Source organism: Pleurodeles waltl, chromosome 6 (genome assembly GCF_031143425.1).
Source record: "Pleurodeles waltl isolate 20211129_DDA chromosome 6, aPleWal1.hap1.20221129, whole genome shotgun sequence".
NCBI lineage: Eukaryota > Metazoa > Chordata > Amphibia > Caudata > Salamandridae > Pleurodeles > Pleurodeles waltl.
The window spans coordinates 1531307165-1532460597 of record NC_090445.1 but is presented as its reverse complement, the minus strand read 5'-3'; the positions used below and the strand labels follow the sequence as shown (position 1 = coordinate 1532460597).

At 45.3% G+C, this 1153433-nt stretch overlaps 2 protein-coding genes across 5 annotated transcripts in view; both read left to right on the top strand.

The window, feature by feature from the left end:
• Window positions 1–424437: 424437 nt before the first annotated feature.
• AGRN (agrin) lies at window positions 424438–1016232 on the top strand. 4 transcript variants are annotated; one of them, XM_069241112.1, is made up of 37 exons: window positions 424438–425011; window positions 459423–459684; window positions 728542–728589; window positions 836822–837037; window positions 845369–845593; window positions 851420–851644; window positions 875288–875494; window positions 887278–887499; window positions 904742–904936; window positions 906288–906488; window positions 915815–915960; window positions 918101–918206; window positions 919025–919138; window positions 929749–929913; window positions 930034–930177; window positions 930494–930618; window positions 931601–931706; window positions 933905–934273; window positions 935288–935425; window positions 937612–937739; window positions 939186–939300; window positions 949400–949519; window positions 952266–952727; window positions 953720–953912; window positions 954928–955143; window positions 956398–956627; window positions 957031–957165; window positions 957315–957411; window positions 957620–957784; window positions 959692–959803; window positions 980894–981010; window positions 982897–983086; window positions 986740–986827; window positions 995406–995438; window positions 997325–997549; window positions 1009891–1009994; window positions 1011501–1016232. In XM_069241112.1, exons 1-37 carry the CDS (start codon window positions 424826–424828, stop codon window positions 1011656–1011658), a joined length of 6288 nt encoding a protein of 2095 aa, XP_069097213.1. In that variant the 5' UTR covers window positions 424438–424825; the 3' UTR covers window positions 1011659–1016232. The 4 variants fall into 4 exon arrangements, with proteins under 4 accessions (XP_069097213.1, XP_069097214.1, XP_069097215.1 ...); XM_069241113.1 differs by lacking the exon at window positions 995406–995438; XM_069241114.1 differs by lacking the exons at window positions 424438–425011; window positions 459423–459684 and adding an exon at window positions 703915–705278.
• A 75753-nt stretch (window positions 1016233–1091985) lies between these two features.
• LOC138301063 (tyrosine-protein phosphatase non-receptor type 11-like) overlaps window positions 1091986–1153433 on the top strand; it is a 304017-nt gene continuing 242569 nt past the window's right edge. Inside the window, exon 1 of the mRNA XM_069241110.1 lies at window positions 1091986–1092107. Coding sequence (XP_069097211.1) covers window positions 1092094–1092107 — 14 coding nt within the window. The 5' untranslated portion in view covers window positions 1091986–1092093. The remainder of the gene's footprint in view (window positions 1092108–1153433) is intronic.

The following is a 1153433-nucleotide window of genomic DNA, read 5'->3' as shown; positions in this document are numbered from 1 at the left end:
TTTGCATGGCACACATCAGATGTGAACTGTTTCGATATCTGACTTGTACTGGCTAACTCAGAGTTGTTCTCCATTATGGCATCACTGTACTGAGTGACCAGCCATGTAATATGACAGGTAGGTGCAGTGTGGTCTGTGAGTGGAGTTATCTTCACTGTGATTGACATGTCACAGAGGACATGGACTTTTCAGGTGTTGTTACTGTAGAGGCCTGATGTGCTGTGTTCAGTCAGCTGCACATCCTATGGGTGAAAGGGGTATGGAGAGCTAAGATGTGTATCCAGGCATACAATTGATAGTGCATCCAGGTCATGCTCGGCCAGCTAAAAAGGCTTTGGGTGGCATGATGGGGTTGACTCTAGTAGTGCTGCCCTACTTAGGTATTGATGTAGGTGTGAGGGATGGCATTCAGGTGTGGATAGATGTGACATGTAAAAATGTGATACAGATAAAGTGTAATGGCATTTGCCATTGCCTAGGTATGATATGTATTGTCACAAATTAACACATTTTGCTGTGTCTATGGGAGGTATATGTTAACCCTCCCCCATCTGTCTCTTTCCCCCTCCCTTCCTCTCTCTCTCTCTTTATGTGCATCAGCATCGTCTGGTGAAGGAGAAGGGGCGCAGGTGGTGGGGAAGCAGCAGCCCACAGGACCTAGGAAGCTGGCGCCAGCGAGAGCGAGGGACCCAGTGGGATGGAGGGTGATGGAAGTGCAACGCGGGAGACCAGATCAACCCCCTCTTCTTTGGAATCATCCTTCGGTGGACACTCCTTGGCTGTGGTGGACCCATCTGGGACTCCCCTCGCACCATCTTTGTCCGCCACCCCCTTTACTATCACCACCCTCACAGTTGCTCATCACCCAGTTGCCCGTGCCCGCTCACCCAGGTGGGTGGGCATCTTTTTTGCCGCAGGCACCTCTACCCCAGTCTGCCCTGCTGCCCTCAGAGAGGAGGCTATTGATCTCCTGAGGTCCATCTCTGTGGGTCAGTCATCCATCGAGAATTCCATTCAGGGACTGGCGGCTCAAGTCCAACAGATCAATGCGTTCCTGGAGGGCATTTACAGTGTCATGGCTGGCCTACAGAGATCCTTTAAGGCTCTGGACTCTCTGACGGCAGACAGTGTCCCTTTGTCTTCCATCCCTCTCCAACTACCTCTACACAATCCCAAACCTCTCTCCCCATACACATCCAAAGCACACATAGACACAAGCATGCATCCACCTCAACAGAAAAGGGAAGCTCTGACAAACACAAGCACCACAAGACCCACCACCGGAATGCACACAAGCAACACCCACCTGCAGACACAACAACATCCACTCCCTGCACAGACTCCACCTCTACCCCCTCCTTCACAGACACTGCACCAGACACACCTACAGCCACCACACCATCATTCATGGATCCAGACACCAGTCCTATCTTACTCACAGTCAGCACAATATCAGACCCACAGGCATCCACCCCGGTCACCACATCCGCACCCACCACAACCACCCCCACATGCAGCACATGTACCATACCTGCAGGCACCACCCCAACAGATGGTCACTCATCCACCAAGGTATCTCCCTGCACCTCCTACTCCCTTCCGCCAAGACACCTAAACTTCCGCACTCACCCACCCAACAGACACCCAGCACCCACAAGCATTCCACACATGCACCTACACCCAAGACATCCACCAAGACACATCTCACAACCACTGCCTTTCCCTCCATTCCCAAATCCTTTTACCTTGACCACCCCTGTGTGTCTAAGAAATATTTAGTTGCAGAGTTTTCCCTGTTCCCTACCCATATCCCACCCTGTGAAAGTGCTCTGTGTCTCTCCCTAAGTCCAGCCCTTCCACCTCCAAGTCCTCCCATGCCCCCCTGGTAGTGCTAATGCCCCTACCCCTGCCAAGAAGTCTGCCCCTCCCATGCCTAAAGCCAAGGACCCCCTCCCAAGCCCAAACTCAAGCCCAAGAACCCCCCTCTCAGGCCCAAACATCCCCCCTCTCACTCCCCTTCACGACTGAGGTGCCTGCCTGCCCCCTTGATGCCCCTACCCTGTGGAGGTCATTTTGCACTCAGGAGTCATGTAGGGGCGCAGTGAAGTGCCATTAGTGCATTTGGCACTTGGAACCTTGGACTGGCCAATGCCACATTATTGTACATAGTTCAAAATGTATTTGACTATTTATAGTTTTCAATGCATCTGGACCAACTTGGTGTTGGATTATTGGTAACATACTCGTCCTGTCTTTCTTTCTACATGGCTGTTTGGTGTTTGTGGCCTTTGGTTTGTGTGTGTGTGACGTGTGTGTGTTTGTGTGTGTGTGTGTGTGTGTGTGTGAGAGAGGGTTGTGCTAGCTGTTGTGCCTGGCTCGCATATTGTGTGTGTGGTCTGCCATTTGTCCTGCTGTCTTTGCTGTGTATTGTGTGTAGGATATGTTAGAGTTTGTTACATGTGTGTATGTATGTGAATTATGCATTGTTTGTGTAGAGATGTGTAATAGTGGTGTTGTTTGCCCTTGTGTGGTTGTTGTCTGTGTGGACGTGTGTGTGGTGGTGACTATTTCATATGCGTTGTGTGTGGTGTGTGCCTGGTGTGACATGTGCTATGCTGTATGGTAGTGTGATTGTGTTGATTGGTTGTGTGGTGTTGTTACATGTTGTTGTAAGTATGTGTTGTCATGTGAAGGTGTGCAGTAAAATTGCTTGGCCTAGCTTTGTGTAGTTGCGGTTGTGGTGTTGTTGTATCACCCAGTGGTGTTGAGAATGTTTGTGTTGGACAGTGCCGGTGATGTGGGTGTGCGGTTTGGTGTGTATGGCACCTGTGTGTTGGCCGTTGGATGTGTGTGGTACAGGTGTGCATGTGTGTAATATGGGAGTGCGTGTGTGCGTGTCTGTATGGGTGTGTGGTTACGTGTGTGTGTGACCGTCGCAAGCCATCCCAGCTATGTATGTTGTGCGTGCATGGGTGTGTCTACTTACAGTTGTTTTCTTTGTCGCCGTCTCTGGTTCCAGAGTCGTTGTGCGTGCAGGAGCAGTGGGAAGACTTCCAGATCTGGTTCCATGGCATCTTCTGCCAGGTATGTGTTCCTGAAGGTGAGTGTTTCCTTTTATAGCGTTGGTTTATGCCAGGGTTTTCATGGTGGTGCGACCACAGCAGAAACCTTGGCAGTGTGCAGCCTCGTAATGTGTCTGGCGGAACATGGTTCCCACCGTTCTAAAGGTGCCTACCGCTGTCCGCAACGACCTGACTGCACTGATGGTAGTTTGGCTGTGTTCTGTTGGGAACACCACCATGGTCATAATTTGGCGGTCTTCACCAACGGGCCATTGGAGGTACGACTCCCGCTGCCAACACACCGATACCGGGACCGCCAAACTTGTAATGACCCCCCCAAATATTAATGCTGTGTGTGTGATTCTTTGAGGTGCTAAATAAGGTCACTGTGCTCAGTACATAGATGCTATGCACGTTTCATAAGTACTGGCTGTAGGAGGCTGGACTGGCTTGTAGTGAGTACCAAGGGGTACTTGCACCTTGCACCAGGCCCAGTTATCCCTTATTAGTGTATAGGGTGTCTAGCAGCTTAGGCTGATAGATAATGGTAGCTTAGCAAAGCAGCTCAGGCTGAACTAGGAGACGTGTGAAGCTACTACAGTACCACTTAGTGTCATATGCACAATATCATAAGAAAACACAATACACAGTTATACTAAAAATAAAGGTACTTTATTTTTATGACAATATGCCAAAGTATCTTAGAGTGTACCCTCAGTGAGAGGATAGGAAATATACACAAGATATATATACACAATAGCAAAAATATGCAGTATAGTCTTAGAAAACAGTGCAAACAATGTATAGTTACAATAGGATGCAATGGGGAAACATAGGGATAGGGGCAACACAAACCATATACTCCAGAAGTGGAATGCGAACCACGAATGGACCCCAAACCTATGTGACCTTGTAGAGGGTCGCTGGGACTATTAGGAAATAGTGAGAGTTAGAAAAATAACCCTCCCCAAGACCCTGAAAAGTGAGTGCAAAGTGCACCAAAGTTCCCCTAAGGACAAAATAGTCGTGTTAGAGGGAGAATGCAAGGAAAACACAAATCAGCAATGCAACAACGATGGATTCCTGTCTGAAGGTACCTGTGGAACAAGGGGACCAAGTCCAAAAGTCACAAGCAGCTCGGAGATGGGCAGATGCCCAAGAAATGCCAGCAGTTGGTGCAAAGAAGCTCTTACTATGCTGAAGAACTGTGAATACTGCAGGAACGACAAGGGCTAGAGACTTCCCCTTTGAAGGATGGATCCCCCACGCCTTGGAGAGTCGTGCAGAAGTGTTTTCCCGCCGGATGGACGCCAACAAGCCTTGCTACACGCAAATCGTGCGTTTGGCGTTTTTGGACGCTGCTGGGGCCCAGGAGGGACCAGGAGGTCGCAAATTGGACCTGCAGAGAGAGGGGACGTCGAGCAAGACAAAGAGCCCTCACTGAAGCAGGTAGCACCCGGAGAAGTGCCAGAAACAGGCACTACGAGGATGCGTGAAACGGTGCTCGCCGAAGTTGCACAAAGGAGTCCCACGTCGCCGGAGACCAACTTAGAAAGTCGTGCAATGCAGGTTAGAGTGCCGTGGACCCAGGCTTGGCTGTGCACGAAGGATTTCCGCCGGAAGTGCACAGGGGCCGGAGTAGCTTGCAAAGTCGCGGTTCCCAGCAATGCAGCCCAGCGAGGTGAGGCAAGGACTTACCTCCACCAAACTCGGGCTGAAGAGTCACTGGACTGTGGGAGTCACTTGGACGGTGTCGCTGGATTCGAGGGACCTCGCTCGTCGTGCTGAGAGGAGACCCAAGGGACCGGAGATGCAGCTTTTTGGTGCCTGCGGTTGCAGGGGGAAGATTCCGTCGACCCACGGGAGATTTCTTCGGAGCTTCTGGTGCAGAGAGGAGGCAGACTACCCCCACAGCATGCACAAGCAGGAAAACAGTCGAGAAGGCGGCAGGATCAGCGTTACAGAGTTGCAGTAGTCGTCTTTGCTACTATGTTGCAGGTTTGCAGGCTTCCAGCGCGGTCAGCGGTCGATTCCTTATCAGAAGGTGAAGAGGGAGATGCAGAGGAACTCGGCTGAGCTCATGCATTTGTTATCTAAAGTTTCCCCAGAGACAGAGACCCTAAATAGTCAGAAAAGAGGGTTTGGCTACCTAGGAGAGAGGAAAGGCTACTAACACCTGAAGGAGCCTATCACAAGGAGTCTCTGACGTCACCTGGTGGCACTGGCTACTCAGAGCAGTCCAGTGTGCCAGCAGCACCTCTGTTTCCAAGATGGCAGAGGTCTGGAGCACACTGGAGGAGCTCTGGACACCTCCCAGGGGAGGTGCAGGTCAGGGGAGTGGTCACTCCCCTTTCCTTTGTCCAGTTTCGCGCCAGAGCAGGGGCTAAGGGGTCCCTGAACCGGTGTAGACTGGCTTATGCAGAATTGGGCACATCTGTGCCCAACAAAGCATTTCCAGAGGCTGGGGGAGGCTACTCCTCCCCTGCCTTCACACCATTTTCCAAAGGGAGAGGGTGTCACACCCTCTCTCAGAGGAAGTTCTTTGTTCTGCCATCCTGGGCCAGGCCTGGCTGGACCCCAGGAGGGCAGCTGCCTGTCTGAGGGGTTGGCAGCAGCAGCAGCTGCAGAGAAACCCCAGGAAGGGCAGTCTGGCAGTACCAGGGTCTGTGCTACAGACCACTGGGATCATGGAATTGTACCAACAATGCCAGGATGGCATAGAGGGGGCAATTCCATGATCATAGACATGTTACATGGCCATATTCGGAGTTACCATGGTGAAGCTACATATAGGTAGTGACCTATATGTAGTGCACGCGTGTAATGGTGTCCCCGCACTCACAAAGTTCAGTGAATTGGCTCTGAACAATGTGGGGGCACCTTGGCTAGTGCCAGGGTGCCCACACACTAAGTAACTTTGCACCTAACCTTTACCAGGTAAAGGTTAGACATATAGGTGACTTATAAGTTACTTAAGTGCAGTGTAAAATGGCTGTGAAATAACGTGGACGTTATTTCACTCAGGCTGCAGTGGCAGGCCTGTGTAAGAATTGTCAGAGCTCCCTATGGGTGGCAAAAGAAATGCTGCAGCCCATAGGGATCTCCTGGAACCCCAATACCCTGGGTACCTCAGTACCATATACTAGGGAATTATAAGGGTGTTCCAGTAAGCCAATGTAAATTGGTAAAATTGGTCACTAGCCTGTTAGTGACAATTTGAAAGTAATGAGAGAGCATAACCACTGAGGTTCTGGTTAGCAGAGCCTCAGTGAGACAGTTAGGCACCACACAGGGAACATATACATGCACACCTATGAGCACTGGGGCCCTGTGTGACAGGGTCCCAGTGACACATACATATAGGCCACAAACCTATGAGCACTGGGGTCCTGACTAGCAGGATCCCAGTGACACATAACAACCATACTGAAAACATGGTGTTTTCACTATGAGCACTGAGGCCTGGCTATCAGGATCCTAGTGAGACAGTGAAAACAGTGACAAACACCCTGACATACACTCACAAACAGGCCAAAAGTGGGGGTAACAAGGCTAGAAAGAGGCTACCTTCTCACACAACCCCCCCCCCAAACGAAGGACAATAAGGCTAACCTTGGCCAGTTGAGACTTTATTGTCTAAGTGGTGATAAGTAGAGAGTAGCTCTGCAATAGACTGGTTACTCCCTTTATCATCCACTATATGGTTACTTCCCTGTGGGGATGTAAACCACCCTGTTTGAAGTTTTTTAGCTAACCAACAATGTGAAGATGTATTTTCAGAGTTTCTATCAGTAAGTTTTAGTTTAGAGCAGTGGGAATTATCCACTGAACCTATTTGTAATGATGGAAATGCCAGACAGGGATGCTGTCTCAGTAAAGCCATAGCTGGGCAAAAACTTTGTCCATCTGGCTGGAAGAGAGAACAGGGATGCTGTTTCTCTTGAGTTGGAGCAGGGCAGGGATGCTGTCCTATGAGCTCCACACTAGGGCAGGGATGCTGTCCTAAGTGTTGTGAGGTAGTGCAGGGTTTCTGCACTAAAGTTTCTTTGGAAGGGTTGGAGGGATGCTCCATGTTAACTAAAATGGTGCTGTTTTTCTCACCAATGTTAGTTGTCCCACAGAGAGGTACTTCCACCTCAGGGAGTCCAGCTTTGCCAGCTGATGATTCCCTTAGAACAGGTGCCACCCCAGGAGAGGTTTCTCCCACCACAGGAATAGTATCCTGAATGGTAGGGTGGTTAGGGGATACTGTGATACCCTTTTTACCTGTTGATGGAGAGGGATCCTGAGTTTTCAGGCCTTCTCTCCTTTGCTTTTTCGTTTCACTTGAAATGAGAGGGAACAATTCCTCAGGGATGCCCAGCATGGCTGCATGGGCATAAAACTCTACATCAGCCCAACCTGAGGCCTCTAGGTCATTACCTAAGAGACAGTCTACAGGTAAGCTAGGTGATACCACCACCTGCTTAGGGCCAGTAACTCCACCCCAACTAAACTGAATTATAGCTAAGGGAAGAAACTTAGTGGAGTTATGGACATCAATAATCTTATACTGTTGTCCAATGATGTGTTGTTCAGGAGGCACTAGGTTTTCAGTCACCAAAGTGAAACTGGCACCTGTGTCCCTGTAGGCCAAGGCCTCAACACCATTTATTGAAACTGTCTGCCTGTACTTATCCATTGTAAGGGGACAAGCAGCCAGTGTGGCAAGGCCAATGCCACTAGGTGTGACAGAAACTGTCTTGGGACTGATTACATCAGTTTCCACTATGGACCCATAAGTGAACCCAACTACACCCTTTGCTTGACTGTTGCCAGCAGTCCCACCACTAGTACCACTACTGCTAGGGGCACTAGAGCTTGATGTATTAGTGGTGGTAGGCTCAGGGGGTTTACCTGGACAGGACTTATCCCCTGGCCTATGGCCTCTGTTTTTACACACAAAGCACCAAGGCTTTTTAATGTGTGCAGGTTGGGAAGAAGAGGAAGACTTTGTTTTATCCCCACCCTCTGAAGAGTGTTTAAGATTTGAAGTGGGATCTTTGGTTTTACCCTTATCCCCATGCTTATCTTGAGATTTTTCACCATCTTTCTTCTTATTGCCATCTTTGTCACCCCCTGTATGAACTTTTCTGTTCACTCTTGTTCTGACCCATTTGTCTGCCTTCTTTCCCAATTCTTGGGGAGAGGTCAGATCAGAGTCCACCAAGTACTGGTGCAACAAATCAGACACACAATTATTAAGAATATGCTCTCTCAGGATCAAGTTATACAGGCTGTCATAATCAGTAACTTTACTGCCATGTAACCACCCCTCCAAGGCCTTCACTGCCTGGTCAATGAAATCAACCCAGTCTTGTGAAGACTCCTTTTTGGTATCTCTGAACTTTATCCTGTACTGTTCAGTGGTTAAGCCATAACCATCCAGGAGTGCATTCTTAAGAACTTGGAAATTGTTAGCATCATTTTCTTTTACAGTAAGGAGCCTATCCCTACCTTTTCCAGTAAATGATAGCCATAGGATAGCAGCCCACTGCTTTTGAGGGACATCCTGTACAACACAGGCCCTCTCAAGTGCAGCAAACCACTTGTTAATGTCATCCCCCTCCTTGTAAGGGGGAACTATCTTATGCAGATTCCTGGAATCATGCTCTTTTGCAGGATGACTATGGGGAATACTGCTGCTGCCACCATGGGTATCTAAACCCATTTTCTGTCTTTCCCTCTCTATTTCTAAAGACTGTCTATCCAAATCCAGCTGTTGCTTCTTGAGCTTCAGTCTGGTTTGCTCCACTCTCAATCTATTGAGCTCCCTTTCTAACAATCTGTCATCAGGGTGGGTGGGAGGGACATTTCTTGATACAGAGGTATGATGGGAATGAACAGAAGGAGACCTGTCCCTTACAGAGGGCACCCTAACAGCTTGGCTACCAGTATAATGTGAGAGCACATCATCAGTATGATGTGATTCAACCTCTGTACCAACTATGCTAGACTGTCTAGTAATGGGCAGGCTAAGAAGTTTCTTTCCTGAACCTTTTTCTGGGGGAGTCCCTGGATCAGATTGAGAACCATTAGCTACTTTTTCCACAGATTGGGCACTTATGGCCTTATCCTGTACTCTAAGCATATTAATTAACAGTTCTAAGGAAGGATTCTTCCCTACACTCAAACCTCTCTCTATGCAGAGACTCCTTGCTCCTTTCCAGCTAAGGTGATCATATGCAAGTTTGGACAGTTCAACTTTTTGGCCTGTGCCAGACATTTTTAGAGAGAGTTAAAGTGATAGACAAAAGAGAAAAAAAGTTTTCAGAACTTTTTGGAAAGATAGAAAAAACTTTTTAAACTTTTAAGAACTTTTTGAAAGTTTAGAAGTACTTTTCAGCACTTAGAAAAGAGTGAAAAGAGGAAATGCAAAACTTTTTGTCTAAGTGTATATACACTGACCTTGTTTTGTATATTTTTCTCTTATGAAAAGTACAATGACAAGAGTGGTAAGTAGTCTCAAAGCACTTATCCCACCACTGCACAACCAATGTAGGAGGCTGGACTGGCTTGTAGTGAGTACCAAGGGGTACTTGCACCTTGCACCAGGCCCAGTTATCCCTTATTAGTGTATAGGGTGTCTAGCAGCTTAGGCTGATAGATAATGGTAGCTTAGCAAAGCAGCTCAGGCTGAACTAGGAGACGTGTGAAGCTACTACAGTACCACTTAGTGTCATATGCACAATATCATAAGAAAACACAATACACAGTTATACTAAAAATAAAGGTACTTTATTTTTATGACAATATGCCAAAGTATCTTAGAGTGTACCCTCAGTGAGAGGATAGGAAATATACACAAGATATATATACACAATAGCAAAAATATGCAGTATAGTCTTAGAAAACAGTGCAAACAATGTATAGTTACAATAGGATGCAATGGGGAAACATAGGGATAGGGGCAACACAAACCATATACTCCAGAAGTGGAATGCGAACCACGAATGGACCCCAAACCTATGTGACCTTGTAGAGGGTCGCTGGGACTATTAGGAAATAGTGAGAGTTAGAAAAATAACCCTCCCCAAGACCCTGAAAAGTGAGTGCAAAGTGCACCAAAGTTCCCCTAAGGACAAAATAGTCGTGTTAGAGGGAGAATGCAAGGAAAACACAAATCAGCAATGCAACAACGATGGATTCCTGTCTGAAGGTACCTGTGGAACAAGGGGACCAAGTCCAAAAGTCACAAGCAGCTCGGAGATGGGCAGATGCCCAAGAAATGCCAGCAGTTGGTGCAAAGAAGCTCTTACTATGCTGAAGAACTGTGAATACTGCAGGAACGACAAGGGCTAGAGACTTCCCCTTTGAAGGATGGATCCCCCACGCCTTGGAGAGTCGTGCAGAAGTGTTTTCCCGCCGGATGGACGCCAACAAGCCTTGCTACACGCAAATCGTGCGTTTGGCGTTTTTGGACGCTGCTGGGGCCCAGGAGGGACCAGGAGGTCGCAAATTGGACCTGCAGAGAGAGGGGACGTCGAGCAAGACAAAGAGCCCTCACTGAAGCAGGTAGCACCCAGAGAAGTGCCAGAAACAGGCACTACGAGGATGCGTGAAACGGTGCTCGCCGAAGTTGCACAAAGGAGTCCCACGTCGCCGGAGACCAACTTAGAAAGTCGTGCAATGCAGGTTAGAGTGCCGTGGACCCAGGCTTGGCTGTGCACGAAGGATTTCCGCCGGAAGTGCACAGGGGCCGGAGTAGCTTGCAAAGTCGCGGTTCCCAGCAATGCAGCCCAGCGAGGTGAGGCAAGGACTTACCTCCACCAAACTTGGGCTGAAGAGTCACTGGACTGTGGGAGTCACTTGGACGGTGTCGCTGGATTCGAGGGACCTCGCTCGTCGTGCTGAGAGGAGACCCAAGGGACCGGAGATGCAGCTTTTTGGTGCCTGCGGTTGCAGGGGGAAGATTCCGTCGACCCACGGGAGATTTCTTCGGAGCTTCTGGTGCAGAGAGGAGGCAGACTACCCCCACAGCATGCACAAGCAGGAAAACAGTCGAGAAGGCGGCAGGATCAGCGTTACAGAGTTGCAGTAGTCGTCTTTGCTACTATGTTGCAGGTTTGCAGGCTTCCAGCGCGGTCAGCGGTCGATTCCTTATCAGAAGGTGAAGAGGGAGATGCAGAGGAACTCGGCTGAGCTCATGCATTCGTTATCTAAAGTTTCCCCAGAGACAGAGACCCTAAATAGTCAGAAAAGAGGGTTTGGCTACCTAGGAGAGAGGAAAGGCTACTAACACCTGAAGGAGCCTATCACAAGGAGTCTCTGACGTCACCTGGTGGCACTGGCTACTCAGAGCAGTCCAGTGTGCCAGCAGCACCTCTGTTTCCAAGATGGCAGAGGTCTGGAGCACACTGGAGGAGCTCTGGACACCTCCCAGGGGAGGTGCAGGTCAGGGGAGTGGTCACTCCCCTTTCCTTTGTCCAGTTTCGCGCCAGAGCAGGGGCTAAGGGGTCCCTGAACCGGTGTAGACTGGCTTATGCAGAATTGGGCACATCTGTGCCCAACAAAGCATTTCCAGAGGCTGGGGGAGGCTACTCCTCCCCTGCCTTCACACCATTTTCCAAAGGGAGAGGGTGTCACACCCTCTCTCAGAGGAAGTTCTTTGTTCTGCCATCCTGGGCCAGGCCTGGCTGGACCCCAGGAGGGCAGCTGCCTGTCTGAGGGGTTGGCAGCAGCAGCAGCTGCAGAGAAACCCCAGGAAGGGCAGTCTGGCAGTACCAGGGTCTGTGCTACAGACCACTGGGATCATGGAATTGTACCAACAATGCCAGGATGGCATAGAGGGGGCAATTCCATGATCATAGACATGTTACATGGCCATATTCGGAGTTACCATGGTGAAGCTACATATAGGTAGTGACCTATATGTAGTGCACGCGTGTAATGGTGTCCCCGCACTCACAAAGTTCAGTGAATTGGCTCTGAACAATGTGGGGGCACCTTGGCTAGTGCCAGGGTGCCCACACACTAAGTAACTTTGCACCTAACCTTTACCAGGTAAAGGTTAGACATATAGGTGACTTATAAGTTACTTAAGTGCAGTGTAAAATGGCTGTGAAATAACGTGGACGTTATTTCACTCAGGCTGCAGTGGCAGGCCTGTGTAAGAATTGTCAGAGCTCCCTATGGGTGGCAAAAGAAATGCTGCAGCCCATAGGGATCTCCTGGAACCCCAATACCCTGGGTACCTCAGTACCATATACTAGGGAATTATAAGGGTGTTCCAGTAAGCCAATGTAAATTGGTAAAATTGGTCACTAGCCTGTTAGTGACAATTTGAAAGTAATGAGAGAGCATAACCACTGAGGTTCTGGTTAGCAGAGCCTCAGTGAGACAGTTAGGCACCACACAGGGAACATATACATGCACACCTATGAGCACTGGGGCCCTGTGTGACAGGGTCCCAGTGACACATACATATAGGCCACAAACCTATGAGCACTGGGGTCCTGACTAGCAGGATCCCAGTGACACATAACAACCATACTGAAAACATGGTGTTTTCACTATGAGCACTGAGGCCTGGCTATCAGGATCCTAGTGAGACAGTGAAAACAGTGACAAACACCCTGACATACACTCACAAACAGGCCAAAAGTGGGGGTAACAAGGCTAGAAAGAGGCTACCTTCTCACACTGGCGGTAGTAGTGTTTGAGGTGGGTGATGTTATGATACGGAAGCTAAAATTGGAAACTAGAGCGCCCACCCTTGGTCAGTGCATCGAGACCATTTGTTCTAGGTAGCTAAACGTCTTTATTTGTTGCCATCCATTCTGGCATTCTTTCATTCATCCACCCACTTCTTGCCATCCAACTGCTCATTAATTGAGCCCCATAGACCTTAATCCAATCTTCATCCAACCATTAAATGATGGACAGGGTTCGATAATGAAAAATGTGTTGTAATATGCAACATATTTGCTTTGTTTCACAAATGTTTTCTGGTGAGAACACCCCCACACCATCCATCCACTTGTCAGGTTCACTGGCTATGCTTTGTCGCTGTGAGCTTGCTGCAATATAGTGGCTGCTCTCACAAAATTTGTCAGGGCTGCCCTTGGTTCCCAGTCTGGACCTTAGGTATGACTAAACTATGTTCATTTTTTAAAGATTTTATTGACCTTTTCTTGGTAATTATCCACACTTTTCAGTTTATTGGTGTTTTGTTATGATGTTGTATTATGGTCTCTATTTAGGGCATTAAATTGTAATTCATGCATTAGGCTCCAATCCAAAGTGAGAATGAGGGCCCAGTTGTAAGACAAAAGGAAAATAAATGAAAATAAGAGTACCTGCAGCCATAGTAAAAGGTTGTCTTCTGCTTATGTTAGTAGCTACACTAAAAGTTCTTCATCTGCATTGTTGGATTGACCTGACAAACAGTCTGGCAAGCCAATCCATCACTATTCCTTTGCTATGAGTATGGCAGTGTATATCTAGGAAACTTCCTCAGTCATTCCATCTAAAGACTTTAAGGATGTGGTCAAAGCAGTGACTTTTGCACTTTTAATTTTCCTGCTTGCCTTTAGAAAAGCCACAACTTTCTGGAAATAATTTCCCCTAAGCAGTGAAATGCATTTTACTGTTTTTCTCATTCTCCCTTTGCAAGGAAATGTCTAACTCAAATGAATATCTCTCCCTATTTAGCTTGAGGTGGTTTGTGTTGGGCCAATTTGTGGGGTTGTCACCCATTCAGCCCTGTGATGGTTTTCCACTTAAATGAAAAATATTACCTGATTTTCCTTCATCTATATGTATAGTATATGCGTGTTGGAATTGTAGTAAAACCGTCCTTCATGGTGTTCCAAAAAATAATGCAGGAGGAATATTGTGAGACAAAAATATCTTCTCTTAAATATCATGATATCAAAAATATTGTGATCCAGACTATCACAGATAAGATTTTTGTTTTTTTAAATATTTTTAAAATTGCTGTTAAAATATAGTTGTGTGTTACATCACTGTAATATATATCCTTTTAGGTACATCTTGTGTAGTATTAGATATAATATACTGTATTGTTTTTTAATGGATTGTGTTTTTTGGTGTAAGAATTTTAGGAGTGAGATATTGGATTTTGAAGGAAATAGTTTGGGACATAATCTAAAAAATACGTTTAAAATTTGTTATGTTTAAAAATTTTGTGGTAATTGTAATATTTGGTCAAAGATTTTTATCAGCTTGGTTATTTAAAATATTTCATTCTTAACTTAAATAATATAAATCAAGTCAAGTTCATAGATGTAGTGCTTTAAAATTATTGAGTTTTTGTAATTTATTTTTTACAATGAAAGTTTTAAATGTATTTTTTTAATTTTATACTTTAAAAAATGTTCAATTTTTTTTTTAATTTTATTTTAAATTGTATTATAACCAATAATGTAAATGTTATAGTAAATAGATATTATACTTTTAATTTTTTTATACTTATCTCAATTCATTTTTGTATTTTATGTTTTTTCAGATAATTAAATTGTATTTCTGAAATGTACTCTTTTTTGTGTAATGTAGATTATAAATTTGCAGTATTAGTTTAATTTCAAATTTAAAACAACATATTTGTCCATAATGTATTTAAGACTGGAGTGGAAATAGTAAATTGGACCCTTCAAAGTCCAATATTTCTCCCAATGTTGGTATGTTTGGAGTTGGAATAGTACAATAAATCAACCCCCTCCTCTATGGATAACAATTTCCCCAGTGCAGTTTAATTTAGAGGAAGAATAACAAACTGAAATAGTAAACTTGACCCCCACGCCTGTCCAATCCAAAACTTTTCCCAGTGCGGTTAAGTTCAGAGAGGAACTCATAAATTAGACCTTCCCAACATGTTAATGGTTTCTTCAGAGTAGCTGTGTTTTGTTGGGAATCAGAATTAGGATGTCAATTAACTGTTCTCATTTATTTGTGTTTTTCATTGTTTACATTAAATAGCTGTAGCCATACACAGCATAAATTGTTTGGGTTTGATGCACTTTTTATTATGTATTATTTGTATATACTATTATTATACATATTTTCTAAATAACTCTTTGAATATCTACAATTTGAACAGAGAATTATTTTATAATAATTTACATGTTTTGGGATTATTTTTATTTCATACAATACATTTGAATTCAGGATTATTGTAATTGCACATGTTTGCAATACATTTTAGCAAACTTATTTCTTATTTTGCTTCCACTTTTAAACATTATTATATTTTAAAATGTGCAAAAAAGTAAAACATCAGTACTTTGCAATATATATTTATACATACATTTATGGGCCATTTTTAAATACAAGAAAATGTTTCACCTTTATTTGCATGCTATGTATTATTAGATAAACGTATACACATAAAATGCACATTTTTTTATATTGATTTCTATGGAATGGAAGTCTTTTTATTTTCCTTTTTCTGCCCTTTTCCCAGTTTCCTTGATTTTGCACTCTTGGTCATTTTAGGCTAATACTTGGAGCTTGTGATCATAGTTTCTGATTGCTGGTCTGTATTTTGGGTAAGAATTTTCTCAACTTATTTTCTAAATGGTTTAGTGCTAGGGGGAAGTGATTATACCTAGGTAAGATTTTGTTTTAGTGTATTTATTTTTAGTTTAGTACGCATTAGTTGTTGACATTGCAATACAACCCAAGGAACCTCAGAATAATCCACTAGTGGAGCTAGTTCTGTTTCATGATGTTTTTTTTATAGGGGATTCAAATAGCATGTTATAATATTAAGTCACTTCGGTTACAGGTACACGTGCTACATCGATGACCTTTTTTATTTCATATGCAAATTCTAGGTTCAGGGTGAATATATTTAGGCACCGCTAAATGTTCTGGTTAAAATGAACCCTCCTCTGGTTAAAGTGGGCTCCCCGGTGCCATTTTAGGTCCTGGGAACACACCCCTGGGGCTGAATGTTCCAAAAAGGTGAGGGAGGCTGCATGGACCGCATCCCCTGGTGCTGATTTCTTTAATTAACGGGAGCCCCCTCTGAAACGGGGTGGTACACACTCTTAGTCCAGTCCCTGCTCTTCAGTGATTACCCTCTGGTCTTAATTCTTAACGTAAGTGAAATTGGTTCCTCCACTCACCATACAACACCTACTGTGCCTGCTCCTTGATGAATACAATTTCACTGAGTGCTTTCGATGCACCCTCTTAGCTCTATCCTTACATGCTAGTCCTCGGACTCCACGGCTCCAGTACATATGGCTAAGTCGGTGCCTTTCTCGCAACAGTTGAAACCTGGTGTGTACACCGCAGTTGTTTCAAAGGTGCTTATTAGAGGCGTGTGCTGTTATTAACATTGTGCCCAGCTTCTGTCTGAGGTGATGTAAGGTCACAGGGTGCTGCGGTGTCAGGAGCCATTACTGGGTTGGTTGTAAATCGGCGGCTGTGGTTAGCGGAACATGACTACTCGGAGGCGCAACTCTCCACCACTGACGTGGTTTACTCATGCATGCCAAAGCTCTTGTAAATATGGAACAGCTGTTGAAGATAATATAGCATTCGTAACAGAAGTGCACTTTAATGTTAGCCCGTTAAAGACATGGGTTTCATTATTGACATATATCATTGAGGATCACCGTAAGGGAGTGAGATCGGGGACGGATCTCATTCACTGTGTACATGGTTTCTTGCCTTTGTCCGCTTTGTGCATTGTTTCTGCATTACAATATTAAATCCTGTGTTACAATGGAAATGTCTTCACTTCACGCCCGTTACTTTATGACTAGGTTTCATAATTTTCATAATTTTGAAAACAGAGTTCTAAAGCAAAAATCATGCACAGTGACCACAAATCCAATCCACCCAGCTGCAAAAGTAACTCATCTAGCAAGTAAACTGATTCTGTCAGTGACACCCACCTACTGCAACCACCTCAGATATACCCAGAACTGGAGAGTCAGCCAGGTAAGCTCTCGCTGCTGGCATCTCAGGAGTACGGCACATGACAAGTTCACACCCCAGCCTTTCATCCTTCCAAGGTCTGTAAATTGTTTGTCATAAATCTGGGTAAACGTGACACAAATAGCACTTACAAACGGTATTAAAAGGTACTATATAAAAATAATTTATTGTTTTCTGAAGTCATGAACTCACTGCTTGATAAGTATGGTAGAGAGCTCAGAATTACTTTCAGCATGACTCCTGGTGCATCACATAGCTTGATGCATTCTACGTAAGGCCTTCTGGAGTCCTACAGATATGGGACCTTACTATGTATCATACAAGCAACCTACACTGCATAATATAGCAACACACAGCTGCCAATCAAAAATCAGGAGTTAAAAACCAGGAGCAAAAGAGTCTGCAGGTCCCATTAACTCAACCCCAACAGTGTAATAGAACCACCTCAGAGAGAGCAAACTTCACTTTTTGCATCAGGTGAGGAAAACCTATTTCGAAAGCAATAAGATATGATCTTATGGTCTAAATAAAGTCTTGGATGCAATTGTTACTTTTTGAGTGAGGAACCATGTTTACTATGGAAGGAATGTCCCAACTAGAACGTGTTTTCTCCAATTCTTACAATTGTTTTTAATCACTTATGGAACAGATTAATTGTTTAAATAAAATTAGATTGCATTACAACTCCCTCAATTCAATTTTAGCAACATAAAGGTAAGACTCACCACAACAAATATCTTATTCTCATACTCAGAAAATCCAAAAGACCCCAAAAGCTCTGGATGAGCCCACCTTGTAAGGGGCTGGAGAAGGAGCACCTAGTGTGGGTGAAAGGAAAAACATTTTTGTCTGTTATATTCAACACCCAATCTTTTAGATTGTTCACCAGTGTGCTGTACGCCTAATAAGGATTAAGAGCTAATGTTTTAGCTCCCCTTTGGAACAGATCCTGCCAGTCCTTAAATGACCACAGGGTACCATCGGCAGAGCCAGCTGAGGCTACTAAGGTCCTGCCATTAAGAAGCCTAGCAGTTGCTCCACCTCTAAATGAGACAGGACAACTGCTGGAATAGATGAGTGGGAGTGCGAATAGTGGAGTGGGAGCTCATCCGTTTATGGTGGTGCTCCCTCTCTGCCAGATTCCTGCAGTTCAGACATTCTAATCCTGAGAAAAAGCTCAATAACTCAGTGTACCTACTGAAGAAATTTGGCAATAATGCACTCTTCGCAGATTTAAAAGTAGGGACCTCCGCACTCCAGACTGCTATGGCAAACAGTGCGCATTTCGAGGGTGCTGTGTGCAACTGCATTGGACTTAGCTCCCCAATGCAGTCACACTGTTTCCACCAGACTGACCAGCGGAAAAGTCGTAATAAGACGGTTTCCACCAGTCCGCCCGGTGGAAACATCGTAATATGACGTGGTGAGGCTGCCGCCTTGAGGGCCGCATTGCCATTACCTTATTGGAGCTGTGACAGTTCAACGGCACCACTCGTAATGAGGCCCAATGTTTTTGTGGTATTCTTAAAATGCGCCAATGTAGAACCCAAGAACACCTCTAACTCTAGCCACTCTGAGTGTCATCCCTGCTCTTCACATGCCGTCCACACCCGGGCCCTCTCTTGTTCTTCCCTCTGGGGCCCTTTGAGTCTTACCTGCCACAGTTTTAATCTCTTTCAATCAATGTTTGTATTGGCCATTGTCTCTCTGGGAGTGTATTGTAGAGCTTGCAAGCATCACAAGGTCACCTGGAAAGCCGGTGCTTCTGTGTTTTCTCAGGACGATACAGTTCTATATAAATAATGAATAGAGAGTAGCTACTCAATCAACAACCAAGAAAGCACTTTAATACTGCCAAAGACTACAGAGAGCCTCTATAAATTCCAAGGCAATGCAATACTTGTTTCAACCAAGGCAGCAAAATAGCACTCAGTCTGTTCTAGGTAACTAACCCACACTGCAGAGGCGTGGGCCTGTTCTGCATGTATCAGCATCCTCTGATCCCTCCTACTTTGCACACAGCCCAGGGCTGCCAGCTTGGCCTACTCTCATCAGAAGCACTTTCAATTACTCAGATCAATCAGCAGCCTTCTGCAAGCAATTTAACAAATGAGTCCCTTGGAGACGCAGCTGATTGAATGTAAAAAGAAGTGTTGGCTGCAGCCAGTTTATTGAGAAAGCCCTGGAGAGAATGTCTGCAGAATCTCTGATGGCCCCAGGGTGTATCCCTGTCAAGAGGCATCAATTCACCCCACTTCAAAAAGAGGGGAAACGTTAAGGTCTAGAATCATTAAGGGTCGTGTGGGCACTGCAGACTTTTATAATGGTAAGTAAATTACTGCAAAGGTTTCGTCGCTTTGCACCTCGTAAATTCCTGCGCAAAACCTTAATTCAAAAATCTTAAGTGAAATTCGCTGGAAGATGCATTGTAAAAGTCTAAAAAAACATGGGTTCTATTCACAAAGGTGTAGATTTACTCATGTGTAAGTGTACTCCTGTACGTAGGTGTAAATCTACACATTTGTGCTTGTCACCATTTCTAAGAATAGATTTACACCTATGTGTATACTTTCATGTTTCCACCCTTCTGAGAACAGGTGATGGTGACACCTAAGACAGAATTTACACATGTAGGGAGAAATCTCAGATCTCAGCCATCGGAGTAGACATCTTCCTTTGAGAAAGTATAGGGAAAATAATAAGGTTTATTAATTCTTTAAAAAACATATTTAAAAAGTGAATGTAAAATACAAATGTAAATTAATGTAAAATAGTGATTAATATAGAATTAATTAAATACAATTTTACAACACGTTAAGTCATCAAATTAACTGTTACTAAAATACATATATATATATTAATTTAATTCATAACTATTATTGTTTAATTCAAATTAGGAGACTTACGATCACTATGCTTTTAACTTGTATTCAAACTTTACTCCATTGAATTAAAATGTGTGTTTTGTAGCAATTTAATATAATGTATTTTTGTTTATTAAAGGTTTACATTTGAATTTGACTATAAATATAAAAAAGGTAATTGCACAGCCTATGCTGATCGGACCACCAATACTCCTGACTTTACCTTAGCTTGTATTTCGTGGTGCCTAAACGATCTTTGGGCACCTTTTTCCAAAATACAGCCTTACGTATTCCACATGGTCTCACCTGTTACTTCACTGAAGTATCACTAGGACAATGTGCACTCTGTCGTCACTTCGCCACTCGGCCTTTCTGAACACAATGAATTACCACCTTCAAAATATTATCCTGAATACTAACTTACTTACATCTCTCTTTACTTACCACCCTTGTTTTAACCATGGATACGTTGTGACCTAGAAAGACAATCCACAGCAATATTGCGCATCCCAAGTAATTCTATGTCTTTGTGCAATGCACCTGTAGCTGATGACCCACAGATAATTGGGTGATGATACTGCAGACAATTCCCTGGAATTGAAAATTATTCTAAGCAGCTGGTGGCTCGTCACTATGGCGACACCTCCCTCTAAATAAAATAATGTATTAATTCCCTTTAAAAGAATTGACACAAAGCTATGACATATTTGCTTTCAATGGATTGAGTAAGCATTATTCCCTGTCCAGACCTGCAGTCATCCATGACAAATATGGTCTTTAAATCCATACTAAGCATACTCAAAAACCTGTGGCCACACAATGATGGACTTAACCTCCTCAAACTTTTTGTTTGGCTTCCTTGTCCTTTTCAGGTCACAGCCTACCAGCAGCTAAATACATCTTGGGGACTTTCAGAAAATTGACCTAGGAATGTGTTCCGTTCATTGAATACCATTGGCTTTCTTTTATATATCTCACTCTTTCTGGCTTTTCATTTGCTGGCTTTATTTGCTTTAGGCTTTCCAGGTTCGTTTTGTCTCTCCCAGTACATAAACTGTGTTTGCTCTATCCTTCCACAAACTGATTTCTGTTAACAGGCCTTTAAGGGCCTCATTAGGAGTTTGGCGGTCCCACCATGGGACTGCCAAACTCACGGGGAGGACACCACCGCCATGGCGGTAACATTCCCCTCGAACAAAATACAATGTCCCCGCCAGGCTGACCATCAGGAACATTGCCATACGTGTTCCTGCCGAGCAGCAGTGTTAGGATATTGGCCTCAGCTCTCCAAAGGGAGCCAAAGCCAATATCCTAACACTCCTGCACCCTCAGAAAGCACACTGCCTGCAAAGCAGACAGTGCACATTGTGACAGTGCTGGGCGGGGGGGCCTGCACTGCCCATGCCATGGGCATGAGCAGTGCAGGGGCCCTCCTGTGGCACCCAGCACTGGCTCCCCACCAGCCTTTGTCTGGTGGGGTCCTTGCCATGAAAATGCTGGAGGAAAGAGGGTTTGTAATTAGCCAGGCGGCACTGAGTTCAACTCCACCTTGGCTGGTTATAAGCCTGACCGCCGTCACCACATTGGGATCTTTGATCCTGGCAGGGACGGAGGTCTTTAGGCGGGTCAGCCCGCCAATCTCGTAATTTGGCGGTCTGATTGCCACAGCTGTGGTGGTCCGACCTCCACCGCAGGGCTGGTGGTCCTAGCACTGCCACCCTCGTAATGAGGTCATAAATCTTCTTCTTGTCTTGTCACATTTGCTGTACATTCAAAAACCAAAGTCAACTGTCATGCGCTGTCTTCCAAGAGCGCTTGTTTACTTTTCTTTATCTGACTTTAAAGTGAGAGGATTTATGTGGCAATCTTGCTGGATACTGGGGTTAGCAAAGAGTTTTCTTCTAGCACATGACAACGTTTAAATTAACTGTGTAAGTATTTCAGAATGTATCAAAATTATGAATGCACAAATGAAGCACATTTTTTGCTATTTTCTGAAGTGTTTTGAAAACAAATACTTTAATACAATCAAAACTAATCATTAAATTAGGTACTTCAACTTCTACACATTTTCGTCTGTGCGCTGCATAGTTTTATTAGTAAAACTGAATGGCTGTGCAAAGGCAATGGTCATTTCAATTGAAAATGTGTTGTCTGTAATGGCAGTGTGCTACCACTACTCTACACCACTCTACTTTATACCACTCCAGCCACTGCACTCTGCACCAATCCACTCTATGGGCCAGATGTAGCAAAACTAGGTTTTGCGACTCGGAAATTGCGACTCGGAGCAACTCGCAATTTCCTTGTCGCAAAACCATATGCAGAATGGTGTCTCAGACACCTTCTGCGAGTCGCTATGGGGTAGCAAAGACCCACCTCATTAATATTAATGAGGTGGGTCGCATTTTGCGACCCCATAGCGAGTCCCTGCACTCACAGGGATGGTGGACTGCTGAAGTCAGCAGACCTCCATGTCTGTGACTGCTTTTTAAATAAAGCAGTTTTTTTTTTTTGCAGGCCGTTTTCCTTAAATGAAAACGAGTTGCAAAATAAAAAAATAACAAAACCTTTTGGTTTCGGTTTTTCAGAGTAGGCAGTGGTCCATTGGACCACTGCCAGCTCTGAAAAACCCTTATTGGCAACATTCACAAAGGGGAAGGGGTCCCATGGAGACCCCTTCCCTTTTGCGAATGGGTTACCACCAGTGTGACACTGGTTGTAACTGCAAATTGCTTTGCGACCGCATTCGCGGTCACAAAGCAATTTAGCATAGCGATGCGAGTCGCAAATAGGAAGGGAACACCCCTTGCGAGTTGCATTCACAATTTGCGAGTCGGTACCGACTCGCAAATTGTGAATGTGCATCGCAAAAGGCATTTTGCATGGCGCAAACTGCGATTTTCGCAGTTTGCACCATGCAAAATGCTTTCTACATCTGGCCCTATGTCACTGCACTCTACACCACTTCATGCTACCCCTCTCTACTCTACACTGTACCACTCTACTCTACACCAAAGGACTCTTCGCCACTGTACTTTACACCATTGCACTCTTCACCACTGCACTCTAAACCACTCCAATCTAGGCCATACCAACCTACTCTGCACAACTCCACTCTACACCATTGTACTCTATGCCACACTTCAAAACTGCACTCTAAACCACTGCACTGTATGACAATATACTCTACGCCAATGCACTTTACTTTGTAACTCAACTCTATGCCCCTGCACTCTATGCCAATCCACTGTACACCACTCTAACATACTCTGCACCACTTCATTCTATGCCACCGCACTCTACACCACTTTACTCTACACAATTACACTCTATGCCACTCTGTGCAGCTGCACTCTGCATTGCACCACTCCACTCTACTTCATTCTGCCCTGAAACAATCTACTCTACGTCACTGCACTAAACACCGCTCTACTCCTCTCTGTGCCACTCCACTCTATGCCATTACAATGTAAGCCACTCTACTCTTAACTATTGCACTTTATGCCAATGCACTCTACATAACTGCAAAGCATTCTATGTCACTTCACTCTATGCCACAGCACTCTACTTGGCATCACTGTACTGTATTCCACTGCCGTCTACGCCACTCTAGTCCCGTCTACACCACTGAACTCTGACACTCTACTCTGCAACACTGCACTTCTGCCACTGAAGTCTACGCCACTCCACTCTGCACTACTCCACTTTACTCCTCTGCACCCTATGGCACTATACTGTACTCTGCACCACTCTGTGCCACTGCACTCTAGCCACTCCATCCCACACTACTCTATGCCACTCTACTCTATGCTACTGCAATCTACGCCACTCAACTCTGTGTCACTCCATTCTGCACCATTGCACTCTGCACCACTCCACTATGCACCACTGCTTTTTACTATGCATCACTCTAATCTACACCACTGCTTTTTACAATGCTGCATTATATGCCACTCAATTCAATGCCACTGCACTCTACATCACTATACTCTGCAACACTCTATGACAATGCACTCTACACCAGTCCACTCTACTCTATGCCTCTCCAGTGAATGCCACTTTGTGTGACTGTACACTAGGCCACTCCAATACACGACACTCTCTGCCACACCACTCTACAACACTCTACTCCACTTTGCGCTACTCCACTTTATGACACTCCATGCCACTCTCCTCTATGCCACTAAATTTTAGCCTCGCTGAACAGCAGCCAGATTGGTGAACAACATGGCTAAAACACATTGGCAAAGCCAATAGCTCTTGCATAGGAGAGACCTATTGGCTTGCAAATGCTTGTTATACTTAACACCCTTGTTAAGTCGAAGCCTACCAGATAACACTTTCTCAAGGCATACGTTCACAAAAGTAGTATCCCAGAAATAATGCGAGAATCCCGATACCGAGGTAACACAAATTGTTGGATGCCTTGCCAAATACTGATGGGTTAATGAGTCTTTCAAGCAGACACGGCCATGATAAGCCGCAACGGGTTGATACCGCATAGTGAGAGGAAGTGTTAACCTGTCGGTATTTGGCAAGACAGCCTAACAATTTGTGTTACCTTGCTATCGGGATTCTTGTATTATTTTTGGGATACCACTTTTGCGAAAGTATGCCTTGAGAAAGTCTTGATGATGAAACACGTGTCGGCTGTTGTTTATTGGATTCACGGTTCCTTGGATGAATAAAGTTTCAACTGTTTACAGATGCTTATTCAGAACTTTGATTGATATACTCTACTAAGAAATGGACTTTATGGACTATTGTAGTGTGCCTTGGTAATTCAGTATCAAATTTCTCTGTGTTGATTGATCCCTCAATCGGCACAACTGCACCCAAGGTGGTTGGGTGCTGTACCAGTTTGGCACCCTCAGAGCACTATCTGTGATCTCTTAACACTATCTCCCAAACATATTATACACGCATTTATGAAGTACGAACCTGTAAGCATAGCCACCTTTTCTGTATTTCCAACCAGATAACACAGTTGTGTGGTTTACTAACGTCATCTTGAGGACATTCAGAAAGCTTCAGTGGGACTGCATTGCACTCATTGCTTCCCATTGGCTTTGTGATTTTTAACTCACATATACTTGCTTTCTATTTGCTGGCTCTATTTGTTTTGGGCTGCCCAGCTTGAGTTCATCCCTTCCCGAGCCCAACCTTATTTACTGTATTCTTCCACCAGTACTAGACTTCCTTAAATCTTGATATTATTGTGTCATATTTGCTGTGCATTCCAAGACAAAAGTCAAATGTCAGGCTAAGTCTTCCAGGTGGACTGGTGTTTACTTTTCCTTCTCTGACTTCAAACTAAGAGGATTAATGTGACAATCAGGCTTGCTACTGTGGTTGTGCTTGAGGAAGGCTATACAATGTTACTTTTTTATTTTAGTACACAAGAAAATGTAAATGTCTGTAAATGAACTGTGCAGATATTTCAGAATACATCAGAATTAAAAAAGCACAAATGAAGTACACTTTTTGGTAATTCTGAAGAGTGACTGAAAGAAATATTTTAATAGGATCAAAGCAACTCAATACATTAGGTGATGACATTTCCACACTTTATCATTGGTACGCTGTATACTTTTATCAGTAAAACTGTTTGTCGGTGCAAATGTAATGGTCATTTCAATTGAAGATGTGTTGTCTGTAACTACACTCTAAGCCACTAAACTCTGCACCATTCCACTCTACACCATTGCATTCTACCCTGCACCACTCTACTATATTCTGCATCACTCTACTCTATGCTACTTCTCTCTATGCCTCTCTACTCAGTATCACTGCACTCTCTACCAATGAACTATATGCCACTCTTCTCTGCACCACTAGAGTCTATGCCACTGCACTTTACTCTGCACCACTCTACTCTATTCCACTCTAATGCACTTTAGGCCAGTGCCCTGTACACACTATACTACATAACTCTACTCTGCATTGCTCACTCTATGTCAAGGTATTCCATGCCAATCCACTCTAAGCCACTCTAATCTACTTTGCACCATCACACTATATGCCCTGGCACTCTATGACACTGCAATCTACACCACTGCACTCTACCCTCAAACAATCTACTACCCACTGTATTCTACACCACTCTATTTACTCTGCACCGTTCTGCTCTATGCCACCCGAATCTACCCAGTGCCACTTCACTCCACGCCACCCTATTCTACACCACAGCACTCCATGCCAATGCACTCTACACTACTTTACTCAAAACGAATACACTCCACCCCACTGCACTCTATCCCAATCTACTCTGCACCACTGCCTTGTACGCATTATACTCTACTTTGCAACACTTTATTTTACACCATTGCACTCTTTGCCATTGCACTCTACACCACTCTACTATGCAACACTGCACTTTCTGCCACTGAACTCTATTCCACTGACTCAGTACCACTCTACTCTGTGCCACTGCACTCAATGCCAATGCACTTGACTCTATACCACTCTACTATATGTCACTCTACTGCACCCTACACCAATGCACTCAATGCCTCTACACTCTATGGCACTCTAATCTACTGTGCATCACTGCACTCTATGACACTGCACTCAATGCCACTACACTCTATGCTACTCTGTACCACTCTACTCTATGCCAGTACACACTACACCACTCTACTATGTACCACTACAGTCTAGGCCACTCCACTCTTCTCTGCACCACTCCACTCTACGCCACTCCACTCTAAGCCACTCTACTCTGCAACACTGGACTCCATGCCACTGCATTCTACACCTAAGCACTCTACTCCATAACTCTATGACACTTACTCTGCCTTGTTCCACTCCACTCTGCACAATTCCAATGTACGCTACTTCGCTCCAGTCTGAAACAGTCTACCCTATGCCACTCCACTCTACTTGACTTTGCACCACTCTACTCTACACCACTGTGCTCTGCACCACTACTCTATGCCACTGCACTCTACCCTGCACCACTCCACTCTATGCTGCACCACTCTACTCTATGCCACTTCACTCTACTCTGAAACAATATATTCTATGCCACTTCACTCTACACCACTGCACTCAATGCCACTCTACTCCACTTTATCTCACTGCATTCTACGCTGCACCACTCTATCCCACTCTACTCTAAACCACTGCGCCCTACGCCACTCTACGCTAAACCACTCCACTCTGCACCAATGCACTCAACACCACTCTACTCAAAACCAATGCACTCTATGTCACTTCACTGTAATCCAACTACTCTGCACCAGTGCACTCTACACCATTATACTCTACTCTGCAACACTGCGTACCACTATACACTACTCCACTGCACGCTATATCACTCTACACCATTGTGTTCTATGGCACTGCACTCTACACCACTCCATTCTACTCTGCATCACTGTACTCCACTCTACTGTATGCCACTCTATTCTATGCTACTGCATTTTACACCACTGTACTCTATGCCATTCTACTCTACAGGACTGCACTCTCCACCACTGCACGCTACTCCACCCTGCACCATTGTGCTCTACATCAATGCACTCCACTTCACTATATTCTAATCTGCATTGTGCACTATGCCACTGCTCTCTGTACCAGTCTACTCTACAACATTATAGTCTGCACCACTGCTCTCTGCACCACTGCACTCTACATCACTCAACTCTGAGACACTACCATACTCTACACCAATGCATTCTATGCCAATACACCCTACATCACTCCATGCCACTTTAATCTATCCTGCATCACTGCACTGCATGCCACTGCACTCTAGCCACTGCACTTTGTCACTACACTCTACCCTGCACCACTCCACTCTACTCAGCACCACTCCACTCTATGCCACGGCACTCTACGTCACTGCAGGGGGGGTGGAAGAACAGAGGGGACAGGGAAAGGGGCTTGGAAAATTGAAAGAAGCAGCAGAAGAGCCACTCTGCCATTAAGAGCACTAAGAGCAAGAAGAGGACAATGGGGGATTTCAATGAAATAATGCAGGTGTTGAAATAAGCAGAGAGCAATTAGATAAAGGAAAGATACAGGAACAGAAAGAAAGGGCAAACCAAGAGAAGCGGTAATAGAACAGGTCACAGAAGGGCTAGAAGATTCTTGAGTTAAAAGAAAGGGGAAAAGGTCGAAGAACAGTTCAGAACAGATGCAATATAGAAGAGACTGTTGTTAGCCTACTCACAGCTCCAGCGCAGCGCCTTCACAACCTCTTTACACGGCAATCCCACTCAGCTACACTGTCACATTCCAGCTGATTATTTTAAAAATTCAAAATTACCAATGCACTGTGTGCAACATCTCATCCTTTTAGCGTTATATGTAGCCATTAAAAAGCTACTGTAGCATTTCGCAGCACTGTTATTTGAGGTTGTGTTCTCTAGGATCTTCAGGGAAATTGGGTAGATGAAGTACGATTTTGTCTAATGCCCCCTTTCAGGTCCAAGGTAAAATGTTTAGGCCCATATTTATACTTTTTGACGCAAAACTGCGCCGGCGCAGTTTTGCGTCAAAAATATTACCACCGGATAACGCCATTTTGGTGCGCAGTGCGGGCGTCATATTTATACTTTGATGCACGGCGGGGCAAACAACAGGTGGGAGTCATTATTTTTGACGCACACCGCGGCGTCAAGTCGTAAAGGAAAACGACGTTAACCCGGCGGAAATGACTGTGGGTCGATTTACGACACCGCAAACCGGATATGCGCTGTATTTTTTGACGCAATAGCGTCAAAAAACACAGCGAACACAGCCATTTCACCAGAGGAGAGCCAAAATGGATCCCAGGTGCCACTACAGACCCCAGGAAGATGACAGCAGACCAGGAACCAGCCAGGAGGAGCCACACAAGAACCAGGACATATCAGAAGAAGAAGACATGGAACAGATCACATTCACAAGGAAAAGTACCCGGAAGCACTAGTCCCTGTCACATTGCCAACTATTACCAAAGTCCTGCGTTTTGAAACATGACAGTCTTACAACAGCTGTACTCAAGCACTGTTCTGCTAACCACTGTATATCTTGTCACCCAGCCCAGTGATTGTCTCTCTCCTACTCATTGGCTAAGTCTGTCCCTCTGCACTGTCTGAAACAGCAACCCCAGCATGACAAAAGCATTTTGCTAAACCCTTGTGTTGGATCACAATGGAAGATGTCACTATAATGGACTCACAATCATGGACAATGTACAGATAGCACTACAGCATTTTTCAATAAATAGCACTTACACAACAAATCTGTCTCTGGGTAATGTGACATATCAACTGTGCAGTAGATAACTGAAATGTGCCTACTGTCAAATTACGTAGCTTTTCAATACAATTGTCCTGATATTATGTAGTTAGAGAAATCTGCACAGTGACCATGATTGCATCATACTCTGCCCATCCTGAGGGACAAATCTCATGAAGTGAGAAACCATACACCATCATGCTGTGTTGGACAGAAGAATGCTTCCTCAGAGGATAACTAAGTCATCAAATAGTGCCTGCTAAATGTTGTCAACATGCAAAAATAACACAATAAACATGCCACACTAATCTAAGTAAACACTAAAAAAACTGCATAAATGAAGGTGTCTGAGTTAACATACAAATAGGTAATCATGCCGAACTGTGTCACAATTGATGTATGAGGGTCATGAAGACAAGAATACAATATTGCCAATGAGAACTCATCTTATAAGGGTGTGCATGATCATCACACTGCAGTCAGACCTAAAACTGTTTCCCCAATATCATGTCTGGAAGCACTGTTAGTGACTTTGAAAACACACTTATCAACAGAAACACATTGGGAACCATATTAACTGTGATTGGTGGTTGCAACAAAGGGTAGACACTTTGCAAGGTAGCTCTGGGCTAGCTGCCAATCGTACAGCTCAGTTGGGATTTGTTTGTAGCATAGGACACAGATGTTATAGTGCAAAATTGATGTACACTGAATCCAAACCCACGATCAAGTACCATTCAACACATACTATTAAGGGGTAACCAAATATTTATTAAAAGCTAACCATAGATGAGGAAACTGAAGGAAAAATCTTACCTACACTAATCTACCCTGACTACTCATTACCCACAACTGTCCCTAACTAACCTAAGCTACACTTACTAATCACATGTAACAAAACGTTCTAAACATCTACCCCCCGCCCCCCTTATGAGACGGGACACATGGAGGACAACACATACTAACCTAAACACATACTATACTATCCTAAACAAATATATATCTTTTTTTTTTTTTTTTTTTTTTTTTTTACACACAAGAACCCCAACATAGCCCCCCACCCACCCACCCACCCACCCACATATGTAATAAGTCAAAAAAGAAACAAGCAGGACCACCCACCCACTAACACTAACTAAACTAACAGCCTATACTAACCTAACACTAAGCCCCCTAAGCCCACTAACTATAAGAACAAAGAAAGAGGAGGGAGGGGAGGGTATCATGTCCATCAAATCAACTGTCTAGAGGTTGGCCCTCCAGAGGGTGCTCTTTATATCCTTGACCCGCCGTTTAATGTGCCGCACGTCCCGGATCAGGTGGCTCACCTTGCGCAGCACTTTGTCCATCTTATGTTCAAGTCTATTGAAGGCTGCAGGGTCAACAGCTGGATCAGTGGCAGTCTGGGTACCGGTGGAGGAGGTCTGTGTGGGCTGTCCTGCACCGGTGGCAATGCTGGGGCCTGGAAGTCCAGCAGATGTTGGATCTACAGTGGCAGCTGTGGGTGGGGCCACCTGGCTTGGATTGGTGGTTGTTGCTGTGGTGGCTGTGGTGGGCAAAGTAGGCCCACCCTGTGGGAAGGCTCGCCATGCCCTGGAGGCACGTTCATGGCGATATCGCCGGGCCATCCTCCGGAACCCCAACTCCACCAGCAGGATGTGCTGGTATCGGATGGCCCGACGCTGAAATTCACGGACCTGGTCTGGAGTCATGTTAGCTGCTGTGAAGACAAATGCAGATATGCTACATTAGTAACTGCATTGTGTGAAACGGCACAGCAAGTTAATCAGACATTACATCTACTGTACTTGTAACAGCTCATATCACGATACAGAGCATTGAATGTCCCTGAGGATGTATATGGCAGGCCAGACAACAAAGGTGACATCACACAAAGCACATCCATAACCCACAAGATTGGTAACAACTGGCTTTGACTTGCAATCTGAGTTCTGCCAGTTAACATCTAAGAATCATGATGCATATCCTCCACCAAGAGATGGGCTACAAATGTCAGTGTACAGAAAGCAAAACTAAAGCTACATGGTCTGCAAGTTGTAACTGGACTTTCCAGCATGGTACCAAGTGCCAAACTTGAGTGTGTATACTAGTATGCAACCAAACCATCACTTATTCACAGTTATGTGTAACATACTGGTAGCATCAAAACTAGGTACCCCATTCACAAACCCATGGCCGTGTTTGAGGGGGGGCGGTGGATACACAACTATAATTTGCCAACAATACGTACACAGAGGAGTGTATAGGCAACTCCACACATGTTTGTCTCTACAGACACACCACAGGTAAGGTCTATCTACAATTTGGAGTCAGCAGACCCTAGAGCACTCATAGGGTCAGACATGTCAGGAAATGCAGAACTTAGTACACAACATATACTTCCAGTGAGGCCTGACTTACATCAGACACGGAGTTGCTAGAACACCCATGATCATGAATTGCATGCACACCTAGGCCATTACACTCAGGTTCCACAGAATTGATGCACTACATGTGGAAGTACATGCTGCTAGGAAGTTCTACCTACTGTTTCAAACTTACGTAGGTAAATAGTGAAGCAGATGTCTATTGGGAAGCTATTAGCTCCACCAATCTTAGAGAATGTGGGTCTGACAGGCTGACTAAATAGGGGCTGACTTCCAGTGCGACTCTTGGTGATACAAGTGTCAGACACATGACTATCCCCTGTACTCACAGTGGGGCCTACAGGGATGTCCTACAATCCCTACATGATACAATTGGATACGCATTGGCAAACTCAAAACATGTGAGAACTGCATTCCCACTCATGGAACAAGTGAAAAACTTGCCCAATGCATCACACCTTGCTATGCGTCCAACTCACACGAGTCCATAACCAGCAAACACAACACATAACAGACATATCACCACTTACTGGAGTGGTCAGGGTCCTCAAATGTCGCCACCTCTCCCACAGTGTAGGGTGTCGGTCCACCTGTAAGGTATGGAAGGAAGAAATGTGCTCAAAATCTGTGCACAGTGCAACAATTTCATAATCATTTACAATGTGTAGGCTGAATAAGGACATGGCAGCCATTCAGACATGATGGTACTGTATCTGATATTTCACGGCCAAGTTGTACATAGCATGGGTCTCCTGTGACAGTTACACACATATCTGCACACATACATTGGCCCTAACTATCATGTGGTTGCAAACTTGCTCCATAATTGGTGAGCACAAAAAAATATGGAGTGTAATCGTCTCATCATGTGCATCCAAGAGAAACATCCAACGCCTGGTTACTTGAGGACTGCATTACCAGTCAAACATGCCTTGTGGCCATGACACATTTGTTGCACATAGGCCCAATGTACAGAGGGAGGGGCAGGGACTCCTGTAAGCCATCCTGTTGTTACAGTATAGTCAATTGATGTGGCCCAGATATGGTGATTTGCACTAACCATGGAGACGTGAAGCCATGTGCATACACTTGGACTGCATCCATATTTGGATTATGGCTCAACTAATCCCAACAAACATCTTAAGATGTTAGCTGAGGGCACCTTACACCTTTTCACGATGTTTTAAAATCCTGAACTGACATGTATCCAAAAAGATCAAGAAACCAAATAATCCCACACATTCATAGTACTTCTATGAACGCTTTCCTTCCACACGCACCAGACTAACATGAGACCAAAGTTTGAGCCACTTTGCTATTATCAATTGACGTGAAGGCAGCACTCATTTTCAGCATCATGTAGTGATTCTAAAGTCAGTCTAGCAATTGCGTCAACATAGTTGGCCTAAATGTTGGTACATCTGTACTTCTCTGTCAATAATACCCTATATAGACATTATTGGCTCCTATTTTGTTAGCTGTGCTGACAAAAAGGCCACACCAATTTCCTTCATGGTAAAGTTACCTGTAAGTTTGCTGAGCACGTGCTACCTGACAGCTAGCAATTGTGATCCTTGCCATAGTGCATCAATGATCCCCTTATATTTCCCCAGCATTACACACAGTCATCAAGTTAGATAGCAGACATTGCACTAATCCCCTGATGTCACTACAGAGCATTTAATCGTGCACATTAACAATTGTCGTACTCACCAACAGTGCCACCAATCATGATTCCCAGGTGGTCCAAGAGATCCTGCTCCCTGGTGATGAGGTCAGCCCACCGGTGCTTCAGCTGGTGGTCACTCCTCTGGCTGGCATACACATGCTGCAGGTGATGCAGTACCTTTCCCCACCGGATTCTGCGCACCTCTGTCGGGTACCCCTGTATGACCCTGCCCCCTGCCTGGATCATGAGCGGCAAGAAATGTGTCACCAGCCAGATGAAGCCCCCCAACTCCTCTTCCCCCATCCTGCCAAGACGTGGCCTACCAGACATACTTATAGTTGAAGATAAGGAATAGTGGTAAAAGAAATAGAAAGGGGAAAAGGGTGAAAGTAGGGGTAAAAAGACAGAAATAAAGTAAACCTAAACACTAAAAGAGCCCCACTATCCCCAAACTAACACTACCCACAACAGACTCCCACAAACAAGAAATACACAAGATAAATGGACAAATGTAGACAAAACACAGTAGTACAGTATACACAAACAATATTTAATTCACAAAAGGACTTTACAGATAGCACACAGGACAAATACAGCACAAAATCTCTGGACAACACTCTCTACACAGCCACACAGTCTAGAAGGATCATAGACTGCAAAGTGAAAGTGAAAGTACACTCACTGTACATGATCTGTAAACAGGATATCCTATTATATCACTTCCTGTATGAAAAGTCCCGCCTTTTTCACGTTATGCGTCATTTTTTGTTGCGCAAAACTGTATTTGCGTAATTTTTTTTAACGCACAGACGTGAATATTAACCCGCATCCACATAATGATACATGGACAGTACAATTATCTGGATGCGGGCTCAATTTCACTCCTGTGCGTAAAAAAAAATGACGCAAATACAGTTTTGGTAAACAAAAAATTACGCACACCGCTAGGGACGTAAAAATTACAGTGCATTAACTGGTTTGGGGCATTTTTACTTGTTTTTTGGTTATTTTACATTTGGAACACATCAGAGATTGGCTAATTGAAGACAGTATGGTGTTGATGGTGTATGTTCACATGTGTGACATCATACTGCAGCGGAACATCATCCACTACACCCTTCACAGTATGTTCACAGTTGGCTGACGTCATAGATGGTCATAAGTGTGGCCTACATATATGTGTGGCACAAACTGTGCATGTTTGTCATGAGGAGAGGATAGCAATGTGACGCACATATGTACAATACCTAAATGCCTTTGTCTCAAAGTGTGTGCTTTGACAACTAATGTGTTGGTTGACCAAGTGTGTGTGTATATCACATGAAGCATTATTGTACATATGGTTGTATGAATGTGACGTCCATGTGTCCAATCCTAAGATGCAAGTCAAATTTGGAATGAGCAAGGGCATGTGTTGGTCATACATGTAACAACACCCGTGAAGTATACTTCCATGTTTTAGGGTCACAAAGACACCACATGTGACATAGCATGCACCAGATGGATGGCAGACGCATGTTCATGTCAATGGTCCACATTTTCTACATCCTATGTCCTAGAGTATTGGTAAGAGCTTCCTAGGCACTAGTTGATGAATCCCACAGTGAGTCATACACATGCATTGAGGAAGTGGGTACCATGTTGTTTGCACAGACAGACAAGGGCCAATCTCATATGTATTATGACACCACAGTTGAGGCCATAGAAGTAAGCCCCAACTATCAAGTGGCTGTGGTGGACCAGCATACAAGACAGCACATGTCCACATATTTCCAGTGATCAATTGCACATAGGTGTCTTGTTCATGTGTGTGGTCCAATGATGATCCTGTAGATTGTTTGGGGTGTAATTTGTTACAGTTCGGACCAGGACTCATCATGAGTCATTGGCAGCTATTCCTGTAACTACTGAGTATCCTTGGTTGATCAATGTGAGTAAAGTAGATGTGGACCTGTGAACCAACATGTGGATGGTCCCACCCTGTCACTAAAGACGTGTAATGAGACAGTCAACAGGGCAACCTTGGTGTGCTGAGTGAGATAATCTCTCAATTGTCATGTACCGGCATGTGTCATTACAACATTTGTACACAGGTTAGCCTCTGCACTTCCCACTGCATCTGGGAACATCATAGCCTCTGTGCTGTTTATTCTCGCAGCTATTCACCACACACGGCCCATCACTATGTTGTGCGCACTGTGATGCTGTGTGTGAACTGTCATGGTTCTGACATTTGTGTATTATTCACGGACATTATCAGAGGTTGCTGGTTGTGCTGAAAGCCCCGTACCCAATCCCTGCCTATGACCCTGGGACACTGTCACACTTTGTAATTCATGCATATTTGCAACCCAGACAAGGGATGGGCCATGGATTTTGCATTTCCAAGAGGATGTAACTCAAATGGTACAGTTAAAAGGCAGATGATGCTATACAATGTATTTGGGTGTGCAAGGAAGAAGCCCATGCCCAATGCCCCCTGATGAATGGGAGGTTTTCTTACGCACGTGTGGTTCATATGTAGACACAGGGATACTTTAGTGTGATGCACAGACAGGTGCCAGTCAGGCTGACAGAATGCAAGGTGATTCAGGGGCCAGCTACTGGACAAGTTACATAATCAGTGGTCTGACTGAGACTGTTTGGAGGACAAACTAGACAGTTGACATGTCAAACTGTGTACGTCCTGTGTTTTTGAAGGTGACAAATGAACCCAAGGGGTGTGTTACACGGCTTAATTAGTATCAATGGGTGACAGTGTATTTTACATAATGGCAACTCCTATGCTATTCCAGGCATCATCAGGGGCAGTGCTTTTTTAAATGGGTGGTGTGCATGGAGGTGATCACAGGTGTGGGCTGCATCTGTTTCTCACCAGTCCTGTAGGTGAGACTTGCATTCTAAGGGCCAACAGACATTTTCACAAGGGGAAGCAATCTACATGTGCTAACAGGGCTTTGAAACTAGAAGACAGTGTATAAATTGACCTGACGTCCATGCAGTCAGATGGTATATGACAATGGCATACCTTAGGAAAGGGTGTAGCACACTGGTTTGCTAATGTTGGTCTGTGTGGTTAGAGGAGGTATTATCAGGGTACACATCTTAGTATTCCAGGGACCTCTTCCGACAGGTGGGTTGTGACCAGGTGCATGGGTGTGTCAGGAGTTAGGAAATGGGCTGACATGTGCATGGAATGTCATGTGCGCAATGCATGTTATATGTGTGGCACTTGTGCTGTCTATGTTCTGCTTCTATGGAACTCTAGTCACAGATATTCCTTGCAAATATTGGATGCAGTTGGACTAACTGCTGTCAAGGGTCTTGTCAGACATTCCTGTTAGTGATGCCAAAGCACATTGACTGCCTCATGTATGAGGCTTGTTTTCCCCTTATTGAGTGATGGTGTCATAGTTGTGTGCCATATGCTGTGTTGGACCTTGCTTTCAACATGTATGTGTGAAATAGTTGCGGTCCTCTGCTATTGGCCTTCAAAGGAGATATGTACATGATATATGTCATTAAGAGTGTGTGTGTATGTGACTATTGTATGTTAGGCATCACATTAGCTCTGGGATGTTCCGTGTCCTACTCAGTATCTCAGCAATGCTCCATGAGGCAACACTCTTATTCTGATAAGTAGAGATGAAGGTGTGCAAAAAGGAATAGCCAGACCATGATATGGTGATTAGAATAGGTGTTTATTTAAATTAGTTAACTAAAGTGGTGAAGGTGATCATATTCAGAAGAAATTATTTACAATCTGTTGCCGCCTGCGTATACCAGCAGCTGTGTTCTGTAGTTCCCCCTCCTGTTGCAGGCCAGCATCCTCCTCTTCCTCCTCTTCAGGCATGTGTGGCTCTGGTTCCAGGAGGGGAATGTTTCTTCTGATGCAAATGTTGTGCAATATTGCACTTGTGAGGATGATCCTACAGACCATCTCGGGGGAATATAGGAGGCTACCACCAGTGATGTTGAGGCTGCAGAACCTTGACTTGAGGATGCCGAAGGTCCGCTCGACAATGCTGCGTGTCCTCCTATGGGCCTCGTTGTAGGCACGCTCTGCAGCTGTACTTGGGTTGCCAAATAGTGTCATAATCCATGGCTGGATTCCATACCCCTGATCAGCTGCAAGAGAAAATGAATGGAATCATGTTGATGGAGCTGGCACTATTGAAAAGACCTTTCATGGCAGTAGTTGTCTTGTGTTGTCTGTGACTCTTTTGTGTACTAATGTGACATCCTATGCTTGTAGGCTGTACCATCTGCATTGTGTTGATTCCTTGGCTGAGCGAGTGTTTGTCTGCTAACCGTTTGTCAGCAGTATGTTTTGGGATTTGCAGTACAGTGTGCCCTCCCTAGCATTGTGACTTGTGATACAGGTGCCCGTGTGTCTTCACTGGGGGTGAGATGATAGTTCCATGCACAGTTAAAATTGAAAGTGTTGTTAACACGTTCATATGAAAGTACCCTGGACATCCCATACCTTGAAACCTATGCAATGGATTAATGTAAAGGTCATTGGGACACTTACAATTTGCAAGGTGACATTTAGGCAACCACACTCATTGACGTCTTAACATTAGGCTGCACAGTAATTTCCGATGTGTGACAGGTTCAATGGTGACTTAAGAAACATGGCTAGTGATGTCAGGACCTCAGTGTGTTCCTGTTGACATGTTGCTGTTGTGGTGTATGTGTTGTGTGTCCTAGAGGGTTGCTGTGCAGTGTGTATATAAGTAGGTTTCTGTACTTACCAACAAGTAGTCCATTGCCATACCGTCCATCCTGGAAGTGTTCATTGATGGTGCAGTGACGGAAGATGTATGAGTCATGTACACTCCCAGGCTATTTAGCCACGATGTTGGTGATCAATCCCTGGTGATCGACTATGGCCTGCACGTTGATGGAATGTGTGTGCTTCCTGTTGCGGTAGAGGTGTTCAGTTGCAGCAGGTGGCACAAGGCGTACATGTGTGCAGTCGATTGCACCAAGGACGTGTGGGAAGCCACTGATTGCGTAGAACCCCTGTTTTGTTTCCTGCTGCTTCTGCAGTGTGTTAGGGAAGCAGATGTGGCGGGGTGCCAGTCGAATGATGGCATCCAATACTTTGGGCAAAAAGGCGGAGAATGATGGTTGTGATATTCCGTCAACCAGGGCACCAGTTGTTTGGAAAGAGCCACTTGCCAGCATGTGAAGTACAGCAAGCAGCTTTGTTTCTGTTGGGATGGTGCGGGGTGTCACCAAAGTGTGGGCCAACTGCTGTTCAATGTTTCACAGCACCTGCTGAATGGCCTGCCAGTTCAACCGGTACCTCTGTATGATGTCGTGTTCCCTGAGGCCCTGAAGGGTTGTTCTTGGGTGGAATATCCTCTCCTGCCTTCTGTGTTGCCTTTGGGGTCCCTGCTGGTGTTGTTGTACCTGCTGTTGTTGCTGCTGGGCTCTGCGTCTGCGTGCACGCTGGATTAGAATCACCTCCATGGCTCCCTGCTCTGCTGTTTGTTCTGTGTGTTCTGATTAAATACAGGTGTGTTTACCCCATTTTAATGCCTGCCCTGACCCAGGCGTTAATTTTTGACGCAAATCGGGCTGTGCGTCATTTTCTGGCTCCACCTCCCGGCCGTGTGTCATTTTTGCCCGAAAGCATAAATACTATGCAAGGCCCTTTAAGCAATTTTTGGGACGGAAACGCCTACCTTGCATATAATTAACGCAAGGCAGGTTGCCGCATCCAAAAAATGACGCACACAGCAGAATGTTGTCATCCGCGGGCTCGGGCGTCAAAGTTTAAATACGGGGCAACGTTTGCGCTGATTGTGCGTCAACATTTTTGACGCACAATCGGCGCAGTCGGAGTATAAATATGCCCCTTAGTTTCCATTGTTCATTTGGAATTCCACAGCAACAAATTCACCTTACCTTGTAAACTTGAGTTTCTGCACTCAATGGCCACAGGGCCAGAGTTCAACATGAGCAAGCAGAACAAATGTATAGTTGTAAATGACCCACTGATTTTCTTCCAAGCAGTCTCAGTTTCCTCTGTTTCCAGCACTCGCTGCACTTTCTGGCTTCTGGAGAGAGTTTCTGGAGTAGAAGGCAGAGAAGCTGAGCCCACATGGTCTATAATGTCAGTAGGAAGCTGGTACCACTAGAATTTTGATCAACCTTCTAGTCCTTAGAGAATGAAGATAAAACTGGAGAAAGATTTCTCCACAGGCCTCAGTCAATTAGGTACGCTTTCAGACAAATGGGACTTCATGGGCACCGGTGACTTCTCCATTAGGGCGGAGGAGCATCGCCTCATTCCCCGGCAATCAGCTGCGGCTGCACCTAACGTGAAAAAAATAGTAATACATTTTTTATTTATTTTTTACTACTGCTAGCCAGAGCCAAGTTTGAGTGCAGGGTAGGGCCATTGCTGCTGACTGGCATCAGGCAGGAGTAATGGTGGCTACTCTAGTATAATGTGTGTATGTCAGTTTGGCCAGCTGTCTTGGGACGTCCAGCCTGACATGCACTTTAAAGCTCTCCAACTCAAGCTGTGTTGGACAGCCGGCTAAAGAGAAGACAAAGGCCCCTAGTGAAAACAAGCATTTGCAATGCACTAGGGTCTTGCATTTCTCCGAGTTACAGCTATTAGCAGTTGTAAACTCCCAACCGGATTTTTCTTTCCACATTGAAAGAAAAAAACGGCGCAATCGCACTGCTACAGTTCACTCGTAATGAAACCTATCGGCAAAAGTGCAAATATCTACGTAACCTGCAAAAGTGCAATTAACTATGTAACAGGGTAGATGTTATGCACAGCGCTTGACTTCTGCCAAGCGAGATCACGCTGCGAACAAAAGATAAAAAGTAGTCCACAAACCTGATGGTAAACAGCGAGCCTCGCATGTTTTCAGTACTTGGTCGCTGCGCTCAAGGAGGGCTAACCACCGGGAAAGACATGATGTATGCATGCCTTCCACTAATAAAAGCAAGCAGATTTTAACAGGCAAGCCCACGAACCAATGAAAGACAACTGACGTGACATGAACGGGGCTCCGAGCCCTTTTCTAACTCCTAAAGCATCTCGCAAGCAAAACGCATGTGCAAGCGCATGTGACACAGGCTCGACCCTAAAAAGAGTGCCAAGACAGCCTGCTCCAACCAACCCTGGCACTTCTCTCATGCTGGTTAATATTATGAGCAGCATAGGAGCAGCATCTGGATTGATTAAGGATATTGGCTCTGGAACCCCACGCTCAGACCTATAGTTGGGCAAAGAAAACCTGGGATGCGCACCCAATGGGCAGGTAAACATTTCATTGTTCAGTTATATATTTAAACATTACAAACAGTAATTAAATCACTGACATGCATTTTAACTTTAAGACATTAATGCAATGCATGTCAGCGATTTAATTACTGTTTATATTGCATGTGTCTTATTTAATCTTTCATTAAGTCAACTGTGTGTTTTGACACCTTTTTGGTTCTGTGAGAAACGTGCCCTGCCTTCAGTTCCAACGCCAGAGCTCTTAGTTGTGGTCCCTTTTTTAACACTGTTAATAACGAGCCACATATGAGAACTTTGGCACTGAGCCTAAAGGCATTGCTGGTTTCTGACAATGCCAGTTCGCTCATACCACCACTTTCAAATGTCGCCAGCTGGCACTGTTCAAGGATATTTATTGGGATGGCATGTTTATCCTTTTCCTGGATTCATCTCACTCCTTTTCCAAAGTTCCACCTTGGGACTGACCTGCTACTTATATCAAGAAAGAAGGGCAAAATCCCATGCGGTCACCATCTGCTGTAGGTCTCATATGGTCCTTCTCCTCGGGTGCCCTATATTTGACCCTTAAGTCCACTTCTCATGCCAAGAAAACCAGGGAAAAGTCCCGCCCTTCTTCTATTCCGAAAAGGTTACTCCCAAGTCTCATTCCGCCTATCCCTTTGGGCAGCCAAACATTGAAGGCTGCACAGTGCAGGATGCAACACCCTCAGGGCTGTCTGTATGGGAGGAGGGAGGCAGACGGGCATTATGTTCCAAGTCCCCACATTCCAGGGCCCTCCACTTCCTCAGCAAAAGTTATTTATATGCAGTAAACACAACCCTGGCGGCTTCATTAATAAAGAGACAGCTTACATGGCCATACACGGCATAACACACAACAAAAACATTGCTCCATAATCTCAAAGGAGCTGTCCAAGGAGAGCATAAATAAAGTAGGCCTCTGAAGATCAATCTGTTTTTTAGTAATATATGAACCAACACCACAGGGTTACGAAACAATGCACCCATTCGAGGCTGTTACTTCAGGCTGAACAGTCATCAGTAGGGTTCTGTAGGCACATTTCACCAACTGCCCCAGTCCAAAGCCAAAGCAAAATTTCCACTCCCCACTGTTCCTTGGTATTTCCATGCATCAGGCACCAGCTTCCTTTGCTCATAACATTTCAGCTTCCATCTGGAAGGTACTGCTCTCTCTGTCTGTGACTGTAGCTTTGAATGTCAAGCAGTACCATTTGGATGAACTTCAAGACCTTGCAGTAGTTACTTAGTTATTCTTTTTACAGCCACTGTGGGCTCTTTTCTTACTATTGGTTTTACTTGATACTAAGATGAGTCTGATTTGGATTGCAATAATGATAGAAAATCCACTGTGTTCTGGGGGAAGTGCAAAATCAAGAGGATAATCCATTGGCTGGTTTTCCTGTACCATAAGGTTGGTAATGTTGCTGTTTGAGAATATCAAGCAGAATTTTGAGAATTTTTCAATATCCCCAACATCTGAATCCGACCCTTAGATTTAACTGTGATCCTTCTCAAGCTCTGAGCCCTCTCTCGGCATTGTATGGTGCCCTCTGTTAGGCCTCACCTACAGACATCTTTTAGATGTCATTTGTCTAAAGAACTCTTGTGGACAGTAAAACAATTTACAGTCTACTTACAGCCCACCCACTGCTTACCATTGGTTGGGTTTCGTGTCGCAGTTGTTTGCTTACTGCTTATTTGATGGTTTTCCTTCCTCTTCTTGTTTTTGTTTCTCCCAGGATCCTTCTGATTGGATTACTTGTATCCTTGCACTTCTCACATTCAGGGAACTGCTTTTTTTTCTTTTCCGTTCAGCAGTCCACAAGAGTGCAAGTGTTTTCTGTCTCTTTCCAACAGGTACTGCTTTCACCCTGTCCAAGTACCACCCCCACTGTGCTCTCAGTGTTACTCCTCAACCCCCCTATGTGTAAAAGCATAGCAACAGTTGTCAGGGTATGCCTAAGGAGCAGACTTTAAGGTTTGTTTTTGTTTGATCTCCTTCAATCCAAAGATTTCCCAGGTCATAGGTTTTGGCACACAAAAGCTTCATGACGTTTGCTGAGGTCCTGTACTCATTTTGTAGAGGACTAAATAGTTGAAAATGTTACACTTCTGAGTGCTGTGGAAAGTAAGCAAGGCACTTACAAGTGTTTTCTTTTGAATTCTTAACACTTACCTTTTCTTTTTTAAATTATGTCAGAGTTTCCGGAGTGAAAATATTTAAAAAATAAGGCAGGCCATTTATAAAGGTTGAAAATATTGAATGTAATGTACACTTTTGAAATACAATGATCTATATGTTACTTTTTACTCCATTATTTTGATTTTTTTTTCCTTTTACTTGTTTTTAATCAATGCGTTACAAACAAACACAGGCAAAGCCAATAGGCTAGCCCTCCCAATATAAAGGTGAAGCTTATTGGTTTTGCCTATGCTTGTTTGCATTTGGTAACAACCTATTCTGATCTACTATCAAGTAGTTTGGGAGCTATAGTGATTTTTTTGCTTAGACATGATCCTTGTGACGATTGCAGCTAGTTTTGAGGCAGGGGTCATTAGCATATTTGTGGTAAGGGGGCCACATAGTGAATGATGCCAAATGTGCCCTAAATCACAGGCTGGACTAAACTGACACTATCAAATAAATTAACATTCTAGAATGCCTGTTTTTGGTGACTGTTAGCAGTGCAGGACTGAGTAAAGATAATGGGGCATATTAACAAGCCCCTAGCGCCTTCTGTCCTCGCCCCAGCACCATTTTGTTTTACTTTAAGGTGCTGCTAAGGTGACTTTTCTGCCACACCATATTTACAAAGTGGTGCAATGCTTGCCTTGGGCCACTTTGTAACCCCTTGTGCTACATTATGCCTGCGTCAGGCATAATGTATGCAAGGGGGGGGTGCCCCGAAGCAGTGAAGCCTGAAAAAATGGTGCAGTGAAATTTACAACATTTCACTGAGCCATTTGTTCCATCATTTTTAACGGCTGCTCAGAGCAGGCGTTAAAATGATGCACCCTTTATAGTCATTGGACCTCCCCGTGCTGCGTTGCACTAGTGTCAACATTTTTGACACTAGTGTAGCAAAGTTCCACAATAGCGTCAAAAATGTTGATGCTGTTGTGCTAACAACCCCCATGGTGCGCAATATTGTATGTGTGGCACAACCATGGTGTCGCTATGAGCCAGTAGAGAGGTGCAAGAAAAGTGGCGCATTAGGTATGATGCGGCACTTTCCTGTAAATATGCCCCAATGTTTTTATTACAGTAGATGGCTATTTTAAGGCCTTGAATACATACAACCCTAATTTCACCACTGACCTATTCTTTGTGTCATGTCATCTGTGAGTGCAAAAACCTTGAGAATGATGGTTCATAAGGAATCATCACAATGGCAATCATTTCTCTATGGTAGGCGTGGAGTGCATACAGATATAACACTTGTACACAGTCATACGCTGTAAACTTTACACCCCTAAGGAAAGACATTAAATATATTCAGTTGTATTTACATCTTCAATGATGACAGGAGGGTGCACTGTCCAGGTAACTGTAGCACTTTAAAAATGCTCATTTAATCACTCATTTATATATTTCATGTTCACAAATCTCGGAATATAAATATATATATATATATACATATATATATAACAGTCCAAGGCACTGTTCATGTTGAATCTGACTGTCCAACAGAGCAGCCTACACCATGTATTCAATGGAGCTCATTTAAAATTTGCAAATGATTGCTTAGCGTTTACTTTATAACAAACACTGACAAATTTCGAATATAGAGACACAAAGACTGAAAGTACACGATTTTCTTTTCAAAGGGGATGCAACAATAAAGACCAGATTTTCCATATTAGACCCAAAATAAGAAACAACCAAATCATGTTATGGAAAACCCCCAGCATCAAGGAGCAATTTTCATGTGGTTCATGCTGTGTCTATAAAAAAAAACCACACCACTGAGCTGGACTCGCCTTGGAACGCATTCGCAACAAGGAATACATAAAATGAAGTGTGATGTACAGAATAACGTCATTATATAGGAATGATATAACACAAAATATGGACAAGTATTCTGGAGTACAAGAGCACAATAAGATACATTGCTGACCAATTGGAATGGACGATATTTGAACAGTTAAAGCCAGCTGGAAATGAAGCACAGACCACAAACATTACTAATGAAAGAACACAGATTGATTTTCAAATTATCAATACATTCCAAAGGTTTGAATGACGAAATCAGCTGGAATATGCTAAATTAACCCACTTCCTCGTGTAATCCTATTTTCCATGAGACCTGGTAAAATCTGCTGCATGACTTGTGACAGGTCCCTCTAGGAACCATCTAATTGCAAGTAATATAGTATCATTTCATGGGATCATTGAGTATGACATTCGTTGTTGTTCATATAATGTACATACAAATACATAAGGGCCTCATTACAAGTTTGACGGTAGGTGGACCACCATAGCGGCAGTGGTGGTCCGACCGCCATCGCTTGACTCCTATTACTGCCAAGGAACCTCCACAGGGAGGGACATCAAGTGGGCAGGCATGCACCTCAGGGATCATCCTTGGTGGCGGGGGGTCTGAATTAAGATGGGTGAGTTTGTGTTTGGGAGGGGTGGACTCTTACTTACCAGGGGTGTGCTTCTTCTTGAGGCGAGGGGTATGGGTGCTTGCAGGGGAGGCAGGTGTGACAGGGGAGGACTTGGAGGTGGAAGGGATGGGTTGGGATGTTGGTCTGGCTCTTTTGGGTTTGGGATGGGGGTGGAGGGAACAGGAGAAAGGGTAAGGTAAAAAACAAATCTTTGCTTGGGAACACTGGACAGTCATCAGAAGGGGGTTGGGATTTGGAGATTGAGGGAGTGGTTGTCTGTTCTGTCGGTGTGGATGTCTTGGGTGTGTGCATGTGTGAGGTATGCTTCTGTTTGGGTGGTGTCTGTTGTGTGTGTGAGTGTGGGCATTTGCATGTCTTGGGGGCAGGGAGGGGGAGGTGCTGGGTAATGTGGGAGTGGTGGATGTGTGTGTCTGTTGGGGTGGTGTCTGCAGGTATGCTTCTAGTGGTAGATGGGTCTGTGTGTGTTGGGGTGGTGTCTGCAGATATGGTGGATGTGGTGGATTTCTGTGTGTCTGTTGGAGTGGTGTCTGCGGGGATGGTGGGTGTGGTGGAAGCATCACTGCCTGCTGTGGTGGTGCCTGTGGGTATGTTAGATGTGGTGTGTGGGCTGGTGGGGATGGTGTGGGTGTTGAGGTGGGTGCATGTGGACCTCTCCATGTGCTTGGGATAGGTAGGGGAATGGGGTATTTGGACTGGGAAGAGAGCGGTAGAGTGGGGCCAGAAGGTGGGGGAGACTGGCTGCTATCAGTGTGGAGGCCAGGGCCTAAAAAGATATTTGTAAGCCAGACATGGCACTATGAATGCCTTCCAGGAAAGCATTGGTCTGCTGAAGAAGGCAGGCCAACCCCTGGATGGCATTCACAATCGCAGTCTGACCCACAGAGATACTCCACAGGAGGTCAATAGCCTCCTCACTTAGGGCAGCAAGGATAACAGGGGCTGGGTGAGCAGACACAGCAAACTGGATGGGGAGCAACAGTCTGGGGTGGCCATAGAACTAGGGGTAGCAGACAAAGATAGCACTGTAGTAGGTCCCGATGGGTCTGTCACCACTAGGGAGTGGCCACTGGAGGAAGAATCCGATGATGATGATGTAGACTCCGTCTCCTCTGTAGCCCTCCCCTCAAGCACTGGGCCACTTGGTACCTCTGTGTCGGTTGTGTCTTGACCTGAGGTCTCTTGACCAGATGCTTTCCCACTTGGCCATGCCCTGTCTCCTTCACTTTCCTGTGGTTATGCTGCAAATATAAAGAGAAATAGGGTCATCACACGTCCATGATCACACTTGAACAACAGCTCTGATTAGCAAACATTGCCATGATGTCAAGTAGGCCCCAACAACAAACTCCACCTAAGTGGCCCAAACATGTACCATACCATATGCATGCATACCATCTGAACTGTCACCAGCAGCCCACAGAAAAATCTGGATCTCAGACAACTACAATTGCATGACCGAAGATGTTCAATCACAGTAAGCATTTAACAAGTAGGAGACCACATCACCTTCAATGCTTTGCCTCATGGAGCATACCTCAGTTACCTGTTGTCATACAATCGTAGCCCAATGCCATTTGCATTCCCACAGATTCCACACAAGGTCATGCATACATCTCTGTGTCACATACACAATCACACAACAGTAAGAAATTAGGCTCCGAGAACATGCCATGCTGCTGACAACAGCTCAGTAGCCTGGAGAAGGTGACATGGTATCACTAATTTCACACTGAAAACATATCAACAATGCACACTTCACCGTGTGAACTTTGACCCAGTGGAGTCATGGAGGTAGTTCCAATGTTACTCAGATATGCCACACATTTAGCATGGGAATGTCCACTGTAGACATCATCTGCAAAATGTCAGGGAGATATGTCCCTAAACTCCTCAACACAATGAATCAGCAAGTCCCAGGAAAATCACCACTAATGTTTGGCACCCCCTACAATAACATACTCTGATTGCATCAGTAGATGCCATTTGTCCTTTTTATGCTGGAGAGACCCAGAGTTTTGCAAAGACTTGTAGAAGGCCCTCAGCATGTAGCCCATTGGGAAGCTACATCACTGTCTCCATTTCGATCCTGCAAACTCAGATGTCTGTGGTTAAATGAATGTACCCAACCACATGTGATTTCCACATAACTGCAAGTCACTCCATGATGCATGCCAACACTCAACGTTACAAACCTTCTCCATTACACATGTGCAGTGCACTTTGCTACATGATGCCACATCAATGGCATGGAAATGCACATTGTGACTAGAATATCTAGTCATACACATCATGGGCCTTATTGTTACTGCAGTTGTGCATGCCAAATAACATGCAATGACGGTTGAGGGTATGTGTCAACCAGTAATCAATGGTGACACACTTCTGTATGTGTCACCAATTGAAATGTGGCCCCATTGTAAATGTCCTATTCTACACACAGGTTGGCATACACATATATGGAGGTTATACAGCAACCACTCCATTAACACAGGTAGGCCATGCACGGAACACTCAGCTTACAAATGTTTCCCAAAAGAGAAAGGGACACATGCTGACATGTAGGCACAAGGAGTGTACGCAACAGTGATGGCACATAAATCATGTCAATGGACATTTCCCACTTACCAAGGGAATGTATTGATCAGTAGTTGCACCCAAAGAACAATATATGCTCTGTCACATGTATGATGGCCATCTTCACAGTATAGACAGAAGTGAGGCACCAGCACCCGTCACATGCTGAAGACAAGTAGCCTCTGGGTGGCAGATGCCAATATACTCATTTGACCTGACATATGGCTGTGGACAGTGATCTATCACTTCCTTTCTTTTGTCCTGTAATACTGAGGAGTAGAGGTCTGTTGCATAGAAATAACACCCACTATAGAAACAAACAGTATTTGTTTGGTCAATGTACACAGCCATATGTTGTCCCTGGAGAGCAAATGGTTTGTGGATTGTAATCAGTTGTGTCCTAGGTCACTGGGCCAACAGGCATGGCACATCAGTATGCACCACATGACATGTCTACACAAACAATCACTTATCTGCTGTGTTACACGACTCATCCCTAATCGTCAGGGGGAGATGTCAGAACCTGACTCATTGAAATGGCAATGTGACAGGCATTAATATGCCCTGTACTCACCCCCTTGTGGCTCTTGTGCTGTCCTCAAACACCACTGGGTAGGCCACTGCCAGAATGCGGGCCATTGGGAGTGTCATGATTTGGCTTGTGCCCCGTTCATGTTGGGAGAACATCCCCAGCTGGACCTCTGCGATCTTCCGGGCCCAGCATCTCAGCTTCTCCCACATCTTGTGACAGTGGGCACTCTGCCGGCTGTGGACCGCCAGGGTCCGCACCTTCTGGCCGATGGTTCTCCATATCCCCTTGTTCTGATGAGTGTTAACCTGCATGGATGCAAAAGATAAATCCAGAGGTTACAATCACACGTTTTTCCCCAAATGGCTGTCACATACATGCCAGAAGCACCAAGCTAGAACTTTTCAGTTTGTTAACACTCCACAAGTGTGAAACACACAAACCGATAAGTAAAGGGGCATGACTACAGACATATATATTTTCATCAGCAGACTGACCCACTACCCTGCTCAGTGCCTAGAATGACTAAGCAAGCTTACTGATATCAGGTAGCCCATGCTCCAGCAACATGTACTGTGATGTGAGCCACAATGAAACACTAGACACCTATGTGGCTTCTGAAAAGTAAACTCTTTAGACCTTACTGGACCAACACATTCACACTCTGTAAAACTGACTCACTGCATACAGTCCCACAAGCAACTAACATAGTGCAGACTTCACTATTACATTGGCCTGACAGTAAAGGGGCTGGACTGGAGGGCCAAGTGTATTTGCTGTCCAATTGTGGACATGTTGCCTACCAAATGTAGACTTGTGCTACTTCAGGGGGTGAGTTCTGAGGTATGTACCAGTACCACAGAACACTCCTGTTGTCCACATCTTCTTCATCTGCCTCCTCTTCTTCACTGTCCACAGGCTCCACCACTGCCACAGGCCCTGGTCATTGCAGGCCGGGCTTACAGAACCTACATGACACTTCTTTTCCTTCACTTCCATGCACGGCAGTACATCATGTCGGCATCAGCAATTTGGTATATGATGTGTGTGGCAACCTGAAAAGCAGAGTGAGTCAGGATATGTCTTCCAGGCTACAGTTTGGCAAGGTCAGATGTGGGTTGAAAGAACAGTGGTACTATACACACTGCTTACAAGATCCTCAGATGACTCATACAAGATGCATACACAGCTCATGCTGTCATGCATATACATGTTGTACAACATTTACAACCATCATAAAGAAAGAAATGTCATTGGATGGTAGTAAAGCCTCCTTGCCTAGTAATGTGCATCCAACACTATGAGGATCTAGGACCCCATACACCTCACACAACACATTGTGACTGAACTTAACATATAGTACTGGAGACAAATGACTAATGTACATCCTATTGATGCCACACAGACAGCAACAACAGGCACATAAGAAACCTAACTGACACACAGGGACACACTGTAGCCAGTGAGGAGGGAAAGGATGGTGAAGTACAGAGAAAATTATGCGCATGAGGTACTGACCTGTTCCTCGGGTGAGCCATCGATCTGTCCATACAGGGGTAGGACCTCAATGACAAGCCACTCCAGCTTCTCTGGAGAGAAGGCAGGGGCCCTATCACCCTCTGGATGTAGCATGATTGCTCCAAGAGGTGGCACACAGCAGCTCTGGCCATGGAGGTGTTGCTGTCAGCAGTGTCAGAAGTAAAGTGAGTGAATCTGCACAACATGGTGGTCACATTTGCCATGCATGCAGTCGTCACCACCGACGGACACAGCCATAGGCCCTGCAACCGCCACTGGCAACAACATTAGCCTATGGCTGTGTCCGCTGTGGTTGCAATTGCCTACCGCCATGACAACTTCCGCTAGCAGTCGCATGTGGTTCTTAATATCCAGGGGAGTACATCTTTCATCTGCCATTTTGGCAGCCTGAAATGCTGTATTGGACTTTTTAAACTGTGTTACACCTACAATCCATGTTGTGTTGCATCGCAATCATCCTTATTGTGTCTTGTTATGAAGGTCATTTTACTCAACCACCATTGTAGTATGTTGGAGGACACAGGTGGCATTTACAGCTGTGCACTGTCCACCACCTCCGACAGTCATTTTGGCGGTCGGAATATCCAGTCAAATTTTGAGTGGCAACTGTGTTGCACATATATGAGTTTTGTCAAAATCCATGTTATGGACATGTCATGTCTATCCAGTCAGAAATGCCTTGTCACATGATATTATTGGCATGCATAACGTATGTTGCTGTGGACACACTGACTAATGTTACAAATCATGTCTTGTCACACATAGGTACCCTGGGAGAGGGAGGACGTGACAACCTCCTGTCTAACGTCCACAGCCAAACCTTCAGACCATGGAAGAATGCTACATCATAAGGTACCACCATCTGAATATGCAAACAATAATGAACTTATGTCGTCAATTGAAGCCAGATCTGATGCCAGCTATTACCTATCCAACCAGCATACCACCCATTGTACAAATCATGTCAGTATTGCACTTCCTATCCACAGGGTCCTTTCAACATATACTGACCCTATCTGCTGGTATGTCCAAACCTATGTTCAGTATGGTGCTGAAGGATTTCCTCTCAGCAATGTCACACTGACAGCTATATAAGGAGGATATAAGGATTTAGCCAATGCAAAGGCTGACTTTTATGGTTTTGGCTACATCCCACATGTGGTGGGGCCACTACTGGCACACATGTTGACTTGGTGCCACCGCAGGCCACTGAAGAAGTCTATTGCAACCGTCAACATGCAACTTGTATGTTTGGCGAATCTCTACATATCACATGTCTGTGTCCGAGATCTGGGTTCTGCCCATGATTCATTCATAATGCGGAACAGCACCATACACCAGCCGATGTCACAACTGCACCCAGAGAGATCCTGGCTGATTGGTAAATCACATCTGTCCTAATTGTGTGTGAGGAATGTCAGGTACTACAATCATGAGGTCAGTGACTCATTGTTGCACTTATGTCGCATTCCTTGGCAGGCGACTCAGCATATACAAACTGTCCTAGGTTGTTGATGCCGGTGAGGAATCCAACTACTCCAGGTGAAGTCTGCTTCAGTGAGGCCCATGGAAGAACACGGCGGCCAGTGGAACACACGTTTTGGCTCCTGAAGGCCAGATTCCGCAGTCTTGACTAAACAGGTACAGCCCTCCTCTACTTACCCGGGAAAGTGTGTCCAGTCACTGTGGCACGCTGAATGTGACATGCTGCATGCTCCACAGCATCATCCTGCGGAAGAATATCTCGTACATCCCAGAGGAGGGGGAGACTTCGGTGCCACCAGGTAAGAACTGCAGATGACAGTGGTGAAGAGGAAGCAGCTGACCTGTGTTAAGATCTCATCGACAGCTACTTTTCATGAGTGCAAGTATGTCATGTGATGTAATGGCTGTGACTGTACGATGAACTGTAGCTGTGAAAATGTGTGGAAGTGAGTGTTTTGGAAAAAGCTAGGGAGCTGATACTCTGAAATAATCAGCCAAAGGCTGCTCGATAAGATAGATTTTGACACATCCCCACCTTGATGATGTTGCTTTGTTTGTGTCATTTTTCCTGCAATGTATTTGTTTTCCAGTTGCTTGCTATGTGACTTGTGTCATAGGTATGGCTTCAAGCTTATACTCCTTGTTTTGTTTTTTGTACAGGAAATTTCACAATGGCATTTTGATGTGGGCATTTCAGAGTTGTGACATTGGCAGGTTCTGATATACAAAGTGGGCATGGACAGTTCCACGTAATGTAGGTTGCAGTGTGTGGCTGTATGAGACCTGTACCAAGGGAGTTTGCACAGTTTTTGGGTGGATGGACAGAAGTGCGTATTGGGCTTGTTTTGTGTGTTCTGGTTGGCCCGATGTATCATTTGTGTCATCCTGTGGTCATAAGATATTGAGTACAAGCTTTTGACCAAGTCATTTTACCTTCACATTGGCTAAACACTCTTATTCTTTGACCAGTATGTAGCTGTAGATGTGTTTCATCATTGCAGGCCACAGTGCCTGTGCCACACCACTGACATATGTATGTGTCATACCACCAGATGCATGGTAACTGGATTATGATGGGCCTGTGATCAGAAACTATTGTACTGCCATCTGTCTGTATCTTGGATTATGTGATGTTGGATTACTTTGGTGTGGTATGTTATAAGTCTCAAGCTGCTAACATCGACCACTTCAAGGTTTGCCTATTCTACAGGACAATGTCTGACAAAGCCCAATCCTACTGTGGTCTGGGGGTCTGTACCTTTAAATATGTACTTTGACTCAGTATGGGTCACATTCTTGTTTCTAAAAGTCCTGATATATTAACAGCCTATGTGCTGTATGCTGAAATTACATTTTTGGTTTGACCATATACTTGTACTAATGTGTTTGCGTGTAATGGTTGTAATCCTGAGCTGGACACCGTGTACCTGTAACATACCCCTGCTTGCAAAAGTAGCTTGTGTCTTCATCATATGGTTCACATGGTCTCACATCTCAACATAGGCAAACGTTGAAAATTAACAATACAAACAATGAGTTTGTGATGGGTGAATTTATTACAATGCTAATGCAGAAAATACACTTAAGACATGAAGAAGCAAAAAAGTAAAGTGAAGGGGGCAGTCATGATGAATTAAATCATTGGACTAGATGCCACACCATTGGAAGACCAAAGTCCAGAGTACTCCTCCCATTGGAACTGGTTAGGTGGTTGAGGATCAGTCAACAGAGTGAATGTGTGGCACATAAAGGAAGTCCTTTAGGAAGGGGTCACTTGCTGCCAGTGGCGGGTGCCTTGCCATCCGAACCTCCTGGATTCTTCGTTGGACATCCCCACTTGCTTGGTGGGGGGTCTGCTGCTACAGAGGCAGGGGTGTCTAGGTCTCGTTCTTCATCAGGCAGGGCCTCCTTTTCACTTGCTGGCTCCGATGTAGATGTGCCTGGTGTTGATGAGCTAAAGGAAGGGGTAGACAGTTGTTAGAAAGCATTGCTCAAGGTGGGATGAATGTCCCTCAACACCCCTGTTAGGGAGGCCATTCTTGCATTTCTCTTTGCATGTCCCTCTGTAGCTGTTTGATTTCCCAGAGTTCGATTAGCACCTGTCCCATCACATCTTGGGACTCCTGATAGACCTCCAAGATGTGGCTGATGATGTCCTGGCCAAGAGCAGCCCCAGTGGCCTCATCCCACTGGCCCACAGCATCCCACCCATGCACCCTCCCCCCCATGGGCCCCATCACAGTACACTGGTAGGGCAGCGGTTTATTCCCACCATCCGGTGTGGTGCCTCCCTACCACAAGGGAGTCTCCTCCAGTGCAGCCTTCCAAGCGGGGGCCTCCCTCCTGTGATGGTGCATGTGAGTTCTGCTTGCCACGTCATGTCAGAGATGGGGACTCCGCTAGGGGGTCCGGTTACACGGAAGTGCCATTACCTGAGGAGATAGGGCTCCAGAGCGGCTCTGCTCATTGACAGGCTGTCTGTCATGATCCTATGGCTGGGGCCATATGGGGATCCCACAAAGCTTACTTTCCTCTTGCACACACCACTCTTGACCTCTACCACAGCCTCAGATGGGATAAACATGCATGTGAAAAATGTAAGCGCTCATTAGGTGCTAGTCTCAAAGAGAAAAAAAATAAAAGAGATGTGAAGTAGCGCTCACCATGCGCTAAGTAGACATGAATTAAGCGCTTGCCACGTGCTGGAATTACCCAGTGAAAACAAAGGCAGAACTCAGCATGTGTTGTGTGAGGAGGCTGTGGGGGCCACAGCCACTTCTGGGGCATCCCAGCCTTGGGGCACCAAAGGGGCAGGCAGGCCAGTACATCAGGGCAAACAGTGGTGGTTCCTCCTGGCAGTTCTACAGTGTCTGGTGACTCAACACTTAAGGAGCAGCTGGCAGCAGGGAAACAAGCAGAAAAGCAATCCAGTGAGTCCTTTAAGCTACCCAGCAGTAAGCAGGCAGCAGTGCAACAACAGAAGAGCATTCCAGATGAGTCCTTCTGTGCAGTGCAGCAGTCCTTCTGACAGAGGTTCAGTCCCATTTAAAAAAGAGCTCTAAAATCAGGGGGTCAGAGCCCCCTGTACTTATTCTCTAAAATGTCTTTGTTCAAGGGGGTGACTTCAAAAGAACCCTTTCAAGTGTAACACAAACCCTTTCAACCCAGCCCTGGCTCCAGACTTCAGTAGGGGGTAAATCAGCCCTTTGTGTGAGTGCAGGACACAGCCTAATGTCACGTAAGGTGTGAACGACCTCTCCCTCTCCCAGCCCAGGAAGACTATCAGTATTCAGATGGATGCAGATGCCTCTCCTGTCACACCAGACCCTCCTGTGTTCTGGCTGTCTGGAAAGTATACACAAAGGGTAACTGTCACTCTGCCATAGATGTGGATTGGAGTCAAGCTGTAAAAAACTAGAGTTATAAGCATAGAGAAATGCCCACTTTCTAAAAGTGGCATTTCTAAAATAGTAATGTACAATCCAGCTACACAAGCAAGAAGGATTTCTCCCTACCACTCCAAACATTCCGAACATGCCCACACTCCTCCTTTCAGATCAGAAATGACCATTTAAAAAATATATAAGTGAATTCCCAATGCTAACCTATGAAAGTAGCAGCACTCACAGTAGTGAAAAACAAAATAAGCTGTTTGTCATCACTAGGACATGTAAAATCAAAGAGTGCCATGTTTTAGAGGAGAGAGACATGCACTTTAGCTCTGATTTGCAGTGCTATCTTGGCAGTAAATGAAAGAGGCCCGAGGGAGATTCGGGGCTGTGAACCCTTGCTATTCGTGCTCTGACATTTTATAGCACCAAGCCACAGGTGTCTGAGCAACACTTTGGGCACCAGCACTTCTTATTTTACATATAAAGCACTGGTCTTGAGTGAGTTATAGATGGGTAGCAACGGCTCCCCTTTTTTCAGCCTTGGAAGCTCTTCCATATTCTCCATAAATGACACTAACTGTGTGGACTCTGGCTGTTTTGTTGAAAGAGTCGTGGCTTGGTGTACTACCCCAGTGCTTTGTGACACTCAGTTCACCCATCATTCAAGAGAGATTTGTGATACTATTGGTACTGTAGTGTAGATTATCTAATTAGTGCAGTTCTTTCTATAACGCATTCTTGAGCATGCCTACTGCAGAGTTTTTCAGTCTAATCTAAAGCAATATTTAATCAGAAGTAAATTGGCTATCCTGGCACAATTAGTCATCCCAAATTCCAACCTTAATTAGCACACCGGGTGCATTTTGGGAGCCCGAAGATGCGTTTAACGGCAGTAGACAGTGTAAGCTTTATATCATTGTGCAATTTTTTACCATAATCAGTTGAGCCATATAAGACTGCCGGAAATAGCTTGGACCTAAAAAGGTCCAATATAAACTCTCTGGATGGGCTGCGGAGTTTTAAATACATTTAGCGAAGTTGCTATCACGAATGGCTGGATCTTTTAGCATGGCTTTGTGCTGCGTTCTATGGGGTGTTTCCATCTTGCCATATTCCCAGGTACTGGTACGCATTGAATTCTTCGATGTGGTCCCCACCGATCGACCAATTGTGTCGCCCTGCGGTGACCAAAAAGAAGATAATTTTGTTTTCAATGCATTAAACTTCAAGTCACTAGTAACAATGTACATGTGGAGCCAATCCAGGGAGTTCGATGGGCCATCGGGTATGCGGTCCAAAAGAACCGTATTGTATGCATATTGCAAGGTGGGAGCATGCACAGGGTCCAGTTTTGGGAAGAAGGTCCTAGATTTTTTTAATTCTGGGTTTAAGTCTGCTGTGTACAAATTAAATAGGAGTGGTCCCAGTACCAAACCCAGTTTTAACCTGTGGTTGGTGAGGATCTTCCTTGAGATGCGAGTGTCCTCACCTAAATTCCCATGCAACAAGGTGTCCGTGTGTAGCATGTGGATGGCAGATAGAGTTTGTGGAATGCTCCAGTTTTTTAGGTTGTCCCACAGTACAGCTCCATTTACTTTATTGAAGGTGGCATTGAAGTCAAGACAGCAGGCATAGAACCTGTTGCCGCAATACATTACCTTTTGTGCCTTTAGGTTCACTGCAAGTACATTATCCTGGGTTTTAAGCTCCTTAGAATCCCAGTCTAGAACATAGGCAACAGTTCCTTATCTCCTCCCCATTCCTTCAATTGTGAAAGCAGGATACATGTGAACATTTTAGCCTCGCTGTCGAAGAGGTGATAGTTCATAAATTTTTGGGTGGGGCAAGTTTCCCTTCTTGTGCAATGGATGGAGCATAAAGCTCCCCCAGCAGTCAGGGATTGTTTGTGCTTCCAGGATAGAATTATACAGAAAACAGAATAGATCAAACCAAGATTTCTGGGTCAACTTGAATACGGGAATGGGGATACGATGTGAACCCAAAGCAATTTTACCCGCTTGATTCCAAAGCTTCAGTCATCGTCGCTGCCATGTATGACAGTACTTTAGAATGTTCCAGTGCATGGATTAACACCCACATTTTTTAAGACTCATGCTGAGCCATCCATGGTTTGATATTATGCCATCTTTTCAGCCTGAAAATGTTTTTCTTGTTCCAACATTGGCGCTTGTATTCTATTGTTAATCCCTTCAGTTAATACAGATCAATTTTATTTCTGGTCTTGGCATGTCTTCTCCGCAGATATATTAGTTGTTTTTTCAGGGTGTCTACTCTGCTTACATCAGGTGTTAGATAGGAGGTGCTGCTGTCTTTGATCCATTAAGCAAAATGCAATTAATTCATAAGTGGAAAATGGTTACTTTTACAGAAATGGCTAAAAATCAACGGCTTGCCCTAATGGGCTCTCCCCTCTAGGCCACCATAAAGAGTGTCTGTCAGGCTGAGCAAAGGGCAGCCTGACAGATACTCTTCATTTTCAGGTCAGGCAGCCAGGAGCTACCCATGCGCTAAATGTGCAGGCTCCTGGCTGGCTGAGCTGAACTTAGCTGGGCTGAAGAAGTCACAGCTCATGTGAGTGTAACCTCCTCAGCCTGGCAAAGCACTTTAAGGCCCACCCCCCTGGTGACAAGGGGAGGAGTCGCTGATTGCATCAGACCAGGGAGCTTCAGTTCTAAGCCCTGAAGTGCCCAGGGCCCAGTGTAAATCAGCAGTCTCACTGATCCCATCCCACTCTGTGACGAGTGAGGGACTGCTATCTTCTCTCACAATGAGCCCCGCAAATGCAGGTAAGTAATGATTTGAATTTTAATGTTTGGTGTGTGCGTGCATGTGTGCATGTATATCTGGGAGTAAATGGGGGGCAGAGAGAGAGTGAGCGAGAGAGAGAGTGTGTGTGTGTGTGTGTGTGTGTGCACCCTTCCTATTAAAAGTAAAGGCCGCCACTGCTAACAATTCACAGAAATCCCTCTGCACGAGACTCTCATTTTGGCAAGTAACAATAGCAAACTCAGAGATTCACTCAATCTACGAGCAGCTGTATGAGGCTGGGCCTACCACCAGCATTCCCTCTTCGATAATACATGGTCTATGTCCGTACCCTTTGAGTCTATATTAGAACCTCAGTCACCTGCTATTGTTGGTCCTTAGGGGTGTGGGTGTGGTTTTAAAAATATTCCACAACTGGGGCATATGCAATGACGAATTGTGTCTGCATCTGTGTTGGCACATTCTCTGTTTTAATGTTTGGAAGTTTTCCACAATGTAAATCAGGGCACAGTAATATCAGGCATTTTAATGCATTTGTTTTTTGTGTATTTATTTATTTTCAGTAGTGCATGACTTGTGGACTTAGGGGCATATTTATGAGCCACTTGCGTCGCCTTTGAGTCACTTTTTGTGTTGCAACTGAAACGCAACCTTGGATTCAAAGCCTCACAAGGGCAACAGAGGCCCATATTATGGACTTTTGACACAGGGCAGCTCAGCAAGTCACCTTGCTGCGCTGCCCTGCATCAAAGAGAAAGGGCAGCATTGTGCTGTATCTAAGCAATACAACACATTCCTGTCCTGTCCCACTGCACTGGTGCCGTTTTGGCTGCCTAGCACCAACACAGGCACTCTTGCACCATGGTGCATGGTGTCTGCTTTGTACTCAGGAGTGTTTTTGTGCAGGAAGGGGGACCTTCCTGCATTAAAACAATCCTGGGAGGCTTTTTCCTCTTTCAAAGTGTGCTGCAGGATGCAGCACACATAGAAAGAGGAAAAACTAGGAGAAATGAAGATATTTTGCGCCTTGGGAGGTGTAAGGTTTTGGCACATCACAAGGTTTACAAAGACTTGTAAATCTGGGAATGGGTCAAAATCCATGGGTGTTGCATGGGATCACACATCACATCGCTCATTTAATGCCGCCCTTGCGCAGAGTAAGGCAATGCAGCGATTTTCTCTGCCTTGCCTTAGTCCAAATCTATGAGGCTATTCAAAGCCACACGAAGTGGCTTTGTGTGGCCTCATAGGTATGAGTTCAAGTTTTGCGCTGCCATTGTGTGAAAAAAGTGATGCAACGGCGCGCAAGGGGCTCATAAATATGCCTCTAACACTGAACTTAATAGTGGTACATTTGAAATGTAACAGTGCGGTGAACAATGGCTGATTTATATTGGAGACATGGGACTGCTAAGGATTTCACAGCGGATGCAGGTATAAATTTGGCAATATCATGTCATGAGTGTTGATTAAAACAAATGGAGTAGTACAGCAACAGGAACAAAATGGAGAGCTCTTGTCAAGCTGGGATACGGAGATGGAGGACAGCTAAAGGGACCTGGCCTGTTTCCCCCTTGGAAGAGACCCTGTATTTGAAAGGAGGATTCTATATTGTCTTTTGTTTGCTTGTAACTTCGCAGTTTCCTTCTTTATTTTATCTCTCGTTGCTTGGTAGTTCTTGTCCTCTCATCATCTGAGTGGTGGTGCCTGAACTTTAACTATTATACCAGAAAACAATGGTTCATTGAGCCATAGGCTGTGATGCACTTGTGATGGTGTATCCCGTCTGCCAAACTGTAAAGCGGGCCATAAGTATAAGTAATGGACTGAAAATACTTTAGCAGATTCAGGTTTTATAATGGTGTGCCATTCGTGAAGGGAAGTAAGTTCTTTTTATGATGAATTTCACACAAATTACTTAAAATTAGGAGAAATGTAAAACTGCCACTGGGCGCCATATTTTAGCATAAATTGCGTCCTCTTGCCTATTTTGAAACAAGAACATACTTTGCAATAAAAGGCGTAAGCAACACCAGTGCTATGAGCAACAGTCGCTGGAAGGATCGGACTGACCTATAGGGCCAATCAGGGGGTGCTCGATGGGCAGGTCTGACAGATCAGAGCTATCACCACAAATACTGCCTGCATTAAACACAAATACATGTAATCTCCCATCAGATTTCTTTACAAGTTCAAAACTGTCCTAAATTGCAAATGTGGGCCACTTTTTTACCTATCTGGTTTCCCAGTAAAGGCCACTTTTATTTTAGTGTCTGGGCAGATTTTTTGTCCCAGGCTAACCCTGGTTCAGGTTGTTCACATTGTTCCTCTGCTTCGGTATTAAAGGTTTGTCATGAACATGGTGTAATTACACTGCATATAATACTGGATAATGCCAGGAATTTCATGTTACAAGTGTAATGTAAAATGACATAAGATTATCCCAACGTAATGGAAATTTGACCTGGTCCTATTGGCACCCACTTGCATTCCCATTGTTGTAGAATGTCTTGAAGACCTTCATCTCTTTGTGGTCCAGTTACAATAATTTGCAATTTGATGTAATTATCCTTGTGGCCAGATTGTACATATTGTTAAACCAAAGGAACATTAGATACCCTGCATTGGATTCTGTGCTGTTTTGGCATCTCTTGGCCTTGACCTTTTGGGAATTTTGCCCTATGTACATCATTACATGGGCGCCAAATAGAGTAAAATCATTTCAATTGGAAAAAAACTTAAGATCATGTAATTTCCCATCTTGTTAAAGTACTTGGCATTGAAGGTAAAGTTGCAGAACACACAATTGCCATATTAAAAATGGTTGGTTGTAGACAGGAACCACCAAGTACTTGCAGTAGAAGAGTCAACGGTGGACCTGTAAATACATGCACATACTATACAGTCTTCGATGTTGCAAGCTCTTTTGTAGACAAACAGTGGGTGCCCCAACGCAAGATGACTAGGTTTTTTGTAGATACCAATGCTTCATTATGAATTTTCACAATCTTGTTATTTAGCGAACAGTAAGTAGTAAGTTTGTTCATGTATGTTCTAGGTTTGGGCATCAGAAGTACTTTCTTGGGTAATCCTGTGATCACTTCATGGCGTTTCTGATTAGCCTGTGCAGTTAGCCTTGCACTAATAGTTTATCGCAGAGAATAGAGGCCTTTCAAAATACAATATTTTTTTAGTTCACAATTTTGGTGCATTCTTGGAGACCATAGACCAGTTGCATTGTTACTTTTACTCAGTACCGTGTTGGAGAAGAAAGAGCGCAACCGGACTTAACTAAATAATTGAAGCAATTTATTTTGAAAAAGGAAAAGAACGGTTCTCTCGAAGGGCAGAAAGGTCTTTACACAACAGAGAAGTATTATTGTTGGATAAGACATGTTAAGAAAGATTGAATATCGGGATAGTCAGCCTGTCCATGTCTGTGATTCTTGAGGTCTCCGTTGGTAAAGTGTGGCATTCCCCTGATTCTACCCGTAGTCCCTGACCCTCTTTCGAAGTTTATATCTCTCTAAAAAACCAAGGCTGAGGGTATTGCTGGCCACCCACCAGTTGAGCTAAGGCTGAATGTATTGCTGGCCACCAGTGGACCTAAGGCTGAATGTATTGCTGGCCAAAAGTGGAGCTAAGGCTGAATGTATTGCTGGCCACCAGTTGAGGTAAAGGTGATTGTATCGCTGGCCACCCACCAGTGTAGATATGGCTGAATGTATTGCTGGCCACCAGTGGAGCTATGACTGAATGTATTGCTGTTCACCAGTGGAACTAACGCAGAATGTATTGCTGGCCACCAGTGGTGCTAAGGCTAAATGTATTACTGGCCACCCACTAGTGGAGCTAAGGCTGAATGTATTGCTGGCCACCACTGGCGCTAAGGCTGAATGTATTGCTGGCCACCAGTGGAGCTAAGGCGGAATGAATTGCTGCCCTTCACTGGAGCTAAGGCTGAATGTACTGCTGGCCACCAGTGGAGCTGAAGGTGATTGTATTGCTGGCCACCAGTGGAGCTAAGGCTGAATGTGTTGCTGGCCACCAGTGGAGCTATAGCTGAATGGATTGCCGGCCACCAGTCGACCTAAAGCTGAATGTATTGCTAGCCACCCACCAGCGGAGCTAAAGCTGAATGTATTGCTGGTCAACAGTGGATCTAAAGGTGATTGTATTGCTGGCCACCCGTGGAGTTATGGCTGAATGTATTGCTGGCCACCAGTGGAGCAATTGCAGGGTTTTTTGACCCGACCACTCCCGGGCGTGATTTTTGCCCGTGAGTATAAATACGACGCATTTGCAGTTTAGCGTCAAAAAGTATAAATACGGGCCAGCGTGCGCCATGCGCATCGCATGTTTTGTTACTAATTATTCGCCCTCATGGCGATGTCGGTAACCGGGATAAACAATTTGCATAGATCACATTGTCTATGGCAATAGCCACTATACTTCAGGTCTGTTAGCGCATCTACTTATAGGCAGAGAGCTATGACGATGGTCTGTCCATCGTATAACGTGCATGCCAGACAAGGAGCAAAAGCAAAGTTTTGATTTTTGAAAACCACCAATTTTAGCTAATGCTGTTACCATCCAGTCCAAAATAGGTCCCTAAGACATCACACAACAGTTTTAACTACTCGTGTTGTGCATTTTCGCACTTTGCATGTTCTCCTGTGCGTGGCGCGTCCCTGTTGACCCTCTTACAAGATGTCATGTGAAAGCCTTGGCTAAGAATCTATGTGAGAAAGTCTTCCCGGCAGTTCCCACTGGGATCAGAAGTTGTCTTGCTGGAAAAAAACAGAACTAATAGCAACTTGAATTGGATTAGTACCAGCAGTATGCGATCTACTTAGTTACAGTTCCACATCATACCAGAAGAGGGCAGGTCAGCATAACTGTTTACAGCTCAGTCCACTATCAACTACTACAGCTGAAGGAGGTTACCTTTTTATGCTGGACATAGAAAGACCTTTAGTTGTTTCATTAGCCTCATGTAATAAAAAGCAATAACAATTTACATAAAAATATATGTAGAGGGGTTTTTGATCAGCTTTTTTATCCATCTGTCCAAGCTTCATTCACGGATGTCTTCCCTCACCACAGTATCAGTGCGTAACAAAACTGGAAGCCCCCCCCAACCCTGCACAGAACATGCAGGGTGACTTCTCTGGACTCTCTCATGTCAGGTGCTGTGCTGACGGGCCCCCTGGAGCTTGATTCCCCTCCACAGTACCGCAGTGGATGCTGCGACCTTTGTTACCCCCCTACACAATATGCAGCATGAGACAATGGGTCAGCCCCCAATGGCAGCTGGTGACATTTGAAAGTGGTGGGGTGTAAAAATTGTGGATAAGTGCCTGGTGGCGAGCGAGCGTACCAAGCAAGCCCGACTGTCACATGGTGGATTTGGGGGGTGTAAACCCCTCAAGCAAATTTTGAAAAAAGAGTGTGCAAATGGTGCATTTTTAAGAATATACATAAAGCAGGAAAGCAAATAAAGCAATTGTGAAAGTGTAGGTACGACATTAATAAAGATATTTCAAATGATAATGACACAGGTAGCTGCTTATTCAGTATAACCACAGAACTTCATAGCAGACTTTGAGATAACAATGCTTGAGTACCTCACAGACTTCTTGCATTTTTTCTATTCAGAGGAGTCTGCTTAGCATCAGAGTTTAACCTACTACAGTCATCTGATCCTTGTTAGCATCACAAGTAAATATTCAAATACACTCTTGTTGTGCAATGAACACCAGATGCACAGTTCAAGGTGCTACGGCCATTGGTTCAGTATGAAAGGTTTACCAATAATTTTAAGGAAAGTTCAATTTAAAAATATTCACTCTGCAAATAAATTTTCAGAAGCGGCTAATAATCATCATAGTTTACACAAGACAGTTGTTCCTGTTATCCTAATACTTGTCAGGCAAGCAATAGGAAGTACTCCAAATGCACAACTGGCGCTCCCACTGAAAGGCTGTCCATCCAAACTGTTCCAGACAGCAAGTGATGGAAGAGTAGAAGGCAAACCCACCATCAAATACGCGGGCAAGCTCCAGAATGCCGAGCAGAAGCGAATGGGTGGGGTTGTTTTTGTAGGTAGGTGGTTCAGGAAAGGGGCACTCTTAAGTAGTGGTGAGCGAGGAGCAGGCTCACCAACATGTCCGCTGTACTACAACTCCCATTTGTCTGCTGCTTTAAAGAGTGCCGCACAAATGGTTGATTGGTTGTGCAAACAGAAGTGGGCATACACAATTCTTAAAGTTTCACACTGCGCTGCATTAGTTTTATGTTGTGGCATAAAACCAATGCAGCACGCTATGTGAAAATGAAAGTATGTATATATCGAGTTCTGTTAGCAAAAGTCATCAGCTATTTGTGCGATATTCTCCAAAGCAAAATAAGTGAGTGTTGCTATTAAAAACGGATTCATCTGAATAAGAAATTGTGTTTTTTTTAATTCAATACGCTTTCAAGACAACACTCACTTATCTGGCGCTCCAAAGAATATTGCACAAATAGAAAGATCTGAAAATCTTTAGGAGCCTGGCTTGACACTACCACAGCGCTAAAAGCCCTGACTGGCGTTAGTGTTTCCAGGCTAAATAAAAGTAACACACTGACTCTCTGGGCCCCCTCAGCACTGAACACGACTCTGACTTGTCTTTGCCTCCAGGCGCGCATGCATGCTGTTGTCACCTGACCTCCTTCAGGCCCAATCCCACCCACGACTTCTGAGCCAATGTTGACGCTGCTCTCTTGCTGTTCATGTCAGGAAACAGCTAGAGAGCAGCTCAAGCATTGGCTTGGTCAGGTGCAGCCAGCGCTCATTTGGGGCCATATGTACAAACACTTTTTCCCATAGACACAGAATGGGTAAAAACCTTTGCTACATCTGGCCCTTGGTGTCTTATGGGCTGTGGTAGCAATCCTCCGGACTTCTACATTGTGGAGATAGGAGAGGGTTCAAGTGCGCAAGTCATGCTGGTCGGAGCAAGGCAAGGCAACTTGACGTGCACTTAACCCCAAGGAGGCCTGTCAATCATCAAGCAGGCTCGGGGAGAGGCTCCACCCCCCTCCACCCAGGTAAGTGTTCTGTAACTTTGCTCAGGCCATGCCGTGCACTGCGGCTAAAAAAAAATATGGAATCAATTAGGTAACAGTAAATATTTACAATGGCAAAACAAACAGGGGGCGACGACCCCACGCCCCAATAAAGAAACCGCCACTGGTCAGCCCACTTCGGCCATCGACATCCTTGCTCTTTGGAGTACAGTATTGTGTCCGACTACATGCGAACAGCTGCCTTAAGTAGTGCACTGCAGTGCTAGGGCAGGTCGGCCAAACCTTTAGTTTTATTATATTTTATAAACTATTCTGTGCCTTACTTTGTGGCTGCCTATTGTGATGATTCATTTTTTGCTATTTTTCTTTGCAAACATATGCACGCCAATTGGACAGTATCATTTTTACTTTTAAACGTTACATTTCTATATGCTTGCAAAAATGAATCAAATACGTATTGACTTTGTCAATGCTTATTATATGATCTGTATTCCGATTCCAAGAATTTTGAAAAACATTAATGAAATAGTACCGAGAAACACTTAGAACCTCTTCTCAAAAATAATACATAATTTACAATCACTTGATCCAAACTATACCAAATGCATCTTACAGGTGTTACCTTAACAAATGTCTACTGAAATAATCTATACGGTTTCAGTAAATCATGTTTTTCCTGAAGCACTTTACGTCTCTTTCATGCAAACTGGGTGGCTAAAGCATGTTGCTGGCCTTTTGATGCAGCTGCACATCAAAGTGCATTAAGGTCCATGTAAATATTTGTAACCTTTGCCAAGTGCGGCGCTTGTGAATTTATCAAGTAAAATGTAAGCCTTGCCCACCCCATTGGATCTCGAAGAAAGGAAAGCCGCCGAGATCAAAGTAACCAAGTTTGATGAACATTATATAAACACAACGGTGTCACCTCTGGGTGCGTCGGTCAATCGCAAATCTGAAGAGTATGTGAAATGGATCACTAGGGCCGTTGACTATGTTCTGTGTAAATTGGTTTTGGAGACTCTCCCAAATGCAAGGAAGTAAAGTCATAGAGTTACAATGAAGCAACACTCCAAAAGGTACCCTTCACCAACAGGGGAAAGGGGAAATATTTTCTGGTGACAGGACTTGATAACTGGGCACACGGAACTGATCAGTTCATTACAATGCCTCCTTGTATTTGCAGATGTCCTATTGATTAATATGGATGTCCCAGGAAGAGGAGATGGTAGTGGTAATGGTCTGGGGCATGCTCCACCCATGGAACGCATCCTTGGGGCACAGTAATGCAACACAGTGATTTGCACAGCATTGAGTTACTCCAAATTTACCAAGCCACACAAAGTAACATTGTGTGGCTTGATAATAGTGTTGGGATGCCCTCGCGCTCCCATGCGTGGCGCAAGGGCGGAGTAACACATTGATAAATATGTCCCTTAGTACGCTGTCCATGTCATTTTGCATTTGCTTGCTTGATGTGTGTACAGGGCATTAGCACAGACAGTTTACTGCTTCGTGTTTCATGTAGTTGCAGTTTTTGGTTCCAATCTAGGCTTTCCAACTTGCCACAACTGTGTACGTCCAGATACATTTGTTGTTCCTTCTGCTTGAATTCCAGTACCTCCCAAAATCTGGGACTAAATGGTGACAGGCCATTTGATGTCCTTTATATTTAGAAAAAAATAATTCATTCAGTACAATTTAGAAAAGAAACTGAATAGTATCAAGATCGTTACTTAATAATGAACCCTATCATTAAAAACAGCCCTCTGTTTCATATACTTTAGGAGGATGAAATGCGGAGTCGGCCTCTTGATAAGGTACAAGCAGCTGACATGGAGATATCTTTAATGGTTGCATGACAACACTCCGCTGTTACTCTCATTATAACTTTGATGTTATATGGTTGATCCCTGGTTTCTACGCCTGGGGCGGGGGGGGGGGGCGCAGCATTTACTTCTGCTAGAAATGCCCCTATTCATGGATTTTTTCCTGTTTCAGATTTACTTTGTAGCCCAGGACATTTTTTAGGGTCGAGCCTGCAAGTGCATATGTTAGCACATGCGTCTTGCTTACAAGATTCTGTTCTGCAAGTAAATGGCTTGGAAACCATCTGTCACTCACCATTTGCAGTCTTCTTTACAGCCTTGTAATTCCTCACTTCAGGCCTGACATCATTTCCGTTCCTTTCTGTGGAGCAGGGACCAAGCACTGATTGATTCAACTTAATCAGTGCTCTTTGCGCCTCCCAACGTGATTGAGGTACTATTTTGTTCTTTTTAATTTCCAGTGCCCTGCAAACAGAAGGAGTGTGACTGGCAAAAGCGTGCCCAGCAGGACAAACAAGATTGCAAAGTTTTTATTTTTTTATAGCCAGCTTTCTTTTATTTTGCCAAGTTGTATTTTTCTCACTTTGCATTGCACTCATATTTTCTTTTGTTTTTGCTCATTGGCGCTCTTCTCAAAAGATGATCTTGTTAAAAAGTTTGGAAAGTGACATTATTTCTTTAATATGTGTAATTTCTGAAAAGTTGCTTTAACTCATAATCATGCAGTACACCTCAATCTACCCCCACTGCAATCTACCCAACTTTACCTCACTCCAATCTAAACCCCTCACCTCAATCCACCCCACTCTAGTTCTCCTAATGTCCCCTAATCTAATATACCCTACTCCACCACTCCAATCCAAAACAATCTGCCCCACTGCAATCCAAAATAATTTGTCCCGCTCCAGTCTGCCCCAATTCAAAACAATCTGTCCCACTGCAATCTGCTGTGCCCCAATCCAAAACAATCTGCCCCACTACAATCTGCCCTATTGCAATCGAAAAACAATCTACCCAACTGCAATCCAAAACAATCTGCCTTACTCCAGTCCATCTCAGTACAATCTGCCCCAATACAATCCAAAACAATTAGTCCCACTCAAATCCACCCCACTACAATCTGCCCAACTTCAATCCAAAACCATCTGTCCCACACCAATCTGCTGCACTCCAATCCAAAATAATCTCTCCCACTCCAAACTGCCCTACTACAATCTAAAACAATACACCCCATTCCAATCCAATCCTCCTCACCCAATCTAATCCCCCCAGTCCCATCCAAACCACCCCACTCCCATCCAATTGACCCCACCAACCCAATCGACCCCACTCCAGTCTACCCTAATACAATCTGCCCCCACTCCAATCTCCCCCTTCAATCCAAAACAATCTGCCCCACTCCAGTCTCCCCCACTCCAATCCAACACAATATGTCCCACTCCAATCTGCTCCACTCCAATCCAAAACAATCTGTCCTATTCCAATCTGACCCACTACAATCTAAAACAATACACCCCATTCAAATTCAATCCTCCTCACCCAACCCAATTCACCCCACTCCATCCCAATTCACCCCGCTCCAATCTATCCCACACCAACGCAATCCACCACACTCAAATCCACCCTAATACAATCTACCCTGCTCCAATCTGCCCAATCTAATCCCAAACAACCCACTCCAACCCAAAACAACCTGCCCCACTCCAATCATTTCCACCCCGCCTCACCCAAATCCAATCTACCTCACTCCATCCCAATTCATCCCACTCCCTCCACTCCTATCCACCACAATACACTCCACTACAAACCATTCAACCCCACACCAATACAATCCACTCCAATCCAGCCCAGTCCAGTCTACCCCACTCCAATCCAATACACCTCACCTCACCCCATCCAATCCACCCCAATCCACTCCAGTCCAATCTATCCCTCTCCAGTCCAATTCCCTCCAGTCCAATTCACCCCACACCAGTCCAATCCATCCCACTCCAGTTCGATCCACCCCACTCCAGTCCAATCCACCCACTCCAATTCAACCAACCCCACTCCAATTCAATGCAGCCCACCCTACGCTAATCCAACCTACCCCATTCCAATACAATTGACCCCACTCCAACCAAGTTCACTTCTACCCTTCCAACTGCACTCCAATCAAATCTACCACATTCCAGTAAAAACCACCCACACCACACCACCCCAGTCCATCCAACACCAATAAAATCCCCTTTACCCACCCACTCCAGTCGTGATTAATCCACCCTACTCCAGTCTAATTCACCCCACTCCAAACCACTTAAATCTACCCCACTTCAATCATGTCCACCCCTTCCAATCAATCCACCCCACACCAATCCAATCCAATCCATCAGACACCAGTTCAATCCACCCCACCCAAACCAGTCCAACCCAACCCACTCCAATCCAATCCACCCCACTTCATTCCAATCCACCACCATCCACCCTACTCCAGTCCACCCCACCCCACTCCAGTCCACTTCAACCCTATCCATCCCACCCAATCCAATCCACCCCACTCCACCCTAATCCACCCCATGCGAATCCATCCCACTCAGTCCAATCCACCTCACTCCACTCCACCCCAATCCGATACACCCCAATCAAGTCCTCCCCACTCCAGTCCACCCCACTCCAATTCATCCTATTCCAATCCAGTCCACCCCACCTCAGTTCAATCCATCTCACCTCAATGCAATCCACCACAGTCCAGTCCCTCCACCCAAATCCAATCCACCCCACCCTAATCCACCCAACCCCAATTCACCCCCTCCAGCCCACCTCACCTCAATCCACCCCATCCCATTGACATCCGCGCCACACCACACTCCACTCCAGTCCACCCCACCCCACTCCAATCCACCCCTCTCCCCAATCCACCCACCCCAGTTCAGTCCAATCCATTCAGCCTACCCCACTCCAATCCAATCCACTCAACTCCAGTCCACCTCACTACAAACCACCCTACCCCTTCCCAGTTCAGTCCACCCCACCCCACTCTAATCCAACCCATCCACCCCACTAAACTCTAATCCACCCCACCTCAATGCAATCCACCCGACTCCAATCCACCCCAATCAAATCCACACCAATCCAACACACCCTACCCCACTCCAATCCAATCCACCCCACCCTTTTAATCCAACCCATTCTAATCCACCCCACCTCAATCCAATCCACCACCTGACTCCAACCCACCACCTCATTCCAGTCCACCCTAACTCCCACTCACTCCAATCCACCACACTTTACTCCAGTCCACCCACTCTATTCAAATCCAATCCACCCACCAAATCCCAGTTCACTCCACCCCACTCCAGTTCTTCCAGTCTGCCCCACACCAGTCTATCCAGCCAACCCCATTCAAATTCAATCCAATTCACCCCACTCCAATCCACTCTAATCCAATCCACCCCACTCCAACACAACACACTCAATCCAGTGAATCCAGTCCACTCCACCCCAATCCAATCTACCCCACTCCAGTTCAATCTAATCCACTCCACACCACCCCACTTCAATCCATTCCACCCCACTCCAATCCACCCCAGCCCTATCATTCTAATCTAAACCTCTCATCCCACCAAAACCAGTCTAATTCACCCTAGTTGAATCCACCCCAATCCCATCCAACTCACCCCATTTCAATCCACCCCACTCCAATCAAATCCACCCATTCGACTCAATCCACCCCACTCCATTCCAATCTAAACCACCACACTACCTCAATGCACTCAACTCACTTCACCCTATTCCATCCCACTCCACTCCACTCTATGACACTCTCTGCCACTGAATCACTGAACTCTACACCCCTCTACTCAACTCTATGACCTTCTACTCCTACTCCACTCTATGACATTCCACCAAATCCACTCTGCACACTCCACACCACCAACTTTTAGCCATGCTAAACAGAAGCCACACTGGTGTACAACATGGCAAAACACATTGCCCAAGGCAATAGTTCTTATACAGGCGAGGGCTATTTGCTTTACCAATGCTTGTTTTATTTATTTGAACATTTTAGTTCTGGATGTGGCTCAGATGAGTCTGTAACTTGTAATCTTTTGTTGTTGTCTTTTGCTGATAGTCACCCCCTTTCAACTGTGGATCTGTGGAATGTACGCCAAGACATTCACAATAGAATTCATGCTGTAATGTGATGAAAGGAGCACACACTGTTATTAAAGCACGCCTCACCTGAAGGGACAGACAAGTGAAATGATGGAAAGCATACTTGTTAGTGGCAGCCTTGCTGCCGCTGTGTGTAGACACTTCTGGTACCACTTTTCCTTCAGCCTCATGCTCTAATGTAATGTACTCTGACTGCCTGTGGTCTGGGTGGTGCTCTATGTTTCATTCGCTGCAGGAATCTGTCAGTAATGATAAGGCTGGGGTATGAGCAGGTGTGATTACCACAATTTAATGTTAGGTTTGTGTGTAAACCTTTGACATGTTTAAAGAAAAAGCTAAACACACATCTTTTTCAATCTGTAAGCTGCTTGCTATCTACCCTTCAGCTCACAGCACCTGGACGCTCCTTAGGTAGCCGCTGAAGTGCAGCAGTGTATAGCAATGTAGGCTGAGAATGGGGAAGGAATAGATTTTGTGTCAGCTATGGAAAGGGATCTCAACACAGGGCTTCATTTACTAGAACTGACACACTGGCTCCAATGAGTCAGATTTCTTGAACTGCCCAACAATTCCTTAATGACACCATGGATGCGCTGTATTTACAATACAGAGCTCTGTGATGCACATTTTCACAGATGCGTCAGAAATTCTGACGCATCTGTGGCACTAAACTGACAGATTGCTGGGCTAGAGTTAAAGAAAAACAACACTACTCCAGCAAAGCAAGGAAGGCTCCTATAGACAAAAGCCCTGCATCAGTTTAATGCCTGCTCTGAGCCAGCGAAAAACATTTAGACGCAGTGAAGTCGTAGAATGGCGCACTGAAATGTTGTAAGTTTGACTCCATCAGTTCTGTGTGACTTTATGCCTGGGAACGCCTACCTTGCATATCATTGCCGGTAGCTGGCACCCAGGGGTGAAAAGTGATGGTAGAGGCTTCTAGTCTTTGTAAATATAGAGTTATTTTTGCACCGCCGCTGCGTCAGCTGATGTGTTGGCCAGTAAGACCAAGCATTGACAAAGCCAGTAGTTCTCTCCTTTGAGACCAGTTGTCTTTGCTTTGTCAATGGTATTTAGCTATGCAGTGTATAATTTCTTCTGCCTGGTACCATGGCTAACTCAGAAAAAAGCCTACGACGTGCTTGCTATTTTTTGCTTTTATTTTCCGATCACAGTTGAATTGGCAAATAAAAAGAAAATGTACAAAAGCGTTTTTTTGAAGTCCAGATGAAAGGAGCAACATGGAGGGGATTGGTTGGGTGAGAGAAATCGATGGTGTGGGTGGGGAGGAGGAGCAATGGATGACAGAGAAGGAGGGCGCATGTGGGAGGGAAGCAGCATGGAGGAAGTAGGATGGAAGCAACAGAAAGGTTGGGTAGGAGAAGCAACCGATAAGACAGGAATGTGAAGTAGGAAGGGAAGAAGCACACAGACGAGAAAGCAACGGGGGACACAAGAGCGAGTGCAACATGGAGAGTGATGGGGATAAACACACAGGTGACAGTGAGCAGCATGGGATGCAGAGGGAAATAAGTGCATGAGGGAGATTGATGGAAAACTCCTGGTGTCCCTTGAAGTGCTTAGCCAAAACGAAAAAATAGTGCCTGAAATGCAAGCAGTGGAAGCATAGAAGTCAGCCAATCAAAGAGATGGTAAAGAGACTATACTGTACACTGAACATAGCCAGGGACAAACACAAGATTATCAAACAGGGATACTAATAAGTAGTTGACAGATGACTGTAAAAGGAAAGCCAATCAATGCTAAGAGATGTGCAGGCTCCAAGCCCCAGGATGCTCTATGTAAGCCCACAATATATCTTATATGTCTTTTGAAACCAGACATCTGCACTGCTCAATAGGTTTGACCTACAAAGAGACACACTAAGAACAGGCAGAGGACATCAATAGGAAATCCCAGGCTTTCATAAGGGGGTGCTGTGGAATGCAGTAGAAGCGTACATTAAGTTTTGCAGCCCTGACAAGAGAACAAAACCTTTCTAGACTGCCGTTATTAGGATTTTTATACTTAGAGGTACAAATGAAGGTTGGTGCTGTTACCCTTTTGTCAACATTCGTTGTCATATTACTTCAACTAAAACATTCCCTATCTTCACAACATCCAGGTTTCCCTTGAAAAGAGTTAATTAACACAACAGCCAACAATGTGTGCCCTCTTAAAAAAAAGTCCTGATCTGTACCTGAAATTCAGGAAGCTCCTGAAATCAAAACTTTTACGACTCGCCTTCAATTAAGAAAACTAAGCACCAGGGCAGTGATGAATGAAATCGAACATGATTATTCATGAATTTGTGAATTCCATAATTTCCACAATCAAAATGTACTCCTTGCCAACTAGCACTCTGAAGGTATCTAAAGACAACACACAGCCCTTTACAAAAATCCTTAATGTCTAAATAAAACCTAAAGAGTGTAAAACAATATCTTAGGTACATTTTGCTGAGAAAGAAACCATCTAACCTCAATTTGTTTCCAAAATGTTCTTGAACACCGAACCCCCAAACCTTACTGGGATGACGCTGATCACTGTTTCAGTCCAAGTAAAGGTATGGGATCCAGACCTTCCACTTTCAACATTCACCAGCAACCTCTGCAACTACGTCTGGTTTACACCCACTCATCCTCAAAAAAACTGAGGGGCCCTGAACAGCGGGCAAACAGAAGCTTCATGGGACCGATTCCTCTTCCCTTGATAGACATATCAGGTAGGGTAAAGGGCAGCTGAGTAAGAGACTTGAGAATGTCTCGCTTACAATGCCAGACGTGAGAGTAATGCTGTAAAACTCAGAAGCAGCAGTCTGGTACCGCCGGTAACATTACGAGGAAAATGGCAGTGGCAACTACATCTGATCCTCAGCAATCATAAATATTTCACACATCAATCCATAACCTACACAGTTTCATCCTCAGCATGCCACGTTCTTTCATCTCTGAGTAACTTAACCATGTTCATACCCTCTCTTGGATGAAACTGATTCCTGGCCTCGAGGCATCTCAGCCTTTACCCACTAGCCCTCGTCAGCATACAGATGCCTTCTTTGGACGTCTGTCTGTATGCTATCCCCCTTCAGAGCTTGTGAGCCAATCTGATCGGATGCTTGTGATAATCAACGCTGGCATTAATAACCCAAATCATCTGAGATAGGTGCGACCCTCGCTAATGATATAAAAAGAAAGATGAAGGTGACACATCTTTCTTAAATTATCATAACTCTTCCTTGAAGTTCTCCTGCAAACTTGTTGAGTGAACATTTGTATTACTCCATGATTGTCACCTTTCAAATCAAGAACTGTGAGACAAATGACTCCGTAAACACTCCCCATGAACTCTACATTTAATGCTTTGCCTACGTCCCTAATTTCTTATTTTTATGTACTTTCAGCCATCAAGCTAAAAACAATAATTATGCCAAACCTGAGCTATTGTGTAGTTCCCAAATAGCACGGGGGATGTGTTTCAATGGACAGTGTACTGGGGCCATCAAGATACGTGGACAAGGACGGGAGATATCTAGGCATCTTTTTGCTCCACTTATTAACTGTACTTTCATGAGAGACTTTGTTTATTTTTGCTGAAAGCATGACTTCTCATCCCGTTTTCTCCAAAGCTCAGGGCCTTCCGTCTTTCTCCTTGTCTGCAGGCTAAATTCAAAGTCTGTCGCTCTCAAACATTTGGTATTTAAAAGTCTAATTTATTTTGCTTGAACTTCATCTCCTGGGTCAGGAGGGTAGGAAGGGGCAAGAAGTGGGGTCTACCAGCACGGGTGGGCCACCTAGAGTCGAGAGCTGTGGCTTGGGTTCAAACTTCAAAGGTTCCACAATGTTCCTCAGTGGGACAACTTGTTGGGCTGGTTATACAATAGAGACTGAAATGGAAACCTTTGTATGTCCACTGTCAGGCTTCATCTTCCTAAAGGCAAAGCTGTTCCCTTGGATTTTCCACCAATATGCATCTTAGAACTATCTCTTGAATCCTGGCCATGAGATCCACTTCATCTGTTTATAAGTTATGTACTAAACCGTATTATTTGTTATAACATGTTTCTGAGTTCCAGTGCCTGATCCACTACTACGTGCTGATGCCATTTTTGTTGTACAGATAACGAAGATTTTCAGGACCACATAAAATTATAAAAGGTGAACTGCTTGTTATCCCACCTGGCCTAGGATATTGGATAGTAGGATGGTATGAACCAAGATTCCTTTATTTTCCTGGAATCTGGTCGGTGTGGTCAACCAGTCAAGGCTTGCCATCTTACTTATAGAACTAGGTGTGACAATGTGTCCCAAATACAGAGAAACATGGGTTATTCAACAGTTACATGTTGAAAATTGTATGTCTCGTGCCTTTACATTTACCAAGTTATGACCCCAATTTTGGACAAACATAAGATAACTAAGATGGTTGCAATCAGCTATTAAATGAAAGAGGGCTGCGATAACCACAATACTAAATGATGAGTGTTAGAAATGGGGTTTCTAGTTGACGGTCGGTTTGCACCCTGTCAAACTAGGGACCCTCACTCTAGTTAGGATAAGGGAGATACCCGCTCAGATAACCCCTGCTCACCCCCTTGGTAGCTTGGCACGAGCAGTCAGGCTTATCTCAGAAGCAATGTGTAAAGCATTTGCACATAACACACAGTAATAAGTGAAAACTCTACAAAAGGACACCACACCAGTTTTAGAAAAATAGCCAATATTTATCTATATAAAACAAGACCAAATTCGATAAGAATCCAACATACAGTAAGAAAAATATGAATTATGCAAGATTTACTCAAAACTACAGTTCCTTGAAGTCAATAGCTCCAACTGGGGCTATCACAGCGTCGTGATCAACAAAACCAACAGTTCAGGCCGGCCACAGCGTTGCGGGCCAGCTACGGTGTCGGGAAGACCCACAAACAGTACCTTGGATTTGCAGGGCGTCGTGATCCTCACGGTGAGCTACGGAGGGCGGCGTCACTGACGTTGTGGTGTCGGGTCCGGAATCGGTGCAGGAATCGTCAGGCCCTTGAGGTAACACGCGCTGCAGATCGAACTCCAGGCTGATGAAGTCAGGTGCGCCTGCATGGATGGCATCGGGGCTGCGGTGCGAAGTGGGATGATGCGACGTGCAGTGCCCACAGGTCACGGTGCAGGCAGCGGCTCGGTTACGGCGTCCAGCAGCGTCGGTGAGACCAGGGCTGTGGTGTGAAGCGGGGCAGTGCGACGTGCAGTGTCCACAGGTCACAGTGCAAGCAGCGGCGTTGTCGTTGCTGAAGCGCTGTCGTCGGTAGGCCCAAGCAGCGGTGCGGGACGGGACAGTGCTTCATGACCCTCACGAGCGGTATCCACAGGCCACGGTGCAGGCAGGATGCCTGGGGACGACACAGGAGTCGATGGTGCTGGCGACGGTGCTTCGTGTATCTCACGAGTGGTGTCCACAGGCCACGGTGCAGGCAGCGGCGCCCGTGTCAGTAGGAGCGTCGTCGTCGGGGATGCCCAGGCTGCGGTGTGAGCAGGCGATGCCGGAGTGCGGGCCCACAGGTCGCGGTGCGAGCAGCGGCTCGGTGAAGTCATCCGATGATGGCGTCGGTGAGACCAGGGTCGCGGTGCGAAGCGGGGCAATGCGACTCCGTGTGGCGTTGGCAGGTCACGGTGCAGGCCAGCGGCATTGTTGGTGGCATCACAGTGGTTTCTCCTCTTGAACAGCACCAAACACCCAGTTCCCAGTGCTGGTGCTGCAGGTTGAGGAAACTGAAGTCTTTGGTGTCCCTGAGACTTCCAACAGGAGGCAAGCTCCACTCCAAGCCCTTGAAGAATTTTCTCAAGCAGGACACACAGCAAAGTTCACCCTTTGCACTCTTTTCAGACAGAAGCAGCAACTGCAGGCAAGTCCAGCAAAGCAACACAGCAAAGGGACAGTACTCCTCCTTCAGCTCTTCAGCTCTTCTCCTGGGCAGAGGTTCCTCTTGATTCCCGAAAGATTCTGAAAGTCTGGGGTTTTGGGTCTGCTTCTTAAAACCAGTTCTGCCTTTGAAGTTTGCAAACTTCAAAGCAAAGTCTCAAGTGTTTGCAAGATCCTTACTGGTCCAGGCCAGGCCCCAGACACTTACCAGGGGGTCGGAGACGGCATTGTGTGAGGGCAGGCAGAGTCCTTTCAGGTGTGAGTGACCACTCCTCCCCTCCAGTACAGATGGCTAATCAAGATATGCAGGCTACACCCCAGCCCCCTTTGTGTCACTGTCTAGAGGAGAGCTGTGAACAGCCAAACTGTCAAATTGACCCAGACAGGGAATCCACAAACAGGCAATCACAGAATGGATTAAGCACGAAAATGCCTACTTTCTAAAAGTGGCATTTTCAAACGCACAATCTTAAAATCGACTTTACTAAAAGATGTATTTTTGAAGTGTGAGCTCAGAGACTCCACATGTCCAGTCGCTCCAAAGGGAATCTACACTTTAATCAGATTTAAAGGTAGCCCCCATGTTAACCTATGAGAGGGACAGGCCTTGCAACAGTGAAAAACAAATTTAGCAATATTTCACTGTCAGGACATATAAAACACATTACTATATGTCCTACCTTAACCGTACACTGCCCCCCCCCCCCCTTGGGGCTACCAAGGGCCTACTTTAGGGGTGCCTTACATGTAAGAAAAGGGAATGTTTAGGCCTGGCAAGTGGGTACACTTGCCAAGTCAAAGGTACAGTCAAAACTGCACACACAGACACTGCAGTGGCAGGTCTGAGACATGATTACAGAGCTACTTATGTGGGTGGCACAACCAGCGCTGCAGGTCCTGGGCACCTCTAGTGCATTTTAATAGGGACTTACCAGTAAATCAAATATGCCAATCATGGATAAATCAATCAACAGTACAATTTCTATAGGGAGCAGCTGCACTTTAGCACTGATTAGCAGTGGTAAAGTGGGCAGAGACAATAAAGCAGCAAAAACAGACCTGAAAAAATAGGAGGAAGAAGGCAAAAAATGTGGTGATAACCCTGCAAAAAGGGCCATTTCCAACAATGGTTCTCTTCAGGTGAGCATTGTACTATGTTGAACTTTGTAGTAATGTTCACCCTGTGTAGCAGAGGCCCCTCTATATTCATTGCAGGGTGTCTCAGATGTGATATTTTTGTCCGAACCCTGCTTGTCACCACCCTCAGGTTCACAGACCTCAGTCAAGTACATTTTCTCCTAAAAGCTCACCCTACCATGGTGTCGTAGGTCCTCAACACATGCGTCAATGTCTTGACCTTCGCCTAAGTCACGGCCATACAATCTCTTTATAATCACATGTGCATGGTCTTTATAGCCCTCATGTTGGCCCCGCCTCTCCATAGTTCTGCACTCTGCCGGTGACCTAACGTTTAGAGACTTATAGAAGGAAGGAGACCTGGACAGCGTTGGCAGGTTCCACCAATGGCATTTTGACTAAGGTATAAACACCACAAGAGAGAGTGTCTAAAAGTACTTTTGAAACTTAGCTGCCTACTCATGAAACAAGATCAGGGACCAGGGCAGTCTGGTGTAAGTCCGAATGAGTGTTGGCGCCTTATAAAGATAATAACCTCATACCTGATTGACAACGACAGGCCTAGCCTTTCAAACGTCCCTGGGTGATAGACACAAACAAGAAAATGGAAGTGATACCAAAATCCGTGTCGGGATTTGGATGCACATGACAGAGGCTGCTCTGCCCCTGCGCAACCCCCCTGCGCCAGCCTGGCCTCTCGGCTGCTCTTGTTATAATAGCTGTGAAGGTAACGAGAGCCACCGCCTCCTCTCCCTCCTGGGCTCAGCCCTTAGTGGAAAACACATTTTTCCCACTTTGATTCGGTCCCAGAGGAGACCTTAAGAGAAGCTGACGGACAAAGCTCTAATGCAGAGAGAAGTGTCAGACCAATTACTTCTTACAAATCCCGGCTGGCCGCCTGCCCTCTCGCGTGACCGTGGCCAGGAGCAGCGGTATCTCCGGTGGGATGAGTCCATCCGCAGGAATCTCTCATAATACTGCTTAGAATGATTCTATTGTGGACCTGAGTGTTGACAAAATAAATAAATATATATATATAATCCGAATACCTGGTGCAGTTAAACTCCATGCCGAGAGCTGCCGGTAAGGTTGGCCTTGTCACTTAACTCAGGTCTTCGCCTTAAGGTGACTCCGTGTCAGTGACAAGCAGTCCTTTAAAAACATAGTAGGGGCGTATTTAACAAAAGCCACTTTTCATGCGCCCCTTAGCATCCCCCTAACGCCACCATGTGTGCGCCGTATTTACACCATGCAGTAGTTAGAGGACTAGCGTCCGAATTTTGGACGCTAGTCTGGCGCTTTGCAGGATTAGCGTAAAAAATTCTGACGCTAATCCTGCATAGCACCCAGAGGCCCATTGTAAGCAATGGACGCCTGATTTTAACACCAGTTCTGAGCAAGCTTTAAAAGTGCTGATGGCGCACGGAAATCTCCTAGATTTCCTTAAGCCAATTTTTCAACCTCCCTAACAGGGGAATGCCCCCTTTGCTTACATTATGCCTGGTGCAGGCATAATGTAGCGCAAAGGGCTTTGTAAATATGGTACAGTGTTTTTGACCTTCTAATGCCACATTAGCGTAAAAAAAATGACATTAATGTGGTGTTGGAATGGCGCGCAGGGCTCTTACTATGTCCCGTAGGGGCATATTTACAAGCCCCTAGCACCTTCCTGCGTCACATTAGCGTCATTTTCTTTTTAACGCTAATGTGGTGTTAGGAAGGATATTTTGCCGCACCATATTCACAAAGAGGCGCAATGCTCGCAATGCACCACTTTGCTCCCCCTTGCGCCACATTATGCCTGCACCAGGCATAATATATGCAAGGGGAGCGTTCCGGCCCTAGGAGGCCCACAAAAATGGCGCAGTGAAATCCACAAGATTTCATGCAACATTTTTTGGCGTCATTTTTAACGCCTGTTCAAAGCAGGCATTAAAATTACGCACCCATAGAAACCTATGGGTCTCCTTGCACTTTGCTACACTAGCATCAACATTTTTGATGCTAGTGCAGCAAAGCACCACAATAGCATAAAAAATGTTGACGCTGTTTTGCTAATGACTGCCATGGTGAGACGTATTGTAAATACAGCGCAATACGGCGCACCCATGTTGTTGTTAGGTGGGGCACGGGCAACACAAGAAAATTCGCGCATCCGCACTGATGCGCCAGTTTCTTGTGAATATGCCCCATAGTGTATGTATTCTGGGATTTGTAGTCGGTTCATTTCCTCTAACCCACGACGACTATTCAGCAGCAAACAGGAGGAAAGGAACATGCTGTCCCTGATGACCCCGTGTCAGCGTTACACACGCACCTTCTATGTTCACATCCACCCTCTCACTGCACATGTTCAGCACCTCGAGGTGCAGATCCTTGTTGGTGACTATAGGACCACACCTAGCAGGTAAATTTTTGGAACTCCGAGGCCACCTGTTGTGTAAAATGTAATGTAATTTTATGCTCCCTTCTTTTCCTTTCACTTCCTTCTTGACGCTCTTCATCTTCTTGCCCTTCCAATAAACTTCCACTCCACTTCCCTCTCCTTCCCTTCTTCCACCATTCATTAATTCCTTCAACGATAACTGTTATGGCACGGTACACCAATGTTACAAGAACATGAATAAGCTTTAGTGACCTCTTGTTCAGGTGTGTTTTATTTGAATAAATAAAGAAGCACAGATGTTGAAGGAGGACTTGGAACAGACAGTGTGTGCTGCCTTTTAGGGTGGTTTAGCAGACAAAGCCTTGACAATTTCCATTTTTGCAGAACAAAATTGCATCTAAGAATTTATTAAATTGCTCTGGAAGGTTTCAACTTCTTACTTTTGCATTGCAATTGAGCAAGGATAAAAAAGCTCGCAGCACTGAAAAGGGAAACAGGTGCTCTTACACAATGCTGCTTTGAGGAGTGTAACAACCATCTGGGACCCAGACCCCCCCCCCCACTCATGAGATAACTGTTTTTGGATTTTATAGACAGTGCGGACATCAGTGATGGGCTTCAGTTAAAGACCACCTGATAAATAGCACACAAACATTTCTGGAGCTCAACTGGGATATGTATATATATGGTATTACTATAGCCTGAACCTAGACAAAAGGCATTGAAGGGCTGTACATGGTCAAATGCAAGCGTAAAGTCAACGAGTCAGGGAGTAATAGTAGAAGAAGCTGGGTTGTGGGTGGTTAATGCACTGCAACGTAGTGTTACTTAGAGATGGGCCTTCGACTCTTTCCTGCACTGGGGCAGTTTTTCAGCAATCCTAATGGGTACAGGTATGTGGTCCAGATCGTGGGTGCATATATGCAAACTGCCTGATATCTTGTCGTCTGTTTTTTACACTTCTTAGTGTGCAGTCTGATGGTGTCCTGGCTGCAAATGTGTACAGAACCACCAGAGCTGGTATACTTGTCTAAAGAACCATGTATAAAGAATCATCTACATCACATTCAACATGTCATAAGTATGTTACAGAGTCAGCTATCAAGTGATTCTCACAGGGCTTGCCACCACGGTGCGCCACTCTTATGCACCAAACAGAACACATTAGGCAGAACACGTACATATATTCAGTACAGCACAGATGCGATACACACCTGTTGCACACACCCAACACCAATAACCCCGAAGATTTGATATACCCAAACATACAGCAGACACATCAGAAGGAATATATCTCACAAACACATCTAATTCACAGATATGGCAGGTGGCCAGCTGTCACACTGTTCCAAAGAGAGGCAATAATTGAACATCCAATTTTCCACGCACACCCAACATAGCCTAGATATGCCATATATTCAACTACCATGGCGACCCCAAAACCACTTATCTAAAAAAGATATACTATGTTAAAACACCTAAGAAAGCACATCAGACACAATGGCCCACACATCCAATACAGCACAGACATGTTCGTCAGCTACCCCAGTACCAAATAACACTTGACCTGAGATACACCATACACAAAGTGCCAAAGTAACATGAAACAACATCTCTCACACACTTCCAACTGAACACAGATGTACCAGTTTGGCAACTTCCACTCCATTCAATAAAGCACTTTACAGTAAATATGACACAAAGAAATAGAACCATCTCTCATTAACCTTATGAGCTAGCAATAATTACACGGAGCATTCCAAATACATCCATCATGGCACAGATAGGTAGGTTGGCTTTATGTTTACTACTGATTGCTCTGTCAACAGAAAGACACCAAACAAACACTACAAATCACTTTAAAAAGTACATCTCACATCCATTCAGCAGTCAATACAGTAAAATAAATAACCCTAATCGCTCTGGAGAAATCAGCATCACTAACACAAAATACATAAAATAGAAAATCACACTTCAAATATATTACAATGCCAACAACATTACGTTCAGGATTTCACTAATCACCTAACAACAGAAAAGTGGCAGAACTCGGAGATGAAAAGCCACTAGGTTAAATCCTCCTGCCACACTTCTCCAACACCAAATCATACATCATAAACACACGATTCAATGATAAGACTTGGAAAATAAATAGAGAGACAAACCAGAACACATTAGACAAAACATACCATTGTAAGATGACTCAGACTTCAGTGCGCGAAGAACACCCCAGAATCGCCTGAAAAGCCACCCTTTGGATTGCAGAGCTGAAAGTGCTACGGCCATAATATTGGCAAACAGTGCACTATGGAAATGTAAATGCATGTTTATAGATATGTAAATCTATGTGTGTGTTTGTTTCCTGTACACTGAACCCCCCAAAGGTCTTTTCAGGGGTTTACGGAGATAAATATGAAACACTGACATATCCTAATATAATCGCCTTTGTGTATTTCTCAACCCTCACGATCTGCCGCAGCACTTGGTCTTTCATGAACCATTGTGGTGCTGGCGTGCTGCCATGTTGTTTCTGGTAGACAGTGCCAGGGCCCAGCATCTCTCAGTGGATCCAGTTTTTCATTCCTTACTCCACAACGGTAATGAACCTCAGTCCTAAAGTAACGTAAAGTAAAGTAGAGTAAAGGCATTTCAGGTTCATGTTCTGCTAGAGTTAACCAAAAGAGGACTTCTTGGCAACTACTTTGTTCAAAGGACGCCTATTTCTGAAGTTCATTTGATGTCACATCTACAAAAAACATGCTTCTGTACCCTCAGACAAGCTGGGATCCGCATGGGAAGCAACCTTACCAGCATCTCTAACACACAGAACAGGCATAACAAAGGCACCAGCATGGAGGGCAGGCTGCATCAGGGCAAACATCCCTGGTGTTTGAGCGGAATTGAGTTCTCATCTTGAATGATTTCAAAGTAGGTGCACAGCAAGTTCTCATGGAAAGCAGCAAGAACGTTGGGTGCAGAGAGAGAGATAGAATTAAACTGGAGAAAAAGAGAGATTATCATAATTGTAGGGTACACGTCAGAAGTAAGAACTCATATGGAGTATTGTGTCCAGTTCGGATGAGGTCACCTGAAATGTTTGGAGGTCACAGACAAGGTCTGGCGTATATGTTGCCATTATTTAAAATGAAATCCATACATGAAAGGGAGTGCTAAGGTAATCCTAAGAAATGTCCTTGGCTGTGAACACTCAAGGACATTTCTTAGGACTACCTTAGTACTCCCTTTGATGTCTGGATTTTGGTATTGGGTACACGGTCTCTGAGCAACAGGACCATTGGGAGGTGGAGTGCTGTATCCTTACACTTTAAGCACTAACACCTGTTCAGCTGCTAGTTGGCCAATATTGCTCTTTCAGTGGTTATTATTTTAGAGGGCCCTCCTTGCATATTTTGCTCACCCCTAGAAGCCACAATTGGCAGGGTTCTGTCCCTTTCCGAAAAGCTCATTGGGGTGGTGTATCAAGTCCACAATGCCTCAAAAAGAGCATAGTGTCCAGTTTCTGGTGCTTGGCATGAAGCACTGCTAGTACATTTAGAGACCATCTACATCATATTACGAGCCAATCCCAAGTACTGAGTATTGTGTTCGAAACTGGAGACACTGTCTGGATGATGTGTCCTGTAATGGAGATCCACTCAGGGGTATTTTGTCCACTTCCAGAGACTACTTCTACAGTACTGTGTCCAGCTTCAGAGGCTAGTTCTAGAGTAATGTGTTCAACTTCAGGACTACTTCTAGAGTACTGTGTTCAGCTTCAGAGGCTAGTTCTAGAGTACTGTTTTCAGTTTCAGAGACTACTTCTAGAGTACTGTGTTCAGCTTCAGAGGCTAGTTCTAGAGTACTGTTTTCAGTTTCAGAGACTACTTCTAGAGTACTGTGTTCAGCTTCAGAGGCTAGTTCTAGAGTACTGTGTTCAGCTTCAGAGGCTAGTTCTAGAGTACTGTTTTCAGTTTCAGAGACTACTTCTAGAGTACTGTGTTCAGCTTCAGAGGCTAGTTCTAGAGTACTGTTTTCAGTTTCAGAGGCTACTTTTAGAGTACCGTGTTCATCTTTAGAGACTGCTTCTAGAGTACTGTGTTCAGGTTGAGAGGCAACTTTTAGAGTACTGTGTTCAGTTTCGAGGGTCCTTTCTGTGGTATTGCGTCCAGGTCCTGTGGTCATATATATTGGTAGCATTAGTAGTTGGAGTATTATTTGGATTATTATTAGTAGCCATATTGGTAGTAATCAAATAAGTAGTTGTAGTAGTGATAGTAATAAAATTAGTATTTACAGCAGTAGCATTGGTATTATTGATGAGTAGTCATGGTAGCTGTAATAGTAGTGACAGTAACAGAAATAGTAGTGGCAGCAGTAGGATTTATATTATAAATAGCAGTAGCAATGGTGGTTGTAATATCAGTGATAGTGATGGCAGTATTAGTGACAGCAGTAGTATTGGTATTATTAATAGCAGTATAATTTTAGTTGTAGTGTTGGTAATAGAAGCATTAGTGGCAGCAGTAGTGTCGGCATTATTATTAATAACAATAGCAATGGTGGATGGTACTAGTGATAGTAATGGAAGTAGAGGTGGTAGCAGAAGTATTGGTATTATTATTACTAGCAGTAGTAATGGTGGTTGTAGTAGTATTAGTAATAGTAATGGAAGTAGACGTGGCAGCAAAAGTACTGGTATTATTATTAATAGCAGTAGCAATGGTGGTTGTACTAGTGACATTAATGGAAGCAGGACAGGCAGCAGTATTATTGGTATTATTATTATAAATAGCAGTAGTAATGATGGTTGTAGTAGCAGTAATAGTAATAGAAGAAGTATTGGCAGCAGAAGTATTGGTATTATTAATAGCCGTAGTAATGGTGATTGTACTAGTACTAGTGATGGACGCATGAGTGGCAGCTGTAGGATTGGTCTTACTAAGAGTAGTAGTTATGGTACAAGTATCTTTAGTGATAGTAAAGTAAGCAGTAGATGCAGCAGTGGCAGCAATAGTAAGAGTATCATTTGTATAGCACTTGTACACTGAAATTGGTTTGTTGGCATAAGACAAAAGAACAAAGGATGTGGAATAGTTGCCACGAACATAAAAACCTCATCACTGAAAAAAGTTAAGCTTTGAGCTCATATCAACATCAGAGATGTTTTGACATAAGCCCCAGAATGCGAGGAAGCGAGCTCCACAAAGTCTTAATGTTTGAAAAAGTAGATCTCTCTGGGGGCCCAGAGTGTGAAACAATACAATGAAACCTCACACAGCGCAGGTATCAAGCAGTTGAACAACACAACCAAGCCTCACACCGACAGCATAGGTATCAAGCTGTTGAACAATACAATGAAGGCTAACACCAACATCGCAGGTATCAGACTATGGAATAGTGCAACAAAGGCTCACAACAAAAGCGCAGGTGTCATATTGCGGAACAATATAATGAAGCCTCGCACCAACAGCGCAGGTATCAGACTGCGGAACAATGTAATGAAGCTTCACACTGATAGTGCAGGTACCAGACTTTGGAACAATACAATGAAGCCTTACAGCAAGAGCGCAAGTCTCACACTGTGGAACAATACAATGAAGCCTCACACCGACAGCACTGCTATCAGACTGACAATGCAACAAAAGCTCACAGTGCAGGTATCAGACTGCACAACTGTGCAATGAAGGCTCACACTGACAGTGCGCCTATCAGACTGCAGAACAATGCAATGAAGCTTCACACCGACACTGCAGGTATCAAACTGTAGAACAATACAATGAAGCATCACACCAACAGCACAGGTATCAGACTGCGGAACAAGGCTCACTCTGACAGCGCAGGTATCAGAAATGAAGTCTCACACTGACAGCACAGGTATCAGAATGCAGAACAGTATAATGAAGCCTCATATCAACAGCACAGGTATCAGACTGTGGAACAATGCAATGAAAGCTTACACCGACAGCGCTGGTGTCAGATTGTCAAACAATACAATGAAAACTCACACCAACAATGCTTTTATTGATCATCTGCTGACCATTTGCAGTGGATACTTCTGTTAGTCTGATACCTGAGTAATCCCATTTGAGTGTCTTACTACCACTAAGTATGGAAAGTTCAGTGCCCTCGCTTGCACTGTAGACTCGTTAATTGACGATATACTTTCCGTCTCGGAGGATGTACTGCTGCCAGACTCGCTCAAATTGTGCTCACTGCTAGTAAGATCAGACTCCTCCGTTAAAGAGTAAATTTTGTCCCGCCGTCCGTAGCCCAGTCAGGGGGTTTTATACTCTTTCCAGTCTCGTTATCTCCTGCCGCGAATTTTGGCACCGCGTGATTCAACGCCTCCATGCTTAATGTAGCAGTTATATAACCCATATCGCAAATCGCCTGCCCACTGGCTAGGGTCTCAGACCGCTGTTCTTGGTGTCCACTTTCACTGATAGGGAATCTACTTCCCCTCTTTTTAGCTGCTTTCTTAGCCACTCCATTGTCCAAACTACCTGGTAGTAGACCATCGTCGCCCTTGACTCCTTGTGGTGCCATTAAAAGAGATTCACAAGCTTCCATATGGGCCCTCTCCCTGCTGATTGCTGAAGATACTTCTTCTACTGCTAGTAGGCTGTCTGCTGGGGGATGCTCAGTATAACTTTCTTGTACTGCTGCTGCCAGAAAAGATGCTATTGTGTGCTGAGTTTTATCCTTTCCCCTAACATACCCTCATCATTCTTGACATCTCTACCAGGACCAGCTGTGTTTTTTCCACTTGATTTAGCTGTTATTAAAATGGGGTGCTGGCTACACCGGCTATGTCTCCTGCTCGTATTGTCTTGACCCCCTCAGCTTTGTCGCCAGAGCTCTGGGCAATTTTTGGTGCCATATTTGTTTTTAAAGTACAAGGAAGTATTTTTACGAGCTCGCCAAACCTGTTATTAGCGTTATCGTATTCTGTATCACCCTCCTCAAGACATACCTTACGATATGACTTGGCGCGTACCGGAGTCTTATGAGGATGACCAGCAATACCCAGCTGAATAGCGAGCAGCATTAGGCCTCCCCTACCACTACCACAATAGCCATTTTAATATAAGCGCCAGTTCCAGTTCCTATGGAGGGCGTGCTCCAGCTCCAACTCCAGATCGAGATTACACAATAGCAAGCCAGTGAGTTTATAGAGCAGCGCGGTGCTTTCTAACAGTACCTAGTTGTAACCCACTCAATATATTTTAAAACTCCATTAAATGCTGCCACACCATGTCCTAATGCGCTTATCCAGCTCAAATGCTGATTTAAATGCCTGTACCTCTTGTTATGTGGAGCGGCTCCAGTCTTCAACCTTACATCCCTTCTTCTTTATTTGCTCTCTCCTTTCTGCGTGGGAGGAAACCGGGGGGGGGGAGGGGGGGCAGCATTGGTTATGGCGCAGCTTCAGTGGTCACTCAAGAAGAGGGCGCGCTCATGTTCCCCGCCAGGACCAGGGGGATCAACACGGAGGCACGAAGACAGCCAACGCCTGCACCACTTTCGTCAACCTCACCAAAGCCCATCCTGACTCAGGAATCGATGTTACCAGGATCAGCGCGATTGCTCGCTGCAAACTTTGTCGGTTGACCCAATTTGGGTATATTCAGATGCATTTCAGAAACAATCGTCATGGAAATGGCAACACGGTTTCACCTACTCCGACTCGGCCGTCCTGCGCTCTGCCAGCGTCTGAGATGGGCGGGGCTTAGTCGGCCGTCAGCTACGTCAGCACCATCTTGCATTGAAGGGAATACAAGCGGTCCGGCGTGTAACACAGGCACTGCTAGCATTGAGTCAGGGATGCTACAGTCGATATAGAATACAATCAAGGAACTTCAAACAGAGACTAGGATAGAGAACCACCGGGCAAGGGTTGCTACTAAGCACCTGCAAGGTACGGTTCGCAAAGTCGTAAAGGCATGTGCTGAAATAGATGCCAAGTTAGATACAATGGAGAAAAGGACAACGGCGGTTGAGGCGGATGTCGAGGCCCTTAGAGAACAGTGTGTAACACAGGATGGACATCTGACTGATATAATGTGAAAGCTTGAAGACCAGGAGAATCGGTAGAGAAGAAATAACTTTCGTTTTTTGGGCATCAACAAAGGGGTGGAGGGGAATGACATTCAGGCCTACATGATCAAGCTTTTACGGGGGTCCTTTCTGGAGCTTGCCAGCTGGGATTGGGAAACTGAGGTTCAGCGGCTCCATAGATTTCCGGTAGTCCGGCAAGAGGGCGGGCACTCAGTAGAATCTAAATATCCTAGTGCCATTTTAGTCTTTTTTGGAAATTATTTGCTACGACAGTCCATTTTTTATAAAGCTCGTCCAAATGCCCCATGTAGTTTCTTCACTCTACCAGTGTCATACAACTGTGGAGCGAAGATGGTGGCTTCGACAGTTGATTAAACCATTTCAGGACAAGGGAGGGGAGGCCTATTTGTTGGCCCCGGCTCATTTAAAAATAGTGGTGAACGGGAAAGGAAGGGTGTTTACATCAGAGGTTCAGGCAAAAGAATATCTACTTGGGCTTAAAGATGTAAAGAAGTGAGGGACTAGCTGTAGGAAGTTGGCTCTGTATGCACTATTTCAAAGTAAGGAATAGTATGCACAGAGTCCAAGGGTTCCCCTTAGAGGTAAGATAGTGGCAAAAAGAGATAATACTAATGCTCTATTTTGTGGTAGTGTGGTCGAGCAGTAGGCGTATCAAAGGAGTAGTGTTAAGCATTTGTTGTACACAATAAATGAGGAACACAGACTCAGAGACAATTCCAGGCCAATAGGTTTTTGTATAGAAAAATATATTTTCTTAGTTTATTTTAAGAACCACAGGTTCAAGATTTACATGTAATACTTCAAATGAAAGGTATTGCGGGTAGGTACTTTAGGAACTTTGAATTAGAAAAATAGCATATACACTTTTCACATAAATCACATATAGCTATTTTAAAACTAGACAGTGCAATTTTCAACAGTTCCTGGGGGGAGTAAGAGTTTGTTAGTTTTTGCAGGTAAGTAAACCACCTACGGGGTTCAAGTTTGGGTCCAAGGTAGCCCACCGTTGGGGGTTCAGAGCAACCCCAAAGTTACCACACCAGCAGCTCAGGGCCGGTCAGGTGCAGAGGTCAAAGGGGTGCCCAAAACGAATAGGCTTCAATGGAGAAGGGGGTGCCCCGGTTCCAGTCTGCCAGCAGGTAAGTAACCACGTCTTCAGAGGGCAGACCAGGGGGGTTTTGTAGGGCACCGGGGGGCACACAAGTCAGCACAGAAAGTACACCCTCAGCAGCACGGGGGCGGCCGGGTGCAGTGTGCAAACATGCGTCGGGTTTTCAATAGGTTTCAATGGGAGACCAAGGGGTCTCTTCAGCGATGCAGGTAGGCAAGGAGGGGGCTCCTCGGGGTAGCCACCACCTGGACAAGGGAGAGGGCCTCCTGGGGGTCACTCCTGCACTGGAGTTCGGATCCTTCAGGTCCTCGGGGCTGGGGGTGCAGAGTCTTTACCAGGCGTCGGGATCTGAGGAGCAGGCAGTCGCGGTCAGGGGGAGCCTCGGGTTTCCCCCTGCATGCATCGCTGTGGGAGTTCAGGGGGGCAACTCTGGCTACTCACGGTCTCCTAGTCGCCGGGGAGTCCTCCCTGAAGTGATTGTTCTCAACAAGTCGAGCCGGGGGCGTCGGGTGCAGAGCAGCAAGTCTCACGCTTCCGGCGGGAAACGCAAGTTGAAAGTTGCTCCTTTGTTACAAAGTTGCAGTCTTGGGTGAACAGAGCCGCTGTCCTCGGGAGTTATTGGTCTTTCTAGAGCATGGCAGTCCTCTGAGGATTCAGAGGTCGCTGGTCCCTGGGGAAAGCGTAGCTGGAGCAGTGTCTTTAGAAGTGGGGAGACAGGCCGGTAGAGCTGGGGTCAAAGCAGTTGGTGTCTCCGTCTTCTCTGCAGGGTTTTTCAGCTTAGCAGTTGCAGGAATCTGAGTTCCTAGGTTCTGGGGAGCCCCTAAATACTGAATTTAGGGGTGTGTTTAGGTCTGCGGGGTTAGTAGCCAATGGCTACTAGCCCTGAGGGTGGGTACACCCTCTTTGTGCCTCCTCCCGAGGGGAGGGGGGCACATCCCTAATCCTATTGGAGGAAATCTCCATCTGCAAGATGGAGGATTTCTAAAAGTCAGAGTCACCTCAGCTCAGGACACCTTAGGGGGTGTCCTGACTGGCCAGTGACTCCTCCTTGTTTTTCTCATTAAATCTCCTGGACTTGCTGCCAAAAGTGGGGGCTGTGTCCAGGGGGCGGGCATCTCCACTAGCTGGGGTGCCCTGGGGCATTGTAACACGAAGCCTGAGCCTTTGAGGCTCAATGCTAGGTGTTACAGTTCCTGCAGGGGGGAGGTGTGAAGCACCTCCACCCAGAGCAGGCTTTTGTTTCTGTCCCCAGAGAGCACAAAGGCCCTCACCACATGGGGTCAGAAACTCGTCTCTCAGCAGCAGGCTGGCACAGACCAGTCAGTCCTGCACTGAACAATTGGGTAAAATACAGGGGGCATCTCTAAGATGCCCTCTGTGTAAATTTTTTAATAAATCCAACACTGTGGATTTATTATTCTGAGAAGTTTGATACTAAACTTCCCAGTATTCAGTGCAGCCATTATGGAGCTGTGGAGTTCGTTTTTGAAAGACTCCCAGACCATATACTCTTATGGCTACCCTGCACTTACAATGTCTAAGGTTATGCTTAGACACTGTGGGGGCATAGTGCTCATGCACCTATGCCCTCACCTGTGGTATAGTGCACCCTGCCTTAGGGCTGTAAGGCCTGCTAGAGGGGTGACTTACCTATGCCACAGGCAGTGTGAGGTTGGCATGGCACCCTGAGGGGAGTGCCATGTCGACTTAGTCATTTTCTCCCCACCAGTACACACAAGCTGGCAAGCAGTGTGTCTGTGCTGAGTGAGGGGTCCCTAGGGTGGCATAAGACATGCTGCAGCCCTTAGAGACCTTCCCTGGAATCAGGGCCCTTGGTACCAGGGGTACCAGTTACAAGGGACTTACCTGGGTGCCAGGGTTGTGCCAATTGTGGAGACAATGGTACATTTTAGGTGAAAGAACACTGGTGCTGGGGCCTGGTTAGCAGGGTCCCAGCACACTTCTCAGTCAAGTCAGCATCAGTATCAGGCAAAAAGTGGGGGGTAACTGCAACAGGGAGCCATTTCTTTACACTAGCCTTTTGGCAATATAATCTTTGTGGGCCAATATATGAAATTCAAATACGGTAGTCCGGGGCGGGCTGGAGGCACTCACCTACGTGACAGCAACATTCAGGCCAACGGTGGTCTGATTGCTCAGCAGGGTGGGGTGTCTAGATGGGAGAGGGAGGTCCTGGCCAGACCTTTTGGTGAGGGGGTGGGGTGGTTGGGTGGAGGTTGGGAAGGGGGTGGAATAGGGGCACAGGGGGATGGGTTGAAGAAAAAAGCGGAAAAGAAAGAGATAACGGGACGTGTATGATCAATGTAGTAGCAAAAGAGAACAAGGATACCCGAGGTATGGTTCAAGTAGATAGAGAAATGTTTGAAAGTAGGGGGGGAAGGGGAAAAAAATGACTAGATTTCAAATAGCATCAATCAATATCTGTGGATTAAATGATCCCCGAAAAAGGCAAAAAATTGCAGAAGATTTAAAAATCCTCAGGGCTGACATATGCTGTCTACAGGAGACCCATGTGGAATACAATAACAGTGGAATTTTAGGCTCATTGGGTATTAGAGTGGTTGTCTGTTTAGAACAAGGGATTAAGTCTAAAGGGGTAGCAATATTGGATCTGAGCAATAGATTAAAATTTGTAAGGCAGATGGCAGATAAGAATGGAAGATGGGCGATAGTTGAATGTCATTATGGAAAAGGGTGTTTTACCCTATGTTCTGTATACGGTGCAGTAGTAGATGATCCTGCTGTAATGGATTTATTGGCGGTGGAGTTAGCAGGGTGGCCCCTCCCTTATATTATTTGTGGTGACTTTAACCTTAATGGATCCTGGGATGGACTACGGGTTCTATTAGCTACTACATCTAAGGGATACCAGGGTCGTAAACCCCAGGTATATGATGCTATGGTAGGGTTGCAGAAGGAGTTAGGGCTAGTCGATGCCTGGGTAAAGCTGTGCGAACCAGATCCTGGGTATACATATTACTCGGCCCCTCATGCGAAGCTGGCTCAGTTAGATTATTTTCTGACATCTTCTGATTTGCTAGGGCGAGCTGACATGGAATTATATCCGTGGTTCATGTCTGATCATAACCCATTAGTATTAGATTTAGATCTTGATGGTCTTGAGCATAAGGTTAGGAGATGGACCTTTAAAAGAGGGCTTCTTAAGGACCCCGAATATTTTGTTTATATGAGGAATTGGATAATTGAATTTCTGGAGTTCAATCGGGGGACCGCCCCGCTCGAAATGGTTTGGGACACCTTAAAGGCAGTGGTGCGGGGGGAAACCTTAAGTTTTAGTCTTAGGAAACAGAAAATTGCTCAATCTTCATGGAAGGACGCATATACTAAGCTGAGAGCTGTAGAAAGGCAGCTGATTGTAGCTATAGAAAGGTGGGAAGATTCAAATAGTATCCAGGAGCAGATTGCTATTGTAAAAGCAGCAATAAATGAGGCTACAGCAAGGAAAATCGCAGAAGAATACTTGGCTAAACGCAAGTGGGTGGTCTCTCCCAAATATCAAATTGTATCAGCTTGCAGCAGCCTTTCAGTATATGCGCCCATTATTTGGGGGGAAGCTGGGTAAGATTGGGGTAGAATATTGTCCAAACATCTATGAGCTGCTGGTAGGATCAATAGCGAATGGAAGTCTGTTAATTTTTCATGAACCCGGGTACTACAAGAAAGTACGATATAAGGTATTGGAGGCTGCCTATAGATGCTGGCAACCATGGTGGAAGAAGAACGGGCTGGGAAGATTTAATTATTATACTTTAATAAACAATAATCCGTACTTGCCCGAAATATTTAAAGATCACTATGCTGTAAAATGGGCTTCCCTAGGCATGATAAGGCTGGGAGATTTCTTTGATGATTTTGGGGTTTAGTCCTTTGAGAATCTTCAAGAACAGTTTGGACTTGAGCGAAGGGATTTTTTAAAATATTTATAGATAAGAGATTTGTTGAGTAAAAAAGTGGGGGGGGGCAAAGGGATTTACAAGCAATCTCTTTCTGTAGGATATAATTGAAAAACCTAGTATAACAATAAGACTAATTTATTCTACATTGATGTTAGAACAGCCCAATGATCTGGAGAAACAGTGAGAAGTGGGAGGGTAAGCTTGTAGATGGTGGTATCAATTTCTTTAAATCATTAGAGCTTGGATTTACCATGCTACTGTCCTCCACGTTACAGGCACAGCATTATAAGACGGTCTTCGATTTATACTATACTCCAGCTCATCTTGCTAAATGGGGTGGATTACACAGGATAAATTGCCCAAGGTGCGGGATATTTGGAGCTGATGTTATCCATATGTTTGCCACTTGTGGGATACTGACGGCGTTGAAAGATGGTATCCAACTTGTGTTAAAAGGAGTAGTGGGGTATGAAGTGGATCTTACCCCTGAGATTATGGTCTTGGGGATTGTAGAGAAAGCGGGGGAAATGCACAGAGCCTTTACTTTTATGGCTATGGCAGTTTATTGATTGTGCATCGCCTCTGCATGGTTGGATCCACTACCCTCATTGTGGCAACAGTGGCTGGGCAAATTGTTATCTCTGTATCACCTTGAAGCTGCTCTGTATGAACGGAAGGGGGGATTGGCTAGGAGATAAGGGAAGGTAATATGGGGCAATTTCAAGAATGGATTTTGGCTCATTAATGGATGTTTGGCGGATTGTGGTTAAAGCTCTTCCCCTCCATGGAATGTAAATCGTTTTTTTTTTCAACTAGACTATGTATCTATCTTTGATCTCCTATGTTATGGACCAAATTGGTAAATTTATGTAATTACTTCTCTTTCTTTTCCGAACAATAAAAACTAAAACAAAAAAAGAAAGAAAATCACACCAACAGCGCAGGTATCAGACTGTGGAACAATGTAATGAAGCCTCACAAGACAGTGCAGGTATAAAACTGCAGAACAATGCTATGAAGCTTCACACTGATAGTAAAAGTATCAGACTTTGGAACACTACAATGATGCCTCACAGCAAGAGTGCAAATATCAGACTGTGGAACAATGCAATGAAGGTTCACACTGACAGCACAGGTTTCAGGCTGACATTGCAACAAAGGCTCACATCGACAGCACAGGTATCAGATTGCACAACAGTGCAATGAAGGCTCAACCAACAGTGCAATCAGACTATGGAGCAATGCAATGAAGCTTCACACCGATACTGCAGGTATCAGACTGCAGAACAATACAATGAAGCCTCACACCAATAGCTCAAATACCAGACTGTGGAACAATGCAATGAAGTCTTACACCAACAGCACAGCCATCTGACTGACAATGCAATAAAAGCTCACACCTACAGCCGAGGTTTCAGATTGAGGAGCAATGTAATGAAGCCTCTCACTGACAGCATGCATATCACACTGTGGAATAATGCAACAAAGCCTCACACCGACAGCGCAGGTATAAGACTGTGGAACAATGCAATGAAAGAGCCGCCATCAGCGCAGATATCAGACTGTGGAACAGTACAATGAAGGCTCACATCAACAGCACAGGTATCAGACTGTGGAAAATTGCAATGAAGCTTCACACCAACGGCCCAGGTATTAGACTATGGAACAATACAATGAAGCCTCTCACCAACAGTGGCAGTGTCAGACTGAATAACTATACAATGAAGGCTGACACCGATAGCACAGGTGTCAGACTGGGGAACAATGCAATGGAGCCTCTCACCAACAGCACAGGTATCAGCCTGTGGAGCAATGCAATGAAGCCTCACACATGCAGCAGATGTATTAGACTGTGGAACAATGCAATGAAGCCTCACACGGACAGCACAGGTATCAGACTGTTGAACAATGCAATGAAGGCTCACACCGACAGCACAGGTATCAGCCTGTGGCACAATGCAATGAAGCCTCACACATGCAGCAGAGGTATTAGACTGTGGAACAATGCAATGAAGCCTCACATGGACAGCACAAGTATCAGCCTGTGGAGCAATGCAATGAAGCCTCACACATGCAGCAGAGGTATTAGACTGTGGAACAATGCAATGAAGCCTCACACCAACAGAGCAGGTATCAGAGTGCAGAACAATGCTATGAAGCTTCACACTGATAGTAAAAGTATCAGACTTTGAAACACTACAATGATGCCTCACAGCAAGAGTGCAAATATCAGACTGTGGAACAATGCAATGAAGCTTCACACTGACAGCACAGGTTTCAGGCTGACATTGCAACAAAGGCTCACATTGACCGCACAGGTATCAGATTGCACAACAGTGCAATGAAGGCTCACACCGACAGTGCAATCAGACTATGGAACAATGCAATGAAGCTTCACACCGATACTGCAGGTATCAGACTGTAGAACAATACAATGAAGCCTCACACCAACAGCTCAAATACCAGACTGTGGAACAATGCAATGAAGTCTTACACCAACAGCACAGCCATCTGACTGACAATGCAATACAAGCTTACACCTACAGCCCAGGTTTCAGATTGAGGAGCAATGTAATGAAGCCTCACACTGACTGCATGCATATCAGACTGTGGAATAATGCAACAAAGCCTCACACCAACAGCGCAGGTATAAGACTGTGGAACAATGCAATGAAAGCGCCGCCATCAGCGCAGGTATCAGACTGTGGAACAGAACAATGAAGGCTCACATCAACAGCACAGGTATCAGACTGTGGAACAATGCAATGAAGCTTCACACCAACGGCCCAGGTATTAGACTGTGGAACAATACAATGAAGCCTCTCACCAACAATGGCAGTGTCAGACTGAATAACTATACAATGAAGGCTGACACTGATAGCACAGGTGTCAGACTGGGGAACAATGCAATTGAGCCTCTCACCAACAGCACAGGTATCAGCCTGTGGAGCAATGCAATGAAGCCTCATACATGCAGCAGAGGTATTAGACTGTGGAACAATGCAAGGAAGAATTACACCAACAGCACAGGTATCAGACTGTTGAACAATGCAATGAAGGCTCACACCGACAGCACAGGTATCAGACCGTGGAACAGTGCAATGAAGGCATCCCAGGCATCATTAAGACTTACACCAATACTGCAGGTATCATACTGCAGAACAATGCAATGAGGCTTCACACCAATACATCAGGTATCAGACTGTAGAACAATGTAATGAAGCCTCACACCAACAGCGCAGGTATCAGACTGCAGAACAATCCTATGAAGTTTCACACTGATATGCAGGTATCAGAATTTGGAAAAATACAATTAAGCCTCACACCAGCAGTGCAGGTATTAAGCTGTTGAACAATACCATGAAGAATTACACCAACAGCACAGGTATTAAGCTGTTGAACAATACAATGAAGAATCACACAAACGGTATAGGTATCAGCCTGTGGAACAATACAATGAAGGCTCACACCAACAACACAGGTATCAAGCTGTTGAACAATACAATGAAGGCTCACACCAAGAGCGCAGGTAATAGACTCTGAAACTATACAATGAAGCATCACACCGACAGCACAGGTATCAGACTGTGGAACAAGGCTCACTCCGACACCGCAGGTCTCAGAAATGAAGGCTCACACCAACAGCACAGGTATAAGACTGAGGAACAGTACAATGAAGCCTCTCACCGACAGCACAGGTATCAGACTGTGGAACAATGCAACAAAGCTTTACACCAACAGTGCAGGTATCAGATTGCCAAACAATGCAATGAAGACTCACACCAACAATGCAGGTATTATACTGTGGAACAATGCAATGAAGCCTCACACTGACAGCACATGTATCAGACTGACAATGCAACAAAAGCTCACATCGACAGCACAGGTATCATATTGCATAACAGTGTAATGAAGGCTCACACCGACAGCGCACTTATCAGACTATGGAGCAATGCAATGAAACTTCACACCAATCCTGCAGGTATCAGACTGTAGAACAATACAATGACACCTCCCACCATCAGCTCAAATTCCAGACTGTGAAACAATGCAATGAAGTCCCACACCAACAGCACACACCAACAGCACAGGTATCAGACTGTGGAACAATGCAATGAAGGCTGCACCGACAGTGCAGGTATCAGACTGTGGAAAAATACAATGAAGCCTCACCTCAACAGCAAAGGTATCAGACTATGGAACAATGCAAGAAGCTTCACACCAATGGCCCAGGTATTAGACTGTGGAACAATGCAGTGAAGCCTCTCACCAACAGTGCCGGTATCAGACTGTATAACTATACAATGAAGGCTGACAGAGATAGTACAGATATCACACTGTGGAACAATGTAGCCTCACACCGACAGCACAGGTATTAGACTGTGGAACAATGTATTGAAGCTTCATTCCGACAGTGCAGGTGTCACACTGTGGAACAATGTATTGAAGCTTCATTCCGACAGTGCAGGTGTCACACTGTGGAACAATGCAATGTAGCCTCACACCAACAGCACGAATATCAGACTGTGGAACAATGCAACGAAGCCTCACACCAACAGGACAAGGATCATTCTGTTGAACAATGTAATAAAGCTTCACATTGATAGTGCAGGTATCAGACTGTGGAACAATACAATGAACGATACACAGCAAGAGTGCAAGTATCATACTGTGGAACAATGCAATGAAGCCTCACACCGACAGCACAGGTATCAGACTGACAATGCAACAAAGACTCACACCGACAGTGCAGGTATCAGACTGCACAACAACAGTGCAACGAAGGCTCACAACGACGGCGCACCTATCAGACTATGGAACAATGCAATGAAGCTTCACACCGATCCTGCAGGTATCAGACTGTAGAACAATGCAATGAAGCCTCACACCAACAGCTCATATACCAGACTATGGAACAATGCAATATAGCCTCACACCAACAGCACAGGAATCAGACTGCGGAACAATGCAATGAAGCCTCACACCAACAGGACAAGTATCAATCTGTTGAACAATGTAATGAAGCTTGACACCAACAGCACAAGTATCAGTCTGTTGAACAATGTAATGAAGCTTCACATTGATAGTGCAGGTATTAGATTGTTGAACAATGCAATGAAGACTCACACCAACAACGCAGGTATTAGACTGTGGAACAATGCAATGAAGCCTCACACTGACAGCACATGTATCAGACTTACAATACAACAAAAGCTCACATCGACAGCACAGGTATCAGATTACATAACAGTGCAATGAAGGCTCACACTGACATTGCACCTATCAGACTATGGAACAATGCAATGAAGCTTCACACCGATCCTGCGGGTATCAGACTGTAGAACAATACAATGAAGCCTCACACCAACAGCTCATATACCAGACTGTGGAACAATGCAATATAGCCTCACACCAACAACACAGGTATTAGACTGTGGAACAATGCAATGAAGCCTCACACTGACATCACAGGTATCAGACTGACAATGCAACTAAAGCTCACATCAACAGCACAGGTATCAGATTGCATAACAGTGCAATGAAGGCTCACACTGACAGCGCACCTATTAGACTATGGAACAATGCAATGAAGCTTCACACCAATCCTGCAGGTATCAGCCTGTACAACAATACAATGAAGGCTCACACCAACAGCTCATATACCAGACTGTGGAACAAGGCAATGAAATCTCCCACCAACAGCACAGCCATGTGACTGACCATGCAATGAAAGCTCACACCTACAGCACAGGTACCAGATTGCAGAGCAATGCAATGAAGCCTCACACCAACAGCACATTTATCAGACTGTGGAACAATGTAGCAAAGCCTCACACCGACAGCACAGGTATCAGACTGTGGAACAATGCAATGAAAGCTACACCGGCAGTGCAGGTATCAGACTGTGGAAAAATACAATGATGCCTCACCTCAACAGCGAAGGAATCAAACTGTAGAACAATGCAATGGAGCTTCACACCAATGGCCCAGGTATTAGACTGTATAACTATACAATGGAGCCTCACACCGACAGCGCAGGTATCACACTGTGGAACAATGCAATGAAGCCTCAGACATGCAGCAGAGGTATCAGACTGTGGAACAATGCAATGAAGCCTCACACAGACAGCACAGGAATCAGACTGTGAAACAATATAATGAAGTCTCACACCGACAGCACACGTACCAGGCTGTTGAACAATGTAATGAAGCTTCACACTGATAGGGCAGGTATCAGACTTTGGAACAATACAATGAAGCCTCACAGCAAGAGCAAAATTATCAGATTGTGGAACAATGCAATGAAGCCTCACACCGGCAGCACAGGTATCAGACTAACAATGCAACAAAGGCTCACACCGACAGCGCAGGTATCAGACTGCACAACAGTGCAACGAAGGCTCACACCAACAGCACACCGATAGGACTATGGAACAATGCAATGAACCTTCACACCAATAATGCAGGTTTCAGACTGTAGAACAATACAATGAAGCCTCACACCAACAGCTCAAATACCAGACTGTGGAACAATGCAATGAAGTCTCACACCAACAGCACAGCGATCTGACTGACAATGCAATGAAAGCTCACACCTACATCACAGGTATCAGATTGCAGAGCAATGCAATGAAGCCTCACACGACACACACATATCAGACTGTGGAACAATTCAGCAAAGCCTCCCATGGACAGCGAAGGTATCAGACTGTGGAACAACACAATGAATGCTCACATCAACAGCACAGGTATCAGACTGTGGAACAATGCATTAAAGCTTCACTCCGACAGTGCAGGTATCACACTGTGGAACATTACAATGTAGCCTCACACCAACAGCACGGGTATCAAACTGTGGAACAATGCAATGAAGCCTCACACCAACAGGACAAATATCAGTCTGTTGAACAATGTAATGAAGCTTCACACCAACAGCACAAGTATCAGTCTGTTGAACAATGTAATGAAGCTTCACATTGGTAGGGCAGGTATCAGACTTTGGAACAATACAATGAAGCCTCACAGAAAGAGTGCAAGTATCATACTGTAGAACAATGCTATGAAGCCTCACACTGACAGCACAGGTATCAGACTGACAATGCAACAAAGACTCATACCAACAGTGCACATATCAGACTATGGAACAATGCAATGAAGACTCACACCAATACAATAGGTATCAAACTGCAGAACAATCCAACAAAGCTTCACACCGATATTGCAGGTATCAGACTGCAGAACAATACAATGGAGGCTCACACTAACAGCTCAAGTGTCGGACTGTGGAACAATGTAATGTAGCCTCACACCAGCAGCACAGGCATCTGACTGACAATGCAATGAAAGCTCCACCGATAGCACAGGTATCAGTCTGCACAACAGTGCAATGAAGACTCACGTCAACAGCGCACATATCAGACTGTGGAATAATGCAATGAAGCTTCACACCAACGGACCAGGTATTAGACTGTATAACAATACAATGAAGCTCACACAAACACCGCAGGTATCAGACTGTAGAACAATACAATGAAGCCTCACAGCAAAAGTGTAAGAATCGGACTGTGAAACAATGCAATGAAGCCTCACACCGACAGCACAGGTATCAGACTAACAATGCAACAAAGGCTCACAATGACAACGCTGATATCAGACTGCACAACAGTGCAATGAAGGCTCACACCGACAGCGCATCTATCAATCAATCAATCAATCAATCACAATATTTGTAGAGCGCACTACGTACCCGTTAGGGTTTCAAGGCGCTGAGGGAGGGGGGGGAGCTGCTACTGGTCGAAGAGCCAGGTCTTAAGTAGTCTCCTGAAGGCGAGTAGGTCCTAGGTATGTCGCAGGACGGTCGGGAGGGTGTTGCAGGTCTTGGCGGCGAGGTAGGAGAAGGATCTGCCAGCGGAGGTCTTACGCTGAAAGCGGGGAACAATAGCGAGGGCGAGGTTGGCGGAGCGGAGTTGGCGGGTGGGGGCGTAGAAGTTGAGTCTGTTGTTCAGGTAGGCTGGTCCGGCGTTGTGGAGTGCCTTGTGAGCGTGGTGAGGAGCTTGAAGGTGATCCTCTTGTCCACAGGGAGCCAGTGGAGGTCTCTCAGGTGGTGGGAGATGTGGCAGCGGCGGGGTACGTCGAGGACCAGCTGGGAGGAGGCGTTTTGGATGCGATGGAGGCGTTGTATGTCTTTTGCTGGGATGCCTGTGTAGAGTGCGTTGCCGTAGTCTAGCCTACTGCTGACGAGGGCCTGGGTCACCGTTCTTCTGGTTTCTGTCGGGATCCATTTGTAGATTCTGCGGAGCATGCAGAGGGTGTTTTAGCAGGAGGAGGAAACTGCGTTGACCTGCTTGGACATGGAGAGGGAGGAGTCGAGGATGAAACCCAGGTTGCGTGCGTGGTCGGTAGGTCTTGGCGGGGCACCCAGTGAGGTGGGCCACCAGGAGTCGTCCCAGGCGGAGGGGGTGCGTCCGAGGATGAGGACCTCCGTCTTGTCAGAGTTCAACTTCAGGCGGCTGCTTCTCATCCACTCGGCGATGGACTTCATTCCCTCGTGGAGGTTGGCTTTGGCGGTGCGTGGGTCTTTGGTGAGGGAGAGGATGAGCTGGGTGTCGTCGGCATAAGAGAGAATGTTGAGGTTGTGCTGACGGGCCAGTTGTGTGAGGGGAGCCATGTAGATGTTGAACAGTGTCGGGCTCAGCGAGGATCCTTGGGGGACGCCGCAGATGATTGGGTTGGCCGTGTAGCGGCGTCTGGCGGTGCGGGGGTCGTGCGGACCAGGGGGGCGATGCTGGGCGCGGTCCAGGCGCGGACGGGCGCAGACGGACATGCCTCTGGCGCGCCAGAGTCGCGCCTGCAGCGCCAGCCATTAAGAAGGGAGGGGGGAGGGAGGAGCAGCTGGGAGGCGGGAGAGAGCGGCGAATAGGGGCGCGAGGGGGGCGGGCCGCAGGGAGGCAGCGGAGGGGAACGTGGCTCAGAGAGCCGGTCAAGGGGAGCGCACAAGGGGCAAAAACTGTCACAGAGCGAAAAAAGGCACAAATGGAGGCAATTGGAACATAAAGGCACAATAAAGCAAGGCACAGAATACAATCACAAATATGGCAAAAACGGCACAATGCACACAAGTCTAGCGACGCTTACCAGGAGCCCACTAGACACCAGGGATGAGGCGCAGGCGCAGGCGGATGCCTGCGGGTGGAGGAGGGCCTCGAACACGCGAGCAGCAGCGTGGGCGGGGGTCAGGGACACGGACACAGCAAGATGGTGCTGCGGACGTGGGGGAGCGAGCTCCTGACCGAAATCAGGTCATAGGTCACTCGCCCTCGACGCGCAGCGCCAGCCATTAAGAAGGGAGGGGGGAGGGAGGAGCAGCTGCGAGGCAGGTGGGAGCGGCGAATGGGGGCGCGAGTGGGCCGCAGGGAGGCAGCGGCGGGGAACGCGGCTCAGAGAGCCAGTCAAGGGGAGCACACAAGGAGCAAAAACAGTCACAGAGCGAAAAAAGGCATAAATGGAGGCAATTGGAACAAAAAGGCACAATAAAGCAAGGCACAGAATACAATCACAAATATGGCAAAAACGGCACAATGCACACGAGTCTAGCGACGCTTAGCAGAAGCCCACTAGACACCAGGGATGAGGCGCAGGCGGATGCCTGCAGGTGGAGGAGGGCCTCGAACACGCGAGCAGCAGCGTGGGCAGGGGTCAGGGACACGGACACAGCAAGGTGGTGCTGCGGACGTGGGGGAGCGAGCTCCTGACCGAAATCAGGTCAGAGGTCGCTCACCCTCGACGCGCAGCGCCAGCCATTAAGAAGGGAGGGGGGAGCAGCTGGGAGGTGGGAGGGAGCGGCGAATGGGGGCACGAGGGGGGCGGGCCGCAGGGAGGCAGTGGCGGGGAACGCGGCTCAGAGAGCCGGTCAAGGGGAGCGCACAAGGGGCATCAGACTACGGAACAGTGCAATGAAGACTCACACCAATACTGCAGGTATCAGACTGCAGAATAATGCAATGAAGCTTCACACCAATACTTCAGGTATCAAACTGTAGAACAATACAATTAAGCCTCACATCAACAGCCCAAGTATCAGACTGTGGAACAATGCAATGAAGCCTCACATAAACAGCACAGGCATCTGACTGACAATACAGTGAGAGCTCCACTGACAGCGTAGGTATCAGACTTTGGAACAATACAATGAAGGCTCACATCGACAGTGCAGGTATCAGACTGTGGAACAGTGCAATGAAGGTACACACTGATGGCCAGGTATCAGAGTGTGAAACAATGCAATGAAGCCTCACACCGACAGAGCAGGTATCAGACTGTGGAACAATACAATGAAGGCTCACATTAACAGCACAGGTAGCAGACTGTGAAACAATGCAATAAAGCTTCACACCGACGGCCAGGACTGTGGAACGATACAATGAAGCTTCACACTGACAGTGCCGGTATTAGACTGTAGAACTATACAATGAAAAATGACACTGACGGCACATGTATCAGACAGTGGAAAAATGCAATGAAGCCTCACAAGGACAGCACAGGTATCAGACTATGGAACAATGCAATGAAGCCTCACACCGACGGCATAGGTATCAGATTGTGGAACAGTGTAATGAAGCCTCGACAACACAGTATCAGACTGTGGAACAATGGAATGAAGCCTCACACCGACAGCACAGGTATTGGACTAACAATGCAACAAAGAATCATACCAACAGCGCAGGTATCAGACTGTGGAGCAACACAATGAAAGCTCACACCGACAGCACAGGTAAGTTTAACAACAGACAGTGTATAGCTGCCCAGCCCTTGGACGTGAAACAGGAATGACACCTACTGCCAATTTTCATGCAGAGACATTGGACAGCGACTCTGCTAGGGGCGTAGCATCCATTGACGCAGCAGATGTAGTCGCACTAGGGTGCAGAGGCCTGAAGTTCCCACTGAACCCTGATTACAACTGTATTTCACAGGTTACACTGCAGCCGGGGCCTATTTCCTTCCTTGTACCCAGGCGCATGACACACTGGCTATGCCACTAACCACTCTGCCTCTAAAGATGCTGTTCCAAAACTTCCCAAACTTAGGGTTTTTTATGTCAAAAACTGAATTATTGTGTAAAGGAAATCATGAAGATATTTATAATAGAAACATGGAAGAGAGACTGGGGAGGCAAAGAGTTTGTGGGTGGGTAAGTGGATGAATGGGCATGTGGTGAATGACTGGGTAAGTGAGTGAATGGGTAGGTGGGTGAGCAAAGGGTCACAGCCCTGGCACCGATGCCAAACCATGATGAGTAATTCCTTGTCACACAAACCAACACATACAGCCTTTGTTCACACGTCTGCTGTGGTGTGGGTGGTATATCTTGTTGGCACACTTCACCACCGGAGGATGAAAACTTCCACAGATCCTAGAATGAATGCCCTACCATGGCCACAGCACTTTTGGGGCTTTCGATAAAAATTCATTGACCCGGCTTGTATCATGAGGAGTCATGACATGATAACCGGCAACTAGGGTTGCCATCCTTTGTTTGAAAAAAACATATCAGCCGCACTGTGATGTTCCAATATTAATAATAAATTAAGCAGAGACAGACAGTTTCATCTGCAGCTGGAGTCCATCCAGACTCCTGCAGGTGGAATAAGCCCCATGTCAGAGGACATACAACGCAGTAACTTCTGCACTCCTGATAATGTTCATGCCTTCAGGTATAACACCTACCTCTTTATCCCCTGTCCTGTCACAGTAGTTTGAGCTCATCCTTTCTTATTTATTTAGCCAAGTGGGACAGATTTACTAACTTATCTGGCAGTGCAGCAAGGGAACTGGATGTATTTCGTTCCGCGAAACCGAGAGAGCAGAAAAGCGCCATGTATATGATGATGTTCTTCTGCTCCCTCCTAGCATTGTGGCACTGTGTGCTGCCTACCGCCAACTCCCAGGACTGCTTTTGTGAAGGAAGGTATACCTTCTTGCACAAAAATATCCTTAGAGACATATACCTAATTCTGCGTGTGCTGCAGAAATCAGCTCACATGGGAAGAGTAAATATTGAGAAAAAATAAAGATATTTCTCCTCGTTATGCCTTTTTGTGGTAAGCAGAACATTCTGGCACTATTCAGGTTTACTGCCTTTAGTAAACTTGGAATTGTGTCATATTCCATGGTTGGATGCGCGGGAATGCCCAGGCATCACACATGGAACACCTACCACAACAAAATGTAATGCAGCACAGCACAAGCATTTCTTTAAAAAAGTTGGGGAAGGTGAACCAAATTGCTCCTTGTGTGGCTTTGCAAATCACATTTAAGGGATGCCTTATGACGACTTGCACTATGCAAGGACAATGCAAGTCCTTAGTATGCCCCCAAGAGTCCTCATAGTAGCCACTCCTTGCTGCTTCTTCAAGCCACACCCTCGGATACTCTGAACTGGAAGCTAATGAGCAGCTGGGCTTCGTTAAGTGAATATTGATAAGTTAGGGAGAGCACCATTTTTTCAAAAGTGTTGCTGCTTCTTATGAAACAGTGAAAACTGTGAATAGTCAGAAAGCATCGTTTAGTGGAAATGCTGACAACTTTCACTGTATAGACCTAAGTTCGAGCCTTGTTTCGGTACTTGACTAAAAAATGAAAATCAAAATAGTGTGATCCTGAGTAAACACTCCTCCTGCCTAAAAACATGAATGCACTTTAGTGAGCTAAATTACCTGTATCTTGAATCTCTCCCAACACAATATTCCAGTAACATAGCACACGTATTCAAGCAAGCAGTGCCTTCTAAGTCACTTAAGTCACTTAATAGAAAGGTACAGCTAAAGAAGGAAATGTATTGCTGATATTCGGTCGGTACCAGCACCTGGTACCGACCGAATATTGGTTAATTGATTGTACTAGCACCTGGCTTTGAAGCTGTTATAACCAGTGAAACAGTGGCCTGCTGCAACCCTACCTGCGATCATTGTCGTGTCTTAGCCAAGACCTTTTGATTCTACTGAAATGATATTTAAAATATACGTACTTAAGGGGTATTTCAGCCGGTCCTTTTAATCACTGGTCTATTGCTGAGAAATTCACATTTTTCTTCCACCCACTACAGCATGGGGAATGAATCAGTCCACTTCAGTCCACTTTAGCCATTGGCTAACTTCACTATGAGTTATTTCGCATACAGCAGGCCTGCACAAACTATTTCACTTCAGTGTCAGGGACTGCAAAATGTGCTTCTTGAGACCAAAAGTGTGTTTTCTCTTTTAGCCAATATTTATTGATGTTTGCTAGGGCCTTCGAGCTTCCCTTACTGTAAGGTTTTACAAAGATCACGGCAAAACAAAAAAAAGTATTGACAAAGCCAAAAAGCTGGCAGCCAATACCAGACAGTTTGCCAACCCTTGCTCATTTTTGGCTAAAATCAAACAGATTCTGTGTCAGAGTAATTACCGACCTCCTGAGGACTTGTGGCTCAGACGAGTTGTTTAATCACCGCAAACGGAAGTGAAGGGCTTTCTCTTTTGTCGAAGTAGAATAAAGCCTTTAATGACAGCTCACGCGGGCACTGTGATTAGACAGACCTGGAACCAAATGCAGGTGGATGGGCATGAGAGACTGGGTGTCTCTTGAAAGCAGTTATGTGAAGAGAGAGACAAGGGGAAAACGCTGAAGCCAAACGATACCCGTGCATTGCAGGCTTGAAAGTGATCCAGTGGAAGAGAGGAGAGTCTGTTGGTGCCTTGAATGTCAGGAGAATCGATGTACCTTATGGGAAACCTTTTATTTATATGTAAAATTGACTGTCAGACGTCACTGTGTACGATAAGCAACAATTGGTGAGATGTGGCCTGCGTTATTTCTCAATATCATATATTCAATGTGAGTGTTTCAAAAAGATATATAGCAATTTCAACATGTATTGGAATAAGTCGTAAAACATAATGCAAAGTGCGCATGTAGAATTGAATAGGCGCTGAAAACAAGATATCACGAATTAAAAAGTTCGACAGCCTTATTGACCACACTGATTCTTTTGATCATGTGAATAACCAAAAGTAGTTTCTTCCTTAAGTATATTTTGAGCACTCATGTGCCTCTGTTTAAATACTCAGAGCTCAGAATATACAAAAGGAAGCTGCCTTGTAAACTTCGCCTCCTGAAACCGATCAACACTTCCGGGCCTGTCTGGTTTCTATGCACCAGAAATAATACGCCCCCACAGCCCCGCCCCCCGCCCGAGATCCTACACTTACACTGACCGCATACAGAAGAACTTGGATGGTGATGTGGCTCAGGACTGGCCCCCTGGTGAAAATTTGTCAGTGGTGACAATCCACAATCAAGGGACCAGGGAGCACACGAAGAACGAGAGCAAGGAAACACGAATATCAGTGCGACCTCAGTAGATGCAGAAACCACACCATGTCAACAGAGACTTCCGCTCTCAAGATCAGACAGCAGAACCTAACTTTGGGTACCAATGTACAAGCACAAGTGGGTCTGGGGTCACATGTCATTCTGTAAATGGAAGCCCTACTCGAACCAACGCCAAGTGACCTTTGGAAGCAGTGGACATGTGCTTTATAATGTAGCTAGACATAAAATGATAGTTTGTTGACCTTGAAAAATGAAAAAGCATGGAACCTTTAAAGAGTACTGATGTCCACATTTGTTTGCAGACAAGAATTTAACCCACTCCGATTAAGGTGCTTTTATTCTTAGAAGGAGCCCAACGTTCATGGTCGATGAGTAGGAGACAGACTCCGGTTCCTAAACAAGGTTGTCACATGACTCCATTACACAAGTATTGCAATGCTTTTGTCAGGGGCTTTGGTTAAGCTACTTATAACATCCTGATATTACATTCTGGTAGATGTAGTATTGATTTCTGTCAATGACACTAAGTAGACTAAACTAGGAGATCATATTGGTTTGTGAATGAAAAGCCGAGGAATAGATCATTGTATCCAAGGTCACATGGAGTCACCTGACAATTTTACTACTTTGATTTTATGATCTCCAAGTACATCTATGGTTTATCACTTGATGATGGGCCCCGTATTCTAGCATGTTTACCAGTTATGTGCACTCACACTCTTCCTTGCCTTCCATGCAGTCATTGCGTTCTCCTCTTTAGGTGGACTGTGTTTCAGAATGTCTAAGACACATGTAAATGGCATCTCCTTTCCTCTCTCTGGGTCTCTACCTCAAATCCTCAAAATGTTCCCTCTTGTAATAATCCTGTTGAATCCCCCTTTATATGTGTGGTCAGGATCGTTATTTAGGATTTGGGGGTAATCCTAGCTTCACCCTAACGAGCTCTATACCAATATATATGACATGTGAGATTCTCAGCTTTCAGAGGGGCTATATGTCTGGTCTTTGGTCCCTAGGAGACTAGAGAGAGATTCACATCCTGTCAGTAATCAGCAGATATGAGGCAGGCATTATGTAGCACAGTAACTGTTGGTGAAATGTTCATACAGGAGGTGTCTTTGGTCTCAGCTTTGGCACCAGGTACCCTGCGTAGAGAGCAGCACCCAGCTGTTTTGGCAGCACTCTGACACTTTACTACGTAGACCTACAACTATAAACATGATGCCGGAAACCATAAGGTGTTATATTTTCTTGCACTGGAGTTCACATGAGATGTTGGCCGGTTTATGATGGTAATTGTTTAGCTTGGCTCCTTATTTAAAAATTGTGTTATTTGTGTTGGCATGTGGTTTAGGTTCCTGGCAAGCGATGGAATACACTACGTAGAGACAGGTGCTGACTATGTCTTGCAATCATAAAGTTTTAAACCTGGTTGCTTAAGTAGGGTCTGCAAATGTTTTCTTATTAAAGTGAAATGCCAATCTTAGTTGATCTCTGTTTTCTGCTAAGCTTATTATCCTGAAGGACAAGTTGTATGATGCCATGTTGACAAATTCTATGCTATATGTAGCATAAAGTCTCATTCTGATGACTAACACATGATGGCTCACTATGTATGGTAAGTGGCGCTCTTCATTGGTCTTGCAGGTCTCCTGGTACTTCTTCTAGTCATCTAGGCAGGTAATGGAGGTAAATATCATACAATGACACTTTGCTGTTTTTATAAACAATTTGCATATTTACAATTCAGACCATAGTTAGAAAGACACTCGTTCAGGTCCACACACCTAATGGTTAAGTGGGAAAGTCCATGTACACACAACTGTCGGTTAAGTGGCAAAGTCCAGATTAGAATCCATACCTCGAAATTCAGAAATTTAGTCACTATATCAATCCCTCCTCCATCTCGTTCTGTTGTGACTATTGGCCAGGTTTAGATCCTGCCGGAGCGAATACTCGGTCAAAAAATTGACTGATATTCCGTCCGGCGTATAAAGATCCTCATAAGATTTAATGAGATCAATGCTATATGTAGCATAAAGTCTCATTCTGATGACTAACACATGATGGCTCACTATGTATGGTAAGTGGCGCTCTTCATTGGTCTTGCAGGTCTCCTGGTACTTCTTCTAGTCATCTTGCACCTCACTTGGCTCTACATACCACAACATTAGTGGTAGCGGGGATAAGATGATAATCTGAAAGAATGAGTATAGCAGCGCAGAGTCTATCACTGTATTTCTCAGTATCCGTACAAGATGTGTGGCCCAGAAGCACCACATCAAGCTTCTTCGCACAAATAGCTGACGACTACACCCCTCAACGAGGTAGGTTCAACTGACCAGCTCTCTCAGATTGCTCTGGGATTTCACACACTTTCAACTAAAGAAATATTAGTAAAACTAGCACCCACACAGGCTTCAGCATAAGGTATTTGTATGATGAATTATTTTCACCCTTCTAAATGATAGGCGCTTATTTGTCTCGAGATGTGAATAATTTTCTGCTGTAGTGAGTGATGGAAATAGCCTTCTCTGCAGAGTCACCCTCCCAAATGTTTTGCCTTTTTCCCCTCCACTTTTTTTCTGAATTCGTTTTTGTTGGCTTTTGGACTCTGTAAACATCATCACTGCTAACCAGTGCTAAAATGCATGCACTATCCTTAAAACATGGCTTGAGTCATGTATACCCAATTGACATACTTAATTTGCTTATAAATCCTTAGTAAAGTGCACTACCTGTGCCCAGGGCCTGTAAATGAAATGCTACTAGTGGGCCTGCAGCACTGTTTGTGCCATCTACTTAAGTAGCATTTTAAAACATGTCCAAGACCTGCCATTGCAGCATGAATGCAATATTACATTGCCATGTCAACTTGGCATTTAAAACCGTTGCCAAGCCTCAGACTTCCCTACTATTGCATATAAGACATCCCCAAGTTAGGCCCTAAGTAGCCCATAGGGAAGGGTGCCATGTAAATAAAAGGCAGGACTTATACTTTTAAGTTTTATAGGTCCTGGTAGTGAAAAACATTCAAATTCGTTTTTCACTATTGTGAGGCCTACCCCTTTCATAGGATAACATTGGAGATTCCTTATTACATTTAATATGCTGTAATTCCCAATTGAGAATGAATGGATCCATCATGTTTAGTACCTGTGGAAATGTAATGATAAATCATCTTTAATGGTAAAGTTGGATTTGTTGATATGATTTTGAAAATTCTACTTTTAGAAAATTGTCATTTCCCTGCTTTTGGCCCTGTGTGCCTGCAGCTTGTCTCCAGTACACGTCTGGGGTGGGTGACAGCTAGGCTTTGTGCATTCCCTTTAGAGAGACACACAAAGAGCGCTTAGGTGTGACTGGTGACTGATGGACCATCCACCTCCTAATGGGCCATCCTGGGCAGGAAGGGGGGGAGGAGCTGGACAAAGACTCACACTTCCACCTGAATAGGCTGTGCCCTGTTCCCACACAAAGGACTGCTTAACCCCATGTAGTGAGTCTGGAGCCAGAGCAGAAAGAGAAGACCTCTGTGCACTTCAAAGGCCTTCTTTGAAGTCTCCCCACTTCAGAGACACCACTGGGTATAACAACTGGGCTTCTGGTCCTACCAACTCAGTACACTTCTTGACCAGTGGATACTCTGCCAGGGAGAAGGACTGCTGAAGGGCTGCAATTCTGCTGGACTGCTGCTCTGGAATTACTACTTTCTTGCTGTGCTGACCTGCTACCTACTGCCCTCCCTGCCTGGATGAGAAGGACTGGATCCACATCACTTGAACCCATACCCAGAGTGATTTCAAGGGCCAGCTGACTAGTCACCTTTTTTCTGAAGTCTCAGGGACACAGAAGACTTCCAACTCACCTGCTACAGCACCTGGACCCTCTCAAATTTGAGTTTTGCCTGCCAAGTGGTGCCAATCCAGTCTTCGACCCTTGAAAGTGACTCCAGCACCAGGACTAGTATTAAGTGTTGCTCCAGCAAGAATCCACACATAAACACCATTGCCCGCTCAAAACCGGTGCAAGGATTGAGTGCATCGCAGACATTGCATTGTCTCCATTTCCAATGCAATTCCGACTTTCTACAGCTCAGAGCCGATGCATTGACTCCATCCTAGGGATTGCTGATGATGACGCAGCTCCTCCTCTGCTCCTCACATCTCTCTCAACATCGACACCAACAAGGTACTTTGCAGAGAGCCAAGGCTGTTCCCTCTATCCAACCAACGCTCCATTACAGTCGGCCTGAACGTTCAGATTCGGCCTGGTCTTGTGTGACCAGATATTCCTGGTTTATGCTTTATGCTTTTAAGCATTACATTTCAATTTATTCTTTAAAAATTCATAACTCCGGGTTCTACTCATTGCAGTTTTGTTGTTTTGGTCTTATTTTGTTCCTTAAATTATGTTCTATTTTTCTAATCAGGTGTAGCATCTTTTTGTGTGGTGTTTTCACTGTTTCACTGTTTCAAATGTTGCACAAATACTAAACACATTGCCTCTTAACTTAAGCCTGACTGCTCTGTACCAAGCTACCAGGGGGTGAACACAGGTGGTTTTAGGACATGTTGGTGACTTACACTGAACATTGTGGTTCCTGCTTGGACAGGGTGCATACCTTTGCCAACCAGAAATCCAATGTCTAACAGTGCGCATTAAGTGTTTTTGCTGGCCACATACTTTTTACTTACAGGATTTTGTAGTGCCCAGACCAGCTAGGCCTTAATGGGTGTGGGAGCACTGTGTCCAAGAGGACATGGTAGAAGAATAATAAAAAAGCTGTGTCTGAGGTGGGGGGCTATGGGGCCCAGTGAACTTTGATTATATGTTAACATAAGATGCCAAAGTGGCTGGGCTCACCACACCAAAAGTAGGAGTAACCATATCATGGGCTCTGGTTGGCAAAAGACCATGCGAGCAGCAATAAGAACACCAAAGAAACAACAAAAAGAAGAGATTATATACATACACTAAGGACCTGTGAAGCAGCATTGAAAATATGTATTGATACACCAAGGATCATTGCACAATCGAATGTGAAACATTGAACGAAGCGGATGCATTGATATAGGGAAAGATTGCGAAACAAGCGTTGGCTCAGAAAACTGGAATTAAAATTAGACATCTTTTAAATGAGAAAAGCAGGAAATAAACTCTGGACAAAGGCTGTTTATGTGAACTTTACTAATATAACTTATTAAAGAGTTTTATTAATGAAGAAGAAACATTTGAGAAGTTTATGACTTTATGTATAAAGGGACAGGGAACATTGTAGTGCTTGGGTAAGCCATGGAGTTTGGAAGTAGGAGGGTTAGAGGGAGAAGTAGTGGCCTCAGGAGATCCCTTAAATGCATAGTAGACAGATCTTGCAGGATAGAACAGCAGTATTAACACCGCACCATCTGTGGATCAAGGACATGGGTCGTAGATCTTGGCTGTTGCGTCAAGGGATATTGTAACTTAGCATTTAAAAGAGGTGTGGAATTTGCAGAGACACCTATAGAGAAATTCCTAGGGTTCACAAAAGCCACTCTCCATCAACTGCCGGGAAGGGAATGGTTCCTGCTTCCACACACGTGTATATGCACATGTATCAGAGGGGCATAGCTCCTGAGTAAAGTGGACGGGTTGGCTGACATGCTGGTTCACTCACTCCATTACTAGTGAGCTGTTCCTGCGCGGTAGGAGAAAAAACCTCTGTCTCACCTTTATAAACGATGGTGTTTATCTGTGCCTTCTCTCTCCAACCCGGCAACATAGTGCCGGGCTGGCGAGAGCGCAGTGCGCATGTGTGTTTGGCTGGCCCGAGACGGCCGGCCAATCACACATGAGCACTGATGGGAGCGCACAGTGCACTCCCCTCGTCCCCGTCATTCCCATTTGCCCAGCCACTTTAACCACGAAAGGATAATAAGTACAGTTTACTATCCTTTTGTTGTTAAAGTTTTGCAGTTACTGCTGCCGGGGGGGAGTGGGGGGGTTACGCTCCTCTGCCACAGCAGAGGAGCCACAGAGGCAGTGATTGGAAAAGAAAGGACTCAGTAGAACCATAGTTGGACCCAGAGATGCTTCCTCAAATTGGCTTCAGGGCCTCAGAAGACAAACAGGAAATAAAGACCCTCCACTGGCCAGGGTAGCCAATAGACTACTTTTCAGGCATGTCTGAAGTTGTGGCGGTGCCTGGGGCTCATGTCAGTATCTGGCACCATCTAGAGGTATAAGACACGTTAGCTGCCATGCGTAAACAGGGCAAGATTGCTACACAATCTATTAAGAGATTTTGCAGTAACATTGCAGGACATTAAAAAAGGCTGAGTCCTGGAGAATAGTGTCACCTCTAAGCATCCTACTGACGGCCCTGCTAACTTTAGGGATATATGAGCTGAGGAATCTATTGCAGCATTCATTGGCATCATCCTGGAATATTTGTGCAGCACGCAGACACTGTCCTGCACGAAAAAAGCTGTCTTTATTGCTACTTGCAATATGAGACAGGTATAAACACATTATCCTGGGTTACTCTTAGTCATACCCTGGCAAGCTCTGTCATTCAGTGGATTTTTAAACAAGCATTGAAACGATTAATAAGTCTAGCCTTATCAGGCTGGTGCGATGAATTTTCTTTTTTATGTTTTATTGTAAGCAGGTGCCACAAAAGGATAAGGGATAAATACCCCCACGTCCTAAATGTGGTGGGCATTTGCTAGCATTAAAATATTTAAATAGGAAAAATAGTAATCATCAAATAGAATTTCAATAGAGTAGTACGTATATGTCCCAGTAGGCAGGTGCAGTTAGAACTAGTATAGAAACCTATTTTTGCTTTAATGCAGATCAGAGGAAAATGTGCTTCTTAATGGTGGAAAGAAAAGGTATGCATTTGAATTATGGTAACCTGAAACCATTGTTTAAGCACACAAGGATGAGAACAAGTACAAGGCTAAAGAATTGAGAGGATAAAGCATTGGTAAAGTATTCTCCCAAAAGTCCTGACTCTGAAGTGCTCTTCAATAAAGAAGAAGGCTGAGGAGAAACACCTCTATATACTCACAATCATGTATTTACGTATAAATATTTGTAATTACATTGGGTTTGTGGCACAATTAAAGCTGTTTCTCAGCCAGACCTAAAAAAGTTGCATGTTCCGTTCCATTTACTTCCATGCAAAGACTCTAGAACCCAAGTTGTGGCACAGCACATGTGTGACTGTTAATGACACAAGATAGATTAGAAACAAAAGAGGGGGGCTTGCAGCCCAAAATAGTTGAAGTCCCTCATCCTGCTGAGTGCTAAGTGAAAACAGGGCACTGCAAGAACAAGGATCTAACTGCTTAAAAGTTTTTAAATGTACGTAGACCGCAGACGTTGTGCAAATCTGTTTTACTTTGTGGGTTAGTTCAACTCTCAGGTCTCTAGTTGTCCTTGATAGCTCACTTGTTTTGAGAAAACAATCTGACAAGGCAAGCTCTTAAAATATACTATTTGGTGTATTTTCCTAACATGTATTGGCAAAGCCAATATGTCTGGTTTTGGCAAGCCTCCAATGTCCTTTTGTAGATAGATAGATAGATAGATAGATAGATAGATAGATAGATAGATAGATAGATAGATAGATAGATAGATAGATAAATAGATAGATAGATAGATTGATTGATTATTAGGAGGTTTTTTGGAAAACATGAGGCTATCCAGAAAGTTAACGCTTTTTCGATGCTAGTCCTGAGGGTAGTTTAGAAACAGTCCTTACACTTCTTTTATTCTGAATGCATGGTAAGCAAACAGTTGCACATTTTTATTCAGTTTACCCGCACTAATCTACTCTCTTCTCATATCTTTATATCTTCAGGTCTTTTCGGCTTTCACACACTTGTATATTCCTAACACCATTCAATTAGAGCCACCCCTTTGTTTTTGTTATAACTTGTGTGGTATATTCAGGTTCACTGTAACTACACGATTCTGCGGTTCTGACATTTCCCGAAGCAATTTGGACATCTTACCAAAAATATATTTGTTCATAGCTGAATCAGATCAAAATGTACTAAAAATGTTACACGTGGTGCTGCTTAATGGCAGACCCTTAACAAAGTTTAATTGGTCACCTTTCAATTGCTGATTACTGTATTCAGAAGTTAAAATGGTCGTGAGAATAAACCTTTCATAAAAAACAATAACTTGTGTTAAAATGTCAAAATAGTGAAATAGTACATCCTCAAAATGTGCCACTCCATGCTGCTCAATATGCCTCTTCTTACCACATATTTTAGTCTACTGTGCCACATAAAGTTGAACTCTATTGCTTCATAATTCCCAGTTATTAATAATTAATAATTAAGTTTAAATGTGCATTATACCTCAGAATAACATTTATTGTCCGCACTCTGCCCTAAACAATAACTGTTTTATAAATAAGCAAACATAACATTGCCATTCACAATAAAAGCATATTTTTTTAAAATCATAAAACAAAAAGTGCTGTGGTTTTGTGGCTAAGTTGCCGACTTTGGAGATAGCGGGCCAAATGTACTAAGCTTTTTTGCAGGTTGCAGGTGGTCTGATTTGTAGAACTGAGACATTTGCAGCTGCTAAAAAGCATTTTTAAATGTACAACCCCCAAACTGGGATTTGGAAGGGGCGTGTTTAGGGTGTCCCTTCCAAATACCGATTTGCACTGGCATGTATTAATGTTTCCGTTGTATAACATTAATTTTTTACTGACTGCTGAAAGGTAGTGGTAGCTATTTGGAAATGGAAATGGATCACCTCGAGACCACTTCCCCTATGAGAATTTAAAAATATATATATATTAAGAGCAGGCAGTAGTCCCATGGACCACTGCCTACTCTTAAATAATGAAACTCAAAAGTTTCATTTTTCATTTGAAACACAATCTGTTTTCCTTTAAAGACAATGGGCTGCATTTCAAAGAAAAAATGTTTACTTTATTAAAAAGTGATCAGAAACATTGTGGTCTGTTGTCACCAGCAGGCCACAATCCCTGCGAATGCTGTGATTCCTAGTGGGTCACAAATTTCGACCTAATGAGTTAATATTCATGAGGTAAGTCATTTTGCGGCCCCACTAGAAATCACTATTATAAAATATGTTTTTTAGTACATTTGAAATTGCAATTTCCAAACTATCACTATTTTTTGTACGTATGGCCCCTGGGTCCTAATCCTAGCTTTGACTTCAATCATGTGATGCTGGGCAAATCACTAAGGGCCAGATTTAGATCTTCGCGGATGGAATACTCTGTCACAAGCGTACGGATATCCCATCCTCCGTGTTACGACCTCCATAGGATGTAATGGGATCGTAATACGGCGGACGGGATCTCCATCACATTCCCCTCTGCCAAATCGGGCCCTTAATCTCCTTGTGCCTAATTTTTAAATACTTGAAATGTAATTCAGTTGAAAAGTATGACATGCACTGGGTAATTCAAAAGGATGTACATTACCCTTTGAAGTACGATCGTCTATTGTCTCAAAATACTTTCATGATGTACAGCGCTGTGTTTTTCCTCTGGTAGGTTTGCACTAGTGAAATATCAATACAACATACTTCAGTGAGCTACTGAAAAGGAAAACTGCTTAGGAGACGCACCGTAAACCCTTGCCTCTTCCAACTAATTCCGAGAACGTTCTCCTTTCTAAACCTTCACCCCTCGCCTGCTAGTCCCCAAGTTTCACATCAGTATTAGGTCAAATTGTTCCTCTCGTGAGAACCCAGACGTCCACCTCATGACCAATTCTAAGGGCATTTTTGTTTCTGACCCATAGACAGCACAAATACAAGTGCCCACTAGAGGGCGAAGCAGCAAAGCTTTTTCTTTTCTTTCCGGAATAATCCTTCATGCGTCTGGGCCAGTTTACCCTCATCTCCAGGATCCTGCAGAGCTTCGACTTCCTTACCAGTCCAAGGGTTTAGTGCTTGTTGTCCGAGTTAGTTTCAGAAGCTTACATTGGGCGGGGGGGGGGGGGGGGGGGGTTCTCAAAAATAGACTCAGGGCGGCCACCGTACCTACGCTGTATTTGTGTAAACTGATGAGTTAGTCAAGAGTAAGTTTGGCATGAAAAACTGGGTGGGGGCAGTTAGATAGCAGCTCCTGAATGCACACATCGTGTCACAACGTCAAGAACATCAAGAAGTTTTGTGAGTATTCGTGGTGTGCTGGTGAGATAGCGCATTCAATTAAACACTCGCAGATGACATCTGTGTGGGGTCTGTAGGCCTCACACACAATTCTAGCTTCAAGTACTAGTTTCGAGTGTGTTGTTCTATCTATTATTTTCGGGTAGTGTTTTTTTGAAGGAGCCAACTGGTGGGTAATGTTTCATGGTCTCCCTACTGGCCAAAAGGCGTGGTTAACATCCAGGGTCGGATTGGAATCACAAGTAGGCCCGGGCACTCCCCCCAAAAATGGCCCATGTTCCGAGATTGTCTCATTGGACTTAGTTTTAGATAAATGTTGATAAATTAGGCATTTGAAGGCTTATAGAGCTGGAAAACCTGAAGCAATGCAGTCCATCCAGGCTGGCAAGGTGAAATTAAACTGCCACAACCACATTTCTGACTAGGGATTCCAACTGGACGTTTTTTCTTTTTGACAGCATGGCCAGTATTTTAATGTCCTGGGTCGTACGGAAATCAAGAAAATCACCCTAAGCTGGTATTTTTAACTCTGGTCATTACATACTTTAAAAGCCAATGTAATGCAAAAGCACATTTAAATATTTTCTTAAAGATGAGTTACACCTAGTCGTACACAAAAGGCAGAAAAGCCAATATAAAAAGGAAAATGGATGTCTTTACATAAAGAGTCCTCATTATTTATCATGGCTCGGGCGCTGTTTATTTTTTCTTTGTGTAGTTTTATATGGCGTGACCTCAGCCCAAAAGTATTGTAGCCATTTACATGAGCACTGGTTACACTGCACACGATCAAATTCACTTTTATTTAGGCCTTGAGACAGTAATTGATTTGCACACAGAAATCCGATGGATGCTGGGACTCGAAAGTACTTTACAGCCTATTTTTTCTTCTCTCCGAGAATGGTGCCTCACTGTGAGGCATATGCAAACCCCCTCCCCACCCCCTACCAACCAGTCTAAAAGAAACTAGGGGCATGGTGACAACATCTGACTTCCCCTCCACCCCCCATAGGCATAGGCCTCTGCATACTCCCTCCTCCCCACGGCCAGAATGTGGTGGCCCAGCAGGGAGCCATCAGGGGAAAACTGCTGCTGTGCTGGGTCGGACCCGATGGGCCTGAGGAGAGAATGGCCCAAGGGCCTCCAGGCTGGCGCCGCTAGGTGGAGGCATGGCCAAGATGAATGAATACACATTACAGTGGCCTGGCGGAGGCCTGCCAGACTGTAAGGCTCTGTGGGCCGGTTAACTGAGGCAATAATAAAACCGGCCCACATGTGGCCCTGAAGCACCGGCCTACTGGCCAGTTCCCGACTGCCCGGGAAACCCACTGCACTCTGCACCCGGCCGCCCCTGTGCCTCTGAGGGAGTACTTTCTGTGCCTGCTTGTGTCTCCCCCGGTGCCCTACAAAACCCCCCTGGTCTGCCCTCCAAAGTCGCAGGTACTTACCTGCTGGCAGACTAGAACCGGGGGAACCCCTATCTCCATTGAAGTCTATGCGTTTTGGGCACCACTTTGACCTCTACACCTGACCGGTCCTGAGCTGCTGGTGTGGTAACTTTGGGGTTGCCCTGAACCCCCAACGGTGAGCTACCTTGGACCCAACTTTGAACCCTGTAAGTGCTTTACTTACCTGTGAAACTAACAAATACTTACCTCCCCCAGGAACTGTTGAATTTTGCAGTGTCCAATTTTAAAATAGCTTATTGCCATGTTTGCCAAAACTGTACATGCTATTGTGATGATTCAAAGTTCCTAAGATACCTGAGTGAAATACCTTTCATTTAAAGTATTGTTTGTAAATCTTGAACCTGTGGTTCTTAAAATAAACTAAGAAAATATATTTTTCTATATAAAAACCTATTGGCCTGGAATTGTCTTTGAGTGTGTGTTCCTCATTATTGCCTGTGTGTGTACAACAAATGCTTAACACTACCCTCTGATAAGCCTACTGCTCGACCACACTACCACAAAATAGAGCATTAGAATTATCTCTTTTTGCCACTAGAGAGACAGCTCCTAGCCATAGAAAGGGAAAGAAAAGAGATGGGATTAGCTCCCATCAATGGTGGCAGCAACTTAAATAAGATCACAGAGAGTGCTGACATCCTAAAAATCAGCAAAGGGATTGTAACAAAATATGAAGATGGTGATGACATCACCAAATGGTTCACAGCTTTTGAGAGGGCTTGTGCAACCAGAAAAGTAAACAGATCTCACTGGAGAGCTCTCCTTTGGGAAATGTTCACTGGAAAGTGTAGAGATAGACTCCTCACACTCTATGGTAAAGATGCAGAATCCTATGACCTCATGAAGGCTAACCTGATTGAGGGCTTTGTATTCTCCACTGAGGAGTACAGGATTAGGTTCAGGGGGGTTCAAAAATCCTCGAGCCAGACCTGGGTTGATTTTGTAGACTACTCAGTGAAAACACTGGATGGTTGGGTAACTGGAAATGAAGTGCATGACTATGTTGGGCTTTATAATTTGTTTATGAAAGGACACATTTTAAGTAACTGCTTCAATGAAAAGTTGCATCAGTATCTGGTAGACCTAGGTCCAATTTCTCCCCAAAAATTGGGAAAGAAGGCAGACCACTGGGTCAAGACTAGGGTAACCAAAACTTCCACTGGGGGTGAACAAAAGAAAGGGGTTACAAAGCCTCCCCAGGAGAAAGTGGGTGACACTAGAAACAAAGAGAAAGAGTCCTCTGTAGGCCCCAAAAACCAGACCAGGTGGGTGGGCCCCAAGACACAACCCAAAACAAGGGTGGGTACCAGGATAAGAACTGGGATGCCACTAAGGCATGGTGCCAAAACTGTAGACAGACAGGGCACCACACCAAGGACACTTCTTGTCCCAAAAACAAACCCCCTAGCAAAATCCCAGGGGTGACCAGTGTAGCCATTGGGGATGACTCCCCAGATGAGGAGGTCTTCATAGCCTTCAACTGGAAAAAGGCCCAACAGGTGAGTTGGAGATTCCAGAGGGAAGTAGACACTTCCACCACCTACTGGTGAATGGAATCCCAGCCACTGCCCTGAGAGACACTTGTGCCAGTCACACTATTGTGCATGACAGGCTGGTGTTCTCAAACCAGTACATCCCAGGTGAGACTGCCAGAGTAAGAGTTAGCCCAGACAGGGTCACTGATAGGCCTGTGGCTTTTGTTCCCAGAGAAGTGGGTGGGACTTTTAGTTGGAGATGGGTGGCAGTCAGTACAGACCTCACCCTTGATTGTCTCCTTGGAAATGACTACCCAGAGGTTAGTCAGAGCCCAAGAGAGGAACTGGTCCAGTGCCAGTCCTCTCCCAAGGATTCTGGAGGTGCTACCCCTGCAGTAACTGCAAGTAGGCCTCAGAAGAAAAAGAAAAGAAAACAGAATAGGAAAGGTGGACAACCTTTAGCCAAGGTTCCAACAAGCTAAGGAGATTCTGCTCCAGTAGGGGAGAACTCCAAAAATGGCACTGGTAAAGTCCAACCTGACCCTCAAGAAGTCCTGGCTAGTCAGGCAACTGTTAAACCTGAGTGGGTGGCTTCTCAGTTAACAGAAGAAAGAGTGGAAGAAGGGTGTTTACTACAAGATGTAGTAACCCCCTACTCTTATACAGCAGACAGGCACCCTGAACCCAAAGAAGCCTGTAACTTAGCTCCTTCCCTTGCAGGTGAAGAGCTAAAGGTGTGGTTCTTGGCACTGACAGCTGTCAGTGGCCTCTGCTGGGTGTTAGCCTATATGGCTGCACTATCCTTGGCATGGTGGTCTGACCACATGCCAAATAGCAAGTTAGGCCCCCTGACCCTGTTGGTCATGGTGGGGTTACTCCAGCTCTGGGTAACCTCTTTGGGTAAGCTAGGGGTGACCCTGACTAAGATAAGATTAGCAGAGGTGGATACCTCTAACCCCAAAATAGAGAGAATGGGTGAAGACATTAAAGGCACAGATAAGAGGCAATTCAGACTAGGTCCTATCACTGTGGAAGTGGGTCAGTTCCCCAGAGGGAATGACCTGAACAGGAGGATGTAAGGCAGAGTAGGCCCTGCAACAAACCAGCCTATTTCCTCTACTCTTCCTCGCCTGACAGACTAGGAAGACTCTCCCAACTTTGGCTGAGTATCCTGGCCTGTGGGCTGGGGGGGGGGGGGCTTGTGTAAGGAAATGGCTCCCTGTTGCAGTTACCCCCCACTTTCTGCCTGATACTGATGCTGACTTGACTGAGAAGTGTGCTGGGACCCTACTAACCAGGCTCCAGCACCAGTGTTCTTTCACCTAAAATGTACCATTGTCTCCACAATTGGCACACCCTGGCATCCAGGTAAGGCCCCTGTAACTGGTACCCCTGGTACCAAGGGTCCCGATGCCAGGGAAGGTCTCTAAGGGCTGCAGCATGTCTTATGCCACCCTGGGGACCCCTCACTCAGCACAGACACACTGCTTGCCAGCTTGTGTGTGCTGGTGGGGAGAAAATGGTGCCATGCCAACCTCACACTGCCTATGGCATAAATAAGTCACCCCTCTAGCAGGCCTTACAGCCCTAAGGCATGGTGTACTATACCTTAGGTGAGGGCATAGGTGCATGAGCACTATGCCCCTACAGTGTCTAAGCAAAACCTTAGACATTGTAAGTGCAGGGTAGCCATAAGAGTATATGGTCTGGGAGTCTGTCAAACACGAACTCCACAGCACCATAATGGCTACACTGAAAACTGGGAAGTTTGGTATCAAACTTTTCAGCACAATAAATGCACACTGATGCCAGAGTACATTTTATTGTGAAATACACCCAGAGGGCATCTTAGAGATGCCCCCTGAAAACATACCCAACTTCCAGTGTGGGCTGACTAGTTCTACCAGCCTGCCACACACCAGACATGTTGCTGGCCACATGGGGAGAGTGCCTTTGTCACTCTGTGGCCAGGAACAAAGCCTGTACTGGGTGGAGGTGCTTCTCACCTCCCCCTGCAGGAACTGTAACACCTGGCGGTGAGCCTCAAAGGCTCACCCCCTTTGTTACAGCGCCACAGGGCATCCCAGCTAGTGGAGATGCCCGCCCCTCCGGCCACAGCCCCCACTTTTGACGGCAAGGCCGGAGGAGATAATGAGAAAAACAAGGAGGAGTCACTGGCCAGTCAGGACAACCCCTAAGGTGTCCTGAGCTGAGGTGACTCTGACTTTTAGAAATCCTCCATCTTGCAGATGGAGGATTCCCCCAATAGGATTAGGGATGTGACCCCCTCCCCACCGGGAGGAGGCACAAAGAGGGTGTAGCCACCCTCAGGGCTAGTAGCCATTGGCTACTATCCTCCCAGACCTAAACACACCCCTAAATCGAGTATTTATGGGCCCCCAGAACCTAGGAAGATAGATTCCTGCAACCTGAGGATGAAAAAGGACTGCTGACCTGAAGCCCTGCAGAGAAGACGGAGACACCAACTGCTTTGGCCCCAGCCCTACCGGCCTGTCTCCCCACTTCAAGAAAAACTGCAACAGTGACGCATCACCCAGTGCCCAGCGGCCACTGAAGCCTCAGAGGACTACCCTGCATCTAAAAGGACCAAGAAACTCCAGAGGACAGCGGCCCTGTTCCACAAAGACTGTAACTTTGCAACAAAGAAGCAACTTTTAAAGACCACACGTTTCCAGCCGGAAGCGTACGACTTTCCACTCTGCACCCGACGCCCCCGGCTCGACCTCCAACACTACAGGGAGGAGAGAGAAGAACACAAAAGGGGTAAAGAACAAGGAAGAGAACAAAGGAAAACAGTGACAAAGAGAGAAAGAAGTGTTGAAAAAGAAACTTCAAGAGTGAGCTAAAGGGACAGGTAGTGCCTGGTGTTGGATTAACGAGGTTTGAGGTGGAATCAAGACTGCACTGGCTGGCCTTCGATAGCGGCAACCACAGGTTTCTGAAAAAACTTTGGGTTGCAGTACATATGATTTTTTTTTTTTTTTACAAATTAAGCCTTGGGTTTGCTGGAGGGGCTGCAGCACCCCCAAACAACCAAGAAGCAGATAATGTGGAAAAGGAGGTTGTGTTATTATTACTTATAGTATTTTGCTTTTTTTTTTTTATTCACAGACTGTTAAATGTCAGGCGACGTCTGACAGATTATTCTTTTAACATGGACAACTGAAGTGAGGCCAACATGAAAGGAGAAGACCACATATTAAAGGTTTTGTGAAGCACCCAGAAAAAAAAACATCTGTTTGCTTTGCAGTGTAAATTCCAATTGTTTCAAAATCTATCAGCAGCAAGAGAAAATTAAATGAAGTGCATCCACTCTTTATTCTGAAGAGTGATAGGGACAAATATTTCAGAATCATCGACTCATGATTTTAATTTGGGTGACACATACAAGATTAAAACCACTCTGATGTAGTATTTCTATATGATATTCCTATGCAAAACTGGCAGAATGTCAGACCTCAAAACTCCTTCTATTTTCTGATATAGGAGGCAAGTCTAAAATAGCATTATTACAGAGTTTCCTCTTTTACTCTTTTTTAAATGTTTATACACATTTAGGGTCTCGTACAAGCAGCAACTATTAGCAGGAACTTGCTGTACTATCCAACTACTTTATGGCTCTCATTCCAGAATGGCTGGTAGCAAGTAGTCGTCCTACTTGACCTTGAATCAAAACTCGAGTTACCCACCATCATGATCTTGTGGCCCTGAGGGGGGACTGAGACCCGGGTTCCAGGAATGACCACGTCCTGTCTGCGTGCGCGTCTTGAACACAGGGGCCTTTCCTGTACACACCTTCCACCTGCCTGAAAGCAAGAAGGAGATGTGTGCAGAAAAGGGCACTGAAAAGCATTTGGTTTCACTTGGTGTATTCCAAATCCTGACACAAAGTTTGCACGTCTGAGATCGAGGACTTCTGAGTTAAGATGTAAAACTACTTGTGTGCTGCAGCTTTGCCATTTCAATAACAAGATAAAACTGTATCAGAACATGTAAATACCATGTTCCATTAACAATACCGAATTTATTTAAGGCTCAAGAGGCAGACGAAATACTAGGCGACGACAACTCCTACTGGAACATCCAAACACAGGTGTCATCGACCTTTACTCGTCGTGATCAGCAGGTAGCACCGTTGGTGACATCACTGAAATACCTCAAACTTCGGGTACTAAATGGTGACTCCCCCCAAGCCACACTTTCCACAGCCCCAATTCACGGTCCATTCTTGACTACTCCCTAGTCACATTACCTATGATTCCTTTGGTACAGCAATTTCAAATAAAATACACCACTTCCAGTGACCATGCATATCAAATACTGACCCTAAGGTCCTCCTTACCTGTTCATGACCCTGCCCCGGCACAAATGGGGCAAATAGAGTCAACAAGCTTAAAAATACTACGCTGGTCAGCTGCCACATTAAGAGACTTATATTTAGCTGCAAAATTGCAGATGTTGGAGAGCCTTAAAACCCACAAACACATAATGGATGCCAGGGAGGACTTCCGACTGAAAATACTGGATCAACACTCTCATCACAACCAATCACAGCCAACTCGTCGAGTCCCCTCGGCCCGCCTTTTAAAACAAGCCCAACTCTTGAAAAAAGCTCAAAGGAAGCTTGCTAGACTTCTGAAGGCCCACCCAGGCAATCTGCTACTCTGGGAACAACTGAAGAATTCAAAGAAAGAATACAAAAGACAAATATGTAAAGAGTAGGCCGAAGAAACAAGCTCCTTTTGGCTAAAAATAATATATGCTGCAAAAGAAAAAAAAAAAACAGGGAATTCTGGGGTATTATCCATGATCTAAATACGCGAGGGAACCCAATCAATAACTCAAACATACCGGAAAAGACCTGGGTGAGTCACCTCAAGACAATCTTCACAACAAAGTGGAAACACCCTGCAACTGCCAGCAGGGATGCCCATCACGTGAAGCATCCCACTGGACGACAGGGAAACGACCGAACTCACCCGGTCGACTGATAGGACATACTGAGCACTCCTAAAGGCCCGCCGGGAATGAGCACCCGGGCCAAATGGCCTTCCACAAGCCATTTTTACGGAAGAAGCAGTCTTCTGGTCAGAAGTGCTAACCTCCTTATACCAGGAAGCAAGCTTGGTAGGAGGCATCCCTGAGAGCTGGCGAGGCTCTGTAATGAATCCAGTTTTCAAGGGTGGCAATAGAGACAATCCAGGCGACTATAGGTTAATCACCCTGAAAATAACTATGCCTCCCTGCTCCTTGCTGAACTAACAACATGAGCTGAAAAACATAAAATCATCCGAATCAACCAAACAGGCTTCAGAAAAGGAGTGGGTACTACGACGAATATCTTAATAACTTCTCTCCTGGTAGAGCAGAGTAAACAGTGGCACAGGAAACTACATCTTGGCTTCATCGATTTCAAGGCCGCCTTCGACTGAGTGAATAGACACCTGCTCTGAAGTAAGCTGAAGCAATGGGGGTCTCGCGCCCCCACTTCTCAACGCAATAATTGCTTTATACTCATACACATGGGTACGCATAAAGATCGGAGACGGCACAAGGATCTCAAGGAAAATCTCCACAACCCTCGGCCTGAAACAAGGCTGCATAAACGACTCGCATCTGATCAACCTATTCATGGCAGACCCGACCCCAGCTTTGGACGCCGGAAACGTTCACCCCCCACCCGTGAGGGCTCTCACTGACACATCTACTTTATGCAGACGATCTGGTATTGTTCAGCTGCACTAAAGGTGGGCTACAAAGATCCCTAAACATTTTTGGAGCCTACTTTCAATCCAACCAGCAGGAAATCAATGTGTCAAATCAAAAATAATGTGTGTAAGCTGCAAGCACACCCTCAAATCAGGGATGGCCTTAAGCAATGTTTCATTAGAGATGGTGCCGTATTACAAATATCTCGGAGTAATTTTAGACGTCTAGGGCTCCTTCTGTCAACAGAAGAAATATATTGCACAAAGAGTCCCAACACTAATTTATGCTTTCTCCCTACTGGCCAAACGGCTACACGGACCATCACTTCGTCCTCTGCTAACAGTCATTTCATCCAAACTGCTTCCCACACTAACCTATGGAAGAGTATATATGCACAGTCAAGACAAGCCCCTGATTGACAAATCACAGCTCAAAGTATTCAGACGTGTCCTCAAATGACCAAACTCCGCCTCTCCAGTGCAGCGCCGCCTTGAAATTGGACTTTTTCGTCAAGACTTGGCCGCAAGAGCAGAACTGATGAAAACCTGGTATAAAATCAGTCACTCTGCAGACAAATTGAACTAAGCTCTAGAACATGACCAGCACTCATCCTACCATTAGTACCTTCGATCATAACTTGTCGAGTTACGACTTAAAGATCTGTGGGAGGCAGCCCCAACATACAATTCTTTTTCTAGAGGGGCTACCAAGGCCAATAAAATCCTTTCCTTCATAGAAGATAAAGCCAAATTCTGTGCCTGGGGACATGAATGGATGACCATAAAACACTATACCAAACTTGACCCAGCTGCCTATCTCCCCACCACGTTTGCACTGCACATAAAACATAATGTTATAACAATGCGACTAGGCAACTTGCCAACCCTGGCCAATGCTCCGTCCTGGAAGAACATTACCTTGCAGCAGTGCAGGCACTGTGCCTGCCAAAAGAAAGACCTGATACACATAATCTGCATCTTTTAGATCTCCAAAAGAGATTTCTTAAGAGGTTGTTCATTGACAGAGTCATTAGGACCTGCAGGGGAGCCATAGTAGCCTGCTTCAACCCACACGACCCTCCGCTAAATTGTAAGTTTGTCAAGTTTTTGAAGCACATCATGCATACTGTCCTCCCCAGTTAAACTGTAAGTTAATTAAGTTCCTGAAATACGCTATGTAAAAAATTATGTTTAGGTTTTTAGCTCCAGTGGGTCAAGCAGTCGCACACCACCAAAGTCCCATAAGTATTAATGACACTTCTCAAGTCCGGGACAGTAATAAACTCATCTCTCTCATCTAATGACATCTTGAATCCCCGGCCTGCACATCTTTTATCCCCCTCTATAACCGAGTCATTTTGTAACAATTTATTTATTTTAACTCTTAAACTCCCCAATCTTCATTTAATTTCACTGTATTACAATCTTAATTTCTTTCTTTTCTTCAGAATGTTTTTGCCATGTAATTTGGCAAAATTCTTATCGTCTTAATCAACTGAAACAATGATTCTTTAATGCACATTTAGGCTCTTTGCATTACAATCTTAATTTTCTTTCTTTTCTTCAGAATGTTTTTGCCATGTAATTTGGCAAAATTATTATGGTTTTAATCAACTGAAACAATAAATAAATATTTACATTTACATTTACATTACCATTAGAATAACATTGCTGATAAATGTCTAGGAAAAATTGTGCAAAGAATTCAAGGCCATATTTACAAGGCGGAGAACTCCTATTTTGATTATTGTTGTGCAGGAAGGTGTCCCTTTCTGCACAAAAAACAATCATTCCGACAACGCAGACACCGTTGCACAGTGGTGCAAGGGTGCCATTGTTGGAGCACGGAGGCAATTGCTCCCAGCCCACCCTGAAGCCAATCTGAACGCTGCTGTCATGCTGCCTGGATTGGCCGGAGCGCCAAGCCAAGGCACTCCAAGACAGAGTGGTAGTCTCTGCCTGCTGTCTCCAACCCAGCAACACAGTGCCAGGTTGGAGAGAGCACAGAGTGCATGTGTGTTTGGCCAGCCCAAGGCAGCCTGCCAAACATGCATGCACCCTCCGTGCTCGTCATACCCCATGGCCCTGCCCCTTTTACAATAAAATGATAACAAATATAGTTTAATTGTAATAGTTTTGCAGCTGCAGCTGCTGCTGCTGGTGGGGTGCGACACTCGTCCGCCATAGCGGAGGAGTCCCGCCTGTTTAAACCACTGAATTACCATGTGATTAATTTGCACTCGGCTGAAGGTTTTGAGTTGGCACGGGTCCTTTAATCCTAGCTTTAGATTGTCTGATTCGTTTGCTAACACAGGAAGCCATAAACACAGTATTTGCCAAAATTTGTAGACCACTTGGTGATGCAAAAATGAACCAAATGAAATCCTTCACCCTGATATCTAGTTATGGCCACTTAAGATAAATAAGACTCTTTAGAAAGAAGCACAGTCACTGAGCAAAAATCTGGTGACCACAATGTCAGTATGTTCTTATAATTAACAGACAGCACAATCCAAATTTAGATAATACCACAAACAAAGTTGTATTAACCAATTCATGTACATTTATCACATCCTAAAATCTCAGAGGAAATTTCCATGGTTTATTAAGTGTGTGATCAGCTTATCTTTCCACCACCAGACTCCATGATTCTGCACCAGCTTATATCAACATATCAGCATTTGAAGGCACCAACACTAGTCCAGGAGCAGTGGATGCACTTAGTTTTCAGTACCACTCAGCCTGGGTTGTTCATTAAAAGAGCAGTGAGAGATGTGTAGGGTAGAAGGTTTGACAATAATAGAAATAATATAAAGTTTTTCAGTTAGTTACATTTCTAGTATTCAAAACAATCCAAATAAGTTCAAGAATAGTTTATTGTGAATATTTGTTTTTTTGCTTTGGAGATCACACCCAAAATTAATTAATGTCAACAAATAAAACAGACATGGTAACATACAGTAAACAGGCACATTGGAGTAAATCATAATACATGGAAGAAAGGGTAAGTGTATCTGTTCTTCCTATATTGTGATTTACTCTAATATGCCTGTTTACTGTATGTCTGTTTTATTTCTTGAGATTGATTCATTCTGTGCGTGACCTCTAAAACAATTGTCAGCCCTGAAAAAGCCCCAAGTCTGTACCTGCACAAGGGTTGCGTTGTTGAATGACCCGTTTTCTTTTTTTTTTAAACTAATATTGACAATAAATTATTTTTGCCCTTATTTTGTTCGTATTAAATATTAGAGATTTAACTAATTTAAAAAACATATTGCATTTTCAATCTGTCGACCCTATAGATCTCTGACTGCTCCTGCATTTGTGGGTCTTAGGGGTATTGCCTACTCCCTGGGTATGGCAGTGTCACTTTAATGTTGACAAATTTGAGGAAGCCCAGACCCTGGGATTCTACTCCTCTTTGACTTTCGTTAGCTACAAGAGTACTTCCGGTGCTGAGTCTACTCGCGTTGTGCAGTGTTAGGAATATGGTTGCAAGATTGCTCGATGTTGGCAGGGCCACATGTTTTCAGTCCTAGACTTTCCTTTTACAAATCCTTAAGGTGTGCTCACTCGCTTTCAAGAAAACGGTTGGATTAAGGTAAAAGAAAAGGAATAGCAAAAGGATGTTGGACTGATCCAGGATTCCTAGTTATGGAGTGGAGGGGACACAGGACACAAAATTCTGGTAGGCTATGGCCTCTCTCACATTATTGTGCTTTGTCTAATCTCAGTTCAAAGTTGGGTGGCAAAGTATAACCAGACTGGTATGTCCGAACCCAGATTTCCAAGCAGCAGGAACACCAGACACGGTTTTAATGGTCAGCAAATCTGGCTGGTAAAATCAGATGAGACAGGGAAAGGTGGAGCACGGAATACTCCACCCCAAGCCCACAGCCTTTGCTGTCCACTGACATCCTCCACATCCCGCACCTGTCGACCTGCATCAATTTACCACCTACTGTAGCAAGTGGTAAATGGAAGAACATGAGTCCCTATAACGGGGGCACCACCTGTGGATTTGGTCTAGCGTAAATCGGGAACCATACGTTACTCTTCATTCCTTGGACAAATACTCATGTTAGCCAGAATCATGCATGTGGATACCGACTGCAAACGTTATTTCTGGTCACATGGTTGACCCTCATACAAATCAGACACCTTTTAATCAGGGTCTTCCACATCGATCAACATTCCAAGAAGCTATTTCATGATACTGAGCAGCACTAAGGGAAATTGTTTCTATTGGCATACTGTGCTTCTGAAATAAGTATCTGCTAGGCTTAATATGGCCTCGTGCTTTGAGGTTTACAAGAACTATTCTCAAGCTCATTACTTTTCCTGTTACAATATTCATTGTGGCATTATTACGGCTGGGGCCTAGTGTTTTCGGGTACTCCAGTTTCTGAAATTGCACAAGTTAAACAAAAAATGCTTTTACTGGACATAAGTTTTAGGATTGAAAGGCAACAATGCATCAATACTACTTTCTGGGACTGAAATTCTTCAGATTGATATCAGATGGAGAGGGTTGGAGAGCGACAGGATAGTGCAGTCTGGGAACTATACACCTATAGATGTTTGCAAATCATATCCACACTCTGGAGAAAGAACTCCCCTCCCCCTATTTTTTGCCACACCTTCCTTGCTTTGGAGAATGCAGAATACAAAGTGGCAGATTTAAGAGCCCCTAGCTCCTCCTTACACCACATTAGCATTATTTTTTTACACTAATGTGGCCCAAGAGCAGGCGTTAAATGGAGGCACACCATTGTTTACAATGGGCCTCAATGGTTTTTGCAGGGTTAGCATCAAACTTTTTGCCGCTAATCCTGCAAAGCACTGACTTGCAAAGTAAATTCTGATGCTGGTTCCCTAACTACCTCAATGGTGCGCCGTATACTGAATACGGCACACACATGGTGGCCTTGGGGGGGACATAAGTGGGCGCAACATAAGTGGCGGTGAACTAGGTGCAGTGCCACTTTTCATAAATCTGCCCCCAAGATTCCCCCACAAAAGAAAGAGAAGGTGTTTGGCCTGGTACCCTTAGGGTGGTCTTCCCCCTGGATTTTTGCCTTTACCCCCTGTTTTGTTGCTGTGTCTTTTGCTGGCCTTAGGAATCTGAGCACTTTACCACTGCTAACCAGCGCTAAGGTGCATGTGCTTCTCCCCTAAAACATGGTAACCTTGGTGTATCCACAATTGACATATTTAACTTGCCTGTAAGTTCCTCGCATAGTGGTAAATTATGTACCCAGGGCCTGTAAATTAAATGCTACTGGTAGGCCTGCAACACTGGCTGTGCCACCCACTTAAGTAGCCCTGTAAACATATCTCAGGCCTACCACTGTAGAGCCTGTGTGTACAGATTCATTGCTCCCAACTTGGCATTTAAAACCTCTTGCCAAATCCTACACTCCCCCTTTCTTACACATACGTCATCCCTCAGGCAAGCCCTAGGGAGCCCATAGGGCAGGGTGCCATGTACGTAAAAAGGCAGGACTTTTACCTTCCAGTTTCTATGTCCTAGTCATGAAAAACCCCTGAAGTGACTTTTCTTCACTGTGAGGCCTACCGCTCTCATAGGCCTGCATTAGGAATCCCTTATAACAACTTTAAGTTGTAATTCCTGATCTGAGAGGAGTGGCAGGGGCATCTATAGTTCTATTGAAATGACAATAATAACTCCTCCTACTAGTAAAGTCGGATTTATTACTACTATTTTAGAAATGCCACTCTGCACTCACTGCCCTGTGAGCCTACAGCCTCTCTCCGAAACATGTCTGACTTGGGGTGGGTGACAGCTCCACTTGTGCATTCCCTTCAGACACCCACAACACAGGATACTCGGCCAACTCTGCATTCATCTGCATACTGATGGGACTTCCTGCGGAATTGGTTGGGATAATCCCACACTTACATCTCAAAGGGTAAGGCCTGGGGTCCACACAAAAAGGCAGATTACCTATTACTGGCTGTCTGGAGCAGAGGCTGACACTTCACAAGCATTCTTTTTTGTTCATCCCCCACATTAAAGGCACTTTCCTGTTTAAGTAGTGGGCTTCCTGACCCACTTATCAGATCACCCCTGGACCAAGAAGGAACAATGCTGGAGTAACGGCTGCTGTGTTAGAGGGACTGCCACCTTGCTGTGTTTTGACTACTTCCAGGAACTGCTTCCAGACTTTACTGAACTGCCCGCTGCTTGCTGACCGCTGCCCAGCATCATCTCTTCCCAAGTCATACTAGAGTGTCTTTAGGGCCTTGTTTGCATGCCTTGTCCCACCACAAACTGTATCCAGTGCATTTCCCTTTGCCACTACTGGCCGTCTCTAGGAACCACGGAGACTCTCTTTCCCGATCGGCATCATCACTAGAACTGCCCAAGTAGCCGTCGCTCTCTGCAGGAGTCCCTTCATTGGCATGCCCCTACTCTCAAGTCAACAGCAGGGTCCCACACAATCCCCAGGACTGCCGCCTTGCTCACGGGCTTCCAACCCCCATCGTAAGGCCGTTCCTGCCAAGAGAACACAGCAACCATGTAGGGGTGCTTGGACCGTCTACAGCCTTGTGAGGCATCCTCCCCAGTGGAACAGCACCAGTGGCCTGCCCAAGTCTGCACAGGAGTCGGTTTAGTGGTTGTGCCGATGCACTGGGACTGCCTCGGTCAGAGAAGTCACCTCTGTCCCCTGTAATGCTATCTGTATTTAGCCACCGGCTTCATCTTGACTACTGACTCCATTTTGTGCTTAGCTTAGCTTCAGCCGCCATCACATTAGTGGCACAGGTATTTTTCTGTGCACTGCTTGTGAATGTGTTTTCGCTTTTTCTCTCCATTGACGGGAACATAACATGGGGGAGTAGGGTAGATAAGCATGTACCAGGCTGCAAATGTTTATGGTTAAGCAGGGTACAGCTCAGTCTTGGAAGTGCACCATGGAATCTGGCCAGTCTCTAGCGTGTTCTTTCAACACTGACCTAATACGGACAGCATTTGAACAACACCCGATGGGAGGGGTGTTTCTACAACCTACCTCTTAAGTTTGTTTAAAGTATATAAAGTAGTGGAAGCTTGATGGTTGGTAGGAAGGGACTCATCTGAGAAGGGACACCTTGCTCAGAAAATGATCGCAGTGTAGGAATTCTCCCTCTTTTCGGTAATCCAGGTCCACAACCTGAAGTTGGTAGACAAAGGGATGATGTCAGTGTCAAGCCCCATGGTGATGCATTTTTTATTCTTATTTTTAGCTTTGTGTTGTGCATGCATGAATATGTAGTATATATATATATATATATATATATATATATATATATATATATATATATATACATATATATTAGCCATTGTTGAAGTATTGCATTCTCTCTGTTTCTGTGATCATTACTGTTCTACTGCTGTGATCATTTTTAGAATTGCACGTTTTGCTGCACTTGAAATAAAAGCTTACGTTATTGTTTCCGTGTATGAAACATGGGAAGTGCATTAATAAATTCATTACTCAGGCTAAGAGTGCTGCATTTTTTGCATTCCTTTCACTCCGTTTCCCTCTAAGTCTGAAGCAGAACAAATTGGTGTAGTCGAGCAGTACGAAGGGAAAAGGTTAAAAAGTGTAAGATTTAAAAGTGAAAAATGTTTGGCGAGAAGTCAAAAGCATCCTCACATGCCATTTCCTAAGTTTCATGTGAGATTCCAGGGTGGATCAAAGAACCTTATAATGTCCTTGTGAGCGAGTGCTCTTGTGGTTCAGGGCTTTCAGAATGTTGGGATGAATATCTTAGTGAAGCTGAACCCAAGAATATACTAATGTGTTTACAAAAAATACCTCTTGAACTGGGCTGTGTTTATCTGTTTTAGGCAGAAGAGGGTGGATTGTGGTTTCAGCTTATAGAAAAATGCATGAAAAATGTAAGCAGCTGGAACATGAAAAGCAGAAATCAGAGAGGCTGTTTGTTGGAACTAAAAATACTGTAACCATGCTGTCTTGTCATAATAAGGTATTACAAGACAAGGCCGATACGTATCAGTCTGTCACAGAAAAGGCAGCTGTTAAAGTCAGTCAAAACAGGTATCGGAAACAAAGGGGTAAGAAAGTTCATTGAGCAAGTTCTAAAGCCGGGTTAGAATGGAATCCTGAAAAATGGGATATGAATATTTGGGAGAGTACTAATTTTTCATATTCCAGTGATGAAGAGGTTAAAAAGGTGGGAGCCAGTTTGAGCCAAGCGAGCTGAAAGTGGTTCGCACACAGCCAATAGTTAGACAAAAAAATACAGGGCACACCCCAGAATCTGTCAGAAATGGAAATGCACTCACTAAAAGATTACACCCAGCAAGAAGTTAATATCATAGACAGATTCAAACAGAAATCTGGGGAGGCTTTGCTTACGTGGATGGTGAGGTGTTTGACATGGGTGCCTCTGGAATGGCACCAAATGAGGGAGATTCAAGGAATTGTTGTACTCTTAGGTCTGACCCCATATTACAAGAACAATTGAAGAGTTATGAGAATCATGGAGCAACTAACTTGTTACAGTTGGCATTCATCGGATGTAGTCAAAAATATCATAGTGAATCTGATTGGCAGCCAAATGAATAGCCTTGATACACATTGAGAGATGCCATGCAAAGAATCAAAGAATAACGTATGAAAACTGCTATTTTATTGGATGAAGCTCACAATTTGTTGGATGCTCCACTGGCAATTTCAGTATGAAATAAAATCATTTGCCTTGCTCCTCCAGCTAACAAGCAAGTAATGATGACTCTCCTAATTAATCAGACAGGGGCAGGGAATTAAAGATGTGCTGGAGGCAGTTGGCGAGCTAGGAGAGCTTGGAGACTGGAATAAACCTGAGAGAGCCTCAAGATCTGAGGGTTGCAGAGATGATAACAGAGTATCTAGGAGAGACATGTTTATGGCATTACTGAACAATGGTGTCAGGAAGGAGCAGATTGATGGAGTAGATACTAAAAGCTTATGGGAGATGTACCACAAGAGAGGGCTGAACCAAAAAGAGGGCATTAGAAAGGTAAACAAGCAGGATAATAAACAAGTGAATGAGGGCCAGCCACAGAAGAAGGAGGATAGAAAAGAAAGGGAAAGAAATGTTTCTTCACAAGGGAAAGAGGAGGAAGATTTGGACAGCGAGTGGTTAACTGCTGAGAGCAGGGGAAAATAATCTACTCGAAGGTATGAAAGCATACATCTAGACCTGATTTGGACAAAAGTTGACAGGTTTAAATCAGATTAGGAAACAGGCCAAGCTTCGGTACAGGGATGGGCTCGTAAAGATAACAGACTCTATATTGATTTCGAAATACACTGGAAACACAAAAATGTCTAACGAGTCCGAGCATTAGTTGACACCAGAGCAGAGGCCTCTTTAATTTATGGAAATCTAAAAAAAGTTTACCAGTCAGCACTACACCATGAGAGGGTTGGGGGGAAATCAAACCCCTGTCGTGCAAACTACTGTTCAAATGAAAATAGGAAGAACACCAAAAAGAGAATATACTGTTCCGACTGTGTCCCTCCTAGAATATATACTAGGAAGTGATATTTTAAAGGGAATTACTTTGTATTTGGATGATAGTTGTTATTAACTTGGATCAAAGAGAAACATTTAAGAGCCAGCTTGAGGGTGGGCCACCTGAATATACCCCCAATGAAAGTGCCCCCGACAACCAAGGTAATACGCTTGAAGCAATACCGCATTCCAGGAGGGCATGAGGAAATAAGTAAAACTATACAAGAATTGATTGAGGCTTGTGTGATAGCTCCAACCACCGCTGAATGGAATAGTCCTCTGTGGCACGTTTGTCGACCAGATTGGCACTATAGAATGACAGTTGATTACAGCAAGCTGAATAAACTTACACCCCCTTTGAAGGCCACAGTCCCCCACACCATCACTTTGATTGAAAGAATACAAAAACATAGAGGGACCTGATATGCTACCATTGATATTGCTAATGCCTTCTTTTCAATACGATTGGCCCCTGAGTGTCAGGAACAATTTGCTTTCTCACATTGCGGCAGACAATTTAAGATGCTATCTTTGCCTATGGGGTATGTACATAGCCCCACCATCTGTCACCGGCTAGTGGCAGAGCACCTGGATGAAGTATCTGTCATTCCAGGGGTGCAACTGACCCATTACATTGATGATGTGATGACTCAAGGAGAGACACAAGAACAGGTGTAGGCTCAGTTGTAGCGAGTTGTGGTAAAGGGTGGATGATTCATCCAGACAAGACACAGGAACCCTTTAAAAATGTGACATTTCCAGGAATTCAGTGGAATCAGGGACATAGAGAGGTGTTGCCACAAGCAAAACAAAAGATTTTAGAGTTTGCTACTCCCCGCACTAGTCATTGGATTGCTTGGTTTTTGGAGACAGCATATCCCTCAATTGAGTCAGATTGTGGCCCCTTTGTACAATGTGATACAAATGAAACATGAGTTTGAATGGGGAGAACAGCAGAAGTGTTTGTTTAATTTGGCAAAAGAGGTGATTCAATAAGCTTTAGACTTATGGGCAGTTCAGGAAGGAGACACTGAGCTGCATGTAACCGTTCAGGGGCAATATGCCAAATGGAGCATGTGGCAAAAACAGGGAAGAATGAGGTTGCCTCTGGGTTTCTGGTCTAAAAAGCAACCTGACGCTGAAGAATGATATACTCCTTTTGAGAAACAGTTACTTGCTTGTTACTGCGCTCTAGTGGATACTGAACAAATGACCCTAGATCATAATGTGATTCTGAGACCTGATATTCCAAAATACAGTGGGTGATGAGCTCACCTAAAACTCACTGCATAGGACATGCACAAGAAGCTAGTATCATACGTTCGAAATGGTACATACTGGATAGGGCCTGAGTGGGACCAGCTGTCAAGACCAGACCAGACTAGACCAAAGGGAGATGGGGTGTGACCTCGGTTCTTGCAGGCCCCACTCTCGCCGAGGTAGGGGCGACCCTTTCCGGTAGCCACAGTGCTGTTGACAGTATACGTCAATACAGTCCATGCCCTCCAGAAGGAGTCCCTGATGAAAAACCCCAAAGGGGAAAAAACCTCCAGATGGGAACTCCCTGGAAGAAAGGCAGACACAAAGAAAAATCAGAATCTTGAACCAGGCCAAACGCAGGAAAAAACAAGAGAAAAAACTGGGTATCAGCGAGAAAACCAACAGGAGCGTAATCACCACAGAGCAGTGTTGCAACGCAAAGACAAAAGAAATCAAGGCCCTTATATTCCCCTAAACAGGAAGTAATGAACAAGAAAAGGAAAGACAGCCATCTAGGATTGGGAAATGAGTATTAGAACAGATATGAAAAAATGCCACAAGAAGAAGGGAACAGATGCATGCAGGGAAACCGAGAAGAGAAAGGTATGATGGGATAGCCGTAAAATGGCTTCCCACAATAAGGGGGGAGCGCCCAAGGGCCTCATCTATGTTCCCCATGCCGCGCAAAATGCGCGCCGAGAACAGAAGCCCAATTACAGGCTCCCATCCCCGGTGCAGCGGCAAGGACAATGTGCGGCTGGAAAAAGGGGGAGCGGCGGGCCCCGCGGTGCATGAAATGAAACTCGGCCCCTGCTGCGACCCGACTGCACCACCAGGATGTGCAACACCAGCAGGAGAGCCACTCCACATGAACAGGTGTCACAAGCCCCTGTATGGGATGAGGAGAGGGTGCAGGAGGTACCACAAATAAAAGAGTCACCAGTGAGGTGGGTTGAGCCATTTGAATCCTTGTCCACTGAGGATAGGAAGCATGTATGGTTTACCGATTGTTCAGCCAAGTATGTGGGGCTAAAAGACATTGGAAAGCAGTGATATATAACCCAATTACCAAGAAGTTGTTAACTACTACAGGGGAAGGGAAGAGTAGTCAATATGCGGAATTATACGCTGTGTATCAAACACTGAAACAAGAATTACCTGGGACTTGTCACATTTACACTGATTCTTGGACTAACGCCAATGGGTTAGCCACCTGGCTTCCGACATGGCATGCACATAATTGGCAAATACATTCTAAGGAGGTGTGAGGCAAAGAGTTGTGGCAAGAAATTTATGAAATGCTAGAGCAAAGTACCAGCACTGTGTATCATGTAGATGCCCACTGTCCCACTGATTTACTAGAACGGTGGTTCAATTCCCTTGAAGACTACAAAGCAGAATCTCAGAGGCAGATGTGGTGACACAGGATTCTAACTTGGTGGGGATAGCTAAGTGGGCGCACCAAAAATGTGGAAACCTGGGAGAGAAAGCCACTTACAGGTGGGAAGAGATTAGAGGGATGAACATTCCCCTAGACTTGATAAAAACTGTGATCATGTAATGTCCTACTTGTGAACACACACAACAGAGATCTGTCCAGCAAACTGTTAAAGGTCAGTGGGGGAGAGGGAAATTATCGGGACAGATATTACAAATTGATTACATTGGGCCTCTACCAATTAGTCATGGGTGTCAATACGCTTGCACAGAAGTATCCTGGTTACTTGATTGCCGTCCCTTGCAAACATGCCACTCAGTATAACACTATCAAGACTCTGGACTTGTTAATATTATAGTTTTGAGTCCCACTCCAAGTCCAGGGTGACAATGGGTTACATTCCAAAGGGAAATTAGTACACGACTATTGTTTACAACACAATATTGAGTGGATGTATTACATTCCTTACTATCCACTAGCTGCAGGACTGATTGAGAGAACGAACGGCTTGCTGAAAGCTCAATTACGAAAACTATTAGATGGAACTTTGAAAAACTGGAGAGAGCATTTAACCGCAGCTCTCCAAATTTTGAACAACAGAGGACTAACAAATGTAGAGACTCCATTGATTAGAATGTTAACTCAAGCATTACAGATACAACACCATGGGGGTTATTCTAACTTTGGAGGAGTGTTAATCCGTCCCAAAAGTGACGGTAAAGTGACGGATATACCACCAGCCGTATTACGAGTTCCATAGGATATAATGGACTCGTAATACGGCTGGTGGTAAAACCGTCACTTTTCCGTCACTTTTGGGACGGATTAACACCTCCTCCAAAGTTAGAATAACCCCCCATGTGTCGACCAACATTATCATGTATTGGGAAATAAGACCAGGAGCCCTAGCTCCTTACCGAGCCACCCCCAATCTGCAGGTCTTGATCTACATGCTTTAAAATCTTACACTTTGAAACCAAGAGACATGGCACTCTGTGCTACAGGTGTTGGAATACAAATTCTCCCAGTGCATTTCAAATTTATTGTTCCCAGATATGGGTTGGCACTCAAAGATATTCAGGTCTTGGGGGGAGTGATCGATGCTGATTACCAAGGAGAGATTAAAATCATTCTTCTGAATAGTGGAGACACTGACTTGATAATACAATCTGGAGACCGAATTGCACAGAGTGTGATTATCCCAGTGTATGGTGGAATTGTGAAAAAGGGGACTGCCCCAGCCCTTCTTACAGTACGTGGGGACGGAGGATTTGGTTCAACTGACAAAAACCTTGGTGCTAAGGTGTGGGTAGAATCCCCAAATCATCCTCCAGAACCAGCAGAAATCATAGCCAAGGACAAGGATAATATTCTGTTAGTTATGAAGCCCGGGAAGAAGAAGTGGGAATACATACCAGCTGACAAATGTTATTTGCGAGAATGATCATACTTGTCTCTTTTACAGATCATACTATGAGGTGTCTGTGTGCTAGCTGTGCTACATGGTCTCCTTTTGGTCATGTGCGTTTGAGGTCAGGAGAGACTGAAAGCCCCCAGCTCCGAAATTATTGATCAACCACACCGATCGACACCTTTACAGCACTTGACCAAAAATGTCTGGACACGTCTGACACGAGTCGTACTCAACAGGTCGGGTTTTGCATGGGATCTATGCAAAGTACGGTGGACGTCATATCCACTTGTCTGGTGGCAATACCAACGCCTGCAAAAGTTTTATTAGAGATATGCAATGTCACCAACAAAGATAGAGATGTCCAGGAAAGTGACATATTATCCCATTTTAGTACCTACGAGTAAGGTAGGTTTTGCCAAGAAACAACTGATGAAAAATGGGATAATTTAACCCAGGTGATTACTTACAATATCACCACTGGCGATGTCTGTTATCAAATGTCATGTACCTCTCACTATATTGGAAAATGCGCTCACTAAGCTGCACTTAGAAGCAACAATGAGGTCTCCTCAAGAGATACCATGGGAGCAACAAACTCTATGTCATTACTGAACTGATAAATATTGCAAAAGGATGACAAATGACATGTCTTGCCTCCGCATTGTGACTGCTGCTAGTCACATTAAGCATGTCAAACTGCCAGTAGGATGGTTATTCCCTTGTGGAAATACCACCTTTACATATATTCTGTCGTAGTTTGACTCTTGCTCTAGGCAAGATTGCTGGTTTAGGGATGACAGCTCTTTTGTTTGTAGGTGACTAGGCCAATCCTACAACAAGTCGCTGTCAGCCCAACCCTCCCAGATCACAAGCAGTACCCCACCAAAAACCCAAATAGTAAAAAGTGATTTGTGACAGCCTTTACACATGGACTCAAGAGTACGACATATCAGGGGAGTCGTGGTTAAACGGAGATTACTCTTTTCTCACATGTGAAACATGTATAATTCATACACAAAGGAAATGAAGGAGATGCAATAAAGTTTCAATTGGTTTTATTACCTCCAATCTACTGTAAAATACATGGGCTGTAATGATTAGGATAATGAACAATGCAAGAAACAGAATCGTAACAAGCATTTGCAATGCAATGGGTCTCGCATTTCCTTGAGTTAGAGCTATTAGCGTTGTAAACTCCTAAGCGGACTTTTCTTGCCACATAAGTTGAAAAGTAAAAGTAAAACAGTTTTGCATAAGCGAGCCGACTTGCAGCGTCACAGCCACCATGAGCATCAGCGTGAAGAGACACATAAAAGAAGAAAGAAGTTTGCTTGCAGTCAAACTTAGCAAACGTGCAATTAGCCATGTAGCAGGGGCGATGGCCAAGGCAGTAACAAAACCTCCCCAAGGAGGGACAAGCATAAACAATTTACACATGTCATCAAAGCATTTTTGAAGGGCGAGCCCACGAACAAGTTGTAGTGATGGGCGTGCAGTGGGCTTGGTTAAAAGCCCAGATACATACCAACAGGTCCGAAAAGCAGCGCTTGCGTTCTGCTATGATCAACCTAAAAATGACAGTCTTGAACACAAAGACCGCCATCATCTTGCAATAACATGAGGTGTGAAATAAATGTGAAATAGGCCCTAATACCTTAGCATGATGAACCTAATCTCTAAACTAAAGAGGGCTAGGTGGGTTAAACCTAATTGCCAGTACCGGGTTCATGAGAAGAGCCCTCCAACCCTCATTACCTTGCTAGACCCGCCGGTGTTGTGTTCAGAGTTTGCATTACGAACTGAACAAGTCGTCTATATAATGTTACTAGCTCAATGTAGGGATTGCGCATATCTGCTGCCTGCTTGTTTTGTACACCAGGGTGAGGTATATATGTGGCAATCGTAGGTCACCTTGGTCCTTCATTACCTAAGGGACCTAATCTCATGAGTTGCATTACGTGTGGTAGGGCATCTTTAAACCAGTTGTGATGTTCTTGATAAGTAATCTGAATTTCAAGCCACTGGTATGCGTGGTACCATTGTGGTATGTCTGCAATTCTGTATGTGTGGAATGTGAATGATCTAGAGTCTTTTGCAGGAAAGGTGACCCAAGAGTAGAATGTTTCTGTTTGGTAAGCTTCACTAGCTTCTATGATGAATGTGACATCCCCGCTCTCTTCTGGTAGACCATGCGCTACCAAATGTAGTGTTTATGCTTGTCTGGCATTCTCAGGAATATCTATGACATTAGCCATATTGTGTAAGTGGGTAAAGAGATGGAACACCAATTGGGGAGAAAGTCCTTTTAATAGTTCGAGCCTAAACAACCTACCGCCTAATTAGGTGCTCCCTGTTCAGCTGAGGAGGATCTTCCCCAAGACCACGGACGTCTCCGTATAATGGTACTTAGGGTACCTATTGTGTGCGAGACAGAGATACTCAGGGCATCAGGTGAACTTAGTGCCTAAACACCATTGTTGGTGGTGCCATGTCATAGTTTGACTCTTGCTTTAGGCTAGACTGCTGGTGTAAGGAAGACAGCACTTTTGTTTGTAGGCGACTAGGCCAATCCTACAACAAGTCACAGCTGTTGGTCCAACCCTCCCGGCTCACAAGCCGTAGCTCACCAAAAGCCCAAATAGTAAAAGGTGATTTGTGGCAGCCTTTACGCATGACTCAAGAGTGTAACATCTCAGGGGAGTCATGGTTAAACAGGGATTACCCTTTTCTCACATGTGGAACATGTCTCATTCATACACACAGACAATGAAGGAGATGCAGTAAAGTTTCAATAGGTTTTATTAACACAACTCCAATCTACTGTAAAATGTGTGGGCTACAATGATTAGGATAATGGATAATGCAAGAAACAGAATGGTAGAAATGAGAGACGTGAACACAAAGACCCCCACCATCTTGCAATAACATGAGATGTGAAATAAATGTGAGATAGGCCCTAATACCCTACCATGATAAACATAATCTCTAACCTAAAGTGAGCTAGGTGCGTTAAACCTAATCTGCTAGTACCAGGTCCATGAGAAGAGCCCCCCAACCCTCGTCACCTTTGAATGAGGTCTCTAGATCAGACTCCATGGTGACACGAAGGCTGGGTCTGCATCAAGGCGACGTGTATCATAGATAGCGTTGATGGCATCTGGTAGGAATCCCTCTGATTTTCTTGTCTTTGTGAGATGTATTTATACAGATCAAGCAGGACCCCTCACACAGGTATGTTCCCAAACAATAGATAAGAAGGCATGCTTGGGGTGGCAATTATATAAACAACTCCCTGAAAAGGTACATTATATTACTGTCACACGAAAGTGGGAAAGTACATGATGTAAATACCTACGTATCTCATTTATCTTTGATACTGATAGTGACACCTTTACAGAGTGGCACCGATAACGTTAAACTAAAACATCTTCCTAACTGTAAACATGGCAGCCATTTTGGAAGAAATAATTTAATAAATATGCTAAAACATAGCATGATCAGTAGGCTAAAAGTCACTAGGTGATGGAGGTACAAGCTAAGCTAAACTCCTGATTCCCATTAAAACTAGATAGGATCCACTACAATTCGTGCTAATATAACTGGTGGACCGTGCATCTTTACACGATTAGGAATCAAGATGTTTCCATTTCATCCTGTACATCCTCGCTATCCAAGAGAAACAGTTCCATTAAGGGAGGAGTGTGACTCTGAAATCCAATTATTATCTAAATTAGAATATATAAGTTTAAGCCTTTCCATTGAAGGAGTTCCAGGATTAGCTGTTTATAAGACTTGAGTTGTTAACAAGTTACCATGATTAATGGTTCAAAATATCAAACATACTTTCATCCCTTTAGCTAAGTTATTACTAGATAAATGAGGTACTAGAAAAGCTGCACTGCAAAACAAGACCACTATTGATTATTTACTTTTAAGGCACGATCATGGTTGCTCAGAATTTGAAGGTTTATGCTGCTTTAATCTGTCAGACCTCTCTAAATCCATTCAGTCCCATATTGACACATCACATGAATAGGTGAAGGGAGTAAAACAAGATGTAGTCAAAGGGTGGTGGGACTGGTTGTTTAATTGGTAGCCCGATTTTGGGCAATTAAGCTATGCTTTAGGTGGGATACTTGTAGTAATTTCCATCATAATAATGTTAGGTTGCTGTGTACAATGCATACCGAATTTGCTTACAAAGTTTAAACCGAAAAGAGTTAATTTTAGACCAGTATGTTAAGAGTGTTACTGGTCAAAAGGTGGAGTATAATGCTATCTGTATTTAACCACTGGCTCCATCTTGACCACTGACTCTATTTTTATGCTTAGCTTAGCTCAACAACTTAACCAATGGGGGGGAGGTTCTAGAACCTTCCGCTCAAGTTTGTTTAAAGTATATAAGGTAGTGGAAGTTTGACGTCTGGGATTAAGGGACTCATCTGAGAAGAGACGCCTTGCTCAGAAAATAATCCCTTTGCAGGCATTCTCCCTCTTTTCGGTTGTCCGGGTTCAACGACCTGAAGTTGGCAGACAAAGGAATGATGTCGGTGTCAATCCCCATGGTGATGCACTTTTAATTCTTATTTTTAGCATTGTGTTGTGCATGCATGAATACGTAGTCTCTTTCTCTCTCTCTCTCTCGCTCTCTCTCTCTATATATATATATATATATGTATATATATATGTATATGTATATATATATATATATATATATATATATATATATATATATATATATATATATAACAATTCCTCCAATTTTAGCGGTCCGTACTTCTTCGCTACGAGAAGAGAAGAGGTCTCAGTCACAAATTTGTTGCTGAAGAGAATATATTTAATGTCACAGAAACCCAATGCGTTTCGGACACAAAGTTTCCTTGATCACGGGTGACATACTCTACGACAGTTGCTATTTTTATTGTTCATTGCTAATACCCCATCAACATTGAAAAGGTACTACAAAACAGTTCGATATTAAGCAAAACAATTTCAGCCATCTTTGAGTAGCTATTTGCAGCCATACCTCTTGTAACAATTCACATCGCTCTATGGTAGCCTGGTGATGAAAATAAATGCAAATCACATAAAGGTGAGACTACTATGTCCATGGACAAGAACTGTATGAATCAAAACTCAATCACTGTAATCCAATAGGTTATAGAGTAAGAAAAATAAAAAAAGAAATAGCTTAAACAATGGTAGTCACAAAAACAAGATCTAATGGGCAGCTTTTCCAACTTAACCTTTAGCAGGAGAACTTTGATCTATGCAAGACAACATCCTGTTCCTGTTACATCCTGATTAAAGTAGATGATCAGAGCAAGCTATACAAGCTTGAATTGTTACACCATATTGAACTTGGTTCTGTAAATTGAGCTCTTAAGGCAAAGCCATTGTGTACAGGGACACCACTTGGATTAGGATCTGCAGGTTGTGATCAATATGGGCCACCATTTTTGATTGGGGCAGAGAGCATGCTGACTCTCTGTGTTGGACACCACCCCGAATGTGTGTGAACCCTTGCCATGGGTCAAATGCTAATAGGCACCAAGGCTAAGTGGCATAAGTCAGATTTTGAGGATCTACACCAGGGGCAGCCCCTTTGTTGCCCCCCTGGCTAAACCAGGAGCAGAAAAACAAAACAGTATCTCATTATCGTTTTATCTTTCAGCTGCTGGCTCAGCCAGCACCATGTGAAGGGAGAGACAGGGCTGGGCCACAGGAGGGTGGAGAGGTGAGAAGAGGGGGAGGAAAAGAGAGTGCACCTAAGTGTGCATGTGTGTTTAGTCGGCTCTCCTAGGCCGGCCAAACACACATGCACACTTAGGTTTCTCCAACCCGGCTGTGTTGAACAGCCGAACTGGAGAAACTGCATGGACTCCAGGGCAGAGTCTGAGCAGCAGGTCAAGCCGCTCAGACCAATCCTGACACTGCTTTCATGCTAAGTTTAACATGAAAGCAGCGTCAAGATTGCTGGGGAGCCTGTACTGGTGTCCCAGTGAATTCTGGGACACCAGAAGAAGAGCAGAGGAGCGAGGCGGCTGGAGGTGGCAGCAACGGGATGAGGTAAGTTTTTTTGTTTTTTTTTATTTTATCCCCTACCCATGTCCTATCACACACACCCCTCCCCTTGAGATTTGCGGTGGCTGCCACTGATCCACACCCCAGAAATAACTTTATGTCTCTCCCATGGGCCCTTGACACTGACACACCAAGACAAGGCCTATCAGGACAATAGAGATAACAAGCCCTTACCAAATGAGGATCACATGAACTGTTTAATTAGGATGCTGGTCCCCATTCCCTACCCATAATGCTTCCAGCTCACCAAGTACTGCAGTGGCCCTCTTACTACTTCATAGTCTATGTCCCCAGCCAAAACTATAGAAAACAAACACTGGCAAAGCCAAGGGGTTTCGCCTTTGGGACCTACTAGCTGTGCAAATTGTCTTAACCACGTAGGACACCATCTATAATGTTGTGCCGCATGGCTAAATAATTTTTTTAAAACATTTTGAAAGAGCCCGGGCAGTTTTTCTAGGAATTACAGTAATTAGCAGCCACTCTGAGTGTTCCTTAGGTTGAATTACCCTATCCCTAAGTGTGATGTCAAATTAATTTTCAGTAATTCAGTGGAAGTCATAGCTATTTTATGTTACCTGTGCAAATACAGCATATCCACCATCCTCACCACAGACTTGTGACATAAACCCTGTAATCTAGTCTGGTGTGAGTACCTGTAAGTAGAGACTTGCAATGAACTCCTTCATGATACCTTCATTTATATTTAGAACAGGGTTTATTCGCCTGATTTCAAATCCATCCTAAGAATTGGAGATCTGATACCTGATTTTTTAGCTAGAGAAAGTAAGAAGTAAATTTGTGGCTTTACCTCTATAAATGACAGGGCTAAATAAATGCCTGCTAACTGTAGGACAGACTTTCTGACAATCTATGTTTCAATGCAAATAAACGTTAGTGTTGTTCCAAATCGCCATAAGATCTAAAAAGCTCAGGGTAACTTTAAGTAACTCCAACCATACTGATTGTGTGATATTTATTTCCGTATTTGCAGGATCTCACCCAGCGCTTCCACAGACTGATTTTGAAATCGGAAAAAAAACATTTTACACTGACTAATTATCTTTCAAGGAAAAACATCTCAAATCCAATTCAAGTCAAAGAATTGCCTAGGGGATAACTTTTGGAAGTTTAACAATTATACAAAGAGCATTACAATATTCCGGATATAAAAAAGGTAACTTTTCTGGCAAAGATTGGAGTACCATATAATAATCCACTGTCACCAGCAATATTGAACTGGCGATGGTGAGGGTAGCTACTTATATAATTAAGCTAATAGGCAAGTCATGGCCTTGAGTTGCCAGACATGATTGTGGGTAGAGTGTCAGAATATCATGGCCTAAATATCGCCTAACCAAAATATTGTATGCTACATATCATAAATATCACCCCACTGGAGTTAAGAATAGAGAAGCTACACTCAACTGATTGATCATTTTGTAATCTATATTTAGGCAAGGTATGTATATGTGACAATATGTTATTGAAATTCTGATGTACAACAATCTGTATATCTGTTTTCTCCAGGTTGTCTTCAAATTGCTGCATAACGGTTTGGTTTGTTAAACGGTGTTATGTTGCTACTACAGCTGTGCTTTCGGTCTTTTCTCTGTTGTCCCGACCCTATTCTAATTAGTGCCTGGTGTCCCTTCGGTCTTCATGAGCAACTACAGACTTTGTATCTTTGCATTCAGACACACAGGGTTGCAAAACGTATAACCAAGAGTCACTATGGCAGCACATGAGTAGCTACTTAAAAACTAAACAATCATGGTGATCCACCCCAATAAACATGCAAGAGCAACCCAAGTAGGGTATTTATATTTTCTTTCTGTAATCTGTGCATGCCATGGGCTACCTTTCTCTCTTTCCTTGGTAGACCCCATAGTGCTTTCATCCTGGCTACCTATAAACCGTGTATGTCATGAGGTGCATTTTGTAGACCCCATATAGGAAAACCATTACCACCTGTAATCAGTGCATGTAATAAGCTGCCCTTTTGTTACCTCTGCTAATTTGTCACTCCTTGGTGGAACCTACAGACCATCTATCACAGATGCCTGTAACTAGGGCACACTCTGTCAATGGCCCCTTCTCTGCCACTCTTGATGGTCCCTATAGGGAATACCCATCTGCATGCAAAACCATGGCACTGGGATCACAGCTACCTGTAACCAGTTAATTTAGGCGGATTGCCCTCTTGTTGACCATGAGTAGACTCTCATTGCCTTTGACTAAGGCTGTACTCCTTTCCTGCATGGTTGAAGATTACCCTTTGTCGTCCCTGAGATGAGTCTTCAGATCATTTATGAAGGCAACCTGTGTCCATTTGGCTGCTCTTACTGCCCTCTCGTGGACGCGACATGTCATTTATGAGCTAACTCTTCAGATCATATTAAATGGCTGTCTGGATCAAGTAAAGAACAATAATATGTGGTGGGCTGCTCCTACGGCCTCATGGCTGATCTACTTAGATTCTTTCAGGGGTGGTTCCTCTGTCTGTGCGGTGGAGCATCGCCTTTTCCCCCTCCCGCCTGCGCAGCAGGAGCTGCAACCTTTGGAAACAAAACTACAATAAACGCTGTTTATTGTTGTTTTGTTTCTAAAGGGGCGGGCCCTGGGGGTCACGGGCATGGAGGGGAGTGCACAGAGCACTCCCCTCAGTGCGCATGTATGTTTGGTCGGCCGTCTTAGGCTGGCCAAACATACATGCACACCAGGGCTCTCTCCATCCTGGCACTGTGGTGCCGAGTTGGAAAGAGCCTGCACAGTCATGATTGGCACAGGGCAGGCTGGGAGCCTGTGCCTGGAGTGTGATGGTGGCGACCTGGAGCACCACAGTGATGAGGTAAGTCTTTTTTTTTTTCATAGATTGATTTGTTTGGCGTCCCCCCTGCCCCGCCACCATGCCGAATCGCCAGCCATGACTGGATTATTTTGCTGATTGCCTTTAAGCTGTGCTTGTTGTGGGCCTCCACTCTGTTTACTTCTGGATGGACACTTTTTGTGCATTTCCATGGCTGGTTTTATCCAGTCAGTGCACATTGCGACAGTTTCCTCTCTTTGTGGACCTAATAGGGCGTTTATTCTGATCCCTGTGATCTGTGCGCCCACTGGCTAGCTCATTTGTTGCTCTTGAGGAGCACCTAGTCCTATTTATGAACCTGAGCTCCGTCTTCTGGAAAAAAATTGTCTGAAGTTGGACTGCATCGGTCCTTATACTGATGAGGTCTTCCGATCTCCAAGATAGCACACCGAGTCAAGACACTAAGGACCTTATTTATAATTTTTTTGCGCCGCATTTGCGTCATTTTTTTACACAAAAGCGGCGCAGACTTACAAAATACAATTATATTTTGTATGTTTGCGCCGCTTTTGCATCAAAACATGACGCAAATGCAGTGCAAAAAAGGTATAAATAATGAGCCTATGGGCCTGATTTATACTTTTTTAGTGCCACATTTGCGTCATTTTGTTATGCAAAAGCGGCACAAACGTACAAAATATAATTGAATTTTGTAAATTTGCGATACTTTGGCGTCAAAAAATGATGCAAATGCGGCGCTAAAAAAGTATAAATCAGGCCCTCAGTACCAGTGAGTGGGCGTCACTAGGAAGTTCGGATAAGTATGAAACATTAAACTTTTTGTTTATAGCTATGGTTTCTTTGATCGGAGCGCTCGTCTTCAAACAGAAGCTCATAGATTCCAGTGGTTATTATATTTACGTTGTGGGGGGAGAGACATAAGAAACAAGAAAGAAAGGAAGGAGGGGGGATGAGAGAAAGATGGATGGGTGGGAGAATGGGTGGCTGGAGAGATGGATGATGAGACTGAAAGCAAGGTAGATGAATGAATGCAGAGATGGATGAGGGATGGATGGAGCAAAAGATTGGATGGCTAATGGGTGGATGGAAAGTTAGAATGGACAGGTGTGTGGATGGATGGATAGAAGAGTAGCGAATTGAAAGAAAAGTGGAAAGATTCAGAGAAGGATGAATGCATGAAAAGAAGGTTACATGGATGAACTTAAAAAGGAAGGAAAGATGGGTGGATGATTGAATGGATGGATAGAAAGAAGGATGAACTTCAGGGTGGATGTACATACGTATGTATGGCAAAAAGAAGAAAGGAAAAGAAAGAAGGATGGAGAGAAGGAAGGCTGAATAAAGGAATGATAGCGAGAATTATGGATGAATAGAAAGTAGGAAAAATGACCAAAAGAAAGATGATAGAAGCAACGCAGAAGGAAAAAACAAATAAAGATGGAGGGAAGAAAGAAGATTTGATACTTCCCTCAGGGGGAGCAATCCTGTCAAGGACTTCTGGGCTCGCTCACCATACTTGCTTGCTTACTGCCATTTCCAATATGGTTCAGAGTGGGAGATCATTCATTTTTCTAGCTATTCCTTGTTTTCAAGTCTTTCCCTCTTATTTTGGATTTGTCCAATTTGAACAAGCATTCACCTCTACAAATGTCTAAATGCTGGCTTTGACCCAGGTCCTGTCAATTGACAAGAACAATGGTGTGAGGTCCCTTGTGGATCTCCAAGACACATATATTCATGTACCTCACTGGCAGAACATCCCACATTACCCCCACTTCACAATGGGAAACCAAGAGTGCCAGTAACGGGCATTGCCATTTAGGCTCCATGTAACTCAAGTCTCGATAAGGAGTATGGTGCAGAAAGCTGATTTCTGCTTGGTGAGGATCTTATCAAGTATGATGGTTGGATGAAGTCTAGTCCTGCCTTATGATGCTGGAATATATTTTGTTCTCCATACGCTTTCCAAAATCGTCAATTTTTCCCTGAGGAGGATCCACGTTATGCTGACAATTTTTATTGCAAGACTCTCAAAGGTCTTCACTTCACCAGAGAGAATATAATTATTGAATTAGCCTGTGAAGCTGTTCCTGGAAAGCAATTTCCAGAATAGCCTGTTGCATACAGAGACTTCTAGGACTCCAGCTATTATCCAACATGTTAGTCACATATGTAAATCCACAGATGCCCTCCATGAAGCTTCACCCAGCCGAATGCTGGGATCAGTTGGTGGACAGTCAGTCAATGCCTCTTCCTATCCATACATATGCCATGTGCTTTAAGACATTGGCAGTATGCACCCAACATTCTGGTGGGTATCCCTTCCACTTGTGGATGCAGAGTGCAGTCATGACTAATTTATCAGAGTTCGGGAGAGGACCCAGCAATGAGATATATCCATAACCATTTTATGCCTTCACAGAAAGTTGCTGAGATTAAAGATGGCTTTCATGACTTGGAAGCTTTCACTGCAGGTGTGTAAGATAATGTATTTTCCAAACATCTGATGGAATCAGGGTTTTGGGTGGCCATCTGCAAAATGTTTACTGCAGCCACTAGCACTTACAGAAACAGACCCAGAGGATGTATTTCTTTTGTTAACAATGGGGTCAAACATCATCTGAATGTCTCCACGCACTGTTAGGCAACGGCTGCCAGGTGGGATTTTGACCTAACCATAGCCAGATAAATGCCAAAGATTTAAAACCAGTGGCTTCTTGGGACATGATGCTTCGGTCTGGTTCATGAATGGGCTACAGGCCGTAGGTGTTGATGCCTCTGAACCAAACATACACAACCTCTGTAACATTTTATTTAAACAGATAGAAAAGGGAGTTTCCAGTCCTACTAATAGAAGATGTGGCAATTCCAAGCTGAAAATAGGTGAATTCTGAGTAGCAAAACCATCATAGATGCAACTTCCTCTTTTTTTATTGATTCCCTTCTTTGATACTACTACTTACATATCTTTCTGTAAAATATCCCTTTTTTAAACTTAAGTTGGGAGATTTGCGTGCAATTTAAGATGGCCTCCACAATAAGCAACTGTAAGGCAAAACCACAGCAGACATTTGAAAGCCTGCCCTGCAGAAAGCCAGAAAATGTTTTTTCTCAAAACAGAAAGACAACATCTTAAGTCTGAGATTACATATCAAAAGAAGAAGACATCAGTTTACCTGCACACTATGTCAGTGGTCTGTGTTGCGAAGGTAGTAATTACAGACACAAACAGATGTGGTTGGGCTGCTTACATCCGGCATCTGTGATCTCCAAATACCTGGGTTTCAAAAACAGCAGCAATCTCATAATGCTAGTAGAAGCAACCCACCACCTTCATTTTCAGAAGAGAGGTAAACACATCTGCATGATCACTCGCTATTCTCTATCATACATTGCTAAGATGTATAGCAGGCCTGTGCACCTGCTAGTGAAGTCATACGTGCAATCACCACAGACAAAGCAGGAGACAGTGCAAAGTCGACATAGAAAACCACAAAATCACATAGAAAAGCAAGTGTGTGATTGCGGACATCACTCCCTTGTCTGCATTCAAACTTCCTAACCAGGCTTCTGACTTTATAGAAGGAAGCATGTGTACAGAACATGGTGGAAACTGATCGACGCAAACCACATGCCAATAGCGGTCTTTCTTCTGTGTCAGTGCTTGAAGTGCTACACCCCTGAGCAAGATGCACGCTCTTCTTGAGTCAGTCTGTTGGCGATCCTTGGTTCTGATACCATGGTTTGGTAGAAGTTCTTTCCACCTTCCATCACCTAAGGTGTGAATTCTACTTCTGCCATTTTAAGGTACATTTCTGAATATCTTTGTTCCTTAAAGCACTCAAGACCGACCTTTTCACCTCTTTATGTTCAGTCTAGTCTGGTAAAGTGCTCCGTTTACGCAAATTATTTCTCATTCAGGTTACTCTTTGCACTACGAGTTACACGTCATCACCTCTTTCAATAATTGACTAATTTAATTAATTCAATAATGTTATCGCAATGATCTGCGTGGGTAATGTGGTACTTGGTGTGGCAAACACAGGCGTAAGTGTAATTTGCAGTCAACTCTTAATAGGCCCCAGAGATAAAATTACCAGAAATTGTGTTTCCACCACTTTAAGCACTAGAACACACGTGTAAATGACCAGTTGGTATCCAGGTATATCTTTGGTCTTACAGACACATGGATATCTCTGCAGCAGGTGAATTACCACATCTTGCTACTTTGCACTTTACGTCAGATTAGTGCAGAGCGGAGGTATGAGGAACAGAACGAGTGAAAAAACAAGACCTTGTCACAAACAGCAGGAAATGTGGGGGCTGGCAAGTTTTGATATCAAGATAGGTATAAATTCTTAAAGAAGCTTTTTGGTGATTACGGATACCTAGATGCCCACAGGCTGTCTTATGATGTTTCGGTAGCACAGATCTTTAGAAAGCAGTTTTATGAAACTCATGAAAGCAGCTGGTAGGCAGGTGACAGATGAAAAACCGCCCTTTAAGACCCAGCCACATTGATCAACATTTATGTTGATGTGTGTATTTTAAGAATAGGTATCAGTTTCTTGGTTTTTAGGTGGATGTAGTTGTGTCATGAACTGCGTTGTATGATTCAACTGGCTAAGAGTTATGATGATTGATATTAATTAATGTTAAAGTAATAGGTTGCTATTTTAAGAAACTGTTGTTTAATTGTGTTTGTTATTAACTTCTTATTGAACGTATTTGATGTAATGAACTGGGAGTTGAAAGAAGCCTGGAAATATATTCTAGCTCCTTAGTGCACCAAGTGATTGTTGGGAGGATTTGGGTGTACTACATGGTATGGCAGTTAAGCCTTACCGTTCAGTACACTCACAAATATACTCTTGTTTACATAACCTTGAGCTCAACCCCTGGGAAGCTGTGGCTTCAATCAGTAAGGCTTAGCAAAGGAACAATGTGTAAAGCATTTAACAGCACCGAACAGCAGAATAAGAAAGTCATGTGACATGAAAGTAACAAGACAATGATTTATGAAAATAGAACATATTTGTATACATTGTTAGAGATCTTAATAATCAAAATCTACCAGAGGGTTCCAGAGATATAGGTTTTAGAAATAATAAATAACTTTTATATCAACCACAAACAAACATTTGCCAACAGAACATTTTGAAACATTTCATCAGTTTGAAAAAGATAGTTAGACAACTCCGACCTGAGTTGGGTAACCAAGTCCAGCAGGAAAGAGGTCTAGGGGGCTAGAAATTATGCTTAGGACAGTTACCTGGCCACCAGAGCATTTTTAGTGCAAGATCCAAACTTTACAGGATGACCTCCATAGATGACAATGGAGTTTTCCTGATGCTAAGGGATGCAGGCTCAAGAATGCCCAAGAATGCGCCTGATGCTGTGTGCGCAGTCAACTGAGGTGAAGTCTGGTCGAATCCTCGGTCTACGGGTGAGTGGGGGCAGCTCTGTCTATTGATCTCAGGGTCCAACCAAGTTTTCTTTGCAAGGTTCTAAGGGCTGCAGATGCAGACCTTGCATTTTTGCAACACAGCGGTTATGGTGCAAATCTTTGGTGCAGGTTAGTGACCCTTGTGGGCGATTAATCCAGTCACAACCAACACCCACAGGTCCAGCAGACAAGGGTACACATTTTGGCTATCTCTGAATTGTCCTTTAGGGTGCCCTGCATCCAGTAGTGGCAAAATATCTGCGTCGGTTACTAGAGATGCGACTTGCGCTCTTTCAGTTTTAATGCCCCCAGTGCCATTCGGGGCGCTAACCCAGCTGACCCTAGGAGTCTCTGCTTTAGACTGGTCCCGGAATCAGCTTTTCCCCAAATTGGTGTTAAACAATTCGCAAACAAGACCCCTTCCCCTTTGTGAATGGGAATGGAAATGAAAATATTTTTTCAGAACAGGCAGAGCTCCCACGAACCACTGTCTACTCTGAAAAAATGAAAAGAAAACTTTTCATTTTTCTTTGTGAAATGCATCCCATTTTCCTTTAAAGAAAATGGGCTGCATTTGAAAAAAAAACTGCTTTATTTAAAAAGCAGTCACAGACATTGTGGTCTGCTGTCCCCAGCAGGCCACCATCCCTGTGAGTGCTGCCATTCCCAATGGGGTCGCAAATTGCGACCTTCCTCATTGATGAGGTAGGTCATTTGCGTCCCCATAGGAAATCGCAAACAGTGTCATTGACACTGTTGTACATTTGGTTTTGTGATTTGCAAATGAGTTGGAAATTGCAAGTCACAAAACATATGGTCATACATCTGGCCCTCTGTCTTACTTGCCCTGGGTACCATTAACTAAGAACATATAAATAAGCCAGTACTTGCCAACTGAGTGTATCCAATTCGGCATGCAGTTTGTATGGGATTAAAATACTGGCACTGAGGTCTGGTTCGCAGGCCTCAGTGCACCCTAGAGTTGAAAAAACAGCAGCATCTGTCCAAACATGTGGGGGGTGAACAAGCACAAATTGGCATTTCCTTACACCAGAGATTCCAGCTCCCTCAAGGAGTAGTTCGGGGTTGCAGATTTTCAGCCTACGGCTGGACTGGGATCCTAAAGCAGCCCTATTAAAAACCTTTAAAGCACATCTGCCTTTTAAATGTCTTTTTCTGTATATATCTGTAACGGTTTCTCACTCTATCTCAGTTGTAAAGTCTCTTTTTCTTCCTTCATGACCTATTTGCCTGCTACTAGAAACCTAGGGAAACTCGTTAGTCATTTTGAAATTCAAGAGTCTACAGTAGACCTTCAAATCTGACCTCCAGGGGCTTCAGCACTCCTGTGGAAATGCAATGTGAGTTAACTAGTCAGCCCGGGCCGTGTACATTGCATATGTATTTACAGTGCTTAATTTGTAAATAAAAACGGATGCCCTAAACTCTCGTCTGAAACACAGGGCTGATGCAATTAAATGTGTGAGCACACTGAGGCAGCGTAATCCTGAATCCACATCGGACCTTTTTAATCCATGTACAGCCACTCACTGCCCCTTCAGCTCACTCTAGCAGCTTTCTGCTTTCCCCCTTTGTGAAGCATTTTCGTTTTTCCCTTCCTCCGTCTTTCCCATCTGAGGCTTTTGCTCGCAGTAAATGCTTGAGGCAGAAAAATAAACGCTGGTGCCCCGCACCGGTAACCACCGGCAGCAATTAAGCACTGCACATCTGCAAAACACGGTAAGTGCTGTTCCCCGGGCTGGAGAGCTGTCGCTTTCTCTCTCCTTCCATCTCTAAAGGCAACCCCCTGGTTCTCAGCCTAATGGGGGTTTCCCAGTGTCCCACGTGGCCGTGCCAGCCCTGGGAAAAAGCAGCTGCCGAGAAAGGCCTAGGGAGGAAGGGAAGGGTTAAAGACATCGCACGGGCGTCGGGCGCTGAACTGGATTGTTTTTCTTAGCGCTTCCCGTGATGTTCTGACTTGTCTCCGCTGTTAAAAAATAAACAGCAATCAAGCGCGAGTGATGGAGTGGAAGAACGTGCCATTGTGTCTTCCTAAAACCCCAAAAGACGGGAGAGAGCGAGCAAACAGGAGGTGGCACTTGAAAAGCCGGGCTCGCTGTGAAGTGCCTGCCCCGGCCTGTCCTCCAACCCGCCGCTACCAACTCAAGGGCTGAGCGGAGGAATGCGCTAAGCCCCGTAATGGAAATATGAATGTGTGCTAACCTGGCCCAGGAGAGAAGGCACAAATGTGCTGGGAGCCAAGCTATGGGTGTGATCTGACTGTGGGGAGGAGGGGGAGGCGGGAAAGGAAATAGAAACGGGGCAGGAGAGAACGCGGGGAGGGGGGTGGAAGTGCCAGAGGGCGAAAAGCACAGCGAAATTAGGCACCTCAGCTCTAGTTTGCAGTATACGTTTGTCTGGTGTCTGGTTGGTTGGGCTGGCCAACCAACCGTACATTGGTTGGTGGCCTAGATTTGGTAGGAAACTGGCTAAGTTGGTTCTGTGTCTACAGTAGAGGGGCCCAGGGCGAATCAGTATCAGCACAGGCGTGGGTCTCACAGCCTGGTGAGTATGTGTACAGCAGCTGGTCTCCAAACCTGGGGTGGGCTCAGTATTTGTACAGGTGATGGTCCTAGTACACAAGGTAGGTACAGTATTTGTAAGGAAGGTAGTCTTAGCACCCATTGTGGGCTCAGTACTTGTATGGAAGCTGGTCTCAGTTCCCAGAGGACTTTCAGTGTTTGTATAGAAGTTGTTTTCAGTATACATGGTCAGCTCAGTATCTGTCCAGAAGCTGGCCTCAGTAGCAGTGGTGAGTTCAGCATCTGTATAGAAGGTAGTCTTAGTACCCAAGATGGTTTCAGTACTTGTATTGCTGCTGGTCTCAGGACTCAGATAACTTTTAGTATTTTTACAGAAGCTGGTCTCAGTACCGAGGTCGAGTTCAGAATTAGTATAACAGATGGTCTCAGGTACCCAAGCATGTTCAGTAATTGTAGGTGAGACAATCTACGTGCCCATTGCTCACTGAGTATGTACAAAGGTAGTCACAGGTAGATAGGATGGGTTCAGTATTTGTACAGAAGCTGGTCTCGGTACCAAAGCCACATTCAATATTTCTAAAGAAGGGCTATGGGTCCAGTATTTGTAGAGAAAGGAGTTTCAGTTACCCTGGGTTAGTCACTATTTGTGCAGAAGCTGGTCTCAGTACCCAGGGTCGGTTTAGTGTATGTACATAAACTGGTCTCATTACCCTCCGTGGGCTCACTGTTTATATAGAAGCTGGTCTCAGTACCTCGGACAGGTTCATTATTTGCACAGAAATTGGTCTCAATACCCAAAGCAAGTTCAGTATTTATGTAGGAGATGATGTCATGAGCCCAGTATATCAACAGTAGACAGCCTCAGCTACCTGGGGTTGGTTGAGTATTGGTACAATAGATGGTGTCTGGTATCCAGGGTACCTAGAACCATTTCAATATTTGTAAAGCAAGAGTCTTCGGTACCCAAGGTGGTTCACTATTTGCGCAGGAGGTGGTCCAGAAAGCCACAGCTGGTTGAGAATTAGGACAGGAAATGAATGACCTTGGGTATCTGAGGCTGGTTCAGGTCGTTGCTTCAGGTCCCCAGAGCTGCCTCTGTATTTGGAGAGGAGATGGTCTCAGATACCACAGACTGGCTCAATATTTAGACAGGAGACGGTCTCAGGTACCTAAGGTTGCCTCAGTAAATGTACAGAAGATGTTCTCTTGTGTCCAGGCTGGTTCAATATTTAAACAAGGGCCAGTCTGAAGTTCCCAGGACTCTTTCTGAATTTGAACAAAAAACAGTGTGAGGTCCATACGGCGTGTTCAGTATTTGGACAGAAGATGATCTATGGTATCTGAGGCGGGTTCAATATTTGAAAAAGGGACTGTCTCAGGTGTCTTAGACTCTTCCACTATTTGGGCAGGATACAGTGTGGAGCCCCCAGGACTAGTTAAGTATTTGGCAGGAGATGGTCTCAAATACCAAGTATTGGATTAATAGTTGGACAGGAGGTGGTCTATGGTACCCAGGGCTGCCTCAGTATTTGGACAGATGTCCTCTGGTACCTGAGGGTGGTTCAGTGTTTGAACAAGGGATAGCTTCAAGTATCCACAACTCTTTAAGTATTTGGGCAGGGCAAAGTGTGAGGTCCCCAGGGCTGGTTCAGTATTTGGACAAGAGATGGTCTCAGATACCCACAGATGATTCAATATGTCTAGAGCTGATGGTCTGTAGTACTATGGTTGGATCAGTGTTTGTACAGGAGATGGTCTCACGTATCCAGGACTTGCTCAGTGTGTGAGCATCTCTGAAAGCTGGTAAGCTCGTCTCGGGAAACTTCCTGATACATGTGCATAAGACTGCAGATATCCTCTAACCATTGAAAGAACCGCCTTGCTAGTCCACACCACCTTGAACATGTAGGTTGACCAGGAGAAACAAAAAAGAGTTATGTGAGGCAGGCAAAGGGAAACTGAACAAATCATTCTTACTTTTGTTTTTCTAAAGTGCAGAAGAGAAGCTGTTTATAGCTAGCCTATGTGAGTTGTAGTGACTGTGGCACCAGGCTGTCCACAGATGTTCTCAGGAGAATAGTTCTGAAATAACTGCATGCTGTGATTGCTTCCTAGGTGTAGTTTCTGGAATCCTACGCACAGTATGTGTTGCACTATTATACGTATGAACAAAAGGCTTAGAAAAAGTAAAGAGCAGAATAATAGAAAACATCACGCTACAGGAAACACAGTAAGAGTGACATTTAAGTGAGAAGGTCATTTGAATTGTTTGCTAAAGAGCACTGCATCTATTCTGCGGCATAGAAGCCGTACTGCATCAGTATGGAGTCGCCTTTAAGAGGACTTAGTGGATTCAAATTACGAAGTGGAATCTAATTCAATATTCGGTTTCTTTTCCACGAGAGCATTGGCCTCAATCACTTGCCACCTGGTTAAGGTATATGCTCCCCACGTTACCAAGCAGATAAAAGGGCATTCACACACCACTGTCTCAGCAATTTCAATGGTTCTAGAAAGTCATTTCAATAGAACGCCATGCCGTATGCGCCATTAAGAGGGGTTTCAACTTTATGCAAGATCAATGAAAAACAAGCATTGGCAAATTCAGTAGCTCTGGGTTTATGTGTTAATGCAACCACCTTAACCACATGAAAAACAGACAAAACAACGAAATGGTAACTGCATTGAAGCATTCTATTTGTAATGTAGTCTCTCATGCAGTTCAAAGCAAACACCGGAATGGCAGTGAAAAGAATACACACAGGATACACCCAAACAGCCACCAACATTTGATGAGAGATGAATACTGTATTGACATGGACAATAATTATTCAAATGCCATGGGTAGCGGACGTTTCACCATTCACCCTTTGACAACAATAATATCGAAGGAAGTCACATTATGTGACCTTTGAACTTTAATCTTCCTAGGAAGTGATGTCTCATGAATTAAACCCTGATAACATTATAATAGACATTGCTTAGGTTCAATAATAACTTCATAATTAAGACAAGAACACAACATAGACAAATGTCTACTTTTGATCAGTCTTTCCCAAACCTTTTAGAACTACGTTTTAGTACAACAAACTTTAATGACCCACCTAGCTTTAATAGACATGAGGCAAGTGATTTTTTTTTATGTAACTGAAGCATTGTGTGGTAGCATACTTTCATTTACACTCCGCATATTTTCCATTGAACGACCACTAAATTTGCTCAGACACAGTTTTACTGAGATAACTGTACTGAACACAAATGAAAATGTGTGAAAAACGGGTTTCAGTGAATATTTGGTATCTCTGAAATACCAAGTAGGGTGCTTTGATTTGTTCTCATCCTATTAAAATCACTTGTTCTGTCACACTCCAGAATTACAAAACAAAATGTGCTTCATTTTTGTTTTTGTAACTGCTGAATGCGTACAGTTCATTTACAGGTACCCACATTTTGTTGTGTTACGAAAAAAAAGACATCCTACAGCCTTTAATTTCATACTTCATGTACTCCAGCAAAATTGCCCCATAGTTCGCTTTGGGGCATATTTACAAGGTGGTGCTAAGCCACTTTTTGTGGCTTAACGCCGACTTGTAAACAGGGGCTTCCAATGCAGTTTTCTGCAGCAGAAGGGGGTGCAATGGGTGTTGCTGTGGGCCTACTCATTCAACAACCATTGCTTTTTGACACTGTCCCAGATTTACAAGGAAACATCAATTTGAGGTAGCACCAAAAACTATCACCACCCCAGGGGTGGCGTATGCATAACGCAAAGAGGAGCAATAGTTTTATTTCCCCTCGTTATTGCTTTTTCTATGTGTGCTGCATTCTGTAGCACACATAAAAAAGAGCAAATGGCCATTAATGATTGGTTATATGCAAGAAGGTGTCCCTTCCTGCACATTAACAATCATTAAATAATGACAATTTGCTACTCCTATGTGTGCTGCATTCTGAAGCTCACATAGGAGTAACAAATCCAGGCGAGTAGCTTCAGGAGGGTGTTTGGGGTTTTACACCCCCCTAGCAAATGTATTTTATGATAAATAGTTGGGTACTGCTGCTTTCAGTCAGGTATTGTGAGATATCAGTTGGATTTCACCGGGAATGTTTACATATTTACAGACAAAAACGCACACACTGTCTCTATATTTTGAAAGTCTGAAATATTGGTTAATTAAAAAAATATTTTATTTTCTCTCTTAGTATTACTACCAATCCGAATTTCTCACCCTTTCTACCGCCCCTCTCATGTACCCTGCTTGTCGTATAATGTTTTTATATACCAGCCTGATTGTCGGAAAATCTGAAGCTCACAACCCCCCTAATCTTGCTGACCAAGCTACGCCCCTGAACAAATCACCATTATTGATTTTTTATGTGAAGGAAGGGACACCTTCCTGCACGTAAATAATCATTCCCTGACAGAAGCACCCTTCCACTATGGTGCAAGGGTGTCTGCATTGGCGCTAGGCAGCTAAATTTAGCAGCAGCACTTGGGGAAACACAGGGGTGCGCCGTATTATTGTAAATACGCCTCATCCCTGAATTTCTGAAGTAAGGCACTGTGGCACTGCCAATTCTGGCGCAGCGCAGCGCTGCACCACTTTCTTGTAAATATGCTTCTTTGTTTTTCTTTCTTTCATTGCAAAGTAAGAGGACTTTATAAGCACCTGTCACCTTCTTAAAAAATAGGCAGCAGAAGAATAAGCTTGACATTTGAACTGTGCTTAATTTGAGGTTATGGTTCCCTGTGCTCAGCACAACGTTTAATTATCAGCAACGGCACTTATGATGGGCTGTCACATGGTGGCACTTTCTGCTTCATTTCGAAATAAGTACAACAACAATTCATTTGTAATTAATTGTAGAATAAAATTGATTAATACCTGCCTCCCAAGCCATTCTTATTGTTTTTGTGGCCAGGATTAGTCTTAATTGTCGAAGTGTGATGGTTAGTTGTTGTATTGGTACTGTCATTGGCAGCACTTGCAGGGGCAGTGGGTGGTGCAAGGTACTGTGGCCTCCTGACAAGGGCCATTGACTTTGAAGCACAGAAAATGTGACATGATAAATACAGAATATAAAGTCATCATGATTTATTGTTTGGACTTTTGCGATCCACTAAATATCGGCTCACAACGCATCAGTGGGTCGCGATCCAGCATTTGGGAAATCGCGACCCAGCATTTGGGAAACCGTGCATTAGATAACACCTATATTTTAATTAGGGTGCTGACATGATATGCATAGGGAACATAATTAATTTCTTTTTTGTCTGACATGAAAAATTATGTGTTTGTTTTAAGGGGAGGTTAAAGTGCCACAAAACAGAGAACATCACAGGAAACCTAAATTATTTATAACATATATTTTTGTGATTTAATGGTTCGCCTGATGAGTACCTCAACAAGAAACTCATTAATGTTAGGGAAATTAAAAAAGAGATTAAAAAATAGTAGAAGTTATGTCCACCTGTATAATTTAGTATGGTCCATTGTGCCTATTCACAAAGGTACATTTAATTGTGAATGAATGTTTACAACCAAATTTCCTCACCTACGCATTCACAAAGAGATTCCTGGCAGACATGAGCCAATTTCTACTTGCAAGATCAGAAGTTCTCTGCGCCCTTATATCTCATTCAAAGGGAGTTCTAAGACATATTTGCCTGGTCATGTCATGAATGCCCACAATCTAGTACGTTTGCACTATACTTCTATAATTTGTCTTTCCAGCCTTGTAAGGGTTGTATTTTTACTCCAGACAAGTGCTGGCATAAATCCTCTTTCATGATGGGAAAGGGATTGGATCACCACCAGCTGTGGTGGGGGTTAAGGGAAAGAACCTTCTCCACAGGGAAACATATTTTCTTCCTGCAGAGGAAAAGAAATTCATAAAATGTGCAGAGGTTTGAGGGAATCCATTCGCCCCATGCATAGAGTTCTTCACAATTGAGTACTTTATGCAGTGGAATGGATTCCATCCTTGGAAATCATATGGATTTCTAGGGAATCTTCCTGGAAACTGCACTAGGTGCAGCTTTCTATGCAAATTAGCCCCTTCGCTGCCAGGCCTTTTCCCCCTCCTGTGCCGAGCCTTTTTTTGGCTATTTGGGGCAGCTCGCGCTTAGGCCCTCATAACATTTTGTTCACATAAGCTACCCACTCCAAATTTGTGTCCTTTTTTTCCCTAAATCCTAGGGATTCTAGAGGTACCCAGACTTTGTGGGTTACCCTGAAGGAGACCAAGAAATTAGCCAAAATACAGTGAAACTTTTTTTTTTTAAATGGGAAAAAAGGGCTGCAGAAGGCAACTTGTGGTTTTTTCCCTGAAAATGGCACCAACAAAGGGTTTTTGGTGGCAAGATCACCATCTTCCCAGATTTCAGGAACAGGCAGACTTGAATTGGAAAACCCAATTTTTCAATACAATTTTGACATTTTACTGGGACATACCCCCTTTTTACTATTTTTGTGCTTTCAGCCTCCTTCCAGTTAGTGATCAAAATGGGTGAGAAACCAATGCTGGATCCCAGAAAGCTAAACATTTATGAAAAGTATACAACATTCTGAATTCAGCAAGGGGTCATTTGTGTAGATGCTACAAGTGATTCCTACAGAAAATAACAGCTGAAATAAACAAATATTGAAATTGAGGTGGAAAAAACAGCCATTTTTCTCCACGTTTTACTCTGTAACTTTTTCCTGCGATGTCAGATTTTTGAAAGCAATATACTGTTATGTCAGCTGGACTCTTCTGGTTGCGGGGATATATAGTGCTTGTAGGTCATCAAGAACTCTACGTACCCAGAGCCAATAAATGAGCTGCACCTTGCAATGGGTTTTTATTCTATACCGGGTATGCAGCAATTCATTTGCAGAAATATAAAAAGTGAAAAATAAGTATCAAGAAAACCTTTGTATTTCCAAAATGCCCACAAGATAAGGTGTTGAGAAGCAGTGGTTATTTGCACATCTCTGAATTCCGGGGTGCCCATACTAGCATGTGCATTACAGGGCATTTCTCAAATAGATGTCTTTTTTACACACTGCCTTACATTTGGAAGGAAAAAATGTAGAGAAAGACAAGGGCAATAACACTTGTTTTGCTATTCTGTGTTCCCCCAAGACTCCCGATAAAAATGGTACCTCACTTGTGTGGGTAGGCCTAGCGCCCACGAAAGGAAATGGCTCAAAACACAACGTGGACACATCACATTATTTCACAGAAAACAGAGGTGTTTTTTGCAAAGTGCCTACCTGTGGATTTTGGCCTCTAGCTCAGTCGGCACCTGGGAAAACCTAGCAAACCAGCACATTTTTTAAAACTAGACACCTAGGGGAATCCAAGACGGGGTTACTTGTGGGGATCTGACAGGTTATTTTACCCAGAATCCTTTACAAATCTCAAAATTTGACCAAAAAAACACTTTTTCCTCTCATTTCGGTGACAGAAAGTTCTGGAATCTGAGAGGAGCCACAAATTTCCTTCCACCCAGTGTTCCCCCAAGTCTCCCGATAAAAATGGTACCTCACTTGTGTGGGTAGGCCTAGCGCCCACGAAAGGAAATGGCTCAAAACACAACGTGGACACATCACATTATTTCACAGAAAACAGAGGTGTTTTTTGCAAAGTGCCTACCTGTGGATTTTGGCCTCTAGCTCAGTCGGCACCTGGGAAAACCTAGCAAACCAGCACATTTTTGAAAACTAGACACCTAGGGGAATCCAAGACGGGGTTACTTGTGGGGATCTGACAGGTTATTTTACCCAGAATCCTTTACAAATCTCAAAATTTGACCAAAAAAACACTTTTTCCTCTCATTTCGGTGACAGAAAGTTCTGGAATCTGAGAGGAGCCACAAATTTCCTTCCACCCAGTGTTCCCCCAAGTCTCCCGATAAAAATGGTACCTCACTTGTGTGGGTAGGCCTAGCGCCCACGAAAGGAAATGGCTCAAAACACAACGTGGACACATCAAATTTTTTCACAGAAAACAGTGCCTACCTGTGGATTTTGGCCTCTAGCTCAGCCGGCACCTGGGGAAACCTAGCAAACCAGAGCATTTTTGAAAACTAGAAACCTAGGGGAATCCAAGATGGGGTGACTTGTGGGGCTCTGTCCAGGTTCTGTTACCCAGAATCCTTTGCAAACCTCAAAATTTGGCCCAAAAAACACTTTTTCCTCTAATTTCAGTGACAGAAAGTTCTGGAATCTGAGAGGAGCCACAAATTTCCTTCCACCCAGTGTTCCCCCAAGTCTCCCGATAAAAATGGTACCTCACTTGTGTGGGTAGGCCTAGCGCCCACGAAAGGAAATGGCCCAAAACACAACGTGGACACATCACATTTTTTCACAGAAAACAGAGGTGTTTTTTGCAAAGTGCCTACTTGTGGATTTTGGCCTCTAGATCAGCCAGCCCCAGGGGGGCAGAAATGGCCTAAAATAAATTTGCCCACCCCACCCCCTCAAAACCCCCAGGAGCGACCCTTGCCTACGGGGTCGCTCCCCTTGCGTGACATTGGCGCAAAAAAAAAATCCCCGGTGCCTAGTTGTTTCAGCCCCCCTTGGGGGCAGATTGACCTCAAATCCGCCGATCTGCCCCCAAGGGGGGCAGAAATGGTCTAAATACAATTTGCACCCCAGGGGAGCGACCCTTGCCTAAAGGTCGCTCCCCATCTCTAAAAAAACAAACAAAAAAAAAACACAAAAACAAAATTGCCCTGGCGCCTAGAGGTTTGTGCCCCCCCTCGGGGCAGATCGGCCTAATAACAATAGGCCGATCTGCCCCGAGGGAGGGCAGAAATGGCCTAAAATACATGTCGCACCTGGGGAGTAACCCTTGCCTATGGGATCGCTCCCCTTGCGTGACGGCGCAAAAACAAAAAGATCCCTGGTGTCTAGTGGTTTCTACCCCCAAAGCAGGCAGATTGACCTAAAATCGGCCAATCTGCCCCCAAAGCGGGCAGAAATGGCCTAAATACAATTTGCCCCTCCAGGGGAGCGACCATCACCTAAGGGGTCGCTCCCCATCTGTAAAACAACAACAAAACAAAAAAAAAAAACGGTGCCTAATCGGCCTAATTAAAATAGGCTGATCTGCCCCCCAAGGTGGCAGAAATGGCCTAAAATAAATTTGCACCCCAGGGGAACGACCCTTGCCTAAGGGGTTGCTCCCCATGCGTGAAATTCACGAAGAAAAAAAAACTCCCTGGTGTCTAGTGGTTTTTGTCCCCCTTGGGGGCAGATTGGCCTCATAAAAATAGGCCAATCAATGACCTAAATATAATTTGCCCCGCTTCCTCATGCCAGTTTAATTTACAAAAGAAATCCCTGGTGTCTAGTGGGCGTTTCAAAAGCCGGATTGCTTTGCAATCTGGCTTTTGAAACGCTGAGAGAGGCTTCAAAGGGAAGGAAATTCCTTTCCTTCCCTTTGAAGCCTCTCTTGCCTCCTCCATGTGATCAGAAGAGAAATGCTTTGCATTTCTCTTCCGATCACGCTGGAAGCTGAGCTTCCAGTGTGATGGAGGAGGCCCTCTGTGACAATCAGCGCGCTGACGTCACGGGGGTGGGGGGGTGGGGGGGTCGGGGGTGGAAGGGGAAGGTCTTCCTCTTCCATCCCTGCCTTAGGGGGGTGGGAGGGGGAACCCCACAGAGGGAGCGCTAGCGCTCCCTCTGGGCTCTGTGCCCAGGACGTAATGGTTACGTCCTGGGCGCACGAGCACTGTGCCTCAGGATGTAACCATCACGTACTGGGCACAGAAGGGGTTAAAATGGGAATTTCTAAACCACAAAAAGTAGAAAAACTACACAAGGACGTGTGAGAAAAGGCCTCTTTTTGACATGGTTAGCCCCCCACTTTTTTGTCTGATGTATGATGTAGCCTAGACATTGTAGTGCTCAGGACCCCTGCTAACCAGGTTCCCCGGTCCAGAGCTCATTCCCTAAAACTGTTGTGATGCATTGGTACCATTGCATACACCTTTAGCTATCGTTATAAGTCCCTAGTAAACTGTACTTAGGTACCCAGGGCATTGGAGAACTAGGGCTAGGCCCCTGAGGACAGCAGCACTGATTGTGCCACCCTCTAGGGCCATGCACCCAGATACACCCAGCACTGCCATTGCAGACTGGGCTTCCTGGTGCAAACCTAAAACACAAACTCAAAATGGGACACCTCCTGTGTGCCCTGCCCACCATACACAGCATATACCATGGGTAAGACACCCCTCTGGCAGGCCTTCCAGCCCTAATAAAGGATGCACCATATCATAAGTGAGGGCATATCTGCCTGAGCAATAAGCCCCCACTGTGTCCTTGCTAAACCTGGGCCATAGTGAATGAACAGAGCAGCTATTTTAATACATGTGCTGGACACTGGTCAGTACGATCTTCCCAGCTACACGATGGCCACTCTGTTTTTGGTATCAAACAACTCAGCATGATAAATCCATCCTGGTACCAGGATTGGCTTTATCCCTACAGGTACCCAGGGTCATCTTAGAGGTGCCCCCTACAAAAGCTAACTACCCTGGCATAGTTGCTGACTGGTCTTATCCAGCCTGCCACCTCCAGACACTCAATCTACAAACCTTGGGGGAGAGATCTGTTTCTCTGGTTTGGAGAACAAGGTCCTTCCTGGGAGGTGATGCAAACACCCCCTCCCTGAGGAATGTGCACTGCCTGGGCAGCAAGCTTCAAAGGGCTTACTGCCTTTGAAACTCAACCCACAGGCCTGCTGCTATCAGCTGATGGTCACCCCCTTGGCAAACTCCTGTTTTTGGCGGGAGCAAAGGCGGGAAACTCCACAAAGGGTAGAAGGAGTGGCCCCACCTGGCATGCAGTACCCCTAAGGGGTTGCCTGTGAGGTGGGCACTCCATTTCATTTTCCTCCATCTTGGATGGAAGGAAAATAGCCAATCAGGGATAGGGAAGTGACCCTTCTCACAGGAAGTGGTCACTTTAGTAGGTGACCCATTGGTTACTACCAGGTTCCCCCTAAAACGCCCACTAAATACAGTATTTTAGACCAGGAAATCAGATTTCGATGGACAAAAGAAGACTAGCACCAAGAAGTTCCAAGGCATGATATGCTGTAACAAAGAAAAGACTCCAAAGTTGCTGGACAACTGGAAAAACTCTAAAGAACCCCGGAGAACCTCCAGGATTTGAAAATCACCATAGAACTCCCTCCAGAGTGGAGGTACCACTCTACAGCAGCAGGTAACCAGCAAGCCAGTGAGGGTCACTTCACTGACCAGCCGGTAACTCCCGAACCGGAAGCGACAGCTGGACCAAACAATACACCGACGACCGCAAGGACAGACTCTGTAAGTGTGCCAAGTTTGGTGGTACTGCACCCTCCAGTGGTCAAACCGTATCAATACCCTGGCTAACATCGGACACTAAGAGAATCAGCTTACCCGGGGCTGAAAAAGTACTAGGAGGAAGCCCAAGTTGAGGGACTTCAGGAACACCGTGGACCTTCTGCCAGAGCATCCCCATTGTCCTGCAAACGACCCTTGAACCAACTTACCTCTTGCTCCAGAGGACATCCTTGTGCACAGCTCCTGGCTCATCGATTCACTCTGCACCCGGCCGCCCTGTGCCCAGCATCAAAGATTCCGCTGTGCCTTAAAAGTCTCCCACCCCTTGCGACCTTGACACTCCAAGGGGACCCCACGGTGGCCCTTCACCAGCCCCAGAGACCCTTCATCGCTGCTCCTGCTGGAACAGTAGCTGCCCAAACTTCTCCAGCTGGTACAGATGCCCACCGATGCCCTCGACCAACCTACAAAAGAAGAACTTGGTAAACCAACTGTCCGATTTTATATGTATTTTTAAAGGTGACCTTCCATTGATTTCTATAGAGCATAATTACGCACAAAAATACAATTTTTATTAAACTTTAAAAATTCATATCTCAAAAACTACTCAACCAATTTTGATAAACTTGGCCTTAACAATTACATAAAAATCTGAAGTATTTCCTTTGAGTGTGTGAGTTGCAAGATTGATGCTGTGAGTACAACAAATGCTTTGCACTTCTCCAAGATTGGCCTAAGTGCTCCACCCAGCTACCTTAAAATTAGAGCATTAGGTGATGTTGTTTTTAACCCTGTAAACCAACGTGTGGTTGCCTGGACCTCCTGCACAGTGTGCCTAACTTTGCACACTACATAGAGGGCCAGCCTCCTACAGGACACAGATTTTAAAAAAGATTGCTATTACATTTGTGTTACTCAGCCCCAATGCACTGAATTATTCCCTACTGTTAATAGATTTTGATTTATAATCTTTTACAGCTCACTATCACTACTGAGAAGCACAAATGGGAAGAGAGAGTTCAAACATAATTTTTAAGCATGAGCAATAACAAAACATGACAAAATAACATTTGTTTCTTTACTTCTTAATTTAGTTATAAGAGTGTGCACTTTACTAATCAAAGTATGTATTTTACAGAACTGAAAGTGGCATGTCCCAGGCCTGACCAAAAGCTGCAGAAAGGAAACAGTGCTTATGAGCACACTGTACATTGTGTTATTGGCACTGAGTTTGCCACCTCTGAGGTCAAGGATCGCAAAGACGGTGACAGGAGTCACAAGAGGCTGCTACCCCTGGTGACCAATAAATGGCTTCTCTAGCCACGGGGCAGAGTTAAGACATGATTCTCAAAGTCTCAAGATAATGGCTGAAAGAAGCTGATCAAACGAAGCCAATGGTTTAAAGTAACAGACTCACATCCTACTCTACTTATATTGTAAACTTTAAAGGGCATATTTATGAACAAGACACGCAGTTCAGCGCAGCAAGTCACCTTGCTGCGCTGCACTGCATGGCAGGGAAAGGTCAGGAATGCACCTTATTTAAGCCAATATGGCGCATTCCTGCCTTTTCCCCTGCGCAGGCGCCATTTTGTCTGCTTAGCGCCAATGCAGGCACCCTTGCACAATGGTTCGAGGGTGTCTCTTCAGGATCGTTTTTGAGCAGAAAGGGGCACCTTCCTGCACAAATACAATCCCCTGAGGCATATTCCTCTATGCATGGATGCTGCAGAATGCCCGAATATATAGAAAGTGGAAGTAACAAGGAGAAACAGATATATCTCCTTGTTAGCCTCCCCTGGGAAGGCATAGCATTTTTGGCACAATCTCAGGCATACTAGTTCTGGTAAATCTATGTGTGTGTCAAAATCCATGGGCATAGGAAGGTAGTGAAGCATATTGCACTGTGTTGCTTTACTCCACATTTCTAAAGCCACTCAGGGCCACACAAAGAGGTCTTACTTGGCTTCATAAATCACATTTGGGATTTATGTCATGCTTGTACCACGTTACATGGTGTAACCACCACACAAACCCTCTCATAAATATGCCTGTTAGTCTTTTTGATGAATGTGCTTTCAAAACCTAGGCTTACAAATCATGAGTGCGCTATTGCGTAGAGAGGGTAAACACCATGTTTAACTCCTGCAAATAAAACATCAGAATTGTTTACTTTTTTGTTTAGTTTGCTTTGCCAATTGCTGCTCATCTGTTTGTTGATATAAGATACCCAGTGCCTGGATCAACTTGTAGGGAAACGTGGCATTTTCCAAATATGTTGGTACTTGGATGGCTTCTTTCAGGGTGAGCCCATGCCAGTCTGCAGTTTCTAGCAGCCATTTATACATTAATAACATTGTTAAAGGGGAAGATTGACATAACAGGTTGCTAGTTAAGCCTGGCTCCTGCCTGTTCCTCCATAGCACACGCGCCACTTCACATGCACAGTGCAGTGCAGCTTCGTAGGGGGCAAAAAAAGCACCTAGGAACATATGGTGCAACAGAGTTTGGCACGTAGCATGGTGGCATGGAGGGGAGCACCGCAGACACATGAGTCAAAGCCATAGTGTACCCTACGTCAGCCGAAGCACCAGAAGGGCATGGAACCTGAAAATTACTTTTAATTATCATTGTGTAACAATATCATGGTCGAAATACTGTGATGACAATAATATCGCTTTAGCAAATAATATTGTTTGCCAAAATATAGTGTATAAAATTATTATTGAAGGTAATGTGGTTGTGCGTTATTATAATAAAGAGTGAATGTATTACTGTTTTCTTTATGTTTTGATAATTTGTGCATTACTATTATTTTTGGTGATTTTTAATTTGGATTTAAGTAGTTTTTAAATTTCTAGTTACTTTATCTATTTTTTTACAAGCAATAGGTTATATTGGGGTTTTGGGTGGGTGGCTCTTTGATAGGTCTCTGAACTTGAATTTTGGGGGCAAATTCTTTTTGTGTTTTTGCTTTATTTATTTTGAGGCACCAGTTCCCAGCCTCCAAATCTTGTAAGGAGCTGCTCTGAGGGTACTTGTTTGTCTGATAGAAACATCTTTATATAAAGTCCCCTCCTTTAGCAACCATCTCCTTTGGATTTTCTTGCTCCATTAATTAGCATTTGCATTTAAGATATGTTCACAACCCTCACATACTCTAAGGCAGTGGTTCCCAACCTGTGGTCCGGGGACCCCTGGGGGTCCGCCACTGCTTAGAAAACTAAATAATAGTAACAGATTAAGTACATCTAAAAAAAAGTGGCTAAATGTATATTTGAAAAATTTCAAACATACTGTAAATGTCAAGGAATTTGAAATTGGGGACTAAAAATTAAACATGTATCCTCATATTTATTTGTGGGAGCTGTGCAGATGCATCAAACAGAATACAGTATGGACGATGTGTGGCTTCAATTAAATTTAGAGAAGCTTCAACCTTCCTATTAAAATTAACATTTTTATTTTTATTTATTTGCAAATTAAATAAAATGTGTTATCATTTGTGTATGTGTTTGATCAGTGCTTGTCTCTAAGTTTTGGGGTTTTTTTTGCAATTCTAATCATCAACAATGTTTATGCTGGGGTCCCCAGCTTCCAGTAATGGCACGGGGAGGGGTATCCTTGGATTTCAATAATGATTCAGTGGGCATCCCTGGATTCCAGTAATGACAAAGTGGGGTTCCTAAGAAGTCAAAAGGTTGGGAACCACTAATCTAAGGAATATGCACAGTTGTGATCAAACTGGGAGTATTCCTCTCATCTACTTTTAGACTTGCCCATCATGCACAACAATTAAATAAGCTCAGCAGCCACTACTTTGCAATAGCCCTTTAATAGCCTTATTAAAAGGACTTCTGTGCTCCCCTTTGTTTATTCTTTCATGAAGCAACTCTGAATGTTGTACTGTCTTCTTAAATTCATTAATCCATATCTAACTTCAACATACTTGGATTATTGGAGATTACCTGAAGCATAATAACTAGTCCTGCGGCACTCTGAAATTAGTTTCATTAAAAAAGAAGACCTTTGTTACATGCACTCCATTTCTGGTAACCACTACAAGCATTTTATAAGGAAATTATCAAATGAATCAGTTGGCTTTCCTAACCAACATCTGGAATATAGCTATGACATTCTTCTTCTGTTGCAACACTGTATACTAAACTTTGAGTCTCACTATCCATTGAAAGCTATACCTTTTATGCTACTTTGCTCCTCAGTAATTATTCCCCCACAGAATGTTGATACATCTGACCAAGTCAGGCCCAACTCTCAGAAGCTCATATTCCCACAGAATCTGTCGAAAAATGCAACTAAGATCTTCAAACAGAATATTTGGACACCTTAATTGCACATCAATTACACAGTCAAAAAGGTGGGACTCTAAAAACTGAATTTATTTTCTTCTCTCACAATACTTGTCTATGGATTGACCTATTTGAAAAAGTTTTGAACTGATTTTGAATATTAAAGATCCCTTATGTTCAGAAACTCACCTTCCAATCATCCTCTTTCAATAATAACATATCCATCTTTCTATTTAGCAATGGGAAGATTATGACTGTGATATAAATCTTAAAAAACTGAACTCTCATTTTATGACTATGAGAGACAACATTATGAACTAAATTAACCCTCTTCAAACCAGACCTCTCCATTCATTCTCCACAACTTCTTCATTTGCCCTAATTGAACCAGAACTGTATTTGCCTCATTCTGCTCCTCAGTTCTTCGGCCAACTTATCTGCACCCACTCTTTCCATAATACCTCCTCATTCTCCAATAAGCCACCGCTTGATAACTTTTTTTCATGATCGCTTCAATCCGGAATCTCTCCTCACTGCTTATAATTTAACACCTCTTGCTCCCTCTTCACTTATTCCTTCAATCTAAAATGTTTCCTCTCAACTTCTTTTTGAACCTTTAGGCATGACTCATGGACCACACTCACCTATCAGAACAGAGGGGGTTGTGTGTATCAATGAACTTCATGGGTGTATGTTTCTTCAAGGGTAGGAGATTTTAGCAGTGCACGCAAAGTATCAGAGTGGCTTGGTATAAGGCCTCATATCTGTGCTGCACACACTATGCAATAACCATGGATAGATTCAGAACTGACCAGTACAAGGTTACAGGACTCTCATAAACCTTGCAAGGGTGGTGCCCATCTTGGATGTGTGGAAAAATCAGAGAAGTATTCTGGGATAGTATTTTGTTCTATGATTTGGACCTTGATATTTGAACATTTCTTTCTGGAGTCATCCTTTCCAAGATATATGAATTCAAAACTGCACTAGTTTTTTAACAAGAGCAAGATGGATTATTATTTGTCCAGACTTGTTTATGTTTTCTTTGCTCACAAGATAGCACTAAGTTATTGACAATGAGGGATAATTTTTAGGAGAAGATTCAGTGCTAATATGTATTCCTTATGTTTCGGCAGATGAACATGTTTTAATAAGAATCATTCAAAGCACAGATTTAATTTATAAATCATTGGAGGTTTTTATTGACATAGAAGGGAGTTTCCTAGTTTCAGTATTCCCTTGCATTTATCATAAAGGTTCCATTCATGATTCATTTCTAGGAAGCCACAGAGCTTCAAGATCCTACAAAGAGTAAGACATATAGAGATTGTCAGAAGGTGTGTCATATGTCATATTGGAGTTAGCAAATGACTTTATTAATACTACATTAAAATTTTTGATCACTCTGGGGGTCATTCCAACCCTGGCGGTCGGTGTAAAAGTTAAAAAATGGAATTCTGACCCTGGCGGGAACTGCCAACACAGGCCGCCACTTTAACACTCCGACCGCCACGGCGGGGCAAACAAACAGCGCGGCGGTCACCGCCAACAGACAGGCGGCAGACAATGTACCGCCCACCCTATCACGACCCACCAATCCGCCACCTTTTCTGGGGCGGGAGCCCCGCCGATAAAAACACGGCGGAAACAGACCACGAACGGGAAAACGCTCACCTCTATACACTCCACAAGGAATCTGGACAGCATGGAACCCAAATTAAACATCCTACCAGCTATTGTCTACCTGCTCCTCTACCAGGAGCACGAACGCCGCTGCAGGAGACACCGGTGAGTACTGCACCTACGACACAGGGGAGGGGGGAGGAGAAAAGATTACGGGCACACACATACGCGACACCGCCCCCCCAAATCCCCAGACACCAATGCAGAGCAACAAGTCAGATTTACAGCCCCCAAACCCCCCAGAATAATTCAAAGACAAAATAAAATGATCATTAAAATAGAAGTATATTAAAGCATATTTGAACTTAAGTGAAATATGAGATTTTAAAAATAAATAAATCACAACATGAACACTGTATACATAGTCCAAAAGTCCGGCACATATTTGCTACATGCCATTGTTCGTGGGCCAATGTGCATAAACACATGGGCAAAGCCCACACACGAGACCCGATTCCATTGGAGAGAACACTGCTGGGGCATCATATAATAAAACCACAGGCACCTCAGGGGGAAGGGAAGGGGGGGGCACCTCAGCCACATGAGTCCACGACGCCAGATCCACGAGGGGCCTCCATGCCCACTGTACCATCCTGGGGAGTGCAAAGCCACAGTCTCTCAAGTCTCTACAGTGGGTGGATTGCCCACTGTACCATCCTGGGGAGTGCAAAGTCACAGTCAATCTGGTGGATTACAGACTCCACTGGTGATGGAGGAGGCATGGTGCCCAGAGTGCTTCGTGAAGCCCTGCCCGACACAGATCCGGCCCTGCCAATGGGCCAGCGGTGCTTGAGATGAAGGGCCCAGCGGAGCGGTGCTTGACAGGAAGGGCCCAGCGGAGCGGTGCAGAGACGGAGGGGCCCAGCGGAGCGGTGCTTGACAGGAAGGGCCCAGCGGAGCGGTGCTTGACAGGAAGGGCCCAGCGGATCGGTGCTAGAAATGAAGGGCCCAGCGGAGCGGTGCTTGACTGGAAGGGCCCAGCGGAGCGGTGCTTGAGATGAAGGGCCCAGCGGAGCGGTGCTTGACAGGAGGGGCCCAGCGGAGCGGTGCTTGACAGGAAGGGCCCAGCAGAGCGGTGCTTGACAGGAAGGGCCCAGCGGAGCGGTGCAGAGACGGCGGGGCCCAGCGGAGCGGTGCTTGACAGGAAGGGCCCAGCGGAGCGGTGCTTGAGATGAAGGGCCCAGCGGAGCGGTGCTTGAGATGAAGGGCCCAGCGGAGCGGTGCTTGAGATGAAGGGCCCAGCGGAGCGGTGCTTGACAGGAAGGGCCCAGCGGAGCGGTGCTTCTCTTGGCGAGGCCCTGTTCAGCGGTGCTTCTCACGGCGGGGCCCTGTTCAGCGGTGCTTCTCACGGCGGGGCCCTGTTCAGCGGTGCTTCTCACGGCGGGGCCCTGTTCAGCGGTGCGGGGCCCTGTTCAGCGGTGCTTCTCACGGCGGGGCCCTGTTCAGCGGTGCTTGTCTTGTGTTCCTAGGAAACCAGATCTGGGCAATCATTCCCGCTCAGTCGCCATCCGACCTATCGCTTGCGGGGCCCTCCTGTGCTGGACTCCTGGGCCCCTGGGTGTCCTCCGTCACACCCCAAATGGGGCTGGTGGGGCCCTCCTGGGCAGCTCGCCTGCTGCCGGACTTGTCCGCCCTGCTGCCCTTACCCCCCTTGGCCGAATCTCTGGGGCCCTTGCCTCCCTTTGTGGATGGGCCAGGTGACGGTGCAAGGGTGGTGTCCTTGGGGGCAGCCGTCTCAGGCCTGTCGCGCCGGCGCTTCCCTTTTTTGGTTCTTTTCCCAGGGGGTGGGCTGGCTGTCCCCTTGCTGTTGGCCGATGTTACTGCCCTAGGAGCTGGTGGACTCCAGTAGCCCTGAACGATGGTCCTGGTAGGTGCAGGGCTTGTGGTGGCTGAGGTGCTGTTTGGACTCTTACGAGATGGAGGGGGTGGGTCAGGTGATGCAAAGAGGTTAATTTTGGAGAGGAACAACTTTTTAGGAGCAATGGGAAGGGTAGGTGCAGTGGGTATGGGAGTGGAGGGAGAGGATGTGGTTGTAGGAGAGTCAAGTGTGCTGTCTTTGGGTGCAGGTGCTTGTGCTGGAGGCTGTGGTGAGGTGGATGGCTGTTGGGTGGGTGGCTGCCGGCGTTTGTGTGGCTTGGAAGAGGGAGTGACAGACACACTGGGAGAGGACACAGGGGACGTGTAAATGGCAGTGGGGGTGGTGACTGCACGTGTGCGGACTGTTCTGGTGGGTGTGGTGGCGATGGACGTAGTGGCTGATGGTGGTGTGCATGCAGGTGTGAGTGGAGACGTCACAGGGAGGGAGGAGGGAGAGGAGGAGGAGGGGGACACAGAGGAGGCAGTGGCTGTTGGCATGTCTGCATGTGGATGTTGCTTGGGTGAATGCTTGTGTGATCTGTGGTGCTTATGTCTGAATGAGCTGCCCTTGGGTGTTGAGGTGTGTGCAGGCTGGTCTGTAGGTGTGTCTGGGATAGGCAGAGGAACAGGGGAGTGGGACTGGGTTGAGGAAGTTGGAGGGGGGAGGCTAGACACAGGGACAATTGCTGCCGTCAGTGCTGAGGCCAGAGCATTGAACGATCGCTGATGGGGAGCCTGACCCGAATGAATGCCCTCCAGGTATGCATTGCTCCGATGCACCTCCCTTTCTACCCCCTGGATGGCATTCAAAAGGGTAGACTGCCCAACAATGAGCGACTGGAGGAGGTCAATGATTTCCGCACTGAGAGCAGCAGGGGTAACTGGGGCAGGACCTGAGGTGCCAGGGGCGAAGGAGATGGCCGGCTTCCTGCCCGAGCGGGCACGGGGCGGAAGCTGAGGGGCTGCTGGGAGGGCAGAGCTGGTGCGCTGGGTGGCGGCTGTACCTGTTGTTGCGGTGGGCACAGATCTTGCCGCCACCACAAGGGAGCTCCCTTCTGAGGATGTGTCGGTGGCGCTGACCTCTCCACGGGTCCCCGTTGTGGAGCCCCCCTCGCCCTCCGTCTCACTGGTTAACTCCGAGTCGGTTGCAGGGCCCTCCGGGGCCATGTGAGATGCAGCTCCCTCGTGCGCCGATGCCACTTCTCCTCCGCTTGATGATGCTAATGCACACATGAACAGGAAAACCAAAAAAAGGGGGGGGAGAAGAAAGAAAGACATGTTGAGTGCATGCATTGGCGGCACCGTTGGCAGAGAGGACAGACACAGAAGCCCCCTGCACTACGCCGCGCACTCGGGGTACACTACTCAATTATAGTGACTTGGCCTACAAGTCTATGGACGACAAATGCACACATAGGTGAGCCCGGGCCATGGATAGCTGTACTTAGCACCCTACAGAGGTGGGGGGTGGGGGCACAGGGCCATGTCTAACGGAGGGGCCTAGCCTACAGAAACCGCCCTGGCCTAGAGATAGCCACAGCCCTCCTCCCCCACCCAGACACCTCCACTGTGCGCTAATATAGCGGAATGTGCTGATACTCACCCCCTTGTGTCTGCTGTGATGTCCTCACGCGCCCATCCAAATCGGGGTAGGCCACTGCCAGGATCCGGGACATAAGGGGGTCAATTGACGACTGGCACCCCTCCTACATTGGGAGGCCATCCCCAGCAGAGCCTCGGCGGTCTTTCTGCTCCCGCGGCGGATGTCCTCCCACCTCTTGCGGCAGTGGGTGCCCCATCTGTTGTGGACCCCCAGGGCCCGGACGTCGTTGGCGATGGCACGCCAAATGTCGATCTTCTGATGGGCACTGACCTATGTGACATGTACAGGGTTGAAAAATAAATATCATCACTTTTCTGCATGGTCGATGTGCGCGGCCCCCCCTTCCCCAACCTTGCCATGTGGCACATGCTCTCATCTGTCGTGCGTTGCCCTCCCCACCATCTTACATCCACCCCACTCAACACAGGCATAGCCCATACTACGTGCTCCCAGTGTACTTGCCTGTTGGTCTGGAGGACCGTAGAGTAGCGCATACTGGGGGAGGACCCCATCAACAAGTTTATCCAATTCCTCAGATGTGAAGGCAGGGGCCCTTTCCCCAGTCGCAGCAGCCATTGTCTCTTCCAGACCGACTTCACAGCAGCACTTGCTGTATAGGTCCTCTCCTGTGGATGATCAGGTCTCGAGTGATTAAGCAAGTAGAAAATGGCGGTCACGCCCGCGGCCGTGCGTACCGCGACCGCCGGCGCACATCGTCATTGGCTCCTGAGACCCATAGGGTTCAATGTTAACAAATGCTGCTTTGCGCCGCGGTCTTCGACCGCCTACCGCCACGGTGTGCCACGCCAGCGCATTGACCTCACATCCCATTGTCACACTTCACAGGTCAGGCAGCCGCCATTTCAAGGGCCCACATGGCTGAATTTCTAAGGCGTCACACAGGCCTAGGCCTTGCATTGCCACTCATACAAGCCATTCAATGCATAGCGAATCGTGTACTGTGCAAGCTGTGGTTACGTACCTGTGGGTTGCTTGACTCTGTGCTCCATGTTGTCCTTCCTAGGCACCGTCCGCTGGGACTTGCGAGGAGATGGAGGAATCCTCCTGTGTACAGACCGCTGGTGGACCTGTCGACAATGGAAGAAAGACATGTCATACTTACATACAGACTTGACTGTACTACTATACAGGAACTGTGTACCCAGCTGGAGCCAGACCTGATGTCCCCCATTCGCCAACCCACAGGGATTCCCCCTCTGGTGCAGGTTCTGTCAGTACTCCATTTTTTGGCAAGTGGAACATTCCAAACAACAGTGGCCATATCATCAGGGATGTCTCAGCCTATGTTTTCTAAGGTTTTGTCCAGAGTGTTGTCTGCCCTGATGAAATACATACAGAGCTACATTGTTTTCCCTGAGGTGGCCGATTTGGCTACAGTGAAGGGTGATTTTTATGCCCTTGGACATATCCCCAACATCATTGGTGCCATTGATGGGACCCATGTGGCCTTGGTTCCCCCCAGTGGAAGTGAGCAGGTGTACAGGAACAGAAAAAGTTATCATTCTATGAATGTCCAGGTGGTCTGTTTGGCTGACCAGTACATCTCCCATGTAAATGCCAAGTTCCCTGGGTCAGTGCATGACGCGTACATCATGCGAAATAGCAGCATCCCTTATGTGATGGAACAGCTACAGAGACACCGTGTGTGGCTAATAGGTGACTCTGGTTACCCCAACCTGTCGTGGCTACTTACCCCAGTGAGGAATCCCAGGACAAGGGCAGAGGAACGCTACAATGAGGCCCATGGGCAAACTAGGAGGATTATAGAAAGAACCTTCGGCCTCCTGAAGGCCAGGTTTAGGTGCCGCATATGACAGGGGGATCCCTAATGTACTCACCAAAGAAGGTGTGCCATATCATCATGGCCTGCTGTATGCTTCACAACCTGGCTTTGCAACGCCAGGTGCCTTTCCTGCAGGAGGTGGTGTTGTAGCAGCTGTGGAGCCTGTGGAGAGTGAAGAGGAGGAGGACGACGGGGACGACACAGACAACAGGGACACAGTGATACGACAGTATTTTCAGTAGCACACAGGTACGAATCAACCACGCCATTATACATTTACTTAAAGTCTCCTGCCTCTCTACTGTCTGAGTTCCCCCGAGTTCCTGTTAACTGAGTTGTGACTTTCCCTTCCGTTTTCAGGGCTGTGGGCACCACTGCGTGACCTCTGCTTTGTTTGCCCATGGACTACAGCTGTGTGACAGTGGTATGTTGTCATCACAATGTAACTGAACATTTTGGCACCGTTATGTCTAATACATTTGTTCAAAATACAAGGAGACTCCAGATTTTTTTAGTGCAAGAAGTGATTTAATTCAAGTGCTAAATTTAAGGAACATGATTGTAAAACGGGGATGGGTGATGGTGGAGTAATGTCCATGGCAGAGTCCATTCTCAGTCGCACAGGTGCATTGTCCATATGCCTGTGGAAGGATGGAGCAGGGGCAGTTCAAGGTTGGACAGGGTGACAATGTGGGACAGTGGGATGACATCAGGGGGTATCGTTTGCTGGCGAGGGTCTTGCAATCCTACTCTGTCTTCTTGTGAGATCTCAGGTTCCGCTTGCGGGGTGGTTCTTCTTCTGCAGGAGGTGGGGTTCTGGTGGCCTGTGGTTGTGTGGGGGCCTCCTGTCCACTAGCGCCGGCGGAGGTGGTAGGCTGTTCCTGGTCCAGGCTAGTGACAGGGGCCCTTTGTGGTGCCACATGGTCCCGCAATGTGGTGACTATCTGGGTTAGGGCCACGACGATGGCCCCCATTGCGGAACTAATGTTCCTCAGTTCCTCTCTGAACCCCATGTACTGTTGCTCCTGCATGACCTGGATCTCCTGGAACCTGGCCAGTACCGTAGCCATCGTCTCCTGGGAGTGGTGGTATGCTCCCATGATGGAGGAGAGGGCCTCTTGGAGAGTCGGTTCCCTGGGCCTGTCCCCCCCCTGTCGCACAGCAGCCCTCCCAGTTCCTCTGTTTCCCTGGGCCTCTGTCCCCTGGACGGTGTGCCCACTACCACTCCCCCCAGGTCCCTGTTGTTGTTGGGGTGGTGGGTCAACCTGGGTGCCCTGTAGTGGTGGACACACCGCTGATTGACGTGTCCTGGAGACAGAGGCATGGGCCCGCTGGGTGGGAGCTGTGCTGGTGTTCCCAGAGGGGGTTAGGTCTGGTGTAGCCTGTGGCTGTCTGTGGGGAACCGACTGTCCCGAGGTCCCCGATGGGCCGGGCTGGTCATCAGGGTCCAGGGAGACAGAGCTGCTGTCATCACTGGGGGCCTCTTCTGGGGGTGGGATGGACATCTCTGGACCCTCCATGGCGGTGTGGTGGCGTTCGGGTCCTGCAGGGGTATAAGAGTATGGTTATTGCTTCTGTGTGTGGCATTTCTTGTAATGGGTGGGTGGCCGTGTCCCCCAGTGCTGGCATTCCCTTGTGGGGGCTTTTGTGACGGTGGCTTGTGGGGGTGATGGGTGTGCGCAGTGGGCATGTTTTGGGGATGGGTGTCCATGCTTTGGGGACGCACGCAGGGCTAGGTTTTGGGATGGGTGGGATGTGATGGTGAGCCATTTGCAAGGAGTTGGTGTGATGGGGGTGGGGGTGAGGGTGGGGGTATGATTTGGCATGCAGGTGGGGTGGGGGGAATGAAGTAGTGAAGATTTGACTTACCAGAGTCCATTCCTCCGCCTACTCCTGCGAGGCCCTCATGATGCAGGATGTGCAAGACTTCCTCCTCCCATGCTGTGAATTCTGGGGGAGTAGGTGGGGGTCCGCCGCCAGTCTTCTGCACCGCAATGTTGTGCCTTGATACCATGGAACGCACCTTCCCCCGTAGGTCGTTCCACCGCTTCCTGATGTCCTCCCGATTGCATGGATGCTGTCCCACAGCGTTGACTCTGTTAACTATTCTTTGCCATAGCTCCATCTTCCTGGCAATGGTGGTGTGCTGCACCTGTGCCCCGAAGAGCTGGGGCTTTACACAAACTATTTCCTCCACCATGACCCTGAGTTCTGCGTCAGAGAACGTGGGGTGTCTTTGGGGTGCCATGGGGTGGTGTGGATGAGGTGAGGGGTGGTGTATGTGTTGTAGAGTGTGGTGAGTGTGGTGGTGTATGGTGTTGTGTGCGTGGAAATTGTGTGGGTGATGTTGTGATTTGCCTCTGTGTGCTGGTGTACTCTAACCTGTGCTCTATCTCTCTGTCCTTCACTCGCAATTGTGGTCGTAGGGGTTTGTGGGTGATGTAGGTGTGTGTTTTATATTTAATTGGGTGTGTGGGAGTGGTGTGTGTATGTGTCTCAGGTGTGTGTATTTTGAATTATCCAATGTGGTAGTGTTTTGTAAAGGTGTGTGTATTTTGAGCGCGGCGGTGTGTACCGCCAATGGAATACCGCGGTAGAAAGACCGCTGCAAGGATTTGTGGGTCGGAATGGTATGGGCATATTTCTGTTGGCGTGACGGTGGAGGTTTGGTCATCGCCAGTTTCCCGCTGACCTTTGGTGTGGCGGACTTTTGTGGATGTCGGGTTTTTGGCGGTTTGCCAGTTGCGGGTCAGAATGACCGTGGCGGTTTACCGCGGCGGTGTTGTGGCGGCCTTCTGGCCGGCGGTAAGCGACTTTTACCGCCGAGGTCAGAATGACCCCCTCTGTCTTTGAAGTCTATAATGTGACATGCAAGCCTTATTACTTGACATTGGTCATGTACATTGCTTTAAGAGACTGGCATGAAAAAGGGGCTTCACATGCTAGACAGGGACAGCATTATAGTTAATGGGTCTTTAAATGCTCAATGTAAATGTAGTATGTGGGTGCAATGGGTTTACATCCTCTGGTCAAAAGTGCATATTGACATGACAATAGGGCTTTATTTACTGGGATCAATATAGATAGTTTATGGCAATGGTGTTCTAGCAGCTAGAGGCAGTATGCAGCCTAGCATGGATAAGGGGCCTCGCCTACTTGTGTAAAACATAGTTAATAGCATTGCAATGTGTTTTGTTATACATTGTGATTTTGTGGATAATGACATCTTACCAGTGCCTTTGATGGATATTACTATCTTTGTGGTGATTCTGAAAGATCAGTTGCAGCCTGATGGTAGATTGTGAGCCGCAACAGGCACAGGACATTAAGTAGCAGCCACTGGCATAATGAGCAGACCTCTGGCACAATTAACAGGTGTGCCCTATCTGGAGCACAAGTTTAGTGTTTTGAACAAAACTCTGAAACATCTGAGCAGCACTTATAGCAGGCTGATACAGTAAGAATCATACTTTTTACAGCATATTTTACTGCTCGTGAAGCACCATAATAGTACCACATAAATCAGTTAACAGTCCACGAGAAATAAAAAAAATGTTTTTTGGGTTGCAAGGAACATTACACAATCCAGGCTTTGCTACGCCAGAACTCCACCCAGCATAATACAAGCACCCATGTGTGTTCCATATAAGGCAGTGTTAGTACAACACATTGGGGTATTATGAATCAAACAATTAATAAAGATAACATAAACAAAACTGCAGTGTGAAAATAATAAAAAAATATCTGGCTAGGCATAGGGCCCATATAACTTTTTTAATCCAACACCACTTGCAAAACTAAAGATCATCACACATGCTCTTCGGACCTGTAGCATGTGCAAGGCATGACGACAATGTTCTGTCGTCTTCACAAGTTATGTAATTTGTATTTGTAAAGAGCACTATCACCAAAAGGGTATCTTGGAACTGAGCAGGTGTGTGTGCCTAGCCCAACCTATGGTAGGTTGGTTAATTAAAAAGCCAGGTTTTCAGCTTCTTGTAGGTTTCAAGAAGAGAGGAGGTTCTGATGTGGAATCAATGGTTGTTCCATGCTTTTAGAGTGATGCAAGAGAACTCCCTTACTCCAGATCGGACTCTGTGTATGCATGGGATGTGTGTGAGTAGAAATTCTGTGAAGTGGCGGTGGATGGGTGGTTGGAGGAAGGAGGTGCAATTTTTCAGGTAAGTGGGGTCTAAGTTCTATAGTACCTTGAATGTTTGGAGGAGTTTGAAATGGGCAAGTTTGTGTATTAGAAGGCAGTGGAGCTCCCTGAGGAGTGATGTCACATTCAGTCAGCTCATCATAGTCATTCGAGCTTTTACATTATTCGCTCTACCATTTCTCTCTTCATGGCATATCCCCAGTTTCAGCCTCTACCACACTACAAAGCATTCCTTTTATAACTTGCAAACTTGTTTTATTTGAACAGGCAGGTCTCACAAAGCAAAATCACAATTAGTCCTACCAGGTATTTTTTGCCTTGTTGACTAACCTCACTGCAACTTTGATACAAATTATGTTTGCATATGAGATAGATACAACTGTGAACGCAGAGTCCACCCTCTTAATAGCAATAAAGATGATTTTTTCAGTTACTTAATATACTGTAATCTGCCATTCCATAACAAATACTGACCATACCTCTTGAATTGCAGATGTTTACTTACGGTCAGTTCAAAATTCTTAAACAGCTTTTTTGCTGCCAGTGGCTTTGGGATGAAACAGTGCTGCCATCATATGTTTAATGCCACACATCCCCAAGAGGTTCTACACTTCCGCTGACATTCATATGTCATTAGACAAAATGACTATTCAGCAAGCCCTTCACCAAGATAAACTCAAAGATATGTATTCTCAACATCTCTATGCAGACCTCACAGGCCCAATCTGACCTCAGCCAACTTTGGGTAAAACTGATTCTCAATCATAAGACATTTGTGTGATTGCTCTACAATGGGTATGGCCCGGAATTGTTCAAGAGATCCTCTGCCATGTTGTTGGGGATATTCCACAGGTGTTAGTGAGACCTAGTTCAACCTCCTCATCTATAGCCATGCACCTTTCAATATCCATATGTATTTTAAGTCAATAAGAAGGCACTTCTAGGCTTCAGCGTCACAGTACACATTATCAGTGGCAGCTCCCATAAATCTCAAGGGGGGTGAACAGGGGAAATAATAATATAAACATTCTTTTACCTCTTCTGCCACTGCCGGCCGCCTCACTCCTCTTCTCTTCCTAATGTTGTCCCAGCAGTTCCTGGTACATCAGCACAGGCTCAACATGCAATCCGGATGCTGCTCTCAAGCTATAGCCAGCATGAGAGCAGCACCAGAATTGGTCTGAGTGGCTTGGTCTGCCACTCAGACAGTGCATTTGTGTCTGCTGTTTCTCCAACCTGGCTGTGCAATATAGCCGGGTTGGAGAAACCTAAGTGCGCATGGCACTTTGGGCGCCCTAACACAGCCGGCCAAATTGAAATGCTCACTAAGTGCACTCCACTCCTCCTCCCCACTCCCATGGGCCAGCCCCACCACACCCTGCACACACAAACTGAGCCAGCAGCTGAAGATTAAAATGATAGTAAAATATCATCTTATTTTTCAGCTGCTTGCTCTTAGCCAGTGGGGCGACGCTCCTTCGACATTGTGGAGGAGCCACTGCTGCACATAATGCAAAGGGCCGCAAGGTTAGTTTCAATCAATCTAGTCCTTAAACTCATGGGCTCATCCGATTTATCCAGTCATATAGTCATAGGGCTCGAAAAATCCACTGGACAACATGCATTGGCTTGGCAAGTCTTATTTGATTGGTCAAGCTATTTTTAATACTTACTGGTCGCTTCTGGCAAGTTGACACTGAACAGGTGTTCTGTTCAGTTGAAAAGTGGAGGGGCAATAAAAGATGCCTTTAAATCTTGTTCTTATGTCACATTTGCTCTGTGTACACAGGCAGAGGTCAAAAGTAGTTTTTTTTTACAATTAATTTTCCTTCTGACTGCAGAGTTCCAGGACTTTGTAAGGTGAACTGTGTCACTTGCTGCTTAGAATGTAAAATAAAAGGATATAGGGTGTCAGGTTTTTCCTAGCACACAACATTTAAATGACTAAGTCAACTGTGCAAACATTTCTAAATATATTTCAGCAGATCTGAAAGCCCTTTTTTATATTTCTGTGTGATGAAAAAATATTTTAATAGGATGCAAACAGGTCAGAATACTTTACATGTTGATGTGCAAAGGATATGTTTTCTGAAGCCCAGTTTTCACAGATTGTTAATACTCTATCTAGTTTTATCAGTAAAGCTGCAAGTTAGTGGTGAGATTTTTGGACATTTCTTGGAAAGTTACTGTGTGTAGATGACAATATGTTACCACATCATGGTTTAGTAGTATATTTATTTAAATTAAGGGGCATATTTGTACTTGGTTTGCGTTGAATTAGTGTATTTTTTTATGACGCTAATTCAGCGCAAACCTAACTCCATAATTATTCTTTGGCACTAGACACATCTAGCGCCAAAGTTATAGAGTTAATGTCATTTTCTGAACGTGGAAACCTATGTTGCGTCAATGAGATGCAAGGTGTGCGTTCCAGTGCAGAAAATGACGATATGGCCGTACAGCGCCATTATTTAATGCCTGGGTATGGGCAGGAGTTAGGGGACCTGTGGGGGACCTGTGGGCATGTTTCCATGGTCAGAGACCATGGAAAGAACCCACAGGTGCCCTCCCCTGGACCCAGGGATACCCCCGCCCACACCAGAGGGACACCACAGAATGGGAGACCCATCCAAGTAAGTCCCGGTAAGTATTTGTTTTGTTTTTCCTCTCGGGGGCCCTAACTTGGAGCCCCCTGCATGGCCCCAATAGCCATGCCCAGGGGGACATTTGTTTTGTCCCCTGGGCATGGCCTTTGGGGTGGTGGGCATGACTCCTGTCTTTACTAAGACAGGAGCCATGTCCATGGGGGTTGTGCACCAGGAAATGGCGTTACTTTGCATAGAGGCAATTTTTTTGCCTCTAAACAGCGTAGTGCCATATTTCGGCACACAACCTCGGTTCCCCCTACGTCTCCCCAACGTGGTTAGTGTAATTTACAATGACGCTAGCCGGGGATTCCTGCCGGCTACTGCCGTTCCATAAATATGACACCTGGCCCGCGTCCCGGAATGGCGCTAGCCTCTGGTATACTGTTACACACAAAACTGCGCTAACACAGTTTTGTCTGTAAAAGTATAAATATGGGCCTGAGTGTTTAAACAAAGTGAGAACCACTCCTTCACTGATGGCAATGTTGTTAGTAAACTAAAAGAAGTCCTAGTTTATGTGGGCTAGACCTCATGGGTATGTGCACTAGATTCTTGTGATGCAAACTTTAGTCTACTTAATCAAACAAAAGAGTTTTTTTTTTACTGCAGAAATGCTGAGCTCACATATTTGAAGGTGCAGTCATATGTGAGAATTAAGAAATAGGTGACTATAAACTATTTGCCTAGGATCACACAACTTGAGACCCATTTGCTGGTCAAGTATTACAGTTAGATCGAGCAGATTATTTAAATTACTCGACCTGCAGGTCTAGTAACATTTTTATGATTTTTCGAGCCCTGAGTCACACTTCAATTGCACATTAATTTGAACTAACACATTACAATAACTATGGGTGCCATTGAGCACACGCTTTCCTATGTCATCCATTCACACACTAGTCTTTCACTAACATCAACTCCTTTTCCTCTTTTTAACATTATTACCACTTTTCTTCCATGACAGCAGCATTAGAAACGTGTAACATAGTCACAAAGCAACAGGTGTAGATGTTGGAATGATCACCATTTGGAGACCACACATAGGCCCTCATTACAACCCTGGCAGACGGTGCGGAAACGGCAGTAATACCGCCAACAGGCCGGCGGGAAAAAAATGGGATTTTGAGCATGGTGGTTACTGCCATGCAAATCCGCCACTTTCACACACCAACCGCCAGGGTGGTAACGACCACTGGGCTGGAGACTTCGGTCTCCAGCCCGGCTGCCGTCACTAGACCACCGGCGGTACCAGGACCCCGCATACCACCATGGATTTCGTGGGGTTTTGTACCGCCACGAAATCCATGGCGGTAGGCACTATCTGTGCCAGGGAATTTGTTCCCTGGCACTGATTGGGGTCTCCTCCTCCCTCCTCCCCCTCCCCTGAATCCTCCCCCAACCCCCACGACCCCCTACCACTCCCCAAAGGTGGTAGGACACTCCCCCCACACCCACAGAAACCCCCACACCTCCCTACATGCACGCTCACACCACTCACACACATACATGCACACAAACATGCACACATACATACATGTCACATTTCCCATACACACATTACACCCCCTGCATGCATACATGCACTCACACACCCCCAGTACACACTCACATGCACTCCCCCATGCACGCACACACCACACAACCCCCCCCCCGCCCCTAACAGACGATCACCTGACCTGTTCTGGTGATCCTCCGGAAGGGAATGGGATCCATGGGGGCTGCTCCACCGCTAGCACCCTGTCACCAGAACACTGCCACGCCAAATACTGGGATGATATTCGGTGGGCGGTGTTCTGATGACGTGGCGGTGCAGCCTCCACTTCACCACCGACCACCAGTATGGCTGCTGGCAGCTCTCCATCCGTAAAAGGGCGGAGGGCTGCCAGCAGTCATGATATGGTGGCGGTCTTCGGCCCGGAGGAACCTCAGTGGTCTTGGAAAAAGAACGCCGAGGTTAAAATGAGGGCCATAGTCTTAGGTGTAGCTAGGAGGTTGAGCTTAGGGGTTCGTAGCATTGAAATAGGTGTCTCTCTCATCCGATTGTAAGAGTGGTAGATTAGATTGCAGCCAGAACACGTACTGCTTTGAAAACGAGTCTCAAAAGCTTAGTTAGCACACACATTTTGTCAGTGAGCCATTTGGCTTGAAGATGGTAAGCTAAGGTGGCGGCAACTTGTACATTACAATCAAGCAACAGCTTCTTCTTCAACTACTCTGCAGTTGCATTACTCCCTCTTAATGTTCCAAGTGTAAATTCATCAAGATCGCTGCTCCCAGTGAGTTGAACATCACTGCCTCATCTATACACATTTACATCCATCACAATTACTAATTTGTTTTTACTATTCAACAGCTTCCAAGTGTTTGAGGGTGCAACGCCTTCTTTGATCCGCAAATGCGGTTCCTTTCCCCACTAAAATTCTGATTTCTGTATTTTGTCTAAGAAATGGCAAACAGATCTAGAATAATATTCTACTGACCTCTAGAATACTGTCAAGTGTACCCTTTTCTTGGGGCTGGTGGCACATCGTTTGCTATGATTAATGCAGCATTGAGCTTCGCACTGTCCTTTTAAAGCAAGTGTGCAAGGCCATTCCCAGGACTCAAACCTCTGTTCTGTTATACATTTCCACTCTTTTTTATATCTATGGCTGCTGTCACCATTGTGCCTCCCAGTATAGGGAACCAAATACCAGTACATTGTACAGCAGTTACAATGCACAGATAAGGATAGTGATGGGTATGCTCCATTTAATGAAGGTGGCAAATGATACAGACACATGAAATATGAGTTAGTTCCACAGTTTGCAAATAATTCAGTGCATTTGGTGTGCTTGGTACGGTGCTTAATTTGAGCCAGTGGTTTCTGGCGCTCGGTACCAGCAGGTAATTCTCAACTCCAGCACTAATATCAGCCTACCCCATGGTGGCTCAAATTTTGAAATGAGCACAACCACAGTGTTTAATAATTCAATATACATTTAAAATGGCAGTTCAGACTATTTCTCACCATTTCTATGGCTTTGGTTGACCGGGAATATTCTGAATTGTCACACTAGTAGGAGTGCAACAGTTACTAGTTGTGTTGGTAGTATTATTGGCAGTGCTTGCAGGGGCAATGAGTGATCCAGTGTGCTGTGGTCTCCTAAGAAGGGTTCTGGCACTTACTTGGCTTGGGATTCCTGTTTGCTCATAGCTTCATGGTTTGGAGAAAAAAAAACATTCCACATGGCCGCCAGTATTTCATTTTCTGCCCATGGACTTGATTTGCTCTGTTTTTTGGTTTGCATTGATAGCCACAGATTCTACTTTGCCTCAGTTAAAAAAAATGCATTATGGAGCAAGTGCACTGCTCAAATTAGGACAGAAATCAATGTGTCCTTCTCACACAGGTAAAAGCGCATAGGCATCTAAATACAGAGGACCTACTGACAAACTGCATTTTGTAGTACATTTGGTAGTAATCCAATAGTACTGCTAAATACTACGGATTGCTTTTCACAAACGTATGTGTGGAGGTCCTGTGTCCTCCTTTCCTGTCTTTTCTGTGTGAAGATCTCTGCCCTGTCTGTGGAGATTCCTGCATAGGTACGTATACAGTTTATTAGTAAATGTGAGAGGGGCAAAGGCGGGTGATGGAAAATTGGGAATACCTACGGCTAAAGTGGAGGGGTTAAGAGACGGGCATGGAAAAGTGTAAACCCATTGCTATTCACAAACTGCCCATCTATAGTAACTACAACCAAAAATGACCTTAAACAGATTTAAATGTACTTTAGCTCAGAGTTGCCGAACATCCAGCACCACACATGGCCAATCACTGGCACTGCAACAGTCTCCCATAGAAAATAATGGAAGTATGGACTTAAAATAAAAACCCATAGGAACTAATGTTGAAATAAAATGAATTGTTTACATTCTTTAATAATATAAAGTCATTTTATTTACTGTTAAATTATTGTCTATAAATAAAGCATAATCAATCTTTTATTTAAAAATATTTTATTTACCTTTTTAAAAGTAAAAAATCATGTAACAATAATATTTATTAAAAATCCTTAAATTAATTGGAATTCATCCTATTCACCACTTTTAATAATATATAGTGACTATATTAATAAAAATATTTTTTTTTCTAACGTTAAGTGGTATTATTTTAATTTAAACTTCATAAAAATAATTTCATTTTAATGTAATATTTTCAAAATAATAAAATGTTTAAATTAAATTAAAATGATCAATGATGTATTTTGTATATTTGTCTTTATTAAAAATGAATATACATAATTAATCAATATTAATATTTAACAAAGATGTTTTTCATTTTTTAAAAAAGTTTAACCTACATTTTTCCTGTGCAGTACCATACGGAGATCTCTGCCCTGTTGGCAGAGACCTTGGAGTACATGTGAAAAGTTCCAAGCAGTAAATTTAAACTTGGAAATTAGGCCCCGCCCCTGAATTCATGGGTGGGGAAAATACTTCACTTTTGAGTAACTTTACAATTGTAAATAGTGAATAACCAAAAGTAGAATAGTTACTCAAAAGAGTAAGAGTACACTCACACATGTAAATTTACTCATGTGTAAGTTTACATTTGTGAATAGGCCCCATTCACTATAGCGTAGCTCCAGTAATATTCCACTGAGCACCTCTTGACTTAGTATTCCAGATCTCACTTTTGTAATTAGTTGGGGATGATTCCTACACATATCCGGTCACTCCCAATGGAATCATAAAATTTGGCTTTCCACTTTCTACCAGGGTCTTTAGCTTCCAATTCCGCCTGCATGGAGGTGATAAGAAAGTTTAGAATTGGGTTGTCAATTTGGACATATCCATTGGGGACTTTCAGGAAAACACTATTTAGATTTACTGTATGTGAAATAATCATATGTGGATGTCCTTGAAATGCAGACATGGATTTGATCCAAATGGACTTACATTGGACACCATTAATGTCAAGGTATTTTCAAGGGTATATGTAGAATGTGTGGTGTATTCTGCAAACGAGAGTCCCTTGATAACTATCAATCAATCAATCAGGAATTTGTAAAGCATACTACTCACCCGTGAGGGTCTCAAGGCGTTGAGGTGGGGGGAGGTGCCGCTACTGCTCAAACAGCCAGGTCTTGAGAAGTTTCCTAAGGTAAGGAGGTCTTTGGTCTGACGCAGGTGGGAGGGAAGAGTGTTCCACGTCTTGGCAGCGAGGTGCGAGAATGATCTGCCGCCAGTTGTGGTTCTGCGGACACGTGGGACGGTTTTGAGTGCGAGGTTGGTGGAGTGGAGATGCCGGGTCGGGTGTAGAAGGAGAGCCGTCTGTTGAGGTATTCTGGTCCAGTGTTGTGCAGTGCTTTGTGAGCGTGGGTGAGGAGTTTGAAGGTGATTCTCTTGTTGACTGGGAGCCAGTGCAGGTCTCTCAGATGGCCTGTGATGTGGCAGTGGCGGGGGATGTCCAGGATGAGGTGTGCGGAAGCGTTCTGGATGCGTTGCAACCTCTTCTGGACAATGCTTTGTCATGTGTTATATACGCAGGCTTTTCTGCCACCTTGCCTTATTGCAGTATTGTGCATTTAGCAATATTTTCATTGGGTCTCTGGTCAATCTTATCCTGTTCATTATGCTAAATGTCCTTCATTTTTGTTTATCGTTGTTCCCTTGGAGCCTCAATATCCTTTCTATCTTACGATGCAAGGTTAGTAAACCCTAGGTATCTAGTTAAAATGGCTGCAGATGCAGTGTTAGAGCCTTGGCCAATTTCATGAGGAAGACCAGCTCTAACATGTGACAGCTTTTCAAGTTCAGAGTGGAAATTTCCATTACCAACAGTGAAGATTCCAGAGGAGTTAACATACAGTTGCGATGCTCTTATGAGAGGTGGGAAACAATATGCAGGTGGGTGACCCGTTGTGGTGCATTGCTTTGCTAGGTGGTTCTCATCATGATGTACATGGAACCAGTGGTGTTTGATGCCATACTTACCCCATTCCTCCTCTGCCGGGCAGGGGCGGACTGGGACAGAAAATAGACAGAGGCACCAAAATAAAAATGGCTCCTTTTACCGAATCAGATTAATGAAAAAGTGGTCCACATTTGCAAATGGGGGCCATTTTGAGCTTGAAAAGACATGTTGTACGTGTTTTGCAAGTTATTGGAGACCTCACTGATATCCTCTTGCTGCAGGCATTGCTGGAAATCAATAAAAAACAAAACGGTCCACCAGGCCTGCAAACAGGCACCAAAATGGTCCATACAGTAACCTGAAAGACCAACACTCTGGGTACTGCCTGACTGCTTTGTAGGCCAGTCCGACCTTGCCGGCAGGCAGTAGTCCTGCTGGTGTAAGGGTCACTCCACTTGTAATGTAGCATTACACTGAGTTGTTCAATGCTCTGAGATTCCACGAAGATCTTGGGTGATTTGTACCATTCAGAGGTGCTAGACACCCTCTCCAGCTGATGGCCACAAGTCTAGCCGCATGTGGCCCCCATCCCTTATATAGGGGGACTTAAAGTAGTGTGGTAAGGCAACTTCTGAATCCACCTTTTGCTTCCAATGGATGTTTCTGAACAACTGTGGGTGGCTCCTAGGGAATATGTTGAAGTAGTAGCAATGTGGAGAAGGGTTCCACCCATCCAGAGGACCATTCTAACCATCAACGCCATTTTGGTTAACAGTTGTAGGAGAGTGCTGGTCCATAGGTGCACATAGGCAGACCCTGGATATCTCAGAAAGGAAATGAAGAGCTCAGAGATTCTGCTTTAAAACAAAGCTTGGGGTGGAAGGGTGGGAGTCCACAGAGAGCACCATACTGCCCTGCCTACCTTGGCAATGGGTGCAATGCAGTGGTTCCCAACCTTTTGACTTCTGTGGACCCCCACTTTATCAGTACTGGAACCCAGGGACCCACACTGAATCATTATTGGAATCCGGGAACCCCCGAGTGGGTCATTACTGAAAGCTGGGGACCAAACCTGTTAATATTATTACATTTTCTAAGCAGTCGTGGACCCCCTGAGGAAGCTTTGAGAACCCCCAGGGGACCCCGGATCACAGGTTGGGATCCACTAGTCTAATGTATTCTCTGAAGACAGTGTAAAGGACAAGTACAGACTCTGACTCAGCGCTACCTCCACCTGGAATTAAATCTGTTCTATTGCTAACAAAGCTTTTAGCACTCACGTCCTTGCCATCCCCAGACCACTGGACATGGCGAATATTCAGTTTTAGAAGCAACAACGGAGACAGTGATGGCATGTGTTTGGAGTACAGCCCTCTGCTCCTAGTTTCCCTCTGTAAGAATATGATGTAGAGTGTAACTGAGAACGTGTCATTTCATGGCTTGAGTTGCTGGTTTGTTTTTCTTGCCCACACTAATGTGAACTCCAGGCACTGCATTAACAGCCTGGATAAAAATCAGGCCAGATGTTCCTTGAAAGCCATCCGGAGTTTGACTGAGGATAGACATATGAATGGCCTTTGCTGGTTAACCCCTCTTCCTTGTCCTCCTCCAAACATTACTTCGTGTCTAAGCCCTCCCTGTACATTTCAGGTCTTGCTCGAACTGATATTATAACTATTTTACGCAAACAGCAGCTGGAAATGGAATTGTCTAAATGTATTCAATGGTTACCGTGCTTAATTTGTGCTTGTTGTTTCCGTGCTGAGCACCGACACTTATTTGTGAGGGACGGGTCTTATTCTTATGCCTCAAGCATTTGCTGCGAAAGACACATATGGGAAAGACAAGGAAAAACTAAAAAGCGTCATAAAGGGAGAAAGTAGAAAGTTGCAGGATGAGCTGAAGGGGCAGGGGTGGCGTAAATGGATTGAAGAGGCCCGAGATGGCTTCAGGATTACGCTGCCTCAGTGTTCAGTGCTGGTAGATTTAATTACAGCAGTCTCGTGTTTAAGAGAAGGGCTTTGAGCACCGGCACCTCTGTATTTACTAATTAAGCCCTGAATGGTTACCATCAGTGGTTTCTTCCAGTGGGTCTGCTCTCAAGGGAGTGAACACGGACACACCACCTGCCCTAGATAAGAGAACATGCTGTTGTTTCTGGTGCCTGTTACCCCTGTGCCCTCACAGAGCTCTTGTACGCCTGTTGTGATGGCTACCCTTTCATGTATTCCATTTTTCTATTGATAAACAATACTCGTGGAGGTGCCCCTTTTCGCATGTTGTACATCAGCTTGTGCTGTTAATTGGTACTTGTGTAGCACAAGTCTGAGCCGGATTCACAGACTGCATTATGTAGTCTGTAAAGTAGCACTGCAGTAGTACTGCTTACTACAAAAGGCAGTTCACAAGCCGATGAGGGCAACTCTCCATAGTAAATCTGGGAGCGACCGGGGAAGTGACTATAAAAGGGGGGGCATATATACTGCGAAATGGAAGCGGTTTAGGAAAGAGTAAATACGTTTTTTTAGAGGGCCAGGGAGGGGTTGAGGCGGTGCTTTAAACGGGCCACTATTCACCTGTACTAAGTACCAGCATTTTTTAATTTTCATCCCTTGAGTACCAGAACTTCTTCTTTGACAAGAAGGGACCAGTACCCGTATGAGCCAAGCAGCCGGACAGGAACTCAAACAGCTGCTCAAACCAGCAGCACAAAGAAATCTCTGATGCTCCCCCTCACCTACCCCGAGCTAAACTACACATTTTCTAGTATGTGGCCTTTTGGCCAGAGCTGCCAACTTAGGAACTGAGAGCCTCCCTTACAAACAAATGGAGGTAGAGATTGAAAATAAAACACCATAGGAAATATTGTTAAATTAAATTAAATCAAATTATTTAAAGTACTTAAAAATATAAATATATGTGGGTCTATCCTTTTGAGTAACTTTATTCTCATAAATGGTGAATAGCCGAAAGAAGTAAAGTTATTCAAAAGTTCAGATTACTCACTGGTGTAAGTTATTTTTGTGAATAAGCCCCTATGCCATTAAAATGTCAGTGGAGTACAGAAAGGAGAAAACAATCTGGAGTCACCCAGTAGCAGTAAATTGAATGCAAATGTGGAAATCTGGGAGGTGATATGATATTAAGGATTATGAGATGCTTAGAAGAACACCTATTACCCTTTGGCTGCTAAATACCCATTATTTCCGAGGTTCCGTAGACCAGGTTCACTCTCAGATGATTGCGGGCCTCAGTCCAATGGCAGAAAACATAACCTAGTCAACGAGATTCGTAGAGACATGCAAAGACTCTGGTGCTAAAGAGACACCCTCGGCATGAAGAGGTCTTTAGTTGAGGAGAAACTGGAACAGGAGAGGCAATATTTATGCTAATTTAACCTTAGGCCCACAGACAGATTCAGAGAAAGGCAGATGATCGAGCAGCAACTTTCAGAGACAGAACTAGGTTGGGGCGGAGCAACTTTTAGACAGTGGCTCTTGTAGGCAGATAACACCAGGCCAAGAAGATGTAAGGAAAGTCAACATAAGGGCATGGACACTGTGGCACAGAAGGCTATGCTCACTTGGCTGTCATATCAGCTTTGTAGACGCAGCAGCCATTAGTGAAGGCATGTGAATGGCTGTCCAGCACCAGCTTTCATACTTGTAGTGGTGCAGTATCTTATGCTGGATCAGTGATTTCAAAAGGATCGGGAGAATAGAAAGTCATCAACTGGACTCCATCCTGGTACGCAACTAACTAGCTCTCATTATTGTTCTGCCACTGGCTTCTGCAAGGCCTGTTTACCGCCCTCCCTACCCATTGTAATTGTTGGTATGTTGGAAATATATTGTGAGGTCTGAGAGCAGTGTCTGTTGAGTTGAATTATACTTCTAGGTTAGTAGTCACGATACCAATTAGATTCGTTGGTCGTATTATCTTGAAGAGGGAGAGGCTATCTCTGATGAGTAATTGTTGGTAAAGGTTTACTTGTAACCACTATTTAATAAAAACATACTATTGAATAAAACGGTGAATTTGATTGACGTGTTTTCATTCTGTGTTTTTCCAGAGTTGGGGGTCAAAGGATCGAGACATTGTGGGGGGCTTGAGGCTTTAGCCTCTGATCTCACTGTAGAACTTTGGACCTAACATTTCTTAGGGGGTAGGGGGTGCAGGGATTGGCAGGGTAGGGATGTGCGTCCATTTGGGCGGCTGTCAAGCATTGACCCCAGCATCAGACATGTTGGTGGATTTGCATGTGTGTGAGTAGATAAAATGCAAATGCAATATTAATCCTTAGTATTGTGAGATAGACTTCCACCAATTTGCTGCTATTGATTTCTTTTACTATTTGCAGCTGTGTGGGAAGTGAGACCACAGAAGGATTTGGGTTGCTTAAAACTGCAAATACCTGGGAGTCTAGTACATTCCTTTCTATTGAATGCCTACTGACGTGCAATTTCGGTCTCCCCTATCTGGTAAGGTCGAAAGAAATGATGCCCACAATAAGAAACCCTGCATTACCTTGAATCAAGTCACACCATGACCTCAGTTTGATCCCACCTGATTTCAGGATCATCTATCTTTGGCTATCTGAAATCACGGTCAAAATCTAGCCATGCTGTGCCCCAATAATTGCGCTGTGCCTTCAGAATTATATTATCATAATGTATCAGCTCTACCTATAATTCAGGGCTCTAATCCTTGAGAATTGTCTGACAAACATGAATTCCAACCAGCCAATTAGTAACATTCTCCTACCCCTTCGGTTTCCTATCCTTGCAGGACAATTGGCTGCCTTTTGTCTCTACTTCCCTCCATTTAACTGTAACCAAAAAAAAGCTTCTACTGATTCGGCCCTCTGTACCTTTCCTTTAGTCTCAGCAGTGAGGTGTGCACAGAGCTTTCCTGGTGAGGGCAGAAAAGAAGCTGACCTGCTGGGTTTTTCTGCTCTTTGTGTCTCACCTTGCTCTTCCAAGAGTGTTTTTTTCTGCTTCTTTTCAGAGTTATGTGTTTCAACCATGCCTGTCTTTACTGTATCATCAACCCTTGTTCCTTACTTCCGCTGTGACACTGCTTTCACATCCCCTTGCTTGTACCTTGTAAGTGTTTGTGTTGCAAGGTAAGGGAGACTAGTGGCATTTGTGCTTGAGGCAGGCGATGTTTGTGGTAACATCAGGGAAATTAGTAGTAAAAACTAGCCTACCGGACCATGACACAGGCCTACAAACACAGGAATCTTTCCCACACACCAGCTTATCAGACCAGACCTTCTGGCGCTGCCTGATTCCCCTATAGGCCAGTCCGACCCTGTGTGGACGTGCGTAGCACGCGCGCTTCTTTGTGCGTTTGAGGTGTTTGCCCTGGGATGGCTGCAACTCAAGTGAAAAGAGGGTTTTCTACTTAAAAATGCCTTAGCTCCATGCTAGGAATGGGGGTTCGTCACAGTCGGAGGCTGCAATACAGGCACCCTAAAAATGGCTGATACCTCTTTCTCGTCAGGCGTTCACAATAATCCAGCAAAAAGGGGGAATTTCTGTAAGATTTGCTTTGGGGTCACCACTTATTTTTTAATACATAATAAATTGAAGCTCTTTCTACTTTAAGTTAAACTCCATTTGTCGTTTTGCTTTGCATTCATTACAGCTGAGCTCCGCAGACGCCAGGACACTCTTTCAACATAATGTTAATTTGACCGAAGCCGAGAGCTCAGCAGCTTTGGCCCTGGCCTCTGTTCCCGCTCTCTCCCTTCCCCATAGGCTGATAGCCTCTCGCCTTCAGCTGAAGCCTGTCTCTGTGCATTATCTGCCCCATCAATAAGCGGGAAAGCCAGTTTCTTTCATATTTAATTGCTCCCTTGTCTGGATTTATTGCAATTATACCGGGATTAATTGAGGAGGGAGCGGAGCAGGCCTGGGTCATCCATCCCAGCTCAGGCACTTACCTTGTCAGACCCCAAGCATGCTAAAAAGGAGGTCTTCAGTGCCACTTCCAAGCAAATGGGTTTCTGTAATACATGAAGGATAGCGGAATCTGTTAAGGAATGTCAAATGAAGTCAAGTGTCTCATATTGGATTATCTTCCTAGCAAAGGCATCCTGTCTGTGCTCCCCAGAGGCAGGGAAAGCAGCAGAAATTGAAGGGCAGTTTGAGGGCAGGTGCGAGACAGAGGAGAGTGCTCTCCAGGGGCGTAGGTGGGGGCACACAGCTCAGCTTAGCTTTCACACCCACAATGATTTAAAACAGCCAGGTGAAGTGTTTTCTTGAGGCCTCCATCTTGGCTAGGCAACAGATCCATGCCTGGCTTAGTCACCCTGCTGTGCTGCCCTTGGCCTCAGCTAGGTTACATTTCCTGCCTCCCCAACACACTGCCCTTAGCTGAGTCACACCGTGTCCTTCTCCATCAGCCCTACCTAGATCACATCTCTCTCCTCTTTCTCACTCTCAATCATACCTAGATCACATTGCCACTCTACCCCTTAGTCTTAGGTAGATCACATCTTCTTCTTGAATCTCTTAGCTAGACTACAATTTTTCTCACCTTCAGTCTTAGCTAGGTCACATCTCATTCTTTTATCTCATCTCAGCCAGGGCACATCTCCTCTATGTGCCTTAGCCTTAGCTCTGTCACATCTTATTCCTGTGTTTCAATCTTAGCTTAGTCACATTTTATCGCTGTACCTCATACTTAGCTAGGGTAGATCTCTTTCCTATGTCTCATTCTTGGCTAGGTCAGATCACTACCAGGTGTCAGTCTTAGCTAGGTCTGTGTTCCAATCTTTGCTAGCACACTTATCTCTTGTGTCGTACTCTTGACTGGCCTCCATCTCCTCTCTCTGTCCCAAGCCAGACTAAATAACCTCTCACACCCATTCCTTAGGCTAAACACTGACGTGTCTCCCCATGTGTCACAATCTTGACTAGCTCATGTCTGATTGCTGTGCTTCCTGTACATTTAGATCACACGTGTTCTGTGGTTGAATCTTGGATAGGCATCATCTTTTAGCTCTGTCTCAGTGTTGCCTAGTTCGTGGATTTTTGTCTGTTTTTGTCTTTGGCCACTTCATATCCCCTCCCACTTCTTTAGTCTTGATAAGGCCTTGCCTCATGGTGTGTTTCAGCCTTGCTTAGAGCCAGTTCCCTCCCTGAACTACAGTCTTGACTGAAAGGTCTCCATGGCAGCTCTCATCTTAGCCATCGGATCCCTACACTGTAGGCCCCATATTTGGCTTGATCACGTCTCCTTAATAAGCATTAGTGTTTCCCTTACTGCTTCCCTCTTGGCTAGGTCCTGTCTCCTACCCTGCTTTATTCTTGGCTAGGTGGTGTCTCCTTTTTATGCTTTGGTATTGGCTAGGACATATGTTCTCCCTATGTCTAGGTCAAGTGTCCTCCCCCGTGCTTCAGGCTTGCCTTGGTCATGTGCCTCAGGTTCTCAATAAAGTATACCTACCAGGTGGCACAAGTGCCCCTTACAGAACTTTCAAGTCCATGATCCAAACCTGTGAGATCTCAGAGTTTGGAACTAAAACGTTAGCAATGACCAGAAAACGGGAGTATATTCAAATATATGAGATTTGCTCTGAAACGAGGAGGCTTTCTGCATCAAACTGCCACACGGGTCCATGTCATGTGTGAAACCTGCAGCCAGTCTTGGGTTTTAGCCCCTACACTCAGGCTACTTAGGCCGATATTTACAATGATAGAAGTGAAGCAAGTCCTATAAAGCAACATGCTGTTGGCTAAGAGTCCTAAATGAATGTGTCATGCACCCGGTATAATCTGGCAGCAGTGAAAGCAAATTTATTTAGTTTGGAAGCTGCCCATACATTGTAGTTTTACAGGCAGTGTTGGCAGTCTCTGCAAAGAAGCCAGAGAGTTTATTGCGCATCCCCTGTCACCTGCTGCATTATGACAACTTGTGTACGATTCGGAAAGTGCAAAATGTCTCAATACCTCCTGGTCAGTCCGCGGTGAGAAGAAGGTCTGAGTCACAATGGAAAATTACTGGAAGAGCAGTGGAAACAAATGTCTGTACATTTATACCACAATCATGCCACTTAGCCAAACGACTGTAACCAAGGCCTAGGTTTCAGCAGCTCGTGAAAGGCTCCTCCTCAAATCAGAGCGTCTCTGTCATTCCAGGATCCCAAGCACCCCTCTCACCGGCTCTCCCTCCCTCCAGTTTCCTCTTCAGCCTAGAGAAACAAGCAGGGCCACTGGAATTATGCGACAGGAAAGGGCCAAATTATTCACCAGTGTTGACTAAATTATGTGGCTAGAAAAGCCAAATTATACATTACCTATTTATATTTTATAATTTGTCTGCATGCTATCACTTTCTGGGCAGAGGTTTTATCTCATCAGTACTGGTTTGACACATAAGCTACCCAAAGGTAACTAGCCAACCTTTGCAATGGGGCTTCCACTGCGTGGCAACACGTGTCACTGTGTTTTTAGTAACTTTTGATCCATTTTTGCTAGAAACAGCATTTTTCGTTCAAATCAGCTGATTAGGCAACTGAGAATGAATTTAGTGGCATATGCAGCAAATCCATAACTAAGCAGAAAATACTGCAGCCGCAAAAGCTTGTCATTCAAGTGACCATGGGTATTAGACAAAGACTACAAGAGATTTTTGACAGTGAACACTGTGGAGAAGAGAACGTTTTATGCCTATCAGGAGCTCTCTCTGACCTGCATTGACAGCTCTGACACAGTACACAATAATTTCTAACTCTCTCCTGTACCTTGATTCTTCTCACTACAACCCATTGGCCCCTTGGCATGTACCTCCTTCCTGCTTCTCTTCCCTCCTGTTACTTCTCTCTAATACCTCTAGTCAGCATTCCTGCCCGTGTGACGTCTAAGGCTGGTTCTCCATGACATGGTACCACGCCATTCAGTGAGATAGTAACATATTTGCGAAGATCTCTCCATCCACCGGGCTCCATTCCTCTTGGTCCACCTCTTCCATTTTTTCTGCCACATCCTTCCTCCTCTCCCCATTGCTTTCAGGAGATTTTAGAGTGGCAGAAAGCATAATGAGAATAATTAACATAGCATGGCTCTGGATCGATGGCAGAGGCTGAAATGGCAGATAATAGTCACTGAAAGTAGACACAGCAACAAAGGTTTTCAAAGATCTCAGACAAATGAAAATCAAGGAAAGCAACTACGACATCATAAAAGCTGTTGTGTGTCAAATCCCAAAACACTCCAAAGTCAGTCTCTAAATTCAGAACATCACTTCTTGGACAAAAAAAATACTTTTTAGAAAAAGGTGACCAATCAGTCAGTTAGTCCACTAAGCTGAAACCATTCAAACAGGGCCGGCTTTGGTGCTGGTGGCGCCCTGTGCGACAGTCTTTTTGGCACCCCCCCAACCCCATGACCACCTCACTATCACCCAGCAGATGAGCCCCTCATCTATCCATAGCCCCCCTTTCACAAATATTAATTTGTTTTAAAGTGTTTGTAAAGGCTGGCTTTACTAATCCACTCAGCTGTCCACATAAATTATAGTTCTGTTATTTTCAGCAGCATATTAACCCTCTGCATAGCTGCCCCTAGACAAAACTCCCATTTCTCTCCCTAGCAGCAATATTAATCACAAGAGGTATCTTGACTGTTTAATCGCTTCCGAAGGCTAGAGGCACAAGGAACTTTTCAGCTGGTGCTTTTAAATCACAAGTTTTGTAAGTTATTGCTAAACAGCGCCCCCTGAGGTCCGCGCCCCCGAATCCAGGTCAGCACCCGGTGCGGCCGCACCAGTCAATCGGCCCTTAAGTCGGCCCTGCATTCAGACCAAACAAGTAAAAATTATAACATCACCGTGAATTGCTCAGCGGCTATACAATGTCCAAGAAAAGAACACACAGACCCCTTATCAGCCTAATAAATGTAAAAGAAATAGAATAATGGCAAGAAGTCTAAGGCATCGCAAATGCCCTTAGGACCAATGGCCATTGCTTACATGAACTAGATTTCACATAAGCAAAACAAGGTTTTACATATCGGCATTAGCCTGAGTTTGGGAAAATGCATTGGAAGCTCAATAGGGGTGGGCAGTAAACTCCGTTCTGGTGGTTGAATTTTGCCACTCCATACTCTGCTTTGAGCGTGGAGTTTTGCAAAAACTCCACCCACTGCGTGTGGCAGAGTTTATCAGTGCGCCTCGCCCATAGATATATGGAACCTGCACTCAATAACAGCTTAATTGATGCTAATGCCTGTCTAACGGGTGATTGTGAGAGAGTACAGGGATTAAAGGTCCTCACAGCATTTTCAGTCATGGTTGTGGCGAGTGCCAAAAAGGCCTGTGCGCGATTCTCGGATTACACCCTGTTTTCAGGCCCATTGCGGCATTCTGACCCATCACTGCGGGCACCCAGTGAAAGGGTGAGGAGCCATTGTCTCTGGCTGTTTTTTATGTACACCTCCCTGCCTAGGCATCCACCATTCAATTCTGTTCTTTCTTCTTCCAAAGGGTGTTGCTGACAGTGAAGGTTTAGGGTAGGAGCTGGAAGTAGGATTCTCCATGGCGAAAGGGGGAGAGTGTGAGAGGTGAGGGCCAGCATAACCTACTTGTGTAATTTGCTCAATGAGCGGCAGTAGATGCCTAATTTCTGCATCTGTTTTTTTTCTTTCTCTCCATCCTCTCAGCCCTGGCCTCTTTTCTTTCAGTAGATCCTTCCAAGAAAGGCCCTGTCTTCCATTGTCTCCTTTGCTGGTATCGACGGAAGCTGCTCAGGCTAAAAAAAAAAATATTTTGAAAATGGCAATGCTTATTTATTTATTTTGTTAATAACTCGCATCAAACATAAAAATATTGTTTTTCTGAGAAATTCCACAGCTGACGTATCTTCACTGTTTGCAAGGGTCACTTTAGCTCCTCCTGTATGCAGTGTGGAAGGGCAAACAAAGTGTTCCAACTTTCAGCATAAGGTGCAATTTTAAACACCGACTTTCCAACATTTAGAAAAAAATGCATATTTTGTTTTTTTTTCATTTTGACTACTTTGACTGATTAGTGGTTCTATGTTTTTCTTGATAATAAATTTTAAAAAAATACTCCCAAAAAAGAAAACTACGTAGTAAGCAACTGAAGCTTCAAACAAATTCTCCATATCTGTACAGACGATTAGACAATTGAGTTTGTTATTGCATATATTACATATCAGTGTCGTTCTGGTACCACTTGCAGCTCAAAGGGACAAATCTTTCATCTTTTGAGGATCATACAATGGGAACCATATCATTGGTTAATGGTTACATGCGTTATTAACAAAGCCTTAAGTTTGGAACAGGCGCCCCAAAGCCTCGGTCCCACAGGTCCGAAAGCAGAGCCGCTAGAGGTTGTCCCACCTATTTTAGGGTGGGCCACAGGGCACTGTGAGACTGGCACTTCTGTCTCCGATCGTCATTTCCGAAGCAAAAGAAAACTGCCAACATGGCTGCCCAATACTTCCTTTTGGAAGTTATACAATATTGGTTGAACCTGAGGCACTTCCTGCTGTCTTTTGTCACATCGCTTCATGGGCAAGGTAAGTGACCTTGTTAGTTAATTAAAAAGTATGTAGCTTCGTCATAGGGGCTATTTGTATTTCTTGAAAATCTACTCACTCTCCACTGTGAAGAGTGGGGTGCTCTAGCAGGCGTGTGGTGAGAGCGGGTAGCCGTGAAAGGCATGTTGTCACAGGCTGGCTGGTGAAGGAGTGTTGGGAATATACTGCAGCTGCTCCAACACTCCACGTCTTCTTTTCTTGAACGAGCGCAAGGCAAGGCACCCATAGGGCGCCTCTAAATTATATTACTGCCTCAGATGCTGAATATTAATATATTATATGCCTCACAGAGGTGGGCAGAACTCAGTGGAATCAAGCAAAGTTTTTATATAACTCAATAGAATTCCATTGAGTACAACTCCGTGAGTTCCACCCACCCCTGCAGGTCAGTTTGTTCAAGGTCAGTGTATTAGGAATTTGCAAGGAAATAGTTGTGTTAATCTAGTCGAGAGACTATGAGAGCTTCAGTGACATTATCGGGTGGTTTTGTGGACAAAACTAAGGCTTCAGTTTATTCTGTAATGTCACAGTGACAAAGTATCAGTTGGAGGTTCTGTTAATGTGCTGAATGAACTGGAGTAGGTAACAAGAGATGTCTTTTGGGGGCTTCATTTCAGGTTGAGTTTTGGGTGATAGGAATGTGGCTATAGGTCCTTTGATATTTTTGTTAATTAACATTTAGAAAGCACAAAATCTGCCATTACATAAAAGCATAGCATGGACTGTTTCAGAGCGGAACTCAAAAGCACGAAGTTTTGTTTTAGGACATTGAGCATAACTGAAACCTCATCTCAGCTGTCAGAAAACAACCAGGGGCACGAGGACCAGAGCACATCAAAGGAATCATGGAAAAAAGACTCAAAGACTTTTTGGACCGCCAAGGAGAGGGGTGCCAAAAGGACATCAGCAGTTGAAAGAGGTGAATCAAAGATCACAGAGAGTGGTCGACACCCACCCCGACGACGCCCTCAAGACCGCCGAACACCTACACTTCCGCATCCACACCGACCCCAACACCACTCTCAGAGGAACGCTCATCTACAGACCCCCCGGACCACGAGCACCATTCAGTGAATCCCTCGCCGACCTCACCAGCACCCACGCACTCACCTCAACGGATTACATCCTCCTCGGAGACCTAAACTTCCACCTGGAGAACACCAACAACACCAACTCCACTACTCTGATCGACAACCTCGCCAACCACGGCCTCAGACAACTCGTCAACACATCAACCCACATCGCCGGCCACACGCTTGATCTCATCTTCTCCTCAAGCGCCCACATCACCTTCAACCATACCACCATACTCCACTGGACCGACCACCACTGCATCCACTTCACCTACAAAAAACATACAGAGAACGATCGCACCCAACAACCACCCCACCGATGCTGGAACAAAGTTATGGAAGACCAGCTTACCAACGCCCTTGTCCAGAACCCACCCCCGACTCCACCGACCCAGACACCGCCACCAACAACCTCACCCAGTGGATCAACGACTGCCCAAACACCCTCGCGCCACTCAAAAAATCCACCGACAACCAAGCCAGAAGAAAAGCGACCTGGTTCACCGACAAGGTGCTAAATTCCAAATGCGACTGCCGGAAGCTAAAAAATGAATGGCTCCTCAAACGCACACCTGACAGCCTCACAGCCCACAAGGACGTCACCCGCAAGCACCACCAACTCATCAGACAAGCCAAATGATCCCACTTCGAAGACCGCCTGGACAACAACGCACACGACAGCAAAGAGCTCTTCAGCATCGTGAAAGAACTCTCCAACCCCAGCGCCAACGTCAACGACATCCCTCCATCCCAAGAACTCTGCAACGCACTGTCCACCTTCTTTCACCAGAAGATCATCGACATCCACAGCAGTTTTGACGCCACTCCCACGCCAGACTCCAGCCCCAAACACTCCACCTGTGCAAACCACCTGACCTCCTGGACCAACGTGAGCGACACAGAGACACGCAAGATCATGAACTCCATCCACTCAGGATCTCCGTCAGACCCCTGCCCACACCACGTATACAAAAAAGCCGACGCCACCATCGCCCCCCAACTATGGAAGGTCATCCACATCTCCTTCGAAACAGCGACATTCCCTGAAAAATGGAAACACGCCGAAATCCGCACCCTCCTCAAGAAACCCAAAGCAGACCCTAATGACCTCAAAAACTTCCGACCCATCTCCCTGCTCCCCTTTCCAGCAAAGGTGATTGAAAAAATCGTCAACACACAACTAACCAGCCATCTCGAAGACAACGGCATCCTAGACCCCACCCAGTCCGGCTTCAGACGAAACCACAGCACCGAAACAGCCCTTCTTGCCACCACAGACGACATCAGACGCCAAATGGACAATGGCAAAACATCAGCCGTCATCCTCCCGGACCTATCTGCCGCCTTGGACACAGTCTGCAACCGCACCCTGGAATCACGCCTCCACGAAACCGGAATTCAAGGAAAAGCCCTCGACTGGATCATCTCATTCCTCTCCGGCAGAACCCAGAGAGTCCACCTCCCCCCCTTCCGCTCCAAAGCCACCGACATCATCTGCGGTGACCCCCAAGGCTCATCCCTCAGCCCGACGCTGTTCAACATCTACATGGTCCCCCTCGCACAAGTGGCCAGACAACACAACCTCAACATTCTCACCTATGCCGACGACACCCAGCTCATCCTCTCACTCACCAAAGACCTGCGCACCGCCAAAACCAACCTCCACGAGGGGATGAAATCCATCGCCGAATGGATGAGAATCAGCCGTCTGACACTAAACTTGGACAAGACAGAAGTCCTCATCCTCGGATCCACCCCCTCCGCCTGGGACGACTCCTGGTGGCCCACAGCACTAGGAACCCCACCGACAGACCACGCTCGCAACCTGGGCTTCATCCTCGACTCCTCCCTCACCTTGTCTAAACAGGTCAACGCAGTTTCCTCCTCCTGCTACAACACACTCCGCATGCTCCGCAGAATCTACAAGTGGATCCCAACAGAAACAAGAAGAACAGTGACCCAGGCCCTCGTCAGCAGCAGGCTGGACTACGGCAACGCACTCTACACAGGCATCCCAGCGAAAGACCTACTACGCCTCCAATGCATCCAAAACGCCTCCGCCCGACTGATCCTCAACGTACCCCGCCACATCTCCCACCACCTGAGAAACCTTCACTGGCTCCCCGTGGACAAAAGGATCACTTTCAAGCTGCTTACCCACGCTCACAAAGCGCTCCACGACACTGGACCAGCCTACCTAAACAACAGAATCAGCTTCTACACCCCCACCCGTCAGCTCCGCTCCTCGAACCTCGCCCTCGCCGTCGTCCCCCGCATCTGAAGAAAGACCTCCAGTGGCAAATCCTTCTCATACCTCGCCGCCAAAACCTGGAACACCCTCCCCACCAACCTGCGACAGACCCAAGACCTACTCACCTTCAGAAGACTCCTCAAGACCTGGCTCTTCGACCAGTAACTCCAGCTCCCCCCCCCCCAGCGCCTTGAAACCCTCACGGGTATGTAGTGCGCTTTATAAATCCAATGATTGATTGATTGATTGAGTGTGAAGAAGATGGTAAGCATTGGAGAGATAGTGAGTGTAGGAGGAAGAGAAAGAAACTGTCAGAAGCACAACTCGTAGGCTCCGATGGTAATGGGCTAAGGGTTTAACTGGCGAGGCTCTGATGGCTTCCTGAGAATTAATGCCCGATAAGTGCCAGAGGACAATAGAAGTAGAGGTGGGCTCACCAGAGGACAGTAGAGGTATGATGGGAAGCGGCAGAGGATATCATGAGGACGTCATGAGGTGAGGTGGGTCAGCTAGAGGAAATTAAGAATCTAGGGGCAATAGAAATCAATAACACAAGGTAGGAGAACCCAAGAACCCAAGAACTTTAAAGTGAGATGGGGATGTCAAGAGGACATCAGGAGCACATGGAAGAGCGCTATATGACATGGATACCCTAACACAGGTGAGGCAGAAGACACTGGGAGTGTGAGGGAGGGCTGAAAGATCTGAGGGGAGTGAGGGGGTAACAGACATAATTATGACAGCATTTATATAGCAGACGTCTTCCACTAGCTTAGCCACATAGTGCTGTTCCCTTGTTTAGGTCTGGTCATGAAGACACAAGGTGTTGATACATGACACCTCTATGTAGGTATGTAGATTTCATGTCATCTTTGTAAGGACCCATGATATTCTCTGGTTGTATTACACCAGTGTTAATACAGCATTTGGGGGCAAACATGAGCAGAATAAGTCCTTAAGTAGCATTAAGCAAGAAGCTATGAAGAGCAACAGGGTTCAAAAGGGAGGCTGGTAAAATAAGGCACAAGAAGGTGACGATTTGCTCTTGGAACGTGTTTATTTGTGTATGTGAGCATGAGTGCTGTGCATGGAAATGAATGTTTCTCATGGCTAAGAGAGGCAGTGAGTTCCTCAAGCCTCATGGCTCACTGCAGGGTGGGGTGGGATATAGTTTCAAGCTGGGTCATTGAGGAAATGCTTCAGTGGGAGGAATACTGTGCAGCTCAGTTTGCAGCTGGCAGTGACCCGGAATCTCATAGTCAGATCACAGTTTATGTTTAGTGGACAGTCGGCTGAAGTGCTTTTTAGAGGCAGCACACGTGATATACTTTTGTTATACAGACTGAGGGATATCCACAAATATTGGTTCAGACCTCATATTGGTTCTTACCTCATAGTTGAGGTAAGTGGAAGCTTGAGGATTTTGGTGATAGTTGAATTTTGAGTGAAGGCTCGGTGTGTTGTGATGGCACATCACATGATATTTGACAAATATTTGAAAGGGATGTAGGACTTTGGAGAAGGACCGGGAACATGCACATCAAAAGGCAGAAGATCAAGTGGTGATGTGATGGTGAGGAGTTGCACTGAGCTTCATGAATGCATAAGAGTACCTTAGTATTCTTTCCCACCTCCAACAGAGCAGATGTGGCAGTGATGAAGTTGCTCTGCGCTAAGTGGAATGCACAAAAATGTTGTGGAACTGGCCGGCACTGGTAGATATAACCTTACACTTACTAATATCTATGCAAACAAGTATTGGTAGAGCCCATAGGTTTTGCATTTCTAATGTGGGTGCAGAGCTATTGGCCTTGCTAAAGTTTGTCTGTGATTATTATTTAAAAACTAAAAGAAGAAAAACATTTTAAATTACTGGAGGAAAAGCAAACACATTTCTTATAGCATCCGAAAAGTGTACATTACACTGTGTACACAAGTGTACATTGACTTACATGGCCTGCAAGAGACACTGGAGCATTTGCAGCACATTGTTCACTCACAGGACCAGGCAGAGGCCCAGAGGGACCTGTGTATGATCAATTATATCATGTCCAGACTGAAGGTCAACAAAAGCTGCATGTATGTCACTCCCGAGCCCACACATTACCCTGCTCTAATGATCGCTGTTTCCCCAGTCACTGACAACTATACTGGCTACTCTCAGCGCTTCCTGCCTATAACAAGCTTGGAACAGGTATATCCTGAAGAATTACTGCTGCTTTAAGGTAGAATCCTACTCACTGGAATCTCTAACTGATCGCGAACTTAACACCATTATCTATACTTTTGTAATAGCTGTCATCAAAGAACTGGTTCAATGGATCATTCGAAGTGCCGACAACAGTCTTATAGGTTTACACTTGCCTCATAGATATGTGGAAGTGACATCACATGGCCTTTAACTTGTCACTGATTTCACAGGAAGTTCTGTAACACAAAGTTTAACTGTGTCCAAACACAAGGATGCAACATCAGACAGCCTTTGCCAATAACAACATTACAAGGGATGAAAAAACATTTCAATTACACTACAATTGGGTGACAAAATATTACATTAGTGTAACATTAATAGAAGTGATTATCTGTGTTTATACGATACAACTTTAAATCTATCTCAATATATTATATTCTTTACACATATATCACCTTGCTATGTAATCATGAATCTATGTATTTACTACTTTAGTCCTACTGTACAAGAGAAAAAAAAATACTCTCCTGAAAGCTTTGGTGTCTCACCATCACCCTATACCTCTATCAATCCATCCTTTATCACCCCTCTCAGACTCATCCCAAATAACACCCCTTAAAGTTTGCTTTTCAATCCAATCAAATTTAAAATATCCCTGTTACTGTAATTGTAAAGCCAAGGGAGGGGTGGGAAGCAACACAGCACAGGGAGTACTGGGGGCGAAGTAGCACACATGTGATGGAGCTAGAAAACACAAGCACTCTCATGCAGTGCTGAATGAAAACTAATTAAGCATTGGCAAAGCCAAAAGGTATATTCTACACTGCATCATGCAGGTGTAAATGGGTTGTTAGTGTGGCATTTGCACATTATAACGGCTTAATCCAACACATAAAATGTAATTTTATTTTAGTTGTGCAAGTAAGCCAAAAGATACAGGCATATACACACAATGTCCAAAAATGTGTTTGAAAGCAGAACAAACGGAGAAAGCAGCATGAGAGCTGGAAACAGAGGAAGTGTCCTGAAATGCATAACTCAATCATAGCAGGTTCAGCAGACGGGCACTAATAAAGCTGAATCAATCTGTGCTTGGTCCATCCTAAACTGAAAGTAAAGGAAGTGATGCCTGGCATGCGAAGTCCAATTAGGAGGCTGCAAAGAAGAGTGACAATGAAGGCAACAAATGGTAGGCTAAGGGTGGGTTTCAAGTCTTTTATTGTAAAAAATACCCCTTGCAAGTGAGAGCTCATGCAGCACATGCACGGTCACATGCAAGACCTAAAAAGTAGTTAAATAAATGTGAAAAGTGGATGGCTACAAGTCAGCAAATCAAAAGGATCATAAAGAGGCCAGCGGCAGGTCATTTGCTATGGTGGAGGAGAATCGCCCCCTCCCCCCGCCAGCAGCAGCTGCAAAGCTTTAAAAATAAAACAATAATAAAATACGTTTATTATTGTTTTATTTTTAAAGGGTGGGGCCAGTTGATGATAAGCACGAGAGGGAGTGCACAGCACTTCCCTCAGTGCGCATGTGTGTTTGGCAGCCGTATCGGGACGGTCAAACACACATGCACACTGTGCTCTCTCCAACCCGGCATAGTGTTGCCGGGTTGGAGAGATCAGGCAGAGGCTCCGAGTCTGCCAGGGAGCTTCGAGCCAGGGCACTCCAGCCAATCCTAACGCTGCTTTCATGCTGCCAGCAGCATGAGGGCAGTGTTCGGATTGACCGCAGGGAAGGCTGGGAGCCTGTGCCTGCAGTGGAGCCAGAACAGTTGTGCGGCGGAGGTGAGCCAGGTATTTTTTATTTATTAAATTTTTCGGTTTGTCGTTGCCACCCCACCCCCTGCCACATTCCGCCCCGCCCCTTTACCGAGCCGCGGCTGAAAGAGGCTATGCTCCAGGAGAGGGACAAACACAAAAAGAAGTTAAGCCATCAAATAAGAAGCAAGCAAATGAGAACGGTAGACCAAATCAGTTTAAAGCAATGAGTGGCCTATAAGCCCCATGTCAGTTCACAATAGGTCTTTCAGCTCGTGCTGTCTGTTAGGCCACAGCAAAAAATCATTAATGAAACAGTTTCCCACCCTGAAATGGCAATCATACAAAAACAGTTCCTGCCAACTTGTCCTACTTATTCTCAGAACCAACTACCAGTATTGATGTACTGACCGTACTGACTGAAGATTGCCACAAAAACCAGTGTTATAGAAATGCTTGTAAAGTAATTGGCTGGCTTGCAAAAGGTGCTGCAATGTCACACAAATGCTATGTAATCAGCATTTATATAGCGCCTTCTACAATTACTGTAGCATCTTTGCACTTTCATAATCTGGGTGACTTTTTAATGGCACATTAACTAGATAATCTCTAACTCTGTGTAGAGGGGTTTTATTGATAAATGAACCCAATGTCTGCAACTGCAGGCACCTGGCTGGTGATGCGTAAATGCCGCAGCTCCTTTGAAATTTCACATGATTTTTCAAGAGTAGATGTGAGGAGTGGCTTATTTTACTTTGTTAGCTTAATGGCACGGTTGTGCGTTTTTCATATCGAGATAGGTTTGTCTGTAAAGCGCTGGTGTTTGATTAATTCCTTGGAGTTAGCTAGGTTTTGTTTGATCAGCTTTAGGCCTGTGGTTGCCCCAATCTTGACCTTTAGACTTGTTTGTGAAGCTGATGAGTTTGATGAGCGCTTAGGGGGTCTGTGGTTTCTGCAATATAGTACTGACACGTGTGATGATGGATTGCAGGCCCTTATCGCTGGGCAGTTTGTCAAAGGAATCCGCCATTAGAGGCTAATCATGCTTTTCTGTCCCTTCCCTTTTTAGGTCTGGTAAAGATAACTTTATCTCTCGCTGCCCACATCATAAATGTAGAATCAGCCCCCGGGATCCTGTTGATGGTCGGGAGTACCTGCCTCTTCTCCACAACCCAGAATGGAGAATAATGTTTCTTGCAAGAGTTAGTTCAGACTCCCTTCGTAATTTTGACTCTAGCGTGGTAGCATTAGTCGAGTAGACAAGGCCTTTGGTGGTGGAAAGAGTTTATCCATATACAGTATAACACTAGTCATCAGAATTAATCAGTGTTAATGGGCAGTTAGAAAAACTACTTTTTAAATAATCGCTTGGATCATTAAAGCAGTTCAAATGGTAAACAGCAGTAAAAAAACAACATCTCTTTACTAATAAATTGCCTCAATTACTTCTTTGCTATGAGTTGGAAAATGTTCCACTTGTTTTTCTATTGACACCATCGCTTATGTGTAACAAACTATTTTGCTTGTAAGACAAAAATGTGTGTTCTAATTTTTCGTGAAGGGGTTCGTCCAATCACAACTTATAAGAAAGCATCACTGGGGACATTATAGTAGATCCTAGAAATCCCCCTCTTCAGTCCATCATTTATTAGGGGGTGCTTCAGTGAGGTCTAGCATCCAAAGTAACTATACAGTACAAGCTAGCACCCCTGTGGGCATACTTATGAGCCGCTTGCGCCGCTCTTGCATGGCTTTGAATGGCCTCATAGATATGGAGTAAGGCAAGGCGAGGCAGCACAAATCTCTCTGTTCTCTTACTCTGTGCAGGGGAGGTGTTCTATGGGCATTGCGGTGGGTGTTCCCATGTAACACCCATGGATTTTGATGCCTCCCTATATTTTAAAGAGCTTTTAAACACGGGGATGTGCTAAAACTTTAAATTTCCCTAGGGGAGGTGCATTGAGGAGAAATATCTTTATTTCTCCCTGTTTTTTACTCTTTCTATGTGTGCTGCAGAAAGGAAAAAGTCTCCAAAGATTGTTTTGCGGAGGGAAGTGCCCCTTTCTGCACAAAAATAATCCTGCATGCAACGCAGGTGCCCTTGCAAGGGCACCTGAGCTGGCGCTAGGCTGCCACAACGGCACCAGTGCAGTGGAAAGGACAGGATACAACGCGTTCCTGCCCTTTCCCTTTGACACTGGGCAGCTCATGAAGATGAGTTGCTGCGCTGCCCTGCATCAAAAGCATATAAGTAAGGGTCCTGGTGTCTTTTGATACTGGATCTGGACCCCAGGCCCAATGAATTTCAAGATGCTGTGATGAATTACTTGTTACTTGACATTTGTCTGGCGGTGCAGCCATCTGTATGGCCATGTAGCACTTAGCCATGTCTGAGCATGCATATATGTTTGATTATGTGTTTGGGCCTGCGCAAGACTGTAGTCTATGAAGGGAAAGTTCGGTACCACATATAAGGTTCTGAGCACTGCGTTTACTTATGTATGTTGGCACTGCAGGTATATGTTTGGAAGAACGAGAAGGAAAAGAAGCACATTCATTCTTATGTTCATCTGCAGTGGTATTACAAGCACTTTAGTATGTTCTAGTGATCGTTATGACGTTCATAAATAGTTCATAGAGGGTTTGTGATGTTGCCAGCATGAGTATGAGCAAGGGCAGTAGTGCCACATATCTACCTCAAAGGTGGCATTGGGTGGGAGTGAGGGGCATCTACAGTAGCTCTGACTGTAATGATTTATCAAGAGGGGAAGCCTGCTTTGGGAAAGGGGTGAGTGAATCTGGAGAGTGCTTTACACCTGCATTTGAATGTCATGTTAGCTGCCCAGCTCTTGCTAAGTACCAACTGGATTTTCAAATGACACATTGCAAGGAGTAGAAGGATGATGTAAGATGACAACAGAGACAAAGACTGTGCTGTAATCGAACCAGGACCTGTAACTACATCAAATGTCCTTGGACTTTCATGAAATCAGCCTCAATTGAGATTTATGCATTAGCGCAAAGTTTTATATAATAATACATTTTATTTGTATAGCGCTTATTACACCTGAGAAGACATCAAAAAGCTTTATGGTGAGTAGCACGCTGCTTAGAGCCTAGTTAGTGGTAAGTCAATTGGTTATTAGGGTTGGTTTTGCATGCTCCATCCATGCATTCAATCCAGTTTCTTTGTGGTAATTGTTGACATAGATGTGATTATTAGAGCTGGCTACGTGAAGCATAATTACTAGCTGGAATTAATATTGTTCTGGTTTTCAAAGAGCTTTAAGGTGCTAGGTATGAGAATTTTAGAGTAACTTGTATACAGATGAAGGAGACGGAAGGTAGAAAGAAGCAGAGGTCGATTTAAAAAACATAACTGATGGAAGGTCATTTTTGCATGCAGGATTTTAAGGATTATAACAGGTGGAGAAATTTTGCACGCAATTTGTGGTTTTAAATGTGTTAAAAGAAATAGTTTCATTCAAAGATACTTCTCACAGTAAAAATAGAAGCACAGTGTGACAAATAAGAGCCTCTTTTAATATACCCACTACACCATACTTAATACTATACTATAAAGTATGGAGTGTATGCAAAGTATATGCACCATAAACAATATATTATAAAAAATGTTGGTAAACATCCACCAACCTAAAAATATAACAAAGCAATGAATATAGAAATTTTGCAGTAACCATTAGTATATTCAGTGCCATGTTTGTAACCCATTCAATGTCTGGTTTGGAAGACGCCACCCGTTCATCCACTGTCTAGGATCGATCTTGCCTCGTAGTGGGTGATTAGTGATGGATTAGTGGTTGTGTGGGTCACTCATTAGCTGAATGCAGGCCACAAACTCAAGACGTCATCACTGAAGGACTGTCTGAAGTTCACACAGCATATAAAGTCTTAATGAAAGTGAAACATGTGACCATTGCCACATCTTTTTATGTAGTTGGTGCCTGGCTTTCTTTGAATGTAGAGGTGTTCTCAGCTGTGTGCTGTAATACGTCATGATGGCAGACTGCTGAGGCCTTTACTGGTCGCTAAAGGTCCTTAACCCAAGTTATAGACCTGAGCAGCCAGCGATGGCCTATAGCAAGGGAGAGGGTCTTTTGCAATCCATATACCCTGGGGGCTATAAGGCTATTAGAGCATTCTGCTTACTGAGGATAGACTGTTCTAAATTAAACAGTAAGAGAAAGGCAATCATTGGAATGTTGGAGTAAAAGCTACCTACTTGCCGTTATTGATCTTCTGCCATTTCGTTATCTACAATTGAACTGCCAACATTCCAGTGTTCTAACAATCCGTTCCACAAAAAAACAACAAGAATCCCTTGTTAAGATTATGCAAGAGGACTTCGGCTGATAAGCTGAGTATCTATACCACAAATCCTTACTGTTTGAGGAAAGAACAAAGCCCTTCTTCTATATCGCCAGGTACACTAGATCATTGACAGCCATGTGCACACTCATTAGTCAGGTCCTTGATTTTCAACACTCATTCGTATTCCAAAATACTAACATTTCTCTGCCTATACAAGGCTCTCTTTAACAAATAAAAAATTAAAGCCAATGCATTCACAGGAAGATTTGTCAACCTCTTCGGAGACATGTTGATCTGAGTAAGCAGCTTGATCCGAGGAGGCAGACAGGACTGCGTATATGTAATGGTGCTGGTTCATGCTCTCCTCAGTACGCACAAGCTTCCACACTGGGGGAGATATACCCAGAGCTACAGAGTGTGGTCCCAAAGGGATCAAATGCTCATGGACAAGTGTATCGTACAGGAGCTCAACAAAATGTAGATTAATAAAATATAGGGACTCGTGTGCGAGGGCAAGCAGGATTTCCCTCTTGTTTGATGTGGTCAAGCAATACAACGGAACACATCAAAACTCATTATAATCAACCTTTTGAAGCCGGCATGGCTTCTATTGAGAGAGCCTTAAGAGAATGGTAATATTAATGTCTATGTTAGAATGTAATTGGAAGCAGCCTGGAAACTTGCAAAGTGGTCTGGAATTGTTAACGTGTGTATCTAAGTCTGTTACTTTGTAGTTTGCAATAGCTTGACTGCCTAAGTTCCGCTGGTTGTCTCAAGTTAAATTGGTAATGTGATGTGATGTTTGCTTCCTTCTCCATTACTGCCACATTGGTGGGGCACGCAACTTTTCACCATGTGACTTTTTAAAACCGGGATGGACTATAAGCATTTGGTTCAGATATTCTCTATGTGAGGTGTGAACAAGGCAACTCCATCATTGCAAGGTACATCCACGATCTACAGGAGTACAGTTTAAGCATTTAATACATACCTGGTTTTGAGATTGTTAATGTAGATTGCATATCTAAGTAGCTCTTTGTAGTGGAAGCTGTGGTTAAAAACACTGTGTATTTGCATGTGTGGAGTCGAACTGTGTTGTAGTCAAAGGCAGGTAAGAATGGATAATGATAAGTTAATGGAAGTGAAGAAGTACATGGAGATGACATATGATACTGGAAATTATTAGTCCTTGTGGTCTGGTTGTCAGATTTGAATGGCTTTGTAAGTTGATTAGATAAGTTAGTTGTACTGTTGTCCATATGAGTGAATTTAGTGGAATTCTTACTTAAGAGCCATAGAGGGATGTTTGCAATGACAGAAAGTTGAGATTTGATTTCTGGGAGCTTGGTCTGCCCTGGAGGATTGAAAGAAGTGACAAGTCTCATGAAACACCAATAGTACCATTGGAGTATCCACAACATCCTAGGCAGTGGGTGGAAGTAGACATACCTGAACTCGATAATTGTTCGGAAAGGGAGGGATACTTAATGAAGGTGGAGTATTTCTCGAAGTTGCCTAACGTTAAGTTTCTAAAGGCACTGGGGATGAAGCAAGTGATGAGGATGTTGTTTGGAATGTTTGTGAGGGAAGGCTGTATGGAAGCGGTGCTTACTGATTATGATCCACAATTTGTTCCAGGGTTCAGAAGAACGTTTGGAAAAATGTGGTATAGCATCCAGAAGACACAGAAGACAATGTTATTTCATCGTCGGGAAAATGGTCCGGTAACGCATTTAACTGGTGATTCAAATGCAGTTAATTGTATAGAAGGGTGTGCATTAGAAGGGAGAATCAAGAAGGACGTTGTTGAGTTGCAAGACTACACTACAATGAACTAAAGTGTGTCCTTCCTGGATGGGTAGGTGTGGCGTTAAGATACACGATTATCAGGTGATTGAGAATGAAAGTGAAAATGTATAAAGTCAAATGTGGAAAAAGTCATGAGGTGAGTGATCTGATGCAAATCAAGATAGGAGAGAAAATCTAGAAAAGTGTTTCAAAGTTGTCTGATCATAAAAATATTATCAAAACACTCAGAAACATGGTCGGCCTGTGAGTGCATAGAGAGGAAGCGTCCGGCAGTCATCGCTGTGCTACAGCTAACTGCCCCGCCACAACTGGGGAGCTCCCGGGGCACTGAATCCGGCTCTTGGGGCTCCGCGGAGCCAAGGAGAAAGTGGATTATGCAGATGAGGAGCGGCGCATCAGGTAACTAGATGGCGGCCGTACCACAAATGCATTGAGAATCAGCGGCTACCTGTTCGCACCCGTGCTCCAGGGAGTGCCTCCACTTGCCATCAGGGGACTGCGGAGGAGGTGGACGACCCTGCTCAGGGTATATAGCTCGAGGGCACAGAGAGTGCGTGGGCCTCATGCTTTACCTTATCACCTGGACTGTGGCTGGATGTTCTGATGAGGGTTCCAGGCACCTTCTTTGCCACCAAACCTTGGTGCCAGTCCACAGATAAAATACCTCAATGTAGGAGCTGGTGGTCATGTGGCATTGTTCTCCTTTGCTGGGTGACCAGAGAGGCTGGGAGGCCTGTTAATGGACTTCGCGGCCAAGTGATAGCGACTACGGGAGGCCTCTGGGCTCCGATCTCCCCCTAGTCACCTGCATCTAGCCCCTTGCCCCTGCACAGCAGACAAGCATGAACAATTTGGTGATGTAGGAGGGCTACACAGCAGCAGAGTGTTTTTAGTGGCCTGTCACTCCAGTGACTCCCAGCTTGCGTGGACTGACTGCAGTAGACACCCCTGTTTGCTCACTGCTAGAAAAAGAGATTCTAGGCCAACATGGCTGCCAACTTCACCAAGAAAGATGCCTCTTTTAAGTACATGCTTAGTAAGCCATCGGCTAAAAAATCTGACCAGTATCCTGATACAGCACATGACTCCAATCCGCCACCTGGTGCCAGACTTGACAGAAAAGGACATTCCTTTTGAGCGTACGCATAGGACAGGATGACCAGCAAAAACCCCTGGACTGCCCCAAGACATCCTTACCTGCCTCCACTCCGACAAACAGAAAGAGCAGATTATAGCAGCTGTCCACGACCGGCCCCTTGAGGGCGCACCGATCAGCATCTTCCAAGACCTCTCACCACTCCAGCGTCGCAGGACAGTGCACCCAGTCACAACCTTCCTTCGGGAAAAGGGAATGAGATACCGCTGGGGGTCACCCCTTCTGCCTCTTCTTTGTGTGGAATCAAGAGACTCATGCAGTCTGCTCCGTGGAGGAGGCGCGTGCCAATCTGGACCGCGAACTCACACCGGAGGACGATACCCGCTGTGCTAGCAACCGCCCCTCCTCAAGATCCACCAAAAATAGAACCTGCAGAAACGTACTGTGAGGCCCTCGATGACCAAACCCTCAACCTACGAAAGCCACAAGGAAGAAGCAGCCCTCTTGAGGCAACTGCAACAACAAGGAATTATGTCGGAGACTGGAATTACTTTGTACTCTCTGGAGGCACCGGACCAAGGCCACAGACTATATTCACTAAGCATGAACTGAGCTTCAATTATACAGGCAGCTCTGGCGTCATTGCTGACTTCAATCCACTATGGTTACCACCTGGCAGGGCTCCATAGTCTCATCCAGATCAATGGCAAGGATATTGGATGCCAGGATCATGGCCTCTTGTCTACCAGGAATATTCTCTCCCAGTTCTGGGAGTATGACAGTTATGTTGTTTCTCTTGTTTTTCCTTGTTTTACTTATATTGGCTCTTTCACTACCCCATTAGTTGCAGCCGTTGACATAGAGTGGACCCTTACTAGATGTAGGTCTTGTCTCTCCTGTGCCCAGTTTGCCATCCTCGATAATTGGAGCTGATCAGCCTTCATAATTTCATGATCAACACCCTAAGCCTTAATGTTCGAGGTCTCAATTCCCCAGTAAAGAGGGTAGCACTATTGTCTATGATAAAAGAAACCAAATGCGATATTTGCCCTGTCCAAGAGACACACCTACTAAAAAGTGACTGGCATCGCCTACGATCCCGCTTGTTAGGTCGTCGGCTCCTCTCCTCTGGGTCGCAGAAGCAGGAGGGGATAGCAATGTTTCTGGCCACTCACTTCCTGGGCCGCGTTTTACAAACACACGATGAAGTAACAGGCCACATGCTTGCACTCTCAATTACTCTGTGCTCCTACACATTTATAGTCACTACAGTATATGCCCCCAATGACCACCAAGAGTCATTTCTAATAGACGCTATGGGTAAGGTGTTGTCGTCCACAGATCTCGATATCCTAATTGGAGGAGACTTTAATTTAGTACCCAACACATTTATGGACAAGTCAGCCCAGAAAATAGGCCAAACTGGAGCATTCTCCAATGCTGGCCTTCGCTGGATGAGGAGGTTGGTCTTGATGGTATTTGGCAGACAAGACATCCCATAGACAAGACTTACACCTAGTTTTCAGCATCCCATCAATTATATGCCTGTTTCTCTCATCCCCACGCTGATCAGCTGCTGTTGTAGGAGTGGACTTATGCACAGCAGCTTTCTCTGATCACTATCCTATTAGAATCACCATACGCAGTCCGTAGCATCCCACAACTGGGGCCTGAACTCCAAACTTCTACAATACCCGTAGGTCACAACAAAACAAAATTAACACAGCACTGCATGTATTCTTAGCTGTCAATGTCACCACAGACACGCCCATCGCACTTTTATGGGATTCTCTCAAGGAGGCCAGACAGGGCACCTTTATTGCCTTCTCAACACGACATACTAGAGATAGGGCAGACAAAAGACAGACACTAGAGGAACAAGTGAGGGAACTTGAGGAAGAGCATCAACGCACAGGCGCTCCTCAAGTGCGGCGCTGACTTACAGCAGCATGTAAGGAGTTTAAAGCATTAAACACAGACAGGGCTGAATATGCCTTCTAGTAGTGCAGCTGGTAAAGACATACTCCAAATAATTATGTGTTATTGTTATTATACACCAGAGAGACTTGCCAAGTGGAAGCCAGGTGTGGAAAGTGGATGCTGGAGACACTATGGCCAAGTTGGGTCACTGACACACACCCTTTGGCACTGCCCCAAACTGCAACGCTATTGGTCAGAAGTTTTAGCAGACATAGATGAGATGTATGACACTTCTATTCCGTGATTCCCCAGCTATGTTCTGTTGGGGCTCCCCTGCACTAGCCATTGAAATCCAGGAAAGGGAAAGCCATCACTCTTGCACTTTGCGCAACCAAACAAACAATACTATCCAGATGGGGTACAGGCATCTTCCCTTTGAAAATAGATTGGCTTCATAAACTTTGGTATTTTATAGGCCTGGAGAAGCTCACTGCAGTGACTGAGTGCAAACTGCCCCAGTGTGATAAAACATAGGGCCCTTGCCACGGTTTCCTCAGCCAGGAATTTAGAGCACTGTCTTGCCTGTCATATCTACACATACTCCGTCTTACGCAAGGGGAACGGGACACCTCGGAGGAGCACCACATCCACCCTGATCCAGCCTGAGGGACGACTGCCTTCATATAACACATTACTGATCACAAAGAGGAATCACCCCCAATCCTCTGTCTACCCTCCAGCTATTACCCTGTTCTGACCATCTCCCCTTCTTAGTTCCAACTCGCCTTTTTCCTTTCCTTTGGTTATGTTCCCCAACGGCCAGTGGAGGTAGGTGGGACGTTCTGTACTGTTGTAATAACATTGAAAATCTTTATAAAACAGAGTTAAACCAAAAAGTGTAGTTACCCATCCTTGCAGAAGCACTCACTGTGAAACATCAACTGAACTCTAAGAGCCCCTGTGAGTTTTACGTACTGCCCGCTCCCCCTCCCTTTTCATGATAACAACAGTTCACAGGCCCTACAACAAGAAACAACAAATTGGAGTTGTGACCTAACTTGACCATAACACTATGCCTCTGATTGTAAACAGCTGTGCACCCAGGCATCTTCTCTGCCTTTTGCCGCTAGACAAAGGACCAGGCATCCGAGCCCATGGTAGCGGTATACAGGGTTATAGGACTATTGCTCTACTGTGATGCTGCCCTGACAACTCCCCAGCACAGGAATACTGCCTCGAGTGACCCGAGAGATGTGCTGCTGCAACCATTGCCATTCACAACCCTTCATTAGTTGAGATGAGGCTCTTGAGCAGTGACCAGGACCACGAGGTATCAGGTCACTACAAATCCAGACTGCATCTGCCAGGAGTTGAGATATGGGTGCATCTGACCGTTAAGTAGAACCAAACCCTAACCGCGAGGTACCAGACCCCCCCAAGACACAGGAACCCTAGGGACACCTAGAAAACCCGGACTGCAGTGCTCAAGAAATCAGGTACTTGACACCTTTGGTGCAGGTAAGCAAGATTACATTAAAAAAGCAACTAGAATCCTTGTTTTTAAAATAATAAATGGCCTGGCCACTGGAATCGGGCTGCAAAAATACAGTCTGAGCAATGGGTATTGAATTATCCAATTACACAAAGGAAATTAAATTTCAAACTCTGATATCCCTCATTACATTGGATCACATCATAGGGCTGGCCTGCTCGAACAGTTGTGCCGACTGAGGGGTGAATGTCAACTGGGCCCTTGACCCGAACCAAAAGCCTGCAAAAGCTCAAGGCAACCTGGTGAACTTATTCTCACCCTGAATTAGAGTGAACCCCCTCCAGGACCTGGCAAAAGATTAGAGGTCCTGTGATGAATTGAAAAAGCTCTGACATGATTACGATTGGTAGTAACATAGGTCCATATTGTTTTCCAGTTCACCATAGCCCTAACCATGATATTCTAGAAAATCTAATGTCTCCAGAATACCAGAAAATGCTGACTGCAGTTGTCAGGGACTAAGGGCCAGATGTGGCAAAATACCAAATTGCGACTTGCAATTTGCGAGTCCCTGCGACTCGCAAATTGCAAGTCGCAATTTGGTATGCAGAAAGGTGTCTCAGACACCTTCTGCAACTCGCAATGGGGTCGCAAAGACCCACCTCATTAATATTAATGAGGTGGGTCGCAGTTTGTGACCCCATAGCGATTCAGGGCACTCACAGGGATGGTGGCCTGCTGGAGACAGCAGACCACCATGTCCGTGACTGCTTTTTAATAAAGCAGTTTTTTTTTTTCTAAGTGCAGCCCGTTTTCCTTAAAGGAAAACGAGCTGCACTTTGAAAAAAAAAACGAAACCTTTTGTTTCGGATTTTTTCAGGGCAGGTAGTGGTCCATTGGACCACTCCCTGCCCTGAAAAAATATTTTTTATTCCAGTCACAAAGGGGAAGGGGTCCCATGGGGACCCCTTCCCGTTTGCGACTGGGTTACCATCCACTTCAAGTGGATGGTAACTGCGATTCCATTTGCGACCGCTTTCGTGGTCGCAAATGGAATTGAATCGCATTGCAAGTCGCAAATAGGAAGGGAACACGCCTTCCTATTTGCGAGTCGGAAATGCATTTTGCGAGTTGGATCCGACTTGCAAAATGCATTTCTGTATACCGGTGAGGCTTTTGCGCCTCGCAAACGGCGTTTTTCGCCGTTTGCGACTCGCAAACGCTTTGCTACATCTGGCCCTAAGCTACTAAGCTAAAGTCATTAAAGTCAGCGGAGGGCCAGCCAGTGGAAACATTGCATTTTCCTACTGTAAACTACAATGGAGGAGGGAATGACAAATTTGCTGGACTGCACATTTGCTGCTTTTTTACACGTTTTTCACCTGCTAAGCTCTAAATGGGTCCCTTAGTACCTAGAGTTGTCATTCACTAGGGAGACTAAGGAGTACCACTTTGGAAAATGCCAGCTGGTCTATTACAGAGGGACACGGGAAAAGCTGTAAAATCATTAAATAGGAGACATTAATTAATTTATTAGTGGTGAATAAACCAACATTAGGGCAATTATGGGCAAATTACTGTATTGGTGTTTCAAGAAAATAAGTGAAATCTGGACACAGAAGGGAACAATCCCCAGTATGAATCCTTACCATATTTCTTCCTGCCTTTTTGAAAAATAGTCCTTCCTTTACTATACTTCATGCCTCTATGTGTAGGGCTGGCGACCATGAGCCAAAAGTACCTGCATGGCCTTTGCATGCCCTGTTTCAGCTGGGACTCATTTCTCTTTAGAAACAATTAACAGGAGTGAAGTCCCACAGTGCCCGGTGCTGCATGGATGCTTTAATATTCATGCTTTCTAAACACTTTTGGACTCAGAACCGTACACCCTATTTCTGCTTCTGGGAAGGAACGAGCTTTAGGTGAGAGTGACCAACACAGCGTAACATAGGATTAGAGGAGACAGGGTTCTGTAACATTTCCCAGACACCGGCAAGAGACAGAAGCGAGGGGAAATCTCTTTCACCTCCTCAACTCTACACAGCGAGGGGACAGCATTGTTTCTCCACTACTGTTCAGAGGTGAGAATCACTTCCGCTAAAGTGAGTCTTGCCTGCTGAGCCTGGGGAACCATTCACCCACCGAGAACCGAGGTCTGGTCCCTTCTGAACCTGTCCTCTACTACCGGAAGTGCTCACCTCCCCTTTGAACACCCATCCCCGGATCATCTAATCAAAAGAAATAAACATAAACATTATAACTGCCGCTTTATCTCTTCCCATGAGCAATGTTCTTTGCTTTTATGACACTGCCACCTTTTTAAACTAAAAGTGCATTTTTATGTAATGCTTCTGGGTTTAAATTGTTTGTCCCATGTACAGTCAACAGGCTCGATGAATTACAAGTACACATTTTGTTGTAAAGTACCAGACTGATGATGTCAATGCGACGCACAGAAGACGAGCATCTTGGTCTTCACCTGCATTTCCTTTACATGAGGTCACATGCATAATGCCCCGTAGTGTGTATAATGACATCTCATGATCCACCTTAATGTACACAGATGTCATGGTTAGGTTATATATTTGCTGGAACCAGTTCTATTCAGTAAACTACCAGAATTCTTTATTCTTCTGTAAGGTTCTTATGGGTAACTCTCCAAATGCATTATGGGTATTGACATTTTGTTTAATAGTAACTACGCTCACATAGAGGATTATTTCTGTGAAACAAAATTAATACCAAGCAGGGCACCATTGTATGAAGGCCTATCTGACATTAACACTTTCACTAAAAATGTTCCCTCAAGTCAACAGGATCACATTTGGCAAAATTTCCCTGCCAAAGACCAAAGAGCAATAGCCGCCCTTGGCATCCATTTCCTCCATCTTTCTGGTGGTCTTTGGGGTGTGCAGTGAACCAAACCCTACTGTGATCTGGGTACCTTTCGTTTTAGCAAAACCTGCAGCACACTAAAGGCATAGGTAGCAGTGAGAGATCCAGCCAGGGCTACCACGCTCTCCATCCTCACAGGTATTCTGTAGCTTTAGATTTCCAATTGTTAAGTCTTCCTGTATTTAGTTTTGTCAGCCCTTCACTTTAGGAGACCTTCAGATTGGCCGTTTTTGTTATCTCAAATGTTTGGGACCAGGCCTGCTTTTGACTGTTGAGGTTTTAAACATAGATGGTGCTATCTTCGATCACAATTTTCTATGCATCCCATGGGTCTGAGCCCAGCTCAGGGACTATGTCTCTCATTCAGTATTTTGGGTGGACCTTGGAATTTGTTTGAAGTTGCCACAGTGTCATTTGACCGACAAGAGAGAGCTGAGGAGCACCCAGGTCTGCTTGTGCTGCTGTTTTCTGCCCTACTTTGAACCTAGCCTGTGTTCCCTTGGATGTCCTTGTTGCTGCTTCAATTTTGACAGAGCTCAAGAGCTCACAACCTTCCAAAGGAGCAGTTCAAATGCTTCCGGAAAAACCCCGGAAATCAAATATCGGGATGCATGCTGCTTGTGCGCTATACTGGTTTTCCATGAGCATGTGCCTTGTAGCTTTTGGGAACATCGAGGAGTAAGAGTAGCCCTATTTGTCTCCTAAAAACTCTCCCTCGAGCCAGAAACCTTTCAATTTGAACCCACTCTATTGCCTCAACCCCATAACACTCATAAGAAGCCTGATAATAAAGAGAAATAGTACTTTGAGTACACACATAAGGTATTTTTAGAAACTGGATCCTATCTCTTGTCCAGAAAAAAATATAATCTCGAACTTCCACCACTGGTTTAGTCCCTCAATGTGGTATCAACCTACCTTGAAGGGAAGGGACACCAATGATGAAGGATGACTAAGGATACCCGGACATACTAGGAAACCCCAAAAATAAGGAATGTACCATCTAGGACCCATGTAACCATAGTGTTTATTGTCCAGGGCTGGGAGGCTCCCTATTAGGTAGGGGGCTAAGAAGGTTCCTTTAGACACACATCATGGTGATATAGGATCCTGTTTGAGTCATCCCCTGAATACGTGCACTATAAATACAACAGCATCAATGCTTTCAGGCTTAAAGGCTCTGTTCTGGGCAGACATTGGCCTTTCAGAATGCTTTACCCTTCTATAGATGGAAAATCAACTCAAAGTCATATCAGGCCAAGTGTTCCGGTGGGTCAGAAAGTCATTCTTGGTTGCAGGACTTAAAGTAGCTGCCAAACATAGAATTAACCTGTGTGATTGGCATTTTAGATATGAGTCAAAGACATGTGAATTGAAAATGCCGTTTCTATTCCCAAAGCACACTAGGATTTACTGGAGGAGAGGATTCACAGAATATTGGGGGGGCACAAGAAGACAAGAGCTTTCAACAGAAAGATGAAAAGTCTGTCTGACTATTTTCTTCAAGGTACTCAAGTTAAGGTTTACCTCCTGCTTACATTTCAGTTTGGAAGGGAATTAGCATGTGTGCCTACAATGAAAGCTCTTCTGCATGTTCCCTCCACACTTTCCAAATCCTAGTGAAAATTTATCTGCCAGCAGTCATCTCTAAATCTGCTAGGGAAGCTGAAAGAAATATAGTTCAGACCATTTACATGTGTAAGTCATCACTAGGGTCACCTTACCATCTTCTTCCCTTTTCCTTTGTAGATGGGAGCTAGGCTCATGCCTTAGGCAGCGGATCTAATGTTGAGGGCAGCCCCCATGAAAGGGATTCAGAATTTGCTGTGGGAGACGAGCCAAAGTCCACTTCTTCTATTCCTTTGGAAGAACAGTGCCAGAAGCTGTTTCATAACCGCTATAGTCCTGAATGTCATTAAAAGATTTCATTTTATGTTAATCCTGGAGGTGTAAATCAACATTTACAGACCAGTTACTTACTACAAGATGGAGATTTTGCAGTAAATTATTCTTTGAGTATCGTATGGTCAGTTCTAAACATCATGGATTTGATGAATGCTTACCAGATGTCATCAGAGGCATCTGAGTTTTGACGTCCAAGGCAGCCAGGTTCTTCCCTTTGGGCTGAAATCAACTTCAAATATATTTACAAAGACTTTGGCTCCAGTCGTGGATTTTTGTCTTGCCCATCCTTTAATTCATACCGAGGTGATTGGTTTCTCCGTGCTCCCTCTCTCAACATGGCCTCTTTGGGAAGGCCCAATGCGTACAGTGCTTTCCAGTGATTAAGATTCATGATGAACTGGAAGAAATCATTGCAGACCACTGCACAGAGCGTATGCTTTACTTATGCAATATTCTACATAGACCCGGCTGCAAGCTTTATTCTGGAAAATTGTTCTCTATGGTGTTGGCTTCTTCTCTTCAATCTCCATCCACAATATGAAGGTCCAGCATAACAATAGCTATGCATTCAGAGATGGCTGCCTGTGTGTTGGTTATTTCCTAGGCTTAGTTTCAAATATACCCCTTCATGTTCAATTTCCACGCCCATCAGCTGCTGAGTTCCTAGGCCTATAAGGAGAGTTTTACGATGATGGCTGGATCCAAAATAGTGGACAAGACTGTTGATGAAGACTCCATGAATAGTCATGGACGACAAGGTCCATGTTTCTGATTGACTTCAGACCCCACCAACAGCTCTGGTTATTATATCTTGTGTCATAGTCAAGATATGTTTAGGGTACTGATGCTGGACCAGCCAGCATGTCCAAAATGTGGATGACTGCTGAGCTATTCTCATTCTTTCTCACTCTTTCCCCCAGGGAAGGGGAGGCATGTGCAGAGTGTCGGAACAGAAACGTCCTCTGGATGGTAATGGACAAGCACTCTTACTCTGATTACCCAACTGTATTGATGGCTGGAACCCTAATGCTAATTTTTGTTTTCATTGGTGTACACGGATAATGCATGTGTCCCATGACTTAGCCCTGTCTCAAGGATTGTGGTCTTGTTTGACTAGGAGGGGTTCCCAAACTGTGGGCATAGATGCATGAGCAATATGCCCTCGTTGTGTCCTTGCCAAACCTAGGACATAGAAAGTGAACAGAACAGCGTTTTTAAATGCATGTGCTGGTCACTGATCAGTACGAGTTTCACAGCTATATGATGGCCACTCTGAACCCAGGGTTGTTTGGAATCAAACAACTCAGAATGATAAATGCAAACTGGTACCATTCTTGGCTTTACTGCAAAATGTACCTGGGGGCCACCTTAGAGGTGACCTCTGCAAAGCTAACTAACACTGGCATGGTTGCTGTCCAGTCACAACCAGTCTGCCACCAGACAAGCTTCTGGAACCCTGGGATGAAAGCTCCTGCTCTCTGGGTCTTAGAACAAAGCCCTTTCTGGGTGGAGGTGTCACACCTCCCTCCTCAGGAATGTGCACTGTCCTGCTAGTGCGCTTCAAAGGGCTTACTGCCTTTGAAACTTGACCCCCAAACTGGTTGCCCCATTGCAAACCCCCACTTTTGGCGGGAGTAACAGCGGGAAAACACACAAAGGACAGGAGTGCTCAGCCCCAGCTTGCACCACCCCTAAGGTGCTGCATACGAGGTGACTCCTCCATTTCATTTTCCTCCATCTTGCATGGAAGGAAAATAGCTAGTCATGTGTAGGGAAGTGACCTCTACCCACAAGAAGTGGTCACTCAGTGGATGTGGCCACCCTAAGGTAGATGACCTATTGGTCACTACTAAGTACCCCCCTAAATGCCCACTAAATGCAATATTTAGTGGGAACTCCTAGACCAGAGACTCAGATTGGAAGAACAAAAGAAGATCAGCAACAAAGAAGACCCAAGGCTCGAGAACTGAAGTCCTGCTGCACCAAGAAGAAGGCGCCAAACCCTGCCTGCTGCAACCAAGGCAATCACCGCTGAGGGGTTGCTTGGACATCTGATGATTCTACAAACCCCCAGAGGACCTCCAATTTTCTAAAAATCACTGAAGATCTCCATCCAGAGTGAAGGCATCACTCTCCTGCAACAAAGGCCAAAGAACCAGTGAAGTCCAGTTCACTGACCGGCTGCTGACCCAGGAACTGGCACCGCAGCCAGACCAAATTTCACCCTATGGACTGTGAGGAATGAAACCTCCCAGTGTGCTAAGTTTGGTGGCACTGTAACCTCCAGTGGCCGTACCATGCAATCACCCTAGGTACTGGTCACTCCACATTGGATACCCAGAAGGACAGCCCACCCCAGACTGAAAAAGGACCAGGACAAAGCCCCAGTCAAGAAACTTCAGAAAACACAAGGAACTCCCACTAGAGTGCCCCTGCTGACCCGCAAGCGACACTCAAAGTGACCGACCTTCTGCTTCCAAGGGCACCTTTCGCACAGCTCCTCGCTCACCGATTCGCTCTGCACCCGGCTGCCCTGTGCCCTTCATCAAAGATCCAGCTGTGTTCTAAGGATCCCTGCTACCTGCGACCTTAACACTCTAAGGGGACCCACCTGACTCACCTTGAAGTCCACCTGTGCAGTGGTTTTCCAAGTGGTCTCCCGCAGTGGCCTGGAACCAGCTCAAAAGACTTTGAGCAGCTGCTCCCATCAAAACCGGGAGCCGCCTGAACTTCTCCAGCTGGTCCACAGGACCTCGACCTATCTGCAAAAGGAGACATTGGAAAACAGTGTCTGATTACATATGCACTTTTAAAGTATCTTCCATTGATTCCTATGGTGCGTAATTACACACAGAACTGAGACATTTTCTAAACTTTGAAAATTCATAACTTTAAAATTACTTACCCAATTTTGATGATCTTGGTCCTAAAAAAGGTATAAAATCTGAAGTATTTTTGTAAATTGGTCTTGAGTTATTCTTTTGACGTGGTGTCATTTATTGATGCTGCGAGTACAACAAATGCTTTGCACGCCTCCAAGATTAGCCTAACTGCTCGACCAAGCTACCATAAAGATTAGAGCATTAGGTAGTCTCGCTTTTACCTCTGTGAACCAATGTATGATTGCCCGGACCCTCTACACGGTGTGCCTGGTTTTTCACACTACATAGAGGGCCAGCCTCCTACATTTGGTGTCTCAGCGGTGGGATAAAGACTTTGCTTTTGCTGATACCACTTTTTCAATTTGTGAGCACATGAATAACTCGCCAAATTATCTTTAGCATAAATGAATTTTTTTCAATTGGCTAGCATTTTTGCAAATTTTTTAAAATAACTACTAGAGCCCTGGTGAGGTCCATACAACAATAGTTAGAATTTTAAATTCCTTACTTTAGTTGGCCTTATCCAAAAAGAGATTTCAAATTATTTCTAAACAGGTCCCAACTTTAGTAAAGTAAACATGTCAGATGCAGACAACCAGACCCAGGAGCTCAACCTGGATGCTTACATGGCACCCTTACATACCTATGCCCACTTAAGGAAGCTCTGCAAGATGTACAAAATTCCTACTGGAAAACATGCCAAAGTTGACCAGCTTATATTCATGGTAGCTCAGCATGAGAAAGCCCACAGAAGAGGTATATGGTGAAGTCTCTGATGGAGAGAAAAACCCTGTGGACAAGGGCGATGAGGGTAGCTCCTCTTCCCCTAGTATAAGTGCACCCACAGAGGAAGATCTAGTTTTAGCCAGGCTGACCAAAAGACTAGCCTTAGAGAGTCAGCTTTTGGAAACTGAAACAAAGAGAAAAGAGTTGGGCCTACGGGCCCATCTCTGGTGGAGGCATACAAGTATTCAAAAGAAATACTTTTCAATCTTAAATTCCCAAAAAAGGAGTTGTCCCTCCCTTTCCAGAAGGGGGTGATATAGTGAAATGGTGTTCAGCCTCTGAAAGAGTCTGCATTGGGTGGGAAATTGAGAAGAAGAAAAAAACTGGGCACACTGCTTGGGAGCTATTCTCACATAAGTGCAGGGATAGGTTCCTTACACTGAATGAGACAGATTCTAAATCCTATGACTTTATGAAGGGTACCCTGATTGAGGGCTTTGTGTGTACAACTGAAGAGTGCTGCATAAAGTTCAGGGAGGCTCGAAAAACCCAGATCCAAACTTGGGTAGTGTTTGTGGACTATTCAGTAAAAATGCTGGGTGGTTGGTTAGCTGGTAACAAGGTACACAATTATGATGGGCTGTATAACCTATTCATGAAAGAGCATCTGCTGAGTAATTGTTCCAATGAGAGGTAGACCAAGGCACACTTTCGCCTCAAGAGTAGGGGAGGAAGGCAGACCACTAGGTCAAAACAAGGGTAACCAAAACTACCACTGTTGGGGGAGACCAAAAGAGAGAGGCCACACAGCCCCTTAAGGGAAAGAAGGGAGCCAAAACCAAAATAAAGAGTCTTCTCAAGGACCCCAAAAACCTGCACAGGAGGTTGGGTCCAAATACTCCTCACAGTCTAGGGGTGGGTACAAGGAAAGAACTTTGATCCCAACAAGGCTTTGTGCTATGACTGCAAGAATAGAGGGTACCAAACTGGATATCCTAGCTGTAAAAACAAAAAGAATGTCTCTAGCCAACCTGCAGTAAATGCAGTTGTATTATCTCCAGATGGGATCAGATCTGTGGCCTGACATGTCAGTGATCCCACAAAAGCAACATTAGTCATTGAGGGAGGGGTAGAATTTTCCTGTGCTGCTAGGCCAAGTAATACGTAAAAATATAGGCAGCACCCTTTGATTAATGGGGAGAAAGTTGAAGCCTCTAGGGACACAGGCGCTAGTGTTACAATGGTAACTCAGCACTTGGTCCACTCAAATCAGTACTTGGTAGGGAAGTCTTATCCTGTCACCAATGCTAACAATGAGGCAAAGCGCTATCCCATGGCTATGGTAACATTTGATTGGGGGAGTAACAGGGCAGAAAGAAGTGGTTGTGTCCTCATCCATCTCAGTACATTGCCTGCTTGGAAATGACCTAGAGCATCCCTCATGGGCTGAAGTAAAACTGAAGACCCATGCAGAAAGGCTTGGGATCTCAGAATGGGCCTGTGTCAAGACTAGGGCACAGAGTAAACTTCAGAGAGAAAAATGAGTGTTGGATCCTGAAACACTGGACCAGCCACCCAAGGGAAGAGGCAGGAAGACTGGGGAACCAGCTTCCAATCAGATCACAAGTCAGAATCCCTCTTCCCAAGAAGGGGGCATGCCATTCCCAGAGGAAACTGAGCCTGCAGTTCTTGGGCCTTACCACCCAGAGCCCTTGGGCCCAGGGGGACCCTCTAGGGGTGACCTGTGCCAGGCACATGGAACCTGTCCCACTCTTGAAGGCCTGAGGCCGCAAGCTGCACAGGAAGAAAAGAGTAGTATCAGTGGTGCCCACAGGGTTTATTGAGAGGATGGGCTTCTGTTCACTGAGGCCAGAGACCTCAAGCCTGGTGCAACCAGAAGGGTGGTAGTACCTCAGCAGTTCAGAGAGTTTCTCATTACTCTTGCTCATGACATCCCCCTAGCTGGGCATTTTGGCCAAAATAAAACTTGGAGTATGTTGGTTAACCACTTTTACTGGCCAAGAATGCCCCCAAAAAGTGAAGGACGTATGTCAGTCCTGCACTACCTACCAAGCCAGTGGCAAGGCAGGTGGATACTTAAAGTCCCCCTTAATGCCATTGGCTGTATTTGGGGGCTCCCTTTCAAAGGGTAGGGGTTGACATTGTTAGCCCCCTTGACCTTAAAACAGCATCAGGGCACAGATGCATCTGGTGGTAGTGGATCACACCACTAGATACCCTGAGGCTATACCCCTTAGGGCCATCACTTCTTCCGCAATAGCTAAAGCCCTCCTGGGTATTTTTTAACAGAGTAGTGTTCCCTAAGGAGTTAGTATCAGATAGAGGGTCTACCTTCTTGGCTGCATACCTAAAACACCTCTGGAAGGAATGTGGTGTGACTTATAAGTTCATAACTCCATACCACCCACAAACAAGTGGGTTGGTTGAAAGGTTTAACCAGTCCTAAAAGGTATGTTTGGAGGACTCCCTGAAAACCTCAGAAGGACATGGGATGTCCTACTTGCATGTCTGTTTTTTGCTTACTGTGGAGTGCAACAAAAGGGAGTAGGATTCACTCCATTTGAACTTTTGTTTGGGCATCCTGTTAGGGGACCATTAAGTCATGTAAAGGAAGACTGGGAAAAGCCACTCAAAAAGCCAAAACAAGACACAGTGGACTATGTACTTGGCCTACATTCTAGGATTGCAAAGTACATTAAAAAAGCTAGCCAAAATCTTCAGGATAGCCAGAAGCTGGAAAATCTCTGGTATGACCAAAAAGCTGCTATGGTGGAGTTCCAACCAGGGCAGTAAGTTTGGGTGTTGGAGCCTGCTACTCTAAGGGATCTCCAGGACAAATGGTCTGGGCCCTATATTATTCTTGAAAGAAAATAGGAAGTCACCTACTTGGTGGACTTAGGCAGTTGTAACAATCCTAAAAGAATTATACATGTCAACTGCTTAAAATCCTATTATGACAGAGCTGATGTGACCATGCTCATGGTTACTGTTGAGGGACAGGAAGAAGAGAGTGAGCCTCTATCTCATCTCCTCTCCAGCAACCCACAAGATGGTTATGTGGAAGGAGTGGTCTTATTAGACACCCTCTTAGAACAACATCAGGCTGATTGCAGGCAAGTCCCTGACCCATGTGAAGACTGATTGGTGTACCCATGATGTGGACACTGGCGAGAGCTTGCCTATCAAAAACAAAATTTACAGTCAGACCATGACAGGAAAAGCATACAAGCAGAAGTCAATAACATATTGGATTTGGGTGTAATTGAACCCTCAGAGAAGCCCTGGGCTAGAACCTTGGTTTTAGTCCCCAAACCTCACTGTAAATGAGAGAAAAAGGAAATGAGGTTTTGTTTGAATTACAGGGGCTTCAATTCTGTGACGAAACCGATGCACACCCAGTCCCAAGAACGGATGAGCTCATAGACAGACTAGGGGCAGGCAAATATCTGAGTAATTTTGATTGGCCTGACCCCAGGAGCAAAAAAGAGGTCAGCATTTTCCACTCCTAGTGGGCACTATTAGTTCACTGTTATGCCATTTGGACTAAAGGATACACCTGCCAGCTTGCAAAGGGTGGTGAACCAAGTCATTGCTGGGCTAGAATCCTTTAGTGCAGCTTACCTGGATGACATAGCTATCTATAGCTCCATCTGGCAGGATCACCTGATCCACCTAGGGAAGGTCCTTGAGGCTCCGCAGAAGACAGGCCTCACTATCAAGGCCAATATGTGCCTAATGGGGCATGGTTAAGTTGTTTACTTGGGCCACCTGGTTGGTGGAGGCCAAGTTCAACCCCTACAACCCACAATTCAGACCATTCTGGCTTGGGAAACTCTCGCAGCGCAGACTCAGGTCAGGACATTCCTTGGCTTGACTCAGTATTGCAGGAGATTTGTGAAGGGTTATGGCACCATAATTGCCCCCCTCATAGAATTAACCTCTGAAAAAAATGCCCCAAAAAGGTTAACTGGACAGTGAGTTGTCAAAAGGCCTTTGACTCTCTAAAGAATGTTATATGCTCTGCTCTAGTCCTACAAGCTCCAGACTCCTTCAGGCAGTTTATTGTACAAACAGATGCCTCAGAGCTAGGGGTAGGAGAGGCACTAGCCCTGAAAAATTATGAAGGATATGGCATGACCAGCCTGTTGCTTTTATAAGCAGAAGACTCCTCCCTAGCAATCAAAAATGGAGTGCCATAGAGAAGGAAGCCTTTGCTATGGTTTGGGCCCTGAAGAAGCTGAGGCCATACCTGTTTAGTTCTCACTTCATAGTTCAGACTGACCATAGGCCTCTCAGATGGCTGCAGCAGATGAAAAGTGAGAACCCCAAACTGCTTTAGGTGGTCTATAGCCCTAAAAGGAAATGGACTTTCAAGTGGAACCCAGACCTGGGACTGCCCAGGCCAATGCAGATGGCCTTTCCAGGTTCTTCCACTTAGATGATGAAGACTCACTAGGGAAAGGGTAGTCTCATCCTCTTTTGTTTGGGGAGGGGTAGTGTGAGAAAAGGCCTTTTTTGTCAAGGTTAGCTCCCACGCTTTGCCTGGTATTTGATGTGGTCTCAAAGTTGTTAGTGCCCAGGGCCCCTGCTAGCCAGGTTTCCTGGACCAGCTCTCTTTCCCAAAATTGTTGTGATACATAGGGCACAATTGGCAACACCTTTAGCTGCCACTACATGTCCCTAGTAAATGGTACTTAGGTACCCAGGGCATGGGATACTAAGGGTAGGCGCCTCAGGGCAGCAGCAAAGATTGTGCCACCCTCTAGGGCCATGCATCCAGATGCACCCAGCACTGCCATTGCAGGCTGAGTGTTCTGGTACTGTCCTAAAATGCAAACCCGACATGGCACATAGCCTGTCTGCCCTGTCCACTATACACTGCATGCAATATGGGTATGTCACCACTCTGGCAGGCTTACCAGCCTTAAGGCAGGGTGCACTATACTGTATGTGTGGCCATAGATGCATGAGCAATATGTCCCTATTGTGTCCTTGCCAAACCTAGGACATAGTAGGTGAACAGAGCAGACAATTTTAAATGCATGTGCTGGACACTGGTAAGTATGGGTTTCACAGCTACTTGATGGCCACTCTGAAACCTGGGTTGTTTGCTATCAAACAACTCAGAATGATAAATCCAAACCGTTACCATTATTGGATTTATTTTTAAAATGTACCCAGGGGCCACCTTAGAGGTGACCCCTGCAAAGCTAACTAACACTGGCATGGTTGTTGGCCAATTCACAACCAGCCTGCCGCCACCAAACAAGATTCTGGAACCCTTGGGTGAAAGTGCCTGCTATCAGGGTCCCAGAACAAAGCCCTTCCTGTGTGGAGGTGTCACACCCCCTCCTCAGGAATGTGCACTGCCCTGCTAGTGAGCTTCAAAGGGCTTACTGCCTTTGAAACTCACCCCCAAACCTGCTGCTAGCAGCAGATGGCCGACCCCATTGCAAACCCCCCCTTTTGGCTGGAGCAACGGCGGGAAAGCACACAAAGGACAGGTGGAGTGGTCAGCTCCAGCTTGCACCACCCCTAAGGTGCTGCATGCAAGATGACTCTACCATTTAACTTTCCTCCATCTTGCATGGAAGGAAAAAAGCCAATCAGGTGTAGGGAAGTGATCTCTGACCACAGGAAGCGGTCACTTAGTGGCTGTAGCCACCCTAAGGCAAATGACCCATTGCTCACAACTAGTTAGTCCCCTAAACGCCCGATAAATATACTATTTAGTAGGGGACACCTAGACCAGAGATTCAGATTTGAAGGACAAAAGAAGACCTGCAACAAAGAAGACCCAAGCCTCGAGAACTGAAGTCCTGCTGCACCAAGAATAAGGCCCCAAACCCTGCCTGCTGCACCCAGGACTCGACAATCACAGCTGGGGGATTGCTTGGACATTGGACAGACTCTACAACCCCCCCCCCTCCCAGAGGACCTCGACTTCTAAAAATTGCTGCAGATCCCCTTCCAGAGGGAAGGCATGTCTCTCCTGCAACAAAGACCAAAGGACCAGAGAAATCCAGTTCACTGACTGGCTGCTGACCAAAGAGCCGCATGCTGCAGCCAAAACAAATTTCACCTGACTGACTGCAAGAAGAAAACCTATCAGTGTGCCAAGTTTGGTGGCACTGCAACCTTGAGTGGCCAAGGAATGCAATAGCCCCAGGCACTGGTCACACCACTTCGGACACCAGATGGACAGACCACCCTGGACTGAAAAAAGACCAGGATGAAGCCCTAGTCAAGGGACTTCAGAAAAAAACTGAATCTCCCACCAGGGTGCCCCTGCTGACCTGCAAGTGACCCTCAAAGCAACCTACCTCCTGCTTCCAAGGGCACCTTTGCGCACAGCTTCTGGCTCACCAATTTGCTCTGCACCCGGCCACCCTGTGCTCTGCAATGATGATACAGCAGTGTTCTAAGGGTCCCCCACCCTTTGTGACCTCGGTACTCCAAAGGGACCCACCGGACTCACCTTGAAGTCCACCTGTGCAGTGCTTTTTCAAGTGGTCCCCCACAGTGGCCTTACACCAGCTCTAATGACTTTCTGCAGCTGCTACTGTCGAAACCGAAAGCCACCCAAACTTCTCCTGCTGGTCCACAGGCCCCACCGATGGCCTCGTAAACACATTGTATGATTTTTATTAGGCATTTTAAAGTATTTCTCCATTGATTCCTGTGGTACATAATTATGCACAGAACTGAGACATTTTCTAAACTTTGAAAATTCATAACCTAAAAAGTACTTACCCAATTTTGATGATGTTGGTCTTAATGGTTTTATAAGAATCTGAAGCATTTTTGTAAATTGGTCTTGGGTTATTAGTTGGAGTGTGTGGTCTCCTTATTGATACTGTGAGTACAATAAATGCTTTGCACCTCTCCAAGATTAGCCTAACTGCTCCACCAAGCTACCATAAAATTAGAGCAGTAGGTGGTCTAGTTTTTACTTCGGTAAACCAATGTGTGGTTGCCTGGACCCTCTACATGGTGTGCCTGGTTTTGTACACTGCATAGTGGGCCAGCCTCCTACAATTCACTTTTTAAAGTTCTTCTGCTGTGTGTTTAACTCACCCTTCAACTACATTAGATTAGTGTGAAGTGCTGCTCAGCGTAGAAGCGGTGTACCTGAGCTGGGGTGTGTGTGCATGAGGAGAATGCGTTACAAGGACAATACTGTACAGAGTAGTGCGTGCATGGTGTTTGCACTTGCTGGAAGTACATGTACCTAACAGTGGTATAGTGCCTGAAGGATGCAGTGCTGTGTAGCATGTGCAGAATAGGTGAATGTGCTGGGTGTAGTGTACCTGTGAGTGGTACAATACATGAATGTGCTGGGTGTATGAGGGACAGTACATAACAGATTCAGAACTGGGCAATGCATATATGTTGAATGCAAGCGGTGGAGGTATGTGGCCCTTTTAATGGCACAGTACATGAAGGATACTGTTCTGTGCAGGGTCTGTATGCTGTATACATGAACTGGGCATATGTGTGCCTGTGAATGGTACAATACATTGAGGGGCCTGGGTTCCATTTTGAGAGACCCGGGCCCGCATGGTAAAACATGGAGAGGAAGTGGAGAGAACCCACCAGACTAAATAGTGGATTGCTGCATTCCTGTATGCTGGGTGGGACACACACTGGGGAGGGGTGGTCCAGACCTGCTTGTAAACATCAAAGGGTGCTCTTTTATTCAGTGATAGATCACAAGGAAGGGTACTGGGCACATCTCGGGAAGGAGGTGGGGCTGATCAGAGAATCATAAAGAATAGGGCTGGGGGCCAGGGCTAACCTTTTGATGAACATATCACTGTGGCTGACATCCAGATGTGTACTCTAGTCAGGCCAATGGGAGTGTGCTGTGGGGCTGTCAGCTTATGAGACACCCCTGCTGTGAAAGACTGCTTTTCAAGAGGAAGAGGAGGAGAGGAGCATGCAGTTCAAAGGAAACTGAATTTAAAAATAAAACTCCAAAGGCTCAGACTCTAAATCACATTTGGTGTCTCAAAATGGACTATAAGAAGGGAAGGTTGAAACCTCAAAAATTGTCATCTGCCATGCAGCCAGGTGGGCTGTTTGAGAATGGGAAGCTCTGCAAGACTTTTGACTGTGAGCAGGACTAGTGGCCAAAGCCTCTTAGTTTGCATGCTGGGTGAGGGGCATCACCAAGGGAATCCAAGGACACCTACACTGGAGCACCAGTACCTGCATGCTTGCCAAGACCAGTGTGCCCTGTGAGGAAGAGGAGAGCACTGGAGGAATCAAGGTCCAGTGGCGATCCCTGTCGGATGGACTCCCTGGGCAAGGTGTGAGAAAACGGCTGCTGGTCTGATCGTTTTGCGTCCTGTGTGCAGAACTATGACAGTGAGCCCAATATGCTAGGAGAGGGCTGCTGTGAAGATAGCTGTGCAAAAGACTGTGTTGCAGTAAGGGAGGGTCAAAGCCTTGTATGGCAGCAATGCTGCAATCCTTAATGCCAGGAGGAGCCGCAATGGTAAAGACTGCCATGCAGTAACAGCTGAAGCCTTGTGTGGGAGAAGTGAGTCAACCGTGTATGCTAGGAGGGGCCGTTGTGGAAAATTTTGCCACGTTGACTGGGCCGGAGCCCATGGACAGCGAGCGGTGGTGGCCCCGTGTATCGGAGGCGGTTACCTTAACCATCAAGGACTGCAACTTATTTTACCTGGCTGTGTAAGTAAAAATGCCGAAGGAGCACCGTCACTCAAGCGTGAAACCAAAAACAGGATCTTCATAGCCACCCCCCCCGCCTCCCATCAGAAGCATTTGATCACTTACTCCACAAAATGCACTGCAAGAAACCTCTGATTGCTTCAAGGGTGTGACCACAAAGGAGAGAGCCTGTGCCATGTTCAGCTGATTGACCTGAATTTGACTGGAGCCACTGCGAGGGCCAGCAGAAGGGTGCACTCCAAGACTCCAAATGCTTCCCTCCTGGTGCAGGCAAGACTTGTTATGGGAATGACGGCTCCAGGTGAACTTGGTGCAAAATCGAGCTCATGTGTGATGGAACACTATTATTATTATCAGAGTCATAGCTGACTCTTGAGACTCGCACTACTAGTGGGGAATACCCTGGATTTTACCAATAGTGAATGGAGAATAACCTCAATCACTAATGCGAGGAGTGAGTGGGACCGAATCACCAGAGCCACTACAACCCCAACCTCAGGAGAGCACTGTGTAGTTGTTTGTGAATGTTGTATTCTTCCTTTGTGTGGTTAGTAGTAGAGATAAAATACTTCTCTTTTTTTTAATAAAAGTGAGTATTTGGAAGTACAATGATTTATTGCTGCTGCTGGGGGCATTTGAGTCTGAGCCCTTGTTTACTAATCTGTATCCACACCTCCTTTCCTACCTCCCCACATGGGAGCCTTGGACTGCTCAACAACATCTACCACTGAGAGACAAGTGTAGAAGGTGCACTTGGCCCAGCCACTAAGAATCCATAGTAGGGTGGCTCCCGGGACATCAGGAGTAAAAGCTTTCAACCACCACGTTTGGACCCAATAGGCCCGTTGTGCCTGTGCCCCTCTGAAGAGGATTCTGACTAGGGGTGGGTGGAAAAAGAACTCTGCCACAGTACATGAAGTTCCGTAGCTGGGCGAAGTTCCACGTCGCACCCATTCCCATTGCGCTTTACGTCAAACGCAATGCGGAGTACATTCTCTCATTCAAAATTGCATGCGAATGGCACCACCTGGTTTGCATGGGCATGGCCTTCTTGCTTTTTACTCTGTTCATGGTGCTGGTCCTGTTTTTTTCACCCCTTAATAATTTTTTCAATCCTCAACCCTTATAATTAATCTAACCCTCATTTTTATTATGTTAGTGTGTCTTTTTGTGTCTGTGTATTTTTATGGTTTTTTTTCATTTTTGTCGTGCTTTTTGTGACTGTTTGTATTTTTGCTTATTTTTTCTTTTACATCCTTAGATATTTCTTCCTTCTCCTGTTTTTTTTTTCCTTCACCCCACCACCAAGCATCATGGCAGAGCAGTGCGGCGCCGATGAACAGGGGAGCAGCAGCTCCAGGCACTCTGGAACAGCTAGCAGCAGCCGTCTGTGAGTGGTGGTGCTAGCAAATGGTGCAGCCCTGGGCCATCTCCTGTGAGGAGGAGGTGGCAGCACTTGTTTTCTTCAACTGGCAGCAGATGGTAGGCCTGGCAGCGGTTACCCCATGCGAGAGCATCACCTGCATTGAGGGAAAGATGCGCAGGAGTGTTCGGTGCACTACCCAGGTCAGCACACCAACCTGCACCTGATGCACCGCTGGGCAGATATCATCGACCAGGACCTGCTTGACTTGCTAGGCATAGAGATTCTGGGCTGGTGAGTATTAACTACTATATTATTGTGTTTGTGTTCTACAATGCTATCTTTTTTTTCCAAATAGCATGCTGCTCACACTCAGAGGTAAGTTACATTAGTTCATGTTAATAATATTATTATGTTAGAGCGAGGTGGGTGCTCGGCACTGCCTCATCGCACTCGTCGGCTCTCACTTTGGCTGATTATTTAAGAAACATTACAATGCAGACTCCTCTGTCCTCCTGTCACCATATGAATTAGTGATATCAGTGAGTTAACATTCTCTGTGTACAGTTCCAAGCAATTTCACAGTGATGTGTAGTACTATTATGCATTACAAAAAAAGGATACTGAGTTGGTCCATCCAGGGGGTTTGAGAAATGAGAATAGAATCAAAGATCATTCATTGCAATGCATTCCAAATAATGTTTTGTTAAGGAAATTTGGAATAGGGATTTTAGGATTAGTATAGCCAGCTCAAAATGGTCGATACTAGTATCATAGGCAATCTGATTTAGATAAGTACAATGTTACTGCATTTGCCTGTTATAATAATTTTGTGGAGATTAACTGTATCACTAATCAAATTTTGTTATCATCTTTATTTGTTACATCAGCACCCAAGGACAATAAGAGAGCCAGCAACGAGGAGGGTTTGGGAAGAGCTGGGGATGAGGCGTCGACCCACCAGCGCTTCTGCTGAGGCTCTGCTCACCCCGGTAAGTACTATTATTTATTACTGTTATTATTTTCCTAACTTTTAACTCTGCCCACTAGTTTACTACTTTTAATTTTGCCTTGTTTATTTGTTTGTACTGTCTCCTTTTCCCAACTCCAATTTCTGCTTGATTCCTGTTATCCCTGCATTATTGTTTTTTTTTCCTTATTTCATGTTTTTTTTTGGTAACTGACTCTTTTTTAGTCTATACTAGTCTGTAGATTTCTTCTGCTCTGTTGGTAATCTTTCCCTCGCCCCTATATACCTTGTGGTATTGTAAGACTAAGAACAGATTTTTGGTACTCTTCTGTCTACTGTGATGATTGCAGGTTCAAGTAAGCTAGTATTATTAATCATATTCACCATGTATGTTTGTTGAGAAGAATTTATTTAACTTGCTCATGCTCCAACAGTTAACCAGAGAGTGGCCTTGGTCATAGACCACCTCTCCAACCCCCAATGTTGTGCTGTGTAATTAATTTATACAGTATACTAGCAGTTCCTGTGACAGTGCAGCACGGCTGGAAAGTATGAGATCCCATTGCATTTGCCAACCAACAGTATGGCCCTCATTAAGACCCCGCCAGAGTTAATGTGGCAGTATCACCGCCAACAGGCTGGTGGTGTATACTGCCACATTATGAGTGTAGTGGGTTGGCCGCTGCCAACCCGCCACATCTCCACTCATACCGCCATGGCGGTATGAACCGCTGGGCCGGAGATGGACATCTCCAACCAGGCAGTTCACAGCAGACAGCCGGCTTCATTATGAGCCGGCCTACCGCCATGGTTTCCGCTCCCCCCCAAGCAAGCACCTGACCCCCCCACCCTTCACAGTCACTGCGCCCCCACCCCCTACTTACATGACACCCTCTCCCCACATACATGCACACATACACCCACCTTCACCACGCAAACACCCCTTCACTTACACTTCTAGACACGCATTTACTCACACTCATCCATACACGCATTCACTCACACTCATCCATACACGCATTCACTCATGCATACTCACATGCATACACACTGACATGTAGACACACACTCACTTCAGCATTCATACACGTATCCACTCACATGCATGTCCACGCATACACCACAACACTCACAGTTGCATTCACACATGCACACACACACACATTTGTGTACACACACACACACACACACCACACACTCACACACAACACCCCCCACCTTCTCCTCTGTCGGACCCCCGACTTATCCAGTGAGGAGGTCGCCGGCAGGGAACGGGAATGGGCACTGCCACCGCCAACAGCGCCCCCCAGCAGGACACCACCAGGCCGTATTAATGGTCTTAATATGGCTGGTGGCGTCCTTCTGGCAGGGCGGTGCAGGTGGTAGCAACGCCAGTGCGCCACCGTCCGTAAGCATGGCTACTACTGGATTTCCACCCAAGGTGTTGGGGAAATCTGGCAGTACCCATTATATGGCGGGCGGAAGCCTTCTGGCTCCCGTAGCTTTGGCGGTCTCGCTTAGAGACTGCCAAAGTCATAACAAGGGCCTATATGTCTTTCATTGACCATTGTTAATTCACCCCTTCATTGTGCTTCAATGATTCAGACTCATCATCATCAAAGGCTATTTAGCTCTGCTCCTCCATTACGTAAAGTATTTGGTTGACTTCACTAGTGACTATCTGGCTTTTCTAACATTGTGAACCAAAAAATGCCCAGAGTGATATTTTTGATAGAAGATACTGCAGTGACAACGAACAGTAGTGATGTATTGAAGTTGCATTTTTTTGACAAAAAAAAATAAGGGGAGGCACATCTGACATCTAAAAAATATACAATATTTCTTTCTAGCTACACAGAGTGCCACCAGCTCAAGTTCTCCTGCAGGAGCAGAAGGAGCGGCAGAGAAGCGGGCAGTGGTAAGTCACATTGCTTTGCTTATTGACAATTACTATTATACTCACTAGCTACAAGGGTGTTGTGACTAGTGATTGTGACTCCCCTCCCCCCACCGCTTTACCAGCTACAGAAGTGGCCTCTTCTATCTGAAACTCAGCAAAAGCTCACATAATGTACACTAAAAATGATGGCTTGATGAACACACAAAAGGACAGATGGTTAAAAGAAAGGATGGTGAAATGAGTGAAAGGAAAGGATGCATGGGTGGGGGAAAGGATGCATGGGTGAGTATTTGAGTAAATGGATGGATGGGTGAAAGGATGATTGAAAGAAAGGGTGGATACTGAATGTATGTATAATGGATTGGAAATTTTGGTGAAAGACTGGATGAGATAAAGTAAAGCTTAAATCATGGTGGCTATGGGTGAATATACTTAGGAAGAATGCAAGGATGATAATATAATTGCTTGGATGATTTAACGAAGGAGCTCTTGTGGAGAGGGGTATGCTGCTCACCTACTTCATTTACTTTGTTTTATGGTTTTCAGAGCTATGGTTCAAAGTGGGGTGTATTTTAATTTGTGTTCTTCTAGTCCCTTGACTCACTGTATTTGTTAAGCGAGGCAGATATGTATCCCACCCATCATCATTCATCAACCCCCTCCCTGCCCATGGCATTTTGCCACCCATGACCGAAGAAGTGCAATGTTGGCTGTGCAATGTGGGTCTGCTTAAGTTAATGCGGCATTTACAAAGTTTTCAATGCACTGCAAACTGAACACACAATGTGTGTTTCCCTTTGTCCACTCAGTCACTTCATAGTATTTCACTCCTTTGTTCTTTCCTAAGTTCTTCCATCCTGGCCCACCAAAAAAAACTGAAAACTCCATTCTTGCTACGTGCAACCTTTTTTTGGCCATGTGAAGTGTTTTAAAAATATATTTCATATTTCCCTTAACAGATTTTTGCTACACCTGTTCAGATTTTCCCCTTTAGTCTTTTGCCTATACAGTGACTGGATAAGCCAAATTGTAGTCATGTTTCCTTTCCTTACTCCTCAGCAAATTAATTTGTTATAAATGATTTGTGGTGGTGGGCAAGTTTGGAGTAAGGGATACTCTGTGACAAAAGTGGCAAATAAAATCTATATAGTCGTTCCTTTTCCTGTACTGCAGTGCATAATTTTCTTCACAGTCTACTTATGGCAGACAGAATACCATAGCCACATTTTATATGTGATGTGTGTGATTTATCATATTTATTATTCATCTGCCTCTTTGGAGTCAGGGTAGAAATTAAGTGAAAGGCATTTGGAGAGAAGCAGGGCCATAGGAATGAATTAAAGCTTGATAATTGTCAACTACAAATGCCTTTGCTGCAGACAGTAGCAAAGTACCCGAAGTGCTGGCTAGCATGCCTCCATTAATTTGGCACAACAGCTTGTACTCCATAGTGCATAATGCCTTACTCATAAATGAGAGGTAATTTATTTTTAATTTTCCATTAAAAGCGTCTGTTTATGGACTAGAAAAGCCTTTAAAAGAAAGAAAAACAAATCACTGTTTTTTAATCTAGTGTTAATCTGCCCTAATTATTTTCTACCAGACAGTCAGTGTGTTTATGTTAAGCATGTGTGGATAAAGAAATATAATTGGCCCTGTGACTCTCCTAATCATAATCACATCAAATTTCAATGCCCCTACGGGACAAGCAATGCACTGCTACTGTGTCACCCACGACTTACTTTTAAAGACGTGTTTGCTCAGAGCATTGTTTACAATTTGTCTTTTTTATGTTTTAGATTTCTCTCTGTAGCTAGTCCTGCTGTTCGACCAGCACCACTCACCAGGCAGGAGATAGTGGCCTGTCTGCAGTGGCAGAGACTGGAGAACATCCAGGCTGACTACCAGTGGCTTGTGGTCCTGGAGGATGAAGGGGCGGAAATCCCTGCCTCTGACCCAGGACCTGTTCATCAGCAACACCCAAGCCCAACCCTCCAGCCTCCTGGCCATCACCCGCCGGCGCCACTGCCAGCTGTCAGGGGCCCTGACTGTACCTGTTGCCGCCCCTCCCGCTCTGACAGGGCATTGCTCTACTGTATCCTGCAGCGGATAGACAGTATGAAGAGCCAGCTCGCAGGATCGAGCAGAGCCTGGACCAGCTCCGGACCCAAATAGACAGTGCCCTTTCCTGAACCCTCTTTTATTTTATTGTTTTGGTGGGAGGGGCGTTTTGAGGGTGGTGAGAAAGTTAGGATCAGGGTTTCCCTTTGTACTTTCACTGGACTTTTTGGGGACGGGGCTATTTGTTTGGGGCGAGGAGTAGGCCTGTTGTTTGTAGAATGAGTGGGTTTTCTTATTTGTTAAAAATAAAAAGGGAAAAAGGGAACAATTATTTTACTTCATTTATGCCTCAAATGTTTATTTTCGTATTTTAGTTTGCATTGCTGTCTTTTACTGTAGCCTGTTTTTTTTTTATCTGCTCAGAAAGGTTCATGTCATTTAGTTAAACTCTTGCTCTACGGTCCTCTGTAACTATACTGACCACTAGGGGATGACTGTATTACCTATTTTGTCTACAAAAATCTAGATACTGACAAACAACATCTTCTTTGGTAGAAATTAATTACTAACTAATCAAGTTCACTTAAATCCATTGTTCTTCTCTTACCTGAATAGATGAAGCAAGGGCCGATACCTCAGATTTCATACTGCTGGGTTTTTCCAAGGTGGCACCTTAACTTAAGAGGGTGGTAGTAGTGTTAGTAGCAGGCTAGTGCACTAACAGTTAAGACACAAGGTGCCACTCCCACCTATGCAAACTCCAACTGCAGGATTAATCAAAGGGTTATCCATCACTGTCAACTAGAGTGAAAGAATACAGAGAGTTAGTGGGTCATATATTATCATAACTGTAGGAAGACTGAGACCAGACTACCACAATAATAATATTTGACACATGGTAAAGAAGACCTGATATGACAATGAAAACTACTGATCTCAACTTTTTCTGAGCAAAAGGGAGCTAGTATTTAATAACTAAACTTAGGAAATTAAATCCTAGAGTCAAGAGAAGTGGGTTCATAGTCAGGAGTGGTTGGGTAAGCGTAAGCGTAAGCGTAAGCGTTTATGAAACACACAACACAAGGCCCTAATGATGATGTTGATGGGGCCAGTGTGGAATATTGCTCAGGTAATAGGTCATGCAGTGAGTTGGTGTCGCTTACACCCCATGCGCCCCAGCAAGTATGTGATCCATTTATGGTGTAATATTTAGTCACACCTCAATAAATGACAGAGCCCAAGGGAAGAGGGTTAGGGCCTCGATGAATGGATGGGAAAGGGGATTTGGGGAACGGTTGACAAACACTACACAAAAAAAACAACAACAATATTCATTGGGACGCCTAGCAGCACACCATCACCATTCTTTTGTGGAAGGGATCAATGAAGGGATAAGTAAAACACAGTTCAGTTAAATTCATTGCCCCAGAGAGATTCAAGACGGTATATATCTAAGTGTCAACTTAGCTAAATGATTTTAATGTGTGAATCCATGTCAATGGTCATAGAATATCAGTACAAGAGTACAGGAGTGTGGGTGCACAAAGCTACACACAAGGTCCCTAACATGATAAATGTGTATGCTGGTCTCATCACCTACAAGCAATTCACTGAGTATTTCACAAATGAAGAACACATGTATGCTTCCCTCACTATATACAGCAGATATGGCTGTAAAGAAAGTCTAGGGCAATATCGTCAGCTTGGAGTACCAGAAGAACTCATTGGTGTGATACAGAGGTAGCTAACCTCATTAGTGATGTTCACCGGTCAGTTTTGCAGGATAGAGTTCCAATTTAGGCTGTTGTCAAATGTTTCACAGTTCCCAACATTCCTGCACAGGACCCCAACACTGACAGCTGAAGTACCAGACCTACCTGTCCAATACAAAGTAAACATAGTCATCATGAGTGGTGGGTACACTGGATGGCTGATGCAAGGACTAGTAGATGTGATTTTGCTGCCAGTGTGACAGCTCAGTTGTCAATAGGTGACGCACATGTTAAGAGAGGTATTTGAAGGCAGGACGGAATCCATAGGCCAACCCCAACTTGGCCTGGGCACTCATGGAAAGACCCTGAGACTCAAGCATATTACACAAATTGTATGGGAGAATGTAAAAATGATTATTATTAGTTCCAGTAACCTAAAAAAAAAAAATCTACCTAATCCGGAACTAACCTATACTAACTATACTTATCCAACAACTAAAGCTATCTACCCTATGCTAAACTGAACTTACACATTGAACACCACACTCTAAACATGGCCCCCTACCTCCCTTAAGTTACAAGCCACATGCAGGACAAGAAATACTAATACTACACATATACTAACTAATCCTAAACAAATATAAATCATTTTGTAAAAAAAAAATATATTTTTATTTTTTTAATAAAACACATAGATACCCCAACATGAACCCCACCCAACCACCCACAACTAAACACATAAGAAAAAAACACCCCTCAACTACACTTATCCTAACTAATCTATAACCCTACACTAACCCTCTGAAACCCACAATAAAATATCTAATAACATCATGAGGGAGGGGAGTGAACTGGGATGTGGCAAATCAAATAGCAGTCACAGTTCAGGCTTTCGTAGCTTCTTGTTGATGTTTTTACAACTTCTTGTTGCCTTCAACTTCCTCCTCCAATCTGTTCAAACACGTAAGAACGAGGGACACATCCCTCTGCAGATCCTGCAGCAAATGTGGTGCAATGGCAGCAGGTGGTGTGGGCTGTTGTACTGGGTGGTTACTGCTGCAGCCAATGTTGTTGGGGTGGTGCTAGTTGTGCCCCCCCCACACCGCTGAGGAGCCTGAAGATTGTTTAGCCTTTGTAGGCAGTGTGGGGCCATTATGTGGGAAAGCCCGCCATTCCCCTTCTCTGCCCGGAAGCGGCAACCCATACGTCTTTGCCCAGACTCCACTGCCAGGAAGTGGCGATACCATATTGCCCTCTTCTGGAACTCACGCCTCTCTTCATTTGTCATGTTGGCAGCTGTAATATGAAGACTAGCAACCATTAGTGTCAGCATTGGGTGGAGTCTGTACAGATTACTAGCTTACACTGCTACATTTAATTACACATGCACTCCAACTCACATTCCAGAAAAGACAAAGGCCCAGATAAATGTTACCTCAGCATATTTTTGAAGCTAAAGCAACTCAAACTTACAAAATAAACTTATATTTAGTAAGTTTGAGCTGCTTTTGTGTAAAAAATTAATGCAGAGGCAGCGCTAACTTTTCATTAATCAGGCACAAATTTCCTCCTCATCTGTTTCTATTCCCAACCATACATCACCAGTAACTTGGACATGTCATTGGGAGGAAGGGATGTTGTTGGTAACCATAAGGGGTCAGAGCTGACAGGTACACATGCAACCCTGATCAACATAACTTTCAACTACACTGTGAACATCACATCTACCTACAAATGTGGTATTCCTCTCCCCCTGCGCCTAAGGGGGGATGGCCATGCTATACATCATCTCAACAGTCCTGGTCATGCACCAAGGCCTGACCACTCATACATGGAGTCAAGGAGTGGACCATATGTGAGCTAGCCATCCAAGAGGAAATCAGTGCAACAGAATCACCACTACGATCACACAATGACACATATACTCAGGTGAGGTAAAGCCACACATCTGAACACTAGCACTGGACCAGAGACTCCTGTGGTGCTACACCCTGCAATATTTATATGTGGCATTGTCATGCAGTTGTCTCTGTGCACAACACCTCCATTGCCAAATGGGACTGTTTGATCATATATTTTTCATCTGAGGGCTATGCTATGGTTGTGGAAGTGGTAGGACCATTGTCACACCCATGGCATTTCTGCTTGCAACAGATGTAGGAAACAGCTATGTCATCATCACTGCTCAGAGATACGCTGCTACCCTGGGATTGTGTGGAAATTGCAAGGTGTTGGGGATTTGCATTACACACCCTGCAATTAACAGAGTTAAATGTGTGTGCCATCACAAGGCAGACACACTTAAGGAATTGCTATGGCTGTGGGCTCATGTGCAGTTGGTTTACCAACCTGCACATTGACTGCATTGTGACATGTATGTATTGCAAATAGTGGCTTTTCTGACATTGTACACTATTGTCAATCCAGTGAGGGAGAAGTACATGGGCATAGATATAGCGCTCAACACAGACACACTTGCGCTGTGGTCAGAGGATGCATCTGATGTTGCCGGTTGGTGAGTGATGTGGCAGAGATGGAGCTGATGCAGTGCAGCCTCATACTATCAGTGAGGAGTAGTAGGCCAGTGGAACAGACTCTGCACATGTGTGTGGTATGAGGGGCGTAGAGGCCGTCTGTGACAGAAACTGTACTGGTACATGGAACTGCCAGTATTCTCTTCCCAATTCATGTTCAATCTCCCTTACACGGCCTTGCCTAATGACACAAAGGGGCTAATAGGACAACAGTGGTGCAGCACCTGGGACTTGAGTAATGAAAAGTGAGCGCTGCCTTTGTGTCATTTTCCGACGCATAAGCAACGCCAAAAAACAAATCATGTGTTTGATGTTAAGTTTGTGCTGCTAATGCGTCTCCCAGTGATGCAAGTGCGGTGCTAACCTCTCATGAAATCAACCTCTAGTGCTGCCCCACTTGAAGTATGCCCCTTAGCACACCCCTGACAACACCATGTGTGGGCCGTCTATACAAAGAGGCGTAATATGGTGTAAGGGGGAGTTGTGTAGTAAATACATGACACTACCCTGGCGCTTTTGCAAGACTTACAACTTAAGTACTTAAGCTAGTCCTGCAAGGCACCCAGGGGCGCTTTGTAATTGAAGTGCGGCTCTTTTGAATGTCTGCAATGATCACGCATTGATTATTTCATGACTGGTGTGGCAAAGTTGTCTAATGGAATCAAATGCGCCAAATTCATTGCCCCCTTAAGGCGGGTTAACTTCCTTTGCAGACATAATCGCTGGGACAGGGCTCATGTGTGTGAAATGTTGACAACATTGCGCTATGTATGCATTGCACCACTTTGTTGACACAGTACTGGGAAAAATGGCAGGGTGACGGTGCCTTAGCGTTTCATACCTGACACAATGCCGGTGCACAGGTGACGCTATGGGCTCTGAAATGTATGCCTTTGTGATGGTTGTGCAGGACTCATCAGACATCTGACATGCATTGGTATCATTGTTGGACATGTGAACTCCAGGCCTCAACTGGTGCAGATACTCTCCATACCGGTTGCATACAACCTGTTCACAAGCATTGCATGCAGCACTCCAACTTATCTGCTACTGCCATTCAAAAGCAGTAAACAGTCAATAGTATGCCAATGGGAGACTTACCAACAGTTCCACTGATCTCGATCCCCAGGTGATCCATCAGGTCCTGCTCCCTGGCCAGCAGATCTGCCCAGCAATGCTTCAGCTGGTGGTAATTCCGGCATGTTTGGTAGACATGAATCAGGTGGTGGTGCACCTTGCCCCACAGCAGCTCCCTGGCCTCTGACCGGTAGCTGAGGATCACCCGGCCACCCATTTGCAGCATCGTTGGCAGGTAGTGTGCAAGTAGCCAAATGAATACACTAAGCTCATCCGCAGACATTCTACTCATCCTTCCCTTGCCAGACATGTCAACAGATGGTATGAGTTAACCCCAATAAATTATGATGCAAAATAAAAGGAAACTGAACCCCACTAACTTAACCCAACTATCCCAAATAATTAACAACCCCGAACAGACACCCCACAGCATAATTAGAAAACTGGATGAAAACTACACAAAACTACAACTTCTAGGACAAAATGCACACAAAATCACACAGGACACGGCACAAGGGACACTACAAACTTCCAATCACACTCAACAATCGACCACAAGCTCCAATACACAACCACACAGTCACAAAGGCACAGACTGTAAAGAGAAAGTGAAACTACAACCACTGTACCATGCTTGTTGACAGGATTTTCTATGACATCACTTCCTCTCCCCGTGCATCGCATTCTTCAGTTATGCGTGTTTTTATTTGACGTATTAGGCATATGCGTAGTTTTTTAAGATGCATAACGCATGTGCGTCGTTTACATTGACACATGACGGTTGTGCGTCGATTTCACAGAAGGCTACATTGTGTGAACAAATAATTTACGCTAAGGGCCCATGTGTCATTTTCTTAACGCTTGCGAATGTTTTTGATGCATTTGCGTCATATTTTTTGCCTCATTTCTTGTTTGTATGATTTGTTGCATTGTCCTTGAGTACACCCTGATTCACCATACATATGACATGGGCTTCGCTACAATGTGGCATATGGGGTATCGCCACATGTGGCAGTCCATGCAGCAATGTGGTAAGGATGTGATTGCTCGGTTCCACCAATAAGTGTGTTGCGGAGTCAACAGCAAGCAATCATTTGCACGTTGTGCATATATATATGCATGTGTACCAACTGTGTGTCCACATATGTTTGGAACTTGTGTGCCCTATGTGTAGATATGTGTAGGTTTCTGAATGTGTGGGTGTACCACATAGTAAACTCTGTGACAATAGTATTTAGACATACCCATCACTGATGATATGAGATGGCCTGACCCCAACACATGCTCTGTCATGTGTCAGCCATTACAATTTGGACTCAGGGTATGCAGTGTACTTGACCAACTTTTACATCACCTTTCCACTGATGGGTTACATGGCATTGTGTGTTGACTCCGTGGTTTGTAGTTGTATGTTACCTTGCTAAGGTACAGGGGTGTCATGTGGTTACCCATGCATCTCAGTTGGTGGTGATGTCATGTACACCAGTGTTTATGATATATGTAATATGCCCTGTGTGTGTAGAAACAAGTGGAAGTGCATTTTGATAACACATTATGAGATTGTTGTCTGAAGGGGATATTCAAGGTCACATTACAATCCTACAGCATGGGCAGATGTTGGAAATTGACTATTGCATATGCAGTCACATCACTGGCACCTATTCAATACGTATGTGGGTACACATGTGGAGATCATATATGGATGTCACAAGTGTTTTGCTACCTATGCCATCATAGTACTGCTAGGTTGTTTACTGTCCTGAATCCTGACATGTTACAATGTCAGGGCCATTATGGTTGAAAGTGTGCAGTGATATGTTGTATATGTGTGCTAGCCTCCAAGCAGACTATCAGATTTGTCTCGTTGATGTTTGTCATTACTGTCACATTCTCTGCTGTACCACGGGGTACCACTGGTGCGGTGTGGAATAGTTTGCAGGGCTACTCTCCATCATCACTATGGGGACTGTGGGTATGAATGGCAACAGAAACACATGTTTGTTTGGGAGGCTGCAAGTCCCTGGTGCTCCACTTTGCTCTAGCCCCTGTGCAGCTACAACAGGCGCCTGACTATGTCATACGTTGATGTAGTCAGGACAGTGGTCTGTAGATTAACAAAGCTGGGATCTCAGCCATGAATGATTGCAACTCAGCAGCCTATGCTGACTCCCCAGTGGTTCTACACATGCATAAATGTGTTCATATAGACCAGGATGTGTTGCTTTGGTACAGTGCTCGGATGCTTGCAAATGTAGGACATCTCACATTCATTGGACTCATCATCTGTTTCCATTTGCAGCATGTGTAGGGGTTGTAGGAGTGTAGTTGTCTCAACGATCAACTAATGGCATGGTACAGATGGTGTTGTACATAAGATGCTCATGTCATGGTGCCAGTGTAGGCCAATTGTCATGTTATGGTACTGCCAAAGATGTCTGTGTCATGTACGTACCTGTCCTGCCTCAATATACATATGTGAATGATAGATCTGCAATCTATGATATGTTGCTCTGTCTGTTTTGGAGTATCTCTGTTCATTTCTCTATTATTTTCTGGCATTACTGTTAAGTCATGTATTATGTCCTCCATTAATCACAGATATTTGGCAGCTACTGCTTAGTACGCATCTTCGACAACTACATTGTGTGGTGATGTGGGGACACAATCCAACACATGACTTGGGTGATGTTGGGATCTTGCCTCCTCTCCTACTGGCAACTTGTTAGTTCTCATACCATTGGTGGTATTTGTGAGTGCCACACACAAATATCATGACTTATGGCACAGCACTTGTGTAGTCTCCAGGTGACATGGCATGTACTATTGGGAACTATCAGTGGGTATCTCTGAGCTGTCCATCCACACCCTCCATGGAGCATGGTCCTGTAATTCTTCCAGCATCCCACAACCCACCTGACTCTAACCATGACTATATGATGTACCGGTTAGATATCATCTCAGGTCAGTATTAATCTCTTGGGACAACCTACCTACATGGCTAGGTATACTCCGACTCAATGTGCTGTTGAATATCTGATCGTATTGGACATTGCAACACATAGTAGCGCACCCACTCCAGATTGTGCTTTGGAAGTCCATAACATGTATGGGACACATTTTATTATTAAGTATCATGCAATTATTCTGTATTGTGATTGTGTATTGTATTTTGGTATGTGATGTGTGATGTTGTCATACAGAGCATACTATTTAAAGCTGTATACACAGTTCAGGCATTGTTGATCATGGGTGAACTGTTGCTACCTAGGAAATACAACTACAAACCTGTCTCTGTATTTAGATTGAGATTTTCTGTAGACATGTGTGGAGACAGCATATTTGTCTGACGTGTACATCTTTGGTACATAGTATATGTGACACACTCAGCCTACATTACAGCCAGAATATGCTTTGATCACACATTTTTTATTTAACTCACTGCATTTACCAATAGTTCTTTCTGTTTTGTGAACCTGCAGCCCTAGCTGCATAAATTCTCATCCATACCAATGTGCATTCCACAGACGTGACTGTGCAATGAGTGAGTTCATGTTTACCCTGTGTCGAGGTTGTGCCCCATGGCAGTGGCAGGACAGTTTATCATGGATAGACTGCGCATGCTTGACTTCTTCCATTGATTACTATCCCTGGGCAAATCATGATAACCATAGTTACCGACGAAGTCCCCCCTCATCACACATGTTCCATGCAGCCATTGCAACTATCACACTGAGTTGTAACAGTGTTCAGTTCCAACATTACTTAAGTTCAAATTTGTGCCATCCCCTACCTCATGTGTTGGCCCCTTGCATACAACCTAATAGGACAAGATGTAGTTGGGTGTGATGGGCTATTGATTAGCAAGTTGGCAACGTGAATGTACAAAATATGGCATAAGTGAGGCTGCCTCCTGTCAGGTCCAGACCCTGAATCTGGTTTTGAAGATGCCAAATGTCCTTTCCACCACATTGCATTTCTGACCGTGTCCTTCATTGTAGGCACACTCTGCTGCTGTGCTAGGGTTTGCAAATGGGGTCATCAGCCACGGTTGTATGCGGTAACCCTGATCTGCTGCAAAGGTAAAAGAAGGAGGTTGTTGTTAAAGCTTCCAGTAGGATTAGTGTGTAGCATGGCAGTTGTTAGTTGGAGTTGGTTGTGACTCAGACGTGTTTGTGGTATGGTGTGAGTTCCTGGCCTTGTGCTAAGTTTTACTAGCACTGTTTTGTTGGACATGACTATTTTGGGTATTGGCTCAAGGACCTGGGACATATAATTTGGATTCCTAACTGATGCTCATTATGTATGTTCAATATGTTGTGTAGTGCATCTTTGTAGCAGTGTGCTATTACTAGAGGGGACATGACACATCCTTACAACACAGTGAGGTCTGATGTAGTGAAAAAATGGGAGCCCTATAAAGCCTGGACATCCCAGACATTTTGACATGTGGCAGTACAGATGAAGTGCAACACTTAGGCCCATTTTAAAGAGTAAATGACAGTGCACAACACAGCTCCAAAATTGGCAGCACCATGCTGCATCATTTTCACTATGCACGAATGCACCATGTGTTATATGTTACAAGGCAACCCTTTGTTGTCCCCTGCACATGCGCCAAATATGCAGCCATGCACCAACACTGCCAACCTTGCACCAGGATGCTTGGATGGCTGCCTTGTGGAGGTGGATACATCTGTGCAGGAAGGGACACCTTCCTATACATATACTATTTTCATGGGCACTTTGCTCTTTCTGTGTGTGCAGCAGTATGCAGCATGCATAGGTGGCACATTCATATGAGGCAAAATCACAGTCTATTTTGTTATTTCTACCTGCAAACTCCACCTCTGGGGTGGTGTTTGATGTTGGCACTGCCTCAGGTTTTAGGTGACACCTACATCTGAGTCTGCGTCATAATGCTATGTGTCTTGTGGTGACACATCTACAGCAACACACATTGCACGCCCTTTCCATGCAAAGTGCTGCTTGGGAGGGGGCCCTATTTACAATGTGGCATCAAGTCACAAAAGTGTGGTCATCCGCCAACTTGTTCATACAGTGCAGGGCATGACAATGGCACTAGGGGCTCTTACATATGTCCCTTAGTGATCTTGAGTGGCAGCTGATGTTTATGCCAGCCATAAGATGTACACAGGTGTGTATCCCATTGTTTCAGGATGATCAACATTACTACCAGTGTTTTGCCTATCGTCCAATACATGAATCAGCATTTATACTGTCAAAACATGCACAGTGCAGGCTATGGGATGGGATACAGTTACTTTGCAAATGTGTCCCTTAGCACAGTGCATGTAAGGTCAGTGATGTCCTAAATACTCCTACAGGGTCCCACTATAGCATCCATGATCTGCACTGTCTAACAGTGACTCAGCCCCGTGGTGGGCCATTTATTGTCTACGGTACAGACGTGATGGTGTTGTGGGTCAGTAAGTGGTGCATGTGAGGTGGCACTACAGCAGGTGTGGTGCCACTTCTCACAAATCTGGCACATGATATGTAAAGGCCGGTAATTTGGTATTCCTATGTCTGTGACCCAATGCATCAGGCAGATGTATATGCACACTACAGGTAAGTAGGTATGTGTTGATGAGATGTATTTGGTAATGGCAACAGTTGTCTGGCATTTGATGTATGTTCTGGCAGAGACTTGCACAGCATAATTTGAGGGGGCTGTGCCGATGTGTGACTTTCTTTACATGTCCATGCTGTGCTATTTTTTGTTTGGTGTAATATGTGTGTGAAGTGTATTTAGTAGCCAACCTGTGGGCACTTGTAGTGGTTTGTGGACATCTTCTGTTAGCAAAGGGTACATAGCTCCACCTGTCATTCACGCAGTGTGCATGTCAAGCTGTGGGTATGTTACATACATGTGGGTGTATGTGTTTGTGCTGTGCACTGATTGTGCTGTACTACAGCATGGTGCATGTGTATTGTTACCTGCACATCTGTGTTACCCTGGCCATGTATTTTTGAAGTGGTGTATGTCCTGTGTGTCCTACAGGGTTGGTGTGTTGTGTATATACTGTATAGCTAGGTTTGTTGACTTACCCACAAGTAGGCCATTGCCATATTGGCCATCCTGGAAGTGTTCATTGATCCTGCTGTGCCTGTATATGTAGGCGTCATGGACACTACCAGGATACTTGGCTAAAATGTTTGTGAATAGTCCACGGTGGTCCACTATTGCCTGCACATTTATGGAATGCGTATGTTTCCGGTTCATGTGTAAATGTTCTGTTGCTGCAGGTGGGACAAGTCAGACATGGGTGCAGTCCATTGCGCCCAGCACATGTGGAAAGCCAGCTAATTGGTAAAAGCCTTGTTTTATCTCCTGCTGCATTTGCTGGGTGTTGGGGAAGCAAATGTGGCAGGGTGGCAGGGAGATGATTGCATCTAATACCTGTGGCAGGAAGACTGAGAATGACGGCAGTGACACACCAACAACCAGTGAACCCGTTGTCTGGAATGAGCCACTTACCAGCATCCGCAGGACAGCTAGCAGCTTTGTGAGAGGTGGTATGTTATGTGGTGTCTGCAGCCTGGCTGTGATCTGTGGCTCAATGTGGTGCAGCAGGCATAGCATGGCTTGCGGGTTGAGACTGTAAGTCCTAATGAGGTCTTGTTCCCTGAGGCCAAGGAGGGTTGTCATGTTCCGAAATATCCTCTCCTGCTTTCTGGGTTGCCTTTGTGGGTGCTGTAGTGGTGGTTGTGGTTGCTGTAGTAGTGGTGGCGGTTGCTGTTGTGGTTGTTGTCCTCTGCGTCGTGTCCCAAACTGGACCAGTAACACTCCCATCTTGTCCTGTGGGTTGCCAATGTTGCTTCTGTGAGTTTTTCTTAAGTAGTGGTCTGACCCAGGAGTTGAAATTTGACGCAAATCGGTGTTAATTTCATTTTGTGGGTCCGCCTCACACCCATGCATCCTTTTTGCACGGGTGGATAAATATGGCGCTCGGGCTTAGAGTCATTTTTTGGACCGGAACGCCTACCTTGCATCTCATTGACGCAAGGTGATTTCATGCATCCAGAATATGACGTTAACTCCTATATTTGGACACTAGACGGCTCTTGCATCAAAATATAAATATGGAGTTAAGTTTGCGCTGAATTAACCTCAAATAAAATTACGCTAATTCAGCGCAAACAGAGTATAAATATGCCCCCAAATGCTGTAGTACGGCATGTGCCTTTGATGGGTGGATGGATGGATGAAGGAATAGATGTGGATGGATCAAGGTAAAATGCAGAATCAAATAAAATGAAAAAAATGAAAATAATAAAACATCTAAAAAAATCTTTTAAAAACTAAAATTAAAATTAAATTAAAGAACAAGAAATTTAAAAAAATTAACTAAATCAAAAAAAAAAATTGTTTAAGAAAACACAAAAATAACATCCAAAACTTAAATTAAAAATTAAATTAAAAATTAAATTGAAAATTAAAAAATAATAGAATAAAAATTGTAAATAAAAAATGTAAATAGGAAGTAACAATTACAAAATAAAAGATATCTTAAGATAAACACATGGTCAATAATTAATGATGCTTGTATGTAAGCCTATGGCAAAAACACACTGGCTAGATGCACAAAATGGCTGCCAGTCATTTTAAAACAGCAGCAAGGAGGCATGGCAAACAAAGAACACATGCAAGCCTATGGCAAAGGGACACTGGCTGGAAGGAAAAAATGGCCGCCAGCCACATGGTCAAACAACAAGTAGCAAGGAGGCAAGGGGGACACAGAAAAACTCATGCAAGCCTATGGCAAAGACACACTGGCTGAATGCACAAAATGGCTACCAGCCACATGGTAAAACAACAAAAAGGAGCAAAGAGGTATGGCAAACAAAGAACAAATGCAAGCCTTTGGCAAAGGAACACTGGCTGGATGGACAAAATGGCTAGCAGCCACATGGTCAAACAATAACACCAAGGAGGGTTTGGAGAACACATGCAAGTTGTAAGGAAGACCAGAATCTGGGAGATGCTTTCTATGCATTTATTAACGATCCTGGCATAGATGCGATACAGGCTTGTCTTGTCTGCTCACATCTCCTGCCATCTCTGTGCTAACATTCTTAACCTATTACATGACTAACATTCTAATTCCACTGCATATAAACATTCTCACCACTACACTAGCCTACATCCAAGTGCATAAAATGACCACCAGACACTTGGTCAAACAACAAGGAGCAAGGAGGCATGGCAAACAAAGAACACATGCAATCCTATGGCAAAGGGACACTGGCTGAATTGTCAAAATGGCCACTTGGTCAAACAACAACAACAAGGAGCAAAGGGGCATGGGGAACAAAGAAAGAACACGGGGAAGCCTATGACAAAGAAACACTGGCTGCATGCACAAAATGGCTGCCAGCCACATGATCAAACAACAAGGAGCAAGGAGGCATCTGGAACAAAGAAAGAACATATGTAAGGCTATGGCAAAGGGACACTGGCTGCATGCACAAAACGGCTGCCAGCCACAAGGTCAAACAACAACAGAAAGGAGAAAAAAGAAGAACACATGCAAGCCTATGGCAAAGACACACTCGCTGGATGCAAAAAATGCCGGCCAGCCACATGGTCGAACAACAACTGCAAACAAGGAGGCATGGAGATCAAAGAACACAGGCAAGCCTATGCACATAGGCTACACAATATGGCCCCTGACCACACAGCATGGAGAACAAAGACACATGGTGGGCGATGACAAACAGACACAAACATTGGCCATAAGGAGGTATGGTGGTAACACTGAAGAAATCACTAACATTAATTTAGCAATGCAAAACACGAACATTAACTGAGCTCTAAAATGTTCGCAACAATAGTACACCCCTTCTCCTATGCCATCATATATTACCACACAACGCATACACTTTTGCAAAAAAATTTAATGCAAACAATAGTCAACATTTTGAATTTAATCCAATGCCAGTCCAGCTCTAAATAAATTTTTAAAAAGACATACCACTGAAATTTTTATATCATGCACTGATGACTACTAGTACTGGGCCTACTGGCTAGATGGTCCTTTGAAAATCTAGGCCATATAGTAAAATAATATTGGAAATGTTAAAAACATGCAGAAAAGGACACGTACTGAGCTGTGCAACAACTTTCCTTTACAAAAGATGACAAATCAATGAAATGCAAACTAAATAACTAGGCCCACACAAACTCCAGGCTCCCACCACCATACATTTTTAAAATCGATTTCAAGTACAAAGAAATATTGGTGCATGCCCAAGCAAACAAACAACACCCTTATTCAATAGCTATGGGAATTACTTGTGTAATTTCACAAAAACCTTGTTCTTAAATCCACAGGTTATCCAGGAGACTAAAAAGTGATCCTTCCACCTCGAACCCCAAATGAAAAGTGATCAGGGAATGGACAAAGCACAAGAAGGAGCCTGCTGGACAGGAACGGGAAGTTGGAGTCTCTGGGACACTTCCTTTTTGTTTGAAAAAAAAAAAAGGCTTCTCAATCTAAAAAGCAATATGAAGGGTTCAATGGAGAAGAAAATCCACTCAAAAACGCTTTTTGGTTAGATTTTGATGTATCTGAAATAGAAGATCTACTCCAGGTGCATTCACGCTTGAGAGTAGGACTGTTTTGACCATAATCACAGCCACAAGCACAGAGAGTAAATGAGAAGTCTTACACGGGAGGCCGGAAACAGCGTGACCAAACACAAAGTCTCGCACACGCTTGCTAGCGCCCCAGGAGTATCATTGCACTTGCGAGAAAGCACTAAAACCCAACCTTGTGTATGCGAACGAACTACGCTCCATGCGGGATTCTGAAATTTGGAACTCCACACTATTCCATGTCGCGTGAGGTGTCAGAGTTCCGCAAACTCTGCCGGCGGACCGCAGTTCTACACTCTGGACTAGTTATGACACACAGAATTTGCAATAGTCACAAGATCTCCCGTTAGGACTTCCGAAGACAATTGGTGAAGATCAGGGCAATGATTGCTACTAGTGGCCTCTTACCTGTCTTGGAGAGTGATTGTCTATGCTGGAACCAAGGGTAATATGCTTCCTTTAGTCGTTCCAGCATATTTTTCTTTTTTCTGGAAGTTACAAGGGATTGGGGAAGTGACTCATCAGTATAACTAGTTTTGTCCATATGAGATAGACTTAAGGGTCTGACGAAAGATGTTCCCTAGACAGCTAACGTTCCAGGTGCAGTATTCTAAGTGTCCTACCACTTTATAGTCTTCTGATAGACACTGGATACCCATGCTCTACTGGTGCTAGTCTAGGCATGTGCATCTAGAATCTTGTAGAGTAACTTTCATTCTGCAGTTACTCCAAGATGGACTCTCGTTTTTGGAATTGCTGTTTTGTTTCTCGTGTCCCATTGGGAGACAACAAAGTCTAATGAGACCTTTTGGGGTGCTTTGAGGTTGAATCCCTTGACACCAGTTTACTGCAAAGTTTCTTCTTAGCCATGTCCCCTATGTGCCACATGAGACCTTGTCTTGGAGCTGAAGCTGTTACGATCCATTTGGACATATACAAATCAGAGTTGTGGCCATAAAGATAGTCTGCCTCATAGCAGTTACCTAAGCTAGCAGATCTGAACAAAGTAAATCCTTGTTGTGGGAGGAACTTGCATTGGTTGTACTCTCCAAATCCGTGGCCTTCCCAGCCAGATCCCTGCTCATTCTTTCCATAGACAACTTTACCAAGTTCCTATGTGTGGAGTAGGTACTGTTGCCTGCTACTTGTCAGAACCCCATTTTACCCGACAATCCACAGAGGCCCTGTTTTTGATTGGTTGCCGCAGAGAGCCATTTTTAGCTCTCGCCTGCAGACAGCTTTACCTGTTGTCAAAATACGTATTGAGTACAACACCAATATTTAGAGTCTCACCTAGAGGCAGCTTTATCTGTTTGTTTTTCAAAAACCTACTGTGTAAAATGTCAATATTTCGATTAGGGTTTGGGTTGGCTCATTGTTTTTCATTGGTTGTTTTTAGGTTGAGTATAGCAGCGCACAAGTACTGCTTTTCTGACATGTTCGTATGTATCTGGGCTTTTAACAATGCCCATCACTACCACTCGTTCATGGGCTTGCACTTCAAAAATTCCTTTGATGACATTGGTAAATGGTTTACATTTGTCCTTCCTTGGGGAGGTTTTGTTACCGCCTTGGCCATCGCTCCTGTTACCGGGCTAATTGCACTTTTGCCGATAAGTTTGACTGCAAGCGAACTTCCTTTTCTTTTTGTGTCCCTCCTTCGCGCTGATGCTCATGGTGGCATATGTGAAACTGTTTTACTTTTCATTTTCAATTTATGTGGCAAGAAAAGTCCAATTAGGAGTTTACAACGCTAATAACGCTAATTTGAGCAAATGCGAGGCCCATTGCATTGCAAATGCTTGTTCAATCTTATGTGCTTGCTTCTTATTCTATTGCTATTCATGCTTCTTGTGTTTCCCTCTTATTCAATAAAAAATGTTGTCGTCTTGTGATTGTCCATCACCTGGACTATACAGTTTTTTCTATCCTTTTGACTGGATGGTTGGATGACTGCTATCCTTCCATGGCTGACATCAGGAAACTACTTTTGTCTTTTTTCTTTTCAGGAATCCATTGGACTGTATGTGTTTTCTTGCTCTGTCCTCTTTGTGCTACTTCCTCCTCACATTCCCTCCCTGTGTGCTTACTGTATTACTCCACTCATCTGTTGCTTCCCTGACATTGAGTTGCTGGGCATTGGGCTATACCTTCACCCTGCTCCTCAACTACTTTCCCATCCCTCACCATCACAGGTTTTTTTCTATTATTTTTTTATTTATTTGACTTGCTACTTGGCCCCTCTACATTGTGCTTTTGTGCATTTTTTATATGTTTTAATTGCTGTTTCAAATTGGGAGCCTGCCATCTAGGAACAGTAACATAAACGTAAAACAGGTATTGGCAATGCCAGTAGGTTTCTAAGAACTTTTGGCTTTACCACTAGCCATGTTGTACAGAAGCCTGGCTGCTGTTGAGCATGGCTAAATGTTGGTGGGGTGGAGAAAAGAGAGATGGCATATAGAACAGTACAGTAGAGTGGCATAGAGTGCATGGAGTGGTGCAGGGTAGCAAGGAGTGGAGTGGTATAGAGTACATTGGCATAGAGTGGAGTATTGTGGGGTACAGTGGCATAGAGTAAAGTGGAGTGGCAGAGTGTAGAGCCCTGGCATGGAGTACAGTGGAGTGGCAGAGTACAGTGGTGTAGAGTGGCATAGAGTAGCATAGATGAAAGGGGCATAGAGTAGAGTGGTGTAAAGAAGCGTAAATTGATGTACAGTGGCATGGAGTAGAGTAGAGGGGAGTAGAAGGGAGTGGCATAGATCAGAGTGGGGTACAGTGGGCATGGCGTAGTATACAGTTGTGTACAGTAGAGTATGGAGTGGAGTGGCATAGAGCGGAGTGGCATAAAGTAAAGTGGCGTCTGTAGATGAGAGTGGAGTAGACTGGAGCAGCGTACAGTGGAGTAGTATTGGGGTAGGGTGAAGTGGCATAATGTGTAATGGTGTAAAGTGCAATTACCTCAAGTAGAGTAACGTAGAGTGGCGTAGAGTAGTAAAGTTGTGAATGTAAATAAAGAGTCAATAGAGACAGCAGATAGGGTGAAAGTAATATAATCAGAAGCTGTACGCCTGTGTTAAAAGTAGGAAAACACATTGCATGTCCAGGAGTAATACCGAAAAGCTTATATAAAAAATAGTACCCTGCAAAAAGATTAGGAAGAACAATGATGAGGAAGAACACATGCCTTTAACTCAAGGGGAAAAAGGCAGCTTTTCTTAATAGCAACCGATCATTGGACACACACATCACTTTGACTGAGTTCTGCGCAGGCCTTGACTGTAGCGCTGGATCCTGTTGTAGAGCCTAGGGCTGTAACCCAGAGCACGGATGGGTGTAAGGAGGACACAACGCGGCTCTTCGGGGTAATTGGTGCTCTCACTGGTCGTCGGTTTCCCAAGATCCGCGGATGGCGTTGGTTCTTCTCGCTTGCCATCTTTTCCCGCCCTGAGCGCATTCACAACTAGATTTACCTCTTTGGAATTCATTACACGGGAAGACAGCCAGCCAGAGGCCAGGCCCCGGGGGTGCCTTGTTAACCGCGCTACTGTACTTACAGCAAGCGCTTTCTGACTGAATACAGAAGCCGTTTAAAAACGGCATTAAACGGAGAAAGAAGGCCAATGCCCTGCAGAGATGAAAACAAGGCACACTTACGCAGGGTTTAGTACGAGAGGCAGCATAGCAGGCAGGGCCCGAGACGAAGCTTCGTCTTCTGAGGGAATACCGGGGATGGAGAAAGGAGAGAGAGAACAAAGGTCAACAGGGCATGACCTCTGTGTATTTAGACTTCCTTAGTGCAAATCCCTTCCGGTAGCCATGCAAATAATCCAGTCTCGAACTCTTTTTGAACAGTTTGCAGCCAGGATGGGCTTTGCTGTGTGACCTGCTGTCTTTGCCTTTGTGTTTTCAGCGTCTGTCAGATAAAAGCGTTTCTTGTATTTATTTTCCTTACTTTCACACCAAACGTCACTGACCTTAGCTAGCAATCACAGAGAATCGCTTCCTTGCGACTTCCAATGCCCTTTGTAACTAAAGCACCAGGGAATGCTTCAAACTGATCTTTAAATAGCTGACATAGCTGTCAGTCATCCAGAGATTTTGAATACTTCAGATTTTATACTTTAAAAATATGCAGCTTAGGAAAACGTGCTCTTTTGGTTACGATATTTTGACTGGAGAACAGGAGCATGGATTCGCATCATGGCTTCCCCACTTGATCAATGAGTGTGTTCCTGGGCGAATCGCTTTACCTACCCCTAAATCATGTCTCTTTAATGGCAATGCAAGTGAACATTCTAAAGGCTATTATTAATCTTTGTTATGTATACCTAAGCATTGCATGTGTCTGCTTCTGGATTAGTAGGCATATTTGATTTGTGATGTATGATCTAGAGACAGCATTAGATGGTTTCCCAGCCTCATGTAATCAAGAAAAATCGTACATGAAGAATAGATACATGTATACATATATAGAGGAGCTTTGGGTCAGCGTTCTGCATCCGGTCAACTGTCATTCACACTTTGCTTCTGTCCGCTGCAAAATACAGCTTGGGATAATAGGGTGGTCTACATCAGCCATATGCTCGCCTCTCTTGTACTGCGAGTGATTTCATGTTGCCTAACCACATGTGAACTTCTGTGTAAAAAGAAGCACACCTCAGTGCCAGCCCTGGTGGGCCAATACATTACTTTGTCAATGATTTTCAATTTCCAGTCTTTGTGGTTTTTCTAAGACATCCTTTCTTCTAAACTGTGCTTTCTGGTTTTAGTATTTCAAAGTGAATCACATCATCTTTTTGCACCAATAAGATTATATTTTCCTCTGATGTGCACTAAAACTCAAAAGGGATTCTAAACCCGCTCTAAGTACATCTGCCTTCTACCAGGTACCTCCACTGCTCCATTAGAAGTATGAGCTACACATAATGTATTTTTAAATGTACATATGTTATTGCATGGATACACCCTCTACGTTTAGGCGGTGGCACAGTGACCCCTCCCACACCTGCCAACTTCCTACTGCAGGGAAGAGGGTGGTTACAACTTGCCAGATAACAGGTCAAAATGAACTAAAAGGAAGAGCAAAAGGTGGGTTGCTAGAAAAGAGAGAGAAAGATGGACGAGTAGATGCAATAGAGGGTGAAAGGATGGATAGGTAAGTGGGTGAAAGTATGGGTGAATGAAAGGATGGATGGATGAGTGGGTAAAAGGATGCATGAGGGCAAAAGAATGGGTGGGTGAGTGAAAGGATGGATGTGTGAAAGGATGAATGGATGACTGGGTGAAAGAATGGATGGGTGTGTGTAAGTATAGATGTGTTGATGAGTGGGTGAAAAGATGTGTGGATGAGTGGGTGACAGGATAGTTGGCTGAATGAGTGAGTAAAAGGATGTGTAGATGGGTGGGTGAAAGGATGGCAGAGTAAATTGAAATCTTGGGTGAGTTGATGGATAGGTGGCTACTAAATGGAAATCTGAGAGGGTGGATGAAAGTATGGCAGAGAAAATTAAATTGAAATCTGAGAAGATGGATGGATGGGTTGGTGAAAGGTTGGAGTTGATGGAAATCTGAGAGAATGGATGGCAAAGTAAATCGAAATCCAAAAGGATGGATGGATTGATGGATGCATAGATGATGGATGTGTGAACGAATAACTGGATGGAATGGCTAGTGGATGGGTGAAATGATGCAAGATTGAATGACAGATAAAAGAATAAATGTATGAAAGAATGGTGGATATCAGCAGGTAGATAAAGGGTGAAATGATGATGATAGATGTGTGGATGGAAGTGACAAGGGAGCTCTCCCATTGAGGGTTGGACTCACTTGCACTGCATGCTTGGTGCCATTGGAGCTTTGGTTCAAAGTAGGGGATATTTTAATTTCTGGCTGCTCCCTTGTATTTAGGCGAAGGCATGTCATCATTTTTTCTCTTGTTTTGTTGTGTGGAACATAGTTGTAATAAATTAAGGAAAACAATAACCATTGCCTTGTCTTGTTCTGGACATAACTTCCCACAATTTTAATTGTTGTGGCAAAATCGCAGTCTGACATCAATGAGCAGTCTCTACTGCCATGACACTGGTAAACAATGATCTGTATTATTCAGCATATATTGTGTTTACAAGAGGGACAATGTGTAAAGAAACCCTCCGGTCATCGCTGAGAAAAGAAGAACAGATTTAGTTTCAAAGATCATTCAAACACCTCGCTCCTGTGGCTCTAGCAAAGGATTCTCTGCTTATCGTGTGCAGTACAGGGGAGAGGCAGGAATTAAAGGCATTAAAAGTGCTACCTTCTAGTTTTCTGGGCCAGCCCATCCAGTCGTAGTGAAGAGAAAGAAGACAAGTCTTTGGAACACCAATTCAAACGTTGATCTTTTCTTCCATTTGCAGAGACCCGGGCAGCAACCACAACAGATGAAAAAGCTGGACTTGGTTTTCAATATCCTGCCTCGCTCGACCCCCAGAGAGATGGGACAACACTCTCTCCCACTGGCTCTGTGGTTTGTCAACACAAAGCTGGGAAATATCAATAGTTGTTTTTTAGGGGCGAGCTTGCGAGTGTATGTGCTAGAGCATGCATCTCGCTTGCAAGACTCTGTTGTGTAAAGTAAAGGGCTCGGAGCCTGACTGTCTATTACTGTTTACTAGTTGCATGGCAGTCTGCTTTACAGCCTCGTCACTGCATGCCTGGCATAATTTCTGCTCTTCTGTGTGAAGCAGGGACCAAACACTGATTGATTCAACTTAACCAGGGCCTGTCTACTGCTCTTGACGTTATTAAGGTGCTATTTTGCTCTTTTTAACTTCTAGTGCCCTGCAAACAGAAGGCTTGTGACTTTCAAAAACGTGCCCAGTAGGACAAACAAAACTGCAAAGTTATATTTTTTATAGCTAACTTTCTTTTATTTTGCCAAGTTGTCTTTTCACACCTTACACTCATGTTTTCTTTTGTTTTTGCTCGTAGGCACTGTTCTCAAAAGATGACAATTATCTTGTTCGAAATATTGCAAAGCAACATTGATCCTTCATTATGTGTAATTTCTGAAATTATGCTTTAATACACAATTGTGCAGTACACCCAATCCCCCACTACAGTCCACCCCAATCCACCCTACCTCACCCCACTCCACTCCAATCCTTCCAACCCACCTCAATCTTATCTGCTCCACCCCAGTGTGCCCCACTCCAATCCAAAACAATCAGCACCACTCCAAAATAATCTACCCACTTCAATCCATAACAATCTACAACACCTCAAAACAATTTGCCCCACTACAATCCAAAACAGTTTGCCCCATTTCAATCCAAAACAATATGCCTCACTCTCATTTACCCCACTCCAATCTGCCCAATCCAAAGCAATCTGCCCAACTGCAATCTGCTGCATTCCATTCCAGAACAATCTGCCCCACTGCAATCCAAAACAATCTGCCCCACTCCAGTTCAAAACAATCTGCCCCACTCTAATCCACCCTCTCTCTAATCTGGCCCACTTTAATCCCAAAAAAATCTGTCTTGCTTGAATCCGCCCCACTTCAATCTGCCCAACTCCAATCCAAACAATCTGCCCCTCTCCAGTCCATCCCACTCCATTCTGCCCCACTCCAATTCAAAACAGTCTGTCCCACTTCAATCTGCCCACTCTAATCCAACACAATACGCCCCACTCCAATCCAATCCATCTCACCACAATCCAATCCACTCCACTCCATCCTAATTCTCCCCACTCCCACCCATTTCACCCCAGACCAACCCAATCTAACCCACCCCACTTCAATCCAATCAACCCCAATAAAATCTGCACCACTCCAATCACAAAACAATCTGTTCCACTCTAGTCTGCCCAACTCAATCCAAAACAATCTGTCCCACTCCAAACCATCCCACTCCAAACTGCCCCACTTTAATCTAAAACTATCTGCCCACTCCAACCTGCCACACTCCAACCTGCCCCACTCCACCCTGCCCCGCTCCAATCCCAAAACAACCCACTCCAATCCAAAACAATCTGCACCACTCTAATTCAACCCACTCCAATCCACCATAATCCACCCAACTACAATTCATTCCACTCCCCACCAATCCATTCCAGTCCAATGGACCCCAGTCTAATCTACCCCACTCCAGTCCAATACAACTCACGGAATCCAATACACCTCACCCAAAACCAATACACCTCACCCCAATCTGATCCACTCACCCCAATCCACTTCACTGCAGTCCAATCCACCCCTGTCAGTCAAATCCACCCCCTCCAATCAAACCCACTCCAATCCAAGCTCACCCTACTCCAATCCATCACACTACACTCCAATCCAATTCAAACCACCCTACTCCAATTCAACCCACACCACTCCAATCCAGTCCCCCCACACCAATCCACCTCATTTCAATAAAGTTCACTGCAATCCTATTCATCTCACTCCAATCTACCCACACCACCTGAGTCCATCCCACTGTAATACAATCCACATGAATACACCCCGCAACCAGTCCAATCCAGTCCACATTAATCCACCCCACTCCAGTCCAATCCACCACACTCCAAACCACCTTAATCAACCCCACTCCAGTCCACCCCTCTCCAATTAATCCAGCCAACACCAATCCAATCTACCCCACTCCAATCCAATCCACCCCACCCCACTCCGATCCAATTCACCGCAATCCACTCCAGTCCAATACAACACAGAACACTCTGCTCCAATCTACTGCACTCCAATCCACTGCACTCCAATCCACCCCACCCCAATCCGATCCACCCCAACCGATCCACCCCTTCCATACCCATTCCATCCTGATGCACTCCACCACACTCAATCCAGTTCACCCCACACAATCAAATCCACCTCACTCAAATCCACCACCCCAGTCTAAATCACCTCAATCTGATCCACCACAATTTGATCCATCCCACTCCAGTCCACCCCACTCTAACCCAATTCACCCCACACTACCCCAATTCAATCTACTCCACCACACTCCAATCCAATCCACCCCACCCCACTCCAATCCAATCTACCCACTCCAGTCCACCCCATCACATTTTAATCCAATGCACCCCACTCAAATCCACCCCACTCCAATCTGGATAACTGGCGTTATGGGATGTGGTACAATGGAGTGTTCCCCAAGCCATCAAACATGAGAATGTCCACCCTCTGGCAGACGTGGAGTTTTTATTCTTTCAATTATATTGTCTCTTCTGAAAGGTTCAAACTGTGATCTTCTCAAGCTGAACCCATGCCTCTCAAGTTCCAAATACCTTTGCAGGTGTGAATGTATCACTTTTTGGATGAAGTAAGATATCACTTGTCCACCCCAGGGGCAAAGATATCAGTGCTGTCCCAGTGGGCACCAGAGGTTTGAGAGGCACACCTCACCCCAATTCACAGCTGTTTTTCAACTATAAAAAGTGGGGTGAGGAGCCCAATTTACTTTCTTGCATTAGGGCCCACAGCACCCTTGCTACTCCACAAGATTGCTCCACACATACTGAATCCGGCAACTGAAACAGGAATCTGAAATTCACCTCTTTTGGGTGATAAAGTGTCTTGGAAGGGTCTGGGTGTCTGAACATTGTGTTCGAGGTAGCATTAAATGACGCTATAGGGAGCTTTTGGATCGACAGCACGTTTCAGGGAAGCATTTCTGGACCTTGATAGGCTCCCGAACAAGAGGAACACAATGCCATGCTGCACGACGGCACATTTAAGGTGGTACACCTTCAAGGCGAACTGTGGTTGTTTAAGGAGGCTGTACATGCCTTTAGAAGTGCAAGCTGTGCACAATGCGGGCAGTGTGAGCCGGAAGAGTCATGCATTGAAGCCCGAGACTGGGGCTGGTTGTTTGAAGTCTTTTTAAAGTAATGATGCCATTCTGTGTCTGTGGGAAAAACTATTTGAAAGGCGAGCGGACATAGTTTTTATCTGCTTAGTTTGGCTTACAATTTGTACTTTAAAAAAGAAAAAAAAACTAATTCGAGGACCGGATGAAGAAGAGATAAAAAGAACGCCTTCAGATGAAAATCATCAAAGCAGTGTATGAGACATTGGCTAAACTCTTTTTTTGGCTCTTCTCTTTCTCATACTTGATAAATGTTCTTTTTTGTTGTTAAATATGAATGATCTCATTCTGTTTTTTGCCAGTTCTACTATCTCAACGTCCCTCACCGTCATTATAATTATTTATTCTTTTTAGATCTTTTGACTCTGATCCAGGCAAATTCAGACATCAGCTACATTGTATTTACCAGTCATGGTAAGGGATAGAAAAACAAATCTTCTCTGTAATGCATACAGTAAGTGAGCTAGTGCAATAAACCAACAATACCTAGAGGTACCCAAAGACGGTGACATGATGCTGACCTCCTGGAGAATGGTGGAAAGAGATTTAAAACTACCCAATTGGTATCTGACAAGACAGGCCAGTACAGTAAGTTTGCTTTGATTCACACAGAATAAGTAATTCGTTGCTTATTCCATTTTTTGTGGCTCCTACAGATGAATAGTGTCTGAGTCGGTGCCATCTCTGTAGGCCTGATCAAAAGAAAGACCGTTACATAGGCTAGGGGCGATGCAAGGTACAGTAGAGGCTTTGATGCAGGCATTTTGGGGACAGGCATGAATAAGTCAGTCATTTATGTATGTATGCATTTGTAAAGCGCATTCCGGTCGTAACATTGAAGCGCTGAGGAAAGTCGGTGAGTTACGGGGTTGCGAAGCAGAGAGGGGACCATTGCCAAGGGCGTCCAAGAGTCCCAATACTCCCTAAAGGGACATTCCTCCCCATACTATTGTTTGAAAGCACTGCTTAAGTTGTTATAAAATAAGTGTACGGGCCCAAAGTTTATAGTCAGAGCCCACAGATACCACTGCCGAATTCCTGTGTTGCTGAACACCAAGGATGGCTAGTTTTAATTGCGCCTCATGCCCCTTTTTCATCCATGCTTTTGCCTTTTGTCGTTCTTTCTTCCTTTTCTCTTCTGCACTCTTTCTCCCTTTTTGTGTTTGTCTCTCTTTCTCTGAGTCACACTTTTATTATGCCAAGCATTAGCAAAGCCAATAAAGCTATGAGAGAGCTACTGGCTTTGTAAATTTTGTTTAGCCTTGTTGTACAGCAGCACGGCTACTGTGCTGCATGGCTGAAAGTTAGGAAAAAAAATTGATAATGGGGCATTGACCATTTTCTTATTATAGGATTATTCTTTGCCTTAAAAAAAGAGTGTAATTGTCTTATATCCTAGCTGAAGTGCGTAGGGAAAAGTACGCAGGGAGAAGGGAGCGTAGTACCATTTGCATTTTGTTGCAGCATGCTTCCTGCTTGCATGACTTTTGGGCACTTTTTTTCCTAGCAGGACAGGAGGGATAAAAAAACAAAGAGGGAGTGGATTGTGGTAGGACGTGGCAAGCAACAACGGTGGAGGGGCAGACCAAATAAGCAACAACGCAGGAGGAGGGGGGCAGGGCAAGCAACATGCAGTAGGTGGGAGAGAGGAAGGGGGTGCAAGTAAAAGAAAAAACAGTACCTCTGAAATTGACGAGGAGGGTAAACACTCTTGGAAAGAGAAGCAATACTTGGGCCATGCTCCAGGTTAGGGACGAAAACACGAAGAGGACCTGAGTGGAATTTGCTGATTAAAGACAGCAAGGAAATGAGGTGGTGATGAAGCCAACAAATGGTAAGTAGTGGGGTCTCTAAGCCCCCTAAGTAAGCAAAATGTCTTGCAAGCGACAGCGCATAAGTTGTCTCAGGCGAGACCTAAATAAAGTATAGGGTGCTGGGGAGAGGACAAAGTGTAAAGGAGGTAAAGGTCCTTGCCAAATACATTGAAGCGCATAAAACAACCAACAGTGCCCCTAAAACATTTGTGTTTTGTCTAAAAGGAAACAGTCTTTACCTCACAGCCTTTGCCACAAAGGACCTTTACCGTGCTGTCTTTACCATACAGGTAAATATTTATTCCTCTACCACACAGTACTTTATCAGGGAGGTAAGTATTTTGTTAAATAATATACATTGATGTTATTTTAAGAAAAGTGATTTTAGAGTTTACAAATGGGTGGCGGTAAACAGAGCTCAGAGTGACTTAAGGTTGCAGGGGTTGGTAGTTAAAGGGAGGTGAGGGCGACTTGAGGGTTCAGGAGTGGGTAGAGGTTAAGGGAGGCAAGGATGACTTGAGGGTTGAGGGGTGGGTAGAGGTAAAGAGAGGTGAATGTGACTTCAGTGCACAGGGATGGGTAGAGGTAAAGAGATGTGAGGGCGACTTGAGGGCTAAAATGTGAGTAGAGGGAAAGGGAGATGATGATGATGGCTTGAGGGTTCGGGTGGGTAGAAGTAAAAGGCGGTGAGGGTGCCTAGAAGGCTTAGAGGTGAGTAGAGTTAAAGGGAGGTGAGGGTAGTATGAGGGCTCATGGGTGGGTAGAGGTAGAGGGAGGTCAGGGTGACTTGAGTACTCAGGGGTGGTGAGAGGTAAAAGGAGGTGAGGGTGACTTAAGGGGTATGGGTGCGTAGAGGTAAAGGAAAGTGAGGGTGACCTTTGGGTCCAGGGGTGAGTAGAGGTAAAGGAAGGTGAGGGTGACTTGAGAGTTCAGGGATGAGTAGGCATAAAGGGAAGTGAGGTTGACTAGATTGGGTAATATGATATGGTACGCCCTATCATTGCACAGCATAATATTGTATGGCCTGTCATTTTATAGTATAATATGGTATGGCCTGTCGTATAGGATGATATGGTATGGTATGCTATCTTATGGTATGGTATGTTATGGTCTGTTATTGAATAGTATACTATGGTGTGGTACATCATAGCCTGCTAATATATAGTATATTATGGTATGAGTGTACTATGGTGTGTTATTGAGACGTCAAACCTATGAACTTCTAACATCACACATACATGTAAAAAACATGTCATTTATGTTAGATTTCCCAAATTAGGAATGAAGGCGGCATTACCTTTAATGCGACCAATATGAGGACGATCGATGAACAAATGCATTCTTAGTGAATGGCGAAACATGTAATTTTATTAAAATGAAATAAATTGTGGCCGGAGGAAAGTGAAGTTTTTAAAAATCAGGAAAGCAAAGAACGAGTAAAGGGTGTGGCAGGCGCAAGACAAGAATGCAAAAATTAAGGGGTATAAAATCAGATAAAAATGCGACAGAGGGGCAGAGGAGCATGTAAAAATAACATACAAACACACAAAAAACATACCACGATCAGAGCACAAGCAACACAGAAGAACACTAATCAAGAGAGCAATTAGTACTGGTCCATGCTCTAGGGAAGAAAAAACACAGAGGTCAATTAGACATGCACTGCTCAGACAGGCACTCGCCAATGAAAAGGAAGAAAATAAGAGTGACAATAAAGCCAACCAATTGTAACTACTAGCCAGTCTAAACAACCCTTTTTTGAGTTTTTTTTACACAATAGATTATCGCAAGCGACAGCCTTAGGCGAGACTTACAAAATATGTCCCACTCCAGTAATTCTTGTTGGTAGACACCACCGTTAATCACTGCAGGAATTTAAGCACTGCCTCTCCAATTGCACCAATCAGGCGAGGGGTGTGGCAGCAGGGCAGGTGTCTGGCATGTCTATGGCATTACATGTCACAAGTGTGCAGAGTTCCACAAACTATTGACTATATCCCTGTAGGTGACAATATTTTCCTTTCTAAAATAATTAACAGTCCTGAACAACTGGCCCTGATAGCATTGGGTAACATTGTTTTTCAGTTATGATCTGCACAATAAAGTCATTTGGGGAAGTACAGCTAGAATTTATGTTCATTACAGTGGCTTTTTTTTTTTTTTTGGAAAACCCTTCAGATAACTGGTTTTTATTCGGGGATACGGTTCTTTTTGAGATATTGTGAACTGCTTTAGCGAATACTTGTGACATTTAGACTTGTAATATTTACATGTGTACCCCAATGACGTAAGTGGTAAAAATGTGAAATTGTTACTGAGAGAGACATCCAAGCTTCTGTCTGACGTAAACCTGTCCAGCCCCCTCGAAGGAGACAATGGGCCTCATTATGACCCTGGCGGGCGGCGGAGGCCGCCCGCCAGGATCCCGCCCTCCATTATACCGCTCCGCGGTCTGAAGACCGCGGAGGGTATTATGAGTTTTTCCCTGGGCTGGCGGGCGGTCTCCAAAAGACCGCCCGCCAGCCCAGGGAAAAACTCCCTTCCCACGAGGATGCCGGCTCGTAATCGAGCCGGCGGAGTGGGAAGGTGCGACGGGTGCAGTGGCACCCGTCGCGTATTTCAGTGTCTGCAAGGCAGACACTGAAATACTTTGCGGGGCCCTCTTACGGGGGCCCCTGCCGTGCCCATGCCATTGGCATGGGCACGGCAGGGGCCCCCAGGGGCCCCGCGACCCCCCCTACCGCCATCCTGTTCATGGCGGCTTTCCCTCCATGAACAGGATGGCGGTAGGGGGGGTCAGAATCCCCTCGGCGGCGCAGCGAGCTGCGCCGCCTTGGAGGATTCTAAGGTCAGTGGAAAACCGGCGGGAGACTGCCGGTTTTCCCGTTCTGACCGCGGCCAAAGCGCCGCGGTCAGAATGACCAAGGGAGCACCGCCGGCCTGTCGGCGGTGCTCCCGCCCCCGTTGGCCCTGGCGGTAGAGAACCGCCAGGGTCAGAATGAGGGCCAATATCACTACAAAATCCTTTTTAGGGTCGAGCCTGCGTTGCATGCGCTCGCGCATGCGTATCACAGCGAGACGCTTTAGTTATTAGAAAAGGGCTCGGAGCCCTGTCAACATCACGTCAGTGAGTTTGATTGGTTCGGGGGCTTGCCTAGTAAAATCTGCTTGCTTCCTTTAGTGGAAGGCATGCACACGTCATGCCTTTTCAGGTGGCTAGCCCTCCTCGAACGCAGCGACCAAGTACTGAAAACATGCGAGGCTCGCTGTTTTCTGTCAGATCGTGGACTACTTTTTCTCTATTTTCCTAGCGCGATTTCGCTTGGCAGAAGTCGAGCGCTTTACACAGTTAATTTCACTTTTTCGGGTTACGTACATAAAAGCACTTTTGCCGATAGATGAAAAGTCGGGTTAGGAGTTTACAACGCGATCAGCACTAACACGAGCAAACGCGAGACCCGTTGCATTGCAAAATGCTTTTTTCTAATGTTATTGTGGCGGGAATGACCGTCTAAATGGAACTGCCGCAAAGATACCATCTGCCATGGTGTAGATAATGTTCACATATTTACAACTTGACAGAAATGCGTAATTTTTGGTTTAGGATATTTTATTTCATCATTCTAGTATGTACCATAACTCCAGTGTATTTCATTGAAATTATTATGCCCGGCTTGCAGTGCTGGCATTTTGCATTAATCTGTGCTACAATTGGCAGCTGGCACATAGCAATGAGTTTGATGTGGATTTTTATGCTGGAATCAATTACAGTAATGACTAACAAAATACTGTTCTACATATTTAATAGGTTACTGTATAAGTTCTGTGAAATATCATTATATACATTTAATATTATTATATATATATACTTAAATTCTTACACATACACATACGTATATTGTGTATACACACACATATATATATATATCTATATATACATTAAACATTTTTGTAAGTTTTGCAAGATCAATCTCTTTTTCTTTTTGCCAATGGAAAAATAAATAAATAATATTAAAAAATGAACTATATGGGCCATCCTCATTATCTGATCAAGTCCATAGAATGGTGTCTGAAAGTGTCTTAATACTCAAGCCACAAAACAAAAACATAATTCCTTCTCTTTTCATCCACACACTGGATCAAATTCAGTTCTTCACTATTAAATGTCTTGGTAAGGGAAAGCTTTTGTTGTCATCACTCATGCCCTGAGTGAAATCATTTGGTATCAATTTGGACTCTATCCTCAATTGCATACCACACATAAATCAGGTGCCTAATAGCATTACTTAAAATCTGGCAGCCATTCCCTAAGTCCGACAGGTTAGAAGAAGGATTTGCTCTACTGCCTTTGCAGAAGACTGACTGCCATATTTAAAGATCACTGCCAGGCAGGGAGAGATTTCGATGCCATCCTCAGAGCCACCCATTAACGGCGTTGACAGTTTGCTGAGGGGCTGCCATGTTTAATGAAGCCACTCAACAAAGTTTTTTGCTCCTCAAAACAAACTCCCTCAGCACTAGTTAGTTTTTTGAAAAACACAAAATAAATGTCCCTGAATGCTGAGAGTATTTTTCTACTGTGTGGTGGTTATGTTTTTTGCTTTATTATTCAGGACTGCTGGGCTTTCCCTGGTTGTCCTGAACAAGAACAAGTACTTTGGAATGCCCAGACTAAATAGGGCTGATTAGCTGATGTACTTCTACCAACAGCCCAATTTCAGTTGAGCCATTGGTTAAAGGTTTCCACCAGTGGAGTCACTAGAGGCTCCACAAATGAAAACCTAGAAGTTAATTTAACTCTAAATAGAGTGGGTGGGCCATAAGTGTGATGAACAAGACCCTCTGTCACATTTGGAATACCCTGTGTGCTAAACTCTAAATAAGGCTTTATTGCTACTAACTTTTTGCTCCAGTCTCTCAAAAAGGCAACCACCTGAAAACTGCTTTGTCATCTTCAAGCTTACTCTTATGTCAGTTCAAAACGCCTCTTGCACTGAAATACTACTTCTCTAGTGCACACCCATGGAGCCTCACCTATTACTGCCAGTGGAAACCATTTAACTAGTGGTCCATACATCATAGGGCCACCAAGTCGTAGTGATGATCATGATACTGTGCTCAGGGTGGGATGACACAGTTCTCTGGCCAGCTAATTCATGTAACATATCAAGTTCCTGGTAGGAAAATGAGTCAATGCCAGAGACAGGCAATTACCCATTCCCAGTTTATGCCAGTCCGCCATGTGTCCCAGCAGCATTCCCTACTAGCAGGCTCTCATGTAACTAATGTTTCCCTTTGCCCTACAGACTTGTTCAAGGTTCTTGATGTGAGCTGTCCGTGATGGCAGGCATCTGGTTTTCAGTACTGTTATATACACCCCAAGGCACCTCTGAGGCAAGCTTGTCTTCCAGGCACCCTTTAGAGCTGCTCATCACATTTACACTCTGATCATTTGCCCCAGACTTTTTTCATTCTGCCACCTATCTAAATTAAATGAAGGTGTGGATAACTCAGATTGAAGCTCACCCGTATCAAAGCTGAATTTCACTTTTCTCTCATAAAAATAATTACTTATGGCTTACTGCTCTTACTACATTTTCTGAAGACGGATCCCAAGATAATTACTATAGCCAAATATTTTGGATTCACACTTGACTCTGTGCTTCACCTGTACTCACCTCTGTCTGTTCTACAACTGGCTGTGCAAGCAATGGTGATCGTTATCATTGTACATGGAAATGTTCTCCTCAGCAGAAAGCATAAAACTCTCTGGTTGCATAGTGTCCTCAGGCTCAATGTGCCAGTTGTGCCACATTTATGCAGAGAAAGTGCCCTGGGGATGATGCCATCACAAGCCTATGGGCTATTAGGATTTCTCCCACCCTGTGATGACTTCCATCTATGTGTGGAATTTAACAATCTCATACTGTACTATTCTGCCCATTCCTAACATGTCTAAACCCTTCTGTGGATGCTAGGAACTTGGTAGCCCACCCTAGAGGCGTGGCTATGTGTGGGCTATACACACACAGGAAAATCGGTTTGGGCACTGGTCTGCCCTCTTTGTTCCTGCTGCCAGCCTGTCTACCTGAACAAAGGGGCAACCCTTCTGAAGTGTGAATGTCATTTATACACCAAAGGTGGTTTTGCCTTTGAAGAGCGCCTATTGCTTCCAGTAATGGGGAGGTAACACCTCCCTCTGAAGTAGGCTACCACTGTTCCTAAGCCTGGGAGTCATTGAGTACTACTCCCCAGGAGGGCAGGAAACTGTCTGGTGGACAACAACTGTGTGAGGCCACTGGACCAACTGGGCTACAGAGTGGAACCTTTCTAAAAGTTATCTTTCCTTAAAAGTGATATTAAATTCAACCTGAGCATCAAGTCAGGTTTAATGGAACAATTCATTTGATACACTCAAGTACCCATTTCAGTTTTCCCATTCAGACGTTAGATGGGCTCAGATGTCAGCCTGTAACTCTGTGTTAGCCAGTGGGGCTACTAACTTTTCCACAGAAAAATGACAATTTGGAAGTATTGCTGTCAGGACAGATTAAAAGTATATACCCTACTTAATAATATATAGCTCCCTGCCACACGGCTCCACAGGCCTTCCTCCGGGGAGACTTACATATACTGTTAAAGGAAGTGGGGCCTTTGCTTTTGGTTTGAATGGCAAAGTTGGAATAGCAGTTTAAAGCTGCTCTTCCAGGTTGCAGTGGCAGGCTGGGAGTAATTTTGTACTTTGTCCCACACAGGGTAGCACAACCAGTGCTACAGCCCTGGGTGGAGAGTCTGTCTTACATGCCCTTGGTACCCTTGGTACCTTATACCTTATACTAGGAACAATTCAACATACACATTTTACTATCAGAGTAGGCGTCTGTTGGCACTGAGGTATGGCTAGCAGGCCATAGCATACTCCCAGAGTCCAAAAACCAGCAGCATCAATCCAAAATGTTGGGGGTTATTATGGAAAAAGAGGCATTTCTTACACACTTTAGCACTGGTTAGCTGTGGTAAAGTGCACATAGGGCCTGATTACAACTTTGGAGGAGGTGTTAATCCGTCCCAAATGTGACGGATATACCACCAGCCATATTACGAGTTTCATAGGATATAATGGACTCGTAATACGGCTGGTGGTATATCCGTTACATTTGGGACGGATTAACACCTCCTCCAAAGTTGTAATCAGGCCCACAGCCCTAAGGCCAACAAACATGAATTTAGCAAAAAGTGGAGGGTAAAGGCAAAACAGTTGGGGGTGACCTTGTAGAGGGGGGCAAATTTAACATGACCTCCCTCCAGCCTAAAGCCAGGGTAGACTAATCAAAGCCTTGATGAGTTCACTGTGCAGGCAATAGAACATGGACAATGGCCCTCTACGGCAGAGGCACGTTTCAGTTCTATGCCCTTCTGTATTCAGTTGGACCCCTCTGTCTACACTCTCCTGAGTCACTGAACTGACTCATGGAGAACCCTTCTTCTCACCTGTGGACCCCATCTGTGCAATACACCTACCCTCAACTCCCTCCCAGTCACATCCCAATAGGTAGACAGTACCATCATGGTCAACTAAGCAATACTGTCCATTCCACCCCTTGGATCAGACTTCTGCCTCAAACCAAGGAAAACTCTGACCATAAGGACAGTAACCAACAGAGGCCACTGAGAGCTGTCAATGTCAAGAGTCAGGGCCAGACCTTCCAGGGATCCCTGACACCCCCCTCACTCTGCTGGGGAGAACCTGAAGAATAAGTTACTTAACTTCTGTGACACTTTTTCTGGTGGATACAGTAACTACCTGTGGATTCCTCACCTAAAGGATTCTCCCCTCAAGCCAGCCTCGACAGAAATTTCTTCTAGCTCTGCGCGTCGACGATGACGTCACAATCACCCGACTCCACGCGACGTCGTATGACGTCATCTAAGCAATAAGAAGCCCTCGTCGACGTGCAGACGTCAGTTATCACCATTTTTTACGTGCCATAGAGGCGAACAGGTGAACATTGACCTTAAAGAGAACATAGTCACATCAAATGGAACGAAATCACAACATTTATTACAATAAAGTTAAAATTAGGTAACAGCAATAACTGCTCTATATGAAAGTAAAATATGTCAGACAAGTCCAAACATGTTTTCCTTGAACTATCTAAATTGATGAAAGAAATGCATATATACATGCCCCAACTACATACATAATTCAGGTACATACATATATACAAGACAAAGGATGCTCACCCATGGATTTCATGGTATGACCAGTCAGGCAACGGGGAGGCAGGTGGGACCGTGAGGAATCCACAGGTAGTTACTGTGTCCACCAGAAAAAGCGTCACCGAAGGTAAGTAACTTATTCTTCTGATGGATACACCTACCTGTGGATTCCTCACCTAAAGAATAGAGTACCAAAGCAGCACTACCTCCGGAGGTGGGTGCCCGAATGGTCAAACCAAGAAATCCTGCAGCACCGAGCGAGCAAAATGGCCATCCCTCCTAACCTCAGAATCCAAACAATAATGCTTGACAAAAGTATGGAGGGACGCCCAAGTCGCCGCCCTGCAGATGTCAACCACAGGAACACCCCTAGCCAAAGCCGAAGAAGCAGCCTTAGCTCTGGTGGAATGGGCACGAAGCCCCACAGGTGGTTCTTTCTTCGCCAAAGAATAACAAATTTTGATACATAGAATGACCCACCTGGATAGCGTTCTCTTGTGGACTGCTCTACCTTTCCTCTTCCCCACGTATCCAACGAAGAGCTGACCATCTTGCCGGAAACTCCTTCGTCCTGTTGACATAGAAGCTCAACGCTCTTTGTGGACCCAGCCGGTGGAGCCTCTCTTCCTCCTTGGATGGATGAGGCGGAGGGTAAAAGGAAGAGAGAGTAATAGACTGCCCCAAGTGAAAGGGTGTAACAACCTTCGGGAGGAAAGCCGCCTTGGTCCTTAACACCACTTTGGGGGTCATTCCGACCGTGGCGGTCGGCGGTGAAGCTGCGGAAAGACCGCCAACAGGCTGGCGGTCTTTTTTTTTTTATTCTGACCATGGCGGTTACCGCCATGGCCAGCCGCCGCTTTACCGTTCCGACCGCCACGGCGGTTACGACCGCCGGGCTGGAGACCTGGGTCTCTAGCCCGGCGGTCGTCACATACCGCCGGCGGTATTCCAACCCGCCTGACTCCGGCCTACCGCCATGGATTACATGCGGTTTGGGACCGCCATGAAATCCATGGCGGTAGGCACTATCAGTGCCAGGGAATCCCTTCCCTGGCACTGATAGGGGTCTCCCCCACCCCCAACACCAACCCCAACTCCCTCCCCCACCCCCTCACGACCCCTGCCACCCCCAAAAGGGTGCAGGACCCCCGTCCCCACCCCGATCCCCAACATATACACACACATACACACATACATGCACGCATTCATACACGCATACATGCACATACACACAACCCCCCGCATTCATACACGCATACATGCACATACACACACCCCCCGCATTCATACACGCATACATGCACCCTCTCAACATACACACACGCACACCCACATGCACGCACACAACACACAACACCCCCCACCCCCCTTCCCTAACGGACGATCACCTTACCTGTTCCTGGTGATCCTCCGGGAGGGAACGGGACCCATGGGGGCAGCTCCGCCGATGCCGCCACGCCAACAGAACACCGCCACAGCGAATCACAGATCGTGATTCGCTGGGCGGTGTTCTGTTGGTGTGGCGGTGGAGGTGGAGTTACCTCCACTTCCCCGCCTGCCGCCAGTATGGCTGTTGGCGGCGCTTCATCCGGAAACGGGCGGAGCGCAGCCAAAAGTCAGAATGGCCCGTGCGGAAGACCGCCAGCACTGGCGGGCTTCCGTACGCGGTCCCTCGGCGGTCTTGCTGAAAGACCGTCGAGGTCAGAATGATCCCCTTTGTCTCTAAAGAAAGAAAGGTATGGGGACTCTACACTAAGAGCCTGAAGCTCACTGACCCTTCTGGCCGATGTTATGGCCACCAGGAAAACAGTCTTGAGAACTAGCAACCGCAAAGTACAAGAATGCATCGGTTCAAATGGAGACCCCATTAAAAATGTTAATACTAAATTAAGGTCCCACCGAGGCATAACAAATGGTGATGGTGGAAATTTGTTAGTAAGCCCCTTTACAAACCTTAAAACAATAGGAGACTTAAACAAGGAAGGCTGTTCAGGAAGGCACAGAAAAGCCGACAGTGCAGATAAATAACCCTTGACTGTGGCAACCGCACAACCTTTCTGCGTCAGGAAAAGAACAAATGACAATATGTCAGACAAACGAGCCTTTAAGGGATCAATTCTGTTCTCTCCACACCAACATACAAATTTAGCCCAACGACTTGCATAGATCAATTTGGTGGAGTGTCGCCTGGCCGATAAAATAACATCCACCACTTCCGGTGGGAGAGAAAAAGCACTCCGATTGCCCTGTTCAATCTCCAGGCATGAAGGTGCAAACTCTGGAGGTGGGGGTGTAGAATCTGCCCCTGCGACTGCGAGAGGAGGACCACCCTGTAAGGGAGACGGAGCGGAGGGCACTGAGAGAGTTGGAGAAGGTCTGAATACCACACCCTTCTTGGCTAATCCGGAGCTATTAAGATGACCTGGGATCGGTCTTGGCGGATCTTCCTCAGAACTCGAGGAATCAAGGGTATGGGAGGAAACGCGTAAAGCAACTGACTCTTCCAGGACATCTGAAACGCGTCCCCCAAAGCTCCTTGCACCGGATACTGGAGGCTGCAAAATAACTGGCACTGCGCATTCTCCTGAGTTGCAAACAGATCTATCTGCGGATATCCCCACATCTGGAAGATGTACAGAACCAGATCTGGATGAAGACGCCACTCGTGGTCGACCGAGTTGCGTCGACTGAGAATGTCCGCACACACGTTCAGAACTGATGTGCTACCAAGCAGATCTTGTGTTCCTGAAGCCAGGACCAGAGTCGAAGAGCTTCTCTGCAGAGAAGATACGATCCCACTCCTCCCTGCTTGTTTATATACCACATCGCGGTAGTATTGTCCGTTAGGATCTGGACTGACTGACCGCGAATGGAAGGGAGGAAGGCCTTGAGAGCCAGACGTACTGCCCGCAATTCCAAAATATTGATGTGAAATCTCTGTTCCACTGGAGAACAAAGGCCTTTGACCTCCAGGTCCCTCAGATGAGCTCCCCACCCTAGAGTGGAAGCATCCATTACCACTGTGGCCACTGGTGGCAGTAGCGAGAACGGCCTTCCTTGTGACAGGTTGTCGACCGCTGCCCACCACTGAAGATCCACTGCAGTGTCTCTGGAGATCTTTATCGATTCCTCAAGATCCCCTTTGTGCTGAAACCACTGCCTGCGGACACACCACTGAAGAGGCCTCATGTGCCAGCGTGCATGAGTGACCAGCAGTATGCAAGAAGCAAACAGACCGAGCAGACAAAGGACCTTGAGGACTGGAACTACCGCTCCATTTAGAAACATTGGAATCAACGCCTGAATGTCCTGATCCCGCTGGGGAGGAGGAAAGGCCCGATTCAATGTCGTGTCCAATACTGCCCCTATGAACAGGAGGCGTTGAGAGGGCTCCAGGTGAGATTTGGGCACATTGATTGAAAAACCCAGGTCGTACAACAATTGGGTTGTCGACTGGAGATGACGCCGCACGAGCTCCAGAGTCTTGGCTTCGATCAACCAATCGTCCAGATAGGGAAACACCGCTATCCCCTTTCTTCTGAGCTCTGCCGCTACCACCGCCATCACCTTTGTGAAGACTCGAGGTGCTGAAGTAAGACCAAACGGGAGGACCGCAAACTGATAATGCTGCGATCCCATCACAAACCGGAGATACTTCCTGTGTGATTTGAGGATCGGAATATGGAAGTAGGCATCCTGGAAATCGACAGACACCATCCAATTTCCTTCATTCAACACCAAAAGAACCTGTGAAAGGTTCAGCATTTTGAACTTTTCCTGCCTGAGGAACCAATTCAAAATCCTCAAGTCCAGAATTGGTCTTAACCAACCATCCTTTTTGGGGATCAGGAAGTATCTTGAATAACAGCCCTGACCCCTCTCCTGCTCGGGAACCAACTCTACTGCGCCTTTTGCCAATAGGGATAACACCTCCTGTTGTAGTAACAGAAGATGGTCTTCCGAACAGAAGGATGGGCGGGGAGGGAAGGGAGGAGGACACTCCCGAAAGGGAAGAGCATACCCCCTCTTCACAATGTCGATGACCCAAGAGTCTGTTGTTATAAACTCCCACATTGGAAGAAATTGGGCAAGTCTCCCCTCTACCGGAGACAAGTGAACAGGGAGTGGTGGAGGACTAAGGTTGCTTTCCCTGCTGCACCCCTCCTGAGGAAGAGGAAGAGGCAGAGTGCTGCTGGGTGGCTCCTCTTGTACGGACTCTGCCCCTGCCCCTGAAGGATCTGTATGGCAGGGAGCTTGCAGATTGTTGTGGTCCTTGGAATCTCCCACGAAAGGAGGAGCCACGTCCAAAACCCCTAAACCTCCTATAAGACCTAAAGGAGGGGGAGGCAGCCGACTGAAGTCCTAACGACCTCGCTATGGCCCTCCTCTCTTTAAATCGTTCAAGAGCAGAATCTGCCTTTGTCCCAAAGAGTTTTTCACCATCAAAAGGCAGATCCAGGAGAGTCGCCTGCACAGCCGTTGAAAAGCCAGACGAACGCAGCCAAGATTGTCGCCTCGAAACTATGGATGTGCCCATAGCCTTTGTCACTGAGTCCGAAGTGTCTAACCCAGACTGGATCACCTGGGTCGCCGTCGCCTGAGCGTCCGTCAGCAATTGTAACACTTCCTGTGACAAGTTCAGATGGCCTTTTGCTTCCTCCATAAGGGCATGAATATAACGTCCCAAAATGCAGGTTGCGTTGGTTGACTTCAAGGCCATACTACATGAAGAAAAGGCCTTTTTGGCAGAATGGTCCATTTTCTTCAATTCCCTGTCCGCAGGGGTTCCGGGGAACGAGCCAGGAGAGGACCGGGAAGAACAGGAGGCCGGAACTACTAAGCTCTCCGGTGTCAGGTGCTTGGAGAGGAAGACAGGGTCACCTGGTGCCGCCCAATAGCATTGTGCTACCGCCCTGTTGACAGCTGCAGAAGACACAGGTTTCTTCCAAATGTCTTTGATGGGGTCCAGAAGAGCCTCATTAAAAGGCAAGAGAGGCTATGCCGTCACAGAAGTTGGATGTAGCACCTCTGTCAAAAGGTTCCTCTTCACCTCCGCAGCCGGAAGAGGAAGATCTAAGAAGTCTGCAGCCTTCCGTATTACTGCATGAAAAGATGCAGCTTCCTCAGTATACTCCCCAGGGGAAGCCAGATCCCACTCAGGGGAAGTATCGATGCCACTCGCCGTAGCCAGTCCTTAAAAATCACCGGAAAGCTCCAAGATTTCACACTCTTCCAGGTGTTGTCTGCTGTACTCTTCCTCCTCCAGAAGGCGCAAAGCCAGACGTCAGGAACCTTGACTGTGGACTGGATCCGAGGCGAATCCATCGGCGCCGTAGCAGGTGTTGCAGGTCTCCTGGGCGACGTCAAGGGCATCGGCGCCGCTTCGGCTGCAGCAGACAAAAATGGCATGAAAGGCGTCTGCTTATAAGACGCCGGAACACCCAAATTAAAGGCCAAAGGGTCCGCCGGACCTGCTTGTCCACCACCCGGCGCCATGGTGGAAAAAATGTTAAACATGGCATTCAAAAAAGCCGCAGGATCCGTACCCGGCGCCGGGAAAGCCGGATATTGCTGTTGCACAGGTGCCGGCATAGTAGCCGAAGATGGGCCAGGCAACTCCTGGTTAGGAGAACCCTCTGGCCTCTGAAGAGGCTCTACCTCGAAAACTGACCCAGGTGAAGTCGGAGTCGTAGGAGGCGGAGGAGTGACGGTCGGGCTAATCTCCACATCGGACGGCACCGAGCTGACGGAGATGCCGATCTGGACCTGGACCGTCCTTTACTCGAACGGCGCCGGGAGTCGTGACGGCGCCGAGAGTCTCCATGGCGATGATGAGCCCTCGAAGATCTCGAAGAGGACTCTCTCCGATGACGCCTCTCCTTCTTTTTTCTTGGAACGGGCCAAGAATAATTCAGCCTCTCTTTCCTTAAGCGCCTTAGGGTTCATGCGCTGGCAGGAGCCGCATGACTCGACCTCATGGTCGGAACTAAGGCACCAGAGGCAATTCTCATGGGGATCAGTAACCGACATTCGACCCCCGCACTGGTTACAAGGCTTAAAACCGGATTTTCTTGGCTGCGACATTGTAACCGCAGATACGCAACTGTAGCTCCCTGTGAGCCTCGAAGAAAAAACATTACTCTGAGGAACGGAAAAAAGGGAACTGACGTCTGCACGTCGACGAGGGCTTTTTATTGCCTAGATGATGTCATACGGCGTCGCGTGGAGTCGGGCGATTGTGACGTCATCGTCGACGTACAGAGCTAGAAGAAATTTCCATTGAGGCTGGCGTGAGGGGAGAATTCTTTAGGTGAGGAATCCACAGGTAGGTGTATCCATCAGAACCATCCTTCTTGGAGTCAACCCCAGGTACCTTTTTTGGAAACTCTGGTGCTGACCCAAAGGTCTGCATCCTCATCAGGCTTCCTGGGGTCAGTATGCTTGCTATCCACTAGATGCTGGTGCACCTCTGTTATACAAGTATTGAGCACGTTCTCCTTCAAAATCAAGTTTTATAGCACAACATAATCATCACCTTTGCTGTCCCTCACCCATCCATTCAGTACCTTGCTGGAATAGTCCAGGAAATCCACTCAAGACTGATACAGGAGTTTGTCCCTATCCCTGGACCTCTGGCAGTACCTCTCAGGGGTCAGCCCAAATGTAGCAATAAGCATGCCTTTCATGGGGGCCTACTTTTGTCTGGTCATCCACTCAAGTGTGAAAAGTGTGTCCCTCTCTATGTAGGGAAGTGCTTCCATATGTTACACCCCCAGTACTTCTCTTGGACCTTGTGTACCCTCCGGGCTACCTCATATGAAGAAAACCACGTAGCTATATCATTGTCCACCACATAATTGAGCATTAGGTCTTGTGGTATGCAGAACCTCACCTCTCCAGTGGGCACAAGCCAGTATGCTGCTACCAATATTGCTGGACTCTGCCTTTTAGCTCTGGCGTCCAGCTCCTTGAGACTGAGCTCAAGGGCCATCCTTACCTCCCCCATGGCCAGTCTCTCCCTTGCAATTCCCTCCTCTTATTGCAACTTTAATTTTACAGTTGCACTTTGAGCTCCTTCTCTGCCTTCCTGTCCTCCAGCTCCACTGAAGAAAGGCCCTGGTGTAGTATTGTATCAGATTAATAATGTATTATTGTAGTGTTTCTTTAAAATTGATTCTTTACCATGACATGGAGGTGTTCTGGAAGGTTGAGGTTGTCATGGTGATGAGCGTCATTCTTGGTAGCTGATAACTGGACAAGCCTGACCTTCTGTGCGGCTTTGTGTCGTGGGTTTATTCATAACAAAAAACATGTTTGCTGACATCTACTTCATATCCCTGGATGACTGGATTTACCCTCTTACATTATTGGCACCAGGAGTGGGGTATCTGTGACAGAGCATCTCCAGGTGCATCTGGTGAGGAGGGAAGAAAGACAAACCCACTGACACTAAGGTCGGATTAGTTGAAGAGACAAGCGTTAGTGTTTATTTTTACGTTACAAGCAGAGAAACAGGAAGAAGTTTTTGTGTGGAGCTTACGTTCCTCACTGGAGTCAAATGAATACATTTCTAATGGCAGTGGAGCGTCATGAGATTGTCGATGTCAAGGTTTGGCGCTTCACGTAGCGTGAGCTCTTGTTGCTAGAGTATCGAAGAGTGTTTGATCATACAGAGAGGTCTGATGGATCACGTAGTGTGTACGCTTGTGCTAAGGGCAACGAAGAGGGATTACTAGTACGAGGAAGTTTTTTTTTTTTTTCTTTTCTTCGAGCCCCGGCAAGTGTGCAGTCTTTGTTGCTAGGAGTAAAAGGGACCTTTTAACACATCGAGGGAGACACAAAGTTGAGTGAGACACACGCCTTGTTTTTGTGAATGTAATTCGTTCAGTTTGTCATTTAATGCTTTGTACTGCAGTGGGGGTTTTTTGTACACAGGTTTTGGTGCAATTTGCTGACATAACTGTACAGGATTCAAGAACTATTATTAATTGAGTTATTTTAAAAGGGAAAAAAAGAAGTTAGGGAAGAAAATACTTTTTCGGCTTTGATTATGGCGGCTAATACCAATGTTATTCAGCCACTGCCATTTTTACAGTGTCAGGAAGACCCACAATAAAATGGAGACAGTGGGTACGTATTTTTGAAAACTATTTGGTGGCTATTGGAGCGGCAAGATATGAGTCAGACCATAAAACCACTTTACTGTTTAACCATTTGGGTGTGCCTGGCCAAAAGGTATTTGACACCTTACCTGTTGTGCCTGCACCTGCTGCAGAAGATGTCAGGTGGGACATATATGAAGAAGCGAAAGAGAGAATGCAAAAATAGTATTCTGAAGAGACTAGTGTACTATTGGAGAGACATAATTTTGCTAGAAGTAAACAGGGCGGTGATGAGTCGGTAGGGGAATATATTGCTGATCTTCATGTGTTGGCTTCAACATTCGAATTTGAAAACAATGTGGACATTTATATCCGGGATCGATTTGTCTTCAATTGTTTTCTCAAAAAATTCAGGAAAGATTGTTGACTTGTAGAAATCCTACACTTTCTGAGGTTATTGATGTTGCTAAGAGCATTGAATGTTCAATTCTTTCCTCAAGAGCTTTAGCGGGTTGTGAGAGTAATTCTTCTATTGCTTCGGTAGAAGAAGAAGTTGTTTATGCTTTGAATACAAAATTCAAACTAAAAGGGGGGAACCAAAGTGTGTGTTTTCGTTGTGGGTCTCAAACACACTTTAGTGATTCAAGCTTTTGACCAGCCGTTAATAAAAGGTTTAATGTTTGCAGGAAGTTGGGACATTTTAAGGCAATGTGTAGGGCAGGTAATCAGTCATATAAGGGAGTGAACAATGGAGTCAAATTTAGTAGTATGGAAATGGCTGATGAGGATGTTTGTGTACAGAAGTTTGAGAATGTATTAATCACAGTTGAGAGTAATAGAAAATATGTCAAAGATTAAAGGCCCTCTGGTGCAAGCAAACATAGATAACAGGCACATTCTAGTCATGGCTGATTCTGGCGCACCAGTGACCATCTTAGCCGATCATACATTTTTGAAATTGTGGTTACAATGTTCTAAATTAGAGTGCATGAATATTAATCCTAAAGCTTTAGGGGAGTTCGACATTGAAATGCTGGGCTACTCTGTTGGTGATGTACAGTGTTTAGGTAGGAAGATTTCATCTAATTTACGTTGCTGTCAGGGGACGTGACATTGTGGGTTGGAAGGATCTGGCAAACCTTGGTTTAGTATTGAGACCAGGTCATGAGGAACCAGTTGCATTAGGTGAATTGCCAGTAAATTTCATTGAGGATAGTGAAAATGTGTTGGGAAAGATTATGAATAAATTTCCTGAAGTATTTAAAAAAGACATTGGGAATGTAATTGGTTTTGAACATCATAAAGTACGCCGAATACCATTAAGTCTTTGCTCGGATTTGAAAGTGTTATTGGACAATTTGTGTAAGGAAGGAGCCATACAACCAGCTAGGGATTCAGAGTGGGTTTCTCCCATTGTCATCACGAAAAAAAAATCAGGCGATTCAAGGTTGTATGTTGATTTAAGGTCTCTCAATAAGAACTTAGTGGTAGATTGTCATCCTCTACCACACATTCAAGGCATGTTAGCGAACATTAGTGAGGCAAAATATTTCTCCTTAATTGATTTACATTCAGCGTATCATCAGAATCTCTTAGATGAACGTTCGTAGAAGCTTACCACATTCATGACATCACTTGGAACCTACAAATATTTAAGGTTGCCATTTGGGCTAGCATCAGCAGTTAGCGTTTTCCAAAGGATGTTGGATTATTTGTTTGGCGACTTAGATTGCGTACAAGTTTCTAGAATGATATGTTGATTTTCACTAAAGAGAGACAAGATATTATAACACAATGAGAAAGAATATTTGGTATTTTGAGGGAGAGGGGCATGACGGTAAGCCCACAGAAATGTAAAATCTTAGTTTAAAAAGTTGAGTATCTTGGACATCTGATTTCTGAGGGAGACATTAAACCTAAGTGCAGTAATTTGGAAGCCATCCAAAAAGCACCAGCACCCGCTGATAAGGATACCCCTAGGTCTTTCCTAAGCCTTTGTGAATAATATGCTCGTTTTGTGCCGGGTTACGCCATTATTGTTCAGCATTTAAGGAAGTTACTTCATAAGGGGGTGAAATTTGTCTGGTCTCAGGAAGTTAATGATGCATTTGAAAAAGTTAAAGGGTTGATAAGAGCTCCAGCTTTGAAACCGTTTAATACTAGGGGTGATTGTTTTATCACTGTTAATGCTAGTCTCAAGGGTCTGGGAGCGGTTTTGGGACAGTTTGTGGATGGTTGTGAGACAACTGTAGCCTTTGCATCAAGGACGCTATCAAATGCAGAAAAAACTATAGCACTGTTGAGTATATGTGTGCGGCAAACCATTTGATCTGTTTACTGATCATAAACCGTTAGTATTTTTACTTTCAGGGGACTGTCTGGGTAAAGCTTCTGCTCACTTGGTTTGTATTTTAGCCAAATTGCAAGAATATGACATGCGTGTAAAGTACGTTCAAGGTGGGTATAACTTTAGAGCAGACTGCCTGTCGTGTTTGCCTGTAAAAATAGAACATTTCTCAGATGATGAGGATATGGAATGTGTGGTAGGGGTGGCGGATGCTTTGCAAGGTGTGGATGGGCAGCTTTCTGAAAATGATTGGAAGAAAGCCATGGAGAGTGATATCACATTAGGAAAAGTGTTGAAATACATAAGAGACCGGCGGTCAAGGAGAGTGGAAGGTGAGTTGCAGAGTTTTGAACAAGTATCGTCTGAGCCAACTTGTGAAGGAAATATCTGTATGAGAGGTGGATTATTTGTTCCTCTAAGAAGTATTAGGTCCAAGATTGTGGTAATTGCACATTTAGGTCATTTAGGGGTTTCAGCGACTTATAAAATGTTAAGACAGTTTTACTGGTAGACTAAAATGAATTCAGAAGTGAGATCTTTTATTGATATTTATCCTCGATGTGTAGAGTCTGATAAACGTTAGGTAACCGGAGAGAAACCAATAACACCTGTTACATTACTAAAAGGTCCTTGGCACAAAGTAGCAATGGATTTCTCAGGGCCTTTTCAATTGTTGCCTCAAGGAAATCAGTATATGTTGGTTTTAATTGATTATTTTTCTAAATGGATTTATTTTGATTTTGTTGATTTCACACAAACTAGAAAAAAGTATTTTATGTGGAAGGTACATCTAAAGAACTAGTCACTGACAATGACTCACATTTTCTGTCAAAAGACTTGCAACAGCTTTTCTATTTTCATGATGTTAAACATTTTGAAGTAGCTCTGTGTAGTCCTGCAGCTAATGGACTTGTGGAAAGGGCAAATCGTTTTTTAAAAGATGGAATTCAGATTGCATTATCTTCTGGTATGGATGTTGTGAGATATTTGAAAGAAAAACTGTGGGCTTGTCATACCACACCTCACACGACTACAGATGTCTCGCCTTTTTCATTACTCAGAGATCGGAAGCCTAATTTGACGTTTGTTCCAAATTGGTTGTGTAAGGGGCAGGAGTGTGAAATTGTGTCTAGGCACAATATCAATGGAAGGGTTAAAGAGAAGCAATGGCTACAAAAACAATACTTTGACAAAACAAAACATGTGAAAGAAATTGAATTCCAAGAAGGTGGTTGGGTCATATTACAAAAACCCACAAGGGTTTTGAACAGAGAATCAGAATTCCATTAGCCTAGCAAAGTTATGAAAGTGGGTAAGAGTGCTGTGTTACTTTCGGTAAGGAGTGGTGTAAAAAAATAGAGTTATACCTATTACTGCTTAGCAAGCGAGGATTTATCTGGATACGTGATCAAAGGACATAGAAGAGGATGATTCTATGTTAGGCACAGATGTAAATATTTCTTTGCCAGACTGAAAAAGGTGTGTTTGTAGTGATGAAAGTGTTACTTCGCAAGAGGACCGAATGAAGAAGGCAAAAAAAACTGTCAAACTTTCTCGTTTCCAAAGGCCTATTGTGTTGCCATCAAAAGTGTTGTGTTATGATCTCACTTAGTGTGTATTATTCCTTTAATTTAGTTTTTTGTGAAAAAAAGGAAGAGGTGTAGTATTGTATCAGATTAATGGTGTGTAATTGTAGTGTTTCTTTAATATTGATTCTTTACCATGACATGGTGGTGTTCTGGAAGGTTGAGGTTGTCATGGTGATTAGCGTCCTTCTTGGTAACTGATCACCGGACAAGCCTGACCTTCTGTGCGGCTCTGTGTTGTGGGTTTATTTATAACAATAAACTAGTTTGCTGACATTTACTGTGTTTCCCTGGATGACTGGATTTACCCTCTTACACCGGGCATACAAACTCCTCCCTGCCCCATCCTAAGCAACCTGGGCATCTGCTGTGGTTGAGTTGTGCTTTCTTTGCAGCTCAGGACCCAGGACTGGGCCCTCTCTATCTTAAAAACTCATTTGCCCCCCTCTCCTCCGGGTCATCCTCAGCTGGGATGGACTGTCCCTCTGTACTTCCACAAAATTTGGCAGCCTTTCTGCCTGCCTTCAGCCCCTTCTCCTAACAAAGCTTCAGCAGCTGAGCTCTGCTGAGGGTTTTGATGTTGATCAGATGCATCTCCATGGTACCAAAAGAAGAAAGTCTGGCACTTAAATTTAGAAAATGGAGACAATTGACAATGAAAAACTAAGAAGAGTACAAATCTAGTGTCAAATTATTTATATGGGATTTTTAACTTACACCAATCATTTTATGCCACCGCACAAACAAAGTCCTGATCCACAACACTGAACACCAGTGTGAGAAATTGGGTTGCTGATTGAATGGGGGTTGACCTCTGTTCAAGCAACAGCCACAATCCCCGTCACAGTGAACTACAAAAGTCACTAAATTAAGCTATGCTTAACTCTCTTGCAGCTTGGCACAAAAACAGTCAGGTTTAACTTAGGGGAAATGTGTAAAGAATTTATGCAAAACACAAACAGTAATAAAGTAAAAACACAACAAAAGAAAAATCCCACACCAATTTCGAAAATAGACTGCATTTTAATAAATTATTTGACACCAAAACAACAAAAATCCAATCAGTAGAAAAGGACTTAAGAATTTTTAAAGTTAAAAGCAAAAACTAACACCTAAAGAATTCAAGAGCCAACTGCCTGCAGAGAGTTGCGCAAGACCAGGTCAAAGTAAAAAAATATGGCCAACCACAATGAAGCGTGAGTCATATACAATAAGTGCATTTTGTCCAGTCGACGCTCACCTTCAGACTTAAAACAAAAATGTTCTAAGAAGGTAAAGTTCAGCGAGGAAAGACTACAGATGATGCAGAGGAGGGAGCATAATTGTTGGGGAGCCACTGGATAAAGTCAAAAATCTCCAGCAGGACGAGGCAGGAGGCTGTACCTGACAGGAGTTTCACAGGGCAAGATACCCCTTTTGGGAAAGACCACTGAACAGGAAAGACCACTGAACAGGATTTAAGCTGCTGTAGAGAAGAACGTAGCGGAAGCTACTGTGAAGTGAGGCCTACTGGCAATGCATCTCGGGTAGATAGACGAGCAGGTTGACCCTGATCTCCCATAGGTTCTCAAAGCAGTTTATAGCCAACAATCCCACGTTTTGGATTTTGGCTATCTGGGCACCTTTAACACCACAACAAAGGGTCTAGGCCTCAGGGGGCACCACTTAGGGGTTCAGGACTCACTCAGGCAGGATCCAAGTGCTGGTTGAAGATGGTGGGAGCATTTACTATCCCCAAGGCGCTGATCAGGAGGCCAGCCAGTTAGCCATTGGAGTCACTCTGGTAGTACTGGGTTCAAGTGATGAAACAGGGCTCAAGCACAGGGCAAGCTTCTGGGAATTGAAACCATAAGCCAGGCAACAAACCTGTCCTTCCAGGTGCAGCAAAGCGAAGTACAAAGCAGGCCACAACTGTAAGCATTCTCTGAGAGACTTCTGCAGGTCCAGAAAGTTACCTGAAGAGCGAGTCGGGGGGTCCTATTTTTATACCTGTTGCCTTCTTTGAAGTAGGGGAAGTTTCTAGATAATTCCCTTTGAAGTGCTTGAAGTTTCCTGCATTCCCTGCCCTGGCTCCTGGCTGTCTGCATGAACAATGAAGGGATGATAAGCCCTTTGTGTGAAGGCAAAACACAACCCATTCGGTTGAAAGTGGGGCTATTCCAAGCTCCGCTCACTTCATCCTGCCCATTGATGGCCCACCCAGGCACACCTAATTCCACTATTGTTTCGCTATCTGGGAGGAATTAACAAAGTCCAACTGCCAACTACACCCAGTCATGTGACCCAGGAGCAGGCTGCAGGCAGCAAATGGCCGTGACATGAAAATTCCAAGTAGCATTCTCAAAATTGTAACCTAAAATCTGACATTGCCAATAAAGAGGAAATAGGGCAACACAGTGTGAGAGAGGTGGGCCTCACAGTAGTGAAAAATGAATTTAAGAGTTCTCACGACCAGGGCATGTAAAACTTAAAACTACATGTCCTGCCTATTCATTACAATGCACCCTGCCCTATGAACTACGTAGGGCCTACCTTAGGGATGACTTATATGCTATAAAAAAAGAGTTTGAGGCTTGGCAAGGGGGTTATATAACCAAGTCAAATTGGCAATCATTTTAAAACTGCATTCATGCTGCAATGACATACCTGGGACATGTTTTAAGGGACTACTTAAGTGGTTGACACAATAAATGCTGCAGGCCATCTAGCATCATTTAATTTACAGGCCCTGAGTATATGGTATACAACTCTACAAGGGACATGTAAGTAAATTAAATATGTCAGTCTGGCCTAAGCCAATATTACCAGGTTTAGAGGAGAGAGCATAAGTACTTTAATATTGGTTAGGAGAGGTAAAAAGCACAGAGTCCTAAGGCCAAAAAACTCAGCAGGAAGTGGAGGGTACAGGCAAAACATTTGGGAGTGACCCTGAAGAGTCCATCACAGGGTCTATAGATTTATTTGTGGAATTTAGAAAATACTGCAGTTTTGAATGCTTTACAGAATGGTAGGAACTGGATGCAAGCCTATAAAGAGTAGGGTGTGGAGTTTCCAAAGCTTGGCTGTGGTATAGAGAATAAAGAACAAAATCTCAAAATGCATCTACTGAGTAAATATACCACCCATAGAGCCTACCAAGTAAAGGGCTACTAATTCTACAAAATAAAATTAAGCTATGCAAACAAAATAAAACAAAGTGCTTCAGGTTAGCACCAAAGATTAGAATAACACCTAACAATAAGAAATTAATAGTAGGGTTCACTTTCTTGGTACAAGCTGCAAGCACTAGAAAGCATTGCCAAGATTCAAAGCATTCAAAGAAGAGTGGTGAAGACATGGCTTTTCTTATGATAAACACATCAACCACTGTCCCTGGGATAAACTCAAAACAATAATCCATCTTATCATTATGAGTATGGTCCAAAGCTATAGAACAGTCGTGACCCACACACTCTTGCCAAGAAGACAGACACAGGGACCCTACCTAAGCTGAGGACATGTACCCAGCAAAGACCCAGAATGACCTCCTGTAGGAGGCTGGACTGGCTTGTAGTGGGTACCAAGGGGTACTTACACTTTGCACCAGGCCCAGGTATCCCTTATTAGTGTAGAGGGGTGTCTAGCAGCTTAGGCTGATAGAAAAGGTAGCTTAGCAGAGCAGCTTAGGCTGAACTAGGAGACGAGTGAAGCTCCTACAGAACCACTAGTGTCATATGCACAATATCATTAGAAAACACAATACACAGATACACTAAAAATAAAGGTACTTTATTTTTATGACAATATGCCAAAGTATCTCAGTGAGTACTCTCAGTATGAGGATAGCAAATATACACAAGATATATGTACACAATACCAAAATATGCAGTAATAGCAATAGAAAACAGTGCAAGCAATGTATAGTCACAATAGAATGCAATGGGGGCACATAGGGATAGGGGCAACACAAACCATATACTCTAGAAGTGGAATGCGACCACGAATGGACCCCAAACCTATGTGACCTTGTAGAGGGTCGCTGGGACTGTAAGAAAACAGTGAGGGTTAGAAAAATAGCCCACCCCAAGACCCTGAAAAGTGGGTGCAAAGTGCACCTAAGTTCCCCAAAGAGCACAGAAGTCGTGATAGGGGAATTCTGCAAGGAAGTCCAACACCAGCAATGCAACAACGATGGATTTCCTGACGAGAGTACCTGTGGAACAAGGGGACCAAGTCCAAGAGTCACGATCAAGTCCGGAGTGGGCAGATGCCCAGAAAATGCCAGCTGTGGGTGCAAAGAAGCTGCCACCGGATGGTAGAAGCTGTGGATTCTGCAAGAACGACAAGGGCTAGAAACTTCCCCTTTGGAGGATGGATGTCCCACGTCGTGAAGAGTCATGCAGAGGTGTTTCCGTGCAGAAAGACTGCAAACAAGCCTTGCTAGATGCAAGGGTTGGGGTTTTAGTTTTGTGGATGCTGCTGTGGCCCAGGAGGGACCAGGATGTCGCCAATTGCATGAGGAGACAGAGGAGGCGTCCAGCAAGACAAAGAACCCACTCAGAAGCAAGCAGCACCCGCAGAAGTGCCAGAACAGGCACTACGGAGTGGAGTGAACCGGAGCTCACCCAAACTCACAAAGGAGGGTCCCACAACGCCGGAGGACAACTCAGGAGGTCGTGCACTGCAGGTTAGAGTGCCGGGGACCCAGGCTTGGCTGTGCACAAAGGAAATCCTGGAAGAGTGCACAGGAGCCGGCGCAGCTGCAAAACATGCGGTTCCCAGCAATGCAGTCTAGCGTGGGGAGGCAAGGACTTACCTCCACCAAACTTGGACTGAAAAGTCACTGGACTGTGGGAGTCACTTGGACAGAGTTGCTGAGTTCAAGGGACCTCGCTCGTTGTGCTGAGAGGAGACCCAGAGGGCCGGTAATGCAGTTCTTTGCTGCCTGCCATTGCAGGGGGAAGATTCCGTCGACCCACGGGAGATTTCTTCGGAGCTTCTAGTGCAGAGAGGAGGCAAACTACCCCCACAGCATGCACCACCAGGAAAACAGTCAAGAAGGCGGCAGGATCAGCGTTACAAGGTCGCAGTAGTCGTCTTTGCTACTTTGTTGCAGTTTTGCAGGCTTCCAGCGCGGTCAGCAGTCAATTCCTTGGCAGAAGGTGAAGAGAGAGATGCAGAGGAACTCTGATGAGCTCTTGCATTCGTTATCTAAAGAATTCCCCAAAGCAGAGGCCCTAAATAGCCAGAAAAGGAGGTTTGGCTACTTAGGAGAGAGGATAGGCTAGCAACACCTGGAGGAGCCTATCAGAAGGAGTCTCTGACGTCACCTGCTGGCACTGGCCACTCAGAGCAGTCCAGTGTGCCAGCAGCACCTCTGTTTCCAAGATGGCAGAGGTCTGGAGCACAATGGAGGAGCTCTGGACACCTCCCAGGGGAGGTGCAGGTCAGGGGAGTGGTCACTCCCCTTTCCTTTGTCCAGTTTCGTGCCAGAGCAGGGCTGGGGGATCCCTGAACCGGAGCAGACTGGCTTGTGCAGAGATGGGCACCATCTGTGCCGATCAAAGCATTTCCAGAGGCTGGGGGAGGCTACTCCTCCCCAGCCCTGACACCTTTTTCCAAAGGGAGAGGGTGTAACACCCTCTCTCTGAGGAAGTCCTTTGTTCTGCCTTCCTGGGCCAAGCCTGGCTGGACCCCAGGAGGGCAGAAACCTGTCTGAGGGGTTGGCAGCACAGCAGCTGCAGTGAAACCCTGGGAAAGGTAGTTTGGCAGTACCTGGGTCTGAGCTAGAGACTCTGGGGATCATGGAATTGTCTCCCCAATGCCAGAATGGACCAGGTGATCATCCCAGCTGGAGCTAAAGACAGCTATATCATCTAGATATGCTGCACTAAAAGCTTCCAGCCCTTGCAGGACTGTATTCACCAACCTTTGAAAAGTGGCAGGTGCATTTTTCAAACCAAAAGGCATTACTGTGAATTGGTAGTGCCATCTAATGGTTGAAAATGCAGTTTTTGCTTTTGCATCCTCTGATAACTTGATCTGCCAATACCCTGCAGTCAAATCAAAGGTGCTTAGATACTTGGCAGATGCCAGTGTATCTATTAGCTCATCTGCCCTGGGTATAGAGTGAGCCTCAGTTTTAGTTACCTGGTTGAGACCTGTGTAGTCAACACAAAATCTCATTTCCTTTTCCCATCTTTGGAATGAGGCTTCGGTACAAGTACCACAGGAGAGGCCCATGGACTTTCAGAGTGCTCAACCACTCCCAGTTCAAGCATTTTCTGACATGGTCAGGCTGCCTATAGATCTTACTTTTGACAGGCAAGCTGTCTCCAGTATCTATAGTGTGCTCACACCAAGAAGTGGTGCCTGGCACAGTAGAAAAGAGTTCAGAAAACTGACCCAGGAGGTTTATGCAGTGGTCTTTCTGCTCAGCAGTAAGACAATCTGCCAAAACTACACCTTCCACTAGAGCATCTTGTTCTGTGGAAGAGAAGAGATCAGGGAGAGGGTCACTCTCTTCTTCCTGTCCTTCATCTGTTGCCATGAGCAGGGTGAGATCAGCCCTGTCATAGTAGGGTTTCAGGCGATTGACATGGAGCACCCTAAGGGGACTCCTGGCAGTGCCTAAGTCAACCAAGTAGGTGACTTCTCCCTTCTTTTCAACAATTATGTGGGGTCCACTCCATTTGTCTTGGAGTGCTCTTGGGGCCACAGGCTCCAAGACCCACACTTTCCGCCCTGGTTGGTACTGAATCAGAACAGCCTTCTGGTCATGCCATTGCTTTTGGAGCTCTTGGCTGGCCTGAAAGTTTTTACTGGCCTTTTTCATGTACTCAGCCATCCTAGATCTTAGGCCAAGTATATAGTCCAATATGTCTTGCTTTGGAGCTTTTAAAGGTTGTTCCCAACCCTCCTTCACAAGTGTTAGAGGACCTCTTACAGGGTATCCAAATAGGAGTTCAAAGGGGCTGAAGCCCACTCCTTTTTGGGGTACCTCCCTGTAAGCAAAAAGGAGGCAAGGCAACAGGACATCCCATCTCCTTCGGAGTTTTTCAGGGAGTCCCATTATCATTCCTTTGAGAGTTTTATTAAACCTCTCAACCAGTCCATTTGTTTGTGGATGAGAGGGTGTGGTGAACTTGTATGTAACACCACATTCCTTCCACATGGCCTTTAAGTAAGCAGACATGAAATTGCTTCCCCTGTCTGATACCACCTCTTTTGGGAAGCCCACCCTGGAAAAGATTCACAGGAGGGCCTTTGCCACTGCAGGAGCTGTAGTGGTCCTTAGAGGAATTGCTTTAGGATATCTGGTGGCATGGTCCACTACCACCAAGATAAACCTATTGCCTGAAGCAGTAGGAGGGTCAAGGGGGCCAACAATGTCAACCCCTACCCTTTCAAAGGGAAACCCAACCACAGGCAGTGGGATAAGGGGTGCCTTTGGAGTTCCACCTGTCTTGCCACTGGCTTGACAGGCTTCACAGGACTTACAAAATTCCTTTGTGTCCTCTGACATTCTAGGCCAATGAAACAAGGGGACAAGCCTGTCCCAAGTTTTCATTTGCCCCAAATGTCCAGCTAAGGGAATGTTGTGGGCTAGAGTTAGGAGGAACTTTCTGTATTCCTGAGGAATCACCAATCTCCTGGCAGCTCCAGGTTTTGGGTCCCTTGCTTCAATATACAAAAGGTTGTCCTCCCAGTAAACTCTGTGAGAGTCACTGACATCCCCATTTGCTTGTTTGACAGCTTGCTGTCTTAGACCCTCTAGTGTGGGACAGGTATGCTGTGCCACACTCAGCTCCTCCCTGGCAGGCCCCCCTTCACCCAAAAGCTCAGCAGTGTCTGCTTCCAGCTCCTCTGGTGTAGGTTCTGCACAGGGTGGAAATTCTTCTTCCTCAGAAGTTGAATCCACTGTAGAGGGAGGGATAGTAGGTAGTGTTTTACCTTTACTAACCCTAGCTTTAGGGAGCACTTGGTCCATTCTTCTAGGATCCAAGTCACCCTGTCCTTTTTGCTTTTTGGCCTGAGCCCTGGTTAAAGCAAAAACATGCCCTGGAATGCCCAGCATTGCTGCATGAGCCTCCAACTCCACTTCTGCCCAAGCTGATGTCTCAAAATCGTTCCCTAGTAGACAGTCTACAGGTAAATCTGAAGCAACCACAACTTTCTTTGGACCAGTAACCCCCCCCCCTCAGTTGAGATTCACAACAGCCATGTGGTGGCTAAGAGTGTTGTTATGAGCATCAGTCACTTGGTACTGGTGACCAAGTAGGTGTTGTTCAGGGTGGACCAGTTTCTCCATTACCATGGTAACACTGGCACCTGTGTCCCTGTAGGCCTGAACCTCAACACCATTTATTAGGGGAAGTTGCTTGTACTTATCCATGCTAAGGGGACAAGCAACCAAGGTGGCCAAATCAATGGCCCCCTCAGAGACTAACACAGCCTCTGTGGTCTCCCTAACAAGACCAACCCCAACTAAATTACCAAAAGTGAGCCCAGCTACTCCCTTGGATTGGCTATTAGTAGGTTTGCTCCCACCACCACTGCTATTACTAGGGGCACTAGGTGTAGCAGCAGGGGTTGTAGTGGTAGGAGGCTTGGTGCTTTTCTTTGGGCAACTGGGATCAGTTGTCCAATGGCCTTTTATTTTACATAAATAGCACCATGGTTTCTTTTCTTTGTTTTGATTTGAAGAGGATTTGGGCCCACCACCCCCAACAGAGTGTTTTTGTGGGCCTGATGAAGACTCATTTTTAGATTTGTCCCCACCCTTGTCAGAAGACTTACCATCCTTCTTCTTGCCATCCTTGTCAACCCCTGTATGAACTTTTCTGTTCACCCTTGTTCTGACCCATTTGTCTGCCTTCTTTCCCAATTCTTGGGGAGAGGTCAGATCAGAGTCTACCAGGTACTGGTGTAACAAATCAGACACGCAATTATTAAGAATATGCTCTCTCAGGATTATGTTATACAGGCGTCGTAGTCAGAAACTTTACTGCCATGTAACCACCCCTCCAAGGCCTTCACTGAATGGTCAACAAAGTCTACCCAGTCTTGTGAAGACTCCTTTTTGGTTTCTCTGAACTTGATCCTGTACTGTTCAGTGGTTAAGCCATAACCATCTAGGAGTGCATTCTTAAGGACTGTAAAATTATTGCCATCACTTTCTTTAACAGTAAGGAGCCTATCCCTACCCTTTCCACTGAAAGATAGCCATACGATAGCAGCCCACTGCCTTTGAGGGACCTCTGTACAACACAGGCCCTCTCAAGTGCAGCAAACCACTTGTTAATGTCATCCCCCTCCTTGTAAGGGGGAACTATCTTGTGCAGATTCCTAGAATCATGCTCTTTTACAGGATGACTATTTGGAATACTGCTGCTGCCACCATGGGGTCCAAACCCCCAACCTCTGTCTTTCTTTTTCTAAGTCAAATGCTTCCCTGTCTAGATCCAGCTGTTGCTTCTTGAGCTTCAGCCTGGATTCTTCCACTCTCAATCTATTGAGTTCCCTTTCTAACACTCTGTCTTCAGGGAGGGTGGGTTGGGCATGCGTTGACACAGAAGAATGGTGTGAATGAACAGAGGGAGACCTGTCCCTAACAGATGGCACTCTAACATTGTGGCCTACAGAAGTAACACTCCTACTGTGATGAGAACTCACATTAGTACCAGCCATGCTAGGTGGCTTGCAAGGGGGCAGGCTGGGAAGGTTCCCTTCTAACTCTCTTACTGGGGGTGCCCCAGAGTCAGAGTGTGAACCATCAGCTAACTTGTCAACAGATGTGCCAACAAAGGTCTTATCCTGTTCAATGAGCATATTAACTAACAGTTCTCTTGAGGGATTCTTCCCTACCCCTGAACCTCTTTCAATGCAGAGACTCCTTGCTCCTTTCCAGCTAAGGTGACCATATGCATGTTTAGTCAGATCAACAGTTTGACCTGTACCAGACATTATAGAAAAGGTTTAAGGGACGGAAAAAGAAAGAAAAAGTTTCCAGAACTTTTTAAGGAACAGAAAAAAAAACGTTTTAAATTTTTTAAGAACTTTTTGAAAGTTTAGAGGTACTTTTCAGCACTTAGCAAAGGAGTAAGAGGAGAAAAGCAAAACCTTTTGGTTAGGTGTACATACACTGAACTTGTTTTGTATATTTTTCTCTTATGAAAAGTACAATATGACAAAGTGGTAAGTAGTTGCAAGTACTTATCCCACCGCTGCACAACCAATGTAGGAGGCTGGACTGGCTTGTAGTGGGTACCAAGGGGTACTTACACTTTGCACCAGGCCCAGGTATCCCTTATTAGTGTAGAGGGGTGTCTAGCAGCTTAGGCTGATAGAAAAGGTAGCTTAGCAGAGCAGCTTAGGCTGAACTAGGAGACGAGTGAAGCTCCTACAGTACCACTAGTGTCATTTGCACAATATCATAAGAAAACACAATACACAGATATACTAAAAATAAAGGTACTTTATTTTTATGACAATATGCCAAAGTATCTCAGTGAGTACCCTCAGTATGAGGATAGCAAATATACACAAGATATATGTACACAATACCAAAATATGCAGTAATAGCAATAGAAAACAGTGCAAGCAATGTATAGTCACAATAGAATGCAATGGGGGCACATAGGGATAGGGGCAACACAAACCATATACTCTAGAAGTGGAATGCGAACCACGAATGGACCCCAAACCTATGTGACCTTGTAGAGGGTCGCTGGGACTGTAAGAAAACAGTGAGGGTTAGAAAAATAGCCCACCCTAAGACCCTGAAAAGTGGGTGCAAAGTGCACCTAAGTTCCCCAAAGAGCACAGAAGTCGTGATAGGGGAATTCTGCAAGGAAGACCAACACCAGCAATGCAACAATGATGGATTTCTTGACGAGAGTACCTGTAGAACAAGGGGACCAAGTCCAAGAGTCACGATCAAGTCGGGAGTGGGCAGATGCCCAGGAAATGCCAGCTGTGGGTGCAAAGAAGCTGCCACCGGATGGTAGAAGCTGTAGATTCTGCAAGAACGACAAGGGCTAGAAACTTCCCCTTTGGAGGATGGATGTCCCACGTCATGAAGAGTCGTGCAGAGGTGTTTCCGTGCAGAAAGACCGCAAACAAGCCTTGCTAGCTGCTAGCTGCCAGGGTTGCTGTTAGGGTTTTTTGGATGCTGCTGTAGCCCAGGAGGGACCAGGATGTCGCCAATTGCGTGAGGAGACAGAGGGGGCGTCCAGCAAGACAAAGAGCCCACTCAGAAGCAAGCAGCACCCGCAGAAGTGCCGGAACAGGCACTACAAAGTGGAGTGAACCGGAGCTCACCCGAACTCACAAAGGAGGGTCCCACGACGCCGGAGGACAACTCAGGAGGTCATGCACTGCAGGTTAGAGTGCCGGGGACCCAGGCTTGGCTGTGCACAAAGGAAATCCTGGAAGAGTGCACAGGAGCCGGAGCAGCTGCAAAACACACGGTTCCCAGCAATGCAGTCTAGCGTGGGGAGGCAAGGACTTACCTCCACCAAACTTGGACTGAAGAGTCACTGGACTGTGGGAGTCACTTGGACAGAGTTGCTGAGTTCAAGGGACCTCGCTCGTCGTGCTGAGAGGAGACCCAGAGGGCCGGTGATGCAGTTCTTTGGTGCCTGCGGTTGCAGGGGGAAGATTCCGTCGACCCACAGGAGATTTCTTCGGAACTTCTAGTGCAGAGAGGAGGCAGACTACCCCCACAGCATGCACCACCAGGAAAACAGTCGAGAAGGCGGCAGGATCAGCGTTACAAGGTCGCAGTAGTCGTCTTTGCTACTTTGTTGCAGTTTTGCAGGCTTCCAGCGCGGTCAGCAGTCGATTCCTTGGCAGAAGGTGAAGAGAGAGATGCAGAGGAACTCTGATGAGCTCTTGCATTCGTTATCTAAAGAATTCCCCAAAGCAGAGACCCTAAAAAGCCAGAAAAGGAGGTTTGGCTACTTAGGAGAGAGGATAGGCTAGCAACACCTGGAGGAGCCTATCAGAAGGAGTCTCTGACGTCACCTGCTGGCACTGGCCACTCAGAGCAGTCCAGTGTGCCAGCAGCACCTCTGTTTCCAAGATGGCAGAGGTCTGGAGCACACTGGAGGAGCTCTGGACACCTCCCAGGGGAGGTGCAGGTCAGGGGAGTGGTCACTCCCCTTTCCTTTGTCCAGTGTCGCGCCAGAGCAGGGCTGGGGGATCCCTGAACCGGTGCAGACTGGTTTATGCAGAGATGGGCACCATCTGTGCCGATCAAAGCATTTCCAGAGGCTGGGGGAGGCTACTCCTCCCCAGCCCTGACACCTTTTTCCAAAGGGAGAGGGTGTAACACCCTTTCTCTGAGGAAGTCCTTTGTTCTGCCTTCCTGGGCCAAGCCTGGCTGGACCCCAGGAGGGCAGAAACCTGTCTGAGGGGTTGGCAGCAGCAGCAGCTGCAGTGAAACCCCGGGAAAGGTAGTTTGGCAGTACCCGGGTCGGAGCTAGAGACTCGGGGGATCATGGAATTGTCTCCCCAATGCCAGAATGGCATTGGGGTGACAAATCCATGATCTTAGACATGTTACATGGCCATGTTCGGAGTTACCATTGTGACGCTATACATATGTTGTGACATATGTATAGTGCACGCGTGTAATGGTGTCCCCGCACTCACAAAGTCCGGGGAATTTGCCCTGAACAATGTGGGAGCACCTTGGCTAGTGCCAGGGTGCCCACACACTAAGTAACTTAGCACCCAACCTTTACCAGGTAAAGGTTAGACATATAGGTGACTTCTAAGTTACTTAAGTGCAGTGGTAAATGGCTGTGAAATAACGTGGACGTTATTTCACTCAGGCTGCAAGGGCAGGCCTGTGTAAGAATTGTCAGAGCTCCCTATGGGTGGCACAAGAAATGCTGCAGCCTATAGGGATCTCCTGGAACCCCAATACCCTGGGTACCTCAGTACCATATACTAGGGAATTATAAGGGTGTTCCAGTATGCCAATGTAAATTGGTGAAATTGGTCACTAGCCTGTTAGTGACAATTTGGAAAGAAATGAGAGAGCATAACCACTGAGGTTCTGGATAGCAGAGCCTCAGTGAGACAGTCATAACACAGGTAACACATACAGGGCACACTTATGAGCATTGGGGCCCTGGCTGGCAGGGTCCCAGTGACACATACAACTAAAACAACATATATACAGTGAAATATGGGGGTAACATGCCAGGCAAGATGGTACTTTCCTACACCTCCACACAGGGAAGACATATACCAGCCATATAATATGCCTCTTCATTCAATTTCAGAAGAATCCTGCTGCCACTTGTATCTAATAGACCCTCACTAATGAGATGAAGGACTCTAACCGTCGTCTTCATCACACACTAGAGACAAAGTAAACAATATGTGCCTTCCTGATAAATACCATTGTCACCATTTGCTTGTTTTTATTATAGTTACTGTTATAGTGCATGCAATAGGATAGGATTTTTATTCTAAAACACATCTTGAAAATATCTTCCTGAGCCCCTAGTGTTCCTGTGTGCCTTTCCATGTTGAAAGAGTGTTTAGGGTCTATTAAATATCCATATGATAGCTCACAGGATATAATGTTACTTAGAATGCATCTCATTTAAGTAATCCTTACTGGGTTGTTCTGTGGCTCTAGTCTATGGGGGTTCTCTGTCCCAAGTTGGTACATTGATAACGTCAATGAATCCAGAGCATCTAGAAAACCCATTTCTGTGATGTAATCTAGAAAGAAATCCAGAAAATGTATCAATCTCGCACAACTGTTTGTGTGTGCCATGTGCACCACAAGCTGATGCAAAGAAGCCAGCAGTTGGCTATGTGGAGTGCAAGCTCCACTCCAGCTTGTACGAGGCCTCATGGAGAAGTTGAAGGCCTAGCAGAGAAATGTCATTAGAAAAGCCCACTAAGACTTACCGGACAGGCTAAGAAAAAAAGAAAGTGCTGCGACACAACACCGAGCCATGAAGCCGCTAGAAGGCAGTGACAACCAGGAATGAGAAATAAACATATATTCACCAGTGAGGCAAGCACTCACAGCTGCAGCCAGACACAAAGGCTGAGACCTGCTGGAGAGGTTGATTCATCCAAAGTAGCAAATGGCATCCACTACATTCCAAATCTCGCCTCGAGCGAGGCAGCTTGAATACATAGCATACAGTTGTCAATGTCATAAATTGGGCCCCAAATAGTAGATGCCCTAGAAGAAGTAAATGATGAGAAAATCATGAAATACTTAAAGAATCTTGCTGGTGATGGAGTAAAAGAAGTAATGAACAAGATCACACAAACTGAGACAATGTCATACCGTCAAATCAAAGAAGCTTTAGGAGCCAAGTTCAATCCGATGCCAAACAGTAACTATCAAGCGAGACAACAAGCTGGTGAGACAATGGATGGGTTTGTTGACAGACTTGAGGTGCTCATCAAACATTGTAAATTTATTGAATTTAATGATGAGGAAGCCCTGCACCTCAGAATCATTGATGGATGTTTGTCAGACTCATTCCAAAGGCACATGTTGCGAGAGACACTCAGCTTAGAGAAAGTACTAATGGCAGCCAGAGTCAAGAAGTGAGCAAATCAACATTGGTCATGAAAAGTAGACCCAAGCACCGAGGAAACACCCATAAGTCGACACCTTCAAGGAAATAAAGACGGTGGCCCTCATTAGTACGTTAGTGGTAAATGCCGCTTACCACCGCGGTGACGGCCGCTAACATACTGCTGCGATGGCGGATATCAGTTTGCCATATTATGACACTCACCAATCCGAAAGAATACTGCCACATACACAAGCCGGCCAACCCAAAGGTTAGTGCTAAAGTGGCGGTACCAACACACATACCGTTTCACCAACAAAACAACGCCTACCACATTATGACCCACGAATCACCACGGCAGACAGTCAACGGAGGTAAATCATTGGCAGTAGACACCGGCGCGCTCAGAATGGACACTCAAATACAAAACAACACTACACTGGCCATAACCGAAATCACACACCTGACACTCATACACACACCACACCCACCCACCCACAGCACCATAAAACATACACAAACACATTACCCACAACCCTTTTTACGAACACCAATTATTGCCACCAGACTGAAACCAAGACCACTGAGACTACTATACACACACACACCACAAACACAAACACATACACATCCGTCATGCACCCCATATCCCACACCCCACCACAATACTCAACACCCTACCACCAACACACACCACACAACACCCATGTCCTTACTAAGGCACCCCCATTTCACTGATGAGGAGTTGGGGGTCATGGTGGAGGAAATAGTCAGGGTAGAGCCACAGCTGTTTGGAGGACAGGTACAGCAAATATCCATTGCCAGGAAGATGGAGCTATGGCGGAGGATCGTGGACAGGGTGAATGCCGCGGGCTAGCATCCAAGAACAATGGAGGACATCAGGAAGAAGTGGAACAACTTATGGGGGAAAGGAACATTCTGTGGCAGCAAGGCACCAGCTCGCCATACAGAGGACTGGCGGTGGACCCCCACCTCCTCCCCCACAGCTCACAGCATGGGAGGAGCAAGTCTTGGCAATACTGCCTCCGGAGGGACTCACTGGAGTTGCCAGAGGACTGGGCACTGGTGAGTCAATATTTACTACTTATCACCCCCCATTACCTGCATGCCATCACACCCCCTCACCCTCACTCCCATCACTCCACTTCATCCCACACACTGCACCTACACATATGACTAACCCCAATTACTAGTCCTGCATGCTATACCAATGCATGGACAGCCTTCCTGTCCTGCTTGGACACCCATCACCAAAGCATGCAAAGTATGGAGAACTACCAAGCCCACAATACATCACTATACGCAAACAAAGGTGGCATGGAAACAGCAACGATAGAGGGGAAGCCAGGGATGTACAATTTGTCACAGACATGAGGCATAATACATCACTTACATCCACACAGGTGCACCAGCCAATCTCAGCGGAGAGGGGGTGCCATGTCTAACCAGTCCCCCAACAGAAGATGCCCCCAGTGATGACAGTAACTCTGGGCTTCAGAGTCTGGATGAACTACCTGGCCCATCAGGGACCACTGGTCAGTATGACACCCCGGCCCACTCACAGTCCACCACAGAGCCTCCCCCATCAGTATCCAACACCACAGCACCCACCCAACATCCCCACACCTAAGACCCCAGGACATGTCAATCAGCAGTGTGCCCACCTGTACAGGAACCCCAGTCCACACCTCACCCACAAGACAATCAGGGACCTGGGGTCAGTGGCAGTGGGCACACCATTCAGGGGACAGAGGCACAGGGACACTAGGAGGACCACTGTGCACCAGTGGGAGGACAGGACCAGGGAACCAACTTTGTAAGAGGCAGTCACTAATGTCCTGGGGGCTTACCAACAATTCCAGGGCAAGATCAGCCAAATCCTTACCAACATGCAGGAGAACAAACGGCTGCAGGAGGAACACTATCAGGAGATCAAGGAGGATTTGCAGGACGTCAACACCACTATGATCTCCATAGCAGGGGTGCTGGCAGACATGGCCAACATCATGAGGAAATGGACAGCACACCAGCAGGCCCCAACCACTAACCAGCCTACTGACCAGCCCACCACATCTGCTGCAGCTAGTGGTGGGAGGCTCTGCAACAGGACCCACAGGCCACCAGTACCCCTCCCCCTGCAGAAGGTGAACCACCCCGCAAATGTTCCCTTCAACTCAGACAAAAGCCAGAGACACTTGCCAAGACCAAGACCACTGCCAGGAAATAAGACCCTCCTGAATATCTCCATTGTGTCCCACCCTGTCACCTTGTCCACTTTGAACTGCCTTTGCTCCCCTTTCTATCGCCATTGGACACTGGACCTGTGCTACCAACAGAATGGAACCATACCCTGGACTTTCCTCTACCATCACCCCATTCCATTGCACTTTCCTATCAATTATTTGCACCACAATAAACACCATTGAACACAACTTGACTGATAGTGTTTAATGTGATGAAAATGTGCATTTATGGAAACAGTCACATCATGTGCAAATGATCTGAAATCTCTGATAGCATACAATTAATGACCTGTAGCTGTCTGTAGTCATCACATCAGTACACTGTTGTAATATCACCAGCATCTGCAAAATGAGAAGCCATTGGTTACAGTAAGTAGAGATGCAAAGGAAGTGAATGCCATCCTGCTACAACCACACAAATAAAACAATAGTCAGAGGAATGGCCAGTTCCACTGTCATACCTGTGTGTCATTGGAAGTAGTGACATTTAACTGATGTTCTGTTGTCCACATCCTCATCCTCTGCCTCCTCATCCTCACTGTCCTAGGGTCCACTGCTGCCACCGGGGCATTTCCAGTCTCCTCCTCCTGCAGATAAGACACATGTCGTCTGAAGGCCAGGCTATGCAACATGCAGCATGCCACTACTATTTGCAGACCTTCTCGGGAGAGTAGCACAGGGATCCACTTGTGAGATGCAGGCATCTGAACCTGGCCTTTAGGAGGCCGAAGGTCCTTTAGATGATTCACCTGGTTTGCTGATGTGCATCATTGTAAGGATTCTCAGCCCCTGTCCTGGCATTCCTCACAGGGGTCAGGAGCCACGATAGGTTTGGGTAGTCACCTGCAAGTATTGAGGGACAAACATTAGCATTACACAATGGTATGGGGTTAACAGCAGAAGGCATACACTGACATACATTGGGTGGGCAATCAGGCACACCTATTAGCTACCCTCTGTGCCTCTGTAGTTGTGCCATCAGCTGTGGGATGCTGATATTCCTCAGAACAAAGGCGTCATGCACCGACCCAGGACACCTGGCAGTGACGCAGGAGATGTACTGGTCCGCAGGCACACCATTTGCACATTGAATGAGTGGAAACTCTTCCGATTCCTGAACACCTGTTTTTTCTGGTGGGGGGGGGGGGACAAACACAATATGTGTTCCACCAATCGCCCCAACAATATTTGGTATATGTCCCATTGCACAGAATCCTGCTTTCACAGTGGCCAAATCTTACACCTGGGGGAAAGCGATGTCGCTGCACATGTGTTTGACCAAGGCAAATAGAACCCGTGCCAGCATGATTGAGACCATTGACTGTGACATTCCTGCTGCCAAGCCCACTGTCACTTGGAAAGAACCAGTTGCCAGGAAATGAAGCTCTGCTAGGGCTTGCACAAGAGGGGGATTCCAGTGGGGTGACAGATAGCTGATGTCCGATCAGGCTCCAATTGGGCACACAGCTCTGTGATTGTGGCCCTGTCCAGTCTATAGGTGAGTATTGTGTGCCTCTCCTCCAGTGTAGCCAAGTCCACAAGGAGTCTGTAAACAGGAGCTTGTCTCCTCCTCCTATTCATCCGCAGTGGCAGGTATCTAAGGGACACAAGAGTGAGTAGGCTGTCACAATTTGAACAATGGAACCACCACCTCAGTGTACATAGAGCATTAATGTGATGGGACAGTGGGAATGGCAATGTACGTGCAATCATCAGCAATGACACAGTTATGGATAATCTGAATGTTATCCACAACCATGGACACCTCCCCCAGCTGAGACACAGCAGCCCTCACTTCCAGCTGAGGCTGCCCAGGAGACACCACCCCCAGCAGAGACAATGCAGCCATCACCTCCAGCAGAGGGCTTGTAGGCCAACCTCCAGGGACTATTGTACAAGGAGCCCCCTCCAGAAGCAGTGGGCGAGTTCCCCACTTCAGAGACTGTGACCTTGCACTCCCCAGCATTGGGAAATGGGCATGGAGGCCCCTCCAGAAGCAGTGGGCAAGTTCACCACTTCAGAGACTGTGACCTTGCACTCCCCAGCATTGGGAAATGGGCATGGAGCCCCCTCCAGAACCAGTGGGCGAGTTTCCAACTACAGCTGATGTGCCCCCAACCCCTGTTCTCCGAGGTGCCTGCCCACTCCCAACATGTTGCCCCTGCACAGTTTGGTGCTGTGAATGTCAGGATCAAGTTGGGGCTTGGACGCTGCTCTGTAACCATATGGGCCTTTTGTACTTTGGACTGGGCATTGGCCCTTTCTGGACAATGGTTTGTGTATAATATTTGTCACTTCGGTACTAATGGTGGTTGTTGACATGCAAATACATTTTCAATTCTGCCGTACTGTTGTCCTTGCATTATTATGTTGTGTGTCCTGTGACAATGTTTTTTGTCTGCAGCTGGTTGTGTGTATGGTGTGTCTGTGTGTGAATGGTGTGTGTTGTGCGTGTGTGTGTGTGTCACTCTTCTTTTCCTCCCTCCCTCCCTTGTGTGCTAGGCGGCTGTATTTACCGTCATTGTCTTCTTCTGCGTTGGTGTTCCAGGTAGAGCATGGCGTAGAAAGGCATCGGGAAGACCTGCAGTTCCAGTTCCATGGCGGCATTGATCTTCTCTGTGTCTCTAATGGTGAGTCTTCGGTCTTCTGTGTTGTGTTTCAGCCAGGCTTTTGATGGTGCTGGTACCGCCCCGGAAATCCTAGTGGTGTGCTGTGTCATAATATGGTGGGCGGTACCTGGTCTTCTGCCTGGCTGTTGATGGCTACCGCCGTAGTCAGTGGTGTTAACACCCTGGCGGTTGGTGTGGTACATTGGCTGTCTATGGGAGTTGTCACTGCCATGGTCATAATTTGGTGGTTATTACCACCAGCCTGTTGGCGGTATTACCGCCACTTTATCACTCACCACCAATGTCATAATGACCACCTGTGTTTCCAATGTGGATTTTCATTTCCACATGAGGATAAATGTCCAGCCATCAGACAAACATGCAGGGGGTGTGAAAAAGGAGAATAATTTCATAACAGTTTGAAAAGGAGAAACCAAGTGCGTCATGGCAAGACGAGTAAATGGACACCAGAAAATTGAAATTCCAGAAACATTCTTGCCACACCCACAAAGACAAAAAGCAAACTCAACTGCAACAGGTGGAAACCAAACAAAGTTGATCGTCATCAAAGTTACCCTGCACAAGTTCCTTGACGTCATCATCGAGCGACAGTGAAGAGGATGAATGTGCAACGATCATAAATAAAAAGGAGCAACGTGTACATGTGGGCCTTGCTGCTTGCAAAGAAGAGAAACATATACAATACCCAAGCAGGTTAACAAAATAAAAGCATGCATATGGACATTGCCCCAAGATCAAACTCAAGGTCAACGGTTGTTCCATAGCCTCTGTAATTGATAGCAGTGCATCAATCAACATCATTCTTGTTGAACAATTTCACAGTTCGACATCTACACCATGTCTTAAAGCATCAAACATGAAGCTGGATACATGGGCTGCTTCCAAAACCATTACAAAGTCCAGGGTCTTTCACTGCTGCCTTGTGACACAAGAAGACATCTGTGCATTCCTAGATCGCGTTCTTCAAAATACACCATCTAGTGCATGCTCACTTAGTTTTTTAACGGCTGCTGACCTGGGACTGGTATCTATCAATTACAACTTAAATACGAAAAACTGACATTGTGCATCAGTTCCCGTCCCTGTTCCATGGCCTAGGAAAGCTCGAGATGATGAAGGTGCAACTTTAGATCAACAAAGACATCTGACATGTTGCACAGTGACACTGCAGGATAGCATTTCATCTACAAGAAGCAGTTGAGAAGGAGCTGGAAGCCCTACTGAAACACAACATTATTGAGCACTCTTGTGATGCTACACCATGGGTGTCGCAGATGGCAGTACCACAGATAAAGGACAGTGAAGGTGCAGTGTGCTTCTGAGTGAATATGCGCCAGGCCAACAAGGCAATTGAGAGAGAGAAAGGCATCCTGGTCTGCACATTTCAGATATATACATGCAGTTGAATGGAGCCAAAGCCTTCTCCCGTCTTGATTTTTATAAAAACTTGTATTCAATGCTTGGGAAACAGTACAGAGAATTTTCCCTTTCTTAATCGACACCCACTGCTTCAAATATCAAAAAACATTCATAATACTTCTAAAAAACATAGGCCCTCATTATGACCCTCCGGCCCGTCTGCGGTTAAGACTGCCACATTATGAGTGTGGTGGGTTGGCCTCTGCCAACCCGCCACATCCCCTCTCAGACCACCAGGGCGATTGGATCCCCCGAGCCGGAGATGAGGATTTCCGACCCGGCGGTCCAATGAAGATTGCCGGCAGTATAATGAGCCAGCTTTCTACCAGGGTTTCCGTGGCGGTAGCACCGCCATGAAAACCCTGGCGGAATGGCTACTGGTGTCAGGGAATTTCTTCCCTGTCACTGGTAGATGACTCCCCAGCCCCCCAGCAAGCACAATACCTCACCTTCCATACCAGAACTCCCCCCTGTCAGGTACAGCACCCCCCTCCCCACCCCCCTTCAGGTACAGCGCACCCACCCCCCTTCAGGTACAGTGCCCCCACACCCTCTCCCTGCATCCATGCACTCGCACACAGACACCCGCACGGACTAGCATATGCTCATTCACCAACACTCACATACACACATTCACTCACATTTATCCATACATGCATTCACTTCAACATTCATACACGCATTCAACCACACATACACACACCCATGCCGACATGCATACATGCACGCATACACAACACCCATATACACACCCATACCCACACGCACACACACAGGCATACCCAAAAACCCCCATTCTCCCACCCCTGTCCCCTGTCGGACGCCCGACTTACCTTGTCCAGTGAGGAGGTCGTCCGGCAGGGAACAGTTATAGGCACATCCACTGCCAGCAGCGCCCCGCCATCAGGACACCGCCAGGCTGTATTACAGGTCGTATTACAGCTAGTGGAGTCACTTTGGCAGGGCAGAGCCGGTGGTGAAACCGCCCATGCGCCTCCGCCTGCCAGTACGACTACTGCTGGATTTCCGCCCAAAATGTGGCGGAAATCCTGCAGTACTTGTAATATGGTGGGCAGACTTTTGGCGCCTGTGGCTTTGGCGGTCTTTCAAAAAGACCACCAAAGTCATAATTAGGGCCATAGTCTTGTCTTGCTATGACATTATAAGTTTCCAACAGATTACAAAGAGACAGTACAAATATGGTGCACATTTCCTCAAATTCTCAAAACACAACAGTAAGGTGGCTAGTTAGAAACACTCCTGAGATACATCCATCAATTAATAAAGTGACAGAGCAATACTGAACTCACGCCACCAGATTTTAAGCACTGAGAACCCGAGGCAAATAAAGAAATACATAACACAATAAAATTACAATGCAAAAACAGTACTTATATGAACAGTCCAATTACCTATATGATAGAAATGGAACAGCAGTGCAAAAACGGCCTACTATTCACCAGTTACCTGACAATGGAAAGTGACTGCCAGAAGCAAGTATATTGCAATCTCCCTTTCCATCCTGAAAAGTGGGCAAAAGACCGACCCAAGTATTGAACCAGTAAAATGACAGTGCCAATACAATACATTGTTTAATCGAACTAACTCCAGTCTTGAATTGAACAAAGGATACCATTAACACGACCTGGAAGAAAACTGCGGGTACATTACCGCTTTTTCAACCCCTGTTGTTTTGTTTAGATACAAAAGACTGAGCTTTGGAGTGTCATCTGCTGCAGAAATATTTCAAGATTTGATACATAGGATTATTCAGATTGTTACACATTCCTTCAATTACAGTGATGACATACAGGTGTTTGGTGCGACGAAAAAATGACTTGATAAAGCCCTCAAACAAATATGTCAGTTACTTATAGATTCAGGTCTCACATTAAATGCTGAATAATGTGAATTTCATAAAACAAAACTCAAATTCTTTGGGCATGTGTTTTCTGATGGAGGGATGGCTCCTGATCCTGATAAAGTGCGAGCATTATCTGCCACTAGTAATCCACAAGGTGTCTCTCCATGGTACAGTCGTTCTTGGGCATAGGGAGCTATGTTCACCGTACATTAGTGATTTTGCCAGTGTGAGTGCCCCATTGCAAGACATGACAAAGCGAAAGGTTCCATTCTGATGGCCCCCTGAAAGTGACCACAGTTTGCCGAATATAAAATATGTGATTGAAAATGCGACTGAGATGGCTTACTTTGATCCTAAGCTGTACAGTGAGATCACTGTTGATGGGAGACTGTTGGGGCTAGGGGTGATCCTTGCTCAGCTTAGTGAACATCCAAATGCCCGGAGATGCATCATGGCGTACACCAGTTGAAGCTTATCTGACACAGCATGTGCCTATTCTCAGCCGGAAAAAGAAAGTCCAGATGTACTATGAGCCTGTGAACATTTTCATGAGTTTCTGTATGGAAAACAGTTCACAACTGCCAAAGACCACCAGGCACTACTCACCATTTTCAGAAATCTGAAGGCCAAGATTCCCCCATGCATTGAAAGGTTAAGGTTGAGTCTACAAGAGTATGACTACACGACTGAGCACAAACCAGGCAAGAATCAACACCCTGCAGATTATTTGTCAAGAGTACCCCTGCAGTGGCACAGCTCAACGTCAAAAACTGTCAAGGAATACATCAAATTCATTGTAAGGTCTAGCACACCTGTGACTCTGTCCATTGAGCAGATTGTCGCCACCACAAATGCTGATAAGGGCATGCTTGTACTTAAAAACATTGTTTTAGCATCATCATGGAGACAGAGGGCCTCATTCTGATCTTGGCGGGCGGCGGAGGCCGCCCGCCAAAGTACTGCCGTCAGAATACCGCTGTGCGGTCAAAAGACCGCCGCGGTAATTCTGAGTTTCCCGCTGGGCTGGCGGGCGACCACCAGAAGGCCGCCCGCCAGCCCAGCGGGAAACCCCCTTCCACGAGGATGCCGGCTCCGAATGGAGCCGGCGGAGTGGAAAGGGTGCAACGGGTGCAGTTGCACCCGTCGCGATTTTCAGTGTCTGCTATGCAGACACTGAAAATCTTGGTGGGGCCCTGTTAGGGGGCCCCTGCAGTGCCCATGCCATTGGCATGGGCACTGCAGGGGCCCCCAGGGGTCCCACGACACCCGTTACCGCCAACCAGGTTCTGGCGGTCAAAGCCGCCAGAACCAGGCTGGTGGTAAGGGGGTCGCAATCCCCATGGCGGCGCTGCCTGCAGCGCCGCCATGGAGGATTCCTCAGGCCAGGTGAAAACCGGCGGGAAACCACCGGTTTCCCTTTTCTGACCGCGGCTTTACCGCCGCAGTCAGAATTGGCCTGGATGCACCGCCAGCCTGTTGGCGGTGGATCCGCGGTCCCCGGCCCTGGCGGTCCATGACCGCCAGGGTCGTAATGACCCCCAGAGTGTTCGACCTCTAAGCAACGGTATTGAATTTAAAAAATACCGAAATGTCCAAGATGATCTGTCTGTTGCCAAAGAAGGCCCTCTGCTAAGGGGATCCTGTATTGTCATAACTGTGAGTCTGAGACAGCAAGCCATTGAACTTGCTCATGAAGGTCATCATTGCATTGTAGCTGGCAAGAGGGCATTGAGAGATGGAGTGTGGGTCCCTCGACTGGATGAAAAGTCAAAAAGAGTTAAAGTCGTGTCACTTATGCAATTGCCTGTTTCCCACCATGACCCAGGGTCCACTAACCTTGTTGAATCTTACTGCGCATGTGTGGGAGAGAATAGCTGTCAACATCTTTGGACCCCTGGCAAACAGACACCATCTCATGGTAGTCATCAATGAATATTCCTGGTTTCCTCTGGTGGAGAATTAGTCATCAACAACTCATGCCAAAATTATTGAGAGGCTAGAAGACATATTTGCAGTGTGGGGCACACCCAACACCCTCAAATCTGGCAATGGTCCGCCATTCAACAGCAAGGAGTTTAAGACAAGACTCAATGTTAAGCATCAGAAGAGCACGCCCTTGTGGCCTCAAGCCACTGGTGTTGTAGAACAATTTACGGGGACCCAGAAACAAGTGAGCTGAGTCAGGCATGGTGCCAAGCCCTCCATGCCTAATGGTCGATTCCTCACTCTATCACTGGTGAGAATCCTGCCATCCTGATGTTTAGGAGAGTTCTATGAACCAAATTAACCCATTGGACCTCTGAGTGAACTATGAAAGATGATGGGTTCATGCTACTGACACTGATCAAAAACATCAGATGAAGACATGTGCTGATAAACGTCATCGGACTTGGGAGGTTGTGTTTGATGAGGTTGACTGGGTTCTCGTCAAACAAAAATGGAAATGAAAAACAGATCCTCCCTTTTAAGTTGAACCTCTGAATGTCGTGCGGAGCAAGTGACTTATGGTAACAGCACACCGACCTGGCAGATCCATTACAAGGGACTCGTCCCACTTCAGGCATCTGTTGAGGTGATCATCGGTGATCATCGGAGGAAGCTGCATCACCTGAAATCCCTGATCAGATGTCAGATCCTGTACCCTTGGGGTCCACCTAAGGGTACAGCTCAACTACATCATGTTACTCGGTCTGGCAACCACCCAGACAACTGATCGAGGAACTGTAATGATGCTATTTGTTCATGTTTCTTTGTGTGTCCTTTGTTTAACAAGGGGGGAGATGTAGTGACTTGGGACTGTGAGCTTTAGAACCCCCCAATCAAAGGGGTGGACTCAAGAAAAGGGATTACGCAAACTATCTGGAAGGTGTTAAGGTATGGTCTTTAACTGTTACAGGATATTGAGAAGTTACTTGAATGATGTACGCTGATGAATAAAGACATTAGACATGAACTAAGTGTGTGGCTTGTTCTTGTGCATGCTCCCGGGCTGGAGAGGACGCAACAAAACTAACTAGCTGGAAGTGGTTTATCCTCACACAATACCCCAGGATAGGCATACAATTTTAACTATGTTTAATCTACCTGTATGGTGCCACCTGTAAAAGACAGCACTACTTGAGGAACAATATTGGTGAGCAGTTGTACTACTAAGCTTGATGTGCACTCTCTATTGGTGTCACAGGATATGTTAAAACAAATACAGAAGAAGCATGAAGCTGCACCTGCTCTTGATTTAGTAATGAACTTAGTGGGTAATTTTGAAACTGTTTTCTCAATAGTTGTGAGCACATTCAAGGAGGAGCTGCAGTTCCGGAAGGCTTGGCAGGGGTCCTAAATCAGGAATGCAAATGAGAGCTTCCTTAGGTTATTTCAGAAGTTTACAACTCCATGGGCCTCAATGCCCAAGGTTCTTGAGCTGCAAAAATACAACTCAAAGTCAAAATTAAGAATGAAGGCCCCTGTAAGAAGAAAGCACAGGAAATTAAGAACAATCAGAAAGTGAAAAAAAAAGAACTGGATGTCCTCTCATGTAGGAGTCCAGTAGGAATGAATATAGTTTGAGGGACTGTGATAAAATTAGAAAACCAAATCGGTATCAGTATTTTGCTATCTATTCCTCCCTCTCTTTATAGGACTCTGTGCACAGTAAAAGGACAGAAAGGAGTGGAAGAGACTGATTATCACAAAAAGGACAAGTACATCAAACAGAAAAGAGAACTGATACATTGAAGTTTGTTTAAAGAAGGAAGAGAAAGGTTCAGACTCAAGGACTCACTTAAAGAAAAAGAAAGTAGTTGGACTAGCAGAAAAATGCCTTGACAGTTACTGGCACTTCTTTGGAAAAGGACTTGACAGCAGCACTTCTAGACAGCGCAGCAGAAGTGACAATAGTTCACCAGACTCCAACTAAATAATACATGCATGTTGAGACACCTGATGGAATTGTAAACCCTCCAGTCAGGGGTGATGATGCAGAAATACAATAAAGGGTGATATGTTGTGTAAACCTAAAGGTATATTCTGGTCTTATTTGTCAGATGCGTATACAGTCATCCTTGTATTGGATAATTGGCTTCAGATTTTGATAAGGAATGCACCTCAAGTGAGGAGGTAATAACGCAAGCATTTCTGTCCTAAGTACCTGAAGAATTGAGGGAAATAAATGTGTATGAATGGCCGTTAAAAAAGGTTCCTGTGTTATACCGAAACTAAACTGGGTGAGACAAAGACCTGTTCCGCATGTGAATCCCTTCTGGAGTGAACCTCAAGCTCAGGCTCAATATCCTCTTAAGTAGAAAACCAAAAGGGGGTTCCCTGATATAATGCACGTAGCTCAAACAGGGAAATAACTACTGTGAAGTAAATCTAAATAAAGAGCTACAAAGAATTGCTTATAGAATCGATATTCTTTCAAGTACCATGTCAATATACATATAAGTGAATATAATTTTGTATGTCATAAGCAATAACCACTCTGAAATACATGGCTTAGGCTACGCAACAGACTACAAAAAATGATGGAATTTTTTATCAACAAAATATAAATTTATTAAATGCACTAGGGATTTAATGCGAATCCACCTAGCACATTTGTCCTGGGGTATTCTGTTACCCTTGTTTTTGTGCCTACTGGGTAGTAAGGCACTTGGCCAGACTGCACCAGATTCCATGCTTACTTGGACACTTGTATCAATACCATTGTTTTACTGCTTAGATTTGCGGCGTCTTTTCACCCTTACTACCCATATGTGTTGTTTCTAGCACTCAGACCAGTTTGATTACGAGGCCAATTTGAAGACTCTTAAATAGAACTTCCTATCAGTACTCCTCACTTGGACCTCAGGCGATTACCAGCCGTTTTTGTTATGCAGAATGGTAAACCTTTATCGACAGCAAAGGATATTCTCTCTAGCATGTGTGAAAATGGAACATCTTTATATAAGTAACTACTCTAGATCCATATAACAGATATTGCATATGCGTTTGTTATACATCCAGAATATGGCACAAGAAACAATCAGAATGTTCGACTGTTGGGCTTGTACAAGCAACGGACTACTATTCTGGGAGCTTCCCTGAAGAAGGTGGCCTCAATAATAGAGGAATACCGAAACGCGCGCAGGCGATTGGTTCCTACTGTATCTCATTTGGGATTATAGTATTACTATCATTCCTCTTAGTCATAGATATGTACAGTATCAAAAGTACAAGATTGTAGTATCAACATTGTTAGATTGGTATCAATCAAAGTTCCTTTATAAGATATAACAGAATGTATTGTTTTGAAGTTATTTTTGTCTTCATATTTTTTGTATTATATTAGGATTTCTTTAGTTCATTGGATTTGTAATTTCTTCTCTCTCTGATCTAGTGTGGTGCGAATGAGGAATGATTGAGTTAGGTTTATGTTATTGCTTCTTTGTATTTGTTTTTATGAACTTCTTATTCTGTAAATGAATTTAATAAATTTATATTTTGTTGATAAAAAATTCCATCAATATTTAGTAGTCTGTTGCGTAGCCTAAACCATGTATTTCAGAGTGGTTATTGCATATGACATACAAAATTATAGTCACTTATATGTATATTGACATGGTACATGAAAGAATATCGATTCTATAAGCAATTCTTTGTAGCTCTTTATTTAGATTTACTTCACAGTAGTCAATATCCTCTTAAATCAGAAGCTAAGCATGATATAAAACTAATTTAGATCAGCTACAATATCAAGGTATAATGCCTTATCATTCCATCAGGATTGCCCCTATTATTCTGATATTAAAATCTTGTAATTCACATAGAATAGGTTTGTATTATATGAACTTAAATGTGCACATGTGCTCACATGCTGTAACAAATACTCACAGCACTGGATTAATGAAAAATCTAGTTAAATATAAATCACCCTGTATGGTGACATGTAGACATGTAGAGACTAAGGGCCCAATTTAAAGATTGGCGGGGAGAGTACTCCATCACAACAGCAATGGAGTACCTCTCCACCACCTGCCAGTCCACCCACCTCATTAAGAGTTAGACGGACATTTAGTATATAGACAGCAGAGGGGGAGTGTAAACTGCAAAATTACCCCACCTTTGGGCCCTGTAATAAAACTTTTATGGCAAGGTAGTCACTATTAAAAATAAAATCCCGCTTTGGGATTTTGTTTTTGAAAATAAAAATAATGTTGAAAAATTTACGGACGGCTCTGTCATGTTGACGGACCATCTGTCAAACTTTCAATGCATTTACAGGAACTGATGTGACGGTGACTCTGGGAAATGCAAGAGATGTCTGCTAGGCCAGTGAACAACTCTAAATTTGGCAGACGGAGTACCCTCCTCAATGTGGGAGTAAAGTACTCCACCATGGCAGTGGTACATAATCCTTTCGCCATACTGTAAACCAGACCCCAAGTATTTACAAATATAGGACAGAAAAACAAATCTAGTTATTAGGAGTGTTCTCAGCACTTCAGACTAAACATACTTAGTCCTAGATATAAGAAAAGTTAGCGCTGCGTTTGCACCATTTTTTTTACACAAAAGTGGTGCTAACTTAACACCATATTTATATTTTGATGCTAGAGCTATCTAGCATCAAAATATCCTAGTTAGCATCATTTTTGGGAGCTTCTTCTCACCTTGCATCGTTTAATGACAATGATATGCAAGGTAGGGATTCGTCCCCAAAACATTACGCTATGCCCAAAACATTACGCTATGCCACTAGCGCAAAATTTAGAACCCAATGGAAAAATTACGCACGCAAAGGACTGGCTCCAAAAAAATGACAGTAAGTCCGATTAGTGTCAAAATGTTAACACCTGGTCAGACCAGGTGTTAAAATGAGTCCCACACACTACTACATAAGGGAAACACACAGAAGGAGCATTGGAAAGCAACTGGATACCATGGCACAGCAGCCACATTCTTATTGATATTGCTTCACACAATGCAGACAGTAATATCAGTTGATTAAACACTGAAAAAAGTGCATGATACATGCGATTATGGTGATTTATTTATATGTGCAAGTTTAGTTTCCAATGCAGTACAATGTTCAGTTCACTGACCCCATAAGAGATCCTGAGCCATTTGATGTACATTCAGAGTCCAAGGATGAGGAACATGGCATGAGACGTGTAGGAGAAGTGTGCATTAGTGAGGGGTGTCCAAATTGACAATAGGTAGGGTCAGAGACAATGACAGTCCATAGAAGATACGTTAACAGAGGTTGAGTGAAGAGGGCACATTGCCAGCTGTCACAACACCGGCATGATCATAAGCACAGAACTAAGGAGATACTGTCCATGTGGCACAGCCTAGTGCTACCTGGTGATTTTACATGTGAAAGTTGTTCCTTCCACATCTTCCCAGTCCTGATGCCTGCAAACATTTGTTGCAGACTGTTCAGGAAACTAGGACTAAATTACCCAACACAAAGAATTCTGACTCTGCAACTAATGAAGAAAAAGTTACTAAAGCTGCAATGTGGAAGAGCTAGCTCAGGAAAAGATTCTCACCAAGCAAGTCATCGGACCATGGTACAGACCACCTGTTCCAGTTCTTAGGGTAGAAGCTCACTGACGCACTTTTGCCATCACTTCTTGGTGCCCAAAAGAACGGGAAGATGTAAATGATCACATTATGCACCGCAGCAGTAGTTGGCCGATTCTGTTTAGCAGACCCTCATTGACACCAAGGTACCTCCAGAGTAGATCAACACATCCTTTCACTCCTCTGGGGGAACTATCCCAAAAAGAGTCCAGCCAGGTTGGAATCTAAAACCCTATTCCAGGGATGATGAGAGTGCTGTGTCTCCAGCTTTACACTAACAGGCAGTTTGAACAACCAAAGTGGATGCTACAATATTGGCACTTCCAACCTCTGCAACTATGGTTTATTAGGAATCACCAACAGAACCCACATCTACTGAAATGATACCACTGCAAGAGCATGTGTTTTATGAAAATGGCTCTGACTCAGATTTTGAAAGAAGAGAAATAATCATCTCTCCTCCAGTTAGTTATCACAACAGATGTCCTCCAAAGAATTAAATTGCCACAACTTAGAGGCTAGGCGTTTTATCTTCCGCAATAGTTGTGTATTGGAAAGGGGCACTGTACACACGTCAACGTACGTTTCACTGGAATAATTGACGCCGCCTTCTTCAGGACCTAACATGAATAATCCTCTTTGCTCAAAGTCAGATCTATTGAAAAAGTAATAGAAGGACTAAATCATATTCAAAATAGGGGTCAGAAACTAGACAACATGATACTGATTTGATTATAATAGTAGCACTCAATACCTATCCAAACCTACCCTCTCCAATCACCTCTTTATTTACAGAAACACCAGTCAGTGGCTTGACACAGCACCCACTTGTGACACTGTCTGTGGGTGAATGCTTGAAGTGTCTGTGCATGTGTCCACCTGTATGTTTTTCCATTGTAGGACTCTAAAAATCAATCACTAGTGTGTTAAATAATGGTGGCCAAGATAGCAGCCATGTTGGACACTTTGTAAAGAGCTCTGCGTATCTGGTCCGACTAATATCTCTAATGTATCCTGCCCATCCAGCCAAGAAAATCATGTACACTGCTACCTGGCCCCATCTGTGGTATGATGTCCTTGATGAGATGACGGCTTGTCTGAAGTACCACCGAAACTAAGGAGCGGAGGAGACGCAGTGCCGGCTAGCGTGGTGGGCCTACTGCATGTTTACGTGCACCACAATCTTCCATCTATGAGGAAATAGTACGCCTGGCCCATCGGAGCCCCCGGTGAGAGTGCCTGAAGGAGTGGAGTAACCAACCGCTGCTCAGAGGGGGAGTGTGTTTATCTCCAACGCTCACTCCTGTGCTGTGAGGGCCTGCACCCGGCACTGGACTGTGTGGATGCGCGGGGGGGCATGATGACACAGCTGTAACAATGAATGACTACCTGGGCCAAGACCTGCACTATGATGCCAGGCTCTGTCAGCACTGCAGTTGTCACTGGCCGGAGCTGCTCTGCTTCCGTGAGGCCCTACCTGCGAGACCAGAGCTGCGTCACACTGCTGAATATTGAAGAGGCTTAGCCCTAGTCTGCTACGAGTTGGGACTGCTCCAACCACAGCGCTAACGGCTGGAACCGTGCTCCGGGGCTACAGTAGGAGCATGGTGAGGGCACACCTGCTACTTATGTTCCCTGGGTGCTTCAAAGACTTCCACTATTATTATGGCAATTGTGTGTGTCAGCAGCCATCACACTGCAGGGCGCCAAGATGTAGCTATGAGGCTCTGTGTGCTTGACTGTTTGTGAAATGCCCACACAACACTGTTTCTACGGTCTGAGCCATCAAATTTTCTGGTGGTGCACAGCATCCCACAGGGAGGCTGGTCCTGGATTTGTTGGCTGAGCCCAAAGGTACAGCTCTGTACTGGAAGCTGCCCCAGCCAAATGACCCCAATTAACTGCACATAAAACTACAGGGAGTGAGAAGGCACTCACCCTTGCATTCACCGGGGGGCACCAGGGGGCTTGGGTGTGCAATGGTCAGCCGCTGCGCACACATGAATCAAGGTACATTGAACTGAGACATCCTAAGACTCTTGTGTGCACTAGCAAAGATGGTGCATTACATTAAGTGCACCTCTTCCTGAAATGCTGCGCCGATTGCTCAAACTATCCGAGAGCCACCTCTGATGTACACAGTGTATGGGGCACCCGGGAAGGATGTGCTCCACTTGTTCTTGAGACTACTGGTGGTGGTACCTGCTAAACCCGCCCGCAGTTTGCTCCAGCACAGCTGTGTGCCACACCACGGTGATGGTGAAACCTAAACTTTTTAAGCCTTTGTTGCCTGAGCACCTGGGATCGATGCCTTCCCCTGCCACCTCACACTGCTCCTCGAGTGCTTTCCAACAACTGGAAACCACTTTGCATGTGCCCTCCACCCAGTTTGAATGAGTCCTGCAGGCTATTATTGACACTAAGACATCACTAAAAACTAAAATCGAGTCTTTCAAGAAGTAAATCTCCTCTGTGCCAACCATTGCAAAATGACTGACAGGGTAAAGGAAACAGAGTCGTCCCTGATTGCCTTACGACCCACCGTTCAAGAATTGCAGGCACAGATTAAACTCTTGATCGTGGAAGTGGCAATACTGCACCAAAGAGTGGAAGACGCAGAAGAACAATCCAGCCACTACAACATCCATTTTCTGGACTTCCCTGAATGGGCGGAAGGACCAAGTAGGAAACTCTTCATCGAGAAATGGCTGATAGATATGATACTGACGGATATGGTACCGAAATACTTCTTGATCAAACGGGCGCACAGGATATGCAGGTATGAGTTATATAGGCTTCAAATAACTAGAATGCATGCTAAGTGCAACGAATCGGGTAGACTGCTAGTTTGGATTGTCTGAGAGAAGCACCAAAACACCCCAATTGGAACCATAACATTAAGTGATGGCAGCCTGGCCACCACACAAACCGCTATTACTAATGCCTTTCGTAATTACTGTAGCAAACTATATACTGCAAATCAAGCCCTCTCCCCGCCCGAGCAAATAGAGGCCTTCCTGGAAGGTCTCCCTCTGACTCAGCTATCTCCACTCCAACAGGCCGAGCTTGATGAGCCCTTTTGCATTGAGGAGGTTCGAGCTGCAATAGACTAAATAACTGGGAACAAGACACCTTCTGTTGATAGAGTATTATGCCACTTATTCTTTACACCTAACCCAACCCCTACTAGATGTCTTCAATAAAGTTCAGTCCAGAGATCAGCTCCTGAATTCCCAGTGTGAGGCACTGATAGTTGTCCTGCCCAAACTGGAACGTAACTCACAGGATGTGCGCTCATACAGACCGCTATCCCTCCTCAACCTTGACTGCAAGGTTCGGGGCAAAATAAATGCAAACAGGCTTCTTTTCTTGGTAGGTAGGTAGGTTAATTTGTGAGGCTCAACCTGGATTCATTCTGGGATGCAGAACCTTTCTTAATATCAGACCCCTATTGTGGATCCTCCATCACACACCAAGAGCTGAGAATGAATGACAGGGAAGCAATCTCTTTAGATATTGAGAAAGCTTTTGATACTCTAAGTTGTGACTTCATGCTCATGACCCTACATCATATGGGTTTCGGCCCGGGATTTGTGAAGTGGATCCATACCCTGTACTCAAACCTACTACCCAAAGTCAAGACTGGCCGAGTTATATCCCATGCTTTCCCGATAAGCAGAGGCACCAGTCAAGGGTGCCCGCTCTCATTGGTGTTGTTTGCAATAGCTATGGAACTTCTTGCTAGCAGTTTGCAACTTCATGCCCAGCGTTGGGGAATTTGTGAACTCAATACCTATCACACTGTGTCCCTTTACGCTGATGATGCATTGGTATTTCTATGTAAAGGAGGGGCCTGCTTGCCAGAAGTGATGGCTTTATTGGATACTTTTGGAACCATGTTTGGCCTTCTGGTGAACTGAATGAAGTCCTTACTGTTCCCCCTAGCACAGATTCCGGACCCTTTTAGAATGGTGCTCTAGAATCATCACCTACAATGGTGCCACAACTTATTCAAGTACCTGAGGGTACATATATACCACTCCAATGATGACCTTAAGAAAGACAATCTGGGTCGTGCTATGCGTTCCATACACAGATCACTACCTTTCTGTACTCCTTGCCGCTCTCCCCAATAGGAAGCGTATCGATAGCTAACATGCTTATACATCCCAGGTTCCTCTACTACTTTCTGCCCTACCGATCGTGCTACCCCGGTGCTTCTTCCACTAACTAAACGGGCTGCTCTTAGACTTGCTATGTGGTAGAGATGATGCTGAGTGGCCTTGGCTGTGATGCAACAACTGCTTATTGAAGAGGGACTGAGCATGCCGAACTTCGACTCTATTACACAGCAGCCCAGTGGCAGTGGCCTTTACGCTGGGTTTGTGACTCCCTCGGCAGAGAAAAAATGCCCATAAGTGCAAGATTGGGCTCAGCCAGAGTGTACACGTGGCTGATGGATCAGACACGCCTGCCACTTAAAGGATCTAACCTAATGTCCGCGGCTTGAGCGTCTTGCCATTGATTCGTCCACGGTAAGTCCAGGACCCTACCCTACTCCTCTTTGATATCGGTAAACTAGGGGCCAGCAGGTGTTACACTGACCCCACACCATGACGTGACTTCGTGGACCACAGCCGGTAAAGATTAGAGACTTTTTCCATGATGGGTCCTTTATGTCATATGAGGACATCATGGATACTTATTCCATGGGACCAGGGCTCTTCCTGACATATCATGCCATACGTCAACTAGTGAGAGACACTTTGGGAGCTGGTGATGAAGAGCCACCAATAGCTGGCATCCTTTGTGCACTACTGCTCGGAGTTAGACAGAGATATGCTATCTCCCTGTTATAAGAAACCTTAAACTCAAATGTCCCCAGGGGAATGGCAGGTGCGATTGACCGCAGGAATGCAGCCCTTCCACAACCACTGACCCCGAAAATGTGGAAGCGTGCCCTTCAGCAGGTAAAGGAAGGTTTTTGTAACCCCAGATTCAGGTTTACCCAATTCAATTATCTCCACCGGGCATACTTATCCCCCCAGCGCCTCAAGCGCATGTTCCCTACAACAATGCCAGAGTGCTCGCGCTGGAAGCAGGGTTCTATCATAAGGTGTGGGAATGTCCACCATTGCAGCGCTCTTGGCAAGAGATAACAACTACGATGGCGGATCTGGACAGTTGCCCACTATCGCCCATCCCCAAATCCTGTCTTCTCAGACTAAGTGCTAGAGCTAAAGGGGATAAACACCTGCATAGGTTCATTGGTTCATTGACCTATCGTTTGTGCTGTTCCAGAGGCTAATAGCGATGCAGTGGAAAGCACCTGTGATCCATACCCTGTTGCAAAGGGCGCAGGTGGCGGTGAGCGTATTGCGCTCACTAAGAGACAGAGGCATAGCCTTCACAGGCAGGAGCTGAGATGGGATGTGTTCATGGTGAACAGTCAAGTCAAAAGCGACCTGAAGGGGCAGTTATACATCATTATCTTGCTGGGGACCACACAATCCAACCCATATCCGGCAGCGCAGGGTACACTAATCTGACTGCAAAGGTTAGCCTCTGACTACGCGAAAGACTTTCATGGGGGACACTAGTTAAGCGTCTGCCTCTACACTACTGTTACCACTCCCACTTCCCTTGCATGGCGGAGCAGCTCCTGTTCCCCCAAATATGAGTACGTCTGGGGCCCGTCCTGCCTCTCTTTCAACCTCCCAGTACATGAGTACACATTATAAATACTCTTGAAGGGCCTGTTTTATTTGGATTGATCTATACCCATCGAGCACGCACGTATCCCTATATATATATCATCTGCCTATTGTTTCCCACTGGATGTGAAATTCTACCTCCCCCTCAGCCCCTGCTTCCACACGTTTTCACCTAAGTTGTTGTTGTTTCTGTAAAACAATAAAAACAGATTTACAAAAAATAGTATGTTAAATAACAGGTACTTGTTTTTGTACACTGGTTCTGGTAAACTACATTGTATATTTTAGTTTTTCTCTCGCATTATTGTAAACTAATTGTTACTATGTGTCCTAAAGAAGTCTGATGCCCCATCGTGGGTATAGATCGTTCTATGTCAAAAATAGCCAAATAAAAATCACAAACTCTGTTAAGTCCCGCGTGCCTCAGACCTCACAATCTTTAGCGTCAGAGCAGCAGCCTCCTCTTCAACTACCCTGTACTAGAGCTGGAAAGGGTTCTGGCTTTACCTATATGTTTCTGCAAGATTTCTCAAATCCTCAGCTCAATGCATTGAATATCAGCCATTGACAGGGTTATTTTTTGTCAGAAATCACTTTAATAAAAGGCAAAGATATACACCTGAACAGGATCGAAGATTGGTGGCGTTCCAGCATCACTGTTTCCTCGTTGGTTACTGGCAGCCAATCAGGCACCCGTTCAACATGCCTTTGTTAGTAAAACAGCTCATACAAATAGATAGGGTTACAAATAATGTATAGAATGTGCTCATTGATTTTTCCGGATTACATACTCGGAGTCACATAAAACCTGACTCTTGTTTAATAATAAATGATGTATGTTTGCACGATATGTGACTGTGCTGCACTTTGATGCACGTGCGGTATTGTAGCAATCAATAAAGAGGGTATTGTTGTTTCATTTACTGGCTCGCGACCGAAAGGTTGCATGTCATACAGCGCCAAGCAGGCGCATTCCAACCTTGGCCAATTATATCATGCCCCACTGACTCTTCAAATTCAGCCAGTCATAGGCACATGGTGCAGTAGCCAGGTGCGGCAGCTGCAAAATCTTTACAAGAAAACGATAATAAACTGTTTATTATAGTTTTCTTGTAAAGGGGTGGGGCCACAGGGCTGACGAGCAGTGAGGGGGATTGCACACCATTCATCCTCAGAGCGCATGTGTGCTTGGCCGGCCGTCTCGGGCCAGCCAAACACACATGTGCAGTCTCCAGCCCAGCAACACAGTTGCCGGGATGGAGAGAGCATGCACAGGCTCCCAGTCTCAATGGGAGTGCCCAGGCTGAGAGTTCGCAGCCAATCCTTATGCTACTCTGAACAGCGTCAGTATTGGCCGCAGGGCAGGCTGGGAAGAAGAGATGGAGGAGTCGAGCGGCGGCATGCAGGTAATTGAGTTTTATTTTTTAGTTAATTTAATATTTATTCCCCCACTCTGCGTGCTGCACGCCCCTTCCACTCCCCACGAGCCACGTCTGGCAGTAGCTGATATGGAATCTTGTGGTTCCTTTTGCTGTTCATTAAAAGGGAGAGGAAATTTGACTCAACAGCTCGCTCTCTTTAACTGCATTCCTCCCGATATTAGATTGGCCCTTCAGCGCTTCCTACTAATCTAGTGTTGTGGCCTGGCTATCTCAACCCTGCCCATACACCACCTCCGCCTTGCCAAGCAGCACCTATAGCTCTTTTCCTACTGTGACTCAGCACAGACACACACGTGTATACCAAGAATAATAAGTCTATAAATATTTGATGTTAGTTCACTCACCCTACCATTTGCAGCTCTTATCCACAGAAGTTCTCCTGCATTTTCAATTGTGATTTGTTTTCATGAGGCCTCTTGTTATGTTATGTGTGTTTGTAAAGCACATTATCACCCACCGGGGTATCCTTGAGCTACGCTGGTGTGTGTGCCTAGCCCTGTCTATGGTAGGTTGGTTAACTGAAAAGCCAGGTCTTCTTGCACAACTCAGGAAGAAAGGAAGAGGTTCTGATGTGGAGTGGGAGGCTAGTCAAAGCTTTAGGAGCAGAAAAGAGATTGGTGAGCCCATCCTGGATCAAATGTATGAGTCCAATCTTCATATGCAGTCTTTTCACTCAACACACAAAGTCATATCAGTGAATATAACGGTCTTTTATTACAGAAGCTTCAAAAACAACAGTCGACATGTGTTTTGCCCCTAAGCAGTTTGTGTACCTGGGGCTTTCTCAAGGCTGCAAGAACATAGGAAATAGGTTAACAGTGAACTTAAACGTTACAGGTATAGCCATCACCTGAAGTGCCAGGTTATGGAGTTCACCAGGAATTCTTTACCCTGTATAAAAAGTAATGATTTAGACAAAACCGTTTACAATGGTGGGTCTTCTAAGAGAAAAGACCTTCACCCCGTGCTGGTTACAAGGTGATATGAAGAAGAAGATTAAGAATCCCAAAGTATTGAGAGTACACAAGTTTAACAAAACAGAGATGCTGGCAATTAGTTAATGGTTGGAGTTGGAAGTATCTGATTTCAATTAAGATAAGGACTTACACAGGAATCACCCAAGAGTGTGATGAGATTTGGACTGTGAACAAGAAGCAAAAAAGGGCCATTGGATTCACTAATATGACATTGCGTATTGAGAGAAAAGACTACACGTGAAGATTGGACTCTTATATTTGATCTTTAGTGGGCTCACCAATCTTTTTTCTGCTACAAGGAACTTACCTGAGGAAAAGTGGTCCAAACCTCATTTGGTGACCCACAGCGTTATGAAAATGTGTATTTGCCAAATAGAGGAGAGTGTTGAACTATTGGATCAAGCTTTAGGAGTGATGCCAGAGAACGCCCGTCCTCCTGATTTGGTTCTGTATAGGTGTGGGATGTGTGAGTAAGAGTCCTGCAAAGCGAAGGTGTCCAGGTGGTTGGTGGAAGAAGTTGCAATTGTTCAGGTAGGTGGGGTCTAAGTTGTGTAGTGCCTTGAATGTGAGTGGGGAGTTTGAAATGAACATGTTTGTGTATCAGGAGCCAGTGGAGCTCACTGCAATGTGGTGTGATGTGCGTTCTGTGTGGGAGCTTTGAGGATGAGTCTGTCTGCCATGTACTGGATGGTTTGTAGTTTTCTAGTGAGTTGCTTGGTGACCCAGGAGCAGAGGGTGTTCCCGTAGTCCAACTTCCTGGCGACTATGGTGGGAGCGACAGTTTTCTAGTGTTGCTTGAGAGCCATTTAAATATCTTCCTCAGCATCTTCAGGGTGTGGAGGCAGGATGCAGTCAGAGCGTTGACTTGGGCGGTCGTGTCTAGTTTGCTGTTTGTGGTTATTCAGAGGTTCCTGATGTGGGTGCTGGGTGTGGGTCCGTGTTTGGCCAACCACCAGTTGGAGTCCCACTGTGAGGTGTTCTTGCCGAATATCACTCCTTATGTCTTGTCAGTGTTGAGTTTGACATAGTTAGCTTTCATCCAGTTAGTGACTTCAGTCATGCAGGCAGTCAGCTTGTTTCTTGTGTTGGGGGTGTTATCTGAGAGGGAGAGAATGGGTTGCATATTGTTGACGTAGTGGAGAATTTTGATGTCATGTGCATGGATGACATTGGCCAGAGGGATCATGTATGCATTTAAGAGGATGGGGCTGAGCGATCAACATTCAGGTACTCCACCAATGAGTATGCAAGCTTGCAAGGAGTAAGTTGCCAGGCTAACAGGTTGTGTTTTATTTGTTAAGAAGGAGAAGATCAAGTGGAGAGCGTGTCTTTGGATGCCATTCATGCGCAGGCCCCTGAGCAGGCACCTGACAAGCATGATTTGTGAGACCATGTCAAAGGTTACAGTGAGATTCACAATAATTATGGTTTCTGTGTCTCCTCTGTCAAGGATCATGAGGATGTCTTCTATGGCAGCAATGAGAGCTGATTCTGTACTGTGGTTAGGCCTGAATCCGGATTGCGAAGCATCGAGGAGCTGATGATGGCTGAGGTGGGAGGTGAGGCTTTGTTTAATCAGTTTCTCTAAGACCTGTGCTGGATATGGTAGGAGGGATATGGGTCTGTAGTTGGGAAAGAGTGGCTGGGTCAGCAGAGGGTTTCTTGAACAAGGGTATGACAGTGGCATGTTGCCAGGAATGTGGCTGAGTCAATAGAGGTGTTGAGCATGGGTGTTAGTACTTTGCTGATTGATAGGAGTCCTTTGGTGAAGGCTTGGTGGGGACAAGGTTTAGATGGGGCCCCTACCATGTCTTCATGGATGGTATCCATGGTAGCAGCAATTTCAAAAGTGGTGATGGCGGGCCACAAGGTTAGGGTTTGTTATTTTGTTGTGATAGGAAGTTGAGTTGCAATGATGATGGGTTCCGGTTGAGAGTTAAAGTTTCTGTACATGGTGGTGATTTTGTTGCCAAAGAATTCCAAGAGTTTGTTGCAAAGTTCTTATGAGGGGATGATGTTGCTCTAGGCGGCAACATTCCATGAGCCAATGATGAACAACTGTACAAACTGGTTTGGGGGTCCCAAGGCAATCACGGGGTTCTGGACTTTGAGAGGAGACATTGGAGCCTTTTGGGGTCCTGGATATCCAGCAATGCCCTGTAACCAGCATGCAGTTCTGTTCCTTCTTATCCAGCACTCTCTGCAGGGCCTTGCTTGCGGTCTGTCTTTAACCTGAAAAAGAGGCTAGCTAACAAGGATTCCCAGCCCTGGACATACATTTCTGCTTCTGAAATCTGCTGTGTGGGGTCTGCTACCAGTCTATGAGAATCCTTGTCACTTAGAGCACTATAGCTGAACAGTATTAATCCTCAGCTTGGTAAATCAGTTCTTTGGCATTTTAAACTTGCGAAGGAATCCTCTAGTCAGATCTTCCAGATGTGGACATGATTTTCAGAAGCTACTCCTTAGAGCTTGTTTGGGTTGGTTTGTCGGTTTGTTTATTAGCTCTGATTGGTGCATCCACAATCTTTCTCACCCAAAAGCAGCAGGAAGAGGTGAGGCAGTCGGTATGCCCTAACAGAAGGCAGGAAGATCAGCTACAAATGGAGGGAAAATACAACCATGCTTCCTACCAGACTGTAATCAAGTTCCTGTGGGATCCTCCAGTGCTCACTCCAAAGTGAAACAAAAGAAAGAATAGTCCTCAGCTCCCCACAAGTCCACTGAGTCCATCTAAAGTCATAATCTCTGTGGAAGGTTCAGGAAACTGGGCACTATTATCTGAACCCATTGTTTTATGCAGCCATTCACAAAATGCATCTCAAATATGGTTTCCTGTCACACACAGTAGAAGTAGGGAAGTAGGGTTCTGTGTGTGCATAAACCACAAAAGGGTGGTATCAGAGGTCTTGTAATCAATATGGTACATGTGCAAGTACAGAAGCTGTCAAAAGAGTCAAATGATGCCAAATTAGCTAGAATAGACATTGGTGATATGAGCAGTAGTCATGCACCTTTTTTTAAAGGCAAATATGCTGCCTACTGATGTACTAATATACCTCATGAATGAGGAACGGGTGGAAGAGAAACAAGCTTGCCAACATGAGCAAACACTACACAATTTATAAGAGGTACAGATTCCACTTAGTTCTGGTAAGCAGAAGGAGATCACTGTTTTCAGCAGGCATTCAAGCCCAAACCCCGACTCATGTTTCTGAAGGCTCCAAGAGGCAGATGAGCACCAGCTTGGTGAACCATAGTGGTGTCATGTCTCAGACCCTAGCCAGACTTATATCCTGCACATGCGAGGGTCCGAGACAAAGTACTTGATAGGTTGCTGCGCTAACAGCACAAGGCCGAATTGGTAACCGGTGTCACCCTTCTGTCTTCACCCCTCCAGTCAGCCTAATATTTTTTCTCAGATTGCAGAGACCCTTGCTCTTTCAGGTAAATTCCACTTCCTTTATTAGTAGGCAACTACATTTAAAGGAAGACAATGAAAATGCATTGAAAAGAGACTTGGGCCTGATTTAGTTCTTTGCGGTAACGTTCCAGCTGTGACTTTTCTACTGAAAACCCGTTATCCTCTGCGACGGTCTGCCACACATATTAAAATGTTGCTGGACCCATAGACTGACGCCCGCTTTCAAACCGCCATTTCCATCAAGAAACACTGCACATGTGGACAAATAGTGCAATAGAAAAAAATGGCTGGCAGCGGATCCCCAGACATTCTTGCAGATTTGGATGTGCCTCACCACCAAGAAAGAAGTGATGGTCCAACCTCCAAGTTTAAGTTGGCAGATTTGGGGGGCAAGGGGTGAAAACTCACCTTTTCTCTACATTCCACCCAGCGTCTTTAACTGGACACGACTGGACTACACCTGCCGTCACTGCTGCCACCAACCCACAGAGAAAACATGACCTCCCCCCATTGCCCAACTTAAAGGTAGGGACACTGCAATGCCAAGGTACAGTGGGTGGGCACAGCACAGGAGGTCGGGACCACTGCAGGCATATACATGTCACAGTAATTTTTTTAAATCACTGTGACATCTGAATGTCTGGGACACAATTGTGTCACACATGGCTGGGAACACAGTGGCACAACATGCATATTACTACATACAAAACTGTCATTGTGGTGTCATCATTCATTGCAAAATAAATGACGGTACCACAATGACGGTACACTTACACTGGACAATGGTGTCCATGTATGCACATTGCAAGGTGACCTGTATGGATAGGTTTGTGCTATCTGTTGTGTATGTGTGTCCGTACGCGTATGTGTCTGTGAGTGAGTGTGTGTGTGTGTGTGGATTGGCTGTTTGAGGTGAGGGAGTGGGTGGTGTGGTTGTGTCTGTATGTGTGTCACTTGCATGTGAGACCAATGTTGTTGTGTATGTTGTGTTGCTATCTGACACATTAGGGTAAGTGTTGTTGTGAGGTGGTCGTTGTGCTGTGTGTAGTTATGCATGTGTGTGTATGGTTGTGTAGCTGATTGTGGAGTTGTGTTGGATGTTGTGGTTGTGTATGGGTGCAGAGTTAATTGTGTGTGTTTGTTGTACCATGGATGTATGTCAATGTGTGTTTTCCGCATGTACGGGTTGTGTTGGAATACAATTGGGTTATTGCGTGAATGTGGTCTGTTGTGTAGTGTGTAGAGCAGTGGTACACATATGGCTAAGGGACAGTGTGTGTGGGTCACTTGGCTCTATTCCATAACCCCTGCCAATGTACGAAGTCCATTGGATCCACTGCCATCTCCCTCCATCAGCAACCCGTCGCCATTCAATCTGCTTGCAGATCTGTAACATCTACAATACGGCGTGCGGAACACAGTTGGCTTGACGGTCTTTTTGGGTCCACAGTCAATGCAGTTTGACAGTAACACTGCAAAGATCTATTTCGGTGGATGGGTTACTCCATCACAACGGTGATGGATCACACGTCCACTGAAATATAAATCCTATTATTTCCTATGCTATTTATATTTCAACTGAAGGGATATCCATCACTGTTGTGACTGAGTAACCAGTCTGCCAAAATCTAAATCAGGCCCTTAGTTTACTTTCATTTTTTCGGCAAGGACTTCAGCATGGAAGGAGTTCTCTCCCCCTCCCTCCATACACATGCGCACACACACTTTGTAGTGGTCTCAAGATCAGCAGAGACATAAGGGCAATTTATCTCTGTGCAGCCAAGAGCTAAAAAAAAAGCCCACAGTGGAGGTGAAACGGGTTGGCTAGGACATGAAGGAGCAGCAGGGGGTAAGGTAGAGTGGAGCTTCGGGTGAGGGGAACGAGGGGGTGAACCAGCAGCACAGCGAGGAAAAGGTCTGATCTATAGGAGGGAAAAACAATACACATACAGCAGGAAATGGAAACACAGATCGATCTGCAGTGCCTAAAAATTGTATTTTAGTAGCTTTAGAAATAGAGCACAGTCAATTTAACCTGAGGAGCAACCCGCTGCTTCTTTTCTTTGCCTCGTGGTCAGCAGAGGCACAAAGACAGATGATTTCAGTGCAGGCAGAAGCTAATAAAATGGCAGCACTAGGGGTGAGAAGGGGTGACCAGGGCAGATTGACGAGTCTCCCATATCTCACAGATATTCATTGACTTTGAGCCGATTGGGCCCCCCTTGAAAGGTTAGGGTCCTTGGGAGGTCGGGGGGGCCTCTGTGCACCGCAGGAGCTGCAGGGGGAGCCTGCTTTGCACCCCTGTGCACAGCTACTTATTATCCAAGCTCTTTGAACCAACGCACATTGCTCTACAAATCACCCTCCATATGATATGCAGCATCTCATTCTGTGCTGGCACTCTTATCCAACATACATAGCTGTGACAGTATACTTGCATCTGGACCTGCAGCAGCATTTGACAAGCAAGCATTATGCCCTAACACAAGCATCTCTACCATGACGCATCCATGTAGACTTGTGGAGCCACCTGATGGCCACTCTCTTTGAACCCACACTCATAGTTCTGCCAGTACACATCCATCTAAACCTATGACACCTAATTATATTGCAGTACTGTGACCAAAGATACACAGTTATCCCACTCCAACCTTATCATGTCCTGCAACCCTTCCTACTGCCCTACTACTGTGAACCAGAACACCCAGTATTGAGATCCAACATTCATATGTCTATTGACCAGAACACAAACAACTCTCGACCGGTTTTCGGCTTTGTTGGGACCCATCAGTGGGGTTGTTTGTTTTCCCATGTGGAAGGGTCTTGGCCCAGATATTTGAGCTGAAATGTTGCTTTTGGAGCAGGACCAAGTGTGGTGTGTATATGGGTGGTCCCTGCCTGAAGTGGTAAAATAATGTTGGACTGGAATGGAGGCTGAATAATTACCAACAGCTCAAACAAACAACAAAGCAGTTGACTCAGCACTCTATATTATCACAGTATGGTACTCATGCACAGCTCTGCTGATGTGCTTAAATAAGATTTGCAAGCTTATACACACAGACAGCACAGGTGTTCACCACAAGTCTGATCAGCTTCTTACAATGCAATGCCAGTCCCAGGATCTCCCAACCAATGCCTTCTGTGTCTTATTCGAACACATGTCCATATCAGATCACCGAAACCACAGAGCTTCTGAAGATGCAGATGGCACCAGTAATTACCTTTTATTCTCAATTCAAAAGCTTAATTTACAAAATGCTGGAGGTTGCCTCCATTTTAGGTCTGGGTTTTTACAGCACAGCTGACAACCAGACGTTTTGCTCAGAACATACATACACTGTGCTTTGTATCCACTCCTTTCAACAACGGCCTTACTTTGGCCAGCCACTTTCAGCCAAGGACATTGTCAAGCACCTCTTGGCACAGCCCATGGAATATTCAGATCTCACTTAACGCTAATGACTGATTGGACGTATCCTTCCACCTTCTCTTCAGTGCTTGCATTAAACTGCACTAGGAACTGTTTTACAACTGGGGGACTTCACTTAAGTTTGCCTTTCATTTCTCACCTGGCTTTATTGTGCTTAGGGTGAATAAGTTAGCACATTAAAACCAGACCGCCTTTTCCACAGCTTGTTGTTAGGGTGTTCTTGAGGGCTTCCAGACTTGTGGCCAGCAGTGTCCCTCAGTCCGCCTTCTTACATTGTTTATCCAGAAAGCTATACGGCCAGATGCAGAACACTGAAAATCACAGCCATGATGGATGGTATTACAGAATCATTTCATAGCAGAATTCTAGATGTCAACTTAGAAATAGAAGATATGCCAAGTTCTGGTGGTCAGTTTCTAATGCAGCTAGATGGGTGGTCTCAGTGGTAACTAGCCTCGCTTTGGCATGTCTGTATGCTTCATATGAGGAATGCCAGAAGCCAGACAGTGCAGTTTGCACACACAAATACATCCACTGACATACACATATACTATAACATAGCGTGCATTACGAGGATACAGAAACTAGTATACATAGGCTTAGAGCCACAGGCATGCACATATGCACACAGACACGCGCACCCTAAAGAGATGCAGCCATATTGACAACAAGCATTGGCAACGCGAATAGGTCTCACCTATGCAAGAGATGTAGGCTTTGCTAATGTGTTTTAGTCATGTTGTTCACCAGCGTGGCTGGTGTTTAGCAGGGCTAAAAGATAGTGGCATAGAGAGTGGGGTGGAGTGTTGTAGAGTGGAATGGCAGAGAGTGGAGTAAAGTGCTGTAGACTAGAGTGGCAGGCAGTGTATATTGGAGTGGCATTGTGTGGAGTCGCTTAGAGTGGCATACACTGGAGTGACAGAGTAGAGTGGACTGGTGTAGAGTGCATTGGCATAGTGTTGCAGAGTATAGTGGCGTAGAGTGCAGTAGCACTGAATTCAGTGTCGTAGAATGTAGTATTATACAATGCGGTGGAGTAGATTAAAGTGGTGCATAGTAGAGTGGAGTGGTGCAAAGTGGAGTGCTTCAAAGTGGAGTGGTGCAGAGTAGCGTGACAGAGAAGAGTGGTGCAGAGTACAATAGAGTGGCATAGAGTGCAGTGGCATGGAGTAGAGTGGCATAGACTAGTGTCGAGTAGAGTGGCAAAGAGTTGGGTGATGCAGAGGGCAGTTGTGCAGAGTACAGTTAAGCGGCATAGAGTGCAGAGTAGTGTTGAGTGGCATAGAGGGTACTGGCACAGAGTGCTGCAGAGTAAAGTAGCATAGAGTGGTGGAGAGTATAGTATAGTGAATTGGTATAGAGTGGAGTACTGCAGAGTAGAGTGACAAAGAGTTCACTGGCAGAGAGAGCAGTGTTGCAGAATAGAGTGTCAGAGTGCAGTGGTGCAGAGTGGAATAGAGTGGCATAGAGAGCAGTGGTGTAGAGTACAGTGATTCAGAGTAGAGTGCAGTAGCAGGAAACATCACTAGCAACGTGGTCAATGCAACGCCATGCATTGACCACGCTGCCATTACAACACATATGCTTTTACTACGCATTCATTTAGCATGCAGGCCTTTACCACACATATGCGTGGTAACGGCAGAAAGAGCAGTCCGGGCGGAACAGGAAGGAATAGCGACAAGAGGAGAGAGAGGTAAGTGTTGCCAGGATGGGAGGGGTTGGGGTAGTTTCAGGACAGGGTCAGAAGGTCGGGGTAATTTTTAGGATAGGGTGGGGAAGGGTTTGGGGTTTGGAGTCTGGGTAGTTTTTAGGACAGGGTACCTTTTAGGGTTTAGGGTTGGGTGAGGAGTTGGATAGTTTGTAGGACGGGACAGTGAAGGTTTTTAGGAGAGGGCAGTGTTTAGGGTGGGGTAGTTTTTAGGACAGGGCAGGGTATGTTTTAGGGTTTAGGGCTTGGGTGGGTAGTTTTTAGGACAGGGTGGGATAGGTTTCAGGACAGGGCAGGGGAGCTTTTAGGGTTTAGGGCAAAGGCGGGGGTCGGGTAGTTTTTAGGACAGGGCAGGGCAGGTTTTAGAGTACAGCATGGGGGCAGGAGAGTGGGGTAGTGTTTAGGACTGGCTGGGTTCGTTTTTAGGACAGAGTAAACTTAGGGTTCAGGGCGAGGGGTCGGGCTAGTTTTTAGGACTAGGCGGGTAGATTTTAGGACCGGGCAGAGTAGCTTTTAGGGTGGCAGCAGGGTCGGGTAGTTTTTAGGATAGGGCAGGGTACAGTTTAGGGTGGGGAATCAGGGTATTTTTAGGACAGGGCGGGGTCGTTTTTAGGACTTGGTAGATTTGAGGGTTTGAGGTGGGGATGGGGTTGTTTTTAGGACAGGGTTGGGTAGGTTTAAGGACAAGGCAGCGTAGCTTTTAGGGTTTAGGGCGGGGAGGGGTAGTTTTAATACAGAGCAGGGTAAGTTTTAGGGTTTAGGGCAGGGTGGTTTCTAGGACAGGGTGGGGTAAGTATTAGGACAGGGCAGGTTTTAGGGTTTAGGGTGGGGGGTCAGGGTAGTTTTTAGAACAGGGCGGGGTAGGTTTTAGGACAGAACAGGGTTGCTTTTAGGATTTAGGGCAAAGGCCAGGGGGTTGGGTAGTTTTTAGGACAGGGCGGGGTAGGTTTTAGGGTTCAGGCGGGGGGCGGAGTCGTTTTTAGGACAAGGTGGTATAGTTTTAGGACAGGGTAAGTTTTAGGGTTTAGGGCAAGGGTTGGGGTAGTTTTTAGGTCTGGCATGGTAGGCTTTAGGACAGGCAAGGTATTTTTTAGGGTTAAGGGTGGGAGCAGGAGGCGGGTAGTTTTTAGTACAGGGTAGGTTTTAGGACCGGGCAGGGTTGCTTTTTGGGTTTAGGGCAGGGGAGGGGTAGTTTTAGGACAGGGCAGTGTAGGTTTTAGGTTTCAAGGCGGGGTTTGGGTAGTTTTCAGGGCAAGGAGAGGTAGTTTTTAGGACAGGTAAGGTTTGATGGTATTGGAGGAGGGGTTCGGGGTAGTTTTTAGAACAGGGCGGAGTATGTTTTAGGACAGGACAGGGTAGGTTTTAGGGTTTAGGGTGGGGTCAGAGAATTTTTAGGACAGGGCAGGGTAGGTTTTAGGGTTTAGGTGGGGGTTTGGGTAGTTTTTAGGACAGGTAGGTTTTAGGGTTTAGGGGGGGTGAGGGTCGGGGTAGTTTTTAGGACAGGGTGGAGTAGGTTTTAGGAAAGGGTAGAGTAGTATTTATGGTTTAGGGCAGGGAGTCAGGGTAGCTTTTAAGACAGGGCGGGGTAGATTTTAGGACAGGGTAGGTTTTAGGGTTTAGGGCAGGGGGATCGGGTTAGTTTTTATAGTTTTTATGACAGGGCGGGGTAGGTTTTATGACAGGGCAAGGTAGCTTTTAGGGTGAAGGCGGGGGGTCGGGTAGTTTTTAGGACAGGGCGGGGTAGGTATTAGGATTCAGATTGGGGGTGGGGAGGTGGGTTAATTTTTAGGACAGGGTGGGGTAATTTTTAGGACAGGGTCAATTTTAGGGTTTAGGGTGGGGGATTGGGGTAGTTTTTAGGACAGGACAGGGTAGGTTTTAAGGTTTAGGGTGGGGTCGTTTTTTGGACAGGGAGGGGTAGATTTTAGGACAGGGTAGGTTTTAGGATTTAGGGTGGGGGTCGGGTAGTTTTTAGGACAGGGCATGGTAGGTTTTAGGACAGAACAGGATAGCTTTTAGGGTTTAGTGCGAAGGCAGGGGGTCGGGTAGTTTTTAGGACAGGGTTGAGTAACTTTTAGAGTTTAGGGCAGGGGTAGGGGTAGCTTTTAGGACAGGGCAGGGTAGGTTTTAGAGTTTAGGGTGGGGGCTCAGGGTTTTTTTTTAGGAGAGGGTGGGATAGGTTTTAGGACAGGGTAGATTTTAGGGTTTAGCTCAGGGTCAGTGTAGTTTTAATAACAGGGTTGGGTAGATTTTAGGACAGGGTAAGTTTAAGTATTGAGGGTGGGGGGGCGGGGTAGTTTTTAGGACAGGTGGTGGTAGGTTTTTGGGGCAGGGCAGGGTAGATTTTAGGGTTCAGGGCAGGGAGTGTGGGTAATTTTTAAGACAGGTCGGGTAGGTTTTAGGTGTCAGGGCGGTGGGTCAGGGTAGTTTTCAGCATGGGAGAGGTAGTTTTTAGGACGGGGTAGGTTTTATGGTATAGGGCGGGGGGTCACAGTAGTTTTGAGGGCAGGGAGGGGTAGGTTTTAGGACAGGGCAGGGTAGCTTTTAGGGTTTTGTTTGGGGGTCGGGTAGTTTTTAGGACTGGGAGGGGTAGTTTTCAGGGCAGGGAGAGGTAGTTTTTGTGACAGGTCAGGGTTTATGGTATAGGGGACGGGGTTTGGGTAGTTTTTAGAACAGGGCAGGGTAGGTTTTAAGACAGGGCAGGGTAGCCTTTAGGGTTTACTGTGGGGTCGGGGGTCGTGTAGTTTTTAGAACTGGGCAGGGTAGGTTTTAGGATTTCAGGCAGGGGTCAGTGTGGTTTTTAGGACAGGACAGGGTGGGTTTTAGGACAAGGTATGTTTTAGGGTTTAGGGCGGGGGCAAGGTTAGTTTTTAGGACAGGGCAGGTAGGTTTTAGGACGTGGCAAGGTAGCTTTTAGAATGAAGGTGGGGGTCGGGATAGTTTTTAGGACAGGGCGGGGTAGGTGTTAGGATTCAGGGTGGTGTGGGGAGGCGGGTTAGTTTTTAGGACAGGGAAGGATGGGGTTTAGGACCGGGAAGGGTGGGGTCGGGGTTAGGTGGAGTTTTTAGGATAGGGTAGGTTTTAGGATTTAGGGCAGGTCAGGGTAGTTTTTAGGACAGGGTGGGGTCGTTTTTAGTACAGGGCAGGGTGGCTTTTAAGGCGGGTGTTGGGGTAGTTTTTAGGACAGGGTAGATGGGTAATTTTTGGGACAGGAAGGGGTAGTTTTTAGGACAGGAAGGTTTTACAGTTTAGGACGGGGGTTGGCGTAGTTTTTAGGACAGGGTGGGGTAGGTTTTAGGGCAGGGAAGCTTTTAGGGTTTAGGGTGGGAACGGGGGTCGGGTAGTCTTTATGACAGGGTGGAGTAGGTTTTAGGACAGGAAAGGGCGGGGGTTAGGGCTATGGGCAGGGGTGGAAGGGGCAGCTTTAAGGCCTAGGGCAGGTGGAGTATAGTGTCAGGTATAGGATGTGGGGCATGGGGGGACTGTACCACGCATTTTCCTTTACCAAACATGCTTTTACAACAAATTTAGTTGGGAATGCATGCATAATAAAGACACAGTTGTTGTAGAAACCGCGTTGTAAAGCATGCGTGATAAATGTATGCGTTGTTCCATCATACATCCGCAGTGGTATACAGTGAATGACAGAATGTAGTTGTGTAGAGCGCAGCATTGGTGTAGAGTGCAGTTGTTAACAGTAGAGTGGCGTAGAGTGCAGTGGCATAGAGTGGAGCAGCACAGAGTGGAGTAGAGTGGCACAGAGTAGATTGTTTCAGAGTAGAGTAAAGTGGTGTATAGTGCAGTGGCATAGAGTGCAGTGGTGCAGAGTTGATTAGAGTAAATTGCCATAGAGTGCTGGTACATAGAGTTTAGTGTTACAGAGTAAAGTGCATTGCCGTAGTGTATTGACAGAGAGTGCTGTGGCATAGAGTGTAGTGGTGAATGGGGCGTAGAATACAGTGACATAGAGTGGTGTTGTGCAGGGTAGATTGGTGTGGCCTAGACTGGAGTGTTGTAGAGTGCAGTGGCGAAGAGTGCAGTAGTGTAGAGTAGAGTAGCAAAAACTGAATTGGCAGGGCTTCCGGTAGCGCTGGTGACACCTGATACAACAATTCTTGTTGGTGGCCCCCCCTTATGACCTCCTTCCCCATTAATTTCCTAACCACCACAATCCAACAGTACACCTCATATCTCCATAGCCTCTATCTAAAATACATTTTTTTTTTTTTGCATAGTGATACACATAATTTACTCACACTCAGTTTCCTGATCTGCATGGTACACATTCTATGCAGTAGGCACATTAATCCTCTGTACTACTTTATGATCAGCCAAAACTGCCACTAGACAAAATTCTGATTTCTCACCAGTAGGAACAGTAATCATCAGAGTTATCTTGACTTGTGTATTGTTGCCTAAAACAACTGGACGCACAAGGAAGTTTATGTGCTTTTTAAACACAGTGCCCCCACCAAAATCAGTGTCAGATGCAGCTGCACCCGTGACACCGCCCCAAAGTTGGCATTGAGAGGAGTGGCACGGGGTACAAAGTAGAGTAGAGAGGCATAGCATCAAGTGCTGTAGACTGCAGTGGCATAGAGTGGAGTCGTGCAGACTGCAGTTGTATGGAGTGGTGTAAAGTGGAGTGGTGCAGAGTAGAGTGCAGTGATGTGGAGTGGTGCAGAGTAGAGTGGAGTGGAGCAGAGTGGAGTACTCCTGGTGTGGTAGCACACTGCCAATGCAGAAAACACATTTTCAATTTAAATGACAATTACATTTGTGCAGACATACACAGACATATAGTTTTACTATTAAAACTATACAGTGCACAAACATGTGAAAAATGAATAACCTAGCTTAATGATGCTTTTTGATCTAATTATAATATTAGTTTCCAACACACTTCAGAAATAACCAAAAATGTGCTAAATTTGTGCGTTCATAATTCTGGTATATTCTGAAATACACAGTTAATTTAAATGTTCTAGTGTGCTAGAAAAAAAACTCTTTCCTACCCCCAGTATCCAGCATGACTGTCATAAAAATCCTCTCACTTTGAAGTCAGAGAAAGAAAAGTATGCAAGTGACCTTGGAAGACAGCGCTTGACATTGGACCTCAGTCTTGAGGGCACAGCAAAGATGACGAGATAAGAACAAGATTGAAAGGCCTGTTAACAGAAAGCAAATTTGTGAAGGGATACAGATAACATGGTTTAGGCAACAGGAAGGATGAACTGAACCTGGAGAACCTAAAGCAAAGAAAGCCAGAAAATGGAAAGCCAAAAAGTGTGAGTTACAAACCACAAAGGCAATGGTAATCAATTAGTGAAATGCATTACTAGGTCAACTTTCTGAAAGTTCACAAAATGTCAGCAGCTGTCTGGTAGGTTGCGACCTAAAAATGGGTACACACATGCATACACACGCCTTCTCTTATGCACACAAACACGCATATGTAACAGTCACATACCTCACCCAAAGACAAATACAGAAAAATAGACACACAAATAGAGACATAAAACAATGTCTCAGTAAGTACACTGACGTATTGTATTTAATAGTAATTCAGTTTATATAGAGCTTACCGACCTATTGAGGAGTTAAACGTCTTGGGGTCGAATAGGCGCAGCACGCAACTCCCGAACCAAATTTTGGAGGTTAATTAATTGCCCGTCTGCCTCCCCTCTTCTTAATTGCTTGTTTAATGTGATTCTCAGAATGGCGTCGGTGTTGAGCGCCATTGCAGATCCATCATTTTGTTTCATCTTGCAGGATGATTCTTCGCCATGAGACCGGGGTGGAGGGGATCATTCAGGCCCATATTTATACTTTTTGACGCAAAGCTGCGGCGGCACAGTTTTGCGTCAAACATTTTACCGCCGGCTAACGCCATCTTGATGCGCCGTGCGGGCGTCAAATTTATACTTTGACGCACGGCGGCGCAACCACCAGATGGGAGTCATTTTTTTTTACGCACATCGTGGCGTCAAGTCGTAAAGGAAAACGTCGTTAACGCGACGTAAATGACTGTGGGTCGATTTACGACAGCGCAACCCGGAAAGCGCCGTTTTTTTGGACGCAATAGCATCAAAATTACCCGCGAACACTGCCCTTTCAGCAGAGGAGAGCCAAAATGGATCCCAGATGCCACTACAGACCCCAGGAAGATGATAGCAGACCAGGAACCAGCCAGGATGATCCATACAGGAACCAGGACATATATAGAAAAAAAAGAAAGTGTCGCTTCATTGCAGAGGAGCAGGAAATCCTGGTTAAAGAGGTGACGGAACACCAGCACCAACTGTTCATCACCTCTAAGTTGCCAATCAGCAGGAGAGAGGCCATATGGCAACAAATTGTTGACAAGATCAACAGTGTGGCTGAAGTACGCAGAACAGTCACCGAGTGTAAGAAACGCGGGCATGACTGCAAACGTAGGACAAAGGAAAATATGGCCAGGAACAGGAAGGCAGCACTGCAGACTGGAGGGGGAGTCCAGCACACCAGGAGGTCCTGGACCACATGGAGGAGATGGTCGCAGCCGTCATCCCTGGGGAGATCGTCACAGGGATTCAAGGACAGGACAGCGCAGACTACCACGAGACAACGCACATGCAGGGTAAGGCGCATGGGGAATTATAATGCACTAATGTTAACTGTAAGCAGGGGGGGGGAAATACCTACTACACAATGCATGTAAGTCAGCATATATATGGAGTGGCATGGGTAAAGGGGCACGGCAGGGGGGCATGCCCTGCACAGACAGAAGCTGGGGCACGACATTACACAACACCAACAACAGTCCCATGGGGGCATCCTGTCATGACAACAATGGAGCTAAGGGAAATCCTTGACAGGTGGGAAGGCCACTACGTCAAACTTACATCTTGGCACTCGTCAGCCAAAATATCTCCTACATCAACTAGGTCCCTATCAGTAATCCAGTAGCCAAAACAACAACTGCAATGTAACTGCAACAACAGTTGACACTAACACCTCTGATCTGTGTGCAGCTATAGTAGTCAATGGCAGTAACCTCCCCATGGAACATACATACCTAAATTAGGGGGTGAGGATGACATCTGCAACAATCTCCTGAAACAAGACAAAGGCACCAGTACACTCAAATGTCAATGCCCATAGTTGTCACATACATCAGCCAAAGTAAACAGCAATAGGAGCGACACAGCACTAAGGACACACACATGCTGCATATGTCAGGGTCCTTCACGTGCCTGGCTAACAAGGCAACATCACAAATGTCATACTGCTCAGACAACAACATTGAGGAGGGGACACATGCAACTGGTAACTGAAATACACCTGCACAGTCAGAGGACCAAATAGGACATTGATACTATAAACAGGTCAATCCAATTAAACACACATTACCCAACATCAGCTGGAAACATTAACAATGTCTACATCAATATCACATCGTAACATTGCCATGCATAGGATATGCCACATAACAATTACAATTAGGTCAATGTGAACAATCAGAGATTGGGGCAGGTCCTGAGAGGCAAGTGTGCTGCCAGGGCAATCACAACACCCACAGCCAGTGAAAGGTCTCACCATAAGAATAGATATACACGGAGGGTCGAGTAGGACAAAAAAATGGCTATTCCCTAATTGGTACAAAGCAACACCTAGAGGCGATTAGGCAGACAAGTCTGATAACTCTATATCATACATGTGACACACAGGTGGGCCATAGGCCTATAACAATGCCCATATGAAGGACAGCAGATACCAATACCAAACAAGATCACAAAGTAAATTCATCCAAAGGCTTGCATGTTACGGCAAAATTGTCACAACACAGACACACTAATTGTACCCTGTTTCATTGCAGAGAAACATGGATCTCCTGCTGATATGCCTGTCCCTGATTTCCCTTATGACATGGATGACGAGCCCATAAACATTCCCCAGGAGACCATCCAAAAGGTCCTTGAAACCCTCCAGACCCCACCTTCAGTCACAAGGAGGAGCACAGAACAAGCAGCCATCACAGAAGAACCACCCACCACCCCAATTGCAAGACCTGCCAGCTCCAACACAGCTGAGGACTCTGACGACACTGGCACCAGCTTTGAAAGAACTGTAGTTGGAGTACAGCGGGAGCTGGCCAAGGAAGTGCGGGTGGGGATGCAAACTATGGCAGCCAGCCTTGAGGGGGTGCGCACGTGCATGATGTCATCTGCAGATCAGGCAGCAGCTATGCAAGCCCTAACATCCATACTGCAAGGACTACAAGAAACTATAAAGGAATTCACCACTGCAGTAAGGGAGTTGCCACAACACCTCGCACCCCAAACTTTCCACTGCATGCACGAATGCAATCATGACTCCCTCAAGGCTGACCTGGCTGCCTACCATCGTGATGTAACTGCTATTCTCAAAAACCAGCAGGCCCTCCTTGCTGCAGTACTGCCCTTAAGAACTTCACAGAGAGCAGCCACCGGGATGTCTGACTCCACGTCTTCTAACAGTGAGGTGTGTGTTGCCCCTTCACAACCAACAACAACAAGGACAAAGCAGGCAACACACACATCAGAAGAAGAAGACATGGAACAGATCACATTCACACAGAAGAGTACCCAGAAGCACTAGTCCCTGCACCATGGCCTACTTTGACCAAGGTCCTACGTTTTGTCAATTGCCAGTCTCACTACAACTATACTCAATGACTGTTCTACGAACCACTGTATGACTTGTCAGCATTGCCAGTGAATGTCTCTCTCCTACTATTCGGCAAATCCTGTCCCTCTGCACTGTCTGTTACATCACCCCAGCATGTCAGGAGCATCATCCACACCCCTTCTGTAGGATCACCATGTAAGAATGCACCAGAACGGACTCAGCAAACACGGACAATGTACATTTTGCACTACAGCACCTATCAATAAATAGCACTTGCACACCTAATATGTCTCTGTGTTATTTGACACATCAACTGTGCAGTAGATATCTCTAAAGTGCCTGTGTGACAACCATGTAGCTTGTCAATACAACTGTCCTGACATCATGTAGTCTGATACATCTGTGCAGTGGCCAGGATTGCATCATAGCCTGACCATCCTGAGGAGAATAACTGATGAAGGGACAAACCACACACAATTATGCTGTGTTGGACAGAATAATGCTCCTACTATAGCAATCAAAGTCAACTAATGGTGGCTGATAAATGTAGGCACCATGCAATACTAAAACATGAAATTATGCAGTATAATCTAAGCAAACACAGCATCAATCACCCTTTCTGAGTATACTTCCATGAAGGGAAGTCATGCTGAATTTTTGCACACATGATCTATGTCAGCAATGAAGACAACAAGACAAGAGTGTTAACAACACCTCATCTACAAAGATGTCCCTGAACATCACACTGCAGTCCGACCTAATAAATTACACACAATACCAAGTCTGGAAGCACACTTTGTGATGTAGAATACCTACTCATCAACACAAATCCTTGGTGATCCATGTAAACCACTAATGGTGGGTCTATCAAATGGTGGATACTTACCAAGTTAGCACAGGGGTAGCTGCCATTTTAAACCTCTATTTTCTTTGGTGTGTAGCATAGGACACAAATGTCATACAAAAACAATCACCTACACTGATGTCAAGGCCATGATCAAGTAGCAGTTAACACATAATGCAAAGGGTTAACTATATGCTTATTCATATGTATTCACACCAGAGGCAACTAAGGGAAAAGTCATACCTACACTAATCTAACCTGACTACTCCTAACCCACAACTGTCCCTAACTAACCTAAGCTAAACTTACTCTACACTTATAACGAATCGATCTAAACATCAACCCCCCACCCACCATTATGAGACAGGACACATGCAGGACAACACATACTAACCTACACACATATTATACTATCCTAAACAATCATATATAATTTATTTTTATTTTTTTCTAAACAGACAGGAATCACGACATTGACCCCACCCACCCACCCACACACACAAAATGAAAAATAGAAAGAATAAGGACCCCCCACCCTCCTCCCTAACACTAACTAAGCTAACAACCTATACTAACCTAACACTAATCCCCAAAACCCAACTATCATGACAAAAAGGAAAGAGGAGAGAGGGGAGGGATAAATTTAAAAGAATCAATTAAGTCCTAGAGGTTGGCCCTCCGTAGGGTCCGCCTGATGGACCTAACCCTCTTCTTAATGTACGCCACATCCTGGCTCAGCTTGTCCACTTTACGAATAAACTTGTCCATTTTCCTGTCTAAAGCCTGGAATGCCGCAGGGTCAATAGGAGGGGCTGCTGCTGTCTGTGTGCTGGCAGAGGTGCTCGGTGTGGGAGTTGGTGGTAGTCCTGCAGCTCTGAAATTGCTGGGTCCAGGTCGTGCTACAGAGGCAGGGTCAACTGTCCCTGCCGTTGCTGGGGCCACTTGGGGAGAACTGGTGGATGTGGTGGTGGTGGCTGTAGTGGGAAACGTTGGGCCACCCTGTGGTGAGGCCCACCATGCTCCGGAGGCCCGATCTGCTTGGTATTTTCGGGCCATCCTTCGGAACCCCAACTGCACCTGCAGGATGTGCCGGTATCTCATTGCCCGCCTTTCAAAATCATGCCTCTGTGCGGCACTCATGTTTGCAGCTGTGAAGAGAAAGGGCAACTATTTACCATAGGAAATGCATTGGGTGTAATAGCACAATGGGTCAATTGCACATTACTTTTACTGTAGTTGTAACAGCTATTTTCACCACATAGATCATTGAAAGTCTCAGAGGAAGTACATGGGAAGCCTGCATACAAAAGGGCATCTCACACCTAGCATATCCATGTCTCTACATGATGGGTGACATCAGCCTAAACTTCTCATCCAAAAAATTGGTAATGCAGCTGACATTATGGCTGCACCTCTTCCGCCTACTGACTTCACTACATATGTCAGTCTATGTGATAACAATCACAACCCTCAATATCTGCCATTTGTAATTGTGTTTTGCTAGTATAGAGCTCATGTGCCATAACCGAGTGTGTTCACTAGGTTCAAAACAAAGTTGCAAATGGTCACAAGTATGTGTAACATACTGGTTGCTACAGTCCTAGGTACCCTATTCCCAAACACATGGCAGTCTTTGAGGGTGGGGTGGGAAGAACAACCAACAATCCCATATTCAATGCACACCCAGGAGAAAGGTCAACAAGTATTTGCCTCCACGCACAACACCAGTGAAGGGCTAGCAACAAATTGGAGTCAGCTAAACCTTGTCCTATCCAAGGTCCACACATGTCAAAATGTACTGACTTAGGCCAACATCACATACTACCAGTGAGGCATATTTTACCACACACACAGAGGAGCAAGAACACCCATGATCATGAGTAGAATGTACACCTAGGCCATTGCACTCTAGTCCCACACACTTCTAGTTCAACTTGTGGAAGTACATGCCCCCGGAAGATCCAACCTACAGTGTACTCAGTCCATCCTCAACTAGGGAAGCAGCATATTTCAGACAAGCCTTTTGCAGAAGCTATCTGGGAGAATGTCAGTCTGAAATGCAGACTCAGTCCGAGACAAGTCCCAGAGCAACTCTTACATTAACCAGTGTATTCCACATGACTCATCCCATTCCCCATAGCGGGCCCTACTGGAATGGCCTACAGACCCAAAATCTGAGAAATGGATAAGCATAGGTCTACTCAAACTGAAGTGATATTTGAAATCCCACTAATGGAACAATACTAATGAATGGGCAGCGCATCAAACCTTGAATTCTGTTGAACACACAGTAGTCCATCATGCATCACCAGCAAACAATAAAAATAGCACACATGCAACACTCACTGTAGGTGTCGGGGTCCGCAAAATGAGCCACCTCTCCCACTGTGTACGGTGCAGGTCCACCTGCAAAGCATGGAAGGAAGAATATACTCAGAATCCGTGCACTGACAAACAATTGCAATTACAAAGACTATGTGAGAATATGACATGCGTAATGAAACACTTTCACACATGCTCATACTACATGGAATAATTCTGGAGCAACATTTACATTGGATGAGTCTCCTGCTACAGATACACACCCTACTACACACATGCAGTGGCCTGGACAGTCATGTGGTGTCAAAGATGCACCTCCATTAGTATGCCCCAACAATATAGGGGTGCATTCATCTCATCATGTGCATCCAAGAGAGACATCCAAAAGCTGGTTACTTGAGGACTGCATGACCCCTCAAACTCAAACAGCCTATGTGGTCATTTTCTCCACACACCAACCAGACACACATGTGACATATGTGTGGACAACATAGCTAACTTCAATTGACGTGAAGGCCGCACTCATTTATAGCATCATATTGGGTTTACAAATGTCAGTCTAGCTATGGCGTCTACATATGTAGGTATGATGTTTCAACATCCATTTTTCACTGGCTATTGTGATCTGTAGAGTTCAAAATGAGTCATTAACGTGTTGCTTGTCTGACACAAAGGCAGCACTACATTACATACTGCTACAGGCAACCGGTATGTGTTGAAAACATGAGCTACCTGACTGCTAGCATTTGTCTTCCTTCACATTGTGCAACAATTACCCAGTAGGTTTCCCTAGCATTACACACAGTCAGCTACTTATCCGGCAGATTGGGTAACCATCATCACATGTCCCCACACAGCTTTCAATTGTGCACATGTAATTGATGTGTACTCACCAACATGGCCACCAATCCTGATTCCCAGGTGGTCCAGCAGATCTTGCTCCCTGGATATCAGATCAGCCCAGCGGTGCCTAAGTTGATGGCCATTCCTCAGGCTACCATAGACACGGACCAAGTGATGGTGCACCTTCCCCCACCGGACTTTACAGGCCTCCGTGTGATGCCCCTGTATCACATGACCCCCAGCCTCCAGCATGAGTGGGAGGAAATGGCAAACAAGCCATATAAATCCCCCCAATTCCTCCTCACCCATCCTGGCAAGCCGTGGCCTACCTGACATCTCAGCACTGACAAAGTGGAAAAAGTTGGAGAAAAAGGAAAAGGGGGAAATGGGGAAAGGTAGAGTAGTGAAAAACAAAGAAAACTTAAGAAGAAGAGCCCAACTAACCCCTAAATTACACTACCCCCAACAGACTCCCACAGACAATAAAAGAAACACTGGACTTGACAAAATAATACAATACAGACTCAGACAGTATTCAACAACAATACAATGATGACAAAAGCACAATAGAGAAGGTACACTGGACACAAAAGCACTAAAACACAGGACAACACTTTCCACACAGCCACACAGTCTAGAATAATCTGAGACTGCAAAGTGAAAGTGAAAGTACACCCACAGTACATATTCTGTAAACAGGATATCCTATTACATCACATCCTACATAAAATGGCCGCCGTTTTTTTCCCCGCTATGCGTCATTTTTTCACGCATACAGATTGTGCGTCATATTTTTTGACGCATAGGAGTGCACATAATGCAGAGTCAAAAAAAATTCCATCATTGTTCCCTTATATTTGTTTGCGGCTTATTTTACAGTTCTAGAGTTAAAATTTAAGCCGCTGGCAAATATGATATCCAAATATGAAAATTAATTTTGACTCAGCATTATGTGCACTCCTATGCGTCAAAAATTATGACGCACAAGCTGTATGTGTGGAAATATGACGCATTATGACAAATTTGTCTTTAATTTGTCAAATTGTGATAAGAATTTTGTCATGACCAAACGGTGCTAAGTGATACACATTTGGGGTTAGCTATGGCAAATGTCCCTTATAGGATGTATAGAAGGTATTCACAGTGCAATAGTAATGATTGCTCAGAATGGTTATTACTCATAATTGTACACATATGTGGGTAATTGCTGACAGCTAATTTCAAAATATTAATGGGATACCAGGATGTATTCCTTAGTAAAAATGTGTCCACATTTATCACGGTAATCAAAATTATATATAGGCCAAATAGGTAGTGCAATTGTCACCTACACTTTTTAAGGGGGTAACCATGTGCTAATTACGAGTTTATGTATCTTATATGTGTTTTACTTTTGACATGTAGGCCACACATGCGCCTTATGCATGTGTGTGCTTCACATGTGCATATATAATGTATATTTGGGGGGCGGTAGAGGTGGACTTAGGCCCCCAGCACCCTAGGGTTTGCTCTTCCAGACTTGCTAATTTATCCAAGGTTTTCCCAAATTCAGTAATGCTAAACCTGCAGCAGCAGGCTCATGGAAGCACATAGGGTATGATTCACTGTTTGCCATTCTGTAATCCCATTTGCCCATTTGACGTTTGCCCTATTGATTCTTTGGAGAAATCTGACATACCATTTTGCATTGATATTTGTAGCTAAATCTCAACAGTCCTCATGTGCTTATGACAAAGAGGTTGTTGATGTATGTGGCCCTTTATGCATTACCTGGTTTAGTGGCATGTTTCATTCTTCCTGCTAGGTTACAACTGGGACACTACTGTGATCGGCTGCTTGCAAATATTTTGTTGATTGGATGGTACATGTTTATGTGTGTGGTCCAATATAGATCCACTATCAACTGTCAGGGTGTATGTTGTCAGTGTAACTTCCAGGTCTCCTTATGAGTTAGTGGCAGCTAATCTTGTTTCAATTGGGCATTTTTTGTAGCAAAAATGGAGAGAAGCCATTGAGGACATGGTCACCTACACATGGATGGTCCCACCCTGTCACTGAACACGTGTAATGAGACTTTCGAATGGGCAACCTTGGTGTGCTGAGTGAGAGAATGTCTCAGGTGTCTGGGTCTGGCATGTGTAATTGCAACATTTCTACTCCAGTTGGCCTCTGTGGATGGTAATGTATCATGAAACATCATAGCCTCTGTGCAGAAGTAAATGGCTGGTATTCAACACACAACTCATCTTTATCATTTGAAAAAGTGTTACTCAGCGTTTTGAACAGTCAGGGTCCTCATATGTGTAACCTTTTCATGGACATTATCTGAGGTTGCTGGCTCTGATGGAGGCCATTTACACCATCATACACTATGGTCCTGGTCCACTGTCACACTTTGTAGTTTAGGCATTAATGAAGGTCAGACAACGGAAGGGCCAAGATTTGGCTATTCATGGGCACTGTCACAAATCGGATGCAAATGATAGTCAGATAATGCACTACTATGTATTTGAGTATACATTGATGAGGCTAATGACAAATTAGTGTCTGAGGTACAAGAGGTTTTGGACAGCACGTGTGGTCCATAGGTGGACCCCAGGTATCTTTAGGGTGACCCACGGACAGGTGCCAGTCAGGCTGATAGGATGCTGGGTCAATCAGGAGCAAGCTCTTTCAGTAATTACATGATCACGTGTTCTGACTAGAACTGGTCAGAGGGAGCATTAGACAGTTGAGATGTCACACTGTGTATGTCCTGTGTTGCTTTGAAGGTGACACATGAACCCAGATAAAGTTTTCAACGGCAACATTTGTGTCAAAGCTTAATGATGTAATAGCTCACATTCAAACATGTATGCAGTAGGAGGCATCTGCAGGGACGGGGCATGTACATTTGGGTGCTGTGCATGGAGGGGATCACAGGTGTGGCCTCCATCTGTGTCTCACTAGTCCTGTCAGATGGGATTTGCTGATAAAAAGCCTACAGTACCTTTCACAGAAGAATCAATCTACAGGTGATACCAGGCCTTATAAATTCCAAGGCGGTGTATTATATGAGCTGTGTTCCATGCAGTGAGATGGTAGTATGACAATGGTAGGCATAGTAAAGGGTGTGGCACACTGGATGACTCTTGTGAGTGTGTGTGTGTAGAGGAGGGAATCTCAGTGTACACAAATCGACATTCCAGGGACCTCTTCAGACAGGTGGGGTGTGAGCAGCTGCAAGTGTGTGTAATGTTTTCAGAAAAGGGCTGACATGTAGATGGGATGTGATGTGCTGGATGCTTGTCATAGGTGTAGCACTTGTGCTGTGTATGTTCTGCTTATGTGTAACTCTAGTGACAGATAGTCATTGCAATGATAGTAAGTAGTTGGAATTACTGTTGGCAAGAGTCTAGTCCTACATTCCTGTTCCTGAAACATTAGCATGTGAACTGCCTGATGTATGAGGCCTTTTTTCCCCTAGTTGAGTGATGATGTTTTAGTTGTGTGCCATCTGCTGCGATGATCCATGTTTCCCACATGTATGTGAGTCATATGTGTGGTCCTCAGCTATTGCCCTTCAAAGGTGAACTGTACAGGATGTCTGTCATTTACATGGTGTGTGTATTTGACCATTGTATGGTGGCCTTTACATTTGTGGTGTATTTTTTAGTGTCCTGATTGTTATATCATTATTGCTCAATGAGACGACATTCTTCATCAGCTATTTCAAGCTAAAGGTGGGCAGAAAAGAATAGGCCAAACCATGATGTGGTGTTTGTTATCAGTGTTTATTTACAATAGTGCATTAAGTGGTGATAGTGATAATTATGAAAAGAAATTATTTACAATGTGTTGGCGCCTACGCACTCCAGCAGCCGTGTTTGGTTGTTCCCCCTCCTGTTACAGGCCAGCATCCTCCTCTTCGTCGTCTTCAGGCATGTATGGGTCTGGTTCCAGGAGGGGAATGTTCCTTTTTACACAAATGTTGTGCAATATGGCACAAGTGAGTATGATCCTACAGACCATCTCTGGGGAATATAGTAGGGTACCGCCAGTGATGTCAAGGCAGCGGAACCTTGACTTTAGGATCCCAAAGGTGCGTTCGACAATGCTGCGTGTCCTCTTATGGTCATCGTTGTATGCCCGCTCTGCAGCAGTAGTCGGGTTCCCAAATGGTGTCATTAGCCATGGCTGGATGCCATACCCCTGATCAGCTGAAAGAAAAACACAGAATGGGATCAGTTAGATGTAGCTGGCACTATTGAAAAGACCTTTAATGGCAGTAGTTGTCTTGTGTTGTTTGTGACTCTTTTGTGTACTAATGTGACATCCTACACTTGTAGGCTATACCATCTGCATTGTGTTTTTTCCTTGGCTGAGCAAGTGTTTGTCTGCTAACCGTTTGTCTGCAGTATGTTTTGGGATTTGCAGTAGAGTGTGCCCTCCCTAGCATTGTGACTTGTGATACAGGTGTCTTCACTGAGGGTGAGATGATAGTTCCATGCACATTTAAATTTGGAAGTGTTGTTAACACGTTCATATCAAAGTACCCTGTACATCCCATCCCTTGAAACTTATGCGATGTATTAATGTAAAGGCTATTGTGACACTTACAATTTGCAAGGTGACATTTAGGCAACCACACTCATTAATGTCTTCACATTAGGCTGTACAGTAAATTCCAATGTGTGACAGGTTCAATGGTGACATAAGAAACATGGCTAGTGATGTAAGGACCTCAGTGTGTTCCTGTCTAGATGTTGCTGTTGTGGTGTATGTGTTGTGTGTCCTAGAGGGTTGCTGTGCAGTGTGTAAATAAGTAGGTTTTTGTACTTACCAACAAGTAGTCCATTGCCATACCGTCCATCCTGGAAGTGTTGGTTGATGGTGCAGTGACGGAAGATGAATGAGTCATGTACACTTCCAGGATATTTAGCCACAATGTTGCTGATCAATCCCTGGTGATCGACTATGGCCTGCACGTTGATTGAATGTGTGTGCTTCCTGTTGAGGTAGAGGTGTTCTGTTGCAGCAGGTGGCACAAGGCGTACGTGTGTGCAGTCGATTGCACCAAGGACGTGTGGGAAGCCACTGATGGCATAGAACCCCTGTTTTGTTTCCTGCTGCTTCTGCAGTGTGTTAGGGAAGCAGATGTGGCGGGGTGTCAGGCGAATGATGGCATCCAGTACTTTTGGCAGAAATGCGGAGAATGATGGTTGTGATATTCCGCCAACCAGGGCACCAGTTGTTTGAAATGAGCCACTTGCCAGCAGGTGAAGTACGGCAAGCAGCTTTGTTTCTGTTGGGATAGTGCGGGGTGTCACTAAAGTGGTGGCCAACTGCGGTTCAATGTTGCGCAGCAGCTGCTGAATGGCCTGCCATTTCAACCGGTACCCCTGTATGATGTTGTGTTCCCTGAGGCCATGCAGGGTTGTTCTTGGGCGGAATATCCTCTCCTGCCTTCTGCGCTGCCTTTGGGGTCCCTGCTGGTGTTGTTGTAGCTGCTGTTTTTGCTGCTGGGCTCTGCGTCTACGTGCACGCTGGATAAAGATCACCTCCATGTCTCCCTGTTGCTGCTCTGCTGCTCTGCTGCTCTGCTGTTTGTTCTGTGTGTTTTGATTAAATACAGGTGTGTTTGCCCCATTTTAACGCCTGCCCTGACCCAGGCGTTAAATTTTGACGCAAATCGGGCTTTGCGCCATTTTTTTGCTCCGCCTCCCAGCCGAGAGTCATTTTTGCCCGGAAGCATAAATACGACGCACGGCCGTTTGCGTCGTATTTTGGACGGGATATCATTAACGCAGGGCGGGTTGCCGCATCCAAACAATGACGCACACGGCGGATTTTTGTCGTCCGCGGGCTCGGGCGTCAGAGTTTAAATATGGGGCAACGTTTGCGCTGATTGTGCGTCAAATTTTTTGACGCACAATCGGCGCAAACGGAGTATAAATATGCCCCTCAGTGCTTAATTAGTGATTGTCAATTCCTGTGCAGAGCACGGGCACTTATTTTTGCGGGCCAGCGCTTATTTTTCTGCCTCAAGCATTTACTGCAAACAAAAGACACATATGGGAAAGACGAAAGAAGAGAAAAACGAAAAAGCGTCACAATGGCAAAAAGCAGAAAGCTGCAAGAGTGAGCTAAAGGGGCAGGGGGGGCTGTAAATGGATTGAAGAGGCCCGAGGTGGCTTCATGATTACACTGCCTCAGTTTTCCGTATTCCCACATTTAATTGCAGCAGCCGCATGGTTAAGAGGAGGACTTTGGGCACTGGCACGTTTTTATTTACAAATTAAGCACTGGGATCATTGTTGGTAGGGGTGGTTTATGTGTAATAATTACTTTCTCCCTTAGATAACCATCAGCCGCATGTCCCATGAGATGCAGGCCAGGGATGTGGGGGTTACTGTGTAAATGTGGGTGCTAAGAGGACACCGAGGTGATGTTCCTCTGGCCGGTCCTTCCAACGGGCTAGGATGGGGCGCTTCCATGCTGGGTCATGGTGCACTGAGGAAGTGTCGACGCACAATACCTGTACGTCAAGCTTTACCTTGGATCCCCCGCCCGCCAGAGTAGAACCTTGGGGGGCGAGTAAGCATTGGGGTGAGGGAACAAATGGACCAGGAAGCCACTTCAAAATGCAGCATACAACAGTTGAAGCACAACCGTGCTTTGTACTTGCACGACCATCAGTACAGCAGTGTTCCCCGAAGTGCCAGCCTTTGTTCGGGCGACGCCTGGGGTGAAAAGAGATTTGGCACCCTCGCTGCTGCTGGTGAACGTGGTGAGGCAGCAGGGGGGCGTTTTAGTGTTCACGGGTCAGTCCCTGGGTGGTTACATCGGACGGTGACTGTCCTCAGAGCGTGGGCATCTTGGCACCTTACTCGGTTCGACTGCTGGATTCACACCTTAGCCACGTTTCTGGTGGGGTGGGTGGGGTTGTTGGTGCGTGGGTGGGTATGGGCGGTAGATGTGAGGGTGGTGGGGTTTTTCTCCCGCACACAACTAAGCACAGGCACCATACGAACACCGCAGTTTGTGGGGCTGTTGAGATACTTAGGACTTCATATGTGGCAGAAGAAGAAGAAAAGATTGAAAGACGTTTAGCCTAAGTAATTGGACCCGGGTGGGAGGGATGCTGCGGACCGCTCCCTGCGCCCCTCTGAAGGCTGGTGCCCTAGGCCTGGACCCAGCTCGCCCACGTGGCCTGTTCCGCAGACATCTGTGGCACTTTCACTGGCACCTACACCTCTAGCTGTACTGGCACCAGCCCTCACTGGCCTGTTTTGTGACACCTGTGGTACCTGAACTGGTACGTGTATCAGAAGCTCGAGTGGCACCAGTCTTCAATGGGCTTTTCTCTGACTCCTGTGAACCCCTCACTGGCACCTACACCTCTAGCTGTACTGGCACCAGCCCTCACTGGCCTGTTACCCAGACACCTGAGGCACGTGCACTGGAACCTCACTGGCACTAGCCTTCATTGGTCTGTTCAGCTGCATATGTGGCAGCCGCACTGGCCCCAGTCCTCACTGGCTGTTCCCTGACACCTGCAATAACACTTACACTGACATCGGCGTTGGCATCAGCCCCCACTGACTGTTGCCTGACTTCTGTGGCACCTGCACTGACACCTGCACCAGTAGCTCCATTGATCCCTCCTGTCACTGACCTCTTCCCTGGCACCTGCACTGGCACCTACACCGACAGCTTCATTGGTACCAACCTCACTGAACTTCTCCTTGCCACATGAACAGGGACGTATGCCAGAAGCCTAACGGGCACACCCCCTCAGTGACCTCTTCTGTGACATCGCTCGCACCTGCATTGGCATCTACACCAGCAGCTTCACTGGCACCATTCACCATCATCTGAACAGGCACAATGACACATACCTGGACACCGTGGCACCTGCACTGGCCCATACACCACAGCTATACTGGCACCTGTCCTCACTGGCCCATCCATCCAGACCTGAACTGGCACCTACACCAGTAGCTCCATTGGTACAATCCTTTCTGGCCTGTCCAGTGGCACCAGCACATGAACATGCACGGACACATGCCCTGTCACCCACACCAGCACTGGCACCAGCCTTCACTGACCGGATTACTGGCACCAGCACTGAGACCTCCAAACAAACCTGCTCCCAATGGCTCCTCAGTGGGATCTGCACACCGACCTCTATCCACGGACACCTGTGCTGTCACTTTGGCGCACAGGTGCAGCTCTGCCAAAGAACTGCCATGATGAGATCTCCAAGGGGAGTGTACAGCCTCATACCAGGAGGATAGGCCACCGAGGACATGGCTCTCAGTGACGACAATAACATAAACGGCACGTCCAGTGCAGGAGAAGCTGGCATTTTTAGCAAAAAATGTTACAATGTACTGTACCTCTAGAGCAAAAAAGGCATGTTTGGATATTTTCCATATTATTAAATTATTTTACTAATTCCTAAAACACGATACATTTTAATGATGATGGGACAGTATATTCTGTCAAATGCGGTTGGAACGTGCTGCCTTATATAGTCCATATGGTCAGTGAGAACTGAAATGTTTTTAAATAGTTTTAAATTAAGGATTTTGGTGATAATCCCAAAACACTTTACAACAAAAATAGCATCCGAGGGTTTGTTTAGGACCACTCTCTCTTTCTACCCCTCTCTATCTTTGTCTCTCTATCTTTGTCTCTCGATCTCTGTCTATCTCTCTCTCTCTCTCTCTCTCTCTCTCCTGCTCACGCTCTCTGCTCAGCAGTGAGATTCAGATAATGAAAATGACCCAGCCACCCAAGGAAGGGAGAACTCCTTCTCTGTCCCCCAATTAAACAGGGTCAGTGCATGATGCCCCACACAATAGCACCCTGCAGGCTGCGCCCTATGAATGTGTGGGAATGCTAGGGAACCCCCATGTCTGACTGGAGTCTGCTTTTCTGCACACCGACAGTAAAAAACAAAGCAAATTGCACCCAAAGTGGGAAATTGGAAGAACCTATTCAACGAGCTCATCATGTTCAAGAAAGAACCTATTCAACAATCTCAACATGTCCAATGGCAATGTCAGGGAGAGGACCAAACTACTAAGCAGGGATATAGTACTTGTAATGGGTCAGCCCAAACCACCGCTTCTAAGCAGGGCGACTGCACCTTTTATGGGCAGGACCATCACCTCTTAGCAAGCCTACTTTATGTCCCAGGAGCAGAACAAATAATTGTCAACAGGGCAGCAACACACTTCACAACACAGTATCAGCAGGTCCCAGCAATTAAAACTGGAACAGGACATCCAGTTTTCAGATGGAAGAAAATATTTTGTGACTAAGTAGTCAATCTCTCTCCCTTCTAAGAAAATCCTGAGAGTAGTTCATCAAAACCACAGCTCCTCTTGCACTCAAGTTTTTGGTGTTGGTGGAACAAGCTAATTCAACGTGTTTTGAGAATGAGTCTTCAAAATAACATTCCAACCCATTACTATTGGTTGTAGGGAACAGTCTCACCTACAGCGACAAGAAGGTTTCATTGTCATTAATGGTACAAGAGTAACGGATTGGGAGATAAAACAAATAGGGTCCGATTTAGATCTTGGAAGAGGAAAATACTCCTTTACAAATGTTACAGGTATCCCGTTTGCCGTATTACGATCCCATTTTATGGTTTGGGGATTGTAATACAGTGGACAGGATATCTGTCACATTTGTGGCAGAGTATTCCCTCTGCCAAGATCTAAAGCAGGCCCATAGTCTCCATGAAAAAAATGTCTGGGTCCTCGATCCTTACCTTCAAGAATACTTGTCCATTTCAGTCACTTTGCTGTTACCTTATGAATGAAAGCAAGAGAATCATGATAGTCCTATTAAGATGACAAGATTGGTTTTAACGTCTCAGACCGGTACGATTTGTCAATGAGTTAGTTATTAGCTTAGCTCTTAGATTTCCTTTGTACTTATGTAAGCCTCAAAGAATCATAGACGGACCTTTATGTCAAAATGGGCAGAATAGGATGGGGTACATACTGCACTTGGTGGATGTGATTACTCTAAAATGAAGAGCTCACCTGGTGTGGTGAATGTCTCCTTTTTCGGAGAAACATCAAAATGAGGCATTAGATGTAGAATAGTTTTTCAACACACCAAATTCTGCATGTTTTGCTTCCCTTTCTCATGGAAAATAATGAAAAAGAAACTTTAAAATGATTACAAGAAATGTAAAGTTCCAGACTCTGAGTTAGTCCTTTGTGACTCGCCGCTCGGTAGTACCAAACACGAGAGAGGCTGAAACTTCAGAAGCGAGAGAACAGAACAGGCAAAGCAAAACTGGCAGAAAATGAACTGGTAAACTAATATAGCGATTCTTCAAAACAGTTTTCATGCATTTAAACAATCCCTCCTTTTGCACCAAAACATGCAGCACCTAAAGCAGATCCATGGTCATCAATCTATTGATTTGATCATTTAAGTTACCATCACAACATTTTCAGGGGCACAGTCAGAAGTGCTAATCCCAGTGGTAACATCATCTTCATGGTTTGTCAGTGGGAAGGAAGGAGCAGAGCCTTTGTTAGTGATGAGAAAATGAAGAGCACACACAGAAATATGTGTGAGTGTGTAAAGGAGACACTGGAAAGTGAAACTAGCCAGTCCAATTTCAAGGATCTTCTTTTCTCACCCTCAACAAATGCCCTTCAACCTGAGCCATGTGTTAGCTCCATCTAACTCAACCCCATTATTGATTTTATGTAGTTCACTTACACTGCCCCGAATTTGATCTCTCTGTTCACCCAAATATCGCACTAAGCAACAAAAAGGGGATAAGTCGACGTTTGCAAAGGGCTTTTCACTGCCCTGCAACACGTCACTGCATTTCTAGTAATATTTGAACCTCTTCAGCTAGAAACAATTTTTTTGTTAAAATCTGCAGATTATGCGGAAGATGATGGATTATGTGGCAAATGGAGCAAAACTATAATTATGCAAAAATCGCAGCAGCTGCACAATTGCATAGTTCCAGTGGCCCTGCTTATAATGAGGAAGTTGACTGTGTGTGGTAACTGAGCGTGTGTGTCGAATGGCAGGTTTAGCATAGTTGGGGTAACAGATTCCAGACCTGTCTCTGGCAAACAAGTAACAGGCAACAGGCTCTCTTTCCACAGATATAGTAAACTCCATACTGTTCATTTGATTAGCTGCAGCAGTGCAGAATTCCTAAGTCTTGTTGGAATGAGTAAACTGGCTGTGGATCAGGTAAGGCAGGGAGGGTGCTACCACACTCTGTTTGTCCTACGAAGACGCTGCTGCTTCAGGAATCACATTCTATGTTGCAAACAGTGCCAGCAGTACAAATGGCAGCAGGCAGGATACTCTGATGTGGAAGATGGTGGTCGGTTTTGTCTATGTGTATCAGAGTAAGACCAGCATCACACTCATCAGGGACATGTCCATTGAAGAACAAGTGGAGGCAAGTTGCTTCTGAGTTAAAGGGAGAAGGAATCAAAGAGGACAGGAACTACTGGTATGCCCCCTTGGGCAATGGTGGGCACATGAGTGCAAGTCCAGGAAGAGCAAAGGGTAAGTTCTTGCTGGTACAATTGCAATAGGTGTGGATAGGTGTTCTCACTCTACACAGAGTGCTGGTGGACAATGGAAAGGGTGCAGTTCTCTTCAAGGTGCCCACCACCCTTTGTTTCTAACAAGTACCAAACAATAAGTCTTGCTGCAACTTAGAGTTCCAAACCCTCTGCAGGACCTGATAGCAGGAGCTCCACCAACTACCTAGGATAGAGCTGATAATGGTGAGAGAGAGGGGCTTCATCCTGGGGGATGGAGGCTCTGAGGACAAATGAGCAGAAGTTGAGTTTGGCAGGCCTGGAGCAGAAAGCTGAGTAGCAGCCAGAGGAACAACAGAAGTGGTAGAGCTGGAGTCCAAGGGCTCCGTCGTCCTCCTGCTTTGTGCTGAATGAATACAGAGAGGAACCCCATTGCACCTCGCAGCAACGTTTGTAGGGAGCAGGATCTGGTAGGGACTTTTCACTGGGGCTGCACGGCAGACTTCCATTGATGCACCCAGTTGACGGGGTGGAGGTTGTGGCAGGCTTTGGCTGGGCCCTTCAGCAGGGCTACACAGACCCGGAAATGGAACCTGCAAAAAAAAAAAAATGAATCAATTACCTGCAGAACCCCATCATCTTTCAGAGGCAATTCAAGAGCAGCTGGAGAGACAGGTGGGGTTTGAGGGAAGTAACATGGGGTGGCACATTACTACTTCACAGTGGCTTAGTATGGTCTTCATACAAGTTGTGGCTCAGATTGACCACAGTGCCAGGGGTAGAATATCCTGCACCTTCAGGTGAGTCTCAGAGCAGAGTGTGGCTAGTTTGTTCTTGAGCATACTATTGTAACGTTACACTTTGCCAGATGATTTGGGGTGATCTTTACAACGAAAGTACTGTTTCGTCCATGGGGACTCACACACTTGCATAGAATTGCACCAAAGTTTTGATTTACACAGAGAAAGTGATTAGGAGAATGTAGTAAATTAGTGCCTTAGCTGTTGTTAACTGTTTTAAGTTTTGAGATCTGTTTCTGCCGCTGGCATATGAGGTGTTATTCTGCCAACGGGTAAACTTATTAGACATCATTTGCATGCCTGGACTAGAAAGAAAAAGGCACTTGTTTGAGCAACTCATTTAATGATTATGTACCACATATTTTTGTTGGTTTGTCCCTATTGTGCAATTTACCCAGAACAGCCAGTACTTTATTTTCATTAGAGTTGGAGGCTGTCAGAAATACCTCCTCGTCTGTGCCATACACTGTCCAATTCAATTTATATAACACATCTCAACGCAGAAGGTCCACATGTGATGTTGGACTCAAGAAGAAGCCATGCCAATCAGTTATGGGTCATAAGGTATTAGAACAAGGTTAAAAGTATCAAAGAACAAGCCAGAAAGAGGCACAGAAATGGCATTCAAACTGACTAACTGTTACTAAGACATGAGTGTAAAGAGGAGCAGAGAGCCATACGGGCTCTCTGCATTATGTTAACGTGCTCAACGTGTCCGGGAGGGGCACGGAGCACGAGTGTATAAATAAAGGACGGAACTGCGGTGACGCAGTTCCGAGTGTGGCTGCAACACGACGAGGTCTGTGCGTGGTCTTTACATGCAGCGCGGCGCCACGTGTCTACAATGGCGACGAGTGGGATCCAAGAACATGGTGACAATTAACCGAAAGTCAAGAGATAATTCACGCATAACACGTACCTGAAACGTGGTGTAGCGTTGGTCCCGAAAAAAAAAACACAAAGAAGACCACGTGGTGCGGTGTCGGCGCTGAGAAGAGGCGAAGACCGCGGGTGGTGCCCGGGCGCCTCGTGCGGAGTCCTGTCGGCGGAGGTGGTGCGGTTGGCTTCCCGATCGGGGAAGCCCAAGACGGTGAGCCCAGCCCCGCCCCGTCGGGCGTGTCCTTGCGGCTGCCGGAGCAGCTGTAGATGGAAGCCCGGCCTGGCCCCGCATTGGTGTACTGCCATGTGGGGCAGCGATTGTTGATCTATGAAAGAACGCTCTGCTCGCGGGAGCGAAGCAGCGCGTCTGTCACGTGGGGTCCCGAGGCCCTGATACGACGCTCTGCTCGCCGGAGCGAAGCAGCGCGTCCATCACGAGGGGTTCTGCGGCCCGAAAAGGGCTCTGCTCGCTGGAGCGAGACAGCGTGTCTGCCACGTGGGGCCACGAGGCTGCATATAGCACTCCGCTTGCTGGAGGAAGCAGCGGATGTGCTGAAGGAGGAACGGCAAGCTGAGCGCTGCCCAGGAAAGGGCCTCAGCTGTAATTGACACGTATATGGGAACGTGTTAAAAAAAAATAAGAATAAAAAAAAAAAAAAAAAAAAAAAGAGAGAAGGTTTTTTTTGTTTGTTTTGAAAAAAAAAAGGCAACAAATAAACAAAGGACTTGTACAACAGAAAAATAAGTAAGGAACATTAGTGACTCGTGTAAAACCCTACATTGAAGGGGTGTAAAAATGAGTGCGCCACCGCCAGACAATGCAAATAATGCCAATCCCCCTCCACCACCAGGGAATCCCCGTCTGCCAGCTCCACTACACAATAGCGTTCACTCCTCGATTACTTCTTTACCACCGTTTAGCCAACTGATTGACCCCGCCACTGCTGCGCCAAGGTGGCGTCTGTGGATTAATCGCCTAGAAAACTATTTTTCTGCTACCCGAGAAACGGATGGTGAAGTACGCAGGTCGGTGATGCTGTTGATGGGGGGAGACGAGTTACAAGAGTTGTTTGATTCGTTGCCGGATACAGGTGACAGGTCGGATTTTCCTGCAGCAGTGACGGCGTTGAATAGATATTTTGATCCTCAACTTAACTCGGATTATGAAAGGTTCAAACTGAGACAGGCGCAACAGACTGAAGTAGAGTCTATGGATATGTTTTACGCTCGATTGAGGAAACTAGCGAGTTCGTGCACAGGACTGAACCAGCAAGAAGAAATCCGAGCGCAGATGATTCAAGGATGTCGGTCCAATGCGTTAAGGAAGCTTATCCTTCGGCAACAGGGCATGTCCCTTGACGATATTCTGATTTTAGCGAGGTCACATGAGTTGTCGGCAGTGCGAGCTGATGCGATGGCGGCGGTGAGAGGCCAGTCGTTGGCTGCTGCTTCTTCGACTCGTGCTGTTCAAGTCAAGGAGGAACAAGTAGAGGCTATCCAGACACGTCCGGCCACACCTCGCAAGTTGAACCCCAGCAGACCCGGTGAGAGAGTTTGTGGGAGTTGTGGCTATGAACATCGACAGAATGCGGGGTGTCCAGCCAAAGGTCAGTCGTGTAATCGCTGCGGGAAAGCTAATCATTTTGCGAAGGTGTGCAGATCCAGGAGGAACAAGCCCGGAGAACCGAAAGGAAGGGACACGAATGTCCGGGCTGTATCGAAAAGTGTGGAGGATGCAAGGGATCTAACGATGGCGAGTGGTCCAGTTGGTGAAGAGGACGACGAAGAAGACATTTTTGTAATATCTTTTACGGGGGGAAAGCCGGGGAAAAGGAGACCCCCACCCATGAGTGAGGTACATGTCAATGGCACGCTGGTGTCGGTACTCATTGATACGGGAGCGTCCGTCAATGTCATGGATGAAACCCTCTTCAAAAAGCTGGTACCTGCCCCGCCACTTACCATGACAGCAACTAAAATATACAATTATGGGGGTAAAGATCCGCTCCCCCTTAAAGGCACGGTAGAAGTGGCTGTGAGTAGTGGAAACAAATCGACTGAGGCGAAATTTTATGTGGTAGCTGGAGATCATGGCACGTTGCTTGGATGTCACACGGCCGAAGTTTTGGAGTTGGTGTTCTTTGCGCGTCAGGTATATGATAATCAAGTGGAGTGCCTTCTCCAGGAGTTTCCGCAGTTGTTTGAAGGTCTGGGTCGTTTGAAAGGAAGGTGCATCAAGTTGCACATAGATCCCAATGTAGTCCCTGTGGCTCTGCGACATCGTCGAGTGCCGTTTCATCTTCGCCCGAGTGTTGAGAAAGAGCTGTTGTCCTTGGAGGAACAAGGAGTCATTGAAAAGGTGGACGGGCCGACACCATGGGTGTCACCGTTGGTGATAGCGCCGAAACCCAAACAGCCGGGGGCGATCCGTCTGTGTGTAGACATGCGCTTGCCTAACAAGGCTATCAAGAGAGAGCGACATCTAACCCCTACTATGGACGATATTATTGCCGATTTGAACGGAGCCCAATGGTTCTCCAAACTAGATCTGAATGCCGGTTACCATCAGCTAGAGCTAGAGCCGGAAAGTCGGAACATTACTACTTTCTCGACGCATGTAGGGTTGCGAAGGTACAAACAATTAAGTTTTGGAGTGTCGTCAGCCGCTGAAGTGTTTCAGAATGCAATTCGAGAAACGCTGTCCGGACTACCCGGAGTGATTAACTTGAGTGATGACATTCTGATATACTCTAAAACTAGGGAAGAACACCATCGTCATCTGAGAGCGACATTGAAAAGATTGGCTGGGGCAGGACTAACACTTCATAAGAAGAAATGTGCGTTCTTTCAAAACTCAGTAGAGTTCTTTGGGTACGTGTTTTCTAAAGAAGGTTTGCAAGTGGATCCCAGGAAGGCTGAAGCTATCCGTCAAGCCCCTGTTCCGCTGAACCCAACAGAAGTTCGTAGCTTTCTGGGAATGGCTACTTATTGTGGAAGGTTCATACCCCAACTTGCCACCATGTCTGAACCGCTGAGACAGCTCACGAAAGGGCAACACCGGTGGGAATGGACTTCCAGTGCTCAGCAGGCCTTTATAGAGATTAAAAATGCCTTACTAGATAAAGCAACGATGGCATATTTTGACCCGAGTAAGAAAATACGGAAGTTTTTGTGAGCATGGTGGTGCAGTCGGCATGTCCAAATGCTCTTCTCGTGACTGATATTGTGAGTGCCACACAGGACGATGTGCTGTTGAATGCCGTCAAAGAGGCCTTAGGTCGCAAGCAATGGAAGAACTTTCTAGAGAAGACCCAGGTGTCATGCCCTGTGCAAAAGGTGGCTATGCAGAGCATCTGGAGGGTGCGGGAGGAGCTGTCTATGGATGGTGATGGGTTAATTCTAAGAGGACGGCGAATTGTGCTTCCACAGTGTCTCTGGTCAAGGGTCATCGAGTTGGCTCATCAAGGGCATCAAGGGGCTGCCAAAACAAAAGCGAGGTTACGAGCTAAAGTCTGGTTTCCAGGAATGGATACGCAGGTGGATGAGATGGTAGGAAAATGCCATTTGTGTGTCATCACGTCTATAGAACCTCCGACTTGCCCAGTAATAACCGAACCGGCTACTCTGAAACCGTGGGCTAAAGTAAGCATGGACTTTGGGAGTTTCCCAGATGGAAGACTGACGGTAGTGTTAATTGACTCTTATACCAAATTCCCAGTGGTGGATGTGGTGGCGTCGACGTCGTTTGAAAATATAAGGCCCGTTCTACAAAAGACTTTTGCTTTGGTCTGCCTGATGAAATCCGAACGGATAATGGTCCCCCTTTTCATGGACAAGAGTTTCAGTCCTATCTCAAGGGACTGGCGGTTCGTCATCGTAAGATAATGCCTTATTGGCCTCAAGCCAATGGAGATGTAGAAAGGTTCATGCGAACTCTGAATAGGGCTCTTAGGATTGGAGTCGAGAAACATGAGAACAGTGAACAGTGTCTTTATCAATTTCTAAGTGCTTACCGTCAAACTCCACATAGTACGACTGGTTGTGCTCCCTCATCATTAATGTTCAAAGTGTCTCCACGCGACTGCATTCCTGCCTACCCTAAATGGAAACCTCCAGCATTCGATATAAAAGCTACTCAAAACAAGCGAAGAGCTACCAACCAAAGGGCGAGTAGCCAACGACGATCCAGGTATAGGGGTTTCCAAGAAGGAGATCGAGTGGTGGTGAGATGTAGGCGCGGAGGAGGGAAGTTCCGAACGCCTTTTGAGCCTGAGGTGTGGGAAGTGATCGGCATTAAGGGATCCATGATAACAGCCGCCCGAGGGAGACAAAGAGTCACGAGAAATGTGTCACATTTCAAAAGGGCTGGTCTACGAGAGTTGACCAGTGGAAGTGAGGAGATGGAGGACATCTTTGAGGAGTCACCTAGTCTGGGTGAAGAGAGGAAGAATGACCCGGAGCCTACCGGGACTGACCAGGTGGAACCTGGTTCGGCTCGGGAACATGGAAGCGGTAACACCAGAAGGGGAAGATATAACTTACGCCCTAATCCAGTGCCGAGTAGTCATCTAAAAGATTTTGTTTGGTGAACATTTTGCTCAAGCGTAAAAGCCCTGCATGAAGAAAATAAATGTTGGGAACAGTGTACCACAACCCCGGCCATGTGAAAAGGACTCTGTGAGTGACATTAACGATCTGGGTGCCTAGAAACATAATGGGGGTATTGTCAAAAATGTGTTATTAACGAGAACAAGTTAGTTTAATCTTTTCAGTTAAAAGTGTGTAGTACTACAAAGGTTAGTGTTCGTTTAGGTTCCTTTGATTAAGCCCTCTCCATGTGGAGTGAAACATGGGGGAGATGTAAAGAGGAGCAGAGAGCCATACGGGCTCTCTGCATTATGTTAACGTGCTCAACGTGTCCAGGAGGGGCACGGAGCACGAGTGTATAAATAAAGGACGGAACTGCGGTGACGCAGTTCCGAGTGTGGCTGCAACACGACGAGGTCTGTGCGTGGTCTTTACATGCAGCGCGGCGCCACGTGTCTACAATGGGGAGGGTTTGCTATCAGTTACACACTTCACATGTGGGCCATTTGGAACAACAGGAATCGGGGTATTTACTGGGAAGTTGGTGCCTCTTGTGCTGTCCTAGTAGATCCGATTTGGGGATTGCGTTATCTGGGCAAACTCCGAGACCCCTGGCTGAGAAGCATTGGATGTCAGATTCAGGGAATTATGCTCCCAGTGCCACAAGTGACCACAATTAAAAGAATGCTCCCACAGAGGCGGCATCCCATCTTCTCTTACCTTGTTCTTGTCACCCTCACCTCCTTTTATGACTGCCCGATCGCAACCCCTTCGCTCCTTTTTACTGTCTGTTGAAATGATTGCATCTGTAAAGACATCCGCTTAGATTCGTTCAGATTTTTAATTCCTTTTCTGCATACAGTGATTGGCGAATGTGACCAATTTCACTAAGCTCTTAGTTTGCCATAGAATGCAAATAGTATGCAATTCCTCTTGAACATTCGGCAACAATCACCGCACAAAAGCAGCACCTACAGATTCCTGAGTAATTTCCACAGGATGGGCAATTCCTTCTCTTATCCATGTGCTCCCCCACCTCCGTACCCACCAAGTTGCTCTCACTCTCATGTACTTCCAGCTATTACATTCTAGCCTGTGGGCTTCTCCCACATCTTCTCCATGTTGCTGGCACCCATTGCTTTCCCTCCCCACCTGCGCCCTCTTCCATAGCCGGTTTCTTCTCCTCTCCACCCCATATCCCTATTGCCTGCTCGCTCATGTGCTTCTCCTTCATCTGCTCCACGTTGCTCTCTCGTCTGATGCTTCTCCTGCCCACCTGCATCCTGCATGTTGCTTCCACCACCTTTGTTGCATTCCACCCCATTGCTTCCTCACCCACTTTTGTAGAAACAAAAATAAAAAATGCTTTTGTGTGGGTGTTTTCTGTTTAGTTACTAATCCTTACAGAAAAAACACCCATGACATTTTATAGGTGTGCACATGCATGGTGTGTGCGCTTACAAAATGACTTGGAATGCCATGTTAATGGCTTCTTTTTTAGGTCGAGTGCGCAAGCGATTTGACCTGTTGTAAGTATTGTTGGCTTTTAACCACGCCCGCTGCACGCCCATTACTTTCACTCGTTTGTGGCCTTGCCTTTCAAAAATCCTTTGTTATCATTGGTAAATGCTTGGGGCGGTTTTGTTACCTCCTTTGACACTGATCCTGATACATGGATAATTGCACAATTGCCGATACGTTTTACTGCGAGCACACTTATTTTTTGTTTTGTGTCTCTACTTCTCGCTCCAGCTCATGGCGGCCATGGCACTTTGAATCGACTCGCTTATGTCAAATGTTTTACTTTTCATTTTTAATTTATCTGGCAAGAAAAGTCCAGTTAGGAATTTACGCTAATAGCTCTAACTCGAGTAAACGCGAGACCCATTAAATTTAAAATTCTAGTTATTCTTTGTTTCTGCTGCACAGCATCAGGAATGCTGTGCATCATGGGTATACACCCCTGGCAAATGCAATAGGTACCCAAGGTGAGACCTATTGGCATCGTCAATTCTTGTTTCTTATGGCTCCAGACTCAAACTGAGATTTGTAGCACCTTCCTTATCCTTTCCATTTTCTTGACTGTTCTTACCTCACTTAACTGTCCCTCTAATCCTCTCGCCTGTGCTTTGGAGGCAGGTTTAATATGAGCCTTGACCCCAAACCGCTTGCTCTCTTGCCTCTGGCTCACTTCATCCTGGTATGTGGTGCCTACATACTTTTGGTGTCTCCTACACCAATGAACCCTTTATCCTGGTATTGAAAAAGGGTTTCATAATCTTCTCTGCGTCTCTGCTGGACAGTAAAGAGGGGAATATACGCCCTACACAAACTCCCTCCCAGGTCAGCCACACAGACCCTTCTAGCACTGCGCCACCACTGCTAGGCCAACTCCAGGTGACAGACTGCACTCAACACCGCAGTCCAAGTCACAGAACACCAGACGCCAAACCCTAATTCGGGAGTGACTTTAAGGAAATCCCGTCTTGATGTCACACAAGTAAGGAGGATACTTTTAAAAAGAAAGCTTATATTTTAGTTAAGAAAACAGGGGTTAGTCTGCCATACAAGTCTATATATCAGGACACCATTTTATGGATCACTCGAGGAGAACTGCTCCCAACCGCTGTACCTCGTAGCTGCCACGTTGTCCCTCTTATAGTCTGGATCTTAACAAAGGGGATTGGTCATCAAGGGTTAAAATGCCAACAAATCTAATTCCATCAGAATCTCCATCTTCAGATGATCCAGGAGTTCCTCATAAAAGGTAGTTAAGGGTTGTTAAAGGGGTGTTTTGTACATGGTACAATAGAGACTTTTTAAGCACCAAATATGTTATGAGTAAATTATGAACTTCCTGTGTCAGTCCAATTGTCTCTAACCAGTTTTGAACACAAGGGAACTAAATCAGAGTAGGAGACCCATCATCATTCAAGAGATCAATCTGTAACCAAGTTATTGTGGTAGGCAATTCAGGGCAGAAGCCCAAGGAGAAATAATTCCGAGCTCCAACCTGATGAACTCAAGTATGTACATCTGTTTGGGACTTAGCAGGGGAGACCACACATTGTCTGTCCAAGTTCATGAGCCTTTGAATTTTTATTTAGTGAAAGTAATTACATGGGATTTCTCAAAATGTATCTCTCCCATAGAAGTTTTGCCTACAGGGACCAAATCATCTGCGTAAAACACAACACTTATGCACTGGGATGCTAGCATGGCTGGATTTAAATGGGCTAGAGCTAGGGACGTGTGAAGATCAATGAGAAAGAAGGTAAATTAATAAGGACAAGGACACAGACCTGGCAGACACCCAATTGGAATTTAATTTTCTGTTGCTGATGAGTTCTTTAAATCAGCCCACGTATCTGTGTACAGTTCTTCCACAAATTAAACTAGATCCCTGGTAGAGCCGAAGCGCGGCATTGTCTTTTCTGCATAAGTGGTCTGTTGACTCAGTCAAATGCCTTAATAAATATTATAAAACACCGATAAAGTGGGAAGCTGTCATTCATCCGGGCACAAGTCACCATCACAAATAGTGCCTTAGAGCTGAGCAAAGCAGCAGTATTTTTGCAGGTTTGTTACTGTTTTTAGAGTGAGTTGGGTCGTCAAAATGTCCTTACTGGTAAGCCCGAGGAACTTTCAATTACATATCATAGGTTGGGTAATTTGGGGCATTTTGTGTGACTCTCAGTATGTGAAATTCCAGAAATGATGCCGTTATTCCTCATAGCTTAATTACATTGTGGGGACACTGATATAATCGGAATGACCCAAACGTGAGTTATTGTAATTTGCTGCATTTCTGTATACTTCGCTATTTTTAAGCAAGAAATGTGTCCTCATATCCAAACTGGACTTAAGGCTGCTTTTCATGTAAAAATATAGCAATAAGAACCAGATGTATGACCCAGAGTTTTGCAACTCACAATTTGCGACTCATTTGCAAGTTGCAAAGCTTTACGTAGAATAGTGTACCTCCCAATGTTTGCGATTCCCAATGGGGTCTCAAATTACCTACCTCATTAATATTGATGAGGTAGGTTGCAATTTGCGACCCCATTTGGAATGGCTGCACTCACAGGGATGGTTGCCTTCTGGGGACAGCAGACCACCATGTCTTTTTAATTTTTAAATGCAGCCCATTTTCCTTAAAGGAAAACGGGCTGCATTTCAAAAACAAAAATGAAAAGTTATCTTTCCATTTTTCAAAGCAGGCAGTGGTCCGTGGGACCACTGCCTGCTCCGAAAAAATATTTTCGCTATTATTCACCAAGGGGAATGTGTCCCACAGGGATCCCTTCCCGTTTGCGAATGGTTTAGCACCAATTTGAAATTGGTGCTAACTGTGATTGTTTTGTGACCGCATTCGTGGTCACAAACCAATCATACATCACACTGCGGCTCGCAATTATGAAGGGAACACCCGTTCCTAATTGCGACTCGCAAACCTATTTTGCGATTCGGTAAATAGATTACTGAATCGCAAAATAGGGTTTGTACATACCAAAATGCTTTTTTCTTGTTGCAAACGGTTGCGACCGGAAAAAAGCTTTGTACATGTGGCCCTAAATGCCATATTTGTATTTCATGCAATTATGCATACTTTTGGGTAAATATCCTTAAATTTTGGTAAATAAGTGAAAACAAATCACGCACATTTCACTCACACTTAAGAGTCCTGTCCCAGTGGCAGATGTCCTGAAAGAAGTGCTCTGAAGTACCCACTATTTCATGTTCACACTGATGGTGAAAGGCTCCTAGACCATTTGTAAAGTGAGGGGCCAGCTCCAGTATATTAGATTTACGAGAAAATTGGTTGTTGGTAGACTGGGTTGTGAGCCTTGATCAAGCAACACCTAAAATCCATTAGAGGGTGAACCACAAAAAGTCATTAAATTAACCTCTGCTCAACCCTCGGTAGCTTGGCACAAAAAGCAGTCAGGCTTGGCTCAGAGGCAATGTGTAAAGTATTTATGCAGCACACAAAAGAAATAAAGTGAAAACACAGCACAAGGAAAATCCCAAACCAATTAAAAAAAATAGAGTACATTTAAATAAATTATTTGACACCAAAATACCAAAAATAACAAAAATCAAATCAGCAGAAAATGAAGTTTTAAAGTTTTAGGTTCATAATAGCCCCTAAAAGATAAAAGTGCCAACCACAGACACTTAGGGGCTGATTCTAATCCTGGCCTGGCGGGCCGCCATGGGGGATTCCAAGGGCAGCGGTAAACCGGCGGGAGACCGCCGGTTTACCCTTTCTGACCGCGGCCAAAGCGCCGCGGTCAGAATGCCCTGCGGGGCACCGCCGGCCTGTCGGCGGTGCTCCCGCCGACCCTCGCCCCGGCGGTCGAAGACCGCCGGGGTTAGAATCAGGGCCTTAGTCACCTTTAGCACCACAACCAAGGGTCAAGAAGTGAACGGAGACCTCTTGCGGTTCAGGACTCACTCAGGCTAGGTCCAGGTGCGCGTTCAAGATGGTGGGAGCCTAATATGTCCCTGTGTCTCTAAATAGGAGGCCAGCAAACTAGCTCTTGCAGTCTTTCAGTGGTCATGGGTGCAGGTGTAGAAGCAAAGCAACAGGACTGGCCTCCGAGGGTTTAAGGCAGGTTTCAGACACCAAAGCAATGCTTCCAGTTACAACGGAATGCACAACAGGTAGTTCTCTGAGAGTCCAGGTCCAGTAGTGAACTGAAGTGTGGGTCTGAAAGCCTTATTTAATACCCTGGTTCCCTGCTCCTATAAGGTGGGAGAAGTTCCTGGAAAGGTTCTTTGAAGTTCTTGGAATTTCCTGACCCCCCTGCTATGGCTGCAAGCTGGCTACTGTGACAAAACAGTCATTAGGCCTGTTGTGAGGAGACAGGGCACAGCCTTTTCAGGTGCAGGTGGGACTGTGCTTAGCTCCGCCTCCATCAAACCAGTTAATGGCCTATTGAGGCACACCTAATCCCACTATTGTGAAGTCTGGGAAGAATTCACAAAGTCAGCTACACCCAGTCATATGACCCAAGACAGACTGAAGGCACAAAGGGTAAAGGGCAGGAAAATGCAAACTTTCTAAAAGTGGCATTTTAAAAATTGTAATGAGAAATCCGACTTTACCATTAAAGAGGGCTTATCATTACAATTTCATGTGTACCAAACATGACATATCTACCTCCTCTCATTTAGGAATTATGGCTTATTAAATGTAATAAGGAATCCTCAATGTTATCCAGTGGGAGGAGTAGGCCTCACAGTAGTAAGTACATCTCCTACTTTTTAATTACAAATCACCCTGCCTATGGGCTAGCTAGGGCCTACCTTAAGGGTGATTTTTATGAAGGGGTGGGTGGTGAACTCCACTCCGCTGGTGGAGCGTGGAGTTTGGAAAAAAAACACCACCCGTCAGCAGCAGAGTGGAGTTCACCCGAGTGCCACTCACCAAAGCGAAAGGTTGAACACCACGGGGTACTCTTGAAGCCTCATTGAGAATGAACGAATACTAAATCTGATCAATCGCAGAGAATGATGGATTCTCTCTGTACTCTTGTTACCAATCGCCAATAGATGCACTCGCCCAGCCATTCCCACGTATGATTGGTTTGGAGCTTCAGGGTAGTTCAACTTTTGCCCATGTTACTGTAACTTTTGGAGCAGAGCCGCAGACAGCCCGGCAGGAGACTCCGCATTCCAGCTCCGTTCATCGTTCCCAGCAGGCTGCACCCCAGCGCTCGTGCCCCGCTTCTCCGGCACCATGCTGAAGGCCATCGTGGGAGTCGCCAGCAACGTTGCCAAGACCAAACTGGGGAAGCTGGACCCCGTCACCAGCATCGTCTTCAAAGGTAAGGAGGTGCCTTCTCAGCTCAGTAACCGTGACGCACGGTGTGCTCCTGTGCAGCAGCCCTGCTGCTACCTGTTAGACACACTGTATGCATTACTGAGCACAAGTGCAACTGCTAACTTCACTAATGAGGTTGAAGCCATGAAACAAGGGTTGTCTGAGGTGCATGTGCTATAGGCACTTTCCTTCAAGCAGCAAAGCACTGATTAAGGTTTTGACATCCTTAAAGAAAGTTAGTTTGTGATACACTATAAAAAGCTACCAGAGTATAGCATATGTTCTTTGTCTTAGCATAAGACAGCATTGATATTGATCTGCAGTTTGACTTCTTATGGCTTTATTTTTCGTTTGATATAAAAGGCAATCAGAGCTTTTTCTGTTATTAGGGTATGAAGACCTCATCTGAGGATGGGATAATCATGTTGACAGACAGAAAGGAAGGTTAGATAAAAAAGACTATTTCTGGTGGGAGAGAAGGTGAATTACACTCTCTCTTGCTAGATGCATGCCGTGGCTGGATAGTCACCGTAGTATGGATTTCATTAGTCTTAGATGTTCTCAGCACCACCACACCTTTGTGACAGCAAGCTCCTCGCAGCACTGTGCCGCCCCTGTCAGAGGCAGTGAAGGCTGTGTTCCAAAATTACCTCAAAAACACCTGTTATAAGGCGAGAGGCACAGCTCCTCCTTTGTCTGAGTCTTCACAGAGTCACAGATTTTGAACACACAGGGAGCTGTTTAGTATGGTTTCAGAGCCCATTCCACGACTGGTGCGGTTCCTGGCCTTTACACCTAGCGCTTTTGACATGGTTCTCATTGTAAATACTAGGACCGGGCAGCATTCCTCTGCATGCAGAACTCCCTAGAATTTCACAGAATTTTAAGATAACTCCACGGAATTCCACGGAGTAGAACTCTGTGAGCTCCACCCACTATAACTTATATAAAATAAAAGGGCAGTATGAGACTTGGTAAGAGGATTTAAGTGCCAAGTCGACATGGCAGAGTGACACTGCACTCAGGCTGCAATGGCAGACCTGGGACATGTTTTGAAATACTAAGTGAGTTGCACCATAAGTTCTGCAGGCCCACTAGTAGCGTTTAATTTACTGGGTATATGGCATACCACTCTACAGGTGACTTACAAGTAAATTAAAGATAACAATTAGGTATATGTCAATCTGATCATGTTTTAGAGGAGTGAGCACAAGCACCTTAGCTCTGGTTAGCAATGTTAACGTGCACAGGGTCCTAAGTCGAACAGAAGCAAAAATCCCCAAAAAATGGAGGCAAACAGGCAAAACGTTTGGGGGAAGACCACCTTAAGGGTGACAGGTCTAACAGGATTCAACATTAATTGCTTCCAAATTAATTCTATTTCTATTTGTATGTAGGTCATATGGGAAGAGCCTGGGAAGCTCTACACCAGTCAAGCCAACATGTTGGCAGAGAGCATCAAAAACATGCTAAAAAGCATAGCACATGCTTCAGAACAGGCCCTGAGAAAGACGTGGGACGGAGAGGTTCATCAGACACCATAGCATCCAGCCTTTTTGAATCCTCTATGGCTACTGTACTAAGGACCCACTCATGTTCACTACTTAGTGAAATAGTAATGGAAGGAAATTCAAGGCCTCTTCGTATGATGTGGCTGTGTGTGCCTGGCTGTGGTGGTCTAAAGAATGTGGTTGTCTCAGGTCAACTTCCAGTCCAGCCAAGAACTTATCACAGATTTACTTAATTAGCAGGCAACCATTGCCGATCACCAGGATGTTCAAGCAGTTCTGAATATGAAACCAACTAAGCAAAAAACTGTGGAAAATAAGTGATCACTCACTTCCTAATTTGACATGTGGTTAGTAGCAGATCACCTAGTGCTAAACTACAAGGGAAAAGTCTGCGTTCTCTTCCCCAAATGATTTGAAGATAAGGGGCCAGATGTAGGTACAAAAATATTAGCGACTCGCAATTTGCGAGCATGTGCGACTCGCAAATTGCGTGTCGCTAATAGGAATGCAGGTACAATTTCCGGGGACAAATTGCGACTCGCACCCGGAGTCGCAACACAGATATCGAGTCCGCTGTCTGCGAGGTCGCTTTTTGCGACGCGCAAAAAACGGACACGCAATTTGCGAGTGGGTGTCGCAAATTGCGAGTATCATGTAAATTGATTGCAGGTGCTGCAGAACACTCCAGAAACCACTCCAGAACTCTCTGGAAACACTTCCTGGCACATGATGATGGCATCACAGCCAGGAAGTTTACTAATACACCTGGGAGGAGGGAGGACCACACCCTTTTTCACAGCAGAACTGCAAACAGAGCTACAGCAATAATGGCAGACACTCCCAGAAAGAGGAAATTAAAATTTTCTTAGAAGGAGCTGGAGGTGCTGACAGAGGAATGCTGTCAGCACTATGATGATGTTTTTGGGAAGGCAGCCCTCAATGTGCCAGACTCAACTAAAAAACAAATCTGCCTGGATATTCAGGAAAAGGTGAACTCCCTGGGGGTCAGCCACAGGAGTGTGGATGAGATCAAGAAGAGGTGGTATGACCTCCGCTCCCAGACCAAGGAGAGGGTGGCAGAAAGGCTCCGGGAGATGAGAGGCACAGGAGGGGGACCATCATCCGTACCACCACCCACACCCCTGGAGGAAAGGGTGGAGGAGACCCTGGAGCAGGAGGCAGTTACAGGATTCGGAGATCTGGACACCTCTGAGCCCACAACATCAACCGGTGAGTACCATGTGATATGCCTGTACCCCCCATCAATGCCATACCCCCACCCACCATGTACACAGGGGCATGCACAACCAAGATAGCTCCATTTCAGGGTAGCAAACACCAGAATGATGCATTATGGGCAATGTAGTCAAGTAGGCAGTCAATAGGCAAATGTTTATTAGGAAGTGTGCAACAGATAGTAGACACTGACAGTCTGTTCCCCATGTCCCACAGGTCTCTCACAAGACACCACCACCATCCACAGCAGCCAGGTGCCAACAGTCAGCCAGCCCCATGAGGAAAGCACAGGAGCTGCCAACACTCCCACCTGCACCACCAACACCATTCCCTTGATGACTACACCTGCTGCAACAGTGGTTCCGGAGGCTGCACCAGGAACAGCCAGGAGTGCCACGGTACATCCCACAGGGCATCCACCGCTGCGCAGGCGACGCAGGTTGAGGAGAGCAGGACTGCAGGCTGAGTCCGGGCGTCCATCCACCACCATGACCGAGGCACAACTGCTACGTGGTCAGCGCCTGCAGAACCAAATGTTAGGGAGGATTAGTGGGGTTCTGCACCGCTTTGTAAGGAGCAATGAGACCAGCATGCAGCAGCTCCATGCACAATTGGACGTCATAGAAAACAACACTGGGGACCTAGCCCTGTCCATGCGGGAACTGGTGGCTGGACTGCTGTCACAGAGCGAGGGTGGGCGGCGCAGGGACCGCCAGCTGCTCCAGAGGCTGGACAGGATGGCCTCCTCAATTGGCAGACTGGCAGTCAACACCACTGGCCTGTCCAGAAGAACAGTCGGCCTCCAGGTGGAAATGGGCCACTTTGCAGGTGATGTGGCAAAAGGGCTGGGCCGCATCACCCATATGATCGATCTAATGGAGGCACGGCATGTGTCAAGGGGTACAGGGGAAACCCCACAGGACAGCGAAGAGGGCTCCACTGTGAGCAGTGTCTCTGCTGGTGACACCAGGGTGCTCCGGAGTGGGAGTACCAGGCAGAGCACTGCAGAACAACCTGGGACCAGCCAGGCTGGCAGAGGCCGCCGTAGGTCATAAACTAAACCCTGTCCCTGATGTTGGGGTACATGACGACAATGTGCCCCTTGCATGGTTGGCTTTCTGAACTCCCTGAACAGTTTGTCATTGTAAATAGTTCAATTTCTGCACATATTAAATAGTTTTTTGTTCCACTTAACAAATGGAGTTTTTGGTCAATAGGTGAGTATGGTTGAAGTTGACACGTACCTTCCAAAGTATTGGTTTGCAATGTGTTCCCGTCTCAGTCTGCCTTGATTTGCGATGCTCCGATCCCCATGATGGCGATGTGGTTGCTCCTGCTCTTCATCCTCAGAATCTGGGTCTGCAGGGGTGAGAGGTAGCCCACGTCGGGTGGCAATATTGTGCAGGATAGCGCATGCGACAACAATTTTGAATGCTGTAATGGGGGTATACTGGAGGGCACCTCCACTTCGGTGGAGGCATCTGTACTGTGCTTTCTGCAATCCGAAGGTGCGTTCAATCAGGTTCCTGGTCCTCTTATGTGCACTGTTGTATCGTCTCTCACATTCATTGCTGGGTGTTAAGTACGGAGTCATAATCCATGGCCGTAGTGCATATGCACTGTCACCTGTTGGGCACAAACAGTACACTGTTAGAAAGTCCTGGTTGGTGTGCACATTGATCTGTGTGTATGCCTACAAGGTGTATTCAGCTCTACCTAGGAGGTATCCGTCTCCAAACTCCCCACGTTCCAGGAGTTGGTGTATCCCACTGTGCCTAAAAATGTAGGAGTCATGAGTACTGCCTGGAAATTTTGCGACAATGTCAGTGATGACATAATGGGCGTCACAAACAACCTGAATATTGAGTGAGTGGGTACACTTTCTGTTGCGAAACAGATATTCCAGGTTTGCAGGGGGGCATATTTGAATATGTGTCCCATCTACACACCCAATGACATGGGGAAAGTTGGCAATCCGGTAAAAGTCCAAGTTGGTGCTGTTAATTTCTGCCTCATTCCTGGGTAGGTATATGAAGTGAGACATGTGTGATAGTATGGCACCTAGGAATGCCCTGAGGAACCTTGATAGTGCACTTTGAGATACCCCACCTGCCACAGCAATGACCCCCTGATAGCTCCCCGAGGCCAAGAGGTGCAGTGAGCATAGCACTTGCACATGCGTAGGGATGGCGCAGCCGCGCAGAGTCTGGCGTTCTAGCTGTGGTTTGAGTAATTCAATTAATTCAAGTATAGCTTCGCTGCTAAGTCGGTATTTGTCGTAGATTTCTTCCTCAGTTTGCTGAAAAAGAGTCTGCCTTGTTCTGTAAATCTTCTCCTGTCTCTGGCTCTTCCTACTCCTCTGCTGGGCAGCGTGGACTCTCCTCCTCACTGCTATCAGGTATATCTCCGCCATCTTGATTAACCCAGATGCCTTCTGGGTCTCCTTTTATACTTTGGTAATGATTACCACCTGCTCTGAGTTAGTGGTAAATGGGACATGCAAACTGGGCTTTTTGCGACTAGTCGCAATTTGCGAGTTGCAATTGCATATGGTTTGCGACTCGCAAATTGCGACTTCCTATTTGCGGGTCGCAAAATGGGGTCGCATATTTTGCGAGTCGGTAACGGCTCGCATCGCTTTTTGCGAGTCGGAAATGGGATTTTTGCATCCCATTTCCGATTTTGCGCAGTCGCAAATAGCGATTCGGGCCATTTGCGACTCGCAAACCTTTGCCACATCTGGCCCAAGGTGTATAAAAACAATCATATAGTAAAATTCAAATCATGTGGGCATACTGATTTTAGAGCATGATATGGAGCTCTTGAGCATAAGATCCTTTGTACCTGACTCCAAACACTCCCTCCTAATAGAGGCTAATTCAAGAAGGGTTGAGGGGGAGATATGCCACTTCTGCCTTTCATCTGATAAAGTTGTATTTACTTTTGGAGCTTAAGAGGTGCTAACAAGTATGACCACACTAAGTTTGGGCTAACATAACATAGTGCCCAATATGGGAAATGGCCCAATGGCATCTGAGTGCTCTTCTGTACTCCAAATTACTTCCACTGTATTAGGAAAGGTGTCTTCTCTTTCAACTGAGGGATGTTGAGTGCTTTAAAGATACTAAGGATGTGCCCAAGTTGCTAGTAACATGTTTGACTCTTTGTAAACAATGATGGATGAGGCAAAGGTGGTAGACCCTGAAACAGTGGATATACCAGAGAATGGGCATCTTGCCCTTACTTCAGATGTGATAGCATGAGGAGACCCATTAACCAGGAGATACAGTCCACAGGTGGTCAGAGCAGACACAGTATATATCACCATATAATTATTTTAATGGATTATAATAGAACCTGCAGACGCTGCATGGCTATTCACATGTTAAGCAATGATCCAGCACATTAGGAGCCATGTAGATTCATTGAAGTGCCCCTTACATACATAGAATATATGAAACTGTTTAAAGGGTGGCTACTACATGGAACACATGCAGTTGCATTTAGGACCTTTAACGTTACTGGACAGACATAGCTTACCAAAGTTCCATACACCTCACGCAGAAAGAGATTGTTTACCCACAGGAAAGACTAGATAAAAGTTGATGGAGGTCACAGCAATGTACAAACAACTGAGACAACAACAGGGCACTGAGTAAGATGGCACTATTCAACCACCTGCATGTGCACAAGCCACTGCCATTAATACATAGTCTATAAAAGCAACAATGGACTAATTCCTGGATAAACAAAATTGCATTCTATTTTGGGCAGCAAGGAAGACCTATCAGAATGAGGTGGTTTATCCTCACTCTACCCCACACAGTAAACAAGGGATGATTCTCATGTGCCTTGCCTTGGGGATGCCAGTTACCAGGACGCATATTTGTAACCTTCTACACTAATGTACATGAGATGCCTTGGATAACTGTATACCTGAGGTCCTCAAGGAAATACAGGAGCACAGTTCTTCCTTTGCAGTGAGCATAGGTGTGAAAGGGAAATATGATATAGATGCACTCTCTAAATAGCTCTACAAAACATTAAATGTAATTCAGATCTCTTGGCCATGTGCCAAAGATATGCTATTACTTCACAAAATCATAAAGAGATGGATTTACTAAAACAAATCTCTCAAGATTATGGCCCTCATTACGACCCTGGCGGTCGGTGGTAAAGCGGCGGTAAGCCGCAAACAGGCCGGCGGAAAAAAACATGGAATTATAACCGCCGCGGTCATTCGCCACTTCACCATTCTGACCGCCATGGCGGTGAAGACCGCTGGGCTGGAGATTGCAGTCTCCAGCCCGGCGGTCGTCACTAGACCGCCGACGGTATCAGGACCCTGCAAACCACCATGGATCTCGGGTGGTTGGGAACCGCCATGAGATCCATGGCGGTAGGACTATCAGTGCCAGGGAATTCCTTCGCTGGCACTGATAGGGGTCTCCCCAACCCCGCTACCCCCCACACTGCCCACCCCCCTGCCACCCCCAAAGGTGGCACAACCCCCCTCCCCACCCGACCCCGAACATGCACATATACACACCCCTACATGTACACACCCCGAACATGCACATATACACACCCCTACACGCACACACCCCGAACATGCACATATACACACCCCTACACGCACACATACACCCCGACAACACATATCCGCACACCAACACACAGACATGCACACCGTCCGACCCGCACACATTTCCCATACACACAACACCCCCCCGCACGCATACACTCACTCACTCACCCGCTCTACACTCCCACACGCACACCCCCATGCACGCACCCAACACACAACACCTCCCCACCTCCTTCCCTACCGGAAGATCAACTTACGTCCGTTGATCCTCCGGGAGGGGACGGGATCCATGGGGGCAGCTTCCGCCACCAGAACACCGTCACCAGAACACCGCCACAATGAATCATGGGATGTGATTCAGTGACGGGTGCTCTGTTGACATGGCGGTGGAGGTTGAGCGACCTCCACTTTCCCGCCGTCCGCCAGTATGGCTGCTGGCGGCTTTCCATACGAAAAAGGACGGCGGGCTGCCAGCGGTCATAATACGCGACGCGGAAGACCGCCACCACTGGCGGTCTTCAGCACGGCAGTACCTCAGCGGTCTAGCGAAAAGACCGCCGAGGTCGTAATGACCCCCTTTGTTTCCATGGGAAGAGACACTCTGAGTGCAAATCCAGAAATCCACCATTAAATTCTGAGAATGAACCAAACCCAACAGAAAAGAACCAGGATATGCAGCAATCCCGGGAGGAGGGGTGAAGATCAGGTGTAGGTTCAGAAAATGAAATTTGAATATTATCATAAAGATGAAGAATGAGAAGAGCCCCAATTGAAAGAAAGGAAACCAATTAGAGCTCCAGAGACAATAATCCTCTGATGAGGATCATTATGGGGGTCATTACGACCCTGGCGGACGGTGTAAAAGGTGCGGTAATACCGCAAACAGGCCGACGGACAAAAAAAGGGAATCATGACCCTGGCGGAAACCGCCAACAAAGACAGCCAATTTAACACACCGACCGCCACGGCGGTACAAACAAGCAGCGCAGCGGTCACCGCCAACAGGCAGGCGGGAGACAATGTACCGCCCACACTATTACAACCCGCCAATCCGCCCCCTTTTCCGGGGTGGATTCACCGTGGATAAAAACACGGCGGAAACAGTTTTTGCAATGGGAAAACGCTCACCTGAACATATCCCACGTGGAACAACGACTCCATGGCCCCCGAACTCCAAATACTACCTGCCCTAGTCTTTCTGCTCCTTTACGACCAACAGCGAAGTAGGCGCAGAAGATACCGGTGAGTACTGCACCTACGACACGGGGGAGGGGGGAGGCAAAAGTTAGGGGGACACCCACCAAACATCCCCACCCTCGCATATTACAACATACACACCAATGCATTCACAAAAATCACAGTAACAACCCACAATCCCCCCGGAAGAATGAATACACAAAGCGAAAATCGGTCAAACAATGTAATGTGCCAATATACATGTCATACAAAAATTTACAGATATATATTTCAAAATCAGTCAGAATTATATACAAGACGAGAAGTAGTGCAGATATGTACACAACAATGTCCGTGCACCAACAGTCCAAAAATGCATGGGTGAGGCCCACAATAGATACCTGACCAAAATCGGAGAGAACACTGCCGGGACATCAGATAGAAATAAAACAGGCACCTCAGGGGGAAGGGAAGGGGGGGCACCTCAGCCACATGAATGCGAAGCCATATCCACGACGGGGCTCCATGCCCATTGATGTATCCTGGGGAGTGCAAAGCCACAGGCTCACAAGTCTCTACAGTGGGTGGGTTGCCCACTGTTCAATCCTGGGGAGTGCAAAGCCACAGTCTCACAAGTCTCTACAGTGGGTGGGTTGCCCACTGACATATCCTGGGGAGTGCAAAGCCACAGTCTCACAAGTCTCTACAGTGGGTGGGTTGCCCACTGACATATCCTGGGGAGTGCAAAGCCACAGTCTCTCAAGTCTCTACAGTGGGTGGCTTGCCCACTGTGCCATCCTGGGGAGTGCTAAGGCACAGTCTCTCAAGTAGATGCAGGTCTCCACTTGTTCTGGAGGGGGACTGGTGCCCAGACTGGATGCGTCTCCCCGTGAATGTTCCTGTCCTGTCACTGTCCCAGCTGCACATGGGATAAGGTTGCCTGATGTGGCGGTCCATTCATTCCTACAGGGTCCATGCCCTGTTCAGCGGTGCTTTGACATGGCGGTCTTTGCCCTGTTCAGCGGTGCTTTGCCATAGCGGTCTTTGCCCTGTTCAGCGGTGCTTTGACAAAGCGGTCTTTGCCCTGTTCAGTGGTGCTTTGCCATTGAGGTTCATGACTGTTCAGCGGTGCTTTGACATGGCGGTCTTTGCCCTGTTCAGCGGTCTTCACCATGGCGGTCTTTGCCCTGTTCAGCGGTGCTTTGCCATTGACGTTCATGACTGTTCAGCGGTGCTTTGACACGGCGGTCTTTGCCCTGTTCAGCGGTGCTTTGCCATTGAGGTTCATGACTGTTCAGCGGTGTTTTGCCATGGCGGTCCTGATACTGACATTGCTGTGTGGCATGACGATCTCTACACTGGGCATTGGTGTGTGGCATGACGATCAACACACTGGACATTGGTGTGTGGCATGACGATCTACACACTGGACATTGGTGTGTGGCATGACGTTCCATCATTGGCCAGCGGGGCAGTGGCATCCTGTCCCCTCCTGGGCTGTGACTCTGGCGGTGGTCTCTGGACCAGTGGTCTCTGGACCAGTGACGATACTTGGGCCCTCCTGGGCTGTGACTCTGGCGGTGGTCTCTGGACCAGTGACGATACTTGTGCCCTCCTGGGCTGTGACTCTGGCGGTGGTCTCTGGACCAGTGATGATACTTGTGCCCTCCTGGGCTGTGACTCTGGCGGTGGTCTCTGGACCAGTGACGATACTTGGGCCCTCCCGGGCTGTGACTCTGGCGGTGGTCTCTGGACCAGTGACGACGGTGCTGGCGGTTGTGTCTGGACCGCCGGAAAAGATGGCGCACTTCTCCGCCGTGACACTCACAACAGGCTGGGCATACTTCCTCTGGACCTTCCCCACCTTTTTTGGAGTTACAGCTGACTCACCAATCACCTTCGATCCCATTTCACTTATTGTCCCACCAGGAATCTTGACACGGTCCCGTCGTCCACTCTCCAATTTTGGAGCCTTTACAGGGGGTGGGCTGCCTGTGCCTTGGCTCCGAATCCTACTGCCTGCCCTGGTGGACGGTGCACTCCAAAAAACTTGGAACACGTACCACTGGTACTGGAGGCTTTTTGGCTGAGGCGCTACGACGGGACTGATGAATTGGAGGGGGGGTGGGGGCAAAAAGGTCAATTTGACAGAGGGACAGTTTCTGACGGACACTGGGATGGGTAGCTGGAGGGGGTCTGGGAGTGGAGGAAGAGGAGGTGGTTGTAGGAGGTGTCACTTTAGCTGTTTTGGGAGCAGGTGCAGGTACTGGAGGCTGTCGTGAGGTGGATGGATGTTGGGTGAGTGATTGCCGGCGTTTGGGTACTTTGGGAGGGGACGTCACAGACACACTGGGAGAGGACACAGGGGACGTGTAAATGGCAGTGGAGGTGGTGAGTGCAGGTGAGCGGCTTGTGGTGCTGGGTGTCCTGGTGCGAGTCCTAGTGCCTGTAGATGTGGTGCATGCAGGTGTGTGTGTAGACGAGACTGGGAGGGAGGAGGGAGAAGAAGAGGAGGTGGACACAGTGGAGACAGTGGATGTTGCTGTATCCGTATGTGTGTGATGCTTGTGTGAGTGCCTGTGGTGTGTGTGGTGCCTATGTTTGCTTGAGCTACTTGTGTGTGTTGACTTGTGTGCATGCTGGTCTGTAGGTGTGCTTGGGATGGGCTGGGGTACAGGGGATTGGGTCTGGGTGGAGGAAGTTGGAGGGGGGAGGCTAGACACAGGGACAATGGCTGCCATCAGTGCTGAGGCCAGAGATTGCAGGGTTCGCTGAAGGACAGCCTGACCAGAATGAATGCCCTCCAGGAATGCATTACCATGTTGCAACTCTCGTTCTACACCCTGGATGGCATTCACAATGGTAGACTGCCCAACAGTGAGTGACCTGAGGAGGTCAATGGCCTCCTCACTGAGGGCAGCAGAGGTGACTGGGGCAGGGCCTGAGGTACCTGGAGCGAAGGTGATGCCCACCCTCCTGGGTGAGCGGGCATGGGGCGAACGCTGAGGGGCTGCTGGGAGGGCGGTGCTGGTAGGGAAGGTGGCGGCTGTACTTGTAGAAGTGGGGGGCACAGATGGTGCCGCCACCACAAGGGAGCTCCCATCGTCGGACGAGTCCGTGTCGCTGGTTGCTGATCCGTTGGCCGACATGAAGCTCCCCTCGCCCTCCGTCCCACTGGTGCATTCAGAATCTGTGGTGTGTCCCTCCATGGCCATGTGGGATGCAGCCCCCTCGTGCTCCGGTGCCACTGTACCTCCGCCTGATGATGCTGATGTACAAAAGGACAGGGAGAGCCGAAAAAGGGGGGGAGACAGAAGTAAGATAGTTTTAGTGCATGGCATACCGCTACCGTTGGCGGACAAGAGAGACGCAGCAGCCCCATGCATTACGCCGTGCTCCTGGCCTCTGCACATGCAATTTCTGGGATATGGCCTACATGGCAATGGTGGACATCTGCGCACATGGATGCCACAGGGGCAACTATACCTCAACTTGGCACTCTTCTGAGGTGGGGTAGAGTGCCACATGGCCTACATTATGGAGGGGCCTTGCCTACCGTATTCGCCCTGGCCTAGGGACACCCACAGCCCACCTCCCCCACCCAGACCCCTCCACTGCACGCAAAGTCCGCAGAATGAGGTTGTACTCACCCCCTTGTGTCTGCTGTGATGTCCTCAAGAGCCCATCCAACTCCGGGTAGGCCACCGCCAGGATCCGGAGCATCAGGGGGGTCATGGTGCGACGGGCACCCCTCCCACGTTGGGAGGCCATCCCCATCTGAGCCTCCGCCATCTTCTTGCTGCAGCGGCGAATGTCCTCCCATCTCTTCCGGCAGTGGGTGCCCCGTCTCTGGTGGGCCCCCAGGGTCCGGACCTCCTTGGCGATGGCACGCCAAATGTCCCTCTTCCGGTGGGCGCTGACCTACATGACATGCAGAAGGGAAGAGGAACAGTCATTACCAACTGCACCATCAATGTGAGTGGCCACCTCCCTACTCTGACCATGTGGCCCATTTATTCCCATTCTTTACTGTAGTATGAACTCTGCCCCCTTCACTCTTCCCCCCAGCCCTGTCCACCCAGGCCTAGCCCATACAACGTGCTCCCTGTGTACTAACCTGTTGGTCTGGAGGACCGTAGAGTAGCATGTACTGGGGAAGGACCCCATCCACAAGTTTCTCCAACTCCTGTGCAGTGAAGGCAGGGGCCCTTTCCCCAGATGCAGCAGCCATCGTCGCTTCCAGACCGAGGTCACAGCAGCACTAGCAGTGTAGGTCCTCTCCTGTCGAAGGTCAGGTATCTAGTGATTGAACAGATAGAAAATGGCGGTGACGTCCGCAGCGGTGACATCCGTGGCGGTGCGCATCATCACCGCCAGCGCACCTGTTCATTGGCTCCTGGGACCCATAGGGTCCTATGTTAACCAATGCAGCATTGCGCCACGGTCTACGACCGCCTACTTCGACGGTGTGTGACGCCAGCTCTGTTACCCCACAATCCCATTGTCCCACTTTAGAGGTCAGGCAGCCACCATTTCAGGGGCCCACATGGCTCCATTTACTTCTGCGTCACACATAGCTAGGCCTACACTCAACACTCATACAGGAAGTGTTTTGTGAGTGGTGTAGTCTTGTGTGTGACTGTGGGTACATACCTGGAGGAATATTGACTGGTTCTTCGCCGTTGTCCTTCGTAGACACCTTCAGCTGGGACATGTGAGAAGATGGCGGAATCCTCCGGTGTACCGACCGCTGGTGGACCTGTTGACAATGGAAGAGAGACATTTAATCATCACCTACAGGTTTGACCGTGCCACAATCCAGGAACTATGTACCCAGTTGGAGCCAGACCTGATGTCATCAATCCGCCATCCGACTGGAATACCCCCTGACGTGCAGGTGCTGTCAGTGCTACATTTCCTTGCAAGTGGGTCTTTTCAGACAACAGTGGCCATGGCATCAGGGATGTCCCAACCTATGTTTTCAAACGTGTTGTCCAGAGTGTTGGCTACCCTGCTAAAACAGGTAAGGAGATACATCATTTTTCCTGAGGTGGAGGATTTGCCTACAGTGAAAGGTGACTTCTATGCCCTTGGACATATCCCGAACGTCATAGGTGCCATTGATGGGACCCATGTAGCTCTGGTCCCCCCCGCAGGAGTGAACAGGTGTACAGGAACCGGAAGAGTTATCATTCGATGAATGTCCAGATGGTCTGTTTGGCAGACCAGTACATCTCCCAGGTTAATACTATGTTCCCTGGTTCAGTGCATGAAGCCTACATCCTGCGGAATAGCAGCATCCCTGATATGATGGGTCAACTCCAGAGGCACTGTGTATGGCTCTTGGGGGACTCTGGTTACCCCAACCTTTCCTGGCTATTGACCCCAGTGAGGAATCCCAGGACCAGGGCAGAGGAACGCTACAATGATGCCCATGGGCGGACTAGGAGGGTTATCGAACGCACCTTTGGCCTTCTTAAGGCCAGGTTCAGGTGCCTCCATATGACAGGTGGGTCCCTATTCTACTCACCGAAGAAGGTGTGCGACATCATCGCCTGCTCCATGCTCCATAATTTAGCATTGCGATGCCAGGTGCCTTTTCTGCAGGCGGATGATCCAGATGACGGTGTTGTTGCAGCTGTGGAGTCTGTGGAGCCTCTGGACAGTGATGAGGATGAAGCTGAGGAAGAAGAAAACGACAACAGGGAGTCAGTCATACAGAAATATTTCCAGTGAAACTCAGGTGAGTACATTTTCCGGTGTGACATTACATTAACTTTCACACGTCTACCTCTATCCTGTACCGACATTTCACTCACTATTTGTTAACTGAGTTGTCCCCTTCCATTTCAGTTTCACAAATGTGGTAACCTACATGTCAACTGCTTGCATCCTTGAAGGGCTTGTGATGTGTGACATTGGTATGTTAGCCTTCCAATGGGTAACCCATTATGACACTGTCATTGATAATATAAAAATACAAATCATAGACTGAATCCAGTTTTTTTAGTGTTTCAAGTGTGTTTATTTAAGTGCTAAAAATGAAGGGGGGTTGTAAAATGGTGATGGGTGATGGTGGAGGAATGTCCATGGCAGAGTCCAGTCTATTAGTCTCACAGGTACATTGCACATCTGCCCATTGGAAGTGGAGTTGGGGCAGTTCCGATTGGGACCGGGTAACAAAGTGGGACAGTGGGGGGACAATCAGGGTGGTCTTATTTCCTGGCGGGGGTCTTGCCATCTTGCTCCGTCCTGTTCCTGGATCTCAGGGCCCGCTTGCGTGGTGGTTGTCCGTCTGCAGGGTATGGGGTGCTGGTGTGTTGGTCCTGTGGCGGGGCGTCCTGTCCACTAGCGCCAGCGGAGGTGGTAGGCAGTTCATCGTGGTGGCTAGTGTCAGGGGCCCCTTGGAGTGCCACGGTGTCCCTCAAGGTCTTTTGAATGTCCGTCAGTACCCCTACGATGGTGCCCAGGGCGGAGCCGATGGTCCTGAGCTCCTCCCTGAACCCCAAATACTGCTCCTCCTGCAGACGCAGGGTCTCCTGCAACTTGTCCAGGACCGTGGCCATCGTCTCCTGGGAGTGGTGGTATGCTCCCATGATGGAGGAGAGGGCCTCGTGGAGAGTTGGTTCCCTTGGCCTGTCCTCCCTCTGTCGCACAGCAGCCCTCCCAGTTCCCCTGTGTTCCTGTGCCTCCGTCCCCTGGACCGTGTGCCCACTACCACTGCCCCCAGGTCCCTGTTGTTGTTGGAGTGGTGGGTTAGCCTGGGTGCCCTGTAGTGGGGGACACACCGCTGATTGATCTGTCCTGGGTAGGGAGGTTTAGGCCCGCTGGGTGGGTGCTGTGCTGGTGTTACCAGAGGGTGGAAGGTCAGTGTTGGGCTGTGCCTGTGCGACGGGAACCGACTATCCTGAGGCCCACGATGGTGCGGGCTGGTCATCAAGATCCAGTAGGGCAGAGCTGCTGTCGTCACTGTGGGTCTCTTCTGGGGGTGGAGTGGTGTTGTCTGGACCCTCTGGTGTGGTGACGTTCCTTCGGGTTCCTGCTGTGGTATAAGTACATGATTATTGCATGTGTGTGTGTAATGGTGTGCAATGGTTGGGTGTGTGTGAACCCCAGTGCAGGCATTCCTGTGTGTGGGGTTGTGTGCTGATGGTTGGGGGGTGTTCTGGGTATGTGCAGTGGGCATGCTTTAGTGATGAGTGTCCATGGTTAGTTGTGTCATGCAGGACTTGGGGTTGGGATGTGTAGTTGGTGTTATTAGTACATTAGTGAGGAGTTTGGGTGATAGGGGAGGGTGTGAGGGTGGGGGTGTGCATGCAGGTAGGGTGGGGGATGTGATAGTTAAGATTTGACTTACCAGTGTCCGTTCCTCCGACGACTCCTCCGAGGCCCTCAGGATGCAAGATGGTCAAGACTTGCTCCTCCCATGTTGTTAGTTGAGGGGGAGGAGGTGGGGGTCCGCCGCCAGTCCACTGTACCGCGATGTGGTGCCTGGATACCGTTGAACGCACCTTCCCCCGTAGGTCGTTCCACCTCTTCCTGATGTCCTCCCTATTTCTTGGGTGCTGTCCCACTGCGTTGACCCTGTCCACTATTCTTTGCCATAGCTCCATCTTCCTTGCAATTGATGTGTGCTGTACCTGTGAGCCAAATAGCTGTGGCTCTACCCGTAGGATTTCCTCCACCATGACCCTGAGCTCCTCCTCGGAGAAGCGGGGGTGTCTTTGGCGTGACATGGGGTGGTGTGTGTGATGAGTGGGGTGGTGTATGTGGTGATGAGTGTGGTGAGTGTAGTGGTATGTGGTGTTTTGTGCTTGGATGTTGTTTGGGTGATGGTGTTGTGTGCCTCTGTGTGATGGGGTTGTCTATTCTGTGCTCTCTCTCTCGCCTTCTCTCAGAATTTCTGGTTGTAGGGGCTTGTGGGTGATGTGGGTGTGTGTTTTATATTGTGTTGGGTGTGTGGGAGTGGTGTGTGTATGTGTCTCAGGTGTGTGTATTTGGAATTGTCCAATGTGGCGGTGTTTTGTATATGTGTGTGTATTTTGAGCGCGGCGGTGTGTACCGCCAATGGAATACCGCGGTTGAAAGACCGCCGCGTGGATTCGTGGGTCGTAATGGCATGGGCGTGTTTCTGTTGGCGTGGAGGTGGAGGATGTGTTTCCACCAGTTTATCGCTGACCTTTGGTGCGGCGGTATTGTGTGGGTGTCTGAATTTCGGCGGATTCCGTGATGTGTGTCATAATAGCTGTGGCGGTCTACCGCTGCCACGGCGGTGTATTGGCGGTCTTCTGCACGGCAGTAAGCGCCTTATACCGCCAGGGTCGTAATGACCCCCTATGTCTTTTTTAGAGGATCATGGGCATAAGACATAGGAACCTGAATGTGCCCGCTCTTGTCATGGGCTTAACAAGTGACAGACTTAGCAGGTGAGGGAGGTTGGAAGAGGATCCAGTTCGGGATCCAAACAGAATTTCCAAAATAAGAAAGAAGCTGCAACAAAAAGGCAGTATGCCTCACAAAAAGATGGTGTCAGGTTCCTCGATGACGGACTTCTATTCCCAGCCTTGGGGAGATCAGAAAATCTGCAAGTCCAGGTTTTGACTCTCCTTGTCAGCCAAAGGTAGGAGTGACTACTTCTAGTAGCCACGATGCCACTGACAATGGAACGCCTACACAGATAGTGCCCTCCAGGAAGAGCCCACAAGAGGAAAAACACTGAAGGGAAAAAAGCATCTGAGGACAATCAGAGACTCCTGCTAGGCAGATGATGACTGGTACTGATGGTAGAAGACCAGGACTGTATCAAGGCTTCAAGGGTTAGATGGCTCAGACAAGGCTAGTGGAAATGTCAGAAGCAGGAAAATAGAAGAATTCATAAGGGTAGAAACAGGAGCAAGAATCACCAGCAGGAGCAAGGAGACACCAGTAGAAGTGAAGACACAGCAGCAGGAGCGAGGAGTGTTGCAACACAAAGGAGAAAGACAGTTCGGCTCCTTATATACCCAAACACAGAAAGTGAGATAGAGGAAGGAGTGAGGTCACTATGATGGATTGAGAAATGCTGGAAGGGATACATGAAAGAGCCTCCATGATGAATTGGTTAAGTAAAACCCCTTCCTCAGAAATTCTGGGAAGAAGAAACTACAGAGAGCAAGAATATGGCACCAAAGTAGAGTAATGCCTCTACCCCAGCTGACAAGCCAGAAGAACAATGGCCCTCTGCAGCCCCTTTCCGGACTTCCCAGGCTGCAGGTATGTGTTTAGGGTGAACTGCTGTATAACACGGGATGCCAGGGAGGCAGACGAGTGAGCTGAGGGTCATGTTTCGACCCATGGAGTGACAGTATACCCACCTCCTGAGGCCCCAGGCTTATCAGGAAAATGGTGAAAGAATAGGTGAACCGGGATAGGAGCATGAACAGAGGCAGCAGCTTCCCAATATCTCTTGCTAGAAAGATACACTTCCCAATGTATCACAAATTGTAAACAATTTCGAAAGAACCAAGAGTCACAAATTTCCTGAACTTCATAATCAGAAGCATCATCCACCAAGACTGGTAGAGGTTGAGAGAAAACACGGTGGCTGGGATCAGGAACGTAGGGCTTCAACTGGGTGGTATGAAAAACAGGATCCACCTTCCATGAACGTGTCAACTGAAGTCAGAAGGCCCCTAGGTTTATGATGTGCACTACCTTGAAGGGCCCAAAAAATCATGGTTTAAATTTGTTTAGCGAGAGATGGTGAGGCGAGTATTTAGAAGATATCCAAACCTTGTTGCCCACTTGATAGAATAGATACTGTCATCGGAGAGCATCACAGGAGGCCTTCATTCTCTGGTTGGACTCCTGGAGATTAAAAAAGACTTTTTGTCTTATCCTTCGAAGGTGCCAGGTAAGAGAAGCAGCTGAAGGATCTGAGGTAGAGCCCTGTAAGTCTAATGGAAAGGTTCTTGAATTACATCTGTAGAAACAAAAGAAGGGTGTTGTTTTTAAAGTGCTAAGGACTGCATTGTTATTTAAAAAATCACCCAGAGGCAGATAAGTAGTCCAGTCACTTTGGTTTGAATTACAAAAACAACAAAGTTATTGTTCTAGACTTTGGTTTAGGTGTTCGGTCTGACCATTAGTTGGAGGATGGAATCCAGAAGATAGAATTACCTCAATGTGTAAGGATTTACAGAAATGGTTCCAGAAGCAGAATATGTACCGAGGACCTTGGTATGAAATAATGGTTTGAGGAAGCAAATGGAGATGCAATATTTCATGCATAAAATTTCTTCTGAATTCTTTAGCATAAGGCAACTGTCTTTGAAGAATAAAATGCGCCATTTTTTAAACAGTCCACAGTCACCATTATAACTCTATTACCTGCAGAATGGTGTAGGGCTCAAATGAAATCAATGGACACTGTATGCCAAGGTGCTGGAGGAACTGGTAGTGGGTGCAACAGTCCTAAAGGCCAGGCATAATATGACTTAGCTTTAGCATAGACTGGATAAGAAGTGACATATATATCAGTACCTTCGTGTCGAGACGGACACCAGAAAGAATTCGCTCTATGGGGGACTTGATGTCTCGATGACCAGCTATAGGTGAATCATGGCACATCTGAAGGGCCTCAAGCTGTAATTCTTTGGTTGGAAGAAATATGGCATTGTCCTTATAGTAAAGTTTGTCTTGTTTATTGACCTGGGTTGGTAAGAAATAACAGTCTTCCCTTGTTAGAGATGTGTAGTCTGCCTGTACTCTATCTAAAAAAGACTGAGGTGTTCCGATTATGCATTTTGGGTCCCAGATTTTCTGCTGAAAAGTAGTTGGACTATCAGGATATTGTCAGGAAAGAGCATCAGTAATTATGTTCTGGGATCCTGGGATATAGATTTTAATGAAGTTGTATTGATTGAAAAAATAGGTCCGTCTTGCTTTGCGACTGTCTGAAATTGCATGCTGTGAAGGCACTGTGATTCCCACGATCAGTCCTGATTTCAAAAGGTTCTTTGGATCCCATTAGGAAATGTCTCCACTCGCAGTAGGCTAATTTCATGGCCAAGAGGTCCCATTCTAACACTGAGTAGCTCTTCTCTGAATCAGGTAATAAATGCTTCAGGTAAAATACTGTGTGCTCTAACCCATCATCCTCTCGTTGGTGAAGCAAGACTGCCCCACCTGCTCTATGAGAGGTGTCTCTCTCAACTAAAAGCTTTTTGGAGGTATCGGGATGACATAGAATTGCAGCATGGGCAAAGGCTTTTTTCAAGTTTTGAAAGGTTGTTTCAGTTTGTTCTGTCCACTGAAATCCATATTTTTGGTTCTCTTTCCTGAGAGTTTCAAAGATCAGGCTAGTTCGAGAGGCAAAATTCTCAATAAACTGGTGATAAAAGTTTTCCAAACCAAGGAATTATGGAGTGTCCTTATTAGAGGAAGGAGAAGGCAATTCAAGAATGGTAGACACTTTCCGGGGGTCCATGGAAATTCCTGTTTTATTTAGACGGTATCCCAAATATTCCACTTCAGGCTGATCAAATTCACATTTTCAGGCTTGCAGAACATTCTATTTTAGAGTAGTTTATCAAGAACTTTTCAAACATGATTGTGGTGGTAGGAGGGATCAGATGAATAAATAGAAAGTCATCTTAATATACTGCAACACGCTGGTTTAGCAGGTCTGCAAATACCCAATCAGTCAGGATTTGTAAATCACAGCTAATCACCGACAGGGTATCCAGGTGCTTGCATGCCCAGGAGAAAGCAGTGAAAACAAGGGAAAAGCTAGGTAAGGCACACAAAAACAGTGGGCAACCCAATGAGAAAGCAGTGAAAGTGAGAGAAACGCAAAGAGAAGACACACAAAAATGTTTGAAAAAGCAAGGAGAAAGCAGTGGAAATGAGGGAAAAGCAAGAAAAAGGCACTCAAAAAAGGGGAAAAGCAGGGAGAAAGCAGTGAGAATGAGGGAAAAGCAAGGAGAAGGCACACAAAAACCATGGAAAATGGCAAGGAGAAAGCAGTGAAACTGAGAGAAAAGCAAGGAGAAGACACACAAAAATAGGGTGAAATCATGGAGAAAGCAGTGAGAATGAGCAAAGAGAAGGCATTCAAAAAATTGGGTGGGGGGAGAAGGGAGAAGACAGGAGCAGAGCGATGCAGCAGCACAGGTAGAGCTGGCCTGGGACCTGATCCTTAAAGTGCTGGAAAATGGATGGCGCATTGCTTAACCCAAAATGCATAACAAAATATTTAAAATGCCCAAGGGGAGGTTCTGAAAGGGGTCTTTCACTCATCTCCTTCTTCGATATGAAGGAGATGTTAGGCTCTCTAAAGGTCTAACCTATTGAATATTTGGGCTCCTCTGAATGACTCTAAAATATCCTTGATAAGAGGGAAGGGATACCAGTCTTTTATGGTTACTCTTTTCAATCCTCTGAAATCAATACATGGCTGTAGATCTTTAATTTTCTTGGGTACAAAAAAGGGAGAAGCCCCCACAAGAGAGAAGTATGTGATGAGTCTGTTTTGAAGAATTTTCCACAAGATATTAATTTAGGGTCTCCTTTTTGATCAGAAGTTGAATGAAATCCTCCAAATGGAACCGCGGCACCTGGTTTGAGGGTAAAAGAGCAGTTGAATTCAGAGTGAGGAGACTAAGAGACTTCCTTAGGTTTCTGAAATATATCTGCATACTCCTCATAATGACCTGGAACTCCCTGTATGAAGCTAATGGTACTACATTCAGTTTCCTTGGGCTTGGAAGTTTCCTTAGGAGCCCAGTAGTCTTCTGTGACATAACAAAATTCATGACAAAACTGGGAAGATAAGGATATGGTTTGAGTCTCCCAATTGATGTATGGATTGTGTCTGATCAGCCAAGAAAGTCCTAAGATCATAATGTGGGTGGGAGAGGTAATAAGGTCAAAAGATATGATCTCTTGATGTTTTCCAAAGATCAACCTTAAAGGAGTGGTTATCTCTTTAACAGGTCCTGAGACCAATGTTTTTCTGTCACGGGATTCCTTAGGGACTCTGAGTATTTGCATTTCTTGTGCCCATTTTTCATCCAGGTACAATCTGCTTACTCTGCTGCCCAATAGGGCCATCGCCTTTTCATTGTGTCCATTAGGAAGTTCCAGAAGCATTGCCAAGAAGAACAGAGGAGTAACTAGTTCTCTTGAGGAACAAATAGAAAGGTCTCAGGACTTTACCGCCCTCTTCCGATTTGCATAGGCTCCTCTCCTGAAGATGAATGATTCTCTGGAACAGGATTATCAATCTTTCAAGCACTGGGGTTTGCTGAACTCGGTAATACGCCTTTCATATCTGCATTCATTGAGTCTGCGTTGCAAGGTTTAGAAGACCGAGATAAGGCTATTGGAAATGCCAGTGCCAGGAAAATAGAAAGGTTCAGAAAGGAAGCATCAGAAAAAATAATCACCTGCAGGACCAAGGAGACACCAGCAAGAACAATGATACACCAACAGGAGCCAGGAAACACCAGCAGGAGCGAGGATACACCAGCAGTAGCGAAGACACACCAGCAGGAGCAAGAAGTGTTGCAACCCAAAGGAGAAAGATAGTTCTGCTCCTCATATATCCAAAAAAAGCAAGGGGCATAGAGGAAGAAGTGAGGCCACCATAATGGATTGGGAAATGCTGGCAGGAATACATGATAGAGCCTCCATGATGGATTGGTTGAGTAAAAACCCTTCTTCAGGGATTCTGGGAAGGAGAAAGTACAGAGAGCAAGAATATGGTCCCCATGGGGAGGAATGCCTCCAGCCCAGCTGACAAGCGAGGCAAAGAATTGCCTTCCAGTGCCCCTTACAGGACTCCCAAGGCTGCAGGTAAGTGTGATGAAGGCAGTGGAGTGAGCTGCAGGTTGGGCATTGACCGGTGACATGACTGATGGTCCTACTGAGGCACAAGGAATGGGTAGTGGCTGTTCTAGACAGTCCAGTCCACACACCTGAAACTCAAACCACTACTGCTTATGGTCGAGACTAATGACTAGGTTGAGGTAGAAACAGAATATATATATGTATTAGGTGAGGAAGACAGGTCCCCACAAGTTATAAACAACTGGAAAAAAAGATACAATGGAAGCCTTGGTACGCTAGACTGAAGGCAACAGATCCATTGAGAGTCCCAATACTCCCGCACTTCTCTGAGAAGCGGCACTAGCAGTACATCCTCAGTGTCAAAACGGAGGAGGGTTGATCAGAAGTCACTAACGTGAAATCTTGACCCAGCAGGAGCGATGCATGGATGAGTGACCTACCACATCCCTTTGTGGTCAATGAGGTGATTGAGGAACCCACCATTACAAGGATCATGAACTGGAATGGAGAAAAGAGACAAAATAACAAATATGGTCAACTACTACTACGCATTGTCATACCTGTGCTTTACTCAACTCCTTCTTTGCAGGGGTTTTAGCTTCTGATGTTCACCATATACTGCTGAAAGGCAGCAAAATAGTAGCCATGCGCCATCAGAGATGATTGTTAATCGTGCTCTACAGTGCACACGGCTAGTACACACTTCTCATACCATACAGTTTCTACTATATCCACGTATCATTATACTGGATCTTTATGTACTCTTGTTCAGCCATATAGTCTTGTTCAACCATGCACTCTGCTCATATTCATAGACAAGGTTTCTGAATATCTGGTTATCATGGCCTAAATGTGGAAACAAACTCTGAGATGATCGTTGGTTAGCACAACCTGCGTTAAACACACAATCTCAGTAAATAATAAAAGAAAGTCTTGAGTCTATAAGCTTGTACTGAATTTCAGTCTTCTAAATTCTTTACTAATTTTAGTCTTTCAGAAGTTCGTTATATGTCCTTTCAGTAATTCAAACATGCCAATTGGCTTTGTGGCCCAGATTCTGGTCCTTAGCGCTTTTAAGTCAATTTCCTCTGCGGAGCACGTGTAGGCGTCCCATGTAAGTCTTTCATTTACTTCCTGTTTTGCTTGTTTAAGATTGATTGAAGTCTTGACGTCGAGTCCGACGTTAAGCTCCTGTGGCCATGTCAAACGAAGTTGCCGTCCGCCAGTGAAAGAGAGGGAAGTTGTTGCTTGGGAAAACAGGCCTCTGGTTGCTGCTGCTCTCAACGCCAATAGCCTTGCAGTGGGCGTAGTGTTTGGGTGTGGCTTTTATAGGCTTGCAGCTCAAAATGGCCACTTTGATGTGCAAATCTTGTGACGTCGCCCGGAAGATTCTGGCATATTCAAGGATGTTCCAGCACATTCTAGAATGTTCCAACACATTATATTATTGCATATTCTTGAAAGCTCAAGCATATTCTAGATGTTCCAACATATTCTTGAACGTTCCAACATTGCTCCAGCTGACTCGGTAGCCAGGCTCAGTGCTACTACTCTGCTATTCAGAATGTTTCTGGGGGTCACTATATAATTTTAGAATACATACATTCAGGCGTGTTTAAGGCCCTAGGCAATTGGATACGGGTTCTCTCATATGTGTTTCCTATATTTTGCATCTCGATGCAGTCATATGTTGCATCTAATTCTCTTTGAGGGTCGCAATTTGACTGTTATTAGCAGAATCCCTTGTGGGGGAATGAAGGTATTGCATCCCTGCGTATTTGAAATGTCAGAGTGTGGCGCTGCCAAATTTGGCGCAGCTCTGCGCCCCAACATTTCCTTGTAAATGAGGCCTTTAGGGTGACATAAACATGTAGGTTGTAAAGATATTAAAATGTAATTGTTGAGATACTGGCATGTATACAAGATGGGGCAAATAATTGCCAGCCATAACGAACAACGCACAATATAGGGGCACATGTAGCATGCTTTGATAGCTGTGTATCTCGTGTTATATGCAGTAAACGTTTGATTGCATTTAGCACAGGCTAACATAATAATTACATTTTTAAACTTCAGGTGCAGTGCATGATTGGCGCAAGTATTGGACGCAAAGAGCAGCCAAAACTTGTTTTTTCTTTTGTTTTCGCAATAAGAGGGTGCCTGGATTGGCATGTTTTTTAGCTCATGCTAACCAGACCAAGAAGGAAAATGTTTTTTATTTGTACCATGCATTGTTTGTACACACAACAACAGTAGTTAGCTTGCGGTCCCAACTCTCTTTTTTGAACAAGACAGATTGTTCGAATTTCCTTTGTAATCCTCCACGAGCTGGTCATGGGCTTAAGCTTCCATCGCTCCACCGAGCATCATGCTTAAGAAAGTTATATAAGGCCACTGGTGCAGGGCAGGATTGGACAGTTAATAGAGGCATCCATTTTGCTATCCGGTGACCACAAGCAATATTCTTGAAACACTGCAGCGCTTAGACAACTTGAGGACTCCCGAGACTTACATTTCGACTGCAACTTCCAGAGTATGAGACAAAGGTCAGTTTTGCTGGCTGGGCCCTCTAAACCTAACTACAAGATAACCAATGTTCCGGAGCTGCGGAATACGTGGGGAGTGAGAAACCCCCGACGAAATTTAACCTGCATTTATGTTGTAAATAAGTCAAAATAGTATAAAGAAATAATAAGTACAGGCTAATATGGCTTATTTTTGTAATTGCAAGATCGTGGCAATAAGGTCACGCAGCGGAGTTAAAAAATAACTCCATTATGACGGTCAGTGAGCACTCAGTGACAGGAGGCACACTGATATAACTCTGTACCTTCCACTAAACTATTCCAGCATTAAGGCGAGCTGCAAAGCAAGCCATGGGACTGAAAGCCCATAAGATAACCGTGGTCCACAGCGTACTTTCTATGAATGCACCTACCACAAAAGATCACCATTGCGTCTATGCACCAGCATTGGTTCTTAGGGTAACATACAGACCAGACCACGGGCATCAAAAATACCGTCTTAAAAGCAAGGGCGCCTTCAACCCTCCGCCTTTTTTAGAAGCTTGAGTGGTAGGTGAGTATCGCTCATGAATGTCATTTAGGGGTCGCCAGGGGTCGCATCTGTGACCCCTTTGCTTGTTCCTTACAACCCCTAACATTGCCTTCGCGACCCCTGGCCACAGAGGTGGCAAAATCAATGCCAGGAACACAGGGCAGCTCGTCCTTATGGACAATGGGCCTGTATTTACCTTTTTTTCTGTATTTTTTTTTATTACACTAATAGTGAATAATAAAAAATAAACTAGTATTCACTATTAGTGTAATAGAAAGGTAGAACAATCAGCTGGAATATAATTGGCAGCTGTGATAACTACAAAATGTTTTCAAATATAAATTGTGTACGTGCTTGCGGGTGAGAGTGTGTGTGTATGTGATAGAGCAGTGGTTCCCAACCTTTCGATTTCTGTGGACTCCCACTTTATAACTCCTGGAACCCGTGGACCCCCACTGAATCATTATTGGAATCCAGGGACTCCCCTAATGAGTTATTACTGAAAGCTGGGGACCTAATCTGATAATATTATTTCATTTTCCAAGCAGTCGTGGACCCCCTGAGGAGGCTTCACGGACCACCAGGAGTCCCTGGACCACAGTTGGGAACCACTGTGATAGAGTATATGTGTAGAGCGTAAGCTTGTGTATGTGAGTGAAAGTAAATGTCCAGTGACATATAATGTGGCTTCCGCTACCCCTGGCCTTTTGGTGAATTGACGCCCATGGTGTCACTGGACAGTTTTGCGTAACCTAAAGCAAAAAAAATAGCGCATGAGAGATAGAGTGCTTGGATGTAGAGACAGATGGATGAATGGGGCTGGACAGAAGGATGGACGCATATCGGGAAGGACAGATAGGTGAGGATGAATGGATAGAGATTGGTGGGTGAGTGGCTGGCTAAATGCAAAGAGTGATAGGATGCAAAGAAGGGTGGCTGGATGAAAGGATAGAAGGATGCACAGATGGATAAATGGTGATGGATGGATGAAGAAGAAAAGTATGGAAATGGAGAAGCATAAAGACTGGGTCGGATGGATGGAGGGGTGAAGACATGGATAAAAGGAAGGGTGGATGTCGGCTGAGTGGCAGGGAGGTTGAAGGAGGGCTAAAGATGGTCAAAAAGGATTAAATTATGGATGGAAAAAGGTGCAAAGAGGATGGAATTAAGAAAGAAAGGGGCAAACCAATTCTACATCTCACCTATCCACCCCCGCAAACGAGTTCTGGAATTACCGGCACCACTTGCTTGCTCCATACTATTTTGGTTCAAAGCGGGGGCTATTTCATTATCATGGCAAAGCCCAACCCTATAGGTTGACACAGGTCCACACCTATTTACGGGAATGGCAAACATAACTTTTAACCTATGCTGTTAGGGCTCGTATCTCTGTAATTGTTATGAGCGGTGACTGCTGATTTTCAATGCAGTCCTTTACATTGTACTATTTCTCCAGGTGTACGTTATTGATGTATTTCTTTACCAGGTAGTATTGCTGACTAGACACTGACGACAATGGAGTGTGTTTGTGATTGCTTTATATTAAGGGCCACTGGAATTATGTTTTTGGGTGGCGTTTCTATTTTTCTCTGGCTCAAAATGAGCACGAGATAATAAAGTGCCATCTATGGCACCGCCCAGGGTTCAATTCGTAAATAAAAACGTGCCAGTGCCCAAAGCGCTCCTCTGAAACACAGGGCTGCTACAATGAAATATGCGTGCACGGAATACTGAGGGAGCCTAATCCTGAAACCCTCTCGGGCCTCAGTAATCCATTTACAGTCTCTCCCTGCCCTTTCAGCTCACTCTTGCAGCTTTCTCCTTTCTGGCGCTTTTTCGTTTTTCTCTTCCTCCGTCCTTCCCATGTGTCTCTTTTGTTCACAGTAAATGCTTAAGGCAGAAGCATAAGTGCCGGCCCTCAAAAATAAGAGCCGCTGCCCCGCACCGGAAACCACCGGGTCAAATTAAGCACTGCACCGCACAGTGGTAGAGCCTTTGCAGTGGCTAAGTGGTCTCCTAACAGTTGTTAGTTGCTGTGTTCAGGCGGTAAACTGGAATCAATGAGGAGAAATGTGTGCTAAGGTAGTGTGTAAAAATGCAATGAAAAATAGAAAAACAATACTGCTTATTTTTGTGTATATGTCAAAATCCATTTTTTAAGTACCTGGGGAAAATGTACAGAAGTAACTCAAAGGAATCCAATGGCCATGTCAACTATTATACTGGCCGCAGTCGCAATTTGTGCTTGGATCTTTTGCGACCGGTGATTTATTTTGTTAACTGACCTATCTACTAAAAGCTCAGTTTGCACAATAAGGAAACAGAGTGTGTCGCAGAGCGACCTACGTAGCTAATATTTGTTAGGTGGGTCACGAATTCTGACTCCCTCTTATAGAATACCTTCGCAGAAACTGTGGCCTGCAAGAAACAGTACATCGCTGTGAAAGTATTTCAAAGTGGATTTTTTTTAAACCAGACCTGGGGCCAGATGTAGCAAAAATCCAATTTGCGAGTTGCAAATTGCGAGTCCTTCCGACTCGCAATTTGCAACTCGCAAATTGGTATGCAGAACGGTGTCTCAGACACCGTCTGCGAGTCGGTATGGGGTCGCAAAGACCCACCTCATTAATATTAATGAGGTGGGTCGCAAATTGCGGCCCCATAGCGACTATGGGCACTCGTAAACATGGAGGCCTGCTGTAGTCAGCAGACCTCCATGTTCGTGACTGCTTATAAATAAAGCAGTTTTTTTTTTTTAAGTGTAGCCCGTTTTCCTTAAAGGAAAACGAGCTGCACTTAAAAAAAAAAAACGAAACCTTTAGTTTCGGTATTTTTTCAGGGCAGGTAGTGGTCCCTTGGACCACTACCTGCCCTGAAAAAATAGTTTTGGGTCCATTCACAAAGGGGAAGGGGTCCCATAGGGACCCCTTCCAATTTGCGAGTGGGTTACCATCCACTTCAAGTGGATGGTAACTGCGACACCATTTGCGACTGCATATGCGGTCGCAAATGGTATTGCATACCACTCCGACTCGCAAATAGGAAGGGAACACCCCTTCCTATTTGAGATTCTGAAATGCATTTTGCGAGTCGGTCCCGACTTGCAATATGCATTTCTGAATAGGAAAATGCGATTTGCGAGTCGCAAATGCCAATTTTTGCCGTTTGCGACTCGCAAATGCTTTCCTACATCTGGCCCCTGGTTCCATGCTTTTAAACAGAAAAATTTCCATTTTGCAAAACGTCACTATGTGGTTTGCATGCGGAATTTGGACCATTAATTAATAGGGTACTAATTTGCACTTAATAAGGGGTGCCTCTCATTCCAAATTGCTACTCGGAAATCATTTCTAATCCCATTTACTGGTTCGGACAATCTTCCGAATCGCACATTGGAAGAAAGGTCTTTACTGGTCGCAAACTATCTGATTTACAGAATCAGAGCCTTTAAAATTGTAAACCATTCCTACAGCTGGCGTCGTGCCATTAACCGTGTGAAGGTGATCCGAGATAGCTTTATTCAGGTTATAGTTCCATACTCCTACTGGCTGGGAGGCGGTACATTGAACCCCGTGCTTGCTATCGAACTCATCACCCACGCGGAAGGAGCTAGTGACCAGCAGGAGGTGAAGATTATTGGGTCATTGGAATGATGTATTTATCCCGGGGCATCCGGCATGTTTCAAAATCTTCCTTTGTTATAGATGAGAACCAGACCCGCCGTGAATAAGGGAGAGCGCTATATAAGGCATACAAACTAGAGCTTACAAGTCAAGGACTTTTCAGTCTTTCCTGTTGTGCAGAACATTTGCCTGGGTGCACAATTCAATGAATACAGGAAAAGGGCCGGAGTCCGAAGCGATGACCGGAACGACACTCTAAAACCAGCAAACGTTTTTAAGAAGATGAGTTGTGGTGTTTCAGGCAGAAAACAGCTCGCACTGTCCAGTTTCCAGAGTTTTGTAAGAGGTTACACGAAGAAGAGGGATTGTTGTCTAGAGGGTCGGGGAGATGTTGGCTGGGAGAGCAGACATCACTCTGTGAGAGTAACAGAAATGTTGTGTTGCTTTTAGCCACAAAATTATGTGATGGGGGGAGGGAAGGGATGAAAAGCAGCCTTCCGTTGAAACACAAGGTCATGGCAGTGGAATCCTTCAGTTCATACTGAAACTTTTGTTGACATAGCTGGTCACCCTTGAGGTCATCCACCGTGAACTCTGAGCATGGGAGGCAGAGAGAGTTACACAAAACCCTCCTCAAAGGGGAGGGGCACGTGGGCGTGGATGTATTATTGTTGGTCAGTTTATGTTTCTTCAGCTCTGTGACATGTTGGGCAATACCTGTCTCGAGTAAGGAGCACGGGCAAGAATCCTTTTATAGGGTCTTTTTGAGGGAAGAGTTAAATATATGACACATTTGTTTGTTATTAAAAAAATAATAGTACAAGAGAACTCTAATGACTGTGGAGAAATCCATCTCCATGGGAAAGCCACTCTGTGCTACGTGGTGTGTTTCCATTTAAGAAAAGCACACAGTTTTAGGTTTGGATTGAAAGCACAGCTGTCGCTACACCTTATGTGTTCAACCAAAAAAAATACATTTCAGGAGTACACGAGAGGGGCTTTGGCTCCACCCACATGTTGGTGTACAGGGGGACATGTGTTGATTGTGCAGAAGTTGTATGTAATTATCAAAACATTGCTTCCATCCATACATTCTGTTTGTTTATCCAGCCACCTAAAGCAGCAGCAGTATGGCTTCCTTTACCTTTCATTGACACACACATGGCACTGGTATTATTTTAAGGTGTCTTAAATAAGTATATAATTTATAGTGTTTGTTTTTCTCTAGCAGCAGCACAGATGGGAGGAGGGTACTCAAGAGGAATGTATGGCTATTGTCCATTACTAGCATCATGCTGTTCCATCATTAACTTTAGACCTCAGAGAGCAGTTGTGTATTTGAAAGCAACATGGGATGCTTGCCTGGCTTTATCTGATGAACAAAAAAGAGCTTTCAGAGTACCACTGAGAGATGAACCTAGGCTTTACTCACATGTTGGTTGCCATGAGTACCAGATTTACCTGGGCTGAATTTGTGTGCTATCCATAAAAGAGTGCTTGTATTGTACATTTTGGTTTGGGGCAAAGCTTATACTCATTGCAACAGGACTGAGTTGGTTATGGTGGCATGCCAGTGATCATGGCTATATATATGATTAGTTTAGAGAAGTCGTGATAAAGGCAGGAGGCATGACCTATTCATTGTGAAAAGCATATATTAAAGTAAAGAGTAAATTAAGGATGGATTTGTACTAATCTAAATTAAAGCTTACAGATAGATATTTTGTTATATGTAATTTCACAGAGTATGCTAGTGGGCACAGGTGTTGGTGTTGGTTCCCCCAGATGACAATCCGTGAATATAAATTTGTTCTGTGAGAATCCCTGTTTGGCCCACTTTGGAAGGATAGTATTTTGCTTAGCCAACTATATGTTTGTGTTTCTTTCCTATTTTATGACTGTATGCCTGACAGTTACCTTGTGGAAAAGCTTGCACTCAAAACAGCAGACCTGAGTTTGAGGTGGCGACAAGCCATAGGCCTGATTGGTGCCCTGCGAAACGTTATGTCTGATGCCACTGGTCTGGTCTGCTTATTATAAAACCTTATAACAAAGGCAGTTGGAGTAGCTTATTTATTGTGAAAGGAATTTGTTAAAGTAAATACGTTGTTAACAGTTGGTTGTTCTCACATTGTGTTACAGGCTATAGATAGGTACTTTGTTACATGTAATCTCACAGGCAAGGGTTTTTTCACTATGTTTTTTGCAAGGGCCTTTAAGAGAGGTTGTATATTTTTTTTAGCAAACTGTACTATTCTATATATATATTTGCATTTTTATAACTATATGTGCAATGGTATATAGTTCATGCCTGTTACGGTTAAAGTGTAAAAACAATTATAAAGGATATAGGCATATTGGATCACTGGGAAATGTTCTGTCAGATTCCATGGGATTCACCTGTTTATTATCAAATATTATGATAAAGTAAGTAGGCCTGACATACCTATTGTGAAATGCATATGTTAAATAAAGGCAATGGGATTTAAAGGATGGATTATTATCACACTGTGCTAAAGCCTGTAGGCAGGTATTTTGTTACATGAAATATCACGGATTAGCATAGTAAGAACAGGTTTTGGTGTTGGTGACCCACTCGAAAGAATAGTGAGAACACAAAATATGCACTACAGTAATCCTATTAGGCTGTTTTACGTGAGGTATTTTCAAACTGTAATTTTGTATACATTTTAATTTAATGTTATGTCTGCATGCCTGATTGCTGTCTTGTGGAAAAACGTGTGCTCAGTGCAGTAGGTCTGAAATGGTTATGGTGACAAGCAAATGATATCAGCTATGGACCTAATTGGTACCAGCGAAACGTTATGCCAGAAGCAATAGGTCTGGTCTGTTTATTATGTAAGGTTATGACAAGGACAGTAGGCCTGGTTTGTTTGTGAAAAGCATTTTTTAGTAAAGCCAGAGTCCTCTAAGAATTAGTTTTTGCCCCATTATGTCACAGGCGGTGGAGAAGTATGCCGAAGGATTCCAGTAACATGGAATCTCAGAGATTTTCGTAGTGGGCAAGGATTTTAGTGCTGGTTACCTTCTCTGAGAAACACTGGGTTTATAAGATTAGAGTACAGAATCTTTCTTATGCCCTCACAGAAGAGATAGTATTTTGTTTTGCCAACCATAATTGTGTATACTTTTGATATTTCATAACAGTTTGCTGATGGTTGCCTTGTGGGAAAGCTTATTCAACACAGGAGGCCTGCGCAGGATTGGTCACCAGGCAAAAACAGTTAGAGGCCTGGTTGGTTCACTAGGAAAATATATTTCAGATGATATAGGTCTGATCGCTTGATTATGCAAAGTTACTATAAAGGAAGTAGGACTGACGTGGATTGCGAAAAGCATATGTTAAAGTAAATAGGCACTTAAGGGTGGGTTGTTATATTTCTGTTTAACAGCCTATTCATAGGTATTTTGTAGCATTCATTTTCCCAAATTACCTTTGTAGGCAGGAGCGGCTCCTCCGTTAGGTCGCCCCCCCAGCACCTGCAGCTGCAAAACCCTTACAATAAAATGATAATAAAATGTGTTTATTATCATTTTCTTGTAAATGGGGGACATTGGAGGTGACAAGCACTGAGGGGAATGCACAGAGCACTCCCTTCAATGCGCATGGATGTTTGGCCGGCCGTCTCAGGCCGGCCAAAAACACATGCGCAGTAGGCTCTCTCCAGCCCAGCAACACAGTTGACGGGCTGGAGAGAGACTGCACAGACTCCCAGTCTGCCTGGGAGTGCCATGGCTTGGTGCTCCCAGCCAATCCTAACGCTGCTTTGAGCATCGTCAGAATTGGCCACCGGACAGGCTGGGAGCCTGTGCCTGCAGCCTGGAGGGACAGAGGAGCGGCGTGGCGGCAACAGAGGGGTAAGGTTTTCTTTCTTTCTTTTTTTTTTATAAATGTCTCCTCCCACCCGCGCGTGCCGCCCCTCCAGAGAGCAGCAAGACGCAATACTTAGGGGAGGATTTTGGTGTTGGTTACCATTTCTGATAAACCCTAGGGCTAGAAGAGTTGTACTGTAATATTTCTTGCTAGAATCTCTTCAGAATATCTGACAGGCTTAGTTGTCTGCCAGGATACTGTTATAAAATGTAATTAATCATGCATATATCCATTTATAAATTTCTGTCCATATAGCTACCTGAAAGGCCTTTGGATGAACTCTCTTCTGACATTGATCGTTCTGAGTGTCACGTATATTCTGCCTCCATCCATGATAGCATTCTGCACCAGGTAATGGTTCAGTCCACATCAGGCATTGACTCTTTTGCCTGTAAATAACAGCATTTTTTGTCACATGTGCACATTCACCAGAAAAGTAGTGTAATTCATTGTCAGGACTAGTTGGCCAGTCTGCTAGTTTTCTTCTTTTATAGTTCCCCTTTCATGTTTTTTGCTCGTAGTCCTTTTATTTAAACTTATCTTAGAAGCATACTACAACTCTAAAAAGCAGTGCTAAAGGGTCACTAGTTTACAGCTCATTTAATCTGCAGAGGACCACATGAATGCAAGAATGAGTCAGTGGGTGGATGAATAATGCAAATTCAAAGATGAGTGTCAGAATACCTGTTTGATGGCTTATTGAGTACCTAAAACCCTCAACAACACAAAGTGCCCCTTCATTCATAGGCCAGACCTATTGCTATTTCCAATACTCAATAGGTTTGGGATTATCCAAGAGCTTTTGACTTTATTGCAGTTATGCATATTATACACTTACTTATAGGAGATTTTAGCCTCCGTCCTCATCTATCGGTCCATTATTGTGTCATTTACATTTTATTTTTCGTCCTCCAACTACAACATACAGTATGGGAAAATGGGTCAACCCACTTCAGTCATTGGCTAATGTGGGTAACATCATTCTGCAGTTTCACAATGAGTACATTTGCAAACAAAGTAGTTTACTTCATAAGTAGAAACTGAAATGGTAATAGGTGTTTTTTAACCAAAAGCATATTTTTCCTTTCAACTATCAAGTTTAATATATACTGGCGAGGGCCAGCATTTCCCATAGTAATAAGGTTTTACGAAACCTGACAAAACACAACAAGCATTGACAAAGCCAAATGGCTGGCTGGCAGTCAATAAGGGTCCCATTGGCTTTGCCAATGCTTGTTTTCATTTGCAGTCTTGAAATGAGGAGTGCATCAGTGTTAAGGAGTTCAGATAGAGGTTGACTTCGAAAATTAAAGAAACACATGACCCTAATGTAGATAGATGAGGAAAGTGAATTTACTGAAAAGTGTGCAGTGAGGGCGCTGTTCATTGTGTCAGCTGGAGTATCAGAAGGATGAATGCCGTCAGATCACCTTTCCGTGGTGTTATACCTCTATAATGTGGTTGAAATATTAATCTATGAAAAGACTGCACCAATTACATTATGTAAGTAAATGGGGAGTTATAAACAGTAAATGTATACTTACTTTTCGAGACTCATCTTGATAATGCAGTGGTAATCGCTAAGAAGGAGGAGGTAATATTTCTATAAGTCGACATTTTGACCATTATATAGAGACATACAAGCCCTTCCAACATTCAGCTTTGGATTCAGGATGGTCACTAAACTTCCAACAGTATACATTATCTTCATATTATGAAATGAAGGATACCTGAAAGGTCATACTCTTAGTTCTATTTCTCCAACAATTCTTTTATAAGCTATAAGCTGATTAAACACTTTTGGTTGATCATGTATGTGCTCCTGTTCCCCAGTACAACAACTGTGTGCTTTTAGAATCTATGTGAATCTAAGTGCAGCATCTACAAGGCAAAAGGTTAGTGCTATAGAAAACATAATATGACAAACTAAAGTTGGAGAAGATTTGAGTTACAATTGCCAGGGCATCTTAATTACAACAACATAAAACCTAAATAAAACATGAAATTCATAAGATAAAGTATTAACTTAACCCCTATTGTACTAACTTCAAATATGATTCTACAGATTCAGCACCACATTCCATAGGGTCCAATATCACAAAATACATCTATTTGTAAACACATGGATATGCACATTTAGCAGGTCCATTTAAAAAAAAATCCTTGTGATTTTTAAAATTTGCATTGAAGAATTATGTTAAAGAATTTTGTCCTCACACACATGCAGTCCACGTATTTCAAAGAAGATTAGTGAGCCCCTCTACCTTCCAGCAGGGCAGGGAGGTTATTTCCCTTTTATTTTACTTTTTTGCTTATTGTTTGGTAACATTTAATAAATGATTTTAAAAAATGAAGTGAACACCTTGTGAACTAACATCCCACCCCTTGCAAACTAACATCCTGCCCTTGGCGGAGGCCGGGACTAAACACACATATAGGGACCAGGCCATAATTTCCTCCCTGGCCACTTGCTAAGACAAGGGAGGATTAGTCTTTGACAGCCTTGCCCAGGAAGGCCAAGGTGTATTTACTTCTCCGTGGTCCTTGCCAAGACAGAAGGTGCTGAGTGGAAGACCTTTCTCTATTTTTCATTTCTCCTCAGCCTGCATGAGAAGCTGGAGATGGATCTGTGTAGGTGGGTGAGAACACAGCCGCTAACTTATGGATAATGCAGCGTCAACTCTCCGCTTTGCAGCTTTGCTATTTTGGTTTTCCACCCAAAGCTCATGAACATTGGAAGTGCCAGGGTTTGTGAAGGTCCAGTGTGAGTGGTTTGAAATGGTTCCTGCAATGGTTTGCGCACTTTCAGTTGTTTGTGAATAATTTTACATATCTTCCAGTGATTGCAAAGAATTATGAATACGCACATAGTTGAAGCATGAACACTTGTAGATGGGATAAATGACAGAAAGACAGCCAACAATGCTAATTTATCGGGCTTTATTTCAGCAGTCTTTAGAGTTATGCAAAGATGGTACTTATTATAAGAAAACCCATGTTATTAGCAGAAGTTACAAAACTGGTGGGCAATATTGGTTAGCTGCCTTCAAATGTAGGCCTGTTGCCCCTCTAACGCTTGCACATTGCTCATAATTTAGCCAGCGAGTACAAGACCTAGAGCCTTTAATTGGTGACATTGTGTGGTCTTTGTAGAAGGTGAGGAGAAAAGAATGGAAAGTGAGGATGGGGACCCAAATATGTGCACTTCAGGAAACTCCTAAAAACCGATATTTATGCCTTCCTTTTGATAGACCACAGAACTAAAGCTAGAGGCTGAGGAATATCAGACAAATAATCCTACTACGGCTGATCCATGACCACAGAGTGTAACTTCCGACCTGTACAGGGTTGCAATGTGACGGCAAGGTGACACGCAGCACTATAGAAAAACGCCTAAATAAATATATTCTTGTAACTCTCACCTGCTTTTGAGCTTGCTATGCATGCTTTCGTGCCCCCTTTGCCAACAATTGCATTTCTCATGTTACGCTAGTGTGCTTAAAATATCCCCAAAAAATCAATTGATTGTGCCACTTTCCTCAGCAACTCAGTACTTTACACATAATGCCAGCAAGAAGGCTCAATATGTTAGGTAGTTTCTGTTAATATTTGGTACACACAGTTGGCACCAGTTTGAATCCCAGAAAAAAGCAGAATTTGAGCACCATTAAACTGGGTTAAGATAATACCTGACATCTACCATGCTCTTAAGTGTTATTGTATGGTGGCTGCCATAAAGCAGTATTTAACACCCCTTGCACACCTATGCAAACATGCACTTGCCACTAAATTATGCACTCTGGTTTCACCCCAATGACCTCTTTAAATAGAAGAAGGGTGTGATAGCACAGGAGGGTGTGTCAATGAAGGCGTTTTCCAAAGGACTCCACTACCAAACTCAATAGTCGTCCTCCAATGTTTTTCTAGCAGTCCAAAAGAAGTAGTATGCGGCCAGCCTCCCTTAATGCTGGTAATCTGTAGGGCACTTTCCACTGGCTTGTGGTAGTCTCAAACAGAGGAAGAAAGGAAAAGAGGAGCTCGTCAAACAAAAGCAAAAAAGGCAAAAGCATTAACCACATTAAGCTAAATTCAGACAAAACCAATATTTTCACGTTTGGCTCCAACTCTTCTAATCCGCCAAAAAGTGATGAAAAATTCAAGTAAAAACTAGCCCTTCACCAACTTACTCAGAATGTAATCTTGGAATCATTTTTGCGAAGGCTCTTTCCAAGTTCCAAAATATCCTCCCACTGTTTCTCACTACCAGTAAAGTTCTACCTTTTATATTACAGGAGAAACTTGTATATGTGATCTAAGCTACTGCAGGATATAAACTATATTAAAGCAAATGTCTATAGTGTGATGTCATCAAATATCGTCCTCACGTCTTCGAATTCTCCAAAGCTGTGCTACCAGAATTCTTTTAAATCTGCCTCCTCGAATTTGAATTCCAGCCTACTTAAAAAAATGCACTGAGCACCCATTGTCAAAAGAGCAGCATTCAAATAATTATGCATGTGTCAAAAACTATTACATACTTCTAGGAGAAACCACTTTCGAAAACCTTCCACTTTCACCAACCACCTTGTCTGCATCTATCTGCTACATCCTACTCACTGACTACAGCAAAGATTGAAAGAACTTGATAGGGAAGCTGCCCTTTCGCTTACCAATCATGCAAGGCTTGGAACACACTAACCATGCGCATTCACAAAATGAGCACCAATCATTAATTCCAGAAGGCCCACAAAACCTGGATTTTCATAAACTAAGTCTTCATAAACCATATGCCTCACACTTTTAAGTAATGCTCTTAAAATAAAGATACCCTTCTGGTGTTTGCTTGTTCTTTAAATTTAATAAATTAATAAAAAGTTGAAGGCAAGATCAAAGGAATGAGAAAGAATCCAAGTGTATGAGGTGGTTGTCCTCAAAAGGTTTCTATCTCATCGGGCATTGAAAGTGTTTGTGGGTAGCTGGCCTTCAATGCCTAACTGGTAGGTATAGAGGAAAGGAGAAACAGGAGGAGGGAATGAGCAGGAGGCTTACAAAGGAGGGCGAGGATGGGACAGTAGAGAAGAAAAACAAATGGAAAGATGTAGATGTCAAGGGGCTTCTAAGGCAAAGGTGAGAGGATCCGGGCAAGACTGCTGCAAAAATAACAGAACCCAGGTCAGGAGAGGCAATTGCTCAGTGAGGCAAGCAGCTATCTCCTCCTATCTTCACAACGTCCACAATCAGACCCCTCATGCAACCTGTTCCTGAGAGACATAGTTACCTGTTGGTGACCAGCTGAGAAGGACTTTGGAGAGAGGGAGAGATCGGGCATGCTTGTTTGCCTAGTTACTCAGGCTTCTGTGAGCACTGAGACATCAAGGTCAGAGGAAGGGCCCTCACCGGATCCTGGGGTCTCGGCCCTGTCACTCTCCTTACTCAGGCTGGCTTGTACTTGGCTTCTATTGCTGGAAGAACCACCCTAGGTTGCCTGAGTCACTGTTCCAGTGAGGGAGTTTTAATTCATAGTCAACAAGGGTTAGAGCTCATGTTCGATACACATTTGGGATTATAGATGACATAAGACCAGGTGGTTTTGTTCCACAATTGCTGGCAAAAAGGCAAGAAGACTAGGTAACCCTCTCAAGCCTTACGATTAAGGAGCTGGTGGTACTATAGGAGCTCATGCCTTTCAATGCAGTATAATACATATGGTTCCAAATATTGTACTGTCATCACAAGGTGACCTAAACAATGGCATGTTACATGTTGTCTTTACCACACTTTTCATGCTAAATACTTTTGTATCTTTCTAGCTGCACTCAGGCTCTTGAACAACAACACTCTATTAATCATAACCACACAAGCGTGCTCCAATGTAGAAAAGAGTTAAAGATTTACGTCTTTAAAGAACACTACATCACAATGCATTAACCATCCACACCACAGCTACCTCTCCTATCAAAAGCTTTCTTTGCCCCTATTCACTGCTCTGCTGCCTTTTGTTTAGGTTCTCACTATAGAAATGCTCAGTGCTTAATTTGAGCCAGTGGTGCCAGTGGTATACACTTGCACTTATTATTGGGGACCGGCGCTTGTATTACTGCATCAGACATTTACTGAGTTCAACAGAGGGAAGAATGCAGGAACAAGAAAGACTGAGGAAGAGAAAGACACAGAGGGAGAAAGCAGGAACCAGCAGGAGTGCACTAAAAGGCCAGGGGGAGTCTGGTAGGACTGCACAGCTTCAGAATTTGACACGTTGACATTTAATAGTAACAGCCATGGCTTCTGAGCAGAGCTTTGGGCACTGGCACACACTTGTTTACAAATTAAGCACTGGAAATGTCATATACATACTTACATGTATACATACTTACTTACATGCATGCATACATCTATGTGCCATTTCTGCTCTGGTGACTTTCAGAAACATACTTTGCTACCTTCTCCTCTCTGATGCCCTTCATTCATAACTAGTACAATTTCCCATCCCCCTCCACACACCTACCCCCACGACACATAAAAACACACCGCTTTGCAGCCACATGTCAATTTTCTAGACTCCAGCGACACGTCAGACCCCACTTAGAGGCTTATTCCTAGCCGGGCGCAGATTTGATTCAGTAATTAATTCCACACCCACAATTAGTGACACTGCAGAGTGCAGTAATTTGTGTGTGGGCACTTAAGATACCATTCCAAGTTTCAAACCTCAGAATGGGGACAATCCTGCAATTGTGCATGATCCCACCTACCTCCAAAGTGCACAAAACCTTACATTTTCACTTCCTGCATGCACAGTTTGGGCCAGAATTTACCAGGTGAAAATTGACATAACAAAATCCATGCGCTGCGCAACTCACACCTTATTTATGATCTTGAACTGAATGCGTATGGTGGCACCCAGTGTGACAATCATTTTTGGCAACCCCACCTCATGACCTCCTCCTCGGATTCACTCACTATCACTGGACAAAAGTGCTCCCCATCTCCCCATAGCCCCTCTCTCACATACATTTCATTTGTTTAAAAACCCAGTAAAGGTTAGCTTTTCTAATGTATCTTATAAAGTGCTGTTACAAAAGAATCTCTGTGACAAAAGCAATAATCCACTCAGCTATCCACACGAAATACAGATCTGCATGGTAAGCGTTCTTTGAGCAGGCATATTCAACCTCTGCACTACTTTATTACAAGTCAAAAAATCCACTAGACAAAACTCCATCTCTATAGGACGAACATTAATCACAAGAGTTCCCTTGACACTTTTATTACGGCTTGAAAGCTGGACGTACAAGGAACTCTGCAGCAGGTGGTTTTAAATTGTAATGTATAGCTAAACACAGCAACCCTTCTGCGCGCTCAACGTCCCAAAGTGCTTCACTGCGAAGAGAAGGCCAGACTTCCTGGCTTTATCAGTGCTTTTCTCTTTCTCCAGTAGTTAATCAAAGAGCTGATGGAAGCTGATCCTCATGTTGGGCTGTGAAATCCGACCTGCCTCAGCGTTCTCTCAAGTTTCTAAGCTACAATAAGGGAGGGGTGATCTCGCCCTCCCCCACCTGTGTTTGAAGGATTTGCCTCTTTTGAAGTAATTGTTGCACTTCTGTCATCTGATATGAGTTGTTTTGGCTCAGTCGTGTGCTGCATGCTTAAGTTCACACTGCTTTTTAAAACAGGATAACAAAGAATTTAGTAACATCATTATATATTAAATAGCACTAGAAGGTATTTTTGTCCCGCATTCCATACCTATACCAGATATGTTCAGCGGCGATTGGGAGCGTCGGATCTACGCTAAATGTTCTGGATATTCACTTAACATACATTCACATGCAATGGGTTTATGTGGAATTCATTTACATAGTCTTTCCTTATCCTGAAAAACGGCTTTTAAGCAGGCCCTCCTGGACCTACATCGGACACCTCTGATCTGTACAACAGCAGACCTAAGAGGTGGAGTATGTGAGCTCTTTATACACTGAAACTGTACAGCAGAGGTCAAATGTTTGACTCCTTTTGCCTCCATGTTGGCATGCATGTGATGGCCAGAGTGGTTTGTCAATTGATTCCCTGTATGTCAGGTGACTTTATTAAGAAGAATAGGGCGGTGGAGCAGGGATACCCTGTACAGCATCCATTTTAGGACATCCTCATTCATCACTCCTCATCCCTATTTCTCATCCGTCATCCTTACTCCTCATCCCTGTTTCTTATCCATCATCCCTGCTTCTCATCCCTCATCCCTGCTTCTCATCCATCATTCCTACTTCTTATCTATTTTTCCTTCTTCTCAACCATCATCCCTGCTTCTCATCCCTACTTCTCATCCGTGGCAATGGACGAGAAGTAGGGATGAGAAGCAAGGATGAGAAGCAGTAATTATTGATAAGAAGCAGGGATGAGAAGCAGCGACGATGGATGAGAGATAGGTATGAGAAGAAGGGACGAGGAGTGAGGATGCCCTAAAATGGATGATAACATCCCTCACAGGAGGATAGTGCTTTGACAAGTATCCCTTGTATCTGAATGGCAGCACACTTGGGCAAGGAGGGTGTAGTCTGGGTACCTTGTATAAGTATTCTACATTTCAATTGTAATTAACCAGAAATAACCCCCCTTGCTTTTGCAACAACCTGGCTGACTCACCAACAATCCTCTTATTAAAAACCTCTTGCACCATTTGAGTGCTAGGCTCAACTATAAGTGAGGAGGAGTTGGGAGCTGCATGGGCCTTGTGAGAATGGGACTGCAACCGAGGGTGCCCAAATGAGGGTCAAGGCTCTCCTCTGTGCAGTCCCCTGGGGTCAATAGAGTGGACTGAGTCTGAGTCCCTTAACTCACACTCTGGGAGGGAGGCATGCTCATCCACAAAGTGCAAGGAGCAGCACACTGACAAGGAGAGACTTAGAAAATGTTATAATGTTATATTGCATTGGCAGGCTTACACCCCTTTGTCCAGGCAAGGAGAGTGACTCAACCCAATTGCGCAAGACATTCTGGAGCAGGTGTGGTTTTTGCCAGTGAAAGGGCCCTCACTCCTCTGTCTTTGATGCCTGTTCCTTCAACCATGACAAACCGATCCAGCAGATCAGTCATCAATCAATGGAGAGAAAATACTGTCACTGTGGTTGCTCACGTCACTTGCTTAGGGTGCCCTGCACATGGAGGTCACCTGGATTGGATGTCTGCTATAAACCAATTTTAGGTATGACTTACAGCACAATATCTATCTATCTATCTATCTATCTATCTATCTATCTATCTATCTATCTATCTATCTATCTATCTAAAGTATATAGTAGAAGATATTTTTCCTGGAGTGTTTCACAGTACAGTTTTTACAAGTTTTAACTCTACCACCCAATCCTGAGTGTCAAGCCAACCACCCATTCAACCAACAGAATGGAAGTCGTATTTACCAAGTTTCTATAGAAGTGATAACATGTGACATTTGCTCCTGTGAGCATATTAAACCATTGCAATACCAAGACATAAGGCAATGTGCTATCCCTTTAAAGCCAAAAAGTAAGGCGCTGAAACTGTATGTATGTGGTTAAAACTTTCTTGTAAAATGGCTAGAAGATTAGGTTTTTTCGATGCAATGTAAAACAAAAAGTGAGATTGGCGAATAATTATAAGATGGTGTTACCTAAAATTGTCTTTCCTCACGAAGGTTAATGAGTTTAGTGAGAATGAGAAGAGGTGCTAGGGTTAGATGTTTTTATTAATCTTTGTATGATATTTTTATAGATGTGTAACGTCATGATTTTGTGTTATTTATTTTCATGCTGTGGTATTTTGTTTTTCAATATTGATCATGAATTTTCCCTTCTCACCACTAGACCCAAGTCAATACTTATGCATGGGACTCTTTGTGATGTAGAGCAGCTATGTTCTTCAGCTCTGCTAGCCACATATGTCATAAAATTCCTTTCCCCCGTCAAGTTGTGAAGAGGCACATCATCCTCAAAACATTAGATCCAGTTCTCACTTTTTAAAGAGGACTTGGATTTTACTCACATACTGAAAAGGAGTAAAACAAACGAGGAGGGTTGAGTCAAATCGTACATCTCTGGGATTTCAAACCACTCAACCCATTCCATGTGTTCAAGATACTGACTTTGGCCCAGGTTCAAAATAAAAACTGGATGTGTTCTGCAGACCAGCAGGGAGTTTACTTGCATGTACGTACAGGAACAGAGGATGCTCTTATGCTCAAATCGGATATGGTTCTCTGGGCCACTTTGTATTAAATACTTGCAAAGACCGTGTCCTTTCAAAGAATAATGGGCATCACTCTGCTCAATGCCCATTTCCTTGAAATAATGTAGTGAAAAATGAACTGTATAACACATAGTCAAAGAATGAAGAGACTATTTAAATCATGAAGTGCACTGATAAGTGATTTACTGTTCAGTGTGAGTGCCTCATTCTATTGTTTTGGGGCTTTCTTATTGAATCTGACTACTGACCTGGGGCACAATCACTAGTCCTCTTTCATCTTGATGAATACAGTGTCCTTCTCACAAGTGTCCCATAAGAACATCTAACCCTCTAAGAAAATGATCTGCCATGCTTCAGACTGACTGATTTAGAGGTTGAATGGTTTGATAGGGCTGTACCCATTCAATTCTCACACTGTGCCATGCTGCACAGCCTATAGGGTATGTTCTGTCACTTTCAAGGGTGGCATTTCAAACATCCTAATGTACATGTCAAGCAAGATGAAGAGCTCCATCATCATTATCATCATCATCATCAGGCTTGAAAAGAGAAAAGAAAAGAGCAGAGGGAAAAAAGACTCCATCATTTGGAGTAGGACCTGCAACTTTATTCCTATGCAAACCCATCAGGGTCTTTACCTCTCACTCTGAAAAGGATCTGAAGATGCATCTTTCAAGCAACACCTCATCCATGGGTAGAAACCATGACCATAAGTCACATGGCCACCGAAGACCCTCACCTGGAGGTTAACGTCTTTCAATCCCTCACTCATTTTCAGAGTTCCTTTGCTCTCTAGGCAGGCTTGCTCTCTATGGATGCACCTACACCCCAGCATACTTATAGCCCGACATAGGAGAACACTGGACTGTCTGTCCTGGTCCATCGATCCTATGGCCAACCATGAGACAGTGGGTTTATCTTCTGCCCAATCTGGTGGGATTTTTGTTTCACCCAGGACAGAATGAGACTGCAGTCCTGCTGTGCTCTTTAGTGTACTGTTGGTGGCTCAGATTGGGGATCTCTTTGTGAGTGCTTGGTGGGACGGATCAGATTCATCCCTCCTCTTAAAGGCATTGAAGTTCCAAGAGTTTTTGGCTCTAAAAGACTTCTTCTTATTGGTCAGACCCAAAGAGTTGACAACACTATGATGTTTTACTACATAAGGAAGCAGAGGAGTGTTACAATCACTAAGTCCCACACCCATGCATGTACCTTATGTTCTGTAACTCATTGCTTTATAAATCATGTAGATGCTCCTCAGCCTCACTCACCGCAGGTTAGGTATTTGCACTGGGTTTGGTCTAACTGTTGCCTGTGCCAAGCCTTTAGATTATCTTTGTGTTTGTGTGGTTGACCCTAGGTTTGACTGGAGGGCCTCATGTTTTTGTTCCATATGTTTGTATAAGTCTTGCTTCAATTATGACCTTTTTTCCGTTAATTAGTCATGTGCTTAATAATTATCCATGTGCCTGCAGACATAGACTTTCTAGTCAGGTACTTTCCAGAGTGATTCATGTAACACCAATAGGGAGACCTTCAAGTCAGGGACTTTTATTCATGTGCTTGATAATTATCCATGTGCCTGCAGACAGGGACTTTCCAGTCAGGGACTTTCCAGAGTGATTCATGTGCCCTTCTAGAAAACACTATCTACCTATAAAATACTTAGCCAAAACCCAGTTGGGCGCTTGGCTTTATTTCCCAAAGGAGAACCCTTACCCCTCCCTTCCACTCTCCTGGATCATCTCACCCTTTTCTGCCTGTCTAAGCTTCCTAGCCTGATCCGGTGACATCCGCACCCCCACAGTCATCTCTGAGCAGTTTATCAGACTTCTCCGATCTCTGCATTCCAGAAAAGACCTAACTGTGAGCAATGGCGGGGAATCCTCTTTGCAGCTGCAGCCGTTCAGGAATCGGCCCGTTGTTCTTCCCGATATGTGAGGGCATAACCTGCAATGAAAGGAAGGACAAGCTAAAGAAGAGAAAGCAAGTTTAGTGCACTATTCTTTGTTTCTCTTCTGCAACAATTCAACAGAAAATAAAAAAACTTCAAAGCTTGTGAATAATACCGACATAAGACTCCCATGCTATCTGCTGGAAGTTCAAGAGCCTAATTGTGAACTTTTAAAGAGAAAAAGACAATTCAAAAATAAGGAAAGGAAGCACAGTCACATAGCAAGAACATAAGATGTAATATGCTGCTAGGGAAAAAACTGTGAACTGTTATCCGAAGCTTACGAAAGGAGTAGGAATTTCTATCCCACAAGAACAAAAGGAGTGCATATTTTCTGTGTTGTTATAATCTTCTCTGAGCGTATTTACTTCCATTGCTCAAATGTTATTTGAACTAACTATGTTAATGCGTTCCAATGCTAATATAGTGTGTGTGTACCTTCCCTTCAGTTGACTCTCCTGCACACCCTGAAAGAGGAAGACACTTGGGGCACTCCTGAGCCGGACAGGGTGCTGGCCACCACCCACAGGGTGCAATTCTTTGTTTCTTTTATTATTGTGTCCCGAATACCTTCCCTCCTAGGACAGCACCTTATTTGAGGTTATCATTCCTTGGTCAGGCGTTGGGTTGGGAGAGAGTAGGGTCCGATATTGTCTCTGCGGACAAGTCCTCCAGGTGAGTGGCCTGACAAGGAGCACTCATTACAGAAAGCTCTACAAACTGGCAGAACTGTCTGAGCACACCATCTCCCATAATGACTTCCTGTTTGACTTCCACATCACAGAATACGCAACAAGTGCAGGATTCTTCACTTCCCAGGGATAGAAACATCTTCAATCAGTCCTTAGCTCCCTCTTGTAAACCTAAAGGTTCCCAACCATTAATTTCTCTTTTACTCATCTGAGTACCTTGTAGGTGATTAATCTGCTGAATGACAATTTGTCCCTGGTTGTTCCCTGTGCCCACTTCAGCCTCTCTTCACAAACTGAACATCCTGTGCATGTTATGGGAAGTTCTCCATTAGAGGAGAGTTCAAGAGCAACTATCTACGATTCTAATATGGCCATTCCCAAGAATACCAATTCAACAAGGACATTATAGACTGTTGTCTTCTGAAACCACCACAGCTGGCTAAAGGAGGCACCAGAATGCATCCAATGACCTAAAAGATCCCTTGTTTAGGAGAATAAAGTGAGCACAAAACCACAAAATGTCATTCTACCCAAGGCTGTTGTTCCTTGTCCTGGACGATGAGCTCAATTTTCTTTGAATTAGTGATTAACTTTTGGCCTGGACATGGTTCAATAGATATCTGCAGTCCCCTCTAAACTTTCATCTTATTAGGGGGAAAACATATCTTACATTGGCTTGTAGGATTTGATGTTCTATCTCCATAGCTATGGGGATTTGCCATGTTTCCATACTGATATGTTACTGCCATGACTGGAATTTTCAGGGTCTAACCTGGCCGAACCCAGGTGTTACTAACACAAAAGGATGATGGACAGAATGCTGAAACTTTTCAATTACTCACCCCAGTCACAGATCTGGGCTGAACCCATTGTTCTTTTGCTCACCGTACCACCCGAGTTTGGACCCAGCCATATGCAAATCAGTCTTGACCCTGTTCCCCATGGGAACAGTCCAGCCTGAACTGCCAGGCTAGATCTTCCCTGGACCGCAAACAAGCATCCTGGGACTGGTTTCTCGCTTGAATCCAGGGACACAGCGAGCAAGGGACCCATGTCGGGGCATTCCCAGGCCAATTACGGTGACTTTCGCAACACAAAAGGATATTGGATGGAGTTCTGAAACTTTCAAACACTCACCCCCCAGTAACAGATCTTGGTTGAAGCCATTGTTTTTTTGCTCACAATGTTACCCCAGTTTGGACCCATTCGTATGCAAATCCATCTTGACCCTGCTTCCATGGGTACAGTCCAGCCCGAACCCAGGTGTTGCCCTGCTATCTCCTTACCAGAGATGTCTCACCCAGTGATTTTAGGAAATGCTGTGCTACCTGTCTACCCAGAAATTGTCAGGCTAGAGAAGTTTTTTGTGTTGGGTCCACAGTGGAAATTTGAACAGCTCCCTGCCCAACCTCTGGACCTACTGTCCTAACTCCATTGCCGATAAAACTAATAGATTGACCTTGGCTTCAGCAGTCTATTGTCATAGCCTAACATTAGATCATATTTAAGGTCCAGGCCTAATCCTCTTGATGTGATATCTATTTTCCAAACTTAAAGAACTCACTAACTCACACATGATGCTTCTTGTAATTTGACTTAGGGTCACAGACAAAGAGTTTCACGTCACTTTCAACTCACAAGGTTCAACTGAAAGTAAGAGCGAGGATGAACTTTCATAGCTGGGTACCTGAATTTAACAATCTGATGGTCCTCATATTTGACACACCAAGCTGCCAAGGTTTGCAGAGCACATATTCGTTCTCGGTTTGTAGCATGCCAATATTCATTGGTTTTGCATTACACTTTTTAGGGTACCAATCAGAACCATGGGGCCTTGTCTTTCTTGCAACTTCAGGCTTGGTAGTTTCGAAGCGGAACTACAACTCTCCGTAGTTTCTTTCTTCTGCTAACTCCCACGCGCAGGACCACTTCAGATAAAACTCTGCTACCCGATTTACTGCATTTTCTCCTCAAGAAGTGCCCATTTGTACATGTGTTCTTGTGCTCAGGCTTCGTGCTGGGAGTTCGAATGGATAACAGGTCTAGGACCAGTTTGTGGTAGGCAGTTCTGTCCTTGCCAGGACCCTTGTCCAACAGAGGACATCTTTATGCATTACATTATAGCCCAGACTTCAAGATGGGGCGCACGGGAAACTTGTACCGGGGACTGTCCCGAGCAAGGGATTCCAGTGCTCACACTTGGGGTTGAGACGGTCTTCGGGGACGCCTGGGGCAGGTATTAGGCTCCGGGCACTGTAGCATCAGCCCCCCTAAACCCCACTTTGCATGCAGGGCGTGCTCCGTGCACCTTTAAAAGTCACATCACGTTGCGCGTTCCTGATTATCCATTAACCTGATTTGAGGCTGCGTTTCCTGGGGGTGGCGTCTCTCCACAATGAGGAAAGTGAGAGAGCGAGAGGGGGAGGGCGGGGGAGACACAAGCAGGCAGGGCTCTCCTGCCCCCTTCCCTCCCCTCTTATCAGCAATTCAGATTCCATGCAAATGTGCAGCAGCCGCGACGAGGCAGGATCCCGGGAGTACTCAGAGGGAAGCAGGCAGCCAAGGGGAAGCAGAGGTACCGGGGCGCTGCACACGAGCCCTGCTGTTCCTGGGACTCTTACGTGAACACGCAGGAACCAAAGCTCTGCGCCAGAGCCTACCTGCTCCATCGGACCCCTGGAGGACGCGCGTAAAACAGGGCAGCGCCCGGGGACCCATCCTGCACCCCTCTCAGGAGCCTGTGCAACCAGAAACCGGGCGAACCCCGCTGCTCTTGCAGGAAGGAGCAAGGGGGGCGGCAGTCTAACAACTGCACCAAGTTCCCATACTCCCCGAGAATCTCCCAGGAAACCGCACGGCTCTCACAGCGCCACCAATTGCCCTGCCAGCCACACCTGAAAGGGACGCCGCCCGGAGGAGGCTCTGCTCGCTATGGGGAGCCGGTGGAGGACATTGGGGCTCGCCCTGCTGAGTCTGGCTGCCCTGTGCCCCGGCTTGGCGGCCTCCTGCCCCGAGAGGGAGCTGGAGAGGCGGGAAGAAGAGGCGAATGTGGTCCTCACGGGGACCGTGGAAGAAATACTAAACGTGGACCCGGTGCACAACACCTACTCGTGCAAGGTAAGGGGGTACGGAGGGAGGGGCAAAGGGCCGCGGATACTGTTTCAAGTTAAAGGGGCGCACCTTGTACTGTAAGTTCAGGGGCACACCATTTGCAAGTTAAGGGAAACAAGCCACACCTGCCGCTGTGTGGTATGTGGTTGAGGAGAACCTCTCATGGTGCAGGCAGGGTAAGAGGGGCATGCCTCCTGCTAAAAGGTGGACAGCATGCCTACTTCTGCGAGGTAAGACAACAACCACTAAAGTGTAAAGGAGCGCGTGAGCACCTCTGCTGCAAGATACACGGGCACTAGCCACATCTGCTGTAGCGGCCCGGGGCACGCTCATTACAAGGCAAGGGGTTATATGGGGCATTTATTATTTTTCAAGTGAACACCCGTAGGTGCTGCCTACTTCAAGAGAAACTGCCCCCTGGAACACCTGCGAGGAAAATACGAATTTGGGCGTCTCTATTGCAAAGTAGCACACTCCATGCGATCGGTCTTAAGGTGAGACATCACTGCGATGTCACAGATGGGTTACACAGCTACTGTGGCAAGATAGAGGTAAGGCGAGACCACCTGCTGCCAGCTAGTTGCAGGGGCACACCTGCTGCAGGGGAAAGGAGTGTGGCGACAAAGACTGCAGACACAGTTACTGCATGATTAAGAGACCTATGAGAACCCATAACTTTCTAGGGGCCAAGAGCGAAACACACCTACTGCGTGATAAAGAGACACGTGAGAGAACACACAGCTTTCAGAGCCACGAGAGACAAACCTACTGCATGATAAAGAGACATGTGAAAACCCATGACTTTGTAAGGACCGTGCAAGACAAACCTACTGCAATGTAAAGAATCACATATTGCATGAGAGACATATGGAGAACCCATATTTTTTTTTTAAGGACCAAGAGAGAAAAACACCTACTGCATACTATTGAGATACCTACTGCATGATAAAGAGACCCGTGAGAGAACACATAGCTTTCAAGCGCCTCGAGAAACAAACCTACTGCAATTTAAAGAGACACCTACAAGAGACGGGTGGGAACCCATAGCTTTCTAAGGGCCACGTGAGACAAACCTCCTACAATAAATACAATAAAGAGACGCCTACTGCATGGTACCGAGACACTTACTATGTGATAATGAGACATGTAGGAACCCATAGCTTTCTAAGGACTGCACAAGACAAACCTACTGCAATATAAAGAGACACCTACTGCATGATACCAAGCCATCTACTGCATGATAAAGAGACAATGTGAGAATCCATAGCTTTCTAAGGGCCACGTGAGACAAACCTATTGCAATACAAAGAGACACCTACTTCATTATGAGACGCAGGAACCCATCGTTTTCTAAGGGCCAAGAGAGAAACACACCTACTGCATAATACAGAGACACCTACTGCACAAAGAGTCGTGGAAATACATAGATTTCTAGGGGCCACGATAGAAATACCTACTGTAATATAAAGAGACATGCAAGAACTTCTAGCTTTTGGGGTGTTTTCATCTGACGTTAGGGAGTAAGCAGACTAGCAGCACATCCTCTGCAAGGTTTATGTTACATGGGACGCACTTAGTACAAGTTAAAGGGCAAAAGGGGCATCCGTTGCAAATCAAGTGTGTATGAATGGGGCACACCATCAAGAAGGTAAATATGATACCTCTCTTGTAAGAGCAGGAGGCACAGGGAACTGCCTGAAAACGAAATGTGCAAGGGGCATTACCCCTTGTGGCATGAGCCATTACAGCATGTCTGTGGTAGTGTACCGTACATCTGGTACAATCACTGAAGCATGTAGAAATAGGGCACATCTACTGGCAGTAATGTCTGTGGGAGAGCCCACAGCACCCATAGCTAAAGGGGATGGGACAACTACTTTAAAAGTTAAAAGGGACCCTCCTACTGCAAGGCTACCCCTATACTAATCCACCACTAATCCTTTTTGGGTTCCGAAATAATGTGCAACTCGCCGAAAAGCTCTTCGACACCTCGTCAATGGTAGTAAGCACTGTATAAATACGATTACAAAACATGTTCTTTACCTTTTGCAGGGGAAGGCGCACTTGACACCCAACAGCGGATGGGTAGAAAGGTTTACATGCACACCTACCACAAGAGCAGAGGGCAAGAGTGCACACCTCACTCGAGGACCAACTTCAGTCAAAGTGCAATACCTGCTGCTCCTAGTGCAACAGGGCCACATCTAGTTTAAAGTATGGTCCCTTGTGGGCACTACTTAAGCAAGGTGACCAGTTACATGGCACATATATTGGACAGTGTGGAGAAAGGGAAACGCCCAATGGAAGATGAGGGGGCATATGCCACGCCTACACCAAAGGTAAGGGGCATGTGGAGCCTCTAGTCTACAGCAAGGTGAGGGTCCAGGGGCTGTGGGGATAGGGGAGGGGCTAGCACCTACTGCAAGGTGAGTGGGTATTTAAGGAATACGCGTATTGTAAATCAAGGCAGCTCCTTTTTCAAGGGACATAGGCACATCTAGTTCAGTTCAAAAGGACAAAGTGTACACCTACCGCAAGAGTAGATGAGGGTCCTCTGGGGAAGTTAGGAAACACCAAGAATAAGACCCATCACAGGGAAACTTCCCTGTCCAAAAGTTAAAAACAAAAAATAAAAAGCCAGATACTGTTATTGGTCTGAAGAAAATACTTCTCGGACCGTATTTATTACAAATATGAGATAAAAATATAACCAGTGCATATACAAATATCAGCACTGAAGATCACTAACCTCAGTAATTCCGAACGTGCACAGATAACTAGGCCTTAATTTCCTAACCTTTTCTCCAGCAAGAGCACGGGTGCCCACCATCCTGGGCCCTTCCAGCACCACAGAACTAAAGGGGTCTCTTCTGCTAACTCCAGGGCCCTTTCCCGAATTCCACGTGCTTCCCTTCACCAGGACCCAGGTCAGCTATAAAGCAGGGCCCAAAGCCACCGTGCCAAAGCCTCCCATAAAGAGAGATCACCGTCTGGTACCCTTTGGGAGAAAGGCCCGGCAAGTGGGGCATAACTAGGTCCCTCTGTGCAGGTGCCATCTTAGAGCGCCAACCCCTCCCCGTTCAGTGGAGTATCTGCGAGGGGCCGGGGAGAGTCAAAGTGCACACCCCGGTATGTGAGGCAGCTACAGTGTGTCCAGATAGCGTAAGAAACCAACTTCCAGGCCACAGAGCCTTAAATATGGCTGACTTGTCGCCCTGCTCCTGCCATCCCCTTAGTGCCCATTCCAACCCACCAATCAGGGCTGGAGACAGATTTCATGGCGCTCTTAGGAACCTCCTGGCTCCTGCAAAAATTCAAAAGATACCAATTTCATTGATGTTGGCCATCATCCCCACTCTCGTTGGGACGCACTTATCCCCGGGGGAGGGAGTGGGGGCTCGTGTGAGTCCCCCCTCTTTTTCAGTCGTAGGAAGCAAAAAAAACTGCACCCCTCAGAATTACAAAAAGCTGGTGAGGGCGTCGCCAAAATTTCAGTGGGCCAGGCCGTCACACAGGTGTACACAGATCGGGGTCAGGCATCCTCCCTGTAAATTGGGTGAAGCGGGTACCTCTGGTTCATAGCTACAGGAATCAACTGTACACTCCTGGCCCAAAGGTAAGAAGATATCATGTAATCGTTGTGTAAAGTAAAGGAGCAAGAGAACCCCCACACGCCTGCCAAGTATGGATGGCCCATCCACTGCAGCACGGTCATGAGGCATACTTGTTACTGTAGGGCGAAGTGAAGACGCTTGGGCGAGGAGACACACCCAGCAAGAAAGGAAATATGCGAGGAAAGAGCCAGCTCCCGAAGGAATGTGAGTAGGGGGCCACATGGCACTTGCAAGGACCCTGCTGACTGCAGCGTGTCTGTGGTCACCCCCTGCCGAGTAAGGGCCACTTCTGTCTATATAAAGTGATGGAAATCTCATCTTGTACGATTTTGCGAACCAGTTTGCATGTGGTGGTCGTGATGGCTGGTACGTAGTACCTAAAGGTACGGTTACTTCAAGACATTCACGTACTAGCGTCTCTTGAAGCATAAACAAGCCGCGCCCAGTACCGCCAGTTCATGTTAACGTGAATTAGGGTTAAATGTGCCCCAGGCTTCCTCCATAAGAAAAAAACCCACCCCTTGGCCCTCACGGTGCGAGAAACAGGCACGTGCCTCTCTCACACACCGAGATGACGGGTCCTGCCCAAGAGCAGAGACATGTTCCCCCTGCCCGCATTCTGCCCCATTCGTCCCCACCCATTTCTGCCTTTCGAGATCGACACCCCAGGGCAGTCAGAAAGCCCCTTATTTTGAGCGAGTGTGTGCTCCGTGTTGGATGAGGAAGGGGTGGGCGCTGAGACGAGAGCACGGGTAGAAGGTGGGCTATGGGCTGGATTTGGACACTTTGACTGTAACGAAGTGGGGGCAGGGGGCTTCTAACGATAACAGCCTAAGAACTACGAGGCTATGAGAGTGAGTGGAAAGCCCGCTCTCTTTCACGCCCTTACCTCACAGGGTCTCACTAAGCATTGAAATGGTCTTTGCAATGTTCATTATGGAGAAAGGAGTTAAAATCGGAGGAAGTCACGAGTTACAGGTCATTTTGTTATTGCAGAGAGCATAGGCACAGAATAGATTTCGTGTCCCAGCTGTTTCGTTGTTATGGCTGATCTTCTGAACATGTGCCTGCGGGCACCGAGCACGGCCATGACACTGCCCAACTGACCTGGTTCCTTCACCCCTCTGCGCACGTAGTGCCCTGTCCTGGCTGAAGCTTATTGACACTGGGTGCAGACCTGGAGCTCTCTCCACTGTCTCAAGACTCAGTGGTACATGCCCTGGCTGCAGTATAATGAAACCGAGTGCAGACCTAGTGGACCCAGATCGTGACTGCGCTATATTGAAACCGGGTGACCTAGTGCCCCTGCCCTGGAAACAGTATAAGGAAACCGAGTGCAGACCTGGTGCTCTCACCACAGTCTGCAGACCTAGTTGCCCCTGTCCTGGCTGCAGTATAATGAAATCGGGCGCAGACCTGGAGTTCTCGTCACTGATTGGAGAATTGATGGCATGGTTTCAGTAGCACGAGTTTTGATGGAGCTCCCTGCAGTTGCCGTGGGCCCTAACTCTGGTGGCAGCCGTGGCGCCCTTCGCTCTGGCTGCAGCCCCAGTGTCCCTAACCTTGGTAGCCGGAGGTTTGAAGGCCCTGACTGTGGCCCCGGTTCCCTCGTCTGGGCCGCTGCAGGTTCCGCAGAGCTGGCCGCTGCACTCGGACGTTTGTGCGCTGAGAGACGCACGGCATGTAAATCCTTTTAGAAACTCGAGCTATTGTCGTGCTGCAGAGCTGGCCCGAGGCTGGGGAGGGGGTTACGTTTCTTGAGCCGTGAGAAAGGGGGCGAACAATAAAGCCCACCAGCAGCCCTGCCTGTCAGTAACTTGCTTCAGCTTTAACCCTTCGCAGGACCTGAAGGAATGTCCCCAGAGCCCGGGTGCGCGCAGCTGACCCCAGCCCCTAAATGACCCCACACAGATCCCTTCCATGAGTTCATGGCAGGCGTTTTATAAGAGGCTCAGATCACAACCTCTATTACATCGGCGCTTCCGGTTTTTAAAAGATTGTTACCACGAGCCGGAAATAATTACCAGGCGAAGACTAGCAACTCTGCTAATGGGTGCCTGGACGTGTAAAAACATGCACCGCGCGCGCCAGATCTATGCAAGTACCAGTGCTTCTTGTGTCAGCGCGAGCCGCGGTTAACGGCTGCACCAACCCCAGGCTCGAGGACAGCTCCGGCTCTCCTTCACAGGTCCTGCCCTTTCATACATGAGCGCGTTCCGGTGGGTGCACAACTCCAGAACCGTGGCTTGAATTAGCGAGAAACTGTTGCATCTCTGTTTATGTGCGACTCTGACCAGGAAGTCAGCTGTTTAGGCAGAATTGTACACGTTTCCATGTTTCATGCGTGAGTAGGTCGCTCAGTCCAATTTTTCGCGTTGCATTCTGAGACTTGCTGTTTTATGTTATCCTACAATGTATTCAGCCCTCTGAGTATCATAATGCAACTAAAACAGTTATCAGCAAAGGGAAGTGGACTGGCATTGGCTTTGCCAATGATTGTTTTGGTTAGTTATTTTTTTGTAAAACTATTGTAAAGGAACTTCTTTGCCTTTACGAATATTAAAAAAACAAGCATTGGCAAAGACAGCAGGCCGTGCCTTTGGACCTACTGGCTTTTCCAATGCCTCTTAGCCACAATGTACAGCATCAACATGATGCTGTGTGGCATGACAAAAAGCTAAATAAAATAGTTAAGGGGTGCAATCATTTTGTAGGTGCCCACATGCTCAATTATGTGCTGGCAGATATTTTATGCCTGGTCCTCTGCAAAAAAATAACAACATTAAAAAAAGATCAATGATGGAGGGTGAGTGGGTAGCAACAGAGAGTGGGAGGGAGAAACAACAGGAAGCAGGCTATGGGGAAAGCAACACTTGAGGGAAAAGCACACAAGCGAGAAAGTGACGCAAGAGCAGAAGCACAAAAGGATGAAGGCAACATGGAGGGAGCAGGGAGAGGTACATGGGTAAAAGAGAGCAGCGCAAAGCTCAGCAAAGGAGGGGAAGGGATGTATGTACTTGAGGAAGACGTCTGGAAAACACATGCACTCTTAAGGAGTGCTTAACCAAAAAGAAAAATGCCTTTACCAGAAAGTAAGTATTGGACACATGTAAAGAGGCTATCCTCCAGGCCAGGGACAAACTCAGACTAGGAAGGCAATTCCACACAAACCAACATATGAAATGCATGCTAATGAGCATGATAATAAAGCCAAAGAATGGTAAACAATGTTCAGGTCTAAGCCCTCTCACTGTAAGTTAACAATAAGTCTTTCGTAACCAGATAAACTTGCTCTCTGTTAGGTGAGACCTAGAAATGACCAAAAACGTAATACTTTTTAGGCTAAAAAAAGCACACATTCCCATAGTAGTACCTGACACTGAATGGAACAACTACTCTGTGGATGTGCTCTTTGTAAATAAGCAGAATGCTGTCACTCACAGTGAAATTAGTCAATGGTTGAAGTGATCTGCCCCGAGCCATATGATGTAGTGCAGTGGTTCCCAACCTGTGGTCCGTGGACCCCTGGGGGTCCGCAAAGCCTCCTCCGGGGGTCCACGACTGCTTAGATTATTAAAAAATATTAAAAGATTAGGTCCCCAGCTTTCAGTAATGACTTAGTGGGGGGTCCCCGGACTCCAAGAACGAGTCAGTGGGGGTCCCTGGGTTCCAGTAATCATAAAGTAGGGGTCCACAGAAGTCAAAAGGTTGGGAACCACTGATGTAGTGGCCCTAAATAAAATGTGAATGATACAACATCAGACAAATGGTTGAATAAGAGCTGCCTGAAAGCCTTTATAAGTACATACATGTATATTTCGGTAAAATCAAACATTCTAGCTAAAACCAGGCCTAAGAAGCAGACTGAAAGAGCTACACATTCATAGACCTGGGTAACTTGAGAGCTCTGCCAGCACCCTCCCATTCCCTTTGTTGAGCTGGTTTACAGTATTGGTTTCATTTTCCAGTGGCAAGCCTAACTGAAATGATAATGTGAAAATGGGGGTGGGTAGCTGTTCTGCTTCTTATCATCTGCTGCCCACTCCCCATCCGATTATTTCAGCTTTCTTCTGAATAGTTGTGTGTTTTGTATGGGGCTTGATGTGATGTCGAGTAGCATCTTTAGAGCTCTTGCAATCTATTATTTAGTTTAAGAATCTTCTGCTGGCACTGTGCCTACATACATTCTTTCACTACCCTTCCTCTTTCTCTCTCTCTCTCTCTCTCTCACATATACAGATGCTTGATCACATTAACAGTTTTGTAAAACCTGTAAAGCATACATAGTGCCACCTAAAATCACCCAGATTACTTGAGATTAGCCGCCTGTTGGTAGCAGCCTCCATGACATCTTCCTTGGTAGAATTTTTTAAGGGCATCCCCTTAACAACATAGAGTTTAAAGTACAGAATCCTTATTTCTTACAAGACCTCCTTTATGTTTGTTTGAAACTGCCACACTCTCTCTAGGGCAGCTAAATGCTGACCCGTTTTTGGGTAATCTTTAAATTGTGGTGTTATGGTGTGTTTTTTTTTTTTTTTTTTTTTTTTTAGTCTTCTCGTCCATCGCAATAGCTTTGTTTGCACATATTTTGAGGAATGTACTTTCTGCAAAATACCTAAGGTATCAATCAGCAACACTTGTCAGATTGATTTTGACAGAAATCCTCTCCTAATGATCCTTGTTTTTTTTGTTGTGAATAATGGAATATGCAGAAAATGGGTCCTTTTCACATTTGCCACCAGTAGCTTGATTCGGTAGTCCTATTCACTGCACTTTAGTCTGCAGCTGCTTCAAACTGATTGAGCACAGGGACATCATTTCGACTAAATACCAGGGGAGCAAAAGGGAACTCATGCGCTGTTTTTCACCCACTGTCACATCAGAATTGACAACTGCCCTAGCCCTGGTGAGATGGTACAGGAGTAGCAGTGAAACCTCCATTACGTTTAGTAATTTCCTGTTGCTTCCTTCATGAACCTGAGCCCAGGGTTAGCAGTTGCGGTCCAAGGGTACCGATCTGCAAGCCAGTAGTAGCAGCAAAACCTGTCAGCTCCAAACTGACATCCATGATCGAGCAGCAGCCTCCAAGCAATGACGACACCTTTACATTTTTGGCAGTATTTTTGTAGTGCAACTCTGTCTCAAGAGCATTTGAGAACTTTACAGCAAAACTAGACAACATTACACATTTTTTCTTCTTTTTAGACATAAGTAGATTAGGTGATTTGCCCAGTGGCACAGTGTGTTGAGCTAACGCCGGGATTCAAAAACGGTTCCCCATGTTTCAAGGTGAGCATCTATTTCTAGAAGGCCACATCTACTCCCCAGGGAAGACACACCTAAGTGCAACAGTGGAAGCTGTGGGATGGACAGTTTTGAGGTTACAATGGTCTCTTCTCCCTACAGGAATGTACTAGGTAAGTAAAATCCAGAAGTGCACTGTCCTTTGGGCAGGAGGGCCAAGCATGTCACTAGCCCTCTTTATTAAAACTTTTAAAATATTTTGGCAGCGTGAGCCTTTTAAAGCTGATCTCTTCCAACTGATAATATACAGTTCCCATTTGCGTAGGATAGGCCCTAAACTGAATTGTTTCTAGGTTCTTAAAAAATGGTGCCTTTATCATTCTTGCCCACTCTAGCAACTCAAACCTATAAAAGGCTGAGTGGATACAAACCAGTGACCTACTGTTTTTGAATAGATCTCAACAGGGACAGGTGCCAGGAACTGATACATATTAGCAATACTTTCGGTGATGGTAGGTAATATGGTGAGGGTTTGGTACTCCATTAGTGGCTAGAGAAATTTAACCCAAACCGGAAAGCTCTATAGAAATGCTACAATATAAAGTAGAGGGTTTGAGAAGCCGAACATCCAAGTGGCTTCCACTCGTCAGATTCATGTTTAACACTTGTATGATATTTGCACAGCATCTTACCCAACAATGAGTCACACAGTACAGTGTAAATGTGTGGCACACATCCAGGCCCAGTACAAGGCAGCAAAAGAGTTTCATGACGCAGCACTGCAAATATGTGAGTGGAAATTGGCACAAATACAGAGATGTGCTATTGTGTGGGTGGGCGGAGTTCATGAACCACGCCTCAACGGAGGAGGAGGAGCCTGTAAGTGCATGTTGCTTTCCAGGACCAAATCACATTAATGGAGGCATTGGCAAAGGAATTAAGTATATCGGATGTTGGCAGCCGTGCCCATCGCCCACCAGTGTCGTTGTACGGACTCTGTCTGCAGCTGGATTGCAGTTGCCAGTGGAACACAAACAATCTGTGCTGAGACATGCAGGATGAATGAGGGTGTTATAACATACCCTATGCCCTGGGGTTGCTCGTCCTTCTCTTTCCATGGATACTGGCTGCCCATTCAGCTTTCAACTCTAGCTAGTCGCCCATATTCTACCCAGGGCTGGACTCGGGCAATGCTCAACCTGCATGAAAGCGACCGAGACTGGGTAATGAATCATTTGTGGATTCTGCCTCTGTAGCCATGGGTAGCTTTGTCTACCAGCAGTGAAGTTTAACCTGGGGCATCCTAGGTGGCCTTTCCTTCTCCAGACCAGCGTTTCATTGTCTGGAGCCCGAAAGAATCAAAGGCTATAACTGCAAAGTGCTCTCCTTTTATGCTTATCTGTGTAGCAGACGATTGGGAACTAAAAATAATGACTTGGCTGAGCTAATGTTTACTGATCAGAACTTATTTCGTAGACCTGGCTGCCCTTTCATTTGGAATCCTATAAGTGTGTTTGCTCTCTCAGCTATGTAGGATGGCAGGGAGTTGGGGGTCCAGGTAGGTACACTAATAACTGGACAGATAATGAGCTAACACAAAATAGAATAATTGGCTGAGCTATCTGTCCAGAAGGCTAATGGCCTCATTAAGAGGTCCCATCGTGAGGTTTGGTAATGTCATCTCTCCAGAGTTCCCGATACTGGAGTAATCAGTAACTCCAGGAGGTGGAGTTATGTAGAATTGCCAGTGTGACCTTTATGATCCCCTTAGAAATGACGAATAAGGTGCAGTTTCTGTAATTTCAGACCCATTTATTCCTTATTTCTCTCAGAGGCCGCCACAGAATCTGGATTGAAAACATAAAATATGCAGAAATAACACTAGCCTTGTAATCCTGATGGGGCTGGTAATACTCTTTTTTCCAAACTTTCATTTTTATGGGTCCCCCAATAAACCACTAAATGTGCCTTGACATTGTAACTAGATCAGTGTTCTTTAAGTTGAATTTATTAGCAGCTAATACAAGTAGTATTGGCAACAGCCAATTAGTCTAACATTTTTGTTTGCGGCGGAATATGTTAATAGTTGGGGGACTTCACATGTTTTACCTCCTATTGTCCTAGAAAGACATTTCCATAATGAAGCAAGATCTTAGGCTACAACAATAGGAAAGCTGGGGTTAGGGCTCCTTTGCAGAATAGACTGCATTAAGAGAGTTGAGCTGTACCTCAACGAAAATTGTTGTAAAAGAGTCTGAAGATGAAGTTTGCATTGTAAGATGTCAACTATTTGCAGAGAAGATAATTTTGACAATTGGTATTTTAGTTAATTGCATCTGCAAGAAAGCCAACAAGCACATACATTATTGCTTTGCAGATGCAATATGTTATCATGACACCATGTAAATCAAATGAACGTGCAAGAGTGATGAGTCAATTGCTTCCTATGTTTCTGAAAGTCTAAGGCATACAAATATCAAGCACTCCTAATAAACAAATACATAAATCTACAATTCAAATGAAATTGCGTAAGCAAAGTAACTGGATCCAAGAACACACACACACTATCACAAGCTGAAAGTAATGTCATATCTCCCACTTGATGCCCCATCATAAATCCAAAAACCTAATGGAAACATGAATAGACGATGTAACCATCCATGAAATGCCATTGCTTTGATGGACAGTCCATTGAAGCAATGCTACGGTAGTCATGAAAATACATGGAAACAAATGACTGAACGGGGTTGATTCAAAGCCCTTTCTCTCACTCTCTTTATTTCACTCATTTTTGAAGAACTGATGGCATGAGGTCCTCCAGATGGCTAAAGCTGCCTGTCTCCAGTCCTAAAGATTCCTGATTTGGTGTTAGTAGAACGAGAGTATTTTCACACAGAGGTGCTAGGAAATCCTAAACGATGGGGCTCGTAGCAGGCTGGCAGAAAATTCAACAGCATATAACTGGTGTTACTGATCTTTTGCTTTGGAGGCTGATGCCATGGACTAGCTGAGGATCTGCATCTGCTGTGCCTCAGCCAGGATTGTGCAGACAGGAGCACCCACATTGAAATAGGCTTTCTCTGCTCTGAAAATGGAGGCACGGGGGTATTTCCTTACACGCACCTTTTTTTCTTTAAAGTCCTTCCATGTGGGCTTTTTCTGCTATACAGAAGCATTTTTGATAGAGTTGAGGATGAATTCATAACTCAACTGGGGAACAAAATACTCTCAGGTGTGGAAACTCTCCAGAAGGATTTGAGCAGGGGTGACGGACCTCAAGAACATTTTAGAAATTAGAGTGCAAGCTGCATTGTACTGCGTAATGTTTCTGCTATTTTCGCTAAAAAAAACTTGGGAATTGTGAGGGCTCTGATGGAATAGTCCAACTGTTGTGGGCCTGCCACAGTACTCTTGAGCAATAATCCTCCATAGATCAAGACTGGGTAAGTCCAAAGAAATATGTTGTGATGGTGCTAGCGTGTCCCCCTCCTTCTGTATACAATCCCTGCTTTAATATCGTAAATATTATGTGCACGAGGAAGTACGATTGTCCATTAATCTTTATTTACACCAGTGTTGTCACTGATCTCGTATACGAAACGCTAATGGTGTTAACATAGGGCTTACGGATATTCTTTGGATTCGTTTTGCTTATGTACCTTTGAGATAACCTGGACAGACATTCTAAAGGAAGAAATTGTTATCATCGGATAATCGAGTATCTCTTCTGGATCAGCATCCCTTTTTGAGTGGAGCAGCTTGGATACACCTAGTAAAACATGGATAAGGTCTGGGTTTCGTGTTGTATTCCATTATTCATGGTGAGATGCCTGTTCTACAGATTGTTGGTTGCTTGTTTCATTGCTCCTTAACCCGGAGAGGTGTCTGCTATCCTCTGTGCACTGCCAAAAAGCCCCTGTGTCACTCTTTCAGTACCTGGCAGACTCACCCATACTTGCATTCTTTGAGGTTAAGAACACGGCAGCCATGTAATTGAATAGTGATGAAATGCGGTTCTTAGCCGTCCGACAAGTATTTGCAAGCTTCTTGATCTAAATCCACCAGACCCTCCTTGCTGAATTCTAACCGCCTTTCTCAACTCTTCGAAGCATCCACCTTCCTACCTCCTCCTCCTGTCTTTCTTCAACATTGTCCCCCACCATGGCCTGTTCTTCTGCCTCCCCACATGCATTTTTCATCTCCCTCCACCCCTTGCATTGTGATCTGCCTTTCTCTCCTGATTCACCATTCCGTTCTTATTGATTCTGACCCTGGTTTAGCTGCCTCGTGACCTACAAACTAGACTTGTACAAGACCCTCACTGCACGTATTTGAACCAGAGGTGAGAGTCTACAGCACTCTTCTGATCAAGAAATCCGTGGTCTATGACATTTAATAGAGCGCAAACCTATTGGGAAGGCTGAAGAGTGCAGTACAAGGTCCAGCTTCAAATAGAAATCATTCCTGCATCCCAGAGGCTTAGCTGAAAACTCTGCTTTTACTGCAGAAAAACACCTTCCCGCACTCCTTTTCATATGGAGACCGAGACATTGCCCTCTTGTTTGTAAAGGAACAGTTAGGCTCAATTGCAATGAAGATGGCATTGCTACACAAATCCTACTGCATATGTTGGCCATTGTCTAGCCACAATCACAGCTGGCCAAGTCTCAAAGTTAGGCTTGTTTAGAAGCTCGACACTGGCATGAAACCTTTGTCAAAGTAGAATTTGCTGGACATGCTGACATCAGACGTTTAGAAAGGCCCAATTTTCAACCCACATAATGCTGCGCTTTGGTGAGCTTTGTCAGCAATTAATCACAAATGCTTGTATCATGCTCAAAAAGACCTTGTATCTTCTGACCGCATATTCACCACTGCCCATGCATGGCAGGCATTACTGCTTCAACAGGAAGCGAGAAATTTAAACTAGAACTGAAGAAGGAACATTAAATGAACGAACCCACAAAGCACTGCTTCATGCAACGCCTACACAAATAAGAATTATTATTATTTTTTTTTTTTTTAATATATATAGCAGGAGATTTGATCGGAGCAAAATGTAATTATGGGACTAGATGTCAGTTACGCCTGACTGCCCAAAACAGATCTCACAGTTACAGGTGACCATAATACCACAGTAATGGGGAGCCACAAATTTTCCTACACTGTTTTTTTATTGTCTAATTCCAAAAGCGACTGAAACCATGATTACAAGTGGGCCACATCGGATGCAGAATTTACAGGATATGGTAAATCCCTCCTATTTTGGGTTTTCATATTGAAAATGAAGATCTGCATGCGTATGTTGGTGCTTTGGCAACACATTCCACATGTAACAGAATTTACGTTTCAACAAGCATTTGCACAGGGATGCAAAACTTTGAGTTCACATGTAACTGAGGCCTCAAAGTAAAGTTACACTTGCCTTTAACCAAAACTCAGTCATCTGAATCCCCAAAGATCTCCCTGATCCTTGACTGGACCTCTCAGAATCGCCAGTGTGTGAATACTCATGGTTTACTCATTCAAGGCAACCGCTCAGTCTCCCTATGCTTGTATACTTAAGGTTCCTCATTCAAGACTGGACCACTCAGAATCTCCCAGTGCTTGAATACTTAAGGTTCCTCATTCAAGACTGGACCACTCAGAATCTCCCAGTGCTTGGATACGCAATGTTCCCTTAATCTAAAAATTGCACCTCTAAGAATCTCACAGAGCTTGGAAACTCAAGGTCCCTCTGATTGTTGATTCGACCTCTCTGAGACTCCCAGTGCTTTGATACTCTAAAGTTCCCTCATTCAAGGCTGGACCTCCCAGAATCTTACAGCCCTTGGATACTCAAGGTTTCCTTAATCCAAGACTGCACCTCTCGGAATATCCTAGTGCTAGGATACTCAAGGTTCCCCAATCCAAGACTGCACCTCTCGGAATCTCCAAGTGCTTGGATACTAAAGGTTCCCATAAGCCAAGTCTGCACCTCTCAGAATCTCCCAGTGCTTGGATACTAAAGGTTCCTTAATCCAAGAATGCACCTATCGGAATCTTTCAGTGTTAAGATACTCAGGGTTCCCTTAATCCAAGACTGCACCTCTCAGAATCTCCCAGCACTTGGATACTCAAGATTCCCCAAATCAAAGGCTACACTTCTCAGAATCTCCCAGTACTTGGATACTCAAGGTGCCCCCTATCCGAGACTGCACCTCTCAGAATCTCACAATGCTTGGATACTCAAGTTTCCCTTCATCCAAGACTGCACCTCTCCGAATCTCCCAGCACTTGGATACTCAAGGTTCCCCTTATCCAGACTGCACCTCTCAGAATCTCACAATGCTTGGATACTCAAGTTTCCCTTCATCCAAGACTGCACCTCTCCGAATCTCCCAGCACTTGGATACTCAAGGTTCCCCAAATCCAAGACTGCACCTCTCAGAATCTCCCAGTACTTGGATACTCCAGGTTCCCCTAATCCAAGACTGCACCTCTCAGACTCTCCCAGTGCTTGTATACTCGAGGTTCCCTAATCCTAGACCGGACCTCTCCGAATCTCTCAGTGCCTGAATATCCAAAGGTTTAATAATTCCACTGCAATAACAATTCTAACCACATACAGTTTCAAAGGATTTATGTGGGGAAGATTATGGCTCTAATACAAAATGCTGTATTTTTCATTAACTCTTGTGTTTTAGACCCACACCTCTTTGATAATGTTGTAAACTCTAGCAAATATGTTTTTGGACTGTAGCATTCAGTTCCAACAACAGCACTTAAAGTGAAATTTAAAACCTTTGTTTTTGGCTGGTCCTTTCGAAAATGTTGCACCTGTTGGCGTTCTATACAGTTTTCTTCCCGAACCACAGGTACACCCCATTCTTTCTGGGAGCCATTTTAATTCGCAGATTCTTCTTGTAAACTAGCCATTTACTGAAAATTAAAGGTTAATTCCCATTGACTGTAAATGAGGCCCTGCTCAGCCACCCCGAGAAACTAATTGCCGTGTCCTAACCCTGCCCCTTTAAACCTCTGGATTAGGCCATTATGTCCCTTTCTCCCTGGAAGTGATTACATTTCCTGAGTCACTGGACTGCTTTTCGAGTCGGGAACTCTGTTTCACTCCGGGAAACATAGTCAACAGGAAGTGGACAGCTGCCTCTTGGGACATTACCTTGCCACACTCTCCATGAGTGGTCACATCCGGGGCTGAGGAGACGAGAATCTGTTTAAAAATATGTAGGCGGTGTTTAGCCCATGACAATCTGAAATTGTAGCTGTAAGACATTTGCTGCACCTCTCGTATGTAGTCACATTCTTGCTACGCAGAAGAATTCTTCAGTGGTGCCTGCCACCAAAAAGACAAAAATCCCAAGAGTGCAAACCCCACCATCCTTGGTCCCCCAGATGCGCCCGTGGAGAGTAGAACTCATGAGAATTAGCTCTAAACTTTGATCCCAGAAACTATATGTAGTGGGAAGAAAGTTTGTAATAAACGTATGAAATGCTCATTTGACAACTGTGTAAATAAATGGATACAGACGGCATAGGTATACATTCATGTGCATCTATTAGGGAACGTACATAAATAGAACAACCCCAAAGAGAGGTTACAGAATGGACGGACCACTTTGTGCTCGCCTATAAAAAGCATTACCATGCGCTTTACGGGGAACATGGATACGGAATACATTCTCATGTATCTCAACAGGAATGTAAATAAATGGATACAGTATACATTTCTATATGTCTCATGGGGAACATAAATAAATGAATACAAGGTACATTCCCATGTGTTGCACTGTAACATAAATAGATGGGTACAGTCAGTGCTTAATTTGTAAACAAAAAGGTGCCGATGCCGAAAGCCCTCCTCTTAAACACTTGGCTGCTGCAATTAAATGAGTGAACACAGAATACTGAAGCAGCGGAATCCTGAAGCCATCTCCGGCCTCTTTACTCAATTTATAGCCACTTCCTCCCCCTTCAGCTCACTCTTGCAGCTTTCTAATTTCTCCCTTTGTGACGCTTTTTTGTTTTTCCCTTCCTTTGTCTTTCCCATATGTGTCTTTTGCTCGCAGCAAATGCTTGAGGCAGAAGAATAAGCCACTGCCCTCAAAAATAAGTGCTGGAGCTCAGCACCGGAAACAACATGCACAAATTAAGCACTGGATACAGTATACATTACCATGTGTCTCACGAGGTGCGCAAATAAATGGATACAGTATACATTCCCAGGTGTCTCACAAGAAGGTAAATAAATGGAAACAATATAGATAACCATGCATCTCACTGGGAACAATAAATGGATACATTATAAATTCCCATATGTCTCACGGGGAACATAAATGAATACACGATATATTCCCATGTGTCGCACAGAGAACGTAAATAAGTGGATACAGTATACATTCACATGCGTCTCACTAGGAACATAAATAAATGGATACCGTATAAATTGGCATGCATCTTGCGGAGCTAGCTGTGATGCCATTATTTATTTTTATGTTGCCTGTGTTTCCGGTAATGGAAACATCTCTTTCAATAGTCCTCTCCAAGTTGTTCAGTGAACACTGATTCTTAATAATTGCTTCCTCTATAGATGACAAAATATGTTCTACGCTGAAGGCTTTTACTGGTTTAGGTAGGCGTTCTTTGAAATCTTACTATAAAGAACCTTAAATGTGTTTTTACTTTTTCTAAGCTGAGTGGCTGTAAAATCAATTTCATTGTACCAAATATTTAATTCTTCATATACTTGCAGTGAGTTCTTCAAAGCAGTTATGGGGCCGATCAAAAAGGGGGGCTTACTGTCTACTGTAAAGAGATGCTTTATGGGACAAGAATCAAAGTAACAGTACATAAAACCAGAGCCCTTTCAAGAGTTCAGTGGGCCCTAATGCGAGCAAGGAAAATGGGTCCCTGAGCCCACCTGTTGGGGTAGCAATAAACTGCCCTAATGGGGGTGCAGTTGCCCCCTGTGACTCGTGGGTCCCTGTGCCACTGCAGCTGCTGCACTATTGATTGTCACCCACCCTCTAAAAACTCAGTTGCCTGCCTGACACTCACTGTGTGGCAAACTCTAAGTCACGAATGAATTATTTCAATTTACTCTAGATAAACATACTTTGAATTGGCAGGCAGCCTCCTTGATCCGAGCGCTGCTAAGGTCATGGAGCAGCCACTGCGTGTAGGAACAGCTACTTTTCGCAATGGCATTAAATCCTTTTTCAACTCTGGAATTTTTTGCTGACTCCTTTAAAAACCCCATGTAAGGAAATGCCTCCTTGGCATGGTTGCCCCCTGACTTTTTGCCTTTGCTGATGCTATGTTTACAATTGAAAGTGTGCTGAGGCCTGCTAACCAGGCCCCAGCACCAGTGTTCTTTCCCTAACCTGTACTTTTGTGTCCACAATTGGCAGACCCTGGCATCCAGATAAGTCCCTTGTAACTGGTACTTCTAGTACCAAGGGCCCTGATGCCAAGGAAGGTCTCTAAGGGCTGCAGCATGTCTTATGCCACCCTCGAGACCTCTCACTCAGCACAGACACACTGCTTGCCAGCTTGTGTGTGCTAGTGAGAACAAAACGAGTAAGTCGACATGGCACTCCCCTCAGGGTGCCATGCCAGCCTCTCACTGCCTATGCAGTATAGGTAAGACACCCCTCTAGCAGGCCTTACAGCCCTAAGGCAGGGTGCACTATACCATAGGTGAGGGTACCAATGCATGAGCATGGTACCCCTACAGTGTCTAAACAAAACCTTAGACATTGTAAGTGCAGGGTAGCCATAAGAGTATATGGTCTGGGAGTCTGTCAAACACGAACTCCACAGCACCATAATGGCTACACTGAAAACTGGGAAGTTTGGTATCAAACTTCTCAGCACAATAAATGCACACTGATGCCAGTGTACATTTTATTGCAAAATACACCCCAGAGGGCACCTTAGAGGTGCCCCCTGAAACTTAACCGACTGTCTGTGTAGGCTGACTAGTTCCAGCAGCCTGCCACACCAGAGACATGTTGCTGGCCCCATGGGGAGAGTGCCTTTGTCACTCTGAGGCCAGTAACAAAGCCTGCACTGGGTGGAGATGCTAACACCTCCCCCAGGCAGGAACTGTGACACCTGGCGGTGAGCCTCAAAGGCTCACCCCTTTGTCACAGCCCAGCAGGGCACTCCAGCTTAGTGGAGTTGCCCGCCCCCTCCGGCCACGGCCCCCACTTTTGGCGGCAAGGCTGGAGGGAACAAAGAAAGCCACAAGGAGGAGTCACTGGCCAGTCAGGACAGCCCCTAAGGTGTCCTGAGCTGAAGTGACTCTAACTTTTAGAAATCCTCCATCTTGCAGATGGAGGATTCCCCCAATAGGGTTAGGATTGTGACCCCCTCCCCTTGGGAGGAGGCACAAAGAGGGTGTACCCACCCTCAGGGCTAGTAGCCATTGGCTACTAACCCCCCAGACCTAAACACGCCCTTAAATTTAGTATTTAAGGGCTACCCTGAACCCTAGAAAATTAGATTCCTGCAAACTACAAGAAGAAGGACTGCCTAGCTGAAAACCCCTGCAGAGGAAGACCAGAAGACGACAACTGCCTTGGCTCCAGAAACTCACCGGCCTGTCTCCTGCCTTCCAAAGAACTCTGCTCCAGCGACGCCTTCCAAGGGACCAGCGACCTCTGAATCCTCTGAGGACTGCCCTGCTTCGAAAAAGACAAGAAACTCCCGAGGACAGCGGACCTGCTCCAAAAAGACTGCAACTTTGTTTCGAGGAGCAGCTTTAAAGACCCTGCAATCTCCCCGCAAGAAGCGTGAGACTTGCAACACTGCACCCGGCGACCCCGACTCGGCTGGTGGAGAACCAACACCTCAGGGAGGACCCCCGGACCACTCTCCGACTGTGAGTACCAAAACCTGTCCCCCCTGAGCCCCCACAGCGCCGCCTGCAGAGGGAATCCCGAGGCTTCCCCTGACCGCGACTCTCTGAAACCTAAGTCCCGACGCCTGGAAAAGACCCTGCACCCGCAGCCCCCAGGACCTGAAGGACCGGACTTTCACTGGAGAAGTGACCCCCAGGAGTCCCTCTCCCTTGCCCAAGTGGAGGTTTCCCCGAGGAAGCCCCCCCTTGCCTGCCTGCAGCGCTGAAGAGATCCGTTGATCTCTCATAGACTAACATTGCGAACCCGACGCTTGTTTCTACACTGCACCCGGCCGCCCCCGCGCTGCTGAGGGTGAAATTTCTGTGTGGGCTTGTGTCCCCCCCGGTGCCCTACAAAACCCCCCTGGTCTGCCCTCCGAAGACGCGGGTACTTACCTGCAAGCAGACCGGAACCGGGGCACCCCCTTCTCTCCATTCTAGCCTATGCGTTTTGGGCACCACTTTGAACTCTGCACCTGACCGGCCCTGAGCTGCTGGTGTGGTGACTTTGGGGTTGCTCTGAACCCCCAACGGTGGGCTACCGTGGACCAAGAACTGAACCCTGTAAGTGTCTTACTTACCTGGTAAAACTAACAAAAACTTACCTCCCCCAGGAACTGTGAAAATTGCACTAAGTGTCCACTTTTGAAATAGCTATTTGTGAATAACTTGAAAAGTATACATGCAATTGAAATGATTCAAAGTTCCTAATGTACTTACCTGCAATACCTTTCAAACAAGATATTACATGTTAAATTTGAACCTGTGGTTCTTAAAATAAACTAAGAAAAGATATTTTTCTATAACAAAACCTATTGGCTGGATTTGTCTCTGAGTGTGTGTACCTCATTTATTGTCTATGTGTATGTACAACAAATGCTTAACACTACTCCTTGGATAAGCCTACTGCTCGACCACACTACCACAAAATAGAGCATTAGTATTATCTATTTTTACCACTATTTTACCTCTAAGGGGAACCCTTGGACTCTGTGCATACTATTCCTTACTTTGAAATAGCACATACAGAGCCAACTTCCTACACCCCAGTTGTGACTTAACTTGCTAAAGTTTTGGCCCCATTTAAACTTTTGTCAATATTCTGAAGTAGTTTGAGCGATTTGGAACCGAATCATCTACTTCAGGGGAGTACACTGTAGGCTCTAGAGGGCTGGATCTATGCCAAAATTTCAGGATGAGCTTACTATGTAAATTAGGTTCATTTAGATTTGCTGTATGCAAATTAATTTTATGTGGATAGTCTGAATATCTGTCATGAATTCGGTGGTCACAGACATACGGTGGACACCCCTGATCTACATGTCACTTTGGTCAGATGTAAAATCCACTTAAGACTTGAGTTGTAGTCTTTAAATGTAAAGGACATGCCCTATCACGACCCAAGCAAATCCGATCTCACTGTTAAGGAACTTTGGGCTCCTAAATTTGTCTGTAGTCTACCAGCTTGGCACAGAAGCCCACACCAGTACCTTTCACCTCATAACGCCTAGAGGTTTTTCCATTCCTCATGAGGCGAAGCAGTCAGTGAAGTCCCATCATCATTTTGGGGCTCTGGATAAAGCCTCCAAAATCTGACTCTGATAAACCGAAGTCGGATTCATCCTGTCTCCTTTTGGAGGAACAAGAAAAGGAAAGTGGTTTTTTTTTTCCCCCTTTACTGTCTGTTTTCCCGTAGGGCTGCAAATAAACCCATGAGAGGCAATTGGGTAATTCATTTGATGCGTTTATGCTCCTAAGGGCACTTTCTTGGACCAGGTACATCTGTGGTGAAACACTTGCATGTGGTTTCCTGTTCCTGTCTTAACTCACTCACTGGCCTTTGTGCTCAGTACATTCATATCAAGCACTGTGATTCAGAGCGTACCCACATGATCACTTGCTCAGTGTATTTTGAGAACCAGGCATCAAAATTATGCTGTACTTGTATATCTATTTGTGCCTAGATATTCATCCCTGGGGCCTGTTCTCCTGAATATGAATGATGCCCTTATTGAGTTCAGAAGAATGGGCATTTAAGAAGCCAAGCTGTATTTGCACACCTTTGAAAAGGGATCCAAACAAAAACAGAGGGGTAGTCACATAGGCTTTGGCCTAAGCGGGCGCAATAATGTGCTATTGACTGATCTTAGCATGTCTGTTTTTTGATAGATTCCTTCTTAACTGTTCCTCTTTCTCTGCTCCTCGGAGATGGTTGTTGTGCAGTGACAGGACAACTGCATCTCTAATGCTACTTTTCACCAGCCGTGCGCCAGTGAGTCTGATAATTTGAGAAGATGCCAACTTTTGAATGGACGCTGCTGTGGGTGCAAACTAATGGCATGAGCTGCTCGCCACTGATGAACGGTCAACGGAAATAATTTCAGGGCACTAGGCTATTCCAGAATGCTAAACAACATCCTGTCCATGCACTTTGTTTAAGTTATGTGACCTTGTTTAGTTAACTGCTCACTAATTCAGGAGGTGGGGCATTCAACTGTACACCCAGCACTTTGTTTGAGCATGTGCTGTGTATGTGTGTGTGTTTTTTTTAAAGGTGTGATATTGTTTCCCTCAACTCGCTGCTCGTTTACCAGTCTTGATAATCCTGTTTAAGAAATTGTCAAATGAGAAAGCCCTTGTGGCTTCCTGGTGACAACCTGCCATCATTGTGTGCTTTCTGTCTACCCAGCTATCTTTCAATAGCCCCATGAGAGGCCCTTTGTGTGGTTTCTGGGATTGTTTTCTCTTTAGTACTGTAGTTGTATTTGTTTAGCAGTTACGATCCCTGATGAGGCGTTGAAGTACTTTGTCGGACGGGTAGGGCACTACTCCGTGGAATGCTTAGAACATTAGACCCTTCATCATGCATAGAGAAGTATAAAGTTTGATTATTGCAGTTGCCATGGTTACCTTGTCACTCAATGTGTTGTGAAATTCTTTATGTTCTATGTGATTGATTTTACTGTCATACCATATCTGTGATCCCAACTCACTTATGGGAGCCTCACTCCTTGTTCTGCATTGTTACAGTCCAGTTATGGGTAGACTACTGGGTGGTTGACAGCAATGCTTACAACTGATTATAGGAGTACTGTGTTTTCGCCCAGCCCATAGATATGGAGCCTACTGTCCCTTAGCTAACAATTTCTCTCCGTCTAATAACTGGGACCCCTCTTTTCTCTGATTCTAGTATCATGTGCATGCAGTGTATACTGCGGCAACCATAGGATGTGATTGCCACAGTGACTGTTAGCAAAATAGGAAGTCCCACTAAGGTGTCTTGAGCCTATGCTAGCTTTTCTCTGCATAAACTCTCAATGAAACTATCTGCGTTCGGCAAAACCCTACATTCCTTCTTAAATGTGTTTTTTTTTATTTTATTTTTTTTATCCTAAAGTAACTTTCAGCACCTAATGCACATAACAGAACTTGAGACACATTTGTAAAAATGCAGGAGCCATTTTTTATTTTTTTTATTTATTTATTTTTTAAGACGTCCACCTTCAGGGCTCCTGAGTGCTGTTTGCTTAACACCAAACCAGCCTAGCCTTGATTCCACCCGATGTCTCTTCTCTACCACCCTATACTTTTGTCTCTTAGTTGTTTTCATTCCAGCTTTCTCTCTTGCCCTCTCCCATTTTTGCCTATCTCGTCCTCCTTTTTTTTTTGTTGCCTTTTGTCTCTCTCTTGCTCTAGGTCAAAAGTTGACTATAAAAGGATAAAACCTGGTCCTCAAAAACCAGCACCGGTGCACACCACCTGCAACCACTGGCACCAATTAAGCACAGTTTGTGAGCATAGATTGTAATTTGTAGGATTCTGCCTGAGTTTACACCCAACTTCCTATGGTGGACAGAACCACTAGACCTTTAGAGGTCCCCTTAACACTTCTCCATCTTCACATAAGAACAACAAGAGGAACTTTCTAGCACCTTTGTCACTTGCTGTTTTGAAAAACGAGTCTTTGAAGTCCTTGAACCTTGGAAAAACTAAGCCAGATGTTCTAAAGCAGTTTCTGTTTGCAAACCCTGCGATTTGCAAAATCACAGGGGTTGCAACCACACATTCTTTTTTTTTTTTTTTTTTTTTTATGTGCACTAAACCCCTTTTTGTAATTCAGAAAATAATTTCCAAATAGCAAAAGAGTTTTTGTCTCTTTCCGGAGTGCATTTAGGAGGGAATGTGAAGGTGCCCTCCAAACCTTGTTTTTATTAACAATTAGATATATCCATAGGTTGTGACCACCAATGCGGCTGCAAACCAGTGAGAAGTTACAATACCTCAAAAGAGGTGGTAACCCATTTGCAAACGGGAACTGTCCACCTTAGACAGCTACAGGTTTGAGAGAGATATTAGGCTGTAACCGGCCCCTTATGTCTGCCCAAACAGGGAACATTTTCTTAAAGCATGACCAGTTCTTTAAAGAAAAAAAATAAATGTTTCTAACTTGGCAATGCGATCACAGGAATGGTGTTTTGTTGCATGCCGACCTCCAGCTCTTGTGTTCGTAGCCTATCACAAGTGAACATTTATAAGACCATGCCTAATTAATATTAACTAGGTTGGACATTCCGCCATTCCAAACTTTACCCTTCCTCTCAGCATCACCAACCCCCGCCATGACTGGGCATCTTGTGACACAATACACTGGTACTTAGCCTACATTACAAACTTATAGTCAATTTGCAAATGGCTTGTGCTATTTGCTACTATTTGCAATGTCTGTTAGCATGCATGGCCCTATACTGTGTCCTTGCATTTCATTCAAGGGTATATCTGTTCCAAATGTTGTCCCTAACCAGCCATAAAGGGAATGGGTTCTGTGATTTCTGTGGGTGTGTATTTTTGTTAGTTAGAGTTGGGTGTTAGAAAATAAACTCCACAGCATTGACCCCAGCTACTGTGTTCTATGGTTAGACTTTGGCTGGGAAGTTGCTGAAAGTCAGGTGTTGGGCAGAGCGTGGCATATGGCTGGAAGTGATGTGACCTTCCCAGTCTTTCAGACAGATTACCTGGAATTTACTGTGTAGGCCAATTTGTTGCAAGTGCTGTTGAAGTTTGTGAGGGGAGGGGTGGTGGGGTCAAAGACTCTTCTGAAATAGGAAGATCTGATTATTATTCACATGGTAACTTTTCTTTTCAAAATCAGACGTCTTTCACGTGCTATTATCTGGAAACTATTGTCCTGCGTGATGCTGTTTCTGAAGTTAGAAAAAAAAAAGTAAATTCTTAACTCTGGCTGGAACTTTCAGTGCATGGAAATGCTTATAATAAAAGGTTTTATATAGTGCATCTGAGTGGCGTGAGTTGAGGAAAACGTGTCCAATTTGTGTGGAAGTGTGAACACGGCCAAACCTTGTGACCAGGGAAATTTGGGCCTTTACCAACCCTAGGTCCTTATGCGTTCAGTAACCTCTCTCGCATCACGTGCCTTCATTTCACACCCTCTACTGCCAGGAAGGGTTTTCAAATCATACCTTTGCTTCATGCCTGTGGAGGTTCTTGTAGAACTCTGGAAGAAGTGGAAAAAAACAAGTATCTACTCCTCGTGGGCACGGCTGGAAACCTTAAGAATGTTGGTGCCATTTTCTTGATTTTGTTAAAGACTGCAGTACCATGCTCCTATGTTTTCAGTACAAAAAATGTAAGTATTGTTTTTAAAGGTAGGACAAAGCAGACTTTGTAGTTATTTATTTTATTTTAGATGTTTTTCTTCTGTCTTGTTTACATCTTTTTGTCTTTTTTATGCAAGTCATGGGTAAACACAGTTTATATTTTCTCCCAAATAATCTGACGACTTTTCTATTCTTTTTAACAAAACAGTAAGTACTGTATAGACTCGTTCGTCTCTCTGGAAACTTTGCTTTGGAGTGTCGGATCGCTCCAGGACAGGAGCCTGGAGCGGAATTGCTCATTCTTCCAGAAATTCTGCAATCACACTTGCTACACTGCAGGAACCTGATGTTGTTCTGTGACTCACTTAGAGACACTGACCTGAGCCTGGTACATCCTTCCATGAATCTGAAGTCACGTTGTGCCATTGCTGTTGGAACCTCATGGCTGACCATGACCTCCTTCTTGAAAGCTGATACCATACTGTATCATCATTCCTTGTGGTCGACTGTGACATCATTTTGGGGGTTATTTGGCTATTGTATAGTGCACAGTCCGCCTTTGTTATGGCTTTGCCACACTTCTCTGGGAATCCAGATGGGCCTTTCCAGGTGGTGCCTAAGTCTCAACACTGACCTTTGTCTGAAATGCTTTGTAGAGATGTGCAGTTGGTTGCCTAACTGACAATGTACAGGAACAAATGCACAAGTAAGACTTAATGTCAGGAAAGTGGAGTCTATAAGACTATCACTGCAGTAACCTATTAGACTGGCAAGAAATTCGATGTGAGACTGGGATATCACTAAGGAAACTGATTCTGAAGTATTGCTGTTGCTCCAGGAAACTACTGTTAGACTGGGAGATCGCTCCAGAAAATTGACTTGACTTTGAATTCATTCTCAGAGCTTTGTGTAACTTTATGACCACATTCCAAATCCCAGACACCACGCCTAGAGTGGTCTACCCAGTCAAATATTTATGAGTTTCGAACAAAAAATTAAAAAATTAAAAAACAGAAAAAGTGACAGACATAAAAAAACATGAAATCTCCCGTAACACAATTCAGAAGGAGGGAACTTGTGAAGTTAAAGTGAGCCCAGACGGGATCTGTAATTAAAAGTTAAGTCCCTTTGATGCTGGCGAGACTCCTTTTCTGTGGTCTCCCCTCATTTCCTGATGCTTCACCTGATGCAGGTCCCGTTTCCCTCCAAGGAACAGTCCTGGCGGCATCGTGTTATGTCTGGGCCCGTCAAGGTGTAGGCGTTTCTCCACATTATGAACTTTTGAATACGTAAAAATACCTGTCTCGAGTCTTTAGTTCCGTGTAATTTCGGGGTTAGCTGTCCGTGAATGCTTGGCCTGCATCTGGAAAGTCAGGGCAGTGAGCCACAGAAGCTTCGACAGTATAGGGGTACTGCATTGCATGGGTTAAGATAGCAAGGAATGGGGCTCTAGTCCTCAAAATCTAATCAGGGAGGTCTCTTTTTTTTCTTAGAAGTTTTTTTTTAAAAAATGTGCACGCTTGGCTGTAAATTAGGGTGTGGAAAATTGCAGGAATTCGTTTTTTCCTCAAATTTCGTTAGACTTTATGACTGCAGGTGTTGACTTCACAAAGTGTGTAAAAAATGTTTTAAAAAACTTGAACAATAACAAAGTAAGTAGGAGGGAAAAAAACGCTTTGGATTATTGATCTAGTAGGAAAATTAAGGCAGTATGTATCCAGTAGAGAGGTGCCTTTACCCGACACTCATAAAAAAAAAAAAATGAGAGGGACACAATCGATGTTCTGTCTTCTTGCAGTCCAGTGACTTCTTTTCGCTAGTCGCAGCCGCGAGTGTGGCGGCGGCGAAGGTGTGACGCACACGTGGGTTTGCAGTACAGAGTCTTCATCGCCTTCTCTGCTGTAACAATATAGATCGCCTCGAGTGTTGTGTTTTGAAGCCTTGGAAACAGCTGGCACAGGGCGCGCCGACGCCGCAGGCTGGGGAACGGGAGCGCCGCCAGAGCACTTGCTTTGCAGGCAGGAGCATTCCGCCAGGCCTGCTCACCTGGCGGATTGATATCCCCGGCTGAAGTCACACGTCTTTTTATTTGGGTGAAGTGTGGGGTTCATCCGCCGATGGCGAGTGTTTAATTGCCTGCGCACCTTTTAAAATGAAGAGGTCGGGGGCCGAACCAGCCAGTGTTCCTGCCTGCTGCATTCGCCGCGGCGCTCCCGTGTAACCTCACCCGCCGGGCTGGCTGCTTGCCGAAGTGAAATCTGCCAGGGCTATGCCTTTGAAGTTGGTCGCTTTGGAGAGTGATAAGGAGCTGGGATTAAGAAAAAGTCTCTGTGAAGCACACGTGTAGGGTCTAAGAGGTCGAGGTCACCTCGGCCCTCCCATTGTTATTTCTTATCAGCGTGTCCCTTCTCTTTTTTTAGATTTGTATCCTTTTTTTTTCTTTCCGACAGTTTGTCCTAAAAGTGCTGGAACGCGGGACCCCTGTCACCAGATGATCAGTAAAACAGTCACAGCTGCGTGCCAAGGCCCCTCGCAGACGGGGTCCCGGCGCCGCTGCACCTGCTGCACCTTTGATGGTTGCGCCCGCTGTGGTAGACTATATCCTCCTTCCCCAGGCCACAGCTCTTGGTGGCACCGCGTGTACTCTTCATGGAGAGTGACCTCGCTGCAGATACATTAGTAATTTATTGGCGTGACGCCTTGGTTTAAAGTAATATTGCCAAAGCTTTGTGGGATTTTTAGGTATTTCTATATGGTTGTATGTATGTGTTTTAGTATCCGATGCTCCTACAAGCCCATGATGCCAATGATACTAGGAAGGATTTTGTGGGCTTCCATGCAAAGACCTATTTTCAGTGCCCCCTTTCAGGAATACATTTTAATTGTTTTACACATTTGCTGTTGATTCAAGCCTGCAGGATGCCAAACAATGCTAAATTATATGTTAAACTTTAACAGGGTTTCTCAACTCAAAGACGGGGAAGATCTGTTTTTGCCGAGACCCCAAACATTCTTAATATGACTCTGGGTAGGGAGAGGGAGATGGCGCTCGGCAGAGGTGTTTAGCTCTGGAAATAGAATTGACAGATTACATAGAAAGGCCTCTTAGAAGATTGCGGAGGGGGGCCTGGACACTACTTGCCCACTTGGCCAAAGCCTTAAACCGTCCCTACATGCTGCATTTAGTGTCATTTCTGGTTCTTTTCCGAGGGTCTGCATCTTCTGTTCTGTTTTGGAAGGAATCTGGTGTGAGAATCCCGGCCTCCCTGACAGCGGTCTGGTTTGCTCATACCTGGGGCTGACTGCAGGTATGCGCTGGGGAGGGTTATCTGCGTGATGTGGGTGACTGACCCTCTGCCCCTCGGCTGCCATGCACATATGACACGGTGGCCAGTGCGGGGTTGTTTGCACCCCCCTCCCCCAAATGTCCCCCTACAGAACAAACACCTGCTGTGTTCCAAGGTAGCCAGGGGTAACGGAGGGGGGAGTATTCATTACAACGTGCTGAGATTCCACGCTTGGCTAGCGCTTGCCTGCAAATTTCCTCTCTTCCGGCTTAGCTGCCGTTTGTTCCCCGGATCTTGGACTTCGTGACTTATGTCGTCTGACTCAATCAGTATGAAGTGTCCGAGTCAAACAGAGGTCTGGCGAATTTGCTAAGCTAAACTTCGTGTGTGTTCGAGAGTAGGCCTTTAATGTGAATCAGGCGAACCATTACTGTGAGTAAATTCAACGTTTGGAAAGCAAACTGTGAGCTATAATGACAGCGCTGGCGTCTGATGTGTACATTATAAGAACTAAGGGCCAGATTTGCAACAAACTGGCGCAGTGCAATACTGCTCCAGAGTTAGCAGCGCTACACTGCCCCAGTTTTGAAATGCAGGGATGCGCCGCAGGGGTAGCTCTTTGGCAATGGCGAAGGAGCGTTGCCCCCCCTGGCTAAGCCAGCAGCTATAAGATAAAACAATATTTCATCATTGTTTTATCTTTAAGCTGCTGGCTCAGCCAGCAGCATGTGAAGGGGGGGGGGGGGCGGGCTGTGTCACAGGAGAAGGAAAGAGTGCACATAAGTACGCATGTGTGTTTGGCCAGCGGTCATAGGCCAGCCAAACCCACATGTGCACTTATGTTCCTCCAACGGCTGTGTTGAACAGCTGGGCTGTAGAAACTGCACAGACCCCAGGGCTGTGTCTGATCGTCAGTCCAAGCAGCTCCAACCAATTCTGACACTGCTTTTGTGCTAGATTTATCATAAAAGCAGCACTAAGATTGCTGAGGAGCCTGTACTGGTCTCCCATTGAATGCTGTGACATCACATCGAGGGAAGAGGAGCAACGTGGCAGGAGGCAACTGCAAAAGTTTTTTTTTTTTTTTTTGGACATTTGTTTTTCTAATCCCCGTCCTTTTCCTGCCTGCCCCTCCCCTTGAGATTTGCGGCAGCGGCTGCTGATTGGCCATATTTACAAAAATATGCCACATCCCTGTATTTCCTCCTGCGGCAGCGCTAAATTAAGCACTCTGCACCAACACAGGCATTCTTGCACAATAGTGCAAGGGTGTCGGCATTAAGGGATGTGATTGTTTATGTGCAGGAAGGTGTCCCTTCCTACACATAAACAATCATCCGTTGCATTTTGCTTCTCGGTGTGCTGCAATAAAGGTATTCCTTCTCGTTGTGCCATGCTAACGCCACTCCTGAGGTGGCGTTAGATTGTGGCGCTGTCTCAGACTTACAAATTCTTGTAAATCTGGGGCAGCATCAAAAGCAAAAGGTGTTGCGGTGGAACGCCCACAGCAACACCCATTGCATCCCCTTCGACGCAGAAAACTGCATCGGGGGGGGGGGGGGGGCGCCCATGTTGACAAGGAGGTGTAAAGCCACAAAAAGTGGCATTAACCTCCTTGTAAATATGGAGAACTGGTTAGCGCCCCCCGAGCGTCACAAAAAAATGATGCTCGGGCCTCTTGTAAATCTGGCCTAAAAAGTGTTGCTAAGGGCCTTCTTACAGTACCATACCATTAGGTAAAAGTTTGAGAGAACCCATCTAAAGCACTGAGCTACAGCTCCTCTATGATGATGTGTGTGTGTGTGTGTGTGTGTGTGTATATATATATATATATATATCTATATATATATATCTATATAATCTCTACACAGAAAGAGAAAAAGGGGTGTAAACACTGCAAGCTTTCCTAACTAAATTATGTAAATGCTAAGATATGGTGGTGAAGCTAAACAGACATTATCTATTTTTTATATTTGTTGTATCTCGTAGTCTTATAGTGCAGTCTTATTGGATAAGGTGGTCTCACTCACATTTTGTGACGTAACTCATCATCAGCTACTACCCTCCCCCTGGCAGTGCCACGAGGGCGAACTTGACCTTGTTTGGAGGGCATTCTTGAAAAAACTGGAACTGGCCAGACCTCAGGTCCAGATATCTAGGAATACACTGAGGTGAACCACATGGAAATACCTTTATTCTCATGTACTCCAGGTGTGGTTAACATAATGACTGGGATGAATATGGTACTATGCCCTGTTTATCCATAAATGAGACAACATGCTTCAGCCCAATCTTAATGTCTGTGATGGGTCAGAGGCATTCGTCAGGGCTTAAAAAGGATCCCTACTAAAATACTATTTTTTCCATTTACACATGGTAAGTGCATTATGCTACCTCCACAATGCTAAATTGAGACCCCTGACATAGGTCTAGTTAAACTTCATGGTCTGACTGGAGAAGCCACTTCTGTAGTCACATATTTATCAAGATAGTGCTGTGGCAGTTATACCTACACCCTCTTCTGTAGTCCGCTGAACTGGTAATGGAGGAGTTTGCCATATTTGCGGGTCAGTTGTAGTCTGGTATTTGGAGTCCAAATATATTTCCACATCGTTAGTCCGGAGCAATTAAAGCATGATAAAACTTTTCTCTTACAAACACGATATCTGAAGAGCTGAGGAACATCAAATATGTGTTGGATGTTATTGTGTGTGAATGTGTAGTAAGGTGCCATGCTTGAGCTGTATTGACTATTAAAAATAATGGTTAAGTATGAAACTACAAATGCCAGGATGTGTCTGGGATATCCCCTTGGTGGCATGGCTGGAAAACAATTGGGTGGTTGATGTAGGGCACAGTAATGGCAGAATTACAGTGGGTAGCAATACCTGGGCAGGGGCTCCGGTTAGACCCATCACTCAACTGTTGCAGCAGTTCACCTTTTTTTGTTTTGCTTTCATTGATGCAGAATGGATATCATCCTTAATCACTCTCTAGTCTGGCACTGCCCTCTATCTCCACCCATTCAAGCATTCTTTAACCACTCATACCTTCCCTCCACTCACTGTAGTGGGTTGATGACCTAGGGAGATGGGGCTTCAGAAGCCCTTGATCATGAGTTATTAAGCCTTATCAGGTGATGAGGACTTGTTTTTATTTTATTTTATTTTTTAGTGCGGGCAGTTTACACCTGCGGTTTAAGTCCAACCACTTCCCACCAACACGTTTTGTGTCAGAACATATAGTTTCAACTAAGGGCCTACTATGGTAGAATGGTTCTGCTCTAGCAGAACCATACTACCATAGTAGGCCCAAACCTGATGGACCATGAGGAGCATTCTGTTTGTTCTTGGTGGGGCCACAACCCTGTGGAGTGTTCAAAGCCATGGTCTAACACATTGATACTAAAAGTACGGCCTGGGGGCCCCATGCGCCCTCCTGACCTTGACATGCGCCCCCCCCCCTAGAGAACAGCAAGGCTGCTGTTACTAGATAGATGCTAACAATAAAAAAATGTTAAATTAAACAGGCAGGTATTTATTTAAAGGTTAATCCGTGTTAAAGAGAGGAAGTAACTATTGATTCCTGCACCACTTAATTTTAAGAGCACCTTTATTTTTAAAGCCATCTAGCAGTAAAAGTTAAAAAATATGATAAAGTTTCTTCAAAATTCAAAGCGTGTATTTAATTAACATGCACTACCTTTTCACTTGAGTACATCAGATTATATCATAGCATTGAGAAGTATTATTTTTAAAGTTACAGTTTTCAAACATGAATTTAGAAGTATTAATTCTTCCCTCCACCCGGACAAAATGCCAATAGTTTACTACATAGGCAACATGGTTACGTGCACTCTTTGGGTGATCTGGGTTCCTATCACACATGAAAAACATATAGTTTATTAAATTAAACACAGGAGAGGGTTTTTACAGCATACACCTTGAAACCATGTATTTAGAGGTCCTCATAAGTGATAATAAAGAAAAGCGAGGAAACGTGAAATTAAACAATTGGCTAGACTCACACAGTTTGGTAAAGTGGGGAAGCCATAATTAATCACAAGTTTCCTGGTTTCACATTGTGTAATTCAGCAACTAGATGTATATGCTTTGCTTCCCCTACACCCACCTTACTGCCAACCCCTCCCCAGCCTGACCGTACCCTGCTGGCATCAATGCGGCCCTCCGTCATGTCCTAGACCAAACGTTTTGGCTCCTGGGAAAATATTTGTGAGTACCCATGGTCTAGCAGAACTGAGTGGTAGCAGGATTGAGAGAGTTCCTGGCGCGCACGTGGACAATGTGTGTAGAGTGATGACAACAATGTTCTGCGTATCCACGCAAGACATGGATTCTGGATGGCAGGCCGTGGTGTGATGAAACAGAAGACGTATGCAAAGCAGCAGGTGCAGTGTTACTTCTAAATAAACAAACTAGTGCTCAGCAGGCGCTTGCTTCCTGTTGCCATGTCAAAGAAGATTGTTCACTTCCTTCCACTATTCCTGTGAGCTCAAAACCCTTTGATAAATATTACCACTGTCAAAAGACCAAATTTGTAGATAGCCTCCGCTACCCCAATCAACCTTTTAAACACTCTGAAACCCTAGACTGAAAGTGAAATAAAATGAATTGAGTATGGCACGGGAATGCACAACTTTTGTCTTCAAATTAGTGTTATGATTGTAATAGAAGTGTGGTTGACCTTAGCCAGTAATCGTTATTTATACTACCTGCAAAGGAGGTTGTCCAAATGATATTCTTGGGTGCTAGAGTAAGAAGATTGATTTATCAGGGCCCCGCTATCCTGGTACAGACTTAATATTTAAATTTCATTTTCCTTTCATTGCTGGAGTTGGCCTGTGCTTAGGTTGTTTAGAAGATCGTTTTTTGGAGTGGAGGTTCTGTAGTGGGAAATAAAGAAATTGGGAGGAGCACTGTTAGAAAAGCTTAGGCATTTCATCTTCAACCAGATCAAACTTTTTTGGGCTTTGAAATAGTAATTGCTGTGAATCTGTGAGATAGTGGACCTTATATAAACCTCTACAGAAATCCTAGGTTCACACAGATCTCGACCAAAGGGGGTGGTATTCTGTACTTTAATTACTGGCAAATCTCATGGTAAAATTGCGAGGTAATCTAAAATTCATCATTTGGTATCTTCGTTTCAATGGAATGATCCTACCTTTTGAAGCAAGTTGATGCCCATGCTCTAATACAGTGATGCTCGTTTTTTTTTTCAAAAAAGGATAGAATATCAAATTAGAAATAAGGAGACAGGTGTTATTATCCATTTTTGTACATAGATTCTTTTCATTTCGGATCCTCTATTTTTTCACGTTACTACATCCTTTAAGTTTGACTTTCCTATTATTTGTTCTGCTTTACCTGCACCTGGTGTGAATGATCATGGATTTCCCGCTCATGTTTGGTCTGATGGGTCCAGAGTTAAGGCTTCTCCGTGTGCATGATTCCAAGGACATCCCTGTGACAGTTGTAATACTATATCACAGTTAAAACTCTTAATGTGGTGATGTTACTGTTATTTGTAGAGTGTGGTAGGTGCATATGACACAGGGTTCTGAAGCTGCACTTCTCTAAATGGTATGTTCATTCCAAATTTGGGCCAGTTTTTTTGAAAGTGTAATTGTTGATCCCACTAGACTCTTGACTTGGATGGCTAGTCATTTTCAATGATCTTTAGGTTTTTTTCACAGTCTATGAACATTTTGTATTTTACTCCCTCTTCTAGGTCCGAGTGTGGCGCTACCTAAAGGGCCGTGAGATTGTAACCAATGAGATCCTTCTGGATGGTGGCAACAAAGTAATGGTGGCTGGCTTTGGTGATCCCACCATTTGTGACAACCAAGTGTCGACAGGTGACACGCGGATATTCTTTGTCAACCCTGCACCCCAGAGCATGTGGCCCTCGCACCGCAATGAGCTGATGTTGAACTCCAGCCTGATGCGGATTACCCTGCGCAACCTGGAGGAGGTGGAGCACTGCGTGGAAGGTGAGGGCAGCACAGATCACTAGATCTCATTTGTTTCTCTTTGACCCTCTTATGGATGTTGGTCGTAGAACACACATACGTGTACTGGGACACAGCTATAGATCGCATCTTTGCGGAGGGTGCCCCTAAACAGGAATCCTTGCCTGAACTCTCTTCTGACCTAGACTAATTTGGATGATTGTAATGAAAATGAAAATTGACTGATGTTTCCCAAAGTAGTGTTGATAGAAATTCTGTTAACCTTATCTATTTTGTGAGATAAGCAAATGTCCCCTGGTTGCTTCCCAGACTCCTGGTTTCCTTGTCTCACACTTCTGAGTCTCTGATCTCAGGGATCTATTTTGCAGTATTTTTGCTTTCTGTCCTCTCTCAAGTGTGTGATTATTTTTTTTTCTGATTCCTCCAGGCTTCTAGCAAAATGTACATTTTTTTCTGTAGTTCACATGCTAAGAAATAGGATAGGGTTTTTGGCTAAACAAATACTTAAAGAACCTTGTTAAAGGAAAAATGTAATGTAAATGTGTGTGTGTGTGTGTGTGTTTTTTTCACTATATGGTCGAATGTGAAAATTGCAGACATTACTATTTTTAAACTTCTATTCATAAATTTGGAAGTGGCATAAAGCAAGCAACAATAGATGGGCTTCTCTATGGAAGTCCATATTCGTATGGTTCGATAGAAGGTGTATTTTGTTTACGTTTTGTAAGCCCTAGGTTCTCTGAAAGTGGTATGCAAAGCTCCTACAGAAATCCCAAATAAAATGAAAGTGGCACTTCCCAGACAGAATTTATTTTTACTTCTATTACAAATGTGTTAAGAAGACTAAAGTAAGTGATTCATTATGGAGCAGGGCTTTGGAACTTGGTTTTGACGGTGCAGCTGTTGAACAGATAAACTGCGAACATTATACATTGGGTGGGCTTTGTGTCTACCCGGTTCCACCATTGACTTTCTTCATCCAGTTTTTTTCAGATATGAGTTGTCTTTGTCAGTCAGTCTTGGCTCAGCCAAGTGGGTGTTCGTCTCTCAACTAATGCTATTGGCTGTTTGTGTCTATACTTCCGCCTGCACTCTGTGCTTGAATTGAAATGTATGAGGGACTACTTTACGATTATATACTCCGTGTCTGTTGCTACTGGCTTAATCTTCTGTATCCCCCTATTGTGCTAACGCTGCATGAGTTGGCACATTAAAACAACACTTCCTGCCTTTGTCAAGTCATGCTTTTCTACAGCAGCTCCACGCAGCACGTTTGATCAAGTGCTGCAAAAGTAAATTGGAGTGGTTTTTGGAAACAAAATGCATCGTGAATCGTGCAAAATTGCAGCGCAATTAAACAAAGTCAAATTTATGAGCAGTGTTTGCCGCCATTAGCCTAATGTCTGGCCTCATCAATAATCTCATCTACATTTGCTGGTGTAGTTTTGGAGGCACGCCAGGCTTAGAGCGCTGGGTCGGTGCCGCAGTGCAGAATTCTGTGTCTGGGCATCTGCGGGCTTTGTAGGCATCATAAGAAGGGGGCTGGGCAATTCGGGCTGTTAGGAATCCTAGGTCTGCCTAAACCTCGACTGCTACTGAAAGAAGTTCTTATTTCAGGAGGCAGAGAGAGCAGTCCACCATGCTGTAAACTGAAACTGGGAACCTTGCATCTCCGAGCGTGGGTCAGTGAAGGGGTCAGGTGAGGCAGCCTCCCTGGCTCGCCTGACTCGGATTATCGGTGTTACTGTGAAAAACATGTTCAGCTTTCCATGCCTCTCCATTATTTGCCATCCTGGGAGAGTGCATGGAAGCGAGCTCATGGGACCGAATACGGTGTACACACCTTGTATGCAGGAAGTCAGGGGAAGGCTTGGATTGTGGCTGCAGGGATCACAGGCTAAATGGGTATGAAGACACCTTGTGCACTAGGGATAGCGGAAGTGGGGTTCATGGAGCTCATGTTTTTGCTAGTAGATGTTTGGAAAGAGCATTGTTCGCCAATTACATGGCTTCTATGCGCTTTGGAACTGAACTCATTGTGCACATGGGGTACAGGAAGTCCTGCTTGGGAACTGGCTAAACGGGACTGAATACACTGGGTGCACATGCGATACGGGAATTCGCGGTACGGGTACAAGTTAAATAGGACCTAATTCACCGCGTGTGCATTGACTATAGGAAGTGCAATTATGGACATAGTGCATTCAACCCTATTTCCCTATTTGCGAGGTTTCACGTGAGATACTAATGGAACGGTGTGGATCCGGGCCTTAAGGGGACAGACCTATTCACCCTCAGTGTCTCACAGTAATGTCATTTAGTGGGAAAATAGATGGTAACATTGCTTAATACACATTTTTTCACAGGTAACTAAATTGACATGTAATTACCTATGCTATTACCCTCCGATTCAGCACTGTTGTAAAAGTGAGGGTATTGCCACACATTCGAGATGGAAATGAGTGATAAGATTTACACACGGGTTGCGGGAAGTGGGGCTTTTGAACACAGGCCGATGGGACTGGACTTATTTTGTTGGCATACAGTGTATGGGGCATTGGGACACATGCTGATAGGATCATACATGTGCGGGTGGGATAGTGACGGGGGTAGTTTAACACATGCTAATAGTAACACACGTCCGGGTGAGATAGTGGGGCTCTTTGAACCAGTGCTGATGGGACTGAGTATGTGAAGGTGGAACACAGCACGTGGGGCATTTAGCTACATACAAACTGTACTGCTGAAGACGTGTGCGGGTAGTATACAGGATGTGGTGTTTCAGTCACATGCTAGGTGATCCTACACAGACCTCAGAATCTAGGACCTCATTTTGTGTGAACGTGTGACACAGGAAGTGGTTCTTTGGACCAGATCTTGGGTATTTGGAACAGGGATCAGTGTTCAGACACACGGGCTGATTCACAAAAGCATTTGCATACGAGAAGTAGTACTCCTTTAGAACTCTTTAACGTACTCTTACATGCCCTTGCAAATTCACACTGAAACATCCAACTCTGTGCAAAGAGTGCACAGCTGATGTGCATAAATAGTCCCTGAATATTTCGATTTTATTCCCAATTTGGATGTTTTAAGACCAGTTCAGTGATGCTTGTAAGAGTAGTACTGTACATTCCCCAAAATCTCTTGAATTGACCCCACAAACACCAATAGAAGGGAATGCCTGCACTTCACTGCTATAGGGCCTTTTCTCCCAGATCTCTCAATTTCCTGCCCAGTCCACAAGAAAAAACATTAATGAAATAATCTGCATCAGCCTACCCTTCTGACTACTTCTATCAAAACCTACCCTTCCCTCAAAGCTTGTGCATTTTAATGTGCTACATAAACTGAGTTTTCTTTCATACTGGACAGAGCACCCCCCCCAATCGAGGTGGTACAGCATTTAGGATCCAGGCCCTTCGTGGCCCGGGCCTCGGTGCCATTCTTGCATTGAGCTGGCCTGCAAACATCTGCCCTCTCACCTCATGAGACGAGGCAGTGGGAGGATGTGGGGAGTCACTCAGGAGGCGTGTCTCCTCTGCCTGCCCCAGCATTGGCCAAGCGGTATTTGGATGCCCTTAACTCCGGCCTCAGCCTTTCTTGAGGAGTGGGCGGCGTCGATGGGTGGATGTGGGCGAAGGACCTCTTGGCCCATGGTCACCCTCGTGGTGGAATCTGAGATACTAAATTCACCACTAAGCATCAGAGGGCTCCCCCTAAAACTGAGTACTCTGGACAACACCAAGGTTAGGGTCCAGCAGTCCTGAACCAACCGGTGGATGTACACACCAGCTTGGGGGCTAGGGTGCCCAGATCATTGGGATGGGCACAGGACTCTAGCTCCTAGCCATCCCATCACAGCCCCATGGCAGCTTGGTGTCTGGTGGAGATGGAACCTTTACCATGAGGACAAGGGACGGTGAGGTGGTGGGAACTGCCCCCCATGGATACAAGTGGTATGGTTTCACCTGTGTGGTCCAATGATATTTAGCAAGGTGGGAGGTTCCTGGTATTGTGTGCAATAACAAGCAATGTATTGCAATGTGTTTTTTATTACCTGATTGAAGGTCAGACATATTTATTTGATTTATCCATATGTCTGATTTGCTTACGTTCTTTATGATTTAGGATAAACATTTTGATAATGTCTTATTGCATGTTATTATTATTCCCAGTGTTATGGAGTGCTATGCAATTTCTGTAATAACTCTTCCACTCAAAATCCTTGTCTACCTTTGTCAGTGTTTCGTTGGGGCTGTGCTGTGGCTAGGGCCAAACTGGGGTCATCCCGGTCCTATCGTTTTGATGTGAAAAACTAAGCTTAAACTTTCTTTCAGAAGTGGAGCCCTCAAGAGATTGGCCTTACAAAGGAGGCTGGTTTCAACACAGCAAAACTTGTGCTTATAGATTTTATTTAGTGCTTTCACTGAAAAGATAAAATAACTTGTGCATTACAAACATGGCCTAGTGGACATATGAATCAGGAAGTGGAGATTGTTGGGAAGAGCGACAAACCACAAGTGTATGAAATGAAGGATCTTCAGCTGCATGCAGTGCGTTAGACGCGCGTCAGAGCTCCTGTCACACACTGGCACTGTAAGTGGGCCCTGCCTCTTGGTGAATCTGAAACCTGTTTGGCCGTCACTCTTGGCACAAACAGTGACCAGTTGCGCCGATATAGGGTAGCTATTTTCTCATATTAACAACTATTGATACTGTCTGGGCAAATTTACACCTCTTTAGTATTATGTTACCCACTAAATTTAGCGATCTTCAGCTTATAGGTGACGAGGGAACCTTCACAAATAGTTTTCCACTGCACAGAACTGCATGTGTGCATTCAGTATGTTTATTGCTGATCTGCTTGCGCTACATTTTCTTTCTTTTTTTTTTTATTTTTTTTTTTAAAGAAATCGACAAGTTATGCAGCAGATGGTGGCTTATGACCATGCAGGGGTTACAACCTGAAGCACATACTCGCATATGGCAGAATTCATGAGGTGTAGGCTGCAGGGTACAACCTCAAGACATACTCTCACATACCGCAGGCTTCTTGAGATATAGGGTGTGGGGTCCAACCTCAGGCATATTCTCACATACCACAGGCTTTCTGAAGTGTAAGCTGTGGGGTGCAACCTCACGCATATTCTCACGTACCACAGGTTTCTTGAGATTTAAGTTGTGAGGTACAACCTCAGACTTATTTTCACATACTGCAGGTTCCTCGAAGCTTAAGGAATGGTGGTACCTTCAGGCTTATTCTCACATATCCCTGGATTCTCTAAGTGTAGGCTGTATGGTATAGCTTTATACATCTCCCATATCACACGTTTCTCGAGGTGGAAGGTGTCGGACTCAGCCTTACTTATTCTCATAATGGGCAATAAGGGCCTTTTAAGGTCGAGCACGCAAGCGCTCTGGCCTGTTGTAATCTATCTGTGGGCTTTTAGCCATGCCCACCGCACGCCCATCACTATCACTCGTTAATGGCCTTGCTTTTCAAAAATCCATTATCATCATTGGTAAATGCTTTATGTTCCTCCCTCCTTGGGGCAGTTTTGTTACCGCCTTGGCCATCAACACTGTTACATGGATTATTGCACATTTGCCAATACCTTTGACTGTGAGCAAACTTATTTTTCTTTTTGTGTCTCTCCTTCGCGTTCATGCTCATGGTGGCCATGGCACTTTGAATTGACTTGCTTATGTCAACTGTTTTACTTTTCATTTTCAATTTATGTGGCAAGAAAAGTCCATTTAGGAATTTACAATGCTAATAGCTCTAACTTGAGCAAATGTGAGACCGATTGGATTGCAAATGGTTGTTTCTCTTATGGCCGCATTGAAGCAAATACAGGTGTAATTCTGGTTAGGTTGGCTTGGTGGAGGAATCAGACCATGAAGGTGACCAGAAGAAATGGTACTTAAACCAGGGAAAGTAAGGTCTATAATGGATGGCACAGACTGGCTAAAGCTACATGGTCTCTTAATCCACCATCTGCTGCATGATTTGCAGAATTATAAAAAAAAATCTCTAGCACAAACTGATCAAAATTAAATATACTGAATATGCCATACATGGTTCTGTGTGGTAGAAAACTATTTGGGAAGGTTTCCTTGTCACATCTTAGTAGTGAAGCGTTGAATATAGTTGTTAACATTGTACAAATGAGGTACACCTTCATCCAGACAGGTTTAATAGTTTTTTTAAATGAGAAAATAACAAATAACACTGCTATAGATTTTGCAGCATCATGTAACACAAATTGCTTTCCTACATAATATTGTCAATTTGGCCCTCCACTATTTTATAATTGCAGAGGCCCACCATACACAGTACTTATCCAGAGTGAATGACCCATTGTGGCACCATCCCCTTGGTCCCTCCACAGATGTGGGTGTAGCATCACTGGTAGAGCATCTGTCAGTTTGTGGTTTCTGTTTTTCAGCTTTGGTCACCAAAATAGCCGCGATTACCTCAGTATGCTTTTTATTTGATAAGAAAATGTATTAGTTGTAAATAGGACTAAGACGACGTGGTTATGTGTATTGATGAGTTGAATAATGTATATACCACTTTCTATGGTTAGGAAGACATCAAAGCTTGTAGATGCATGGTGGTTGAGCATTGCCTTATGGGTGTAATTCGCATGTTTGTTCCAGTTGTTGAAGGTTATCCCTGGATCTATGCATAAATATGATTTTCAGGCTTTAGAAAGGGCGATCCTCGGGCGCCCCCTCACTACACATCCTAGTTTCTGTCAGGCAGATCAAAAGCCACCTCCTTCCAGCACGTACACTGCCAAGAATACTGGGTGTAGTTATGTAGCACTTTGCATCAGACTTTTCCTCTGGTTCGTTAGATTGCAAGAAATATGAAGCAGATTAAAGATGAAGTGGCACCTACTCACAGGTGACTGAGAGCTAGTACTGTGCCTGCTGTGGTAGACAGGACTCCAGACTTTCCGTGACTTGTTACCTAACTGCTTAGAAGAGATTACTAAACCAAGTTTACTAGATCTGTTGTGTACTCCAGCCAAACATGGCGTCTCTGGGAATCGGAGCCAGCAGGGGACATTGAAAAGGAACATCAAAGGAGAAAAAGTATAATGAAAAAGTGGGAAGGAGTGTACGCCCAGGAACCCCTGAAGCAAATTGGAGTGCTTCGTAGCCTTGTCCGTGTTTGTAGCGCTATTCTAACCAGGCAGTATAATAATCAGGGGCAGCTCCTCCATGAGGGCGGAGGAGTGCCGCCTCTCCGCCGGCAGCTGCAAAAACCTTTACAAGGAAAAGATAATATTATCTTTTCCTTGTAAAGGGGCGGGGCCATCCGGGTGACTAGTAGTGAGGGGAAGTGCTCACCACTCCCGTACAAAGCGCATGTGTGTTTGCCCGGCCTTCTCGGGCCAGTCAAACACACATGCGTACAGGGCTCTCTCCAGCCCAGCGAGAGAGCCTGCACAGGCTCCCAGTCTCTGAGCAGTGTAAGGCTTGGCCACAGGGCAGGCTGGGAGCATTTGCCTTCCTGCAGCCAGTAGAGGAATGGGGTACAGCGCGACGCAGCGTCACGTAAGTTTATTTGAATTTTTATTAATATTTTTGCTTCCCCCGCCCCCAATGTGCACCGGCCCGCAAGCCACGACTGGTAATAATGGAACTGGACGCTAATGGCAGCTTGTGTCTTTGTCTGAACATGGTGACTGCTGCTCTTGAGCTGTAGTATTTTAAGTTCTATTTACCTTCACGTCCTGTCTGGGGCAGATAAGTGGGCATAGAGAGCAGTAACAAAATTGTGCCTAATTTGCACTGCACACTACTGCATCGACTGGCACTTTGGATTTTACCTACATCTGTCATGACTGATTCAGTGACACATATTGGCCTCACACAAAATATCCAACATTTTTTTACATTTCAACTGGCCTTGTACAGGTGCCAGCCTGTCAGAATATTTTTCCGATTTTCCCCACAGGCCTGTCCCTCGTGGAATGTAAGGCAGAGAACAGGCGAGAGCGTGGCTCACAGCTGTGAGAGGTTATGTGAATGAGAGAGAAGATATGGTGGAGAAGGGGTGAGCTTCACTCATTGCTTTCCACTTGGTTTCTGTTTGGTCCATTCATGGATGAGAGACCAGGTCTGGGGAACTGCATTATATTTAGAAGAGGCTTGGGGTGCCTGCTTCAGCGATTGCCCATTGCCTCCCACGGTTCTCCATTACATAGACCTGGGGATCTGGGGGGATGGTGACTGTGCCATGGGACCAAGGTTTGGCCTGGTTTCCCAAGCCAGGCCCTATTGGGTGCCCAGGGAGATCCCTTCTTTGGGTCGCTCTGGCATGGTTGTTTTTGGCGGTCCAGATTTCATAGTGACCCACACTGTATCTTGATGGGGCAGGTGAGTTTGCCTTGTATTACGCAACTTGTTGGGTGGGGGGGATCTCAGCCCCTAGTGAATTGGAATAGTCAATCCCATAGGTGCCTGGGGGTGGTCAACCATGACTCCTTTAAGAGCTATTGTTAGGAGAACCCATTTATTAATTATCCCCAACTGAAGTAATGTACATATACTAAATAATATACAAAAATGCTGTGAAATGTTTTAAGGTCGTGTTTACTAATTGTAATAAATATGCCCTGAGAATTGTTATATTCTAACGGAGAATGTCATTAGCTTGTGTCTTTCTAGGAGGAAACTTCGTACCTCGCATTGAGGGAAAGGGTTGCGGGGAGCCTCGGTGGGTGGTTTTGAATATTTCTCCGTGTGGTTCCCTTCCTTTCAACTATGCTCTCCAATCACAATTTGCCTGCCCATTAAGATGACTGTGCACTTTTTACGCCTCACTCCACTACAAGTGAATGCTTTATTTATCTTTCATTTGTGACACTGGAGGCCTAGGGTCACTCCTATTTCCCCTACGATTCTTCTGCGCAAAAGCCCCAGCGTCCTTACAGGGCCCAATACCACACCACAGATCCCTTTCTGTACACAGGCGCGAGGGTGGGGACGAGAGTGCGTGAATAACAGCTCTGTGGTCGCACGCGCGTACCACAGGGTACAGATGCAACAGGTGACCTTTGACTGGGCCTTATAGCCGATGACCTCAGATCGCCTCCCGCAGGGGACACGAGGCAGTGCGAGGACACCTGGCTCCCTCCTTGTCTGTTGTTATTAACCTGTCATCTCCTCGCAGCCTGCTCTGCCACGGACTTGTTTCATCCCATACATTTTTTATGCCTCTGGAGAGGACTGTTGGCTCTGAAGTGAATCGTCCTCCGTTCCTCTTAAAGGGGATGTCCTTTCAACCTGTTCTCTCAGTATTCTTATTTGCTGCTTTTCTGGGAGAGATTCTTACTTGCATTTTTGCATCCCTGTGAGGTTTTCTGCTGTCCTCTGTTGTGGCCGGAGACAGCAATCGCCTGTTCGTATGCGTTTTTTAGTTTGTTTGTTTTTTAATTGTGAAAGTGGTTGTGATCTGCACTTCTAGCATTGCAGTTTTGGAGCAGGGGTGGGTCAGCTCTGGTTTGAGAAGTGTGCATGATTTCCAGACTATCCAATCGAGATGCATTCACATAAATGTCTCTCACACGTCTTCATCAATCAATCAATCAATCAATCATTCGCATTTATAAAGCGCGCTACTCACCCATAAAGGGTCTCAAGGCGATGGGGGGGGGTCAGTGCTCGAAGAGCCAGGTCTTGAGCTGCCTTCTGAAGGAGAGGTGGTCAGGTATGGCGCGAAGGTGGCTGGGCAGCGAGTTCCAGGTCTTCGCTGCCAAGAAGGAGAAGGATCTTCCTCCGGCGGTGGCTTTGCGGATGCGGGGTACAGCTGCCAGGGCCTGACCGGCGGAACGTAGAGTCCGCGGGGGGGTGTAGAAGGAGACGCGGCTGTTGATCAGTTTGGGTCCGAGGTTGTGGAGGGCTTTGTGTGCGTGGGTCAGGAGTCGGAAGGTAATCCTCTTGTTGATGGGGAGCCAGTGGAGTTTTCTCAGGTGTCCGGAGATGTGGTGGTGGCGAGGGATGTCCAGGATGAGTCTTGCGGCGGCGTTCTGGATTCGTTGGAGTTTTCTCATCAGTTTGTTGGTGATGCCGGCGTACAGGGTGTTCCCGTAGTCCAGGCGACTGGCTACGAGGGCGTGGGTGACGGTCTTCCTGGTGTCGGTGGGGATCCAGCGGAAGATCTTGCGGAGCATGCGGAGGGTGTTGAAGCATGCCGAGGTCACAGCGTTCACCTGCCTGGTCATGGAGAGTGAGGAGTCCAAGATGAAGCCGAGGTTGCGTGCGTGGTCGGTGGGTTGGGGAGTGCTGCCTAGGGCGGGGGGCCACCAGGAGTCGTCCCATGCGGTGGGAGTGGGGCCGAGGATGAGGACTTCCGTCTTGTCTGCGTTCAGTTTCAGACGGCTGTCTGTCATCCAGTTCACCACTTCCTTCATTCCTTCGTGAAGTTTGGTTCGGGCTGCGGTGGGATTGTTAGTGAGGGAAAGGATGAGCTGGGTGTCGTCGGCGTATGATATTAGGTTGAGTCCGTGGTTGCGTGCGATGTTTGCCAGGGGGGTCATGCATCATCCATTACATTGCTGAACACTGCCTACACGGAAACACTCCCAACAGGATCAAAACACATGCAACACCTTACCGACCGCTCCTGCACGTTGTACCATGCTACCCATGTAGACAAGCGCTTCAGCTCCTCACATAGGGAGTAGTAAGCGCTACATAAATGTTGCAGTACAACACATTTGAAAGTGTCTACGTCCTGCAAGCCTGGCCATGTCAGTGAGTTAATAAACATTTTATAGGTATTAAATTTCAAAACCCTCGCACATGCTTGCTCATTTTAACATTTCCTGAGTGTCTGTACTACTTGGGGCTGGAGGAGCGACTTAAAGCTGTAAAGCTTGTCTGTGCCTCTGATGTGAACGTGGGGAGGAGGGGGAGAGGACAGCTTGGTGTGGAAGAGGTGCGGAGGCAGAATTTCGGTGCCTGAGGCAGCACCGGAGGGAGGGGGAGCTGAGGACTATGGGTAAAACGGATTGAACTTTAAAGACTCATATTTGTGGGGGTTGGGAGGTGAAAGCGCTGGGTGGGTGGGGCGGGGACTGAGGATGGTTGGTGATGAATACTGTAACTGGGAGAGACCAACCTCGTGGTGTGGGCAGTTCCTAGAAGGGAATTGGTGGGGTTGAGGATTGGTGGTTAAGGGGAGGGGGTGTAAAGCAGAGGGGGGCCTTTGGTGAGGACTGCGGGTGTCTTGGACTAATCTGTTAAATCTGCATGAAGCGCGAGGATCTGGTGTCCCTTTGACCCTCATCTCAGTCCTGTAGATAAAGGATCTTCATGGGCTCGGCCTGGAATTCCAATCTAGGACTTGGCGAGAAAGACAAACAGCGCCGTGTCCGCAAGCAGCAAATAACTCCTTCCTTCTGTTTGTGGTTGTCTGCACCCCCACCAAAGCCCTGTCAAAGGGGGCAGAGGGGATGCATAACAGATAAAATAGCATCAGCTGGAGAGCTCAGGGGTGCTAACATACCAACAGCGGAACACGCATACTTTCTAAAAAGACGGAAAGGGGTCTTTTATTCTGCCCCGGTTCGCCCAGCCCATGCGCTCTGAAGGGTCTCTGAGAGGCGCGGTGCCCCCTCTGGGCTAGATCTGGAGGGGACGTAGGCATTCGGTGTGAGGCTGCAGACCCTGGGTCGCACATGCTGCAGTGTACCTTTACCCCCGAGTCCTCGGCCCCCCGATGGACCACCCTAGATGAAGGCTGGTGCTACGAGCTAGGGACAGGGCCGGTTCTCTGTGATTTATGACTCTATAGGGTCTGCACTCATTATCCTTCCACTCACGTATGAGCTCTCCCTGTCCTTCCAGTCACTTATCCTCTGATTGGGCGTGGGTCTGTGTCTCTATCCTTGCGCTCACTTGTGCTGTGGGTGGGCTGAGAATACCTTCTCCCTGTCCTCCCGCTCGCTTATCCTGTGACTAGGTACAGAGCACTCTCCCTGCCCTCCCACCCGCTTATCCTGTGACTAGGTACAGAGCGCTCTCCCTGTCCTCCCACTCATCCTGGTACTGGGTACAGAGCGCTCTCTCTGTCCTCCCACCCGCTTATCCTGTGACTAGGTACAGAGCGCTCTCTCTGTCCTCCCACCTGTTTATCCTGTGACTAGGTACAGAGCGCTCTCCCTGTCCTCCACTCATCCTGTGACTGGGTACAGAGCGCTCTCTGTCCTCCCACTCGCTTATCCTGTGATTGGGTACAGAGTGCTCTCTCTGTCCTCCCACTCATCCTGTGACTGGGTACAGAGCGCTCTCTCTGTCCTCCCACACGCTTATCCTGTGATTGGGTACAGAGCGCTGTCTGTATCCTAACCTCTCACTTATCCTGTGACTGGATACAGAGCGCTCTCTCTCCTCCCACTCACTTATCCTGTGACTGGGTACCGAGCGCTGTATCTATCCTACCTCTCACTTATCCTGTGACTGGGTACAGAGCGATCTCTCTCCTCCCACTCACTTATCCTGTGAATGGGTACAGAGCAATGTCTCTATCCTACCTCTCACTTATCCTGTGACTGCATACAGAGCGCTCTCGCTCCTCCCACTCACTTATCCTGTGACTGGGTACCGAGCACTGTATCTGTCCTACCTATCACTTACCCTGTGACTGGGTACAGAGCGCTGTCTCTATCCTGCCTTTCACTTACCCTGTGAGTGGGTACAGAGCGCGGTCTCTATCCTGCCTCTCACTTACCCTGTGAGTGGGTACAGAGCGCTGTCTCTATCCTGCCTCTCACTTATGCTGTGACTGGGTACAGAGCGCTCTCTCTATCCTACCTCTCACTTATCCTGTGACTGGATACAGAACATTTTCTCTCCTCCCACTCACTTATCCCGTAATTGTGCTCCCAGTGCTCTCTCTTTTTCTATCCTTCCACTCACTTGTGCTGCAGTTGGGCTCAGCGTTTTCTCTGTATCCTTGCAGTCAGTTATCCCGCTGCGGGGGTCAGGGCACTCTCTGTCATTCCACTATGTTATCCTGTGTCTGGGGTCCCGCTGTTGGTGTCCTCATCCTGTGGCTGGGGTCAGGGCTCCCGCTCTATCCTTCCAGTCACTCTGCCTGTAACTGGGGTCAGGACTCTCTCCTTTCACTCACCTGCCCCGTGATTGGGCTCAGGAACTCTCTAGCCTGCCACTCATTCATCCTCTGCTTGGGCTCAGACTTTCTGTGTTTAATTCCACTCAATTTTCCTGTGACACCCCCCCCCCCCCCCCCCCACACTACGCACACTCATATTCATCTGTGATGAGCGCTCTTTACCCCGCCCCACCAACCCCGCCATTCTTCTCCGGTGGTTCCCATGGTTCAGCGGTCTCTGGACCCCCCTTCACTTCTTAGTTTAGGGCTGGACCTAGAGTTTTTAATTGAAGCTATAAGCAGTTTTGTGGACACACCGGTTGCTGCTTTGTGAATGTATAATTTTTATAGTAAAGAAGGCAGGAAAGTCACAGGCAGGTGCCACAAGGACATGACTGCAGAGAGGGGGTCCATGGTGTGGGGGTTCCGGATGGGAGCACCTCATCTAGAGTAGCCTGGTCAGCTTCCGGCACTTCGCCTTCATTTCTCAACTTTTATACAGGGCTTCGAAGTACTGCACAAGGCACTGTCATAGTATTGTCAGTGAAGTGTGAAAGATGGACGATGGGTCATGTTTTCCAATCTTTTTTTGTACTTATTTAACATTTTCTCGATGCCAGCCCATACATCATGTATTTCACCCATCTGCTCCTCATTAAAAGCTAGGGAACAGTGTTTAAAAATGTAAGAACAGAGCATCACTTTTTAATGCGAAAGCTTTAAGTTGCTAAAGAGAAGCAAAGTCGCTTTGGGGAGGTTTCTGCTGCGTAGCAGGTCTCACTAGTACCGAAGAGAAAGAAGGGAATGCAAAACTGTAAACAAGGTCATCAATTCACGTTGCATTATGGATGCAAAGACCTCATTAGTCGTAAACAGATTCAAGGTTATGCCCGGAGATCTGGGCACCTGCCATCCTTTAGTTCGTGCTTTATTGATCCACCTGTTTCTTACGGTAATGGTTCATATTGAAGAGTCTTAGCAGAAGTGAGTTGCTTCTCTAGCTGGTGTTTGATGTTCTACTTAAATCATATCCTCGTTGGTTGATCTCGATAAAAGGAAGGTCGGAGAGGACCTAGGGGTTGTCTGCACTACCATGCTGAGAAGACACCACATCTTACATGTTGACTTCTGTACCCCTCGTTACCCATGGCTTAGGAAATAGGTTAGCATTTCGCTACACCTGGAGTTACCGGTACCAGGGATATTGGTAACTATAGGGGACTGAGAAAATCCAGCCTCTTGTGTATTGAACCCTGAGAATTCACAAAGAAAAGTGGAATTATCAGTCTGATACCACCAGCAATTTTGCCTCAGAACTTCACCCAGAGATTTCAGCTGCTGAAGCTCTGGATGGAAATAGATAGGTTTCCCCGGTTCTCCTTATTTTGATGGGGTCAATTACTGCTGTTGCCGGCCCCTTCAGAATTACGTGGCCATTGGTAACAAAGCCGTTTGAGTAGGATTTAGAACTCAACTAAAATCTTGTATCTCTACAAAGGTTTTAGAGGCCAGCAGTTGTTGGTGTTTGAATTATATTTCAATTAGACATTAAGCTGATGAGTACCGGGCGTCGGGATCTTGGGGAGCTGTTGCAGGAGGTACTTTGTTGATTCAAGATGGAAGATCGGTCGGTAGAAAATGTCTTGATAGCTGGAGCATCGAAAGAGTTGGTATTGTGTGGGAGAGTGTAGTTAAAGTGTAATATTCAACACCATGCACTGTCTCTGTGTGCCAGAATTTAAAATATTGGACGAGGCCTGGGTTGGATGAATTGATCTTCTGATGAGAAATTTTCATTTTTTTTTTTACTTGTTACTGACATAAAAATTAAACATTTTAAATGACTGATCCTATACATTGAAAGGTGTTGCATGCTTCACCTGTCGACTGAGGGGGGAGTGTGCCGAAATGGTCTGTCATTGCTTTATGTCCTTTATCAAGCAATCAATACTAAATTATTGGCTGGAGAATGTACTGGTAATCTTTAGTGCTCAGATGTCCCCTCTTTGCCCTGTGCTTTCTTAATCAACACGGAGACAGCCTGCCTGTCTGCTTTAGCACCCCCATATCAAAGTTCTAAATCACCCCTTACCACCTTCTCTCCCCATCATCATATTCCATGTTTTATGAGGATCTACCAAAGTGTCATGTTGTCATCAGGAACTCAAGAGCCAATCAATCAATGGTTCTTGTACAGTGTGGTTAATCACTCGTTGGGGTCTCAAGGGGCTGGCGGGGATTGGGGAGAGGACTCTATGGGAATCCACTTGAAAATCCTCCAAAGCAGGCGGAGTGTGTGGAAGCAGGATGACGACACATGAGGAGATGACCTTGATTTAGTGGTTTATTGAGAGCAAAGAGTTGAGGATGATGCCGAGGTTACGTGCATGGTCATGAGGGGGAATCAAATGTTTCAGGCCACCAGGAGTCATCCCAGGATGAGGGAATGGTGCCCCGTTTTGTCAGAGTTGAGTTTGAGGCAGGTGTCCTTCATCCAGGAGGCAACTGCCTCCATCCCGTTGTGAAAGTTGCTCTTCGCGGCTGTAGGTCCTTCGGTGTGAGAGAATCAGCTAGGTGTTGTTTGCATAGGAGAAGATGTTGAGTCCATGGCATCTGACAATGTCTGCAAGCGGGGCCATGTAGATGTTGAAGAGGGTGGTGCTCAGAGAGGAGACCTGAGGAGCTCCGCAGCCAAGAGAAAGTCACACCAGCAGCCATTAGTTTATTCCCTCATCATTGCCATGCGCAGTGAAGGGGAACCCACTGAGGTCTGGGGTGCCTGACTGAGGGTGGTTCAGAACAAAATATGATTTGCTGACTTCTAAGGTGTGATCAAAACGATTAGTTTACTTGTAACTTTGAAATGGAAGTGCTTATCATTGAGTAAGGACTGGGACGAGAAATTGGATAATTAGGTAATGTACATCATGCTGCACAGCTCACTGCTGATGGTTCTGTTGTAGAATTGACTGACACTTGTGCATTAGTTATCCTGATGTAACACTGTGCGTCAGCTGAGCCGAGAGTTAAACCCACAGCTTCCTGCCTGCAGACCTCAGTCTCAATTTCAACACCACACTGGTTCACCACAAATGACTGGTGTACATAGCTGCTCATAAAGCTTTATATAAACAGTTTCCAAGCAAAGTTTGATGTGTATGTTGGGTGTTGAGGTTCTTTCTGTCTGAGTCATTTGTAGAAAAGCTGTGTTTTTGAACCCTTTCTGTTGTGTCTTGCTATTTCCCCTGAGGACAGAGTAGATTGTTTCTCATCCTGGAAAAGCTAGTAATAAAAAAGCTATCCTTCGAGGCTGTATGCCGTCTTTACATCTCTATACATCGACTATTGGAGGAAGGAGTGTGGTTCGTTTGCACATTGTGAGGCCACAGACGCTTCCTGTCCATCTATACGTAAGTTGTTGGCAGAAGAAGGGGTTGCCAGGCGGCATTTGTCGGGCACTTATGTTTACTTTACAGCTGTGTGCATGGCCATATCGCTCGCTTGATTACGAATTGCTGTGTATCTCTTGACCGTGCTTGCCAATGTTTCCTGTGTATCCATTGTTGAGTCTATGGAGGGTGAAGGGGAGCGGAGTTGCAAGTTGTAGACCAGAAGTACTTCCTGTGCATCCCTGTACTGCTCAGGTGGGTGGCAGGTTGATGTCCAGGTGTGTTTTCATACTTGAGCCGATGAGGGACATAGTACAGACGAGCTACAGGTTGGTGACAAGGTTTGGTTCCTCTACATTTCTGTACTTGACATCTGGGTTAAAGGTTGATGGGCGGGTATGTTTCGTGTACATCGCTGTACCTCAGGTCGTAGTGCCAATATGTTTAATATATTTTTCTTCTGTTAATGGGTTCGTGTGGATGGGGGCAGCTGTGTAACAGATTGGAGGCTGGATAGGTTTCTTGTACATCTTTGTTCTAGTCGATGCAGGGTGAGGAGCAGTCGAGTTTCCGGTTTTAGGCCTGGTTTGCTTCCTGTACATGTATGGGCTCAGGCTGGAGACCGGTACGTTTCATTTACACCTCTGTCCCGGGGCGCAGAGGGTGGGGTGTAGTTGGGTCCTAGATTGCTGACATGGTGTGTTTCCTGCACTTAGCTCAAACCTCTACATAGGTAGTGTGGAGGTGGGGGTCTCTCTCCTTTAGCAGTGCTATGTGTTCCCTAGTTACGCCTTCTTGGCGTCCACGCTCAGCGTCAGTTACATTTTCTGTACCGAGTGTGTTTAATGCAGAGGGTGTCTCGAAGCTACAGGCCCCCTTCTGGGTGAGAAATGTAAGCTGCACTCGTGAGATGCTGGTAAACCCAGACGCCCGTTTGTTGTGAAATTCCCTGTTATGTAGGGGGGCGCCCTGCCGGTTGGCCAGGCACTGCCTCCTGCTGGGCCATGCGCTGCCTCGTCACTAGGAGCTGTGATCCCATCTCTTGGCAGTGAGAATAAGGGGTGAGGGGGAGGCTTGATCCAACAACCAAGTATTCTGTGTTCAAGAAAAAGCACGACGGTCTTTACTGAAAATAAAGTGATATGTGCATGTTCCGCCTCTCATGCTGTTCACCTCTGCAACCACATACCCTTCGAAATTCGGAATTCGACCAGCCTCTTTTACTTCAGGGTAACGTTTCTCTGGTCTGAACTCCTCCAAGTCTGAATTTGGGGCCTATGTATACCTTCTCTGTGCCCACCTTATACAGCCTGCTGAAGCTTGTGTCTTGTGTTGGTTATCGTGTTTCTGGGGACGCCATTTTCTTCATTCTATACTCAGCTTATTTCTACGCCCTGCCTATTTAACTAAGAGTAGGCCATGAGCTCGCTTCAGGCCGCTACGGTGTGTGCGCAATGACAATTTTAGGTCTGGCCTAGAAGTAGCTTTAGTCCTCTCGTCGGTCTAATGCTTTCCGAAAAATCACTGATATAGACATAGATATATATATATATATATATATCTTATTAAACAGGTAGTTATAGTTAGGACCTACTTTTTATTGAAAAAGCATTTTTTAACTTGCAGATATCTTTGTCGCCGAATGATGGATCTTCACAAAATGTCCTCCAAAAGTTTGACACTCACTTCAGCTGCTGTTTTGAAAGTTTTAGGGTGATCTGTCAGGCAGGGGCAGCGAAAAAGGGAGGGTCCCAAAACGTGTTTTCTCCATGTTAATTTCGATTGGGATTTTGAAAATGACTGTAGCCCGAATTGCTGGGCGGAGTTACACCAAATTTGTCAGAAAGCTCTTGGTCTAGAAAGGACCCTTTTTGGTGTAAATCCGTTCAGTAGCTTTGGAGATGTGAAAGAAAAATTAAATGTGTATATCTAAGGACGCAAAGGCTCTGCAAAACCTCCCGATCTTGTGCTGAGATTTGATTGGCTGCCAACACTTCAGCCAGGAAGTTTTGGAAACCATCTTCGGAATTGGACTCGGCTGAGTCCCAGAAAAATGTTTCAAAAAACAGAAAAGTGTAAATATTCAGGTATGTCCGTGGAAAGAAAAATCGGGCAGATGCCTGAACAGAATAACATGGTTAGTTATGTCTGCCACAATGAAAAATCTGACATGTTAAATGACAAGCCTGATGGGTGTTGGATAGCAGTGGTAGTGTATCCGAAGAGAAAGCAGCAATCAAGAGCAAATTATCCATGATTCAAGTCATTCTGACCTGCTGGTAAAGCAGACTCATAGAAGCTCTTTACTACGCTTGTGATATTAATATTTTATTTTAGGGTGCAGGTTGATCGCCGCAACCTGATTAGTGTGCTTGTTTTTCAGAGAAAACAAGGGGACTGCAGCAGTTGCCCTGCTTCCAGAATCCTTAGAGACCGGAGGTGTCAGCCTGTGATCACTTTGCAAAGAAACACACAAGGTGGCTGAAAACATTTACGTTCGGGAGCCGGCGAAAAACTTCTGCCCGTGCTCTGCACACTTCAGACGCACAGATCACAATATTTCATGTTGTCGTGGATGTTGCCCCTCAACAAACCGCTTGCCTTGTTCAGACACTGGCTGGCCGACTCTTTGATGGCGGAACAACCAGGGGCATCCCCTCCTCTATAGCAGAGGAGAGACGCCCTGCTGCTGAAAGCAGAAAAATAAAGGGATGATAAAAGTATTTTATTATCTCTTTATTTTTTCGGCTTTTGTAGGGCGGGGCCAGCATCCACCAGCTCAACAAGTGGAGGTGGACTGGTGGTGCGCTTCGAAGTGCGCATATCAGTTTGGCCGTCCAAACTGACATGCGCATGTAGCAGCCGGGTGGAGACCAAGCGCTGTATCCCACCCCCTCACCGAGTGTCATTTCTGCCCACTCAGGCCAATCAGGGCACTTCTTTCATGCTTTGTAACAGCATGAAAGAAGCGTCTGGAATGGGTGGGGAGGGCGGAAGAGGATGAGAGGCGGCTGGAGCGTTGGAACATAGACGTGGCTGGTAAGTTTTTTTTTTTTTTTTTTGTTTTTTTTTTAAATTGCGTATGAAAGCGCTTAGTGACACGTTGACACCGATGGCAGAGAATGCATTGACTTTCAAATGCAGTCAGTGTCGGCTGTAATAAAGGTAACTGTGTAACAGCCAGGAGATAGGTTCACATTCACACTTTTCCCCCAGATAGAAGTGTGTGAGCTACGGTATTTGGAGGGGTATCATGAAGTCATTGGTGGGGCCCCGCCGCTTTCTTGAGCCCAGGAGCTGAGCTCTGAAACAGCCTTCTGTCTGTGCGCGCGTCTACCAATTAAACTCTATATTACCAGACAGAAAGATTTGCAAAATTGTTTTACAAGTGATTTCACATTTTACAACCCACACGCGCCTTCCCCTCCCACTAATGGTTAATCGATCTCAAACATGGCTCCATGTGGCTCCGTCTTTAAACGAAAGAGAAAGCAAACGTGGTTGGTACAATAAAAACCCTTTATAACCAGAGGGTCCGCACACAGATTACATCGCATTTGTTCAAGTCGTAAATGTATACAATGACCACAATTGTTTTTTTACAAAACATGTAGTGGACCAAAGTTATTGTCCATCTATAAAACAAGGTAGGAGGCCAGGAAAGATGTAACAAACGTTCACAAAAAGTGTACAACGTAATCTGGCACAAAATATATGTGGACGCATCCACATAACACAGCACCAAGTAAACATCATGTGAACGCATAAATGGACCAATTCACAAAGCTTTTGCTGCAAGTGAATATGACTTACTGCTCTTGTACTCCTTTACTTCTGAATTCCTTGTCTTCCTCCTGGAAATTGGGAGTGAGCCAACAATACTACAAGAGTCACAACCAAATCTGTTCATCGGGCCTAATATATTTTTACATTTCAGAACATATTCAGTTTGCTCGGTCAGGCCATTTGCTACCATATGCAGTTTATTAATTCTGCTGTTTCCCTATGATGCCCCCTGATAGTCTGTGTTTTATCTGCTTACTTAATGTCTGTTTTAAATAATCCCCATATGCGAGTTATTCATTCAATGATTCAGCAAAGATGCGTTTGAAATCTTCCTTCCATTGCGTATCCATTATCCTATGCTTTGTTTACAATTTACCCACCAAATTAACAAGGACTTTGTGCACTAGTGTTCTTACTTTCACAGATTGTTAAAGAAGCCCACTGAACTTGGGTCTCTCTTGAGAGGTATTTGTTTTTAGGGTCGATCCTGTGAGAGAATGTGGTAGCGCATGCGTCTCACTTGCGAGACACTTATGTTTACAAAAAAGGGTTTGGAGTCCGCCCGTAGTTTGCCATTTGTTTGTTTGCCTGGCACTCTTCTTTACAGTTTTATAATGTGTCACTAAAGGCCTGGTATCATTTCTGTTCCTCTTTGTGGAGCAGGGACCAAGCACTGATTAAGCTGAATCAATCAGTTCCTGTCCACTGGTCCTCCCAACCCATTTCACTCTGTCCCACTTAAATCCAAAACAATCTTCCCCACTCCAATCGAAAGCTATCTGCCCTACCCTAATCTGCTGCACTCCAATCCAAAAGAATCTGTACCACTCCAAAAGAATCTGCCCCACTACAATCTTCCCCACTCCAATCCCAAACAATATGCCCCACTACAATCTGCCTCATTCCAATCAAAAACAATCTGCCTACTCCAATTCAACACATTATGCCCCACTCCAATCCAAAGTAATCTGTTCCACTCTAATATTCCCCTCTAATCCAAAACAATATGCCCCACTCCAATCTGCCTTACTCTACTCCAAAACAATCTGCCCACTCCAATCGAAAGCAATCTGCCCCACTCCAGTCCAACACAATCTGCCTCACTCCAATCCAAAGCAATCTGCTCCACTCCAATCTTCACCACTCTATTCCAGAACAGTATGCCCCACACCAATCTGCCTCACTCCAGTCCAAAACAATCTGCCTGCACCAATCCAAAACAATCTGCTCCAGTCTGCTCCAATCCAAAACAATCTGCCCCACTCCAATCTGCCTCACTCCAATCTACCCCACTCCAGTCTAAAACAATCTGGCCCACTCCAATCCAAAACAATCTGCTCCACTTCAATCTTCCGCACTCTATTCCAAAACAGTATGCCCCACATCAATCTGCCCCACTCTAATCCAAAACAATGTGCCCCACTCCAATGCAAATCAATCTGCCCTACTCAAATCCAGAACAATCTGCCCAGTCCATCTTGCCCCAGTCCAATCCATAGCAATCTGCCCCACCCCAATCTGCCCAACTCTAATCCAAAACAATATTCCCCACTCCAGTCTGCCTCACTCCAATCCAAAACAATCTGCCCCAGTCTAATCCAAAAAAGGGTAACAGAACCTGGCGAGAGCCCCCCTTTGTTACCCCATCCTGGGTTACCTTAGGTGTCTAATTTAATAAAATGCACAGGTTTGGTAGGTTTCCCTAGGTGCCGGCTGAGCTAAAGGCCAGAATCCACAGCTAGGCACTTTCCAAAAAGCACATCAGTTTTCAATGTAAAAATGTGATGTGTCCCTGTTGTGTTTCCTGTTGTGGGCATTAGGCCAACCCACACTAGTGAGGTACTACATTTTTTTTTTAAATCCACTTAAATGGTATGCCAATCTCAGCCTTTATTTCTTCTTTCTTTCATTTAAAAAAAAATTGTGATGTCATTTTCTTCTCTCGTTTTTATACTATGCAGTCAACCCTTATATTTTGCCATTATTAGTTTCTATTCATTTTACAATTCTATTGCCTATTGCACATTTTTACTTAAAAAAACACCTCAGGCTTGCCATGGTTAGTCTGGTTGGCTATGCCGGTGCTCGTTTGCCACTGTTCATTTAATCAGTCTAACCATGATACCAATACCCTGGCGATAGCTGGATAATGCAATGCGTGTGATACAAATAAATAATGTAAGCATACATAACATAGGGTAGGCCAATTGGAAAGCTCCCTCCGTTCACAATGGGCTGTCTCTGGATGTATTTATTGCATCAGTGTGTTCAGGATGTTTCATTCCCTGCTTTGCCAAGAGGTGGGTTAAGTTTGGTTATGGGGGTGCATTTACTACAAATGAATAAACAAGTAGCCCAGGCTACTGCATTTTGTAATGCTCCTTCCCTCAACTTTGCTATGCGTCGGGATTTTATGATGTCTTACACACCTGCTTAAAAATATTTATTGTGAAATCTGCACTTGGTTAATCACCAATTCCTAGGGCCCGTAGTGGGCGCTACACAGGTGTCTTTAGTCAGCCAGTTGCCAAAGAAACATGTAAATATTTTGGGATTGGCCCATTGTAATCTGAAACACATCTTTGTGACCAGGTACCGCAGCCCAGTATTTTTCATTGTTTCTATGGTAGCCAAAGGAATCTGTTCTTCATTGACACCGGTGTATTTGACTATAAAATTCCTGCAAACTTAAAGTGAAGGGATTCAGTGACAAGATACCAACACTCCTCATGGGTACAAAAGTCATGTTTATTAACACACAAACATGACAATCATAAACTTCAACCTATGTAAACAAATCTTTGAGAATCGTAAGACTAATTAACAAGCAATAAAAAGGCACGTGCACTGTGAAAACAGCAGCAATGATTGTAACGTGCTGGTGGTTGAGGCGCTTCCTGGTCTCGGCGCTGCAAGTGCCCAACAAAGAGCGGGGAGGTCGTGAGTCACCTAAACCCATGAGGCACCTGAAAACCTCACTGTGACTCTGCGACAAGGAAGTGACTCGTTATTTGTGCCAGTGACTTCTTGTCCTGTGACTTACAAGACAAGGGACAGGAAGCATTCCCTGCACCCATGGCTACTCCCTGTAGTGCAGTGTGCTAGCCATGCAGTAGGCCTCACGATTAGGGCAACAGCCCAACATCAGCCACCGACGTGATGTACTAGTCGGCTGTCACCTTAGGCCATTTATTTATACCCTAGGACCGAGCCCCGCCCTCGGGGTGAAAGTGGACACATTGTATTGTAGAGCCCGGGTGGCTCTCTACACTCGAGTGAACGGCGGTGCCGCAGCTCCGCAGGTGTCCCACTCACTATCACTGCGCCCGCATATGGGTTTCAAAGTATTCGTAATTTTGTTTTATTTATTTTTTACTTCTTTTAATGCAGTTCTATTTTGATTATGCAAAATGCATTTCATGTTGGATCGAAACAAGAATAAAGCTCCTTGACAGGATGTGAGAGTTGGTGTCCACTGCTTGTGATGCTGAGTTGTGAGAGAGCAGAAAGTCGTTTTAAAGAAGCCACTTGCGCAATCTCTGTAAAATGTCCTATTTTGCGTAGTGCTCATTGTCAGCTTAGGTGTGTGCAGTATTACACAGTGCTCCCGGTTTGGTAAACCACAGTAAAAAAAACACTCTGACGGGTAATGAAAGCGCGTGTAATAGATAGGAAGGTAAACAGCGCGAGGCGTAGCTATGTTGTGTAATGAGAATAAATCATTTCCCTCTCTGTGCACTATATTAATGGGAGATTTATGGCCGCGCTCAGGACTGCCGATAACTCGCACCCCAAAGGAAATTGTAAGGGTATAAAGCATCGACAGCGAACACTTTAAAAGGGTGGACGCATGTATGCTGTGATTTGTGGTGTTCTGTGAGACTGCTCCGAGGCTGGAGAATTTATGGGACACGTGTGTGTACTCCCAACTGGTTAACCTTTAGGTAGCCGTGTACTGCCGCCTTGTAAACCCGTAATATCAACAACGCTTTCATATACCGCTTTATAATGCAATTCTGGAATTATAAGCACTGTAAATAGCAGGTGTTTATATTACCGAATTAAATTGTACATGAGTTATTGACCCCAGAAGGATGGAAGGCCGATCTTACCTTCTTCGAATTCTAATGTGTGAACTGCAGATTACAGCAGTGAGCGTTTAACTCCCTGAGCTATTTTGCTGTTTTGTAATGTTTATATAATCCTGTAACTATTTTAAGTCCTAGTGAGATGTGTATTGTAACTTTCATATCCTAGAGGCTCCGGTATAGTCCTGTTTCTTTGGTAACCTGTGCAGCTTAGTTTCCGAGATTACACAAAAGCATGCACACATGGTTAGTCTTCTGGCACATGGACGGCCTGAAGCGCTTTGTCTCAAATTTGATATACGTGCACTGTCTGCTGCATAAGTGAATCTATTAAACACTTTTGTGCAAAAAAAATATAGAGTATCTTTTGCCTTTCAAACATTATGCATTAAATGGACCATGCATTGTTTATTTTTATTTTGCCTTTTTTATCAACATATCAGAATATTTTCCGTTTTGTTGTTGAAATTAATGGAGTATATATAATATTTATGGCCAACTTTTTTTTTTTTTTTGTGTATGTGTTTTTCTTATTTCATGTTAAAGAGCCAGACAAAATGAGTACTATTCACTTGAATAGTACTTGAGCGTTATTGCTGTAAGTCTACAGGTCTGAGGCTATTACGAATATTGAATGTCTATTCTGTAAGCCAAAGTGAAGGATGTACAATGACTGAAAAGGGCAAATAAGGAACAATTCCTTGGAGCAATTGGCAATAAGGGGATACATGTACTCCTGCTCCAACCCATAAACGTACACAGCACCAGCTTACAGATTGACCTATTGTCCCCTTCTTCAAGTACCTGCTTCTTCTATACGCTGAACTTATAATGCACACGGATAACAGCAGTTAATGCCAACATTGTAAAGCTCGGTGATTGGCTGAACAAAGTCTAAGTTTTTCATGAGTATCATCACCTTCTGCTTAGGTCATCCACAGTGAATTATTCCCTCGGTTGAAGATGCCATTGTCAATAAATAATTATTGCACTATCACGATTATGGACCGGAGCCCAAAACCATGGCGTGTAAAGAGAGGAAGTGGAAATTTTTAGCTGTTCGTGTGTGTGTGTGAGAGAGAGAGAAAGAGATATGTGGATATATGTATGTATGTATGTATATATATATATATATATATATATATATATATATATATATATATTGATTGCGATTATGTCCCATAACTGTACACTAATTCCAGTGGCACACGCCAGCCCTGTCTGCTTCACCTCCTTACACTCCAAGCTCGCAAGGCAGGCAGGTAGTATGTAAATCCAGCATCGGGATTGCCTGAGCCAAGTTGATCTTTTCCTACAGGCTGCTAATAGCTGCTGTCGGCGTTGATTCACGGCGAGTGCATCCCTTAATTATGCCCAGTGGCCTGAGATGGTTAAGAGGTGCAGACACCTCAGGTGGGAGGGTACTTGGTACACTTGTAGATATTACTGCTGTCCCCTAGCTATACTGGCTGCAGTAATGCATGGCCGAGCAGATCTGGATATCATGAACAACCCAATTAGCGGGTTTGTCATTAAGGAAGATTGACTGAGTGCCTACTCATCCTCTGTAGAGGATTGCTACTTCCCAAGTCACTGCTAAGGAAATAGTCTTCTCGTGTTAAACAAAAGGCTAAAGTCTCTTTTGTGGAATCTAGACAGCTGAAAAGTAACACTCTTGGGACCTTTCACTTTTTTGTTTGTTGGTTCAGCCATTTTATTTCCTTAGTTGAATTCATCAAGAAGGTGCCAATGGGGGGAATGATGTGGCTTAACTTTCGTGCATGTGAGCACCCTTGCCAGGGTTATAAAATGGCTACAATCTGACTACGTGCTCCAAACAGCGAAACACCTGATAGCTGCCAGGACATGTTCGTGTTACTGTAGTGGATCTTTTAGGTCTTGTGATGGGTGCCTTTAGCTTAATCCTGTATTATAGCCCAGTGGTTTGGCTTAAAAACAGGCCAGAGAACATGATTTATTGTTGCATCCTGTTAGGATGGGTAATCGTTTTCCTTTGTGCAATGAACAAGGTCAGTCATTTTGGTTTCATAAGGGCTGTAGCAACTGGAAAGGTACCAAAAGCTCTCAATTTCAACCTACAGTGTAGATTAAATTGGTGATATCCTCTTGCTCTCTTTAGGTCTTCCCTATATCGAAAGACATATTCTGGACAATGCCGATACTTATAGTATGGTTTAGGTAAACCCCTTGTTTATCACTGGTCAGCTCTCTTGACAGTGTTTGCTTGTTCTCTGTTTGATAGCTTCCTTTCTTGTATTTGTGTCTCCCCTGAAGCATAACTTCTTTAGCATCCCTTGGATGTCTTGTACCCTTCCATTGCTTACATTCGGAGAACTACTTTTTTTCTGCTGCATTTAGCATTTCATGAGAGGTCATGTGTTTTCTTGTTCTTTCCTCTGTGTTTCGCTCCACCCACGCAGCCCTTCAGTGGCTTTCCCATCTCACCCAGTGTTTTTTTTAATAACCCCCTCTGTTGCTCATTTAGACAACACAAGGGTGATAGGTTGAAATGTCTGAATGCACTTCTGGGAAGAATTCCATGTTGAAATAATCTGTGCTGTTACACAAGAGAGCAACCATGTGTGTATTTGAGTTTCTGGGAGATTTAGTGCATAGTGTGATGGGAGGCGGGCAGCGCTTTGAGTAAACTGCTCCTTCTTTACCATAGGTGGACCTGGACCTTCAGGCAGTGCCACTTTGCACACTAAGTCTGTATAGTACTTCACTGTAAATGTTCTACTACCGACCACTGCCCAGGATGAAGTGAACTCTAACTTTCTGCCTGCCCTGTGCTCAGCAGTTCTTATAGACTACGCCTTGGCTGGAGATCTGACAAGTTCTTTGATATTTTTTTTGTATGTTGCTTTCACAGTCTTGCTAATGCCAAGTAAAGTCTAGATGTCTTCCATACACCATCTCCCCCGCCATTTCCAGCAGCAGTGAGTTGTTAGACTTCTGTTTCCATTCAGAGAGGTGATGGTCCTGCCTTTTTTTTTTTTTTTTGAATAACTAGTGGGGAGAGAGATTTTTCTGGGTACCCAATTGTGCGTGAGTGTGAGTTGCTCCTCTAATTCCTGGATTTTCAGCCTTAAAGCACTTCTTTGAAGTATCCCAATTTCATTTGTGATCACATTGGTAACACAGTTAATCGATTTGAAGTGTTGATTTTAACTCCCCTTTATCCCCCAAGACTCCTAAAAAGGTCAGTTGGAAGAAGAGAAGCAAGAATATGGTAGTAACCAATTATTTGAAAATATACAGAAAAAGTGTTTTTCTCTAACTTCATGCTATTGGCCTTTTGGTGTATCATTCCGCCTTCTATGGAGCAGTTGCTCGCAGCGCACAAAGCACTATTTTACACCTCATCATGCACTCAAACATTCAATTCTTTATCACAGATGTATTGCATAAAGAAAGAAATTCCTTGTAAATGTTTTAGCCGGCACTCAAACTTTGAGCCGGACCCCTTGGCTTTGGCAAATCTTGTTTAATAATCGAGTCATCAGTTTCTGGAAATGCCACCACCCTCCTCGGGTAAGGTCACTGACACAGCAGCACACGTTGGTACATTGAGCCCAGGCTGCACAGCAGGTGGAACAATGGTTGTCAAGCATCTTGCACTGAGGCTTGGGCATGATGCTTCAGTGAAGGAGCAGCCTGTGCACAGATGACCGTGCATGTGGAATGTGACCCCAATTAAGAAGTCTAGTTCTGTACTGTATATGGATGCCTACTTAATATTCATCACTGCGGCCCACTCGCCCACCCTCTCCTGGGTGTCCACCCCGAACCCCTGGAGGTGAAGTGAGTGGGCGCAGAATTACCTTATGTAAATCCATATGAAAGCGGGGCGCTCTGGCTACAAGTGGGCTTCTGTTGGCACTGGCGTGGATGCAGTCCAGCTGCTCCTCCGGGGGCCTCTGGAGCAGGGGGTGCTGGCAGCGTTCCCTGCTCTGCTGAGCATCTACTGGATGGAAGGAGACATAGCTGGGATGCCACAGAGCTCCGTGTAGGCGGTGCATGGCGGTGGGTCTCGGGTAGAGCACCATACAAGCGTTCTCACTTCTGGAATGTGAAATTCCCCCCCAGCCTCGGGAAAATATATTATTGGGGGCCCCAGTACCCAAACTTTTCTACTCCCCCGGCCTCTCCCACCGCCTTCATTTGTATTGAAGAAGTCTCTTATTGTACGGCCTGTAGATTACATTGTATAAATACGTCAGATGGGTGAGAACAGCATTCTGTGCTTCTATTATTTAAAAGGGAGGTTGTACTTTTTAAATTACATTGGTTGCATATTCTTGTCCTAATCAAGAATTGGGAGACCGGGATATTTGCCTTTTTAGTCCCTCGCTGAAAAGATAACTTTTCTTTCTAAAAAGTAATTTGCTTTGGATTGGCCTGTGTAGTCTGCTAAAGGGAACTCGGCATTTGAAGAACCCAACTGTCCAGTTCGCTCTAGGTGTGTGGACCGGTTATTGTTGATAGCAAGGCACAATTTCACACACCGTGCTTGGGGGTGAGGCAGCTGCACTTAAGGTATTGTTGTGGCCGGACTGACAACGATGGGTTGTTTTGATGTACAGTAATGGGCTTCCTGTCTCATGAGAGTAGAAAATGTGAACGTATTGCCCGGAGGAGGGACTTATTAAATGGCCAATAATTCGTCTTCCAGTATTTGCTACCACAACATGGTTTTAACCTGGCCTTCTCCCTCGAAGGCACCTCAAAAGTTGTTTTTTGGGAGAAATTCAAAATGACCTGGGCCCAAAAGTTTATTTATGCACCGAGACGCATGTCCTGGACGTTCACACCCTCACAATCTCGTTGTCTCTCCCCCTAACAGCTTAGGACCCAGCTTGTCATTACCAAAACCTCTAGGTTTTAAACAAACCATGGTACCGTAAGTGCAGTGGTGACCTTGTGTTGTATAAAAATGAATCCATTTCATTTACATGATAAAAAATGCCTAATTTTGAAAATACACTCCCACCCACCTCCCGCCTCCCCCACCATTAGCTCAGTCAATATTAGATTGTTAAACCCACAACATCCACGATTCTTGCTTCTCTCTGTAGCTATTCGTCTTAAAAAAAAAAAAAAAAGAATTCTTGCATTTTATTGCCAGAAATCTACCGTTTAAGCTCCAAAAAGCATATTAGAAACACGGGGCTTTGGAAAGGCTGAGCTCCGAGCCATCTTTAGCCTATGGCTGAAGTGGGCTGATGTCTTGATCTATGCTGTCAGCTGTAGTTAAAAATGAACTATGTTTTGTAGAGCACACAGTTACTCCTGGGAGAGTCCTGGCACTGCTATTTGCAGGATAAAAAACACAAAAGATGACATGACCTTTAGGGCACAGAGAACAACCATCTTAGACCAGACCATAGGTGCCGACCCTTTTTGGTTTAAATGTCTTGGGTAAATGGGCCATCTTGAATGAACCAGTCAAGACGGTGGTGCATTATACATTGTACTCACATAGAAATGTTTAGAGAATGTGTTCTCCTCGTGTGGAGAACTCAGCTGAGTTTTTATTGATATGTATAACATCCCTGCAGACTCTTTCCCACTACCAGCAGTTGCAGTCTGGGCTACATGTAACTCTATAGGCAGCTGCCTTTATTCCACTGTAAAAGGGCAACAGATGACCTAAAAATGAGGTTGTTGTTAGGCATACTGGAGCATCGAATCGGCAAAGTCTAAATTTGCTGAGTCACCTACAAAATTCTTGCAGTGTAAATGACTGGAGCCATTGCTGAGCAAATCTACTGGTTGGCAAAAAAAATCCTTTCTAATGCTCAGTTCTTCTACCACTTCTTTTATTTTTTTTATTTTTAGGTCTAGCATTAGCCAAGAAATATTATGAAAATGATATGTGTATTATGCTTTAATTAGAGGGGCTTTCAGCCAGTTCTCTTCATCTATTGATCCGTTATCATTCACATTTTTCTTCCACCCACTACCGTTTTTCATCTCCTGCTCCCACTAAAGTGACAAAGAACATGGGCTTTAAGTGCTACAATCAACTTTCCTTCCAACCCAGGTATCTGCAGTTGCTCAATCTTGTTTGGGTTTCTTCGGGAACTTAAGAAGTTTCTTTATCTATTGTCATTGCATTCTAGGAAGTTAGTGGTTGAAGCTTTAATTACATCTCTATTGGACTACACCATCTCTCTCAGTCTTGGTCTTTAGTCTGATTTAATTTGGTGGCTGTATGTGGTTCAGAAAGCTGCAACTCATCTAATTCTGAAGATGTTATGGGATGCTTGTGTATCTATCCATCAAAGGTCTCTTCGCAACGTTCCAGTGAAGAGGATCTGCTTTAATTCCCTGGTCTTGGTCCATTGGGCCCTCTCCTCACATGGATCCTGGAATCTTGTTGAACGATTTCAGTTTTGAGATCCAACTAGAGCTCTCTGGTCTGTTGCTGCATTGGCAGTGGTGTCACAGGTCATTTGAGTGACAAAGGAAGATAGCTCCTTTTCTCATTGCCTACAAAGGCTTGGAATCAGCTTCCTCTTTGCACTCTTGGGTCGGAATTTTTATTTCATAATATGCTTCAAACAGGGTTGTTCTCTGTTCCTTGGAGGGCAGGCTTTTTTTATTCTGCAAAGCAACAGCACAGGCACTCCTAGGAGTTACTATTTCGCTCTACAAATCATCATCATTCATTCACTACAGGTGGCAGCACAGATCAGTGGATCAGCCCACCTCAGCCATAAGCTGACTTCACTGTGTGTAACACATTTTGCTCTGTTATAAGACCACATCCATTCACAAAGTATCACACTTCAATGCTAGGGACTATAATGTCAATGTATGCTCTTTGAGACCAAAAAATTGTTATGCTTCCATCAGAAGTGTTTTTTTGTTTGTTTTTATATTAGTGGGTGTCTGGGAGTTTACCAACAATAAAGTTTGACAAAAACTATGACAAAACGAGCATTGACAAAGCCAAAAAGCTGGTAGCCATGCAAACCTATTAGCTTTACCACTGCTGTTTTAATCCCACCCCTAACCCCATCTGGCCATATAGAAATAAAATAGTCCATTGTTGTTTTCCAGGCTGTTGAGGTAGTTACTGAAAGTGTCAGAATACGAAAGAAGGAAAACGAGACTGCAAGTCAAAGCGTCTAAGGTAAATGAGACAGTAAGTCCAGGGCACAAATAACTCCATACTACTTGTCTCTGTCATCCTAGACCACTGACACCCGTGTTTAATTCTCTTCATTGACCTGTCTGACTGCTTTTTGGTGCATCTGTGAGCTGAGCAGGCACAGTGCTGCAGCCTGACTCCTCGTGTTTGGCAAACTCTGACCACATCTTAAAATGTGAGAGGAAAACTCCTTGAGGTTATAAACATCTGAGTAAAACAGCCTGGGTGGCATAGTGTTTCCGACGGTGGAGCGTGAGCACAGATCATTGTGTGTGTTGTGAACTTGTGATTCAGAGCTACACTTGTGGGTTTTCCGAGCCAAGGGCCTTGGAGAAGAGAAAGATGGGGTGATGCATGAGTGTGACGCGAGACGATCTCGACCGTGGCACGCAGAGGCGGACACACAGACCAAGATTGACGAAGACGCCATATGGGTGAACTCAGGCTTTTGTGCATACAGGCTAACTGATGTGAACATGCAGACAAACACAGACTGACATGGACATGCATACACACGACCACAGGCAAATGGCCAAGAAGATCCAGACAGAGGTACAGACACAAGGATGGACACACACAGCCAGAGTACAGCTGCTAGACAAAGGTAAAGTGACAAGAAGATGCTGACATGTGGGCAGACAATGACACAGGGATCCAGACGGACGCAGACAAGCTCATTTGGACATTCATACAGAAGGACCCAGCTAGACACTCCAACTCACATAAACATGCGGACAGATGGACAGACACAGTCAAATAGAGACAGGTCCATGGAAAGACAGGTGGATATGGACAGATCGAAATGACATGCATAGAGGCGGGCACAAACAAACTGCCATGAACATCAAGACAGGCTGACCGACACCAAAGAACAGATGCACACAGACAGACGGACAATCTGGCATGGACTATATAACTTGTGCGACTGTTCATCCTACAGCAGAACATTTTAAAAATCACCTTCAGTTCTTTTTCGACTTCCTCCTCCAAGGCCATGCTATTTTGGTTCTTTCCCTCATCACTGAAAATGTGTCATGCTGTGCCACCTGAGAACCGACTTCTCGGCTCTTCAAATTTCTGAGAACAGTTTTGCTGTACTGCCATATTGCGTGGGACAGATTTCATTTGATTATTTTTTTTGTACTTGCATTGAAGGCGTTCTGCTAAATACTCTTATAATGCAGTCCAGCCACACTGAGAATTATACAGTGATCAGCCATGTTTCAAGCGATTTTCTGAAAGTCGGATAGTTAGAAACCTGACCTAGCACTAGGAGAAGTGAATTCCACCTCTATGCAACTTGCTTTGCAAAAGCAGATCAACCTTGGCCTCACTTCCTTGTGTTCGATAGTGCCGGAAGATGGGCCAAAGCTATCTTAGAAAACATGCTTCGGCATACAGGGGGAAAAACTGGCAAATAAAAAAGGTGCATTTGAAACAAATGTATACTATTTTCAAGATGGTGCACTTGTCAACGGAAGCCACTGTGGTGTCTGGTTATGTTCTGAAATCGGAGTCCTTCCTCTCATCAGAAAAAGAGATGAGCGGCTGAGCTTTGGATTAATGAAGATTGATGGACGGTGTAAGAAGGAAGTCCCAAGTCCACCACATTTGCATGTTCAAGCCACAAACCTACTCAGCCTGAATAATATTGTAATGAGGATTGTCTTGACAGCAAGGGTAAGATGTTCCTTAGAAATTTCAGATGATATAAACAATGTGACCTCAGTTTTGTCTGTGTTCAGTTTTAAGCAATTATGTGGTATCCAATCAGAGACTGAACTGAGGCTGGAACAACACTTTCAGCAAATTCGCTCTTCCTGACCAAACTCTAAATGAGCTGGTTTCATCAACATCGCACATATGGGTTCTGTTGAAGGGTCTAATAAGGCCAGTCAAGTGAGGCATGCACATTGAATGAGGAAGGACAGAGACAGGCAAGAGCCTTGTGGGACTCCACAAGCCTACAGATTGGAGGAAGACATATGGGGGTGTGAAGTAACCAAAGACTTAACTGAGCTGAGATAGAAAGGAAGAAGACCAATTCCGTACCTTTCCTGCTATCCCTGACTGTTTCTACAAGAACTATGCGGGTCACCATATCAAAAGCTGCAGAGAAACGAAGAAGGATCAGGGCTGATCCATCCCAATCCACATTCATACAAAGCTCACTTCGTGAGAACATCTCTTGCATGATAGGGTCGAAATGTCTCCTGCTTAGAAATGAGCAAAGAATTTCCTGTAATAACACAAGGAAGTTAAGCATTGACCTCGTCCTCTGCTATCTTAGTATAGAGAAGAGAGAAATATCTGTAGTTATTTAGATTGGCAATATCTGGAGAGGATCTTTTCTTAGGGTACTACTCAAGCCGTTTCCCACTCACAGGAATTCGGAGTGACTCCAAGGATCTGTTCACTTAAGGAGCTGCTGTGACAGTAGGGGCCACCAACCTCACGGTGCATATTGGACGCGAGAGCCAGATTTCATTTTTCTCATAGGCGATAGACGGGACCACTGTATTTGTTTACTTCTGCAGCCATGGCGCTTTCCTCATAATGATGAAATTTTCACATTGGCCACTTAATACATTATGTTTTGTATAATTTTGCAGATTTTAGAAAGAAATGCAGTTTCTAGTTCCAACAGATCAAAGATACTAACTACGTTGTCACACTATACCATGCAGTAGAAGTTCACACGTCATTCAAGTGGCCGTGGCTCAGTGTATATTCTGATGTAAGTGGTTTAAATTTGGCTAAATTGATTCCAGGTTCGATTGCCTTGTTAGAAGTGGTCATAAATTCTGTGTAGTTTTTTTTTTATCTCGCAAAGAAGGACTCTTAAATTGGATACTGCCCATAAGAGGGCTGAGATTGATGTGGAGAAGTTGATGGGGAGACAATTTTATGTTCTCTCAGTGGAGTGGCGAACTCGGTGGCAATAATATCTGCTAATTATTGAGAAGTGTAAAACTGCGAGCTTTCCTGATGTAACCTCAGAATGGCGGCATATTTAGCTCTGGCTTTTGGTGAGTAAAAATGGTGCCAGGCGAGCTCTAACAACTTAAAAACGCTTTGGATTCTGCCAAATTAAGTTTTTCTAAAATGCTAGAGCTAGTTTGAGGCACAATTTGGGGGTTCATGAAGAGCAGCTATCGTCCTACTGACTCTTCTAAAGCTGGCTATAATCAGTGGAATGATGCTGACCATGTTGAAATGCTGGCATAAATGCTGGTTACATCAAGAGGTCCAACTCTATCTTTGTGCTGTACCGAATCTTGCCCTGCTCTGTGCTGCAGCGTTGGCCATGATCTATAGTACAGTGCCATTTGGTTCAGTGGTGCCTGCCTCTGCCCTGTAGTACTGTTGTGGCACTACCACGTGGTAAAGATGGGGGCCATTCCACATGGAGCAATGCAGAATGTGTCTTGTAGTACAATAGCAGCATTCCCCTATAGTACAGTGGGGACTGTGCCTTGTGGTACGTGCTGAACATGACTTGTAATTAAATGGTGCCTTGTCTGTAGTAGTGATATAGACTTAGGGCCCCATTACGAGGCTGTGAAGGGCAGACCTCCGTAACTGTGGTGGTCCGACCGCCACATTACAACCCTGGTGAGAGGACCCGCCAGAGGACTGCTGTCCCCGCCAGGAACATGGTTCTTGATGGGGTGAAGGCAATTGGAGTTGTACTGAGCCAGGGCGGCGTTGAACTCCGTGCAGCCAGGCTGATTACAACTCAGCTTTCTGCCAGCCTTTCCATGGAGGGTGCCCCCCATGGAAAGGCTGGCGTAAAGCTAGTTCTGGGGCCACAGGGGGGCCTCTGCACTGCCCATGGCATGGTCAGTGCAGGGGCCCCCTGCCCAGCACCATCGGAATGTGCACTGTCTGCTTTGGTGGCTCTGGGGGTCTCCCCCTATGCAAGGGCATTGGCCTCGGCTCCACAGACCAATGCCGCTGCACAGTTTCCACTGGGCTGACTGGGGGAAACCTTAGTTTCTGCCAGTCAGCCCCAGTGGAAACCTTATAATGGGTCTGGTGGGGAGACTGCAAGCTCCGTGCTGGTCTCACCGTGAGCCGACTGCCAGACTCATAATGAGGCCCTGAGTCTGTGGTAAAATGGTGGCCTATTCTGTGGCCCAGTGACATGCATTTTCTTCAGTACAGTGAGTAGCATGTTCTGTGGCACAGTCGGGGATACAGTCTCTGGGTATAGTGGCAGGTATATTTATCTCAGTGATGGGTATGTGTCCTGGTAATAGTATGGATAATTTCTCTGGGTCACTGAAGGGCATCTTCTTCTTTTCTTCTTTACTATGAAATATAAGAGGTAAATGGTCAGTGGAGACTACAGGCTTGTATGTTCGAGGAAGCCTCTGCTCTGCCACATTCACTCAAAAGTAGGTCTAGTTACTCAGCTGACTTCTTAATCCACTTCTGCCGATGAGGTTGGAGTGTGCATGATGGTTAATAAAGATCCCCCACCACCCTTTCCAGCCTTGCTGGGTTCTCAGAGGCATCCTCTTAACACCTATTGTGTAGTTATCTTTGATACCTGTTGCGGAGGTTGTAATGTGTGAGCATAACCTCTCTTGCAGGCACAGAGCCTGTACCCCCAGGAGTGGACCCCAAAGGTGAAATCAGAACTCTTACGTAGAGTTTGATTAGAGGGGCAAAGTCGAAATGATGGGCCCCGGCCACAGGCGCGGCAATGCCTGGCTGGAGAGAGGGGCACACCTATGACATATGCCGCTTGGTGTTTATTTTTTAAATGTGTGCGCTTTCCCGGGTTGCCCAGGAAGATACGCTTTGTGCCCAATAGCTGCCAGCGGTCAGCAGGGTCACCTGGGAAGCGGGCGCGGCAGAGAAAGGGACATTTAAGCCATAGGTTATTTGAAAGCCCAGATCCCTTCCTGTTTGCAATGCCCTGACCGACCGTCGAAGCGAGCTGCTGCCTTGTACCTAAGCTTCTTTAACCTGCCAACCCGTCCCTAATTCAACAATGTGAGGGTGGGGGGTGTACATTTTTTTGTTGTGGTTTTCTCCATCTTTGTTCCCTTTATTTGTATACTCTTGATTTGTTGTATTTATTGCAGAGTCTAAGTCAAGTTTGACCACAAAGCTAGTAGACACCATGGTATCTCGAACACAAAGGCAGGTGAATTCTTGATACATTTGGCTTTAACATTTTGATCAAGTCAGGACAGAAGTACTACGATTTGCAAGGCAGGGGCAGGGATGAGCGCTAGTGATTGTCCTTGGCAGTCCGAGTTCTCTATGGTACTTCTCTGGGCTTTGTTGAGAGTTGGAGCTTGCCATACAGGGAAAGACCCAGACGGTATTCTCAGGCCCATCTCCTGAATGGTGCCGGGCTAACTCCCTACTTGGGTTGTCTGGCATGGATGTTTAAGAGGCTCAGCTGACTTGTTGGACTTTGGCTCCTCTCCTTGTGAGGAAGCAGGGGAGTTCAGCTTGTAAAGATTATAATTGGGGGACCCAGTGGCTACCACCCGGGCTCCCCAGTTAATTGGCCAGGACTCTAAGGGCCAGCAGGATGGCCGAAAGTAACTTCAACAGTGTGATTAGGTGATTCCAATGTATAGGAGTTATCCAACTCTTTTCCTTCTAAATGTTTGTGTGTGTGCCTTGTGTGATAGTAATCAAATGTTTTAATGCTACGCTTTTGTGTAATAGAGACGGTCTGAGAGCTGTTCCCAAATGCAAAATCTCATTGTTTTAGGCCAATTTTTTGCCTTTCTCTGAAGAGGGTGGCCCATAACACGGGCCTTGGGTTTTCTTGGGTTTTTCACAACTACCAGGGGCATCGGTGTGGTCCCTACCTCTGGCCTGTGGCTTTAATGGGACCTCCACCCAGTGCCCTTACACTACCTGATGCTATAGTGGGGACTTGTTATTGAGGGGTATTCAGCAGCCCTATTGAGAAAGGTTAAACAAAAAAAAACAACAACATTTCAGTGTAAATTTGCATCTTTGCAGATTGAAAGTGGACTCTGCCCGCTGTTCAAGGATAGCACGGGTGGCTGCACTTTGAAGATGCCCTTGTTCAGGAAGAGCACCTGGTTCAAAATCCGTGTATATTTAATTCGGGAGTGCTAACAAACGTGCCGTTTTTTTTTTGTTTTTTTTTAATTAGTCGTGCCAAATGTTTGAGATAACAGTTTTCTAAGCACTTAGTATTTGTTGGTAATAGAACTGCCAACTAAAACGATTTGCAAAGAATTGCACAAAGTAGGGAATTTGGGATTTGAACTAGTCTCCTCCTTAGGCACCAGACAGTTTAAACACCCCTCCCCCCCAATAGTTGCCAGGTGACACCCTGTCATTTGTGACACCCTCCCAGTCCCAGGCTTCTTAACCCTCAACACTCCCCATGCTGGGTTTTGGAGTTCGATTGAAACCACAAGTCTCGGAATATCTGTTAATACCGGCTAAAAAGACGAAAGTGTCCGTGGGTGCCGCACACTTGGCAGCCACGGATTATCTCGTTGATTCTCGTGCCTAATAGGGAGAGCGCCGCCTCTGGGTATTAGTTCAAACTATGTTTGTATTCTGAGCAGCACCGGACGACAGCGCCTTGAACTGAGAGTTTTTTAAACCCGAAGATGTGGGCCCTCCCGCGCTATTAAGCCCATTGTGTTAGAGACGAAAGCAGGCTGGAATGAAGTCACGTGCACAGGAAACCGCATCTTTGACGTAAAAGTTGCTTGTGAAAGACCGTGTTTGCACAGGTGGTCCACAAGCGCATCCCTCTGTTAGTGTCTGGGACTGTCCTGCTGGGTACGATGCGGGGTTGCCATGGAAACTTAGTTTACTGCTGTTATTCATTAAACTGGTGCAAAGGAGGGTGAAATAAGGGCGATCTCATTGCTATCCATCTGCCCCCCCCCCTCGAAAGAAGGCTGGGATTTTAAAATGGCACCAAATTTACCAACTTTCTATGACCAAAAATCGTTGGATTTTTCAAGTTTTAAAACTGTGTTAGCTTAATGGTGACATCACAGTAAATTAAATCCATAACCCCTGGCCAATGATGACGTAGTATGTGCGATTATATAAACATATTAGGTGCTTATGGCACCTGGATCCGAAAAAGAAACCGTGGCTTCTGACCCAGATGGGCAAGAGCCATAAGATCGTTGTTTACTGTGGCCAGTTTTCCCCGTGCTCACACGGTTTCATCAGAAAACATGTGCATGCACTGATTATGGAAGTCCAGCGGCAGCTTGCGGCATACTTTCTAAAAAACTCTACCGCTTTACAGGACCAGTTAGTAATTATTTTTCTGCTTGATGATCTGTTTCACTTTACAATGTGCAGCTTGCCCAAATGATGTAGACTGACTCCAAAACAACTGGAGGCAAACAAGTGGTAACCACTATCTTACAAACTGAATAGGACAGGCTTCGGGCTGCCTAAGATTCCTCCTTCTAGATTGGCACACCTGTACCATCCCCACTGGGTTAGGATGTGTGGCATTGGATGCCTATTAGTGCGCTAAGCGGTCGGTCGCGAGCATAGAGGATGTGGTGTCCTGAGAAAAAAGCTCTGATTAAAGGCCTGTTAAATCTGTGACATGCAGGGTAAGCAACTCAGTGCCTGGTCTGGGTTCGCACCAGCACCGTACAGAACCTGGAGGTCAGTTCACTCCTTAGTGGACTTTCAGGTTTTGACGGGTCATCTGCCTGTTTACCTGAGCAACCAGTGCAGTCCCACGCCAGGCACCAGCAGACCAGTTTTAATGTACAGTCTGTATAGGCCAGGGTTTTGTTTCAAATTGTAATTCTCTTGACACTTTTTCCCAATGTCGCTTAGATGGTGGCGGCTGTTAGACTTGGCATCCTTGGCATGGTCTCCTCTAACTTTTTGCCTCTGTTTCCCAGGTTGTTGATGTATGCTGGACTCTGTTTTTGCTGTTTTTGTCACTCTGGGCACTTTACCCCTGCAATCTAGTGCTAAAGTGCAAGTGCTCCTACGTAAAATATATGTGTAATTGGCTTTCCCGAATTGGCATATTTGATTTACTAGTAAGTCCCTAGTACAGTACACTAGAGGTGCCCAGGGCCTGTAAATCAAATGCCACTAGTTGGCCTGCAGCACTGGTTGTGCCACCCACATTAGTAGCCCTGTAAGTATGGCTCAGACCTGCCACTGCAGGCCTAAACCGTCCCTTTTTCTTTTTTTACATTTAAGGCGCCCCTAAGGTAGGCCCTAGATAGCCCCCTGGGCAGGGTGCAGTGTATGTAAAAGGTGGTGATAATAAACAAAAATGAATACACTGTTCCTGGCATAAGGAATGGGAAACCCACTGGTTTGGGAGCAAGAGCCCTCACACATCCTTTCAGATGTCGTGCTTCATCATCGGGGTGCTCCTCGTCAGACCGGTGCTGCAATGTCTGACGGGCTCCCTGTGAGGGGGCTCTTTGCCAGAGATCTTTTATAATAACTGCCGTGGTAGAATGTGCTGAACTAAAACCTACAGGCAGGTAGTAGCTCAAGACAGGAGACGATTAAAATTGGTTCTGTACCCCATCAAAAGATCACTAATTTAATGGTCAACAAGGGGATAAGACCAAGATCAAAACCAACTCGAAAGTGAAAAATGAGATAATGCTCAAACACTTTCTAGAATAATAGGGGGCAAGAAATTATCTCAAAGCCACCTAAATATTGGTCAACATGTTTCACGTCTGTCGGTCAAACAGATCCTATGAGGAGACACTGGGGTAGGTGATAGAGGAAGGGACTGTCGCAGGAAGACTAGCAACAATCTCTTGTGTGTACCTCCTATGGAACCTTTCCTACAGTTGGGGATGGGCGACCTACATGTGTTTAGTTGACCGGTTGACCAGTACGCTTCATTGTAATTTTTTAGTCTATTCCGTACTAATGTGCCTGAACCTGTGAACGTCTTGGTTTATATTTTCCAAAGGCTGTTTATTACACAATCGCGCGCGCCCGTGAGTGCGTATGTGTGTGCGCGCTAACAGCTCTCAAGGTACATTGAAGACTAGTCCTTTCTGTCCTATTATGTGGAGCATGTTACTAATTGCACCTTTCACAGTAGAGCTAAGCATTTATTTATTTATTTGGTAGTTTTATATGGTGCAGCCTATTCGTTATGGGTACTCCAGAGTTCTGAAGACCTAGAAACGGAGTAAGCTTAAGACACTGTAAGAGTCGTTCATTCTAATCGGTGTGGAAGTTCCTTGCACAATGTTTTTGGGCCTCATTCCTTATACTGGCCTAATTTGTAAATTGAAGTCTGTAAAGGTTGGATTCACCCGTTCAAGTGTTCACCTCCACATTGATGTGAAACGTGTGCACTGTCATGATTGTCTCAGAGTCGGATTAGAAGTGTCTGTATATCCATACTAATGTACTAGATATAAATATCTGGCAGTAAATAAGTTGCTTCATCAATACCTGTCGGGAGATTGTTTTTTGTGTTTGTCTGTCCGGGACATTCATGCTCCAGGCTTGACATCTGCTCAGTCCTGGCCCATGACATACACACATACAGTTCAGACGTACAGACATGGAGATGGTGCTGAACTCTAGGTTTGCCTGAAATTTGTTTTGTGTGTTGGTAGTACTGGAATCTGCTGTATTGAAGTTTCTTGTGTTTGATGAGTACGGGTGCTGGAATCTTCGTTGCTTCCCTGAGCTCTGAGATCATTGTGTTCATAGTGCTGTAATGTTTGTATACAGCATTCAGGTTTACTGTTTTGGGTGTGCTGGTAGTGCGTAAACCTCTCATTTTACAGCAGCCGCAACCTTTTAAGTGGTAAGTAAATGGTGCGGGAATCTTAGTCCGAAGTATTGGAGTGATGGCTGAACCAACAACTCACGGGGATATCCAGGTTAGTGGTATTTCAGAATCCTTGTGATACGTGTATTGCTGATGATGGGGTTTGTATTTCTACCGTATCCAGGATCCCCACTTGTGGTGGTGCTGAAATCTGTCTACTGTGTGCATTATCCTTCTGTTTGGTTTGTTAATGGTGCTGGAACACTCAGGGGGTTCTCGGAATCTCTGGGTGAGCAGAATTCGGGACTGTCTTGTTGTGTCCATCTGTGGCATCCGGGATCCTTGGTTTGGTGTGGTTTAGATGTTGGAATCTCTAGCTCTGCTGTAACCCTGATCATCATGTTTGGTGTTTTTGCTGGGGGCGAAATCTTAGTGTGCAGTGTCCAAGGGAACCCCTGCATACTGAATTAGCAGTACTAGAATCTCTTGTATCTGCTGTATCCAGGAACACACTGGTGTTTTCGTGTTACTGGAATCTCTTGTTTGTAATATCTACGACTCTATATGTTGAGCAACTAGAATACCCTTATCAGGTGATGTAATCTCTTGGTCATCCCCATAACAAGGTGTCTGCTCTTGTTCAACAAAATACCCATGTTTTTGAGTATTTTCACAGCCAGTCTCACACTGATGCACCAAGAGATCATGTACTCTGTTCTTCACAAACCAAGCCAGTAAAATTCGGCCAAAGGATAATTTTGCAGCGTGTCTTGCCACATGTGATATCTGTTCTCATAGGCGTCCTTTTTCCATTTGTTTGGTACAACTGTCCCGTTTGCTCATTTTCTGCCTATCTTGACTCATAAGTAGTTCCACAAGAGATAGAGTGGCTAATAATATTTAAATGTACGAGTGAGATTTTCAACAATGGGTGGTGCCCTGTTGTAGCGTACTTGCCAGTGGCCCTAATGCAAGCATTGAAAATGTGCCCATTTCCCCCTGAGTGGGTGGTTAAAGCCAGTCCTCCTCGGGGTGAAGGGACCCCACAAAGGTTATCTATGTTTCTGAACGGGTGTGGTTATTCCTATCCAAATCCATAGTAATCACTTTGTTGTCCTGTGAAGACTGAGACTGTGTAGCCCCCCTGCTGGGATTCAGACATGTGACGTCTCTGTTAAACACCCGTTTAGTTCTTGCCACACTAAGCTGCCCGGGACCCACAACAATACTGTGCGGTATGAGCTTCAAGCAAGATATTGGCATTTATTTCTCCGGCCGCCATTTTCTGAGGTGGAAACCTGAGTTCCGGGTTGGAAGAACTCCTGTCTGCCCGTCGCTGGCGCTCCACGTAACTTGCGTACTGCCTGGGGATGCTGGGGATGCGGCGGTAAATCCCAGCATCAGCCGAAAATTGTTAAAGTTAAACTTGATCAGCGCTGAAAGAATGACTGGGGAGGAGGGGGGTCTTAAATGCTAGGGTTGCTGGGAGTAACAGGTGAACTTGTACTAAAAATGAATACTTTTCAGAAAGCGTGGGAAAAGGAATCTGAACTTGGACCCAGAATGGAAGAAAATGTCAAACTGGGCAGGGTCGTGTTTCTAGTGTTAACTGTGACTGCTGCTGTAATGTGGAGGTCTGCGTTTGCTGTAATGTAAGGAACTTCTGGAGAGCACAATACCCACTGCTTCATGCCTCATGCCCCACCAAGAGACTTTTCAGGTATGCTAATGAATCATTTTAGAGTGACCCAGGCTCTTACAGGGCTCACCGGTGTAAAGGCTATCAGTTTGCCTGTTGTAATGGGAGGCTGCTCAGTGCATGGCTAATTCACACAGCCGTCCCTACCCAGTCTCACCACATCTCGCTGTTTTTTTCTCGTTTGGCTTCAGCCAGAGAAGGTGGACTACAATGAGAAAGAACTTCGGGAGGACTAGATGTTCAAAGCATGGGCCAGAGTCACCAAGAAAAGAAGAAATAAAATCCCCAAACTGCACCCACAACCTTACACCGTCCCATGAGTGTAGATATTCAAATGTAAGGGAGCCACAAAGCTTTCCAGGAGTATTCCTGAGCACTAGAACCCGCTTCTGGGTCCCTGGAGTTTTTCAGTTCGCAGTGGTACTTAAAGTATAATTCCACGCGAAAATGCATTTTCCATTTGTGCAATTGTACTTTATCTTTTCTCTCAACAGCAAAACTGTTTTTCCCCTTGGAGCTATGCCTTCATCACCGTCGCCACCAGTTTGGAAGTTTTTGGAACTCACTTCTACATTGGAATTTCATTTTCTCATGCCCTTGTCCGGTTTAAATCTCCACCTGTATCCAGGATGGGAATGCCTTGTAGAGGTTTTTTGAACGGTCACGAATCAATCAGTTCGAGGATTAGAACTAAAGCCAGGATTTGAACCCAGGTTTCCCAGTCACACAGTCTGCAGTTCAGTCATAAGAATCGTCTTCTCTTCTGTCCTCGGGTTTGTGCATTGTCTTTTTTCTACACCTGAAAGTGTTCAATTCAGGAAACCAACTGGGTTCAAAGTGTATCTGCGTTTTAGCTGGAGTACAGAGTTAATGTAAGGAAGCTAGGGCATTGTATATATTTTCATCTCTAGCCTCCTTTGACTTTAGGAAATGACTGCTTCAAAAGAAGCCCCGGGCCCCTGCAGAGGCAACAGTACCGATTGAAAAGAAGAAATAACCAGTACACCTGAGGTACAGATCTAGGAAAAGGGAACAAGTGGGCACTGATCTGACTTAGTTTTGGCCATGACTCAAAGGTGACCAAGAGCAGCGATTAATTTTTTGGCCCAGGACTGCCTTTGCCTGCCCACATAACGATTACTGTAAATATTGTTGTGTCCTGATGTTCACTGCTGACAAACAAGCCTACAAGTAGTCGCTGTATAGTGCTCTGATCACCACTAAGTCTTCAGTAGACTTTTTTTGTAAGCTATTTCTCATATCTAAAGGCTAACAAGGGTCTCTAGGATAGTAGATGCCCTTGAAAAACATACAAATGAAGGACTGCTCATTCCCTGAAAGTGTCTGGTGAAGATCGAAGAAATTCACACGTAGACTTTGCCCTGAAGTCTCTGAAGGAACAAGCCCATTAGAGGAATATTAGGAGCAGCAATATGAAAGCCACCAATAAATTGGGTACTGCCCATTTCAGCTGTGGCTGATTTCCACAAGCCTGCTAAGAGAGCGAGCTGTTCACCTCTAGTAATAGTACTAGTTGAGCTACCGATCTGGCTCTGTCTTTGAACTGTAATTGACACATCACTGGTAGATCTCAAATGTGGTGATTTGAAAGAAAATCGTCGTTCTGCTGCAGGAAAGAAGAGAAGTGCATGAATTTCACAATAGCTGTTTATTACAGAGGTTCCCCTTGTACATCATTTTGTTGGTTAGTGGTGTTTACAAATCACCCATTGGTGAATGTCTGCTGTTTAAGACTGTGGTTGAGCATAGATCAATTTGTCTTCCTTGTTTTCTCGCCATTTTTCTGTCTAATATCAGGTCTCTAGTTTTTCGCATCAGTAGTGGCAGTGTTAGCATTTCAGTATTTTAGGAGCAGCAACATTTCTTGTACAACACTTGCTTGTCACTGTTTTCAGACTTGTATGCAAAAATGGCAAAGCATTAAGACATACTAGTACTTATAAAGGGCTTCACATCCAAATACCTGAAGCAACCAATGCGGCCATGCCTTGTTAAATTTAAAGAAGATATTTTAGTTCACATTTTATATTTTGAAAAAGCTTTGCAAGACAACCTGAGTTATATCGTCCTTCACTTTGAACATATAATTATCCTTTTCAGGGTTGGTCCAGTGGCACTTTGCGGAAAACAGCCCTAAATATATGCCCTTAGGTACATATCGCTATCAGTAACGGGATAAAAGATTATCTGAGGCCACAGATCAAACGGAGTCATTAGTTCAATAAATGCAGCCAGGAATAAAGCTCGCAAGAAGATTATGGACATCTGTCTACATATTCCGAGCACAAGTCAGATTTCTGCATCCAACCCAATGATTGATGGCACCCACACTTCATTGTTCTGTCCTGATGACCCCATGCAGTATTTGACCCGGGAGTTCCAAACGTAAGCGGATCTTCACCTTTCAGAAGCTCTAAATTATAATGTATTTCTACTGTAGCTACTAACTGCTAATTGCACGTTATTATTAAAAATGTTTTTTTTTTTTAATCTTGCTATTTACTTATTAAACTGAACCCGTAATACTCCTGACTGCTGCATCAGCACCACATCCTGTTTATCACCAGATTTTTGTTTTAAATGCATTCGCACACATCTTGTACGCATCTTTAAAATGTGCTTACTTAGATTTTCCAGGGTTCTTGTGTGTGTGTGTGTTTGTGTGTGTTTTTTTTTAAGGTTAATTTCGAAATTCATTTATTGTTTCACCACCACGTAACCACAACGTAGACATGAGTGTGAATTGGATGTCTAAGTTAAGAATCCATATGGCACATTGTTATAGGTTACTGTTCATAGTTAGGTTCCCCATGGAATATTGGGATGCCCTGTCTGTTTATGCTGTTGAGCTTGCAGCAGACCCCCAGGCCAGATGATTAGTCGCCAGGCACTGATGAGTTGTGCTCATGCTGAAGAAAACCCGATTAAGGGTCATTACGTCCTTGTCCACTACTTTCACCCAAGTATTTTTGGATCAGCTTTCCAAAAATGTCCCGAATGGGGGCCTCATAGTAACACGTGTCTGTATGCCATGGGTTCAAGTTTATTAGTTTTTAAATATGGGCTTTATTGTAGATCCTAACATGACTTTAGGATTTCTCAGGAGGTCACTTTATACTTGAAAAGTGGGAGTAGAGCCTGAGTACACCCCTGTGCAAAAATGTCGTCACAATTTGATTAGAATTGCAGTCAAGATATGGTACTCAGAGTGGTTTTAGAGCCTTACTTGAGTCTTGTGTGTTTTAATGCTCTCAGTTTCAAGGCTTCACATGGTTCAGCATCGACGGGAGACTTTAGTCCTGATCATCCAGTTTTGCTTAAAATTTCTCTTCGACAAACATACTGTAGTATCTTAAAGAGGACGTAATGGGATGTAACAATGGGGCGATTATAATGGCAGAGTACCGAGCCTCCACTCCTCCCTACTTCCCACTGGGGCAGCTGTTCACACGCTGCACCTTCTGCTTCACCTGCCCCTGAGGGGGAGTACGGGGGATGGTGGAGTCAGAGGGCCAGTCCCAGCTTGCCTGGTGACCGTGCCAGCCAAGGAGTTTTTGTGTGGGATGTGTGTGTTCTACAATAATTCACAAAGACTCTGCATTCCACGAGACCCTTTAGACCATAATCTGCCTTCTTGGAAAGCTTTGAAGAGTCAGACTTTCTCCCTGGCTCTCCCACCAGTGGAGGCTTTTCCTGATCTGCTCAATTCTTACCAGTTCAGGGTAAATACTTTCCACGTGTTTTTTCCGCTCTTTAGCTTGCGCTGCTACTTTTTGTCCATTTGTGTGTTTGCTTTTGTGTTATGTTCTGTGTTCTTGCACAGCGCGGTGTATGGCGCTTATACCGCCTTCTGTTGCTATTGCTGTTTATCATTGTATTGTCCTTTCCCGCTTGAAAGGAGCTGGTCTGCTGGCTCGTAGGAATCTGGTCTTTCACCTTCCTTCAGCCTGTTGTGTGCAAGTTTTTTCACACCGTACTGAAAACCTTCTATATCATTCTGAGCATCACAGCAGATACCTCCTTTATGGTGCAGTTGAGTCTGCTGACCTTCCACCACGTGCGGTTGTCTGGGCGGTGACACATGCATAAAGAAACCAGAGATGCCCCCCCTGCAAAATACATGGAAGGGGCATCCATGCTCCAGATCCAGTCAGGAGCTCTCAGGCGAGTGGCCTGCTGCTGGTGCAGTGTGCCTCAGGGGACCCCCTTGAGCTCGGGGCCCTCTGCACCGCAGGGGCTGAGGGGGCTATCGTTACGCCAGTGGGCGGTGATACAGATGTTCGGTCCCATCACTGAGTTGTTCTCCATGCACGCCCTTGCGTCGGTGGATGCAAGTATCCTAAAGTCCTCTTCCCCCTGGTCTTGCTCTGGTAATTTCAATGCCTGGCTGGAAGTCCATCAATCTAAGTTCACTCATTGCATTATTGGGCATTAGCAGTGTAGTGTTTGAACAGCTGGAGCACGAGTTAGTACAACTTTATGCAGTCGGAGGGTTAGAAGGTGTGTCGCTGAAAGGGGTTATTGTGAGTGTAATTGTTAGAGAGAGGTAGAGAAGGTTGATGGTGTCAATCATGAAAATTCACAGGAAGAGTTTGAGCCAACACTTACCCAGAGCTAATCACATGACCAAGAGGTGGCAATATTATCACACAGGACTTAGGTTGAATAGACCGGTTGTTTGGAACTGTGGAGTATCGGACTTCTCTTTCCACTCTACAAAGTATCCCTGTGTGGCTTTAGAATGCCTTGTGTAGAGAACTTCCGAGAGGAAACCCAAAAGTTCTACCATGTGCAATGCAAGTGTTAAAGCGATTGACATTTTTTGTACTCAACGTTCAAAGTTTCAAAAATAGCCCAAAGTACCCAACTTGCTGCGAGTTACTGTGCGGATGTAACTGCTACATTTTATTTATATTGTCATCCAAGTATTTCCATGAGTCACCCTCAGGTGAAGATTGCACATCTCTCTAGTTGCTTCCTGAAACCAAGTGTTTGCTTCCCTTTTCTGTATTGCTCCTGTGCGTGCGCCTGTTTGTGTCCGTCTCTCCTGGTCATGGTCTTTCCTCATGTCATGTGTCCCCCTACAATTTTGTCTTCCCTGGTGACTCCTTAAGCTTTAACTCTGCGTTTCCCTGTATCCCATTTTATCCATTGTCTCCCTGCGTCTATGAATCCATGTTATTTCTCCATGCCTATTTGGACCTATATGTTGCCCATGTGTCTTTTTTTACCGAAATTTTGATTTGCCTACCTTTCATTGGGATGATGTCTTTGGGTCTCTTTCTACCGAGGTTAGAAGTGGGTGGCAGTGGACTAGGTGCAATAGGTAATTGCAGATGACATTTAAACACAATTTGAAGCCTTATTTTCAGGCCAACAACGGTTTGAAATTGAAACACCAACTCTCTGCTACACCCATTGATTGAATACAAGTATGAGTGTGTCATGTCAGTTTCTGCTTAGTTCCTCCATGTGGGAAATGGAACACTTAATGACCTTGAACCAAAGAAGGAGACTTGCGTATTTTTATTTGCACACAATTTTCCACTTCCCACCCTTGTGATTGGGACATTGTGCCTGTGATATGGTCATAGCATGGTTTCAGCTATCCACGCCATATACAGTGTTGTATTTTTACTCCTTCCCTTCTCCCACCCTCCACCCTACCTTTTTCCGCCACTTGTTTGCCTTTGCCTGTTTTGATTGACAGAATGCTGGTACCCATGCATCCTTCTCACCCCCTTGTGCTCTCCCTTGCTGTAGGTGAGCAAGTCAGAACATTTCAAGGAAGTTCCAAGCCAAGACCATAATCAGAGGTTTGGCTGGACTCCAAGAGCCAATGCACAAGCTGAGCCATCACTTTCTACATAAGCCCATCAAAAAGCAACCAACAACAAAGTAGTTAATAGAGGATAGACAAAAGTGATGCCGGGCCCCGAGTCCTGGGTCCTGCTCACCTATACTTTGTCTAGCTTTTCAAGCAATTCAGTATTGTTTATATTTTCCTCTCAACCTATTTCTCGTAGCAGTTTGTTCCATTTAGATTTTTTTGCGTTTCCTCCTCAATCCCTTACTTCTTCGCCTTACCTGCTCCTTATTAACGAGTTGTGGTATTAGTGTAGGGCTACGGAAATCGGACTTAACTAGTATTTGCATCATTCTTCAATGCCACTTCAAAGATGTCCTGCCGAACCCCAACACCTGGACTCAACATTTGTCCGGATGGATTGAGAGCAGAATGCTGGAGCGCAGGATGAGAGGAATGATAGATCACAGTCTCATAATAGGAAGGGGGGCATTTTGGTTTTGTTTTAATTATGACAACTCCAGACAACACCGAAATATTCACAGTAAAACACTTTGTGGGAGTGATAAAATTAGAGGTTTGATTGCTACGTATGCACTGGGATACCTAGAGATGGGACCGTAGCCCGGAAGCGAAGGTCTACACGTGTTTTGCCAAAGTCTTGGTCCTGGGCTGACACCTCAAGCAGGAGTCAAAGGAGTAGAGCATCAGGTCTGATCTTCTACATTCCCTCTCTGCTCTGTGACTACTTGTAATAGGGTGATTGACTCTCTCCCCTTGTTCTTCCCTTGGGCCTCTGCCCTTGCCCACTTAGGTCACACAGGGAAAAGCAACAGAGTGAAGGTGCAGAGCTTACATCAGAATTGTTGGATGACTTGTTAACTGTAGCAAAGTTCACCGTTGGGGTAAAAGGTGTTTATTTGACATCAGTCTGTTTGCCTGCAGATACAAAACGCTATGCATGTACGTATACATGTGATATTTGTACAGTGCAAAGCTATTTGAAAGGCTGTGATGTGATGTACACAGTAGAAGTCAGAGGCAGTCAACATGTGGTAGGAGGTCTTGCTGGTTTCTATGAGCGAATTTGGACTGTTACTGCATCGTGGTGCGGTGTTGTTCAATGACTTATGTCTCCAGCTTTTTTTCCTGAAATTGGAGCAGTTCTGATGGTTGCTGGTTTGTTGTTTCAGGTCCTCGGTGCTCATATGGAGAAGTTATTTTCCTTTGTTTCCATCCTGATGTTGTCCTGGCTCCAGGCTGGACGTGCTGAAAGTCAGCAGTAAAAAACAAGTCTATTGTTTCAACAATAACCTTATCAGTAATATTCTAGAACAGTTTCCCAACGGGGGCTTACATGGTAATGAGTGCCACTCAATTTAAAGTAGAACTCTGGCAATTCATCAATACTGCTTGGGATACTGGAGTTTCAGATCTCTCAGGGCACCAACAAATTGGCAATTGTGGCATCTGAGCTTTAAGACACTCTTTAAACCTATCCTAGGGCAGTCTGCTACCAAACCAGTGTAGTAAAACAGGGTCATGGGCCAGGAATGTAGAGGGAAAGCACTTCCCATTGCCTATGGGTATGTATAGATGGCATATCCTACCAGGCATTAAGTCAGCAGCCATTTAATCAAAGTAAGAAAGGAGGTACCAGCAGTCTGGACCACAGCAGCCGAAGACCATCATCCCAGGGTTGGACCTTGTTCAGGGTCAGGGGCACCCACCGTCACATGCAGCCATCTTCTCATAGGCTGAACGATCCGATTAGTAATGATGATTACCAAAGTATAAAATACCGTACCTATCTCATTAAAAGGAGGGGGATAAGAGCTAGTGATTGCCCGTGTCCGTTCCTTCGGTCTAAGCGACCACACACATCACCGTCTTTTGCTCTCACAGTCTATAGGGCCTAGTGGCTGCCCTTTCCTGCAGGAAGGAACATAACCGCCAATGGCATTGATGGATCTTCACATTTCCAATACTGTTATGTTGGTACAGAACAGATTTTCTCCCACTGGTTGCTTGATTGGTGGACAAAGCACTCGCCTTCCACCATGGGACAGTCTTAAAATCAAGAGGCAAACTGTGGATCCGACTTAGCTCCACTCCTCTCCACCCACAGTTGCTGTGCCTCTTGCTCCAGATATACCCTAGTAGCAGGTAGGCTTCATGTGGCATGTTGTCTCATAGTGTGCATGTTTGGGTTTCATTTTATGTGGATGTTGGGAGGACATTTTGAGTGTACAATACGCGTACAGTGCTCAGATGTCAAATTCACTGTGTGCAGTACTCTTGGGGACATTTCTGAAATCTCCAGTATACCTATCTCGGATGAACGTCACACATCTCACATTGTATTCTGAGAGTCTGCTGTATGCAGATCTCGAGTGGATATCTTCTGGGAAAAGATCTCAGATGGGCATATTGGGTATCTACTGCGCAGATCTTGTGCGAACGTGTTGAGGATCAAATGTGCGTCCAGCTCGTCCCTTGTTCCCTGCGTCAGTTTCTTACTGACCTGAGCTGTACAAAATCATGCTTGAAAGTCTGTTGTGTCGCAGAGATTGGGCTACACATGAAGTTTTAGCCGTGCCTTGCATGTCCAATTGAGAGGGGAGTGGTATACGGCCACTCCCCCCTCCCGTTCCTCTTCTTGCCCCCTTGCTTAGAGTTGAAGGTGAGAGTACTGCATAGAGATGGCTGGACTGCGGGCACTCCCTCTGCCCTCCCCTCGCAGGGATGCTAATTAAGTTAAGTGAGCCCGGAGACTGCAGCCTTCTGCCAGCCATGATTTATTGCGGACACTCCATTAGAAAGGCCCAGTCTGCTTTTGCTGAGCAGCATGGTTCCTCTCTCGGTGCGCCTGGGCCCTGTCCAATAAGGCGCCGTGCCTTGAATACTCATTCCACACACATTGGTGAGCCAGGGACGGTGGGAACTTTTCCACTGCAAAATGAAGCTGTAGGCCCAGCTACAGAAAGAATGAGTAACATGCAGAGCACACCGGACACATCATGTCGTCAGTGTGATTGCCAGAGTTAAATGTCCTTTGCTGAAACGTGCAGTGATGTGAAGGTCACGAGCTGGAATCCCACTAAGCCTGACTCAGCCACCCATCTTTCTGAGGTCGATAAATTGAGAAGCATTCAATTTAGTAATAGTTTCACCTGTTATTTATGGTGCTTAGAATCGTCAGCAGTGCGTACGGAGCACTTTATAAGGCAACACATTATGGTCTACAGCCACAGGCCTCTGCAAAGACCATGAGTGAGTCGTACTGTGGGGAACGCAGCCCAGAGGCCCATCCTAGATGCTTTTCAAATCTGTTCCTTGGTGCTTCCCATCATGAATAATAATGGTCACGATGATAGCTGTCACAAAATTGAGTCACACAGCACGAATGTGCCACTGGCGTAGCTTCGGGCGAGTAGAAACAGATGGGGAAGCAAGAGTGAAGCGAGCCGAGAGTGCCTTTGCATACCCCTAGGGAATGAAAAAACTAAACTAAATCATCAAAAATAGACATGGATTAAAGAGACGGGAATAATTGGTACTAAAATCATGTTTAAGTATCGTATGACTGTTTTAGTTGTTGCATAGTGGCATATTGTGAATCATCCCACTAAAATGTGTTTGTCCAGAATGCTAATATAAAAGCCAGGTTTAAATAATACACACTGATCTACTCTATGGAGAACAGGCTAAGTTCTCGACTCCATGTTGACCCCTCCTCCTGTATGCCTGGAGATTAGACTATGCCAGGGGACATGGAGTACCTATACTGGCAGCTTTGAATCCTGATAAAGGCACCTGATATTGTAGAGTGGATTTTAATATGGGGAGTCGTACAGACGCTTACTTTGGAGACTACTTCCAAATATGGGTGGGGATGCAGTGCACAGGCCGAGGCAGCCATGATACTGATAGACTTATCACAGGACTTTATTCTCTCCAACCACTGATAAAGATGCCACAGTTTAGTTCACCTGTGACTTGACAAAGGGCTTTTCAACAAGTAGTTGAGGGACACTAGAATCATAAGTCATCACAGAATGGTGGAATAGGGTTGTTGAGTGAGGGCAGGTGTGATTGTTTGCTGTTTACTTATTTCTGTTGTTCCCTCGTAAAGGATATTTTATAATAGGGACAGTCACAGAAAAGTGAAAAAAAATAGACAGTGGCTGACATGATCCTGAGGGAGTCGTATGATGTTACAACGTATGCCTTTTACATTAATGATCTTACCACTCATGCCTTTAGCCTTTAACACGCAGATGTCTTTACCATGCATGGTAAGTATAACTAGGTAAGTTCAAACTATATATATATATATATATATATATATTTATATATATATATATATATATATATATATATATACACACACACACACAGTTTTTTTAATTTACCACACCCTGAGCCTCTTATATTTGTGTCTCTGGTACTGGGCAAATTGTAGAAATGAATGCACAGGTTCTGACCTGCTCCTGACTGAAAGCATCTCTTGGCCCAGAAATATGACTTATGTTAACAGGAAGTGGAGCAGTTGGGGGAAATCAGGATGTTAGCTGGGAAACTGGTGGCACTTTGGGTTGTTCTTGAGTTTGGATAGTGCGTTCTAGAGGCCGGGATTAGGAATACATAACACCCTGTTAACAAATTTGATAAACTGATAGTGGCTCTGTTTGGTTCTGGATGGTCTCTTCTTTGAACCATCCTACAGGGAGTCCTACTTTTGGGTAATGTCCACAAGGTGTTTTTCTTTATCCTGCCTGAATGTTCTTGGTCTGCGGCCGCCCCTCTTGCTGATCAAAATTAACTGATTTTCATCGGGTGAAGGAGAACTAAGGAGGTTGGAGGTTTGACAGAGAAGTAAAAGGGCGCTCGTTTACCCATTTGTTAAATAGACATATATCGCATTAAAAGCAGTGTGTAGGGTAAAACATATAATTAATAGGAGTAGAAAGTATTAGCTATCTTTAGTGCAGTGGCATGAGCGACGAGGGGTGTGAGGGTCATTGTGTAGCCCAGCTATGCCAGCCTCTTGGCAACCAGCCGGGGAACGGGGCCTATTTTCACCATCACTCTCTGACGAGTCCACCATGTATGTTAAAAACAAAATAGCGCATAGCAGCGCGGCTACCCCGCTCTGATCATCAAAAACACTGCAATGGCGCTAAATGCGAGCCTTCACTGTAACTTCAAGGGCCGGCCTCGCCAGCTGTGTTGTTTCATCTTCTGTGTGACATGTTCGAGCGTTCGACTGGTTAGAGGAGCTCTGGGGAGTGCAGGATCTACTGGAAACCTAACTGCTTCAAGTTTGCGATGTTTGTGTTGTCTTGATGTTGGGGAAGAGGCCGGGAGGAGGCTAAATAGTTGTGTTTACCAGGATGGAATAATGTCTCTATTTAGTCAAGGTTAGACGCTGACACATTGCTAGTGGAATCCTTGTATTTTTAACTGGCCCTTCGGGCTGCAGGTTTGTTGATACATGTGCTGACTCATACCGCCATTCACAGGATGTTGTAAGCACGCGGAGGCCTGGGCCAATCAGGCGCGCTTTGTCACTGGTGGTCAAAGTTCGTGTATTCCCACAGTACACAGACCCTCCAGGAGCGACGATCCCTAAACCGCAGTCACTCTGGAGGGGGTGCTGGGTGTTACACTGTAGCCTCTTGGTCCCCTCTCCTCTTCAGATCCTGCGGTCAGACCCTGGACTGGTGCTTCCTGACTCCGTACCCCCAGGCTACATTTTTTCCTTTCTGACACATTTCTTTTCTTTTTCCCTTTCTCTTGTACTAACAGGCCGCAGCCCGGGCCTGGAGCCAGGGGCTGCATTCCTGCCATTGCTGCAACAGGTATGTTCAGTGATAAGCTGCGCTGAGGCGGGAGGCCCCGGGGGAGGGGGCGTGGGGGTCGCCTGCAGGGGGGACGTTGGGTGATGGTGAAGTCTACGTACCTGCCAAGTGGGAGGTCAGCAGATGCAGCCCCTGTGACTCATACTCACGTTGTTCACACATTTAACTGTGACACGTCTGTGTGTCTTTCTTTACTTCCATTGATATTTGTCACATCCTCGCCCCCCCTCCCCTTCAGTCCCACCGCACTCGTCCTCAGTCCCCACTAGTCTGTTTCTCGCGTACGTACTGTATCAGTATCCGACTGCAGACAGGTCTTCTTCTTTCGACGGGAGTAGATCGTAAGGAAAGATGGGATACTTCAATGTTGCATAAAGTTGTCAAACGTCTCCTGGTACATAGGGCGCGTTGCTCTTGTCCTGGGTCTAGTGCATACTGGGAGTTGTAGTGCTGCTTCACTTCAGTTGAGTCAACTCCCTTTGCACAGCAGAAAAGAATCGTATCTGTAAGAAATCCGTGGATTCAGAGCACTGCGTTATTAGATAATGCTGTTTCACCTTCGGGGTGAGATCTGATGATGTGAGAGGGAAAGGACTTTGTGGAGGACTAGGAAAATGCATGTGGTGTGAACGCAGGTCTGCTCACTGCTGTGAGGGGGTCAGCATTGTATGAGGACTGCAGGTTGTCTAATGATTTGTAGTTGATTTAATACAAATAACCGCACCTCGGTGGCTACGACACGGAAACACTTCCCACATCAAATCAAAATAAAAACAACCTCCTTTCATTCACACACCCTACGTGGTGTAGCACGCTACTCCGGTAGGCAGGTGCTTCAGCGCCCAATACAGGGGTAGAAAGCACTATATAAATGCTGCTGTATTATGCAATAAGAATGTGTGGGGCCCGGAAATAGCTGCTCAAAGGGACACGCAGGTGAAGAGATGAGGAAATGCAAATCTTTAGTGATACCGTTGCATCATGGTGCAGGTATAAAGGTTACATTATTATTATAACTTTCAGTGTTGGCATTTCTCACAGAGGCTTAGTCTTGTTCTTGAGTATGAGGTTAATGGGCATCCCTCCTCTTTGAGGTAAACAATGGAGCAAGAGTTGACATGCGCCTGTCCTTTGGTAAAGCTGGAAGTAGAAATGGCGAACAAAAAGAAGACATCCTGTTTGTGGCGCACACGTTTGTTGAGAATGGTGTACTGTGTGCTGCCATCTTTCCTGGGCTGGGTCATCAGAGCTGTTCAGAAGAGAAGGCATGAGCATCTGCTATGGAGCCTCCATGGAGGCTGTTCTATGGACGCCATCTTGAGGCCCAGCTCTGGCGAAGGGTGATGGATAGCACCGTGCCTGCATGGCACATCACAAGGACCCAAAGCCATGCATCTGATCTCTGCTCTTTGCAGACAGGGTGGAATGGGTGCAAGCATACTTCCTGTGCATGGTAGATGCATGCACAATTTTCCCGGCATGCTGCTGCTTGCATTTTATTCCAACATCCTCAAGGAGGAGAGGGCAAAAGCATTTACTTGGAGCAGCTCTCTGATCTGCTGACGTATCCTACAAATGGTCTACATTTCCCAGAGGAAGAAAGCCACTCCCAATGTAGGTCCACTTCAGTCGTCCATCAGGAATTCAGATTCCAGGCTACACATTCTAAGTTAAGGGCCTGATTCGGAGAGGGTGAAACTAAGTGGTTTTGCAATGGCGTTGAGTGTTTTTACTTTGAGAATACAGAAATTGCCTTTCAGGATCCTTAAACCCCATCTGATTGAGTTGGTTCAGCATTCCAAATTCCAGCTCCTTGAGTTTTCATTCCTGTGAAAACTTCCGTTGGTTTACATGTTGTAACCCCACCTTCCCTCCCCATCAACCTGCTTTCCCAGTTTTGAATAGTGGAATAGGTAGCTTTGACTTTCCTGCCTCCTAGAACTGATATTTTTGTGGCAATGACATCAGTATAACACCTGTAAGAAAGGGGTTCCCTGTTATGTAACCACCTTGATTTTAGATTTTAGATGCATACATATTCTTCATTCATTGATTCTTGAACTAGATGTGGCTTTGGCAGCGTAGATTTTGGATGTCCGCAGTGTTTATTTGCTGCATCTGTTGGTAATTTTATTTTTAACTCCACTAGAAGAACTTTTGAACTTACAGTTTCTTCCCCTGATAGATTGGACTATGGTCTTCACTGCATACTGAAAGGCAGGAAGGGATTTCCTCACAAGTGTTTAAGGGAAGATTGAGCAGATGTGGGTGGCTTCCTGGGCATCTTCAAGGCAGCCACATGGCTGTTTGTGTGGTACATAGTTTAGGTGGTGAAGTATTTGGATTTTGGGACTAAAGGTCTTGTAGCTGTCTGATACAATCGAGGGTGGGGCTAGAAATATGAAAAGGTTTAGATTAATTTGTAAGACTGGATTACAGATCTCCAGGCGTGGACCTCTCTCAGTAAGGAATTAAAAGATCAGCATTGAGTGGGAGTGGTGGAGAATGGAGGTAAGTAATTAAAGCATTACCATAGAAGGGTTGATATGAACTGTAGGTGCTTTGTTCCACTTTACAATATGAAAGAGTCGTTTGTGCGGCAAACCTGGCCACACTAGGTCTAGGCGAAATTTGCGTAATTTTCATTGTGGAAATTATGCGAACAGTCCAAACAAATACATGAAATTACATTATATAACGCAAAAAACACGTCTGCCATTTTGCACTATGTTTTGTGGTGCAGAATACATCCTTGCAGCCAATGCATGTTACGTTTTACATTTAAAAAAAAAGAAGGGTAAAATTGAATGTGATGTGAAGAGCCGACACTTATGTTCTGTTCATTTGTGTTGCTCCCGCAATAGGATTTTTACTTGAACGAAATCTCAATTATGCGACGTGGGGTAATGACATAAAGTCGAGCGTTTCACCTAACAGGCCTAAAGCCAAGTGTTTGAAACTACACGAGACTGCGCTGGCGTAAACTATGTAAATAAAATTGCACCCAGGCGTGGTACACATCAGGTAGCATAACAGGAAAAGTGTGCAAATTCTCATACTTTATTTAAGCAGTGACTCTATTCCGATCTCGTTTTACATCTGCAGTTAAGTCTCCCATCTTACATAGGCAAAGGCGGGAGGAAGAGTTTTCAGACTGCTGTCCCTGCGGGATCGCTGTTGCACTCTACGTATGGCCGCACTCGGCAGTCCGCGTTGCAGCCCGCACATATGTTTTAAATTAGACCTCACGTATGTGTTACTAATTCTTGGGTTTTCCGCATGCTTAGGACAGATTAGAGTTTGACAGCAGATGCGGGATGTCCCTGCACTTCTGCCTGTTTAAGGTAAACTGGCATTACTGATGGGGTTTGGCGTGGGCGTCGCATACACAAGGCATCAATTATTGAGCTGGGCAGGTGGCAGGAGGTACCTGTAATCATCCCGGTGCGGGGCCCGCGGAAGGGGTGGTAGGCACACCCTGCTTCCACCTTCCCAGGACATCTGTCGCTGAGGTCGTTAATTGTTTAAGCTACTTCTTCTGAGGTGCTCTAGAGAGGGAGGGTCGGACAGGCACACACAACCTCCTCACCCACAGTGTGGGAACTCGTAGGGCTGCACAAGGTGAGCGGAGATCCACGCCGCTAGGCCTTCGTGGCCCGAACGAGTTGGTAAAGACCCGCTGTGCCATTCACCTCTAAACTTTGATTCTGGAGGGGCCGTCAGACGAATGCCATATGTGTACAATTTACCAATGGTAAGCAGGCATGGCCCACCTCCCCGCCAATAGCAGCAGCTGCAAACCTTTTCCCCAAAAAACGATAATAAGCAGTGTTTATAGTTTTCTGGTAAAAGGGTCGGGCCACAGGCTGTGACAGGCACTGAGGGGGCTCACTGCACGTGTATGTTTGGCCGGCCGTCTTGGGCCAACCAAACACACATGCGCTGTGTGCTCTCTCCAGCCCCGCACTGTGTTGCCAGGCTGGAGAGAGCAGACTCCCAGTCTGCCTGGGAGCACCCTGGTTGGGCACTCCCAGCCAATCCTGAGGATGCACTTTTTTCTTTGTGTCTGGGTTGCTTACAGTTTACCATAACACCAGGCTTGGGTAGTTGACGCATTTTAACCTCTAGGCGTATCCTATAACTGGCATATTTGGATTTACCCCTCCATGCTGAACGAGCGCCTCACCTCTGCAAAGACTATGTCCCCTAAGAGACGGTTCGTTTGAGTGTCACAGGGTCACACTCTTTCACAATGAGCCCGAAGATCTCCTGTGTCGCACGTGGATTAGAGTCACTTTGTGTAGATCCAGACAGTTCCCAGGATGATAAGGGTTGCAGATGGGATGTTGTGTGGCTGGGTGACTTGTGAGTGACTGTTCCTGCAGTCCTGAGTCTGCCTCAACATGGTGCTGTTGTTGGAGAATCCAATGTACAATATATGCAGTGGGTAAAGAACTGGGTGGCCCTGTATACATGGCCAAGCAATTTGCCACACATTGACTTGGTATTTTCGCATGCTAGCATGAGGTTTGATAACTGAGCCGTGCATATGATCACAGCACACTTCCTGTTGATATTGTGCAGGTCCACAACGGAGTGCATTGGTGGAGCTGCGTGTGCAGTACTAAATACTGGTCCAAGTTCTTGTGGTCAGTCACCAGTGACGTGCATTGGCAGAACGTACTGCGGCCCCTGGGGCTTGGATTGAAGGTGCTGCAATTCAGAATGGAGGTGCACTGGCGGAGCTGTACGAGTGCCTAGAACTGGAGCTTTGAAGTGTAGGGCCGCACAGCTCCGAATTAGTCACAGATGAGGTACGAGCTGTACATGCCCCAAGGATAGAGGGTACTGGTGCACTGAGGGTGTTGTTGTGGTGGGTTGGAGTGGAGCAGACTGGTTGGAGGGGGGGCAGACATTAGCGGCATGCCCTGACTCGGACATGCCCATGCGGTGCCAGTTAAGTCGGATATGTTTCCAATGTAACTAGATCTTCCAGTTTTAATCCGGGCCTTCCTGTCTGTTATCCTTTGTGACCAGAATGTCCTCCATCCCTGATTCCATGGGTTGGGGGCCTGGTACAAGCCAAAAGAGACGCATGCAAATGCCAGTTGTCATTTAAGACAGACATACTGGCATCTGACCCGCATTGCGACAGCTTCCTGGGATTTAACTTTACACAAAGTGGTCAGGCCCTGAACACGATCCTCGGTGGCTCCCTCTAAAACCACACAGAAAGGGCCGGAGTGTGACACAGCGCACCTTAACCCCAGGCCTTCCTGCCAGTCTCTTTCTTATGTCCAGTTCTGCATCTAAGATGTGACATTCTTTCCATCTCCAGCCTTTTTCCTCAGTGGCCTAGCAAGGGTGGCATGCGCCCCAGTGCAAGCAAGGAAAAGTAGTCCTCCACCCTGATTTAATGTCTTTTTTTCGTTATCTTTTTATTTTTGTTGCAAGCCTATGCCACAAAAATTGGAAGACAAAAACATACTGCCACGTGCATATGGCAGCCATTCACTTGAAAAAAAACTGTAAAGAAAATACATTGAACATCATATATAATTTTAATAATAGTAAGGTTACTTCCTAGCAGGCAATTGAACTTAAGATAGACACAGAAATCATTTCAATGCACATCACAGGAAAATATGATTCTAATTAGTGCAAATAACATGGGGTATTGCCTTTAAACTGCATTAATCTGAAAATGTACTTTAAGCAGACCAGGATGAAAACCTAAATAAACAGTAGAAGGAGAGAGAGGAGAGAGAGAGAGAGAGAGAGAGAGATTTTTTCAATTGATGTTGCATTAAGGACAGATTGGTTGTTGGTGTCCTGTTATTTTTGAAGGAACACTCTCCACTAATGTTCTGTCCAGTAATTAATTGGATCTTATTGAAGAATTGGAAGTAAAAAAATTACAAAGACAAAAGGGGTGAGGGAAGGGGAAGTTTAAATGCTCATGGATATGTCTAATTAGATAGGGATGGTGATTTTTTTGTACAGGTGGAGAGTTCGCAGGTAAGCAATGTCAACTGGTATCAAAAGCAATCAGTCAAACATTAATAGAGCTCAGCAAATCACTCATGAGGGTCTCGAGGCGCTGGAGTTGTATGCTGTTGCATGGAGAAATTATCATTTGAACATCCAGGTCTTTATTTCTCTTCTGAAAGTGGGTACACTTAACAAGTCAAATTGGCAGTTTAAAACTGCACACACAGACACTGCAGTGGCAGGTTGAAGCCATGTTTACAGGGCTACTAATGTGGGTGGCACAACCAGTGCTGCAGGCCCACTAGTAGCATTTGATTTACAGGCCCTGGGCACCTCAAGTGCAGTTTACTAGGGACTTAACAGACCAGTAAATCAAATATGCCAATCATGGATAAATCAATCAACAGTACAATTTTACAAGGAGAGCATATGCACTTTAGCACTGTTTAGCAGTGGTAAAGTGCCCAGAGTCCTAAAGCCAACAAAAACTGTTCAGAAAAATTAGGAGGAAGGAGGCAAAAAGACTGGGGATGACCCTGCAAAAAGGGCCAGGTGCAACAAATGGGAAGATTGGAGCTTTTCTAAATTCAATTGAAGCAACACATCGTCCATACTATATTCTGTTTGATGCACCTGTACTGCTCCCACATATACATCTGAAGACGCTAATTTAATTTTTAACCTCCAATTTTAAATTTCTTGACATTTACAGTACGTTTTACTATTTTCAGTTATACATTTAGCCACTTTCTTTATATACACTTTGTTTTTTTGTTAATATTACTTAATTATTTGGGACCCCCTGAGGAGGCTTCGGGGACCCCCAGGGGTCTCCGTATGGCAGGTTGGGAACCACTATTCCTGAGAACAAATTCAAATTATCAGATCATGGTACATAATATCTACAGATGCTCACATATGAGTAATTGTTTTAACGTCCTTGACTCAAGTTCAGATAGGGGGCCTTAAACCAACACCACCTTTTGATATGTTGAATTTTTCTATTCACATAATTTTTCAACGTAAAAAATATTTTCTATAATTATTGTTATTTGCAATGGAGTATCAAAAGTTCATAAAGGTTAGCTGGTCTAGTTCGCAAGAATGCATCAAGGATATGATTGTTTGACTGAGATTTAAAGCATGTATACATCAACTAAATGGAATTTATTACCTGAATACAGCATGTAATAAGGATGGACATTGTGTCTCATCTATAGGAAGACAACACACTAACAAGTGGAAATATAAATAGGTTAATGCTGCTGTGTATGTGTTCTGCAAGCGGTCATGTTCTTGATAGCATTGGATAAGCAACAATTCTCTGATTTTTATGTTCTTGGGAAACAGATTAGCACTGGGGTGACTGGCCAGTGTGTTACAATATCATTTACGTATTCTTCTGACACAGACTTGATAGGAACAAATCTTGAGCTTATACAGAATAATTTTGTTCATTTCCTTTCCAGTACTAGGTATTCAGTTTTCATAGCACACCTCTCGACTCATCTGGTCTAGTGCTTCCTACTTCTAGTCCAACCATATCGTAATTACTATGTTCCCTGTTAGTGTCTGATTTAATGTGATAGATTGATTCTAGGGATGCTTCTTCCTTATTGTTCCTGGTTTTATTCAGTGTGGTTGACCATCCGTGAGCCCATTGATGTTGCACAAGGCTCTGTTGGCTGGATTCTACACCTAAAGTGAAACTCCGGTCCTACCAGACGGTATTTACTCTCCACTCAAATCGGGCTGTGGCAAGTCGGATGGTTTGTGGCAGCTGACAATCTAGTGAGGGGAAGAGGTGTTGTGTTGTTTACTCATACCAACCCAAGAGGAGACTACTGAGCCTCTTTGAGTAAAAACCGCCTGGTAATCTGTTTCTGCAGTACTGCACTTCTGTCTGCATATATGTAGTATGTCATGAATTTTGTGTTGTGCATGAAGGCAAAAAATCCACAACACGTTGCCCTTTGTGGCTTTTAACTTTATTTTTCTTTGTATATCGCTGTTTGGAAATCAGCGACCCACATTTGGGATTCTGCCCTTCGTCTCCGAGAATGGTAATTTCTTTGACTAATTGTTGTCTGCCCTTTCCGGCCTGTGAAATCCCATGGAGCTAGCTAATATATCTTTAGGTGGCTGAACTTGATTTTTTAAACCGGATAGCCTGACATAATGGGCCATTGCTTCTCAACGGGGAACCTGTTTTTGGTCAGCACTGTTCCCCTTTTGCCAGTGGGCTATATTTCTCTTGTCTTCTGGAGAACCTGTGCCAAAACATCAAAGACTGATGCCTGGCCAGAAATGTTACTTTTTCCTCAGGATGGAAACAAGATAAGGACTCTATGAAAGCCCTGCTCTTTCCAAGTTCCTGGATTAACAGGCAGCTGAACAACTTGGTGCATGGAGAACAAACTTCTTACCAAGAGGAAAAGCTGCTAGGCCTGAAGCCTAAACAGAGATAATTGTAGTGAAATTTGAGGAACATAACCCCCAGCGACCTCACAGATCATTTGTCTAGAACTGAACCAAAACTCTCCCCAGGGAAAGAGGCCCAAGGACCTACAAGAAATAATTTAGGATTGTCTCTGGTGAGACTGCATAGCTGTAGCCATTGCTGTAGCCAGTTCCTTGACTTTGGGAGCGTGTACCATTGATTTCCAAGACTCATATGTGATACCACTTTAATCCAGATTTTAAGGTACCACTCTCCAGCCCTCCTTGTTCCAGAGATGCTACCATTTAAAGATCCCTTTGGACCCTACTTCTAAGTACCTGTTCTTAGTGGAAAACAGTAGGTCCATCAATAGCCACAGGTACTGTGGTTGATTCAGCCATGTGAAGGTAGTAATAGTAGCAATCATATTATGAGGTACAGGACCATACATTTGGTACCACTATGATGACCCAACTTTGGTTCATGATCATTCTCAGAACAATTCTCACAACAAAATGTCATTCCTGGAACATTTTACCTTGGCAAGCAGTAATTGGACTCCTCCTGAAAGGATGTCTTCCGCCCCGGTCAGTGACCACTTAATGCCCAGAGGCCTGACACCTTTGGAAAGGCCAGACCACTTCCTTTAATTTAGTAATTCGCTCTCCTCAACTCTGCAAATATCCTTGAATATTAACTCTAGTTGCACTGGCCTTTTACAGTTCTTCGTTGGCTCTAGCTAAATTTGCTCTTTATAAATATCCACCTACATACATGGAAAACATGTTCCTTTGGGTAACTTAAACAACCACTTTGTTCTGTTTGTGGAACTGTTTTTGCTTTTCTGACAATATACGCATGTTTACAGAAGATCTGACTGCAGACCACATCATTGTTCCTTTGCCTCCATGTCCACTGAGAAACAAAAGGCAGGCATGGCTTAACACGCTAGATCTACTGTAACATTCTGTCAGGCATAGCTCACTGAATCTACTGGTACATTCTGTCAGACCACGCACGCTGGATCTACTGTAACATTCTGTCAGGCATAGCTCACTGGATCTACTGTAACATTCTGTGAGGCATAGCACACTAGATCTACTGTAACATTCTTGTCAGGCATAGCACGCTAGATCTAAGGTAACATTCTGTCAGGCATAGCTCACCGGATCCACTGTAACATTCTGTCAGACAAGCTGGCTGGATCTACTGTAACATTCTGTCAGGCATAGCTCACCGGATCCACTGTAACAGTCTGTCAGGCATAGCTCACCGGATCCACTGTAACATTCTGTCAGACAAGCTGGCTGGATCCACTGTAACATTCTGTCAGGCATAGCTCACCGGATCCACTGTAACATTCTGTCAGGAATAGCTCACCGGATCTACTGTAACATTCTGTCAGACAAGCTGGCTGGATCTACTGTAACATTCTGTCAGGCATAGCATACTGGATATACTGTAACATTCTGTCAGGCATAGCATGCTGGATATACTGTAACATTCTGTCAGGCATAGCACCATGTATCTACTGTAACATTCTGTCAGAGAGAGCACTTTGGATCTAGTGTAACATTCTGTCAGGTATAGCTCACCGAATCTACTGTAACATTTTGTGAGGCATAGCATGTTGGATCTACTGTAACATCCTGTCAGGCATAGTACGCTAGATCTTCTGTAACATTCTGTCAGGCATAGCTCACTGAATCTACTGGTACATTCTGTCAGACCACGCACGCTGGATCTACTGTAACATTCTGTCAGGCATAGCTCACTGGATCTACTGTAACATTCTGTGAGGCATAGCACACTAGATCTACTGTAACATTCTTGTCAGGCATAGCACGCTAGATCTAAGGTAACATTCTGTCAGGCATAGCTCACCGGATCCACTGTAACATTCTGTCAGACAAGCTGGCTGGATCTACTGTAACATTCTGTCAGGTATAGCTCACCGGATCCACTGTAACATTCTGTCAGGCATAGCTCACCGGATCCACTGTAACATTCTGTCAGACAAGCTGGCTGGATCCACTGTAACATTCTGTCAGGTATAGCTCACCGAATCTACTGTAACATTCTGTGAGGCATAGCATGTTGGATCTACTGTAACATCCTGTCAGGCATAGGTCGCTGGATATACTGTAGCATTCTGTCACGCATAGCTCACCGGATCTGCTGTATCATTCTGTCAGGCGTAGCACGCTGGGTCTACTGTAGCATTCTCTCAGGAGTCCCAGTCACTGGCTCTCTTCCTTTAAACTATGGACTCTCTGTCCTTCCCATTAGCTGCAGACTAGGAATCCCGATGAGTGTACAGTTTCTGTCCATTGGTGAGTATGGGATTTTCCCAGCTGTAGACACTGTGGGCATTTCCACAAAGCTATAGACACTGGGGAGGAGGGGGGTGGGGGGGCCTCATCAGTTGCGAACACACGGCACCAATTCTGCTAGGATTTTTTTGCCTAAACTTCACCAGGGCCATTTTCTCTATACTGCAGGTACGGGGTCCATTTCTCCTAAGCCGCAGACACTGCGTCCATTTCTCCTACTCTTTAGACATGCACACTGGGTCCATTTCTCTTAATCTCAGTCAATCAATCCCCGAGTCCATTGTTCCTACTCTTCAGACATGCAGACACCGGGTCCATTTCTCATGAGCTGCAGACACCGGGTCCACTTCTCCTGAGCTGCAGACACTGGGTCAATTTCTCCTACACTTCGGATATGCAGACACCGGGTCCACTTCTCCTGAGCTGCACACGCTGGTACCATTTCACCTAAGCTGCATTCGTGCAGACACTAAAATCACCCTCCCCCCCCCCCCCCCCCCCCCCCCCCCCCCGTCTCCCGCAACTGTAGGGGTGCACAAACTTGGACTATTTCTCCTAGGATCCTTCCTCCGAAGCTGCAGACGCTGGGACCGGTCCACCTAAGCTGGAGACACCCCAACCATTTTGAAGTGCAGAAGGCAGGGCGGGGGCCCAAAGCGATATTCACAGAGCCGCATGCACGTTTATGTTGAACTTTATATACGCAAATGGCTGGTTATACTCTTGTGTATATTACCCCAGTGTGGTGTAATATGTTGCTTAAGGAAATATTCGGAGAAGGGCAGATAGTAGATTTAATCGGTTGGAGACGAACGAAACGTTCGGGAACACAGACAAACTCAGTGTGAGCTCACACAATTCTCCACCATCCATTCCCATCCTGAGAACAGCTGAAGAGGTGTTCCTGACCAGGGGAGAACCACATTGGAATCCAGGCTGCACGCGGAACAGGAAACCGGGACTGGATGGGGTGCATCTCCCCGGGGAGAAGGAGGTGGGGGGGTGAAAAAAAAAAAAAAAACTTGAAGTTCAACTGCGCCCACACCAGTGCAATGCTTTTTCGTTTTTCTCTTCCTTTGTCTTTCCCATGTATGTCTTTTGCTTGCAGTAAACGCTTGAGGCTGAAAAATAAGTGCCAGCCCTCACAAATAGGTGTTGGTGCTCAGCACCGGAAACAAAAAGCACAAATTAAGCACTGGCTCACACGAAGGCAATTTGTGCATATTTTGATCATACTATGGACAGTTATCGACATTGATAGGAATTCACGAACCATTTTCCGCAGGACTCCTGAAAATATTTGGGATTTCAAAAATATTTGCTCGCGAGACAGAAACCGTAAAGGTATAGAAATGTACTAATGTATCTGAGAATCTGGCTGTAGGGGATGTGTGCTGAACTGACACCAAGCCTAAAACAGAAAATCTTAAATACCAGTATTTAGAGAGGCATCTTTGAGTAAATAGATCCGTAGCCCGATCAGCATGATCCGTCCCGCCCTCCCACCGTGAGGCACGTCGAGGAACAATTCATATATCAATGCGCAGTCACATGTAATGCTGCCGAGGCCCCACGCGCCGGTGTTCCTGGGGTGAACATGTGCTGCTTCCGTTTGACCCCGGTGTTACATTCCGAGACCCCGGGAGCTCAGCTCGAAATGCGCATTCATGCACTTTGAAGCACTGTTGCGTACATCTTTCCAAATACCCGAAAAAAGACTCACCAGACCCCTTCCCAATTCCTGTCAAGAATTTAATTTGTAATCTCCCATAAATCACAGAATTGGGAATTGATGTTTTTTAAATATATTGTTATACGACCCAATCCCCCCTTCAACACACTTCAGTTCAAGTCACGCTAATACAAATGGCTCCTAATACATACAAACTGTGTTTTTTTCCCAAAGATGTTACCTGCTCTCGCACCAACCATAAAATTAAATCCTTTGTGTGTAATGCGAGGAGTCGCTTTGGAAGATCACAGGGGGCTGCCTAGGATTTTTTTATATATAATCTGGTAAACTGTTGTGAGAACTAGTGTGTGTTTAAAAAGAAAAAGGTACTTTTCCATTATTAATTGTGTGAAACAGTGCTTCCCAAAGTTTTAGAAGGAATACCTCATTTTTAGAATAACAAACTTTTCCTAGCCACCTAGCTTTAATGGGCATAAGGTGGGCACATTTTTAATGTGGCTAAACGTGTGTGTGTTTTGTGTGTGTGTGAGCATCGACAATTACTGACAGCATATTTTCCATTGAAATGGCCACAAAATGTGCACAGACATACAGTTTTACTGATAAAACTATGTTACACACAAACGATAGTATGAAAATTGGGTTTCAGTGAATAGTTATAATCTGTACGTTTCCAAGTAAATTATCTTCATTGGCTTGGATCCTATTAAAAGGTTTATTTTCATTACACTTCGGGATTCTAAAAAAATGGTGCTTCATTTTAAATTTCTTAACTGCTGGAAGTCAACAGTTCATTTACAGGTATTTAAATTTTTTGTATAAAAAATAGGCTCAGGATCCATCAAATCAAATCAGATCAAATCAAAATCATTTATAAAGCGCGCTACTCACCCGTGAGGGGCTCAAGGCGCGAGGGGAAGGGGGTTACTGCTGCTCGAAGAGCCAGGTCAGTGGGTCTCATCACAGTTTGGGAAACACTGAATACACAGTCGCCACCGGAGTGCATGCATTCAGATCCATTCGGGGGTGAAGGTTCTGCTCCCCACTGCTACTTTCAGTAAAATGCTAAAATTGGGTAAATATTCTTTAGTTGATTTACGTATTGATGGCGGTACATCTATAGGGTGGCTTGACTTCTTGGTGAACAATCACTGTAACTATAATTGCCCACTCAAAAAACATAGGGCATGGTGAATGAATAGGGTTCAGCATTCTCCCAGAAGGGCTGGATCCATTCCAGAATTTCAGGATAAGCACTTAAGATACATGTACATTCGGTGAATCTAAGTTGGGACAGTAAAACACAAGTAATAGAGGGGCAGAACAGGCTTGTGTTTCTGCTGGTAGAAAAGAGACGGTGTGGATGGAGGGGCAACTATAATCCAGGTTCTTCTGGTTTGGAGGAAGGCCTGGCGATCCTGCCAACAGAGATGGCTTATACAAATGTATTTTCAACACTTTTCTGAAACTATAATATAGGCAGAGAAGAGCAAAGTTTCCATTCTATTTGGATAGCAGGTCTTTTACTTCAGCCTGCTTGGAGGTTGCAGATTTTGTAGCTCTTGATATTGGGCAATAACTGGTTCTTGTTGATGTGAATCCACTGGCAATTATTGGTATCCACAGACTCACTGGGGTAGTATTGTTTATCTGCTGTGGGTAAAGGAATACGGCCACTACGTCACTATCTACCTTTTTAGGAGCATATTTTCAGGCAGGATATTACAGCACTACTCTAAACTCGGCGCTATTGGAATTTTGCGGTTTTGTGGCTGAAACATTTTTTGAATGGTTAATAATTTGCTACAATTGCCACACAATCCATCATCGACTGCGTAATCTCCAGATTTTAGCAAAAAACTTAGTTTGTAGCTCTAACAGATAAAAAGTTACTAAAATGCATCAAGGCATTGTTGCTGAGCAGTGGAAGATCCTACACAAAGATTGGCTGGTACTAATGAGGTGCAGCTTTTGCTGCGGTTGTATTAACATCTGTAAAATTACAACATAATGAGTTAGAACTATCACGATTGTGCCACATTATGCCTCATAATTTGCCTTTATTAGCTGCATAATTGAGTACACTCTACTGCATCATTTGGTCCTCTTCTGCCACATAATTCCAGTTGCACTGTCTCTAATGAACGTGTCTTGCCTTCATTGAAAAAACATTAAGTTGTCAGGTTTCAGCAGTGGGTGGTAGTAAGAGTAGCTTGTACTCTGCATACTTGTCTAATCCACGTCAGGCTTCATTAGAAGGAGGAAGAGAAGCTTGAACCCTGCAAAGATAACTTTCATCCTACAGTAGAGGCAGGCAAAGAAGCTTGAACACTGCAAAAATAACTCTCATCTTCTGGTGAGACTTCAGCAGGGGCAGGGAGAGAAGCTTGAACTCTGCAAAGACACTGCTCATCTACTGGTGAGACTTCAGCGGAGGTAGGAAGAGAAACTTGAACCCTGCAAAGATGTCTCATCTACAAGTCTGTTTTTTGCTCTCGATGTACAATATGTGAAATCTACTGCTTGGACATCCAGTCCTTAATACAACACTCATTTACTGGAACTATACAATATCCTCAATTGTGGAACTGTTTAGGTGTTGCTGAGTGCCATCTGCTGATTGGTGAACAGAGATGTCGAGCTGTCTAATTGAGATGCTTTAAGACTTCATACGCAGGAGATTTAGCCAAGTAGGAGCCTGGCTGGCTGGGAGAGAAGGGTGGGAATGCAGCCTTCAATGGAGTCATGACAATCTACACCAGGGACAATAGTTTAAGTGGGTGACACCAGCTTTTCTATTGCCCTCTGTTGCATGGGACACTCTTCTACCTTCCTCTAAAGATGCTTGGGATGCCACATTTTTTACTGCTCCATTGTGGGGTTCAGCTCAGAGGCCCCTATTTGTCTGATCCCAGACTTCTTTTTCCCCTTGTGGAGAACTTTCCTCGCCAGTCTGGGGTGTGCTTGGCACACTTCTGTCCACCAGCACCTTTGCACAGACATGGCTTTGTAGAGAGCTGCTGTTTTTGCCCTATGACCTGTGATGCTTTTTGGTTGTTCTAAGTCCTGGAGGGCCTGCATTCACCAGGCACTTCAGCAGGCACGTGCTTTTTGGACCTTTACACTAGCGAGCTCAGCCTCCTTTTTGCTAGCTCTTCAGAGTTGGGTTTGTGTTCGCTTTACTTTATATTACATTGTACAGCTTTGTGGCCTCTGGGAGCTTCATACGAGCAGATATAGCTTGTGTTTTTAGTATTGATGCCGACCTTCCCCCATAATATTAATAACATTAACTTCTCCTCTTTTCCACTGCACCAGAGTCTTCATCATTCCAGCGGCTTCCACTTTCCCTGGCTTGGCAGCGTTGTCTCTTACATATTGGTCTGAAGATCATCATATCCCACCACTCTGCACTAGTGTGACATTCTAGTGTACGTCGAGGCTCATGGTATCACTTCAGAGCAGTGTTGGGAAGAGACTGTCCCAAGCTGCAGAAAAATATACGAAATTCAGCAGAGCAAGTCTCATATCTTTTGGGGAAAATCGGGTAAAGTCTCTGGAAACTACATTGGAAATCATATTAATATTTCTTAGACATGCAATCTTCTTAAAGCAGTTTGTACTACAGGGTGCCCATCTTACCGTTTCTAAGGCCTCTGGGATTTAGTCTGCCCATAATTGCACTCATGATCTGTGTTGTATCTAACTTCTCGTATTTGACAAATAAAGGTCTAATCATAAAAACTGTAAAAAATAAAAAAAAATTAGGAAAGCGAGTGGTAAGACCCATGCCTGATACATCAGTCAGCTCATGGTCCCAGTCCCAGCACAGGATCCTGTGGTTGCCGCCAAAAATGTATCAGCTTCTTGCACAGATCTGGATCTCATAGTGGGGGCCTACCTGAGGAATTGTAATACTGGGCAGGGAATGGCTTCTGAGACAACTTGTCTTTTCTATTTGACGTTCCCCTGCAGCAGAAGAACCTTGAATGGTCAGGCACCTCCGCTACCTCATGTTCCAGATAAGGGGAGACTCTGCGACCTTTGGAAATGGAGCCATTTGAATTTGACGCGTTCCCTGCGGGTCATCTGGTCTTTGTGTGCAGGACTGCAGCCAAGCTGGCCAGGTGCCTCTTCCAGGCTATCGATGGGCGGAAGGTCACCCCCACTCCCCTCTTGGCCCATCCTTACCAAAGTCCTCTCCTCCCACCCGTCTGCTCTCCGGAGTTCATGTCAATGAAAGGCAACGGGCCATTGAACTCGGAGTTCATTGAAATAAAGGAAGGAGGCCGGGAGGCGACGCCGTGAATGGCCGCTGCCTCCGAGGCGGCGGAGAATGGACGCTTTGTTGCTGTCGAAGCATCAAAGCCCAAAATGGATGACCCGGGACGCTGCCAGGGAACAGTCGCTCTTCCTGTCCTCTTGGCCCGCTCCGCACAGGGCGCTTTGTACCCTCATCTCCTGTCACAAAGCCCCCCAGAGTTTTATTTTAAAGCTGGAATAAAAACCCTTTTCTTTCATATTTTTAGTTAGCCTCAAAATATTTGGGGGAGGAGGAGTGGAAACCGTCGTAATGTGTCACCGAGACAAAGGGAGGCTGAAGGGGACACTTAAGGGCAGGGCGACTGTTTTTCTGTGATTTGTTTTTCTGGCCGATTTCCGCCCAAAATGAAAGCTTAAACTGTGTGGACCGAGGGTCTTTCTTTCGCCAGCAGAGCCCCGCCCCTCGCCTCTGGGCCCTGGCCCATAGTTATGTGTTTGATCCTGTCTGGAATAGAGCTGTCAGCCATCTGAGAAGTGGTCTGGGGCTGTGACAGCAGGCTGCAAAATGGAAGGTCTTGGAGGCTAAATGCCTGGTCACAGAGGACCACGACGTGCGATAGCCACTTTTTGTGAGCCGAGGGGGCGTGGCTTGCAACCTCCCCAAAATGGAATATTATGCTCATTGGAAATTATACCCTGTTTGTGTGGTGGGGGGGACATTCTTCCAAATGCCTTCTTACGGACGAAAAGGACCACCTTAGAACCACAAGCAGTAGAGCAGAGTCCTGTGCATTTTTGGCTCTGACATTTTTAAAAGATGTATTTTGTGCAACGTAATTATTTATTTTTAGTGTGGAGCCATCCACTTTTTAACCAAATTAATCTTCCCTAAAAAATGTTCAGTGGCAGGCAGGAATAAAATAATTTATATTCAGCACTGAATACACAGCTGGCCTTTTGTGAACTAACTACAGAGGCCCAGGACCACCGATAGGTGCTATATTTATATTTTTGCTCTAAACATGAAACTATCCTCTCTAACTTCCCGGTTTGCACCTTGATATTGTTGGCACACCTAATGGTTGTTAGGGTATCCTGTGCCGCATCCTAGTCAATTGTTTTCTGGTTTTTTTTTGCCCATCATGCCACCCCAGATGAGACCAAATTGGCCTTGGTGCTGTTCCAGTAGGGACAGGCCAAACGAAGTGCCAAGCCAGGTCCTTTCTAAAGCAGAACACAAACAACCTATGACCAGTTTCAGCCTAATTAGGCCTCTCAAGTTTGGTGTAACTTTGTTTCTGTGGCAAAGGGAGATGGGACCCATGCCCGGCCTGGGCATACCAATTGTACTTAAAACTTTACTATAAGGAATACAGAACCGTTTCTGCTCAGTTGCTTTGCTTGAAGACTTCACCAGTGCCTGGTGCCACCACGAGTCATTGTGTTATACCTTGCCACTCTATGAAGACAGTGTTGCTATAAGTTAATGCCAGGACCACTGAAATTATACGATTTTGTGGCCACAGTGTTTTCTTTATAATTGTAGATTTGCTGCATATATCACATAATCCATCATCTGCTACATAATCTGCAGATTGAAGCAAAAAAATTGCAATTTAAATGGGTCAAAAGCCCTTTGCAAAAGTTGACTGGCCCCTTTCTTGTTGCTTATTGTGTATTTGAGTGGTAAACCTGTACTAATGATGTGAAACCTCTAGTCAGTGTTAACCTGTGTAACAATGGCAAAGTAAGAAGTAATGCTATTACAAAATGTGCCGCTTAGTGCTGCATAAATTGCCTTTTCTTGCTGCATAATTTATTCAACCTTGCAACATCAATTGTTCTTTCCTTGCTGCATAGTTCAAGTGGCCCTTGTTTTGCTGAGCCCATGGCAGCGTTCACCAGTGTATATAGTGCTGTGAGTGGCTGTAGAGCTGCCCATTGACTTCACTGCTCTGTACACTTCCTATGAGAGTTGATGTTGGGTATAGCGGACTCTCCCACAACATGGATTACTGTGAAACCACACATGGATTTTGAGCAGTCTTTAAATACCTCCTGAAGAGCTACTGCTGACCAACACCCGGGCTTCCACCGCAGTAGTGCCACCAGGGCTGGCCTTCGCGCTGGGGGCTCCTTACGAGACAGTGTTTGTTGGCGCCTCCCCCATGACCACCTCAGCCACGGATTGCCTCACCACCACCTTTTAATAGTGCCCTTCAAAACTTCGATCTCTCTCTCCAGGCAGAACATTAATCACCAGAGTTGTCATGACATTTTTGTTGTTGCCTGAAAATTGCTGGCGGCATGGAACACTGCAGCAGCTGCTTTTAAAATCATAATTTTTTGCAAACTCGGCACCTCCACCCCTGTGCTTAATTTGTGCTTGTCGTTTCCAGGGCTGAGCACCGGCACTTATTTTTGAGGGCTGGCGCTGATTCTTCGCCCCCAAGCATTTGCTGCGAGCAAAAGACACATTTGGGAAAGACGGAGGAAGAGAAAAACAAAAAAGTGTCACAATGGAAAAAAGCGAAAAGCTGCAAGAGTGAGCTGAAGGGGCAGGGAGTGGCTTTAACTGGATTGAAGCGGCCCGAGTTGGCTTCAGGATTACGCTGCCTCAGTATTCCATGTTCCCACATTTAATTGCAGCAGTCGCATGTTTAAGAGGAGAGCTTTGAGCACGGGCCCCTTGTTATTTACAAATTAGGCACTGCCCCACCCTAAGTCAGCATTTGATGCCCTGCTGCCTTGGCAGGGGTCGCACCACCCTAGAGTCGGCCCTGAGTGCCGCAATGAGGAGAGTGCCATGGTAAGAATTACTACTGTGCTGGATTAGACTGTTCATTAGTATACATTGCCACCAGGAGATCCGTAGCTGAATCCCCTAGGGCATCCCCTAGTGCCACGAGCTTCCGTCAATCTAGACATGAACACTAAGCGCTGCTGTTGGGACACATGCAGACCTCGGCCACAATGTAGGTGAATGCAGTCTTTTGACACTGTCACATATGATCTGCTCTGTCCCTTTGCCCTGGCCCTGGAAAGAGGCTGCCTCGTCCTCTGGCTGTGCTTTCCTCCTCTCCCAAGTGCAAGTCCGAGACTGAGGGCTTTGGGGGCAAGGGCAAGGTCAAGGCAGGATGTGCATGATTCGTTGAAGGGAGACCAGGAGTGTCCAAGGTCGGTGCTAGAGGGCTGGTCTCATGTTTGATTATTAGGACCAGCACGGACTAAATAAGCAAACCAGATTTAGACCATTAATTTTTTGTAAATGTATTTAGTATGGACATCGTTAATATCCAGCCCTCCTGGGCCTGTGTGTAGAATTAGATCACTAATTATTTGAACCCGTATCTAATAAGGAACATAGGTAATACCCAGCACATCTGGGGCTGTGGTAGACTTCGAGCCAGTGTCGGGGCCTGGCCATACACACACTGACCTGGCTGACCTCGTAGGACCTCGAAGCATTAAACAGGGGCGCAGGGCATCCGTGCCTCAGAGCACTGTTCGCAGCTTCCCAGGCTGCCCATCCTGCAGGGGGTTTTTGCTTTGTGCTGGCAGAGCAGAAACCCTGGCCTCTCCCTTGCTTTTGTCCATGCAGCAGGCACAAACCCTGTTGAATGTGTTTGTTCTTAGACTGTTTTGCAAAGGAGGCTTGTGCACACAAAAAAGCGCCGAGCCTGGGAAGGCTGCTGCAGGAATACAGATGTCCCCGTCTATGCGGGCGAAAGGGGCCCACCTGCTGAGTGGAAAATGGGATTTACAGTGGAGCTGCCGGGGGCCTGTCATGCCCATCCGGGGCTGACGGGAAGGGTAGCGGCCTTTGTAGAAGCTACCCGGGTGCTGGGTGTGTGCAGAGAATTAACACCACCCAGCAGCACCAGGGGGGGGGGCTTGCGGGCGGCGGGGTGATAGTTCCATCTCTGAATAAGTGCACCCCCTCCCTAGGAGCGCCCGTTCACTGCCGTGCTAATAAATACACTGATCGGTGCGACTTCGGTGATGTGTGGAATGATGTGCTGTGAGACTTGCCACAAGTGTGAGGTTGAGGTACACGTGATGTGTGGATTGGAAGAAAGGAGGTTCCACGCTGTGTAAAGCACAAGTTATGTGCGGAATGGGCGAGACGTGGCACAAGCAGTGCTTAATTTGAGCCGGAGGTTGCCGGTGGGGGGCGCCGGCACTTATTTTTGGGGACAGGCACTTCTTTTTCAGCACCAGACAATTACTGCGAGCAAAAGACACATATAGAAAAGACGGAGGGAGAGAAAGACGGAAAAGCATCACTAAGAGAGTAAGCAGAAAGCTGCATGATTGAGTTTAAGGGACATGAAATGGCTGTAAATTGATTAGAGGCCCGAGTTGGTTTTAGGATTACACTGCCTATGTATTCGGTGCTCCCACTTTGAGTTGCTGCAGTCACGTGTTTCAGAGGAGAGCTTTGTGCACCGGCACGTTTTTCTTTACAAATTAAATCCTGGGTACAAGTGTGAGGTACAAATGATGTGGGGATTGAAGAAAAGGAGACTTCACACTTGTGTAAAGCATCAGTGCAGTGATGTGAAGAATGAGCTAGGCTTGGCACAGTTATGAGGTAGTAGTGTTGTGGTGATTAAAGGATTTCAGGAGACTCCACAGTAGTGTGAAGCACCAGCCATTTGAGGAATGGCCGAGACTTGGCACAGCTGTGCGGTACCAGTGACATGGGGATCGGGGAAGACTCCACATCTGTGAGAAGCACGAGTGATGTGAGGGTTGTGCGAGACTGTCGTGGGATCAGGGGGGGAGCGTGTGAAGTATCCATCGCTGTACAGTGTGCACTACACGGGTCCAAGCAGAAGACCTCTCCATTCCTTATGTGGCCAGTGATGCGGAAGCCGGAGGGCTCTATTGAGGTGAGTGAGGCCTGGAGTAAAGGAGTGAGGGCAATCCATTATTGCCAGCCACTAATGTAAAGAGCTCTACAAGGGGGCTGTGGGGCAGAGATAGGGGATAAATGTGGTGCCTGCATTCATACTTGGTGCTGTAGAAGTTTAATCCTTCAAGAAATGCTTCATCCTGCTTCCCACACACCACTCGATGTAGTATTAGAAGATGCTGCTATGTGGTTTGTCTCCAGTTTTTTTTCTAGCCCTACGGGCCCGAAGACAAGCTACAAATACCTGTACTTGTGGGTTTCAGAATACACACCTTGGGGCTCCGCAGAGTAATCTGCGGTTAATTATAAAGTCCAGGTTTGCCTGGAGCAGCAGAGAGCAAGCTTCTGTAGCTGCATGAAACATGTTGTTGGCTTCAATGCGCCTTGTGGTCTCATGTGGGAAGCCATGTTTCCTGCCCCACCCCTGTGCCTACTACCACTCACTCTCCTACAAATACTACACAAGTGAGTACTGCAGTAATTTGGAACACACTTGAAGCGGGAAAAAACCCCAACTTGGTTTCAAGCATAGTGCCAGCTAGCTCTGCCCTCTTTACCCCTGCTTAATACTGGCTTTGGCTTCTAAGTGCTGTTTTCTGCTCCTCAAGCTGGACAGCTTGTTCTCAGGGCTCATTGTGTCACTTGTCGGCTGCAGAATGCAGGACTGTAGTGTAGAACAGCCTTCCCTAAACCATAATTTGCTTAGTTCATCCTAGAGTGGATCCCTTGAGGAAAAAAAAAACGTATTTTATATTTTTGTATATGCTGCCTGCTATATATTTTTTCGTGCTGGGTCTTTTTTGTAAGGTGCACTATGTATATCAACACGGGCCACTTCTGGGGGCGGGTCATTGATACTAAAGAAAAGTGATGGAGTTAGAGGTGTTTTATACCATGTCGGTGTTTCCAAGACCACAAAGACTCCAGTCAACACAAATTCCCGATCCAAGATGGAGTCCATTCTCAGTCGGCTTTTCGAGAATGCACAATTGATGGAAATGTGCAGTTGCAATATGAATACTCAAAACTTAACACAGTTCATTTTAATACAGAAGAGAAAGTTCTTTGCAGGAAGTGACAGAGGAATTCTCCAAAGGATAATTAATTTCATCTGCTCTCTTTTTTTTTTAGAAACAAGAGTGTATATCGCCTTTTTACTCAGGTTCAGGGACCAATTACTTCAGGCTCCTTGTCTTGCATGCTCCTCTGGTTTTTTTCTTGTTATGTCGAAGTTGAGGATCTCGATACTAGAGAGGTGGTGGTATTGGAATGAATTGCAGAAGGTAGGTCATCTCGTTCCTACCTTATTAAACACATTTTTTACCGTACACATTGTACAAAAGACATCACAGGATGTTTACAAATATGGGACAGTACAATCTGCTGGTACATATTATTCACGACAAGAACTTCAATTATTCCTTTTTTTACCCGAGGAGGAAACGTCCCTCGCTGCTCACCCACAATCCAGAACATCGACATGGGAATCCCCTGCTGTTGAGGAGGCCCAGTGAGCTTCTGGGTTCCCAACACAGTCCGTAGTATGCCCTCCAGCCACACCTTCTCGAATGTCCAGGTTCAACCCCTTGCCTCATACACCATTTTCTCTGCCTCCATACAGGTGGCCATTTCAGGTTTCTACAAGCCCTCGGTTGGGGCTTACTGGCTGCCCCATCATTGTACTATGTCACCTTTTGCCAGCTTTAATCCCAGTGTAAAAACCAGTAGCTGTGACTTACGTAGACCTACTTCACTTGGAATAGTTAATGTGACAAACTGGGGGTATATAGGACCATTAATTAGGATATTATAAGTTACCATTATCTCTCTATTTGAAGGGCAGTCCCAGATCGTTTGGGGAAAGTGCCCTGCACCATTGTAAAAATTACACTTGGGAGACTGCTCTCTGCACATCATAAACAGCCTACTCTTGTTGTAATGTACTCTGTGGAGCCCCTTTAATTGAATACAACTCAGTGTGGCCCTTAGCACCACCTCATAGGGGTGTATCAGAGATGCCTCCCAGTCTATGTCCTCAACTTGACCAATGTCTACCTCGCATGTCTTTCTGAGTTTATATAGATTATCAGGTCTGTTAATAACAAGAGTGTGATACGGGAACAATGCTGCTTTATTGGTCATCACTTTCTCTAGGATCCTGCCTATATCAGGCTACTATCCCGATCTGTTGACTCTGCATCTAAGGCATGTTTAATCTGCAAATATTTATATTCTTCGTTGGGGGCTAGGTCTTACTCTGTCTGTAAGTCTTGAAATTATATTATCTTCCCCTTTGACCATGTCCCACAAGGTTAATTAGATCCCATTTCCCAAAGCCTGTAAATGTCCCCAATCTTCTCAGCCTATTTTTCTAGAGAGGAGTGGATTGAATCAAATTCTTCTTTCACCTCACATCTGGTGGCTTTGACCCATGCCACCAATGCAGTTTTTGTTGGTTCCAATAAGGAATGCCTATGCTGCTTCCCATATCTAATGTATGTAAGAATTTGCCTCCATCAGGGACCTCTTTAAGCTTGTTGCCAGGACATCTTCGGGACAAATTAACTTTATTAATTATCTGTTGGGAGGCCCAGTAGTAGACCTTTATGCCCGGTAATAAAATACCCCTACTATATAATGATATTTGGAGAGTTTGTAGTAAAATTCTAAGTATAACCCTGTCCAAAAGCAAGATGCATAAGGTTTAATCGAATGTATATATAATAAATATATATATGTGTGTGTGTGTGTGTGTGTGTGTGTGTGTATATATATATATATATATATCAAAGAAAGTGTTATGCGTAGACCACTGAGTATTTTGAATCAGGTAGAGGAATTTGGATAGGGTAATCATTTTAAAAATGGTAGCTCTACCCATCAAAGAGAGCTGAAGTTGTCACCACCTGTCTGCTTGAAACTCCCTGTAGACCACTTTGGGTTTTTCTCTAGGAATAACAACCAGCACTGCGTTATTTCAATAATTATTGAAACCCTTCTGTTGAGGCCTTCATGCCTGGAGCTATTGGGATCATATTATTCAATTTTCCTGCCTTCTAGAGTATCAGTTTTTGCGGCTGAAATGCGCATGTTGGGCTGGCTGTCGCAAGTCCGTCCAATTTGACACGCGCACTTTGGTTTAGGCAAGTCATTCCTGCTGCTAGTCAGCAGCAAGAATGGCTTCACCCCTGAAAGAGGGACACTGTACTTCAAATGGTCACCTCCATTGGCCAGTTTATAAAGTGTAAGTTTTCTGTGCCATAATGGAGAAACTGCCACTGCCAATTTGACCAGGATAGCACCAACTACCATTTTCTGAGAAAGGGGAGTTGCAGTAGGTATTCCTAGTGTCCTGGCTCGGGTGCCAGCCAGCATTTTATTTAATCTTTTATGATCAAAGCAGTGTCATGAATCATTTGTGATCCTAGCAGTTTCTTGAACCTTCTGTGATCCCAGCAGTTTTTTGAATATATTATGACCATAGCAGTTTTTTTATTCCTTCATGATCCCAGCAGATTCTTGAATCCTTTGTGATCATTTGACTAGTGCTTTAGGAATGCACTTTGTGGTAATCCTGGCAGGTACTGAAGAAGTCCTAGTAGCGGTGTTGTAAGGGTACGGTGGGACCCAACGGAAGCTTGGGCAATGGATTGTCCTCTCCGGGTTGGGTAATACAACAGTGGCATCATTGGGGTGCCTTCACACCTGGCCCGGTGCTACAGCGGCTGCTGCACTACTGAAGCGTGTCGATGTTACCTCGAGGTTTGTCACTGCAGGTCTCTACAGCGCACATGTTGGATTCATGAAATAGATCACTAATCTCTTTAATTAACTTGCATTGCTTCTGCTTAGTGGCCGCACTGTGCCAAATCCTGCCTCCTCCTGGAGCTCATATGGTGTCAGATCTGCAGGCAGCATGTCTGAGCCTGCTGGCTGGTTTATCTTCATAAGCCCTGATGAACCGAATATAATTGGCGGCCTCTTTTTTCTGTAGTATAACATCACATTGAATTCCTTGGTATCTTGAGTGTCTCTACGTGAAGATGACGTGGTAAAGCCTGGGAACAGATTCTTCTACAATCCTCTCTTTGTGTTTTATTTCTGTCACTTTCGCTACACTCTCTAGTGATCTAGGCTGCATCACTGAATAGCACTTACGACCCTCATGTGGGGTGTTGAAGCACTCACCCACATGGTGTAACATGTTAGGCCTGTGTTTATGTGGTTGGGAGTGTGTTGCTTTTCCTTTGAACCTAAATGGGAAGTGTTTCATTTTCTCCGGAACCGACTTGCAGAGTTTTCAGTGGGCTGCACTAGTGGTGGGATCGGCAGCATGGTGCAGTGTGAATGCTGGGTGCTACGGTGTGAACCCTGTGCAATACTGCGTGCTCGTGGTGAGTCATTTGACAACTGCACTCCTTTTAATTGCATTCACGATTAAAGCCACTAAACTCAGATTCCACTTTACAGCCCCCAGGGCACTGCGAGTGCTGCAGAGGGCAGCGCTAGTGTCCCACACTTCATCTTGCCTACCCCTCTCCTTCCTGTAATCCTAAAGGTCTCTGAAGGTGTGTGTGATTAAGAAAGCAATCTCCTCTCGATGAATTCGCGCCCTCTGTAAGGTAGAATGAGAGTGTGCCCAGGGTCTGCCTTTGAAATTGCACAGAGTTACATTCCAGACCTCACTTCTCGCACTTCAGACATGCCCATCTGTTTCAGTTGACCACTGATGGACATGAGGCTTATTCCTCACGCCAGCTCATAGGAAAGAATCTTGCTGTTATAATTTATTTTGTACACGCTAGTGTAGGTAATAGTGCACTTGGACTGCCATTGTAGGTAAGGTTGACGTGTAGGATCCAGTTCGAAGGGTAGATGTACCCAAGACAAAAACAGTGGAAGTTTAAGGTTTGCTGTAGACCCTCACCCTAGGATTATAGCAGTCACTAGGACAAGTTATTAGAGTGGGGTTGACAGACTGAGGTTATTCTTGAACGCTATGTTTTCAAGTGCACTACGTTTACGGAGGCCTTGGTCGTTGATGCTCAAAATACATTATTTATGTAAATGATTTGGAATTGGTGAGTTAGTCTTTGGATACTGCTCTATCACAGCCCCTATTCAGTGAAAATAAAAACAAAACAACAAGCGTGCTTTCAAAGTTTCCAAGTCTGCAGAGCTACCAGGAGGAGGAATCTATATTTAGTAATATGTTGAGTGCCATGGTTGGGATGCACTTTGAGAAGCCAGTGTGTGTGTGCGCTAGGGGCCTATGTGCACGCAAACTCTCACACTATACCCAACAATTTCCCATCACCCTCTTCACATCCCATTCACCTCTCATCCTTCTGGTCTCCCTCAAAAGCCTCCTTCCCACCTCATCACAGAGGTACTCTGGCCAATTTTCCACCCCTGTGCTTGTGATACTGGTCAGCACCAGCACTGCTTTGTAAGCAATATATTCACCGCACTTGGGGTGGTACCGGGATGAGCAAAAGAGGCCAATATATTAAGCATAACTACTAATGAAAAATGTAGTGCATTACCTTCTAAGGACTCGACATTTGGGTGGGATTCAAACAAGGTGAACATCAGGATTTCAAATAGTCAATTATAATTTGAAAGCACAAGGGAGCAGCAACAAAGAGTGCTGCCACCACAACACTCTCCATCTCACAACATGGTTCTTTGATGGACTATAACTAAGAACAACAGCCAAATTCCCATGATGCTGAGTTCATAGAGCAATTTCCTCTCTCCATAGGTGAGCCAGGATAACATGTTTGGAGACAACAAAATGTTCACTGCTTGAAAGGTACCTGTTGGTGATTAATGTGGAGTCCTCAAGTCATACCCCCGATTCAGCCCCCAGTGGTTAGGTTTTCTAAGTCTTTTTTTTGTCTAAAGATGGGTGTCACATTCAGCTGGTTATGTTGTCATGGCCGAGTTGGTGGGAAATCAGTTAAGGACTATTGAGTAACAGGGTTGAGCCAGGCATAGGTAGAGCAGTCAGCCGATTTGTGTTGTTTGTAGGCTGTAGGTAGCGTGCATAATTTGTGGCAGCTTGACTTGAGGAGAACATCCAAGTAATCAGTTTTATTTTGTGTAAGATGGGCCAAAGTAAAGTATCCAAACAGTTGTGCTATTTGTGGTAAACTGGCCTGAGAAGTGTAGACAATGAATTGCTCTTATCTGCAGGAATTATGCCTTCAGCAGAGTACTCAAGCAGTGGTTGTTATTTGTGGGGGCTGTGTCTTTAGTGAAGGGTACTAGCTATGGGTGTTATTTGTAGGAGATGTGGCTGTCATGTAGTATTCTAACAGTCATTTGCCGATGCTCTGCCTGCGGTAGAGCACTCGCTCAACCAATGGCTATTAATGGTGGTAGTTGGGCCTTTGGTGCAGTGTTCTTGCTATGGATATTACTTGTCGGAGTCATACCTTTTTGTTTAGTATTCAATGAGTGGGTATTTTGGGAAATTTGCCTTTTGTTTAGGGTTCTAGCAATGGGTGGTAATTATAGGAGGTGTGACTTTTAATAGCATATGTGTATGTGGTCAAATAAAATGCATAATCCGAATTAATTCCATCAAGCCCACAGGTTTACCCTCATCAGAATCAATCATAATTCCCACTAAATCCATTTTGTAACCCCATCTGGTGGTCCCAATAAAAACGGAGGCTTCAAAGCCTTGGGGGAAGAAGGAGAGTGGTAAGAGAACCGAAACTGTAGTGCACAGTGCACCCACTTAAAATGAGTGCCTCCCTGACTCTGCCCAGAGCATCCCCTGGCTCGTTCTCAACAGGAAGGCTGATTCCCCATGACCCTCAGGCATGCCCCTGCAACCCCCAGAAGCAAGTGAATCCTTCCTGGGGATCAGATTATCCAGTAAGGCTCTTGCCAGCTTAACCAGTAAAATCTTGTACCTTTATGTTTTACTCACTATACATGTGTGTGCCCCAGGAGACCATGAAGTCCCTTTGTCATGATTTTACATTTAACAACATTTTTCTGTCCTGCGTGGCGGGGTGTTTAAGTCCAGGAGAAATTGAAGTTTTTGCTAATTTAAGATCACCTCCTTTGTAGGGATGGATTGCCGTAGTTTGTTGTCTCTCCACTCCAACCAACATCTTTGTGCCCCACCCCTCCCATCTCGCAACTTCACTTGCAGCACTTCTTTTGGCTGCAAGTCAGCAGGCTTTCTTAACCACACTGCCCGCCTCCGCAGACCCATAAAGTCAGCTACCCTTGCAGACAGTTGTGATATCAACAGGCACCCCGAAAACTCTTTCAAGAGCGTCTGCGGGTTATCTAACTTTTACATGTTAACAAGCTGTGTCCAACCCTCCTCTGCGCACCTTGGGTGTTTGGAGATCTTTCAGTCCTTTGTCTGTTTCCACTGAGCATCTCTCTGCCTATTTCAGCATTCCTTCCACCATTTCCTAGGAAGTCTCTGCATTTAAGACTCTACCAGCTGGCTCCTCCTGTGCAGCGGCCACCACAGAGGGCGTATATAGAGCATCACAAGGTCTGTTTGCTTCCCATAAGATGCAAGGTCTCTTCTTGTTCCTTTGAGAGGCACCTGGTAACGCGTCCAGCCCTTATAAATTACCTGTACCTGGACACGTTGGAGGTCGGTGAATCTTTTAACCGAGTCGGGCTCTCCTCATCCTCAATAGTCGGGTCACTCAAATCAATAATCACTAACTGTTGTAATCGGTAATCAGTATTCAATTAATAGATCAATACAACACATCAGAAATCAATAACAGTTGGTATTTCGGCGCACCATGACCTTTCAGTCATGAATAACCACACCAGTTTATTGAAAGTTAGTGGATTTATTTCCCTATATTAACAAAGCTAGCACGATATATATGTGTCTCAAAACCAATTGATATATGTATATGAACATTACTAGCTGTCCATAACGGCGGAAGAAACGCAATCTACGCAAAATCTGAATGATGATACACTCTGTTATAGCAATGCAAATCACCAATGTGACTAACTGTATTTGACTAATTGCATACATTCGGTCAGCATAACAAGATTTCAATTCTTCATGATACATTGAATGAATACCTCGACTAGCCTCTAATTAACATTGGCATGTGGGACTTCATGCAAAAACGAATTTAGTCAACACAAATTTGGAAAACTTCTAGCTAGGACTCTATCAAAATTAGCAGTTGGTACCTAAAAGGAAAAACACAATGCATAATACATTTATCCTTTCATATTTACCAAATACAATCAGCATTCAAGAAAAGTCTTCGTCCTTCAGGTACCGGTTGATCAGCATGGGACAAATTTCAAAGGGGCAAAGTTAAGGGCAAGTTTCCCTGCAGCGGCAAGGAGAATGGGGCAAAGTTACTGCATGGGCAAGACGGGGGCAAATCAAAGTTAAAGTCTCTAGGGTGAGAATTCTTAAAGTCTCTTTCTCTCAGATAGAGAAAAGGGCATCAGGGTGTCGTCCAAACGGGAGTCTGGCATCAGGCTTCAAACTGGCATAGAGGAAAAATGGCTGACTTCTCTTTGTCCGGTGGGTTTAAGTAAGAAACATTCCAAATTCTGTAGGGTCTTCCATTGGAGGGTTCATAGGTTGGCTTCAAATTGTCCAATCAAAAATTGTCTTTTACTAGTGCTCATTTATGCATACACTGTCCTTGGAGCCTTGGAACACAAATTGTATCATGGTTTGCCAATTATTTTACTATCTGTACCTTCATTGTCCGCACCTGCAGAGACTGACCTTGTATCAAAGGGGATGTAACCGGCCTAGCATGAAACCTTGGAGATAAGTGTACCAGCCAGTTTCTACTGGAAAAATACAACTTCAAGCAAGAATATATGTTTCATTAGTTCAAGGAAAAATCACGCAGTTAGAATTTGAAACCAAGCAACTAGGCCAAAGCCTGTACTAAATTTAAGCTAAGCAAAACTGTTTTCAAACAAGAAATCATGGCATACATTTGCGATTATGACTGATTACTACAATTTTTTTTTTTTACTTCGTGCTTAATAGAGCTCGTTTATAATGATTGCGAACTACCCCGAGGGCACAATTTCCCTCGCACATTATTTCTTTAATTAAAATCACACTTCATTATATATGTCGGTTACACGGTATACATGAATATATGTCGGACCTTCTTTTTCTGCGTCCTCAATCCCTCCTCTGATGACTAATTATGTCATCACATCAAATCTACCCACAAATTTTATTCCATTAAAATTCTGTATAGTAATTTGGCACTTCAGTCAATTCCCTTTTTCTTTTAGTCCCTTTTGACTTCTCCCTATAAATTTCCACCATTTTGTTCTCTATTTTCTCTTCTCTTTTTCTTTTGTTCCTTGCTTTTAACATTTTGAAAGCTTTCCATATTCCCCAAGAACCTAATAGACAAATTAATATTATTAATATTCCCTTTACTATTTTTAGTAACCATCCGTTCCAAACGTTGCTGAGCCAATTTCCCACGGAAGCAAATCCCTTTCCAACTTTCTCCCAAACTCCGGGTTCTTTAAATTCCTTTAAATCTACACTTTCTCTAGTTAAATTTGTAAGCATCGTTCTAATTTTCCCACTGTTGTCTGGTATATATGTACAACAGTGACGCGTGCCAAGCATTTTGCAAACGCCGCCATCCTTTGCTAAAAGAATGTCTAAGGCAAGCCGATTTTGAAGAGTCATAGCTCTTTCTGCAGCGAGTTCAGCATCCATCAGGATTATAGCTCCTGAAAACTTTGTCAGCATGTTATCCACAATAGTAGACAACTTTCGTATTTTGATTGAATTCAATATGACTCCTACTGAAGGAATCAGAGCTCCAAATATATCTCCTACCACACCAGCAGCTGTCTCCCTTTTCTGAACACGATGTGATTCAGACAGCCTTGGAAATTTCTTTAAGTCGTCTAGTTGGTAAACCTTTGGGAACACTATTCCCAAATAACACCTCCCATACCATCCTTTAGGAAGACGATAATAGGCGTTGAGTCCACAAATATAATATACTCCAGGAATAACTGGATCTTGTCCATTCAGCATGAAGGTCCATTTTTGTTGGAATGCGTATGTGTGTTTACATTCACTCGTTCCCACAAAAACTGTCATAATATGATGGGAATCTATGTATACAAAATCTTCCCACATGCAATGTATCTAAAGCTATTTTTCCTTGTGTCTTTATTGCGGCAAAAGCATAATTATCTACAGACGTCCTTTCGTGCAATTCCTTCTCTAATTTCTCCTTCATTTCGTTCTTTCTGTCGTCAGTGCGGTCTAAAAATTCTATTTCTACTGGTGAAAGCAAGCATGTAAGGTTCTCCCTATGTGCGTGAGCTGTGTGGAAAGGTGACATCGGTTCAAAAAAATTCCCTCATTAATTTGGCAGACCAATCTCTAGCTATCTTACTTAGGTGCCCTATTATGGGGACATATGCAAAAGTAACATCGTAGTTAGTATAGAAATAATGAATGTCTTTTTGAGCATAAAATCTGGAAGCTACTATACTACATGTAATTCCATACGTAAGAGGCATGCTGTGATACGTTACCCCTTCCACTACTGAGGTAGGTATTTGTGTACACACATAACAATCTTTCGCATCCATGGTCTCAACATACTCACTTAGTAAGCGATAGAAAACATTAGATGACAGTTCCTTCTTATCATGCAAGTGTCTCTCGTCTTGCTCAAGTCTCTTCAGAGCTGTTAGTTCAGTAACGATAATAGGTTTAGAAGTAGAAGCATCATTCGTCTCACTCTCACTTTTACCATGCATTCCAAGAACTATTGCTACAATTATTAGTACGCATGCGGTTATTAAGCCTATACACATGTATTTACAATACTTCATTTTACGCCCCTGTGTAGTGAAGCTAGTCATGATCTGTATAGAATCAGAAAGTCGAAGACACTTTATCAAAGCGTATTTGCAGGTTTTTTTTTTTTTTTTTTTTTTTTTTTACAAAGATGAACGAGTTCAATGTTCACACAGTTTTCTTTAGCAGCTTAGTCTCTTATCGGTTAGCAGCGTTGTCTCAAAATCGGTTTCAAAGTCAATCAAGTTAGCAATGTCTTAGCCGGTTGAAAAGTCAATCAAGTTATCAATGGTTTCAATCAACAGAGTCCATAAAGTTTTTATTTCCAAAATGAAGTTCTGCCTCTTCGTTCTCAAGACTGAGGGATACGAATTCGTCTGACCAATCGTTATTGGCTACGTATGCCCACTCCGGACCGGAATACCTCCTGCTCGGTATCCTTTTTCTTTTCAGTTTTGCATCTCTTTGATTCTTTCTCACTGGTACTTTCCTCTTTGGCCAAGTCCTTTTCTCCACTTGGTGTTGGTACTACGACAGACACTTCCTTTCTTTTCTCTTTCACTCTTGGCCCTTCACTGTCGTTCAACGTTTCTCTAGTTCTTAGTTTTACTGGTGATATGCTTGGTCTTCTTTTAGCGCTATGTCCACTTGATGGACCTGCGATCTCTTCTGAAGAAGTTTGAGCAGTTTCGTTCTGTTCTGCCTTGTCCCCTCCTTCTGGGGAGTCAATCAGGTTTTCTTTTTCTTTTTCTGTATCATCTGCTTCTTGGAAAGCCCTCCTCTGATCAGGCTCTCCTGCTTCTTCACCTCTTTCGAGCCCTTTGTCACCGTTACTTTCTTCAGGCTCTTTGTCACTTTCAGCTGCTTCAGGCTCTTTGTTACCTTCAGCTGCTTCGTCGCTGTCTGAGGCTCCTCCTTGGTCTTCCCCAAGTGAATCAGTTGCTTCGTCCTCAGAGAATATTTCTCCCTCCTCTATTTCTGCCTGTTCGCTTCTAGTTCTGTTTTGCTCTGCCTCAGCGCTCGGTACTTTGTTATCAGGTACTGGTAACTTCAGCACTTCAACTTCCTCATCTGTGGGACACAACACCCTCTTTGTGTGACTGGCGTGAATCCAGTTGGGAACTCCCGCACACTTCACAGCGGTGGTAGTCGTCAAAATCACTTGAAAAGGTCCTTTCCAACGGGGTTCCAAACACGACTTCCTCACGTGCTTCTTTATCACGACCCAGTCACCTGCTTTCAGGGTGTGTCCTGGACCTTGGATCGGTGGCAAGGTGGTTGCCTCCACCTGGTGAGAGAAAGATCGAACCACATCAGCTAGACCTTTGCAGTAGTCTAACACCATATCATCTGTAATATTCAAAAGCGCATTTGCAGGAACTGCTGGAAGTCTCATAGCTCTGCCCATGAGAATCTCGTGTGGGGACAGTCCAGTCTTTCTGTCAGGGGTGTTTCTCATTGACAGTACCAAAGGCAATGCGTCAGGCCATTTCAAGTTTGTTGATGCACATATTTTCGCCATTCTCGATTTCAATGTGCCATTCATTTGCTCCACTAGACCTGATGCTTCAGGGCGGTAGCTACATGCAGCTTTTGCTCAATGTTCAGTGCTGCACAAAGCAATTTTATTACTTCATTATTGAAGTGACTTCCCCTATCTGATTCTAAAGAGATCGGGAATCCGAAACGTGGTATTAACTCTCTCAAGAGTAGTTTTGCAACTGTGAGACTGTCATTTCTGCGTGTAGGGTATGCTTCAATCCAGTGACTAAAAATGCACACAACCACCAACACATACTTCAAGCCTCCATGCACAGGCATCTCAATGAAGTCCATTTGCATCCTGCTGAATGGACCCCCTGCTCTTCCAATGTGGCTCAAATTTACTACGGTTCCCTTCCCTGCCTTCATCTGTTGGCAAATGACGCAACGGTGGCAAACTGCTTCAGCAACTTGACGGAATTTAGGGTTAAACCAATCAGTTTTGAACAACCTAATCATGGCATCCCTCCCAAGATGAGCTTGTCCATGGTAAAATCTGGCTATCTGTGTCAAAAGGCTATTTGGAAGAACGAATTTCCCTTCACTTGAAACCCATAATTCATCTAGTCTCTTTACACATTGTGATTTGGTCCACGAGAGTTTCTCATCCTCACTGACATCATTCTGTAGTGATTTCAATTCGTCCATCGTATCTATCACCTTTAGAGCAAATATTTCGCTGGGTTCGAGCTCTGGTTCACTTATCAAATTCCATTCATCCCTAAGCAATATACAGTTCAATGCGCAAAACCTTGCGACTTGATCCGCATATCCATTTCCCAGAGAAACATAATCCTGTCCCTTCGAGTGTGCACTGCATTTTACCACTGCTACTTCTCCTGGTAGTTGGATGGCATGTAACAATTCTTTTATTCTTTCGCCATTTTTCACTGGCGACCCTGAAGAGGTCATGAAGCCTCTCTGTGACCACAATTGTCCGAAATCATGCACTATTCCAAACCCATACTGGCTGTCCGTGTAAATGGTAACTTTCATTAATGCAGAGAGTTGGCAAGCTCTAGTAAGGGCTACCAATTCTGCTACCTGTGCAGAGTAAACTCCTTGAAGCCAAGATGCTTCCAAAACACCTGTTACTGTGCATACAGCGTATCCTGCTTTCAATACACCCAGTGCATCTCTTAAACATGAACCATCAACAAAAATAATTTGATCATTTTCTTCCAATCGGGTATCTTTGATATCCGGTCTTGGTTTGGTGCAAAATTCAGTCACCTGAAGACAGTCGTGCTCGATGTCTTCAGCGTTCTCAATTTCAGCATTTTCACTGGGAAACAAGGTTGCTGGATTCAACGTAGTGCACCTTTTCAGCTGCACATTAGGTGATCCCAGAATTATTGTTTCGTACCTTGTGAGTCTAGCACCAGTCATGTGCTGTGTTCGGGAACGTGTCAAAAGTATCTCAACTGAGTGAGGGACCATGACTGTTAAAGGGTGTCCCATCACTATTCCTTCACTCTGAGTGAGGCTGATACCAACTGCGGCTACGGCGCGCAAGCACCCTGGCAGTGCTGCTGCGACCGGATCCAAAGTAGCTGAAAAATATGCTACTGGTCTGTTTACGCCACCATGGGCTTGGGTCAAGACAGACAAGGAACATGCATCACGTTCATGACAAAACAATGTGAAAGGCTTTGTGTAGTCAGGCATACCTAAAGCTGGAGCCCTGCACATGCATTCTTTCAATTCAATAAAAGCATCCATCTCTTCTCCTTTCAGTTCAATTTCATCCAATGCATCCTTCTGGGTCAGTTTCAGTAAAGGTTTTGCTAGGGTTGAGAAGTTGGGAATCCATTGGCGACAGTAGCTCACCATTCCCAAAAACTTCCTCACCTCCCTCCTCGTCTTTGGGGGACTCATTTGAAGTACACTTGTTATTCTTTCCTTCATAATTTTTCGTGACCCTTTTTCTATTTGGTGACCCAAATATTTCACTTTCTTCTGACAGAACTGTAATTTTGAAGGAGACACCTTGTGTCCGTTCCTTCCCAAATGGTTCAATAGAGCAATGGTGTCGGCTGTGCAGTCACTTTCTGTCTTGGATGCAATCAGTAAGTCGTCAATGTACTGTACTAGGGTTGACTCGAATGGCAATTCTAACGCTTCCAAGTCTTTCTTTAGAATCTGATTGAAAATTGACGGTGACTCCGAAAATCCTTGAGGAATTCGACACCAACTGTAGACTCTGTCTAAAAATTTGAAACAAAAGAGAAATTGGCTGTCCTCATGAAGAGGCACCGAAAAGAATGCTTGTGACAAGTCGATGACTGAGAACCACTCGGCATCGCAAGGGACTTGAAACATTATCACAGCTGGATTTGGCACTACAGGGCAGCATTTAATTATGATGTCATTTATTTTCCTCAAGTCCTGCACAATTTGGACCTTTCCACTTGGCTTTGTTAGTCCCATGATTGGTGAATTACATGGACTGCTTAACACTTCTTTCAGTACTCCCTGTTTTACAAACTCGTCAATGAGTTGGGCGACTTTCATGAGGGTGTCTTGTGCCATATGGTACTGTGGGGTCTGGGGAAAGGTTACATTGGGTTTTACAGTCACTTTCACTGGTTCCACTCCTTTCACCAATCCCACCTCTTTTCCTGTCATATCCCACACTTCTTTTCCGACTGTTTCCTGTAACTCAGCTGGAATATCTGCTTCAGTGATCATCGGAAAAAGGGTAATCAGAGGATACTCTTCATCGACAGTTTCCATCTCATCCCCTTCTACACTGTCCTCTTCTTCCCCATCACTGCTAGTCTGAATTCTAATTCCATCGTTCGAACACATAATCGAACATCCCAATTTGCACAACAGGTCTCTCCCTAACAGTGATATCGGGCTTGAGTCACATACCACAAAATTATGTGACCCTTGATAGTTACCAATTCTGACTTGTACTGGATCTGTGATTGGGTTTGTCAGGTACCTATTTGCTACTCCCACTACTTGAACTGTTCTCCCTGAAAGTGGCAAATTTGGTACTTCAATGCTCCTAACAGTGGAACGTGTAGCTCCTGTGTCAACCAAAAATGAAACGCGATGGCCCATAACTCTTCCCTCCACATACAGACCCTTTTGATCAACTTCCAAGGATGCTGCAAGCACACAATTTCCCTCCTCATCTGAACTTTCATTCTCCCATGCATCGTTTATTCCATTCTCGCTGTGTAGTGGGAATTGGTGTACTGTGTCATTTTGACTCATTCTCTGACCCGTGACCTGTTGAGGAAGCATTGCTTGCTGCTGATTCATTGGTGCTAAGGGTATTTGCATTTGCTGATTAGGTACCATAGGAAACTGCTGTTGCATTGGCTGCAATTGTGTCATTTGCACACGAGGCATTTGCACCTGTTGCGGTTGCATGGGTTGTAGACCCTGCATCTGGTTCATATTGTTTTGAAAATTTGGGTTCGGACCTCTCAGTTTCGGTCCTCTTATAGTCTGAAATGCATTGACATCATTGTTTTGCTGACCTACACCTTCCTGCACCATCATTGGGCACTCCCGTTTCCAATGCCCGACCATTCCGCACGTGTGACATGGCATCACCTTTTTCATTGCCTGTATACCATTTGGAGTCATAACAGTATTCAAATCAGGACCATTATTCACAAACCCTCCTCGGCCTCTGCCTCTCATCTGCGGCTGAAACATAGCATTTCCCTGTTCCTGCTGCTGCGGCATCTGTTGTTGAAAACATCGCAAACCTTGTAAACCTGTCTGAGCTGCTCTGAGCTGCATCACCATCACCTTTTCTTTCAATCTTTTCTGCTTCGTCTCAATCTCATCACTGCAGTATTTTGCATAATTCAACACTTCATCGATCGACTTTGACTGCCAACAAATCAAATGCGATTTAATCATCTGGCTAATTTCGGGTCTCAGCCCTTCCACAAACCTGAACACAAAATGGAGCATGTATTTTGGCTCAATCGTCTCCGTGCCACTGTAATTTTTAAACGCTTTCAACAACCTCTCATAATACGCGTGTATAGATTCTTTAACCTCTTGAGCGGTCCTGTCAATCCTTTGCCAATCCACATTTTTCGACGCAACCTTGGTTTTCAAGTGCTCGATCACCTTGTGGTACAAACTCATTACCATAGGTGATGGCGCACCTGTGTCCCTATCTCTCTCTAGTTCACTCGTCGGCCAACCTACAGCCCTTTTACAATCTTCCCACAAATCAGCCGGAACCACAATTTCAAATAAGGTATTCAGGTCTTCCCAGAGACACTTCGCGAGTTTCACAAATCTATCCGTTTGTTGATACCACTCAATCGGCTTCTCTCTTAATTTGGGAAAGTCATCCGTAAAGGATTGAATATTGCACCTGTGCCATGGTACATGCACAAGTTTTCCCCCTGCTGTCTCTCTCATTGGTAGCATGGTTATCAGATCGTCATTCTGTTGTTTTTTCTCACTTCGTTCTGAAGTGTTTCCCCTCTTTTTATCCTTTTTCTTGACCCACCTGCTTTCCCACTTGTCTAAACATCTCCAAACCTGTGCACTCTGCAGTATCTCTTTAAGGTGTGTTTTCATCCCTGCGGATCTCATGTGTTCAAAATCTTTTGTCTCGAAGTCTAACCTGTAACTTCTGCTCAGGTGTTTGGTCTTACCTATATCGATTTCATTTCTGTCTGCAATTTCTTGTAACTTCTTATGTATGTTACTCACTTCTCTTGTAATCCTAGGGCACATGTATCTTAGTTCTTCCTCTGTGTATGATTCTAATCGGTTCAGACCCATTGTTCCCTCTACCAGTTCATCTGCCTCCATACCCAACCTTATCTTATTCAGGTATTCTTCTCCCTTCCCACTAGATGTACTCTGTGGGGAATTCAGGCTGTTGAACCATTGTGTTAACTGTTGCGCGTTCAGTCCCATCAATGTAGCAGTTACATCAACTGCCATCGACGGTTTCTGTAATGTTTCAGTCTGTGAGGTTAACGGTACTAATAGTGGTGGATGTGACCTTAGCACGGTTGACGGAGCGCAAATTGGAATTGAACTAAATTCCGACAAGGACCCAGATCCATTTGGCAGTGCAGCTATCGGAGTTGTCTCTGGAGTGGTTTCTATGCATCTTCTCCCTGTCCCATTCTGTATCATTAACCCTTGGTCGCTGGTGCTTGAATTTGCCTGTATGTACAGTGGTACTGGTGGACCTACAGTGATAGGTAGAGATATTGTATCTGGATTCTGTCTGTTCCCCGAATTCTGTGGCATGTTAATCCCCACATTGTGGTTCATCATTGCTGGCATACCTAACTGGCTTTCTACCACTCGCACTTCTGGTGTCTGCTTTTGGGGCATCGAGAACTGTGTTGATTCAGCTTGAATCAATGTCGGTCTCTGATAGTTTTGTCCTCCCTGCGCCATTGAATCGGAAGTCATTCCCACATTATGCTCATCGCAACAGTGCCTTTGAACCTGTGGCTGATAGTTATCAGCAGGTTTCAATGTTGGCACGTCTGGGTACATTCTCTGAATCCGTGGTATTCGTGGTGAGAAAGGCATGTCAGAGCTGCTCGGTCTCTGAGATACTCTCAAATTTGGTGTTACATTACCCTGTATTGGTTCAGGAGGGGCAGTACTAATGCTTGAGCCTTTTTCGCTTTCCATGTATGGTGGTGGGCGATCATTCAGCAATTGTATAATGAACTCCTCATCATCTGACTCGTCTCCCCTTTTCGAGTTTCTATTGCTCTCTCCTTCTATGGACTGACTCCTGTTTGTCTTACAGGTGGCTTTCCTTCCTTCCGTCTCCGTTTCCTCGGTAATCGCTGGAAACAATTTAATCCCCTGCAATACGTCTGATCTCCAAACCTTTTGTGTGCTGTCCCATCTAGCATCCGCTAGTGTCTTTTCTACTTTTCTTATTCTTGTCTCAAATTTCTTTTGTTGTTGGTTTCTAGCTATTAGCTCCCAAATTGCTAATGCCTCAAACTGTGCTGGCCTTGGAGGTACTTTCATGTCGTATAGCGCAAATCTCAGATTTTCTAAAACCCTTAGGTTAAACGACCCATGGATAGGGAACGCTACACTTCCATGTTTTTCTGTTAATTTGCACCATTGTTTTAACCAAAGACATGGCGCTACACCCTTTTCTTCAATGACGATGTAAGCTGGTGTACCCTCAGGCGGTGTTTCTTCTCCTACATTTGCTTTAATATAAACATCTCCCCTCATGGCACTCTTAAATGCTTTGAAAAATTTCATCTTTCCGTCTTTTGTTTTTCTAAAATTATGTAATCAATAAGCGACTTTAATTCCCGGAATACTCTTCGCTTGCCTTTCCCCTTCCAATTGCACTTCACGGACTGCGTCCAATCCGTGCGCGACCCTTCTCACCAACCGACCTATCCCAGCGCGGCTCCTAGTGACGTCACACTCACACACTGCGGCTGACAAAGTCCCGCGGCTTGTCCTTTTCATTCGGCTTCACTCATAAACTAATTTCTGCAATATAACGCGAGCACTTAACCAAAAGAATAAAACAGATCTGTCGGTTTACTACAGGAAAGGTAATACAATCGCTTCAGAAACCTTAGGGATTTTTCACTAGCCTCTGCAGTTATTCCATCTTTCTCGGTTTCCCACTTTCGCAAGCAAAATTTGACCCGCAAACTTTACTCTCAACTGATCAATGAACTATTCTAGTGCACTTTAGAATTCGTCAAATCTCAAAGTCGAAGTTTTCTTTCACTCTGCAACATTCATACCAACTTGTTGACCACGCCCGATCAACCTATTAAACCGACCAGATCACAACATCAAACAAGTGTCACATACACTTTTAAACATACTCCGGAGTCTCTTGACCTCGCAGGGCCCGTCTCAACATCAACAACCACGTGGACAATTTTTTTTTCTGCTCAAAGCGCTACACACACATGAAGTTCGACGACTTCCCTACTCTCACACCTTTGGAGTAACACTCCTCTAATATCTTTTTAACCCCTTAAATCCTCACAAACTTCTCAATTAATCTGCGGCGATAAACTGTGCAAGCGCGAAACCCTAACTTCGCTCATACGGTCACTAGAAACGCTGAGACCATTCTCATACCGCCATGTTCCTCATTCGCAAGCTCCGAGATCCCGGGAAAGTCATCGGGGACTTAGGGCATCATCTTCTCTCCAACTTGTTTTATCAAAGAAAATTCTAACCTGACTCTGTCTATTGTTCGGATGGGGTCCCAAAGGGCTAAACCATCAATCTCTGCTACCATCTACTGATAACGCGTCCAGCCCTTATAAATTACCTGTACCTGGACACGTTGGAGGTCGGTGAATCTTTTAACCGAGTCGGGCTCTCCTCATCCTCAATAGTCGGGTCACTCAAATCAATAATCACTAACTGTTGTAATCGGTAATCAGTATTCAATTAATAGATCAATACAACACATCAGAAATCAATAACAGTTGGTATTTCGGCGCACCATGACCTTTCAGTCATGAATAACCACACCAGTTTATTGAAAGTTAGTGGATTTATTTCCCTATATTAACAAAGCTAGCACGATATATATGTGTCTCAAAACCAATTGATATATGTATATGAACATTACTAGCTGTCCATAACGGCGGAAGAAACGCAATCTACGCAAAATCTGAATGATGATACACTCTGTTATAGCAATGCAAATCACCAATGTGACTAACTGTATTTGACTAATTGCATACATTCGGTCAGCATAACAAGATTTCAATTCTTCATGATACATTGAATGAATACCTCGACTAGCCTCTAATTAACATTGGCATGTGGGACTTCATGCAAAAACGAATTTAGTCAACACAAATTTGGAAAACTTCTAGCTAGGACTCTATCAAAATTAGCAGTTGGTACCTAAAAGGAAAAACACAATGCATAATACATTTATCCTTTCATATTTACCAAATACAATCAGCATTCAAGAAAAGTCTTCGTCCTTCAGGTACCGGTTGATCAGCATGGGACAAATTTCAAAGGGGCAAAGTTAAGGGCAAGTTTCCCTGCAGCGGCAAGGAGAATGGGGCAAAGTTACTGCATGGGCAAGACGGGGGCAAATCAAAGTTAAAGTCTTTAGGGTGAGAATTCTTAAAGTCTCTTTCTCTCAGATAGAGAAAAGGGCATCAGGGTGTCGTCCAAAATGGAGTCTGGCATCAGGCTTCAAACTGGCATAGAGGAAAAATGGCTGACTTCTCTTTGTCCGGTGGGTTTAAGTAAGAAACATTCCAAATTCTGTAGGGTCTTCCATTGGAGGGTTCATAGGTTGGCTTCAAATTGTCCAATCAAAAATTGTCTTTTACTAGCACTCATTTATGCATACACTGTCCTTGGAGCCTTGGAACACAAATTGTATCATGGTTTGCCAATTATTTTACTATCTGTACCTTCATTGTCCGCACCTGCAGAGACTGACCTTGTATCAAAGGGGATGTAACCGGCCTAGCACGAAACCTTGGAGATAAGTGTACCAGCCAGTTTCTACTGGAAAAATACAACTTCAAGCAAGAATATATGTTTCATTAGTTCAAGGAAAAATCACGCAGTTAGAATTTGAAACCAAGCAACTAGGCCAAAGCCTGTACTAAATTTAAGCTAAGCAAAACAGTTTTCAAACAAGAAATCATGGCATACATTTGCGATTATGACGGATTACTACATTTTTTTTTTTTTTACTTCGTGCTTAATAGAGCTCGTTTATAATGATGGCGAACTACCCCGAGGGCACAATTTCCCTCGCACATTATTTCTTTAATTAAAATCACACTTCATTATATATGTCGGTTACACGGTATACATGAATATATGTCGGACCTTCTTTTTCTGCGTCATCACACCCTTATGGGATGCTCCTCGGAGGTTGAAGAATCCCTCTTTAGTTGTCCTCAACAACCATAGCAGGCCTTAGAAGTTTCAAGCTGTATCACTTCAACACTCAGGTTGTGCCGCACATAAAGGCCTCCTAGCTAGAGGCTCCATATGGTAGGCAGACAGAGACCGGACAAGGCCCCACCTTAAACAGCCAAAGATGGTATCTTCACCGAGCTCCAGTAGTTATTAGAGCAGCTTGCCATCACCATCCGTGCTAAACAGTTCTGAATGTGCAAGATGGAGTCATCAACTAATCGGGGATTCTTCTCGGAGGCAGACATGTAACAGGGTGGTGTTTGTGGTAGCCGGCTAAGCTAGATGTCTAACCAGTGGGTGTTGCTTATGAGTTTTGAACCATGTCAAGATACCCAACCAATGTGGATAGCTTGTTGAACCCAGCCTGAGCGGAATGCATTAGGAAAGCACTTTAGGAATTGGATTTGTGAGACACAAATCTTTGTATCTGAAACAGCAATGACAGCCACACTTCTGTGGTTTCAGAGATTTATGAGAGTGAAATTGAAGGAAACTGGAGCATTGATTTTTTTTCTTTTTCTCCCTCCCTCCCCACCCCCTCCCCCCCCCAAAGAGAATAAATGCATTGATAATTAAACATACAGACAAAGGCCATTTCATGATGCCTTCATGATGAACATTGGAAATTTTCAAACACATGCACACAGCTAGCACAAATGTCCCCTAAACGCCGGAAGTCGTGAGGGCCGGCCTATTGGCACTTTAAATATGGAAAGTTTTTTTTTTTCAAAAGGTTACAAATTCAAAGAAATAAAGAGTGCTCAAATTAGAGCATTTTTTTGCCTCTGACGCCTTTTAATTATGGCTTTGAAGTTAAAATACAAATGGGCGGTGTAAATGATGTGGAAATGATGTGATGATAACTTTGTGTTTGGATACTGTTTTATTCCTCACGTAATTCTCGAATGTTTTTCCTTCTCTGGTTAAGCACTTTGGCTAAAACTGCTATAACAAACACGCAAAAGAAATACAACTAGAGTGGTGATTGTCTGCAGAAAGATGGACTCAAGAACACTGAGAGCAATTTATCGCTGTTGGTCGTAGCCTGATCGGCCCATAAAGAGGCCCTGAAGAGAATAGTATGCCGTTTGCCATTCGAGGTAGAACCTTTCCACGATTGGTTTCAGTGCTTCACGACCAATCGATTAGAATCAACCTTTCGCAGTTGGCGAATCTGTCCCCCAAAATAAGATAGTGGGTGTTTGTCGAGCTGGGGACCGCTTTGTGACTCCTTTTACTGAGTTCAAAGATGATGGACCCCGATGCGGGAGACTTGTGCAGAGATCAGATATGGTGGGTGAGGGCTGCCGCAACAGTGTGATTTGTTCAGCGAGACATTCGGAGCCCCTCCCTGTTCCCATGCAGGTTTACCTGCGGAGCTCTGGCAGGTGTATAGGCCGCAGCTCAAGCTTCAAAGAATAAATAGCTTTGTGTATGGTCGACTGCCCTCCCCCCCACCCTCCGCCTCTTCCCAAACACGGCCCTTTGTAGTCGTCAGCCTGGGAGGTGGGGTGTGATGAAGTGGGGGGGGGAGGGTCTGGGTGAGCCTCTAACGTGAAGAGCATCCTGTGGAAGGTTCGAGGTTCTCTCCAGGTAGGAATCTTTCCGCAGAGCGTGGCTGTGGTGTACGCTCTGCGCCATATTGGTACTGTCACTCACGAGGGGGATGTCGCTGTTCATGGTGACCCACTCCACCAAAAACAGGTTACTGAGGGATGGCAAGTAGCGCTGACAACTTCTAAGCAGAATTCTGACCCATGCAGGCAACAGGCACTCTGAGTTTCCCACAGTATGTTCTTGACACCATACTTCTGAGGCCAATGTCTTGTTCGAGGAGACAACCCCTGGCGCCCTCAGTTGTAAGGGGTGGGGGGTGAGGGCAGCTCGTCAGTTTGATGCACCAGCTACTCTACAGCTCCACTGAATGAGAATACCACAGGGTCTACAAGAGACGCCTACTTCATAGATACAACGTCACTTGGAGAAGACCACCACTTAACCAGCTCTCACCTGGGGAAAAACACTTGACAGGCTTGTGAAGTAACCAATACTAAACCTCATCCCAGGAGCCCAAAGACAACTTTAGTAGTCTTTGTCCAGAGGGCAACTCAGGCTGTTGAAGACCACCCCTAGGGCTTCCTCAGACTGGAGTGGTCTGCACGCTATCAGCAGCTAGCAGTATAAGCCATCCCGAGATGGTTGCACAGAATGTACCAAATGGCCACCACAGTTCACACCTTCAACAATGTAGTGTCTTAACCTTTGCAAATGTGAACCCTGGCACAGACTTGGCACCACTTTTGTGAACCTGCTCCTATTGGGCTTCCTCCTGGCTTCCCTATTACATGTTGACCTTCCACCCACTTTCGGTAGCCGCCCCTCTTCTCCTTCCGTCCCCTTTCCCTCAGTCCATTTCACTGCAGTTCAATCATGCTCTCCTTGATGGAAGAGGAACCTTCAGTCTATCCGTGATCAACCAATTAGGAAAATGCTGTTCCTGCGGTGGCTCTGCGGCAGCCAGGGAAAACAATTCACTTAAAGATATTGATTCAAGCAAAAAAAAAAAAAAATTAAGTAATTCAAAATGGTCTGAAATGAATTCTTGAACAAAAGCTTTTAATTTTTCCCCTTCAGAGATCTTGAATTTAAAAGCTTCTATAATGTTTCTACAGAAGCCTCTCCAAATGCTGGCGAGCTGCCCATGCTGTGTAAAGCTTCCGGCTGTAAGCGAAGATGGATCAAGTTTGAATTCTGGCTCGGTATCTGCACTTTTCTTCTTTATGGTGCTATAAAGAATTATCACAGCAGGATGATTCCAGTGCATTAAATATTTGCACATTAAGCTCAGCTGTGACTGATCTGGTATGGTTTTAGGGGTCAAAAAGTGACCGGGCTTGTAAGGTGATTAAGGGATCATAGACTTGTCATATTCAGGGCTGACTTGTGAATCTAGAAGGTTCAAGCTGCAAAACCATTGTTACAAGTAAATGGTTTATTATCAAGCACTCTGGAATGCAATATCCTTTGACCAACACACTTCTGAAAGGAAAGGTCTGTTTTAGGTAACGTGATGTTCCCTTGCTCGAGGAATGAGCTTAGAAAGGATTGCTTCTAAGAATAATCTACTTCCAGTAAGCATGGACCACAGTTGTGAGTAAGCTGTGTGAAACCCTCTTGATGGAATCTACTGACTCTGTTTAATCTACGGGCAAGTTGATGGTGTCAATGCAACAGCTAAACTCTTCCTCTTCTGCAGGTGATGTGGACTCCTGCCTGCAATGACTGCTGTCCTCATATTCTAGAGTTTTCGATGGAGTGGCATCCCTTTGATGTGATGAGCTGTTGTCCTGTCTAGCTTCATTAGGTGCTAATTGGAGTTCCCCATGTTATAGTTCATCTGAGAGATTGTATTCTCCAAATCCTCTGTCTCTTATTTAAGTCACTTGGCTATAGAGACGTGCAGTGGCATGTGGATGCCTTAGTCTGTGTTCTATATTATTATAGCAAAAAAGCCTGGACCCCAGAGAGTACTGTTACATCAGCTTGGGTTGTGAGATCCCTCAATGAAAGCAGCCCTGAAGATTAAAGTGGGGCGTGGATGTAAATCCCTTGTATGGAACCACTTTCTGCCTTTGTACAAATGGTGTCACTTTTGCCAAGACCTAAAGATAAAGATGCTGAGAACGTTCCCTCATGGACTCTCTGCACAAGACTGTCTTCTTAGCCTCTCCAAGCAAGTACAATACTCATTATCATACATATGAGCCGGAAATCCCTGAGTGAATGACTGTCTTTCATATATTTATAGTCTAGTTGTGACGCCTCTGGTTACCTGTCATAAGAAAATTGTGTAGCTGCTAAACTGTAATAAGTTATTGCATTTGAGTTGTGATAGCTCAATGACTGCTGGCAGAGCAATCGGCCAAGGTGAATATTAATTTTTTTCTGAAATGAACAGTGATGAGTAGAGCGGCAATGTTTTTAATAACGTTTATTTTTTGCACACCATCGGTCATCACAGGAAAAATACTCTCTGCATGTTTCTACACATTCTGAGTATCACCATTTTGTAATCTCATTAACAGTAAACCAAATCTATTAATGACTTGTACCAAATGGCTGCTTATTGGTGTTTAATGTCTCACTTTTATTGTTCCTATCTGCAACCATACTTTCTAATGTGAAAGCTCAAGACACCAAGCATTTAAATGGTTTGTGGACAGTTTCATAGTGTGACCATTTGTTTAAAAAAAAATCTAATACCATTTACTATATGTTAAAATGATGTCGACCTTATAAAGAAACTGTGCCTTTGGCCTTATTCTTGTTTGTGGTCAAAGTCAAGGAAGTCCTCTGTGACTTGCAATATTCTTATAACGTATGATGAAGTCCAGTGCTCAGCAGATACAGGTTGACTGTCCAGGGGTGCAGCAGTGTCTCATTGGGCCCTGGGACAATCAGCTAAGACCTCACTGGTCTTGCAGTTTGCTGCTGCTAGGATATACATGAGCCAGGGCCTGTAGATACAGCGTTTCTTCTGCACTCACTGTATGCACAGTGTATTGCCTCTGCTCACTCTAAGTTGCCTCAGTACTACCTGCCACATTAGTTCAAGTAGTGAAAGGACGACATTCCATGTGACGCACATTCATACTCCCTTTACTGAATTCCCGCACGGAGCTTACCCCCACCCTTCCTTACTTTCTGTTCTCTCACTCCTATAATTGTTTCTGATACCAAATACAGAGCTGTGTTCCTTGTCCCACTTTCATCTTCATATTATTGCTTTAAGAACTGGACCTGGGTCCTCCTCTTTCCACCAGGGGGACTGCCAGCTTGCTGCCTCTCATTCCCAGCTGTCCTGGTCAGGTAGGAATCCGTTGTCCAAGGATCAAACGACCCATCTTGTGTGGTCGAAGTGCATTTTTGATAAAGCCTTTATAAGCCAGTGCCTCCTGTCCCGCACCGTTCAGGCTCAACATTCTGTCCAGGAGACAGCTGGACAGTCATTCCTTATACCCCCAACAAGCAGGACCATATTTTTCGAACCAAAAACAGTGATAGGGCATGGAGATAGAGATGGAAAAGATACTACAATTTGGAAATCATGAGACCAGGAGAAGGGGTCAGAGACTATGAAGTGATACTAGTATTAATATAGCCCTTTCTACCTCTGATGAGATGTAGAAGCACATTGTGAATGGTAGGTCATTATTCTGTTGACAGCCAGTGTTCATAACTAGTCGAGTATAGGGCTTGTAGTTAGTCAAACTGCTGCCATCCAGCACTGTGCAATTTAAAATCTTCTTTTCATGTTGATCACTGTTGGATTGTGCAACTCTCTTGACTTTTTGGATACTTCTCATTATTAGTATCCTTGTCATGCACACGGATAGTAGAATTGTGGTGACTCGTACATTATAGTACTGTTTATTCACAGTTTGTCATGCAGTTATTTTGGGGACAGCATGTGTTATCGAGGATAATACAAGGTGCCATTTAGTCTAGTGAGTATGAACACGCTAAGCTGTAGCAAAGGATTGTCTTCCAGTGGACAGGAAAAAATGTTTTTTATGAGCATACAGTCATATGTATGTTACATTTCAGGCGCCGTACAGCAGGATATAATTTACAAACATACACCAAAAAACAAACGTGCCCTTATTAACTGTTTTCCAACTTGGGGGCAAATCACCTCACAGAGACTGCTCAACTATGGGTGATGTATCTATCCCAAGAAATCACAGCTAGGATCTGAAGGGCATTTGCCTAAAAAGAATGGGATGGCTTCACACACCTCCTGGGTGTCATGCTTCATCCTCGGCCATCCCGCGCTTGCCAAAGCATACTCTAATGGTGTGTGGGCCCTCGTCAAAAAGCTGAAAGGCTGTGCAGGGAAGCAGGGGATCCAACCCAAAATTCCTAACACCTTGCTAAGAAGAAAAACTGTATTTTTATTAAAATGGTGGTGAAGGGATGATTAAAATAAACACTGGGACATATGAGGCTTAACTGTGCTGCTCACGTCACGCAGGTCGACATGTTTCAGCCCTGAACAGACCTAATCTTTGGTTGGGGAATTCAAGATGCTCTTCCTTTTTTGTATAACTGCAGGACACTAACACCCCATCCAGGAGTGGTGCAAGGGGTATCTGTTCTCCTCCCGACGTAGGAAAACCCTAAGTAAAAGTAGACATGGATGTCCAGAAAGTAAACTAAGTTTCCAGCAGCCCCAGGATACTGTTACATGTGTGGTTAAATGTACTACTGATTCGACTTTAACTATTCCTTACTACATCTAGTGCCTTTCTATAGCACAATCTACCCAGGGGAGTCTCTAGGCACGGTAAGGCTCTTACTGTTGTGCATATTGCCTTTGGTGGGGTAGTGCCATGGTTCCTTAAGGCAAAGTTCAGACACTATATGCATTCACGCACCTCTGCCAGTTCGCTGTCCAGAAAACCCAAAATGCAAACTGCCTTGGCAAGCCTTGTACCATGCTTTATGAAATGTGTGAAGTATTTACTATTTTCTTAGAGTGGGAGAATGGTCTGGCAGTATGGTACTCCTTTCAGCTTCCAGAGGGCATCTTGTGGCGGGTGCCTCATTCTGTAACATGCATGGCATGGAGTGTTTCTCAGATGCTGTACCCAGTCATTCCTTGGCCTCTCTGCTAGGTTTGACATCAAAGAGGCACTTTAGGGTATCCTTGGCCATTATTAAGTGGCCCAAGCCTTCAGTCTTATTCCACATGAGCACTAAACCAACCATAGATGACACAGATGGTCACTGTAACCTGTACCAGAGCCCTCGGCAGGATTGAAGGTGGCCTTTGAGCCACTGCGTGCTGCGGATCTCCTGGCGACTGGAGCTCGACCCCCTCGGTGTATCCTGCCTCACGATCCTGGAATAGTTGAAGTTTCGCCAGGGCGTCGGCTTTAGCCCGAGGATGCACAGAGAATCTGTAGTCCGTCAACTGTGCGGATGCAGCGTTGCGACGGCCGGGCCTACACCAGTAACGCGCGCTCCGCGCATTCCACCCTCGAGCTGCCCTTGCGATCGTGTGTGCTAAGGTGGGGCGCTGCCTTTTATATCTTGTGTACACAGCCGAGCAAGCCTCATATCTCTGTTTTATCTGGTTTTGTATCCTGTGGCCCTAAAGAGCGTTTGAGTGAATCCTTTCTACATACTCCTCCCCAAGAGAGAAACATTGTACGAGGCGGAAATGCCAGGACGGGCGCTGTGTGTCAAGTGCAAGCCCCCACGTGGCACAGATGTGCCCAAGAATCCAGCGAGGCATTCCTGGCAGTAGATTGGAGTGGGGTGGAGGGAAAGAAGAGGGCAGCTGGCCACTGAGGAGGCAGGTCATGGTGAAACTAGGAAGTCTAGATAACCTTACCGCACCGGGAGGTTTATGGGCGCTGGGTCTCGACTCCGTTGTACCACAGAGTACAGTTTAAAAAAAACACTTTATCTCCCATAGGTGTCGGCCTCTGCACAGCTATTGACCTTTATTGTCTTTTACATAATGTTTCTATATGTTATACCAGCCACCCTTCCTTCACTTCCTGCAGGTGACTTCCATTGGAGTTTTTGCAAAGGAAGTGATCAGCTCTAGGAAGGGTTCCACAACTCATTTAGTTGACGCACATTAGAAGCCTGGTGTTTTCTAGGTGTGCACTGCCGCAGCACTGTTCCCAAGTCATTCTTTCCTTGCATGCTCTTTGTGGAAAGTCACGTTCCGGTCCTGCTTTGTCGCCTGCCATTGGTCGGCTTCTTCATCCTCAAGGGCGTTAGGAAGATCCCTTCAGTTTAACTGTAGGTTGTGTAGGACGTTGATACTCCACAATACTCGCACTCTGGTGTTTCATTTGAGGTGTGAATAGTGACTCTAGCCCCAGGTTGTGTCCATGATGCCAGGTTGTGTCCATGATGCACTACGGTCGGCCATGTTTCCTTGATGAAGGATGGCTGCGATGACGTAACAAGGAAAGGGTCTGAAGCTGACCCTCTGCTGGTAGATGCCGGCATGAATACATGGTAGTGACGTATGGTAGAAGACCACCATGACAACCTCTTACATTCAACCCTACAATCCCACTTTAAAGATCCCACTTCATGCTGGAAACTTAAGCAAGTCTTCATTTTGAGTCATACAACATCCCTGGAACCCCATGTACCTAACACAGAATGCTCTCTTTTTCTGTGTGAGCTCTTCTCTCTGCACCCAGCAAACAAATGAATTAATAATAATAATGATGTCAATTGTTTTGATTATTATTAAATATATCAGAACCAGATAATGTCAACGTTTTTAAGCCTGTGTCCTTAATCGCTTGACTTCAGTTAAACAACGAGGTCCTTAAATTGAACAATTATGTGCTTTTCAGTGTATTTCTCTGGTGTTCATGTGTGAATTGTGTTGCGGCAGTTCAGCCTGGAAAGCCCAATGTCATACCATGATGGTTCCTCAATGTCTTTAAATGGACGCATGTCTGGTCACACTGGTGGCCCTCACAGGACAGCGTCTGCAGCACATGCTGCACTATGTCAAGGCAGGGCCACGAGAAGACGAGTGACCACATTTTTTGTTTTCACTTTCATAGTGTCTCTGCTGCGCACATTGTTCTGGGAAATAGTGTACTTCTAGGATGCTGCTGTTTCCACCAAAGAGAGTTAATGTTAGTCCATTAGCAGCAAGATGTTCCTATTTGCAACGCTGTCTCTGTCCTCTCACCCACTGGGCTGTTTAATCCCCAAGAAAAAAAGGAAAAGGTAGAATGTCAGGAACAAAATTTTATTTTGCATTTCACAAGTCTGCCAAGTACAGTGAAACATATCAGCCATTCCTCGCTTTTCAGCCAACCACATATTGCATTACTGGCTCGCAGTTCTGCCATAACACTTTATTTCTGGGTTCAAAGCCCCAGAATGCAAAGTGATATTGGCTAAAATGCCAGAATAGCCAAGGTGTATAAGTCACAAAAGCACTTTTCTTTTTTTTTTTTTTTTTTTAAATGTTACAAAGTTGTCTAGTCCATTTGAAAATCTGATTGTTTCGCACATAAAACAAAAGTAATCACTGCTCGTGTTTTGTGAGGATTCATTTTTTTATTCATATCATGCATTAAAATGAGCATTGCCAATGCAAATAGTTTTTTCTTTTGATCAGTGGAAAGTTTTATTCAGAGCTTCTTCTCTAAATGAAGGCACAACATGGACCGCATCGGTGCAACCTTCCCTAAAGCAGAAAATAAGTAAGAGGCAGATGTCTGTGCTGGGTGACATCACACCATTCTCTCACTTGTACAGGACAGGTACAAAACAGTTAGCTAACATACTAAAGAGGCAGTGAGAGGTGTTAAAGGACTGTTGTACATTCTCCATAAACAAAGATAAATATACAGGAAGCACAACGCACGTAGAAGGAAGAGACAAACCTCTAATAAAATTACCATACATTCATGTACTCATTTGGGATGATGAAACCCCCTACCTAGTATAGTGTGGTTTTTCAGAGGGTTCCACAACTAGTACTGTAAACATCCAGGAGTGCTGCTGTCCACTAGTTGTACAGACTCCGGTTATGGGTTTCCTAGTGTTCATAGGGTTATTTCATGTGTGTCAACATTTATGTTTCCCCTTTATATGACCTATATTAAAATTGTGCTGCTAGTGTCTCCCTGCTTTAAAATTAAAAATAGATGGCGGACAACGAATACACTTTGGGCAGAAATAGTGCAAGCTTTCCTCCTTCAGAGGATCAAATGTAGGTGGGGTACCAGCCGGCAAGATTTCTCCATCCTAAAGCGTTTACAAATTGGATAACAGCAGTGCATGCTGTGCTTCTTACAGAACAGTCACAGTGTGATAGGAGCAAAGCAATCTTCCCTCTCTCACAGAAGGCAGCAAGTGCAATCTTCCATTCCCAGCACACACATCCCATTCGGCAGACTAATACAAGCATCTTTCAGAGAACACGTACAGTTAGGGCTTGAGTGACATGCTGATTAGAGACAGATTGCTGGAGCGGGTGCTTAATTCACTGAGGGAATGTGTACATGGGCGATTGTGTGAATTTGAGTTCAGACACCATTCTCAGTTTGGTGATATTCTTCAACATCCTGAAATTCCCAAGTTTTCCATATATTGAGAAATAGCTGTTATTGTTACTTGTAGCAGCCCAGCCACAGCCTAAGTAACCCCGCTGTAGACAGTCACACAGGTGGCAATCTCTACGAGGTGGTTATAAAAGCGCAGGCTCCCGGTGCCTTATACTCCCACTCTTTCTGCTGCACCGGCTGCAGATGGTGAGGACCACCAGTGCCTGGTCAGATCACAGTCACATTAACAGCATAGTCCACTTGCAAATAAAAAATGCTCTGTGGTTAGAAATGACCAAAAAAAATATTAATCTTATTCATGTTTAGGTATGGATTACAGTTTTTATTACGTTTTTTATAAGATTCTGCGTAGTAGTGCTAGCTTTTGAATGAATTTGGTCTATTTCATATAGCCTCTCGTAGCCTGTCTACAAGTGGTGACTTTACCTAGGAGCATCTTTCTACTTTAGAGGACGCCGTTTAAGTGGAGTGCTTCTCTGCGCTCTCTCGAGGGTCGCAAGACTCTTATGGCATCCTAGGAAAATCTTCATCACATTGAATTTACAATTCTCAGCACAGCAGATCCCGTGGAGTTTTCTCGTCCAGACACTTTCAAATGTTGGATTTATTTTGCCCTAAGCAGTCAAGCCACATATTGCTTCTAAAATGAACTGTGTTGTACCTTGGCTTTGCTGTGAATCTCTGCATAAAAGTTTCCAGGGAACATGGTGTCTACACAGGTGTACACCTGCAGTTTAGAGCACGAAAGGGCTTTAGTTTGAAGAGACTGCTTTTGGCTTAAGTGGTCATTGGTAGAAATTAGACTTTTCATTCGGTGCTTGTGGGGAAATTGTGGATGCAAATCGAAACATTTTAGGTCTGGATTAGACTAGACTTTCTGATTTACTTAAAATGCTATGGATAATTTATATATAGGAATTTTCAGCCAGCCGCCGTTTTCCATTGGTCTGTTATTTTGTCTTGCACATATTCTTCTACCTACTAAAGAAAGCAGCATGTGGCGCTGGGTCCGATCACTTCAGCCATTGGTTAACTTCCCTGGGAGTGATGGTGTTCTGCCCTATCATAAGAGCACATCCACACGCAAAGTAGTTGTCTTCTGTGCCAAAGAGTTCTATGGCAATGTCTGCGGTTTAAGACTAAAAAACATTTTTGCTCTGAGTACATTTTATTTTTATGTTTGCTGGTAACAGATGCCAGGAATATTGGCGTTGCCAATGCGTGTTTTTACTATAGGGGAATTTTACATTTATAAAGTAGGGTTGGTACAGGTAAAGATCACTGAAACAGGCACGTACGTTTATTGAAATAATTACTACTCATGTAGATGAGCACAGAAGTTAGGTGGTCAAGTCATGGCATTTGGGACATGGGAAAGACCAAGTGACAGACGCAGGACACGGCAAGGAGTAAAGCAGAAGACCGGTAACCTTGTGGTGGAAGTCTGCAATCACTGCTTCGTGGCACATTACTGGTACCCTAGAATGACTGGGAAGTGAATTCGTTGAAAACTACTCAGGTAGCAGCTCCCTCCGGGACGGGTTTTGCAAATTTATTAGACACCGGCTCATTGCTTGTGGGGGGAAGGGCTTATATGGTCTGTAAAAGATGATGGTAAATTGGGATTGGCATAGAGCAGCCCCCAGGTGCGCCGCGCAGAGGGCTCTGGTGAGGTGTGCTGTGCTGAAGGTGAGGTGGGCCTGAGCTGAAGATGTGTTGGGCACTGGCCAGCACTCCTTACACAGGAGTGAAGCTCTTTATTATGGGTTGAAAGGTTGTTATTGTTTTTTTTGTTCCAGGCATTCCTAGTCCCACACCGACGCCTGTCCTCATCCCCTAAAATTGAGACTCCATTGCGAAAGTGAGAAATATTACGTTTTTTGGACTGAACCGTCCACTTTGAACGTTTACATGGCCAACTGGTAGGATACATAGCTGTGAATTGTCACGTCACTTCACACCTTTTGCATACGACATGTTTGCATTCCCGGACACTTGCTTAATCCACCATGTACTTTGCTTTTGATATAAACACGAGTGGGAGGAGGTACACACGTGCAAGGGGCATGGACTGGGTGGCAGCTATGATCATACTGAGGAGCCACCAATCCGTCTGCAAGAAGCAGGCCTCATGCTTGAAACCTCCGGCCTTGCTGCCAGCCAAGGAGGCCGTTGTTGGCTCGCGGGCTCTGGAGATGCCAGGATTGCCTCACGAGACTGCAGCCGTGGAAGTCTCGCGCAGGAATGCGCGGAGCCGCGCCTTCCCTTGTGCCTTGGAACAATGGCCGCCGCAGCGCATACCTTCCAGCTTTGAACTTGGTCAGACCTCGCTGTAGGAGAGGGCCTGGGAGCGACGCCACAAAGGCTTCTCTGTTCTGGCTCGTTACGGCTCCTCTCCCGCCCACACCACCATGGCTGGACAGGCACTGGGGCTGCCGTGCAAACTTCAATGTTGCCAACACGAGTCTTACAAAAAAAGTACTTAATGGCATGAACCAGACTCTTTCACACAGGCTGTTGCCCTGCCCCCTCCTCCCCGTCTGAGGGAGAGGGACATGTAAGCCCACACCTCAGATTTTACTGTTCTGTGACTGTTTTGATATACTTTTTGGAAATAACAATCTAAGCTTGGGAGTAATGTTCTCTGAGACAATTGACTCCACAAGGAGCAGCAACCAAAAGTGGAGACACTTAAGCTCCCTAAAATAGGGTTTAGGGGTTTCTCTCAAAGCTCTTATCCTCTCCATCTCACTTTCTTTATTATTAGACTGGAGTGAACGGACACCGGGGTTCCTTTGGCGGGGATGTGTAAAGAGTCCTCTTTCAAGTGGGCCATCAGACTGTCCGAGGGTCACTCCACCCGTCCGCCTGTTTCAAGTGCAGCACACCCACTGGGCTTGCACATTGTGCCAGGAGTGATGGTGTGATTGGCAGGTTAAACCCTTGCTGGGAATAGGTTTTTGGGAGAATGAGCCTTTGATGTCTTGGCAGTGCCTGGGGTAGGTGTGAGGTGCCTTCCCTACGCCCTTACCGTCCTCTCAGCCTTCCTTTGCCTGCTCAGCCATTCAAGGTAAGAGGCTTGGCAGCAAGACCTCACCCGAGTTGTTTCAGTTCTCCAGGTTTATTGGAGATGGGATAGCTTCCCTAGATTATCTTCCACTAATTGGTGCCATACACAAACCATGCAATAGCTGCCCCACATTGGATTAACATGGGATTGAATGTGGCACACGTTACTTAATCCTATACTAAGTGGCAACTATAGCTTGATATGTGCCACCTCATAGGTTCTTGTTTGCTGTTTAGAAAATTGTTCCAGGTAGCAGGCTCGTCCGGGTCTTGGGCAGTTATTTTTCTCTCTTACACGTTCTTCTTTAGAGCACCCCTGAATCAGCAGACCTTTGTCTGTGTGAGAGTTGCACCAATAATATCCTTGGATTTGCCAAAGAGGATACAATCTGACTCTTTATTTCACTTTAAGATTATGAAGGGGCTGTGTGTGAAGCCACCTTTGTGACCTAATCAGAGTGGCCTTTACCACAAAAGTGTGAGCCGAGTGGGTCTTGTGCAGATTATTTGTTAAACAAATCATCTAAGATAAACAGTGCTTTGCTGTAATCTGGGCATGAGATCATTATTTTGTAATGCCTGTGCTGGTACAGAGGTAAACAAAGGTTTTTGACTTTCTCAGGACAGGAATGCCAAGCACCATTTTTGTACCAGTTGCGGGCTCTTTATGGCAGCCATGGGTCTTTCTATTTTGTTTCAGTTTAGGGATGGCAACAGATGACCTTCAGGATTGGATTTGTCTAAGGTGGTTCGGTGGTTAGTTCTTCTCCTTCATTGGGCTCGTAAAGTAGGGTGGATTAGGCCATACTGTGAAACTGGACATCAAACCTTACAATAATGGTGGCTGCAACTTAATGGACCATAGAACAGGTGATGCTGATGAGCCTTTTGAATTCCTTCAGATGAATGCATCATTGTGCAAAGTGCGCACACAAATCTCACACTCCAGGTCTGCTGCTTGAAAAAGACTCTAACCAGTGTAATGGTGTGTGTGTGTGTGTGTGTGTATGTAGACTAGTCTGCTTGTCCTGGCTGTTCATACAGCGACAACTTGTGGTCAGTGGTGCCAAAGCAAAGAATGTGGGTCACCTTATTGCCCTGCATCCTGACACCAACTATCCATTCAAAATCATTCTTCTTCCTTGACTCTTATTCTCTTACATTTTGTCCCCTGGTGTCTCAACCTTTCTCTTTTCCTCATTGTCTCTCTTTTCATGTACCTCCCATGTCTCGCACCTTTTCTCTTCAGATACTGAATTCAGTACTCATTATCATTCCCATCACTTCATGATCTACACCAGAGTGTTTGCTCGCTTTACGTAGAGACTACTTCCAGTGAAAGTTAATGACTCAAAGGTTTGGGTGAAGGGATTGGATAATGAATGAAGGGATAACAGGCCCCCTTGGTGTCTGACGTTGAGCCACTCTTGTGTGTATTCTTGCCCCCTAGGTTCTCCTACAGCTGGAATGTCTTTATGGGTGTCCTCGGTACTCCAGCTGTAATTGAAGCCCCAGCTGTAGGTCGCTCGTAAAACAGGGACTGTACTCATGATGGGCAGTTGTAACTGGTTGTAGAAGATGGCTGTCTGCCTGCTTTGTGGAGACTGTTTTCTGGTCCTCATCAAAAGTTCTCATCTGCTGGATTTCCTTTGCACGCTTGTCCAGGCTGCATTTCCCTTCACGCATTTGGTGCAAATTCATCCCTAGGGGGCCACAAACACCTGTTGGATGGAACATGCTTCCTCGACAGACTTCCCCAGGGGCTGAGCTTAACACCAGCAGAAGCAGCAAACATCTGGATTGAATAAATGCAATGCAGTTCAGCTGCTGTGCTTGGTGAAGGTGGGGCATAGAAGTGTGGCTTGCTACTGCTTGCAGGAGATGAAGCTAGGTAGTGCCATCTTGAGGATTTTGGGGACCCCGGCAACTTATTTTGGGGCCCCTTTAGGTTTTGTATTAGAACTTTCATACCCATTTCCTGCTGATTCAAGCCTGCACGATGTCAAACTATAATACATTTTATGTTACATTTTGTCAGGAACACAAAAACATTTGAAATAATTCTTGAGATGCAGAAGTCAAATATAGAATGGTACATTTCTCTGCCTGGTATTTCTTTACCCCGATTTACATTGTTTCAGAAGGCTACTTTCTCCAAACTTCTCACTGCCTTACCATCCCCACGGTTGTGAGGCAGGAACTTATCCCAGGCCTCGTTATTTGGTGAGAACATGTAGAGGGGCTGTAGCCCAGAGTCAGCTGCGGGAGGAGATGGGAAAGAGCAGGCGTTGACTTTGAGTTTATGAAGAAGCTTGCTAACAGGCAAGCAAGGAACCTCTCCTGTGCCCTGCTGTTCTTCGCAGAACTCAGAGCCATAACAGCATTAAATTCATTAATAAACAATGGTACTGGAAAGCAGAAAACTAACTAAAGAATGCCATATCAAAATTACAGGAATTAATTCAACTGATCAGAAATTCACTGTTTAACAGGACATAGGGATCTAGATAAGCAGCGTATGAGCCCTCACTACTGTTTGTAATTGGTCCACCACTTCGAAATTAAAGAGAGATGAGGGGGAGTAAGGGAAGTTCACCGGCGTCCCTCTGAATGTGTGTTTGGAGCAGTGGCACCAGATGCTTTGTCTTATGTATTTACATGTAGTAGTAGCTACCAGAGACGTTTTAAGGTACGGCAAACAGGGCAATTGGCTGGGGCCCCCCACCCAGCAAGGTGGCCCCTCGATGTGATAATCATTCTCTCTCACTATCCCACCTTTCTCAATGTTTTTTTTATCATTCTGACACTTTCTCTTCCAAGTGAGATATATATATAAATAGGCTTAAATTAGCAGAAAATGGGCAATGAAATCCAATGTTGTTCCGAACAGGTGACCCCAAAATGTGTCTAGCCTGAGGCCCCAATCATTTGTAGGATGACGCTGGTAGCTACAAAAAAAACCTATGGATTAACTAAAAAAAAGTCCATGTTTGTAAATTGTTGTTAATTAGACTTTATTTTATTTTTACTTCTAATTGGGACTAAAATACTTAGAAGGTCATTACGACCCTGGCGGGCGGAGGTATTTTGGGGAGAGGTATTGCCAACAGGCTGGCGGTACCTTTCCCCAAAATATGACATTGGCCGTTTGGCTCAAGCCAAACCGCCAATGTACCACTCCGTCCGCCAGGGTGGTAACAGCCGCCGGGCTGGAGACTTTGGTCTCCAGCTAGGCAGTCGTCACAATCCCACCCTCGGGATCATGACCCCGCCTACCGCCATGGTTTACACACTCATACACATACCCATACCCACATCCACCCACGCATGCATACATACATACGCACACACTGCAACACATACTAACATACATTGTAGCACACACGCATCCACAAGACACAACATACATGTACGCTCACACCCATTCATTCACACACTCATTCCACATGACTCACACCCGCATGCACACATACAAAAACGGACAGCAGCAGCGTCCATCAGCGGAACACCGCCAGGCCCATGTGAGAAACGCCTGTATCTGCAGCTGCTGTGTCCCCTGCCGCTAGCTGTCCTGATGGCATCTCCTGGGTACCTCCTGTGTGATCCCTGATGGCAGCTCCTGTGTGTGCCCTGAAGCAGCTCCTGTGGGTTGCTCTGTAGGCAGCCACTGTGTCCCCTGTTGGCAGCTCCTGTGTCTCCTGATGGCAGCCTCTGTGTGTGCGCAGAAGGCTAGTCCTGTGGTTTGCCCTGTCAGCAGCGTATCTGTCCCCTGCCAGCAGCTCCTGTGGTTTCCCATGTCGGCAGCATTATGTGTCCCCTGATGGCAGCTCTTGTGTGTGCCCTGATGGCAGCTCTTGTGTGTGCCCTGATGGCAGCTCTTGTGTGTGCCCTGATGGCAGCTCTTGTGTGTGCCCTAAAGCAGCTCCTGTATGTGCCCTGAAGGGCTGTGTTTCCTGCCGGTAGCTCCTGTCTCCTTATGACCGCTCCCAGGCAGCTTCTGTGTGAGCCCCGATGGCAGCTCCTGTGTCCCCTGATGGCAGCTCCTGTGTGTGCCCTGAAGCAGCTCATGTGTGTCACCTCTGGGAAGCTCATGTGTGTCCCCCCTGAAGGCCTTTGTTTCCTGCCGGTAGCTTCTGTCTCCTGATGACCGCTCCCGGGCACCTCCTCTGTGTGCCCTGTCGGCAGCTTCTGTGCCCCCTGCCAGCATCTCATGTGTGTGCCCTGAATCATCTCCTGTGTGTGCCCGTAGGCAGCCACTGTGTCCCCTCTTAGCAGCCACTGTGCCCCCTGATGGCAGCTCCTGTGTGCCCCCTTTCGGCAGCTCTTGTGTCCCATGCCAGCAGCTCCTGTGTGTGCCCTGAAGCAGCTCCTGTGGTTTGCCCTGTCGGTAGCTCCTGTGTCCCCTGCCAGTAGCTCCTGTGTCCCCCGCAAGCAGCTCCAGTGCGAACGCTGCCCCTTGGCACTCGGTGCCACTGACGCGGGCCCCGTGGAATGTTAACCTGATAAAGACACAGCCGGGCCTTTGTCAGCGCCCAGGCCGGCGCTCTTAACAAGCATCTGAACACGTTTCCTGCAGCCGGCACCGATGGCCAGATGCACCCCCTGCCTCAGTGAGTCACTGGTCTGTCGGCTGCGGCAGGTGGACCCTCCGCTCTGTGAGCGGGTGGAAGCACTGCTTACGGGTGGTGGTGTCAGAGTGAAGAGGCTCTGAGCTGTCAATCGGTATCAATAAGTGAAAAATGCTGCAGCATCGGTGGCCGCGGCATCGTCGACTCATGCATCCTGAGCACTTTCTGCAGGAAGGAAGGTATACGTGTGGCTCGGGGTATCCCGTGGCGGGGGCTCCTTGGGGCAGATTCTTAAAGTGTCTTTTGTTGCAGTTTATACTGTGAGATCTGAAGCCATTTCAGCAACACCTTGACATCCACCACCCATTCATCGCCCCACCCCCTTTCCCCCGGTAACACTCTGGAGCCTGCCTCGAATATGGTGAAGTAAATGCACGTTCTCTTTATCGTAGAACTCGCGCTTTTGCAGCAAGTTATCTGAGTGGGTTTTGCACCTGCTGCAGAGACCTGCGTGCAGGATGCCGCTCATACGCAGCCCGGCTAAACTGGCCACCTTTTCTTTCTTCTGTACCTGATAAACGGAGTAACTATCATATGCATGATATGAGCAAATATGAAGGAACGCTCGGCAAGTCAGTTTGTGGTCGACAGTACGTAAATGTGAATATGTACCCCAAGAAGCAGACACCTCTTAATCTATCAAAATGGGGCAGGTTTTAATACAATCTTCCCTTCATACTGTTGGTATAGCGTCTGAAGCCAGGTTTGTATCGATGCGTGGCACGCACCCCAAAGCAGCCACCGAGGCTTTCTGTATTCTGGGGCCGCATTGAATTAGCGGGAGCCTTGCACTTCGCGCTATAGCTGCATATACTGCCATTCAGTCCTGATGAGCGCGAGCTACTGCACGGCAGGCTAGCTTGGGTGTAACCATCAGCAGGGCTGGGGCGGGGTCAGTGCACATCTTCTTGATTTTGAAGGCAGCGGCCTGTGGGTAAATCTACTGTCAAAAGAAAAAAAGCTGGCAGTAGACTGCCTGGCAGCCTCTAAAGGTCAAGAGGGCTGGTAGCAGCCTTTCTGTTGGCGTTGCTTCTGCTGGAGTCAGTGTGACAGGGAGGTGGTGCGAGTGAGACAGTCATTCTGGTGGTGGTCTGGTGCCTTAAGTCTGTCTTCTATTGTAGTTGTAAAAATAATTTGCGTTCCCCATCCTTCCTTGATTGCAAAGACCATTTGCTCCCAGCAGAGTATGGTTTACCGCCATCCTGTGGTCATTAAGGGAGATGTATAGATCGATCCAGAGCACATGGGGTTACTTCTATGCAGTTACCAATAATAGTATAAGGGTCTATAGAGCTCACTATTACTCAACAAAAAGGGCGTCTGAGCAGGAAAGTATTTAGTCAGCAGTAACAGAGAGCATTAGGTCAGCTGAAAGATCCATGTTTTGCTTTTCTTTCTGGGAGGAGTTAAATAAGTGATCTATCTGGTATTGGTGGGCAAGGGATCCCTCTATTCTGGGGACAGAGAAGGATCGCGTTAGCCAGTGGAAGAACCTGAGAAGGATCCTATGGGTCAGCTCTGGCTCTGTGATAGGCGGGTCCAGAATTGTGGAACGTTCTGTGTGCAAAGGAAAGTGCTTTATACACAGATCGTTTGTGGACAGGGAGCCAGTGAAACTCTTTGAACCTGCAAGAGATAGACTGGCGAGGAGGCAGTTTTAGGATGTGTGATATAAGTGAGTTAGAATCCCAATATCTATGCCTTGTGAGATTTATACTGATTCTAAAATGAAACCTGTAAGACAATATGTATCGTTTTCTCAAGTCAATTACATTTATTGCAGTAACATGGACCTTGATCTTTGCACAGTGGTAATAAAAATGTGGATCTGTTTTTATTAGTGCACTTGTCCAAAATAACTTGTTATTGCACACATTTTCACCGCATGACATGGTGTATATATGTATATTTTTATTGTTTGTTTGGGATATGAATGAGACACAAGTTTGATCTGACGTGATGCTGACAGCTTACTTGTGAATATGTGCACTCATGGCCAATAAGTGCTGGGGTGAGGGTTATAGGTGTTGTCTTTCTTGCACACTCTTTGTTTCTTAGACGCATGTTATAAACCAATACCTGACGGAACCTCATGTCTTTTTCTCTTCCATGTGCTTCCTCCTGCCCTTGGATCTGCTCTACAAACAGGTAAGAAAGTCAACATTTCTTTCATTGCTTACCTATTTTGAGAAGTATGCAATCTCCTCTGAGTCTTGTCAGGAAACAAGTGGAATGTACATCTAATGGTTTGGTGCTTGGGAATCCTCACTAATGCTCATTGCCTTCAAAGGACAGTCTTTCTTGGACCTAAAGATGCTGCTACATCTTCAGAAACTAGTGTATAGATGCAACAACTAAGGGAGTGTACATTGCAGTATCCACGCTCGGAGACACTTCACTATGCAGAAAAGAACAAGGTTAACATGCCTTGGTGCTGCTACTTAAGAGTGAGGGGGAGGTAGTGCTCCCTACCCGGGCAGTTAACGAGCCATAACCAGGACCAGTAGTTGTGCATTAGAACCGGGTTTACACTTGGCTCCCACTGCCATGACATTGATAATTAACATCTCTAGTTGCAGGAAACTTGCATAAACCCGGAGCACGGACATACAGTATTCAACTGAAAAACAACATCCAAAATACTGTTCTATAAATATTTTTTTATTGTGGAAAAATGATTGATATCCTCTAAATCCGCCTTGTTTGTGCATTCATTAATACAAATTCTACATCCAAATATGTTTCACTCACATTCTTCTCTGTAGTACTGTGGGTGGCGCAGGTATTTGGACTTGAGGAGACTCATTGATTATCAAAATTGACGAGGCACAGGGCTCCACCAACTAAGAGGGATCTTGCACTAGTACTTTTGAACTACTGGATTCCTGATTGTTTGTGATCTAGGGAAGGCCCTTGTTGACAGAGTTATAGGCCTACCCTCGAGGTGGCACTGCTGAGCCTTTATGGGTGCAAGCAGGGTTTCTATGAAAAGTCTAACACATCTGTATGGACAAACGTAGTTCTTTGTTGATGCTGACGTTGCTTCTGTGGATAGGGTCAATGGCCTGCTATCTGGATGGAAATTGGCACCTTTGGAGGAAGGGGTTTAACACCAATACATAGATTCCTGGATACATGCTATTGCAGGAATAGGCTGTTTTGGTGCATGGATGGTCCTCCATGGACAGAATCCTGACCCCTTTGGTAGCAGGGGATGTGGCTCTGTGTAACACGTCCTAGGTCTCTGTGGATGAGGGGATGGACATGCATTGAAAGAGTATTAGGCCTCTGCAGCCGCTTTGGATGGAGCCATGATTTGTGTGGCAGTAGAGAAGGGTCTCCTTGGACAGAGTCCTGGGTCTTTATCTTCATGGGTGTAGGGTTGTGTCCCTATGGATAGTGTTCTGGGCCTCTGTAGTTACGGGAATGGTCATCTGTGGAGTAGGAATCAGCTTCCTGCAAGGTCTCTAAGGAGAAGCAGGAGCCATATTTTTATAGAGCCACAACTATCACCCGTGGAATAGCTGTCTTTTACTACCCAACTTTGGTGCCCGAGGTCCATTTTCCATTCCTTCTTTAGGTACCTTAAAAATCTTGCTACATCAATATTTGCTGTATCTGTGGTACTTTTACACGTGTGTCTAAATTGTACCATTGTTTTTAATTTACACCAGTGATTTTATACACTTTAACTTTGTAAAAGTATCACATTCACATGTATGATAATCTTAGTCTGTAATACCTTTATGCTTGTGCTGTAATATGAGTCATATTCTACAATGCTATGGAATGTATGTTTTTTTAAATTTTTTATACATAAATATTTTATTTACCGGTGCTGCAGTCTTACACCCGTGCTTTGATATTGATTCTGAACTGGGTATTCATCCTGTATGGAAATCCTGCCCCTATCTTGATTGCTTCTTGTAATCTCACACTTGGAGTGATATAACAGGTGTCCATTTGCTACACCTGTAGATTTACATTTTCACTGCTATGTTATGCAGGCATTTTAATCTTACACGTTTTGCTTTTACAGTACTCGTACAACATACATGTACTTTTATACCCACACTACGTTATACTGCTGTTCTAATCTTAAGCATCGGTTGTGCTTTTACTCCTGTGAATATCTGCTGTATTTTAAACCAGCGTTCTGTTTTTTAATTTCTTTCACATGTGCTTTAATTTTACTAGACTTTTTTTTTTCTGTCAGACCATTAAAATCAAGACACTGAAGAATTTTATAATAGATCTGAAACTTTGTATAGTATTGTTAAAGTGAAAAAGGCACAGTTTTTAGGGTCGAGCACGCAAAGCGCTCTGTACTTGGTGTAATCTTTTTGGGGGCTTTTACCCACACCGGTATCATGCCCATCAATTTGGTTGGTTTGTGGGCTTGCCTTTTAAAATTTGCTTGATCTCAATAGTGAAAGGCATGCATAAGTCATGCCTTTTCCAGTGTTTATCCCTCCTTGTGGGCTCCGGCCACCTAGTGAAAACTTAAGAGGCTCCAAGCTTTCCATATGGTTTCTAGACTACTTTTTCTCTTTATTACCTACACATCGTAATCTCGCTGGGCAGTATTTGAGCGATTTGCATGATATCGACCCTGTTACATGGATAATTGCACTTTTGCAAGTTGCATCTTTGAACTTTTGCCAGTTACACGGATAATTGCACTTTTGATGATAGGTTACAATGGGAGCAAATGTCTGTTTCCTTTTGTGTGTCTGCTTTGTACTCATTGTGGCTGTCGGCTCGCTTATGTGAAACTGTTTTACTTTTCATTTTTAGTTTGTGGCAAGAAAAGTCAGGTTACAAGTTTACAATGCTAATAGCTTTAACTCGAGCAAATGCGAGACCCATTGCATTGCAAAAGCTTGTTTAGCAACTGTGGTCAAATCCCTCACACCCAGAGGGTCTGGAAATAAACATTATCCATAAACTCTAGGTGTTTGTGGATTGCCCTTGGGGTTAGTTGTATAACACAGGATGCATTACAACGGTCTTGCTATCGACATCAATCACGCAGGAAGGGGCGACACCTACAAATTAAACCACTGATCACAAAATGTATTCACATAATGTTAAGGCAGCTTGAATATACTCCTTGACCACTTATTCCATATTAAGATACATTATGTTGTGAATCTGTGTATATTAGGTATAAGACAACCTATCAATCTCACTAATGTCAGCCTACTATTATATCACATCCATTACATCGCCTACAACTGCATTGTAAGAATATTAGTATTTTAACCCCATATCGTCTAATCCTCTGACTATTACAGCATTGGAATGTTTCACGTTCCATTGAAGGTAATGAACTGGCTTTGGTCCATAATGACTGCTGAAACTCTTCTGTGCAACATTCCAATGTTTGTCTTTCTGGTTATCCATTTTTAATTTATATCATTTTGCTCCCAGTGGCTGAAATATTCTAATTCCCTTTTTAACCTCAACTGTGGTGGTTGTTAAAGGCCCTCGCTCTCGCTACAAGCCTTTGCTTGCGTTTCAGACATAACTTGGGGTTATTTCCCTCTGCAGGGGGTTATAAGCCATCTATTGTACTTAGCTATATTTAACATGAGATGTAGTGGATAAGGTAGTTGTAATGAATGTGATATAATTGCCAGCAAATATAATGCATGGAATATAATTGTCGTAAGACATAATGCATGCAATATAGTGGGGGTACTTCGGCATGATTACCAAAGGTGGTCTGTTGCAGTGCTGTCAGTTCATGGCCTACTCAAGAATTCAGCAAAACCTAAGTCTGTTTTCTAATTCAATGGGATTACTGTTGGGGAAGTGGTAAATACGTTGTTTTCGGTTCTCTTTGACTGTGCGTGCTTTGTACTGGTCAGTGTCTGTGGCCAGAGGATTTGACCAGTTCTGGTATGTATCACCTAGAAGGACTGGTATGTGCATCACACTTTCAGAAGGAAAACACCTTGGAGGGAGAGCTACACTTTAACCTGGTAACTGCAGGAAACCTCATTCCTGCCCCTGTGTTGTAGGGTCTGGGCTGCACTTGTTGAGCGTCTGACTTTGAAACAACACCCCCGACACACATTAAAGGTCCCAGTGTACAGCCCGCACCAGTCACCCTCCTGCACGAAAAGGGCCTTTATGTGATGATACATACAGCTGCCAATCCTGGAAGGCAAGCAGAGCATCTTATTTAAACACAGCAGTCCTGGAAAACCTCAGTGAATGAAGTAACCCAGGCCTGCCCCAGGCCCTGGAATTTAAATAGCTGTTGGCACGTTTCCCCAACAGATTGTGGTCTGCAGCCCTGGTGTCTGGGGAAGTGGAACCTCGCAGGAAGCTGGCAGAGCTGGGCTCAGAATGCATCAGCCAACAGCAGCACGGAGGTGGCTGAGCAGTGCTTACAGGCAGAGCCACAGTCTGAGCAGTGAGCGCTCGTAGGGCTCGCAGGTCCCCTACCACTGGCAAGCGGGCCCCTTGCAACACGCTGCTTCAAGTGGGATGAAAAGTGTGATCTCTCTGAAAGGAGCGTGGCTGGCGTAAGAACCCACTGGGACCACTTTATCCTTCCTGTTTTTATTGTGTACTCTGGAGCTTGGCCTTGCTGCCTGTCTCTTCTGAATGCCTGGCCTCAAGTATCAGAATGCAAAAGGAAACCAGCATTTGCAATGCAATGGGTCTTGCGTTTGCTCGAGCTAGAGCTATTAGCGCTGTAAATGCCTAACTGGACTTTTCTTGCCACATAAAGTGAAAATGAAAAGTAAAGCAGGTGAAATAAGCAAGCTGATTCAAACCCCACAGCCACAATGAGCGTGAGCGCGAGCGTGAAAGAGAGAGACACAAAAGAAAAAAGTTTGCTCTTAGTCAAACATATCGCCAAACATGCAATTATCCATGTAAAAGGGTTGATGGCCAAGAAGGTAACAAAACTGCCCCAAGGAGGGACAAATGTAAAGCATTTACCAATGATGATAAAAGATTTTTGAAAGGCAAGCCCGTGACCCACTGATAGTGATGGGTGTGCAGTGGGTGTGGTTAAAAGCTTGCGCGCTCGACCTAAATAACGTGGATTGGATCCATACCCCATCTTCGCGCCTTTCGTTAACACCCTGTCCTTCCGTTACCAGCCCCTACTCCTCACCTCTTTTGCTGCATGCAGGGTCACATAGCTTTGGGGGATGGGTGCTACATCACCACCACCCCTACACCCCACAATAAATGAATTTTCTGATAAATAGTTGGGTACAGATGATTTCAGTCTGGTATGTTGAGAGGTCTGCCAGATTTCCCCAGGAATTATTACATTCATTCAGACAAAAACTTAGACACACACTCTCTCCCTCTCAGTTTTTTTTAAGCTGTCAAAGGTATTGGTAATTTACAAAACATTGTATTTTCCCTCACTTATTACCCCTACTACTCCACATTCCTCTCGCATTCCACTCCCCCTTACTCTCCTTCCATGCACCCTGCTTATCATATAATGTGTTCAAACATTACTTGCCAGTCGGATTGTCGGAAAATCAGAAACTCAACGCCCCCCCTCCCCCCCACCCTGCCCCCCAACTCTTACTCACCAAGCTACGCCCCTTGCTGCATGTCCCCTACTGTAGTGAAAGAAAGGAGCAAAAACTCGACAGAGTGGAATGTTAACCTGAGTTCTTCGCGGTGGTTAACGAGCCTCGTATTTGCACTCATCACTTTTAATATTGCTGTAGCTTAACATCGACACAGTTGGCTAGAAGGGGATGGGAACCTGACGTGTGTTTCTGTACATTGCAGGGCCAACCACAGTCATTTGTTTGGGCTATTGCCATTTAACAGAAGTTAACTGTTGCCCACCTTAATAGGCCTTATTTTATGCCTGCAAATGTATGTGTGCGTTAATTATTTAGCATGACGTAGTTTAAATTCAGCGTAGCGCTGGACAGGGTCAAAATCCGGTTGCTTCTCCCAGAGCCCCGGGGCTGCTGGTTTCCTCCAGTCTCTTCTCGCTGTTATTATAAACGAACGAGCCTCTCTGCGGGGAGTTTCTGGAGTCTGCTCTGAGACTCAAGGTTTTGTGTCCTCGCTGTTGCTTAATTTATGCCACACACTCTTGGATACATTCTGTCCTCGGAAGACTCATAAATCTTGAATTATGTTACAGTAAAAGCTCATAGCAGGCCTGTGTATCAGCTGCAGTGTGGGAACCTAGTTAGGAACGCTGCAGATTAGCCTGTTTAACGCTGCTCCGGCAGACCTGACCTTCCCCAATCTGCGACCCTCCCATAAATCACTTCCGGGCTGCGCCTGATGAAACGCTCCCGACGGGCCTCGTGTCCGGCCCCTCTGTTGTGCCTGACGCGGACCTCAACATTGATGCAAGTCGCCAAGGTCCCGGGAGCGCTTCTGGTAGAATTAACTGTCGGTGCTCAGGAGATATTGGGCCTTTGGCTGAAGAACGGTTTCTGGGCGCATTCCAACGCCGTCTCAGCAGAAAGGCAAGTTGCGCAGGGGCACCGTCGGGCATTTTCCTCCAAGTCGTTAAGCAAGTCGGGTGCAGGGACTCGATACAGCTTTTTTGACTTTATAATATTTTATTCGCGGTAAACAACAGCAATATATACTCTAAAGTAGCAAACTCTAGTGACCTTATAAAACTATTCCAGTAATCTTCTGTAATTTATTTAAAATTAGAACTAATTCTGCAGCTCGTGGATACGTTTTTCTGATTGTTTTTTGAGAGTGGAGTTGATACAGATTTGTCGCGCTCGTGATTATTGTAACAACATGGACAAACTACACATTGGAGATCTGTGTGTCTGATTGCTTTTCTCTGTACCCCACTAATGTATGTTTTATTGTTAGTGGGTTGCCCTTCTTTTCCAACACAGAACAAATAAAGCAGGCATGTCAAACATTGCACGCATAAAAAAACAAAATCTACTTAATATTTCACTTTAAATTACAATAATAGATTGCACACAGAAAAGACGAATCATTTGGGGAAGTGTACATAACAAATGGTCTTACGACTGGGTTAAGAAATGTTGTTTTAGAGAAGCCTTGGGACATAGCATGAAGGAGGGTGTCATATGTAGCCGAAGAATCATTATAGAGAAATAAGACCTTTTAACCCAGTTGTTTGGGTAGCCAGGATTCCCATAGTCTTTCTTGGGGATTCCGTAAATGTATATATATTCTAGGCTCGCAAGCGAATGTGGTCAGGCGTTTGACTTCATTTACATCATGTTATGTTGCACTAGAGGTGGGCGGGCCACTTAAAGCTCGAGGCAGGTTCAAGCCTTAATTCTGGCTCCGCTTGAGGCTCTGTTGGAACTGTGAGCCCGTAACAAGCCGAGCTTTCGTGTGGCTTCTGTCTGCCACCCTCCCTCCAATCATGAAGTCGCATTATAGCTAGTGCTGCTGACTTTGGAACTGGGGAACCAGGTTCGAGTCTGTTTTGAGCCAACATCCTGACATTCTGGGCACATCGCTTAATCTTCCTGTGCCTACAATGTGTGTGACCTTGTGTAATTTAACTGGTGCTCATATACAGCACTTCAATGCCTCCGGCTCGAGTTCACACTATTAGAAACGGCAGAAAAATGCTCACAGAGGTGAAAATAAAGCCTTAACTTAAGGAAAGTAAAATACATATCCTTTTACTGGCTGATGTGTACAAAGTGAACCTAGAAAACCTTGATAAATCGCGGGATCCCTGCTTAAATGATGTGATCTTAGGCAAATATTGTATTTCAGAAAAACTTTTTTTTTCATTACCACGTATGAAAGCACTTTCAAATATGTGTATTTAAAATACCAGTTGTACAAAAACCTGTTGTGCATGATTTAATAGACAATATTGTTGATCTGTAATAATTTGGGCCATTTATAGTGTTTATATGACAATCGTCTTGCACTAATGGTTTATGTTTAAAAACTATAATTTTAAATAGGTACGTCTCATAGTAGTGATATAATGTGACTATGTTTGGACGGAATTGGTGGAATTTGATTCTATAGAATTCCTTGGAGATTCCATGAAATTCGGCGATGGGACAGTGGGCATTTGGCTGTGCTTTTTTCTTTTTGAGCTAAGAAAATAGCACCAAACACCACTCTGTGCCCTTACATATTCTGCAGTGATTACTGCAAAGTATGTGAGGACACTGAAGGTTATGCACTGCAGTGGTTTGTAAACATGGCTGAAGGAGGGAGTGGTCCCTCTGTTTTTAAAAAAAACACTGCAGACTGAACTTTAATCTGCAGTTATTTTTTAACATAGAAGGACTGCTCCCTCCTGCAGTCCTCTGTAGAAACATTTAGTGGCAGAATTTTGAAGTAATCTGTGTTACACGAGTAATGCAAAATTGCTAATTTTTTCAATAATTCCTCCCAGGCTTAAAAGTGACATATTCAAACCTTGACATGCTAAAGAAATACACTTTTTTGAACTTTGAAGCAACTTTATCAGAGTTTACGTGCTGTTCGTTGTATGATTTACATAGCACACATTTTCAGGGTTCAGCTTGTGCATGTGCTGTAAGAACTGAGCCAAACCCTTGGCTCGGCTCTTTCTGTAAATTTTTTGACTCGCCCATCTCTGTGTTGTGCAGTTTCATGAATTACTTGACCACAGTGTAAATTGGTCTCGGTAATCGATGAGCTTTGCTTTTTACTTGGCCCACAATGAGTTGTTAGTTACATAGCCAACTGTTTGGCAGTGTGATAGTGTACATTACTCAATACTCACTCAGTAGAGACTTACATAGATCCAAGGGCATTTCTTTGAACTGAACGCTTTGTTGCCCACCAATAAAACAAGTGCTGAAGAATTTAGCAAGTCTGGTCTGCATAGTGGTTTACAAGCACCACACATTGGCTTAGCACCACCCATTGGCTTAGCTTCTGTTTGTGTGTGACTGAAGGAGGCCCCTGGGTGCTTCTTTACAGCAGAAGCGAATGGAGAGCAGGTGGAAAAGCTGACTGACGTGTTCCCAGAGTGAGCACCATCTCGGTGGTACCTGAGAAGGATTTCCTAGTGCCTTCACGGTGTGAGCAGCATCAAGGCAGCAGGGGGAAGAGTCAGCGGGTGCACTCACATTCTGAGCAGTGTTCTCCCAAAGGAGGGAATGAGTCATCAGCATGCTCACTGAGTGAGCTACAGGTGGGCAAGCCTACAGAGTAACAGGAGAACAGAGCAAAGCCAAGGATCTGGCTTGGCTCCAATAACCGTGCACAAGATGAGCTGTGAAAATAGTTGGCATGTACGTTGTGCAACAAACATCAGGTACAAAATTATGGTGTCATAAAAATTCAAAAAAGTGTAGTTCTTGAACTTGTAGATGCATTTCACATTAGAGTATATTACAGCATTGCCAGGCATTTATTGGAAGTATTTTTTTTTAAATGTGAACTTAGAAACATTTCTCTTAACCTGCTCCATTCGCCGTCCTTATGACAATACCATTAGTGAACTAAGATGCACATAAACCCTGTATTTGCCATAGGTTCCTATTATACGTGGCATAACTTTATACCCTATTATATCAAACATGAGTTTTTTTTTATAAAGCATGCACCCTGAACTCACATTTCTGAAGGCGCTCTCATATGTGACAAAAAAGAAAAAGCTTTGTATAATTTACTATTTACCCAGTATCACACAGTTTGGTCAAGGGGAGAAAGCTGGTTATGACCAGAGGTTTTCTGGTTTCACGTAGTCCATTTAAACCACTAGGTAGGTCTCTCTTTTTTTCCTTCTGTTTTACAGCAAAGTTTAAAGCTTTGTGTTTAACTTGTGGCTTGTGAGGTTAGAGTATTGGTGGCAGGCAGAAGGGAAATGAAAGCTTGGCTCGTATTGGGCTCGAGGGTCCAAGATGACCTCTATCTGAGCCACAGCCAGGCATTTGGCTCGAGCTTTCAACAGCTCGTCCACCTCTAATGTGAGCACTAACCTAGCTACCGTGAATAGGTGCTATTAGGTGGAGATTAAAGCAGAGATGATAGGCTCAGAGAAAGGAAGCTCCGGCCTATGGAAGACGAGAAAATGAGGGCAACTTAAAGCCCACTCTAGGGGACAGTATATACCAAGAAAAGAAAAAAAACAATTGTCTTCCCTTATACCGGAATTAGGAAAATGGTGGTGTAACAGCTTACAGTTGTGAAGCCTCTAGAAAATGTTTTCTAGGGCATGACCTCCCCAAATGTATCACACTTTTTATCTGTGCGGCAAAACAGTAAAATTCTGTAAAATTTATATTGTGGTCCCCATGTAAGACCTTAGGAAGGGGCATGCGTTTGGGTCAGTAGACTGTTTACTACCAAGCAAGAAGCATAGTCAATAAATGAATGCAGGATCTGACAAACCCCTCACAAAAATCAGGTGGGTGAGCAGGCTAGGGCTGCTGCTGGAGGTTGCAGCCAAGTCTAATAGGGATCCACCTATTACGAATAGTGGCGTTAGTGATGACTGAACTGGGACTTCACGCGCGAGGTTCACTCATTTATGGACTGTATCACAGTGCACCAGAGCCCCACATGGCTCTCTCTTAACAGGTGGTGCAAACAGAGGCAAAAGGGGGTATTTTTTTCGGTGTGGGGGTAACATGTTCACCAAATAAAGATGTTTTTCCAGCATTGCTCACCTGCCACGGAGCCATTATAGTTTAGCCTCACATCACTATATTTACTTGTTCCACTCTAGCTTTTCGTTCACCGTCAGTGCCCTGGTTCTCTGTGGCACACTGGACCGATGGTCCTCAAGTAGTTACTGCTTCTTGTACTACAGGCTAGTCGTGTTTCTGGAACTTCAGCTCACTCTTGGCCAGGCTGGCATGCGATTCCCCTATTAAGCATTAGCTCTCATCTGTAGGGAGGCGGGACATACTTAGTTTGACCTCTAGAGTGACCGGTCTAGATGAGATCCAAATATTGGATCAGAAAATGCCAGGGTTGCAGACAATCCTGCGGCCGAAGATCTGTGTAGTAATGTTCAGTGCTGAGATACAGTCCAGTAGAAAGGAAAATAGAACTGTTGATGCTCCTTACCTCATCTTTTGATCTCATGGAATTTAAGAGAGGGAGAGTGTGACAATGTCCAGCATACAGGCCAGTGATACTGTGTGATGAAGGGGAATGTGATGTGTGTTGATTCATGGGTTCATGCTGTGATATGGAGTGATTTATGGCATGTTGTCAGAGGTATGTTCGTTACTTACTGCAGTACTAGGACTCATGAGGGAGAAATACCCAATGCTTGATTTAATCCCGGCTGCGATGCAGGTTGTGTTATGGGCAGGAGGCCTAGCAAAGACCTTTTTTGAGTTAAATAAAGTAGAACGGTAGACCCTGTCCTTCACTCTAGATTTGGATCTCTGAGGGAGAAATCTTACATTTTTTTCTACATTATCCCTACAAAGTGCATTGAGTTGACTCCCACCATGATGGCGGTCTGTCCGTCATGATGGAAAGATGCAATCACTCCTCTCAGGCTGCTCCACTTCAGGACACAACTCACACAACATGTCCTTTTTTTCATGGTTCCAGCCCATTGGAGCAGTTCCCAGGGAGCTGCTTTCCCTCTCCATAGAAGCAGCCTTTGTCTTTCAAAGGATTTTGTGATTGGATGTGTTCTGGGATGATATTAGAGTAAGGGATGGAGTCAGTTTGGGTAGGGAGGAGCTGCACAAAAATACACTGAAGGGGACACCACAGGGTATCGCTTCTCTACACTTGTTTCTTCAATAGATGGCTTCTTTGGCCGCCTCTTGTGTGAGATTCGCGTAGCACTTTTGGAATGAGGGTCCATTGAATGGACAAGCTTGTCAAAGATTGAAGCAAGACTTTGTCTGTACAAGAAACAACTTATTGGAAAGTCTGGTCACACAGACCAATAAGAAGAGTCACACAGGAGGAGGCCAGTCAACAAAGACTCAATTCGAATCGCCCAGTGATGGAGCAACGTCTCTTCTCTACCGCTCTTTGTCCAGAGATTCACGGTACAAAAGCGTGAACACATTGGGGAACTCCTGCCTCCTCTATTGATCTGTGCTCAGCAGAGTCCGTGTTTGTTACAGAGTAGACACAGTGCTGAATAATAATTACCTACCTTTCATATAGTTCTTTTATTTCTAGATACTTCTTTTTGTACTTTTTCAAGGCATTTTGCGTTGTAACCCATTTTAGATAAAACTGCTGATGTAAAGTGTATGGGAAACAATCCACAGGCCTACGGTTTACTCCAGTTTGATGGGTGGTGCAGTGGGGCGTGTGAAGGGATTTCAGTTTCCAGTGGTGACGGGTTTCTTAGCTGTTGGGCACAGGGATATGAAGTGAAGCCTTGCATCCTGAGCCTCCCCACTGATCGATTGGTTGTGTGACAAGAGGTTCACATTCTTGGTGGGTACGACCCTAAATAAAATTGCCAGCATTAGGCACACACGTAGGCCGCATTAAAAGAAGCTAGAGTTGACCCTGCACGGAGTTGGACCTGACCCTTTGCCCACCTCATGGAGTACTAGCGTGTGAAGCTAGCTATCTTTATCAGCTATCTGCATTAACTCATATATTTCCCTAATAATGATTACATCTAACTTCTATGAATTCAATCTATGACAAGGAAACTGTAATAAAGGCATGGAGCAGTTTGCTTAAGTCCACAAGACTAATCCCACTGACTAACAATAACCAATAACACTGAAGTAACCACTAACCTTGTGTTCTGGAACAGTGTCCTGCCTGCTGTGCAGCGCTTGAACACCTCATCAGGGGTAGTAAGTGCCATAAAAATGCAATTACAATACAATACAATACAATGCAATATTGACCAGGAAGACAAACAGCATTTGGTGGTAGAAAAGGACAGAATCTGAGATGTATCTAGAGCAGAGCTTGATGTCAGCATACACTAGGCTCCAGGATGGCTTTTCCAAAGGCGCAAAAGAAAGAACGAAAGTTACTAGAAGATTGAAAGATAAGAACAGTTGGAAAACTTAAGAATACAGATGAAAAGCTTTGGTGGTGTTTTTAGAAGGTTGGACTTTACCACATAAGGTGGCAGGCAAGAGAAACAGCAGGAGTACTGAACGAATGAGAAATGTCGGCAACCATCTAAGAGCTGGCACACACGGATAGACGTCTTATGGCCATACCGTCTAAAAGATCGGCAATTACTTCAGAGCTGCTGCACATGTGCCAACATCTTATCACCACACGTCATTTTGAGGGATATCAGTGCCAGTGAGCATGTTTGTGCATGGATGCTCCATGGATGCTCTCTGTCTCCAGTGCTCTAATTCGACATGTCACTAGCATTAAGTTCAGGTAAAACCCTGCCTTTATTGGTTTATTGTGCATCTTGCATGACAGATACCGTGTTCACCATGCAGTGCAATAAACACATTAATATGCAACGTTTACAGTGCGGTGTACGTTATACGATGACACATACTCCATGAGTGCATGCACAACCATAGTCAGCAATATCTTTGGTCTAGCTTTCTTAAGGGTGTGTACTCCTAGTATGTCAGGCACATCAAGGCACCACTCACTGGTCGCTCCAGTTCCAAATGTTTTGTAATCTACAGCTCGTTTTATGCTAGTGTCTGAAGTGAACAGTGAGTGGAGCCTTTGGTGGGTACTTGGGAAGCAGAACATCTCAGACCAATGGAGAGATTTCCAATTGTCTGGTTTCAGGTATAGGCATTGAGATCTAAATGGAAGACATGTGTACCGGCGAGCAGCTGAGAAATACCTGAGACAGTTGTGCCTTGCCTTTCCTCTGGTAGGATTACGTTGCCCATGGCTATTGAATGCATGTACTCCAAGTGCACACACATGTAGATGGTGTGAGAAGGACAGGATGTACTATGTTTTTAACAAAATGTTTACATTGCAAGAATCACTAGTTGGAGCTCCAGAGAATATCTTCCAACTGTACCTACAGCAGTGGGTGACGTGTGAAAGGTGGGGACAGGTATGCAACTGTTTGCAAAACAGACCGCTCCGGAACCAGCTGATGTCATCATGGCTAGCCAAGGTACTCTTGTTGATCTCAGGAGGAGTGAGGGATGAGCAGTACTTGCGGGGGTATGAGCTGCAGTTATTTTACAGATCGGTGCAGTAGACCAGTAAAGAAACTTAGCTACCTATGTGTGACTACTGTTACTGTATAGAATGAAATTAACTTACTGCAAAAAAGAAATCCTTAACCATGTGATGCGGACACATTCAATTGCTAAATGGCCCACCCAGCATCTTGATCTGAACATGGCTGCCGCCTCTGAAATGAGTGTTGTCACATTGATGGGCACCTTTAGATGGAACCGCACTGAAACTGGCCGCTAGCTTTAGGCGGAGTAGGTCTTCCTCACTCAGGTCCACATAGGAGTGAACTTTTAGTCTGCAGAGTTATACTTCATCAGTGGGTATTTTTAAGGTGTCCTTGCTAAGTGGCTTAACGACATGAGCTCCCACAGAAACTTTAGCACAGATTATTGCCAGTCTGAAGGACAGCCCGCCTCAATGGAGCACCAGAAAATGCATTCATAAAAACTGAATTGGATTCTAGTTCATAAAGGAAAAGTGTGAGACATCAACACCCTACAAACTCTGTTTGACGACTACCAAATGGCACAACATTACCATACTAACAACAGATTGTGCTCTATACAAGGGCTTAGTTACCAACAATAACCAACGAGGGTAGGCAATGGCAAGCCACTCAAACTTAATGGTTAAATTAGTCCTAAGTGTTGTATTAACAATTTTAGATTGGGTTGAGCCAATCCTCTTCTAGTCGGTGCCAATCAAAGACTATCCTCACCACATGGCATGGTTTGGGAGGTACGAGGCAAACCAATTTAAGACAATCCCCTTTGCGCTCTGAGGTTTTTAGATCTGGTCTTTACTCAGAAAAAACTCTGAAGTATTCCTGATCTACCTGCAGACACCTGCTGTTTCTTTCAAGTAAATGTGTGTGGCTCAGATAAGTTATTCCTTGCTGTGAGATCTTTATAGACAAAGACATGGAGGGAATCTTGAACAAAACTCTTTGAGCTGCTGTAGTGCATTGAAAGCCTCAAGAGCATAAGCTCATATATCGACCTTTTTTTTTGGTCTCTGGACCATTAACGACGTATGAAGACAAAAAAAATGTTCTGTTTTCGGTCCCATTGACTTGATGCATCCAGCAGGACTTAATATTGTTAAAATCCGCAAATCTGACCTTAAGGCAGCCTCCTAAAATGGGGAAACAATTAAAGATGAGCTCACAGTCGTTCTCATTCATAAATACATCCAACAGGACTTAATATTGTTAAAACCTGCAAATTTGCCCTTATTACAGCTTCTTAAAATGGGAAAACATTTAAAGTTGAGCTCACAGTCGTTGTTCTTTGTGATAACCGCTTGAGTTCACAATTGCCTCAGTTGGGTCTCAAAATAAGATTTCATCAAAAGCCTGTAGCTTTTTACGTACTTGAGCAAGGATCTCCCTAAGTATATTGAACATTTCAGCAGATGCCAAAGGCCTTGTCGTCTTTTTTTTTTCTTTTTGATCTTAGGAAACTATTCTTTTTGGGGAGGTTCTGTTATTCCTGTATAAATTAAGAGCCACTTAGAATCCAATGTGCTTATGTATTTAAAACACACAATGGATGTCTTGAGCAAGTACCTGCCAAAACCAAATAAAATGCGTATGTTTCTGTTTTGCTTACTTTTTATTAAATGGGATGCTGTGGGCGTGGAGAAGATCCAGCCAGAGTTGGAAATGTTGTTTCTCAGACATAATGTGTCTAAGATCTGGATCCAGAATTTAAACCAGACTTTTCGGAAATGTCTCATCAGGCACAATGCGCCCCAAGAGGGACTGAGGTTACCCCCTCCCCCAACTGCTTGACACCAGAACCACAGCAGCCGGCTGCCGAGAGTTGTGAACAAGCCTGGGGACAGGAACCATTTCTGCAATAATATTTTCATTGAATGCAGAAAAAAGTTTATTTAGCGGAGCTGGCAGGATTCCAGGACTCCCTCTCTCCCTCCTGCCTTTCTGTGTTTCCCTTCGAGATTGAGCAGTACATCAAGGCTGTTTTGGATTAACTTAAAACAATTTGAACAGTTTATTCCAACCCTCCCGCGCCTTGTGTGATCTTAGCTAAATGGATCGTGAAATGCCATTAAATGGATCGTGAAATGCCTTTGGACAGGACTGAGTGCTTGCTTGTCCCCCAGTACCCGGACTTCTCCCTTCTAAGCAGCCACCTTCCCTGTGGTTGTTTTTCACTCCAAGCATAAGCCCGGTGCAAGCTGCCTTTGCCAAAAATGTTTTTTGCTCAAACCAAATTAATCGTACATCATTATTTTTGAAGGGAAATGGTTTAGCTCTCATTTTCACGTTCTGTTTGGTATTTCGGGCAACATCTTATGTTCTCTGTGCTCTGGAAACTTTGCATGTAAGTGTTTTTCTATTTTGCGAACGTAGCTGAAAGGCAGTGGGCCCATGAATGTCAATTCACCAGAAGGTCAGGAGTAGCGGAGGTGACATTACACGCCATTACACTTATACGTTCACACACACATGCTTACACATCCAACATACACAAATACACACACTCACATAAATACACTCTCACCTGCACGCATCATATGTATAAAATCATTTTTTACTTACCTCTGCTGCCAGGGAGCGTCGTATTCCAGCTAATCGTGCTCCATTTTTATTACACTGATAGTAAATAATGTATTGTTAGTCACTATTAGTGTAATACAAAATTGACTACAAACAAGAAGATTGGAGCCCCAGCTGATGTCCATAAGGATGAACTGCCCCTGATTTTGCTAACTCTGAGGTTAGGGGTCGCAAAGCGTTAAGCCAAGGGTTACAGCTGATACCCCCTAAATGATGAGCAAACCCACTACAGGATCATGCACAAGCGCTTACATGTCCAAGAACAAATCAGCGTCCTTCAGATCGTACCGCAAGACAGAGACTGCAGTCACTCTATCAAAGACTACGGCAACCTCTGTGTCTGGTCCTTCTTGACCTATCAGCAGTCTTTAACACGGTGGACCCACAACCACTGAAATATCCTGCATGGGATTTGCTGACATCCCGCTACACTGGTCCACCACCTCCTTCTCCAAAGAGTAACTGCACTTCCTGATGAACACACTCCATGGCCCAGCAAACACCTGCGTTTTCATCTAGCGCCCCATGGATCGATTCTCTATTCAGCAATCCTCCAACTGAAATGGGGCTAGTCACTGCAGCCCGGGCCAATAACCGAATCACTGATCACCAAAGTGACACTCAACTCTACAAGTGAGCTTTATATTTACATGAAAATCCCTCAGAGAGACAACATGAACCAGCTATGACTACCTCATCCTCATGAAACAACCGCTCTGAAGCAATTTTCTAACAAGAACCTACACCGAATCACAACTCCTCTAGTCACCTGAGAGCACAAGGTCCCAGGGACCAAGGAGGGAGAGTACCACTGATCCCTATACGCGGGTACAGGGATTCCATTTGTCCATGAAGTACAGTATTGGCAACATGAACAAAATAAAAACCGGTGTGATGTGGTGGCCACGCCATTATTTATGTGCATTCAAGCATCAAAATACGTGTGCCATTTATTATTTTATTTACTGATTCGAGATGGTTGGTAAATAAAATAACGTGAAAATGAAAAAGTATAAGAGCACTTTCATTTCTAGAGAAGAAAATCCTGCAAAAAAAAAATGGAATAGAAAAAATAGTGCTGATGGGAGGAGCAGGCAACTGAGGAGAAGTGTGGGTTAGAGGGTGCGTAGGAGGAAGTAAAAAGAACCATCAGTATAGAGCAACCAGGAGGGCAGTGGAGAGATGCACATGAGGGACAGAATTATATGGGGCAAAGGAAGAAGCACACCGGTGTGAGCAACGTGGAGTACAGGGGACAGAAGCACACGGACGAGAGTGATTGACACAGAGAACCATCGGGGAGAGAAGAAGCACACGAGGGAGACCACTTGAAAACACATGCACTTTTATGGAGTGCTCAAACAAAAACGAAAAGTAGTTCCCTAAATTTGAGCAGTGGAATGACACAAGTAAAGGGGCTATGTTCCCAGAGGACAAACACAAGATGGACAATGCAGTCCATTGGATAAGAAGGAAGAGTGTGACAATATAACCAACTTATGGTATAGAGTGGGCATGCATCAATCCCACTTGTAACTTATTGGTCAGCTGACAGTAGGTCTTTTGCAGCTGTCTGGTAGACGCAACCTGTAAGAATTGCTACGGGAAAATTGATGGCTGGTAGGATTTTGAGAAAAAGTGCTCAGATGGAGCTGTACTTGAAACTGACATTTTTCGGTTTAAAAAAATATAAAGTGATGGCTGGGCCAATACCAACAATTGCCCAATTTTTTAACTCGGTTTTATTTTGTCCAGTGTTAAACCACAGAAATATGTCCCCTCCTTTTTCTCAAGAGGCCGTTCTTTTCTAAATAAATGGTCAGGGTTGTTTTATGTTTATAACCAGATCGTTTTGTTAAGTGACAGGGGATTGTCAACACACCAATGATTTTACACTAGTGTGCAGTGTTTTATGATACCTTTTGCTCTGTAATGCAGTGGTGGTTGTTTTACATGCCCGGGGTCGTTTTTTCTACAAATTTGTGAAAGAAGTATCCTCCACCAGGGGAGAAATAATTCTGTCTGTATTATTGTTTTATATATATTCAACATCTATGCGTGAGTACCTAAATGAGGAAGTATTTGTGTGTAGGAATGTTGTTGATTATCCCTGAGCCCTCTACACTTTCACTGTTTCTTTGGGATGGGTAGAGTGACCATAGTGAATGATCCTGTACTCACGCTGAAGGCCACTGACCCAAAGTGGCTCAACTGACTAGACAAAACACGTTGACACAAATATTAATTAAGAACCTTGAATTTTTGTTTCTTTTTTAATCAATATTTGGGGCATCCTGAATAATGGAAGGCTGGGAAACATATTCAAGATCACTTTCCTCCATTTCCATTGGGATTGTGGATCCCTGTGCACTATATCAAGAGCTCCAGGGTTGGTGGAGCCCATCCTAACTCTAGTAATATGTCATTGATGATATAGGACCTGGTGAACTTACCGCAAATTGAAGGGAGCGTCTTGTCAAAATAATAGGGACATATCACCAGGAGATAATTTCTTTGGTGGTATGGTTCGTGTTATTGTTAGTGATATGTTATGAAAATAAAATAATTCTCTGTACTGATCCAAGTTGTGATCGACAATATCTCAAGCCAGTGGCTAAAAATTCCCGAGCTAAAGAGGCCAATGGCTGAAGGAGACTGAAAACCAAAGCCCATTAGTGTAGTCCTAGGTTAGAATATGTTTGCCAATAATTGCACACATACTTTTGAATGTTAAAACTAAAAACTGAACCACATTGCTAGATTTGGACCCAGGGGCAGTTGTTGGTTAGGCCACAAGCACATACATGTTCTTAAAGACTCCGACCTGGTACAAGTTGGCAAGTCCACAAGAATATACATGTTTTAAAGACCGATAACTGTGTACAAGGTGGTACATCTACAAATGCATACATGTTTTAAAGACCCCGACCTGTGTAGATGTTGGTAAGACTACAAGCGCATACATGTTTTTAAAGGCTTCTTCTACCTGTGTACCGGAGTCCACAAGCACATATACGTTTTTACTTGTAATTTTATTGATATAGTGCTTACTACCCCTGGCGAGATATCAAAGCTCTTTTCAGCGAATAGTATGCTGCTCTGGAACCCATGAGGATTAGTGGTGGATTAGTATAGGGAAATATGGGTTAATTTGAGAGGTGGACATGTGAGTCTGTTAGTCACATTGAACAGAATAATGGAGGAATAGATGAGGGAAGAACTAAGAAGTGTTAATTGGGAGATCATAGCAGTAAGATGAAGTTTGGGACGAGTAAAAGGAGAGGTGGAGGAGGGAAGAGACTGTAGAAAGGGATTGGGGTGATATAGTAGTAAAATGAGGTTTGGAATGAGTCAAAGGTGAGATTCATGAGGGAAGAATTTAGAAGGGTTGCTTGGGAGATCATATGAATAAAATGAGGTTTGGGGTGAGCCAGCAGTTATAGAGGAGAAAGGAGTATACAAAGGGTTATTTTGGGGATCATAGCAGTAGAATGAGGTTTGGGATGAGTCAGAGAGTGGAGATAGAGGATAGATTGATAGAGGAATAGGGTGAGACAGAGCAGTGCATGGAGAGTGATTTTTTTTTTCTTTTCCTCCTACAGTAAAACATATAGATACATTACTAGATAGAAAGGGTATATATATATATGTAAAAAGAAAATATATTGAGATTTATAGTTGTATTGTATAAATGCAATAAAGGCTTTGTACATGTTGGTATGTCCACAAGCACATACATGTTTTAAAAACTCCGACCTGTGTAAATGATGCTACCTGTGTACAAGTTGGTAAGTCTACACGCACATACACGTGTACAAGATGGAAATGTTTTAAAGACTCGGACCTCCATAGACCGAGGACTGTCACTGGGGGGCGGCCGCAGCCCCGCCCATGTTCTACTCAATAGTGGAAGGTCGGCCGGATAATTAAATTCCTTTCCCGCTTCGTATTGACCCGAGCACTTCAGAAAATTGCCTGCGATTGGGTGGGTGTGAGGGGGGCAAAAGTCTGCCTACAGTAAGGGAAGGTGGGTGCTGGTGTGGGGGGAACACTGTCGTTCTCAAATACTAATGAGCCTGGCTCCATATGGCGCATGTGGGCCCCCGTCGACTTGTTCAAGGAGCGCACCAGCCCCGCCTCAGTTGAACTAGCTGCGAGGAGAAGACCTCCCGGATTTTATTTTCGTTAATATCTGTCAACATTTAATGCCTGACATTTTACGATTTGTTTTTTTTTTTCTCCTTCTCTGGGAGTTATTTCGGATTCTGTGTGCACCATCCTTCTCCCCCTCGGCTCCTTAATGTTCCCGCCGTTGCCCGCTCTGGAATTGATGGAGTGCAGTAACACGCGGCTGGTAAGGCCCATGCCTCTTCCAATTAGACTCCGCCGCTAATTAACCCGTCCCATTAATCTGCCGAACGGGAGGCCGGGCCTAATGGGAAATGTCAAGCACAGTGGGACTCCTCTCTCCCACTCATGACTATTTTATGTTAGCACGCATCGAGCCACGTCTTATGTATTAGAAGTGGGCGAACCAACAATTCAACAGGGAGAGTCGAGCCGGAGCCGAGCCGAAGCTGGCCTGGGTCTTAGAGCCCGTGAACTGACCAAGTACTGGAAATGTTTGCTTTGTAAATCGTACAAAAAACACATAAAATATCAGTGTCTACAAAATTCGAAAAAGAGTAATTCTTCAACATGCTGAAGCTTTGACATTAATATTTCACATTATAGTACTGCACAGAGAAGTACTTATTGCAACTGATGGTTTCTAAACATGAACTTTTAAATATGAACCCAGAACCATTCCAGCCCCTTTCGACACAATGGCAACAGTGCCACTAGTGAATCATGAGGGAAGACTTCTGTCATGTGAACCCTTTATGTGGCCCAGACTGTTTTTGTGCAACTAATATTTTGAACACGCATATTAAGAACTACTTTACTGTGTGAGTATGAAGAAAAGGAAGTTTTGGTGAAAGAAAATATTTGCCTAAGATCACACAATTTAAACTCAGAAGCCGCGATTTATCCTGGTTCTTTAGTTTCACTTTGTTCAATTTCAGCCACTAAATGGATATCTTATGTGTCTCTCCTTTTTATGTAGACCCAAAGGTATTGAGGCACTTTACATGTGCACCAGTTACATTGAAGTAAAGTTGCATTAATTTAATTTGGCCTGGGGAGATTAAGGGGGTTATTAAAAGTTTGATGGGCAGAAAAGGCTGCTGCCAAACTCCCGCGGTCAGGTTGCTGCCAGTGCGGCCGCCTTCCCGCAGGCCCCATTACAAGTTCCCCTCTGGGACAGCAGGGAACAGCCCACAATATTGACGCCGGCTCATAATTGAGCCAGCAGCAATGTTGTGGTGTGTAGGGTGCAACAGCACCCGTTGCACTTTTCACTGTCTGCAATGCAGACATGGAAAAGCGCAACTGGGCTGTCCATGGGGGCCCCTGCAATGCCCATGCCAAGTGCATGGAGCCCCCTGCACCCTGTCTCTGTCAGCTTTTACATGGCAGTGCCACCACCTTGTGAAAGCTGGCGGACAGGGCGATCGTAATCCCCAGGGCGGCGCTGCATGCAGTGCTGCCCTGGTGAATTAGGACCGCCAGTCCTTCCAGTGGAGGGAAACTGGCAGTCTGATAGTGGACCAACCGCTATGGTCATAATGTGGCTGTTTGACCGCCGCCAAAGTGGTCGGACCACCGCTTTGGCGGTGGGCAGACTGCCACCGCGGCCCTGGCGGTCTGGAGACCACCAGGGTCATAATGAGGGGCTAAGAGATTTGCCAGAATCACAGGATTTTGAGTCCAGGCTCCAACCGAGGCTCCAACCGGTTTCCCCAGTTACAAGGGTAACAACTCTAGCCATAACGCCACATCCTGTGTAGAGTGAAGATAGCAGGCAGAAGCCACATGAAAGCTGGGCTTGTTATGGGCTTGAGGTTCCAACAGGGCCTATAGCTACGCCACAGCCATGCTTCAGGCTCAGCCTGGGTTCAGCTTTTAGTGGCTCGCCCACATCTGTTTGTGAGTGGAAGCACAAGTATTCAGATTTTTCGCATAAGAAGCTGCAACTTACTGCTTCTCTTTCTTGAAATGGACCTGTTCCCCCTTTACTGGACTTCCGCCAGTGACCGCAGGTGGTCTCATTTGAATTGACTGCTATGGACATCTGGCAATTTTTAAAGTAAGCCTGATGTTCTTATATAAGGATCAAAATCAAAATTTCTTTTATTTATGTGTTTATGCATTATTCTTATAAGGCAAACCTTCACTCCAAAGGTAGCATGGCACTGCACAATAAAACAAGGCTCTGTGAAAACATACGTTTTTAATGTGCGATAGACTGTCCTGAACCTTCCATAATTCTTTGGATGTGCTGTCTATCGTGTTGACCATGCTCTTATTCCTTCATAAAATTTACTTTTTTGTGACATTTGTTAAATTGGTGCAAAAAAGTTATTTGTTTGGATCTCGGTGCAAGCACTTTGAGCCATATTTGGACTATGAATGTTATGGCATTTCGCTATAGTTGGTGGGCCTTTTAAGTCTATATGTTTCGCATGCATGTGTGTCCAATTGTAACATAGAATGTTGGAGGAAGGCAGTGTGATGTTAAGCCTTCATTGACTGAGTGGAATTCCGGGATATCGGGGGGGGAAGAGCCAGATGAAAAACAAACTCTGAAAAATTTCACTTGAGGAGCGATTCACCACTTTCTTGGCAATTTCTTGTAATGGATGAAGTTTGTGAGGGTTTTCAACCTCCTACTTACCCAACGCAGACAAGCAAACCACTGCACATGAGAAAAAAGCAGTTGGCCTCATTTTTTCAGCATTTCCTCCAAATCATTTCCCAGATCTATTTTTGAAGTGTTGATTCTTCCTGTGCATCACAGGACACTGTCATGACATATTGGGTGCCTCCATTAAAGAGATGGAACTGGTATCAGCATGAATTTCCTCTTTCTGAAAGGGCATATTGTTTGGGCACACACAAACCCAATATTCCATTTCCTTGCCCTTTCTTACTAGGCGAGCTGCTTTAGAATGACATTACCCTTGTTGCTGAAAGCACATATTGGCTGTATCACCAGAAAACTTGTCCCACTGAGTACTCATGATGCCAGTGAGACACAACGGCCTCATGTTCACTAAACCATGATGGTCGTGTCCCTGTTGGGATGCCAGTTGGTAATTTGACAATGGTCCAAACAATTATTCACTGCATCCAGAACCTGGCATCTGAGGGACTTGTTGTGGCTTCAGTATCACTGAAACCCTAAGGGTAAATGGTGAAAACAGCAGCAATAGAAATGCTCCCTTTATCCTCAGCCTTCATCTTGTAGAGTTGCAAATGGGCCTGTAGACAATGGGGAGGTGTTGCCTTGAAGATGTGCCTGTACATGTTGGAGAAATGTTGTACTGAAGCTGTGTGTATAGACTGAGAAGATGTGCTCGTAGATGGTGCAGAGATGTTGCCTTTCAGATGTCCGTGTTGATAGTGTAGAGATGTTGCAAAACAGACTTTGTTTTTGGTTTAAGGAGGGGGATTATTAAAACTATTTGGCAACTACTTGCATGATCAGCCCCCACACTGACCTTCAGCAGGTTTGGCGGAGTGAGGCAAGTTCATAGGGTGATGTGGAGAGTATTTGCTCTTTCACCTTATAGACTTTCCCAGCATCGAAAACCCTCAGCAGCTGGTCTGACATCCACACATGTAGAAAGACCAGGCCCGTTCATCTGCCACATGGGTACAGCTGGAGTTTCCCCCTTGTGGGCCTTCTCACTGCTGAGAGGAAAAGCCATCCTCTGCCAGAACGTCAGAGCCTGTGCTCTGAGAAGTGCCAGGTAGTCCCTAAGGTGAAGGAGGCCTTTGTGTCCTTCTCACTAAGACAACTATGGATCATCTCTGTCTATTATGAAAAAACTACAACGTATTCAGAACTCCACAGCCAGGCTACTATTACATGTAAAGCCGCAAGCCCACATCTCCCCTGCCTTGAGAGCACTACACTGGTTACCCGTTGCCAGAAGATGCACTTTCAAGCTGCTTTGTATAACCCAGAAAGCTATACATTGAACAGGACCGCTTTTTATCAGAAACAAAATAACCAAATACATCCACCAAAGAAACCTCTGCTCAAGATTGGCACCCCGCCTTAGAACACCACCATACAAGAAAGACTGTAGGTGGTACATCCTTCTCCGTTCAAGCAGCCAAAACTATGGAATTATCTACCCCTAACTATAAGAGCCACAGATAAATTTCTTGTCTTCAGAAAACTACTCAGGAGTTGGCTCTTTCCTTCATTACCACCATATTCAAACAATTATGGACTGCATATGCCTATGTTGATAAATATTTTTTCTGTTTATGTGTATATTTCTAGTTATGTATAGTTCTTTAGAAAATATGTATCGCTACTATGTCATAACAAAAAAATACACAAACACACTCTTTAAACTTGTTTGACTAAGTATATTTACCCATGGTTCTAATTATGTATTGTATGTACATATGGGTGTGTATGCACGTGTGTGTGTGTGTGTGTATATGTGTATATATATATATATATATATATATATATATATGTTCTGTGCTTGGCATGTTCGTGGGTCATTGCATGGCTCCTGGGTGGGTTGTTATACTAGATATCTATGAATCCCTACTCTCATCTTATCACACTTATCTACCCATCATCATATGGCATGTCTCTATCAATCTATCCTCCATTCCCACTATGACTCATCCCAAATCCATTCTACTACTTTCATCTCCTAAATAACTCTGCCTAAGCTCTTCCCTCTGCTTCCACATCTAACTCACCAAACCTCACTCTACTACCATGACCTCCCAAATCCAATCACTCAAAACAAAAGTTACAGGGATGTTATAGTTATGCTTACATTTTAATCGCACAAAACCGTAGAAATTCAGCTCTTATAGTTAGTTATTTCAGGTAACTATAACCCATGCCCTAAGGTAACTATAACTTGCACCCCACCATGCACAGTTATCTCTTCAAAAATGTTATTGCAAATTTACAGTAACATTATCAATGGTTTTCTAAAAGATGTCATGAGCGCTGTAATATCTGGGGTAATTAGCAGTGCATGGCGAGGGCCAAAGTTATAGTTACTTTAGTGCATGAGTATGCTCTGGCACATTCGTCAATGTACATTGACAAACGTATCGGAGTGTACTCGCTTTGCGTTGCCCTCAAGATATAGGGACACAGGTTCCCCCAATATCAAGGAGTAGACGGTTTCAAAAGGTTACAAATTCCTACGGATAAGGTGTTGTGGATATTCACTGGGCACTGAAATCTTGGAGGAAGTATCAGAAATGTATTGGAATCAGTGTGCCCTGATGAAGTCCTTGGGATACCCCCAGCTGACAAAACACTCATTGGCTGATGCCTTGGCTGTTACAGATGACTGGTGTGGAGAATTTTCCATAACTGATGTGTACAGAAGGGGTGGAAGTTTCAGAAATGAACCTGACATTCTTATACAAGACTGCATATGGTCTATATATGTAACGGGCGTAGGCCTTAAATTGTATCTGTGCCTTGGCAATCTGAGGATTGTGTGAGGGCGAGCTGGGTGTTTCCTCTCCTTTGAAAAGCACCGCCTTTAAAGATACAGATTGGGATGACAACAATTTTGATATGAGTGTGGCACAATGGTTAGAGCGGCAGACCCTGATGCAGAGATCTGGCCTGGGACCAGGGTTTAATTCCTGCCTCAGCGCGTCTTGGGTCTAATTCCCTTGGACCAGATAATTCTCGCCTCGGTGCCTAATCTAATTAATGGGTCCCACTCTGTAACTCTGGGCAATAGCTTGCTTAATCTCCACTACGGCCCTGACAGCGCTTGGATGCCTGGCTTCACCCTGGGGGTTGCCCAGGAGTGGGTGCCTCCCAGGGAAAAGCCAGGAGGGGTTCCACAGCGGTATGTACAGCGCCTTGAGACCCTAATGGGTGAGTAGTGCGCTATACAAGTGCAAAGTTTACAGTTATGTGTCACCCATAAGTGCCTGACTCCCGTTCATCACCAGCTTTTGTGATATACCCAAAAATCCATACCTACCCTATAATTACCCTTGACACCCACAACCCCATACCCACCCTAAACCCTAAAAAAGCACTTACCACGTAAAAACCCCTACCCACCCTAAACCCTAAAAATGACTTTTCCCATATATATATCTAATCAATTTTCTTCACCCACTAGGACAAGAAGTCAAGACACAAGACGGACAGTTTCAATATATATTGAAAGAACATTAGTATTCCTCCCAACGCGTTTCAGCCGTAGCCTAGTTCACGGATGGGGGAATACTACATACAACAGAAATAAATACACATACGTAGACATAAAGGAAGGACCCAAACCACCATACAAATATATATCCAAGTACAATAATGAGTGCCATCTTGTAACGGTTACATAGGCCATAATATCTCAGCAAGTATGTATTACAATTTAGCTAACTTTCGATATATATAGATGCCTGAAGTTATATATTCCATTACTCAAATGTCAACTACGTAACCATATGCACTGTACTTAATAATCCTATTGGAGTTAATATTTCTATCAAAATTGAATGTAATAAAACCAATAAACACCCCCAAAAAAAAGAAAAACTTTGTGTCAAAATTAATATTAAAACCAAATATTTTTACAAAATATGTGTGCAATAGTCCTGCATTAACTTTCCGTAAGGGCAGGTCACTTAGGGATAATCTCAGCCCCAATATGGTGCTTAGCAGCATTAAACCTGAGAGTGGGAGATCTGGAATCTCAGGCTTTTTCTGTTGTCATCAATGCAAAGCATGCAGATACAGTAAGGACTCCAAGAATGTAACATGGGGCGCTGGTCAAGATGAATATGCCATTAAGGGCTTTTATACATGTAACACAGACTTCTGTGTCTACTGCTTACGATGTCCATGTGACAAAATATACGTGGGCAGTACGATCCATAAAGCAAAAAAGAGAATGTTAGAACATGTAAGAGCCATACGTAACTTTGATCACAGTTACCCGGTAGCACGACATTTTCATGAAGTACATCAAGGTGATGAAAGACAACTTACATACTAGTTTGTGATCAGATTAAACTTAATTCTCGAGGTGGTGATAGACAGAAAATGTTACGGGTTCTTGAATCGAAATATATTATTAAATTCATGACTCTGTCCCCCAATGGGTTAAATCTAAGTGAAGAGATGAACACTCACCTGTGAGTTAAATAATGATTTATTGGATTTTTCTGAGTTTCTTTGGAGTTTTCTTTGATATTCTTGTATTAATTTTGTAAAAATATTTGGTTTTAATATTAATTTTGACACAGTTTTTCTTTTTTTGGGGGTGTTTATTGGTTTTATTGCATTGAATTTTGATAGAAGTATTAAATCCAATAGGATTATTAAGTACAGTGCATATGGTTACGTAGTTGACATTTGAGTAATGGAATATATAACTTCAGGCATCTATATATATCGAAAGTTAGCTAAATTGTAATACATACTTGCTGAGATATTATGGCCTATGTAACCGTTACAAGATGGCACTCATTATTGTACTTGGATATATATTTGTATGGTGGTTTGGGTCCTTCCTTTATGTCTACGTATGTGTATTTATTTCTGTTGTATGTAGTATTCCCCCATCCGTGAACAAGGCTACGGCTGAAACGCGTTGGGAGGAAGACCAATTTTCTTTCAATATATATTGAAACTGTCCGTCTTGTGTCTTGACTTCTTGTCCTAGTGGGTGAAGAAAATTTATTAAATATTAAATGGGATTCCCGATCCCATATCAAGACCGCCGTGTGTGAGCCTCGATAAGTCGGGGTTCTTTTGATGAATATATATATGTATAAATACATATATATATCAGCTAGTGGCAGTCACCACTAGGTAGTTGTAGTTATGACCATGTTTCCATAGAAAAAGAGTTTCGATTTGCCTATATCTTTGGCATCATTTGACAAATCTACACATAATTTTCCCAAAAAAGTGTGCCAGTGATTCTTGTTGCGCACGGAAAGTTTCGGGTTGATCTATCAAGCGGGGGCTGAGAAAAAGGGTGTGTGAAAAAAACTGCGTTTCCCATGTTAATTCCCATAGGATCATTGAACACGACTACAGCCGACCTGCTGGAAGAAATTACACCAAATTTGGCAGATAGCTAGCATTTGGTAAGCAGATTGTGCTTTCACTTATTTGGCGTAAATCAGTTCATTCGTTTTTGAGATATTAAAGGAAAAATACATTTGTAGATATCTCGCTGCGGTGACTGTGCTATTATTTTGCGGATATTTCATGAATTTGTGAATTTTCACAAATACACATGCAAAAAGAAGTGCTGTAATTGGCTGATCGCAACCTGACTAGAAAGTTGCAGCCACCATTTTGTTTCACGGGACACAGTCCTCTAGGTGAAATTCCAAAATGAAAGTGATATAATCAGGGTGAAGGTACCCGACCCCAGGGGTGTGATATAGGTGTGTTTTAGATTCAAATAATTTTTTGTCGCCACATGTAGTTTTCACGAAAATGTGAATATTTTTTTAATTTTCTCAATTTATTTGCAAAATATTTGCGAATATGAAAAAAAATGTAAAGAAAAAACACATACTTCCGTGGTTTTGCACAAGTAAATTCAGAACCTAACTGTAAAAGCTTTACAACAAATATATCTTTACCATTCATTCCTCTGCAAAGAAATTCATGGTAACGGCACGTGTGGTAAAGGCATAATCCGTTATAAAGGCATGCGTGATAATGACATGCATGGTAATGTTGCATGCATGGCTAAGCCTGCGTGGTAATGGCATGTGGGTTCTGCTTATGTTGTAAAGTCTGTTTCCCCTACAGCACTAACCATAATTTCTATGACAAAATTAACCCCCTTGTTTTGTTACTTTCTAAATTTAAATGTTTTCAATGTTACCAGTTTGACTCAATCAAGATGGCTACTTTTGTCATAAATAAGACTGTTAGTGCTCTTGTTCTTTGGAACACTCTGGGGGCTGCCGTATAACACTAGGGAACCAACTGACAGGCTGCTCCTGGTGGAAGTATGTTTTATCGAGAATGTCAGACTTCAGTCTCAGATGACTGAGAAAGATAGTGTCAATTTACAGAAAATATGCTCTCATTTTAGCTTCTGGAACACCTTCCATCACCTCCAGGGGAATATCATGAGAAAACTATAACTACCTTCTGGCGACCACCTTGATCTATTACATTGTCATTCATGTTTTGCTGCACCCACCACAGTATACAGTGCTGGATTGTTTTTCGGGGTTTATATTTTGTGCTTTAATAATGATGGTTAATTTGGCTTTTCACAAGTGAGACTGTATGTATCAGCTGAATTAACATGGTTACAGCTGAAACTAATTTCATTTGATGTGTAGAAGTTTGTTTATTGATGAGTTTTAGTTGTGTCCAGTGCTTTAAATGGGCTGGTACTCTCAGGTACTGAGTACCGGCACTTTTTTATTTTGAGAGGGAGAGTACCGGCACATCTCAAGATAAACGTAATACTTTTAATTGGAGAGTACCGCCACTTCTCAGAAACAAGCAGGTACTCTATCACAGAGTACCTGCACTTCTTTTTTTACATTTACAGCACTGGTTGTGTCACATTTTCCTGTTAGATGTCATCTTGGATAAGATGAATGCCATGTCTATCACTCACTCCTGCTCCCGTCCCTGCATTCATCCTCTCCCCACACTCTCCACAGAGCATGGTCAAGCTAACTTGTAGGGGTTTACTTCCACTGTTAAGATTACCATGCTTCTGATGCACTTTTCCCGGTTCTCTATGACTTGAAACATTGTCAAGGTCGTTTCCGCTTCCTTGGGCTGTTAGAAATGGGATAGTGCTTATGTGTTAAGGTAATGACATGTATTTTTCTTGTGTTCAGATTTGCTAAATAAATTATGCTTTTGCTCACACCATAACGATTTTGCAGTTTTCCTAATTCAGTTTGCAAAAATCATGTATAAGAACCCCTTAATTTTGGGGGTGAACCAGAAGACTTTCCGGTTCTGCTATGGGTGCTGTCTGACTTCCTTTGGATTTTTACCTCCTTCAGGACTTAAAATAATTTGTGATTTTGCATGCTGTGTATAACTTTGCACCTGAGATCCTTCATGGCATTAACTGTGTACTGCTTAGTTTTGAATTTTGTGTTAAAATGCTTTAACTTGTTATTGATCTAGAACTCTGTTTTATTGAGTTGACCCAATTGAGTATTGTTTTTCTCTGCTAATTGATGTTTCAGGGGTGCCTTAATGTACAATTTAATCTGTGAGAGAACCAGATGTGTTAAAATATTGGGAGGTTCAAATTTTGGGGTGGCAACATTTTGGTGTACAGGTTTGCTCCTACAACAACATATGGGCAATAGATCAGACCGCGTTTACCCATTGGCTTAATTCACTTTGAGTGCCTGCAAAAACCTTATGCAATTTGCTTACATAGGACTCAAAATAATACATTTATCTTCAGTGATAAAGCTGTTTTAAAGTGTTTATTTTATTTTATTTGTTTTAAACATTAAACTTTCAATGCAGACTATTTATGTTCAGTCTCATTGTATGTCCTGGGTTTGATACTGATGTATTTTCCATCTCCTTTTAAAAGTTATAAGGTGTCTAAATAACGTTGTATCTGTCTGTGATTTTAGTGTTGGTTATGTAGTGATTTATTCTCAGTTGGTTATGTTATTATCAACATTAACAATTATAATAATAATAATATAATGCATGGAATACGTAAATGGCTTGTTATTTTTTACAAAATTCACTTGTGAAACCGCCATATTTATATATTTTTTCCTGCATATGGTTGCAATAATAAATACTATTGCGCAACTAGCCATGGTCTGACTTTCGTCTTTGTCTGTGCTTGTTATATTTTAGTCAGGACTCAGATTACATTCCAGGATTCATGACTATGCCAAAGATTATTTGTAGTCCGGCACAAATCGGTGGTGCATGTGGTTGGATGGCGTCCACCCACTAGTTTCACAGGGTACACGCCACCACCCACTATTTTCGCAGGGAAGAAGCGGTCCCCCTGCCAAGACGTTGGGCCCCTGTAAAATATGATGGAATTGTCCCTGTGTAATTTGCGGATACCGGGACACAACAGCAGCGTCTGCGCGTTGTCTGTCTTCCCTTCACAGCAGCAAGAGGGGCGTTCATGTTTAAAATTCCAGCTGGGCCCAAAACAAAAGGAATTTAATGGCCCATCAGCTTTCCGCTGTTTGAGTGATCCTGGCTGGGAGGTATGGGAGCCTCACACATAGGTGCCAAAGCAATGTAGAGGAAACAGACACAGGTTATGTTTTCACAAGTACGTAAGAGGCTATGATTTGGAGGCCAGCTTTTGACTATGTTGATTTGCTGTGCATATGCATTCACTTTAAGAATGTTGGATGCATTGGTCTGAACGAGTATTTATACAAACAAAAATTTAACTACCGCTATTTTTTAATTTAATTATTTTATAGTGATACTCGTTCCAATTAGTCTGTCTGGGTGCTATACATCACACACACACATTTTAAATTGCCAATAAATCAAACTTGTATAAATCAATGTACAGGATGTGATTGTAATTATATTTATATAATGCTTACAACCTACACCTGTCAAGGCATCAGTGGGCTTTTCAGCGAGTAGCACGCTACATGCGGAACCCTAAAAGGATTAGTGGTGGATTAGAATAGGGAAATATGACCATGTGTTAGAGACCGAGAGGATTACAATTTGTAGGAGTCACATGTCCTTCATAGATCACTGTGCTATATTAGAAGGGTTGTGCTAAATAAGAACGGTTGCTATTTATGAACTGCAGGTAACACAAGGATCTGTGTTAAAATCAGTAACCCACTTACCTTTTTACATTCAATAAAAAATCTGTCATCTGCAGTTACAAGGTGTGCTTTGCAGAAAACACATTAACCCTGTATGCCACATTGAGTAGAAACTGTGACTAGACAAAATTGTGATCTCTCCAGCAAATGCATTAACCACCAGAGTTATGTTACCATTACTATTATTCCATGGGATTTACTAGACACACAGAGAGCTCTGCAGAAGATACTTTAACCCCAATTAGATATTTGAAAATGTAGTCTGTGCAACCCATTAAGCAAGAACTGATTTACTGTCATGTTTCTCCTTGTTGACATTTTTTTGGTATCAGTTTAAAAAAAAAAAAAAAGTACAAGTTGACTGTCAGACTGATTTACATGACTCCGCCCCTTGCACATCTAACCCCTGTCTATTGCTACATCTTAATCCCAAAATAATAGGTTCCCAAAGTAAAGATTTTACAAATGCCCACTCTGCTGTAAGAAATACAACCAAAGAAGTTGCAAATTTGTTGCAACCCTGGGACGTAACTTCTGGACGGGGTGGGACTCACCTTTAATCATTTTTAGTCAGGTCTTGGCCTGATAGTGAAAGTGGGATCGACCATGTGCTGCAACCACAACAACAGTGACCTCAAATCACTGTAGACTGAGTAGTGATGGGTGAGCCACTATATTATCAGGGATAGCTGAGCAAAGGGTCTGGCTTGGCTCTAGGAGCCCTGCACGAGCAAAGCCATGAAAATATTTGCCCTGTAAATAAAGCAATATAAAAAAAGGATAAAGTTGCTTCAAAAATGTTAATAAGTGTAGTTTTGTAACGTGTAAGATTTTCACCTTTTGTATTCAGGTTAGATCAATGTAGTTCTTAACAGTATTAGTTTGAAAACATAAACTTAGAAATAATGAGAGTTCCCCACGTGCTGAAAATGCCACTAAAGAAATCACACAGAAGTATACGAAAAAGTAATGGATGGAATGTTTGTGGGTATTCTGGTGGTACAGATTCCAGGGAGTGCTATCCTCAGGTTGGGCTGGTGAATATGAGGTTGGGTTGGATATGGTTATGCAAAGAATAAGAACAAGGTAAATAATTTCTGCTAAATGTGGGTGACAACCTTTTTGAGGGTAGTGTGTGTGCCTACTTTGTAGCACTTAGGGCCAGATGTACAAAGCCCTTATGCATTTCTTAACAGACCGAATCTGTATTTCGGGCCGTTAAGAAATGCAAAAGGGCCTTTTCTTATGTACAAAGGCCCTTAAGAAATCGCAAATTGCAATTTCTACAAGGTAAAAATCGTAATTTGCGTTTCCCAAAATAGGAAATCGCATATAGGGATTCCCTATTTGCGATTTCCATTCTGATGTACAAAGCATTTACTAAGTGTGACTTAGGCATTTAGGAGATGCAATTACCACCGACTTGAAGTCGGTGGTAACCAGTTGTAATTTTAAACAAGCATTTGCAATGCAATGGGTCTCGTGTTTGCTTGAGGTAGAGCTATTAGCGTTGTAAATTCCTAACTGGACTTTTCTTCCCACACAAACAGAAAATAAAAAGTAAAACAGTTGACATTAGCTAGCCGATTCAAATCGCCGCTGTGAGCGCAGAGAGAGACCAAAGGAAAAAGAAGTTAGCTTGCAGTCAAAGTTATCGTCAAAAGTGCAATTATCCATGTAACAGGGTCGATGGCCAAGGCGGTAACAAAACCGCCATAAGGAGAGACAAATGTAAAGCAGTTACCAATGAAAACAAAGGATTTTTGAAAGGCAAGCGCACGAACAAATGATAGTGATTGGCGTGCGGTGGGCGTGGTTAAAAGCCCACATACATACCAACATGTCAGAAAAGCAGAGCTTCCGCGCGGCTATGCTCAACCTTAAAAGCACCCCAAGGTGCATTTTTTAAAATTGCAATAGAGCACACGCATGCCCTTTAGGCATTTGTGAGCTCTACAGGTGCATCCATATTTTTGGGGTGCACCAAAGGGGGCCTTTTGCGCTTTGCCATCCCTGGTTTTGCATTTCCTAAATTGCAATTTCTTAAGAAGAAATTGCTATTTAGGAAATGCAAAACCGGCCCATTGACTAAAATGCAATGGGATTTCCTAATACCGACTTACTAACAGCGATTCTTACTTTGTAGGAATCACTGTTAGGAAATCATTATCTATGTACATAGCGTTTTGCATTTCTTAAATAGCGATTTCTATGAAGTCGCTATTTAAGAAATGCAAAAATGCATTTTTGTACATCTGGCCCTTGGTGGTTTATCTACTGTAGTTAGACACTAAACTTCATCCCCAGTTGACCTGTTAATTCCTTTAGACAAGGAACTCAAGTATCATGCTTAAGTAGTGACCAGTTTTCATTTGTTACATCTCGTAAGGTGCTCAAATATACTCATAGTAGACCTGCTAAAGTTATGTGCAAGGTCTTAAGATCTGATGTTACTTCTTATTATATCACTTCCTGTGAGGTCAAGGGTCGTGATGCCACTTCTTGTAATCTCATGAGCGATGTCATGTGCAGTGATGCGACTTGCATGTTGCCTTAATTGGTTAGTCCACCCACTTCTTTTTAGGGTCGAGTGCACAAGTGGTCTGTCTCCATTGTAATCTCTCTTTGGGCTTTTAACCACACTCATATCTCACCTGTCACTTGGTTTTTGAGCTTGCCTTTTAAAATCCGCTTGATTTCATTAGTGAAAGGCATGTATATGTCATGCCTTTTCTGGTGTTTAGCCCTCCTCTAGCACACCAGCCAACTACTGAATACGAGGCTCCATGTTTTCAGCATGGTTTCCAGACTACTTCATCTTTTTATTTTCCACGCAGCGCGCTCGCGCTGGGTTTTACACAGCGCAGTCTCGCTCCGTTTTTTGGTTTTCAATTTAAATGTAATTGCACTGCGTTCTACATATTGCGATCGCACTTGTTTTTTTTCTTTCAATTTGTGTGGCAAGAAAAGTACGGTTAGAAGTTTACATCGCTAATAGCTCTAACTCGAGCAAATGCAAGACCCGTTGCATTGCAAATGCTTGTTTTAGGACTTTTGCACTGTTTGTAGTGTTTCTTTCTTCTACTCTTTGTTATACTGAGACTTCATGAGGGTCTTTGATTCTACCATTAGAAGTGAATTGTACTCCTTCTGTTGGTTGTTTAGGTTGCTCGCAAGAATAAAACTAAACCATTCTAGCAGCATGGAGCTAGTGACCAGGGCTATGGGTGACGCCAGACAATGAGACAAATGTTTGTCCTGGGATCTTTTTTTCTAACTCCTGTATCTTGTTCTATTTGCCCCTGCCTTGAGATTTTTTCCAAATCAATATTTCACATGTTTAAAAAGGGCGTGGTTTCTATCCTTAGTAACCGTGGCCCTATAATGTATTGCCCCTCCCACTCTCTTTGGGCGGGGTCTCTGTCAGATTTAAGTATATGGCAGTTAAATAGGTTTGCAGACAATACATGTACTGGATATTTCGGATAGAAAGACTCCATTTCTGTCCTTGTTGATAATGTTATGTGTATCCTTCAGTTCTCTTTGTTACTGTTGCAATGCTCAGTACTGGTGGGCAGTCGCCCCACGTGAGATGATAGACCCTGCCTTCGCGTGGCCCTTCTGGGCTCCCATTTTAGCTGCTTTTGGATGGCCAATAGAAGCCCTCTCTGGCGTGCTCTTTTGTGTATAAAGAGCCGCGAAACCACGGCCCCTTTTCAAATCCCTGCACTTACAACAAAGTGCAAAGCTTGTGTGAACACCTAATTCCTCCAGATATGGTGTTTCAGCGATTATTATGTTTTGTGTTTTATGTTTATCTTTCTGGATTGGAAGAGCGAACTTCCATTTTTGAATGTGGTCCACATCTACGGAATGTGTGGGGGCGGTGGAGTCAGTCGACTGTCCCTGAGGATTAGTGGAGTTTGCAGAGTGCGTTTCAGACACTGCGGGTTACAGGTTTTTTGGGCCAATGTGTTTTGCAGGCCGTGTTGTGGGTTAGAGGGGTTTTCAGACGATGTTAGGGGTAAGCTGGTTTACTGAGTTTGTGATGGTTTACAAAGTGTCATTCCTCTGATCTTTGACTTTGTCTTTCATTCCTCTGGTCTCTGACTGTTTACATAATTCCTCTGACCCACAAGGGTGTATGTCATTCCTCTGATCCTTGACTGTATATGTCGCTCCTCTAATCTCTGTGTATGCCATTACTCTGACTGGTTTTCATTCCTCTGATGTCCAGCTGTGTATTTCATTTATCTGATCCCTGGCTGTATATGTACTTTCTCTGATTACTGACTGTGTTATTCCTCTGACCCGTAACTATATATATTATTAATATCTCACTGTGTATGCCACTCCTTTAATCCGTGGCTGTGTATATCATTGCTCTGGTTCATTCCCCTGATTCCTGACTGTGTATTTCATTCCTCGGACCCACAAGGGTTTGTCATTCCTCCTATGCCTGACTGTATGTCGCTCTTCTGATTTCTGTGTATGCCATTCCTCTGATCTCTGACTGTTTGTCATTCCTCTGATCCCCACCTGTCTGTCAGTGGTTCCCAACCTTTTGACTTCTGTGGACCCCCACTTTATCATTACTGGAACCCACGGACCACCACTGAATCATTATTGGAATCCGGGGACGCCCCCCCCACTGAGTCATTACTGAAAGCTGGGGACCTAATCTGTTAATATTATTTAAGTTTCTTAGCAGTCATACTTCACGGCCTCCAAGGGGTCCCCGGACCACAGGTTGGGAACCACTGGTCTGTCATTGCTCGTGTCCCTGACTGTGCATGTCATTCCTCTGATGCCCAGACTGTGTACTTAATTCCTCTATTCTCTGGCTATATATGTCATTTCTCGGATTACTGACCTTCTGTTATTCCTCTGCCCTGTAACTGTATGTTATTAATGACTGAGTATGTCATTCCTTTAATCCGTGGGTGTGTATGTCATTGCTCTGGGGTCTTTCCTCTGATCCCTGACTATATGTTATTTCTCTGATGACCAACTGTGTATGTCCTTCCTCTGATCCGGACAGTGTATGTCCTTCCTCTGATCCGGACAGTGTATGTCCTTCCTCTGATCCGGACAGTGTATGTCCTTCCTCTGATCCGGACAGTGTATGTCCTTCCTCTGATCCGGACAGTGTATGTCATTCCTCTGATCTTCAACTGTGTATGTCATTCCTCTGATCTTCAACTGTGTATGTCATTCCTCTGATCTTCAACTGTGTATGTCATTCCTCTGATCCTGGACTGGATATGTTATTTCTCTGATGCCCGCCTGTCTATGTCCTTCCTCTGATCCGGACAGTGTATGTCCTTCCTCTGATCCGGACAGTGTATGTCATTCCTCTGATCTTCAACTGTGTATGTCATTCCTCTGATCTTCAACTGTGTATGTCATTCCTCTGATCTTCAACTGTGTATGTCATTCCTCTGATCCTGGACTGGATATGTTATTTCTCTGATGCCCGCCTGTCTATGTCCTTCCTCTGATCCGGACAGTGTATGTCCTTCCTCTGATCCGGACAGTGTATGTCCTTCCTCTGATCCGGACAGTGTATGTCCTTCCTCTGATCCGGACTGTGTATGTCCTTCCTCTGATCCGGACTGTGTATGTCATTCCTCTGATCCGGACTGTGTATGTCATTCCTCTGACCGGACTGTGTATGTCATTCCTCTGATCTCAGACTCTGTATGTTATTCTTCTGATACCTGTTTGTTATTTCTCTGATACCTGACTGTGCATGTCATCCCCTGACAGTGCAGGTCAGCACTAAGAGGGGCTTTCAGATTGGATGGTGGTCATTAGGTTTGGCTGGTGTCATGGGTCAGTAAAGTGTGCCAGGTCAGCAGGGTTTCTATGTTAGGCGTCAGCAGAGTTGTCGGTGTGTCATGAGGTCAGTGGTCATGCAGCATCAGGGGTTAGTGTGGTTAGCAGAGTGTTTCAGAGGCCCCTGGGGTTTGCAGTATGAATCTGACGGTTTTTTAAAAATGTATTTTAGTTAGTGGGGCTTTCAAGGTGTGTGAGGGACCATTTGGGCTAGCGTTTTCAGGCGTTATTATGGATTGCACACGTCAGTTAATTTGTTCCCATCGTCTTGAGATATCGTTGACATGGTTATACTTGGTTATGTGTTAAAGGGTCTGTAATAAATATATAGCCATGGCTACATTTTTTAAACACGAAGACCGAAAGACCCATTTAGTCTACTCTTTCCATACCTCATTCCATGAGTAACTCTGCAGACTAGCCTTGCCTTTGCTATTAGTTTAGATCCGCCCTTTAGGTTCTTTCCTGGGCTTTTTATGTCCTCGAATGCACGTTCAGGAGCCAAACATGCTTTGTTTGTTTATGGTGCCTTGGCGATTCATATTGACCCGTTTCGGTTCCAGAATTGGACCTTTCTCACAATGTTTCCTTAATCCTTCCTCTATGTCTAGGTCTCAATTAAGAGACCGCAAATGTGCTCTCTGTTGCAAGATATGTTGTTAGCTTATAGTGGGCTTAGACCCCACCCTTTGCTTGGCTTCATTGTCACTCTCATTTGCTTGCTTCTTATTAGTCAGCTTCTGTAGACTTTCCTTCCTCTGCTTCTGTTTGTCCCACTCGTTCCACCTCTCTTTCCCCAGAGCATAGATGCTTTACGTGTCCTTCCACTGCTCACTTTTCAGGTGGGACCTTTTTTGTTAAGCACTCCACAAGAGCATGTGTGCTCCAGCTGTCCCCTTCGTGTACCCCTCACCCCACCTTCGCAGGCTGCCATGCTTGTGTAGATCTATCTGACCCTGTGCTTCTCCTTGCACTTTTAATATGCTTGCCCTTCTGTGCTACTCCCCCTGGGTTTCCTTCTTAACATTTGTTTCTTGCCCTTTGTGTCTTTCTTATCCATGTGCTTCCTCCCTCCAGCTCCACGTTGCACTCTCCATGTGCTTCCCTCCTTGTGCCCTACATGTTTTTTCCTGTGCCCCCTGTCTTCCTTCCAACCCATCCTTGTGTTGCTGCCTCTGCATTCCTATTTCTGCCCCGCTCCAGCCCTCATGATTACAACCCCCCACCGTTTTGTGTTATTTCACTACACCTGTGTTGCTTCCACCACCAGTTTGCTCTACTTATTTTTCCTTTTACTGGTCCAACTTTGATCAGTCAATTGAAAGGAAAATTAATGCTTGCATCATTTTGTAGGTGCACACATGCTAGGTACATGCACCTATAAAATGATGTGGCCAGTCAAGTCATAGGCTTTTTTTCTGACCATGCTGCACTTCATCAGGGATGCTGTACAGGATGTTTAAAGCCATTGGCGCAACTCATAGATCCCAAAGACGAGACCTATCAGCTTTGTCAGTTCTTGTTTAGAGTAGCAACAGTGCCATAATGCAGTTAGTTTGATCACCATGTCCATGCCTTTTGGACCGCTGCAATTTTTCTGTGTCTCTGCTTTCACTTTAGGTCTGCTTTTTAGGTTCTGTCAAAGTCTAGAAGCAGCTTTAGTACTGGTTCACCCCGTCACCATTTAAAAAAAAAAAAAAAAAAAAAAACACTACATAAATATTTACTGAAGAAACCAAAGGTTACAGGGGCGTTATAGTTAGATTCTGAATTTACTCAGACAAAACAATCGAAATTCAGCAACTATAGTAGTTATTTAAAGTAACTATAACTCGCGCCTTAAGGTAACTATAACTTGTGCCCTCGCCATGCACAGATTTTTCTTCAATAATTTTACTGCTAATATTTCATTTATATTTTTAATGACGTTTTACAAGTTGTCATGAGTGCTGTAATATCTGGGGTAATTAGCAGTGCATGGCAAAGGCATGAGTAATATTATCTTGGGGGCACGAGTTATAGTTACTTAAAATAACTCTAACTGCTGAATTTCTAAGGTTTTGTATGAGTAAATACAGAATCTAACTATAACATCCCTGTGACCTGTGGATTTTTCAAGTGGATTTCTATGTTTTTTAACGTGAAGTCATTTCAATCCCTTTACGTTAATCTAACCACTGCCTCACACAGCCTTCGGCTGTGCATGGCGGAGCTTGGCTGCAGGGCCTGGTCTGTGGCCAGGCCCTGAGGCCAACCTTCTATAACCACTCAGCCCTGCGCCGCACACTGCCTTCGGCCATGTGTGGCAGTGGTTGGCTGCAGGGCCTAGCCTGTGGCCAGGCGCTGCATCCAAGCCCCATAACCAGCCAAACCTGCATCATGCACAGCCGAATGGTCTGTCTCTCTGGGTGTGAGAACAGGTGTGAGAAGGTGCCTTTGGGTGTGAGAGTATCTGTTGTGGAGTGAGAATGGGTGTGAGGGTCTGAGTGGTTCTGTGAGTGGATTTATGACAGTTTGAGTGGGTTTGTGAGTGGGTGCGTGAGGGTACCTTCACCCTTACCCCTTTTGCCTCTTTTAATTTTATTTTCCAGCCCTGGGGACCGTGTCTCGTTGCCTAAAATGGCAGCCGCAACTTTCTGGTCAGGCTGTAGTCGTATTCAAACCTCTTATGGGAATTAACATGGGAAACATGTTTTTTACCCCCTTTTTTTTCTTGGCCTCCGGTTGTTGGATCACTTCGAAACTTTTCGTCTGCAACAAGAATCACTGGAGCACATTTTTTTTGGAACATTTTGTGAATATTTGACAAACAGTACCAGAGATATAAGCAAGTCAAAAAAACACTTTTTTTAATGGAAACATGGTTGTAACTATAACTACCTATTTGCAACTGCCAGTAGGTTTTAGTTATATGTATAGATATGTATGTGTATATCTTAGACTCTTCCTTAGTCTTCCAGTGGTCTGTTCAAAAGTCATTCACATATTCACATTATGCTTTTAATCTTCAGAACATGTAATGTGTCAATGAATCAGCTCACTCCAGGCGTTGGCTCCCCTAATTATAATTGGTAGCAGTTTGCATCTGCACGTGTACCTCAGCCGAAAAAGTACTCCACTGAATGTCAGGGATGGTTTTATTTTATTACTTGTTTTGACTTTGTCACTTTTTGGGGGAATTTTGTACACTTTTGATACCCAATGTTAAAATTGCGCATTATTTTGCAATATCTAAATTTAACATCACTTACTTATCAATGTTCCAATGTGTTTATCTTATGTCAATTTTTAAAATGATAAGACCTAAAGCTAAGCCAGACCTAAAACTGTTCCTGCACTCTGCCTCACGCGCACTACCTTTGCGAATCTTCTCCTGCCCGTGATGTTGGAGGTCCTGGGATGACGTGTGAGATTCTCCAGTCCGGTCGACGCCGCCCCCCGCTCCATCTCCCTCTGGGGGCTTTAATGAAGGTGCACCGAAGCCTGACCCATGTACACATGTCAGTGTACGGGGTAGAATACGGTGACTGACAGCGCCGAAAACAAATCTGAAAGGAGCACGCGCTAAGAAAGCAGATCGATACGGCGTGAACGGAAGAACCGCTCTGTCCGGGGGTGGGGACAGCCGGTACATGTCACTGTCTCCCGGCCGTCCTCCCCTTTCCCATGTCAACCCTGCGCTCTCAGATAAGCCTGGTATGTGTAGGCCACGCAGGGCCTGGGATTCCGAGGAGGTGAAAGGTCATTAAGTACTGTGCATTCCTCGGATCCGTGGAGCGCCTCATCCCTGGAAACACTGCGCAGATAGTGGAGAAGTGGTGGGGGGCCAGGAAGGGTGGGGCCTGGGGGTAGTTTGCTATCTTCACCTTGGCCTTCCTCGGTAGAGCTGCGGTTTGTCAGGGGCTGGAATTCTATCACCGCTGGGGAGGGATCTCCCGGCGGAGAAGATTACTCTCTTCCCTGCCCCCCTCCACCTCCCGAGAACACCATGCATGGGACAGGTGGCATTAGCCGTTCAGATGAGTTCCGTGTGGGCACTACTTTATAATTGTACAGATTCTTCTAGCCCCCTCCTCCATGTTCCACTTATCATCTGAGCATTTACGCGCCTAGATTTCTGCCCTCTCCGCATTCTACAGTAAAGCAGCCTGCGGTTACCCTGTGTAGCATACAACGTGTTAGCGTGTGTAGCGTTCGGCAGGTTAGTGTCTCCAGTACCCAGCATGTTGGTGTAAGTAGCATCCTTCAGGTTAACATGCGCAGCATCCAGCATCTTGTCATATAACATAGGACTCGGAGGCCGCCATAGGGGCCTCACCCCAACACCGGTCATACACCAACCGACAAGACAGTTTTGTTTGTTGGAAGAAGTATTTATTTTCAAATATACTTTTATAAACATTCATAAACACAATTTATGGAAGTCATCATATGCACTTTACTCAACTAAAAACATTTCACTGCAAACTTTAATATATATATAAACTGTTATAGACGCTACTTTGTAACCATAGATTTTGACAGGATCCCTTCCTGTCCTGAACCTCCTTTGGACCACACAGGGACTGATCGTCACCTGTATCCTTAGGGGGGGCGGTATCCCTGCTTCCTCTGTTCCTTGACCCCTTGTTCAGGGTTCCGCCCCCTCTCCAAACACCACTCAACCAAGGGGTGTACCAGGGCGGCCCAGGGCATGAGCCCCGTGACCACCCCAGTGATCTGGGCTCCCTACCCCCAAACAGGTGTGTCCATCCGCAGGTTGGTCCAGGACTTCAGGATCCTATCTCTGTTGTTATACCGGGGCCCCACCCTTGGGGTCCCCTCTGTTGCTTCCGGTTACTTTATTCTCTCTTTCTGCGCTCTTCCTCCAAGCCTAATAATAAGGAGAGGGTGGGTGGGAATCGCCGATGGGTCTGCCTGTCCCTGGGCCGCCGCGCACGAAGTAAGAAGGCCAAGCCTTCTGGGGGGGGCGCTTTTATGCCCCCCCACCAGTGCGCGGCGGCCCAAACCGGTCCAGCGCTGCCCCGACCACCGACGCTCTCTCAGCGTCGAACTTCCGCCCGCGCGTCTCGCGAGACGCGCGAGCGGAAGCCCATGGCCAGCCTGCGCACAACTAGTGCGAGGCTCGGCCCCAGCGCCCCCGATCCCTAGGGGGGCGCTCTTCCATAGGACTCGGAGGCCGCCATAGGGGCCTCACCCCAACACCGGTCATACACCAACCGACAAGACAGTTTTGTTTGTTGGAAGAAGTATTTATTTTCAAATATACTTTTATAAACATTCATAAACACAATTTATGGAAGTCATCATATGCACTTTACTCAACTAAAAACATTTCACTGCAAACTTTAATATATATATAAACTGTTATAGACGCTACTTTGTAACCATAGATTTTGACAGGATCCCTTCCTGTCCTGAACCTCCTTTGGACCACACAGGGACTGATCGTCACCTGTATCCTTAGGGGGGGCGGTATCCCTGCTTCCTCTGTTCCTTGACCCCTTGTTCAGGGTTCCGCCCCCTCTCCAAACACCACTCAACCAAGGGGTGTACCAGGGCGGCCCAGGGCATGAGCCCCGTGACCACCCCAGTGATCTGGGCTCCCTACCCCCAAACAGGTGTGTCCATCCGCAGGTTGGTCCAGGACTTCAGGATCCTATCTCTGTTGTTATACCGGGGCCCCACCCTTGGGGTCCCCTCTGTTGCTTCCGGTTACTTTATTCTCTCTTTCTGCGCCACGAGGGCGACCAGGGCCCCAGGGTCCTACGCCCTCCCCACCAGAAAACAAACACTTAGCGAAAAACCACATGTCTGCCATGAATTGGTCAGTACCTGCATCAGATAAATGAACCAAATCCCTATGGAACATTTCAGGTCCTTTCAATTGTCTATGTGGGATGTTCCACAAACGGCCTGGACCCGGGCAAAGCTTTGCCATCTCCGCGTTAAGCCGCCTGACTGACACATTGATTGTTCTTGGTTTGATTCCTGGGCCCCATCTTTTCCGTGGCACCATGTGAGACCAGGCGATGGCTGCAATAGGAAATTGTTTAGCAAGCTTTGTTATTTCTAGGAATATTGCCTCTCTGAGGGCTTTTCACCCCAGATGTACCAGGTCATTGCCCCCAAGGTGAATGATGATGAGGTCCGGGGATTGGAGCCCTGCACATCCGCGAGCCAAATCAACCAGCTGCTGTAGCTGTTTAATTCCTTTGCCGCCAACCCCGCACCACCTGAAGGCCACGTCTAAGTTTGTCGCCGGATTCGGTTTACGGAGCTGCTGCAACCGGTACGCCGCCCGACGAACGAATGAATGCCCCAATACCCAAACCACACGCGGAGCCATCTACTGCAATAAAGGGAAAATTGTGTGAGGAATGATACAGAATGTTAAGATACACAAACACTCCAAATTAGACCAGCTCTGGCCTAACGTAACGCTTATAACAGTTAGATGACCATCTGCCAATGGCCTTGACTTCAGAGATGGGCAAGCCTGCCCCCGCAGCTAACGTAGCCGCGCCAATCCTGAACGAGTGAGGAGAGTAACCTAAAGGCTCTATGCCTGCTGCCTTTAATGATATTTTCATTACCTCTGTAAATTGGTAGCGCGACAAACAGTCCCCATTTGCGTGTATGAATAGCGCCGTTGATTTTTCTAAAGGGCGCACCTTTAGGTAAGCGTCCAGGTTGGCAACCGGACAGATAAGAGACCCCTGCGCTGCCCGAAGAGCAATCCTCGCCCCTTTTCCTAATTGATCAGTCTTTGATTTGCGCAGTAGTATGGTGGCGGAGTTATTATTGATTATTACATCTAGCCATTGGATACCCCCTGCATGGTCGTTCTTGGAAGTACCTAACATTTCCCCAATACGGAAGGCCCCATAGAAGGCCACTGAAAAAGCTGATGTGAATAAGGCAGTCTCAAACGGGGAGGAAGAAACTACAGCAACTGCACCCAGCAATTTCTCTAATACCTGGGGGGTTATAGGTCGCCTGGAGTCTACTTTGGGGCCCTCCGCTCTTGACCACCCCACCAGAGCCTGCTTAATAATAAAGGCATTGAGTTTCGCATCTTGCCCTCCTAGTTTGGCGAAAAAACGGATGGCTGCCAAGTTGGCCTTGGCGCACGAGACCGGCTTTCCCTTGTTTTTTAAATGTTGCAAAAAGGCACAGATTGCTTCGGATGAAAACCAATCTGAGGAGTTCACTGATTTCAAAAACAGTCTATAATTCAAGAAGGCCCTTTCATATGCCCCCTTTGTTCGTGTCGCCAAAGAAGCCCCTACTAGGGCTGACAGCGCGGGACACCAATCTTCCACAGTGATGTTGGAAACTCTGTCATCCTCTCCGACGCCTGTGGGTGGAACCTCTGAAAATCCTGCATTAATGATCGAGACAAGGCATCAGCTGCATTGTTATTTACCCCAGGAACATGTTTCGCCCGGAAGGTGATGTTGAGTTTCAAACATTGCAGCACCAGATACTTAAGTAGTCTCAGCACCCATCTGCAGCTAGCTTTTTGTCTATTGATTGACTCCACGACTGCCATGTTATCTGACCAAAATACTACTGTCTTGTTTCTCAAAGTGTCCTCCCAAACAGAAACTGCTACAATGATGGGAAATAATTCCAAGAATGCAATATTTTTGGTGAGCCCCAACTCTACCCAACCAGTTGGCCAATCCGCTCGGCACCATGCAGGACCAAGTATAGCCCCAAAGCCCACACTGCCTGCCGCGTCTGTAAATAGGCCAAGAGAAGGGCTGTCGGCAGGGGGAAGAGGCCAGATCACCGCCCCGTTAAAGTCTTGAAGGAATGCTTCCCACACTCTCAAATCATCCCTTACTTCCGCAGATAGTCTGGTGTGATGGTGCTTCTCGGTCAACCCTGCCATAGACCTAGCTATGGATCTGGAAAAGGGGCGGGCCATGGGAATGATCCTCAGGGCGAAATTTAATTGACCCACCAGGACTTGCAATTGGTGCAGGGTGACCTTGGAATGGGATAAGACAGTTCTGATGGACCCCTTAAAAACTTGAAGCTTGTCCAGAGGAAGGCGACACTCCCCCGCTACGGTGTCAATTTCTATGCCCAGGAAAGTGATGCAAGTGGAGGGGCCTTCTGTTTTTTCTTGTGCTATTGGGACCCCGAATTCCCTGAACATGGTTGTCAGAGACTGCAGAGCCCAAAGGCATTTGTTTGACTCAGGAGGGCCCAACACTAGGAAATCATCCAAATAATGTATAACATTTGCATGACTTGTACGCCTGGTGAAAATCCATTGCAAAGCAGAACTGAACTGTTCGAAATAACTGCAGGACACACTGCATCCCATGGGCATATATTTGTCATAAAAATACTCCCCATCAAATTGGAATCCCAAAAAATGGTAATCTGCAGGGTGAACTGGCAAAAGCCGGAAAGCTGCTTCGATATCTGTTTTTGCTAGGAGCGCACCCCGCCCCAGACCCCTCAGCAACACTAGTGCCTGGTCTACGGTAGCATAACGCACTGAACATAAAGTCGGGTCTATTGCCTCATTCACTGATGCGCCGCGTGGCGCTGATAGATTATGAATCAGTCTGAACTGTCCCGGCTCTTTTTTGGGTACTACTCCTAATGGGGAACAGACAAAATTGGCTGTGGGTGGGGAAGTGAAGGGGCCAGCCAGTCTCCCTAGGGCGCATTCTTTTGCAATTTTTCTAGCCACCACGCCGGGGTTTTTTATGGCAGACATAAGATTTCTGCAGTGACCTAAGGGGGGGACCTGGGATGCTGGAATTCTAAAACCCTGTGAAAAACCTTTAATTAGTAGTTCCGCTGAAGCCTTGACTGGGTAAACCTTCAGCCAAGGCAACAAAAACTCTAAGTGAATGGGAGAAGGCAAGGAAGAACTAGGTACTGGATTTACTCCCTTCCTTAGCTCTGTCCTTTGCTTTTTTAAGGCATTTAAATTCGGGGTGAGAGGGGTGTCCACAAAATGCACAGGAGTGCCTGAATTTGCACGTCCCAGGGGGGCGTGAACATACTTTCTTGTTAAACGCCCAGCAGGACCCTTTTTTGTCGCCTGTATACTGTGCTCGAAAGGGCTGCTTGTTGGGTAATTTGTTGTTCACGCACTCCAGCCAAACATTTACTTCAGTCTGGTCCCAACCAATTGCTGGATCCTCTAACTTTGCCCACCTGAAATCACGGTCATACTCCAGCCAAGCGTTCCCACCGTACATATGGTGAGCTTTTAAAATTTTGTTTGCATAAAATATCATTGACAGACCAATGTCAGGTTTCTTTTCCAGCATGACTGACATAAACACATTAAAACCGAATAACCAATTTGTAATATTCTCTTCTATCTTTGGTTTTTTATCTGTATATGATGAAGCTTTAGTATCTTTATCCTTTGATTCTACTTCCCTTCTCTTAGCCCTTACCAGGCTAAAAATGTCCACAAAATCCCCTTTCCAAATTTTTTCCTTGATTTCAGAAGCCACATGTGCAGCTAACTTCCCCGGCCTAGATAGCAATGTGTCTGCACCCGTGACTTCAGCTGGTGTTACTACGGTGTTACCACCCTGTTCTATCACCTTACCATGTTCTTTTCCACCTGGAGGAGTCTGTGACAGCGGGCCCGGTGCCTGGCTGACACTGGGGCCTGAGGTCGCCACCTGCAATGAAGGAACATTACGCGCTGCTACCAATGCCTCCACCTGGCGCTTAAGTTCAAGTACCGAGTTCTGCAATGGGTCTCTAGCCCATGGGGTCGTGGGGAGTGGTGTTGGCACTGGCACAGTGAGGTTGGCCAACATCTGTGATACTGACGCCAATGTTTGGGTTGTCAGGTCCTGGGATGCCCCTGGATGGGCCCTAGTCGCCTGCCCCTGTTCTGTGGCTGCGCTAGCTCCTGGTGCCACTCCCTGCGCAATGGGTAATGCTTGTGTGGGTACATCACTGGCTGGTGCTGCTAATGCTGCTACAGAACGCCGTATATCCGCCAGCATAGCTTCCACACCTCCCGTCACACCCGTGCTAGATGACCTTACCCCTGCGTGATGCCCAGCAATTTCTTCAGAAGGCGCAGCCGCTGCAATACTGGGGGTCACCACTGTGACTAACTCAATCACAGGGGGTGGGGGAGGGGTCAGAACTGCCTGAGGCGTAGGCTGTTGAACTACTGTCTCCCCAGTCTGTTTTTTATTCCTACGCTTAACTGGGGGAAAAGCTGCGGGTGGTGCTACGTTCGCGCGGCGCGGGCGGGAAGCCCTTACTTCACCGTCATCTCCATCTGAAGGAGCAGCCTCACCTTCTGAATCCCCGCCCCCTAACTTAGCTAAGACCAATTTTAATAGCTGGGCAAGATCCGGATCTGTGCCCTTCCTCTTACCTCCTCTCACCCTATTAGCTGCCATAATGCCAATATTAGGTAAACAAGTTGTAAGCAGTGGTAAGGCAACTATCTAAGTTATTAACCTAAAAGGAATAATCTGTTAACTATCTAAGTTATTAACCTAAAAGGAATAATCTGTTAGCCCAATGCCACCAACGCTTTTGCACAGTACAGTGGATATCAGTCCTAGGACACTGTCACGCAATGCGCAAACAAACACAATCAAATTAATGACAAAATTATATCACAATTAAATAAGCACCTTCCACAATTGACTATATGACCCCCTTTCGCTTTACCACACTGCTGAAGTGAAATGGGAGGAGAACAAATATCTGTTGGCACAAACACTTCTTTGCCCCAGCGCCACAGCCCTCTCCCACGTGCCACACAAAATTTTTCAACCCTTAAAAGTAGGGAGAAACCCTTTAACTCACTGACCTGGGGTGGACACAAAATTAAAATTATAGGGAGAAACCCTTTAACTAACTACCCTGGGGTGAAACCCCTAGCAGGTGAGAGCGCGCACAGAACAACCTCCTAACAACGGAGTTAGCCTCCGTGCGCTCACTCACCTCGCTTTCCTTTTATTGCCCACGCGAAACTGACGAGGTCGCTCCCCTGCGCCTGTAATTACGCCGATTTGCTGCACCCGAAGAACTCTGGTAATCCTGCTCCTCTTCTCGCAGGTCCGTCCTCAATCGCCGATGGGTCTGCCTGTCCCTGGGCCGCCGCGCACGAAGTAAGAAGGCCAAGCCTTCTGGGGGGGGCGCTTTTATGCCCCCCCACCAGTGCGCGGCGGCCCAAACCGGTCCAGCGCTGCCCCGACCACCGACGCTCTCTCAGCGTCGAACTTCCGCCCGCGCGTCTCGCGAGACGCGCGAGCGGAAGCCCATGGCCAGCCTGCGCACAACTAGTGCGAGGCTCGGCCCCAGCGCCCCCGATCCCTAAGGGGCCGCGCTCCCCCCATGTTGGGGGGGCGCTCTTCCAAACTCCAGGCTGGCGTCTGTAGCATCCGCTGGGGATCGTCTGCAGCACCCTGCAAGTTGATATGTTTACCATTTAGAAAGATGAAGAGCTAAGCTCGTTTGAGCTCACATCTAGATTTTGTTTTACCACATGTATGGATGTGGGCAAATGACGGCTCGGCTGGCTTGTGTGCACAATAATAATAATACATTTAAAAAAAAGTAAATTACCTGCAAGTGTCTTCCTCACGGTGTCCTCCTGCTCCTGGGAGCTCCAATGCGCGGGACCAGGAAACACCACTAACCCACCTGACGCTGCTTTCATGCTGGTAACCATCATGAAAACAGTGTCAGGATCAGGATTAGTGAGAGCGGGCTCTCAGTGCTGCAACAGCGCTGGAGGACTGTGCATTCTCTAACCTGGGTTAGACATGTTTAAAATGTGCAAGCCAGCTTGCCAAAGGGACATGCGCACTTTAAACAAGTGCACAGCTCCATGCTGCCACTCCACGGCAATTGCAATGCCCCGTCCTGGCACTCGGTTCAGGACGGGGCTCTGATAAATAAAATAGTAATTACCATTTTATTTTTCCGTTTTGGGGGCATTTTTTTTAGGGGGCAACGCACCTCCACTCACATGGAGGGGCCACCCCTGATGTGGGCCCATCAGAGGCTCCCTAATTGCAGAGGGAGAAATGTCAGTGCCATGGACAGTGTTCCAGAGCTGCGGGACCCTGCTGACGTCATGCAGGGCAAGTGGAACCAGGCGAGGGGTGAGCTATCACTTGGACCGAGGAAGGCAAAACCCTGAAATGGAATAGGGAGCTGCCATGGATTGTAAGCAAGAGATATGATGTCCCTTAAAATGTTGTCTTGCTCCAGAGACACCTGGCCATGCCACCCTCCCTGCTGCTGCTGGAGAGGGCAGGGGAATGGCAAGGAAGAGATGCTGGAAGTAGGTGCGAAAGAGGCCCATCCCAACCAATACATTTACTCATACTAGAGGTTGGAAGGGAGATTGAACATCGTACATCCCGACCACACAAGTCCATTCCATCCAATACTTTTATTGATACAAGAGGTAAGAAGGGAGAGGGAGCGAAGACCATCCCAACCAATACATTTACTGATACCAGAGGTTTGAAGGGAGAGGGAGCGAGGTACATCCCGACCACACATAAGTCCATTCCATACAATACTTTTATTGATACAAGTGGTAAGAAGGGAGAGCGAGTGAGGCCCATCCCAACCAATACATTTACTGAAACCAGGTGTAGGAAGGGAGAGCGAGCGAGGTCCATCCCGACCACACATAGGTCTATTCCATCCAATACATTTATTGATACAAGATTTAAGAAGGGAGAGGGAGCGAAGACCATCCCAACCAATGCATTTACTGACACAAGAGAAGTATCAGTTTGCATTGTGCCATACAAAGTTCAGCCGCTGCTTTCCTTTAACAGTGTGCACTTGTCCTTTGGGGCAGTGATGGTGGATGAGTCGCATCGCTTGTGGTCAGGTGCAGGCCACCTCCTGCTGTGGTGGAGTCCACACCATGGATGTGGCCACTTCCTGAGTTCCTAGCAGCGTCTTGGTCCCACTTAGAATGAGTTATGTGCAGCTCTGCAGCCGGTGACACGTGGGCGTGCATCGGCCTGAGGCTGGGTAAAGATGGAGCGCCTGCTGACGTCAGACCTCACATTCCAGAAATCTTAGGAAGCCGCAGAGTGCTTAGAAGATAAGTGCGGGACCGCTCCCGTGGGAGTCCTCTCTGTCCCCTCCTAGGCTGCCTTGTTCCTCGCTCGGTTTTACAGAAGCAACGATTTTTCTAGGTCATAAATATAAAACTGCGTTTGCCCCCACCCTCCAAACCCCGGTCCATGTATACAGTGAAGCGCACCCGAAGGGACGGTGCATTGAAATAAATAACCTCTTTAATAGGCAACTTGTGAACTAGTGCTGGTACCAATGATCAGTAATTATGATTATTATTTTTTTACTTTCGGTGTATGTAGGGGTGGTTGTTTTCAGTATAGAAGAGTTGCATTCAGTCATCCCGCTGGGAAGGAGATTGTTGGTAGCTACCCGCTGTCGATTATGAATGTATCTCCCAAAATAATGGCAAAGCTTTATGGTGAGCAAAAGTCCAAACAACCTCTTATCTTACCTCTATATGCGCCTGGATTCTGGATAATCACATTACACTACAGCAGGGAATGAGCTCTGTGGTGGACAAAAGTGACCACGGCGTTAAATGGATGACATCTGATGCCCAAGCATGACCAGACCGGATTCATCAATCATCTTTTACTATTATTGTGCCCAGGTGGAGGTGGAGGGACAGCTACTTTAATGGGTTACGAGTAGCAGAAAGCAACAAACAAGGTAATTCTGCTGTTTGGTGAAAGACAGTGATGAAAGGCACCAGGATTGTCTCCTGCATAAGTTGTGTTTACTAATGAGCCTGCAAGGTCTCCAACCAAAAGTCTACACTACAATCCAGCGGGCCTAGGCACTTCTCTGCATAATTCCACTGTCTTGAGTGGAACAGATTGGATATTTTCACACTTCTGCGGGTGGGGTTGTAAGCAGCACTGGCGAGGTGGTAGTAGGACGTAAGTTCTTCCAGCATCTTGAATCACTGTTGACCAGAAGCTCTCAGGAGGTCAGTTCTGAGCAAGTCCTTCTTTATTGCATACGAAGGACGCAGGTCGCACTTACACAACAACTGTAAATTTGCTTAGGTTTGCGCAGTACTGTTCCCACCACCTGGGGTATTTTAATAATCCATGTGTGGTTTCCTTGTTTTAAAAGAAATGTATAAACGTTTTAATCTTTAATATAAACTTAAGCAGGCATATACAAAGACAAAGGGTGTCTTTAAGTCTACTGGGCTAGGTGTTATGGCCACACGTGGGTCTTTCAATTCTTTCTGAATTGTTCAAGAGGAGAAGCAAATCTCAGATTTAAAAAGACTGAGATGTCCTCTAGTCTGGGAGGATAGATGGCACATACTCACCTCCTGCTTTGTGTGCTAGCCACAGGCTCTCAAGTCTTAGTAGCAGGCTACAAACCAAGGTCAGCCAGAGAGACTGTTATCAAAGTAGTCTCATTTTCTTGAGTTAAACACCCCGTACACAACTCATAACATGTAGAAATTGATGTGGTGTGAAAATGAATGCCGATTGAGCCTCGTCAGCATGGGTGTGATGTGTTTGCCTTTCCTTCAGCTCAAGGTCAGGTGGGCAGCAGCATGGAGGCCTGCCTTCAGACCCACCATTGTGGTGTTCTCTGGGGTGATTGGGGTGTCTTGTCCTCATCAGTGTAGTACAGAATTAGTGCCTCCACACCTGAGCAGAATTGGTGCCGGGACGTTGTTTTGCAGAAGAGACCAGCTGAATCCATGCCATTTGTTGCCTTTTACTCATCTGCTCTCTAAAGGAGAGCTGGAAGACAGTGACTAAACATAGATCAAACCATCTACAGTACCACTACGAACCAGGACTGTAATTCAGATCCAGCTTTTGTACTTTGGTCTGGTTCACGTTAAGGGATAAATCAGACATTCGGGTCTGTATGAAGTCAAAAACTACCCTTTACTAATAGATATAATTGTCTGCCCACGTCTCGATGTATTTTCATGGAAATATTGATGAATGGTGATTTGCAGTTGGCAAGGGGAACACCCACCATGTGTATCATCATATCCTACGTTATGGAACCTTGGGAACTTTGCAAAATCTGTGACCATGTGGGAAGTGGTACTCGGAGATCGTCACCAATCTAGGTTTCTGACATTTCCTTGTAATAGTAAACGCTGCCTGCTGTCCGTAGGTGTACACAAAGTCCAAAAAAGAATTTACCTTTGGTTTCAGACACTAATTACCCAATCTATATTGATTGCGGTCAGCCATCCCTAGCAAGCAACGTGTGCTTCTGAAAGTATAGAGATGCGTAAATTGGATTTAAATAATCCGAGTTTGATTTTGAAAGCATTAAAGACATACTTTGTCTCCTGTGATACGTGGATAATAAAATAGCTAGCAGCTTGCAGTCATTGTGCATCTGGATACTGTGCACACCTTTGGTTGGGAAGCACTGGGGCCAACTGGTGCTATTTTATCTTTTTTTATTCTTGGGGGGGACCTAATGGCAGGCTTCGTGACAGTGATGCCTGCAGGGTGCATGGGACCATTGAACTAAAACTTTATCCGCAGTGATGTAGGTTGTTGTCCTGTTTGTCTCCATGTCTGTCTGTTGTCATGTCCTGACAGTTCTTTTTTTTTCTATTTCTCTTCATGCTCCCTTTAGAACACAGGAGGATTAATGCTGGTAAGTTTAAATTGTAAACTCCTCTCTATACCACTCATCAGTTCTCAGTTGACTTCCCTTCAGCTAGCTTTCCATTTTCAACTGTGACAGAAGGCGTGCTGTTTCATAATGTCAACATTTTGACTGTGGGAATGTGCATAAGAGTCACAGTAATGAGTTGCAAGAAAGCATTATGGGAACTCGAGGTGGTCGGCCACCTGCAAATCTCCAACTGGTGCCCAATCACAGTTTTGGTGGTGGCCCTGCATTCCTTCTTCTTTGTATTAAAGCCGTGTTCATTTGCAGGATTATGCCAATACGCAAGATGTTGACCACCAAGTTATGTGAACTGCATGAAGATATTGTCTGAAGAAGAATTTCTCACTCATTTGCATGCATGTTAAAGAATGTCAGCCAAACACGTCAGCTGCTAACCCTGCCGTTGCTTGCGCTATCTCTGCCTTTAGGACCCATAAAGGCAGAATGAAGAACAGAAAGCCTATAGTCCTATTTACATTTTACTGTTTCCACTCCTTGCTCTTTTCTATGGTCATTAGCAGCAAATAGGGGTCTGTTGAGGGTCTACAAATTAAGGAAGTAATCAATTGTGCGTTGGCATTGTTGGTCTAATGATGTGTGGTGTGATCTCATTGGTGTTCAAAGAATATTTGATGTAATGTCATTGGCTCTCAAGGGGGATGTGATGTCACTTCTTTTACTAGAGGCATTATTATGAATTGACATTCACGCTGTCTTGGATAGAACATATAGTGAGTGGTTCTTGTGCAATTGAGCAATATTTCTACAAAAATTGGTAGGCTGGAGATCCCTGGTGCTCTTAAGGTGCTGGTTTTTTTTAACACAGTTTGTCGTTTTCTGGGTTGTTATGTAGCAATGAGAAGAGGCCGGCAGTTTTCCAGTTATTCTTTTCCCCACTGCCTTGACCCACCTACCGATCTGGTTTTTGGAGGTACTATTTGCCAAGCGGTGGAAGGGTCCCACCTCAGTCTGTTTGCCCTAGAAGCTTCCGTTCATGTGGCTGATGGGTGTGGAGCGTCAGGAGCACCCATGGAAGGGTGAGGAGGCGGCAGTGGGTCTCGCCCGTGGGCCCAGTTCTGCTGCCCTTGGTGCAGGGCTTGGAGCCATGTTACTCCAGTTTGGCGGAAGAGGTCTCATTTTCAGTTTCTCTTGCTTTTCGTTTTAAGTCTCCTTTTTGCTTGTAATTTTCAGTCTCCTTTTGCTTTTATATGTATTTTTGGTGTATTTAAGTGATACCCTTTACCGTTCTTTTGTCCCGATTTCAGGAAAGGGCTCAGAATTCTAGCACTGCCATTACACAGGCAATTAGACCCGTGATTTCAGCCCACATATTGGCCTAGGGGTCTAAAGTCCAGCAAGAGTAGAGTGCTCATCTGTAGTTGGAAGTCTTGAACGGCACACAGACCCCGCCAGGTTTCACATCAATTGCCGGGGATGGGAAGCCGGCTTAAGGTCATGTCAAATACACGTTTTATAGCATCGAGTGCGAGTTGCCCATCCCTCAAAACGCCAGTTTGCGTCGATCCGGGTTGACATGAAAAAGAGCGCGGATTACTTGAGTTTATTGAAAGCAACCGTTACCAAGTTACAACAAATTATAATGTGATCCCAAAAGAATGCGAAGCACTCCCGCAATTCCTCGGGTTAGTGAAGCGCTCTTACCAGCAGGTTTCAAGAGCACCGTGATGCTCGTCTGCCCTCTGCTGGCCGGAATGCGTGAAAGCACTCTCCACATACCGAAGCCAGTATTTTGAAAGGAATTCATGTTTCATTTTAGCTCTGGCATAGAGATAGATTCATGTGTATCTCCAGCCTCGTATTTTCTCCCCCAAAAAAGGATAATAAAAACACATGCATGTACATCAGGGAGCTTAGGGCAGCCCTCCTCATTCATAAGTTCAGGTGTTATTCACATTTTACCTTCATCCACCACAACAAACGCAACAGGGCAAGTGGGTCTCTTTCCGTCAGCCACTGGTTCTCTTCACTATTACATTCAACATTTTTTCTTGTGCAGTCCACAATGGGCCTGTCCCCACCAGCCTGTGGCTCTCTCCACTGTTGGATACTGCATTTTGCTTTTGCACAGCCACTTAAGTGCAGGGTGGTGGGCCAATCTTCTTTCATTTCATATTTTGTAACTTACGTTTTCTGGATGGGTATTTTTTTACTTATTTAGTTTCTGGTTTTCGGTAACTTATGAATATCGTGCATATTTTGACGGAAGCATCTTTAATTTTCTACTTCTTTAAAACTTTTACTAACTATTACATATATTTGGAAAAGTATTAAAAAAAAAACCAAAAAAACAGGATTACGAGTTGCAGACATAGTGGCTTTGCCAGCGCGTGTTTAAACATTGTCTTGTGGGAGTATGGAGATATTTGTGGAATATTGATGCACAGAACTAGCAATTTTTGGAGACTCCTAGATGGCTGAAAAGGAGAACTTTGTGCCTCAAATATCACTTTGAAGATGTGGGCACGTGGAGCATGATATTCAGGCAAAAAAAAAACCCGACTTGCTTTTCTGTGGACGCCCAGTTTAATTATGTAGGGGTGTCGTCCCTTTTTGCATTACCTTGCTTAAAAGGGTACAATATTGTATTTATTGTCTCCGACTGATGGCATGTTTAACTCTTGTTACCGCAGTGGATTGTTGTAATACCATCTCTGAGGATATTAGGATTTGGGACCTTTATGCAACTGTGTTTTTTTGCAACTAAATAATCATACTGTGTGACAAAAGGGGGGGAACAATGTGAATGAGTATAATCACAAATGCAGGCTTTGGAAATGCTTGAAAGCCAGCGTGAGGAACACGTTTGCCTAGGTTTTTTATTTTTAATTTAATGTCTTCATTATTGAATATAAATGTCTTTCACCCGCTCGTACTTTCCTACTGTTTATACTTGTTTCCTAGATTGTGCTCTTTTGGAATCATGCCCTGCATGTGAGTTATTGTTCTGTGTAAAACACTCTAATACCAGCTGGTAAAGTGGTGCTATAGAAAAATACTTTAAAATGGTAGATGTTCTTAGATGTAGAATACTTAATTATGAAGTCATGTGCACGTTAAATCGTGTATAACAGTTTGTTTGATTGTGAATGTAGAGATGCAACATACGTGACCTCTGTTGAAGTGGCTGTTATTTAACAAAAGGGCTCAGTTTAAGAGACTTGGGGCCAGATGTAGCAAAGGTTTTTTACCCATTCTGTGTCTATGGGAAAAAGTGTTCGTACATATGGCCCTAGGTTCTACTTCCCAGAGCAGTGTGTGTCAGGGATCCAAGACTTAGAAGCAATAAAGTGTCCTTCCCATCCTCTGGTCCAGCTATCCCCTCTCTTACTTTCCACACACACTTCTCACTCTCCCACACTGTGAGTGTGGTAGAATTTATATTATGCTTAACCTTATGTTGGGCGCTGAACATGGTGCACTGTGTAGGGTGTGTGGTTGGAAGGATGTTTTCTTCATTTTGATTCTATGTGGGAAGTGTTTCTATGTTGTGCGTAATGACCACGGAGGTGCAATTATCGTGTTATGGCTGGTAGCGTGTAGCAGTGTGACGGATGAAGAAGTGTGAGAGACAGACATGCCCTCTTCCCTTTCTCTCACTCTTCTGCATCATCCCTTTCTCTCCGTGTCCCTCTTGTGCTCACTCCACATCCCTCTCTTCCTACCTTCACACCGTCCCCTTTTTTAATTATCCAACTTCCTGTTATCACAACTTAAGACTTATCCTCCCTTTCATCCTCTGCCTTCAGTTCTCCCAGCTTACCACGTACATCCCTCTTTACGTATCTTGTTTCTTCCCGGTTCTGACTTCTAGTTCTTCCAGACTTTCCATTCTCCCACCGCTGCTTCCTATTCTCTGCAGTCTCTTCCTATTCTTCACACCTTCTGATTATCCCCTGTTTTCCCAGCCCCTTCTGTGCGTAAGGACCCTTATCCCATCCTTGCATTCTTGTTACTCCCTGTTCTCACTTGCTTCTTATTCTGTCCCTTCGTTGCTTAGATATGCAGAATCTAGGCTGAACGTGTGGTCTGTAACTGGCAGGTCTTGCTGCTCCAGGGCGCTAGTGTCCCACTGAGCAGTCGGGGTCTCAGGCTGATGTCTATAGGAATAGAGCCTGTGAATGTGACATAATGCATCATTTGGGGCACGTCAATTCCTTAATGGTGTGAAGTTTGGTCGATTTGCATACATTTTGTCTACCCTATTACAATACAGTTTATATTTCCAAAAAAGAAAAAAAAATGCTCAAAGCCTTCCCCCAGTTTAGCGCGTTTGTTAAAATGTTTCCATTACACTTTTTTTTATCTGTTCACCCATTGAAGGCTTAAGGCAGTGGTCTCCAAACATTTTAATGCTGCGCTCCCCCCCCCCCCCAATTGAAAAATAAAAAAAGACCCCCTCAGAATTTTTTGCTATTTTGTAATAACGTTGGCAATGTTTAAATATGTCTAGACGTATTTAAACATTGCAGTTAAGTACTGTTGCATTTAAAAAAATGCAATAACATGATTCTGCTTAAAACAAAACACTTATCTGTGTAATGCTTATTTTGGCCAGAGCCTGCCCCTTCTTCCCCCCCCCCCACCCCCCTCTGGGATCACTTGAGGCCCCCCTAGGGGGGCCCGCCCCCCAGTTTGAAGACCCCTGGCTTAAGGCCATATCCTACATATACAGGTCTGATGCAGACCGTGTGTGGCCCAGACAGTATCACAAGTGCATAGACCACAGCAGACGGAAAGACAACAAAGGCATATTCGTCATTTAAAAGTGCATGTCGAAGGAAAAGACCTATCCGAGAAAAATTGGTTAGAGCAGGTTTAAAGACCAGGCCTATCATGTGTTTGTAGGCGCAGGCCCTATCGCAGACAGAGAGCCAAAGGCCATGCATGGCCTATTCTGTACTTGTAGCGTGGGTAGAGGTGCACGCCCTGTCATAGACACAGAGGGTCAATGGCCATGCGTGGCCTATCCTGTGCTTGTAGAGGAGGCTGAGGTGCACGCCCTGTCATAGACACAGAGGGTCAATGGCCACGAGTGGGCTATCCTGTGCTTGTAGAGTGGGTTGAGGTGCACCCCCTGTGGTAGACACAGAGGGTCAAAGGCCACGCATGGGCTATCCTGTGCTTGCAGAGTGGGTTGAGGTGCACCCCCTGTGTAGACACAGAGGGTCAAAGGCCACGCATGGGCTATCCTGTGCTTGTAGAGTGGGTTGAGGTGCACGTCCTGTCATAGACAGAGGGTCCATGGCTATGCGTGGCCTATCCTGTGCTTGTAGAGGAGGCTGAGGCCCAAGCCCTATCACTTAACACAGACAGGAGCCCAGAACAGCTGCTTTCTTTTGTCTCTCGACCCGATCCCATTCCATTGTCGCCTTTGTGTTTTTGTTCTTTGTAACTGAGACAGTGATGCAATATTTTATTTAGAGGTTAAAAGACTGGGCGAGGAGGTGACATGTGCCCTCTCCAAGTTCCACAATGGTCCTGTCCCGCGGCGGCCCTTGTTAGCTGTAGGGGACGGTAGGAGTCCGGTGTCGGTCGCTTGCCTTGTGACTCACACGTGAGTTGTTGTGAAGCTGAGGTGTTGATGATATGAAATCAAATTGTGTGTGTGTGCGTGGCCAAGAGGGTGTATCTGCCGACTCTTGGCATTAAGAAGTGTGGCAGTAGTCCCTGGATCACCGCTCCCCCTTCCAAAGGTTTTATGCTGTTGAAGGGAGTTGTTGATCAGAGCTTGGTGACCACTGCGGGGTGTCGTGGGTGCTGGTCTCTGGACACGTTTTTGCTTACTTTGGCCGCTGGACAATACCCATACTGCAGAGGAGGTGCTGGTTACTGGTGCATTCTATAACATTTTGTGCGTGTTTTTTTCTGGTTCAGATTACATGCAAGGTGCTATTGGTGCTGATCTTTTGTGCTGATGCAGCTTGTGAGTGTCATTACCACCATCTGCCTATTTTTTTAGGTGCTGGTTATTGATGTTGTGTATGCTGATTGCTGACGTACACCCGGGGTGCTCAGGGGGTTAGTTTCTGGTGCATGAGCCAGGGTGTTGTGGCTGTAGTTACAGACTTGTGCAGCAGGATGTCCTAAATAGATGCATGCCGCTTTGTGGATGCTTGTTGCATGTTTGTGGTTGATTTTTACTGATAAATGCTGCATGTTTTCTATGGTTACTGGACATTCGACAAGCAGATATGAGTGGTAATCAGGTTGAATAATAATGACTACTGGTTACACGTATTCACTTCAGTCTCGTGGTTGGTGGCTTATGTGGCAAGCTACAGAATTACGTGGGATATAGTTACAGGTGCACAATTAGATGTTGTGGGAGGTCATTATCGGGATATGAGTTCTGATGGATACTTCTAACTGCAGATTTTTCACCTATAGAATATTCCCCAGGCTTCAGACTGGATCCATACATTTTCTAGCAGTGCTCATGCATGTCGCTCGGTAGCACTGTATGGCTCCAGGTTGAGCTACTGCTAACTCTGGTGTCCACATGGACCCGAATCTGCTTTGTCTCAGATAGAGAAGACATATGGACTCTACTTAAGTGCACTCTGTCCCAGTACGCTCAGACACCAACAAAACACTTCTGAAGAGCCTGCTTCAGAGATTTCATCACCTTTTTGATCAGTCATACAGTAATGATGGGGATGAGTTACCCCTACACTATGAAGATGAACATACAGCTTCCTTCAGAGTAATTCAAAACCAATGTACTGATTAAGGTTGTGCACCCTGGGCTTGCTTCATTTGAGCCGTTAGTCCCATTTAATGAAGCTTTGACTGACACCCTCATGGGTACCTGGACAAAGTCCTGCTCTTGTCCATCAGTGAATGGATAGGTTTGGCATACACCATAGGCTGGGCACGTAGCAATTGACACTTTTTGATTCAGCACCCAACACCTGAGAATTGGTGGTGCAAGCTTCCACCCATAGGGTTAGCCCTCTTAATGCATTCCCTATGAGCCCTCCAGACAGGAAGTCGAAAAGGATTGAGGTGTTTCGGTAAATGGATGTTCTCTTCCTTCAACTTGGAATTGCGTTCAGTCAGTGAGGTCTGCTTCTTGGGCCATTATATGCATGCCCTCTGGGATATGGCCTGGAAGATCTTGCCGGCGGTTCCAGAGGAGTACCCAGGCCTCTTTGGCTCAGACCATTCTAGATGGCCAGGGTACCACCAAATATGATATCCAGGAGGAACTGGACACTAATGACTAATTGCAGATATCCACGCATCCCAAATGGATATGCCTTTTGATGGGTCCAACCTCATTGGAGAAGAGACTGATGCTGCCCTTGAATGCCCTAAGCGGAGCAAAACTATAGTGCATTTCCTTGGCCTCTCAACTCCAGCCCGGGAATTCCCTCAGCAGTTTTGACCTTTTGAGGACTATTTCATAAGGCTGGAATACAGGCACCTCCAGCCCTACCACCTCCACACCAGTCACTCCAGCTGGTTTGTGGCTGTGGGCCTAGCAGACATTGCGTGGGTCACCATGGACAATGCTTCACTTAGTCAACTGCCCCTTTTGCATCAGCCTCCAAGCCTCTTTAGCTTGCACTTAGCAGCGTACAACCACCCTGTGAGAAGCAGGCTCATACATTTTCTTCCATGGTGGCGAACCATCACATCTGACAGATTGGTCCATCAGATTGTCCAGCAGGGATATGTCCTACCTTTCCTTTTAGACCTACCGCCACTTCCCCTCACATTAAAGTGGCTTTCGGAGGAGCACCTTTCAATCTTGTGACAAGAGGTGCAGACTCGACCAAAGGAGCTATCGAGGGGGTGGCAGATGTAGAACAAATCTTCACCCTGTGTTTTTCTGGATGAAGGCATTCAAATTCAAAATGCTAACTTTGGCAAAAGGTCTGTCTGCCATGGATCGAGGCAACTGGGCAGTTGCCTTGAGCCTGCAGGATGCATACTTTCATCTGCCAGTCCTGCGGTCTCAGATATGCTATCTGTGGTTCAAAGTCAACCTGGAGCATTTTCAGTTTGCTCTCCCTCCATCAGTTTTAACAGAGCTATCTAATTTGCACAAAAATGATGGAGGTGGTCATGGCCCACGTTCTGAGGTCATGGTACCAGTTGTGCCCTACCAGGATCACTCTCTTAAAAAGCGGGCTTGCCACAGTCAGTTGTGGACCACCTCCAGACTACTGTGAACATCCTAATATCTCTGGCATTTGCAATCAACAAACAAAAGTCACACCTGACTTTTTTTGCAGTGGCTCGCCTTCATAGGCGCTTTTCTGGGCACTGTGGTCTACAGTGCCTTTAGTCCACTTCAACAAGTTCAGGGCAGTTGGGCTATGATCACAATTTTTCAGCCTTGGTCTTGGATTTTGGTGAGGGTGACTCTGAGACATATGTGTCTGGTGGAGGTTCTCACAGACAAGACCACCACCACTTTGTACTGTACCAGCAGGGCAGAGCAGGGTCTTGTGCCATAAATCACTACTCGCCTCGAGATGGCTGGAGATTGAGGCATTTCCCTGATAGTGAGCCACCCGGTGGAATTTTTAAATGCCATGGTGGACAAGCTCAGCCAGCGACTTCTCATGGATCACAAATATCAACTACGCCCTAAGGAGGTATGTGCATCTTCCAACAGTGGGAAGTACCCTGCCATTCTTGACTGTTTGACACAGTCAAGAATGCGTAATATCACAACTATTTAACATTTGTGATTTCCAAGAACTCTTTCTCTAGGAGATGCATTCAGGCTAGGGTGTACTTTTCTCCTCCACTGCCACTCCTACCTTGTGTTCTAGAGAAGAGCTGGCTCAATTAGGTCCAAGTCATCCTAGTGCCTGTGGATTGGGCCAGGAGAGTGTGGTACCTAGTATGTCTGGGTATTCACATTTGTCCGCCCATCAGGCTCATGCTGCAGAATGATAGTCTGCCGCAGTACGAGGGTTTAACACCCGAACCTGTGCAATCCACACCTCCATGCAGGGAGACTGAGCGATGGCAGTTGATTGCACTTGATCTACCCCCAGAGGTTTATCATTCTCTCATCCAGGCATCCATCTACAAAGTCCATCAATGCGAGACACTGGAACAAGTTTGCAGCCTGGTTTGGAGTCTGCAGCACAGACCTCAGGCAAGCCAACCTGTTGGATGTGTTACTATCTGCTCTAGCCATAGCCCAGGCAGAACTTGCGATAGCCAGTATAAAAACGTACTTGTCGACCCTTTTGGTATTTTTTTTCATTAACTGTATCAACTGCTCTTGTTTAAATCAACTGTTGTGATGTTTTTCATTAAAGATTTGACCCCCATGTTTCCCCCAAACCATTTGTGATTTCACAGTGGGACCTTAATTTGTTTCTCATTTTACTCATGTGCACTCCATTTGAGCCCATGCAGTATTTCTGCCTTTTGACTCAAAAAACACTTTTCTCATCTCAAATACTTCAGCATATTGTGTAAGTGTCAGGCTGTCTTGGTGCAACCACCTACCACATCCTTTTTTTCCCAGGAAACCTGGGTCTGGGATCCCTGTTTGTTTTTTTGCTGAATATTGTGGCACTGTCTCACATTGGACAATTGGTCACTTTTTCAAAGTTGTTGCCCTGCCTCATCCCAGAAAAGATGTGCTCTCTGGTGTGCTGCCTGCCTTGCTCCAAACACCTCCCTCCATAGGCTTTGTGTTACTCCCTCAACCATCCCCCATGCTTAGCCATTGCATTCTCCACCCCTCCCCCCTTTTTATTCGTCTCTGTTGCTTTCTTGCTCCCTGCCCATGCCTCGTTGCCTCTCTTCACCCACTCCTCTGTCGCTCCCCAAACCCATAATGGTCTGTAACATTTGTTTAAAATTACATGTATTCATTTAATTTGGAGGGCCCTTTGCTGCCCTTTGCTGCCAGGCCAATAAATAAAATGCTTTTATTCTACTGAAATGATTAAAAAAATATATATATATATATATATATTTTTTTTTTACCTACCAATCCAAACGGCATCCGCCATCTTTGATTAGTAAATAAAAAATGTGCCAACATAATTCCTTAGGTGTGCATATACATGGTGTGTTTAAATATACAGTGAAAATATTACAGTGATTTGGCTATGTAATCACCTAGGGGCATATTTACAAGTGGCTTGTGCAGCCGATGCTTCGCTTTTCGTGACGCACTGGTGGTGCCGGCTGCAGACCCATTTCTACATGGCCACTCAAAACCACTTTGCTTGGCATTTCATGGCCTTACTCTGCATCAAAGAGGCATTCCATGGGAGTTGGGGTGGGTGTTCCCATGCAACACCCACATGGATTTTGACGCATTCCCAGATTTACAATGACTTGTAAACCTGGGAACTGTGTTGAAAGAGGTGTAGCAAGGAAAAATCACTTTATTGCTCCTCGTTTTTTCCTCTTTCTATGTGTGCTGCATTCTGCAGCACACATAGGAGGAAAATGCCTCCATTGATTCTTTTTTGTGTAGGAAGGTATACCTTCCTGCACAAAACCATCACTCCTACAAGCAGACATGGTGCAAGGGTGTCTGCTTTGGTGCAAGGCAGCCAATTGTGTGCCAGCACAGTGGAAGAAGACAGGAATGCATTGTATCTCATAGATGCAGCGCATTCCTACCCTCCCCCCATACAAACACACCCACACACACCGGGCTTTTGGCCTTCCAACTATAAGCCGAGCAAGCAGTTCATCGCACATGCTAGCGTTGAGAGCAGCTCCATGGTACTGGCACTTTCAGGTTACTATCAAGCAGTACACAGGTCACTTTCTTGTCACTTGCACTCAAGTATCATTGTTTACTTGTGACTTCGCTATTCACGTTAAACGACACTTGTCAAAGAGAAGGAAATGTAAAGAGGCGTTGTTCATGGGAGACACAAACATGATTGGCAAAAAACGCCATCAAATATGAAGGAGCGAAATGAGAGTGACAGGAAAGTAAACCAAAAGTAAGCAATAGGCGGGCTACAGGCTTGTATGTTCCTGTTAAGCCCACAAAATGTATTTTTCAACAAGATAGCTTGTGCTGTCGAGCTAAAAACCGCAGCATTTGCCTGGTGTCCTTGAAGAAACGATTTCTTCAAAACAAATGCAATTTACTGGTCTGCAACTAAGAGGTTCTGGCTTGTACCATCTGCCATCTTGGAAATGAGCTTGACATCTGATTAACGAAAGTGATTGGTTGCTAAGCTGGGTTTGAGATGAGTCCGCCAAGTTTTAGTGTTTTAGTGTAAGGGTAGTGCCATAATCTCATTTAACTTTTTACGAAATAGATCCGTCCTAAATAAGTCTTAAAGGCTGTAGAAGGGGCTGCGAGGACCACAGTGCAGAGCAGTGCTTTCTAAAGTACGAAAAGCCATGAGACGGTTCTGTTTTTGTAAAGTGTCGACACTTTTTGCAGACAGTCTCCCCTGAACCCCAGAGGACAGGGTCTCTCCTCCCCCCGCTGCTTCCTTCCCAGCCGTAAGAAGAGAGAGTTGAGGCAGAGGGGTGGGCCTGTAACTGAACCCCCCAACTCTGACATTGGAGGCCAGGTGCCTGCTTGCCCTTCCTGACCCCGCTGTGCAGACATCTACTGTTACTGTTAATAATTAATAACGCAGCCTGCCCTCAGAGGATGTGCATGAGCCGCCCTGGCGCAGCGCCATCTCCCCCCGCTCTTGGCACTCTGAGAGCCGCTGGATGTGCGAGACACTTTGGAGGACTTCAAGGGCCCCTTGGGGGCTCGTTCTTGCACAGCAGCCTCCTCTGCTGCGGCTTCTAGAGTTTATGGGAAACATTTAACAACATGGGTCGAAAACCCAGTCCCCGGAGCGGCTGCTGCAGTTAAAACGACTTCGCATGCTTTACTTGGACAGGGGCCCAAGTTCTTGCACCAGCAGCTGGCAATTAGGAAAGGTTCGAGGGGGCTGGAAGAGACGACAGTGTAGTGGTACAGAGGGCCCGCCGTGACAAATCTAAAGACCCTACGCCTCGGCACTATACTCGTTGGCAAAGGCATGCTCAGGCTCTCGAGGGCATTGTGAGAGATTAGGGGCAGACGGTGCACGTAGCTCCTCGGTGAAGAGCAAGCCCACTGGAATTATGCAGCAGGAGAGGGCCAATTTAAGCGGCAGGGTTAAGTAAATTATGTGGCACGAAAAGGTAAATTATGTGATAGCATTACTTCATTTGTTCATCATTTTTAGGGTCGAGCGCGCAAAAAGCTCTCTGTCCCTGGTGTAATATCTGTATGGGCTTTCAACCACACCCATGTCACGCCCATCAGTTTGGTTGGTTTGTGTGCTTTCCTTTTTAAAATTCACTCAATTTCATTAGTGAAAGGCATGCACATGTCGTGCCTTTTTCAGTGTTTAACCCTCCTCGAGCACACCTGCCAACTACTGAAAACATATGAGGCTCCATGTTTCCTGTATGGTTTCTGGACTACTTTTTCTCTTTATTTTGTAGGCAGCGTAATCTCAATGGGCTGTAATCGAGCGATTTGCATGACATCGACCCTGTTACATGGATAATTGCACTTTTGCCGCTATGTTTTACTGCAAGCGAACTTCTGTTTCCTTTTGTGTGTCTGCTTCGCGCTCATGGTAGCTGTCAGCTCGCTTATGTGAAACTGTTTTACTTTTTAGTTTATGTGGCAAGAGAAGTCCGGTTAGTAGTTTAAAACACTACTAGCTCTAACTTGAGCGAACGCGAGACCCATTGCATTGCAAATGCTTGTTAAACTTAGTAACACTGCCTGACCATAGGTTGCACCTCAGTATCATTTTAATATCCAAATATAGCAATAAACAACAAAAGGTTGACAAGCCCACCTTTGCAAAGGGCCTGTCACTGTCCGGCAAACGGTGTTGCTACATTTTTAGTAACTTTTGAACCATTTGAGCTAGAGACAGTTTTTTTGTTAAAATCAGATTATTCTGCAGATGACAGATTATGTGGCAAATGCGGCAAATCTATAATTATGTGAAAATTGCCTCACAGTCTCATAATTCAAGTGGCCCTGGTGACCAGTTACAAGCTAACAGTGGGTTTGTGGGAGTTTGTTTTTGTTTTAGAGGAGCCAGCGCTGCTGCTCGTGAGGTACCCGTGCTTATGTTTGTGGCGGCTTTATAGAGCTCAGACTGATGAGTTAAGTAAACCTTTTACCATAGAGGGAGTGATACAGCATGGGGAAGAGAGTTGGAGTGGGAGATGCGAGGCAGGGTGGTAGGATGCAGTGTACCACTTGGTGACGACAGAGTGGGGAGGTTGTCAAGGAAATGGGAAGTGTGAGGTAGGCTGAGAGCGGGTCATGGGATAGCCAGAACAGAGGAGGAGCAGGCCAACAACTTGTCTCTCTTCACATGGCTTTCTTAGCCAGAGGTTACCTAGCAATGAGAACTTCTGCACAAACATTTCTGAGAGTGAGAATTATACCACTGGTGCGCACTGTACTTGTTGAGTAAAAGCTTGCTATCTTGCTAACTGTTGTATCGACTGTAGGTTGGGGGGGCTGAGATTGCACAGTTGCTTCTTATGATGCACTTGTTGTGTATGAGGAAAGCTTGCAGTGAAGCCAGCTCTATTGTACCAGTGTGTATTAAAGGACTGTAAAAAATTCAGGACAAAGGGTCAAAATCCAGGTAAAAAAATCAGGACAAAAATTCAACAACAAATGTCAGTTTTACAGACATCCAGTGCATTTATTTACTCTTTTTTTACATAGAACCATTTATTCAGTGTGGTCTTTTTGTGATTGCCTCGTGGTATGCTGCATTCAGGTGTCACAGTGCGACCTTGTTCAGTAGAAAATTAATGCCCTTCAGCACTGTCAAGGCCATCACCCCTACCCAAATCTACTCAATCTTTCTAAGAGAGAAAGCAACACCAAAATTTGCTTATGTTTCTAAACATTTTACAACCCATGGCAAACAATTTGGGAAAAATTAAGGTAAGTAACTTTATGATAGTTTTAACAAGTTGAACAAAAACATCTTCCCCACCTCAAACTCAAATGGACTTTCAACCTAAAAAAAAAAATTCATGGGACAGAGCAGATGTTGTGGGCAACAGTCTCACACCTCAAGTTAGGGTGTGAGGTACCTGAAACTTGTCTATAGACTCACAGCACTTGTGAAAAATTGATTTCTTAACTTGGCGTGAGGGCTCAATTTTGGCCATTTGTTCTGTGCTACGAACAAAATTGTATGCCTTCATCACCTGTTTAATTTCATTTGTTGAAGATGTGAAACTTTGTAGATATGTTAAAGCACCCTATGTTCTAGAAATGTTATCTCTGTGTTTGAGCATCCTGTTCTTGTGCTTTAAAGGTGCTACATGACATTTTTGCTTGGAGACATCTGGAAATTGTGACGCATGTATAGTGTGGTAAAGTGGCTTTTTTTTTATTTTTAAAAAGACATCAAAGGCTGAGGGAAAGGTCAGTTGCTTTGGCCAAAGAGTTTCATTTTGATACTCTTTGGAGGTGACCTGCTGCAGCAAATAAAATTCTATCTTGAAGCATAATCCGAATCCTTGTATTCTATCTTGTACAAATTAAGCCTCTTACAAGAAGAGACTCGAAAATGTATTTCATACACTAGAGTGTATGTCTGGGAATCTACATTTATTACAGAGCTGGGAGCCTGGACTACCAATCAAAGATAACAAAAGAGGAGATCAGATGGGAGATCCACAGCAACTGATTCAAAGGGTTGTTGCTAAGAACTGGATAAATAAGGAAGAGAAGAAAAAGGTGGGTCAATTTCTAAAATCAGACAAGATGGGTTCATCAAGAGTATTGGAAGGTATTGTGTAAGAGGCACTGTCAAGTGGTTGAACAAGCAGCACCAACCCACCCTGGCAAACTCTTCTGGTGCAATGATCCTCTGTTCGTGCTTGTGAAGGGTTAGCATGGGCCAGACTCCATGTAAGGGTGTCCACGGCAATTGCCCACTTTGTCCATGTCTTAAAATGGTTTTGCAATTGAGCAAAAGCCAAACCAGTGATCTGGTCAAAGTACACATAAAATCTGTGTGTATAGTGGCAAAGTACAAATAGAATCTTCAAAATATTTGGGATGTAAATTGTACAAACAAAATATAAGAACATGACAAAGATTTTAAAATGTAATTAGTGTTTCTTTAAAAGATGGTATTGTTCCCCCCATTATATCCAATTAGACCTCAGATTGAACTGGTAACCAGTTACCTTTCGATACCTAGGGATTAATATCTACCATTTCCCCACTGATTTGCAGGATGGAAATCTCGGGAGAGCGACACGGCCACTCTGAGTTCAGTATGCTTTTTGGTCTTCTCTTCTGTTTTCTGTAGTGGGCCACATGGCTCTAGTGAAGATGGTGTGCTACCCTGATTATTGTGTTATTTTGCAAACCTTCCTCTGCTCATCCCTCATTCCTTCTTCAGACACGCTATACATCACATTTGGTTGCTGGGGTGCCGTCAAGCAGCACTTTCCAATCTAAAGCTACCCGTGACTGTGGGTGGATTAGGCCTTCCAGACATAGAACGCTATTATTTACCTGCACAGGTCCAACAGGTGTCTCGCTGGCTGTCTACAAGTTGGCAAGAGAAGGGGTTTATCTGTAAAGACTTGAAGAAGGGCTTACTGGAGCAGACAAGACCTGTTGGCTTTGACAATGTTTATTAGTACTTTGAGATGCTGAGGTCCCTCAAGGCACTGTGATTGTGAGAGTCCCTATTTTAAACATGCATTACACACAGCATAACATAGGCTGCCACAAAATGTGCAAATACATCTAGGTTAAATAAAAAATGCCCTTCTAAAATACAGATTTTAATAATATACAGATTATACCTAGTGGAACATTTTTTTTTATAACTGTCCCTTAAAACCACACATTCCACAGCTCAGCTAGGAACACCCTTACAGTCCCTCTCTGAAAGAAAATATGTTTGCCATGAGAAAGCTTCAACTGTGATTAAAGCCAATACAGGTTTCCAAGTTCTTCTACATTTGCAGATTTACCAGTGGCGCACATTTTGCTTTTCTTTTGGGAAGGAGACAACCTGGCAAGAAGGTCTGTTTTTTTTATCTGTCTGTCCCTCCCTCTGGATCAGAGCACAGGAGACTCTCTGCCTTTCAATCCAGCTTTGGAAACTGAATTGTCCTAATTGCATTTGTCCTCTAGCTGAAAGGCTAAAATTACGGACAAATGCTGTCCGTTAAGCCTTTCATCACGGACAACGGACGCTAGTGCTAAATTACGGGCAGACCGTGAAAAATGTGTTGTACCTGTTGCGTGTGAAGTTGGCACTGGTACAGACAGCACTACACCTGTTGTGTGTGAATCTGGCAATGATGCAGACAGCGCTGTACCTGTTGTGTGTGAAGTTGGCACCAATGCAGGCAGCACAGTACCTATTATGTGTGAAGCTGGCACTGAAGCAGGCTGTGCTGTACCTTGTCTGTGTGAAGTTGGCATTGATTCAGATTGTTGCATCTGTTGTATGCAAAGCATGAACTGAGGCAGATTGCACTGCACTTGTGTGGGAAGCTGGCACTGATGCAGACAGTGCTGTACCTGTTTTGTATTAAGTATGTACTGATGCAGCCTGCGATGTACCTGTTCTGTGTGAAGCTGGCACAGATGCAGGCAGCACAGTACCTATTATGTGTGAAGCTGGCACCGATGCGGGCTGTGCTTGTACCTTTTGTGTGTGAAGTTGGCACTGATTCAGACTGTTGCACCTGTTGTATGCAAAGATGAACTGAGGCAGATTGCACTGCACCTGTTGTGTGTGAAACTGGAACCGCTACAGACTGTGCTTTACCTGTTGTGTGTGAAGCTGGCACTGATGCAGACTGCACTCCACCTGTTGTGTGTGAAACTGGAACCGCTACAGACTGCGCTTTACCTGTTGTGTGTGAAGCTGGCACTGTTGCAGACTGCGCTGTACCAGTTTTGTGTGAAGTTGGCACCGATGCCGTGTGTGCTGTACTTGCGTGTGAAGCTGGCACCGATGTATAGTGTGCTGTACCTGTTGTGTACGAATCTGGCACTGATGCAGACTGCACTGTATCTGTTGTGTAGGAATCTGGCACTGATGCAGTGTGTGCTGTACCGGTTGTGTACGAATCTGGCACTGATGCAGACTGCACTGTATCTGTTGTGTAGGAATCTGGCACTGATGTGGACTGCTCCGTATCTGCTGTGTGAAGCTGTCACCAGTGCAGACTGCGCTTTACCTGTTGTGTGGGAAGTTGCACCGATGCAGACTGCGCTGTACATGTTGTGTGTGAAGCTGGCACCCTTCCAGACTGTGATCTACCTGTTTTGTGTGAAGCTGGCACCAATGCAAAGTGTGCTGTACCTGTTGTGTGTGAAGCATGCACTGATGCAGACTGCGCTGTTCCTGTTCTTTCTGAGAGAGTGCGCCTTGCTCTGCTGCGCCTGTGTGGTAACTGCATGTGTGTGCCAGTTGTATTGCTGCTGCCTGTGCAATCGCGCGCGTGTGTGCGCGTGCGTGTGTTTTTGTAAGGCACCCGATAGTTCCAAATTGTGGCTTAATCGAGGGATTCTACTGCCACCGTGTGGCAGGACCAGAAACTGTTTCCTATAGCTTTAAAAATAACCAAGACGCGTGGCGTTCATTACATGCGCACTATCAACTGTGTTTGTGAGATCGCGCTCACGTACTCCATGTTCCCCAGTTTATTGGTGTGGCTATCCTTGGCCGTGGGTTCTGAGAGCCCTCCTCCATAACTCGATGACATATTCAAAGGATGCGGTAATGACATCACGCTCCCAGAAACATGCTTTCGGCTGCTCATTCTGTGTAACACTGAGCAACAAGCGCCAGACGTCCAGGACGCACTCCCCTGTAACCAGCCTCAAAACAGTTGGAGTTCGTTTTATAATATGGATTTCAATTAATCTTAACAGATATAAACCACATATTCATGTGTATGAACTTGTTTGTCGCTGCAAAGCATCCGTGCTTCTTTGAGGCGACGCGTAGGCTAAATGTTTTAAAAAATGCACGTATTTATAAATATTCAGCCTTGCCATAAGACGAACATAAAGGCATAGGAAGGTTGCTTTAACAAGCTGTGCCCGCTGACTCTCTTTGATGGTGTATCTTGTCACATGCATGCATTTGTGATATGTTACAGAATATGTCATATCCATCAGTGGATTACAGCAACTGTTTACTCCATTTTGGTTCTATTCGCGCTTTGGAGTGGCTTCCTGACTTTCTGAATAATATACAAAATCAACCAATAAACTAGAAATGTTCATAAGCAGAAATGTGTACGGAGTTGTTAAAAGTAAGTTTATATTTTGTGAATTCATGTCTCTTTTCACGTCAGACTCTACATTTGGAAATGCCATTTTCAATTAGTAAAACAAATGTCTGGTGCATTGTCTTTTTTAACCGCCAGTGCACCAAGTTGTGTGGACCATACTTTGTAAAAAATATTATAATAACAATAATAATTCGGTTGGCGGTCAAAATTGTTCTTGGAGGCTGCTGCTGCCCACTCTTACCAATATCCACAGTTCACTGCTGGTAGTAGCCCGTTGCTCAAGGGTGTCACCAACTGCAATCAATGTCAGCCTTCTACAGCCACCCTGCCTACAAGTGGTCCAGTTGTGGGAGCATTGGGAAGGCAGAGCGAACAGCTATCCATCCATGTGTTCATTTTTATTTTGGGGTGTCTAGTTATGCGCCTCAAGTTCATACGGCAGACAAACCTTTTACATATGTCAATTGAAACCCCCACCTTCCATACACTTACGGCCCTTTCTGATGTGTGTGCTCACTAGTCGACGCTGACACTAGCTCAACTTATTGGATAAATATCTTAGGCCCCATAGATCTGTTGCTTTGTAGGCAATAGTTTCAAAAAAAAATTTTTTTTTGCTCAGTCTTCAGATTGATTGTATTAAATACAAGGAGGTATGCAACAAGGGGTCAGCTTTTCTGCGCAGCTTGAAAACGAGAAGTGTACACACACCGTCTTAGTGCCGCTTCATGATTCCGTAAAGGTGCAAGCCCAGTCAAAGGAGTAGAGAGCGCAGTGCTGCTTGCTCACTCTCTGTGTAAGGAGACAGCTCCTTCCACTTAGTCACTTCACTTAAAAATCATCTTTTTATGGCACATCCAAGTCCCTGATTGGATGCAAGCAGGCAAAATCGTCTCGATTGTCCAAAGCAAGATGAGCAGCACCCATGGAAGGATGCCTGTGGCTAGCCAAGCCCTAGGCCCTTGATGCTGTGGTTGAGAGGAGTAAGGGGCAGGGTCTCAAAGTGCAAGTCAGTGCTCCCCAGACTTAAGCTCCCAGCGCAGGCAGCACCCCACATTGGCTTCATCCCCGAGTCTGCCCTTGGGAATATTCTTTTAGGCGTGTGCCCAAACCTGTGGCAGGTGGCTCAGACACCTCATGTGGACCATCTCTTAGGTGGTGCTCCTCAGAACAGACCCTTTGGGAGGTGGTAAGAACCCCATCAGTGCTCTGGAGGTGGTATAGGCCTTCACTGGCCTCCAGTGTCAGTTAGATGGGATCCGCTTCCTTAGGGGTCTCCATCTCCCTGGCTGCAGTGCCCATGGAGAGGTTTTGTGCTGCTTAGAGATACCTCTCCTCTTGGACTCCTGTCCCTCTCAATGTATTGGGAGATTTGACTTACTTCACGTCGGCCCTTGATCCCGTCCTCATTGGGTCCATTGGCAAGACGGTAGCCAGTCACACCCAAGCGCAGACTGCTTATTATCTCCTAGTTTAAATTAGCCAATCAGCGGCCTCATAGCCACCTTTTCACTTCCTGGAAATTTGCTATATAGATTTCCTATCATTTTTGGCAGGAATTGCACCACGATCCGTCCCCAACAAAAATGCTTAAAATATATCATGGGAGGCACTAGCCTACATTAAGCACTTGTGGAAAACTGTATCAGCTACCAATGTCTGTTACCAGGCACTGCACCAAAAATTATGACTGAAGCATCCGGTACCAAGCCGAAAGGCCCCTATGTTCCAGAGCCACCCAGTGTACCTTATGAGAATAATCATTGGGCCCATTTTTGTTATCCTGCAAAAGCAACAGCATGTAGACTATTTGTGTCTGTGTAATAACTATCTTATTTCATACCCTGTTGAACCACATTGGCACCAGGAGAGAGAATGAGAGCCTTTTGACAAATCACTCTGGAGAGGGTCAGAATTGGCCTTATGCTTTGGAGCCATCTTCTGATAGATGTGCCTCATTTATTAAAGTGCTAAAGATATATCTATTCTGTTAAGCAAGGGAAACTATGTATGGTGTATTGATGAGTGTACTTGTTTATCTAACATCAAGATGCACAGGACTGGCTTTGAAGTGGTGCAGCCAGGGCAGCTGCACCTGGCACTGACTGCGGGAGAGGCGCTTTGTTCAGAATTAACTTTTAGTTTTAAAAGCACCTGCTATTTCCTAGCATCCAGCAGCTTTCAAGCAACAATAAAAATGTCAACACAGGTGAATAATGTTTTGCTGGCGAGAGATTGATGTTTTAATTAGTGGCAATTTGAACTCATTGAAAAGTAGCACAGATAGTTAATATGCCTGCTGCAAAGAACATGTACCAGGTAGATCAGAAAACAATAGTCTTCATTGTTTTCTGTAACAAATCCCATAGACTGATTAACACACGTAAGAGTCTTTTCCTCTGTATAATGTGTGTGTGATGCAAAGTGCTCTGATACCCCAGGGTTGGTATGCATAGTTCTGTGAACCAAAATAAATGCATGAGGGCCTGGGAAGAGATGAGTGGCACTGTTGGAAGGTGGTGGTGAGGGAATCTGTGGAAAAGGAGGTCATTGAGGGAGGTGCCAAAAAGCATTGTGGCACCAGGCACTTCTAACTCTAAAGCTGGCTCGGACAATATTGTTGGTGAATGGACACTTTAAAAGTAATTTTGTATTCTTTCTTCAGTGCTATTTTCCCTTGTGCTGGATCAGACTTTCTCAAAATCCCTCAAAGAAGCTCTGTTCTCCTCAGTCATGATGTCTAAGAGTGATGGGCACAAGTAGTCACCATCAGTACCACCTCTCATACCAGCATCTTCCCATTCTAGGTCTTCTCGTAATGAGGAAAAATGCACCGAGGGCGGGAATAAAGGTGCCAAGCCAAGGTGTGGAGCATCCTTCTAAGGGAGACCAGCTGAGATCTTCCAGGACACAGTATCAAGTCAGTGTCCATCTTACACTCAGCAGTGGAAGCCTCCTTTGCTCGGTCACTTGCCCTTGTCACTGGTGTCAGTCGGCTACTTCGGTTTCAAGTGCCCATTGGATGATGGGTCAAACGTCTTCTCGCTCTGAAAACAGTCCTGTGTGTCCTGCAGATAGGTTTCCCCAACTGACAAAGGAAACCCCTTCCACCACCCCTTTTATACGTAAATGGGGTGCAACTCTTCATTGGCGGGGAAGGCGACGATTCTTCTTGTCCGAATCCTGCCTGCCAATCATCTTGCTGGAAACCTTAATTTATTGCGAGGTCTCCAGTACTCCTCTGTAAGGTTTCAAACTTTGTGTGTGTGGATGTGCTCCTTGTGAAAGTGCACAATGCTGTCACTCACACTGAAGTTAGCCAATAGCTGAAGTCGGATAAGCCTTTGCCTCAAGCTATACACTATTCTGGGCGAAAGGAACATATGAATAATCCAATGAGATAACAAATTATGAAGAGCGCTGACTGAAAGTGTCTATAAGTAAAGTAAACAACAAAACTTTGCCCTTCATTTGATTCTTTACCGTGGATCGCCCGTTAACGCGCATTTTCTGAAAAGACCTGCAGATGGCAGTGTTACAACGCAAATTTACATCAAATGTGTGTTCAAATCGGGCATTGTTAATAAATTGCTGGCTTTCAGACATGTCATATGAAATCACGTTTGGGCCCCCAGATGACTGAGCTCTGTATTAACAGTTTCACTAAATCTAAAATCGGCCCCTTAAGCAAATTATCCGTCCAGCTAAGGCGTCTTTGAAGAATAGGTCGATATTCGTTTGATGGAGCAAGTGTAGTCTTATATAGTGCCAAAGCCAGCAATGGTGTATATCTAGGCGCTGTTTTTGATTACAGCCTATATACCCTTGCAGCAGAGAGGTGCTTAACTGTGAATTCATCGTCCGAGATTAAACCATGTGCCAGTGTTCGATGATATGATTATATATATTTTTGGGTTTCTGTATCGCATTAAACATGAGTTTGACTGGCAGCTTCCGAGCACGTGGTGCAAGAAAAAACAAAAGGATATACTTGAAGGCAGATGCACAAGTGTGGAGTCGACTTGGACATTCAGTAGAAAAAGCCATACTTCCCCACAGATGTGTTTTCTCCAAACTGCATTGTCGAAAAATCTACGGTGGGCATGGTGGATGTCTGAATTTACACTGAAAAGTTGTCATAAAATCCATAATTTAATTTAATTTCACCAGCTGATGATAGGTAGCAGCAGAGTGGGCATAAAGCAGTGGCTTAACGTAAAAAGATGTGCACCCCTGCAGAGTATGACAAGTCTCCCATATTATCTCACTTTGACCTTGGGTTGAATGGGCCCTTGAAGGGTTGGGGGAGTTGCAAGGTTACTGCCCTGGTATAAAGCAGTTACTGGGCATCAATTTCAGTTGCTGGGGCCTTCAGCTCTCATGGCAGTCTCTCGCTGAAGCATGCTGCCCAGAACTTTTCTGGGGCGATAGTTAAGTCCTTCGAATCCCTGAGTGGCCGTGTTGGCAGTCGATCTTTCTAGTACGCCGGCTTCTCCTCCATACTACTTTTCATACTGCACTAGATGTTTTAACAGGTCTCTGTTTGATCAACAATCAGGTAGGTTGGTTAAATTGTCTTTGCATCCTAGCCTGATATGATTGTTGTTTGTGAATGTGGTGTGTGGATGGATAATATATCTTGTGCTGTCTGATAGGCTTGACGTAAAATCACAGAGGACGGTATCCTTTACTGCAGCATTACTTGCCTTCCCCTGACCTGATTTGTCAATCTGTCCCAACACTGTTATGATTGACTGTCAATCATGAGGTCCTAAAAAAGGGCCCTACTCTGAAAGCGTGGCCCAGTAGATTGCTGAAATAACATGGCGTTGAACCAATACTGAATGGCCACCCTTTCAACAAATCAGAATAAATCCCTGTGCTAGGGCCTTTCTGGTTGAGTCTTGTCAGCTTAGCAAATATGGCTGTTTCTATTTTGCGTTCAGCCCATGCTTTCTGGCTGTGAAAGACCTGTTGTGGGCTTACCAAGAACATGCAGGGGTTGTCAGTACGCCAATTGCTTACCATTGGTTGACCTTAGTTTCACTTATTTGCTTGCTTTCTGTTGGATGGCAGTCCTTGTTTCAGCATGTCTATCTTGTGTTTGTCTCTCCCATGGATCATAGCCTCTTTAATTGGCAAGCTTCTGTGCTTCTTCTGCTCACTTTTAGAAAACTACATTTTTCTTTTTGATTAACCACTTCATGAAAGTGTTTTCTAGCTGTTTCCCTTTTGTACTTTTCTTAATCATTTACTCTCTCTGCACATGTGCTTCTCTCCCACATCAACACGTGTTGCTCTCTTGCGTCAGCGCACTTCTGTACCTGATGTCTGTGTGCTTCTGCCATCCCAGCGCTCCACATTGTTCTCTTTCATTCCTTTCTCTCCCGCTTGTTGCTTCTCCACCCCTATTCGGTGTTGGTTCTCCACCCCCTCCCCCTCTGGTGTTGCTTAACCCTACTAATCTATTTTTTTAATATATATATTTTATAAAGTGCTTGCTCATTTGTCGTGAACACACAAGCCTACAAAATAATGTGGCACCTGCACCATCTAGTCTTTTTTTTTTTTTTGCCCATGCTGCACAACTACAATGCTGAGCATAATTTAAAAACATTTCTAAAGCCAAATGGTCTTATAGGCTCTACCTATTGGTTTTGTCAACGCTCGTTTTTCCTCTGTGTATGTATATATGTATGTGTGTAAGTGCCAGTGATTTCCAGCCCCTCTCCACCCCCCCCCCCGATCCCCCCACCGAAAAGGTAAGATTTGACCCCAAATTTGCTTCCTGTGCCATGCAGGGATTGAAGAAACAAAACCATTTAGAGTACTACAACGACAACACATGGTCTGCAGTTGCGCCCCTCGCCCTGACTCTCTCGACAAGTGTCGAGGTGGCTCCTTGTCACCGGGAGACCACTTTTCCACTCCTGGACTTTGCTTTTATGTAACAGTGCATTCTGGGCGTTGGTGTCTTGGTTTATTTGAAATGAGCCGATTGGACCAACACACCTGATGAGGTGCAGAATCGAAGTTCAGGGATGGAAACGCGGGGTCCCGGTGACCTGTAGGCACCTGGCCTCCCTCTCGTGACAGTGTTTGAGTTGTTTCCGCCCGCTGTGTGCCGGGAGATGCCCGGCCTCGTGTTTCTTCCGTACATAACGGAGTGATGGGCGTTGAAAAGTTCAGCCAATCTGCCTCACAAGCTGAGTGAGGGGAGCGCACGCCCTTCCCGGCTCCGCCGGCCTGTTTGGACGGTTCTTGCTTTCCCAGTAAGTCCCCGGCCCGGCTCCGGTACTCTCTGCCCCGTGCTGTGCTCGGACCTGTAGCTGTGGGCCACACGCCGGCCGTACTCCACGCACCGCCTGACGGCACAGACAGCAGGACCCTCGCCCCCACCCCCGCGCCTTTCGCTGACAGACTCGAAGCCCGGCTCACGGCGCGCTGTCACCAGAAGGTGTTCTCTTCGCGGACTCCGTGGCAGCTTCTCCATTCGAGTGACATTGTTTCTAGTTTTTTAAAAAGCCATTTGAAGCAGAGAATTGTAAGCCAAGCGGGACTCAGTTTTTCTGCTCTTTCGGCGACAGCATGTTTCTTTTATGGACAAAGGACGGCAAGGGGTGGCAGCGGAGGGAAATACATATTTTTCCTGTATGTTCGTCAGTCTTTAAAGTTTTAAAACGTTGATCCAAGACCATCAGCACAATTTATCTGTATTGTGTGTTTGTGTGACCATTTGCACATGTTGCCATGTAAAACAACGTGTGTTGTACAGACCACAATGTATACTATTCGTGGTTCTTAATCTGCCTGGCGACCCCCTCGCCTCCCCCACACACAGTCACAGTATCCCAGAACCCCGACCGGAGCCCAGATTCCGAAAGCGCTATGGGCCATAAAATTGGTGGAAATATGCTGTACACGTGCCCGTGACATTATGTCAAGGGGCAGCATGGGGTAGGGAACCTGGGCCTTTGCCCGGGCATGGGCAGTGCCAGATCCGCGACAACTGTCTGATAAGCAGCTAATACTGGGACTAGTGCCAGGGAGGGGACCATGCCAAGACATAGATGGTGACAGAATGTGGACACTGCCGGAGGAGGGACAGGTGCCAGAGAGGGGGTAAATGCCAGAGCAGAGAAACATGACCGGACTAGAAGAAAGGTAGAAACGAAACTGTCAGAAGGAACGTAGGACCTTCTGTTGGCAGAGGTCAAAGACAGCCGTGAATAGTCCACAAGGGCTCATTCCGTGTGTGCCAGGGTTTAGCCTGTCCCCCACTCTGCTGGGAAGAACCCACACTGGTCCTCTTTGACAGCGGAAGAGGCGGGACCCCCTTGTTCGAGATTGGCTTTTCCCCTTGGGCGCTTTGTCCATCTTGCACAATGCATTTACTTTCGTATCTTGCAGGCTTATGTGCAGGTAAAAACATCTAAAGGACTTGAATGAAGTAGAGGGTAAATCAACAGTGGTTGGCAGAGAGCTAGGTTTAAAGGATATCTGTGACATTTTGGTAACGCTGCTTCGAAATCAATTGGGTTGGAGGAGGGTGGCACAAGTTTAGCACACTTGCATTGTCAACAGTTGGGAAGACTATCGAGGAGGTCTTCCTCAGGACTGGGGCTGCATCAGGCAGACATTTCTGTCTGGAGTGTTGATTCACTTACATTGGCTAATAGCCTGAGACCTGAACAAAACACCTAAAAGTCCACTAAAGCTTGCTTTTCGAGCTTTAACACAACACTACACCCAGACACCATGTAGCAGTACACACGGACACCATGTAGCAAAACATTCCCCCTATATCCAAGCATGTGATACACAAATTACTGTGCAGTACGTTACAGTCCTAGTCATGATGAAGACTCACCCACAATAGACGTCTCAGAGAGTCAAAGCACAATAACCATTTATAGAGAAATAAAAGAACAATATTGGCAAATCCACCTTTTTAACCTGAAACTGAAAGCAGTACAAGTATGAAACCTGTCCCAGTAATCCTCTAGTTGCCCTGGACCGTCTTGCATTAAAGTCAGAGGCAGTATGTACTTAATTGATGGAACAAGTCAAGAGTTCTCAACTGGGGATGGCTACTTTATGAGCAGTGTTAGAAATGGGGTCTCTAGTTGGCAGTCGGTTTGCACCCTGTCCAAGTAGGGACCCTCACTGTAGTCAGGATAAGGGAGATATCTGCTCAGATAACCCCTGCTCACCCCCTTGGTAGCTTGGCATGAGCAGTCAGGCTTATCTCAAAAGCAATGTGTAAAGCATTTGCACATACCACATAGTAATAAGGGAAAACACTACAAAAGGACACCACACCAGTTTTAGAAAAATAGCCAATATTTATCCATGTAAAACAAGACCAAATACGATAAAAATCCAACATACAGTAAAAAATATATTAATTCTGCAAAAGTTACTTAAAAAGACAGTTCCTTGACATCGATAGCTCCACCTGGGGCTATCACAGTGTTGTGATCAACAAAACCAACATTTCAGGATGGCTTCGGCGTCGCAGGCTAGCTACGGTGTTGGGAAGATCCGCAAACGGTTGTATGATGGAACCACGCATATGGCAACCATGCACGCCTGAACAACGCGGTCGGAACAACAACCGCGTTGTTTCCATGCATGCCTTTACAACGATTTTTCATTGTAAAGGCATGCCTAGTAATGGCATGTTTGAAAACTGCATGCGTGGTTGTCGCATGCCACCCCACCACCCTAATAACAGAAGTACCCCGACCCCCCCACCCTTAAAAACTACCCTGATTACCCCCACCCACCCTGAGCCCTAAAACCGAAATAAAACAACCCAACCCCTAAAAACAAAATTACCCCGACCTCCCCCCACCCGCCCCTAAAAACAGAAGTACCCTGACCCCCACCTACCCTGAGCCCTAAAACCCACCCCCAAAAATAAAACTACCCAACCCCTAAAAACAAAATTACCCCGACCACCCCCATCCTGCCCCTAAAAACTCGACCCTCCTGCCTGCCTTGAATACAAAATTACCCCAAACCCCCACCCGCCCCTAAAAAACCGATCCCCCCCCACCCACCCTAAATACAAAATTACCCTGACCCCCACCCATAAAAACCTGCCCCGCCCTAAATACAAAATTACCCTGACCCTCCACCCCTAATAACCTGCCTCACCCGCCCTAAATACAAAATGACCCGACCCCTAAAAACATAATTACCCCAACCCCCAAATACAAAATTACCCTGAACCCCCACCCCAGCCCTAAAAACCTGACCCACCCACCCTAAATACAAAATTACCCCAACCCCCCCAGCCCCTAAAAACCCGGCCACCCACCCCCTAAATATCAAATTACCCTGACCCCCCCCCCACCCTTGCCCCTAAAAACAAAATAACCCCCACCCCACCATAAAAACCATAGTACTGGCCACCCACCCCTTAAAAAAAAAAAAAAAAACTAACCACCCCAACCTCTTCACCCCGCCTCCACCTCTAAAAGCTACCCCCAACCCTGCCCCAACTCCATTTACCTGACCACATCCTCTCCCAATGGATCTTCCTTTTTCTCTGCCTTAACCACGCATGTGCGTTGTTCAGCATATGTGTGGTTAAGGCAGAGAAAAAGACCTGTGTTGTTCAGGCAAGGTCGTTCTGCTTGCGTGAACAACGCAGGTGTGGTTCCAGACGCATTGTTCTGGATATTTCCCCCACAAGCAGTACCTTTTGGAATTGCAGGGCGTCATGATCCTCGCAATGAGATCTCGAGTGTGGGTTCACTGGCGTCACCGTGTCGGTTCTGGAGGTCGGTGTGGGGGTCATCGGGCCCTTGAAGTCACACGTGTTGCGGATCGAACTCCGGGATGATGAAGTCAGGAGATCTGGCGTGGATGGCGACAAGGCTGCGGTGCAAAGTGGGACGATGCGATGTGAAAGGGACCACAGATCACGTGCAGGTTGTGACTCGCGGACGGCATTCAGTGGCATCGGTGAGACAAGGGCTACGGTGTGAATCGGGTGATGCGACGTGCAGTGTCACCAGGCCATGGTGCAGATAGCATCATCGTTGTTGCTGAAGCGCTGTCGTCGGTAGGCCCAAGTCAGTGGTGCGGCATGGGACAGGCTCTGTGCAGCGTCCACGGGTCGCTGTGCAGACAGGGACCCCTGGTGACGACACTGAAGTTGATGGTGCTGGTGTCGGTGGACCAGGACTGCAGTGGAGGACGGGACTGTGATTCGTGTACTTCACGAGCTGAGTCCAGAGGCCATGGTGCAGGAAGCGGTGCCGGTGTCAGAAGGAGAAGTGGCGTTGGGGATGCCCAGGCTACGGTGTGAGCCAGGCGATGCCGGAGTGAGGGTTCCATGGGTCATGGTGCAAGCAGCAGCTCGGTGGCAGCATCAAATGACGGTGGCGGCGGTGAGACCATGGTTGTGGTGGTTTTTTCTTCTTGAACAGCACAGAATACACAGTTCCCAGTGCTGCAGGCAGATTAAACTGAAGTCTTTGGTGACCCTGAGACTTCCAATGGGAGGCAAGCTCTACTCCAAGCCCTTGGAGAACTTATTCAAGCAGGATAGATAGCAAAGTTCACCCTTTGCTCTCTTTTAATACAGAAGCAGCAACTGCAGACCAACCCAGCAAACGACACACGGCAAAGGGGCAGTACTCTTCCTCCAGCTCTTCTCTTTGGCAGAGGTTCCTCTTGATCCAGAAAGATTCTTAAAGTTTTTGGGTTTTAGGCCCACTACTTATACCCCTTTCTGCCTTTGAAGTAGGAATACTTCAAAGGAAAGCCTCTGTCGTTCACAAGATCCTGCCTTGCCCAGGCTTGGCCCCAGACACACTCCAGGCGGTTGGAGACTGCATTCTGTGAGGGCAGGCAGAGCCTTTTCAGGTGTAAGTGACTACTTCTCCCCACACTCTAGCCCAGATGGCCCATCAGGATATGCAGGCTCCACCCCAGCTCCCTTTGTGTCACTGTCTAGAGGGAATTCACAGTAGGTAGTCCAACTGTTAGTCTGACCCAGACATGGAATACACAAGCAGGCAGAGGCACAGAATGGTTTAAGCAAGAAAATGCCCACTTTCTAAAAGTGGCATTTTCAAACAAACAATGTAAAAGCCATTTTTACCACAAGATATATTTTTAAATTGTGAGTTCAGAGACCCCAAACTCCAGATCTCCATCTGCTCTCAAAGGGAAACCGCACTTTAAGGATAATTACAGGCAGCCCCCACTTTAACATATGAGAGGGATAGGCATGGCAACAGTGAAAACTGAATTTGGCAGTATTTCACTGTCATGTCATTTAAAACACACCAGTACATGTCCCACCTTTAACATACTCTGCACCCTGCCCTTGGGGATACCTAGGGCCTACCCCAGAGGTGCCTTACACGTAGAAAAAAGGGATGGTTTGGGTCTGGCAAGTGGGTTCACTTGCCAGGTCGAATTGACGGTTTACAACTGCACACACAGAAACTGCAGTGGCAGGTCTGAGACGTATTTACAGGGCTAATATGTGGGTGGCACAATCAGTGCTGCAGGCCTAGTAGTAGCATTTGATTTACAGACCCTAGGCACCTCTATTGCACTTTACTAGGGACTTACTGGTAAGTCAAGTATGCCAAATAATGGATACATCAATCGCCAATACAATTTACATAGGGAGCATGTTCATTTTAGCACTGATCAGCAGTGGTAAAGTGCACAAAAACCAGCACAACCAGAGTCCAGCATACCATTAAAACAGGAGGTCAGAAGACAAAAAGTCAGAGGGGACATGCCAAAAATCTGCCAGGTCTAACAAGCAGTACAAGCACAAATACATGTGTGAAAGTATTGCTTTTCATTGAAGCACAGTGAAATTAAATCGTAACTTTCAGAATTTGATTATCTCTTGTAGAAAGAATTACATGTGAATGACATAAAACTCTGTTTAGTATGAACAATCTTGCCTATCTAGTCTGGTACTGACAATTAATAGTTTGTTAATGATCTATAGTTAGTAATGTCTGAGAATTGTTTCAGTGGAAGGCAATACTGAAAGTGTTTAATGTTGGTAAAAGGTAATAATTGAAGTGCTAAGCCTTCGAGGAAGCCGTTAAAGAAATGGTTACTGTCCGAGAATTTTTTTCAGCAGAAAAGGTTGATACTGGTTGAAGGCATCTGTGCAAGTGGCTGATATTGGAGCAAGGTATTGATTGAACTTGTTTTTGTCTGAGAATGGTTTTGTGGAACTGGTTGATGCCAATGGAAGGCATTACTGGAACTGGTTACGTTTGTGAGACCGTATTTGTAGGAAGCTGGCTCTGTATATACTATATCAAAATGAGATATAGTGTGCACAGAGTCCAGAGGTTCCCCAAGAGGCTTGCCAGAGGCAATAATAGATCATACTAATGCTCTATTTGTGTTAGTGTGGTCGAGCAGTTAGGCTTATTAGAGGATAGTGTTAAGCATTTGTTACACACACAAGCAAAAAGTGAGAACACACACTCAATAACTTAACTCCAGGCCAATAGGCTTTTATATAGAAAAAATATTCTTGTTTTAATTTATTTTAGAACCACAAGATTCAGAATACAAGTAAGTACATAAATTGTGAGGTACTTGGCAAAGGTAAATATAGAACTTTGAAGTAAAACAGTAATGTACACAGTTTGGCACAAAATTGCAATAAGCTATTTTAAAAGTGGACACAGTGCAAAATTCAACAGTTCCTGGGGGAGGTAAGTGCAAGTTAGTTTAGCAGGTAAGTAAAGCACCTACAAGTTCGGTCTCTGGGCCATAGGCAACCCATCGTTGGGAGTTCAAGTCAAACCCAGACACCCAGCACCACAACACCAGGTCGGTCAGGTGCAGAGGTCAAAGAGGGGCCCAAATAACATAGGCACCTATGGGGACTAGGGATGCTCCGGTTCCAGTCTGCTAGCAGGTAAGTACCTGTGTCCCTGGGGAGCAGACCAGGGGTTTTTGTAGAGCACTGAGGGGGGGGTGTCCCAAACAGGCACACAAAATACACCCTCAGCGGCACAGGGGCGGTCGGGTGCAGTATGCTAACAAGGTGTTGGGTTTTGTATTGGTTTCAATGGAGGGACCTGGGGGTCACTCTGGCGATGAAGGCAGGGCACAGGGGGGCTTCTCTGGGCAGCCACCAACTGGGCAAAGATGAGGGCCGTCTGCTGGTTACTCCTGCACCAGTAGTTTGTTCCTCTCGGGCCTGGGGGCTGCAGGTGTAGTGCTTCTTCCAGGCGTTGGGTTCGCTGTTACCGGGCAGTCGCAGTCAGGGGAATCCTCTGGATTCTCTCTGCAGGCGTCGCCGTGGGGGTGCAGGGAGGTCGTCTCAGGGTGGACACGTCGTGGGAGTTGCCTGGGGGTCCTCACTGCAGTGTTGGTTTCTCTGGACACGGGCCGGGGGCATCGGGTGCAGAGTGTTGGACTCATGCTTCAGGAGTGAGGTGGTAGTCTCTTTAAAGATGGTTTCTTCTTTGTTGTTTTGGACAGCGCCTCTGTCTATGGGTGTTTCTTGGTCCTTTGGGTTGCAAGGCAGTCCTCCAAGTCAGCAGAGATCGCTAGGCCCGCTGGATGTGTTGCTGCTGCAGGTTCTTTGAATCTGGAGACAGGCCGGTAGGGCTGGGGCCAAAGCAGTTGTCGTCTCCTTCTCTGCTGGGTTTTCAAATCAGCAGTCCTCCTTCTTGTTCGGTCATCAGGAATCTAAAATCCTGGGTTCAGGGTTGCCCCTAAATACTGAATTTAGGAGTGTGTTGAGGGCCGTAGCCAATGGCTACTGTCCCTGAGGGTGGCTACACCCTCCTTGTGCCTTCTCCCTTTGGGGAGGGGGGGCACATCCCTATTCCTAATGAGTTAAGTACTCTAAAGCAAGATGGAGGATTTTCTAAGGAGGGGGTCACTTCAGCTCTGGTCACCCTAGGGGTGGACCTGGCTGGGGTAATGACTCCTCCTTGTTTTTCTCATTATCTTCCCAGACTTGCTGCCAAAGGTTGGGGCTGGGCCTGGGGGGGAGGGGGCGCATCTCCTGGAGCATTGTAACATGAAGCCTGAGCCTTTGAGGCTAACGACTGTTTAACAACAGCATTGCTGGAGGTGGTTAATGTTTGAAGAAGGTATCACTGGAAGTGGTTAATGTTGGTGGAAGGCATTGAGGAATTCCTTGACAGAGTGGTTAATGTTGAAGGAAAGCATCTTTGGAAGTGGTCAATGATAACAGAAGGCATTGAAGGAAGTGGTGAATGCTGGAAGAAGATATAGCTGAAAGTGGTATACGATTAAGGTAGTGCCCATTTCCAAAGTGCCAGCCTAGCAGGCTAGGAAGGGTGTGGAGTGCTAGCCATGGATCAAGCCCCATTGGTGCTATAGAAGGGTTAGCAGACAAAAAGAGAAAGTACAGCTAATGAAAGGGGTGAGAGGTCGGCAAACTGTAATTCAGAAGTATACTCCTGGGAGAAAAGGTTTACATTTTTTCAATTGAGAGGGCTAGTTTGATCTTGGTAGTGTGTTCTTTGAGTGTGAGGTTCAAGTCGAGGGTTGATCTGAGCGATTCAGCCTGTTTATCATTTGGTGTGTGAAGGCTGCTGGGTTTAAGTTAAAGAGCCATGCCTGGATCAGAGAATGTTTGGCATTGCTGGGAAATAGCAGGGGTTCAGTGTTCCAGGGCCTTAAAACCTGGATGTCAACAAAGTGCCAGACGCTGATGTGCCTGAGGGAGGCTTTGAGTATCTGTATGTCATTGGTTGAGGAGGTTTTGAGATAGTTTGGTGTCATTTGCCTACTGGTGGATTTTGATGTTGCTGTCGGTGATGATGGCACCAATGGTTTCATTAGAAAGGTTGAAAATGATGGCTGAAAGGACAACGCAGGTGACGAGGAGGATTAGCATCTAGTAGTTCTTTCTGAGCAAGTGGGTGTTAGTCGAGAGATAGGATGTAAACCAATGTAGGAGTGTGCCAGTAATGTCCACTTTAGTTTTCAGTGTGTGTATCAATGCAGAATTCAGATCAACTATAGGGTCGTTAATGATAAAGGGAAGGCATTGATGGAAGTGGTTAATGTTGGAGGAGGGTTTTGCTGTAAATGGTTAGTGATTAAAAAGGCATTGTTGGAAGTGGTCTATGATAAACAGAGGGGTTGTTGGAAGTGGTTAGTGATCAAGGAAGGCATCTAGAGAAGCGGTTAATGATAAAGGAAGACATCGCTGGAAGTGGTTAATAAAGGGAGGCATTGACGTAAGTGGTTAATGTTGGAGGAAGGTATTGCTATAAGTAGTTAGTGATGAAGGAAAGCATCTTGGGAAGTGGTTAATGATAAAGTAAGGCATCGCTGGAAGTGCTTAATGAAAAAGATAAGCAAGGTATCACAGAAAGGATTAGTGGTAAAGGAAGCCATTGCTGGAAGTGGTTAGTGATACAGGAAGGCATCACAGGAAGTGGTTGGTGATAAAGGAAGGCATCGCTGGAACTGGTTATTTAGGAGGGCATTTCTGGAAGTGGGTAATAAAGGAAGGCATTGCAGGAAGTGGTTAATGATAACGGGAGGAATCACTGGTTAATGATCAAGGAACGCATTGCTGGAAGTGGTTAATGACAAAGAAAGGCATCGCTGGAAGTGGTTAATGATAAAATAAGGCATCGCTGAAAGTGGTTAATTAAGAGGGCATTTCTGGAAGTGGTTAATAAAGGAAGGCATCGCCGGAGGTAGTTAATGATAACGGGAGGCATCACCTGAAGTGGTTAACGATGGAGGGAGGATTCTGTGGACCTGGTTAAAAAAAGGAAGGTATCACTGAAAGTGGCTAATGATAAAGGAAGGCATAGCTGGAAGTAGTTAATGATAAAGGAAGGCATAGCTGGAAGTAGTTAATAATAAAGGAAGGCATAGCTGGAAGTGGTTAATGATGATGGAATCGCTGGAAGAAGTTAATAAAGAAAGGCATCACTGGTAGTGGTTAGTGATAAAGGGAGGCATAGCTGGAAGTGGTTAATATAGGAAGGCATCACTGGAAGTGGTTAATATAGGAAGGCATCACTGGAAGTGGTTAATATAGGAAGGCATCCCTGGAAGTGGTTAAGGATGAAGGAAGGCATCCCTGGAAGTGGTTAAGGATGAAGGAAGGCATCCCTGGAAGTGGTTAATAGTAAATAAGGTGTCGCTGGCAGCGGTGCGTGGTGAAGGAAGGCGTCGGCGGAAGTGGTGGTCATGGAAGGGTAGCATAGCGAGAACTGTCCTGCCTCCCCTCACACCCCATCCCACCGCGTGCACCCGCGGCGCAGCGCTCTAAATATAGCTCCCTGTGCAGGTTGGCAGCTCTGTGGCATTTCCTGCCTGGCAGCCGCCCGAGGGCACATCGGAGATTGGCAGCCAGGCTGGTTCTCCTGTCGAGCCTCTGGGGACACCCGTGCAGTCAGATGAAAGTCAGTGCTGCAGATGTTCGCTTCCGCAGGGAGCAGTGTAGTGGTCGCCTCGGCAGCCCCAGGTGCCGTCACAGCCAGAATCCGAAGTCATTGCATTTCAAACGATTGAGATAATATTTCTTCTGTTTTTGTTATTTCAAAATAACCCTCTCCACATTTTCAGATGTTCCAGAGTTTTATGGCGGAGGGGGCACGTGTAAGGTACGGTGAACTTTGAACTGCCATACGACCGTGGAGGTCATCACTTGCAGTACTCCCTGCCAGTGAGAGAGGGGCGGCCGATAAACTGCTCAGTCCAAGTCCAAGACTACAAGCCTGTGTGCTTACACGCAGCTCGGACGTTGAGGAGTGAGGGGGCACTGGGGGCGCATAGACTACTCTGTCAAATCAATCCTGTACTGGTTTGCAAGCACCTTTGGTCAGTGTGGTATATACTGCTGTTCCAGAACTGGGGCCAACACACAGCTCCACTGATGCACCTCACTTCTAATCTGAGAACAGACGCTCCAGCACACAGCTCTGCCAGTGCACCCCAGTCTTGATTTGCTCGCTTTCCCTGCGCATGCGCGGGTCTTTACCTCACTGGTACTGACCGCCTCGTAGCCTAAACAATGTACCAATGGCACCTGCGTTTTAGGTTCTCCTTTAAATCCTGCTCTGAAAATAAATCCCGCGGGGGTCGTCAGTAAATCAAGACACTTTTACTTGGTGATGTGCAAATTAAAACCATTCACTGAAACCCGATTTCTGTATATTATTATTTGTGTGCTGTAACATTTTATCAGTAAAACTCTGTGCAAAATTAGTGGGCATTTCAATGGGAAATGTGGTGTCTTTAAATTTGTATTTATATAATTGTGACACTATGCTCCGAAATGCACAACCAGCTATATGCTACACCCTTACCACTCTCCAGGTGAATACATTTGACACACTTTGTGTGAAGCTAGAATTTTTCACAATCTCTGTAACGTTAGTAATGTAACATTGGTTTCAGCATCTTTACTCTGAAAATTGTTCCAGCACCAACAGTCCAAAGGTTCTGAACTATATCCCTAAGTCTAGTTTTAAAACAAATCCTTGGAAGTGTTCCCAAGAAGCATTCGGTGCAAACCTTCCAGTATTGTTTACTAGCACACAGCTCTTCTTAATGTATCTGAGTTAATTACAACATCCATGCTTGTTTCACTGTTTAGATCACTACTCTGCTCCATTGATGAACCTCAATATTGTCCTGCAGCTAGGGTGACCAGGCATCCTGGATTTGTTGGGACAGTTCTGGTTTTCACCAGCTGTCCTGGCAGATTTCCAGACATTGAGCTCATGTCCCAGTTTTTAGACAGGATTGACTGAAAACGGTGGGAGGTGCCTTTTTAGGTCAAGCGTGTAAACACTTTGACCTGTTGTAAGTATTGTGGGCTTTTAACCATGCACATCTCACGGCCATCACTTTCACTCGTTCCTGGGCTTGCCTTTCAAAAATCACTTGATGTCATTGGTAAATGCTTTAAGTTTGTCCAGCTTTGAGGCTGTTTTTGTCATGCCCCTGGTTACATGGAGTATTCCACGATTGCCAGTACTCTCCAGCATGGAGAAACTATTTTTTTCTTTTGTCTCTCCCCTTCGAGCTGCATGGTGGCCATGTCACTCACAGCGCGAAAAGGCACAGCAGCATGAACTCGATAGGCGGTATTGGAGTGCTAGTTACATTGTTAACTGTTACCTAATCGTAGTAATTTCTTGTGCCTCTCCTCTTAACCCCTTCGCTGCCAGGCCTTTTCCCCCTCAAGTGCCAGCCAAAAAAAGGCTTATTTGGGGTAGTTCGCGCTTAGGCCCTTATAACGTTTTCTCCACATAGGCTACCCAGGCCAAATTTGCATCCTTTTTTCCAGCAGACTTTGGGGGTTGCGGGTTGCCCTGACAGAGACCAAGAAATTAGCCAAAATACAGCGAAAATGTCATTTAAAAAAAAAAAAAAATGGGGGGAAAAGGGCTGCAGAAGAAGGCTTCTTGGTTTTTCCCCTGAAAAAGGCATCAACAAAGGGTTTACGGTGGTAAAATCAGCATCTTCCCAGCTTTTAGGAACAGGCAGAGTTGAATGAGAAAAACCAATTTTTCAACACAATTTTGACATTTTACTGGGACATACCCCATTTTTACTATTTTTTGTGCTTTCAGCCTCCGTCCAGTTAGTGACAGAAATGGGTAAGAAACCAATGCTGGGTCCCGGAAAACTAAACATTTCTGAAAAGTAGACAACATTCTGAATTCAGCAAAGGGTCATTGGTGTAGATCCCACAAGTGTTTCCTACAGAAACTAACAGCTGAAATAAAAGAATATTGAAATTGAGGTGAAAAAAACAGCAATTTTTCTCCACGTTTCATTTACTCTGTAACTTTTTTCTGCAATGTCAGATTTTTTAAAGCAATATACCATTACGTCTGCTGGACGCTTCTGGTTGGGGGGATATATAGGGCTTGTAGGTTCATCAAGAACCCTAGGTACTCCGAGCCAATAAATGAGCTGCACTTTGCAATGGGTTTTCATTCTATACCAGGTATACAGCAATTCATTTGCTGAAATATAAAAAGTGAAAAATAGGTTTCCAGAACACCTTGGTATTTCCAAAATGGGCACAAGATAAGGTGTTGAGAAGCAGTGGTTATTTGCACATCTCTGAATTCCGGGGTGCCCATACTGCCGTGTGAATTACAAGGCATTTCTCAAATAGACATATTTTTTACACACTGTCTTACATTTGGAAGGAACAAATGTAGAGAAAGACGAGGAACAATTGTTTTGATATTCAGTGTTCCCCCAAGATTCCCGATAAAAATGGTACCTCACTTGTGTGGGTAGGCCTAGCGCCCGCGAAAGGAAATGCCCCACAACACAACATGGACACATCACATTTTCACAAAGAAAAAAGACCTGTTTTTTACAAAGTGCCTAGCTGTGGATTTTGGCCTCTAGCTCAGCCGGCACCTGGGGAAAGCTAGCAAACCTGCACATTTTTGAAAACTAGAAACCCAGGGGAATCCAAGATGGGATGACTTGTGGGGCTCTGACCAGGTGCTGTTACCCAGAACCCTTTGCAAACCTCAAAATGTGGCTAAAAAAACACTTTTTCCTCTCATTTCGGTGACAGAAATTTCTGGAATCTCAGAGGAGCCACAAATTACCTTCCACCCAGCGTACCCCCAAGTCTCCCGATAAAAAATTGTCCCTCACTTCTGTGGGTGGCCCAGGTGCCTGCAACAGAAAATGCCAAAAACCTGTAGAGATTGAGGGGATAGCACAGCAACTTGATAAGCACATATTTTTCTTTTAGACATCTTTTAGGCTGACTCTGCTTTGGGGACCCATACAAGTGAGGTATCATTTTACTTGGGAGACAAAGGGAAACTCTGGGTGGTAGGAAATTTGTGTTGCAGCGGTGATCCTACAAAGAAAAGTGAGGAAAATATGCTTTTTTAAGCAAATGTTGAGGTTTGCAGAGGAGTCTGGGTAAGAAAGTGTTGGGGATCCAGGCAAGCCACACATCCTTAGACTCCTTGGGGTGTCTATTTTTTATAACATGTCTGAGTTTGGTAGGTTTCCCTAGATGAAGGCCGCACCTGGGACCACAAACATAGGTGCCCCCCTTCCCAAACACAGGTTGTTTTGCAATAGATACATTTGATGTGTCCACCTACTTATGTGTTGTTCCAAACATTAAAATTGTGAAAAGAAAGGCACGTTGGTTATGTTAAAAAGACCCCTCAACCACCAACCAAGTTGGTGGCATGCTTCGTCATCGGGGTCCCACCCGAGACACCTAGTGTGTCACAGGTGTGCTGCAATGCCTGATTACAGGGAGCAGGTTTTGTCATTTTTACCACACATACTGGTGGGATTTGGCACAAGGGTGAGTGATGGTTCAGTGGATCAAATTTTATTAAGAAGAGATTTCACAAAAATGAAATGCACTGTTAATAACTGAAAGGCCCAAAAAACGGAACCAATTACTCACAGCTCATGAGCTGTAAAGCCACGACAAGGCACCAACCACTTTACAGTCCATTCACACACCTTCCATACATGACATGCAGAAGACCGTTCACGCCGCCAGCCACGGGCCCAGCACATTACAACACTCGCATCAACAGACAGCGCCACTTAAGGGCCCATCACTTTCATACGCCCACATGCCTCATAAAGCAATCACACCAGCTGATGAGTGTGTGGACTGGTGTTTGGCTGACACCGCTGCGCGCCACCCCACGCACACTGCCAGCCGAGCGCCACACCGCTTACACCGCCAACCAAGCGTCACCCCACTCACACCACCAGCCAAGCGCCACCCCACTCACACCACCAGCCGAGCGCCACCACACGCACACCGCCATCAGTTTTTTGTTTTTGTTTTAACCAACAAAAAAAACACTAATTATAAATAAGTATAAAACTACAAACACAAAAGCTCTAACTGAATACATGACAGTAATGCCAACTGTGAAACTGAGGATATAAACATATAAAACAGCCGTTTACGCTCACGGAATTTCCCAATAATTCTTCTGTGTGTGGTAGCTCCTGAAACAGCCACCCACACACAGCCCAGGCTTTGAAGGACAATCAGGGCAGTACATCCTAGTCTCCTTCCTGACACCTCTTCGAGCACAGACCCTACATCTCTTAGCAGGAAAGTTTTTTTTTTGGGCCTTGTGAGGAATGTGCTCAGCAAAGTGATAATTTTTCAATCTAGCCACATCCTCCACCACTGCTTCTCTAGGAACTCTTGCCTGTTCCAGCACAACAAGGCTCGCTATGATAGACTCCTGAAATTTCACAAATGTCATCCTTGACTCTGGAGAGCTATCCTTGAACATAACAAAAGCATTAAAAGTTGCCAAGTGGAACAAGTGAACCGCTAATTTCTTATACCAAACATAAGACTTACGAGCAGCAGTGTAAGGTTCCAACCTCTATCACCACCACCCATGTGCTTATTATAGTCTAAAATGCACATAGTTTTGCGCACTTCGGCAACCTGACTCCAAACAGCCACAGGTGAAGTACTTTCATTATGGATGGTACTTAGCATGTACACATCCCTACAGATTTCAGAGCTAGTAGCTCATCATTCCGCAAGGCACTGCACTGTCCCTTCTCAGGTTTTTTACAGACAAGCTCTCCTGGATAGCCTTTCCGATTAGAGCGGATTGTGCCACAAGCAACAGTGTCCACTCTGAACAACTCTTGAACAACTGAACTCCAGTGTAGAAGTTATCTACATATAAATGGTGACCTTTGTTAAACAGTCATCTACCAAGTTCCCACACAATTTTCTCGCTAACTCCAAAGTGGGTGGAAACCAGGGAGGTCAATATTTGAATCCCTACCAGTGTAGACCCGGAAATTATAAACATATCCTGTACTACTTTCAAACAGCATATACATCTTAATTCCATACCGTGCCCTCTTGCTAGGAATGTACTGCCTAAAAAAGAAACGACCCTTGAACAGGACCAAAGACTCATCTACAGATATTTCTTCGCCTGGAACATAGATCTCTGAAAAACGATCTACCAAATGATCAAGGACAGGTCTAATCTTAAAAAGGCGGTCAGAATCCGGGTGATCTTGTGGCAAGGCTAAAGCATTATCTACAAAATGCTACATCCGAAGAAGATGCTCATACCGGTTACGACTCATTATGGCAGGAAATATAGCAGTTGCCATCAAGGGACTAGTAGACCAATATGAAGAAAGTGATGGCTTCCTCATCAGCCCCATCAAAAAAGTTAAACCCAAGAACTTTCTCAACTCTTCCAGATTTGTGGGAATCCACTGGCTAGCTCTAGAGTGTGGCAGCGTTGTCCCTCAAAAACTGCTCTGCATACAAATTAGTCTGCTCAACAATCTATTCCAAATATATATGGTCCATAAACAACTCAAAAATGTTGACGGGCAAAAAGTTTTCTGTATTAACTCGACACCCTGGGAAACCAGTAAACGCAGGCAACTGCGGCTGCTCCATGTTTGGTGCAACCCTCATGTCAGGTCTTCCAATGGGAAGCCTTTCAGCCGCCTGCCAAAAGGCACCATCGGCACATCAGTGTCCTTCTCTAAAACAGGTCCTTCATCAGCACTGAGAGTGGCTGCATCATCAGATGATTCCTCGCTGACAGAAATTTCACTTCCAGAATCTTGCACTTCCTCCTCTGCCTCAGATGCAGTCAGTCTCATAATCATAGTCAGAAGACGACTCAAAAAGCATACCAACAAACTGATGAGCGGTCATCCTTCGGCTAACCATGATCGTTCCTACAAAAATTAACTGGACAAATGCACCACCAACAACCAGCACTGTGTAAGATAAGATACAAACAAACAAAGTGTAGCTTTATCACTAAGAGTTTTAAACTCAAAACCTATACTGCTCACTTGCCTGAAAAAGCTTGACTCACAAGCAACTACTCTGCACAGCCACAGCAATCACCAATGATATCCCAATAAAAAGAGAAAAAAAGCAAATTAGACATAAGACAACACAATAATCATTGTGCATAAATCTAAAGAGAATTTCACACACAATCCTGCATTCAGTACACCACCTACACACGTCATTCATGCATGGCAACAATACTCCTTTGGAGTAAATGTATTTACTGACCTAAAACATGCAACTACACATACTGCAGGACAACCACTGCCAAAACTGCAACAAGCCACAGCAAAGGAAGCAAAAGCTTTGAACTAGAACAAAAAGAAGAAATAAACTGTTATTATCATAAATGCAAATACTTCGCCAGTTGACAAACACCCGCCACCAACCATTTTTAAATGTTCTCTTGTGTCTAGTGTTCTCTGCTTGGGGCAGATGGGCCTAAAAAAATAGGCCAGTCTGCCCCAAAGGGGGGGCAGAAATGCCATAGAATATATTGCCCCCTTTGAAGGGCGACCCTTGCCCAAGGGGCCACCCCCCCACACAAAACACACACCTGATCCCTGGATTCTGCCCCCCTTTGAGAGCAGATGGGACTGGAAAAAAAGGAATAGGCCGATCTGCCCCCACGGGGGGCAGAACTGCCCAATAGTGCTTTTTGCCTCTTGGGGGCGACCCTTGCCCAAGGGGCGCACCTCCAACACAAAAAAAAAAAATCCTGGCGTCTTCATGGTTTCTGCCCCCTTCCACCCGCCCCCCAGGGGCAGAAGGGCCTACACAAACTAGGCCAGTCTGTCCCTAAGGGGGCAGAAATGGCCTAAATTACATTGCCCCCTTTGGGGGTGACCCTTGCCCAAGGGGCCACCCCAACACAAAGCACACACACACATGATCCCTGGCGCTAAGTGCAGAAAGGCCTAAAAAAAAATAGGCCGATCTGCACCCAAGGGTGCCAGAAGTGCCCAATAGTAATTTTTGCTCCTTGGGGCGACCCTGGCCCAAGGGGGCACATCCAACACACAAAAAAAACAAAAGAAATTTAAAAAATCCCTGGCGTCGTAAGGTTTCTGCACCCCCTGGGGGCAGAAGGGCCTACAAAAACTAGGCCAATCTGCCCCCAAGGGGGCAGAAATGGCATACGTTACATTGCCCCCTTTGGGGGGGGACCCTTGCCCAAGGGGCCACCCTCCCACACACACACACATACATGATCCCTGTCGCTAAGTGTATTCTGCCCCTCTGGGGCAGAAAGGCCTAAAAAAAATAGGCCATTCTGCTGATGTCATGGGGGGGCAGGGTGGAAGGGGAAGGGTTTCCCCTTCCAGACCTGGCCTGGGGGGGAGCGCTAGCGCTTCTCCTGAGAGCTGTGCAGTGGACGTAATGGTTAAGTCCATGGCGCAACCACAGACGTAACCATTACGTCCATGGCAGACAAGGGGTTAAAACACTTGAAATTGGTAAATACTCTATGTAAAACAGAAATCCTCAAAGCGAAAGCGGCTCACCGGCACAGCAGGAAAGCCAATACTACAATATTCACTGAACTTGGGAAACTTGTTCCATAATGCTTTGCAGGGCATTACTTTTACAAAACAATTTTGCTCATAACTCAGCCTGTGGTGGTGCTAGGACAATGGGACTACTACCAAAACGTTAAGCATGACACACTTTTTCTGTCTAGGTTAGTGGGGACCCACGGTAATAACCCCTTCCACCATTCAGTGTCTTTTTAAGCACTCTCTTGGCTGGAACTTTGGTTTTACAGCTGGGAATAGCTTGTGTTTTAAGGGCCTTGTTTGTAATATCATTGTATTAGGCCTTTTACCCCTGAATATGTGTAATGCACTACACCCTCTAGGGGCTAAATATATGGTTACACTGCATTATTTATTGCCATTTTCTTTTTGTGTGCTTATGCCTTGTAGGGGCTAAATATATAGTTACATGACCATGTGTCTTACAAATGTCATTTTCATTGTGGTGTCCTCTAGGGGCTGTTCTAAGCATTACAGTTAAATCTACATACTAAAATATTTGTGGCACAGAAACTTGACCCATAATCCTTTGCAGGGCTTTACTTTTACAACACATGTTTGCTCATAACTCAGCCTGTGGTGGTCCTAGGACAATGAGACCACCTTCAAAATGTTGACCACAATGTGCCTCTTTCTGTCCACGTCATCTCTGGGTCCCCACACTATGTTAGTGAGCACTCCAAAATAATAAACCACATCACCACCATTTATTATCTTTTTAAGCTCTCTCATGGTTAGAATGTTTGTTTTGTAGGTGGGAGAAGTTATGTTTTGTGGGCATTGTTTGTAATAGTATTGCAATAGGCCTGCTATCCTTGCAAATGTGTAATGCACTACACCCTCAAGGGGATACATATATGGTTACTTTGCATTACTTTCTCCCATTCTTTTTCATGTGGTTATGCTCTCCTAAGGGCTAACACTATGGTTACAGGACCATATTTCTTCCAAATGCTATTTTTATTGTGGTGTCCTCTAGGAGCTGTACTTAGCATTGCAGTCAACATACTTGTATATTTGCAGCACAAAACGTGGCCCATAATGGCTTTGCAGGGCCTTATTATTACAAAACATTTTTGCTCAAAACTCAGCCTTTGGTGGTCCTAGGACAATGGGACCACTTTAAAACACACTGACAACATCCTCTCTGGGTCCCCTCACTAGGTTAGTGGGGAACCCAAAATAATAACCCCTCCCACCATTCAGTGTATTTTAAGGTTTCTCATGGCTAAACTTTTGTTTTACTGCTGGGAGAAGTTTTGTTTTAAAGGCCTAGTTTGTAATTTCATTGCAGCAGGCCAGCTAGCCCTGAAAACACCCTCTAGGAGCTAAGTAGATGATTACACTGCATTACTTTTTCCTGTTTATTTTTCATGGGGGTTATACCCTCTAGGGGCTAACAATGTTGCATGACCATATTTCCTACAAATGATAGTTTTGTTATGGTTCCCTCGAAGGGCTGTTTTGAAAATTACAGTCTAATGCCAAACGTTTATTTTTGGTAAAGGGTTATATGATAATTGTATATGTTTTAATAATCTCTCTGTATTACAACTATGACCATGATTCAGGCCAACTGAACATCCTTATTACACTATGACTAAACGCTCTTGATATGCTCGGGTGACACTTCTAGTTTATTTCTCCTCTGTGGCTGTCTAGTGTCTTTTTGGGGGAATTGCATTAGTCAGCCAGCAACTCTGATGATGGGGTGGTGAAAGTAGTATTCTATTGGAATTAGCATGGCAGATTTAAATTAGAATGCTAAATGGCAACATTTTCATTTTTACTGCAGATAGAGGAAGAAGGTAAAACGGAAGTGCTTTTGTTATATGCAGGGCAGGGCCACTGGAATTATATGGCAGGAAAAGACGAAATTATGAGGCAGGGTTGACCAATTTATGTGGCAAGAAAAGTCCAGTTATGAATGTACAATGCCAATCGCTTTAACTCAAGAAAATGTGAGACCTAAACGCTTGTTATGTTTTCCAAAGCAGGGATAGATCGCAGCTGTTATTGTAAGGAGGCAGTGTAATTAACAAACAAAACTGTTTTTGAAAATTGCATTTAATTTATGCTTTTAGTGCCTCTGCTTTAATTCTATGCTGAAAAGCGCTGTTATTCGGTTGAAGTAAAGTTGCAGTCCTTTTTCTATTTTCATGAAATGTCCCGGCTTCTTACTTCAATATTCTAGTCACCCTACCTACAGCACTCTTACGTCCAGCGCTACCCAAACACAAAGACCTACCACACTCATCCACCCTGACCGGAAGCACTTCATGCCCCACCCACATGAGTACCGCCAGCACTCCAGTCTCTCCCCCTTCACAGGTGCCCAAGAAAGAGCCACACTCGTCAGTGTGGCCAGACTGCCACCCTGGCATCGCCATTCGTCTGCTGCCAAGATGGTTGAAAAAAACCCAATCAAATGGCTCGATTGTTGAGCGCGAGAAGAATTGTAATGTGTTTCTGGCTTTGAAGCTTTTCGCGTTAGTTTTAATTGATGCGGCCTGTAATTAGCGCTGCGGCGGTGCTGGCGGCCCAGCCTGCCTGCATTTTATTTCCATGCTTTCTGGTGCAGCTCCATCTGAAGTGCAGATTTTGCCGGGCCCGGCGCAGCGGGGCGCTGCCAGCTCTGCCAAGTGTTAAATGAAGTCGTTGAGAGCTGGGACGGTAGAACCCCTGCCCCAGAGTTTCACACACGCTGGATACAGACAGTCTTTAAAATGAAGTTATGGGTAGGAATGTTTATAATCTTAACATTTGTTTAAAAATCCCTACAATTCATTAAAAATACTGTTGAAGTTAGAATGCAAAGTCTAAAAGCCACTGAAAATATGCTAGTTGTGGCAAGGTGAACTTAAGCCTTGTCATGCACTGATTATGACCTCATTGATGATATCACAGTCAGACCGAGGCCCTTCACCTGACCTGCTCTGTGCAGCCGACCACCGCTGTGCACAGCCTTTAGATATTCCTATGTCCTGCAGTCATGGCTGAAAGTGAACATGTTCTCTTGCAGCCAACCAATCGGAGCCTTCGGTATGGAAACTCCAAATGGAACACATAATTGTAGGATCAAATATTTGTTTTTTCTTTTTAAATATGGGTACAGGAGCAGTCCTCAAAGCCAGGATTGGGAAGAGTTGGCTCACGGACAGTCCAGATCTCTCTTTTGTAGCCATTTCAAATCCACCCAAACCTTTTTAATACTCTGCTTTCCCGACCCACCGATCGGATTGACACTCAATTTAGCAATGGCACTTCTTTGAGTGAAGTTCTAGTTTTGTGTCAAAGTTGGTTGTAGCTCTGTTCCACTGTTCTTTTTGTAGACCGAGCAAAATGGAAAATTTCACTTTTTTTGACACCTCCCATTTATTGCTCCCACCCCCGAAAACTAGAAAGATTGGCATGAAATCCGTGCCAAAAAGTGGTTAAGCACTGGATACCTTTGTTTTTTGTGTATCCAGATATTTCACGCAGCACCAACATGCATTCTTTAGGAGCTGTAGATAATGACGGAACGCTATATCCGCCCCGAAATATATATTTATAAAAAAACAAAGTGAACACGAAAATACAGAAGCGACTCCATAGCACCGTAAGAATCATGCATCCATGCATCCATGTATGGGTTGAGATTGTAGCCTGGTGCACTCCGGTACACTCCCAATTAACAAGGATTTATGTTCAATGTCACAAAAAGGGTCTCTAGTCTTTTAAAGCACTGAAAGCTCTGCAAATTCTCTAACTTTAACCGAGCTGCCTCAACTCGCTGCCAACTGCATCAAAGACAGAAAGGCTGTTTCATTCCCCTGACAATTGTGGACACTCCACCTCTGCATTTTACAGAGTGGCCTTTGCCAAGGAGAAGTCAATTCTGGGCATGGCCTTCATCGCTCATGCACCCTGAACACTCCTAAAGGCCTTATTGTAAGGAGGCGTCTGTAGTGTCGGCTCCGGTCGGCACTAATAGCTTGAAATGAATCGCGCCGGCACCGTTATTCATTTATTTATGACTTTACACGGCCCGATGCGTGTGTGAGAAAAACACCGCGGGAAGACATGCTCATCTCCGGTGTCTTCCGTGGCGCACTAGACACACGCCCCCGGCCGCACAGCCTTTTTATTAACCCCGGGTCACATGACCTCGGGTTCAACCAATCTACAGCCCCTTCACAGGGGAACACATGCACGAGGTGCTAAGGAGCAACAACAAGCCCCTCAGCACCAAACAACAGTGGTAGTGCCGAGCGCCCAGTGTCGTCACTGGCGCAACACTACAATTCTTCTAAAAATTGAAAAACAAACAATTGCACACAACACAGGTTATCACAGAATAAACATCCACAAGCTGATCACGAAGTCTGACTTAAGGGGCAGGATTATGGCACAAATGGTACCGGGTATTCTCCGCTCGCCCAGTGCTCATGGATGAACCTGACACAGTTGAAGACATCTCATCTGATAACAACACAGGCGGGACACCAACTCCACTCTCGATGCAGCGTTCCGCCGAGTCCTCGCCATTGGTAATCGAGGATAGGTCATTATTTGAAACGTGAACTTCAACATCCAATTGAGACCCTTCTGGGCAATGGAACCTATTGAACAACACATTTCTGGTCACCACGTCCTTCCCTCTTCGAGCCACCACCAACGACCCACGTCGCCTCACAACCTTCCAGGGAACAGGATCAAAAGGCATGCAGAATTTGCTGCTGGGAGTGGTGACCTTGAGCAACACCTGACCTCCTACTTTCAGATCAGACGGCCTGGCCCTCCGACGACGGCTTGCAAATCGGTTGGTGGCAGACCGGCGTCCTGGACTTGAACAGGATCAATGGGATTGGGAACCCATGTCCTATGATGAGGTATTGAGTCCACCACTGGTCTCCCAAACACAACATGCCCTGGCAGCACTGCAGAGACCCATCAAAGAAGAAGCTGTGAACATGGTGGCTGCACTCACAACCAAGACAAAGCCGCACATGCCAAGACAACAGGCGAGACAGTGTGGATATTGCGGTGGCACACCACATCGACCAACGGAATACCCGGCAAGAGGAAAGAAGTGTGCAGGATGTGGGAAGTTCAATCACTTCGCGAGAATATGGCGATCAGGTAAACCACGCACCGGCATAGCAACAGTAAACATCACAAATGGTAAATCAGAACAAGGGAGTGACATGGATGACGATGAGGCTGAGGAGCACGTCATTCATTTGTTGTTTACCATTGGGAACACCGCCCAGTCATCCAAGAAACTACCCAGATGCCAGATAACGGTGGACACTCATGACATCCTTGCTGTTGTGGACACAGGGGCATCTATAAATATTCTCGCTGCCAGCGAATATAAAAAAATGAACCCGCTACTGACACTCACGAATACGAAGGTCAGAGTGTATGCTTATGGACAGAACACCCCACTGGCATTAAAAGGTATGTTCCAGGCAACAGTAGCACATGAATCTAACACCATCAGTGCCAAAATATATGTAGCCGAAGACGGACATGGAATGCTTTTGGGCTGGCAGACGGCGGAAGACCTGGGGGTTGTCACTTTTGCGTTTGGAATACACCAGGAGGCCGTGGCAGAACTCATAGCCCAGTATCGTGAGGTATTTGAGGGGATTGGGTGCCTCAAGGACAAGGAGGTGAGGCTGCATATTGATGAGACGGTTCAACCAGTGGCACTCAGGCACAGAAGGATAGCTTTCCACCTCAGGCCCCAAGTAGAAAGAGAACTGAAACAACTGGAGAAGGCTGGAATAATTGAGAGGGTGACAGGACCGACTGCGTGGGTATCGCCCATAATGGTTGCGCGCAAACTAAAGCAACCAGGGCTAGTCCGCATGTGTGTGGACATGCGTCTTCCCAACACCGCGATCAAACGTGAGAGACATCTAACACCCACCATAGATGACATCATAGCAGAGCTTAGTGGCTCATGTTGGTTCTCCAAGCTGGATTTACGTTCAGGATACCACCAGTTGGTTCTCTCCAAAGAGTCGAGGTACATAACCACCTTCTCCACCCATGTTGGTTTGAGGTGATACCGAAGGTTGAGTTTTGGAGTATCGAGTGCCGCGGAGGTTTTTCAAAACACCATCCACAAAAACTGTTGAGGGATCTGCCTGGCACAATTAACGTCAGTGACAATATTCTGATTCGTGCTCCCACTGTTGCGGAGCATCACTCTTGACTCTGCAACGTGTTACGGCGGATTCAAGAATCTGGTCTCACCCTCCCTCGCCTGCAGTGTGAATTTTTAACAGACCTTATTCAATTTTTTGGCTATGTTTTTTCCGCTGCTGGTGTAGCTCCTGATCCTGGGAAAGTGAGGGATGTCAAGGACGCTCCTCCCCTGACCTGTGTGACTGAAGTTCAGTTTTTTAGGAAAGGTCAACTATTGTGGCCGATTTATCCAAGACTTGGCGTCGTTGAAGCAACCGCTTCGAACCCTGGCGAAGTCGTCAGAACCTTGGGTGTGGGGTTTGGCTCAGCAGGGAGCGTTTGAAGCTGTCAAAAGTGCTCTATTGAGTAACACCACGGTAAGGTATTTCAATCCAAAGAAGGATACCAAGGTCGCAGTGGATGCGGGCCCAAAATGTTTGGGTGTGGTACTGTTTCAAAGACAGAACGTTGGAGAGTGGTCCCCGGTGGCATTTGCAAGCAGGTCCCTAACTGAAACGGAGCAGAGGTACTCTCAGATAGAGAAGGAGGCCATTGCGGTGCACTGGGGCTGCAAACATTTTCATATGTATGTATATGGTCACCCATTCTTAGTTACTACGGATCATAAGCCTCTCATACCTCTTATTAATGGCACTGCTTCTAAGCCTCTGCCGAGAATCGAAAAATGGATGGTCCAGCTGCAGGACTATCGATGCCAGCTGGTGTATCGTCGAGGTTCAGACAATCAGGCGGATTACCTTTCCAGGCACCCTAGAGCCGCCTCGGATAATGAAATCAACGACGCTAAGGAAACCGAAGAATATGTCAGGTTGATCTCTGACCGATCCAGGCTAAGACCTCTCTCCGTCCGTGAATTTGTTTAAGCCACAGCCAGCGATGAGTGTCTCCAAAAGGTATTCAGTGCCATCCGTAGTAATCAGTAGTTTCTGGTTAAGAAACAGATTCCCATGTTGACTTCCTCATCTCAAAGAGTTTTGGGGAGTTTGTACCAGGTGAGGGATGAGTTGACGGTGGATGCTGAGGGGTGCCTACTCCGAGGATGTCGATTGGTGATCCCGTCGTCACTCACATCCCGAGTGGTACAATTAGCTCACAACGGACACCAAGGCATGGTGAAAACTAAGACCAGATTGAGGTCCAAGGTATGGTTCCCTCTCATGGGTGAACAGGTGGAAGAGGTGGTAAAAACCTGTGAGTAGTGTCAAGCATTGGGAAAGTCGAACTGCCCCACTCCGGTGGAAACTGAACCGGGCCCAACCTCTCCATGGGTTTCTGCCAGCTTGGATTTTGGGATACTTCCGGATGGACGACACACTTTGGTTCTTGTTGATGACTTTTCCAAGTATCCCGAAGTGGAAGTGATCCTGTCTCTGTCCGCGGAGGTGGTAATTCCCCATCTGGAAAAGATAATGGCTACTCATGGCCTAATATCCGTTTCAGAGCAAGGAATTGTCTGAATATTTTGAAAGATCTGGTGTTCGCCACCGAAGGATCACCCCGAGGTGGCCTCAGGCAAATGGTGAAGTTGAACGCTTTATGCGCACGCGAAACAAGGTGTTATGCATTGCTCATGCCAGTGGCCAGCCAAGTGAATATGCAATATATTCTTTCTTGAGGAACTATCGTCAGACTCCACATTCCCCTGTCTTGGCATGTGCGGCTTTATCTTGGTTGTGAGTGCAGCCACCATGTTTACAGCTTCTTCTTTGATGGGTCTCTGCAGTGCTGCCTCCATGTGAGACGCCAGCGCCTTTGACAGCTCCTTGGTGCGTCCCATCATGAGGATGTCAGCTAACGACCTCCCTGACTCCTCCAGGATTCTTTCGCTAAGTTTTATTGACGCACACCCCTGTATTACCTGCCCTCGTATTTCTTCAGCTTCATCGGCGAATCGAAAGGTACTGGCCAGTCCGCGCAGCCGCCGATGGAACGAGTCAATGGATTCCTCCTGTTGTTGTCTTGCTTGTCTAAAAACGAACCGCTCGTAGTCCGTGTTAGCCATTGGTTCAAAGTGTCTGTTCAGGGCAGCTATCAGGGTGAGATGCGTTTTGGGGTGCATCTTCTTGCAGGTTCTTGGATGTATTGTAAATGTCTTTCCCCCCTAGCTGAATGATCATTGCCCTCTTCTGATCGTCCTCCACCTTCGTTGCCTCAAAGAACAACATGACTCTTGCCACCCAGTCTCTCCATTTTGGAGCTTGCGCTGACGGAGCTCCTTCTTCCACAAATGGCTCTATTGGTGGTATTACAGACATGATGGATTATGTGGGGAGCATGGCTGTACAACTAACGTGAACCTGGGGCAGTATCACAGGGCAGTCTTTACGGCAGCACCTTGTCCCCCTTTTTTTTTTTTTTTTTGAGAACACCAGTTCAGGGCAGTTGGAACAGCATTGTGGTTCCTTCTCTCCCAGCACGGGCACGCAGTTTATTGGCACCAGGGGCCTTAGGACTTTTCAGACAAGGGCGTGGCCGCTGTGTTAACTGTCGGTAGCCACAAGATGACTAGAATGAGGAGAGCAGTAGTTCTATTATATTTTACTCACTGGCAAATGGAGGAGACATCTCAGGTAAGAACTGGCATTTGTTGTGCAGCACGTGGTCTTATTTCATGTGCAGTCGCGTGCTTTCAATCATCTAATAGTTGGCCTTGACACTCCTTTTCCTGACCGGAGCGAGGCCACGATGGGGAGCTGTTGCTAGGCAACAGTTAAGTACACTTGGAGGGACCCCCCGCGGCACGAGCACCGCCCGTCCTGCGGCCGCCGCGGGGTAACACACTTTGCAAGGGTTCCTAACCCTCGTCCCCAAATTGTTGAAATGCTTGAAATGAATCACGCCGGCACCGTTATTTATTTATTTATGACTTTACTCGTCCCGATGCGTGTGTGAGAAAAACACCGCGGGAAGACACGCTCATCTCCGGTGTCTTCCCTTGGCGCACTAGACATACGCCCCCGGCCACACAGCCTTTTTATTAACCCCGGGTCACATGACCTCGGGTTCAACCAACATATAGCCCCTTCACAGGGGAACACATGCAGGAGGTGCTGAGGAACAACAACAACAAGCTCCTCCGCACCAAACAACAGTGGTAGTGCCGAGCGCCCAGTGTCGTCACTGGCGCGACACTACAGAGTCCCCTGCAAGTTTTATTTCAGACGCATTTATCTATCCCACTGAGGTGGGCTGTCTCTTCCGCTCCCTGGTTTACTTGGCTAGAGTCACTGCAGCGTCATTTATTTATTTAGGTGTTTTTTAAAGCGCCGTTCGTCATCTTACAATAACTCATCTTTTCCAGAAGCTGTTCTTCTGCCCTCCCAGAGCTGTGAGTCTCCAAGGACCAACAAAAAGTGGCGAGCGCAAATGTTTGAACAACCACTTCTTAATCACTGAGAATTCCCCAGGGTAGCATTCCATTTCATTACAATTCCTTGGGATCTTCTACCAAGCAGTCCCATGAAGTATCACGCGGCCCGCACATGCGCTTAAGTGCTTCCACTGGGGTATAAAGCTCTATATAAATGTACTTGCGACACTGCAGAACGGACCAGAGATTTCTAAATCTGTTTTGTCTCAACCTAATGGAGCAGCCCTGTTTGAAGTGGGAGGCTATGTAGACACGCATCTCCTCCCCTGTGAGGGGTCTGGTTGCCCTTGCCCCCTCCAGCATGGCCTTGGCCTCTGTTATGCCACATGTAGTCCCCGTTCTGCCCTTTCTCTTTCCGCTTCCTGCCCGTTCTTGCTTCTAGCACCTCTTTTCTCTCTCGCATTGTCTTGTCTCACAGGCTTTTCTGTCCCCTCAGCTCGCATTTCACCTCTCCTCACCCTTTGTTCTCTCCCTGATGACCCCATCTTTTGTTGCAGCATCTCTTGTACCTTTTCCCATCAGCCCCTTCTTGCTGTGCCTGCTCCCCCCCCCACTTGCCTCCTCTCCCTGCAGATTGCTAGGAGAGCCCCCCCCATTAATGTCCCCAGTCACAGCTGCCAGGGTTTCATTCACTGGGAGTGAAGACCGTGCCCTTTGAAGGCCCATCTCCCCCGGCTGAGGAGCTAATGCATTCGGCATCCATGGCGTGATGGCGACCCTCCGTTTTAGGTCTGTCGCCGCCTCTAATGGCTTCATTTTGAGGCACTCAGGCAGCCACCGCAGCTGCTGCCAACACACAACCTCCCCTTTTTCAAACACAATTATTATTCATTCTTTCTTTTCTTTGGTCACCCTGGGAGAGTCTAAGTGGCCTAGTGCAGCCCCAGAGATGGAATTCTGCGCGCATCGATTGGCGCGGGTTCCCGGCAGCGGACACCTCTTCGATTTTAGCTGTAAAAATCATTTTAATGGATTTTGTTTTGAATCCAGATTTTTTGCATTTTTTTACTCTCACACGTGTCTTTTGCTCAAAAAGGTGGCATGATCAATAATTTGCTGTCATGTCCTGTGGAACTGATTTTTTTTTTTTTTTTGTGGGAAATAAAGGATTGCACTTTTTAGTGCTTTCTGAGATAATGAGTGTTTCATGAGAACAGGGACCCCTCTTGTGTGAACGAGTGGATGGGTTCAGCTGGTTCAATCCCTCCTCTTGGGAGTTTTGGTCTCCCTGTAACCTTCAACACATAGTATTAAACAAAGACTGGAAGTGCACCTGAAATTTAAGCCATCGAAGGTGAAAGCAAACTAGGTTGGTTAATCTTGTAGGATTCCCTGGTGATCAGGAAGCCAGCTGTGCGCTGAGACAACATACCAGCAGCATTTAAGGACGTCCTGGGCTTGCATGTCATGTGGGAGGCCAGGCGATCCCGCTACTAATGAACCTGCAAACTTTAGATGATGAGGAAGAAGCAGGTAAATATAAGGAGAACATCAAAATTGTAGGTTTGAAGTCAAGTGCCACCAGCAGAGGTAAATTCGGCCTGGCAACAACAAATTTGATCCATTGTGAGAGTTGGAATCTTCCACCAGGAAAGAGATACAAAATCTAGAAAGTGTAATGTCTAGACACCGGGGAGCACTTAATCTGAGGTCACATGGCAGCAGTAGAGGGGAATCTGACTTGGAAAGTGTTAACTCTAGACATAACACAGCAGTAGTAGAGAACTCACATCTGGAAAGTGCATCTAGGCACGGTCACCAACCCGAAGGGTCCTTTCCAGAAGCAAACCACACCAGTAAGGGGTGGATTACATCCACAGTAAGGTAAATACAAAGACATATAGCAGAAGTCAGTAAAAAACAGTGAGAGGGGACATCCACAGTTTATCCCACTCTGGCAGCACATTGCAGCAGCAGAGGTAAATCCAAGCAGGCTTTGTACTGTTGTAGATAGAGCACAGCTCTGAGACCACACTTCGAGCGGGCGAGAACAACCCAAAGCACAATTAAGTAAAATGTACAAGGAGAACCCAAACATACGGTCTTGTTCCAGAAGAGTGGACTCATCCAAACTGTTAGGGTGAGGTAAAAGTAGCAAGTCTTTATTCAACCTGTTTTCTATGTTGCCATGTGTGAATCCAAGCCGGCGCTGCCAGGAATATACATTAGAAGAACACAGTTTTAAGGTCAGGTCTTGTCTTAACAACAGCGTTTATCCAACCCAACAAACCCAAACAAATCCAGGGATGTTCAAAAAACAAAATGCAGTTCAAGCCCATAGACCTTGTCTACGTCAATGTCACATTCAAGTAGTAGTAGTGAGACATGATAATCAACAAGGATAAGGAAGAACCACAGGTGAATTTCAGATGTGAGTTACAGTTCAGAGAGACAGATGTAAATCGGGCAAAGAATTATTTCACGAACACAAGAGTACAACCTTTTGATTTTTCATATAACTCCAAATTCCACTTTGACATCGGTGCCTGGCTGATCATATTGACATGGTGGAGTCAACTTGAAGAAGCACCAACTTTGTGTCTTACCATACTTAGCTGGTCCACCAAGGGCACCAAAGAAGAGAGTGCCATTTAAGAGGATGAATGCCGCTTCGGGGAGGCACACGGAGGCCAGCATATGTCAGTGCAATAATACATAGTTTTTCTATGTAATACTTTGCAGTAAAATACTCTTAAGTCCAAATTAATGTTGCTCCTTTTTACCCACCACCAAAAGTGACACACACAGTTGATCTGCGATGTTTGAACATCTGCTTGTTGGATGGCGTGCCTTAAGATCTACCTTATAGCATGAAAGGAGCTGTCGTACATCGATAAATCAATTTCAGCTCACCAAATTAGAAAAAAAATGTTGCAGTGTTACACCCAGAATGGATCCTGGCATTATTCACTCTTCCCTGGCAGAGATAAACATTACCCTCAATTAAGCCATGGACGTTCTCTCACATAATTGCTCCCACAGTATAGCACTTCAAAACTCCCCTTGAACGTCCATATCAACATGAAATTCCCCACACATTACTGACGAGGTTGCCTTTATGAGATGCAGCTTTGTCTCCCTTTTAACCCTCATTTTCCTAACTACCCCCTACATTTGTGGGTGGCAGCAGGTTGGTTGCCATCTGCGAATGTCGAGCCTAAAGTTTTGACCCTTTGATGGGCTGCACCAGTGCCTTCAGCTGCTATGTACTGAATTTGACTGAAGGTGATTCTCATGTAACGATGCTGGAGTTTTCACACCCTGTCACAAGCCCTTGTTCTATTTTCAATAGCCGGCCTATTAAAAGTTTTCTCTGACACCTCAAATCTATATTTACCTTCAAAGCGATCCTTCACTGCTTCAAGCTGGTGCTCTCGTATCTAGAGCATGAGCATAATGTATTATCTGCTTTAGCACAGCGGAAACCTCATTTCAAAGGCGTGCTATGTTGTCATTTCCCCAAATCTTTGTGTCTGCTATTCTTGGATAGCACCACTGACCCTTTTGCTTTGAGTCCAAGTAGGAAACATTGTATGCAATTTTTCTATCAACGATTTCTCCTCCCTGCCCCTTCTGCGATATGTGTGCATCGCTCGTGGGAGGCTTGTAAGTTGAGAAATAGAGGCCATTTTGATCCACTCAGTTGCGAAAACCAGAAATTGCAGGTCACAAGAGCTTCGGGGGTACAGCTGGACGTTGAAAATATCCACATCAAAAGCCTAAAAGCCCCTGTTATTCAACTATTTATTTTATTGTATATAAAATTAAAGGACTTTTGATACATAAAGACACAACTAAAAACATCCACTATGTGTTCTTGGTAATCCGTTGTAGACCTCAAAGCCTCTTATACTAAACCTATCTGGCACTATTAGTTTCATTATCTCCATGGAATCTGGTCGGTTATAACCAAAGTAGAAAAGTCCTGAATAATAAAAGACAAAGTGAAATTGAGACCCCCTGGAGTTGATTCTACTTGCTGAGGTTACTCCTTTACACCAAAGAGTGAACCAGGTTCTTACGCCCTGTGGGAGCACCACAAACCCACCTACAATGCTTCACAGCTGGATTTGGAACTTTGAGGTGAAATCCCACAAATGAGGTGAGTGACTGTTTGGATATACCTGGGGCTTTTTGTTGACCTCTACCCACTACAGCAGTAGTCAAAGGTCTAATACCAATGGCCTACTAGAGTTTGAGCTTGGGAATTAGTTAGACCACAAAGTTATATGCCACTCCCTTTGTCCCCTGAATCCTCTAACTTATCTCAGCAGAAGAGAGGCGATTGAACAGTCTGTGGCTTGTGGGCAATCATAGTCTGTCCACGGATTATGGCTATTGTGTGTGGAGTAATAGTAGGCTGATAACTAAGTTAATGGTCAGAAGTGGATATACTTCCCAAAAGAAGATCTGCAGTAAGAATTGGTTTGGTTTTGAAGAACAAGACACACCCTGATGTAGTTTGGGTAAAGCATTGTCCCAACCAGGTGTTATTAGGTCCTAGGCAGGATTGTGTTTATCTGTTTTAATGTGCACTTGAGGCAGAACTTATTTCATACAAGTATATTAAGGAATCTATTCCCATACTGGACCCCTAGAACATTCCAGAGAATAAAAACGCTGCAGCACCTACAGTATGATAAAAAGAGAAACTTCCCAAGAAAACAGTTACAGGCAGTGATAATCATATCAAAAAGGCCACCTGCCAGTCACATTCCTTTTTCTGCCTCTTATCACCTTTATCCCCTTACTCAATCCCACAAGGCCTAGTTTGCAATCATTGAGTGAACTTCGTGTCATTCATCTCCACCCAGCGCAAGATTAACTCAATCAGCCAGAGCACCCTCAGACAATTGCTTCACTTGATTTTAAATCTCTGCCAGGAAATATACATAAAAACTACAAAAAGGACAGAACAGGACCACCAAACAAATCCTGAGACTACAGAAGGCAGCCCACATAGATCTATATATCCCCTACTGCACCAACTGGAATGCCAAGGAGAGGACATTCACCCTGAAGCCTTGTTCATTATTCCGCATGACTGAGTTTGTACCAGACAACAACAATGAACATGCGCACTTGCTCCAGTTCGAGGGCCAGAAGCTAGATCACAACCTCCTGCGGCTGAAGAAGAAATTGTAGACTGGCCATCACGTCAACCTGCAAAGCAAACATTGCCACCACGGCCTGTCTCTGTAATGGTACCCGCTGATGCTATATCTGTACCTGTATCCTCTTACCTGCCGTCATTGTTTACTGTACTGTTAATGTGATATCCCTTGTAAGTCTTCGATCCCGTCCCCAGGGGAGGCAGCAGGTTCTCAGCAGTGTCAGTGATGGTTCTAATGTTTCTACCCACTGTTCCGGGGCCCTGGTACTCTCACTTGCAACGTTAAGCAGGATTCTGGCAGATGTTGCGAGGAGTTGAAGCTGATGCAGAAACGTGGTGTAGGTTTGTGGCAGGTACGATACACGGCTGTAAAGTTACCCCTCGAGAAAGACCAGCCTCCAGCCAGGAGTGTGTCTCTGTAAAGGAGCACGTGAACCAAGACTAAGCGTGAACTTAGTACCTGTCTCCCATTCTAAACTGTTTGCCCATTCATCCTGATAGGGTCTTTGATAGTTTATCTGATAGTTTCTCGGCTAATATTTTGGGGTAAATGATGAGTTGAACTTGAACGGCTCCACCCTCAGTAGAAGAAGAAAAAAGAGCTATTTCGTCTCCACAAGGGCGGAATTGTCCTGAAACGCACGTGCTGTTTAATTAGGGCTGGCCTTGCACGTGCAGATATTGTAAAAAGTAACCCGAGGTGCTCTGCAAACATCACTTGCAGCTCGTCTTTTTGTTGGAAATAAAACAGAGAATAAAGCACTGCCCTTGGCAGAAACTAGACTGTGTACAAAGAATAAAAGCCCCCATTAACTCCCGACCGCAAGGAATGCCTACGGTACAACCTGGAGTAAAACCCGCCGAGAATGTCTTTATGTTGGAGCAGATAATATTTACTCTTGTCCGTGATCCTCCCCCTGCTGCCCACTCCCTGCCCTCGTCGGTGGCACGTCTCCAGGATGGGCGGTAGGTGGCAGTGTGGAGGGCGGCGCTCCCCGACCCACTCCTTGTCTCGGTAACAATTGGTCTTTGTTCGGCAGCTGTCTGAGGACACAGCAGAGACACCGAGACTCCTTTGGAAATATTGCATTACGTGTTCACTGAGCTTTGACTCAGGCGGGGCTTAGGGAGGGCAGGGCTGAACTATATTCCGAGGGCAGTTGTCTACAGCTCCACTCTCCCCCACCCAAACCCCTTTATGCTTGGAGTAGCCCCCATGCATTTTATTTTGAGGGGCGTGGAGAAACCCTTGCTTGGTTCTGTTGGGTCAGTCATTGGGGAGCGGGGGAGGAGATCCTTGATTGGTTTGTTGGGTCAGTGATAAGCCCAGACCCGAACGTCAGGTCTTCTAAGCGCTGTGGCCGCAAGCTGTTCAGGCTACTAAAGGCTGGCATATCTCTTAGTAGACACTAGTATTGGAGCTCAGAGAGTTAATGCACCTGTTGCAGACATTTCCGTCTGAGTCACTGGCATCATTTAATTAAAGTCATAACGGTAGAAAAAGTGCCAAAATCAAAGGTGAGCAGATCTTTTTTTACTGCAACAGTTGGGGGTTGACTTCATAGACATGACATCAAGTTATCTTTCAGTTACATCACAAGCGACACCCTGTCTTTGTCCCAGGGATAGTCACCAAAGTTTGTTAATAAAAATTCAATAAAAGTTCATAATCCACAGAAGTTGATATTGGGCAGACCTACATCATCCGCTGCTAGGAGCGTCTAGAGGACTCCCTGGGCAGGGGATCAGTTACAGTGACACAGAAGACCTGGGCAGAATGTGCTTGCTGGCTCCGGTGTTGCACAAATGCACCAGGACTCTGCTTCCCTAGCTCCTGGAGACTCAGTCATTCTTCTCAAAGATGGATGACCTAGGAGCAGAGGAGTCGCTGGTGGTAACTGCAGATTAAATCCATCTTCAAGGTACCGTTGAATTTAGGTGGCCATCATGAGATGATAAAGCCAGTATTGCGTGCTCTACCAAATACCGATGCTGTATGTATTAAAGGATGAACTCTGGAGTCTACCCCTTTTCCACAGAGGCCTGGCCAAGCTTCTGTTACTAGGGTACTAGCCATAGAACTAGTCCCTGGGGGTGAAACCTAGCGACATGTACTCGGGATTCAATACAAAATCAATGTGCCCATCACAGTGCATAGGAAGCTGGCATCAGCACTTGTCACACTTGTGCAGCTGGCAGTGTGCCCTCCAGCTGTGAAATGCCTTGGTTGGCAAGCCGACTTGCACAAGCAATGGCCTGACATGACTGAAGTGCTTAAGTTGGTTGTTTGAGAGGAGCTTTCGGTACCGAAAGAGTACAGAAGCCAAGATTGTTCCCTATCTGAATTCCAACAAGGGTGTCTGGGTTCATATACAGCGCCTTGAAGGTTTGAAGCCTTTTTTTTAATCAATAAGTCTTGGTTAGTTTTTTGCTCTCTCAGAAGCAGTGAACTCATGGTGATGTTGCACAGTTCCAGCCCTGTGACTGTGCAACAGTGGGAGTCAGATAGGGGAAATCTGTGACAACGGGAGCGGGGGTCACTAAATTATTAGTAGGCTCAGGACATGTGAGTACTACCATCAACACCAGATGCGTGTCCAGCCTGCGGAATGCCAGGACCCCCGTGCCGGACGCCTGATGGACAAGACCCCGGGAATGACTGCATGCCCAGGCTCTTGAAGCATGGTAGACACCCAAGCTGCCACCCCTTGATACCAAGCAAAGCAAGAAAGAGTAAAAAAAAGACACCCACGCTGCCATCCCTTGTAACCAAGTAAAGCAAGGAAGAGTAAAAAAGAAAGACACCCAAGCTTGCCACCCCTTGAGACCAATCAAAGCAAGAAAGAGTAAAAAAGAAAGACACCCACGCTGCCATCCCTTGATGCCAAGCAAAGCAAGAAAGAATGAAAAAGAAAGACACCCAAGCTGCCATCCCTTGTAACCAAGCAAAGCAAGAAAGAATGAAAAAGAAAGACACCCAAGCTGCCATCCCTTGAGACCAAGCAAAGCAAGGAAGAGTAAAAAAGAGACACCCAAGCTTGCCACCCCTTGAGACCAAGCAAAGCAAGAAAGAGTAAAAAAGAAAGACACCCAAGCTGCCATCCCTTGATACCAAGCAAAGCAAGAAAGAATGAAAAAGAAAGACACCCAAGCTGCCATCCTTTTGAACCAAACAAAGCAAGAAAGAGAAAAAGAAAAAAAGCAGAAAGTAAAATAAAAAGAAAGGAGAAAGCGAAAGTTAGTAGTTTTCACCAAGCATATACATGTAAATATGTGTCAATGTACGTGTTCCTATATAAACCTCGGATTCACGTTTACTACTTTTTCCCTCCTAAGCAGTGATTGTTTGAGGCATTCATGATCAGACCTGTAAAAACCAGTGCATAAATAGTAAAATCGAAACTAAAGATTGCAAAGACTGTTTTATGGACCTATGCATGTTGGGCTTTTCCTTCATATATGTAACTTCTCATGTTAGCATTCTTAATGGCGGATCACTGAACTGCACTTACATTGTGATGTGTCAAAAAAAAGTGTACTATACGGAATAAGTGTAGTTTCCATTTAGGAAACTTGTGGGTAGCCTGGCAGCGTGAGGGAAATACCAAGCATCATACGAACTAGATAGTATCACACCGAGAAATGCGAACAGGACATTTGAAGATAATTGAACCTATCTCATCCATCCGTGCAGAAGTAATTGAGCTTATAAATGACTGGAAGTTGTATTGTAAAACAATGGAGATGTGAGGTTGAGTGGTACATGTTAATGGGTCTTTTTCACTCACTAAACCTGATGTTCCGAGTGCATTTGTTTAAAGCGATATGGGGAGCTAGATTTCATTTGCAGCCATAAACGTGTTTACGGCTCTCCTAATCACCCAGTTTAATATCTTACAGTATTTGTGTGCCTCTTGAGTCCCAAAGCCTGAATATTGCCAGGTCTTGGGCGCCGCAGCTCTAAAGCTTGGCACCTACCACTGTAATATAGGGGTGTTTCAGAGTATTGAGCCGGGGGTAAGAAGTTATAAAGTCCCCACCCAGTCCTACACGTGGTGTCATGTACCTGTCCTATTATATGCGTGGAGCTCTGAAGTGTCCACCCTTTTTCGTGAGACAGAGTGGGCATTGTTTAGTGCCAGCCATGTATCACCATGATGGTGGTGGGCATGGGGAGCTTGCCCCGTGACAGAAAGACAGCAAGTTCTTAGGCAAATGCCTCATGAACTAGACAGGGCTGGGAGATATGCAGGGCTAGATGTGTGATGCAGTACTGAGTTCTGTAGCGCCCTTCCAGCAGTGCAGGGCTGGAAGTTATGCAGGGCCATATGGGTGATGCAGTATAGAGTTCTGTAGCGCCATGCCACCAATGCAGTGCTGGGAGTTATGCAGGGCCGGATGTTTGATGCAGTACAGAGTTCTGTAGCTCTACACCAGCAATGCAGTGCTGGGAGTTATGCATGGCTGTATACGTGATGCAGTACAGAGTTCTGTAGCTCTACACCAGCAATGCATGGCTGGGAGTATTTCATGGCCGTATACGTGATGCAGTACAGAGTTCTGTAGCTCCACACCAGGAATGCAGTGCTGGGAGTTATGCAGGGCCAGGAGTTATGCAGGGCCGGATGTTTGATGCAGTACAGAGTTCTGTAGCTCTATACCAGCAATGCAGTGCTGGGAGTTATGCATGGCCGCATACGTGATGCAGTACAGAGTTCTGTAGCTCTACACCAGCAATGCATGGCTGGGAGTTATGCAGAGCCGTATACGTGATGCAGTACAGAGTTCTGTAGCTCCACACCAGCAATGCAGTGCTGGGAGTTATGCACGGCCAGGAGTTATGCAGGGCCGGATGTTTGATGCAGTACAGAGTTCTGTAGTGCCATACAATCCATGCAGGGTGTGAGTTTTGCAGGGCCGGATGTGTGATGCAGTACTGAGAGTTCTGCAGCACCATGTTGGCAACGGAGGGCTGGGAGTTATACAGGACCGGAAGAGAGATGCAGTACTGAGATTTCTGTAGCATCATCCCAGCAATTTACGGGTTGAGAGTTATGCAGGGCTGTATGTGTGATGCAGTACTGAGAGTTCTGTAGCGCCATACCAGCAATGCAGGGCTGAGAGTTATGTGGGGTCGGATGTGTGATGCAATACTGGAAGTACTATAGTGCCAGATATGTGAAGAAGAAACAGGTGTACTTAAGTACCAGGTATATGATGTAGGGAGTGTAAATGCTCTAGTTTAAAGTATGCAGTATGTTGGCCAAAGGTTGTACGTTACCAGGTAAGTTATGCATGGGTGAGTTTTTTTTTTTTTAATAAAGATTTTTATTGTATTTTGAAAACAAAAAGGAAAATACACAACAAACATACAATACAGCAATACCTGAGAACACCAATTTCAATACCCCAGCGCTCTCAACACGATGTAGCATCTGCCACCTTGTCTCATTCGTTCTGTGATGGGTGAGTTTTTCATGGCTAGATGTGAAGATGCATGGGCCTGAAGCTGTACAGTGCCAGATGAGATGATTCACTGGCTTAAAGCTGTACAGTGCCAGATGAGATTATTCACTGGCTTAAAGATGTATAGTGCCAGATGTGTGATGCACAGGCTTGAAGCTGTACAGTGCCATATTGTGATGAGTCACGGGCCAGAAAAGACCTACAGTAAGGAAGTGTTGTATTTATTGAAGGGGTGAGGACTCACAATCCTTCTCATGGTGAACCACAAAAGTCACTAAATAATAATGTGCTTAACTTTCTGGTAGCTTGGCACAAAAGCAATCAGGCTTAACTTGGGGCAATATGTAAAGAATTTTTGCATTCCTTAAACAATAATAAAGAGAAAACCCAAAACAAGAACAATCACAAACCAACTCAGAGAAATAGAGAATGTTTTAATTGATAAAATGACTCCAAAACAAAAAATTCTAATCAGTAGAACCTGAGTTATGAGTTTCTAAAGTTTGAGGTAAAATTCGCCCCAAGAGGTGCGAATTGCCACCTGCTGGAATCTGGCAGCTCTAAACTGGGGCAAAGGCAAACGTTTGGGCTGGCTACGATGGAGCACTGGCCAGATACTGGACCCAGTTTGGTCCCACTGGAGGGGTTTTACCCTCTGAGTTTGGTACAGGTTCCCTCTAGTTAAACTTTCATCTAGAGCTGTGGGGCTCTGCATCGTTCGCCACTGGACCAAGTGAAGTCTTTATCGGAGAGCTGCGTGGTGCAGCTGTACCCTTCTCAGCATCACCTCTGTGTTGTATTAGGTGCCTTCCTGTTGGGTGCTGCACGTCGCTGCTTTGCAGTACTCTGTGTTGCTTCACGTCTGTTCTGGTCAAGTCTTCAATTCAGAGCTGCGTGGCTTTGCAGAGCCCTGTGCGAGATCCAGTGACACCTACAGTTAAGCAGGAAGAAGTACACTCTGAATCCAGAGGGTCCCCAGGAGCTTGAGGACAGACAGCACTTGGGGGTCAGGACTCACACAGGGGACAGCAATGGGGACCAGGTCATGTCCAGTTGGTACTGGTCAGCTGGAAAGTAGGAAAGGCCTTTGGATGCTTATGTCACTGTATCTCAAACAGGTCAGCCAACTGACCCTTGGACTAATTTCTGGTTCTTTTGATCAAGGTGAGTATCTCCAGTCTTCCTTCTTCAATCAGCAGGGTAGTCCTTCTTCTGAATCTTCTCAGGTCCAGGAGTTTTTTGTTTCCAGGTTCTGGTGTTGCCACTAGTCTGCCTAATGCCAGCATGTAGATGGGGGAGTGAGAGGGGCAACCCACGTCCACTCCCAGAATAGTTCTGGCAATTCTTCCCTCGTGTTAAAAAAGAAACGGCAGGGGCAGGCCTAGTGTTAGGTTTCTTTCTGTGTCCTGGGGCAAATCCCTTTGAAGTGTAGTCAGGGCAGAACACAGCTTCTCCCCAGCCATACTGTCAGGAAGACCCACTCCCCTCTACACCCAGTCCCCTTTATCCACTGTCTACCCCCAGTACACATTTCCCTGTGGAGGAGCCACCTCTAAGAGCAACTAGATACTTAAGGAAAGACCCTAGAAACTTAGGGAAATGCCAACCTTCTAAAAGTGGTATTTTCAAAATAATTTAAAATCCGGCTTTACCATTAAAGAGGATATTAAAGTACAATTAAAATGATTTGACTAAGTATTTATCTAGCTGTTCCCAAACTGAATTTAGCATTTATTAAATGCAATTAGGCAAACTAGTATTAGTCTATAGGAGACAAGCCTTGTCGCACTGAAAGATGACTATGGAGGTTTCTCACTGTCAGGACATGTAAAAGGTTAAATACACACAGCCTACTTTTTAAATACCCTGCACTATCTTCAGAGGTGAGACAGTGTTTACAGAAAATAGATCTGATCATTACTTGCACGTTCAAGCCACAGATTTCAAGAAAGCTCTTCACACCCACTGCTATTCATCACAAGACAAATCCTACGCCTGGGTGATCATTTAAAAAAAAGATGTATATCAGTGTTTCTGTCTGCTACGATCTATAATGCCTTCTCACATCAACAATGGCTTGATCCATATGCTGTACAAGCAGGCGTGGCACCTCCATTAGGACAGAGGAACGTCACCCCCTGACCCCTGCCCCCCATTCCAGCCCTCCCCAGCAGCAGCTGCTGCACATCACCTTTAACAAACGAAAAAATAATAAATCATTTTTATTATCTTTTCATTTGTTAAAGGGGCAGGGCATTAGGGATGACAAGATGAAGGAAGCGCACTGTGCGCTCCCCTCACTGCGCATGTATGTTTGGCCGGCTGCCTCGGGCTGCCGTGCAGCAGGCTCTCCCCAGTCAAGCAACACAGTTGCCGGGCTGGAGACAGCAGGCACAGGCTTCCAGTCTGCCTGGGAGCGCCCTGGCTGGGCTCTCCCAGCCAATCTTAACACTGCTTTGAGCAGTGTCAGGTTTGGCTGCAGGGCAGGATGGGAGCCTGTGCCTGGAGTGATGGGAGAGGAGTGGCACGGGAGTGGAGCAGGTAAGTGATTGTTTGTTTTATTAATTTGCCACCGTGCCCCCCACCCCTGCGCTGCCCCATCCCAACAAAGCCCCGCAAGCCACTTCTGTATACAACCCAACAAACAAAATAAATTTAACATATCAAAGCAGTCTGTACAAGTAACCCCAGGTTTGGATGTCTTCCACCAATGGAGCCGCCACCGAAGAAACAACCCTTTGTGTTCTAGACTTTAAGAATGTAGGCCTTCCTAGGACCATATTTGGAACTTTCCAGTAACATCTGCACAGTTATGTTTCCAAGTGGCCCTCCCTTGTAATTGTCCCATTATGAAAACACACAGGCTCAGGCGGATTTACGCATCTCCCTGCTAACTGCGCACCTGCCTGGAAATCTCCCAAAACCATCAAACGGCGCAATTGCTTGGATTTGTGCATAATAAATTGCCTGGAGGCGTTTAGCCAATCAGATTGCGCGACTGCATGCACTGTGTTCCCAAAGCCTGTGGGGGCTCAATATACTTAAATCAGTTTTTATCAGGGTGCAGTAATCCTGCGACGGCATTTACATAATCCATTATCCGGTAACACGGGAGGCGCTGGCGGAGCGCGGTGAGAAATGGCTTTTATTCCTCTGGCATCATGTATGGGGAATATCTTTTAGGTTCAGTGGGCGAGGGGGACCCGACCCCCACTTCTGGGACCAATGAAATGGCCAAGAAGCATGCTAGGCCCTCGTCCGCATGTCACCCACCTGGGGCGATCTGGAGATGCGTCAGTGATCAGACACGGCTGTTGAATAAAAGATGCGCCTCTGCCGCCGTTTCCCTGGGCGTCGCTGGTGTCTTTGGTAGCAGGTGATGGGGCCGCCCCCTTGTGGCCAGGAGTTAATGGGTGTCACCCTCCTCGAAATGGAAAAGAGCCGTTTGTGCGTGTAGGCCACAGGTTCAGCTTAGCAGCTAGAATTACATTTCAGGAATACATAATATTGCCCTATCGTCACACAACGATTCATACTTGCGCTTTAATAGGAGTCAGTGTTACCTACGGGGCCTAATGTCGACTTAAGCACACTTCCTATCAGTTGTAAATGAGCTGCAGGGAAAGTGCCAGAGGTCATTCCTTCTATTTTCCGCGTCAAGAATTGTACTGGCAACCCTTTCCTCTAGGTGGCAGTCTTTAGCTTAATTTGCTATCATTCTTTCCCCTTGATATGTATCCCCCTTCGGTTTATCTGCCACGTTTGGTTGAGAAGCGTTTTTATCTCTAGATTACCTTCAGAATTTAATGCTTTCAGAGGGGATTACATATACATTTTGTATGGGAAGGTCGTACGGTTAATTATTTCCCCCCCTATATGTCATTTTGCATCAATTTCAATTTTTCACTTTTCGTTTGTATCCTTATCACAAGGAAGACAGTCTCATTAGAGAATTGCTCCTGTTGGTAGCTGATTGTTTAACTAGCTTGGATATACACACATATGGATGGCTTCGACAAATGTGAGTATTAGTTGAAGTGTCTTAACATGTTATATATACATTTTATGACTAATATATTCGTAATCGATAAATATGTGTACTTACTGAGGGATCATCATTTTTTTCATTGAGGGCTCTAGAGGCACTGAAACCACTCGCATTTAATGTGCGACAGAGGTACTGTTCGGCGTCCTTGTAAGTGGAGAGTTTAAAAAGTTCCTTAAAAATTGTCTTTTTGTCTGTGTTGTCTTGTGTGTTCATGTGTAGTACTTTTCACTGATGAAGCTTGTACATGGTGAGCTGCAAGTTTCGGCCTGCTTAATTGGCTTAATCAGAATTGCAGTAGGACTTCTAGAGGTGAAATTTATGAAGAACAAATCGTGTTCAATAGGACAGTAAAATGTAGTTCCATCTTGGCAAACAAATAGCATTTTTTAAACAAGCTTGAAGACTTCAATGCACTCCTGTCATAGAACCTGGAACAAACAGTGGCTGAGTCAGACCTGCTGTCATTCAAACAAGTGACTGGCAGGTTAGGTGGGATCTTTCTTTAAGTGGGTGCTTAATCCACTAACCTATTTTATTAGCTTATTTTAATATATTAATAGTGCAATTAAGTAACTGCATACTCTATTAAATATTAAGGCTAAGAAAAGATGGCGGTTTAAGTAGCAAATACTGCTTCTAATTATATTGATTTGTACTGTAAAATTAAAAAACTGCTTCATACCTCTGGAGTCCATGAAGTGCCTCTGAGAATTAGCTGAGAATGTGCTTTAATTCACTTGGCCAGTCTTATGCCCCATGTAGTGCGCAATTTTGATATCCTTGTAAAAGCAGAGCAGCTGACACCAGATGTGTATAGTGTATGGGCCTTACGTTAGGTGGTCAAGTGCCCATGTTCGATGACTGTAATTACCGCCTCCCAAAGAGTATGAGACCCTGTGACTGCAAGCTCACCAGGGGCTGAAGCACAAACCAGGGTCAACATCTTCTCAGAAATGTGTGGCCTTGTTGCCTGCTTCTACAGTTCTAGATTCACAGTCGGGGCCTGTGGGTTGGGGTAGGGCCAGGCCCCTGCACACAACCAGCACCCGCATTCTAGGGACTCTATCTATGAATGACAGAACAATGGTCATGCGTCTGCTGCTCCGTGATGCATATGTTGTTACTACCCATGTAGTAAGTAGATGACGGCTGGTGATGTCGGGTTCTCTTCACCCATTTTATCCATCAGAGCAGCAGTCGCATGATTAGGACTAAAAGAGCCAGTAATGGTATTATTGCATTTGTATAGTGTGTCGTACCCCGAGTGATGCTTCAGAGCACTCCTGGCATGGCATGGAGAGTCAGTGCGTTAAAATATATTTGGATCTCTAAGTTGGGCTACGTAGGTAGTTCTGTTTCCCACTGCACAAAGGTTGCATAAGGAATAGAGTCATCCAATTCTGGCTGGGAGACACTTTGGGTTATTGAAGAATTATTCAGTCCTGTACACAAGTCTGGGCAGCCACAGGGGAATGGATTCTGCGGCTGATAACGAAGCCCTAGCGAAGGAGAATTCTGTGGGGAAGAGTACAAGCAAAGCTAGGTGAGCACACATCACATTTTCTATGTATGCAGATTTGTGTCGGAGCAGAACAAAAACGAACCTTTTTTGTAAGTTGGGCCCTGAGTGTCTTGCTTAAATTGGTAGAAGTATTTTTTTGCCGAACTACCTGGGGAATGCATTAACAATGCAATGAGGTTGCATCCTGCCAAGCTTGATCAAAAACTTATTTTTTTAGAGAAATAGGGACTGTTTACCTTTTTAAATAAATCTTTAAGCCTGAAAGTTCGATTTATTGCTGAACCACTAAATGTTTTCTTAATGATGAGAAATAATTTGCATTTTCTTTCTTTTAGTCGACCTGACTTACAGTTGTTTTTACTTTCTTCAAGCATGCTGTGACTCCACAGCTGCCTAAAATACCAATCCTGGGCATAAGTCCCAGAAAATCTAGGCTTCTAATGGCCAGGGTTCCCCGTGCACGAAGCCTTCGTGGGTCAGTTATGTTTTCTGGCTGCATGGTTACTAATTAAGTAAAGTGTATTTTGGGGTATACACAAGTAATATACATTTAGGGGTACAGTTTTGGGTACCGTGCCTCTGGACTATAATCATGGGCAGGTCCATTTAAAACCCACACGCAATCTCCGCAGCTCGTCCTTGCCTATCATATAAGGGATTACAGAACATGGCTGCTGACTTAAAGGTATTGTTTTAGCCAACTTGAGTTAGACAATTGTTAAACTTTTTGAGAAACTTTTATTACTAAAAGGTTACGAGTCACAGAGCAGTATCCTTATTTTATTTTCCTTATAAACCGAAAGAATAGTTATCCTTTGGGTTTGCCAGTATGAAGTCTGATCCTGTAGAAACCAGGACTTCAATGATGAATCAGCTCTTGGAGAGAACCCTTCCACCTTCTTCAGCAAATAGTCATTTGCCAATCCCTGCCAGCTTTGTTCTGCCAATTCATACAACAAACTTTGTTGTTTCTTCTTAGGTGGAGCCCGGAGTTTGTAATGTTTATGTGAATCCCCCATTAACATACATCCTGCACTTGACATCTGACACCATTCAGTGCCAGAAAACACACTTTTCATTCATTGTCTAATATTCGGAATATTAAAAGCGGATACCCAAAATGTCTTGTGCCATGAAGCTTTGGGGTTAGCCGAAATAACCCCACATGTCCTGGGCACATATATAGAATACCAAACTCAAGAGGAGAAAAGTGGGAACAAGTCCAATTAATTCACGGTGGGATCATTAATTAGACACCGTATTTGCTAGTGTATATCTATCACAAAAGAATAAATCAATATTTATGTATTGTCAGCTCGGGTCCCTGGGCTTGTGTTGTTTCCTATTCACGTAACTACATACCATATATGAACTCAAATAGCATCAAGACTATCAACATACATATAGATCTGACTACACACATGCAGACAGCACGTAAAGAAATGTACATTATAGATATATTACTAAAATCATTCAAAGGTTGATCTTAAAGTCTCCTCCAGACTTGTTTTCGTGAGGTCTTCTCTCTTCCAATGTCCTGAAGAGACCCATAGTTAGGAGGGCTGAAACGCGCCAACATTTAATTAGGAGGGGGTACCCAACGAATCTGGTGACTTCTTCTACAAAATGTTATGCACAGTTCACGAAATAAGGAGCTTGGGAACCCCCATAAGTTGTTTGAAATATAGGACCACCTCATCTGTGGACTTTTGGTTCATGCATAGTTTTGAAGCCACAGAAAGTCTATTGGAATACTGGAGCAGACTTTAGGATCAATCTTAGAATGATTTTGCTAATATATCTATATTGTACAGTTCTTTGTGTTGTCTGCGTGTTCTATATGTAGTCATCTCTATATATATTTTGATAGTTTTTACATTGTTTGTTTTGAGTTTATATATGTTAAGGAATTATGTAAATTAGAAACAACATGAGCAACCTAAGCAGACATTAAATAAAATATGATTTGTTCTTTGGTGATAAATATACTCCAGTAAGTACGTTGTCAATTGAATGTTCAGAGCGTGAATTTATTGCATTCTTTCCCACTTTTGTTATTCAAACATTCTGGAGCATGCAGGCCGTACATGGTTGTGTGAACCATTTCTTGTTCTGAATTAGGCTCAGTCAGGATGTGTTCCTAGCGCAAAAGACTTCCTATGGGCAGCAGTGCCAGGACCTTGGCCTTTTGATGTCATTTAGAGCCCTGCAGTGTGTTTTCAGTAATGATTACAAAACGAGAGTAAGGAAAGACACTTCTCTGCCAGTGGTCTGTAATGCCTTGCTATGGAGGCTTTGATGGCCCTGGCTGGGCTTTGCTAGGTAAGTAGTATCCTGCCCATCTAGGCGGCGTTAACTTGAGGGGGTGGCTCTACCATCCTTCAAGCCTGACCGCTAAGAAGGCTGCTGAACGAGCCTACCAAGAGGAGAAGGGCTTGAACCCCTGCTAGTTGTCCCTGCTCCTGTCTCCCCACACAGGTTCTTGCCGAACCTAAGGGTATCCTTGCGGAGGCTCTCCGCGAAAAAGATTTTAGGAACAGACATTGTCGCGAAAGGCACTGTCTAGCCCACTGTTGTACTTAGGAGTGGTACAGCATTTTAATCATAGAAGAGGTGGGGCACTACACTATGCAGACAGTGACCTTAAAAGTTTCGGAGTATCAGAGTCTACATAAATGAACGTAGAGTTTATAGAAATAATGGAATGCAAAGAAGTAAGAAAGTTAATGGAAATTAGTGTAAGCCGAACTGGAGAGTAGGCTGAAAATAAATGGCAGAATAGCTAGGGTTTCTCGGTTCAGACGTCGTGTGTGTGTGGGGGGGGGGGGGTTCTTTTTTTGTTTTGTTTTTTTAACCGCACGGCGGTGGTGAGATGTCGCTGCGCCCTGCTTTGTTGAGCCAGCCATACTTGTCAGAGTGTTAGTCATGTGTTGCCAATAGCTTTGGACTCCACGCACCAATCCGCGGCCACTTGAGGGCCTTATGACGTATTGAGGATCTTTTTGTAACACTCCGCCGCCACTTGTCCTTCAAGAGTGTAGTCCTCATTTGTAAGATGAAAGGAGCCGTCTCGGCGAGGTCAGTGTGTGTTGTGGGGAGCAGATTCTCTCCGTGTCCGGCTTGACGAGGGAGCATGTCCTTCCTGTGTCACTGAGAATCCAATGACGTTGTCTTGTATTCACACACGCGAGCGCCACAGTCGGGGCTGACTCACTATAAAGGGTAGTGTTCTTGTGCCAAGAGGTGGTTATGCTAGGCGCTAGCGGAGGCGCCTTTATACTTTGCGAATAGACTAAGGTGGTGGAGATGTCCATAAAAGTCAGCTCTCTGACTGGACACTGGTGGGCGATGTGGTTTTCAGCACTGGACGGGGTCCAGCTTTCCCTTTGGCACATTACAGTAGAGGTCATTTTCAGCACCAAGTGAGTGACTGCCTCCGGCCGGACAGCTCTCTCCTTGACCGCTGGTGGAGAGAAGCTGTTCTTCTTCAGTGGAGGGGCCTCTCGTCCTGTGGGGAGAGCGGTGTTCTGTAGTGCGAAGCTGTTCCTCTTCGATGGGGAACTGGAGGTGTGTGTGCGAGAATCTTTTGACTAGCATCCTTTGGAGACGTGTTTTCCAGTGGTGGTGAAGTCTCTCCTTCTCTTAATCGTTCCTAGCGCTTGCCAGCTCTCTCTCTCGCCTCACCTCTCACCAGTGCGTTCTCAGACCCTCGTCTCCTGCCCTTTTTTTTTCCTTTCCATCGCTCTCGGTTCGACCTTTCTATAATTCTCTCTCTCTCTCTCTCTCCAGCTCTTAGAGGCGACTGGGTGGAAGAGGACTTTTAGGCACTAGACGAATGTCCGTCTTGTGGCGGCAGACCGGCTCTTCAGGCTTGAAAGGGCGCTTTCAGGGGAGGGGTTTGAAAGGATGGGTGGTAGGTGGGTCTGATGGGGCAGATAGCAAGTGGGCTAGTGGGACGGGCGCACACAGGTTGGTTCATGGGGCACCTGATCTGGGAACGAGTGCAGGGCAGTTAATCAGGGCAGAGGCATAAAACAGGGCTGCTTACCGGATAAGTGGAACCTGAAAGTGTTCCAGGCGGGGCAGTCTGTCCCTGTGCCCGGCACCTCTCACTGTGACTTGTCCCTCCTACCCTCTGGCCCCTCCCATCTCCCCTCCCTCTCTCCGCCCATCCGAGCACCCTCTCTCCCCTCCCCTCTTGCCCTCCCTCCCCCTCCAGCGGCAGCACCGGAGCCGAAGGAAGTTACTGCTGAGAGGGGTGAATAGGAGCTGCATCTCATACAGCGCACGGTACAGCGCCGGGTGCGGGAGGAAAGCGCCGAGCGAAGGCAGGACGGCGCAGAGCACAGAGCGCCGCACCGAGAAGAGACTTGGGGAAGAAGCGAAACCCAACGGGAAAGACCCCACAGTCGGACTCGACAGAGCGGACTCTGATCCCTTCAAATCTGCAAGGATCTCCTTGTTCCCGACGACGCCCCCCGCCAGTGCTCACACTCAAACCCCAACGTTTGTGGTACAGATGCCTATGTAGCGCTGAGAATAGTGGAGGTCTGTACAGCGCTGAGCACACCCCAGGACAAAGATCCATTTGCGATTGGAGCATAGTGCCTAGTACACAGCTGGCCCGGTGCAACTGCGCCTTCGTTGGTGCACCTACGAAGCGAGCCATACCCCTGCAGTTCAGCGCCAACAACTCGGCTGGAACATCAGCCGCTTAGAGGAGAACACGCAGGTGTACTTACCTGCACACGGGTGATCCTGTGCACCTGCCCGGCACAGCTCCGAGCACACAGTGTGCATCCTCTTAACGACCCATGAACAATGTTACTTTACTAAATGTGTACAGAGCTGATTACGCACCTGCTGTGCTCTCCTCTCCTAGCTGAATAATATCCCCCAACACAACGGGAGTGCGCGAGTGTAACTGGGTCCATCGTCTACGTGTGGAGTACTGCACAGCGCCTAGTGCATCCCTCACCGCCTCTCACCAAGTGCACACACCTAAGCTGCTGCTCCTGTGCGCAGCACCGAGCACACCCCTGTCTGGTAACTGAGCGGCCACCTGTTTGGAGTAGTGCACGGCATCTTACGTACCTGTTCAGTGGATCTGTGCACAGCGCGCGGCTGTGTGGGTTTGTGCTGCCAGGACACACTGACCCCTCGGAGATCGCCGGAGAGCCTGGAGGTGGCCAGTTTGTCTGGGGAGGTCACCCTGGGCTCGAGCTGCCGCGCGCGGCGTTGGTTTCGGATTGCCTCGGTTCCCTACATCAAGGCGCAGCGCCGAGCAGAGCATCTTCCGGGGAGGCAAGGATGTGCGCCTGGGCGTGAGGTGTCCTCGTCCTGTCAGGACGCCACGTGTTTGGGAGAGGCGCGACCCCCTGGCTACCCAATGCCACTGGGAGGTACGGGTGGCCGCTGCTGGCATGACCGGCTGCCAGCCCCCGGGGGCCCCTGCCACCACGGAGCGGGACCGCATGTACCAGCACAAGGTGTCCCTGGTGGTTCGCTACTTCATGATACCATGCAACGTCTGCCTCATCCTGCTGGCCACCGCCACCCTGGGCTTCGCCGTGCTCCTCTTCCTCACCAACTGTACGTGTCCGGTGCAGGGGTACCGGGGTGTGGGGAAGCGGCTGCGGGGTGAGCGCGAGTGTGTAGAAGGGTAGGAGTGATCGGGCTACAGCGTTCGGGAGGTGACCATGGGCCGACGGGTACTGAGAATGAGTATGGGACTGCGGGGTATTGGGAGAGAGCATACTGTTCATGATACCGGGAGAGAGCAAGGAGTGCAGTGCGCTGGGAGTGCGCGTGGGCTTCAGGGTACTGGGGAGAGCATATTGTACATGGTACTGGGAGTGAGCATACAGTACCTGGTACTGAGAGTGGGCATAGACTGCAAGCTACTGAGTCAGATACTGGAATAAATTGTATTTGGAGTTAGCATGAGCTGCAGGGCACATGGGAGTGAGCATACTGTTTATGGTACTGGGAGACAGCAAGGGGTGCAGAGTGCTGGGAGTGCGCATGGGCTTCAGGGTACTGGGGAGAGTATATTGTATATGGTACTGGGAGTGAGCATACAGTACCTGGTACTGGGAGTGAGCATGGACTGCAAGCTACTGAGTCGGAGACTGGAATGCAATGTACTTGGAGTGAGCATACTGTTCATGGTACTGGGAGAGAGCGTGGGCTGCAGGGTGCTGATAGAGAGCAAGCATTGCAGGGTGGTGGGGGAGAGCATGGGCTGCGGGGTACTGGGGAGAGCATATTGTACATGGTACTGGGAGTGAGCACGAACTGCAGGGTGCTAGGAGTGAGCGTGGATTGCAGACTACTGGGTCACAGATTGAAGGGCAGTGTACTGGGCGTGAACATGGAATGCAGGGTACCGGAAGTGGGCATTCAGTACATGCTACTGGGAGTGAAACGGATTGCAGAGTGCTGGAGAGTGAGCAGTGACTGCAGAGTGCTGGGAGTGATCATGGACTGGAGGGTGATGAAAGTGAGGTGGGATTGAACATGGACTGCAGAGTGCCAGGAGCAGTAGCGTCTCTCTTGGCTGGGGCAGGGGGGGTGGGGAGGCATTGGGGGGTGGGGGGGAACGGTATAAATGATTAATAATAAATAAAAAACTTACCTCTGCTCCCGCTTGCTGCTACTCTCCCGTGGCTGCTACGGGCACAGGCCACCAGCCTGCCCTGCGCCAATCCTGATGCTGCTCAAAGCTGCGTCAGGATTGGTTGGGAGCCCCCAGCCAGGGCACTCCCAGGCAGCCTGTGTAGGCTCACCCCATCAGCTGTGTTGCTGGGCTGGAGAGAGCCTACAGCGCATGTGTGTTTGGCCGGCCTGAGACAGCTGGCCAAACACGCATGCACTCTGAGGGAGTGCACAGAGCACTCCCCCCTGCTCGTCACCCCCAATGCCCTGCCCCTTTTACACAGCAAGGATAATAAATGGAGTTTGCTATCCTTTCAGTGTAAAAGTTGCTGCTGGCAAGAGAGGAGCCACCTGGCCCGGAGTGAACATGGACTGTAGAGTTCTGGGAGTGATTGTGGACTGCAGTGTGCCAGGAGTGAGCATGGACTGTAGGGTGTTGTGAGTGAGCATGGGCTGCAAGCTACTGGGTCAGAAAATGAGGGGCAGTGTACTTGGAGAGAACATGGAATGCAGGGTACTGGGAGTAGGCATACAGTACATGGTACTGGGACTGAGCTTGGGCAGCAAGCTACTGGGACAGAGAATGGAGTGTAGTGTACTGTGGGTGAACTAGGACTGTAGAGTTCTGGCAGAGAACATGGACTGCAGAGTGATGGGAGTGATCGTGCTCTACAGAGGGCTGGGAGTGAGCAGGACTGCAGAGTGCTGGGGGTGATCATGGTTGCAGAGTCCTAGGAGTGAGCATGGACTCCAGTTTGCCTGGAGTGAGAATGGACTGTTTGGTGCTGGAAGAGACCCTGGACGGCAGAGTGCTGTGAGTGAGTATGGACTCCAGTGTGCCGGGTGTGAGAATGGACTGCAGAGTGCTGGGAGTGATCATGGATTGCCGAGTGCCGGAATTGAGCATGGAGTGCAGAGTGCAGGGAGTGACAATGGTTGCAGACTGCTGGGAGTGAGCATGGATTGCAGGGTACTGGAAGTGAGGATGGACTGTAGGATGCTTGGGAGTGATCATTGATTGCAGGGTACTGGGAGTGAGGATGGACTGTAGGGTGCTCAGAGTGAGCATGGACTGCAGAGTACTGGGAGTGATCACTGATTGCAGGGTACTGGGGGTGAGCATGGACTGTAGGGTCCTGGGGAGTAATCATGGGTTGCAGGGTGCTGGGAGTGAGGATGGACTGCAGAGTGCTCGGAGTGAGCATGGACTGCTAAGTGCTCGGAGTGAGCATGGACTGCAAAGTGCTCGGAGTGAGCAGGACTGCAGAGTGCTGGGAGTGATCATGGACTGGAGGGTGATGAAAGTGAGGTGGGATTGAGCATGGACTGCAGAGTGCCGGAAGTGAACATGAACTGTAGAGTTCTGGGAGTGATTGTGGACTGCAGACTTTTGGGTATGATTGTGGACCGCAGAGTGCCAGGAGTGAGCATGGACTGTAGGGTGCTGTGAGTGAGCATGGACTGCAAGTTACTGGGTCAGAAAATGAGGGGCAGTGTACTTGGAGAGAACATGGAATGCAGGGTACTGGGAGTGGGCATACAGTACATGGTACTGGGACTGAGCATGGGCAGCAAGCTACTGGGACAGAGAATGGAGTGTAGTGTACTGTGGGTGAACTCAGACTGTAGAGTTCTGGCAGAGAACATGGACTGCAGAGTGATGGGAGTGATCGTGCTCTACAGAGTGCTGGGAGTGAGCAGGACTGCAGAGTGCTGGGGGTGATCATGGTTGCAGAGTCCTAGGAGTGAGCATGGACTCCAGTTTGCCTGGAGTGAGAATGGACTGTTTGGTGCTGGAAGAGACCCTGGACGGCAGAGTGCTGCGAGTGAGTATGGACTCTAGTGTGCCGGTGTGAGAATGGACTGCAGAGTGCTGCGAGTGAGCATGGAGTGCCGAGTGCTGGAATTGAGCATGGAGTGCAGAGTGCTGGGAGTGACAATGGTTGCAGGCTGCTGGGAGTGAGCATGGATTGCAGGGTACTGGAAGTGAGGATGGACTGTAGGATGCTTGGGAGTGATCATTGATTGCAGGGTACTGGGAGTGAGGATGGACTGTAGGGTGCTCAGAGTGAGCATGGACTGCAGAGTGCTCGGACTAAGCATGGACTGCAGAGTACTGGGAGTGATCATTGATTGCAGGGTACTGGGAGTGAGCATGGACTGTAGGGTCCTGTGGAGTAATCATGGGTTGCAGGGTGCTGGGAGTGAGCATGGACTGCAGAGTGCTCGGAGTGAGCATGGACTGCAGAGTACTGGGAGTGATCAGGGATTGGAGGGCGTTGGGAGTTAGGATGGACTGTAGGGTGCTGGGGAGTAATCATGTGTTGCAGGGTGCTGGGAGTGAGCATGGACTGCAGAGTGCTCGGAGTGAGCATGGACTGCAGAGTACTGGGAGTGATCATGGATTGCAGGGTGCTGAGAGTGAGGATGGACTGTAGGGGGCTGGGGAGTAATCATGGGTTGCAGGGTGCTGGGAGTGAGCATTGCCTGCAGGCTTGCTGGAAGTGAGCGAAGACTGAAAGGTACTCGTTGTGAAAGGGGGTACGGGGCATTACTGCTTGATCGTACTCTAGCGGTTGGGGGCTATTCTGTTGTGGCTGGGATTGAGTTTCCAGTTTGGATCAGTGGTTTTATTGGCCAACCACATTGTAGTACGTCATATAGCTATGTAAGATATTCCTCCATGGGTAAAGTTTGAGGGGAGCCGGAGGGAGAAAAGAGTATTTGATTTGTTTTTTTTACAACATTTGGGTGAGGGGCGGGGTAAAGCACTTGAATTAAACATCTGCTTGGACCACCTCACGTAATGCTTGACGTTTCACCTGTCTTACTGGGGTCCTGTCGTGACGCGCCGCTCTTGCCCTTCTCTGCCACGCCGCTCCCTTCTGTCTGTCCGGTTCCCCCCCCAGCACCTCCTGGAGGGAGAGGGCCATCGTCCTGTGGTTCCCTGGTGTGCAGCACAGTGCTGGGTGTGTGAGCCGAGCATTTCACCGCAAAGTGTTACTTAGAGCGAAAGGTGTTTGGAAATGTTTCCAATCTAAGCCTCCACCCCCCACCCCGGCTACCTTATGCCGCTGGCTCCGCCCGCCTCACTGGACGAGATGAATTAAGGTTATGCCCTCCAGGAGTGAACGTCACGCCTCCTGTGTGGCTATATTTGTTTATCATGGTTTGTGTAGCGCCATAGGCTGTCTTGAGTCGTCTCGGGGCGCGTGTGGTGTTGTGCCATTCTGTAATCCGCTTCCCCTGTAATTGAAGATGCCATGCCCTTGGCACCCCAGAGGAAGAGGTGTCAAGGGCACCTCAGGTGAAGAGGGTGCGCACTGAGAGAGGGCCGTGCCGTGGTGGGACTGGGTGAGCCCCGTAGCATCAGCTGCACGTGCGTGCGCTGCGAGAAGTTACTTCAGAGCGCTGTACTGAATTTGAAGTGGTTGCTTGACGGTGGTAACGTAGGCTGAGGGTTCGCTCCCCAGCTGGGGCCCCTAAGGCGGCAGCCTCTTGCGTCAAACCCCACAGCAGTGAAGAAGGAGTGGGGGAGTGGCCGCCAGAAGGGGTATCGAGGCCATTGGGGCGCTCTGCGTCAATCAGAGGTCTAGGGGTCAAGTGCTGACAAAGTCTACAGTTCTGCTTTGAATCGACGATGGGCTTTCAACATCTTGTGTGAGCCACCGATACTGGGCAGGTTGTAATAGGTCCCTATCAGCGTGATCCGGGGGGAGGGGGTGGCATGGGTGGGCGGTGGTGTAGTGTGTGCGCTCGGTGTACACTTTGGACTTACTGCACCAGATGTAATGACGTCATTACACTTTCAGTGAAGCGGGTAGCGCTGCGCAGTCCACGTTTCAGGGAGCTCAAGACCTAGTCGAACGCAAGGAGACGGTGACGGGGGCAGGTCTGCAAAGAGATGAGTGTAGGACCCTGTGATGCCAGAATTGCATTCTCTCTCTGTTTTCCCTTACAACATCAGCCGACTCTCTTTGAACTAGTCACACCCAGGTGCCGCCTCGAAGCACTTGCCAGCATAATTCGAGGCTCTGGTTGGCTGCTGAGACAAAGTGCCCCACTCTGACCTGGAGGGAGCGAACTACCTAGCTTGGCTGTGGGAGGATGTGTGTCATGTAAACGTGCATAAAACGCAGGGAGACAGTATTATTTATCAATTTTGGGGTACTCCCTTTTACTGTGCCCAGGGGGTAATTTTTGCTTCGTTCGTCTTAAGGGAATGGCTGCATGCTAAATGTTGGCCCACCTGTAACCACGACCCTCTCTTTCACTGTCCAAAATGCAGACAATTTCTTCTGCATGTGAGCTGAAACAAACAATATTTCACACCATCGTGATCCATTTTTCCCACAAAATCGCGTGTGAAACTGCGCTCTCTCCTGAGCTGCTGGGCGCCTGCATTTACACAACTTCATTAGAGCTGGGCCCCGTCCAGCTCTTCTACCAAAATACCTACAGGGCATCTGCAGCCAGTGCCTCGAGGAGCAACATCCTGAAGTCCAGCGCTTTGGAGCACCTGCCTTCACGATCCCTTCCATCTGAGAACAACGTCTTCATGGCACTTAAGTGAAGTGTCTGCCTGGATGCGTGCAATGCTGGCCTTAAGCCACTAGCCAGGACCAGTCTACTACCTTTGAGAGCGGGTGGATCTGCCCGAGTGAGCACCCCCCTCCACCCACTTTTGGTGGATCATGACTACATGTGGACTGACGAACCTTGTATTCCTCAGCCTCACCCCTTGACACGCCTCTGTCCTTCGTGACGTCACACAAGGGCCTGCCACACTTTCCATCTATGCTTCGTGTGTGTGGGGGACTTTTTTGGGGCCCTTTGAGCTTTGCCAGGTGTGACGTCACCTAAAGCTCAGACTACCCACCGAGCGCTCGTATGCATAGATTTGAGTACCATCCCCCCTAGAAGCCCGAGCTGTAAGAAAGAGGTAGGGATGCGGTGGGGGCAGCAGTCGGATCCCAGGTAAGGCCAGGCTCTCTGCTCCCTGTCTCCTTGTAGTTACCAGATGCTGTGCTCTGTTGCCTTGCTGTTATCAGATTCTGCGCCCTCCGCCCCCTTACAGTTACTAGATGCTGTGCTCCCTGTTTCTTTACTGTTACAGGACACAGTGTTCCCTGACAATTTACAGTTCTCATATGATGTGCTCCCTGTTTCGTTGCTGTTACCAGACTTTGGGTTCCCGGTCTCCTTGCTGTTATTAAATGCTGTGCACTATTTTCTTGCTGTTTTCAGATTCTGCTCACTTCAGTTATCAGATGATGTGCTCTCCGCTTCCTTGATATTAACAGGCTCTTCTCCCTGTCAGAGGAGGTGTTCTCCGCTTCCTTGATATTAACTGACTGTACTCCCTATCAGAGGATGTGCTCTCCGCTTCCTTGATATTAAGTGGCTGTACTCCCTGTCAGATGATGTGCTCTCTGCTTCCTTGATATTAACTGGCTGTACTCCCTGTCAGGGGAGGTGCTCTCTGCTTCCTTGATATTAACTGGCTGTACTCCCTATCAGAGGATGTGCTCTCCGCTTCCTTCATATTAACAGGCTGTTCTTCTGTCAGATGATGTGCTCTCTGCTTCCTTGATATTAACTGGCTGTACCTCCCTGTCAGGGGAGGTGCTCTCTGCTTCCTTGATATTAAGTGGCTGTACTCCCTATCAGAGGATGTGCTCTCTGCTTCCTTGATATTAACTGGCTGTACCTCCCTGTCAGGGGAGGTGCTCTCTGCTTCCTTGATATTAAGTGGCTGTACTCCCTGTCAGATGATGTGCTCTCTGCTTCCTTGATATTAACTGGCTGTACTCCCTGTCAGGGGAGGTGCTCTCTGCTTCCTTGATATTAACTGGCTGTACTCCCTATCAGAGGATGTGCTCTCCGCTTCCTTCATATTAACAGGCTGTTCTTCTGTCAGATGATGTGCTCTCTGCTTCCTTGATATTAACTGGCTGTACCTCCCTGTCAGGGGAGGTGCTCTCTGCTTCCTTGATATTAAGTGGCTGTACTCCCTATCAGAGGATGTGCTCTCCGCTTCCTTGATATTAACTGGCTGTACTCCCTGTCAGATGATGTGCTCTCTGCTTCCTTGATATTAACTGGCTGTACTCCCTGTCAGAGGATGTGCCCCCTGCTTCCTAGATATTAACTGGCTGTACTCCCTATCAGAGGATGTGCTCTCCGCTTCCTTGATATTAACTGGCTGTACTCCCTGTCAGAGGATGTGCTCCCTGCTTCCTAGATATTAACTGGCTGTACTCCCTATCAGAGGATGTGCTCTCCGCTTCCTTGATATTAACTGGCTGTTCTCCCTGTCAGGAGGATGTGCTCTCCGCTTCCTTCATATTAACAGGCTGTTCTTCTGTCAGATGATGTGCTCTCTGCTTCCTTGATATTAACTGCCTGTTCTCCCTGTCAGAGGATGTGCTCCCTGCTTCCTAGATATTAACAAACTGTACTCCCTGTCAGAGGATGTGCTCCCTGCTTCCTAGATATTAACAAACTGTACTCCCTGTCAGAGGATGTGCTCTCCGCTTCCTAGATATTAACAAACTGTACTCCCTGTCAGGGGAGGTGCTCTCTGCTTCCTAGATATTAACAAACTGTACTCACTGTCATAGGATCTGCTCTCTGCTTCATTTACTTTGTGCTCATTGTCGCCTTGCTATTATCACGGCTCCCTGTTTACTCGCTGTTATCAGACTCTGTCCGCTCCCTGCTGTTGCCAGGTTATGTGCTCCCAGAATCCTTTCTGTCAAACTCTGCTCTCCCTGACTCCTTCATATTATCAGACAATGGGCTCCCTGTTTCTTTGCGGTCATCAAATGCTGTCCCCGATTTCTTGTCTTTTGCCTGTGATGCCTTCCTCCTTTCTTGACGTAATCAAACGACATGCTCTGTATTAAATCTGGCCTTTCAGACAGTTATTTCCCTAAAAGAATCACAGATGAAATACACTGACAGACTTTTGGTCAGCAGATTTTATCTGATAGTCTGTGAATTGCCATCCACATTTTGCTTCTAGCCACCGTAGCATACAGCCTGGGGAATGGCTATGCTCCCTTCATCCATTGGTTCTCTGCACTTTGAGGTACTGCACAAAGCTTGTGCACATTGTTCACATCCACATAAAATGGTTCCTGTTGTTTCAGTAACATTGTAGCTGCTTGTGGTCTGCGTGTTTGGTTAGGTGGTGATTTGTCCTTCACTAAAATAATAATATTCACTACATAACTGAAAGGCTTGTTGTTTTAAAGATCTTCACTAGCAAAATGGCTGCTCCAGAGAATGGTTAATTTTAACAATTGTATTGCAACATTAAGGCTGCCATGTTTAGGTGACATTATATTTTTTGTATTTGTTTGTTTTCTTTTTATTTTGTTGCTTCTGATTTCAATGAAAAAATATCAATTGCACAAGCTTGGCAATGTGAGATCGGCTGGCTTTGCCAATGCGTGTTCCTCAGATGCTGTGTTCCAGCGGCGGTTCTATTAATAGTGCAGCACAAGAGCCCACAGCTCCCCAGTTAGTGGTTGTTTATTTAATACCAAATCAGGGGAGGAGACCCAGCTACTCTGTATGTTAGGGCCACGTCGCCCTTGGACTGTGCTAATCAACCTTCCCCTTGCCGCTACAGGAGGTACTGTCTTTGGTGCAGCAGGTGCAGGGACACCAGGGCCTAGAAGTGTGGAGATCCACTTCCTCCAAATTATGCTTGATTTTAACTACTCATAGGCGGGGTAAGCAGCCTACTATTTTCACGCCATCGCAGACACCGATTATTTTATGTTTCCTCGTGTGGTAGTTCAATTATAAAAAAATAAGACCACAAAAACCACAAAGCATTAGGTTGCCACAACGAAACCCTGTAACAGAAAGAGTGAGTTGAGGCCGTGAAGTGAAGTGGTCACACTCTGAAGCAAGTGGCATGTTTATCTTTCAATTATTAGGGTCTGCGGCTCTCGGGTGACCACCTCCCCCTACGTCATCACAGGCACTGTTCCCAGTCCTTGGCCCTTAACGCTCAAATAGGCATCAACTGTGTTAGCTCCGTTGAAACCAAACCAAGACTACTAGGCCCGGCCGGAATGCATTAGGATTGCACAAGAAAGCCTCGGATTGTTAAAGGTGGCCGTGATCGCAAGGAGTAAGTGGCTCCATGTTCGGTGCCTCTGCCCCGCCGCTGTCCTCCCATGCCTTTCGTGAGCCGTGCTCCGCGCCGCGGGCAGGGGGCGCTGTTCCGTTCAGCAGCGGCTGCCGCAAGCCCTTTCTGTTGGTTTACTGACCTACTTTCTCCGTTCCTCCTGTGGATAATAAGCTCCTGTAGGTAATTATTTGCACCAGCCCGGCTCCCCGAGGCGCAGCTGGGATGGCGTGAGTACTGCAGGGGTCGGAGGCCTCTCGCCCGGAGCTCGGTCGTGCTGTTGCTGGGGGTCTGCCATGGAGCCGACCCTGAGGATCGAGGCTGGAAGGAGGGGGGCTCAAGTTCAAGGTGGGATTATGTGGCCCTTTACAGGTGTGAAACGGTCCGCTGTGACTAGAGTATTAGTATATGTCCCGATGGCAACCGTGTGGTGGGCCTGGTGGGAGGAGCAAGCGGGTGCAGCGCTCAGGTCCCCGTGAGAAGGTCTGGAGCTAAGCGACCCCCGTGCAGGAGTAAATGTAGGAGAAACGGCCAGGCCCTCAAAGCCTGCGAGCTCTCTCAGCTAAAGACAGGTGATATTTGTAAGACTGAAATAGGCGATCACAGAAAAAGCGTAAAAAATGAAAGACCAAGCGAGTGGCTTTAAAATGACAACTTATCCATCCATAAACTGTTTTACTCCCGATTGACAGTTTTTTCTCGATCATGTGCGAAGTTGACAAAGTATTAAAATTTGCTACATCCAATGAAAACACCGAATATGGCCTTCCGTGAAGCGCTGTGATGCCCCTGTGTCGGGTACGCGCTCTGTTATTTTACAATCCTAAATAAGCACTGAGGTGGAGCCACCCTGAAGGCTCCGAGATGTCTGTTTAAGGGTGCTGGACGTCCGAGCCGCGGGTCCGGCCTGGCTCCTGCTTGCTATCAGGGGGCACGGTCATTGGTAGCCCCAGACCTAGAAAGCAGCATTTGTACTCAGTGTCTTTCTTCGGCCGCCTCTGTCCCCTCCATGCCCACCAGGACCTCGTTAGCTCTGGGCTGAGAGGAGAAGACGCGCCATGAGGTGAACAGATGCTGACAGCGCCATTACTGACCGTTAATAACGTGAGGTACTAGGACGGTCTCCTTCAGCTTTCGAGGTGTGGCGGGCTGGGAGCACCAGTTCTCTGTCCCACGGGACTGCATTGCTGGAGTACCCAAAAGCAGGTGGTCGAACGGTCTTGTCCAAAAGGGCCTAACACAGGCCTCTGCAGCGCAAGGAACAAAATTTTAGAAGGCCCCCGTTCAGCCGAAAACTAATGAATACCCGTAATATACCAGAGGGTCATGTGCTCCCCGTTCCATTCTGAAAGAAGAAAAAAAAGGGGGGGGGGGGTCATTTTGACTTACGCCACCGGTGTTCAGTGCATTGTAGTCCAGTGGTGGTGGCAGTTCCCTCGGGTACGGGCACTCATTGTAATTGGTTCCTGCCCACCCAAGTCCTTCTTTTGTGTCGGCAGCCCATGCTGCCGGGTCCACCTGTGACTGGCTCAGCGTGGACACAGGAGCTCTGTTACATTTGTACTTTCGAGGACCGATGGAACCATAGTAAATTAATTTCCATGAAAAGACCGTTCATTCTTTTAGGACTTCAGGCGGGATGTGACGTCAGCTGTGTTAAAAGTGGTGGTCTCGGGAGGGCGCGTGTGCGAGTCTGAAAAGGCTGCGGGCTGTGAGTCGTTTGTGCAGGACAGCGGGGCGACGATGCCGCGCTCCCTGTGGCCGTCATTTAGGACACTTCAGTGAAGGAAGCAGCGTAATTCGAGTCCAGTGGGGCGCTGCAGTACGTTGGTGAGCTCAGGGCACTGTTGGCACTCGGCGGTTGTTAGGAGCGTCTCAAAGTCCCCACTCCCATGAAATGAAGTATTTTTTTAGCTACACAAGGTCACGATACTTAGCAAACTGCACTTAAAAATGTCCACCTTCGTTTTGGGTTGTGCTTTTCAAACTGAAACACTTTTTAGTGTAAAGCATATGAATGGTAGTGTCTTTACACACATAGACTCCATGTGAAATATACATTAAAATATGCACAAATATTCCGGAATGTCTGTGTGTGTGTGTCACAGGACAGACGGTCCTACAATGTAACACATACAGACAATCATGCACCACAATACAGCAACACACCCGCTGATATCCATGTGCACACGGATGAACAGACTTTCAGGTTTCAACACACCTAGAGACTGATACACAAGTGACTGCAGCGAGAGCTGTGGGCAGTCACCCCTGCCACAGACACAAGGGTACCCTTGTCCACAGCAATAGACAAAGGGCCCGACACATAAACACAGTACATGCAAACATGCATGCATTGTCACGCATCAGAAATGCAGGCTTACATAGATGGCAAGGTGACTTTATATACACTTACAATTGTATTTGCCCAGTTGCAAAGGAAATACATTTCTAGGTGAAAAATAAATGCCCATTCAATCCTTGGCCCCTTTTAAATTGAAGTAATACTTCTATCTCCATGCGCATCGAGTCGTTAAGGTGGAAAAATAGTGAAATTGTGAGCAGAATAATCACTAAGGGTGTGACTGTGGTTAAGGCTGCTTGAAGTGGTCATTGCCTGACCCCAATGGGTATTTACAGACCAGACAGGTGACCAGGTCATGGCTGGCCAGTCTGAGCCTGAGGATTTGGAAGCTGAAAAGTAACCGAGGGATGCGGAGCGATGGCGCACACGTCTGCGTGGCATGGTGATCAGTACTGAGTGACAGGCACGGTATGGGTAGCTGCATTTTCACAAGAGATTTACTGCTGGGACTGGACTGCACAATATGGAACCGAGGGAGTAGCATTGTAACCTGCTTCATGGAGAGTGTGGTAAACAGGATATTGGAACTGCCCAGCAGGAGGAGGAAAACCTGTTTCTGTGTAATAATGCGCGTGGAAACAACAGTACTGAGAATCTCAACGTGTTAAAACAGGCAAGAAATGAACAAACTAGAAAGGACAAGCTGTCTTTTTCTGAGGTTACATTCAGAATTTCTAGCAGTAATCCTGAACTCCTGCAGGATTTATTGTAAGAAAAATGTGGTGATGATATGACTTGGGGATGGGAGATAGATGAGAAGGCCAGTGATCTTAATTGTTACTGGGGAGATTCATGCTTCATGTCTGCTGAATATTTGGTCCCTTGGAGGAGGACAATCCATTCAAGGAGGAGAAATCAGGGCAGAGACAATGCCCATTTAATCTTTGGTCTCTCATTGGTAAAATTAGTTCCACTAGCAGACGGAAAACTTCAGTACCTGTTCCCCCCTTTGGCGTGATCAGTTATAGGTAACTGCACTGTGCACTCTACTAACCAGTTTAGTGTCTTTTTGACACAATCCTACAAATGTAACCTTGCAATTCTGTACCAGTGTCTCTCTAGGAATAACAATTCACAGTTAAGCTTGCCAGATGGCTCGATGTACACTGAACAAGTATCCAATCCCAGACTTTCCCTGCACAAATCACTTTCAGCACGTGTTGATCTTGTAGGTCAAATGGGGCAAGATGCATTTTCCAGAACACATTAGTTTGTTGAACAAATATCCATCAATACAAACATGCTGTTTAGTGTTCATGGCTAGTTTTAGCAGTCCATGTGGGGCACTGCAATTTGCATGCATTCACTGCACCGAGTTATATTTTTTCACTAAACATACATTTGGTATTTACTAGGTAAGAAGTTTCAATTAATCTGACTTGTTTTGATGCTTTCAAAGGAGTAATTTCTTTTTTTCTGCTAAGTAGTTGAAACCTTTAAGCACCCTCTGTGGTGGGCTGTAAAACATTTTCAGAAGTCAGTGGTTATTTACATTCACAGCACAGTCTGGCTGGTGCGCGGTATATCTTTAGAGTGGGACATTTGGCTTCAAACAGACCTTACAAGTGCTGTACTTTTAACCACAGTCAAGTGGGATTGATATTCACACACATGCAGCTCGTTTTCTATCTGTGTCAGACCTGTGAAAATAACATATGCCACATGTGTAGTAACCAGTAGCTAAACCTCATTCCTGAAACACGATGCTGGCCGTTCAACTGGTTATAAAACCATCCCTATTTTCTGTCTCCGAAAGGATTTTGGATATGAATGCCCCAAGGGAAGTTTATAACCCCAACCCTGAAACTGAACTATACTATCCGCTTTAAGACGCACTGCCCATGTCATTAGTTACCATGGTTGTGCAGAAGCTAAGATTTTAGAGCTATGACAAATAATCTCAAATGTATTTAGTAGTAGGCTGGTCAGATTTAAGAAGCACCCTTTGAAGATCTGCTGCTACTGAAACACCAGTGAATTAGGTCAGGAGCAGGTCCATGGATTGAATCTGCGCATCTCATAGCCGCCTACTAGGCCAAGCCCAGAAAATCATTTTACGTGTGGTTTGATACACATGCCAAAAGCTGCTAGACTGACAGCGGCCCACGCCTGCTGCTGCTTGCACTCTGCCCTTTGCCACCTATGGCCCACATGCCAGAAGCATTGCCCATCCTTGTCCAAGGCGTGTAGATAACAGGCAAGTGTTTTTATGCTGGCAATATGGCTTGGCTCAATAAACCTGAATGTTTCTGGCATTCATGGGACTCAGTACTGTAGGGTAACACTCTGAGGGCCTCATTCCATGCAGACTGCAGCAGGCCCCTGAGTAGGCAAGAAAGGAAGTGTTTCTACTGTAATGGTGGATTGGGCAGGTTCATATATAGGTATCCTCGTAAATATCCAAACCCCCTCATGATAAAACTTTTTTACACTTATATTGCTCTTATATCTGGAAGGGCTCGACTCGCTCTGAAAGCATCCATCCTTTTAGTGACCTATATTTCAGAGCCAGGTCTACTCTTTCCCAAATAACCGAGTAAACTCATTTACTTTTGGATGGCTGGTGATATGGGTCATACCACGAGCAGTGGCCTGATCAAAGTAATCTGGAGGGGAGCAGTGTTCTAATCAAGTTAATCCAGAGGGGAGTAGTGGTCTGCTCAAAGTAATCTGGAGGGGAGCAATTGTCCGATCAACGTAATCTGGAGGGGAGCAGTTGTTTGCTCTAAGTAACCTGTAAGATGTGCCGTCTGACAATATAGGAAGTTTAGGTTGGAATGGGCAACGACATTGAAGGGGAAGTGAAACTCATTTTCAAGGAGACAGTAAACATATCAGAGTTTATGCAGACAGTCAAAAACTGAAGGGAGGGTGTCTGTCGAAGAGGGTCTCTGCGGCCTGGTAGAAGACATCATGACAGGCATGGGAGAAGTTCTTAAAGTTTGTTCCTGAATTTGTGCAGGATGGCAATATCATGACATGCAGGCATGGGTGTCGGGGGAGGGGTGTTTTAGTGGGGTTTTAGGAATGGGGGCGCTTGCCCCCCTCCCCCCAGGATTTAGGAACAGCCTGGTATGCAGGCTCACCGTGCAGCACTGTAGCATAGCGCTGCCTGCACTATGACTATGCCCCCACCCTTTTTGACAGTGTCAAAAAAGGTTGGTGAATGCATGGCGTTAAAATTATGCACCCCCTCCCCTCCAAAATCCGAAAACGTTTATACGGACGTCCATCCGTGCAGGTCTGGCCTGTAACTGGCTCATGGCTGAGCCTACAGAGAGTTGAACGCAGCTGCGGACCAGGAATAACCGAGGCACAGTCCCCGGGGCAGGTTCCGCGCTGGCGCCCTGCGAGGCCTGTTGCCAGGCTCCTTTCAGAAGATCGCACGGACAAATAACATCTGGTGCTGAATCAGGTATGAGTGCTTGCTTTAAAGTAAACGAATTACCATTTTAAAGGGCCACCTGATCTATTTTATAAGCTCTGTGCATGGGTTTGTGTTTTTAAAAACGTTAAAAAAAAACGAATAAATCAGAACTGAAACCGCTGGGATGGCCTGGGCACGAGCTAGAATCCAGGCAAGAGCATCTCAGGTTTCCATCTTTCGATTTTTTGTGAGCATCATTACAACGAGTAGACATGCCAGTATTCGCAGCGTGAAGATTTATTGAAATAAAACGCGCATGTAATGTATGGTTTATGGGATGAGTTTGCAGAATAAAGGGAAAGGGCGGCCGTTTCACATTGCACACTTACAGAATCGCACATTCGCGGAGTAGCAGCGAGCCTAGCAGACTGCCGCAGACAGGCCGCCAAAGTTCACGCGAGAACACACCTGCACCCCCCCCCCCCCCGATCCATTCTTCCATAGGTCAGATAGATAAGAGTGTTTTTGGGGGGGCTGCTGAAAGAGGGGTCCGGAGGGGCTGGTAGGGTGGGCTGGGAATGGGTCAGTGTGTACGGGAGGTGTGCAGAGACGGAATGAACGGAGGTTGTAGACTGCTGGTAATTTAGCAGAGGACTAGATTAGAGGGGGGGGGGCTGATGGGAGGGAGTCGGTGCGTGGGCTGATGGGAGGGAGTAGGTGCGTGGGCTGTGTGTAGGGTTGCTGTTGGAAGTAGCAGGTGGTGAAAATAAGGGCTATCTATATGGGGGTAGAAAGGGTGGGGCTGATGGAAAGGCGTCGGTGAGTGGGGATGGTGTGTGTGGCTGCGGCTGGAGGTAGTAGTGGCAATAAGGGACTGCATATAGGAGAGGGTTGGGGAGCAGAGGGGTGTGGGCTGACAGGGTGGGCTGGGATGGGGTCAGTCTCTGTGTGAGAAAGGTGTGCAGGGTGGCGGGTGGGCGATGATAGAATTGAGTGGCAGGTGTGTGCGGCACAGGTGCAGGGGAGTGACGAGTGGAGGGGTGGAAAGGCCCGGGGAGGGGGCGCTGTGTATGGTAGACGCACAGAGGGGATGGAGGGAGGCGGTGGGACGGGCTGGGAAGGGTTTTGCCTGTGGGGGTTTTACGGAGGAGATGGAATGAGGGGCTAAGTGTCCGCATGGACTGTGGGGGGGGGGGGGGTCTGTATTGGTTGGAATGTGGCAAATAAATGAAAGAAGGATGGGGGGTCGGGGGGTGCATTACAAAATGAATCTCTTAGCTCTCTGGGTTAACTGCTGGGCAATAAAACGGATCTTCTATTCACCTCTCCGATCCGCGGAGCACAAAGACTGCCCCTTAACCCCAGCAGCCCCCTCTGGCCCCGTGCTAGGTCAGTCCCAGGCCTCCCCAGGCAGAGTTGGACGACTCTTTGTGGTCTAATTGCCTCCGCCATTAGCGGTGACAGCGCCGGTTAACTTTCCCTGTCTTCCCAGCAAGTGAATCCAGTTGCTTCTGAAGGACAAATACACTCCGGCAGCTATAGATTTCTGTCACTTCCTGTCTCGCGCCTTCTTCCCAGACGGGCCTTTAGCTCTGCTGCCAGCTTCCGGGGGATGGAGGCGGGCGCGAGCTTCCCGTGTATTCTGTGCCTCCACCTGGAGTCGCGTGCACCTCTTTCAGGGTCGGTTTGGGACAAAAAATGGGCATGGGAACCAAAATTAAATTGCCCACCATTAATCAATTATTTGCCTAAAAAAGGGTGGCCCATGTTTAAAAATTTGGGGGACTTTTGAACTAGTAAACACATGCTGTATAATGTTTTGCCAGGTATGGGGGACTGCATGAATTTCCGCTGCAAGCAATGTTTGTTTTGATATCAGGGAAAGCAACACTAAGAACCACACAGAAGACCATAAACAGGTCAACAAACATCCAAAAAAAAAAAAAAAAAGCCCACACACTGCCCTGTCAGACTAGCCCATCAGGCACTGCCTGATTGCCCTGTAAGCTGGAACCCTGACTACCTTTAAAGGCCCACATTTAAATTAGCATCTAAAACCTTCTTTGGAGCGGCACTAAACCAAGCAGAGTTATGCATCACTTGTTCATGCAATAACGAGTTTCAGTTCTTTGGGATTTTGCCAAATTTTCTTTGGTTTACTTTAATCTTCTTTCGAAACGTTATATTGACATTAATCTACTATATGAACTGTAGATAGACCCATGCAACGCATTTCATGAGTCATGCTGTCGCCTCATCAGGGCTGAAAAAATTAAACAAACCTCTTAGAGTTCTAGCTTAAATCCAATATACACTATAATTAAAAATACATCTTGATTCCTAGTCATATTTTGTTCTTAATGTAAATGTACCTGACTAGCTCAAAAGGTTTGTTCTGAGTCTAATGAGAAATGTGTTGATACACGAGGGCCAAGATCTCACTGGCCCACTAGTTAACCCTATAAAACCACAGGTTTGAACATTTTAAAGAAAATCAGTTGTGGAATTGAAGCGCATTGCAGACTTTCTCTTATTGTCTGCCTGCCATAGCGCACTGAGGTTTGTAGAGTCTGAAAATTTTAAACTCAGACATGGATGGCGATGTGGGCATTTGGAGAAACTCATATACTTGTTTCTATGTATTGCAATGCAAAGAACTTGCACAACCCCCATATACCCTCAAAGAAACCTTCTGAGTCTGGCCAAGGCTATTTTCAATCTTGATCTAATTTTTCCTCTGCCAAAATAAAAAACCTGCTGTCATGCCTTCCAGTCTTGCATCACATGCGAGTTCTGGTCTGAGACCGTCTTTCGCTGAAATGAAGATGCATCAGGGAAGTATAAGCAACTTGGAAGAAATATGGCTGCGGAATAGAATAGAGAGCTGAGTGGCTTGACTCCTGCTCTGCGCTATGCAATGTATTTTCGGTTTATTGACCTGAGTGGCGATTCACTACATAGACACATAGAATTGCACTTTTGTTGGTCCTGAGACTGTGTTTGCATGGCGGGGCTGGTTGTTTGTGGCAATGAAGTACCCCTCCGTCTGGCCCTCCTTTAATCTATGGGTGCATAGGTGCCACCCTCCTCAAGCAATCACTTCTGAAATGGAGAGAAATCTTACAAAATAACATTAATAAATTGAACAGCAGAACTGTGATTGTAAAATGTTATTTCTGTGGGGTACCTGCAGTAAAAGTGAACAGGGTTCCTGCAGATTCTTCAGTTTTACTAACATAATGGCAGTGGGAGGTTACAAAAACGATGAACGAGGTTCTAAACTAGGGCTAGCTAAACATAGAACATTTGAGGCTCTTGTAGGCTCTTTTCAGGTTAATACGTCCCATAATTCCTCAGACAGTAGCTGCAGTCCTTAATTTGCTGAACATGTTCGATTCTCGTCTGTCTGCACTATTTGTCTAACGTTTTAGATGAAAGCTGAAACTCTAGTATTGCAAGTTTTCACAGTTCATCCCCTCTGCATGTTTGGCACAGTGCGAGCTCCACCAAGCAGGTTGGTGCTATTTGACATACATACTAGCCTTCCTCATCATTTAGGTAATAACAGTGTTCTCATTGATAAAGAAATAAAGTTTGAGGGCGCCGTACACAGTCACTCGAAATGATCAAGTAATTTTCAATTACTTTTTGCCGTCAGTCTCTGCTAAAAAAAAAAAAGTACAGGAAATCTTCTTATGCGCATTTCAAGGTGGATGTGCTAGTTTGCTGTTCCTGTATTAAAATTCGGTTTAATACCAGTGTGCTAGAAGGGCACCTTTTATTCTGACTGGTAATGACACGAAATTGAATTAAGAGGGCACATACTGGCTCCCTCCTCATGAAAGGTATGACTATTACTCTCAGATAATTGTGAAAAACCATGAACTGTACATAAGAAGATTTTCAGTACTTAGGTGAGTGCAGACATTAATTGAAATTACTGGAGGATTTCACAGTAACCGGCGCATTCCACCACTTCAACAGTATTCATATACTATTATTTCTGTTGCCCTTGGAATCACTAAGGGTTCCATTTGCCATGTGAAATCTAAGGAAAATATTTTTCAGAAGCGCGTTTAAGCTCTCGTATTTGTTTAGTGTCTTTATGTATTTGATTTTAAGTCGTCTACTCCGTCATTATCATGTGTCCTCGCAGTGCTCTGTCATCGCGTCCAAGCATCGAAAAGGCCATTGTGGTTCTCAAACTAGGCTTTTGTATTTAGTTATGTTGTGGCTACTTCAAATAGTCCATTGTATACTTGTTCTGCAGCCTCCTAATAATATTCAGTGTCATGGAAACCCTGGTGATTTTCTATTCGAGGGCAGAGTGTTGCTAAGGAGTGTTGCAGTCTTGCGATCTTCCAGGACAAGTAGAATTGGTATGCCCTTCCTAGCTTTGCTGTGATCTCTGACCCTTGGCCTCTGTGTAAGTGTGCTCTTACTCTCTTTGTCGCCTTACCCCTCTTAAAGGAGACCGTATCTACTTACTTCCTTGCTGCCTGGTATGCCGATTGGCATGTAGGGCAGTAACAAAAGACCTACACTTCTGTCTGTCTTGGGAAAGTCTATGTATAGTGCCCCAGCTGTGATTCAGAATCTTTGTTTCTGTTTCTACAGTTAACCTCTTTGGCCTGCTTCCCTTCCGTATACCTTTTGGGGTACAGTGGAGAGCTGTTCTTGTGATGGAGTCTTGTTCTCCTCTGATGGTGTGTCTTCTCTGTCTCCATCATAATGAGAAAAAGATTAAGATCCTACATCTCGCTCTTATTGTCCTCATGTCTTCTCTGTCCCACCGAATAGTCTCTGTGAGCTTTGGGTTATCTCTGTGAATCTTTCTTTACAGTGGCCCTATTCAATTCTCACCGAACTGTACAACTTGATCAGTGAGTCTTGTTAGTGAATTGAAACATGCATGTGCCCGTCATACAAGTATGTGGATTGTGGTGCACTTACTCAAGTTGTCCAAACTGTAGATTATGTTGCGTATCCCACCTCTATGTTCCTTGGTGACGATGCATTTTCTAATCTAGTCATCTCAGTGATGGCTTTTAGAAGGTTGCGTGAGTAGAAGTAGTGTCGTACAGGCAGGGATCTTGTCTGGTGGTAGATGGGCTTCCTACCATTCTCACCCAAAAAAGCCTCTTCCCTACAAGCTTCTCAGACACTGATGGACTTCTGAAGACTAACCCCATCCTTGTGTTGCTTTTGATTGAGTGGACGTCTGGTGTGCTTGTGATGTGGTGGAAGCCGTATCTGTTACCTGGAACCCTAGTGCACTTGGTGGCAGGTTAACCCAGAGGCTCAGACTAGTGAGGTAGACACTAGCCGTAGGACATTATGATGTGAAATCGCAGTGTAGGGCGAGAGTGGAAAAAGAGTCCTGGGACAACTCCCACCACAAATCTTATAACTCCGTTATTCCTAAACTGAACATTCATTGCCACTGGCCCCAGTGTGCCACTGCTGAATTATCTGCAATCAGGCTTTGGTTGGGTCAAATGTAGGACAGTTGTAAATATAATATGGCACAGATTTAAGAGAAGAGCCAATGGGAGCTGTATGAGCCTTAAATGTGTGTAGTTGTTTCTTGAATTGTTGCTTTTACATCCGTGCCACTGAAGGAGGGCTGTGAGCTGTGAATCAGGGTTTTACTTCACAAAGATGCTGTTCTCTCTGTCGTCTTTGCCCCTTTACTTGCCTCAGGGTACAACGTTCTCAGAGCTTCCCATAATGCAGACTTTTCTCTCATTTCACCTGTCATCAATACTTGATCAGAATGTAGTCTTGGATTAGCTATTTTTGAAGAAAGAGAACAAAAGAGACAGAAAAAGAATACTCGAGGTGGATATCTGATTTTCTCGAAAAACCTGCACAGATTCCCAGAGGCCTTTAGGTGCAAATACCACGAGCGAGGACAATGAGAGGTGTTGGAGCAGTTTGGTCCAGTGAGCTTGGCGCTAGAGCAGAGAGTCTCCAGCGGCACTTAGTAACAGATTGTCAGTCCTTGCTGCCCACATTGTTGTTTGGTTTCTTCCTGTTTCTTGCTACAGAGACAAGTGAGTCACTGAGAGGATGAAGGTCTGGGTGAGCCCAGCGTTGGTGGAGCCCTAAGCTGAGATCCAGTCACCTATGACCAGTAGTCCCTTTGCTGTGAGCTTAGTCATATGTCCCTTGGCATTTACCAATACCAGTAACTAGTACGCATCTGTAGAGTGATAAGCCAGTTTCGTCTAGAAAGATGATATGGCACCATATTTATTTTCTAAAATTCCATTAAATTTTCCTTTCTTGCATAGAGAAAGGAGCCTACAAGTGATCAGAAGAATATGGCGTAGTGTGTATATAGTCAGTCTCTTTTTAGCCCCATTTGTTACAATCCTACATTTAATTTAGCAAGACTTGTTTGATAATTTTGGTACAATCGCACAGTTTTGGAAGCGCCAGTAGGTATGGGGATCTAACAAGAGTGATAACATGGCCCTATGTCACACTTCATTCAACAAATGTGGCTTATGGCAGTATTTAGTGTGGCTTTAGGGCCCTAGTTTGATGAGGAGACAAATGGCCTTGCAGACTATAGCGACCAATGCAAATGCAGCGTATGCACACAAGCGCCCCACTCCCTTATGCTGCAGGTTCTCGCGTACGCTCCACCAACTCTGTCACGGCAACAGCGGATCAGTCAAAGCTTTATTAGCCATCACCCTGAGGGAGGTTGAAGGTCGTGCGAAAAAAGCTGCATCTCTAATGTTAATTACCTAAATAAATGTGATAACGGTGACAGATTGGTATTTCAGATTAAGGTGCATATTCATAAGCCTTTTCTTGCATGTGAGAAATGGTAATGGGGGTGTGAGGTGGCAATGGAGTGTGGAAGCAGCACTGGTAGAGGCAATACCATTCACCGATAAGTGGTGGGTGTAGCTTGTCTTCTGTTGACTGCACCAGAGTGGTTGATCAAAAGCTGTCGGAGGGATGGGGGGGGGGCAGGGGGCAAAGAAGGATAAAGTTCTTGTGTTCGTCAGCCATCCTTAAACAGGGGATGCCCTTATGCCAGACAGCCTGATCACTAAAGGACAATCGGGGTATCAAGCTCTGTAGATTTAACAATTGGCTCAGGATCCCACTTTACGGGTGATTTAGAGAAAGTAATATCTGCTCTGTTTTTGTGATGACGTGGCTCCGAATGGTGTTGTATATTATATCTGCGTCTGGATTATAAGCAATATTTTCTTTGTGGTGTAGACCTCTTTTTCCTGTTTCTCCTACAAGTGACTCTTTTGGGCTTTTAGTTGTTAAGATGCAAAATGTTATAAACTGTAGACTCAATTGACCACAGTACGTATGGTTTCTATTTGTAATAAAATCCATATTTAGACCTTAGTGATATCACTGTTCTGGGGCGGTTGGTCTAGTTCTATTGCTTGTCACACTCGTCCATCTGTTTTAAAGCAAGAGGTAGGAAACAACTGAAAAGTTGTTTATCCATAATTTCCTGGAAACATTCTCTTGGTCTTGTCATTGAGGAACTAGGTAGGGAGTAATGCAAGCCAGAGGTCCTCACTCGTCAGTAAAAGATAGCACCTTTCTACAGTTTGTCCTAATGTGTTTGTTTTAAAATTTAAAATGATGTGGCTGGGGGTGTGAGACATGAGGATTTTGGGGAAAGGGTGTAAGAAAGATATGGAGAGGAATAACAAAAGCCAAAAGAGTATGAATAGGAGGTGTGATTGAAAATTGGTCTTGAAATATGGGTGGAACGAGTGGGCCATTTTGATGCATTATACAGAATAGTGTATCCCCAATGACTAAATCATAAAGGTTGTAAATCTCCTGTGAGTTCAGAGACTTTCCAACACAGATCCTGCTGAGAATGCAGCCCTAAGGGGTCACTTTCTAATGACTTACAAAGTATTACTGAGGACTACGGAGGCCGTAGAGAATGTAGAAAAAACTAAATCCAATAGAGTGACTGATTGGACATTGCTCGCTGCACAAGTGGCGTGGTGTGTAGCATTTGATATAAGCTATCTTTTCCTTTCTCAATACACATCAAAAATAAATACCTCATTCAAATATTTGAAAGTGCTGGTAAAAGCTTATTTTATTAAATGAGCCATCCATGGCAAGATATAGAAAGTACTGTGGCAGTGTACTGTGTAAATGTAAAATAAAGAGTAATCCGGGGCATGCAAACTTAACTTAAGACTTATACAACAATCGATGTTGAGAACAAAAAATACTGTTGAAAAAGTGGAGCGATGCAGCTTCAAAGCGCCAATTTTTGCTGTTTCTCACCATCATTTTTTTTTGTTTTCAGATAAACCTGGAACCCACTTTCCTCAGCTGCCACCCACTTTGCAGGATGGTGAGTACAAATGTTCTCTTGATATGATCATGGTTTGTTCATACTGATGGCAGGCCGCTTGGGCCCTGGGCAGCTAATCTATGGGAGTGAAAAAACTGTAAGATCTGTCAATTTGCTTCTTTGGGAGGAGGTGGGCTTTGTATAATTTCTATAGGCCTGTGAACGGTCTGTGACAAGCCTCTTTGAGCTAAGAGGAAAGCTTTGTGTGTGGTCAGGTTTTTGGAGTAACTTTGCTAGAGGTGCGGGTCAGTTTTCATGCATGCACAGAACATGCAAGATGTCTCTATGAAGGCTGGAACTGTTGGTGGAGACCAAACTGCCTTTGGTGGGAGCAGGTTGTGTTTACAAGGTCAATATAAGGTATCCCTATCGAGGTGTGCAGCTGTCTGGGCACGAAGGGTGGAACTAAATTACAAGTATGGGATTGGGTGACAGTTTATGGTTGGGTTAGGTCAGCAAAGGCTCATCTTTGAAGAGGAGACTGTCTTGCTTCAGCGGACCTCTGAGGATGCCTCTGTCTGGACAGACTGGCTGTACCTGACCGGGGTGACCGTGATGCTTCTGTGGGGATTGGGTCTTGTGTATGAGCTGATCCATCATTGAATGTTAGGTCAACCAGTTTACTCCTGTAATAATGGTCGATGTTGGCTATTTGTTTCACTTGACACATCCATGATGATTAGCTTTATGTTGGTTGATCAAACAATCTGGTATTCAGCACTTTCAATTAACAGTGATAATCAATGTATGGTCATAAAGTAAAACATGCATTTGTGTTTTATCAAAACATGACTCTAAGGGTGAACTCTTCTGAAAACAGGCCCAGGGGTGTGTTATGCCTCCCAGGCAAAGTCATCACTCGGGTCCCCTACTTGTAGATCGGTTTTAGATAGCAGTCGCAGTGTGAGGGGTAGAATGTGTCTCTTAGAATTCTGTGTCGGCATCTAAGGATTGCTTGGACTGGCTAGTGGTATTCCAGGCAAACAAAGCCAATGCAATGGCAGTTCAGGCCAGTACACCAATAGCGGGACATGAAATTTAGCCCTAACCGGTGTTCATCCTTAATAGCGACCCTCAGAATATTAGTGGGGCAAAATATTTTAAAAAATACTGTCAGGTACGTACATTTAGATTTCCTGTACTTAACTCCACCTATATGTACCTATGAGTACAAAGATCTTCAATGTATGTATGTAGATTTGGAGTTAGTGATAGTAAATCTGTATTACCCTACATCACTTACTATTCGATAGAATGTCCCTTAATATTCTGCCTCGGTATTCTTGTGCCACGATATTTTGGGGGTCGGTAATTAATAGTACAAATGACTCAGCCCTTTGGGAATACAGAACAGGCAACAACCAGTTGCATGCTCACGAAGCACTGACATGGTGCCCATGCAGGTCTTTCTTGAGGTGGCTATGGAGCGGGCTGTGGTGTTGCTACAGCTTATATTCAGTCCTTGGCGACTGGGCAGCAACCACTGGTAGTTAGTTCAGATGCATATTTGTAATTAAAAAAAAAAAAAAAATCTGCTTAGAATAGGGATTTCTTTCCTCCTGTAAGGTGCTTGGTGTGGCAGAGTTGTACTGTTCCCCAAATGCACTGTAGGAACTAGTTTCTATGAGACAACAGTCAGGCATCTCTCCCACAAGGGTCTGGTCTTGCTGTGAACTTTGTGTTCTAGACTCCTGACATTCCCTATGGTAAGATGAGGAAAAGAGAGGGTAATGAAGTGGAATGTGCTGACCATCTTGTTGATCTGTGGGCAACTGCTGTTGTCTAACTTACATTCTGCTCTCATACATCACAAGCACTGGCAAATCCCAATAGGTCTTGCCTTTGGGACCTTGGCTCTGTCAGTGCCCTTTGTTCATTGCTGTATCGCATCAGCAAAAATACCTATGGGTACACCATATACAACAGAAAAAAAAGGTATGATAAAGTGTCTGCTGAAGGCCGCATCTTTTTTGCATGCATGTGTGAGAATATAGTAGCATGCATGCGTCATCTCACCAACCTGTCTCCAAAATTATGGAAGTGCACTATTTTAATTGAAATAAAACAGGGCTGCGGGTGTGTAGCGCAATAAAGGAACGGGTGGGGCGGGAAGCAATGGGGAGTGGTTGAGGCAAGGAGAAAAGTAGCACATGAGGGAAAGCAGCACAGCAAAAGTGATACTGCGTCACAGAGCATAGGTGGAGGTGAGAGAGAACAACAAAGTGCGGGGTGAGGGAAGCACTTGGGTGAGAAAGAATAGCAAGTAGTAGGGCGGGGGAGTAAGGCACCAGAGGGAGACAACTGGAAAACACATTCACTTTCATGGAGTGCTTAAATGTAAAAAAAGTACTCCCATAAGGAGAGCAATGGATGGACAGAAGTTAAGGAGAAACAAACACAAGATGGCCAAAGGAAGCCACTGATTAAGAAACAAGCAAATGAGAGTGACACTAAAGCCAACAAAGGGGTAAGCAATAATCAGTCTGTAGTTCCACTGTAAATCCTTGGTAAGCTGATAAGTGTTTTATTCCCCACACTTAACTACATGTGCACTTAAAGCAGTGGTCTCCAAACTTTTTAATGCTGCACCCCCCCAGTTGCAAAATAAAAATCATTGGGCCCCCTCAGAATTTTTCACAATTATTTTATAAAGATGGCAATGTTTAAATATGTCTAGACCTATTTAAAAATTGCAGTGAAGTACTGTTACCTTTAAAAAAAATGCAATAACATGCTTCTGCTAAAAAAAAAAAGGCCTGTGATCTGTGTAATGCTTCTTTTGGCCAGAGTCTGGTGCCCCTGCTGGGATCACTTGAGGCCTCCCTAGGGGGGCCCGCCCCCCAGTTTGAAGACCTCTTACTTAAAGTTACTGTGATAGTTCTTCCTTCCACGCTTTTTGAGATTTTAGCAATCATTATTTGGGTTGTATTCACAATGATGATTTTGAGCATTAGCTTTCATTAAAACAGGAATAAATACAGTAGGTTCCATTACCAAAGTTCTCTGAATCCAATAGGGCCAGTGGATACCTCTCCATCTGTGCCTCAAACCTACACACTTACTGCCAACTGTCTCGTTTTTGGGTTAAATATTGAGGAAGAAATACTCTCTTGGAACTAAATGGTGAAGAGTAGATCTTATATACTGCATGAAATGTCCAAAGAAGTTTCACAATATTATGCAAAATGCTGACTTCAGTATTTTTTACTAATTGGTTTATGCGAAATGCGTCCTTGTGGTATTTTTTGGCACCAGGGCGTGTTATGCTCTTAAAAAAAAAAAAAAAAATAATTCACAAAATTACGTGTGGCTTGAACAACATCCTCTTGCATTTATTTAATTTGTTATTTTCCTGTTCTCCTGAAATAGGATTTTTACTCCCAAAAAATGTCAATTATGTGACATGATGTAATGGAGTAGTCCTAGGCACTATACTTAATAATCACAATTCAAAGTGTCAGAAGCTCAACAAGATTATGCTGGTGTAAATGAAAATTTGCCCAGGTCTGTTGAGACCGTTGTAGGGTCTACATCTGTCAGAGTTCACCAGAGGCTTATCGGAGTATTACTCATCTTTGTGTGTATGTTTACATAAATCATATATAATAAATATAATATGTGCCTTGAATTAGAGGGGCCTCTAAAAAGGAATGGAGAAGGGGGAAACAATTGGAACCTTAAGAGACGGGTGAAACATGGCGGGATGGGTCAGACACCCGTTCCAGTCGTCTGGGGCTTTACATCCTCATAGTCTGACTTCAGAGTGCTGCCTCTTACATCGTGAGTTTCTTCGGCTGTTATTGGTCTTGCAGTTGTTCGAGGTTTCATTTGGTGTAATCAGTGCCCCTCCCCCTGTAAGGCAGCAGGTGCTTGTGTAGTCTTCCTCCCCCTGTTTGGAACACAATGGGGGATCCCAGCGGACCTGCTACGACAAGGGTGATGGCACCAGCCACAGGGGAGGGGTCTGTCCCATTTCTTGTGGAGTCGGGCAGGGGGAACCACGTGATGCTCTGCCATTAACTGATTAAAGAAGCGTAGTGGAGCGCTGCATCTGTTGCTGCTGGTCCTTAATGGTCTGGTGGGGGCTTTGTCAATGTCTGGCTAAGACAGATCGCTTCCGGCAGGGTATACCTAATATTCAGGAAGCAGCAGGAACATTTTGTTTTTCCCCAGACCCAACAGGGATTACGCCTGAGTTAGTCATTGATGAGGCTGGTCAGCGTGGTCTCTCGTTCAGTGAGTGGTCGGTGTGCAGTGGATCACAGCGTGGCAGGCCTGGTATACGTGAGCCACTGATCCAAGCATCACTGTCCCTAACCAAACCCTCCATTTTCCTTATATGCGGCACCCCCTTTTGCTGGCTTACGGTCCTGTCCAAGGGAAAGTTGTGCTACCAAAATATTGAGGCCCAAATATATCGAGAAAGTAAGTGCTTATAGGCAAGTATGGATTTACTGTTTTTAACTTCTCGTGCAGGTACCTTGAAAACATGCCTTCAAAGTAACATATATGTGGAATCAAATAAGCAATCTTATACTTACCTATATAAATTTACCTCCACAGTATTTTGGTCCTTAATATTTTGTCCAGGATTCGATGTTAAGGTGGAATACGATACAAGGGTGTTATGCCTTGAGTTGGCCCCCTGGTCAACAGTGTGCATGGTTCCATACTCCGATGTCGAATATACTGTCTAACTCCAAACTTAAAATATTTGGGGAGTGCGCAACTTAATAGTCCCCTCTTACTCCAGCCAGCCCCACGTTTCTCCCTGAAGTAGTCTAGGACTCTTATTTACTCTTGTAACTCCACTCCAGAAATATTTTGGGGGACGTTAAGTATTCCCCAAGTACTTTATGGAACGGTTGACAAGTAGTAGTTTTGTGTTGCGGAAACCGCTGGCCGGGTGACGCCATTCAAGGCCAAAAACTAGGAGCTCCCATATATACCAAGGAGCCTTCCGTCTGCTCCCACAGTGCCTGCCGCACCCCTTCCTTGTGAGTGCCACCCCGACCCCTTCATTGGCGCTCTGTGGCTCGCTCTCAAGGACCAAGATTCAAAGACAAAAGACGGACACACAAAGACGGGCACAAACACAGTCTCTCTCCCCACCCCGCCCCCACAAGCACATGAAAAAAACGTAATCCTGCTCCTGCTGCTGTGAAGATGAGGTTAACGATTAACCGAAAATAAAGAAACGGCCATCAGACGCACCAGCAAATTAATTACTCGGGACCGTCGATTTCTTATTTGCGCGGACGCGCATTTAGCGCTGCCGCGTACGGAGCAGTATCGATCGGAGCGCCTGTCTTGTGTCTGTGAGTGCGCCTCTCCCCAGAGTGCAGTATTCCAGGGCACTTTGTATGCTCAGAAACGATAACCATTGCGCCCGACCCTGCGCCTTCTGTTAGGTGGTTGAAGACCCCTGGGTCCTCGCGCTTCTGAGGGCATAACGTGTACCAGTGTTGGTGTGTAGTGAGCAGAATTTATTTAACAAGGAAGTCAAAGGAGCGAGCGACTAAAGTCTCTCTCTGCCTGTTTAATTTTTAAAGTTGCTCGTTTCTAGCGTGGCCTCCTCACTACGCGCATGCGCATATCCGCACCCTGAGACAGACTTCTGCCAGGGCAAGTTTAGCACTCTGAGGCTGCTGGGACCGGGGATGCATCGCCCCTGGAGACGGCCTCGAACAAAGATGAGGACATCTGTTAGTTCATGCCGCTGGGATGAAACACAAGAACTGGCTAACATGCGGGTACCCGAGCAGGTTACCTTTTAGTATCAGGGGAGTCCCCGCCACAAGCCAGAAGAGCTCCAGTTGGATGTAGGGGGTGGAGGGGGGAGTTTACGGTGCATTGTCACGTGCTGTAAGTGGTCTCCGATTTGCCCCGCAGTCTCTCAGTCGAGTCGCTGGCGCTCACTGCAAAGCTCTGTTTGACTCTCCAGAGAACTTCAGTGTGCTTCTAGTAGGTCTATAGGCACGGTACCTTTCTGGTGCTCAGTCGGTACCACACTAGCTGTCAGACCCATGAAGAACTGACTCTTAATCGCTAGAGAGCTCACTTATTGTACCACAGAAGCTCCCGCGAGGGCTCCATAGTGTCCCTCAAGGGGCCACTGTAGTGGCTCTCATTGAGGCACCATAGTCGGAGGCAGTGAGGCACCACCATGTGGGGTCTTACCTGGGTGCTGGTGTAGGCTTCCCAGTGGCCACACGTGGTCTGGTTATGAAGATGCTGTTGACTGGCACCAGGTCCTTTCTCCAAGTCCCTGGGTTGGAGGAACCAGTGTGAAGATTCAGAAACTGCCTGTCCTCCAAACTGGCCCTTGATGACCAGATACCGGTGATACAAAGTTTAGCCAGGACTCCCATAGCCTCCGTGGCTGAGTGTCCGTGTCTTACTGAATTAAATGTAAAGTTTAGTTTCAGAGGCAATCAAAACCCTAAATCTATCACTCATAATTTTTTTTACATTCAAAGGTATTTGAAAAGTAACCTGGCTTAAATAGATAGAAAGATAGAAAAGTTAATTTGAAGCACAAGAGTGAAAATCAACTATGGAAACACCTTGCAGTTCCTCAGTTATGACCATAAGTAGTCTGTGTGTAGTATAATGCAAAATAAAAAAAAATGGCCGCTAGCGACTGCTCTTAGAATGGGCCTAGATTACAATGTATGTGTGAGCTTCAGATGTCTCAGAAGCACGGTCAGTTTCTGCAAAGTCCTCTTTCTCTGGTCCATGGGATTTCACTGTTTTTTTTCTTTTTTTCAAAGATTTACCTTGTTGATGGGCCACATATATCTAGAAGCAATGAATACCTCTAGTGAAAAAGAGACCCTGGATTAATTGTTGAAAAACTTGAAGCAGCTCAGCAGACTCAGTTTGTCTGCTCTTGTAGAAAAGAGTCTGATAAAATGCAAAAATAAGAAATAAGAGTTTTTTCAGGAACAGGAAATTTTAATATTTTTCACCAAGGTTTTTCAATGCCCCATGGTGTTCCACATCTCCCTTGCCCCAGATTTGCCAGGTGCGGATAGTGATTGACAAATGGCAAGAGTATTAAAATGTACTTGTCCCAGTCCATGTTATTCTGCACCTTCGGGTCCCTGGAGCCTCGTGGGGAAGTTCAACTTCACAATGGAGCTTGTAATGGTGGTTATAGGACTATTTATAAGTTTTGCTCCGATAATTCTTTTGCCTCTGCTCACTGGCCTCTTGTACCTCATGGACATGATTTGGAGGGTATGAGATTAAGGCAACGTTTAATTTCTCAGCAGGGATCAAGAGGGAAAGTGGTGCTTTTGAGCCATTCCTTGACACCAGTTGATGGCCCTCGCTGGTGATAATGAATACCCTTAGGAAGCACATTTCCTCTCTGGGGTGTAAGATCTGCTCTGCCGATGCAACCTCTACTGGGTCTCAGTTGAAATGGTACCATCGTCTCTGAGTAGGAGAAGACAAGTGGTCTATGGACTGATACTGCCATTTCCATTGAGCCGGGATGGCTTGCAGATTGGAGATTAGTTCTTAGTCAGTAGGTCGTGACCAAAGTAGAAGTCTTCCAGCAGGGAACTATTCTGTGGTCCTTGCAGCATGCAACCAAACTGTCAAGGAAGCTCTATTCAGTGCCACTTAGATTTACTGTGAAAGTGCTCTCCTTCCTCGCCCAGCCGGTCACGTTTTAAGGAACGCTGGACAGGGACACAGCTTCAATACCAGCAATTGCATGCTCTAAAGATCCAACTGTCCGGCAGCTAAGAGAGAAGAGGACAGGTTTGCAGTCTTTCACCAAAGCAAAACTGGTTGAACTGGTTTGAATTGGAGCCAAAGGCAAATCCCTGTTTCCAAGCCGGGTGTCTGGTCCAGAACTTTTTGAAGAGCAACTTGCATCATATCATCCAAAGCATCATCGAACAATTAGAGAGGGGTGAGGGTGCTACAGAAAAATCTTAATATGGCTTATTAAATGCAGCAGTTGAAATAAAGACTACTGTTAGATGGGACTCAGTGTATTTTAGTGGAGGTGGGTGAGTAGGTACTAAGAAGACCTCTTCCTTGCAGGGATACAGAAAAAAAGGCTGAACAATTTTTTTCTAAATCACCAACCAAGCAGTTGTTCCAAAGACAGGTAATTAACTGACTCCCTGCAGAGAAAGGAGGACCAATTTTGAGGCTCCTCAGCCAGGCAGAGGGCTGTGCCTGGTAGCACTTTAGAGCTGGTGTGTTGGCGTTGTCTGATCTCAGACAGCACCTGGTGGAAGTGAGTGAGAACATTCAGTGTGGGGATGAAACAAAAACATTAAAGGGGCAGCTACAGCTCTCCCCCTCCCATCTTTCATTTTATCATCCCACTTTTATCCATCTGTGGGCTTATAGTTGGTTCTTGCTCCTCAAAGTTTGTTGAATGCTTCCAGCTTAGTTCAAGCACTTTAGTCCTCTGCAATGGCATGTTTGACCTTCTGTCTGCAGTGTCAATGCCTGATCTTTTGCTTGTTCAAGAGTCCTAGTTTTTGAATGGAGCTGGCAGACAAGCTTCGGTGCTATACCTATTTTCTATAAAGTAATATAGGCTTTGTAAGGGTTGGATTGGCATCAGGGTTGCCTTAGGGGTCCTTCTCTTGAAAGAGTAAGGGTGGCCAACATCTTGTACAATCAGCAGTATGTCAATACTTTTCTTTTTTCCCATGGGGTGAGTAACGAGGGAGGCAGTAAATATGTTGCAGTGGTATGGCTGGAGGAGGCCATCAGCCACGTCTATGAACACTCAGTAAATCTGAAGCTGGGATATTTTTAAATGGATAAAGTTTGAATTGAACTTGGTCACTTAGATCCTCTTCATGGCATGAAGACCTGGACCCTGTTTTCTGGTGAAGTAGATGCTGAGGCCATCCTCAGGCACAGAAGCTGTGAGTGTGTAGAATCTGAGGTAGCAGTAGATCTCTGCCTTCTGAGGATCACGACCGAGATCAACTTCCTCCTGGGCATTATTGTAGGGCGGGGTTTTCTAGCAGATGAGCTGAGTTTCAAGGGGGCATGATCATTGAATGGTAACCGCTCTTTTGAGGTGTCTGACCATAGAACAAATGTTGAATTTTGTATTGTTTTATCTGATCCCCCAAACCTCTCTGCATCAAATGATGTTGACTTCTTCTGGGGTATTAATGGGTGTATTCTGTAGGAGGGATGTTAATGACTGGATAACTCACCAGTAATCCACAGTACTCCAGTTTTGTCAGCCTCATGTCAGTGCTTAATTTCCTTTCCTCCCTTCCGGAGGTGTCTCATCTATGATCATTGATGTTCCTTGGAATACTTCAGTCAGCTGCGACTTGAACGGTGGATAGAGATGCCTAGGAATGGTCAATCCTGCTGCAGTAAGGAATGAGCCGAGGTCATCCGTTCTTTCCTTATCAGTTCAGAGTGAACACCAGAGAGTCAAGGGTCCTTGTCGGTAATTTAACTCTCAAGAGTATATTCCTCTTGCCCAGGCTTCTCAAACGAGTAGCTTGTGAGCTACTTGTAACTAATCAGCTACTTTTAAATAGCTCTCCGATGTGCAGTCCAGCCTACTAAATTAGAAGCCTTTGCTTGGCTGAATTATTATATGTATACCAATATTAAATAAATGTATATTCAGTACAAAAATGTGTGCATTTTCAAGACTCCTAAGCTATGGGCAAAAAAAGGTTGAATTTGTTTGAATTTCCAAAATATATTTAAAACATATATATGAGTGATAAACTATTTGGTGTTTACATAGTCATCCCAAACTGACTTTTTTTTAATCCTACTGCAAACCACCCTACCTGGTGCACTGGTGATCACCGCTGCTACTCTTGCATTGGGTGGCCACTAATGTGAAAAAAAAAGTTGGAAACACCTAATTTGCATAAGATTTGACTAACAAAGAATCACAGTTTTGAACCCATGTACAGGTAGACTAATGCTAATGTACCATGCCATATAGCTTCATGAGCATTCAAGTACACCCATGTTCACCGCCCCATACAGGCATGTAGGAATGCACATACACCATCTGCCTGTTTCACCACTGCGCAGCACATGCCCTATATTTTTCCTGGCTCCCCAGCTATGCGCGAGCACACATGCAGAACTGCTTTTGAACGGGTTTTCCAGTTGCACTTTAAGACACACTCTCATACACGCATATATCTAAATATTCCATTTTCCCTGGCTGAACACCTTCGCGCGCGCACACACTCCATTTTCCTCCTCGCACTTATTCTGTCGCTTCGCACAATGAAATCTAAGTTTAAAATCTTGTCAGCGCGCAGGAACACACTGACAAATCTTTGTCCTCGTCCCGCCTCCCTCCCCCTCCCACAAATTAATTCCTCGGAGTGAAAAAAAAACTGCACAGCAAGAGCGAAAATGTGTCAAAAAGAGACAGGCTGACGATCCGGCATGAGGGCCTCATTAATTAGGAATAATGCAGTTTTTTATAAATAAACAAGGTAGCTGCCGTGAGATTTCTGAAGCAAAAAAATGATTTATAGAATAGTAGAAACCCCCATCCCTCTCCCCCGCCACCACTCCTCGCTCAGCGTCGCTCCCCTCCCCCACTGCTTCTCCGAGTTTTCTCCTGTCGGAGACATGAACAGGAACCGGGTTGCTACCAGAGTGCGAGGCGGGAAATTAGTTCCCTTGAAGTGTGTGTCTCGGCCCGTAGAGACCAGCAGGGCCGGGTATCTGACTGTATGACTGCGCTCCATCCAGCATAGGGCGACCAGGCGTCTCAGATGTGCCGGAACAGTCCCGGTTTTTCACCAGTTTTAGGCAAATTTGGCTCGTGTCCTGGTTTTTTGGGGAGTCTCGACTGAAAACAGAGGGATGCATGTGTTTGTGTGTTACTTAGCAAGGCTAGATAGCAGCTATTATAAGAAACCAATTTAATTAAAATATATGTTATCGGGTTTTGAAAAATTGCATTTTCTTAGTGCCTTTTCTTTGACCCCAGGTTGGTGAGGGCTATCATTCTGTGCTGCTTGGTTGATATAAACTTGTAGACCACCTTTTGTTTTTGTGAAATGTCCCATTTTTTGGACTAAAAAATCTGGTCGCCTTAATCCAGCATCCATCTTCAACCATATCATTTTACTCTTCCTCCCCTGATCCCTTCTTCCTAATTCTTCTGTCTTGCAGTTTTCCCACCTCACTTTTACTGTCCCCTGTTCTTTGCTTCCCTTTTCTCTCCCCTTCTCTTCCCGGTTTTAACAGTGATTCATATACGCCACTACCCTTTACCCTCCCTCAGATCTTGCTTTATCCATTTTTCTCTTTACTCTCCTCCTCCATCTCACCCTTCTTTTTCTGCATTTTAAGTCCACTGTGTCCCTTAACACCCATGCCCTTCCTTTCCCCCATTTCCCGATCCCTCCTTTAAGCACCCTTCTTTTTCTCTTTTCGCCATTTGTTCCTTTTTTTATATCCGCGAGGTCCATCCTCGTTCTACCTTTAATTCTTCCCTTGTTCTCTTTTCTTCCCTGGTTGTCACCGGCCTCCATAGTCGCTCGCCATACACATTACCACAGGCTATTTTCGTTGGAACCCCCGGTTTAATCTACAAAATCCCCATCTTGACTACCAAGAAAGTCACTTGTTACTAACAAACTTAACTGACCCTACTTTCAATGCCAACCGCCCCAAACCCTGGTGCTCGATGCTGTGTCTGAAAAAATGCTCCAGCTGCAACAAGACAACCTTTATCATTGACCACTGCGACTTCAACTTCCAGGTTGCATTCTTACTCCATTGCTGAGCTTTGATTGTAGCAAACAGCAGTACATTGGCTGCGCTCCTTCCGGAATATACCATCTTCTCCCACACTCCTTAGCTTACTTGAAACACAAGTGTTTCCTTCTCATATCCAGACCTACCCCACTATTGATAAACCCCTCCCCACAGCCACGATTGTAACATCTCAAGACAACAGCCATTATGGCCTTTAACACTCACGTCCTGGAACTGCGCCTCCATGGTTTGGTCATCAGCTTTTTTGTTGACAAGGGGCATAAATGTTATTTATTTGCCCACAAGCCTTCAACTTGGTTACACTGATAAATTCAATTGTCAGGACTTATTTCGAACCTTAATCACAGAATCACTATTTGCATAATTTTCATTTCTCAAATGGAACTTGTGACTGTTATTGTCCTGAAAATGTGGTGTTTTTTGGACTTGCAAATTAAGGGTCACAAATTATTTTGTGAGTGTTAAATAAAAGTCCTACCTGAAAATGTAGGTGAAAGCCACCAAACTTGAAAGTTTGTATGTATTCAGATACCCCTTACGTGAATTTTAACATTTAGAAAATCCTTCATATGTACTCAGTTCAAAGGTGTGGATAAGAGTGTTCCAATGAAAAGAATGGGAGTGGGGGTCACCCCCAAGTTTAAATGGAAAGAGAGAGAAGGCAAGCCTCCATGGAGGGGGGGGAATTATTTATGGAGAAACAGACTTTCCGCAGAGGCAAAAACACTTGTAAAAGTCCTGAAAAGTTACAGCTGCCTTACTTTTCCATACTACCTAGATTTGTTTGAAAATTCCATAAACGTCGTAAATTCATGGCTACTGGGTCAAATTTGAAATGTTTATTTCCTAATTTTTAAAAAGTGCTATTGAGCACATCCTTCATAATCATGCAAAGTATGGACTTCAATCTGAATAGTTTTCAATACCGACCGTTTTTCCCATGTCCTCACCAAGAACTCTAAAACACACAGTCCGCTGCCACTCATTCACATGGAAGTCCCCTACATATCATTCATAGTGCTCACTAACCCAGGCATCTACTCCTCTCCCGTTGTTTGACTAATCTTTCTGACCATGCCATAACGTTCATATCTGGACCCAATCCATCCTCCATGCGCCCACCACCAAGTTTCATGATGTCCTTAACTTCACGATGGACTCACTACCTCTTCAGCCACACCCTAATACAAGCAAATATTCTCACTTTAGTAAAAGTGATATTTACCAGATCCCCTGCCTTTTGATACTTACAAGTTCTCAGCATACAACATCAAATAGGGCGCCAATAATTCTCACCCTTTTCCCTTTTTCTGTGACCTTGTCCTCTTCCCCATTGGCTGACCCACATTGTCTCCTCCTTCATTACTTTACGATTACACCTTCCGTCTTTTCTGCGTGCCTCTATTTAGCCTCCTGCTATTTTAGGAAGGTGGCTTTCTTCTAGCGCGTTTACCCCCATTTTTGGCCTGTTTGTCAGTGTGTTTGTACTGTCTCACTGGGATCCTCCTAGTCAGGACCCCAGTGCTCATAGTTTGTGGCCTCTATATCAGTGTGTTTTACTGTGTTGTCAGTATGCTTGACTGTGTCACTGGAGTTCTGCTAACCAGAACTCCAGTGCTTACGCTGTCTTTGTCTCCAAATTTGTCACTAAAGTCTAGTGACTCCATATTCCAATCCAAATTGACACACTGGACCCCCCCCCTTATAAGTCCCTAGTATATGGTACCTAGGTACACAGGGCATTGGGGTTCCAGGAGATCCTTAGGGGCTGCAGCATTTATTTTGCCACCCATAAGGAGCTCATACAAACACTCCTTCAGGACTGCCACTGCAGCCTGAGTGAAATAGTGCACACACTATTTCACAGCCATTTTCACTGCACCAGGTAACTTTTAAGTCACCTATATATCTAACCTTCAGTTACTGAAGACTAGGTGCAAAGTTACTGTGTGTGAGGGCACCCTTGCACTAGCAAAGGTGCCCCCACGTTGTCCAGGACCAATTTCCCGGACTTCGTGAGTGCAGGGACACCATTATAAGTGTGCACTACATATATGTCAATACATATATGTAGCTTCACAATGGTAACCCCGAACATGGCCATGTGAGGTTAAGACTGAGAAATTATACTCCCAATCCAATTCTGGTATTGGGTGGCCAATTCCATGAATTCTGGGGGCTCCACCCTAGACCCCCAGTACTGCCAAACCAGCTCTCTGAGGTTTCCACTGCACCCCCAGCTGCTGCCACTTCACAGACAAGTTTCTGCCCTCCTGTGGGATTGAACAGCTCAATCCCAGGAAGGCAGAACAATGCATTTCCTTTAGGAGAGAGATGTTACACCCTCTCCCATTGGAAGTAGGTGATACATACATGGGAGGGGTATCCTCCCAGAGCCTCTGGAAATGCTTTGAAGGGCACAAACTGTGCCCTCCTTGCATAATCCAGTCTACACCGGTTCAGGGACCCCCATTACCTGCTCTGGTGCAAAACTGGACAAAGGAAAGGGGAGTGACCACTCCCCTGTCCATCATCACCCCAGGGGTGGTGCCCAGAGCTCCTCCAAAGTGTCCCTGGCATTAGCCATCTTGGATTCCAAAGTGTGGTGACCCTCTGGAAGCATCTGAGTAGCCAGTGCCAGCAGGTGACATCAGAGACCCCTCCTGATAGGTGCATACCTGGTTAGGTAGCCAATCCCCCTCTCAGGGCTATTTAGGGTCTCTCCTCTGGGTGTTCCCCATATTCGGTTTGCAAGACTCCACCAGGAGGACTCGGCATCCTCTGCTTCAGGTTCTGACTGTCGGATCAACCGCAAACAGCTCCAGGAACACTGTAACTGCAACAAAGTATTCAAGAAGGCTACTGTGACCCTGCAACTTCAGCTCCAGGCAGCAACGGCAACAGATTCCAGGTTGTGCATGCTCCGAGTACTGCCTGACTTCATTCTGCACCAGATGGACCGAAGGAATCTCCCGTGGAGTGACGGAGTCAATTCCCTGCTTCAACAGGCACCTCTCTGCAACGACAACTGGTACTCTGTGACTCCTCTCTTGTCGACGAGCATGATCCCTGGAACACAGGTGGTGAACCAAAGTGATCCTGACTGTCCAAAGGTCCAAGTGTCCAAATTTGGTGGAAGTAAGGGCTTACATCCCTGTGCCAGACAGTACCCCTGTGCACTGCGTATTCTACAGCTCCTTGGGCTTCTGTGCACTTCTTCCAGAAATCCTTTGTGCGCAGCGTAGCCCAGGACCCCAGTACTCTATCCGGCGACCCTCCGCTCCCTGAGTTGTTCTCCGGCGGTGTGGGATCCCTTTGTGTAGTGCTGTGACTACTGCATTTTGCAACCCCTTTGTCCCTGTGCTCTGGGACTCCTGTGGGTGCTGCCTGGTTTTATGAGGGCTCTCTAAAGTGCTGAGAGCCTCCTCTGTCTTCTCAGTCCAGGTTGAGGCACCCAGGTCCCTCCTGTGCCCAGGTAGCGCCTTTCCCCACCAACCGCGACATTTGCGTGAGCCAAGGTTTGTTAGCGGAATCCAACGACGATAACCAGCCTGCTTCCAACGACTCGATGTGGGACATCTCATGCACCAAGCAGGAGCCCGCAGCTGTCTTCTATGGTGCATTTCTGCTCTTTTCTTTTAACTGGAGAATCCACTTTTGCACCTCCAGCCGGGGGCTGCTGTTCTTGCTGGACTGTTCATCAACTTCTGGACTTGGTCTCCTCTCTCCACAGGTCTTCAGGTCCAGGAATCCATTGTTAGAGTCTTGCAGTCTTGCTTGGTTTTTCCATAATCATTTACCACGACTCCTAGTGTGTTCTAAGGAAACTTGCTGTACTTTACTCCTGTTTTCCTGGGCTCTGGGGTGGGGTATTTTACTTACCTTCGGTGTTTTCTTACACTCCCAGTACTACTCTACACACTACGCTTGCCTAGGGGGGAAACTGACATTTGCATTCCACTATTTTAGTATATGGTTTGTGTTGCCCTTAGGGCCATTGCAACCTATTGTGACTTTCACTAGTTGCACTATTTTTTGACTGTTTACTTACCTGTTTTTGGTTACTAGTGTATATTGTGTGTATAATACTTACCTCCTAAGGGAGTATAGCCAGGACATTTTTGGCTTGTGTCACTAAAATAAAGTACCTTTATTTTTGGTAACACGGAGTATTGTATGTTCTTGTGTATAAGTACTGTGTGACTATAGTGGTATTGCAAGAGCTTTGCATGTCTCCTAGTTCAACCGTGGCTGCTCTGTTACAACTACCCCTAGACAGCCTATGCTGCTAGACACTGCCTACATTTCACTAAGGTGGATCACTGCACCTGGTATAAGGTGTAAGTACCTCTGGTACCCACTACAAACCAGGCCAGCTTCTCACACTATTTCCAACAAAACCTTGACAATTGCTACCACCAAAATAGCACTACTGCCCCCCACCCCCTCAATTTTCCTTTTCTCCATTGGACTTGACCAATTATTTCCCACTTGGCGAATTCCAGTACAAAAGTTTGCAGTAGATCAACCCTCGAAAGGGGTTTGAATCCTGTCTCTTGTCTTCTCATTCTCCTTCTCCTGGGACTCTCTTCTCACTGCCACCCCCACCAGTTAGTGTCCCGGGGTGGGCACATCTCTTATTCCTCTGCACTTTCTCACTTGGCAATAGAGTCTCATTTAGCTTCTCCTGACACCTGTAGGCGGATGATACTCTCGTTGTTTTCTCATTTCCAACTTTTTACCTCTGATCTAAGGTCTCAGATTTATGGCTGTCTTAAAGTCAACCGTCACTGGATCACTCTATGCTGTCTAATGACGAACTCTTGCAGAACTCAAAAACTCTATTTTTTCTGTTCCCTCTGACTGTAGCATCCTAACTAGCCTCATCTGATTCTCACCTGCACCCTGCTTCCACGCCCCCCCCCCCCCAAAAGCCTTGCCATGCTCATCAATCCAAACCTGCAGGTGAAGGCATTTGTATGCACCAGGGCAACAGGCCCAAAGTTTCACGTACTTATGTATGCGTAGGAACCACCCTTACTGCACCTTCCGCACAGCCTACGCTTTCAGCTATGTACTTGTAATATTGACTACAGCAGCAGCCTCCCAGCTGGTTTGCCACATTCCTTCTTTTCCCTCTGGACAAAGTTTAGAAACCTTCTCCCCATACCACACTACATTCTGCTTGGCTGGCTTGATACCAAAACAGGACCGCCATCCTACTTCTTTGGCCTTCAAGGTTGTCCCTGCAGGTCCCCTGAAAAGCAAGCATAAGGTATTATTACCTGATGTAACCTAGTGAGTTGCTCTTGGCCAACTAAAACCTCTGAGCTGCACCTAAGCAGCCATTGGTGGCTTTCAATGTCAGATCCTCCAATAGCCTAGGGTTCCGTATCCCTGTCTATGACTCACTACTAGGTGACCTGAGAGAGGCCACATCACTCCACTTGTTCAAGACGGCCGTCATAGCGCTTCTTCAAGGCGAACTCCATAACAGATGACCACCCACAGGACACCCATCCTCATTTAGTCACCACACCCCTACCAACAAACGTGCTTAACAAAATATACGTGTGGCATATTACATTTATGGGTCTCCCTGTACCTCATGCAGTTTCACCATATTCCAGTGGAATGGCTCAGAGAGCTAAACGATCATTATGACGTTTGCTGTCATCTGCAGCTCACAAGTACCAAGCCGAAACGGACTCGGCCTTCCATCCTTCCGAAGCCGGTAGATAGAGTACCATTCGATTATGCCACAGTAATACTTTTTTTACTGGATTTAGAAGTTACTGAAATGCAGTATAACTTGTATCCAGAAAACAAGCCATATAAATCACCTATCATACCTCAAGTCGCCCCACTAAAGGTTTCCACACAATTCATATGTAGAGTGAATTTATTATAGTCTGTGTACATTGCATGTACAAACGATGTTACTTTCAATTAAAAACACATACAGCCATAATGTGTACTCAGTTCATCCAAAATAATAGATGTACAGTTATATAGTCACTTGTTCCTTCCTCCGTTCTTTCCTCGCTCGCGCAGCTGTTGCCGCCCCTATCGCTATTTCTCGTCCTAATTTCTTTCCTGGTTCTGGCCTTTATTTCTTCCCCAGGTTCTCATCCTTATTTCTTTCCTTCGTTCGCAACGTATTCCTTCTGCCCCCCCCCCCCCCCCCCCCCCCGTCATCCCTCCTGTGCTGTTCACACAATAGGCCTGTCACTCAGCGTCGAAATAGAAGCCAGCCGGTGGGTTTGAGTTCTCGTGGGGCTGGCTTGGCTCTGCGCCAGGTCTCCCCTTGGCTATGGGTGGGTGTCGCATACCCCCCCTCCCTCCCTGTGGCATACAGTACTGCGGGTGGTATCGTATTACTATCCAGTGAGAGCGGGTGCCTCACATGAGAGGCCGTCTGAGAGTAGCTTCCACCTATACCCCTGCGCTAGATACCGCCATTAGAGGGGAGTGGGTAAAAGGGCCCCGGGGGGTGGGGGCTGTTGAGTGGTAGTCTGTCAGGGGGAGGGGGCGCTCGCTTCTCTTGTGGTCTCGAGAGCTCACAACCCATAATTACAGGTAAGCAGGTACCGAGCACTCGGAGGACGGGCCCAGCTGTCAGCCAGGTAGGCGCTTCAAGAGGCCTCCTAGCAACCGAGGCGCCTAATGAGCCCCTCTCCGCCCTCCCCCACAGCGCAAACAGCTCAAGCCCAAATCAATGAAGTGCCTCGTCTCCCAGCCATTAGGAGCATCTCCGAGGAAGGGGAACGTGAAACTGAACGTGAGGAGAGTTCTTCAGGCCGGGCGTGGTGTCTGCCCCCCACCTTTTGGCGACCCATTTTCAGACCTAGGCCTATGAATATCCGCGCCACCTCACCAAATTCTGTGGGGGAGTGGGGCACTCTTTTGCGTTACGCCACCGGCTGCGAGTGGCATGTCGAGGCCTGCTCTCCAGGACCACCTGTCGTGTGCTGGAGTCGCCCCTCATGCCTAGCAAGGCACTGGAGTTGGATGGAGATGCCTTCTTGTAGCTACTCTTTTCATTGGCACTCTCCTGTTTCCCCCCACCCTATTCTCCTACACTTGGTCCTGAGTAGACTGTCTCCAGCTTCTTCTGTCTCCCTGTAGTGCACTCTAATTGCCCAGCTTTGTCTGCTTTGTACCTCTTCTCCCCGGCTTCATTCTTGCTTCACCCATTAATTTCCCGTCTTCCCTTTGTCTCCGCCTCACTGCTTACAATTCTGCCCTTCCCTGTCGCCCAGAGACGTTTAAGGCATGGGCAGAGTGGGCTCTGGCCCAGGGCCGCAGTTTTCAGACCCCGCTCCCTCCAATAGAGCAAGCCTTGTTCTGCAGATACTTGACCTGATTACCTTGAACAATACTTAAACATATTGTTTTAAATATTGATCTCCTTCAATGTATTTTGAATGTGGGTCATGTCTGAGAGTCCATTACAGATTTTTTTGCGAGAAATGCCTGTTTCATGCAAAATTAATTAAAAAGTGTCTTTTAGGCCAAAACTGGACCTCGCATATGAGCAATGGGGTCGTGTCACAGACTTTTTTTGCAATAATATTAGTGACCCTCTGCTGTGTTATAATATTGAAAACAATGTCACTATCACTAAATATTAGATTTAAACATTTTTAGAATTTGGAGGAATGTGCCTACGTACTGTTACGGACCTGGCCAAAGAGGGCATGAAAAAGCTGAAATAGGATCTTAAATCCAAAATACGTTTGGCCCAGAGCCCCCCAAATCCTCAAGATGTCCCTGCTATCGCCTTTACTCACTTTGTCTTTCACTCCGTGTCTTTGTTTTTCTCTTTCTGTCTACCTCTGTTTTTCCTTTCCCTGTCTCTTCACCCCCCTTCACCCCCCCCCACCTTCCCTGTATACGGCTAGCCCTATATTTTACAGCTGTCACCCTTTTATCCTGTTATTTTCTCCCTGCAAATGCACCAGCATGCTTTCTTATTGAATTGGTTTATAGAAATAATGCACTAAATTAAAATACAATCTCTATTTCGTTTTCATATTATTATATGGTTAGTTCCACCTTCGCCCTCAGATCCCTTTTCTCTCTCCTCCGCTGCCCCCCACCCCCTTGCAATGCTTATAATGTTGAACCTGTATGCGCATCGCCCATTTCTAATTTCATTTATCGGGATCGATTCTGGACTAATTGCCTCCCTATGAAGTTGCTCCCGTGTGTGTTAAAGTGGGTTGGGAATTAGGACGTCCTGAGCGCCTTCGGACTCTAAAAATGTCTCAACCCCTCATGTGCTCATTAACAAGATGTTTGCAACCCAGGGCTAAATTAAAAAAAAAGAATCCAAACATTGATTGGAAAATGGTTGATTGACTGATCAGTGTATCTTACAGGGAGTGCAGAATTATTAGGCAAATGAGTATTTTGACCACATCATCCTCTTTATGCATGTTGTCTTACTCCAAGCTGTATAGGCTCGAAAGCCTACTACCAATTAAGCATATTAGGTGATGTGCATCTCTGTAATGAGAAGGGGTGTGGTCTAATGACATCAACACCCTATATCAGGTGTGCATAATTATTAGGCAACTTCCTTTCCTTTGGCAAAATGGGTCAAAAGAAGGACTTGACAGGCTCAGAAAAGTCAAAAATAGTGAGATATCTTGCAGAGGGATGCAGCACTCTTAAAATTGCAAAGCTACTGAAGCGTGATCATCGAACAATCAAGCGTTTCATTCAAAATAGTCAACAGGGTCGCAAGAAGCGTGTGGAAAAACCAAGGCGCAAAATAACTGCCCATGAACTGAGAAAAGTCAAGCGTGCAGCTGCCACAATGCCACTTGCCACCAGTTTGGCCATATTTCAGAGCTGCAACATCACTGGAGTGCCCAAAAGCACAAGGTGTGCAATACTCAGAGACATAGCCAAGGTAAGAAAGGCTGAAAGACGACCACCACTGAACAAGACACACAAGCTGAAACGTCAAGACTGGGCCAAGAAATATCTCAAGACTGATTTTTCTAAGGTTTTATGGACTGATGAAATGAGAGTGAGTCTTGATGGGCCAGATGGATGGCCCTGTGGCTGGATTGGTAAAGGGCAGAGAGCTCCAGTCCGACTCAGACGCCAGCAAGGTGGAGGTGGAGTACTGGTTTGGGCTGGTATCATCAAAGATGAGCTTGTGGGGCCTTTTCGGGTTGAGGATGGAGTCAAGCTCAACTCCCAGTCCTACTGCCAGTTCCTGGAAGACACCTTCTTCAAGCAGTGGTACAGGAAGAAGTCTGCATCCTTCGAGAAAAACATGATTTTCATGCAGGACAATGCTCCATCACACGCGTCCAAGTACTCCACAGCGTGGCTGGCAAGAAAGGGTATAAAAGAAGGAAATCTAATGACATGGCCTCCTTGTTCACCTGATCTGAACCCCATTGAGAACCTGTGGTCCATCATCAAATGTGAGATTTACAAGGAGGGAAAACAGTACACCTCTCTGAACAGTGTCTGGGAGGCTGTGGTTGCTGCTGCACGCAATGTTGATGGTGAACAGATCAAAACACTGACAGAATCCATGGATGGCAGGCTTTTGAGTGTCCTTGCAAAGAAAGGTGGCTATATTGGTCACTGATTTGTTTTTGTTTTGTTTTTGAATGTCAGAAATATATATTTGTGAATGTTGAGATGTTATATTGGTTTCACTGGTAATAATAAATAATTGAAATGGGTATATTTTTTTTTTTGTTAAGTTGCCTAATAATTATGCACAGTAATAATCACCTGCACACACAGATATCCCCCTAACATAGCTAAAACTAAAAACTACTTCCAAATATATTCAGCTTTGATATTAATGAGTTTTTTGGGTTCATTGAGAACATGGTTGTTGTTCAATAATAAAATTAATCCTCAAAAATACAACTTGCCTAATAATTCTGCACTCCCTGTATAAATGCACAAAGTAAGTTGGGTTTCGCAGAGCTATTGACAAGCTGACTCACCCATCACTGTCTGAAGCCTGATGATATAGTATTGACACATGCAACATACACTTATTGGCAGAAGGGGGCATACTGACGTGCAGCCCCCTGGTTGTCTCCTCTCTGACGAGGCTCTCTGTTCCTTGACGGAGGACGAGAAGCCGTGGGTTGCTTAGCGCAAAGAACTGCGGCTAAGACGAGGCCTTTACCCACGAGTCCGTGTTCAACTAATGTTAGCTCACCTGTGATTTGGGTCAGTTGTGTGCGTGAGTGAGTGTGACTTCACAAGAGGCACCTTGCAGAGGCGGTGCAAGGCCATTGAGCTGCTACTTCGAGCCCTCCATGAGCCACTCGACCATCCTTTTACTTCGGGACTCCGCTGCACACTGCTGAGATCGTGCAAAACACCCTCTCTGACTCACTAAACCACATTATCACACTCATTCACAAGATCACACCCTCTGACCTAGTCAGGAGAGCTCACCCTCTCTCACTGACTCAGTAGACCGTACTCTCTCACTCAGGGGACCACACCCTCTATCTCCCTCAGGGGACCACACTCTCACGGAGTCACTAGAATACACTCTTACTCACTAAAGCACACCACCACCCTGATTCACAAGACCACATCCCCTCCCTCTCTCTCTCTCTCTCTCTCTCTCTCTAGGGACCGGACCCTCTCTCAATGACTCACTAGAATACACCCTCTCTCTCACTCACAACAGCTCACTGACTCACTTGACCACATCCTCTCGCACTCGGGACCACACTCTCTCGCTGTCTCACTAAACCACATCATCACACTGATTCACACCCTCTGACCTACTCAGGAAAGCTCACCCTCTGTCACTGACTCACTAGACCACACTCTCTCTCACTCAGGGGACCACACCCTTTCACTGAGTCGCTAGAATACACACTCTTCCACTCACTAAAGCACACCACCACCCTGGTTCACAAGACCACACCTTCTCTCTCACTCAGGGGACTACACCTTTGCAGCCTCACTAGAATACACCCCCTCTCTGCCTCACATCATCACACTGACTCACTAGACCACGCCCTCTCTCTCAGGGGACCACACCCTCGCTCACTGACACACTAGAATACACCCCATTTTTCCAGGCTCACTAAACCACACCATCACACTGACTCACTAGACCACACTCTCTGATTTACTCAGGGGACCACACTCTCACTCACTACAAGACGCTCACTCACTCAGGAGAGGCCTGTCCCTCTCACTGACTCAGGTGACCTGCCCCTCTTACTGACTTAAGATACCTGCCCCTCTCACTGACTTAAGTGACATCACCCTCTCTTACTCAGGAGAGCACACATTCTCTCTCTCACTTCGGAGACCTGCCCCTCGCACTGACTCAGGAGACCACACCCTCGCTCACTGATCCAGAAGACACATTCTCTCCCTGACTCAGGAGGCCACGCCCTCTCACTGATCCCGAAGACACATTCTCTCCCTGACTCAGGAGGCCACGCCCTCTCACTGACTCAGGAGACCTCAGCCTCCTCACCGTATGTGGTAGCCTACATATGCAATGATTTAGGAGGACACAGCCTCTCACTCACTGGCAAAACCTCAGTCTGTTACCCTTGAACAGGCCATTGCCCTGGCTCAACACCCCACACACTCTCGGTAAGTAACTACACATGCACTGCCGCTTCCTCACTACGTTGGAAAATCTCACTAAGTTTTTAGACCACACCATTGTTCAGTGTTGGCATACACACCACTCCCTCTCCCACCCCCGAAACCGCCATTCATTATTCGACATTTGCTAAGCAGTTTTATTATAATTCACCACGAGTAAAACTCAGTAAGACTTAGAAAATATTCTCGTGGCCAAGCAATGAGTTTACTTGCCAGTATGACACGCACCCTTTACTTAAAGCGCAAGTTTCTCATTTCAGACAAATGTTTCCTCATGCTAATGATATTGCAGTCAAGGCCTTTGAGTTGACTCAGAATGTCCAATAGCGCCATAGCTAAGACCCGGCTCGGGTGAACATCCTTTTCACAGTTAATTGGTTCACATTGGCGACATCCATCCAATCCTTTTAAGTCTAAAGGAGCCTGAGAGAGGATGCAGTTGGCCCCTTCCTAAAGGCACTTAGATTCACTTACTTAACAGTGTTCCCTCATGTGTACAGGAAGTGTCGTGCACCCTAGTTCTGGCCCGACTATTGCCGAGGGAAGTGTGCAGAGAAATCTCTATCCCCAGAAGGTGTTATTCCTCACCGGTGTTTTGACGGTTTTGGTGCGCTCTGTTCTCACAACCTGTCCAACGTAAGCAGCTATTAAGGCGACTAAATTGTTACTTCCACATTTAGCGCCTCCTCCGTCCACAGCCTTAATTACCAACTTCCTAATTATCGTTTCTACGTGATCGGTGTCCTAGACGTACTGTGATTCTCTAGACATGTCCTATGCCTTCAGCCAGTTCCAGCAGTATGCCCTCCACGCTAATCTTGTCTCTACAAAACGGGTGGCACAGTGCTGCAAATTTGAAATTGGTACATTTCAGGATATCCACACATGATACATTTGCATACAGTTATTCTGAAGGGAATTAATGTACATAGCCCTTTGTTATCCTGAAAAGTTGGCATGGGAATGCATATTCCAGTGCCTGGGTTTAGTAATGTTAATGTAGGTGCGAGATACATGGGGGGGGGGTGGGCACAAAACATTGCTCTGTGACCCATGAAGTTAATCTCAGATTTATGTGCCACTTCTCCATTAGTGTCAGACCTCATTGGCACCAATCTACAAATGTAAGGTGTGGACAAGATGCATGAGGGAAGCAAAAATCTTGTGAGAGGTCCCAAATGGAGCTGTGGCAGGCTTCCTCTTTTAAGGAAGCAAAGGGGCATTACATAGTCTTTTGGGCTGTAGAGTAGGTCTTGTTTGTGTAAATGATGTGTCTTCTGCTTATACCAAAAACATTCTGCATCACGGACCACTTAAAACTCCTTTGGCAATAATATGAAACAGGACCTAATTTAAGATAGAAAATGTAACTATACTTTGATGTTGCCCGATGTGCTAGAAGGTCACTATCTTGCAGAATCAGGGTAATTCTTTGCAACAGTGCCATTATACAGACTTCTCTCATGTTAAACTATGCCCTAGTATAAACATTAGTATAAACATCCAGAAGTAATAACATACCTGACATGCACAACTGAATAAGTATTTAAATGCTTTAGAAGGATGAGACGCTAAAGTTCTGGTGGCTGGCTAGACAGTTCTAATCTTTTGATGGTGGTAGATGCTATGTTGAACACCTGTTTTATTCCGGATTCTTTTTACACCACTTTCCTGCAGGCAATAATACTTATGGGGTGTCAGACTGGGTTCCTGGATCTGTTAGAGTCCACTTTGATGCAAGGATTCTTCTAACAAAGGGCAACATTTGCATTTCGTCATACTTCGGCACCGAGCAGCAATGCCATTATGAGACCCTTTGTTGCAGTCCAGCGCCCTCTTGTGGTGGTGTCATAAGCCAGCTGCCATGGTCAAGTGGAAATTCTTGCCCGTTAAGGGATACATCCCTATGTCTATGCCATTTGTTTTTCTTTAATAGGTATGTCTGCCCTAATCTAAGTTTTCTGATGGGTTGTGCAGAGATCTAAAGTAGTTTCCTTTCAGATATAAGTAGCTCAGCACTCCCAGATACCTTGTGCATGGTGCATAAGGCTTTGTATTTAAGCAACTCCTCTGGTAGCAAGTGCCTGTGCATCCTTTTGTGCAAAAGTTAGCTGTTGAACATAAATGGAAAAGTCAAGAATCAGTTGGTGAGGACCAAGGTAGTTTTTTCCTTGAGTTTCCAATCTCAAATAAGGTCGGTCGCAGTTGCAATGTTTTAGTGGTCCAGGAGTTGAGCCCCTCTTGTAAATCACCCCGCTGTGGATTAAATGAGAAGCACTCAATCATCCTATATAAAGCAGAGGCTCCCAATGCCTGGTGGCACTTCAGATCTAGCACGTACCAACCAGATATCAAGGGGTGAAACAATTGTAACAAGGGAAGGTTAAAGGGAGTGAAGCAAAAACAGTCACTGGATGGAACAGCTGCAAAGTTGTGCTAAGGATTTTATCTTTATCAATGTTTTCTTCTCTTGTCCCCTCCCGTACCGTCCACTGTCCCTCCATAGTACACAATCGTGTGCTTCTCAATCAGTAGTGACCACTTTGATGCACGTCCGCAAAGTTTAAAAGACTGGTACGGAGTCCAGTATTGTTCAGTACTTTCTTACCATGCCAGAGACTCTTGGACGGCAGCACCATGCAGCGATCTGCAGATGTATTATAGAACACTCAAAGTCAAATATTATACCTTGATTTTTGTAACCTTGTCAGAGATTACTTTGGCAGTAGTATTGTAGAAATAATCTGAGTTATGATGGAAAGTTCAGATTCCAATAGCCACTCTTGAATTTTAGCGTGGCTGGAAGTTTCTTAAAAAGTGATTAGGGTGCCTGTGTAGAAATCTGCTGAGGTGTGAAATAAACCTCAGAGTCCAATAAGGTCAAATCATTGTTACCATTGACTCTTTGGATGGTAGTCCCCAAAACGCTTGGAGTCTAATATTATCTCTTGATTTTTAGGTCCATACCTTATGATTTGACTAAAATGATATGTATACTATACTTTATTATAAGGGCTTTCAGTCAGCTCTCGCTGGTCTGTGGTTGTGGCTTTCACATTTTCCTCTGCCATAAAGCTTTTACAGCATGCAGCACACAGCAGGGGGCAGGGAGTCAGCCCACCTCAGTCATATGCTAACTTCAGTGTGAGTGATGGCATTATGTCCTTTCACAAGTGCTTATCCACAAAAAATAGTTGCCTTCGATGTCAGTGACTACTGCGGCTTTTCGAGAGCAAAAAATATTTTTACTTTAGGTATTTGTTTTTTAGATTTATTAGGGCCCAGCTGTTCCCTCAACAAGTTTTGCAAAAACCATACCAAAACAAGTATTGCTATAGCCAAAAGTCTAATGGTTCACGCAAGACCTAGTGGCTTTGCCAGTGCTTGTTAAGCATTCGCTCAGCCTCCTAAGTAGGTAATACGTCCCCTTGTAGAATTAATTTTATATTTGAAGGAAGCCTCAGATTCCAATAACGTCTCTGGGTATTTACCTCTGCCAGAAACTCGTATTTAACATTGACTTTGGTCTGGCCAGTGAAAGTCTCGAGACAGCTGAAGGTGCTCTCGTGCGACACTGGGATATTCCTGGATCGCGCTCCCTTCCTGTTGTTCGGGTCCACCTGTTCCGGGCCCCCAGCACCTGTTCGCCGGGATTGCTGGATGATGGACCGAGAATGCACGCTGCCTGGGTTCCTGGCCAGGAGCACGAGCCTGCTTTGTCCCGAGCGAGATCTCTGCTTCGACCTAAGAACATTCCAGGCAATTTTCGGACCAGCGTCCCCCCAACCCCGGCCTTGGGGAACGGGCGTCTCCATTCTACTGATTTATACGTTTGCGTTTCTAACTCACTATTTCCAACGTTGCTAATTAGAAAATTGCATTCGCTGGACGTTCATCTCTCGGCTCCTGTCCTCCTCCCTGTCCCTTGGATATTAAATGAATGCACATTCCAAGTGCACAGCATCACAGCTGCTCCTCGCGGCCCCCAAGGGGAGCGGGAAGGGTGGGGGAGGGGAACTAGCTTCTGCTCAACCAGGAACATGTTTCTCTGTTCATTTTTGTTGCTTAGGAAATGTCGATAGGTCCGTTTTACAGAAATACGAACGTACGCACCTTGAATGTCAATTTACCAAGACGCATGGGGTTGCGGAAGTGACATCACACGCCGTTAGACCTTTACGTTCACTCACACCCACATGCTTATATACACAATACACTTACACACACTTCCAAAACTGCGCTCTCACATGAACACAACATACATTTAAAAACATTTGTTACTTAACTCAGCTGCCAGGGAGGGTCACATTCCACCTAATCGGGCTCAATTTTTAGTATGACAATTGTGAATATTGTTATTCACTATTAGTGTAATAAAAACATTGAAAAAACCCAAGGAAATTGGAGCCCCAACTTATGTCCATAAGGTCGTGCTGCCCCTGTATGCCAGACACTGATTTTACCACCTCTGAGGCCAGGAGTCGTAAATACAGTACTTCAAAATAAGAGGTGTAAGGGGGATATTACTGGTCCAGTGTATAGTTCCCCCAGTAAATACAAACACTACATAAAGGTGCACAGTTCCAAGGACAAGGAGGGCCATCTGGGACACATAGGGATAGAATACATTTTTCCTTTCCCTCACCCCTTTTTTTTTTTTGCAGTGAGTGCAAGAACATTATCTCGGGTGGCACTTTGACTTTTTGTTTTTAACCTTGACATATTCTCCATAGGTCTCGAATAAACATAGTTTTGGGGGCCTATAGTCAATTTTAACATTCACATTCCAGTCCTTCACCTTCTTCACCCACAGGGCCAATATATCACTGCGCTCAACCAGACGGCATTGATCAAACGATCTCAGGCAAAGAGCCCCCTTGTGGGGCCCGTCAGACATTGCAACGCCGGTCTGACGGGGAGCAGGCCTCCAAGGATGAAACATGACACCCAATTGGGTGTGTGAGGGCCCTTTCTTCTTTTTATAGAAGTGCCTAGATTGATCTTCCTCTCATTTAAGGGCCCCAGTTGGCACTCCTTGTTCTCAGAACTGTGTACCTTTATGTAGTGGTGGTAAATGCAGTGCCAAGGGTCGCAAGGGGTAAGCCAAGGGTCGCAGCTGCAGCCCCTGGCAACTCCTAAATTACATACGAACACATGTATAGCAATTCTTCAGTAACATTTTGCTTGCCATTCAGCTAATATTTGTCTTTTTGGAACGTTGCACTTTCATTTGATTTGAATTTGATTACAGTTCTGAAATATTCTCGTTCTAATGATTACTTTGAAAATAACAGACAGACAGGGTTTATTTTCAGTAGAAAATTTGCAAAATTGGTGCTTGTGCTCTGAAATGATGCAAGATTGACATGTTCCTCAGAGTATTGTAGTAGTCCAGGTCTTGTTTTGCTGAAGGCACCGTTCAGAATTCACCAGGGATAGTCTATCATGCAAGCTCCTGCGTAGCTTGTTATTGTTCACCTGCATCTATATAGGGCAGTTTTACATTTTTCATGTAAGCTGGCCTCTTTTACTAGAACAGCATATCTTGCTGAGGGAAGGGAACTGTAAGGATGGAAGGACGGGGGTCTGGATCAGCTTGTTCTAGAACTGTACCCCACTACTTTTCACTTTTGTCTCTTGAAGTTGCCACAATCTGTTTTTTTATTTTTTAGGGCTGGCGTTTAGTCGAGATATTTTGATTTTACTAAAATTATATATATATGATCTGCTTTTAAGGGGGCTTTCAGCTATCCTTCTTTATCCATTGACTCATCATTGTCATTTATGTTTTAATTCTGCCCACTACAGCATAAACAGTGGGCCTTCTCACTTCAGACACGCAATGTTGTCCCCTTCAGTGACCTAGATTGCTATGGCAATGTCTGCCTCACCCAGTACAAGGATTATCCCTACTCCAGTACTAGGGTCCCGTTTTCCCCTACCAAGAGTTTGCAATGTCTGATGTGCTTGTATGTATGTATAATAGTATAAGGCTGCCAGGCCATGGACAATCTTGGAAAAGCCCCAGACCGCCTTCAGTAAAGAAGTTGCCTGGTTGTAATACACAGATTCAGGCAAAGCAGCTGCGCTGGGTTGCTACTTGCATGGTGGTACCGAATTGTGGCATCCAAAACATGCTGGGAGGACACTCCTGCTATGCCCAGTACTTCCATCTCTCGCCCATCTTCTAGAGTATACTGGAGAGAGCCTTCAAATCATACCCACACCTCAAGAGAGGAACAAACATAGCCACAGCCGATGGTTTGAGTATAAAAGCGGGAGCCTCACTTGATTAAACAGAAAAACCCAACCAAGGCAAGACTTGCATCATCCTACCATGTTGTCTCTTGGACAATCTGCGGAGTGCTTTCTGAGCCACTTAGGCTTGAGCTAAGCCAGACAGTCTCTGAGGTCTACCAGTCTTCAGCCTAAAAACCTCCTTGGATCTAGAGCCATTAGCCAGCTCAAGGACACTTGAACTGGCTAAGTCAAACAACTCTGATGTCTTCAGACATGTCACACCCGAGATGGTGGAGAATGACAATGATCTTGTTTTAACTGCAGTTTAATTACCTACAGGACCATGCACTACGCCTGGAAAGCAATCACTCTTCACTGCAACGTTTCCTTGTTTCATTGGTACTATTGACACATCCCTCTAGCAGCCCTGGTATCTCTCCTTGCTGTATTTGGGCATGGCTTGAGCAAGTGCACATAACTCGCCTCTTGCCTGAGTACCAGCAAAGTGGCTCAGAACCACTCTTGGGGGTCAACTTGAGGTTGTCCAGCTGTACATTGGCCCTCAACGTTTCCGAGAAACTGGGATGTTTCGAGAAACCCATCTGACGACCAGTGCCCAAAGCAATCTGTGGAACCAGAACTTTATCTAAAAGTTTATATTGTCTGTAACTTGTGAACTCTAAAGACATCATACTAACAGCATTCCTTTGTATTTTAGAACTCTATACAAAATAAAAAAATTTCAAGAAATACCTCTGAACATTCCCTTTTACTCTGATTGCAATACTATTGTTACAAGTCCAGTTGAACCTTGGCAGCAGGCATGAGTCAGACCTTTATTGCATGGCTAGAAACCAACCTTCTAGAAAGTCGCTACAACTTATGGGATCTGGGAATTAGATCTCCTCCAAGCTTCACACAAATGGAGAGTTACATATCTTATTTATGGTTTCAAAGATTAAATCATGCTTCTCCAGAGGTTTGTGGGTCCTTTCTTCTTTATAGAAGTGGTGCTTTTGGGTTTGAAATAATACAATGACCGCTCTCATTCACAAGATAATATATAAGGGTACATGTAGAACTTCTTGAGGATTTGCAACCTGGCCCTATGGCTCCAAGAAAAAACACTTCCCTGGCTCCCTGATGATGTGCTTGACGAAAGTGGATCTCACTGAGGACAGTCGATATTTGTTGAGCTACGTGAATAGCAATGCATTGCAGGTCCACATGTAACACTATTGTGCTTTTTACCCATTGATTCTGCACTGCACCTACATTTTATATTGGTGAGTCACTCACAAGAATTTTTGGTACCTGGCCTACTTATGTGGCTTTAGGTTTCTGACTCAGTGCATGGCTTTACGTTCCTCATGGATGTGCGTTTTGTTTTTTGTTCCGGGGTCTGGTTTTGTATTCTCGGTTCTTGATTCGCAGCATTGTTTTAGGTTTCTGAGTTACATACATCTCTTTGACTCTAGGCTCACCTACTTGGCTTTCTGTATCTGTCTGATTAGAACAAATTCAAGGCCTGCTTGTGATTATAAACTTTTATGGTCACATCACACTCTCTGATAGTACAAGTGCTATGGCTTCATAATCTAAAGCAACCTCTTCATCTGGGTTTGCACAAGAAGACTAGAACAACCTGGGACTCGTTATCGCTCATCTGGGACAAAAACCCTCCTTAGAGACTTTAGAGCCACAGCCTGGTTCCTTCTCACCCCGAAGGTGGCAGCCTTCTCCCTCCTGTGTCACTGACTCAGCTAGTGAAGAGTTATTTGTATGCCGCAGGACTACTAAAAAATGACTAAAGAAGCTGATCTCCCACAACAGATCACAGCATCAGAACCGCAGGTCTTATCCTCAGCAGAAGAGATGCTTTATTGATTACCTGACATACACAATTCTCTTTACAAGGGAGAGCATTTTATATATACATGTGCTACATATATTTGTTGTACTCTGTATATTCAGATGCATAAAATGTAATATATTTTTTATTATCATTGAGGGTGTTTATGGGGCGTGATTCAAGAGAGGAAACCTCCAGTGGGTCAGACTACTCCACTTCTACCGGACCATTGGTAAAAAGTAACATACTACTCTTCGCATGTCTTCTTGTATGAAATATGCCTTGCTGTTCCTCCATGTGCTTTAGTATAAACATAGATATTGAAGCGTAATCTTATTGAATATGAATATAATGTGAAGCACTGAAGTTTTCAAGGATGATCCCAATCCAGAAGTTCCAGAAGATTCAGCTCTTCTTGGGAAACGGCATATGAATTGATCTATTCACAGCAGTAATAAATTGCTGAATTTGCATTCATTACCACACTTGCACCAAATGTCATGTTTTATTTGGCGACTTTTATTTTAGTGATATGTTTATGTGTGTGTGTTTTGGGTTTGTTCATTACTTTGGCACTGTTTGACGAATCTTCACGCAACTTTCCAAAAAATTGTCTCATTCACCTCAGCTTCCTGTTAGAAAGGTTTGGGGTGATTCATAATGCAGGGGCAGAGGAAAAGGAGGGGTCTGAAAATGCATTTTCCCCATGCAGTTTTCCATAAGACGATTGAACAGTGGTACCGCCAAAACAGCTGAACGGAATTAAATCAAATTTGGCAGAAAGCTAGATCTTGACCAACAAAGCATGTTGTTGTGATTTGGTGTCTATCCATTCAGTAGGTTTTGAGAAACTGGAGCTCAAAATTTATATATATTTCACACCACGGTTGATCTACAGATCTGCTAGCTCAAGCACTCTTTGTGATGGAAGGAAAGGTTGTGGCCACCATCTCAGGAGGCGGTCTTTGAATCCTACAAAAAAATAAGATATAAGGGGGCAGGATGAGGTACTCTAACCCCATGGGCCATGTGCAGGGGTCCCACAGCAGCCAAATTTGAAAACATGTTTTTTTTGTGTGGATCTTGTAGATGCATTGTGAGCCCCAATGCAGCCCCCTGGAAAACTGCAGCAGATCCTCTAGTCAATAGTGCAAAAAAATACAAATAAGGGCATTGAGTGCTCATGGGGAGGGTGGGTTAGGTGAGCATCCTGCTGTCAACCCAATACTGCACATGAAGGTGGATATCACACTTTACATTAAATAAAAAAATACTTGGAAAGTAACTGGAAAAAAAACAAATGCAAGAGTGATGTTATAGTTAGGAATTGTAGTAATATCTTACAGTGTATTAAAAGACCTTAGAAAGTCATTGAAATACCAAAGATTGAAGTGACATTATGATTAGGTGAAAATGCCAGTTTAAAACATAAAGTTTAGACTAACCAAACCACTGAAATTTAACAGTTATAGTTATCTCAAAGAATTACAACAGGGTAAAGTAACTATAGCCCGTGCCCTCGTCTTGCACTGGTTGTACTCTCACATATTACCTCACTCGTGACATGTTCAGTGAATGCATTAACAGCCCTAAAGACATTTAAAATGACATAATTGATAGCAAGACTGTCCATGGCGAGGGCTTTAGGGCACGAGTTATACTCCCTTGAGATAATATGCTTTAATTTAGTTATAGTTCCTTGAGATATGCTTTAATTGACATTCCAATGTAACTATCATTCATCCCTTTAACCATTGTTTTTTCAGTGAAAAAGTGTGTGTGTGTGTGAGTGCGCGCGCGCGCTTTAAGTTCCAGAACCATAGTGCTCTTGCTCAGAGTCAGCGGTTCCTAACCGTGTATGTGGCTTGTGACTCCTGATCCACACGAATTGGCTCTGGATTCCTGCCGCTTGTGAGTTTTAGAGCCAAACAAATCTATGCCTTTGCATTCATCAGAGTGTGAACATTTGAACACTATTTGGCGGTTGTGTAATGGAACAGTGACACTGTATTTTGGCTAGTAAGGGTCCTGGAGTGGAAGCAGCTTGTACTGGTTTCAGTTGGGAATTTTCACGCGTACCTCAGTGCGGAGAGTAGGCATCTGTAATGGTGCGGACTATATAGTGGACCTGCATGTACCCGTTGAGGCAGTTCTTTTGGGAGGGTGTGTGGTGCTATGCAGCTTTTGGGAGTGTGGGCTGTGTGAGCAGAGTGTATTGTTTGTGAGGATTTGTACAGTGAATACTTGTAAAGAGGGAATTTTTACTGGTTGTAGAATGTTAGTGGCTTGTTCTGGTCAGCGCGGCATGGTGTAGTCAATGCAGTGTTTGCTGGCATGATGGGTTGCGTCCGATGGGACCGTGTTTGTATTGTTTGGCAAGAATCTGTATTTTTAGGGCAGTGTTTGCTGGTTGAAGAATTTTGGCTGCCGCTAATGATTTGAGTTGCTTAGTGGAGAAAGCTTGTTGTAAGGGAGGGCTTTGGAGCGAGGCATGGTGTACTGGCTGGCAGGAGGTATTGAAGTGTGTTTGGCTTGGGAAGGGAGTGCGTACACCCTCAACTGATACTTATAGAGGTGCTGGTTAGATAGCAAAATGTTTGCGTGGGAGAATTAAATGGAAAGTGTGTTCAGCAGGATATTAGCATCATTTTTCTGACCGTTTTCTGCTGATGACGTTTTGCCTTAATCCACCTTGTTGTTCCTTCCCGACATGAGCCAGTACCGCTGGCCATTTGGATAACGATTAGATGGAGATGATAGCTGGACACGTCAAAGGAAAGAGTGTCCTGGCAATGAGGACTGAGATGAAGAACTGTTCTCTTATCTATCGCTTCCCCACCCCAAGACAGTCCAGCTCTGCGCGAATCCGCATCGATTTTCCAGCAGCTGGAGAGGGGCATTGATCCACACGGGCAGTAATCCATCCTGCTTAAGTCCTCCGGCTATTGTGTCCACTTCTGTCAGTCTTGAGATGAACAAATGTGTCCCCAGCAGAAGGGATCTGGCGATAAGCAAGGCTAATGCTCCTTTAAAGTCCCGTCTTATTGCGCCACCACTCCCCTCAGACACTTGGACGGTATAGGGGAGGTGCTGTCCGGGTGTAGTTTATGCGTAGTCTGAGCATGTCCTGGGCATCTCGCAGGCTGGCTGGGGGAGGGCATGACTGGTTTGCCTCTAGTCTAGAGCTTGTTCAATTGAACTCAAAGCCATTGCCCCCCTAAGGCATTCTATCCACTAAGCCCTCGAGAGATGGGCATCCATATTGGAAGCTACTTGCTTTGTCTAACAGATCCGCCAAAAGAAGTGCTTAATTTGTCAAAGATTAAGTGCCGGTGCCCAGAGTTTTGCTGTAAATCACTTGGCTGGCACTTTCGATGGTCTGAATACCAAGGCGCCGGGTATTCTTGATTTTAGCTCATGCCTCTTAAATCCACCACAAGACACTCCTGCTTCTCTATCTCACTCTTGCAGGTTCAAGCTTTCTTCTTTTGTCATTCATTTTCCTCTATTTCACTCTTGTATGTTTTTCTTCGTCGTCCTCTGGGTCAAGGGTCAACGTCAGATAAGGCTGGTCCCCAGAAATGAGTGCAGGTGGAGTCCCATCTGCAACCACAGACTCAAATTAAGCACCGGCAAAAGGCAAACCAAAAATATTCAGTAAAATTTAGGGATAATGCTCTGTAATGTTCTGACCTGTCTTCTAAACGATTGTGCCACAAAATTATGTATACAGTCCAACAAACTGTAAAGTTACTAGGTGGTCTGGTAATTTGTATTTTTAACCCAGTGCAATGGTAAAAGTGTCCAGAATGATCACTCTACATATGTTTGGCTCACCTCTGCTGTCACAAGACTGACTCTTCCTCTGGATATGCAAGATGTACATTTCTCAGGGTTAGATTGGCTACTTGGGCATTCTGGCATTCCCTCGAGGGGCTACAATCTAGAGGGCTGTTTATTTGAATAGACCGGCCACCAAGAACTAGTGCTGAACTTGATTAGCCAATATATTTCAAAAATAGTATTCTAATATGCACTGGTAGGTCCCATGTGCACATCCTAGCACAGTTTAGTGCATGGGTGATTTAAATGTTATTACAGCGTGATCTAGTTCCCATTCTTGCCCTGATATTTCCTTAGCATTGTACAAGGCTCACATGCATGAATGTCAGTCTCTGGTAGGAGACAACATGTCCTAGTTTTGGTTCAATCTTTTGACTGTATTTAGCAGTAGACGTTGCCTGGGTAATTTGAGAAGGCCTCTATATATATTATCCCCAGTCCCAGGGACTGGGTTCACAGATCCATTTCCACCTTATGTGAAGGATGTTGATCTACATCTCTTGGCAGATGTATGGCTCTTCTCCCTGGACAAGCTTCACTGGTCCTCGACATACTCCAGATCAAGCTATTCTCCGCCAGAGAACATTTTTGAGAATTTCTCTTCTGGGACTGATTGTTCTTTGTATTTTTCTAGCTGGCCATGCTGGTTGGCCACACCAAATCCTCCGGAATATCTGTAAATCCAGTGTTACTTTAGGGCACTTAATCGAGTTGTGTGATGCTTTCACCCAAAGCAGGAGGATGGATCCACTGGTAGAAGATGAATGAGCTGCAGGCCTTGTCTGTTGGGACGTTTTCTGACAAAAAATGCAACTTTCCACATGGTTGCAGCATGAGCAGCAAAAGTGCTAGCCTCCCTCTCTCACATAACAGGTGCAGAACACAACACAGACTGTGGCTGTTCAATCTTCCCTCACGCACACAACAGGTAGATCAGACAACCGCGTTACTCACTTCCCTCACACACAGAACTGGTACAGGATAGACTGTGGCAGTGCTAGCATCCCTGTCCCCTAGAAGGGAGGTAACCCAAGCCCTGGCACCACAAGCTTTCCTCAAAGTACAGACACAGCACAAGTGGCAGAGGTGCAGCTTTCATCCCACGAAGAACAGGTACATCACGGACATCAGAACTGAAGCTTCCTGTGCACGCAGAGCATGTACTACACAAGTGGCAGGAGTGCAAGCTGCCCTTGATGGCATAACAGGTACATCTTGGGCAGCAGATTTGAAGCTTCCCTCACACACCAAACAAGTACAGTAGGAGCGCAGGTCATCCTTGCACACCAGACTGGCACATCCCTGGTACCAGATTGGAAGGTTCCTTCGCACACAGGACACTGCCCATGTGGCAGTAATGCAAGCTAACCATGGACACACAACAAGCAAGCCACACCACGCACCAAAGGATCACCCTACTAAACCAATTTCCTCCACTACTATGTGATGCAGACTTTTGGTCAATTAGAATTTGTGCCTGATTAGAAGTATTACTCTAGGGTTTAAGAGTTTGTTATTGACAGTTGAGATAGGTGGAGCGCTGGACAGCACCCATTTGATAGACATAATGTGGAATGTTATCAGGGCCGTAAAGCAGGCCCCACCGGTGCAATCACCCTAATTTCTGAGATAGGGAGTCTCAGCGTGCCATCATTACTATTGGTGGGGGGATATAATTTTGTGTTACACTACTGGATGTTACTCTCTAACTACCCACCATACTGTTAGCTACAGATGTGTGGAGACCTTTTAACCTAAAGCATGCATGTCATGGGTGTCAATCATCTTTGTAACCGTGTAAGACTAATCCCAGTAACAAAACAACTACTACCCCTGGGATCGGGAGCAGCGTGCTGCCTGGCCTAAAGTGCTGCAATATCTGTTCAATATCTCTATAAGTGCTATATACACTCAGATACAATACAATATATATCCCTCCTGCCTCAAAATAATGCTATAACACTCAGTGGTTGGGCAGTTGATTGTACTTTATACAATGATTTCCTTTTATTTCTTAACACACTCATCCTCATTTAAGACAAAACCTCTATGGGTCATGTTCCCCACCCGCTACTATTTTAGTCCTTGGCATTAAAACATCATCACCAACTGGACAGGCATGGAATAACTAAAGAGATCTACCCAATGCCGATGGCCCACAGAGTACTTTAATCCACCACTGCAGGTCCCACCAAGCTACATACTATGACCTCTTTTGGCATCTCACAATAGCAATCACATATGGGATGATAGTAAGAAAGTCAATCCCAGCAGTTCCCTGATCCATGTCTCCCTGCTACGTATACCTGCTCAGGACCATAAACTGTAAACAAAATATCTCAGAGTGGACAGCCCAGTGCAGTAACCAGCTCGGTGGGCTACAGAAATAAGAGATACTATAAGGGATCTGCTAAGAGCCACCAGCTTACTGAAAACTATAAATTGCACACCTCTCTCACAGTTCCTTATCTGTCAAACTACCTAGTGCTGCATCCCGTAACATGATAATCGCACCTCTGTGGTCAGGGCGCACAAAATGGAAACACTTCCCACACAGGATCAAAACAAAGACAACATCCTTTCACCCACTTGCCCTATACGCAGAGCCGTCCTTTACTCCAGTAGCTTCCTGGGAAGCAAGAAATGTGCCGCTCTTACTGCTGGTAAATTGAATGATCCAGCTGTCCCTTTTCACGGGTTAGTCCCAGGTTGGCTACTTCAGAGCAGCTATTTGCCTCTGAACACACATCCCTGCACCCCAGAAAGCCCACGTGAATCACCTAAGCTCCTTCAGGCTGATTCCAAGTTGTTTGAAGGGTGGGGTCGAGGCAGGTGGGGTTGATGTGTGGCAACAGGGGTGAGAGGTGGTTGGGAGGGCAAGATAGGGGACTAATGAGTTCTAAAAACAGTGTCTGTTGTACCTTAAAAACCATTAGAAGCAATTTAAACGAAATCACTGGACCCAACCAAGAGGGGCGGTGCTGTTGGTAGGATTTTTTTGCAGATAGTTAATTTTAGTTATTTTCGCCCCTCTAAAGATGGGCACCCTGGGCGTGCGCCTAGCCCACCCATGCCTAAAGCCAGCCCTACCTACATGGTGTAGTGCGCTACCCATGGAGTCGAGCGCTTCAGCGACCTACTTAGGGGCACTAAGTGTCATATACATGTTGCAATATAATATGTCGCGCGCCGCCAGTAAATGTCTGTTTTTGGAGCGCTGATAACCCAATGGAGGCCTGGATATGGGGCTCAGAGAGTTAAACCATGAAGTGCAAAAACAATCCAAAACAAGGTTCTTAAAACGGCTGCTTTATTCCACATTCCTATGGCTTTGTTTACACTCCCAGCCCTTCGGAGGCAGCCGGTGCGGCAGACATCTGCAAGCAGGCCCCAGCAGGAGACCCGCTTGCGGATGCGAGCACCACTGCGTCTGTGTACATACAAATCTGGCCCGCCTCGAGTCTGCGAGCCGCCTTCCCTCCCGGCGCAGCGATGAAAGGGCGCGCGAAAGCAGCCCTGGATGTGAGCAGATTGCCTTCCGAGTCCCTTTCACTCCACCTTTGTGCCCAGAGCAGTGAACGGAATATAAACCAGGGATCTCATAGGGGACCCGGATCTGTATTGTGGCCACAAGAGCCCATTACAACACTGGACGGATTATTGCACGGCTCTAAATGCTGCTCACGGACAGGGTCACTGGAACACTGTGGCCGAGTTAGGACCAAGTTATGCGGTAGGGTGACCAAATAATGCGGCAAGAAAAGACTAATTTTGACTCACAATGCGGCACATTTTGTGATATTATTGCATCTGGTAACAGTGTCAAGTAAAATATGTCACCTTATCAGTACTAATTTAGTACCCAAATACAACAAATAAGTAACTGAAAGATGACCAACTTTTGGGAAGGGCCTTCCGGTGCTCACATTTTTAGTAACTTTTGATCAGTTTGAGCAAGAAACAAACATGTTTTGTTACAATGTGCAGATTATGCAGCACAAGATGCCTTATGTGGCAAATGCTGCAAATGCATAATGTGGAAAAGGATGTGGCCGCGCAATCACATAATCCCAGTGGCCCTGCTCACAGCCCAGCTCCAGCACTAAACTACAGGTTTATTATGAGGTAATACTTCCACAAAATGTGCTCCATAATTTCAAATCACTTGCCATTTCTTACCGCATAATTTAGTCCTGCTGCACAATTCCGGTGGCCTTGCTTAAAGGTGACCCCGAAAGCCCCAGAGCCACTCTGCACTGTGATTTGTCATCTCTGGCCTTGCGTGCATTTTAACTCCTTGTCGGCAGTTGAGTCCACGATTCGTTTGGAGTCCACTCGTGGCTACCTCAAGGCCCAGCTGTACCTCATTCACCAAGTCTCCTCGTTCTCACTTGGCGGTTGTAGTTGAGATTGCACATGGCTTTTAGTGTTTTACATTTTATACAAGAGATCAACTGATCCCCTTCCAATATCATTTATTAATATCTTTCTTTTACAATGGTTATTAATCCTGGTTCGCTTTTTCGTCATCCTATTGTTTGTAATCTTTGTCAGTTTTGCCCACTTAAGTGCATATTCGTAATGGATTTGGGGGTGGAAATGCTGTAGATATTAAATAAGCCCCAGGAAACAAAAACACGTGTCACCCTACTTGTCCTTTTGTTTCTGTGGGCAATTGAGCTTTTCAACTTTGGGTCAGAGCAGAGGAAGTGCCCTCTGCATCCAAGAACTTGACAAAGCACCTTAGTGCCCCAGAGTTACAAAATGGCAAGTACTTGTCCGCCTCAATTCTGCCTAGTGGGGTGATTTGTTTTTTGGATCAGATTCAGTCCTCTGGTGAACTCAGAAGTCTTCACAGTAGGCGCCTTACAAAAATATTGCTTTGAAAGAAAGCTGTGAGCTCTCGAGATGAAGCAACTGCGAATTTATATCACAGGCGGTTTCTCTTGGTGTGTGCCTGCCCAAAGAACTCTGATGCCTGCTAGCACTACAGAGCACTGTATGCACAAAAGACCAGTTCCCCAGTGATGTAACATAAAATGATGACGTTACCATGTCATCTGGCTGATTGGCTTCTTCATTTGTCCATTTACCTTGCAAAAGCACGTCATTCCTTTAATAGCTTAGGGTTCTGAGCTGTACCATCCGATTTAATGGCACCGGTATTGGTATACTATGGTACCAGTGTGTGCAGAGACGTTTTAAGGGTTGAAAACAGGCAAACTGACCAGGGCCCCACCTCCTATATGTCTCCTTTTAAAATGGCCGGGATAGTCAAAACTCTCTCACGCCCTCTGTGACTGACTTACTCTCTATTTTCTTCTTTTTCTTTTTGCCTCCCATGTCCTTCCATCTTGCTACCTCTACTTTTTCCTCTCTCTTCCTATCCCTACCCCAACACACTCTAGCTTTCTTTCTACCCATCTTCCTAAGTCTCACGTATCTCTTGCTCAGTTAATTCCCTCTCTGTATCTTGCTCACCCCTCTTTACCTCTCGCTACTTCTCTCCCTCTCTGCAAAATACTGTTTCCTGCTGTCTAGTTTGCCTGTCTCTCCACCTACCACTTCGTTTTTTACCTTGCATTTCTCTACTTTGTCTCCTGCTTCCTCTGTTTAGTAGCGTCTCATCTGTCCGGTCCCCACCAATTACTAAATCTGCACCTTTCTCTTTATTTCACTTATCTATCTCTCCCTCTCTGACTACTTCTCTCTACTACACACTATCTCTTTCTATGCCTCAAATATATTTCTTTATCATGTTTCTCACCTTTCTTAATTTCACCTCTTCTACTACCCACCTCTTTCCCTCTGTATCTCTCGTTACATCTCCGTGTATCTAGTACTCTTTCTAGCGCTTCTGTATCTCAATTATTTAAATATACCTTTCATCTCACTATACTTCACCTCTATTTACCTCTCGCTCAGAACCTCATCTCTCACTCTCCACCACTGTGCCTACTTCTCTCAACAGCAACTCTTTTCTACCTCATTCCTCTCCTAGTACCGTACTGCTCATTTTCCATCATAGTTTACAGTATATCACCTCCATCAGCCTTCTCTCACTAGCGCTTTCCATCTCCCTCTATACCTTACCTTTCTTCTTCTCTGACACACTCTGTACCTCACCACTCACTACTTCACTGCTTAAATTTGTCAATACCTCCTTTCTCTATCTTTCTATCAGCAACATCACAAAATAGAATAATGGGCAGATTGTTGAAACTTTTCAAACACTCTCCCCAGTCACAGACCTGTGTTTAATCCATTGTTATTTTGCTCACCATGTCACCCCAGTTTGGACCCAGCTACATGCAAATCAGTCTTGACGCTGCTCCCCATGGGAACAGTTCAGTTTGAACTGCCGAGTCAGGTCCTTCCTGGACAGGAAACAAGCATCCTGGGACCAGTTTTGTGGTATCGCCCCTCATCAGCCAGGTTTGCTTGAGTCCAGGGGCGCAGCAGCAAGGAACCCACGTCTGAGCATACCCTAACCACTTATGGTGCACACAGCAGCATCACAAAATAAAATGATGGGCGGAGTGTTGAAACTTTTCAAACGCTCACTCCCAGATCTGGGTTTAATTTGTCATTGTCTTTCTCTCACCACCTAACCTCACTTTGTATGCTGCTACCTTACCTCTCAAACTCTGCATGTTATTTTTACTCATGATCCCCCACCTCACCTCTCGCTACTCCTTTCTCGCAACCTTCGATTCTCTGACAAGCTTTCACTGTCATTATCTTTTTTTCTGTCTTTCTCTCTGCCTCCTTGTGATTTAACTTAGACCCTCTCTACCTCACCTCTCTCTATTTCTCAACGTCTGAGTCTCTGACTCGCCTTTGTCTCTTGCGCTTTTGTCACTTTCTACATCTCTATTAATGTCACCTCTTTGTCTGTACCTTACCTCACTGTATCCTTATTTCTTTCTGCTTAAATCTTTCATTCCTGTCAACTTTAACTTCCGTTTCTCTGCCCACTCGAACTTGCGTCTTTCTCCTTCACCCCCTCTGCCTCACTCCTCCGTGGAGCCCATACATATTCTCCTCTATACTGTTCCTTCTTCTTATCTCTAGCTGTCTACCTCTCTCTAAATCCTTACCTATATCTCACTCTCTCTTTTTCTACTTACTGCTTCCCCTTTCCACCTCTTTTCTATTTATTTTTTGATAATTCACCTTTCTTCACCTTATATCTCTATTCATCTTACCTGGCTCCTTACCTTACCATTATCTCTGTCTCCCTTCTCCCTATATGTGACCTAGTTATACCAATTTCTTTACTTCTGTTTACTTCTCCTGTCCACTGCCCCCTCCATTTCTCTTATTCAGCAGAGGTGAAGGTCACCATATAGCCAGAGAAGTATCCACATAGAAGAGGCTTTGAGGTGCAAAGCAGGGCAAGGGAATTTAAGGAGGGAAGTTGTCAGCTTTCACCCAAAGGAAACTCTTCAGTGCAGGCCTGTAGAATTCCCTGTTTCAGCGAGCATGCCACTTATGAAGCAAGGTTTATATGTAATTTCAAACATCTGACAATTAAAGCTACAATTTTAAGCACTATGTGTATATGGCTTATTTTCATGTCATGTGCCAGTCCACTAAACCTTCACCCAGTCAGTTTTATCATGTCTTTCTTAGACTGTAAGGATCAGACTAGTAGACATTAAATTTCATATAAAATAATGTTGCAAGACAATAGAAATCTAGATGTAAGCTCAAAATACGTCATCAATGACTTCTTTGTCCTCATCAGTGATTGCTCCAGCTTTCTTTTGTACTGTTTAACTGGCAGACAATAGACGGCTTGAGCATTTCTGAAAGTTAAACTTGTAATTCAGTTTAGTTTGGCATCATGGGGGCTTGAATTAGCTGAACGTAGGCAATACATTTAAAGTTGTTCCTAACAGAGGACCTCAAAATATATCTTCCCTGGGTCCCCAAAAATATTTAAGATGGCACTGATTGGACCAATTTGGGTTAGTGACAGTGTGCCAAGGGCCCTCTTTTTGAGAGATCGTGGTGTTCCGACCTACTACTGTCATAGTTTATGCACCTCAGTATAAGGGCTATGGATGTCCTGACTCACCACTAATGCCGGGTCCCTCAATTTTAATGGCTGCGTTTGCCACTCTCTGTGGACTCGAGACTTGTGGCTACTTCCCAGGGCCCTCAGTGTTTGTAAATGTAGTGCTCAGATACGGTGCTAGTGCCTGGTGCCCTGGGAAGAACTGCCAAGTGTCTCACCACCCAACTTCATCTACATAAAGTCATGCAAGAGCCGCCCTTTACCGTTCAGGCAAGTATGTGACCCCAGGAAACAAGTTTTATTAAAGTTTGTTGACGTGCTCATTCTTTTCTGCCGTATGTGCACACCAGTCATAAACATGAGTGGTGGTGCAGCGATATAGCGCCGCCTTAAAGAACATCTTCTAAACACACAGATTCTGGGTATGATCTGAACCAGATATTGCGGTTTCCGAATGGAGAGAGAATTTCATGGATAGTATCATGTTTAGACATGTTTCCAAGCGCTAGCACATTTGGTAGATAAATAAACCAAGACATAAAAAGATTCTGATTTGACCCGGGATCACGCAATTTGGTCGATGGTGAAGTACCTGTTTACACAACCGATGGATCAGATCTCCTTTGAAGAAAGCAGAAACCATCTTAGTTTCCGCCTCAGTATGGGTCCGGAGTCGTCTCAGGATTTCATTTTGATGTGTATATCGCTCGTAGCTCCCTCTAGCGATCTGATGGGACTATACACTACACCTTACAGGGATCAGCTTCATCAAGTTCCACAGTGTGTTTGATACGTCTAAACAGCATGCCACAGCGCCTGTTGTTAGCAACGAATCTGCATGAGTAGTGAATGAAAATATTTGCTAAAGTGATTATCGATTCCACATTGGTTGAATTACAATACGGTATCTCATGCTTTTGATTTATAATGCAGAAAAAATAATTCCCTCTCATCCATGTGGGCAAAACGGTCACCTCTTAAAATGCACGAGTTCTCCCACCAACAGCTGAAAGTTGACCAGTTAATACTTAAAAGTGTGATGATGAAACCCGTCTGCAACGTTTTTAATAACCTTTGATCTGTTTGAGCTGGAAACCAAATTGTATTTAACTGGTCTCTGCACTTTAGCAGCAGAAGTTGGAAAAAGCTGAAGAATTGCTTAATTTTAATATTCTTTCCTAGTCACTGTTTTTTTTTTTTGCAATCATCCCTTGTCTTGGCACGCCATGAAAATCAGCCACTAGGACTCTGTGAACTTGTGCTCTGCATTTTTGTCCAATCTGCATCCTGTGCTCCAAATGAGTCTACATTAGTCTCTCCTAGGTGCCGGTATTCTGGGTCGCCCTGTCATACATTTGAATTATTCACATTTGTGGTGCATGCCTTTGAGTTACAGACTGTTGTTTCCAGCTGTCCTGCAGTGATTTATCCGTGCCAGACTGGCGCGATAAATCACCACGTTGCAGTACCAGGGTGAGCTGTGGCGCGCTGAGCCGTGTCCCCGAGAGGGACAGACAGATCCATCTCTGACCACTCTCAGCTCGACACTGAGTGACAAAGCAGGTGATCTGCAGCGACGATTGATGGGAGGCACGTTTCTGCCAGCGTAAGAGACAGGTGCAGACACCCTAGAGGATCATAGGTGAGCTACTGCCCTGTTCTAACCGCAGGGATAAACTTACAGTCCTACAAGCGCAGACACAAACCGGATATTCTAGTCGGCTCCCTGTAAACTATGGGACTACCTCAGTGGAGTCCATTAAAGGTGCAAGGGAGCAGAATATAGAGGCTTTTCAGGATACCCACTGATTATGTATATTGCTTAGTATGAAAATGAATTCTACATAAATGTATCTGATGTAAAGATCCTGAAAATCTGACCTAGTTTAAGCTTTCCTATGCCCACAGTGGACACCTAGTTCCGGATTCGGCTACACGTGGCAGTAAAACCAGTTGACTGGTCGGTTCTAAGTGGAACTTGGGAATACTTCTAGATTAATATACAAATTATGGTTATAAAACAAGGTCTGTTATTGATATCTCTGTGGACCATCTGAGTCTTTCTAGATAGAGCATCCTATAAGCGTGGGTATAAACAGGTCTTTCTAGAGGTATAGACGGGTCTAATAGTAAAAAGAAAAGGTCGGCCAGTGAGCTCTTAGTGGATCTTGAAAATACTTTAAACTCAGAGTAGCTGCCTACAACCGCAGGTACAAAATGGTCTTCTAGTCAACTCCAAGTGGAATTTATGAATATTTCTAGATTACTATACAAGTTTACAAGTATAGTCATAAAAAAGTCTAGTTGTAGCTCAGTGGACCACCTGAGTTTGTCTAGAGTCAGCCTTTGAGTGCCAGTAGAAACAGATCCTTTTGTCAATGCTGAGTGCACCATCTGAATCTCACTAGAGTTGTGGACGAGTCTGCAGGTGGGGTAGAAAAAGGTCTTGCAGTGAGTTCTCAGTGGAACCTGGGAATACTCTAAGACCCATGTATGAGTCTACAAGCGCAGTCACAAAAGGCTCATCTGGTCAACTCTAAGAGGACCTTGGGAATAGTTCTAGGTTAATAATTCAAGTCTACCAGCATAAGCACAAAAAACATCTTCAAGTCAACTCAGTGGCTCATTGGAATCTCTAGAGTCTACACACATCACTACAAAGAGTCAACATGCTTGGGTACAAAAATAATTTTCAGTCACCTCTTGGTGGACCATGGAAGTTTATTCCAAATCTGTAATAGAAGTGTGCCTGCGCCAGCATTGCTTTCTCTTGTTTATGGGTTGGTGCACACTCCTTCATTCTCCTATTTTCCAGGTCACTTTCAGTGTCATGTGTGTCATTTCTGCTTTTGCTGTGCATTCTCATTAATCCCTCCCCCTAATTCCCTGCCATCTTTGTGCACAGGTGTTGGTGGGTGGATGGCAGGGAGATGGATGGATTCTTGGCCAGATGTTTGGCTGTGTGCAGTGATTTCTGACTGGATAGGCAGTTGCAGAGTTGGGCGGGTAACTATATGGTTCAAGTAGTGGGTGGCTGGGTGAGGGCATGGATGTATTAGTAAGGGAGGGGACATGTGGTACTTGTGTGGTGTAGCATGGTCGGACAGTTTTATCGGTAATGGTCAGGCTTGCAGGCCAACAAATGGATGCTGAACAGGTTGGTTGCTCCATGGTTCCCCAAACTTCGTAATCATATCACTTGTGTGCAGTACTCGTTCTGTTAGTTTGAAATATGGCCACAACACGTCCTTTCCTGTTCTGCTCTGGGTACACCCACCTACAGGGCACAGCACCATGGCCTGCAGTCCATGTACACCATCACCCACCTGCAGGGCACAGATCCATAGCCTGCAGGCCACGCTCATCACCCCATAGGCAGGGCCTAGGGCCACAGCCTGCAGTCCAGCCGCATGATCACCCACTGCAGGGACAGCACCACGTCCTACTGTCCATATCGGCACCTTCAGGGCACAGCTCCACGACCTGCAGTCAAGGCACATCATCACCCACCTGCAGGGCCCAGCGCCGCGGTCAGCAGTTCACGTACATCATCACCCCCCTGCAGGGGCCCAACACCACTGCCTGTAGTCCATGGGTATCATCACCCACCTGCAGGGCACAGCACCATGGATTGCAGTCCAAGCACATCACCCACCTGCAGGGGCCTAGCACCATGGAGTACAGTCCACACAAATCATCACCCACCTGCAGGGCCCAGAACCATGGCCAGCTGTCCACGTGTGTCATCTTCCACCTGCAAGGTCCAGCACCACAGCCTGTAGTCCACGAGCATCATCACCCACCGGCAAGGCCTAGCACCACTGCCTGTAGTCCACAGGTAACATCACCCACCTGCAGGGCACATCACCATGGATTGCAGTCCAAGCACATCACCCACCTGTAGGGGCCTAGCACCACAGCGCACAGTCAAAGCAAATCATCACCCACCTGCAGGGCTCAGCACCACGACCAGCAGTCCACGTGCATCATCTTCCACCTGCAAGGGCCAGAACCACAGCCTGTAGTCCACGGGCATAATCACCCACCTGCAGGGTACAGCACCATTGATTGCAGTCCAAGCACATCACCCACCTTCAGGGGCCTAGCACCATGGTGTACAGTCCACACAAATCATCACCCACCTGCAGGGCCCAGCACCATGGCCGGCTGTCCACCTGCAGGGTCCAGCACCACAGCCTGTAGTCCACGGGCATCATCACCCACCTGCAGGGCACAGCACCGCGGCCTGTAGGCCATGGGCATCATAACCAGCCATCTGCAGGGCACACCGCGGCCTGTAGTCCATGGGCATCATAACCACCCGCCTGCCGGGCACAGCACCACGGCCAGCAGTTTAAGCACATCATGATTCACATACAGGGGCCTAGCACCACGGTGCGCAGTCCACGCGAATCATCACCCACCTGCAAGGTCCAGCACCACGGCCAGCAGTCCACACGCATCATCACCACCCACCTGCAGAGGCCTAGCATCACGGCGCGCAGTTCATGCGAATCATCAACCACCTGCAAGGTCCAGCACCACGGCCAGCAGTCCACACGCATCATCATCCACCTACATGTGCCGAGCACTACGACATGCACTCCATGCGCATCATCACACACCTGCAGGGCCCAGCAACACGGCCTGTAGTACACGCACATAACCTGCAGGGCCCTGCACCTCGGCCTGCAGTCCATGCACATCACCACCCACCTGCAGGGCTCTGCACCTCGGCCTGCAGTCCATGCACACCACCACCCACCTGCAGGGCCCTGCACCTCGGCCTGCCGTCCATGCACATCACCACCCGTGCTGCTTGGCACCACGGTGCGGTGGAGGGAGGTAGGATCCTCCGGTTATGGGGGGGGCGGTGCGTCAGTGGGAGAAGGTGCCAGAAATAGCTGCTGGGCCTGTGTACTGCTTTCAGGTTGAGCTCACACAGCGGTGGTAGCTCGATGCTGCAAAGGAACCTCAATAACGCGATGCTACCTTTTCTGGAAGGAATGGTCATTGCTACTCAATCGTCCCCCGCTCCAGTACCACCCCTTCCTGACTCACGTCTGCGTTATCGCACCTGGTTAGTCTCAGAAACACCCTACTAAGGAGCAGAACAAGGTGCCTTCACACCCCATAATCAGGACGCTGCAGCCGCTAACTCGAGCTTGTGTAACCCTTTCACGGCTGCACCGATCTCTGGTTCTGTATGCTTTGCCCTGGCAGAATATCTGTTCATCACCCCTCTGCTGCCGTCCAGCACGGCGCTCTTGGGTCTAGCAACGATGCCTGTTAGTGAGCAGAGCGTCTGGCACCTTGCCATCCTTGCCACGGTGGTAGTGAGCGGGCACTCTCTCTCTCACACACACATTCACACACACTCATCATGCACATCCCATGCTGTGCCTTCCGTCCATTTCCAGATGGTTCTGCCTTTTCGCCGACTGAGTGTTTGTTTGTTTTGCCCTCTCACCCTCGTCGTGTCTGAGCCCCCTCACCCTTTGCAGTCTGGCTTTCCTTTCGCTCTTTTCCTGCTCGCTTGATCACTCCATTGCCCTTTGCGTACATGTATTTCCCTCTCTTCCTCGCCTTAATTGTTTTGCCCTCATTTTGTTACTGATTGTTTCGCTGTCTCGGCGTTTTCTTGTTTCTTTTGCCCTCTCACCCTTCCTGCTTGTTTTCGCCCTCTCGTTCCCTTAATGCTTGTTGTCTCTTCACCTCCTTTGTTACTTAAGTTAGCCTTTCATCCTCCACATTCCTATCTTGCCCTCACTCTTTTGCTGGTTGTTTTGCTGTAACATTCTCTTCATGTCTGTTTTCCCCTCCGACTCTTCGTGATTGCTTTGCCCTCTCAGTCTGATCATGCATGTGTTGCCTTTCATTCTCTTCGTGCCTGTTTTATTCTCTGATTCTGTTCATGCTGGGCTTGTGCTCTTCTCTTCATGCGTGTTTTGCAGACTCGTCCTCTCCCTCTTGGGTTTGCTCTCTCGTCCTCCTCATTCTTGTTTAGGCCTCTCATGATCTTCATGCTGCTTTGGCCTCTCACATCCTGGTTCCCTCACTATCATGTTCATGCTTTGGTGCCTCCCTTTTTCATGTTGTCGTTGCCTGTTTCCCCTTCGATGTTGGCTTTGTCTTGTCCTTTTAATGCAGTTCCTACGTTGGCAAAATGTGCTATAAAATGTTAAAACAGAAAGCGAGATAAAATGCAGCCAGGAAGGTTGTAGTCATTTATTTTTTCAGGAGTGGTTTCTTCAAACCACGGTGCTTTTTCTCTCACATTGAGGCTTCTGTTGTCTTTCACCCACATTTGGATCTTTGTTTACATTTGACATCACACGAATGCATGAATTCCCTAATTTCGATTGCAGGAAGGTACAGTGTGACTGGACACTACATGCTTGGATGGCGAGAAGGATGACTGAACACTTTGTGATCTGTTCCTGATCTCTCTTGACACCAGGGCGCTTCACCTGATCTCGTGTGCGCGAGGCGGCTAAAGATTTCTCAAACTAATAGATTTACGGTTCACTTTGCTGTCACTGCATGCTGCACAGCCGGCAACAGCGCCTCGAAGACTGCTCGTTTTGTAATGCAGACAAGGCAGTGAGCATCTGCGGAGTGATTGTGTCACACGATGGACAAGTTATGCCGTAAAATGCAACGTTTAGAACACTAAAAAAAAAAAAAAAAAAAAAACTATTAATCTTGGGAGGTGGAAATACAGTAATCACCCAAGTTCCCCTGGGGAGGTGCAGCCCTCGGTCTTCGTATACTAGCTGGCTGGAGCAGAGACAGTGTTTTAATACATATATATTACAAGCTGCATCGTCGAACCCTGCTCCCCCTCCTGCCCCCACACTCAGTCACAGGCACCTTGTTGTTGTTAGCGAGACCAACATTAGCTGCAAAATTGCGATTTAACTTTCTGTTGAGTTTAATTAAAAATCAAAGGTCCCCCAGGCCCGTGTTTAAAGGGCCGGCGCCCCTCATTAAATAAGATTAGCTTGATCAGGCTGGCAGCTTCGACACACTGAAGGAAACTTGGGTGGAAAAAAGAAGAACTGCAGCAAATTGCGATGAAGGGAGATGGCGGGGCCTTGTTTTTTAATATGATTCTTTTCGCCCCGGGAGCACTGGTGTAACAAAGGCCCCGCAGCGACCGGGGCCCCCCCACCCCCTCGAACTCTACGGGGCGCCCTCAGCTATATACATTGCGCACAGGTGGAGTACACCTGGCCTTAGAGCTCCTAGCCATGTACGTACCAGGGGGTCCCTACAAGCTTCCTCAGGCCAGTGCCCGGGAGGAATGTTTGTTGGCGGTGCCAGGGTTGGGTCTGGGTGCAGCATGGTGGAGGATGTGGAAGCATGCTTCTCACCAGCCTGCTCTGGGTTTCACTGACCAACATGCCCGCTCTTGTTGATATCATTCAATTGGCTGCTAAGGAGAATCAGTCTGTCTATAGAGAGCTTCTGCCTGTGAGGATTCTCTATTTGTTAGGATCCGGAGGCCTCCAGGTAGCCCACACTTCCCCCACCAGTTATACACAGACAACAAGCTTAATTTTGTTGGAAGTGGTTTTATTTAAACATCAATTAATTTCTTTAAACAAACATAGTCATAAATCAAGCATAAAAAATTATTGCACAAATATTTACAATAACTACAAGTCCTATCAATTAGTGACCATAAATCATTTCCTGACAGGATCCCTTCCTGTCCTGAAACACCATTGGACCACACAGGTGACCCATCTCTCACCTGTATCCCTAGGAGGGGTGGTTACCCTGACTACGCCGTTCCTTGTCCTCACGCCCAGGGTTCCGCCCCCCCTCCAAACACCAATCATACTCAGGGTATACCGGGGCGGCCAAGAGCTGGGCGCCCCATGGCCCCCCCAAGGGATCTTAACTCCCTTACCCCTTGATCTGGTGTGTACGTCCGCAGGTTGGCTCAGAACTTCAGGATCCTATCCCTGGTGTCCTCCCGGGGCCCCAACCATGGGGACCCCCCTGTTATTTCTAGCCACTTTTATATCTCAATTTCCGCCACAAGGGCGACCAGGGCCCTAAAGGTCCTTCGCCCTCCCCACCCTTAAAAAGACACCGAGCAAAATACCACATGTCATGGATGAATTGGTCAGTACCGGCATCTGACAGATGTACCTGGTCCTTGTGAACCGCCCGCAACTCTTCACTGGCTCTGACTTCGTCCTGAACAGCTCTTCGAAGAATCCTCACCAATTGCGGGCCCTGCACGAACCCGGACGCCGCAAACCAGAAAGAAGGACGAGCCTTCTTGGGGGGGCTCTTAAGTAGCCCCCCACCGGTTTGCGGCCGCTGGATCCAGCCGGCAGCCCACGTTGCACCCACGTTAGCCTCCCCCCAGCACTTCCGCTCCCACACCTCGCGAGGTGCGGGAGCGGAAGTCAAGGGCAGCCCTGCGCACCTCTGCCGCAAAGGAGAGCGTTGGGGGTGGGGGGGCGCTTTACCCTAAGAGTGGGTTACCGGGTGGCAACCAATAGCTAGAAGCAGATCTGGGACAATCTGTGAAGTCACCTGACTCGAGGTTACTATGCAGCTTTTGATAATACTGGTCTCAAATTGAGCCATTGTAGATCGCAGTGACCATGCTTGATTCAAGGCTAAAAGAGTATAATGAGGGACAGAAAGATTAAATATGTGCCTGAGAGCTCAATGTGTATCAGAGTGACTATCTTGAACCTGGTTCTTCGGATAGGGCATAGTGCAGGACAGCTTTCGTCTTCCAGTCAAATGTACCGACCTAGCTGAGGGTCATTGTTTGACTGAAAATCTGTACTTTTTGGCAAGTGTTAGGTGTAAAAAGCCAAGAAAGTGCAGGGAAATGCCCAACTCCTATCAGGAGTTCCCATCTCAGAAGATCCACCCAATAACGTTGACAAATGTACAGAATATTCCTTTGCAGGACAAAAAAGTTGATGTTGCCTGCCACCGTATCATTGACTGTGGCTTATGGGTTAAGGGTACAATTCTGCTGGTGAAATTGTCCAGATGATGACAATAACTCTGATATTGTTAGAGCATTTTCCCACAAAAAAGGTTTGTGTTAAAGTTCACCATCATCTTGAAGATCTCAAAGTTAATTAGAAAATGTTCCTAGAGTTGGTGGAAAAGTGATTTTGAAATTTCACTCATCCTTGATGTAGACTGCTTGCCACTAGATATTGTTGTACTTCAAGCTGGGTGAGCCAACAAATTAACTAAGAGAGCTCAGCCAAGTGCCTGACTCGGTTCTTAGAGCCTATGCACAAGACGAGCCCTAAAAATATTTGCTGTGTAAGCCATGTCACAAAAATCAACATGTAAAATCTGATAAATTCTCTTCAAAATTCAAAAAAGTGTATTTCTTAAACATGTGGAATCTTTGATATTAATAGGGCACATTATAGCACTGCACTGAGAAGGACTTATTAAAGTGATAGTTTTGTATACTGACAGTCTGAACTCACAAATCTAAATGTGTTTTTATACATAATCATGTAGAAAAAGAGTGTTCCTGAAATAAAATATTTGCCTAAGATCACACAGTTTACATGGGGAAGCCACGATTTATCCAGGTTGTCTGATTTCAGTAACTACAAATCATCCACTAATGATCGGTTTGTCTTTCCCAATGTTATGGGTTTGTTGTTACCTTTTAGTGCATTTTTCTGTAGTTTCTAAATATGGTGCAAACTCAACCCAAAGGTTGGAGCGCTTTTCGTGAGCATCAGTTACATTACACAAGGTCACATGCATTGTTTATAGGCATGAGAGATTAAGTGGTTTGCCCATAATCACAGGATGTTGAGCCAATGCCAAGACTCAGACCTGGCTCCCCAGGTCCACAGTCAGCAGCTCTGACCTTAACGCCACATCCTGGGTAGAGGGGAGAAGCAGGCAGATGCCACATGAAAGCTTGGCTCTTTTTGGGCTCGAGGTTCCAACTGGACCTCAAGCTGAGCCAGAGCCAGTCTTCAGGCTCGAGCCTGGCCGAGCTTTCAGTGGGGTCGCCCACCTCCAGTTGTACTACCACAAAGAGACATTCTCATTGACGAGCAATGCTTCTTCCAGATTACTTTATTATGTGCCTAATAATGATAACCACTGCATTATATGAAGCATTGAGCAACATGGGGACTGAATGAAGGTCTTACAAAGGTGAGGACAGATGTCAGAATACCCTTGTTAAAGACAGATCTTCAGTTTCATCATTTCGATTGGCATGGCAGTAGGTTTTATACCAGGTTGGCTGGTAGAGACGTGTATACCTCATTCAGTGTGGTTCCTAGTTTCGGATGATGCCCATCAGGTAATATGCCTGCTAACTCAGCTAATGATCTCTGTGCTCCAAGGCCTTCTAGCGTTTGTGCCTGCGTGACTTAAATGCTCACAGTGGACCTCTGTCAGACAAGGGTTTGAGTCTGGAAGTTAAATCTAGGTCTTCCATCTTTGCAAGAGCGGGTAATTGTGTGTCACAGAATTGGATAATAGTGGCACCTGTTATTTACAGTGGTTCTGGTCAGCGAAATAGTGTTATGAAGAAACAAAATATGCTTTGACAAAGTCAAGAAGTCTGGTGTTGGATGCCAGACTTTTGGCTTTGCAGTGCTTGCTTTGTATTGTAATAGTTTTTGTAAAACTTTTTTCAGAAGCTGCTGGGTGCTCGCCAATATAAAAATGATAAACATTAGCTAAAGCCAAAACATTTTTTTTGCTTTTGAAAGCACACTTTGCCATATAAGTCCCTGCTAGTGAAGGAAACTACTTTGTATGCATATGCTTTTTGTGAAAGGTCAGAACGCAGTCATTCACAGTGAAGTAAACCAATAGCAGAAGTGGGAGGAACCGCTGCCCCATGTTGTATTCTATAGTGAGCGGAAGAAACTTTGAGTGACACAACAGCAGACCAGTGCAAGAAGTGGTATAAGTGAGTGGATGAAATTGATAGGAATGATACATTGAATAGTATTACAATCGAAAGGTCTTGGCTAAAGCCAGTCATAAAAGTGAGCTATTACTAGGGTATGTGTATAGAAAGGTGACGGCCTTCGGCATTACTCACGATGATCCTGCTGCGCCCCGAGTTGGTGATTCTTCACGGGTATCTGTGCCCAGCGGTACTTAAAGCTGTGGGTGTACATTAAGGTAACCTTGCGGGTTGCCCGCTGGGCCAGAGTGCTGTGGCGACTACTAAAGTGGGCACGGGGCTATGTTTCTAGTTCTTCAGTCACGATGCAGTTGGCACAGTGAGATTCCCTCCTGGCTGGTAAGGTTGACAGTGCCACACGTGATGCCCATGAATATTAATGGTCGAGTCATGGTGAGGATGGTCTTCGCACGCAGACTATCCAGGATGCCTCCTGCGTTCAGGGCCTGCTGGTTTCCGTGGCAACACCTCGCACTCATGCACAATTCATACTGACCTTTGTTATCCTGAGGGGCCCTTCGAGCTACAAACCGAACTGCTTCCGCCGAACCCCCCAGGAGTGAACCTGCAGCCCTCCAAACAAAGACCTGCACACTCCAGGCCTCAAACAGCCTGCCTAATGTATAGCACAGTAATAAGGACAGACTACTGCGGGGCGTGGTGTGCTCGTGCTGGGTGAGCCGCAAAGGCGACCCAAAAGACCTGCTGCTGGTCCCCATTTAGTGGGCCAGGACAAGAGAAGATTCCTTCAAGGCCAGTTGTGGAACTACTTAAGAGTAGGGTGACCAGGTTTTGAGAATCTCACTTCTGTGTCGGGACTGTCCCAGTTTTTACCTGCCTTGTCAATATGCGTGTGTATGTGTGTGTGTATATATATATATATATATATATATATATATATATATATATATATATATATATATATTTAGTTGTATACGGGACACGCACTAAATAAAGACAAAGGTTAATATGACTATATAGTTAGGTGAAAATGTCAGTTAAGACACAGGCCCTCATTACAACCCTGGCTGATGGCGTTAAAATTGAGAAATGTACTGCCAATAGGCTGGCAGTACATTTCCCCATATTACGAAATTGGCGGTTTGGTTCAAGCCAAAACTGACAATGTACCACTCCATCCGCCGTGGCAGTAACAGCCGCCGAGCTGGAAACTTCAGTCTCCAGCCTGGCGGGCCTCACTAGCCCGGCTGCGGGATTATGACCCCACCTACCGCCATGGTTTTCATTGCTTCCTTACCGCCACGAAAACCATGGCAGTAGGCACTATCAGTGACAGGGAATCCTTCCCTGTCACTGATAGGGTCTTCCCCGCCCCCTCCCCAGGTTTCCCCCCACTCCCCATCCCACTCCAGACTCCCCCAACATACATGCACCTTCATGCACCATCGAACACACACAAATACACACTCATACCCACATCCATCCACCCATGCATACATCCATTCACACACATCCACACACACATACATACATGCACACTTGCATCCACACACACACAAACATACACACACACCCCCTTCCACTGTTGGAGCACCCGACTTACCTGATTACAGGGGGTCCTCCGGCAGGAAACGAGATAGGGTGCTGCTGCCAGCAGCAGCGTCCACCAGCAGAACACCGCCAGGCCGTATCATGGGTCATGATAGAGTCTGCGGTGGTCTACTGGCGTGGCGCTGCTGCTGGCAGCAGCACCACCACCTTACTGCCATCCGCCGGCATGGCCGCCGCTGGAATTCCACCATCCTTCTGGTGGAATTCCGGCTATGGTCATAATTTGGCGGACAGGTGGGAGCCGCAGCGACGGTATTTTGACAGCCATCACCGCGGCGGTAGGCGTTTTTTACCGCCAATGTTATAATGAGGGCCATACTGTTTTAAACAAACAAAACCACTGAAATTCACCAGTCAGTTTTCCCGAGAAGTGGTAAATCGAGCTCTAAAGTAACCATAACTCGAGTTCCCGCCATCCACAGTGTTGTCATCAATTATGTCATTTCAGATGCTATAATCATGTTATCAGTGATATCATGAGTGAGGTAATGGGCAGTGCATTTCGAGGACATGAAAAATGCTTTTCCTAAGGAAGCACTGCCAGTGGAAAACAAATGTACCTGTACATGTTTATTGCAATAAAAATGTGCTGCTTTTATTCCTGGGGGAGTCCCAGCTTATATTTCAAATAAAAATGCTTTCTGGAGTGTTAGATTCTGTGTTGATCCAGCAAGGCCTCGCCAAGCATCTCTTCCAATAAGAAGGAGCCTGCAGTTTTGGACACTGCACACTTACTATTCAAGTATCTCGCTAGAAGGCACTTAAGATTCAAGACAACAGACTTTTAAAAGAGATGCAAATTGTTTCGGATTCTTCTAAACTCCAAATGCCCTTTTCAAGCAACTGCTGCTTGGAGCACGCTAATGTAAACATGAATTTGCATCAATATCGAAATAAAACATTTTGTGACAAAAAAGGGAATCATTCTTTTTGCCTTGTTTGAAAGACATTTGATTGCATAAGTTTTATTTGTTTCTTGGTGTATGTAAAAGCCCTTTTCCGGGCCCATCAACTGAGAATAGTAAAATATCATCGCAAATTGCTCTCCTCTTTATTTTCTGTTTCTAGACCTTGCCAGGTGAGAAACTTCTCTTGAGTAACTTTTGATCCGTTTCAATTAAAATCAGCGCACTTTTTGTTGTACTCTTACAAAAAAAAAAAGTGTCAGGTGGCCTATTCTACAGAAAGGGGGGTTAAATCTGGAATTGCACTTGAAATATCATACTTCTGGGCGCTCTATAGTGGCATCTCGGCTCTTCCACCGACACTACATGTGATCTTCGGAAGATTACTTTCTACCTCTGCCACTTCTTTGGCCCAGTTGGCACAATAGTAATACTGATGCAAATTATTCCTTGGGACTCGACCCATTTGAGTGCCACACATTGTGGGGTTGTGGATAAGAGGTGGGGCAGGGCGTGGTCTCCTTTCAGACACTATGTTGCTTTCCTGCTTCCTGAGCTCAGCTACTTATAAACCACTCTCCTTTCACTGTAGTCAGCAGAGAGCATTGAAGGTTGCCTTTCTCCTGCCATCAGTGAGGACCACTCTCCCCTCCACATCGCCAAGTCCGATTTCTGCAGGCCCTAGCTGCGCCCTCTCCCCATTTACATAATTAATTCCTGACATTTCACAATCCTAATACCAGTCTGGATTCGGAAGGTGTGTGGGGGATGTCTTGTTACCTGGTTGGCCACATCCCCTTTCGTATCTTTTGCTCATTGGCAAGCAACAGCTCAGCCCACTTACCTTAATTTTAGGGTGGCAACCACCCCTTAAGCTGCTAAATCCGCCCCTGCTCCATCTTTTAGACAGCAGGGGACAGGGTTTTACTGACATGCAACCGGAGCTGACCCCGTCTTGATCACTCATCTCCGGCCATTAATGTCCCACCGACCTTTGACCTCCAGCTACCCATCTGTCGGGGCGTTTAAGAGCGAGAGATTTTTCTGCCTAAATGTACACATGCTGTGCACGGTTCAGTTTACGTGCATGCGGCATATGAACCCCCGCTCAAAATGCACATAAATGGCAGGTGCGTCAGTGGAACTCTGGGGTACCCTGCCTCGCAGGGGCAGCGCCTTGTGCCTCCACCTGGACCGATCTTCTCCTGCGGTATCTTGTCGCCACGCTCCGTGCCTCGGTTTCACTGCCGGAGGCGGCGTTGCTCTTGTCCCTGGTGTACTTTAAATTGCTTGTTCACACGCAGCCTTATTTGTCCATTTTTCTTACCTACCAAAACGGTGGCACCAAGAACAGAATGATGGCCAAGTTCTCCGCTACCCCCAGGGCTCTCTTCCGCTGGCTCCTCGGTATTGCTGTCTCTCTCGCTCTCTCCAGTGCTGCTTTCTCTCTCCGCCCCCTCTATCTCTCCCCCACCTCTCTCCTTTTCTCTCTCTCTCTGTTTTGCTTTTAAAGCTGCATCTCTGTTTTAGCCCCGCAATCAGAGGCGCAACACAGGTCCCTGCGGCCAGAGGGGCACAACCCTTAAGGAGACCCCAGTTCAGCCCAACGCTTATGAATATGTATGATCTATTGAAAACGCAAGGGCCCCCTTCACATTCTGCAAGGCCCTACCATTTTGATTACACCCCTGGCCTCAGTGGTGTGTTTCTGCTCACTTTCCAAGGGTGTCTCCAGTGGTTTGCCCCAGTATCTCTACGAGCTCTCTTCCTCTCACTTGCCTCCCTCTCTGTGTCATTTGCTCCCTCTCTGTCTCTCCTTCCCTCCAAGTGTTGTCGACTATCTGCTTGCACATATATGCTCTCCCTTTCAGTCCACTTGCTGTCAGTGTAGTCTCTATGCTGGATGCACACAACCCTCTCTCTGTATGTGCTCCCTACTGTTTTGCTGTTGTCACACTCTACTGGCTCCTCCGTGCTGCCACCTTGTGGTGGCTCATTGGATCTCTCTTTACTAGAAGCCTTGGTGGCGCAGTCTCTGCTGGATGGGAAACTGCCTTTACAATGAGGGTATTACAACGCAATTCCTTCATCACATATCCCTTACCACACAATGTCTTTACCACGCGTTGCCTTTACAGCACAAGTCTTTACCACCCATGTTGCGTACATTTAAGGTGACTATATAAGGTAAGTGTGTATGTATATATATATATATATATATATATATATCTATATCTATCTAAGAGATATATATAATCTCTTAGTACCGGTGAGCTTCCTCCCACCGCCAACACCCACATCAGAGCAACCATTTACAGTGCCACCATATTTGTTGAAAGTATAGCCAGGCAGCACACTATCAATTCATTTAATTTATTTTTCCTAAGTACTTCCCCATGCAAAACATCAACGCGTTTTGGCTGAGCACCTTCCACTGGACATATATATATACGTCCAGTAGAAGGTGGTGGAAGGAAGCTCACCGGTACTATGAGATATTAATAATATATATATTTGGGAGTTAGGGGTGTGTAAGGATATAGAGTAGTGAGATTGTTTTTAGGGTTTGGGGTGGGAGGGGGTATTGGGTGGTAAGGGTGTTTTGGGGGTTTATGGGTGTATGGTAATAATTACAGAAGAGGAGGCTTAGGAGGGTTTACCCAATTATTTATTTTAATATGCATATATATATATATATCTGTATGTATATATATATATATATATATATATATACGGGTTGTAAAGGCATGCTTAGTAAAGGTATATGCATGGTAAAGGCTTGCGTTGTAAAGGCAATGATTGGTAAAGGATGTGTCCGTCTTTCCGCTTTCTTTTTGCTCTCAGCAAATTTCTGATGTGGAAAATGTTCTGGTCCCCAAAATGTGTGCCAGTGGCCTCTATCTGCTCAAACTAAGCATTGCTCTTTTTCTATCTCCAGGATCCCTAGTGCCTTTGTGCTCGCTACTGAGGCCTGTCTCGCTCAAATCACAAACTCAAATCACTGTCTTATCACTCTCTCTCTGATCTGTTTCCGCTACAGCCCTAAAACTGTCTTGTTCTTTGGACCCTAGGTCTCTCTGTCCCTTCTAGTCTCTTTCGCTGTCTCTTGATTGGTTTTGCTCTCTCTTACTCACATTGCTGTTTCCGTTGCCCACCTTGCTATCTCTATCAGCTACACTTTCCCTCTCTTCTGCCAGGGGTGTTTCTTCTGTCTGGGCCCGCCTACTCCCTTGCTCTCTGGCACCTTCTCTCTCACTCCTCTGAACAGTTCATTGCTGATTTGTTTCAAGATGTTGCTCCCCACCAGGTCAGTGAATCGATGCCTGATTAGACCGCTCTCCTCTGCCTGGCAGGCGCTTGGCCTCAACGGAAGGTGCTCCTGCTGCCCCATCCAATGCCCACCATTGCCAGGCCCGGCTGGGCCTGAAGTAGAGAAGCGCCAATCATTTCGCAGCAGGCCTTCCGCTCTACTGGAGTCCCGGCAGCTCCTTGCCATGTGCTATAGGGCAGATAATTATTTCCGGTTCATCAACTCATGGGGGTGGATTCAACAATCGGAAAGGAAGGAAGACAGCGCAGTATGTCGGGAACAGACTACTGTGACTACTTTTACGAAAACAAGTTTGTGCGTTGGTGTATGCAGCAGTGCTTAATTTCAGCAGGTGGTTTCCGGTGCTTGCACTGGCACCTATGGCAGTCTAGCACAAGGTGGCACTGCTTGTCTAATTTATAGATGAGTACGGCTGTTGTGTAGTCATTCAATATACATTAGAAATGACAAACCTGGAGGGTCCTGGAATAGGATAAAATATCATAGGAGCGTGAGGGTAAGTAGTTGTGTTGGTACTGTCACCAGCAGTGCTGGAAGAGGCAGTGGGTGGTGTAAGCAGTTGTAGCCCCCTAGTGAGGGTCCTAGCACTTAGTAATTTAAAAAATTTTTTGATACAAATTAAGCACTGTGTGTACGTATGACACATACTTTAGACATGCATTTCCAACATCTTCCACAAACGGCACCTTACATTCAGTGCTATATTTGTAAAAGGTTGTGCGTTGGAGCCCAAAGCTATAATCAGAAGCCTGCCTCCTTGTGCGCCCCCAAATGCCAAGGTAATGTAGTCTTGAATCCACCTCATTCCTCTTCAATCTTCTAGCAACTATTATCTCCCCCTTATTTCGCTCTTGCACTGTTCCTGCCTTCTCTCTTTGTGATGATTTTTCCATTGTTTTCTTCCTCCTTCATTCTCCTTTGTGTTTTTCCCTCTCCTTCTCTCGGTCAATGTCTGCTGAGTTAAAATTAGTGTTTGTCCCCAGAAGTGAGTGCCGGTGACCCCTACCAGCAACTACCGAATCAAGCTGAGCACTGGCTACAGCAGACCCTGTTGATGGCATCTGATTACTTCACAAAACGATGTGTGACAGCTCAGCAGCATGCATAGTTAGAGCCTTTGTGGCAAAATCCTTCACTGCTTTATATAGTGCTGACCTATAGGAAGGTACTTGAGTGACAGCCCATAACCTAGTGCTTAATTTGAGACTGTAGTTTCGGTGCAGCACTTATTTTTGAGGGCCAGCACTTATTTTTCTGCCACAAGCATTTACTGCAAGCAAAATACATTTGGGAAAGATGGAGGAAGAGAAAAACGAAAAAGCTCACAAAGGGAGAGCTCGGAAAGCTGCAAGAGTGAGGTGAAGGGGCAGGGAGTGGCTGTACATGGATTAAATATGGCAGAGATGGCTTTAGGACTAGACTGCCTCAGTATTCCGTGCTTGCACATTTAATTGCAGAAGCCGTGTGTTTCAGAGGAGGGCTTTGGGCGCTGGCACCTTTTTATTTACAAATTAACCACTTCCATAACCTACACATTGGTGGTGAACAAGGCTGTTGAGGTTAGACAGTCCTGGTTTCTATTTTCAATTGAGGATCACATCTACGGCCAATATTGTATGATAAAACTGTCATAAAATGCAGGAATGTTAATTGTGCTGCAGAATGATAGTGTATATGTTTTGTTTGCAGCCATTTGTTTATAAAAAGACAAAATAAGTGCTGAGGCACAAAAGGTAAGGGTTAGAAGTCTGTTCAATCTTGATTCAATAGTTCATGATTAGGAGTCTCATCTCGTGGTTGAACAATCAATTTGGATTTGGTGATCTGGGTTCTAGAGTTGGGTGCCATTACTGCCATAAGTTACGTGTTCCACAGTCAATCAGAAGCAGGCTTTGGTCTCCAGGTTCCCCAGAAACTTGCCATGAGGGCTCTGGTCTTCTGGTTCAACACTTGTTGTAATTAAGTCTGTAATGTCCTCATTCTACAAAGAGACACTGGAAGTCTGGTCCCCTCCTTCATCTCAACACACTCTCTTGCATGTGTTATCACTTTTTTCATGCACATTCGAGGCCCATAAAGCGCTGTCTGATGAATTGAAATTTACAACTGAGGCTAGGCAGCAATTCAAAACACTTAAATAATGTGAAGCACATTTGGTTCCACAAAGAAGATGGAGTGGTTAAGTTTTCAAACCATAAAGTTTTATTAAAGGTTATTGGATTACAAGAAACAAAAATCATCAAAATTGGTAGCACTCAATAACCAATAAATGAATGCATTAATCAATGTGGTGTTGAAAGCAATCAAAGTCTTGTAAATAAGAGGACAAATCATCTTAAATTCCTCTCAAAGGGAACGGGTAAACAAATCAGTTTTCCCATAAAGAGTGTACTCTGTTCTCCTATTCTGCTCCATTCAAATTTCGGAAAAGGTCTGCTGCTTACTGTTCGGTGCACTAGCTAAAATCTCACGATTTTAACATCTGCTACATCTACAGTTCCCATACATTGAACCAGCCAGGTTAAAGTTTAAAGATATAATAGTTAGCTCATTAGTTTTACCGACTACTCCATAATTCAGTCATACACGACTCTCTTCAAGCTTAGACTATCAACAACATAATGAGATACATTTGACTAGTCTGAACTCTGCAGGTGCAGGATTGCAACAATTAAAACATTCTGTAGTTATCACGTAAACATTTCCCATGGGAATGAACAAAAAGACACCTCACATTAGTTAATTCGTACTTCAGCTTTTCCTAGAAATAAAAAGAGAGACATTTATGAAACAAGATGGCAACCAGGTGTTAGTCATTTTAAAATACAGGCCTACTTACCTATAGTCAATCTAAATGTGAATAATGCAAAGTTATTTTTGCGAGTTTACAGGTTAATGTGATATGCTAAATATTTATTGTGAAAAAATCTCCACCAATCGTGTAGTCTTTCTTTCCTTTTGGCCTTGCGTAGTCTTTCTTCCCTCACCTCCACATGCTCAGATACCCCTGTGATTCCTAATCATGGATCCTGCTGTGGGGTGGAAATTGCTTTAGGCTCTGACTTCGCCAGGTAGGTGCACCATGCTGATGAGCAGTGCAATCGAACAACCCAGAACTGCGCATCGCGGCCTCCAGTTCATCATCTAAAAATATAGGCCGTGACGCTCCAAGCGACCCCTGTGATTTATTTTCTGCCTGCTTTTCCAATATTGAGTTTCATACTGCAACAAACCTCCACCATGGCAGAGATGTTTTTATTCTGTTTGTAGATGTGAAACATTATTAAAACAGATGTTCTTGTAAAGATAATATAATGTTCATTCTGTTCACTAGCTCCGAGATTCCCAGTGCATCAGGGAATTTTTCTTGGGGAGATACCTCTAGGTCTCACGCTTATAGAAATGATGCTTTCATTAAAGTTGGGATTAATAATTCGCTGTTTTCTCTTCATTCCATCACATGTTCCTCATTTGGTGTTTCTGACAGACCTGGAAATAACTATACTTGTGTCTGAAATGTTAATTTGGTTTACATATCAAAAGCCAGCAGAAATAACTACATCAATGAGTGAGCCTGAAATGAGGGATGTTCTGAACAACGATTCATAAAGCAGTCTTTGCTCTAATGGGGATTCTTTTCAGGAAAATACCTTTGATTAATGACTCTTCAAATATCCATGCTCTCTTAATGAGAGTTACTAGAAGAGGGGTGTAGGAAGGTGCCACTGTTGGCATGGTTACCCCCCCCCTACCACCACCACCACCACTTTTTGCCTGATATTGTTGCCAACTTTGAGAGTGTGCTGGGATCCTGCTAACCAGGCTGCAGCACCAGTGTTCTTTCCCAAAATCTGTACTTTTGTTTCCACAATTGCAACACCCATGGCACACAGTTAAGACCCTTGTAAAAAGTACCCATGGTACCAAGAGCCCTCTGGCCAAGGAAGGTCCCCAAGAGCTCTATCATGTATTATACCACTCTGGGGGACCCCTCACCAAGCACATGCATACTGCCTTTGCAGCTTGTGTGCTAGTGGGGAGAAAAAGACAGTCGACATGGCACCCTTCTCAGTGTGCCTTGCCCACACACCACTGCCTGTGGTCTAGGTAAGTAGCCCCACTTGCAGGCCTTACAGCCCCAAGGTAGGGTGCACTATACCAAGAGTGGGGCATAGCTGCATTAGCAATATGCCTCTACAGTGTCAAAGTCCATTCTTAGACATTGTAAGTGCAGTGTAGCCATATTGAGTATATAGTCTGGGAGTTTGTCATTACGAACTCCACAGCTGCATAATGACTACACTAAATACTGGGACTTTTGGTATCAAACTTCTCAGCACAATAAACCCACACTTATGCCAGTGTGGGATTTATTGAAAAATGCACCCAGAGGGCATCCCAGAGATGCCCCTGTATGTTAGCCAATCTGCTAGTGCAGGACTGACCAGTCTGTGCCATGCAGCGACTTTCAGACAACTTTCCGACCACATGAGGAGAAAGCCTTTGTGTTCTCGGTGACCAGAAACAAAGCCTATCCTGGGTGGAAGTGCTTCACACCTCCCTCTACAGGAACTGTAACTCCTGGTGGTGAGTCTCAAAGGCTCAATCCTCTTTTTACAGTGCCCCAGGGCACTCCAGCTAGTGGAGTTGCCCGTCTCCCGGACAAAGCCCCACTTTTGGTGGCAAGTCCAGTGGAAAATTAGGGAAAGCAGGGAGGAGTGACCGCCCCAGCCAGGACCACCCTTAAGGTGTCCAGAGCTGAGGTGACCCCATTCCCTGCAGAATCCTCCATCTTAGTTTGGAGGACAGGGACCAATAGGGTTCGGCTTGTGTCCCTCTCCCCAAAGGAAATGGACACAAGAATGGTGTAGCCACACTCAGGGACAGTAGCCATTAGCTGCAGCCCTCTGACCACTGTAACGCCCCTAAATCCAGGGTTTAAGGGCTCCCTGCACCCAGCTGCCCCTGCACCCCTGAGGGTGTGAGTTTGGTGCATACTTGTGGCCCCCCGGTGCTACTCTAAACCCCCCAGGCCTGCCCTCTTAAGACACAGGTACTTACCTGCCTGCAGATCTGAAACAGAGTGCTCCCAGTCTCCATAGGAGCCCATGTTAAATTTGCCTCAACTTTGACCTCTGCACCCAGCCGGCCCTGGGTTGCTAGTGGTGGGTGTTTGGGGTTAATTTGAACCCCAGCCTCTGGACTTCCTAACCCCCAGAGACGTGAACTGTAAGTTGTGTACTTACGTGTAAAACGTACTACATTTTCTTTCCCCCCAGGAACAGATTATTGTCATTTAATTAAGAACTGTATAATTTACCAATTCCAATCTAAGTAGTATTGATTCATATGGGAAATACGTGTTTATTGATGTACTCACCTGCAACTTGAATCTTGTAGTTCTAGTAATAAATTAACAAAAGATATATATATTTTTTTTTAAACAATTGGTCTGGAGTTAAGTCATTGAGTGTGCGCTTCTTCTATTGTCTGTGTGTGTACAACAAATGCTTTGCACTACCCTCTGATAAGCATAACTGCTCAACAACACTACCGTAAAGTAGAGCATTCGTATTATCTACTTTAGCCTCTGTTTAGCCTCTGGGGAACCCCTAGACTCTGTGCACACTATATCTCATTTTGATATAGTATATACAGAGCCAGCTTTCTACAAGGGGTGTTCGGATAAGGGTGTTCTTAAAAGACTTGTCTATCCCGAAGTTCAAGTCAGTGCTTATTCTGGTCAGTGCTTTAAATGGAAATAAAGTAGTTCTGGTACTCATTCTGCAGAGTATCTGCTTTCTCCTCAGAAGTACTGGTGCTCCCCCATTAAAAGTATTGTACAATGTTGCAAATGTACTGGAAGGGTTTTACGTGGGCTGGGTCCCTCTGGGTCTCAGACCTGGTAGTAACTAACATTGGACATTGAAAAGGGGTCGCTATATTTATATCCTTAACATTAGCAACAAAAACACTGATCTGTTTTAGAAAAATGAACCTAAAAAATTTTACAGTAATCCATGTCAGCAATGTTGTTACTAGGTATATTCCACGTTTTATGTATTCTTTCATTCCCTAAGAATGTTAGCTATAACCAGGATGTTGTGTTTCAATCAAAACATTTTTTATGTTTGAGACATGCACCTTATTACACAGACTTCGCCCTTTCTTTAGAGACCACCCACCCTTTTCATCCCACTAAAAGCCTTAAGTATTGGATAGTACCTGCCCACTTAAAGCACTGATTCTGGTTGTGAAATTCCTAGATTGTGAAAACATTGAGGGTCCTATTCACAAACTGCATTTTGTAATGGAATAGTAGTACTACAGTAGTTTAACACTCTACAAAATGCTGTTGTTGGACATATGCTTTGTCTCATGGTTTCAGTAATTTGTCTGTGCTAGACACTACTGATATTTGACCCTGCACACTGAGAAAGAGAAACCACTAACTGGTTAATCAATGCATTTATTTCCTTTCTGGTGTATAAGTTGATTATATTCAGTTTCTCAACCGAAGGCACACGACCTGCCTGTTATTTGCTGGAGAGAGCTGCAGATGGCCTGGCTTCCCTTTCCAGGATCTTACAAAGGTCTCCATAGGAGGGGAAAGGGGGTGGAAAGTCACCTGCCAGCAGGCTAGTAGGAGATAATAGAGGAATGTTTCTCAGTAAATCTTTAAAATAACTGGCCAGGCTGTGATAGCAAAGATGGAAAGATACATTTTCAACCTGTCCTCCATTGAAGCCTAAGATTGAAGGTTATGGGACAGTTTAGATGAGACCAGCCTCGATATTCAATGGAGGCGAACTCGAGAGTGAGCAACAAAGCAAGCTTACGCTCCATGTGAGTTGGTATCTGGAAAGAGGACTCTTCAGAGGACTTTGGAGCCATCACCAAGGATTGAGGTGGGAGCTGCGAAGTAGAGGTGGGAAATACTATCTACTGGCTTGGGCATGTTTGCAAAGACCGGAGAGACTGTCTGCTGTGGAGACCCAAGCCATAGATACCCCCAAAAGGAACTCTGTGGTAAGACAACTGACTGTCATCCAGTCCCTCAAGACTGACTGAAGGCCAGGAACAGCCTGAGCTGGATGTCTTTCTGTGTTGACTGGAGGGAGAAGAAGCCATCCTATGGCCACTTGTGAATACTGCACAGAAACTTTAATTGACTGTCCATGCAGATTGGAAGAGCCATGTAGAATAGAACTGACACTTTTACAAGCTATAACTTTCCAGCGACTGATCCAACTTTTGCCAGTTGGGCCTTATTATAATCATAAAATACTTTTTGATTTTGCTAAAACAGTCTGGGAGCTTTACTGCGTGATTTCCTGATGCAGTAGCTGGTACTGCTAACCCTTAACATGCACTCTCGCTAGTTACCATTTGTCCTGGTTCTGCGCTACTAAGGGGTAGACAATGCTGTCTTAGAAAAACACTGTTTGCCTGAGTAGGAGCGAGTTTTGAAAGGTGGTGGTAGAATTTTCCCCACTGGGCAATCCAGCTTCCTACTGCTATTCACTAATCAGTGTGCGCAGGTCTAGGCCTCCACCGCTCCTATCTTTTATGTGTGAAGATCTGTGCCCGACTGCAGAGATATCCTAAGTCTAAGGTATACATTTTAGTAGTAAATGTGCGGAGGACAGAGGAGTGACTAAAAATAGGGCAGATTTACCACAGAAGTGGAGGGGTTTTGGCAAGGAGTAAAGAGTGGTCAGGGGAGGGCTACGGAGAGTATATAAGGGGGAGGGTAATGCACCCACCCACAGACGATTAAACCCATGCCTACTCTTAAACTGCACTTATAACGAGTCTAAAGCCAAAAGGGACCCAAAACAGTTGTACATGTTGTCCTGGTCAGAGCTGGGAGAAAGTCTAGTACCACACATGGCCAATCACATGTGTAATCATGTTAAAATTAATTCATTCATTTGACTTAAAAGGTATGTATTATTTATTCAAATTAAAACATATATTAATATATTATTTTAAAACCTGCATTGACCTTTTTCAATTTAAAAGTAACTAATTAAAAAAATAATTTTATACATAACGTAGTAAATTTTATTAAATAAATATAATCATTTCACTTTAAGTGGGTGTTGTTTTCTTAAATCTTTAAAAATTATTTTAATGTACCTCAATTAATTACATTTCCAATTAAAAATGTAGTTAATAGTGATGATGTATTTTTACAAATCGTTCTACATTTGAAATGTGTAGAGAATGTTTTTATTAACATTAAACTTACAAATATTCCAAATCTTTTTTTAAACGTAAATTTTTCAAAATGTCCTATTATTTACCATGTCTAACACAATTGCAGATTCTCCGCCAGTTGTTTGAAACGTCAAATATTGGCATAAAATCAGTGCTATCACTATTTTTATGGTTGTAATTGATTTGTTATTGAATTACGCCCTTGTTTCAGTAGTTGGGGACATCTACACTTTTAAGTAACTTTACTTGTAAGTGATGAATAGCCAAAAGTAGTAAAATTACTCAAAGTGTAAGAGTAGTCTTACATGTGTAGATTTACTTGCAAGTATGTTTACCTTTGTCTTAAGACAGCGTGATGAGCTGCAACGTATTTCGAGAGAATGGCTCTTAGTTCCATGCAAAGAGTAGACTACAAAACACCTAGACTACATTAAATAACCCCCTGTAATATTTACGACCACAATATAATTACTAAATCCTTCCAGGTAATATGAGAAAGTGATGTATCTGTAATAAAGCGTATTAGACCGGGGATGCTAATGTTATTAGGTCATTTCGGGGGAACCTTGTTTTACTAAATTACTGTAAATTGCTCTTTTCCCTGTAAGTTGTGCCATCAGTTGTGGATTTTTTTTTGCCGTTTTATGTTTTGAGAAGAGGACTTTTTGCTTGTTTAGTTATTAGAGAAGGTGTTTTTTTATCATTTTATTTTATCAAATAGGAACAATATTTCTATAGGCTTTTTTGAAAGTTGTTGGAACAAGGCTTTGCAAAGGTAAGGATGTTTGCAGCGAAGGTTCTATTACTAGTGGGATGTTTTTGGTATGGACTTTGCGATGCTTGTCGTTCAGGTGTAAAGCGTATAATGAGCTGGGGCTTTTTGTTTATATTCCTTCCACTAGCTCATTTCTGCCCATGCACAAGGGTCCTGTCCTGAGCATCTGAATAATCCAGTTGTTTTGGGGACCCACGAGATTAAAAGGTGCACCTGATGCCCATTATCCTTCCTGGATGATGTAATTAGCTGGCCAAGGGCCAGGGGCCTAGTGCAGGCTGTGAAGGATGGGACAGGGCACTGGAGTGCAGGTTGGCAGATTGTGTAGAGTAAAGTGATCCCTTGAAAGCTTCAGAGATCATCTTTCCATCTGCTCAGCACCCTCGAGAACCTGTTGGAGGGCAGCGGGGTCCTCATTTACCAACTGGTGATATCTCTGTGCCAGACACAAGGGTGGGGAAGATAGCAACCTCTTTACCTAGAAAAGCAGTTTGTAAATCTCGGCTTAAATCCATATAACATTATTGGACCATAGTACACGTTACTTGTATATTTTTATATATAATATGTTTATATTGATACATTAGGTAAAGAAAACATGTTTTTCCGATAGAAAATGTTTATTGAAGGAAGTAATAACATACTGCACTATACTGTTAGGTTTTCTGTAGTGAAATAGGAAAATGTCTTTTTTTAATTAGAAGTTGTGGGTTTTGTTGTGGGTGTTTGGCTTTTGTATAAAACACAATCTGCTGTTCGCATTACTTTTCGTAGTCTGACGATTTCTTTCCAATCATCTCCAGGGGTTTCGCTTTCGATCAAACTCTAATGCAGGTTGTGTGGATGTGTTGGCAACAGAGTGAATGGGACTATATTTGTAGTAGGGCAGTGCCTAGTCCTAAATAAGTTCTGATTTGATGGGTGGGAGTGGAATGCTGAACTTCTTTGAAAACATTAGTAATAAGAAGATATTTGTAGCGGTGAGAAGTTTTGAACTGCTGAAACAATGGACCTTGATTGCAATTGCAATTTTGAATGTTTTTTTTTAACCTTGTTAAGTATACAAAGAGGAGTGAAAAGCGGAGCAGTACAGTGTGATTTTGATGTTTACATTATCTACGAGTAGGTTCTTATTAGCTGGTGAAAAGGAAATCAGGCTAAATTTGGGCCTTTGATGATGCCCATAATTCACTCAAAATTGTAATTTCCATAAGTTCTGGAAAACAATTCATGAATACCCTGGTGAACAATATATATATAGCTATGTGACGGAGTCTGGCTAGCCAAGCTCTAGTTATTGTGGAATCCATTAATAACTATATAGTTGTTAGATGCCTTTGGAGTTGTGATTGAGTTAGATTTAGAGCAGGAAATGTCATTGTTAGATTTGAGTTATCCACAGTGCTTGTTCCATTCGTGGTACATACTGTATACTATGTATGCACTAGAGGTTTGGTTCAGCATCCTTCAGCAATGTATTACTTTGGCTCAGGATCCTTCATCCATTGGCTTGAAAGTTGTCACTCACCACTTAAATAAGTCCGTAAGAGTTTGTAAGTTTAATTTTCCTTAGGTCTGGCTTTGCAACATCTTTAGCAGACTGACCAGCCTATTTTTTCCCAAAACTATTATTCAAATTAGACTTACATAGAGGGACTTTTGGTTAGAGGTCTTCAGTCAGTGGCCTTCTAAAGTGTCATTCACATATTTCTTCCGTTCACCATATTCTACAGCATGGGGTGGTGGATCAGCCCACGGTAACCCTTGGCTGCCTTGACATTAAGTGAATGAAGAAAGCTTATGCACTGTGCACATTCACTTTAAAATTAGATTCTTTCTCTTCAGTGACAAAGTTGATTTAAGGAGTCTTTTATATTAGTATTTATTATGATTATTAAATTTAAATGCCTGCTTTGTTTATTTTGCCTACATATTTTGTGCCTAATTATGTGGTAATTCCTTTTCTATCTCATTTTTAAATTAAGAAGTGTTTAATAAGTAATATAGTAGCTGCCTGCAATTTCAGTGCTTGGTTTTTGTTTATTCTCATCTACTTCACAAAAATAATAATAAAATTGATTGCACAACTGAAAAACATATTAGTTCAAAGACATAACTGGAAAAACTGCTGCATTACTTAACGTAATGTAACGTGGGGGGGTGTTGTGTGTGTGTGTGTGTCATCGCTCAGCTTGCCAAGGCCAGACATAATGGCATTGACAATGTTTGGTAGGGATTAAGTGTATCTTACTGCCACCTTTTGAATGCCTAAAGGACTATTTTCATCTGAAAAGTACACTCTCTCATTACGCATTTAGTTCTTTCTCATCCAGGTTTCGTGTACACAAAGTAATGCTTATTTTACAATGCAGCTGATCTTTTTGATTGCTTTTGACAGCGCTTGGCTTGAGTGCGTGCATCAAACCTACTAGCTTTGCCGCTGCTTGTTTTGTGAATGGCATTAGTCATTTGACTAATCGCACCAAACATAATTTGCCTGGGATCCCTTAGTGCAATCGCAGACCACACGTTTGGGGGAGAGAATGGCGAGAAAGAACCAGGTCACACCTTAGAGGGGTTAAAAATTATCCATTGTCTCACAGCTAGCTGTGCGTTTAGTCTGATACATACAGTGGTGTTCATGTTCTGTCTGTGGGCATCCAGGGAAAACCTAGTCACTGTGATCACATATTCACTAATGTCATGTGAGGTATGTGGGTAAGTGCAATAGATTTCACATGAGGCTGCGGCTCATTTTCACCACTTGCAATGACCACAATCACTATACTGTCCCAGACTGTCCATAAGCACCAAAAACACTTAAAAAAACAGCAATCCAGCAAAATAAACAAAGAACTGTTATAGCCGAGTTCACATAGAACTCTAAAAGACAAATCTACGTATATTACGTAATTTTTACCTTAACCTGTCTTTATTTATACGTGAAAGACAAAAACGTATGCACCTTAGGTTTGGGGTGCGTAAAGGCAGAGGTGGTGTTGATATCTACAGATGGTCATTTTTTTATTGGTTGGTGTAGTGCAACTTGTTCTGGTCCGACGCATCGTTTTTCTTGTAGGCATTTTTTGTGAATGTTTTGCCAACCACGGATAACACAGTTACAAGTGAAGCTAATGCGCAGGGAACAATGGGAGATTATGTAAGTAAATTCTGAATTTACCATATTACTCATTTGGACATCCTCTAGTTCCCAAGATGTACCAAAAGGACAACGAAGGGTGGAGGTGGGCTGTGTGGAGGGCTGATTACAAGCAGAGTGAGAGGGCTGTCATGCCCTGGTCTTGTGTTGTACTTTACAGTTTTAGAGCTCATTGTAAGCAAACACCAACACAGTGGATTATCTGTGCTTTAAATTGGATGCCGCAGACATCTGCCTCCCTAAGGGAGCTCTTTTGCTATTACGCCTGCTCCCTCCGGTTGGCTCTCCAGCTGCCCTTTTGGCTGCCTCGCGGGAGGGGCCGGTTTGGTTTTGAAAGGCACGTGCTGCGAAATCCGCGCGCAGGTTCATGGCTGGAAATAAACTGTCATATTTGATTCTCTCACTTGGCGTGCCTATTTTTTTCTCCTTCGCGGCTCCTGTGAAGCCGTGAAATCCAGCCGACAGCTTCACGCGACGAGGAGCGCGCGCGTTCTCGGAATTGGAGGTGGCACTTTGGTACGCATGCAGCAGTGGGGGGCGAGCAGAGCACCATGAAGGCACCACCAGCGACCCCTGATGGCGGGCCAGGAATAGAACTGTGTTTCCCGTTGTGCTGCTTGTCGGGCCTCCTACTTGTGGACATTATGTGTTGTGTTCTGAGTTTTCAGCCTGAAAATTCTTAGAGTAGTAGAGCATTCTGTTTCTTTTGACGAGCGGAGTCATTGACTAATAGGTGCTTCTTGGTGGTACCAATGAAGATAGCCCCTCATTTGACAACCTGTAGCCATGCACAAGTCTCAACCAGAAATTACATCTGTGTTGCAAAGAGCAGTGCTTCTGCGGAACTTTTAGAGTTTCAGGTCTTCCGTTGGTAGATGGTCTGAGCTCAATGAACGTGGGAGGGAGTTCCACCTGCTTTTCCTTTAGAGTCCCTGTGCCCTCCCGGCCAGGGCTTTAAATGGGGAAAAATAAGTGCAGGTGCTCATTAACATGAACTAGTGGTGTGGTGGGTGGGGCTAGGGCGGGGCTAAGAGCAAGACATGAGGATACTTTATGACTTATATACCAGTTGCAGCACGTACCAAGGCCCATGAGAAATGTGTTTAAATAAACAATACAAGTTAACTCGTTACACAAAATGAAAGCGAACCACAATATTTATCCTAATGCCATACTGTTATTTGCTGTCGTTTTGCACAATACTACATATTCCTGAACGTGCACATACAGAAAGAAGCAAGCAGACATGCACACACAAAGCATTCATCACAGTCCTCCTTAAAGTGTTCCAATTCTCTCCCTCTGTCATTCGCTTTTCGCTCATACAAAAACAAACACATACAAGCAGGCAAACACACATACATAAACAGACCCTCGTTCAAAAGACTCCGGTGGGATCAAAGCCATTTTAAACATTTTTCCTCCCATGGCTTTCTTAGTTGTCACTGTCAGCGAGTCTGCCTCTATTCCTCTGTTTGCACAAATGCACACGATAGTGTAAATGTCAGTGACAGCACAGGGCCTGAATGGATCCCTTGATGGTGAATACCCAGACATTAGACGCATAATCCCTGCTGAATAGTTCAGTGGGGGTCAGTTTAGGGCTACAGAAGCACTTTAGCTCTCAGAGGCAGTTTCAACTCTGACATGCTCACCAGCACTAGCAGCTAATGAGCCTACCTGTCATGAGTACCGGTACTCTCCGTGGCAGCAGAGAAGTGCCGGTACTCAGAGTGAGAAAAATAAGAAGTGCTGGTAATCTGTACCTGTGAGTACCGGCCCATTTAAAGCACTGATCACGGCACCTTTTTACCAATGCAAGGTAGCACTGGGCACATGAGCAATTGGTGTGTGGAGTATGACATGCATGGGTGTTCTGTGTGGTGCATGCGGAATACCTGAACAGTCGACGTGCGGAACATTGTGTATATTGACAGTCGTGTGACAAGCATGGCATGTGCGGTCGCCTTGAGAAATATTGGAAATGCACAGTGGGTGTGAGGAGCACGGTATATATTGACATTCGATGTGAAGAGCATTTGATACCCGGACAGTCCGTGTGAGGTACGTTGAATTCATGGCTATGAGATCTGATGACAATAGAATACATGGATTGATGGTTTAAAGTTATGTTGTGAGAATTCATGTGATGGGTTCACACTAGTAGTTAAGCCCTGAAATGCTTTCAGAACCTTGGGCACCTATTTCAGTTCTAAGATTCTTCTTGACCAGAGGCCGAGTAGTCTGTTGTACTTGTGTTTTTTACTGCCAGTTTGAGTCATATTGGATTAGAGCTGGTTTGGTCGATAGATTAATCAATTGACTAGTGATTGGTAGTATTGCAGGTAGATGATAGGACATCTCCGGTTTGGTTTACAGTTGTGAGTTGCTTGGATTTAGATGGATGTATGGTATTTTTTCTTCATCATTATATGACAGTGATGCCATTTCAATGTATGTGGTAGGTTAAAGTAAGTTTCTTCATAATGGTTCGCTACGTGGAGGAACAGTTTGTGTGTCGGCATAAATTATATGGATGTGCTATTGTGGTGATAAACACCAAGCTAACCCCAGAGTTTGGAGAGGTGTTGTGAGAGCGATGGTTATAAGGGGTTGTGTCTAACGAGTTCTGTTGGCGTTGGGTAGATGTAACAATATATTTATTTAGATGCGCTGTTGGGAATGGAAACAGTCAATTAGATGGCTTGGAGCCATATTATGTGTGTGATTCGGGCTACCTGAAGTGCTGTTGTTGGTGATTGCTTGTAATGCTATACCTGCTTGTGTTGTTAAGGTTTATGAAATATGCAAGGTTTACTTCCTGTGCTGCTAATGTTTGGGATGTGAGTTTGCTGAAATTGCCAGGAGTGTACCCTCTTCACATTAGGCTGTTTTTCCAGGGCAGTGAGATCCAAATTCTTGTGGCGATCCATACCTCGACGCACGCCAGGGGACTGTTATCTCATTCATTGTTTGTTGTTTATGTATCCTCTCGTACGTACAGCAGGTCGAAGGCTTGAGAAAAGATATATATATATATATACGTTTATAGTCAGTCTTCGTCTCCAGGTTATGTGTGATTTTCGAATATTTTAATTCTTAGGGGAGGGTGCCAGTGCTCAAAGTCTTGTTTCATGGCATTCCACCCCGCCCCGTGTTATATTTTTACAGCCTGAGTGTATTCGAAAAAAAACACTCTAGGGAAATGATACCACATAATCATTACCAAGGACGGTAAATCTTGGGGGTATGGGAGGGGCTGGGGCAACGCGTGTCTGAAATTCCCAATCTGCCATATCTGGACAGCAATAACCGGTTGTAAATGCCGGGTTTGGAGATCTCAGCAGCATCCCCCCTCTTACAATCGGCATCTGGGGATTTATTGCTTCAGAGGAAGACTCTCCATAACTATCATGTCTGTCCCGCCGCCTGATTCATCTCGGTTGCATCTCTCTGTAATGGTTGACTTTATATCTTTATTCCCTCTCTCGCGCGCTGTCCATCCTCACCCGGAGGTGATTTACGGATGGAGCGCTGTTTATGGAGCCAACTGTCTGCCTCGGAGGCAGTTGTACACCACATGATTAGAATGTTATTTTTTCTCTTTAAAAGCAGACCTCTGGCCATTTAGACTTCACTGTCATTCCAGTGCATTGAACAATTTCACATTGGTACCCCAGTGGCTTGAAATCAACATGAATGATTGCCTTTCTGAAAGAGAGCTGGTGCTGTGCCTGGACCTGACTGTGAAGTGGAGAGTGTTGGCCGCGCAGAGATGCACGGTGGCTAAATCCTCACTGCGTGCTCTGTGTCTGGGGGCTTTGTTACTCCTTTGTAGTTGCCTGTGGTTGAGGGGAAGGGCTGGTGATACAAAAGAAAGGCAATCGCTCTCTCGTCCGCCCTGTCCACCTTTTCTTTAGCAAAGAGGTTCTCAACTATGCAACGACCACCAACCGAAAGTTGGCACGTTATCTCCTGTTGACATCTTTCTTGCCCTGCAGCGTTGGGTAAGTACATCTACATTCAGTGCTTTACCGAGTACCGGCACTTTTTTATTTTGGGAGGGGGGTACCTGCACTTCTCAAGAAAAACGTGATACTTTTAATTGGAGAGTACCGGCACTTCTCAGAAACAAACAGGTACTCTGGTCCAGAGTACCGGCACTTCTCAGAAGCAAGCAGGTACTCTGGTACAGAGTACCGGCACTTCTCAGAAGCAAGCAGGTACTCTGGTCCAGAGTACCGGCACTTCGCAGAAACAAACAGGTACTCTGGTCCAGAGTACCGGCACTTCTCAGAAGGAAGCAGGTACTCTGGTCCAGAGACCCGCCACTTCTCAGAAGCAAGCAGGTACCCTGGTCCAGAGTACCAGCACTTCTCAGAAGCAAGCAGGTACCCTGGTCCAGAGTACCAGCACTTCTCAGAAGCAAGCAGGTACCCTGGTCCAGAGTACCGGCACTTCTCAGAAGCAAGCAGGTACCCTGGTTCAGAGTACCTGTACTTCTATTTTTCCATTTCAAGCACTGCTTACATTCATTGAGAATTCTGTCAATTATTCATTAATGTGTAAAAATACTTACTCCTTGTCAAGAGAGATCCTCAGCCGCTGACAATGTAAGTACCACTCAAGTCTCTAATCTCCTTGAAGTTCTTATCCTAATGTCCACAGCAATGCTAATGTGCCGTTGTAATTTAAATTTGAAGTTTTTCAACAATAAAACGTGCTGGCAGCTTAGCTTAACTGGTAGAGTGGAGGCGTATATCCTCGATGGTGACATAATTGAAATGTCACACTCACAAAGCTTTAATTTTTACTGTAGTAAGGAGACTGGCATTACTGGAGTATTGGTTGACTGGAGGATGTTGTAATTCTAGTGACATCACAATGAGATCTTTTCAGATCGCAGCCTATAAAACAGCACAGCTGTCTGGTTTGCTAAAGGCATTTTGGGGACTATCAGAAAGTTGATCTCAGAATGCATTCCGCTTGTTGATTACTGTTGGATTTGTGATTTGTAATTCACACTTCCTGGCTTTCCATTTGCTGGTTTTATTGCTTTATGGTCTCCAGATTCACTTAGTCCTTCCCGCTGATAATGTTTTCAGTATTCTTCCACAAACTTGCTTTCTGTTAACAGGCCTTTAAATCTTGTTCTTACTGTTACATTTGCTGTGCATTCGAAGACCGAGGTCAAATGTCAGGCGCTGTCTTCCAATGGTGCTTGTGTACTTTTCTTACTCTGGACTTCAAAGTGAAAGGATTTATGTGAAAATCTTGCTGGATTCTGGGGGTAGGAAAGAGGTTTTGTTTCTAGTATTTCAGAATGTAATAGAATTATGAATGCACACATGGAGCACATTGTTGCTTATTTATGAAGTGTCGGAAGCAAATACTTTATCATGAACAAAACAGATCCTTATATAAGGTGATACCATTTCCATGCATTTTCATCTGTGCACTGTATAGGTTTATTAGTAAAACTGTATGTATATGCAAATGTAATGGTTATTTCAATTGAAAATGTGTTGCCTATAATGATTCAACACACTAAAGCCACAGTTTCTTGCACAGTGAATGGTGGCATTTTGTCTGGTCACATGTGCTTACCTGCATAAAAGGGAGTGGACTTAAGTGCCGCTATTGGTTGCCCGTTCATTTATTTTATTTTTTTCAACTTTTAGCCTTTACATTTTTCAGTCACCTGTGGGTGTTTAAACTATGCCTTTAGGTTACATTTATTCTAAGTAATTAGTACCTATTCTTTTCACCCATAAAACAATGTGATGTGCATTAAAACTTACAACGGTTCATATAGCTGTTCTAAATACCTCAGTCTGCTAGGGAGAACCTGCCGAGGTCTATTAAGACTTTATGCAATCTTGGGATGACATTTTATTGAACAGGACCCCAAGATTTACTGAGTGTATACACCAATAAAAATATTTTATCAATCCTGAGCCTTGAAAAAGCCCCTGGCCTGCGAGCCCACAGGGGACAAAACATATGTTGACTGATATTTAATCTATGAAGAACAATAGAGGAATTTCAACACAGAAGGAATTCATATTAACAACTATTTTTAATGAATGCTTCTCTGTAATCACCTATAAGCGTGTTATCTACTTTCATCTTATGTACTGATGAACTTTAAATATATCAGGTCCACCTAAAGCACTACAGAAGTACTGACACTAGACTAGTATTTAATTGGCTTCCATGCTTTAATAGTAACATATGTAACAAAAAGAGATTTTTTAATGTTGGTACCCACTTCATCCCTCCAGGACTCACAAGGGGGCTGGATTGTTAGGGAATCAGGGCAGACAGAACTAAACATGCCCGGCCCCACCTCACCAGTCAGAAGCACTAGCCTATACTTAACTCAGCCGACAATCCCAAGGGCGCCACGCGACTGCACAAGGCCAGGAAGGCAACCTTCACCCAACCCCACCAAGCAAGGACCTGCATGTCTGGACAAGATTTTATTAATAATTTAGACAAATTAACTGACCTGAATCTGTCACCTTCCAGCAGACTAGAGCTGGAGAGCGGGGGCAAACGACGAAGCTGTGAAATATGTATGAGTGGCAGATCTGGTGGAGGGAAGCTCATGCTGAGCCAACCTGCTTGCAGCGGTATCACGCAAGCTTCCCCGCTGCACTCTCCACCGTGCATCCTCAAGGGACAGAGTGATACACAAACCTCTCCCCGCCACACACCTGAGATAAATGGGACAGTGCCATCTCAGAGTTCTGCAGTACTCCATCTCAAGCCGGTGTGCAACAAAGAGTAATTTTAGACCCTCTTAGGGGGTGCGCAAGACTTCACCCGAGTGACGTGCCAAGGACCTCCCCATATGTGCAGCCACATTCTATTTTTAGGTAAATGTACTTTCCAACACAAAAATACTGAAAACAGAATGTACCAAACACAGCCGTATACATTAAATGAATGACGTGGTAGAGGACAAATCCATACTTTGTTGGGTCCTCTCAGAAGGCGTTCCACTTGACAGGTGATGCTCTCGAAACTGCCTCGCCTCCCTTAGGAGAAATGCAATATTTCTGTGGAACGCTAGATGGACACAATATTAAGTCCAATTAAAAACCCTCTACTGTCTTTCAGATCGGCTTTGCCTGCAGGCACCAGGGCCCTAAACTCTGCTGAGTCTTCTGGACAAAGGCAGCCATTTTCGAACCACAGATAATTGGAGTAATATATCCAAAGCAAGCAGGGGTCTCAGAAACAAAGATGCAGCATTCTGCACAAGCTGCGCCATGCTTAGGAGTTATTTCTAGGCTTATTGATACGAAGGAGTTGGAAGAAGCCCACTTTTTGACCACATAAACTATTTAGCTCCGATATTAAAGCATTGATCCAACGGACCAGAAAGGGGAGCATGTCACACAGTTAAAAGCAACAAGTATGCTTCATTACTTGTGGATTGATTAAGGACACGACATCCTTAATCTAGACAGCATGGTAGACCCTCCCAGGTGTGACCTCACAGAACTGAAGGCATTTCCAAACACACGTTCTCTGTGCCGAAGGCACTACAACAGCCCCACTGAGTGCACTCCAGGACTGGAGCCATTACATTCTAGTACCACCTCCGGGTCTGCAGGACTGCATTGAAGGCACCTTATAGTATTGTAGTCACTGCAAGGAAGGACCTTCCAATTCTGATGCCACCACAAAGCCCGCGCTTCTTCCAGGTGGTGTAGATTAGAGAGCATATCTCCTTTTTGTGGCTACATTTCCTGATTTGGAATGCCAGTTCGTCTGTTGGCACCACTAAGTATGCCATTGCTGCCCTGAAGGTACTTTTAGGAATGTGGCAGCTGCACTGCAAACACTTCCGGGTATGCTGCTGCTGCACTGGCGGCACTCCGCTGTGGGATCTCACTGTACTGCAAACACTTCCGGGTATGCTGCTGCTGCACTGGCGGCACTCCGCTGTGGGATCTCACTGTACTGCAGGCACTTCCGGGTATGCTGCTGCTGCACTGGCGGAACTCCGCTGTGGGATCTCACTGTACTGCAGGCACTTCCGGGTATGCTGCTGCTGCACTGGCGGCACTCCCCTGTGGGATCTCACTGTACTGCAGGCACTTCTGGGGATGCTGTTCCTGCATTGCAGACACTACCATCTGTCACTGCATTGAAACAGTAAGTAGTATGAAGGTACTCCTGTGAAAGCACCTCCAAGTATGCCAGTACATTATTGATTGTACTTAAAGGGATGTCCTCAATGATTCTTGGCATTGGAAGCCCTGCTAAGTATGTTTTTTTTCCTATTGCTGTGAAGTCAGTACCAGGAATGATGTCAGTCATGTACAACAGACGTGGTGTATGCACCCCAAAACAGTTATCGAAGGCTACCCTCCTGGTGAGCTGCACATGGGGAACTGCAACTGAACTTACTATCAAGAGAAGTCATGAGGTAATTTAAAATGCCTGTCTGTAGGAGCGTAGACATTCCGAGGAAGTACATCAGACTTCAGACCCTGGAGGATCTCTGGGACCACAGGCGATAGGGCGAGGGACGGGTTAAAACATGGACATCAGGAAGGGACAAATCATGTGTTAAAGATGCAGTAAGGTGACATTAGCTAAGACTTCAGGCCCCTGGTTCATCCATACAACTCTTTCTTCAATGTTTCCCCTGTAGGCTTCATGCCTGCTCCCCCCACTCCTATTCCACTTTCTCGCTCTTACCAAGTCTCATATTTCTAGCCTTCCACCGCCTACACAATTTCTCTTTCTCCCCTCATTGTTTGGTCCCTTTCTTCTCTTCCTGCTCCTTCTTCCTTCTCATGCCTCTGTGTTGATAGCCTTTTGTGTTCTCTGAATCCTCATCACCCCAGCCTCCCTCGCTCAAATCTCCGAGTGCTAAACACTCATCTGCATTATAAAAAAAAACTCCACTGAGCTTCAAAAAACATGATAAACGGCTTCTTGATATTCCAAGGGGGGTGTGTGGGTTTTGGTGCATAATAGCTGTGCACAGGAGATGAAAGGCGGCTGATGCTGGAGCTGGTGTGCTAGCAGGTCCAGAGAGGGATGTGGAAATCAAATTCTCATTCAGCCCTATGCTCTTCAGGTGTAATGTTTAGGATGCTCAACATTTCTCAGGAGCGGAGTCTTTTAGTACAAGTCCCGAGGCAGGGCGTGCTTACCACAGTCTTGCAGGGTGCTCAAATCCTGAGGTACGCCGGCTTCTGAGCAGTGAGCCCCTAACTGTCCTCAATGGGGCAGCATCACTCAGGGTGGACTTCCATCAATCTCCAAGGTACTCATCTCTCTAGCTGTCATGTCCTCTGAATGGTGAGCTTCTTACTTACCTCCCTAGGTCACCTGACCATGCCCTTTCTAGAAAAACTGCTCGTGCCGGGTCCACATCTCTCAGGGTAAGGGCTTCCTCTTAGAGCAGACTTCCATCTCAGTGTGTGCCTCCCCAGTGTTGGCTGCCCCCCTAAGGGGTCTTAAAAACTGCCTTGATAAATCTGCCTTTGTGCCTGACTGGTCACAGAAAGTGCTTTACCCTGTCTTTGTGACTTACTAGCTCATAGACAGTGCCTTAAAAAGTCTATCATGGTCTCTGTTTGACACTCTTAATGCCTACTTTGCCCCTGCGAAGGCACAGCAAATGATTTAAAATCTGTTATTTTTTGTTGTTTAATTTTGCCTGATATCTTTGGGGGTGTGCTTTAAAATGTTCCATGGCAGCTTATGGATCACAGGAAGTCCCTTAAAATTGTCCTTATGGATCGATGACCACCTGGAATGCCTTCAACTGTGCTGCTGTTAGCACTGAGTGATTAGGCTCTGCCCCAGTCTCAGATAAAAAAAAAATAAGTGCTTTAAAAACTGCTTTGGTGATGATATACAAGAGAGAGTGCCATTAAAGTCTGACTTGGGGCAGATCTAGAATCTCCTCTAGTACCTATGGACTCCCAGTGGCATCAATCAATTATACATGGACGAGTGAGGGCCGCTCCCTATTTTAAATGTCCAGGTCTTTGTAATATTTTCCACTGACCTCAAGCACCTGATACATTTCACCCTCCTTCTCTACTAACTGTAGCCTATTTCATGCTGCCCTGTCTCTCTGATTGTCCTTGGAGATTGGTATTATTTAGGAATGTTTTCGAAATTTGTGTGGCGTTTGGTGCTCTTTTCCTACTGGCTGTTGGCTGCAAGTCCCTTTTTGTTACAAGCAGCACTGGTTCATGTACAGGCATAAACCGATGCATAGAGGAGCATTACACAGAGATCTGTTCATTTGCATGGACTACATTATGTAGGTCACATGCAAATGTTCCTTTTTGTGATGCATGGTGAGCGTGGGCATGGGTGGGTGCTTTGGGGACCCTGCTTAGTTAGCCGGTGTTGTAGACTGGCTTGTGGGCTTTGCTGATCCGAGAATTGCTCGTTTTTTGCAGAAACGTTATGGTGTGCAGAGAGCTTCGGGACCTATGGGGTGGTGTTTCAGATCGGAGGGCTCTGAATGGCTGCAATACTGCTTCCATTGTGGCGTTTCTCAGGATTTTAAAGTAATCCCCAGCATGTCTGTCTTCTTTCCCTCATTTTCCCGCAAATTCACCATAGCAATTGGTACACATTTGGCACTTCCGTTGGCAGTCTCTCAGATGGCACTTTCGCATTCGCACCAAGTCCCACATTTCGAGCCTTTCAACACATACGCAATTTTTCATTCTCTCCTCATTGTTGAGTCCATTTCTTCTCTTCATTCTCGCCCTGATTTCTGTTTTTTGCCTGCAGTTTGAGTTTCTTTTGTATCCTCCAGTGCCAGCTCCCTTTGGCTTCCCATGGCTAGAACCACATGGTACTGTGACCAGGGGTCCAGAGTGAACTGAAAGGCCAGTATCTCAAAACTGCCCGTCAGTTACACACTTGTGGTGTCTCAAGTGTAATGTTCCTTGTAGTCAGGGATCAGGGAACTGGGCAGACAGAAATGACCCATATTTAGGAATGTGCTTATCATGGTGAGTTTTTTCCGGTAACCTGGAGGTACTGCTGAACCAGGAGCATGGTGCTTAGGTGGGACCAATAAATAGCTATTTCTTGGAACCAACCAGTTATGGATATGGTGTGGGGCCTCAGGGAAAATGACTTTTCCTTTTGAGGATGCCAGCAGAAGTTTGAGATTTGGATCTAGTATGTGTGGGAGCAAAACCATACTCCAAAATTTACCACATTCGGTTCTCCCACACCGAACTGAAGTGGAGATAGTGTTAAACCTTAGTTTTATGAGGCATTGTGTCCCCACATTAAGGTATCTCTCGAAAATCAAATTAGGAGAATAAACTATTCAAAAAAAAAAAAATGAACCCCACTCAGTATCTGAGTTCTAGATCAATGAAAGTTAAAGAGTTTTAATTCAAAATTCGAAGTGAGCGATACAGAATAAATACCATGGAGGCTTTCAGCAGCAGCGTTATGCAGAGTAGGCAAAATTAGTACAATTCTGAGTCCCAAATGAGCAGAAAAGAATCAGCAAACATTAGGACAGCATCCCTAGTAGGATTGCAAAGTCTTCTGGGTAACCCCCAACAGTTTTTTTAAACACATAATTCTTGCACAGAATGAGCAATTTTCACAGTTTCATCATGGTGTGAATAAAAATATAATTTCTTTAGCCATTCAGAACACAAGAAAAATAAACGTCCTTAACACAACCATCATCCCAATCATCTGAATATTTATTCAGCACCCTCAATGCTAATGACCTCCAGAGATGTTCAAACAAATATAAAGTTTTTAACAATAAGACTTTGTCTTAATGAATAAGACCAGTGAAGGAACAGAAGACATGGATACTTTTTAGGTCGAGCGTGCAAGCGCTTTGACCTGTTGTGAGTATTGTGGGATTTTAGCAACACCCACCTCACGCCCATCACTTTCACTCGTTTGTGGGCTTGCCTTTCAAAAATCCCTTGATGTCATTCGTAAATGCTTTACGTTTGTCCCGCCTTGGGGCGGTTTTGTTACCGCTTTGCAGACTGATCCTGTTACATGGATAATTGCACAATTGCTGATATACTTCAGTGTGGGTGAGCTATGTTTTTTTCTTTTTTCTCTCCCCTTCGTGCTCAATGGCAGACAGGGCACTCACAGTGCGAACAGTGCCAATATTGCAAACTCCATCAGTGGTACTGGAGCGCTGGTCACATTGTTCACTCCGTTACCTAATCAGAGCCATTTCTTTTGGTTCTCGCCTTGATGCTCCATAGCTTTCCCAAAAACGCTTACAGTTGATAAATGCTTTACATTAAAAAAAATAAAAAAACACAGAAATCTGCAACGCGGCTCTACTATAATATTCACTGCACTCGGGAAAGGAGCCCCATAATGCTCTGCAAGCATTCATTTTCAAAACATTTTTGCCCATAACTCACTGTGGTGGTCTTAGCACAATGGGGCCACCACCAAAATGTTCAGCATGACGCACTCTTTCTGTTTAGGTCATGTATGAGTCCCCACACTAGGTTGATGGTGACCCCAAAATAATAAGCCCTACCATCAATCAATCCCTTTTTAAGCTCACTTATGGTTGGGAACCTTAGTTTTACAGCTTGGAGTAGTTTGTGTTCTAAGGGCCTTAGTATTTCATGTAGGTCTGCTAGGCCTGAAAATGTGTAAGGCGCTATATTACCTTGTGTCATCCTATATTTATGTGGTTATACCCTCTAGGGGCTAATTATATGGTAGCATGATCATGTTTCTTACAAATGATACTTTTATTGTGGTGTCCTTTAGGGACTGTTCTGGCATTATAGTCAACAAACTACAATATTTGCTGCACTCGGTCATCCCATAATGCTTTGCAGGGCATTCTCCTACAAACATTTTTGCTTATAAACTCTGCCTGTGGTGATCATAGATCAATAGGGCCACCTTCAAAATTTTCACCGCAACCTGCTCTTTCTGTCTAGATCATCTGTGGCCCCCACACCAGGTTAGTGGGGACCCTAAATTAATAACCACTACCTCCATTCAGTGCTTTTTTTTTAACCTCTCTCATAGCTGGAACGTTTGTTTTACACCTAAGAGTAGTTTGTGTTTTAAGGGTCTTGTATGTAGTATCATTGCAGTAGGCCTGCTAGCCCTGAAAATGTGTAATGCACTATGCCCTCTAGGGGCTCAACATATGGTTACACTGCAATACTTTTGGTCATTTTCTTTTCATGTGGTCATGCCCCCTCAGGGCATAACCACATAAATGGCAACATTTTCATTTTTGGCTGGAGATAAAGGAAGAAGGTAAATTGAAGTGCTTTAGTTATATGCTGCGCCACTGGAATTATGTGGCAGGAAAAGGCAAAATTATGATTGACCAATTTATGTGGCAAGAAAAGTTCAGTTATGAATTTACAACACTGATAGCTCTAACTCAAGCAAATGCAAGTCCCATTGCATTGTAAATGCTTGTTAGAATTCTACATCGGCACCACAGAAGAATCACCAGTAACACACCAACTACTGCAATGGAAATAAACGATTATGACCTCAGCTTAATTGTGCTCAGTAAAGGCTGTGGGGAGAAGATGTGTGCTGGGGAGAAAGCAGGAGTTACTGGAATGTCGGCCATCTTGGTCAAAATTGAGTTTTATATAGTTATGTGGCCTAACTAAAACACATGAATAGCTTCATTCTATACATCATTAAAAATGTTTCAATTGTAATTATGTTAATTCCATCTATATATGTAGAATCGTGTGGAAATGTATAGTACACGTTATTATTGATGCTTAATACGTAAACTTAAACAGTTCTACACATGCACCATTGTTTTCCTCTCCCAAATTAAACCAAGCTTGAGGAAAGGAGGCAGCATACAGCTCAGCTTCCAGGTAGCACTCTTTAGTTCACCATGGTGTTGTAGTACAATGTACTCCCTTCATATACTCAGTAGGTATAGGTCTGAGTAGTTGAATAGGAGTCCACCTCACAATCTGGAAGGGATCTATCTTTTGAAATTTTGATCGGGGGTATTTTTGCAGAATCTCTCATAAACAGTTTGGTAGAAACTGACTTTTGCTGACAAGATACGAATTCTAACACCAAGCCAGACATCTTGAAAACATTCATTATTTTGTCTTCCACAAAGCTAATCAAGTGTAAGAGGGTTCAGTTCATAGGGCTGGCCTTGTAGTGGAAGCCACGTCGCATTGAGCATTCCTCAAACAGAGGTCTCAACCTTTTACTGTTGTAATTTTCAAACACCCGTGAAGAAGGGTCCGTCCAGTTGTGTCAGACTTCATAACTTTTATTTCATGTGAGAGACTGGCAGACCTCTAAGCGTATGGTAAAAAAAAAAGGCTGTACCCTTAACCAAGTTGCCACCAACTAAGCTGTCATTCCAGAGTTGGACCACAGAGGTTACTACCCTAGGATAAAAGCGGGAGCACCTTTAGTGCTCGGTCTGTTAGCTCTCAGAGGGCCTGATTGCAAGTGGGGGGGATAATTCAGACCCATGCTTGAGCTCATATTTACACGTTGGTTGGAATAATAACTTTGTAAGTGTTTAATGCATCAGATAATTATCGAATGTGTTAACTAAGCCAACCAAACTTAGTTAAATTTCAGCAGGTCAAACATGCCGAAATTCACCAAGGGAAATTATACAGTATTTTGTAGCATGTGGTATTGGATGCTTTAAACACCAAAATCTGCATGTGGTTCCCCACAAACTCGTATTAGGTGTTATTGATCGCACCCAATAAGTAACATAACGTAACGCTTGGTATTAGTATCAATGAGGTGCTATAAATAACACCCAACTGGTAGTCGGGCCCATAGAGTCCCCACCTTTTGGCATCTCTTGTATCAGACACTATCTAGAGAAAATGTACAAAAGTAACTTTTAGTGCAGAAGCCGAAAAAAGGGCGATACAAGTGCATCAAACAGCTGGCCTTTTCTCTGTCATAAAAGTATCAGCATTGGTCAAATGCACCCTGTTTGGGGAGTCAACCAAGTACTTCAATTTCTCAAAAGTGGGTTTAGACCATTATTGGAAATGTTGAGGTAGATGCCAGGGCGAAAGTGGACCTTTCACACAACACACAACCATACATTGCATTTTCTCTTTGTGCTTACAAAGCAGATTTTATTTACTGGCCAACTTAAGGGTACATGTTTTTGTTCTCATCACCAGGTTGAAAAGCTGAGTTGGTGTTCTTAGCAATAAGGCTGTGGCCTGCAAGTTGTACCCATATTTGTCTGTGGTCTCTATCGACAAAGCCATCTCTTTGGCCACTAATACCCCCTCACTGAACCAATTTTGTTTTACTTTTCTATTGATATCCAGAAAGCTCCTCTGCTTTCCCTGGCCCTGGCTTTTGGATGACAGTTTAGGTGTTCGGGGAACCCTGCGATTCGGCCCCTCTCTTGACATGGCCCATCGCACCTCAGCCGTGCAGAAAGGGGTGCTGGGAAAGCGCAGCCCTGCCGCCTCGCATTAGCATAGGCAGCGCGAGGAGGCCTCGCGGACGGGCGACGCACAATAAGCGCCCGTGGGCGCGTGATGGCTTCATTTGCATAAACTGCGGTCTAATCTATGGCGCGCCTCTTTATTAATTCCGCTCCAGCCGTCGCCGCCGCGCTGCCTCCCGCACGGGCCGACTTCGCTCAGCTTTTCTTTCAAGTGCCAATTTCGCTCGTCTATAAACAAGGCTTTTTCTGGAAGCGCCTTAAATAGCTGAGAGGAAATTATTGTTCATTTCGGTGACCACGCTCCTTGGTCGTCGTCCAGGTGAGGCCCGCATGGACAACAGCCTGTGAGTGTGCTGTTTGGGCTTACCCAAAGTGGTGACCCGCAGTGTTAATTAAAAGTGGCATGTGTCATCACCAGAGGTCGGAGAGTGCGGGATCTATTAGGAACCACGCTCCCATGCGTTTTTAATTTTATAAAAACAGTTCCCTTACCTTTTGTTAAATAATAACTGTTCCTGCATGGTAAGTAACGACCTTGTGTTGTCTCAGGTTGAAAGGAAATACGTGTGTTTCCGCACTGCAAAGATTACTTTAACTATTTTTCAATTGAGAAATGTGCATTATATTGTAAATGCAGTTACTCTTCCTGAAAGTCCAACAATGTACCGACAGAATATTTTGTTCTTTTTAGTTATGTGGCCCCACTTCCGCACTCACTGGCGCCACAACCATTGCTCTCAGGATCACAAGGCCCATATTTTTATGTACTTAAGCCACTGCCACTTACTGCTTCAGAGTGAGGCCTACATCTTTCACACACTGCACTTGCACGTTAGCTCACATTCAATCTTCGCATGCATGAAAGTCCATCAGCCCTTATCCCAGTTAGGTCTTTGACCTATAACTGAGACTGACTGCTAGTCAACAGCAGTGGTAATGCAGTTTCGTTAACATGAGTACCTGTTCTCGGATACTTGATTATTGATTGAAACAGCCATAGCAAGTTAACCTGTTTAATGATTAAACCAGCGACCTAGAGGCCCAAGATTGAGTCCCTTTCCCAAACTGCTAAGTCCTGGATATAGGAAACTATTTGTTTCGCTGCCACTTGTCCATGCAGCCTCAGGATGGGATACACAACATCCAGAGGTTGATCAGGCTGAGGGCAGATGTCCTGAATTAACTTCTGTAACCTGTCAGTAGAGCATCAAAGACCTCATCTCCTGACCATGGTCTGTTGCTGGTACCTGTTGACATGAGAGATGTGCTCCATTCTACAGTAGTTGGGAGAGCAGAGCTTTACTCCTTTTTTGCTTCCTTCTGTTGTGGCGCCTTTTCAGTTTGATAGTAAAGTCTCCTTTGCTGGAACACAACTGCTTTTACGTCAAATCATACAATCATTGGTATCACCAAAAGCATCATCCAGTTTTTACTACCGCATGAGTTCCTGCAAGTGGGATAATGTTCCCCACTGAACTCACCGGAAGCACAGAGCTCCAGCATTCACCCAGAGGCCTTTTCATCCTTCCTTTCTGGAGCAGTATTATTAGCTCCGACAATACAGTGGTAGACGTTCTGGGTGGCTTTTCATCCTTCCTTTCTGGAGCAGTATTATTACGCTCTGACAATACAATGGTAGACGTTCTGGGTGGGCATCCCCGTCCATACGTTTGCCCTTCCTGTTAGCACATGTCACTTGATTACTCCTGGGACGGTAAAGACTGTGAAATGATAAAAGCTCCACATCCTTTGAAAAATTCCTCTTCGGTTGCTGCTGTAAGCCAACTTTTCCCACTCAACCCAATTTTACTGACAGTGCAGCTCAACTATACCCGCCCTCTGCCAACATCCCTGCCGTTTAATCCCCCTGCACCTTTCCGAATATGGAATCCTGCACCACTGCTAGAGTTGTCTCTCCAGAGGCAACACATTTTTCAATCTTCTTGTCCTGCCTAACTTGGTTACTTTGTCAGAAGCTGCTAGTACCTACACTATGTTTGAATAGATTAATACACTTTTATTGACAGTTAATTAAAACCAAATCAATAGGTACAAAATCTACTGTGCAATTATGTTAATTAAAACAATCATTCTCATAAAATCAGTTAAAATTGGGCAACATTTCTAATAGGTCATATATAATTTATTTATATTGATTTGTGCAATTAGTTTCAATAATGTAAACTTAACCCTGTATTTAGATAGTGAAATTTGGATCTTTCATATTTGTCTCGGTGTAGTTTATCAATGTTGTGGTTTTTTTTTAGTGCTGCGAAGCCCCTGGGCAGTCATGTTATAAGTTTTTATATAGCGCCTAACAATGCTTTTTGATATAGTTTTCATTATTTTAACAAAGCTGCTTAGTATGGCACAGTCCAAGCTGTTAAAGCAAACCACATCTTTGCAAGTTCTTAATGTTAGGCAATGCAGGGCAGTTGCTAGAAGTTTCTTACATAGCTGGACAGCAGCATATGACCTGGGCTAAGATGTTATTTGTTTTTGTATTCATAAAAGTGACACTGATTGATTAGTCACTTGCATTTCCATAATTGCAGAATTTATTCTAAAACGAAGTTGTATTTGAATGATTCCAGCCTTTGGGACCATTCCCTCCTCCAGGCCAAGTAAGCCCAGTGGCTCAGGTGAGCCACCCGTTTCCTGGCATCTATGCTAGAGACCCTCTAGTTGGTCGGACATTGCTGACTCCATGCTCTTCTTAACCTGGGCCCGGGGAACAGAAGCCTCAGCCAGAGCAGTTCGACGATAGCTTAGACTAAGAGGCTTAAGGCGCTCCTAACCTCTGAATTTGGTGATCTTGAATCTCTTTCCTCAGAATGAGGAATGCTCTTATGGCACTGGGTGCTCCTCTCGGGCTCTCTCACGGCTCGGAGCCACAGATTCCACAACAGGCTGGAATTGGACCTTTGGGTAAAGTTATCAGGACACATGCAGGTACAAAAGGTATCTTTTCAGCTTTTTCCAGATATTACAAATTGGTTCCTACATTCATCATCTGGAGAATATGAACGCTCTACTCAGACTCCTCTGTACCTCTTCCATTTGTTATGTCTCTCAGCCTTTATCCAGATAGACACAGTGGGACTTGCAGCAGAAGACACAGGCCCAAACAGGGCACGATCAGGCCTCAGTGAGATGCCGAAGGACGAATCCGTGTTTACTTCTGGCAATTCAGAAGGTCCAATCAGTGTTGATGACGGGCCCTGCTTTTCTTGTTCGTGTGGCACAAACATGAATCCAGAACCACAGGAAACACTGGGAACTTCTGCTGTTGGGCAGATACAACTGACAGATGCGCAATGACTTGCACATCTGGCACAAGCTAGACTGTGATACCCCGCACAGGTGAAAAGGCAACAGAGTCATTTTTGTCTGCCCTTCGTTTTACATGCTCAGCCCATGTGGCTATTCTGATAAGCTCTTGACAAGCTTTACCTTGGCTCTTAATAAATGGAAATGCTGTGTGTGGTATAAACGAAGTCACTACAGTGCTTAGATGCTTAAGCAAATCACAGTTCATGCACTGCTTGCTTTTTATCGCTGTGAACATTGGTCACAGGTTCCTCACTTTAAATCACCTTTCCACTCCCTGCGTCATGGAATTATCTTTTATGTTATAAATACTTTACTTAAAGTCTGCTTTTAGGTGAATCAACTCTTTTCCCTTTTTCACTCTGACAATCTGGATTAATATACTATAAATTGATCCAGGTATTAATCTATCTCCCTTAGACCCACCTGTAAGACTTCTGTGCGCATCAAGGAAGGACCTTTGCTCTTCAGTGCTACTAAAATGTCACTCTGATGGTTCTCCTGGGCACAACTCAGTTCAAATCCCAACCTGCTTCTCAACCCTGGTGTTGGCTATTGTCTGACCATTGCCGCTTTTGTCAGTGGAATCCTGGGGCCATTCTCACCCTGTGAGAGGTCCTGGACATAGGTGCTGAAACTATTTCTCTCACTTCAGAGTGTGCAGATTTTTTTAATTGAACTATGTGACAAACTTGTCCATATGAGAGGAAGGGCTGTAGGATGTTGCTTTCCTCTACACACAACTTAAATACCTATAAATGAAATGTACACATATTTCAAAATAAAGTTTGTAAAGCACAAATTAAACACTTTTCCCTGTAATTCTGAAGTGTGATTGAAACAAAGATTTTAACATTCAATATAAATCAAGACACATAGGTGATTTTCCAACAGAAAATGTCTGTCTGTAAAAGATGATGTGCTACCAAACCATGCTTTAGTAAAATGTTTGCGGGAGTGTGCTCCTAAATGCAACACAAGGTACATACTACACCCCTACCACTTTCCTGCTGAATGTGCTTGGCTAATTTTGAGACACATGGTCTTAGTGTAATGCTTGGGTTTTTCAGATTCCCTATGAGCTCAGTGATGTAATATTAATGGCAAAACCCCCAGTCTGAAAATTGTTCCAGCACCACTCATCCTGGGTAGCTTTCTTTTTTAATATTTCAAATGCTTTTTATTGAATACATATATATATCACAAGGAGATAAATACATAGAGATTAAATAGTTGATACAAGAGAATATAAAGGAACACAAAAAAGATGTAATGGTGAGGTCCTAATATACTTTAAAATGTAATTACATATATAATTATATTGTTAAGTTATTTTCCACTCGACTTCTAACAATTCATTTGACATGATAAAATTAGTAATTCATTGTTGTATACCTCTGGGTGTAGAATATCCATTACATATCCCCCAATTTGAGATTTAAAGTGCTAGGTAGGAAGACCAACAACCTATAGCCTGATCAATAAAAGGCATATGGGTCCTTAGAAACCTAGATGTGGATCTAAAGAAAAAGACTGACATTATCCAGACTTGCACCGCACCCATCTGGGTGGTCCCTAGATCTTCGTTCATTTCTGCTGGACCTTCTACCCTTTGCGTTCATAAACTGCAATCTCCAAATTAAATACTGAAAGAAACCATCCTTGCCATTGTTAGAAAGACTGGGGTTGAGAGTCAAGCCAAGCGGCAGCTACACAAATACACAATGCCGCCAGAGCAATGAATATTAATAATTCACCACCAGTGTCACTTGTTGTCTCTGATACTGCCAGGAGCATAATTTGAGGGGTCAGAACCAAAACAGTGTAGCGATGTCCACTTTGAGAAAGTCCAGCTTGAGGCAAGTAGCAAATGTGTATTAAATCCGCTTCCTTACCTAAACACTGTAAACAACATGTCCTCTCTGTACCACCCCACTTGGCAGTCCTGGCGGGGTAAGATATAAACCAAAAATCATTTTACAATGCTGTGCCTGCAATCCCGGCTGAGCTCCAAGGACTCATAAAAATAGAGATCCTCCGAGTCCAGTCTCTGTTGCCATTTACCACTATGCTTCACAAGGTCACAGGCATCATGAAGTTGAGTATTTGAAATACCTGGCTAACAGAGCATTCCTCTGTACCCTGCAACAATTCCAGGAGCAAGTTTTTTTGAGAACCCAGCTGCCTCACCAATTTTCCTTTGTAAAAAGAAAAATAAATCCTGGATTTGTAGGTTTTTAAAAAAATCTCTGACTCAAATCCAGCCTCTCATAGTAGCTCATCAAATGATGCCAAGCTGAAACCTTGATAGAAATCCTCTAATTTCAAAATTCCCTGTCTCCACCACTTTGCCAAGCATGCATCATGAAAGATACCGGATTGCAGCGAGTTCATATAAACTGGAGTATACCATTTGTATCTATGAAGGTTGGCTTTCTTCCGCCAAGCAATACTGTTCTTGAAGGCAGCACCTCACACTTTGAAACAGACCTTCTTGTAGTAGCTGGGCTCTGTGAACCTTAAGAGGCAGCCTATTACTTCTGCCCCTATTAATAGAAGATAGATATCAGGCGTATTCTCATGGAGTCCTTGCCCTATATATTTGATATCCGTGACCAGTCTCGTATTTTGGAGGGCGGCAGCAAGCTGATATAACTTCAAATTCGAAAGTGCCAAGCCACCCCGCTCCCTGGGTAACATGTATTCAGTCGCCCTCCTTGTTTTGCCATACACCCAGATACATCTGGAAATCAAGGCATCCATCGTTTGAACCTAAGAATTGCTAAATTCTAATGGAATAGTTCGGAAGATATACAAGACCTTTGGCAAAAATAAAATGTTGATCAAACTACAGCCACCCATAATAGACAACTGTAAATTATTCCATCTCTCAAGATCTTCTTTAGTCTTCCCAACTATCGGAGAAAGATTTAGCTTGACTATCTGATCTACATTAGCACTCACACAGATCCCTAAGTATACCGCATGTTTGACCACCTGAACATCCTGAGTGTTTGAGTCTGTTCACTATGATCTGTTTCTTATCGCTGTTTAACGAGTACCCTGAAAACACCCCAAATTCGGCAGCTGCTGTCTCTATTGCTCACTTAACTGTATCTGGATCAGTGGTCACAACTGCCGCATCATGGGCAAATGCTAGAATTTTTATGTTCCACCCAAGACGATGTCCCAGAAATATTGATTGATTGGCCTCGAGTTTTCGAAGGATTGATGTACTGTGTAAACAGCCGGGGGGAACAAGGACACCCCTGCTCTGTACCCCTCCCTATCTGCATAAGCCCAGACTGCCCCCCCCATCATCTGTAGCTGAGCCACTGGCTTATGATAAATAGCCTGGACTGTCTTAATATAATGTGCCCCCTACCAAAACGAGCCCATGATCTTCTAAAGATATTGCCAATTGAACCTGTCAAATGTCCTTTCAGCATCCAATACAGCCATAGCCATGGGGTCATTTGTAACCTCAGCTGCATCGAAAAGGGTGACAGCCCAGCAAATGTGATCTGTAGTGTCTCTTCCGGGGATAACTCTGTGTTGATTAACAGACACTAATTTTGCAATAATACGACCCAGCCTAGCATCCAGAATTTTGGAATACATTTTTGAATCACTGTTTGTTAAAATGATGGGTCGATAAGATCCAGGATCGGTGGGGTCTTTCCCTTGTTCCAAGAAGATTCACAATATTGGCTTCCGACCAAGACTCCAGAGGCCTTTGTCACCTGCTGCACCAGCAAAAACCGCTTATACAATGAAGAAGAAATGTACAAAAGGTCTTGTAGAATTCAAGCAGAATTTAATCCATCCCTGCAGCCTACCCAGAAGGCTGTTTCGAAATGGCTGTTTGCAAGAGGTAAAAATCAGCTCCTGAGAAATCCCCCTTCTCCTGCATAATCCTAGCTTTTGCCACACTATCCAGGAATTCATCCGTAGTCCCTCCCTCCTCCCCCCCCCAGAGAATTGTGTCTTGTGTCTGGTAAAGCCTCTCATCGTAACACCTAACAACTTCCTTAATACCTTTGGGATCCAAGACCATGTCACCAGAGATATTTTTTATTTCCCTAATGTAACCGGCAGCTACCTTCCAATGCATACAAACTGCTGAGAGGTGCCCCACCCGTTTGCGAAACTCTTAGCATTCTTCGTGTCTCGCTAAATACTTTTCTGCAGTTTTTTTAGCTATTTTGTCATTACTCTCGACCGTAGCTAGCGCTATTTGTTACTGTGCTACAGCAGGATCCATCCTTTCTGTTAAAGCTGTAACAAGGAGGGATTCTGCATTGCTAACATCCTGATATAGCTCCTTACTGCATAATAGATCTTGCTTCTGGTGGTTTACGCTAAACCTGAGGGGTAGGGTTTCCACCCCCCCCCCTCCAACATCCCTCCTTAAAAGTGTCTCAGACAGTGCTTAATTTGTGCTTGTTGTTTCCGGTGCTGAGCACTGGCACTTATTTTTCAGGGCCGGTGCTTATTCGTCTGCCTAAATCATTTACTGCGAGCAAAAGACACATATGGGAAAGACAGGGGAAGACAAAAACGAAAAAGCGTCACAGTGTGAGAAAGCAGAAAGCTACAAGAGTGAGCTGAAGGGGCAGGGAGTGGCTTTAAATGGATTAAAGGGTCCGAGATGGCTTCAGGATTATGTTGCCTCAGTGTTCCGTGTTAGCACGTTTAAATGCAGCAGCCGCAAGTTTAAGTGGAGAGCTTTGGCAACCGGCACGTTTTTAGTTACAAATTAAGTACTGGTCTCAGACCACCACTAAGGGAGCACTCCCTATGTTTAGTTTGAAAAATTCTGGGATCCACAAATTCATCCATTGGATATAAGCAGAATCAGTCAGAAAAACGTTCTCAAAGGTGTAACTCCAGCCCTTTCTTGTGTACCTTTCCAAAGATAGCAATAAAACCAGGGGGTGGTGCTCTGAAATAAGCCAAGGAAACAGCTCTATTAGAGCACCCTTTAATAGATCAGTAGTTAGGAAGAAATAGTTCAATAGAGCTAAAGAGCCACGAGGGGCAGAATAATAGGTGAAACCGGGATTGCGTTCTTTGAGCTTGAGCCAAGCATCCGCCAGCCCAATCTCTTGTTCTAAACTACAATGTCCAATACACTTGTGGCTTGCGGCCACCTGTAGGGCCCGTCTCAACACTAGGATTATACCTAGATCCATTAAAGTTGACGTCTCCAAATACCACATATGGGGTGGACCACGACACTAGATCTACAGAAGGAAAGTCTAGAACATTGGCCTCGTCAAACTCTGAGCCATATAATGTACATAACGAGAAAGTGCCTCCACCTTCTGCAGTAGCCCATCTCCCAAATTTAGCAGCAGAACAACGTCTAAAATCACACAGCTTACTGCAATCAAGAATGGCTATCGCTCTGGTTTTGGTGCCCTGAGTTGTGCATGTGACCAGCGTTTCCAGTAGATTGTAGCTGTTTCTCTTTATATGAGTTTCCTGGAGGCAGAAGAGATCTGCGTTAAAGGTCTTCAGAGACTCTGCCACCCTTCTCTTGTTAGTCCCGTCATTAAGACCACAAATAATTAAAGTAGCTATACTTAATTTCGCCATATTAACTACATGACATTTTTGCCCGCACAACACAACAATGATACAGTAGAGTGCTTGCATCTCTGATGCAGCCCCACCCCTTACTTTTACTTTTCCATTCCCATTCTCTGTCACACTGCGCCCCAGACCCTGCCACCGCTGCTGTAATAATCTTGTCATTTCCAACCTCTTGTATCTTTTTCCTTTTGCGCCCTTTCCCCCAAAACCTGACCTCAGACCTGTGTTCCCCTCCCTTCTCACCCCGTCCTACCACATGAGGCAATCAGGCCAGCCTCTGCCTGTGTGATGGCTCCTGTTTTGCACCCGTATGAGCTCCCCCTTTGCCCCAAATCATATGTTACCTAGTCAAATGAAAAAACATATCTAAACATGATACGCCTGGTCAAATTCCCCTAGCCAAAGTCGTATACCACCCATTAATGCGAGGAAGTTATGAAATCCAAGTACTTCTTGGCCAAGACTTCAGAAGTAAAGGTTCAGGTTTTGCCTTTAAAGTTGGTTTTCAAGTGGGCAGTGGCCAACAGGAATGTCTCTGCCCCGACCGCTTGGAAAGGAGCAATCAGCTGTCTGAGTCTCCACTGTAGTAAGACAAAAGTCAGGGTGTATGAAGAAAGTGTGACCATTATAACTGCGCTGCTTATCGGGTGTGCTTTCTCATATGTAGCCTGTCTGACTATGAAGTTTCCAAAATAAATGAGGATGGCTCTGGGTCTCATCTGCCCCTCCGGTAAGCTTCTGCTTTTTCCGCATCATTGGGAATCTATGTACTCTCTGCACTTCAGAGGCCCAGTCCCAGACTACCAGTTTCGGGGAGGCTCCCTTAAGCAAGTCTATTATAAATGTTGTGACGTCATTGCCTTCAGCCCCTCTTTTATCCCAAGGACCGTAGTTTGTTTCACTTTGGTGGATTTTGAAATCCTCCTCCTTCCACATAATATCAGTAAGTTGCCATACGTGGGTTTCCACCTGCCCTCATAGGACCTCCACATCAGCCTCTAACAGCGCCGTCTTCTCCTCTGTGATATTGAGGTTCTCCCCAATCTTGATGAATATTTTGGTCACTTTCTTCAATGCCCCTCGCAGATTTTTGTTAGCTAACCTGGCCCTACTCTCAGTCCGTGTTTCTTTCATGGTGTTCCTTAATTGAATCATAGATCAACTTCAGCCTGGGATCACCTGTCTCAGTAAAGGAGCAAATGTGGCAAGCCCTTTGAGCTGTCAATCAGCCCTCAGGTACCCCTTCTTAATAAAGGAGCTGAGTAGTTCCATTTCAAGGCGGATGTCTCTAAATCTTGGCCATCCCTATCAATCCCCATTAAAAGGGTGGTGGGCTTTCCTTTTGTCTTCTTGTATGGCTGTCTCCGCAATTTAACTGTGGCCCCCTGCGCCATGGAGAGTCTACTTTAGCCACCCACAGATTGACCAGAACTTGCTCCGTCATCACTTGGGCTGTTGCTAGGGCTGAAGTTGTTAGAATCTGAACCATCACTGAGGGAATAAAACTTATCCCCTCCTTCTCTAGATAGATCTGAGTTTTTGATTCCAACTACAAGTTCGACTTTATGGACATGTGGTTTTGACTTCTTCACCCTTATAGGACTTCCATCCACATCCACATGGCGAGTGATTTAACTTGACTCAGTACGTTAGGTTCTGTTCGTACGCCCGGGAGCTGGGCGATTTCCCCCCCACTTCTGGGAGGGTCATCCAGGCATGTCATACCATCTGTCTGCTTTGGCTGTTCTGGCCCCAGTAAGCTACTGGTTCCAGGCTGTCCACTAATAACATCTAACTTTCTCACAAACACTGAGAGGCTCCGTCTGCCCACACAGAGATTTGTCCCAACTCCACCCTGTATACAGCACTTAGTACCTTTAGAGGCTAAAAGCCCTTCTTCCCTCATCAGTTCCTTGCCATTGCTGCCATTATCCATAGAAAACCGGGTGCAGTCTTCCTCATTTACTTGTGGCTCAGTCAGTGGGAGAGGCCCCGGTGAGCCTAGCAAGTTGAATGAGGTACCAGCGCAAATAAAATCAGTGATGGGGGGGGGACTCCGGCATCTCAAGCGGGGGTCACAGAGCTGCCTCTGGATTACCAGAGTCAACACGCACAGAATTTTCAAAGTCTGAAAAAGATACAGCTCCTGGCCTGAACTCCTGAGTTTGCAGACTGCCTCCCAGCTGTCGGTCATTATTTTCCCCTCCCCACCAGCCCCAGCGTTTCAATGATGATGTGATGGGGTGCCTCAGCTCTGGCTCGCACAAGAATATTCGGCACCAGGCAGGTTTTTTCATCCAGAGGAAAAGATAAAGCCTGACAAATGCAATCATCAAAAGTTATTGGCCTATAGTGCAGGGAGTGCTGCTTAGAACAAGTTTTCCTCGCTCTCATTTTCTCTGTACTGCTCTTTATTTTCATCTGACCGGACGTCTGTCCTGCTGTGTCTTTTCCTCGGGCGCATGTGTACTCATTGCTTTTCCTTTTACTTTCTTGATTGTTTTATCTCGCCAGCTGTCGCGCTCTCGGTTCCTTCTTGTTCACTCTGCCCCATGCTTGTTTGTTCTTGCTTTTTTCTCTAATTTTCCCTCCTGTTTATTATATGTGTTTGTACAGCGCACTGTCACACATGAGGCTATCTTGGCGCTGTGCAGATGTGTGAGGCGAGCCAGTGCTTTCTTGCGAAATTCAAGAGAGGGGGAGGATCTGATGTGAAGGGGAAGGTCACTATAGTTTTCTCTCCTCTTCAGTTCACTCCGCTGGATATTTTCTCTCCTGCCGTTTTTCTTTATCTCACCTGTATTACTTTTCCTCGGTCACGTATTTTCTCTCTTGCTCTTTCTTTCCCTTTCTCGAGTGTTTTCTATCTACCAGCCTTCTTTCATTTTGTGTTTCCTCTCTGGTCTTTCTTTTTCACAATTGTTTTTCTCTCGCTTTTCTCTCTTGCGCTTTGCTTTTTTGTTGTCTCACTAGCTCTCTCTTGCTCTTTATTTTCCTCACTTATTTCGCATCCGCTCTTTCTTCTCCTCTCACTTGCCTTCCTTCCTCCACTCTTTTTCCCCCTTTCTGACGTTCGCCATGATTGTTCAGAAACAGACACTAGAAGAGGCCAGGTGCCTAAGCCTGGAGGACCCCGAGTTTCTGTGTTGTCGTCTGAGCTGCAGCCCCTGAACACTCGATCGTGCTTAGCACCGGCTCGACCCGCTGATAATCCCGTGGAGCGAGTGTGATACTCGGGGCCTCACTTTCATTAATTCCGAGGAAGCGGTTCTCCAGAGAGGCGACGAGAGAGCCCTGGCTGCTTCTGCCTGTAATTAACTCAACCGGTTGTGTCACTAACTCCGGCAGCTACGTGCCCGCTTGGGGACGAGCCTGACATTAAAGGGCAGCTGCTCTTCAGATGAGCTTTTGGGACGGATGCCTGGAACACTACATCTACAGTGCGGAAGTGTATTTTTTAATATGTGGTTTATGAGAGGCGGGCGACTGATGAGCTACTGGGCATCTGCGGGGAGACACTGTTGGCGTCTGTGTTGTCAATCTAATTTCTGTATCAGGAGCCCAGCCCCTCTTGCCCTAGAGTCGGCAGGCCTGTGCTTTTCTGCCCGAGATCCAAGAATCAATCTCGGAGTGTTGAACCCTGACCTTTCTGCTCGAGAATCCTGAAGGCCTGGCCTACTTCTGCCTGAGTGTCTTGGAACTTTGCACACTTCTCTCTGAGTCTAGGACCCCTCCATACTTCTGCCTGAGATCAGAACTGTGCTACCTTCTTCTGCCTGATAGTCTAGGAACATTGCAAACTTCTGCCTGAGATCATAGAGCTCTGGTGCCTTTTGTTTGTACTCTGCCCAGTCTTGTTCAAGAATCTTGCCCATTTTGTCTTAGTCGTAAGTCCATCCCCCCTTCTTTCAGGGGCATCACAAGAGTTCCATGGGCCCTAATGCAAAAAGGGTCCTCTCACCCCTGAAGGCAGCCGTAGTTAAGACGCGGCGGGTCCTTCACACCCCTTGTCAATGGTGCCACTGAACATGTGCACTGACAGTATGTACCTCCACCTTCATCAGCTGAACCCAACAGTGAGTGTGTGGATGTTAATCTCACCAATGTCGCCTCTAGGTTTCTGGCTCCTGCCCAAAAGGTGATCACTGCTGGGTCCAGTAAGGAAGTAAGTGGAGAAAGTTACATTTTATTTTAGTTTATTCACAGCATTTTATGTCATACAAAGTAAACCCACGAGCAGGGCTGGCAGATCACTGAAGAGAGCTAAGTCAAATACAGATCTACACAAAGTGTGAAAACGGTACCTAAGTTGTTGACTGTTTAAAACTAGGGAGCATTTTGTCTTGAGGATGCTCAATATTCAGACAAAATATTGTGTTATCAAGTATTTTTGAGAGATTAAGACTAGCTGAAAGGCGAGGAAACAGACCTTTTCAGAAACATATTATGGTATCTAAAGATACTAGTAAAATGGATTACGTTTAATATCAAGAGATCAGCTTGGTTTGGGTGAAAAGTGAGGAACAGGAGAGAATGATAATGAGAGGGGATAGAAACCTGTTTATTTCAGAAGAATTTAGGGGAAATTAGATGAGGGGGGTTGCTACAGATGTGCCGTGGAGCAGAGAAGATGTCATAAGAACTACTTAACGTCAGACGGAGGGGTGGAAAGGGGCAGAGTCTGACAGTTTATTAGATGCTGAGTCCTTATGGAAATTGGCAGACGGGGAGCAGAGCTCACTTAGAGAAATATAAATGGCAGCTTGCAGGTGGATAAGGGGAAGGGCCTTTAAGAATTATTGCCACCATCGTTTATGCATGGAGGCTTAACAATGTACTGCTCCCTCAGCGCACACACAGCCAATCAGCAAACAGTAGGGACCTTTGGTAATGTCAATCGTAGACTGAAAGCTTCAGATGTGTAGGCACTTGAGGTATTCCTGTGCAAAATGTGGCTTCCTCTTACGAGCGCGCCCTGCATTGCTCACTTTAGAAGGCATAATGAAATGTAGAGTATGGTTACCATTTTCTCATGTGAAGTTGTTTGTGCTTCTCACTCGCTGGTGTCCGGTCACAGAATTAGGTTTGTTTTTAACATTAAGAGTTATGCATTTCTTTGCAGGGTGTATTAGAACTGCCAGTACCAGGTTACCTGGGATCTAGTTAGTTAGGTGGTGTCAAAATACTTAGAAAAATAAATGTTGTTGATGTTGTCAAGACTTTGTACTATCTCCCTGCCTCAAGAATATTCAAATTTCTCTCATGTATGGATATACGTTGAGACTTATCTATTAAAAAGTCAAATTGAAAAGAATTATGTTTAGAGATTACAAATTAAATTTGAAGTTTAGCATAGATATTTCACAAAACATCACAGAATACATTCAAGACGCTAAACAAAACCGCCTGGTAAGTTGAAGACAACAACTGCATCGGACCATGTGTGTTAGTCCCAGTACAGCTCTTAGGCATCCAGTTTAGGGATGAGCCTGGCCGTGCATCCATTGCTAGGTGCACTGGCCCAGACCCTCATCCGGTCTGGTGGACCCAAAGGATCTTTCCTAAAAGTGCTTTGGACGACAGCCACATGCCCATAGCAGAGTCCCCTGCGGGCCACGCTAGGGAATTATGCAAGTAATCTTCAATAACCACAAATCACAGTGTTCAGCCTGAAGAAGGGATAATAGAAAAGCTCTATAAAGGAGTATAGATCTTTTCAGGCTGAAGTGGTATGTTTTTCATTGCGACCACATATCCTCCTTTGCACCACGCGAAGAAGCTTATTGGTTAAAGGCCGGCTCCGGGGCAAAGGGCAGAGCTTGATAAGTTTCAGTGGGTTATCCTCATTCCTGCCACTAACCTCGCATTGAATTTGAATTTGTACGATAGACCTGGAGGTGAAGGTGTAAAGAGCTATTACTACATTACTTTAGAAAGGCAGTTTTTGAGATCTCATAGCGACAATTAACTTTAAATTGTTGATGATGACTGTATTAATTTCTTTATTTAGTTCCATTTCAATTGGCCCAGAAGAAGCGATTCTTTGTTTTTTTTGCCAAACACATATTAGCTTCTGACTTATCCGTCTTCCCAAGTCATTCTTTTGTTGGTTCGTTCTTGCATCACATAGGCCATATCAAGTGTGCTTTCTTTATGCAATCATTGTAAAATTAAATAAAGAAATTAATGCAACCATTATTGGAACTTTGAAGTTAATTGTCACCACAGGACCTGAAAGACTATCTTCCCAACTTAGGCTTTGAGAATTGTTTAGGAAGGAGTGCTGCAACTTGAGGACCTACTGCTAGTTTAATTAAAGCCCATCCTTTCCAGGTGTGGGTTAAGTGGCATTATTTTAACCAGAAGTAAGATGATGTGTGTACAGGGATAACTGCGACAAAGTAGGATCTTTCAACTCCAAATTTGCAGTTCACTAAGTTTCTCACAGATAAGATGGCAGCCTTGATGTTCCCTTAAATTGGCGGAAGGTAGGCAACACAAGCATGCCTTTAGGGTGGAGAGTTTGGCCTCTGCTGAGAGCTCATTTTAGAGCCATTTCCTCTTTGACATTTTCTCCTATCAGCATCAAGCGCCTTGCAGGCTGTTATGGAGGGCTAAAAAGTGGATCTCCATATTCTCTAGCCTGATGTCCAGGTATGTTTCCTCTGCCTTGTTGTGCCAAAGTAACCTTTGCCTGACATTGCTGGAAGTGCCCTCCTTGAGGCAGTGCCAGGAGTGTCCTCTGTGTAGCAGTGCCAGGATTGTCCTCTGTCTCTGTCAGACTGTGTGGAAATTTGGCCTCCGCCTGATTGCCAAAAGTGGCCTATACTGGCTGTGCGGAACCCGGCCTCTGGGGACTGTGCGGAGCTTACCCTCGGCCTGACTGTGCGGAGTTTTAGCCTCCGCCTGATTGGCCAAAAGCTACCTCTACTGGACGGTGCGGAACCAGGCCTCTGCAGGACCGTGGGGAACGTGCCCTGCCTGACCTTGCGGAACTTATCCCCGCCTGAATGTGCAGCATTCGACTTTCCATGACTGTGCGTAAATTGGCCTCCGCCTGAGTGCAGAAATTGCCCTCCGCCTGACTGTGCAGAAATGTGGCCTCTTCCTGATTGCCAAAAGTGGCCTTTGATGGCAGTGTAAGAGTATGATCCGCACACAGGCGGGTAGGCACTATTAGGTCTGCATCTCCGCCGCTTTGTGGTTTTTCATGCATGGCCTTTTTATTAGAGAATTCGCGATGTCTGAGTGAATGACGTTTACATGACAACGAGATTTAATCGGAATATTCCGCCGCGGCCTCGACGCATGAAGAGTCCAGCAGAGGCGGAAGCCAGGATTGATGTTCTGGGAGCTGAGTACCTTCTTCATCTGACTGGAGATCTCGTGTGTCGAGCTCCGGGGCTCATCCGTCTTGTGCCTGCAGCTGCTGAGCGGTGTCTGAAGGCCACGGGCTCCCTGGTAGCGAGATGGGCCAACTCTGCTCAGCGCGCACAGCTGCGGCCAGTCCCCGAAGAAGCTGTACAGTGCTTTATGCGTTTTTTTTTTTTATTAAAGCTATAATCCATACATACATGAGGTATCGTTTGTTTTATTTTTTCCTAACAAGGGCGACAAGTTTACGTCCAATATCACAGGAGTATCTTGGCCAGCGCTGAGCCTCTGCTTAGCTGCACCGGTAATCTTTCTGCGAAGCGCGCTCTCTCCATTTGCATCTTTCTTTCTTTCTCTCCACAGTCTCCCGCCTCACGCTCCAGTTTTTCTCGTTCTTCGCCCTCTCTAGCGCCTTGCTCTTCTCTCATTTCGCTTAACTTTCTCTCCCTTGTTCTTTCCTTACTTTCCAATCTAAATACCTCTTCCTGAGCCTACCCCTGTCTCTCTCTTAACTCATTATCTGTTCCTCCTCTCCCTCATCTTTCCTGCTCTCTGTTCACTCACTCCTTTCTCCTGTCTGCATCTCCATTCTTTATCACTCCGAAAATTGTGCTCCCAATCGCCGAGTAACGTTCAAGTATCGAATCAAAATTGACAAGCTTATATCAAACTTTTGGCAGCATCTGCCCGCTTCTAAGCGCTACCTGCATTAAGTAAAAATGGGGGTTGCACGGCATCAGTATTGAAAGTATAAAGCTCCCGGACTCCAGTGCTTTATTAATAGGAAAACCCGCTTTCCTGCTCACACAGTTTTGCTTCAAGCTGCCTCAGTGTTACGGTTAAAAACCTATTTTTTTTGCTTTAACGCACAAGGGCCCTCTGGTGGTAAGTTGAGTCACCAATGGAAAGAACCAGTAACTTGTGCTAAAAACCATAACTGCTAGCAGTGATCCCAGGCGAGCTGAGAAATTAAATTTAGAGGCTGATGGAACGATTCTGTCTGCCACAGGGGTGGATGCAGGGCAGAGCTATGAGTTAAAGTGACCTGGGGGGATCCGGGCACAGCTGGTTCATAAATGACCCCTGGCCTGCGATATATTAGAAACTGGCCCATTAAGGACTAATTCCTTCTAGAGCTGTTTGCTCTTCTGCCACAGAGCAATGCTGCATGGCTGCTTGCTCTCTTGCTAGGCAGAGAGGCAGAGTGACTGCTGGCCTGTGCTGCTAGAAAGTGAGGCTGCATAGCACTTGCTGTCCTCTACAGGTGAAGGGAGGGTCCATGGCCACTTTTTGTCCTGATAGAGGGGGGAGCTGCAAGGCCACTTATTGTCCTGCTACGGAAGAAGGGTGCCCGGCATCTTGCTGTCCTGATAGGGAGGGAGGCTCCCTGGCCCCATATTCTCCTGATAGAGGATGGAGTTCCGTGACCAATTATTGTCTTGATAGAGGGAAGCTGCATGTCCACCTATTGTCCTGCTAGAAATTAAAGACACGTGGCACTTGCTGCCCTGCTACAGTGGGAGGCTGCATGGCTACTTATTGTTCTGCGAGGGGGAAGCTGTATGGTCACTTATTTGTCACGTATTGTCCTGTTGAAGGAGGAACCTGCATGACCACTTATTGTCCTGATGGAGAGGGGGCTGCATGGCCACTTATTGTCCTGATGGAGAGGGGGCTGCATGGCCACTCACTGTCCTGATGGAGAGGGGGGGCTGCATGGCCACTCACTGTCCTGATAGAGGGGGAGGTTGCCAGCCCATTTCAGGGTACAAAGGGAGGCTGCATGACCAATTATTGTCTTACTAGAGAGGAAGCTGCATGTGCACTTATTGTCCTGCTACAGAGGGAGACCGTATGGGCACTATTGTCCTGATGGAGAGGGGGGCTGCATGGCCACTCACTGTCCTGATGGAGAGGGGGGCTGCATGGCCACTCACTGTCCTGATGGAGAGGGGGGCTGCATGGCCACTCACTGTCCTGATGGAGAGGGGGGCTGCATGGCCACTCACTGTCCTGATGGAGAGGGGGCTGCATGGCCACTCACTGTCCTGATAGAGGGGGAGGTTGCCAGGCCATGTCAGGCTACAAAGGGAGGCTGCATGACCAATGATTGTCTTACTAGCGAGGAAGCTGAATGTGCACTTATTGTCCTGCCGGAAATTGAAGATGGGTGGCACTTGCTATCCTGCTACATTGGGAGGCTGCATGGCTACTTATTCTGCTAGAGAGGGAAGCTGCATTTTCACTTATTGGTCACTTACTGTCCTGATAGAGGAGGAACCTGCATGGTCACTTACTGTCCTGCTACAGAGGGAACCTGCATGGTCCCCTACTGTCCTGCTGCAGAGGGAGACTGAATGGCCACTTATTGCACTGATGGATAGGGGGGGCTACATGACCACTTACTGTTCCGATAGAGGCAGAACCTGCATGGCCTCTTATACTCCCGATAGAGAGGGAGACAGCATGGTCATTTATTGTCCTGCCATGGAGGGGAAGCTGCATGGCCACTTACTGTCCTGCTACAGAGGGAGGCTGCATGGTCATTTATTGTCCTGCTACAGAGGGGAAGCTGCATGGCCGCTTATTGTCCTGATAGAAAGGGATGCTGCATGGCCAATTATTGCTCTTGTAGAGAGAGAGGCAGCATGGCCATTTATTGTTTTTATACAGAGGGAGGCTGCATTGTGTCCTATTGTCCTGATAGAGAGGTAGGCTGCATGGTGTCCTATTGTCCTGCTAGAAGGAGGCTTTAAGCCCACTTATCGTCCATATAGAGAGGGGAGCTGCATGGCCACTTGTTGGCCTGCTACAGACGGAAGCCGCATGGTCCCACATGCAGAGTGTTGATGCCTACAAAGCTAGGAAAGACTGAAGGAGTCATGTTTTACCAAGATCACTTGGACACTGTTTTTAAATTTTACAGAACGATCCCATCCTTTTCCAACGCTGTTACTGCTTGGTCTGCATATAAAACCATACACGAGCTCATGTTCACCTATTTTGTGGAAGCACGCTGTTTCACTCACATCATGCAGAAAAACAAGCATTGACAATGCCATACATTTGGAATTATGAACAGTGTCAACAAAATATTTGCTACCATACTTTATTAACAGGCAAAAGAAATAGATCAAGGGCAACAGCAGTAGAAGCCTTAATGTCCCAACACAAGCTGATTAGAAAAATGTAAAGATCAGAGCGTGAGTGAAAGACTGTGCGAGTGACATTGTGAGTGTGTGTGCATGTGTGTGGCTCTCAGCACCACACACAGCTCTGTCGGTGCGCTTCAAAGCAGCAGCCCCGTTTTACTGGGATCTTACCTTTGTGATACAAAGGTTTGACACTTTTATCTCCTTACTCTCCTGCCAGCATCACTTGGCACGTCCTGTTGTAGGCAGATCCCCCGCTTTTCCAAGACTTTAAAGCTGAGCAGCAGCCACTCCTAGCACAATACTACCACCCACATAGAGCCAGGCTGTGCCAGCCTTGCCAGTCACCTTAATTCAACCCCCGCCCCCCTTGGCCACCTTTTTGCACTTATGCCAACTTTCCACCCAGGTCTTTGAGCATATCTCGTTTTATTCTTTTATTTATTTAATGTAGGTGACATAAGGTGCTTTACAGAGACAAATATTGTGTTTATTGATTTTATTGGAAAAACAGATTACAGAAAACAGTATTTGATTGGATAGTGGCTGATACGTAATTGGCAGGGGTGTAACACAGGCCCTTGCAGCCCCTGTGGTGCAGGGGGGCACCCAACACTATAGGTGGCCTTATTCTTCTCCCCCTTTCATTCTAAGAACAATGTTATCTGTGAGATATGGGAGACTTAGGGACCCCTCATCCCTCTTTGCAGGTGGACCTCATCATTTTGTTTTACCAGTGGTAACTGGGCTACTTAGTCTTTATTTTTTATATTACATATTCAGGCATTCATATTTACATCACGAAAGTATATATTTGTATTGCACATATGTAATTTGAGACAAAGAGAAATAATTTGGCCATAATCACACGATTTCTTTCAAGTGTTGAGCTCTGGATCTAGAAGCTTGTGGTTACAACTTGTGTCTTAAGGTTCCACTGCCATGCATTTAGCCTCTGAGATACAGACCCTCTCAATCCTTTGGGATTGCCAAGTAACCTATTTGTGTTTTCCTGATCCTCTGTCTCTCTCTCTCTCCAGTGTGCCGCGGAATGCTGTGTGGTTTCGGCGCGGTGTGTGAGCGGAGTACCACGGATCTGTCTCAGGCCACATGTGTCTGCAAGAAAACCACCTGCCCTTCAGTTGTGGCCCCGGTCTGTGGCTCTGACTACTCCACCTACAGCAACGAGTGTGAACTGGAGAAGGCCCAGTGCAACCAGCAGCGAAGGATGAAGGTCATCAGCAAGGGCCCCTGTGGTGAGTGCCCACGTGACCCCCAGGGTGGGTTTCTAATCCGTCCCTTAATGAGCAGTAGTTGAGGGCAAGGAAAGGTCCGCGTGGTATAGAGGGTGCCAATGATTATAAAGCAATCTAGGCAATTGGACACCTGCCCTTGGGTGGGGTAACAAAAGACTTCCATAATCGGGGTGTAGTGGGCTTCTCACATTTGTGGATTCCACTGTATCTACATCTGCTGCACTAATGCATAAGCTTCAAAAGACGCCGTACCTCTACCCCGCGCACCTGTGCTACACATGTGTTGGGGGCACAGTTCTATAAGTGACAGGCATGAACACAGTGAAAAAACAATCGGGGTCCTAATTTTCCAGTTAAAAAATTAAAAGTTTCTAAACTCTGACCTTAAATATAAAGACAACTCTAATGCAGATGGAAACCCTGAAGTATGTTAAATCTATAATCCTGTTGTAATTGTTACCAGGTTGTCCCAAAATCAGTATATGGTCCAAACTTTTTTGATCACCCCTGCTGCATCTTATATTAGCCTCCCACACCTATGGAACACGTAAGCAACAAAAGGAGAGTTTAAACAGGACCTTAGAAAGCAAAAGATAGGACCTGGGCAGTGCTTAATTTGAGGCAGTGGTTGCCGGTGGGGGCCACCAGCACTCATTTTTAGAGACCAGCACTTATTTGTCCTCTTCAGACATTTCCCAATAGCCAGAGAGAAAACAACACGAAAGGGAAGCACGGGGGAATAGAAAGACTGAAAGACCACCACAAAAGAAGGTAGCATGGAGCTGCAGGAGCGAGATAAAGGGGAAGGACGTGACTGATAGTGGATTAAAGAAGCCTGGTGAATTCAAGACTGCGCAGCTTTGGTATTTGGCCTGCCTACACTTAATAGCGCTGGCCGCAGGCTTCTAAGTAGGAGCTTTGGACACCGGCATTCATTCCTTCAAAAATTAAGCATTGAACGTAGGTTAGGCCAGTTAGAAGGGGTTAGAGCCAACAACTAGTCTCTAGTCTGCCCGTGTTACAAAACTAGTCCCCCCACTAGGATTTCCTACACTGCAGCGTTGTCTTAGAGAGAGCCTTGCAGGTGGTCATAATCTTGCCCCCGAGCTCCGATGCACTCTGGGCAGTCATGGCTGTTCTCTCTAAACAATCCGGAGCTGTTGATTTAATTAGCAAAGATGCAGGACCCTTAAGAGGGAAGTCCGGGTACCACAGAACTAGAAACTACAAAAGAGCGTTTGAACTATATGAAATACTTCTTATACAGTTATCTCATAGGCATAGCTCTTTACCATTAGTCAGCATATAAAGGACCATGATACGTCCTGTCAGTTCTCTTCAGTATATTATTTCATTTCCTCAAAGCTACTCATAGTTTCTTTAGAACATGCTTACCAAAACCCTAGATTTTTAATCTGAAGTAAAGGTGAGGGCACCTTGTCTTTAAAAAAAATAATCGGATTTTCAATAAAGATAGTGAAAAATGTATATACATATTTCACAATAAGGTAGGAACTACCTAAATCCAGCAAAGCAATATGAAGATAATCAGCAGCGCTACTCAATTAATATAATCAGTCCCACAGCTCAATCTCACAAAAGTGAGTACTAATCACACAAAACACGTTTCATTAAAATAATCAGCTAATACAGTAGTGTTGATAGGTGCAGAGCCGTTGTATACAATTTTGATGAAGAATTGATGATTAAAATGCTATTTCTTTGCTCTCTTGGTTCGCAAGTGCCTTCATCTGGTCTCCGTAATGCCTCCCATGATTAATTCTGTTCTTTCAAAGATAATTTAATCAGTGCAGAATCAATTTCCAAATGTAGTTTCTTACTTAGATAGACCAATGTAATCCACTTTTTCCGACATCCAACACCTCAGTCGTCCTTGCTGCCATGCCACTAAAATAGTTATGATTTCTGTAATCAATTGGAAATAGCAAAGGATGGTCTTAATGAATGAGTTTGCGTCACTACTTTTCAGTGGCTAAAGATCATGATCACTGAGCTAGCTTTGACATTAGATAGACTTCCAAAGCAAGGACAGGTGCTTTGGTCTTTGAAGGTAATGGAGCAGCTGATCATTCAGTTTCAGCTTATCAAGTTATTCCTCCACTGTGACCATATGGATACTGGTCCAGGTGACCCTTGTTGCCTCCGAGAGATATCTATTATATCTAGGTCAGCTTCCTGGGAAACAGTTGTTTCCACATCATAGAGTTGTGGATCTAGTCTCGGCGAGAAATGTGTACAATGGGAAGCTAATTGCTGCCTGATTTGTTTGTGCACCTTATCTTCACACCAGAACAGAAGGTGCACATTTTCATAGTTCTGCATTCATAACTTAGTAATTTTGAGGACATAGTTGTTAAACACAAGTGTTTACGTCTGTATGTGTCTTTTCTGCCCACTGTATTAACACAGTCCTACCAAAGCATAATGCTGACCCAAATCACACAAAAATCAAGGCAGGACTCTGCTTTTCGAAGTGACACTAGACGCAATAAAAGTCACTGGTGTCAGCTCACTGACCTATGCTCCATGGAGAGGTTTTAGCAAGAAACTGGTTCACCGACTCTGAGATACAAAAATAACTGCCCGCCTAGTTACAGTAGAACTCCCCTCGGAAACAGGACATTTTGAATTCAAAATGGATCCCTAATGTGCTTCTTTTTCTTTTTCTATTTTGTTGTCAACTTGTTAATACCCAAAGCACAGTGTTGTTTAGGGTAACATCAAGCGTCGAGGAGGCACCCACCCAGGGACTGCTTGTATTAGTTGACCAGAGACACCCATCCCTTGGGGAAAAAAAGTAAGCTGTGAAGCACAGGGAGTGTCCTACAAGTTGATTTGTGCAGAATGGATTTAGCACGTTCACCCCTTCCTGCCATACTTGTTTAACGGTCCCTCCTGGGACTTCTCCAACCCCGAGGGTGGCTGTTTTTGCTTCTACCCCACACATTTCCAGCATCGAATTAGGGAAATTCAATGCACTTTCTGGGTTTGCAGGTCTCCCACGGGTGGATAATGGGAGTGAGAGAGATGGGGGGGTCAAGAGGAGGGCCCTAACCTTTTTCTAGATTCAGGGTCCATCTAAACCTAAACATTGGCAAAGACAATTGGTCTCGCCTTTTGTAAGCAAGAGCCAACGTATTGGCTTGCCATATATGCATGTTTGCATTAGCACTGTGCACTCCTTTTTTGGGGAGGTTTACTGTTCCAACATGGCAGACAGCCATGGCGCAATGGTGAAGGTAAGTAAAAAAACAAAGGCGTTGGGCAGAATGCTTGCATTTTGTCTAACCACTGACAATTGATTGTGAGAACATTCCAACACATCATTCTTTTGCCCACCTTGACACCTAAATTTGGACCCAGCAATATGCAATCTTGAACCTGCTCCATTAGGAAAGAGTGCCACCTGAACTGCCAGTGCAAATCCTCCATGAACTGGAAAACAAGCAACCCAAGATCGGTTTTGTTCAGATGTGGTTCCTGTATTCAGTGAGCTGGTTCAGGGAGGACGTGGTATGGCAGTTTGGCCTAGGCTGTTCCTATTGGACGATGGTCAAGACTGATTTGCATATGATGGGTTCTAACTGAGGTGGTATGGTGGGCAAAAGAACAATGGGTTAGAATGCTACAGAGCAATTGCCAGTGGTTAGAAAAATTGCAAGCATTCCTCCCATCACCTTTTGTGCGTTCAAAGATGAGAAAAAGCCAAAATGGCCACAGTGCTGCTCAACTTATGCATTTGTGATCACGGCAACCATCTTGGGGAAGTGAGCAGCTCAGTAGCACTTGGCAGCTGCTGGGCCATCAGAAATAAAAATAAGTAGCACAAATCCCTTCAAAATTTTAAAAAGATATACTGAAAACTCAATTACTGCGTGTGTGTGTGTGTGTGTGTGAAGTACTTGAAGTAGTTCACACTGCGAATGCTGTGGGATGAAACAATGCTGATGGTCGACTCAATCAGTCATAAATGTAAGCCTGCTGAACCACAGTAGCCAGTGGCTGAAAGGGGCTGTCCAAAAGCCTCCTTCTCTATCTTTATGGATGTATTTGTGCGTTGTGTGATAACATGAGTCCTAACCAGACCGCTAAAGTCTTCTGTGGTGAGATCTATTAAAAGGAGATCTAACACAAAATCACCTACTTATTAAATTATCCCCACATTGCAGGCTCTGCCCTTGCGCTTTTACATTCTAGGGCTTGAACTGGGCAGGAGATTGAGCCAGGCTTTTGGAAATGCTGAAGATGACCTTTGCTGCTCTGCCATCATGCAGGGCCTTAAAACCCCGAAATCCACTTGAAATCTGCAAGGTAAAGACGAATGTATTTTCTCCCTGTAATGCTCAGAGATCATATCTGCGTGTGTCGTTTTCTGGTGTACATTAAATATTCCCTTTATCGGTTCCTGCCATCAAGCGCTGGGACCATGGCCCTCAGTACTTATCTCATAAAAGACAATTTAGTCCAAGGCTGGGCTTGCCGCATGTGGTTGTAGCATATGGCCCACAGAAGGATTTTCACATTTCAGACAACCCGAAAATTAAGAATGGATTGATTCTGACAGTGGATTGTATGTGCACTGAGGAAGCGTCCAACGTGTGTCCATGAGACGGATTCATTGTAGAGTTTTAGTTTAATTGCTAACCAGGTAAAAGAGGTTCATTGTGATCAATTGTATACAAAGTAATTTTACCTTTGTTGCTTTGAAATCGAGCACGGTTTGGCCCCTTGCACCTGAGGTGGACACCCATGTATGGAACGTGCTTCATAACCTGGCACTCATCATCCACTGCTGAAATTATAATTACGAACGTAGGATAATAAGCCGAAGAAGGATGATGTTGGAGTGGTTTGCTTAAGAGGTGGCATGGTTATGGAGCAGGTGTAGAGTGGTGGCACACATCTATTGAATTACCTAAACCCCGCCCCTTGAAGAATACTGAATTAAAACCGAATCGTCAAAATTCACTGTCTAAAACCACACAGAACGGGCAACGACCCCAGAGACCGTGCCAACTCGTCCAGTTAAGTCAAATTCTCCGTTTAGGCACAAATTACCTTCTTTTCCTTTCCCCTAGCAAGACAAACACTTAAGAATTCAAATGCTGCTTTTTATAAATATGCTTTTACTGACCCTTTCCCATCCTTCACAAATGCTTCTAAAAATGCTGTGGAACTGTGGTGTTTTTCACCCGACAATGCTGCTAGCCTCCGGACTGTCGCAAAGTACATTGTATGAGGACAGGAGTTGTTCATATTATACCTGCAGATCTGGACGCCTGACAGAATGTATTTAAAAAGAACAGCTGAACTTAACCTACACGCTACCTTGATAGCGCCTAGAAGCCGAAAGTTCTGTATATTTGAAAGTACCTGGAATATGGTACTCCTCTTTCCGTAACACCCAGATGTGGACGGATTCCAACTTGGGTGTAAGGAAAAATGACATTTCGACTTTGACGGTGCCGAGAAACTGGTGGTTCTGTCTTTCGAAAGTGACCCAAGGCAGGTGGGCTTGTCCTTCGATAGATTCCAGTCCAGGCTATTTCTAAAGCGCCCAGCAGTCAATGGTTTTATTTTGCAAAAGCTCCAAAAAAGTATATAATTGCACATAAAAGAATAGCTCTCAGAAAGTGGTTGTTTTATCTTAAAACAGTGCCAGACCTAGAGGCTATCTATATTCCTCTTGCGTCCACAAGCAGGTGACACCATCTTCCGCTAGCTCGGTAGTTCTGCCTTCCGATGGAGCCCCAGGCCTGGAGGTTCCATATTCTTGCATCGCCCATCAGGAAGTGGCCGCATCTGATGTTAGTAGGTAGAAGCCGCTAGTTTTCTCCTTTGGAAGCGCCTAGGAGCGTGCAGTTTTAGTTTCAATAGCCCCGCGACACAGATGGTCTATATTTCGATAGCGCCCAGAAGCAGGTGGGTTTGTCTTTCGGTACCGGCTGGCCATGCTGTTGCTTCTCATTTGCATGGCAGGTTGTAGTCAGGGTGGGCCGAGCTACGCCGACACTGGGAGGGAGAAGGGGGCACCCGTGTCTTGCTGTCTCAGCGCTGGATGAGTGAGGCTAATGAAGCCCTTTCCCGGCCTGGCATGCAGCAGCTGCGAGCGGGGCGCTGGGATGATGAGGCTCGACTCCCTGCCTCTCCCAGTAAATTAACTTGACCTTTTTCTGGTGCGCAGCTTGGGCTCTGTCAGCCTGAGCTCCTCGGAAGCGCGCGCTGCTTGAGGCAGCAGTATTTGTACCCTGGGGATGGGGCCGAACATGCCCACTGCAACAGCGCACTGAGGACGCAATCCCCCTCTCCCTCCGCCCTCCCCCCCCCCTCCGAGTACGCTTCCGGTCTGCACCCTTCCGTGCCACGGGAGCGAACCATCCTGGTCACTAGGTGTGGGTCCAGTAACGGGCTGCACTGTCTGGCTCTGGTCAGGGGTGCCGGTCCAGCAATGGACCAAAATGTGTGGGACACGGATGCTGGTGAAGAACCGGAATTGGCTATACTCTCAGTGGGCGCAGAGGTGGGCTAACCTGTTGGGTGTGGGGGTTCTCCGGCAAGAGCGGGTCTTCCCATCTAGTTAATGTCCCCTCCTGTCTGGACAGACAGCCCTTCCTTGCTACGATTGGGTGCTGGTGCAGATGCAGGCTCTGCTGTATGCTGTGCGGTAAGGGAGATGGGCCTATCTTGTCCTAGGGGGTAAAGGGGAGATGGCCCTATCTTGTCCCCAGGGATTAGATAGTGGGCTTCCTGTGTGGTATATGGGCACAGGAAACGGGCCTGTCTTGTCCCTAGGGACTAAGGGCATTGGCCCTCCCATCTGGATGTGGACATCTGGTATGTGGAGAAGATGGACCTAGCTTGATAGTGTTCCCTCCTGCCAGTGTACGGGTTCAAGATCCCGGCCCCACTGTCTGGTCCATGGAGGGGTGGTGATGTGTTCTGGGTGGAGATTGTCTCTCTTCTGGTCAAGCAATGCTGTTCTGTTTGGACCACAGGCAGGAGTTTGGCCACTGGCTTGTTCATAAGGGTACAGGAACTGGCCCACCGGGCTGGAGCCGCTGCATCTCATAACTGACCTGCCACACCACCCTACTGTGACAGGACTGGGACTCTCACACAGCTCTGTGTTCACCTCTATCTGAAGTCCACAGTGGGGTGCAGTGTCTCTCTGTACTGGTGTTGGGGCCTACTAGAGCTCTGCCCATGACCCCCAATCCTTCCCTGCTATGAGCACCCCTCGCTCCTTAGTTTCAGGGACCCAAACAAAGGCGGAACAGTGACTTCCACTGTTGCCCCTGGGTAACCCTACCATTCTAGCACCGAGGCATAAATATCGTTCAGCCAATAAATAAATAAATAAAACTTTTTGGCCTGCAGACGCCCTTGCGATTTCAGCATTGCAGCCTAAGACAGGTCTCCATCTCTGCCAATACACCGCCTACTTACATGTCGCAGCCTCGGTTCCCGACCCTCTGCTAGTTCATTACCGATGTTGCTGTCATCCACAAAGCTCTGCTTACCCACCTCCTTCAAACCCACTGCACCACGTGCTTCGTGTACCGATGCTCCTGGCAGCTCTACACTGCATCCGTAGGAGTACTGAAATTGAAGGTGGTGGGCGCTGGCACTACATTTTGGGGATGAGGACTGAATTGTCCTCATTTGACATTGCTTCGGAGAAAGGCAATAAATGTATAAAGAAGGAGAGAGAAGAAGATTAAAAAACAAAGGTAGAAAGCAGAGAGGAAAAAGAACCTGCAAGAGTGAGACAAAGACACAGGAGGCGTGGGGAACTCACCAGCTATCTATTTATTTATTACAATTTAAGCAATGGGGGTATCACCCCAGCCGCTCTCCCAGCGCTCCTTAAACAGGATCATGGCAAACAGGCTATGTTCATTTCTGTATTTGCCTCCCACCCCACACACTCTGTTTCCTTCCATCCTTCGCCAGCTCTTGATATTTGAACCAGAAAAAACCTCTTGTCCAGTTGTGAAAATTACAGGCCATAATGTGCTGTCTTTCCGAATGCTCCATTAACTCTGCACTTTGGCCCGAATCCTTCCACTTAGGTGGGTTTCATTACGTTGAGAATCTTGTTCACATAACTTGCCTTGTAAGTGGTTGCCAGTGTACTTCAAGGTAGAACCTGTCCTCATGCACCCCGGGAGATTAGTTGTAGCCCCAGGATGTGCTCTCACCCTTCCAACAAATCTGGAATTTGTCACTTGCTAAATTGTGAGAGCCTCAGCTAATCCCCAGGCATTGTCTGCCATGAATCCTCTCTCATTTCTCATCCTTTTCTAACAGGCTCCAAGGACCCCTGTGCTGAGGTGACCTGCAGCTTCGGCAGCACCTGCGCCCGCTCCTCCGATGGGCAGTCAGCCAAGTGCATCTGCCCAGCTTCCTGCACCGGCGTGCCAGAGAACGTGGTCTGCGGCAGCGACGGCAAGGACTACCGTGACGAATGCCACCTCAACAAGCATGCCTGCGATAAGCAAGAAAACATCTACAAGAAGTTTGATGGGCCCTGCGGTGAGTGGCAGCTGAGGTTACTCCCCCGCTATATTGCATTCTTTATATCACATGCCAAAAATATTGCATCCGCAACGTTGACCTAACCTTTGCATCCCAAGGTAAATGTAGAGTATGAAGATGTGGAGGTAAGAACAGTAAATATATGCTTCCGATGAGGATGTGGAGCTCAGAATACTATCTACATGGGTATCATATAGATGTGGAGGCGAGAGTAGTAAATAGATACCTCACGGGTGTGGCACAGAGAATACTATGTATGTACTTAGAGAGTGTAGCGATAAGAATAGTAAATATATACTTAACATGAGGATGTGGCCTTGAGAATGCAATGTACATACTTACGATGAGGACATGAGGGTAAGAATAGTAATTATATACTAACCACTAAGATGTCAAGCTAAGAATACAATCTACGTACTTACCACAAGGATGTAGATAAGAATGATAAATATATATGTAACACTAGGATGTGGCACTAAGAATGCTATATCGATACTTGTCATGAGAAATAAGAATAGTAAATACTTACTTTGAAGATGTGGTGCTATTTGGCAATGCAATATTTTTGTATGTCGATATTACTGACTTAGGTATAGTGTCATGCAACCCAGCTGGGCCTTGCCGAATGGAAAGTGTGGCACAGGTATTCAGAGTTGGAACCTGCAAGATGTTCTGGTTCTCTTTAATGCAAGCTATCTCCAATGCAAATCTTTTATTGAACGCATTGCTAATGTGGTCCATCAGCTTACGTTAAATGTAGATTGATTAGGCAGCACTGTATTGGTTGATAGCAACAGAATCTGTAGATAAGGTTGGGGATGCAGGCATCATGGCTTAGTCTTTTATGCCCATCTAGGGGATTGGCCGAGGTGGAAGAGTATCTTGAAAGATGTGTTCCCTTCCGTAGAGAATCAAACATTGCTTTGCATGGGCTTCCCTCATTTCATGTTAGAGGTGGAATATACTGCGTTTGAAGTCTTCCGTGGAATGCACAGTGAATGGGGTCAGTAGTGAGAAGCAGTGCTTGAGCTGTCAGCAGGGGTTTGCCAGGCCTTGTGCATGCAGTCACTGGCAAAGTCTCCTCCGCTTAGCATGAATAGGAAAATGTGATGAACATAATATCAGCAATAGCATGAACTTCAGCAGATATGGTTCTACATGTACAGGTTGGTGAACGTCAAAAGATGATAGGACCAGGCAGTGACTTTTGATCTCTTATGACGACTGAGAAGGTTTTGTGATCCTTCCCTCTGGGCGACATTGGGACACCTGATTTGTCATAATTTTGGCCTACATCCTGTTGCCAAAGCAATTTACAAACGTGTTCACAGTGACATTAAGAAAGATCTGGACCTTTGTCTGTCTTTTGTCTCAAGGTTGGTAGTGACTAAAACTTTTCTTCATCAAGAGAGTTCAAAAGAGTGACATCAGCTCGAATGTATTTGAGTCATGAGATGGGGGAGCTGTTGCCTGGCCGGCAGTCTAAAGATACGTTTTGGAAAAATCTTCCAACTGTACTGTAGGGTAGGTTTACATGGGATGACAAGACTGGCCATCAATCAATCAATTAATCAATCAATAATTTGTGAAGCGTGCTACTCACCCGGTAGGGTCTCAAGGCGCTGATGGGGGAGTGGGGGCGGGTGCTACTGCTCCAAGAGCCATGTTTTGAGGCACTTTCTGAAGGCTAGGAGGTCCTGGGTCTTTTGTAGGTTGGTGGGGAGGGAGTTCCAGGTTTTGGCGGCGAGGTGGGAGAAGAATCTGCCGCTGGAGGTCGTGCGTTGGATGCGGGGGACTGTTGCGAGGGCGGTGGAGCGGAGCTGGCGGGTCGGGATGTGGAAGTTAAGTCGTTCATTGAGGTAGGCCGGTCCGGTGTCGTGGAGGGCTTTGTGGGCGAGGATTAGGATTTTGAAGACAATCCTTTTGTTGATGTGCAGCCAGTGTAGAGATCTGAGGTGGGCGGAGATGTGCTCGTGGCGAGGGAGGTTGAGGATGAGATGTGCGGCGGCGTTCTGAATGCACTGGAGTTTTCTCTGAAGCTTGGTTGTGGTCCCCGCATAGAGGGCGTTACCGTAGTCCAGTCTACTGCTGACGAGGGCGTGGGTGACCGTTCTTCTGGTTTCTATCGGAATCCACTTGAAGGTCTTGCGTAGCCATGGATACTTAAAGCTATCTCTCCACTAATTCTACTGAGGTTGGGTATTCTTATTCTCTTAGTGAGGACTAGGTTCTGGTTTGTAGTCCAGATGAATCACCAGTAGATCCTTAGTGACTTGACAGGTGAAATACATGTTGACCATTTGCTCTGTAGTCTAGGTAATACCCCCACACAGTCTTTTCCATACATACACCTACAGCCAAAGTGATAGGTATACACACTTTCACAGTTTAGAAAACAAGTTCATTATAATCTGTTGATTTCTCTTGCCCCTGTTTTTAACCTTATTTTGAAAAAATGTGGCAACCCGGTGCCCTGGGACCTGGGTAAGTGAATAATGTAACAGGAAAATGTTTTGGTCCCTCTGGGGGAAGAATATGAATTAACCTCCACGACAGTGGTTGTACCATAAATAACTTTCTGTACCAAGTTAGTGAGTAATATATCACATTTATTCAAAACTTAATTTCCACAATTTAAAGTAAAGTAATTGAGGTGCTCCTGTAAAACGGCGCAATGTGAGTGAATTATGTGTTAGTATAAGTGTTGCAGTGTTATTTACATGAAAACTAAAACCAAACTGTGGTTAAAAGCATGGGGTCCCAAATAAGCACCGATAACCATAGGTACTGTGAGCCTGCTGAATTTGTCAAAAGCGAATCCACATTTTCTAATACAATGTCGATGTTTCGACCCCAGTCAAAGAAATTAATTCAGGCAGGTCATCATCAGGACAGAATATTGAAATAGTAAGCGCCCCTATTTGATTGCATTCAGACACATCCTAAGCGTGTTAACAATAAAACTATACCAATTTGCCTTCGCATGGTCCTATGGTAAAGTTAAGGATCTGCAGCCCTGAATCCATGGATTCACTGTGCTGCTGAACTACCAGCCAAAGCATTTAACCTGATTAAATCAGGGCTGCAGATCCTTAACTTTAACATAGGACCACGCCAACAAGTTTTAAAAAGAGCTTTAAACAATTGCCTCATTTTCATGGAACGATCTAAGGCCTTCCTGAAGCCATTAGATGGCAAAGTAAAAACGTGGTATTATTAACAACACACCAGGGCTAATTGAAATGGAAGGCAAATTGGTATAGTTTATTGTTAACACGACTAGGATATGTCGGAGTACAATCAAATAGGGGTGCTTCCTATTTCAGTATTTCAATATTCTGTCCTGATGATGACCTGCCTGATTAATTTCTTTGATTGGGGTCAAAACGTCGACATTGTATTAGAAAATGTGGATTGGCTTTTGAAAAGTTCAGCAGGCTCACAGTACCTATGGGTTATAGGTGCTTATTTGAGACCTCATGCTTTGACCCACAGTTTGGGTTTAGTTTTCATGTAAATAGCACTGCAACACTTATACTAACACATAATTGACTCACACTGCGCCAATATACAGAAGCACCTCGATTACTTTAAATTGTGTAATTAAAGTTTCTAAAAAAATTGATATATTACTCACAAACTTCATCAGTCCAGAAAGTTCTTTATGGTACAACCACTGTTGTGGAAGTTAATTCATATCCTTCCTCCAGAGGGACCAAAACATTTTTGTGTTACCTGTTTTTAATCTTGACATCAGTGTCAGGTTGTAGTAAAGATTGTTTTTGACACCTATAGTCAATTTTATCACACTTCATCCAGTTCTTCACACACCCATCCAGCTGCAATTATTTCTAAATGATCTCCTGCAAAGAGCCCTCTAGAGGAACCTGTCGGGCTTTGCAGAGCCGGCCTGACAAGGTGCATGGCCTGATAATGAAGCATGTCACCTAATGGTGAGTGAGGGCCATTTTCTCCTAAAGAGCTTCCACCCTTATTAGTAGTGAGAAGCCCCATATTTCTGGACAGTGTACCTTGGTTTATAGGTTAGTTCTACCCTGGAAGACAACGAACTGAAGTGTATAAGTTCTCCCAGCTTCCCCCATCATCCTTTTTTTCATAAAGAACCCAACATGTACAGACTTCTGGTCTGGTAATCTGGTCATAACCCATTGAGCGCAGGTACCTGGCCACACAACGTCTGGTGATAGCTTACGGAGTGTTGACCACTGGTTTTACTAAGTTGGATCAGCAAGCTCCTAGTGTGACAAGATGTGATCGGAGCACAGCCAGTGCAGGTGATGGAGACTCATGGTCTTGAAAAGGTCTGTCAGCAGCCATGCATCCCAAATCAGACAAGGTATGGTCAGAGTGTGGCATTTATGTATTTGTGAATAAAGAGGAAGTGCAATGAATCCTTCTTCAAATCATAAGTGGCTTCTGTTTGTATGGCCGAAAGGTTGATGTCGGTGTTGTACAGCTGATGCAGAGGTGGCGAGAAACCGTTCATGGACATATTGACATACTGTCCTGAATTCCAATTGAAATCATTTGTGCTAAATTACCACCAGGCATAGTATGCTTTGATGTGAAGTCCCTGGGGTTTTCTCATTACATTACTTGAATAAATTGTAAATGGGAATCGAAGGGGAGCCTCTTGCCTCCACCCAGCGCCCTCCACCTAATATGTACACAGTTCTGTGCAGGTTTGTCTCCGGCCGCTGACGATAATTGTCCATGGCTTATGGATGCTGGAAACAAAAAGAGAAAATCTCTTTTTAATGGGCAACCAGTAAGATCCTCGCTCTGCTGAAAAGTGTCTATGTAGAGCAAGGAAAGGTAGAATGTGCTTTACTGCACGGAAACCACTGAGGCTCGCGTTTTAGTAAAGAGAAAGTGGAGGAATTTGGGAATTGTGTGCGGTGGAGCTCAACATGATGTGATGTAAGGAAGAATGGACTGTGCAATGTATAGGGAGGCATGCTACATGTCTCCCCATCTCTGTCCTAAGTTCTTAGCTCGGCTGTCTGTGAATCTGACTAGCTTATTCCCAGAGACTCCCTGTGATGGCCGTTAGAAGTTCCCAATTGTAGGCATGTCCTCCGAGACGTACCTAGAGTTGTTTACGTAAAGATCTTCTTAATTTATCATTAAAGATGTGTATGCGGTTTTTGGTGTAACGTGGGGGTTTGTGCACACACCTAGAGCTCGTGGGTGTGTTCTGGAGGGGTGATGTTCTAAAGAAGATTCCGTGAGTAAATACTCCATGCAAGGTGAAATGTAGCAGGGTTCAGATTCATTCTGCGTAACGGGGTGTCTTCAAAGTGGCGAGTGTCATGTCATTGCTGCTGGTGTAAAGCGGTCAAGGCTTGTAAGTGAGTCCTCGTGCTTGAGCTACTGCCCTTGAACAGCTGGTGCGTGAAAGTCCTGGTGTATAGCATGGGCTCTGGGTCTAGAGGGCAGCTTCTAGTGACAGTCCTGGCTTGTGGGGTTGCACCTATAAGGGGAGTCCTTGTGCGCAAGCCAACACTCGATTAAGGAGCTGGGCATCATCTGTGTGCATAAGGCTGTAGCTCTGGAGCAGCGGATGGGTGAGTTCTTCTGTATGAAGCCGTACATGTCTAGGGACAAAGGCCAGTGACATTCTTCGTTAATGGGACATTAGGGTTTTCGAGCATGGGGTATCCATCTACATAAGCCTGGACCTGTGAGACGACAGAGGCTAGTGACATCCGAGGTTATTATAGGCTTGCTCGTAACTTACCATGATTAGCAAGGATATCTTCCCTTTCTTAAGCACACATCCTCTCTTTTTTCTGGTCACAGATCCATGTAAAAGTGCTCTCAATGATCTGAACAGAGTGTGCCGGGTGAACCCTCGAACACGCAGGGCTGACATGCTCTCCCGGCCAGAGAACTGCCTACAGCGGAAGGACCCAGTGTGCGGAGACAACGGACAGACTTATGACAATGACTGCAAGATGTCACGGTCTGGGGCACTCCAGGGGATTGAGATCCAGAAAGTGCGGTCGGGACCGTGCCAGACGCAAGGTAGGTGGCAGGTCTCGAGGGCTTCGTGGGCGGCAATCTTGGGAAGCACCAAATCAGACATGCTCAATTTTCTGTCTTTCTCTAAATGTGTGTTCACACACAGTGACAGGTTGGTCATTGGAGGTACAAGACACGTAGGATAAAAAGTTAACAGGCATACTCTTGCATGGTTGACATGGTGGTAGCACAACATTCCATAGACCTTCGCTCCTCTGGTTGCAACATAGTCATTCCCAAGTGGGAAGTACACATGATATGTAGTGATCTCATTCCAGCTCATACAGAGTCTTGAGAGCGCAAACACTGAGCTCTGTCTATCTGGTGGAAAACACTACAAGTTCGAGCACGGACAAGTTAGAAGACTAGTCTTTAAAGTGCTGCTACAAAAGGTGGATAGGTGGTAAGTGCTGAAGCAACTGAATAGGAAGGTAATGTGTATTTATGAAGAAAAGTGCAAGGAGACCTCTTACGGAAAAACTTTTTCCACTAAGTAGTTTTCAAAATTAATGTCATTCCCTGTATGTCAGATCAATTCTGGTGAATGGTCTTCATGTAAAAAGAAATCCCTGCAATCCTTTTTTCCTTCCAGACTGGCGTATAACTCTCGTTTCCCTTTTACGTGGACAATCCCCTCTGCCATCTTTTTTCCTCCCTGTCTACACTGTTTTGCTTGTTTCAGGGAGGAGGGTGACTCACAGGTATAATTTCACTCCTCCTCTCTTAATTCGTTCTCCTCCTATACTCAAATCTCGCCAATTTTTCTATGTTTTGTATTAAAAAAATTCCAAGGTAAAATGTGTTGAAAAGTCACCCAAATAAGGTTTCAACACCTTTGGGCTGTTATGCTGGCGTTCTCCATCTTAGTTTCTCCTTGGATGGAAGTGAAAAAAAACAGCAACGTGCTGGTACATTATCGAACCTCTAAAGAATTGAACGTCTCCAGGTCACAAGCCAGAGAGTTTTATCAATCCAGTCAGTCTGGCAGGTTGGTATGTTGGTCCAGTAGAGAAGTATTCTCCTGTGCAAATAACTAAAACCAAAGTAAAACTATTTATTTATGTAATGACTGCATTTCACACCGTTTGCCTATGTTGAGAGTATCAGTTATTGTGCTTTTACTCCACGGGTTAGCCCAAGATAACTCTTAAAAGTTATTGTTTCACATACCCAGCACAGGCCACATGCCTAACAAATGCTGTTATTTTGCCCCAAAGGCACTCAATAGATCACAACCATACTGTGCTCTGTACTAACAAACACAGCACAGCTACACCATATAGTTAGCTGTCAACATGTTCGTCACAACACTTTCCATTGAGCATGACCAATTCAACACATTAGACAAAACACCATAGGGAGATCTAGCACAGCAAAGATGTACTCCTTCCGTTGGTATCCATATACCTATCCAATATGCTCCCATTCGTTCACCATGTACCACTATACCTCAGTACCTGTCTAAATAAAAGTCAGAACACCCACCCAGCACAGTCCAGCTCAGCCACCAGACTGCTGAAGGGATCCAAAGCTGTGCACAGTACATACGTACGGTATTGGCGGCCAGTGATTGAAACCAAGTATGACAGTTAGCCATGTGAGCACCAGGCCAGAAATTCGGCTAACCCCAAACCTGCTTAAAGCACACAAAACTATCCACCACCTGTATCCTCACACTGCCTGCTACTACCTACACCTCTCAGAGAGGCCCTTCTGTGATGCAACATTTAGAAACTGGCAGATAATGTACAGCGTTAAATGCTGCTCCCAGAATTTGCACCATATCAATGTAAAGAAGTTTTCATAAGATAAGAACCAACCCTTAACAAAACACCATACTAAACAAATAACGTTTAAATACACCTGAATTGGCATCCAGCGCAGTGTTGCAAAATTATGGCCAACATGATTGGAAGGACTGGAAGCCTTCCAAATGGAGGGTGTTTCAATAGAAGGTCGAGGTCCTTAAAATGATGTGTCTTGGGCTACAAAGTTTGGGGATCCTGTAAAGTAGGGTGTTTGTATAGAAAGACCTTCAATGTCCTGTAATGTTGACGTTTGAGATAGGTAGATTTCTTTTCAGTGCTCGATGATGGAATAGCCACACCCGAGGTCCTGCAAACAGTGGCATTGTGATAGGAATGGCTGAGATCCTGTAAACAGAGGGAGTTCTGATAGCCGTATGCTGGAACATCCTCAGTGTTGGGTGGTTAATTTCTCAGATCAGAGCGGTTTGGTACCATGGTTATCAAGAGGAAATTCAGAGGATGTAGTTACCCTAACCGAATACACTGTAATCATATTGAGTTGGAGTTTTTAATCTTAATTAGCAGAACTTAGAATTTCTCTCCTCCTCTGCTGTACCCCTCCCCATCACTCCCTTGTTCTCAGGTTTGATGCCCTGAAAGCGGTTTTGTCAGTGCTGCATTCAGCTCTATGGAAACTGCAAGAACTTGGTCGATGCTTTAACTAGAGCCTATAATTAGCCACACATTTCCCTGATCCAGGTCTGTGAAACTTCACAGGCAGCTACAGCAATATGCAATTTTGGCGTTTTACTGCACTTTTTTTCTCAAGTACTTATATGTCATAATTGCACATGCACACATGGACACCTACAGACATTGCCACCACTAGGCGTTCCAATAAGCACCCACACACAACCGTACCACCATCAGACACTCCCCACAAACTAATACTTCTTCACAAACTCAACCCATATACACTCACTCAAATACAGGTAAGCGCGTCACTGCTTTTGCTAGTGGTGAGAACGTTTTGAGAGAGGAGATTCCAGTACAAAAGCTGGCAGTATTGATCCTGCATATAGATGTCCACTGTCTCAGGAAAGCAGTGTGGTCATGCAGTTTGAAGGAGAGGCAGTGGGCTAGCTTGTAGAAGGCAGATGAATCAAGGATGAGGAATGCTGGGAGCTTCTAACATGAACAGAACGTACCAATGTGTGTTTCGTATGCCTCGTGGGCTTCTTACTACAAACCCTTCGGCTGAGGTAATCCTGGGGCACTTTACTTCAAAACCGAGAAAGAAAGGAAAATCAGTTAAGTATATTCTGTACCCTGGCTACAGCTCTGTGTTTTGCAAAATCTGCACTAAAATCTGCTCACTTACACTACGGAAACTACTCTTGTGTGGTCCAAATTGTCACTGAGGGCTGAAGGACACGTGGCATGGCACAGACCGCTGCTCCTGGCCTTTTACAGGGAGTGCAGAATTATTAGGCAAGTTGTAGTTTTGAGGATTAATTTTATTATTGAACAACAACCATGTTCTCAATGAACCCAAAAAACTCATAAATATCAAAGCTGAATATTTTTGGAAGTAGTTTTTAGTTTGTTTTTAGTTTTAGCTATGTTAGGGGGATATCTGTGTGTGCAGGTGACTATTACTGTGCATAATTATTAGGCAACTTAACAAAAAACAAATATATACCCATTTCAATTATTTATTATTACCAGTGAAACCAATATAACATCTCAACATTCACAAATATACATTTCTGACATTCAAAAACAAAACAAAAACAACTCAGTGACCAATATAGCCACCTTTCTTTGCAAGGACACTCAAAATCCTGCCATCCATGGATTCTGTCAGTGTTTTGATCTGTTCACCATCAACATTGCGTGCAGCAGCAACCACAGCCTCCCAGACACTGTTCAGAGAGGTGTACTGTTTTCCCTCCTTGTAAATCTCACATTTGATGATGGACCACAGGTTCTCAATGGGGTTCAGATCAGGTGAACAAGGAGGCCATGTCATTAGATTTCCTTCTTTTATACCCTTTCTTGCCAGCCACGCTGTGGAGTACTTGGACGCGTGTGATGGAGCATTGTCCTGCATGAAAATCATGTTTTTCTTGAAGGATGCAGACTTCTTCCTGTACCACTGCTTGAAGAAGGTGTCTTCCAGGAACTGGCAGTAGGACTGGGAGTTGAGCTTGACTCCATCCTCAACCCGAAAAGGCCCCACAAGCTCATCTTTGATGATACCAGCCCAAACCAGTACTCCACCTCCACCTTGCTGGCGTCTGAGTCGGACTGGAGCTCTCTGCCCTTTACCAATCCAGCCACGGGCCCATCCATCTGGCCCATCAAGACTCACTCTCATTTCAACAGTCCATAAAACCTTAGAAAAATCAGTCTTGAGATATTTCTTGGCCCAGTCTTGACGTTTCAGCTTGTGTGTCTTGTTCAGTGGTGGTCGTCTTTCAGCCTTTCTTACCTTGGCCATGTCTCTGAGTATTGCACACGTTGTGCTTTTGGGCACTCCAGTGATGTTGCTGCTCTGAAATATGGCCAAACTGGTGGCAAGTGGCATCGTGGCAGCTGCACGCTTGACTTTTCTCAGTTCATGGGCAGTTATTTTGCGCCTTGGTTTTTCCACACGCTTCTTGCGACCCTGTTGACTATTTTGAATGAAACGCTTGATTGTTCGATGATCACGCTTCAGAAGCTTTGCAAATGCTGCATCCCTCTGCAAGATATCTCTCTATTTTTGACTTTTCTGAGCCTGTCAAGTCCTTCTTTTGACCCATTTTGCCAAAGGAAAGGAAGTTGCCTAATAATTATGCACACCTGATATAGGGTGTTGATGTCATTAGACCACACCCCTTCTCATTACAGAGATGCACATCACCTAATATGCTTAATTGGTAGTAGGCTTTCGAGCCTATACAGCTTGGAGTAAGACAACATGCATGAAGAGGATGATGTGGTCAAAATACTCATTTGCCTAATAATTCTGCACTCCCTGTACAGTTGGCATTGTGAGCAGGAGGGCTGGGTGTCGGATGTAGTCTGCGGACAATGGCTGCCATTTTGAGAAGTACTTAAAAAAAATAAGTTGAGGTCACGGAAAGGTTAATGATCCAAACCTTTACTGCATGTCTCAAATCATGAATAGCTTGGAAACGTCATCAATGAAGAGAAACACCCTTAGTATTCAAATGATCTGATAGCCTTGTGGGTTGGGTGCAGGCTAAAGGCCATGTCAGTTTGTTGTGCGTCTTTAGTAAGATTAGTGTTTTTTGTCCCTTTCCTGCATTTTTAGGTCTCGTCAAGAGACAGCTTTAACTGTCTGTTGGCCAGACCTTTTGTACCAGTATACATATAGGAGGCTTTGGATCAACCCCATGTTCGTAATTTCATTGCTTTGTTGTTTTTCTCAGTTGTCTTCTCTTGATTCAATGGATTTCCATCTTATTCTTGTATATGTACCTCCGAGGGGTATTTTGGTCTTTGTGTTCTGCTTGGCTGACTTGTATCTACCCAGTGCTAACATTGTTGGCATTCTCGGTAGTACTTTTTCTTTAACTTTAAACACCTCTATGGAGATATGAGTTCTCTTACTTTCTCTCCCATATGCAGCTTTCTCCTTCTCATTCTGTATCTGCCTGTAACTTTCACTCCCCCTGCCCTCAGGCTTGTCTGTTGCTTCCCCTGCCCCCTTCATTTTTTTAAATATTCGCCAACCATAACACTGTTACGCCCCCACCCTTTAATCCTTGGCACACCCTTCTGTAACTTAATATATATATTTTTTTAACTTGTTGGCACCCGCTGCACAAATGGCGGGCATCTATATTAAAATGTTTTTTACCCATGTATGAGTGGTACATAAGAATGGGCTTGTATCATTTTAACAAACTTGTTCAAAGCTAGCCGTCGCGGTCAGTCATGCACCAACCACCTCCATCTTTGAATACGCTTGTGAAAACAGTGCAGATGCATTTAAATATGGCCACTACAGATGCATGCACCTCCACAGCGGCTGCTTTTAAATGGGCTTGTAAAAATATTACAATTGTATTTATCAATGGTTACAACGGGGTCACACTTTCCATAGCAGCCATCTTTGTTTTAACAAATCCATTCAGTGACGGCTGCCATGGATGCACGTACATTCCAAGCAGTTCTCAAAAAAGCACTCAGACCTATTGACTTGACCAGTTCCCAATCTTCTTTCTTGCCCAGTACCCAAAGTGCCCTCAGGACACGGCTGTAGGGGTAGCCAATAGGTACTTAGGGTAAAGGTCCAGCTTTATTATAACAAAACCAGATGTACACTAAAACATTATTTTCTTTAAAAAAAAAAAAGATGTTATTATTTATGCAGATTTCAAATTAATATGTTATAAAAGAAAAAAACGTGTCCCAACAAAAGGCAGCTATAGTGATGTTCTGGCTTAAAATCAAAATTTAGCAAGCACTGGCAAAGTTAACAAATCTGGGTTGAATTGGCTAACTCATGCAGTGTTAGCACATTAGAGCGAGATACAGAGAAGGGAGCCAGCTGGAGCAGAGATATAGTTTCCCAGTTTTTAATCATCCGAACAATAGTTGAATGCAAGCCCTCAACTAGAGGTAGATGGATACACCGAAATAGTCAACAAGCCTTCTGTGCGTGAAGAATACTCCACTGGCCAGAGTTAAAATGTGATTGACAAAGTCTCAAGCTTCCGTTTATAGGGTAATTTCAATGAAAGTCTGGGGTTAAAAGTGGATGTCGGACTCATTTCAGGCCCATCAGGGGCTACTTGGCCTCACATGGTCATTCGTCATTAGTTTCCTGGGGTCCATCCAACTACGGTTCTGCAAACTGAGCAAAGTTAAATAATTTTAGCCCTTGGCTCCCAGCATAGCATTGAAAGCAGTCACTTGATTCTCAGGAATGCAGTGTTGGGGGGCCAGAGCTCCGAACTCAACAGTCAACCATCATACGCAATACTGTAATGTCCAGTCCAGTGCTTATCATTTATGTAAAAAGAAGTACTTTAATCATACAGCAGAACGGAATACTTCACAATACAATGAAAATGAAATACGGGGTTCCAAATTAAGTAGTGTTAAATATCAAAGCATTACACTGTCTTCTTTCCAGTATTCTCCCGCTATCTCATATCCTTCTGCTAGAGTCGAGATCCTGCATCTACAGTCACCAACATATTACGGGTTTAGGCAGGATTAAGTACTGGTGCAGATGCCTCAGATACTCATAAGTAAATATGCAACTCAGCTCAATTTCTGTTTACCCCTTCAGCAAAATATCTTAGCGTGCACAGTGGGCTTGTCTGTGCACATTCTTTGTCTCCCCTCTTCAGTGCAGACTCAATCAATCAATCAATCATGGCATTTATAAAGTGCGCTACGTACCCGTTAGGGTTTCAAGGTGCTGGGGGGGGAGCAGCTATTGGTCGAAGAGCCAGGTTTTGAGGAGTCTCCTGAAGGTGAGAAGGTCCTGGGTCTGCCGCAGGGGGGTCGGGAGGGTGTTCCAGGTCTTGGCGGCGAGGTAGGAGAAGGATCTGCCGCCGGAAGTCTTGCGTTGAAAGCAGGGAACGATGGCGAGGGAGAGGTTGGCAGAGCGGAGTTGGCGGGAGGGGACGTAGAAGTTGAGTCTGTTGTTCAGGTAGGCGGGTCCGGCGTTGTAGAGTGCCTTGTGAGCGTGGGTGAGGAGCTTGAAGGTGATCCTCTTGTCCACGGGGAGCCAGTGGAGGTCTTTCAGGTGGTTGGAGATGTGGCATCGGCGGGGTACGTCGAGGACCAGTCGGGCGGAGGCGTTTTGGATGCGTTGAAGTCGTCGGATGTCCTTTGCTGGGATGCCTGTGTAGAGTGCGTTGCCGTAGTCTAGTCTACTGCTGACGAGGGCTTGGGTCACCGTTTTCTGGTTTCCATCGGGATCCATTTGTAGACTCTACGGAGCATGCAGAGAGTGTTGTAGCAGGAGGAGGAAACTGCGTTGACCTGCTTGGAAATGGTGAGGGCGGAGTCGAGGACGAAGCCAAGGTTGCGTGCGTGGTTGGCTGGCGTTGGAGGCGGTCCCATGCGGTGGGCCACCAGGAGTCGTCCCAGGCCGAGGGGGTGCGTCCGAGGATGAGGACTTCCGTCTTGTCAGAGTTCAACTTCAGGTGGCTGTTTCTCATCCATTCGGCAATGGAATTCAGTCCTTCGTGGAGGTTGGCTTTGGCGGTGAGTGGGTCTTTAGTGAGGGAGAGGATGAGCTGGGTGTCGTCGGCGTAGGAGAGAATGTTGAGATTGTGCTGACGGGCCAGTTGTGCGAGGGGGGCCATGTAGGCGTTGAACAGCGTCAGGCTTAGAGGAGCCTTGGGGTACGCCGCAGATGATGTTGGTGGCTTCGGAGCGGAAGGGTGAGAGTCGGACTCTCTGGGTTCTGCCGGAGAGAAAAGAGGAGATCCAGTTGAGGGCTTTTTCTTGTATTCCGGCTTTGTGGAGGCGTGTAAGTAGGGTGCAGTGGCAAACTGTGTCGAAGGCTCCGGAAAAGTCTAGGAGGATGAGGGCTGATGTTTTGCCGTTGTCCATTTGTTGTCTGATGTCATCTGTGGCGGCGAGGAGAGCAGTCTCGGTGCTGTGGTTGCGTCTGAAGCCGGACTGGGAGGGGTCCAGGATGGAGTTGTCCTCGATGTGGTGGGTGAGCTGCGCGTTGACGATCTTCTCGATGACCTTCGCCGGGAAGGGGAGGAGGGAGATCGGGCGGATGTTTTTGAGGTCGTTGGGGTCTGCCTTGGGTTTCTTGAGGAGGGCGTGGATTTTGGCGTGCTTCCAGCTGTCCGGGAAGGTCGCGGTATCGAAGGATAAGTTGATGACCTTTCGAAGTTGGGGTGCGATGGTAGAGTCGGCTTTGTTGTATACGTGGTGTGGGCATGGGTCTGAAGGGGATTCTGAGTGGATTGAGTTCATGATCTTGCAAGTTTTGGCGTCGTCTACGTGGGTCCAGGCGGTAAGGTGGTTGGTGCAGGCGGAGTTGTCGGGGGTGAGGTCTGGCGGAGGCGTGGTGTTGAGGCTGTTGTGGATGTCGGCGATCTTCTGATGGAAGGAGGTGGACAGGGCGTCGCAGAGTTTTTGGGATGGTGGGATGTCGTTGACGTTGGCGCTGGGGTTGGAGAGCTCTTTCACGATGCAGAAGAGTTCTTTGCTGTCATGTGTGTTGTTTAGGCGTTCTGTGAAGTGGGAGCGTTTGGCGAGTCGGATTAGTTGGTGGTGCTTGCGGGTGGCTTCCTTGTGGGTTGTCAGGCTGGTAGGTGTGCGTTCGAGGAGCCATTTCTTCTTTAGTTTCTGGCAGGTGCGTTTGGAGGTGATGAGTTAGTCTGTGAACCAGGCGGCTTTTTTCTTTTCTTGGTTGACGGTGGGTCTCTTGAGTGGTGCAAGGGTGTTGCCGCAGTCGTGGATCCACCGTCGAAGGTTGATGGCGGTGGGGTCGGTAGGCGGGTTCTGGGCGAGGGTGCTGGTCAGTTGGTCTTCGGTGACTTTGCTCCAGCGGCGGTGAGGAGGTAGTAGGGGGGCGGTGGTGTTCGGTGTGTTTCTTGAATGTGAATTGGACGCAGTGGTGGTCGGTCCAGTGGAGTTCAGTGGTGTGGCTGAAGGTGACGTGGTTGCTTGCGGAGAAGATAGGATCGAGCGTGTGGCCGGCGATGTGGGTGGGTGTGTTGACCAGTTGACTGAGTCCGAGGTTGGAGAGGCTGTCGGGTAGTGATGCGGTGTTGGCGTCGTTGTTGTTCTCCAGGTGGAAATTGAGGTCTCCAAGGAGGATGTAGTCCGTAGAGGCAAGGGCGTGGGTGCTCGTGAGGTTGGCGATGGTGTCGCTGAAGGGGGCTCGTGGTCCTGGGGGTCGGTAGATGAGCGTTCCCCTGAGGATGGTGTTGGGGTCAGTGTGGATCCGGAAGTGCAGGTGTTCAGCTGTCTTCAGGATGTCGTCCGTGTGGGTGTGGATTTGGAGGGTGGATTTGTGGGCGATCGCTATTCCTCCTCCGATTCCGTTGGGGCGATCTCTTCTGGTGATCTTGTAGCCGTCAGGGATGGCTATGGCGATATGAGGAGTCGTTCCACCAGGTTTCGGTCAGGAAGGCTACGTCTGGCTACGACTAAGCCCTGCATTTTACCTGCCATGCTGTTTTTTTTCCAAGGAGTTTGGACTGTGCAGTGGATGCAGTCCATGCTCCTACCCTCACAGAAGTGCCTCATCTCCGGTGGCGGGCTTTGTCCTCTGCCTCACTTAGGAAGAAGTTTGTGATGGTGATCAGTGAGTCTCATGTACATGGTAGTACCCGAACTCCCAGGTGGTGGCCATCCAGACCTGCTGCAGGTGGGTGTTCTGGTGTGGCAGCTGCAACCTCCCGGGTGAATCCCTCACATCGCTTCTTCCTGGCAGTTGCTGCCTTTTGGCTTGTCGGGGCTTCCCGTTTCAGCTGAAACACAGATTTTGTTTACAATGTCGACAGCAGCCACACTAGTCTCTTAAGCTCATGGCAAACTGCTGGGTGGCATTGGGATACTTGTTCTGGAATCATCTCATGTAATGTGGGTCCTACTAGAGTAATAGGAATGCACGTTTAGGACGGCAGAACAGCAGGATTTGGGAGACTGAGTCCATCCACACCATTAGTAACTGTTGGCCTAACTCTTGGCTAGCTCACAGTGCATCCCCGGAACCCTAAACCAACCGGGGTGGAAGGTGATTATGGCGACCTGAACATGGCACTCTGATTCTCCATGGAATCTGTGGAAACAGGTAATACCCCTTTTGTATTATTATTCATGCATGCGAAGTTGAGACACAAAAGATGAGAGATAAGTTTTCAATATATTTATTGCAACAATCGTAATCTGGCATATGAGGAGTGAGCTGCTATAATTAGGCAGATGAAACAAAGCAAGGTAATCAGCATTAAAAACATGGTAAAGAGATAAACAATCAAACCATTGTGCATGTGGTTTTAGAGGTTTGTAACTAACCCTATGTCTATGCTGAGAGCACAGGGGTTATACCCTTCTGTCAGGACCGATCTAAGGGATTAGCCCCAAACCCATACCTCAAAACAGTGTCAGGAGTTTGTCTGTGATGTAGATGGCAATCCTCTCAGGAGGCTGGTAGATCAGTGCCAGCCAAGCTGCATGTTGCACAGCATGTGTCCCAGAATAGTTGTGGCTGGAATGCCCTATGCCCCCTTTGGGTCAGTGCAGCTTTTATATCATAAACCATAATATGTTGGAAGTACAGTTCCGGTGCAATGCTGTGTCTTGGCATTAGACGCTGTCTCCTGAATGGGCAACACAAAATATATGCATATCATGTACAGTGTCTTTAACCATGGACAGAAAGTACTGATTACATATCATGCAAAGGCTAACTAAACAACCAGCTTGTTCCGCGTTTTCCTGGAATAAAGGGAACTGATAAAAATATATAAATCGCAGCTAAAAAGCAGCCTTACTTTAAATTAATAAAATACGAACTGTAAAACAAAGCTAAAACAGGGGTGACCGATTTGGGTTCTAGCGGTCCTCATGGAATTAACATGGAAACCACACAGTTCACCTGGGGGAACCTCTCCGTGCAGGGGGTCACTCTTTTCTTTGCTCGCTGGGCGAGTCTGCTTCCTCTGAGTGCTCCTCGTGCCATTAAAATACTGGGCTTCTCCTCCTGAACAGTCCTCCTTCTAGAAGGCAAGGTGCACTCATTTTCTATCTCAGCAGACAGGCTTCTAGGCACATAAGGCACACCCTCAATTCTCCAGCAGAAAGTTCAGGCTTCAGGTGATGTCCCCTGACCTTTGGGAGACAAGATATCAGGCAGACACCAGTCCTAGTTGCACAACAGCTCTTTAGATATTCTGTTTGGTCAAGAAGAACTTGGGTCTGGAACAAAGTGGGGTGGTTTGGATTTTACTTCTATATGCATTTTCCAGACAAGAGGAGTGAATCTACTCTCTCTATGGTTTCATAGTCAATTTGAGTTGGTTCTCCTTCAAATGTCAATAGCAAGCTGTCCCTAGACATAGCCTTTGTACAAAATGATGGCTCTCACAGCTGGTAGCAGTGGGCTGGTTTCAAGCAGGAGTATGCAAAACATGGTCCCATTAAAGTGTTAAATCGCTGCATCTGGCTGCCATTCAGCCTTTCAGAAACAGTAATCAGGTACAGGTAAAAGGACAGGCCCTGCCTAGAAACTTCCTCATCTTTAGAAAAATAAACTATAGTCCCGCCATTAATCCCACACTCACCACGGCCAACGACCAAATGGCAGTGCTCAGGAAGGACTCATCAGCTGCCATTTGTTAGCAACATCTTCATTGATTTTTCAAATGTAGCTCTGTTCCCTTCCTCCCTCACTTCAGTGTCTGAGCCTTCACCTTCCAGCTACAGAAATCAAGGCAATACACTTCCACTGCCTCGAAGAAGCTGTCCTCTTCCTTCTTTTTGTGTCATGCTAAAACCAGGAGCATCCTGAATTGATGTGACACAAGAGGTGCTAGTAGGCTCACCTTACCTTAACACGGGGAAAAGGGCCTGGTCAAACCAGAGATTCAAAGAATATGTTATACTGCCATCACCGCTCTGTGAGATGCACCAAAGGGCATGAACACTAGTCCAGGTCCCACTATGAGGGCATGTTTGGTGCCCTTCCAGATCGCAGAACAGGTTCTGGACCCTCACATTAACCAGGAGAGACATAGGCCTCTGTGCATACACTACATTAGCATGATGCAAGGGCAAAAATAAATCTGGATACAAGTCTCGCATGCACTCAGGGGATGGGAACATGCCGTGCACATTCGCCATAGAGGGAACATTTTCATACTAACAGTAGCACACCCAGAGCACATTACATCTGTTGTTAGCAAAATATCTATTTGGCAGCTGCACTTTCAAAAACTCTGACTTAAAACTCACTTGAATTCTCCAAGTACGATAAGCTATACAATCATATCTCATATTGTACTGTTCATGACTTTACACATGATGTTACAGATGACATTATAAATGACATGTGTCAAGTTCCTACCATCCCACATCATGTTGCAATTGAGCTAATCAGGGACATCACAGAACCAAACATGTTGTTTTTGCTGACCGTGCATTAACAGATGTATCTATATGTATCAGATGTGAATGTGGGGACCCCTGTCCCTTAACAGTGGTATTGCAACAATGACTATATAAGGATGTGTACTACCTGTGATTGTAACTGCAGCAACCTTTCTTCTATACGTTTTTTACAAGAACTTTTATTTTTTATTTTATTTTTATAGTAACTGTACTTGTACAGCTGTAAACAATGTAAGTTCATTACATCGTTTATGATCTTATCTGGTTATATATGTGATGTCGCCGCTTATTTAATCAATGATGCCATTTGTGATGTTATCTCCGATGTCGTGTGAGGTCTTAAGGACTATGTTGGAGAAGTTATGGTTGTGCAGCTAATAGTAACTGCTGAATTCCTGTGTTATGTTTTTTGTAAGTCGTGTATCATAACCACAAGTGTGTATGTGTTTTGGCGTTTGGTAATTGGTAGTGTTTTAAAATGCAATTGTACATACATATACTAAGGCAGTTGAAATTAATCGCTTGTGTCATTTGTAAGGCAAAAGAGGAAAACATCGTCGGTGACATACTAATATGGTTGCCTTGCCTCACTTACTCAGATATTACATTATATATTTTATTGGGAGAAACTGAGTGTGAGCCTGGCTTCAGGGTGCAAGTTAGTACTGCATTTTCACTAGAGTTACATAGATTAGGGCTAACGACCTTCATTATTGCCAGTGACCCAAGATACATAAACCATCAAGGATTCAGACAGTTAGCAGTACATGGAAAAAATCAGGGTGGTTGTTTGATGTACCGCCATTACATCTTAGTGACAAATTAATTGCCTGCCATTAGAGAGATTACATTGTTCAAGATAATTATTAAAATAATGTATTCAATTCAACAGTTTATCAGCTCTAGGAAATATTAAGCTAATTGAATTATTTTAAAAAATGGGTACATTTCTAAAATAAATGTAACAAAAAGGAAACTGGGTTAATGAATACAATTCATACATTAAAACAGAGTGTAGGTTCATGGTTAAACGTTATATCTTATTAGTGAAAATCATATGTTTAAAAAAGGTCAGTGTAGTGGTATTCAATGTAATGGTAGAAGCCTGTATAAATATATAAAAGCGGTGTAGTGGCTGATAATGTTTTGCATGCTGTTTTACAATAGGGTGGTGAGTGATGTTGGAATATGCTACCACTCTTGCTAGTTAGGGATGTGGTAACGGGCCTGCCAGGCTGTGGTTGCAATGTTAACTGGTCATAAAAGCACCTTTTTGTAGTCAGTTTGCTAGAAATTACTGGGAGAAAGGGGAGTTTTGTAGGCAAAGTTCCTAGCTGGGCGTGGGAGCGGTTGGAATTACCAGAAGAGGAATGCCCTTCTATCTCTCCTAGAGAGAAGAAGAGAATGGGAGGGTGTTGGATTTGGGACAAATCAAGACATGCCTGTTTAAAAGTCCTTTCTTTAATGTTTGATGTACAGTTTTGCCTACAGGTTGCTCTTCAACAACTACTCACGGTCTTAGTTCTCCCTAGTTAGCAGGCTGTAACTATCCTTTATTAGTAACTATTAAGGTTCTGTTTCTTTGGTACCACATTGCATATTCCCCAAAATATAGATATTCTTAAAAATATATAACCATAAACATAAAAGCACATATATATATATATATATATATATATATATATATATATATATACATGCAGATGTTGTTATGTTACCTGCTTCAAAAAGCTTGTCACTTTTTCATCCTGCTGTGAATGAAGTATTCGCTATACAATCAGAGTCCACCGTGAGTCTCTTTCAATCAAGAAGGCAACCTTCTCACACTCGCCTGGGGAGACCAGCAGTCAATGTATTACTCAAGCAGCGCAGTGGTTAGTTCTCATTTGGGTTACATACAAAAAACACTCACACTGAAAAGGTTTCTGTTGCTGTTATATATTCTCCTCCAATGTACATGCAAATAACAGTACAATTAATATTTAAAAAGTGCAGACGATGCAGTGCTTAAGTGAGTGCATGAATACATAAAACATATACAAAGACCTCATATATTCTCCATGGTTCATAACAAAGTGTTCGATGGCATCTGTCGCTGTAGATACGCATGTTCTGCAATAGCTCGCCATCTGGTGTTGGGCCGGAGTGTTACAAGTTGTTTTTCTTCGAAGAAGTCTTTCGAGTCACGGGACCGAGTGACTCCTCCTTTTGTCTCCATTGCGCATGGGCGTCGACTCCATCCTCGATTGTTTTTTTTCCGCCATCGGGTTCGGACGTGTTCCTGTCGCTCCGAGTTTCGGAACAGAAAAAATAGTTAATTTCGGAAGATTTTCGTCGGTATTGTTGCGTTCGGGATCGGCATACTTACATTCAACACCGCATCGAAGATCGAAGAGCTCCGGTGCCCTTCGGGGTAATTTTTCGATCCTCCGTCGGGGCCTGGTCGGCCCGACCGCGTGCTGAAGAACGCCGATGGAACGGACCCCGTTCCGTTTCTGCCCCAAATGCCACAATAAATACCCCTACACAGACCAACACTTGGTCTGCAACCTGTGCCTGTCACCTGAGCACAGCGAAGACACCTGCGAGGCCTGTCGTGCGTTCCGGTCCCGAAAAACACTCCGAGACCGTCGAGCCAGAAGACTTCAAATGGCGTCCGCACCGACAGCCCGACGGGAGTTCGAGGAACAGGAAGAGGAAGGTACCTTCTCGATCCAAGACTCAGACTCCGAAGGATTCGACGATACACAAACCGTGAGTAAGACGTCGAAAACCACACAAAGAAACATTTACAAGGCCCAGGGGACGCCACTGCCACCAGGCCATGGCTCAACCCATAAAATCGGTGACCGACCGTCGGCACCGAAAAAGGCCCAAACAGTGCCGAGATCGTCCGACTCCGGTCGAGACACCGGCACGCAGCCTTCTCGGGACCGAGAAAGTGCTGGAGACAAGCCTCGACACCGAGATGCCGGTGTGGACACGGCTCGACGCCGAGACAGCGGCACCGAAACAGATCGACGCCGAGAGGTTTCGGCCCCGAAAAGGAAAAAAGTCACCTCGGAGCCGAAAAAACACGCAGACAAAGTTTCGACGCCGAAACAAACTGCAAGCGACCCAGCTTCAGGCTCTTATACAGAAGAGCACTCGCTAACCTCCCAAATGCAGAAGCATAGGTTTGAGGAAGAGCTACAAGCAACTGATGCGGACCATACGCAAAAGCGTATCTTCATTCAGCAGGGGACAGGAAAAATAAGCACCCTTCCCCCCATTAGGAGAAAGAGAAGGTTGGAGTTCCACACGGAACAAGCACCACAACCAAAAGTGGTGAAAAGAGTTACACCACCACCCTCTCCTCCGCCCGTGATTAACGTTTCACCAGCACAAACGCCATCACACTCCCCAGCTCACACCACCATGAGCCAGGGTGACCAAGACCAGGACGCATGGGACCTATACGACGCCCCAGTGTCAGATAACAGCCCAGAGGCATACCCTACAAAACCATCTCCACCAGAAGACAGCACCGCGTACTCTCAGGTGGTGGCTAGAGCAGCACAATTTCACAACGTAAGCCTCCACTCAGAACAGGTCGAGGATGATTTCTTGTTCAACACACTCTCCTCCACCCACAGCTCCTACCAAAGCCTGCCTATGCTCCCTGGTATGCTCCGGCACGCAAAAGACATATTTAAGGACCCGGTCAAAAGTAGGGCAATCACACCAAGGGTGGAAAAAAAGTATAAGCCGCCTCCTACAGACCCGGCTTTCATCACAACACAGCTGCCACCAGACTCTGTTGTTGTAGGAGCAGCTAGGAAAAGGGCCAACTCTCACACATCTGGAGATGCACCACCCCCAGATAAAGAAAGCCGCAAGTTTGATGCAGCTGGTAAAAGAGTCGCAGCACAAGCTGCAAACCAGTGGCGCATCGCGAACTCCCAGGCACTACTTGCGCGCTATGACAGAGCCCACTGGGACGAGATGCAACATCTCATTGAACATCTGCCCAAAGACTTCCAAAATAGGGCAAAACAAGTGGTTGAGGAGGGACAGGCCATCTCCAACAACCAGATCCGCTCCTCCATGGACGCTGCAGATACAGCTGCACGGACAATTAATACATCTGTAACTATCAGAAGGCATGCATGGCTCCGAACGTCTGGATTTAAACCAGAGATTCAACAAGCAGTTCTCAATATGCCTTTTAATGAAAAAGAACTGTTCGGTCCAGAAGTGGACACAGCGATTGAGAAACTCAAAAAAGATACGGACACTGCCAAAGCCATGGGCGCACTCTACTCCCCGCAGAGCAGAGGGAATTACAGCTCATTCCGTAAAACGCCCTTTCGAGGGGGGTTTCGGGGTCAAAGCACACAAGCCAGCACCTCACAAGCCACACCGTCCAGTTACCAAGGACAGTATAGAGGAGGTTTTCGGGGACAATATAGAGGAGGGCAATTCCCTAGAAATAGAGGAAGATTCCAAAGCCCCAAAACCCCTACTACTAAACAGTGACTCACATGTCACTCACCCCCTCCACACAACACCAGTGGGGGGACGAATAGGTCATTATTACAGAGCATGGGAGAAAATCACTACAGACACTTGGGTTCTAGCAATTATCCAACATGGTTACTGCATAGAATTTCTACAGTTCCCTCCAAACATACCACCAAAAGCACAAAATTTAACAACACACCATTCCAATCTCCTAGAGATAGAAGTGCAGGCACTATTGCAAAAGAATGCAATCGAATTAGTGCCAGACACACAAATAAACACAGGAGTTTACTCACTGTACTTTCTGATACCAAAGAAGGACAAAACACTGAGACCAATCCTAGACCTCAGAGTAGTCAACACTTTCATCAAATCAGACCACTTCCACATGGTCACACTACAAGAAGTATTGCCATTGCTAAAGCTGCACGACTACATGGCAACTTTAGACCTCAAGGATGCTTATTTCCATATACCAATTCACCCATCGCACAGGAAATACCTAAGGTTTGTATTCAAAGGAATACATTACCAATTCAAGGTACTGCCTTTCGGATTAACAACCGCACCAAGAGTCTTTACCAAATGTCTAGCGGTAGTCGCTGCACACATCAGAAGGCAGCAAATACATGTGTTCCCATATCTAGACGACTGGCTAATCAAGGCCCATTCGTTAATAGAGTGCTCAAATCACACAAATCATATCATACAAACCCTCTTCAAACTAGGGTTCACCGTCAATTTCACAAAATCCAAAATTCGGCCACGCAAGGTACAACAATACCTGGGAGCCATAATAGACACATCAAAAGGAGTAGCCACTCCAAGTCCACAAAGAATTCAAAATTTCAACACCATCATACAACGCATGTATCCAACACAAAACATACAAGCAAAGATGGTATTACAACTCCTAGGCATGATGTCATCATGCATAGCCATTGTCCCAAACGCAAGACTGCACATGAGGCCCTTACAACAATGCCTAGCATCACAGTGGTCTCAAGCACAGGGTCACCTTCTAGATCTGGTGTTAATAGACCGCCAAACTTACCTCTCGCTTCTGTGGTGGAACAACATAAATTTAAACAAGGGGCGGCCTTTCCAAGACCCAGTGCCACAATACGTAATAACAACAGATGCTTCCATGACAGGGTGGGGAGCACACCTCGATCAACACAGCATACAAGGACAATGGAACGTACATCAAACAAAACTGCATATCAATCACCTAGAACTTCTTGCAGTTTTTCAAGCACTAAAAGCTTTCCAACCAATAATAGTTCACAAATACATTCTCGTCAAAACAGACAACATGACAACAATGTATTATCTAAACAAGCAGGGAGGGACGCACTCCACGCAGTTAAGCATGTTAGCACAAAAAATTTGGCATTGGGCAATTCACAACCAAATTCGCCTAATTGCACAGTTTATACCAGGGATACAAAATCAACTCGCAGACAATCTCTCTCGAGATCACCAACAGGTCCACGAATGGGAAATTCACCCCCAAATACTGAACACTTATTTCAAACTCTGGGGAACACCTCAGATAGACTTGTTTGCGACAAGGGAGAACGCAAAATGCCAAAACTTCGCATCCAGATACCCACACAAACAATCCCAAGGCAATGCCCTATGGATGAACTGGTCAGGGATATTTGCTTACGCTTTTCCTCCTCTCCCTCTCCTTCCTTACCTGGTAAACAAACTCAGTCAAAGCAAACTCAAACACATATTGATAGCACCAACTTGGGCAAGGCAACCCTGGTACACAACGCTGCTAGACCTATCAGTGGTACCCTGCATCAAATTGCCCAACAGGCCAGATCTGTTGACACAGCACAACCAAAGGATCAGACACCCAGATCCAGCATCGCTGAATCTAGCAATCTGGCTCCTGAAATCCTAGAATTCGGGCACTTACAACTTACCCAAGAATGTATGGAAGTCATAAAACAAGCAAGAAGGCCATCCACCAGGCACTGCTATGCAAGTAAATGGAAGAGGTTTGTTTGCTACTGCCATATTAATCAAATACAACCATTACACACAACTCCAGAACATGTAGTGGGTTACTTGCTTCACTTACAAAAATCTAACCTAGCTTTCTCTTCCATTAAGATTCACCTTGCAGCAATATCTGCATACCTGCAGACTACCTATTCAACTTCCCTATATAAAATACCAGTCATTAAAGCATTCATGGAGGGCCTTAGGAGAATTATACCACCAAGAACACTACCTGTTCCTTCATGGAACCTAAATGTTGTCCTAACTACACTTATGGGTCCACCTTTTGAACCCATGCACTCCTGCGACATACAGTTCCTAACCTGGAAGGTGGCATTTCTCATCGCCATTACTTCCCTGAGAAGAGTAAGCGAGATTCAGGCGTTTACTATACAGGAACCTTTTATACAACTACACAAAAATAAAGTCGTCCTAAGGACCAATCCTAAATTTTTGCCAAAGGTTATTTCACCGTTCCATCTAAATCAAACAGTGGAACTTCCGGTGTTCTTTCCACAGCCAGATACCGTAGCTGAAAGGGCACCACATACATTAGATGTCAAAAGAGCATTAATGTATTACATTGACAGAACAAAGAACATCAGAAAGACTAAACAACTCTTTATTGCATTTCAAAAACCTCATGCAGGAAACCCAATTTCAAAACAAGGTATAGCCAGATGGATAGTTAAATGCATCCAAATCTGCTACCTTAAAGCTAAACGACAGCTGCCCATTACACCAAGGGCACACTCAACCAGAAAGAAAGGTGCTACCATGGCCTTTCTAGGAAACATCCCAATGCAAGAAATATGTAAGGCAGCCACATGGTCTACGCCTCACACATTCACCAAGCACTACTGTGTAGACGTGTTATCCGCACAACAAGCCACAGTAGGTCAAGCTGTATTAAGGACATTATTTCAGACTACTTCCACTCCTACAGGCTGATCCACCGCTTTTGGGGAAATAACTGCTTACTAGTCTATTGCAGAACATGCGTATCTACAGCGACAGATGCCATCGAACTGAAAATGTCACTTACCCAGTGTACATCTGTTCGTGGCATCAGTCGCAGTAGATTCGCATGTGCCCACCCGCCTCCCCGGGAGCCTGTAGCAGTTTGGAAGTTACCTTCAATTATTTATATATGTATCATCTCAACCTTAAATAAGTGCATACTTAGTCACTCCATTGCATGGGCACTATTACTACAATTCAACTCCTACCTCACCCTCTGCGGGGAAAAACAATCGAGGATGGAGTCGACGCCCATGCGCAATGGAGACAAAAGGAGGAGTCACTCGGTCCCGTGACTCGAAAGACTTCTTCGAAGAAAAACAACTTGTAACACTCCGGCCCAACACCAGATGGCGAGCTATTGCAGAACATGCGAATCTACTGCGACTGATGCCACGAACAGATGTACACTGGGTAAGTGACATTTTCATTTTTTTACATACATGTGCGTACAATATAGCACAATGTGGATTACATATAACCTGGGAACCAAGAGAGATGTTTGGACATTTACATGAATCACAACTACCTCTAATGGACATTACATCCACTATTTCAAAAGCACTTTCCACTTTTGCCAGCCGAGTTGACCGACTCGCATCAATCAGCAGTTTCTGAGATGTCTTGTAACTTGCTTATGAGCTGAGACGGATTCACCACTCCATGCAGACCAAGCTGGACCAGTCTCACTCTGAATTATTCCTCCTCTGTACAATGACCACCATCCATCTATGGTGCCTGCAAACAATTGTTCTGCATCCATCACAGCTTATAAGCAAGTTACAAGATATCTTGGATACTGCTGATTGATGCGAGTCGGTCAACTTGGATGGGACAAGTGGAAAGTGCATTTGAAATAGTAGAGGTGGTTGTGATGTATGTAGTCGTCCAAACAGTTGTGGTGGCGTAGACGTGATTCTTTTGGTACACAACACATTGTACTCCTTAATGATACTGAGCCAGGCGACTTAGTCTGAGGAGACCTTTTCACTCATAAGAGATTGAAACAACGACATACATATCTCTGGGTTCCCAGATTATTTGTAATCCACATTGTGCTATATTGTACGCACAAGTATGTCAAAAGCAAATTGTTATGAACCAGGGAGGACCTATAGTGTCTTTTGTATATATTTAACATAATTATGCACTCACTTAAGCATTGCATCGTCTGCACTTTTTTAAATATTAGTTGTACTGTCATTTGCATATGTATTGGAGGAGAATATATAACAGCAACAGAAACCTTCTCAATCAGAGTGTTTTTTTGTATATGTTACCCAAGTGAGAACTAACATCTGGGCTGCTTGAGTTATACATTGACTGTTGGTCTCCTCAGACTAGTGTGAAAGGGTTGCCTACTACAGGGAGTGCAGAATTATTAGGCAAGTTGTATTTTTGAGGATTAATTTTATTATTGAACAACAACCATGTTCTCAATGAACCCAAAAAGCTCATTAATATCAAAGCTGAATATTTTTGGAAGTAGTTTTTAGTTTGTTTTTAGTTTTAGCTATGTTAGGGGGATATCTGTGTGTGCAGGTGACTATTACTGTGCATAATTATTAGGCAACTTAACAAACAAAAATATATACCCATTTTAATTATTTATTATTACCAGTGAAACCAATATAACATCTCAACATTCACAAATATACATTTCTGACATTCAAAAACAAAACAAAAACAAATCAGTGACCAATATAGCCACCTTTCTTTGCAAGGACACTCAAAAGCCTGCCATCCATGGATTCTGTCAGTGTTTTGATCTGTTCACCATCAACATTGCGTGCAGCAGCAACCACAGCCTCCCAGACACTGTTCAGAGAGGTGTACTGTTTTCCCTCCTTGTAAATCTCACATTTGATGATGGACCACAGGTTCTCAATGGGGTTCAGATCAGGTGAACAAGGAGGCCATGTCATTAGATTTCCTTCTTTTATACCCTTTCTTGCCAGCCACGCTGTGGAGTACTTGGACGCGTGTGATGGAGCATTGTCCTGCATGAAAATCATGTTTTTCTTGAAGGATGCAGACTTCTTCCTGTACCACTGCTTGAAGAAGGTGTCTTCCAGGAACTGGCAGTAGGACTGGGAGTTGAGCTTGACTCCATCCTCAACCCGAAAAGGCCCCACAAGCTCATCTTTGATGATACCAGCCCAAACCAGTACTCCACCTCCACCTTGCTGGCGTCTGAGTCGGACTGGAGCTCTCTGCCCTTTAAAAATCCAGCCACGGGCCCATCCATCTGGCCCATCAAGACTCACTCTCATTTCATCAGTCCATAAAACCTTAGAAAAATCAGTCTTGAGATATTTCTTGGCCCAGTCTTGACGTTTCAGCTTGTGTGTCTTGTTCAGTGGTGATCGTCTTTCAGCCTTTCTTACCTTGGCCATGTCTCTGAGTATTGCACACCTTGTGCTTTTGGGCACTCCAGTGATGTTGCAGCTCTGAAATATGGCCAAACTGGTGGCAAGTGGCATCGTGGCAGCTGCACGCTTGACTTTTCTCAGTTCATGGGCAGTTATTTTGCGCCTTGGTTTTTCCACACGCTTCTTGCGTCCCTGTTGACTATTTTGAATGAAACGCTTGATTGTTCGATGATCACGCTTCAGAAGCTTTGCAATTTTAAGAGTGCTGCATCCCTCTGCAAGATATCTCACTATTTTTTACTTTTCTGAGCCTGTCAAGTCCTTCTTTTGACCCATTTTGCCAAAGGAAAGGAAGTTGCCTAATAATTATGCACACCTGATATAGGGTGTTGATGTCATTAGACCACACCCCTTCTCATTACAGAGATGCACATCACCTAATATGCTTAATTGGTAGTAGGCTTTCGAGCCTATACAGCTTGGAGTAAGACAACATGCATAAAGAGGATGATGTGGTCAAAATACTCATTTGCCTAATAATTCTGCACTCCCTGTATATCTAATACTGACCCTGGTCCCCATGGGCATATAGAGTTGTCCTTATGACACAATACACATGTTTGAATTATTGACACTGCCCTGCCAGGAATATGAACTAGAACACTAGAGTTTATAGAGATCTCCTGCTCCTTGGTCCATGTGTACGATTCATTTTCCTCAGATACAGAATGGGTAAAACCCTTTGATACATCAGGCTTCTTGTACCTTGCTCACCTAGGTAGCTTTATTGGATTGTAGAGCTTTGAAAGCTAAAGGCAGGCAGCATCCATCATTTCCTCATTCTCACCTGATTGTCTTCTTTTTTTTCCTCTTAGACAAGTGCAAGGAAGAATGTAAATTCAACGCAGTGTGCCTTAACCGCCGGGGCAGTGCCCGCTGCTCCTGCGACAGGGTGGTCTGCGATGGTGCCTACAGGCCTGTGTGTGGACGCGATAGCCGCACCTACAGCAACGACTGTGAGCGACAGAAAGCAGAGTGCCACCAGAGGAGCGCCATACCGGTTAAGCATGAGGGGCCATGTGGTAAGCAGCAGCAAGCTGCCCGAAGTAGTGGGCTCTGGCTGTGTATTTCCTCTCTGTGGGGCTGTCATGTATTGCAGCGAGGATGCGGCGAGCACAGTTACCATACAACACACTTTGGAGAAACATTGCAATGTTTGTGTTCTCTGCTGTCACTAATAACATGTCTACTTTCTTCAGCATGTACCCCTTATTTTATGCTATGGAGTCTTCTTATGGTCTGCTGTGCACACATTGCCCATATTCCTGTAGTCCAATTCCTCTCATCGTCGTTGTCCCTCTCTGTGTCTGTCTGCAATGTTTGTCTCCCAGCTTGCTTTGCTTTCCTGTTCTAAAGGGTGATTATAATGTTTGTTCTTGCTGCATAATTGGTGGAAAAGGGGTTTTCTACTGGAATTGTAATGGGATGTATGTCATAAATGAAACATAGCGCATTCTCCTTTGTTGTCATTCTCCTGTTCATTCTGCCATCAAACATCAGAGGTGGGCGGGGCACCGACATCATCAATGCGCCTACGGGGTAGTGCCAGATTTCAGCCTTCACCCACATTTTTCATGATAGTTTTAGAACTGCCATTCGCATGGTTCTTTCCAGTTTGTGTTTTTAAATTATTATTATGTTTCTAAGTCTGGAAAAAGGTAGCACTGTTTTGGAGCATAAGGTAATTTACAGCCTCTTTACCCCACCGACAGCTGTGGCCAGTTGTTTGCACCCTCATTGAGGCTGTGTTCCCCCTGGAAGATGGACAGTTCATTATTCTCCCAAGTGGACCTCTCGGAGGTCCACGTTTGCCTTTGTACCTCTTTGAGCCCCTGTAAGTTTGCAATTTCCATTCCTTAAGAGCCCTTGGTGTCTGGAGCCAACCCTCCTCGAGCCGCATGGTTGACCCCAGAGTTTGCATATATTGTCCATTGGAAATCCATAGAAGCTTGCCAGCACCACCATATTAAAATCCGCCATATCTCCCCACCCCCTTAGTCGCTCCATAATTCCTGTATGTATCTCTTAAGAATATAAATATATATTGGTGTGTCGCTCTGCCTTTTGAAACTCCTGAACTCCATGAAGCCGTCCCGCGAGCGTGATGACGTTGCGCGCAGTGTTGCTGTCCCCTGCTGCTTGTTTCTCGTTCTTGTCTCTGTATTTCTTTTGCAGCCATAGCCCTGTGGAAAAAGGCGGGACGGTGGCCGAGCCCTTCCCCAGGCCCGTCAGCGACGTCATCCTTTCGAGGTCTGGTGTCTGCGCCCTGCCGCCTGTCCCAGTTTGTGTTCTCTTTACTTAGCAAGTGTTTGAATCCACGGCCTGCAGTGACTGCGCACGCGCCTGCAAACTCACATTCTTCCCTTTGAGCCTCGCCTGCCATTTGCCTCTCCGTGCAGGCTGAACTCCCTGCCCCAAGGACCCCCAGTGCATTGTGTCAGCCTACAATATGCTTCCTAAAGTGTGTGCTCAGCCTGCTCAAAGCCTCAATACCATTTCCCTGCAAGATGGGCCGCTTTTCACTATCCCCTGCTAGGGCAACAGCTGACTCCCTGCGTGGTGGACTTCTGGAGGTTGTATCAGCTGAACCCCCTGTTTGTGACCCCCCCCCTCTGTGGTACCTTACCTGCCTGCAGAAGAGTGATGCTGCCAGACTGGTGGGCCTCTCCTGCAGGCTGTGCTTGACCAAGAAGACTTTCTCTGTGCTTGACAGCACAAAGACTGCCCCACCCCCTCTTCAGGTTCCCCTCCAGTGCTGTCACGTCAGGAAGTCCTGCCTTGGAATGCCAACCTTGCCCGCTTATAAACTGAACTCCCAGGCTGACCTGCCCTGCAGCTATTTGTCCATACATGCCAATAGACCGAATTCAGGTGGGAGACTCCCGATTTATGAATCCAAAATGTTTTTTTTTTAATCTGTCACCCTCCTGAATTTGCCTCTGCTTCAATGGAAATCAATGGGGAAAATCAGTTGCCCCGAATATTTTCAAAATCCCTCACTTTCCTCTACTGAAATGTTGGCATGTATGTGTGTGCCTGCTTACACTGTGTCTTATTACCCTGCTTGATAGGTCTGCCTTCAAAGTGTGTTGCTACTGTGCATCATGGACAGTCCCTGTGCTTTTCATGCACTGTGAGTATCTGTACTCCCTGCCTGGCATCACTTCGTTTTGCAATTTTGGAGGCCCTTAACGGAAAGGTGTGCCTTGTAATGTTTATCAGAGTGGCTCACTGACCAAAGGTGTCATGGTGTATGTTTGTCCATTCTGCCTGCCTATACACAGGTCCCTTTTGATCCAACCTTACCAACATACATTTAAGTCATCAGGGGGTGGGGGGTGGAGGGTGAATCAAGGTGCCCCTACCCTGAACTGAGCCTAGAACAGTCAAGAGCACGTGGCCACTATTAATGGGAGGCCCACCAGGCACCTTGTGCCCTTGCCTTGCGAATGTCATGTGAGTTTGAATTGGCCTGCCTTTGCTTATAAGTGTGTATGTGCGCGCGCACGTGTCAGCCAGCTGCTGCGCTGCACATTTTCCTTGAGTGCTCTTAAGTGCCATATGAAGTACCACTTGCCTCCTGAGGAGCGCGCTTCAATAGATCATTGTTGACTTGAACTGAGCGCCAGTCCTGGGCAGCTCTTGTCATTGTCTCTGCGTTGCACTTCTAATGCTACTATTTGTGTCCATATACGCACGTGCACATTTGGCAGAGACGAGCCTGCGACGCGCACACAAGTGGATGCCATATCCCATCAGGAAGTAGTCTCCTGTTACTCTACGTACAGGGCATTGATGGCATACATGAAAGGCTGCCCACTTTACTTTCCCGATGCTGGTTTTAGCATATCCCAGCACGCCCGATGGAAAATGACCACATAATAGAGAAAGATGCAGGAATCTGTATCTCTCCTGCGCTGCTGTCGATCCTCAGAGCATACTCCGCCTCAGACAGCTTCAGAGAAATCTTGGCCAATAATAATTTTCCTACAATGGGAACTTCACTATATATAATTTATGTCTGGCTCATGGTTATCCGGATGAAATTAATCCTTATGTTGCAATCCCCCCACAATAACGAGATTCAAACCTCCAATCTTATGATCACACAAGATGGTACAGAAAGCAAATTTGGTGCTTTCACATCTCACCAAGAACTGCTCCCCATAGACTCTACTATGAAAAATCTGTTCAAGGTAATCGTACCAATAACAGAAATGCTAAGGGGGGAAAAATAGGAGCTAGAGTAGGGAGAAGCCTATATCCTATGGCAAGAGAAAAAAAGCAGGATGTAGTAGTAATCTAACGCAGATACCCTTGTAATTCTGTAAAATACAGATTTTATGTAAATAAAGCAAAAGAGGTGTTTGAGTATTCCAAAGGAGTAGAGATTGGTCAAGTGAAATCCATTTTTTAATTTAAGGATAAGGTTACGCCAAGAATAAATTGAATGGCGTAGTTCTTTGAAATGGGAAAATTAGATGGTATGCTAACCCTGGTAGACTTGTTTCTATTTCACCTGTTACTTGTTTTTCATCATATCTAGTACTCCATTCGCAGAAATGGCAAAAAATAACTGAGACAATTTTACAGGCGTCTAAGCTATACAGTTTATTTTTGAATGGCTGTTAAAACAGTTTCAACTATGGCACAGATGACCACCCAACGGTTGTACTAGCGAAGTTTGAAGGGCTTGTGAGAAGGGTATAACACCACATGTATGGCAAATTGGTAGTGAACTTAAGCTCTACTGACTTATTATTGAAGTTGATGTTAGTTGTCAATTAAGCGTGTTGTCTGAGAAAGGGTAATCATTCCCCTGAATCACATGCTAATAAGGTGCGAAGTTTTCAGACATCAATGTTTTGTTGTCTTTGAGGTCTATAAAATTGTAATTATTGAGCTGGATCAGTATACCGAATAATTCAAATTGGTTGTACCTTCTTATGTACTGCTTGAGTTTTTGTGTTCATCAAGTCTGTTTTTCACAAAATCATAGGCTTTATGGCTGCAAAATAATTCATAGCTGCAGTGAATCAAAGGCACATAGTGATTTGCAATAGTTTTTGTGAGTTGTGGTGTCCATTTTTTGACACATTTCGAAATGTTAGGGAAAATGGTTTGAAATGGACTTCCTAGCTTCTTAATGGTTACTAGTGGAATGTAACAGTGGCTTGTGTCTGCAGTTGTGGTTTCAAACCATTGATGAGATACCAACACCTGAAAGGAGGTGATATCAATATTTTTTTAGCTTGCTGAGGGCTTCTTCAGAAGGGGCTTGACCTCTGCGTGTTTTCAGGCATTTGGGCCGGTGGCAGTGGCGATGGAGGTGTTGAGGATTTCTGTGAGGGGTGCTCTGATTACTTCTTTTTCCAGGTTGTGGAAATGGTGTGGGCAGAGATCTGTGGGATATCCAGAGTAGATCGAGGTTATTATGGCAATATTGTCTTCTGAGGAGAGCTGCTTCAATTTGGTGATCCAGTGGGTGGGGTGGTTTGGGGTACAGGGGAGATCGAGGTTGGTGGGCTGGGGGTTGAAGTTGCTGTATATGTCTGAGATCTTGAGGTGGAAGTAGTAGGATAGTTTGTTTCAGAGGGCTTTGGAGGGGTGGATGGGGTTCTCAGTGGGTGTGGGGCAGGAGGATTCTCTAACAAATAACCCAAAAAATGGCCCAGGCACTGGCCTGTGAGACCAGCCTGTCGGCCACTGCCTGATTGCCCTGTAGGCCATTCTGATGCTGGGACAGGTGCATCACTCACCTGTTGGGAGATGGGTAGGCTTTTCGGTGCCACTGAAAAGAGCCTTCCATACCAGACGTTCCCCTGCGGCCAATGACAGGCTCCTATGGCGCATCCATCTCTTTCGACCTGGTTACCGCCATGTTGCTAGGACTGTTCAAATGTCAGACTCCCTGATACCCATACACCACAAACTCCTGTGTAGATTCCTGTCAATGATCCTACACAGCCAGCTAGTCGTCGAGATGATCAACGTTTTTCAGGAGGAGCCTGCTTCTCTGACGAGGCAAGAGAATGCAGTCTGCCCCCGGAGGGCATCCCTTCCTGGCACGGATGCTCCTGGGAGAAGCGCGCAAGCTGCCACCAGCCTCCGATCGCGCCCGCAGCTGGGTAGTCCCATCGGACCCACATGTCGTATGCACACCCCAGCTGACTTCCTGCAGGCTTTGTTTTTCTAAAAATGTTAAATGCAGTCTGTTTGATTCTGTTGCCTCCTAATTGCCACAGAAATAGCTCGCAGATAACGTCAAATGTGTAACTGTGTGTTCTGGTCTGTGATCGTACTTGTGTAGGTGTCTTTTGTCTCAGTGTCTTGACAGCTTGCATATAGCTGTCTGCGTACCTGTCTGTCAAAAGACAGGCGCCTTCTGCCTGTTTTGAACGCTTGGGAACCTTGAGTGTCTGTTCGAGCCTTGATCTAATTATCCGGTGTCACCTGTGTAGTCGGTTGACCACTTTTGTTTGTGACTGTCTTTATATCTGTAAGTTCCTCTTTGCTTGTCTGTATGTGCTTGCTTCATGTACATCTGAGGTCGTGTGTGCCTTTACCCTTACTGTGCGTGCACGTGCTTTTTTCTGGGTTTGTGTGCATCTCTTGTGTGCACATGTGTATATATAGATCGGTGTTCGTGTAGAAGTCTCAGTACTTGTTCAACAATGAGTTTGAGTGCATGGTCTGTGCTATATTTCTGTATAATTATACAAGTTTGTGTGTTTTTCTTCCTCTGTGCCTGTGGCTTTCTGCCTTTGTGTTGCCCCCTTGTTGGGTCTTACTTGTCTGTGTGTGTGTGTGCCTGTCTCAGAATGTGTGAACCTGCCCATACTAATCGTTGTCTTTGTAATGCAGGCGGTAGTATAGTGCTTTAATTCTATCTTTTTTCAAAGTGCTTACTTTATCAGACAATAAGTGCTGGGGCCCAGAGTTTTGCCCCGAAGCCCACACTTTTCCCCATCGAGGGTCTGGGTGCCAGATAAAAAGCCTGCGTTGTCTTGATTCTACCTCATGCCACTTTAATTCGACACACACTCCCTGCCCCTTTGCTCCAGCAGGTTCTTTTTCATCCAAGGCTTTCTCTTATTAACGGTGTTTATCTGTCTTCCTCTTCCTTCATTCCCCCTTTTTTTTTTTCTTTATCTTGCTCTGGGTGAAACTCTGATAAGGAAAATAAATGCTAGTCCACAAAAATAAGTACCAGCGGGCCCACCTGCTGCCACTGGCTCACATTAGGCGATCAGGGAATAGTCCTGGGCACCAGAATGAAGCCCCCTCACGTCAGATGCTAAAAAAAAAAAGCAATGGCGCACATTTGAAATCGGCTCAAATTTGAACTTGCAAAGACTCTGTATATAGGAGACTGCATGCATGTGTGCTTGCACCAGGTAATATTTGTGGTGATGTCAGGGAAATTAACAGAAAAAATAAAATCCAGCGCCCCAGATAATGAAACAGGCCACGCACTGACCTGGCACACCAGTCCTTCTGTCCACTGCCTGATTGGCCTCTATGCTGGTCTGATCATGCCATTAGGTGCACATGTGAGCTTAGGTTTGTGTGTTTTATTAAGAAAAAAAAAAAACTCGGGGTCTCTGTGTCAGTTTCTTTGCGAGCCCCTCTTTCTGTGTCAGTTTGTGTGCGTGTATCCGCCAGTCTGCACGTGTCTGCGTTCATGTGTCTGCGTTCATGTGTCTGAGTTTGCTTGAGTGTGAGACGATTTCCCCTACCTCCGTGTGTTTTGTAGCAATGGCCCGCCTCTATGTTCGCCTGTTACTGGACACATTGCAGAGGTGCTCAGTCACCACCATAGCCAGGTGTCCCTTCAAGCCCGCTTCGCTGTCTGTCTGCATGTCTCCCGCTTTGAATCGTCCTCCCCTGTCCTGTGAAATGTCTGATGGGACGCAGATCGTCATTTTTATACCTTCTAAAAGTGCGTGCTTTTTACGCGTCTTTGCTTTGTTGCACGTGCCCTTTTACCCGCCCAATGCCTGTGCCGCGCGCGCACACACCTACCAGCACACGCCCACTCACTCCTTCACGCGAATCTACTGCCTTCTGCCTGCCTTTGCGTCTGTAGTTTGTCCCTAAGGCCAACCTTGGGGTGGTGATTCCCAGCCTGGGGCATGTTTGATGTTTTATAGGGGGTGATGTAAGCCAGCTCAAGAGGTTAGTTGTGGGTGAGCTGGGATCTGCCTTCACAGTGGTTTGATCCGAATGGTTTTCACGAAGGAGAGCAGAGCAGACTCCTGGGGACTGAAAGCCCCCCTCCCCCGGATGTTCATTTGCACACATCTTGCCACCTGCTGGTGCGTGGAGCCGTCTTCCAGGAGATGTGTGCTGAGTAGAAAGGGCTGTCAATGCGTCCGATGGAAGAGGTGGACACTTTGACGTCAGAAAGATTTCTGGAGAGGACTGAAACCTTTGAAAAGCCCTGGGGAGGTTCTGAGACGTCGGCTGTCCTCATCTGAGATGCGCCTTTAACTCCCTTCCTGCCCAGCTCCGTCTCAAACACAGCCGAGTCCTTGCTCCCAGGCAATGTCCCTCTCTGCTTTTTCCTTTGTGCCAATCTCTTCATTACTCCTCTTCTTTGTACCCGCATTTTTACCGTCTCCCTTTCATCTTTATTTATCACCGCTCTCTTAAACTGTTTTTTTTCGTTCAACTCTTTATCCTCTTTTTTTAGTGTTCTTTCCTCTTCTTGTTATCCTTCTCTCTCCGTTTAATACCGTTCGCTCCTTGTCTATTTCCTTCCTATCTGTTCTGTTTGCACCATATTTATTTCTTCGTGTCTTATTTTACTGCTCTCTCGTCGTCTTCTTGCTCTGCTATTCTCACTTACACTGCTTTCTTAATTATTTTTCTGCATCCTCTCGTCTGAGCTGTTATTTCATGCTGTATATGTTTAGTGCTTTGAATGTAAACGTTGAAGTACTGGTACTTACTATCCAAAGTACCTATGTGCTGGTACTCTCCCATTAAACGTATTGCAGCCCTGCTGGGACGTGCCAGTGCTCTCCTTTTCAAATGAAAGAAGTGCAGGTACACCGTGTCTGCCTGTTTAAAGCATTGTATAAATGCATTCTCTTCTCCCTCTCTCTGATTTGTGTTTTTTCTACTTGTCTTTGTTTCCTGGGCTCTTTCCTCTTTTTAAGACCTTTTTTTTTTTACATTGTACTGCTTGTATCCTGTTTTATTTTCTCTCAGACTTTACCCTTTTCTTTACTCTTTTGTAATGCCCTACTTTATATTTCTCCTTTTTCTCACTCAATTGCTGCCTTCCCTTATCTTGCTGTCCTACCGCTTGGTCGCTTCCTTAACCCTCTTGTTTTTAGGGCTCACCTAGAGGCAGGTTTTAGCCATCCGCTGCCTATTGTGGATGATTTCAATACTTAAAATGGGCTTTTGATCATTGCTTACCATTTGTTAGCTTTCTTGTCAGTCTCATTCACATGCATCTTATTCAGTGGCATTCCTTCCTCTTTTTAGGGTCGAGCCTGCATAGCCTGCGCTTGCGCAGGCGTATCGTTCGCGAGACGCTGTTGTAGTTAGAAAAGGGCTCGGAGCCCCGCCCATGTTACGTCAGTGTCTTTGATTGGTTCGTGGGCTTGCCTTTTAAAATCTGCTTGCTTTCATTAGTGGAAGGCATGCATACGTCATGCCTTTTCCAGTGGTTAGCCCACCTCGAGTGCCGTGACCAAGTACTGAAAACATACGAGGCTGGCTTTTTCCGTCCGGTTTATGGACTACTTTTTCTCTTTTTTTCGCAGCGCAATCTCGCTTGTTAAGCAGCGCGATTGCGCTAGTTTTTTTTCTCCATTTAATGCGGCAAGAAAAGTCCGGTTGGGAGTTTACAACTGATAATAGCTCTAACTTGGAGAAATGCGAGACCCGTTGCATTGCAAATGCTTTTTTATGCTTGTCCTTCCAGTGGTGCATAGCTTGTTTACCATCCTTTTGTTTGGATAATGTATCCTTCCACATTAGAGATCTTTTTCATTTTGCTTTCAGCACTCTGGCTGAATGCATTCTCTCTCTCTCGCTCTCTCTCTCCTACACCCTGCTGCATTCTCCATTGTGCTCCGTCTCCTTCACACTCCTCATCCATTTCTTCCCACACTTGTCCCGTAAAGGCCAGTTTTTTTTTTTTTTTTTTAAATCTTCTATATTATTTAAAGCAAGTTGGTCCTTGCTGCCCCCTCCCCAAGGCTGCCTTCCACTACTCATCGCCTGTACTTCAGCCCTCCTCCCCCTCTCCACTGCTGATCCTTGCCCCCTACTCCAATGGTGTCTTTGTTCCCATTTTAAAATAAGTTCTGAGGGCTTGTTAGGCCTCTCGTTTCTTAAAGAGCTCTGATGCACTGTTTGTGTTAACAATGTATTACTCCCAAGATGGGTGTCCTCCATCTTGGAACAGCAAATTAAAACAAAAACGCCTCCAGGTCATGCTCACGCATGCGTGATGTCACATGTTCTCATGCTGGGGCTGTCCTATCATCATGATGCTCCTGTGCACATGCATAGACACGCAGGTATACTGTTTCGCATGGGTGATACCGTTTTTTTGTCTTCTTGCTGGTGTGACTTTTCCTTCCTCTTTCTGTCTTTAACCTTTTCTCGCTCCTATCTTTCTCCTCCTACCTCTCTCTCTCCTTTCTGGTGAATATTTTCTTGACTGTCATTTGCTTACTCTTGGACTTAATTGGACACTTTTCTTTTCTTGATGTCTCCCTCACTTTTCTCTTGTGGTGACGGTTCGAAGCGCTTTCTTTTTCTATCTTCCAGTCTTACTTTTCTCGGTCGGTTTCTTTCTGTCCCTGCGCTCTTCTAGTCTGTTTCTGTCTTTCTCGCTCTGTTCTGCCATCGCTTGGCCTCTTTCTACCCATTTCCAAGATGTCTCTCTCTTCTTTCTCCTTTCACAGTTATCATGTCTCATGGGCTATCTCCTGTTCTTTCTATACCTGCGCCTTTCTCTGTTCTGTTTTCTTGTCGTTCTTTTTGTCTCCCTTCACCCGTCCGCCCGCTTTCACTTTTCCTGCCTGGAGTATCATGTCGTAGGGAAACTCTCGGTTCCCTCGCTTCTTCGGTTTCTCTCTTCCTGTCCCTCCTCTCACATTCCGGGTCTTTCCTTGTAGCCCCTCCACCCCATGCTTGAGCTCTGTCTCTTCGTGTCTCCCTCCTTCGTGTTACTCATGTTTCTCTCTCGCGCGTCACCTGTCTCTTTCATGTCTCCCTTTTTCCTCCCTTGTCGTCTCTCTCCCTCGCTTTACCTGTCCGTCTCCGTGCCTCCTCTACCGGTGTCTCTCATCATGTATCCTTCCCTCTCTTGTCCGGTCTCTTCTTGTCTCTTTTCCTCATCCTGCCCCCAATCATCCCCCCTTCTTCCTCCTGCCCCACCCCGTTCTGCCTGTCTGCCTTTGACTGCCTCCCGGTCTTGCTTTCCTCGCCGCTCTCCAGGAGTCCCTCTCTCACTTTACCTCCAGCTCTCTCCCTCTCTCTTTATTCATATATATTCTGTACGCTGCTTACACCTCGCCGGCACTTTTTGAAAGTGTGCCGCAGCTGACCTAGATAGGAAGGCTGTGCCGGGCACCCACAGGGTGGTGCGCTGGAGCACTGGCAGGCTACGGAGGGCTCAGGCAGTCCTGCGGGAGAGGGGCCGCCTGCTCCTGGAGGCGCACGCCGTGCCGGCCCCGGTCAATAGAAGGGAAGGCGCTCCGCCGATGCACCCGGTGATTGTGGCCCGGGGGAGGGGGCGCGAAGAAGATGGATGAGCAGAGAGTGAGCTTTGGTCCTTGCAGCCGGAGATAACGCAGAGGATGGACAGAAGGGTAATTGGGTGCTTGACAGCGCGACGTGTCCTATCTACACACCAACTTTCTTCCTTATCCTGTGACTGCTTTCCTCGCGGATATCTGAAACTTTTCATGCTGGGGGGACGGAGGTACCGCCTGATTATGTTCCTGAGTTAGGCTGTGCAGAGGTCCATAGGTCGAGGGAAATAGGAGATTGCTTCATGAACTATATGGAAAGGAGGGCTCGCGATAAGCCACAGTGTCCCTGTTCTAGTCACCAGCTGGGTGTATTTAGGTGTTTTATTAAAGGCTGGTTGTCACCCTGTGATAACTTTGTTATTCTTTTTGCTCAGCCAGGCAGAATAGTTTAGCCAGGAAGTACTTAGTGGACAGTGGGTCACAGAGTCCAGCAGGAGGAGGTTAAAACCGTCTGCCTGCTTTCATTGATGGCCAACACCAGAAGAACAGGTTCAGGCAAACGATTTCTCAAAGTGCTTTCTTTTCATCATTCTGTTGCCCTTCAAGGTGAAACAGCCCCACCCCAAGGTTGGCAGTGCCAAACAGGAATTGTGCCCACAGTATGATGCTTGCCAACATTGAATGTTAAGATTAGATACTGTCAGACCGCCTCCTGGTGGAGAAGTAATGCCTTTGTGGAGAGATTGGTAGATTTCGCCACTGATCATTTCTCAATGATCCATAGTTGCCCCTTGTGATTGAGACTCTTCCCAAAAGGAGGGACAATGAACTGATGTAATAATTACCACATAGTGTCACTGATTTGCCGTTGTATGTAGCTGTCTCTCCATCCTCTCACACAAAGGCTGCCTGACATGGTCTCAGCAGCATTTTCTCCAGCAGGAAGCGGTATGCAGTAGGCTTGCGTAGCGGCGAGGGTGCTTGTTTGAATTGCTTGCTGTCAGTAGGGTTGTTCGTGTTTGGACCAGAGTTCACCGGTGACTGGTGAGGTGAAGGCCTTAATGCTCTGCTTTCTTGCACAGACCTCAGCACCCCGAGCCCGTGCCTGGACTCCGAGTGCACGTTTGGAGCCACATGCGTGGTGAAGAACCAACAGGCGGTGTGCGAGTGCCAGCAGGTATGCCAAAGCATCTACGACCCCATCTGCGGTAGCGACAACCGCACATACGGCAATGCCTGTGAGCTGGAATCCATGGGCTGCATCCTCAAGAAGGAGATCAAGGTCAAGCACAAGGGGGCTTGCGGTAAGACCACCAATTTGATGTCTTCAGTCAATTAAAGATCATTGGGGGAGTCATTTGGAGGGAACTGAAGCTCAACAAGTGGAGTCCAAGTAGCCGTTCAAAGGCTTCTCCCTCTTAAATGCCGTGTTTTCTTTGCAAAGGGCTCCACCTACACTGAGTGAGGCCAAATACTGTAATTGTCTCATTAGGAGAGTACAATGGGTTAATGTTTTCCTCTCATTGGACTAGTATTGAATTAATTATAACCAGCAAGAACAAGCACTCATTAAGCCAGCAATTTTTGCTTTGGTGTGTTGAAAAGTTTTTATTAAGCAGCAGTTAAGGTGCCCACAAAGCAATTACCACAGTACAGCAATAGTGCAAGATTACATCGCAGGGAAATGTGCATATAGAAAGCAAGCAAGCAAACTTACTGTATTTACACAAAATAGGTAGAGCATGGCCAACAATAGTGAACATTTCATTCACCTAGAACAGGTACAGCACCGGCAAGAGGTGCAAATTCTCTCTCTCAAAGGCATGTGCATACACACATGCACAAGCAAACTGTACCGCAAGGGTACCAGTAGTAAAAGCTATGTTGCTCGAGACAAGACAAGCTTGTCAGACACTAGCTGAGTGTGCAAAAGGGCTTTTTTTTAAAATGAAAACAGGTTACAACGCATAGAAAGCATCACCAGGCATATTGAACAACAAGTTATCCAAGCCCCGCCTCACCAATACAAATTGAGACCGCCTATACCATCCTACCTTCCAACCTCCAGTTTTTCATAATATCATGAAACAGTGTCAAACACCAAATAGTTAACCTTTTGTCTCCACCTATCTTAGCCCTTTCATTCAAGCCATCCTTTGCGCACCTGTCCAAATCCCTTGCCAACCTCACATCCTCTCCGACCTCTTCCTCAGTAGCCTGCGACTCCCGAACACCACATCCCCCGACAAGCCAGGTGGTTTGGGGAAGTGGAAGAACACAGGAGCTAATTTCCTCCAGTTCCCTATTTACAGAACATGCAGTTTACTGGCAGCATCAATGCATGATTCACTAAAACAGAATAGGGACAGTAAAGCAGCAGAAATGGAAGCATCTCTCAGCATCAATGGAAGCCCAAAGGGGGGCAGGTGGGGGGGGGGCAGTACAGGCTTGTGCAGGTTTCACTCTCACACGGAATAGGAATATCATAGATAGTGGAAGCTTTTGAACAGGTTGAGGTTCGTCCAGGATGTTTCATGTTGCTTGAGCTGTGGCTCACTGGATCAGATCATATCTCACCTATTTTGCGACACTCGGTCTGTCTGCCTATCCCCAGCAGGTAAACCGCAGCAGGGTAACCTTCGGAGCTATGATCATTGTTCAAAGAGCAGTTTGTCAGGGCCCTCCAGACTTCATGATTACTAAGTTTACCTGGGATAAGATTCCCAGGTCTCCTCCCCCAGCATCCGTCCTCCTGGCGATCCCTAAGTTAGATTGCTCATTCTCTGTCCCTGCAGCTTGAGTGCTGATTTTTTGCTTTGAATATTCGCAGTCAGTCCTTCATGCTTCAATTCAGAAGAATGGTAAAAATTTTCCTCTTGAAATATGTAACAGTGTAGCTGTCACTGTAACTCAGTGGTTATCCTAGCACAAAGAAACTCTACTGCAGAGGTCTTCAAACTTTTTAATGCCGCGCCCCCCCAGTTGAAAAATAAAAATCATTGGGCCCCCCTCAGAATTTTGCACAATTATTTTAGAAAGATGGCAATGTTTAAATATATCTAAACCTATTTAAACATTGCAGTTAAGTACTGTTACCATTTTAAAACTGCAATAACATGCTTCTGCTTAAAACAAAGGCATGTTATCTGTATAATATTTATTTTCGCCAGAGTTTGGCGCCCCCCCTGGGATCACATAAGGCCCCCCAAGGGGGGCCCGCCCCCCAGTTTGAAGACCTCTGCTCTACTGTGAATAGCACACTCTACAACTAGCAGCATATGATATAACAGTAGTACAAGTCTCACAGACTGGAATCCGGTGCAGTGTAAGCATCACATCTTAGCAAAAAGGGAAAGCATGTGTAGCAGAGGTTGTGCTCACTTCCCTCACACAGAACATGTGCAATACAAGCTGCAGCATCCCTGTCTCCCCGCATAATGAAGACAATTATAGCACAAGCAACAGCAGTGGAAGCTCACATGGAGTGCAGCGGCGGTGCAAGCTTTCCTCTCACACAAAGCAGGTACAGCACAAAGAGCATAACTGGCCCTACTATTCCAGACTTGGAACAGGTGAAGCAACAACTGAAACTTCCTCACACAGATTAGTACCGCTTCAGCAGCCAGAGTAAACTATAGCGCAGATGTTGCAGGTGCAGCACAGGCAGCTGCAGTGCAGGATGCCCTCGCACAGCTGGCAGGGAACAGGCGCACACAATTCAAGTCTTACAAACACACATGGGCACACATACGCAGACACACACAAATGGACACACACACCATTGTGTGGTGCTACTCTTGGAATCAGTGCTTTAAATGAAAATAGAGAAGTTCTGGTACTCACTATCCAGAGTAGCTCTTTGCTCCTGAAAAGTGCTAAAACTCACCTATTAAATGCTTTGTCGCAGTGCTGAGAAGTGCAGATACTCTTCGTTTCATATAAAAGAAGTGCAGGTACTACGCACCAGACAATACAGGCCCCGTTTAATGCACTGGTTGGAATGATGTACTTGTTCTGTGTTCCCCAGCTTCTCATCACCTTCCTAAGTCAGTAAATGTTCTTGGTTTTTGAAGTCTGGTTCACAATCAGTCATTAAGCAGATGTTATTCTTGTTTTCGACCTGTTTTTTGTGTTTGTCCTGCATGTCCTTGGCTGGGCTTCTTCCATTGGATGGGAAACATGTCTGCACCTGCATCTCTGCTACTTTCAAAGGAAGGGGACAGGGGAGCATGATGGACGTTAGTGGTAAAACTCTTTTGCAGAGGTGTTCAAAACAGAGGATTAGCCTCACACGACTGAATCTTCCCCAGTCTTCCCAGGTTTTCAGAGGCATCATTTGTTAATCCACCCTCTTTTTGTTTGCTGTAAAGACTGTATGCCAACATGCTCGCCATACATTAGAAGCAGTGCTGTTGTTAGTGAATCCACTTTGTAGAACATGGTCAACTGAGTTCAAAATTACGTCTAAAATGACCATGCAGTGATATTGACTAGTCACAAACCTGATCTCTAAGATAATGAACGTCTCTATAGACGTGGTTACTTCAAGACAGAGATTTAAACCAGTGTTCACTGTGTTACCGTGCACTGCTTTGGCAGACCTCTTTTTGAGAAGAATAGGAACGGAGTGGCGTTGCCATTTCCAGGACCAGGGTCCACTCTTCTTGAAGTATGAGTTCAAGAGTGTGCATTTAGTGGTGCTGATGCTCCAGTAGACCAGAACGTAAAGGTGAAACCTAAACAACAAATTTGTACTGAATTGATTTCAGCAGAGGAGGTCGGGTGGCATAATCTTCTAGCTTTGATGTCTCGATTGTTGGAATGGTGGAAGTAGAGTAGTGGTGTCGAAGGGAGGACCAGGTTCACAAGAGCTAGATCCCAGCCATAATTTGAGAATATCTACAAAAGGTAACTGTACACACTATTAATGAAAATGGATCTCATTTACAAAGTAGTTATCCTGAGAATCTCGCATGAAGCCACGCCTTCTGGACTGAGCTGGACTTCTCTAATGTAGAAAATTATTTTGCCCTGCCTCTCATACTACTTTCTGTTTCACAGTAATGCTTTCATGGCTCCATAAACAAATACACGGGTTTTCGTATGATACCTCCTGCAGAAACACCTACTTCTCATGTCGCACACAGTCTAATATCTGTAACTTCTATTTGGTGATATGTTTGAGGGTATTGTAAATGATGATCTCTTGAGGTAATATTTCTATTCAGTAGTTTCTTCGTAGACATTTATTGAGAATATAGCAGGGATTTGAGGCATTGAATAGTTTCACAGTCTTTCGGTTGGGAGAGTTACATAGATTGAAGGGCAATAAAGATTGCAAAAGGTACTTGATGTGTGATCAGAAAGTGCTGGTCTTAAAATGATTGGGCCATGGATTTGAGAAGGCATGCACAATGATTTTTGTTGTGTTTGTTCAAAAGGTATGAGTGTGATGGTTACCATAGGTTTGGATAGTTAGTTGTTAAACAGTTACCCCGGCCATCGAAGTTTGCCTATATTTCAGATGGTGAGCTCAATTGAGGACTTCTGGACAAGTTGGAGATGAATAGCAAAGTCATGGCTATTGGTTGAAGAGTTTTCTTACAAATGGTACTCACACAATCCCACAAGGGGAAATTTTGAAACTGTAAACACACCAACTGCACATCCCAAAATAAAATTAGCAGCTGTTGTTGCAGGCAGTGACGCCCCCTTTTATTTGATTTATTTTTTCCCCATAAATTTTCTGTTCACTTTTTTTCAGCCCGAGTTTGGTCTCGAGGTTGGTCTCTGACTTTCAGAGGCCATATGGATGCAAAGACGTCTTTACTTCCAGTATAGCCCTTAGGCTGCTGATGCCTTGTGTGCCCCCACCCTCTTTGTCCTCAAGAGGAATTCAAATGGGGGCAGTCTGTCAACCCTTTGGAGGTACAGCGTTTTTATGTACTGTGAGTTGAGGCCAACTGGATAGTGACTGTCCTGTATAAAATCCCTACAACCTCTCCGTTTGTACTTCAGTGTTAGACAGGCCCTTGTAATCCAGGAATGTGACCCCCACTAGTGGGATGTTTGCTTGAAGTTGATGTCGCTCACCATTAAGGGGTACATTCATTGTTCATAGCCTCATCAACTGAGAAACTGCTGTCAACTCCAGTGCCTTCACACAATAATTTCGTCCATCCGGGAACATGCTTTTATTGACAAATCTTCTAACAATCTTGCTCCTTCTAAAAGTATCCGGGAAGAAACCCACACAATACTTCTTCCACTGTGGGCAGGGACCTTTCAACTTTAAACAATGTTTCCATATACACCAGGGCATATGGAATCGTATCATCATTCTTGGAATCAACCGTGTGGGCATAACTAGTGCATTCCTGTGCCGGACCTGGGTAATGTCTGCTGTTCTTGCAACTCGGAGTGAAAATTCCCTCCTGCAACTTGTCCTACCTGCATGAAGTATCTGTTGTCTCTTGGGCACCACCAGCAAAAGAGACAGCAGCCTCCATACCAGGACAAGCCTGCAAACCTCTAGATATGGTGTCTGCTGGTCTACCTCATTGGTCTAGCATTGCCGATCAAAACTATGTATATGCTTTGTAGGCACAGGCTCCGTGCTGTAACCAACCCTTGCAACCAGCTGCTGGGAGTTAAGGATTGAGAGTGTGCGTTTAGCATTTATTCCCGTAAAGTATGGATTTCTGGGTCTACCTATGCAGCCCCAGAAACCAACTAAGATAAAGTTGGCACCACTAGACTGCACAAAATCCAAGTAGCAAACACCCAACAAGTGATACAGAATGATTGTATTCCCTTGTTGCTCCTGATCACGAAATAACAGGAGCCACGGGCACCCAGTGACAACCGAAAGTGCCCAATATGACTGGCCTTGTTTTTTAATCAAGTGCTTCCTAACTGCTAGATGCCAAGAGCCTCTGTAGTTTTAGGATACTAGAAAAACATTGCTGCAAGAAATTAAGTTACTATCAAGAAAAACGTATTTGATCATGTCACCAACCCATAAATTGTGGCGCTAATAAAAGCATAGAATTTGAAAGACAAGTTTGCACCATCCCTCACCCTCGAAGCATCAGAGAAGGAATGTTCATCATCGCAATTAGAACAAATTTTAGAACCAAGGAGACCCCATGAGCAGTCTATTGTACTTAAATCACTCTATGATAAAATTCGTCAAATAAATTCCACAGGAGCATGCACCTGAGATTTTTAGAAAGGCGTCGGGGGGGGGGGGAAGGGACATAAGGTGTACGGACTAGACACTTTCTAGGGTTTCTCTTGGATAAGAGCTACCAGGCTTTATGAAACATAATCGCTATTTTCAATATTCTTTTGCTCTATGGATTTTGAAAAATGTATATGAGACCCCTGTTTTCTTTGTAGTGCTTTGTTTTAACAGTTTTCTTAACTTAATTGTGTATGAAATCTGTATTAGGTTAAAAACACCTCTGACTTGATATTTATCTTTATTGATTATGATACCCCTGGGTACCCTTCAGAGCGCTGCTGATGTGCAAGTCCTTGTTTGCTTAGCAACGGCTACCATGTGAGAGTCAAGGAAACTACATACACCACTAGGGGCTTCCCTCTTTAGAAAAAGCCCTACAGCTGAGCACTCTTAAGACAATGTGTATTGCTTTAAATGGCCGCCTCCATGCTTTCTTCATGGCCTTTAGTAGTGTGAGTGCGTGGGATGCCTAAGTTTCCTTGCTGTTTGCAGTAGCCTCCTCTGGAATGAGATGTTTGCTGTAGGGATGGATGCCACGAAGATGACTGATTGGCCGAGGTCCAGTCCAACGCTAATGAGACCCCCGAGCAGACATGGATGGCTTTATTAGGGCACTGCGACTGCTCCAGGGCTTTGTTGTCTCCAAGGATCACGTCTTTGGGAAGAAACTACAGCTCTGGCCCTGTGTCAGTGCTCGTGCAGTGTGGGGAGGGAGTCAAACCAGGGGAAAGGCAGAGCTTATTTCATGCTTGTCAATATTGCTGAAGTAGCCTGGGAAAGAGAAAGTGACATTCTACACAACACAATTGTATTTTATATGCTTGATGAGTCAGACAGCTAGTATGGGCAGCAAGGGGGAATGTCGACGGGCATCCAATAGCTTCTTCTTTCAGTTCCCCTAACTGCAAATTAGATCTTCCTTCGTTTGCCAAAGGGATAGCTGTAAGAATACCTGAAAAATATTTTTAAATTCTCAATCTTATGATCCTGCGTATGTTTCTTCTTATTGGAAGAAAATAATTCTGCAGTCTTCTGATACTGGCGAAATTCAACTTCAGCGGTCCCTCTGCTGTATCAGTGTCCCCCAAAACCAGAGGTTCGTATACAAATATATATGTGTAGTTTTCGATTTCTGGCTGTTGGTGATTTTATGTCTACTGGCCAATATCGCTGGTAGACTAAATGCTGATTGCATTTCTTTTTTTGGGGGGGTGGGGAGTGGTGTATTTGCTAGTTCGATGATATCCCAAACTCTAAATGCTAATCTCCCTCTTAGAATTGTGGAGTCAGAAGTTGCAAGGATTATTTTTAATAAAATTAAGCTAAACATATATTCACTTTACAGTTTAATGCTAGGACATTTTAGTACATTTCAGTCTGTCCAAAGATGCCGCTCAGGCTGATGTACAAGACAATATCTTCCTGCATCGCACTATAGACCTTTCACGTGGGCAACTTCAGAGGGATGAGGCCCTTTATGATTCACTTAATAGGTTAATTCGTTCTACAGTAAGCCAGAAAAGCAAACGCAAAAGGCTGCATAGAAGGTAAAAGGTACTTTGTACTTTGAGAACAAAGATGAAGTCACCTATAAGGAGAATGGGAGCATTCCTTACACGCCTGCACCTCCAAAAAGCTGACGGGACTACTGAAGACTCTTACGAATTTTAACATGATTGACTGTGCTTGATCCCAGCGGCATTTAAGAGGCACCAGCTCGATGGGAATGCCGCCAGCCCCCAATAAACTGGTCACACCAATTTGAAAATGAGATTGTTTTTGAGACAATAAGCTAGGATGCTTCCAATGTGTAGGTCTGTCAATGCCTGAAAAGCACAGTCTAGACGTATATATCTATTTTCCTTTCATCCTCGAGATAACCAGTGAAGTAATTTCATTCGGACATTAGTTTACAACAAGCTTCTTTGTAATAAGAATCGAAAATATCAGTACTAAACATGCCTGCTAAGCCGGGAAGAGGCCATTAATTCATAAATATTTACTTTATATGTAAAGAATATATGTATATATAAACAAAATGCACAATGTTACCAGAGCAAAAGTAATGGTCTGCAGCTATTTTACAGTTTAGAATATATCTCCTTGAGATAAGCATATAAACGTCCAGCTCTGATGGGTGAAGCAATGGAGCAGGAGACTGCTGCTTAGCCGGGGGAAGCATTGTATGCTCCCTCTGTGCCTTGGTAGAAGCTTGGCCCATGTTACCAAAGCGATTTTACCAAGAAGATTTTGTGACCATAAAGTTCTGGCCGGTGTTCCCACACCCAGAAAATCCAGGTGTAGGGATACTGACTTACTTACAGTTGGGCACAGCTGAATTCCACACGGAAATTCTCCTCCACTCAGTTCATAATGTTGGCCAAAGAGAAGCAACACTGGCTTGTTTCTGTTAAACAGCAGCATTTCTAGGGAGAACATATTTAAGAGGCCTAGCACGTGCAGCAGTTACTACACAAAGCATCTCATAATAATTGTGGAAACACCAAGACAAACGTGGGTGGAATCTAAAAGAGAGAAGACGAAGGCCCTGGATTGCAGCCGACAGGATCTTGCATCCTGAGAGGAGATCGTAATTATGGCCTCTGGTGCAGAAAGTGTTAATGGTCGCTCTTGCCATTCCCATTATCAGCATGACAGGACTGAGACCTTCTAAAACACAGCCTATTGTGAAATTAATTGACTGGGCTCCAAACTTTCTAGAATTTTAGCTTCTTTCTATTTTCTAAGGACAAGTGTTTGGTGCTGTATGGAGTCCATCAGCGAAGCTGTGTCCACAATAGACTAAACTCTCACACCTGATTATTGGGAACACTTCCTTTTTGTTGGCAGCCTATCAAATATTAGGAGTACAGTGTTTTTCTTGACCACTGGGGGTGGTGTACAGACCCCTATCCAATGTCACAAAATTACTGTGAAACACTCATAACTAAACCCCCCCTTTACCTCTGAGTATTGGTAAGAATACCACAACGAGTGGCTTAAATCCCCGCTCCAGCCATGCATTGCTTCAGTAAGATATCTTCTCAGGGAAAGGGACTTTTGCCCCCTGACAATCTTTCTCCTTCTCTCATACTAGAAACAATGTATTTTTCAGATACCTGCATTTGCAGTGTACCAGAAAAAATGTTCCTTTTTCTGAGTCTGGCTGTCTAACTTCTCAAAGAAAGCTCAGTTGAGATTGGGATTGGGATAGCTGTACAGACGTCATCACCCTGAAGAAAGCGTCATGATTGTAGAGCTGCAAGCTTCCCATTTCCTTTCTCCTAAAACTAAGCTAGGATGCCCCTCAATCCTGACCCACAGGTGCCTGCCACCAATGAGTGCTTGGCAGTAACCAGAAGCAGCACAATGCAGTGATGTTATCCTCATCATGACAAGAATGACCTGCCAGCCTTCCTGAGACCAGGCAGTCTCCAACAAACCAGGACCAACCATGCCAGAGCCACCACAAGTGCAAGTCAACATCCCTGTTTATTGACCCACACCGTTGTGTATACGCACCCCGGACTAACCACTCTAGCTTCACTTCCTTTCCCCCTCATGTGAAGGAAAACAATTTAGTGTGTCCAGTATACCCTGAGATACAGGCCTGTAAAGGCTCCTACAGATAAATGTGAGGTACCAGAGACACAGCGCTCAAGAATGTCTGCAACGGAATATCCTGATTACGACAAGTGGACTTTGAGAAGCGGGTAGTTTAATTCCAGCATGCGGTGACTGTTAGCCGTGGGAGACTGTAGAGCAGTGTGCGGCATCGAAAACTACCTCCAAAAAATGACAAGGCGCTTTTTATATTTCAGAAACATTTTCTTTTTTTTCGAATTTCAGTCTCGCTGTCTGAAAAATCCTTCAGATTTTAGATTTAAAGGGGAGTGTGTTTCATGCAGTGTTAAATTTGCAATAACTATCTGGCACCTTGGGCTACATCCAGAGACACCTGTCACTTCTTGCAACTTTGTATCTTACATTGTACCACTGGCTCACTCATTGTAGATGTTTAATTGTGTTCAAGGTTTGCAAAGCCTGGCTCCTGGTCTACTGCAGCCTCATTCCTTTAATACGCAGTAGATGCCATCACTGATGTACTGTGTTATGTTATGGTAAAACTGCTTGGGATTATATCTTGTGAACTCTTTGATCTGGGAACAGCTTGTATCCACCAGAGATAATTGTAATAGTTCAGTTAACCTGTGTGTAGTAATAGTATATTATTTTTAAATGTAATGTACCTTTGGTTAAAAATTGACCATTGTGGATTGCAACACACTGTATGGTCCTACAATTACCCCAGGTGAGTTGACTGCTGTCCCACAGCATCTACTCAAGTGTTCATAAAATGGTGACCTCCTGTCCATCCCTTGCAGACTTGGTACCCAGAGCCCTGGGTCTGTAGGAAGTGTCTGCTGTATCATGTTTGAATCTGTTGGGTGTTCCTCAATACGAAAAGAATCTGGAGAAAATGCATAACATGCTTACCTGGCCCGGTTACCTTCCCCAAGACATTAGGCTGGGCATTCGCTGCTTATCCACCACAATCAAACTTCCTTCAGTGCATCTGCCTAAACCTGTCTCTCTCAACTTCTCACATTCCACCTATCCCTTTGCAAACCCTCGCAGTTGTTTCTCAGGCCCAGATCTGGGGGCGATGCCAGGTAGCCAGGGTCACTAGGGGTAGCCCTCTGGCCACCCGAGGCCCCCCTCACAGTTGGAGAAACCTCTGTTTGCTCTTTTCTTCTTCGTGTGCGTCTGTAGGCCCCACTCTCTCTGCTTAATGACTTCAACACTTAATATTTCGAGCTGTTTAAAGTGCCTGAGTGAATAGGTGCGACGTCAGCAGAGGTGGTAACTTATGTACTCCGTTTGTTGCTCATCTGCAAATGAACAGCGGAATGACATTCCACACTCCTGTTGCTATGAAACAAAGGGAGGGCAAGCGCATCACACACGGTTGCTAAGAGCCAAAGACAGTGACATGAGAGAAACAATCTGAAGACCATATTTTCACGTTTGACAATTAACGTAAATAAATAGGTTAATTGTATTTTATTCATACTGTCGGGCCATTCATGAATTGAGGGGCTATCTAGGGTGACCAGCTCCATCAATGTCATTACAGGTACTGTTTCCATTTGTGAACTTGTGTGATAGCCTAATGTATCCGACGTGTTGTTGTCTTGTTTTGCTTCCATTAACCTAATAAAATATACTACATCTGAGAGCAGTGATTTGTATGTGAAAAGTTCTGGAATGGAGAGGTGGTCACCCTAATGCTACGTGTCAAATATAAATTAAATGGGAACTAAAAAACAAATTTTGCATGCTTACATTGGGTTCAACAAAGAACATTCTGTGGATCCCTCTGTTTGATTTAAATGCTATTTACGTGTATGGAAAGGGGTATACGTGCATGTATAGTGCCTTTCCCATCGGTGTCTGCAACTGGCAGGATACTGCTTTGAATCTCATCCGGGACATTTATTTTGTCCTTCCGAGGTGAAATTGGTATCTTTGAGGTTTTGTTTACCGTTATCCAAAACAAAATATGGAGTAGCCAGTGCTACATAAAAACATAATTTATATAATTTTTCAAGAAAAAATAAAGGTTTCACTGGGAGTTGACCACATAAGTATGAACACATTAAAGGAGTTCTGAACACACAGGTTAAACTGCTTTAAAAACATCATATTGATTGCAAACATGACTTTTAAAAGTCTGAAATCTTTGATCAGGGTCCCTTACCTTCATATATGTAGCTACATATGCATTTTACGAGACTATTTGAAATTAGCTAAATACAGATAGCTACGTAGCTGTGACAGTTACTAAAAGATGCCACACAATACTCAACTAGTCAGGGTAGAAGGTCTCCAGAAAGGATACTTGTTAAAAGACTGGTGCTGCCACAGTAATCGCACATGCAACCAGTAAGGGAAATGATGGTGTTACTCCAAAGAATAATAAGCCATTAAATCATAAAACAATATATTGGAGAACTTCAGTTTTTTTTTTAAATAACACTGTTTGAGGACAAATAAGAAAAGTCAGTCCATGTGTCCAAGGTCATGTGATATATTTTTTTATCTTATTTATTGTGTTAACACGCTTCCAACCACGTACATGATCATTAGCTCACACTTTTCATCCTTAGTGGGACATTTTCAAGGTATGTGACTTCAAACTGTATTTGTTATGCCTCTAACAATAATACATAAAGTGAGTCGATATAGGTGCCAGAGTATGAGGTTCTTCTAGATCTGTCCTGTGCCTATTCAGCTGTTAGATTTTTCCTAATAACAAATGTAGTCATCCTTGTCTGTTTATGATCAGTATTTTCAAGCTCACAATGAAGTGGTGTTGCTATTCAGTCATGGACGACACTGACGCAGAGAGTCCTGATGAGGCCTATCAGGGCTCCATAAGCTGGAGTTGCCCATGACCGAAAAGCAACACCACTTCATTGTGAGTTTGAAAATCTGTTATTAGGAAGAATCCAGCAGTTCTCTGCAACCAGATGTCCAGCTGAACTTCCAACTGCAGCGATCAGGAAGGAGTATAATCCAAAACAATGGGGGACAAGTTTATAATTCTTCTGCACCTAGTTCTGTAATGTCAATGTGTGCTTCTTGTGACATAATTAGCCTCGAGGTAAATGTTGCCAACGTTATCTCTGGTGTAGTGCATAATTTGAAACCTGAAAATGTTACAGAAAACAGTTGTGCGTTTTACTGTTTTATGAGGCTGTACACTGCACTCAGTGCTCGAAATGGAAAAATATAAGTGCAGGTGCTCTGTACCAGAGTACCTCCTTGATTCTGAGAGGTGCTGGTACTGTCCAATGAAAAGTATTATGTTTTTTTTGAGAAGTGCAGGTACTCTCCCTCTCAAAATTAAAGTGTTGATACTCAGTACCTGCCCATTTAAAGCACTGACTGGACTATTTTATAGACTTCTCAGTTCATGCAGTTCAGATATGATCAGCAACCACAATGCCCATACCTGAGGCAATCTGGCTAGACACAGGGCATAGCCTGTCCCTACGACCTATAACCAGTACCTCTTGGTATATCCTGCAGCTGCGTCCAGTGGGCACTAGGTATTGGATATCATTTTCACCCATGCCCAGAGCTCAAGACTCCTGCTTACAGTATACTTTGCCTACTGGGCACAGGGCATGGTCCAGTGAGCACGAAACATTTGCTTTATAGACTTATAAAATATGCTAGTATCTAAAAACAGCAGATCTTTCAAGTCCTTTGAGTTTGCTTGTCTCCGCCCTACAACTCCATGGCCCACCCATGCTACTTCGTGGTCCTCCATATGCCGAATCCCGGAACTGGGCCTGTTTCCCACTGCTGGGCGACCATGACCATGCTCACCCTACGGGACATTAATCCAAAACCCTCCTACTTCCCTTTCTCTGTATGTTTACCCCTAACCCCCTTTCTCTAACACACACACCTTTGCCTGGATTAGGGTGACCAGATCCTGAGGAGCAAAAACCGGGAAAGGTCAGACATAAAAGAAGGGCTAAAGACTTTACTCTCACTTCTATATCTGGCCTGTCCCGTTTTTTTTGCATAGCTTTGTGAATGTGTGCTTATACATGTGTGTGTTTATTTATATATATATATATATATATATATATATACACACATTTAAGACTACATATACATAATTAGCTATGGCTTGACCTCCCATCCTGCACCCCCAACTCGCCCCATCCACCTCTCTCTGCTCCCCACTCTGTCTCTCTACTGGGAGCAGGCAAGGGACTGTGTTGCCTGACAGTAACAGATAAGTGACTTATTTCATACTTTGTACGCGTTTTTAGGGTTGAGCCTGCGTTGCATGCGCTCGCGCATGCGTATCGCAGAGAGACTCTTTTGTATTTAGAAAAGGGCTCGGAGCCCTGTCAACTTCACGTCAGTGTTTTTTATTGGTTCGTGGGCTTGCCTAATAAAATCTGCTTGCTTTCATTAGTTGAAGGCATGCATACGTCATGCCTTTTCCGGTGGCTAGCCCTCCTCGAGCGCAGCGACCAAGTACAAAAAACATGCGAGGCTCGCTGTTTTCCATCGGGCTCGTGGACTACTTTTTCTGTAATTTACGAGCGCGATCTTGCTTGGCGGAAGTCGAGCGCTTTACATGGTTAATTTCACTTTTTCGGGTTGTGTACATAAATGCACTTTTGCCCGATAGGTGAAAAGTCGGGTTAGGAGTTTACAACGCGATCAGCTCTAACATGAGCAAACGCGAGACCCGTTGCATTGTAAATGCTTGTTAACTTATGCTTCCCTAGGTGATCTGACTTTTGTCCCCAAAATCGGGACATTTGTTTAAAGATATGCCCTTTGTACGAAAAACCGGGACATTACGATAAAATTAAGAGAAGCGTTGGGACACCGGGACAGTTCTCGAAAAACCGGGACTGTCCGGGGACATCCGGGACGTCTGGTCACCCTAGCCTGGATCCCTGACCCTGCTTTCTTTTGCCAGGATCCCATCCTCTTGGCTGCCTTCATTCCAACTGGCAGCGCCTTCTGTCATCTATACCTGGTTCCCATTGCACGGCTCCCCCTGCTGGGCTCCCATCGGGATTGCGCTCTGGTCCATCCCTTTATTTAGGAGCCATCTTCTCTCCGGCATTGCTCGCGGTGCGCCCAGATTTATTTATGGTTGGTTATCTCAGCCGTGCCTCTCTACGGGGTCAGCAGATTCCCTGCCGCTGTGCGTTGTGCCTCGCTTCCGTTTTATTTATATATATATTACCAGCTCTGCTGACACCTCGTTATGGAGAGCGGCTCCCGCCATTATCACAGGCCGCTCAGCTGTCCCTGACAAGGCACGCGCGGCCCAAGGTAATCAAGGGCAGACCCAGGGAGCAGATAAGGTCGCCGGCTGCTGGTGATAGAGGGGGCTCAGGTGGCCTACAGGTCCCTTCACTCGCGTAATCCACCCCTTCAAGGCCAGGCCCCTCACACGACTGGTCTTCACACGAAGAACCTTTACATTAGTATTGTTAACGCTGTCCTCAGGAAGATACATCGGTCCTGATCATGTGATCTGGAGAGTGTAACCGGGGTCGTGACCTGGGACGCCCAACATGGCCACCTTGTGGTCAGACCTGTGATAGCTGCAGGAGACTATGCATGGGGTGGGACTGTGGCCGGGGACATTTCTGGAATTTGAGGATGAAAGGTAGCATAAGTACGATAAAGTGGGTATGTAGCAGGAGCGAAGGGAGAGGGATAATTCATTCCAAGGACAGAGCCTCGAGGCCTCCCTGAGTGTACCTTCTTTTCAAATCGTACACTACAGTACTTTGCATTTCTTACAACTTCTGATTTTTGACACAGGTATCTACAGAGATAGTCCTTCGGAAACCCCTGTGCGCCCAATGCAGGATGTGTATGGTTCTGCAAAAGCTGTAGGGTTCTAATACCGAGAAAACCCTCTAGTCCCCTACATCCGGGTCTGTCCTAGAGCACCCCTTGCCGTGCCAGCATCTTGCCCTCCACGTGCACCTCAGTTCTCACCTGCACCACCCCCTGCTGTTTCAGTGCTGAGGACCAGTGCACAGTTGCCATGGTGCGCTTATTTCTGTCCTGCAGCCCCCCCGTGGTTCCAGGGCCGAGACTCATGCACAGCTCGCCCAGTGTGCCTTCGGCCTGACCTGCAGCACCTCATTCAATTCGAGAGCACATACACACACACACACTGTGCACACATCTGAGCTACTGCATCTCAGTCCTACCTTGCAGCAACCCCTGTTAAATGGAATCGTAATCTGTATTGATAGCGCGCTAAATAGGCTGCAGGTGTCTAATCGCCGAATAACATACTGTCTGTAACCCTCGCGTGGAACAGTTCAGTTGTTTTGTGACATCTGGAAAGATCAGGGCTGGAGCAGAGGTGAAGCACTTCTGACAGGCGACCCGTAATCCTGACCCGTAGCATCTTAAACTGTTCCACTCCTGAGATTCACCCACAACACTTTTAGGGCCACTCAACCCTGTCCTTCAGTGGTCCTTATTTTTAAGTTCTGGGACCCACACACAGCTCTGGCAATGTATCACAGCCCGTAGACGTAGCATCCCCAGCTATCCCAGACCTGAGATCCTCACAACACTTACAGAGCCCCTCAAACTCTGTCTTGCAGCTCCCCCTGCTGGCACCAAGAGTCACGCAGCTCTATTAGAGCATCCGAGTCTTGACATATAGCTTCTTCTGCTATTGCAAACCTAAAACATCCAGGCAGCACCAACCAAGCCTTAAACCCCTCCCTTCATTATCCCATCATATTCCAGTACCGAGACCAACACCCAGCTCTGCCAGTGCACCTCCATAGCGCTGGAAGTAGGAGTACGGGGGTGCTGCAGCACCCGCAACATAATCATACTGGAGTCCAGAAGATGAATGAATGAGCAGTAAGGATGAATTTAACATTTTGGTTTATGGTGTGACAGTTGCTGTGCGCTCAAAGTTAAAGGCCATCTTCAAACTTCTGTTCACTTTTATTTCTCTACAAAGTGAACGTTTTAAAAGTGACATAGGTGATGATCTTGCTGGGGTACAGGAAGTGAAAGGAAAGACTGTAGGGGGTCAGTGTTTGTCTAGCACACAACATTTAAATACCTGTAAATGAACTATACACATTACAAAATACAACAGCAATTATTAAAGCACAAATGAATCACATTTTTGTGTAATTCTGAAGTGTGATCAAAACAAAGATTTTAATGGGATCAAAAATATCAAGACACTTTTCATGGTGATGTACAAACGATAAATATTGGCTTGAACCCAATTTCCACACATTATAATTTGTTGTATTGAATAGTTTTACTAGTAAAACTGCATGTCTAAGCACATTTTGTGGCCATTTCATTCGAAAATGTGTGATCTGGAAATGACGTTGAGCTACCACACTAGTTCTCCCAAATGCACCACTGGCTTGATATCACACCCTTACTTCCCCTCTGCTGTTTGGGTGGGACATTTTTTTTTTTTTGTGATCCTTGCCTTTTTCACAATCCCTATGACTTCAGTGATATAACATTAATGACAGCACCCCCACTCTGAAAATTGTTCCAACAAAACTGTGCACCTCAGTCCTATCCTTTATCTTCCCTAATATGCCAGTCCTCTGAGGCACCTTGGAATTGTAATCTAGTGCCTCCATTGGAGCAATGCCAGTGACATTGTTCTATTTCTCTGCATTGCATAATCTGATGGGATTTAGCAATCTGTACAATCTGATGATTTCATTGTTTTTCAGACCGCTGTGGAAAATGCCAGTTTGGCGCCATCTGTGAGGTGGAGACGGGGAGGTGTGTGTGCCCCACGGAGTGTGTGCCCTCCGCCCAGCCAGTGTGTGGTACTGATGGCAACACCTACAGCAGCGAGTGTGAGCTTCATGTGCGAGCGTGCACTCAGCAAATCAAGCTGCAGGTTGCATCGCAGGGAGACTGCAGTAAGTAGGGTGGGCAAGGAAGGGACCTAATGGGGCTGTAGAGCTTGGTATCCCTGGGCCCCATCTGTGCAGGACTGTGGATTCCATCCTGCTACTTGTGGCACAAGTCACTATGTGCTGAGCTACTGACTTATGCTGACTAAAGGGATCCTATAGGCTAACTCGAGGTATCAGCCTGATTTCTGGCACATCCTCCAGGCCTCCTGGGGCTAGTGGCTGTCTAGTGAATCTTGTGTGCGCCTGGTGGAATCGTTTTGTCAATAGGGGTTTCAGACACTAGCTGTTTTGGGTCTTTCAGCCACTGGGTGTCTTTGGCTCTTATGCTTCCTGATGGTATTCTTTTTCTTCTGAAAGTATCCCTTTGGCTGATTGGTAGCATCTGCCTGCTTTTTGGTGGATCTCGCTGGGTTACCTCATGGATCTCTCTGAGCTGCCTGGTGAAATAACGCTGGACTGCTTGGTGGAATCTCGCTGGGCGGCCTGGGTGACCTTGGGGAAAAGCTCTGGGTGGCTTGGCGGAAACTCTCTTGGTGGCCTGGCGGAATCGCTCTGGCTGGCCTGGCGGAATCGCTCTGGCTGGCCTGGCGGAATCGCTCTGGCTGGCCTGGCGGAATCGCTCTGGCTGGCCTGGCGGAATCGCTCTGGCTGGCCTGGCGGAATCGCTCTGGCTGGCCTGGCGGAATCGCTCTGGCTGGCCTGGCGGAATCGCTTTGGCTGGCAGAATCTCTCTGGCTGGCCTGGCGGAATCTCTCTGGCTGGCCTGGCGGAATCTCTCTGGCTGGCCTGGCGGAATCTCTCTGGCTGGCCTGGCGGAATCTCTCTGGCTGGCCTGGCGGAATCTCTCTGGCTGGCCTGGCGGAATCTCACTAGGTTGCCTGGAAGAATCTCGCTGGGCTGACCTCCCTTGGTGTGTCTGGATCTCGCAGTGCCATTCTCATTTGGGTATCTGGTTGAATTTCACAGGGTTGCTATCTAATATCGCTGGACTGCAGGCTGGATCTCTCTGGGATGCTATGTTACTTTCATCCAGTTCCTTGAGGATCTCACTGACCGCTTGCTTTCTAAAGGCTCCTATTGTGTGCATGGTGGATCTTCCAGGCTGCCTCTTTGGTACTGTCTGCTTATTGGTGGATCCCATGCTATATGTTGGTGGACTGCGCCTGTGTTTTATATGAGTGTCTGATCCTTACTCTGATGTGCAGTTCCACGCCTTTACTGTCCCTTCTCCCTTGGCTCTTGAGTAGTAGTGTTTATGCTGATGAATCACTACCCAGATTTACAGTATTGGTTTTATTTGGGTTATCTACTCGATGCCTGTGTCACCTATTTTACTTTCTCTTTCCCCTTACAGAGACCTGTGGCAGTACTATCTGCTCCTTCGGTGCCCAGTGTGTCAGTGGGGCCTGTGTGTGCCCACGCTGTGAAAAACAACCCTACTTCCCTGTGTGTGGCAGTGATGGTGTCACGTACGACAACCAGTGTGAGCTCCAGGCGGCCTCATGTGCCCAGAAGAAAAAGGTGGAGGTATCGCGGAAAGGCGCCTGCGAGGACGGTAGGGTCTCCATGATTGCTGCCGAAGCTTACCTGGGGTGGTTCAAAATTGTTTCTCCACACACGTCACAGTTCGGCCTTTGCCACCCATTGCTGTTTCAACAATTCCTCATGCCTGTACTCATAAAGGTTGCAACGGTGTAAAAATAGACCAGGGAACTCCCTGGGACCAGCCACATTTTTGCTCTTATTTATTGTTGTACTTTTCTACGACTTGTTGACTAATATGTCTTGAGTGTCACATCTACATTGTTCCAACATAGCTTCCTGTCTCCGTAGTATCGCCAACGGCATATAGATTTTACAGAAGCCCGAGTACAGTATCAGCCCTAAATCTTAGCTTTGCTAGGACATTCTCCACGCGCCTACCTTTCAATATTTGATGTTTTGGGAACATTGCTCCTTGTAGTGAGCAGCGCCTCTATCGGTTTGGTGGCTCCCAGCTTACTGACAAAACTGTCTATTATTGGACACCACACCAGTCAGGTGCCCTGCAATGAGGTGTGCAATGTTCCATATTAGAAGGCTGCATTAGCAGTACAGCAATGTGAAGATGTCATATTTGAAGGTCATGCCAAAACACTAGCACTGTTTGATGGGGGAAAGGGTCTGCTCAAACCTCAAATGCCTATACCCATAATGGGGACTATAAACCTTCATTTGGAGAAGGCAAAATCCACAAATCCATCATACTCCAAACTCTACTAGGCTTTCATACCGATGTCTCTTTCATTCAAAGGAAGCTTTCGATTTACTTAAAAAAATAAGAAAAAAAAAAAAAAAAAGGGACCATCTTTCTGCATTCAAAGTTGCTCATAAGGATGTGTTAAGTCTGCGTCCTGTATTTCTCCTATTTCCAATCTGTTACTAACCTGCCACCTAGGGCTGGCAGAGGAAAACGCTTCTCAGTGTAGTTAATTGAGACCATATCTGCATTCTGCCATATACCACGTTGTACAACCAGTTTTGGACCCCTTCCGTATCTTAGGCCACTCTCCACTGCGGAAAGTCACCTCAAGCTGGTCTGACAAGAGCCTTACCCATCTGAAAGATCATATATATCTGCCTGGAGCACAGCCTAATGAAATTCTGGTGGCACCAGAGACTTTAGTTACTACTGTCATTTGCAGAGGGTTGTCACCGATAATACTTGAGGGTGGAGGAATTCCCCAGCATGGCATTCCTGCTTCATTGCAAGTCAGAGAAGTCGTAGTAGGCCAAGCATGCAGCATCAGAGTGTGCACACCCGTTTACCATATGTTATATCTCTTTCTGACCTCTTCCCTCTGCAAATTTCAACACTTTTTTTCTGGCAAAATATGTGTGATGACAATAACTCAGTAGTGTGCAAAACATTATCCTGAAATATATACAAACTGTGGAGAATCAGGATTCCCATGGGACACAGGAGCTGATTCACTGCATGTGACATCCCTGAAGCTTTATGTGCACAATATTAGGATCATTTTTTGGACATCCATTCTAGGTCCTTCCCGATTCACCCATCTCTGAAGTGGTGCACCCATTGTCCACACCAATTGGTGGCGGTGTCTCATCCGTGTGGCCATGGCTTGGTTATGGCAGACTCGACTAGCTATGGTTGGGTGGGGAGCACTGCAGGAGACGACCCTTATGTTTTTGAGGCAGAACTGATAGATACTTATTTTGTAGTAGTCCTCACATGCAGATGCCATATACCAACAGCACCACGTATCTACTCAATTAGTAAACATAGAATGAGAACTACTGAATAAACAGGGTGAAGTGATTGCTGACAGAAGGAAGAGTCTTGCCTCTCTTAAAACACAGGAATTGTGAGCTTCTGTCTGGAGACTAGGATTGGCTATTATCTAGTTTTCATAACACCTCTACAGTCTTGCCCCTAACCAGCCCTTCATCTAAATTCTACAGCCTCTCAACCAAATCTACAGCACTTTGTCTGCCCCCCTCCCCCCCCCCCCCTCAACCTGCCCTTCCTCAGGCCACACATCACCGCAGCCCCACCTATTTCTCCTCTCAAGCTCCATTGGTCCTATCTCAACCCACTAAGCCATTTCTTGGTACGGTTTGTAACATATCTGCTTCATACCCACAGACCTCAACATCCCCACCTGTACTTCCTGGTAACCCTTCCAGTACATCCAGATAACACTTTCTCTCACTTCTGCTACCCCCCTCTACTTCTGCCAACCCTCGACAGTCCTTTCTCAACTCTCGCGGCCCTTCATCGGCTCTGCTTCTAATATACCCTTCCTAAGACACCCAGAAATCCATGGCCTACCTTCACCGCTACCCATACCTCCACATCGTGCCTCAAGCCCAACCTGCCCCCGCCATCAAAGCCCGTCCTCCTCTCCACTGTTTTGCCAGTACCCCTTGCCCACCTTTCTAATTGTGGACATCTTCTCGTAAAACGTCATATCCTTTTACGACACCTCCGGTGTTGCATCTAATATAAATGCCCACAGTTCTAGCTAGTCACGTCTTTATCACCCCGACACAGCCTCTCCCCAGAACACCTGCTTACCCGCTCGATCCCCACTAACCTACAAAACAGATGTATGTGATGTGGACCGTGATGCCTCTCTCCCCCCTCCACGCTCCGCCAAATCCAGGCATTCCCGACTTTTGAGTCAGTATCACAATGCTTTCTGGGACTTGTACTCTTGAGAGTTTTGTTGTTTTTGTTTTACCATTGGCAGTACCGGACTGCGGGTCCCCGTACAAAGAGCGTTGTTGCTTAAAACGCCAGGACTGGCAAAGCGTGTCACACGCAGCATGGGCTCACTTGTCAGCTATGTCTACCAGTTACCACGCCTTCCTAAATCTCCCACACCTCCATGTGACCCTTTAATTGTTGCACATAAAAAAATGTAACACCCCCTCCCCCCGCTCTGCAGGGCTCCGGCTGTGACAAACTGGCTCGTAGCATCTTTAGGCTTCTAGGTAATACAAGCGAGAATTGGCGAGTCGCCTAGCAACCCTAAAGAGGGGGCTTTGGGGGGCAGGGATAGTAGGGGGCTCACGCGGGGGGGGAAGGGTGAGAGACACTCAATTCCTTTCGCCTGCAAGAAGTTGAGCAAAAGTCTGCATTTCTACATCCCATCTCTATTCAGTAATTACCTCCAATTTATTAACGGAGTGTGGGGGTGGTGGCTCGGAGGGGATGGGGGGAGTTGGAGCGTCTGCCGTGGCTCCTTTGAGAGGCCTCTTCCATCCTGCTTTTATCCGGCTATAATGGGAGATAATGCTGCTTTTAATGGGGCCGCAGCACTGTGACGGAGGCCCAGTTTTATCCCACACTTCAAAGGCTCAGGCTGTAGAAGATTCTGCAGAGAAACCGAGATCTCTGCACAGCAGCTTCAAAGTACACAAGGAGCCCTTGGGGAAGAGGGAAGAAAAGGGGGGGAGGGGGGTAAAGAAATCATCGTTTAGCCAGCCTCAGCTGGAATCACTTGACGTGGAGCAGAGATCTCATTGCCTTTATTATCTGGTGTTGGACTACATTCCCCAACATGCTTTGCAGTAGTTTGACGGGAGGCTCCTCTTTTTAGTCTACTGCCTTGGTCAAGGCAACCCAATTTCACCATGACGCAGTGCTTCCCATGGAGTACAGCTCGTACATTAATGCTACGCAGGCACAGCTATTGATTTATTGTTGATTTTTTGGTAACCAATAAACGTGGCCAAGACTAAGCTCATATTCTTTGTTGTCGCTTAGCTAGGCTCCTGGGACTGGGCCAGCTTTCTGAAAAACACTCTTTCAAACCTCCGTGGCGAAAATATAACCCATACCACTAGAAACACTGGCATGAGCCTGACCCCCAAGCTTAGTATCACACAAGTCACTGACTGCATGTAATCAGATGAGGCGCGTGCCACTCCACTCCAGGATGAATAGGCCCCTCATAGTGGTTTCCACCACCAGTTGACTATTGCAACAGGCTCAGGGTGCCTCTTAATACCAGTTTCCAACTAATCTCCTGCCTTGGAAAACATGGCTACCCTTCTGGGACTCTAGGAGGGTTTCCAGTGGTAGACCACATCACATCCGGGGTTATTCACTTGCCCTTCAAAAAGAACTGCACCTGTAACAAACTGGCCATAAGAGTGGCTTTATGATCTACACATGCACCCCAAATAAACCAATACAAGACATGTCTGCAGCCCCTGCTCAGAAGACTGCCATGGTAAAGTGAGTCTGAACTTACAGCTGAAGCTTTGGTACTGCAGGTCTCATTTACTTAATGTATTCTTTTGTCACGGTGCTCAGTCAGCTGCCACTTTACCCGCATACTCGAATATCTAGCAACGCGCCGAGTTCAGGAGTGCGTGAAAATGTTGATGGATTAGAAACAGGAGATAGTCTGTTAAAAGAGAGAGACAATGGGCATTAGAAACAGCGTGTTGGCAGTAATTCCACACAAGAAGAATCACAATAAGGTTGATCTGTGAAACTTATACAATCTAAAAGATTCACAATCCATAGTTGAGCATTGGAGCACCCTGTGCCACAGAAGGCTCTCTACCCCAGCAGCGCCCACTCAACTCTTTAGATTGCATGTTTCGATGCGGTTCACTTAACAATTTTCTATGCAAATTTTCAGCTTTGTTTCTGGATCCAAGGTCATTCCCGACAATGGAAAAACTTCACCATGCACGATAAAGCAGACTTCAGAAAACTATGACTAATTCCTTATTGTTACTACAAAGGCAAAGGAATTTAGGTTTCTAAAAGTTACATTGAACTTGAAAGTATACACACCAGCAATCAGCGAAGGTGTAAGCTACAAGGTGATTGGTGTTCTGTATTTGGATCCTCCCCATAATCTCCAACTGGAAGATCCCCCTAGTAAAGATTAACGCGCCCCATCTGTTCCTCCAGTTTAAGAGGCACACTTCACTCATAGACTGGTGGAAATTTGCCTTTTCTGCATGGTCACTCCTGATTTCTCACCCTTTGCTGGACACAATATTTTTGCTGGCTTTAGAACTCGGTGCACTTTACCCCTGCTGACCTGTAATAAAGTGCCTGACATGCCCCTTAAATGTGACCAAATTGGCATACTGCTAACTTTCATATGTAACTTATAAGTCCCACATATATGGTTCAATGCTTGCCCAGGGCCTGGAAATGAAATGCCATTAGTGAAGTGCAGTACCTACTGTGCATTCCAGTCTAGTGGTAGTGCAAACATGAGTTTAGACCTATCCAGGAGCAAACAATATGCTCCCTGAATGGGCAGAGAAGATAGCTCTGAATCTTACAGAATCTGCAGGGTGGGGGCTCTGGGTATCCTTATTGACACTGCAGTATTAAATCCTGATGGAGTACCAGATCGTGCTTGGCAGGACTGCTGGGTTTACATAAAACACGTGGGGCACACTTGAAAGAAAGGAAACAGGATGCCAAGACAATTCTTGGGTGTCCACTATCTGGTTAATGGAAAACCCCACAGTTGTCCTACCAGGCTTATTTTTCTGGATTACCTGGGAGTACAGTTGTTGCTTCAAAATGGATTTTAGCATTATACATGGGAGGACACTAGGATTACCATAGTATATTCTCCGTGCACATCTCCTGTCTTCAGGGCCTAAGCTTAGTGAGGCCAAAGACTTTTCCCAACTTGAAACCGCCGAAAGTGGGCAGGCTTGGTCCTGGGAACTTTTATAGCATTGGTTAGGTCACGCTCAGGACTCATTCTCACCCACCAACTGGTGCAGACATAAATATGGAAATTCCAGGCACCAACTTGAGTACACTGATAAACCTGAGATAGAACAAAAGAGGATGGGGCCTGCTGCCTGTGACCTGAGAGAAGCCCAGACGGCCTGGACCTGCTCTGTCTTCTACCCATGATAAAGAAGTGTACTCTAAGGGTCATAACACCCCATCTCAAAACACCACCATACAAGAAAAAGACAAAAGGTACATGGATGTCATTTAGGGGGTCGAAGCTGCAAATCCTGGCTTGCCCCTTGTGAACCTGGCACTGTTTTTATGACACCTGACCTCAGAGGTGGCAAACAGTGGCAGGAACACAGTACAGCTTGTCCTTACAGATGGCAGATGAGGCCCCACTTGTTTTCTGTCGTTCTTTTATTACAGTAATATTGAATAATTATATATTATTAATTATTAGTGCAATAAAAAATGGAGTGCAATTAGCTGGAATATGACTTTACCTGGGACCTGAGATAAGCAAAAAACGCTTTTCATTGTATGATGTTTGCATGGCTGCGGGTGAAAGTGTTACTATGCGAGAGGGTTAGTGTGTGTGTGAATGTCTGTATATGTGTAAGTAAGTTTTTATGAGTGAAAGTAAAGGTCAAATGGCGTGTGATGTCATGTCCGCTACCCTTGACATTTTGATGAATTGACATCTATGAATGGGTGGTACATCTTTCTCTGTTAAAGCGGCCAAACTATGGAATTCATTACCCTTGAATATAAGATCCACAGATAACTATCTTATCTTCAGAAGACTACATAATATACAGCTCGTTCCTTCATATCTGCATACTCAGACAGCAATGGACTGCATATCCCTATGTATATAAACATTTATCATTTGAGTGTATATTCCTTACACACATATATTCCCTTACTATGTAATCATGTCTTTATATATTTATTACTTTAGTCTTACTGTACAAGAGGTAAACTCTCACCATCACCCTGTACCTCTATCAGTCTATCCTCTGTCTTTACTCCAACTCATTCCAAACCCATACAACTACTGTGATCTCCGAAATAACCCTTCCCAAACTACCCTACTAAATTTCTCCTCATTTATCTCTCCTTTGACTCATCCCAAACCCCATTTTTCTACCATGATCTTCCTAATCCCTTTCTTCAGACTCTTCCCTCCCCCATCTCTCCTTTACTCATCCCAAACCTCATCTTACTATTATGATCTTCCAATTAACACTTCTGGATTCTCCCCTTCTCTATCCCTCCAATATTCTATTTAATCCAACTAACAGGCTCACATTTCCTCTGCTCAAATTGAATCACACCTCCCTATACTAATAATACTGTACTCATGTTTCCCTAACTAATCGACGACTAAACCTTTTGAGTTCTGGAGTAGTGTGCTTCTCGCTGAAAAGCACTTCGACCCCTCGTCAGGGGTAGTAAGTGCTATATAAATACAATTACAATACAATAAGGCTGACTTTCTGTTCAAGCTACAGGGGTACAATAAGTTACAAGAGGCCTCTCCTGCAGCTGCATAGCTGACCAGTGACAACCGAACCCTGCGTTTGGACGATGCCTCCACTCCATGAGTCTCTAAATGCTTCCCCTGAGGTCTTTGAGACTTTGCAGTGCTGCCTTCATTGACCTATTGCAATTGTTTAAAATATAGAGAAGGTTTTGTCTGTGCCCAGAGGAGTATTTCTGTGTTACCTAAAGCTATTGGTTGCATGATGTATCATTCTGACTCCTGTGGAGTGCTTGCTTTGAAATGTGTAAAGGACAATTTTCTTCCCAAAAGTGCAATTAGTCCTCATGTATTAATTTCTTCCTTTTATCTGCATCATATTCAGAAAACAATAATTGTAGATTCTTATTTTTTCACTGCAGCTGACTTTTCTAGAATTTGGGTTGGGGTGCATAATGCAAGCCAAACCTAAAATGTGTTCAAGCCATTAAAAATATGCAATGAGTTTGGGACTGCTGCATTTGCAGCAACCGCTAGGCTAGCTGTAAGTGCTCTGAACCACTGCAGACACACCTTTTCGCACTAGGAGGCATACATTACAGATACTTTCAATGAATCTCCCGTGGTGCACGAACACTGTGTAGTTCAAAGATGCACTCAAGTCAGAATTCAACAAATCGTGTGTGGGTGATAAACGGCAAAAATTCCTTTTTCATCTACACATTATTCCTATTCATTTGCAGCTACAGGCCCGTTTTAATGGCCTGGATTGACAGCACTGCTGTCGCCAGACAATTATGTGAGAACACAAGGAGAGGGGCTTTGGAGCTGCCCACGTTCTGAGCCAGGAGTTCATATTTTGAGTGGGCAGAAGTTGTGTGCTTCCACAAAAAAAGTGCAGGCTCTCTACGCAGCTGTGGTAATTTTATTTACCCACCTGCCCGAAGGTAAACTTTCGAGGGCACACACATATTATTAAATTGTATTAGATAACTAGATAATTTATAGTGTTTTTCTCTGGCAGCAACACCAATGGGGGTGGGGAAAGGCAGTTATGAACATCCATGGATTTTTAGGTCTAACTTGACAAAGCAACAGTCACCAACCTTTTAACCTTCATCAATATTAGTATACAATTCTTTGCTTCTAGTCAAACACATAACCATTCCTATGCTATCATAACTTAACATTATAATATCACATTATTTTAAAGCTATATATATATTTATCAGCATTGCCAATGCATATTACATTTTGTACGCACTGGTAATGCACCAACCACTGTGAAACCTCAAAGTACTGAGCTCCTAAATGTTGCTAATTAGGGGAATTGAAAGGACACTTTCTGCCAAACAGGACCAAGACTGATTGCAGTAGCCATGCCAAGCAGGTGAAATTGCCCAGTGGCAGGCCGCTGCAACAGAAGGCACCTGCGTGTCCTTGGCTGCGGGGAGTCCGATTGTGAAAAGGCTCAGCAAAAGGTGTTGTAACCTGCATTGCCCCCCAGACATCCTTTAGCCTGATTCATACTGTAGCCCTTAAGGGGAGTATGCTCCTCTGTCAAGAAGTAGCTTGATTTACTAGTATCCGTAGGCGCTTGAACAATGCCCTTAACCAGTGAAAAAATTCACATGTAGCACACCGTCACGTCAGGAAGAAGTTGTCTATAGTATTGCCTCAGGCTGCAAATTATGATGTCTTTAGTCAGTATAAACACTTATGCATTGGAATATTACTATGCAAGGGGACTCACATGGGCTATGGTGTTGAGAACAAGGGTTGATCTGTACTACAATGATGCTGTAAACCACACGCATGGAGTCAATACACACACACACTCTCTCACATGCTCAGTCTTGGTCGCTCATGCACACTCATACACACTTTTTCTCTTGTCAATGCACTATCTTGGGGAACATTAGTAGTGAAGTTTTTTGCATAAAAGCACAAATTGGGTAATCTGTCGGTGAGTGGGCATGTGTATAATTGTGTCCTCTGATGGTCCTGTGGCCTTTTACTGGATGGATGGGTGCATAGCTCGTAGTGCCCGTAACTGGCAGCCCTGTAACTTCTGTTATCTGTTGTGCATAAGTTTTCCTCCTGTCCTTCCATCCTAGCAGTGATGTACTGTGCTTTTTTTAAATATTTTTTTTTGGTGTAGAGTGTGGTTCAGGAGGCTCCGGCTCTGGAGAAGACAGTGAGTGCGAGCAGGATCGCTGCCGAAAATACGGAGGCTCATGGGACGAGGATGCTGAGGATGACCGATGCGTCTGTGACTTCATCTGCTCAACTGTTCCACGCAATCTGGTACGGCAGACGGTCTCCACACAATCTGTGTGGTCGGTAACTACTCTACTCACTGTAGATAGTCTATCCCAGATCTATACTTGGGGTAAATGTGTCTTTGACCTTCACATGGGGCTGGTTTGTCACCGACCTATGCATGGAGGAAGGTATGTCCCTGCTTTACTCATGAGCCCAGTCAGATCCTCGGCCAATGGGGGCTTTTTTTTTGTGTTTCATAGTCCTGGTAGCGGTGCGCAGCTGTTCTGTCATCCGCATGACCTCCCTTGCCAGCCAGAGAATGGTCTTTCTTTCCCCCAAGAGTTTGCTTCTCTCGGTCTCCAACTAGGTGCGTTCCTGCAAGATCTTAGTGATTGTAAGTGCTTTGTTTTTCTTTATTTCTAAAACCTCCAAGGCTCCAGTGAGTAAAATGGGACAGTACATGGCTCTTGGCGGTGACATACTTTAACAGAACACAGACATTGGGCCCAGCATGTCCTTTATCAAGGGTCACAGTTTGAAACCAGCAGAGCCCATCCTCCACCCCTCAGATTCGATGCCTGGTGCTACATGGTCTGTCCCCAGAGTTCTCCTATTTTGAACCACCACACAGGACTTGTTTGATGAGGCTTACCTTAAGGGCTTGCTCTCTAATTTCCGTACCCGCTGCTAGGCAGATCAGAAACTTGGTGGTCACAGGGCTGCTCACAGCCTTATACAAAATTCCTTGCCATTGGGTAGTTGTGCATGCATGCGCTAGTTTCATACCAAAGATAGCCTTTAGCTTCCTCTTGGATGAAGATGTTGCCATTTTTCTATCATTAATCGTGTTTCCCAAGAGGGTTTCTTCTCCACACTTCCAAAGTACAGTAGACAGTTGCTCAAGACTTTTTTCCTCTTTGATAAAAGAAAAAAAAAAAAACTTTCCAGTGCCATTAAGCTGATGAGTTATGGGGAGTTATCACTGAGGCGCAGAGGTCGCTGGGGAGGCTTCTTCAGGTAACATGCAAGGACTACCTGCCAGAAGTCTGGTGGCCTCATGGAGCGCAGTGGTTTTAATTGAATGAAGTCTATCAAGGCAGCGTCATGGACTTACCTGTCTACCTTTGGTCTGCCTTCACAAAATGCCACTGGGGGCCTCCCGCCAGTCTTTCTTTGGTGAAAATATACTGCATGTGGCTACTTTGTGATCATGTATGTTCAGTAGGTTCCAATTCACTGGGCAACAGAGCAGATTTGCTTTTGGTCCACTCTGTGGTGCACGGCAGGGCTGGGATGCATGGGGCATCCCCCTTAGTAGGAACTGTGTCATAGTGATTGAGGCAGGACGGACCTGATTACTCTCAGTAACTTGTACCACTCCGAGTCCAGACTTTACCCATCTCAGTACTGTGCCCCGAACTTTCCCTCAAAGGAAATTATCTTCTGGGTGTGAAAGAAGGAAAAGGGACTTTCTTTTTATTGCTCTTTTTTTAAGTTTGTCATGGAATTAATAATTTACATTGGCATTCCCAGGACGTATACATGTACCGGGCTTCGATATCATGCATACGTCGGACATCCGTGGATCTTGTGTTCCTCAGCACTGTGACAATAGCAATATATCCCTCACCCCAGTGCTTGAAATGGAAAAATTAAAGTGCAGGTACTCTGTGCCAGAGTACCTGCTTGTTTCTGGGACGTGCCGGTACTCTCCAAATAAAAGTATTACGTTTTTCTTGAGATGTGCCGGTACTCCCCCTCTCAAAATAAAAAAGTGCCGGTACTCAGTACCGGACAGTACCGGCCCATTTAAAGCACTGCCTCACCCCGTAGCACAGTTACTGTGTAGTAATCTCTGTGTACCGTTCCTACCAGAAACCGAGCTCTCTAATACTGTAAAGGGGAGGAGGTGGTCGTATATATATTAAAAAAGATAAAACAATCCGAATTACTGTAAATGCTCTGGCTACAGTCCTTTTTTTTTAAATAAAAAAATCAAAGGCATAATCTCCTATCTACAGGGTGGAAACTCACCCTTTTGCACAAAGACAAGTATGACGGCGAAATGAAAATTAACCACCTGGCCGTCTTTGGTCACCTCGACTCTCTTAATCTTGTTCATTCCTCCCCAATCCTTGTCTGTGTCCCCGTCATCTTCCCCCCCCCCCCCCCCTCAATGCAGGTGTGTGGCTCTGATGGCGCCGTCTACACCAACGAGTGTGAGCTGAAGAAAACCCGCTGTGAGAAGCGGCAGGATCTGTACGTCACCGGCCTGGGCGCCTGCCACGGTGAGCTGAGGATGCGAGCCTTGCAGAATCTCAAGGGGTGGGGGAGGGCTAAACCCGCACCCCGTCTCCCCTTATCTCAGCAAAAGAAACTAGTTTCAGAATAATATGTTCCGCTGCATGAGCCTGAATAAAAAAATAAAAAAACATTGGCCCAGTTCCCACATATCCAAGGCCGGTGGACTCCGATAACATCTCTGCATAATTTGCTGCGTACACGGCCTCAGTGGCTTGCATGTTGATTTGAATTTATAACTCCACCGTTAATTTATTCTTCACACGGAGCCCCCCCTTCTTCCGCCCTCCCCTGCTCCCGAGATTCTGGGGAGACTGCTCGGGCTAGAGGGGGTGCCCGGGGCAGATGATGGTAGATAGAGAATGTAGATTTTGCTCCCTCGTATTTTGTGCCTGTTGGAAATGAAGGGAATTTGGGGCCGTGTGAGCTGTAATCTTCGCAGTTCAGAAGCTCTTGACACGCTGGCGCTGCAGGTTATGTTTTGTTTTTATTATGTTGGTGATTTTTTTTTATATAGAACTGGTTCCTTTAATGGGGACAAAATGGATGGGAAAACAGAGAGACCTTTGAGTGACTAAATCAGACCCAGGTTTGTAAGGGTAAACCTGGAACCGCGCGCACACATCCCCCTGCACCACAAGGGAAGTGCTAGTGGTCAGATGCGTGTTTTATGAATGTTCATAACACAAGCCATAATATCGTTTCAGACTGAGTTCTGGCACATTAAAGATTTCCTTAGGGTTGCTTGGTGTCTGGATGTTCGGGTTGCAGGGTATTTTTTTCCATTTATTTGTATTTATTTCAGCTCCCACCACAACTTCTCCACCATCCTTGGCTCCACACTGCAGTCGGACTGTGTATGGATGCTGTTCAGACAATGTGACGGCTGCACTCGGTGTTGGTCAAGCAGGCTGCCCAAGTAAGTCATGATTTTTACAACTTCCTGGTAATATCATACACCTTCTTTGAGGGCAAAGTTCAGGCCAGCTGTGGCCACCGCGAATGTCAAGGGAGGGTGTTCAGGGGGGACGATGGGCATGGGGAAACGAAGGGGGAAAAAAACACATGCTGTTCCCGCTGCTGCCACCTGCGGCCTTCCTCCTCATCTAATGGTGCCTCAGCATTCACTGGGACATTAGCACAGGCTCCCATACAATCCTGGTTCTGCTCTCATGCTAAGCCTAGCATGAGAGCAGTATCAGGATTGGTCTGAGCAGCTTGGACTGCCATTCAGACACTGCCCTGGGGACTGTGCAGTTTCTCCAGCCCAGCTGAGAAACCTAAGTGCGCATGTGTGTTTGGCCTTCCTCCTACCTCCCATGGCCCAGTCCTGCACTCCCTGCACCTGCTGTCTCCTCGCCAGGGGGGAGGTTTGACGTTCCTCTGCCATAGCGGACAAGCCGCCCCGATCCAGGTAGTGTGTGATTTTGGCTAATAACCATGGGGCACCTGGATCATTCACTTAGTTTTTATTTTTTTTATACATCCAAAAGTGATGGTACCAATTTTCTTTGCAAGGGGTGGCCCATGTAAATGTGTGAATTTGGGGTGTGGACGAGGCAAGGATTTTCGATTTTCCGTTTTAGATTTAGAGGTATGATTATAGTTGGCATAGAAGAGTCTTATTTTCAGTTTTGATCCCAAAAGATTGCTAGCATAAGTGAACCTGAGTCTGCTAGACTGTGCACATCCTGCCAAGGCTGCTTCACCGTTTATGCCTGCATGCCAAGATGACTAGAGTTTATACAGAAAATGCTGACTGGGCATCAGCATCAGGTTCCCTTACAGTTATTGTAGACCCCAATGTTGATAGGCTTAGTGGAAATATACTGCTTGTAGCACCTTCCTAGTATGTGTATCATCCTAAACGTCTATAAGATACAAAGGCAGATGATTTTACAACCTTGTGAACTGAACATGGCCTCCTGAACTGAGGTTGCATGTCGTGGTATCTCAACATTAAAACTATTGATTTCAGAGTTTAGACTAACACAACGAAGGGAAGGTAATTATATATAGCAACATACCCATTTACTGTTCTTAACTCCACATCTACGTGCTTTGAAGATGCATAAACCTTACAAAGTTATGGTACTCTATATTTTGTGGGAATAACATTTTTGTTTCGTCAATAATCTGACACACAACTTCAGGAGGGAGAGTCAACTCAGGGCATGAGGTTTCTTGAGCTTGATATATCTTCAAACTAAGTAGACGTGGAGTAAAGAATGGCATATCTCTACTTACCTGTAAATACTTATCTTCTAAATGTTTTGGTAGTCAGTATTCTCTATACAATACTGTTATAGGAAAATATTTAAAGCTCAATTATTGTAGTAGTACTCCTCTCCTGACTTAAATATCTTAATTTTCAGTGAAAAAGTTTCTGGAGTAAGGCTGAAAGGAGAAGTCTGCTCAGTTTGTTTTACAAAGGAAATTTTGTTGAGGCTTTTCCTCCTCATGTACGTTATAGATAAGTGCGAGGATCTTCCACTTTATCCTTCACAGCACCAGAAGTCAATGCAATGGTGGAGTTTGGAGTTGATGTTGTACCTAGATTTTATGTACAGGATTAGCTTCACCCCTGAGCCCAGTGCCCTCGGAAGTTGTTTTCAACAGACAAAGAGGAAGACTGCAGAGTACACACTGTCCAAACGCCACTTTGTAATATCTTTCACTAGGATAATTGTGTTTTGGTTTGAGTGAAAGTATGGAATGCTTCTGTATGAAGCAAGATTACCAAGATGTGGTAAGGCTGTTCTCCACTCTGATCACCTAGCTCCTAATTAAGCAAGCACTGCCTCTCTCAGTTAACAGTATCTGCCCCAAATGGCTATTTAGCACAAAATAGTAGGCATTCTTCAGATCTGGTGTGCTAATGACGCAAACAATACCAAAACAAAACATTAATCAGTAAACCATTCAGTAAAACCCCAAAAGCCTTTTAATAAAAGCAACAAAGGGATTTTAGGATTTCAGTGAGATAAAAATTACAAAAATTGGATCAATCGCTACAAATATGAAGAGTGCCTAAGCTGCGGTTCCACTGCATGTTTTTCGACTATGGATGGACAGGCAATGAAAGTTCCTGCACATTACTTCCAAGTGGCTGCTGGCTCCAGGCTGCCTCTTGCCAGCTGGAGTCTGTGGCGGTGCTCAGTGGTGAAACATCAAGATACCGGGGTTGTCAGTGGCAATTTATTGGAGGTCATCCATGCATAGATGTTGAATAGACAGAAATGGATACCAGTTATCAACCAGTAGCATGCAGCAGGAATCCCAGCCTTTGCATTTTGATGACCACAGGAAGTAGTTACATTTACACATTAAAGAAGGGAAGGAAGAGCAGTGCTCTGAAGGGGCTGACTGGTGCTTAATAAACAGTTTAACATGTTGTTTCCAACGCTCCAGGAAAAGATGAATCCGGTTTTTAGCTGTAATATTGGTTGCCTCACAAGTAATTGCCTATGAAAGACAGTCAAAAAATGTATTAACTCTAGAACTGCCGAATGCCCAGAGTAGTCCGCCCATGATATCTGTAACAGCGGTGTCGTGACATGCCCCAGGAAAAAAAAGACTGGAAAATGTCATTGCTGTTGCTCTTATAGGATATCTGATACCCCGATCATTGGATATCCTGTGATTGAGCAAAAGGTTAGTGCTTCATTGGAGTTTTTGCAAAGCAGAGCTGCAGTTTCAGGTTTGAGGAGAGCTGTAGAATCCTGTCTTCTAGAAATAGAATTATGATGTGCAGTATGATGAACTTTGGCCATTGAGGAAATCTGATACAGACAGACGTAATACTCTATTTCCAAGAAATACATTCTTACAGAACTAATGCCCATTACCCAATTCCTTGAAAATAAACAGTTACAAATACCATAAAATCAGTAATGCGATGCATACATTTAAAACGGGTCAACCACACATGGCTTCAGCTTACAAAAGAAAAACATAAGGGAATGAGCACTTAAAATTTCGCCACACCCCCAGCTCAATAGGAAGTCCCAACCAAAAGTCCCACATCCATTAAAACATTTAGAAGGGAAAGACTAACACATTGACTAGCAGCACACAACTCGTTCTGTCCCAGTGAGACATTATAAAGTGCAATGTGCCTAACAAGGTAACAGAGGGGCTACTTGTTTCAAATCATCCGGCCCTGCCAGAGCGTTCCATTGATAGGGTCATCTACGCTTACCAATTGAAGACCTGACACCACCGACCCAAGGGAGGTACCAACCTAGAGCTTTAAACCCTAGGGGGAGGAGACCCTGGCTGGGGATGTTATGTTGAGGAAATTCAGAGCATTGGCTGGCAGTGACCTTATAGAAGTACAGAGCACCCGCTTGGCGTGCGCAGCTCAGCACTAGTAATTCCTGAATTTCATAGGCAAAGGAATGTGGCTATGCCAGATGTAAAACTGAATCACCTTGCTTTAAAAAGGTGGTCTATTGTAGACTTATATTTTATTATTTTAACTGCATAAAAAGGGATAGCCATTTCACCAAGGCAACTGATGCTGGAGTGGTTGCCAGCAGACAGACTGGCTTGATGAGACCATTAAACATCTCATAGGCAATACCTGTATTACTGTAAACCTCCTCAGCTAAGGGCCACCAGTAAGCTTTATTGTTTTGAAGATGCATTTCTTTAGGTACTTTGCAGTTTGCTTTAGCCTCAGGGCTCCCTGGCTTCTTCTGTTTCAGTTTGGCATTCCTGCAGCGTTCCTAACATCCTTCAAGGCAGGCAGGAACATTTGACTCTCGAGTTACTGATTGTGATGCAGCTGCCATCTTACTACAGCTTATGGACAGTTTTTTAAATGCCTCTAGATTGCTAGTCGAGGTGCCACATCTTAGTTCTGCGACTGTCACTTCGGAGACAGCTCTGTAAATAATCCCCACAGACAGTCTGGTTAGGGTTTGATGTACCTGACTCCTGAGACACTACTGCGGTCCTTCCTTTAACCTTGTCCGCTCTGTTGCTAGAGAAAAGGTGTATCTCGGACAATAACCTTTTACTTTTCAGAGGGCTCCTATTAGTGTCTTGGATAAAAAAAAATGTCTATTACTGCAGATGCGAGAAGGTTATTCCGGATTATAAGGTCCACTCGCAATAGGAATCTTTTTGATCACTGATCTTGCACTGACTAGCCCTGCTCTGTGAGTTTCTTGACAAAGTTGAAAATATCTTAACAGGGGCACACTAATATGCTTTATGCAGCCATCCCTTTGGATCTGGGAGCCTAATCCACGGTCTTGAGTGTATCCCATCCCCCTGTCTGTGGGGGTATGATTAACAAAGGGGACACTGTCCATGCTTGGGAGCATTCCAATATTCTAGAAAACACCCCACTTCAGCTGTATAAGCAGGGGCTGTTACTGGACTTGACAGGCTGCTGAACTGGATACACATAAACATTTATTTGTTTATGGCCTTTTATGTCTGCAGGTTTGAAGACAAAAAGTTTAATAAATAACACTGCTAAGAAATACCATGAGAGAGCTGTGAGCTTTCACCTAGCATTCACAGTGAAGGAAACAAAAGAAGCAAATAGGTGAAAATGCAGACTGATCAATACGTAGCAAAAAAAGGAGTATGAGAGAAAAAAATCTAAGAAAAAGGATGAGAGAAACAAGCTGGGTAGATAAAAATGTAAACAAAGAAGATCAAGAGGAAGGAATGGTGACTAGAAAGAAGGAAAGACGGACCAAAGGAGAAAGCAAGGATGAACGGGTGAAAGAATTACCAGATGGAAGGGTGAAAGGGTTGATAGATTTATGGGTGGAAGGTTTGATGGAAGGGTGGAAGGAGTAATGAATTGATGGGTGGAAGGTTGGATGGAAAGGTGAAGGATTGATAGATTTATGGGTGAAAGGTTGGATGGAAGGGTGAAAGGATTGATAGATTTATGGGTGGAAGGTTGGACGGCAGGGTGAAAGGATTGATAGATTTATGGGTGGAAGGTTGGATGGAAGGGTGAAAGGATTGATAGATTGATTTATGGGTGGAAGGTTGGATGAAAGAGTGAAAGGATTAATAGATTTCTGGGTGGAAGGTTGGGTGGAAGGGTGAAAGGATTGACTGGTGAACGAGTGAATGGATGCAAGGACAGAGTGGACAGATGGATAAGAGCTAAAGAATAAATGGATGGTTAAAAGACGGATACTTGAACATACTGACAGGTGGATTGGTGATGGATAGATGGGGCAATTGGTAGGCAGATGGAAAGGTGAAAAGATGGACAGATGGATGATGAATAGATGGAAGAGTAAATGGATAGGTGGAAGGAAGGTTAAAGGAACTCTTTCTAAGGAGGGTCGCATTTGATCGTTTGACATGCACGATCAAATCATAGTGTATTTCAGGTGGGGGGTATTTTAATTTTCATGTTACTCCCTTTGCAGCTTCCCCTTTGTGAGTTGTGTTGGGCACCATCACGGGGTGCAAACAATATTCCAGAGGATGGCTGCATGTATCCCGTTATTTTTTTCTTTAAGGGCCCAGGCTGTTTCGGAGATGCAAGCACCGGAATGTGAGTCTGCTGCCCCTCACGGGTCACCATCCCGGCATTTATAGTTAATTACAAAATCATACAACATGGAGACTTGCCTAGTTAGTTATAGTCTTTGAGCAGACTTTGCTGCAACCTTCTACGAATGGACAATCTGCAATGTGACCTCTTTGTAGGTTGATTTCTCACATATTACATCCCAGTACTCAAACCAGTCAGTGTGCAATTTTGCACATCTGATTTGCGAACCACGTTTATTAAACTCTTAAGAGTTATCTGTGGAGACAGCACGTGTCTCATTATCCCAATCAATCAGTATAGCCTTTGCTGTATGCTACATGTCCAAGTTTCCCCATCGGCCAGTGTCCTCCGATGCAAACTACCCCTTGCTTAAACTGACAAGTATTCGACAGACTGATCATTCCTATATCTTAGTCGTAAGACACAGATTCTGTCTAGTCCCTTTTTCTGTCACTTTGATCATCGCTTGTATTGTATTTCAAGACTGTCTAAGAGAGGCCTCTTTCACATATGCATTCTATAAGACCGGGAATAGCATCTCTATAGCTTCTCTTTTGGTATTATGGCCTGGAGATGTTGGCAGTATGACCATGAGTGTGCCTAGTAAAGCCACTGGTAGAGGAGAGAGCAGGCACACTATTGAAGATAAGGGCAGTCACCCCATCGCTGCAGTTAATGGAAGACTTTGGATATTGGGTCAGTGGACTGCATCGAGCCCATAATCAGGTGTAAGAATAGAATCTGCAGCTTGTGTTCGCGCGGTGTTGTGTGTTGTCGGCACAAACGAGTCTTCAGCAGCTTTTTTTGCTCATGTCTACAGCACCTGGTGTCAGCTCTGCTGGCGCTCCCCACACAAAGTATGTCCACGCAGCAGAATTTGCTAGACTTTCTCACATTTGCAGATGGGAAGTTCTTCTTGAACAGCTTCTGCTCTTGGTTCCTGAGGGTGCATGTGCTCCTGGGAGGGGTGGGTGGTGAATGCTCAGATGACTGCAGCATGAGCCCTGAGTAGACATGCTTGGATGATCTAAAATTGCGTGAGCCGTGCATTGCACTGTTGTGAAGTGAGGGTGCCATGCAGAAAACAGCTGTGGTGCAAGGTTACTCTTGCATATCTAACCAGTGTCGTGCAAGGGTACCCCTGCCCTGTGCCCATGAAACGTGAAGCCGCCCTGAGGGGTCATGATTACTACTGGCGAATACATGTTGTCACTCCTAGAGTGTGTTTCAGTGTGTGCATGCACAATATTTGTGCAGCAGCCACACAAAAAGCTACACATAACATTACACAGCCAAAGATTGTGCTGTGACTGAGAGTCCCGCTCATGGCTACACAACTTTGTTACACCTCAGCACACAATTCCTGTTCAGAAACCGGAAGGCACCAGGGCTGGGCAGGACAGGATGCACAACTCGTTTGTAGTCCACATGTGTCTGTTCACTGTGGCCTTGACTAATGTAGAAAAGGGTGGTCAGGTGTCGGGGGATGTCTTTCCACAGAAAGAGCTTCGATAGGTGGCCAAGTATGATGGTGAAAAGTACTTTAGTTCCCCCGCTCTCCTGCCCCATCTTTCGCGCCGTCTGTTATCTGGGTTTGTATGAGGCTAGGCTGCTTTGCAATTCCAAACAGGTGGCTTCACCTCCAGGTGCATCACGCCTGAGCCCACAGAAGTTATAACCGTGCTGCCAGCTCGACTGCCAACACACAAATACTTCACATATCGCCCCAAATTCAGATCCTGCCCTGGGTTTTGCAGTGCAGGGAACATCTGTTCCAGGGAATACACTCCTCTCGCGTGGTAATGCACTGTGACTTAGCAGGCAGATTAACTCCTGGTGCCCACGTCTTCTCCTCCAAAGTGTAATAGTCAAGGAAAGCAGCACGAGGTAAATTGGCACTGCGGATGAAATTGTAATAAATGTCTGTTTATGCTTGTTTCACACTGTGAGTTTAAAGGGCTATAAACGCCTGGGGATGTTCTTTATTTCGCGCAATGATATGGGAACGAGAGGGATTCTGGGCAACATTCTTAATTCCTCGCAGTAATGCGGGGAGGTGGAACTACTAGACTTGCCAGGGGTAGTCTTTATACAGGCAGTCACAAGATGGCAGTGCCCAGGGATAGACTGTGTTCTATCCAGTGATAAAGTGACAAAGAAAGATGGCAATTCCAGAGACAGTCGTTATTGTACCCAATGAGACGGAAAGATGGCAGTGCCCAGGGGTAGTCTTTATTCCAGACTGTGATGCGGGCATTGAGACAGGTGGCAGTGCCCAGGGATAGTTATAATTCTAAGCAGTGAGGTGGAAAGATGGCAGTGCCCAGGGATAATCTTTATTCTATCCAGTGAGGCAGTGACAAAGAAAGGTGGCAGTGCCCAGAGACAGTCGGTATTTTATGTCATGAGGTGGAAAGATGGCAATGCCCAGGGATAGTCATTCTGTGCAGTGAGGTGGAACGATAGCAATGCCCAGGGCGATTCTTTATTCTACCCAGTGATGCAGTAACAAAGAAATACGGCAATGCCCAGAGACAGTTGTTATTGTATGTAATGAGGTGGAAAGATGGCAATGCCCAGCGCTAGTCTTTATCCTAAACAGTGATGCTGACATTGAAACAGAATGATGGCATTGCCCATGGATAGTCCTAATTCTGTGCAGTGAGGTGGGAAGATGGCCGTGCCCAGGGCTAGTCTTTATTCTAAATAGTGATGCTGACATTGAGGCAGAATGATGGCATTGCCCAGGGATAGTCATAATTCTGTGCAGTGAGGTGGAAATATGGCAATGCCCAGGGCTAGTCTTTATTCTACACAGTGATGCAGCGACAGTCATTACTGTATGTAATGAGGTAAAAAGATGGCCGTGCCCAGGGCTTGTCTTTATTCTACACAGTGATGCTGGCAGAGAGACAGAAAGATGGCATTTCCCAGGAATAGTCCTAATTCTGTGCAGTGAGTTGGAAAGATGGCAGCGCCCGTGGATAGTCTTTATTCGACCCAATGATGCAGTGAAAAAGAAAGACGGCAATGCCCAGGGATGGTTGTTCTTCTGTGCAGTGAGGGAAAAGGATGTCAATGCCATGGATGGCTTATTCTGTGTAGTGAGGCACAAGAGTAGCAAATCCTAGGAATATTCTGTGTTCTATGCAGTTAAATAAAAAGATGGCAGTGCCAGGGGTTGTTTCGCATTCTGAGTGGTGATGCAGTTGGTAGTATATTATTTGTGCTTTGCATTGATGCATCGCGTGGTAGTCATACTATGCAGTGATGGAAAAAATGTAGGATGGCAATGCCTAGGAGCATTATTTATACTGTGAAATAAGGTAGAAAGGGAGCAATGCCAAGGGAAATTCTTTATTCCATGCAGTGATGCAGGAAGATGGCAGTGCCTCTGGAAATTATTTGGAAAGATGGAAAAACCCAGGGATACTCTTTATTTTATGCAGTTGTGCCGTGAGAAGAAAGCATAGCAGTGACCAGGGACATTTTTTCTATGCAGTAGGGTAGGATTGCAATGTCCAGACATATTCTTTTTCTGTGAAATGAGAAAAAACGATACAAGCATTTACAATGCAATGGATCTTGCGTTTGCTTGAGTTAGAGCAATTAGCATTGTAAATCCCGCAGGGACTTTTCTTGTCATATAAATTGAAAATGAAAAGTAAAACAGTAAACATAAGCAAGCTAACTCAAAGCGCCACGACCGCCATGAGCGTGAGTGGGAAGGAGAGACACAAAAGGAAAAAGAAGTTTGCTTGCAGTAAAACGTAGCAGCAAGTTTTCAATTATCCATCTAACAGGGTCGTTGGCCAAGGCGGTACCAAAACTGCCTAAAGAAGGGACAGACATAAAGCATTTACCGGTGATAGCAAAGGGTTTTTGAAAGGCAAGCACATGAATGAGTGATAGTGATGGGCTTGCGGTGGGCGTGGTTAAAAGCCTACAGATAGATTACAAAACGTCAGAGCACTTACATGCTCGACCTAATAAATGTCCATGGATAATCTTTGTTATACAGTGCGATAAAAGGATGGCAATAGTCAGGGCTATTCTGTTTTTTACTGCACAGTGTATAGTGGGGTCGGTTGGCAGTGCCCAGAAGTATTATTATCCTATGCCTTGGGATGAATAGAATGCAAATGCCTTGGATATGTCTTGAGTATGCAGTGACACTTTGTACTGCCAATGCCTTTTAACAGTCTTCGTTTATTCAGTGATACATGAAAAGGAATTGTTGCTAATCCCACTCAATATTATATCCACTGTGTTTAAAAGGATATACGTGCTTTAGGATCTTCCAGGAAGGTAAATGGATGACGGTGATCAGAGACGTGCACAATTCTAGGCAGGGTTGCGTTGAGAAATAAGGAATGTAAAGGTCTGCGATAAATGCTTTACCCTCTGTAGGCACACAGTGAGAAGAAAGGCTTGCAAAGCCTACAGTTGTTCTGTACAGCGATACAGTGAAATAGGGGTATACATGCTTCGGTGTGATTCAGTGAGACTGGTGGAATAGAAATGCAAGGGATTCACAGGAGAGTCTTGAGTGTCTGCCATTTCAGGGTCTATCCTATTGGGACACGGTGGGGAGGATGGTCTTTGCTCTGGCCATGTTGGGCGGAAGTCCTGGGACCAGCTTTCTGGGACTCGTTCCCTAATGTTGCTCTCATGCTGTGCTGTATCCTGTCCTGATTGTACACATTCTGTTAATCACTCACACTGTTTGTTATTTGTCTGAAAATGCCAATGCAATATCAAAAATATATTTAAACAAAAATAAATGCCAGTGATATCCAATATTCCATGCAGTGAATCAATCAGAGACAACTAATGTTATTGAATTGTGGGATATTACAGTGAGATCAAAGGAATATGCATGGAGTACTCCATTTCAGTGAGATAGAACGATGGGAATGCCCAGAGAGTCTCTTTGCAGATACTATGAACCCAGTTGGGTGATATTTTTTCTGACTATGATGCTTCTTCAGGCAGCTGCCAGTGTAACCACTACGGCTCTTACGGTGGGGTTTGTGACCCATCTACTGGACAGTGCTCTTGTAAACCCGGTGTTGGAGGCCTAAAGTGCGATCGATGTGAACCAGGGTTCTGGAACTTCCGCGGAATCGTCACAGATAAGAAGAGCGGATGTACACGTAAGTAAAGTAGTGCTTACTGTCCACCACTTGCACTGTGCCTCCGTGGGAGGTTTTGGAGTTTAGCTCATACACCGTCAATCACTGTTGTGATGTTTGTATTTTTTCTCTGTTCCATAGCCTGTAGCTGTGACCCTGTGGGCTCCGTCCGAGATGACTGTGAACAGATGACTGGTCTGTGTTCGTGTAAGACTGGTATCACAGGCATGAAATGCAACCAGTGTCCAGACGGCAGCAAACCAGGCATGACTGGCTGTGAGAAAGGTGAGGCACACATTCTTGGAGGTGATGGTACACTCCCAAGAGACGAGGTCTTAGGACTTCAGGCCTCTCATGGTGATGCGAGAGATGGAGGACAAGCACAGGCTGGCTTTAGATGGATTAAGTCTGCACACCTACGAGGAATGGTACTTTATGTATATGTGCATGACTGGCCAGTTAAGTGGCACTGAAAACGTAGATTCTGTGTTCCAGGCATCAGTTGTTGCTTAGGTGTTTAAACCATGTAAGGTTTTGTGTGTGTGTTTTCATACCCCTGAGTGTCTGTGATCAGTTCATAATATCAGAATTGTATTATCAGATCTTTCTGCTCTGAAGACCTGTGCTGACTTGAAGTGCGAATTTGGTGCCTATTGTGTGGAGGATATTGGACTTGCCCACTGTGAATGCCCGTCCCTTCTCTGTGACGAGGCGAACACAACCAAGGTAAGAGAATCCCTCCCATACCACCGGTTACACACTATCGATGTCTTAGCGTGCAAGTCTTATCCATGCTTGTCCTTTGAAGCTTGATCACCACTGATGCCTCCAGTAAGCCAACATTGATGGGTGCATTATTTCACTCCGAAACACATCGACCATCCCCAGCTCTCCTTCATCTAACAAAATCCTTTGCATTATATATCACTCCATTTGGACGGTCTTGGATTCTCTGAAATGTATTGTCAGTCCCACAGTTGTGCGACAGTGCCCATTCCAATCTATTTCCACTTATTGTGCCTACTTTTCCTCTAGGAATAAAGGCAAGCTTCCCAGTTGTGCAGTGCATGTCAAATCCCCCTACATCATCTGTGTAGTGAATGCTCAACGTTGCTACCAGGAGTCATGTGAACATCTCCCTCTTTGGCGCATTGGTGGTTTCGGGAGCCTTCCATACTTACTCAATATTTAAGAAGAGGGATTCCCACTCCGACCAGTCAAATGGGGCAACGTTTAATTTCCTCGTTGTCAATTCCACTGTGAATGCTTTGAGATAGTGCGATGCAGAGGTCTCTGATCTCTCACACTGCTGATTTTTTTAAACAGATTACATTGGTTTTCGGGAGAAAAAAAGATACACGTTAGCATACGATATCGACATTCACAGTAAATCTCAGGACATAACATACCGCCCCGCCCCGGTGTCTCACACTGTTGATGTGCCTGAAGTACCTGTTTGCTGAAAGCTCTTCCCTTGCACTTGTTTGCATGGTTCACCGCACAATTCCCTTCGCATAGAAAATAGTTTGTCACATGCTATTCCTGTTGTTCTTCGATTAGTTTGCACTATCATCTCTGATGGATAATTCTATCTGTTTATAATCTCTTCATCGCTTTGTGACAAGATTCAGGTTCTTGGGCAGTCTCTCGTGCCCATCATGTCATATCCTTATGCATTGTGCACTGGATCTTTTTCTGTGTCCTACAGGTCTGCGGCTCTGATGGAGTGACATATGGCGACCAGTGCCAGCTGAAAACAATTGCTTGCAGACAAGGGCGGGAGATTACAGTGAAACATCCTGGACAGTGTCAAGGTGAGCCTCCCTCCTCCAAGAACATCGAGCAGCCTATTTACTTGTATATTTCTGAGTTTATATTACTGCATGTGCAGCTAGGTTGCCTACTCATCTCTTGTTACCTTTACATCTGACTACATTCTTTTGCTAGTGTATGCAAACTACCACAACCTAGTGGAGAGACCGGAAAAATATTGAAAAGCTAATGTATGAAAAAAACAGTGAGGCCTCTCCTATATACCTATCTTAGCATTCATTTTTCCCCACTGAAGAACCTGCTTCACTGTCTCTGACCTTCTATCATCATGGTCCCCTTTTAGTTCCATTTGGTTGGCATGGCCACTTTTTCCCTTGATGATTGCATCAGATCATTCATCAAGGGACAGTGTTCAGCATCCTACATCAACATTCAGAAACAAAGTTGAATCTAGCCATGCAGTCCATGTTTGTTTCGATTCATGGGCGTGCGGCCGCTTCCATGCTAAATTTCTTGTCTTGTCCATTTAATACTATGCTCTAGGAGTGGAAAAAGGAATTTTTAAAAGGAAGATATAAATTGTTATACACCACTGAATACATGCCTTGTAACTGAGGGATAGGTTTGCGTCATGCAAATTCTCCCACTAGTTAGTAATTGGGTCTTAAACACTTTTGTTTCTCAACTTCTGCTGTTTTAGAGCTCTGAAACAGTCTGCATCTTGCACCTGAGGATGGAGCTAGGGATATCATCGAGAAGGCATTTAACAGCAGTGATTTTTTTCACATCTCCAGTCTCCACTAATCACTTTGCTGTCCTGTACACTGAGGATGGTATTGTCCAGTCTCTAGTCATAGCCTTCATTTTTCACATGGGCTCTTGGTATTCCTTCACGTCTGCGGCCCAACCTTCGTACGTCGAATTTCTCCTCAGACACATTGGTGGGATGAAGGGTCCAGATTGAGGGGGTTATAGGAAAGGGTATACCGCCCTTGGGCACCAATTTCTTTGTCCTTGATGGCCCCATCTGGAGAATGGTGGTTTCAGGATCTAATAATTGGAGTCTGTGTCCTGGAATAGCAAGTTAGTTGTGTTGACTTGGATGTCTAATACTAGGATACAAAGTCAGACTCTCCTCATCTACGTGGAAGCCAGGTGGAGCCCCCGGGCATTCAGTTAGTAGTCTAGTGAGGTCCTGTCGATAAGGAATGTAAGCATATGGGAATCTGCATTATCAGCTGCAGCTAGAGGTAGGTGTGAGTGAACAGGCAAGATGGTGGACTCACTGGCTTTCAGGGGCTTTAGAGTTTCTGGTGGGTGGAAAATGTGCTGGAGCCACCCCAGAAGTGGTGCGTCTCCATTCGCGCTATGGAAAACCATGAAAACAAAGGCTGCGAAGTCCCAGAGCCGATGGAGTGAGGGCATTGGAACCACCCAATATTCAGCGGGTCTGAAGGACCCATGGGACAAAGGGAACACACAACTGGAACCCTAAATGTATCATCATTTCGTTTATCAGCATAAAGGGGCTTATCACGGGTGGTGGTGTGATCATACAGAGACTGAAAGAAAATGTTGAAAAAATTGGCCGATTTGCCTCTTTTGCTCCTGTAATGTTTAGACCTTTTACTTGTGGCAAATTGAGGTGTCCTTCCAATTTTTACTAAATGTTAGCTATTAAAGTATTGCCCTGTTTAGGCAGTTCCCAGTACGTATCAAACCAGCCCCTATCCATCCTGTCCTTCATCAGAAAAGGCCTCTGACACCTCCAAGATTCTGTAGCAACCCCATCAAGGGCTTTGGATTCTTATGTTGGTTCGGTTCAGGCTGCCCCTGTTTCCTTCCTCTTTGCTGCAGCCTTTCAAAACTAGATGCTGCTGCCACAGAACCCATAGCAGAGAGATAGGATGTCCTGATGAGGTCACTGAATGTGGGCGTGTTGGTTCCTGCTCACAGGTCAAGTTTAACTTCTGTGATTTGCTGTTTCTATTGTGTCTCTTTTGCAAATGTTGTACAGTTGCTTCGTCTTTGCCCAAGTCTCTGGTTCCAACACACTGTAACATGTATGGGCAGTGTCTTCCATTTCAGCTAGTACCTTGCTCCCTGTGAAGAGTCAGGTATGATTCTTGTGCAATGTGATCTGTTAGTCTGGTTGTTGGTGCCCCTTTCAAAATTGTGTGCTTAATGGAAGCGCCTTTCACGCTTTCTTTAACTCTTTCATTTCTAACAAATTTTACAGAGTCGATCCCACACAGCAGTCAGTCTGCACCAACAACAACCGCCGCCACCACACCGCCCATGAGCCAGCTCTTCCCTACCGTGCCAAGTGCTACGACCGAAGGGTATGAAGATGATGAGATAGACACTGCACTTCGTCTCGAGGAAGACTTCACCACCGAGAGCACAGGAAGACCCATTACTTCCCAGCCGGCCACTCACTCTTCGATTCCAAGCAGCCAGCGAACAAAGGTCACACCCATCATTACTGCCCCTGTCGTGGTGCCTACTACGCAGCTACATCTGTCCGGGTCCGGCAGTGCATTGGGAAGTGGGGATGAGGATATAGAGGCCAGCGGAGACCAGGAAGCAAGTGGATCGGACACAACAGGTAAAGTGCATGCCAAAGTGTTTGACAGCTTCATTGCTCATTTTCCTATTTCCCACCATTAGCCTCTCTATACGTGCTACGTTGTATTGTTATTGAACCCAAGGACCTAAGAACATTTGAAAGTTTTGGAAAGACTTTCAAAACTCAATGTAAAACTTGAAATGAAGGAAATGTCTCCTATGTTATCTGAATACAAAACAGTGCTTCATACTCTGTACATTTATGTATAGACTAAACCAATAACATGGTGTTCAAAAGAGCAACTGTGTAAATGTAAGTGGCAGCCCGATTATATAGTATGTCCAGTTGATCGAATGATTTTTGCATACAGACAATATAACTTCTTGATTCCAGAAAATGTACTGTATGTCTTCAAATGTCCCCAGTAATCCAACTTTTTCCATTTTGTCCAAAGGCTACCATTATGAACACTTAAATACTAACAACTTTACTCACACCAAAAAGACATGCCATGATAAGTATTGTTAAACTTAAAAAGCAACATGATTTTCGTTCCCAAAAAATTTGTTTTGGATTTGATACTCTGATTTTATGGTCATCTTAAGCCCCTAATTCAATACTTTTCACATGTATTAATACTTCCACTTATTTGTAACCCCTTCCCCCAATCTATGCTTTACTCTGGAAAGCACTGTGCTTGGTCTATGAAAACAGATTTGTGTTTTTTTGGGAGCCTTGTGCCACAAACTCTTGATTAACGAACTGAAGTTCAGAAATAATCATTCCATGCAGTGTTCCCAGATCAGTGTTTGAAAGGGAAATGTTGAAACCTCCCTGGTTAACCTTTTACAATGTGGCCTTTACAGTTTGAAAGAGATGGTTGTGTGACTTTTTTAAAGCCAAGTCGGTGTTGGCAGTGGGATTTTGTTACACGTGCTTTCAAACAAAGATTATTGAAATTAAAGTATATACGGACAAAACCATGCTAAATTACTAGATCGGAGAAGCATTTACCTCTGCCGGCGCAGTGAATCCCTGTCTGTCTGTGTTTAGGGGAAGATGAAGAGATGGAAGAGGATCCAGCGACGTCAGCAGCAGCCATCGAGAGGGCGACTTGCTATAACACTCCTCTGGGGTGCTGCTCTGATGGGAAGACAGCAGTGGCTGATGCAGAAGGAAGCAACTGCCCAAGTGAGTCCCTCCAGGTCAAAGTGAATGTGACATTCTGTGTAATGCACCATCACCGCGAGCCTCGGAACAATCCAGGGTGGGACCTCTTCTAGTCCACATTTACTTAAAGATGTTAAACTTGTTTTAGGAATTAATAGTAGCGAGCAATGTTGGTTACACAGTGGTGAATGTTTCAGTGCTCCATTGGTTCGGAAGAGGCTACGATTGCCTTCAGCCTGTGGATTGAAAAAAGGTTGGCGCTCGACCAGAAATTATTTGGTCGTTGACTAGGCACACTTCAGCAGGGTTTCTCTGGCTGTCTCAGAAGGGCAGATGACCCATTTACTAACCACATCCATTGGGTTTCGCTCTTTTTAGAGTGCTAATATTATTTTTGAAAATTATCTATTTTATATGCGTGCATTTCGTCTGAATCTTTACATAGTACATTTTGACTCATAAATATGTCTCCTTTTCAGCCTGTTAGATTCTCTGTTATGTTAGTCTTACCCTTTTGTTACTTTTGTGTGTGTCCACCCTGTGGGTCTGTTCTATCAGAATGGATATGGTGACTTTCTAAAAATGATCTGCGAATCTCTCCTCACTCTGTTTCCAAGGAAAACCATGTGATATACACATTTAGGCGATGTTGTCAAAGGGTCTATCTACAGTGGTCTGTAATATGTCTTTACTGAGGCTTCCATTGGGCTGTACCTCTGTCCACCATTCTGTTTCGTGCATGTGTCCCGGTAAGGTTTGGGAGTGTTTCTTGTATTCTGTGCATTCGTTTTTGAATGGCTGGCACATTAAACTTAATAGGATTATTTGTTAAAAAATGAATTTGCTTCCTCATTTTTTGGTGTATCTGTGATCTGTCCCTTGATGTTTTTTTGTGTTCACTTCTGTGTGTCTTTAGCGGTTTCTTTTGAGTTGCTTTCTGTGTGTTTTTTTTTTTTAGCTATTCCATGTTTTGTTTCTTTCCCTTATGTGTGTGTTTCCTGGCTTTTTACATGATTGACTCATGGCTTCGTGCCTGGTGCATGTGTTCCTGGATTCCTTTTAGATTGCATTATTCATGCTGGTTTCCGGCTCTCTATTCACGTGATTCCTCCTGAATGTAGGGATTCAGGCTTTTCTTTCAGATGTGTCAATTTCTGACTTCTCATAATTGGTCCTTTGCTTTCACTGCATCTTTCATTGGGTGTGTGTTTTTTTTTTTACTGGTCTCTTTTCTGATGTGGTTTTGTTTCTAGCTTCTTTTATGATGCATGCTTCGTAGCTTATGTGTAGTGTTGTGTGTAGGTATGTGTTTTGGTTCTATCGTTGGTTAGTTTAAATCAATACATATTTTTCCGAACTGTGTCTATATACTTAGGATGTTTTTTCTCAAGCTTTCCCAAACTGTTTTTATTTCCATTGCATGTTTGATATTCCAGGCTTTCTGTGTTCCTCTGTGTGTGATTTGTTTCTATGGATTTTGCTAGGGTACGGGTTGTTTCTTGTTACGTATTTATTTCTGTTTTCTGTTTACACATTTCACCCTGCAAAATGTTTTTTGTAGAATTTAACCGTTGCCCATATTCCATGGCTGCTCTTTTGAGTTTGAGTTTTTTTTTATTTTTATTTGCTTTAGTTGATAAGAGCAGGTTTTATTGCTTCTTTCAGGAAATGTGACAGTTTCCATCCCTGTCGTAGATCTGTGACTTCCTTGAGTGGCTCCCTCCCTCGTGTTTTTGAACCTTTTTTCTTGTGTGTATTTCAGAACCTTTTAATATCTGTGTGTATTTTTCTTCTCTAGTGTTTGCATTGTTGAATTTTAGGCATGTTTTGTGTGTACTCCCTTTCTTGTACATGTCCAATCCAGCGTTCTTGATGTGTCTCCTCTTGTCCCTAATGTCTCTTCTTTTATTGCTCAGCCAGCCCGGGTACTATCCAGCTCAGAAGTCAAGGGAAATAAAAAAAAAAAATTAAAACAAGAGTAAATGGTAAAACCTCTCCACTCACATCTGTTGGCCACATACTAACTCTCCATCATTCAGTCATCACACTAACCTCCACCTCTGGCACTACTCCCTAAGCTATCCCCTCGGTAGATGGAATGGGCTTCACAGCAATTGATAGTTTTCAGTTCTAAATCTGTGGGTGACATTCTCTGCCTGGTATTTAATTCATGATTGTTGTTACCATTCCCACTGTTTCTCGTTCAGCCACCAAGTCGTTCCAAGGAGTCCTGATCCTGGAGGAGGTCGAAGGGCAAGAGGTATTCTACACACCCGAAATGGCCGACCCTAAATCTGAGCTCTTTGGTGAGACGGCCAGGAGCATTGAGAGTGCGGTAAGTAGAGTTGCCCCATTCTTTTTTCCCTCTTTCTTGATTGGTTTGTTTAGTCGTCTTGTTGCGGTTAAAAAGGGTTTGAGCAAAGAGGATTGCTTGTTTTCAACTATAATGACAGTACAATTTTGAAAATCGCTTCATTTTGTGCATAGCATCTAGATATCGTCCTACAATTTTAAGCTGCATTAAGCACTCTGGAGCTGTATATTGCGAAAAATAGTATGGTAAGTCGGGGCTGCCAAAATAGTTAAAAAGGAAATCTGAGAGAGTGAAAACCGAAGACAAGGTGATTCAGTTTTAGATCCGCACCTGGGACAGAGAGAATGGCATCCCATGCACTAAATTATCATTCTCTCTGCCCTTTTAGGGCACAGCTTCATTCAGGACGTGGGGGCCATTTTGAGAGCACTGACATTCAGATAATTATTATAAATTTAAGACAGAGAGCACAGGCAAAACTATCTTGTACAGAAATCTGTTAACTTCAGCTAACTTTTTAGGATATGAAGCTATGCCATTTCCGGAGACTTACTGACTTGTACTCTGGGTGAAGTGATGGGTACAGGCAGTTACTAATTTCATGCTGGAGTACAGGCTGAAACAGCATGGACTGGGAGGTATTAAATGCCAGCTAGAATACGGCTGAAACAATATGTATGTGGAGTCATTAACTTCTTGCTTCGCCTCAAGTATGAAACGGCATACCATAGAAAATAGGATGTTCTGTTATAATTAAACAGTACATAAAAACGGGGCAATGAGGAAGGTAAAAAGGACGTACAGGTCAACAGAGGTTATCCCGAAGTGCAACTCTGGAACCCGCCAGTTGTGTAAAAGTAGGAAAATCCTGTCCACCAAGCTCTAACTGGCTGCCCTCATGGAACAAAGCATTGTTCTCTTGCAGGAAGTGGTCATCCCAGACAATGGTGCATGAATAAGACACCAGCATTCCATGCAGGTAACTCATGTGGTCAACAATCGGCCAAAGACAGGTCCGTGTCATCATGTACAGGAAGCCATTAACCTAAAGTCATGATCCAAGACTCAAACCACAGCCTGTATAGAAAAAAATAACTTCATGCCACAGCCTAAGACATGGGGAGAGAATTTGTGTAGAAGGAAAGCATCAAGTTAATGTGAGTAATACTGAGGGGTTTGATCCCTGCTATTTTACTGACAATTTCCTTACATACTCTGCACAACAGAAGATGCACCCAGGGAAACTGTACTGTTCGTGTCACAGCTGGCAATCAGATGTTGCAGATTGCTGGGGATGGTCAAGGGGACAAGTTGTATCAGCCTAAGTGGGCATGGTATCTTTTTGTAGGTGTTCTCCAACTCCTTGCCTCTTGTTTGCTTTGTGTACACAGTCCATAGAGGATCAGTCTTTAGATCTGTTTTTCATAATTCTTTACATGAAACTTATTTTGTGCTCCTTTTGCACAGCTGGACAGTCTCTTCAGAAACTCGGATGTCAAGAAGGATTTCAAGAGCTTGCGGGTCCGGGACCTCGGGCAGAGCAACTCTGTCCGCGTCATTGTCGAAGCTCACTTTGACCCAGGTAAGCAAATGTGTATTTTTGGATCTGAGGTTTTGGGGGGAGCAGTAGTAGTAAATGGCCCAGGTTGTGTGTGACACCATCAGTCAGGCTTGGATTTCTCTCTAACACCACTATGTCTTCTGTAACCTATTGTTATGCTTTTATCATGGCCAAATAGCCAGGACTAACATGAAGATGTCTCATATGGGAAAGGGTCACTTAGCTGCTTCAGAAGAATGCTTCATCAGATGATTGTTAGAGCTCATACCGGTGAAGTGTTTTGTTACAAAAATGTGCGTTCTTGTATGAGCCAACCACTCCTGTCGGCAGGTTTCAGTTCATACTGAGTGCTGTACACAATACAAGCCGAGGATGCTCCTGTGTTCCTTTCTTCCTTGATGAGGGAACGCAGCTCAGTGGCATCACAATAGTCCCATTCACATGTATTAGCCAAACCCTATTGCAAGCCAGGCACAAATGCCTCAATTGATGCCATATCTTGCCGAAAGATTCAGTTTAGTCATTTCTTTCATGCATCATGACCAGGTGTATGTTATAAATTTTAGGCCGAATGTTAAAATATTTACAATATTCTTATCCTCAGTAGTGTCTGCTGCCTGCACACTACCGTATGCTCTGCCACGTTTGTACAAATCATAGTTCCTTCCCCCCCTTCCACCCCAAAACAGCAATTAAACGTGAGCAACTCCTGGAAGTTGTGTTAACTGTAGGGAGATTTTGTGCTCATCCACTGCTCTGAATAACATAAAAAATGGATGCTCCATGAGATTCCCCCCATGTTGTCTCGTTAAAGAATTTTGACTGTTTCCCTCCAAAAGATTTAGATTGCTGCCAAGTGGAATGTTCTTTATTCCACGCAGATTTGCGTGGAGGGAACACAAGCTATTCTGGGGCCCTGACACCCACTTCTCACAACAGTGCTGGAGGCACAAGGAGAGGTTCTAACCTGTGACCTCACTCTAGAGTTTTAAGTTGTCCCAAGTCAGGTGTGAGTAATTTATCCAGACCACCTGTTGCTAAAGTGTGAAAAAGACAACTGCCAGTGGCGGATGGTAAAGTCTGAAAGTGGCGGGCGTAAAAATGAAACCATGGATTTGCTACAGGTAGGTAGTGTGCAGTGAGCAAGCATGACTGTCTGTAGAGGGTCTGGGAGATAAAGGAGGTTCTACAACAAATGGGGAAAAACAATTAGAGCTCTGATCTCTTAGTTCAGCAGGTGGCATAAACTATTTTGGTGAAATCTCATTTCCTGTTGTAGAAGCTCCTGATGAGATTTATTGAACACAGCGGCTCTAGGGGCCTCTTGGCTAATCATTCATGTCCAGTTTTACATACTGGTCCTGTTAGCTCCACTCATTTAGTAAATTCACATAATATTGCTAAGTAAGGGTACTGAAAGGTGACAAACTTACAGGAAGATCATGGGTTCAGGCACATAACTGAATTACGCAGTCTCCTCCTCCTGCTACAACACACTTTGCATGCTCCGCAGAATCTACAAGTGGATCCCGCCAGAAACAAGAAGAACAGTGACACAGGCCCTCGTCAGCAGCAGGCTGGACTACGGCAACACACTCTACACAGGCATCCCAGCAAAAGACCTACTACGCCTCCAACGCATCCAAAACGCCTCCGCCCGGCTGATCCTCGACGTCCCCCGCCACAGCCACATCTACCACCACCTGAGAAACCTTCAGTGGCTCCCCGTGGACAAAAGGATCACTTTCAAGCTTCTTACCCACGCTCACAAAGCGTTCCACGACACCAGACCAGCCTACCTAAACAACATACTCAGCTTCTACACCCCCACCCGGCAGCTCCGCTCCACCAACCTCGCCCTTGCCGTCGCCCCCCGCACCCGAAGAAAGACCTCCAGCGGCAGATCCTTCTCATACTTCGCCGCCAAAACCTGGAACACCCTCCCCATCACCCTGAGACAGACTCAAGACCTACTCACCTTCAGACGACTCCTCAAGACCTGGCTCTTCGACCAGTAACAACTGCTCCCTCCCCCCACCCCCCAAGCGCCTTGAAACCCTCACAGGTACGTAGTGCGCTTTATAAATCCTATGATTGATAACTGCATATCAAGGGAGCACAAAAGAGTTCCCAGAGTTTAAATAGTAATCCGAATTTGTAATGTACTTGTATTCTCATTTAGCAAGTCGTATAGTAATGCCTGTGTGACTGTCCAATATTCACAAAGTTTCACAAGGCATCGCACAAGCGAACAATTGCTGAAAACTGGCAATATTTTTAAATCGATAATCACGACCATTGAGCTGTGGCCACAGAGCCAAATATAGTCTAATCAGCAGTCATGAATGGAAAATGATTTGCTTGATTGCCTAGGTTTAAGATATTAATTTTTGCCCGATGCATTCTAGTATTTTCTGTGTGTTAAGAATGTTTCTAAGGTGTGTCTGCCTGGTAGTTTGTGTGTTATTTATATGTGTATATCTGTTGTGTATACTATACAAGAAGTGACTCGATGTGCCTGCTTTTCTGGCAATTTATTCAATTGGTCTCTTTCTGGCAGCCAGTAACTATGGATGATATACGGTCTTCCTGTCAGCCTATACACAGAATAACAGGCACAAACTGATGACTATATATACACCAACCAGGGTCAAAACGTCTAGATAAGTAGTTATTCCAGGATGAATTTTTATCAATTTTGACTTCATATTTTACTACTGGCGAGGGACTGAGTGCCTCAGTTTTGCATGGGGTTCAAATGTCTAACTTCCAAGTGTTCAGCTTCTCACCTGCATATTCTCCCCACCCGTTTTCAAAGCCTCACAGGGTCACGGGGCTTACTGGCCATACCCACCCTCTGACAAGTTGTGAAAGGATGGGGTGACTAAGGCTCAAGTCCCTGATTGACATGAGCCCCTGCAGAGCACCAGCCATAAGCGCCTGGGGATAACTTCACTGCAATGTCGTCGGGGGATGAAATTAGCCTGGGAGGCTATGGTTTTACTGGGTTGATTATGTACACGCCTCAGGGCTGGGAGATCATCAGCCCGCAAAGTAACTTGGAGCCATCGTGAGATGGGTTGTGAGCACATGTGCCACCAGGACATTTCAAATCCTCAGAACAAGAGTAAGTGAGGCTTGGGTGAGTGCAACCCTCAGCCTGTGTGTTTGTGCAATTTTTTTTTGTTTTAAGGCATGCAAAAACGAACTAATTTGTGGCTAGAAAAAAAAGGGGGCAGAGACCTGACGCCCTCGACAGGGAACCGCCCATGACAACTGAGTTAATTTTGTGTATTTCTTCTTTCAATTTATGTTGTTCATGGTTTTGTAATCGGTCTTTGCCAATGAGTTATGTATTGCCATCTTGTTATATATCATACTATGTCTAGTTTCTGAGTGGTGCCTTGAATATTTTAATACCTGTTTTGTGGTTATTTAGCATTTATTATGCAAAGGAAGAAATGGGAATTCATAAGCTACTTGCATCTGGAAGTAAGCAGAGAGGTCTACATCTGTCAATGAACCCCAACTTCAGTGAATACTTTTTTTTTTTTTTAACCAATTCCACACCAGAAATTTATCCCTTTAAAAGCTGCGTTGTGGGTGGCCAAGGCATGCAAGTATCACCCCCCAGAAGTAAAAGTTGAGGCTCATTAAAGGCTCTGAACATCTCAATAATGTTAAAACCTTATATCAACATTTATTTTCTAGATGCGGCTGATGCAGAAAAAAGCCATTATTTTTGCTAGTTTTCTATCATTTATCTCTGTTTTAGGCCTAGCTTGACAGTTCCTCTCGCCCCTATTCATTGTTGGAGATCTTTACAGTATACATAGCGTGGGCTTTCCCTCCGCCTAATGAACTGTTTGTCCCACTTCATGCTATAAGCTTTTTGATGTATCATTTCGCCTCCCATGAAGAGTTTGCCCTGTAGGGCAGGAGGCAGTGCTTAATTTGAGCCTGATGGTTTCTGCTGCTCGGCACCTACACTTAATTGCCAACACTGGCACTTATATGTTTTCGAATAGACAACAATAGTTCAAAAAGGGAGCACCCTGTCTTACATTTCAGCTCGAATAGCCCCAAAGCATCATGATAAATGCAGTCATAAGAATGAATTTGAATAATATTTCAAAAGGTCTTTCACCATAAATGGGTGCAGCAAGTGCTGTAACGTTGTAGAAAGTTTTTCACCATAAGTTGGTGCGGCGAATGGCGAATGCCGAATCTCCGGACTCGTGTTTCTGGCTTTCGCCCGTCATCAGCGGAGAGCAAAGTGTGGCAGACGGGGCTGCTTGAAATGCCGTCTAAGCGTATTCTCAGGTATTTGTACCACTCAGTAGGCCCACAGGTGCTTCACCAGAGCTCGTCAGCTCAAAGGCTCACGGGAGCCGTTAAATACCCAATCCTGGAATAGTCTGAATGTCGAACTTGTAGGAGTGTGATGGTTAGCAGTTATGTTGGTACTGTTATTAGTAGTGCTGGCAGGGGCAGTAAGTTGTGCAAACGTCAGTGGCGCCCTGACAAGGGCCCTCACCTTTGTTTTTTTTTTGTTTTGTTTTTAAACACAAATCAGGCACTGTCAGGAGGGTTTCTTTGCATATCAAAAGTATTTTGAATGATGGCACATTAAGCCTTTTACCTATAAATGGACATATCTGGAAAGCAATCATTTTAGATTTGTTTTAGCACTCCATCAGGTAGTGTTTTTTAATTATATTTGTCTGAAATCAAAATTCAAGCCAGGCTTTCTGGCTTTGCCAATGCTTTATACCGGTGGTTCCCAACCTTTTGACTTCTGAGGAACCCTGGGATCCCCCAGTGAATCATTATTGGAATCCGGGGACCCCCAAGTGAGTTATTACTGAAATCTGTGGCCCTAATCTCTTAATATTATTTAATTTTCTAAGCAATCATGGAGCCCCCTGAGAAGGCTTCACGGACACCCAAGGGTCCCCGAACCACAGGTTGGTAACCACTGCATTATACAATTGAGCCTGCTCTTGCATTCGGTCATTAGTGCTCCATGCTCTGCTTTTTAGGGCCTCATGTTGTCAAGAAAACAACAATACATACATACATACAAACACACAAGTGGTGCTTTGGTTTAGCCTACTTCATTTGTTGGTCTGTTCACCTGTCATTCACATTTTGCTTCCAGCCCCTCCACATATAGATGTCGGCGACCCCACTTCATCCATCAGGTATCCTGCAATATGAGTGTCAGCATTTTTCTTGATCAGACACACACAGCTGCCTGAAAATTAGGACGATTTGCCTGTAGACTGCAGTATTTTAACTTTCTTACTTTTAGATTTTTGATTTCCATTTTATATACGTGAAAAAACAAATACTAAAAAATAGTATGCATCCTGACACCAGGCCTATTGGCTTTGTCAATACTGTTTCTGTGGATGGCACCTTTTTTGGTGGGCCGCTGTTTGGTGTTTACACTAGACAGTTTGTGTGAGGGGTGCATCAAGCATTTGGCAGCTGTTTTTTATTGGCATGGCTTTTGGCGAGCTGAGCTCTCTGTTATCAAGATGTACTACATGAAGTTGACACCTACCATATATAGCAAAAAGCATATTTTTAAACAAAACTATGCAGTTCCATCCAGTGATACAGGAACTGACGTATAGTTGTGTAAAACACTCTGCATTGGCTTCATCTGTAACAATGGAGTGTTTTGTCATGGTGCCAGAAGCCTTGTAGCCGTCCTCCGTGCTAGTTCAAGAACTGTGGTTGATGAGTTCATTTATTTGGACTTGAAAATGAAGGCCAAGAAAGTATCAAGGGCTTCTGTGAAGCTTGCTTTGATATCTTAATCTTTCTACTGAAGACGAAGAGGGTCATGAGGAATTTGCTGAGGTCAAAGACACCAATGAATGAAAGGAGGAGCACTGCCTCAACATTGAATCCTGATAATGGGCTATGTTGTGGTGTATAGAATGCCATTAGGCTGGATATTTTGCCTGAACTTTTCCTCCCTGCCCCTCCACGGGGTGTTTGTTGAAATGTCCTCCTTCACAGTAATTTACAAAACTGAGTAGATTTTGGACACCAAGATTGAGCCTTCCAAATCTAAGCCACATAGGCTTGAAAATAAATTGGAGTCGCTGTACCAATCAGCAGAGATAATTTTACTTTTCTGTAGAGATCTCGTGCTGGTGGCCAGAGGAAGCCGTCGTTATCTCCATCATTGTTCAAGAAGGGGCAAAGGAGCTTCACTGGGGGTGCCTCAGGAGCCATCTGATTTCTCAGTAGCCCTAGAGACAACACTCCATTGAATAGAAATATGTTTTGAAAACAAATCTATCCAGAACTGGAACCCTACTGGTTTTATTTCTTCTGGAGAGTAAACTGCAGGAATGCGGAGTGTCCCATAAAAATAGGATTACCGAAATGTAGTGATTAGTTCATCAGAGATATAGAAACGTCTGAGTGGCCTCTGTGTATCCCTAGTGAAAATGGAGCACATTTTTCTGCATCAACTATAAACGTTTATCTGTTGAGCATACTGGGAACCTCAGACAAATATCCCTCAAAAATATCACTTAACCGTTGGATGTGAGAATATTTTTTATTTTTAAACTTTGTAAAGTTTACAAACTTTAAAACAAACAGGTGAAGGGAGCTCTGCACCAACAGGAAAACATTTCAGCTGAGAATCGTGGCTGTGAGCTGGCCTCCAAGCACACATAACACCTCGCTGTTTGATTCCCAATGGGTGGAACTCCTGCCATTTAAGGCATGATGTAGGAAGTTGGCTCTGTATGTACTATTTCAAAGTAAGATATAGCATGCACAGAGTCCAAGGGTTCCCCTTAGAGGTAAGATGTGGCAAAAAGAGATAATTCTAATGCTCTATTTTGTGGTAGTGTGGTCGAGCAGCAGGCTTATGAGAGGGTAGTGTTAAGCATTTGTTGTACACACACAGGCAATAAATGAGGAACACATACTCAAAGACAATTCCATGCCAATAGGTTTTTATATAGAAAAATATATTTTCTTTGTTTATTTTAAGAACCACAATCAATACTTTAAATGAAAGGTACTTCACTCAGGTATCATAGGAACTTTGAATCAGCAAAATAACATGTACAGTGTTGGCAAAAATCGCAATAAACTATTTGAAAACTAGACAGTGCAAATTTCAACAGTTCCTGGGGGAGGTAAGTATTTGTTAGTTTTGCAGGTAAGTAAACCACCTACAGGGTTCAAAGTTAGGTCCAAGGTAGCCCACCGTTGGGGGTTCAGGGCAACCCCAAAGTTACTTCACCAGCAGCTCAGGGCCGGTCAGGTGCAGAGGTCAAAGTGGTGCCCAAAACACATAGGCTTCAATGGAGTAGGGGGTGCCCCGGTTCCAGTCTTCCAGCAGGTAAGTACCCATGACTTCGGAGGGCAGACCAGGGGGGTTTTGTAGGGCACGGGGGGGACAAGTCAGCACAGAAAGTACACCTGCAGCGGCACGGGGTGGCCGGGTGCAGAGTGCAAACAGGCGTCTGGTTTGCAATGGAGTTCAATGGGAGACCCAGGGTCTCTTCAGCGAAGCAGGCAGGCAAGGGGGGGGCTCCTTGGGGTAGCCACCACCTGGGCAAGGGAGAGGGCCACCTGGGGGGTCATTTCTGCACTGGAGGTCGGATCCTTCAGGTCCTGGGGGCTGCGGGTGCAGTGTCTTTACCAGGTGTCGGGTTCTTGGAAGCAGGCATTCGCGGTCAGGGGGAGCCTCTGGATTCCCTCTGCAGGCGTCGCTGGGGTGGCTCAGAGGGGTCAACTCTGGTTACTCACAGGGTCCCAGTTGCCTAGGAGTCCTCCCTGTAGTGTTGTTTCTCCGCAGGTCCAGCCGGGGGCGTCGGGTGCAGAGTGGAAAGTCTCACGCTTCCGGCGGGAAACGTGCAGTCCTTTAAAAGTTGTTTCTTTGTTGCAAAGTTGTATCTTCTTTGGAGCAGAGCCGCTGTCCTCAGGAGTTCTTGGTCCTTTTAGATGCAGGGTAGTCCTGTGAGGCTTCAGAGGTCGCTGGACCCTGGGGGACGCGTCTCTGTTGCAGTTTTTCTTGAAGTGGGGAGACAGGCCGGTAGGGCTGGGGCCAAAGGGAGACAGGCCGGTAGGGCTGGGGCCAAAGCAGTTGGTGTCTCCGTCTTCTCTGCAGGGCTTTCAGGTCCGCAGTCCTTCTTCGTCTTCAGGTTGCAGGAATCTATCTTGCTAGGTTCTGGGGGCCCCTAAATACTCAATTTAGGGGTGTGTTTAGGTCTGGGGGGTTAGTAGCCAATGGATACTAGCCCTGAGGGTGGCTACACCCTCTTTGTGCCTCCTCCCTGAGGGGAGGGGGGCACATCCCTAATCCTATTGGGGGAATCCTCCATCTGCAAGATGGAGGATTTCTAAAAGTCAGAGTCACCTCAGCTCAGGACACTTTAGGGGTTGTCCTGACTGGCCAGTGACTCCTCCTTGTTTTCCTCATTATCCCCTCCGGCCTTGCCGCCAAAAGTGGGGCCGTGGCCGGAGGGGGCGGGCATCTCCACTAGCTGGAATGCCCTGTGGCGCTGTAACAAAGGGGGTGAGCCTTTGAAGCTCACCGCCAGGTGTTACAGTTCCTGCAGGAGGAGGTGTGAAGCACCTCCACCCAGTACAGGCTTTGTTACTAGCCACAGAGTGACAAAGGCACTCTCCCCATGTGGCCAGCAACATGTCTGGTGTGTGGCAGGCTGGCAAAAGTAGTCAGCCCACACTGGTAGTCGGGTATGTAAAGATGCCCTCTGGGGTGTATTTCACAATAAAATGTACACTGGCATCAGTGTGCATTTATTGTGCTGAGAAGTTTGATACCAAACTTCCCAGTTTTCAGTGTAGCCATTATGGTGCTGTGGAATTCGTGTATGACAGACTCCCAGACCATATACTCTTATGGCTACCATGCACTTACAATGTCTAAGGTTTTGCTTAAACACTGTACGGGGCATAGTGCTCATGCACCTATGCCCTCACCTATGGTATAGTGCACCCTGCGTTAGGGCTGTAAGGCCTGCTAGAGGGGCGACTTATCTATACCATGGGCAGTGTGAGGTTGGCATGGCACCCTGAGGGGAGTGCCATGTCGACTTAGTCATTTTCACTGGCAAGCAGTGTGTCTGTGCTGAGTGAGGGGTCCCCAGGGTGGCATAAGACATGCCGCAGCCCTTAGAGACCTTCCCTGGCATCAGGGCCCTTGGTACCAGGGGCACCAGTTACAAGGGACTTACCTGGATGCCGGGGTGTGCCAATTGTGAAAACAAAGGTACAGTTTTAGGGAAAACACTGGTGCTGGGGCCTGGTTAGCAGGCCTCAGCACACTTTCAAATCATAATTTGCCATCAGCAAAGGCAAAAAGTCAGGGGGTAACCATGCCAAGGAGGCATTTCTTTATACATGACTTACAGTATGGGGAATGAACCGTGTGGCCATATGTATGCCAACTTCGAGTGGGAATTCAGGGGAAGGAATGGACAGTACTTTGGTCTGGGTCATCCACAGTTTCCCTGTTAGCTCCTAGGGGAAAAGGACTGCATCGAGTACTAGCGGACAAAATACCCGGCTGCAGGGAATCCATGCAAGAGCAGTTCAGCTCCAGTGCTGGCAAAGGTGGGAAGCTTTACTCCGATTTTGTGTGAAATTTTAATTCACATACCTCTAGTAATCACCCAAACTACAGTCACCTGTCCCCCAACACGAGAGGAAAACAAGAGCCTACTTTGCATAGCCTGTCACTAGCTGAGAGCCAAGATTTAGCTCTTAATGGAACAGGTATTAGGACTCATAGTAAGTACACACTATAAATCTCCCAAATCCTCCTCTTGAAAGAAGATAACACTGTCCCCAAGTTCGCCTTCACCAGTAGCTTCCATGATCGTAGCACAACCACTTCCTCCCCCGACGCTGGCTCTCGGAAAAGTAACTTGACTAATACTATAAATGAGAGAAAAGCAGGCACGTAGCACATTCTGAACTGAGAGCTTGACGAAACTCTACCTTTAAAGCGAGATTTTACTGTATATGGAATATGTTAAAAAAAATATCTGCAGTTGAGCTCACATAACAGAGTAAAGCGGATAGCTCATCTGGTTTCTTATTCCTTTTACAGAGACCCATTACAACGCTGCTGACGTCCAGCGAGCTCTCCTGAAACAGATGAAAGCCTCTCGCAAGAAGGCCATCCTGGTGAAGAAGCCGCCTCAGGAACACGTGAAATTCATGGACTTTGGTGAGACCCCGGGTACAATTATGTTTCCTTCCCCTTTTTTTGCCCGCCCATTATTTTTGGCATCAAAGGCATGTGCCTGAACAGCGAGGGAGAACGAGCGGAGGCCAGGCTGGTTCGTTGGGCTCACCTGGATCCTTTTCATCTCTAATCCATTAAATTTCCCTGAGCTTATTGTTTGCACTACTGAAGCAAGATGTGGTGAGAGGGCAGGGACTTTCATCTGTGCCCTAAAAGCAGGTCTGACCTCACTGTCTCCGCTCCCGCTGCGGTGGACACTCTAAAATGTGTGCCTTTCACAGTGATCTCACTAGGGCTTGAAGGAGATACAAACCTCACTCATTTCTGCCTGTCTGCAGAGCCTCTGCTTTTCATTTTGAATTCCTTGAAAATCCTGTTCCACTTGCCATTTCTAAAATCCATTTCTGTGTAATTTTTGATGGTGTTTTTTTTTCACTGTGTCATGATGTCCGCCCTGGTACTGAATTACTTGGTTAGGGCACTGACATTCTACTCTTAAGTGTACAGGAATTTCCTGCCCACCCAAAATGTGCACATTTAAAATAGAAATGAATTTGCCTGCAGTGTGCTGGTACTCCTGAGGCATATGGGGGAACTTGGAGGCACTAGGTGGAATTAAAGGGCAACCCAGTGAGTGATGTCACAAAATGTTTAAGAAAACCTAAGTAGACATCACCAAACAAAGCGAAATTGTGGAATGCTAATTGTTAGAGAGGCAGGAATGGGTAGAGAGCATTGTTTTTCTCTCCCTTTCATGGCTTCTTTATGGAAGAGAAACACGGGCCTTATGTACTAAATGGGGGGAAAGGCTGTACTCCTTCCTAATGTCGTAGTGTTCATAAACAGCAGGGATGGTGCTGATACCAAGGCCAGATTCACCGATGGAGGAGATCTGATCAGGAAAAGAATGCCTTCCTAAGGGTGGTCTATAATGCTGGGCTCGAAAGTTACTGGCCACTTCCTGTTCACCTTTAGTAGTCTCCTCTATGTCTTTGAAGGTTTGATGATGCTTTACAGTTGCAGTCACCAGAACAAGCGAAATGTGTATGATGGTAAAAGAGCCAAGGCAGTTCTCATGATGGAACAAGGGTCGTCTTACATATGTCTTCTGAAGTAGAATGCTAACTGCCAAGGAGGAAAGGCAGATAATGCTAGTTCCTGAACTCAAAGGCAAGTTGTCCAAATTAGTGATGATGGGCACAACAGATCCAAAATCAGCATTGTCAAAAATGTTCAAAATAGCCCACCAATGTGTGGGCAGCACCTAGAATCTGGCCATGAAGGCATGATTTGGTCTTAGCAGCCCATCCTACCCTGAGAGCGTCCACCTAGCCTCAAGCCGGCCCTGAAAATACAGAGAGCACACACAGTGGCTAGTCCAACCCTGTAAAAGGGAAAAACCCTGACATTCAAAACTCTCTCGGCATACTGGGATGGTTATGGGTGGCATAGTTCAGCCTGAGATTCTGTTTTACTAAGGTTGAGATGAACGGGCTCTGCCAGCGTGTTCATTCTGCCTCAGCTTCGTAAGTATTTAAGTAGCTGGTCCAGTATGCATTTTCCATGCTGTCAGAGGAGCAGATTGGCAGTAGGAAAAGGGGAGGTGTTTGTTCAGGTGCCATCAGAATAAAAAGAGGAAGCTTTGTATGTTTATATTCATGTGAACTATAGCTCTTTGGTCTAATAGTTGGGTTTTTTTTGTCTCTGTTCACTAACACGTTCTTTCCATAAATCTTTGTTTGAACTCATGGTCACATCAGCAAGCCCATTCAGCCTTCATCCTTCTGATGCCGATAAAATGGGTTCTGATGAGCTGGCTAACAATAAGCATCTCTTTGGAACGTGAGAGGTCCCCAAGGGATGAACAAGGCTTTTACAAATATAGGCCATGTTATGCAAACTCCTGAAAAATATCTGGGTCAGTTGTAGCAGTTACATATCATCCTTCTCTGCAAAGCAGAGTGTGATAATTTTGAGGTCTATACCAGATCCATGCATTACTGTGGTTCGTTCATGCTCATTGGGTGTAGCCACAGTTATTTAAGAAATCGACCATTTTTTTCCTCAGTAGAACCCAGAAGCCTCTTGAATGTTTCTCGGCCAGGAAAGAGACCTTTTAGCCACGTTAACAGCCGACAGTGCTCCATTGAATTCATGGAGCACCTGAAAAGCTGAGGTGGGGAGGGGGTGGACGCTGGTGAGAGGAGGGTGAGTCGGATGCAGGTCCCTTCAGCAAATGGAACCATCCACCTCCGTGGAGAGCGGCTGGTGTGTTCCGGCATCTTGTGCCAGGGCCATTTCCTGCGCTTCCAGCAGTGATGTAGGGAATCTTCCTCCCCCCCCCACCTCCCTCAGTCCCCTACCCCTCCTCCCTTCCGTGACTGGGAGCCGAGCTGCCTCGTTAACGGGTTGATGGAGTGGCTAATAACGGTTTTCGCAGGAGATAAATAGGGCTATTGCCTCCGGAGCATAATCTCCCACGGAACTGATGTGATTAATGTGATGCGGAGCCTGGCAAGTCGGGCATCATCTCAGAATCAACTTCTGACAAGTGGTCTTTGCACGCTGAAGACTGACAGGCCAGTGAGGCTGGGCTGCCAGCGACCTTGGAGGCGAGCTTTGAAAATGTAAAACCTGTGCCTTGTTGGGGGGTGCAATGATGATCTTTCTGGTTTGGTGGTTCTCTGTTTAGTTTTAATTGAGACTAATCATAGACTTTTCGTTTTAGATTGGGTTCCTATACTTTTCACTACTACGACCACTACCACAGCAGCCACCACTAGCATCCATGTTGCCACAAGCATGCCGACAACACCGCGGCCAAGGAAGCTGACAGCCACCACATCCACCACCACTACCCGCTTGCACCCGGTGACAACATGGCGGCCAGCTTCCCGCACACTTCCAGCCACTACCTTGAGAGCAACGCCCTCCGTGCCAGCCACAACCAAAAGACCAGCAACAACCAAGAGACCAGCAACTAGCATGGCAGCCACAACCAAGATGCCAACTACCACTGCCATGCCAGTAACAACTCGGTACAAACCCACACGCCGACCTCCAGCCACCAAGAAGCCCTCCCGCCCTTGTGACTCGCATCCCTGCATGCATGGCGGCACATGTGAGGATGATGGACGGGAATTCACCTGCAGCTGCCCAGCAGGAAAAGGTGGAGCCGTGTGTGAAAAGAGTAAGAACTTTTTTTTTTTATTGTACCAATATAGACTCCATTGTTCCCTAAACACCCAATTCCTCGGTTCACTCCAGTGAGGAATGGTGCCAGAAGGGCTATTTGTGTTAAAATTCTGTCAGACTTAAGTTCTGTGGTTTTATGAGTATCCACCTGGCCAAGTGCATAAAGCTCCCTAGGATAGCACCCTAAACCGTTGCCCTGTTGATTAAAAATCCTCCCTGATGCCAAGTCAAGGTGCCCAGCTCGTTGATGCATAATTTTACTATTAATTTTTATTTTTTTATTGTTACCTTTGAACTTTTTGCATGAAGTTTACTAAAATCACTTCCTGACTTTTTACGTTAGGTTAATACCTGGGTCACAATTGCTACACATTTTCTGCAGTTGTTGGAACGTCTGTCGCAACAAAATGTTAAATGTAGTATATTATCATTATTTACCGATTAAACCTTTCATCTCTTTACCTCCCGAGGAGTGGTGCAGTTGTGTTCTGTTCTTTGTTTGGGTTCTCATTGTGATCTAAGTAGGCGAACACAAACTTAGTTTTTTTGTGAAGCGATTTGTAGGCTTATGTTGCACGCACTCCTGTTGGTTTTGTTTGTCTTTTTTACATTTTATATTATTATTCATAGCTTTCTTCATTTTAGTCTCCCAGTCTGATTAAAATTAACGAAGTGACCGACTTCTAAGTGCTTAAACCGAGGGGCCTGCAGTGTCCCACACATACAAATTGTTTCAGACTCTGAGGCAGGTTGAAATAGACGTACAGAATTCACATTGTTATATGAGAAAGGGCCCTTCAGGGTCTCAAAAGCGTATATACATCTTTACCTTTGATACATATTACTCGTGTTAATCCATTAAATCACCTCCAGAATTGAACCTTTGCTTTCTACATTTATAAAGTAAAAATACCCTTTACAGTTGTTTTACTCTATGACTTACTTTATGTACACGTTCTTTCCATTTCGCTTCACTCCTTACTTCAGATGTGAAATACTTCATCCCCGGCTTTGGTGGGAAGTCATACCTCGCATTCAAGATGATGAAGGCGTACCATACCGTGCGGGTGGCCATGGAGTTCCGGGCTGCAGAGCCAAGCGGGCTGCTTTTGTACAATGGGCAAAACCGAGGCAAAGACTTCATCTCTTTGGCTCTGGTCGGGGGCTTTGTTGAGCTCAGGTAAGCAGAAGAGATGTGTCCCTTTCTGTGTGGGGTCACCTTACAAGAAGGCAGGGGTGTAGTCTATATTTGCTTATACGACATCATATTAATTTTGACTTGTTACGTGCACCAATAACAGAGCCACATTGTAGCAGACAAGCTCAGTCGTGCACAGCCAACACATGAGGTATACCACATTGCTCAGTGGTGCCTCCATTCCCCTTTTTTTGGAAAACTGTCACTCAAGACAACTCAAAAGTCTAACTGTTTATGTGCTACACATATTACAGCACGCCCTCTCATTATGCCTCAAATTGCCTAAACATTAATCTGAGGTAGTGATCTCACTGGTCTTATTCAGGGCATTCACTGTGTTTTGCCTTGAGTGCTCCCCCTCACATTGGCTGCAAGGTGGTGTCTGGCTGCTGGAAACGAAGCAGGTACTGAAGGCAGTCATTATTCCGACTGCTGGCCTCTGCGCTATGTCCTGATCTCAGTTTCTTCGGGATCCAGCTGTGAACGGACTGCCTCTGCCATCGCTTTGGCAAGAGTCACATAAGAAGACTTGGTCACAGAAAGGGCAGTGGATGTATGCAGCCCACTTCCATCAGGTGTGCTGGTGGCAAAACACATCAAAACGGTCAGAGGGGACACAAGACTGAACAGTACTAAGAGTAGGATAACATCTTAGTCTAGCCCTGGTCAGCAGTACGGCAGTAGGGAGGGTATATATACAGCAGGCAGCCTAGACCACATGGTATCCTTAAATGTCTGCAGGCATGGTGCAAGTTTGAGTCATGTTTTTAGAAGGATGTCAATTGTAGAACCATCCCAGCTTCTGAAAGTCCCATTATATTCCTCTGTTAGGGCATAGATAAAGTTAAGCACAAAAGTGGGCTCTCCCATTCCTCTAGAATAGCTTAAATACTTCTCGGGATCTTTTATCTGACTCACAACACGTTGCTTGCCTTTAGATGTGGGTTACATGTGCAAGGAAAGCATGACACTATGCTTGCTTCCTCTATATTTTTAGGTTCAATACTGGGTCTGGCACAGGCATTATAACCAGCAAAGTGCCCATCGAGTTGGGCAAGTGGCATCAGCTGGTGGTGACCCGCAATCGCCGGAACGGAATGCTTTCTGTGGATGGGGAGGCTCACGTGAATGGCGAAAGCCCATCTGGCACTGACGGCCTGAACCTGGACACAGACCTGTTTGTGGGAGGAGCACCAGAGGACCAAATGCTAATGTAAGTATGGAGGTGCTGATGAAGCCTGCATGGCATAAGACTAGTTCCTCTTTTATGTCCGGAGGCAGTATACAGTCAGAAAGGAAATTTTCCTAGAAGGTTTGTAGCTCAATTGAAATGGTTGCAGGGTCCAAATTAGGTGGTCTTTTAGTCAGCAAAGTCACCTTGCTGAGAAAGCACAGATTCGAGGTGGCGTACAAGAATGCATCCTACCAGATACTTTGATGCAAAATGCTGGATAGTAGAACATAGTGCTGGTGTGTACAGTTGGGTAGTGATATCTAGGTTTGTCTGGATGGTGCACTGAGTTACTCCGCTATGAGACAGCAGCTTGGCTCAGTGAGTTGAGCATTCACTTTTAAACAAGCGGTGAATGCTCAGCTTGGATCCCGGTAAGGTAGGGTCAGGCTTCCATCATTCCTCAGATCAGTAAATTGGGTAATAGTAACATCTGTAATTTACAGTGTTTAGTAAAACAGTGATGCCCACGAGGCATTACATATAATGAAGGTATTAATATGAGCTCTAAGCTGATGTTAGAAGAGTCTTCTCAATAGGAGCTAGGCTGCAGTACAGGGTAGCAGTGGGGAGCCTCTGAGTTGCATGTAATCACAGTTGGTATCAGTCGCATACAGCTGAAGTCCCACCATCCCGCATTGCACAATGCTTTATGTAGCATTCTCAGTTCTATGTTGTGATTGTTTAAGCAGTTGAGTTTTCAGCAGGTTTTTGAGCAGTCCAGGTGAAGAATCTAGCAACCAATGGGATACCCTTAAGGCAGGTTTTATGTGCTTTTGTTTCATCCAGTTGCGGGTAAACCTTCCTTTTGTTGTGCACTTTCCAGTGCAGTTTTATACATTTGAAATGGTCAAGTAGGGCCATGACTATGGCATGCTCAGCCCCACGCAGTGAGCTTTTTACACGTTTTATTGATCCTTGAGGAGCATAAGCTGCTGCAAATTGTTTCCTTTTGATCAGTTCTTTGATCTCGCAAGGCTGAGTAAGCCTCAGCGAGATACAAACTCAAGACGCAAAGCTCTCACCAAATGTCCGCATCAAGCATTTAACTTACTAAGTTATATTGCCAGAAATTAATGTTGTTTCCGCCACTGCTTATGAAAGGATCCACTACAGCGTACGAGTATTGTACCCATCACTGCTTAAGGGTGTTGTATTCACCGTTGCTTAAGAGTGTTGCGCCCATTAATGGTTTACAAGTGTTGTTACCCTCACTGATCTCCATCTTCTCTTCAGGGTGGCAGAGCGGACCGCCGTCAGCACCGGCCTGAAGGGCTGCATCCGGCTGCTGGACGTCAATAACCAAGTCTATGACCTGCAGGAGGAGGGTGTGGATGTGCTGTACGGCAGTGGGGTTGGAGAGTGTGGCAACAACCCATGCCAGCCAAACCCATGCCATCACGGTGGGCACTGCCGCATAAAGGAGGCAGAGATGTTCCACTGCGAGTGCCTGAATGGCTACACAGGTAAGGAAGTGCCAGGTCCATGTACTTACGTACGTGTGTCAGTGCAAGCACATGGATATGTACAGAGGTTGTTGGACTGTCAGTACATGAAGAGGTTCACAAATGAGGCAGAACCTTAGGAGGAGAGCATGAACAAGTCCAATTTGTAATTTGGTGAAGGAGCATTTAACTTGTTAGGGAGGCTTGCAAGGTAGCCTGTGACTGGACAATACAGATTTTCACTTGGTGATGGAGCTTACATCATGAGGAGGTAACTAGTATATTAACAGGGTTGTCTGTAATTGGTAAAATAGCTTTAGATAACAAAACCTGCATCCCTGATGAGGATGCCTGTCAACTTGACAGTGAGATTTATTATTGTGAGGAAGCTTATAACACATCAGGATCCTTTCTTGTTGTGCAGGGCCCACATGTGCAGATGAGAAGAACCCCTGCGATCCAAACCCGTGCCATGTTTCTGCCACCTGCCTGGTGCTTCCCGAAGGTGGAGCCAAGTGTGAATGCCCGATGGGAAGGGAAGGGGAGTTCTGTGAGAAAGGTGAGTGGCCTAGATTTGCACACGGATTTCAGAGCTGCAGTTTGAGGGCACCAATGAACGACATTCCTGAACAAAGAGATTAGAGTGCTGGTGAGAATGGGAGCCCATTGTCTCACCATCTCACTTGTCTTTCTTACTCTCTCCTTCAGTCATCGAAGAGGATCAGAGCATTCCCTTCCTCCCCAGATTCAATGGATTTTCTTACCTGGTGCTAAAGGGGCTGCAGACCTTTGTGACAGACCTCCAGTAAGTATATTGGGGTGACTAGATTAAGTATATGCTATCCTTCCAAACTCTAATCTACTGTACTGGATCTTTCAAGCAAAGCTTGGGTTGACTTTGCTTGCATCAATGGAGTTGGATGACGAAAGATTAATGTATACATTCTTCATTTAAAACACTGAGATGCGGGATGTCCCAGCACTGAGCATGATGGAAATGTTTTTGCTTTCAGGGACAAGTTGTCAATGGAAATTGTATTCCTGGCTAAGAACTCCAGTGGCGTCATCATCTACAACGGTCAAAAGACAGACGGCAAAGGGGACTTTGTGTCTCTTTCTCTGCACGATGGACACCTGGAGTACCGCTATGACTTGGGCAAAGGGGTCGCCATTATCAGGTAATGACCTTCTTGTAGAAGAGTGTGCGAGCTCTAGGAGCAAGATCCAGGGCATCACTACAACCTAGGCAAAAGGCGAACCACCAATAAACAACCTAGAAAAACAAGCATATGGCAAAGTCCTTGGATTTGTAAAACATCTGAAAAGACCCAGAAGCCTGAGTACATTGTAATAAAGAAATGAAGGACTAGCTCTGTTAAAAAAAAAAAAAGTACTGGTATGATCAGGGGAGAAAGGGTGCTGTAATCAAGCAAGAACCTGCTGGGACAATCGGTGTGGTGAACGCAACACAGAGCATAGGGTACCACCGCGTCTGGTCATCAGTGAGGGACCTGCAGAGAGAGTGTGTTGGGTGTGAGCAGGTCTGAGAGCCTGGAAAAGTAGGAAAAAAGGAGGAGGGAGAAAATAGTTTTCCAGTTGGCACTGTAGTGTTCCTTGTGCATATAAAATAATACACATGCCCCAAATGTAATGCCCAATTATCATACTTTTTGCGTTAAGTTCCTTGTCCAGTGCCTCTTGTGCAAAGCTCATTGTGCACCTTGTCCTGTAAAGCTCTGCGTGCACCAGCCTGTACCTTGTTAGGTCGTGCAAAGCTCCTTGTGAAATTTATCGTTGGTATGGAGTACGTTTTGCAATTCCCTGTTCACAATCACTCCTGGTGTGAAACGATTCTGCAAGGGTGTTCCTGCACATCTTTGTTTAAGCCTTCTGGCTTTAAGTCATTTGATTGGTGTTTTAGGTGTATAACTCCAAATACTACATTTTAGTAGCAGTGGATCGTTCTATTTAATGCAAAACAAAGATCTTTCTTTCTGTGTGGCTGTGCATCTATACAACTTGTAATGTGCACAACAGTGAGATGCGGAGTTCTCTATCACATCCTAAAATGATTTGGTCCTCGCTAGAACAATACGGTTTCTTAGTAATCTGGGCTTGCTTATCTGATGAGTAAAACAGATGCTTGGTATGCAAATCCCTGGATATATAAATGTGTTACTTCTAAGCCAATAACTGTTCTGTCAAAACATGTCTGCGAGAAGACCAGTGAAATGGAGTCTGATTGGCTCCGCACTCTTTCTCATCCACCCCTGATCTATCCCCATTCTTCACTATTCTTCTGTTCTTCCTTCTTGCCACTTAATGGGCATTCTCGTTTTCTTTTAGCCCCCTCCTGATCACTTACTTCCTCGTATATCTCCAAATTTTCTTTACATTTTCTTCAGCTGTTTCCTTTTCTCCCATGCCACTCAGCAGGTCATTTGCCGACTCAACTCCTCCGAAGAACCAATGCTGAGCTTCCTGAGCCCACAACATTCAGGGTCTTCAGCATTACTGGGGACAACATGAATGCCCGGTTTGAAACAAACTCTTACTGCTCCTTTCCCTAATTGATTTTCTCTCATGCAGGTGAGAGAGGAATCTTTGGGAAAGATAGGCATTTCTTCTCAGCATCTCCCAATTTTCTCTTGTCAAAGTTTTTCGAGAGTTATATCCTATAAATGGCCACTTCTCTGGTGTCTGCATGACTTCTCCACATAATGTGAGACTCCTGCCACAACGGCGGTGACTTCGCTCTGGAGAGTCTGGGTACATGACTCCTAAGCAATGGGTTTCTGTATGATTCTCCAGGACCACCATTTGAGACTTCAACAGAAGGTGGCAGCCACACCCTGAAGGCACTCCATTGTCCCTCCAGAGATCTCGACCAATCCCCTTGGAATCCTACTCTGGTGCTTTTTAAACAATGAGGGGGAAATTGCTTAGGCAGTGCAATTTGTAGGCGATTTGTACTGTGCACTGCTGCCCTTATAATATATCCCTGATTGGATATGAGGGTGGCAGGTAGTGTGATGATTTTGAAAAGATGGCGTCTCTAATTCTTCTGTTTGTTTTGTTTCACCAGGAGCAAGGAACGCATCCCGTTGAATGTCTGGGTCAGTGTGTCTCTGGAGCGCAGTGGGCGCAAGGGCTTGATGAAGATCAACAACGGGCAGCAGGTCACGGGCGAGTCTCCTGTAAGTCCTCATTTTGAAATAGTTTGGCCGTACTGATGTTCGGGTATAGGTGCCTACCAAAAGTCTTGGCAAACCCTGCATACATGCCTTCCTAAGGTGACTTGTTCCAACAGAAAAGCTCTTCTCACCTCGAAGGCAGTTTTTTAACAGGTAGCAGGTACCTGATTATTTCCCAAAAAGAAGGTTCTTGATCACGTCCTAGTAGTCAGATTTCTTCATGTAACCAGCAGGTTTGTCGCCCTTATTTGAAAGAACAGGTTTCTGTCATCGCCACCGGTTGCAGCTCATCTACATCCTTCCTCTTACACTATTTTTGGTAGGCATTCATTCTCCCAGATAGACTCAATTCCTTTGTCTCCAGAGTTCACACGACCTCTGGGGATCTTCAAGGACATGCTTTAGCACATTGCTGGTGTATTTTTATAGTGTAGCCGAGCACCTCTCAATGAATGTGGGAGGTCTGAGGGGCAGATTGCAATGTTCCTGCCCTAAGGCAGTGCATGGCATAATGACATATCCTTCTGTAGTATACGGAGTGGGTCCTACACCATGTAGCTGTTTGACCTGTTAGCTAGTCTTCTTTTATACCTTGTCTTTGTTGTAGAGCTAATAATGACCTTTTACCTTCAGAGCTGTTCAGACGAAGAATAGATCAATCCCAGTGCCTCTTGAGGTCCACTACAGTGCACTGTGGGTAGATTTTATATATGACCATATATAGAGTCTTAGTCCCTGGCAAAATATAGGCACATTCAGAGGAAGGACTTGTATGGAGAGGCCAGAGGCCACCTTTTCTGTTAAAAGGGGCTGCTGCCTTCTACTGACAACTCCCATGACCTGCTCCTACAGACACTGCTTGAGCTGAGATGACAGCTCTGTGTGCACACAGTGCTCCAGGCAGATTTCAGGTCGCTCAGAGAAGACACTGTAATGCTGATTTAGTGAATTTGGAATTCCGTTAGCAATAGGAATGTGTAGGAGATGTTTAATTTAAAACACACATAAGAAAATTCAGCATCACAGGTCTCAAGGCAAAGCAGTGGCCTTTTAGAAGAGCGCTGCTCAGAAAGCCATTTAATTCGTCTTAAGGTTGAAATTTGTCTGCAGATTAAAAATGTGAGACACATCAGCTAAGTGCAACATTTTGGCAACATGACACCCTCATTGCTGGGATGGAATGTCAATCAGACCTTTACTAGGCCATGGACAGTAAAGGCCTGTTAGGGCTTTGTGGAAGAGGCAGTGGGTTCACTTCTATTGAATGTGGTTTCATCAGATTTCAACTCTAAAGCTATTGTTTCCTCTTAAGCCAAACTAGTTGTCCTAAGGCAGAAGGTGACTGACCACTAAGCCTACGAATAGACTTCTAGCATGCTGGTTCTTCCAGAAGCCCAAGAGAACTAATGAAAAAAAGGTCACATGTCTGTATGGGAGTCTAATCTGTACCTAGTAGACTTTTAGAGGCACTGGCTTTTTGGCACATCTCTTCTCCCTATAAACCGGTCTGTTTTTAACACTCAGGGTCCAGGAATAACACTAGGACTTGTCCCACAAACCCTCTGGCATGCAAATTTTCTAAACCTGTCTGATGTACTGTTTTTCTCCTTTTTCTCTCCTCTTTCCCTCCCTCGTGTTTTGCACTGTCTGGATTTTCAGAAATCCCGTAAGGTACAGATAAGTATGTTCGTCTACCGCCTCCACTTTGCATCTGGCATTTTCTTTCTCTCATTAAACCCAAAACATCCCTCATGCTTCTCCATCTCGCTCGCATATCACGGGGGACCACACAGCTCCTATGCATTTATTTTCTCCTTTCCGTCATCGGTCATTATTTCAGCAACTAAGACGTTTACTTCCTTTTGCATTTCAATAATTTTATCATCTTTATTTAATGTCGACTAGTGTGTAGTTAGATATTTAACATTCTGTTTTTTATTTTTGCTTGGAGCAATGCTTCCCTAGCATAGATTATTCTTCTGACAATGTGTGGGATCTCGTTTTTTCCTGTTTGTTTTATCGTGTGTGATTTACCAGCATTGTGGCAGAAACCCCTTACTTGGTATAGTTTTGTTCATTTGTCATTGTGATTTTGATTGTTAATTTTTAATACTGGTGTGCAGTGGTTGACTAATTATTGCTGAAAGATGTGCACGTTTACTATTCATAACGGACTACTTGACTCTCAAATGATAAGTGTTTTGCTGTGTGAACCAATTAAAGATGTATGTGCTGTGCTCCAGAACCATCTTTGATATATTTCACAAACAAAAATAAGTTAAGACCCTAAGGCCACAAACTGCATTTTGTAGTACATTTAGAAGTTCTTCAGTAGAACTAAGATACTACAAAATGCTATTGTATTGTAAAGCAGCATTTGTATAGTGCTTACTTCCACTACGTCTGGTGCTCCAACTGTTGCCTGCCTGGGTAGCATGCTAGACTGTGTAGGGTGTGTGGTTGGAAGTGTGTTACCTTTGTTTTGATCCTATGAGATGTTTCCATGTTGTGTGTGAGGACCACCGAGGTGTGGTTATTGTGTTATAGGACACGGTGCTTAACAATGTGATGAATGAAGAAGTAAGAGAGAGAGAGGCATGCAATTTATGATTTTCAAGAAGCTGGCAACTATTTGCAGTGTGGCAGGTCTCTTTGTGGTATTTCTCATTTCACTTGGTTAGCCATTATGAGATAGTTTGCTTACTGTTTGTGCTCAAGAGCAGGCATGGGTTGAAGAGAGAAATGGTGGAGAGATCAGTGTTTAATTTGAGTCGGTGGTTTCCGGTGCTCGGCACCGGCACATAATTGTCAGTACTGGCACACATGGCATTTTTCACATTGTCTAAAGTAGAAATGAAGACAACAACAGTTGTTTATTAATTCAGTATACATTAAAAATGACTAATACATGCCACCGAAGTTGTTGTTATAGCTTTAGGGGGCTAGAATGGTCTGAGTTGTTACACTTGTTTGGTGCGCCGGTTAGTGTTGTGTTGGTTCTGTCACTGGCGGCGCTGGCAGGGGCAATGGGAGGTGCAAGCTACAGTGGCCTCCTGACGAGGGCCACGGCATTTATTTTTTTAATTATTATTATTATTATTTTTACAAATTAATCCCTGTGAGAGATTTGCTGATTTAGACTATAATATCATCCCATATCTGATTGCCATCATGAGATGTCAAGAAGAGGTTTAGTGTTAGGACCTCCGGTGGTGGACTAAGTTAAAGCCCTCCGCTGGGCAGCAGTATGTAGCAGATCTCTTCAGTTGTTCCATGCCCGTTCATTTGGGTGGTGGTTTAATGTTGTGGACTGGTACACTACTGAGCAGTGGACACGACCCAGCGCAACTTTGTCTTATGTGAATGAAAAAATTGTCAAGCAGTGTAAGAGAATTATTATGCAGCCTGTATGAATTATAATCGAAGGCCTGACCTCTGAATGTTATGGAATTATCAGATGTGGGAACCAGGAGGCATATATTTTGTGATTACATTTACATTAAAGTGCATTGAGGCATTAAAACGCGTGATGCTGGGCAGCAAACTGCTCCAGAGCCGAAGGTTAGTTTTTGGGGTTGTTCCCAGTGGTTATTGTTTGAATTTGAGATTAGTCTTGTGCTGTTAAGAACATCATTTTATGCATTTACTCCAGTTTCTATGTGGTACATGATATGAATAGATTTAGTTGTGATCTTTAGTGGTGGAGTGGCTGTGTCATTTAATGCACATAGCTGACAGTATTAATAGATGAGCAACAGCATATTATTTACTTACCAAATTTAAAGCTAGAGGAGGATTTATTTCTGTTCTGGGAGGTCCTACATACATAGTGGATGAACGTGCTAATACACATGGTTTTGGGGTATCTGCATCCGTCTTTCTGTTTGTTATTTATCTGGAAAAGCCTTCAAGGTACTCTGTCAGGGTGGGACTATTGACAAACATATGTGTGGAAGTCTACACCTCCAACTCTCCTAACTCCTCTGTGCAGAGATCTTTGCCCGACTACAGAGATCTATGCACACTTAAGTATACGCTTGAGTAGTATGTTTGGGTAGGACAGAGGGGAGTGACTGGAAAATGAGGAATATTTACTACTAACGGAAAGGGGTTGAGGAGGCGTAAGGAGGTGTTTATGGAGGGAAATACGCCGACCAACAAAAGGATAAGAGCGTTGATATTCACAAACTGCACTTATATGGTTACTATAGCCAAAAAGGACCCAAAACAGTTATAGATGTACTCTAGCGCACACCTGGAATAGATTTAGCAGCACAAATGGCCAGCTACTGGTACTGCAACTCCCTCCCATAAAAATAACGGAAGTAGATAAAATAAAACCCCATAGGAATTAATGTTAAAATAAATTATTTACATTATTAAAAATATAAATACATTTTGTTTAATGTTAAAAGATACATTATAATTATTTTATTTGAAACTATTTTATTATCTTTTTTACATTTTAAAAATGTAATAATTTATATAAAAAACAAATTACTTTAAATTAATTCTACACATCACTTAGTAATTTTTAATACATAAAAATGTTTTAATTTTTTTAATTAAAGTTTAAATTACATTTTTAACTTAGTGAAGTTATTAAAGCTGTAACATTTTCTTATATTCTACATTTAAATTAAATATACAAAGTTAGTGTTAATTTTCAAAATATAAATAGTTTTCCTAATTTTTCAAAAAGTTGAATAAACTGTGAAACATTTCCCTATACTTTACCATACGGAGATCTATGCACAGATTATGGAAGTCTCCGGCAAGTGTGCAAACGTGAAATACAGGCATAAAATCACTACTAGAGGTAACTTTGTGATCAAATTTGATACTTTTACTGACTCTATCCCCTATTTCAGGGGTGGGGTGAAATGTAAGTCTACACTTTTGAGTAACTTCACACTTGTAAATGATGCATAGCCAAAAGTAGTAAAGTTACTGTAGGAAGTTGGCTCTGTATGTGCTATTTCAAAGTAAGGAATAGCATGCACAGAGTCCAAGGGTTCCCCTTAGAGGTAAAATAGTGGTAAAAAGAGATAATACTAATGCTCTATTTTGTGGTAGTGTGGTCGAGCAGTAGGCTTATCCAAGGAGTAGTGTTAAGCATTTGTTGTACATACACATAGACAATAAATGAGGTACACACACTCAGAGACAAATCCAGCCAATAGGTTTTGTTATAGAAAAATATATTTTCTTAGTTTATTTTAAGAACCACAGGTTCAAATTTAACATGTAATATCTTGTTTGAAAGGTATTGCAGGTAAGTACATTAGGAACTTTGAATCATTTCAATTGCATGTATACTTTTCAAGTTATTCACAAATAGCTATTTCAAAAGTGGACACTTAGTGCAATTTTCACAGTTCCTGGGGGAGGTAAGTTTTTGTTAGTTTTACCAGGTAAGTAAGACACTTACAGGGTTCAGTTCTTGGTCCAAGGTAGCCCACCGTTGGGAGTTCAGAGCAACCCCAAAGTTACCACACCAGCAGCTCAGGGCCGGTCAGGTGCAGAGTTCAAAGTGGTGCCCAAAACGCATAGGCTATAATGGAGAGAAGGGGGTGCCCCGGTTCCGGTCTGCTTGCAGGTAAGTACCCGCGTCTTCGGAGGGCAGACCAGGGGGGTTTTGTAGGGCACCGGGGGGGGACACAAGCCCACACAGAAATTTCACCCTCAGCGGCGCGGGGGCGGCCGGGTGCAGTGTTAGAACAAGCGTGGGGTTCGCAATGTAAGTCAATGAGAGATCAAGGGATCTCTTCAGCGCTGCAGGCAGGCAAGGGGGGGCTTCCTCGGGGAAACCTCCACTTGGGCAAGGGAGAGGGACTCCTGGGGGTCACTTCTGCAGTGAAAGTCCGGTCCTTCAGGTCCTGGGGGCTGCGGGTGCAGGGTCTTTTCCAGGCGTCGGGACTTAGGTTTCAGAGAGTCGCGGTCAGGGGAAGCCTCGGGATTCCCTCTGCAGGCGGCACTGTGGGGGCTCAGGGGGGACAGGTTTTGGTACTCACAGTCGTAGAGGAGTCCGGGGGTCATCCCTGAGGTGTTGGTTCTCCCCCAGCCAAGTCGGGGTCGCCGGGTGCAGTGTTGCAAGTCTCCCGCTTCTTGCGGCTTCTTGCAGCTTCTTTAAAGCTGCTTCTTGAAACAAAGTTGCAGTCTTTTTGGAGCAGGTCCGCTGTCCTCAGGAGTTTCTTGTCGTCGTCGAAGCAGGGCAGTCCTCAGAGGATTCAGAGGTCGCTGGTCCCTTTGGAAGGCGTCGCTGGAGCAGAGTTCTTTGGAAGGCAGGAGACAGGCCGGTGAGTTTCTGGAGCCAAGGCAGTTGTTGTCTTCTGGTCTTCCTCTGCAGGGGTTTTCAGCTAGGCAGTCCTTCTTGTTGTTGTTGCAGGAATCTAATTTTCTAGGGTTCAGGGTAGCCCTTAAATACTAAATTTAAGGGCGTGTTTAGGTCTGGGGGGTTAGTAGCCAATGGCTACTAGCCCTGAGGGTGGGTACACCCTCTTTGTGCCTCCTCCCAAGGGGAGGGGGTCACAATCCTAACCCTATTGGGGGAATCCTCCATCTGCAAGATGGAGGATTTCTAAAAGTTAGAGTCACCTCAGCTCAGGACACCTTAGGGGCTGTCCTGACTGGCCAGTGACGACTCCTTGTTATTCTCATTATTTTCTCCGGCCTTGCCGCCAAAAGTGGGGGCCGGGCCGGAGGGGGCGGGCAACTCCACTAGCTGGAGTGTCCTGCGGTGCTGTGACAAAGGGGTGAGCCTTTGAGGCTCACCGCCAGGTGTCACAGCTCCTGCCTGGGGGAGGTGTTAGCATCTCCACCCAGTGCAGGCTTTGTTACTGGCCTCAGAGTGACAAAGGCACTCTCCCCATGGGGCCAGCAACATGTCTCTAGTGTGGCAGGCTGCTGGAACTAGTCAGCCTACACAGATAGTCGGTTAAGTTTCAGGGGGCACCTCTAAGGTGCCCTCTGGGGTGTATTTTGCAATAAAATGTACACTGGCATCAGTGTGCATTTATTGTGCTGAGAAGTTTGATACCAAACTTCCCAGTTTTCAGTGTAGCCATTATGGTGCTGTGGAGTTCGTGTAAAACAGACTCCCAGACCATATACTCTTATGGCTACCCTGCACTTACAATGTCTAAGGTTTTGCTTAGACACTGTAGGGGTACAGTGCTCATGCACTGGTACCCTCACCTATGGTATAGTGCACCCTGCCTTAGGGCTGTAAGGCCTGCTAGAGGGGTGTCTTACCTATACTGCATAGGCAGTGAGAGGCTGGCATGGCACCCTGAGGGGAGTGCCATGTCGACTTACTCGTTTTGTTCTCACTAGCACACACAAGCTGGCAAGCAGGGTGTCTGTGCTGAGTGAGAGGTCTCCAGGGTGGCATAAGACATGCTGCAGCCCTTAGAGACCTTCCTTGGCATCAGGGCCCTTGGTACTAGAAGTACCAGTTACAAGGGACTTATCTGGATGCCAGGGTCTGCCAATTGTGGATACAAAAGTACAGGTTAGGGAAAGAACACTGGTGCTGGGGCCTGGTTAGCAGGCCTCAGCACACTTTCAATTGTAAACATAGCATCAGCAAAGGCAAAAAGTCAGGGGGCAACCATGCCAAGGAGGCATTTCCTTACACAACCCCCCCCCCCCCCCCAAACGAAAGAGGATGAGACTAACCTTTCCCAAGAGAGTCTTCATTTTCTAAGTGGAAGAACCTGGAAAGGCCATCTGCATTGGCATCGGCAGTCCCAGGTCTGTGTTCCACTATAAAGTCCATTCCCTGTAGGGAGATGGACCACCTCAACAGTTTAGGATTTTCACCTTTCATTTGCATCAGCCATTTGAGAGGTCTGTGGTCAATTTGAACTAGGAAGTGAGTCCCAAAGAGGTATGGTCTCAGCTTCTTCAGGGACCAAACCACAGCAAAGGCCTCCCTCTCAATGGCACTCCAACGCTGCTCCCTGGGGAGTAACCTCCTGCTAATGAAAGCAACAGGCTGGTCAAGGCCATCATCATTTGTTTGGGACAAAACTGCCCCTATCCCATGTTCAGAGGCATCTGTCTGCACAATGAACTGCTTAGAATAATCTGGAGCTTTCAGAACTGGTGCTGAGCACATTGCTTGTTTCAGGGTGTCAAAGGCCTGTTGGCATTCCACAGTCCAGTTCACTTTCTTGGGCATTTTCTTGGAGGTGAGCTCAGTGAGGGCTGTCACAATGGATCCATATCCCTTCACAAACCTCCTGTAATACCCAGTCAAGCCAAGGAATGCCCTGACTTGAGTCTGGGTTTTTGGAGCTACCCAGTCCAGAATAGTCTGGATCTTGGGTTGGAGTGGCTGAACTTGGCCTCCACCTACAAGGTGGCCCAAGTAAACCACAGTTCCCTGCCCTATCTGGCATTTGGATGCCTTGATAGAGAGGCCTGCGGATTGCAGAGCCTTCAAAACCTTCTTCAGGTGGACCAGGTGATCCTGCCAGGTGGAGCTAAAGACAGCAATATCATCAAGATAAGCTGTGCTAAAGGACTCCAAGCCAGCAAGGACTTGATTCACCAACCTTTGGAAGGTGGCAGGGGCATTCTTTAAACCAAAGGGCATAACAGTAAACTGATAATGCCCATCAGGTGTGGCGAATGCTGTTTTCTCTTTTGCTCCAGGTGCCATTTTTATTTGCCAGTACCCTGCTGTCAAGTCAAAGGTACTTAAGAATTTGGCAGCACCTAATTTGTCTATGAGCTCATCAGCTCTAGGAATTGGATGGGCGTCTGTCTTGGTGACAGAGTTGAGCCCTCTGTAGTCCACACAAAACCTCATCTCTTTCTTTCCATCTTTGGTGTGAGGTTTGGGGACTAAGACCACTGGGCTAGCCCAGGGGCTGTCAGAGCGCTCAATTACTCCCAATTCCAGCATCTTGTGGACTTCCACCTTGATGCTTTCCTTAACATGGTCAGACTGTCTAAAGATTTTGTTCTTGACAGGCATGCTGTCTCCTGTGTCCACATCATGGGTACACAGGTGTGTCTGACCAGGGGTTAGGGAGAAGAGTTCAGGAAACTGTTGTAGGACTCTCCTACAATCAGCTTGCTGTTGGCCAGAGAGGGTGTCTGAGTAGATCACTCCATCTACTGAGCCATCTTTTGGGTCTGATGACAGAAGATCAGGGAGAGGTTCACTCTCTGCCTCCTGATCCTCATCTGTTACCATCAACAGATTTACATCAGCACTGTCATGGAAGAGCTTAAGGCGGTTCACATGGATCACCCTCTTGGGGCTCCTGCTTGTGCCCAGGTCCACCAGGTAGGTGACCTGACTCTTCCTTTCTAGCACTGGGTAAGGGCCACTCCATTTGTCCTGGAGTGCCCTGGGAGCCACAGGCTCCAGAACCCAGACTTTCTGCCCTGGTTGGAACTCAACCATTGCAGCCTTTTGGTCATACCAAAACCTCTGGAGCTGTTGGCTGGCCTCAAGGTTTTTGGTTGCCTTTTCCATGTACTCTGCCATTCTAGAGCGAAGGCCCAGTACATAGTCCACTATGTCTTGTTTAGGCTCATGAAGAGGTCTCTCCCAGCCTTCTTTAACAAGAGCAAGTGGTCCCCTTACAGGGTGACCAAACAGAAGTTCAAAGGGTGAGAATCCTACTCCCTTCTGTGGCACCTCTCTGTAAGCAAAAAGCAGACATGGCAAGAGGACATCCCATCTCCTTTTGAGTTTTTCTGGGAGACCCATGATCATGCCTTTTAATGTCTTGTTGAATCTCTCAACTAAGCCATTAGTTTGTGGATGGTATGGTGTAGTGAATTTGTAAGTCACTCCACACTCATTCCACATGTGTTTTAGGTATGCTGACATGAAGTTGGTACCTCTGTCAGACACCACCTCCTTAGGGAAACCCACTCTGGTAAAGATACCAATGAGGGCCTTGGCTACTGCAGGGGCAGTAGTCGACCTAAGGGGAATAGCTTCAGGATACCTAGTAGCATGATCCACTACTACTAGGATGTACATATTTCCTGAGGCTGTGGGAGGTTCCAGTGGACCAACTATGTCCACACCCACTCTTTCAAAGGGGACCCCCACCACTGGAAGTGGAATGAGGGGGGCCTTTGGGTGCCCACCTGTCTTGCCACTGGATTGACAGGTGGGGCAGGAGAGGCAAAACTCCTTAACCTTCTGGGACATATTGGGCCAGTAGAAGTGGTTGACTAACCTCTCCCACGTCTTGGTTTGTCCCAAATGCCCAGCAAGGGGAATATCATGGGCTAAGGTCAGAATAAACTCTCTGAACGACTGAGGCACTACCACTCTCCTAGTGGCACCAGGTTTGGGGTCTCTGGCCTCAGTGTACAGGAGTCCATCTTCCCAATAGACCCTATGTGTTCCATTTTTCTTGCCCTTGGACTCTTCAGCAGCTTGCTGCCTAAGGCCTTCAAGAGAGGGACAGGTTTCTTGTCCCTTACACAGCTCCTCCCTTGAGGGTCCCCCTGGGCCTAAGAGCTCAACCTGATAAGGTTCGAGCTCCAAAGGCTCAGTTCCCTCAGAGGGCAGAACTTCTTCCTGAGAAGAGAGGTTCTCTTTTTCTGACTGTCTTGCAGTTGGTTTCCCAACTGACTTTCCTTTTCTCTTGGTAGGCTGGGCCATTCTTCCAGACTCCAGCTCTACTTTTTCACCCTGTGCCTTGCATTGTGCTCTTGTTTTTACACACACCAGTTCAGGGATACCCAGCATGGCTGCATGGGTTTTTAGTTCTACCTCAGCCCATGCTGAGGACTCCAGGTCATTTCCAAGCAGACAGTCTACTGGGATGTTTGAGGAGACCACCACCTGTTTCAGGCCATTGACCCCTCCCCATTCTAAAGTTACCATTGCCATGGGATGTGCTTTAGTCTGATTGTCAGCATTGGTGACTGTATAGGTTTTTCCAGTCAGGTATTGGCCAGGGGAAACCAGTTTCTCTGTCACCATGGTGACACTGGCACCTGTATCCCTCAGGCCCTCTACACTTGTCCCATTAATAAAGAGCTGCTGCCTGTATTTTTGCATGTTAGGAGGCCAGGCAGCTAGTGTGGCTAAATCCACCCCACCCTCAGAGACTAGAGTAGCTTCAGTGTGGACCCTGATTTGCTCTGGGCACACTGTTGATCCCACTTGGAGACTAGCCATTCCAGTGTTACCTGGATTGGAGTTTGGAGTGGAACTTTTCTTGGGACAGGCCTTGTCTCCAGTTTGGTGTCCAGACTGACTACAGTTTCGACACCAGGCCTTTTTGGGATCAAAGTTTTTACCCTTGTACCCAGGATTGTTTTGTGAAGAGGCTCTGGGCCCACCCTCCTGTGCAGGTTTTTGGGGGCCTGTAGAAGACTCTTTACTATTTTTATTTTTGGCTGTCTCACCACCTTTCCCCTGGGGAGGTTTTGTGACCCCTTTCTTTTGGTCACCCCCTGTGGAAGTTTTGGACACCCTAGTCTTGACCCAATGGTCCGCCTTCTTTCCCAATTCTTGGGGAGAAATTGGTCCTAGGTCTACCAGATGCTGATGCAGTTTATCATTGAAACAATTACTTAACAGGTGTTCTTTCACAAATAAATTGTACAGCCCATCATAATTACTTACACCACTGCCTTGAATCCAACCATCTAGTGTTTTTACTGAGTAGTCTACAAAGTCAACCCAGGTCTGGCTCGAGGTTTTTTTAGCCCCCCTGAATCTAATCCTATACTCCTCAGTGGAGAATCCAAAGCCCTCAATCAGGGTACCCTTCATGAGGTCATAAGATTCTGCATCTTTTCCAGAGAGTGTGAGGAGTCTATCCCTACACTTTCCTGTGAACATTTCCCAAAGGAGAGCACCCCAGTGAGATTTGTTCACTTTTCTGGTTACACAAGCCCTCTCAAAAGCTGTGAACCATTTGGTGATGTCATCACCATCTTCATATTTAGTTACAATCCCTTTGGGGATTTTCAACATGTCAGGAGAATCTCTGACCCTATTTATGTTGCTGCCACCATTGATGGGTCCTAGGCCCATCTCTTGTCTTTCCCTCTCTATGGCTAGGATCTGTCTTTCCAAAGCCAATCTTTTGGCCATCCTGGCTAACTGGATGTCCTCTTCACTGGAGTTATCCTCAGTGATTTCAGAGTTGTTGGTCCCTCCTGTGAGGGAACCTGCATCTCTGACTATTATTTGTGGAGTCAGGGCTTGAGAAGCCCTGCTCTCCCTAAGTAGTACTGGAGGGGGGGAATTTCCCTCCAAGTCACTATCTTCATCCTCTGAGTTGCCATCCTCAGAGGGGTTGGCCTTTTCAAACTCTGCCAAAAGCTCCTGGAGCTGTACTTTGGTAGGTTTGGGGCCCATTGCTATTTTCTTTAGTTTACAGAGTGACCTTAGCTCTCTCATCTGTAGATGGAGGTACGGTGTGGTGTCGAGTTCCACCACAGTCACATCTGTGCTAGACATTTTGCTTCTAAAAGTTGGAATACTTTTTAAGAATCTAAAACTGGTTCTAGAATCTAATTCAAACTTTTACAAACTTTTAAACTCTAAAAGAAATGCTAAACAGGATCTAACACAAGGCCCTAGCAGGTCTTTTAAGAATTTAGAAAACTTTTCAAATTGCAAAAATCAATTTCTAATGACAATTTTGGAATTTGTCGTGTGATCAGGTATTGGCTGAGTAGTCCAGCAAATGCAAAGTCTTGTACCCCACCGCTGATCCACCAATGTAGGAAGTTTGCTCTGTATGTGCTATTTCAAAGTAAGGAATAGCATGCACAGAGTCCAAGGGTTCCCCTTAGAGGTAAAATAGTGGTAAAAAGAGATAATACTAATGCTCTATTTTGTGGTAGTGTGGTCGAGCAGTAGGCTTATCCAAGGAGTAGTGTTAAGCATTTGTTGTACATACACATAGACAATAAATGAGGTACACACACTCAGAGACAAATCCAGCCAATAGGTTTTGTTATAGAAAAATATATTTTCTTAGTTTATTTTAAGAACCACAGGTTCAAATTTAACATGTAATATCTTGTTTGAAAGGTATTGCAGGTAAGTACATTAGGAACTTTGAATCATTTCAATTGCATGTATACTTTTCAAGTTATTCACAAATAGCTATTTCAAAAGTGGACACTTTCACAGTTCCTGGGGGAGGTAAGTTTTTGTTAGTTTTACCAGGTAAGTAAGACACTTACAGGGTTCAGTTCTTGGTCCAAGGTAGCCCACCGTTGGGGGTTCAGAGCAACCCCAAAGTTACCACACCAGCAGCTCAGGGCCGGTCAGGTGCAGAGTTCAAAGTGGTGCCCAAAACGCATAGGCTATAATGGAGAGAAGGGGGTGCCCCGGTTCCGGTCTGCTTGCAGGTAAGTACCCGCGTCTTCGGAGGGCAGACCAGGGGGGTTTTGTAGGGCACCGGGGGGGACACAAGCCCACACAGAAATTTCACCCTCAGCGGCGCGGGGGCGGCCGGGTGCAGTGTTAGAACAAGCGTCGGGTTCGCAATGTAAGTCAATGAGAGATCAAGGGATCTCTTCAGCGCTGCAGGCAGGCAAGGGGGGGCTTCCTCGGGGAAACCTCCACTTGGGCAAGGGAGAGGGACTCCTGGGGGTCACTTCTGCAGTGAAAGTCCGGTCCTTCAGGTCCTGGGGGCTGCGGGTGCAGGGTCTTTTCCAGGCGTCGGGACTTAGGTTTCAGAGAGTCGCGGTCAGGGGAAGCCTCGGGATTCCCTCTGCAGGCGGCGCTGTGGGGGCTCAGGGGGGACAGGTTTTGGTACTCACAGTCGTAGAGTAGTCCGGGGGTCCTCCCTGAGGTGTTGGTTCTCCACCAGCCGAGTCGGGGTCGCCGGGTGCAGTGTTGCAAATCTCACGCTTCTTGCGGGGAGTTGCAGGGTTCTTTAAAGCTGCTTCTTGAAACAAAGTTGCAGTCTTTTTGGAGCAGGTCCGCTGTCCTCAGGAGTTTCTTGTCGTCGTCGAAGCAGGGCAGTCCTCAGAGGATTCAGAGGTCGCTGGTCCCTTTGGAAGGCGTCGCTGGAGCAGAGTTCTTTGGAAGGCAGGAGACAGGCCGGTGAGTTTCTGGAGCCAAGGCAGTTGTTGTCTTCTGGTCTTCCTCTGCAGGGGTTTTCAGCTAGGCAGTCCTTCTTCTTGTTGTTGCAGGAATCTAATTTTCTAGGGTTCAGGGTAGCCCTTAAATACTAAATTTAAGGGCGTGTTTAGGTCTGGGGGGTTAGTAGCCAATGACTACTAGCCCTGAGGATGGGTACACCCTCTTTGTGCCTCCTCCCAAGGGGAGGGGGTCACAATCCTAACCCTATTGGGGGAATCCTCCATCTGCAAGATGGAGGATTTCTAAAAGTTAGAGTCACCTCAGCTCAGGACACCTTAGGGGCTGTCCTGACTGGCCAGTGACTCCTCCTTGTTATTCTCATTATTTTCTCCGGCCTTGCCGCCAAAAGTGGGGGCCGGGCCGGAGGGGGCGGGCAACTCCACTAGCTGGAGTGTCCTGCGGTGCTGTGACAAAGGGGTGAGCCTTTGAGGCTCACCGCCAGGTGTCACAGCTCCTGCCTGGGGGAGGTGTTAGCATCTCCACCCAGTGCAGGCTTTGTTACTGGCCTCAGAGTGACAAAGGCACTCTCCCCATGGGGCCAGCAACATGTCTCTAGTGTGGCAGGCTGCTGGAACTAGTCAGCCTACACAGATAGTCGGTTAAGTTTCAGGGGGCACCTCTAAGGTGCCCTCTGGGGTGTATTTTGCAATAAAATGTACACTGGCATCAGTGTGCATTTATTGTGCTGAGAAGTTTGATACCAAACTTCCCAGTTTTCAGTGTAGCCATTATGGTGCTGTGGAGTTCGTGTAAAACAGACTCCCAGACCATATTCTCTTATGGCTACCCTGCACTTACAATGTCTAAGGTTTTGCTTAGACACTGTAGGGGTACAGTGCTCATGCACTGGTACCCTCACCTATGGTATAGTGCACCCTGCCTTAGGGCTGTAAGGCCTGCTAGAGGGGTGTCTTACCTATACTGCATAGGCAGTGAGAGGCTGGCATGGCACCCTGAGGGGAGTGCCATGTCGACTTACTCGTTTTGTTCTCACTAGCACACACAAGCTGGCAAGCAGGGTGTCTGTGCTGAGTGAGAGGTCTCCAGGGTGGCATAAGACATGCTGCAGCCCTTAGAGACCTTCCTTGGCATCAGGGCCCTTGGTACTAGAAGTACCAGTTACAAGGGACTTATCTGGATGCCAGGATCTGCCAATTGTGGATACAAAAGTACAGGTTAGGTAAAGAACACTGGTGCTGGGGCCTGGTTAGCAGGCCTCAGCACACTTTCAATTGTAAACATAGCATCAGCAAAGGCAAAAAGTCAGGGGGCAACCATGCCAAGGAGGCATTTCCTTACAGTTACTCAAAAGCGTAAGAGTAAATTTACTTGTAGTAAATCGACATATGTAGATTTACCTTTGTGAGTAGGCCCCTACAATTGTTAGATGGCTCTTAACTGCGCATCTGTCAACAATCATGTAGGCCAGAAGGTCACTATGCTCACATTGTCTTCAGGTCATCCTTTCAGTCATTATTTTTAGAAAAGTATGATCCTGGAACAAAGAAAACGGTAGATGGTTTAGGGACAGCAAGAGAAGTTATGAGGCACCAAGCTGCAAATTATTAGCTTCTACTGATGGCTGTTTCAGGGATGTGCTTGAACTGGTCATGTGAGAGCTACATATTTTTGTAAATTTTGAGGTTTCTTGGAGGAAAAGAAGCTTGAAGGATTAATGTACCCAACTGTCCTTTTATTGTGCCCTATCTGCCTACAGTGGTAGGGTAGCCAATTGGCTTCCAGTCTGTCTTCCCTTATACCAAATTGAAGCTTTGTGTGGCTCTTGTCAGACTTTCTTAAAACCATTTTAGCTGGAAAAAAATCCAAATGACAAAGTAAAGCCTTGCAAACAAAGAGGACTAGAAGAGGCTGCCACTGCACAGCATTAGATATGGAAAACCGGAGCAGTTAAAATGATAGCGAGGCAGCAGGGATTACACTAAATCTCCATATGTGGAATAGGTCAGTGCCAGCCATCTGCCTCCGAGAGTTATGAGACTTAGATACTGTGAAGATCATTATTGCTTAGAAATACCAGAGCAGTGTAGGGCCGGACACCTCTGCATCCTTCTTGCAAATGGTCAAAAATATACCTTGACGCCAATGACCTCAAAAGTCCCTTAAACATTCGGGTCAAATTAGTTCATCTATTCTTTACATCCTTAGGCCATGCAAAATAGCTTTCGATGACATGAGCCTCACAGCTAGCTATGATTTGATGGTCATTACAACTACGTCAGCTCATAAACACTGCTTTGAACATGAGATTTCAGAGATGTTTCAGCACTGAAAAATGTTGTGAGCTGTACAGTGTATTCTTCACACCGCACTAAGCATTGAGAGAGTTATCCAAAATACACATTATGTGGCCAAGACTGCATCAGAGCTATAAAACTGGCTAGCAGTGCCAGTATTTCGATAAATGTCTACTCGGGCTGGGCCGTGGTAAACTAATCCCGCCAATAAAGCTAAGCTGCAAAGCCCTTTGCACAAGCATCAATACACACCAGACACTACAAGGATCTAGATGAAGAGGAAACATTTTCTGTTTTCACATTTTTCATTGTGAACGGTTAAGTAATACTCCGAACAAACCTACCTTCACAAACCAAAGGCAAACAAAAACATCTGTAAAATAGAAATCCTATAATCATATGGAAAGAATACTGAGACACTAAAAGCACCACTGTGCCACGCTGGTGTAAGAAGTGCACCATGTAAATACTGAGCACCTAACAAAGAGGCAGTAACTGTTTGACAGATGAGCATCAGAGGCCTTCAGATTTCAGAGTTAGAGAATTGTGCCTTTCGTACTCATTGAAACGCAAGCAGAAGATGAAGTATTTTGAAGAGCTACTGAGACAGCAGTGTAAGTATTACTGTAAGGGACTGCTGGCATTTCCTCGAAAGGAAGCAGATTTGTTACACAAGGTATTTGAAGATGAAGGTATTTGAAGATGATTCAATGTTCCATGAAGGCGGTGCATGTTTAGGATGAAAGAAATACAGTTTCCTTGGGAAATTCGCTCGGTTTTATAGAGACTTCACCTCTGTTTGAACACTAAGACCTGTCCACACACTGGCAGCCCTTGGAGGATTATGGGTGATCTCATCCCACATAATAGCACCAATGCCTGCAGAACCAGAGGAACCCATCAGGATCTCCAGATTTGGTAGTCGAGACCCGGACATCAGGTTTCCGCAAAATAACTGTGTATACAGTCCATCTCTGTAGGAAGCATTTACTTAATCAAAGGTTACCCTGAAACCTAGTGTGACCTTGGCTTTCAGGCACTGATATCAAACACCCCTGAAACAGAATTGTGTAGCCAAGAGGGAGCAGCTTCTGTTTGCCAAGTCAAAAATAGATTACGGTTCTTTCGACAATACTGGAGAGAAATTACATCAGGCTAATGGCTGCTGGATGTAGTGACTGACTATTAATGTACTCTGATGACAAAAATATTAGCTTTGGACCAACAAGGATGTGTTATAAGGTCCTACCCGTCCATCTACTACTGAAGGGCTTCAGGCTTTTCTAGACAAGCTGGCACTGGAGGATGTGCCAATGCAGCAAAGAATATATGCTCCAGTGTTCAGCATTCTGCAGCGCACCACCCTGCTACCTGCACACATACCACGTAATTGTGGCATCATTCTAAAATCTATGGCTACTTCTGGACCACATCAGCCCCGAGGCCACTGAGTAGATGGGTAAGAACATATGAGTTTTAGGTAACTACGTTCGAGGATAGTCTCTCGTGGAACTGTAGACAGCTTCAAGGTGATGATAGACTGAGGATACACACGTCCAGGTGTTGCATCACAAGCACAACATGTTCATGGGAAGCTCTGTTAAGCAGCAGCATGCCGAAGTTCTAAGGTTCAGCTTTTTATCTTCAGTTAGCGGTCCCATAATACTTGGTGCTTTACAAGTCATGCAAGTTTCCCTTATTTAAATGATAGGCAAATTCCTAACAAGTAAAGCAAGAAGCAAAACGTAGTTGGTGCATCATCCAGTTTTACTTTGAACGTGAAGAAATGATTAATGTGCAGTCTAGAGGAGAGTTATATTGGGGTGGAGGGGGTTGGACGCTAGAGTCCAATTTCAAGTATTGCAGGCTAGAACTGAATTCCTGTGTGGAATTCTGCTTTGAGCTACTAGCAGTAACCTTTGATCCTGCACCCGGTTTTACCACCAGGTCCCCCCTTCACTTCCATCCCTCTAAAGTCCCACATACACGGGTCCTGCGAGAAGTAGGTTCTAAATGTCTGTTAAACACCCAGAATAGGAAATACAATGCAGAATTCCGACATGGTAACTTCAGGTCCACGCAGTTATTCCCTATTTAGATTGTAATAGCAGGAATTATGTGAAGAGATACTGACTGCTGGAATCTATGCATAGAACTCCTGTAGGCTCCTAACCATGGACTAGGAATATAATACTGTGGATCAGACGGTGACGTGATTCCAGAAAATTAGCCTGCTTTTCTGTTATTTCTGACAATCCTAGGGAGGTAATAAGATTGGTGGAAATCTGGCAATAGCAAACCAACCTTCCAGAGTACAAGTCTGAAGATGAGGACCATTCATGGAGGATGGGCAGCCACCGGGGCGTAACAAAGGCCCCCGCGGTGCGGGCGGGTGCCCGAGCTCCAGGGACCCCCCTCAGCACAGCATAGCACGCTGTGCACGGGCGGGTGGCCTCTGACTGGATCCTTTGCAAGGGGGGGGGGGGGGCGTTTGGTTAGCCGCTAGCAAAAGCTCTCATAAAATGGAGAGATGTAGTGGTGGTATCAAGGCAAGTCCTTAAACACTTAAATAGTGAAGTGTCTTTAGTGTTACCAAGGGAAGGAATTTCAAGGATTGAACTCTCAAATCGACCACTGCAACCAGTACATCGGTGACGGTGCGGGAGCAGAGATGGTGTCCTAGTTGCATAGAAGTGGCTTGGTCGCTAATGTCAGACCTGTAATCTTTGGACGCCAAGACCATAGGTGAGGATGTTCGCATTACAACAAACACTGCAACCAGAATACTACATTCTCAAACAGTACAGGGCAAGTTCCTGACAATTGCCACAGGAGACACTGGCACTTTACATCACCTGAGCTCTGCAGACTCATATTCAGAGTAGCAGAGACTTTACCAAATTTCTAAATACAAGTAGTTCGGTGTTACCTTTCGGCACAGGCTAGCTTTGGGGCGTTTTGAGCGTCGGCGTATGTGGGCTGATCGAAGGGGAGCCGTCTTGATGACGCACGTTGCCTTGAGAGGCTGCCACGGGACCGCAACCAATGTTTTAGACGTTGCATCTTCGGGAGCGGCGCACTAAAAGGTTGATAGTTTTGCTGTTCTACGACTGGAGATGCGAGGATTCAGTGTTCAAGCGAAAGCCGTTGTCTTAGTACACCTGAAGAAGCAACGGGAACCGCACCTGGGCACGAAAAATATGATCGTTCACAAACTGCAATTTCCCACTGTGGTCAGCAGGGGGCAATGATGCTTTGCTTTGAGAATGGAAAGGGAATATAGAACTAGATGTACTTGGTCGAAAGGTTTGTTTACGTGCATTTGCTGAAGGACTCGGGTCATTGTGTTGTAGAATCAATGGCATCGGGGAGTGTGAGAGATGTACATTTTTATAGTTTGCGGTATGCTTCCAGTTGTGGTTGTCTCCGCAGACCCCTTTCTTGTGCTGGTAATCTCTTGTTTATTTTATTTTTTATTTTTTGTTCTTAATCCCATTTCCCGTGTTGTCCGTGACAGGAGGTGCTCCGCTCCTTGAGCGTATGGATCTGGAGGAGGAGTGAGTGGGAATCAGAGATCAGTGCTCCTTTACATGATTACCATCAGCCAGGGAGATTGTCATGATGCATTGTTACAAACTTTTGTCGTAGGGTGCTGGCGCTTGGAGTATGTGACTATTTGTGATCGAAAGGGTGGACTGTGTTAGAGTTCTCCGATGACCAGCAACTTGTGGCAGATCTCTCAGGCCTTCGTGCGTAATAATGAGTGGTTAGATACATGGGCTGGTATAGCCTGTATCTGTGCACTCCACAACCTGCAAGGTTCCATAGCACCTGGCAAACATTATATGCCTGTCCGTTGAAGATGAAGGCTCAAGTGGTGAACCGCTCTACGGTATCACATGGTGACACAAATGACATTAGCTTTAGACCAAGAGACCTAGCATTTTTGCTCTCGATCTTGTCTTTTGTCGACGGAGGCAGGGAACGCGTTGTTCTTGGTGACAAGCAATAGCAAAGTTTGTACCTAGGCATGCTAATCCCTCAGATCCCAAAGGCAGTTATCCCAATTTAACCACAATGCAACAAATGCACATTTTTTGACAATATAAACCGCAAATTGTTTAACACAGCAGCTCTAGGCAGCACAATGAAAATAAAGCTAATTTCACCTGACCTTTTAAACTGCACCGATATAATCCTACAGTTCTTTACTTTCAAATAAATACATATTCATTTCCGGGCTATTTATTTGTATTGTTTCACATTACCATACAACATTCTTTTAAAGCTAGATCTACTGGCATTGCCAATGCTTTTTCTAATCAAGAGGTCACCTACCAGTCAATAGTGAGCCATTGTTTTGTTCGTCTCTTGACACAGTATCCTTTATTGCCACCAGAAGGCACCCTCGGACATTGGCTGAAGTGGTTGTTATGTGCTGTTCATAAAATACCAGGAAAGCTTGCTGACTAGATGGGAGTTTTGGGTGGAACACGTAAAAAAAAAAAAGTTACTAGCTATTTTTATTTAGGCCCCAGGCGTCAGGCAGCTCCCGTCACCAGGTGGCTGCTTGCTTCTAGCTCCTTTTTTCGCGTTCCTGTGTTTGGGCGAGAGATTGAATAGATGTCGCTGTGGTGCTGATGCTGTTGTGCCTTGACTGTGCCATCTGTGCTGTCTTTCATTGGTCCATTATCTCCCCATGATTTTAGTCATTTCGATCTTACCTCTCTCTTGCCTCAGGCACCGCACACTGCCTTGAACCTGAAGGAGCCCCTTTATGTGGGAGGAGCCCCCGACTTCAGCAAATTGGCACGAGCTGCCGCCATCTCTACCAGCTTTGTAGGAGCCATCCAGAAGGTAAGGAGGAACTGACCTGCTCATGCAGCAGTTTGTGAAATAAAACGAAACTATTAAAACATTGAACATTTTTTTATGGAAAAATATAATCGCTTACAACGAATAATGTTTTGTGGTTTAAACAAAGGAAAAACATAAACGTGGTAAAACGGCCCAGAAGTGAGTAAAAAGCACAGCCAAACAAGAAGTTCCAGGGTACCAATATGAAAGCAGTTCAAATGTTCAGGCCACCTGTAGAAAGAGAAAATATGTAAAAATGAAAATGCATGTAGGGAGAATGTGGCCACATAAAAAGTACTTGTGGAGCTGGAAAAGTAGTAGTACAAGCACAAAAACACTGGCAAAATGGCAGACCTCAAGAATAAATAAAAAAAGCAAAGAAAGGCAGAAAGAAGGCTAGCAGAAAAAAAGAGAGGGTGGACAAGAGCAATAACTGTAATCTTTTTTAAAAAGCGCCATGGGCAGCGTCTTTCCCTAACGAAAGTAATGGGAATTTTTTTTTATTTTTGTATGGTTGAGATTTTGGCATCCTTTGTCCTAAAATAGAGGGCGCCACCGAGTTTGGGTTTTACATGGATCCTACCCTTGTTACAGTCGACCTGGTCTCACTTTCCCTTCTGTGCCACACTTTATACCAGTCACAATAATATGGGGCCTCCAAGATCACTGGCACACAGAGATGCCAGTATCCACTCCCGGTCTTTTCCTATATTCTGTAGCTCCTCAGATCGGTCTTTCATTTCATGAGGAACTAGCCTGATGTTAGCACGCCTGGCTCCACTTTTCGGCCCTGCCATGTTTCCCAGGTCTCGGCTTCAGTAGCTGCTCCTGTCGAGGGGTTTTCTTTGAATTCTGTGACTTGTAGTCTTGTTTACTCCATAATGAAACCAGGTCCACACATCCCAGAACTCAAAGAAAAAACGATGCTGGAGCAGCTTATGACACATGGACCTGGGGAACCTGGGAACTATGACCTTTTGAAGAGCATTAGTTACTGGATTCTCCATAGGTTTCCGTTCTGTGGAGAATGTTCCTGCAGTGCACCAAGTAGTGTCGATAATTCAATGTAACATGGAAATCTATAGAATTGCAGTATCGATCTTAGATAATGTTTGCCAGCTAAATCCAAGTTAAATTCACATAAAGTACATCTGGAGATAACGCATGTACTTAGTGATTCTTAGAAATCTGGAATGGATTTAACTCTTAAATACCTATGTTGGGCGGACACCTTTGCTGTAGAAGATGCCAGTGCTTGAGAAACTCACATTTTCAGCTTCAGTTTGCCAGGTGGTCTGAATTTAGGAAATTTTCCTCCAGTAAAACACACACCCTGATTTCCATGGAGCTACAAGGCCATAATGTTTCTCACAGATGAATCTTCTAGTTTTGAAGATGTGTCCAGTGCAATACTAGGCATTTCTCAAGCTGTGGACAATTTTCATCCCACACGTTTTTGTCTTGCACAAATGCCCATCTGCACATGGGTCGAGAGATATTGACAAGCTGACATGGAGTATGCCACGCTGCCAATGTCTCAGAATGCCGGTGCTCCACCTCTTGTCAAGTAAAATGTTCTGGTCTATTTGCTGTCTTCATTCAATAGATTCAAGTTCTGCAGGCCCCCGTTTCTCTTGTGTTCTCTTTGTTGATGTAACTGACTTTTGGAGGATGAATCTTTGAATTGTGGAAGTGTCTCTGTTGTGTACAATATTCTTTGACACCAGGGTCTTATCTCCATCCTCTTAGTTCTGTCACAGGACGTCTACTTCTCTGAAAGCCCTGGCTGTATGTCGGATTTCTCCTCTAGTGCAGACCCCGATTATATGTCAGCTGTCTTTGATGCGTCTTGGTCCAAATTTCACACTTTCTTTTTCCCTCCCCAGATTACAATCAAGGGAATCTCCATATTAAAGGAGGAGAACATCAGAGAAGCAATAGAAATTTCACCTTTCCGCTCCCATCCATGCACCAAAACCCCCCATCCATGTCAGAATAGCGGCAGTTGCCACCCGAAGATGGAGAGTTATGAGTGTGTTTGCCAGAGAGGATTTTCAGGGGCACACTGCGAGAAAGGTAAGGACATGGTGTATGGCAGTGCATTGATGTCTGTTCTGCATTGAAGTTGGAGGACAGGATTTGCATGCAGGAGTCTGACGCCCTTCAGGGAAGAGGGCAGTTTCTTTTTTCATGTTAGGCTCCTAGGTTACAGTCACAGCAGGTAGGTCATGTCAGCTTCACCCCCCCACCCCCTTCCACTGTAGCTCTCTCCTAGCTTCCACTCCAGACCAAGTACCAGCATTCTGTTACGTCATGCACTCTTAGCATTCCAGACACCAGCTCAGACATACAGTTCTCACAGGATGGGGGCTCACATGATTCTACAACCTCCCTTTCATCACAAACAGTAAAACAGGGAACAGCCAATCCCTTGCATGGGGACTCACAGGATTCTAAAACCTCCCTTTCTTACAAACAATACAACAACGGACAGCCAATCTCTTGCATGTAGAGTAGAAGGACAACCATTCACAATTAAACATCAACCTGTATAACTTAAACATTCACCCATATACAACGTATTAAACCAAACAGTACCGACACAGACACACAAAGACAATAAATAATCAAAGAAAAACTGCAACTGGTCAAGACATGAAGCTCCCCAATCCTTATGTTAAAGAAACACAGCAAAAGGTAGGTTGGGATTATCAATGCAAAATACTCACAATGATGCCTCACAGATTTATACATGAAGAACACATAGTCACAAACGCACAGTCATGCAGCAACCAGGGCATCCTCACTGGTTTCCTTCAAGAAGGGTTCCCCCATCATCCAGTAGGCTACACGTTGAAGGCAGGAAACAAAACAAAATGAAAGTTAAACTTTGTCACCTCAACTCTAAAAAAAATTCTTGATCAGACTCCGAACACGGTAGCAGCCCCCCCAAAGCTATTAAAAAATATAAACAATTTGATCAACTTTTACATCGACTCTCTGCCCCCCATCAAACACAGCAGTATAAAACGATTCAGATCCCAGGCCAGTTATTACATGGAGGAACTTGGGCTGATGAAATGCCACTGCAAACAACTAGTGTGATTGGAGAATGAGCCATGACAATGCAGACAGGAGCACGTTCAAATGCCCCCTAGGACATTACTACCAAATGATTTGCACAACAAATGTTCCACTCTGGCAGACCACATTAATGCCAGCTCCACCACTGTGAGAGATTTCACCTCACCATTGGACGCCTCCAACTCAATCACCCCCTTCGCAAGACTTCTGCAACATTCTCTCTCAATTCTCTTGCAACAAAATCACCTCAATTTACAGTAATTTCAATTAGCAACCAGACCTCGCCAAATGCCTCCTGATCTTATCCAAAGAACCAATGCTAACCACATAGCCCGTCATCACCCCAGAAAAAAATGCTGCCACATGGAAGGCCATCCACTCAGGGACCCCATCAGAACCCCTGCCCACCACATCTATTATAGAGGACTGCAACTCATAAGCAACATGCCCACTTACATTCTGAATGCTTCCAGCTCTCCTGCGACATTCCCAGATGCTTGGAAACGCACAGCTGTCCTCCTATTACCGAAGAAAAACCTCAACAGGCACCTCACCAAATATCTCAACAACCACAAACTCCTTAACACACCCCAGTCTGATTTCAGACCCAAACGAGCACGGAAACTGCCCTCATCGCTGCCAAAGATGACATACACATGACTCTGGACAGAAGAGATATAGCTGCCCTCATCCTCCTGGACCTCTCCGCAGTGTTTGACACAGTCTCCCACCCCATCTTTATACAACACTTAGACAACATTGGAATCTATGGACACACATTTATATGGATCTGCTTCTTGACTGGATGGACCCAGTCAGTCAGCCTGGCGCTGCACACCTCAAATGCCCATGACCTCATCTGCATAGTTCTACAAGGATCCTCCCTGAGTACGACCCCCTTCAACACATACATGATCCCTCTAGCCAGCATCATTCGCTGTCATGATATAAATGTCTTTTCTTACGCTGACGACACACAATTCATTCACTTCCTCACCAACAAGATACCCAGTGCCAGGATCAGGTTCAGTGCGTGCTTTACTCAAATAACACACTGGATGAAGACCAGCTGTCTAAAGATGAACAGAGACAAGACCGAAATTGTGATCTTTGGGAAGAGCATGTCACCGTGGGACTCCACTTGGTGGCTAACAGTGATAGTACTAGCACCCATCCATGTAAAGAACCTCAGGCTCATCATTAACAGCAGACTCACCATGACTGTCCAGGTCAGTTCCGTCACCGCCTCATGCTTCCATGCGCTGAAAATAATAGAGAGGTTTTCAAATGGCTCCCAATCGGCACCCGTAAAACCGCCACACATGCCCTGGTCACAAGCAAGCTGGTGTACGGGAGCACCCTTTATGCAGGTATCAACTAAAACTCCCTGGAAGGCTATAGACCATTCAGAACACGGCAGCCAGAATCACTCTCAACCTCCCACATCGCCATACCTGGAGGAGCTCCACTGGCTCCCCATTCACAAACTAACACAATTGTGTCTGCTTACACAAAACTTCCAGACACATCTGCTTGTCCGGACTCCTACTTGCACAAATTCAATGCATACCGAAAACCAGATCTGGCAGTCGAGCCTTCTACATCGTTCCTAAAGCATGGAATAACCTGCTGCTACACATAAGAGCGTCCTCCTCACTTGAATTCAGCAAGAAGTTGATGCCCTGGCTTTTAGAATAGTCCCACTAAGCCATGGATGCACACCTGCTCAGTGTCAGGTTACAATCCCGGGTGATAGTGTGCTCTACAAATCTGCCTAACATAACAAGATAACATAATAACAACTCAAGCACAGGACCTGTTATCACAACTACACGTTTACACAATTTCCCCAGACATCAACTTATCAACACTAGAACAGTCCAGGTATACAACCATTGACATCAGTCCATGTCAACAGGTAAAGATGTGCTCACCCACAAATTCCATAGTTCTACATCAAACACTACCTTCCTAACAGATTGAGCGGATGCCGGTTACAGGTGGATGTGAGGGTGGGCGGCACCAAACCTGTCCTCCATGGGCACAGGGCCACCTTCCTTCTCACGACAGCCCTCCTGCATGGCCAGAAATTGCTCTCAACTGCGACCAGAGTCTTGCTGCATTTTTACACAGGTAGTAGATAAGTTACTTATTTCATGTTAGGAGGCCTTTAGGTTACAGCAACATCAAGTAGGTCCTGACCGTGCTCCATCCTCCCTTCAACTGTCCCCGTCACGTAGCTTCCACTCCAGACCACACACCAACATTCCTTACATAATTCACTTTAAACATTCAATACAGAAAGGGAATGGGGACACACCGGACACTAGAGACTGTCCCCTGATAACGGGAGGGTCGATGTCCGATTCAGGGTTTGTAGGGGATGGAGGTGCAATGTAACTAACTTTGGTAAGCTGTTGTAGCCGGCCACTGTTGGGTGGGTGTACATGGAACAGTGTTTTTAGGAGGGGTGGTTTTAATTCTGGTGGATTAATCTGTAAACAGGCAAAGGAATAAATAAACTAATTGATCTGCTGTACAGTTTAATCTCATTAGCTAAGCATCTCTTTTTTGAAAGTCCTTGTTGGGGTTCAGCAAATGCTGTATTGATAAACATTTGACTGACTGATCTCTAACACTTCCAGTGATCATTGAGAAGTCAGCAGGAGATTCAGAAGCCATTGCATTTGACGGCCGAACCTACATGGAATATCACAACGCAGTGACAAAAAGGTAAGCCTGGTTCTACTTCTTCCTTTGCCCACCCCACATGCTTTCCCTGCAACAGGATGGAACGTGTAATGCAAAAGACATGCCAGGAAACCTTTTTGGGAGGTGTGTTAACTGCCAGAAGAAGTGAGGTCATAAATCTTGTGACCTCACATCCTCGTAGTTGTTTTTGCACTTGTTGTAAACATAATAAAAAAAGAATAACGAGAGCGGGGGGGTCAGAAGACAGGCTCGAGAGTGATGTTAGAGAATTAAAAAATAATCCAAATCTTCCTTCCTCTTACTAATCAGTTCAGACCAACTTAGATCAAACCCAAGTTGGGAGCAAGAGGGCCCAAATGTCATATTTGTCTAAAATGTTGCTTTTTCCCCACCCCCAGCTCTGGTTCCCTGTACTTCACAGTATGTACAATTGAACATATTGTTTTATAAACGGCGCTTCTAATAAAAGCGCTTTAAATAATGGACATTTCATTGCTTAGTGAAACCTCAGAATTTAACTGACCCACCTGAGCCTTTCGGCTAGCTCAGTGTAGCACCCAGGAAGCTGGCATGCATTTTGAGTGGGCTGCGGGGGTCTGTTGCCTTAGTCAGATTCCTGGACTTAGCGCACAAAACATCTCCTTGTTTATCATTGATCGGTGTGCTTTTGTTACCCACATCTCTTTCAGACAATGTGGTCCTCAACCTATAGTTTCAAGCATAATAATTGCCCTTGGCACCCACTATCTCCTTCTTTGTTATGGTTACCACCTGGCTGGTGAGTGGCAAGCGAATAGAAATGCACTAAAAACAACCAGGAGTGGTATTTTTGAATTGCATTTTTACCTTTTTTAGAACTAATTTTAAAAAGACAAAGTTAGAAACACACCAAGTGGCATAACTTTCTGGGCCGAGCTGAAGTCTCTGCTATCATTATCACGATGTAACGTCTGTTCATAGACTTGTGGACAGATGTACCACTGTTTTATTTTGCGAGTCTCTAATTGCGATTCATTGCAAATCGCAATTAGAGGCTCGTAAAATAGAGACACACATTTAGCAATTCCCAATGGGGTCGCAAATAACCTACCTCATTAATATTCAAGAGGTAGGTTGCAATTTGTGACCCCCATTGGACATGGCCACACTCACAGGGATGGTGGCCTGGTGGGCTCAGCAGACCACCATGTCTGTGACTGCTTTTCAATAAAGCAGTTTTCTTTTTTTAAACGCATCCCGTTTTCCTTAAAGGAAAACGGAATGCATTTCAAAAAGGAAAATTAAAAGGTTTATTTTTTTTCATTTTTTCAGAGTAGGCAATGGACCGTGGGACCACTCTGAAATATATTTTCACATGCATTCACAGAGGGGAAGGGGTCCTGTGGGAGACCCCTTCCCATTTGCGAATGGGTTAACACCAATTCGAAATTGGTGTGAACTTCGATTGTTTTGCGACCACATTGACGTTCACAAAACAATCATACATACCACCGTGACTGGCAAATACAAAAATAGACGCCCTTGGGATGCCCCCTGCCTAATTGCGAGTCGCAAATCCTATTTTGCGAGTCGGTTACTGCGTACCAACTCACAAAATAGGGATGATACATTGTACCTGGCCTCTTTGCGACTGCAAAAAAGGCGTATATCAGGCCCATAGTCCATTGGTTTTTTGGCCAGGCTGGCAAGTGCAGTCCGTATTTGTTCTTCGTCACAGAATTCTCTCAGGCAGAATCATCTGTTAACACAAACATGTAAGCTGTCTATGAGTTTCTGCAGCATTGTACAGTATTCCATGCAAACGTTTGATTAAGATGTCCAGGATGACATTTAAAGCCCATGCAGGGGGACTGCATCCAGCAGTGTGCAGATAATACACTGCCTGCTATTTCAGAACACCAGCATCATTACATCAGGACTCTATATTATTCTCTCCGTGATGAAAGCTGTGCAGCGCGTAGGAAGGGGGTGGTTGTTTGTGTCTAGATGGTCACTTCCTCTCAGTTTCCTGCCTGTCGCGCTAAGTCCATGGCCATTTCCTCCAAGTCCACACCCTGTCCTGTTTTAGCCTCTGAGAGCAATCAGAGGTCCCAGAATTCGCACGCCTTTCCTTTCCTTTGCCACGGGCATCTGCCTTAGTGTTTTGCTGTATGCCAGGCTATCATGTGATTCTACCAGATACCATCAGCCTGTAGGATGCTGTGTTATTCTTATTTGTCCAGAATAACCAAAACTGCACTCCCTATGGGACTGCAGTGCATGTATGATCGTAGCAGAGGTTCCAGCTGTGCCACGGGTGCAAAAATGTATGGAAAAGCAAGAGTCAGTGTGAGGCCCCCTGGAGCAGATATTATGTGGCATCGGTCTGTGCGGGCAGTGGTATTGAGGGGACTTGTATAACCTGAGCTTGCTTTCCATTGTTCCTGCTGGAAGTTGTTTGCATCAGGGTGGGCAGTTTCTATCATGTCTGGGGAAATGGCTTGTCTTTGATCAGAGCTGCTGCTTGCCATCAATTAGTCTCATTTCAGACACTGTTAAGTTCCCGCCATTTGGCATACAGCACAGCTAATCCTTTTTGTGGCATGGATATTTGAGACCCTGTCTGAGACCTCCTTGAGCGTGCGGGGGGACCCATGTGCACTGCAGTATTCTGCCTATTGAGTCTGCCCGGACTCCTATGAAGAACGATTGAGTCTGTCTGTCACCTTTTTCAGTCATGCCTTATGATCGTATAAAAATCGTGCAGTTTTATTTCTGGGACAAATAGTAAAAATATGGTTATTTCTTAACCTTCATCATCATTAAAGACCTGATTCCTAATCCCCCTCTAAATGCCGATTTTGGTGCAACCTCCGGGTTGCCTCCGATTTTAGTATAACTGATGTGGTAAGAGCGTGCAGGCAAGCTTCACACCATCCAAGTTTGCACACCTTAGAACCAAGGAAAACACATGGTTTTACAGAATTTCCCCTCATTCCGAGGTCCATAACTAAGTGTGGTACAATAGTTGTATGCTAGAAAAATACTTCACCCAAAGTATTTCTCAGGTGCACAATTATCACCTGAAATTGCGTGGATTTTATGAAACTGTTACGTTCTAAATTGCAAGAAAAGAAACCTGAATTAGTTTGAAGTTAATGCCGGGAGTCAGACGTTGCGTTCTGTCCATTATGGTAGTTATTTCGCGTTGATGCTTTTGCACAGAGCGGCTGCAGTGAGATTCACTCTCTGATGTCCTTTCATGACAACATCGCCTGCGGATGCCGGTGGTCTGCTCCATCTGTCCCACCTGCTGTCCCACCGAAGCTCTGTAGAGGTTCAGGAACGACGAGGCTGCTTTCCCTGCAGGGTCCTCGAATGGATAATGTTGAAGTTGATGCTGACGAGAGCTCCGTTAGAGTGAAGGGCAACAGCATAAAATGTTTTTAAAAAATTACAAAAAAATGACACTGCCACCAAAAATAGACAAACCGTCAGAATAAACACGAAAAGAGATGGGACCAAAGAGTTAGGCAGTTTTATGCATTTCAGTTATACCAAGGCACTTGTGTTGTGTGGTGCCCAGTCGTTTTTTGTTTTCAAATTGTCATTTACAGCTAGGGTCCACTGCTTGAGGGCACTAATATGTTTAAGTATTTTTTTAGCATTCTCCAAACGTTTTTGTTTCTGCTTATCCAGTTTGTGATTTGAGTGCCAAATTACCACACAAAATCGGGATACATAAGCCCGCTTGTCTCTCTATTAAGCTTTTATAGGTCCTCTTGTTAATCTAAGTTTCTTGTTTGTTCCAGTCCCTTATATTTTTCTTTTTCCATGTGCCTTTTGTATGCCACTGTGGCACCTGTGCATGTTAAGCACAGTCTGTGTCCTGTATGTATGTGTCTGTGTGTGTGTGTGTGTTTGTGCGGTGGTTATGTGAGGGTTGGTGCTCATGTTCAGAACCTGCAGTCTATATTTGTGTGTTCCTTGTTCTGTTTTTGTATCATCCTTATTCTCGTAGTATTCATTGCCTCTGGTGTTTCTGGTTTTTATATTCATCCTACTGTCTGTCCGACCTTGCTGTGTTTCTTTGATCACAGTCTGTCTTTTCTGTGTGTTTCTACTGCTCATGTTCCACATTTATTGTCATTGTGTTTCACGTATTTGTTATTTCCTTGTTTTCAAGCCAACTGACTAATGAAATTCCAGAGTAAGTAGATCACCCATCACCATTTTGAGCCATTTCCGTGCCCCGCGGAGCAGCATTTGTTGCTCTGCTACAGTCACTACATGATATTAACACACATTGATGACAACCCAATCTAACCTACCTCTTCCTTACCAGTGAAATTGCCAGCATGTCCTGAATCATCCAACCTTATACCTGAATGGAGACCTCAAATAATCCATCTTCTTATTGAGCCAAAAGACATCATCCACTCCCTGACCTTTAAAACCCTGTCATTATCACCATTCATAGTCAATAAAGCCTAGACATGTCCAGCTTCTAGATGCAGCAGAGAAGAGTACTGCTGAGTCTGATATCAGAAAGCAAGCAGAGCCCTGAGACACAGGCTCCTAACCTAAAGTGTCAGTCGAGGCCTCCTTAAGACCTTTTCCATGGGTCAAAGTCACCCCAATCTGAACCAAGACAAATGTGCATCACCAATTCAATGTACAGAAGAGGGATCCATATCATCAATCATAAGACAGGCAACAGTGACCCTAATTGCAGTCCTATGTCTAGCATTATGTTCTTCACATCCAGTCGAGGCCTCAGTCTCCATAAACCCTTCCTGTCACTTAGAGGTCCCTGTTCTGTCCTTTGTAATAGACCTACGCATTCGAATAATCCTTTCTGCGATCCTCAAGCTCCTTCCTGAGCCTTTGACTACAAGGATGCTGCTCTGGCGAATCTTCCATCAGCAGTTCCACATCCAGTAGAATCTGCAGCGATCCTTCCGCCACTTTAACTCAACGGTTTGCCTGGCTCATACATTGTGGATTGTATATACTGAACAGTATCAGCACTTTAATACATCCAGTGTACAGTAGGGTAACAAGAGCACCCAGCTATCCTTACCAAATCTTTTTGTCCCATCCCGTCTCAGCAGTGAGGTCTGTGCACGAACAGGGCTGGCTGGACCTCCCAAATCAATATTTAGGTGCTGGTTGGTCGTGAACTTAGCCACTTCTAGAACTGGACGTGGGAAGCCTGCACCAATTGCACAAGCAGGTTCTTTCGGTGGACCGCCCAAACTAGGGTGACCACTCACTCCTGGTCATTACATCAACTGTCTCCAGTCTTGAACTTTCATGTACAAATTATTGATTTCAGGTGTGTTAGTTTAATTAGTCTATTTCTGTGGAGCCAAAACAAGACTACAATATTCAGAATGCATTAGGCAATCACACAAAGTGGAAACTTAGTGACCCAGAGGCCAGTGGTCACCCTAGACCCAAGAGCTTCACTACCTTTTGCATTTACAATGTTCACAACAATTTGGGTTACATGGTTTAATGTTTTCCTCACGATTCTTAAAATGGGCATTTCTTTCCACACCAAGCTGCTTTGTTATTTAGCAACTGCAGACAGAGAGATCCTATTTGTGTGAGTCAGAAGGGTCAGTACAGTTGTATAGAAGCCAACGGTCCAATTCAACGGTACATGCGCCAACAAGTCTGAAGGTTTATTATATATGAGCAAGACAAAAGCTGGCTGCTAAGTTGTATTTGAGCCAAAAGAGGGACAACACCACTGTATGAGAGCCAGAAGGGCCACTGTCAGCACCCTGGTATGAGAAGGTCCACATTATGTAAGCAACTAGGGCCAGCCCTGCTGCGTGCGACCCAGAAGGCGCCACCTCTGCTGCACGCAAGCAGGAACAGGCCAGTCCGCTGCACGTGAGCAAGTGGGGTTAGCACTGACGCATGTGAGGTAGAAGGGGACAGACCATCTGCATGTGAGCAAAAAGGGGTAAGTTCCAAAGCACGTGAGGAATACTGGGCCAGTCACACTGCATGCAAGCCAAAAAGGGCTAGCCCCATTGCATACAAGCCAGAAGAGACCAGATGTGCTGCATGTGAGGTCAATTATCGGTGCATGTAACCCAGAACCGGCAAGACCCATTGCATGTGAGTGAGCCACTGTATGAGAGGCAGAGGGAACATCAACACCAGTCTTACAATACATTCTGGACAGTAGATTCTTGGTGGCTTTAGTACCCATGCAAGACTAAACTGAGTTCCCTGTGTCAAGAGAGCCGACGTTCCTCTCATCTCTGCATTTCACCCCAGCATGTCATCTGCAAATGTGCAAACATTGGAAGACTGCCCGGTACTGCATGTGACGGGGCGACAGTGAGGCTTGACTGGGTCCCGGACTGTGTTATACTGGGAAAGAGCATTGCAGAGGTAACATCTTCTCTTTGACCATGTAAATCAGTAATTTTCAAACAAAACTGCAGGTTCACTTTTTTCTTAAAGGTGGCAGGAGATAGCATTTTCATGTTCTAAAAGTTTTTCCTCTGCGCGGCCAAGCATTGGGAAGTTGGAGTATTCAGGCCCATTTATTTCTGGCTTGCTTATGTAGGTTCCATAGATACCTAACCAGCCACAACACCAAACCTGGAAGGTTTCCAGGCCCTCATTTGAATGAATGGCGTTAACAATAGCTAGACAACAAAGAGGCCAAGGATGGAAATACTCTCATACAGCAACATGAGGCATTGACAACCATCAGGCTTTTTTTCCCACCGGTTAGTTAGCAATACCCGGAAATTATTGGTACTATTTTGTTTCTACTGCCTCATACTTTAATGGAAAGAAAACCGTCCTTATCGTCTTTTGTTACTCAAGGCAAAATGTAATATGTCTGTAAAGTTCTATTTGTTTTTTCTCTGGAGCCTGTGCTGCTGCATTATTTTATGCAGAGTGAATCTGTTATTCTTTCCATCCAGTATATTAATGACCATCTAATCCCCTTTTGCTATGGCTGTAAACAAGCCAACCAGTGTATCGACCAGAGAGCACCGTGCCAGCATCTTTGAACATTTAATGAGAGTAAAATTCTGATTCTAACAGAAAATAGGCCCAGACATAAAAATAAAAGCAGCCCTCATTAGGGAATCAGATATCTAATTCAGTTTACAAATTGGGGCAGTTTTTAACTTGTAAAGACTCGATGAATAGGTGTTTTGCAAAGTCTGGAAAACTGCATTTGCTTGTGTTTGCTGGAGACACTGGTCGTGGCACCATCAGGGACATCAAATTAAAAACCAGCCCACCAGACCATAAAACAGGCCAACAACATCCAAAACCCAGCCCACACACTGGCCAGTCAGGCCAGCCCTTCTGGTCTTTCCAGATAGCCCTAAAGGCCATTCTGACCCCAAAATTGAACAGGTCTGTTTCTTTGAGCCTGAATAAATCAGCAAGAGTTTGAAGTGCCTCGAGACTGTCATTAGGACACACAGCAGACTCAGTTCAGACTTGGAACAGGACGAGAACAGGACCAGGGCCCTGCCAAAACAGAGTCAGTTACCCTGTGTCTTGTTCTGTTTCAAATTCGTTCTCCCTTGCACCTACCGTCCCACCTAAGATCCAAGTCCATTGTGTGTATTGGGCAAACCCCTTCCTTTGTAATCCTCTACAGTTATAGGTTGTCTGAAAGAGAGAAAAGTCGTTCCTTCGAGGTGGCAATGCGTGGGGCTGAGCAATGCGTGGGGCTGAGCAATAGCTCAGAAAATAATTTATAATGTGTTTTGATACTAATGTTGACCTTTCCGAATCATTTAAGGGATGCTCCGTGTTTTCTTTGAGAGTCTGTGAGTAAGAAGTCTGGTTGGATGGGTAATGTGTATTAAGTTCATATCCAGAGTTTGACAAGCTTGAATTGAGGGTGTGTTGGGGCTCAGAATGAAAGATGCTCAGAATTAGGCACTGTACGCGCTCGGACGTGGGCTTTGACAGCTTATCGTCGATGGTATGGCAGACTCAGTTTCAGAGGTTCACAGTCAGGTTTGCAGGAGGAGAAATGGGGTGTGGTCCACAAAGCCGGGTCCTTCTGGAGCATTATTAATAGCTCACAGCTAGGGTTTGCATTGTGGGAGCTTAGAGCCCTAATTGGATTAGAAGCAACATACTTTGAGAGACCCTGTTTAGGATGAGAAATTCTGATTTTGGGGTGCCAAGATTTTGTATTGTGGGGAGCACGATGTAGGCTTATTGTTTGTGCAGTTAGGTTAGGTATTGAGGTTATTGGGGCCCCGAGTTCGTAGGCACTTGGTAATTGGGACCAGAAGAGAGGACACTAAGCTTCAGCTTGGATTTAAAGATTTATAGTTTGGGTGTGAAAGAAAGACTTTGTTAAGGGGCTCCCAGGTTGGGGCTTAAAGAATCCGAGTTCGGGATTTCCAGAGTTTGGGTGGCACACAGTTGAAAGAATGTTTGTGGGTATTAAATGTTAGGTTTTTCTAAAGTTCAACACTTGGTCTTGGTGCGATTGAGCCATAAGTAGTTGAGTGTCTGCCTCAGCGATAGCATCATGCAAGGCACAGTAAGACTTCTTCCTTTTTGCAACTGTCCTCAATGCATGCCCCCCTTTCTTTCTGCTTCTAAGTCCTGACTTTGTGGACGACTCCGAGGACGGCAGGTAAGCCTTTTCACAGAACTGGTCACAGTCTTGTATGTTGTCTTGCAGCCTCACTGTGGTTCCATCATCAGCCAGCATTTTCTTTATTTCTAAGGCACCATTTTCAAAACCGAGAGCAGGCTGGAAATTTCTAAACAAGAGAATGTGCTCAAGCCATAATTATATTCAGACCCTTCCTTCCGATCATCTGCCCTTTTATTTGGAAGTCAGTGTCATGACCCTCCCAAAAATGTCTTATTAGACTCTCCTTTCAGCACTGTGTTTGTGTGGGTGCTAGTCTTTTTGGGAGGATTTTGAAGTTGTCCCGAGCAAGTACCTATTTTTAAAATAGACTTCAACAATTTTAAACTAGACTTCGACTGTGGTCCACCTGCTCCATTAGTCTGGCCGTTTGGAGCATGCCACTTAATAAACAAAGACCTAAGTGAATGCCGATGATGACCAGTCACTGTGTTTATTTTAAAGCAGTATAGCAGTGACTTTGGGACGTTATGGTGCAGGTCGGTGCCACTAACAGATGACAGGTAGGTGGAATTCATGCGAGCACATCAGTCCAGATGAAGTAGAATTCCCTGTCACCTGCCAATATAAAATTTGTGTGTGGCATGGGGGAGGAGGGCACTTTGGGAACAGTTTAGGGATTGGTGGCCTCTAGAAATAAATAAAAAAAAGTCTGGCTTAGTGTGTGTAGTTGTTGGTGTGTCCCACCTGAGTGTGTCCATGTGAACGCACTCCATTTGTATATGGAAGTGATGAAATATCAGTAACTCTTTAAAGTTCTGTGCACCCACTTGCAAATAAGTTTCATTCGACCTTGCAACGTTGCCAAATCCCTGGCAAAGATACACAGTGGGTTGTAGCTGCTTCAGGATGAGAAAGGGCGTGAAACACACAATCTCTGTCTCCTGCTCTCCTACTTTATTTATGCTATAAGCTTATAGTAGCAGGCATTGATATAGGTGTTTATTTCATACAATATCACGTACTAAGCCTGTACCAGAACTCTGTGTAATTTTATTCTCTCTACCCTGTATTGTATCTATCCCCACCCCCCAGGGGGAAGGGTGATAATTGCACTGGGCTGGAGTTGCACAGTATTTTGTAATTATTTTACCAACTAAATCATTCAGAAATAAATACTTGTTAAAAATAAATAAATATGAAAAACTGTTTTTAGAAAAACAGGCCTTTACTTGGGCACAGATGTTTACCTAAAATATTGTGCCTCATATTATACTTTTGCTCAACTCCCCCCCCCCCCCCCCCCCCCCCCAACCACGTCTACTCCAGAGTCCCTTACGAGACTATGCGGTTGAAGGAAACTGGATCCTCTCTTCCCAAAATCATTAGGGGCTGACTGTTTCTTTCCGTAGACTAATCTCTCCGCTCCCATATTTCCACTGGTAAGAGATTTTACTTTGGTATTTTGGAGAAGTTCTTGAACACAAAATAATATGTTAATAACCAGTCTTCTTTATAATGTAGTTGGGCTGATGAGCATCCTTCACCAGCACCCGCCTCCAATACTTCTGCCCACCTTACAATGAGTAACCTAAGATTTAATGATGTGCCCTGGAACCGTTCACTCCAGGAATGTGCTAGATTCTGTGCCATCGTGAAGGGAGGTAGGGACAGGCCAAGGATTATTTGAGAGGCGCAGCGTAAAGCATTTGATGGATGAGTACAGAGCACTGACCGTAAAGGGATCTGCCTAAACCCATCAGATAGATGAAACCAACCTCTCATGTCCCACCTTCTTCTAGACCTCCATCGCCATCCCTTCCTCTAACAGTAGACTCACTGTTGTTTCAGCCCTGGGCTCCACACTCCTCCACCTAACACTTCTGCCCCGATTCTGAGCCATGTGCTTTCTCTCCCTCCCTTAGTGAGAAGGCTCTGAAGGTGAACCAGTTCGAGCTGAGCATCAAGACTGAAGCAACGCAGGGTCTGATCCTTTGGAGTGGGAAAGGCATGGAGCACTCTGACTACATCGCCCTGGCTGTGGTCAATGGCTTTGTGGAAATGACCTATGACCTTGGGTCCAAGCCCGTGATCCTTCGGTCTACAGTCCCGGTCAACACCAACCAGTGGGTCCGGATCAAAGCGCAGAGGTAAGTGAATTCTTTTGATAAGACAACCCATCTGTGAAGGTGTTGGTGGTTTGAAATATTTATTTAAAGCATTTGCGATGTTTGCGTGCCATAACCGTACTCCATTGTGTAGTGTAGCTGCAGTGGGCCGCTGAAGAAAGTGTCTCTCCTCGGGGTGTAGCTGTCATTATCATAGCGGGTGCACTGGCACCGGGACTCGGGTGTGAAGGGGCCGACTGCACCATGATTGCCAGTACTGTCTTGCTACGCCACGCGTCCCTATCAGGCCTCCACCCTCCCCGTTTACAAGTAAACTTACTCTGGGCACATGGAGAATATGTTTAGAACTGGCTAGCAAAACATTTTGCAATCCTGTTGCCTTTTTATATATTTTGCAATTCCATTAGAATATTTTAAGGTAAAGGTAAAAAAGGGGAACACCAAAAACACACTGTGAGCTGTTGCTGTGCCTTGCACAGCCATATTATTAATGATAGGGGAATATCTATAGACGAATTGGGAGAATTCCTTATAAGGGAGGCTCCGTTGAAAGTCATGAGTGTTGCATTCTATCAGTAATATGTGATGCAGTGCCCAGAAAGACATCACACCGTAAGAATGAGTAACTCACACCACTCATGATCCAACTAAAAAAAAACAGGCTCTAGCCTGTGGTAGAATTTTCAAGACCATGGCATGATGATACTAAACTTTGACTGCGCTGCAAGGACATGCCAAAGGCATTACTTTACTACTCAGATCTTTGTAACATAACATTAACAGTCGTGCAATGCTTGATTTGCCCATTATTTATCGTTCATAATATGCTTCAATGCAACATAAAAAACGTGAGGATGGAAATTCAACTGTGATCTCTAACAGAGTGTGACTGTAGGATCCTGATCACTCAATCACTCCCTCTTTCTCTCAACATACAGAAACACGTGCACAAACACACACTCACATCCATCACCAACCAGCCACTGTTCTCTTTAATTCTGTCTTGTGGCTCCCATAATATCCTTCTGGATTCCGCCTGTATGAGGTGCAGACCACCAAGGAGTCTGGATTAGGTTAAGATGTCAGCTGGGAGAGGGGTGGAGGGTGGTGTTGGTAACATGCCTCGCTGGAGTGGGTCCGATGCTTCCATCTAACACTTTGGCCCAGGCTTGTACACGCCTGGGCGGAATCTACAAGAGTGGGAGACTACGCCAGATCACGTGATGGTGGCAGACGTGTTCTCCTGTACTTTGTGTGTAATGTGTGAAATATTAATTCAGCTGTCAGGAAATGCGTCCTTGGCATGGTTACCCTCTGACTTTTTGCCTTTGCTGATGCTAAGTTTTGATTTGAAAGTGTGCTGAGGCCTGCTAACCAGGCCCCAGCACCAGTGTTCTTTCCCTAACCTGTACTTTTGTTTCCACAATTGGCACACCCTGGCATCCAGGTAAGTCCTTTGTAACTGGTACCCCTGGTACCAAGGGCCCTGATGCCAGTGAAGGTCTCTAAGGGCTGCAGCATATCTTATGCCACCCTGGGGACACCTCACTCGGCACAGACACACTGCTTGCCAGCTGTGTGTGCTAGTGGGGATAAAACAACTAAGTCGACATGGCACTCCCCCCAGGGTGCCATGCCAACCTCACACTGCCTATAGAGTATAGATAAGTCACCCCTCTAGCAGGCCTTACAGCCCTAAGGCAGGGTGCACTATACCATAGGTGAGGGCATAAGTGCATGAGCACTATGTCCCTACAGTGTCTAAGCAAAACCTTAGACATTGTAAGTGAAGGGTAGCCATAAGAGTATATGGTCTGGGAGTCTGTCATGCACGAACTCCACAGCACCATAATGGCTACACTGAAAACTGTGTAGTTTGGTATCAAACTTCTCAGCACAATAAATGCACACTGATGCCAGTGTACATTTTATTGTAACATAGAGGGCACCTTAGAGGTGCCCCCTGAAACCTTAACCGACTACCCGTGTAGGCTGACTGGTTTTAGCAGCCTGCCACACACCAGACATGTTGCTGGCCACATGGGGAGAGTGCCTTTGTCACTCTGTGGCTAGTAACAAAGCCTGTACTGGGTGGAGGTGCTTCACACCTCCCCCTGCAGGAACTATAACACCTGGCGGTGAGCCTCAAAGGCTCACCCCCTTTGTTGCAGCACCCCAGGGCACTCGCTGGTGGAGTTTCCCGCCCCCTCCGGCCACGGCCCCACTTTTGGCGGCAAGGCCGGAGGAGATAATGAGAAAAACAAGGAGGAGTCACTGGCCAGTCAGGACAGCACCTAAGGTGTCCTGAGCTGGGGTGACTCTAACTTTTCGAAATCCTCCATCTTGCAGATGGAGGATTCCACCAATAGGATTAGGGATGTGCCCCCCTCCCCTCAGGGAGGAGGCACAAAGAGGGTGTAGCCACCCTCGGGGCTAGTAGCCATTGGCTACTAACCCCCCAGACCTAAACACATCCCTAAATTCAGTATTTGGGGGCTCCCCAGAACCTAGGAACTCAGATTCCTGCAACCTAAGAAGGAGAGGACTGCTAAGCTGAAAAACCCTGCAGAGAACACTGAGACACCAACTGCTTTGGCCCCAGCTCTACAGGCCTGTGTCCCCACTTCTAAGACACTGCTCCAGCGACGCTTTCCCCAGGGACCAGCGACCTCTGAAGCCTCAGAGGACTGCCCTGCATCTAGAAGGACCAAGAACTCCCGAGGACAGCGGCTCTGTTCACCAAAGACTGCAACTTTGCAACATAGAAGCAACTTTGAAACAACTTGCGTTTCCCGCCGGAAGCGTGAGACTTGACACTCTGCACCCGACGCCCCCTGCTCGACTTGTGGAGAACAATCACTTCAGGGAGGACTCCCCGGCGACTGCGAGACCGTGAGTAGCCAGAGTTGCCCCCCCCCCCTGAACCCCCACAGCGATGACTGCAGAGGGAATCCCGAGGCTCCCCCTGACCGCGACTGCCTGCTTCAAAGACCCGACGCCTGGTAAAGGCACTGCATCCGCAGCCCCCAGGACCTGAAGGATCCGACCTCCAGTGCAGGAGCGACCCCCAGGTGGCCCTCTTCCTTGCCCAGGTGGTGGCTACCCCAAGGAGCACCCCCCTTGCCTGCCTGCATCGCTGAAGAGACCCCTTGGTCTCCCATTGCTTTCTATTGAAAACCCGACGCTTGTTTGCACACTGCACCCGGCCGCCCCCGTGACGCTGAGGGTGTACTTTCTGTGTGGACTTGTGTCCCCCCCGGTGCCCTTCAAAACCCCCCCTGGTCTGCCCTCCGAAGACGCGGGTACTTACCTGCTGGCAGACTGGAACCGGGGCACCCCTTTCTCCATTGAAGCCTATGCGTTTTGGGCACCACTTTGACCTCTGCACCTGACCGGCCCTAAGCTGCTGGTGTGGTAACTTTGGGGTTGCTCTGAACCCCCAACGGTGGGCTACCTTGGACCCAAACTTGAACCCCGTAGGTGGTTTACTTACCTGCAAAAACTAACAAACACTTACTCCCCCCAGGAACTGTTGAAAATTGCACTGTCTAGTTTTAAAATAGCTATATGTGATTTATGTGAAAACTGTATATGCTATTTTGCTAATTCAAAGTTCCTAAAGTACCTACCTGCAATACCTTTCATTTGAAGCCATACATGTAAATCTAGAACCTATGGTTCTTAAAATAAACTAAGAAAATACATTTTTCTATACAAATACCTATTGGCCTGGAATTGTCTCGGAGTGTGTGTTCCTCATTTATTGCCTGTGGGTGTACAACAAATGCTTAACACTACTCCTTTGATAAGCCTACTGCTCGACCACACTACCACAAAATAGAGCATTAGAATTATCTCTTTTTGCCACTATCTTACCTCTAAGGAGAACCCTTGGACTCTGTGCATACTATTCCTTACTTTGAAATAGTGCATACAGAGCCAACTTCCTACATTGGTGGATCAGCTGTGGGGTACAAGACTTTGCATTTGCTGGACTACTCAGCCAATACCTGATCACACAACTAAATTCCAAAAATTGTCATTAGTAACTGATTTTTGAAATTTGAGCTATTTTTCTAAATTTTTAAAAGTCCTGCTAGGGCCTTGTGTTAGTCCCTGTTAGCATTTCTTTTAGAGTTTAAAAGTTTTGTGAAAGTTTGAATTAAGTTCTAGAGATAGTTTTAGATTCTTAAAAAGTATTCCAACTTTTAGAAACATAATGTCTAATGCAGAAGAGAGTGTGATGGTACTCGACCTCACACCTTACCTCCATCTTAGAATGAGGGAGTTAAGGTCTCTCTGCAAATTAAAAAATATTAAAGCTGGTTTAAACCCTACCAAACTACAGCTCCAGGAGCTGTTGGCAGAGTTTGCCAAAGACAACCCCTCTGAGGATGACCTCCTAGAGGAAGAAACTAGTGATGTGGAGGAAGTCCCACCTCCAGTCCTAGTTAGGGAGAACAGGGCCCCTCAAGCCCTGTCTCCAACTGTGATAGTCAGAGATGCTGTTTCCCTCACAGGAGGGTCCTGCACCTCTGGAGTCACTGAGGATAGCCTCAGTGAAGATGACCTCCTGCTAGCCAGGATGGCTAAAAGATTACCTTTAGGGAGACAGCTCCTAGCCATAGAAAGGGAAAGACAAGAGATAGGCTTAGGTCCCATCAATGGTGGCAGCAACATAAATAGGGTCAGAGATTCTCCTGACATGTTGAAAATCCCAAAAGGGATTGTAACTAAATATGAAGATGGTGATGACATCACCAAATGGTTCACAGCTTTTGAGAGGGCTTGTGCAACCAGAAAAGTAAACAGATCTCACTGGGGTGCTCTCCTTGGGGAAATGTTCACTGGAAAGTGTAGGGATAGACTCCTCACACTCTCTGGAAAAGATGCAGAATCCTATGACCTCATGAAGGCTACCCTGATTGAGGGCTTTGGATTCTCCACTGAGGAGTATAGAATTAGGTTCGGGGGGCTCAAAAATCCTCGAGCCAGACCTGGGTTGATTTTGTTGACTACGCAGTGAAAACACTGGATGGTTGGATTCAAGGCAGTGGTGTAAATGATTATGATGGGCTGTACAATTTATTTGTGAAAGAACACCTATTGAGTAATTGTTCAAATGATAAACTGCATCAGCATCTGGTAGACCTAGGACCAATTTCTCCCCAAGAATTGGGAAAGAAGGCGGACCATTGGGTCAAGACTAGGGTGACCAAGACTTCCACAGGGGGTGACCAAAAGAAAGGGGTCACAAAGCCTCCCCAGGGGAAGAGTGTTGAGACATCCAAAAATAAAAATAGTAAAGAGTCTTCTACAGGCCCCCAAAAACCTGCACAGGAGGGTGGGCCCAGAGCCTCTTCACAATCCAATTTTGAGTACAAGGGTAAAAACTTTGATCCCAAAAAGGCCTGGTGTCGTAGCTGTAATCAGCCTGGACACCAAACTGGAGATAAGGCCTGTCCCAAGAAAAGTTCCACTTCTAACTCTACTCCAGCTAACACTGGAATGGCTAGTCTTCAAGTGGGATCAACAGTGTGCCCAGAGCAAATCAGGTGTCACACTGAAGCTACATTAGTCTCTGAGGGTGGGGTGGATTTAGCCACACTGGCTGCCTGGCCCCCTAACATGCAAAAATACAGGCAGCAGCTCTTAATTAATGGGACAAGTGTAGAAGACCTGAGGGATACAGGTGCCAGTGTCACCATGGTGACAGAGAAACTGGTTTCCCCTGGCCAATACCTGGCTGGAGAAACTTATACAGTCACCAACGCTGACAATCAGACTAAAGTACATCCCATGACTATGGTAACTTTAGAGTGGGGAGGGGTCAATAGCCTGAAACAGGTGGTGGTCTCCTCAAATATCCCTGTAGACTGTTTGCTTGGAAATGACCTGGAGTCCTCAGCATGGGCTGAGGTAGAACTGAAAACCCATGCAGCCATGCTGGGTATCCCTGAACTGGTGTGTGTCAAGACAAGGGCACAGTGCAAGGCTCAGGGTGAAAAAGTGGTGTTGGAGCCTGGAAAAAGGGCCCAACCCTCCAAGAGGAAAGGAAAGACAACTGGGGAACCAGTTGCAACACAACAAGAAAATGAGAACCTCCCTTCTCAGGAAGAAGTTCTGCCCTCTGGGGGAACTGAGCCTCTGGAGTTAGGACCTTATCAGGTTGAGCTCCTAGGCCCAGGGGGAACCTCAAGGGAGCAGTTGTGTAAGGGGCAAGAAACCTGTCCCTCTCTTGAAGGCCTTAGGCAGCAAGCTGCTGAAGAGTCCAATGGAAAGAAAACAGGAACACATAGGGTCTATTGGGAAGATGGACTCCTTTACACTGAGGCAAGAGATCCCAAACCTGGTGCCACTAGGAGAGTGGTAGTGCCTCAGGAGTTTAGGGAGTTCATTCTGACCTTAGCCCATGATATTCCTCTTGCTGGGCATTTGGGACAGACCAAGACGTGGGAGAGACTAGTCAACCACTTCTATCGGCCCAACATGTCCCAGAAAGTCAAGGAGTTTTGTGTCTCCTGTGCCACCTGTCAAGCCAGTGGTAAGACAGGTGGATACCCAAAGGCCCCCCTCATTCCACTTCCAGTGGTGGGGGTCCCCTTTGAAAGAGTGGGTGTGGACATAGTGGGTCCACTTGAACCTCCCACAGCCTCAGGGAACCTGTACATACTAGTAGTAGTGGATCATGCTACTAGATACCCTGAATCAATTCCCCTTAGGTCGACTACTGCCCCTGCAGTAGCCAAGGCACTCATTGGCATTTTTACCAGAGTGGGTTTTCCTAAGGAGGTGGTGTCTGACAGAGGTACCATCTTTCAGCATACCTGAAACACATGTGGAATGAGTGTGGGGTGACTTACAAATTCACCACACCATACCATCCACAAACCAATGGTCTTGTTGAGAGATTCAACAAAACATTGAAAGGCATGATCATGGGGCTCCCTGAAAAACTCAAAAGGAAATGGGATGTCCTCTTGCCATGTCTGCTTTTCGCTTACAGAGAGGTGCCTCAGAAGGGAGTAGGGTTTTCCCCCTTTGAACTTCTGTTTGGCCACCCTGTAAGGGTCTGGGAGAGACCTCTTCATGAGCCTACGCAAGATATAGTGGCTATGTACTAGGCCTACGTTCAAGGATGGCAGAGTATATGGAAAAGGCAAGCAAAAACCTTGAGGCCAGCCAACAGCTCCAGACGTTTTGGTATGACCAAAAGGCTGCTATGGTTAAATTTCAGCCAGGGCAGAAAGTCTGGGTTTTGGAACCTGTGGCTCCCAGGGCACTTCAGGACAGTTGGAGTGGCCCTTACCCAGTACTAGAAAAGAAGAGTCAGTTCACCTACCTGGCAGACCTAGGCACTAGCAGGATCCCCAAGAGGGTGATCCATGTGAACCGCTCTTCCATGACAGGGCTGATGTGAATCTGTTAATGGTAACAGATGAGGACCAGGAAGCTGAGAGTGAACCTCTCCCTGATCTCCTCTCCACAGACCCTAAAGATGGCTCAGTTGATGTAGTGATCTATTCAGACACCCTCTCTGGCCAACGGCAATCTGAAGGTCCTACAACAGTTTGCTGAGCTCTTTTCCCTAACCCCTGGTCAGACACACCTGTGTACCCATGATGTGGACACAGGAGACAGCATGCCTATCAAAAACAAAATATTCAGACAGTCTGACCAAGTTAAGGAAAGCATCAAGGTGGAAGTCCACAAGATGCTGGAATTGGGAGTCATTGAGCACTCTGACAGCCCCTGGGCTAGCCCAGTGGTCTTAGTCCCCAAACCTCACACAAAAGATGGAAAGAGAGAGATGAGGTTCTGTGTGGACTACAGAGGACTTAATTCTGTCACCAAGACAGATGCCCATCCCATTCCAAGGGCTGATGAACTGATTGACAAACTAGGTGCTGCCAAATTCTCAAGTACCTTTGACTTAACAGCAGGGTACTGGCAAATCAAAATGGCACCAGGAGCAAAAGAAAAGACAGCATTCTGCACACCTGATGGGCATTATCAGTTTACTGTTATGGCCTCTGGTTTAAAGAATGCCCCTGCCACCTTCCAAAGGTTGGTGAATCAAGTCCTTGCTGGCTTGGAGTCCTTTAGTGCAGCTTATCGTGACGATATTGCTGTCTTTAGCTCCAGCTGGCAGGATCACCTGGTCCACCCGAAGAAGGGTTTGAAGGCCCTGCAATCAGCAGGCCTCTCTATCAAGGCATCCAAATGCCAGATAGGGCAGGGAACTGTGGTTTACTTGGGACACCTTGTAGGTGGAGGCCAAGTTCAGCCACTCCAGCCTAAGATCCAGACTATTCTAGACTGGGCAGCTCCAAAAACCCAGACTCAAGTCAGGGCATTCCTTGGGTACTGGGTACTACAGGAGGTTTGTGAAGGGATATGGATCCATAGTGACAGCCCTCACAGAACTTACCTCCAAGAAAATGCCCAAGAAGGTAAACTGGACTGTAGAATGCCAACAGGCCTTTGACACCCTGAAACAAGCAATGTGCACAGCACCAGTTCTAAAAGCTCCAGATTACTACAAGCAGTTAATTGTGCAGACAGATGCCTCTGAACAAGGGATAGGGGCAGTTTTGTTCCAAACAAATGATGATGGCCTTGACCAGCCTGTTGCTTTTATTAGCAGGAGGTTACTCCCCAGGGAGCCATTGAGAGGGAGGCCTTTGCTGTGGTTTGGTCCCTGAAGAAGCTGAGACCATACCTCTTTGGTACTCACTTTGTAGTTCAAACTGACCACAGACCTCTCAGATGGCTGATGCAAATGAAAGGTGAAAATCCAAAACTGTTGAGGTCTTCCATCTCCCTACAGGGAATGGACTTTATAGTGGAACACATACCTGGGACTGCCCATGCCAATGCAGATGGCCTTTCCAGGTTCTTCCACTTAGAAAATGAAGACTCTCTTGGGAAAGGTTAGTCTTATCCTCTTTCGTTTGGGGGTGTGGGGGGGTTGTGTAAGGAAATGCCTCCTTGGCATGGTTACCCCCTGACTTTTTGCCTTTGCTGATGCTAAGTTTTGATTTGAAAGTGTGCTGAGGCCTGCTAACCAGGCCCCAGCAACAGTGTTCTTTCCCTAACCTGTACTTTTGTTTCCACAATTGGCACACCCTGGCATCCAGGTAAGTCCCTTGTAACTGGTACCCCTGGTACCAAGGGCCCTGATGCCAGGGAAGGTCTCTAAGGGCTGCAGCATATCTTATGCCACCCTGGGGACCCCTCACTCAGCACAGACACACTGCTTGCCAGCTGTGTGTGCTAGTGGGGATAAAACGACTAAGTCGACATGGCACTCCCCTCAGGGTGCCATGCCATCCTCACACTGCCTATAGAGTATAGATAAGTCACCCCTCTAGCAGGCCTTACAGCCCTAAGGCAGGGTGCACTATACCATAGGTGAGGGCATAAGTGCGTGAGCACTATGCCCCTACAGTGTCTAAGCAAAACCTTAGACATTGTAAGTGCAGGGTAGCCATAAGAGTATATGGTCTGGGAGTCTGTCATGCACGAACTTGGTATCAAACTTCTCAGCACAATAAATGCACACTGATGCCAGTGTACATTTTATTGTAACATAGAGGGCACCTTAGAGGTGCCCCCTGAAACCTTAACCGACTACCCGTGTAGGCTGACTGGTTTTAGCTGCCTGCCACACACCAGACATGCTGCTGGCCACATGGGGAGAGTGCCTTTGTCACTCTGTGGCTAGTAACAAAGCCTGTACTGGGTGGAGGTGCTTCACACCTCCCCCTGCAGGAACTGTAACACCTGGCGGTGAACCTCAAAGGCTCACCCCCTTTGTTACAGCACCCCAGGGCACTCCAGCTAGTGGAGTTGCCCGCCCCCTCCGGCCACGGCCCCACTTTTGGCGGCAAGGCCGGAGGAGATAATGAGAAAAACAAGGAGGAGTCACTGGCCAGTCTGGACAGCCCCTAAGGTGTCCTGAGCTGAGGTGACTCTAACTTTTAGAAATCCTCCATCTTGCAGATGGAGGATTCCCCCAATAGGATTAGGAATGTGCCCCCCTCCCCTCAGGGAGGAGGCACAAATAGGGTGTAGCCACCCTCAGAGCTAGTAGCCATTGGCTACTAACCCCCCAGACCTAAACACACCCCTAAATCCTGTATTTAGGGGCTCCCCAGAACCTAGGAACTCAGATTCCTGCAACCTAAGAAGAAGAATACTGCTAAGCTGAAAAACCATGCAGAGAACACGGAGACACCAACTGCTTTGGCCCCAGCTCTACAGGCCTGTCTCCCCACTTCTAAAGACACTGCTCCAGCGACGCTTTCCCCAGGGACCAGCGACCTCTGAAGCCTCAGAGGACTGCCCTGCATCTAGAAGGACCAAGAACTCCTGAGGACAGCGGCTCTGTTCACCAAAGACTGCAACTTTGCAACAAAGAAGCAACTTTGAAACAACTTGCGTTTCCCGCTGGAAGCGTGAGACTTGACACTCTGCACCCGACGCCCCCTGCTCGACTTGTGGAGAACAATCACTTCAGGGAGGACTCCCCGGCGACTGCGAGACCGTGAGTAGCCAGAGTTGACCCCCCTGATCCCCCACAGCGACGCCTGCAGAGGGAATCCCGAGGCTCCCCCTGACCGCGACTGCCTGCTCCAAAGACCCGACGCCTGGTAAAGGCACTGCATCTGCAGCCCCCAGGACCTGAAGGATCTGACCTCCAGTGCAGGAGCGGCCCCCAGGTGGCCCTCTCCCTTGCCCAGGTGGTGGCTACCCCGAGGAGCACCCCCCTTGCCTGCCTGCATCGCTGAAGAGACCCCTTGGTCTCCCATTGCTTTCTATTGAAAACCCGACGCTTGTTTGCACACTGCACCCGGCTGCCCCCGTGCCGCTGAGGGTGTACTTTCTGTGTGGACATGTGTCCCCCCCCGGTGCCCTACAAAACCCCCCCTGGTCGGCCCTCCGAAGACGCGGGTACTTACCTGCTGGCAGACTGGAACCGGGGCACCCCCTTCTCCATTGAATCCTATACGTTTTGGGCACCACTTTGACCTCTGCACCTGACCGGCCCTGAGCTACTGGTGTGGTAACTTTGGGGTTGCTCTGAACCCCCAACGGTGGGCTACCTTGGACCCAAACTTGAAACCCGTAGGTGGTTTACTTACCTGCAAAAACTAACAAACTGCCTCCAGGAACAGTTGAAAATTGCACTAAGTGTCTAGTTTTAAAATAGCTATATGTGATTTATGTGAAAACTGTATATGCTATTTTGCTAATTCAAAGTTCCTAAAGTACCTACCTGCAATACCTTTCATTTGAAGTATTACATGTAAATCTTGAACCTGTGGTTCTTAAAATAAACTAAGAAAATATATTTTTCTATACAAATACCTATTGGCCTGGAATTGTCTCTGAGTGTGTGTTCCTCATTTATTGCCTGTGGGTGTACAACAAATGCTTAACACTACTCCTTTGATAAGCCTACTGCTCGACCACACTACCACAAAATAGAGCATTAGAATTATCTCTTTTTGCCACTATCTTACCTCTAAGGGGAACCCTTGGACTCTGTGCATACTATTCCTTACTTTGAAATAGTGCATACAGAGCCAACTTCCTACATCAGCTATGTTGGGATGTAAGCTCTTTACATTCCAGTTTAGGTCTGGTATATTTATATACATAGAGTTTGGCAGGCTAAGCAGGGAAGGAAGGTTTACAGGGGTTGTATACCAGTAATAATGATCACATTGAAAAGTTGGGCTGACAGGGTGTCCATGCTCCTTAAGTTAGTGTGATCAATTTTTCGTTGTGGATCATGTACCACAAAGATGTATGTGTTAGCAATTACCAGTCTTTGTAGCTTCTGCTTCCCACAATAGGTGTTACTATGGGGACAGTGGGACAGGAGATGCTGCTGGAAGGTACCAGACATAGCTATGCATGCTTCCACTTTGTGGGCGTTGGAGTGGGGCTGTGGTTGTCAAAGCCATCTGCATGTGAGCCCCAAAATGCACGAGTACCTATTTCTACCACCATGTATGAGTATGAGGAACGGTGTATGGGTTAAGTTTCTGAAAGAGCATTAAACTACCCAAGTTTATCACACCTGCCCTCGTGATCACTGTATAGTGAATGGTGAAAAGTGGACAGTGGTTATAGTAAACATATCCAGCAGAAAGCACTAGTAATCTGCAGTCCAAGGTTCTTTGGTGAAGCCTCTGAGATGCTATTTCTTTAAAACAGCCTAATTTCCCTCCATTTCAAACAAGGCCGTACAAAAACACAGGTGAAAGCCAGTAAAGATATGATGTCAGTGCCTTGATATGTGAGCAGAACAACTGTTTGTTTAGAGACTGCACTGTTTTTTTCTGTTTCAGGGAAAACCGAGAAGGAACTCTGCAGGTTGGCAATGAGGCCCCTGTCTTTGGATCGTCACCCCTGGGAGCCAAGCAGTTGGACACAGATGGAGCCCTTTGGCTTGGTAAGAGGGCCCCATGGGGTTTCAAAAACTGAAGTGGGAGAAATGTGGGCTTCAGAAGAACAGAGATGGTTGCAAGCAGCTTCAAGTGTCTGCCAATCGGAAAGACTGCTGGAACATCCGCTATGATAGGCTTATGCATATCATAGCGAAGTCCTGGCTGCCTTCCCTAGTAGCTCACACCATCTCCATTCTCTACTATTAAATATAAGCAGATGAGGGTCACCTACAGGGTTAGGCATATATTAGAAGACACCCCGCTCTCTCCGTGCTGCCATCCTTCTGATGCTGGTCGCAAGAAATGTCAATGGTATTTGTCTCCACTGGGTTCCTAAAACATAATGTACTTAGTCTGTGACTTTTAGCTAAAAAATACATAAATAAATTGATAAGACACCTTCTCCAGAAAATTACATGCATGAGGTTTGTCTCATGCTCTTACAGGAATGGTTGAAGATCTCATATGGGGTCGTTTGACAATCTGGGAACTTTTTCATCACAACACTTCCTGGAAAGGTTATTGCACAACATTCTACTTGGCATGTATATTATCTACAAAAATCTTTAAAAGCTTACTGGCCTTAAAGCGGTCGCTCCATTTTTGATTAATTTATCTGTCATCCGAATTCTGCTATCTAAACTTCATCTAACATGTGTTCTTTAAGCACAAATTTTCAGGGAAAAAGGCAGAATTAAGCGAGGTTATTCTTACAGGATGTCCACAGAGAAGCCAGGAAAATATTTTTCAAGAATCACAGCCCTTTGTAAGGACTTCCCCCAAAATGGTGATCCCACAGAAATCTTTTCCAGGTTTCAGCATTGCCACCTGGCCCAGCCTGTCATTAGGAAAATCGTATATTGCCCCATCCTCTGTGGAAGATGTTCAGCAGTTCCTTACTTTATAATTCACGTCAATATACATCCACTACCTTTTACTTTTTTCTATTTATTTACAAAAATCAAGGCCTCATTCCGAGCAGTGGTGTAATTCACATTAGTGTGAAACCGGATTTTGCCTCCCAGTCGACATTATGAGTAGCTTGCAGACTTCGCACTGGTCTGGCGTGTCTCTTTCCTGCATATATTTCCAACTTGTTACATTTTGTGCAGGGTAAAACTGCAAGATTTTAAGTTTTGCAACTCGCAACGGGGACATGTGCAACTTTACTGCGTTCTCCTCCATTATAACCTGCAACACTCGTAATGGGGAAGTAATACCATGCGGGGGGAAATGCAGTCAATAACATTGTTATTTCCACGGGCGGTATTACCCATCAGTTTTAACACGAAATTCGGAATGAGATTCTGAGTGCAGCACTATATTTAAGGGGAGCTAAAAAGCCAGGAATGGGTGAGTTTCTTGTAGCAGGCCTAGGTAAACTTGACAGCTCCTTTTCCATCAGTCTCCAGGGTTGAAGTGCATTGTGGATCTACTTAATGTTTTGGCACCTGTGGAAGTCCATTCTTCGTCCTCTGCCTAACATCTATGTTTGTTTCAATGCTTTGCAGGTGGAATGGAGAAGCTGAGCGTGTCCTACAAGCTGCCGAAGGCGTACAGCACCGGCTTCATCGGCTGTATGCGGGATGTGCTGGTGGACCAGCAGGAGCTGCACTTGGTGGAGGACGCCTTAAACAAACCCACAATATTACACTGTTCTGCCAAATAATCCACAGACATTACTTACCATTCCTCCGCTGGTGCTGTGTCCGTCCCCATCTCCTCCCCTCTTCCCGTTGCTGTTTTTTTTCTTTTCTATTTTTGTAAATGTATGGCTTTTTATATTTTGTGAGGGGGGAGAGAGAGAGGGCCCGGAGTTCCTCCTTTGTTTTTCCTTTGTTCGGCTGTTTATATTTCAAGTTGGACCAATTCTGCTGTTGCAAAAAAAAAAGAAAGAAATGCCACAAGCAAACAGAGAGGGAGGCACTTGCAAGAGGTGTGGAGGAGATGCACTGACGCTGAGCAGACCCCTTGTGATGTATGCACTTGCAATGGATATGTCCTTAGAGAATGTGTGAAGAGGGCGTTTCTGGTCCAAACCTTGTTCCCTGGCCCTGGGAATGCCAGAAGATGGCGGTTCTTGACAGACGTTCTTCTTTTCCATGTCAGCTCGTGAGAGATGTTTAGTAGAAAATAGAACACCCAGTTCCCCAGGTTTTGATTAAGTTATTTGCATAGTGCAACTCCCCTCTTGCCCACCACATCCACACCGTCTCCTGCATTCCCTTTTTGCTCTGCGCCATGTAGTGGGTTCCCTGCAAAGGGCTGCTGTCCAGAAATTTGTCAAAACCCTGGTTCAGCAGTGACCACTCTCGGCGACAAGTGTTACCTGGTGAGTATACTGTGGTCCTCACAGTTCACCAAGAGTGCCGTCGCCATGTGCACGCTCCAAGGGCTGTGTGACCCACGCTAGGTTTCTTTGCTGCAGCACATTAATGGACGCATGTCCCTTTGCCCTCCCTCCATCTCCAGTTTACATGAGGTTTGTGCATTTATACACTGAAAGCGCCACGTAGCTTGGACCTCCACATTCTGAGGGGGCAGCGTACTTCCTCGCGTGTGCAGCTTCCGCCATTTGTTTACCAAAACCCCATCTGGAGATGTTATTTTTCGGTATTCTAGACATGTTGGTTTTTAAATATTTCTTTTAGAAGGCAAATGACCTTTTCAAACCCCACCTGTGTTTATCTTTACCCCTCCTGTCCCTTCTGTTCCTTTTTCTGTGGCCCCCACCCACGCCTTCCCCTTACCCCTTACACAAAAGTATTTGTTTTTATTGTTGGTATGATTGATTTGACGCAAAAGCATTCCTTTTAAACTGCTCTGAAGACAGTACTGTAACACTGGGTAGGAGGTTTGGAAATGTGTACATATTTTATATATTTATAGGTATATATAATGCAGTATATATCCATGCATACACATACATGCACACACAGTCCACATGCACCAAGGTCTTCAGTTCATTTCATACTTAGCTTGAGAAAGACACATTCTCGGGCTCACCCCATTGTGTAAATTTTTCCATATACCTGAGCTGTGGCTAGCATGGCTTTTTACATTTTTTGTGTTACTTTTTTTTTAGAGATTGATTTTAGCCAGAATTAAACAAGCCCCAGTCGTAACACCTTAACTCTTTTTTTTTTTTTTTTTAATTTTGAAATGCAGTTGGAAAAAAATAAACTTGAATCTGTTTGCCTTTGTTTTTGTAATCTTGAACATTTCACGATTGGGCTCATCATGGTTGTTTGAGGTCATGCAGAAAATTCAAAAGTTTATTTTTTTAGGAAAATAAAACTGAGCTGCAGCCCGATAAAGCATGTAAATTAGAATCCCATGTACATGGACTTCATGGTCCTACAGTTTAGCCTTCAACTCTTCTTCCGTCTTCGAGCATCAGGCAAACGGCTGCACTACCAGTCATATGAAGCGCAACAGAGTTGTGCAGACCTTTTACCATTTTATGGCACTTTTCTCTGTAATGTGATAGAAATCCACTGCGTACTTATTTTTATGACAATTCTTGGACTCTTCAGATCAGTTCTCTAGAGTTTCGATCTGGATTTTCTGGAGGCGAACACACAAACATATATATTTGTAAATCTTCCCAAACTTAGAATACAATTGTAGTAGTCTGTTTTATGGGCCAGCGGAAGAAGGTGTACACCTCCATGAAGTTAAAATTAGGACATGTTGCCTTGGCTCTATGCACACAGCATGTGTGGTAGACTGTGTGTGAAGTGCCTGATTCAGCAGTGATGTAAGCTCTCTGGCACGCCTGCAGATAATTCCACAGAACAGTCAAAAAGGCTTAATTGCAGGGTCAGAGCTATCTACATTTCAGAAAAACAAACGGCCAGTATTGAGTTAGGTCAAAAAATGTTGTCTTACGTCATCATATGGTTAATGCTTGAATCGTTAGCAAAATGATGTCCCTCACGCTAAGTTTAGTGAGTGGCGACTCAAATTCACGAAGACTGGTTGTTTCACAAACGTATAGAGGACTTTGGCTGAGATGAACATCCTAATAGATGGGGAGTGAACAGAACTACAGAGACTTAAGGGGACCGGTAGACCCCAGACTAGAGTAGCATTCCATCAAGTGACTTCCCTGTTTACCACAACAAAGTGTTGGTGGCTGCCTTCCAATTCACTCCAGTAACAGCTGTTTACTTCTGATACACGATAAATCCCATGACAGCCTCTGCTTTAAGAGGAATCCTGTGTTCAGCTTTGAAATTCGGGAGGGTGTGCCCCAGAGACTGATCTTCTACATTCAGCTTGGATAGAGCTGGTTATTGAGATAAGTCATACTGGAAAAGGGGCTTCCAATCAGAATGCACATTTTGCTGCCAGGAAGTTGTATGTTCCGGTCCCCTTGGGTTAGTGCTCCCCAATCAAGTTATTTGACTAGTTTGAGCATTGGTTGCTTGACTGAAAATAGGTAACCTTTGAAAGCAGTGGCAATACAGAGCCAGGCCAGATATTATCCATATCTTCCTAATGACTGTCCATCTACCCGGACCCTAGAATAACCAGTTATTCTTAGTAAGTGGCCTACCATAGAGTGCAGGTGTTCGGGGATTCAGTGCCTGTTGTGCTGTTTGAAGCTTACATAATAGCCATACCTATTCTGAGACTTTAACAATGCTTTGATGGCTAGTATGACACCTTGGTAGGTATCCAACCAAGACGGCTATCCGGAGCCAAGAGCATCATGTAACTGGTCGCACAGGACCCAATCAAGGTGATATTAAGGATATTTTTTTCTATAGTACTACTTAGTATTTTCCACATCCCCCTAGAAGGCAGAGTAATAAACCCATGGTATGGGTTAAATAGCAATAATTTCAGTGTGGTGAGTGGGCAGTATATGCAGTTGGCATTAAATAGTACCCAAAGAGCATTTCAGTTAACATATTAGCAAGAAGCTGGCATTGAAGGGTATACAACCAAAGCTACATTCATTGGGCGAGAGAGTGAATATGTAGTAGTGATGATCTCAGTAGTATGTGAGGTATTGTAATTCTTCCATCGTCAGCTAGCCAGACTCCTCTCCTATACCCTTTGATTCACAATATGCTGCATAGCCTTGAGGTGGCTTGATGCTGAAAGTAATAAGCACTCACTCTCTTGAAGATGAAACTGGTGGTAACATCTCAACCGCATGTTAATCCGGACTTCATAGGTGGCAGTTAAACCGTAGCAGCAGGAAAACCAACAGTCTGCTTTCCCACCTATGAATGGTTCTGTCCAGATGGTAAACCTGGATGGGATGAGCTAATCGCTTTGTTAGGGATGTACATATATATATATAAATATAGAGATTAATTAATCTTTCGATAAGTCATCCTGCTTCCATCAAATCCAATTTCCTTTGAAGCAAGTTTTATTGCCGATGTTTAATGACCAAAACCATAAAAATTGGTGTTGGTTCGGATCAGAAATGCCTTAATCTGAACTTTTCCTCTATCCAAAACCCATTGGAACCACGTTTCTGTTTCATAGCAGAATAAACCGCGACCACTATTGGATGTCCAAGGTCCTTGCACTCTGAAGGGTAATTTACTGGTTTTCATAACTAGTGCATTCAAAAATATTCCACATTACAATTTGTGTTTTTTCCCCTCACCTGTTAGTAATCTATATTTTATCGGTCAGTGCTATTTAGTCATGTTTCATAAGAGTTCTGAAGGGCAGTAGCATTCACCCCCAAAGTTGTCACTCCTGTTTGTGGAGGCCGGCCTTTAATCTTTGAAGACACTGGAATGGTTATGATTTTTAAGCATCCCCTCCAGGCCACAAAAAAACTTAATTTCACCTACCTGTGGTGTTTTAAGCCACTTATTCCTCTAAAACCCGACTATACTTGCAGACTACCTTAAAGATTGCATAAAACATGTTAATTAATGAGGGGATTCCTAAAAAATAAGAAGAACCGCTCCAAATTATTACTTTTATTTCATCTATGACGCATTATTGATGACTTTAGTGGAATCTCGAAGATTTCACAATCTCATAGACCTTAATGGAGGTTCACGCCTTTGAATTGAAAGGCACCTTCCTAATTCATGTTTTCAAAGAGAAACCTGTAATGTCACATGTTTGGGACCTTTGGACTATGACACTCAAGAATGTACAGCATCCCATTGGCATGTTATAACCATGACTAACTTTATTACTCGTGTCTTTTTGTCCAGTCCCAATCACCAGGAAATAAAGTTGTAAAACCTTAAAAAACCACATGTACTTGTTCTCTGCCTCTTGCTTGTGTCTCATGTTGTTGACTGTCTCGTTGTGCACCATAGAAGATGGTTGTAATTCAGAGGGGCCGAGGGGTGTCTCTTTGCCTGCTCCTTGCTGCAGTTTAACCATGGTGGATCTACAGGCTTCAGAAGAACCCTCTGGCAGAAGGGCCTTTTGTTATTCCTCCTCTTAAAAATCTATTCATCGCCTGCGCTGGAGACACCACGCCTTATCCTGCTAATCAAACTTGCTTTTTTTATTCTAGTTTATAATAAATATTTGTTTTTTAAATTATTGTCCTTGAATATCTCATAGACCCTTAGAAACTGTCCTAGAGTTTTCAAAACGTTTTAAAACCATTACTTTTTGTGAGTATGTCTAGAAGGGGAAAGTGCAACTCTAAACTCCTGGCACATTTGAAATGTTCTGATATGACACAGTTTGGGAACTTAGTAATAAAGCCTGGCTTTAGCTTGCTGTATATTTACGGTAGTTTCAGTTTCCTTGTACAGTATATGCCATGTGGTTATTTCCTAAAGTATAGAATCAAAGGTCGGGTGGTAAAGAAATGTGTCCGCTTCTCAAAATTTAAGGTAAATTAGGGATACTTGTAGAGAGCCGGAAAACCTGTCCGAGGTAAATCCTAAGAGGGAATGTGGAAAATCACAAATTCTGATGTGGCCTTGCATGGGGAGAATCTCATAGTGAAGCTATTGTAGACATGCTTGGCAGATAACATGAATGGTAGAGGAAATCCTTAGTACTCCATGATGGAAACGTCTATCAGTCGATGGAAACGTCTATCAATTCATCAAGACGTGAATCAGAAGATATCTCTGGAGGTTGTATATATGGAGGATCTTGAGGAGAGCTAACAGTATGGGTAGAACAGGAGAGAACCCTTGGGATGGGAGGAGCTACATTGGAGTCAGTTATTGAGCGTGAGGTTGATTTGCCCCTTGTCACACCCTCATGTATACCTCATACTGAGTTGTACTTGAGATGTAATCCGTTGTGTAAATGTCTGCAGTCTTTTTTTTCCCAAATGAGTCACAGGAACTACTGCTACTGGATGGTTCACACTTCAACCTCTGGCACACAGAGCTAACTTAACATGAGCTTTTGGGGTCTAAACCACGCTTTATGACTTATGAGCACGCTCTGTTGCAAAAAAGGATTTCCTTTACAGCTAAAATGCCTGTTAAAAATGTACCCTCTTGCAGAAAGTTTTGCTTCTGAACTTAAGCGACGATAGAAGAAGATGAAACTTTTTCATATTGTAAGATAGGCTGCACCACTGAAGGGCAAGAGTTGTGTTAATGTTTTTAAAACAGAAACGTCACATTCTTTCATTCTCAAAGCAAGCAATGGTGAGCGAGGTCTCAAAAAACAGGTCAGATGACATTAAATAAGATATTCAGATATTTGATCAGAAGTTGGCGTTTTCTCTCTTGGTTGATTGAGCTTAGAAGTCTCGAATAGTTTCTCTGCAACAACTGAGTTCAATTTGCGAACTGTGAGATCTTTGCTAGCATAAAACTTCTTGATCTCTTTCTTACTAAAAAACGTGATTTGAGGGTTTTAGTGATTGTCGGTTGACATTATTTTGAGTCTTTTGAATATTGTGTTTTGCAGCTGTTTAATACCGCCAGAGAGAGAAACCTTGCTGTCTTTGGAGCCTTTGATGCTTTTTAAGTCGCTCTGCTGAACTGCTTACTAAGGACTTGGCTCAGATGTGTTTCGTGTCACAGATTACAGTTATGTTCGTGCTTCTTGTGTTTAGTGTAATTTGTGAGTGCCACTTTTGCCACATATGTGGTTCTTGACTCTGCGATAGTTGATTATAAATTGGTTGTTAGTGCATCTACTGGATTCTCTTGTATTGTTTTTTTTGTTCAAGTGTGTTCAAAATGTTAAAGTTTAGCCATTTAACATTTGCCAACCACTCCACGATATCACATTAAAGTGATGGATTAAGTGTTAAGACTGCTTGAGTGCAACACAATACCACGTGCGTGTACTTTGGCCCTGTGTTGCCTGTGTGGGTACCTTGTTGTGCCTTGGGTGATCTGTTCTGCTAGCTGCCAGAGGTGCTGATTCTGCTCTGTTACACGTGTTTAAGTTGTCCTTTAGGTGTTCTGGCGTTCTGGTTGAATGTAGTGCTGCTGTGACTCACATGTTGTGCCCTTTGCACTGTTTGTCAAACTACATTGTGGCGTTGGTCCATCAGTTGTTGTTCTGTTGCATTGTTGGACCCAAGAAGTGTATAAAGAGATTCAAATGTGTTTAAGTACGTTTTCACTATCTGACGAATTACAGTCATTGTATTATCCTGCATTCAAACCCTAATTACGTACAAGACAAGTGGGCTGAGGAATATCTGCTCTGTACCTTTGTACACCATGGCCCTTTCACCGACAGGTAGACGGGGTCTTGGGTATAGATGGCGGGTACATTAAACATCTTTAGTTGCTCTGAATGGGTTTTGATCCCTAAACCCAACACATCTCAGGAGCAGTCTGGGAGTAATGCATGAGGAAGAAGCGGTGATACAGGGTGGTGTACCCTAGCAACACCGTAGCATCCCTGTGGTAGTGGAGTGACTCTAAGCCTGTTATGTTGTTGAAACGGTGCATGTCAGGCATTTCTTCCGGGTACTGGCTGTTAAATGGGTACTGTCACCACCTGGTAGATACGGTCATCAAGGCAGCATTTACAATTGCATTAAACTCCATTCCATCCTGTTCCCTTTGTAAGTTTGATTTTCTAGCGATGGCTTGGTCCAGCAAGACCCTTCCAAGCGATGGTGGCAGGTTTGGAAATCAGAATATTGTTAAGCTCGACGATCCAGTTCGTTGGCTTCCTGTATTAATGCGTCCATTCCAGTGGCATGTATTTAATTTGCAGTCACATGTTGAAATCGCTCCTGGCCCACTCAGCCTTTCATCCTTCCAATGTCAGTAAAATGAGTACCATTAATTGAGCAATAAGCACCTGCTATTAGCAACAAAAAAACGACCTTTAGGTGAACACGTGCTTGTGGCATGTACTGTTAATTACACTCAAATTAAGTGTTGGTCTGATGCTCCAATTAATATCGAAATTGCTAAAATGATATTTTTAAGCAAATCACAAATAAGCCAGCTGTGCACAAAAAAATGTCCACAAGATTAAATTGCCTGAAATCGTAAACGACATTTAGGAACCATTATTTTTGCTTTGTTCGGGTTCTTTAGTGACTCTAGAAGTCAGGGGAAACAATTCAGTAGGTTTGAGCTAAGGCTGCTGAGAATCTGAAAAAGCCCTTTATAGCCTGAAAAACCCAACACTCACAATAAACTGGGATACTCAAACAAAAAAGTTGATGATTTTTGGTTAGCAAAAATATATAGTCCCCGTTAGTCCATGTTTCACTGAGTTCAAGCGCTGGCCCCAGGGCTAGATGGCAAGTTAAAACTCTGTATGGACTAAGAATCAGACTTCCAACTGAGAAGGAAGTGGGGTGGGCTACACAGCCTCAAATGCGGGGGCTCCCTTTTTAGCCCACAACTGCCCTCCCCTCTCCTTTGTCTGCCAGCCTTAAGGCATCCATGCCAAATAATGGGTCGTATTCGAAATGGCAGGGGTGATGCTGCTTAAGCTACCAGCTTGAACAGACACAGGGACCCTTTGTCTTCATGTGACAGTACTCCAGCCGCAAGCCTGAAGGCAGACACTGGGATCCTATCTACATGTGACAGCACTCCAGCCGCAAGCCTGAACGCAGACACTGGGATCCTATCTACATGTGACAGTACTCCAGCCGCAAGCCTGAAGGCAGACACTGGGATCCTATCTACAGGTGACAGTACTCCAGCCGCAAGCCTGAAGGCAGACACTGGGATCCTATCTACATGTGACAGCACTCCAGCCGCAAGCCTGAACGCAGATACTGGGATCCTATCTACATGTGACAATACTCCAGCCGCAAGCCTGAACGCAGACACTGGGATCCTATCTACATGTGACAGCACTCCAGCCGCAAGCCTGAACGCAGACACTGGGATCCTATCTACATGTGACAGTACTCCAGCTGTAAGCTTGAACAAGATTCTCTCTACATGCCCCGGTACTCAAGCTACAGGCTTGAATGTAGACACCAGGAACTTCTATATCTGGGATGGTACTCCAGCTGCAAACTTGAATGCAGACGCCATACTGCTGCTGCAATCTACAATGGAGACACCAGGATCCTTTCAGTATATCAATCTACGTGTGATCGTGCTTCAGTTGTAAGTTGGAGATAGATACAGGGATTCCTCTCACACTACATCTGATGGTACTCCAGCTGCAAACTTGAATGCAGACACATGGGTGCTTCTCCCTTTGCAAGTGACATTACTCCTACTGCAAGCTTGAATGCAGACACCGGGATCCTCTCACTCTACTTGTGACAGTACTCCACTTGCAAGCTTAAATGCAGACACCGGGATCGACCCACACGTGACTACTTCAGCTGCACGCCTGAATGGAGCCACCAGGATCCTCTGTTTGTGACTGTACTTCTGCTGCAAGCTTGAATGCAGACACCAGGATCCCTTTGGTCTACACATGATGATGCTCCAACTTCGAGCTTGAATGGACACAGTGGGATCATCTCAGTGGACACGTGACAGTACTGCAGCTGCAGGCGTGAGACATTTTGAAAGTTAGAGAATGAAATCGGATAATCATTGTTTCTCTTCAGGCCTAGTATGAATGGGTCAGTGCAAACGTTTTCTGTACAACTGGTTGCCAAAGCAGAGGGTGGCAAATATAATTTTGCCCATGGTGCAAACAAAATGTGTGCACCAGACATGACTTGGTACCAGTTGTAGTAAGAAACATGACTTTACCACCTGTTCCTCTGCGGACACCAGCACATGTGCATTTTTCTATGGAACTAGTTCGGGTAATGGCGATGATACTATAGTGTCCTGCCAAAATAGTAGTATATCTCAATTCTTGGGAGAGATGAGAGGCAATGTTTGTGTTTGCCATGTATAAGAATCACAGTTTGTGGTTGCATGCTTCGGATCTGTGAAAGAGTTAGGAAAGATTCTGAGGTTGTCAGTAGGCCATGTACCACCCGGCATGGAACTTCCCGTCAAAACACAAAGGGCCCGATAATGAGTGGATCTGGTTTTCCGATCCTTGACTAAACCCTTGTTTGCACAGGGGTCAGGATTACGAGTTGTGTGGTATTTGCCCATATCTGGTAACTACTGGGTGCGTTAAATATGCCACCCTTTGTTAAATTTTGGCAGGCCAAATCTTTCAGAATAACATGGGAAAACTACGGTGTTTACTGTACCATGCAGATTTTTAGGTGCATGTTATTTCCAGAAAGCTGTAAAGTGCTATATATCGCACCCTCTAAATAATGTACCCCAGGTTATTGTTTATCTGGTACAATAAAACGTACATAGATTGCTACAAACTCAGAATCAGTGCCTAAATGGAGAAAGTGTCTTCTAAATGAGGGCCATGCTGCAATATGTAGCTAATCTAGGGCTAGTCAGCCAATACAGGTTTCTCTCTCGGTGTCTTCACGAATGGAGTGTCATGCCAAAAATGTCTTTGTGATAATAAAATTTGCAAGGACCATAACAATTGTTGTTGTCCCAAATATTGTAAAATTCCGCAACCGTTTCTTTTCTTTTTTTTTTTTTTTTTGCTCAGGTCCTAATGGCTTCTCAACTGCCAGAAGATGTCTATATTTCGCAAATAATTTATATATGAAATTGGCAAAGTTAACTACTCTATGGGTGCTGTGAATGGGCTATGAAGTTTCCCAGTGAGTCCCACTTATTGAAGGCAATCGGTTTAGTCTTGATAAAGTAGACAATCCATGATCTCCATTGGCCTCTTAACTTTCGAAAGATACTGTTCTGATCCCTACAGCTCAAGAGCAAGACAAATTATTGATTTTATGTCCCTCTGGTTAGGAAAAGAGAGAGAAGGTTCAAGTGTCTCACTTTAGAGGGAGTGCAGGACAACTATCGGAGAATCCTTTGTGCAGTAGCTGGAAACATTGAGATTGGATTGATTACCACCATATCTGGCTAGGAGCAGGGAAACATTCAGGTGACTCACAAGAGGTTAATCCTCCTCCTTGATAAAGTTTAATGAACTTCATTATCGCTGATTTCCGTCATAACTAGTACCCGATGCTGCTTCACCTTTCTGGGTCCCACAGAAAAAGAAGGCTTCGTCCTCTAAGCAAAGGCAAGCACTCCCTTAAGCTCTCCTTGGCAGAGGCCACATGTGCCTTGCTGAAGCCTGTTGAGATGCTGGTTGCATGTTGGGCAGTCATTCAGTGTCATTGATTGGCCCAGCAGAACTAAACAAAGTTTTAGACTGCACACTAGCAGGGTGGCAGGTTATGCGCTCGATAGCCACTGGCACAACTACAGGTACTAGTGTAGTAAATGGTGGTGCCCCTGCAATATAGACTTCCTGCACCGTGTGAACATCTTAAACGGGGCGGTTTTTAGGGCAACACCAAGCACTTCTGTGACAGGCTTGCAGTCGGCCCCAAAATTTGTCAGCTTAGATGAAAGACATGGGCAAAACATAATACGTGCATTTTTTTCAAATCCTATATGGGCAAACACACCAGAACTCTTCATCTGCAACAAATCCCACATATACTTGTCGAGAGTTACCCAATGTGACAAAAACTCAAAATTCTTCCATCACAGTAGTCCGTGCTTTGACTTTCGAAAGGATTCATCACAGACTGGGATCTAATTTGATTTTGTGCGTGTGCCATTTACTGTGCTGAGGTGAGCAGTTCTAATGAGCTATTCCTTCTAAAGTTGGTGAAACTGGATAGCTGAATCGCATAGCTGACTTAATACCTCACTTGGCACGTGGGCTTTCTGCCGGGAAAACGTATGATCGTAGTTGGCTTCTGAAAGAAGCAACTGCGCTTGGGTGCCTTTGTAGTTGGCTAACTGCATATTTCGCTGTAGGAGAATGTTCAGAATTCATTTTTAACGTGTTGTTTTATGGTGAAGTGTGCTATATCTTCTTAGATAGTGATGTGAGCACGTTGACACCCAAGCGAATGGCATGACTGGTGTGGTGTTAATGATACAGAGTTCTATCTGAAGGTTCTGTTAGAAGCCGCACTGTTGTTGATTGCAGCTCTAGGCATCCATTTCAGGCATACATCAATCTGTGTTGGGTGTGCTGCTACGTTATTTTCTTAGTGTCCCATTGGATAAACCCGTGGAGCATCTCATAGAAAGATAGTCTTCGCAATCGGAGGTAAACCAGGGTAAACTTGAGTCAAGGCTCTGGTTGGAATGTTAGAGAAGGCAAATAAACACCTGACAGTGAGATCAACCTGCTGGGCCAAGTTGTCCTAGATCTGTGTCTTCACGAAAAAGCAGCTGCCTTGTTGTTCTCTGACTCCCTGTTAGCCCATTGTTGGTAAGTATCTAGGAAGACTGGAATTTGCGGGCATGAGGACAGCAGGGACTAAGTTCAGGGGGTGTTTGTGGTGTTATACCACCCTAACAAATATGCTTTCTGATGAATATTTGGGTGCAGGTGCTTTCAGTCGGGTATGGTGAGATCTGTCGGATCTCACCAGAAATTTTTACCTTCACAAGGACAAAAACGGAAACACACACACTCCCTTTCTGCTTTGAAAGTCCTCAAAATTGTTGGTTATTTTACAAACCATTTGTGTCTTCTCTTAGTACTCCTATTAATCCGCATTCCTCTCACTTTCTACTGCCCCCTAGTCCCCTCTCATGCACCCTGCTTTTCGTATGGTAAATTTGAACATTACATGCCAACCTGATTCTTGGAAAACCTGATGTTCACCCTCCCCATCCCCATCTTACTGACCAGGCTAAGACCCTGGAGGAGAGTACCTTCCTGCTAAGGAGCATGTCACTTCATTCATCTCTACCCCTCTGGAAGACAACGTCCGCTCTGCACATGTAAAGCCATGGCAGACTGAGCACTAGTATGGGCATCTTGCTGCATGGTAGTGGATGTAAAAGTGACCATGTGGTTACTGATCCACATGCCCTTAGTCTAGCTGGCCTCACTGGTAGGGTGACTAGAATTTAAAAGCCAAAAACCGGGACATTTCACAAAAATAGAAGGACTGCAATTTTACTTCAACTGACGCACAGAATGACAGTGCTCGTCAGCACTGGATTCCAGAAGAGGCACTAAAAGCATAAATAAAATTCATTTTTTAAAGCCAGTATTATGCCTGTTAATTAATTTGCTTTCTTATAACACCTGCTAACTATCCCTGCACCTCTCACCTTTTTGAGTCGACCCTCTAAAAAAAAAACTGGGACATGAGCTACATTTTCCGAAATCTGCAGGGACAGGTGATGAAAACTGGGACGCCTTTTCACCCTACTCAATGGCCTCTGACTTGGCAAATATCTTTCCTGCTGCAATAAAGTCGTGATGGTATGACCAATGCAGGTGTGAGAGCAAAATAGGTGTATAAATTGACTTCCCATTACTCTCCAACTGCCTCCTGGTTCCCAAAATCAAGTCATAACAAAACGGCGTGGAGTTCTGCATGTTTGGCACTAGACAGGAGCACTCAGCTGTGACTCTTGTGTTTTTCTGGCTATGCTGAAATGTCCATTACATTCGGGTTGAGTATTAATATCAGTATGTCAGTTCTCAGATTGTACCACAGACTGCCGGGTACTGGTAGTTAGGCGGGCCCCAAAACTAGTTGTGGTAATGACTACATTTTCTTGGTCGATTGGCCAGACGTGTGGGTGGTGCCACATGAGATGGTATTTAATTGATGAGGTTCCCAAACACTACCCAGCCTTCTCTCTATGCATTATTATACATCATCAGCATTCTCGCCGGAACCTATTTATGACCACCCACTGGTAGTGGAGAAGATGATGTTGCAGGCATGTTTTAGGTTGGCTTCAGAGTAGTATGTTGCACAGTTGTGGGATACGCATATGTTAAGGCACCTAATAGCTCTGAAAGACCATACTGACTTCAGACCATGAACTACACAAATCTCTTGATCATATCGGTATCAGAAGGCATAGCGCAAGCATTTGAAACGCCCTTCCATGATGCAGTGATGGACTTCCAATGGAAATGCTGTTAACGTGGTCTGCTTGTAGCAAGCTGTGACTCAACAAACCTCTGCCATCTTTCCTACATATAAGTACTGTAGTTTTAATGTCTACATTCTTCCTCCTGCCCTGTGCATGTGTGAGCATTGAGACTATTTGAATGCCTCTGAGTATTTCAGAATCTGGATGAGACACTGGCACAGTTGAAATAAGTTTGTTAATACATCCTGCATCTCAATATCCTTGCCACTGCAGTGTTCTGGCTTTTCTCTTACATAGTAGTCATTAGTTCCTACTGCTCTCTCAACCAGAACAATGGCCCACATGAAGGTCCCAATCTCTCGGAGACAAATGTTTTGGAGTAGTCGCTCTCTTCTTTCTTTCGTTCCAATCTGTGTGTCTTAAAAAATGTATTTACTAAGTTAAACTGTTTATCTTACTGTAAAAAAGGTAAATCTAGCAGGATTCAGTAATGCTTCAAGTAATACAGGGCATGATTGCCTCAAGTATAATCATTTTGATTCTCTCACCATGTAATCACTTAATAGACAATTCGACACAAGTGTGTCACCTGTCTCTCTTGGCCTCTGATTCATTCTTGGTATACACGCCTTCTACCAGTAACCTCCAGCTGACTGCTTTCAAAATGAAGTTTTGTCCAATTAAATAACATCCGGATGAATAATAAAGATGAGATGGGCCTTGAGATCAGCTTGTCCCACTTTTTGGCATCTCGCTGGAGAAGGAGGTTTCCAAACTGACTATCCATCACATTCCCTCCTTTACATTCCTCCTAGCTTTGAAGCAAGATATGAATTGATGCCTTTGGATGCCCTGATATCTTTTTCCCCTTCTTTCCACGATTATGACCTAGTCATTCAATGAACTGGAGCTCATGCTCTCTGTCAAGCATGCAATTATATCAACCATCTGGTGGGGGAAAAACTGGTAAGACCTCCACGTCTTGTCAAGTAATTTTAGACTGATCACAGGTCTGTGATAAAGCTAAATCCTTTAGAAAATTGTTATCAGTTCGTTTCTGGCCAATCAACATCAATGTTATCAGTCTTCTGCCTCGGTCACCTCATGGAAAACAGCTCTCATTGAGGTAGAGGACAGCGCTCTATTGGCTATAGTCAAAGGCTGAGTAGGTCACTTGGTCTGATTAGATCTCTCTTCTCCTTCATTTGACACAGCAAATCTTCCTAACCTGATGGACCACCGTCAGTCAATGTAACTGGGGTTGGTGGGGGGGGGGAGCTTTAGATGAGATACTCATTTAGTGGCTTTCTGAATAAGAGGAACCATCAGGTCAAGTCGGAGCTTTTTCTTTCTTCATCTACTACAGTATCCTGCAAGGGTCCTGTTTGTCACCCTGTATCAGTGATATTTGTTTGCAGCCCCACATGATTCTTATCAGTCCGTTCCATCTGTAGTACCTCTCACACTCAGATGGCGAGCAACACATCATTAAAGTTTAATAACTTAGTTTACTGCCTTAGTGAAATTAGTTTGCTCCAGCTTAATGGGGGAGAAGGCTGACAACGTTGTCTTTGGCTACGCTCTTCTAGCTAGAGGCAGCGCTGCAGCTGCACACCCGCACAATGAGCCAGTTTTCTGTGTTAGCATGCTAAATAATGATTATTGAGAACCCTGTTTTTTCTAGCATCTGCAAAAAACGCTCCGCTTCCTAGTAACCAGGATTCATCTGTGATCTGCACTTATATATGATAAGGAATTATGCATTCCTTTGAAAACTATTTGTCTTTATTACTTAAACTATTCAATATATTGCATTTTTTTCTTAAGTTTAGATTTTTTTATCTTCTCTTTGTGAAGGCAATAAAGCAGTGTGTTTTTTCAAAACACTGTTCCAAGACAATCCCAGAGGGCTCAATCAACGATCGTCCTTTAGTCCTCAAATCACCAATGTAGATCAGATAATTGTCAGGTTTTAACATTTACAAAATCTAGTAGGTGCCAACGGGACATAAAGCAACTGGAGCAGATAGTTGCAAAATCCATAGCCAATGACGAAGAGAGTGCAATAAAACTTGCAAATAAGAAGCCCCCATCGCAGGACTACAGGGATACTGGGGGGCACAGAATGGGACAGTAACTGAAAATAACACGTCCATCATCCTTCAAGCCATTCACAGCTCCAAGACTCTGCTGGAGACGAGAATCTGTGAGATAGGTGTGGATGTCTCCCTGTTGTGCCAGGATTTACACCAGATTTGAAAGTGTCTCTGAGGCGGAAACAAGGATTTCTTCTTTGGAAGACACTGTTAAACGTCTCTCATCTGACGTGACCTTCCTGTCCCATGATGCAAAGCACCTTCAGGAACGCACAGAAGATGCCGAAAATAGGGCCAGGTGCAATAGTCTACGTTTTATAGGTTTCCCCAAAGGCACAGAGGACCAGTCCTCTTAGGATTTCCTGGAGCATTGACTCAGGACCTGGCATAGGCCCAAGAGCTTTTCCGCCTTTTTCATGACTGAGTGGGCACATCGCTTCTTGGCCCAGAGGCCTCCTCCCGGGACTCCTCCTAGACTACTAATTGCCTGGTTTTTGAACTACAAGCACTGGGATATGGTTCTCCGAGGTGCGCACTAAACCAAAGAACTACTGTTTCAGCCAGGACGCACTCTGATTTTCCCGGACTTCACTTGTAGTGCGTAGACACTGGGTAAATCCTTCAACCAGGTTAATGCAACACTCTGTCCTTACATATCTCCTACATGCTGTTGTACCTTGTCAAATTAAGAGCGATTCATCTATTTTTTAAGTTCCAGAGGGAGAGAAGGACATGGCTGATTGAGCAGCGTCCGCTTACGTCTAATCCCCTTCCTCAATGGGATTCCTCAGACATGCCGTGGATGAGCGATTGTCCTGGAAAGTCCAAAGGGCAAGAAACAGCACAAGAGGTCTCGTGGGCAACAGACGGGGCCCATGGAGGCCGACACCACCTTGGATTCTGATGGAGGGGAGAGGTGAGAGAAGGAGGATGTCCAAGGCAGATTCAGATGCCCCCATGGCCAACCCCCCCCCGGATGATTGAATGCATGAAGTATCTGGAAACAATATAGTCAAGCACCACTGTGTCGAAAGCAATTACTTTTGTTGTTTGCATTTGAGAGTAGCTGGCGGGTGGCCCTTTAGCACACCTGAGTACAACTCCCCCTTAAGTTCATAATTAGTTCTATGTTTTTGTTGGGGTTGTGCGACACATGCTTCTTCGGGACAGAAGAATAGAGAGAGGGCAGTTGGGGGGAGGGGAACATGACTTTGACTGTTTGTTATTCATTCCAGATGTATTGCCTTGTTCTGCCACCTATAGGGTTGCTCCCTCAAATATTTGGCTTTCTGCCTTAAAGCTTGCATAACCATTTCTCACTGATGTCTGTTCACTAGCCTTGTTCATGGGGTAGCATGATCTGATGAGGTACAATCCCCATACCGATTATACCGATTGCGCCATGCCTCACATACTAACAGTTATGCCATGGAATGTTAACGGTCTGTTGCATCTTAGTAAGAGGGGGGCAGTCTTCCAGTTTATACAGCATCATGAACCCGGCTTACTGTTGCTGCAAGAAATAAATCTGCAGGGTCACAGTTGCCAGTTCTTGGCCCTCACAGGATGCAATAGGGTTTTCCACGTGGAACATACAGGGGATCTTGAGGGGTGGCTCTCCTCATACACTACTGCTGGCTGTCACAAAGGTATTTGGTGACACTCAAGGGAGGTATACAATAGTGGAGGGCACACTGGAAGGTGTTGATTATAACATTGGAAATGTTTATATTCCACTCAACCTACATAAATCCACACTAACGTCAATTGGGACATTGGTTGTAGCACTCAACCGCAACACCCCAGGATAACTTTCATAGGTGGGGTTTTTTAATGGAGTGTAGGGACTGGTTCGGCCCATGAGAGGGTACCCAACGATGCAGCTGCAGCTTGAGAGACTTGGTTCAAGCACTGGGACTCAATGATGCCTGGCTTTTATGGCACACTGGGGCAATGGAATACATTCCCATGCTGCCCATGGGTCCTTGTCCCAAATTAACTACTTGTTCTTGCCCGGTGAAAACCTCCTTGCAGTGAGAGGGCACAGATTCTACCCGATGCATATTAGGCCATGCCCATGTTTTGGGTCACTTTGATGCACCTCTCCAGGGTGCAGATTTGGCGCCTTAACGCGTGGTATCTCCAAGATGAGAAATTCTTGAATTTCTCGCTGACAAACTTGCAACCTGTCTTGGACTAAACAGAGGCTCTGTATAATCGACGAGCATCCTGTGGGAGACTATCAAGGCGTAAATGAGAGGGGTGGCCCGCTCTTATTTAGGGACTCAGAGCATGATGAAATCAGTTGGATTGTTGACTTGGAAACCACCCTAGCCCGCAACAATTGGAACTCAATAGACAGTCACTTTGTCAATTAAGTATGGACATGGTCCATAAATGTTGGTTGGCCTTGACCCAGCAAACGTACAAGTAGTGAGACAAGTAGGATAAACTGCTCCATTGGCTTGCCACGCACTGGGCAATGTCCAAATTCACTCCCCTGTTCAAAATGATTCCGGGAGGTGGGCCAAGGAATCCCTGGAGATCATGGCAGTATTTGCTCGATATTACTAAAATGTGTGCGCACCAAGACCACGCCTATCCCTGGAGCTTGAGCCTCCCTTGGTTGCAGAACTGCCCATGCCAAGCCTCTCAGCCCCACAGAGACTGGCTCAGCCCAACAGAGACTGGCTTTAGAGCAGGTCATTACGACAGAGGAAATAGGCTCAGCCTTGTCAGATTCCAACCCTGGTAAAACACTGGGACCTGACAGCTACTCAGTGGAGTTCTATCGCAATCTCTGTGTAAATATCATTAAGCCACTGCCTAAATTCTATAACGAAGCAATTAGCAACGGGTGCCTTCCCTCAGCTGTTGATCAAGCCACAACTGTGGTCCGACCTAAGCCTGGCCACCCACCAACAAAGGGTACTTCTGTTCGGCTGATGTCCCTTATTAGCAGTGAAGTTAAGATCTATGACAAAAGTTTGGCCAGCAGGGTGTTGACTGTCATCCCCACCCTTGTTCATCATGATCATTGCGGGTTTATCCCTCGAATTCGGAACAAGACACTGTCGTGTGCATGGGGCCCTGTCCCATATCAAGACATTTGGAGGCCCTGTGGCCCTCCTCCTAATTCATTTTGAGGAGGCCTTTGACATGGTTGATTGGTCATCTTAGAGGAAAACTTGATTAAAATGGGCTTTGGACAAGGATTTAACACCAATGTTAAGGCCCTCTACGCTGGCCAAGACCAGGGTGTGGGTTAAGGGTGTCCTGTCAAGTGAATTCCTTGTTGGGCGGGGCACTCGTCAGGAATGCCCTTATCTATGCTTTTGTTTGCCTTGATTCTAGAACCGCTGATAACTTAGGTGAGATGTGACGCTCAGGTGTGGGGTTTCGATTAGGGCCTTACAAAGGATAATCGCATCACTCTTTATGTGGACGACATTTTGTTGTTCATGTCTCACCTGGCTGAAACCAGGAGTAGGGTCCTCCAGGTTCTGCAGCTCTTCTCTGACTGTGTGTCAGTTGGAACAACACTCTGTTAGTCCCCCTGCAGTGTGATCGACGAGATGAAGACTGTCAATCGCAAATCCTCAACTGCCGGGTTGGTTTCAGTAATTAGGGATACACATCTTTTGGGAGCCGGGTCTAACATGGAGTCTGAACTTGTGCCCAGTAACACATAAGGTTTGTGATGATATGAAACGCTGGGCTAATCTTTCCCTTAATGTTATGGGCATTCTCACACTTTTCAAGACGATGGTCCTCCCAAAACTCTTCTATGTGCTGCACTATTATCCCTTATTTATCCCATAAATGTGGTTTAATGCCATACAGGCTATGGGATCCAAGTTCATCTGGGCTGGTGGCTCTCCTAGGGTGGCCATGGGGAATTGTACTCGTGTGACTAATATGGAGGGCTGGCCATGGTGGATGGGCAACTCAGCTTCTCGCCATCAATGGCTTGCTGCATGGGGGATGGGACGATCCTGCTTACAAGGGTGAACTTGATCTGTTGGGGCTTGACAAAGTGATGGGCATCCTTTATGGTGCTCCTAGCCCTCCCCCACTTCCAGAGGTTACCCAGGTGGGGTTCCGAACAAGGTGAGCCGCGCTCTGATGCACTTAGGTGGCATGGCAAGCTTACCCTAGAGACCCCACTTTGGGAGTGCACATGGCTGACCCAGGTAGCCGCTATAAAGGGTTTCTGAGGTTTAGACAGTAAAGGGTTCTCAAAGCTTGGTGATGTCTGGAAGGAAGGAGGGCCACGTGAAGCCCTTTCAAGAGCTTATGGCAGTTGTTCTGGTATTTGGAGCTCCAACATGCCCTCACCACCTACCAAGTTGTACTTGGCGATGTTTCAGAGTATAACCCATTAAAATGTAGGTTCCTAATGGGTCATTTGAGTAAAGGGGATATATCTCAGATTTATCGCACACCGGTGGTGCACTGTCCCACAATATTGGATGCCCTGAGAAGGAGGTGGGCGAGCTGGGTTGAGGAGTTAGATGAAGCTGACTGGAGACACTTGTATGGCACCCTGCATATTGGTAAGTCTGCTAGGCTTGTAGTTCAAGTACTTGCACCAGGCATATATGACATCTGTACAACGGGCGGGCAGACCTTCTCAACTCACCTGCATGTTATTGGTGCCATGATCCACTAGGGGATTTCTTTTATGGTGTTTGGAGTTGCCTTGCCATACAGGACTATTGGGCAGCTCTCATAGGGACCTTTTCTGCAGTCATAAGGACCCTGATCAAATTGCAACCCTGGATTGCTCTGCTGGGCATACTGGAAGACATGGGTGGGCCGCAAGGTGATAGATTGGTGGTTGAGCACTGCCAACTAGAGACCCCATTTCTAACATGGATTAACTAAGTTGCTGTTTTGCTGCCGCAAGTTCACGTTTTTCATTTTTATATTTCAATTTTTGATTACTGGTCTGCACTCATGGAGTCCAATAGAAACGAGAGTGGTGAACGTAGGTATACATGTGTGTAGGAGTGTTAGTTGTGACAGTCATCCTGATGACTGCATTGCTTATTGGATTAAGCTTACCTATACCTTCTGGAGTAGGAAACATTAGATCATCAAGTGCCCCAAGAACTTCAAGCCTTAGTCCACAGTTCCTAATGATAATAGGATGCATACACTAGGAATTACACGTAGACAGTTCCAGAGGAGATCTTTCTTCAAATGCTTTTTACAAATTGCTTTCTGATTATATTGATACAATGTATGAAAAGAACTGTTACATTTGTACACAATTGCCTGCCTCCGTTATTGAGGGATTTATGTATCACTCTTGTTTTGACAGTCATCATGATGATTGCATTGCTTATTGGATTAAGCTTACCTACACCTTTGGGAGTACAAACCATTAGATCATCAAGTGCCCCAGGAACCTCAACCCTTAGTCTACAGATCCTATTGATAGCAGAATACATACACTGGATGAAAAGGAATTCCATGTAGACAGCTAAGGAGGAGATATTTCTTCAAATGCTTTTTACAAACTACTTTATATTGATACAATGGATATAAAGAACTGTTACGTTTGTACACAATTGCCTGCCTCTGTTATTGAGGGATTTAGGTATCACAGACTTCCCTTGATTAATGGTATTTCATGTAGTTTGTTGATGAGTCTTTTGTATGAACAAGGAGACTTCCAGTATTATTACTCGAATTATGACTTTGTCTTTTCAGGGGTCCCCATCATTAGACTCCTGAACTAAGTGTCTGGAAAGAAATGACACATTAGTAAATAGAAAAACAGTTTTCCCACATTTTATGAGACTGGGGTCTAGCAGGTCTAACATGACTAGACTAAGTAGAGTTAAAATGGTACACTTTATTCAAATAAATCAGAACACATAAACACTCTCAATTATAAACTATCAGTAATAATTTGTGTTAAACGTCATGTCACCATAAAATAGAAAACAAAATAACTTGTTCATATATGTAAGTAAAAATTAATTCTTAACACTAACCTATGACATTTAGTGTGCATCTGATATGAAATTCCTTATGGCTTCAGGTGTAACTGTTTTCTACTAAGACTATGATTAATATAAATTCAAAGGCAATGGCTACATTTCAATTAATAGGGTTATACCACACACTTAGATTCTACACTACAGTGATCGCACCTTAATATAGACTTTATTGTGCACCACTATACATTTAGCTTGTTATGAGTTTCACAAATTAAAAATCTCAATATGGGCACGTATAGCTCAGCATTGTTATGTCAAAGATAATAGCCAAACTCCACCTGTACCAGTGAGGATATCTATTTCATATGATATGGATCTATACTAGAATTCAAAGGTTTTTTTTTCTAGTTTTATTCCTGTGATACAAATGTGTTTTTGATGAGCCACTTCCAAACGGCAAAGATTCCCTTTTCTAGATCTGATGGTCTCTGAGTGAGGCAGAGCATTAAACAGCAGTGATCTGGAAAAAAATCCCTTTTATGATACACTGATGATGATCTGCGTCAGCTAAAGAACCATGTATCTTTTTGGCAGTTTTTGTTTCTCTGATATAATTGTACCTTCTTGACTGAAAATGAAACCAGTGCCCTCATTAAACAGAATAAACTCATTGATATTAGTTGCCCTAATGAATTGTCTATCATGCATTCAAAAGAAAAAAACTATTTAATGAGGAATGTTATTGTCAGCAAAAGAGTAATAAAGAACTTGAATATAATCTGCTCTTTTGGTCACCACATGTAACCCAGGTAGTCATGATGTGGATCATATGAACCACAAATTTCATAATGATTCTCTGATAAATCCTCTGAAGTCGGTAATGATTCTTTGAAGAAGAAGCCACTGTTGTAATAGGGTGTTCCTTAGGGTATATTAATCCTGGGTCAAATTCGCTGACCATTTTCCACGGCTCATAGCACCTTATGCAGCCACTGCCAGAAGATGGAGTCAAGGGCTTCTTAAGTATCCACTGAAACCACAGCAGCCTCCAGATTGCAACTCAATTCCCAACCAATCCGAGCCTTATTTAAATGTAAGCGTCAAAGTGTGTTTGTGGTATCTCCGCTCAGCACAAAGCTGGACTGAGCAGGATGCACCAGTAACAACATCAGCCAACCAATTGGACAGCACCATGGCCAGAGCCTCCATATTACAATGCAACAAATGTCACTCCAATTAACCATGCCTCTGGTCTTTACCTAGCTTTGGTGGGAATATAGTAATAGCTTCTCTCCTAGATAGAAAAAGGTAGCCGATTAAATGCTTTGATATGGAGTGTCAGGACGTGCAGTAGTATAAGATCACCAGATTGCCAATAACATTCCGCATGACCATCACTGCCCGGAAATGCCTCCAGGTTGTACCTTGAATCTCTCAATCTCTCTGACATCATCTTTCACAGTCTTGGCCTACAGAGGATCTTGGACATTTTGCCTAGGTTTCCCACAACTGAGTTGACAAATAAGGGATTGTCTTGAGGGTTGACTTCTTAGTCACTGGTAAAAACTACTAAATGAATTATTGATTTGTTTCATGTAAGTAATATTTTTGCCGTCAAAAGTAGTTTGTTCCTGATTTAGTGCAAGGCCCATCAATAATGCCATTCCCCTGTTTGCGATGATAGGCTATTGTGCTTATCCCATTACGAAGTGTAATAGGATAGATCTTGACTTGCGGAATGCTAAGTCCTGAGCTCAGTTCAAGTTCTGGACATTCCCTGGCTCGGGTTGGCTTCCTTTATGGTGGGTTGTTTCTGTCTGCCAATAAACTTGTTTATATCTCATCAATGTTCAGTACGCCATTACTACACCATTTGTCTCAATAAGTACATTACTTGTGCCTGCAGTTTAAAAGCTTCGCATACAGAAAAGCACAGCTCTCTAGATTTCAAAATCACTGCAAAGTGAAGGTCAAAGTACTCCCTCTCTGTGCACCTAAAGCCTGTGACTGGTAAGGCTAGCTATTGCAGGTGCAATAGTGATTTTGCTGGTCGATTCCTCCAGCTACAAAGGACTAGCATAAGGGAGAATGATAAGACTATATCCTGGGGCCATCAGGAAAGTGAAAAAGTCTATCCCTCTCTTCCAACTATCTTAACACTTTCGGTTCTTGAGTATGTCCCATGAACCAAGAAGTAATATTTGGTCAGCTTGTGCGTACCACAAAGGCTATGTTGACGGTTCAGCAAATTAGACAAATTTGCATTGTTGGCTATTCATTTTCCAACGCTTCTGCATTACTTCAGAAATCTCTTCCTGTACGCCTAGAAAGAACATGGACTACCTTTCTTTCCAGAAAAAAAATTGAAACTCATTCACACCTCCTGCTTTCCATCACATAAAAGTGTATTTTCAATGGGGGTATTTGGTTTTAGTATTCTAGAAGACAGGGACCAACATGCAGTTAAAATCATCCACCCAGAAGATAGTCACAGCAGACATAATTACCATTAAAAGCACTATAAAGGTAACACGATCATTGTGGTGCAAAGTCCGTCCATACAAATTGCCTGTAAGTGAGACCCATTTGCCTAGTTAATCTCTTCTACTGATGCAAATCTTAAGAGAATGCCCTGTCGAACAGGATGCCATTGAGGAAGAATAAATAACTGGTACACCCACAATCTTCTACCCATTTTAATTTATTTTGCTTTGGTTAAATGAATTCCTGCAAATCTGTCACTTGAACATTCTCATCCCAGAAACTGAAAAAACATCTTGGTGCCACTTAGGTCCCTCATATTAAAGTCAATCAGTTGTGGCACCTCGGAGCTGGCCTAAAACAGGTATCCCTATGCAGCAGTTTCAACATAGCACACCGTTTCTGTAAAGAATATGGTGGTCCAAACCTTTGCAAAGTCCGGCAAAGCCAGCTTATGCCACTGAAAGCTTGAGCCGGATGCTAAGCTCTAACTCAGCTTGAGGTCCTCTTGGAACCTGCAGCCGTTGACCGTCGAACTTTCACAGTGATACATGGCTTAGTGTTTACAGCTGCCAACCGCACACATAGAGGACTAGATTGGAATCCCAGCTTCAGCTCGGCATCCTGTGAATTATGTAAAATCTTCCTGTTCCGGAAAAAACAAATAAGTGAACCACTCTTATGTCCTTGGGCAAGGTTTGCGCCATTGAAAACCTCCAAAAGAAAAATGTGGATTCTTCCCATCACCTGTGTTGTAATCTCATCTTCCAAGAATTATGGACAAAGCATTAACCTTTGATGTCAGAAAGAGACACTCTAGTAATGTCTGAATTGCACAGCGTGAAGATGAACTCAATCCCGGCTTCTCTTGAGAAAATTGAGTGATTCTATGCAGATGCTCTATTATACAAGCCTCCTTTTTGTTTGTGATCACATGTAGGAGCACCTTCAAATATGTCAGATCAGGATGCATGCTGTACAAAAACCTCTTGTGCTTGATTTACTAGCCTATAATGTTGCTCCATCTGTAATTAGAATCCAGTCCACCTATAGGGTACACATGACAGCAGACTAGCCTCTCAGTTCACTAATCTTATTGTCATCACAAGAATGTTTCTCAGTTCTTGTTTAAACACTTTCACTTTAAATAAATATTCTCAGTGCAGTGATCTATAATGTGCTAAGATGAAACGCATCCATGTGTTAAAGAAATACACTTCTTTTACTTTGAATACATATGATAATATTCCAACATGTTTCTTGCATAAGTTAAATGGCAAATATTTTCAAAGCTCGGCTCGTACATGCGCTCTTAGAGCCAGAACTGACCCTTGGCCCAGAACTGGCTTGGGTCTCCCTATTAATTTATGAGCTCGACTTCCTCTATTTCTCCCCTATTACACTTCTCAGTTCCAACTAATCTCAACTCGTAAACCTTCCTGCTACTAAATGGTCCAAATGCGTGTGCAGATTACCTACTGTGTTCCTGTCGATGTACCAGGGAGAGTCCTCTAGAGCTGTAAATGGAGTCAAGTAAAACAGACAGGTCAATGTAAAAAGCACAAACCATGAATGTCTTTAGAACAGAAACTCTCTGCACCCGAAACCAGCATCTAGTAAAAGAAAAGAGGGAGCGAGGGGTGAAGTCTTTGAGAGTGGCTGCTATGACTACAGAGAACCTCAAATCAACCCATTGCCTCTAAAAAGGTGCTGTTGGGCTTGTGCTGGGCTACTGACATATATTTGGGTCTTGTTCAATACTCCTTGTGATGGCATGCTCTAGCCACAAAAGCATGGTTCCCAGCATTATCGGCTTAACATAAACTCATCATATTCTTTGTGTGCCTTCCTAGCTTCTGGTGAGAAATCAGGGCACTGTTTCAGCAGTCCTCATATGGATTTCGGATGACTGCCGATGGAATCCCCATGCAAGAACTCAGTGTTGTCCATCTTGTTGGTAGCCCCCTCCTGTAACATTCCTGACTTTAACCATCTGTCTACAAAGAGACTCAGGAACTGTGGACGATATGAATATGATCATTTATGAACAGTGGGTGTTTGAGTTTTAGGGGGCTTTTCCCAGAAATATATTATGTAATAATTATCTCTATTTATAGAGGTGGAAAGATATGATTCAGTGGAGCTTTTATAGGAAATAGATAACATGAATTTGAGCTATATACAATTGTGTTTAATGCGTTTTGTTAAACATATTAAATGCTTTTCGATGAATTTTGTCTGTTTTGCATTGGGATTGACAAGGTAGATTTTTAGGGAATGAGTATGAATGGTATGATTGAGTTAGAGTGGTATTTGTCTTTTATATACCAGGGAGTGGGATTCTGTGGTCGGGAATATTGAACAAAATAGTTTTTACAAAAATATGTTTTGGAGTATTGCAATAAGCAAAAATAAGATATGTAGTGTAAATAAAAACATTTTGATGAGTATAAATTTTTGCCTAGGATTCATAATACATTTGTGGGATTCTATTTTTAGAACCTTTATTTGGAGGTGGGGTTTCTTCTTCTGTTGAGAAATCAGGGTAGAACAAAACTTCTTCCTCTTAGTGTCTCAGATCACTACTTTCTATTGCTGATAATAGTAGATTGATCCGGTCTTGAAAATACAGGTTTGTTAGTGTGATTGCCATGGGCCAGAACCAGGAGGAGGTCACTAACCAGACCAGTGGTGTCAATTTCCATGGCAAATATTTCTTAAAGTGTGGTTCCATGCATCCAATCTCACTTTTTTCCAAAATGTCCCTTCAAAGCACCTTATTGCACCACCAACTATTCTCCATGTTCTGATGTTTCTTGTGATGGTGTTCAGCGACTGCTACAGTCTCATCCATGGCCTTTATTACGTTGGCTCACCTTCCAGGCCAGGCACTGTAGTCCCCTTCCTCACCTGAGACAACCCCTTTCGGCCTGCCATATTGTTGTTCAGTGATTTGTTACCCTTAGTTATAAATTGTTTGATCTTACTAAATGGATCGCGTAAATGGATATGACAGGAAACTCCTGATGACCGCTCAGCTCCTAATGGCACCTTGGTAAGCACCTTGTGCCCCATACATAGTATTTTGTGATTTAAGAAAACTGGCTGATCTGTGATCAAATTTCTGCAAGCTTCTGTTTCCAACACGCCTACATTTAACAGTTTCTTAGGTCGAGCCTAGGCAGCGTGCAAGCGTTGTCTTCAAGACATGTTGTAAGTGCAATATGGGCTTTAACGATTCCCATCGATTGCCATTGGTTCTTTCTTGTGCCAATAGGAAATTCTGCCTTATTGGTGCATTGCCCTCCTTTGGGTGCTTGCTTCCCTCCCAGGCGATTTCACTCATTGTTCGTTTTGGTTGTCCATCTGCAACACGTGGCCCATGCAGAGCCCCCACCCTATGACCCCTTCCACAACACTCTCCTGCCTCTGCATTTTGGTTGTCCATCTGCAACGCATGGCCATTCTCTCCTGTGTCAAGCCCTCACCCCTCCAACAACCTCCTGCCTCCGCCTCTCCTCAGATCAGCCCCCTTCACAGCAGCTCCAGCAGCTTCAAGGGAGGAGAGCGCAGGCTTTGTTGCACTTCCCTTCATTCACTCCTGAAACATACATCTGCTGGAGTATCAGAGTTATTCTCTCATATGCCATGTTCTTCCTTCCATCTTTAGGTCCAGCTATCATTCATTCAGCTTTTGTTCGTGCTTGCAGAAAACCACACTTGTTATAACCCTCCTCGTTCAGCTTTAAAAGTGTTAAAATAGTTGTATTACTAACTCCAAGACCATAGACTGAGTACAGCAGTGTGCGCTTAGTTCCCTCCCAGGCGATTTCACTAAGGGAAAACTTATGTTGGCCATCAAACTACGTTTAGGCACGTCCACTCTTCCTCCCATCTGGTTGATATCTTTCTCTTTCAAAATGCACATTAGAACTACGGTTTTGAATAATCATGTGTGTTGTTTATTATATGCAAGGCTTGTGATTGAGGGTTCTTCTTTTCACACACGGCTCAAAGCTTCTGAACAACTTTATCTTCCTTCTTAAAAATACTGAAAGTCGCTCGGCCTTTCAAAAGATGCCAAAACCTGCCTTATGGTCTCTTTTAGGCACCAGCGTTCCTTTGTTTCATGCTCTGAATCAAGAAGCCAATAGGTGTCAGCAAGTTTTAGAAACAAATATAAAGAAACAGCAAGCCACATTTTTCCTTCATAATTACTTGCTCCACCGCCCGACCCCAAAAAGTATTGACGAGTAAGAACCGCCATTGGATGGGCAGCCATACGTCATTATCTGCAGTTCTTCACAACAGGCAATTGTTCGTTGCAAGAAAGGCTCATCCAGGATGTAGTTGAGGCGCTATAGAGTTTGCCATGACTTTTTCCTGATTGAGTAATAATTCAGAATTTAATTGTTAACATTATAATCTGTTTCTTCTTCAGTAAGTGTAGAAAGGTATTGCTCATAAATCAATGAATATTGGTTTCTACAACAGTGTCTGCAGGCCTCCCAGGTTCTACTTGGGGCCAAACTTAGCATTTACCTTAATCACTGAAACTTACTGTAACTTGCTAAGGACACGTTAGGCAAAGTGTCTGCCTAGTTTTTAAAGTACTCTAGACAGTGCTGCTAGCTGCTTCTCTGGTCCCAGCAGTAATTCTTTATTCTTAGTCATTTAGACAATGTTGTAGCTGTTTCTCTGGTCCCACTGGTAATTCCTCATTCTAAGCCCTCTAGAAAGTGCTGCTAGCTGCTTGTCTGGTCCCGTTGGTAATTCCTCATTCTAAGTCCTCTAGACAATGCTGCAGCTTCTGCTCTGGTCCCAGTGTTAATTCCTCATTCTAAGTCCTCTAGACAGTGCTGCAGCTGCTTCTCTGGTCCCAGTGTTAATTCCTCATTCTTAGTCCCCTAGACAGTACTGCTGCTGCTTCTCTTTTCCCATCGGTAACTCCTCCAATCTAAGTCCTCTAGGCAGTACTGCAGCTGTTTCTTTCCCAGGGGTAATTCCTTATTCTTACTCCTCTAGACAGTGCTGCAGCTGCATCTCTGTTCATACACCCATCACTCTCCAAACCTAAACACATAAGTAAAAGACATTGGGGGTCATTACGACCCTGGTGGCCGGTGGTAAGGTGGCGGTAACACCGCCAACAGGCTGGCGGTGTTCCGCCAGCAATTATGACCGTGGCGCAATAGCCACGGCCATACTGCCGGCCCCTCCAATTTACCGCCAGGTTTCCGCCTGGGGATTATGAGTCCCCGACCGCCGCCTGTCCGTGGCGGTAAACACCGCCATGGAAAGGCCGGCGGTAAGGGGACTTGGGGTGCCCCTGGGGGCCCCTGGGGGCCCCTGCACTGCCCATGCACTTGGCATGGGCAGTGCAGGAGCTCCCAGGCATAGCCCCGTCGCGCATTTCACTGCCCGAATTTCGGGCAGTGAAATGTGCGACGGGTGCTACTGCACCCGCTGCACATCAGCATTGCCGCCGGCTCTATTACGAGCCGGCAGCAATGTTGATGTGACATTTCCGCTGGGCCAGCGGAAATGTCATAATAGGGAGCCAGGAATACCGCCGGCAATGGCGGTATTCTGTCTCCCGCAGCCTCGGCGGTCTTTTTGCAAGACCGCCGAGGTTGTAATGACCCCCATAGTCATTTACAAGGCCAATATTCCAACTCTCACAAATGCGAGACCTATTGCATTGCAAATGCTTGTTCTATAAGTGCCTTTTCACATGGGATGTTTTCCTCTTCTGCACCATGCCTTGCCTTTTGTGAGTTCACCTACGCATCTAATGGTTTCCTTCATTGCTTGTAGGAATCCAATGGCCTGCTTGACCAATATGTTTTAGGCCCCTCTCCCCAATATTTTAGCCCTTCTGAACCCATCAGTCCCCTCCCATTCATGACCCATTTGGCACTTTTGTTTAACGTCCTTATGATCAAAAAATGTTTTTAGAAAAATAAAAGGACAAGATTAAAGTACTAATGAACTACGTTGGACTCCTGCTGATAATTTCCTTTTATATTTCTGTTTTGGCAGACTTGTCATCGGTCACATAATTCTGATTTTCTTTTTAAATTATACCACAGTGAACCAATGTTGAATTCTTCTTTTATACACTAGCAAGTGCCACAGCAGCAGTGGGGTAACTTGTTTTGTTCTATGCCGAGCTGTCAATTCGAGAGTGTATTAGAGGGAGGTGTTTTCGATCATGAGGGACATGTTTAGGCGTGCAGCAGAACCAGTGACCTCTTTTAGTAGCTGTCATGGCACCTCAGGGAATAGATGATTGAGTGACCTCCATCTCAACACAACATTGTAGGGAGCTTGCCTTGGGCCTTTTTCACCAGCAGGACAATGCAACAGCCCTCAGACTCTTTTCACCGATGAGTGGTTGTGGTTCACTGTGAGTTAGATGGAGTTAAAAGTGGATAGTGTCATGTCACTATTCTTGCTGCTAAATCACAACAAGGAGAGAAACAACTCCTAATGCGAAGAATGTCTGCAATGAGGGTGAGGTTTCATTCTAGATCAACACTATGTGCAATGCGACTAGTTGGGCTGTCAGTTATGCAGGCCCTTCTAGAAGGCAAAAGACACACATCATATCTGCTCCATTGCAATGTCCATTATTGTAATTTAGATTGTGCATGTAGCAGCAATGAATCCAATGCTAGTAAATCCTCAGGTGAGCATCAGGCAAGGATGGGGCAGAACATGTAGGGGCAGTTAATACTACTGAAGATGGGGTACCATGCCTCCTATTAATCCCACCATGCAATATTTTCCCCACAGAGTCTTTCCATTGGGAGTAACTTAATCGATATAGTAATCCCCAACAACTCTTGGTGATCTGACTGTGTCCACTTAAATGAGTGTGAACCCAGTATTGTTAGCAATGCCCTGCACCAGAGTACATCATAGAACTTAATATAATTTAAAATGGCAGCTACTCAACACGTGGGGTCCCTCCTGGAAAGTGGCAGAACGTGAACACCTACCGCCCCTTCCAGCAGCCGACCAGGAGTCTACCTGCTTTCATGTTGGCAGCCCTGTCTTCATATCTGCTGTGCAGTTATGTGGTGTCTGCTAAGGGGGAATTCACCTGGCTGCAGCAGAGGACTTTTATGATTGCCCCACATCAGTAGCACCAAGTTCATGGAATGGCCATCGCCATCACATCAGTCATCTCTTCTAAAACACTGATCCATTAGGAAGGTGGGAAGCAGCAATCACTAGATCTTCAGTACTGCCTGGTTATCCCCCACAGCGGGTTTCCATTGAGTCGCCCAGTGACGAAGCTCACATTGTAAGAAGCCATTTGCTTCTCTTGCCAACTGTACCTCCATCTTGATTTTTCTGACAGATTTGCTTATTGAGGCCGGCGCCTTAGTCACAAACGACCACTGCCTGCTAAATACTGACCGTCCACGTGAATATTTTATCACTCCGAGTCTATAGCCTGCAAGGACTCAAATCTCGCCCAACTCTGATATACCCAAAATCGCTGACATAGGACTTTGGTTGTCTATATAATTGATCACTTACTTTCACATTTACATAAATAGTGGCCCTCTCCATGGATCTTAAGTAATAGTTTTTCCAATTGACAATAATCAGATATGATAATACCCCAATCCTTTTCTCAACTAAAGTACATACAAGCTTTAGAATTGGCTTCCACTTTCCAACCAGATAGCATCAGGTTCATGTAAAATACAACCGAATAATGCAAGAATGTAAAATACCATTCTTCAAGTTTACCACAGCGAAAATATGTTTCGTAAAAAAAAAACAAGGTACATTGATTGCAACCTGTGCATTTTAGTTTAATCATTCTATAATGCATATGAAGATAAATCAATAACAAAAGTGTCTTCTATAATATTAGGTGGACACAAAAAACACTGGAATTTGTTTACGATAAGTGATGGTGTATTCATTTCAAGCTGAATACAATTTAAATGCAGTTTAAACTAAATTCCCCATTTCTTTTACCGAAGGGCTATGTTGCTCATAAACAAAATCCGGTTTACAATTTTTAGAACAGCGTTATTTTGGAGATGGGACAGCCTTGCATGTAGATCACGTGTAGCAGTCCTGGCACTAGTCCTAGCAGCCGCTTTAATATTTTAGAGTTTCAGAAAAGAAAAATGGCATTTGGCTTTTGTCTGAGGCTGCACTAAGCTTATTGAATCCCAACAGTTTTTTTCTAATTATCCCTACATTTATCTCCTGTCTGCCCCAGACTGAGCGTAGCCTGGACGCATAATTACTGACAGAATAAAATAAAAGGCCTTTGGCCATGGCTGAATTAATGAAGTGTACAGTATTTATGGGGTAGACTGGGCAGTGCATACCGGGTTTAGATCTTTCCTAAACCACTCTGGATGCTTCTCTCCCTTTTCTAAAGGATTCTTCCACAAGTAGGTAATCGATTAACCGGACTCGCGCCTCAGGAAATGCAAGGATGGACTGGGCATACCGGGCATGGGGTGTTTCCCCCAGGGGCTGGAAGGGTCAAGGGCTGCTTTTGTTACTGGGGGCGGGGAGGGTTGTAGCAGTGCAGCAGTTTTAAAAGCACCACAGAGTTCCTTGTATATCCAACAGCTTTCAGGCCACAATAAAAGTGCCAAGATGACTCTTCTGCTTAATGTACCTGCTTGAGAGAGATCGGCTTTTGTTTAGTGGCAGTTTTAACTCCTCTAAGGTAGGGCAGAGGGTTAATATGTCTGTTGCACAGAAGGTGTACTATGCAGATCACAGACAGTATTTTATGTGCATAGCTCAGTTGTATACTGCTTTTGTCACAGATATCCTTTTTCTATTGTGCAGTTCAAAAGTTACAATCATAATTTAGCACAGTGAGCTATGAACTGCAATGAAAGAGCTGCTTGCACACTGCTTTTGTGAGGTAGGGTCTGGACAAGAAGTGGGGAGAATAGATAATATTAGTTCTGTTTTGAAGGTAGGATGTAATCTAGTTGAGGGCAGTCCCTTCCATGCCGGCTTCGTGGAGTCTTTGAATTAGGGTGTCATGGTCAACAGTATCAAAGGCAACTGAGAGGTCCAAGAGACGTAATGTAGCAACTCCATTGCGGTCAACTGTGTTTTTATAGATCATTCCAGATTGCTATGAGTGCTGATTCAGTGCCTCTTTCTGGGCAGAATCCACTTTGATAGTCTGAAATTATGGAATTGTCTTCAATGAATTGTGACATCTGGGTGAATGCTGATCTTTCTATCAGTTTGCCCAGGAAAGGTCCACTTGTGATTGGTCTGTAGTTGTTGTGATCCTGTGGGTCTAGGTTTGTTTTCTTTAATAACGGAAATATGTATGACTTTTTGAGGTCTTCAGTAAACGTTCCTGTAGTTAAAGAATTGTTGATGATTCTTCTTACAGGTGTGGCAGCAGAAGTAGATAAAAGAATGTTCTTGAAGATGTGTGGTGGACAAGGGTCAGAAGCGCAACGGAAGGCCTGCTTGTTTTGAACAAATCCATAAATTCACCTTGTGATATTTGTCTAAAGGAGTGCAGAGGCCGGGTTGGTTTACTCTTGGAGGGGATTTTAGGAAACTGTTTTTTTCTGTTTTAAATAGGAGTCCAATGTGTCTGCCTTGGTTGTGAAATGAGTTGCCAGTTTGTTTGTGAAATCTTGAATAGTGGGATGACTTCCTTCCATGGATTTAGGTTTTAGAAATTCATTGAGAATTTTATTAAATTCTTTAGTTGCCGATTTCGCCTTCAGAATTCTGTCTGAGTAGTACCTATTGTTAGCTTTTTTGAATGATGATTTGTATATTCTGTTAAATTTCTGTAGTTGAAGTTTGTCTTGAATGTTGTTTGTTTTGAGCCAGGTCCATTGCAACCTTCCAATTTGTTGCTTTATCTTTTTAAGTTCTGTGTTTCTCCAAGGTATTAGTTTTCTTTTGTCCTGTTTAGTTTTTCTGAGTGGTATTAGGATATTGAAAGCTTTCTTTAGCCACTCATAACATTTTGGAATATAATTTTTTGTGTCTAGATCTGTATTGGCTGTTAGTTGTGTTTCTAAGTCTACAAAATTTAGTTTGCTCCATGGTCGATAGATGTATGTATGGAAGGTGCTATGGGGTGTGTTGATTTATGGTGTTTTATGTCAGAAATGTTTCAAATGGTGGTCTGACCATGTGATTGGAGTGATGCTTTGGATGGTAACTAGTTTAGGCTTTGCAAAAATGTCATCTAGGATGTTTCCAGCGATGTGTGTAAGATTGTGTACAATCTGATGTAGGTTCAATGTGACTAGGCCAGTGGTGATAGCTTTTGGATGGGGCTTATTGGGTTTATCAAACCAAATCTTTAGGTCCACAAGAATGCATAGGTTTGAGTATAATGTTATAAGGTTTGAGACTGTATCTAGAAAAGTGTCTGGGAATGTTGAATTGTTAGGTGGAGGTCTGTAAAGAAGGAGAACGTTACAGAAGGAAGTTGGTGTTGCAGCTGGTGAGGATGGCCTCACAACCTTGTATGGAAACAACGTTGTCTGTTTTACTGAGATTTAGTGCTTGTTTGAATATAATAGCTAGTCCACCTTCTCTCTTGCCTATACGGTTTTGTGTGATGGTTTGATAGCCTGGAGGGACGGCCTCATGCAACATTGGGGCCATGTCATCTCCCAACCATGATTCCGTTATGGATAGTAAGTTAAATTGTGTGTCCGTGAGCAGGTGGTAGATTTGGTGCTTGTTTTTTTAGAGTCATCAAGGATGACTAAGCAGGCAGTTATGAAAAGGTGTGTTTGTGGTGGTGTTGTTTTGGAGAAAGGTGAGCAGTATATTTCAAACAATGAATCCTCGAGTTTAGGTATCAATCGCCATTTAAACTATATCCTTGGATCTGAAATCTCATCTTTCCCATCCTTCATTTATTATAGTTTTTTTGTACCACCAGGAGCTAATGACCTCTAACTATTCTATTATATAATTCATTAGTCATTGTGTACGGTATATTTGACCTCCAAGTATTCATCTTGCACCTGTTCTTAAAATCACATCTGGGCTGGTGTTACATATAGGGTGCACTGTCCTTGTTTGCGCACCAGAACACCTTAAGTAGGTGTGCCAGGCACAAACAGGAGAGTGCACCTTATGACAATGACTGCACTGCTCTAGGGGCATGTGTGTTTGGCCAGCCTGAGAACGCACTTAGGTGCACTCTCTCCCCCTCCACCCCCTTCCACATCCCGTGGCCCTGCCCTGCCACTCCGTGTACTGCTGACTAAGCCAGCAGATGAAAAACAAAACAATAGTGCAACTATTGCTTTATTGTTCATCTGCTGGCTCAGCCAGTGGGCAACGCTCCTCTGCCATTGTGGATGAGCCGCCCCTGAATGGGACCCTCTTTTCCCCTTCCAGATGGCTGCCCTCAGGGGATGCACTGACAGTATGCCACCTTTTTGAGGTGCAATTTATGTGTCCCTCCTAAAAGCATGTTTTCCTCTGCATCTTCAATACAGCACAGGCATAAAGGCAAAGTGATTCCGTCACATGTATGAGGCCACAGCCAAATAAGGGAATGCCATCTAATATAGCACTGACGTTACATGTGGGCCAGTGCTATCAGTATTACAGAAGGAGTCACACAAGTGTCTGTGTCCCATTCTGGAATAGCATAGTGCCATCTTGCCCCCTGGGTCACTTCATCTATAGACATTCCTTTTCAAGTGTTCTGGGCCAAATGTAGTGGGTCAATCTCTCATTGGGGTTGAATATAGTACTAGTTTTTTTTAAATCCATAATGCTGCCCAGGATTTTCATGCTTCATGAAGAGCATATAGCAGAAACGTTTCTACCAGGAAAGTTAGACTGATTGCTGCTTTCAGACCCTCTCTCTATGTATAATTGGATTGCATGGAGAGAAAAATACATAGCATTGTTTGTCCTGAAGAAGGCAAAACACTGTTGACATTCTTTCATAAGTTCCTTATCAGCACACTGTCATCATAGACCAAAATGAAGTCCTATGATGTCTAGCTGTGGAGTGTCTCAGGTAGGTGGGGTGTGATTGTAGTGTGTACGGAACGGATGAATAGTGAGATCCAGGGTTGATGAACACCGTGGTTTTATATATATATATATATATATATATATATATATATATATATATATATATATATATATGGAAAAAAGATAGGGCTGAATACTTCTGTAATATTTTTCTACATTTCATGACTGGTACAATGTTATTCCATAGATTGGGATATTAATGTAATTAAAAAAACAGAGAGATCATTATATGAAAATATGGTTAGAGCATAGGCACCCATTCATATAAATAGTATGTCTTTTACCCAGACCTATGCATTTGCAGTGTTGGCCTATATACTATTAGACATGCAGATAACATTAATTGTGGAGGTGTGAGGTAAAGCAATCAGGAGCTCCACACAGTATGACTGAAGCTCAGTATTTCCTCACCCACAACTAGTGTTCCATCTATTGACTGCAAAATATCCACGTAGAGGACAACATGCAAAGGCAAGGTCTGAAAGACGACTACCTATGGTGATAGTATAAAATATCGTAAATACAGGATTCCCAGAGGAAAAGAAACACCACCAAGTTTGTCAGCTGTGCCTACAAATCCTGGCAATCAGAGGAACATGCATGGTGGCAATAGACAGGAACCTAGATTGGAGTAGTATTGCTCAAAAAGAAAGAAAGGAAAATAAAAGGGACATGTGGCAGAAAACAAGCATAATAATAAACTAGGACTAAAGCAGAAGGGATAGGAAGACAGAACACCTGGAGCTAATAAAGCCATGAAAGGAAGAGAAGTATTACCAAATGGAAACTACAGAAGAGGCAAAGAGACACAAGAGAAACAGTGAACAAGTGCTAAATCCAATAACGGGGAAACACTAACAGAACAGTGAAGGCACAGAAAACAAGAAAGCACTACAAAACAGTGCAGGTTCAGGAAGAATATAAGCTGTGAAAGGTAGTAGCTCCTAAAAAAAACTAGGAAACAGTGAAAGACAGTGCAGATTCAAGAAAAAAAGAATAGCAGTGGCTTAGGAATCGAGAATCTCTGAAAACGGTGGCCAGCCAAACAGGAACACTGCTCCAATGACTAATGATGGGTTGAAGGGAACAGAGGCTTAAAAGAGCTTACTAATGATCATGGGTCATGCTAGCACCAACTAGTCAAAAGTGTGCTGATTCCTCCTCCCATACCTGACCTTCACTAGTAGGGATGACGCAGTAAGTTCTACTATATAGAGCACCAGTCAGGAAATGCAAAATGCAAACTGATTTCAACAAAATTCGTCATGGATCTGGAATGTAAAGGAAGTTCAGAATACCACCCAACAGCCTGGAAGGCAAAATACAGAGACAGCACAGAGTCAGAGAACTTAGTTAAATCCCGGAAGGGCCCTCAGACATAGCCACTTGTGGTGGCCACAAGAGTACAGGAGGTGAATTATGACAGTTAATCAGCCAGTTCCAGTTCTTAACAAACATCAGCATATATTCAACCAGCTGTAAAGACGACATATGTGCTGCTCTAATCCAGTCTCCCAAGCTAAACACATGAAGCACCTCTTATTGAACCTAAACCTGAGTTAAGTTTTTAGAACCTGATGTCAACCTCTGTCAGATTTCTTAGAGTGTGTTGAATAAGTAATATAGTTGGATAAACCAACCTTGTCCAACTGGATGGTGTTACTATGAGGAACTGCTGGCTCTTAATATTTCCATTAGGACATCTGCACAAAACCCCTAGTAGACAGCCGTCACTCACACCTACCACCCATTCCTACACCTATGTTGCCAAGCAAGGCGAACGAGCTACTAAAAAAAGTTACTGCACATTTGACGCACTTTAGTTACACCTACAATATTCCTGACAGCCTGTTGGCTTGTGAATGACGGTGCAGTCTGATATTTAAGAGGATGAACCAATTCAAGTGAATAAGAGAGAAACCATTGTAAGTAGTTGATGCATGTTTGCAAACAGGATAGCCCTTCTTTATGTATGTAGACGGTATTTGTATAGCACAAACCTAGCTAAAATTAAGAGGAGTACTGTACAGTGTCAAAGATAAGCAGACAGTCAAAGATTGAAAGAAGAGGTTTGTGGAGTCTTATTGTATTGTGATGTAGTGTCCTTTTAAAAGGTGTGTATTCACCTATTTCCTAAATGGAAGCTTCAGTGGGATGTTCCTGATGGAGACAGGGATGTTGTTCTACATCCTATGGAGATAGATGGGAGAGTTGGCTGCCTTATTTATTTTACCTGATATAAACTTCTATTTGCAGCTTCCTTACCTATGAATTCTTCGCAGGCTTCAGACTGGATCTGGAAGGTTTTCGTGAGAAGTACCTCTGTGCACCGTTGGCGTGGATCAGCTCTGCTTCAGTCATCAGCAACGTCGGCTTTTCAGAGGATGTACAAGCTCCTTTGGTGGACATGCCCTTTGATTGCACCTGTCTCTTCGGAGACAGGCAGATTCTGCACTTGAGCGCTTCAAGGATTCTCAGGCTATGGCCAGGGCCTTGGGCCTCGCAGCGGCCCCTGCCCAACTCCCCCCGGTCTGCCTTTTGCCCCTTTCATGGCTATGGAAGGGTGCCTCCAACCGTGTATATTCTTTGCCAGCATCCATGGCGGGCATGGTGCTGGCCTTTGCATGGCCAAGTGTGCAGGGTCTACCGACCTCATGGATCAGATAGCCAGCAGTCTGGACTGTCCACCACCCCCACCCCTTCTGCAGCAGCCTCTAAACATTCCTAGTCTGACTCTACCCCATCATGGGCCAGTTGACAGCATGATTCACCATCTCCTACTCTGCTAGCAATCCAAGTCAATAAGGTTGTTTTTTCAGGTAGTCTAAAGGGGCTACTCTCTCCCCTTCGAGACTAACCCTCCATCAAAGCCACCATCCTGCGAAGTTACGTCTCTCCTGGTCAAGGAAGCCAAAGAGACAGTATCTCTGGTAGAAGTGGAATGTGGTTGCTATTCACGCTATGCCCTCTGCTTTCTGGTTCTTGAGAAAGGACAATGCCTCCACCATACCTTATACCTTTGGTCCCTCCATCTCCTCCTCGAGAAGAAGTTCACTTTTGCTCAGGTCCTATCTGCCCTGAACGCAAGAGACTACACAGTAGCATTGGACTTGCATGACACTTATTTTCATACCCCGTCCTGCATACCCACAGAGGTTACATGTGGTTCAAGGTAGACAATGGGCACTTTCAGTTCACTGTGCCCCCCTTTGGCCTTACCAGCACCTCTCAGGTGTTTACCAAGGTGATGGCAGTGGTTTCACCTCATCTGCAGAGATCAGGGGTTTCAGTCTTCCCTCATCTCGAAAACTGGCTGTTGAAGGTGAGCTCGCCCGAGGTTGTTGTCACCCACCTTCAGACTATGGCAGACATCTTGCATTCGCTGGGGTGTCACACTAAACATGCCAAAGTCACACCTGTCTCTCTCTGTCAGATGCTCCCTTTCATCTGAGCTGTTCTGGACACAGCGCAGTTTTGGGCTTATTGTCCCGAGCTGCAAGCCCAGGATATTCAGGCTATGATATCGATGTTTCAGCGTCTGTCCTGGATTACGATGAGAATGACTCTGAGGCTGCTGGGCCTCATGGCCTCCTGCTGGTGACACATGCCAGGTGGCATATGCAGGCTTTGCAGTGGGACCAGAATTTCCAGTGGGTGCAGCGTCGGGGGAATATCCCCTACAAGGTCCAGATCTCAGAAGGAACTACAAAAGATCTGCAGTGGTGGAACTGTGATTGGGGTCAGAGGCAGATCCCTCTTCCTTCCCCAACCAGATCTGGCAGTAGTGATAGATGCATCACTCCTGGGATGGGGTGGTCATCTGGGAGAGGTAGAAATCAGAGGCATCTGGTCTCTGGCAGATTATGGACTCCATATCAACCTGTTGGAGCTCCATGCAATCTGGCTAGCATTGAAAGCATTTCTTCCCTCTATAGTGGGAAAGATGGTGCAGTTGTTCATGGACAACACAACCACCATGTGGTAATTCAATAAGCAGGGTGGGATGGGTCATGGCCCTTTGTCAGTAGGCTCTACACCTCTAGACGTGGCTGCAACAGCAGAGCATATATCTGGTGGTTTAACATCTGGCGGGTCTCTGAACACAAGAGCGGACAAACTCAGCTGAAAATTCCTAGCAGATCACGAATGGCATCAACATCTGGAGGTGGTGCAAGGTCTCTTTCAGTAGTAGGGATAGCTTTGGTTAGATCTGTTCGCCTTCACAAAGAACACGCAATGTCAGCAGTTTTGCACTTTGGCATTTCCAAGGTGGCAATAATCACTCTGAGACGCTTTTCATCTTGAGTGGAACTTAAGCCTCCTGTACGCCTTTCCGCCCATACCACTTCTTCCCAGAGTTCTCAAGACGATCAAGCATGACCAGGCCCAAGTAATCCTTGTGGCTCAGGACTCGGCAAGGAGAGTCTGGTATCACGAGCAGCTGAGCATGTCCATAAATCCTCCAATCAGACTGCTCCTTTGGGAGGATATTCTGTTGCAGCAGCAGGGAAATGTTCTGCACCCAAACCTGTCCACTCTCTGCCTTCATGTGTGGGTATTGAGCAGCAACAGTTGACAGCTTCAGACCTTCCTCCCAAAGTCTGTAAAGTAATCTTGCTAGCCAGGCGCCCTTTCACCAAAACGGTATATGCCTGTCATTGGAAGAAATTTGTGGCATGGTGCACTGACAACTCTGTTGAACCCCTTTCTGGCCCTCTTTATGAGGTCCAGTTGTTTATCCTTTCTCTAGCCTAGCAGGGTTATGCCGTGGACACGCTTAGAGATTATTTGTCTGCTATTTCTGCTTTTTTGCGGTTGCTTGGTCAACCTTCTTTGTTTAAGTCTCCTATTGTACATAGGTTTCTCAAAGGTCTTACACATCTCTTTCCTCCATTACCATTCATTATGCTCCCAATGTGATCTGAATTTTGACATTTCTGATGTGCGCTCCATTCGGGCCTCTCCACAATTGTCCTCCCAGGCTTCTCATTTTTAAAACATCCTTCCTTGTGGCTATTACATCTGTCTACAGGGTGAGTGAGCTGCAGGCTATGTCTTCTAAGTGGCCATACCTTTCCATCTATCCTGACAGTGGTGCTTTCACTAGGGGCTCTTTTCTGCCAAAAGTGGTTACGCCCTTTCACGTAGGCCAATCCATCACCTTGCCTACTTTTTACCAACCCCCACATTCTTCTAAGGAAGAGGAGAAACTCCACTGCATGAACCCAAAAAAAGCATTACCATTTTACCTTGATTGTACAAAAGAGCTCCGGGTGGATGACCAACTCTTTGTAGGTTATGTGGGTGTGAAGAAAAGCTGGGCAGTGGCGAAGTGGACCATGTCCAGATGGGTCGTACACTGCATTAAGATCTTACACACACTAGCCAAAAAGCAACCTCCTGAGAGTTCTACCCGAGAGAAAGCTTTGACCACTGTGTTAGGACAAGGAGTTCCAGTCCTTGACATCTGTCAGTCGGAAACCTGGGCATCTCTACACATGTTTACCAAACACTACTGCCTGGATAGTCAGGTCAGTAGGGACAGGCACTTTAACTGTTTGGTCATGCAGGACTTTCTAGTATGAACTTGGTTCGCTGACCCAACTCGGGGGACAGTATTGCTTGGGCATCTGTTCAAACGTGAGAAATCTGCAACTAGAAGTCTCTATCAGATGAACAAGTTCCTTACCTTTGGTAACACCTTATCTGGTAAAAACAATCTATAACTGCAGATTCCTTACTGGCCTACTCATCGTTCCTGCTCTGCAAACTGATTTCTAGGGACAAGGACTCCCATTTCAGGCCCTTAGTTTTGATGCACTAGCAGTCAGTTTCTTTATGACTCCACGGTTCTGGCGTGGAAAGTTGTGAAAAGAAACTGACATCAGTGCACTGGGGTGGTGCCTACATAGGAACAGCAACATCATATCCGGCACGGATGACGCCGATGATAGACGCAGAGCCAATCGAAGTCACCTAACCGCACGCAGGGGTACTCCTCACAAAAATCTTCCAGATCCAGTCTGAAGTCTGGGGAGAATTCAAAGGTAAGAAATCTGCTACTAGATATTGTCTCTACCAGATAAGGTGTTATCGAAGGTGTTCTTTTTTACATTTCTTGGTCTCCAGTCTGATGGTGTCTTGACTGCTGGTGTGCAGAGAACCACGCAAGATGGTAAATCATAGCATTTGTAAAGTGCAGCACTATCACCCCCAAGAGTATGTGGACGCTGGTGATGGGAGATGGTGAATGGGGAGTGGGGGTGGGGCCTGGTTATCATTCCTTTGTAAATGATACCACTGTTTTCAAAGATGGTGGAGGCTGGCAAGGGAAGCCACTAGAGTTCTATCAGGATGTGATAAATTAGGTTATACTTCTTTAGGCCCTAGATGAGTTGTGCTGCAGTACTTAGGACGTCCTTAAGGAGGGCATATGTGGAGTCTGGGAGGCCATGGAGCAAGCTATTAGCACCATCCAGATTCAAGAGTAGGACGGCTTCACCAGCAGTTTGGAAGTCATTTTCTGGAAGAAAATATTTCACTTCCTTTAGAAAAGAGAGCAGGTACCAGGTCATCTTTGTTTTTTGTTTTCCTTGCAGGTGAGGTTGGTATCTAGGGTTATTACAAGTGACATGGCTTTCTGTGAAAGTTGGGATTTGAAGATTTCAAGTTTCATTTCATTGAGCTAGGTTTGCATAATTTCTTGTTTGCTGTTCTTGGCAACTAACAGGACTTCTGTCTATGTTGGGTTGAGCTTCAGATAGGAGCTGGACACCTAGGTTTGGATGAGATGCAGACACTGTTTGAGGCATTTTTGGAGTAAAGGAGACTTTCAAATACAGTTGTGGAACATCAGATTATTCTTCAAATTTGATGCAGTTATCTGTGAGTAGAGCCTCAAAAGACTCAATGTAGTGGTGAAGATGACAGGGGATTGTGATGCAGCACTTTGCATTGTGTAAATTTCTGGTGCAAACTTAGGTACCAGCTGTACTCAAGCGGATGGACCTTTAGTTCCAACCAAGGCTGAAACAACAATTAACACATTTGAATAACGAGAAGCACATTTGGTCCCACTAAGATGACCAAGAGTGTTAGATTTGCAAAATATTAAAGTTTATTAAAATATTAGTAAAGTTACAGATTCAAGTCATTCAATTGTTGTCAATACTTAAATGCATTAGTGAATATAATTCAAAGTGAATTCATAATCATACAAACAAAGACAAACTATTATAAGGTAGTCACAAAAATCTAAAGGTAACTAAGTTTCTCATGAAGGAAAAATCCCTACTAACACAAAACACAAGGTTGATATAATATAGGAACTTCTTTATTTCACACTTCAAACACTATTGGCATTGCAGATAATAGCTGTTGTAACTGCTTAGCAGCCGAATCACATTACAACATTTCATGGAGGGACCCACATGGGTAACGACTGGGGAAAAGCTAAGGAAGGAATGAAGAAGGTGAGGGAGGAGTGAAGAAAGAAGTAAACAGACATGTAAGACAGAAATAGGCACCAATAACAATTATATGGTAATAATAAGGCAATACATTGCAGAACGATTGTCAATGCAAACAATACATTTCCCTTCATCAAACAAAAATGATGTGTTAGTTTGCTTTGGGTGTGAATTTCATGTGTTCAACCACTGTCTTCCACCAAGAGTGAGGAATTCCAGACATGGATATTTCTGATTTTTCTGCGATTGGCACAGTGTGCCCAAGGTCTCCGAATACAAACTGTACCTCTCATTCAGACTGGGGGTTATAACAGCAGAGTTGGAGATAGTAGAGATTTCAGATTGTGTTGTGGAACTTGTCCCAGTTGCTGAAAAACTCTTTAACTTAAGTAACGAAAAAACAGGCTCCTTGCCACCCCCTTCTCCTGTAAGTGTTATTACACCACAGGAACATGTCATAAATGACTTTGGACACCATTTTAAGACTCCAGCATTTGCTACCTTGAGTGACAAGACTTGTATTATTAACCTTTACAACTTTGATGGGCTTGTAGTACTTACTACTTCCCTTCTTTACTGTACTAGGTATGTGAAGCAAATCCCCAACCATAATTCTGGGATCTACTACCTTGTGGTGCTTGTCATACCTCATTTTAGATTTTCCCTGATAAAACTGTATCCTTCTTAGAATGCCTCCTCAAGTATATTTAGAATTAATACCAGAAGGAGGATACTTTGATTTGAGCCACCAGTGGCAGATGGATCATATAGGTTTCCTGCCTCTCAAAAGAAAGAAGGGGGATCTGCTTGTGACTGAGGACCTGATTTAGAGTTTGGTGGATGGGGTTACTCCGTCACAAACGTAACGGATATCCTGTCTGCCGTATTACGATTCTCATAAGATATAATGGGATCGTAATATGGCAGACGGGATATCAGTCACGTTTGTGATGGAGTAACCCCCATCCGCCAACCTCTAAATCAAGCCTAAGTTGGAAGAAATTCTGAATTCTTTGAGATAATTATTGGATTGTTCAACCATTACATTACTTTGGGGTGGTCATACAGTGCTATTCTGAGATGTTTTATCTCGTGAATGGTGAGACATTCTGTCAATACTGATGACACAAACTGTTCTCCATTATCAGTAACAAGACACTCTAGATGTCCTACCGTACTGAAAATGTCCATCAGAAACTCAAGTAGAACTTTAACGGAAATTCTTCCTGCAAACATTACTTCTGGATACTTAGAATGGTCATCTATCAAAGCGAGAGCATATTGCATGTGAGCAGGTAGGTTTCTGAATGGGCTGGCTATGTTCATCCCAATCTCCTGCCACAATGTGGTGAGCCATGGAATATTGTGCATGGAAGGAACTGGTTTTACAAGACCTGTCAGAGGACAAACGGATGACAACATTTCTCACATGATGTTCAGCCTCAATGTCCATACCAAGCTACCAGAAATGGCTCCTCAACACATTTTTCCAATAAGACATGCCTATGTGCCCTTGGTGACCTTCAATGATAAGGTCATTCTGGGGGAATACAATTGTCGTTGCAAAACAAAAATTCTCCCACAACACAAAGTGGAGGATTTATCAATCTTTCACACAACCCAGCAAGCCACCTTGTTGCACTGTGAGAAAGGGAAAAGGCAGGAATGTGCCGTATTTACCATTACACAGCACATCCCAATCCTTTCCTAGCACTGATGCACTTTTGGCTGCCTAGCACCAATGCAAGCACCCTTGTGTCATGTTGCAAGGGTGCCTGCATTGTAGCCAGGATTGTTTTTGTGCAAACATTGTCCTCTTTTTATGTGTGCTGCCAAATACAAAGAGGAAAAAACAAGGAAAAATAAAGATATTTCTCTTCATTGTGCCTCACCTGGGGAGGCATAGCTTTTTGACCCATTCCTTGGTCTACCACTAATGGTAAATGTGGGAATACGCCAAAATCCATGGGTGGGTGCGTGGGAATACCCATGCTTCACCCATGGAACGCCTCACTACTGAAGAGTAACACAGGAGTTGCATTACTCTACATCTATCAAGCCGTACAGGGCCTCACAATGTGGCCTTGAGTGGCTTGATAAATCTCACTTAGGTTTTGCGTTGTCCTTTCACCCCGTTTTGTGGCGCGAGCGCAATCCAAAACATTGTCTTTTTTTTAAACTCTGTTTTTTTAATTTTGTTCGACAGAACAATAGAAGAAGATAAAAACAGTGCAGTGCATATCAGTGCGAGACATCATCTTGTGTACATAACCCAAGAGTCGAAGAAGAGGTGTGAAATATACAACAAACTGAGCCAAACCAAGTAGTACAACAGTGAAACCCCCAACCTCCCTTACCAAGAATTCGCTGAGTAACCAATTTCTCATAATACCATGGGCACAACAACACAATTATACCACAGTTGGTTGTCACATCTTCCAAACCACACAACAACCCAAGCGTTAGCCCTCATCTTCATCCTCCGCCCCCAAGAAGCGTTCCAGTAATGCCCTCCAAGCCATTATATCTCTTAGGGCACCCTCCTCCCTACGTGTCATTCTCATATTCTGCTCTTCAGCAGTGCCCCACTCCAGTACATCTCGGGTCCAAAAAGGAATAGTAGGGCACCGAACACTCATCCAGCCTATATGCCACTCTACGTCTAGCTAATACCAATGCAACCTGTGTGAGTCTATGTGGGATACGCTTTCCTTTTGATCTACGCATCACACCAAAACGACAGGTCAGTGGTGTTGGTTTGAGCCCCAATCCTGTGACCCTATCTGTTATCCGGATCATCTCCCACCAGAAGTGCTGCACCTCCCTACAGGACCAAGACATGTGTAGAAAGGTCGCACCTACCTCCCACATCTAAGACACCCAACCACCTTTGTCTGGTCAGTCTTATTAAGAAGGGCAGGCATGAGGTATACCCGGTGAACAAAGTTAAAATGTAAGAGCTTAAATCTGTTATTACAGGAGACCGTGCGCACTGACGATAGAGCCATATCCCACTCTGCATCCTCCAAAGGCTCCTCCAGTTATCGATCCCATGCCCTATTCGCCACATACTCCAAACCTGGCTGATCCCCCCCGGAGTGCTTTATAAAACCGGGTAATCAAGTGAGATTCCCCCCCCCCAGTTTATCAATCTGTTCATCACCTGCGATGCAGGAGGAGCCATCGGAAATCCAGACCAAACCTACTGAGCCACGCTCTCCATCTTAGTGTACTACAGAAACTGCCCAGGGTGCAGTCCAGACGTATCTCGCGAATCCTGAAAGGAGATGAACTCCCCATTGGGATATAAATCACCCGCTAATAAGCAACCTCCCGCTCCCCAGGCCTCCATTGACATTACAGTATCCATATTCCTGAAAGGGGCTAAATCCCAGACCTTCAATTCCCTGTCAAATTGAGCACAGCAAATCACTTTCTTGACTGCCTGTTCCCAAATCCATGCAGTAGTTTTAACCAAATAAGGAACAGCAGCCTCCGAATGACCTCCCGTCAATGAGACATGCACCAATTCTTCTCCTCCCATTATGCCCGACAAAAGTCGCTTCTTCCAGTTATCAGACGGAGTCATCCACTTTGCAGCATGTTGTAGGTGTGCTGCATAATAATAGTGCCTGACATTAGGAATAGCCAGCCCTCCATCCACCATCTCCCTCTGCAGTGTGGACAACGCCACTTTACTACGACGCCCGGCCCAAACCAATGAGATCAACAAACTATCCAGCCGTTTGAATAGTGGAGCTGCTAACAGAAATAAAGAACTCTGCACAAGATAGAGGCACCGCGGCAAGAACACCATCTTAGCCACCGCCGCCCTCCCCATAACTGAAAAAGGCAGCCTATTCCAAAACGAGATAGAGCGCTCCAGCCCAGTCACAACCCGCTCAACATTGTGCTTCAAATGCGCCTCCACCGTATGAGTGGCCCAGGTATCTGAAACTTTCGATCACCCACCTGAGCCCCACCCCGGCAAACCCTCCAAACGGAGCACCACATAAGGACCCCAAGGGAAACAGTAACTACATCTTCCTGTTTACCCGAAGCCCAGACATAACCCCAAATTCCTCCAGTAACTGCAACAACAGAGACACTGAAACTCCGGGCTCCCGTAGATATAACAACACATCATCAGCATACAGGGAGACAGTGTGAGTGACCAGTCCCACCTGCACGCCCCAAGGCGCCGGTTTCCCACGAAGCCAAACTGCCATTGATTCCGCCGCCAATGCAAAAAGAAGCGTCGAGAGAGGGCAGCCCTGCCTGGTACCCCTCCCGATTATTCAGTGCAGTGTACAGCAAACGAACTGAAGAGCAGAAATGAGGGCCAAATCCCATTCCCCCCCAACACTGCCAGTAAGTAGCCCCACTCAACCGTGTCAAACGCCTTCTCTAGGTCCAACGACACCAGCGCTAAATCTTCCCCAACCCCTATAGTTTCATGCATGAAGTGTTAAACGACATAAATTCTAAGTCGTGCTACGTCCAGGTATGAAACCACATTGATCTTGTGCACCTAGCCCTGAATCACTCGATGTAGCCAGGTAGCCAGTATTTTACATAGAATCTTTATATTGCTATTCAGCATGGTAAGCGGGCGATAAGAAGGGTCACAAGGGTCCCCACCAGGCTTAAGCATTAGACAGATGACGCCTTGACGCATGGTTTCCGGGAGTATACCCTGTACCCGAGCATCTTCAAACACGTCCAACAACCTCTTCCTCAACTTAGAGGAAAACGTTTGGTACCGCTCAATCGGGAATCCATCCCCACCCGGAGATTTAGCCTTCAATAGTGCCTCCACTGCCGCCGTCACTTCCTCCACTGTTACCTCGGCATCTAGACTCTCCATGTGTTCCGATTCTAGCCGCGGCAAACACATCCGGCGCAGAAACCCTTCTAAATCAGAGTCGAGACCAGTACACCAGCGCAGGACACGCTCCACAAGTGCTCCACCAAAACTCAAAAGATATACCTCTGATTAGTGATCTGCACACCATCAGCGTCCCAAATGCGCAAAATGGGAGGAGATTCAACCTCCCGCTTAAGGATCCACGCTAATAATTTACCAGACTTATCACCCTCTCTATGAAGGCGCTGCCTATGCGATCTGAGTGTAACCTTATCTAATGTCTCCCAACAGCTACTAACCTTCTTATACAATCTGAGCTGCTCTGGGTCTATCTCCCCAGTTAAGTTTATTCTAATTCTACACGATGTTGCATTGCCTCCAGCTCCTCCTCAGAACTGGAAATTCCTGCTCCATCTGCTTCCGCACACCACAGACTGTGCCTATACAAAACCCTCTCAACACGGCCTTCAGGGCACCCCATTCCACTCCCCGGGATTCTGTCACCCCCCCCCCCCCAATTGTGATCCATATAGTCTTCAAGGGCCACCGCTATTTTCTCACGACAGCATGCATCCATCAGAAGATTCATAGGCATGCGCCAACTGCGCTTCACCTCCGTATCAGATCCCCACTGCATTTGCTGCAACAGTGGTGCATGATCAGATAAAAACCTCCCCAGATGCCTGACGTCCCCCACCTGTGAACAAGTTAAACCACCCAAGAGGAAACGGTCCAGACGACTATATGTATTATGCGTTTTAGAGTGACAAATGTAGTCCTCGCTCGCCGGATGCAGTTCCCTCCATCCATCCCAGAGCCCCAAATTGTGCATGACCTCTGTGAGAGACCTCACCATCAAAGGCTTGGTACCCATTCTAGACGGATAGCGATCCCTTTCACCATTCAAAATACAATTATAATCTCCTGCCCATATTAGGGGGTCACCAACACCCTCCCCCAGCACCTCAGGAATATTATCAAAGAAAGCTTGGTCGTCTACATTAGGTGCATAAGCATTGAGAATAGTCAGAGGTAATCCATTCAGCATACCCTGCACAAGTATATATCTACCATCCACATCCGCTTCACTGTAGGTATGCATAAATGGGGCACCAGGCACAATCCAGACCATCACACCCCTTGCATAGGAGGAGTAGGACGAGGAGAACACCTGCCCCGCCACTTCTTAGCCAATTTCTGCGGCGACTCCTCTGTCAAATGCACCTCCTCGAGACAGGCTACATGAATCTTTTGCACCCTTAGAAAAGCATGCACCCTGTAACGCATAAAATATGTTTTCAACCCTCTCACATTCCAGTGTGTTAATCTGTCTCCCCATATAAGTGGTGCAAAAACTCCATCCCCTGCACTTCTCCTCCCCCTCCTCCCTCCAGAGCAGAGAAAGCATTGCAAGTCCACACACCATGTCTCACACTCATCCATGCACTGCTGATACACCCCACAACCACATGCAAACATGCACAAGCTATCAAACCCCAACCCCCAGAACCCACCCCGAATAAACAGTAAAACAGAGACCTAAAAATAAAGTGTATTTCCATATATATGCATGCTGCCAGGACAACAGCCTAATCCCCAACAACCCACTCCCTACTACTACAGTGGAAGTGACCACCCCCATCCCGTAAACAGAAGTCACTGTGCCCAGGAATCTTATCAGTTACAAGCAAGAGAAAGAACAGTCCCCCCCCTCATTTTATTGATCAGTTCCATGCAATGCCCCCTGAAGTCCATGCACCTCACAGTGCCCGGAACCCCAGACTGCTCATAGCGCACCCCTCAGACACAAACACAAACCACACAATGCTCCCATTTAGACAGCAACAACCAGGAGCGAACAGTATCAAGTGTCAACAGAAATCAAAGCCATTCGTGCATCCGATGGCTCAGAGCTCTCATCAGCCACCCCAGGAACCACAAAAGCCATGATACCATCCTGTTGAATTTCAACTCTGCCATTGGAGATGTCTGCCCTCTGAGCGGAGATCTGTGTCTGACTCTCCCTACGCTTCCTCGAGTCCATATCGTCCACACCCGAAGCACAAGCAGCCCCCTTGGGGGGCCTCACAGGGCCTCGCAGGGCATCCTGTGCCAGCCTTGTCCCATATCTCCAACCATCTCCAGACCTCCTCAGGATGTTCAAAGAAGTGCTACTTGCCCCCAGAAAGCACCTTCAGACGCGCCGGGTATAGTAACATATATCTGATGTTCATGGAACGCAGTTTAGCCTTCACCTCCAAAAATCCTTTCCTGGAGGTCTGGACTTTGTTTGTGTAGTCCGGGTAGATGGAGATCTTGCTGTTTTCGAATACAGTGCTGTCAGTCTCTCGGGCAGCCCGCAGGATACTGTCCCTATCTTTATAATTCAAGAGGCACGCAATGATGGCCCTCGGATGCGCCCCCAGTCTAGGAGGGGCGACCAAAACCCTGTGTGCTCACTCCACCACAAACACCCTAGACAGACCATCAGGTGTCAGCACATCCGTGATCCATCGCTCCACAAAGCCCTCCGCCGAGGAGCACTCCGCCCGTTCCGGAAAACCCCAGGAAGCGCACGTTGTTCCTATGGGATCTGCCCTCCGAGTCCTCCAGCCTCGCCTCCAACATCCCGACTGTGGAAGTGGCTTGTGCCATCTGCTTGCGTAGAGTGCTTACCTCCTTCTGTAAGTCCACAGTAGACTCCTCTGCCACCTTGACCTTATCAGAAACCTTACGAAGGTCCTTCTGAAGAAAGTTCACCTCCACAGCCTTGATCTTCGCCTCGAGAACCACACGGGAGCCCTGTATTGCAGCCAGTAGTTCAGCACAAGAAGGCTCCTCCGCCGGGGGCAGGCATTTCTCGAACCCCCTCAGGGCTCCCAAACGAGTCTGGCGCTGCGGCACCTGGGCGGGCACAGTATATTGCTCCATAGTATTCCCTTGTGAGGTAGTGGACTACCGATGCCTCCCCTTCTCACCGGCCACTTAATAACAGTGAATGCAGCTCCACTGTACCTGATTCAGAGGATGGGAATAGTGTACGGTCCAGGACCACACTTCCAAAAAGGGCAGTCCAGGCGTCAAGTCCCTGAGGGTTCAGAGGAAATGACTATATAGCCACGGTACACAAGGCATTCCAGGTCCAGAGGGTCCAAGTGCCCGCAGAGGCCCCACACAGCAGGGCGGACACCTGACACTCCAAAGGGGTCCACAATCAGGGCACAAAATGCGCACCTCCAGGCCAGCTCACCAGCAGGGCACCCCAGCCATCCACACCAGGGCCGCAGTTCAGTCCACCAGAGAGTGCCCAGGCCGCGCCCCGGGACTGCCAGGCAATCACCCCCTCAGCGCCTCCAGATTGTGCCCATCTAGCACTGATCCAGGCCCCACCAGGATCAAGTCCCCGAGCCGCAGAAGCCTCCTCGGCTCCGCATGGTGCTCGCGCACGCCAGGCCGCCGCCCCACTCAAGCGGCGAAACCGCGTACTCCCAAGAGGACAAAAAAAGAGGTAGGCCCCCTATTCATCATCCTGGGGGGTCCGCGGAACAGCCGTCGTCCCCAGAAATGGGGAAGAAAGTCCACCAATGGAGGGGTCACGGTGCAGGCCCTCCTGCGCCCCATCCAGCCAAAACCCTCACAGCCCAGTACGGGCCCACCACGAGGGGAGAATCCGGGAACGAGGAGCCCCGAGACGCCATCAGAAGGAGCCGCTACTCCCAAGGCACCGAACCTCGCCGATGGGGGGGCTCCAAACCCCCTGAGCACCTCAGGATCACTTAAGGATTGGCTGGGACAGTCGGCCATCTTGCCAGGCCCACCTCCCGCAAAACATTGTTTATGTGCTACCTTTGTGAAAGAATGGAGAAGGCCTCTTAAACGTTTGACATCAGGCAATCCTCCACAGAAATATTTACTGATTTGCTGTAGTACAACATCATTGTCATTAACCAGACACCACTTTTCCTCAGTCACTCCTTCTCCACTTATGGCACATACATTACTGATACATGCTAACACTTCCATTTCATCGTCCTCAAAAATTCTGACCCCCAAATGTACCTCTAGTAGTCTGGATAAACAATCATCTGGTGGCTTGGTATACCCTGGCATATGCATGACATCAAAATTATACTCTTGGACTTTTGAAACAAATTGGTGACTCAGAGAATACCGCCCACTCCTCCCCCTGGGAATAAGATCTGGGTAAGAGACCTGTGATTGGTATGAAAGGAGAATGTGTTACCCTAGATAAAATATCTAAAATGGTTGACTACCCACACACATGTCAAATGTTCGCACTCAGTCAAAGAATATTGACAATCAGTGACATTTAGAGGGTCATTCTGACCCTGGCGGGAACCGCCAAATGGCCGCTCCGCGGTCAGAAGACCGCGGAGGCCATTCTGACTTTCCCGCTGGGCTGGCGGGCCAGCGGGAAAGGCCCTGCAACACAGAGGCCGGCTCCGAATGGAGCCGGCGGTGTTGCAGGGGTGCGACGGGTGCTGTTGCACCCGTCGCGATTTTCACTGTCTGCAATGCAGACAGTGAAAATCTCCCTGGGGCCCTGTTAGGGGGCCACTGCACTGCCCATGCCAGTGGCATGGGCAGTGCAGGGGCCCCCAGGGGCCCCACGACACCCGTTCCCACCATCCTGTTCCTGGCGGTAAAAACCGCCAGGAACAGGATGGCGGGAAGGGGGTCGGAATCTCCATGGCGGCGCTGCTTGCAGCGCCGCCATGGAGGTTCTGCCCAAGCAGGGGAAATCCGGCGGGAAACCGCCGGATTCCCTTTTCTGACCGCGGCTTTAACGCCGCAGTCAGAATGGGCAATGAAGCACCGCCAGCCTGTTGACGGTGCTTCCGTTGCCCCCGGCCCTGGCGGTCTTGTACCGCCAGGGTCGGAATGAGGCCCTTAATGTATTAGAGGCATATGCTACTAGCCATTGACTCTTTTCGGATCTGTGGGTAAGTAGCGCTCCTAATCCCTATGTGGTAGCATCCACAATGATGATGCACTGATTTCCACATACAAAAGGTTGTCAAGACAGCTGGTGCAATCCAGTCAGAAGACTCAGGGGGTTATTACACCTTTGGAGGAGGTGTTAATCCGTCCCAAATGTGACGGATATACCACCAGCCATATTACGAGTTCCATAGGATATAATGGAGTCGTAATACGGCTGGTGGTATATCCGTCACTTTACCGTCACTTTTGGGACGGATTAACACCTCCTCCAAAGTCGTAATAACCCCCTCAGTCTCTTCAATGATGTCCCCTCTTTGAAGACTGTCCAATAGTAGCAAACGTTCTTTATGGAATATAAACAGTACATTTCTCAATTTTTGTCTCACAGGAACTGCATTTTCTTTAATTTTATGCTATTATTGAACCCTGTTAACTTGCTCCTGTTGTCGTTGAACACTTCAGGAAACATGCTTTTAATTTTCTTATTCATATTTTCTCCCATGACTACCATCACAGGATCTGTTGCTCATGGATTGAGGGCTATTTCAAGATATCTTTGTTTGCTGACAGTAGGCTTGACTCATTCTTTTAATGCATACAATTGTATCCTCAAACTCATCCAAATTATCCTCTCCTCCAGTAGTTCCAATTTTTGGTACTGATCTTAACACTTCTTGCCCTTCAGATCCCAGAAAATGGAAAAGGATACATATGTGTTTCTTTATACTGGAATGCAATTAGCACCTCTCGCAGTTAAATGGATTAGAAATTCTTCCTCCAAATTTTTCCATTCCAAATTGGTTCGTCTTTGTGTCCAAAAGATTTGTTGGGCAGAACTGAAAATATATGGGCAACAATAGTCACTGAATACATTCCAAGTAGGAAGAGGCAGCTGTATGTTACATATGGATCAGCTTCATACACAATACGTGGCAACAAATATGCTGCATAGTTGCATTAAAGCATAAGGATGGTCAAGAGAGTTTGAAAACAAAATTATAGCGCACACATAGTGGAGTTAAAGGGTCAACATTGTATACATATTTATGTTTAATTGCTATTCTCCTCACGCAGTGTCCCAATCGACAATTGCCTGTATATAAAGGAGAGTTATGCTGTTTCACTACAAACAACTGCATTGTCATTATGTGAAAATCTAGTACTGTACAAATGGGAGGTGATAAGGTGTGGCTCAAGTGTTGGGATGTCATAACACCCCTCGGGACTCCGCCGTACCTGAATATTTATGGGAAGGGTGGTACATGACCCAAAGGAGAGGTTCTCAGCTCTGAATCAAAGTCATTACATAGTCTCAGGATTAGCACAGATGTTTGACTGTTGCAGCCCGATCTTAGGGTTTACAATGCTGAGCAGTCGCTCGATCCCGTCCCTTGTTGCCAACTAATGTTGTAATGCACCACACGTTCACAAAGAAGGGAAGAGAAGACTAGTGTCCATCCAGAACACTTCCTCCTGATTATTATAGCAAAAACAAATGGTATACAGTTCCTGAAAAAAGGTCCAAACTATGGCCCAGATGTATACTCTGTTTGCGCTGAATTTGTTTAATTTGTGTTTTACGTAAATTTGGCGCAAACCTAACTCCATATTTATATATTGGCGCTAGACCTGTCTAATGCCAAAGTTTTGGAGTTAAAGTCCTTTTTTGCTTGCGGGAAACTGCCTTGCGTCAATAAGATGTCAGATAGGCGGTCCCGTGCAAAAAATTACGATATGCCCTTAGCGCCATATTTATCCCCGTGCTAAAATCAAGCACACGGGAAAGGGGGCCTTCAATAATGGTGCTACGCTTGCTTAGCGTTATTATTTAACGCCTGGGTCAGGGCAGGGCCCATGGAATGGGCCCACAGGTGCCCTTCCCTAGCCCCAGGGACACCCCCACAGGTGAGTATTAATTTTTTTTTTAAGTGCCATATGGGGGGCTAACATGGGCCCACCTACATGGCACTGGGCCCAATGACCATGACCAGGGGACATATGTCCCCTGGGCATGGCCATTGAGGGGGTGGGCGTGACTCCTGTCTTTACTAAGGCAGGAGTCATGTCCATGGGGATTGTGTGTCAAAGGATGATGCTAATCTGGATAAAGACATTTTTATGCATCTAACCAGACTTGCATCATCCTTTGACGCACAACCTCCTGTTCCCCCTATGCCTACCCCACCCGGCTAGTGTCCTTTTTGATGATGCTAGCCTGGCCATATCGCTGGCTACCGTCATTCCATAAATATGACGCCTGGCAGGCACCATGGAATGCCACTAGCCAGCGGTATACTTTTTCATGCAAAACTGCGTTAGTGCAGTTTTGCGTGAAAACGTATAAATCTGGGCCTATGTCTTATGATGGGGGGACCTCATTAGGTACAAACACACTAGCAATGTTTAGAAGCAAGTGCAATCGCCCACCAAATTGGTGGCATATTTCATCAGTGGTCATATGCTCCTCGGAGGGCTACCGCTGCAATGCCCTACAGGCCCCTCAAGGGGCTCTTTGCCAAAGGTCTTTTGTATTTCAACCAATGTGTCTGCGTAAATTGACTTGGTGTATAGAGTAGACTGGCACAATTGATGGGTGAAGGAGATTTTCAAAATTAACTAATGAACCTTCCTAAAATATTTTTAATTCATAGGTGGCTTTTTTAAAGTTAACAACAAGGGTAAGTTAACAAATAATGTTCTCTCTGTTCTGATCCGGGTCAACATCTTTCTTGCCTTTTCATAGTCCCTAAAAGGATCAAGTGGCAATTTTTCCAGGACCTACATTATTGTACCTAATCTGTGTGAGTGGCTCAGCCTGATTTGTAAAAGTGCCCTAGCAGAAGACCCACACCTGGTGTCAAACACAAAGAATACGTTGTTTAAGGAAATTACAACTACCCCAATCCTGAGGTTGGAGTGCAGTTGTAGAACCTATAATGTAAAAACAGTTCAAGACATACAACATGTAGTACACAGAAACAAAATTTAAAAATCAAGCGCAGAATTTCTTTTTAGACATAACATGCCTGTGGCGGGTTGCTCTTTTTATTAAGTGGGATGTGCTAAATGCAAACACATCATGCCTTCAATCGTGAATGAAGTTAGCATATTCAGATCTCTCTTGGGACCATGGAAAAGTCTTGCCCCATCGCTATACACAGAGAGGACACTGCCATGCAAACTTCCTGAGAACAGAAAGAAGTGTTCCTATTTGTAAAGTTTCTGTCTAATAGGAGGTAATAAATCTGAAATATAAATCTGCAGAGATTATCTACTTATCACCGAAGTAGTCCCAGCATTAGCCTACCTGTCTCCGTGGATCTGGAATAGATAATCACATGGAGGCAGATAGCCCTTTTGGGCAATCAGCATTTTTGTCCGGATACAGTGCACAATAACCGCATCATCACGTATGACATAACCACTTGTGAATGGTGCTAGCTTACAGCGGTCTTTCCTGGCATTCACCTAGTCGGTGTGTCCTACAAACAATGGCGGCCATATTTTAGTGCCCACAGTATTGCTTTTGGGAAAAGTGTTCTTCCTAGGGCTATGGCGCTTCATGGTATATACCTAGTAGAACATGTCTTTTGGTTTTAATTCAAAGGTAATCTTATATGTAATTGAGGACTGTAAGATTAGATGCCCTATCCAATAAATAGTTATCCACTCTCCACTTGGGAAATCGCTTTTATTTTATCCCAAAGTACTCTTACACAGAGTAAAATAGCAGTATGATGCTGAATGTACATATTAATACATACTTTATAAAAGCTATTTAGTATGTATAGAGTGCCCTTCTAGACCAGTGGTAGGGATTGGAGAAAGTAAAGAAATTCCCCAATTATTGTTTTTACATGGCTTCTTTTGGAAAGGAGCACCTAGGGTTTGTCACAGTTGAAGCCCAGACAATATGACCTGGATCCTCTTGGAAGCAGCTGATAAAATTACCAAACATAAACTATTTGAAAGAGAACAGGGATGGGTTTTCAAACTACAAACCCACTTCTGTTCTCTTTCAAATAGTTTGTCTGGACTGCGTTTAGATTTGTGAAACTGGAAGGTCAGTTTTGTATTCATCGTCCCACACAAAATGTTGCTCCTATGTTCACTGATCCGCGATTTTACAGGCCTCGTCGTCATGCCCACATAATGTTGGCCCCAAGGGCAGGTAATTAGGTACACACAGATTTTTGTATTACAGTTGGTGTGTTTGATAAGGTGGCCTGCCTTCTGTAACCCCAAGCTGATTTCCTTTGTTTGGGTTGTGAGATTGCATAAATTACAATACCAACAAGGGTAGTGGCCTGTAATGGAGGGAAGGCTCCAAAGTGTTTCCATGCTTGTAATCTCATTTTATTTAATTGGTCTCTTATAGCCCAGCATGTCTCTCAAGTTATTATTTATTTGGAAAAAGAATAGGGGTTCTTACAGTGGCAAGTGCCTTGGGTTGCGGATGTTTCACCTTTTCTTAATAATCTTTTGAAAGGTATTTGATACAGGAGTGAATGTAGTAGCACCAGTGCTTAATTTGTAAACAAAAAGGAGCCGGTGCTCAAAGCCCTCCTGTTAAACCCACGGCTGCTGCAATTAAATGTGTGAACATGGCAGCGTAATCCTGAAGCCATCTCTGTCTCTTCAATCCATATAAAGCCACTCCCTGCGCCTTCAGCTCACTCTTGCAGCTTTCTACTTTCTCCCTTTGTGACACTTTTTCGTTTTTCCCTTCATCCATCTTTCCCATATGTGTCTTTTGCTCGCAGCAAATGCTTGAGGCAGAAGAATAAGCCCCGGCCCTCTAAAATAAGTGCCGGTGCTCAGCACCGGACACAACAAGCACAAATGAAGCACTGGGTAGCACAAGTCAATTTAGGGAAATCAACTTTGGTTGTATCCTCCAAAGGAGTGATCCAATTGTTTTTTGCCTGTTTCCACAAGACGTGATGTTGGTGCAAAACAGGAGCTTCTTTATTTCACACTTCAAATAAGACCACCATCGCAGATAATGGCCACCGCAATGGCTTAACTGTAGATTCACATTACAATGTTCAGTGGAAGCAAACATATCTGTAAAGAGAGGGGGAAAGGGAAGGAAGGAATGAAGAAGATGATGGAGGAGAGGAGAAAGAATGAAACTGATGTGAAAGATGGAAATAGGCACCAATAACAAACATATATTAATAATAAGGCAATACATTGTAAAACGATCAACATATAATGCAAATGATACAACCCCGTCTCAACTAATGTAGGAAAAGTTGGTAAAATTGAGGAAAAGTCCGACAGGTGTCAGCATGAAAAGCCAGTATCAAATGAAGACTTGTAAAGTAAGTTGGGGAAGGTACTTGCCCAGCAGCCTACCTCCTCTGGGCGAGAGAAAGAGGCATCATCTCTAAAGAGAGCAGACAAGGCATCAGAGAATAGGTCTGCATTACATTAGTTTAAACGTGTTTTCATTAGTCTTCTACACCTACACATGATTCCCATTAAGGAAACCAGTCAGGGTGAGGTACCATCTGATAAAGCAGGCTTGTTAATTGCACAAGCTAGATTGCAATGAAATGTCTACTGTGTGTCCTATTGAGTGCTCCAGCATTGGCACATACGAAGATACTCCTGTTCTAAACGGTAGTTTCCCCAGAAGCTAGAAGGTGGATACATTGAGGTAGCTTAAACTAAACATTCACATGAGAAAACATCAATAAAGCTGCATCTTTCAAGAGTGGTGGTACAGCTTCTCTCCTGAGATAACAAAAATGAGAGACAAAGCACCGAACACCGAGAAAAGTAATGTTGTCCATTTTAATATGAGACCTATGTTAACTATAGTAAAGTAAAAAGTGCACAGTAAATACATTTGAGTACTGCAGATGAATATCAATATACATGCAAAACATTTAACTATGAATACAGTTCTTACAGTGTAGGAAGCCCTGGGGGGTGGCTCTGAAGGTGATAGGAATCTGATGGAGTAAATAGAAGCGGAGGTCAGTCTTCATCCAATTGATTTTTTTAGTTGACCAGGAAGCAATGGAGTTAGCAAATTTACTATTTTACGTTTGTGGACCCATCTGGTGACACAATGAGGAGCAGGAATCGATATGTAAAGTTTAGAATGTTTATTACTAATTAGTAATCAAGATAACAAAATATAAAGATAGCAAATCAGAATTAGCAAACTGAAGCACTGGAATAGGTTCAGTCTTGGTAGCATAAGGCATACGAAGAATACATGCACAGCAATACAGATACAAAGAAACAATCACAGCAATACAGATACAAAGAAACGAAAATTAGTGTTCCAGCTAAACAGGAACAGATTTAAAGTAATCTAATCTGGGTCTTAAACTAGAATGGGAATATTTAGAATAGATGTTTCAAATGATTCTGGAGTTCCAGGCCTGGCAAGTAAATTTAGATGCCAGGTCCCTGTGGCAGTAAACTGCACACGCAGACTCTGCAGTAGCTGGCCTGAGACAGGTTTGAAAGGCTACTTCTTTGGGTGGTACAAGCTGAGCTGCAGGCCCACTAGCAGCATTTAATTTGCAGGCCATGGCTGTAGGTATACCACTGTACAAAGGACTTACAGGTAAATAAAATGTGTCAATTAGGTGTAAACCAATCATACCAAGTTTAGAAGGGAGAGCACGTGCACTTTAGTACTGATCAACAGTGGTAAAGTGCCCAGAGTCCTAATGTCGATGAAAAGGGTACAAAAAAAAATAGGAGGAGGAAGGCAAAAGGTTTGGAGATGACTCTGTAAAAAAGGCCAGATCCAACACAGACTGTGGCCCTCATTACAACTTTGGCGGGCAGCAAGCGCCACCCGCCAGTTTGTATCCGCTGCGTGGCCGCACTCCCGCAGTGGCCATTTTGAGATCCCCGCTGGGCTGGCGGGCAGAAACCTAGTTTCCTCCCACCGGCCCAGCGGGGATGTCGGCCGCAACACGGGAGCCGGCTCCAAATGGAGCCGGCGGTGTTGCGGCGTGGCGACGGGTGCAGTTGCACCCATCGCGCTTTTCACTGTCTGCTATGCAGACAGTGAAACGCTCCAAGGGTCCATGGCAGGGGGCCTCGCGACTCCCCTTTCTGCCAGCCTTTTCATGGCGGTTCATACCGCCATGAAAAGGCTGGCGGGAGGGGGATTCGTAATCCTCTGGGCAGCGCTGGCATTTGTCCTTTCATGTGGGAGTTGGTACTCCTTTTTAACCTTTTTAGGCTTAACTCGCTACCTTGGTGATTCATTGCGTCCTGCCCTCTGGTGGACCTGGGATTTGAACTTTGTGTTTCATGTACCCCTTCCACCAACTGTCTTACCTTGCTGTTAGCCATCCCAAGTTGAGTAGTTCTGCCACCTCTCTCTCCTTACGCGTTTACCACCACGCTACCTTTCAGTTACTGCTTCGAACTGGAAGGTGCACAAGCACTCTCCGTTGTTGTGCAGAAAAAGTACCCTGTTTCCTACTGGTCTACTCAGTAAGTATCTCCTGACATTGCACACCGGGCATAAGTTGTGATCGTCCAGGCACCTCAGTTCCACCCTGGCTCGCTTACCCAGCTGGTCCATTTTGGATCTCATCTTGCATCTGCCCCATGCCTATCTGTACATCCTGGCTTTGCGGGCATGCCTCGGATCCCCCCATTTTTGACCGGGCTACCACCTCGCTTATTCTAAATGTCCCAAAAAATGCCAGCGTAAATAATGCTTTGAAAAGAGTGTTTTCAAAGGTGTCTGTGCACACTGCATCCAGCGCCCCATCAGCAGTTTCAATGTTTGGAATTTGATCAGGCGCATTGTATCCTGTGTAGGCCCCTCCAGTCTTTGACAGCCTTTCATGGCTGCCCTTATGTAGTGTGAGCTAGTGGGGGCCCTTCCCGTTACTATTCTGCAAAAATGTGAATCTGCTCGTAGGTGCGCCTTCGCCCATGACTTTGACTTCTTCCTGTTGAATGCCCACTATATGAAACCTTTTGTTGCCCTGCATGTTGCCTCATGATTGTCAAACGCTCTCAGCCCTGTTACCTCCTGGACGGTCTGTGCATATGTTGCCTAGCGTTTGGCTGTCTTAGGGGCTAACGTGTGCTCTATTAAGTGGGACAGGACGCTTTTATCAAACCCAATAGTATGTACAGGAACGGTGTTGTCTCCTGTTCTGCTTCCGGCTCCAGTCTTCTGAATTCCTCCATCTGGAAGCAAGAGAGTGCATCTGCTTATTTACTGCAGGGATGGGCCTCGACCTGATGTCTAGGTTGTTTGCTAGTTGAAGCTTAACCAAGTATCTAAGTAGTTTCAGTACTTGTGTGCACTGGACTGCCCCTTTCTTAATTGCTTGTATCACAGTGTGATTATCTGAACATAGAGTGATCTTAATGTTCATCAGCTATTCTTGCCTTATTTCCTAGTGCCACCACTATGGGGAAGAGGTCCAGTAGCGTGATGTTTCTGGTGAAGCCTGCCCTAACCCATTCTTTGACCAATTCTTTGGTGCACCACCTATTCTTTAGTATTGCCCTGAAACCTAGGCTGCCGGATGCATCTAGGTAAAGCGTTATCTGTTTTGCTGATACTCAGCCACCTCTCTAGATGAAATTCCCATTAAAATCCTCTAGAAATGCCAGCCATGTTTGTAGGTCCCTCTTCACCCCTGCTCCCAGTCTCGTGTGGTGATGGTTTTTCTGAAGCCCTCTAGTTAAGTGTATGAGCCTACCGGCATAGACCCTTCCTGCTGGGATGACTCTGACTGCAAAATTCAACTTTCGATGAGCTCCTGCAATTCCCCCAGGGTACTTTTCTGTGTGCCCAAAAGCTTCCTCATATCCTGCACTTTGTTCTGGGACATGCTGGATGTGCCTGTTTTATAGTTAAATTCTAAGCCTAAGAATACCAACTTTGTAGTGGGTCCCATTGTTTTTTCATCTGCCAATGGCACTCCTAGCTCTGCTGCTATGGTCTGAAAAGACCATAGTAATTCGCCACACTCTGACCTAGCTGGTTTACCTACAAACAAATAATCATCTAGATAGTGCAACTTACCGTCCCCTGGGAGTCGCTTATGCAGGGTACACTGTAGGAAGGTGCTGAAGCGTTTGAAATAGGCGCATGAAATAGAGCACCCTATAGGCAGTACTTTATTGAAATGTGTCCCCTTCAATTTTGAAACCCGGGAGGTGATAGCTCTCTGGGTGGACCAGGAGTAGCCTGAAAGCGGATTCAATGTCTGTGTTCACCATCAGAGCGACTCGCCCCATTAAGCGCACTATGTCTACTGTGTCCTCAACTGATGCATACCCCACTGCGCAGTCCTCCAGGGTTATTCCGGTGTTCACTGATCTGCCTTATGGATATGAAAGGTGGTGGATTAGTCTGAACTTGCCCTGTTGTTTCTTGGGTACTACATTTAGGGGTGATATGATGAGGTCTGGGGGGCCGCTGCCTTTAAGCGGTTCTGCCACCTTTCCCAGCTCCCAGTCCGTAATGATTTTCTTCCTGACTACTTCTGGGTGCTCGCTTGCCAAGCGGAGGTTCTTTGGTAACAGGCTGAGGACTCTCCCTTAGTATGGGATTCTAAATCCTTCATTCAAAGTCCTCACACAGTAATTTGACGTCTGCTTGGTTATCGTATTCGTTGGTTAGTTGCCTCAGCCTGTATGTGTTTATAGAGGACCTAGCCAACTCACTCTTCCCCTAGCCAGACTTTGCATTTACTATGGATATCTCTTTCTCCTTGTCCCTCTTGTGGCTGGCTCCCTTGCACTGCTTGCATTTCACTTCTGGATGTCCACCCCTGCATTTGGAGCACATATGCCTGAAATTGCACGCGGCTCCCCAGATACATTTGTCCTTGTCGTACTATAATAAAAGGGTGATGCGGCTTTCCCTGACTGTGTTCCCTTCCAGCTTGTGGAGCGTGGCTGCTTGTAATAGGGCTTCTGCTTCTCATGCTTCCCTTTCTTATGGCTCCAGCAAAAGGGCTGTTCGCTCTTCTAGCCCTTCTCCTGTCCTCCCTCACTATCACAGTCTTACGCATGTACCCTGCCAGGTCTTCCTCATCCCACTCAATTTCTGGGTGAGCTTGCATCTTTAGACTGAAGCCTTTATCATAATCTAACAATGCATCACTAACCAATTGCCTCTGTGGCTTGTATATCTTTGACTCATGTAACCAAAGCTCTTTTGCGCAGTGTGGGAACTTCTCAACTATGATACAGGCCATGATCCTAAAGGCGTCAAAGTTCCTCTCCTTCCTTATCCTATACCTTTCTCCCCTCCTCTTTCTTATCCACTGTAGTCAGGTCGATGCCCTTTACCTGCATCTCTAGGAGTGAGAATATGTCAATGAATTCCCTGAGCCAAATGCTCTCCTTAACAGCCAACGGCATCCTGCTGGCTAGATCGGGCCCCTGGTGACCATGTAAGCCTTCCTAGGCTACTCCTTTGTACACTTCCGGGGACAAGTCTCCCATAGTTGCACTTTCCTGACTCTGCCCTTTGATTCCTGGGTCTGCGTCCCATATGTGTGCTGGTGGTGCCTCAATTCTTGCTCCTGCCGTCTCCAACGCCACCCTCTCTGGTGATGGGCACCTTTGATTGTCCGCCTCATCCTCCTGTGATGGAGTCCTCTCACTAGGGGAGCCTGGTGTGACCCTGGGCTCTTAGTGTGATTCCTCCCTACTCGCTCATATTGTGCCCAAGCCCCCTTTATTAACAAACAGCAATGGCACAAATGTTTTTAAGCATTCTTGAACTATTGCGCTGATATGCTCACCGTTGTTCACCTTTGCCTTTTTGCTAGGTCCTGGGAACCCCAACACAGCTACTGCGCCTCCTGTGCTCTTCTTTTTTCTTTTTTTTGTTGTCTCTGCCTGCATTCCGGTGCAGCTTCCTTGGCTCCTTGCTGGCCGCCTCCTCTTCCCTGGCTGTTTCTGTGCTGCCTGACTCACTGTGCACCTCATGCATTGCCTGTTCTTCTGGACCCTCTCCCCTGATTTGGCTCAGGATCCACTTCTTGCTCTGTGTTGCTGCAGCCTCCTTTGCTGCTTTGATTATCTCCTCCAGATTGGCCTGCTGAATGGTGCCCTGACCTTCCATGGTTAAGTAGGCTGCGTTATTATATATGTATGTTTTAACACAATTAGATACTTTTTCTGCTCTTCTTGCCGTTGGGTCACTTCGCCTCAGTAGGCTGTCCCCAATTGCCTGTACTTTAGTAGCCCCCACACAGGTCGAGCCACCCCTGCGGCTTTGCTGGCTGTCTTTTGCCTCCTTGCTCTATTTGCCTGCTTGCTACCCATCGCGGTTTGTGTCACCCTTGTGGGTTGTCCCCGGTTGTTACTTTGCATTTCTGTGGCCAGGTTGCATCACCCCAAGACGGTCCCTGACCACTGTTTGTCTTCTCTGTTTGCAGCTGATCTTCACTTTTTTTTATAAATGTGCCCATTCGCTGAGGAGCTTATGCCTGGGCCCCTCCTTTGCCCTGCTTGCTGCCCCCTGCTGTTTCTTTCCTTTATGCTCCTTTGCAGCTCTTATGTTCTACCAACTCTGTTAAATTGCCAAACCTATTAAATTAATTTAAAAAGAAAAAGAAACACTTACCCACATCGCCGCTGCCACACTGCTCCATCCGCTCCTCTGCTGGCTGCAAGCACAGGCTGCTCTGCGGCCAATCCTGATGCTGCTCAGAGCAGCATCTGAGTTAGCTGGGAGCGCCAAGCCAGGGTGCTCCCAGGCAGACTGAGAGCCTGTGCATGCTCTCTCTGGAGAGAGCCTAATGCGCATGTATATTTGGCCGGCCCAAGAAAGCCAGACAAACCAACATGCGCACTGAGGGGTAGTGCTGTGCACCCCTCCTCAGTGCTTGTCACAGCCTGTGGCCTCAACCCTTTTATGAAAAAAAATAAAAATAAACACAGCCTATTTTTGTTTTTTGGTAAAAGGTTTGCAACTGCTGCTGCTGGCATGGAAGGGGTGACGCTTGATAGAGCGTTCCGTACTAGTAATTTACCTATACTTTGGACGCTCTTTGGGCCGATGAATCTTTTGGCTAAGTGGGACCCTCTCCACCCTTAGTCAGTCAATTTAATCAAATCAATAATCAATATCGAACATAAGCAATCCCCTGATCAACATAACACTTAACAATTAATCCAGAATACATTTTCGGCGAACCCTGACCTTTCAGTCAGGAATAACCACACCAGTTTATTCAAGGTTAGTGAATTTATTTCCCTATATTAACAAAGCTAGCACAATATAGATGTGTCTCAACACCAAATGATAAACATAAATGAACATTAATAGCTGTCCATAACGGCGGAACAGGTGCAATCTATGCAGCATTTGAATAACAAGGCATTCGATAATAGCAATGCAAATCACTAGAACTATAATCTGTAATGAGCTAATTGCATACATTTAGTCAGCATAACAAGGTCTCAAATTGCATCGTGCAACAAAGGAATCCTCATCTAACCTCAAATTAGCATCGGCATGCGGGACTTCATGCGAAAACAATTTAGCAACATAAATTTAGAAAACTCCTAACTAGGGCTCTTATCAAAATCAGCAGTTGGTTACCTAAAAGAAACACAATGCAATTTTACAATTTCCTTTCATATTTACCAATTTCAATCAGCATTCAAGGAAGTCTTCGTCTCACAGGTACCGTTTCTCGTTCGGCATGGGACGGGGCAAAGGGGCAGGGGTGGACGGGGCAGTTGCCTCACGGCGGCAAGATAAACTACTACTTCATGCAAAGGGACAAGTCAAAGTTAAAGTCTCTAGGGTAAGAATCATTTAAGTCTCTTTCTCTCGATTAGAGAAAGCATCAAAGTCTCTTTCAAAATGGCGTCGCAGCAAGGTGGGCCATAATAGCTGCAATGTCCTGCAAAATGGCGGGTATGGGCGAAGTCCAATAATGGCTGCAATGGCTGCAATAGGTAATGGCTACCTTCTTCTCGTGCTCCTGGTTTAAATAGACAACAGTTCAAATCCAGTAGGGTCTTCCATTGGAGGGTTCATAGGTTAGCTTCAAATTATCCAATCAAAAACAACAGTTCTCAAGCTTTTACTTAAGCATACATTATCCTTGGAGACGGGTACGCAAGTTGCAACATTTTATACCAATTAACTCATTTTCAGAGCTTCCATTGTCCGCACCTGCAGATTGACCTTGGAGTAAAGAGAAAAATGCCGGGCTGGCACGAAACCTTAAGATAAGCATGTGAACGATCTCAGTGGAAAAGTACAGCTTCAAGCAGAAATACACGTTTAATAGCACATTGGAAAAATACGAGCATCTAAACCGTGAGACCAGGCTACTAGGCCGAAGCCTGCACTAAAGTAATGCTAAGCTAAAACATTTCAAACAAGCAAATCATAGCACACGTCTACGAATATGTCGGATTAGTACAATTCTAATACATCACGTTATATAAAGCACGCTTATAAATGTTGGCAAACTACTCTGAGGGCACATTTGTTCCCCGTACAATCTTTATTAGTTCGGTTAAAGTCACACATGATTATTGCAGCACTACGTTTATGCGTCAAATAAATGTAAAACCTTCATTTCAGCTTCATCAATCCCTCCTCTGATGACTACTTGTCATCACACCAAACCATGCCCACAAATTTTATTCCATTAAAATTCTGTCAGTTCTCTTTTCCTTTTAATTCCCCTAGTTTTCGCTTTGTATTCTTCTGCCATTCTTTTCATCATTTTCTCTTCCTTCCTTCTTCTGATCCTTTCCATAATAATTATTATTCCCCTTTTTATTCCCCAAATTCCAAATATGCAGATTAGTACTATTAGTATTCCCTGTATTATTTTTAGTAATATTCCATTCCAAATTCCCCCAATCCAATTTCCCACTGAAGCAAGTCCTTTTCCAACCTTCTCCCACACTCCTGGTTCTTTCAATTCCTTCAAGTCTGCACTCTCCTTTGTTAGATTAGCAAGCATAGTTTTAATTTTCACACTGTTATCGGGAATATACGTGCAACGGTGTCGTGCACCAAGCATTTTGCAAACGCCGCCATCCTTTGCTAAAAGAATGTCTAAGGCAAGCCTATTTTGAAGAGTCATAGCTCTTTCCGCTGCAAGTTCAGCATCTATCAGGATTATAGCACCTGAAAACTTTGTCAACATGTTATCCACTATAGTAGACAACTTTCTTATTTTGATGGAATTCAGCACAACTCCCAACGAAGGAATCATGGCTCCAAATATATCTCCTACCACAGCAGCTGCGGTCTCTCTTTTCTGGATACGATGGGATCCAGATGTCTTTGGAATCATCGATAGGTCATCCAGTTGATAAACCTTTGGGAACACTATACCCAAATAACATCTCCCCCACCATCCCTTTGGAAGACGATAATAGGCATTATACCCACAAATGTAATATATACCTGGAATGACAGGGTCAAGTCCGTTCATCATGAATGTCCATTTGGCCTTAAAGATAAACGTATGTTTACACTCACTCGCTCCTACGAAAATGTTATCATAATAAGATTCACCTCGATATATACAAAATTTCCCTACATGCCAAGCATCTATAGCAATTCTCCCTTGTGTCTTTATTGCGGCAAAATCATAATTATCTACTGAAGTCCTCTTATGTAGCTCTTTTTCCAATTTCGCATTCATTTGTGCCCTTCTATCATCTGTGCGATCTAAAAAGCTTATTTCTACTGCAGATAGCGAGCAGGTAAGATTTTCCCTATGAGCGTGAGCTGTTTCAAAAGGTTGCATTGGCTCGAAAAATTCCCTCATTATTTTAGCATCCCAATCTTTAGCAATCTGGCTTAGCTGCGCTATTATAGGAACATATGCAAAGGTAACATCATAATTTGAATAAAAATACTGTATGTTAGTCTGACCATAAAACCTAGACATTACTATACTACATGTAATCCCGTATGTAAGAGGCATGTGGTGATAAGTCACCCCTTCCTTTACTGATGTCGGTATCTGTGTGCACACATAACAATCTTTCGCATCCATAGTCTCAACATATTCTGTTAGCAAGCGATAGAAAACATTATACGAAAGTTCTTTCTTATCATGCAAGTGTCTCTCATCTAATTCTAGTCTTTTCAATGCAGTTAGTTCAGTGACAGTAACAGGAGCAAAAGTAGAAGCATCAATTTTCTCATTCTCACCCTTTCCATGCATTCCAAGCACTATTGCCATTATTATTAGTACACATGCAATTACCAAGCCTATACACGCATATTTACAATACTTCTTTCTACTATTTTGCGTCATGATCTGTATAGAATCAGAGAGCTGGAAGCACCTATAAAGAAACTATTTAGCAATTCAGTTACAAAGCTGAACGAGCGCAATGTTCACACAGTCTTCTTCAAGAGGCCAGTCACTTATCGATTAGCAGCATTTGTCTCAATTCGGCAATAACTCAGTCTTTATCAGTTCAGCAAGTGTCTCATCCGGTTTAGCAATGTCTCAGCTGGTTTTTTTTTCTTTTTTTTTCGTATCACGTTAGATTGTAGCAAGCAATATCATTTATCACCCCCTTCAGTCGACAGAGTCCATAAAACTTTTCTTTTCCATTGGTATCTCTTCTTCTTCGTTCTCGAGGCTAAGAGACACGAATTTGTCAGTCCAATCGTCATTGACTGCATATGCCCATTCTGGACCAGAATATCTCCTGTTTGGTATCCTTTTCCTTTTCAATTTTGCCTCTCTTTTCGATTCTGCCTCACTGGTACTTTCCTCTTTGGCCAAGTCTTTTCCCTCACTTGAGGATGGTACCACGACAGTCACTTCCTTTCTTTTCTCTTTCACTTTTGGCCTTTCTCCGTCGTTCAAACTTTCTTTAGTCCTTTGTTTTATTGGTGATATACTTAGTCTCCTCTTTGCACCGTGTCCATTTGATGGACCTGCAACCTTTTCTGTGGAAGCTTGAACTTTTTCGTTCTGTTCTGCCTTGTCCCCTCCTTCTGGGGAATCAATCACATTTTCCTTTTCTTTTTCTCTATCGTCTGCTTCTGGGAAAGCCCTCCTCTGATCAGGCTCTCCTGCTTTTTCACCTTTCTCGAGCCCTTCGTCACCGTTACTTTCGTCAGGCTCTTTATCACTTTCAGCTGCTTCAGGTTCTTTGTCACCTTCAGCTGCTTCAGGCTCTTTGCTACCCTCAGCTGCTTCAGGTTCCTTGTCACCTTCAGCTGCTTCGTCGCTGTCTGAACTTTCTCCTTGGTCTCCCCCAAGCGAGTTGATCTCTTTGTCCTCAGAGAATATCTCTCTCTCTTCCGTTTCTGCCTGTTCGCTTTCAGTTTGATTTTGCTCTGTCCCAGCGCTCAGCACTGTTTTATCAGGCACTGGTAGTTTCAGCGCTTCAACTTCCTCATCTGTGGGACACAACACTTTCTTTGTGTGACTGGCGTGAATCCAGTTGGGAACTCCTGCACACTTCACAGCGGTAGTTGTCGTCAGGATCACTTGGAAAGGGCCTTTCCAACGGGGTTCCAGACACGACTTCCTCACGTGCTTCTTTACCACGACCCAGTCCTCTGCTTTCAGTGCGTTTCCTGGACCTTGGATCGGTGGCAAGGTGGTTGCTTCCACCTGGTGAGAGAAAGAGCGAACCACGTCAGCTAGACCCTTGCAGCAGTCTAACATCATATCATCTGTAATATTCAAAAGCGCTTTTGCGGGAACTGCAGGAAGTCTCATAGCCCTGCCCATGAGAATTTCGTGCGGAGACAATCCAGTCTTTCTATCAGGGGTGTTTCTCATTGACATTAGCACCAAGGGCAATGCGTCAGGCCATTTCAAATTTGTCGATGCACATATTTTCGCCATTCTTGATTTCAGTGTACCATTCATTTGCTCCACCAGTCCTGAGGCTTCAGGGCGATAGCTACAATGCAGTTTTTGCTCAATGTTCAGCGCTGCGCAAAGTAACTTTATCACCTCGTTATTGAAGTGACTTCCCCTATCTGATTCTAAAGAGATCGGGAATCCGAAACGTGGTATTAACTCCCTCAACAATAGTTTTGCGACTGTAAGGCTGTCATTTCTACGTGTGGGGTATGCTTCAATCCAGTGACTAAAAATGCACACAATCACCAACACATACTTCAAACCTCCATGTACAGGCATCTCAATGAAGTCCATCTGCATTCTACTAAATGGGCCACTGGCTCTGCCAATGTGGCTCGCGTTCACAACTGTTCCCTTTCCTGGGTTCATCTGCTGGCAAATAACACATCGATGGCAAACTGCTTCTGCAGCTTGACGAAATCTGGGGTTAAACCAATCAGTTTTGAACAATCGTATCATTGCATCTCTCCCTAGGTGAGCCTGTCCATGATAGAACCGCGCAAGCTGTGATAAGAGACTATTTGGCAAAACAAATTTTCCCTCATTTGAAACCCATAACTCATCTGGTCTCTTTATACATTGTGATTTAATCCAGGAATCTCTTTCGTCCTCCCTGACGTTATTCTGTAATGTTTTTAGTTCATCTATTGTATCTACGACTTTCAAGGCAAATGCTTCAGCTGGTTCGAGTTCTGGTTCACTTATCGAATTCCATTCATCTCTGAGCAATATACAGTTCAAGGCACAAAACCTTGCGACTTGATCAGCATATGCATTTCCCAAAGAAACATAGTCCTGTCCTTTTGTATGAGCACTACACTTTACCACTGCAACTTCGGCTGGCATTTGAATGGCGTGTAACAATTCCCTTATTCTTTCCCCGTTTTTCACTGGGGATCCTGAAGAAGTCAGGAAACCTCTCTGTGACCATAGTTGTCCAAAATCATGCACAATCCCAAACCCGTACTGACTATCGGTGTAAATGGTGACTTTCATCAATGCAGACAGTTGACATGCTCTTGTAAGGGCTACAAGTTCTGCTACTTGTGCAGAATAGACTCCTTGAAGCCAGGCCGCTTCCAAGACACCTGTTACAGTACATACAGCATATCCTGCTTTCAAAATTCCCATCCCATCTCTTAGACATGAACCATCAACAAAAACAATTTGGTCATTTTCATCAAGCTTAGTATCCTTAATATCAGGTCGGGGTTTGGTGCAAAATTCAGTCACCTGAAGGCAGTCATGCTCGATGTCTTCAGCGTCCTCAATTTCAGCATTTTCACCGGGAAGCAAGGTTGCTGGATTCAGCGTAGTGCACCTTTTCAGCTGCACATTCGGTGAGCCCAGAATTATCGTTTCATACCTTGTGAGCCTTGCTCCAGTCATGTGTTGCGTTCGGGAGCGGGTCAAAAGTATCTCAACTGAGTGAGGGACCATGACTGTTACTGGGTGTCCCATCACTATTCCTTCACTCTGAGTGAGGCTGATACCAACTGCTGCTACGGCGCGCAAACACCCTGGAAGTGCTGCTGCGACCGGATCCAAAGTAGCTGAAAAATACGCTACTGGTCTGTTTATGCCACCATGGGCTTGAGTCAAGACAGACAAAGAACATGCATCACGTTCATGACAAAACAATGTGAAAGGCTTTGTGTAATCAGGCATACCTAAAGCTGGAGCCCTGCACATGCATTCTTTCAATTCGATAAAAGCATCCATCTCATCTCCTTTCAGCTCAATTTGATCCAAGGCATCCTTCTGGGTCAGCTTCAGTAAAGGCTTTGCTAGAGTTGAGAAGTTGGGGATCCACTGACGACAGTAGCCCACCATTCCCAAAAACTTCCTCACCTCCCTCCTTGTCTTTGGTGGACTCATTTGAAGTACACTCGTTATTCTTTCCTTCATTATTCTCCGTGACCCTTTCTCTATCTGGTGACCCAGGTATTTCACTTTCTTCTGACAGAACTGCAATTTGGAAGGAGACACCTTGTGTCCATTCCTTCCCAAATGGTTCAACAGAGCAATGGTATCGGCTGTGCAGCCATTTTCTGTCTTTGATGCAATCAGTAAGTCATCGATGTACTGTACTAGGGTTGACTCGAATGGCAATTCTAATGCTTCCAGGTCTTTCTTTAGAATCTGATTGAATATTGACGGTGACTCAGAAAACCCTTGAGGAATGCGACACCAACTGTACACTCTGTCTAAGAATTTGAAACAAAAGAGAAATTGGCTGTCCTCATGAAGAGGCACCGAAAAGAACGCTTGTGACAAGTCAATGACTGAGAACCACTCGGCATCGCAAGGGACTTGAAACATTATCACAGCTGGGTTTGGTACGACAGGGCAGCATTTGACTATGATGTCATTTATTTTCCTCAAGTCCTGCACGAGTCGGACCTTTCCACTCGGCTTTATTAGTCCCATGATTGGTGAATTACATGGGCTGCTTAACACTTCTTTCAGTACTCCCTGTTTTACAAACTCGTCAATGAGTTGGGCAACTTTCATGAGGGTGTCTTGTGCCATGTGGTATTGTGGGGTCTGGGGAAAGGTTGCATTGGGCTTTACAGTCACTTTCACTGGTTCCACTCCTTTCATCAATCCCACCTCTTTCCCTGTCATATCCCACACTTCCTTTCCGACCGTTTCCCGTAATTCAGCTGGAATATCTTCTTCAGTTAGCATCGGGAACAGACAAATCAGAGGATAATCTTCATCGACAGTTTCCATCTCATCCCCCTCTGCACTGTCCTCTTCTTCCCCATCACTGCTCGTCTGTATTTTTATCCCCTCGTTTGAACACATAATCGAACAACCCAATTTGCACAATAGGTCTCTCCCTAGCAGTGCTATCGGGCTTGAGTCACATACCACAAATTGGTGTAACCCTTGATAGTTACCAATGCTGACTGGTACCGGATCTGTAATTGGGTTTGTCAGGTGCCTGTTTGCTACTCCCACCACTTGAACTGTTCTCCCTGAGAGTGGCAAATTTGGTACTTCAATGCTCTTAACAGTTGAACGTGTGGCTCCAGTGTCAACCAAGAATGAGACACGATGACCCATTACTCTTCCCTCCACGTACGGACCCTTTTGATCAACTTCCAAGGATGCTGCAAGCACACAATCTCCTTCCTCTCCTGAACTTTCACTCTCCCATACATTGTTTATTCCACTCTCACTGTGTAATGGGAACTGTTGTACGGTGCCATTTGTATTCATTACCTGACCCGAGACCTGTGGAGGAACCATCACTTGCTGCTGACTCATTGGTGCCAAAGGTATTTGCATTTGTTGATTAGGTACCATGGGAAACTGCTGTTGCATTGGCTGCATTTGCGTCATCTGCATACGGGGCATCTGCATCTGCTGCGGCTGCATGGGCTGTAATCCCTGTAGCTGATTTATGGTCTGAAAATTTGGGTTTGGACCTCTCATTTTCGGTCCCCTCACTGTCTGAGATGCATTGACATCATTGTTTTGCTGACTGACACCTACACCTTCCTGCACCACCATCGGGCACTCGCGTTTCCAATGACCGACAATTCCGCACACGTGACACGGCATCACCTTCTTCATTGCCTGCACACCATTCACAACAGTGTTCAAATCCGGACCATTATTCACAAAACCTCCTCTGCCTCTGCCTCTCGCCTGTGGCTGAAACGCCATGTTTCCCTGCAACTGCGGCTGCGGTTGCGGTACCTGTTGTTGGAACCCTTGCAACCCTTGCAGACCTTGCAAACCTGTCTGAGCTGCCTTAAGCTGCATCATCATCACTTTCTCTTTCAACCTTTTCTGTTTCACTTCAATTTCGTCACTACAGTATTTCGCATAATTCAATACTTCGTCAATAGGTTTCGACTGCCAACAAATCAAATGTGACTTTATCATCTGACTTATCTCTGGTCTCAACCCTTCCACAAATCTGAACACAAAATGAAGCATGTCCTTCGCCTCTATTGTCTCCGTGCCACTGTAGTTCTTAAACGCCTTCAACAACCTCTCATAGTAACTATGAATCGACTCTTTAGCTTCTTGGGCAGTTCGATCGATCTTCTGCCAATCCACATTTTTCGCGGCAACCTTCGTCTTCAAATGCTCAATCACCTTATAGTACAGGCTCATCACCATAGGTGATGGTGCACCCGTATCCCTGTCTCTCTCTGGTTCACTTGTCGGCCAACCTACAGCTCTTTTGCAATCCTCCCACAAATCTGCCGGAACCACAATCTCAAAGAGAGTGTTCAGGTCTTCCCAGAGACATTTTGCAAGCTTCACAAACCTGTCAGTCTGTTGATACCATTCAATCGGTTTCTCTCTCAGTTTGGGAAAATCATCCGTAAAAGACTGAACGTCGCTTCTATGCCATGGTACATGTATTAATTTTCCCCCTGCTGTCTCCCTCATTGGTAACATGGTTACTGCATCACTACTCTGTGGTCTTTTCTCGTTGGGCTCTGGGACACTGTCTTTCCTCTTTTCCTTTCTCTTTACCCATCTGCTTTCCCATTTGTCTAAGCACCTCCACACTTGTGCACTCTGCAACAGTTCTCTAAGGTGCGCCTTCATGCCTGCTGACCTCATGTGTTCAAAATCTGTGGTCCCGAAATCCAACCTGTAGCTCCTGCTCAAGTGTTTTGTCTTGTCTATGTCAACCCCGTTTTTGTCAGCTATTTCCTGCAAGCTTTTATGTACTTTGTTCACTTCTCTCGTAATCCTGGGACATAGATACCTCAGCTCGTCTTCCGAGTAGGACTCTAACCTATTCACACCCATAGTCCCTTCCACCAATTCTTGCGCTTCCATGTTTAACCTGACCCTATTCAGATAATCTTCTCCCTTCCCACTGGCTGAGCTTTGTGTGGAATTCAGACTGTTGAACCACTATGTCAGCTGTTGTGCATTCAACCCCATCAGTGTAGCATTCACATCGACTGCCATTGATGGTTGCGGCAAATTTTCAGTGTTCGATGTTAGAGGTATTATCAGTGGGGGGCTCGACCTCACCAGTGTTGACTGAGCACATACGGGACTAAACTCCATCAAGGACCCAGATCCGGTTGGCTGAGCCGCTATCGGAGTTATCCCTGGAGTGTTTTCTATGCACCTCCTTTCTGTCCCACTCTGCAGCATTGATCCCTGACCGCTCATTCCTAAGTTAGGCTGACTGTACAAAGGTACCGGTGGACCTACAGTAATGGGTAGTGATATCGCGTCTGGGTTCTGTCCATTTCCCATGTTCTGAGACATGTTCATTCCCACACTATGGGTCATCATTGCCGGCACGCCCATCTGACTCCCCGTCATCTGAGCATGTGCGTTTCCCCCCTGCATCTGCTTTTGAGGCATCAAAAACTGGGTTGATTCAGCTTGTGCCATTGTTGGGTTGTGACCATTCTGTCCTCCCATTGCGGCTGGATCTAAAATCATTCCTGCACTGTTGTCACTGCTGTAGTACCCTGGGATCTGCGGCTGATAATTTTCTGCTGGTTTCAACATGGGCACGTCTGGATATATTCTCCTAACCTGCGGTATCTGCGGGGTGAACAGTAAACTCGGGTCCTTAGATCCCGATGATGCTCCTGAACTCTGGGTTTCACTGTTCTGTACCGGTGCCGGAGGGGCAGAACTGGTACTTGGACCTTGTCCACTCTCCGCATAAGGTGGTGGACGGTCGTTCAGCAATTGCATGATTAACTCCTCATCCTCTAACTCCTCTTCTCTTCTCAACTTTTCCTCGTCCTCTCTATCCTTGGAACACCTCCTGTTTGTCTTACAGGTAGCTTTCTTACCTGTCTCCTCTTCTTCCTTAGTAATTGCGGGAAACAATTTTATCCCCTGCAATACATCTGACCTCCACACCTTCTGTGCATTATCCCACCTAGCGTCCGCTAGTGTCTTTTCTACCTTCCTTATCCTAGTCTCGAACTTATTTTGCTGCTGCTGTCTAGCCATTAGTTCCCAAATTGCTAGAGCCTCAAACTGTGCTGGCCTTGGAGGTACCTTCATGTCGTACATCGCGAATCTCAAATTCTCTAGGATCCTTACATTGAATGTCCCATGGATCGGGAACGCTACGCTCCCATGTTTCTCTGTCAATTTGTGCCATTGCTTTAGCCAAAGGCACGGAGCTACCCCTTTTTCCTCCATTACAATGTAAGCTGGTGTGCCTTCGGGCGGCGTCTCCTCTCCTACACTCGCTTTAATGTAAGACTCCCCCTTCATCGCACTCCTAAATGCTTTAAAAAATTTCATTTTCTCGTCTTCTATTTCACAAAGTTTGTAATCAATAGGTGACTTTAATTCCCGGAATACTCTTCGCTTGCCTTTCCCCTTCCAATCGAGCCCTACGGACTGCGTCCAATCCGTGCGCGACCCTTCTCTGCAACCAACCTATCCCAGCGCGGCTCCTAGTGACGTCACTCTCACACACACTGCGGCTGACAAAGCCTCGCGGCTTATCCTCCTTCACTCAGCTCCTCTCGTAACAACCTCTGGCATGTATCGCAAGCTACCAAAATTATAAAACAGATCTGTCGGTTTACTACAGGAGGGGTAACACAATCGCTTCAGGACCTTAGGGATTTTTCACTAGCCTCGGCAGTTATTCCATCTTTCTCGGTCCCCACGTTCGCAAGCAAATCTGACCCGCAGACTCTGCTCTCAACTTGTCAATGATCTATTCTAGTGCACTTAGAATTTTGTCAAAGCCCGAAGTCGAAGTTTCTTTCGCTCCCTTAACACACGTACCGACTCGTTGACCACGCCCGGTCAACCTATTAAACCGACCAGACCACAACATAAAACAACATACTCCGGAGTCTCTTGACCTCGCAGGGCCCGTCTCAACAACAACAACCACGTGGACCTTTTTATGCACGAAGCGCCACACGCACATGAAGTTCGACGACTTCCCTACTCTCACACTCGGAGTCGCACCTCCGCTATCTTCTATGAAGTTCGACGACTTCCCTACTTCTACACTCGGAGTCGCACCTCCGCTATTCTCAAAAAATAAAATCCTCGCAACCTTTTCACACAATCTGCGGCAATAAGCTGTGCAAGCGCAAAATCCTAACTTCTCTCATACCGTCACTAGTACCACCAACGCCGATTCCACACCTCCATTCTCTTCATTCGCAAGCTCCGAGATCCCGGGAAAGTCGCGGTGGACTTAGCCCATCATCATTCTCTCAATCTGTTTTATCCAAGAAAAATCTAATCCAACTTTTCGAGTGGGGTCTCAAAACGGCGTAACCGTTAATTCAACACCATGTACTTTAAGAGTACGGGGTCCCAAAAGGCGGAACCATCCTCTGCTACCATCTACTGTTAGAGCGTTCCGTACTAGTAATTTACCTATACTTTAGACGCTCTTTGGGCCGATGAATCTTTTGGCTAAGTGGGACCCTCTCCACCCTTAGTCAGTCAATTTAATCAAATCAATAATCAATATCGAACATAAGCAATCCTCTGATCAACATAACACTTAACAATTAATCCAGAATACATTTTCGGCGAACCCTGACCTTTCAGTCAGGAATAACCACACCAGTTTATTCAAGGTTAGTGAATTTATTTCCCTATATTAACAAAGCTAGCACAATATAGATGTGTCTCAACACCAAATGATAAACATAAATGAACATTAATAGCTGTCCATAACGGCGGAACAGGTGCAATCTATGCAGCATTTGAATAACAAGGCATTCGATAATAGCAATGCAAATCACTAGAACTATAATCTGTAATGAGCTAATTGCATACATTTAGTCAGCATAACAAGGTCTCAAATTGCATCGTGCAACGAAGGAATCCTCATCTAACCTCAAATTAGCATCGGCATGTGGGACTTCATGCGAAAACAATTTAGCAACATAAATTTAGAAAACTCCTAACTAGGGCTCTTATCAAAATCAGCAGTTGGTTACCTAAAAGAAACAATGCAATTTTACAATTTCCTTTCATATTTACCAATTTCAATCAGCATTCAAGGAAGTCTTCGTCTCACAGGTACCGTTTCTCGTTCGGCATGGGACGGGGCAAAGGGGCAGGGGTGGACGGGGCAGTTGCCTCACGGCGGCAAGATAAACTACTACTTCATGCAAAGGGACAAGTCAAAGTTAAAGTCTCTAGGGTAAGAATCATTTAAGTCTCTTTCTCTCGATTAGAGAAAGCATCAAAGTCTCTTTCAAAATGGCGTCGCAGCAAGGTGGGCCATAATAGCTGCAATGTCCTGCAAAATGGCGGGTATGGGCGAAGTCCAATAATGGCTGCAATGGCTGCAATAGGTAATGGCTACCTTCTTCTCGTGCTCCTGGTTTAAATAGACAACAGTTCAAATCCAGTAGGGTCTTCCATTGGAGGGTTCATAGGTTAGCTTCAAATTATCCAATCAAAAACAACAGTTCTCAAGCTTTTACTTAAGCATACATTATCCTTGGAGACGGGTACGCAAGTTGCAACATTTTATACCAATTAACTCATTTTCAGAGCTTCCATTGTCCGCACCTGCAGATTGACCTTGGAGTAAAGAGAAAAATGCCGGGCTGGCACGAAACCTTAAGATAAGCATGTGAACGATCTCAGTGGAAAAGTACAGCTTCAAGCAGAAATACACGTTTAATAGCACATTGGAAAAATACGAGCATCTAAACCGTGAGACCAGGCTACTAGGCCGAAGCCTGCACTAAAGTAATGCTAAGCTAAAACATTTCAAACAAGCAAATCATAGCACACGTCTACGAATATGTCGGATTAGTACAATTCTAATACATCACGTTATATAAAGCACGCTTATAAATGTTGGCAAACTACTCTGAGGGCACATTTGTTCCCCGTACAATCTTTATTAGTTCGGTTAAAGTCACACATGATTATTGCAGCACTACGTTTACGTCAAATAAATGTAAAACCTTCATTTCAGCTTCATCACGCTCCTCTGCTCTAATGGAGGAGCCGCCCCTGTGCCTTTCCTGCCTGGCGCACCTTCTTCCAGGACTTAGCAGCGTTTCTGCTCCGGCCCCGCTAGCCCGCTTTGGGTGTGGGCTTTCACCTTTTGAATGAGGGGTTTAACTGAATAAGCCGTTGTTCTTAAAATGTATTCATAATACACTTGACTGAACGGTTTAACTATATAAACCTCTGGCAAGCTACATCTGGTCTGATTGATATTCGGAATTAGACTACTTGCATTGAAGACTGTTATTTAAAAATGTTTAATGTGGCAAGCTTGATTAGCCACTAAAATGGACTTCTACACAGGACTTTGGGTCATTAAGATGTGTGAAGAGAAGTTGCCTTTAAGGAAGGGTGGGCGGGCGTGGGCTTTCTGGAGGCCTTGACACAGTTCAAAAAGCCAAAGGCGTGGTAGCACCTTCTGCAGGAATCTTCTTTAAAAGCAGCAAATAGAGAAAAAAGATATGGCAAAATTTCGATCAATTTCATTAAAACTACAACTAGACAGTCGCCCAGTGTGACAATATGGCGGCCATCTTAAAGTGTGTTAGGCTAGTCGTATCTAGACAAAGTGGCATTTGAACAAACCAGAATTAAACGAGTTTCTAGAGCACATCCTACAGTCAAACTTTTTTCGAAGAACAATTTACACAGCTTTTATTTTACATACATCTGGTTTTCCTAATTAAATATTTGTTTTCTCTCAATAGTAAACAGTTTTCTAATTTAATATTTTCTCTCTCAGTGACTAAGTTGTTCCGAAACTCCCAGTTAGTACAATTTTTTTTTTATATTACATTAACTGAGTTTGAACATGGAGGGATTTCAGAGCGGTGACAGCACCATTATAAGATGGCGACCAGGATGTGTGCCTTCCACTTAACTCGCGTGCGTACAGAAGACCTGGTGTTGACAGGCGCTATGAAGATCAAGCTCTTCTTGGTGGGCGGGAGCTGCACATGGGGGCGCGGTCTGCTTATTGTGGGCGTAGCCCGGTCAGGTCCCCAATCTCACTCCCGGCGGGGAGGCTGCTGATTTCGCTAAAGCCGCTGGCCTGCCGTTGAAGAACGCCATGGGATCCCGGAGGTAAGACTGGAGACGAGGAATGTGAGTGGGAAAGGAGTCAAACTGACTAAAATCCAAAGCCCATAGGGGTAAGAGCGATAAGTGCATCAGACAGCCACGGGGACGAGGTGCGTTAGAATTAGTGTGCCCCTAACGCAGTCCATGACCCTTTTCACATACCTCATATTTACTTATTATACACATTAGTGTCGCTTTATTTTTCCTTCTGTATCCCACTCCCCAAGCCTTATCTTATCATACACCCAGTGGTCATTCTGAGTTTTGCTCTCGGCGCGCCCTTTATGCACACCGTAGTACCTCTCTTCATTGGTTTGGAATCGCGTCTTTTTTTTTTTTTGGTCCCACTATTCCCCGTACCTTTTCGCCTTCAGTATCGTGTCACAAGAGACCTTTGCTCCGACGTCACGAGAAAACAGCCCTCATGTTTTGGCTTCATTTTTCAACAGTGACTGTGATGAGTGTCATTTCTCATTGAAGCGAAGGTCAAGTCTCAACTTCCCACTCCAGTTTTATTTGGGAAACAATATTTTTTCAGACTGATGCTAAAAGTTTTATTTGAAAAATTTGAGCGAAGTCAGGTTGGCCACTTTGTCGACATTGGCCTATATATTTAGGACCCCTTACGCTTGTCCACTTTCTTGACCCTTTTCATACCCCCCGTTCTTTCGCCCCCCACCAAGTCCATTAGTTTTCCATATTTCTTGAGTGGCCCCTTCTTGATCTTGGTGTACACGTGTTTATTTTTCAAAGGTGTGTTGAGTACCCTTTATAAGAGTCGGAGGTACCTTTCCGTAGGCAAAATTATCTTTTAACGGCGGTCATAGAACGAAATATGTAAATTTTTCTAGAAAATGTTAGCAGAGTCTTGTCATCTCCTCCAGTTGACGGTCCATTAACCGGTACGTTAAACAGAAAAGAGGTGCACCACAGCAATTGAATTAGACAAAGGATTCCCAATCATCACTTTATATTCTTTTCTTAAAAAAATAATAAGTCACACGTTTACAAAGACAGCCAACGCGTTTTGTCCATAGGAATGGACTTCTTAAGGGCACGATCAGGTTCAATATTCACATTTCCTCTTCAACTTCAACAAAACCGATTGTCATCCATGATAATAGCTGCATAAGTAGTAAATCACACAACTAACCAGTTGTCAGCACCACCCCCTGTGTCCCTTTTCGCCTGCCGCCCTCTGTGTCCCTTTTTGTCTGCCCCCTTCGGTGTCCCTTTTCGTCTGGCCCTCTCTCTGTCCCTTTTCGTGTGCCTTCTTTTCAATTTTTCTGTCCTTTCCTTTTTCTTCTGCCACTTTGTGTCTCTTTCCTTTGTCCCCAAAGTGTCATTTTCGCCTGCTTCGTATGAGTGTCCATTTCTTCTGTCCCCTTCGGTGTCTCTTTCCTTCCCTCTGTTCCCATCTGTGCCCCATTTTTTGCTCCACGTGTCCCTTACTGCTGCTTTCCTTTCTCCTTTCTTCTGCACTTTGACACGCAAGACCCCCAAAATGGATGTCACTGGTTCCCATGTGGCAGCAGTTAGTAGTAAAAGACAGGTTGTGGAGAAACGGACTTACTACTCCCTTCTTTCTTGTAGCTGTAAGCTGCTCCTCAGGCAGTGGGTCAAGACTGCTTGAAATATAGTTGAGGAATTAAATAGAGCGTTGTGGCTTGACCTGCTGACTGTGGAATATACCCTTCGGTCAGGGTGGTACAATACAAAAATGCAAAAAAGTTGGTGTGGGCAAGGTAATTTTCCTACTAATAACTGGCCAAAGTTAAGACTGTTTGTGAAAGTTGACGTACCTCTGCCCCTAACAAAGAAAATCCTTGCCGAAAAGTGTGGGCTCACACACTTTAGAAGAGAAATGCTTTAAAAAAGAGGTTTTCAAACTGGGGCAGGCCACCACCGTGGGGGCTCTAATTGATTGCAGGAGGGGGACTCCGGCCTCTGTCTATTATGAGCATTTGCTTTGCATTTGGGTAACAGAAAGATCATGCTAACTACATTCTCAAAGATTCCCTTGCCACCCTTTTGATAAAGTGACACACTGCAAATACTTTTACATTGTTAAGGAATCTCAGTAACATGCTGGTAATTATGTGTTTGATTACATTTGTAAAACAGGTAACTGAACGTGCATGCATTTGTACTTGAACCGTTACACTTTTGAAGCTGCAGTTTTTACAGAATTATATGTGGGAACATATGTTTGTAATTCAGTGTTTATTTTTTTTTTTTAATGCCGGTAGTAAGGCCATGGCATTACAAAGGTTCGAAGACCATTGCTTTAAAGCATTTGGGTCGTCCCTCATCTTTCTTTAAAGCTAATGTAGTTAGCTGTGAATCTTCATCTACACCTGCCACCCTTACCTTGACCCTTCGACTTCTGGCCTCAGAGGTGGCAAATCTGTGGCAAGAACACAGATGTGGCTCACATTATTAGCACCCTCCTTCTTTTTTGCTCATTTTTATTACATTATTAGAACATTGGAAGTTGGCAGCTCCATTGAAAACAATGGAGTGCTGCAGGCTTTTACTGGCCAGTAAAAGCCCGCAGCGCCAACATTCCAATGGGCTTTGTTCACAGCAGCAGCTGTGAACAAAGCCTCACGGAGACGAGGGGATTCTAATCCCCTCGGGCTCCGTGAGCAATTTGTTTTTTTAAGAGAACATTCTGCCCTGAGTGGCAGAATGTTCTAATAGCCTTAGAACCCGCCGTAGCGGGCTCTACCGGCTATTAAAGGCCCTTTCCCTTGTTAAATGCCCTGGCCTTCGGCTCGGGCATTTAACTCGGGAGCGGGCCTTTAATAGCCGGTAGAGCCCGCTACGGCGGGTTCTAAGGCTATAATAGTGAATAATACAATATTGAAGGTAAAGCTTGGACAAAAAAAGGCACCAATGACAAAAGTCTGGCCTGGGGGCACCCATAGGACTTTATTTTTAATAAAATGGGGTTATCTCGTGGGGACTGTCAGGTTTCATTGCTTGGTACACGATGGAAGGACTAGAAAATTTTATCAGGGTTCTTTCTTCAAAGCCTATGGCTTTGTAGTACATTTATGTGAATATTGTGCTTTAAAATGCACTCTTAGAACCTATTTTCTCAAAATGTTTACAAGGCGGATAAACTGCCTCCAGTGCCCTGTCCCCCGTAGAAGATGTCAGACTAACTGATTTTGCCTGCTTACTACAAATCAGGTAAATGTTCCCTTGATGTATCATGTTGGCACCTTAATAAATAAAATATCTATAATAGATGTTTGACTACTTGGTGTTGTATTAATCCTGCAGGTATTATGGAAATTTAGTGATAATTATTGTGATGTCATCAGAGTTAGAGCCATGTGGCATAATTTTCTGGGAAAATTCAGGGTCAAAGGTCACATGATGTTTCTTTCTTTGATGTCATTAAGGTCAAAGGGTCTGTAATGACACTTCCGCTACCCATGACTTTGGGGTGAATCAACGCCTATGTGTGGTGCAACAGATCCTTATCAAAGATGCATTTTCGTGCATTTGTTCTAAAAGAGTGCCTAAGAACTCCACAATACGATGCAGATGTATATGTGTGCTCCTTGTCTGGCCATGTTGTCTTTAAACTTTTTAATCCCTTCCAGGATCGTATATCTTTATACTTTTTTCGAACATCCATAAATAGTTAAATTAGTTGACACTGTCTGAGAACGTGCCCTTCAGCACCTAAAAAAAAAAAAAAAAAAAAGCACCTGCGGATTTATTTAATCAAACACCAGAGTTTTTTTGTTTTTGGAATCCATCTTTACCTCCTACTTGTGACATTATGCGCCAGCAGTTATGACCGGATCCATGGACGTCAGTACATAATGAGGAGGATGGCAAATAAGAGCTGTGAAAGCTTCACAGCACGTAGAAAATAAGACTTAGTGTCTCCAGCCCTTTAATTTTACCACACACAAACAAGTTTACTGCCCTGTGTGCTTCAAGTCCCTGCTCCGCATTCACTGAATATCTAATGTGGGTAGGCGGCTATAGTTACAGCCAGCATTCTAAGATTCTGATTGGGTAAGCCGACTCGGCATTCCAAACAGGGTGCTAATTGAGTTTAACCATATTTTCGCCTTTGTGTAAATATATCAGAGGGGAATCCAAGGTCCTTTTAAGAGCTGGCTTTGATTCAGTCATATCTGGAGTATTAAGATAGATGAGTAAGTGGTGCCAAGACGTACACATGCTTCATTCATTTGTATTTCAAAAGGCATGTGGTTCAGCCATTAACCTTAGAGTGCTGTTCTCGAACCCACATACAAGAACTCATTGGGTATGGTATGTACAGTAAGGAGCCATGGTTCAGTACTCTGTCATTGAAATTATAAACCTAGTAGGTTTGTCGATAGGTTTGATGACCGGGAAGAAGTGACACTAGTAGAGCTTCTGTCTGCTCCCATAGATCAGTTGGCTGGCTGTGTTCTGCCGGGCAGTTCTCTACCACGGAGTAGCGGTTATTGCAAGTATGATAATAACATGTACAAAAGCAATTTACTTGTTGAGTAAAATTATTATATGGTGATGGTTCCAGTTTTCCTAGATTTTCTTTAAGTATTGAGTATGAGGTTGTTTCCTTGCCATTTTCCTGTGTTTTTTTTTCCGGTGGCTAACTGTCATTGTATTTTTATGGCTCACAAACTCGGTGAGTGGCTTGATCTACAGTTGATTGTTTCTGGCAGTATATTGAGATACACAGACTAGATTCAGTCCATGAGTTTCCAGAAAGTCCTGATAGTGATTATATGAAGTGAGTCTACACAAAGGCCTATCGATTGTACAGTGAGTGATTATATTTTTTGTTAATGGTTGTGTTAATCTCAGTTTACAGTTAGTGATTGATTCTCAACTGTCCGGTCGATGATTCCTGCTTTCAATATATGACTGGTCACCTAACATTACACTTACGTTCTGTGATTTTAGCAACGTTGTCTCACTTACAATATCATGCATTTACCTAATTTACTAAGGCTAGAATAATTATGTCACTAGCCATGGTCTCTGTTCTTACATATATGCCAATCTCCAACACATCAAGGATGGAACCATATTTGATATGGGTCCCGAATACTGAACATAGATTCTATCTAACCAGGTTAAGATTAAATATGGTTTAATTGCACTTGGTTTTCCTCCCTCCCATGCGATTCTGCCTCCTCCCAGTCTAGGACGCTTTTTTTTCTCCTTTTTTCACCTTTTACCACACTCTAAGGCTCTAATTTTTATGCCCAATATTAACTTGTGCGCATTTTAAGTCATATCAGGAAGGGCTGTCTTTTTTACAGTCTTTAACCTCTACAACAAGTTGTTCTGCTGTGCTCAATTATATTTCCTCTGCATTAAAATTAAGGAAGAGAGATGCTTGATGAATCATCAGTTCTAAATGTGTATGATAAGATAGCAGCTGGTTCTTAAGATTTAGTATTTATTCTGTTAAGCATATCAAATTACCTATCGATAATGCTATGAATGTTTATAATTGTATTTTTATTCTGTACTTTTATGGTCATGCTTTAAACAGAATAAAGATTATTGATGATGATGACTTACTTTATCATGTGGCCATTCTACTCTCTAGCTGGGTTTTCTACCTGTACAGTGAGTGATTATGTACAGCCGTTATGTTGAATGGGAATCTTCACGCTACACAGCAGTTCTCTTCAGCCAGTCTGGTCTCCACAGTTCGGCACTGACCAAGGCCCTTCTATAATGACAGAAATTTGGGTTGTCTAAATTTGAGACCATTCATGCCCTCCTGCATACCTTTTTTAAATAGTCTGATTTTTAATTATAGAGAATTAGGAGTAAAGTTCAAATAAAGAAACATTAATATAAGCATTTCGCACTGTAGCATGAATTGATTCAATTAGAGGTTAACACGGTAATGATCTGTTTTAGACGTATACACATCCAAACAGTGTACATCGCTGTCATGCTCAAGCCCATTATCCTTGATTCTTCCCCTCCCCCCACCCCTCCCCCCCAATCTTCCACAGTTACATCACTATTCGGTTCCAACACCCATGTTGCTATGATTACGTTGTGCTCCAGGCAGTTGCAGGCAATTATAAAGGGTCCATGGTCCAGTGCTCCCTGTGGCACCCAGGTAGCCCTTTGCCTTATTGTAGTTGTGTTTGGGCTTCCTTTCAGCTGATCAGTACGAGGAATTAGTCTTTAACGGAGGTTATCAAATGAACACCAGATGAGTCTGAAAAAAATTGCCGTTGATGTTAACTCAGGGTTGTCTCTTCCACCTGGGAGCTGCGGGTTTGTAAAGCAGAACATTCAGCTGTGCCCCACCTAAGATGGCACCCGCTCTAGTCTAACGTTCTGGGGAAAAAAGACGTGCTCAGAGGTCATGGCACTAGGGTGTTTTGCCAGCAAAAGGATAATGTGTGCATACCTACATTCCTGCTCCATTTTGGGGGGTTCATTGAGGCCAGCTAGGCATGTCTTAGGTTGGGGTAGAAGTGGCCTACCTGACAAGGATGACTTCTCCTCCATCACTAGATCTTAAACGACTTATCAAAGGGCACGTCCATCAAAATGGAGAAAGTCTTCCCTTTCAAATCTGCATCAAGGACAACATCCTGAGAGGGAGGCATAAATTATGCTGAGGCAGATCCGTGTCACTTATGAAAATTATGGAACTTTAGGAGTGTACATTTTGCTTTGAGGCTTCTGTCGCTGTGAAGTTATATTATTATTTTATTTGTTACTACATCCTTGAATGGCCTTTTGATTCTGTGGGCCATGCTTCTGGCACCCTACCTAGTATAGCCTTTCACAGCTATAGAGTGTCTTCTGTAAGAGTGAGGTTACCTTCCCACCAAACTTAACGAAATTAAGGCCTGCATTACCCAATGTATGCCAGGTTCCATCACTCCACACTTCCAGGTCATTGGTACTGTTTGTGTCAGGTATCTATATGTCTGAAATTGCCAGGCAGTGTCATGGTTGTACAATCTAATGTCATGGACAGGGTGTCTGAGCTATACAAGTCTCCAGCACTGGAGGCTCAAGCATAGACTTCTGCATATTTTGAGCTAGATCAAGAGACTGAGGTAGACATTAAATTGAGGTCTCTTGTGCATAGGTAGCCAACGGTCTAGTCATCATACATTGCATCCAGTAGTTATGCTCTGGATGCAAACTGACTAATTGGAACACAAAAAGAATAAGGCCTCCATCAGGAACATCGACCCTAGATGCCATTCTAGGAACCATGTGTCATAGTATGATCTTCTGTCATACATCTCACAACATTTTGGAGCTATGCCACTAGACTCCGAGTGATGCATGGCCAACCTACCTTTAGACAACGTTTCATCTGCCTCTCAAGCCAAGCCAATACTGCTCTCAAGGCGAACATAGAGCCCAGACAGGAGGGCAGATTTATCTGCCATTATAACGATCTTTGAGAGGTCTGTCATGGGGTCTCTAATATAGCGCAACACATCACTTGTGTATACTGAACTGACATGATGCTGTCCACCTGCCTGTGGGACCATGGCCAAAGCAAATAAAAAGGATAAGAGGAAGCCCTGTCTGATCGTGCTATTAGATGGACGAAGCATCTGAGATTGGCAGACGGATAAAATGGCTCCTCCTTTATATTCTTGGATTAATTAAGGTGTTTCCTGGTTTCAAGATAACATTATTGGCAGTCGTTCAGTTGCACTCAGGTGTGACTGTGGTAGAATTGCATCTCCTGCAGATCTTAAACATCGCTAATATTTAATATGAAACTCGGTATTAATGTTTTATGCTCTAGAAAGCAGTATTTGTTTGTCCAGGCTACCTTTGATATAGGGCAACATCAGACATACGATGAGGCCATGTCTTAGGTTGCTGGACACAAGTAACTCTTCTAAGGTTTAATCTGCTCCCTCTGTTGGGTGCAAAAAAACAACAACTCCTTAATAGTTATCTGAACAGGTCTGATTTTGATAAACGCATGTAAGCAATGCCTTATTTCCATCTTTACAGCGGGGATCTTCACTTGTGTTAAGGATCCAACAAATTTGTGGCAGGGTGCTAAGGATCTCCTTGTTAGCTGGAAGATTGTGTTGCATTTCGACATCTTTAAAGGGCTTACGGTCTTTAAGAATCCTATTTTTGTGATCAGTAACTTTACACACGAAGTACCTGTACCAATGAGGTTTTGAGAATGCATTCTGGAGAGAACGCTGTCAAGGCTCCGTAACGCATAGATCTCATTTGTTGTGCGATGGTATCCTCGCTGGAGCATTGACTTGTTTTAACAATGTTTTTAGTTTTCCACATACTGTGCCCATCTCAGTTTGTTGTTCTTACTAAAAGCTGTATCGTTGACGTGATTTTAAGTAACTTCCAGGAAGTTAAATCCGAAATTCTTCTGCTTTTGTAGCGCTGCTGGCTGTGTCTACTTTCGTAATGTTTTTATTATTTTTACCACGCGTTGCCGCTTGCCGGGAATATTCCTGTGTTTTTGGCATTTGCTAGGTTTGCTGGACGTGGCACTGTTATCGGAAAAGCCCTTATTGTTTACCAGACTATACCGGGAAATACCACGCACAGTTGCTTTGCACTCTTCACCTTCCGAGAGTTTTCCCCTTCTTAGCTGCTCTTCTGCGTGCGAAGCGTAGACTTGGGAAGACTTTGTAATACAGGATTGCTCCGCCCCACGTTGCCAGTGTCTGATGCCACGCTCCCCGGCGCTCTCCCGCCCTGCCTGCGAACGGAATAGCAACTTCTTTCAGGGCGCGCAAGCCAGGCTGTCACAAGGAGAGGGCAGCCGGGGCTCTTTGCCCCTGCCGCGCGCTGCTCAGGGGCCTTGCACTTCTATTTTTAAGTGCATTTATAATTTACCTAATAAAAAGCAGTCCTGGTAATTTTATTATGCACCAAACACAGCATCACCATTAGGTGGCGCCAAATACTGTGTTGAATTGAACCCGTTCTTTGTAACCGAAACCAAAGCGACCCGCAAACGTTTTGCCGCAGGCACCATAAAAGCTTCTCACATGCCTGTGCGCAAGGACTTCCAAAGAATATTCTGAAATTGGTAAAACGGTTGTTGCAAGTGAGTGTTAGTATTTTTAGGTTAGACGCTTGCACCATCCACGGTGAGTATGTATAGGGCCTTGACTCAAGAAACTTAACGTTTTGGCTTGAGACTTTCACATTTAGAATCGTGCCATAATAATGTTTTGATCTCACCTTTATATTGGCTGCTGTGTGTATCGTCCCGCCTCCAGTTGCATGTAAGAAGGTAGTTCACTTCTGAAAACTACTGTCATCACACATTCAATTCTTTATCTTCCACGCATTATATGCACAAAGCACTTTTTAAAAATTGTTTTTCCTTAAAGCCGGCATTTTTGTAACCACTTGAATGCGAGTGTCAAAGCTCCTGGCTTTTCGCATACTTTTTATTCTGGACGTTCCCACTAAGTGGTGCTTTTTAGAGGTGTTTTTGGTGTGTTTAGATCCTGGTGTGTTAAAAATTCAGAATACGTGTTTCTCCTAATCAACAGTACCTCAGTGTCACGGTTCATATAGATCAAGGGTTGCCAACATTTTCTTTAATAAGCGCTGCTTATGTTCAATAAAAATCATCCTTTGCCACTAATATTATTATATTGGTTTAGTGACCACGTTGGACAACAGACACGATTACATTAGTGGACACCACATGTAAGATTACTAGCGCTAATCACCCCAGTGCATCAGGCAGGGTTGCCAGCAGCAATGTGAAATGCTTTGGCAGTGTGGGAACTACATAAAAGCCAAAGCTGCAGTGCTCTGGCACAGTCCATAATATCAGCAATAATTATTCCCAACATAGCATGATTTATCACTTAAATAACTTTAATAATGTTTGGGTAATGTAACGTTTTTTAGGCTGAGGCGCAAGTGCTCAGACCTGTTGTAATCTATTTGTGGGCTTTTAACCACGTCCACTGCACGGCCATCATGATCAATCGTTCTTGGGCTTGCCGTTTAAAAATCCTTTATCATCATTGGTAAATGCTTTACATTTGTCACTCATTAGGGCAATTTTGTTACCGCCTTGCAGACTGCACCTGTTACATAGATAATTGTACAATTGCTGATACGTTTGACAGTGAGAGAACTTCTTTTTCCTTTTGTGTCTTTCCTTCACACTGATGCTCATGGTGGCCGTGGCTCTTTTAGTTGGCTTGCTTATGTCAACTGTTTTACTATTCATTTTCAATTTATGTGGCAAAAAAAAGTCTAGTTAGGAATTAACAGCACTAATAGCTCTAACTCGAGCAAAAACGAGACTCATTGCTTTTCAAATCCCTGTTTTCCCTCCAAACATCAGCTTATGAGTTCTAGGGGTGTGGGAGTTTTAAAATGATCTACTTGGCCAAGGGACAAAATGCTACTACGTTCTTCATGTCCTGTAAAATCAACTTCTCCCACCTACTCTGTACCTCAAATAAGGGCTGACAGAGAAACAGTTAATATTTTTATTTTTGTTTTATTAAAATCAATAAACAATTCAGTGGTATGTAATTATGCTAAAGAAACATTTGAAAAGCAATATTATCCCTAATATCCAAATGTATAGAAATCATATAGGAATACAACAATGAAAGATCTTGCATGGAAGGCTGCTCTAAGACTCATAAAAACAGTACTTCAATAGTACAACATCTTGATTTAACCATAGTCTTAGCAGGTTCTTAATGATATTCGTTGCAGAAAAAACACACTCAGCTTCTGCTGTAGATACACTGAATGTGAACAACGTTTCCACAAGCTTTAACATATTAGTCAACGTGGAAGATTTTGTTACTAGCAGGGTGGAGTAAGCAGGCAGTACTGGAACGCCTTTGGTCTGATAGCTTTTCATATGAGTTTTAAGTCCACAAAATCCTCTACAATTGCCAACCTCTCGTCAGTGGTGAAAAGTACCTCACAGCGTTAAACAATTGCCTTAATATCAGGGAGTCTATATATTTATAGAGTTTCTCTCAATTTTTTTGGCCACAGTGCGTAATCACATACCTGAAAACCTCGAACTGGCATGCAATTAAAATTTGAAAACCTCTCATCACTGTAATTAACCCCATTGTCAATGAGTTCACTGTCACTTTGGATTGTTGGTGCTGGTGGGTAGAAATGTTTTCAAACGAATTTTCTTCAGGGCGGTACTTTTTTTTTTTTTTTTTTTTTTTTTTTTTACTGCTGAATATATTCACTCTTTAGGCCTACTGGGGTTAATGCTCGCTTCTCCACAGCAGATTGAAAATGCAATAAAAACAGTACATTAGACGAGTGGTTCCCAACCTCTTGACTTCTGTGGACCTCCACTTTATCACTACTGGAACACGGAGACACTCACTAAATTATCATTGGAATCCGGGCACCCCCCACTGAGTCATTACTGAAAGCTGGGGACATAATCTGTTTAATATTATTTAATTTTCTAAATAGTCGTGGACACCCTTAGGCGGCTTCGCCGCCCCCCACCCCACCAGGGGTCCCCGGACCACAGGTTGGGAACCACTGCATTAGACTGAAAGAATTCTGAAGCTGAAACACTGGCTTCAGAACTTCTCAGACTATAAAGGTTTTATTGTAAAGATAGTTCCAATTGAGAGGTACATTTGTGGCCTAGCACCTGAATCACCACTTCCAGCCGCAACCTGTCCCAAGTGGAGAACCACTGACTGCAGTTTCTGTTGCATGACTGGTTAAGCCCTGGTTTTGCTGGGTACCCATCTAACCTGTTAAATATGGTGACATATGCAAAGTTTTCATCAATTATTCTTGAAATTTCTTGACATCTCTTCGCCTCTTAGGACTATACCAGTAAAATCTGAAAATCCATTTAAAAGTTTGTTGAAATCAACAAATGGAGGGATTGGATTTTACAGCGTCTGTATTCCCAAGCTGAAGTTTGTGAGCTACACAGTGGAATGGCAGAAGAAAAGGAATGTCTTTCTGTAGAAGTGCTGCACCCCCTCCCTTAGATCCCATTATAACTGCAGCAACATCGAAAAATGACAGCTATTAATGACTTGCCTGGATGTTCTATAGACCTCATACATACTAAATCTAACTATATCCTTTTGATTCCTCTAACTGTATTAGCCAGAACACCTTGAGCATGTGCATGTTTGAATGGAACACGATCTGTAAATAGTGTAAGGTTTCCCACCATTTACTACACTGACCAGCAGTTTCCTGTTCAATGATAGCACTATATATGTGCTTCAGTCAGTAGTAATGTAGTTGAAGGGAGAATTTGAAACAATTTTTTTGATGTCCTGTTGATGAACATCTGCCACACATCTTAATTCTAAGGCTTTTTCACCGTTGGTATAATTTTCTCCTATATCTAAATCTGCTCCTTTCATAGCCCTACATAGGGCTTCCATGTCTGAGAATGGCTTAGCTTGTTTTGCAATTAGGTAAGCATTGTTAAACAAGATGGTTTGTTTCTTTCTCTCTCCTTTTAGTTTTTTCAGTGCTTACCTGATCAAAGGTTGCTCTGTAGGGGAACTGGAATTTGTGGTACTCTCTGTAAGACTCTGAGACTGCAAGGCTGTTTCTCTTATTTTTCCAGGCGGTGCCATGAATCACGTCATATGTGACTTACTAGTTTCATTAGCTTATTGGTTCAATGTGCAACTGTTTGCGTCCACTATATTTCTACCTGAAGTCAAATAGCTGACTGCTACAGTAGAGTATTTTGGCAAATAGCGTGTTACATTTATAGACCTTCTCCACCTGACATTACTTCAGGGCTAGCCATGACCAGGATTCCACCCAACAAGACTGAAACGTTACGATGATATGGGTGGTACAAGGCCCAACCTCGTTGGTCCTTTTTGGTTTCCTTCTCCTGGCTTTGATTTACTAGCTGCCTTTTTTTTTTTTTTTTTTTTTTTTTTTATCCAAAGTTGAATAGTGTTTTTTGAGACATAGTTGCCTGTGACAACAGGAAAAAGTGATCAAGCCTGAGACTATACTTGACTGAGTTTTAAACTCACTGTTCAGAGAGGGTGGGCTATTTATGGTAACAAGCTTTTCACATAGGAGACTGCACTAAACCTTGATACAGTTTGTTTTCCAAATTCTTCGAGAACAAGGGTTAAGGCTGCCTGCTGCGATGAACATCTAAACTGCTGCTGCGGGTCGTAGTGAGTTTGTTCTATGCCAATTTGTGAATGCACTGAATTCTGGTGCTATACTGGCTGAACTCTAGGCCTAGATGCCAAGAAAAGATTTACACTAAACAAGGATTTGAGCTTTGGATAAAGTGCAAGCTTACATAGATGCGATTCAAATCTGCCATCCCTGTTACTATAATGAAAACATATATATATATATATATATATTTTTTTAAATATATTTATTGGTTTTATTCTTCAAAAAATGATACAAATTGTTCAGTTGCAGCCACAGGAGAAATCAAAACAATGGCTAATTATCTAAGTCATGAAACAAATACACACACCCCCAATATGCACTTCACGGAACACTTCTAATCTTGCAGTATCATTCCTGGCTACACCCTCCATAGGTTTATCCTCCACTGTTTATTTTATATAGGCATTCGTTTGAGACCAGTGTGAACCTTACTTTACGTGCATGGGTTCCCTAAATGTCTGAGGGGGGGGCATCAACTAGATTAGTGTATACGGGTAGCTCCCCTGGTTTACTGCTCCCCGCGCCGCGCTAACACTGTGGTGATATAATTTAAGTGGGCGATTATTACTAGAGAGATGGGAGGAGATGATGTATGTGCACTGTGTTGTCTGGGTGTCTTATAAATTCTGTTTCCGTGATGGGGGGTGCAGGGGAATGTATGCTGTGGTTGTTGCGAGTACGCGCACCCCAATTCAAGGAGGCTTTTCATCGTTTTTAGCCTCCCGCTTTGTTACCATATCCTCCCATGTAGAGCATCCTGTATGTTGTCGCCCTTCGCGCACCATTCTTTTTAGTACTTGATATTCAGTGCACGCCCAGCGTGTTATTAGAGAGTGCCAGGATTTCAGATCGGGAGCCATAGAGGCTTTCCAATGCATTGCTATTAACCTTTTATACATTAAAAAGGCCAGATCTATAAATTTATGTAAATGTCTTTGTTTTTTTGGTCTTTTCCTAAGTCCCAGCAGGCAGGACCCAGGGTCTGCTATCAGTGCCAGTCCCGTGAGTCCAGATACCTCCTCTACCACCTCCACCCAGGCCGTTTGTATATTCGGGCAATCCCATACCATGTGGAAAAAGGGTGCTGACGGCAAACTGCATCTGGGGCACATTGATCCTGCATCGGGGAACATGCGCTTTATTCTAGCTGAGGAAAGATATGTTTGATGCGTGTAATTGAATTGGGTATATCTAAATCTAGGATTCCTTGACACACCTCTGATGTGGGACAGGGCCTTGGGCCAGTCTTCCAGTGGGATCGGGGTGGGGAGTGCTGCATTCCATCTGTCCCATGCTTTCCCTGTCTGTGAATCGGGGGGCTTGTTGAGGATTCTATATAGGTTGGATATTGTTTTTGTTTGATCGCTATGTTGTAGAAGCTGGTGAAGCACAGGGGAGATCTCTGGTTCCAAGGTGCCCATTTCCCAAATTTTCCTGATTTCGTGACATACGGCATGGTATGTCAGGAACTGTCCCGGATTAATCAACGTGAGGGCCTGAAGGGCCTCGAACGTCATTAATTTACCGTCTTCATAGCAATCCCCTACGGTCAGTATTCCTGCTTCGTTCCATAGCTTTACAGCTTGCATTCTGGCTGCGTTTCCAACCAATAAATAGTTTAGCAGTACGTGTGGAGAGTATGGGAGCTTATCCGCTCTTTTTTGCACATATCTGGCCCAGCACGCGTACGCAAGCAATGGGTTGACCAGTGCCCCTTTGGGGGGCTTCGTCGACAGCCAATTCAAAAGGGGAGTCCCGTTCCGCAGAGGCTCTAGGCTCATAGGTTCCGCTTGCTCTGGTCTGTGGATCCAATATTGGACCCATTGAAGTTGTGCGGCTGCATAGTATTTTTAAAAATTCGGAGTTCCTAGGCCACCATTATCCAGCGGGCATTGTAGTGTGGGTAGCGCCACTCGCGCTCTGCCGCCTCCCCAGATGAGCTGCAGCAGTGCTGTGTTTAGATTGCTGAAGAAGCTTTTGGGAATAATTATCGGTAGGGCCGCAAAGTAATATAAAAGCCTAGGTAGAATCAACATATTAGCAATCGCCACCTTACCGGGTGGCGAGAGAGGGAGCTTATTCCAGAATTGTAAGGAGCCTTTTATAGATGTTAGCGCCTTCCCCAGATTCCCGTCTCTTAAGTCTTCCGTGGCATGGTATATGTTTATCCCTAGGTATTTAAATGTTGTAGGGCACCACTTAAGATGTCCTGTCTCCGGGGGATCGTGTTTGTTGGGAGCCCTTTTTACCAGGGGAAAGACACACGACTTCTCCCAGTTTACCACAAGGCCTGAAAGGCCTCCAAATTCCGCCAATAAAGATATTACAGGTGCGATAGCTGCACAGCCGTTCCTGATATATATCAACGCATCATCTGCATATAGTGAAATCATGTGATGTAACCCATTCCTAATAATTCCCCATTCGTGCTCCATGAGGCGAACTTTTGCCGCTAACGGTTCCATTGCTATGGCAAACAGTAGCGGGGATAGGGGGCATCCCTGCCGTGTCCCCCTAAAAATCGGAAAACTATCAGAGATCACCCCGCCTGATTTCACCCTCGCGTTCGGGCTAGAGTACAATGTCCGAACCCAGCGGATATAATTAGGGCCTATTCCCATACGGGCCATCGTGGCCAACAGAAAGTCCCACTCGAGCGTATCAAAGGCCTTTTCTATGTCTAGTGAGAGCACCATTTCCTCCTGCGCATTCTTGGGGGTGTCTCCCATTATGCCCAGCAATCTTCGAATATTCAGAAAGGTGTTGCGCTTGGGAATGAAGCCACTCTGATCTGCGTGTATCAGTAATTGCATGAGGCGGGCTAACCTGTTGGCCAATATTTTGCCTAATATTTTGCAGTCTGTATTTAACAGCGATAGTGGTCTGTAGGATTTCACATCCGTGAGATCTCGACCCTGTTTAGGGAGTACCACTATCATAGCTTCCCTTTGAGATGTGGGTAAGCTTTCTGTAGTCCACGCCTCCTGGAACACGCCTAGCAGATGGGATTTCAGGCTGGGTAAATAGGCTTTATAATACTCCGAGGGGAGGCCATCAGTGCCAGGTGCTTTATTCCTGGGCAGCTGTGCAAGGGCTAGTTCTATTTCTGCTATTGTTATAGGGGTTTCAATTCCATCTCTGTCTGGTTGTGGTAGTTGGGGAAGGAAGGAGTCCGCCAGAAAGGCCTCTAGTTGTGTAGCCGTGCACGAGGTACGTTTAGTGTATAGCTTAGAGTAGTAATTCCTAAAGACCTCGTTTATTTCTGCTTGTGTAGTAGCCATTTCTTGCGCGCTCACCCGGATGGCCCCTATCGGAGCCTGCAGTCTATCCTCGCGGAGTAGCCACGCTAGCATTCTGCTTGATCTATCTCCTTCCGTTTGCAACCTGGTTAAGTAATATTTATAGTCGTGGCAACGGAGCCTGCTATCTGCCTCATTGTATTTTAAGCGCTTTTCTTTAAGGACAGTACTGGTAATTTCCCCCCTTGCTACCGCTTTTTCCGCAATCCTCAGCTCCTTCTCGAGTTTGCTAATTTCCGTCTGTAAGGAGCGTCTCACTCCCCACGTAGTAGACATACATACTCCACGGGCCACTACTTTGTGGACATCCCATTCTATCGCCCGGGTTGTTGCAGACATAGCATTTATTTCCCAATATTGGCCTACAGATTTCCCCAGTGTTGCAGCGAATGCTTGGTCTTGTAGAGCCTCCGCCTGGAATCTCCAAGTGGGAATTACCTGACGTGCCCTACCCCAGTTCAGGGTGACCCGCAGAGGCGCATGGTCCGAGACTGTCTTTGCCAAGTATTCAGATTCAGTTATCAGCGCCCCCATTTCGCGGGTGCCCCATATTATATCAATTCTAGTATGGGTATTATGTGGGACCGAATAAAATGAATATTCTTTTTGCTCTGGATGACCTAACCGCCATACATCGTATAAGCCCATAACATTTGCCCATTCTTGCAGAGGACTTACGAGCTTCCTGTTAATTGATGCTTTCTGATGGGCGCTAGTTCTATCTAATGCTGCCACTGGGGTGCTATTAAAATCACCACCCCAAATGACAAGGGGCATGGGGTGGGTCAGCAGCGTTGGGGTGAGAGTGGTGAGAAAGCCTATGATGCCACTATTGGGGGCGTATACCCCGACCACAGCCATTTGTCTACCATCTAATCTGCCCTCCATTACTACGTACCTCCCTCCCTGGTCTATCTTGTGTGTTGACATGAGGAATGGAACTCCAGCTGCTATCCAAATCAGCACCCCTCTCGCAAAGGTCAAATATGTTGTGCCTATCAGCTGGCCCCCCCACTTCACGCGCATGTCTCGTAGATCCCCCTCAAGCATATGTGTCTCTTGCAAAATAGCAATATGCACTCCTAGTCTCTTAAGTCGAGCATGCACTCTAGCCCGTTTGTTCGGCGTCCCAAGGCCCCTGACATTCCATGTTAATATAATATACTGGTTCCCCATGTTACTTCTAGAAGACATCTTGTAGGGTGCAGGAGATATGTTGCTATGTCGTGGGCCTGGGTTTTAATGTTGGCCCACCTGGTCTCTGCCTTTCTGCTGCTAATATTTAGATATAGCGGGTGCAAATCCATCTTTAATGCATTAAGTGATTCCGATCGCTGCATTTCTACTAAACTACTAATCCCCACCCCCCTAATTAAACCCCCTATGCTACTTACAACTACAGTGGGACTACAAAACTTTAAAAAGTGTAACATAACTTTTATCCAGTTGGATTTACTTGGTGGGATTCTCATATCTTACAGATGTGGCTCTTATAAGGGGCTCACATCATGCCACAGACCAAGTCTGTCAATGTCTTCAGGCGCCCCCCCTTGGCATGTTTCCGTTCCCTCTAGCCCCACCCGCCCGCCACTTGCCATCTGATTGTGCCCCAAGTCACTTAGCTTAGTGTTTATATCAAAGATGTATATTGTTGGAAGCACTCCATCCCCGCAGCACGGCAGTGTCGTGGAGTCTCTGCAGATTTTCCTGTTGCAATCGCCATCCCTTGTGTTCACTCTGGATCTGATCCACTAGATTATAGTTCATCAGCAGATCTTGGGGTGACCTTCGGCCCACCTAGTTCTCCTGTTACCGTGGATGCGGAGCTGGCTGTGTCTGAATCCAATTCCAGCTCCACACGCCCACCGGGAGTTATGTTTCTGCTTTGCATGTGTATCGGCGTCTCTTTAAGCACTTTTGCTCTTTCCTCTGCTGCCTGCCTGACATTTGGCTGGCCTCTGGTACGCCGTTTGGATCTCGTCCCTGCAGTGGATCTCTCACCATTTCTCGTCCTCCTCTGCGTCTTCCCGGGGGTGTGCAAGGCCCTTGGCATGGAGCCATGTCCAGGCGTCCTCAGCGCTGGTAAATATATGGGTACGGTCTTCCATCACTACTCTTAACTTGGCTGGGAAGAGCAGGGCACATTTTATGTTCTGTTCTCGTAAGCGTTGCTTGATTTTAACAAAAGAGTTACGCCGATTCTGCACCTCCTGCGTGAAGTCAGGGTAGGCATTGATGTTCGAATCTTCATACTTGAACGGGCCCTTATTGCGGAACAGTTGCAAAATTGCGTCCCGATCTCTGTAGTTTAAGAACCTGGCGATCAGTGGTCTGGGGGACTGACCAGGGGCCGGGGGCCTACCCGGAACTCTGTAAGCCCTTTCAACTGAGAAAAACTTGGATGGAGCCCCACTTAACACCTCTTTAATTAGCCACTGCTCTAGGGAAATTTCTGATTCCGGTTGGCGCATACTTTCCGGAAATCCCAGGAATCTCACGTTATTTCGGCGCGCCCTGCTCTCCATTTCCTCGGATCTTCTCCAGAGTATCTTCAGCTCTTCATCCATGCGCTGATTCTGTTTTTGATTCCCTTGCACCACTGGGGTTAATTCCGCTATCTCAGCTTCAGTTGTTTTTACTTTTTCGGCTAGGCTACGATGATCCACTCGTAGGAGGTTCAGGTCTTGCACAACTGCATCAATTCTGCCCTCCAGTGATGTCTTAGTGTCCAGTATTGCCTGCAATACTTTCTCGAACTGGGCTGAATGCGCTAGGAGTGTGTTTTCTAGATATTGTAAGGATGGGCCAAGTTGTTGATCCGTAGGCGTTATCGCTTGCGTAGTTCGATCTGGGTTCTTGGCTGACTTGGCTCTACCGGCCATTTTGACTGTTATGAGATTGCCTCCCTATCCACAGGGATTACGCACTGATGGGCTTGTGATTAGGCAGCAAAGCAAAGAAGCATCCAGTCCCAATTTGGTTAATTATGGACTGTGTGTTCAGTGAGAAATACTGCAGTCATTGTTGAGTTCAATGTTCTCACTCTGCGTTTCCGTGGAGCTGTCCACCGGGCATGTTGAGATATGTAGAGGATACTGTCATTGGGGGAGAACACTAGCTTCTTCTTGTGTGGCGGTAAGGCTTGATGCCAGGGGTTTCCCTCAGATAGAGGGTAGAGTTGCTGGGCGGCCGGGTGAGGCGCTGAGGTGCGGGAAAGATCCCGGGTTGAGGCGCTTGCGAGGTGCTGCAAATATATCTTGAGCAGCTAGGAACACTTGCGGCAGAGACCCTCCGCTAGCAAGTCCAGGGCAGTCCACTCATCCACATTCTGGCCCAGCCATCCATTTTGCCTCTGGTGCATAAGCTGTGTTCCCAGGAGCACGTAATGCGCTTCTGTCTTGCCCAGTAGGTTGGATGGAGCGGTGGAGTGAAAAAGGGGGGGGGGGGAGCCGATTGCCGCCCCCTAGGTTTACCTCCTCTGTATAGATTGGTGCTCCCCTCCTCGTAGGCACTCTCCTCACCGCAGTCTTTAATTTATCCTCTTCTTTATTTCACCCCTTTTCTTTTTTTATTTTTATTTTTTTTATTTTTTTTCCCCCCCTGGAATCCCCGCTTCCTGATGAGCCGCCGCCGCCTCACGTCTGCCCCACCGAGCCTCCTCGCTGTTCCTGCGCCGCTTTCGTTCCTGCCGGCCGCCGATATCCAAAATGGCGCCCGAGCTCTTCAAATCTGTGTCCCGGAGCGCCCAGCAGAACTACAATGCTCCAGCCTCCTCTAGCCGCGCCTCCCCTGCTCTCCCAGTCGCGGGTCGGCGGGGAGGTAAACAGCGGCTGCGCCCGGTGAAATCAACCGGGGCTGCAGCCGCAGCTCCCCTCGCCTCGCGCTGCTCCCGACACGGACCGACGAGTCCCAGACTCGCCTCACAAGTCTGGTGAGCGCTCGTAGCGCGCATTGAGTGCCCCGGTCTTCCCCAGCCTCGCCGCCGTCCCGGCCGTCTCTGCCAGGCCGCTGGGGGGGCGCCTGCTAGGATATCTTGAAGTGGCCGGGAACGGAGCGCTGGGATCAAGCGACCGTCCCGGCCGCCATCTTGGCTCCTCCTACAAAACATTTTTTTTTTTAGAAATTATGTGTAAGTGATTGATTGATTTAGAAAGATGCATAAAAAATGAAGTGAAAGAAGCAAAAGGGAAATAAGGCAAAAAGAAGGGAAAGAAAGAATGCAAATCAGAAAGACAGGAAAGAGGACAAAAAAGAAACAGGGAAGGCAAAAAAAGACTGAGCGAAAGAAAGAAGGTAAAAAGGAAATAAGGAAGATGCATGAAAAGAGGGTTTTTAGTATAAAATAATATTGGATACTAAAAAGCGAATTACACCTCCCTCTGTTTAAATAAAACTGCTGCAAGCTAAACACAATGTTTTGTTCCTGGACCACGTTTATTAAAGAATCATTGGCGAAACAAAGTCCAGGAATGCCATGAAATAGCAGCAGTCCACTTCAAAGGGAATTTACAACAGTGTTGGAAGGCGATAGGAACTGATAAAGCTGAAATGTGGCTCACTTCAAATGTGTCCTGCAATCACATGAGACCTCACTGGTACATTAAGGGTATGTGCACCTTCTGAAAAAGAAAATTGCAGTCACTCAAAATGGCCTTAAACAGAGGCTAATGTATGCTAACCCATTTCCCCATGCTGTATGCTGTTGTGGGCAGAAGCAAAATGGGAATGGCAAAATAACAGATCTGTCATTGAAGTATGTGTTGGAAGTCTATAAGGAGAATACTGGATCCCCATGGTCGATTTCCCTGCTCCACCGGTCTTGACATTCTTGAAGAATGGACAGTGTATATCATGAACACTAATGATGACTTGTTCGAGAAAGCTCTTGAACCCGAACAGCCCAAGCAAAATTTGTCACTTAATCTCAAACCTAGACTGTTCAACAATAAACGTACCTAGCACCCAGGATTATATGCAAGTCTTGTGTAACTTATGGATAGAGTGCAAGGGTTCTTGTTTCCCTTTATACATAATGAGGATCACACAGAGACGACCTCATGTGACAGCTACACCTTAATAATACTGTGCATTGTCTGCCATCTATTAAGCCCAAGTCCCTTGCCCATACTAGAATTAGTTATGCAAGGGGGCTGGCTGATCCCTCTTTTTCGTACCATGCGGTTAGAGATATTAAGTCAGCAGTGACACCGTGCATGAAGCCGGATGTTCTACAGGTGGTTAAAGATATATCATAATTCCTGTAGGTGGCGTGGCTCTGTCTTAGAGAGCTGCCGCCGTTTTAGGGATCAGCTCAGCTTGTTAATTTAAGAGGCCCCTTACACTTGTTCTATGACTAAATTCTATACCATGGATGGGCCTCTGGGGAAAAGACTGCCCTCCCACAGTGGGACAGTTTGTACACCTTAAGTGTCCTATTTATGCTGTCCTCTTGATAGGATTGTTACATTGCTCTTGATGGCAGTTTGGGGTGTATCACCCAAGTATTTTCTTTCTATCTGCTCTTGCACATATCTCGTGAGGTTATGATTGTTATACTTGGTTGTAATGGGACCGTGTTTTTAGGTGAATCCAGGCCTTGAAAAATCATAAATGTTACTATACCTGCAGGTCGAGTAGCTTGAATAATGTACTCGACCTAACTGTAATGTACTTGACCTGGAAATTAGTCTCAAATTGTGTGCTCCTAGGCAAATACTGTATTTTACAGTCACTTTTTTTTCTTCATTCTCACATACGAGCGCACCTTCAAATATGTGAGTTCAGCATTTCTACTGTAAAAAAAACCTCTTTAGTTTGATTAAATACATTAAATATTTGCTCCATGTATAATAAATCTAGCCCACATACAGGGTATAAATGATCAATGCATGACTTACCTCTTTGTTTTCTTACAGCTTTGGCTTCAGGGCAGGAGTGTTTCTCAGTTTGTTTGAACACTCACTTAAAAAAAATATATTACTAAAGCATGATGTGGTAGCGCACTGTCATTGAGACAGTACATCGCTAAAAAATGTCCAAAAACGTCCCACTAACTTGCTGTTTTACTGATAAAACTATATAATGTATTAAAAATAATCTGTGAAAGGTGTTCTGACTTTTTTGTGTCATCCTAGTAAAATATTTTTTTCATTACACAGAAGTACAAAAAATGGTCTTTCACAGCTACTGAACTATATTTTGAAATGTTTGTAAAATTGACTTAGTTATATAAATGTGGTGTGTTAGGAAAAAGCGGATACCAAAAGCCTTTTTCTTCATAGGTCAGACAGTTCACCTTACAAAATCCTGTAACTCTTCAGTCACAAGGGAAAATATTTGCATTGCAAGAAGACAAACTGACTTTTGACCTCTGTCTCTGAACACAGAGCAAAGGTGGCAATAAGATTTAAAGGCATCTTAATTGCTAATTGAGTTTCTGACTGAACGGAACACCTGTTCTTTGTCTGCTGGCCAGTATGGTCTAGTGGAATCTAAAAATAGCTCGACCTATGGTCCAGTGATTCTTCGAGCCCTAGAATCATGTTTATTATGCTCCCATTCTCTCTTTTTAACAAATTGCATTGTATCTTTTTTTTATCCTGGTTTAATTATTGTATGGCTGGAAGCTGAAACAATAAACCTGACTTGATACTAGAGTTAGTACACGCAGTGAGCACTGACCAAGCCAATGGGTCTGGACTTGCTAGTCTTTTGGCTTTGTATATGTCTACTTTGTTGTGGTTTTTGCAAAACGTTGTCGGTGAAGCTGCTGTGCTCTCAAATATTTTCAGCCTTGGAAATCACACACTATTACAGTACTCCCAGTAGCCTATGTGAAATACTGTGTGTGTGGATGTGCCCCTTGTGAAAACAGTCACTCATAGTGAAGTTAACCAATGGCTGAAGTGGGTTGACCCACTGCCCCATGCTGTAGCGGGCAGAAGAAAAATGTCATGACACAACAGCAACAAACCAACGAATGAAAGGGGCTGTCTCACAACCCGTATAAGAATATAACGTGTGTAATTTTAGTCACATCCAAGTCCCTGACCTCGAAAAAAAACAATGTTATTTCCACTGATAAAGGATCACAGCGTCTATGCAAAGGGCACTGCCTGTTTCAGTACTACTTGGGGTGTACAGTGTGGTTACAAAGCTACAAGTCTATTGAGGTGCACAATTTATTTAGGCTGTCATTTTTAAAGAAACATATATAGGCAGGAGGGATACATATTTTCAATAAGGGAACTTGCTTATGGCAATGTCTTTTCAAGCGTATTATATGTGGTTTGTATTGTTTTAAAGCATCATATGTATCTAGGTAATCTGTAATCTGTAATTTGTAAATTGTATGTCCAATTACTGTATGCTTTATTGCAAAGCTGAAACAATAAATAGAAATGAAATGACCAGCATCCGCCTGCTCTTCCTCCTGCTGCCAACACCTCAGTCTTGCCTACTGTGCACTCTCAACTGCAAACACGGCAACATCTGCCTGTCTCCAGGTACGGCCCCCAAAGTAAGAAATAGTACTTTTAGCAAACATTGGCAAAGCCAATAGGTCTTGCCTATGCAAGATTGATTGGCTTTGTGAATGTTATTTTAGCCATGTTAGAGAGCAGACCGGTTCCTGCAGAGCGTGTTTGAAAGGCAAAAGAAAGCGTTTTGACGCGATCAAAACACTGGCAGTATCATAGTGCCTTTTTTGTTTTTTAAACTTTCAACCATACTTCACAGCAGCCACACCGCTGTACAACATGGATAAAAGAACATTGACAAAGCCAATATATCTCCCTATACGGAGACCTGTTGGCTTTGCCATTGTCTGTTAGTAAATATGCCTCCCAAGTATTTCAGGAGATAAGACACTACAGAGACTCTGGTGGCCGCCGGTGAGTGGAAACTCTGTTTTCAGAAATAGCTGTTTATGCCTGAGAGAAGTTCCTGAAATCTGAATATAAAAGTGCAGGTGCTCGCCATTCCAAAGATGATTACTGCTGAGAAGTGCTGGTACCCCCCAGTGTCAAAAGGACTCTAACTATCCCTTTCAAATTAGAGATGTGCAAACATTTGGTGCCTGACATTAGCAAACCATTTAAAGCAACACATGCAAGTCCCTTATTGGCCTTGGTTGGTATAGTAGGAGGAAGAATGTTGGTGAAGGGGCATACATTGGGATAGAGTTACTGAATGTCCATGTTCAAGCTAAAGAAAAACCGAAGAGCCTGGAGAATCTGGAGAACAACACCCAAATAGAATTTTATTTGGGCTCTTGGCTGAACCTTGCTGAGGAGAAGGCTACATATTGGTGCACGAGTTTTTGAATGCTGTCATCCCTGCCACGACGCAGATGATCTACATTGATTTTAGTGCATACTAACTACTATTTGAGTCGAAGCACCCTTTAAAGATCTGGTCCCTTGTTGACCGGAGTCCAGATCCTATATTGACCTTGTATTTGGTTGTAGGTCGTATTGTTTACAGGTGAGTCATATTGAATATTGGCCAGCAAGGTTGGAGTAGAATGTTTTTGTATAGGGACTGATCATATTCGATAGTGGCTGAGACAATCCTGTTATCTGCGCAGACTATTATGTGCATGCATGTGCGTCTGAAGCACACTGACGCTTGTGTTGGTTTTGCTGTGCACATTTCCCGTTGCTCGGTGTCGGGTTGTTTTGGGGTAAGTTTTGACCCATTTTGGCAGTCATTCCATTCCTCGACCATGTGGTATGTTAAGCTTCTGTATGACAGGCCTTCAGATTGGTGAGAGGATGTAGATGTGTTATTGAGGAGGCACACGCGTAGCCAGTTATCTTGATTGAAGCTATGTCGTGTGCATGATGGTGTCAGATGTTGCAGCTAATGTGTGCTCTTGGGGTGGTGTGAGTATAACTTGATTGGGTGTGCCTTTTTGATGTCCTCCGAAACCAGCGGATTCCTTGTAATTCATGTCGCAACCTAAGATTTTGAAAAAAAGTATTTTTCGATCCCGAGTTATGTGCTGTCGCGATCGACTGTCACTTCCTGCCAGTGTCTTTGTTTTATGATTCCTTGTTCTCAGCAGTGACACCAGTGGTTCGTGATCGCCCCACAAAAATTATTTCTTTCCTAACACAGTTCTTTATATTGCAGGGCGAGCCCCGGGCTTTCCGATCAGCTCTCACTTTGCCTTTGCAGACCGCACTGGCCCACCCTGACTGGGCGTGCATACCCTGCCCCCCAGACCAGACGAGGATGTGCTCCGGACTCCCTGCAGGAACTCTGAAAGCAGAGCTCTGTTGGGTGGGTCTCAGGATGTTGGTGGGATATGCTGACATTCCGGCGACAAGTTCAGACAGGAGAGCCTCAACAGCTGGCGAAACTTCCTGATTCAAATTGTCCCACAGTACCCCCTCCTGCCCCGAGCATGTTACTTTTAACTGCTATGCACGAAAAGGTACTTCGACATTCTCCCTCCTCCTCCACCCCTATTTGTGGCGGGTAAGGAAACAAATACCTAACCCTGCTGATGCCCCTCATTCCTAGTCTTTAACCGCCTCTATCCCTGTTCTGCCAGTTTCAGACTGCTCTGTCAGTGCACCACGAGCCCGGCCTGCCTCCAAACACAGCTCTGCTGGTGCGCCTAAACATTGATTTGGCACATTTCCTTCCTGTACTAGGACTTGCACATTGCTCTGCCGATGGACTTCAATCTGTGATTCTGTACCCCTCCTATTATTATATGCAGAACCTCTTGAATTATGCGGCAGAGGAGGAGCAAATTATGTGGCTTAATTCAGCACAGTGTAGGATAGTATTGCTTCATTATGTTGTCATTTTTAGGGTCGCGCGTGCAAGTGCTCTGGCCCCCGTTGCAATCTCTCTGTGGGCTTTTAACGACGCCCATGAGTTTGGTTTGTTCATGGGCTTGCCTTTTTAAATTCGCTTGATTTCATTAGTGAAAGGCATGATTACGTCTTGCCTTTTCCAGTGTTTAGCCCTCCTCAAGAGCACCGGTAAACTACTGAAAACATACCATGCTCCGTGTTTTCCGCATGGCTTCTGAGCTACTTTTTATTTTTATTTCATACGCAGCGTGATTTCACTGGGCAGTAGTCGAACGCTTTGCATGACATCGACCCTGTTACATGGATAATTGCACTTTTGCTGGTTACATGGGTAATTGCACTTTTGCCTGATTTGTTCGACTGCGAGCAAACTTTTACCTTTTGTGTGCCACCTTCACGCTCTTGGTGGCCATCTGCTCGCTTATGTGAAACTGTTTACTTTTCATTTTCAGTTTGTGGCAAGAAACGTCCGGTTAGGAGTTTACAACGCTAATAGCTCTAACTGGAGCAAATGCGAGACTCATAGGACTCGGAGGCCGCCATAGGGGCCTCACCCCAACACCGGTCATACACCAACCGACAAGACAGTTTTGTTTGTTGGAAGAAGTATTTATTTTCAAATATACTTTCATAAACATTCATAAACACAATTTATGCAAGTCATCATATGCACTTTACTCAACTAAAACATTTCACTGCAAACTTTAATATATATAAACTGTTATAGACGCTACTTTGTAACCATAGATTTTGACAGGATCCCTTCCTGTCCTGAACCTCCTTTGGACCACACAGGGACTGATCGTCACCTGTATCCTTAGGGGGGGCGGTATCCCTGCTTCCTCTGTTCCTTGTTCAGGGTTCCGCCCCCTCTCCAAACACCACTCAACCAAGGGGTGTACCAGGGCAGCCCAGGGCATGAGCCCCGTGACCACCCCAGTGATCTGGGCTCCCTACCCCCAAACAGGTGTGTCCATCCGCAGGTTGGTCCAGGACTTCAGGATCCTATCTCTGTTGTTATACCGGGGCCCCACCCTTGGGGTCCCCTCTGTTGCTTCCGGTTACTTTATTCTCTCTTTCTGCGCCACGAGGGCGACCAGGGCCCCAGTGTCCTACGCCCTCCCCACCAGAAAACAAACACTTAGCGAAAAACCACATGTCTGCCATGAATTGGTCAGTACCTGCATCAGATAAATGAACCAAATCCCTATGAAACATTTCAGGCCCTTTCAATTGTCTATGTGGGATGTTCCACAAACGGCCTGGACCAGGGCAAAGCTTTGACATCTCCGCGTTAAGCCGCCTAACTGACACATTGATTGTTCTTGGTTTGATTCCTGGGCCCCATCTTTTCCGTGGCACCATGTGAGACCAGGCGATGGCTGCATTAGGAAATTGCTTAGCAAGCTTTGTTATTTCTAGGAATATTGCCTCTCTGAGGGATTTTCGGTCCAGATGTACCAGGTCATTGCCCCCAAGGTGAATGATGGTGAGGTCCGGGGATTGGAGCCCTGCACATCCGCGAGCCAAATCAACCAGCTGCTGTAGCTGTTTAATTCCTTTGCCGCCAACCCCGCACCACCTGAAGGCCACGTCTAAGTTTGTCGCCGGATTCGGTTTACGGAGCTGCTGCAACAGGTACGCCGCCCGACGAACGAATGAATGCCCCAGTACCCAAACCACACGCGGAGCCATCTACTGCAATAAAGGGAAAATTGTGTGAGGAATGATACAGAATGTTAAGATACACAAACAATCCAAATTAGACCAGCTCTGGCCTAACGTAACGCTTATAACAGTTAGACGACCATCTGCCAATGGCCTTGACTTCAGAGATGGGCAAGCCTGCCCCCGCAGCTAACGTAGCCGCGCCAATCCTGAACGAGTGAGGAGAGTAACCTAGAGGCTCTATGCCTGCTGCCTTTAATGATATTTTCATTACCTCTGTAAATTGGTAGCGCGACAAACAGTCCCCATTTGCGTGTATGAATAACGCCGTTGATTTTTCTAAAGGGCGCACCTTTAGGTAAGCATCCAGGTTGGCAACCGGACAGATAAGAGACCCCTGCGCTGCCCGAAGAGCAATCCTCGCCCCTTTTCCTATCTGATCAGTCTTTGATTTGCGCAGCAGTATGGTGGCGGAGTTATTATTGATTATTACATCTGGCCATTGGAGACCCCCTGCATGGTCGTTCTTGGAAGTACCTAACATTTCCCCAATACGGAAGGCCCCATAGAAGGCCACTGAAAAAGCTGATGTGAATAAGGCAGTTTCAAAAGGGGAGGAAGAAACTACAGCAACTGCACCCAGCAATTTCTCTAATACCTGGGGGGTTATAGGCCGCCTGGAGTCTACTTTGGGGCCCTCCACTCTTGACCACCCCACCAGTGCCTGCTTAATAATAAAGGCATTGAGTTTCGCGTCTTGCCCTCCTAGCTTGGCGAAAAAACGGATGGCTGCCAAGTTGGCCTTGGCGCACGAAACCGGCTTTCCATTGTTTTTTAAATGTTGCAAAAAGGCACAGATTGCTTCGGATGAAAACCAATCTGAGGAGTTCACTGATTTAAAAAACAGTCTATAATTCAAGAAGGCCCTTTCATATGCCCTCTTTGTTCGTGTCGCCAAAGAAGCCCCTACTAGGGCTGACAGCACGGGACACCAATCTTCCACAGTGATGTTGGAAACTCTGGACGCCTGTGGGTGGAACCTCTGAAAATCCTGCATTAATGATCGAGACAAGGCATCAGCTGCATTGTTATTTACCCCAGGAAAATGTTTCGCCCGGAAGGTGATGTTGAGTTTCAAACATTGCAGCACCAGACACTTAAGTAGTCTCAGCACCCATCTGCAGCTAGCTTTTTGTCTATTGATTGACTCCACGACTGCCATGTTATCTGACCAAAATACTACTGTCTTGTTTCTCAAAGTGTCCTCCCAAACAGAAACCGCTACAATGATGGGAAATAATTCCAAGAATGCTATATTTTTGGTGAGCCCCCACTCTACCCAACCAGTTGGCCAATCTGCCCGGCACCATGCAGAACCAAGTATAGCCCCAAAGCCCACACTGCCTGCCGCGTCTGTAAATAGGCCAAGAGAAGGGCTGTCGGCAGGGGGAAGAGGCCAGATCACCGCCCCGTTAAAGTCTTGAAGGAATGCTTCCCACACTCTCAAATCATCCCTTACTTCAGCAGACAGCCTGGTGTGATGGTGTTTCTCGGTCAACCCTGCCATAGACCTAGCTATGGATCTGGAAAAGGGGCGGGCCATGGGAATGATCCTCAGGGCGAAATTTAATTGACCCACCAGGACTTGCAATTGGTGCAGGGTGACCTTGGAATGGGATAAGACAGTTCTGATGGACCCCTTAAAAACTTGAAGCTTGTCCAGAGGGAGGCGACACTCCCCCGCTATGGTGTCAATTTCTATGCCCAGGAAAGTGATGCAAGTTGAGGGGCCTTCTGTTTTTTCCTGGGCTATTGGGACCCCGAATTCCCTGAACATGGTTGTCAAAGACTGCAGGGCCCAAATGCATTTGTTTGACTCAGGAGGGCCCAACACTAGGAAATCATCCAAATAATGTATAACATTCGCATGACTTGTACGCCTGGTGAAAATCCATTGCAGAGCAGAACTGAACTGTTCGAAATAACTGCAGGACACACTGCATCCCATGGGCATACATTTGTCATAAAAATACTCCCCATCAAATTGGAATCCCAAAAAATGGTAATCTTCAGGGTGAACTGGCAAAAGCCGGAAAGCTGCTTCGATATCTGTTTTTGCTAGGAGCGCACCCCGCCCCAGACCCCTCAGAAACACTAGTGCCTGGTCTACGGTAGCGTAACGCACTGAACATAAAGTCGGGTCTATTGCATCATTCACTGAGGCGCCGCGTGGGGCTGATAGATTATGGATCAATCTGAACTGTCCCGGCTCTTTTTTGGGTACTACTCCTAATGGGGAACAGACAAAATTAGCTGTGGGTGGGGAAGTGAAGGGGCCAGCCAGTCTCCCTAGAGCGCATTCTTTTGCAATTTTTCTAGCCACCATGCCGGGGTTTTTTATGGCAGACATAAGATTTCTGCAGTGACCTAAGGGGGGGACCTGGGATGCTGGAATTCTAAAACCCTGTGAAAAACCTTTAATCAGTAGTTCAGCTGAAGCCTTGACTGGGTAAACCTTCAGCCAAGGCAACAAAAACTCTAAGTGAATGGGAGAAGGCAAGGAAGAACTAGGTACTGGATTTACTCCCTTCCTTAGCTCTGTCCTTTGCTTTTTTAAGGCATTTAAATTCGGGGTGAGAGGGGTGCCCACAAAATGCACAGGAGTGCCTGAATTTGCACGTCCCAGGGGGGCGTGAACATACTTTCTTGTTAAACGCCCAGCAAGACCCTTTTTTGTCGCTTGTATACTGTGCTCGAAAGGGCTGCTTGTTGGGTAATTTGTTGTTCACGCACTCCAGCCAAACATTTACTTTGGTCTGGTCCCAACCAATTGCTGGATCCTCTACCTTTGCCCACCTGAAATCACGGTCATACTCCAGCCAAGCGTTCCCACCGTACATATGGTGAGCTTTTAAAATTTTTTTTGCATAAAATATCATTGACAGACCAATGTCAGGCTTCTTTTCCAGCATGACTGACATAAACACATTAAAACCGAATAACCAATTTGTAATATTCTCTTCTATCTTTGGTTTTTTATCTGTATATGATGAAGCTTTAGTATCTTTATCCTTTGATTCTACTTCCCTTCTCTTAGCCCTTACCAGGCTAAAAATGTCCACAAAATCCCCTTTCCAAATTTTTTCCTTGATTTCAGAAGCCACATGTGCAGCTAACTTCCCCGGCCTAGATAGCAATGTGTCTGCACCCGTGTCTTCAGCTGGTGTTACTATGGTGTTACCACCCTGTTCTATGACCTTACCATGTTCTTTTCCACCTGGAGGAGTCTGTGACAGCGGGCCCGGTGCCTGGCTGACACTGGGGCCTGAGGTCGCCACCTGCAATGAAGGAACATTACGCGCTGCTACCAATGCCTCCACCTGGCGCTTAAGTTCAAGTACCGAGTTCTGCAATGGGTCACTAGCCCATGGGGTCGTGGGGGGTGGTGTTGGCACTGGCACAGTGAGGTTGGCCAACATCTGTGATACTGACACCAATGTTTGGGTTGTCAGGTCCTGGGATGCCCCTGGATGGGCCCTAGCCGCCTGCCCCTGCTCTGTGACTGCGCTAGCTCCTGGTGCCACTCCCTGCGCAATGGGTAATGCTTGTGTGGGTACATCATTGGCTGGTGCTGCTAATGCTGCTACAGAACGCCGTATATCCGCCAGCATATCTTCCACACCTCCCGCCGGACCCGTGCTAGATGACCTTACCCCTGCGTGATGCCCAGCAATTTCTTCAGAAGGTGCAGCCGCTGCAATACTGGGGGCCACCACTGTGACTAACTCAATCACAGGGGGGGGAGGGGTCAGAACTGCCTGAGGCGTAGGCTGTTGAACTACTGTCTCCCCAGTCTGTTTTTTATTCCTACGCTTAACTGGGGGAAAGGCTGCAGGTGGTGCTACGTTCGCACGGCGCGGGCGGGAAGCGCCTACCTCACCGTCATCTCCATCTGAAGGAGCAGCCTCCCCTTCTGAATCCCCGCCCCCTAACTTAGCTAGGACCAATTTTAATAGCTGGGTAAGATCAGGATCTGTGCCCTTCCTCTTACCTCCTCTCACCCTATTAGCTGCCATAATGCCAATATTAGGTAAACAAGTTGTAAGCAGTGGTAAGGCAACTTTCTAAGTTAATTAACCTAAAAGGAATAATCTGTTAGCCCAATGCCAACAGCACTTTTTGCACAATACAGTGGATATCAGTCCTAGGACACTGTCACGCAATGCACAATTAAACACAATCAAATTAATGACAAAATTACCACCTACCAATATCACAATTATACCTGCAAATAAGCACCTTCAGCAATTGAATATATGACCCCCTTTCGCTTTACCACACAGCTGAAGTGAAATGGGAGGAGAACAAATATCTGTTGCCACAAACACTTTTTTGCCACAGCCCTCTCCCACGTGCCACACAAAATGTTTCAACTATTCAAAGTAGGGAGAAACCCTTTAACTAACTGACCTGGGGTGAACACAAAATTTAAAAGTAGGGAGAAACCCTTTAACTAACTAACCTGGGGTGAAACCCCTAGCAGGTGAGAGCGCGCACAGAACAACCTCCTAACAACGGAGTTAGCCTCCGTGCGCTCACTCACCTCGCTTTCCTTTACTTGCCCACACGAGACTGACGAGGTCGCTCCCCTGCGCCTGTAAATACGCGTCCGATTTGCTGCACCCGACACTACAAGGTCGCTCCCCTGCTATCCGATTCACGGGTCTTCGTCTCCCTTGGCAACTGCTCCAAGCTCCCTTGCTGGATAGAAACAAAGCGCCTTCCTCGCGGATCCCGCCTCGGCTGTAACGCTGATGAGATTGTCTGTTGTAATGCCTGGGAGTTTATGTTCTAGAACTCCAGAGTCCGCCGATGGGTCTGCCTGTCCCAGGGCCGCCGCGCACGAAGTAAGAAGGCCGAGCCTTCTGGGGGGGCGCTTTTATGCCCCCCCACCAGTGCGCGGCGGCCCAAACCGGTCCAGCACTGCCCCGACCACCGCGCTCTCCCAGCGTCGAACTTCCGCTTGCGCGTCTCGCGAGACGCGCGAGCGGAAGCCCATGGCCAGCCTGCGCACAACTAGTGCGAGGCTCGGCCCCAGCGTCCCCGATCCCTAAGGGGCCGCGCTCCCCCCATGTTGGGGGGGCGCTCTTCCATTGCATTGCAAATGCTTGTTACACATGCTAGCACTGTACGAGCAAAAATGTCACCCTATTAGTACCAGTGGAAGAGCCAAGTAAAACCATATGAAAGATGGCCAGCCAGCCTTTGTGACGGGCCTTCTGCTGAGCGGGAATGTGTGTCGCCACATTTTAAATAACTTTTGATGCGATTGTGTTGGAAACTAAGTTTTTTTTGTTGTTAAAATCTAGAGATTACACAGCAGGTGCCTGATTAAATGGTGCAAGTCCATGATTACGCAGAAAACACGTGCCAGCATAATAATTTAAGTGGCCCTGCCTACATGTGACTGACGATGTAACTCAATCCTTACTTGCACCCAAGCTGCTTTTGGTCCTTAGATCTCCCGTCTTAAGGCTTGTTCTGTCACTGCACCGTGCTCCTGATCGAAAGACCTGTATTCTGGTAGCATTCTGTTACTAAGCCAGAGCAGAATCTAAATTATATTAAAGAAATTCCTAAATTTCCTATTGTACGAAATTGGCAAATATCTCTTTTTACTATCACCTGCGGAAGACTGGTTCAGACACGGAGAACACTCGCATAAAAACTCATGCAAGCTGGCAGCAAACCACACCATGCTGAGAGTGACACTTAAACTTTCGTTAAAACTTCGCAGAAAAAGCCAGTTTTGCACTCCCCAAAAACCACTGAGCCGGTGCACTTCCATTTCATAGCCCTCACTCTTTTATTTTGGCCCGATGGTGTCCTCTGTGTCCAGCCAGTACCTTCCAGGTAACCGTTTGGTCAGCTCCTCTGACGAGTTTCAAAGAAGAGCCTCACTGTGCTTCAGATGCAGGATCCTACTTTTGCTGCCAAGTGTTAGATGTTTTTGCGAGGAAATATTGCTCCATAATGAGCAAACTGCATACCATTCAAACGTATCTGGCTTAAGGCAAGAACTTTTTTGATTTTTATAAAAGTTTCATATATTCTGCTGCTATTGTTCGCATATTTCTTCAACCCACTACAGCATACAACATAGGACAGTGGGCCAGCCCGCTTCAGCCATTGGCTAACTTCGCTGTGACTGACAGCATTCTGCTCTTTCACTAGGATCACATGTATACACAAAGTAGGACTGCTATGACAATGTGTGATTTTCGAGACCAAAAATATTTTCACTGTCTGACAATTTTTTTTTATGTAGGTGGGGGTCTCCACAGGTAACCCCCAACAATAAAATTTACAAAAAACAGCAGCAAAACAAGAAAGTATGGGCACAGACAGGAGTGGCAGCCCTCACCAGAACGGTTATATTAGCTTTGCCAATGCTTGTTTAGGCAATGTTTTGGAATAAAACCTAAGGAACGTTAACGGTTATGTAATCTAAAGTCTACAGGATTCTGTAGGAACACAAGAGGACGGTCAATTATCTTTATTAAAGTTAATTAGGCATCAGTGCTTTGAAATTGCAAATCCTGCTTGGCAGAGCATGTTTCAGATGGTGGCAACATGTATAGCTTAAACCTTTTGTAATATTGTTCAGCGTTATGGCCCCCATATTGTAATTCTCAGCCCAGCGATCAACAATTTCTAAATATAATGTATAGAGAGAAAGTATATCAGCTATTGAGACTGACTGACCTACCTAATAGCTCGCGTCCTAGGTGGCAGATGGGGAGGCGGGGAATGTGATATCCATGTAGTTATCTATTTCTATAATTGTATACAGTTTCTTCACTCTTTTCTTCACCAAATACATTAAGTTACTCGAGGTGAAGGAACAGGAGCACAGGCATAGCAACAATTTCCTTAGCCATGCCTTGTACTCTATGGCTGTCAATTTTTGCATTAAAACAAAGTGAGATGGAGAGCTTTGTTCAAGGGATGTATAGAAAGGTGCGACCAAGGGGTGCTTCCAGTGTAGCTCTGAGGCAGTCGTTCCCTTGAGTTCCAGTGCATGTGTTCCTTCCGAGACTTAACAGTGACCATTAGTGTGAGGATCTTCTGAGTAATGGTAGCCATGATAGGTTAATTTTGAGTTCTGTCATACTAATCTTGGTATCTTTTGGGGCTACCACGTGAGAGTTTGACCTTTTAGCTCACCTACTGGCACACAGATCAGGTTTGGCTCAAGAGCTGTGTTAGAACTTGGGTTGTTGGTTGACTGGGGTGTTAAGCTTAGTCAAGCAGCAACCACAAACATAGTCAAGGTAAGTGTCCGTCAACCCTAGCTTAACCTGTGCTCGCCCTCTGGTAGCTCGGCACAGAGCCTTCAGGCAACCTAGAAACAATGTGTACAGTATTTGTGCATCATTTCAAACAGAGAAGCACCTCCCCAAAAGGATTCCACACTAGGTTAGAGAAATAGAACGTAATTTAATAAATAAAACCTGGCCAAAATGACAAAAATCCACTAAGTAGAACTTGAGTTATGATTTTTTTAAAGATTAAAGTGTAAGATAGCACTTAGAAGCCAGAAGTGCCTATCTAGAATATCTGGTTGTTTCGGACCCAGGACTAAGTCAAAAATTCAGACCAACCACGAAGGAGCACAGGCTGGATACAGGAACCCAGTGAAGCCCGCTGAACTAAAGCACCCTAATCCTGGTTGCGTTGACATAAAAATGAGGGGTGCAGCAAAAGCAATGTGCCGGTGTTGATCCCTGCAGCACAGGAGATATGTGGGTTTTCTCCACGCAGCAGCGATGTCGGTTCCGAGATGCGCCAGGTTCAGAGGCGATGCACTGGGTCTGTTTCTGCAACAGCGCCGATGCGTCTGAGTTGAGCCTCACAGTAGAGGCAATTTGCTGGTTCTGATCCCTGCAAAAGGAGCAATGCGTTGGTTCCGATCCCCCAAAACAGGAGAGATGCGCTGGTTTCGATCCCTGCAGCGGTGGCTATGCATCATGTTGTCAGCGTATGTGTTGGTTCTGCTGGAGCAAGTGCCTTAGGCCCACTGTCAATGTCCCAGGACTGGGGTGGCACCACTTGGCAGAGCAGATTCAGAGCTGGCACAGTCCAGGGGCAAGGGTGGTGGGTTGGAAGTCTTTTATGTCCCTGAGACTTCAGATCAGGAGACCAGTCGGCTGGCCCTTGGAGTCATTTTGGGTTCAAGAGATGCGGATCTAGTCTTTCTCACCCAGGCGGGGGAACAGAAGGGCAGCCCAGCAAGGCAGAAATCCTGCAAAGAGGCAGTCCGACAGAGTAGCAGTCCTTTAGCTGCACAGCAGCCTTGCTTCCTGGCAGGTAGGCACAGGTCCAGAAACATACTGATTTGATGGTATCAGGGGTCCAGGAAGTATTCCCTAGTTGGGCCTTTGAAGTGGCAGAGACTTCAAAGACAGACCTTTGAAGTGCACAGAGGTCCTGCCCTGGCTCCAGACTTAATCCATGGGGTTATGCAGCCCTTGGTATTGGGGCAGTGCACATCCTTTACAGAGATATAGGTGGGGCTGTGGCCAGCTCCTCTGCTCCATCCTGCCAAGGTGGCCCTTCAAGTCACACCTAAGCTCGCATTGTATGTGGCTTTCTAGGGGGACTTCACAAAGCGCAGCTGCCACCTACACCAGACAAGTATCAGAGACAGGCAGCAGGCACCAAATAGCTAAAGTAACAAAAAGTCAACTTTCTAAAAGTGGCATTTTCAGAAATACATAATTTAAAATCTGACTTCACCATAAGTTGTGATTTTGATGTGTGATTTCAGAGACACCAAACTCAAAAAACTTCTCTTCCAGATTGTGAATTACATTTAGAATATGTAATAAGATAATCCCAATATTATCTGATGGGAGAGATGGGCCTTGCTGTTGTGAAAAATGACTTTGGGAGTTGTTCACTACCAGGACATGTAAACATTAAAAGTGCATGCCCTGCCTTTTAAATATATTGCACCCAGCCCTCCAGGTTGTCAAGGGCCTACCTTACGGGTGACATTTGTATAAAAAGGTTTGGGCCTGACAAAAGGGTTATTTTGCCTAGTCGAGCTGGCAGTGTAGAATTGCACAAACAGGTTCTGCAATGGTAGGCGTGAGACATGGGTAAAGGGCTTCTTAAGTGGGTTGCACAATCAGTACTACAGCAGCACAAGTAGTATTTAGTTTACAGGCCCTGGGTAGATGTGCACTTTACTAGGGTCTTATAGGTACATTAAATATTCCAGTTGGAGATAAGCCAGCATTACCATGTTTTAGTGAGAGAGCACAAGGACTTTAATACTGGTTAGCAGTTGTGAAGTGCACAGAGTCCTAAATCCAGCAAAGATTAGGTCGGAATAGTGGAGGAGGTAGGCAAAAAGTCAGGTGGGGAGAGACCACCCTAAGGCTGTCAAGTCTAACAGTCAGTGTTTGTTGAGAGATTCCTTCCATTGAGAGACAACAGTGAAGCAAAGTAGCACAAGAAGCAGCTCACTTGTTTGCTCTAGGACACTTGACTGTATAACTTAACTTTTTACACTACTGACAACCAACCAGATAAACTAAGCTGTGTGAAATAAACTACTGGCAAAATAGTTCTTTGAAATAAAGGTCTGGAGTTGGTATCTTGCATTATGGCCTGTTACCCAATATAATTCACAAGGGGGGTCTAGCTATACAATATATATCAAAGGTTTGACTGTCCTTTTCCAGAAATAAGACTACTAGCTGCCCAATCGGAATGCGGTATGAACTGCAGAATGACAGCTGATTCTGCTATCTCTTCCTTTAGTGAAAGGCTGTATCACATATTTAGGTAGCAACTGACCCACCTGTCTGATGGATACGTTTATCTGCAGGTGCCTCACCTTTAAAATATTTCCATGTCCCAGACTATATCTGTAATATTTTTCTGCCTAGCCCATGAGACCTGGTAAGTGGTATCATGTGGCTCAATACTGTCTGCTTTCTGTCGCAGAAGTAACGGCTGGAGTCCCATTTAAGCACCATGCAAGCATGGTAACGTCAGTTCACTTCTTTCTGTGCCCTTCTTTCTGCCCCTTTGAACGCTTCATAAATGTATTCAGAGCTAGCTCTTAATTTTTTCTTGTCAGTTGCTTTTTTTTTTTCCCCTCAGTTCTTTTCCATTCTACAAGAGAACATGTCCCCTCCTAAAAAAACAGGGTTTAAGCATTATAGGGACTGTTGCAAACAAATGTCTATGGCAGATTTCCAGGTGGCTTGTCTCTGGTGTCGGGGTTCGGGTCATGATTTCAAGTCTTTCAACAGTGTTCACTTATGCACCGGAAATCGATTCTGGATCGCCAGGCTGTATAATGCTGAACAGCACAAGAAGTCACGTAGTCCCCATTTGCGCTTGAATACGAGTGTGATCCCGTTCCTTTTTTTCTGGGCTGCTCCTACGACAAGCCTTCATCGTGATTCAGGTTTGCCCAAAATAATGGATACAAGCCGAAGTGGGGCATGTCCTAGTCATACCACTCTCTGAGAAATAGCAAGGACGACAAGGTGCCCAGCACTGCCAGTTTGGCAGCTGATCTCAAAACACCCTGACTTTCTAGGGCTGTCATCGACATCCCAACAGATTGAGGCTTTCAAGGAAGCTTTGTTGTGCATAGTTGGCTCCTTACTTACTCCCTCTTGTGCACCTTTGGGCCACCAGTGATCTGTGGAGTTCTCCACTCAGGTTACTGCCAGGAAGTGATCCTCCGCACAGTCCATGCCTCCTGAATCAATTTTGCATTCCGCTCCAGATTCTGGATCTGACTCTACATCTGACACCATGACCCATGCTGGTTCCTGCCATGTCGATGCCCGAGTAGACCATCTATCCTATTGGCATGTCTGACTCTAAACCAACTCAGTCTGGTCCTTGACCGCGGTTGTGTCACAGCAGTTAGATGCAATTGGTCCCAGTTTACTATCCTTCAGACAAGACAGCACCTTTTGACTAGGAGTGGCACTCCAGCACTGTAAAAACTCATGGATCAGACTCGACCAGCATTTGGCAATAATGGACGTGATGGGGATGAAGTTCCCTCACAATATGATGACCATTTCTATTTGGGCCTACAAGTGGTAAGTGATTTGGACACTTCCCCGGGCATGGGACTGGGTTATCTCCCTGGTCTTTTGAAAGAACAGACGGCCTAATTTACTGTAGTCATGTTACAGGTGCTGTCTGTTGAGATAAAAATCAGTGTCCTCAAAGGGGTTTTGCAGCCTGGAAACACCTCGGCCAAGCCCTTGCAGCCGTTCACCAAAGCTCTGACACTTAGGCTAAATATTGTTCCTGCTCACATGTAAATTGACAAGTAGCCCGATGAGACAGACCTGCTCCGGGTGACCCTGATTTTTGAGGCAACATCCTACTAAGGAGAGCTGGTAGTTGAAGCTTCGTTTAGCAGGATAAATTCAAACTCACTCCCTAGGACCACCCCAGATAGTCAAGGAGAATTGCAACATTCTGGAAAAAGGTTCTTTTGCACTAGCATCACCCATCGACCAGTCAACGCCAGCTGCTTATTGGGTAGGTGCTCCCATGCATTATGGGGCATGGTTGCAGATATCTTGTCAATGGTCTTAGAGGAATTCCATGCCAAATTGGTGTTGACCATTCAGGGTGTCCAGGACGCAACCAAATAAGTCATATGCCCAGGACTATACACAACCCTTCAAGCAGTGCAGTCAGGACTAGTGTGGTACTGTCACGAACTGCACACAGCTTCTCACCTCTGGATGCAGGATTTGATCGGAGGCGTGATCCGACCGCGGTCTTGCAGGTTCTCATTGACACCGCCACCATCATGTGATATTGCAAAAGACAGAGAAGAGTGGGGTTTTCGGCCCTCTGCCTCTGGGACCAGCTGACCCGACAGTGTGTGATTTTTTTTTTAAACAGCAGGGCAAACAAACTCAGCTGATGACGCCTAGTTGATGGCGATTAGCAGTTGCATTCGGAGGTGGCAAAGGATATCTTGCCGCAATGGGGAGAGCCCTTGATTGAGCTCTTCGTTACTGCAGAGAATGTACACTGTCAGTACTTTTGCAAGCTGGAGTTTCCAGGAAGGCTCTCTATTGGAGACTCATTCCAGCTAGAGTGGAGCGTGGGACTCCTGTATGCCTTCCCACTGCTAACTTTCCTGCCCGAACTTATGAAGAGGATCAAGAGTGACTAGGTCCAAGTCATCCCATTGGCCATGGATTTTTACAAGAAACTTCTGAGGATTGGCATCTGTCTTCTGTTAAGGCTAATGCTTTGAGAGGATCTTCTGTTGCAGTAGAAGGGCACGGTCTTGTACCTAGGCCTGATGCAATCTACGCCTCCCGGTATGGAGATTGAGCAGAAGCTGGTGACTCTATCAATCTTACTACTGATGAAGTGGATGTCATCTTGCAGCCAGTTGTCCTTTGACAAAGTTTGTATGCTGAACGCTGGGACAATATTGTGGGTTGGTGTGGCACCCATAATACGAACCTTTTGCAGGCAAAACTGTTGGATGCCTTGTTGTGTGTTCTATATTTCGCCCATCAAGGACTTGCAGTGGGCCCAGTTAAGTTATTTATCAGCCTCTTCAGCCTGTTTGTGTGTACCAGACCATCTGTCCTTGTTCAAATCACCTGTTGTGATGTGATTTCTCAATGAATTAATCCAAATGTTTCCTCCTAAACCCTTGATGATGCCATAGCAGGGCCCTCATTTGGTCCTTACTGTTCCTATGTGCTTTCTTTTTAAGCTGTTGCACAGCTGTCCTCTACGTCTCCTTACCCTGGAGACTGCCTTTATCCTTGTGATAACTTCAGCTTGTTTTGTGAGTTATTTCAAACTGTCAGTCCAGCTAACCTACACCACTTTTTTCGGAACAAACTAATGCTAGGGACTAGAGCAGCCTTTCTACCAAAAATCCTGACCCAGAGGTTATGCAGTCCATCATACTTATAGTATTCTTTGCCCCCTCATCCCTCGAAAGAGGAGAGACTTTATTGTGTGGAATCCAGAAAAGTGCTGTGCTTTTACATCTGTTGTACCAACAACCATCAGTTGGACGATAAGCTATATGTGGGATTCAAGGAGGCAAAGGAAGGCAGGGAAGGACAGTGCAGAAAAGGACCTTCTCCAAATGGATAGTTCTGCGCATTAAGATCTGCTATGCATTAGCCAAGAAGCAGCCTCCAGAAAGTTGGACTGACTATTCCACCAGGGCTAAGGCTGCTAACATTACGTGGACACGAGGTGTTCCTGTCATGGACATTTGTAGTCTGCAACATGGGCATCGGTGCACATGTTTTGAAACACTGCTGCTTAGATAGCCAGGTCCAACGGGGAAAGCATTTTGGCCTTTTAATCTAGCAGGACTTTTAGCGGAGTCATTTCACAAACCCACCACTGGGGAAGTACTTCTTTGGTATGTATTCTGAAGGTGATGAATGTGTGGTTAGAATTATCATCAAAGTAACAAATTGCTTACTTTTGATTACTTTCAATTCTCCTGCCTCCCTGGTCTGTCAAATGGCCTCTTTTCCATCTAATCCTAAATTAGAAATCTGCACACTGACCCAGTTAATTGGGGCTCCTCGTCCAAGGGTGCGGAATGTGTCAAAATAGAATCTCACACCAGCCTGCTTTATGGCTCCAGCCGCACGATGCCACCTACTGGAGTGCAGGGGCTATGATGACAATTCTTCCAGATCCAGTCTGGCACCTGGGGATAGTCTAAAGGTGTGGTAATCTGGTTGGATTACCCACTAGTAATAGCATTACCGAAGGTAAGTAGCTTGTTCTTTACCACTACCCATCCCCTTTTTTTCCTCCACGCACCCCACCACCTCCATCTCCTCTCTGCTGCATTCTGGTTTCCTCGCACTTATGGATGCTGTAGCTGGTGTCATAGGCCCTGCACTGGAGGATTAAACAGCACTTTGTTCCAGGATAGGGCTGAAACACATCTGCATTAGTGCTGGTTTTTGTAGACTAACATTGTTTTCTGCCTACGCTGTGTACTCTTCACTTGAGTGCCTAATCTATAAAGCTTTTCGTGTAGCTAAGTGCAACTTGAATATCTTAATTTCTCAGTGTAAACTCATGTTTGCACTTCAAAAGTGTATTTACACTTGTAAGTTGCTTTACACAAAGATTAAAGATCTGTTAATTATTAAACAGTGTGCTGAGATTTTACGCAGGAATAATTCTGTTCTCGGAGGGGGGCGGGGGAGTTGGTGTTCTAAGACCAAGCTGACATTCCCCATAGGCGCACACCCAAAGGGGTATTCACAAATACTTTCAGAGTCCATTCTCATCCTGGAAATGGTGGTGACTTACTTCTGCCCAGTATGAAGTACATTTATGTCCCCTGCGGCAGTGGGAAGGCACCAGCCCCAAAAATGTATGGCGACGTTGGGAAAGTTGTTGTCTTCTGTGGTGTCTTCATGGGGAAAAAAATGTCCTTTATGAAGAAATTGTCTTGTTTTTGGGTTGAGCGCTCAATCGCTCTGACGTGTTGTAATATGTCTGTGGGCTTTTAACCATGCCCACTGCACGCCCATCACTATCACTCATTCATGGGATTGCCTTTCAAAAATCCTTTATCATTGGTAAATGCTTTGTCCCTCCTTTGGGGCAGTTTTGTTACCGCCTTGGACATCAACCCTGTTACATGGATGATTGCACGAATGGCAATACGTTCAACTGCGAGCAAACTTCTTTTTCCTTTTGTGTGACTGCGCTCACGGCGGCCGTGGCACTTTGAATCGGCTTGCTTATGTCAACTGTTTTGCTTCTCATGTTCAATTTATGTGGCAAGAAAAGTCCATTCAGGAATTTACAACGCTAATAGCTCTATCTCAATCAAACGTAGACCCATGGCATTGCAAATATTTGTTTTAAGTATAGGCCAATGTACTTTTGCCAAATTGAGTAATGTCTAATCGATTACACATTGCTTTACTCTTGCATCTTTCGCTGCACCCCAGCGTGGTTTCCCTTTTTCAACAAAACCCGAAATCTTAACACACACATACTGTCCAACTTTCAACACACTTTTTTTTTTTACAATTATGTTGATACAATCCAGAGCGCACTTAATGACTCCGCACTTTGTCCTTCATTTCACTGTCAACCAACACACCAAGCTTCTTACAATTCTTTTCCATCAACCACCACAGCACCAAAATTGAAGACGGTTCCTCCCTCTTAATAACTTAAAAGGCATTTTTCCTGTAACAGTATGAGGAGTCACTCTGTAGGACAAAAGCATGTTTTGCAAAGATTATTTCCAAGAAATTCCAAATTTGAGAGCTAATTGTATAGTCTATTGTATTACCGTATTAAACCTTTCCACCTGTCCATTGGAAGAGGGATTATACAAAGCTACTCTCACATGTCCAATACCATACTTCCGGAGAAATTGAACCATTTTTTCGGATGTAAATTGAACACCATTATCTGATACCAAAATTGCCGGTATACCCTCTCTAGCAAATACATCCTCCAAAAAATCTACAACAATGTCCGTAGTAATTCTGCTGACCATTCTCACTTCAGGCCATTTAGAAAAATAGTCAATTAAAACAATAACTCCCTCTCAGCTAAAGTAGAAAATGGACCCATACAGTCAATGGCTAGTTTCCCCCAAGGCTTAGCCAGTAATTCAACCGGCATCAACGGTTCAGAACATGGTTTGGCACTTTTTATCACTCCATGCACATTTAGTACAATTCCTCACAAACCTGCCCACCATCATGTCATCACCTGGCCACCAAAAATTCTCCTTCACCTTCCTCTTATTGCTCGACATTCCACAATGACCAACATGCCTTTTTTTTTTTTTTTTTTTTTTTACTATGACAAACCGTACACCCTTAGGTGGAACAATCCTGTCCCCTCCTAATACCACATCATTACACACTCAATTTATCCTTAACTTTCCAAAATACCGCACCTTAACCTCTCATCAAACGCTCATGTGGCTTCAATTATTTATTATATACTTTTTGAACAATTGCATTTCAATATCCTTCTTTATTTCTCGCTCCCAATCTTTTTCAGTTAACATTCCATAATCCACTTCTGCATTATTTCTCACACTCATCATAACATCATCATATGTGAATGCCGCATCACAGTCTCCAGTCTTACAAACCTCATCCATATCATCAATCGGTAGTTGTGACAACCCATCAGCAATAGTATTAAATCATATTCCACTTTACAATTTTTTTTTTTTTTTTTATAAATCTGGAAGAAAGCCTTGCGAGTCTTGGTGTCAAATTTCTCCCACCACCTGGTTTTAATATACTAACCAGTAGTTTATGATCTGTGCACAGTTTGAACTTCTTCCCCCATACATACATTTTAAATCTCTGTACGGCCCAAGTGGCAGCTAATAACTGTTTTTCAATTACTGAATAATTCCTTTCAGAGTGTGTAAAAGTCTGTGAAGTATATGTAACAATCTACTTGTCATTACCCTTTGTCTGTGGTAAAACTGATCCAATCCCATATTTGCTAGCACCCACAAAAATTATATAATTAGCACTCATGTCAAATGGTTTCAAAAACAGAGCCGGACACACATCCTTTTTTATATATGCAAAACCCTCTGCTTGAACTTTACCCCACTCAAATTGGGCATTTTTCTTAACTAATCTTCTTAAATCATCCACTTTGGTTGCATAGTTCTCAATAAAACATGCATAAAATTCAGTAAGACCCAAGAAGTATAATATTTGCTCTTTACTGCTTGGTTCTGAAGCCTCTACAATTGCCTTCACATGGGCACATTTGAGAAATCTTGAGAAATTATATGCTCCAAATACTCCACTTGAGTTTGTCCAAATTCACACTTCTCCTTCTGAACAGTCAAACCATTTTCTTGAAGAATTAACAACACTCGGCTTAAAGTTTTATCGTGCTCCAACTTCTTTTCACCAAAAACTAGAATTTCATCTTGGAAGACTTTGGCATTCTCCACCTCACTCAAAATCCTGTTAATTTCCCTTTGGAAAACAGCTGAGGCACTGGCTAATCCAAAAGGCATCCTCTTATATTGAAATCCCCCCTCTGTTACGAACGCTGTGTGTTTTGGTGTCTCATCAAGTTCAATCTGATGATATGCAATAGAAATGTCTATAGTGGAAAAAACAGTAGCAGGGTTTACAGATGACAAAAGTTCTTGCAAATTTGGCAGAGGAAACGTGTCAATCCAAATGGCTTAATTTACAGATCTTAAATCGACACACAGTCTCAAATCACCATTACTTTTCTCAGAAATTACAACAGGTGACATCCAATCTGAGCTTTCAATGGGTTCAATAATATCCTCACACAAATCTTTTAACGTTTCCCTCAGACCAGCTCTATAATTCACTGGAACATTCTGTAGATTGTGCCTAACAGGATATGTATTTTTCTGTAAAACAATCCTATGCTTAAAGTCCTTCAATTTACCTAAGGATTTAGAAAATGCACCAGGCTATATCTTGTCAAGTTCTTCATACTCGAGATGAACATCTATTAGCTCATGAACCACACAGACAGGTGGATCTCTAGCAGGGTCAAGTTTTATGTCAAGCTTTTTAATATGTGGCCAACCAAGCATAAATTGACCTTGTTCTGCCATATAAAGCTTGCCTTTACAATGCTTGCCTCCAAAACAAAAATTCACATAACCAACAATAGGAATTCTATGCCCCGTATAACTAGCAGGATTCACATCCGCAGAGAGTAAGGTTCTATTTGGCCACAACTTGCCAAATTTCTCCTTGGACATTATAGTAAACCAGGTACAGGAATCCACCATAGCATTTACTTATACAACCATCTATAATTAAACTACAGGATGGTAAGCTGAACGGTCTATTAGACATACCACAGTCATCCTTCAGTACACTTAACACCACATCTTGTAACCCATTTTTTTTTTTTTTTACATGAACTAAAAATCTTGTTAATCGCAGGACACCTCTTAGAATTTGCCAAATGGTCATTAGCCCCACATTTATAACAAGATCTTATAACACCTTTCTTCAACTCTGTTTTCTTCTCCTTAGCACGTTTATTTGAAGAAATGGCATTCATTGATTCAATATTGTGGTCTCGATTATCCCTCTTTACAGTTTAAATACACTTCTCAGAGACCTCAATACTTTTAGCTACATCAATCGCATTTTTTAACTATAGTTCGCCTCGACAAGACCACAATTTTTCCTGGATTTTGCAAGACTTGGTTTATCAACAACATCTGGCATAAGACATTTGTTCAAAATGGCATGTAACTGCCAAACCTCTTAAGGCTGCCATAAATCAATTGTCTCATCCCCTAATTGGGTTCTAGAATAAAACTTAAATCTTTCTAACTCAACTTTTTTTTTTTCCCCCATAACGATCAAGCAATTGTTTTTAGCAAGTTCATAAACATTACAACCTTTAAAATTCTCAACTGGATGTACATTTTTAAACTTGCTAAGGCCAATAGCACCCAGTCTATGCTTTATTAATGCTAAATACCTTTCCGGGGAACATTCTTGTTCTTCCAACACGCCTACCTAGGCCTCAAATAAGTCAATCCAAAGTTCCTATTGAATAGGTAGTTCTCCAGGTTCAGAAAGTTAAAATGGTGGTGGATGAATAAATGACATTATAGACAAATATTTTTTTTAAGCTTATTAAACAATTACAATTAGCAAGGAAAATTTGCAACCAACAATACACTGTTATGAAACTCCCCTATTCATTGTCTACCCACAAGGAACAAAAACAAGCATTTGTAATGCAACGGGTCTCACATTTCTCCGAGTTAGAGCTATTAACAGTTGTAAACTCCCAACCGGACTTTTCTTGCCTCATTAAATGGAAAAAAAAGAGCGCAACCATACTGCTAAACCAGCGACATTGCGCTGCAAAAAAATTGGAAAAACGTAGTCCACAAACTGGATGGAAAAAGCGAGCCTCTTATGTTTTCAGTAATCGGTCGCTGCGCTCGAGGAGGGCTAACCACCAGAAAAGGCATGACATCTGCATGCCTTCCACTAATGAAATCAAGCAGATTTTAAAAGGGAAGCCCACGAACCAATGAAAGACAATGATGTAACATGGGCGGGGCTCTGAGCCCTTTTCTAACTACTATAGTGTCTCGCAAGCGATGCGCCAGAGCATGCTACGCAGGCTCGACCCTAAAAACAAATTAAATTACTATAAAACAATAAATAAAATAAATCAATTAAAAACATTTGTTCAATAATAAATTGAAGTCCATAAAATACTCAGTGTGCGGATCACAGTAATCTGTGTGAATAAATGTTTTTTTGTAAGGTGTGCGGATCATCGTGGACCTAAGTAAACAGAAGACATTGTCAAAAAGTGTGCGTATCACTGTAATCCGCATATCAGAAACTGCCGCTGTGCCACTTGCTGTACAAGTGTAATCCAAAATGGACGCCACCATGTAAGGAAGAACATCCTGATGTTTTCAACACTTTCTGACACATTCAAAGATGGCCGCCAGGCCTGCTGACGTCAACGACTGTCGGACGAAGAAAGGAGAAGGAATACTTATTTCCTTTCATCCAAAATACTGCAACTCCTGTTCATCCAGCAGTGTATTCAAGAAATGGAACCCTGAAGCGGTGTTTTCAGGAATAAAAAAAATTCTAGCTATTGCATCAAGAATTTTCAATTCTATTAAGGACACGGAGGCGAGGATTATGCTTCTCTTCCTTTACTGATCAAAAACAGCAGCCAAAGAGTTAACGAAAGTAAAACTATAACTCCCATAAACATTTGTAGTCCAGGCTGCCCAATCCCATGCTAGCCCCTACTGTGAGTCCCCATAGCAACCGATCCTCCTCTTTCTTTGCGACAGACGAATCACACTCCAGTCCTTCATAACTTGCAGCGGAACATGCTGGCGAACTCATAGATACAACAGGAAAAGAACGAAATCCAAGGTCAAAACCTCATTCGCCTTTTGAAACGGTACCTAAAGGGAAAGAAATGTACCCATAATATCTTTGGAAAATGAATCAATCCTTGGGGGGGGGGGGGGGGGGGGAGGAATGATTCTAAAATACATTTCATCATCACAAATATGTATGTAAAACAAATCAGTTATCAGACATTACAGTATGTCAACAGTACATGGGTGGGATAATCCTCGCCTCTGTGTCCTTAATAGAATTGAAAATTCTTGACGCAATAGCTAGAATTTGTTTTTATTCTATGTCAGGACCGGAGGCTTTGGATTATGCTAGTTTAAAGCTGATCCACCACATTAGATGCTATGTCAACAATAGGCTTATGATAAAATATTTTGAATGTACTATCTGAGGACCAATCAGCCGATGCCATGATATCTTCCAATCTGGAACCTGCTCCAAAGGATTTAGAAGACCTACCTCCTCGAATGGAATGAGCCCCAAACGCTGAAGTATCAATACCAGCTTCTCCCAAAAGCCATTTGAGCCGTCTAGCCAAAGTGGCCGCAGAGACAGGCCCATACGGTTTCTGTAGGGATATTAACAACTGACCACTTACATCTCTGCGAGATTCTCGGGTACAACTCTCATCAGCTTTCAAGCATTGCACCACACACAATTTCTGATTATGAGGAAAGGCTGGGTAAGAAATACATCTAGATGCAGTTTTTGTATGTTTAGAAATTGTGAATGAAACTCCCGTAGGGGTAAATACTCGATCTGTCAAATCCAAAGCTTTTACATCTGAGATGCGTCTGCATGAAATAAGGCACAAAAGAACAGTCAGTTTGGCCGATAATTGTTTGCGTGACAAATCGTCATTGCAAGGCCAAGATCTAATAAAACGAAGGACAACATCAACGTCCCACAAGACTGAATAACGTGCTTGAGGAGGTTTAACCATTCGAATGCCTCGAAGAATTTTAGAAATCCACATGGGGATGTCCTGCAGAAATTGCAGACCTGAAATTAATAATCGTTCTGTATGCGAGACCCTGCGTAGCTAACTCTGAGAGAAAATTAGCTATCATGGAAATCTGGGCCCCCAAGGGATCAATATCCTGTTCACCGCACCAACCCACCCATCTCTACCAGGATGCCTCATATCGTTTATGGGTGGAGGGGGCCCAGGATTGGGACAAAAAAGAACAGTGCGTCCCCTGAAACTCCCGGCACTTGCCAGCGTCTCCTCAAAGTCTCCATGCCATGAGGTGCAACTGATTCGGGATTACCAGAGGATGTGGGGGGGGACCCTAAGGGATCCAGAAGAAGGGACTGGAATAATGTAAGATGAACTGGGGGGCACATGATAGTGCATCGCTACCGGAAACCATGTCTGGGCCTTCCACATCGGTGTCACTAAAATTATGTCTGCCACTTGTCTCCTTACTTGAGCAAGGACTCTCTGAATCATTGAAAATGGGGGAAAGGCATAATGAATGTTGTGCGACCAATTTTGGAGAAAGGTGTCCGTTCCCAATGCTAGTGGATCCGGCCTGAAAAATCTCGGAAGCTGGGCATTGAGTTGGGACGCAAACAGATCTGTTACACAGGGACCCCATCTCTCAGAGAGAGACTCTGAAACATTGACTGATGCAGAATCCAATCGCTGCTGTCCTTCAAAAAGCGTGAGTTCCAGTCCGCCACCACATTGGAACATTGGAACGACCCGGAATGTACTCCGCTATCACATGTATCTGGTTCTGAAGGCAATAATGCCAAAACTCCCTGGCAAACTCCGCTAACATGTGAGATCTGCCCCCCCCCTTCCCACCAGCCGGTTGACATATCTCATTGCTGATACGTTGTCCATTCTCAAAAGGATGCAACAACTGGCTTTGTCGGGGGAAATCGAGCGAATAGCAAAGGCTCCCGCTAGCAGCTCTAAACAATTGATGTGGAGATTGAGTTCCTCCGAGGACCACCGTCCCCTTGTCTCCACTGAGCCACAACGAGCTCCCCAGCCCCAGCGGCTGGCGTCCGACTCTATGACCATCTCTGGAGAGGATGCAAATATGTCTCTGCCATTCCAAGCCTCCATATGATTCAACCACCAGACAATCTCTGTCCTGGCTTCCTCTGATAACGGAATCCGATCCATATAAGATAGGCCCCTGCGCAGGTGCAATATCTTTAGGCGTTGGAGTGCCCTGTAATGCAAGGGGCCCGGAAAAATCGCCGGAATGGAGGAAGCCCGAAGCCCCACCAGCCGGGCCAAAATCCATAACGATATAGTCGGAGAGACAGGGGCTTTCCGTAACTCTCTCTTGATTAAGGTTCGCGTCGCTAAGGGTAACTTGAGTTGAGCGTGAACCGAATCCACCTGAAAACCTAAGAATTCTATACTTTGCAAGGGAATTGTTATTGATTTCTTGCTGTTGATCAAAAATCCTAGATCTTGAAGGATTTGAATTGCCCAGGAGAGGTGAAGAGAGACTAGCTCCATGGATTAAGCCATGATCAAAAGATCGTTGAGATAAATTATGAGACGAACGCCTCTTTCTCGAAGGAACTGGGCCACAGGACGGAGAAGTTTCGTGAAGCACCACGGGCGGAGGAAAGACCAAAGGGAAGAACCTTGAATTCGTACCATAGGTGTCTCCATTGAAACTGAAGGAAACGACAGTGAGGGGAAAAAATGGGAACTGAAAGATTGGCGTCTTTGAGATCTAGATGCCCTAGCCAGTCGTTTTCTTGAAGATCTCTCAACATATGGATACCCTCCATCTTGAAATGACGGTAGACTATCCAATGGTGGAAATCTTTTAGGTTTAAAACCAGGCGAAAACCCCCTCCTTTCTTTTGAACGAGGAAAATAGTACTGACAAAATCGTTTGGATGGGGATTTATAGGAACAATCGCCTGTTTGCGCAGAAGGCTTTTAATTTCTGCATCTATAAAATTGCTTTCTGCTAAGGAAAAAAGGAGCGGAAACGGAGGAAAGCTTTGGCGTGGAGTGGTGTAAAATTCTAGCTTGTAGCCCCGGATAGTTTGTAGGACACAAGGGTCTTGAGAAATGTAATCCTATGCCTGAACAGGTCTCCAATCCACCCCCCCCCTAGAATCCCCTCCAAAAAACGAATGATTCTCACCTGAATTGGAGGAGTCTTGGGCGCACGGTCTGAGCCCCGACCTCTGAAGCCACGCCTACAGCCTCGATGGCCTCTGGAGGGATAGAAGCCCGAGGGTTGATAATATCCTTGACCCCTAGGGGCGTAGTTGGGCGAGGTCTGTTGGAAACCACGGCCTGACGCCTGACACCTGTTGGGTCCGGCCCTGTTAAAAAGGCCACCGGTGAACATCCGCTTCATGGAGGATTGGGCCTTGTCGAGGGCCGTAAAGGTTGAGACGTACTTGCCTAAATCCTTCACAAATTTATCTCCAAAGAGGAGACCATTAGCCAGGGGACCAGGTTCGGAGGGAGCAAGCTCTGCCAATTTAGGGTCTATCCGCATAAGAAAAGACTTTCTGTGCTCGGAGGACATGGCATAGTTCGCGTTTCCGAGGAGACAAATGGCGCTTTGGGCCCATTCTAGTACAGCTTGAGGGTCTAAAAGAGTATTGGTCTCTTTAGCCTGAACAGCTAAATCAAGGATCTTTGTAATGGGACCGGAAAGGTCCAACAATTTGTCCTGGCATCCCTTCCAGGCACGATCCAGTCCCTTTTTGGGATCCTTGGTAAACTTCTTTAGAAAAGTGGTCACACTAGGGTCAAGCTCCGGGGTGTCAGCCACCTTGCCCCCCCAAAAAAAGGGGCGGGGGCATTCAGAACAAAGGGTACTACGTACATCCTTATCAAAGCCCTTACGTAGTCTATCCTGCACATAATCGGCTACTTCAGTGCAAGGGACCCATTCAGTTGATCTGGGGTGTATAATGTTCTCAGGGTCAAAAAGAAGATTCCCTTGAGGGGTTACATCATCAAAGGCATAGTGTTTAGATTTTCGCTTGCGCTTGCCTGAAAGCTTGGGTTCTGAAATATCTGAATCAGAATGAGGACAGAGGAACCACCGGTCCCATGTTGGTAAAACCAGGGTCTCTGGGTTGAGGTTCATTACCTCGTAATCTGGTGGGAGGTGGTCTCATCAATTCTCTCTGTCCATATCTGACCAAGGGTCTAGTAAATGGTTTTAGCGCTTTGATCAAAGCTTGATTGACAGTCTTGAACTTGGTGGCCAAGGGCTTGCACCAAACTCTCCTCCATCTGTTCAGGTAGGAACCTTCCACTTCCTCTTGGTATTATTCATCCTCCCCAGCAAAATAAGCCATGGCCGGATACAGATGGAGTTCAAGGGGGAGAAAGCCCTAGCAGGTACGTAAGCTCTTTGAGTAAAGAGTATAACGTGCAAAATGTACCAAATGTACACATGTACAGTGATGATCCAAATCACGTGGAGGGAGCACCTGCAGCAGCCTCCTAGGCGAGGCCTGATCGTTTATTCGCCCCGTCGGGCATTCTGAGGGGCAATAGTAATGTTTATTTGTCCCGCGCGCTGCACACAGTCGGAGACTCCGAGGAAAACGGAATCTCCGAGTCTGCGCATGTGCAGGAGCGAAAAAAGACAGAAATAGAGAGCGGACTGCTCTCTGAAGCAGCACTCGCTCGGTCTCTCCGAGAGACCGAGTAAATCACCCTTGATGCCGCGGACGTAGACATTAAAGAACTACGCCGCGGGCGGAAAGAAACCCAGCACTAAACAGCGCGCGATCGGGAAAAAGACATTACTCCTGACACGCGCAAGGGTGAATCAAATCAGGAGGACCGAATGTCGCGTCCCCCGATTAGTCAAGCTCTGCTTAGCCCCGCTCCCACTCCACGGGTCTCGATTTAAGAATACACCATAAAATAAATCACCAGAAACAAATAAATGCAATATAGAAGTGAAAGGGACTCAACTTCGGGCGCGCAGCAGCAAAGAAAGAAGAGGATCGGTTGCTATGGGGACTCTTATAGTAGGGGCTAGCCTGGGATTGGGCTGCCTGGACTACAAATGTTTAAGGGAGTTGTAGTTTTAGTTTTACTTTTGTTAACTCTTTGGCTGCTGTTTTTGATCAGTAAAGGAAGAGAAGCATAATCCGACGCCTCCGGTCCTGACATAGAATTGGAAACCTGAAGTGGTGTATTCAGGAATTGGAAACCTGAAGTAACCAAATGACTTTGCATCTCCAACCAGGAAGTCCAGAATCAATAACCGGTATAGCTATGTTCTCCTGAATTCGTAACTGCAGTTCGCCCACCCGTCGCCAATGTTAAGTTAAGGGACGACAGGAAACAGCACGATGATGAAATATATTTATTCCAGTTCACCAGTGTAGGGAAATCAACGCTGCTTCGTCCCCTGCCCCGACCAACTGCCAGCTCCCACATTCTGTCCCTCCAACATTCCACCAATCTTCGTTCCACCCTGTTGGATTACAAACAACCGTCACCACAGAGAGGCAGGCCGTGAGTATTTCTGCTTGGCTGATTAAATATACTAATGAGTCTATTGCCAGCTATGCAGTGTTTTTGCAGGAGGGTGGAGTGGTCCTCCACTTTTGCCGGTACCGCTCTGTACGACTCTACCGCCTGACGGTTGTTACTCTTCTGGAGTGGGACAGCCTATCACTTCGGCTTCTAGGCGCCTGCCCCTATATGCTTGTAAGCGCTCCGCATTGCCTCTCTTAGCCGGCGGTGTCTCCTCTCATGTGCACTATTCTCCTGGAGACCGTGATCCGGCAGTGGGCTTCTGAACGGGTTGACTCCGTCCTCGGACCGCCTCAACCCCGGCACGAACCAAGCTTCCGAAGTCACTGGGCACCGCTCCAGGATGCTCGCAGGCATTACATTACTCCTGCCCTGCTTCTTCCAAAGGATGGAAGGGCTTTCCCTTCCCGTCCTCTAGGCGCACCGCGGGGGATGCTGGGCCTCAATTACGCTGTTCTGTAGCTAGGCTGAGATTTCTTTATTAGGTTAATAATTTCACGATAAAAGACACGAGTACAGACTAAAAAGAAAAATACAAACATAATGTTAGGCATTGCAAATCATTCCGTCACATTAGTCTAAAAAACGCGAAAAACCTTCATATTCCCATAAAAACCATTGACGGAGTCACCGTCAGTGACCGCCTATGTTCGGGGCCCTGGGGGTGAGAAGGGGGGGGGGGTCACTGACGAGTGCGTGACCGCTGCATGCATAGCAAGCATCGCTTCGCAACTTATCAAGGTGACTTTGACTATCGAATCATTAGAAGTCGCGAGTACTTTGGTATGATCGTGCCAGGAGCCCACGTGGTGATGGTCTGCTCCATTTACCTACTGCTCATGGCTCCACTTTCTGGAGTCTAAAAGCCCCGGCGCACTTGAAAGCTGGTCATCGGCTTCTGGGTGGCGCTGTTGCTGCCCCGTCGTGTGCTCACGGGCAACGAGACCAGGTTCTCTTCCCCCCCCCACCCCCCCCCCCCCAGCTGCCCCAGACGCTCGCGGGGTCGCCTGTATCAGCGCAGTTCACATGCATATCTTGGCTCTGGCCCCCACCGAGTCCTGCCAGACCTCCGTCTGATAACTGTCTAAATATAGATGCACTATTTATTTTCACTTTAATTTTTGCTGTTGTATCCGAGCAACAAATATCATTGGCCCTTCCTCACAGAGATTATTTGCACTTCCAAGGGCTATATTCACTGCTCGCCATGCTGCCAACCACCAAAATAGACTGATATTCAGGGCTTGCCAGAGTCGAAGGGTGACCACTGCCTGCCATGCCGGGACATGTGGGCCGCACTGGGGAGGGGGAGGCGTCTTTATTCCCTTTTAAGAGGAGAATGCTGGACAGACAGGTGTCTTCTGCACAGGTGATTACAGCTGAAGAGGCAAATCCGGCTAATACGATTTGCCCATGATCACCCGTAATGACAGTGGGGGAATTGAGCAATAATAAATCTTGGCTATAAAACCTTTCCCCTTCTTTGCCACCTGTCATGCGTGAAGGAGTGGATCCTTTATAGGTCTTAGTCAACAACTTGGTGATTGTGCTGAAATATATCTAATACTCACAGAAGGCCACTGGCTAACTTACATGTGACTAGCTGCAGGCATTCTGCTCTTGAAAAGTAAGTGTTTCTCTTCACTACTAGGGGCTCCTAGGGCGAAGGGTGCTTTGTGACACCCAAACAATATTTTTGCTTCAGGTAATTATTTTTCGTATTGGAGCAGGTCAGGCAGCTCTTCAAAAATACAATTTTACAGAAGCCTTCAGAAAACAGGTATTGACAAAACGAAAGGCTATAGTAACCGAGGCCAGACCTACCGGCTTTGCCTATTCTTGTTTGGTATGTAAGAGTTGCTTCCACAGACGAGCAGTGCTGTGGTTCCCTGTAAGTAAGGCTCAATATGCGGTGAATCGGCCGAATGCAAGTCTGCCGTTCCGTTTGTACACACATCTGTGCAGCAACTGTATTTACCCAAAGCGCTATCGTTATAAGGCATACTTCATATGCAAACGCAGTATGGTTGCAGTTTGTTTACCTGTGTGCGTTTAGGGAAGGAAGAGTGTGTGGGAGTTTGTGGTTCATGTCACTTCCCTGCCTTCTATAGGTGCATGAAGATATCTGTACATTCCTCTGCTTCACCTGTGCCACTGGATTCAAGCTAGCCTGGCTGATAAAGGGTGATACCCTGAAACCGGTCCCAGGATGCTTGTTTCTGGTCCAGGGAGGACCTGGCTTGGCAGTTCGGGCTGGACTGTTCCCATGTAGAACAGGGTCAAGACTGATTTGCATATGGCTGGGTTCAAACTGGGGTGGCATGGTGAGCAAAAGAACAATGGATTAAACCCAGATCTGTGACTGGGGGTGTTTGCATTGTTCAGCACTCCGTCCATCATCATTTTGTGTTGCTATGGTATCAATGAGGCAGCCAATCACTTCCTTATTAAAGGAAGGCTCTGGTTAGAGTTTCAAAACCTAAACTTTATAAGGCAATCAAACTAAGAGAGACTCCTCTTCAGATATGGGGTAGTAAGGGTGAGAGGTGCCGCACATCCAGGGAGTAAACACAGTATGAGTTGCAGATGTAAGCACAGTCCAATGTTGGTGCCAGTGGTCAGGTGCCTTACTACCCAGTAGACATAAAGTTGAGTACCAATGTACACAATAGCAATAAACACAATGCGACCACAGCACAGATGAATAGTCCAATCAAATTATGAGGATTTGTTCTTCAAAATACAGCCAACACGTGTTTAGTCACTCAGGTGACTTCATCAAGGCTAGACCATCCGGCCAGCTAGGAAATGTTGGAGTGCCTGCAGGTAGGCTAGTAGATATAGATCTGGAAAAGTCTGTTAATGGTAGTAACTCTAGGACATTGAGGTACGTGAAGTTCCAGTAGTGACTGTGAAGACCGAAAAGGCCCTGATAAGCCTCCAACCACAAAAACCACGTCAACGTGCGGAGCCGGAAAAAGTCGTCCGGTCGGTCCAAAGGCGTTATCTGTATTGAGGCAAACTGTGCCTCCAATTAAAGACACCTTCTCCTACGGACTTTTTTGACACTTACGTATTCTTTCTCCAACTCCAACATCCTACCAGGGATACAAATCCTTATAATTTGATTGGACTATTCATCTGTGCGCTGTGGTCGCATTGTGTTTATCATCTTCAGATATGCTTGGAGCCTGGGGAAAGGCTTGTAGTAATGCTAGTAATTTGTCTGATCCCAAGCTGTGCCAGTGAAGCGTTTTGGGTAACTAGATAACGTTTGATTAATCAAACTCCAAAATATATTTGATGTTGATTGCCACTGCCAAGTCAGGTTTGAAAATTGAGGACCGTAGCCTCCCTCCCCTGAAAAGTTTAACATTGATAGATGTATCATCCAGACAATTTTCCATCACTTGCAGCAAAACACACACATGCTGGATCAGTGTTCTACGTGTGTTTATTTCTTAGACAGTATTGGTAATGGATACCTCACCAATGTTGTCTGAGAAATACCAGGGGTATGGAGATTATGTGAAATCTGGAATAACACCCTAAGACAGAGGAGTGCTGTTTCACTGTTGTGACCAACACCCCATGGGAATCCTTATATATGAAGTTATTGTTTAAAATGGAAAAACATGGCCACAGATAGACAGTAAACCTCAAGCAGCAGCCTTAGAACTTTTTATTGAGTCATTTGTTAAAAAAAAATGTGATTGTGACAAACAGGTAAACAAGACTGCTTTTAACAGTTGAATCACAACATACATTCCAAAGATTGCATCAGAAAGACATTTGCAATTGGTGTGGAGGTACAGATCTACAGAAGTATCTGGGTGTAGATGGAGTTCCCCTAGGTATGAGTATTTTCAGTCCTCATAGAAGAATTCGAATCCCAAAATGTAAGACGAATGGCCATTAAATAATGGAGCCTGTTCAAGGGCATGAGGATAATTTTAATTAAATATTCTTGTGAAGAGCAGAAGAATACATTAAAGGTGTGACTGAGGAACTAGAAGGATATTTTCAGAAGCCCAGTGAACAGGAGGTATTTAAATTTAAAGCGACTATGAATAAAATATTGACCCGGAGTAATCATGATATGCAATCTGTCAAACCGCTCAAATTTCACAGAGATAAATAGAATTATGAACTGGGTAGGGTTTTTCTTTCGCTAAAAAAAAAAAAAAAACTTAGAGTATAAGAAAAGAAATTAGCAAGTACAGACACATTAATCTCTTACTATGGATCTGACTGAGTTTTTGAAAATAGACCCAGCATACCAAATTGACTCTAATAACACACCTTGACCGAACAGGAGTACCATGTGCTCCACAGTGGACAATATCCATAAAGAGAGTTTGCCCCAAAAGAAGATAAGCAGACAAAGGAAACATAAAAAAAACAAAGTCTGGGCACAAGATAGACAAAAACCAATGAGGCGAAGACCTAAAATAAATGAAAAACTTCATAAGTGAAAAGGCTGACACATGACAATAGTGAAGCTATCTGAAAAAGGGCAGAACCAAAAATAATTAACGTTTTACACCCAGGCCTCTTCCCGCCCCCCGAACATATTTTGATTATGGAGAGACTTGCATCGTTCAGTTCTGATTTATCTGCCAACTCAAGCTATTGAAGACACATCAGCAAAATATAAAGTGAATGCCCAAGAAAGATAGAAGTAGGCCCCAGGCTCATCTACTCTCAAGCATTTTGAGAAGACATCTATATAGATAACTTTTTGTGCTACTTTGTAAAAACTCTTCATTTTTATATGAAAGATAACACATACACTGTGGCTAAGATTAATAATGTGCTAATGTGCACTGGGAACAGACTTGCATCATGGCCGCCCTAGATGTAATTCAATTATATATCATTATACAAAATAGTGTGGGTATCAAAGTCAGATTGATTTCATATTATAATGCTTTTGAAAATTCTTAACAAAAAATGCCTTTATTTTTTATGTAACCATGAACAAGGGGAACAGTGGTGGGCACCTGCTTTGCCTCTAGCTGTGCAAATCTGTTGATGGAAGGAGCAGGTGGCCAGTGATGTGAACCGTTATGTATTTGAACCAAATGATTCCAACTTCGTTATATAGATGATCTGTTTTTGATTTGGACAGGAAACATGGAAGAGCTGAGTGATGTTTGCAGATTATTAAAGAATTACATTTTGACCTTTCAGTTTACTATGAACTTTGGTTAGGCTAACATACAAATCCTTGATATTAACTTAGAAATGAGAGGCTTGGCCTGCAAGGTGGCCGAATAGACGCTACACTGAGAGCTCCCTTTCCTCACCTATTAATCCTACAATATCCTGCATCTATGGCACCCATGTACACCTCCAGATCACCCGTGTGTTGTTCTGGAACACAAATGGCAGCAGAGGGACACATTTGAAACACGGGCGGCTTTGTCACCCGGGACCGGTGGAGCTGAGAGTTTTCCTTGCGGAGGGCTGGCCTGCGTGAGGTGGGGGACGAGTGTGGTGCCTGCCACGGCGCATGCTCAACTCTGTTGCTGGGGGTGCTGTCCCCCTTGCCACAGGTGTCTCCTGTGCCCCGGCTTCCTATGGGCTACTTACTGGCCGCCTGCCGCCTTGGCTGTGCACAGCGGCCCTGCCTAGAGTGTGGCTTGGGGTGGTGCACGGTGGCCGGCACTGAGTGAGCCTGACGTCCTGTGATGGCGCCTGCAGCCTTCATGATCTGGGCCTTGACTGCTGCCGATGCTGCTGGGGTTTCTGTGCGCCGGCCCTGCAATTTACTGCAGCTGCTGCCGATGGTTTGAACAACCCGACCACGCAGGGGCCTCCTGATTGCCGGCCCGCGAGGAGTCAGCCTGCCCGTTCCTGGGGCCTGGAACTGACACCCTCGATCTGTCTACCGGAGCAGATCCACAGACTTACCTGCTCCCATTCAGCCATCTACTTCCCCATTGAAGTCCTGTTTTGGCGATGCAGACGGGGGAAATTGTTTGAGACGGAGTCTAGCCCCGGTGACATCAAATACCGATCCGGTGGCCCTGGGGGGGTTCCGTACTTGATTGGAGGCCTGGAGGGACAGTGGCTCCGACTGGAACCTCGAACCCCAACAAATCACTGAGGGGGGGGGAGGGTGTCCATGGGATCCCGGCCTTCCGGCCTAGAGCTCAGGAGACACGAGGTACCAGGAGCGTCTCCTGCTAGCGGGGAGTCCTCCCTGCCGGAACACGGGCTCATGGGAATGTGGGGCCCTGTTGGCCTGCTTCGGCTGGGGCTGCGCTTGCATGGCCTGTGCGGCATCGGAATACACACCAAGGGCCTCACCCTATGAGAATTTCTACCCTTTGACTCTTCGCCTGCCCTGGGAGACACAATCATAACCCTGGATCCTGCCTGAGGAGACTGCCACATGAAGGGGCCACATGCCCGCGGCCGCTTCGGTGTGAGCCCTCACAGAGCCCCTGGGAAAGTGTAAGGCCTATAGACACGACTAGAGGCCCAGGCCACAACCGAGGCACAATACAGAAAACCGCATGCTGACTGATGTATCTACCAAATGACACCTGCAGGTGAGACCCCATCATACGATCCACATTAATGACCTACTAGAACCAGCAGCATTACTCCAACTGACAAGACTGAACAGCCCCATTAAAGTAGTGAGGTGTATCGTCCATATTAACCTCTACCCATATAAGATAGGCACATTTTAAGTGTGCTGTAATGTGGCCGTGTTGGGTTTCTCAACCTGAGGTGATCCTTTGCCATCATGGTTAAAGAAAAAGGACACAAGGTGATGCAGACAAACATAATTGTCAATTATGCCCAACCGGTGAAGCCCCTAGTGCAGACCGAGAAGGAGGGAGACCAGGGTTTGAAGGCACCAGAACAGGGAACGAAGGATCCTACTCCTTCCCTGAAGGATCTAATGGTGGGAATCCAGGGATCCAAGGCTAAAGTGATTCATAAGCTTGACTCCGTTGCATTGGAGGTCAGTCTGCTCCAAGCAACATCGAGGCACTTCAGAAGGAGGTTAGCCGCCTTCGTACAACAGTTTCAGACCTACAAAAACTAACAGCACACCTGGATGAACGCGCTGAGGACTCGGAGGGCTGTTCTAGAAGAAACCACTCCCGCTTTGTGGGGTTTCCGGAGAGAGCGGAGGGTCAATCCGCTGAACTATTCTTGGAATAATGGATCAGCTCTAAAGCCCAGAAGACTTTTTAACTTTTTCTCAAATGAGAGGGATCACAGACCCTTGATCCAACAGCCGAAGCCAGGAGCCCCCCATGTGCTATGATAGCACACCTCTTCAATTTCTGGGACCGAAATGCTATTCTGCAGTGTATCCGAACACGGGTGCCCCAGTGTAGCAGAGTCAGCCTACTTCCATATTCCCAGTCTACGCCCAATGAGTGCAGGAACAAAGGAAAACGTTCACGGCAGTCAGGAAAAGACTGCAAGCTCTCAATTTGAAATACGCTCTCCTCTTTCCTACAGAACTCAGTGTCCAACATAGAGGGTCAGCGCTGGTCTTCTTCAGCCCTACCGAGGCGAATGACTGGCTCGGTACACTTCCACAGAACGTAGGTCGGGATATGGATCCACAGCCTTCGGCAACGCCAATCTACATGCCCCTGGCAGAAAAGAAAACAGAAAAAACGGGAGGACAGCGATCCCTATGGGACGATCGCAGTCTGCCCCCGAATAGAACACTTAGATCCACGGATGTGATCGAGGGCACCGGAGAGTCCTTTTAACAGAGACCCAGCATATAAGGTTCTGCCAGTGACAGTATAGGCGCGGATTAACTACATAGATTGGCCTATGAGCTCTGAATATTGCATGGACTT

Excerpts from the sequence above, each read along its gene's own strand:
- AGRN (XM_069241112.1), top strand. The coding sequence starts at position 424,826 with ATGGGGAGCCGGTGGAGGACATTGGGGCTCGCCCTGCTGAGTCTGGCT. Across the intron at positions 904,937-906,287 it reads TGCATCGCAGGGAGACTGCA|AGACCTGTGGCAGTACTATC; the intron begins GTAAGTAGGGTG and ends TTCCCCTTACAG. Across the intron at positions 937,740-939,185 it reads CCAGGAGCATTGAGAGTGCG|CTGGACAGTCTCTTCAGAAA; the intron begins GTAAGTAGAGTT and ends CCTTTTGCACAG.